Source organism: Aotus nancymaae, unplaced genomic scaffold, assembly GCF_030222135.1.
Source record: "Aotus nancymaae isolate 86718 unplaced genomic scaffold, 86718_ANA_hifiasm-v0.15.2.pri h1tg000040l, whole genome shotgun sequence".
NCBI classification, from domain to species: Eukaryota; Metazoa; Chordata; class Mammalia; order Primates; family Aotidae; genus Aotus; species Aotus nancymaae.
In genome coordinates, this window is record NW_026988454.1 from 12,509,780 (window position 1) to 13,649,443 (window position 1,139,664).

A 1,139,664-nucleotide genomic window follows, 5' to 3' on the forward strand; every position below is an offset into this window, starting at 1 on the left:
GAAAGAGGGGACTAGGGGTTTGGACCATGTTTGGTTTACATATTAAAGACATGCTCCCAAACCAGTTGTTTGCTATCACTGAGAATGAGCTAACTTAAGCCTTTCCTCCCCAAAACTGCAAGACCCTGAAATATCCATGCACTCCAAAATGCAGAAAATAAAAAACATTATTAATACAATAGAATAATTCATCCATTTTTCTATGATTCATTGGCATTATGTAGAAATAGTGTGCTTAATCACATAGAGCAATATTTATTTGTGGTTAAATTCCTATAACTGTCCTATTTATAACAATGAAATTTATATCTGTATATTCAGTATACTTTGGTGCACAAGTCCATATATTAATGTTTCACAAAAGAGACAGTATAAGGTAATGGTTAGAAATAAACATGTTAAAGTCAAAAAGAACTGAAGTCAAATCCCAACCACCCCTACTGCAAGTTGCTTCATTTAAGCTTGTTTCTACCTTTCTGTAATGGGACTCATAATAGTATCTACCTGATAGAGTCCATGTATGATTTAACTGGACAATGTTTGAAAAGTCCTTAACCTAATAGCACCTGGGTAAATAAAGATCTGTGAATATCCACAGTTCTTACTCTTACCAGGTTTTTAACAGGAGGAAATTTAATTTTCCAAAATTGAATCTCCTCCGATTTTCTTGGGCCAAAACTAGCCAGAAAATTGCTTCAGTTGGGGCAATTTTGCCTGCCAGAGTAGAATTGTAGTCATTGTATTGAACAGCTATGACTCACATAAAATCAGAGATGGACGAGGCTCCGTTGCAGCCCCTCTCGGGATCACTGGAGTCTGAAAGAATATTTGCACTGGCCGCATGGGTGGAACAAGTGTGACTGGTGGGGAGATGAGATGTATTACATCAGTCCCACAAAGAAGTTCATTTTTTGTAGTCACACTTTTAGATTTATATGAGAGTTTTCTCTCTGATGTTTTTTAGAATCTTTTATCACCATCTTCTGAAAGGTGGTTTGATTCATATTTATTAAGCCCCCACTCTTTGTCTTCTATAGAGAACTTTTTTGAATGAGGGAAAAAGGAAGTAAGGATGTAGAAAAAATATGGCCCCTCGTGGTGGCTCATGCCTATAATCCAAGCACTTTGGAAGGCCGAGGTGGGTGGATCATCTGAGATCAGGAGTTCATGACCAGTCTGACAAATATGGGGAAACCCTGTCTCTACTAAAAGTACAAAAATTAGCCAGGCGTGGTGGTGTGTGCCTGTAATCCCAGCTACCCAGGAGGCTGAGGCAAGAGAATCCCTTCAACCGAGGGGCGGAGGTTGTAGTGAGCCAAGATCATGCCACTTCACTCAAGCCTGGGTGAAAGAACAAGACTCTGTCTCAAAAAAAGAAAGTGGAAAAAAATAACAAATAGAGAAAGCTTCAGAGAAAGTGCTTTGCTATATGCAGCCTTCAGAAGTTAAGTTATTTCTCAAATTTACATAAAGACTTATTATCATCTTGACTGCAATCATGTAGAAAAGAAATGGGTATAAAGTACATGAGGACAATTTATTAAAACTGGCTTTCTTTTCTTATAAAATCTCTGAAGAAAGGAATCATTAGACAGAGACTTGCCTTGTATTTACCAGGTCATGAGGCATGTCAGCTTGGTGATGTGCCCTTGGCAAGAAGTCCTTAATTAGAAATTCCTCGAGAGCTGCTCCCTTTAGGTGCTTCCTGTGACAAAAAGACAAAATAATTTACTAGGGAAGCCCTTACTAAGGAGTCAACATCCAGACACAGGTGAGGGGAAGGAAATTTGCTGACAGCCAAAGAGCAACAAGTATCATGATGGGGTGCTGGATTTTGAATGAGGGTCTCTCTGTCGTATTAGTAGTAAGTATCATTTTTGTTATTCAACTTTAAATATATAGATTGAATAGTCTTTGATTTTTAGGATAACTTGTATAGGAACACTAAATAGTGTGAAGTATTACTCTAGTTAAAAGACTAAAACTTGTTAGAAAACATTCAGTAGATATATTTAATTTACCCTTATAGAATCATGCAAAGTTGTTTTCCGATTGAGCTCATTTTTAATTATTTTTAAAGTCAAGTAGTTTGTTTTTGCATAATGTATGAATGTTTCTCTAAATCAGATGAAGTCTTTGAATTAGACTATGAAATTGGAATTTTTCTAGAGAACTCTTGGAGTTGTTTTTAAAGATTTCCTCCTTCTTGACATCATTGTCAAGCAATGTTGATTAAGAAGGTTTGTAGTTTCATTAAATCACTTAAAGTTGACTCATACGTGTTTAAAATCCTTTTTATAAAGGTAATAATTTCTTACCATTATAATCTTATTAAAAACTAATCTATGAGAAATAAATATGTGGAGCAATTCTGATTAATATCGAGAAGCTCTTCATTCCACTTTAAAAGAAGAACCCCAAGCGATTTTGAATAGAGAAAAAGCTTGAAGGTAATATTGATTGGTTCTCTTTTCTTTCTACTCTAGCTCTCGTGGCTGGGAGTGAATTTTTATCTGTTTATTGACACGTTCTGCTGGTATGAAAAGGAGGAGTCTTTCCATTACACAAGAGTTATTTTGGGTGTAAGTACAGTTTGTAATTAAACATTATTTTTTTCAGAAAACAAAATGCATTTTATTTTCCCTGGATCCTTGTTTTCCCTGAATCTCTTTTTTATGTCTTTACATATGGACAGTCAACACTGGCTTGGGCGCGAGCGTCTGCACTGTGCCTGAATTTTAACTGCATGCTAATTCTAATACCTATCAGTCGAAACCTTATTTCATTCATAAGAGGAGCAAGTATCGTAAGTACTAAAATATTTGAAATAATCTCAGTTGTTATGACTTCCTCATAGAAGTGCCATTGACAACAAAAATGTACTTTATTATGAAATTCTCAGTAATTCTGTTTAAACTTGGGTTTGTTTTTGTGGTAAGAGATAACAGAAAGTCTAAAACTGAAAAGCAGTAGTCAGTGCATCTATCCGATGTGGCTTTGCTGCTGCCATTTATTTCTGACATGACACTGAACTCATTGCTCAACAATTTCCTGATATATTTGCACCATGAAGATGGAAGCATTATAATAGTTGGAACCATCATCCTTTCTGATTGAAAGAAGACAAATACGCTTTTGAGACAAATGCTACCAGGAGATATCCGTCTGGGTTCTCATCCTGAAAAGCACAATCACAGTACATAGATTTTAGTATTTAGATTTTAACCTCTACCAAACATAATGGCATATTTCCCAATTACATTGATTTGACTGTGTTAGGAACTTACCTGTGCTTCCTGTCAAACAAAATAGCATACAGAAAATGAGACCTTCAAAAACCTATACCAGGTAAAATATCCTATTATGCAGGCATCCCTCATTCTGTTGCACTTCTCAGATATTACGGTTTTTACAAATTGAAGGCTTCTGGCAACGCTGCATTGAGTGAGTGTATCAGCGCCATTTTTCCAGTACTATGTGCTCACTTTGTGTCTCTGTGTCAGCACTTTTTAGCAATAAAGTTTTTTTAATTAAGGCATGTACTTTTTTTTTTAGCATTAATGCTATCGTGCACTTAATAGACTACCGTATGACATAAATATAACTTTTACACGCACTGGGAAATCAAAACTTTCGTGTGACCTGCTTTATTGCAATGGTCTGAAATCAAACCCACAACATCTCCAAGGTGTGCCTGTATAATCATCATCATGATTTTACAAATATTTATATAGAGATGCATATTTGCCTTTGTATATGGAATAATCTGTTGACTACTTAAAACACGTGGATGAGGATGATGGCTGTCACCTTAAATTTCTAAACGAAGAAGCTGAGTGAGGCATGCATTTTGGCAGATTTATTCAAAAGTTTTGAATTATAACCAGAGAACTGATAAGTCAATCATTTTCGAGTTGAGAGTTCAGCAAAGCAACTAATAACCTTTTGATTTGCCTGTTTGATTAATGGCCATTAACTTTTGTGTCACATAGCCGCACTTTAAGCAGTTTAGAGGCAACGCCTGATGCCTACTCTCTTAACTTTCATGACACCGTTTTCATTGCAATTTTTCCATAAATCAGGCATTTTTTTGTTGTTCTTACTCTAGTGCTGCAGAGGACCATGGAGGAGGCAATTAGACAAAAACCTCAAATTTCACAAACTGGTCGCCTATGGGATAGCTGTTAATGCAAGTAAGTACTTATTAATTGCTTGATGGATTTTACGATATCTGATGCCTAACTTCATAGTTTTGTTTTAACTCCGGCTTCCTCAAGTCTCACCCTCAGATAAAAGAAATCTTTGCCCGTTATCTGATCCTGTAAACCTTTACAAATGGGTTTTTACATTTTCAATTTATACTTACATATGAGTTTTCCCCTACCAAGACCTCAATTTGTCAAAGAAAAGTTGGTGAAACTTCATTTGTGAATAGTTAAGCTCGTTAATAACACAATAATAAATACTTACTTGAAAAAGGAACACTTTATTATTCAAGATAATTCACATAGGAAATAAAATTGACCTCTGTTCAAAATCTCATTCACAGTCGTAGGAAAATGACTGTCAAATGGTATCGAGGGCAGTAAAAAAGAAAAAAGAAAAGAAAGATCATGGGAGTAAAGTTCTGAATCGTATTGAGGGAATGGATATAAAAGGGTCTTGAAAACACATGAAGCTTTATCGGCATATAAAGTGTTATTGTTATTATGATATTTCTAATTCAAGAGGAAGGCACTAGAAATTAGCATCCAAGGCCAAGGTTAAACTCTGATGAGGAAGGAAGGAGGAGGAGCAGTCATCAACCAGCCTGTGGTTTTGCTGGAAAACAAAGACATTGAAATAAAAGGCTATCTGAACAATAAAGAGTTATGATTCCGGACTGTTTCTCTCAAACGAATTTAACTATAAAATGTTTTCCTCATTTGTTTTTATCCTCTCATGCATAAAAAAATAGCAGAGTAGAAGGAACACTCAAAACAAATGTGAATTTAATTAAGCAACAAGACATGACAGACGGTGCCCGCGTGCCAATTAACGCAACTTTGGGTGTGCAGTGAGACATGATGGGGAGATGCTCCCACTGATTGTCTTCAACGCTGGATTAATCCAACCCGAGAACTGCTTTGCAAAAGGTCTTTGTTGCTAGCTAGGAAATAAGAATAAAAAGATATCGTGTCTAGAGAAGATCAGCTGCTTGTTCATCTTTGTATTCCAAGGCCCATAATACTGCTGAGTATGCGTAGGCACCGATAACCTTTCATAAATGAGCGAATGCACGGAGGAATAAAGACAGGGAAGCAGATTTTGGCTCAGGAATGGAAGTCTTTTCCGGACCTTGAAAATTATCTAAAATTAGAATGAAATTCCCCTAAGAGTACTGAATTCCCCATGATGCGTGATGTCCAAACAGAGACCAGATTGCTCCTTGATGGGCTCACCAGAGAAGGAATTCAAGGAATCTCTAGGCTTCCTTTAAAATCTTAAATAGCTTGATTTCTGCATGACACAGTAAAATGGTAAGAATATGATCACAGTACAATAGCTTTAAGACAGAATGGAACTCTAAGGGAAAGTTTTAAAGATATCACAGCAAGAAGAGGGGAGAAACCCCGTCTCTACTGAAAATACAAAAAAAAATTAGCTGGGTGTGGTGGCACATGCCTATGGTCCCAGCTACATGGGAGGTTTTCGTGGGAGAATCTCTTGAGCTCAGGAGTGAAGGTTGTAGGGAGCTAAAATCGTGCCACTACACTCCAGCCTGGACAACACAGTGAGACCCCATATCAAAAACAAACAAAAAAAATAGCAAAGAAAAATGTGTGTTATTAAATAGCTTTCTCCTTAAACTTTTGGGCATGTATATTATTTCTTTACATGTAATCATGTATCAATAGTACCAACGCATTAGAAACATATAATGAATGTCCCCCATGTTAAAAATACCCTGATAGCAGCTATAACTTTCTGAAACTAATGTGGCCAGAGCTGTTTTAGGATGGAGTATACTTTAGTATAAGCAGCAGTTGACTAAAATCAGGAGACCAATTTATTTTATATCCCTGCTATTGATTGGTAGTATGCTATCTCATAAGGTCCTCATGCTCTTTCTTCTGTGGAATTGAAAGAACGCTAATACAGGCCAGGTGTGGTAGCTCACACCTGTAATCCCAGCACTTTGGGAGGCTGGAGTAAGTGGATCACCTAAGGTCAGGAGTTCGAGACCAGCCTGACCAACATGGTGAAACCCCATCTCTACTAAAAATGCAAAAGTTAGTTGGGCATGGTGGCACACACCTGTAATTCCAGCCACTTGGGAGGCTAAGGCAGAAGAATCACCTGAACCCAAGAGGCAGAGGTTGCAGTGAGCCGAGATCGTGCCATTGTATTCCAGCCTGCACAACAAGAGCAAAACTCCTTCTCATGGGAGGAAAAAATCACTGAAACAATCTATCCATTTCAGTGAGACGTGCAGATTATTGTTGGGACCAGACCTAGTTGGAAATTTGCAGAACACAGGGTCATTCACTTGCTGCTATTGCAAATAAGATCAAATCCAAAGCCCTTAGCCTGCTGGCCAGGGGCTCCGATGACCTCGCATGTGCCCCCTACCTCAGTCTTGTCTCCTGCTACACCCCTCTGGCTTTTCCCTTGGGCACACCCAGCTCCTGGGAGTTCCTGAGTGTTCTGTTCCTTTGCTCCTGGGATCCCCTTTGCCTGAAATGCTCTGCCCTCCTGGGTATGCTAATGGGTGGGACATGGCCATGCCCAGGACTCATCACCTGGCCCACCTCCCCTGATGCAGCCACTTCACCAAGGGGTCTAAGGTCATATTTTCTACCACAGAGTGAAATTCATTCCCCTGAGGCTGATCACCTCCAGGGCTGAGCCTGTGCCTTGCACATCTTGGCTGCCCTGGTCCCTGGCACACAGGGACCTCAACAAATTTGGTCAAAAGTGAGGATGAGTAGGAGCCGGCCAGCCGGCAAGAGAGGTTGAAAGAATCACTGGGAATGGTACAGGACGCACATGCATGAGTTGTTCAGGGAGTCATGAGCAGTCTGGGGTGGACTGAACAGTGTGGGGAGTGAAAAGATTCAAATGATGCTAATCGTCCAAGATAATTATGCACATTCTGCTGCAACCAGAGAAAGCAGGGTCCTCTTTCTCCCTCTCTCCCTCACACATCCCTGGAGAGAATCAAGTGTTCTCTCTGGCCCCCTTCCTCCTGAAGCCCACGGCTTTCCCAGGCTCCCAGCTGTCTCCTGGGGCTCCCCCAGCAGGGTCAGAACTGCGACCAGAGCAAAGTGCCCCTCATCCCAATCCTCCATGGCAACCACCAGCGCTGCGGTGTTTCCACTCGCTGCAAAGGCTGGAGGCTGGGGAGGAAGCTCTCAGCTTCTCCCAAACCCTGACAAAGCAATTATTACATTTCACATGAACGGAGAAATGCGTCTGGCAACTGCATTTTTAGGAGGAAAAAAACGCCAAGCCTTGGTTTCATGGAAACACCTCTGCTTTTCACATTTTGTTCTTCTGGTAGATTCACTTGGGAGCAGCTGAAAATGCCCCTGCGCTTATTTTATTAGCATCGCCCATTATGCTGCATTTCAAATAGCCGCCTGGCTTAATAGAGGTGTGTAACCTTGGAAAAAGTGCGACCACATCGAAGTTTGCGTGCCAACCTCTAATTTCTCATCCGTTCCCCTATAAGCTGAACTGCAGGCTTTAATTGGTCAAATCATTAAAGGATGTAATTAGAGACTGGTGGAAGTAGGCGAGGGAGGAGGAGGGAAGAGGCAAAACAATGGTATCTGTAATCAAGGACATCGGGGAAAAATGCAGTGACAGGAACTCTTCTTTTGGCTTCCTGCCTTCCTGCTTGTCTGCCTATGATAAGAGCTGCCGGAGCATTCTTCAACCACTAATAAATCATTTTCAGGGACCTATAACCCCACGGGTATAAAAATCGTAGTTTCACAGCCCCTTCGTTCTTATTAATGCAGATCTTTCTGGAGTCCCTGGTCCACAGCAGACCTCGAAGATCCTTCCAATTGAAAAGTAGTACTTGGAGCTCGAGCTTCCATCAAGGGGTGTCTAAATAGTGGCCCAGGCAGCTCTCCCTGGCAGAGTGGGCAGCTTGCTTCCGCCAGGTTCCAGGAGTGAACAATTACCCGAGTACAGCTCCTGGTGAGTTGCTAAAATTAGTCTACGAACATCAATAAACATAACAAGGGCAGGGCGAGAGGAGAGAGCACAGAATACGGGTGCCGAGGAAATAAAGATCTGGAGACCCACGGTTGAGAGTAGCCCTAAAGGAGCAAACTCTTCAGTCCTGACCCCTCCAGAATTGCTCCTAACCAGTTCTGCCCGAGCCACTGGGGGCTCCAGAGAGGCTCCATCCCCAGTCCTGCACAACAGGATTTAATGTGATTCACAAATGCGTGGCACGCACAGGGTGCCAGAGTCAATGAATCCTCCTACCGAAATCAGACCACAGGTTTAAAAGTTTGCAGCCAAATTCTGGCTGCAGAAGCACAGCCAGAATCTGTCCCTGGGTCCTTGTTTCTAAAGGCTGCTTAATTAGCAGGTGGCTAACTCCAAAATGACTATTATCACTGACAGGCAGGCAGAAAGACAGCAAGGACTGACCACACTTCCAAGATTCCCCTCAATTATGCTCCCTTTGATCTCCTGAAAAATAAAATGAAAGAAAGAAGGAAGGTAAAAGAACTTTCTCAGAGCCACCGGCTCTAATAGTAGCCTTTACGGTTTTTTGTTGTTTTTGTTCACTCTTCAATGAAAGCTCCTTATTTGAACTCAGAAGTTCACACACCAATTAAATGCACATGTGTAGTGTTTCCAAAATTGCTGCTCTCTTAAAAGTACTTTGGGGAGAACATAAAATTGTAGAATCATCCAGTTATTGCACCTTTTAGCCTGGCACAATTGGGTGGGTTATGGAAATGTGTGTCTTGCGGTCCTCCAAGGGCACAGCAGTGCGTACTGTAGAAAGTCCACAGAGGCCCAGGAAGAGCTCACCCGCATAGCTAATGGCGTTGGATTTACTGCAAGACTGAAGAGCTCCATTTAAGCCAGAGTTGACTTTGGAAACATGAAAATATGAGCTTCGTGTTTGTATTACTTCCATATTGGTCTACAAATCCCTTTTAGATGATAAATATGCTCCCGGTAAACTTCAGAGGATGACACAGGAGCCACACAGCTGGAAGGGGCTTTAGAACATTGTTTAGTACAATCTACCCATTTCACAGATGGGAGAAAAGAGTCTGAAAGAAGTGACTGAGAAATATTCTCTTCAGTATTCTTTATGTTACATACTAATATCAAATCTAGTAACATGAAATGATACTGATGACTAAGAGAGAAAAATCAAACCATGTCACTGTTTTATCCTGTCTCTGTAGCTTTGTCCCTGTAACATAGACAGCATGGCTACTTATATTTTTAAAAACCTAAAATGTAGAAAGGAAGAGATACAAAATGTAATGTCTAAAAAAGAGCAAAAATGAATCTCCCCTGCTATCTATCAAGTCACAACAATTCTGAATTTAGCGGTTGGTGTATCTTTAGTTCCAAGCCAAGACTGCTGTAAAATTAGGATCAGATCTAAGAGGAAAGGAAGATGTTTAGACACACAAAATAGGCATAAGCAGTGTTCTCTGAGAATTCCTGAGATAGATAAAATATTCCACGTTTTACCTTCTACCTTGTAAAAGGAAAACAAAATAGAGGTAGCGGGAGCAAGGGAACGTGTAAGACAGGAACTTTAAAGTGAGCGGCAAATACTGGAGAGAAAAGTTTTACACATTCCCTCAAATGCTGCCTTCTGAAAAGCATCTTGGGCTTTCTCGAACTCGTTCATTAGTATCTTCAGCTCTGTGATGGGAGACCTGGCAATAAGAATAAATAAATAGTTCGATATCTTTGTTTATTCAAACAACATACTTAAATTTAGTTTAACAGTGTCAAATTCTCCTGTGGAAATTCATCTAACAGAAAACAAATTGCGAACCACAACTTGTTACAGGGGAGAAGAACGTTAGAAAATATAAGGACAGGCACGGTGGCTCACGCCTATAATCCCAGCACTTTGAGAGGCCAAGGAGCGCAGATTACCTGAGCTCAGGAGTTCAAGACCAGCCTGGGCAACATAGTGCAACCCCATTTCTACTAAAAATTAGCTGGGCATGGTGGCATGCACCTGTTATCCCAGCTACTCAGGAGGCTGAGGCAGGAGAATTGCTTGAACCTGGGAGTCAGAGGTTGCAGTGAGCCAAGATCCCGCCATTGCACTCCAGCCTGTGTGACAGAGTGAGACTCCATCTCAAAATAAATAAATGAATAAATAAAGAATATTATACAATATAAAATACTTATCCTGCCTTCTCTTTCTGACCATCACACATGAATTATGCAATGGTAAACACATCAGTTAATTGGTCCAAAGCTCAGCTTCTATTTCTGTGAATTGGAAACAGCTTCACTCCCTGTCGGGAGTGCTGTAGTCCATGGAGAGAGAATTAAAGAAAGCTAGGAGGAGAGGAGTAAAGGGCAAGGGGCAGAATGTAAAAGGAGCATTCACGCAGCCTACTACGAGAACCCCAAATGCCGTGATCAGTCATAAGCCTTAGAAACAGCTGGATTCTAAATTAAAGAAAGACACCAGGTAAACCATTCAGTTTATGTAAGCCTATAGAAAAAAGCTAGTTTTCAATTAAAAATCAGATATGATAATTGTCCATTAGTCATACAAAACAATGCCGCTTAATGGTCAAAAGATGAGGCGCTGAGTCACACGAACCACTAAACCACTTTCATCACTAATGAACAATAAATTCCTTAACTCTTTGGATACTGGTCTGTGAAATGAGAAGAAGGCTGATACCTGAGGAGGGTTAAATCAGATAATTTGCCTACAGCATTTATAATAGTGTCTGTCTCATAGTAAACATTCAATATGTTAGCTATGCTTTTTAAAGACTTTGAGGTAATTATCAGAAAACAGCAATTAGGAATACTGGACAATGTTTGTGTTCCACTTAGCAAATAGTTTTCATTTTGCACATAGCATATCGGAAAGGACTACTGCTAGATAAGCCTTTCCAGCTTTGTGGATGCTGAGGCTAAACAAGGCAGCCCCTTCATAGACCTGGCCATATATGTTGACAAAGCACCTCGGGAGGAAATACAGTACCTCATGGGTGCTAACGTCTCTGAAGCCATAAGGAGGCAGTAAACATCACCATGCAGAAACACCATCACGTGCTTTGCCTTCTTGGGTGAGCCTCATCCTAAAGCGTATTTGACCTGATTTTCAACTTCAAGGCTAAAGAAAAATGTGCAAAATATGTATATATCAGCAGAGAAAACACTGCTCCAACAAGGTCGCATCTATGGATTGATTTTCTGACCCTTTCCTTACCCCTTCTACCTTTCTGTAATCTCACTGTCACTAAGCAAATAATTGTCAAATACTGGTACTGAGCAATGTGCTTGGTGCTGAGATTTCAAGACAAATAAAGGCCACCCTTCAGGAGTCAAAGTCCATCAGGGAGCGCAGGGATAAATAAACACTGCAACAATAATATCTGAGGAATGCTGTGATCATACTATCATTTGTGCTGGTAAAATTGAAGAATGTGTGATAGAAATCAACTTTGGAAGTGGGTCGTAAGGCAGGAGTAGAAAATCTTGCAAATCAGAAAAGAAAGTGATAGCAGGAACTCAGGTGACAAAGAAAAGAGGTTGCACAGAAGACAGCATTTCTCAATAAGTCTGCTGCTAGGACCACAGGGACCAAAATGACACCACCATTCTCAGAAGTTCCTGCTGTTCCTTTTTCCCCAAGACACTTTCTTCCACACCTCAACCCACAATGTACAGCCATGGAGGATCCCAAAACTCACAACCTGTATGATAGTCGCAGGCCCTGCTACTTCTCACTGTGGGTGCAGAAGAAAAGGAGATACCAACTGGGAAATTATCTATACCCTGGGCAATGAATCCTTATTTCACACTTGAATCTGATCCCAATATCAGTTATCAACTGGCCACCCAGAGGGAGTTTCATTTGCAGGAAAAGCATCGTATGTCATTGTCTAGCTGTGACTGCTGGCTTCCCAACAGATTTGGAAAGAGCAGCATCAGACACAGACTCCTCAGGTCAGACGACACTATGTTCTTAAGCTTGTTCTCTTCATTTAGAATTTAGACACCACCAATTCCCAGAATTAGAAAGCTCCATTTACTTCTGAAGAATATACAGAAGGTATGTTTAGTTCTATAAATACTGGCTTATTTCAATCCATCAGGAATAACACATGCAAATTTATGTGTGAATGTATATGTGTAGAGGTATATATACATGTAGAGTAGTCCCTCCTTGTCTGCAGAAGATATGTTCCAAGACCCACAGCGGACGCCTGAAACGGTGAATAGTAGTGACCCCGATTGTCGTCCATTGGAACGTGTTCCTTTTCTTGTCTTCCACCCACATATGCAATGCCTTTTCCATCATCAATAATCACTTATCATGCACTGTGGCTGCAACTTTTGCAGTTTATGGTGTGACAGCAAAACCAGCACAAATGTCATTTTTCTTCTTCACAATTTCAGGTAGAAGGTTTGTTCTTACCATCGATCTTAGCAACTTCCACATACAGTTTTTTTCCTTTCCTTATTAAGTAGAGAATTTTCACTTTTTCACTTACAAGATGCACTTGATGGCTTCTCTTTGGCATAGCCAAATTGCCAGCCTCACCACTTTTGCATTTTGGGACGATTTTTAAGAAAAATAAGGATGACTTGCACACAAACACTGAGATACCGTGACAGCTGATCTGACAACCAAGAGGGCTACTGGATATGTTGGACAAAGGGATGATTCACATCCCAGGGGGGACAGAGCAGGATGGCATGAGATTTCATCATGCTACTCAGAATGGCATGCAACGTAAAACATAAATTGGTTATTCCTGGAATTTTCCATTCAATATTTTCTAATTGTGGTTGACTTCGGGTAACTGAAACCAGGGAAAGTGAAACTCTAGATTGGGAGGGCTACGGTATACTAAAATATGTAAAGGAATAAACAGAAAATGCAGTGTCTGAAAGAGAACAAAAACAATATCCCTCCTGGCATCTATCATTTATATCATATACATATATATCAGCATGTATAATGTACAGTATTCTCGAACAATGCTTTCCGACTTCTTAAGAAGTTACACATATAATTATTTCTCTTAGAATCATAACATATATAGTTATGCTGAGACATCATAATATTTATTCCACTTCCATGATAACTATACACTTTAAATTATGGTGAACTGAGATTTACTTTATTTATTGATATAATTTAAATGAATGTAGAGAATTGAACAATATCTTCGGAAGTATTCATCTACTCTGTTCAAAGCACTGGGAAAGATGTGTACATAAATCACTTTTCCTTGGAGATTACAAAAACCAGAAAAGAGAAATTTAAGCACAGAGACATTGTATTTTTTAGTAAGTAGGGAGGAAGCGAGCCACAGAGTGCATGTTTGGTGTCGTGTCCTCATCCTAGCCATCCACGTCGTGGCTCATTTCTTCAACCTGGAACGCTACCACTGGAGCCAGTCGGAGGAGGCCGAGGGACTCCTGGCTGCACTTTCCAAGTTGGGCAACACCCCTAATGAGAGCTACCTCAACCCTGTCCGGACCTTCCCCGCAGTGAGTCTTGCATGCTAACCAGCTTCTCCCCTGAAAAATCTTTCCTTTTCCAATCCTCTAATCAAAAATGCTATACTGAAACGCTGTTAATGAAACAGCTGGAAAGTGAATTTACATATGATTGTTTCTTAATTCACGTTTTCTAAAAAGTTGTTTTTGTATCATTAATGTTGCTGGGAGGTTATGAGGAAGGAGAGAAAGATATGTCACTTAATTAATTTATTATATATACACACACACAAGAAATGCAGTAACGTTAAATTCCTAATATTTTAAAATGTAACATTTTAAAAGCAGTTCATGATTAGATATGTTTTTCGCTGATGTTAGACTCATGAAGAATGCGAAGTGCCGCCTAAATCCAGAGATTGTAAATTGGATGTCTTCATTTTCAATTTGCAGATTGTTTCCCGGGACTCTTCTCAGAATGCCTCATATATTGGCACATATGTGAAGAGCTGGCTTGCCAAATCAGATACTGGGCAGAGCAGCTAATTTCGTAATGAGACGTGCATGGCCGGTGACATCATTAATGCTAATTACCAGTGTGCAGACAGTGTCAGTTCTGGGGAACAAAAAGAAAACCAAAAACGTAGCCACAGCGATCTGTGTTTCGAAATGATCGCAGTCATCTCCTTAGTTCACCCCATCTCGTTCTTTGCGGTTGATCTCAATTTTTCTCCATGTACTGCCATATTGGCATGTGTGTGCAGCATGATGACCAGGCTAAAAAATCTTTACTGCCCAAGAAAAGCCCTAAGGCAATACCCTTTGGCAATGAAAATCTCTCCATTCTTATCCTGGTCATTTCTTTAGGCGACTATTTGCCCATGCAGCCTTATTTAAAGAACAAAAACTCAAAATCTGGTTTTGGGACACTTGTTCTATGTCATGTCCACTCATTAGCCTAAGATGATTTCCAGTATCAGGCCATTGATCAGGTTTAGTTGAGCTACCTTTTCTTAGCTGACAGCTATTGGAAGCACAAATTTCAGACTTACGAATCAGAACTACAGCTGACTTTAGCATGTGGAATGCCTTTGGTGTCACTCCGTTGAATCACAGCGTTTGTCTGAGTACCTACTGAGGTTACTGTTTTTCCCCCACTAAGACGCTGGAAAACTCATTGCTTCACAAGAATGAATCTCAACATTTTGCATAGTCTATATAATAAATAGTATTTATTATAAATACTTTTCGAGCAATATAATTATGTATTTTAATAGCAAAATAAGCTACTACTAATGCAAAATTTTAGAAGCAATATACTATGTAAGTACTAATTAGGCTCAGGAAACCCTCTAATTTAGGGTATTTAGAGAGAGAAGAGTATCAGCAACACGGAGTGTACATTATAGAGCATTTTTAGAGATGCAGTGGGATTGTTTTGGAGGATACGTTGCAACTCTAACCAGTCTATAAGTGTGTTGCAAGAACAGAGACTTGGCGATTTGCTTTAATAGGCAAATAAAAATGATGTGAAATTGGCACATCGTATGATGTAAATGGATTTCTAAAATGCCTGAATGTACTTGAAAATATTTTAAATGTTTGAGACATACCCCTTTCAATTTCATTTCCACTCTTTGTTCTATGAAGAAAAAATAAACAATGAACAAGTCCCTGTCCAAATTACCTCCAGATCTCAAAGCAGCCCAAATTAATGAGATTTTACTGACAAAAGATAGAGTGTGAGTTTATTGAGCTTGTGGCCGGTCTCAACGATAGTAACGCAATGTATGAATACTAATGACTTGGCAAGAATATGGGAAACTCACAATAAAAACAAACTGCTGTGTGATATATATTCTAAAAGGCCATTTAACTGTCCCTTGCACTCACAGGTCAGAATTCTGGCCATTTAGCAGTGTCCAGCAGATAAGAATAGCTGTGCCTTTATTGATCACCTAGGATTTACCAAGCCTTACTCCAGGCCCCCGGAGATGGCGTGAAAGAAACGCAAGTCACGGTCTTTCCAATTAAAAAGCAAGAGCCGGGAATAACTACCAGGGGAACTGAGTGTGCAGCTGCTTTATTAGGAACGCCCCAAGGGACCTCTCGAAAAAATGTGTTTATTAATATTAAAATGCAATTAAGCATGGTGAACCACATAGTTAATTTAAAATTAAAAACTTAAAACTCAGATTTATTTTGCAATGTTTCATCTTAAAATGCTCTTTTCATATGCTGTCCTGATTTCAATTCAACATAATAGCTTTGGTTTTGTTTTTTCTTTTTTCCCGTTTTGTCGTTGTTGTTGTTATTGTTGTTTTAGAGAGACAGGGTCTCACTCTGTCTCCCAGGCTGGAGTGTAGAGGCCTCGAACTCTTGGGCTCAAGTGATCCTCCCATCTCAGCCTACTGAGTGGCTAGGACTATAAGTTCAAGCCACCATGCCCAGTATTTTTAAAAATTTATTTTTTTCAGCATAATAACTTTGATGTGAAATGATTTATATAAATTAAAAAATGTGATTGATGAAATGGTATTTTATGAAATTTGAGCAAAGCAAATAACCACCACTGTAAGTTGGTGGGAAGGGGGAAGGAGAGGAAGTTCACTTCTTGAGTTGTGCCTGCATCCTCGTTGAGGCTAACATGCTTCTAAGTGAAACATTTTGCATGGCTCCCTGCTTGAAATCTCAAGTACTGGTCCTAAAAATGAAAAAAATGTACCAGGATATTTAATGTCATGGCATTCGTTTTTTTCTTAGAACACAACCACTGAATTGCTAAGGACAATAGCGGGCGTCACTGGCCTGGTGATCTCTCTGGCTTTAGTCTTGATCATGACGTCTTCAACCGAGTTCATCAGACAGGTCTCCTATGAGTTGTTCTGGTACACACACCATGTTTTCATCATCTTCTTCCTCAGTCTGGCTATCCATGGGACAGGGTAAGTCCATAGTGTGCTCACTGCACAAGGTTTTTATCTTAGAGAATCCGAAAATAATCTTAGAAGTCCTTTAGATGAAGGAGCCCGGTGTGCAGTGACTAAAGGACTCGTACAATGTGTGAAAAGCACATTGACTGTGGCAAACACTTTTTCAGTAACACCAAAAATAAGCTACATAGATGGTGAAGTATTATATTTATTTTTCTTCACTGACTTTGTTAGTGAGTCTTGGCATGTTTATAAGATTCAGGAATTCTAATGAATGCTGGATGACAGTAGATCTATGTTTCATTCAGTACTGTTCTACAATCCAATTTGTGCGGGATTACTCAGGATATATATTTTTGACACCCAGATTTCACTTCTGCTTAACCAAAACCATCAACTAGGAAACCTGGTGTTTGGGCAGGGATGATGGATGGCATGGGCAGTCTGGCGTGGGGTCCAGATCCAGTTATCAGAGCAAGCCCTTCAGGTCCTCTGGGCCTCAGTTTCCCCCATTTGACCTCTAGGATTCTGTTTTGTTCTCTAGGATTCCGTTTTGCTCAGACATCCCATAAAACACTGTTCTGGGATTCAATACCCACCTGATACGGTTCATCTCTTCATCAGGAAGCCAGCATAGTCCTTGATGTGTTCACCCTCAAATATAATGTTTTTCAATCCTTTAAATATTAATAAATGGCCCTGGACTAATGAATCAATTGCTGTCTGTGAACTAACTTGTCCCTTTTAATTATTTCAACTATGCCTTTTTTCCCATTTTACAATTTTCAAAGCACATGCATATGCATGTTCCACTTGACCCCCATGACAGTCCTGTCGCACAGAGGAGGTGCTGCCACCCCCATTTCACAGAGAGAAGGAGGGTGTTCTGCGGGTGAAGTGAGGCCCTCAAGGTCCCATGATGAATATACAGCAGAGTCAGATCTAGGACACAGTCTTTAGACCATAAAGCCTTTACTCTGATTTAGCAAGCTCTGGAAGAGCTGGTCTTCCGTTTTGTGAATTAAACCTTCATCAACACCAGCAAGAATGTGGCCAGCAATGTTGCTAATGCCCTTTCGGGCTTGCCAGCAGCAACTCCTCTGTTCCTATTAAGCAAAATACCCTCTTCTGACCCTCATTCTCCCACCGTTGCCACTGCTGAGCGGGGAGGGTCCTGTCCCGGAGGTGGCCTCCATCTCTGCCAGGACCCGGAAGAGCAAGTGCATAGCTGCAGAGTGGCGTGACCTAGGAAGTCACACATGCCTTGGTGACTCGGGGTGCCATGTGGGGCCCAAGGGCAACGTTGTGAGATTTGCCCCTCTGCAAGTCAGTCTCCTTCCTTACCCCTCCAGTCTTCCTCCTCACCCCTAATGCTCCTTTCTTCTCTGCCCCCCACTTCTGGAAGGGGGTTACAGTTCTGCTGCTGCCACTGCCTGTGCCTAAGAGCTCTCCCGTTGTCCCTCAGCTGGCTGACACAAACACATTCTCCAAGGAAGAAGTGCCCCTGAGGGTGTGTTTTACCCTAAAAGACAGCCTGTGCCTCTGCTGAGCCTTGGTGACCGGGTCAGTCCACGTTCACCTGTACTCTGCTGCCTGGCTAGAGGCTTTCCATTCTCTTTCAACTAGAAGTCTCTGAGATCGGCTCTTCTGAATGTGGAAATCTCACCATTCCTTTTCGTTCTTGGGGTGGGCAAGGTAGATGTTATTGCCCCAGTGTGTTCCAACTCAGAGATTGTCAGTCCTCCCTTTCTGCTGCTGATTCTGCCCCCGACGCCGGGGTTGTTAACCCCTGCAGCACGTTTACGAGGCGAGTCTAGAAGCCCTCTTCACAGACATTATGTGTGTCCCCCACAAACATACGTCCCCCGCATCCACACCCTGTTGTAGAAGCACAAGAGAATTTCAATGGGTAGTGTTTCTTTGGAGATTTTGATATCCAAATAACATCTCATAAGATGAAATTTTTTAGTCATTCTAACCTAGTTGAAAGGTTTATTTTAGGATAAGGGCCTCATTTAATCTTCTCAGTGTGAAGTATTCTACAGCTACTGTTTACAGCGAAAGCAATTTGCAAATTCTACACAAAGTGCCAAGTGAAAGTAGGATTATTGGAATGTGTTAAGGCCCACTAATCTTCCTATTACAGGATGGCATAGATGAAGACATTCGAAAAGTTTAAAATTTTTAAAAGATACAGCTTTTGTGGAATGAGATGAGGCTTCTTTCAGCCACTATGGGGAATGCTGCCTACAGCCTGAGAATGAAAGTGTTAAAGTGCCTGGAATCTTTCCTCTGACTCTCACTTACTATTCACCCTGTCTACCTCTGGGCATCATTTGTACATCGGAGATTTACAGATAGCTTTTCTCATCTAACTCAGAGGGATGTTATCAAGTTTGGATGGCTTCCATAAAACAGACTGGGACAAAGGCCAAGATGTCAGTTCTAGCTGACACCAGGCTGTTTCCAAGGGCATATTACTGCTCCCTCCTCCCAAGCCCTGTGATGTAACAGGGGCCACTCCACTCCACAGGCTGCCCAGGACGTCAGTCTGTGTGAGGCTAAGCTTCCTCAGTCTAGAGTACCATGTTTCTCAAAATATCAATGCATTTTATTCACAAACACCCAGGAATTGAAAAATTCCCAGATTCCCCGACCTTGACATTTTGGGCTTTGCTGCCTGTGCACCAAGGAGGAGCTCTAGGAGCTTGTGCCAAAGCAAAAGTCACTCACGAATGCACTCATGGCAAATCTAATATAGCAGGAGTATAGGACTCTTTGCCCAGTGCTCCATTCATTAAAACTGCCTTCTCTTTCCATTCCTAAATGTATCAATGCCATCTTGAAGACACACTCCATTGTGACCTATTTTGACCAAGTTAAACCCTGGCTTGCTGGTGGTCACTAGGGAGAAAAAATACCAGTATTCGCGGCACTTCTTTTGACTTCTTCACTTGAAGACTTCTAAGCACTCAGAAACAAACTAAGAAGGGTAGAAATTAAATAAATCTGCAAAAGAGCCAAATAGTACGAAGTTAGCCAATTAGCCCAAATCAGCAATCAGGACAAGATGAAACCTAATTAAATTCAACAGTCTACAAAAGGATGTGTTCAAACAATTTCCCTTCATTATGAATTCTCCCATATAGACACTTTCAATTTAACACAGGATACCACAGAGGGGCACTTCTTTTCTGGGATCTTCAAAGTTACTTGAAGCTTCTTAAATGCTTATTTTTAAAGAAGCTGGGGGAAATGAATGGCAGCCCAAGTTTGAAGAAGTGGAAGTGTTATTTCAGAGCTCACTGTAGAATGTCTATCTGTGGGATAACAAGACGGCTCAAAATCGGCTTGACGTTTTTGGTTTTTTGTTTTGTTTTGCTTTTCTTAAATAACAAGTCGGATCGTTCGCGGCCAAACCCAAGACAGTCTCTCTCTGCACAATGTCACCTTCTGTAGAGACCACTATGCAGAATGGCAGACAGCGGCCCAATGCCCGGTGCCTCAATTTTCTGGCAAGGAACCCTCGGTAAGAACGAACCCAGGAGCTTTTAAAAATAACCGTCTCTCTACAGTTAAAATATAGAGCTTTTATAGGCTAGAAAAAAGAAAGCACATTTCACCACTAGACAAAGCCAACTCTTTATTAAGTGTGCTAATGGAGAAATCAAGTTACGGATAATTTTTAAAGAGGTTTACTGCCAAAAGCACTAAGTTCAGCTTTGAAATGTATTCTTTTCCTTACCTTTAAATACGAATGTCTGATATTGTGGGAATTCATAACAGCACAATGAAGTCCCTGGAAGGGTCAGCCCTGGGCCCCACCACCCTTTTCTGCTCTCCCTGCCATCCTTGGCCACCTGTCTTCTGCATAACTGCCGCCCCAATCTGAGAATTAACAGCACCCCTGCTCAAATCTAGGTCAAGGAACAGCCAAATGAGGCTCAGGCTTCTTTATAAGCTTGCCTTCTTTCTTTCTACAGCTTTGGGGATCAAAAACTTAGGGTGTCAAGTACATTTACTTCTTGTTCTAATTAAGCTCCTGTAATTGAAATAATGAATGATGTTAGCCAAGAAGCTACTTAATTAATTTGTGTAGATGATAATGTCCACAGATCTCAAAAGTCAGATTTCCTGGGTAGGTGGTACCATGACAGTTGATAGCATAGGTAAAGAGAAATAATAATCCTGCTGGTCTCCTCTGGCATCTTAGAACAGTGCAAAGCTTTGGGACAACCAAGTGATGCTTGACAGAAAATAAACGCAGCTGACAGATAAAAAGTAGGAGGAAATAAGTGCCCAAAAATTTATAACTTAAAGTATGGAATATCAGGGTAGAATAGTATGTAATGAAGATTTAGGAAGTTAAGTCATCAACATATGAAGAATATAAGTGATTGTGTTGTTTTTTAAAAGACCCTCAAATATATTAAATTAAGCACTGGATTTTAAGGGTGAAAGTACTAGGAGGAATGTTTAAAACCGAGAGAACCAGAATAGATGTGCCTATTAGACTGTGGTTCTTTTAATGACCGGTATAGATTGTCTCTGTCTTAAACTCAACTCTCAGTGGCCACTATCTGACCTGCATATTAATGAGGAACATGAATACCTCTCTAAAATTTTCAGCTACAGCATCTCCATAAAAAAAATCAATATTCCCCCACACCTCATGAATACAGACCAGGGCCTGCACCCAGAGCGTTCACTGACATTAATTATCATTAAGAGGGGGCCTTACCCGTCTCTCTCTAACTCTCCCCTGCTCCACTTCCTTGCACACCCAAACTCAGGGTGTCACTCTCTCCCATTATTTGTAATGGATCCTGATTCAAAGCATGTGTGGGCTATGCAATTACCGCTTGGCTGAACTGTACGATCTTCTCTCTGATGTCACATAGACACTGAATCCGAAAGGCATCCCAAGGACAAGGAAGGGTTCCTGCGCTTCACTGCGCCACACCTACTCGGCCTTTGCAAGGCTCCATCTCTCCTTCTTTGCCTCTTTTAACTCAGGGCTTTTTCACAGTGCTCTGATCAATAGAACGTGTATCATTTCTCCTTCAGTGGCGCGCTGTTTCCAATGTTAAGACAGAGAACACTTTGTACCTCACCTCGTATAATCGGAACTGATTCTAGAAACCAACTATACCTGGCAGCCCCCGCTCCCCTACTCATGTCTCACTCTCCCTTGCCAGCCCAATTGCACTGACACATATAGGATCCAGATTCCTGGTTTGCTGCTCCTGCAATCCAGTCTCAAAAGATGCCTGGTCATCCCAGGCCAAAGAAGCATTTATGTCATTTAACTACAGTATCAACTCATCATAACCGTAAGGCTGACACTTTGTAATTACTAGGGAAGGCTGTGAGTGGTAAAGGAGAAAGCCCTGACCGAGGTAGAGTCCATTCAGCAAACTTTCACCGAGTGCCTTGGTGCACTGCTTGGCAATGCAGGAAGACAGGATTCAGAGACGTGGGGCCTGCCCCGGGAGATCTGATTGTCTAGAAAAAGAGGCTATTCATAAACACACACATAAAATAAAATCAAAGCCAGCATGTTCTTGTTTTCTGGTAGGAATGAAAAACCAGGAGTGAAAGTGGAGGAAACAAGTTTCATTATTGCTGCTTTTGAATCAACATCATTTTATTTCTATCATAAAATACTCACTGTACCGTGACTTTTGAGTATTTTTTTGGAGAAGAAAATAAAGCCAAGAAGCCACGGAGTATTTTAGCATTAAGGAAACTTAGATACTAAACAGTTCTGCCCCGTTGTTTAATAGCTGGGGAAACTGAGGACCAAGCAGTTTCAGTGTCTTACCTATGGTCACAAAATGCGCTCCCAGTCAAGCCACGTCAAAGAACCAGAGCCCCTAACGCTATGGCCATGAACTTCCTCCTCCACAGCCACCAGCATTTGCTCTGAGTCTCTGGCTTCCATAACCCCCATCTCGTCAGCACTCTGCTGCTAGCTACAAGTACATAGCCCCAACGTTCTATTTACGTCCGTGAATAAGGCCAAAGTGTTAAAGAGCTTGAATGGAACCTAAATAATAGTTTTCTCCAGCTAGTTCCCATTTTACAAAACAGGAAATTATGACCATAATAAATCCCAGGATGTGCCTCATGGCACAGAGTGAGGGGTGGTGGCCCCAGGCCAGAATCCAGGTCTTCAGAAATCCAGCCCAGCATTACCTTGACACACATCCCTCTTGTTCTGAGGCAAGGCCTCCTTGTCTTGACCCACTCTTGCCTGTCTTGGGTATCACTGCGAGGACATTTCCTAATATTCATCCCTGGCTATCTCTCCACCAGGCCCTGACTTCCAGGGGCTATGGGCACATCACAGGTAACTACACTGGCTACCTCCTCCTGGAGCAAGGGATATACTCAGGTTGAGATGGAGTCAGGGATGAATAGTTTACATTCTCTTTCCTGAGCCATGCAAAGAAAAATAATCCATTACATTTCATCAGTGTGGAAAAAATCAGAGACTATGCCTGATTTGACATCACCAAAATGAAATGTGTGATGCCCCAAACTTCCTAAAATGGGTGGGGAAGACTATTTGTAAAAATATATAAAGACTATGTGAGTGTCTTTGCAAATATCTTTTTTAGCCCGTATAGAAAGAATTGCATTCTTGCTCTCCTTTCTGTAAACATCCAAAGCAATTCTCAAAAGCTTTCTGTTTCATTCAAGCATAAGAGACCTAAGGATTCCTTTGCTCGGCTCAACCCCATCCTTCTAGGGATGCTTCCTAGTTTTCCCTTACTCTGATTATCCTTACTACCTCATCCACTGCATAGGGAGACAAAAGGTTTATTCTCTTCGCTGTTCTGAACACATTGCTGGGCCCCACTGAAGCAGAAAAAAATAAGTGGGTCAGATTGCCTTGCGTTGCCTGCATAGATCTAGCTTTTATGAGGCCATGAGCCCCCCAGGAAAAAAACAGAGAGGGTTGATGTAGGTGAGAAGAGGTACCATGCAAAGAGACCCAGAAATCAACAAAAATAAATAGACAAAACAAGAAAAGCACCTCAAAGGAAGTAAAAATAATGCTACAAGTCTTGTGACTCATCGATAGAAGAAATGGAGCCAGACTACTGGTCAGGGAGCACTGAGTAATGAGTCAGTGGGTGAAGGGTGGTGAATGTGAATGTCTGAGCTCCAAAGACCGAGACACCCTTCCTGCCCCCTAGATAGTATTCAAGGAGTAAAGTCATGAATTTAGAAAGCCTAGGAGGAAATGTAGGGACACACAAAAAGGCTTGAGTTCTCACCCTGGCTCTCTCTGGTCCGCCTCAGACTCTCCAGGCAACTCAGACCCATTCCCAGAACATTAGGATTTTCCTTCTTTTAATTCTAAAAGAATCAGAGGATATTGAATGTTCCCAAAACAAACAAATGATCAGTGTTTGAGAAGGATAGACTAATTTACCCTGACCTTATCATGATACATGTATCAAAAAATCACTATGCACCTCGTGAATATATGCAATTATTATTTGTCTATTTAAAACAATAAAGATTTTTAAAAGAAAGAAAAGAATTACAGTAGATTTCCAAGAGCACTTAATATCCTAAAATTCAATGAGTTCATGAGTTTCTAATGTTTTGGAAAAACAAGCCTCAGTACCAAATTTAGTATGGGACAGAAAGGATCACGATTAAATGACAACACACCCAGGAGGTAGCCTGGGGTCCTGGAAAGAACTCAGGCTGGGTGGTCAGGCATATCTGAGTTCACATCTCTACCAGATACCTTCGTCCCTTTATGACCTTGGACAATTTGATTGATCTGACTGAGTCTTGGTTCCTTCTTCTGTAAAATCAAGATAATACATATGCCTCATGGGATTGTTCAGTACAAATAGAATGCTTCAAAAATTCTAAGTTCCCATTCCTTCCCTTTTACTGAGGAAGAAGCCTTATGTTGTATAGAGCGCCTGATGCAATAGCCTGCTGGTAAATTGATCATCAGTGATGCACATTATTCTCCTCATAGCCTAACGTAGTGTCTGATTTATTTAAAATGAACATTTTCACCATCACAATTCTCTAGACAATTATTGAGCCTTTTGTTGTGATTAGATAAACTTAAATTTAAGGTGTCAAGAAGCTAACTTTATATTTTACTCCAGATAACTCTGTGTTTCTGTGTGTGTGTGTGTGTGTATTTCTGTGTTTATTCAGGCAGACCCTCTAGTTGCAGTGCATTCTTGACCCCAAAAATTACTATTTGAGATTTGAAAATGTAATCTCTTATGTCCTTCGTTGGCTGAGTAACGTAAAGTAAAGCTTTGACTTCGGCTGAGTTTGGGAGCATTTACGACCCTATCATATGTAACATAAACATCAATCTGCTTTTTTATTTCTTTGCAAATTCAATTATTTCTAATTACATAAAGGCATCATTGATCAAGTAAGCATAAAAACCAATATAGAAGAGTTTAATCTCTTAAATAAGCTTGTAGACTTCAAGAAATAATTGAATGTTATGGTATATAATACAAAGAGACGTTTTTGTTGCTGATAACTGGCCCAAAGTTAAAGGAAAAATGTCTAAACGCCATCATGTTATATATTGATTTGGTTCAAATGGAAAATATTTGGATTCTATTTTCATTTCCCTTTTCTCTGTCTCTGCTACTCTCTGCAGGCTTGGAAATGGGTTTTAGGCCCTGTGGTCTTGTATGCATGCGAAAGAATAATTAGGTTCTGGCGATTTCAACAAGAAGTTGTCATTACCAAGGTATGCATGTAGCTTTATGTCTGAATAAAAGCCTGAGTGCAGATGAAAATTTTTTATTAGCCCAAGTTTTTAATTTGCCATTTTTATTGCAGAACTGTCTGTAATTTAGAGGCTCATCTTCTGTTCTAATAACTGCTTGTATCCTGAGCATCTTTTAGTATGACTAATTTTGCTGAAGACAGGGATCAGGGCTCCAGACGGTACACAGAATTCTGATCAAGGTTTATTGTACAGCACTGGAATTACCCGCCTCTCTTTATTGTGGCTTCTCTCTAGTGGAAAGTGCAGGGAGAGTGAGTGTGCTTTCCATGGGTCATAGTGACTTGAAGAATAATCACTCCCTTCACCATGTAAAGACATGAGTTTTGCAAACAAGTAAGGTTTTCAAATCTACATACCCTCACTGACGACTACCAAGCGGAGGAAAGGGAAACAGTCACCATAAGGTTCAGAGCAAGAGGGACCACTGTGCGGAAGAAAAATTGGGGGGAAGGATGTGGCTGGAGTTCTACCTTCATGAGCAGCGTGCTCCTGGTAGCACTGTTCAGTCTTGCTCCCCATCCTCACAGCTCTACATCCTCACGATGTTTACCTCTTGCTAGAGGAAGATGGGAAGCGGTAGGCCAAGACCAAAAAAATGCATGTCTAGGAGAGTGAAAGGCGCCAAATACTCTCCCTCAGTTTTTGAAATGTCCAAGGAGAAACTCTCCATTCACCAAGCCTATCCCACTTTGCTAATACCATTTTAACAGAATTCTGTATCTCTGTAATCGCCTTCATGAAAGCAGATGTGTAGAAATTGCTTCCTATTTCTGCTTTAAGCTGTTTCTATGTTGCTGTTTTTAAGTTAAGCACCGAAGGATGTCAGGCTATATCAAAAGGCAGACTGTAAAACTTCTGGAAAGCTACTCGAGCTGTTACTAGGGAGACCATTTAACAGCAGTGTCAGAACAGATACCAGTAGGGAGAGGGGAAGCTTAGAACCAATGATTAAAATGCTGTGAAATTCTCTTTTGAATGAAAAAATACTGTCACAGTATCTAGACGCTAGATTTTGTTCCCTTATACCTCTTGTCACAGAAGAAGACAGGAGGGCCTGGAGAGATTTTTCAGGAAACAAGATGGAAATCTAAGAAGGGAAATGCTCTCTTTCCCTCTGATAAATAGCCAAGTCATAAAGCTTTTATAAACACTGCTAGAACCCTTCCACAATGCTTCCCTACATCTAAAACCCAGAGCGAAGACAGAACACCGGATGAAACTCAACTAAAAAGAAAACAAGAAAAGAGTTTGAAGTGAGTTTGAAAATTGTTTTTCACTCAGCCTGAAAAAATAAGAGGGTTCATTCACAAGACACTGAGAAAAGATACAGATCACTGAAAAAGGTAACAAAATGTTCCTAGATGTTAGAAACACAGAGATAATGTGGTGACTATTTTAACAACCCTAAGCATAATACTATGTAAACTTCTACTCCCTTGGGTCTGGTTGGCTGTGCTGAGGACAGCCTGACCATTTGAGACATGGACTCACAGGCTGGGCACCAATTGCACCTGGGTGCACCAATTCCACACGCTGCCCTCTGAAGGAGATGAAAGTCATTCTTGCTGGAGTTGCAAACGCAGATGTGAACGTGGTGGCAAATATGGTTGGGCACTAATAGCAGATGGGATACGTCAATTACACTTCAAACAAGCTGATCTAAAATTTTGAACACCTTTAATGGAATGGAAGGTGTTTCTTTGTTATTTTGAGGACAAAGGCAAACAATTCTCTTGCTCTCACATAGGTGATAAGCCACCCCTCTGGAGTCCTGGAACTTCACATGAAAAAGAGTGGCTTTAAAATGGCACCAGGGCAGTACATCTTGATGCAGTGCCCGGCCGTATCCTCACTTGAGTGGCACCCCTTCACCCTTACCTCTGCCCCCCAGGAAGACTTCTTCAGCGTGCACATCCGGGCAGCAGGAGACTGGACGGCAGCGCTACTGGAGGCCTTTGGGGCAGAGGGACAGGCCCTCCAGGAGCCGTGGAGCCTGCCAAGGTTCGTGCCCATTTCTCTCATGTATAAATCGCAATATTATAAAAAATAAGGTATCTTAATGTGTCAACACACTACCCAATTCGGCAATATCCTTATTAGATGGTGAGTTTGAGCCCGAGTCTTGAATTTGAGAATGTGTATAAAAAGTATTATTCAGGGCTGGGCGCCGTGGCTCACATCTGTAATCCCAGCACTTTGGGAGGCCAAGGCGGGCGGATCACAAGGGCAAGAGATGGAGACCAGCCTGCCCAACATGGCAAAACCCCATCTCTACTAAAAATACAAAAATTAGCAGGGTATGGTGGTGCGTGCCTGTAATCCCAGCTACTTGGGAGGCTGAGGCAGGAGAATAGCTTGAACCTGGGAGGCAAAGGCTGCATTGAGCCAAGATCGTACCATTGTACTCCAGCCTGGGTGATAGAATGAGACCGTGTAAAAGAAAAAGAAAGAAGGAAAGGAAGAATGAAAGAAAGAAAGAGAGAGAGAGGGAGGGAGGGAGAGAGGGAAGGAAGGAAGAAGAAAAGGAAAGAAGGAAGGAAGGAAGGATGGAAGGAAGGAAGGGAGGAAGGAAGGAAGGAAGAAAGGAAAAGCCTGGGCACACGACAGGTAAATGATGACTCCTTGGCTCTGTTGAGTAAACAATGGCTTCAGGCCAATTCCCACTCTTCACGTGGGATTACCCAAAAGCGTACAAAGTCCATGTTTAGGGCTCTGGAATAACAGGGACACCAAAAAAAAAAAAAAAAAAAAAAAGATGAGAAAAGTATTTTTGGAAGAATTTGATATTTCAAAAGAGGCATCAAGAGATTCCTAATTGTGCCATCTTTGGAGGGCATCAGGAACTACCAAGAAGCAGCCACTGCCATGAGCACTTTTGTAGGGAGCTCGGTAGAGACACTTTGATTGGAAGTTCCTGAGGGCAGGACATTGTCCCTCCTCCTCAGAATCGCTGGTGCCTACAACAGTGTCTGACTTGCAGTGCATGCAGAGTAAAGATTTGACAAAAGAATAAATGAAGCCCTGGAGACAATATGGATTATTTATCTCATTTAATTTGACAAATATTTTTTGGGGACAAGGTACCATAATAAATTTGAGACAGAAAATGTAATCAGCTTATTGTCCTGCTTTCCCTCTTTTCATAGGCTGCTGAGCTGTAACTGCACCCTTGGGCTGGGTTGTATTTAGTGGGTAGGAAGAATCACAGGCCTCTTTTCAAACACTGGTCCTGAAGAACGGTGTGATGCAAGCCAAGCAGAAACATCATCTGCTCAATCCAGGGCCCCAAATCAGATGACAACACCTATCTTCTTTTTTATAATGGAAAGGAAGGAAAGTAATAAAAGTTTAAGGTTGTACAAATGCTCAAAATCAGAAATAAAAGTAGATGCCCTGCACAGCATCCCTACCCCCATGAACCACCCCCCCACCCTGCCAGTGCACGTGCACACACACACACACACACACACACACACACACACACACACACACAGGGCATGGTGTCTAACTGCCGTACCAGTCCCTGCTCTCCCCTTGGCATCGCCAAGACAAAAGCCTTCATCCTTTTTGCCACCTGGCTTCTGCCCTGTGTGTATATACTTATCTGCTCTGTCAACCACCCTTCCCCTTCACAAACCAGATGGCATTTCAGCCAGACCCCCAACAAGAACTTGGTACTGGTTTCTCAGTAGCTGATATGCTTTCTGTCTTTGGAGCGCATCGCCAGCTGCAAGGCCCAACAGGGTCCCCAGGGCCTCCCTGGGCTCATCTGTTCCACCTCCTGCTCCCTCATGGGCTTAGCTCTTCCAGCTTTCTTGTTCACACACACCGAGCATGCAGTCCTCAGTGCCTTTGCCATTACCTTTCCCTCCACCTGGAACACTTTTCTCCACATCTCTGCCGGGCGGCGTCCTCTCTTCCTTCAGGTCTCTATTCAAACGTCTCCTTCTAGTGAGGCCTTTCCTTCCCACTGCTCAGGAAACGACAACCCCAGCAGTCACTCAGTTGCCCTGATGCCGCATGCTGACTTTATTTGTGACCACCACCTGGCATGCTCAATATTTGCTTGATTGTTTGTTAACTGTCTATCTTCCCACACTAGGATGGAAGCTCTGTGAGAAAAGGGACTTTGTCTGTATGGTTCTCTTTACCATCCCCAGGGCCTAGAACAGGCCCTGACTCTCAGTCACTCAGTATTTACGGGCTCATAAAGATCAGTTATTATAAACAGAGCTGCTTCCCCCCATTCACTAATTTGTTGTGCCCTCTGCCTCTATATATATGTAGGCATATGTATTAGTGGCAAAGCCTTCTAAAAACCTAAAATTTGTTTAAATCTTCAACATACAAAGAATCGGAATGTTATTGAACTTCCCTGGACAATTTTACAGTTCTGCATAGTTTTAATTTTGAATTAAATTTACCATACTGGGGAGCGCACCATATCTTTTTACCGCTTTGGGATCCCAGACAAATTTAATCCAGCCCCTGGAATTTGTGAGTGAGAAGCCCAGGCGGAGAAGCAAGCCCGGAAAAAGAGCAAGCAAACCTCTTCCTCTAAGCCCAAGAAAAAGGGAGAAAAATGTGAATTCTTTGAAAAGACTGGACCTTCTGAAGGAAAACAGAGGAATTTCTCAGAGCTGATAGAGTTTTCAGCAAGTTATCCTGTGCCCAAAGCTGGGGGCTGCAGTGTAAGATGACCTGGGTTCAAAGCCCAACTTTGTGTATGATCTTGGAGAATGTATGCAACACACTGCCTCAGTTTCCTCACCTGTACCATGAAGATGGCAATCGTAGTACTCATGGCTTTGTTTAGGATCAAACATAACAGTCCATATCAGCACTTAACATACGACTTAGTACATGGTAAGTGCTCAAAGAGTTAGCTACTATTACTATTAGAAAGATAAGAATGGCCACCTACCGCAGAGGTAGCAATGGAAGTGTCTGTTAGAGGAGTAAATGTGGTCCATTCAGAGAGATGAGACTGGAGCGTAATGGGGTAGGGCGGGGTGCTGCTGACCTACCCAGCAAGGACCCAGAGGATGTGGATGCAGGCAAGACGAATCATTGTCTGAGCCTCAATGTTAGAAAGGCTGTGTCTAAATCAAGGCAGGGAGAGCTGCATAATGTGATAAACAAGAATTTATGCAAAGGGAGCCGATTCCGATTGTTAAAGATCTGGAAAAATGGAGAAATTGGGGCCCAAAAAAGAACAGCTGGGGTGTCATGATAGCTATGATCAACTATTTAAAGCCCTGAGATGCAGAAAAGGAAAAAGAACTGGAATGTGGTTTCTCAGAAAGGCAAAAGGTGAGAGTTGTCAGAAGACAGATTTCAGTAAGATGTGAGAAAAAAATGGTCTAATACTTAGAATTGTCCCTAAATGGAGCAAGGTGCCCTGCAGTTTCACGTCGGAATATGATCGTCTCTCAGGGAAGTGGCAGGAGGATTTCTGCGTTAGCAGGAAACTTAGACTAAATATTTTCTCCTGTAGCTTTGAGTTTCAATTCTAAAGATGTAGAAATTTGTTTATTGTGTTTCTGTGGAGTCATGACAAAATTCTTCTTTGGATTTAATTGGTATCTTTTTAAATCAGTGTCAAATAGATCCTCGATATGACTAATTGTTTTTAAAAAATGAAAAATAAGACATTTTAATCTTCTCTCTCTTTCTCTCTCTCTCAATTTCCTTTATCTAATCATTTATGAAATAATCAACAGTGGGCTAAGATACTAACCATTTCTGGTTAATGACCTTTTATTTTTATTCTTCCATTTCCATATATCAATATGTAATAAAGCCGTATTAATTAAGATTAACTTCAGGAGAGTTCATTTGAATTATTAGGAAGTCTGGCATATAGAATAGTTTAAAATAAATGCAATTGAACTTTCATGAACACATAGTAAAGCCCAAATGGGCCAACCTCTGGTGCCTTCAACAGACACCCCTTAGGGAATGGTTATGAATAACTCAGAAACCTTTGAATTAGCATATCTTTGTTCATATGTAAATGTGTGCTTTTGGAATAGTTGAGGTTATTTAATACATTCTGCTGACTGAAATATTTTAAACATTCCCTTTACAATTTATTCAACCGATTGTTATTGAACAACTTCATGTCAGAGAGTGCTGGGATTACAGCAGTGAGCAAAGACAGCCCTGGCTCCTGCTTTCATAGACCTCATAGCTCAAGACAGACATCAATCAGATCATGCACACACACCAATAAATCGTAAAATTACAGCTATGATGAGGACTAGAGAGGAGGGGAATGTGGAGCTGTGAATTATATCAGAGGGGATTTAACCTAAGCTGAGGGGTTCAAGAAGGCTTCCACAGGGAAAGAATGATTGGAATAAGACCTACCAGAAGAATAACTATTAACCAACTAATGAGAGAGGGAAGAAACTGGAGAAGATTATTCCAGAGGAAAAGGGTATCACATGCAAAGTCCCCATGGCAGAAGGGAGCACCGTGTATTTAATATTTTAGGAAGTAGAAGAAAAGCCAGTGTGAGGACCGGTGATGAGAGACGGAGAAGAATTCAGGGGCCAGTGTACATAGGACCATGCTAAGGACCCTCTTCTTTATTCAATAAATATGCTTTATTCTTAATAAAAAAAATTTGCTAAGCAAAGACAAATACCAGTGCTACCCAAGGCCTAATTACTACAGATTTTGAGTCAGAAGAACCTAAAATAATGGGTTTTAGAAGTTCCACATAACTGGCAAATGACTTCAAAATTATACTTATTCCAAATGAATGGCTTCCATTAGGCTAAAATTACATCAACATACTCAGATGTGTGACCAAATGTAAACAGGGGAGAATGACATTAGGAAGAGGAAAGAGAAGCCTGCTAAGCTACCTTGATGCTTCCACATTTTTCTCTCTGATGGCAGCTGGGGTGAGAAGAGAGATAGCCCTTCCAGCAGCCTCATTGATTCTTGGACGCAAAACAAGCTTCTAAGAACTGTAAAGAAAGCATGTCACATGGAAGAGTCCCGAGCTACAGCGAGAGATGCCAGGCTTTGTCCTTCCATGAACGGTGCCTGGGCCAGGACAACCTGGTCGTCTCCCCATGAGGCAGAGCTGGAAATCCTCATGCTAACCCCAGGCTCTCCAAATAGGGCATTCTTAGGCACAGAGCCAACGTCTCTGCACACACTGGCAAACACATCCTTTAAAAAGCACCAGCTCCGGATGGTTTGGGGTTCACAAGCAAGGTGGTGTTCTGAAGGTCAAACAGGCTACACTCCTCTGTGATTCCAGGCTGGCAGTGGACGGGCCCTTCGGAGCTGCCCTGACAGACGTGTTTCACTACCCAGTGAGTGTGTGCATTGCCGCGGGGATCGGAGTCACTCCCTTCGCTGCTCTTCTGAAATCCATATGGTACAGATGTAGCGAGGCACAGACCCCGCTGAAGCTGAGCAAGGTATGGAAAAATCGTTAGTTCACCCTTCCATGGATTAAAAGGTTCAGTGTCCGTATATCTATCATCTGCCGATTCTTGGGGAGGATTTTAATTAACTATGAGGGATAAACTCAAGGATCCTTAACTATACTTATGTTCTTAAAAATCTCCACTCAGTATTACATTTATGAGCAGGGTTATGCCTAATCTTGTTAAAGATGACAAGACATAAATTTTATTGCTTCATTGCCATTACAGGACATGTAATTGCTCATCTCAATAAAATATGGACAGGCTGCAAATGGCTATGTGACTGGGCCGCAGTTCACGGTATTAACAGGCGTCCTCTCTCTAGTCTCTCTAGCTTCAGACTGGGGTTGCAAGCATACAATTAGATGTCTTCCTCTAGTGGACTCAGTCCTAGCAAGAAGTCACAATTGGGATTTATTGGCTGGCTTGCTGTGGGGTGGCCACCCTGCTCTGAATCTCCCTTTTGTCATATCTTGTATGTTTCCAACTAGATGTCTCTAGAATTTCTTTCCCTCCTTTGTCGTATCTAGACACTCCATTCGATACTTCGACCCTCTTAGCAGGCACTAGAGCAACGTTAGGCAAAGAGCCCTGAGAACCCAAAGTCGTATGAACGCAGGAGGAGTGAGGATGTCGGGCGAGCTTGGTGCTTACCCCAGTTCTGCGTATTTCTCTGCTTAACCCTTTGTCCACAGTGTCCTCATGTATCCAAGGGAGGAAGCTTGACTTAACCACCAGGTCTCAACGTGTGAACCGTGGGACATCTGTCACCTGACATGACCCCCTAAAGAGAATTCTGTGGTCAAAGGATCTTAAGCAACGCTGCTGCAACATCCCACTATAGAAGGCATCATCGACTAGCCATTAAATAAGCTCTGCAGGGGCGGGGCGCGGTGGCTCACGCCTGTAATCCCAGCACTTTGGGTGACTGAAGTGGGAGGATCCCTTGAGGCCAGGAGTTTGAGACTAGACCAGCCTGGGCCACATAGGGAGACATTATGTCTCCAAAAAAAAGAAAAAAAGAAAAAAAGAAATATTAGGTAGTTCAAGGCAGCGAGCCATGATCGCACCACTGCACTCAGCCTGGGCAGCAGAGCGAGATTCTGTCTCTAAAAAAAAGTTCTGCAGAAAAGAGCCTCATTCCATTTTGTTTCATCTATCTTTCCCAAGCTTATTTAGCCACAGAACCTTTTCTCACCTAACACCTATCAAGAAATTGTATTCTGTGAAATATCCCAGGCAATGCAGGCTAGAAAATCGCTAAACTTGGGGCTCTGCCAACTAAGAAACAGGAGTTAGCTATTTCATGAGTTTCCAGATGACAGGTGCTTGACATACATTTTCTCATTTGAATTTTTTAATCTCCCCAACAATCTTATAAAGTAAATAACACGAGGCCTGTTTTCCAGATAAGGAACCTGAAGCTTGGAGAGATTAAAGTGATTTTCCTGAAAAGACATGGGTAATCAAAGGCAGAATCGGGATTCAGACTCAGGTTCATCTGGCTCTTTCCATGACAAAACCAACACGTGGTAGACGTGACCCCCAGCTCCTCCCGCAGCCTTAGTGCAGTACTGTAGGAAGACCATGGGATTCCTGCTCATAGAATCTGCACCTGAATTTTGCTCTCATCAAAGAACGTGCCTGATTTCATGCTGACCTACTGCCTGCAGTGCACCAGTTCACCTCTCTGAGCTGAGTTTCCTGATCCACATGATGGAGAAATAAGAATCCATATCCAACAGAGATCTTTAATGCCAAATAAGACAAATAATATGGAAATATTAGATGAAACCCTGTCTCCACTAAAAATAAAATAATTAGTCAGGCATGGTGGCAGGCACCTGTAATCCCAGCTACTCAGGGGGCTGAAGCAGGAAAAATTGCCTGAGCCTGGGAGGCGGAGGTTACATGCTTTATGTCATACCATCTTTCCATCGTACTTAACATTTTTATTCCCATTTTACAGATGAGAAGACTGAAGCTAGGTCACAAAGCTAATAGAAGTGGTAGAGTCATCTTACTGAATGCTCATACTAGCTCATTCAGAGAGGTAGCATTCTCAATACTGATAAAGACCTGACCCACAGAGAGCTAAATAAGACTAGAACCAGAGTTTGAATCTAGGTCCTTCTGGCACCAAAGCTCATCTTCTCTCCTCTACACCGTAATATATTTAACAAAGCAAGCAACACAGTGACTGTTTGGGATATTTTGACCTCACAGCTATGCTTTGTTTTGGTTCGTGATGATTTTTCAGCCGCCCTGAGTTCTTCCTTCCCTCTTGCTGCCTACCAAGTAAAACCCACTTAGAGAGGTGGCTCACTGCTTCATGGTTTCCAGACACTAAAAGTCACTCTGTGTTTCACAGGGAGACGGTGTGAATAGTGTGTGTCACTTCCATTCACTTACTAACCCAACCGATATTTTAAGTCCTGCTCATAGACATGAGCTTCACCCTCATCATACCTGACTCGCAGTCACCTCCCCCTTCTCTTCACCTCCACCACTCCTTTGCTGTCCTCCTGTGATGTCGTCTATCTTTCCTGTATTAAGAGTCACAAAATAATCTTATTTTCTCTAATAGACTGTGAGTTCATTGAAAGTAGCTTCTCTGAATATCTTCATAATTTACATATACACATATATAATATATGATAACTATATGTATAGTAAAAATACTGAATAAATCAATGAGTGAATAAATGTCTACAAAAAAGAATAAGCAATGGCTTCTGTATACAATTTTCTTTAAAATTTAAGGATACTAAGATTTTATTTATGTAACCAAAAAGATTATTTGATGATTTTTACCAAATTCTAATTATTTTACTAGGAATATAGAGGAAAAATTCTTACAGGAACTTCAAAAAATCTTAAAATCCATCCAGGAGCCCGCGAAATCTTAATACTGCCTCCTTTCTCGGCATTCTCTTGTCATTCCTGGGCTCTGCTTCTGGGGTTTCTCAAGGCTGTTTCAGCACTAAGCAGTCACCACAAAACCACATAACGGCAGCATTGATCTCTATTCCAAGAAACAGAAACCATGGAGTAGGAAATATAAAAGCAATGTTTTCATCACTTATAAATACATGAAGGGCTATTTGGACACAACTCAGCTGAAAATAAGGGTGGAAATAATGGCATATGGGCAAAAGGAAGGTAAATTGTGGAATCATAAAATAACCTAAAGGTCCTAATCTCCTGGCTTTGCACAGGACCATGAAAGTCAGCATCTGTACTTGGAGCAGAAGTGATTTGTCCAAAGTCACCCAGCTGGTTCACCACTGAGTCGGGACCTGAGTGCATGTTTCTGATTTCCGCTTCAAAGCTCTTCCATGGAAGAAGTGAGGTTTTCATGCTATTGAAAGTTTAGGCTGAAAATTACACTTCAGATCCAATTCCTTAACGTCTGCAGGCATGAGAACAGGTTTAGAAAGTTTATCTCTTTTAAAGCAACTTTGTGTTGGTTTGAGTACAGTTATCATTAGCCTTATGTAACCAATATTTGTCAGAACTACCCACATGCTTTTGAGATACAAATACTGCTCCTTCCACTAAACTGTCAGCATCTATACAATTTTTGATGTGCAGCAGAGCAAAGCAGTACATATTTCTCTAACGACGTCTTCACAATTTTAGGTCTGGACTACAGTTTGCAGATTGTTCTCTTTTGTAATAAGGAAGGGGAGGAAAACTGGCATAGGCGTTGAGAGCTGGAATTTTAAGCTTAAATGATTAACTGTCATTAGGTGGGATTCTTTTTTTACTCCATATATAAAACACTGGATGGCATAAGGCATACATTTTTAGACATAAACCTCAAGTTTCAAGTCTACAGTAAAAAATATGCCCCAAAGTTTTCTCAGTTATCACCATTGCAAACTAGAACTTCTTTACCCTTCTCCTCTGCCGCATTATTTTAGAAAACTTCTAAGTAAAATGCAAGCACATAACCAGTGAGACGCCTGCCACTTCCTTAGTGGGAAGCGTCCTAAGTAGTACTTTCCGTTTGAAGCTGATGTCTTAAAATTTCTATGTTTCCAAGTATCTTTTATTTTTAAAGATCTGGGAGGGGGTGGGGAGTGGGAGGGAAGGGGGAGAATGGTCAGGAGGGGACTCCCAAAGAAGGCAAAATAACAAGAAGTATAATGATGGCTTGCTGTGATGAAAATGGAAAAAAAGTTGTAATACATGAAAGAAATATTTTCAACACAGAAGAGCCCAACTTCACTGAGTTGAAGGCAGCTGAGAACCGTGCCCCGGTGGAATGAGAGAAGGCTGAGGGTGGTTGAAAATTCTCTGTGATGCAATATAGAGGAAGCTGAATGGCGGGGGAGGGAGGGGAATGCCCCCTAGTGATACAGTCCTTCACCTCCTGCCTAACGGGTATGATTAATTCTACATCACACTCAATTTGTGAAAAGAGCTCTTGAAAAAAAATTAGGACAGTTTGCTTGTGCAAACTGTCAAAATGATGAATGAAATAGGTGTGTATGAATGGGAAGGGAGGGGGAAGATTGCTGACATAAATAGATTGGCTTACACATTTTAGTTCTCCCTAATATCACAGCTGTGCAGACAGAACTGAGAGCACTGCCAACCACAAGATGTGGTTCATTTTCTTAACTGCATATATAATCTTCAGACTACAACACAATAGATGATAGAAAAACTGAGATAATCTCATTTCTTCATAAATTGTCTTCCTTCATCAGCTGCATAATATGTAACCGTGATAATGGGTATTTATAGTGTGTCCCATGCAAAATGGCCTTTGGGTTATTAACCTAATATAATAAATAGATAATTCAAATAAAAAGACAGCACGGGCCAGTGGGAACAAGGGAAAGAGGACAAGAAAGGCAAAATTCCATACTCCACTTAAATATATTAATAAACGAAGGAGGGCCTGCTCTCTTTTCTAGTGAATGAATAATGCATTTAATTTAATCTGTTTACTTTGAGAAATTATATACTTTCACTTTTCCTCACACTGGAGCTCTGGCTACTCCTGGAATTGATGATCTCTACTAATCACCAAGCTCGCGGCAATCAGTGGGCCTCCTTAGGAGGCGCCGTGCGCACCTCTCCCAAAGAAACGTGTGCTTCTCGTCTTTCCTTGGAGGGAGAGCCTCAAAAGGCTCAATACCCCATCAGCCCTCACCATTGCTCTGTGCAGAAGTGACCAGTATTACTATTTTTAATATCTTGGTCTATTAACCACAGATTCCATGACTACAGTCTTCTTGTAAAAGAGGCCAATGAAATGCATAAACATTTTAAAATTTCCCTTCGCCTCCCTCCTCAAACGAAATACCTCCCCAACTTTGCTCCCTAAGAAGCTCACCATTAAACAGTTGAAGATGTCTCATTCCACTCCTTTTCCATGCATTTATGTGCATATGCCTATACATATGTGTGCATAATAGGGGTGTGTGTGTGTCTGTGTGTGTGTGTGCGCGCGTGCGCACAGAAGGAAGAGAAAGTGCAATTTGTTTTGTTTTTCATTATAGCATAACTTGGGGCACCTTCAGGGTCAATACCTGATGTTCTATTTAATTTTGTTTGGTGCCTTTAGTATTCCATAGTATGGATAGGCCAGAATTTATTGAATCACTCTGCTATTAAAGAATGTTTTAGGCCAGGTGTGGTAACTCACACCTGTAAACCCAGCACTTTGGGAGGCCAAGGCGAGAAGGTCACCTGAGGCCAGGAGTTCAAGACCAGCCTGGCTAACATGGCAAAACCCCATGTCTACTAAAAAGATATAAATTAGTCAGGAGTGGTGGCAGGTGCCCATAATCCCAGCTTCTTGGGAGGCTGAGGCATGAGAATTGCTTGAACCTGGGAGGTGGAGGTGACAGTGAGTTGAGATCACACCACTGCACTCAAGCCTGGGGGATAGAGCGACTCTGACCAAAAAAAAGAATGTTTCAGCTGTCCAACAAGGATTATTAACTGTAATTAGACCAAAATGAAGCCCAAAAGAGGTCAGCCCTCAGCCACAGGGCAAAGTAGCAATACAGTCATGAAAGAGTTAACATTTAAGATAATGACGTTCAGAAAATGTCTTAAGGATGAAGAATGATTGACAAAGCCTGGTCTCGGTCTTATAATGGTTCACCAGAAAAACGATTTTATAACTGTATCACGTTAATCTAGAAGTTTTACACATTAGATAGGCTTATCATTAAGAAAAAATATTTCTTTTATTTCTTCTTATTTGCTATTGTATTAATCCAAGATTCCCTTAACAAAAACAAAATAAAAACCAGGATGATAAGAGTGACCATTTATTGAGGAGGTAATATATTTTCTAAACACCAGTCTATCTTTTCACAGAGAGAAATTCTCCTTTTGGAAAATGGTCCGATTCCCCCTCTATGCCGAGTCTCTGTCATCCTGCTGGTTTCGAGCTTCTGTCTGTTCTTTCTTTGGCACAGTGTAGGGGACAGAGGCGTGCCACCCAGCAGGAGGCAGGTGGCACTGCAAGCCACCGGTCTTCTCCTTGAGGAGGCGATGGTCAAGGTGAGCCACTGGCTCCCTATAAAATGCCTCTAGGGGGGTTTTGCACACACCGAGCCTGGTGAGGGGCTTCCCCTTTGTGGAGCACATCTTTATGATGAATGCTGAGATGCTGGCTCCGACACTGGTGTTAGAGGTAAAGTTCGGCTTCACTTCTCAGTGACGGGAGTGACCAATGGGAACACATGGGAGGCAAGGCCCATGCCCCTCTATGCTCTATTATATATTGTCTTTATACTCTAAACTCCTCCAAATGACAGACAACAAGGATAGTAACAACAGCAGCTAACACCTTCTGAGCACTTAATGTGTCTGCCAGACATTGTGTTAAACGCTTCAGTAAACCGTATCCTTTCAACCTCACAATAACCTCATGAGCTGTTGTTCTGTGTTTATTGCCATTTTACATACTCAGTAATCTAGGTTCCAGTTAAATAACGTGTGCCCAGTTGCAAAAGTTATTTGCAACCTCCACCTACATGGTGAAGCCAGCAGTCTACGACAGTGGATGGGCCTCACAGGCTCACAGCACTGAGTTGTTCACCATGCTACACTATATCCTAAACTTGTATTCTTGTGTACACTTTTCTTTTTTAGAGGAGCTCTGGGCCATAAATAAATACATAGGTAAATTTTTTTTTTCCATTTCATCCTCTGGAAATTGATTTTGGATATACAGACATATAGATTGTATTCGTGAAAGTGTCCTCTGCCTGTGTTCATGGATATGTTCAGGATATGGCACAAGCTTTGGAGATGCAATCCCGTGAGAGCATCCAACTTTGATTGGAGAATCTGAGCTCTGGCAGTAACACAGATGGCTAGCACTTCTCAATTCATTTTCTGAAATTGTTTATCAAAATTTAGCACAGCTCCGTTTCCTACTGACCCCAGACCTCTTTGACCTGGTCCCTATGTGTTACTTAAGAATTCTTAAGGAGAAGCCTAGGCTTGGGGAAACATGGAAATGAGAAGGAGCACACAGAGAGCCCAGTCTTGTGACTGTCACTCAGGCCCAAGCCCTTTGCAAATGGACATGGCTGTTGGGCTGATCAGCCCTGGAAATGATGTGACAACTAAGGTCTGTGACAGGCTACATGCACACAGAGCCCTTCAACCCCATGACACAGTCCCAGAGTGGTCTCCCAAAACACCTGGGTGTCCTCTATAGCTACAAGAATGTGGCCAGGCTCGGTGGCTCACGGCCGTAATCCCAACACTTTGGGAGGCCAAGGCGGGTGGATCCCTTGAAGTCAGGAGTTCGAGATCAGAGTGGTCAACATGGTGAAACCCCATCTCTAAAAAAAAAAAAAAAAATACAAAATTAGCTGGGTGTGGTGTCGCATGCCTGTAATCCCAGCTACTTGGGAGGCTGAGGCAGGAGAATCACTTGAACCCGGGAGGTGGAGGTTGCAGTGAGCCGAGATCCCGCTGCTGCACTCCAGCCTGGGTGACAGAGAGAGACTCCATATGAAAAAGAAAGAGAGAGAATGTGTGGGATGAGTCCTATAAAAAATTTATTACTATGAAAGTTCAGAACTTTTGTTATTTCACTGAGAATGACTTTCTATTTAATAAAGTCTTTTAAAGTAAACTCAAGTATGTCTGGTCTCTGAGATTGGCTATGGAATTCTGAAAAGGCAGGCTTTCTACAGGTAGCTGATTTCAGGGTTGTTTTATTTTTGGAGACTGAGGTGGGGTGAGCATTGGAAAGCACAGGTCACAGAGTTGTCGCCCATTGTTTGGGATATTTGGTCTCCCATTGACCAGGTCCTTTCTTATGGGTGAAATGCAGAGGTGGAACTCACGTCCCTTCCCAGTGAACGTCCCTCACCATTAGAAAGATGAAAGAAAGTCAAAGTAAATACCTTTTGCTTCTGTTCAAAGTCCCTTTCTTTCTTTTTCTGCCTGAAACACTTCTACTGAACCTATCCATTTTTCCTCCATAGCCTCTTGCACCAAAGCTGCCCAGTGTCACTTACGAGTCAATTACCGAGGGAAAAACACACAAAGCCATTACGAGGAAGTAAAAAGTATAAAAGGCTTGACAAACCCTAAGAACACTGACAGGCAGCTAGGCCACGAGAAAGTAAGGAAGGATTTCGATTTGAAAGGATAAAGTTTTGTGTATGGAGGAAGCTAAGATGGGGATAGTTTTCAAGAAAGGATGACTGGGGCTAGTTTGAAATCAGAGGATTTTTTTATAAATAAAATATTCCGGTTTATTATCTACATATTAGTGTGTTTAAGCATGTTCCTTAAAGAGTGGGAAATGGAGAAAATAAATCAATGATATTTGCTCTCTGCCCAAGGCCACCGTTAATACTCTGAGATGAAGCAGGCTACCAAGGCCGGCGAGGAGGGGGTCGTGCGTAGTGAGCCCTGCATTAAATTCGGTCAGTAGATTTTTCATTTCCACCTGGAGCAAAGCAAGGTAAAGTGAGAGCTAAGGTTTTCAAAGAGTAATTTGGATTAGTCACCATACAAAGCCAAAAGAAAGAAGACAGCAGTGTTTATCACCGACCTCGAATATAAAATCTGCCCCTAACTGGCCTCCTTTCCTCCTCTCTCACCCTCCGTACCCCAGGTCGATTCTCAACCCAGCAGGCAGAGATCCTTCCACCTGCCATGGGCCATGCAACTCCTCTGCTTGTCAACTTCTTTTGCTTTCCTGCCTCTCAAAGTGAAAGTCAAGGATGGCCCCAAAGCCCTACAATGCCATGGCTCCTCCTGTCCCCCCACAGCCCCTGCCTATCTCTTGCTGCTTCCCCCACCCTCTCTGGGCTCCAGCCACATGGGCCTCCAGGCTCTTCCTGGAGAGGTCCCACTCAGGGGCTCTGCACTTCCCCGCATCTGCAGAGCTCTTCCCCTAAGCCTTTGACTCCTTCACCTTTCCAGGTCTTTGCTCCAATGTCTCCTTCTCATGAAGAAGGGACATGAATCTCCACAAATTGAGGGTTCATATTGATCCATTCATTTACTGATTCAACAAATATGTATTGAATGCCTCCTATGTCTCCAGACTGTTCTACGCCCTGGAACTATGAAAGTGAACATAAGAGGCCAAAAACAAGAGAGGGCTCAATGAGGCCACCTTTGACCATTCGACTTAATATTGCAACACTTCCCAGCCCTCCTGGGGTTTCTGCATGCGCTTTGCACCATCTGACACAGCCTATATTCTACTTATCTATCACCTACCTTCTCCCACTAAGATGCAAACTCTAAGAGGGCAGCACTTTTTTCTTGGCCCTGTCTTGTTCACTTTTATGTTCCAGAGCATAGAAGAGTCCACACGGGTAGGAAGCATTCAATACATATTTGTTGAATCAGTGAACGAATGAAAGAACATGAGCCCTTTTCTCATGAGGATTCAGAAAGTAGCACCAAAGGGAACCACCGCTTAGCTCTGCCTGGGGTGGTTGTGCACAGATCATCCCCGGGAAGAAATAAGCATCAGGAAAAGCAAGGCATGCCTCTCTCTTCCTAAGAAAAGAAGGTCATTCCGCTTAGAGACCGAGGGATTATTTGTCCTCAAATTAATATCTTTTTTTAAAAATAGAATTACTCTTTTTATTTGTACATCATCACAATCCTTTTTTTTCTTTTTTTTATTGTATTTTAGGTTTTGGGGTACATGTGAAGAACATGCAAGATTGTTGCATAGGTGCATACGTGGCAGTGTGATTTGCTGCCTTCCTCCCCTTCACCTATATCTGGCATTTCTCCCCATGATATCTCTCCCCCACTCCCCACCCTCCACTGTCCCCTCCCCTATTTCCACCCCAACAGACCCCAGTGTGTAGTGCTCCCCTCCTTGTGTCCATGTGTTCTCATTGTTCAACACCCGCCTATAAGTGAGAACATGTGGTGTTTGATTTTGTGTTCTTGTGTCAGTTTGCTGAGAATGATGGTTTGGTGCCCATCCATTCACTCTTGCAAACGGGAGCTGTCCAACAAATATGTAGGCCTAATTCTCGAAAGGAGAGACCTTATTCTCAGCATCTTTTACAAATAATTAATATTATAAAATCCTGCCTAAACATGAAGAGAATAGACAAGATGTTTAGCTTTGAAATAAACTCTTTGATTTTTTTCTCATGAATTTGATCTATTAATTAAATATCATTTATATCTCTGGTTATATGATTGTGAGCTTATAAACTGGCTGGCAGAGAGGCAGAGAGGAGAACATTGACCATTGGATGAGCTATTTCTAGGTGGGGGATTTTCCAGGCAGCAGCTGGAATCAAGACCAGGCCCTCACGGATATTGTTAAGCTGTAGAGATGCCTCTTTGGGGAGAAGGTACAAGAAAGAGAGGTGTGGGCAGCAAGGGGTGGGAGTGTGAGAAAAATTGGGAGAATTAATAGATTTATCTTCTGTGGTTTCTTCTAGATGCAATTATATGAAACTGGAAGCACAAAAAACTAAGCTTTTATTTTAGCAAACCCAAACTACTGCTTGTCCCATGCCATTTGATTAACACTGAGAGTTAAAAAAAAAAATTCTTCCTAGGCATAATTTCATTATAGCAGTTGACACACAGGCACAGCCACCACCCACCAGCTTTCTTGGACACTGATATGTTTCACTGAGAGGAAATTTCTGGCCTGTGTGACTTGATTCTGAAATTACCATAATCTCCACTCTCCAGAGGCCATAGCTAGTGAAGTGGATTAGTGCCCAAGCCTTTGGGGTCTCTGGAGAAGAAAGTTCAAATCCAGAGCTTAGGTCATAAGTAAAGATGAAGGGGTTGGTCTAACGGTTTATCCCCCTTTGGGAGCAGTGAAAGGCACAGCTAGTTATGATTATTAATCTTGTTCAGGAGCAGCACAGCCAGAAATGTGGTGAGTTGATCCTCATCCAGAGAAACTGGCACGGCCCACAGGCTCCTGACTCTCTGAATTCAGTCTGGGCTTTTTCAAACGCAACGTGAATTTTTTCAAAAGAAATCACAGTGTGACCGTTTGTTCACTGACAGAAGACAAAAAGCATGTTATTTTGCAGAAATGCCCATTTACAGAGATAAAGTAGTCTGTGATTATGAGCACATTATGAAAAGAGGGAGAGATCCGTTCACTTGCCTTCTCTCTTGACAGGTGTATTTCTACTGGATTTGCCGGGACGCAAGAGCTTTTGAGTGGTTTGCTGATCTCTTACTCTCACTGGAAACAAGGATGAGTGAGCAGGGGAAAACTCACTTTCTGAGTTATCATATATTTCTTACTGGCTGGGATGAGAATCAGGTACTGATAAGACTCTGAGAATAAGCAACATTGCTTAACTCACCTAATAGCAAAGAGGCACAATTTCAATAACGAGCTATGCAGCACTCTGAAAGCATGACAGAATTATTTTTATGTTCTTAAAAGGAAAGGAGAATAACAGAAAACCAGATTAGCAAGAGTGATTCAAGTTGTAACAATCAAAGAACCAAAAAAAAAAAAAAAAGAAGCTACAGTTAACTTGCTGAGGAACAGGAAGGGTCAGACCATGGAAGACAATCCAGAAGTTGGAAATCCCAAATAAATTTGCATTTGTCCTTTTAAAAGTGACATCGAGTGAACATGACTGATTGGCTGTATCATCTTGTTGAGTTCCTAACTGGTTCTAATTCTGTGCCTTGAGCTGTTCAGAGTTAAGCAAAAATGATTCCTAGTTGTTTACATTAAACATTTGGTATTGTAAAGTATGTGAGCATCTATAGAAAATAACTGTTATGAATACATGATTTGTCCAGAGTTTTTTCTCTTAAAGTGTTCTTAGAAACTGTGTGCATGTATGTTTATTTATCTAAGATCAAGATGATCTTTTGTTTTGGCAGGTGTTCTGTGATATATTGTACTAATGAAATATTAAGATTGAATTTACCAAAAACAATGTATACCAAAATATTGACTATGATAGTATTTCAATGTTGATACTATTGAATGATAACTATTACACTGTAAACCATTTTAACTCCTCAAATATGAGAATTAACAACAAAGTGATTACTAGGTTACACAATATGTATTCTAATCAGCAACTATTATTGATACATACTTTTAAGGAACGTATATTTGAGCCTGAGAGATTGCATTAATCACTACATGTACAAATGAATGCTCTGTGTGTGTACATCACACACACACACACACACACACACACACACACACACACTGGCCCTATAGAACATCACTATAATTTGACTCTGTGCTTCTGCAAATGAATAGGACTCTGCTAGAAATTCAGTAGCTTAATGAATTTTTATGGTCTTATTTGCAGTTCTTCTTAAATATTTAATCCTTTGGGATAATTTGAAATGTAGTTTTCTTGGGAACTAGGCTTGAAACATCTTAATGAATTACATAGTGTTAATTATGTTTTCCAAACAAACACTTTCCTTATTCAAGTGGGACTTTTTGAGTGATGAACCGTTTGGTGAAGTGGAGACACAGCTTTTGTCTTCTGCATTCAAGTATCGTGCTTGCTCATCTCCTTCTGAGGTGCACTGATCCCAGTGTACACCTGGGCATTCCCTGCCACCCGGGGGTTATGGGAGGAGGTTCTTATAACCGAAAACTGAAGTTGATTCGGTGACAACATAATCCTGCCCCCTCCCATCTCTACTACTTCCAAGAATATGCTATAAAATATACATTTTTTTTTCTGAACACAAGTAAATTAAAATAGATGTCTTACATTTTTGCCATCACATGTTGAAAATTATTTCGACTCCTAAATTTCAGGCAGAAAAAAAATCACTAATTTCAACATTTAAAGGAAAACTAATTGGCGCATTCTGTCGGGAAAGAATCAAGAGGCTGTTTCAGAAATAGCCAATTGTTAAACCAAATTCAACAACCTCCAAGTGGCAAAATGACAAGAACAGAAGGGACAGATGGAAGAGGTATTATGAAGGGCAAATCAACAGAGTTTGGAGATTAATTGAACATTGGGCTGAGAAATATGGAGCAAATATCATTCCAAATGTTTGAACATCAGTGATTGGCAGTGCCACCAGTGTAAGTAGGGAAGGCCCTTTTTGTGTGTAAAATGGTGCCCAAACTTCTCAGCAACGACTTGAAGGCCCTTCCCAGCCCAACTCCCGCTCGCTAATTGTGTCCCACCCCCATTGGTTTCCTCTGGCACCAGAGCCACCAAATGACGCATGTTCACCCGTCACACTGTGCACGGCCACACACCCATGGCTTTGCTTGTTCCCTCCCTCCACCTGACGTGGCCCTTAACACCCTCTGCGACTTTCCCACCTTCTTTTCGCTCAGAGTCCCATACCCCCAACTCTTTTCCAGCAGCAGCCTTGCCACCTGGGGTCAGACTTGCCTGCTCACAACTTCCTACGACCTGGATTTCTTTTTATTGCTTCTTTATGTGTTAGATTCAGAGGGTGCGTGTGCCCGTTTGTTACATGGGTATTGTGCATACTGGTGGGGTTTGGGCTTCTAGTGCCCCCATTACCCAAATAGTGGACATGGTACCCAGTAGGTTCTTTTTCAGCCCTCACTCCCTTCTCACCATTCCCCCTTCTGGAGCCCCCAGTGTCTGTTATTTCCATCTTTATGTCCATGCATGCCCCTTGTTATAGCTGCTACTTATAAGTGAGAACATATTTTGTTTCTGAGTTAGTTCACTTAGGATAATGGCCTCCAGCTCCATCCATGTTGCTGCAAAGAACATGATTTCATTCTTTTTATGGCTGCATAGTATTCTGTAGTAAGTACATAACACATTTTTTTTTTTTTGAGACAGAGTCTCACTTTATTGCCTAGGCTGGAGTGCAGTGGTGCGATAGCTCACTGCAACCTCTGCCTTCTGGGTTCAAGCAATTCTCCTGTCTCAGCCTCTCAAGTAGCTGGGACTACAGGCACCTGCCACCACACCCAACTAATTTTTATATTTTTGGTAGAGATGGGGTTTCACCTTGTTGGTCGGGCTGGTCTCAAACTCCTGACCTCAGGTGATCTGCCCGCCTTGGCCTCCCAAAGTGCTGGATTACAGAAACGAGCCACCAGCCCCAACCAACACATTTTCTTTGTCTGGTCAACCGTAGATGGACACTTAGATTCATTCCATGATGTTACTATTGTGAATAGTGCTGTGATGAATATATGAGTTCAAGTGTCTTTTTATATAATTGGCCTGGATTTCTGAGATCCAACCTGCCATTGTCTCCTGGCCTATTGGACACTTCCATTATTTTCAGCTACACCTTCCTAGATTCCACTACTTTTTTAGATGGGAGAGAAGGTCAGCCAGGAAAGTCAGGCTTCCAGTGGGAACCTGGGGTGTGAGTTGCATCCAGCAGGGTTGTTACCCAAACAGGTCAGGGTCAGGATGAGTCAGAAGGGGAGAACAAATTGAGCACCAAAGAGATGTCTAAGGGGTGAGCGCTGGGAACACAGATCCCAGGAGGGAAACAGCAAGGTAACTACCAGAACGCAGCAGGGGCTAAAACAAATGACAGCAACTTAAAACACGATCACGAGAGGTTATACTGCAGGCTCTTATTTATTGACCACTAGCTACAGGATGCCTGGATGGAGTCGCTTAATTCCAAGGTGAATGGTTAGGCATGGAGCTCTGGCCAAGCCGCCTGCTAGGATCTGGCCACCATGTCCCACTTGCCAGACTACATCCTCCCAGGACTTGAAACTGGACAGTATACATCACACTGTTTCATCCCACTAGACAGAGCTGATTGTAAGATGCAGCTTCTTCCCAGGCATTTCACAGCACTTTAATCTGGCAATGCCCTTCTCAACTCCCCAGGAGCCAATATTAAGTGAAAGGGGATAGCAGGTAGAGATTAATTTTTGAAAAGTTTGGCAGGAAAAGAAGGAAGTCGTTTAGTGCTTGCTTTTAACCAAATTTACTACAAGGCTTTCACCCTTTTAAAGGAAAATATTATTTCTAGGCTAATGTTGTTGCACACCCACTATGTATAAAGAGTCACTTTGTTCCAATAAGGCCTGATTCAGACGTCAATGAGATAGGATGCTTGCCCAAAAGTGCAACATTGGTGACATCTGCGAATAGCGATAAGCATTGCCAGCCCCGTACACATTTTTTTAAAATTAAATCTACAAATGAACACGATTACTTTATTCTTTATTCATAGAAGGCTTATATATTTTTTTCTAAATGTCATCTAATGCCACAAATTTACTTTAGGCTGTTCACATAGCTTTACATTGGGATGAAAATACTGACGTGGTTACAGGCTTAAAGCAGAAGACCTTCTACGGGAGACCCAACTGGAACAACGAGTTCAAGCAGATCGCCTACAATCACCCCAGGTAAGGCAAGCTCTTGTTCCTCTGCCTGCTGGGCTCCTCTCTGGAGACGTGCAAGGGCTGCTGGAGTGAAAAATGAATCTGCAATACTGTGCATCTCCATTAGAGACAGAACAGCTGCCTTAGAAAAGGTGGTCGATGGTGTATTTCGGGGCCACAGACCTCTGCCGAACCGGCTTACAACCTCTGACGCTTATTGATTATGTTACAAATTTTCACACTTAACCTCAATTTGAAGAAGCTATTTTTTCAACGACATATGCTTTTGAGAAATCTGTGGTGGGTACAGTTGATCTCTAATGACCCAACTGGAGAATTCACTCCTGTCCAACTGTACATTATCCAGCATGTCTAGCAAGAGCAGAGAGAAAACGTTAGAAGACAAAGGAGGGATTTTGGGTGTGGTTAAGGACCCAGCGTGTGGCTGTAAATCCTGGCTCTGCCTTTGCTACTGGCTGACCTTGGACAGTTCTCTCTCCTGGTACTGACTCCGTCTCCTCCTCTGCAAACTGCAGATAAGAACAGTGCTTTCCTCCTAAGAGTCTGCAAGGGTAGAATTAATGAATGCATGTAAGAGGCCTAAAACAGTGCTTTGTATGGAGTGCATAAGAAGCACTAGCTGCTATCACTGCTGTTGTTATTTTTATTATCGTTTTCATTATTATTATTATTATTATTATATATACTAAATTTCAATATAGAGAAGCAAGAGTACTTGTTCTGGGGTCACAAGGCTGAAGTGAAGCCTGCACTTCCTGGTTCTAGAAGTTACTGGCTGTGTGATCTTTAAGCTTATGCACCCATCGTAAAACGTGGATGATAATATCCATTCGAAGTGCTGTTTTCATAATGTAAATAGACTTGTAGTATGGAGCACTAATGCAAACAGTTATCATTGTTATCACATCTCCTGAGTCAGTTTCTGCTTTGAAACTTCATTGTCTATGGCTCTTAAAAGTCAGCATGTCCTAATACTGTCTTCATTAGAGAACAGTTTCCATATTTGAAGAAAGATCTGAAGGCAGTGAAGGAGCATGCCATGTGGGCAACTGGAGCGTGTGCCAAGACCATGAGGCAGGAGACATTGTTCCTGGCATGGTCCTGGAACAGAGGAGGTGAGAGAGAGAGCAGCAGGAGACAGCCTTTTGGAGAGGAAACAAAGACCGTTGCGATTCGTAAAACTTTGGATGTCATTCACAGAGAGGGAGGCACTTACAGGTTTGAGCAGTAGAATGACGTGGGATCACTCTGGGCACTGCGAGAGAATGGAGCGTGAGCGGCCTGGGACAGAGGTGGAGAGGTCAGAGAGGATCAGCAGTGGTGGCGGTTTGGATTAGGGGCAGTGGAGGAAGTGATGAGAAGTGGTTAGATTCTGGAGTTTTTTGCAGGTCTTGCTGACTTGACTATGAACGGGATGTGAGGTGTGACCCAGGCTATTTAATAAAATGGAGTCCCCACTTACCATATGGCAATGACTTTAAGAAAAGCAGCTGGTTGGCAGACATGGGATGTCAGGAGTTCAGTTTTTTGACATGTTTGGCTTATGATGCCTATCACGCATCCACGTGGAGTTAGGGAGTGAGCAGATGAATAAAAAGCAAACGTTCGGGGAAGAAGTTCAGTCAGAGGTGTGAGCACATGGACTGTTTGGAGCCATGAAACTGCATGAGATGACCAAACGGGCAGATACAGATGGACAGGATTTCCAAGAACTGCACTGTTGGAGGGTAGGGAAATAGACTCTCTATTGACAGCTCTCAGAGTTTCATGTGTGACACTCATATCTGCCTTAATAATCAAGCCCTTTAGGTCTTCTACACCCTGACCTTCTTTCCATCCACTTTCTCGGTATTGCACCAGTAAAAGTACATTAAAGCCCACCAGGGTACCTCTGACTACTTCCACATCCCCGGCAATTTTCTCATTGTCTCACGTCTCTTCGAAGCCTCTGTCCTTGCATTTCTGCCTTGTGGGCTCCCTGCAGAGACAGCATGCTTCATTAAACTCTGTGTACTTCCTTCACATTTGTGCTGCTTCACAGAGAACTTCTCTGGTGAATCTTACTTATTTTTTGGTCATTTTGGCTGCTCCTTTTTTACATGTTTTTCACACTCTCTCTGTACCAGAAAGATGCTATTTTCTTTTCTATCAGCTGTCGTGGAATTCGTTAGATCTCCCTGGACCAGCTATTTGAAGGAGGTTAGATGAGGAGGAGGATGTGGAAGGAGTGATCAGGCAGCCATCCAAGATTCATGACCATCCGATTCCAGTTGCCTCCTTCCCTGTGAAGTCGCTCAGAACTCAACTGCCCTGTGCTCTGTGAGGCCCCTGCCAGCCCTCTCTGCACCCTGCGCCCAGCAACTGCAGAGAAGCAGGAGTATTTAGACCCAGGAAAGAGGCAGTCTGAAAGCGTGCTTGTGGGGATTACTCCTAACTCACACTCAGCCCAAGAGTAATGACTTTCTGGCAAGAGACCCCAAGAAAAGCGTCACTTTGAGCACTGGATTGGGGAGCAAGGGTGTAGACCAGCTGCACAACCTCGTGGTCCTGCTTTTGCCCCACGGCTCATTGAGCCCCATGGCTCATTCTGATGCCCCATAAGCTGTGGCAATGTCCTTGGAGACTTTTCCAGTGTCACTTCTTGACACCTCCTTGCTCCATTTCACCTGTTGCCCTGACTCCTGCTGACACATGGCCTAAAATCCAGTTCTGGCTCTACTTTCTCTCCAAACGCAGTGCTTCCAACCCTTCCTGGCTTCTGCAGCCACAGAATCGGGTTCCTCTGAGCTCCTGCTCCACACCCAGCCGGGGGTCCCAGGCCCCCAGCACTTCTGAGCTTCAGTCACCACCCTCACCTCACACCCACCCAGAAGAGATCACTTCATCTGTCATTTCCTTAAAAAGATTATAGGTAGAAACTAACAAAATATTACAAGCTCATATGAGACAACTTGGGGGTTTTTGTTGCTATTTTCTCCTTTTGGGAAAAAGAACATATATTCATTGATAAATGTTTTACATTCCGTTTTCAGTCATCATGGAATAAATGTTCTCACTTCGCATGGACACCTATATTTTGGTTTTTAGTTCTTCTAGATTGTCTTTATTAGGATTGTCCCTTTTTGACATCTCACATGGTATTTGTTCTATTTTTTTTTTTTTTCACACACAAAGCTTCAGCCCAGTGGGGAAGGCCTTTAAAACCGAACTATTTAATTATTTCCCTTCCCTCAGAAAGGCATGAGCCAGGAACATGGAGCGTCAAGAGACCAGGGATAAAACTGGGCTTGCACAAACTCTGCCCCGAAAATTATGTTACTCGGTGCTGAGAAGTGGGCCTGCCCAATTTTCTGCAGGGAGTAAAAAGTAATCAGTTTTAAGGTAGAAAAACTATGTTACCATGACTTTCCCTGCTACTCGTACCTTTCCAGAAGTCATAATCAAAAGTTAAGTGTGGAAAGGTACTTAATGCTCAATTGTATTTTGCAACCCAATAGCCATGCACAGTCTCTCTCCTTGATGGATGACGTCATCTCTTCCAGAGTAGCCGAGGCCCTCAAGGTTTGGACATCACGGAATCAAACCTCTACAGCATACTTCCTAGTCCCAAATTTTTTATCATATTTGTAATAGCCTTAGACTTTAGAACATGGTAACTTATATAGCTTCAAGCGTCAATGTCATGAATATTAGACACATGAAGGCAAAGTCTATCATCTTATCCCTGGAATGCCAAATCCCTGGGAAAAGACAAGCTTTCAGTAAAAAGCTTAGCACCACCCTTTCAAGACTTTTAAAATGACCTCCTTAAAATAATTTTGTTTTCTGCTGTGTAAAAGGAGATTTATGCTTAATGAAGCTTTTAATGAAGAAATCTCAGAAAGAGAATGCCAATAAAATCTAATTTTTAAACAAGAAAATCTAATATTGAGAAGTATTTCAATATCCTGGCCTTTGTCCAGATATAAATGAAACACACAATCCAATTACTGTTCTGCACAAAGGACAAAGTCACATTAATTTTCCTCAAGATGGTTATTAAAGAGATAAACAGTATGTTTTCCCCTTATTATGTCAAGGATATGTTTGTTCCCAAGCCTGCTTGGCTATTCTTATAAGACGGTTCTGTCCTGTCATTAGCTGATATCTTTTGGCAAAGATGGGTCAGAAGAAATTGGTGGATTTGTTAGTGGCCTCAGAAAAGGTTCTTTGTTCTTGAGGGCCTTTGAAGAAGGCTCTCAACCAGTTCTATTCATCAGCGTGAAGCCGAGGATTCTTGGGACTTACTCTTTTAAAAACATTTACCTGTTCACTCAAAGCTGGAGTTTGTTCTTGTTCTAAGAAGGAGTTAAATCAAAAGAATAAAGTGAAGAGGGGCAAAATTTTTTTTTTACAGAACATGAAAAACAGCACCAAAAATAAAGCTTGAAGGGAAGCAGATCAAAGAGAGTAGTACAAGCTATAAAGGAACCAGAAAATTGCAAAAATAACAGTAATAGAGAAGCAAATTGATGGGCATCAAAATGAATACAAATAAGGAAGAGAGAAGAAAAATTAAAAATAGATCAAAGACTGACAGTAGAAAATAGAAAAGTGTATTCTATTGTTTTTATTTGTAATTAATTTTGGTAATTATATTAGCTATATTACAAAAACACAAGTATAGTTTTAGAAGACAATCGACACATATTAACTGGATGCATTATAATCCTTTATTCATATTCACATGCATGTGAAAATTGTATACTATTTCAATTAGACAAAGCACAGAAAAGTACTATAAAACAAAAACATTAAAAATTCTCTCCCAATTAAGATACAGAAGGCTAATTAAATACATATGTTGACATCTATGTCTTACTAATCTATAGAAAAGTGTCTTTTATAAAAATGGAAACTGTATTTCACTTTTTGTAAACATTGTCAATATGTTCCCTAGCTTTAGATAAATGTTCAGAAAATCAGGAAGATATTTCCAAGAAGGTAGACAGAATAAAAATAAAAATATATTTGTCACATCTAGCTGCTTTTTTGATAAACACACATTGTACAGATACTCAGCTTTCTGAAGTTGTGGATCAGTTGTTTTTAATTAATTGAATAAAATGATTTTCCATAGGCCTTAAATTTTTCATCTTAGACTTCAGATCATATTTATAGTTTTCTACTTTTGACTTATCTGCTAATAACTTCACCACGCCTTTTAGGTGTAAATTTGATGTACTTAGTTACCATTAAAACTTTAACGGTTTGGTCATTTTTTTTTGTAACTTCAGTAGAAGTGTTTCTTTTAACTTTGAAGAAAAAAATAAAAAATAAAAGAATACTACCATTTGTTAGGACAGCTTAACCCAACGTAACAATGAAGAAAGGTGTCAACTTACCATATGATTGGGGGCTTCTAATCCATATTGCATGAATGTATTTTAGACCACTCATTGTTTTCAGAAACGTGAAAATACCTTTATACTAAATTGAGTAAATGTGTCCATCTGGACCCACATTTGCTTGTGTACGCACCCTTCAATTCTCATTTGTACGTGCATATGTGCAAAGTGTTTTAAAATGATATTTTTAAGAAATTAACATTCTGATTATAGCATACAGGGCCTTTTATCTAATAGGATATTCTAAACATTCATTATATGACTAAAATGTTCAGAATACTCAAAGAAATAGACTTAAATGGAAATACAACACATGATAAGTTATAGCTTCGTGGGGAAAAAAAAGACACCATAAACTTATGATGAGGAAATTGTCAGCATATTCCCACAGTTCCTTCCCACCAGAGGGCATCAATCTCTCTGGTTATACCAGAGTGAAGACTCAATGAAAAATCACTGAAATTACTCCATTTGTGGTAGAGGGGACTGGAGAGATGGGTGAGTCCAGGGTGGATTTATCATTTTGCTGCAAACTTTCTTGGATGGTGTTATCTATCTATCAAATTATCAGCTTTGGCAAAATATTTGATTACTTATGCATGAAGGTGTATATATGTTAATGTTTTATCGGCGAGGGGAAGGATTGGCTAAGATGCCTCTACCATTCCCTGGGATCCAATGCTACAAGTCAGCTGCTTTCATTTTTCTTCCCATTTGACTAACTATAAGCTTCTCAAGGGCTATGAGCAACTTTGTCCATGCACCTCAGAGCCTGGCACAATGGCCAGTATGTGCAAGTGACCAAACCATGAGACCAATGAGGGAGCTGGGACAAGAGTCCAGACAGCACAGCTCCGCCTGCCAAAGAAAACAGAGCCTGTGAAGCACGGGCAGGAGCAGAATCACAACAGTGAGCTTGGTTAGGGACATCTGCAGCAACTCATAAGCAACTGAGTAATTAGGACACAGAGAAAAGGAATGTCATAGGCTGCTACAAATTAACTGGGAGATAGGTTAAAAAAAAAAAAAAAAGCTGGCCAGCACAATTATCATCTGCGGTTCTGAAAAAAGAAGGTGTTGTACACAATGTAATTATGTGATGAATCATTTGGAGGCATTTCTAATGAAAAACACTCACTAGAAAGGATTAACCAGAAGTTGTGTCCATTGTCTGATACAGAGTTTGTAGCTCTCATCTTCTTTCTAAGCCTTCATAAATCCACAGGAAGCTTCTGTTTATCGATTTTATTTGCAGAATGCACTCAGGGTATAAAGTAATTTGATTTTTTTTAAATGGGGTTTAGGGTCTGCCCCTACAGGGTTATAACTTACCAAGCATAAAAGCCAACACATAAAAACAAACATACAATTTAAAGAGAGAAGGGCTCACGGCAGCAGAACCTGGGAATTCAGCTAGGTGGTGGGATTACTCCCGGGCGCACCCACATGCCCATATATCTGCTGGGCTGAAATCTCCTGGTGGGTGATATTTTGGATGCCTTTCATGCGTGGCACTGCTGAACTGTTTTTGAAAAATGCACCAACCCCACAGAGAAGAGCACAATAGTTATTTAGCAGACAGAGAGAGGGAAAGGAGGATTTTCTTTATTGTTTATCAGAGCTAAAAATAATGCTGTGAATGTTAGCCATCTTTGCAGCTTGTGTAAAATTTGTCCTTTTCTCATCGAAGTCAGCAGCCCAGACGGATCAATGCCGTGAACGTTGTCCCCGATCCAGCTCCCCGTGCATGTGCAGGCTCTGCGGCTGGCAGGCTGTAAACCGAAGAATAGCACCTTGCGTTTTTATACTTCTTTTGCAGAGACTCTCTTTTTAATTCCAAGCAATTGTGGGTAATTAAATTTTATAGAATTTTTTCTTCACCAACCCCATTAGTGTTCTATTGCACTTGTCCGTTGCCTCATAAAAGAAAAAAAAAAAAAAAAAAAAAAGGAAGCGGCCACATCTGTGCCTTAACCACTTTGTGTGGATTCTCTGCCCTGGGATTCACAGTGTGCATTTGTGACAAGAAATTCTCCATACTTGGAGTCCTAAATGCTGAGAAGAGTAAGCCAGGCAAGCAGAAGAATGCTGTATGTGGGGACAGTGGGCACAGACAGCCTGTGAAGGGCTTGACCTTTCCCCCTTCGCAGAAGGTAGATGATAAATGGCCTTTGTGAGACTTTTTGGTGATTGCATAACCATGGCAGCTACGGCCCCTGAGTAAAGTGTGGACTTAGCTGTGCAGTGTGATAGCCACAACTTCAAAAGAGGCAGGGGAGCTGTGAACTGCTGGGGACACCAGTAGAACACCTGGCAGCAGCAATCAGAATCCTTTGAAATGGAGTCTTAAAGGCAGAGCATCAAAGGGCGTCATCAGGTCTGCAAACAGTTACTGTGGCTGCAAATAAAAGGGCAGTCTTCGCCTCTTGGAATGGGCCAGTGGGCAATCTCTTTGGTGACATCTGCACTAATGGAAAAATATCACCACCCATAACAGCATCTTTGAAAATAGATGCAAGGATACCTCTGGGGATCAGACACAAAGCAAAGCTGCGACTCCTCACTGGGAAGGGTCTCACCTGACCCATCTACCATTCAAAATGTTTCAGTCCAGAGCTCAAAAATCTAGTGCTGATCTCAGTAAGTCTATATAATCACCTCTGGGCTAACACCCTGCACCACATCTTCCGTTCTGTTTCATGAAGCAGGCAGACACCAATAGCCATCAAGTGGGAAAATAACATTAGGAAGCTCACAGTTCCTGAGAGCACGCCATGTGCCAAGCATAGTACCAACAGCCAGACCTGCAGTGTCTTGCTTATCCTCACAGAGATCCCAGGAGCTGGATTCTATAATTCTCCCCATTTTATAGATGAGAAACCGGGGGCTTTGTGAAGGTAATTAACATGCCCAAAGTTACCCAGCAACGAAGTGATGAAGCCAAGAGCATTCTTAACCATTGCCTTTTATTTCCATAAACACCTGGAAATTGCTTCATTAAGCTATAAACTCATACTTTTCAGTAGGAAATATTTTCTGAAAAATTACTTTCTGAAATTTAGCCATGGCAATGATTTCTTTGAAAGTTGTACTGCTACATTTTAAACATATCGTCATTTGTAAGTGAAGCCATTGGTAAGTTTCTTTGAAGCTGGAGTTTGAAATGTGATGGAACCATCAGTTTCTACTGTGGATGTGATGGTCCTGGAATACACAATTAAAATGTGGCTATGATACATGGGAGATAACCATGTTAACATATGAGCTAAGAAGACCTAGGCCATGTAGGCACTTCCCAGCAAGATCCAGGTCTGAAGAAACAGAGGTGGTATAGTGAGCTGGTCCTGAAGCCCACAGAATTTCTTTCTTTTAATTTTATTTATTTATTATACTTTAAGTTCTGGGGTACATGTGCAGAACGTGCAGGTTTGTTACATAGGTATGCAAGTGTCATGGTGGTTTGCTGTATCCATCACCCCGTCATCTACATTAAGTATTTCTCCTAATGCTATCCCTCCTCAATCTCCCCAGCTCCTGCTGTCTCTCCCCTAGCCCCTCCATCCCTCAACAGGCCCCAGTGTGTGATGTTCCCCTCCCTGTGTCCACGTGTTCTAAGAAAAAAACAACCCCATCAAAAAGTGGGCAAAGGATATGAACAGGCACTTTTCAAAAGAAGACATTTATGCAGCCAACAAACATATGAAAAAAAGCTCATCATCACTGGACATTAGAAAACTGCTAATCAAAACCACATTGAGATACCATCTCACACCAGTTAGAATGGCGATCATTAAAAAGAATTTCTTGATGACAGTGTTTCTCAAAGTGTGGCTCACAGAACGATCTGCTTCAACATTACCCAGGATCCTTACTAAACATGCATCCCTTGGATTCGAGCCTAAGAATCTGCATTTTGACAATCTGCCTAGATGATTTTATGCGCAGTAAAGTTTGAGAACTTTTGATCCACACTGGAGTAACTAATTCAGCTTATGCTACAAAGAATAGTAACATTCAAGACAAGGGAAAAAAGACACCGTCTCTGCAAATCTCTATGATGGATGCACCTCAACTTCCAGAAACAACTTTGAACCCCTGCACGGATGTGGTGTTTATATGTAAACTAAGTCACAAGGGATTTGAGTAGCTCTGAGATAGTCACTATAAAAGTATCTCTTGACAGTTTTCTGAAATGTCAGCGTTAGAGATGACAACGTTTAGGTGACTAAATTCTCAGCCATATCTTTTTCTTTTTCAGCTCTCCCTTCTGGCCTTCTTCGAAAATTAAAGTAATTCCAACAGGAGAAATTAATTAAATTGCTATTACTTTAGCATAAATTTTATTATCTACAAAAAGGCAAGGTTGAACAGGATATTAGTAATAACTAACCTTTTAAAACCCTTTTGAATGTATTATCTTACCCTCCTTTTGATAAAACATACAATGCAGTCCTTATCATCTCTTACACATGCAGAAACTGAGGTCTAGGGACTTGCCCAAGACCATGCAGAGAATACTCGGCACGGCCATTTAGTCATCCATTCAGCAAATGCATGTTGATTGTCCACGGTATGCCGGGCACTGTTCGAGGTGCTGGAATAAAACAGATCAGGTTTATGTTCTCAGGAAGTTTACATCTGGTCATGTATCCAAGAAGACATGAATTAAGGTCACCTGGCCAAAAATCCAGGTGACACCACCTCCATATCAAAACCCCTTAACAGTCTCATGGCCCCTTTCCTGCCTCAGTCTTCTTGGCTCCACCTCCCTGAGTAATTCTGCGGAGGATGCTAGGAACCTGGGAGAGAGCACGGTGCTGAAAGCATGTAGAAAAAAAGAACCTAAGAAAACAGAACATGGAGGGAGAAAAATAAATAAGTAACCTCACAGCCACAACCATTTCAATAATCATCACTGTCTTGACTTCTGGCTGGCCTTGCCTCCAGGTGACATTTCTTTCCTTTTCTTACCCCTATTGCAGCAGCAGCATTGGCGTGTTCTTCTGTGGACCTAAAGCTCTCTCAAAGACACTTCAAAGGATGTGCCGCTTCTATTCATCGGCCGATCCCAGGGGTGTTCATTTCTATTACAACAAGGAGAGCTTCTAGACTTTGGAGGCCAAGTCCGGGTGTTGTGTAAGTGGCTGCAATCATATAGATCAGGGGTTGGGAAACTCTTCCCATAAGAGGCCAAATAGTAATCATTTTAGGCTCTGCGGACTGTATGGTCCCACTCTCGACTACTGAACTCTGCCATTGTAATGTGCCAACATTGCCACAAACAATAACATCAATCAATGGGCACAGCTGTGTTCCAATAAAATTTTACTGATAGACACTGAAGTCAAATTTCATATAATTTTCTTATATCATGAAGTTTTTTAAAATTGTAAAAGTCATTTTTCACACATGGACCATCCATCATCAGGTGGCGGGCTGGATTTGGCCTGTGGGCTGTGGCTTGCTGACCCCTGGCATAGGCTCTCTTTCCCAAACTTGTTTTCATGCCCAACATCATATCCAACATGGAGACTCATGGTGCTGCTTGGCTCGCAGTCTCCTTTAGAAACCATTCCAAATTTTCATTTCCCTGATGACAGAGACACCTGCCTTATATCCAAACCTGATCTTTTCTGCTTTAAACTTAAGTTCCTTTGTGCCTTTGCTCCTCCTCTTTAGACTGGAGAAATCACCAATGGAGGCTGTCTTTCACAAAAATCCTTTAGATACTTGAAAACGATAATGAAATCATCCCTTTCCTAGCCGTTTTCTGGTCCAGACAATACTAAATTCTTAACCTTTTGGCCTGGGATATATATTCATCATTCTTTTCATCATCAACATCATTCTTGTTGCTCTTTTTCAAATTCACTTCCATTTCTTCACATCACTTTAAAATGCATTGAGAAGAATGACTAGTATTGAGTAGAAGAGGGACTTTCTTAGACCCTATATGCCATATACTTACAAATAAATTCTGTTTTCTTTACTCCTTTCTTTTTTCTTTTGTTCTTTCTTCCTGCCTTCCTTCCTTTCCTTCTTCCTTTCATATTTCTTTCTCAATCTCTTTTAACAAATAATTTTTATTCTACCACATTTCGGTCTGTGTTTATCTAGAAGAATATATGAGAAAGAGAGATGCCAAAAATATGGAAAAGAAAAGAAGAGAGAAAGAAGAAAAAACAAAAAGAACAGAAAGGAAAAGAAAGGAAGCAAGGCAGGTGGGGGGAGTGGGGAGGAAAGAAAATTTCAAATCCAGAAGCATCATTGTGAAATAAAAGACCACAGACCAAATGTATTTGGTCATCTTTCTATACTATGCAGCTATTTTACTCCCAATATGTTCACAAAGTATTCCTCACATCTTATAATTCTTGCTACTAATGTTGATTAATTTTTTAGAATTTTTCTAACATTTCAAGATTGTTTTGAAGTTTAGCCCCAGACACTAACACTGGTATGTAGCTTGTAAAATCTACATATTTCATTGATGACATCTCAAATCTTTTTTTTAGGTTTTCAATCAAGTTACTGACTCTAAAGAACTCCACCAAGAATTCCTGTGATGGCCTGTTGATATGAGCTCCCAGTTGGGAACTGGTGAATGACAACTAACCATTGAGAACAGCAGATCATACCACATTTCCTTAGCTCATAAATAACATGTCATATACAACAGAACAAAAACATTTACTGAAATTAAAATACATTATGTTTTTCAAATGCTTCTTATCTTTATGGACTGTCACTCTGCCATAAAAGAGAATTAAAGTGATCGGACATGATGTGTTTTGACAAAGGCAGCCTCTTAAGCTCTTCTAAGTATTTCTGAATTATAAATTGATCACTTCTTTTACTTTATCCTCAGATTTTTATGTTGACTTGATGATTTCTCTGATATTAATATTGATTTTATAAGTTAGGAATTTTTCATTCATGTCTAAAAAAATTATTTCTACTGACTCTGCATTGGAATTTCTCAGTAACTTGTGCTTGATGCATATAATTCAAACTCTACTAATTTTAATAGAATGAGTCTTTCTGTGTAATTTTTTCCCCATTTAAGTTTAATTCAGCCTTTGTAACCAGAAATTTCTATAGTCAAATCTAATCTTTAGCAGGAATATTAAATATGCTAAAAAATTTTCTCTTGGCCATGTTTCATTATTACTTTTCTTTCTCTGTCTACTTGAAAATAAAACGTGCTTTTTGGTCATCTAATTTTGTCTAGTAAATTAGAACATACCTGCCCTTAAACACAGACTTTGCCCCTTTTTTTAATCTCTGGGGATGCTGTTTACACCCCCTTTTGTGTTTTGACCTTTATCTACTTCCCTGCATACTATGTAGAATCAAACCTATCCAGACACAAAAAATACAAAAGTCAATAGATTTCTTTAATGCAGCAATGACCAAATAGAAAATGCAGATTTTAAAAAAGGAAATAGTCTCTTCAAAACAGAAACAAAAATCTGGCAAACTTACAATTTCATTTAACAAGAATTATACAACATGACTTACTAAATGAACATGGAATTTATAGGCAGAAATTTTTAAATGGATAGAAAATAGCATATTTCTAAATAGAAATATTAAACATACTAAAGATAGGAATTTGTTCTAAATTAATTAATGGTCAAGTGAAATTCCAATCAAATTTTAAATTCTCTTTAGAGTTTTTGGAAGGGTAAATATCCTAAAGTTTATCTAGAGAAACACGTGAGAAAGAAAGATGCCACAAAATGTGGAAAAGAAAAAAAGAAAAGAGAGGAGAGAAAGAAGAGAAAGCAAAAAGAATAGAAAGGAAGCGGGTTGAGGGGAGGAGGAGGAAGGTAAATTTCAAATCCAGAAGCATCATTGTGAAATAAAAGGCCTTAAAGCAACCAGAGAGGAAAAGGTAAATTACCTGCAAATAAACAGAAGTATATCTGGCAGCTGCCTTCTCAAAAGCATCCACAGAAACCAGAGGATAATGAAGTAATGTCTTCAAAGTGCTGAGGGGCCATAACTATCCATTGAGAATTTTGTCCTCAATGAAATTATTATTCAAAGGTGAAGGCAAATACAGATATCTCCAAACAAAAGGAAGCGGAAATGTAACTACCTCATCAAAATAACTACAAAAGGATATATTTAAGAAAGGATGAAAGTCAATTAATGGAATGCAACATGCAATGATGAGCAAAGAAATTGAAAAACGTTGTGTCAAAATCTTTAAGCAAGGACTGTAAAAGAAAATAAATGAGTATTTCAGAGGGAATGTTTTTTAAAAAACAAAACAAAGGATATGGACAACAACAATATGAAAGATGGGGAGATGACACCGGAATTAAGGCATTCCAAGATCCATGCATTGTTCTGGAGGTTTAAAGCAATGTTGATTAAATGTAGTCTTTGTTAAGCTTTTTTTTTTTTTGAGACGGAGTTTTGCTCTTGTTGCCCAGGCTGGAGTGCAATGGCATGATCTCGGCTCACTGAAACCTCTGCCTCCATGGTTCAAGTGATTCTCCTGCCTCAGCCTCCCAAATAACTGAGACTATAGGCAGCCACCACCACTCCCGGCTAATTTTGTACTTTTATAGAGACAGGGTTTTTCCATATTGATCAGGCTGGTCTCGAACTCCCGACCTCAGGTGATCTGCCTGCCTTGGCCTTCAAAGTGATGGGATTACAGGTGTGAGCCACCACGCCTGGCCCATTAAGCTGTGTAAGTAAAGTAAGAGGGGTAACCTCACACGGATTCAATGCCCACCACTATTCCTTTTAACATAACTTCTCTATTCTTGAGTTTGTATTGAGCCTAAGCTACTAGTTTGTCTGACTGTCAGGCAATATGTTCTAAGAAGGGCTAATGACTGTTATATTTCCTGATTTAATTCATACTGATATTTGGCTGAATTTGGTGTTCTTTGACCATGTTTTCTTCCCTTTAGAAGTTTGAAATAGGACTCTAGCATTTCTGTCATTGAATATTGCTGTGGTGATGTAAGAGGCCAACTTCATCCTCTCCCCTTTGTAAGTAAATTACTTTTTTTGCCTAGATGCCTAAATAATTTTATATTTGAGGTTTATAACAATTTGGTATTGAATATTTCACATGAATTTTTCCTGTATTGCAGAGTGTTTTTTGAACACTTTTTTCTTCACATCAGAAAATTTTTTTTGTATTAGGCCTTTAAATACACTTCTATTCCTTTTGTTTGTCTCATTTCAGAAACAACAATTATCCTTATATTGGTTCATTTTTTTTTCTTTTTTCCATTCTTCTAGTGTTTCTAATTAATTTAATCTCTTTGTTTCTTTTATTTACATATTATTTTCCCTATTTTATTACCGGCCCACCATCTTTTTCTGAAACCTCTGAAGCCAGATGTGTTTTGGAATTTGAAATGATTTCATATTTTAGAAAATAACAAATGTGTATCCCCTATATTGTATGATACTCCCATACAATATATAGAATACAGGGCAGCACCCAGTATTTAAAAGCATTAATGTTTTATTTTTTGAATAAAACTGTAAATATAGATACTCAAGTTACGTTGGTTAAAGAAAGATTATAAATAGCCTCACATCTGTTCAGGACACACTGATATTATGTTGCCAAGTGGGGTTACAAAAAAAAAAGACCCTTTCAGTTTTCAAAATTGCTTTATTTTTTTTTAATTTCAGATAAGGGAGACCAGATAGTCTTGAAATTCAGCTTTCAGTGATATCTATTTTGTTCCTTACTGTTTAAAAAATATTTAATTAGTTCCATAAAGATGTTGCTTTGAACCTTGATTTGTTACCTTAGACCTGTAATATCCCTTGTGATCTCATTCTTCTTTTATAATTTTGTCTTTTTTCTCTCTTATTTAATCAATATTCTCATTAAGTTCTTCATACATGAACAAATAGTGAGGAAATAACTGAGTTATGATTTCTCCCAGATCGGGTTGTTTTTTCTTCTACTACATGGTATTTTCCCTTTTTGCCTATAGTATCTCCACACTTGCTATATATAGCTTGTATTTTTTTTGCACCTTTTCATGTTAGTGACTCTGCCTAGATATGTTATTGGTTCTTCTATATTGTGATAAATTTTTGGTTGTTTCCCTCCACCCCACCATCTCTAAGACCATGCTTCTCCCCTCCCCCATGGCTTTATTGAGATATAAATACACATACCATAAAATTAACCCACTCAAAGTGCATCATTTCATCATTTTTAATGTATTTATAGAGTTGTGTAACCATTCCCACAGTAAATCTTAGAACTTTTTTTTATCTATGCATAATAAATGTACATAACTCCAGGGTACATGTGGTAATTTAACACATACATACAATTTGCAAAGATTAAATAAGTGTGTTTGGGATATCCATCATCTTAAATACTTGTCTTTTCCTTATGATAGAACCATTCGAATTCTTCTCCTCTATTTCAACGTGTACAATAGACTATTGTAAACTGTATTCATTCTACTGATCTGTCTAACAGTAGGTCTTCTTTATTCTATCAAACCGTATATTTGTACCCATTAATCAACTTCTCTTCATTCCCCCTCCCTGCTGCCCTTTCCCAGCCTCTGGTAACCACCAATCTACTCTACTTTCATTAGACCCACTTTTTTATCTCCCATTATGAGTGAGAACATGTGATATTTGTCTTTCTGACACTGGCTTCTTTCACTTAATGACCAATGTTCCATTGATGTTGCTGCAAATGACATGATTTCATTCATCTTTATGGTGAATAATATATCATTGTGTATATATACCACATTTTCTTTATCCAATCATCTGTTGATGAACACTTGGGTTGGTTTTATATTTTCACTGTTGTGAAGAACATTTTTGTCATTCCAAAAAGAAAGCCTATATCCATTAGTGGTCAGTCTCCATTTCTCCTCAACTGCCGCCCGCTCAACTAACCTACTTTCTGTCACTATGGATTTAACTATTCTGGACATTTCATATAAATGAAAACATACAATAAATGGTCTTTTGTGTTTGGTTTCTTTCACCTAGCATAATGTCTTCAATATTCATCCATGTTGTAGCAAGTATTAGTACTTCATTATTTTTGCCAAACTAATATATTTTTATGTCACACTCTATTAATTCATTTATCAATTGATGAACATTGAGTTGTTTCCACTTTGGGGCCATCATACATAATGCTTTTATTTATAAACATTCACGTACAAGTTTTTGTGAACCATGTTTTCTCCCAGGCATTTTGTTTTTTATCCACTTTTTTTGTAGTCTGAGAGAACAGCAGCTGGCATGGAGTGTTGTACAGAAGAGCAGGGAAGCTCAGCTTGAGTGGTGTGGAGACTGCGTTAGATTTTTCAGTTCTTTCTATCTTCTGAGATGACACAGACTGTGCTGTATCTGAGTTCACGCCAACTAATGGAGTACAGGAGAGAGGATGTAATGCATTTCCACAAGGAGATATTCCCAGGCTTTGAACCCTTTCCCCAGATGAGTGTGAATTTTGGATTCTTCCCTTTCAACAGAGAAAGTTGGCCTTCTTGATTTTTTTTCTTTATTCATCCATACTTTCATTCGTACTTTCCCAACATCACACATCATATCTTCACATTCCACAAGATACATCATATCTTCACATTCCACAAGCGAGAGTTTTAATAAAATTACTTTGGATTTTTTGACCACCAGTGGGGCTTCAGAGGAGTAAATGAGATAGAAGCCAAGCCATGTTGCTGCTCTCCATTCTCTCAGAATCCTCTGTTCCTTCTCTTGAGCACCAGTTTCTGAATGTATTAGACTACATTTTTTCCTTTATTTTGTCTATTGGTGAACATATGTATGTGTGTGTGCATACACGTGTAGAGTGATATCAACTAACATCCCAGAGTTGAATGTCCACAACATTCTCGCTTACCACACTCAATTTTATTATCTCTACTACTGTAACTATTTTCAAGGCTCACCATAACCTCCATGATATGAAATTCAACTTCATTTTATTTTTAGCAGCAACTGAAATGGATGACCAATTCTCTCGTCTTGAAACACTTCCTTCTTCTGACTTCTGTCAAAATAATCTCTTTGTTTTTGTCTCAGACTCTTCTATTCAATTTCAAAATGTTGGCATGTCATTGAGTTGGTCATAGTCCCTATTCTCTTTTTCTGTCTATTCTCCTCCCTTGAATAATATTATACAATCCTGTGGCTTCAAACACCATCTGTTTGCTGATGAGGCCCAAAATTTAAACTCTAGTGTAGACTTCTCCCCTGGATTCCAGTCTGGTATATCTAACTGCCTGCTCCATCATTGGAAGTATATAAGCATCTCAAATGTAACATATCCAAAGCCAAATTCTTTATTTTTTCTCCTCATAATCCCATTCTTCCTTATTTTAGTGAATGGCACCATCATCTACCAAAAGCCTAAGCTAAAAACACTAAAATACTCTGAGTCGAGTCATCTTTGGTTCCTCTTTCCTTCATCACTCACTCCAAACTCTAGCCCAAACCACTGTTTTATGATCTTACTTGTTTTGTCTTTTTTATAAACCTTCCAGAAAAGCATAAATTGTACTTTTGTGACCTTCAATACCTACTATGCAAATTTCCAAGTTAATACTATTGCTTAAGTCTAATCACTTTAGGAAAACTGTACAAACTTACATGCAAAGTTCCTCTATGCTACTAGCAAGAATAAAGCCCCGCTCACCGGGCTTCATTAACCACTCATTTCCTGGTTAGTAAACGAAGTGGAGCATGTTTCTTTCAATGTGGGTGACCTCATTACCAAATAATTAAAGTGTCTTCTTATACATCTACTAGCTATTGTCATGTTGGGATTTTTTTCTCTTCTCCTTTTTTCTTCAATTTTTAAGTTTTTTTCTATTAATTTCCATAAGATTATCTGCAGCCTTCTAAGTTACTTTCTCCCAGGCTCCTCTCAGAAGCTGAACAAATGAAAAACTGTTTTAAGAATCCTTTATCAATTCCAAACACCTTCAAATTCTTATAAAAATTCCTTAAAAATATAAACCAATAAAAATTTCAAAATAAAAATTCCTGATTGGTCTTAAAGACATTAGCTCAATCATGATCAAATCTCCATTTAGTGATTCCATTACCTAATCCCCTAAGGAAAGGAACATCACCATCACATATTTATATCATAATCTTGTGCCATACTCTTCAAATCTCCAATCAGCTTACCTCAAAAGTCAAATTTACTTTTTTAAAATGTTTGGAAGTGTAAGAACAGCATCAAACAATATAAGGTGTCAATAAATAATTCTAACAAAATTTTTGCAACTTTTACCAAAAAAAAAGAAACTCTATTAATCAACCATGCCCTGTGCTAACATGAAATGTGACAAAAGTGCTATTCCTTCACCTTCACCCCAATTCCTACACCCTACCTCCAACGCCTACCTGAGACTGTGAGGGGGAGAGCTGTCAATCATTCCTGCCTTGCACTTAGTAAGTATCTAGCAGAGGCTAGAGAATGTGTGTGTTGGGGATAGGGGGATCACGGAGAGAAGGGAGCTGAAGGAAAGAATTCTTAAATCTGTGCGCGAAATCTTGGATGGTTTCCCAAGAGGCCAGTGGGTGAAACCAACCAGAATCAACACAGCCAGTGAGTTGAAAACTGAACCCCAGTGAGGAATACTGCCCAGGTTTTAGATTGGCTCCTGGGTTACATATAAGTGGGGCATACTGAAATAGCATGGCAACGTCTTTGAAAACTAAGTTGATATTTGAACCACAAACCACCAAAGTGGGCCAGGATGTGTGTTTCTGAACCTAAACCTGCTAACTGCCAACTAAAATAGAAGATCTAAATAAGAACCAGAGTGTCATAACATTATCCTCAAAATGTACAGGATATAATCCAAAATTTTTGTCATACGAAGAACTAGGAAAACTCAACCCAAATGAGAAAAATCAACAGATGCCAACACCAAGATGACACAAATGTTGGAATTATCTAACAAGAATTTTAAAGCAGCTAACATAAAAACATTCCAACAGGCAATTAAAATCACTCGTGAAACAAATGAAAAAATAGTCTCAGCAAGGAAATAAAAGATATAAAAAGAACCAAATGCAAGTTTTGGAATTTAAAAATATACTAACTGAAAGAAAAAACTCACTAGATAGGCTTCTGGTAGGTAGACTAATCCCTCCCCTCCAACCAAAATGTCCACATCCTAATCTCTGGAACCTGTGACATGTGAAATTATATGGCAAAGGAGAATTGAGGTTCCAGAAGAAATTATGGTTGCTTTGAGATGGTTGCATTGAAATGGAAAGATTATCCTAGGCTATCTATATAGGCTCAATGTTATCACCAGGATATTAAAAAGTGAAAGGGAGAGGCAAAAGAGTCCATGAGAGTCAGAGGAGATGTGATAACAGAAGCAAAGATTGGAGTGATAGGTTCAATGGCTTTGAAGTTAGATGATGCCATAAACCAAGGAACTTGGGCAGCTCCTAGAACCTGGAAAGGGTAAGGGAATGCATCCTCCCCTAGAGGCTCCCAAAAGGCCCACGGTCCTGCAAACATTTTTATTTTAGTCCAGTGAGATTCATGTTGGAGTCTGACAGAAAATAAATAGAGATAAGATACTAAATTCATATTGTTTCAAGCTGACATGTTTTTGGTAATTTGTTATAGCAGCAACCGATAACCAATACAGATCAAAAGATTCAATGCTGTACATACATCAATTCTCTTCAAACTCATCTATAAATTCAAAGTAATTTCAATCAAAATCAAGAAGAGGCTTTCCATGAAATCTGACGAGCTAATTTTTTCAATGTCTATACAGAAGAATCAAGAGATAAGAATTACCTAACAGAACTAACGAAAAGGAGCCATTAAACTTTTTCTGTAAAGGGCCAGATGATAAACATTTTAGGTTTTGCTGGCCACATATGGCCTCTGTCGTGTCTACTTCTTTGATTTTCTTTATTGTTTAATTCTTTAAAAATGTAAACCATTCTTAGCTTGAGGGGTGTATAACATCAACCAACCAGCTGGATTTGGCCCACAGGCCAGTTTGCTGATCCCAGAATTAGAACATGGATAAGCTTTACAATCATTTTGAGAGAAAAAAAAAAAAAGACTGTAGAAGAATACATGTTGAGTAGAACCACTAAATAAGATTGTAAGTCATGCAAAACAGTATTATTTATACACATATATAACCACATGCATATTATAGGTTTAAATAATTGTACAGAAAATAAATTACAAGCCCCAGATTCTAAACACTGTTTCTGATGAGAGGGAAGAGAGAATAGGAACAGATGGAATAAAAGAGGGCCTCAATAGTCTCAATAATATTTATTTCTCAAATTGGTTTTTTAATTTGTATTATATAAGCTGTAATTCGGTATACACCTGACATATCTCATAATAACTAAAACATTCTTAGTAGATTTTTGCTCTGTTAATCAATGGATGATTCCCCAAATTATTGGGACCTGGAGTTTCTTCAGTAGATGGTGTTCCCCAAGCTCAGCCTTGCTGAGGCTCTGTACTCCAGTTTTACAAACTAAAGGTGAAAGTTTGGACATTTGGTTTTTTGGAATCAAGGAAAGCATGTCCAATTCATCATTTTATCTGTGACAAGGAAGCCTGATTTTTCTCTGAACAACAGATGTCTAGACACTTCCCAAAAACCTGTAGTGAAAGAGACCTGTGCTCTCTCAGCCTCTCTCAGAGCACGCACACACACTTGTCTCAATCGTTTGAGGATTCAGATTTTTAGGACTTTGCACCAAGATACTCCAATCCACTAAAATGTCCTTTCGAGTGCCAGCTGTGTTTGCTGCAGTTCCACTGTATTGAGTTCCTAGAGCTTCCACTCTACCTCTCCTGATTTATTTCCTTTCAACTTGAGAGTGAAGGTCAGAGGATGATAGAAACACAGTCAGAAAACACGAGAAGCAGTCTGCCACAAACCTCCCAAACTACAGCAGAATGGGGCTGAGAAGCAGGCCCAGTCTGGGGTGCAAAAGCAGCTGGACATGCAGACACAGTGTCATGTCCAAGGAAGAGCCATGGGCCAGGCCACAGTGGACACCATGACTTCCTGGAGGAGCTAGGCACTTCCCAGTAAAGGGAAGGGCAGGAGAGTGGATACCCTATGTGGGCAGCATGTTGGACTGAAGATGGCTAGTGTCATTATCAGGAAGATAAAATACAGGAGGCAGAGGGCTAGCCACAGGCCTGGGTGTCAGCAGCAGAGGTTACTAAGCTCACAGGAGAACAGCAAGGTAGTCAGAACCAAAGCAGAGCTCAGATGTTAGAAGCAGAGCACTCAGGAGCCCAGGGACATCACAGGAGCCCAGCAATATCACAGGGTCATCAAAGGTGACCCAGGATCTGGGGAAGATCACAGGAGGAGAAAGGAGAAGGCAGCTGTGGCCTGTCTTCTGCCTACACTTGTCTCTTTCCTCCTGCTTATCCCTCCCATCCCAGACCCGGGCATTAATTATTTGTACTAACATCTGCAGCACATTTTTCAGATTCGCTGCTGGTACAAAGAAAGAATCACAAAATAAAGTTATGTTATTGTATTTGTAAAATGGTGCATCTTTGTTTGAAAATTGCTTAAGTTTTTGAAATGTCTACACATCCAGCATGATTAATGCGATACATACAGTGGAGCAGCAGAGTGAGTGGAGAATTAGAGTCGGTGCCAGTTCACCTAGAGGCATTTATCTTTTCTTTTTTCCCTGGTGCCTGCGCTGAGCCTAAGGGTAAGCTGACACTTTTTTTTCTTTTAATAAATTAAGCTTCATTTTCTGTTTTGCGTGTGTGCTGAGAACCTTGAAGGGAATGAGCAATGTCTGCAGCCTCCAACACCAGCTGCCATGGCAGGAAAGGAAGAGGTGACAATTTCCTGCAGATTCAGAATGATTGTTTTAATGGGGCTGTGGCGCAGGCAACGAGCACAAAGATATTGTGCTGCCAGGAAAAAGCAGGCTCTCTCTTCCCCAGCCTTGCGCTACATGATGTAACATTTAGCTTCTGGGTTAACATTGCATCTTTTCCCTGCATTGATTTATTCCCACTTCTGCAAATCACAGAGGTATGTTACAGGAGATGCATTTAGAGCCGTTGTTATAGTTCATTGAGGAGCAAGGCTGTTATCCCCACCAGAGGACAATCTCATATGTATCAGCGTAAGTGACCTAGAATAAAAGGAAAGAGTTTTTTTGAAAAAGAGAGAGAGAGAGAATATAGATATTACACTGGGATGAAATTGTATTTACCTTGATTGAAAACTCTTTTATTATGAACATAATTTAGATCAGAATGGAAAAGAGAACTACTGGGCTCCCCGCCTGGCTGCGAGTGTTGCTGAGCACGCAGCCACTACAATAATGTAAGTGCATATGCAATGACTGTGTTATTGTGTTTATATTCGAAAGCATTATGCTCCATCAAAGGAAATGAAAAATATCTTCATGGGTTTGCTCAGTCAGCTTCTTTAGCAGAAAATGCTTGGAGGTGTAGAATAGTAACGGGTGACCAAAATACAGAGTAATAAAAGAACTATGTAGGCTTAATCTTGTGTGGAAGTCGGATACCATCTGAAACAGTAAAATGCTGACCAGACCCTGGCATCCTTGGAATAGTTCATGTCGGGGCCTTTATTGCGATTCTGGCATAAGTGTTCCTTGAGCACAAATTATGCCCACAGTACTGTGTTGAGTAAAATATGTAAAACAACAGTGTTGTTCTGCAAGGAGCTTACAGTCCAAACTGGATAGACAAAACAAATACACATAGAGAGATCATTAGAAATACAAAGGGGAAATTTCAAATGAGTTGCTGCAATGAATCAAATTTGAATGAGAATATCCTGAAAATTTAGTCACTCTCTAGAATGTGTGTGTCTGTGTGTTTACAATACATTATATATGTTTTTTCCTTCTTTTTTTTTTTTTCTAAGAGACAGGTCTCACTCTGTCACTCAGGCTGGAGTACAGTGGCACGATCTAGCCCACTGCAGCTCCCAACTCCTGGGCTCAGGCAGTCCTCCTGCCTCTGCCTCCCAAAGCACTAGGATTACAGGAGTGAGCCACAGCACCCAGCCGATACACATACACTTAGATATAAGCATTTTTATTTTTGTACATTTTTACATTTCTCTCTAACATGCTTAATTAAGAAGTTACTGTTTCCTTGTTTCTAAGACTTTCTCCATGTCAAAGCTACTTTAAGAACCAAGAACTGAGAGAGCAGAAGTATTTGTTTTGTGTTCCACTCATAGCCCATGTATATGAGCCTGCAGACGTTTTTGCTGTCAGTTCAAGTTGTTGCGGACTTTCCACCACCCAGTGCAGACCAGTGCTGAACACTAGCTGACAAGGAAACATAAGCCCAAAGATTGACTCCTTGGCTCATGGTCACATGACAATTATATACAATTTCCCCTAATTAGTCTTGAATAGGGGTAATTGTATATATTTATCTTCCCACATAAACATTGTTTCTAAAAAGCAAAAACCAAGCCTGCCTTCAAAGGGCTTACAATCATGTAGGGAAATAACACTCAGCATACAAAAAAGAAAAAAAGAACGAATGGTCCAAGGCAGTCTAGGATTAAGAGAAGAAAGAATCTGCACCATGGGTGCTTTGACACATGGTTTTTCTGACCCACCTTGCACTTTGCAAGTCTTTCACTGGGAGTAGTTATTCAGTCCCACATCTCCCTCACTAGGGGAGGAAAATGGCAGCTACTAACACGCTTGGTTTTGTGTAACCATATTTTTTTGCAGGCTAAAATAGCCTAAAAGTGAAAATGTAATCAGAGAACATTTTTATTTATAATACTTGTTTACAAAAAAAAAAAATCTGACTCTGTTCTCATAAATTTATAGATAGTGATTCTGAGAATACCGAGAACAGTTCTCTGTCATTCTCCTCTTTTCTTGTGCCAGCTCACTGGGTGAAATGTACCTATCACTCATTAAAGGTCAGCCATGGTTGTGACAAGAGTTTGAGACACTGCTAACAGGGGTCAGGAGAAGGAAGTGGAGGTGCTTAAGAATCTGGGGTCAGATGCTACAGTTCTAATCCTAGTCAAATGTGCATGATAGCCACAGTCCTGAGGCTTGGATAATCTAATGCCACAGCAGGAGGTCAGGCTGTCACCACCTTAAGATCATGATCAGTTTTAGTGTCATTAATGGTGAGACAACCAGAAAATAGATACTTCTCCCACTGTGATGCCACTTAACACATACAGCAACACCTATGAAAGATTCTTGCTAAAATGCTTTATTCTAATCTAATTGAGCCTTTAAATACAAGAGATAGAGGAATGGGATAAATGACACCACAAGGAAACAATGAGATAAATACAGAAAGAGGAACATTACAAAGGACAACAGTTCTGGTCTCTTTAAAAGCCAATGCAATGATTCTTTTTTTGGAAAAAAAAAAAAGGCTATGTTGTACTATTTTAAAAAGAAAGGAAGGAGGACTTTTCTATATTAAAAGGTAGTTAAGAGACATCATAATCAAATGCAATATTTAATTTGATTCTGGTTTAAGCAAATGAGCTATAAAAGACATTCATGTTAGGGCATTGGGAGATTTGAATATAGCTGAATATTAGATGATATTGGAGAGCTGTTGTTAATTTTGACAAGAGTGATAATAATTGTATGATTTTGTAGTAAGTGTCTTTATTTAGGAGGGAACTGTCATCATATCTGTAACTTCGTTTAAAATACCTCCATCAAAAAAACTACTCAAATACAGCAAAACACATATAATTATTGGATGTGAATAATGAATCTGTGGGTAATTCTTATTCAGACACTTCACTTTTCAGTATATAAATTTTCAGAAGAAAATTTAAAGGAATGATGTAATGCATGTGAAATTGTTTAACAGAATTCCTGGCACACAATAAATGCTTATTAATGTTGGCTTTTATCATTATTGTTGTTTTTGTTATTTCCAAGCTGTCAGTGCTGCTGCTGATGCCTGCTGATGTTACCGTGAAGGCTGCTGCCACCCAAAGGTGAGAGCATAGATGTAGATTCGTAGCATCACCTCCAGTTCCTACCCAAACTGCAAAAGCCAATGTTGGTGAGGCCTGTGCTCAATAATCCAGCATTTCTCTTTTTTCTTTTTCAGTTTTCATTAAGAGTAGTAAGGCTACTCTTAATGTAGCCTTTTCCACAGAAACTGGACCAGAATAATAGCACTGGGCTCAACTCAGGAACACAGCTCCTAAGATATTAACGAGCAAGCTGTGTCACTGTGGGGTGAAGGGTTGGAAGAGGGAAGGCTCCAGAGCCCCGGCTTCATTCTCTTGTGCAAAGAAACAACTTCAGGAAAGGAAGAGGACACTCTTGGAAACTCTCCACCCCCCTCACTCTTCTCTAAGAAAGAGGATTGCTTTATCTCGTTGACAAATTTGGAAGCCAACACTGGGCATGAGCAGCTCAGCTCCTGCCCATACAGTATTCAAGCTCTGGTACATTCTCCACGGGCCAAAGCTTAATGGCACAGACTCTGTCCCTGCAGCAGGAGCCTATGGCACTGCCTGTGATTGGGGGTGAGGTTGTCTATTCTGAGATTCAAGATGTAAGCCTCCATTTCCCCTCCTAAGCCATGCTTTCCAGCATTGTAATAAAACTGGATTTTTTTCCTCTATCTCCTTTATTCCACCTTATCATTTGGTTTAGAATTCAGAGGCGGGGAAAGAGGCTATTATGTGTCAACCTTCTCAAACCCCAACATCTGGACCAAACATGTGAGCCTCTAATTTCTCTACTGAGATAAATTCTTTTCCAGGTCCTTCATAGAAATAGATACACATACTGCTTTGTGAGTCCTGCAGAAATGCCCAGATATGCCTGCATTTTAGAAAAACACAGTTGAGTTGTGATTTCTGTCCTGTGTGTGTGTTGTTGTTATTGTTTCATAGGGATGGGGTCTCGCTGTGTTGCCCAGTTTGGTCTTGAACTCCTGGGTTTGACCAATTCTCCCACCTTGGCCTCCCGAAGTGCTGGGATTACAGGAGTGAGCCACCAGATCTGTCCTGTTCTGCGTGTTTTTAAAAAGCTCAATAAACTATTTATCAAATGTTATATACATATAAAATTCATAGAACTGGGCAAATGGGTTGTATATGTATCTTATATTTAAGAAATGTTCAAGTTTAAGTGAAGTATGAAATTGCCACCTCTCCAGATATTCTAATTTTTCAACTTAAAAAGAGGAAGAGAACAAAGCTCTGAATGCTACAAGTGTGGAATCAGTAGGTCCCTTAGTAATCAATTTTTGCTATGGTTTGGGGGAATGCTAAAGTAAACCTTGGAGTTGAAATGGAAGCTCTCCTAGTAACCACCTCGACCTCTTCCTTGCCTAATAATTTCAACTATCAGCAGATATATTTCCTAGGAAGGTATATCACCAAATTCATAATGCAAATCAACTAATAAATCAGATTTTATTTTATTTTATTTTATTTTATTTTTTAAGACGGAGTCTTGCTCTGTCACCAGGCTGGAGTGCAGTGGCTCAATCTTGGCTCACTGCAACCTCTGCCTCCTGGGTTCAAGCAATTCTTCTGCCTCAGCCTCCCAAGTAGCTGGGACCACAGGCATGTGCCACCACGCATGGTTAATTTTTGTATTTTTAATAGAGATGGGGTTTCACCATGTTGGCCAGGATGGTCTTGCTTGATCTCTTGACCTCGTGATCCACCCACCTCGGCCTCCCAAAGTGCTGGGATTACAGGAGTGAGCCACCGTGCTCAGACATGAACCAAATAAACTAAAGAAAATTATTTTTACATATTTTTTAAATTGTGGTAAAATAAACATAACATAAAATTTACCATCTGTATTATTTTTAAGGGTACAGTTGAGTGCCATTAAGCACATTCACATTATTGTACAACCATCACTGCCATCCATCTACAGAACTCTTTTCATCTTAGAAAATGAAATTTTGTACCCATTAAATAACAACTCCTCGTTTTCTTGTCCCTAGACCCTGGGCACCACCATTCTGCATTCTGTCTTTAGGAATCTGAGTAATCTAGGTTCCTCATACAAGTGGAATCATGCAGTATTTATCTTTTGGTAACTAAACACAATTATTTCTAGGTGGCTTCTTCTATATCCTCTGCATGTCACTTATATATACCTTGCCATGGGTTTATCTGCCTGATAATCCACCCAGGAATTGCACCAAAACATAAGCCAGGCTAGTTGACATTTAGATGATCATCTTTCTACTTGATTTTTGTATCTAGAAGTCACCATGTCAACAAAAGCCACCAAGTCATAGACTGTTTTCTTTGTTTGAAGTTAAATTCACAAAGTCAGAACACTCCCAAATTTGCCTTGTGCAAAGAGCCCCCTCTATATCAATTTCTGGAAGCTTCCTACATGTGGTATTAGCCTAGGCTATGGGCAGCAGATACCAGGAAGAGAGGCCAAAAGCCAGACTTAGAGAGCCAAGATAAGCAGCAAGAAGTCTAGAGGCAAGGCTACCAAGAGAAGGTGAATGGTAACAGGTGACTCACAGACAAAGTAGTCAAAACTGAAGTAACACTCACTGTGAATGCTCAAAGTGCCACTGGAGTACAACTTACTATGTGTGACAGATGCTGACCTTTACCAGCAAAATGTGTATAATATAGGAAAAACACAGTAGGAAAATATTCTATATTCTCCATTTTCATTATTTAATATTAAAACAAATTATTTTTAATATTTTAAAAATAATTTAAAATAATTACGGTGGCTCATGCCTGTAATCCCAGCACTTTGGGAGGCTGAGGCAGGTGGATCATGAAGTCAAGAGATCGAGACCATCCTGGTCAACATGGTGAAACCCCGTCTTTACTAAAAATACAAAAATTAGCTGGGCACAGTGGCGCGCACCTGTAGTCCCAGCTACTAGGGAGGCTGAGGCAGGAGAATTGCTTGAACCCAGGAGGCGGAGGTTGCAGTGAGCTGAGATCGTGCCATTGCACTCCAGCTTGGGTAACAAGAGCGAAACTCCGTCTCAAAAAAAAATTAAAATTAAAATTAAAAAATTAAAGAAATTTTTAAAAAAAAGCTTTGTCTGAGGACGCAGAGGAAAAAGAATTCTTTTTTGCCTTGGATAGTCATCACTCTTACAAAAAGTGATTTTCAGGATAAAAAATCAAAACTAGTTTGAACTTCTGACCTGAAAGAGCATACACTAAATATCATCAAACTATGATTAGAAATAATTTTGAGGAACCAATGATAATGTTTTGCTCTAACTGAAACTACTACAGGTTGAGTATCACTTATCCAAAATGCTTGGGACCAAAAGTGTTTGGATTTCAGGTTTTTTTTGATTTTGGAATATTTGCATTATACTTACTGATTTAGCATCCCTAATTCAAAAATTTGAAATTCTAAATGCTCCAGTGAAACTTTCCTTTGATCATTATTTCTTTGCTCAAAAAGTTTCAGATTTTTAGAGCATTTCAGATTTTCAGATTAGGGTCACTCAACAAGTATATATAAAACTTGTTAACTAATTCTGAGACCTGGTACTTTTTTCTCATTTTGGCCAATTCTACCTTTCTGTGCCTTCAGCTCTTCATATACACAGCCAAGATGCTAATTTTCAAAGTTCTTTAGGTCCTGACAAACGAAGGTATTTTCATCATCACTGAAACACATTGAAGAACTAAGCAATTAAAACTTAAGACTTACCTTAGTCCATTTTGAGCTCCTACAACAAAATACCACAGATTGGATAAGTTATAATAAAGAGACATTTATTGGCTCACAGTTCTGGAGTCTGAGACGTCTAGATCAAGGGGGTGGCCTCTGGCAAGGGCCATCTTGCTGTTTCAGAAGGCAGAAGGCAAAAGGATAAGAGAGCAAGAGAAGGATGAACTTGCTCTTTTTTTGAGCCAGAGTGTCGCTCAGTCACCAGGCTGGAGTGCAGTGGCGCTATCTCGGCTCACTGCAACCTCCGACTCCCAGGTTCAAGCGATTCTCCGGCCTTAGCCCCCCGAGTAGCTGGGATTACAGGCATGCACCACCACGCCCAGCTAATTTTTGTATTTTTAGTGGAGACAGGGTTTCACTGTGTTAGCCAGGATGGTCTTGATCTCCTGACCTCATGATCTGCCCGCCTCAGTCTCCCAAAGTGCTGGGATTACAGGTGTGAGCCACCATGGCCGACCCAGAACTTGCCTTCTTTTAGTGGCACCAATCCCACCCATTAGGGTCGGGTCCTCTTGGCTTAATCACCTCTTAAACTTTCCACCTCTTAATACTGTTACAATGGCAATTAAATTTCAAAATGGGTCTTGGAGGAGACAAACATTCAAACTATAGCAAGACTGTAATTCACATGAAAGTGTCATGGTCCTAGAAATGACATCTGTCTGCGCCAAATATCAGACCACTTGGGTACACCATTGCTCCTAACATACAATCTACTATATAGTCTCAGACTGTTAGAGATAGGGTCTGGGAAGCAGCTACACAAAGTTCTTTGTTTTTCAGTAGAAGAAATTTAAATCTAGACTGGTTTAACTTGTTTGGTTAAGTCTTGTAACCAGAATAAAAATTCAAACCTCTTGAATCTAATGTCAATGCTATTTTCATTACACCAAAGAAAAATACCTAAATAGTGAATAAAGTAATGAATCTTAGTTTGGAATCCACCTCCTAGGAGATTCTCAGAGTCATCTCATCCTAACCAAACTTCTCCAAGACAAGGGATGCTACTGAACAGAAAAAAATCTGGATTCATGAGGTTATTCTGTCTCATAAACAGACTGTCTCATAAACAGACTGCGTTGGCCATGATCCATGTGCATAACTGCCTGATGTAACACATACAGCGACCTTCATAAAACAGGCTGCTAATGTTGGGGAAGACAAATGGTTAACAATTGTAGGGACTCACTTTGAATCACTCCTGGGCCAAATTTAAGTTACAAGTGACTTCAGTCCAAGCTCCTGAAGTAAATTCTACAAAGAATTTTAAAGATAAGCAGATTTCCAGTGTCTGAATATGTAGACGAGATAATGATATAAGGAAGAGAACTGTAGAACCAGCATATCTTTTGGGATAAGTAAAACCTATATAGAAAAAGTAGGCTGCCATCTGAGGTAAAATAGCACCAGGCTGTTAAGGTATTTTGCAAGTTTCAGAAAGTTTAAAACTAAGGAATGGGGAGGAAAATGGATGGAAATATAATATCTGGGTCATCCAAGATTCAAATACAGCAATCAGGGAGAAGGTTGAGGATATATCTGAAAAAAAATAAGGATAATAAAATAAAGATACTCTAATCTAAGAACTAATGGAGGGGAGAGGTGGTGAAAGACCAATTCAGTATGCAAAACTGCTTCAAATAAACATTAAAGACTTACCAGACCAAATGGCCATATGGGAACGCTTGGCAACAAATGAGGACTATGATATAATTAGCAGGTATGGAACCAGCTAGTCTCTTGCTGCCAAACAAAAACTCCATATAGGAAGGATATGGTGTAGGCACACAAGAGAAGATGTGACTTTGTATTTTAAGACATTGTAAACCAGAGATGTCCAAACTTTTGGCTTCCCTGGGCCACACTGAAAGAAGAAAAATTGTCTTTGGCCACACATAAAATACACTAACACTAATGATTAATGAGTTAAAAACAAATCACAAAAATATCTCATAATATTTTAAGAAAGTTTACAAATTTGTGTTGGGCTGCATTCAAAGCCATCCTAGGCGACATGCAGCCCACAGGCTGCGAGTTGGACAAGATTGTCTTCAACAAAATCAAGTTGCAAAACTTTATGGGAAAAGGAAATAAGATAGAATTACTGTGGATAGAAATGCTATACTTAAATATCTAGATCAGGGGTTGGCAAACTACAGCCTATAGGTCAAATCTGGCCTCACTGCTTATTTCTCTATAATTTTAAAGTTCTGATTTTTAAATGGTCGAAACAAAAGAAGAATAACACTTCATGACACTTCAAAATTGTGGGGAATTCTAATTTCAGTGTCCATAAACAAAGTTTTACTGGAACATGGCCATGCTCATTTGTTTACATAGTGTCTATGCTGCTTCTACACTACATCTGCAGAGTTGAGTTACTGCAACAGAGACCATATGGCTCACAAAGCCTAAAATTTTATGATCTGGCCTTTTATAGAAAAGTTTGCCAGCCCCAATCTAAATAATAAAGCAAAGTCTGAAATACTAGAGGGTAGTAAAGTTGCAAAATTATCTCCAGTAGTTTTAAATTAGGAACTTCAGTTATCTACACATTAATTAGTGAAAATGTGGAAGTTAGGTTTTAAGACAACTACTTTCTATCAGAGGCCATTTAAAAATTTACAGGGAAAGGGCTTCTATCCAAGGTTCCATATAATGGGTATGAACTGGATAGAGAGTCCCTGTTGGAAACATCCATATAAGCGTGATTCCAAACTAACTGAGTCTGCCTAAAAAAAAAAAAATCAATGACACAGGGCCCGAGTCTGAGAAGGAAATCAGTTTGTAAAAGTGATGTTAGTGAGGAAAACTTAAAAGGTGAGATAGCAATCCAAAGTAAAATATATTTTGCAGGGCCATGAAAAATGTAAGCCAAAGAGCTAAAGATGAGACTTTCAACAGTAAAAACAACAATAACAGAACTTCATATACTTTATCAGTGAAGTTTAGGAAGAAAAGATACTGTTGAAAAATGTATCATATTAAAAATTAGTATGCCCAAGTAGAAAAAAATATAAGGAATATTATATAAAACAGAACATATGCAAAAAAAATATTTTTTTAATATTTTAAAGAAATAATTAGCCAACATTTCTGAAGGATCAACCTCAGTAATAAAATCTTTGTTAGAAACATGGGCTGCAGAAATCAATGAGACCAATTGATTGATGACTACTATATGAAAAGTCTATGCAGGCCTGAAAAGGAGATAGCAGAATGAATAAGTGTATAAAGGAAGGCATTAGTGACATTCTCACTCCTAAATTAACTTTTGAAGCAGATCAGTCACAGAAACAAAAATCAAACAGCAATAAATAAACTAGATGTTCTTGGCTAAATCAATAATGCATTTGGTCACAATTTTCTCTCCCGAAATTGAGTAATCACTGGAACTAAATGGGCTCCACCCAAGAGTTTAGAAGAAACTCAAGGGTGAAATTTTGGATCCATTGAAACTTGTGTAGACAAATCAATTTAATGGAGGACTGGCAAACCAGTAAAGTGACAAGCATTCATGAGTAAGAATCAAAGAATATGGTTCCCTGTACACTTAAGTGTAAGATAATCTACAGCAAGAAAGGCAAAAGAGTTTCTGAAGGGGAGATTACACCTCCCCAATATTTCTAAGGAAGCATATGAAAAAAAAAGAATCCAGTAGGCGTCTTCTATTAAAATACTTAGTAAAACTTTGATAAAAGTCCATGAGAAATTGGATATATTTAATAATAGGCTTTATTATAAACTTTATATATGGTCTTTGTAGATGTGCAGAGATGCAAAGAGAATAAAATTAAAATCATTCATAATCCAGCTAACCAGAGATGTCCACTGCTAATGTTTTGCCATACATTATTTGGGAGCAAACATGGAATTTCATTAACTATTTTACCTTGGAAGATAACTGATGATGGCTCCAAAAAACGAGAGAAGGGCAAGGAAAAATATTTTTTAAATTGTTCCAATTCACAAATGGATAATAAGACATAACAAGTGACTACTTACAATGAAATCCTCAGATTTGCACATGATGCTAAGTTCTTATTAATAGTGAAATATTACGCCGCTTATGCAGAAGACACTGAAAACTTCACAAGACTGCATATGGGAGCAGAAAACTGGCAGATGAAATTCCTTATAGGCAAGCATAAGAGACTATATTCAGGGGAGTATAATACCAATTATCTTGAAAAATGATAGATGCCCAGGTTTCAGTCACCATCTAGAATATTATGCAGTACGCCATCATTATAAACTATACCCTAAAGACAATATATCGATTTCACTAAAAGATCAAGACTGATGCAGAAACCAATATTCTACTCTCAAAAACAATGGTATATCCACAGATAGACTACTTTGTGCATGTAAAGTCCTCCTACCTTAACAAGGGCCAGGATGTTTCAAAGAAATGATCAAAGAGATGAAAGAAGTGAAAACGCTTGCATATGAGAATCAGTGTTAATAACTGGCATTCTCCAATCTATAAAATATAAATGTAATCACTGAAATATAAATGAAATAAAGTCTATAAAACAGTGACATTTCTAGAGTAGCAGTGATATTTCTTAACCCAGGGCCCATGGACTTGAGAAGGTTTATAAACTTATCTAAAGAGCATGCACATTTTTCCGTGTGTGTGTGTGTGCATAAATATATACATGTATTACATATCTATTTCTTCTGTTCAGCGGATGTATAGTGATCATCAGATTCTTAATGAGGTTCATAAGCCAAAAATCTCAAGAACTAGTGGTCTAGATTGTAGAGGTGTGGCTTCAGTGAGTATCTCCTGGCAGCACACCTTGAGGCTTGAACAAGAAAGCTTTAGAACCAATTTACCCCATGAAAAATAAGCATATGGAACTCATTACCCTTAGTCTCTTCCCTATAGACTAAGAAGGCAAGAGTGTCTTGGAATGTTTGAGGGAGGTGTTTGAGGTAGCTCTCTAAGCCTCTGATGTTGGGGCTCCATGGGCAGAGACTGAGGTCTGTTTTGTTCACCACTCTATCCCTAGTGCTTAGAACAGGGCCTAGCATGTAATAGACACTCAATAAATATTTGTTGAATGGATGAATTTATGTGTTGAAGATAGCCATGCCCCCCACTTCCAAAAGAGAGAGAGAGAAAGAAAGAGAGAGAAGAGAGAAGAAAGAAGGCATGGAAGGAAGGATGGAGAGAGGGAAGGAGAAAAGGAGGGAGGATGGGTACACTGGAGTGGCAGGGGAAGCATGGCTGTTCTTCAGCACATTAATTAATCTATTTAGCAGGTATTCACTGAGTGCCTGCTATGCACCAGGTACAGTGTTCTAAGGTTCTGTTTCTAAACACTCCATCTTGGTGGCGCTGTCAGAGGCAGTTGCTGCATGAACTCCAGGTCTGCCTCTGTGTGGCCTTTCTGATATTTACAAGGATGAGGCTGTTTCCTTCCTGCCCTCCTTCCTCATCTTTTTGTTTGTGTATCTACCAAGATGAAGACACCTAGAATGTGGTATCACGTCAGCAAAGAATTATGTGAATTTGGCCGACAGGGAAGAAATCAGAAATGAAATAACTAAGCAATAAAGAGTTTATAAGAGTTTATGAACATAAAACGTGCACAACTGTTAAACAGAACATTGTCAAGTAGATTAGTTAGTTAACATTTGGAAAGTGCATTAAAGATGAAAATTGCCAAATAAGGGCTTCATATATTGACCTAATTTCTCGTCCGTTATAACTTGGTGGCATAAGAAACAAACCCACTAACAGGTGAGATAATCACTGTGCCCAAGATGGGATATCCAGGGTCTGTTGCCCTCAGAAGGCAGAGCCCAGCATAGCCCTCCTCTAGGATTTAGGGTGAAGCATGTTTTCCCCAGGTGTCTGCATGTACAGCTGTAGAGTTCCACTTCTTCCAAGTTCTCCACTTTTGTCCGCCAATTCTCCCATCCTCTAGGTCCTGAAGACGGCTAGAGAGCCCTTGCAGGAGACTTCTTAGGTCCAAGTGAAAACATTATAAATAAGCCTTGTTAGAATCTTCTAACCCTAATTTAGACTTCGTTAAAATGGGTATTTTAGCTAACATTCCTTGGATATAATGGTATTCCACTCCTTAACAGTAATGAAATATTGAGCCTTCCAGACATTCTTGAAATACAGCATGACAAGACCCAGAGCTACTTCCAGCCCAGCGAGAACAGAGATGCTCTCCCTGGAAGCAGGAGTCAATGATGGGAGAATTCTGAATCAGAAATCATCCAAACACCCAAAATGTAAAACTAGCATTTTTATTTATTTATTTATTTATTTTGTTTGTTTGTTTGTTTGTTTGTTTGTTTGAGACGGAGTTTCGCTCTTGTTACCCAGGCTGGAGTGCAATGGCGCGATCTCGGCTCACCGCAACCTCCGCCTCCTGGGTTCAGGCAATTCTCCTGCCTCAGCCTCCTGAGTAGCTGGGATTACAGGCACGTGCCACCATGCCCAGCTAGTTTTTGTATTTTTAACAGAGACGGGGTTTCACCATGTTGACCAGGATGGTCTCGATCTCTTGACCTTGTGATCCACCTGCCTCGGCCTCCCAAAGTGCTGGGATAGCATTTTTATTTTTACCAACATTTGCTTTGATTTTCAAATTTTATGATCTCTTCTACCTCCAAAAGAAACTGAAGCAATTGATATTAAAACAAAATACAAAGAACTAAAGCGCTTAGAGATAAAATGGGGCAAATAATATATCTCTGTGCTGGAATTTATAAGACACAGTATCCTTTAGTAGAAAAAGTGTTAGAATTGAAGCACAAAAACTCTGGGTTCTAGCCTTCAGTCTGTCTCTAACTGTGTCATCTTGTGTAATCTTTATCCCACTGGCAAAACTAAGTCTCTGAAACTTTATGTGATTTTTTAAATATGTTTTTAAAAAACGTGCTAGCATTAGTATGTCAGGCAAAATGGGGTGATTTAGGTTATAGAGGAACCAGTTAAGAGATTAAAGAGTGATCTAGGTACAGAGGATTAACAGTAGGAATAGAAAGGAAAGGAGGGGAAAACGTTTTAAGGAAACATTTGACAGAACTTGAAAGAACTTGGAAGCTGACTGGAAATGAGAATGAGCTAGATGAGTCCGAGATGACTTGGAGTCTGTGTGGTGGGGAGCATGTTATCACTGCAAACAGAAACAGGCAAATGTTTCTAGGAGAGGAAGCTAAGCTGGGACGGAGCAGAGTGAGCTTAGCCTTGCCAGGTGGAGTTTGTGCTGATGGGAAAACATCCAAGTGAAAATATGGCATAGGCTTGTCTGGTATGAGCTGGACCTGAGGCAAGAAAATAAAGTGGGAGATAAAAGCACAGAAGTCATTGGTATTTCAGTAAATGAGCAGAGGTGGACACAGAAACACAGGAAGGGTAAGGAGGAGGGGAACTGAGGGCTCAGTCTTGAGTTAACCAGGACCAGGCAGCCAAAAATAGCCCCCAAGACCAGGTTGTTCAGTATCAAGCATTAGTTTCTGTAATTACATGATCTTCACTTCTGCTCTCCCCAGTTGTCTCTAATCCCATTCATGTTCTCAAAGAGAATGCCTGCTGGAGAGGACCAGCATACAGAGGAGAGGTAGAGTTTCTGAGGTGGGTACAGCTAAGCCTGTGGACTCCATTGAGTTTTTCTGCTATTCATTCTCTTCATTGGATGGACCCGCTTAGTTGCCTGTCCTCTGCTGAATGTATGTTGATCACAGAGAATCTGGGATCTCCAGAACAAATTCGTTTGACTCAGTGTGTCTCATCCAAATGAGTTTTATTTACATTTCCCCAAACCTGTCCCTGTTCATCCTAAGCTTTCCCACTTCTAAAGGGCATCTTCTGTGCCGTGCTCACTACCAACCTTCTCCAGAAACCTTGAGCAAGTTAGTCATGAGTCTGCCAAGGTCTCTTTCCTACTCTTCACCAAGAACAGTGGCACAGATCCTGTGTTCAACTCCATGAATCCTCCTGATCCCTTTTGCTAAAATTGAACCCAACTTTATTAACCCTCAGAGGCAGGTAGATAGTCATAGAGTTTCCCAGTTTATTGTACTTGCTACTTGCCACATAATTAATTCTGGATTAATATACTAAATTACCAAAATACTTATTAAAAAAGAAAAGCATTTTTCTTTCTTTTTTTGTCTTTCTCCTTCGAATCTCAGCACCAAAGATTCTTTAGTTGGCAAAATAGAGATTAGTGTGACTTAAGGAGAGAATTAGCTTCTGCAAAATATGAATTTGAGTATATTTTGGTATAACATATACATATATTATTATTATACAATATATTATAAATAACAAAATATTATGATTGAGTACTTTCTAGCGGGGTGTGTCGCAACACATAAGTCTTAACAATTTTAAGAGTGAATGTCACTCAAATCTAAAACATCTTTCCATAACAGAGTTATAGATGATACTACCAATGTAGTTTATGCCAAATAAACTTTTCTAATGATATTCATTCATGGCACAAATACAGCAATAATAAGACCAGCTGAAGGAAGAAATGAAATATGAAAGATAAAGGAAAGGGGAAACAAAAGCTGTAAATTCTGATTTGGGCTTTCTTGGAGAACTACTGATGGAGAACATTACTCCCTGGTAGCCCTGGTGCTCTGTATGAAGAAGTTTCTCTCTTCCCTTCCCCTCCATGGCTCCTGGCTACATCTGAACTTAAGTCAGCCTCAGATTGAGGCGAGGAAGCCCTCAGGCACATGTGAAGTACAGCACAGCCAAAGCAAAACAGTTCTTCCCTCTCCACACAAGGAGGGCAAAATCAGATGTATGAGTCTAGGGACAGAAGGAGATGGTTGCAACGCCACTTGCAAGGTAAAAGTAAAAGAGAGAAAGTATGTGTTTGAGAGGAGAAAAACACAGTTGTAGAGGTGTCCCACAGGGGAAGCACTAACCTGAGGAAGAATGAGATGCCCGTGTTCCCCACAGCTAGGAATGATTTACACCACCTCTGCCCTGACATATCACTAAATACGTATTTGGAAGGTAAGTGGAGAGATCTGAAGGCATAATAGGAAAACTCCTAGAATTAGAATCAAGGGGTTGTATTATCACTATGCCACTTCCTAGCTGTGTGGCATTAAACAAGTGATTTGACCCCTCTGAGCTTTTTTAATCATTAAAATGGGAATGGCAATAGTGTGTTCCTCACCACAAAGCTGTAGTAGGGATTAACAAGACAATGTAGCTAAAAAGAGTTCTGTGAAATTTTAGTGCTGTTCAAATGCCAGTTATTAGCAATTCTCTAAGACCAATGTCATATATTTAACTATCTATTTTTTGCGATTGAGATTGAGTTCAGTTCGCTTAGAGTTGAGTAAGCTCAAAGGGCACTCTGGCAGAAGTAGAGGTGATTTGAGAAGAGCTGTCCTAGAGTTCGGGAAGACAGTGTGTATGGAAGGTAGCAATGTGCATGCCGGGGCCACCATGAGGGGGTCTACTCCACAGAGACCAGCACACCCTGGGAGCCAGTGGCCTTTCTCAGGGCCTTTTTGTCTTCCTATGTCTCTGTTTATTACAAGCTCTCTTCTTTCTACTTCCCTCTTTTCACCCTTTTATATCATCCTTTGCATTTTCCCTTTAAATGGTCATAATATCATTGAAATAAAAAAAAAAATAACATTTTGGATTCTCTGCTCCTAAAATCATATATACTAAAATAATTTAAAAATCTCTCTTAGTAGAAAAAGAACAAAAATAAAATTAGGTTAATTTATTTAATGTAACGGTAAACTTTATGCTTTTCTTTCTCAGAGACCTTTGATAGAAATTTGAACTTGAAATAGTCTTACATGGAGGCTGTCCACAGTTGCCGCAACAATGAGTTCTTGAGAAACTCATCATAAAATGTATCATTGTAAAGCAGATTGTATTTTCCCATAAGAACCTGTTCATAATTAGGGGTTGTGTTCTTGATCAGGGACTCAGAATCCAAAATCATATGTATGGCCAACAATATGTCATAAAGAAAAAGAAACAACTATAAAATTGTATAGTCATTTGAAACAGTAAAATTAGGCCCCAGGTCCTAAAAAATGAGCAAAAACAGAACATGTACAATAATTATGTAAGGGCCCTATTCTACTGTTAAATACACTGATCATATAAAAATGCAACTCTACATTATTGCAAGTTTGACTAAAAATTAACATATTATCTATAATGAATATTTAATTAACAATAACTTTATTTGCTGTCCTTGACTTTAGAAAAACTTTCTATGGAGGCTTTGGGTGAGTTAAGCCTCCTTACAAATTCATCTGGCTGAGCAGGGACCACAGCAGAGAGCCATGGTTAGTCCTGGCCTGAGTTCTAGTCAACATTTTTTATTAGCTACTTAGATATATGAACTTGGAACATGCTAAATAAATGGTGGTCCACAACTTTAAGTTCTTGGTTAAAATCAATAAGGATCACAGGTTGGAGAAGTGGGCAGACCTAAACACAACAAAACTTAATAGGGATTTATAGAACACATGGCACCCAGATGGAAGAACTATATATCATTCTCATCAAAGCATGCTCGCGCGTGCACACGTGCACGCACACACACACACACATATACGCTGAGTAAATGCCAAGCTAGAGGAGGCTTAACTGGGTTTAAGAGATCAAAAAGTGGAAGAAGGGCTGATCATCATAGAGGAATACAAACTAAATTTAATACCTTAGGTTAAAAGCAAACAAGATACCCATAAATAGACACAAAATAGGCACAGTTTGTAAGTACAGCAGATAGATGTAAAACAAATAGTCAATAAAAGCAGAAACTGTAAAGGTTATGGGTTCCCATAACCCCTCTGCCTGCTCTAGCAGGACGCATAGCACCCGTGATAGCACTCTGTTGAGTAATATTGCTATCTTCCTACTTAACCGTGCATATCTTGTATCATCTTCCCATTTTCCATCTATCTGACCCATAATAGACCACCAATAAGTGTTTATTGAATGAAAGAATAAATTAATATTCTGTTTTCTAATGGGAAGCACTCAAGTAGGAGTCAAAAGTCCTGAGTTCTGGTCCCACATCAACCTGCATTTGGATCTGATAGAGTGTTCTGATGAGGAGTCCCTTACCTTTTGAACATAAAGGACAACATTTATTACTTATCCCCCTTGTTGAACCCATCTCATCTTGGGAAAATTCTGGACAGCCAAATTATCTTCATTAGGCAATTTTTAAAAATTTTTCCCTTAAGACAACACCTGTGCTAACATACTACATTGACATAATTATTGCTAAGAGCTGAAAAGTTACATTTTTATAATCTGTACAATTTATTACTTGTAAGCATTCTCCTTTTTAAAATGAAAATAGACCATTTCTACCCTTATATTATTATTTTCAGAATCTGGCCTCCAACTTGAAAGGAAGTCTTGATAGCATCTATGATGGCTTTTTGTTCTAACGGCCTTGAAATCTACATTATTTCAGGTTAAGAACTAGAAAACAAAAGGCTAGCACTTCATAACAGCCTATATTCAAATATATGTGATTATGGATAATTATTTGTGAAATACAGGAAAAGTAAAAACAGGGACAGAAAATATGAAATGAGTTATCTATTTTTAAAACATTTTTTAGAGATAGGGTCTTACTCTGTCATGCTGTAGTGCAGTAGCTTGATCCTAGCTCACTGTAGCCTCCAACTTTTGGCCTCAAATGATCCTCCTGCCTCAGCCTCCCAAAGCACTGGAATTACAGGCATGAGTCACCACACCCAACCTGAAATTATGTATTTAAATAGAAGCAAGAGGAATGCAAGTTTGTCTTTTTGAAAAACAACAAGTATTTCCACGTGTACCACATTTTTACCAAAGAGACATTTGTAATTTACATGGTGTTCTAGAAAGGGCTTCAAAAAGGAATGGTCCTTCCTCACTAGCCTGAGTTAGGAATCCATTTCTCAGCATTCCTAACTGGGGAGTTAAGCAGATGAGTGAGAGAGACCTAGTACAATGCCTCCCAAACCGAATGCTGTACAGATGGGAAAACTAGATGACTTGTTAACCATGTTCCCAAAGAATGAACGGCAAAAGAGATGAGGAGGGGAAGAGGAGAGAAGCTGAGAGGAACTTAGTGCCAACACTGCCTCCCTGTGAGACAGACAAGAGCCATCCTGAGAATGCCCCTCTGACTCTGGAGGGAAAGGCCCAGGACAATGGTTAAAAAAAAAAAAAAAGAGTTTCCAAATCTTTCTTCCACATAAAGTACTAAGTAAGAATAAAAGAACTGAGAAAAGAAGAGATTACCAAAGAAAAATCAATGTGAAGATGTATTTTTAAATTTGCAAAATCAGGAAAGAGAATAAGAAGGGGAAAAAGGAAAAAATTATAAGAAAAAAAGATTCACTGAGAAGAATAAAAAAGAGAGAAACTAAGTGTTGATACAGGCCAACTTGAAAAGAAATGGTGGAATGTTTTAAAAAAAAAAACTGACTTCAATGATCATAAGAATAAAAAGGAATGCCAAATAAAAGGCAAAAGAAAAAAGCACTAAAGTGAAAGCACTTTCAGAAAAGAGAGAATGTCATGTAGAGATAAACAAGATTGTTTTTAAATGAGAAAAACATCCTTCAAGCATTTGTTTTTAGTTAGCCAAGGAAGAATATGTATTCAAGAGGAAAGACGTGATAAAAAAAGGAATGACACTTTATTTTTTTATTTATTTATAAAAAGTAAGTGTTACTAAAGAAAATAACAAGGAACAAAGGAGACAAATGATTTTGGCAAAGGAAAAATCTCTTATATAGGAAATTTTCAGCAGCTAAATTAGGTTTAAAGCCTTGTTATAAACATCTTTCTCAATAAAAAGCATTTATTGAACTTATCCTGAGCCTGGGGAAATACAGGTATGGGAGAACACAAAGCCCCCAGAAAGAGAAACCAAAATACACCAGAAAGCAGAGTTAGTTAACCTGGAATAAAAGCTCCAGGGCATGCAAATATCTTTCATCCTGCCACCCGACACAGAGGAGGCATTTTGAAAATACAAATATTCTGAAAAATATTTGTGGAATGAATGAATGAATGTGAATGAGCAATTAAGTCTACGGAGTTTCAGCAGCCTCCAGTACACCTTCAGCTCCTAATGACAGAAATCCTCTCTGTTCCCCGACACCTGCTCCTAACCCATTGTGGCACCACCTCTTTCTTCTCTTGTTCTCCCAGCAGAAATGACCAAATCCCAGTGGTCCTTGGTCTACACACCCATGAGTCACCCCAGCCCCATTTCCCATTAGTAAGGGAGAAGAGGAATGGTGAAATTTTTCAATTTTTCCAAGCATTTATTTAAAAAAAACAAATAAACTTGCTTTACCCCTGGCAAGTTAAATAAGACAGCATAATTATGTTCAAGTAAAATCAACATTGTGTTCAGTGGTCATTTGAATGACCCCAAAAAAGGTGAATAATACAGGTCATGAGGAAGGATAAGGTAATACTAAGGTCCCTGACACCTAATTAAGAGAGATTATGGAACTACTGTGTCCATCGAGACAACTTAGCTTCCTTCATTCAGGATGTCTTTGAAGAAGTGAGACATTAACTGGGTTTTAAAATTTGAAAATCTAAGACTTGAAGAAATTAAACTAGGAAATAGGACACACACACACACACACACACACCATACTTTAGCAGTCAAAATCAACATTGAAAATTCTAAGGATCATTTAAACGGTCCTCAAGGAGGAACCAAAAACCTATTTCTTTCAATTATTTTTATAATAAAACCTATTTCCTATCCACCAAAGTCTATTGCTAAATTTAAGACATTTTTCCTTTGAGGGGTACCGTTTTTAAGGTAAATATTGTGACAAACCTAAGGAGACACTGGGCAATAATTTTAAAAGACTAAATGTCTATTAATCTCAGGTTTGAAAGTATGCAACTACAAAGGATGGTCTCAGAATAGAGTTTGAATTACAGAAAGTGATCTTAAGACCTGAGAATTTTTTCAGCAGTTCCCTGAGAGCCAGAGAATCAAGACTTAGAAGTATGGCCAGGCTTCAGAAGAGCAAATCAGAGATAGATAAATATGTTTTCATGTCAGCTCAAAATTTCAAGTTGCTTATTAAGTATGGCACATTTAAATAAATACATTTTAAATCATGGCATAGTAAGCCATGTTTAATATCAAGTTGCCGAGAAACCTAGTATATAAATGACATAGATTTGTCCTTTAAAAATATATAGTTAGCTGGAAAACATATTTTAAATAGGATTTTAAAAAGTCAGTCAAGTTAATGGAATTCTTGAAAGTCGCCATGTGTAGTATCAAGTTTCATCTCCATTTGGGAATAACCAGATTTTCTTTCATGTCTTCTGTCTTTAGCTCTGAAGTAATTCAAGTGTTAAAAGAGATAGTGAGATATCATTACTACCTTTAACTTTAAAAAATCAAAATATTAATCTGTTTCTAAAGTGAATACAATTGTATAATTTACTTAATATGATTCATTGTTTTCTTACCTTATGCTACCAGAAATGGATATTATTATTCTCTTCAACTGAGCAGAGTTTAAACTCAGACTCAAATATAAATCAGGGTCACAGAATCAGAAATTAAGATGGTTTATATATGAAGAGAATAATGAAATTGTCTCAAAATTAGAGGGAACCTTGGCAATCATTACAGGCATTTAATAAATATGTGTCAATTTGAAAATCTTACCAATAATGAAATAACTGGATCTTGAAGAGCAGTGTCAGTTATATATGAATCCTAATCAGTGACTATTTTCAGCAATTTCTACTTAAATAGGAAAATCTTTGTTTGCAGTAGAAGACAGAGGAACTGAATGGTAACAATCATGCACCAGAATTAATTTTTGCTGTTGAATTCATTGCCAGAAATCACTCCTTTTTAAATTATAGTTGTATATATTTACGGGATACAAAGTGGTATTATGGTTTTTTAATGCAATGTGGAATGATTAAATTAAGCTAATTAACATATATATCACCTTAAATATTTAACATTTTTGTGATGAGAACATTAGAAATTTACTCTCAGTGATACTGAAATGTACAGCACTCAATTATTAGTTATATTCAGCATGCTGTGCTATTGAGCTCAAAAAAAAAAAAAAATCAAACTTGTGTCTCCTAGTGAGGCTTTTTACCTTTTGAACACCATCTCCCCATTCCCTTAACCCTCCATTCTCTGGTAACCACCAGTCTACTCCACTTCCGAGTTCAATTGCTTTAGATTTCACGTAAAAGTTGGACCATGTAGTATTTGCCTTTCAGTGTTTGGCTTATTTCACTTAGCATAACGTTGTCCAATTTTATGCATGTTATCACATATGACAGAATTTCATATTTTTAAGGCTGAATCATATTCTATCATGTACATATATCACATTTTCTTTATCCATTTATCCCTTGATAGAGATTTAGGTTGATTCCACAATTTGACTACTGTGAATAGTACTTAAGTGAACACGGGAGTACAGATACCTCTTTCACATACTGATTTCATATCATTCAGGTACTTTCCAGAAGTAGGATTGCTGAATCTTATGTTAATTCTACTTTTAATTTTTTGAGGAACTTCTGTACTTTTTTTGATAATGGTTGTACTAATTTACATTCCACCAACAGCATAAAGGGTTATCTTTTCTTTACATCCTTGCTTTTCTTTTGTCTTTTTGATAATAGCCATTTAACAGGTATGTGATATTGCATAGAAGTTTTAATTTGTATCAATTGAATGATTAGCAATGTTAGACATTGTTTTCATTTATCTGTTAGCCATTTGTATGTCTTCTGTTGAGAAATATCTATTCAGGTCCCTTTCCCATTTCTTAATCAGATTATTTGTTTTGTTTCTACAGAGAGGAGTTTCTTATTTATTTTGGATATTAATCCCTTATGAGATATATGGCTTGCAAATATTTTCTTCTAATCCATAGGTTGTCTCTTCACCCTGTTGTTTCCTTTGATATTCAGAAGATTTTTATTTTGAGTTGATCCCACTTGTCTGTCTTTGCTTTTGTTGCCTGAACTTTTGAGGTCAAATCTAAAACATTATTGCCCAGACCAATGTTGTATAGTTTTTCCTCTGTTTTTTTTCTAGTAGTTTTACAGCTTCAGGTCTTATGTTTAATTCTTTAATCTTTTTTGAGTTGGTTTTTTGTAGGTGATGTGAGATAAGGGTCCAATTTCAGTCTTTTTCGTACAGATATTCAGTTTCCCAACACCATTTATTGAAAAGATTGTCCCTTCACATTGTACATTGTGAATTGGAAAATCAATTAACAATAGATGTGTGAGTTCTTTTCTGAGTTCTCTATTCTATTCTATTGATGAGTCTATTTTTATGCCAGGTGACATACTGTTTTCATTACTATCACTTTGTAGTATAGTTTGAAATCTGGTAGTGTGCTGCCTCCACCTTTGTTCTTTTTGTCATGATTGCCTTGGCTATTCAGAGATTTTTGTGGTTCCATATGAATGTTAGGATTTTTTGATATCTATAAGAAATGACATTGGAATTTTGATAGGTATTTCATTGAATCTTGAGATTGCTTTGGACAGCATGGACATTTTAATATTAATTTTTCCAATCCATGAGCATGAAATATCTTTCCATTTATTTGTGTCTTCTTAAATTTCTTTTATTAATGTTCTATAGCTTTTAGTGTACAGATCTCTTGCCTCCTTGGTTAAATGTAGTCCTTAAGACTTTTTTAGCTATTGTAAATGGTATTGTACTCAATTTCTTTTTTAGAAAGTTTATTGTTAGTGTACAGAAACAATATTAATTTTTGCATGATAATTTGGTACCCTGCAAATTTACCAAATTTATACATTCTAATAGGTTTTTGGTGGAAATTTTAGGGATTTCTATACATAAGATATACTGTTTACATACAGGGACAATTTAACTTCTTCCTTTCCAATTTGGATTCCCTGTATTTCTTTTTCCTGCCTAATTGCTCTGGTTAAGATCTCCAGTATTATATTGAACAGAAGTGGCAAGAGTAAACATTTTCATCTTGTCCCAGATCTTGGAGAAAAAGCTTTCAACTTTTCCCCATTTTGTATGATATTAGTTGTGGGTTTGTCATATATAGCCTTTATTGTGTTGAGGTATATTCTCTCTATACCTAATTTATTTGAAGTTTTTATCACAAAGAGATATTGGAATTTTCAAGTGCTTTTTCTGCATCTATTGAGATTATCATATGAACCTTTTTCTTTATTTTGTTAGTATGGTGTATCAGATTATTTGGTGTTTTGCTATTGAGCTGAGCATTATATACAGTCTAGTTATTAATCCCTTGTCACATGAGTAGTTTTCAAATATTTCCTCCCATTCTGTGGGTTGTCTCTTCACTTTGTTGATTGTTTCCTTTGCTGTGCAGGAGCTTCTTAGCTTGATGTAATCCCAAGTGCCTGTTTTTGTTTTGATTACCTGTGCTTTTTAGGTCTTACACAAAATATCTTTGCCCATACCAATGTTCTGAAGCATTTCCCCCAGATTTTCTTCCTATAGTTTCAAGTATTAAAGTCTTTTAATCCATTTTTATTTGATTTTTGTATATTGCGAGAGATAGAGGTCTAGTTTCACTCTTTATACAATTATCAAGTTTCCCACACTATTTATTGAAGAGACTATTCTTTCCCATTTTGTATGTTCTTCACACCTATGTCCAAGATAAGCTGGCTGAAAATGTGTGACTTCATGTTTGGGTTCTCTAGTCTGTTTTTATTGGTCTATGCACCTGTTTTTCTGCCAGTACAATGCTGATTTGGTTACCATAGCTTTGTAGTAAACTTTGAAGTCAGGTAGTGTGATGTCTTCAGCTTTGTTCTTTATGCTTGGGATTGCTTTGGCTCTTTCAGGTCTTTTGTGGTTCTGTATAAATTTTAGGATTGTTTTTCCTCTTTCTGTGAAGAGTGTCATTTGTATTTTGATAGGGATTGCAGTGAACCTCTAAATAACAGGTTTGGGTAGTACTGTCATTTTAACAATATTAATTCTTTTAATCCATGAACACAAAATATCAATTTTTGTTTCCTATTCAATTTCTTTCATAAGTTTTTTTAAATCATTTTCCTTGTATAAATCTTTGATTTCTTTGGTTAAATTGATTCCTAGGCATTTTATATTATTTTACCCATTGTAAATAGGATTGCTTTATTGTAAATTGGCCGGGCATGGTGGCTCATGTCTGTAATCCCAGCACTTTGAGAAGCCGGGGAGGGCAGATCACCAGAGGTCAGAAATTAAAGACCAGCCTGGCCAACATGGTGAAACCCTGTCTCTACTAAAAATATAAAAATTAGATGGGCATGGTGGCCTGCACCTGGAGTACCAGCTACTAAGGAGGTTGAGGTGGATTGCTTGAACCTGGAAGGAAGAAGCTGCAGTGAGCCAAGATTATGACATTGCACTCCAACCTGGGCAACAGAGTGGGGCTTCAACTCAAAAGGAAAAAGCAAAATTTCTTTCTTGATGTGCTTTTCAGATTGTTTGCTCTTGGTATACATAAATGTTACTGATTTTAGTACATTGATTTTGTATCTTGCAACATTACTAAATTCATTTATCAGTTTTAACAATCTTTTGGTAGAATACTTAGGTTTTTCTAGGTATAAGATCATGTCATCTGCAAATAAAGCTACTTTGACTTTTTCCTTTCCAATTGTGATGTCCTTTATTTCTCTCTTGCCTAATGGCTCTGGCCAGGACTTCCAGTACTATATTGGATACAAGTGGAGAAAGTGAGCATCCTTGTGTTTTTCCAGATCTTAGAGGAAAGGTCTTCAATTTTTCTCCATTCAGATGTTAGCTGTGTGTTTGTCATATATGGCCTATATTACCCAGTTTGATGACAGTTTTTATCATAAAGAGATGTTGAATTTTATCCAATGCTTTTTGGGCATTTATTAAAATAAACATACAGGTTTTGTTCTTGGTTCTGTTAATGTGATGTATTACATTTATTGATTTGTGTATATTGAACCATCCCTGCATCCCTGGAATGAGTCCCACTTGATCACGGGATTTATGACGGTTTTAATGTGTTGTTGATAGGTTTGCTACTATTTTGATGAGAAATTTTACATCTACGTTTATTAGTAATAATGGCCTGTAGTTTTCTTCTTGTCTGCTTTTGGTACTAGGGTAATACTGGCCTCGTAAAAATGAGTTTGAAAGTAGTATCTCCTCTTCAATGGTTTTTGTTTTGTTTTTGTAGAGTCTGAGTAGAATTAGTATTAGTTTTCCTTAAATGTTTGGCAGAATACAGCAGTGAAGTCATCAGGTCCTGGAATTTTCTCTGATGGGAGACATTTTATTACAGGTTTGATCTTTCAATTCTTTATTGAATTTATATTGATTCTTTCAATTCTTTACTGAAAGAATAACAATTACTTAATTACTGAGGTTTTCTATTTTTTTCATTGTTCAATCTTGGTAGGTCGTGTCTAGGATTTTATCCATTTCTTCTGGGTTTTCCAAATTTTGGTGTATAGTTATTCATAACAATCTCTAGTGATTCTTTGCACTTCTCTGGTGTCAGCTGTTATGTCTTCTTTTTTTGTTTCTGATGTTATTTGGGTCTTCTCTTTATTCTTTATTGCCCCATTGGTTGTTTAGAAGCATGTTAATTTCCATGTATTTGTGAATTTTCCAAAATTTCTTCTGTTACTGATTTCTAGTTTAATACCATTATAGTCAGAAAAGGTAATTGGTATGATTTCAAACTTCTTAAATTTGCTAAGACTTGTCTTGTAATCTAATATATAATCTATTCTGGAAAATGTTCTTTGTGCTCTTGAATAGAATACATATTCTGTTGCTGTTAAATGGAATGTTCTGTATATGTATATTAGGTCAATTTTGTTTAAAGTGTTGTTCAAGTACAATGTTTCCTTATTTTCTGTCTAGATGATCCATACATTATTGTGTATCTTGATGTTCCCTAATATTATTGTATTCCAATATATCTCTCCCTTCAGATCCTTTAACATTTGCTTTATATGTTTAGGTACTCCACTTTTGGGAGCAAATATATTTATGACTATTACATGCATTTGAGGAACTGACCTTTTTATCATTGTGTAATGACCTTATTTGTCTCTTTTTACAGTGTTTATTTAAAGTCTATTTTGTCTAAATATTATATCCTGCTCTTTTTTGGTTTCCATTTGCATGGAATGTCTTTTTCTATTCCTTCCCTTTCAGTCTACATGTGTCCTTAAAAGTGAAGTGAGTGTCTCATAGATAACATATAGCTGTGTCTTTTTTTTTTTTCTTTTTTTGAGACAGTGTTTTGATCTTGTTGCCCAGGCTGGAGTGCAGTGGTGCGATCTTGGCTCACTGCAACCTCTGCCTCCCAGGTTCAAGTGATTCTCCTTCCTCAGCCTCCCAAGTAGCTGGGACTACAGGCACATGCCACCATGCCCAGCCAATTTTTGTGTTTTTTTGTTTGTTTGTTTGTTTAGTAGAGACAGGGTTTCACCATGTTGGCCATGGTGATCTCTTGACCTCATGATCTGCCCACCTCAGCCTCCCAAAGTGCTGAGATTACAGACCTGAGCCACAGCGCCTGGCCTGGGGCTTGTTTGTTATTATTATTTTTTTAATCATTAATTCACTTTTTATTGGAGAATTTAATCCATTTACATTCAAAGTAATTATTAATAAGTTACAATTTGCTACTGCAATTTTGTTGTTTTGGTTTTTTGTAGATACTTTGTTTCTTTCTTCCTTTCTTGCTGCCTTCCTTTGTGATCTGATGGTTTTTTATACTGATATATTTTGAATTTTTTTAATTTTTGTTTTGTGCATCTCCTATATATTTTTGCGTTTTTGTTACCATGAGGCTTACAAAGATTATTATAATTGTTGTTAATAATTTTGTCCTTTAGCCCTAGTACCAGGAATAAAATTACTTTACACATTACCATTACAGTCCTAGAGTATTTTGAATACAATTCAATATTAGCTATACTATTGGGTTTTGTACTTTTATAAGTTTTATATTATTAATTAACAATCTTTTGTTTCAATTTCAAGAAATCTCTTTAGCAATTCCTGTAATGCCAGCCTAATGGTGAGGAAATCCCTCAGGTTTTGTTCATCTGGGAAAGTTTTTATTTATTCTCCATTTCTGAAAGACAGCTCATCTGGATAAAGTGTTCTTGGTTGCAATTTTTTTTTCTTTAGCACTTTGAATAAATTATCCCACTTCCTCCTTGCCTATAAGATTTCTTCTGAGAAGTGTGCTGATAGTTGCATTTGGACTTCTTTGTATATCATGTATTTCTTATCTCATGCTGCTCTCAGAATTTTTGTCTTTGATTTTTGATAATCTAATTGCTGTGTGTCATGGTGACATCGTCTTTGGGTTGAATATGACTCAAGATCTATTTTTTCCTGTACCTGGATGTTGGCTTCATTCTTCAAATAAGGGGAGTTTTCATCAATTATTTCTTTAAATATGTTTTCTGGTCCTTTTTTTCCTTTTCCTTTAATGCCTATATACATAGGTTAGGTCTCTCGATAGTGTTACATGATCTCCATAGGCTTTCTTACTTGTTTTTAACTTTTTCTTTTTGCTCTTCTGATTCGATAATTTCAGATATTCTGCCTTGAGCTCACTAATTCTTTTTTCAGCTTGATCCAGCAGGCGACTGAAGCTTTCTATTACATTTTTCAGTTCAGTCATTGGATTGTTCAATTCTAGGATTTCTATTTGGGATTTTTTAAATTATTTGTATTTCTTTGTCAAACAAAAGAAATTAATTTGTTCACATATTGTTTTTCAATTTTTTAATTTTTAGCCATATATTCTTAGAGTTTATGAACTTTTTAAGATAGTTATTCTGAATTATTTCTCTGTTATTTCATAGATCTCCTTTCTTTGGGGTCCATTGTTGGAGCTTTGTTTCTTTGGGAGATGCCATGACTTTCTGAGTCTTTGTAATATTTGTGTCCTTGCATTGGTGTTTATGCATTTGTGTAGACTGCCACCTTTTCCAGCTTTCACAGGTATTCTTTGGCAGGAACAGACATTCACTGTTTATTCTACTCTATGTTTCTAGGATGGCCAGCTAGTAATGACTCTGGAAAGGCAGAGCTTGCTTTCAGGTTCTCTAGATGACTGGGCTACTATCTTTGCTCCAAATTTGTGTAGGGCAACTGGCTTGGTTCTGCTATCCAGAAAGACCACTGGCTTAATTCTACAGTCAGGCTGAGCTGTGGGATCAGCACTGCAATTGTCTTTGATCTGGCTGAGACAGAAGGAGTATTCTCTGATGAGGTCGTACCACTCTTTGAATTCAGCAGTTGAACAGGGCTGCAGGAGGAGTCTTGAGGTAATGTGGATTGGGATAGATGAACGAACTGCTATGTCAGTACAAACGTACAGTTGAGATTTGCCTTCCTCTCTGATAAGGGTCTGAGGTGGGCTTTAAACTCCCTGATGCGGTAGAGCTAGTGAACAAAGGCTGGCAAGGCTGTCCTGGTGGTTCAGACAGACTAGTAGTTCTGTGCAGACAAAACTACTCCCAGGCTGTGACAGAGAGGGGCTGGAGCCAAGACAGGGCCCCTTCAGGATGTACTGTGCAACAGAGGCTGGCAAGCCTGTCCCAGTGGCTCACACAGGTGTGTCTCCCAGCAGTTCCATGCAAAAGCAGGATCATTTCCCGACCGCAGTGAGAGGAACTGGAGCTGAGATTGAGCCCTTTCATGATTTTCTGTGGGACAGAGACTTAAAAACCTGTCTCAAAGGCTTATACAGGTAAATCTCCCAACAGTTGTCTGTGTGGGAAGAATATCTCCCAAGCTGGGGCAGAGAAGTGCTGGAGCCAAGACCGGGTCCCTTCAAAATCTGTGAAGATAGAGGCCAGTAAGTCTGTCTCAGTAACTCTGATGGGTGAGTCTCCCTCTGCATCCTGTGTGAGTAGCAATAAGCTGGGAACACAGCTGAAAGGGGCTAGAGCCAATTTGCAGGATGACTTTCAAGTCTACTACTGAAACTGATGTCAGCAAGCAGATGAGCCTTTCTGCTGAGGCAACAGTATGCATAATTCCTCCTGGAGCCCTTGGCAAATTGTTTTAGTTGTAGGTTCAAGCCCAAATGCGACTGTAGGCAAGCCTTTAGGGAAGGGTGCTGGTTTGAGGTTTGAACTCGGAAGCACAGCCAGTCTGACACTTAGTTATAGATCTGTACACTCAAATCCGAGGTCTTGGGCTCCACCAGGTTTCACAATCTCCTACCCAAATCTCAGGCTCCCAGAAAAAGACTTTTGTCTGTGGATAGGATTCTTGTGGAAAGATAAGAGCAAGTGACCCCCTCAATCTTCCAATCGACTACCATCACTCCATCCAGAAATAACTTTTTAGTGATCAGGGTCCTTCGAGGTGGAGCCTTTTAAGCTTAATGAGACCTAAAAGAAAAAGTGATCAGGAGATGACCATTTAAAAAACTATTTCTAATACAATGCAGTTAGGCTGAAATGAACCAGAAACACTGATCCACTGACCTACCTGAAATGTAAAACTCTTTGGAACCAAGTGGATCTTTCTCATTGATTTTTTAAAGCTCCTTAGGGCATCTTTAGTGCCACATAAAAAGTATTTGCCAAAGGAACCATGTAGCTTGTACTAGAAGCTTGTAAGTGAAGAGCTAATTCTCAAAATAGATTTTGGTTATCTCAGATCAGCATAGGATCAAGTGAAGAGTCCCGCAGATCTCAGTCCTTTCTCTGCCAAATTTTACTTATTCACTCATTCATTCAGCTAATGTAGCACATATTAATGGAGGCTCCAATTAACTTGTTAGGCAGTATGTATGCCTTCATGAGTGTCTTACCACTTCTCAAAATTTGAACAGAAATAAGTAGACTAGAACATTTATCCATTCATCCACATTATCCATGCTGAGATACTTTAAAGCCAAAATTGTTTTCTTTAATTTTATTATTTATTTATTTATGTTGCCTACATGATCATGTCTGATACCTGTTTGGGTAGTGACTGGAACATAGTGACAGATGTAGAAATATGACTCAAAACTAAACTCAGGCAACTTTTCCAAAAAAGTAACTGAAGACTGTGTTCAAACCTTGTATATACATAGACACTTGCTATATTTGCATAGCCCAGGCTTGTAGGAAACTTTAATCAATGATTTTCTGTGTGTAGAATTATTCAACCAGAAAGCCATTACTTATTTCACCAGAAAAAATTTTGTTTTTCTTTTCTGCGAGATTAGTTACATTCCATCTCCCCACTTCCCTCTCTTCATCAGCAAAGTTTATACCAAAACGTATGGATCAATGTCTCAGCCTATAAGCAATTTTGGTTTATTTTTAAATCTTCAAAAAGGTGGATTCTTTCACTTCTTTTGTCAATGTGCATAAAAATTCTATCTTCTTTGACATACTTCTTTAATTATATTTATTGAGTTTCTTCACTGGGCCAGGTGCTGGGAAATTTGTAAACAAAAGAAGAGAAATATTGATTAAATAATCATTAAAAAGTATGCAACCACAAATCATGATGACTGACAAGAAGAAAAAGTAGAAGCTGCTGCCTGGAAAGATAAAAAGGGGGAACCTGATAGAGTTGTGGGATTAAGGTGGTAATGGATCAATAAACAAGCAATGATTGAGCTGAGATTTCAATGATTGAGCTGAGATTTTGCTTCCCAGCAAAAGCAGCTGCTGATTTCATTTCAGTCTAACTGCATTGTATTAGAAGTAGTTTTTTAAATGGTCATCTCCTGATCACTTTTTCTTTTCGGTCTCATTAAGCTTAAAAGGCTCCACTTTGAAGGGACCCTGATCACTAAAAAGTTATTTCTGGATGGAGTGATGGTAGCCAATTGGAAGGTTGAGGGGGTCACTTGCTCTTATCTTTCCACAAGAATCCTATCCACAGACAAAAGTCTCTTTCTGGGAGCTTGAGATTCAGGTAGGAGATTGTGAAACCTAGTGGAGCCTAAGACCTAGAGGAAAGTTCAGAGAGGAGGATCAAGAGAGAGATGAGAAAGTTGCAGGCAAGGAAAAATAAAACATGTGCCAAGGCCCTGAGGCAGGAGAGAGACTGCTTATTGAAGGACCAAAAGGTTTAAAAGAATATAGGAAATACCTGAGAAAATGGCCAACTAGAAGTAGCTAGTGTGTGCTGCTCTCAAAGAGAGGAATGAAAGGGGTGTGTAAATATAGCACTTTCAGTTGATACATCCAGGTACATGCATTGGGTCTAATCAAAGAAACAACTCAACCCACAGAGAATTGAGAAAAACAAGTCAGGACAACAGCCCACCCAGGAGTAACACAGAGCCAGAGGAATCTTCCCTACCCAGGGAAGTGTGGAGTGAATGTGTGACCCCAGGAACCCACACTTCCTCCATGGATCTTTGCAACTCTGAGATCAGGAGATCCCTTGTGAGCCCATGCCACCAGGGCCTTCAGCTACCCCTACCAGCGTTCTCCAGCCGACAGAGGTTTTAAACTTCCCTGGAATGGAGCACCCAGAGGGAGGCACAGGCTGCCATCTTTGCTGTTGGGATGACTTAGCCATTCTGACCTTTGAGCTCTGAAGAGTCCAAGGTGACCAGGAGCTGAAGCAGATCACCAGCACATCACAGCTGCTCTACAAACACATGGACAGACTGTTTTAAGCAGGTCCCTGATCCCATTCCTTCTCACCGGGCAGGACTTCCCAACCAGGATCTTCAGCCATGCCCAGCAGTGTTCTCCAGCTGACAGCACTTTCAAACCTCCCTAGGACGGAGCTCCCAGCAGGAGGGGCAGGTGACTATCTTTGCTATTTGGGTGACTTAGCCATTCCAGCTTTTGGGCTTTAGAGAGTCCAAGGCAACCAGTAGCTGGAGCAGAGTCCCAGCACAGCACAGCTGCTCTATGAAAATGTGAGGGAAATTCATAGCACTAAATGCTTACATCAAAAAGTTAGAAAGATCTCAAATTAACAACCCAACATCACAACTGAAAGAATTAGAGAAGCAAGAAAAAAATCAACCCAAAGCCAGCAAAAAACAAGAAATAACCAAATCAGAGCTTAACTAAAGGAAATTGAGACACACACACAAAAAAAAAAACATTCAAAAGATCAATGAATCCAGGAGTTGGCATTTTGAAAAAATTAATAAGATAGGCCACTAGCTAGACTAATAAAAAAGAAAAGAGAGAGATGATACAAATAGAAATGATTAGAAATGATGAAGGGGATGTCACCACTGACCCCACAGAAATAAAAATAACCATCAGAAACTACTATGAACACCTCTATCCACATCAACTAGAAAACCTAGAAGAGATAGATAAATTCCTGGACACATACACCCTCATAAGACTGAACCAGGAAGAAACTGATTCCCTGAATAGACAAATAACAAGCTCTGAAATTGAATCAGTAATATTAATAAGTAAACTACCAACCATAAAAGCCCAGGACCAGATGGATTCACAGCCAAATTCTACCAAATGCACAAAGAAGAGCTGATACCATTCCCAAAGACTGAGGAGGAGGGACTCCTCCCCAACTCATTCTATGAGGCCAGCATCATCCTGATATGAAAGTCTAGCAGAGATGTAACAAAACAAGAAAACTTCAGGCCAATATCCTTGATGAACATTGAGGCAAAAATCCTCAACAAAATACCTGCAAACCAAATCCAGCAGCACATCAGAAAGCTAATCCACCATGAGCAAGTAGGTTTCATTCCCCAGGATATAAGGTTGGTTCATCATATGCAAATCAATACATGTAATTTATCACATAAACAGAACTAAAGACAAAAACTACATTATTATCTCAATAGATGCAGAAAAAGCATTCTATAAAATTCAACATATCTTCATGTTAAAAACTCCCAATAAACTAGGTATTGAAGGAAAATACCTCAAAATAATAAGAGCCATCTATGACAAACCCACAGCCAACATCATACTGAATGGGCAACAGCTGGAAGCATTCTCCTTGAAAACTGCCATAGGACAAGAATGCTCTTTCTCCAGTATAGCATTAGAAATCCTAGCAAGAGAAAACAGGCAAGAGAAAGAAACAAAGGGGATCCAAATAGGAAGAGAGGAAATCAATTTATCCCTGTTAGCAGACACAATTTTATATCTAGAAAACCCCACAGTCTCTAGGCTTAAAAGCCCCTTCAGCTGATAAACAACTTCAGCAAAGTTTCAGGACACAAAATCAACATACAAAAATCACTAGCATTCTTATACACCATCAACAGGCAAGCTGAGAGACAAATCAGGAAGGCAATCCCATTCACAGTTCCCACAAAAATAATAAAATACTTAAGAATACAGCTAATCAGGGAAGTTAATGACCTCTACACTGAGAATCACAAAACACTGCTCAAAGAAATCAGAGAAAATACAAACAAATGGGAAAACATCACATGCTAATGGATATGAAGAATCAATATCATTAAAATGGCCATACTGCCCAAAGCAATTCACAAAGTCAATGCTATTCCTATAAAACTACCAATGACATTCTTCACAGAATTAGAACAAACTATTTCAAACTTCATATGGCACCAAAAAGGAACCTGAATAAAAAAGGCAATCTTAAGCAAAAGTAGCAAAGCTGGAGGCATCACATTACCTGACTTCAAACTATGCTACAGAGCTACAGTAACCAAAACAGCATGGTACTGGTACAAAAACAGGCACATAGACCAATGGAACAGAAGAGAGAGCCCAGAAACATGGCCATACATCTATGACCATCTGATCTTTGACAAAGTTGACAAAAACAAGAAATGGGGAGAAGACTCCCTATCTAAGAAATGGTGCTGGGATACCTGGCTAGCCATATGCAGAAGATTGAAGCTGGACCCCTTATTTATACCATATACAAAAATCAACTCAAGATACTACAAAAACCCTGGAAGACAACCTATGCAATACCATCCTGGAATAGGAATGGGTAAAGATTTCATGGCAAAGACAACAAAAACAATCACAACAAAAGCAAAAATTGACAAATGAGAGCTAATTAAACTTAAAAGCTTCTGCACCGCAAAAGAAACTATCAGTAGAGATATCAGACAACCTACAGAATGAGAGAAAATATTTGCAAACTATGCATATGACAAAGGTCTAATATCCAGCATCTACAAGAAACTCGAACAAATTTACAAGAGAACAACAACCCCATTAAAAAGTGGGCAAAGGACATGAACTGACACTTTTCAAAAGAAAACGTACTGTGGCCAACAAGCACATATAAAAAAAGCTCAATATCACAGATCATTAGAGAAATGCAAATCAAAACCACAATGAGATACCACTTCACACCAGTTAGAATGGTTATTATAAAAAGCCAAAAAATAACAGATGCTGGCAAGGCTGCAGGGAAAAGGGAAAATTTATACACTGTTGGTGGGAGTGTAAATTAGTTCAACCACTGTGGAAAGCAGTATATACTCAGAGAAATATAAATTATTTGACCGTAAAGACACACGCATGAGAATGTGCACTGCAGCACTATTCACAATAGCAAAGACATAGAATCAACTTAAATGTCCATCAATGACAAATTGGATAAAGAAAATGTGGTACATATATACCATGGAGTACTATGCAGTGATAAAAAGAATGAAATCATGTCTTTTGTGGGAACATGTATGGAGCTGGAGGCAAACTAACATAGAAACTAACATAGATTCTTAGCAAACTTACACAGAAACCCAAACACCATATGTCCTTACTTATAAGTGGGAGCCAAATGAAGAGAATTCATGAACAAAAAGAAGGGAACAACAGACACTGGGGTCTACTTGAGAGTGGAGGAAATAACTATTGGGTGCTAGGCTTAATACCTGGGTGATGAAATAATCTGTACAACAAACACCTGTGACACCAACAAACCTTCACATGAACCCTGAATCTAAAATAACAGTTAAAAAATAAAAGGAAAAAAAGAAAATGCAGCACAGAAAAAGGTGGGGGTAGAATTAGATGAGGCTAGAGACAGAGCTGGCTCAGATCATGTGAGGCTTTGCAGATGTCATCAGGAGTTTGGTCTTTAAGAGCAATTGGAAGCCATTCCAAGCTTTCAAGAAACATGATCAGATTTTCATTTTTAAAAGCTCATCTGGATACAGTGTAAGAAATGTATTACCGTCGGGAGGTGCTTTAGTCAACCTGAGATAGATGACAGTAGTGCCCACTCTAGGGAGCCAGTGAGTTAGGAGTATATGTATACTAGGGGTATTTACGAGGTAAAATCCACAGGACTTGGCTGTGCTAAAGAAATATATGAATATATTAGTCAATCAGTCTTCAAAACAGTTCACATTTAATCTTCCCACTTGCCATAATAACTAAATTTTAGAAAAATTCTCTATGCAAATGGTAATTTTTTAAAATCGGAAAATATAAAGCTCCATCTAATATTAGTGTTTTACAAAAAAGGCATATGAGCTTTTATATCTTACGGGCCTTATTCCAGATAGAAGATAAAGAGTCTTGAATTCAGTTATTTTTATCCCTGAGAATATATTTGTATGAGACTCTTCTAGTTTTCTAATTTATTTTCTGTATTTATTAATATGTAAATGTTAATAGCCTCCTTTAATTTACAGCCAAGCTGCAGATCACCATTTCTCAAAGTGTGTTCCCCAGAACCAGCCCTTTTATTCATCAATAATGGTTAAATATATAACAATTTTCTTACTGGAGGCTTTCAAACCCTTTAATATGCTAACACGCATTGTGAATTTCCAAAGCAGACATTTGGAGCATATCTCAATTCATGTGTCATGGAACGTGATCCCCTGAACATCTCAGTGGTCTAGTATTACATAAGTAATATTACTTAAGTATCTTGGCTTAGCTCCTTGAGCAAAGTTTTGCATATAACATGTCTTTATAATTTGTTAGATGAATGACAATATGGATTAAGAGTTGCAAACTTTAACACCAAGTCTTTTAGCTAAGTGACATGACAAAGGGTTGACAAATGCCCCATGCCTCTACTGAGGGCACATTAGAAGGAGAGCCAGCTAATTTGTTGATATATAAAATATATCAATTTTTTAAGAAAAGCCAAAAATCCATATTTCTATATGAAATTTCACACTTTCTTAGTGCCTCAGGACAAACAGAACATATAGGCTACAAGTTTGAACTTCTAAGACATTCTAACACACATTACATTTCACTACTTAAAAAAACGAACAGTCGGGGGCAAGTTGCTTAGTGGAGTAACCAAGAATCCTCCTGTGAGATCCATAAAAGCTTTTCTTCCTTTTAAGGAACTCACAATTTTAATTTTCCATTATGAAAATTTCCATTTCTACTTTTTAATTTTCTACTTGAGGAACAGTAACTCCTTCATTGCCTGGAGGCATCATTAAGAGACCCTAAGAGAGATAACTTACCAAATAATACTGTCAAACCTTGAAAGAAATCATTATTTCATCTAGAAAATCACATTTTCTCCCTGGTTCAGGAAAGATCAGGTCATTCAGGAATAAAGAGCAATAGAGAAGCAATCCTATTTGAGAAAGCACATTACTACACCAGAGGCAAACACTTAGATACAGCAATGCAATCAGACCAGAGTTTAATTACAGATGTGATCGTTTATCTGTTTTGCTAAAAAGAAGTAATGTGACTGCATAAACTACAGTACAGCTATTTAGGACCTTATTTATAAACTTATTGGTTACCCATCCCAATTTTTTTCCTTTCTTACTGAGAATATTTGTTTATTTCAATACTAACAGGTACAAGAAAATGCACACTTAGCAAGTTTGTATTTCTTAAATTTTTCTAAAACTACGCACAAACATACATACACCATACATAAGGGTTAGGTAGTCTATGCTTTGTTTCTTACTAATGCTCTTTCTATAATGGGTGCTTTACTGTTTATTTTGTGATTAAAATTCTATTTATATATCTTTTTCCTTTTCTATCATTTAGAAGTCCAGCATGAATAGTGGGGAAAAAATTATGGTAGTAGTATGGTTTTATTTGGTAAAAATCAATTATTTTTAAATGAAGTGTTAACTTGAAAAAATGAGATTTTTTACTGCTAATGAAACTGTATATATAATAACACCTCTCTAATCTGAAGATAACTTGTTTCCTGACCTCAGCAGTGTAAAACATCCAATAGCCAAGAAAATGGAATTTGAACTAATATGTCTACATGAGCCAAAATAGATAATAACAACAACAAATAATGCCATCACCTCTTGCAGCCAGGGCAGGTTGTCTTTAAATCCCTTTAAAAGACTTTCATAAACATAATCTCATTTGATCTTCTAAATAGCATTGTAGTAGTTTCCCCTTATCCATGGGGGACATGTTCCAAGAGCCCCAGTGTGTGCCTGAAACCATAAATAGTATCATATCCTATATATACTACTTTTTTTCTATACATACATATTATAAAGTTTAATTTATATATTAGGCACAGTTAAGGAATTAACATCACCAAATAATAAAACAGAACAATTATAAAAATATACTACAATAAAAGTTATGTGGATGTGCTCTCTCTCTCTCTCTCAAAATATCTTATTGCACTGTACTCATTGTTCTTCTGATAATGTGAGATGATACATGCCTACATGATACATGAAACGAGGTGAATGAAGTAGGCATTGTGTTGTAGCATTAGGCTACTATTTGGCTTTCTGATGACACTTCAGAAGAAGATTATCTGCTTTGGGTGATCCTGGATCATTGAGGTATGACTATGTCAATGATTGGATGTCAGAAACACATGATGTCAGTGACTAACCAGGTAGATAATGTAATGGTCAGGTGGATATACAAGACACAGGGTGATGAAGAACCTGGGTGGGACACAGCAGGATGACGTGAGATTTCATTGTGCTCTATTTTTTTTTCCTAGATACAATGTGGGTACAGGTTTTTTTTTGTTTTTTTTTTTTTTTTGAGATGGAGTCTCACACTGCTGCCCAGGCTGGAGTACAATGGCACAATCTCAGCTCACTACAACCTCTACCTCTCAGGTTCAAGCGATTCTCCTGCCTCAACCTCCTGAGTAACTGAGATTACAGGCAGCCACCACCACCACACCTGGCTAATTTTTTGTATCTTTAGTAGCAACGGGGTTTCACCATGTTGTTCAGGCTGCTCTTGAACTCCTGACCTCGTGATCTGCCCACCTCAGCCTCCCAAAGTGCTGGGATTACAGGTGTGAGCCACCACGCCTGGCCAAATGGCATGTGATTTAAAATTTATGACTCCTTTATTTCTGTAATTTTCCACTTACCATTTTTGGACCACCATTGACCATGGGTAACTGAAACCACAGAAAGCAAAACCACAGATAAGGAGGGACTACTATGTAATTTTAAAAAGAGTTGGCAAAATTATTCTCATTATTCAGATGAAAATTGTAGGGTTACCATATTTCATTCAAATGAGGACAATGATTGGAGCACTATTAATAATTACGCCTGGACAACAAACATAAACTTGGGATGGTCACAAGCAAACCAGAACGTATAGTCACCCTAGAAATACTATGCCATAAAGTCACGCTTTTGCTTAGGTAAGCTCCTCAGCCCATCTTTAAGAGCTTATTTGCTCCTGCTAATAGCTGATGCACCTCCACCATGAGGCAAGATACTATTTGTGGCTGAGGGGAGCAAAGTCAATTTAGAAGGGTAGGGTTGACGTGAGAGTCTAAAACAGAAGAATTACACTAACAGTACAAATCACAATGACCAGGGCACTTAGTGAACTTGTGGCTAAAAACAATCCCAAAGAAACCCAGCCTCAGCTCTAGCCCTTACTGTTGTAACAAGGAAGAATTTTGCTTTTGTAAAGACCTGCTGGGTGATGAACACCTGTCTGAGTCAATGAGACAGGCCCACCAGTGTCCTTCTCACAGCAGATCCCATAGGGGTCCAGTCTCAAATCCAGCCCCTCTAACTTCAGTAAGGGACCTCTACCACATGTGCAGAGACCTGCTGGGAGGTATGTCCATCTGAGCCATCAGGACAGTCTTCTGGACTTTCTGGCCAGTATTCCCACTCAGCCCCAGTATCCTCCTTGGGTCTTCACATGGTTCATCTGGCCCAGAAGGCCACATGAACCTTGGAATCCTCACAAGACCTGGAGTAAACCTGAGCTTAGAGTGTCCTGTAGTGCTGAAACAGCTACAGTGATCACAGCCTCAGGAAAATCAGAACAGTCTGCTTAGTATCCCTAGCAGGCCCTCTGAAGGGGACAGGTACAAACAAAGCCAATTTGTGAAGGCTAAAATAAATACCTAATCCCTCAATGCTCAGACATGGTCACATGTCACAAGCATCAAGAACATTCAAGGAAATATGACCTCACCAAACAGACAAAATAAAGTGACAGAGGCTGACCCAAAAAGTGATAGAAATGTGTAATCTCTCAAACAAAGAATTTTAAATAGCTGTTTTAAGGAAGCTCAACAAACTTCAAGAAAACACAGATAATTTAAAAATGTATCAGATTAAGAGAGAAATTGAAATAAAATTTTAAAAAAACAGAAATCTGGAGGTAAAAAATACAGTTAATGAAATTTTAAAAATGCAATAGAGAGAAGCAACAGCAGAATTAATCAACTGGAAGAAACAAATAGCAAGCTCAAAAACAGACTATTTGAAAATACAGTCAGAGGGAAAAAAAGAAAAAAGAATACAAAGGAATGAGAAAAGCTTATGTGAACTATGTGGTAACATCAAAAGACAAATATCCAGGTTATTGAAGTTAAAGAGGGAACTAAGAAAGATAAAGAAGTAGAAAGGTTATTCAAAGAAAAAAATAACATTAACTTTTCAAACAAGGAGAAAAATATAAATATCTAGGTACAGGAAGGTCAAAGGTCACCAATCACATTCAACCCAACTAAGAATACCCCAAGACTCATTATAATCAAACTCTCAAAGGTCAAACACAAAGGATCCTGAAAGCATTGAGAGAAAAACAGCAAATAACATATAAGGGAGATTCAATATGCCTGGCAGCAGCTTTCTCAGAACAGGCCAGGAGAGATTGGGATGATATATTCAGAGTTCTGAAGAAAAAAGAAAACGCCAACCAAGAATACCATAATCTGCAAAACTATCTATCCTTCAGAAATGAAGGTGAGATAAAGACTTTCCCAGAGAAAGTTGTGACTAATGTCTGATTCAAATATCAAATAAGTCCTGAGGACACATACAGTGCCCAGACTCTGAGTCAAGGCAATGGAAGGGTACTGGTCTCATGACTTTCTTCCTCAGTATTTCCAGGGAGTAGGTGGTTACAGGGGATGATGAAGAGAGGTAAGAAATGAGAAACAGAAAAGGATAGCAAAAGTGAAGCAGGTAAACCGGGGACAAGAGAGCAAAAATGCATAGCAATCCTCAATCCCAACAAAGAAGAGCAGAGTGAAACAGGAACTGCAGCAAACACGTAGGGATAGAGCCCAGGTATGTGTGGCAGGAGCTTTGGAGAAGCAGTAGTTCCTGGGGCATTCACATGGCTAGGAACCTAGGAACCTAAGAACCCAATATCAGATTTAAGGCAGTAATACTAAAACCAGGAATGGGGCTTCTGATTTCTTAGCAGCCAGGAAAAGATCTTCAGAGGTTGCAGCTATCAAAGAAGAGGAAATGCAGGAATAGAATATTTCATAGGAGCCCCAGTTATGACAAGTTTCATCATCTGATCATTTTAGCTGTTGCCTCAGGTGAGGGATGGGGTGCTGCTGGACTCAGGCACTCTGATAGCCATAAGAATGGCTGATGACCTGACAGCTGAGAAGAGGCAGACACTCTTGAATAGGTGAATAGAAACCTATATAGGCTAAGCAGGACTCTGAGTACTAGTAGTTCCTGAAGGCCCTTGGTTAGATGATCTCTAATGGACTTCTTAAACAGCTCAAATATTAATTTAAATGATGAACCTGAATCTTCTTTTTCACAAAAGTTAAATTATATGCTGTTTGAAAGGCATGACCAGTATTGGCTTCTGGGATACGGCGATGGGGGATAAGACTAGATTGCAGCTCCGGACAGAGCAGTGTGCAGAGGCTTGCACTGTGAATTTTACCTCCAGATCAACTGGAAGAATAAACCAGCAATCCTGAGAGGACCCACAGGCCCTCTGAAGGAAGTAGACTGCTCCTGTAGGACCTGGGAGACACCCCAAATACTGTGAGTGCCCCAACTGAAGAAACGGAAAAGGGAGACCCTTCTCTCCTGAACACACATCCCCACTGGAGAAGTTGAAGTTCTCTTTGCGGGAGAAGTTGCTGACTTTACCTGGAGCTGAGTCAAGTTAGTGAGCCAAGTGAAATACAGGGGTAGAGGAAGCAGCAGAAAGGCCCTGGGAGCTTGCTGGGTGTCCAAGCAGCCCATTCCTACCTGGCACCACAGGGATCCATTGGGAGGGTGGCCAGAAGAGCACAGGGAGAAGGAATTTGCTAGCCAAATCTTGTTACAATTTGAACAGGGCAAGAACCCTACCCGCCAGAACTCGGGGGAGGGCGTGAATCTGGTGTGCAGACTTCACAGGCAGGGGAAGAACTAAAGCCCTTTTCTTTCACAGCTAGGAGGCAGATAGCCTCAGGCAAGTTTTCTAGCCCATATTGCCTTCCACCTGGAAACAGACTTGGGGCCGCTGTCAGGGGACACAGTGGGAGTGAGACTGGCCCTTCAGTTTGCTTGGGAGCTGGATGAGGCCAGTGAATACTGGCTTTCCCCCACTTTCCCCACAACCTGCATGACTCAGCAGAGACAGCCATACTCCTAGGTACACAACTCCAGTGACCTGGGAATCTCACCTCCATCCCCCACAGCAACCACAGCAAGACCCGCCCAAGGAGAGTCTGAGCTCAGACACATCTAGCCCTGCTCCTACGTTATGGTCCTTCCCTATTCATGCTGGTAGTGGAAGATAGGGCATATAATCTTGAGAGTTCTAGGGCCCCATCTACCGCTGGTGCCTCTCCACACTACTATAGCTGACATTTTCTGGAAAGCACCACCTCCTGGCAAGAGGTCAACCAACATAAAAATAGAGCATTAAACCACCAAAGCTAAGGACTCTTACAGAGTCCACTGCACGTTCCACCACCTCCAATAGGACAGGAACTGGCATCCACAGCTGAGAGACCCATAGATGGTTCACATCACAGGACTCTGTGCAGACAACCCCCAGTACCAGCCCAGAGCCAGGCAGACTCGCTGGGTGGCTACACCCAGAAGAGAGACAACAATCACTGCAGTTTGGCTCACAGGAAGCCACATCCATAGGAAAAGGGGGAGAGTACTACATCAAGGGAACACCCCATGGTGTTTTGAACAACAGCCTTCAGCCCTAGATCTTCCCTATGATAGAACCTACCAAAATGAGAAGGAACCAGAAAACCAACCTTGGTAATATTGAGGGAATGTATTTTCTTACCAGGTCCACGAGGGGGCGTAGTTTTAAGGGCAAGAATTTCCCAGCGCCATGCCCCCTCCCATCTCTTTCCATCTGGAGATTTAACAGTTTATGTTTGAATTTCGCAGGCACGGGAAGAAACTAAAAGTCAATCACCCCAGCGGAAGTTTAAAGGAACTCCTTTCATTGGCCAGAGGAACTTGGGAAGGTGGGAATTTCTCCCAGGATAAATTCCCCTGCTCCTTCACCCACACTGGATTTCCAGCTCTCTGGGATCCCCTCCCACATAGTGGGAGCTCTCTTTCCTCTCTTGGATTTCACCTCTGGAATCCCCTTCCACTCTTCATGGAAGTTTTTCTCTTCTTATCCTTTTCTTCTCTTTTCTCGATCTAAATAAAATCACCTTTCTGCAACACTTCTTAGGTCCGATATTTACTTTCACGAGCTTACTGCACACCTGCAGTGGTCCCTTCTCTTATCCTTAAGAGGGCAGAGACCAAGAACCTACAACATTCTCTTGGAGGAGCTGTGCCTCACCAACACCCCCAAAAAACCTGGTTACAAAATGACAAAATAAGGCTCTTCAACACACCCAAAAAAAATCACAGTAGTTCACCAGCAATAGGTCCAAACCAAGAAAAAATCCCTGATTTACCTGAAAAAGAATTCAGGAGGTTAGTTATTAAGCTAATCAGGGAGGGACCAGAGAGCCCAATGCAAGGAAATCCAAAAAATGTTACAAGAAGTGAAGGAAGAAATATTCAAGGACATAGATAACTTAAAGAAAAAATAGGACAGGCACAGTGGCTCACGTCTGTAATCCCAGGATTTTGGGAGGCCGAGGTGGGTGGATCACCTGAGGTTGGGAGTTCAAGACCAGCCTGATCAATATGGAGAAATCCCATCTCTACTAAAAACACAAAATTAGCTGGGCATGGTGGCGCATGACTGTAATTTCAGCTACTCGGGAGGCTGAGACATGAGAACCACTTGAATCCAGGAGGCGGAGGTTGCTGTGTGCTGAGATCGTGCCATTGCACTCCAGCCTGGGCAACAAGAGTGAAACTCTGCCCCATCCCCGCAAAAAAAAGAAAGAAAAAAACAATAAAAAATTCAGGAAACTTTGGACACACTTTTAGAAATGCAAAATGCTCTGGAAAGTCTCAGCAATAGAACTGAACAATCAGAAGAAAGAAATTCAGAGTTCAGAGACAAGGTCATTGAATTAAGCCAATCCAACAAAGACAAAGAAAAATAAATGAGAAAATATGAACAAAGCCTCCAAGAAGTCTGGGATTATGTTAAACAACCAAACCTAAGAATAATCAGTGTTCCTGAGGAAGAAGACAATTCTAAAAGCTTGGAAAACATATTTGGGGGAATAATTGAAAAAAACTTCCCTGGCATTGCCAGAGAACTAGACATCCAAATACAAGAAGTACAAAGAACACCTGGGAAATTCATTGCAAAGAAGATCTTTGACTAGACATATTGTCATCAGTTTATCCAAAATTAAGATGAAGGAAAGAATTTTAAGAGCTGTGAGACAGAAGCAAAGGAAAACTTATCAGGTTAACAGCAGATTTCTCAGCAGAAACCCTATAAGCTAGAAGCAATTAGGGCCCTATCTTCAGCCTCCTCAAACAAAACAATTATCAGCCAACTATTTTGTATCCAAGTGAAACTAAGCATCATATATGAAGGAAAGATACAGTCATTTTCAGACAAACAAATGCTGAGAGAATTTGCCATTACCAAGCCAACCACTATAAGAACTGCTAAAAGGAGCTCTAAATCTTGAAACAAATCCTGGAAACACATCAAAACAGAACCTCTTTAAAGCATAAATCACACAAGACCTATAAAACAATAATACGAGTTAAAAAGCAAAAACAAAAACAAAGTATACAAGCAACAAATAGCACAATGAATGCAATGGTACCTCACATTTCAATACTGACATTGAATGTAAATGGCCTAAATGCTTCACTAAAAAATATAGAACCACAGAATGGATAAGAACTCACCAATCAACTATCTGCTGCCTTCAGGAGACTCAACTAAGGACTCACATAAACTTAAAGGGGTGGAAAAAGGGATTTCACGCAAATGGAAACGAAAAGCAAGCAGGGGTAACTATTCTTATATCACACAAAACAAACTTTAAAGCAACAGCAGTTAAAACGAACAAAGGGGGACATTATTTAATGGTCAAAGGCCTTGTCCAACAGAAAAATATCCAAATTCTAAACATATATGGACCTAACACTGGAGCTCCCAATTTTATAAAACAATTACTAACAGACTGAAGAAACGAGAGAGACTGAGCAACACAATCACTGTAGGGGACTTCAATACTCCACCGACAGCACTAAACAAGTCATCAAGACAGAAAGTCAACAAAGAAACAATGAACTTAAACTATACCTTGGAACAAATGGACTTCATAGATATATACAGAACATTTCATCCAACAACCACAGAATATACATTCCATTCAACTGCACATGGAACTTCCTCCAAGACAGACCATATGGTAGGCCATAAAACAAACCTCAATACATTTAAGAAAACTGAAAATATATCAAGCACTCTCTCAGACTACAGTGGAATAAAACTGGAAATCAACTACAAAAGGAACCTTCAGAACCATGCAAATACATGGAAATTAAATAATCTGCTCCTCAATGAGCACTGGGTCCAAAACAAAATCAAGATAGAATTTTAAAAATTACTTGAATTATTTGAATGACAATAATGACACAACCTATCAAAACCTCTGGGATACAGCTAGGGCAGTGTAAAAGATCATATCCCTAAATGCCTACATCAAAAAGTCTGAAAGAACACAAAGAGACAATCTAAGGTAACACCTCAAGGAACTTGAAAAACAAGATCAAACCAAACCCAAACCCAGCAGAAGAAAGGAAGTAACCAAGATCAGAGCAGAACTAAATTAAATTAAAACTATATATATATATATATATATATATATATATACACACACACACACACACAAAAGATAAATGAAACAAAAAGCTGGTTCTTTGAAAAGATAAACAAAATTCATAGACCATTATCAAGATTAATCAAGAATAGAAGAGAGAAGATCCAAATAACCTCATTAAAAAAAGAAACAGGAGATATTACAAACTGACACCAATGAAATACAAAAGTTCATTCAAGTCTACTATGAACACCTTTATACACATAAACTAGAAAATCTAGAAGAGATGGATAAATTCCTGGAAAAATACAACTATCTAGCTTAAACAAGAAGAATTAGATACCCTCAACAGACCAATAACAAGCAGCAAGATTGATGGTAATTTAACAATTGCCAACAGACTAAGCACAGTGGCTCACACCTGTAATACCAGGACTTTGGGGGGCTGAGGTGGGCAGTTCAAGAGGTTAGTAGTTCAGCATGGCCAACACAATGAAACCCTGTCTCTTCTGAAAATACAAAAATTAGCTGGGCGTGGTGGCATGTGCCTGTAATCCCAGCTACTCAGGAGGCTGAGGCAGGAGAATTGCTTGAACCCAGGAGGTGGAGGTTACAGTGAGTTGAGATTGCACCATTGCACTCCAGCCTGAGTGGCAGAGCGAGACTCCATCTCAAAAAGAAAAAAAAAAGTCTAGGACCACATGGATTCACAGCAGAATTCTAACAGACATTCAAAGAAGAATTGGTACCAATCCTTTTGACACTGTTCCACAAGATAGAGAAAGAAGAAAACCTCCCTAACTGATTCTATGAAGCTAGTATCATCCTAATACCAAAATCAGAAATGGACATAACCAAAAAAGAAAACTACAGACCGATATCGTTGATGAATATAGATGCTAAAATCCTTAACAAAATACTAGCTAACCAAATCCAACAACATATCAAAAAGATAATGCATCATGATCAACTGGATTTCAAACCAGAGATGCAGGGATGGTTTAACATACACAAGTCAATAAATATGATACACCACATAAACAGAATTAAAAACAAAAATCACATGATCATCTCAATAGATGCAGAAAAGGCATTCAACAAAAGCCAGCATCCCTTTATGATTAAAACTCTCAGAAAAATCCGCATACAAGAGACATACCTTAATGTAATAAAAGCCATCTATGACAAATCTACAGCCAACATAATACTGAATGGGAGAAAGTTGAAAGCATTCCCTCTGAGAACTGGAATAAGACAAGGATGCCCACTCTTACCACTCCTCTTCAACATAGTACTGGAAGTCCTAGCCAGAACAATCAGACAAGAGAAAGAAATAAAAGGCATCCAAATTGGTAAAGAGGAAGTCAAACTGTTACTGTTTGATGATGATATGATCATTTACCTTGAAAACCCTAAGAACTCCTCCAGAAAGCTCCTAGAACTGATAAGAGAATTCAGCAAAGTTTCTGGATACAAGATTGATGTACACAAATTAGTAGCTCTTCTATACATCAACAGCAACCAAGCAGAGAATCAAATCAAGAACTCAACCCCTTTTACAACAGCTGTAAAAATAAATAAATAAATAAATAAAATAAGACTATACCTAACAAAAGAGTTAAAAGACATCTACAAGGAAAACTATGAAACACTGCTGATGGAAATCATAGACATTACAAACAAATGGAAACACGTCCCATGCTCATGGATGGGTAGAATCAATACTGTAAAAATGGCCATACTGCCAAAAGCAATCTACAAATTCAACACAATCTCCATGAAAACACCACTATCATTCTTCACAGAATTAGAAAAAACAATTATAAAATTCATATGGAATCAAAAAAGATCCCACATAATCAAAGCAAGACTAAGCAAAAGAACAAATCTGGAGTCATCACACTATCTGATTTCAAATAATACTGTAACGCCATAGTCACCAAAACAGCATAGTACTGGTATAAAAAATAGGCACATAGACCAATGAAACAGAATAGAGAACCCAGAAATAAACCCAAATACTTGCAGCTAACTGATCTTTGACAAAGCAAACAAAAACATAAAGTGGAGAAAAGACACCCCTCAAAACAAATGGTGTTGGGATAACTGGCTACCCACCTGTAGGAGAATGAAACTGGATCCTCATCTCTCACCTTATACAAAAATCAACTCAAGATGGATTAAGGACTTAAACCTAAGACTTGAAACTAAAAATTCTAGAAGATAACACTGGAAAAACCCTTCTGGACATTGGGTTAGGCAAGGGTTTCATGACCAAGAACCCAAAAGCAAATGCAATAAAAACAAAGATAAATAGCTGAGACCTAATGAAAGAGTATTTGCATGGCAAAAGGAACAGTCAGCAGAGAAAACAGACATCCCACAGAGTGGGAGAAAATCTTCATAGTCTATACATCTGACAAAGGACTAATATCTAGAATCTACAACAAACTCAAATCAAGAAAAAAAAATCCCATCAAAAAATGGGCTATGAATAGACATGAATAAACAATTCTCAAAAGAAGATATACAAATGGCCAACAAACATAATGAAAAAATGCTCAACATCACTAATGATCAGTGAAATGCCAATCAAAACCACAATGCGATACCACCTTACTCCTGAAAGAATGGCCATAATCAAAAAATCAAAAAACAGTAGAAGTTGGCATAGATGCTGTGAACACGGAACACTTTTACACAGCTGGTGGGACTGTAAACTAATTTACTAATTTACACAGCTGGTGGGAATGTACTAGTAAACTAGTACAGCTACTATGGAAAACAGTGTGGAGATTCCTTAAACTACCATTTGATCCAGCAGTCTCACTACTGGGTATCTACCAAGAGGAAGAGTAGTCATTATTCGAAAAAGATACTTTCACACACATGTGTATAACAGCACAATTCACAATTTCAAAATCGTGGAACCAACCCAAATGCCCATCAATCAATGAGTGGATAAGGAATGTGATACACACACACACACACAGACACACACACACACGCACACACAAAGGAATGCTATTCAGCCATAAAAAGGAATGAACTAACAGCATTTGCATTGACCTGGATGAGAATGAAGACTATTATTCTAAGTGAAGGAATTCAGGAATGGAAAATCAAACATCACATGTTCACAATGATATAGGGGAGCTTAAACTATGAGGATGCAAAGGTGTAAGAATGATACAATCAACCTTGGGTACTTGGGGGGAAGCGTGGGAGGGGAGCGAGGAATAAAAGACTACAAATAGGGTGCAGTGTGTACTACTCGGGTGATGGGTGCACCAAAATCTTACCTATCACCACTAAAGAACTTACGTAACCAAATACCACCTGTACCCCAATAACTTATGGAAAAATAAAATAAATGCTATTAAATAAATGCTAAAAATAAAAGGCATGACCATATGTAATAGATCTTGAAAGATGACCCATCCAAAATAATTAATGTGGATGGTTTGGTTGCTTTGTGAATAAGCCCCCTAAGATACTCAGAAGCCTTGATTATCTAGAGTGAAGCATTCAAAAGGTGTCTGAGAGCACAAATTTCAGTTCGTGTTATTTTGCTTAAAAAGATCTGGATCTCTCCAAGTTCAGAATGCATAACTAAACACATCTTATTCTCCAACTTATACTTCCCACTACTGAGACGTGAGGCTCTGGACCGCTTGCTGAAATACTCCGGATCTCATATTTTCATCTGGAAATGAGAGGATTAGATCCCTTAGATCAGGGGTCAACAGACATAACCATAGGCCTGCATCTGTTTTTGTAAATAAAGTTTGATTGAAACACAGCTACTCTCATTCATGTATATATTGTCCATGGCTGCTTTCACTGAATACTGGAAGAATTGAATCCTTGTCTCGAAGATAATTTAGACCTCAAGACCTAAAATATTTACTACTTTTCAGGACAAGTTTGCTGATATCTGACTTAGATTATTCTTTTAGTGGAGAAAGATATAAAAGAATAATTTTTTTTGAAGTGGAGAGAGATATAAAAGAATGGATATCCATATATATTGGCTGGGTGCAGTGGCTCATGCCTGTAATCTCAGCACTTTGGGAGGCCAAGGCAGGCAGATCACCTGAGGTCAGAAGTTTGAGACCAGCCTTGCCAACATGGTGAAACTCCATCTTTGCTAAAAATACAAAAATTAGCCAGGTGTCTTGAGACACTCCTGTAATCCCAGCTACTCAGGAGACTGAACCCTGGAGGCAGAGGTTGCAGTGAGCCAAGATCTGGCCACTGCATTCCAGCCTGGGCGACAGAACGAGGCTCGGTGAATCTGTGTGTGTGTGTGTGTGTGTATATGTGTGTGTGTTGAGGGGTGGGGAACATTCTCATCAGTGATTTCCTTTCCTCAGAGCTTAGACATCTTTTTTTTTTTTGCTCTGTCTCTGCTTCTCACTGGTAATTTTCTTACTCATCACAGCAGCCACCCTTCCCCTTCCTTTCAAGGTTTTCCTATTGCTTCGTTTTGTGTCTACCATCTCTTTCTCTCTATTTCCTTACATTCACCATTTGTCCAGAATTAACCCCAGATAACTAATAATACTTTGAATGCATATGCTATTTTTCTTAAAAAAGACAAAGGCCTTTGAAAATGCTGTGTCGTGATCTTGAAGACAAAAATGACTTTCTAACAATAAAACAACAAATACAAAATTAAGGAACTTGGTCTCCCCTTAGCTAGGTATCTTTTCTTTTGACTTTTTCTGCAGAAAATTACTAGTCGGCTCCTAGAGCTGTGCTGTGCTCACCTCAGGGTATGGAAACGTCAGGCTTGGCTTTGGTGACTGAGCTGTTTCTCTGCTTTTCATCTCATTCTAATGCCTTCAACCTGAAATTTCAACTTCAAGTTTCCACCTTTCTCTGCATGCTGCTTACCAACGTTCCCCTGACCTTTTCCACATGGCTTCCCACTGCTTCCTTTTTTTTTCATGTTTTCTTAGTCTTTTGATCATTCTGCTAGCATTTTAGCTAAATACTATCTTCTCATCTTTCAAAATCTCTCTCATCCTGTCCGACTCTTTTTCCTTCTAAATAAGTTAGCACATAAAGTTCTATTTTTACCTTTTCTTTAAATATACTTACCTCTGAGCATTACATTATTCTCATTTCTTTCCCTCAAATATCCCACTACAGAATACACACTGGGCTACGTTATTTATAGTTTAGCAAGTAGTGTTGGGGCTCCTTTCCCAGCCTGTTGCCATTAAAAGGACTAAAGCAAAACACTGAAACAAACAATAATACGGACTGTTCTCTATAGTGAATCTGAGAACAAACAATCAATTTCAACTAAAAATGAGGTACCATATGTCCCATTACTACAGTTATACCTGCTGTAGTTTGGTGCTGGTAAAGAGAAGAGACGGAGTTAATTGAGACTTTTTTTTTTTTTTTTTTTTTTTTTGCCGTTTAGTAGAGCATCTCTCTTTATTTTATTGTCTTTATTTATTTTTGAGATGGAATCTCACTCTGCCACCCAGGCTTGAGTGCAGTGGCATGATCTCGGCTCACTGCAACCTCGCCTTCCAGGTTCAAGCAATCCTCCTGCCTCAGCCTCCCTAGTAGCTGGTATTACAGGCGAGAGCCACCACGCCCAGCTAATTTTTGTATTTTCAGTAGAGACAGGGTTTCACAATGTTGGCCAGGCTGGTCTTGAACTCCTGACCTCAAGTGATCTACCCAGCTTGGCCTCCCAAAGTGCTGGGATTACAGGTGTGAGCCACCGTGTCCAGTCAAGCATCTCTCTTTAAACTACTTTATCCACACTGACAATTTACATTCAGGACTAATCAAAAAGGAAACCAGAGGCCAGGTGCAGTGGCTCATGCCTATAATCCCAGCACTTTGGGAGGCTGAGGTGGGTGGATCACCTGATGTCAGGAGTTTGAGAAGAGCCTGGCCAACCTGGTGAAACCCCATCTCTACTAAAAATACAAAAAATTAGCCAACATAGTGGTGGGTGCCTGTGATCCCAGCTACCCAGGAGGCTGCGGTAGGAGAATTGCTTGAACCTAGGAGGCAGAGGTTGCAGGGAGCTGAGATTGCATCATTGTACTCCAGCCTGGGCAACAAGAGTGAAATTTTGTTTTAAAAAAAAAGGAAACTAGGACTTGAGCTGGGCATTTTTTAAACACCACAATTACAGCATAGATTTAATAAAAAATAAAACACTAACTAATAAAACACTAACATCTAGTGATCACTCAGTGTATGATAGTCCTTATGTATAGAAAGTACTTTATAGAATTACCTCTTGTAATCCTTCCCAGCACCAATGTACAATCTAACAGTGGGTTAGGTTGTACATTGCAAACAAGCAGCACAGCTAAAAAGACTGTCACATCATAGCCCTCTGTATCATTTTGAAGATTGTTCATATTTTTATCATAACTTTGCAAACTTTAAAGATGAGGGAGCTATATATTTATCAAGATAGGTTTCTGACAGATAGCAGTAAAATGTCTTATTTAATAGGATTAATATAGATTACATTTTGCTTGAATTTACAGAGGAAAAATATATTTGATTATTAAAAGATCTTGATGATCTAACAACATTCAAAATAACCTGCATTTCTAAATAAGTTTTTTTCTCACTGAAATACTAGCTGATTAGTATCTTAAATTTTTTTCAAATCTCGTATCATCAATTCTCTATAGTTCATATATTCTGGCACTTGTCTTCTGTACTCAAGTGAGATTGCAAGTTCTATTTTAAGTATACAGGCATTTTCATTATGATACAAATAACTAGGTAATAGCTAATATTAATTTACCATAATAATATACAAAGTATGTATCAAATTGACATAAATTAGAGATTACTATGTAACAATCTGCTAATTATATTAGAGCACTTGTTTATTTGTTGCTATGGAAATTTTATAATTAACTGCTATTAAAATTTTTGGCTTGTTATATATATTATTTCTAAATTTGATCTAATTATTGTAATTAAAAATTCAAATTCAATATTATATTATTTAATCATTTGATGTATAGTATTTATTCAGAATGATTTTATGTTTGTATAATTCTAATTAATGATAATATATAATACGCTAACTTCAAAATTTTTTTTCATTTGAGGAATGAGAACCTTTCTCTAATTCACACAAAGGTGTCCTGTGGGCTAGCAGCAGCCTTGATCTTTCAGCCAACTTCACGACGGAGAATATACTGTTATCATCTCCTTTTTACAGAAAGGGAAGCTTAGAAATATTAAACAATACGACCAACATCACCGAGATAGGAAGTCATGGGGTGAGATTCAAACCCTAGCAGTTTGAGCCAGAGCTCAAGGTAGGCAATGTAACTCTCACTGCTGAATAAAGTTTGAGGAATTTTAGGTATCCCGTCCCCAAAATGACCTTCGATACCATCCTGTCTGGATGGACATTTCTGCCACTGATGCTACTCATTGATTATGCAACAAAAGTGAGTGCATTTCTTCCAGAAGATCACAGTGGTGACAATGGAAGCTGATCAGAGCTAGCAAGATGGAAGAGCCATTCAGCATTGGATTTCTAAAAACATATGTATGTTTCAGGAATCGATGAGAAGCACATTTTAATAAAAAACAGACCTAGATTCAAATTCTGCCTCTGCCACCTACTCAAGAACCCTTCCTCTCAAACTCCTGGTCACCCTCCAGCATACAAAAGCACACCCTAAATGTATCTCCAACCATTCACCTGTCCAAGTCAGGAACCTGGGAATCAGCCTTGACACCTTCCTTTTCCTCCCCACCCCACCTCTTCCCACCCATTCCCCAAAACTGTCCATTTGACTTTGCAAATATCTCACACACACGTTTCTCACTATCTGTACCATTGCCACCCTGGCCACACCATTATCTCACACTAGAATTACTATAATACCCTCTTAACCACTTTCCCTTCGCACACTCTGACTCCACCACTATTTGCTTGTCCCACTGCACCCAGATTGACTTTTCATCTGATCAAGGAAGGCATTCCCTTAAAACCTGTGAATGCAATGCCTGTCATTTCTAAACATTAAACTCTGTCCTAGCCTACAAGATCTTACGCGATGTGCCACCTCTTCTTCTCTAGTCATCTCCTGTGTACAGCAGACCTGGTTTCAGATTCTCAGATACTCCCTCCTACACCAGGGACTTTGCACATGCTTTCTCTTTGGACTACTTAACACCCATGTATCTTTCGATACTCAGCTTCACCATCAGAGCCTCCAGGTATGTGCTCCCTGACCTTGGTCTTTTCCCCATCTCTCTCCTCACGTCTACTGGCCCACGGTCAGATCTGGTCACACTAGCTTCTCCTACACTGCTAGCTTCTCCTACACTGCACATTCTGGTTTTTCCTTCAGAGACTTTACTACAGGTTGTAATTATACATTGATATATGGTTATTATTGGTTAATGTCTGTCTTTTGCCTCGGACTATAAGCTACATGTGGGGAGCGTCCACATTTGCTGTGCTCACCATTTGAATCTCCGTGCTTGGCACAAAGCATAGGTCACCAAATTATTGTTCAATGGCACATAGAACTAGGTAGCTGTGAGTAAATTACTTAAACTTTCCCAGCTTCTCTTTTTCCCAACTGTAAAAAGAGGAGAGGGGAATAACAACAGTGCCTCAAAGGTTTTTGTCAGGCTTAACTAGAACCAGCTAAGTAAAGCACTAAACAGAATAGGCTCATTTACTCACAGCTATTCCTGCTATTATTCCCTGCAATATGCTGTGGGCCATCAGAATTTGTCCTCATTTTAAAATTGCTTCTAGTCTTGTAAAAAAGGAAAACACTCGCATAAATAATTAAAATACTATAGGATAAGAGTTTATCACATTAGCCAACAGGAGGCCTGACCTAAGAGGCTCTGGCCTTCTCGGCATTCAGGGCACCTTCTATCATCTCTCCTTTAGAGACTATCAGGATCCTGCTGCTTGGATCATAAACATGGCATCATCAAGAGATTGGCTCAAACACCATCTCCTCAGTGTAGACCTTCATGATGCTACCAGGAAGAATTAACACCTCATTCGTCCCATGTCCTCCAGCAAGGTATGTGTGTGTATATGTGGGTGTGTGTATGTGTGTCCCTATTAAGAAATTAAAGTTCCTCAAAGGCAAGAATCATCTTTTTCATTTCAACATTCCTAGCCAAATCAACTACAAGAAATGCCCAATTAAGTTTCATTGAATGAATGAATGAATGAATGAGTGAGGGAATGAATGAAAAGAAATAAAATTACATACATGACAGTGGATATACAGAAATGGCAAGCACAGCAAGAGCAAGCAGGCTGCCTGGGGAGGCAGTATGCAAGTCCAGAACCTAGCTTATGCTCAGAGGGCTTTCAAAAGACAGATGAAAGGCAGTGGAGCCTGGGCAAGAGGCAGCCCTAGTCTGTTGACTCTTCAGTCAATTGTAACTTACCTGCTGCCCCCACCACTAGGTCTGCTTTGACATGAGATCTTTAAATGTTGAGGTGGAAAGGGGGAAACCACTTAACTGCTATCTGATTCTTCATCTGTAAAATAGAGCTACTGGCACTGACCTTCCTCATAGAGCTACTGTGTGGGATAATTAATTAATAATTGCAGAATCCTTTGAGAGTATAAAGTGCAACATAAATGCTAAGCGTAATTTCCATACAGTCTCTGCTGGCTCTGCTCAAGCATATTCTGGCCTCGGTGTCTTTGATCTGCTGTTATCACCTGCAATAGAGCAAACAATGCCTTTGTATCATTAAGCAAATGCATAATGAATGCTATTCATTGTAAAAGGTTACTTAGCAATATAACTTTTTTTTTTGCCTTTTGAATGGGGACATCCACCAGTGAGCGGATTATGTAAGTTAATAGCTAATGTATCAAAAGAAAAGAGAGAAGAGAAACAGCCATGACGACCAGAGCAACAGGGCCCAGGCTTTGGCCTTCAGAAGAAACCTGTATCCACCTAGCAAAAGGAGGATAAGGAGTAAATGGAAGAAAACCAGTGGGGATGATGAACAGAAAAGTCAACAATGGGAAATGGCAGACTGTGGCTTAGGCATCCTCCAGCTGTCAGATCTCGGCTTATTGCACAAGACATGACCTGCCACCTTCAGGAGTGTGAACCTCAAGTCCCAGAGAAGAACCTCAAGTCCCTGGATTCCTCCCTTCATGCTCACTGGCGCTTTGGTGGGAAGATTGTGTTTTCCTTTGAATATAACCTTTTCTAGAGATAGAGGTAAGTGGCACTATGATCAGAGCCTTTATCCTCCTCTGCATTCCTAATGCTCAGCTCCCCAGAGAAACGGCCCTCCACCCAATGCAGAGGCAATCACAAGCCCCAGGAGCAATCAGCCCAAGATTCTCAAGGTAAGTGAGACAGCCTGAGAAAGACCACATCATCCCATAAAATGTGAAAAAGCTCACAACTTGTTTATTGGTTCATTTGATTTAATATCAAAAAATTGGAACAGTATTACAATCCCCTTAAGTGTTCCTTTGAGATTTAGACAAAAGAAGTAACATATATTTGCTGATTTGGTTTAGATTTTTGAAGTTTAGACTTCAGTACTCTAGCACAATCTTAAGGTATTTGGTAATTCTACAAGTTTAATTTTTAAATGTTAGAGTTAACTTTTATATCATGCTTTTCAAAAACTATATGAATTTACAATGCACTCCTCTCCCTATATTCCTTTAAATATTACCCAAAACACAACTCTCATATACCCCTCTATGTTTTACTGCCTTGACTACAGGGATTTTATGTCTCTTATTTGGCATTGCTGTTTATTGTCACTTCCCCTATAATTCTGGTTTTTGCTGGCCTGCTTTTTTATTTTATCATTTTGAAAGTCTTTCTTCACTATGCTTAGTTAAGTCAAACTTTGAAACTCTTGGTAAATGCCATAAAATTTTTCTTAACATGGAGCAAGATCGCCACCCAGTGGCATGAGCTTCACTCTATGCATTCTTCCAGATTTTTCCCCTCACGTTTATCTGGACTATAGAAAAGAGGTGTCCTTAAAGAATAGCCCAACCCCTTCATTTTTCAGAGGAGAAAACTGAAGGTCAGAAAGGTTAACATTTGGCCAAGTCAACAATACCACAGTAAGACCCACAATAAGACCCATGCCTTAGGACAGCCTTCAGTCCTCATGTTTTCAACAACTACCTCAGAACTGGAGGTGATCTTCAGAATCAGCCAATCCAAGCCCTCTATCACACAGATGAGGAAACTGAGGCACAGAGAATAAAAATGGCTTCTCAAGGTTTATGGAGCTCACTAAATGGGATAAAACCAAGCTTTATTAACACTTAGCCTGATGCTAATTCTCCTACGTAGACCAATCTTGTTTTAAATATATTTTCCCCCTTGGATTATCGTAATTCCAGTCTTTAATAGGTGACTGTTGTAGATGAGCATAAAATGGTCAACTCTTGCCTTCCTCAAAATGAGTAAGATTACACAACGGGAACCCTCAGAAAGGTAAAATCCACTCTCATTAATGAACTATTCATTGCTGGTATATGCAAATATATTTCACCACTTTTGTTTATACTTAGGTGACAGATTTAAATAAAGGCAATCAGAAATTCTAACTATGCCTTCTTTTTGTCTAAAGAAAATACTCATCTCTGGTTCAAAATGTCTTGATTTTAGAACTTCAATACTTGCATTTGAACATTTCTTTGGCAAGTTAGGGATGACTTCACGTCTTTCAATCCCCTCTCCACTAACTTCAAAGTCCTCTTAATGACGTAAGAAAGATCCACAACATTGAAGATTCCTTATCACTCTAAATAATTTTGAGTTCCTCAACTCTAAGGTGAGTAAGATTCATACAGGGTAACAGATGCTGCCTGGCTTTGCCCCACCCCATATCCCCATGGCCCTCCTGAGTTCATCTGCAGCTGTGGTCCTAGGCAAACTGACAGCTCCCCACCTCCCTCCCTGTATTCCATGCCTGAGGGCTTTGGAGCCTCCCTAGCTTCTGGTGGGACAATGCTGAGTTGGGCTGCACAAAATTTTTCAAAAGATCTCCTGGGATTGAGCCCTAGTTGCCCTGGAGCCCTAACATTAAACTACTCGCTCACCCCTTGAATTGGCCCTTCTTTTCCCATGGCATTTTACCCACTTCCTCACTTGTGCTTGGGATCACCTCTCCAAGAAGCACAATTAAACAAACAAACAACCTGTATCCACATCCTTGCCTCAGTGCCTGATTTTTGGGGGATGCAAACAACTGACTGCATTGTAGAGAAGCCCTGCTTTGCCTTGATGACACAACTCGTCTCTAATAATGGTATCCCAAGAGGTTGTTCCGTCTGGTCTTTCTCCCTGTATACAAGCAGATTAACCAGGAAGTGTGAGAAGTTGAAACATCAGGGCCTTTCACTTGAACAAGCCATTTTCAAACCTTGGCAGGGCCCTAGAAATCTACTCACATGGTATATGCTTTTGTGAAATGTACAAAAGCAAGACATCTTAACCCTAGTCAGTCAAGACCACTGCTCCTTTTCAGGTTGTATTCTGGTGACGGAGAGCACTTTGGGAATCTGGCTAAAGGGGAAATGGAGTTAGAAACACACATTTTAATGGAAATTTGGGAAGATGTTTCAGAACATTTCAGTAAAATAAATGTAAAAATATAGACTCCTGTTGGGAGAATATGGAGTATGCTTTCTGGTATCTTTAAATCGTGTATTTGAAGAACTGAGAGAAAATGTTGATAAAAAGTAACAGAGTAAGAAACAAAAGCAATATAGTGAGCAATAAAATCAATAGAAATTATTCCAATATAAAGAAGTAAACTGCAACAAAAACATTCAGCATATCAAATGCAGTCAGAAGAACAGAGTAAAAATAATGATAGGCTTATGGATTATTTGATAACCCAATTAATAGACACAAGTGAATCATATGAATACACTGGAAAAAATTAAATATCCAAATTTTTGACATCAAATATTGACATCAATGAATAAAATATAAAGTCACAATACTTCACCACAATGAGGACACCTAATGACAAATTGGTTAATGAGTATCATTAATTCAAAGTATTCAACGTAGGATAGCGCACTAGAAAGTTTGAAATGCCCTAAAAACAAACAGATCATATGTGCATAGGTTTTCCAAATTTGAGAACAATCCTAACAATTTTTTTTTTGAGATGGAGTTTCGCTCTTTTCACCCAGGTTGGAGTGCAGTGGCATGATCTCCGCTCACTGCAACCTCTGCCTTCTGGTTTCAAGCAATTCTCCTCCCTCAGTCTCCTGAGTAACTGGGATTTCAGGTGCCTGCCACCACACCCGGCTGATTTTTGTATTTTTAGTAGAGATGGGGTTTCACTATGTTGGCCAGGCTGGTCTCGAACTCCTGACCTCATGATCCACCTGCCTCAGCCTCCCAAAGTGCTGGAATTACAGGCGTGAGCCACCATGCCCGGCAATCCTAACAATTTATATGATATTGCTAACTATGAGTTGTGAAAGCTATAAGAAATGTTTCTAAATTATCAAAAAAAAAAAAGCAAACTGTAATCAATCATGGTAGAGGAAAGACTACATTATCTTTCTGTTTTCTCTATGGAATATATTCCCAAAACATTATCATATAAAGATGAAATTGAAGAGTTTGCTTTTAAAAATGGAAGGGAAAAATTATCGAAGAAGTCTGAAAGTAGTAAATTCAATTAAATATTAGGCTAAACAAAATAAAATGTGTTTATTTACTTTTAAAATAAAAATATTGGATTACTTTTCAGGATGTTGTTATGTTTGTGCTCTTTGTCATTAAGTAGCTGTCATTTCTTGTCAGTCATTTTCTTATTCCAAATAAATGGCTTTGAGATTTAATTTTATATTTATAATGTTGTATTCTTTTTTTTAAAGAAAGCCTCCTAAACTATATAGGCTTCCAGGACCATTTCTTCCCAAAGCTTCCTCTAACAGGGAAGGGCCTTTCTCCTGTAAGAAAATAAAATAAAATAAAATAAAATGCTCTATGCACTTAATACACAAGAAAAGGACATGTACCAGAAGACTCCCAAAAAGCCAATGCATATAAGAGAGTGGGAAAATAGTATACAACCTTTCTCACAGGACACAAATCATTATACTTTATAATAAATTACGTTGAGAGTATATACATTTAAATTACATGCCTACCACATTTGTTAGTTACCTGCACTGCTAGTGGTTCTCAAACTTAAAAAGCAAACAAAAAAAGTTTGTCATCTGAGTTACAAAGATAGTCATGGCAAGTGAATGAAGGAAAACTGACAGAGATCACACATCCAAGTACCATGTTACACTTTTCAGGCTTAGTTTTCAGTCAGTGTTTTACAAACTGCAGGTCATAACTATTACTGGGCAGTAAAAATTATGATAAATTGTAACAATCATTTTTAAAAAAAAATAGTTTAGAAAATAGTTTGTAAAAGATTGCATCACAAATATAGAATGTTTTATCAAATTTCAAGTGCATAGGTGGGTGTGTGTATATATACAGGGTTACAATGTAAAAGGCATTTCTTACTGCGGGTCATGATCTAAAAAGTTTGGGAAAAATACATATGAAGAACAAAGGGTTGGGGCCAGGCGCAGTGGCTCATGCTTGTAATCTCAGCACTTTGGGAGGCCAAGGTGGGCGGATCACTTGAGGTCAAGAGTTCAAGATCAGCCTGTCCAACAGGGTGAAACCCCATCTCCACCAAAAATACAAAAATTAGCTGTGCGTGGTGGCACATGCTACTGGGGAGGTTGAGGGAGAATTGCTTGAACCTGGGAGGCAGAGGTTGCAGTGAGCCAAGATCATGCCATTGCACTCCAGCCTGGGTAAAGAAGCAAGATCCTGGCTCAAAAAAAAAAAATGTTGGCTGCAGATTGAAGCACAAGAGAATAAGAATAACAAGGACAGTTACAAAAGTTTGTTTTGGCAATCTGCAACAAATCATTTCTAAATTCATTGGAATTTGGGAGGCATTTTTCCTATAGAAATAAGAAGTCATTTGGGCAAAAAATGATCCAGAGGAAAAAAGAAAGAAAGAAATAGGAAGTCATTAAAGTAGGCTTTTGTAATTTCACCTAGGAATCCAATCACAACTTAAACATAGTTTAAACTAAAAATAAACTAAATTTTAAACTAAAAACAGTTTAAGTCATGATTGGATTCCTAGGTGAAGCTATAAAAGTCTATTTGACTCATAATACATAAATTATAGTATGTTATGAGGGGGTGTGATGTTAACATATTATGACATGATATAATAAAACATAATGCAAGATAAATGAACTACTATCATTATTATAGTCCTAAGCCAGCACTCCTCTTTCCTTCCCCAAAGTCTCTACCATTTATAAGACTCTTAAGCAAACTGTTTTGAAGTTAATCTAAAATTACAGGATTTCTGCCACAATATCATGTACATAATTTCACAACACAATTTACCATTGTATTATGATAATTCAAGATTGTATATTTTGCACTTCCACTTGATTTGGTATAACTGTTACCTAAACCTTTCTGCTGAATTAGAACCACTGACCCTTCTTCATTCCCATCCCCAAAAAGAACAAGAAAGTTGTCAAATAGGCTAAAATGAATAGTTTCAAAGTGGGCAATGGTAAGATCAAATGGTGCACTCGTGTTAAGGTATAACATTTGTAATTCTGCCCTTAAGATAAATTTCCAGTGTTAAAATTATCAATGCCTCTAAATAATGAAGCAAAAAAATAATTAATATGCAACAGCCAAGCTCAACAAAAATCTGCAGAAGGAAAAATCATCTTCTCATGAAAGGTACAGAACAATAAATAAGCAGAAATCCTCTGAGCTTACTTTGTCATATGTTACAACAACAATAAGGGAACTATATCGGATGGTTATTTGATTTCAATACCATAAGAACGCTTATTTTAATACCATACAGTTTGTATGTTGATTATATATAGCTTGATCTATGTCTACCAGATGAGCGTGTTCAGACAGGAAGAGAGAAGAAGAGAATTAATGAATTTATGAAACAACTTCAGTGTGTTAGGCACTATATTTGGTCTATTACATGCATTGTCTTATGAAGTGTAATGAGACATAACATATATTTTGTAAAGCTATCAGGCATCTATTACCATTCTCATGTTACAGTTAAAGCAGCTACATAGGTTTTCTGTGGCTGATGTAACAAATTACCATAGACTGAGTGGCTCAAAACAACATGAGTGTATTATCCTACCATTCTGTCGTTTAGAGGTCTGAAATGGCTCTCACTGAGCTCAAATCAAGATGTCAGCAGGACTGCCTCCCTTTCTGGAAGCTCTAGGAGAGAATCAATTTCCTTGCCTTTTCCAGCTTCCAGAGGATGCTCAATCTTCCTGCCTCTTGAACCTCTCCGTTCTTCTTCCTCCATCTGCAAAGCCAGCAACATCAGGCCAAGTCCTTCTCACACTGTCGTCTCTCTGGCTCTCTCTTCCAATTCTCTTTTCCACTTTTAAGGACTCGTTATTGCAATGGGCTCACGCGCATAATCCAGCATCATTCCTTATCTATTTTTTAAGAGTCTTGTTCTGTCGCCAGACTGGAGTGCAGAGGCGCAATCTCGGCTCACTGTAACTTCCCCTTCCCTGGTTCAAGCAATTAGCCTGCCTCAGCCTCCCGAGTAACTGGGACTACGGGCACATGCCACCGTGCCCAGCAAATTTTTGTATTTTTAGTAGAGACGGGGTTTCACCATGTTGGCAGGATGGTCTCCATCTCTTGACCTCGGGATCCGCCCACCTTGGCCTCCCAAAGTACCAGGAGCCACCACACCTGGCCTTCCCTATCTTAAAGTTAGCTGACCGGCAAGCTACACTCCATCTGCAACCTTAATTCTCCTTTGCCATGTAACCTCACATATTCACATTTTCCAGACATTAGAATGTGAACATCTTTGGGGGCCATTATTTTGCTTACCACAAAAACTAAGCTCCAAAAAGATCAGGTAGTTTGCCCAGTCACATAAGTAAAAGGAGGATGGAGGCTGGATTTTTACCCAAGTTTTCTTAACTCCAGCACCCCTGCTCTATTCATTACAGTTTTCTGTGTAGTTTGTGTCTAAAACTGGCAACAATCTCCATGGCTTGGGTCTGATCAGGAAACATATCTTGGTGCCGGGCACCCTCCTGGTGCTGCATACACAAAGATGAATAAAATACATTGCTTTCTTTGAAGAGCTGAGAGTCTGACAAAGGAGGCCCTGACATTATATCATATTACAATGCAGTATATGATGATGCGAGTTACTACATTGCCAAATGCAACATGCATTCTGCTGTGTTTATGAATGTAGCACAACAGGACCTCGGAGTGGAAGGGATCAGGACCAGAGCGGAGAGTGTGACAAGACGGTGGTCAATAAATATCAAAAAATTTCTCACAAGGAGTCACACTTGTGTTGGACCCAGAAAAATGAATAGGATTTCGTCCAACAAAGCAGATAAAGAAAGTTGCAGAGGCATTCTTGTCGAGTAGCAGGTCTCCGGATATGCTAAGGAAATAAAGGAAGGCGTGATAGAAATGCAAGTAGAAAGGAATTTAGACCCAGATTGTGTCAGACCCAGAGTGGCACAGTAAGAGGTCTGAACATTCTCCCTTTAAGTGGAAAAAGGGAAAAATTTTAAGCTAAAGAGGAGCATGAGCTGGAGAAAGAGATCTAATTTAGAAACATAAGCTTCTTGGAAAGGCTAATGTGATGGTTTCATCATAAGGGTTCTTGGGAAGAAGTATAAGATAGTCTACAAAAAGATCTATCCAGGACTTTTAAAAGTTTGAAAACAGCTATAATTTTTGGAGTTGCATATTCTTATAGAAAATAAAGTGTACCCTAACTAACCAGAGGAAGTCATTTTCATTCATTTATTTAGCAAATATGTATTAAACATCCATTGTGTAACAGAATTTTTTCTAGGTAAACAATTGGTTCACTTTAGTGAACAAACAGATACTGCCCTGTTTTCATGGATCCTGCATTTTAGTAGAAAACACAGACATATACACAGAAAAACAAATAAGCAACAAAAATAATAACAAAAATAAAGGGTAATTGTACCAAAGGAGCAAACAAGACTGAGATGAAGAGTCACAGAAGAGGTAGTGAGACCCTTGAGTAGAAACAGTACTGACTGATACTTGGCCTGAATGTATCAAATGGCCATACTATATTAGTTACAATATTGAATTAGAACACAGCCACACCTGCCAAAAATACATGCTCCCAGCCTCCCCAAAAAACCCCCTACTGGTGCCTGAGTCATAATGGATTCTCCTTAAGACTTCCTAGCAAAACCTTAAGGAGAGCTTGTCAAAGGTCAAATTAGGTTCTTCTCTTGTTAGAATTTGTCAAGAAAAGCTCTAGCTGAAGAGGTCACCTTGAAGTTGAGACAGAAAAAGAAAAGGCGATAGCCAGCTGAAGAGTGGGAGGTGATCATCCCAGGCAGAGAAAACTGTATATGCAAGAAGAGAGAGGAAGAAAGCACTTGGCATGTTTGAGGAATTGAAAGAGGACCAGCATGGCCACAGCTTATCTTTGGGAAGGTGGAGCTAAATGAGGTTGGACATAGGTTTTTTAGGCCATAGCAAGGGATTCGATTTTTATTTTAAATGCAATGGGAGGTCCCTGAAGGGTTGTATGCAGATAAGTGAAGTGATCCAATTTCCACTTTTAAAGATCATTTTGCTGCTGCATATAAGAGTAGAACAAGATTGAAAGCTCTTGTGGGAATGAATGTGAAAGATGCTGGCAGTAGAACTGGAGAGAAGTCAAGTGTGAGATCTGTTGTTGAGATAGGATTTTGGGAATTGATGATGGTATGGGATATAGGTGTTGGAAAGATCATTGATAAAGGTGGTGATATCAGATAATAGATTTTCAATGTAGACAAAACAGCCATGTATTGGAAGAGCATGCCATTTAGGACGTTCATAGCTAGAGAGGAGAATTCAATGCCTGACTTCAAAGCCGCAAAGAACAGGTTAACACTCTTAATAGGGGCTAATGAATCTGGTGACTTTATGTTGAAACCAATGCTAATATGTCATATTAAAAATTCTACGGCAAGTAAGAATTATGCTAAATCTAATCTACTTGTGCTCTATACACAGAACAACAAAACCTGGATGACAGTACATCTGTTTACAGCATGGTTACTGAATATTTTAAGTCACTGTTGAGACCTACTGCTCAGAAAAAAAAAAAAGATTGTTTTAAAATACTACTGCTCACTGACAACACACCTGGCCACCCAAGAGCTCTGATGGAGATATACAAGGAGATTAATATTGTTTTCACACTTGCTAACCATTTAATATCCATTCTGCAGCCCACGAATCAAAGAGTAATTTTTACTTTCAAGTCTTATTATTTAAGAAACACATTTTGTAAGGGTATAGCTCCCCTAGACTATAATTCCTTTGATGGATCTCGGCAAAGTAAATTGAAAACCTTCTACCAAGAATTTACCATTCTAGATGATATTAAGAACATTCATGATTCAAGGAGGATACTAAAATATCAACATTAACAGAAGTTTGGAAGAAGCAGATTCTAACCTTCATAGATGACTTTAGGGGGTTCAAGACTTCAATAGAGGAAGTAATGGCAGATGCAGTAGAAGTAGCAACAGAACTGGAATTAGAAGTGAAGCCTAAAGATACAACTGAATTTCTGCAATCTCATGATAAAACTTGAACAATGAGGAGTTGCTTCCTAGGAATGAACAAATAAAGTTATTTCCTGAGATGGAATCTACTCCTGGTGAAGATGCTGTGAACACTGTTGAAATGTCAACAAAAGATTTAGAATATTACATAAACTTAGTTGATAAAGCAGTAGCAGAGTTTGAAAGGACTCATTCCAATTTTGTAAGAAGTTCTACTGTGGGTAAAATGCATTGTCTGCTACAGAAAAATCTTTCACAAGAAGAGTTAAATGATGCACTAATACATTGTTGTCTTATTTTAAGAAACCACCACCTTGATCAGTTAGCAACTATCAAGTCAAGGCAAGACCCTCTACCAGCAAAAAGGTTAACATTCACTGAAGGGTCAGATGATCGCTAGCATTTTTTCAGCATAAGGTAGTTTAAATTAAGGTATGCACATATTTTTTGTAGACATAATGCTATTGCATACTGAATAGACAAAAACAGAATGTAAACATACCTTTCATATGCACTGGGAAACCAAAAACTTCATCTCTCTCACTTTATTTTGGTGGTCTGGTTCTGAACCCATAGTATCTCAAAGGTGTGCCTATATAATAAAGGTGAATTATTTTATAATGCCGTTAGCATATTTTCTTCATTCACAAAAAGGTTTGTTTTACTGTATAATAGGAAAAAGCCCTACCCACAGCTACCTGAGTCAAAAGAGTTGTCCATCCTCGACACCTCATTAGGATACTTGACAATAACTCACAAATCTTTGGGGACAATGAGCAGGCTTTCAAATACTGCTTGAAATGGGGATAAACACTGTATTTTCAAAAATAGTGTAAGCGTTCCATGATTCCCTCAGGCAATTAGCTTGTGTTGTTGCCATAAGTTGCCCTACTTCTATCCCCACAGAATAAGCATTTGGTCCGTCTGCTCAGTTACATTTTTCCTTCTTTCCTCTAGGTAGGTAACTAGATTCCTTTGTGAACAGTGGGCATCAAAGAGCCATTAAAAAAAAAAAAAACCAAATATGTGCAAAAATGCAGCTCTTAATATTTCTCTGGAGCATTGAATCATATTATATGTAATTATAAAATACTATCAGAAAAGGGCACTTTACATACCATAATAGTCATTTTATAAAGTTCAATTTGGCAATTCCAAGCCACATTTAATTTTCTCTGAAAATTCCCACATGGCAGGAAGATATTGCTCTCTGCAGCTTTCAAGTCTTTTTCAGGGAATAGTAAAATGACAACCTTTTAGAATTAGCACTTTTTCTATAAATAGGCATTAAATTACACCAAATAAAGTCACATATGCATTTTTATTAAAATAAATATTAAAATAATAAGTAATTTTCCTATATAACCATTCTGGGATTTATGCAAATTAGAATTCTGCAATATAGTTTAATATGAATCATTTGTAGTTCTTCATCTTCACTGACAGGTGGGGCTAGTGATTTCTGTATTAATTATAATATTTTAGCATATTAAAATCTGTATCTAGATGAAGCAGACACTTCAAAGCTTCAAAACTGATGAAACTGCATACCTCTCTTTTAAGGGATAAAACCATTTGCATTAATATGTGAAATACACTACTAAAACACCCCCTGCTGATTTCTTAGGCTTTTGCAGGGAGTTATGCATAATTTTCTGAAAATTAAAAACTGAGGATTAGATATTTATGATGATAAAAATTGGATCTCAAGAACTATTAAAAACTTGGAAGATTCTCCTAAGCTGGAATTTTTACCTCAGGTCAAAAATTAACACATACCAGAGGTTAATAAAAAGCACAGTGGAGTCAGAAGATCTAAACTCAGTTCCACCACTTACTGGCACTGTGCTATGGTCTGAATGTTTCCTAAAATTCACATGCTGAAACTAAATCACCAATGTGATAGTATATTGATAGGGAGGCCTTGAGGGGGTGATTAATTTTTTGAGAGTAGAGCCCTTATGATTAGCTGGAGGGAATTAGCTAATCCCTTTTCGCCTTTCTGCCTTTGGACATGTGAGGACATGACATTCCTCTTTTCCCGGGGATGCAGTGACAAGATGCTATCATCTTGTGATAGAGAGAGTAGCCTTCAGGCACCAAACTTGCCAGCTCCTTGATCTTGGACTTTCAGACTCCACAACTGTGAGAAGTAAATTTCTGTTCTTTATAAATTACCCAGTCTCAGATATTTTGTCATAGCAGCAGGAATGAACTAAGACACACTGTGACAATGAGTTAGTCACTGAATACCTTTGTGAACCTACATCACAGAATTGAAATGAGAATTAAGTAATAAAGGAAGGTGCTTTAGAAATAAGAGGTCATAATCTAACAAATGTCAGTTATTGAAGATGGCATGATATAAGCTATCCATAAATTCATTTTAGATCTGGGGGAAAATTATCAGGAACCTACAAATTCTCCATGCAAAGCTGTTTTGCTCATTTAGATTTTAGTTTGTTTTTATGTTGACGTTAATCTTTTAAAAACCTCATGTGAATATATTCGGGGTCATCTGAATATCCTCTTTATATCGGTCATGCAACGTGTGTATTCATGATAGCATTAGTGTCAAATAATTCAAATTTACTTGTTTCCAAGCTACTGCAAACAGATGCAGGCAGACTTAATATCATCTTCCATGTTCTTCCAAAAGAAAGACAAGCGACAATGGCAAAAATTTTGAACAAAGATTTGGTAATAGTTTGACTCCAGAAAACTAACGAGAACATTCAGTCATTACATGGCACACCATATCGCTGGTAGGCTGAACCTTAAAAACAACAACAAAAAGGAATTCTACCAGTCAGCACTAAGTGTAGAGATTCAACAATGTTCATCATTATCAATTAATAAGAGCATTTGTATTGGTTTTGCATATATTTATTGCAATTGTTTTAAAGTCACATGAAAGCTGTAAGCTTATGTTTACACCTAGATTTGCATTTCTATATATTTAAATGTTACAAAATTAATATATATTAACTTAAAAATAATAAGCTGATACTTGAGTGTGGCTAGTGAGATCAGAACTCAGAAAAGACACAACTCAGGTTGTCTTCTCTCTGGTACTTTGCCATCTGATTCTGGGCAAGTCAAATGACCTCACCTCCCCTATTTTTTCACAGCAAACTAAGGATAATAATCTCATTCACATAAGGCCATTGTGAGGAGTAGGGAAATAACGAATACAACGGTGAATGAATGCCTTCTCAGGTATAGAGTGTTGTGGACAATAAGATTTCTGAATCAAGAGTTTGTACTTTCAGTCCGCATTTTGATGCCACATTCAGCAAATCTCCTTACCTCTATGACAGTCATCACTATTTTTTAAAGCTATGAGATTATCTCAGTTCCTTTTAAAATAGCTTTTATAGAAAGTGGTTGAGTTTTCCACCGGAATTTCAAAGCACTCCTCATTTCTATAGCATACCCATAGGTACTTCATTTTTCCATTGGCTTTTTAAAAAACTTACTAACAAAAAGTTTTAGATTCATTTGTGATCAATGCAGCAATGTGTAAATTATAAGCAGGGTTGAAAGAGCAAAATTCTCCAACCTATCAGAGAGACTTTAATATTTTTCTTTGCTTCGTTGTTTTATCTGGTATAATGGAAGGATAGAACTCATATTTGAGTCTTCTCTCTTAGCTGTAATCCTAGCAAATCAAATGACCTCTTTACACTGGCCAATTATTCATCTGCCAAATAATTATATTATAATGGCCACCACTGATCACTTACCCAATGCCATGCGTGCACTATGTTCTGAATGTGCACACCAGGCGATCTCTCTCAGTGCTCACAATTTTTAGAGAGACGTTAGGTCCATTTAACTGATGAAAAAACTGAGGCTGAGCGAAGTTAGAAACCCGCCATGCAGCATCTGCAGAGCCGAGGTTCTAAAAACACCTCACCATAAGAAAGAATTGCTAACAAACAATAGCTTAGCCTCTAAGCACCCGCTTTTCCTCTAATATTCACAGATGTGCTTTTGGAACGTCTAAGGGCCGGAAACCCCTGGGAACTTCACGGCGGGAATAAACCGGGGGCACCAAATCTCAAAGCAACTCCCCCGAAAAACCCCACCCTGCTCAGACCCCGCCTCGTCCTGCCCTCCTGGGCGCCCTCTCTACTGCCCGCCCCGGAGAAGCCTCGCCCACCCTGCTCCTCCACCGCCCTCGCGTCCGGAAGCCGCCGCGCACCCAGCCTGCTCTGCGCTCAGCGGGACGTAGCGCATGCGCTCTCAGAACGCCGGATTTCCTGTCCGCGGTTATCGTTTCCGGCGGGGTAAGTCTGAGGCGGGACTTAGGTCTCGCAAGTTCTTTCTTTGGGAGTTGTTTTCGGAGCGGCGGGGAAGGCCGCGAGTGAGAGACAGGGTTGGCTGGCGCTTGCCGGGGCTTATGGCTGCCTCCGGGAAGCTCAGCACTTTCCGTCTCCTGCCATTGCCCTCGATTCGAGAAATCATTAAGTTGTTCAGACTGCAAGCAGCGAAGCAGCTATCACAGAATTTCCTCCTGGACTTGAGGCTGACAGGTGGATGGCTTAGCCGTGCTTTCCGGATGTCTCCCATGTGTCCCTGGGGGCGTGGGCCAGGGGGGTCTCGCACGGGCCGGGTGGGCGGGTGTCCAGGCACTAGCATGGTCAGGTCCTTCGACCTGATTGTATCAAAAGAACTCCGGTCCAACCCCCCGGGAGACATGTGAAGTGCGTTGATTGCTCACACAACTCCGCGTTCAGGGTAGTGTAGCCTGAAGGCAGGCGGCGTAGACGCCGAGCTCATTAGGGGAGGAAGGGTTCGTGTGTCGTGAAAGGCATTGGTGAATATTGGAATCTAGGTCTCTATGAAATCCATCATTCTGAAATGGTACACCACAGGCTGACTGGACTTGCTTTATATGCAGCTTAAAGTTATCAGAATTTAAATTGGTGCGACGATTTTATCAATAACTTGGTGAAAAGAGTATCCCTCGTAGGATTCGTTATTTAAACGTTTACCTGTTGCGTCTAAGAAATCCTCGAGGGTGCTAATATTCATAAGTACATACTACACAAGCAACGTTGTGCCGGTGCAGGAAATAGGATATGGGCGTGAACAGGCGGTGTTTCCTAGAGGAGCTTACTTTTAGCAAGTTTACATTCCCACACCTAATAAAGTCACTTTTTATGAGGTGTAACTTATATGCAATAAAATTCACCAGTTTGAAGTGCTCAATTTGATGAGTTTTGAAGAATTATTAGTATATGTTCGTTTAACCACCATCACCTTTGCTTAGTGATGTTCTCTTCTATGAGATGAGATTGCAAAAATATATTACAAATATGTCCACTAAGTCACTGCTGGAGTACTTAGGTTTTGGGATTTTCATATTTCATTCTATTAGGCCCCATTTCAGAAGTTGAAAGGAGCAGTAAATCACACCCAAAAAGTTCATTTTCAGTTAAATGAAGCACACTCCAGAAAACATAAAATGTTTTATTTCTTGGACATGGAGAATCTTTATTCTGCCTGTAGCAGTATGACTTTGGGTAAAATAATTTAACTCTTTTCTCGTCTTTTAATTGGAAGAAGGGCCTACTCCTTTAAAGGATTACCCACTCTAAAACTCTTTGGTTCTAGTACTAACTAGTGCCAGCCTTTTCTACTTGTTACTAGCCACCTTCTAAATATAAATCACCACTCTCAAGGCAGAAGTTATAGGTCTGTCTATTTTTAGAAATCCTACATATACATTTTCTCATGAGACTTTATCGTCAGGAGTAAATTTCAAATTCTAGGTAGTATCCACTCTGTCTATGGGAACCAAAGTTAAGGGAGATTAGGGTACTTACTTACCTGAGGTTAGACACTCAGGCAGAAGAGAGCAAGATTGAAATCCAAGCTCCTTGATTTGTTAGTGCTTCTTTAATACTCATTTGTATTTGAATGTGCCTGAAAAGTTTGAGATCAGAAACCTGCCTACTGTTGTAGCTCTCCATTTTAAAAAATAAGAATATTATATTCATTCCATAATGTGCTTAATGTGTCATTCCTGTTCCCTCTTAGAGGCATTCGCTTTAGAATTTATACCTGTACTGAAGTCCATAACCTTGTCGAAGTGAAACAATAGACAAGGAAACTGAAAAGTTAAGAGAAATTAAATTGGGATAGGAGTCCTTGGTTAACATATAAGGATTAGGTGAGAATGTGTGTACATCACTCTTAACAGATAAGATGGTCAGTGGATGCTAATTCCCTCCCTGTTAAAAGACTAAACCATTTTTGAATGGTTGAGAAACTAGTTTCTGCTTTTTAGCCCACAGAGATATGTTGTTGATAACAAGCAAAAATAGGACTGTGAACACTTAGAAGAAGTGCTAGTATGTTTTTAGTGACTAAATTTCCCCTACCCTAGGAAGACCAGTTCCTTGGATTTCCATATCTCGAACTCACTAAGACCATCCCATTGCATGTTTTTCCAGATGTGATGATTGGTTGCACTGAGTCAAGACTCTCCTTTTTTATGATGTCTTAAGGACTACTAACTTGAATTTGATTAAAAAATTAATTTTTCCTTAATAACATGCATGTTTGCAAAGCTTTAAAAACCCTCAACTGCTCAATTTAACTTTTTTTGTGAAAATGAGTAAGAATTCAAATTTCTGAAAATGTTATGATCTAAGAATTGCCATATTGACCACCAACGAGATGTCTCCAGATAAAAATGGAGACTTCCAGCACTTTTTGCTTTTGGATTTCACTAGCAATACTGAAGATTCTGAATGTGAAACTAGTGTTGCTTATTCAAATATTCAGTGTTCCACAACTGTAGAAAAGTGCTGTGTGCTTATACAGTCTGTTCTTAGGAGTTGGTTAGTTTCAAATCAGTTTGAAAGAAATTTGCACAGAATAAATAGAAACCACAATATTAGCTAAATTTAAGTTAAGAAACTTTGTCATGATAATCCTGTTTTTGTTAAGGGACTGGTACAGTTCAACAGTGATGTGGTAGCATATTGAATGGCCACTTTATGTCAATTTAGGTAGAGAGATAGTCAAATAAATATTATACTTAAGATCAATTGATTGGGTAATGGCTGAATTTTCATAGAAAATGTTTCTCTCTAAATTTCATACGTTGAGATTTGCCAAGTTAATTGAGATAACTAAAACTCTTTTTCCTCCAGATAAAATTGTAAGGAAAGCTGGCAATCTGACAGATGCTTACGTTTATGAAGTCGGCCCTGGGCCGGGGGGAATCACAAGATCCATTCTCAATGCCAGTGTTGCTGAACTTCTGGTGGTTGAAAAGGACACTCGATTTATTCCTGGATTACAGGTGAGATCCTTAAAGTGTCTTCTTTGGGAGGCAAAAGCTGAATTTAAATCTTTATGTCATGATGCTTAAACGTCAGGGTATCTAAAGATTATGTAGGTTGTCCCTCAACTACAGATCCCCAAGGCCCCATTCCAGAGATTTTGATTCTGCCGTCTGGAGAAATTTAGAAATCTCCATTTTTTTTAACAAGCACTCCCAGATGGTCTGTTGACTACACCTTGAATAAACCTGCTTTACACATTTATGCTAAACAAACTTGTTTTCTGTGATTTTTTTTTTTTAACTCTACTAATAGCTGTGCAAGCCATGGCCCATTCCTTCAGAAATAAACATAAATAATGGCCAGTAATGACTCATTGTTATGACTTTTGAGAACTCCGTTTAGGTTCAAAAAAGCATTTCCACAAACAAAGGATGAATAACACATATGCACGCTTTTCATCATGAGAGACTAATTATTAAGCTTAAGCATTCTTTTATAAGAGAATTTTTTTAAGTGAAGGAAGTTGTACCACTGCACTTTTATAGATTTAGGATGAGGTTTACATGAAATGATGTATGCATCTTTAACATATAGGTACTGTTATTGTATGAGAAATAAAAGTTGAAGGAACTGGGCATGTTTCAGCTAGAGAAAAGAGGCCCTGGGTAAGGATGTATACGGCTGCATATTCAAGGCTGGTGGTGGATAGAATAAGCTTGTTTTGATCTTCTCTAAGAAAGAACTAAAACAGACCAGCCTGGCCAACATAGTGAAACCTTGTCTCTACTGAAAATACAGAAAAACATTAGCTGGGCTTAGTGGTGCATGCCTGTAGTCTCAGCTACCTGGGAAGCTGAGGCAGGAGAATCGCTTGAACCCAGGAGGCAGAGGTTGCAGTGAGCCAAGATTGCGCCACTGCATTCCAGCCTGGGTGACAGAGAGAGACTCAATGTCAAACAAACAAAAAAAAAACTAAAACAAATAGGTGGAAATTGAGGGAGGCAGGATTCAGGATTTGAAATAAGAAGGAACTTATTTTTTTTTAAAACGTTGGCAGTGAAATAGATTGTATCAGGGATCTTGTAAAAGGATTTCCTCGTAGGGGGGCACTTAATGACTTAAAGGCCTTAGTTTGATTTCTCCCTAATTCTGAAAGAGCCCTGAACCTTTGGCTCAAATGAACAAGCAATTTACTATGTGACTGTAATAGAATAATGAAATTATCCACATTATTGCTTCCATACAGAAGGACAAATGGATGTAAAATTAGTACATTCTAATACTAACTTGTGTATATATTAATGGAAAAATGTTAATTTATGTCAAAACAGTTTGAGAAATTATTTTTGAAAATTTAGAACTTTTTGTGTATGTATCTGATTTTTAAGAAACCTAGCAGTTTTTTCCTAATTTTGCTTTATCCAGTTTTTATGCTTAAAAACTTACATATTTTCTTTTATCTAGTTTTGCCTGTCTATACTGACAGAATTGGTTTCAAATTTTAAACTTTGACTTAGTCACATGGCACATATTCCTTGATCAAATGTGGAATTTAATAGTGAGTTTTGTTTTTAACTGTATTCTAATTTTAAGAATTATCCATCAGTTGGAGGTAGACATGGGAATATTATTATTTGGGGTGAGATCATGAGATTATGAAAAGAAACTGAATAACTGTATAATCCCCATCGGGTTTATTCACGTAGCCCTTTTTGGACATAGGCAATACTCACCCTTTTTTGCCCTTCAGAAGACTTATTGTTCCTCAAATCTCACCATCCGTTGTGTTGATTCTTTCTTAGCAGGCCAGGGGGTGAACCAAATTTCCATTCATTCCCACATATTCTCCTCTCTGATCTGAACAAAAGATCTTGGAAGGCAGACTGTTTAAAAGAGTGACTGCCACCCTTCTCTTCTCAATTTCCCCCAAGCCCGTAAGTCGCTGCATTCCTAACCCCAGCCTTGTTTCGTCTCGTTTCATTCATCATCATCTGATGTACTATATATATGTTCTTCCCATTTGTTATCAGACTCACCTGTCTGGAGTAAGTAACATGAGGGTGGAGATTTGTGCCTGTTTTGTTCCCTGCTGTACCTCTACCTTGCATAACAGTGCCTGGAACATAGCAGGTGTTCAGTAAATGTCTCACATAAGAAACAAAAAGGTTGACTGGCTATTTCTGTATCTGTGTATGTAAGTACCGAGACCAGCTCGGCCATAGAGACCCCCACCCAGGCAGCGCTGAAGGTATTAAGAAGCAGACACCCAGATAGAACAAAGCGGGACTGTCCGGGGACCAGCAGCCTTCCGAGCTGAAAGCCTCAGGGGGCTGACAGCATTCCGGGCTGAAGGCCTCGAGCAGAATCTGACCCACATACTTAGTCTCTCTAAACAGGTGTTTATTATTAACAAACAGGTGTTCTGTGTTTTCTCATAGAACCACGATAAACTAGGTAGGCAGCTGGTGCCTGCTTACCACTGATGAAGGACAAACCAGAAAGTCAGAAAGTGTTCTCCACAAGGGAGCTACAGGGGCAGGGTCACATATCCCATGCTTAAAGAATTGTTTTAACTGGTAGATGATATAAATACTCTGTCCTGCTACTTTACAGTGCCCCAAGTAGTTTTTCACTGTGTGGGGGTGGGGGGATTGGGGAAGGGAGGGTGGCTAGGTTTTCCTTGCCATCGTTCTTAGCAAACAATATGTTTTATCATACACTCAGCATTTTTCAACATGTATGCGTATATATATCTCTCATATTAGAAAACTTAATGTATCATTCAATAGTGAAAGTAAATATTTGTGTAGCATTCCTCTTTTTTCTAAATGTGAAAGCTGATTTCAAGTTAAATTACTCTTCAGGGAAACTATATTTGACTTCTCATTTGTTTTCAGTAGAAGCAAAATAATTCTTTGAATCTTATATGCAGGAAAGGAATTTGCCTTAAAAAGAAATGTTGAGTACTAAAATATCAAATAGGCCTTTTTTTCCCCAGTAAGGAATGTTTCAATATGTAAAACTCCTTTCTTTTAGAGGTACTAAATTAATCATAAAACTGAGTAGAAGCAGAAAGAAAGTGATCTATTTTAAGGATTCCATTTTAGTGATTTCTAAGCTAATAGAATTACTTTTTAAAGAAATTGTAATAATTTATAAAATACCTTCTAGCTGAAAGCCTGTCATTTGTAGCTTAGTTCAGTTCCTACAGTTTTTTCGTGAGGCAGCTTAGGGGAAAGAAAAACTAGTGCTAACATAAAGGTTTCACTGACAGCACATTATAAAGGTAAGAAAACATGTCTAGTATGTTTAGTATAGTTTTGTGGTAAAGACAGACTTCAGCATCAGACTCTCTGGGTTTAACTTCAAATTCTACTACTAGTTGGGTGACCTTGGGTGGGTAATTTTGTCCTCTGTGCCTCAGTTTGCTGATAGGACTCTTATGAGGATGAAGTGTATGCCTGATACTTATGAAGCACTCAGTGATATCTTAGTTATAAGTAATCAGTTAAATTATTATTTTTATGCTTTCATTACCTCTGGTGATTAGTGACTGATCAGGAGACCACTAATCTGGAAAGAGGTATAGGAGGAAGTAATGTTATTTCACTGAGCACTAGAAAATTCCCCAGTGCTATGGAAACATTGGGGCATTCTCCAACTCATCAAACTTACATTGGACACCTAGGGTTTCTTTTCATAATGTTGTCACATTCTGATTGTGCATTTTTAGGTTTTAAAGTTTTTTGTTGTTTCTTGTTACATTTTTGTGACTGACTAGGTTCTCTGTGCTGTGGAGGGGAGTGAGATTTCCTGAATCTCAAAGAGTTTGAAGCCTGATAGGTTTTTCCTGTTTCTGAACTGGAAAAAACTTAGATTTCCTGACATCTCAGGGGATTTGAAGCTTTGATAGGTTCTTCCCCATTTCTGAACTGGAGATAAATTCATAAATCATTTATACCCCTTCAGATAAGTAATCCAGATTCCCCCTCATTTGTTTTTTTCTGTTTCTTTTACAGCAAACCTGTCCAACCCATGGCCCACAGGCTGCATGTGGCCCAACACAAATTCTTAAACTTTCTTAAAAGATTATGAGATTCTTTTGCAATTTTTTTTTTAAGTTCATCAGCTATCCTTAGTGTTACTGTATTTTATGTGTGGCCCAGGACAATTCTTCTTCCATTGTGGCCCAGGGAAGCCAGAAGATTGGACTGTTTTAAAGGCTTCATATATTAAAAATAATAATACCTAATATTTATGGAGAGTTTATCACACTAAATACTTTGTATGGGTGTGGGTCTTTCCTGTGCTGTTCTCATGATAGTGAATGAGTCTCACAAGATCTGATGGTTTTAACAATGGGAGTTTACCTGCACAAGCTCTGTCTTTGCCTGCTGCCATCCAAGTAGGATGTGACTTGCTCCTCCTTGCCTTCCACCATGATTGTGAGGCCTCCCCAGCCATGTGGAACTGTGAGTCCAATTAAACCTCTTTGTTTTGTAAATTGCTCAGTCTTGGGAATGTCTTTATCAGCAGCTGTAAAACAAACTATATTTATTGAGATATAATTCATGCTCAGTAAACTGTACATATTGAAAGTATACAAATTAAGGATTTGTGTGTGTTTATGTGTGTGTGTGTGTGTGTGTGTCAGTCAGTGAGAGAGAGAGAGACAGAGACAGAGACAGGGTCTCTGACAGGAAGTGAAGCACAGCTTACTGCAGCCTTCACTTCCTGGGCTCATACGATCGTCCCACCTCAACCTCTTGAGTAGCTCAAACTACAGGTGTACACCACCATGCCTGGCTAATTTTTATATTTCTTGTAGAAATATAAAATATTCATCAGGTTGCCCAGGCTGGTCTCAGACTCCTGGGCTCAAGCAATCTGCCTACCTTGGCCTCCCAAGATGCTGGGATTACAGGCAAGAGCCACCATGCTCAGTTAACTGAGTTTTGACATATATGTAATTGCATGAAACCATCATCACAACCAAGAAAACAAACACTCATCATCATCAGGATTCCTTACGTTCCTTTGTAATCCATACCTGTCACCAGACAACCACTGATCTTATGTCACTATAGATTATTTTTTATTTTTCAGAATTTTCTGTAAATGGAATCACACAATATGTATTCTTTTTTGTCTGATGTCTTGCACTTAGCATAATTATTTTGAGATTCATCCATGTCGAGGTGTTTATCAGTAGTTTGCTCCTTTTTATTGCTGAATAGCATTCCATTTTATAAATATACCAAATTTATGAATCTTTTCAGCTGTTGATAGACTTTGGGTTTTTCCATTTTCTTCGCTCTTATACTGTAATAAAGCTTTTATGAACATTCATATGTAATAAAGCTTTTATGAACATTCATATGTTTGTATGGATATACACTTCCATTTCTCTTGAGTAAAGACCCAGGATTAGAATATCTGGGTCCTGTGGTAGGTGTATATTAAGCTTTTTACAGAACTACCGTATTGTTTTATAAGATGGCTGTGCCATATTCCATTCCCACCAGTTGTACTTCACAGTTCCCCTTGCTCCACATACTCGCTCAAACTTGGCATGGTCAGTCTTTTTAATTTTAGCCATCCTAGTGAATATGTAGTGGTATCCTCTTATGGTTTTTATTTGCATTTCCCCAATAGATAATGATACTGGACATATCATGTGCTTATTTGCCATCTTTGTATATTCTTTTGGGAATTATTTGTTCAAATATTTTTCATACTTTTTTTGTCTTACTGAATTTTAAGAGATATTCATGTAGTTCAGATATGAGGCTTTGTCAGATACAGATTTCACAAATGTTTTCTCAGCTGTGGCTTACCTTTTTGTTTTCTTAACAATGTATTTTGAAGAGCAGAAATTTCATGTTTATGAAGTACAGTTTATCTGGTTTTTGTTTTCGGCCCCTCCGCCCCCCCCCCCAAAAGATGGAGTCTTGCTCTGTCACCCAGACTGGAGTGCAGTGGCACAATCTTGGCTCGCTGCAACCTCTGCCTCCCAGGTTCAAGCAGTTCTCCTGTCTCAGCCTCCCGAGTAGCCAGGATTACAGGCACGTGTCACCACACCCCACTAATTTTTGTGTTTTTAGTAGACACAAGATTTCACCATGTTGGCCAGTCTGGTCTTGAACTCTTGACTTCGTGATCTGCCCACTTTGGCCTCCCAAGGTGCTGAGATTACAGGTGTGAGTCACCATGCCTGGCTATCCGTTTTTTCTTCTAGATTTAATGCTTTTTATATTTTGTTTTTAAAATACTCGCCAAACCAAGATTACTAAAAATTTCTCCTATGTTTTCTTTGAGATATTTTATAATTTTAGCTTTTATATTTAGGTCTGTGATACATTTTGGGCTAATTTTTGCATGTAGTATGAGGTAAGGTTTAGCTTCTTTTTAATATCATTTGTTGAAAATACTATCTTTTCCTCATTGAATTGCCTTGGTACTATTGTCAAAAATCAGTTGATTTTGTATGTGTCACTTTATATCTGAACTTCCAATTCTTTTTATCTATAGGCATGTCATATCACCAACAACCACCTGTATTTATTGCTGTAGACTGAAGATGAAAAAAGTCTTCATTTTGGAAAATATTTCGGCAGTTTTTTTTTTCTTTTAGTACTCTAAAGAGGTTGCTCCGCCGTTTTCTCACTTGCATTGTTTCTTGCAAATCTTTTATGATAATTATATTTGTTCTTTTTTCTCTGGCTGCTTTTGCTATTTTCTGCTGGTTTTGAGCAGTTTCATCATGATGTGCCTTGCTGTAGTTGTCTTCAAGTTTCTTGTGTGTAAAATTCATTGGACTTCTTGAATCTGTAGGTTTTCCTGTGCTTTTTGTTGTCTAATGTCTGAAAATTGTTGTTTCATCTATTTTGTCTATTTTTAAAATTGGTTTAAGGCAGGAGACTATGTCTGGTCCCTTGGACTCATCTTTGCGAGAGTAGGAAGTTCCAGGATTCTTCTTAACCATTACATTTTGTGGTTGTTTGCGGAATTTTTGGAGGGAGAAAGTAAGTCATTGACTATTGTTAGTACTGCCTTTGGTGTTTGTTTGGTTGGTTGGTTGGTTTTTGAGACGAAGTTTTGCTCCTTTGCCCAGGCTGGAGTGCAGTGGCATGATCTTGGCTCATTGCAAGCTCTGCCTCCCAGGTTCAAGTGATTCTCCTGCCTCAGCCTCCCGAGCAGCTGGGATTACAGGTGCCCACCACCATGCCCAGCAAATTTTTTGTATTTTTAGTCGAGACCGGATTTCGTCATGTTGACCAGGCTGGTTTTGAACTCCTGAACTCAGGTGATTCACCCACCTCGGCCTCCCAACATTTGGGTTTTGTTATAGGTAAAAACTGATTATTTCTACTTTGTAGACATAGTGGAAAGTTCATGGGATTGAGTGTCAAATAGTCTAGTGACCAAATCTAAGATACCTACTAGCTTTGTGACCTTGAGCTTGCTGTTGAACCTTTTCTAGTTTGAACTTTCTCATCTGCAGCATGGGAACAATAGTTCTCTTCTGTCGATATTGCAAAGATGGATAGAAATGGATGTAAAGAGCCTGGCATAATGCCAGTAGCTAGTAAATAGTTGCTATTTTAATTATTCCCCTTCCTTTCATCTTATAAAGAGACATATAAAGTAATTTCAGCATCTAAGCAGAAAGAGCTATTTTTAATTAGAGATAATAAAAAAAATTCTTTAATTTCTAACAAATTTTTAAAAAAGGAAGATTGCCTACCTTGCTGTTGTGACATAACTACTTACTTTATACATGTAACTTACTTGATGTAACCATAGTTAAAATCATAACATACACAAAACTCAGCAAATAAGCAAAAAGTGGCTTACAGCCAAAGTGATTTTCTAGTCCATGCAAAGTAGAAATAGAGACCAGTGGTAGAAGCAGGCCCACTGACAACTGCAAGAAGTTACAGTTATTACAGTGACAGAAAGCTATAAAAGACTAATGTAAAGGCAGAAGAAACAATAATAATAATAAGGTAGCAAAAACACCTTCATAATTCTTGAGGTCATTATTCTAAAGATAGCAGTGACACTAGGTCATCAAGAAAAGGGTGAAATTCGGTTCAGTGTTCTTGGCCTAAGGGAGAGGATTCTGCAATATAGTTTAGAAGGATTTTCTTCTATATATTTCTTCTTTAAAAATGTTAATATTTAAAGGAATAAATATTTACTGAACAGAAAATTTACCAAATCAAACATCTAATTCCTTGATGAGGCTGGGTAAATGAGTCTGTACTATACATAGGCATTCAGGTCCTGCTTAAAAAGCAAGCGAGGGCGGTGGGGTTAGAGAGGCTGGTCAACAGGTACAAAGTTACCGTTGATGGGAGGAATAAGTTCTATTGTGCAATACTGTTCCATGCACAGTAGGGTGACCATAGTTAACAACAATATATTGTGTATGTCAAAATAGCCAGAAAAGAGGATTTTGAATGTTCTCACCACAAAGAAATGATAACTGTTTGAAGCGTATATGCCAATTATCCTAATTTTATCATATCATTTTTCACAGTTGTATAAGCATATCATAATTAGCATAGGTCATTATTCTAAAGGCAACAATGACCCCAGGTCATCAAGAAAAGCATGAAATTTGGTTCAGTATTCTCAGCCTAAGGCAGAGGATTGTGCAATATAGCATACCTATACATTGATCTAAGGAAGAAGATTGTGTAGTTAGCATACCTATATATTGTGTACAATGTATAATGATAAAATTAAGATAATTAGCATATTCACCTCAAACATTTATCATTTCTTTGTGATGAGAACACATAATTATTATGTGTCAATTAAAAATAAAACATAAATAGAATAAGATCCAATATGGTTTGGCCATGTCCCCACTCAAATCTCATCTTGAATTGTAGTTCCCATAATCCCCATGTGTTGTGGTGGGACCTAGTGGGAGGTAATTGAATCATGGGGCAGTTACCCTGGTGCTGCTGTTCTTATGATAGTGAGTGAGTTCTCATGAGATCTGAAGGTTTTATAAAGGGTATTTCTCCCTTTTGCTCAGCACTTCTCCTTGCTGCCACCATATGAAGAAGAACATGTTTACTTTCCCATTCCACCATGATTGTAAGTTCCCTGAAGCCTCCCAGCCATGCTGTATTGTGAGTCAATTAAACTTTTATTAAAGGCATTGTTTATTACATTGTTTCATGTACCCTTTACTAAGCATAATGCCAGGAAAAAAATTTGTCTCTTAGAGGCTTGGTATAACTATTGGAAAGCAAAAATTACATATTTCATTATGTAAATCATGAGAGCTAGCATAAAATCTCTAATGATTGTTAGGATTGTTAAATCTTGTGTTTTACATATATACTTACCCTTTTTGTGGTTTGGTTTTCTGTTTCTTCTTTTATAGCCTTATTTAATGATGTCTTTTACTCTAAACTGGCATACATCTCATTTTGGAAGAACATAGAATTGAACACTAAAATAAAAATGAAAGAACAGTTTGAGAGTGTCTGTAAAAATTCTCATTTGGCTGTAATCTGGGGTCTGCATTTGTGATTGGCTGTGCCTTTAAGCACATTCGGTGATAACACTTTCAGGGTTTTGAAGTGTAATGCTCCATTGTTATTCTTGAAGGAATATAATAGTGATTTTTCCCACCCCTCCACCATACCCCACATACCATTATGGTAGTGAAAACATTTCTGTTACTGGTTGGCTAGAAAGTCTTTGTGTGTCATTGCTTAATATCATTTTAAGTGTTTTAAAGTGTACTGTCTATAATCATGTTATCAATTTAGTCTGTCTAGGACTTTGTGCCCATAATTGCTTTAAGTACTTCACATAAATCTGTTAACACCAGCATTCATTTCTTCTGTAGTGGGGAGTTGCAAAGTAGATCAGGCTACAAATTGTCAAGGAGGAGGTGCACCTTTTAAAGTGTGAGGAGAAATTGGTTTGTCCTTGACTGAGATTTAAAAGTGAATGGGAATCCAAAAGAAATGTAATAGAAATGCAGTTTTAAACCTAGGAAAGGGGCGAGGCACAGTGGCTCACATCTGTAATCCCAGCACTTTGGGAGGCTGAGGCAGGTGGATCACTTGAGGTCAGGAGTTTGCGACCGGCCTGACCAACATGGTGAAATCTCATCTGTACTAAAAATACAAACATTAGCCAGGCGTGGTAGAGCACACCTGTAATCCCAGCTCCTAGAGAGGCTAAGACAAGAGAATTGCTTGAACCCCAGGGGCGGAGGTTGCATTGAGCCAAAATTGTGCCATTGTACTCCAGCCTGGGCAACAGAGAGAGACTGACAAAAAACAAAACAAACAAAAAAAGAAAACATAGGAAAGGAAGGTAAATTTATTTATATTGTATTATATTAGCTTTTAGGTATGTATGAAGTTGTATCCGTCAGGGTAGGAAAAGTTAATGTTTAAAATGTGGTTATCAGAACATATAAGTTAATGCCAAAGAGCCAAATTTACATTGTTTTGTGGTGTTTTAGTCCCAACACTAATTATTAAATACTTTCTATATATTAACATCATGAGACATAAGCTTTCAGTTCTGCCTCTTTGTTTTTGGCACACTAATTTGCTTGGTTTTAATTTTGTGAAAAATAATTATAGAAAAATATTTAGCATTTTCCATTGACAATAAGTGCTATCATTAAATACGTGGTTTTATACATTAAGAGCATGCCACATAGAGAGCTGTCTGTTTTTAAATTTTTAGTATATTGAAATTGTTACATTTTCTAAGAGTTATTGCCTGGAACTCACCAGGTCAAGTTTTAGTAACTTGTGGTAATTTAAAATAATCCATAAGTACATTAATATCAGAGGTATGCAATTATTTTTGCTAAACTACCATGGCTAAACATATCAAACTAGATGATTTCCATACTTAAAATATGTTTAGCCTCTTACTAGTAGAGGCATTTCAGCTGTGTGTTTCTGGAAGATTATTTGTGTAAATCTGCCTGATTCACTTGTAAAGTAAATCTTTGCAAATTTCTAGACCCTACAAATTTGGGGAGCCAAAATCTCCCAGGCTAAAAGAGAAAGTTTTCAGCTTTTTACAGATACCCGAATGGCATTTGGTCATTCACTTATTCATGCATTTCTTAAATATGTATTAAACACTCAACCATGCATTGTTGTAGCTACATCAACTATAAAGGTAGATAGGAAACAGGTCCTGCCCTTAAAGAGCATATTGTTGTTGCAGCAGAAATTGAGATAGAGTTTATAAGTGCTATGAAGAGGCAGGTGCACAGCACAGTATTGACACAAAGGCGGACCAATCCACAAACCATGTTTCTTGGTCCAGTGCCTTCTCTCTGGCTTCTGTGAGCATCTTGTCCATCCTCCCTCTTGGTTGTATGAGTTGGGCAAGGGGAGAGTGTTAGGAGGAAAAAAAACAGCTTTAATGGACCTAGAGAATTAGGACCAAGGTAGGCTCAGGGCAGATGTTCTCTTTTGAGCCTGTTTACCATCCCTATAAAGTTCTGGGCACATTCTAGAATCTTGGCAACTGAGTTGAAGCCAGAGTTCTCTGAGCTCTGATTTAGTGTGGGAAGAGAGTCACTTCTTTCCTTGAAATCTACCTTAGCAGTGATGTGTTCTCATTGATACACTCACGCCTGCCTTTTAAAATGTTTAAGATCGGAAACTGCTTTTTTTCTTTCTTTCTTTCTTTTAACCAAGGACTTCAAGAATCAAGTTTTGTGTTGGGTACAGGAGCACTTAACACGATATGAATTTATAGATGACAAAAGAACTATATTATTAAAGTTCTTTTGAATTAAGTGCCAACTCTTGAGTACTGTGACAGTGTGGTGGTAGGGTAGATGGAATGAAGAAGAAAAAGACTACAGGTGCTTTTTTTTTTTTTCCTTTTTGCTCACAAAGACAGAAGGAAAAGGGAAGAAAGCAAACAAATGGTTAGAAGGTGGAAATAGGCTGGAAAGTAGCTACTGTTAAGACATCCAGTGTTACTCATTATGTCAATAGGAGCTATGGATCAACAAATACTAAGATGAGGGATGCTCTGGTCAGAGGAGTGTCTCAGAGTGCCAAGTGGAGACTGGCATTGACCCGTGACTTTCTACTTGGCTAAATCTCCCTGTTTATTAAGTTAAAGGTCTTGATGATATATAGAATCCTTTATATATATTTAGGCTATACAGACTTAGTTAAATTTAGCTCATCTTCATATGGTTGACTCCTGATTAATTCTCAGTATTTCGTGATAATGTCCTTAGTCTCTAATTTAAAAACTTACTGATAGGAGTGAGTTTATGCTAAGTCTCTACAAAAATAGAATTCATTCTGTGGGTCCAAATTACACTAATATATTTGTAAAATTTTAAGCTAGCGTTGTACTGTTTGTTACTATCCCTAATTATTCATGCATGTTAGAGTGAAACACCACCATTGTCTGTTGCAATGGACATGATGTACTATTTGTTCATTAATGATCACCCCTAGTCTCTGGCTTTTTTAACTGATTTTTTAAATGCACAGGTTTAAAAAGTTTAGTTTTGTTATTTTCACAAGTGTATGAGCTCATTTTACTGATCTTTTTATAAACTAGATGCTTTCTGATGCAGCACCTGGGAAGCTGAGAATTGTTCATGGAGATGTGTTGACATTTAAAGTAGAAAAGGCTTTTCCAGAAAGTCTTAAAAGACCCTGGGAAGATGGTAAGTGCTTTTGGGTAATTATAAAATATTTTAATTATTTTATATTTAAATATTTAAATTATTTTAATGTGATTTAAATAATTATAAAATATTTTATTTTATAATTATTTAAATCACAAATGTTTATTATATATTTATGAAAATGTCTTATGTTTCTATTTAAAATTATCTGAACAGAATTAAATACTGCTACTTGCTTTCAAATTATAAAATTTGGTTACTTTTTCTTAATTCTAATTCATTTGTCTAAAATTTTCAAATGTTTTGAATTCTGTGCAAATAAGCATGTCATTTTTTATGATACCATATGAGGATAGGGTAAATTATAAATTGTTACTTGTTCCAAATAATGGAAAAAAAGAAGTGCTTTAGTAAACTAAGCCATACCCGAGCCTTTGTTTTAACTTTTTCTGTTATTTTTCACATTCAATGACCAAGGCAGTCTTCATTCACGGTGTTTATTAGGTACCTGCTATGTGCTGCCCTTCAGAATGCATAGATAAATAGGGTATGTTTCTTCCTATAACAGACTCTCGGAACCAATGGAAGAGTGCTTAGGACGCCTCCACATCTGGCTGCCTCCATGTCTCTGGCCCCCGCAGTGACCAGACTCCTTCAGAGGGGGCTGCACTTGCAGTCTCCACCAGCTAACAGGCCCTCCTGTTCTTAGCATTCAGCCTTCAGGTTTCTGCCCCAGCCCAGCCAAGCTGGAATCACAGTGCCTATTTCAAACCTTACCTGACAGCTCTTCCACATTCATTTGACTGTAACCCACAGTCTTCCGGAGGATTTCTCTGCTCGTGTCCTCCCTGTTACCACGCCCTCCTGTGTTTCCTTTTACATTTGTGAACTTTTTCTAACTATTCTTAGCTGGTGGTTATTTTTCTACCCACTTTGTACATATGGTTGTTTCTGGGATTTTTCTTTTTGGGCAGATTTGCCGGATTACTCCATTCCTATGGCTTCACTTACCACCTATGTATTGCAGACATTCACATCTTCATATCCTGCCTGTATCTCCTTCCTGGGCATCTGACCTCTGACAGCTTCATCGAGATGTCCCATAGGCACTTTAGCCTCATCATATCCAAAATAAATTCTCATAAATTCCTCAAACTCTTTTTCATGTATTTTTTAGGCCAGAAATTCAAGGACTATCTCTGAGTAACTGAGCAGTAATTAAGTATAATTTTTTCCTCAGTAATCCAAATTTGATTATGAGAAAGCATTGCTTTCGAATAATAAATGAAATGAAAAATACTCAGCCATATCTATCAATTTTTGTTTGATGCTCTTAATATCCAGTTTGATTTTACTCGTAATTGAAATTGTCTTCAGAATATATTGATGGAATTATTTCAGTGGTTTTTTTTTTCCTCTGCCACCAGATCCTCCAAATGTACATATTATTGGAAATCTGCCTTTTAGTGTTTCAACTCCACTGATTATCAAGTGGCTTGAAAGCATGTCTTGTAGAGATGGACCTTTCGTTTATGGCAGAACTCAGATGACTTTGACTTTTCAAAAGGAAGTGGCAGAGGTAAGTTTTGACTTTTTGTGACTATTTTATCACATGTTCAAATTCCAAAGCAAAATTATAATACTGCGTTTTTACCACAGTCTGTGTTTTCTAAGTTAACATCTCATTACACGCAGAAAAGCCCAGCAGCAGCTCAGCCAAAAGTTAAACCGATGATGATGCCGACAGATGTAACTGCTGTGAAATTCTGGGAAAACATGAATGATGTGAGTTAGCCAAGGAGGGAATGTAGCAAGCACAGGGATGCAACAGCTGTTGATGCCATTGGAGAAAGACAAAATCTATGCCCTGTTAGCCATACCCAGGATTGGCATGGGATACCTTAAAATCGATCTTTTAGGCTTAATGGCATGACAGATAAAGAATGTAATAATCAGTTTAGAGCTGAGAAGGAAAAGGGAATTGAGGGTTTCATTATTTGTATAGAAATTGCACTTCATCCTTCACCTCAGCAAAGCCTGCTATGCCTGTATTCCCATGGCAGGAGTGTTCTGGGTTCACTCTAGAAAGTAAACCCTCCAGGGTAGGCAAGGGTGGTTTTTGAGCTGCGGAGGTATAAGGAGGGATGTGCAGACTCTAAGTGTTTTTTAAAAAATGTTTTTGTGACATATAAGTACAAGAGTATCCACCCATCCCTTGGTATACATAGGGAATTTGTTCCAGAACCCCCACAAATACCAAAATCTGTGGATGTTCAAGTCCCTGATATAAAACAGTATAGTATTTGCACATAACCTATGCATATCATCCCATATACTTTAAGTCATCTCTAGAGTATTTATAATACCTAAGACAATATAAATGGAATATAAATAGTTGTTACACTGTATTATTTGGGGAATAATAAGGGAAAAATCTGTACATGTTCAGTACAGATATAACCATCCTTTTTTTATTCCCTGAATATGTTTGATCTGGGGTTGGTTGAATCCATGGTTATGGAACCCACAGATACCGAGGGATGACTATATAATGTACATGGATGGCTTCATAAAGGGAACTCCTGAATCCCCACTACCCACATTGGTAATTGAATTACCGGTACCTTTGATAGGCTATTGTATCCCTCTCTCTGATTGCATCTCCTTTCCATCCCATGCTACTAAGGTAATTACTACTGTGAATTTGGATTCATTATTCCCTTGCATAGTCTTATCACATAGATTGATATTCCTATGATGAATATACTTTAGTTTTGTCCACTTTTGACAACGGGATTCGTATAATATGTATTCTCTATGTATTCATATAGTATGTCTTCTTTTTATCCTGAACATTATTTGTAGGATTCACTGATGTTGCTCATGACTGTAGTTTACTTAGGTAGCTATATGTACTACCCACTATTTGACTCTGTAAAATCTTTATTCATTCTCATGTTCGAAGACCCTGAATTAGTTTCAGTGTTCTGTTTTTACAAACAGAACTGTCATAAACATTCCATACTATGTCAGGTAGGGCACATGGGCAGAAGTTTTCCAGGGTATTTACCTGGGAATGGAGCTGCCAATCTTTACTCTTGCACAGATAGTGCTAAATTGATCTCCGAAATCGTCACACCTGTTTATATTCCCACCAGAAGTGTGTATGTGTTCATTTTGCTCCCATATTCTTGCCAGTAGTCACTATTGCCAGACTTGTACATTTTTATTAATCTGAGGGTAATGGAATGTCATTGTGTCTTATTTTGTCTTTGCTGATTTGTAGCAAAATTGGGCACTATTGTGTGTTTACTGGCCTTTTGGGTTACTTGCTTTTTTATGTAGTGCTTGCTTTTTGCTCACCTTTCTTTTGGGTTGCTTATCGTTTTCCTGTTGATTTGGAGAGTTCTCAAATACTCTTCAATACTCCTCATACTAGTCCTAAGTTAAACGTATTAAGCATTTCTTCTACTCTATGGCATGTTGTTACTGTCTTTTTATGGTGTCTTTTGAAGAGCAAGCATTCTTAATTTTAAATTTATGTTTAGTGCTTTTTGTGTCTTGCTGAGGAAACCCTTTTATATCTTGAGTTCATGAAGATATTCTTCTTTTATCTTCTAGAAGCTTTGTGTTTAGCTTTCACATTTACATCTATATCTATTGTTCACTTGGGATTGATTTCTCTGTATTTTGAAGTAGGCGCCAATTTTACTGTTTTTAACTTATAGGTCCCAATTAACCTAGCTCCATTTGATCACAAGTTGGCCCTCATGTATCCCTGTCAGCACCTCGGTCATAATAGCAAAAGACCATATAAGCTTTGGTCTGATTAGAGACGTGAAGAAAAAAATGACATGAAATCCAGGAAGCAGTAGGACAGAGAGGAAGGAGTCTTCGGGAAGAACAGTCAGTCCAGATTGGAGCCAAATAAAGGCAAATTTGATAAAACTACTGTGAAGTTTGCATACAGTGAAAGAAAAGATACAAAAACTCAAGAGTTGAAGATTGAATTCATTATAAATAAATGGAATACTAAATATAACAGGGAGTCAAACAAGGGAAATATACCATTTTTGGAATGTTAAGTACAAACATATTATTCGGAGATAAATAATTATTTTGAAAACCTAAGAAAAAATGAGAGACATATATGAAAATAACTACAAAACCTTACTGAGAATCTCAAGGTCACTGAGATAAATCAAGAGAAATACCATAGCCCCAGAAGGAAGCATGATTATTGTAAAGGTGCTAATTGTTTCCAAGAATTCTGTATATCTAATTATAATTATCAAAGAATTTATCTTGAAATACGATAAATGTATCTGGAGGAACAGACCTGCAAGAATACATAAGGTGTTGAAAAAGGAGAGTCATGACAGAAGACTTGCTTGTCATATGCTAAAATGTATGATGAAGCTTTAATAATTAAAGCAGTATGACAAGTGGCATGTGACAGAGCAATTGCTAGACTAGAAAGCCCAATGCAGACAGCTTAGCAGTATATGATAATTGTCAGATCAAAAATCAGCAGTGAAGGAAAGAATCAAGTAAATGCATGGATATTTGGTTAACTATTAAGAAAAAAAAATTTGGTAACTCACCATACATAAAAATTAATTCCAATTGTTACGTTTTCAAATTCACCACCCTTTTCTGCATTGTCTAGTTCATTAATTTTATGCAATGTATTTTTCATTCAAAATATTGTATTTTTATCTCTGTAAGTTCCATTTGGGTCTTTGGATCTTCTCTTTTGGTCCTCATTATGTTCGTGCCTTCCTTGGCATTTTTGTACATATGTATGATATTTAAAGTAGATGTTTTGGCCAGATGTGCTGGCCCACACCTGTAATCTCAACACTTTGGGAGACTAAGGTGGAAGAATTGCTTGAGCCCAGAGTTGGAGACCAGCCTGGGCAACATAGGGAGACCTCATCTCTACAAAAAATAAACTAATTAATTGATTAACAAGCCCTAGTGGCACTTGCCTGTGGTCCTGGCTACTCAGGAGGCTGAGGTAGGAGGATCACCTGAGCCCAGGAGATCAAGACTGCATTGAGCCATGATCATGTCACTGCACTCCTCCAGCCTGGGCAACAGAGCAAGACCCTGTCTCAAAAAAATTGAACAAATAAATAAAGTAGCTGTTTTAAGATCCTTGACTGCTAATTTCATTACCTCTGTCATTTCTGTTTTAGTGGTTGATTTCTCCTCCCTTGCTATGGGTTCCATTTTTGTTCCTTTGAAAGCCTGGTAACTTTTAACAAAACATCAGGAATTGTGAGAGGTTTTTTTAATGCTGATGAGGGCTGGGTTTTGTGGTATTGGGTTGAGTTTTGGGTTTGTTCTGACACATAGGTGGGATCTCTTGAGGCTTTTATTGTTCTGGTGAATCCAGGGTAGCTTTTAATTTGGGGCTAATTGAGCCCCAGTACCAAGTCATGACCTTTCTGAGAAAGGTACCCAATGCCCTGCCTGTATCAGGGCCTCTTGAGCCATGTAAGCCCCAATTGCTCCTGCCTTCCCTTTGTTCTAGTTCAGGCTCCCAATCAGGCACCTGCAGATCAGTGCTCAGCAGGGTACTTGGGGGACCCTTTTGCTACCTCTGGAGCTCTGCCTCATACTCTCTCCCCCTCTCCTGTTCCTGTCTCCCCAGCCCCTGCTCCTGCACACGTGTGGGCACCCACGTGTGTGCATTTTCCATATATCTGGTAGTCCACCCCACAAATTTTGCCTGTTGAGGCCTCCTGGATCTCCAGCTCTGGTTCCCTGTATCTAGGAGACATCTAGACTCAGTTTGTGCTCCCCCTGCCTCCGCTGCAGCCCAAGAAGGGCCTCCAGGCCTCCGCAGGCTGGGCATCTAAGGCTCATCTTTCCATTTCAGTGATGACAGACCTGCTCCGCCTGTTGTCCACTATATGAAAACTCTTGTTTCCTATGACTTATTCAGCTTTATAGTTATTTCAGAACAAAACTTTTTAATTTTTTAATATGTTTGAAATCTATAGACTCTACTGTTACATAAGCTTAATTCTTTAAATGCCTTTCTCTCAAATAATTTGAGTGTATCATAGGAATTTCATTTCTTATATCTATCCCTCTCTTCTTACCCTTGTTCCTGTTTAGGGCAATCATTTCCGACGAGAGCAGTTTTGACTTATCTACACCTCAGGGATATTTGGCAATGTCTGACATGTTTTTGGTTGTTACACCCAGGAGGGAGCTTCTGGTCTCTAGTGAATAGAAGGTTAGGGATGCTGGGAAACATTCTTCGGTGTGCAGCAGAGCCTCCCACAGCAAAGAACTACCCAACATTAATTAGCCCACAATGTCATTCATGCCAAGGTTGAAAAACTTCCCTTTAGATTATTTGGCCATAAAATCTTTCTCTCAGTAGTCTTGGAACTTTCCATCATAATAATGTAGGACCCTTTTGTGTTTGCTAGGAACCCCGAGATGATATCACCACTTTCCTTAAGGTCTTTGTCATTTCCTCTTGGTGAACCTGCTAATTCTCTTCTGTTGGTTTGAATTGGGCCCGTGCTGAGTTTTCTTTGTCATTTTCTCAACCTTTGGATATGTTGATTCTGACAGAAACTATTTTGTTTCCTCTGCACTTATACAACTTCTGACACCAGATGTGTGGGTTTTTTCCACAGCAAGCAATTTCCAATTCTCCAAACACCAGCTGGGCATCCTACAGTTGAATTCAATTCCAACACTGTCCACTTGTTTTTAGTGTTAGATCCCACAAGTTAAGGGCCACGTCTGCAAGACTACTCCTCACTTCAGATGACAGTCACAAATATGGGCCTCCAGTAGTTCTGAGCGACCAGCGATAAAATAAATCAGAGGTTCCCATGATCCCCTCCTCAGTTAAATCATTTGTCAGAATGGCTCAAAAACTCAGGGAAACACTTTACCTATGTTTAAGTAATGGGTAATCAGTAGGTCTCAGTGACCAGCCCCATCTTGAGCTACCTAGAGGCCTCATCCTAAGTTATCTCATTACTGTAAATTCTGGGGGACTTGTGAATTTAAAAAACGACATGTCTATCACTCAGGAAATTTCAGGGGTTTTAGGAGGTGTGTGCAAGGAACCAGGGACAAAGTCCAATTATATTTCTTATTATACCACATCTTTGGATTTATTTTTCTCAGCTGACATGATTATTTTGGTATTTCTGTTCTTGAATAACACAATAGAGATACAAAATACTATGTACTCTATTTGTGTGGGGGGAAACACAAAGAAATAGAGACTTAAGAAGAAATGGAGTAATTTTTTCAGTGACTCAGAATGTCAGTTGTGGTTATTAATAATAGTGTTGCTTTGACTTCACCATATGCAGTTCTTTTTCTTTAACAAAAAAGGTTGATTTTAGTTAAATTTTAGCATGAATATTGAGAAGAGTTTATATTGAGTCTATAATTTATGGAATACCCTAGAAGTCTGGGTAATACTGGTCCTCTGATTTTCACGTTTTGCAAGTGAAAGTTTCAGTGGAAGAATATGTAGTATATTAGTCTGTTCTATACACTGCTATAAAGAGATACCTGAGAATGTATATAAAAAAAATAAAAAGAGGTTTAATTGGCTCACATTTCTGCAGCTCTACAGGAAGTACAGATGGGTAGGCCTCAGGAAACTTACAGTCACAGCCAAAGGCAAAGGGGAAGCAGGCATGGCTTACATGGCTGGAGCAGGAGGAAGAGAGAGGGAGGGGAGGGGCTACACACTTTGCAACAACCAATTCTCGTGAGAACTCACTGTCATGAGAACAAATCGCCCCCCTTGATCCAATCACCTTTCACCAGACCCCTTCTCCAACATTGGGAATTACAATTTGACATGAGATTTGGGCAGGGGCACCAATTCAAACCATTTCATATAGCTGCATTTCCTTATATGCCATTTGCTCTTCACATGCTTGTATATGTAATTTTATGTTTTAGCCACAGAAAGCTCTTTTTAACATTTACTTTGTTTGGCCTTGTGAATTACAAAACAGAAATAAATGAGCACCGTTGTCTTATCCCTGTCTCTAGGACTACAGGATCTAAAGGTAAGAATTTAGCTCATAGACATTAAGGGACATATAGATAGTATAAAGTTACAGCTCATAAAATATAATCAGACTCTTAAGCAATAAGTGAGAACTAATCCCACCTAGGCTCATTTTATTAATATAAGTGATGAACTGAGGCTCAAAAGGGATTAATGCCTTCCAAAAGGTCATGAAGTAGTTACAGGGACAGCTGAACTTGAGTACAGTTAGTGTGTTTTCTGCCAAAGTCGTGATGTTCAAGTTCTTGATGTAGCTGGCCTTGTGTTCTTTCCTTTCTGGGTCCTACCATCTCCAGAGGACCCTGGCTATTTATGGGTACATCCCTAGCAGGGAGGGAGTCACCTTTCCATTAATTACATTACATAGTTCTCATTGTCCCTGATATATGGCTGCATAGCTTCTCAAGTGTAAGCCTAGTTTTTCTACTTGTACTTAAAATTATTTTAGATTAATAAGAAAACACTGTCCTTGTAAATTGTTTGACCCCTTGTTTTTCCCATACTCCATCAAAACGCTTTTTAAAAACTCAAGGGTTAGAGGTGTCCTTTTAATGAAAAATTAAATAGTTTGATGTCCTGACCTTTTGTTGCTAAAATCATCTATCTTATAATGTATGTTAAATTTTCATAGCTTTCCCCATAGTATATCTATCACAGAAACAGCAGTGTATATTTGAGGTTGATAGACCATTTAAGTTTTATGCCAGCTTTGAATGAAATCTTTTGTAGACCTTTCTGGTCTGTGATATGAATTTTTCGTTAATGAGTTAGGGACAGCTATGTGTCCCTTTCTTCTAAATTGAAATATATGATTCACATGTTTTCATCTCTACGGCCTGGGGCTATATGCTACAAAGACTGAATTGAATAGGTCAAGTTAATGGATTAAGACACATATTCCCCTGACGTTTCTGGCTGTGTGCATAGCATTCTAAGTGAAATATACTTAAATAAGATCTTTTTTGAATCATGCCATTTGGATATTAAAATTTTGCAATGCATTTTGAATTTTTGAATCTTTTGCCAGTAGTAAGGTTAAGCTCCTTTTTCACTTTATGAAGAACTAGAAGTATTTTTGACCATTTGATCCATAAGCTTATTCTTTAACTTAAATCTCTACTTCTGTCATTTTTTTGTAGCTGCATGAGAGTATATATTGTCTTGGTTTTACATTTTAGTAAGGAAGGTTATATTTTGTCTTATATGCTACAGTAACTCATCACTTATCTTGAACACGACATCCCAATAATTTCAACTCTCCAAACAGACAAAAGCCAGACGGTTTGAAATAAAAAGGTCAGGAGGAAGGGGTATGAGATGAAAGATTGGCTTTCAGTACAATCTGTAACTTTGCCCACAGGAAGATTCTTCCTTTACTCACACATAACCTATTTTTTAATCTTCCGTAAGGCAAAGCTTTAATAAGGTAAATTATATGGTTTTCATGTCCACAGCAGGCTACAAGCAGCAAAGTAGAAGAAGTGATTAGACTATGTGGATACATTGCAGTGAAGCGGAAAAGAGCAAAGCCAACAACCACAAACACAACTCAGAAAGCACTGTGTCTTTTATTGTGGAGCAGTGGGGCCCCTGCCTACCTACCTAGCCCCTGGATTATTCCAGTAATCATTGGTGTTTGTAATGTTGCCCCCGAATCATTCAGAAGAGTGTTAGAATGTCCTTTGAGCTCTTAAGAACACAGAGAAAGCAGGATACATTTTAGAAAGATAAGCATCCCTAAGCTTTTTGACTCACCACTCAGCTCTGTTGAATTTTAACATATTGCCATATTTTTTAAAGAAATAAAATGTTCATATATTTGGAGCCCTCTTCTATCCCCTTTCTTTCCCTCCTAAGAGTTGTACCATCTTAAACTTCATCATCACCATTTCCATGCATATTTTCTCCTGGCACTGAAGATAAATAACACACTACACACACACACACACACACACACACACACACACACACACACACACTCTCTCTCTCTCTCTCTCTCACACACACACACACACACACACACACACACACAGAGCGAGACTAAATTATAGGAGTAATCTTTACAAGTTTTTGTTTTTTAGTTTTCGGGGGTTTTTTTTGTGTGAGACAGAGTCTTGTTCTGTCGCCAGGCTGGAGTGCAGTGGCACGATCTTGACTCAGTGTAACTTCCACCTCCTGGGTTCAAATGATTCTCCTGCCTCGGCCTCTTGTGTAGCTGGGACTACAGGTACGCACCACCACGCCTGGCTAATTTTTGTATTTTTTAGTAGAGATGGGGTTTCATCATGTTGGCCAGGATGGTCTCAATCTCTTGACCTCGTGATCCGCCCACCTCAGCCTCCCAAAGTGCTGGGATTGTAGGCATGAGCCACTGCGCCCGGCCTCAAGTTTTTATATAAATGACATTATACTGTACAAATTTTCTGTGACTTGATTATTCTTTATTCCATTTTGGGATTCCATCTATGTTGATAACCTTTGCTATTTATTTTAGCTATTTCATATTCCATTATCAAAATTATCGCAGTTTATTTTTCCATTCACCTCTTGATAGATATATATTAATTTTTGCATTTTTTTGACATGACACATAATGCCACAATGAACATTTTTATATCTATCTTCTTTGTAAGCATGTATTCTGTGCTCTAGGATGTATTCTTAGAGACCTAGAGGGCATGAGGGTTTACACAGCTTCAACTCTACTCTCTATTGCCAGATGATGCCACAAGTGCTTGTACAGATTTCCTCTCTCACTAGCAGTATCTGAAAGTTCCTGTAGCTGCAGATACTCTCCAATGTTAGGTTCTATTAGGATTTTTTTTTAATTATATCTAATGTTCTAATTTGCATATTCCTACTTTGTACTGTGGTTGAGCATAGTTTATGGTTTATTTGGATTTCTTTTATGTGAGTTGCCTTATATATTCTGTTAGCTGTTTATCTTATGATTATTGATGTATACGAGTTTCATCAGTATTCTGAATGCTATCTTAGAAGTTTCAAATACTTAGTCTGTGACTTATAAACATTTATAGTGTTTTTATTATACATAAATTAAAAATTTTAATAGAGCAAAGCATGGTAGTTTGTTGTTGTTGTTATTGTTGAGGGCATCTTGCTGTGTTGCCCAGGCTGGTCTTGAACTCCTGGCCTCTGGCAATCCTCCCGCTTTGGCTTTCCAAAGCACTGGATTACAGGCATGAGCCACTGTGCCCAGCCAAGGGCAAAAAAATAAATATATATATGTATATTATATTATATATATATAATGTATGCATGTATATCTTTTCTTACATGGCTCTGCTTTTGCATCTTTAAGAAATTCTTCCCTACCATGAAGGTCGTAGATATTTACTTATAAAAATTTTGAAGTTTTGCTTTTCACTTACTGTTAATTTGCTTAGAGTTTATTTTTGGTTATGGTATGAGATCGGGACCTACTGTTTTCTCCTATAGATATCTAATTATACCAATGTCACTTATTGAATGATTCGTCCTTTTCTATTAGCAGTTACTACATCGCATGTATCATATATTGAATATCTACATGTGCTTGGATCTGTTTCTAAGGCATTTGTTTGATTGATCTGTCTTACACTGTTTAAAATGTGTCTTTTACCTGTTACCCTACCTGCATCAATTTGATATATGGTAGGGTGAGCTCCCTTATCCTTCTTGGTATTCTTCAGGAGTATCCTGGCCATTCTTGGCCTTATATAAATTTTACATGGAATTTAATTTTAAAAGTATATGTAATACACATGGAAATTAATTTTTAAAATTCTGTTGAACTTTTAATTGCAATTGCATTGCATTTATGAATTAAATATATCTAGTTAATTGCAAAACAAAAATGTTTGAGTGCTTAAAAGAGTAAATCACTAGGTTTTTACAAAAATTATTTGTCAAGAACAGCCAATTCCCCAAGGGTTCTGAATACTCAAGGTTTTATTATATTAAATGAAGAAAAGCACACCATTTAAAATGTTCATTCATATATTGGGGTGATTGAGAAAATTAAGTATTTAAGCATCTTTCATTTTTCTTTATCCTTGCTAATTTCTTCATCAAATATTTATCGATTGCTTGTTTTATGTAGTACCTTCTGCCATAGAATATAACAGTGGTTTGAAAATCCCAACAGCCAGTGGTAGAACAAATGTTATTATTTTCTAGTGCATTATCTTTGACATAATTCACACTTCTTAGGTGTACCTCAGTTGATGTTGGAAAATATTCCCCATGTTTGCTGCATGTCATGTGTCAGATAGCCTATCCTTTTCAAATTTGTCTCAAAAAGTCCACCTACTGTTCAGAAATAATGGAATGTTGACTCTCTTTCATCTAATCAGGCTGGACTAATTACTTGCTAAAAGTCATTTTTGTCTCTCTCTAGAGACTTGCAGCCACTACAGGAAGCAAACAGCGTAGTCGCCTCTCTATTATGGCTCAGTACCTCTGCAATGTTCGACACATCTTTACTATTCCAGGACGAGCTTTTGTCCCCAAACCAGAGGTGAGTTTCTGCTTGTTTGTTGCAATATATCAGAATTAGGACCTTTGTTCGCCTGAGATATGTCATCCTTATTCAGGAGAAGTGCACTCTTATTCAGGAAAAGTACAGTGTTTGCACATAAACAAAGGTTAGATCCTAAAGGATGCAAACACTGTACTCCTGAATAAGAACCACAAAAATCATAGTATGAATAGCTAGTTCTTGTTATAATTGTTCTTCTCCTTAGGTAGGGTGACTGAATGTTTAGGTTCATGCATGTTACCCTGGTGGCAGTATCTTTCATCATCTTCGTCATCATAATGTTACTCTTAAAATATCCCCGTATGGAAGATAAGTTACATGGACACCCAGTATTTGAGAAAAGAAACAAAATACTTTTGCGATTTCTGATAGAGACCTCTAACTAAAGCTACATCAAACATTATTTACTTATGATTTTTTTAACACTTTTTTGGGATACCTTATTATGGTAGTGTTATTTGTGATAAATCATCTGCAGAAAAAACAGTTGGATATTAAACTAGGCTTTGACTATTGTATGCTAGTTACATGAGTAAGTGCTAGTTACAGAAACAGGGTTTCTCTGCCAAAAATTAAAATTAAAAAGCTGGTGTCTATTTTAGCAAAACCACTGCTTGATGAGTTACTGCAAGACGTGTACTATAAAAAACTCATGTTTTTCTTCAGTGAATGTATATTGAGCATTTACTGTTTGAAAATGGGCTGGGCAGCAAGGGGAAACAACAGGGATATGAGCCTAATCAGATACAGAGTCTGCCTTCAGGGAATTCACAGCCTCATGAGGAATAGAAATTTCTCACTGGTCCCTAAAACTCTCAAATATAAGGTCTTGCAGAGTTTCCCTCACATCATGTATCCTTTATAAATAACAAGAGATAGCATGAAAACAATTGCATTGTGTGACTATAGATTTAGATACAGATTATAGATTTAGAATGGGGACCCCAACCAATAGTGTTAGATCTGCTTGTCTGTCTTGAAACACACGCTGAGTGATCTCCATGCTCTTTGCTGCCACCTTCATACTTCCTCTGCCATTTGGCCAGTTAGCTGGGCATTCAGGTGACTAGGAAGTCAGGCCATCTTCCACTTACATAACAGACATAATTGTCAGATTTTTCTAAATCGAGCTCAGGGAGCTTGCTATCAATGCCACCTCCCCTCAGCATCTCAGAATTCAGAGACATTGCAAATGACTTTTCCCAGAATAATTAGCTCCAAAACAGAATTTGACAACTGGAGATACTTTATAGGTTATCTTCAAATTTAAAACATTTGTGCTTTCGGGGACTTTCTCTGCTAGTACAGGTGGCCATTCTGATGAAAAAGAAACCAAGAAACCAGTGACCATGTAGCTTGCTTTCTTTTTGTCATCCATGTCTGTGTGCATATAACATTTTAAATAGTGTAAGACTCATTATTTTTTATTATATATACTTTAAGTTTTGGGGTACATGTACAAAACATGCAGGTTTGTTACATAGGTATACATGTGCCATGGTGGTTTGCTGTCATCTACATTAGGTATTTCTCCGAATGCTATCCCTCCCCTATTCCCCCCTCCGCTATCCCTTCCCTAGTCCCACACCCCACAGCAGACCCCAGTGTGTGATGTTCCCCTCCCTGTGTCCATGTGTTCTCATTGTTCAGCACCCACTTGTGAGTGAGAACATGCGGTGTTTGGTTTTCTGTTTTTATGTCAGTTTTCTGAGAATGATGGTTTCTAGTTTTATCTGTGTCTCTGCAAAGGATATGAACTCATCCTTTTTATGGTTACTTACTATTCCATGGTGTATATGTGCCACATTTTCTTTATCCAGTCTACCATTGATGGGCATTTGGATTGGTTCCAAGTATTTGCTATTGTGAACAGTGCCACAGTAAACATACATGTGCATGTCTCTCTATAACAGTGATTTATAATCCTTTGGGTATACACCCAGTAATGTGATTGCTAGGTCAAATGGTATCTCTGTTTCTGGATCCTTGAGGAATTGCCACACTGACTTCCACAATGGTTGAACTAATTTACACTCCCACCAGCAGTGTAAAGTGTTCCTTTTTCTCCACATCCCCTCCAGCATCTGTTGTTTTCTGATTTTTTTAATGATCACCATTCTAACTGGCATGAGATGGTATTGCAACGTGGTTTTGATTTGTATTTCTCTAACGACTAATGATGATGACCTTTTTTTCATATGTTTGTTGGCTGCATAAATGTCTTCTTTTGAGAAGTGTCTGTTCATATCCTTCACCCACTTTTTGATGGTTTTTTTTTTTTCTTGTAAGTTTGTTTAAGTTCTCTGTAGATTCTGGGTATTAGCCCTTTGTCAGATGGGTAGATTGCAAAAGTTTTTTCCCATTCTGTTGGTTGCTGGTTCACTCTATTGATAGTTTCTTTTGCTGTGCAGAAGCTCTTAAGTTTAATTAGATCCCATTTGTCTATTTTCGTATTTGTTGCCATTGCTTTTGGCATTTAGTCATGAAGTCCTTGCCCATGCATATGTCCCGAATGGTATTGCCTAGGTTTTCTTCTAGGGTTTTTATGGTGTTAGGCCTCATGTTTAAATCTTTAATCCATCTAGAGTTAATTTTTGTATAAGCTGTAAGGAAGGGATCTAGTTTCAGTTTTCTGCATATGACTAGCCAATTGTCCCAACACCATTTATTAAATAGGGAATCCTTTTCCCATTGCTTGTTTTTATCAGGTTTGTCAAAGATCAGATGGTTGTAGATGTGTGGCATTATTTCGGAGGCCTCTGTTCTATTCCATTGGTCTATATCTCTTTTGGTAGCAGTACCAGGCTGCTTTGATTACTGTAGCCTTGTAGTATAGTTTGAAGTTAGGTAGTGTGATGCCTTTAACTTTGATTTTTTTTTTTTTTTTTTTTTTGCTTAGGATTGTCTTGGCTATGCAGACTCTTTTTTGGTTCCATATGAAGTTTAAGGTGGTTTTTTCCAATTCTGTGAAGAAAGTCAGTGGTAGCTTGAGGGGGATAGCGTTGAATCTATCAATTACTTTGGGCAGTATGGCCATTTTCACAAAATTGATTCTTCCTAACCATGAGCATGGACTGTTTTTCCATCTGTTTGTGTCCTCTCTTATTTCTTTGAGCAGTGGTTTGTAGTTCTACTTGAAGAGGTCCTTCACATCCCTTGTTAGTTATATTCTTCAGTATTTTATTCTCTTTGTAGCAATTGTGAATGACAGTTCACTCATGGTTTGACTCTCTGTCTATTACTGGTGTATAGGAATGCTTGTGATTTTTGCACATTGATTTTGTATTTTGAGACTTTGCTGAAGTTGCTTATCAGCTTCAGGAGATTTGGGGCTGAGACCATGGGGTTTTCTAAATATATAGTCATGTTGTCTGCAAATTAAGACAATTCGACTTCCTCTTTTCCTGATTGAATACCCTTTATTTCTTTCTCTTGCCTGATTGCCCTGGCCAGAACTTCCAATACTATGTTGAATAGGAATGGTAAGAGAGGGCATGCTTGTCTTGTTGCAGTTTTCAAAGGGAATGCTTCCAGATTTTGCCTATTCAGTGTGATAATAGCTGTGGGTTTGTCATAAATAGCTCTCATTATTTTGAGATGTGTTCCAACGATACCTAGTTCATTGACAGTTTTTAGCATAAAGGGCTGTTGAATTTTGTCGAAGGCCTTCTCTGCGTCTGTTGAGATAATCATGTGGTTTTGTCTTTGGTTCTGTTTATGTGATGGATTATGTTTATTGATTTGCGTATGTTGAACCAGCGTTGCATCCCCGGGATGAAGCCAACTTGATTGTGATGAATAAGCTTTTTGACGTGCTGTTGGATTTGGTTTGCCAGTATTTTATGTAGTATTTTCGTATCAATGTTCATCATGGATATCGGCCTGAAATTTTCTTTTTCAGTTGTATCTCTTCCAGGTTTTGGTATCAGGATGATGTTGGTCTCATAAAATGAATTAAAGAGGGTTCCCTCTTTTTGTGTTGTTTGGAATAGTTTCAGAAGGAGTGGTACCAGCTCCTCTTTGTACCGCCTGTAGAATTTGGCTGTGACCCTATCTGGTCCTGGACTTTTTTTGGTAGGTAGGCTATTAATTTCTGCCTCAATATCAGATTTTCTTATTGGTCTATTCAGGGATTCAGCTTCTTCCTGGTTTAGTCTTGGGAGGACGTAAGTGTCCAGAAATTTATCCATTTCTTCTAGATTTACTGGTTTCTTTGCATAGAGGTGTTTGTCATATTCTCTGATGGTAGTTTGTATTTCTGTGGGATTGGTGGTGATATCCCCTTTATCATTTTTTATTGCATCTATTTGACTTTTCTCTCTTTTCTTCTTTATTAGTGGTCTATTTTGTTGATCTTTTCAAAAAACCAGCTCCTGGATTCATTGATTTTTTTTTTTTTTGAAGGGTTTTTTATGTGTCTATCTTTTTCAGTTCTGCTCTGATCTTAGTTATTTCTTGTCTTCAGGTAGCTTTTGAATTTGTTTGATCTTGCTCCTCTAGTTCTTTTAATGGTGACATTAGGGTGTCGATTTTAGATCTTTCCTCGTTTCTCTTGTGGGCATTTAGTGCTATAAATTTCCCTCCAGACACTGCTTGAAATGTGTCCCAGAGAGTCTGTAAGACTCATTATATCAAAAACCAAGATCTTTACTCATAAACTTCTATAGTTATGGTTATTACCATTATCCAAAATCTCCAGACTATTTAAATTTTACCAATGGGTTCTTAGTATAGATATTAGAATGTTTTTAGTGGAGGCTTTCTAACTCTGTTTTAGTTACCTAGTTGAGATTATTTGATGGTGCTTAGAAGTTATTATCCACTTTATCTTTGATTTAGGGGTAAGGTACATAGGTAATTTATTAAAATTTACTTCTCTGGGATTAAGGCTACAAGAAAATATTTATTATTTGGAAAAAAGCTAGCTGTGTCTTTGATTCTTTTTTTATAGAGGGATGTTTATGTTTTGGCAAATTAAGCATTTTCATGGCAATTTACTTCACATTTTTATTATAACTATTACATACATGGGCTTTATTTGTAATCCAGAAAAGCACTTGTCAAGGACTTACAGGTATGTACCACCATGCCCGGCTAATTTTTGTAGTTTTTAATAGAGACAGGGTTTCGCCATATTGGCCAGGCTGGTCTTGAACTCATGGCTCAGGTGATCCATCCGCTTTGGCATCCCAAAGTGCTGGGATTACAGGCTAAATTTTAATTCTAAAAGAATTTTCTGCTGCTCTGAAGTAGTTTAACCATATTAGGCCCAAGCAAGAATATTCTGAGGAAAGTCAGAAAATATTTTACTGATAGTTACATTGAGCAAATTTTTTAAAAATTTATTTTCTCAAATTAGAAAGGGGAGAGTTTTTACAGAGATAATAAAATTTTAAGTCAGAACTAGTACTCTAACTAAACCTGCATGCCAGAAGAGAAAGTCTTAGACACACATAATTGCAACACAAGGTAAGATAAGATAAGTGCTAAAAATAGAGGTTGGGCAGATTCCTGGGAGGTTGAGAGAGGGAGAGATTTACTAACATTTGTTACTTATTCTCAATCAAAACTCCAGGAATCAGTTATAGAGAATTTCCTTTGCAATACATCGAGGGGTTTACTTATAACCACTTTCAGCGTTTTTTTCTGTGAGAATCTGCTATCCCTTCTGTTTCTTAATCTTTTGATTAACTAACTCAGTTAAGCTTTAATGGCAGAACTTACCCTACCATTGAACTATTACCATCCTGTTCTGACTGGTTGGACTGAATGACTGCTGAACTTCACTCTTATTAAGCTGTCTAGTGCAGTCCCCAAAATTTGAACCCAAAATACTTTGTCTACAAAACAGACAACCTGTTAGGTTCTAAAAAATAGCTAATTAATTGGTCTACTTTAGTGTCTCTTAAACTACCAGAGTCTGTAGTATGTAGCTTTTAAGTTAGAATGTTTTTAATTTCGTGTTTTATTTTACTGTTAATGAAATTATTTTACAAGACAGAGTGTCTTTTGTAATGCAAAGTCACAACTAAAATTGTTTTCATGACAGAATACAACCTGTTTCTTAAGCTTCTCAAGCTAGCTTCTGTATAGCTCCTGTAGATCCCTGAGAATCCATGTATTTCTGGGGTTCCACGCTTAATTTTTTTTTCAGCTAGTCTCCACATTTCTCAGGTTTGAGAAATAGTGAACTATTAGCTAGCCCTTCAAAATTCTTTCATTTTTTTTTTAAATGAATTGTGGCGATAGGCCTCATAATCTAACACAGTTCCTAAGGAATGGATGGGCTTTTTAGTTCTCAACCCTGTTCTATACTCTGACCTAGTAGAAAATGATTTAGTTATATTATGAGAGTTGTGACAGGTGTTTTTATTGACACTGATAGAGGTAGTAGACTTGGAAGTAAGCTAGACTTACTGGAATTCCAGTACTGCTAGTTTTGAGAACTTGGTCAGGTAAACAGGCTGAGTTTAACATATCCAGATTTGGCCAATAATACCACCCTTGAAGGACATTTGTGAGGAATAGAAATAACCAATGCAGAGCACCTAAAATGAGTGTGTCACATGTGAATGCTGCCAAAGTAGTTGTTATGATATGAACAAATATTTTTGGATTAAGTTGTATGATATAATAGTCAGGATTATAATTGTTAAACTATATATAGAATTTATATTTAATTTTGCCTGCTTGGAAGTATGGTATATAAAACAAGCTACCCTTAAACAGGGTACAAATTTAAAGCATAAATAGTGTCTAAAATTGTAGATGAGTTAATGATCTATCCATGACATATAAAGAAAAGATTGGAGCTTGAGGCATCTACTCTTGACCTTTGAAGAGCATTTTAGAGGCTTCCAACACGCTTGTTCACAGCTATTGAGGTCTTGACCTCTGTGGGAGATAGTCTTGAGTTTGGTGGGTGGACGGGTTCACAGAAGAAACAACTGTTTTTCATGCCTTTGTGTTTTTTGAAATCTGTTACTGAGGATGTTATTTCTGTTGTATATTTACCTTGTATTCGAGAATCATTTTGACGTAAGGTCAGAAGACTAGTATTTTCCTGCTTTATTAAGACTCTTCTGTGTTTGGTCTGTATTTTCTTCCTAGAAGCAGAGATTGAGATGAGATTTCATAAAGACTGTGTATTAAGAAGGGCCCTCAGGAGAAGGGACATGAAGGCAGCAGGAAAGGGCAGGGGAAGAGCTAAGCAAGAATATTGTTCCTCCTAGAAACCAGCTTCAGCCTGGAGCCATAGCGGGAGAAGGAGTTGTGTAGCACAAATTGCCCACAGCATCTGTGTTCCCTTGTTGCAAGGGACTGGCTTATTGGAACCTGTGCCAGTTTGCTGAGAGCAGTGGGGCGGTGACTTCCCAGTAGAGGCAGCTGCATCTCTGGGAGCCATTAGCACCCATCAGTGCCAGCAGCTGGGGGATGGCTGCCCTGGCCCAGTGGATGGAGCCTGGGCAAGACCCTAGCAGTATCCTCTCTAGCTTCCTACCAGTAGACAAAGCTGTGAGATTGCTTACATGGCCACCTCTCTGCCTCGGTTGCTTGGAAGTTCTAAACTCAGTTTCATGTTTAATTGCTTTAGCATGCTTCAACCAGGATGATTTAATAGCCTTTTTTCTGTCTTCTTTTTCTTTATAACTTTAGTCTTTCATCTTTATCAGTTGTTTTTTTACTTATTATACCTGCAATTTTATTATAAGTTGCCTCAAATTCTTTTTAAAGCCCTTGAGTCCAAAATAAAAATAAATATAAACCAAAAGCCAGTTTTATAATTAGAGCAGTACCAGAGTCATCCTCCTTAAAAATTAGGTAAAAATAAGTGTTGAATAGAGATAAGAGTATTTGCTATTACAATTTTAACTCGGTACTAGGTATGGTTTTGTAAACTGCTCAAGAATAAAATAAACAGTAAGTATTCTAAATCCAAGGAAGGAAAAAACAAAATTACATTTTTCCAGATGATACTTTTATATACATATAAAGTGCAATGAAATTAATACAAAAGTTACTGGAGTTGATGTTAATAATGTGACAGTGTTCTGCAGAATTATAGGCTTGGCTACAAATCCTCAAAAGCCAATTAAGTTAATATTTGCTAAGGTCATATAGCTGACAATATAGTGATGAAAGATGTGAGAACACATTGTCCATGTCCAAAATTGAACTTCTGTCTAACTACTCTATGCCTGCTCTCCCCCTACCTCATATTCACTGTGCTAACTAATGGCATCATCCACCCAGGTCATCCAAGCCTAAACCTCAGAGGTCATCTTCAGTATCACAGACCTTTACACCTCCCCAGACCTTTACACCTGCTGACACTCAACAACTAGTCAGTAGTTAACCAGCTTCTGACATTACCTACATTTCTCCCAAACCCATCCCAATTTTATCAAAGAAAAATTAGTAAATATATTCAATAAATTAGACTAAGGTTTCTCAGACTCAGAACTGTCGACATTTGGGGCCAGTTAATTCTTTTTTTTTTTTTTTTTTTTTGTTGAGACAGAGTCTTGCTCTGTCGCCAGGCAGCCCGCTGGAGTGCAGTGGTGCAGTCTCGGCTCACTGCAATCTCCACCTCCCGGGTTCAAGCAATTCTTCTGCCTCAGCCTCCTGAGTAGCTGGGACTACAGGTGTGGGCCACCACAGCCAGCTAATTTTTGTATTTTTTAGTAGAGACAGGGTTTCACCATGTTGTCCAGGATGGTTTTGATCTCTTGACTTCGTGATCTACCCACCTCAGCCTCCCAAAGTTCTGGGATTACAGGCGTGAGCCACCGTGCCTGGCCTGGGGCCAGTTAATTCTTTGTTGCCAGAGTCAAAGTATCTTTGTTGCTTTGTAAGATACTTAACAGCATCCCTGGCCTCTTCTAGTAGATTCTAGTAGCACTGCCTCTGTTGAGACAGCCAAAAATGTGTCCTGGCATTGCCAAATGTCCCCTACAGGCTAAACTCACCCCATGGAAAGGCACTGGATTCGACTAAGAACCATTGGGTAGCACTAGTCATGCTTTCTGTGCACCACCAGCTGCCTTCTGTGTGTCATCTCGTTTAATCCTCACAAGAACTCTATGGATAGATGCCATTCTTATCCTTATTTTCACACGAGCAAACCAAGACCTTAGTTAAGTAATGTGTAATTTGTAACCATGCACCCACACCAGGACTTGCACCCAGGTAAAGGTTTGACTCCAGAACCTGGTTCCCTCAGGTTGGATCCATCTCCCCACATACTAGCTATGTGACCTTGGGCAAGTTAGGGAGCTCACTTCACCTCTGTCTCTCTCAGTGTCCTGTAAGATCCTGAGAATAGTGCCTGCCTGGTAGAATTGTTAGGTTTAAACCAGTATGCAAAAGATGTAGACCAGGACTGGCACGTGTTACGAAGCACTTGCCATGACATGTCACTGAGAATGAGAGGTAAAAAGGATACCTCACCTCCCAGTCTAGTTGGAGATGCAATTATGCAAACTCATAATTTCAAAAATAGAGCGTTTTTACACAGTACACATTGCTTAACTAAAGTCTTGGTTTGCTCTTGAGTTGTGAGGATTAAATGAGAGTATATTAAATTCATAATTTGTTAAATGGAGCATTTTCTGAGAGCGCAGATGCAGGCTTGATCTTCTTGGCTGTCAGGATTGAGTATACAAGAGAGGTCCCATGTGAATCCTGAAGGGTGAGCAGGAGCTTTGGTAGCAAGAGAGTGAGGCTGGGGGGAGTGCAGGTGGAGGAATGAATGCAGCGGCGTAGGAATTCCTGTAGGAATAGAGAGACTCCACATCATTTATTGCATGATTGCCACTTCCAAATAATACAATAGGCTATTATTTCGTATAAAATCACCGGTTTTCTGAGAGTTTGAAACATTCCTGTTTCTACTTAGGAAGGAAATATTCCAGAGCTAAATAAAAGTATTTTTTGAAGTATATATAGAATGATATAGCAGATATAAAGAGCACTTTTACTGTAGGACTATAGGCTACATAGACTACATAAACCCAGCCACATTAAGCAAAGTGAGAGAACTGTTAATGGGGTCAAAGCAGTTCTGTCACGTTAATTTGGATGAAAACATTCTTTTTGTCAGAATTCTTTTTAATATGATACTTGTGTATAAAATAACATTTTGACCACTCAAAAAGAATACATACTTTAAACAATCATTTAAACTTCTACAAAACAATTCCCTTCCTAATTCCCATATATGATAATACCTTTTCACTTTAGCTATTCGATTATAGCTAATGACATTGTTTCAGAAGAGAATGATGTCTACCCAGTAAAATATGTATAAAATATGTTAGTTTATATGCACAAATGAAAGTTATTTACTTACATAAAAGATATTCTTCCAACTTCCTGAATTATTAATGTACAAAGAAATAGTCTTTCTTCCCCTTTACCATTGAATCCTTGACAGTGACTAAGCTTCAATTAACAAATAGTTAGAAACAATAGTGTGCAGTGTTTCCTTTGCACCTATAGAAAATCCAAGTCTTACTTTCTTCCTAAAATATTTGAATCACGTATCATAATTTATATTTTAAAAGCATTCTTCTTTAAAATATATTTTGATGTTCATTAATTGAAACAGCTCATTTATAAGAAAATAACAGTGTTTTTATTAACATGAATGAAATTTGAGAGAAAAAGTGACAACTTAAAGATAACTTTCGTCATCCAAATACTAATAAATGAGAGGGGAAGTGGGATGGTAGTAAATCCAGACTGTTACAGGACAAATGAACTTAATTTGTGGAATCCTCTTGCTAGAAGCAGAAGAAGGGAATTCTGAAACATTTTAAAACATACTTTTGTTGTTATCACTTAGCTTGCACTTAAGGCTTTAAGACTCCTAGAGATTTTAGTTTGGTTTTGACTTTGCTTTACTGTGGTATCATTTACCAATTTCTTTTATTCAGTTCTGCCTAATCTTAGTTTGCTATAATATTGTCAGCTCTTACAAATATATGTAGCTAGTTTTCTAAAATGAAAAAGAAACGGGCTGGTCACAGGAGGTAGGGACTTGGTATGGATGGTTTTGTCAGCATCTGAATGGAGTAGCCAGCTCTTGTATTCCTAATGTACTTTCACACACTGTAGCTTTAAAACAGAAGCAGGTTGGTCTGTTGTTGCCAACCAGGTAGCAAAGTGGATAATATTCTTGGCTAACACCAGGGCAAGGTACTTATTATACTTGGCAGTTTAGTTCTTTTCTAAAATCCAGTTCGAAAGCTGTGTCAGCAAATTATCTTAAAAAAGAAAAAAGCTGTCAATTAATTGCCTTCTGAATGTAATCAGAACCTCTTTCAATTATAAATCCTTAAATAAAACTTGGAAACGATAATGGAAAAAAGAAAACTCTTCAGACAGATATAATTGTATATGATCATTTTATTGGCATTTTAAACTACCTTGTAGTTGTTAAAGTATTTTGCATTCTACTTTCTTTGTAGGGAAAGTTAAGCATGATTCTGATTTTTTTAAATCTGAAAGTCCCATTTGGCACCCAAAAGTTCCATTTCATATGCATCACGCAGATATTTACACATAATCCTTCAGGTTGTGTGTGGAATTGTTCTCCGGCTGTGTGGTAGAGATAGGCTGCTGCGTGGGTGGGTTGAGCCAAGCTTCTGAATTCCTTTTTATACAGGAGGTGCAGAAAATCATGCCAGAGATAAACAACAGCATTGCTGAAATGAATCCAATATAGATAGCTCCTCCAGGTTCATGTTTGTTGCTTTCTGGAACTGTCAGATCCAGAAAGTTCGCTATGATCTCCTTTGTGTACCACACTGTCGGGATTAAACTGGAGATTCCTGCAGACATGAAACAGACTCCTCCAGCAAAGGAAGCATGGCTCTTGGTTTCTCTGTCCCCTCCTAAGCGAGTACATTTCATTCCTACTGTGGAAGTGCAGATCCCGAAAGCAGACAGAACACACGCCAGTACCATGGTGGCTCTCGCAGCCTGCACGTGGATGGGGAGGGACAGAATGGAGTGTTTCAGGGCACAGCTGAACATCCCGGTGCTGTACCACGTACAATCCATCCAGAGCCCATGCAGCTGCACAATGGCTGTTACGATGTTGGAGCCCACATCCACATTCACCTTCCAGTTGGGCAGCAGAGTGGCCGTGAGCACTCCAGAGACCCCGGATAAGGCCAGGATGAAAGCAAGGAGCTGGAGTCCTGCCGAGGCCATGATGTTACTGTTAACTCTGTCCTCTTAGAAAATCCTGATGCTTAACTATGGTGGGTGTCAGAACTCTATCTATTCTGTGCAGTAGAGAACCAAGTAACAAACCTTAGAGAAAGAAGACAAAATCAGGACTGAGGGAAAGAAAGTGTGAGTAAACAAAAGGCTTTGCTTTAGAGTAGGAGCCAGGAACACATCTGAGTACTCCCCCTTCTCCAGCCCCCAAGCAGCTGAGGATGCTATAGTCCGGGAGGAGAAAAGCTCCCACCAGGCCTTGAAGTGATACGCATGGGTGGTGTTGATACAGGGCATAAAGCAAGCAATTGCCCACTTAATTCTTTTTAAAACTCAACATATGCTGAGACTCTCTGTAAAGTGGACATGTACCTTGTTAGGAGATTTAGACATTTCAAATTCCAGCTACAGTGTCTGATAAAGAATTTTAATAGCATTATAGGTTTTTAAATGATTTTATTCTTAATGAAAATAGTAGGTAAAAGGAAGAAAATAAATTAAGGTCACCTTTTAAAGATGGTTTACAAATACATTTTAGAAAAGACGTACTTAAGAAGTGGCTTTTATAAACAGGTCTTTATGACGCACCCACAGTGCCAGGCACATAGGCCGGGTGAACCATTTGAGGAGAAGAAAAGCAGTGGAAAGAAGTCTAAGTCACTAGCGTGCCTATCCCCAAGTTCTAGTTAATACCTGCTTGCAAAATCCTGACTGAGGTTAGTACTTGTTTTACTTCTGGTACCTGGTACTCAGCCACTGTTTTTTTCCATATGGGAATGTGAGGTCCTTTCTAGCTGGGACCAGAATCATTTCCTGACCCAAATGAAGCCAGCTATTCTGAACAATTCAGAAGTACTAACGGCAGATCTCAAAAACGCATGCCGGCAATAACCACATCATTAGTTGTATGTGAAAGGATACCAGAAATAACCCTTTATTTTCTTTCTTGATTTTTAAGAGAAAGGAAAAGACTACACCTACTTTGTGGCTTGGCTGTGTTTTAAGAAACAAAAAGGCTTCTGATTCCATCTTTCTATTCCTGTTCCACCATCTAGCCCATCTGGCACTGCTTACTGCCTTCTTTGAGAAAACTACAATGGTTTCTGAAACACTGCAGTACTGACTTTCTTTGTTGTTCTGAATTAATTTTGAATGGTATGCTAAAGTGGCTCTATTGTGATTCGTGTGTATTTCACAAAAGGCGATACAGGCTCTTCAGTCAAAAACATTTGGGCCAGTTGTTAGCTTTATACCTCTCTGTGCCTCAGTATCCTCTTCTGAAAAATGGGGAGGATTGTAATACTTCTTTCATAGGATTAAATAAGTTAATGCATTTTAAGGGCTTAGAACAATATTTAAGCCACAGAAAGTCCTCAGTAATTTAAAATTAACATCATCATTAGTATTTTTATTTCTTGTGTATTGTGACAATCGATGTTTAAAATTTAGATCTTTTCCTTTTTTCTCTTCTTTCTCTGGGCTGATTTATTTTCATAGAATCTTGGCGCTGAAAGAAACCTCAGACAATCTCAAGTATTCTCGTTTTTTCAGATTAGGATGTTCAGATAGGCAATCACTCCATGCCAGCTGGCTGCCAGTCTTCAGCAGCCAACCTGCAGTGTCCAGATCTCTCTCCACCCCTCCTACCTCACTGGATCATCCTTCCTCTTTTCCCTTCTTTACCACAACACTTCTGCTGAAATTCTCCCCTGAATTTCCCAGTGTTTCCCGTGGGAACCAGGGAAAGCACTACCTCTTGAGGCAAAAAGCACCATTAACTGTCTACTTCACCCACTTCCCCCCTCCAACAGGGAAAAAAAGGACCGTAGAGGATGTTAATAGGGCAAATGGCTCAGCTTCAGATGACTTAGCAAGGAGACTGATGCCTGGCTTTGGTTCAGTATTTGAAATACTACTAATCCATTGCCTATATTTAAAGTACAAACTTTGCGTAGCTGCAAACGTTGATTCTCTAAGACGTTAGATCCTAGGCTATCTGGATTGTGCTGTTCTGTTTTTGTTCATAATCTTAAAATATAACTCTTACTATTTTAGAAAAGGATTTCCCTAGGATTTTAAGTTCTTAAGAGTCTGACTTATCTGTAAGCATCAGTGTACTTAGCATTTGCCTGCTATCATACAGTTTGTTTCTTTTCTGTTTTCCAGACTTAGACCAAAACAGAGCAAAAGCTAAAGTTTCTAGAAAAAATCAAGCACATGTTTACAGTTTTATAATAGCTGTTTTCAAGTTTAGGTTTTAGCATTTCAGACTCCAGCAAGCTTGCTAAATTACTGCCTCCAGACCATTTTCAGCTTAGGGATTCTTCAAGTGTGGGGTTGCTGTAACGTTTTCTAACAGCATCTGCTTGCTCACCTTTCTCTCTCCCTCTCTTTCTTTCTACTTTGACTGAATAACCTTTGTATGTTATCAATTTATGTTCAGCTTACCAATTATAATCCTTTTCTTTCCATTAATCAATACATTTTATAGCTTTCAGTATATTTCAGACATGAAGACAGTTTGTTCATCACAATTAACAAGTACTGGCAGTGATCAATTACAGACAGCCAAAATCAGCGTAAACAATATGACATTGCATTTAGTTAGTATAGTGCTTGCTTACTATTGAATATTGCTTTTTTTCTGCATAGAGAATTATAGAAAGAATTTGTTCTCTATATGAAGGTTGCCTTCTGCTCATACAAATATACTGGCATTTTAACTATATTGCGGTTACCCTCCAGCCACAAGCATAATACCATTTGTGACCTGTTCTCTCAAAATTTCTATCTCGTAGAGAATAAAGGCACACTGTTTCAGCGGCTGTGGTGGTGGTAGAGAAATACTTGTGAAAGCAAGCAAAAGCAGAGGGGTTGCATGTAAAAACTTGGTCTGCAGCAAAAGCTCTCTCGTGGTCTTAAAACACAGTGCACACAGAACAGAACCTAAGCACTTTCAATTTCTGAACTATTCACCAACAGAAAATCTGTCGTAGATTTCACTAAAATGTAAAGTTGGCTTTCCAGACAAGATTTTTTATATCAAAAATAGTATTTAAAAGCAGATTTACACCTTATAATTCAAACTAAATAATATCAAAAGATCTATTCTTAGATCTCTAAACATTACAGACACGTTTTATTTCCCCTACCTTTTGTCAGTAGCTTTCACTGTCTTAACTCCTTCAGTCACTTGTCTTCAAATTAACCTCAATTAGTTATGGTGAAGAAGAACCATATATGTGAGGTTTCTTTCAGAAATTCTGGGTATTTTTATAAAGCTCCAACAAGTTAACTTGAAAATAGCAAATAAAGGACAATGTAGAAATCTGAGAGGTAAAAACTGCTGATGGTGCTAGAAGATAAATACCAGGTTCTCCATCTCATTTTTTGAGATGTGGGAGAATTAAGAAAGGAGAGGCAGGGAAGGGAGGGAGTTGTTGTTACAACAGGATTTGTTGAAACCTGAAAGCTAAAAATCCTTTTGTGTCCCTGTGTACAGAGGAGGAATTATTTGGGTGCTCACAAAAAGGCTTTCTTTTCTTTTAATACTATGTTTTAGTCACATAGTTATAATTTATTTTTGAAATTTTGTCTGTGTTGAAAGATATAATTTATTATTTTATGTCCTCAGTTAAAAATGTGGTCTGAAATATTTTTAACTACATTGTGCTTTGCAAATGAGAGTTGAGACTCCCTTTTTTTCCTGGTATTCTTGACTTGTCTGAAACCTGAATTCATACAATTGTTAACTTTTTAAAGAATACTTTTTAAAATATGTTGTATATTTTTTTCAATAAAAGAAAACCCAGCAACAACTTTTAACTGGAATCTAATCACTAAACCTACAAGTATTTTTGCGTGTGTGGTGCCCTGAGTTTTCTTGTTATTCCTTCCACTTAGAAAGATTTGTGGAGGTTAACTATGTCGATTTCAGGAAATGTTATGAAGAAATCACCCAAAATAATGTGGTGAGACCTGTCAGATAAGACTGTGATCAGATACTGAGGTTGTAGCCCATGAATAATGGTACAGATGTATCTCACTGCCATTCTTTTGGCTTCTCATTTTTTTCTTCCTCAGTAAGTTTGATTCTACAAGCTATAAATTCATAGCCATTATACAGAAATAAGATAATTTTACTGGATTTTTAAATTTAACAACTGTTAATAACCACATTAGACTTTAATCATTTATTTAAAAGTAGTAAATAAACAAACACATTTCAGTTATCTGGATTTTTTGTTTTTGTTTGTTTTAATCCTGAGTTTGGCATTTAGCAAGATACTGTTTTCCTCTGTGGGAAATCTAACATCTGTGGGTTTGTTTTTCAGCCATAGTATCGATTACATGTTAAGTCTTACCTCTCTAAGTCTTTAAGCTTTATGTGTACTGACTTTGTTCTTATATTTTATTTCACGGGAAGTATAAACAATTCAGTGTATAAATAAATACTGGAAGAAGCAGTGTTGAATTGCAGGCACTAGTAGTCACAGCAGTGTCATTAGTGCTGCATCAGAAGAAACCTCACCAGGGCTCTCCAGCATCCTGGCTTGTTTTGCTAGTCGCTGTGGTTGTTAGTGCAGACACAACCTTTGTGAGGCTGACTGATCGTGATGGCAGGTGGAAGGGACCCAGCTGCTCCCCACTCTAACCTCTAGCATAAGGAAGCTTGCTGAAGAATAAATGGGTTAAGCATGCTTTAATGTACATTTCTATTCTCAAAACATTTTGATTATTTTTCTGCCTTGATGAAAACAGTAATCCTATAAAACATTGCCTGCTTTAGAAGGAAAAACTTCTGAAATGGAAGTAGTTTTCATTAGCTATAGACCTTTCATAAGGCAGAATTTCTTATACAAAAAAAGGAGCTAGAAAAGTAGAAGTGTAAATAGAAATATAGTTCATCAACATTACTATCTACTCCTGCTGTGGATATTAAAGGGATATTAATCTCTGAAGTCCAGAGACTCCTAGATAAATTTTTTTTTTTTTTTTTTTTTTTTTGGATGGAGTCTTGCTCTGTCACCAGGCTGGAGTGCAGTGGTGCAATCTTGGCTCACTGCACACTGCAACCTCCACCTCCTGGATTTGAGCGATTCTTCCACGTAGCTGGGACTACAGGCACACACCACCACACCCAGCTAATTTTTTTGTATTTTTAGTAGAGACGGGGTTTCACCATGTTGGCCAGGATGGTCTCGATCTCTTGACCTCATGATCCACCTGCCTCGGCCTCCCAAAGTGCTGGGATTGCAGGCGTGAGCCACCGCGCCCGGCCTCCTAGATAAATCTTATGGCCTCTCAGCTGAAATCTCTTGCCCAGGTCTCTCCCCTGAACTTCCAAGTTGTATTTCTGTCTGCTGAGTTTGTGTCACTGATGGATAGCTCAGACCTGTCATGGCACAAAACTGAACTCCTGACCATCCCCAGACTGTTCTCCCCAAGGTTTTCCTGTGTTCATTCATGGCAAATACTTCCTTCTGTTTGGTCAGCCTGAGGTCTTAGAAGTCATCCCTGATTCCATACCTAACATCTCTTGAGTCAGCAAGTTGTTTTGTTTTTAACTTCGGACTAGAACAAAAGCCTTCCACCTCTGAGCCCCTCTTCGGCTGCCTCTGTAGCTTACGACCTCTGAAGTAGAATGTCAGCCCCACAGGGCAAGGACTTCTCTCTGTTCACTCATCACTGATTCCCCCTGTGCCGGGAACAGTGCCTGGCACATAGTAGGGGTACAATAAGTACCTGCTCAATGAATGAATTCAGAAACTGACTTTAAGTATATAATGTTAATTAAACTATAAATTGCACTTGAATGATTAAAAATATAATTTTATTTCTAAACAGGGCTAGAGTTTTTAAGTAATTTTGCAACTCTAGTTTTGTCATCTTGCTGATGATAATATCTACCTTTTATATATAACCTGCTTTCCATATGCCAGGTACTGTTTAAAGTGCTATAATACTTAATTCTCAAGACACACCCATGAGATAAAACGAATCTTCATTTTATAGATAAGAAAACTGGCCAGGCGCAGTGCCTCATGCCTATAATCCCAACACTTTGGGATGTTGAGGTGGGTGGGTCTCCTGAGGTCAGGAATTCAAGACCAGCCTAGCCAACATGGTGAAACCTTGTCTCTCCTGAAAATACAAACATTAGCTGGGCGTGGTGGCACACCAGTAGACCGAGCTACTGGGGAGGCTGAGGCCAGAGAATCGCTTGAACCTGGGAGACGGAAGTTGCGGTGAGCTGAGATCACACCACTGCACTCCAGCCTGGGCAACAGAGCGAGACTCCACCTCAAAAAAAAGAAAAAAAAGAAACTAAGCTACAGAGAAGTAACTTTTGACTAAGGCTGTCAAGTGAGTAAATTGCAGGAAACGGATTAAGACCCAGAACAGTGATTTTTGGAACCCTGACATACTGCAGAGCACCGCCCCACCACCAGTTAGAAAGAGTGTGTTTGTAAGTCTTACCCCTCTGTGGTAGTTTATAAGCTGTGGAAACAAATTAACCCAGAAATCTCTGTAGCTTTACATATCAGTGTTTACTTCTCAGTCCTGCAAAGTCCATTTTGGGTTGAGTGACTGCAGTCCATCTGCTTTCTTCTTTAGAATGTTTTCATTTATCTTTAAGCAGAAGTTACTTTTGCTTCCCTTAGTGTGTGGTGTTGCTTAGTGATGTTAATCTGGACGTTCAGGCAGGCTTTTATTTTCTTTCTGAAAGAATCAGTAATTTAACTGAGTATTTTGGAAATAACAATACCACACCTTCCTATAGAGCTTAACAATTTATAAAGCATTGCACTCCATCTTCTCATCACTGAATCCCGGTAACAGGCTTATGAGAGAGACATTATTTCCTCTACCCTAATAAAAGAAGCTTGGGGATCATTGGGGTTGAGGGGAAACACTTTGGTGGCTGACATTTTCTTCAAAAAAGAGTTTGAAGGCCACCACTAGAGGCATTGTGAGCCATCAGAGTGGCTTTTTGTGGTGGAATTTGTGGTTTACAGAGCACTTGGCTATGGTGTGGAGGATTTAAAGAGATCAGAATTGGAGACAGACAGACTCTGGGAGCCTGTGGTCATGGAAGCGATTAAATGGAACTAACTAGATGAGTAGAGATATTGCATAGGAAATGGATTCAAGATAAAGGGTGTTCATAAATTCTGGAAATATAATTAAATATATGTAATGTAGTTTAGGGCATCTTTGGTCTGTAAAAAGAACCCAGAATTTCCTGTCTGAATTTTGAAAACAAATTTGTAGAAGGTGCTTTGGGCTTATATTGATTTAGAATGTTTCAGTGGACAAATTACAGAAACTCTAACAGTAGACTAAACTATAAGGACTCATTGTTTGGGAGTCAGTACTGTGAATTTAAAACTCTTAAGCGTTCCAGCTCATTCTGTTTTTTCTGTTCCTTCAAACTGAGCTTTTCTTGGCTATGTGAAAGTTGATTATACAAATTTGATCATTCTTGTCTTACCAAACTAAATCAGAGTCAAGGGGCCAGGAGGAAAAAGCACTCAGGGCACATAGCACCTGCTCCAAAATTTACATATTCTATAAGCCTAGCTGTTGAAACAGCCTGCTGGGACCACCTACTGGGACTCTAAGACTGGTTTTGCCCACTGTCGTCATTCACCAATCAGAGCTTGCCCACACCCAAAATCTTCTCTAGTGCCAATGAACTTTCTTTCAAAACAACACATAACATTTCTCTTACTAATAAAACTCCCAACCTTCTCTTTGTTCTTTGGACATACTGAAGACCACCAGGTATGTGTCTAGGCCCTGAATTACAAATCTTGCTTCCCAAATAAAACATTGAATCTGGAGATTTGTCTCTATGTTTTATTGTTACTTCCCAGCAGCTGTGAGATGGCTGCCCCAGCTCACCCTTTCATCAAGAAGCGATGTGTTCTATGGCCAGGCACAGTGGCTCACGCCTATAAACCCAGCACTTTGGAAGGCCAAGGCGGGCGGATCACTTGAGGCCAGATGTTTGAGACCAGTCTGGCCAACATGGTGAAGCCCCAACTCTACTAAAAATACAAAAATTGGCCAGACATGGTGCCACCCGCCTGTAGTCCCAGCTACTTGGGAGGCTGAGACATGAGAATCACTTGAACCCAGGAGGTGGAGGTTGCAGTGAGCCAAGATCATGCCACTGCACTCCAGCCTGGACAAGAGTGAGACTCTGTCTCAAAAAAAAAAAATAGCAAAGTATTCTAGAATTATCTTTCCCTCTCCCACTACCACCCCAGACTTTGCTCTAATGTCTCATTTTCCAGAACTGGCTCATTTGGTCATTCTTAACTGTGACCGAGACTGGGGAAGTTTGTTTCTGGTTTTCATCCTTGAGCTGTACCTAGCAAGGACTCATGCTGGCTTTGGGGGTGTCACAGGGCTCTAGCCGCACTTCTAGTGAGTTTAATCTCCAGGATCTGAGTTGACTGTGTGATACTTTCCCAAGCAACTGGGATTGTTCCCTAAACCTGTGATTCTCACTTCTGCCTACATGAGGGCTTTGGAAAAGCCCAGAGGACCAGGCTCAGGCCCAACCCAGCGGTGCTTACTTAATTTTCTGGGATGGAGCCCCATCCTTGTATTTTTCAAATGCTGTCCACTTAATTCTAATGAAAAGTTGGGGTTCTAAATTTAAAAAAACGACCATATGATGGTTACTAGTGAGTGTCAGATTGATTGGGTTGAAGGATACAAAGTATTGATCCTGGGTATGTCTGTGAGGGTGTTGCCAAAGGAGATTAACATTTGAGTCAGTGGACTGGGAAAGGCAGACCCACCCTTAATCTGGGCGGGCACCATCTAATCAGTTGCCAGTTTGGCTAGAATATAAACAGGCAGAAAAATGTGAAAAGAGAGACTGGTCTAGCCTCCCAGCCTACATCTTTCTCCCGTGCTGGATGCTTTCTGCCCTTGAATATCAGACTCCAAGTTCTTCAGTTTTGGAACCTGGACTAGCTCTCCTTGTTCCTCAGCCTGCAGATGGCCTATTGTGGGGCCTTGTGATCGTGTGAGTTAATACTTAATAAACTCCCTTTTATATATATCCATTAGTTCTGTCCCTCTAGAGAACTCTGACTAATACAATGTTTTTTCTTGTTTGCTTTCCATTCAACCTTGAAAATAATGATAGTTCAGAGTAAGATAAAATAGCTACCTGTTCCAGCCCCACAAATTTAAAGTGATTTGACCTAATCCTAAAATAATGTTTTTCTTCTGACCCAGCCTTAGGAAATGAACAGTATCAGCTCTGAACGAATGTGCTGACCAAACATCTTCAGTGTGATGTCTAGTCCATTTGACAATTATGGTTTATTATGAATTACTGTATTTGTATGCATGTTTATTTCTCAGACTTTTACTAATATTAAGAGCAGCAGCATTTATCAAGTGCCTGTGAGTTTGTTTAGATTGCGAGCCTCTCTGAGGTACTGGGTTCGCCCTGAGGGCTGGAGTTGCTCTGAACCTGCAGCGCTGGGGGCCAGACCCTGTCAGTTGCCGATGTGCTGCCATACCATGGTCAGGCAGGGCAGCCTCGAAGCTGCCTCAGGCAACTCCTGCCACATCCACAAACCAAGCGGGAGCATAGCCCGGGACAGGAAACACAGGGCACCTCCGGATGCTTCTGCTTCACAGGTGCCAAGGTCATGGTTTGTGGAAAAGACTTGGTTTTAGGAAGGTCTTTTCCCTATGATCATCCGAGAACTCCAGATGAAATATAACAGAAAATCTTTATACAACAGTTGTCAGTTCTTGTTCCGTTTGTGCTTTCTTGAGGATTACACGTGCATCTCCCTGAAATTGTTTCATCTCTTGGGACCAAGAGACACTGACTCATCTTGTTGTTATTACTAATCGGTATAATTTGCATACATACATATTTACATTTACATACATAATTTACACAGTAAAAAAAACTCTTCATCCCCCTCACCACATTTCTTAGTCTTATTTCTCATTGTGATCTGAGCTCCCTGTCATTCTCTTGGCCTCAGTTCTTCCTACCACATCTGCTCTGAGAGGAAACACTATGTGACTGTTGAAAATCTGTTCCTTTTTTATGATCCCAAAGAAAAAGAGAAAAAGCCAAAGATCTGTAGGAAGAAAAAAGGGTGAGGACAGAACTTCTGCAGAAATTAATATTGTTACAGTAACACAAATTGTACAGTTTTAAGATAGGTACTGACTGTGTAGTCGATCTTTGTTGAATCAATTAGTTTGAAATACTTAGAATGCTGTCAGCCTTAAGGTTTTACAGTGGAAATTCTTTCCTGAAATTGGCTTTGGAACATGGATCACAGGTAGAGTAAACCAATTCTAGGAAATATGATCTACATTCACACTCATCAGTATTTTGTTCTTCTGTGACATGCATCACTATCATATCATAGGCATCAGTGACTTGCTTCCTCTACCTGGGATTATCCTTACTGGGAAAGTTGTGACCTGGAGGCCTGTGATGTTCTAATGTGGACTCTCACTAGCTTGGTGGAGGGACTTGAGTAAGCAGACACTGGTGAGTGGGGAAACCAAGCATCCAGGACACTTGTCTTGCTCTGTTGTTTACCCGACACTGAAGTGACTCTCCCAAGCCCCTGTCCTCCTGTGTTCCGTCTTTTGGTGCCTGGAGCCTGCAAGATGCCATATGCTTTCTCTTCCCCACACTCAGGTCTGTCCATGATCGTCCCACTTTGAACCTTGAATCCTTCTTATATGTTGTTCTTTAAAGTCTTAACTGATTATTCCCTGTACTCCTTTTTTCACTAGCCTTTCCGTTGTCTCCAAGTTACGGCTGTCTCTTGGAGAGAGTAACTTCCTCATCATTTTTCCCCTCCACTCTCTTGTCCTCTGATGGTCTTGAACACCATGGAAGTGTTGAATGAAGACCCTTTTGTAGACAGTGGCCAGTATTGTTTCTGTGTCTGTGCATGTGGTCGTGACTTCGTTTTTGGGCACATGATAATCATCAGGAACGGAGCTGTACATTCTTCAGTGTCCTCCGTATATCATGTTGATTGCAGTTCTCAGTTGTAATATGTAATATCTAAGATTTAAGATTTAATATCTCCTTAGCCGAGGTCCCTTGTGAGTTCCAAGTGCTGCTCTGAGCTGATAACTAGTCCCGTCCTAGATACCCTGGCCTGGAAACCAGGACATCTACTTCAGACCTGTTATGGCCAAGGCTGCTAACACTGAGAAACAGGCTTAGCTTGTTACAGCATTGATGTATAGGGTTAGAAAGGCAAATATTTAAATTCATTTTAAATCCTTTCATTTGAAATTTTAGTAGGTCATTTTGGTATATTGATAGACTGAGTTTAGAAAAGGGCTGGCAGCATTAAACTAGAATATTTTAAGTACTTCTAATGCCTTTGTACTGATTTCTTTTTTGTAATCAAACCCATTAATAGACTTAAAACTCAAGGAAGAAAAAATAATAGTTGTAATTTTAAAGAAGCATTCAAATATAAGTGAAAAGCATTTTTTTGTTCGTTACCATAGTTACCAAGCAGCTTTCCTGTGGTTCTAGAGAAAATGGGATCCATCATTCAGAGTAATTCTGAAAGGTGCCTTTGGGGGAAAGGGAGGGGAAGGGGTACAGGAGAGGTCCTTGCTGTCCCATAAGCAGGAGACATAACTGGAAGAGCTTTGTTGACACTGAGTATTACAGAATCCTTCACCAGATAGTAGCTGCATGTCTGAGGGGAGTTCTCTTTCAGCAGCGACATAATGTAAGCCAACTTAACAGGGTATTGGAATTCTATTCAAACTTTAGAAGTCTGCTGCTACAGTTTACATGGGGTACTGCTGTATTTGTTCAGGGTTTTAAAACTTTATTTAAATTAAGTAAAAGTTAGACATTTCCTGTATTTGCAAATACCAGCTATTCTCAAAGGAATGAAATCAGGCAAATAAAGATGAGGCCAAAATTTAAAATCTAAGGAAGCTGGAAGTGGCAGTTTCTGTACTGGAAGGACAGTGCATCTATCTCTGTATTTGTGTTTTTAGTCTTAATAGTATTTAAACATTATGTAGAGTTTTGATAATATTTCATGACCTTAGGCCTAGGCAGGGATGAGATTTCACTCAGATTTTGCTAAGAGTGTTTTCTGTGGAGACTAGCAGGCTGCCAGGAAGAATTGCTGGAATTGGCTGTGTCACTGGGGAAACTGGAGTTGAAGGGTTACAGGAGATGAGTCCTGGAGAATGGGAGGCAGGGACGAGGGCGCCAGCGAGCTCGGGGTGAGAGGGGAAGGGAAAGTCCAGGGTGAGAAGGCTGGCGAGGTCTAGAGAGTGGTCAGACACCTGCCTGACAGTTGGGGCCACTTCTCTGTGCAAATCAGGAGGAGGCAAGGTAGGCAGGCTAGTTCAGCCTTGGTAGAAAGGAACCTGACGTCTGAAGTCAGTGGAGTGTGTCTTGGGTCGCTGCCTTCACTCCGCCATTCATAAATCAGTTCTTTTTCCTTCCCCAGAACTGCCCTGAGCTGAAACCACCTTTCTTCTCTCCCTGCAGCAGTCCTCCCGCCCCACCTAAACCCTGCGTCCGCTTCACGCCTCCCTCGTTGTCTTCAGTCCCTCTTTCCTCTATGACCACAGATCTCTCCAAACTGGACACTGTCCATGGTGCGTTTTGTTAAGGTCTCAGAAGTCCTGTAGAAGGAAATAGCTATTAACTAAACTTGAGGAAAACATAGAGCACACAATTTGAAAAACTTATAAAATTTATTAAGAGTGTTTGACATCTTATTTAAGTCACTGTTCATAACTGCTGTTCCACTATAGGATCTTCACATCAGTCTGAAGGCTATGGATGTGGGGGGCGGGCATTTGGAGTGTGAAAAGGCTGCTTGGCACATTCTCAGCATGTGCCAGCCCACACCGCCCCTTACCACCAAAGCCTATTTCCCATTCTATCCAGTAGGTGCAGCTGTAGCTGACCTGAAACCTTTGGGGACAGGCTCATTGATCATTTAAATAGAGAGGTACAAGGTCTGGGGAGTCTGGGCCTTGATGACACAGCTCAGGCACCACAGGCTCCTCCCACAGCGCGTCAGGCTGCCTGAGGCTGAGCACAGCTTTTATTTTCATTTTCTTGTCATAAAGTCTCACATCTTATGCAGTTGTTTCCTTCTGCCTAAAAGAAAGACAACCAGAAAAGCCACTCTCCCATCTTCATCTTTTGAAGGAATTATGTGGTCACATGATCTTTTTTTTTTTTTTTAATATATAAATAAGATGGGGTTTTGCCATGTTGCCCAGGCTGGTCTTGAACTCCTGAGCTCAGGCAATCCACCCACCTTGGCCTCCCAAAGTGCTAGGATTACAGGCGTGAGCCACTGCACGCGGCCAACCACAAGGATCTTTAGAAGCAAGTCCTCTTAAGAGAAAATGACAACCTCTATGGGATTTAAACAGTAGAGTTCCTTTTGCAAAGCAGTTGTGCGGTCCACACCTCCTAAATTGCCATACTATGTTTGCCTTTGTTGAGTCTGTATGAGATCCTCATTAACAAGTTTAACAATTCCTAGAGACTGAGGCTTTTGTCAATTATGACGAGACTTCCCATTTCCTAGACCGTGGCCTCCATCAGCATTTTTGTGCGTGTACTGTTTTGACTCTGTTTCTCTCTGTCTTTTAAGTGTTTTTCCTTTGGGATTTGAATGTGTCCTTGTGAATCACCATGACTCCATTTTTGGAACAAGTCAGGGTATAAATCTCTGATCAGATATGCCTGAAAAGTTTTATCTTTTGACAATAAAGAATCTCCACAGCTGGCAGTAGCTTAAACACTATCAAACAGTGACATTTTTGGGTGGTTTCCATTTTCGATTTCAGTCCTGCCTGTGCCTTTTGGGGTATTTAAAGTTGCTCCCAGAAAGTTATATGGCTTTTCAGACTGCGCTCGTGAATTCAGTTCAGCTGATTAATCAGTGTCTACTGAAAATAAGTGGTGTCTCTATCCGGGAAGTGTAGCGCTGAGTGGTCCCTGGGGGCCTGTCTGCCATCTCTCTGTGTCTTGAAGCTGCTGCTGCAGCTTATTTTTTTACTTATTCAAAAGCTAAGTAAAATAGCCTACTGCCACCTATTATCTGCCGACTGACTTTCATGATTTGGATTGACTTTGAAGCCATTGTAAGACTGCATTTTAAAATTAAGTGACCATCAAGCACAGGTCTGGTGGATGTCATTACAGAACAGGTGCAGCCAACTGATTTCTCCATGTCATTTGCAAATCCAGAATGCGCCATCTTCCATGCCTAGAGATGAAACTGAAGCACATGGAAAGGTCTGTTTATGAAAACAGTGTATCGACATCCCCTCCTGTTTTACAAGGATGAGTTGATTGATCACGCTGTGCCACATATCATGCCACAAAATGATAATATGTTTGCTTACAACACAGGTAGACGTGGGTGTGGTGCACTTCACTCCCTTGATACACCCCAAGATAGAGCAGCCGTTCAAGCTGGTGGAAAAAGTTGTCCAGAATGTATTTCAGTTCCGGAGGAAATACTGCCATCGAGGGCTCGGGTAAGAATGCCTTTTCTTCTCTTCAGTCACAGTCTTTATAAAATCCTGAGGTACTTTTTAAGAGCAGGAACCTTGTTTGCTCAATTCTTAAAGCTCCCTATGAGTATTACTCTTAGTTCAGTCCTATGACGGGCAGGACTTCACTGCCACTGAGGAGAGAGCAAAGACTTGCTAGACCTCAGGTGGCTCTCACAGGGTGGCTTTACCGTAAGCACATCTTGGAACTGGTGACTGCACAGCTCACGTTGGCTCTGTACCAGGGAGCTCGTGGTTTCCCAGTGAGGACTCGGACAGATAATAATGGGTCTTAAAATGCTTGCTTTCTACCAAGTTGCCCCATCTCTTCTTTAAGGATACACTTGAGAACTAGGAAGCACATACAACTTCTGAACAGCCAAAATCATATCACAAAGTCCTCATGCAAACATGTCTCCATCTTACAGAAAGCTGCTGCTCCCGAGAGGCTCACAGGAGCCACTGGGGAAACCCGACAGAGCACAGTGGTCTAAAGGTCACCCACCTCGATAGGCTCTGAAGGACCACAGCCATTGTGCAGATCCAGGAAGAGCCAAGAAGCTGTTTAGTTAGGCCCAGGGATAATCTGCTTGAGAAGGCAGGAAAGTGTGTGTTTGTAAAAGATTTCCATCTACGATAGTCTATCCATATTCAGCTGTTCAAAGGGGCTCAGCCTGAGAGCCACATATTTCTCCTTTTCTAAAACCTCTTCACTTGGCTTCATTTTAATTATTTCCTTCACAGGGTCCAGAGTGTCCCTTTAGCACATGAAATGACAGCAGATTATTTCAGGGGCCAGCTGGGCATCAGCTCCTAAGAGCACTGCGGTCCACATAGCTTGTTCCTGAGGATGCCAGACGGCAGAGGTTAGAGCCTCAGCCTGCCACTTGTTGCCTCTAATTAAGCCAGGATTCCCACCTTACCAGATAGTTCCTACTTCTCTATCAGAGACTTAAGGTGCAGAGCTGGTGACTGGCCAGCCATTTTGGTGCTAATTAGCACAAAGACACCTCTCTGCTGCAGCCCCCAGCTGCGGTGCACTGCTGGCGAGTGAAACAGCAGCTGGATTTCGGCTCACACGCAGAGCAGAACCCACACAGCTGTACCCAATAGTTCTGAATCATGGGGGAGGGGGAGCACAAAAACTGTGTCCTTTTATGTACTTTTGAAAATCCTGGAATTGGTCTGAGCTTCGAGCTGGCACTAGTGTTTCCAAGGCAATCCCCCAGCTAAGTGAAGGGCCCCATTCATTTCAGATACACAGTCCTCAGCACCAGATACTGTGCCGTCTGGGGCAACAGACCTGTTGGTGTTCTTCAGGCGTTAGAGACCCTCATCAGGCCCTCTTTGCCATGAAACTGAACTCAAAAGATCTGTCACCTCACCCTGAAAATGTGGAGGACATGCAATTCATTGTTGAGAGGACCGTCAGCCTGTAAGAAACATGCAGTCTCCCCTGGTGAGGACACCGTCCAAGCCCTGTGGGATGAGCTCTGTAAGAGCCCTGAGACTTGAAAGAAAGAAAATGCAGTCCAGACCTCACTCGGCAGCATTTCAGGCAGTTCTGCTAGTCATTTTAGAACAATGGTTCAATTTGCATAGATGAAATGTAAAATATATACTCAAAGATGCTTGAAAAAATAAGTGGAATAATTATTTATATTTTCATATAAGCTGTTCTCAGACTTTTAGCAAAACAAGTAACTCTTTTAGCATGAAGAGTTCCAAAGGCTGATAAATTCAGATTCTAGAGACTCAAAACTAGAGATTTGTCACACAAGTAGTACAACTTTCACATCAAAACATGAGGCAAATCAAACTTATATTGCAGATGTTGCTTTAAACTTACTTACCTTAAAAATACATGTACTGATTGAGCTCTGGAGAATATTTTCCCATTGTGCGGATGCCTTGCGCATCGGGTTAGAGCTGCCTTAGAGGTGGCCCTGCCTGTTACCTGGTGCTATAATCCCAGAGGCTCAACTGTGCTGTTTTCCAATGAGGGTTAAAAAGTGTCATGATTTGCAGAATTAAGTAAAATTCTGGTTTTTCCCTCTTCCCCTCAGAATGTTATTCCCTGAAGCACAGCGCTTGGAAAGCACAGGCAGGCTGTTAGAGCTGGCAGACGTGGACCCTACTCTTCGGCCCTGCCAGCTCTCCATCCCACAATTTAAGAGCCTCTGTGATGTATACAGAAGAATGTGTGATGAAGACCCACACCTCTTTGCATATAGTTTCAGAGAAGAACTCAAGCAAAGAAAAAGCGAAAAGAAAGAAAAAGAAGACAACGAGGAGAGTCACAGACTCTAGCCGCTGCCTGGGGGTGAGCAGCCTACAGGATGTCGATTTTCACTACGTGGAGCTTCTTATATGGGTACTCTTTTGTCTTTACAGAATGACAATAAAAATGCCAGTGACCAGAGGTGACTTACTTTCCTTTTACTATACAGCTTGGCAGAGAAAATAAATATCATCAAATAAGGTACAGTACAAGCTTTCTTTTAATATATACTGCATAGATATGACATGTTTAGTATAAACAACATCTATTACAATCTTACAAAAATGAAGTATCTGCACATTTTGCCCCCAAACCACATTAAAATAACTTAAATATGCTTTAAATAAAGCAAAAACTAACAGCTGAAAGAAAATGCTCAGAGGATTAAAAAAAAAAAAAAATGACCCTTTAAAAGCTATTAATCACAACTTCCCCAACCTTACTTTTTCCACATAACTTAAAATAGAATGCAATTTTAAGGATTCTAAATCATTTGATACCTGCTCAAAAGGGATATAAACTAAGTAATTTACAGATTCTGACCAGTTTCATCTAGGTTTCTGATCCACAATAAATTAAAATAACTTAAATCTTTACAACTATTTTGTGGGAAAATGTATACTGCACAAAACCCAGTCATTAATAGTTTTTGTTGTTGTTGTTGTTGCAATTTCCACTTTACCACCAGTTTAAAAGTAAAATGAGGAATTTAATCCATATCTGGATTGAATCATACTATGATTTGTATCATACTATGATTTTCCGTGGCTCTCTGTTTCATAAAAACACTCCTCACTGACAACAGATGTCAAACTCTGGACACTGAATTCTCTCTCTAGAACAGAATTTAGATCAATGGTGGCATTTTCAGATTGACTGTCAAGGGACTGGTGACGTATCTGTGCCTTGAGCAAAGTCCCTCTGTCCCTCTTGGTGCTGTTGGCTTTTCGTTTGATGGGGCAGAAGTGCCCCCGGACCAGTTTGGGCTGCTCTCCTCCTTTCTGGCCCTCGCCCGACTCCAGGCCGGGCTGCTGCTCAGCCTCAGGGTGAACGTCTGGGTCCTCAGAAATTCTCAGTCTCTGGAACTGAATTTCGATGTCTTTAGTAGGGCTGCCCCGCTTCAGAGTCTGATGGTAGTCATCATCTTCATCGCTCAGGATGTCACTCTCTTTGATGAGATTGTCTGCAAAATCTGCCAAGCCGGGATGTGGGTATTTCCCAGGAGAGGTGCTCTTGGAGTCCTGTCTGCCCTCGGCCGTGGGGCAGCCACTGCTCTGGGTGCCGCTGCTCAAGCTGCCCTCGTCCGAGTCCAGCAACGTTCCCTTGCCAGTCTCACCTGTCCACTCACTGCTGGAGGAATTCTTCAGGACTTTTAAAGACCTGGATGAAGCTGCAGTAAGAAAAACAGATTTCGCTGTGATACAGAAGCAGGTTACGCAATGTGTAATGTTTGCCTCAAAGCTTGTGTAAGATTTAACGTCTTTTTGTTTTTGAGACGGAGTCTCGCTCTGTTGCCAGGCTGGAGTGCAGTTAGGTGATCTTGGCTCACTGCAGTCGCCACCTCCTGGGTTCAAGCATTTCCCCTGCCTCAGCCTCCCAAATAGCTGGGACTACAAGCATGCACCACTACGCCCGGCTAATTTTTTGTATTTTAGTAGAGACATGGTTTCACCATGTTGACCAGGATGGTCTCAATCTCCTAACCCGCCTCAGCCTCCCAAAGTGGTGGGATTATAGGTGTGAGCCACCGCACCCGGCCAGCATTTAACATCTTAATTAAGATTTTATTTTATGATATGACTTCAGTTAGCAGCTATCCTGGTATTTAGGCAAAAATGCAGCTACTAAAAACAGCCTGGGCGGAGTTCAGTGGTGTGATCTGTGCTCACTGCAACCTTCACCTCCTAGGCTCAAGTGATCCTCCCACCTCAGCCTCCCGAGTAGCTAGGACTACAGATACACATGACCATGCCTGGCTAATCTTTTTATATGTCTTTTTCTAGAGATGGGGTTTTGCCATGTTGCCCAGGTTGGTCTCAAAACTCCTGTTCTCGAGAGCTCAAGGGAGCCACCTGCCTTGGCCTCCCAAAGTGCTGGTATTACAGGCATGAGCCACCATGCCCAGCCTAGAAAATGCTCTTTATCTCTCATGAGAACTGTCTCTCCTGGAATTTCAAACCAACCTTCTGAAATTTGATGTTACAAGGGTGTGTGTATGTGTTTTTCTCTTGGATTGAAAGAAAAATAGTTCTCAGTTTGAGTGTTTCTACAAATAATAACAGCATATTATTTTGATGGCCAGTTTACTTTGATAATGGAGAAAATAGTAAATATGTGGTAAATCTGAAGCGGTCACACAGTGATTGATTTAAAAAGAAAAAGAGAAGTTTTACATTTTCTAAGACTAAAAACAACAAAGATAACAAAATAGTTAATGTAGAAATAAGGTTCTGAAAACTTAAGCTGAAATTTTAGAGACAAGCAGAACAACATGATTTGGAATGCTTACTTGGTGCCTTATCGATTAAGAATGAATATAAGATGCCCCTTAACTTACTTAGATGGCATTACGTCCCAATCAACCCATTGTTAAGTTGATAATACTGAAAGTCGAGAATGCATTTAATATACTACTGACCATCATGGTCAGGCATCTAGCCTGCCTTCAGTGTGCTCAGAACACTTACGTTAGCCTATGGTTGGGCAGAGTCATCTAGCACAAGGCCTGTTTTATAATTAAATGTTGTGAATGCTGCACTAGAAGCAAAAAACAGAATGGTTGTCTGGGTACTGAAAGTATGGTTTCTACTGAAGATGTGTCACTTTCACACCATGGTAAAGTCGAATAATTGTAGGTTGAACCATCAGAAGGTGGAGACCATCCGTGTAAGGTTTCTTGATCTTCATTCAGCATTGACCTTCAGGATGCCTGGGACTGCTCTGAGCACTGGGAATACAGCAGTGAGGAAAACAAAGCCCCTGGACTCATGCACATCTTAGTGGAAGAAATAAGATCGTACATTTGGACTATGTCAGCTGGTAGGAAGAGAAGGGATTTGGGGTTGGGGGTGGCTGTATTTTACAAAAGAATGTCTTGAAGCAAAAGACATGTTTAAGTCTCTTAAAAGGAGATAAAGGTACCCCGATGACATAAAGTGATAACTCACAGCTGTATTATAAGAGCATATATCCTTTTTAGAAGCTCATGTTTTCTTGACTAAACACAAGGCTAGCAAAATTCTCACCTAATTTTGCCGAAACAGGAACTCGGTTCTTAAGAGGTACCAGGCGATCCTTACATGTTTTCTCCAGTGGTAATTCACACTTTATGTGACGCCTGAAGTTTTCCCTCAAAATAGAACGAATCACCTTAACAATGTTGGTTTTGCTTTCACTGTCGCTGGGTAAGGGGGAGAGAACACAGCATAAGTGTCCAGAGTGCTCATCGTGCTCCCATTCCACGCCCGCCTGTGTTCCTGTGCCTTGCACCTGCTGGGCCAGGCCGCCAGCCAGCCACCCAACAGCTGTGCCATGTGGCCTCCCGTACAAAAGGAGGTGAGAATTGATCACTCTTAAGATTTTGATATTTATTTAATCACCGTATTCTCCTTCTACTAGCAGCTTTGGTTGCCTATTTTGGAGGGCAGGGAGCGTGACCCAGATCTCATCAAAATTCAGGAGGGCACTAAAAATAAACTCCCTTCTTTAAGAGACATAATTCTATGTTATTTCTGTTGGTTTTAATCTTCAGAAGTCAGTGATACCTGCAACACAACTGAAAGATGGTTTCTGGCCGTCCTTCTATTTCTGACTTCGTATGGATCAGTTCCCATATTGAATTATTTTCTGTCCCTGTGTAAAAGGAAATGGAAACAAGAGTCTACAACTTTGCCCAAAATGCTGTGGTTAAGAATACTTGTAAAGTTTAAATCTCATGACTTAACAAAGTCTAATATTCCCAGTCCTGGCTCATTTTCTTCTGTGGTTCGCTCTATGTATGATTTTCACAGTTAAAAGAACTGTGCCTTTTGGTTACTTTTCACATTTCCTGCTGCAGACTTTCCTCCATCTGAACTGCCTTCTCCCTACCTCTGGAGCCCCTCTCTGGGGAAGAGATTTGGTGGACTCCATTCTTCAACCATCCTTTGTAGTTCCTTTCCTTGGAAGGAACAGGAGCTGGGGTACTTGAGGTAAAAGAGGCCAGCCCCAAACGAGGTCTGTTCTAGAAAATATAAGCACTTCTGACAAAAGCTAAACAGAAGCCCATCAGGTCACTGCGTGATTCAGCCTGCTGGCCTTTTCTGTCACCAGAGGCCTGTCACCAAAACAGGGTTATTCTGGAAGGATCTCTGTACATTTTCCAGAGTCAAAGATTTTTTTTCTTTTTATACCACTACCTAACCTTAAGGAATTTTCAAATGTGTTAGAAAAACAAAGATCCACAAATGTATGTTTTTACAAATTTCTGGTAATTAACAATACCAGAAATTTGTAAAAACATACATTTGTGGATCTTTGTTTTTCTAACACATTTTAGGGTATCAAGGGTATGAGGCAGAAAGGAAAATGTTGAAAACTATTGTTAGGGGAAAATAAGGAAACAATGGAGAACGCCATTTGGCAAAGAAAAATCTATCCCCCAGCATTTAGTTTCTCCCAGAAGTGTTCAAAGGAACATCAAAACAACCTCTCTTGTCCTCGTTTTCCATGTCTATAAAATAAAAGGCACCAAAAATGATCCCCAAGGTCCTTTCTTATTTTTCATTCCACAGTTAAGTCTACTAAAATGCTTTTTCTGGCATCAGATTGCATGAAACATTTACCTGCTGGATTCCCCAGTCTGACTTGAAGTGCGGAGATGGGGATCAACCAGCGGAATTTAAATGGATCCAAGTCGGCAGAACTGTGCGCAGGCCGGGAATTCGAGGGCTGTAACGTGAAGGCCCACCAAGAAAAGTGTTAGGGAAGCTCTCGCTGGGGGAGGACGTGTGCACAGGGAAGATGAGGCTATGTTCTCCCTACGGGCAAGTCTCCAAGCAGCCATGTGAGTGTTCAGGGCATACAAGTCAATCAGCTACACACCCAATTCTCAAAGACCTCACATGCTGGGGAAGGCGGGGAGGCCGAGTTGTGGTTCAGAAGCAGTTACAGGTCTCAAAGCAAGAACAGTAGCCAAGGCTTCATGCCCTCACACTACCTCTAAATGGTAAACCTCTAAATGGTACACCTATGGTATCCACAGCTAACCTTGTTTTCGTTTTTTGAGTCAAGGTAAAAGGCATTTGAAAATAAACCAAACTTTCAGACTATGTATATGGAACAAACATGGGCCATTTTCAGGGATATGAAAGCTGATGTTCTGTGTAGGCCTCCGCATGAGTATTTTGTCTATTTACTTATTTATGGACAGGGTCTCACACTGTCGCACAGGCTGGAATGCAGTGGCATGATCAAGGCTCACTGCAGCTTCCACCTCCTGTGCTCAGTCGATCCTCCTGCCTCAGCCTCCCGAGTAGCTGGAACTTACAGGCACGTGCTGCCACACCCAGCTACTTGTATGTTATGTAGAGGCAGGGTTTCACCATGTTGGCCAGGCTGGTCTCAATCTCTTGACCTCATGATCCACCAGCCTTGGACTCAGCAACTCCTGGGCACAAGCCTCAGCCTCCCAAAGTGATGGGATTACAGGCATGAGCCACCATGCCCAGCCATACATCTTTAAAAACAGGCATCTTTCACAGGGAGACTCAGAAACACCCTCAGTATGTGGTGGGGCGAATTACCCGGAGTAAGCGGTATCAGTCAGCATGGCCTTGGTGCTCAGTGGGCTTTTCAGTTCAACGTTAATAGGAAGATACAGACATGAAAAGGGAGCTTAAATTCAAATGAATTTTTGCCTTACCAATTTCTTTTTCAGTTTGCAGTTTTCTTTATAAACCAATATGACGGCTCTCTTAAAAACTAAAGAAAGGAAAAGAGAAAGAAAGTCTTTATTTTATGCAAACTCTTCCAAGGTTAAACTAGAGCTGAATGTCTTAACAGAATAATGCTCTTCAAATGTATGCGTCTCTAAGACTCTACTCTGCCAACACATGAGTGATTAGTACTTCCCATTCAGAACTATGCAGAAGTAACTGCTTATTTAAAAGCTACTATTGGAAGGAGATCTTAGTTTTAAACTCTTTGTTTTATTGAAGGCTAAGGGCATTGTGTTCATCTCAGTGGCAATGTCACTTGCTCTCCCAGGTCTCAGAATTAAAACATCTTGAAATGCAGCAGACTATTAACATAGCAGGTTTCTGGCTGAGCACTGTGGCTCACGCCTGTAATTCCAGCACTTTGGGAGGCCGAGGCAGGTGGATCACTAAGGTCAGGAGTTCAAGGCCAGCCTGACCAACATGGTGAATCCCCTTCTCTACTAAAAATACAAAAATTATAGCTGGGCATGGTGGCAGGTGCCTATAATCCCAGCTACTCGGGAGGCTTAGGCAGGAGAATTGCTTGAACACAGGAGGTGCAGGTTCCAGTGAACAGAGATCATACCATTGCACTCCAGCCTGGGCAACAAGAGCGAAACCCCATCTCAAAAAAAAAAAAAAAAAAAAAATAGATAGCAGATTTCAAAATAGCCTCAGGAATCTGTTCCTGTAAGGGAGAACAAGATAATGAGGATGCAGAGCAATGCCGGAGTTTTAAATAGTTGGAGGCTGGCCCTGTTAAGTCCCCAACCATTATAGCAATTCTCTAACTCCTGGAACTCGAGAGTGAGCTAGACTGGTGCGGCTTGTGAAATTCTTCATTACGCCCAGCCTTTTTTTAGTCTTCATTCTTCTAAATGGAATACTAACCAAATAATGTGAGTTCAAGGTCCTTTCTGGCTTTTCCTAGAGACAGAAATGGATTCAACCAGGAAACCGTGGAGTGCATCAGAAGCTCTCCCATTGAAAGTTCTGTTACCTAGATTGTAAAAACAGAAGGTAAGGAAGACGTGGAAATCCCAGGCTATACCATCTCATGTTAGATTGTGATGTACACACAGTCATTGCTAAAATGCAAGCACAGCTGGTTTAATTTTTATGATCCCTGTAAACATGGGGCCTTAAATATTAGTGGGGGTTCTGAAAACATGAGCCAAGCACCAAAGTGATAAATAACGTAAAAGTGAAGGCATTTTGCTCCAGTGCACACACATGTAGGTGAGACATGCTTTGTGATCAACTCGATTTCCATAAGATTAACTCTACCAGTGTCTGTGGTTCTTCCAGAGTGCCTTTGAAAGCTTTCCCCTGGGATCTAGTACATACACCACCTCTGAGCTCCATTCGGGCTGTTGATAAAAGAGCACCAGCATTGAAACTGGCCAGAGTGAAACACTGATCTCCAGCTCTTTCCCGTTCCTGCCATTTTCTTCCTAAACTATGCTACTTCCTGCATGCAGGCTTTAGAAGCACAAGATTCTAAACTAAGCAATCAGATATAAAGGAAAAATACAGAAAATGTCAAATCCTCCTTGGATTAGTTTTATAAGTAAGCAGGTAACCAACAATATGTTAAAAAAAAAACACAAAGGAAAAGCCCCAGACTCTACATGCCAGTTCCCACTTCCTTTCTCCACTCTGCCCTCTGCCAGCTCACTCTCCATGGATGTTCCAGCCAATTTCAATGTGACATAAGGTCATATTTTAAACCAGTGTAATGAATTTTATGATATGTCTATATGTAAATTGTATAGTTCATTAGACACATTGTTATCAAGAAAATCTTAGGGAGTATCTCCCCCAGGAGAATCCTAAGAGGACAGCCTATCTGGAAGGTCACCACAGACCCCACAGCCATATGCATTAGGCTCCCAGAGTGCAGGCATCTCACGGACCTCCTTCTCTGTCCCGCTCTGCTCAGCTACTAGCTGGTCAAACACGGTTCCATAATCCTCATAGATCTTCTGCATCTCGTTGATGTGGCTGGCTACTTTCTCCATTGCCTTTAGTGCTTCTGCAAGATATGAAATCCTTTTTATAACTATTAATTTGTTTTAGATCCAACAGTAATAATGAAAGGAGTCAAGACTCAAGTCAGGATCCCAGACCAGTACCTACTAGCAGGAGCACTGCATTCAGATTAAGTCACACTGTAGTCCAGCCATTAGAATGAAGAACAGCAGAATTACCTCCTACCTCAAATTCTCTTTGAAATGAGGCAGAGTATCAGTGAAAAGTTTCACTAATAACAACTAACATTTATGGAGCCCTTTCTACTTGGCAAGGATCACGACAGGTGATTCCTGTGAATCATCTCATTTAGTCTCCACGATAACTCAAAGGCTAATCAGGCCAGGCGCAGTGGCTCATACCTGTAATCCCAGCACTTTGGGAGGCCAAGGCAGGGGGATCACAAAGTCAAGAGATCGAGACCATCCTGACCAACATGGTGAAACCCCATCTCCACTAAAAATGTAAAAATTAGCTGGGTGTGGTGGCACACTCCTGTAGTCCCAGCTACTCAGGAGGCTGAGGCAGGAGAATCGCTAGCACCCAGGAGGTGGAGGTTGCAGTGATCTGAGATTGCTCCATCTCACTCCAGCCTGGTGACAGGGCAAGGCTCTGTCTCAGAATTTAAAAAGACGAATCAATCCCATTTTACAGATGAGAAAAGTGAGTGCAGGATATTCTGCCAGAGTTCCAGAGAGGAAAACACAAGAATTAGGCCAGGCTTCAAACCCAAGACTGACTGGGCTTAGGGCGCCAGCTCTCAAGTTTGGCTTCCCCTTCTGGGAACTGGGATCTAGATGTAAATAGAACATAAAAAGACCCCTGCACATGACTGACCGACAGAAATAATGTTTGCATTTATATGTGGTATATGTTCATAACTTTCCATGAGGGAATATGAGGGACAAATTATTTTATAAAAGCAAAATTTGAGGTCACTTCCAAATTCAATATTCTTCAAACATTTTTTTCTCCCAATTCAGTATTTTAATTCTATCTGGAGGGAAGTTTGGAAGGAAGTTTTTGTTTTGTTTTGTTTTGTTTTGTTTTTTGAGACAGTTTCACTCTTGTTATCCAGGCTGGAGTGCAATGGTACAATCTCTGTTCACCACAACCTCCCACCTCCTGGGTTCAAGCAATTTTCCTGCTTCAGCCTCCCAAGTAGCTGGGATTACTGGCATGCAGCACCATGCCTGGCTAATTTTATATTTTCAGTAGAGATGGGGGTTTCTCCATGTTGGTCAGGCTGGTCTCGAACTCCTGACCTCAGGTGATCGCCCACCTCGGCCTCCTAAAGTGCTAGGATTACAGGCGTGAGCCACTGCACCTGGCCTGGAAGGAAGTTTTTAAATCAAACCCTTCTGAAGATCATCTTAATGCAAAATGAAGTTTTATACAATATGAATGCTGAATATAATTTGTATTATTTACTTATAGAATTTAACTGTCATGTAAAAATGCTTTCCCTTTGTTGATTTTGATACCAAAGTATGCTTGTCCACGCTTGTCATGAAAAAAGAGCCAGTTTAATTTATACTCTTCTCAGTATTTATTATTCAGTAATACTAACATGTTAACAAGTCTCTTTCTTTCCCCAGAAATTCTATCACTTATGGTTTAACCAGACCTACTAATATCAGTATATGAACAAGTCACTATCTCCAATCCAAATAAACCCTTTATAAGGATCCTCTGTTTACTGTCAGACTGCAAGGCTTTGTGTTTTTGACAAATTGTGTCTCAGGCAGGCCAGTCATTTCAGAGGTTTAAGCAATAACAGCAGCGGCTACTTGAAAGCATAACCTATCATCGGGAGATTGATTTTGGAGCCGCGCTCTGCTCAGATATCTCCACAAGGTGGAGCCTCACCCAACAAATTCGACCAGCAGCTCGGCCGGCAAACACTACAGAACTTCACCAAGTGGTAGGAAAACAGGCCTGATTTTCAGTTCCAGCAGCCCTGCTTCACAGCCACGTGATCTGAGGTAATTTACTTCTTTTAAAAGTGAAGATGGAACCGTCCCTGTATAGGAGTATGGGGCTACCCGGATGAGATCATTTTTACCAAAGTATTTTGTAGGCTCTGCAGGAGCAACCATATACCGAGCTCTGTTCACATATTCACAGTCAACCTAAGATTAACCATCGCAGAACTGAAAAGTGACGCAGGACGTGCTACTAGGCGGGGAAGAGGTGAGCTGGTAAGCCCCGGTGCGCAGCTGGTAAGCCCCGGTGCGCGGCTGGCAGCCCCTCGCCGCCCTTTGCAGGCCCTCGCCCGGAGGTGTGGCCACCTTACCCGTCAGGTGGTAGTGCTCTTCACTCTCCTGGTCCGTCAGGGACACCAGCTCCTTGAGCAGCAGCGGATACTTGAGCACTCTCTGAACCGGCTTGATGAGGTAGGACTCCAGCGTGGAAGAATGCTGCTTGGTGGGGTTCCGGGCGTCCAGAAAAGCCTTGAAGGCTTTGTCAGTTTTAGCTGCAAGCAGATGGATAAAAGACCTTAGAAGAGCACAGTGGGGTGAATTAAATTCTTCATTTCTCTTTTAACATTTATAGATCATCCAATTCTATAGTCTTCCTAATGCCATTCTTTAATAAAAACCCGAACACATCAGCGGGTCAGGCACCCAGCTGTCAGCGTGGGATTCTGCATCACAGCCTGACAAAGCCCTGGAGTGCTGGGAGCCTCCAAGGATGGAATGCAGCTGCACGCCAAAGAGGAACACCGACTCAAAATGCAGGAATGTCTGATTTTCAAGACACATTTCATGCATACCCATGAGAAATACTGTTATAGGTGGCCTAAAAAGTGAATTTCAAACAATTCATTAAAAGCCATGATGCATGGGCGCAGTGGCTTACGCCTGTAATCCCAGCACTTTGGGAGGCCAACGTGGGCGGAGAGCCTGAGGTCAGGAGTTCAAGACCAGCCTGGCCAACATAGCGAAACCCTGTCTCTACTAAAAATACAAAAATTAGCCGGGTGTGGTGGTGGGCACCTGTAATCCCAACTACATGGGAGGCTGAGGCAGGAGAATCACCTGAACCCAGGAGGCAGAGGTTGCAGTGAGCCAGGATCATGCCACTGCACTCCAGCCTGGGCAACAAAGCGCAACTCCATCTCGAACAACATCAAAAAGGCCATTAAGCAATGTTATCCAGACCCTACACCACACCCACAAAAAATTCACAAACAAAAATAAATCAGTGTTTTTCCCACTGGTCTCACACTAGTTGTTGCTTACTCTGTACACTTACAGGCTATTTGAAAAGCAGTATCTTTTCTCCTGTAAAGTAAGATGACGGGCACTGCAGCCTACAGCCTTCACTCCACAGCTCCAAGCAGATTCTCCCTTCTCACACCCAGAGCCACAGCTCCCTTCCACTAGGTATGGCAGTAGGACCCTCTCTGGCAGTGTAAACTGCCCATTCAGTGTCTGGGTGCCATGAAGGGTGTGCATAGGAATCCAGGTGCATTTAGTTTGAGTGCCAGCAGATATACTAGCACTACTTTGATTCCACTAGTTGGCATTGGATGACCAGTTGCTGGAATGCAGCTACTCTGAAGGAAGATAAACCCTTATTTGGGTTGTGTTATAAGATCAAAATCTACAACATTCTAGGAGATGCAGTACCATTTTGAATGTGATTACCAGGCCAAGTAAGTGGTGAGATGACCCTTCTTCTTTATGACAAAGGAGGAACTGAGCAAGCCACTGGTATGTGTTCATTGTACTGCACTGACTGTCAATATGTATTGTCAAGTACATTGGTATGCTATCATTGTACTACAGACTGTCAATGTGGAGGTGCTTACGGGCCTGGCATGGTGGCTCATGCCTATCATCCCAGCATTTTGGGAGGCCTAGATAGGAGGATCGCTTGAGGCCAGGAGTTCAAGACCAGTCTGGGCAATACAGTGAGACCCATCTCTACAAATATTTTTTAAAAATAAATAAAATTAAAAAGAGGGTGTTTGTGGGAGGAAATGCCAACAGAGTTCAGGCATCTATCTAAAGCAGCTAGAGAAGATGGATTCTGCCTGGGTCTTGCTCCCTTGAAGCATTCTAAGACTGCACTTTTTAAACACTGGGCTTTTCTTCTGGGATACTATGAGGTTTGAGATTAAAACCCAGTAGCAGAGCTGCATCCATTGACATGAATGAATATCAGGATGTTCATTCATCAGGAGATTTATCAGGATAAATCTCCAGGTGCCCTCTAGGACCGCACAGAGAGAAACACGGAAGAGCAAACTTTGGGAAATGTGAGCTTTTTCCATTTGCACCAGAGAGACTTTACATTCAGCTGACATGCTGCTTGTGAGTTTGGTGGTGGTTTGGTGGCAGGTTGTTGTGGCTCAGATAGTCCCTAAGTGTACAGGCTTAAGAAGAATAACAAGGGGCCGGGCACAGTGGCTCATGCCTGTAATCCCAGCACTTTGGGAGGCCAAGGTGGGTGGATCACCTGAGGTCAGGAGTACCAAACCAGCCTGGCCAACATAGTGAAACCTCACCTCTACCAAAAATACAAAAATTAGCTGGGTGCGGTTGCAGGCACCTGTAATCCCAGCTACTCGGGAGACTGAGACAGGAGAATCACTTGAACCCAGGAGGCAGAGGTTGCAGTGAGCCAAGATCGCACCACTGCACTCCAGCCTGGGCGATGAGCGAAACTCCATCTCAAAAATAAACAAGGTTAACAAGTTTAAAAAAAAAAAAAAAAAGCATTTCTTTCTACTGCTATCTAGAGTTTGGGTTGCAAGTTTTTAGAGAAAATTTGGCAAGAAAAGAATCCAGATGTAACTGACAGCAAAGTGACACATGGCAAAGCAACATCTCTGCTCTTAGGCACACTTGTTCACGGCTACCAATAAACTGACATAAACAGAAACCTTCCCCTTTAATATCTGCCACTGTCAAAGTCAAGGATAGACCTTAATACATCAAAATTGCACTTACCCTCTACTTGTTAAATATGGATTTACCCTTTACTAACAGTTAAAAATACAAAAAGCACGGCTGTAAAAGGCATAAGAAACTTACCTCGCTCCAGAACCTTCTGTACTTTGATATGGTTAGCACAGAATCCACTGTACAGTTTAAAGTGGTCCGCATAATAAAGGAAAGAGCCTCCAAGGGAAAACAGTAATTTCTAGAAGGGCAGAGGGGAAAGTCAAATCAGACGTGGTTTAATCAATGTGTGCTGGCTTATGGCATCTGATGGCCCCCTGGCTTCTGTCAGACTCCGTAGCACTAATGCCTTAGAGAAGGTCAGTCCTGCTCCATCCACACAGGAAGCGGGGAACAGCCAAGGCACTAACTGGCCGGTCTCTATCTTGACTGAAAAGTTTCCAGCAGCAGAGCCTGCTGACAGTGTGCAATCCAAGGACAAGAAACAAAGAAAGTTCTATAAAAATACAGCTGACAAGGTGGGATGTAAACGATCTGAGAAGTTCATTAATAAATCTGACTCCGCACTGCTTGGGTAGAACGATGCTATCTGTATGGTTACAGGTCCCTAGGCGACTGCCTTCTGCCCTCTCTTCCTTGGAGGGGCTTCCTGCCCATCACTGTGGCTTACACGGATTCTGTGGAGCACCAGTGCTTCTTAGAAGAGAGGGGTCGAGCCCAGCAATTAGAAACCTATACTCTTAATCCCAGATTCACATGACCATAGAGAAGAAGGATTGGACACAGGGCAAATGCTCTGGTTTCAGAAGCAACCACCCTGGATATCCTTCAGAGCAGCTGAGACAAGGGCATGTGCATGGTCAACAACCAGGTTGGCGGTGCTGCTGGACTTCTGACCACCAGAAGCACGTGTGCCAGGAAAAAAATATAGCCTTTACTGCCTGCCAAGGAAAACAGTTCAAGGAAAGCATCTGGACCATACTCACAGGACAACAAATGCTTTCTCATGGGAGAACTGTGCGCCATATCCACTTATTTTTACTTTAAACCTAGATCTGAGATACTCACTCTGAACTGTGAGGGGGTTTCCAGGATGTTAAAGTCAGATGATGCTGAAATCCCATCCTCCAGGGTCTCCAGAAACACCTTCTGAAACTCAAGCATCTCTGGCAAACTTCCAAAAAGTGACTCCATCTAAGTGAAGACCAGGATTTGAAGAGCGGATTAGCCATGGAGTTCAGGATACCACGTTAACTCTTAGGCCCACAGATAAATGGCAAGGAAGTTCTTCACGGAAAAGCAGAAAGTATATCCTTTAAGAAGACAGCCTATTCATTATGGGATATGGTTTATACATAGAAAGTTTCACAGCTCCATCCCCTATAATTCTCCATTTCTACAGTCACTTTTTAAGTGGATACAAAATTCTCAGAATTCAAAAAAAAATGCAAGTCGTAAAAAAGAAAGGTATGTACTGAAAAGTAATTTCTGGTCACACTCTCCTCTACCTCAAAAAGAGCATAACCATCCCTCTGCCTGTGTAAACCCTCTGCCACTGTGTCAGGCAGCCGAGGCCACAGCAGTGTCTTGGGAGGAGGCTATGCCTGGGACTCTCAGAAGACCCTTAGTCTTGGGATGTTCTTTTGGGATCAGTAGAGTAATCTCATAGGAGTTCTGCTAAAGGCAAACAGAGGCTAACCTGTGGGTCACTGCACAGAAGGAAGGTCATTATTATTTACCTCATCTTGGGTAAGAAAGGTCTCATTCTGAAGTGGCTCCAAGTATAATTCAAAGAGGCAGCTCAGATCCTGAAAGAAAACAGACCAAAGTGTCTTCAACACTCTAGTCTCCTGAATACCCATGAGATTTGGGTAGCAGCAAACTGACAGCAGCTCCCAAGGCTCCCATCAGGATAATGAAGTTTGTGTCTTGTTGAAATTCTTTTTTTTTTTTTTTTTTTTTTTTTTTGAGACAAGAGTTTTGCTCTGTCACCCAGGCTGGAGTGCAGCTGAGCAATCTTTGTTCACCGCAAACTCCACCTCCTGGGTTCAAGCGATTCTCCTGCCTCAGCCTCCCAAGTAGCTGAGACTACAGGTGTACTCTGCCACACTCGGCTAATTTTTGTATTTTTAGTAGGGGCAGGGTTTCCCCAGGTTGGCCAGGCTGGTCTCAAACCCCTGACCTCAGGTGATCCTCCTGCCTTGGCCTCCCAAAGTGCTAGGATTACAGGTGTGAGCCACCACACCTAGCCTTTGTTGAAATTCTGGACCCTAAAAGTGGTGATTATTGCTACCTAATTCAAAGATGTTAATACCACAATACAGGCAACAGCTGGATTCCACACCTTTCTAGCTCAATCATTGCCTCTGCTTAGGTAAGTGTCTTGGTGACAGAAACACCCTTTCCTCGGGCCACTGTAGCAGGTGCACTCACCTCCCTGCAGAGGAAGGCAGTCTGGGTGGCACTGGTGTCAGGTGCCCCCCAGCTCCTGGCTGCTTCTGCCTCAAGGAGCACAGTGAGAGGTCCAGCATGGAGCTGGGAGGGTCAAGGTATGGGGAGCCCTTCAACTTTGGTGTTGAGATTCACAGAATTTCAAACTCACATATTCAAAGGCAATACATTTCCACAGAGCTTCAGCTATAATGGATAAACTCAAAGCCGTATTTGGGTCTCTTATAAACGAGGCTCCAGCAGGACAGTATAGTGGGAGTAGACTGCAGTCACAAAGACCATGAGCAAAAGGTTTTGTTTAATTTAGTTTTAAGCCAAAGCCGGGCACAGCGGCTCATTCCTGTAATCCCACCATTCTGGGAGGCCGAGGTAAGTGGATGACCTGAGGTCAGGAGTTTGAGACCAGCCTGTCCAACCTAGTGAAACCCTGTCGCTACTTAAAAAAATTAGCCGGGCATGGTGGCACACACCTGTAGTTCCAGGTACTCGGGAGGCTGAGGCAGAAGCATCACTTGAACTCAGGAGGCAGAGATTGCAGTGAACAAAGATTATGCCACTGCACTCCAGCCTGGGCAAGAGAGCGAGACTCCATCTCCAAAATAATAATAACAATTTGAAACCAAAACCAGGATACAATTTAGTAATAGAAAATATTTCTCTTTTATTCTGAAGAATTTTGAGTCCTAAAATACTAGACGCAGTTAACTGCAAAGTGAGCTATAACAACTCCCTCACTTCCCAAGATGGGAAGCTAAGACCCAGAGAGCTTTATAAAGCCCAAAACACCCCCAGAACTTTCTGGCACTAATTCAGAGAGCAAGGCAAGGCCTGTGACACAGATGCTTTTTCACAAAAAAAAACCTCCCTGGCCTTCCCCCACCATATTCCACACTGGACCATAGAGAAGGGAGATGATGGAAGTTACAGAATCATAATCTCAGCGAACACACAGATGCCAAAAATGTCAAGGAGCATGCAGGGATCCAGGTTAAAAAACGACAAGATTCTGTGTTAAACATCAGCAACAACAAAATGAAAAAATGGTGGTGTGTGTGTGAATCACAAGAGGCACGAAGTGCGGGTGATTTTGTGAGTGCTGGGGCTGGCAGTCATTCTGTCATTCCTCAAAGGCTGGTGCTGCCCGGGAGGACTCACTGCGCAGCAAGGCCAGGTCCGCGCGGAGCTGCGGGGGGCAAAGTGCTGCGACCTGGAGGGCCCTAAGAAAAATTGCAGGTTTCTTGCAGAGAGAAGGAAGAGTCGCTCCTTGTCTACGTCACCCACACCACCTGAGTACTCTGCCAGCCTGTCACTGACATGACCCTCCCAGCGCAGCATGGCCTAATAGTAAACTCCAACGACACCATTAACAAAAAGCGATATCCATTCTCCTCTCAGCTCTGCCCTTGACTCTGGGGCAAGAGCTCCAGGACTATTCTCAAGATGTCAGAGGGGCTCTGAATCTTCCAAAACATCTACAGCTTCACACAGCGACTTGGAAAAAGGTGACTGTAGAGACGGATTATTCAGAAATCGAGTCTGGACAGCCTGGCTGTTGACTTCATCTCCACACCCTGGAGGCAGGACAAGGCATGATGGAAAGCGAAACTAAATTGTCATCTCTCTAACTTTTCTTTCTCCCCTTTAAGACCAAAAGAAGGGGCTTTGGGAAACCTGTGAATAAGGCCTTTGGTAAAGTCCAGGAAAAACAGTGACATTAACCAAAGGGGAAGCTCAGATCTGTCTTGTGGAGAAAGAAGGTTAATAGCCGCATGTGTGTGCCAAGCCTTCATTCGTGGACTCAGCAAGTCAGAGCTGGAAGGCATTTAGAGAAGAGGGGGGACAAACTGTCTCAGACCCCAAATGAGGGAGTTCAGGGGGCCATCCAAGGCCTTGTAGCCAGACGGAGGCAAAGCCGGGCCTGGACGCCTTCGCCCTCCACACCGGGCCACACTGCTTCAGTAACTGACAAATGAAGCAAGCTTCAGATGGGTCCCAAAGCTCCAAGAAACACAGCAAAAGAACTCTGCTCCCCAGGCTCCTGTATTCTTTATAAAATCTTTCTCAAACCACTGACTGGGGGCTTATGAGATGGATAAATGAATTCTTCGGGTACAAGATACTGGCCACTGCCCCTTCACAATGGTTCAAGGATATTCCCACGTGCTGACCACTCCCCAATGTCGGGGCCCCATTCTACACAATGACCACCAGCAGGCAGGGCTGGCCCAGGCCACTGCCAGAACTGTGGGGGCATGGATCAACCATCACATGTATACAGATTGTTCCCAAGTTCCTCATCACCTAAAACGATCTGTCTCCCCTTTTACTAAACCAGTACAGACTCCCTTCCCACAGATTGCAAATGACAAACCAGAACATCTGTTTCCATAGCGAAAGCTACCTTGGTAACAAAATAAGCCAAGGATCTAGTTATTTTCTGAGTCTCCTCAGCTCTTCCACCCTCTCACTCCTCCCCTCCCTTCCTTGCAGCAATTCACTGATTCAAGAAGCAGGCATCCCCCTGGGGAGTGGCAGGTGTCCCAGGCAGGGGTGATCTGGGGATCTTTGCCAGCATATCACTCGCCATCAGCAAAGAGGCACGAGTGCATGAATGCCCAGCTCTCCTTACCTTCACATAGGACTTCTCTGTGTCCACGAGCTCCTGGATGACTTTGCGGAGGCGGTCTGCATCGGAGAGGTGGCGGGCCAGAGGCCTTGGAGGAGGATCCTGACTCTCCCGCGGTCCTTCCATGTCGTTGGCCTGAGTGTCGTTAAAACTCCTGCACAGTGCAGTGATCTGCTCAGCACTCTGAGAGGACAAGAGGTGGAAAATAATGCACGGGCCCTCCCTGTTGGTATCCGCTGCCCCCAAGGGCACCAAGTGTCTCCGTCTGTGCTCAGCAGGCATCTCAGAGGGGCTTCCCTGTAGTGCAAATGGTCTCATTCACCTCACATCCCTCTGGCTATCATTTCAGATCTGAGTGAGGAAGATGTGCGCCCACAATCATGTTCAGTGTTTACACATGAGGCTCTCCATTGTCACATCAGCTGTTAGATGTGTCTCTGGAGCTGAAATTACAGAGTCATGGGCTAGAGCTAACCCTCTGCAGTCAAGGTGAGGTAGCTCTGAAATCAGGAAGTTACGACTATCTAGGGAGCACGAGGAGCAGATGGCCTCAACGGGCCCGCGGTCGCCTCAGTGGTTGGTCTGATCCAGTTTTCCATCATCCCCCACACAGAACAGCCCAGAGAGACTCAGGAGAGGTGCAGCCCAAGAGCAATTTCAGGACGACTTGGCCACAGTGGGCCCGGAGTTGTGCCCTCCAATCTAACCATTTTGCTCCACAGTCTCGTGCCAAGTAGCAGTTAGGAGTGAAAAAGTCTTGAGCTGGTGCACATGCCCATAATGGAGAAGCAGCAGATGAAGATGGTAAGATCCTCGCCCTAAAGGAGTGTGGAGCCCTGAGAGGGCATGGTCAGGGAACAGAAGACACACAAAGCCTGGTGAGGGTGAGAGACCAGGGATAAACCAGCCTCAGGGGAAACCTCCGTGAGGAGGGAGCTGAGCTGGTCTTAGCAGGGAGCCAGGGCAAGGCCTAGAGGGTGTGGACCCAGAGGAAATACTCCCGGTCACGGGAAAGGAATCACACAGATAAAGAGACAGCAAGGAACATGGCCGTCTGGGGGACCTTTGGCCTCTGATGCAAGCACCTATTCAGACAGAAGCATGGTGTGCTGCCGCCTTCTCAAGGACAGCCCATCTGCACCCGCCTGCCTTTGCCTGGAAAGCCTCACGGGTGTCCACCCTGAAATGCTTCCACAGTTGCTGGAGCAGGGTCGGATTACAAAGTGTCCATTTACTTCTCATTCTTTCCATTCCACCCACACATCTTCACCCCATCTCACCACCTCCCTGTCTAGAAGCCCGGTGAGGGCAGGGTGGCTTCTTTCACATCTCTGCCAGCACCCACCTCGGTGGCTGGCACTGGAAGTGCTCAGCGCACTCTGCCACACTGAAATTCTTACTGAACAACGCAGCCAAGTCCCAACACAAATGACTGGCATCCATCAGCAGCTGGCAACTGTCCAGCTCTCAACTAAAAAACGCTCCTTTTCTTGGCTTAAATGCCGTCGTGCCTGACCTCTATCCATCTCTGTCTCAGGGTAAGAAGCTGAACTTCTCAGAAGCATCCTTAATAGTCAATTCATTTTCTTTGCTTGGATATTTCAAAACACAGCTTCCACAAGCATGCTGGTCAACCTTGGTAGCCTGATGCATGCTTTTTATACAGTCTGTCTCTTCACAAACTGAAACATGCCAAAATAAAAGCAGCCCACTCTCAACTGCCCTCTCTGTTCTATGCCCCGGCCCCCACCAACACAGTGTTGTCAATATGATAGAAATGTACAATCCACATTAAAACTCAACATTGATCTCCTGGCTGGTCTTTCAGTTCAATCCAATGGGCATTAATTGAGGTCCTGCTCTGTCTCCAAAGAAGTAGAAGACAGTTCCTACACAAAGAGGTAAGACTCAACAACGCTGGAAACCCCAAAGCATAGCCTAAGGCAGTCTGGAATAAACACAGACTTGTGTGGAACAAATGAAGAGTTATAACACACATTAAATGAATAGAGGCAGCATTTTGGAATCAGTTGTCCAGGAAGCCTTTGGTAAAAGGGTCGTAACATGTCCTGGAGGGAGTGTGCTCCCAGAGAATGCGCCAAAGGTGCAGTGGGAAAAGGAGCCCAGTAACGTTCTGGGCTGACCTCAAGGGGCAGGTAAGGGTGAGGCCCTAGCAGATGTCTGCTGTGGGAACTCCCAGATGGCTGGGCTCCTTCAGTAGAATTGCTTCTCTTTTGAGTGGGGCACAGCTGAAAAGATAACTGAAAATGAGGACGTGACTTTGGAACTGGGTAACAGGCAGAGGTTGGAACAGTTTGGAGGGCTCAGAAGACGACATGAAAATGTGAGAAAGTTTGGAACTTCCTAGAGACTTGTTGAATGGCTTTGACAAAAATGCTGACAGTATGAAAAAAAATATGAACAATAGGGTCCAGGCTGAGGTGGTCTCAGATGGAGAGGAGGAACTTGTTGGGAACTGGAGCAAAGGTGACTCCTGTTATGTTTTAACCAACAGATTGGCAGCATTTTGCCCCTGCCCTGGAGACTTGTGGAACTTTGACCTTGAGAGGGATGATTTAGGGTATCTGGCAGAAGAAATTTCTAAGCAGCAAGGCATTCAAGACATGACTTGAGTGCTGTTAAAGTCATTCGGTTTTATAGGGTAAGCAGAGCATAACACTTTGGAAAATTTGTAGCCTGACAATGCAATAGAAAAGAAAATCCCATTTTCTGAGGAGAAATCCAAGCTGGCTGCAGAAATTGGCGTAAGTAATGAGGAGCTGAATGTTAACCCCAAAACAATGAGGAAAATGTCTCCAGGGCATGTCAGAAGAGGTCTCCGCAGCCCTTCCCGTCACAGGCCTGGAGCCCTAGGAGGATAAAGTGGTTTCCCAGGCTGAGCCCAAGGTCCCCATGCTGTGTGCAGTCTAGGAACTTGGTGCCCCGAGTTCCGGCCACTCCAACCGTGGCTGAAAGGAGCCAACATAGAGCTTGGGCCATGGCTTCAGAGGGTGCAAGTCTCAAGCCTTGACAGCTTCCATGTGGTGTTGAGCCTGTCAGTGCACAGAATCAAGAATTGGGGTTTGGAACCTCAGCCTAGATTTCAGAGGAGGTGTGGAAATGCCTGGATGTCCAGGCAGAAGTTTGCTGCAGGGGTGAGGCTCTCATGGAGAACCTCCACTAGGGCAGTGCAGAAGGGAAGTGTGGGGTCGGAGCCCCACACAGGGTCCCTACTGGGGCACCACCTAGTGAAGCTGTGGGAAGAGGGCCACCATCCTCCAGACCCCAGAATGGTAAACTTGCACCCTCCACCTGTAAAAGCTGCAGACACTCAATGCCAGGCCTTCACGAAGGCAGCCAGGAGGATGGCTGTACCCTCTGAAGCCACAGGGATGGAGCTACCCAAGACCATGGAAACTCACCTCTTGCATCTGAGTGACCTGGATGTGAGGTGTGGAGTCAAAGGAGATCACTTTGGAGCTTTAAGATTTGACTGCCCCACTAGATTTCGGAATTGCATGGGCCCTGTAGTCCCTTCGTTTTGGCCAATTTCTCTCATTTGGAATGGCTATATTTACCCAATGTCTGTACCCGCATGGTATCTATGAAGTAACTAACTTGCTTTTGATTTTACAGGCTCATAGGTGGAAGGGACTTGCCTTGTCTGGGATGAGACTTTAGACTGTGGGTTTTGGGTTAATGCTGAAATGAGCTGAGAGACCTTGGGGGACTGTTGGGAAGGCATGACTGGTTTTGAAATGTGAAGGTTTGGGAGGGGCCACCGGCAGAACCATATGGCTTGGCTCTGTGTTCCCACCTTGTAGCTCCCATAATTCCCATGTATTGTGGGAAGGGCCCAGTGGAAGATGACTGAATCATCGGGGTGGGTCTTTCCCATGCTGTTCTTGTAATAGTAAATAGGTCTCACAGATCTAATGGTTTTAAAAACAGGACTTTCTCTGCAGAAGCTCTCTTTTTGCCTGCTGTCATCCATGTAACATATGACTTGCTTTTTTTTTTTTTTCGAGATGGAGTCTCACTCTGTCACCCAGGCTGGAGTACAGTGGCATGATCTCAGCTCACTGCAATCTCCACCTCCTGGGTTCAAGCAATTTTCCTGCCTGAGTCTTCCGAGTAGCTGGGATTACAGGTATCCACCACCACGCCTGGCTAATTTTTGTATTTTTAGTAGAGACAGGGTTTCGCCTTGTTGGCCAGGCTGGTCTTGAACTCCTGACCTCAGGTGATCCACCTGCCTCAGCCTCCCAAAGTGCTGGGATTACAGTGTGAACTACCATGCCCGGCTGTCATGGGTGTTTCTTAAAAACCTCCCCCAAGTGTTGCTAATGTGTGGCCTGATTGAGAACTACTGGTCTACTCATCCTTACAGCTCACATTCTCCTTGGATTTCTGGGAGTGGTGCCGGCTCCAGTGGGATCACCTGTCCCCAGGGTCTCCACTGAGGTATGTGGACTGAACTCACAGACTAGAGGAAATAAATGGAATCACAGCCATGACCCTGGCGTTCTGGGCGTGGTCTCCTATGAACTGAGCTAAAACATTCATGATGATAATACTCAGACTCCAAGACTCATTTGATTTGAAATCTCTATACTGGGATTTGTACCACAAGATCAGACAATATAATTCTGCAGGCCTGAAACCTAACAGTTCCCAGGGCTATAGAGTCTATATTAAGCTTGAATACACTGTATATAATAAGATCTGATAAAATGCATCTTAAGTTAAACGGCATCTGGTGAGATTACAGGTTTGCTTTACTGGGATGTTAGAAATCACACCTAACAATGCAGTGTTAAAATAACGAGATTTTACAAATTATCTTGCCATTTTAGAAAATCAGAATTCATTTTATGAACTTTTGTGGTAAGAGTAACTTCCTAAAAGTGAATGTTAACTGAGATTTTTCATAGCAAATCTACTTCTTAAAGTACCACAATTAAGTGCTCAAGTGCTTAAAGCCACCTTTCACACATTTAACATGTTAGCTGTTGTCTAAGGGAGTTGGTGAGGATTACTTGGGACCAAAAGGAGGCAGGGCCCCCAGTAGAAGAGTAATTATAAATGTGTCTTTCAGATTGTATCTGAAGGAGTCACTTGGGTGATTACATTTCAGTTCAGCCATTGTTCATGATGTTTATAAACAGAGGGACATTCTGGGTGGACCTGATCAGCCCTTGATAGGAATAGTGATTATCTGGGCTGGGATATCTTCACATGCATATGTGCTGATAGGCCTGAAAAGCACAGGTGAGACTCAGAAGATACGGGCTGCAGTCCCGGCTCAGCCCCCAGCCTTCCATGAGTTCCTGGGCAAGTCTCGATTCTAAGTCTTCAGTGTCGTTCCTGATGATAAGGCAGCAGGAATGCCTATTCCATCAAGTAACCCCTCAAATTACCATCTGGGTCAAGAAGAAAAGGAAACTCGCATTTGCTGAGCAGCTGCTGTACACCAGGGACAGTCGAGAAGTGTTTTCACAGAACACACCAGCATTGCAGCTTTACCATGACTCTCCAGGGCTGTCCAGCTGAGGGGCAAAGAGGCCTCAGTGAGACCTTAAATGGCACAGGGCCTGTTCCCCTCTCTAGCTCTGCTTCTCTCTCTAGCTGCATTCCCCTCTCTAGCTCTGTTCCGTCTCCAGCTCTGTTCCGTCTCTAGCTCCATTTCCCTAACTCCATTCCCCTCTCTAGGTCCGTTCCGTTTCCTCTAGCTACATTCCGTCTCCTCTAGCTCCCCTTCCATCTCTAGCTGTCCACACAGCCTCTGTCACTCCCAGGTATTTAGCAGAGCACAGGCAAGTTCCTCAGGCCTCCTGCTGCCACTGCCTCCAATGTGGTCAGGGCTCTCCTGGCCCCAGGTATTCTAGGGATGCAGCCACCTGCCTCTGGAGACCACCTCTGCATAGAGAGGAAAACACAGCTCATACGCAGACAATTGGGACATCTATTGAGCCTATCCCACCCCCACCCCAGGAATGATGCTTCAAAAGCAAAAGACTGGCCTAGCACAGTGGGTCATTCCTGTAATCCCAACACTTTGGGAGAATGAGGCAGGCAGCTCAGTTGAACCCAGGAGTTCAAGACCAGGCTGAAATCCATCGCTACAAAAGCTAGAAAAAAAAAAAAATTAGCTAGCCATGGTGGCACACGCCTATGGTCTCAGCTACTCAGAAGGCTGAAGCAGGAGGATCGCTTGAGCCCAGGAGGTCAGCACCATCCTGGACAACATAGGGAAACTCATCTTCACAAAAGATAAAAAGATTAGCCAGCCGTGGTGGCACACGCCTGTGGTCCCAGCCACTCGGGATGCTGAGGCGAGAGTTCAAGGTTACAGTGAGCTCTGATGACACCACTGAGTGACAGACCAAGGCCCTGTCTCTAAATAAATAAAAGCAAAAGACAGATGATCACAAGTTAGGGCTGGGAGTGTGTGAGGATTCAGTGGTCTAACAGCATGTGCATATGCAGAATAAAAAACACTGGTACTCGAAATGTGGGCCTCAGACTGGTGTTTTCCAGTTTGCAGCAATCAATGCTATGAACTTGGGTTCATCACAGGCCTCAGCTTTCATAAGAGAGCACAAAACCTCATATTTTCTTTATGAAGTCATAAAAAGATTAAATGGAAACATTTTTTCCAAAAACTATGCTATCTAAAAGGCAATATTATTGAACCTCACCCCAAAAATTTTTCTTTCAAATTGCTTTTGTTTTGTTTTGTTTTGTTGAGACAGGGTCTCACTGCCATGCAGGTTGGAATGCAGTGGTGCAATCATAACTCACTGCAGCCTCGAACTCCTGAACTTAAGCAACCCTCCCACCTCAGCCTCCCAAGTAGCTGGAACGACAGACTCACGCCACCACACGCAGCTAATTCTTTTGATTTTTAGTAGAGGGAGGCAGTCTCACTGTGTTGCCCAGGCTGGTCTCAAACTCCTGAGCTCAAGCAATCCTTCCACCGAAGTGCTGGGATTATAGGTGTCAGCCACCACACCGGGCCTTTATTTCAGGTTTTTAAGGTTATACTAAGGTTGATCCCTGCTTGAAAATGATTTTATCTTATTTATAGATGAGGAACAGCCTACTCAAGAGTTCTGAATTCAGGCAGACGTCTAAGCAGTTATTTTTGTTTTAATGTATGGATAAGGACATCTTGTCTATTTTCAAGGAGCCCATAAACCCATTTCTTGGGAGTGGCAAGAAACTGCTTAGGTTGCTCAAGCAGCTCGCCCAGATCCTCTTTGGAGGGATGCAGGGACACAGTCTTTGTCAAACTAGGCTCTGAGTCACTCAGATGAACCTTCTAACCTGGACTCAGTTCAATGCTTTTCATCAGAAAAATGCCATGACGGCCTCTTCTTGATGAGAGATTGTGAAATCTGTTCCCTGGATCACGACAACTTTGATAGTCTCTTTTGTCTTATTTAGGGACATCACAGCCTGAGGCTTTTCAACTTTCCTGTGGGTTTTGGAACTAAAAAAAACACCACTATGGTATAGGTACATCACATTATCCAGAACTATGTCAACATCATGCCTGACATTCCGTAGCTACTGCATAAAATACGTGTCAGGAGGCCACCGCATCAGAAGCCGAGCTCCGTGCCCACCCTTCCTGGCTCAGGGTACAGCTGTGGCCTCATTCAGGGACTCTGGGTACTGCAAACTCTGTCAAGGCATCTGTTTGTGCTGTCTGGGCTCAGAAAACACTTTCAGTCTAAGAAAAAAGGTTTAAACATGCTGCCAAATTTGGGGTAATGTTGCATACAAAAACAAGGATGAAGGACAGCATGCGCAGTGTGTACTACATTTCAATTCCTGGTTTAGGGGAAAAGCATGTTAACTTTGTGGGGAATCAATAACAGACGTAACCAACACAGAAAGCTACAAGGAAAGAGGCTGCCGCGCTGTTTGGTGAGCTGGTCTCATCACTTCTCATATGATCTTTTGGCAGTTCCCTGCCCGCCATGGCCTCCTCTCCCTCCACATGCTGACCCGCTCTGTGCTGACCCATCGGCCTGGACTGAATCCTGACCCGCTCTGTGCTGACCCATCGGCCTGGACTGAATCTTGACCCGCTCTGTGCTGACCCATTGGCCTGGACTGAATCCTGACCCGCTCTGTGCTGACCCATTGGCCTGGACTGAATCCTGACCCGCTCTGTGCTGAGCCATCAGGCTGGACTGAATCCTGACCCGCTCTGTGCTGAGCCATCAGGCTGGACTGAATCCTGACCCGCTCTGTGCTGAACTATCGGCCTGGACTGAATCCTGACCCTCTCTGTGCTGAGCCATCAGGCTGGACTGAATCCTGACCCGCTCTGTGCTGACCCATTGGCCTGGACTGAATCCTGACCCGCTCTGTGCTGAGCCATCAGGCTGGACTGAATCCTGACCCGCTCTGTGCTGAGCCATCGGCCTGGACTGAATCCATGTCTAATGTCCTCAGAGTTTCCCCGTACCAGGACATCAGTCAGAAGTTCTGCTACTTCTCCTGCACCTAGATAGAATGCTGGAAATAATACAAAATACATTTTAGGCCTGGGACAAATGGTCAATTATCCTTAAGGAAAGTCAGGCCCCAGAAAGGGTGTGGTTTACATGGTTTGTGTTCTCATACACTGAGCACTTACGATATTCCCAGTTCATTGTCTGGAAGGCATGAGGAGGCTGCACTACTAAATAATCTCAGAGCGGGACGATGCTGTCAGCTGTCACGTTCGAGCAAATTCATTAAGTCAGAAAAGTTCACTTTAGGAAAACAGAAAAAAAAAGACTAAAATTGCACAAAGGACTTTTTCTCAACTCACTCTGAACTTTGTAAAAGTCACTGTCTAACTTACAGAAAGATCTAATGTTATCCCCAAATATCACTGGCAGGGATGGAATCCAGAAGGACCACAGGGGGCTGAATGACTTCCCTAGAAAGGCTGCTGGATAGAAATAGACGATGATCTATTTTTTTTTTTTTTTTTTTTGAGACAAAGTCTCTGTCACCTGGGCTTGAGTGCAGTGGCATGATCTCGGCTCAGTGCAACCTCCACCTCCCAGGTTCAAGCAATTCTCCTGCCTCAGTCTCCAAAGTAGCTGGGATTACAGGCATGCACCACCAAGCCTGGCTAAGTTTTGTATTTTTAGTAGAGACAGGGTTTCATCATGTTGGTCAGGCTGGTCTCAAATTCCCGACCTCAGTTGATCCTCCCACCTCGTCCTCCCAAAGTGCTGGGATTACAGATGCGAGCCACTGCGCCTGGCACAGATGATGCTCTTGAGTGGGGGTGGTTCCCGCACACCTGAACTGCACAAGGGTGGGAACAAGGGGCCTTGTACGTCCAGCCACAGCTGCCCTGGGCTGCCCCACTGCAGCCAGGTCAGAATTCCAGGGCTGAACTCTTAAGTGCTCAGGGGCAGCTGGCAGGGCCCGCAGGCCGATAGGAGGCAACACCAGGTCCAGTTTCTCCTGGGCTGGCATGCTCAGTGGGGCGGAGGAGGAAAAGGGCAGCACGTCAGCCCCCTGGCAGGGTGCAGTGGGAGTTAAAAAAACAGGTTCACGGTAGTGACATTTAACGTTGGGGGACAAACCTTTCATTTTCTAGTGATACACTGAAAACTCCAGGGAAATTGCATGCAACTTTTATATTTATCAAAATGGTACAAAAAGGATGAAGAAATGCTGCTCCAAAGAGCCCCGTATTATTTGTCTTCTAGACCAGACAGTTCCATTGCCAAAGGTTCTATTTCCTGGGCAGAATGAGAACATAAACTGTGAAAGTAAACAGTCACCTAAAGAAACTGCGTTATGAATAGGAGCTATATGCAGCAGCTGCCATGATGCCAGAGACCAACCTCTGCTGACCAAAAGAGAAGGACGAGATTTACTGGTAAGGGAAGAAAGTAGGGCCGGGTGCGGCAGCCTGTAATCCCAGCACACTGGGAGGCCGGGGCGGGCGGATCACTTGAGGTCAGGAGTTCAAGACCAGCCTGGCTAATAAGGTAAAACTCCATCTCCACTAAAAATACAAAAAAAAAAATTAGCCAGGCGTGGTGCCACATGCCTGTAATCCCAGCTACTCAGGAGGCTAAGGTGGGAGGATCGCTTGAACCTGGGAGGTAGAGGTTGCAGTGAGCCAAGATTGAGCCACTGCACTCCAGCCTGGGTGACAGAGCAAGACTCCATCTCAAAAAAAAAGAAAAAGTAGGTCTGCAGTTTTAAAGTAATTTTCATGTATATTTACTATATATAAATATGCATGCATAGATTTTTATAAAATTGAACTACATGTATAATAAATGCAGTGGTTAACACTGCCTTTCAAGTTATTTTAATCTTTTGGCTTATCTGCATTTTCTCATTTTTTATAGCAGTGGAATTTTAAAAAATTTTTAATGGGATTTTTTTCTATCACTTAAGACAAAATTATTTGAGGCAGAAAAGGCCTGATAAGACATTCTGCCTCCATTGCTTCCATAAAGACACTGTGACGAACAAGGCTGGCACAGTCCCTCCCCAAGTCTGGTTGGGAAAACAAGCTTTGGGCAAGTCATTCACAGGTGACCAGTGCCTGAAGTTCAGGGTCCTACAGAAACACAAGACAGAGAGCTCCTCTGGTTGGAGCAAGGACAGGGACCGCTAACACTGGAGCCAGGGTTAAAGTCAGTTAAACGATGCTCAGCTTGGGGCTGGGGGAAGCACAGAGTGTGTCAAGAACCAAGGGCCAGTGTAACCGTGGCCTGAGGCAGGAGAGAGAGGCAGGACCTGGCAGGTGCGAGGTAGGAACTATGGACACCACAAAGCCAAGAGGGGTGTGAGGTGGTGAACTTCCTATGAAGAAGACAAGCTCGAGGAGAGCAGGGGTGGGCAGGGAAGACCTACTGGGAGGCAAGTGCAGCATTCCTGGTGTGACACTGCAGCAACCCCGCTGCCTACTGGACACACAGCTGACAGGTGACAGCACGATTGGCTATGTGGCAGATTTGCATTCCCAGGGGTACAGGTGTCGCCTGGTGATACGGTTTGGCACCATGCCCCTACCCAAATCTCACCTTCAATTGTGATAATCCCCATATGTCACAGGAGGGTCCTGGTGGGAGGTAATGAATCATGGGGCAGGTTTCTCCTGTGCTGTACTCATGAAAGTGAATAAGTCTCACAACATCTGATGGTTTTGCAAAGGGCAGTTCCCCTGCACACACACTCTTGCCAGCCGCCATGTAAGATGTGCCCTTGCTCCTCCTCTGCCTTCCGCCATGCTTGTGAGGCCTCCCCAGGCATGTGGAACTGTGAGTCCATGAAACCTCTTTTTCTTTATAAATTACCCAGTCTCGGGTATTTCTTCATAGCAGTATGAAAAGGAACTAATACACCTGCAGTCTGCCCCCTTTCATGATCCCACTGTAAGCGTGAAACTCACACCAGTGGCCTCAGAGTGTGCTTGGGACTAAGCTTTTCTTCAACAATTACTTTTTTCAAGACAGGAGACTTAGGCACACAGGCTCTGGAGTAAAACCTTGGCCATAGCAATGACCAGCTGTGTGATCCTGGCTAACTGCTCCCAGACTCACTTTAGTTGCCTGTAAAACCAGGGATCACATTTAAAGAGTGGTCCAGAGCATTCAATGAGATAAAATATGTAAAAATACTTAGCATAGTATAAGGAATCCACAAAGGCCAGAGCTCAAAAAAGGATATAATTTGCCCAGGGTGTTCAATGTCTCAAATTCTGCTATTTTTACAAGTATGGAAGAATAAATTTTCTGAGTGCCCCCAAAGGAAGGGCAAGAACAAATTTATTTCATCAGCAGTTTCTTACTGGACATCTCCTGTCTGCCAGGCAAAGTTCTGCGTGTGGGGATAAAAGGCAGAGAGAGGCAACAGGCACACTGACAACGAAACTCAGCATCTCAATAAAGTGGTGAGGGCCATGGGAAGAGTAACACAAAGGGAGGCATGCAGAAGTGGCTGGAGTGGGCAGTTCCAGTCATGTTCAGAGAGGGGAGGGAAGAGGTAGGGAGTGACCACCCGCTGTCTGGAGGAAATGTGGACACACTTCCCTGAGAAAGCAGAGGCACGTGTGTGTCCCAAGTGGCAAATCCTCAGTGCCTGGGGACCGGCCCCAGGAAGGCAGGTCAGAGCTGCATGCTGGAGAGAGGAAGTGTCATGGTCACTGCTGTAGGGCTTCCCAGACCAGAGTCACAGGCAGGGCCCCTGCTCCCCAGGAAGGAGCGACAGAGCAGCTGGTGGCAGAGCAGTGGGAACAGGAGGAGCCCCGCACTTGTGTGTCCTCGCTGCCTGCCTTCTGCTTGGTTTCCTTATTTAACAGGAGTTTGGTCAGAATTCAGGAACGAAGAAGATATGTTCTCTCTGCCAAGGAAGTTTCAAAGGGCGGGGCAGCATTTCTACACAACCAGCCACCTCTTTCACATAAAATTCGGTGTTTCAATGTTACCCTTAAAGCTAATCTGTCTAATGTATGCCTCCTGTGCCAGGAACTGTGTTTTCTCTAACCCATTTTTCACCCGGAAAGAAAGATATGGCTTTGCTTCTCATTAACCTGTGCATCAAGAAAGAGGCACATGGACCAGAACCTTTTCTTGACTTCTGGATACTATATACTTATAGTATAAAAAACTCTTAATGACCCCACTCTGAAACAAACAGGTGAGTCAAGGTGGATCATTAGAGAAGGGGGCAGCAAACTATAGCCTAAGGGCCAAATCCAGCCTGCCACCTGTTACTGGAAATAAAGTTTTATTAGAATTCTGCTACACTCATTCCTGCTGCCTGCTACTGCAAATAAAGTTTTATTAGAACTCTGCCATGCACACTCTTCTCCATATTGGCTATGGCTGCTTTCACACTATAATGCAGAGTTGGGTAGTTTTGATGGGCTAAAATATTGACTATCTGGCCCTTTACAGGAAAAGTTTGCTAACTCTTGATATAGAGAGATGAACCCAGATCAAAAAACAGTCTTTCTTTGAATTAAAACTCAAAATAATTGATAAAACTTCATTCTGAAACTTTTCAGTATGTAAACAAAAAACATAAATTTTTAAAATGACTTTTATATGCTATTTGTCTAGAGACTACAATGATACTTTAATTCACAGAAGATATAAAAACTTGTATGTAGTATCCTTTCAACTATGTCAAAACAACAACAACAAAAAACAAACAAAAAAAAAAAAAAAAACACCTGCCTGCTCACCCAGCTCAGATCCAGGGCTCAGAAAAACAGTGCGTAATTTCTCTAAACTATTTTTACTTCATTTTGTGTTGCTTTTTGACAAAAGGGATCATTCTTTTTGCTTTTCCTGTGTCCTGATTTGGGGCATTAAGACATATTTAAATTATTTCTGTGATAACTTTATATCATTTAACATACATTCTAAATACATTTATCTAATTAAAGAAGTCTCGAAACCAATATCTTTCAACTTGATTTTGGCGGAAAACATGTACTCAACTACGACTTTTCTCATCTTTTAATATTGCCCTTCACCTACGCTTTCCCGTCCAGAGGTATTTCTCCCAGTTCATAGCTCTCTTTTCATTCTCTCCCTTCAATCTTCTCTCATAGCCTACTCTTATTCTGATAATCACATAAATTAGTTTAAGCTTGCATATTTACAGTAACTCTCTCTCTTCCGTGGTGTTTTCATCTAACATTTTCATTCTAGTTGGTTTCCATGATGATTGCCTGTTTTATCAAACACAACATTTCTATTCCAGGGGTATGTCTGTGACTTAATTCTTGGCAACTGAGAATACATTATTGGGCAGTTTTTGCAAGAAAGGTCTTTTTAAAAATTTTTTAGAGATAGGCTTGTGCTCTGTTGCCCTGGCTTCAGTGGCCTGATCACAGCTCACTGTAACCTCAAACTCCTGGGCTCACATAACCCTCCTGCTTCAGCCTCCCCAAGTGTTGGGATAACAGACATGAGCCATTGTGCCCAGCCAGGAAAGGTCTTTGATGTTACATACTCTGAGAATTTATTGAGTTGAGACTGTTTTCTTTTTAGATATTCCTAATTGGACACTAAAGCGCCAAAAAGATTATCTTTGTCACTTTATTTGAAGACAAAATGCATCAGCAACAGCAATTATAACCAAATTCTCAACAAACTAGAGCGCTGACAAATCTTTGTTAGCCAACAACTTTCTAGGCAGGTAAAGTCTGTGCTGCAGAAAACTGAGGACAAAGTTCAGTTGAATACTGAAAGTGGGGAGATCCTCCCACAGGCTTAACAGTTCAGGCTGTGTCCAGCCAGTTCTGCTTAGGACAGCTCTGCCAGCTACCTGAGCCCAGACTGTCCCTTAACTAAGCCCTCCCTCTCTTTCTCTGGCTCCGTAGAAACTGATTTTCTTTCTAGTTGTAATCCATGTGGGCTCCTGGCCGCCTTAACCTAGAAAACAAAACAAAAAATAGAGCAGTACCTGGCTCCCAGGTACAGACCAAGCATTCTGCTTTGATCATAGTTCTAAGATGCTCAGAATATCATTCGGTTGCACCTATTCCAGTTCCTTGGTGATACTCCTTGGGCATCTTAGATGCGCTTCTAGACTGCTAAGGAGGCTGCATCCTCGGCTGGCTCTCTCCAACTGTCACAGTCTACCTGCTTTTGGAACACAAGCCTTGGGTCTCTATATCCTCACAGATTCCTCTTGTCGATGGGGGTATAACCAACTTTGGAAATTAAGCTAAAAAAAGGAAAAGTCGTGTCCGGATTTCCAACATTGTACCTTGCAATTTCACAAATACAGTCGCTCTACCTTTAAATCGGTTCAAGAGTGAATACACCCCTATTCCATGAGTCTGGTATTTAAACACAGTTTTCTCCCCTTTCTTCTACACACAGTGCCATATTCTCCTTGCTAGGCAGTGTGGAATCATGGGAAGAAGTGCTTTAGAAGCTGGCAGGGCTGGGTGCAGCCCGTGGTTCAGTCACTGCTTAGGACATGCTGGCCTGCTACTTGATGTCTCCAGATATGAGTCTTCTCATGCTAAATGGGGCTGGGTAATATCTGTTCAATAGGGTTGTGGGGGAAATGGGTTTAAATGAAGTGATACGTTAAAAACACGTGGTATTCGCCATGGGCTAAGTCTCTGCACACTCCGCGGCACCCACTGCAGTTTACAAAGCCATTCCATGTGCCTCATCTTTATTTCACCTCACAGCCATGAAACAGTTGTGGAAATGGAATCCCACTTTCTTAACAAATAAGGATGCAGGGGAGTGAATGATTTTTCTAAAGCCCTCTCTGAGTTCATTCAAGGCTCTAGCACTCTGGTCCAAGTATCTTTCACTTTGTGCATCAGGAAATCAAGAGGCAAACATCTACTTTCCTTCCCAGCTTAGTACAGCAAGGGAGAAAATCCTTCTAGTTACTTCTCCCATGTCTTACGTGTCCCACTCTCCGAGCGTATACTGCAAACGTGCTATTTGGGGTGGCCTTCGCCATGCGACAGTCGGAGCCAGTCCAAGGTGACAGCAACTCAGCCACAGAGACAGAGGCACAAAACGAACAGCTTGACTTGCCCTGGAATATTCTTCTCCAGAAGAAACCAAGCCACAGTTTCACTGACGGGACAGGTACACAGGGGAACGGGCTCTAACTTGGGGGAATGAAGGGGACTGTTTCACTGCCTGAATTTGTTGCAGGCAAATTATGAATTCTTAAAGATTTTTTTAAGCATTTAAATTTCACTATCTGCAATCGTTTTTCTTCCCCACCCTGCCGCGCCTGAGACAGAGTTTCACTCTTGTTGCTCAGGCTGGAGTGCAGTGGCACGATCTCGGATCACTGCAACCTTCACATCCTAGGTTCAAGTGATTCTCCTGCCTCAGCCTCCCTAGTATCTGGGATTATAGGCATGTGCTACCATGCCCAGCTAATGTTTTGTATTTTCAGTAGAGACAGGGTTTCTCCATGTTGGTCAGGCTGTTCTCAAAGTCCTGACCTCAAGTGATCCACCTACCTCTGCCTCCCAAAGTGCTGGGATTACAGGCGTGAGCCACCGCGCCTGTCCTACTACCTGTAATTTTTTTTTTTTTTTTTTTTTTTTGGTAGAGATAGGGCTGGAGTTCAGTGGAGCAATCTCAGCTCACTACAACCTCCCCTCCGGGTTCAAGTAATTCTCCTGCCTCAGCCTCCCAAGTAGTTGGTACTACAAGCGCACGCCACCACACCTGGCTAATTTCTTTTGTATTTTAATATAGACAGAGTTTCACCATGTTGCCCATGCTGGTCTTGAACTCCCGAGCTCAGGCAATCCGCCGGCCTCAGCCTCCCAAAGTATTGGGATTACAGGCATGAGCCACCACGCCCGGCCTATCATCTGCAATCTTTTGCTTCCACTTAAAAGCAGAGCCCACAAAGATGCTCAGTTAGCCAAGGGGGCAACTGAGACTGAGCAGCCTTGCACCCCATTCCCTGGTGGTACATTGGAACCTTATGACACCTTCAGCAGTCACACTCACTTCTACCGATGGCTGCTTCTTCAGGTTTCATGGATCAAAGATGCCTCTCATCACTTATGAACAATGGGAGGGGGCAGGAGACAGGGTCCAGGCGCTATGATTTTGTCTGAAATCACATCTCCTTCGTGCTTAGAAAGCCCTAGATTTTCTCTTCTAATACTGGCTTAAAATAATGCTTGGAATCTGGTTTCAAAAAAATCGTAGCTTCTGGGAGAAAAGTCATAGGCACATAAAACATCAAATTACATGTTAATATCCTGGCAACCTTAATTAGTCAGGGGCACTGCTTAGGGCTACCTGCCTTAAAGTGAGCACAGATACCCTGTGTGCCCCTTTAATTATGGTTTTTGTTCATGGCTTTTGCTGGATTTGAGAAATGCAATAGTCAAATCTGGCACTCCCATCAATAGGTTCTCACAATAATGATAATTTCATATGGAACAATACCTATCTTTATTTATATATGTGTTTATCTGAGACTTTACCACTCTGTAATCTACACTGACTACTAACCAAAATGGAGTAAGGTTTAAACTAAGACAACTATCATTTTCAATAAATAACTTGACAATTTTGATCAAACTTCTGAAAAATACAAATCAATAAATACAAGGGAACCAAAGCCGGGTATCCCTGGTGGTGAGAAGAAGAGCTGGGATCTAAGGAAGGCTCCAGAACCAGCAGGACACTCAGGCAAGAAAAAGAAGAAACAGAGTGAGTGTAACAGAAAGTGAACAGAGACATTCTTTAAAGGCCCACACTTAGAAATTATCTGTAAGCCTCACCTTGGATTACTGGCTTGATTATCCACCTTTCTGTCTTGGTAACTCATCTATAAAAGCCCCAAATTTGGGACCTGGCTGCTCAAATGAAAAGAAAGCAGAGCGCCTGCCTGTCCTGAGGCCCATGTCACCCGGCCCTCAGAGTCCCCTTTCTCTGTCCCTGAATGAACTATGAAGGGAATGGATTCTAAAAAAATTCCAGCTGGGCGCTGTGGCTCATGCCTGTAATTCCAGCACTTTGGGAGGCCAAGGAGGGTGGATCATCTGAGGTCAGGAGTTCGAGACCAGCCTGGCCAACGTGGCCAAACCCCTTCTCTACTAAAAATACAAAAATTAGTTGGGTGTGGTGGTGCATGCCTGTAGTCCCAAGTACACGAGAGGCTGAGGTAAGAGAATTGCTTAAACCCAGGAGGCAGAGGTTGCAGTGAGCCAAGATTGCACCACTGCACTCCAGTCTGGGTGACAGAGCGAGATCCATCTCAAAAACATAAATAAATAAAATAAAATAAAAATAAATAAATAAATCCCAAAGCCAGCTGAGAGTGGCGTGCAAGGTGGAGATGGTGGGACTCCTCCAGGCATGCAGCACTTGTGGTTTCTGAGCAGTTGCTGATGAAATCCCCGGCTGTGCAGATGCCAGGCCAGAACCTTCTAACCAACTGCACATCTCAGAGCCTCCTCCTCTGCCAGCTGTTTTCTGAAAACACCAGAGGACTCAGGTGGCAGCAAAGAAGGAGAGCACGCAAAGGCAGGTGAATAGCAGAGGCGGCAGCACGCGCCAGAAGCTGAACAAACACAGTCAGGGGCGTGGAAGGGTCAAGAACAAACAGAAGGACAAAAGGGGGGAAGAGAATTGGGGCGCCTTTAAAACAAACCTCTATCCTCCTCCTTCTTCCCATACTAGTGACGTATCTATGTTTTTCTTCCCCTTTTCTTCATGTTGTTATCAAGACAGCAGGAGATGGATTTACGAAACGATAATCCCATCTTTACCCCAAGCAGTTAGAAGTTGTGTTTGAGATGGTGAAAACGCCGTAACGTGTGTAATGTGTGCCTGGATGAAGTGCTCACAGGTAGAGTTCTTCCATGACCTCTCCTCCCTCAACTCCAGAGCGTGACACACACATCTACTCTTAGCTGAGTCTATAGAGGAAATTGCAAAATGACTCAGAACAATTTCTCACAACTTACTTTTTAAAAAGCAAAAGCAGCCACCACTGTGGAGCCGGGACTTTATTACAAGGTGAGAATCTGCTATGAGTCATGAAAGGCAGAGAAAATGCCTTGAAACTCAAACACGTCATCATTTATTCAGCACAAGGTTTTCACTGGACTACAATCTCTACACAAGGATGTTTACAGAAGGCGTCCGGGTAACGATTTCAGAACTTTGAACGATGGCGAGCGTCCGAGAAGGCCTCTGTGAAAGGGATTTAATGAGTGAATGAACCATGTGACACTACGCCCACTCCTTTGGTAAATATTAAAGATTCCAAGCACCCAAACAGTGGCAGGTCAAAATTAGATAGTAATTGTGCCTATTACTTATTTGAAAGGAAAAGGGCACACGCCAACAAAGGCTTAGCTAATCTGCTGCCATGAAAAGGGACAACGGTAAGTTCACTAGCAACGGCCTCGCCGGGAACACAGGAGCCACGGCTACCTGAGCGTCCCTGAAGCTGAGCATATAAAACGCCCCTCCTAGTCCATCAGACAGCTATTTATTTTACTAAAGAGATCCCTAAAATTTTGGTTTGGGATTAAAATGTAAATTCTTACTCAAAAAAAAAAAAAAAAAAAAAAAACCTAATTTGTTCACTAATGATAAATAAAATAAATGAAACTTTCAAATAAATAAAACTTTCAAAATGCCAAAAACCCCAGCACATAATGTTGCAGTTGGCATTCAGCAATCTGGGTTTGCATCCACTGAAGTACAGAGTTAATAAAAAGAAAAAATAGAAAAAAAAAACCCAATCTGGGGATGTCTAACCACCATCACCAATATAATCGATTCTGGCCTCAACCTAGTAATTTATTTGCCATCTAGGGGTTGTTATTTGTTTAACATTCCTCAACATCTCTTAGCACATTAAAAAATAAAGCATTAATAGCTAATCTTACCCAAGCAATTAGACTAAGATAAAAACAAAGTTCAAAATACCCCTTGACTAAATAAACACAGTGCTGTTAGATTGTAGGCAGTTGATAACTGATTCTGCAATGTCGCTAATATTAAGTCGAGACAGAGGCTAGGCTGTTCAGGTGTTTACTCAAAGTAAGGATCACAAACCGACAGTTCGTACATTTCTAAAGGGGAAAGCTAAGAATAAACATCCTGAGACTGGGAAGCTCTCTGGAATTGTACACAATTTCTAACGTGTGTGCAGAAGCAATTTTCTGGGGACCCATAGCTTTCATGAGATCCTCAAATGATCTGCTCAAAATAAGTTCCTAAACAAGGCAAGCACATAAAAGAGCAGAGAGGATCTGGAAACACGGTATTTAACCACCCTGACCTTCGCATACCATTACCTGAGAAGCCTCCAAAAATCTTAGAGGCTTCAGCTTCAGTGAAATGCGTGAAGGACACTAAATGACCGAAGCAAATTCTAATACGGTTCAGCTAAGATTCTTCTTCTGAGCAGCTCTCCATATTCATGGGGATAAGAGGCGATATCCAGCAGAAGGCTGCTTCAGATCAGGCATTCAGGCAGAAAGACGGACAGGAAGACACATCAGGGCAGGACAGCTAGTAAGACGGACACTTCAGTTTCACAGATGCATTAGTTTGACGGCTTACCCAAGGATGAAGAAAGGGCTTATCAGTGTAAGACTTAACAGCAAAAAAAAATGTGTGCTTTTTTTTTTTTTTTGAAATAGAATCTTGCCTTGTCGCCCAGGGTGGAGTATAGTAGCACAATCTTGGCTCACTGCCAACTCTGGCTCCTGGGCTCAAGCAATTCTCATGCCTCAGCCTCCCGAGTAGCTGGGATTACAGGCATGAACAACCATGCCTAGCTAATTTTTGTATTTTTAGTAGAGATGGGGCTTCACCATGTTGGCCAGGCTGGTCTCAAACTCCTGGCCTCAACTGATCCACCTGCCTCAACCTCCCAAAGTGCTGGGACTGCAGGTATGAGCCACTGGGCTCAGGCTCCCACGTGTTCTTACTCTCAGTGCACCCCATGTCCAGGTGGCTTTCTAAGAATAGGCAACAACAGGCCAGGCATGGTGGCTCGTCGTAGTCCCAACACTTTGGGAGGCCAATGCGGATGGATCACTTGAGGTCAGAGGTTTGCAACTAGCCTGGCTAACATGGTAAAACCCTGTCTCTACAAAAAATACAAAAATTAGCTGGGCATGGTGGTGTGCACCTGTGGTCCCAGCTACTTAAGAGCTGAGGCACAAGAATGACTTGAACCTGGGAGGCAGAGGCTGCAGTGAACAGAGACCGCACCACTGCACTCCAGCCTGGGCACAAAGCGAGACTCCGTCTCAAAAAAAAAAAAAAAAAAAGGCAAGAACCTGCACATGGCATTTATCTGAGGTTAGTTTGGCCTTAGCCTGAGAAATCAAACTTCCTGCTTTTTTCTCCCACAGAAAGCAAAATGATATCAAGGTCTCCCTAGCTCCGCCTCTAATCCAGGAAACCCAGAAAGAAAATAAAGATCTAGAAAGAGGGCTGAGGGCCATAGAGATGGAAGACGGAAGAAAGAGGATGGACACGGGACACCTGCCGTTCAACCCCATCTTCACTGTCATCCAGGTGGGCAAAAGGAAAGGGGAGATGTCAAGCACCTCCGGCAGGAGGTCCCTTGCTATGACCTAAGTTGCAGGGAGCTGGCTGACCACTTCTTGAACTTGACTTTTTGTTTGACTTGAAAAGGTCAAACATCCCACTTAAAGTGTCAGCTCAGATAGGATGGGAGCAAAACCATGGCACCTGCTGTTTCAATGGAGAGAAAAAGTAAGGAGAAGCCTGTATCAGAAATAAACGTGGCAAATAAATCATTAGGTGAAGATCAGCCTCTGCTCAGTCAAGGTCAAATATTTGTGTGGCCTCAGCTCTGGAGAATCTCCACGTCACTTTCCTATGCATCACTGTCCCGGAAGGATGAGGAAAGGGAGGCAATTATCTCTTCAGCGAGTTAATTTCAGAGCCAGGGTTCCACCTGACAGGCCCTGATCCTCCAGCCCGCCCCAGCGCGGTGATTCACACTGCAGCTCTCACAGCACTGCTCTCTAGAACTTCTCTTCTTTTACTTCTTGATTTTGACTCTGAAGATGACTCTTAATAATAACTTGTTATTTTTTTTTCCCTAGAAAAAAACAAGATGAAAGAGAAAAGCCTAGAGGAGAAGAAGAAAGCAGGGACAGAGGAAGGCAGGAAGGAAAAGAACCAAACGCCGCGTGTTCTCACTCAGAAGTGGGAGTTGAACAGTGAGAACACATGGACACAGGGAAGGAAACATCACACACCAGGGCCCGTTCGGGGGTGGGGTGCCAGGGGAAGGATAGCATTAGGACAAATAGCTAATGTAGATGATGGGTTGATGGGTGCAGCAAACCACCATAGCACGTGGATACCTATGTAACAAACCTGCACGTTCTGCACATGTATCCCAGAACTTAAAGTATAATAATAAAAGGTAAGACATGCTTAATTATTATCTATAACTTCAAGTTTAAAATGATGTCTTATTTTTGTCCCTAGTTTGTAATGCAAATCCTTGTTTTTTCATTAAAAAAAAAAAAAGAGGCTGGGAAGCCAGTTGTGCTGACAGAAGTGCCACCGTGATCCAAGGACAGGAAGGAAATGGGAACAAGGGCCATCAGTGACCTCCTGACCACGCGCCAGGCGCCATCGTCCTTACTTTCCAGATCAGGAGACAGAAGCACCGGTGGGACGGGGCTGGCCCAGGGACCCCAGAGTTCCTACCATGCAGCCCGCCAGGCCTCCAGACCAGTCTCTCCAGGCTCGAGTCCCCCTGCCTTGCGTGATACTCTGCTCCTAAACATACGTGTATTCCATGTCTAATAGAGAAAACACAAGCCCTGTGCCACAGCTGCACGCAGACTCACAGCCTCAGCCAAAGTCTCATTCAACAACTCAACACCCCCATGTCTGAGTTTTAAAAGCCAAACTGGCAAAGGCACAGCCAGCTGAGGGCTCATCAGGCAACTTCCTGTTGCTGGCAATTTCTCTTTGGCCCCAGTCAGCCCACAGCACAGCCCATGCCAATAGCCCCACTGCCCACTTTTTAGTTTGCCTCTGTTCAAGGACCCACTTGGCAGGAGGAATCAGCCCGACTGATGGGAGGGGCCAGTTGCAAGAAATGGCGAGAAAGGCCCCCAGCGAGTTTCATCCCCTTGCCTTCCTGCCACGCTGTGTTGTTCATCCCTCTCTATAGGATAAGCTCTCCATTGCCAAACGGCCTTGGGATGCTCTCTTCTGGATTCTCAGTATCACTCACATTTTTTTCTCTGTTTTTCCTGTTGATACATAGGTGACATTGCTGTTGAACAGAGCGTGTAAGTTATCCCTGGCAAAGAAAAGGACAGGTCTCTGTGTGCTTTACGCCACAGTAATGTCTTCTATAGCCACCCTCTTCCTGCCACACCCAGCAAGGGGCTGGCATCTGCCTGACACATCCACCCTAATGGCCAAGGACAGACCAAGAAGAGCAGGGAAGGAATACTCTGGAGCATGGAAAATAGGAGATTTACAAAAAAAAAAATCCAGTGAGCTACAAAGAGATCAAGTCACCTTTCAGACTCCAACAAAAACTAAGCACAGTCGTTTCGAACAAGTCCACAAACTTGCCTCCAAGTGTCTGCCCAAAGGAAGTGTGGTGTCAGAGAGGCAGAAAAAGGCATATGGAGCTGGTGTCACACTCCGCCCAACTCTGACCCCTGGCGATCCGTGTCCTTGCCACCTCTCTTCCAGGAGGGGCAAAGTCTGTGAGCCCTCCTCAGCTGGCAGAGTGTCTTACGTTTCACTAAGCATCTCAGTGTTCACAGCCTACTCCTGCTAAAGAGAAAGTCAGATCTAACATACGCTATTTTCATTTGGTCACTTGAAGCAACTCTTGGGAAAAGCTCATCCATTTGCGATCGAGACCATCCTGGTCAACATGGTGAAACCCCACCTCTACTAAAAATACAAAAAATTAGCTGGGCACGGTGGCGCGTGCCTGCAATCCCAGCTACTCAGGAGGCTGAGGCAGGAGAATTGTCTGAACCCAGGAGGCGGAGGTTGCGGTGAGCCGAGATCGCGCCATTGCACTCCAGCCTGGGTAACAAGAGTGAAACTCCGTCTCAAAAAAGAAAGAAAGAAAGAAAGAAAGAAAGAAAAAGCAGCTACACGGTGAGCAGAATTTGTCTCCACACAGACAACAAAGAGGACCCGATTCTTAACAGCTTTTGGTTTCTAATCTCATGGGATGGTTCAGGAGAAGTTGACCACTGGCACTAACTTCAACACCAGGTAGGCAGCTCAGATGTTCAAGGCGTGCAAATGTCTTACTTTCAATAACATTTTATCGAGGTGCTATTTGTTCACAATTTCCTACCTGACATCAGATCCTAGATCAAGAGGCCATTAGGTGAGCAGCAGGCAAAACATTCGAACACACGTACACATGGGAGACACGCCAGGAAGGGGCAGCTCACAGCCTAACCCTCTTTCCCGTGCTTCCGAGACTCCTGGTTGTACAAAATCTCACGTGATCCCTTTGACAACCCAGGGTTGGTGGTGGTGTTATGTTTATTTATAGAGGAGGATACACAGGCTTAGAAAGGTTGGGTAACTCGCCCAGGCCACGTAATGATAAAGCCTGGTGGATGGGGACACAAATTCAGGTTTCCAAGCATCAGGTCAAGAGTTGTTTCCAACATATCACTGCCTCCAAGAAAGGGCTACCTGGAATTAGGTCTTTGTGACAGATTATTGTCTTCCTGCTGGAGAGTGCCACACCCCAAACCATTTTTCAGGGACAAAGCGTGATGCCATCTCTCTGTGCGTTAAAATAGGAATTTAGTCAAATAACTTGCATTTAGAAATGGGCATGTCTGGTTTTAAGAAAAGCATCATGATTCTATTCGTCTAGTGAATAGCAACCGTGGAGAAAGATGACGGTTTATAAATAAGTTACCTTTCGGCTTGACTTCCTAACAAAAACATAACCAGAAAGATCTTGCAATAATGCAGGCAAGTACACACTGAAGGAAGATGAATACTCCAAGAATGCTGAAAGCAAATCATGTGGTCCAATAATTTTTTTCTTTTCCTTCAGCTTCTTAGACAGGCAAGCTCTTAAAAGCAATTCATGTGCAAAAAACTCAAAAGGTTAGCTAAGTGGGTGAGCAGAAATTAAATATTAAATGCAAGTTTTATTCACGCTGGGTACTAAAAACCATAGCCACTAAGGTACGTTCTTTTTTTTTTTTTCTGCCTAGAAACAATAAACAGGACAAAATATATCTTAAACATGATTCAATTGCCAAGAGCACAACACACAGTTGTCACGCTGTGTATCTCCAGATTCTCAATGCTCTCTGTTCCATCAACACAACGCCTACAAACGGCAAAAATAATCCCTGCCAAAGCTACACTAGGTGATTACATAAAATTCTTCCACAAAGCCGAAAAATTATTTCCTCAGGAATAATTACATTAAAAACTCTGCTTACCTTGTAGAAAACGGGTTTCATGTTTGTGGATTTTCTTTTACAGCATTAAACCCAATATAAGTATTAATATGTGCTATGCTCCAAGGAAATTTTACACACATAAAATTAATTGCTATATTCAAATTATTCCTTTCTCTCTTTTCAAGCATATTTCATGGAGCAAATATTTCCCTAGGCCTTTCTGATATCTTTATAATTCAGAAAGATAAAACTATTTCAGAGATGAAGTTCAAGACCTTGGAATGAGAAACAGTGACAGAGCTCCAGAACGAGTACCCAAAAGAAGTTGTCCTGCCCTTAGCTGTAAAAAGCACGTAAGCATCACTGTCAGAATCCCTTCTGGGGAGAACGGCATCTCTTCTCATCTGCATATCAGTCTGTAGACATTTTTAGAGCAAAAGCAACTTTCGATCAAGAAAAGGAAACCGTGCAAGCATGCCTACATTCGGATCCAAATCTTTACCCATGAAAATCAAAGTCCTTGTTTACTTACATGCTGTACATAAAAAGGAAAAGTTCAAAGAAACCTGCTCCCTCTGGGAGATCGGATCACATCTAAGTCGGCTGTGGGGAGATGTGTAAGACACGCGTTGTCTCTCCCTCTCATCCCTAGGCAATGAAAAAAAATCCCAAACTGCTCTTCCAAGTCACATTCACAAGGACGTCCTAGCGCCACCAAGCTCTTCCTCCACAGTAGCACTGGTGATTGGGGGAGGCTGGCCCCCTGCTCTGTTTCCACCCATGCCAGGAGGCTGCCTGCTCTAGAAAGGCACCGGGTTACCGCAGACGTGGTGACAACGGGACCACAGAAGGCCACGTCTCTTGAGCCTCACAGCCAGCTCGGAAGGTGGAGTGCAGGCAGCATGTCAGTGGGGACTGCCTAACACACCTCAAGTTCTCAGAACAAACCGAAAACTCTTTCAACCTCCTCACCCAAAGGGACATTGTATATTCCTTTCAAACTCCAAACTATTACAATAGCACATGCTAATTGCTAACAATACTGGGGGAAAAAATCCCCCCTACAGGAGAGGCTGACAGGGTCACACAAAGAGCCATGACAGTAATAGGCACCCTTACAGAGAAGAAGGCAATCAATTAGGAACCATTTGCAGAAATTGCGGGGCTGTCAAAAGCCCTGGGTACAGCTGTGCTTCATCAAACCAGGCTTCATTTGATTTTCAGGGGAAATTATTCTTTATTCTAATGTCTAGAATAGTTGTTAGTAAAATATCCCAAACAGCCCAGGTTCAACCAGGGTCTAATCTGAAAAGAAGTTAATGACCCCTGAGAAGACCAGCTGGGTTAGGACAGGAAACCCAGAACACGGAGGCAGGTCTTCTCCCTGAGAGACCACCTTCTGAGGACATGGCACACGGGGGGCCCGAAAAATCCACTCTCAGCACGCTCTGGGCATGCACCAGAAAATTCCACATCACCACTTTAAAAACAGAAGAGAGGGCTGGGTGCAGTGGCTCACACCTATAATCCCAGCATGTTGGAAGGCTGAGGCAGGAGGATGACATGAGCCCAGGAGTTTGAGAGCAGACTGGGCAACACAATGAGACCTCGTCTCTACAAACTAAACAAAATTATCTGGGCATGGTGCCAGGCACCTGTGGTCCCAGCTACTTGGGGAGGCTGAGGTGGGAGGATCGCTTGAGCCCAGGAGGTCAATGCGGCAGTGAGCCAAGATCACAGCACTGCACTCCAGCCTAGATAACAGAGCAAGACCTTGTCTGAAAAAATACAATTTAAAACAATTTTTAAAAAAACAGAGGAGGATTGCTTTAAACATAACCTGATGTTTCCAAGAGGTTTAAAAAACAAAACAAAACCCACAGAACAGAAAATAATGTAATCCTTAGATTTGAAATTTTCTTTTTCTTTTCACTAATGTCCACCACAGTTTTTACTTTTGTTGACCACTGGTTCTTCTTTTTCAAGCAACAAAAAACATGGAAACAGAGTAACTGCTAGGTATTTAATGAAGATTTTTTAAAAATGTACTGAAATCCGGCTGGGCGTGGTAGCACATGCCTATAATCCCAGCACTTTGGTAGGCCGAGGCGGACAAATCATGAGGTTAGGAGTTCGAGACCAGCCTGGCCAATATGGTGAAATTCTGTCTCTTCTAAAAAAAGAATACAAAAATTAGCCAAGCATGGTGGCACGTGCCTGTAGTCCCAGCTACTCAGGAGGCTGGGGTAGAAGAATTGCTTGAACTTGGGAGGCGGAGGTTGCAGTAAACCGAGATCACACTGCTGAACTCCAGCCTGAGTGAATGAGCGAGACTCTGTCTCAAAAAAAAAAGTACTGAAATCCGTCATTATACATAAAAATATTCGCATCTAAAAAAAGGTAAGGTGATAACAACATTAGACTTGAGAGGAATTTCACAGCACATGCTTAACCTGCTCATGTTCTTCCAAAAAATTCTTTTCTTCTGTGTTCTCTGGTGTTATTTGCTTTCTCCTTTCTCCACTTTTAACAATGAAGATTGAGGCGCAGATGGCCCCAATTTCAGCCCGATTGCAGCTTTTGCTCCTCTTCTAAATGCCTGATGCTCCAGTGTTCACTTTGTAAATGTTTTGCTTAGTTACAACAGGCACTGCTAAATAACAGAATTTGCAATGGCCTTAACATGCTAACGTTTTGCCTATTTTGCTGAGTCTTAAAATAAGACAAACTTTGGGAAAAAATTCAATTTCCTTCTTAAGAGCTTTGATGTGTAACTCAAGCAGATCATATGAGAGGAGAACTCATTACCCCTCGTGGTGTTAAGTGACTTCCCCCAAGCTGCCATCCTGTGCCGGAGCCCCCACAGGCACACTTAACTTAAACACATGGCCTTGCTCCATCAGTGTTTCAGGAGGATTTGATTTTCTAAAAAATGTTAAGGTGAGGTCAGTGACTCACACCTGTAATCCCAGCACCTGGGGAAGCCAGGGCGGGAGGATCTCTCGAGCCCAGGAGTTTGAGACCAGCCTCAGCAACATAGTGAGACCCCATATCTATTTTATTATTAAAATAAGTTTTAAAATAATTTAAGACAAAGTTATCAAAACACATCTATTTGATGGTCTAGGATCCACTGCTTCACAAAAAAAACTAATGAATATTAGATATGATATTGAGTTCCCAAAAGCAAATAACCCACTAGACAGAGTAGAAGGACTAAAAATGCTGATGAATTGCAGTTTAGTAAAATAAATTGCAAACTGGGACATAATCAGGCCAGCGAAGGCAGCTGAGGATTTGCTTTGCATCAGGAATGAGGAGGAGAGGGAGGAGAATCTTGGAAGAAGGTACATGGAAAATGGGAGAAGGGAGCAGGGAGTGAGGAAGGGAAAGGGAGAAGAGAGGGGAGGCTGAGAGCCCATAGCTGCTGGTATCCCTTTGGAAGCTGGCAGGCTTTAACCTGGTGCCCCACACACACAGGGGATGTCACCAACCCCCAAAAGTTATCCCACATGGCTCCTCCCATGGGTGTGCCATGGCCTGGCTCCTGGTGGTGTTGATCTGGAAGAGTCACTGCCATGACGCCAACTGCATCAGGGAGGCACAGTCAGGGCTGTGTGCTCCATGGAGCTAGCAGGAGCCGGGAATGTGGAAGCCCTGCCCAACCCTGAAGTGGCAGGGCAGGAGACTTACGCTCTTTGGGCACAGCTGTGGCTGCCCAGCCGTGGCTCCAGACCCACGCATCCCTGTGTTCTTGGGGACCAGGAGCAGGCAGAAGCTCCGCCCTCCCAGGCACTGCTGCATCTGCCTAGCCATGAGCCCAGGCATCTCTGCACTCTCAGGGCCCTGGAAAGCACCCCTCTGTCCTGGCAGGCTCAGAAGTGGCCTTCTCCCACTGCCTGGCTTCTCCCCACTCCCGGCACCCACTATAGTCTTGGAGCAAAGTTGAGTCTGAGCCCAGGCACTGCTGCAACCCAGCCAGGTGTGCACAGGCTCAGAGCAGTGCTGACACGCCAGCTCTCTGCTGTACTTTGGGCACCAATGAACATGGGAACCAGGCTGAGGGGGGACTGAGGGCTGCTTGGCCCTGGCCTGCAAGCACCCCTTGGCACAAATAGCCTGGGCACCTTGAAGAGTGGCAGGAGGCAGACAGGCTCCTGGGTGGAAAGGGGTGGGTCCCCAGAAAAGCCCCACCTTCAAGCCAGGGAAGGCCTGAAGTCTGGGGGCCAGGCTGCCAGTCCCATAGACCAGAGTGGAAACTTATGGAGCTTTTTCTGGGCCTGCCCATGGCCACCTATGGACCAATCAGTACACACTTCCTCCCTTCTGAAGCCCACGACTCAACCAGACTCAAAAAGACAACAGGACAGTCAGCTGTGGAGAGGAGCTACCCATTCCAGGGTCTCCTCTCTGTTGAGAGCTGAGCGCTCTGCGGGATGACCAGCTGTGGAAAGGAGGTACCCACTCCTGGGTATGCCCTCTGCTGAGAGGTGAACACTCTGCAGCATGACCAGCCTGCGGGGAGAAGTTATCCACTGTGGATTTCCTCTGAGCTTTTCTATAGCTCAATAAAGCTCTTCTTCACCTTGCTCACCCTCCCTTTGTCCGCACACCTCATTCTTCCTGGACATGAGACAAGAATTCAGGACCTGCCTAATGGCAGGGTTGAAAGAGCTACAACACAAACAGGGCTGAAACATGCCCCTTGCTCACCACAAGTTATGGGCGACAAGGAGAGAAGAGAGAAGGAGAGAAGAGCTGCGACCCTTCAGGGAGCCGAGACCTAGGAGCTCCCTGAACCAGGGCTGTGCCACCCTCTTTGGGGCTCAGCAGTTCCTGGCATCTCCAAGCTTCCAGGTGCTGGTGCCGGCCATGGAAACTTCTCGTAGTATGCCTGATCCAGCCACAGCCTCGCAGAGAGCGGGAGCCTGTGCTAGAGCCTGGAGCTGCTGCCTGCCCCACCACAGCCAGAATGCCTGGCTGTGCGCGGTGGCCGGACCCCATGCTTGCTCACTCAAACACCCCTCACCACTCTGCTCACCCTTGGCAGGCATGGGATCCCGGCCGGTAGCACAAGTCGAGCACAGCCTACCAGGCCAAGTGGGCACAGGCAAAGGCACCGCTGACCACAGAGGCTTCCGTCTGGTGAGGTGACACCATAAGAATCTTGTGATAGTGTTAGTTTAAACCCAACTAAGACATCGTTCCACTTTATAACTTTCATTTAAATACCTATCATTGCTTCTATTTCTTCCATTCTTATTTTGTATTTAAGCCAAAAATAAATATAGAAGACTTATAATTTCAAAATCGATTAAAATTGGACTGGATATTAACACAGATTATGTTAATCAGACTACTTCCAAAAGGGTAGCTGACGACAAACAGTTAAAACGCAGGAAAGGAATGGAGTGTAACAAATGCTACCAAGGATATGGATAAAGTGGAAGCCTCCTACATTGTTGTCAAGAATGTCAAATAGCAGTGCAGCATTCTGGGAGACCATGGGCTGTTGCTCAAAAAGCTAAACAGGGAATCACCACAGGACCTGGCAATTCCTCTCCTCAGCCTGAAAACAAGGATTCATGCAGACAACTCTTACACCAACATTCACTCCAGAATTACCCACAATAGCCACATGGCAGCAATAATCCAAGCGTCTATCAACAGATGAATGAATGGATAAACAAAATATGGTGTATCCATATGGTGGAATACTATGCAGCCATAAAAAAGAATGAAAGTCCGACACATGCTACAACACGGATGAACGCAGAAGACATGATGCTAAGTGAACTCAGTCAGGAGACATGATGCTAGGTGAAATAAGACAGAAGCAAAAGAACAAATATTGTGATTCCACTAATATATGAGGTACCTAGAAACTGGCAAATAAGACAGGAAGTAGAACAGACATTAGCAGGGAGTTGAAAGTGGTAGAAATAGTTCTTGTTTAAGGAGTACAGAGTTTCTGTCTGGGATAATGAAAAAGTTCTAGATGGTGGTAGTTGCAAACCAATGTGAATATACTTAATGCCACAGAAGTACACACTTAAAAATAGTAAAAAAGGCATATTGTATGTTATATATATTTTATCACACAAAATGACAACATTCCAAAAATAATTTATCTTCAGTCAAAAAAAAAGATGTAAGAAAGAAAGAGAACAGTAATTCACCCCTTTTGACAACGTTTTCCTTGTCAAAATCCCTAAGCAAAACCAACCCAATGTATGAACAGCACGGTGTGCACTGCTCTTTGCTGGCACACCAGAAGTCACGGAGGAGGTCTGGCTGAAGTAAATGGTTCCAATTAGTACTTCACTTTGAAAACATACATAAATAAGGAAGCTGGTTTCTTAAAATACATATGTTTGTATCAACTGCTGGACCTAGAGACAGGTAACTCCCATCTCCTTCTCTCACCTCGGGTAAAGGTGGGAACTAACATTGCCTGCTCGGTTCTAGGTTTGCAATTTGGGCCAGTATCTTACCCTGAATGTCTGCTCCATTTTCTCCCTGTGGGAAACCTGATCCAGAGTGCCATCTGTCTGACTCCTTTTCAGACCTGTGGTGATATCAGGGACGTTGCTGAAATCTGCATGAAAAATGATAAAAACATACATGAGTTTGGCCATTTGCAGGAAATAATATTGCCTGGTTTAAAGGCTCAGATAGAGAAAGGAAAGAAGAAAACAACCTGGGAGGCAGTACAGAGCAGTCCTGAGTGACACTGAGGTTACAATTATGCACACAGATGGTCTTCTGAAACAGATCTAGGCTCTTGCTAATTGAAAAGGCAACATCTGCCTGTTTTGGTCAAAAGAGACCAATCGAAATAATGACTTAAATGCCTTGTCACTCTTCCCATTGTTGTGTAAACGATACTTCACTAAGCTCTGGTCTTAAGTAATTTATTTGGACCTACAATCAAAGAGCAACAACTTTGTTGGTATTTTCCTATTTTTGGCTAAGTGAAGGCAAAATTACCAGGGAATCTTGGAAACCAATGATGTAATATTATACTTATGACAATCTACAGCTTGCTCATTTACAAGAATGATTCTTTTGCTGGCACCAACCACAATTTCATCCTAACTTGAAAGTCCCAAGAGGATCAGCAAACCCTTAGTAACTTCCAGAGTAAAGGTTAAGAAATACTATGAGCCAGGTATGGTGGTTCATGCCTGGAATCTCAGCACTGTGAGAGGCCAAGGCGGAAGAATCACTTAATACCAGGAGTTTGAGACCACACTGGGCAACATATCGAGACCGTGTTTCTACAAAAAATTTAAAAAAACACACAATCAGGCAGTGTGGTGTGTGGTTATAATCCCAGTTACTTGGAGGGCTGAGGCAGGAGGATTGCTTGAGAACAGGAGTTCGAGGCTGCAGTGAATGGTAATCCTGACACTGTACTCCAGCCTCAGTAACAGAATGAGACCCTATCAAGAAAGAAAAGGAAAAGGAAAAGGAAAGGAAAGGAAAGGGAGAGAGAGAGGGAGGGAGGGAAAGAAAAGGGAAGGGGGAGAGAGGCATAAAAGTAATAATTAAAATAGAAAAATAAAAATTATAAATGTAAATTAAAACATTAAAAATGTAAATAAATATTATGATATATGTAGAACACACAGCCTCCAACTGGAAGCACACATCCCATCCTCAACACCCCTCTCCAATAGAGGCAGAAAGATTAGCCTCTATCAAAACATAACACAGGTTTTCACTGTAATTCATGTATTTGATAGAACGTCCCCTCAACTAGGTGAAACCAGATGGTTTCTGATCCCAGTCAGGTATATAATAAGAAATCGATCTGAGCTGATCTGGGCCCAAGAGGCTTGAATAGACCTGCAGACGAAGAAACTGCCCAGCATGATGAGGGCAGGGAAGATGGTCTCAGGAGAACCTTTAGAAGCTAGGGGAACCCTTGGAGGCGGGCACAACTGACAGACAAGAATGCCAGCAGCTGGTTCATGCTGATATTGCCAACCACTACACAGTCACTTCTAAGACAGGGAAGGCCTCCAGAGAACATCTAATGATGTGCAAAATTCTGCAGCTCCAATATTTTTCTTCCATTACCTCATCCAACACCCTAATCTTATCTAGATAAGGACCAGACAATCTCAGTCACACTTCACTGTTGCTGGCTGCAGAATTAAGTTAGCCTAGGGAGGGCAGTGCTGATCCGAAAGGCAGGAGGTGTCCCTGGGGACATTTTGGTAGCAATGGCAGGCAAGGATACTTGGGCCTGCCTCCGCTAGTCCCCTAATGCCACAACACAGAGGCAGTCCCCTCACCAGCAGGCTGACTGCACGGGAAGTAAGATGAGACCCTCAACCACAAGTGACCCACCGCTGTCCTCTGGGACTGCCCCCTTTCTCTGATGTGAACACCTCGGCTTAAGGGAGACCAACGTAGGTAAGTCACAAAAGAACGCCAGCCCTCACTCCTACTACATTCAGCTCGAGTGCATCCCTCTGTCCATGCATTCAACACACACTTCTTGAGTAGTAGCTGTTTTCCAGACACTGTGTGCTAGGAGCTGGGAATATAAAAATGAGTAAAATGCTCTCAAGGGCTGCTTCTAGTCTGGGGAGAGGCAATTGGTGAGGAAGGCGGGGGCAGAGAGATGAGTGCAACCAGGTGTCACCGATGATATGAGGAAAGCCCACATGCCGCTGAGTGGGGACACTTGAGAAGAAAGGTAATTCTCCCTGGGCCCTTAAAAGACATCAAAGGGGCTGGGTGCAGTGGCTCACACCTGTAATCCGCACACTCTGGGAGGCCGAGGCAGGCGGATCACCTGAGGGGGGAGCTTGAGACCAGCCTGACAACATGGAGAAACCCCGTCTCCACTAAAAATACAAAATCAGCTGGGCGTGGTGGTGGCGCCCGTAATTCCAGCTACTCAGGAGGCAGAGGCAGGAGAATTGCTTGACCCAGGAGATGGAGGCTGCGGTGAGCTGAGATCGTGCCATTGTACTTCAGCTTGGGCAAAAAGAGCAAAACTCCATCTCAAAAAAAAAGACTTCAAAGGAAGCAGACACTGGAGCAAAGTCTTTATGTTGGGGGAGTGTTTGACTTTCAAGCTGAAGATGACAAGGCAGGGTGGGCCATGGGGAGAAGGGCTCCTGGGACTGGAAGTGGCCTGAGGAAAGGCAAAGGCTAGGAGGAGCCGGGCACCATCGGGGAACTTGCCGAGTATGGCTGCAGAGTAGGGCAGAGACGGAAGAGCGCCCTCCCTGGACAGATGGATGGGAAACAAAAATCACAGTGACACCACAGGCACAAGGTGTAAGGACCCGAAGATCACAGAAGAGGGCAACAGAAAAAGGTAAGGGATGGTTGAGCATTTGAGGAGGGAGATAAAAAAGAAGACATGGAAAAGAGAGGCATCGAGGGAGATGCCTGGTTTCTGTGTCCTAGGTGACTGGGTGGATGGGGAACGCGGCAAGGACAGAGGTGGGAATAACGAGCTTAGCTTCCGCGACTTTGAGTCTGAGACACATGCAAGCCACGGGGTGGGAGATTTTAAGTGGTCGGGGAGTCCAGGGTCCAAAGCCCAGAAAGGCCTTCGCAGACACATGGATTTGGAAGTCATCCGAGACGTGGATTTGGATTCATAGGAGTGAAGCCGAGGGGGTGGATAACATCAAGAAGACCGAGGAGGGAACCGTGGAAATGTCGGTGCATAAGGGTAAAGGAGAGGGTGACCGTCAAGAGAGGCCCCTTTCTTTTTATAGATAAGTAAAAGAGAAGTATAAAGCCATCAAAAAAGAGTCACGTCACAGAAGCCATACAGTGTAAAAGTGCATTATCTAGGTTACAGAATCAAATTTGCATTGGTGCCGCCTTTACCTTGTAAATAAGGAGCCTTGGTATTTCCAAAGAGTTATATCAAGTACAGGAAATATGACACACGATCCACATGCCCATTCATTCATGATAGGGATTTCACAGCCCCTGCTGTACATCAGGCATGTACAAAGTACTAGGGACACAAAGATGAACAAGGCCTTGAGTCCCACCAAGAACTCAGCTGTGGCAAGGGCATACGAAGCTCTGGAGCCTGAGGTGCCAGATGGATGCTAGTGAAAATAGCACGGCTGATATCAAAAGCGGGTGCTGAGTGAATCCTGAGACATCTGAGTCAATCTCTTCACAAGATTTTGGAACTTAAACACTGAAAACTCCCTGAACCACTGTTTGCCTCTTATAAAAGAGGCAAAGAGGTACTCACTCATAAAGGAAGAGATTTGTTTCAGCGGGCAATGTACACCTGGTAGAATATTGATACCCTTCCTGTGAGAACCCTGCCCACTCCAGGGTGAAGGCTTAGCTTCCCTTCCTGTGAGAACCCTGCCCACTCCAGAGTAAAGGCTTAGCTTCTAGTCAGTGGGGCTCCCCCAGGCCCCCTGGCACCCCTAACTTCAGGGAAACTTTGGGTGCCACTGGGTTCTCTCTGAGGCACAGGCTTGGACAGGATGGCCCAAAGGAACCAGCCCCCCGAGGCTGGCCCCGTGGATCTGAGAAGAGAAGGCAGCTGTGGACAGGTCCTGAGATCCGCCAAGACAGGAAATCTCAGAGGTGTTCTTCTACCCAAGCTTCCCCTAGGTGAGATGCATCTGGGCATACACAGAGTCCCTGCAGCCACCAGCAACGTGCCAGCGCCGTCCTGGACAAGACGGAGCACAGGGGAATCCAAGCAGGACAGTGTCCACAGCTGCCATCCCCAGCTCTGGGAGCCTCCAATTTTACCAGGACCTGTATCCCCAATAAAAGGAGGGTGCCTTTAGTGTTCTTTATAGAAGGGACATGAGATACAAGTACATTCTGGAAGAATAGAAGACTGGCTTTAAAAAGAGTGGAGGCTGGTAAAACCCGAATGCTTATTTACAAAGCTGTTGGAAACAGGCATCCTGTCCTGGGTGCCAAATGCCTATACATAGCCCCTTACATTCTGCCCACGTCCTGAGCACCAGCTGCTAACGGGAGTAAATATATCCTGCCCCTCCCAGGCGAAAATCTGGCTTCCCACCTGGGAGGGCCTCATCAGGACGTATACAGTGCAACACGTTTTAGGGGCTCTTTGTCCCTAACAGATAGTAATGAGCACTTGCTTCCTGCCCGCCCTGCACTCAGCATTGTACAGTACAGATGCTCAGACTCACTCCAGAAAAAGCCTCTGGCCAATATGACTGAAAATCATGAAAAAAAAGAAAAAAAAACCAAATTGTAAATTCAAGTCAAGAGATCTATTTGTATCTGGTAAATATATCCTTTTGTCTTTGTCATCACATTCCTCATGGAAATTGACAGTTTCGGGCAGAGGTCTAGCAATTTGAAAAAAACCTCCCATTTAACACGGCCAGCGAGAGCTTCTACTGAGCTGAAGAGCTTCTCCTTAGCAGGTGAATCAGCAGAGCTGCAATGTCCCAAGTTACAGTCTGGCCTCCTCCGTTTGCATCTATCATTTAATTTATTTCTTCCCTCATTCCCATGGGTGCCAGCACTGGGCACCCACCAAGTGCAAGGTCATGGCCAGAGCAGTCATGAGACCAGGCTCAGCCATCTTTCTCCTTTAATCAACACACCATGGAGAAGGATGACAGTCCAGGCAGGCCACCATGGAAGATGCCTGCCTCCTACTCTTCCGCACAGCCTATAGCTCCTTACAGACCACTGGGGAACGCACGCGGCTTTAGGTTTGAGACACCTGGTCGTTCAGCTTCCTCCAGAACTGTGCATCCATACCTAGCCCATTAGCACCACTGTCAGCCAAGTCACCGGCAACCCCAGATCCTTTACAATGAAAGGGCAAAGCCTGTGTTAAAGGAACATCCTGGGTACCAACTTAAAAACAGAAATATCAGGAAATGTTGACGTTAAGGGTGCCTCGCCCACACAGCTCGTAATCTGAATTGAAAATGTACAGTTACATCATTTCCAAATCCAACCCAGCACAGTTAATATGCAAACGTGTGGGTTTTGCCATTTCTTTCTCCTGTTGCCCAGAAAGCACCAACAGACCTAGGTGATCACTGTGACAGGCACGAAGGGGAATTCTCTGGAAACGGGCAGCAATGGGAAGCCTGGGAGAAGGCCTGGCCTGCGTGGGGTGTCCCTGCCAGCATCTCACCCGTGGTTTAATCCTAAGGAAGCCTGATTCTTCTCAGGCAGCTACGTACGGTTCATCTGGCTGATGCCACCCTATAATCCAAATCTTACTGGCAGCCTCCTCCTTACTCAACCAGGCAGCGAGAGACTATGCAACAAAGTTCTTGTACTCCCTGGACACCCACCAGGTGGCTGCCAGCAGACCCTGGACACGCCAGGCAGCTCCTGACGGTGGGGAAGAGTTCCTCCGCCTTTCCAGCAGGCAGGATTGGGCCTCGTGAGGACAGACAACTGGTTCCTAGGAAAAGTGATCTAAGAACCATTCCACCCCAAAGTCTGAGAATACCTCCCGAGTTCTCAGGAACGGCAATTAAAGAGAAGTTAAATTAAGCATCTCAAGATGATATTAATCCGTAGCCAAAAACAAGAAATGCAAAGTGACAGGAGAACATTTGCTTTCTGCTCCTAGGTACAAAATGACTTTTTTTTTTTTTGAGAAATTAATAATGGTAGTTGCTATGGTTTGAACGTGTCCCCCAGAATTCATGTGTTGGAAACTTAATCTTCAAGGCAACAGCGTTGGGAGGTAGAACCTAGTGGGGGGTGTTTAGGTCATGAGGGTTCTACCCATAACTCATGAATATTGATGGCATGATAAATAGGGCTCTCAGGAGTGGCTCTGCTCTGTTCCACCGTTTACTCTTCCACCTTCAGCCATGTGAGGACGCAGCGTTCACGGTGCCTTCTTGGAATCAGAATCACCAAACCTAATGGCACCTTGACACTGGACTTCCCAGCCTCTAGGACCGTGAGCCAGTAAATCTGTTTACAAATTACCCCGTGTGTGGTATTCTTTACAGCAGCACAAATGAACTAAGACAGCAGTCACTGCACCAGAAAAAGCTGTGCTTCAACATGTGGACTGAGGGTTCATTTGAAATAGACTAAAAGCATCAGGCATGAGAATGAAAACTTTTTAAAATATGTTTTTCACGCTTCAAAGCATATATTATCGTACACTGATTTTTAATACTCTCATATCCAAAGGGTCCTTTTTGATAATGTATACTTTTACTATCCTGAAATAAAAATCATTCTTTTTTTTTTTTTTTGAGACGGAGTCTTGCTCTATCACCAGGCTGGAGTGCAATGCCTCAATCTCGGCTCACTGCAACCTCCACCTCCTGGATTCAAGTGATTCTTCCGCCTCAGCCTCCCGAGTAGCTGTGACCACAGGCACGTGCCACCATGCCCGGCTATTTTTTGTATTTTTAGTAGAGACGGGGTTTCACCATGTTGGCCAGGATGGTCTCGATCTCTTGACCTCGTGATCCGCCCACCTCGGCCTCCCAAAGTGCTGGGATTACAGGCGTGAGCCACTGCGCCCGGCCCAAAAATCATTCTTAGTCTATCTACCTACCTCCATACATAGTTTCTTCAAAAGCAATATACTACCCTAAAAATAACACAAAAAGAAAAATAAATGGCAAGTCATTTATAAATAAAAACTGTGTGTTTGAATACTTTGTTTGAATTATGCTCAATATGTAAATGGCAGCAGAACCTCTCCAGAAGCCATGAGGAAGCTGCCAGCCACTGGGTCTACAGACCTTGTCCCCAGCTTCACCACAGACCAATGCCAGTGTGTCTTGGTGGTATGACCATCAGTGATATGATTTTATAAAATGGCAAAAACTCTTGGGAAAGTTCTGAGCAAAATAAAGGATATATTTCCCTTATTTACTGGGTTGTCATCTTCTCAGAAAATTCCAAGTACCCTATAGCTGTGGGGAAAAATGAATGTGTCCCCCAGAATTTATGTGTTGGAAGCTTAATAGCAGTTCCTAGCTCAGATAATTAATTGCATGCATGTTTTTTCACCTCCATTAAGGTCCAGTCAAACAACGTGCAACGTATGGGATTAACCTGATCACTGCAGGATGTCCAGCAATCATGTCCCCAACTACCAAATATCACCATCCCTGGATTCATTACGATAACCAAAAACAGAACCACAAACTTCCGAAATGTCACCTGGTGGTCAGCGCCACCACCTCTGAGAACTGCCTCTCCCTGTGGCCAGGACCTCAACTTTACCTCTAGGAGAATCAAGTGGCATCAGACGATGGAAAATGCACCCAACCCATAGCATTTTACACCCTCTGAGAATTAGCATCCCTCAATTCCCAAAGAAACATAAAATACACTCACTAAAGCAATTAAAAATACAGCAGCCAGATAAATGATGAAGTATATTTAATTGAGACTCTAATCTCAGGCTCAAAAATGTTTTTAGTTGATTAAATCATTAATCCTTAGAAACCCCTTCTGATGTGGAAACTATAGAAGAATAATCTTCTAAGAAGAAGACTGAAAAAAAAATCTAAAAATTAATGTCAAAGTAGTTACAAGTGAATAATAAACGGGTTAATTAAGTTTTCAACTACGTAATGCACTGTGGCGTTAGAGTTACACATCTCTGCCATTTAATACTTACATCCTCCTATCTACTCATGTCCAGATAAAATAGTGTACTTTGTTTGAATTATGCTATTAATCTATTTGATTTACTCAACGTCTCTATTCCGTTTCTCAGAATTTATACTATGCAATTCCATAAATGTAGAACTTGTAGAGAATCAAAGAACTGTAGGTCAGAAAAGAAACTCAGAAATTAGCCCATTCAATTCCTTCACTTTATGTATCTTTTTTTTTTTTTAAGTACAAATGCAATTTTAAGAAAAGATTAAAGTTTAGTAAATCAAAGCTGCCAGCTGAGGCATAATAGCATTATGTAAATAGAGAATTAAGACTTTTTTTCAGTTCTCCAAGCTTCACCCACTATTACAAAACTCTGCATTAACGCTCACAACCATGGTTATCACAGTACAAAGAGCACATTGAACATTTGCAAAGAAAATTTTTGCAAATCTCTCCTTTTATGGTTTTTTTTTTTCTTTGAGACACTCTGTCTCAAAGAAAACTCTGGCACCCAGCCAGAATCTCTCCTTTTAAATTCAACTTTGTGGCCAGTGTGGTGACTCATGCCAATAATCCCAGCACTCTGGGAGGCCAAGGCAGGAGGATTGCTTTCGGCCAGGAGTTCAAGACCAGCCTGGGCAACATGGAAAGACTCCATCTCTATAAAAAAAGATTAGCCAGGTGTGGTGGTACACACCTGTAGTCCCAGCCTCTCAGGAGGCTGGAGCAAGAGAATCACTTGAGCCCAGAAGGTAGAGGCTGCAGTGAGTTACGATCGTGCCACTGTACTCCACACTAGGTGACAGAGCAAGACCTTGTTTTTAAAACAATTTCTTCTAAATAAATACATTTAAATTTGTAAACTTTGTATAGCAATGCATATTCTTAACTAACTCAGATTGTCCTAAATTTGACTCATACTTTTACTTTAAAATGCAGTGGTTTGTGACACCTTTCATTAATGACATTTGCTGCACTGTGCCATCCAGGCAAATAGTTCTCATCATCAGTCAGTGAAAGAGAAGGAAAACAAAGTGTTTACATGAAATAAGAGAAATAACTGGGAGAAAAAAAATAACTCTTGAGTTGACCACATTCAAAGGTGAGTCAAGTCCCAAAAGCACCATTAACAAAAAGATCACCATTTATTATTACACACTCTTACCATAGATAAAAATCAGTCTGCTTTTCTGACCATGTCTGGGACTTTCCTTTTTTTAATTGTTATGACTCACGTCACGGAAATTCCTAACAGTAGTTTAAACGTTATTGTTAAACTTGCAAAGAAATACATTCTATTATAGCATAAATACTGTGCAGGAAAAATATAAATTTCATAAATCTGCCAAGTCCATTTAACCTGAGGTGACATTCCAATTGGTGATGTTTTTGACAATGCAAGCGACCACTGGCAATACACAGAGCGTAGTAAAGTAAATGCTGGTAGTAAGTGTTTCTTAATGGCAGGGCGCCAGGATCTGATTCAACTGTCTTGTGATAAACGTCCTTAGAGTGGGAAAGAATACTTAAAGGGACAGGAATATGGTAGATGTTGTCACAGAAGAAATGTGCTGCCAGCCACCTCCACACTGACTGCAACACTCCTTCCTAGAACAATGGAAAAAGAGTGTTTCGACGTACCCACATCCTCCTTCACCAGGCAGGCTACGGCAGTGACTGAGGCAGCGTGCCACTGTGATCCCAGCCACTCAGGAGGCTGAGGCAAGAGCATCACTTGAGCCCAGAAGGTAGAGGCTGCAGTGAGTTATGATTGTGCCACTGCACTCCACCCTAGGTGACAGAGCAAGACCTTGTTTTCAAAACAATTTCTTCTAAATAAATACATTTAAATTTGTGAACTTTGTATAGCAATGCATATTTTTAAGTAACTTAGATTGTCCTAAATTTGACTCATATTTTTACTTTAAAATGCAGTGGTCTGTGACACTTTTCATTAATGACATTTGCTGCACTGTGCCATCCAGGGAAATATTTCTCATCACCCAAAGAAAGAAGGTGCAGTGCCTCCCAGGGGATTTTTATCAGAGCCCCACTGAAAAATACATAATGATGAGTGAGATCTTCAACCAAGGTCTTGGTACTGCAAGGAAACTGACACCCACTAGCACTGGGAGTACACCCAAATCCCACATCTACTTACCTTCAGGAGCATGTAACAGACAATACTGTATTTTAAACACTCCAAGAATTTTAATAAAGTCGAACTGAAGTTCAAAGCCCTTAGCAACTACTTAGCTGGAGTTCTATTTAAAGACTTTGAGAAAAAAGTACACACGAGATTCTATTAGAGAAAGTTGCTACAGAAAAAGGAAAATTTGAGGACACTTTTCAGTAAATGCTATGGTTCTCTTGGATTAAAAGAAGGTGAAATTGAATATTATTCAGCCATAGAAAGGAATGAAGTATTGATTCATGCTACAACTTGGATGCACCTTGAAACATTATGCAAGTGAAAGAAGCCAGAAACGACAGGTTACACATTGTATTTTCATTTATACGAAACACCCGGAATAGGCAAATCCATAGAAACAGAAAGGAGATTCATAGTTGCCGGGAGCTGGGGTTGGAGGGTGGAAGATGAGAAGTGACTTCTGAGGGGTGGGAGGTTTCTTTTTTGAGGGGATAAAAATGTTATGGAATTAGACAGTAGTGATGGCTGCACAACTTTGTGAATATACTAAAAACCACCTAATGGTACACTGTAAAAGGTAAATTGTATAGTGTGTTAATTCTATTCAATTTTTAAAAAAGAAGGTAAGGAAGTCAGGGTAGATTTTAGAGGAGAGAAATTAGAATTAACAGTAAAACTCTACCATTAAAGTGGGTTCCAAAGAACCAAATCACAGGAAATATATGGTCACATGGGATTGCAAGGTTAATGGAAATCTGTATGAAGCATCAAAAAAGGAACAGGAACAGATAGTGAAGCTATAACTGTAAACTGACTTTTCCCTGAACTGAAAAAGCCCCAAATGATCGATCACAAGGCCTTTCTGATCATCAGTCCCAACCCCCAGATAAGAATCCAGATAAGCAGACAACAGCCATCATCAATCCAGCCACATCTAAATTTGCTTTACTGCAGGGCAAATTATAACTGGGTTTTACTCTATGTATGTTAATAGATAAATCCTTAAAAGCGGGTGGGTGGGGGGAGCCATTAAAATCCAGACATTTTTCCCTACATAGAAGGAAAAACAAGAAGACACAGTTCTATCTGCCTGAGTCGCTATGACCTTGTCCAAGGTACCAGAGACTTGATGTGTCTCTATACCTTGATTTACCCAGCTGTGAAAGTGAAACGATAATAACACATCTCTGCTCCATCAGGGTGATGTGAGGGATAATTAATGTTCTTAAGGTTCCTTGTGCTCTTTATATTGAGACAGGCTGCTATTATTATGAAGCCCTAACAAACATGTTCTCTACCACAGTCAAGTCCTGACTCTATTTAAAGAGGGAATGACACTGGCTGCAAAACCAAAATGGAATGCTTGATCCATTACTTCGCTTTTTTCACTCCATAAAATTTTGGAGGAAATGTACACTCCTGTAGTCTTCATATTGTCACTTCAATTACATTAAATACAAGAATTTTAGAGAGAGAAGGAAAAAATGTTAAGAATATTTTGCCTGATCCCTTGTTTTCAGAGTCAAGAAAATAGTTTTAGTAACCTGCCCAAAGTCACACATGACAAAGCCAGGAACTAGAATCCATTTGAGACCTTATTTGAGATCCAGAGTCTTTTACAAATGTTACTACCCCCAAATTAAAACACATCTCACTGTCACTGTTGGCCTATACTGGTGACATAAAAGTTACTGTTCTTAGACTGGGCACAGCAGCTCACATCTGTAATCCCAGCACTTTGGGAGGTTGAGGCAGGCAGATCACCTGAGGTCAGGAGTTCAAGACAAGCCCGGTCAACATGGTAAAACCCTGTCTCCACTAAAAATACAAAACTTAACTGGGTGTGGTGGCGTGCACCTGTAGTCCCAGCTACTCAGGAGGCTGAGGCAGAAAAATTGCTTGAATCCGGGAGGCAGAGTTGCAGTGAGCTGAGGTTGTGCCATTGCGTGGGTGACAAAGCGAGACTCCATCTCAAAAAAGTTTTTAAAAATTAAAAAAAAACAAAGAAGTTATTGTTCTTTTTCAGTTGTGGTTTTGGTTTAGCTGGTAAATTAACTCTCTGTCATGGGCACCAACTAGCCCATTAAAACTCCAGAGCAGCGCAGACATGGGCCAGCAGCTGGGCTCCGTGGACTCTCAGGATTTGCAGTAGGACTCTGGAGCTGGGGCCTGTGGTTCTCCACCACTACAGCCACAGGCCATCCCACGGTGCCCTCCACACACGTGCCAGTGATGGAGACCTCGGCTCAAGAATCTCTCGGCCCCATTCCCTTGCATCTGATTTATAAAAAGGAAATCTTGGAAGCCTCAAGGTGTGTTCCAATGATTTCTTTTATTCCCCCATAATCCATTCTCAAGAACACTGCCTTAACTTTCATCAAGAGACTTCTAACCAACCTTCCTTTCACTCTATAGCTATTTATTCAATGCCTGCTATTTTTATCAAGAATTGTGCTGGCTGCTGTGTCTGAAACATTCTTTATACTCTTCAAAGTCCCTGTTTTCAAGGCATTGTCAGTAGCAGGTTAATAAGGACAGGCACACAGAGAGCAATATTACTTCCATATCAGGCATATAGACAAAATGCTCTCAGAGTTCAAAACAAGAAGGGCCCATGATTCCGCCAGTAGAACGTGCAAGTGGCCCCATACTTCTCACAAACTACAATTGTAAAAGAGAAGCATGAAAGGTGAATATTTAGGTTCTGTGAACTTCTACCCCCAGAGATCCCAAAAAGTCATAAAACTTCTATTTACGCTGCACCTTTTAAATATGCCTAGCACATGTATTCATTTTCTCCTCTTTCCCCAGTGAACACCCATACTGACTTGCTCAGTGGCATGGTTTGGCTGTGTTCCCACCCAAATCTCATCTTGCAGTTCCCATAATCCCCACCTGTCCTGGAAGGGACCCGGCGGGAGGTAATTTAATCATGGGCATGGTTACTTCCGTGCTGTTCTGGTGATACTGAGTTCAAACAAGATCTGATGGTTTCATGAGGGGCTTTTCCCCTTTTGCTTAGCACTTCTGCTTGTTGCTGCCATGTCAAGGACGTGTTTGCTTCTCCTGCCACCATGACTGTAAGTTTCCTGAGGCCTCCCCAGTCCTGCAGAACTGTGACTCAATTAAACCTCTTTCTTTTATAAATCACTCAGTCTCGAGTACGTCTTTATTAGCAGCATGAGAACAGGTTAATACACTCAAGGTCAAAGAACATCCACATGGAGCTAAAGTCTTGCTGGCTGGACATACCCGATGACTGGCATTTTTGGGTCATGGATATTAAGCTTAGGAAAGCTAGGCTCCTTATCAGCATTTTCAGCCTCCATTTTTTCCTCAATCATTTGTATAAAATAATAATGACAAAACTCAATAAATGTTCAAATAATTTTGCTAATACTACTATGCAAAGATGCCTAAACTTCACAGAAGAATGGCATGGTCCTTCATCAACTGAAACATGAATACAGAATTCGATTCACAAATGGCAATTTAAGAGAAAATAACTAGTATTCGGAAAGAAAAATGTTAAAATGTGGAGGATCACATGTCCTTTCATTCAGCAGTTTCCAAGTGCTTCACTGGGAAGTCCAGATTTAGTAGCTAGCCCACTGGGAGACTTCTGGAAGGTGGGGGGCATCCTGCTGCTCCAGAAACTGTGGACTAGCACCTGCTCGCTCCCCAGGGCAGCTGGCCAGAGCTCCTCACAGAAGATACACAATAAATTTGCTAACAATTTCATGTGCTTTTTTCCAAATAACCTTTTCCAGAGCTGCCAACAAGTAACAAAATGGGACAATTTGAACTTTGTTTTTCCCATGACATGTTAGATGTTAACAGCCAAACGCAAGAAAGGATCAAAGTTAAATGGATTTGTATGAGACTGCATAATCTATAAATAATCAGAGCTGAGTTCTGTAGGGCAGAAATGAATGTATAACATACAACAGATCAGAACTAAATTGTCTGAAATGAAAAGGATTGATGTGCTACAACTTGTATTTCAAGGCCTGCTGATTTATTCTCCTATAAACAAATATGTGTTTGCCTTACACTGTGAGTGGACATCTTTAAAGGGGTAACTTGGCACTCAAATTTCCTCCCTTTCTCTTTATGTTGCTAATGTTGATGCCTCTTATGGAATTTTATAGATGGGTTTTCATTTCAAAATGGTTTTGGAAGCAGGTGAAATATTCAACATGAACAGATGTTAAATACAAGGAGTTCCCAAGCCAATTTCTCATCTTTCCCCAAAGCTGCTCCACATCCATCTTCCCATTTTAACTGATGGAGACTCCAACCTTCTGGATGCTCAGGCCAAACCCGGGGGGTCCTCCCTGACCCCTCTCCTTCCAGTCTCTGGGCGAGCTCTGTTGGCTCTACTGCCACTGTCACCACCCCAAGCAGACCCCACCCCCTCACCTCTCGTCTGGGTGATGGCAAAGCCTCCATTCCACCACCACCTCCTCAGTCTATTTTCAACAACACTCAGTGATCCTTACCAATCACTCGCCAGATCATGTCACTTCTCTGCTCAAACATATGCAACAGCTCCTCCTTTCCTTCCAATAAATGGACCTTACAATGGTCTCTGAGGCCAGTTTGATCTGGCCTGATTTGGCCTCACACTTCCTCTAGGCCTCACCTCTCACTGCTGTGCTGTTCCCTTGCCCTTCCAGGCACACCTCCCAATAAACAGATCACATCAGGGCACATGCAACTGTTCCCTTGGCCTGGAAAGCTTTGTCCCCTGACAGCCACGTGGCCCTGTCCCTGACCTCCTGTGAGCCTGTGCTCCTAGGTGTTCATGGTTCCCTGACCACTACTGGCCTACCCTATGCATAACTGCAACCAGCCTGGCCCCTACTCCCCATCACTCCCCCTCCCCTCTCACCCTGATCAATTTTCTTTCTATCACACTTATCATCTGTAAGTACCTTATATTACTTGTTAATTGTGAGGTTTCTGCTTACTCTCTCTGTCCACCCACTAAAATACAAGTAAGCTCCACATGGGCAAGGATGCTTTTTACCTGCTGTGTTCAATGTTTATCTCTAGAACTCCTAGACCAATGCCTGATACAACAGGCAGCAACTAAATACTTGTTAAACCAAAGAAAAGCAAAACGAAAGAAAACTATTTTTCTCCAGAGATCACTGGTTTCTCAGCTTGGCCTCAGTGTGCTCTTCACAGGTGATGGGTACCCTCCACGGGGTAAAAAAGTTGCAAATCTCATGTTGTGAACCTAATTTACGTGCTTGAATTCAGGATTATGATTAAGTATAGAAATTCAATTCCCACCTTGAAGGTAAAAAATTGTCAAATTATTTGCACCCAGAGTCAACCTCAAGGTATAAACAAAGCCACAACTCCCCTTCAAAGCTACAAATTTTACTTTGCAAACCTAAATAAACCTCATTTTAGAAATAACATAAGCCTTAGCATCTTGTTGAAAAATAAAGTCAATGTTTGTATTACTCCATTCTCATGCTGCTAATAAAGACACACCTGAGACTGGATAATATATAAAATAAAGAGATTTAATTGGCTCACAGTTCCACAGGGCTGGGGAGACCTCAGGAAACTTACAATCATGGTGGAAGGGGAAGCAAACATGTCCTTCTTCACATGGCGGCAGAAAGCAGAAACATCAGTGCCCAGCAAAGGGGGAAGCCCCTTATAAAATGATCAGATCTCATGAGAACTCACTTACTATCACGAGAACAGCATGGGGAAAACCGTCCCATAATTCAATTACCTCCACCTGGTCCCTCCCATGACAGGTGGGGTTTACGGGAACTACAATTCAAGATGAGATTTGGGCAGGGGGGGCGCATAGCCAAACCATGTCACTGTTGAAATGGTGAAAGTGAAAGACCTGGTGTTTTCTTCTTTGTCATATTCTGAATCCTGTTGTTCCTATATCCTCTACTCATTTGTTCAAACGTTCAAGCAATTATTTATTGAATGACTCTATTTATGTGCCCAGTGATTTATTGGTGGCAAATATAAGTAAGACAGAGTCCCTGTAAAAAAAGAGGACAGAGTATCTCCTCCTACCTATGTGCTCTGAAGGAGGGAAGGGTAGGGACTGCCTGCCACGCTGTGCCACCCACCTCTCAGCCCACAGCTGCCTGGCCATCCCTTTGTCGTCTTTTAGGGGACTAGCAGCAGCTGTAATGCTCTTCCCTGGCTGGCACTGGGGCTGCCTGTCTCTCTAACCTGCAAATCTGACCCACCCTGGCCTATTCATCTTTTCCCTGTATATCTTTACATCCAGGCTTCTCGGCCAACTTCCTGGACCCTTTGTCACCTGGTCATGCTCTCCTGTCTCACTTTATTTTCTCCTCTTCCCCATTTGTACCTGAGTCTCCAACCATCTGAATTACTCATGAACCTCCCCACAGCTAGACAGCCCGATCTCCTCCCGACTTCTCTGCACCTGGAATGCTCTATGCCCCCTCGTCTACCTTCTCATCTCTAGGGGTTAACACAGGTGATTCCCTCCCTGGAAAGTGTCCCTGATTAACCTGGAACATGAGTTTTCTGCTCCTCTGTTGCTGCTCCATATATATCGGAACAGTCCTTCTCCAGGTGCGGTCTGTAGACTCCTGGGGTCACTGAGAGCCTTCCAAGGAGTCCGCAAGTTGAAAATTATTTTCTGAAAAATGTCAAATGTCACTTGCCTTTTGCTCTCTGAGGACATGTACACTAATGCTGCACAGCATCTGCTGCTGTCTCAGCATAAATAAGGCAGGGACACCAAACTGCGCCCAGCACCATTGTGTTCTTCAGGGCCACACTCTTACATTTTAAAATTCACCAGTTTCACTTAAGAATGTCCTCAATGGAGCAGCAAAACCTGGTAATTTTCCTAACTCTCCACCCTTGGAACACGTTCAGGAAGCACATATACAACTCATCAGCCGCACACCCAAGCACAATCGCGGCGTTGAGGTAAAGCATACGTCAGGGTGTGTTAGCAGCCGAAATAACTGTTTTCAAGAACCACAATTTTTACTTGTAAAAAAAAAAGTGAGAAAAGACATTTTCTTTAAAATGAGCAAAGTGAGCCTGACAGTATTGGTAAATATAATTCAAATTGTCCAACAAAAATCAGAATCTTGGAAAATTTGTATCTGCCACCGTGAGCTTCCCAACACTTTTCCAATGAGATATGAGTGTGACTTTTTTATTTTCTTTGAGACAAGGTTTTGCTCTGTCACCCAGGCTGAGTACAGTGGCACAATCATCACTCACTGAAGCCTCAACCTCCCAGACTCAGGCAATCCTCCCACCTCAGCCTCCCAAGTAGCTAAGACTACAGGCACAAGCCATCATGTCCCACTAATTTTTTATTTTTCTGTAGAGATAGACTCTTTCTACATTGCCCAGACTGGTCTCAATCTCCTGGCCTCAAGCCACCCTCCTGCCTCGGCCTCCCAAAATCCTGGGATTACAGGTGTGAGCCACCGTGACTGGCCTGAAAGTGATTTTTAATGCTGTGAAATGAAATGTCCACATTTGGAAGATCTACGTAACTTAATGACCCTATATTTCCAAATAAACAATGCATGTTATATGTGAGTAAAAGATCTATTCCAAGTGCAAGAGAAGCCAATTAATTTCAATGTTATCAAATAAGAAAAGTCTACCAATAATGCCTCAAGTTCCACATTGCAACCAACCTTGAAGAAACGGCCCCTTGTTGAGTTTGGGGCTTTATGAAAGCAGCATATCCACAGTGGTCTGAAAGGCCTGTCAAAGTACTCCTCCCTTTCCCAACTACATTTATCTGTGTAAGAATGCATTTTCTTTAAATAACCTCCACCAAAGCAATACACTGCAACAGACTGAATGCAGACACTGATATGAGAACTCAACTTTCTTCTACTAAGATGCACATTAAATAAATTTGCAAAAATTTAAAATAAGGCTACTCTTCTAAGTTTTTTTTTTTTTTTTTTTTTTGTTTGTTTGGAAAGACATTTCATTAAAAGTATGTTTATAGCGTTTACATAAAAATGGATCCACTATTGCTACGTTAAAATACATTAATAAACATTTCAAACATTTCTTAGTTTAAATTTCTAATATAGTCAATATCAGTAGATACAGATGTAGCCCACATAACTAAAGCTCTTTGGGGTCCTCAATAATTCTTAACAGTAAAGGGTCCAGAAAGAGACTGACAAGTCCGAGTAATGATGATGGTGGATTATGATCGCTGTCTGTACACACGTCTGCCTCCAGACCACAGCACCCTGAATACCCGGACTGTGTTTTTTTTTTTTTTTTCATGTTTGTATCTCTGCCATCAAACACAGTGTTTGACACGGAAACCCAATTTATTGTCTTACATTTCTGAAACACAGAAGACTAAGGCCACAGGGCTGTGTTCTATCTGGAGGCCCTAAGGAAGCACTCTTTCCTTTCCTTTTCCAAATTCTAGAGGCCGCCTGCATTCCTTGGCTCGTGGCTACCACATCCCTCCCACCTCTCTCCTCCCTCATCACATTTACTTCTCTGATTCTGACCCTCCTCCCTCTAATAAGGACCCTTGTGATTACACTGGGCCCCCCATATAATCATAAAAATCTGCCCCCCCATCTCAATTAACTTAATCACAATTTCAAAGTCTTTTGAAATTTAAACCCCTTTTGCCATAGTCACAGGTTCTGGGGATTAGAATGTGGACCTGTTTGGGGTGGGCCATTATTCGGTCCACCATAGCCATGTACTAAGACAATGCAGTAAAAACAAAGCAGAAAAATACGCCATTATTTTCCCCAATTTTGTTGTTGTTGTTTATGAGACAGAGTCTCGCTCTGTCACCCAGGCTGGAATGTAGTGGCACAATCTTGGCTCGCTGCAACCTCTACCTCCCAGGTTCAATCAATTCTCCTGCCTAAGCCTCCCGAGTGGTAGCTTGGACTACAGGCAACTGCCACCATGTCCGGCTAATTTTTGTATTTTTATTAGAGATGGGGTTTCACCATGTTGCCCGAGCTGGTCTTGAACTCCTGACCTCAAGTGATCCGCCCGCCTCAGCCTCCCAAAGTGCTGGAATAACAGGCATGAGCCACTGCACCCAGCCAATTTCTCCCAATATTTAGAATTCTCCAGACCAGGATGAGAAAGAAATTAAGAACAATGATGACCCCTGGATGAGACTGTGTGGCTAAGAACAGGGTAAGAGGAATGTATCTACGTATTCAACAAACACTTACATGGCCTTGACTATGTGCCAGGCAGATTCCAGTGCTTTCAAATATTAGCCCGTTGATCCCACAAAAATCCTAGACCATTTTACAGTTGCAAAAACTAAGCTACCAGGTTAAGTGACTTGCCCAAGGTCACATAGCTAGTGAGTGGGAGAGCCTGGAGCCAGGACCTGAGCCAGGTCATCAGGGGGTGTCCACGCTCTTCACTACTACTGCCCGATGTAGCTTAGGGGGACTTAGCTGTCACTGTCTCACCTTCTACACTGCTGGCATTTGTTACCATGCACAGGTATTACCAAGCGGAAAAACTGAAGATATTGTCACAATCCAGTTATCTCTGAACATGAGAGCTAGAAAGAAGATATCATACTTGGTCCTTCCCGATGATCTCAATTCCTTCATAGGCAGGAATAAAGTGGGACATATAATTCATTTTGAAGCCCCTTACAAAAGAAGGGGAACAAAAATGGAAACACAAACAAGTAGCATTTGGCAACAGTACTCATAACACCCCCAGAAAAGTGAGAGCCTCTTTTTTCCTTTTCCTTATGTAATAGGCTATAAAGTTTCCTCTTACCAGCAGTCAGCAGTGTCAGAGAACAACTACTTCATAGAGAGCTGACTCACTCTACCTTCACAGGAGACCTGCCTGGCATCCCAGACTCTCAAATGTCCATCAAAAGTGGCAGAGCCAAGAGACATTTCATACAGTGTGCTTCAGAGAACTTCTGCAGATTTTTAGCTGAAAGAGGTATTTATACTTAATGTTCAAACAGAAAATCCAAGACTGATTTTTACTCAAAATGCTGACAAGGTTTATTTAATAACTCTCCTCCTGACCCTCATACTGCTTGGTCCTCTTGGCCAAGGGGTGTCCCCTCCCCACCAGCTGTCCCTGTCACAGGCCAGCAGGGCTCTTCCATCTACCACACCCCTAAAGGGGACCGGTGAGGATCACACTTTAGTGAAGAAGGCTTCCCAATGCTGAGGAGGACTCAGGTTTTATAGAGAACGTACAGGACTTCATTGATTCACTCTTTCCTCTAAAACACTTGAACATTTATTTTATAAGGGACTTCTGATCATTAAACACAACAATACTTTAAGATCCAAAGCAATGAAGCTAGAGTGGTGGGACAATAGAGTTGACAGGCAGGGACAAGTTTTTCAAGTCACACTCCAGTGGCCATTAAATGACAAGTTCTCTATATTTTATAGAAGGCAGGGGGAAGTAGTAACACAATATTCATTAGCTAGTTGAATAGTTTGTTTTTCAGATACATGCAATGATATGTTATAAATTCCAATAATTTGCGGTTTTCTATAGTCTGGCCCCAATAGACTTTCCAGCCTTTCTTCCTGTGACCTTTGCTTGCAGCCTCTTGTCTTCCAGCTTGCTGTTCTATGTGAAATGTCCTTCCCTCCACCAAGTCCCCACACCACACACCTAGGGGCCCACAGCCTGTCCATCTGCAGTGCTGAGATCAAACATAAACCCTTCCAGAAACTGCCCTTCGATGCTGATGCTGAGGGCTCTGTGCCTTGCTTATGGGTGCCTTTGCTCTTGTAAAACAGAAAAATTAGTGGGTTTTGCTCTTTGCTCTAGTAAAGCAGAAAAATTAGAGGTCCACCACTGACCTGTAATTCTCTTCATTGCAATTTTTTTTTTCTTTTGAGCCAGGAATTACTTACAAGTGTTTTCCCATTCAACTACGAGCTTCTTGAGAGTATGAAATAATGTGTAATTCGTCTATATGTACCTTCGACATTTGACAAAAGATTATTTGTTAAACACATAAGTGAATAAATAAATGACTGGGAATGAAGAAAAAAAAAATCAAATGTCCAAACAAAACTTAGTTTTATAAGGAAATTAGTATCCAAGGATCTTAATTTTTCCCCCACTAACAGCCACATGCTCACTTCCACACTGATGAAAATGAAAGCAATCTTCAGCACAGACACAAGAAACTCATAATTCTGAGACTGAAGTTCTGTGTCCTGGTAAAACCAGTATTTCCCAATCGGATTGCCTTTTGATTAAAAAAAAATGTGCCACTCATCTTTAGGAACACTAATATGTTTTTACATCTGGAAATCTGGGGTGTCAGCCAGCCAGACTCAGTAATAGCAGTTTTACACACAAACAGAGCATTCTCTGAGCTAAACGCTGTTAGTCATCCTAAACAGGCTACGGAAGCCAAAATGCCCTCACTCTTATAAACAGGAAAGAAGTGGGTTTGCCACATCAGAGCTGGCTCTATAATACTTTTCCCTGGTGAGAAGCTGTATCATGGACACATACATTCCCAAGAGCAATTCATTCCAAAGAGCAAATTTACATCTAAGTGGCTTCTGGTAGCTTGAGACTCTACACTACTCACAGCAATTTTAAAAAGAATGATTCAAAGGGGGCATGAGGGCTGAAAAAGAACCTCAGGCTGCAATTACCTTCATCATCTGGGAAGCATGTGTTGGATTTATATCGTCTAAACGGAAGGAGGGACATAGGTCTTTTCTATTTTGTCCCCTACTAAATATACCTCCAGTCCTAACAAGGTAGTATGAATGGCTGTTTATAGCTGGAGAGTTCATTAATGCCGCAAGCTCAGTGTTTACATAAAGACTTTGTTCAGAAACTCTGTGCCCAATGAGACTTTCTTAAAAGCTGCTGGAATGTTTCAAAAGATGGCAAACACTAGCAAAGGGATTTTCATACATAAATCACAAATACAGCATTAACAGGATCCCAGTATAAACAAGTCTGGTCCGTCCAGTCCCTTCAATGGGCGCCTTGTTGGCTCTAAAATAACACTGGCCTCTTTGGGGAACTCCAGTGGTAACGTTAATTCTCGCTATACAAAGTTTTTACAGATGATATTTCCGCACAAGTCAAATACAGCCCATGGACATTTCCTCTCCCCACTGTGAATAACTAGAAGAGAAATTTAAGCCCTTAAAGGCAAAATCAAATGGTCATTCATTTCTTAGGAAACAGAGGAACTTCATACTGAACCCGCGCCAATTCTTCCTATATTCCTGTCTGTTCCGCTTCTCACAGAGCATCACAGGCATAGTGGAGTGAAGCTGGTGAATGCTGGGAGTTCTTTGCTTCCTAATGTAAGTGATTTGCCAAATGGAACATGGTGTCTTCCAAGCATGGGCTGAGCAACAAATGAGGTGAGCTAAGAGTCGACTGCCCACATTCTGAGCACGTAAGGAAAGACAATGGTGGAGGTTTAGGGTGTACAATTCCTAAGAACACACATGCGCAACGGCTAACATATGCTGAGAACTTGACGCATATTATCTCATTCCATTCTCACAGCCTCAGCATAGAAGGGCTCAGGAAACAGTGAGTCCTACTGCTCCAGTTCAGGCACCTCATTTAGACTAATGACCAAGGGGCAGCGGGGGTGCTCACACCAGCCCCAGGACTGCTCTCCAGAAACGCAGGCTAGAAAGGCTGGCTCTCCAGGGCTGCTTTCCACCTGCGCAGGTTAAAAATGGGGCTTGCAGCCAGCCGCAGTGGCTCATGCCTGTAATCCCAGCACTTTAGGAGGCCAAGACAGACAAATCACCTGAGATCAGGAGTTCAAGACCAGCCTGACCAACATGGAGAAACCCCGTCTCTACTAAAAATACACAATTATCCGGGCATGGTGGTGCATGCCTGTGATCCCAGCTACTTGGAAGGCTGAGGCAGGAGAATTGCTTGAACCCAGGAGACAGAGGTTGCCGTGAGCTGAGATCACGCCATTGCACTCCAGACTGGACAACAAGAGCGAAACTTGGTCTCAACAAAAAAAAAAGAGGGGGGCTTGCACTGCTCCAAGCCTCCTGCAGGAGGTGCACTGACAGCAAAACCCTGGCATCTGCATTTTCACTAAGCTCAGCAGGCAAGTCTTGGGCACTAGGAAGTTTGAGACCCATTTTCCTAAACATTATTCATATCAATGAACGTCAAATACTGCAAGGATGCTTCTTTTCTAGAAAAGCAGAACCTTAGTAGCAACCCACAAGCAATCCCCTAGCTTCCTGGGACCTGCTACCGTGACTAACACTTCTTTCAGGCAAAGATACATTAGAGATAGAGAGATACAGACAGAAACAGATTTTTTTTTTCCCCACTTGAAACTGATCAAGAGACAAAAGTTAACCAACAAACTTCAGGACACCTCTGAAAGCCCTGAACTCCACGTAGATTGCTCCCAGGGACCCCTCCCTACATTTTCAGCACTCGACAGGGAGCTATAAATATTCCACTTAAATGGTCATAAGCCCAAACAAGTGCTTAAGCCTTTCCTTTTCATCTGCCTTCTGATACTCTTATAATTTCTACTTAAAAAAAGAAAGAAAGAAAAGCAACAGGTCTTCTTTCCCAGAGAGCCAGCCATAGGGTTTTTATAGCAAGGAAAGGATTGGGTTCTCTGGAAAAGTAAACAGAACATTCCTTCTTTTCAAGTACATGGCTGCCTTCTAGCAATGCCAAGGGAACATGAAATTTAGGGAGAGGCAGCCTCTCAAATGGCCACTGCGAAGAATAATTCAAAGTTGTATTAAAAACTGTTTTTCAAAGTCATTTACATTTTTGATTTCTGTAAATCTTAACTTTTTTAGTTTAAAAATGGGATTACTGTTTTCTAATTCATTGTAAAAGCAAATCAAGGTAATTTTTAACAAACCAAGAAGCTGCAAAGGAGAAGGAGGAGGAGGAGAAGCACATTTTCAGAATTCCTGCCAAGGAAGACGCTGGGCTGGATGTGCCACAGAGAGGAATTTCCCCAAACTCACAGGGTCCACAGGGTCAGGGGAGAAACATTATCCTCTGGATGAGAAAAGCGAGGCTCAGCGTCTTCATTCGGGCTCCCCCAAAAGCAGAATCTGAGCTGAGGACTTGGATACAGAAGTTTATTTGGAAGGTAACCCCGAGATGCCCAAGGGAGAGATTGGGGACAGTGAGGCAGGAAGGGCAGGAAGCCCATGGGAGGTGTGAAAGCGAGGCTGCTGCGTGCTGCTGGGGCTCACTCCAGGGCCCCTCTGCAGAGCCATGTGGACTGCACCTCAGAAACGTTTCCACCAGGGAAAAGAGGCTGGGGTGGCATCCACCAAAGCCCAGAACCCCCTGGGTGAGTCGAAAAACCCATACACGCAGGCCCAGGACCTGAACCCAGGTCTGACTCAAAACCTCCATGCCTGTCACCATGCCACCTCTCAGAGTTTCCGCAAATACAGGCTTCTCTTGTCATTGAGATGTTGCATATGAATGAGAGACCTGATCTTTTTCACTTTGATCTTTCAATTTCTCACCTATCCACCCTTATTTTCTTCTCCCCTCAACCTTCAAAATGGAAGGCTTCCTTCTGAGATGTGGGCCCACAGGCATTTAACTTCCTTCACAAGCAACACAACTACCTCAACAAGGAAAAGAAAATACCTTTGCAGCGTTCGGGGATGGAGTCCGCTGGGGCTGTTTTTCCAGCACAAACAACATCACTATGGAACAGCCACCTGGAGCTTAGGAGAGGGGAGGGATGGGAAAGCCCAGGGCAGAGGCGGGTGGGGCGCTGCCTAGGAGACTCACACCCCACAGAGCAGCCTTGCCGGGAAACCAGGAAAGGGCTAGGCGAAGAACCTGCAAGTTTCCATCAGGAGGACCTGATGTGAACAAGCACCGTGCCTGCCTGGTTAAGCTCTCTGTCCACACTGACATAGGTTATAAAGGATTAGACAGTCAGAATGGCTAAGACGAATAACAGAATAGCTGTTTAACCGATCCAGGACTGACTCTTTATTCTGTTTCCTTAAAAAAAAAAAAAAAAAAAAAAAAACCTGGTTGAGCCTTACTGTTTAAAAAAAAATTAAAAGAAAAGAAAAACAGCCGAGTGCTGTGGCTCACACCTGTAATCCCAGCACTTTGGGAGGCTGAGGTGAGTGGATTGCTCGAGGATGGGAGTTCGAGATCAGCCTGGCCGACATGGTGAAACCCCGTCTCTACTAAAAATACAAAAATTAGCCGGGTGTAGTGATGTGTTCCTATGGTCCCAGCTACTTGGGAGGCTGCGGCAGGGGAATCACTTGAAACTGGGAGGTGGAGGTTGCAGTGAGCCATGATCGTGCCACTGCACTCCAGCCTGGGTGACAGTGAGACTCTGTCTCCAAAAATAAAGTAAATGTGCCCCTTTCTCTGCTTTCTATAGGAATTCATTTTCTCAAGTACCAAAAGTATTATAGCCTCAGTGATAGTTTCTTATTATGATAAAATACATAGAGACATAACACAGGTAGTGAATGTATCCCTCAAGAGTAATGAATCCAACAAATGGACACATGTATGTATTATATGGAATACTCAGGCCCATAACAGCAGCCCAGGGTAGCTGAATGATGGCCCTAATATACCCAAGTCATTAATAAGTTCCATCATAATTTTTGTTTTATGACATTCACTTTTATATGCCAATAGTCCATTAAATGGCATTTTAAATTAGAGGACAGCCCCAAGAGAAGAGGAGAAAGCATGAGATACCTTATTGAATCACAAATCTTCCCATCTGATTTTTTAATTTCAAAAATGACCTAATAAACTTCCTTTATAATTAAATCAATCCTAACAACTTCTCTTTGGTGTTTTTCATTCATTTTTGGTAACCATGCAGAGATTCCAATTGAAAATCCATTATCATCGTAATTAAGTATAAAAATTGCTCTGTGCTCTCCCAGGAAAAAGACCCCACACTCGGTCTCCTGTGGAGCTTGACCCAGGCTCTCCAGAGGTAGAAAGCGAAACTACCAGTTTTCAGTACCTGCCAGAGCCCCTAACGTATTTGATTCAGTGCATGAAATACACATGAATGATAAGCTCAGAAATTCAGACCTTCAAGTGATTTTCTCATATGGAAGTCTTACCATGAGAAAAATATATTGGCACACAGTTTTTCACTTTTAGGCTTTGACAAAGCTTTAAAATTCATGACCTACATTAAAAGTTTGCTGTTTACTGGACAGGTACGATGGCTTATGCCTGTAATCCCAGCACTCTGGGAGGCCGAGGTGGGTGTATCACCTGAGGTCAGGAGTTTGAGATCGGTCTGGACAACCTGGTGAAACCCCAAGTCTACTAAAAACACAAAAATTAGCCAGGCATGGTGGTACACGCCTATAATCTCAGCTACTCAGGAGGCTGAGGCACGAGAATGGCTTGAACTGGGAGACGGAGGTTGCACTGAGCCTAGATCATGCCATTGCACTCAGCCTGGGTGACAGAGTGAGACTCTGTCTCAAAAAAAAAAAAATCAATTTTTAAAAAGACAGTTTGCTGTTTACTAAGAAAGCAGTACTTAACAAAATATATAAGGGACTGAAATGCATGGGCTGTTCTCAGAGCCAACAGATTACTGCCTTAAATTCAACTAAATAAGAAAAATTCAACTTTGGCATTTATGCAGGCTTTTATCTGCCTTCAATCACAGAGCAACTATGAGACCAAACATTGTGGGTGATTTTTAAAGAGTCCGTGATTTTTTTTAAATGTTATTTTGTGCAAAAATAATTATTTTCTGTTTTCATGAAAGCGCTGTAATTACTAAAATGCATATATTTTGATAAAATCTACTCCGGTTGGCATCTGTGTTCTTCTAATAAATTAGAAGACATTCTTTGAACGGCTTAAATAATCTGAGTTTGCAAGCAAAATTACAGCCTAAAAATATTGGCTGTTGATACCAGCAGTTAAGAAGGAAGACAGAACAAAGCCTTACCATTGGCTGAATTCTTTTTAAAGTTATCCAAGAATTCCTCCAGCAGTTGGGACTGGTTAGGAGGGGGTAGCAGACTCTTCTGGTCCCTGGAGAACAAGTCACTGTCTGACCAGGATGTACAGAGGGTTGCTTTTGTGTCTGGAGGCCGGGCAATCAGAGTGAGTCCGACGCTCTTCTCAGAAAACAGGGCCTCCATCTGCTTAAGGTCAAGATCAGACACAGCTTCCCCATTTAAGGTCATGATCTCATTGCCCTTCCTCAGCCCTGAGAAAAAGGAAGGGGAAACAGAAAAAAGACAGAGGGATTACTGAGAGAAATACTTTAAGATGAAAGAAGGCCGCAAATTCAAACCGGGTACTCTTAGGGACTGTTTTGTTTGTTGCTTTCTTCAAAGAAAGTACCAGGGCCGCACAGTGGCAGGCGCCCGTAGTCTCCGCTAATCAGGAGACAGAGATGGGAAGATCACTTGACCCAGGAGTTTAAGACCAGCCTGGGGTAATACAGTGAGACTTCATCTTTTACATTAGAAAAACAAAAAAGAATTAAAGGGCCAAAATGTATAGTATTTAGATGCCACTAAGAGCAAAAGCAATGTTAGTTCTCTCACAGTTACTATTAGAATAAATCGTTTGAAAGAGAAGCAACTTGAGAGATTGTGTTTTCTAGTATCCCGATGCTAAATCTGTTCCATCGGTGTCTGCCTGTCTGTCTCACACTCTCTTCCTTCTCCCCTCTGTCTGTCTTCATACATGTATACACTTTCTGTCTTTTAAACACACACACGAATGCTCTCTATATACAGGCATATGCATTTTCTGTCTTTTGTCTCTCTCCATCCTTCTTTTATGGAGGCAGGAGTCTCACTATATCTCCCAGGCTGGTCTTGGACTCCCGGGCTCAAGCAATCCTTCCATCCTCCCGCCTCAGCCTCCTGAGCAGCTGGGTTTATGGGAGTGAGCTGCTGCGTTTGGTCGCATTTCCAATTAAACTCTTATATTTACTTTCTTGAAAGTTCCAGGAGAAACCTTTTCCTGATCAAACTTGAAGAAGAAACATTCACTAGCCAGACCACATTTTCCATAGTTTCAAATGAAGAGGGAACAGAGGCACAGGGTGCCACACGAACCTTCCCCATACGCCAGGCCATCGGGGAGGACGTCGCTTACAAATATCCGGCTGAGATGCTGATGCTCGTCCACCTGCGCCATAACTGCAAACCCTGGGAATGAAAAGAAAAGGGAAAAACAAGTCTCAGCCCACCACGCTCAACTTCCCCAACCACATCAGCAGTATTTCCTTGAAAATCTTTTCTGGTAAGGACAGTGTGTTGAGAAAGTCTAAATTACAACTATTTTGAAAGGACAAAAATATCTTGCAGGGGCAGAACAAGAAAAATGGCAGACCAGAGGCTTAAGAAATATAAGGACATAACTTTTATTTAAAAGGTGAGACCATGAACCCACGTGTTTAACAGCATTATTCACAATAGTCAAGAGGTAGAAATAACCCAATTGTCTGTCAATGGACAGATGGTTAAGCGAGACGTGATCTATGTGTACAGGGGAATATCATCCAGTCTTAAAAAGGAAAAAACATCCTGATCTATGCTACAATTTGGGTGAACTCTGAGGAGAATATGCTGAGTCAAATAACCCAGTCACAAATAGCCAACACAGTGTGATAGTATTCATATGAGTAGCTAGGGCAGTCAAATTCAGAGAGGTAGAAAGTATTAACAGAATGGTGGTGCCCAGGGCTGGGGGAAGGACAATATGAGGAGTTGGTGTTTAATGGGTAAGGAGTTCAGTTTTACAAGGTGAAAAGATTTCTAGCGAGATGATGGGGATGGTAGCACAACACTGTGAATGTACTTAATGCCACAAAACTGTATATTTAAAAGTGGTAAAGACGATAAACTTTATGTTATATGTCTATTACCACAATTAAAAATTTAGAGGCTGGGCATGGTGGCTCACGCCTGTAGTCCCAACACTTTGGCAGGCCGAGGTGGGTGGATCACGAGGTCAGGAGCTCAAGACCAGCCTGACCAACATGATGGAACCCCTCTCTACTAAAAATATAAAAATTAGCTGGGTGTGGTGCTGGGCGCCTGTAATTCCAGCTACTCGGGAGGCTGAGGCAGGAGAATCGCTTGAACCCAGAAGGCAGAGGTTGTAGTGAGCTGAGATTGCACCACTGTACTCCAGCCTAGGCACCATAGCAACACTCTGTCTCAAAAAAAAAAAAAAAAATTAGGAACAAATTTAACAGCAAAGAATGCTTTTACTGAAATATATGAAATTCAGTTCAATACAACAAATAAGTGTTGAGAAACAGCTATGTTTGGGGTCAAGCAATTTAAGAAGGTGAAAAAATGCCTGGATGAATATAGTGCTTGCCCTGAATACATAAGATCACATGCAAATCCTAGGGGGACCTTCCCTCTTCTGAATGCACCATTCCTAAACTCAGTGTCCTCCTCTGTGATGCCACAGTGAGGAACACACGTTTCCACGCCTTGGTCCCCTAATACAGAGAGTTCTTTGAGGACAGCAAGAATGTCCTGATCCCCAGGTCTCCTCCGTGCCCCCAGCAGAGCCTGGCAGATTATGGTCTCACCAGAGAGTATCTTTGCAAGGGTCTTCATTCAGTCATTCCAATACAAAGATGAACACAAATGGCAATCACAAAAAGCACAGTGAAGGCCAAAAGGAGGAGAAAAAAGGCCAAGAGGGCCTGAAAGGAAAAACCAACATGACATGGGGGCCAGGCATGGTGGCTCACGTTTGTAATCCCAGCACTTTGGGAGGCCGACGTGGGCAGATCACTTGAGTCCAGGAGTTCAAGAGCAGCCTGGCCAACATGGTGAAACCCTATCTCTATTAAAAACACAAAAATTAGCCAGGCATAGTGGCAGGCACCTATAATCCCAGCTACTTGGGAGGCTGAGGCAGGGAGAATCGCTTGAACCCAGGAGGCAGAGGTTGCAGTGAGCCGAGAGTGCACCACTGCACTCCAGCCTGGGCGACAGAGCAGGACTCTGCCTCAAAAACAATAAAAATAAAAATAAACATAGGGGTCAGAAAAGATTACACAAATTTTTTTAAAATGAAGGCAGCCTAAAAAGGACATTTTAACATATTATAAACTTACTTATTATTAGTTTGAATCATTTCAAGGAAAATAATCACATTGTATCAATATATTTAACAAGGTATAAAATAGTGTTTCTATGGAGGTATTTACCAATCATTACCTAATCATTGAGTGTTTCTAGGGAGGTATTTACCAATCAGTATCTAATCAAAGAGAAATGTAGGAAATGATGCTGTGAAGTGACCTCGGATGCACCGACCCGTAACTGTTAAACTCAGGGCAGAAAGAAACAAGCAAAGCAAAGCAATCAGAGATGGCTTCTTCAGGAAAGTCAGACCTTGACTTAGTTCCTGAAGGACAGTAGGATTCATGTCATCAGAGAGGAGGGATGGGGGAAGAAAGAAGGGAGCATTACAGGTGGGACGAGCAAACTAAGAACAAAGACACTAGAGATGAAAGCAACTGTCACATGAATCAGGAGTTGATCTTAGAGCAGCATCAGCACACAGGACATTCGATGGGTTATTACATCTAGACTCTCAAACTCCCATCAATTTTATATTCATTCCATTTCAGTACTTGGCATTTCCCTGTAATACTGATACCTATCTGTGTAGCCTGCTGATATCAATAAATAGAAATGAAGGCAGAGAAAGGAAGTTCAGAAACTATTGTCATATATGCAGAAAATGTGAATGTAAGGGGAAAAAAATTAAGTCTAAAGATACTGGGGCAAACTAGACAAGGACGAACAACACAACTCCCAGGCAAGGGCACTCCTAACACTTACCAAAGTCAGACACACTCCCAGTCTTCGTGAGCTGCACATCGTAAACATTCAGTGGAAAGACTTCTATTTCATCATAAACCTACAGAAGGTAAGAACAACAAAATCAGAGGATTTCATGTTATGATACCTTCAAAAGTTACTTTGACACTAGTTTTCATAATAAAACAAGAAAGCCATTAAGATACTCTTTCCATAGAGACTGTTTCCAAACTAGATGCCAAATTAAATAGAATTTTCCCCAAAAATGACATTTTTCAAAATCAAAAGGCCATGGATATGGTTTGATTTCCCTTCCGAAAGCTGACGCACACTTACCTGTTCTTGCATGTATTCATAGGGCGCAGGGATGCAGTACTCAACACTGTCATCCACTAATTTTCGAAGCTGCAGGCAGTAATGGCTGGGTTCCAACTGCCTCATCTATAAAGAAAAAGTTATTCAGATTTTAAATGCTCTTTCTAAATCCATCGTTAGTTAGCAGGCTTATTAAAAATCAAAGTAGAAATTTCTAAAAGAAAACTGCATTTAAAAGATTTCTAAAAGAAATCTCTAAAAGAAAACTGAATTTAAACCTATATAAGCGCTTAAATTTAAATACTCATATGCAGGCCCGGCGTGGTGGCTCATGCCTGTAATCCCAGCACTTTGGGAAGCCAAGGCAGGTGGATCACTTGAGGTAAGGAGTTTGAGACCAGGCTAGCCAATACAGCAAAGCATCGACTATAGTAAAAATATAAAAATTAGCCAGGCGTGGTGGCACACACCTGTAATCCCAGCTACTCGGGAGGCTGAGGCAGGAGAACCGCTTGAACCCAGGAGGCGGAGGTTAGAGTGAGCTGAGATCGCACCACTGCACTCCAGCCTGGGCAACAGAGCAAGACTCCATCTCAAATAAATAGAGAAATTACTTGTATGCAGAAAAGTAAAGGGGGACTATTATATACAGAAAAGTAAAGGGGGACTATTATTCAGAAGGTTTTCTCTGAATGACATTGCTTATCATTAAAGGCAAGAGATGCATTTTAAGAGACGACAGCAGAACATATCTGATAGCAGAATCAATCTTACCAGCTCAGCAAATGTCATCTCTTTAGTTAGGTTGAGCCCAACCTTGTTTCTCATTATCAAAGTACAGAAATTTGTAAAATGTGAACAAATCTACTGAATTCATAATTAAGAATGTCCTTCTCCAAAAGCTTTTCGAAGAAACAAAATGTGTACAGACACACTCATCTTTTCCCTCTCTTTCTCTCTTACGCACATTTTCAACAGTGAGAAATTTATCTCAGGCCTATGCTCTAACTGGGTCAAATTTACCCACTACTTCTGATCCCCTCTGTCACCTAGAAAATTATCCCTTAATAGATGATATCATTGGTATAGAATTGTTGGTTTTCTGAATAAAAATGTTATATATATAGGAGCAAAAGGAAATTAAGTTCATAAGGATATAAACTACATGTAAATGTCCAGTATCCTAATGTTTCAAGTCAAAGTGAAAAAGGGGAACTAAGATTAAACATTTTTCACATTTATTACGTGCACATGATTAAGCGTTACCAAACTATATGCCTTTTTCATCATTTCAACATATTTGATTGTATTTTTCTCTGAAAACTCAAACTATTTAAGCTCTACTACGCCACCTGGTGGTCTAAAAGCCTCTGCTGTGATGTTGCTGAGTATCTTCTCTCTCAGAGGGCTCTAAGATTTTACACAAACTTCCTTTTCAAATCCGGAATGAAACCCAGTTTGAAAAATGAATAAAACATCATCTTATATTAATCTCCATGAAGCAACTGTGAATTATATCAAGTTTCACATTTAATCTAGAGAAATCTGGTAAAACTATTTAGGATTAAATTAAACAACCTCAAAGTCTATGCCACCTTCTTATAAAACACCATCTCTAAGTAACTTAAATAGCAACGAATTTCACAATTATTCTAGATATCAAAGTATACACAGTTCGGATTATCTCAGGTTCTTCATGGAGGTGTGACCTAATAACTCATTCTTCTAAAGAGATCAAGGAATAGAATGCTAATTAATCAATATGCTGATAAACACATTAATTAATAAATATGCTTTGGGGAGGCCGAGGTGGGTTGACCATGAGCTCAGGAGATCGAGACCATCCTGGCCATGGTAAAGCCCCGTCTCTACTAAAATACAAAAAATCAGCCAAGTGTGGTGGTGCGCGCCTGTAGTCCCAGTACTCAGGCGGCTGAGGCAGGGGAATTGCTTGAACCCAAGAGATGGAGGTTACAGTGAGCTGAGATCGTGCCACTGCACCCCAGCCTGGCAACAGAGCAAGACTCCATCTCAAAAATTAAATAAATAAATAAATTTGCTAATACGTTCCCTGGCATGGAAAGTGGGCCCTTGAACACCACACGAATTTAGAAGGCATAAGATTGCAACATTAATGATTATTTTTATTCAGAAGTGTATTTCTGTAGAAAAATCCATTACCTTGCATGCCAGAGTCAAAATATCTTCTACTCTGTGCTCTGGCTTGATCCCTACAGTAACTCCATGATTATCCTGAAAGTGAACGTAGGTCTGGAGTTCCCATGCGTTGTCTCGGGGAATGCCGTCTACTGTTGAACCATATATATGCAGAAGTTCGTCCACCTGTTTGTAGACGCCAAAAGAAAATGCAGAAAATTTAATTAACAAATGAAGGAAACCACCGGAAAAAAATGTCCTGTTCCTTTACGGAGTATTTAGAGTAAACGCTCACACTCTTCACATCACTGGCTTCTCACAACCCTCTGAGGCCAACGTTTCCTCATTCATTTTCTGCAGATTAAACAGCAGCCAAGGGAAGCGGAGTGAAAGTCGGTGACTCTCTGTCCTGTGTTTTTTCCACTGGGTCAACTGGCTGCTTATGCCAAGTTAGAACACCATAATCTGGCCAGGAACGGTGGCTCACGCCTGTAATCTCAGCACTTTGGGAGACTGTGGCGGGCAGATCACCTGAGGTCAGGAGTTTGAGATCAGCCTCCTGGCCAACATGGTGAAACCCCATCTCTACTAAAAATACAAAAATTAGCTGAGCATGGTGACATTCCCCTGTAGTCCCAGCTACTCGGGAGGCTGAGGCAGGAGAACTGCTTGAACCTGGGAGGTGGAGGTTGCAGTGAGCCAAGATCACACTACTATACTCCAGCCTGGGCAACAGAGTAAGAGCCTGTCTCAAAACAAACCAACCAACCACCACAATTCATGTCAGGGCTGCTGAGTATCCACACTTACTGCTTCGGAATCATGGTTGAGAAGGGCCACTGTGAAATGTGCATGTAAGCCATAATCCCTCTCTGACCTCCCACTGAATTCCAGACACTTGTCCACAGCCACTACACCTGCCTGCCATGCTGACCTTGAACCGTACCTAATCCAAGCACGAGCCTTCTCTTCTAAGCCTACCTGGTTTTTTGTCTTTGTTTCTTCTTTTTAATTTTAGCCTGACTCATCACTGACAGAAATCTAATTGTTCCTTAAAATTAACCCGTAGTCCTGGAAAACCTTTTCTCTATCCTTCAGCTATCTCATACATAGACACTGCTGGAAAACCATCTTAAAACCTACCATCTTCAGGTAGCCTTTCCCAAAAACAGTTTACCAAACTATATTGTCACAACAATTTGCTGACTTCATGCTAATCTGTCCTTTTGTAATTCATGACAAAAATTGCATACATTTCTTAAGCAATGCAGGTATGTTTCTCTCTGGCTAGGTTCTTACATTCACACAGTAACAAAGAAAAGATTTAGGGCTTTGAAATCAAAAGCCACAGATTCTACCAGCAAAGTGTGGCCTAGGACAAAATATTTATCTTGCTACAACTCAGCTCCTATTTTGTAAAAGAGGACATCATTAATGTAATATTGAAAATTTGTTAAGTTTTGTGAGCAAAAGAGGTCATTTACGTGAAACACCTTACATACCAGAAAATGTCACCTCTAGATACAATACTATCACATTATTATGTATCATTCATCATACCTTAAAGTTATCATTAATGAGCGATTGTACTTTGAATCCCATGCATTTTTAAATACAAAGGAAAAGATCCTCCTACGTAGGATTTAAAAACTAGAAGAGACATCATAAAGAAATTTCAAAGAACAAAGCAAGGGAAAAATCCGTCTCTCTGTATCATCTTTCTGAAAACATGGTGCTCAACTTTGAAGTGACATTTCTGGATCTGTCATGGATCTGCTGCTTTCAGCACATTTTTCTGGAAGAAGGATCACAGCCAGAACGAACATCCCCACACGTGTCAACGCCAAAGGAAAAGACAGGAGCAGATGCATGGAGCCAGGGACGCCAGGAACCAGCCCGGACACTCTCTCCTAAAGGGTCTTGTCTTACAGAGGCACATGTTTTTTCTCTGGTTCATTCTCTCAGGTACTTCTTTTCATCTGGGCAGTGATTCAACCACGTGCTTAGCCTTGAAGGTGCAGGCCCCACCTCTCAAATCAGGCTTGTTGAGAAGCAAACTAAAACCCAGCAGAGGTCACTGTGGAGTAAGAAAATTCACAAAGAACAAGGCAGGAAGTCACAGGCTCCCACTGAGGGTGGCAGAGCAATTTACTGCTGCACTTTTGGAGATCAGGAAAAACATAATTGTCGATAAACAGGTAGGGGAGGGACATGAGCAGTACAAATTCACACTGTGCCTTCACACCCTTTTGTTCCCACTGTTACAATCAGAGAAAGACTGTATCACTGGCCAGGTGCAGTGGCCCATGCCTGTAATCCCAGCAGTTTGGGAGGCTGAGGTGGGTGGATCACCTGAGGTCAGGAGTTCAAGACCAGCCTGGCCAACATGGTAAAACCCCACTTCTACTAAAATTAGCTGGGTATGGTGGCACGCGCCTATAGCCCCAGCTACTCGGGAGGCTGAGGCAGGAGAATCGCTTGAACCTGGGAGGCAGAGGTTGCAGTGAGTTAAGCTCCTGCCACTGCACTCCAGCCAGGGCAACAGAGGGAGACTGTCTCCAAAAAAACAAAGACTGCATCTCATGGGACCAAATGAAACAAGCTCTTGATGTGCTATCAGTTCACTCACCACTCACAACCAGCCCTCTCAGGGAGACAATGTCATGATTCCTATTGGACAGGCAAGAAAAATATGGCTCAGAAAATTCTAGAAACTTGCCCAAGTTTACACAATTAGTGCCTATGGTACTCCAGGGATTTGAAGCATGTAAGTCTGGCTTGAGCTGGTTTACACTACCAGTCTACTACACAGAATGCCCGCCTGGCAGTTAACTCCCTTTATAATGGGTGCAACCTAAATTTCCTGATTACTTTCCATTATTCTACGCCACACACCATGTTCACGTCGAACAGAATGGCTCAGATAACATTCCCTAAAAGGGAGTGGCGCGCTCCTACTCCTCACTGGTGCCGCTTTCCATCTCCTCTCTCTGCTGTAGCATCCTTATAGCATCAGTGCTGAAGCCATATATACCCTCCAACCTGGTTTAAAATGCCCCTGTCTTGGGAAGTCTCTCCTGTCTCTGCTCTCTCCGCCCTCAAGTTCTCCCATTAAGATGAGCTTACTCTCCTATGTCCATGGTACAGCAGTTGGCAAAGCCCAGCTCACATGGGGGTCACTTCCAGGTCCCCCACCAGGATAAGATGAATGCCAGCAGAGGCTTTGTCTTCTGCTTCCTCGGTCTCCCAGCCATTAACACAGTGCGTCCTGCACCCAGGACACACTTAACGCCTGAGTGCTGAGCTGAATACAACTCGAAATTCACAGTCATATACAGGCATGAAAGGTAAACGCTGTCCAGTTTCAGTATCTTACTCAACGCTGTTGACATAGCGTCAAGTTCTTAATGCTCTCTGAAAGCTTCGAGAAGAGAAATTAAGAGGTTATTGAAGGAGAACAAGTTCTTGACAAGATAAAAGTGTACAGATAGATGGAAGGATGGAAGGACGAAAGAAATAATCCTATTAAAATCCATTAAACAAGGTGCCGTGCCACAATTGCTCTGAGCAATGGTTTTCTGAGTCCACACTGTTGACCTAAGATCCAGTGAACCATAGAAGAGAAGATGCCTATCACACACACCTCACAAATGTATACAGTTCAAGAAAAGTAAAACCTGGTTATTCAAAGGGAGCACCAAGAGTTTAAAATTAAGGCCAGGCGTGGTGGCTCATGCCTGTAATCCCAACACTTTGGGAGGCCGAGGCAGGCAGGTCACCTGAGGTTGGGAGTTTGAGACCAGCCTGACCAACATGGAGAAACCCTGTCTCTACTAAAAATACAAAATTAACTGGGTGTGGTGGTGCATGCCTGTAATCCCTGCTACTCGGGAGGCTGAGACAGGAGAACTGCTTGAACCCAGAGGCGGAGGTTGCAGTGAGCCAAGATCGCGCCATTTCACTCCGGCCTGGGCGACAAGAGTAAAACTCCGTCTCAAAAAAAAAAAAAAAAAAGAATTTAAAATTAATTCATTAGAACTAGAAAAAGAAAAAGCTACTTGGTGCTTACAGATGTCTGAGGTTGTTGTAAGCTTTGTCCATTTGGAAGAAAAGTTGGATTAATTTTCTGAAAGAGGGTCAGTGCTATCCAAGTTGAAAATACACATGCTTTAGTTTCACAAAGCCAGATAAAATACTCTCCAACATTCTTTTCATAAAAGAAACCAAGAATCCTGAAAATAAGCATTAAAAATGGAGCCATCTGTGAAACTCTTCTTCCAGGTTACCCGTTTCAAAGATGCTACTATGTTGAATGAATCTTTTTAACCACCCAGAATTCCACGGCTGGCTACCTCTGTCACGACGGTTCCACACCTACCCTGCCTCCCACTCTACTTCCTCCCCTCAAAGAAAAAATACTTATATTTCCAGCTAGCCTCTTCAAGCCTTCCTGGTCCTGAGAATACAAATGAAGACAGAAAAAATACAGTAATAGAAAACCAATCCGGGTCAAATCTCAGTCTTCTTGGGGGCTATCTAGCGCCTCTGCACTCCTGTTCCTTCACCTTCAAAAGGGCTAAAAACACCAGCCTCGCGGGCTGGCTAGAAGACTAACGGGAGGAATCATATTCAAAAGACATCAATTGTAAAGCTTTTTTTTTGAATTGAGCCTGGATCGTGGCATTATACTGTACTGAGCTTAACTACTGTATTTCAGTAATGGCCACTGTAAAGAAACTGCCTGAGAATCACCCCTTGTTCCAAAGCCCTGGGGCACGGTAGTGGCCACCGCTGCTCCGATCACCTTGCAGTCAGCTCCAACTGGCCATCACGACATGGGGACATCACTGAACTGCAGCCACAGCCACTCAGACTGACTAGTTCGTGTCTGCAAATCACTTGAGCTCTCCTTGTAGGCCATTCCACAGAAGTACTTATTGTTATTACATCAATGGTCCTGAAACCACATGTCAAATTACTTATGCTCAGTGTGCAGCAAGGAGAAAAAAATTGAAACTCCGTGTGTTCTCACAGCAGATGCTTTTGGATCAAATGGCTCGTAATTACTACTTGGATCACGGAAGGGAAGTGAGTAGCAAAATCACAATCTGGCTGTCACAAATGTGCCCACACCGCCACAGTGGCTGATAAAAGGAAAGTCTATCTGCAAGGGAGATGAGGAGGAAACACAAAAGGGCGTTGCACGCTCCCAGTTTTCTTAACAACAGTAAAATGTCATAGAAGAGAAAGTGTTTATTTCCTTCTTGGACTGATGCCCAAACATCAGTTGATATGAAAGGAAAACAAAGATGTATCTAGCTGGCTCTCGGTTACGCGTGTATGTATTCGTATACATGCTATGTAGGGTTGCGTATTAATATTCTATCTAAACAGCTGCCATACTGTGGTGAAGAGTAAGCTGTTTCATTCATATTTTCCATTTAAGAAACCAATATTAGGGGTTTTGTTTTGGTTTCGGGGTTTTTTGTTTGTTTAAGTTTGGAGCTCATGACTAACGTGGCAATGCTGCATTCACTCACTGCCGCAGAAAACGGGGACACCCCAAGCCAGTCTTCCAGGAGAAAGAGCCAAGGCCCAGGGGCTGCCATAGTTTCTGCAATGAAGCTTCTGGGGCGGCCACCATCCGAGCCTTAGTGGGGAATTTGTTGTCACAATCTCCATGACAAACACCTCCTTTCAAAGGCCGTGTAAGACTCACTATTACTCATCCAGACGTTCGCTATGAAAAGCTTTCATTTTTGGCTAGCCAAAGTGTCCCCTAAAAAATGCTCAAGTCAGACTGGCTTTATTCCAGCTTTAACAGACTCTGAATTAGGGTGACTCACTGTTGGACTGTTACATGATGCATCAATTAGAATGGAATATTTTAAAATGCACACAGCCCCTCCCTCACAACGGCCTTTCTGTGTTACAGAAATGGGTGCAATATGCTTGCTTACTGTATAAAAATAGAAGGTTTGTGTAGGTTACACGTATTCTCCAAGAATGATTCACAGATGAAAAGTAGCAAGATGAAATATTAATTATTTAGCCAGCTTAGGTAGAATTTTAAGCCCCAGAGACATTAAAAAAACAAAACAAATTACACCCTTAGTTCTGAATGTATTGATAGATACATTCAATCTGTATCTAATTATCTGAGTACTACAGCACAGAAATGACAGAGGCTGCATCAAAATAGTCCTATAAATGAAAGGAATTTCTTCAGTATCCCTACATCACAAGTAATGCTTAGCTAAAATAAATCGGAGTAACGGTTTATATACACATGCTTAAAAAAACAAATGCAGTAATAATAGTAATAATAGTTCCTTCTCACTCCTTAGAGCATTGAAGGGACTTGTTTATTTGAGTGCACTAAACTAAATTCTCACTGTAAGTGGCTACATTAGCAAAATTTATTTTCAAAGTACAACATAAATTCTGTTAACAGAAAGTGTACTGATGCTATAGTTTCAAAACTTTCTTTTTTGGAATATGGGTTCTTACTCTGTCACCCAGGTCGGAGTGTAGTGGTGCAATCTTGGCTCACTGCAACCTCTGCCTCCCAGGATCAAGCGATCCTCCCATCTCAGCCTCCCAGGAACAAGCCACTAGACTTGGCTAATTTTTTGTATTTTTGGTAGAGACAGGGTTTCACCATGTTGCCCAGGCTAGTCTCAAATGATCCACCTGCCTCGGACTCCCAAAGTGCTGGGATTATAGGCATGAGCCAACATGCCAGGCCTCTTAACATTCAAAGTAAGAATTTTACATTGTTGGCCGGGCGTGGTGGCTCACGCCTGTAATCCCAGCACTTTGAGAGGTCAAGGTGGGCGATCATGAGGTCAGGAGTTCCAGACCAGCCTGGCCAACATAGTGAAACCCTGTCTTTACTAAAAATACAAAAATTAGCCGGGTGGGGTGGCATGCGCCTGTAATCCCAGCTACTCGGGAGGCTGAAGCAGGAGAATCGCTTAAACCTGGGAGGCGGAGGTTACAGTGAGCCAAGATCACGCCATTGCATTCCAGCCTGGGTGATAAAGACTCTATCTCAAAAAAAAAAAACAATTTTACATTGTTATATAATGCTGCAAGTGATATGACCCTAAAATCATGGGCTTTTATTACAAATCAGTTATTCTCAGCCATTAAATAACTACATCTAATAGAAATAATCATCAAACTTATTAAGCAAGTATCATATCCTTAGCAGTGTGCTACAGATTGAGAATATATAGATAACCATATATAAACTATATAGATTACAAGCTTCCCCGGGAGGCATGTCATATGCACATGACAGATGGCTAAAGTAAGAGATGGTGAGTACAGAGTAAGAACCAGGCAAATAACGGAGACATAAAAGCAAGAAAAATCAAGTTAAAGTTCCAGGAAGTCTGTGCAATTTAATCTGCATTTTCAAACAGGTTGGGCATGTCTAGAAAAAAATATAGGGATGGGGAAGGGAAATCATTTATTATGAAAAGTCTGCCATTTTCATGGTATGACAAAAAAAAAAGGAAGGTTTGGATTCGGCTTCCTTTTCCCTCCATGGTTGCTTAAATCCAGCAAAAGTAGAGCAAAAAACAGGCGCAACTCCAGCGACAAGGCAGCCGGTAAAAGGCACTCACGACATCACACAGCCTGCACTCCACCGACCCCTGATCCCTGGGGAAGGAGAGGGAAGGGGACGGGATTTTGAGCACAGGATTTTCTAATCCATTTTGAGCTCATCCTTCAGGAAGCAGGACAACCCAGGCAGAGCTGCCACCTGCAAGCAGTTTTGACAGTAACAGCAGCACCCCGAGCAGCTTGGGATGACCACAGATGGAGGAGAATATGTGTCTGTCTATGTTGCGTATTTTAGGATCACCAAAACGTTTCTCACTCACTTCTCCCAGGACTTATAGCATCCAACACTCCAGGAATCCTCAGTTTTTCACAAAATAAATTCCAATTCACTGATTTATCCCCACTGATTAATTAAAGAAGACTGCCTACTTCTGCAAAGGTATATTAAGTTTGTCCAACTCTATTATAGTCAGTTTTTCACTATCAACAAATAGAGTTTTTTTTTGGAGGGGCGAAACTGCAGGTAAAATTACTTGGTGGTGGAGAAATTACAGAAAAGACCAATGACATGAAACACAGCTTCATGGGGATGGTGTGGGTTTGAAAATGGCACTAGGAAGAGGCAGAGGCACATCCGGGGTTTCATACTCCAGGGTTTCATTCAGCAATCATTCTGAGGATTTGTTTGGTCAGAAGCAATTCTGGGGATGAGGAGACACTACTCAGTTCCACTTGAATGTACTATCTGTGTGAAGATCTCCGACAGCCCTGAGAGGAAAATGCACTTTTGTATTCACTGAACTCTCAGATGAGGATAAGTAGTGCTGAGGAATGGAGATGGATAAATGAAAGATGGTATTATGACTTTAGTCATGTCACTAATTTTAAAATGGAGTTATTATGAGGTTAGATACCTCCAAAATGCTTGGCATTTAAGACTATCTCTTTAGAGAATATCTACTGGGATCATTTTAATTCTAAATCTATTTTCAACAAGTTCACGTAAAGATTCTGAACCAGCATCTCCCACTTAACTAAGCATTTGTGTTATTCATGTGAAACAAGATGGTGGCCATCTACAGCAAAGCTTACCTCACTAGAGTTACTGGAGTTTTGAGGTAGCTGAGTTCCAGAAAATCCACTTGAATCAAACATCTGACAGATGGTAGGGGAGAAAAGACTAATGAAATGGCCCTGTAATGTTCATTTGCCAGCTACCCTTTTTCATTATTTAAAAACTAAAGTTCTATAACATTTTATAAGAGCTTCATATCACAATTTGTACTATCTACTATTCTAATACACTTCAAGTTTTAACTTCCCACACAGTTGCATTTTACTTTTTTATGTCATATATTATTCAAGTTGGCCTGTAATCCCAGCACTTTGGGAGGCTGAGGTGGGTGGATCACCTGAGGTCAGCAGTTCAAGACCAGCCTGGCCAAAATAGTGAAACCCCATCTCCATGAAAAATACAAAAATTAACTGGGCATGGTGGTGCCTGCCTGTGGTCCCAGCTACTCAGGAGGCTGAAGCAGGAGAATCGCTTGAACTCAAGAGCTGGAAGTTGCAGTGAGTCGAGATCGCACCACTGCATTTCAGCCTGGGTGACAGATCAAGACTCTGTCTCAAAAAAAAATAAAAATAAAAAAATAAAAAATATTATTCAAGTCATCCTATGTCTTCTTGATACTGCTGTTAACCAAAAAGTACACATTTCTGAAAGGTGTGAAACAGAACAACCAAAATCAAACTCATATCTACTTTTTTTAAAGTGCGCAGAATAAATCTTGGAATAAAATATAGCTAAATGTTGAAAGTGGTTTGTTTGAGTAGAAGAAGTAAAAACAATTGCCTTTTCCAAATTTCACCTTCTAAATTTTGCAGTGGCATAATTAACATTAAAAACAATATAAACATTTAGAAATACCTACTAAATCAACTTCATTCAGCTATATAAATACTGACACTGTAATTAGTTTCATATCTTTTTAAAGCAAAAAATGTTCAACCAAATGCTTTTGTTTATCAAAAAATCTTATGTTGAGAACAAATTACCACACATGCTGGGTGAAAACCATATTAGGCTCATATCTAATTAGCAGAATGTCTACAGCTAAGAAAAATAAGCAAGTTATTTATCAGGTTATTAGTTAATTATACAGAACATACTGTCTTGATTAAAATACCTTAAGGACATTAGTTAACCATCAAAGAAGTTCCTTTCACAGAGCATAAAGGCTACTATGGCTCAGGTCTGTACTCCCAACACATTGGGAGGTTGAGGCGGGAAGACTGCTTGAGGCCAGAAGTTTGAGACCAGCCTGGGCAACATAGGGAGACTCCCTCCCCATTTCTACAAAAATAATGTTTTAAAAATAAAGAAAGCATAGGTCCACTATTAGCAAAGGGTTTGCAACTGACTACGGTCAATAATGAGGAAATACATTTCCAAAAAACCAACGAATACGATTACTCTTTACAATTAAAATTAAATTACAGGCTGGTCACGGTGGTTCACACCTGCAATCCCAATACTTTGGGAGGTAGAGGCAGGCAGATCACATGAGGCCAGTAATTCAAGACCAGCCTGACCAACATGGTGAAAACCCATCTGTACTAAAAATATAAAAATTAGCCAAGTGCGGTGGCTAAAGCCTGTAGTTCCAGCTACTCAGGAGGCTAAGACACGAAGATCGCTTGGACCCGGGATGTGGAGGCTGCAGTGAGCCAAGATCGTGCCACTGCACTCCAGCCTGGGTGACATAGTGAGACTCTGTCTTAAGAAAAAAAAAAAAAAATTTTTTTTAATTACGAGTAGAACCACAATTTTAAAATCTGGTATTATTTTTGTATATGAGTATACAAAAGCGTGGCCACGTTGACGTTTCCTGTGATTCTGCTGTCTGTTAATCAACAAACCCACTCCCGCCACCTCCAACTTTATTGTTTCAAGGTTTTAAACAAGTCAAAGGAACTGATCCTAGCCCTTTTACTTACCTAATTCACAAAAGCGTTATAAAATAAATAGCCGTATGCAAATTAGAAAACAAAGATCCAATAAAATGTGACTCTTTTTCCTATGATATTGAAAGCATAATCAGAAAAACAGCAGCTCATTCAAAATAAAAGCAAAAACTTTTTCGGATTTAATTGCAAACATTTTCCCTATTCATCTGAATGATCAGGTCAACATATAACTTATCTTTTCAATAGCTTTGAAACAGAATAATCCTAAAACATATCAGCAAGATGAAATTCATTATCATACACTCCCCATTATGAAATACAGGTGCATCACGAAATTCACATATTCAAAATGTTCTGAAAACAATTTACGAAACTTGGGCCACATTTCACCAACATGGGCTTAGGCTATTTTTCCTTGATAAAAATGTCACAAGAGGCTGGGTACATTGGCTCATGCCTGTAATCAGCACTCTGGGAGGCCCAGGCAGATGTATCACCTGAAGTCAGGAGTTGAAGACCAGCCTGGCCAACATAGTGAAACCTCATCTCTACCAAAAACACAAAAATTAGCCGGATGTGGTGGCACACACCTGTAGTCCCAGCTACTTAGGAGGCTGAGGCAGAAGCATTGCTTAAACCCGGGAGATGGAGGTTGCAGTGAGCCAAGATCGTGCTACTGCACTCCAGCCTGGGTGATAGAGCAAGATTCCATCTCAAAAAAAAGAAAAAAAGAAAATGTTACAAGAGCCACCCCTCCCCAAGGGAAAATAAGCACCAGCAATCGTCCAGTGTTTCATGACTGTGGACTTAGGCAGGAATGAGCCCCCGCTCTGCCCTTCGGTGCTGGTGAACAGGGCAAGGTAAGTGATGTAACCTCTTCAACTGTCAGTCTCATTTCTAAAATGGGATGACAAAACCCCAAGGCCATGCTGTAAGGATCTAGTGAGCAAAATCCACAGCACTATCAACAGAATGTAGCTGCTACTCCTCTGATTATTAATTTTCCACATTCATTTTAATATAAAATCTATGAGTAAATGAATATTAGTACTAGAGGGAAGGAAAAGTGTAGATTATTTTCTGATTATTCTTATTTTTTCTGTTCTTAAGCACTGCACACAGTGTGACTACCTCTTTGGGAGTGCCAGGATAGATGCGTCAACCTGTGCAGTTTTGTCAGGGGGGAAAAAAAGGGCATGCTAAGAACTGATTCCTTTAAACCAACTTTTATTTTTATTTTTGAGACAGGGTCTTGCTCTGTCACTCAGGCTGGAATGCAGTGGCACAATCACGGCTCACTGGAGCCTGGACCTCCCAGGCTCAAGCGATCTTCCCAACTCAGCCTCCCGAGTAGCTGGGACTACAGGCCCATGCCACCACACCCAGCTATTTGTAGAGATGGAGTCTCACTATGTTGCCCAAGCTGGTCTTGAACTCCTGGACTCAGGTGATCTTCCCACCTTGGCCTCCCAATGTGCTAGAATTACAGGTGTGAGTCACCACACCTGGCCTGATTTCATTCTTAACAGAGAATGAACATTGATGATTTATGGCAGGCTGAAAATTAGGGGTTTCAGGAATTTCACTCTAGTCTGCTGTTCCCATGCTGAAGAGCTCACCTGACTTATAGAAGGTCTCTTCTCCTTCCCTTTTCTGGCCAGTGTGTCCAGCCCTTTTAACGAAGAAAATATTCCCTTCTTGATTCTCCCTTGCTGGGACAGTGACAGTGTCCTTTTCCGGAGAGCAGAGTCACCTCTAGAACATACCTAACGTAAAACACAGTTTTAAAGATCTCAAGGCTTAGTATTTGAGTGGCAGAGACAATTAACAGTTGCCCTAAAGAAGTGAGCTCTGCCTGCTATAAATGCATTCCGGCCATGGCCAAAAGCTCCTGCATGTCTGAAATACCAGGAAAGCATCCACTATATAGACAGCTCTCATCTGGACAACACAAGTCATGACATTCAGGTCTCTTCACAGTGGGCAGCAGTGTCAGCAAAACCACCCACAGACCCCCTGGCTGAGCCAGCATAACACACAGAAGCCACCAAAATGGGAGCGACTGCAGAAAGCCCAACAGGGCGCTCTGCGGGACAGAGAAAACAACCCTTAATCCACCCTTTAATCTCCACGCCATTGTCGCCACCTCTCCAGGATCCCACTTTCCTGATGGTATGGGGTGGCACAGACAGAAAGGCGTACAGATATGAACATGCGGTAACCGTCCACTAGCTGCTGGACTCCAGAATGAGCAGTAGAGAAACTGGGGGCTCTACGTCTGGTCTCCTTCATACCCAGGCCCGTGGCCTCTGGGTGACCTGGCCTCTAGGTGTCAGTTTTTGGGTCAAGTCCCACAAGCGCTGATGGCAACCAGCTGAAAAAGGGGGAGCATCCGCAACCCTCCCCAAATGCTGCAGAGGCAGCCTTCCTCAGGAACTTACCAGAGCATGGAAAGAGGAAACAGACAAGATGCCCAGCCTGCCGAGGGCCAGCTTGGAGGGGCGGCTGGCAGCTGCAAGGAGACTCTTGGGGTTCGGTAACTCCCCCCCTTGTAGGCTGGCCAGATAGCAGCGCATCCTGAACAGATCCATGTGAAATTTCTCAAGATTCTGCTCCCATTGCTGGATCTTAAAGAAAAAAACAGAGGTAATTTAAATAAAAATTAAAAGTTTTCATGGGTTGAGATGAAAATGTGATCCCTTTCACAAACTTGAAGGAAAAATTAGTTTCAGCTGGTCTGCATGGTTTAAATTAGCCCTCCCTTCTCACCCCATCTCAATCCCTCCATCTAAATGCATGGGGCCCTTTGGGAGGCAAGGCGGGCAGATCAATGAAGGTTAGGCATTCAAGACCAGCCTGGCCAATATGGTGAAACCCTATCTCTACTAAAATAAATAAATAAATAAATACAAAAATTAGCTGGGCATGGTGGCAGACACCTGTAATCTCAGTTACTCTGGAGGCTGAGACAGGAGAATTGCTTGAACCTGGGAGATGGAGGCTGCAGTGAGCCGAGATCAAACCATTGAACTCCAGCCTGGGTGACCAAGCAACACTCCATCTCCAAAAAGAAAAAAAGATACACTGGGTCATCCAATACTTTACTTCATCAGGATAGCCAAAAAAACAAAAAACAAAAACAAAAAGCCGGTGATCCCAATATGGTGACACGCCAAAATGGCATGATCTTTGGAGAATGCCAGCACTCTAAACCATCCTGACTTAAAACAGGATGCAACTTGCAAGTCAGCGTTTTCACTTTGCTTCATTTCCCTTCACATTTACAGCCCCTGATCCTAAACTGGATTAACTGCACTGCACACAAACAGATGCCAGATAAACAAAGGCAGTGACTTTATGTTTCTGTTCATTCTCAGTAAATGACTCAAAACAATATGAAGCAAATGGACTTCAGGGATAAGGACAAATAGAACTTTTACTTAGAATACTCCTAAGTATCTTGGAGAATAACCGCCATCTGTGCATCTAAATAAAATTGAAGTATATACAGACGTTTACACCACAGAAGTTCCTATGTGCTTCTTCAAAACTTAAGTCATGAGTTGGTAAAGAAATTCAGCCAAGGCTGGAAGGCAGTGGCTAACGCCTGTAATCCCAACACTTTGGGAGGCCGAAGTGGGTGAATCACGAGGTCAGGCGTTTGAGATCAGCCTGGCCAACATGGTGAAAACCCATTTCTATTAAAAATACAAAAATTAGTTGGGTGTGGTGGCAGGCACCTGCAATCCCAGCTACTTGGGAGGCTGAGGCAGGAGAATCACTTGAACCCGGGAAGCAGAGGTTGTAGTGAGCTGAGATCATGCCATTGCACTCCACCCCAGGTGCAGTGCAAGACTCCATCTCAAAAAAAGGGAAAGTAAAAATAATAATAAATGCAGCCAAACTCTGGGAGCCATTTTCCTTTCTTCCAAGGATGTCAAAATGCATTACCTACAAGTATTATCTTTATGCAAAATAAATTGTTAATAATAGGTGAAGAAAGGCTGTTGTGATTTGCCAAAACAGGGACTCAGCAGAACGAGAAGAACAGAAAGCTGTGATTCAAAAGGTCCTGAGTGCAATCTCAACATTCGAGAGAAGGTCTGTCAGTGAGCGCCTGTAGTAAAGGATTCAGTGTGAAGAATGACGTCATTTCAGATGCAGCAGTTACATCTCTAGTTCTGCCATGTTGTTGAGCATCCAAAGGGATCCTCCCCTTTCACACTAAGCTTTCTGTGTGAATCCTTCATTCTGGATAAATGATACTTTGAAGGATTTCCAGCACTGCTCCCTCCAGTTTCTCCCCATGGAAAAGTACTACAAATTCTGGGCATTCCCCAGACCTCCTCCAAGTTCTCTGTATCTATTTCTTAGGGTGGTTGCTACACAACTTTTCTGCATGGAAGAAAAACAGCCACAAGATCTAAACAAAGAATTTCTTGATCATCATTTGTCAGCAAAACAGTGAAGTTTCAAGGTGCATTGAAACAATGTCAACATCCATAATGAATTTAACCTCACTTAAGATCCTGTATATCCATATTAGCAAATGTGGTGGCCTACTGATAACAGCCTTGAATGGACAGAATGACCTGTTGGCTTTTAAAAATGCAGATGCCCAGGTCCTACACCTGAAGATTCTATCCATTAGGTCTGAGGCCTAGGGTGGTTTACATTTCATAAGCACCTCCTGGGATTCTAGTGCACGGCCTTACTAGCTGGGACTACAGGTGTGGGCCACCACACCTGGCTAATTTTTTTTTGTATTTTCAGTAGAGATGGGTTTTCACCATGTTGGTCAGGCTGGTCTTGAACTCCTGACCTCAAATGATCTGCCCACCTCAGCCTCCCAAAGGGCTGGGATTACAGGCAGGAGCCACCGTGCCCGGTCTTTTTTGGCTTTTTAATCCACTGTGGATGGCAAGGGCATCTTTACCTTCTGGTATCCAATGACTCCTTCATTTTCTTTTCCATTTTTTCTTTTTGGAGACAGTCTCGCTCCATCACCCAGGCTGGAGTGCAATGGCATGATCTCAGTTCACTGCAACCTCCACCTCTTGTGCTCAAGTGATCCTCCCACTCAAGTGAAAGTTTACTTTCCTAGTCTAGAACACCTCTGTTGTAGACTAACAAGACAGTTCAAATTGAAACTGCAAGTCTCTTCCTGATCCTGCCATATTAGAGAATTCTAGATTCCAGAGTGAAGGATGGGTACAAACTGACACCTTACTTAAGGTTCAGTAAAAACTACAACTCTCAGTCCTGTTTCCTAAACATCTTTTCTCCAGATGATTCCTGAAAATCCACAATTATAGATGGATTCCTTTGTCTTCTAATAGGTATTTCTAGACTGGATAATGCCTTAAAGTTTATTACACTCATTTATGCCTCAGTGTAAAACAGTTTATCAGGTATTTTCTGAAGGTTGTATGGAGGGTGAAGATATGAAAGGAAAGAAAATGAATGAATTGGCGGGGCATGGTGGCTCGTGCCTGTAATCCCAGCACTTAGAGGCGCCAAGAAAAGAAGATTGCTTGAGCCCAGGAGTTTGAGACCAGCCTGGGCAATATGGTGAAATCCTGTCTCTACAAAAAATACAGAAATTAGCCAGGCATGGTGGTGCACATGCCTGTAGTCCCAGCTACTCGAGAGGCTGAGGTGGAAGGATCACTTGAGCCCAAAAGGTGGAGGTTGCAGTGAACCGAGATCACACCGTTGCACTCCAGCCTGGGTAACAGAATGAGACTGTCTCCAAAAAGTAAAAAAGGAAAGAAAAAGAAAATGAATGAGTCAATGGATACCAGAAGACAAAGATGCCGATGCCATCTACGGTGGATTAAAAAGCCAAAAAAGGCCAGGCGTAGTGGCTCATGCCTGTAATCCCAGCCCTTTGGGAGGCTGAGGTGGGTGGATCATTCGAGGTCAGGAGTTGAAGACCAGCCTGACCAACATGGTGAAACCCCATCTCTACTAAAAATACAAAAAAATTAGCCAGGTGTGGTGGCACATGCCTGTAATTTCAGCTACTCAGGAGGCTGAGAAGGAGAATCGCCTGAACCCAGGAGGCTGAGGCTACAGTGAGCTGAGATCGCACCACTGCACTCCAGCCTGGGCGACAGAGTGAGACTCCATCTCAGGAAAAAAAAAAACAAAAAACATACAAAATAAAATAAAATCCAGGTCTATGCTAATCACCATAGACTGGGGAAGAAGACAATCTCTTGTATTTGCACTGAATCCTGTAGTTTAAAAGTATTTTTAAAAGTATTATTTAATGTATTTGTGTGGCTACACATCAAAGCAGCACTGAGAGGTAGACAGTTCTGTCCCAAAGGATACACAGGGAATCATAAAGTTTTGTTTTGTTTTTTTTGAGACAGAGTTTTGCTCTTGCTGCCCAGGCTGGAGTGCAATGGCACGATCTAGGCTCACCGCAACCTCCGCCTCTTGGGTTTAAGTGGGGAATCGTAAAGTTTTATCAGAAACACTTTAATAATCTTCAGCATTCATAGACCTCTCCACTCAAAGCTTGGGACAAAATACAGGTGAATTCACAGGAAGAACATGGACTCAGAGGCTTCCGTTTATCAGAAAGGTGACAGGGCTGGGACACCCCAATAGCCCAAAGGCGACCTTATAAAAATCAAGATGTTTGTTGTCTTGATTATACCTTATTAAGTTTTAAGACAACCAGTATCTCAATAAACTGTATACTGTAGAGTTCATTTAAAATTTAATTTAGTAGAAAACGCAAAGGAAAAGTAACCTTATGACTACTGTATTTCAGAATGTTCCTTACCCTTCTTATTCTTATTCTGATTGGAGCATCTTGTTTTTTGAGACAGGGTCTCACTGTGACACCCCGGCTGGGAGTATAGTGGCATGCCGTTGGCTCACTGCAACCTCTGCTTCCCAGGCTCAAGTGATCCTCCCAACTCAAGCCTCTCAAGTAGCTGGGACCCCAGGTGCATGCCACCACTCCTGGGTAATTTTTGTATTTTTCAGTAGAGACCAGGTTTTGCCATGTTGCTCAGGGTGGCCTCAAACTCCTAAGCTCAAAGGGATGCACCTGTGTAACGGTTAGTTTTATGTACTCACTTGATTGGGACATGGGGTGCCCAGCTATTTATTCAAACATTATTCTGGATGTGTCTGAGGATGTTTTGGGTGAGATTAACACTTAAATGGGTAGGCTGAGTAATGCGGACTGCCCTCCCTAATGTGGGTGGGCCTCATCCGATCTGCTGACAGCCTGAAGGGAACAAAAAGGCTGACTCCCCCTCAAGGAATAGAGAACCCCTCCTCCCTGACAACCTTCAAACTGGGACACTGGCTCTTTTTTTGTGGATTTGGCTTTGGACCTGAACTGAAACATGGGCTCTTCCTGAATCTTGAGTCTGCCAGTCTGCAGCCTAGAACTACACGATCGGCTCTCCTCATTCTCATGCCTTAGACTCAGACTGGAGCTATACCATTGGCTCTCCCAGGTCTCCAGCTTACTGACTTGCCCTGCAGATCTTGGGACTTGCCCTTCTCCATAACTGCATGAGCCTATTTCTTATTATAGATCTCTCTCTTTCTCTCCGGAGCTACACAAACACACACGCACACCTCTTCCTGTATAGGCACATCCTACTCGTTCCGTTTCTCTGGAGACCCCTGACTCACATAGCCCTCATCCCTGGAGATCTCTGTGGCAGGCCTGCCACCTTTACTCACATACCTATTCCCTACTGAAAGATAATATTCATCTTATTTCTAAGGTCATAGTTCTTATAGAAAGAATCAGTCAGGGAGCTTAAAAGAAGATTTGTGGTTGAATAAGAATCAATATGAAATATTTGACTTTTCTTTCCACAGACTCACCAAAGTTGTAGAGAGGAACTTGAAAGAATATTCAAGGAAAAATATGGTGAGGCCCTGGATTCAGATGCTCGGGTTCCTTGGAGGGAAGGAAGAGGAAGGAGGACTGGACCCACAGGCTCACAAGAGACCTTATCGTATTTAGAAAGGCTGTTAACATTTTCAATGAAATTGCAAAGGAGTTGATATTACCATACCTTCATTTCTCAGCAGTGGAGACTTAAGTTCAGAAGAGAAGCGATTTGACCAGGGTCACGTAAAAAGCTCGCCCTACCGGAGCAGCAGACCCAAAGCTGATTCTGATGTGAACAACATGTGGGGGACAGGGACATTCGCAAATAGCTACAATGGGGCCCCTGATTCCCAGGTCTTCTGACTCGTAAGGCAGATGCCTGTGCACTATCCCAACAGTGAGCTCAGCAACTTTCACTCACATTTTCACCTGTCAACTTTCTCTCTGCCGATATAGCCCCAGGTATCCTACAGAGAAGGGGGTTAAGACTACCACACTCTCATTTATGGCCCTATTTATATTGAACACTTTACATTTCAGTATCCTATCAGCCTTGACATTCAAAGTCAGCCCAAATTTAAAGTAATATTAACTTGAAAGAAAAACATTAAATTAAATTAATTAATTAGTTTGTTTGTTTGAGACAGAGCCTCGCTCTGTGGCCCAGGCTGGAGTGCAGTGGCATGATCTTGGCTCACTGTAACCTTTGCCATTCTCCTCCCTCAGCCTCCCAAATAGCTGGGACTACAGGCACATGCCACCACGTCTGGCTAATTTTTTTGTATTTTTAGTAGAGACAGGGCTTCACCCTGTTGGTCAGGCTGGTATCAATCTCCTGACCTCGTGATCCACCTACCTCAGCCTCCCAAGGTGCTGGGATTACAGGTGGGAGCCACCCCTTCCAGCCAAGGAAAACATTTTATAACAATTCTTCAGAAGGTGGCATAAAGGAAAAGACAAAGATACATATTTTAAAGGGTAAAGGAAAAAATAAAAGATAGTCTCTTAGCTATAATTTAGTTTACAGATTTGGTACAGTTCAATGATAATGATAATCATCACTAAAACGGTCATGTATTACCTGACCACATTTATCAAAGTGTTTCTGGAGATTTTTTTTTCCTAACATTATCAAAAACCAAAATGCCCAAAATCAGTCCCTTTTAATCCAAGACACCCCACCCTCTTTTCCTAAGTTTCTAGATGTTTCCTTTTTTTCTTAAGAGATAAACATCAAGATACGACATAAAAAGAAAAACAAAAAACACTTCCAGCCTAGTCAACATGGTGAAACCTCATCTCGATAAAAAATACAAAACTTAGCCAGGTGCAGCTGGCACACACCTGTAGTCCCATCTATGTGGGAGGCAGAGGTGGGAGGATAGCTGGAGCCCAGGAGGTCGAGGCCGCAGTGAGCCTACACAGGGCCACTGCATGCTCCAGCCTGGGCGACAGAGTGAGATCCTGTCAAAAATAAAAATAAATAACTTCTACATAGATTGAGCTTTTGTTTCTTTTAATGTCCATGCTCAAAGCATAGAAATGACAAGACTTTCTTTCATTGTAATAAAGGAAGTTACTAATAACCAGATTACAGGGGAACACTCGTTTTTAAACACTGGCACAAATTCAATGCAAAATGTTCCTGTTGACTGCTAACACAGCTCTATCATTTAATGAACTCTGAAAGGTTATGGTCTCCTGTAGTAAAGTGGGAGGGAGAGGGATGAAGTCTAATGCTAAAAATAACAAATGAATAAGTGAAACATTTTTTAGAAAAGATGACAAGTACATTCCTGCCACACCCAGTAGTTCTAGAAAAATATTTTCTGCCATTTAGTCATGTAGTCATTTGTCTATTACTAGGTCTGTCCTATAATTCCTGTTCCTTTCTTGGTGTAAGAAGCTGAAAAACTCCCATTCCGTGCTTTCCAAATACTAAAATGTATCTTCATAGAAGAACCAGCCAGTGACACAGATGACACTAAAATTTACCAGTAGTTGGAACAACTGGGTAAAGTTGAGAGATTTGGTTTTACTCTTTTTTCCTTTGAGATATAATTCCCATACCAAAAAATTCACTCAGTTTTATAATCAATGTAATTCCCATCAAATCAACCTGAAAAATCCAAGTTATAAAAACAAGTAAATCAAGGATTCTATTCTGTTTTGTTTTTTGAGACAGAGTCTAGCTCTGTCACCCAGGCTGTAGTGCAGTGGCACAATCTCGGCTCACTGCAACCTCTGCCTCCCGGGTTCAAGCAATTCTCCTGCCTCAGCCTCCAGAGTAGCTGGGATTACCGGCATCCACCATCACACACAGCTAATTTTTGTATTTTTAGTAGAGACGAGGTTTCATTGTGTTGGCCAAGCTGGTCTTGAATTCCTGACCTCGTGATCCACCTGCCTCGGCCTCCCAAAGTGCTGGGATTATAAGCATGAGCCACCGCACCCAGCCAAGGATTCCATTCTGTATGAAACAATTCATCACCTGGTTTAGTTAGCAAGCAAAGCATCATTTGATTTACCCAGGTCTTACGGAGCAGTAGAGCCCATGAATTAGGAGCACATATTTGTGTCCAAATCCCAGCTCTGCCACTTACCAGCTGTGTGACATTAGCAAATGTACTTCTTGGAGCTCCAGTGATGCAATCAGTTGGTAAACGATACTTATACAGAAAGTGTACTTCTCGTCTGGGCACAGTGGCTCACTCCTGTAATCTCAGCACTTTGGGAGGCCAAGACAGGAGGATTGCATGAGTCCAGGAGTTCGAGACCAACCTGGACACATACTGAGAACTTGTCTCTATTTTTAAAAATATTTTTTAATTCTAAAAAAGGAAAAAGAAGAGGAAAAGGAGGAGAAGAAGGAAGAAGAGGAGAAGAAGAAAAGAAATGTACTTCTCCTAAGGGTCTATTTAGTCATCCATCAAACAGGTGCTATATCTACATCTTTACCTTGTGGATTACTGTGAAACTACATATGATAGTGGCCTCTGGGTGGAGCCCTGAGATAACAGGGAGGGGGAGTGTGAGAACAGGGGTGCTGCTACCCAGGGGTGAAGCAGGAAGGCCTAGAACACTGGGGAGTGGGTGGGGACTGACTCAGAGAACTCTGTTCCAGCAGTAAAGAGGAAAGCATCCTCGGACAGACGAGACAGAGGTGCATCCATACATTCATGAACTCAAGCAAAGCATCGAGGGTTAAGAGATGGAAAAGTCACAGTTCCTCCAGGAGCACGTGTTTTATAGCAGGAGCAACCTTGCACACGAAGAAATCATTACAAAGCCACAGAGGAGAGCAGTGGCATAGACACAGAGAACTGTGGGAGGAGAGGGGGCTTCCTGACGGAGTGGGTGAGAGAGTGGTCAAGGTCGGGGCCTTGGAGAAGGCGACTCCTAAACCCTTGTTATAGTCAAGACAGGTGAGCCAGATGAAGAGGGCGGGAGGGGAGCAGGGCACATTTGTACACAGCACAGAAGTCCGCTCTGTCTGGGGTAAAACCCAAAGTAAGGAGCAGAATGGGGAGCTCAGGGCTCCACAGGAGGTCTGGAGTGGCAGATAAAGGTCAAGGTGGGGAGAGGTTATCAGGGACTTTATCTGGTAATCACAGGATCACATGTGCTTTTTATTTTTTAATTTTCATTTTATTATATTTTTTGAGACATACTACTCTGTTGCCCAGGCTGGAGTGCAGTGGTGTGATCTCAGCTCACGGCAACCTCCACTCTCTGAGTTCAAGCAATTCTCCTGCCTCAGCCTCCCAAGTAGCTGGGATTACAGGCGTGTGCTATGACACCTGGCTAATTCTTTTTGTATTTTTAGTAGAGATGGGCTTTTACCAGGTTGGCCTGGCTGGTCTTGAACTCCTAACCTCAAGTGATCCATCCACCTCGGCCTCCCAAAGTGCTGGGATTATAGGTGTGAGACACCACGCCCCGGCCCAGATGTGCTTTTCAGATGCAATCCAGTCTGGCTGTTATATGGAAGATGCATCGGACGAAGGGCGAAATTGGAGGCTTCTGCAGCGGTACCAGGAGGAGAGAGTGACAGACAGTCCTACTTCCCCTGTCTACCTCTCACCACCTACCTAAGACCACACTGCCCTTGCTCCCGCTGTGCCTTGGCCTGGAAGACCCCTCTCCCTCCTCCTTTTAGCTAACTCATTTTTCAAGAAGCAATTTGGCATTCCTCCTCCAGGGTCTTCCATGACGGCACATGAGGCTTCATTTCCTGTTTCCATCTTCCACAGAACTGGAATGCCATGTGCACTGAATCACTGTATTATGTCAAAACTGCATGCTCAACTGTCTGTCACCTGCTAGACTGACAGCACCCTGAGGACAGAGACAGTGACTTCTTTGAATTTCCAATCTGTGCACGCTTGCCTGACCCAGAGTATGCATTGAACACACGCTCATTGAACTAAACCAAATGTTCTTATTCTCCTGCCAAAATCACTTCCAGCTGGGCACGTTGGTTCATGCCTGTGATCCCAGCACTTTGGGAGGCTGAGGTGGGAGGATCATTTGAGGTCAGGAGTTCAAGACCGGCCTGGCCAACATGGTGAAACCCCATCTCTACCAAGATACAAAAATTAGCCGGGTGTGGTGGCACGCGTCTGTAATCGCAGCTGCCTGGGAGGCTGAGGCAGGAGAATCGCTTGAACCCAGGGGGCGGAGGTTGCAGTGAGACAAGATTGCGCCACTGCACTCCAGCCTGGGCAACACAGCAAGACTCTGCGAAAAAAAAAAAAAAAAAAAAAGGATGAAACAACACTTTCACTTTCACCATCTCCCTACTGTCTACGGAATAAAGTTCACATCTTCACCCAACACATCCACAATCTGGCTTTATCTCCCTCAAATGCCCTCACAAATATGCTGCTCTCCAGTGGTTTGTTCCTCAAACTGCTTCCCCCTCCATCATCCCCAAATACACCATAGTACCCTCATATTTTCTCAAAGCTTTGTTCTCATTGTTCTGTTCAGCAGTTTCCAATTCTCTAAATGCAGTCCATCCTCTTTATGATTTTAAAACTGTATTTAGATAAATATTTAAACTGAGGCCCACGTTTTGCAAAACCCAGAGCAGTCCCAACCCCACCAGCAAGCCCTCCCTCTTTCCCCACCGAACCCGGGTAGTTCAACCACCTCCCCGTCTCCAGCCTAATTAACCACAGGAATCGGGCCTGGCTCCCCTAGGAATCACACATAATGAGGCAGGATGGGGGACGCCATCTGGGAGAATGCCAAGGCTGCCTAAGGGTGATGAGGTTTTGTCCCTGTTTGCTTATTTGAAATAATAAGCAGAAAGGAAAATAAAGTACTAACTGGACTTAATTTACAACTCTCCCTCCCTGGGAACTTCAAAGGCCATCTGACGTGTGCATGGCGGCATGATCTGGTCCACATTGGTCACGCTCAAATGAAAGTTGCATCATCCGCCCCAGAAACACCCAAGGGGCCCAGGACACCCCAGAGCTTGTGACCACTGACACTACGCAGCTCAGCCGGTTCGTTACAACTGTGATACTGCCTTTTTATTTCAAAAAGGAACTTCTCCACCCACGTACTTCAAAGAAAACCTGTTCCAGAGAATTTCTCTTGCATGATGTAATCTAGATTGTACATTCTATTTTTAGGCTAGAAATGACTCCATCTGAGGTTCTCAGATAAACCCGCTGGGGAGGAAGCTACATAAATAAATGTATATTTGTTGAGGTTTGAAAATGCAAAGTGGGTAAAGCACTGCTCTCTTTCAGACGTTTTTAAAAGGGAGTTTAGAGAAAACTGAACGCTCAGGGAATATTTTGGAGACCCTGTCCCAATTGGTCTTGATCTGTAAGTACCTTTGCCTCTGCAGCTTCACCTAACAGTTTTTTGTCCAATATCTTATAAAAGCAATTCTAAGCAAGTATTCGTTCCCGCTTAATGTTTCCCAGTCTTTGTGTGTGCAGGTAAAAAGTAAACGGCTCTTGGCCAGCCGTGGTAGTTTCATGCCTGTAATCCCACCACTTTGGGAGGCGGAGGCAGGCAGATTACCTGAGGTCAGGTGTTCCAGACCAGCCTGGACAACATGGTGAAACCCCATCTCTACTAAAAATACAAAAATTAGCTAGGTGTGGTAGAAGATGCCTGTAATCCCAGCTACTCAGGAGGCTGAGGCAGGAGAATTGCTTGAACCCGGGAGGCGGAGGTTGCAGTGAGCCGAGATGGTGCCACTGCACTCCAGCCTGGGCAACAGAGCAAAATTCTGTCCACACACACACACACACACACACACACACAAAGTAAACAGCTTTCTTTACGATCTGCTGACAAAGGAAGCAAGGACAATGGGCACAGCAAACATAACTCAGGCTACGGGCTGCAAAGCCCTTCAGGAACACGTGGCTAAATCATAATCTCAAAGAGTGAGTGCAATATGGTGAGGATAATATTTTCAGGTAGAATTTTTTTTTTTTTTATCTTTTTCAGAAAGAGGATCTTGCTGTGTTGCCCAGGCTGGTCTTGAGGTTCTGGCCTCAAGTGACCCTCCAGCCTCAATCTCCCAAAGTGCTGGGATGACAGTGGTGGGTCACCGTTCCCAGCCAAAAATTTCTAAGATCAGTCCCAATTGTCTGTTACCAGAAACTCACAAGAACAACATGAGAAGGGAATGCGTGTGCAGCGGGGGCTGGGAGAAGGGGGCACGGGGAAGATGCAGGAAGGGGTTTTAGAGCCAGGGCTATGGAGAGATGAGAGCCAAAAATGAAAAATTAGTAGTATTAGGATGGTGTGCTTAAAATAACTAAAGTGATGATTCTGTCAAAGGATGGATAATGGGCCACAAGTGATCATTCCTCTCATGCTTCAAAACAGCTTCTCTTCAGGCCACTCAACCATCCAGACCCCTGGATTTATGTAAGGGTTTATGTTAAAGTAACCTCCTGTCTTAATCAGAGAATAGCACCAACTATGATGTCATCAGTTAAACAAACTATGGACAAGGGAATATAATTACATTTAAAGAAAATTTAAATTAAAAAAAATGTTTGCTTAGCCTCCTTGTGGCCACAAAGAAACACACCCCCTCAACTGCCACCTCCACGCACATGACAGGCTACAAGCCTCTCAGTGCTGCCAAATGTCCCTTTTCTCTCCCGAGACCTGAACACTCGACCCTATGCAAAGACCTGAAAACTCCAAGCTGGGCATCCCTTTGACAGGACTGAAATATGGCTCCAAAGTTAAACATAACCCACGTATGCCTGAGGTTGCAATTTTTTGAATTTTTAAAATCAGATCTTGGGCCAGGCATGGTGGCTCATGCCTGTAAACGCCAGCACTTTGGGAGGCCGAGGCAGGTGGATCACCTGAGGTCAGGAGTTCAAGACCAGCCTGGCCAACATGGTGAAACCCTGTCTCTACTAAAAGCACAAAAATTAGCCGGGTGCAGTGGTATGTGCCTGTAATCCCAGCTACTCGGGAGGCCGAGGCAGGAGACTCACTTGAACCCAGGAGGTGGAGGTTGCAGTGAGCTGAGATCACGCCACTACACTCCAGCCTAGGCAACAAGAATGAAACTCCATGCATTAAATTAATTAATTAAGTAAGTAAGTAAATCAGACCTTTGTGATGACCCTGAGCAGTAGGATATAAATAATTCCCACATGCTTAGTGTTCCATTATTGGAACAATAATGGAACACTAGGCATACATGGGTTTAAGAGAGCCAGGAAAAGTTAAAACCGTACTTTTCTCCATTACGGTCAGGATAAGATTTTTGACTGGGGTGCTCTGAACACTCTGAGACGCTCGAATCCACAAGTCACATCTCAGGATAGACAGACTGTGGCTGCTGGATCCTGGAAAATCAGCACCAGGGGTGAGACATGGTACAAAGAAAACTGGGGAAACTGTGTCTCCTTCAGGCTCAGTTGATCTGTCCCCTCACCTCTCCCATGGCCTGACACCCTACATCCACACAGACAGAGAGCTGGGAGGTAGAGCTGCACGGCCCCGGGAGCTGAACTCCTAGTGTGAGCGGGTCCTGAGAGGACAGCGCTCCCTCCAGATCCAGCAACATCAGCAGCTTTGTTCTTGGACCCCAAACGCCTTCCACCGCTTGTATTCTTCCCGGCAGTTTCAGCTTCCTTGTTAAAACTATTTTGTACTTTGGAGTTTGCCAGCAGGTACTCTTTAAACAATGGCATATCCTGGTTGAGCAACAGCTCCATTCAAGGATATAAGTTACTGTCTTTAAGATTCTATAGAATTGCAGAAAATTAGGCACCCCCGTATACATTTTCCATGTCAACTGTTGAACTAGTGTTGTGTCACTTGGGACCAGGCCCTTGTATCTGCACACCCAGCACAGCGCCCTCCATTGCCTGACACCTTTTGCCCCACTCTGTCCTCCAAGCTGCTACCTGATTAATCTTCCAAAGATACTGTCATCATGCTTTGTTCTCATCTTAAAAACCTACACCCCCTCTTGAATGCAGAGTATAAAATAAACCTTACCATCTAAGCCTTGCACACAAGACCACTATGGGCTGAATGTATCCCTCCAAAATACATACACTGAAATCATTTTTTTTTTTTTGAGACAGAGATTCACTCTGTCACCCAGACTGGAGTGCAGTGGCACAATCTCGGCTCACTGCAACCTCTGCCTCCCAGGTTCAAGTGATTCTCCTGCCTCAGCCTCCCGAGTAGCTGGGACTACAGGCACATGCCACCATGCCCAACTAATTTTTTGTATGTTTAGTAGAGACAGGGTTTCACCATGTTAGCCAGGATGGTCTCGATCTCCTGACCTCGTGATCTGCCCACCTCTTCGCTTTAGGTGATGGTATTAGGAAATGGGACTTTTTTTTTTTTTTTGACAGAGTCTCACTGTCGCCTGGACTGGAGTGCAGTGGCGAAATCTCAGCTTACTGCAACCTCGGCCTCCTGGGTTCAAGAGATTCTCTTGCCTCAGCCTCCCAAGTAGTTGGGATTACAGGCACCCACCACTAAGTCCAGCTAATTTTTTTATATTATTAGTAAAGACGGGGTTTCACCATGTTGGCCAGGCTAGTCTCAAACTCCTGACCTCATGATTCACCTGCCTTGGCCTCCCAAAGTGGTGAGATTACAGGCCTGAACCACCGTGCCTGGCTATGGGGCCTTTTTAAAAGGGGCAGTGATTAGGTTATTGTTACGACTGCAATTCATAGGTGTAGTGTGAATATGTTATCATAGTTACTGTAAGTGCAACTGGCTGCCAAAATGCCCAGAATGCCCAAATCTGTTTAGACCAACTGTGTTGGGATATTCCAATTTGGGACGACACCACATGCTAGGGCACGCCAACCTTCAAGATAACCAGACACAGGTGGATACCCATACAGGGACTATAAAAAGAGAAGCCCTCAGTCAGCTCGGACTGCTCTGCTGAGACACAGACTCGTGCGGACGAGACGCTGCCACTCAGAAAGGCACCCGGAGTCAGGCTTGCCATCTCCTCGACTGGACGCTTCAGCCTCAGCATTCCAGCCTGGACGCCAGAGGAAGCTACTACCAGATGCCTGAGGATCTCTGCGACCAAAGCTGTGCCTATTCATCTAAGATCCCCAACCTGTTCCTAACAGGGTGAAAAACAGGAGTCGTGTGTAGAGAGAATGGGGATAAAACATCTATCTTTGCTCAGAATTGTTTGTGTGCCAATAAACCACGTGATTCAAGCATTCAGTTACGGTGTCTTTCATCCTTCGCTGCTTAATCCACTGCGCGGGACGGTCATAATGGCAGAGCCCTCATGAAAAAGGTGAGTGGCCTTATAAAAGGGGACCCAGAAAGATCCCTTGCCCCTTCCATCACGCGAGAATACAGTAAGAAGATGCTTCTACGAAACCAGGAAGCAGGGCCTCGCCAGACACTGAATCTGCCAGCCTCTTGGACTTCTCAGCCTTCAGAACTCTGAGAAATAAATTGCTCTTGTTCATAAGCCACCTGGTTTACAGTACTTTGTTACAGACCAAGACACAGACTGAACCAGCTGCATTGCCTGTCCAACCTGACTGTCAGCTCTCATCACTTTCCAAACAAAGCCTCTGCCTCCAGTGTGCTCCAGAGCCCCAAGCCACCACTCTGTCACTTCATGCTTATCTCTCCATGCTCACTCAACCCCCTCCAGGCTGGAAATCCTTCACGCCTCTTAACAATGTTTTAACACCATCCGGGAACCCTTCATTTCCTCAGGATCACAGTACAACCTCAATCCCCGATCTCCCATCATATTTGATAACTACACCAGCTGTCACCTAACTTAGACCATTTTAGAATGTCCTTCAGTTTCACATTCATAAGGCTGGCTCTCCAACTAAATGATAATTTCTTAGAAACGGGGTCCATATTTTATAATTATTTTTATTTCTTTAAGCCCAATGCGTCTATTAGGTACACCAGCGTTTGCAGATGGGAAAATAAGCAAAAGAGAAAGAACTGGGAAGGGAGAAAGACAACAGCAGATATGCGCAAAGGAGGAGCAAAGGTAGACATAGTCAGAAGATTAATGAGGGGCAGAGGTGGGAATTATTTGGTTATTTTGCTATTGCTAATTGATGCAGTGTTCCAAAGTCTCAACATATCAGTGAATACATGCCTTCGAGCAGTTTCCTATTTCTAGACAGAAATTTTTTCCTACTCATGCTGAATTCTTTTTTTTTGAGACAGAGTCTCATTCTGTCCCCAGGCTGGAATGGAATGGCACAATCTCGGCTCACTGCAACCTCCGCCTCTCTCAGGTTCAAGCGATTCTCCTGCCTCAGCCTCCTGAGTAGCTGGGATTACAGGTACCCACCACCATGCCCAGCTAATTTTTGTATTTGTAGTAGAGATGGGTTTCACCATGTTGGCCAGGCTGGTCTCAAACTCCTGACCTCAGGTGATCTGCCTGCCTCTGCCTTCCAAAGTGCTGGGATTATAGGCGTCCGCCACCACGCCCAGCCTCATGCAGAATTTTTCATATATACACAGATGAAAAAATTTCCAAACGAGGTTAAACATTCAGGCATAAACAGAGATATGATGTAATTTGCAATTTAAATAAAACACCATATGCAAAATTCCTTTCTAATAAGTCACAATATGTCTAAATTGTTCTGTCACCATGAATTTTTTTTTCTCTAAAGAACCTGGTTTCTCTGTAATAACTTACCAAGTAATTAAAGGAAGAAAAATTCAAGAACCTGCCCACTATCTATCTTCATCCCATTCCTCATTCAAGCTCCCAGGTCATTTGACAGTTGATCAGTTGTTTTGGGGGAGCTGCTGCGGATTCTACAGTGCATCACCTGGATCCCCCTTCAAAACAGAGGCATTCCTTCCCTTTTCTAGCTCACACAGATCCCCTCATGGAAAGTGACATCTGCTGAAGGGAACTGCCTTGCCCTGCTGGCCTGAGAGGAACACGGCAGCCTGTTGCCTCCAAACTCTGAATGGCCCTCCCAGCTCCACAGCTCGCTTTGGGACAGGCTGCATCACAATGGAACTTGTCCCCAGATCCTGCTCCCTCACTCCAGCTGGAGTTGTCCGTAAGAGCATTCCCAGTAAAACTTCTCACATCTAAATCTCTCTCAAGGTCTGTCTCCTAGGAAACCTGACTTAAGATAGGGCTGCTAGAAATTCCACTAACACTTGTCTAAGTGTTTAGGTCATCTGAGCAAAGGGAAATAAAAATTTTCAAACTGCTTCCCTTCTCTAAAATGCAAACGGCATAGGAACCAGACATTTATTATAAGAATGTGGAACCAGAGCAGAGAAAAGAAAGCATTTCATTAGCTGCTTCTCTGTTATAAACAGAAAAATTACTCATTTTCTGTAATCCACAAACACAGAAACAGCTGTTATACCAAACCACTTTTTCCAAAACCATCATATTAGAATCTTACCTATCTAAACTTCTAGTGGCTTTATTGCAGGGATTTTTTTTTTTTCCAGAAAACAACAATATATGAGTGAATCCACCAGGCACTATTCAAGTTAGAAATTAAGTTTTGGGGCCAGGCATGATGGCTCATGCCTGTAATCCCAGCACTTTGGGAGGCAGAGGCAGGTGGATCACCTGAGGTCAGGAGTTCGAGACTAGCCTGACGAACATAATGAAACCCTGTCTCTACTAAAAATATAAAAAATTAGCCGGGCATAGTAGCAGGCGCCTGTAATCCCAGCTACTCTAGAGGCTGAGACAGGAGAATCACTTGAATCCGGGAGGCGGAGGTTGTGATGAGCCAAGATTGCACCATTGCACTCCAGCCTGGGCAATAAGAGCGAGACTCCATCTCAAAAAAAAAAAAAAGAAAAGAAAAAAGAAGAAAAAATGAGAAATTAAGTTTCGGTCACAAAATATTTCAGTATATACATGGAGCCACCAAAGATTGTAAAGCATATCATATCACCCATGTCACAGCACGGCAAACATTAGGTACCTAAAATGAAAAGTCACAGAAACTATCTCCCCCAGGGTGTAAGAAATACCACCAACATGTGAGCCAAAAAATACCACCAAGTCACTGTGCAAGCGACATGAGCAATGGAAGGAGACGCAGGTGTACACAAACAGTACCTGGTTCTCTATGGCTTTCCTGTTCTTTGGGTCGCTCACCACGGAGAGCTGCAACTCTGCCATCTTCCTCATCTTGCTGTCCATGTCTATCTTCTGAAGCAGGTTTTTGGTCTGGTTCTTCAGCAGCCGCACTGTGTCCTCTTTCCCATGCTTCTTTGCAAAAAGGGACGCACAAGCAGAGTGTATGGCAGTGACCCAGTTTTCTAGATCTGTCTGGCTGGTGGCCTGCACACAGGGAGGGAGAAAACCTGTTTCAGATCATTTTACCCCGAAAATGCCCTCCAAAATGGCAGACTGGGCTTGGATGTGTAAACCCAAGAAGTACTTGCACTCCGGAAAAGCTGTTTAATTTCAAAAACACATTCAACCATTCAACTCAGGTTCAGAGGGACTCAGAGAAGATCAGGAGCAGAGCAGAAAGCATCCTAGAGCCCTGAATAGGACAGGAACTAAAGCTAGAAACAAGCGCTGGCCCACAACACAGGAGCAATAAGGACAACAGGGTAGACACAGTCATGAAACACTGTGCCGCTCTCTAAAAGGTGCTTGGCTGGGCGCGGAGGCTCATGCCTGTAATCCCAGCACTTTGGGAGGCCGAGACGGGCGGATCACCTGAGGTCAGGATTTGGAGACCAACCTGGCCAACATGGTGAAACCCTGTCTACTAAAAGAACAAAAATTAGCCAGTCATGGTGGCATGCACCTGTAATCCCAGCTACTTGGGAGGCTGAAACATGAGAATCGCTTGGACCCGGGAGGTGGAGTTTGCAATGATCTGAGATTGCGCTACTGCACTTCAACTCAGGTGACAGAGTGAGACTCTGTCTCATAAATACATACATACATACATACATACATAAATACATAAAATACAAAAATTAGGTGGGTGTGGTGGTGCACACCTGAAATCCCAGCTACTTGGGAGGCTGAGACAGGAGAATCACTTGAACCCAGGAGGCGGAGGTTGCAGTGAGCTGAGAGCACGCCATTGCACTCCAGCCTGGGCAACAGAGCAAGACTTTGTCTTAAAATAAACAAATAAATAAAAGGATGCTTGTCTTCAGAATTTTAACAGAATGAGTAAACATTAGGACTAGAATATGAAGTTTTGAAACCTGGATATAAAATTACATCTACGGTATGACCTCAATACAAAAAAGTATATTGAGGGGAAACAAAATAATGCTATTGTCTTTGAATATAGGAAGCTTCCTCCTTTCTCTACTTTTCAACGACTTCTAACACAAAGACAATATATTACTTTTATAAAAGAAAAATATTTTATTTTTGGCTGGGCACAGTGGCTCACACCTGTAACCCCAGGACTTTTGAGCCCAGGAGTTCAAGACCAGCCTAGGGAACATAGGGAGTCCCCATGTCAATTAAAAAATAATAATAGGCCCAGTGTGGTGGCTCATGCCTGTAATCCTAACACTTTGGAAGGCCAAGGCGAGCAGATCACTTGAGGTCAGGTGTTCAAAACCAGCCTGGCCAACATGGTAAAACCCATCTCTACTAAAAACACACAAAGAAAAAAAAAATTAGCCAGTTGTGGTGGCGGGCACCTATAATACCAGCTACTTGGGAAGCTGAGGCAGGAATTCAAGAATTGCTTGAATGCAGGAGGTGGAGGTTGCAGTGAGCTGAGATCACATCACTGTACTCCAGCCTGGGCAATAGAGCAAGACTCCATCTCAAATAATAATAATAACTTTTTTTTAAAGAAAAAAATATTTTAAAAACAATAAAGTTTGAATGAAGCACAGTAGGCAAACAGGTTTGATTCTAAGCAGACCGAAAAGTACTTTCAGTTTTCTTGATGTCCAGAAATAACCACACACATTGGAGTCACAGGGTCAAACCTCAAGTGGCCTCTGGGATCACAATTAGGACCACCTGGGAAAACTTTGCTGTTGTTACTGTTTCTGAGACAGGTCTCACTCTGTCTCCTGGGCTGGAGTACAGTGGCACAATCACAGCTTACTGCAACCTTGACCTCCTGAGCTCAAATGATCCTCCTGCCTCAGCCTCCCAAGTAGCTGGGACCACAGGCATGCACCACCATGACCCGCTAATTTTTTTATTCTTCTTTTGTAGAGATGGGGCCTCGCTATGTTGACCAAGCTGATTTCAAACTCCTGGTCTCAAGCCATCTTCCTGCCTCAGCTTCCAAAGTGCTGGGATCACAGGAGGGAAAACTCTTAAAACTAAGGGCATTTTGCCTGAATCACAAAATAAAACGTTCATTTCACACTTACCACTAAGAAGCCCACACACAATTCACCTAAGATTTTGCTTTTTTTTTTTTAACCTTCCCTACAATTCAGACTAACATAAATTGATTACTTTGCTTTAAAGCATCATAGAAGGTTTTAAGTAACCTTTCTGTTAGGAAAGTGAAAATCAAATCTCAGGCCCCGGCTCTAGTTAGTCAAGTCAGTTTGGGAAAGCAGCACAACTAAAGGCCCAGGGAGTTTACCCAGTGCTGGTCCCAAGAGGAGCATTTCAGAGCATTCTAGACTCCCAAAGTCAGCCTAGAGGACAGATACTCTGCAGGGCTTCTGAGGGCACCCAGGACCATCTTTATGAGAGATCTAAACCCAGGCTTTATGAGGCTTTCCATAAAACTTCCAGTCAGATGGAACCTTCAGCCAACACTGTGTCTACGTCAAGTGCTGGATATAGGCTGGGAGGCATTTAAGAAGCACAGTTCACTTCTCAGCTATCACTCTCACCTCTTCTGAATTAATAACCATAATTAGCATTTTGTTAGCACTTAACACACACACATGATGTTATTTACTCTTACAACAATCCTGTAAGCCATTATTATCCTACTGGTCAAAAGGCCCAAAGCTCAGAGAAGCCTGCGACATGCTCCAAGATCAGTTACAAACTCAACACTAACAAAAGCGCCAGGATTCAAACCTAAGCCTGGCCCCAGTGCCAATGGCTCAGTACCACTGTGCTCTATGACATCTCATTGGCTAGAAAGTCACTGAAAATTCTTAACAGTAGATACCCTGAATCTTAAGATCCTAAGACCACTTCCACAGGGAAAGGAGATCTCATAGCATTTGCCTATGAGGGTTTTCCTGAAAATCTTTGACATCCACTGAGATTCGTGGGGAAGAACCCAAGCCTCTCCCATCAATATTCTCCAAGCTTCATTTAAAAAGCCCCAAATCTGAGAATCTTGACCATTGCACTCACTGGATCACAAGCTACCTCAGAACAGGGATCATGATTTTTTCTCTGTGTCCCAGTGAGCATCTCCTGGGCCACAGCCTGGGACTTCAGAGGCACCTGAAAAATGCCCTCTGTGTGAATGACTGCACTGGTGATGGCCCAGTGCCCTTGGCAGTCAGCAGAGGCCAATTTCTCTTGCTTAAGGCCAAATCCAAAGCCTGACTAAGCATTTATTTTATTTCATTTCCAAGTTTTGCCTTTTCTGTTCCTTCTTATTCTGGCAATGCATAAGCTATTTTCTTTTTTGTTAAGATGGAGTTTTGCTCTGTCACCCAGGCTGGAGTGCAATGGCATGATCTCGGCTCACCACAACCTCCGCCTCCCGGGTTCAAGTGATTCTCCTGCCTCAGCCTCCTGAGTAGCTGGGATTACAGGCGCCCACCACCACACCCAGCTGATTCTTTCGTATTTTTAGTAGAGACGGGGTTTCACCATGTTGGCCTGGCTGGTCTTGAACTGATGACCTCAGGTGATCCACCTGCCTCAGTCTCCCAAAGCACTGGGATTACAGCCATGAGCTACTGCACCCGGCTACAATACATAAGCTATTACCTCCAGTTACAAAGCACCAGCAGTACCTGGAAAAGGTAGACATCTCCAAAGGAGTTGCTGAGGCAGAACACGTTTTCTTTCTTGGGATGTTCTGGAACAGACTGAACTATGCTGTCTTCTGCAAACAGAGCACAGCGAGGGGCACTGCTCTGATCCATGGAATTCTTCCCATACGTCTCATAAAACAGCAGCGTGCATCCTGTGAAACAGAGAAGCAAAAGAACATCCCGGTCAGGCCTGGAGATGCGGGAAAGGACTGGGAAGGTAAGTGACACAGTTTTAAAAACACCTGAGTGAGACAATCATGTGATAGAAACATGGTAAACAAGGAAAAGTGGCATCCGAAGCACACCTAGTTGTATCAAAATGAACCTGAATGAAAATGAGATGTCTTTGTAAATGTCATATCAGTAGTAACAATACCAACCAGTAAGCCATTGCTTAACTCTTCTAAGTACTCCACATGTACTGGCTTAATTAATCCCCATAGAGGCCCTAAGGCAGGCAGGGCTATTTAGCCCACTCTGCTGTAACCCAAAAAGTATCTGGGACGGTCTCGATCCATTGAGAAGTTTATTTTGCCAAGGTTAAGGACATGCCCAAAAGAAGAGAACATGGAATCACAGAAGCAGTCTGCGGTCTGTGCCTTTCTCCAAAGATGATGCTGAGGGCTTTAATATTTAAAAATTAAAAGTGGGCTGGAGGGGAAAGAGGGAGAGTGTGTAATCCACCTGCTGCAAGGGAAAAGGAGCAGGCAGGGAAAGTGTCAATCATGGAATCATCCAGCACTTGGTGAATCAGCACTTTACATAAGATAAGGTGATGGCCGGGAGCGGTGATTCATGCCTGTGATCCCAGCACTTTGGGAGGCCGAGGCGGGTGGATCATGAAGTCAAGAGATCAAGACCATCCTGGCCAACAGGGTGAAACCTCATCTCTACTAAAGATACAGAAAATAGCTAGGTGTGGTAGAAGACGCCTGTAATCCCAGCTACTCAGGAGGCCGAGGCAGGAGAATCACTTGAACCCGGGAGGCGGAGGTTGCAGTAAGCCAAGATTGCGCCACTGCACTCCAGCCTGGCAACAGAGCAAGACTCTGTCTCAAAAAAAAAAAAGGTGAACACAGAGTAGCTAGCTACCTGTAGGGATATTTAACCTTTTATCTATAGCTGCTGCTTAGGAGCAAAAGGAAAGGCAGCTTCTTGCATGACAGCTTTTGGCTTAATTTATTTTCCTTCTGGCATCATGAATTGGGGTCCCCAGACTTTATTTTCCTTTCACACTACAAATGAGACAACTGAGAGATCGAATCACTTGCAGGGGTCCCACCGCTGCACCGTGGAGCAGCAGGGATGTGAACTCAGGCCCTCTGGCCCCAAAACCCTCGTCCTTAAACACAACACCACATTATTTAGGGAATCTCGATGTGAGAGGCCGAAGAAAATGCCATACTCACTTATTCCATTAACAATCAATGGGAACAAGAAACTGGACCTACCTGCGGAACTTTGGCATTTATGAGAAAGTGCCCAGCTTATTCTCCAAATGCCATGTAAAATAACTTAATTTTTAGTATTTCCTTTTATCTCACAGTAATAGAAAACACTGTTTAAGGGAGAAAAGTCAAACTAAACGTGCCTGAACTTTAAAAAAATACTCTAAAAATACTACAACATATGCTTTCAAGTACTTATGTTTCCCCTCATACGCTAATAAAGTATTGCAGGTAGAAGTTATTAAGAGTTTGCTTCATTAATTAGAAATTGCACTATAATTATTAGACACAATTTTTAAGCAAATTAATGCTTCTAAGATGCTCACAGGTGTGTTCTCTTGTGCAAGTTGACTATCTCCTCAAATCTGCGTCCTATAAACTGTTTTGACCACCTCTCATGTGCCAATCTCCAGCATATGAATAACAATGATATGCCCACCATCTGGGTGCTTCAGAAGCACCTTTCACATTGACGGGAAAGAAACACCAGCCCGCCTTCACTGTGAATAAACGCCTGGGCTTCACTTAATGGTACTTTACCCTACTGTGCTTGTGTCCTCATTCATAAAAGTTCAGATTTCTTAAAAACTATTTCAGTCCTTCCAATTTCATTACTTCCTTAAAAAGTCAGTGTTGCTATGAACAAACAAGTTTATACAAAAGAACCCATAACAGCACACAGAAGCCAAGAGAGAAAGAAGCCTGCACCAAGCGTGGCCTTCAGAAACACTACTTTCTCCCTCCACAGTACTTTATGATCTCAAGAAACACCACACATTAGCTCCTCCCTGCAAATAAAACTCATCCAAACTAAGAGCTGACAGAGCTCAAATATGACAAGGGGAAGGAGCAAGAGGTTTGCAGCCAGAGCTGCTCCTTTCAGTCCTGGCCAGTATCTTTTTCCAGCCACCGACGCAGCAGTTAAACAATAACCCCAGTCTTCTCATGGGGTAAGGCCCGTCTGATGCTACTGTTGCACAAGCGACATGCCATGACCCGGGGCCCAAGGACCAGGGCAAAGGGAACAGAGCAGCTCCAGCTGCACCCATGTCCAAATTCTTTCCGATGGGCTCACGTTCACTTCCCAGCTTCCCTAACACTGGAATCCCAACAGCCACGGTTTAAATCGTGGCAGCTAGAGGAAATGCATGCAAACCTCGAGCCAATGCCAAAATGCCACCAAACCCAACAACCCGTGGACAACAGACCACAGCTCTAACTTGGAGGCATGAAATCAAAACAGGGCATTTCACATTAGAGCCAGGCCAGGATGGAAAACAATACGCAGAATTGTGTGGCTGTCGAATTCACAAATCAGGAAATCGATCTTAACTCTGTTACATCAAGTTGAACTTCAAGGGACTCTGCATCTCTAAAGGGGCACTGGGGCCAATGGAAAGGGGTGGCACCCACAACAGTGAAGCCTCTGCCATTCACCCCAGTGCCGGTGACCACTGGCCCCGCTCAGTCCCTACCAAGTGCTGGTCTTGGCTTGGATGGGCCGCTGATACTGGACGTTCTTGCCATGGTAGCAGAAACAGAAAACAGATTGGCATAGCAATGGCAGTTCAGGAATAGAGAGGTAATATTAGTAGAAATATGAGTAGAAATTAGTAGATATTAGCAGAACTATCATCCAGGGAAGGAGGGCAATTAGTCTTGGTTCTCCCTCAAATCCACCCTTTCTATGATACCCTCTTGGCCTCCAATCCCTGATGCTGGCCTAGCTCAGGGCAGAATCACCAGCATCCTGAAATTACTGTATGAACTCCTCTCCTGACACTGACCATCACTCAGTCTGTTGCTCATTTTAAGGGATGTTTCATGACCTTGCCAGCTCTTCAGCCCAGGAAGTCCCCAGTGAACTGTATGAAAATCCACTCATTGGAAAAGAAAAATGGAAAGCAGAATTACCCTTGTTAAAAATTTATGACATCCTCCAAAGCCTTGAAACACATTTATGTCCCCAGCATACCTACACATTCCATGTAGGTAACAAACCAGATGGTTTGTTAATAACGGCTCTCTCCAGAAAACTGTTTCCCATTTATTGACATAGATACTTTAAGGATAATTTTCAAATTAGGCTTAAATGTTAAGTATGTATGTATACACATATCTGTGTTTTTAACTAAGATTAAACCAAACAGTTAAATCCAAATGTTACAACTTGGATTCTAAGCCAAGAAATCAGAACTCAACACACTGAATTCCCAGAGGAAAGAGGTGTAGAAAGCCACATGGAAAAGGTTATGTGGGGAAAAAACATGTTTATCGCATGTCTTGCCTTGGCTGCAAAGGAAAGGAAGGAATGTGTGCTTGATAAGGTTTATACTACAAAGCACCCGTTATCCACGGATCTCGAAGTGTTTTACAAGCAAACACCAGGAAAGCAGGGCCTAGCCAAGACTACAAATCTAGCAACGGTCAGTGACAACTCAGGTCCATCCTTACCTCTGAAGCTGGTAGCCAGAAGTTCTTGGTCTACCTTTTGAGATAAAACACACAGACCTGCCAATCAGCTCTTCCAGCCCTTAAGCGATATCTGCCTGAGTTGCCCTCAAGAAGCCTGCAACAATTTGGCTCTGGATAAATGTGGTCAGTAGCAGAGAAATCAACAAGGGAGCATTTTTTGCTTGCCCACGGCTGCCACTGTTGTTTTTTACATTAATTTAGAATCAGCCTGTCTCCTATCTCTTAGTCCCATCCCAACCTCTGCAGGCCCAGAATAAATTCAATGCCTTTTCTACACACTGCTGTTCACTCCTATCCAGTTCTTATTTTTTCCATGCTAAATATCCCTAGATCTTTATGCCCTCTTCAGTGTGGCATGGCTCCAAATCCCCTTGTCGCCACCTATGGACCTGATTCTCAAAGTGGTATGTTCTTTCTCTCTCTCTTTCCCTCTCTCTCTCTCTCATACATACACATACACACATACGTACACACAGACACACACATACACAGACACACATACACACAGACATACACACACATACACACAGACCCTGCCTCCCAGTCCAGCACCCCCACCCCTGGGGTGATGTATGTATACTGGGGGTTTTCAAATCCATAGGCAGGGAAGAAATTCTCAAAGCATTAATTTTAAGCAACAAATTTTACATTTAAAAAATAGACACATGACACATGATAGGGTAACATGCATCTATTCTAAGTATTAATATCATGTGACTAGGAGGCTGCTTCAAACTATGATTCACAAATAGTTCCAGATGTTCACCCGCTTAGGGAACATGTTCACTCTCTCCCCATTCAGGGATCCTTTGGGAGAACCTTTCAAGAATCAATCTCTCATTTCCTAACAAGTCTCCTGCAATACTGTGCCCACAAGGAGGGAAACGACCAACTCTGACCAGGGCAAAGAAAGGAGAGACTGTCATCTTTGCAAGAGACACAGCATCTCTAAGGAAGTAGCTGATCCACGTGACACCTCTAATGATGCAGCTGATCATCACGGGACATCTCTAATGAGATAGCTAAAGATCACATTTACTTTTTCAGCCACATCACCTTGGAAACACGTGGCCTGCAAATTTAATCCTGACATCTTTTTCACTCATAATACTTTTTTTTTGTTTTTTGAGATCGAGTTTCACTCTTGTTGCCCAGACTGGAGTGCAATGGCATGATCTCGGCTTTTTGCAACCTCCTCATCCCAGGTTCAAGCAATTCTGCAGCCTCAGCCTCCCAAGTAGCTGGGATTACAGGCACCTGCCATCATGACTGGCTAATTTTTGTATTTTTAGTAGAGACAGAGTTTTGCCATGTTGGCCAGACTGGTCTCGAACTCCTGAACTCAGGTGATCCACCTGCCTCAGCTTCCCAAAGTGCTGGGATTACAGGCGTCAGCTGCCACGCCCAGACTCACTCATAATAGTTTGCAGCCACATCTCCCTATCCTGTCCTTGGGTAGCTATCTGACTTTTACACCCTAAAGCAGAACTTTTTTATCTCTTTAAAATTTAATCCTGCCAGATTCAGCCCATTATTGCATCTTTCCAAATCGTTTCTGTCATTTGGTACAGAAATCTGCCTCTCTAGTATGGAGAAACCGGGGAAGTTCTTTACCTTCCTCAGCCAGCCACAATGTCGACAGGCATCCAAACCTAAGGTTGGAAAAAAGGACTGCAGGATGTGAGCAACACTGGGCCCTTGGGCTTTGTACACCCGCTGGCCTGCTGGGGAAAGGTGTCACTTGGACATGAAACACCTTTGCAAGGGCCTCTTTACCAGAGGCACCAGAGGAGCTTGTAGTAATCAAAACACAATGCTTGCCTTCCATGGTTGAGGAAGCAGGGCTCCAACTGTTCAATAAGGGGCAAAGAAAAGCTAGAAAGGGGTAATTCAGAGGGCGCTGGGCATTGCACACGTCACGTCTGCAGATGTTTCTGCTCTCTCCTGTAACAGGGAAGGACATCACTTGACGATGAGGTTTGACTTTTGTTGTTTTTGAGATGGAGTCTCTCTCTGTTGCCCAGGCTGGAGTACAGTGGAGCAATCCAGGCTCACTGCGACCCCCGCCTCCCAGGTTCAAGCGATTCTCCTGCCTCAGTCTCCTGAGTAGCTGGGACTACAATCAAGCACCACCACGTCCACCTAAATTTTGTATTTTTAGTAGAGATGGGGTTTCATCATGTTGGCCAGGGTGGTCTCGAACTCTCAATCTCAGGTGATCCACCCACCTTAGCCTCCCAAAGTGCTGGGATTACAGGCATGAGCCACCGTGCCTGGCCTTAGGTTTGACTTTTGAACAACACACTCTGCTCCTCTGACAAAGAGTCCCAGGGGGCTGTGCAGGTGCCAGGGGCTGTGAGGCAGCTCTGTGTGCATCTGCGTAAATCAACACTGTACAGATTTGGAGCCTCTCACTTCCTCACAAGACACTGAGAGTTCTTCAAACCTATACATGTGCAATGAGCAAGGCAATTACAGGTTTTAAATGGCAATGCTTATAAGAAACTTCTCATCTCAACAAAACAAATGCGTACTTCAATTGCCTTTATGTTAAAAAAAAATAGCTGCACTTGTTAGTGATGACAACTGGACTTTGTTCATAAAGCTGGAATGACACAAATTAATAATCCAGATGATATTCTTAGTCACACAAGTTGGAAAGAAAACCTCTTTGGAGTTCTGAACATGTACAGAATGTGAAATTCAGAAGCTACCTTCCAAATAACTAAACTACCTTTGGTTATTGACTTTTTTTCTCCAAATGCAGGGAAAGTATCAAAGAATGGTACAGGCATGCCTATAAAATAAGCAGTAAGTACGAAATCCAATCATTATATTTGGCCAGGCGCAGTGGGAAGCCAAGGAGGGCAAATTGCTTGAGGTCAGGACTTATGAGAGCAGCCGAGTCAACATGATGAAACCCCATCTCTACTAAAAATTAGACAAAAATCAGCCAGGCATGGTGCACACGCCTGTAATTCCAGCTACTCGGGAGGCTGAGGCATGAGAATTGCTTGAGCCTGGGAGGCAGAGGTTGCAGTGAACTGAGATGGCACCACTGCACTCCAACCTGGGCAACAGAGCGAGACTCTGTCTCAAAAAAATAAACATAAGTAAAAATGCAATAATTATTTATTAGACTGCATAATACGTGTGAATAGTAGGTAAAGCCTACGACACAGGTGTGAGAAAGTATCTGCAATAAGGCATGCCATGGATCCTGTGTCAAACCCCTCATGTGAACTCAACCCAACACTAGCTCCTGGCACTTCCTGGGAAAGACCACAGCTAGAGGAAATTATTTCAGTGGCCTCAGCCGCTGATACTGCACTCACCTTTCAGTGTTACCCAGTACTGTTTCCATTTCCTTCGTGCAACAAGCTCCAGCTTCCTTTCCTTTTGCACCGTGACCAGGGGCTTGAAGAAGAGCCACCCAGCTTTCCGGACCACGCCCTGCTCCTTCTCAAAGAGAAGATCCAGCTGTTCCAGAGAGCTGAGCGACTCGCTGCTGGACTCAGCAGTTTCTGTAGAGGTTTCAACGTTCTCAGTGTTGGTCCTGCTCATCTCCAACTCTCGCATGAAATTCTCATAAATGTTCTGTCGGAGGGGATCGCTGCCAATTGCATGCGTGGATTCACTTCTCTGAGACAGGATCTGAGCAGAGCCCCCTGACCACAGAAAGGCAGATGCCTGGGAGGACCCCTGCACATCGGTATTCAGTCCATCAGAGCGACTATCAAAGTAGTCACTGCCCTCCTTGGACCTTGGCTCCTGTGGGAAACACACATGATCACCCATCAGAGGTTACAGCTATCCAAAGTATCCCTTCTTATACACAGTATAAGTGTAATACCGGTGGCTGCTAATAATGTAATGCAAAGCAAGATTCTTGTCACAAAAATACATCTTTAATTATCAAGTCTTCATACCACAAAGAATTTTAGAAAGAGTGTTGCCCAAGCCAATTTATATCCAGTGGAGTTAGCCCTTAAAGAGGTAAATAAAATACCAACAGCTCTCCTAAATCTAACCTATGCTTAGCATCAAGAAATTAACTAGTATGTTTACAACACACTCCTGAAGATTACTAAAATGATGTTTCTTTCTTCTTTGCTAACCATGAATCAGTATCTTCCAGGAAAAAGTCATATTCTTGCAATTTATTTTTCCTCTGGATCATCTGAAAGCTAAATTAGGAAATTACTAGTACCAGGGTAGGGCGAGGAAGTTAGGGACTCATATTGTTATGCAAAACCCAAAAACTTCTCTTCTGCTCCCTGTAGTCCCCAGCCTCTGGCCAAGTGCTCAGGTCTAGACTTCTAGACTTTGAGATCTCTAGTATCTTATTTTCCCGGTTCACATGGTAAAAATAATAGGTGGCGTGGTGGCTCACGCCTGTAATCCTAGCACTTTTGGAGGCCAAGCCAGGCGGATCACCTGAGATCAGGAGTTCGAGGCCAGTCTGGCCAACATGGTGATAGTCTATCTCTACTAAAAATACCAAAATTAGCCAGGTGTGGCAGTACACACCTGTAATCCCAGCAATTTAGGAGCCTGAGGCAGGAGAATCGCTTGAAGTAGAGGTTGCTGTGAACCGAGATCACGCCACTGCACTCTAGCCTGGGCAACAAGAGCGAAACTCCATCTCAAAAACAAATAAATAAATAATAAAAATAATACTACACTTAGGATTCCTTATCCATGAAGAGTATTGGTTGGTAACTATAGCTTTTTTTCATAATTAGTATTTCTTACTTAATTTAAGAATTGCTTTCGTGAAAAAAACACTCATTTATTCATGCATATCCTCTTATTTGAGTACCTGTTTTATGCTAGGTACTAGAGATGTCAAAGACACATGATTCTTAACTTTAGTATTTATTCCAACATAAAAGCAAACATAGGCAGCTCTAAATACAATTCATACTTATAATACTGCTGCTCCCTGTGAGGACCGTGTGCACTGATCAAGCTGGCCGTGCACCGTGCACAGAGTTGAAAACAGAAAGACATTACTCTAATATCTGGATTGCGAGTCTAGTCAGTCAAGAAAAATAATTTGCATACAGGCTTTTCACTGGAAAATAGCAGTAATTAAATTTTTCAGCATAAAGTGAGCTTAACTTCTGACTCAAAAGGCACTGACATTCAAGATGTATGGCTTAGATGAAGATAACTCCGCAGAGACGCCAAGCACACTCCAGACCACTCAGCTGCTACTGGGCTTTCAATTAGATTTTCTTATGCATTAAGATAAAAATGATGGAAAACTGGGTCAAGGACCATTGACTAAAGGCCTCATTTTGAATATTACATTGGGTAGAGAGGTTTCCTTTTCAGAAATTTCATCCAAAAATCAAGTTGCAATTACTTGCTGTCTGGTAGGAAAATAATCACACAACTGAAGACTGCTTCCAAATACCCAGGAGCTATGAACATCTGAGCCCCAAACAGATATTACAAATGGAAATATTATTTGTATAATGTCACTGTTTACACTGCATCCCACAGTCATGTTTATTTATACACTGATGCTCACACAGAACAGAGCAAAGAAATCAGCTGCTGTGAGTCACTTGGACAGGAAACTTTCAAGATACTTAGAGGAGTTTTTTTTAATTGTCACTTTGTTGCTTTTCGAAAACTTCTAAAAGGTGAAGGAGCACTTCTCATCTAGCTAGTATTAATATTATCTCACAAATATGTCCCTCTGACTCATAACCCGAAAACACAGGAATTACTTCTGACAGCCCGCAAGGACCATGATGGAGTGCTTCAAAGCAAGCACAACTCTGCCAGAGAAAGGCATAGAAGTCCCAAAGTTAAGTGTGACCTACGCACACTCTTGACAATGCTTCTCAAACTGTAGTGCCAACTTTCAAATGTTTAACGAAGCGAAGCAAGAATTTTCCTTTTTCAGAAATGGGCAGGAAATGCATTTTAGCATTTATAACCAATTCTTTTTTTTTTGTTTTTTGAGATGGAGTTTTGTTCTTGTTGCCCAGGTTGGAGTGCAATGGCTCAATCTCGGCTCACTGCAACCTCCACCTCCTGGTTCAAGCAATTCTCCTGTCTCAGCCTCCTGAGTAGCTGGGATTATAGGCATGCGCCACCACACCTGGCTAATTTTGTATTTTTAGTAAAGACGGAGTTTCTCCATGTTGGTCAGGCTGGTTCCGAACTCCTGACCTCAGGTGATCTGCCCTCCTCAGCCTCCCAAAGTGTTGGGATTACAGGTGTGAACCACCATGCCCGGCCTTTATAACTGATTCCTATACATACGCATGAACTCTCCCAGTCTCTAATAAATTTCTTAATCTTTTTATCTAGAATGCTAATAGCTGGTGACTAATTTTCAGGCAAATAAAAAAAGAGCCTTTAAAAAATATAGAATGTCTTTAAATAGGTTCAGCTAGAATTCTTAATCACTGTGTTATGTGGATGAAATTAAGGTGCCTGTTATATATGTAAACAAAGCATATGGTTTCCATTTCCATACAAATGACTTCACTTCCACCAAATCAAATAATCAGAAACAAGGGCTAATGTAACTTGATGACCAGGGCAGTATAGCAAAGAGTAGAGATGAGTAAAGACTCGAGTAAAAGCTCAGGCTGGGTGTGGTGGCTCACGCCTGTAATCCCAGCACTTTGGGAGGCTGAGGCAGGCAGATCATCTGAGGTCGGGAGTTCAAGAACAGCCTGACCAATATGGAAAAACCCTTTCTACTAAAAATACAAAATTAGCTGGGCGTGGTGGCGCATGCCTGTAATCCCAGCTATTCAGGAGGCTGAGGCAGGAAAATCTCCTGAACCTAGGAAGCAGAGGTGGCAGTGAACTAAGATTGCACCATTGTACTCCAGCCTAGGCAACAAGAGTGAGACTCTGTCTCAAAAAAAGGAAAAAAAAAATAGTAAAAATTCAAGAGATGACACTCCACAGAAAGACTTGTACTGCAAGATTCCACCTATATGTGGAATGTGAAATAGTCCAACTCATGGAAGCAGAAAGTACAATGGTGGTTGCCAGAGGCAGGAGAGCCGGGGAAATGGAAGATGCTGGTCCAAGGGTACAAAGCTTCAGTTTTGCAGGAGGAATGAGTTCTGGAGCTCTAAGGTAAAGTATGGTGACTACAGTTAATAATACTATATTCCACGCTTAAAATTTGCTAAGAAGGTACTTTTTTTTTTTTTTTAAAACAGAGTAAGACTCCATCTCTAAAAATAAATAAAAATAAAATAAATAATAAAATTCTAATTCGTTGAGTCTAACCATTTTTTTTTTTTTTTGACTCCCTCTTTGCCCAGGCTGGAATGCGGTGGCACGATCTCAGTTCACTGCAACCTCCACCTCCCAGGTTAAAGTGATTCTCCTGTCTCAGCCTCCCAAGGGGTGGGACTAACAGGCACATGCCACCATGCCCAGCTAATTTTTATATTTTCAATAGAGACGGGATTTCGCCAAGTTGGCTAGGTTGGTCTTGAACTCCTGACCTCCAGTGATCTGCCTACCTTGGCCTCCCAAAGTGCTGGGATTATAGGCGTGAGCCACCACGCCTGGCCCTAACCAGTTTGCTTTCAACTCTACAGGCACACAATTCAGAGTTAAGTTTTGGGACAGTGCAAAATTGAAGGAGACCCAGTTCCCATGGGTAGGAGAGACAAGGAGGGTCACTCTGCCTGTGATAGAATGTTAAATACACAGCAGCAACTGGTCTACTTCTGAACCAAGTGGGGACTGACACTGAATGGAACTCAGTAGGGCTGCATGTAAGCCAGGTACACACACCAATGAGCAACACACTCAGTGCACATAAGAGATGCAGAAGCTGGGCGCAGTGGCTCACACCTGTAATCCCAGCAATTTGGGAGGCCGAGGAGGGTGGATCACCTAAGGTCAAGAGATCGAGACAGCCTGACCAACATGGAGAAACCCTGTCTCTACTAAAAATACAAAATTAGCCGGTCGTGGTGGCACATGCCTGTAATCCCAGCTACTCGGGAGTCTGAGGCACGAGAATCACTTGAACCCGGGAGGCGGAGGTTGCAGTGAGCCAAGATGACGCCACTGCACTCCAGTCTGGACAACAAGAGTGAAACTCCCTCTCAAAATTAAAAAAAAAAAAAAAGAGAGAGAGATACTGAATCATTGACTCGATGCCACCTCCAATTAGGGAACACAGTGAATAACAGCTGAACACAGGTTGGCACCAAAACACTGGAATCACGAAGACATGAAAGCTGTCCACCTGGGATTGCAGCCCTCCAGTAAGCAGAAGCTGCCTCCCCCATTATGCTCAGCGGGCCAGAGTTGTTCAGGAAATGGGAGCTGAGAGAAAAAAAGTGAAGGAAATCTCTACTATTTCGTGGTTTAGTCTGAAAAAGTGATGATCCAGGAGTAAAATTCCTACAGTATATTCAGGGATATGAAAAGGCCCTGAAAACAGGCTGGTGACTGTCTCTTCTTCATCTCTGTGTAAAGAAGGAGGAAGGAGAATCCAAGCCCAGCACAGGAGGGAGGGGTGGAGGCAGACGCACTATGCGTAAGAAGGAAGTAATGAATGTCAAACTTAATAAACCTGGAGCAATCTACTCAGAAAGTTGTATCATTTTCCACCCCTAAATCTTTATATAATTTATAGAATTTTAGAATTTTATGTCTATCTAGGATGCAATTCTGCTAGAGACTAACTGCCCACACAAATTCCCTTCAACTCTATGACTTATACACAGTAGATAAAAAAAGAGCTTCTCCCCTCTATAAATAAGCAAAAACAAAAACAAATAACAAAGCGACAACAAACTGAAAATCTAGCAATTGCCACTAGTTACCTGAAAAAGCAAACCGTAACTTTCTTCCTGGTAGATAAGCCACTTTGCTCCCCCAGTAGGACCTTATACACCATGACACAGAAGTATATTCATCATTCTTATCAGCTTTATCAGTATCTATATTTTTCGATTACATGCACTTAGTTACAAGGTGTTTTCAGAACGCTGTCAGCTATCTCTATGAGGAGGTTAAGATTACACATACAGGCCAGACGCGGTGGCTGACGCCTGTAATCCCAGCATTTTGGGAGGCCGAGGTGGGTGGATCACCTGAGGTCAGGAGTTTGAGATCAGCCTGGCCAATATGGTGAAACCCCATCTCTATTAAAATACAAAAATTAGCTGGGCATGGTGGTGCAACCCTGTAATCCCAGCTACTCGGGAGGCTGAGGCAGCAGAATTGCTTGAACCCAGGAGGCAGAGGTTGTAGTGAGCCAAGATCACACCACTGTATTCCAGCTTGGGTGACAGAGTGAGACTCTATCTCAAAAAAAGATCACACACATTATCATCAACTTTTTTTTTTTTGATGTACCAACATAAGCATAGAAATTTTAATTTCATCAGAGTAATATCAAGTTCAATAAACCTACCCGACCAAAAATAATGACAATCTCATCTTTTTTGTTTGGACTGTAAGAATGAGGTCTAGCAAAATTCTCAGATAACCAATTCTTTCAGGAATTCTCTCTAACTTTGTACTTTCTTTTTTCTTTCTTTCCTTTTTTTTTTTTTTTTTTTTTAAGACAGGGTCTCTCTCTGTTGCCCAGGCATAATCTCAGCTCACTGCAACCTCTGCCTTCCAGGTTCAAGCGATTCTCCTGTCTCAGCCTCTTGAGTAGCTGGGATTACAGGCACCTGCCACCACACCCAGTTAATTTTTGTATTTTGGGTAGAGACGAGGTTTTGCCATCTTGCCCAGGCTGACAAGATGGCAAACTCCTGGTCTCAAATGATCTGCCCGCCTTGGCCTCCCCAGGTGCTGGGATGACAGGTGTGAGCCGCCGTGCCCAGCTATGGCCAAGTCTTAAGATTAGGCCCATGGAGCGCATGCAAGTGTGCAGTGACAGGCACAGAACCAGAGAGCTACAGACTCAACATTCGTTTCCTCCCCCAAAATCCATGTGGAAGCCTTAACTATCAGTGGATGGTATTGGCTGAGGGCTTTGAGAGGTAATTGGTTTAGAAGAGGTCATGAGGGTAGAGTCCCCATGATAGGATTAAGGTCCTGAGAAAAAGAGCCTAGAGGTCCCGCTGTTTCTGCCTCATGAGGACACAGCGAGAGGGCAGCTGTCTGCAGCCAGGAAGAGAGCCCTCCCCAGAATCGGACCACGCTGGCACTCTGACCTCTGACTTCCAGCCTCCAGCACTGTGAGAAACAGATGTCTGTTGATTAAACCAACCAGTCTGTGGTATTTTGTTTGCAGCCCAAGCTGACTAAGACAAGGGAAGATAAAAGTTGTGGGCTAAAAGTGAAAATATCTGAAGCAAAAGAGAAAACAAACCCACAACTGAAGACGAGATGAGCCAGGCTTTCCATTAACTCTTCACTTTTGCCAGATCATTTAAGCACCCCTACAACACTCTCTGGTGGATTCCACCAACCCTCCCCTTCTCCAGATGGGGAAACGGCGGGGACACTTCCCCATCCCCCCACCCCCAGCTCTAAGGTGCGCTCACCTGGAGTTTCCTTTTCTTCCTTGAGAGGCTTCCCGTCCAGTCACTGATCCGTCGCATCCTGGCTTTGAGGGAGTCCTTCTTTGCAGTGTCCTCCGCTAAGGCTTTGGGCTTCCGACAGGGGAGGGTGAAGGAACTGTACTGGACAGGGTCCCTGTGTGCCACCCTGGAGGGCACATCGATGTCGGAGGCAAAAGAGACGCGGTTGCTCAGGCTGGCGTGCGTGCCCATGTACTCATCAGAAAGGCGGATGCCTGAGGGGGAGAGGCTCCCCAGGTCAGCATCTTTGTACAGTTCCCGGAGGGAGGAGAGGGAAGAGCTTTGGTTGAAAGGCTTTTTGGCATCACCAGGTGGGAAAGGGGCATGGGGGCTGGGGTCAGGCGTGCCGGGGGCCAGGGAGGAGCCCTCAGCCTCGCTCAGCTCTCCAGCGTTGCCCCAAGGAGAGTCGTACCAGGACGACTCAGAACTCAGGGAGCTGCCTTTGCTGGACCGCAGGCGACAGTCCGTGGGAGAGGGGCGATGGCTGGCCAGGGAGTCGGCGCTGGACCCCCTCCTGGCTTCAGGCACCGGGCAGGTTTCCGATGCTAAGGTAGGCGAGTACCTCAGCAGCTGCACTGGCTCACCGGCGTCCTCTGCAGGCACCTTGCTGGGGTTGCCACCATTGTGGAACTCGACCCTTAAACACCCATCCAGCTTCCCCAGCGTTTTGATGAGCACTCTGGGGCTCTTGCGGTCTTCCCCCGGCGTGGTGGAGGCCACGCTCTCATTCCTCCCATAGCAGTTGAGAAGGTGTCCGTTGCAGTCTCTGGAGGTGATGTGATCTGCCGGCTCGTGGCCAGCAGAGTGGAAGCCATTCTCAGCTGAGAAAGCAGTGTGGATGCCCTGGAAATCCTTCCCTGGGGCATTCGTCCTGTGCATGGAGTAGGCAGTGCCTCTGGAGACCTTGCACGTGGGGCCGCCGAGTCTCGATGCGTAAGGCTGATTACTCTTAAAGTGAGAAAGGCAGCTTCGGGCCAGGGACCGGGACTTGTAACCCGCTCCGCTGCTTCCGTGGCCCCACCCGTGCAACGACTTCTCCTCTTTTGCATGAAGGCCACGTATTTTCAGGGAGCAAGGAATTTGCTTAGCACCAGTAATAGTATTGCTATGATTTTTAGATCCTTGAAGGGTGTACTGACTCTCAGAGTTGCCCATTTTAACCTAAATTAAGAACAGTTGCATCAGTAAGACCGTGGCCGAAATTAGGTTCCCTTATGATGGAACTTGAATCCCCTGCATATTACACAGCAACATCAGTGCTGGCATGACTCAAAGGAGGAGGGACAAGAGTCAGGCGGGAGCACAGGCTCTCCTTATTTTGCAAGGCTGCTCATTAGCTAGACAGACAACACCACACACCTGTGTCCTAGTTATTTTAAATACACTATTCGTTATACAATATTAATTTAGAAGTTGAACGGGCATAAAGATCAGCTTCAGGGTTGGTGTTGGGAGATTTTGAACTAATGATTCTTTTTTTGCCTTTTTGTTTTTTGGAGACAGGGTCTGTTATCATCCAGGCTGGAGTGCAGTGCTGTAGTCACAGCTCACTGCAGCCTCGACTTCCTACGCTCAAGTGACCCTCTGGCCTCAGCTTCTCAAGTAGCTGGGACTATAGGCACGTGCCACCACGCTCAAACTTGGCCTTTATTATTATTTAAAGATACAGGGTCTCACTCTGTTGATCCAGGCTGGTCTTGAACTCCTGGGTTCAAGAGATCCTCCTGCCTCAGCTGCCCAAAACGCTAGCATTACAGATGTGAGCTACCACACCTGACCAAACTAATGATTCTTGAAGAGAAAAATCAGGGAAAGTATATTTATTCTGTCAGTCTAAATACATAAATTTCAATGATCAGAGAGATACATTTTCATTATACATAAATTACTGGTAGAGAAAACATCTCTCCATAGTATTTGGAGAAATTTTTGCTCAAAAACTACCACATTTTGACCGGGTGAGGTGGCTCACGCCTGTAATCCCAGCACTTTGGGAGGCCAAGGCGGGCGGATCACGAGGTCAAGAGATTGAAACCATCCTGGCCAACATGGTAAAGCCCCGTCTCTGGGAAAAAAAAAAAAAAAAAACTACTCACATTTTTATAAGGTGACACCAGGTACCAGGCTCTGTTGGGGCTCTAGGAATACCACAAAAGAAGGCCTGGTAGTCCTCAAAAATGAGGCTGAGATGAAAATGCAGAAAAAAAATAAGAGCTCTCATTTGAGAAAGAAAAACATGTTAATAAAACAAATCTCTAGAGCTTTGCTAAAGACTTCAGGTGTCCTCACTTTAGAATATGAGGAGAGAAAAAAGTATGAAGCTGACTTAGAATAAGGGCATCAGAAAAATTTAATATCAGACTATTACTTCCTTGTAAAAATCCCAGTTTGCTCAAGGAGTCTATTAAGCCAAACTCAAAGTGAAAAGGGGAAGAGGGAGGGAGGGAAGAAGGAACCATCTTTTTTTATTCTGAAATCATTTTTTTGAGATGGGATCTTGCTACGTTGCCCGGGCTGGTTTCAAACCCCTGGGCTCAAGGGAGCCTCCTGCCTCAGTCTCCCAAGTAGCTAGAACTACAGGCACATGCCACCATGCCCAGCTAGGTTTTCACTCAAACCAGTATATCTCTATTTTAGGTCAGTTGAAGGTGATGCTCTTCTGGTGAGGTTTTCAAATTTATTTAGCAGGCTTCTTATTTTAATTATTTCATATCTAAGAATGTGTAGCCACGACACAGAAGTCAAATGGATTGACTTTTCTTTGGTGGTAATTATCAAATATTTTAAAATCAAAATCGTTAGCCCAAATAATTAAACCTTTTCTTATTACCTCAATCACAGTCATGCAACCTAATGTGAACCACAAGGCCCGTGGGTTGGGTTTACCTGAAGTCTAGTTTCTGCTCTGAGGGAGATCAGAGGTCAGTAAGCTTTACATGGTGTTGGGAGCAACGCAGCACATTTAACCAGCACGCAAAGTGAGTCCATGAAGTGATCCTGAAAAACAGAAACGCAAGAAAACTCTGTGAAGCATCTTACACCATGCTCCCACGCAGTCAAAAGGAAAGTTTAATGCAAATTATACAAAGAAACAAGTGGTGTCCAGGATCACTGTCAAGGCATATAAAAATAAACGAAATGTCTGTGAACAGTGTGATTCATCAGGGTCATTTGAAGCCAGAACTGCCCATCCAATCTTGCAAAGGCCACCAACTCAACACTCAGTCTGCAGTCAAATGCATGCCTTTGTTTCAGGGGAGACCGCTCCAGTGAGTCATGCGTGGCTCATCTGTCACCACGGCCAGGAAAACAACTCTGCATCTCACAGGGCAGCAGGGGCATTGGGCTGGCGTGACTAGAGATGGCCCTTGCTCTCTATTTGACCAAGCAGTGAAAACAAAAGCCAAAAGTGTAACATCACAGTCAACAGTCCTTGGCTAAAATAACTTAGCTTGTAGAGGCTGACCCCATAAATGAGATTAAATGCTTTCTCAAGCAATGTTAACAGGGGCAAGAGGCCCCCCTCTGAGGGATAAGGCAGGGCTTGTGAAGGGGAGGAGGACTGACTGAGATGGGGAGGCTCCCATCTGGCAGCGATCACTGCCTGACACGAAGCCACAGACATCGGGGGGAACAGAGGGGTGAGGGTTTAATAGTGACCTTTTGTTCTCTTTTTAAAAAATTTGTATTTGTGGCCAGGCACGGTGGCTCACACCTGTAATTCCAGCACTTTGGGAGGCCGAGGCAGGCAGATCACAAGGTCAAGAGATCGAGACCAGCCTGGCCAACATGGGGAAACCCTGTCTCTACTAAAAATACAAAAATTAGCCAGGCGTGGTGGTGCACGCCTGTAGTCCCAGCTACTCGGGAGGCTGAGGCAGGAGAATCGCTTGAACCTGGGAGGCAGAGGTCGCAGTGAGCCGAGATCGTACCACTGTACTCCAGCTTGGAGACAGAGCGAGACTCCGTCTCAAAAAAAAAAATTGTATTTGTAATTGTGGTCAAACATGGATAACATAACATTTTCCATCTTCCCTTTTTAAGTGTACAGGGCAGTAGTACAGTATTGCACAAGCATCGCCAACATCTATCTCCAGAACCCTTTCCATCTTGCAGAACGGAAACTCTGCACACATTACACAGCAACTCCCCACTCCCACAGCCTCTGGAAACTGCCTTTCTACTTTCTGTCTCTATGAATTTGAGGACTCTAGGTACCTCATATAAGTGAAAGTATTTGTTTTTTTGCAACTGGCTTATCTCACTTAGTAGAAAGCCCTCAAGTTTCATCCACGTGGTAGCAGGTGTGAGAACTTACTTCCTTGTTAAGGCTGAATAGCATTCTATTACATGTATATGCCACATTTGGTTTATTCATTCATCTCATGGAGAGACACTGGGTTGCTTCCACCTCTTGGGTATTATGAATAATGCTGCAATGAACATGGGTGTTTAAATATCTCTTCCAGACCCTGCTTTCAATTCTTTGGGATATATAACCAGAAGTGGAAATGCAAGAGCATCAGGATATTCTATTTTTATTTTTATTTTTTTAGTCGACAGAGTCTCACTCTGTCTCCCAGGCTGGAGTGCAATGGCAGGATCTCGGCTTGCTGCAACCTCTGCCTCCCAGGTTCAAGTGATTCTCCTGCCTCAGCCTCTTGAGTAGCTGTGATTATAGGCACATACCACTACAGCAGATAATTTTTGTATTTTTAGTAGAGATGGAGCTTCACCATGTTGGCCAGGGTTGTCTTGAACTTCCGGCCTCAAGTGCTCCACCCACCTCAGCCTCCCAAAGTGCTAGGATTACAGGCATGAGCCACTGTGCCCTGCCCTATTTTAAATTCTCTAAGGAGCTGCCATGCTGTTTTCTACAACAGCTGCACCATTTGACATGCCCACCAATAGTAGTGCAGCAGAGTTCCAATTCCTCCACATCCTCACCCATGTTTGTTGTTCGTTTTTTTGACAGTAACCATCTAAATGGACGTAGGTGTTAGGTATCTCATTATGAGTTTCATCTGCATTTCTCTAATGATGAGTGATATTGAGCCATCTTTTTCATGTGCTTATTGGCTATTGTATATCTTCTTAGGAGGGTTCAATGGTGACTTTTTTTTTTTTTTTGAGACAGAGTCTTCTCACTCTGTTGCCCAGGCTGGAGTGCAGTGACACGATCTCGGCTCACCACAGCCTCCACCTCCCAGGTTCAAGTGATTCCCCTGCCTCAGCCTCCAGAGCAGCTGGGATTACAGATGCCTGCCACCACACCTGGCTAATTTTTGTATTTTTATTAGGGACGGGTTTCACCATGTTGGCCAGGCTGGTCTCAAACTCCTGACCTCAGGTGATCCACCCGTCTCGGCCTCCCAAAGTGTTGGGATTACAGGCATGAGCCACCACACCCGGCCTCAGTGGTGATGTTTAAAGTTAGTCAAATTAAAGAGGAGACACAATGACACTGGAGCTCAGTTCCTCCACCAAAGCCAAAGACAAACCTCCTGCCTGAGTTTATTCATGCAGATACATTTTAAATTAAAAAAAAAAAGTCAAATAGATTTTCCAGTTGACCATCAGCAGGAAATCCAACAGCTCAGCCTCTAATTAATGAGGACCAAGAAGGTGCCTGCTACGCTACTGGCCCCCCACCTTTTAGTAGGCCACTGTCCCACACATCTAAAAAGGGGATAGCAACTGGTAGACCTGCCACTAGAACCTGGCCCTGTCGCACATATGGGCTGGTCCACAAGAACCCCACCTTTTAAAAGTTCAAAACCAGCAGGGCGTGGTGGCTCACGCCTGTAATCCCAGCACTAGGAGCCGAGGCAGGCGGATCACCTGAGGTCAAGAGTTTGAGACCAGCCTGACCAACATGGAGAAACCCTGTCTCTGCTAAAAATACAAAATTAGCCAGGTGTGGTGACGCATGCCTGTAATCCCAGCTACTTGGGAGGCTGAGGCAGGAGAATCGCTTGAACCCAGGAGGCAGAGGTTGCGGTGCGCCAAGATCGCGCCATTGCACTCCAGACTGGGCAACAAGAGCCAAACTCTGTCTCAAAAAAACAAAAAAAGTTCAAAACCTGACCAGGCATGGTGGCTCAAGCCTGTAATCCCAGCACTTTAGGAGGCCCAGGCAGATGGATCTGAACCCAGGAGTTCAGTACCAGCCCAGCCAACATGGTGAAACCCCATCTCTACTAAAAAAAAAAACCAAAAAAATTAGCTGGGCTTGGTGGCACACACCTGTAACCCCAGCTACTCGGGAGGCTAAGGTGGGAGGATTGCTTGAATCGGGAGGCGGAGGTTGCTGTGAGCTGAGATCAAGCCACTATTCTCCAACCTGGGCGACAGACACAGCAAGACTCTGTTGACTCTGTCTCAAAAATGACGATAATAATAAATAAATAAATAAATAAAGTTCAAAACCTGAGCTGTTGCTCTACCTTAGGTACCTTTTTATTTTTTAACTGAGGGAACCACAAATGGCCAGAGAAGCTCTTAGCTGCTGCCACACAGACTGTCACAGTGAGTGCATCAGAGTGAACCTTCATTTGTTTCCTTTCATAAAGACCAAGGTCCAGCAACGACACTGAAGGCGACATGCTCCTGACCGCTCGCTCTGCAGCCACCTCTCTTTATCAGCCCTCCGGAGCTCCAGCACACACAGCACAGGCCCCGAGCTCCCCAACACCAGCCGACAAAACTGCGATCCGGTGGCCGACTGTGTCCGCTGCTCAGGACACACACAGAGCCAGAATTCACAGCCACAGAATGGCTCCCAGCTGGAAGTTTCTGCCCCGGCAGCAGGTTAGAACCTAAACTCATCTTACTACCTTTGCAATTGAATAGCTTCATTTTTTTATTTTGTGGGATATTTCAAAAACCACAGGAGACCCCATACTCGCCCAGACGCTGCGCACTCAAGGCCTGGCACGTGGAAGTTCTCATAAGCACTCAGTAGACACCGGTGGGACTGAATGACAGCGATTCACGTGCTACACAGTTGATTTGGACCCCAGACCAAGGGCAGGAATCCTCCTTACTGAGTGTGGCAGAAAGACTGATGTATCAACCCACGAGGATACGTTTCCATAATTAAGATAGAGAAGAGCAAACAGGGAGTGATGGAAGTCTAGAACAATGTGCATTTTCACATATGCATAATGCTGACCAAATGTGCAACGCTGGGTCAATCCTGGCAGGGAAGGTAAAAAAAAAAAACAGCCGGGCCAGACACAGTGGCTCACACCTGTTAATCCCATCACTTTGGGAGGCTGAGGCAGGCAGATCACTAGATCAGGAGTTCGAGACCAGCCTGGCCAACATAGTGAAACCGCATCTCTACCAAAACTGTAAAAATTAGCTGGGCATGGTGGCACGGGCCCGTAGTCCCAACTACTCAGGAGGCTGAGGCAGGAGAATCACTTGAACCTGGGAGGTGAAGGCTGCGGCGAGCCAAAGGCCACGGTGAGCCAAAATCACACCACTGCACTCCAGCCTGGGCAACAGAGTGAGACTCCATCTCAAAAAAAAAAAAAACAAAAAAACCTAGCCTTAAACTATAGGAGGAAGAATTTGTCCAATATTTATGAAAAATATACTGACAGGAAGGATAATCCCTGAGGGAAACTAAGTAATTACTGTCCCTGAGGAGTTTGACAAATTGAACGGATATTTCCCTGTCATGCTTCAGCTATGATTTTTGTCTGGAAGCAAAGGAATATTTAAGCCAAATGTTCAGTAACCTCTGGCCCCCTGATTCCTTTACTAAGGGAATTTTATGATATTCAAGTTTAAAAACTATTTTAGTTAATAGAAAGGGGGCCGAAAAAAAATTTAAAAAACAACAGATTTCATGTAAACTCTTTTTTTAAAAAAAAAAGAAGTAGTAGTAGTAGTTGAAAACAGCCTAGTGTTTGCAAATAGCAAAAGTAAGTATAGGTATAGTCCCCTGCAATAGTCCCTGTGAAGGTATTCTAACCTGCAGTAATAGCATGAGACAGAACAAGGTGTGATGAGGCCCGGGCTGGTGGAGAGGTAATGTAAGTGAAGTCACTCTGGAATAACGTGACACCAAGAGTGTGTATAGTTAGCAAACATTTTATGCTGTGTACATACTTTTTTATAATAATTTTTAATTTATGAGACAATAATAAATATTGGAAGTTTTAAAAACTTCCAATGATCACAATGCCATGGACCTGAAAAAAAAAATCCTACCTTTCATTTGCATTCCCTTCCCATCCCCAAAATCCTACCTTTCATTCTGCATTCCCTTCCCATCTCCAAAATCCTACCATTCACTCTGCTGCATTCCCTTCCAATCCCCAAAGTTCTACCATTCACTCTGTATTCCCTTCCAATCCCCAAAATCCTACCTTTCACTCTGCATTCCCTTCCCATCCCCAAAATCCTACCATTCACTCTGCATTCCCTTCCCATCCCCAAAATGCTACCATTCACTCTGCATTCCCTTCCAATCCCCAAAATTCTACCATTCACTCTGCATTCCCTCCCAATCCCCAAAATCCTACCTTTCACTCTGCATTCCCTTCCCATCCCCAAAATCCTACCATTCACTCTGCATTCCCTTCCCGTCCCCAAAATCCTACCTTTCACTCTGCATTCCCTTCCCGTCCCCAAAATCCTACCATTCACTCTGCATTCCCTTCCCATCCCCAAAATCCTACCTTTCACTCTGCATTCCCTTCCCATCCCCAAAATCCTACCATTCACTCTGCATTCCCTTCCCATCCCCAAAATCCTACCATTCACTCTGCATTCCCTTCCCATCCCCAAAATCCTACCATTCACTCTGCATTCCCTTCCCATCCCCAAAATCCTACCATTCACTCTGCATTCCCTTCCCATCCCCAAAATCCTACCATTCACTCTGCATTCCCTTCCAATCCCCAAAATCCTACCATTCACTCTGCATTCCCTTCCCATCCCCAAAATCCTACCATTCACTCTGCATTCCCTCCCAATCCCCAAAATCCCACCTTTCACTCTGCATTCCCTTCCCATCCCCAAAATCCTACCTTTCACTCTACATTCCCTTCCAATCCCTAAATGTGCAACGCTGGACCAATCCTGGCAAGGAGGAAAAAAAAAAAAAAAGCTGGGCAGGGCACGGTGGCTCACACCTGCCATGCCAGCACTTTGTGAGTAAGGTAAATCCTTACCTTTCATTCTGCACTCCCTCCCTTCCAGTCCCCATTCACATGAGGATGCTCTGTAGCTTTCTAAGCTAAAATTACAAAGAATGAGAGTTGTTTTTCTTTTATTGAATTGTAATCCATAACCACACCAGAAGCGTGCAGCCACGTGGAGGAACATGTTAAGTATGCCACCACAGTCCCAACAGCCACCATCATCTACTGAGTCCTGGGGAAAACTAGATTTCAGGAGGAAACTCAAGATTTACCTTTTCATTTGCCTTTAGCCTGGGGCTTGATTGGTTGAGTCAGATTCCCAAATTCTCTGGTTCCCTGTAGTGTGGCATTTACAGCAAAGAAAACTAGAATCGTCCGCCTCGGCTTTGTCTCTGGACTGAGGCCCTGAGCTGGCTGCCCAGAAGGAGCAACTGAAGGGGAGTGAGAGGAAACCCTCCGGTGGGCAGATGGTGCTGAGCAGAGGCCTGCGAGGAGGGCAGGGGGCGGATCGGGGACAGCAAACAGAACCGAGCCACTGCACAAAAGCAGATCCACAGCTGGCCGAGTCTGTGAGAGGAAGCACAAATACTACCACCAGGAGATACCAACAGGCTTCACGTCACTCCAGAGAAATGTTTATACTGAGCTAGGACCCTCATCCTAGTCCCGGGCAAATACTTCAGATAGCGACAAGAGCCAGATCACGAAAGGGCTAGCCATCATGAACAATAGCTACTTGGTTTTCTTCATTTGGGGAGGGTAGGGGACAGCTTTAACCACTAAGGACAGGAGTCTCTGAATTCTAGTCTGGTTTGTGTCAGAGAACTCGGGTGAAGACCTGCTTCCGTCTCTTAAACAGCATGCGAGACTTTGGGCAAACTGCTAACACTTTCTGAATTTCATTTTCCTCATTTGCAACTTGAGGATAAAAATATCTGCTCTACTACCTCTCAGACTGAGAATCAAGTGTGGAAATATATGTGAAACCACCTAAAATACTGAGAAATGCAACAGAGTACTGTTCTTAATTTTTAGTTATAAGTCTAATTTTGTATGTTATGGCATCCGATCTCATTACTGTTGTTTCAGGTCTTTCATTACCTCTTCATTATTCAAGAATGCAACACAAAGTATTAATCAATTTTAGTTTTAAGTCTGATTTTGTATATTATGACATTAGATCTTATTAAAACTGTCATTTCAGATCTTTCATTACCTATTAAATGAAATATTACATATATTGGTATATATATAAATTTAGAATCTTCTAGGTCCTGCTGGTTAGCATTTGATTTTGATCAATTCCCCTAAATTATTACAGCATATAAAACTACCTAATTTGACCGGGCGGAGTGGCTCACGCCTGTAATTCCAGCACTTTGGGAGGCCGAGGTAGGTGGATTACAAGGTTAAAAGTTCAAGACCAGCCCAGCCAAGTTGGTGAAACCCCATCTCTACTAAAAATACAAAAATTAGCCGGGTGTGGTGGCAGGTGCCTGTAATCCAAGCTACTCGGGAGGCTGAGGCAGGATAATCACTTGAACCCAGGAGGCAGAAGTTGCAGTGAGCCGAGACAGCACCATTGCACTCTAGCCTGGGTGACAGAGCAAGACTCCCATCTCAAAAAAACAAAACTACCAAATTTGCAAGCAGTCTATCAAATGTAAAGAAAACCAATGACACAAGCCATACACTCTCACTGGTAGACACTCATGTTAGAAAATGTAAGAAAATAACCTGAGTGCGCATTGAACGACTGGTACAACCTTAAAGCAGTTATTCTAAACAAGGGAGATTTTGTCCCCCCAAGGGACATTTGGCATGTCTGGGAATATTTTTGGTTGTCACAACTGAGGTCTGCTACTGTCACCTAGTGGGTTAAGGCTGGGGGAAGCTACTGAACCCCGTACAACATACAGGACAGTTCACCACATAAATAAACATCTGGCCTCATATGTCAATAGTCCCAAGGCTGTGAGACCCTGCCCTGGAGTTGTATTATTGTCTCCATCACTTAAAATATTAAAACACAGGACAAATGTGCCCAAAAATCTAAAACAAAAGCAGTCAACTCTGCCAGGGATCCAAACTTACCAATAAACTCTGGAAATATTGCCAGAATCTATTTCTCTCATCTTGAGTCAATGAACTATACTCAGAACACATGAACTGAATGCCAAGACTTGAAGGAGCTCATTTCTAATCACAAGAAGACTTGAACCCAATTTATATAAAGAGGCAGGCAAAAGGAACATCTGGTATCCATAGGAATAATGCTTAGGAAGAGTAATCCTTACAAATAAAGTGAGCAGAAAGCAAGCTGCTAAGGGCCCTTCAGAAGCTAAGCTTCCATTGTGGGGCCCCATCGGTCTTTCAATTCAGCAGGACTCCTTCCAAATGCATATTAACAGATGAATGGATAAACCCATCTGCAGCAAGGAATGCCCTCCGAGCAGGATCTCAGCTGACAAACATGGCTGGTATTCAACAAAGGGAAAGTCATAAATTCCACAGAGACAATAGCTCAGCTTTTTGTCCAGTTCATCACCTTAGTAAGTCAATTCATCACAAGGAGGATGTCGGCACCCACACCTGTTTTAGAAAATGTCCTAACATCTGCAGCATGGCTTACAGAAGGCTGATCAAGGGTCACGGCCCATTGTTGGGTCATGAAATTCATTCAATGAATTGACACCAGTATTTTTAAATGAATAGAAAAGAACAAAATAGAGCAGAAGACAGAATAAAAAGAACAGAAAATAGAAGAGTGAATCCCAGTAAGAGCAAAATTTGTTTCATGAAACCAAATTCTTGTGTGTGCTTGTGTATTTGTCCATATACTGGGTTGTGAAGTAAAATTATATCTTCTTGAGTCATGATTTTTTTAAAGAATTGTTTTAAAAACAATGACATATAAAACCACAAGAGGTAGTTTTGTCAGAATGGTACATACATTTTAATAAAATCCAAGGACAGCCAAGCTCTGAAGAGTCTCAAAACATTCAAAAAGTAATTGTTGCCCAGTCACAGTGGCTCACACCTATAATCTCAACACTTTGGGAGGCCAAGGCGGGCGGATCACTTGAGGTCAGGAATTCGAGACCAGCCTAGACAATATGGTGATATTCATCTCTACCAAAAATACAAAAATGGCTGGCTTACGACTGTAATCCCAGCTATTTGGGAGGCTGAGGCATGAAAATGAACCCGGGAGGCAGAGGTTACAGTGAGTCGAGATTGCATCACTGCACTCCAGCCTGGGTGACAGAGCAAGACTCTGACTCAAAAAAAAAAAAAAAAAAAAAAAAAATAGAGAGAGAGAGAGATAGAGAAAAGTCAGGGCCGGGTTCGGTGGCTCATGCCTGTAATCCCAGCACTTTGGGAGGCCAAGGCAGGTGGATCACCTGAGGTCAGAAGCTCGAGACCCGCCTGGCTAACATGGTGAAACCCCATCTCTACTAAAAATACAAAAATGAGCCAACGTGGCAGCGCGTTCCTGTTATCCCAGCTACTCGGAAGGCTGAGGCAGGAGAATCTCTTAAACCCGAGAGGTGAAGGTTGCAGTGGGCCAAGTTGTACCACTGCACTCCAGCCTGAGAGACAGAGCAAAACTCCATCAAAAGAAAGAAGGAATGGGAAGGGAAAGGGTCATCGTCCAAGGCAAACGCTTCAGATGGAGACAGTAAGAGCCAGATCTTTTTTAAAAAAGCGGCCCATCATTAATGTGCAATCTGGACACCACAAGTTAGGCCCATGGGCTTCATCCTTTTGCACTGCATGAATTAAAAAAAGAAACACACACATTCATTAGACATTCAACTTCTTTGTAGGAAAGTTAGGAACAACCCCATGAGGAAGATAACTGAACAGGTGGGTCCTGAAGGAAGCGGGATCCCATTAGATGAAGAAAGGAAAGAGGGCTGGGCACAATAGCCCTCTCTTTCCTGTAATCACACCAGTAATCCTAGCACTGTGAGAGGCCGAGGCAGATGGATTACCTGAGGTCAGGATTTCCAGACCAGCCTGGCCAACATGGTGAAACCCCATTTCCACTAAAAAATACAAAAATTAAGTGGGTGTGGTGGGCACCTGGAATCCCAGCTACTCAGGAGGCTGAGGCAGAAGAATCACTTGAATCCGGGAGGCAGAGGTTGAACTGAGCTGAGATCATGCCACTGCACTCCATCCTGGGCAACAGAGCAAGACTGTGTCAAAGAAAAGAAAAAAAAAAGAAAAGAAAAGAAAGGAAAGGAGAAAAGAAAAGAGAAAAGAGAAGGAAAAGAAAGAAAGAGAAGAAGAAAAGAGAAAAGAAAGGAAAGGAAAAAGAAGAATTCCGGGGAGCAGAAAATGGCTTGTCCAAAGACACGGTGCTTCATAACCACTTGCTGGAAAGACACGGTGCTTCATAACCACTTGCTGGATCCCCGAAGGATCGAATCCCCAAGAGACTACAAGGAGAAAGACCCCAGCTCCTTCAGGGAAAGGTGTGAAGGGGCTGCACGTCCTGAGCACCAGGGTCAGGGACAAAGTTTGGAGAGAGGAGGAGGGAAGAGGGAAAAGGTAGACTGAGGGAGTGGAAGCTAAGGGAACTGGACAGGCATCTGCCCTTCCCCTTCACACACTCCGATATCCGCCATCCCCAGAAACACCACAGAGTGACCATCAACCTCAGGACACTTTGGAACACCCGCTGGGGAAGGAGTCCACTGTAGCCAACAGCTCAGCGTCAGTATGGGAGGCAGCGTTGGCCCAGGAAGAAACTGTTCAAAGTATTGGCAGAAACTTGGGGAAATGAAGTGAAATTTAGAAGCTCCACTCAACAATTTCACATGAAAGTTTGGAGATGTTCCTATAGGCACTGTGCTGGCCACCATGAGAGACATAGTGTGAGAGGTGATACCATCCCTTCCCAAAGGGGCTCATCAGCTTGTGCGTGGAGGGAGAGAGATTATAAACCATGAAACACGGAGAATCAGTAAGAGACAATATGAAAGGCCAGGTACAGTGGCTCACGCCTGTAATCCCAGCACTTTGGGAGGCCAAGGTGGGTGGATCACCTGAGGTCAGGAATTTGAGACCAGCTGACCAACATAGTGAAACCCTGTCTTTACTATAAATACAAAAATTAGCCGGGCGTGGTGGCAGCTCTGTAGTCCCAACTACTTGGGAGGCTGAGGCAGGAGAATGGCTTGAGTCTGGGAGGTGGAGGTTGCAGTAAGCCAAGATCACTCCACTGCACTCCAGCCTGGGTGACAGAGTAAGACTCCATCTGTGGGGGAATTGGGGGACAGGGAAGAGAAGAGAGAGAGAGAAAATATGACAACTTTAACAGCATGAAGTTTAAGAGAGAGATGGTGAAACCAGCAATCCCACAAATATTACTGGTATGTTTTTGGAACGTCAAGTAAATTCAGTGGCCCGGCTATACGTGAGCCATCACAGAAACTGAAAATATTTCAGGGAATTTAAACACACACACACTTTCGGGCAAAATTACAAAATCAAGAAGCTTCTCTGAACCTGTTCTGGTTCAGGAGCTGCCCAATAAAAATTTTGTTTTTTAATTTTTTTAATTACACAATCAATACTGGCTAAAATAAAATAATCCTGGATAAGATAAAATATTCCTTATTTTTCTTTTAGAAATGATTCAAATGCATTTTACACATTCTTACCATGGCTCTTTCAAGCATGGATTTTTTTAAAAAAAATCAAATGTTCAGTCCCAATCTGCCCTTTCTCCCCCGCCTACTTCAAGTTTGAGCCAAAACTTGTCCAACGTCCTGGTCTCTGTAAACCTCATGGTCCTGTCCTGGTGATGAGCAGACTAAAGATTCAAAAGAGCTAAAGCTGTTAGCAAGTCTTTTAAATACCCCTCTTTTGCAACTTTTATAAAAACATGAGATTCAAAATGATTAGCCTGACTTGTAAATAACCTCTCATTTTCTGAACTTGAGCCACTCCACAAAGAACAAGCTTAGGCCTGGGTAAGCACTTCCCGAGGTTTACATCAAAACTTAAACAGAATCATGCGCTGAAATCTCAGACGGCCACCACACGGCTTCTCGCTGCCTATGGAAACCTGCACATATGTAAGGTCTGAGCTTCAGTAAATCAGAAGCAGATACCGTCCTCCTAAACCTCGATCACATTCTGTAAAATATATACCAAAATACACCACGGTCATTGTACCAAGTTATTCTTGGCAACCCATTTCTTCATTTTACACTGTTCCATTTAAGTTAAAAAATGAACAGGGCTTAAACCACACATTTTTTCCCCTCATCTAAATAGGTGCTTTCCCTACCCTCATAAAATGTGTAACTCTTCTACTTCAGCTAAGGTTTTTGCCCTGTTTGAGAGTCATTTTTAGAAATGCGTGCCTTAAGGCTACAACGTAGGTTGTCCCTGAAGCTGCAGGTAAATTAAGCAATCATTGCTGAAATTTTCCTTAATTTGTATGAGTATTCACAACCAACCTGGTAAGATTTTAGCTAACAACTTTATAGAAACTTTCAGGAAAAAAATATATATATATACACACACACAAACACACACGAGTTATGTATACACACACACACACACACACACACTAGTTGGTATAGTTTAAATTGCCTAATTTATAGAAATTTAAAATTTTTTCATACCCAAAGCAGATGAAACATGTAAGGAGAAGGAAGGGTATAATCCGTTCTTTGTTTTGAGATGGGAGTTTCACACTGTCGCCCAGGCTGGAGTGCACTGGCGCGATCCCAGCTCACTGTAACCTCTCTCTGCCTGCCAGGTTCCAACAATTCTCAGGTCTCATCCTCTAGGATTGCAGGCACATGCCACCACGCCCAGTTAATTTTGTATTTTTAGTAGAGATGGGCTTTCACCATGTTGGCCAGGCTGGTCTTGAACTCCTGATCTCAGGTGATCTGCCCACCTCAGCCTCAATAGTGCTGGGATTACAGGCATGAGCCACCACACCCAGCCAATCCATTCTCAATGCTGCTATGTGCCAGGGTATCCCGGGCACAAGAACCCTCATAGCTTGCATCATCCTTGTTCTACAAAAAAGAATTTCAGCCTCCGAGGGGATAATTCGGCCAAAATCACTCAAAGGCAAAGGTGGGAATCAAACCTGGATATTTTCAATCATTTTTAAAAATTGATTGATTGATCAATTGATTGCCAGGGTCTTGCTCTGTCACCCAGGCTGCAGTACAGTGGTGTGATCATGGTTCTCTGTAACCTCAAATGCCAGGGCTTAAGCAATTCTCCTGTCTCAGCCTCCCAAGTAGCTGGGACTACGGGCTCGCACTACCATTCCTGCTAATTATTTTATTTTATTCTTTGTAAAGACAAGGTCTCACTATGTTGCCCAGGCTGATTTTCAACTCCTGGCTCAAGGGATCCTCCCACCTTGGCCTCCCAAAGCGCTAGGATTATAAGTGTGAGCCACCGCACCAGGCCATTTCAATGCAGTGGCTCATGCCTGTATTCCGAGTACTTTGGGAGGCCAAGATAGGAACATCCCTTGAGTTTAGGAGTTTGAGACCAGCCTAAGCAATATAGTAAAACCCTGTTTCTTTAAAAAATAAAATAATAATTTTAAATTCTTTTGTACTTTTTAATCTAAAATTATTTTTTTCTCTCTTTTATTTAAGTACAATTTAACTTTCAGGATTCCCTTTTAAAAGAGTGGCTGTGGCCAGGCACAGTGGCTCAGGCTTGTAATCCCAGCACTCTGGGAAGCCGAGGCGGGTGGATCACCTGAGGTCAGGAGTTTGAGACCAGCCTGGCCAACATGGTGAAAACCCATCTCTACTAAAATACAAAAATTAGCCAGACGTGGTGGCGGGCACCTGTAATCCCAGCTATTTGGGAAACTGAGGCAGGAGAATTGCCTGAACCTGGAAGGTGGAGGCTGTAGTGAGATGAGATCACATCACTGCAGTCCAGGCGACAGAGCGAGACTCCATCTCAGAAAAACAAAAATTAAAATTAAAAATAAATAAATAAATGAAAGAGTGGTTGTGTTTCTGATCAATCTATGCCCCTTTCACAAATAAAACATCTTAATGTCCTTCTCTAAAGGTATTTTTTCTCAGGTAACAAAGACTTCCATGGCTGAGGATGAAGAGGTAAGAATAGAATGAAAAAACTAAACGTTTAAGTTAACCAAAAAGCTTTAAGGTTAAAATTTAGCTATCCGAGTCTACTGCTGCGTTACAAAGAACATTAAACAAATGAGAATTTTGTTTTCTTTTGTTTTTTTGATACTTTAAGCTTCACGGTCACTGTCTTCAATAACAATTATAACTCAGACTGTGCCTCCCAATGGCTGTGGGGGTGGGGCATGGCCACCAAGACAAAGGGGGAGCACAGGAGACCCTCAACACCACAGAATAACCAAGGGGCGTCTTCCTGACACTCATTTCATTTAATGCTAAGTAATTTAAATATTACGTCCATAATAAAGAAATATGTATCATGGCAGGGCACAGTGGCTCATGCCTGTAATCCCAACACATAGGGAGGCTGAAGCAGGTGGATCACTTGAGGTCCGGAGGTTGAGACCAGTACAGCCAAGACAGTGAAACCCCGTCTCTATAGAAAATACAAAAATTAGCTGGGTGTGGTGGCGTGCGCCTGTAATCCCGGCTACTCAGGAGGCTGGGACACGAGAATCACGTGAACCTGGAAGGTGGAGGTTGCAGTGAACTGAGATGGCACCACTGCACTCCAGCCTGGGTGACAGAGCAAGACTCCATCTCAAATAAAAAAGGAAATATATATCATGAAGTATAAAATTTACATTTTTAAGATAAATTATAGGAGTTCAATGTATTTCGCATTTACATTAGGTTGCTTCTGTTACATCAACAGGCTTCCCAGGGAGGATACATTTTCACTGAATAAGGCAAAAAATATGTACTGAATCACAACTCTTTGCTAGACACTGTTCTAACCCTTGGGGATACAGCAATAAACAAAACAGATGCCCATCCAAAGAAATATCCCAGCTCTCATGGAGTTTATACTAAAGTGGAGAGAGAGAAATTTTGCATTTTTTTTTTGTTTTGAGACAGCATCTTTCTCTGTCACTCAGGCTGGAGTGCAGTGGTGCGACCTCAGCTCACTGCAACCTCTGCCTCCTGGGTTCAAGCGATTCTCCGCCTCAGCCTCCCGAGCAGCTGGGACCACAGGAGCCCACCATAATGCCTGGCTAATTTTTGTTAGTAGAGACAAGATTTCACTATGTTGGCCCGGCTGGTCTCAAACTCCTGACCTCAAGTGATCCGCTGGCCTCCGCCTCTCAAAGGGCTGAGATGACAGGCATGAGCCACCACGCCTGGCCAGAAAATAAATGTTCTATTGGGAGGTGATAAGCACTTTGACAAAATAGTAAGGAAGGAAATGGGGGAGGAGCAACGTGGAGGGGAAGGTTGCCGCGATTCTTAAGAAGGGAGGAAGCCTCGCTGAATGGTGAAACCTCAGTAGAGACTTGCAAGGAGGAGACACCAAGTGAGCTCCAGGGAAAGGGCCCTGTGGGCAGGGACAACAGAAAGTGTGAGTGCCCGAGAGGTGGACGGGCAGGGGCCAGGCAGGGGCCAGCATGACCGCAGCAGAACAAACATGGGAAGAAGGGCAGGAGAGGTCAGAGCCAGAGGGAGCAGCCTTGAGGGTCAGTTGAAGGACTTTGGCGTTCACATTGAGAAGAGAAGTCATAATTAGAGGGTGTGATTGAGAAAGCTCATCGCGGGACATTTTAAAAGGACCTGTGTGGCCGCTGCATGGATCTGGATTGCCAGTGACAAAGTGGAAGCAGCAGGGGAACCTGCTAGGCTATTGGACCAATGCAGGGGACAGGTGATGTGCCCCAGCTTCTGTAGGGGTAGTAGGGAAGGGGGCTGCCTCCCGACACAGCTGAAGCTCCGGGGGGCTGAAGGGAGAGCCAGCAGGACTCGAGAGCAGGTGGAAGTAAGTGTGAGCGACATCAAGGATGACTCCACACTGTTCCATTAAAGCCATGGGAGAATGGGGACGGCAGAGTAGGGCAGGCTGTGCAGGGCAAGATGAGGAGTTCGATTTTGGACATGCTGGCTTTCAGGTGTCCACTGGAGACTTAAGTGGCAATACCAGTCTGGAGTTCAGGGGAGAAGTGGGTTACTCACCCACACAAAGATGGTACTTAAAACACAAACTGGATGAGCTCTCCATAAGTGAACAAAGGATAGACAGGAGGTCCAAGGAGACCCTGGGGCACCCTGACATCAAGAGGTCAAGGAAATGAGGAGAAACCCATGAAGAAGACAGAAGGAGCAGTCAGCCAACTGAATTAAGAGGAACCAAGAGGCAGGGCATGGTGGCTCATGCCTGTTATCCCAGCACTTTGGGAGGCCGAGGCAGGCGGATCACCTGAGGTCAGGAGTTCGAGGCCAGCCTGGCCAACATGGTGAAACCCCATCTCTACTGAAAAAAAAAAAAACAATTAGCCAGGCATGGTGGCACACACCTGTAGTCCCAGCTACTCAGGAGGCTGAAGCAGGAGAATCACTTGAACCCGGAAGGCAGAGGTTGTACTGAGCCAAGATCGCGCCACTGCACTCCAGCCTGGGTGACAGAGCGAGACTCCATCTCAAAAAAAAAAAAAAAAAGAAAAACAGAAAACCAAGAGAGTGTGTTGCACCCAAAGCCAGTTGGGAAAAGGATTTCAGGGAGAAGACTGAGCGATCATGTCAAATGTTTCTGATTCAAAATTCAAAAAATTTTTGTTATTCAAGTAACAAAAAAAATGGGCACTGCATTTAGTAGACTTGCCATCGTACAGGTCTCTGTGAACAGGACAAGGGCAGAGTGAGGTGGAGAAAGATGGACTGGATTGAGTTTGAGGATGAGGTCAACGAAACAGAAAGGAGTGAATAGAGTCAGTTCACTCAAAGAGTTTTATTATAAAGGGGAGCAGAGAGGAATCCGATGCTAGTGGGAAGGACAGAAGGATCAAAAGAGCTTCATCGTTGTGTATGTGTGTATCTCCAGGAGAAATTCCAGCATGCTAATGAGAAATAAAGGAAAATGTGATGTTGTGTAGAGAGAGGGGCCATTCCTGAAATGTCCTAGAATGGGTCAAAGGGAGAGGAATCACACACACAACAGGAGGTGGCTCTAGAGCAACCGCCCCTCCTATCACAGAAACTTGCAGAAATGTTTGAGAGGCACGAACATCACATGCACACAGTAGGGCGCCAGGATAAAAAAGCTCCAGTGAGAAACTCGTTGATTACCTGCATGTCACTGTGCTGTCTTGTAATTTCTATTTTTTGCCCTGTAAGTAACATTCTTTTTTTTTGAGAGAGAGAGAGTCTTGCTCTGTCACCAGGCTGAAGTGCAGTGGCACGATCTTGGCTTACTGTAACCTCCACCTCCCAGATTAAAGCTATCCTCCTCCCTCAGCCTCCTGAGTAACTGGGACTACAGGTGCATGCCACCATGCCCAGCTAATTTTTTTGTATTTTTAGTAGAGACAGGGTTTCACCATGTTGGCCAGGATGGTCTTGATTCTTGACCCTGTGATCCCCCTGTCTTGACCTTCCCAGGTGCTGGGATTACAGGCGTGAGCCACTGCGCCCAGTCGACATTTTTTAAAAAGGTAAGTGACAGTTACTGTTAGTTTCCTGTTATTTCAGGCATCTCGTTGTTGTTGTTGTTTTATAGTTAGCTTGTCTGGCTGTTTGGATATATTTGTGATCAGCCAATCAATTTTCAATGGTGTGTGTGTGTGTGTGTGTGTGTGTGTGTGTGTGTGTACATATTCCAAGAATTTATGGATATTTCCATGAAGCGCTTTACTCTCTAGCACCTCCTAATGTCATGAGTTTCCTCGGTTCACCACTGTGTCTGGGTATAAAGCTTCCTTTCACTTGTCTTTAAGATGCCTTTTTCCACCTTCCAGGGATGGCCAGGGGCAGCCTGAAAACAAGCCTATCTTTATTCTCTCTACTGGGTTTCTTCTCATTGCCTTTAATCGCATGGATTCTAGCTTTTGTCTTTAAAAGCCTGCAAACTCCATCTCTCCTTAGCCCTTCCTCACATCTCCATTTTAGAAATCCAACTCCAGCAATTCTGCAACTATAGAGAAGGGTCAGGTCAAGTACAAAGGCAGGATAAGGATTATTCTTGCTTTCCAGTGCTTGAACAATACCCAGGATTTTTTAACCTTTATTCAAGTCCTAGGAACGCCCTGAATCAACTTCATCCCGACACTATCTGTGGGGCCCACCACATCCCTTTCCTTAAGTGTAAATGATAACTTGGTCTATCACTTTATGTGTAAAGTTTACTTTTCCAAAAGTGCCTGACATCACCTTGGCACTAAAGCCAGGCCTCATCTGCTGTCTTTCTGTTCCCTTCCAGGGCTTCTTTTTTGTAAGGCACAGAAGTAACAAAACCTAAACAGTCTTTTATTGGAATGTGACCATGAAACAAACAAATTCAATCGAAGGCTGAAATGGAAAGAGATGGGCAGGTGAAGTCTAATCAAAGCTGTCTTATTGCATGGGTTAGGGTAACACACGTGCACCTAAAATTCTCCCTGGCAACAGTCGGAGAGCTGATGGTCACAGATTGAATGTAAACCTTTGAACTTGATTAGGCTATAAGAAAAGCAAAAGCCCTTTTCTCCACTAGAGCTTTAAGTCTGTCTTTAAACAGACAGGTAAACCAAACCAACAGACAGGTTACCAAACAGGTTTGATAAACAGGTAAGTAAATAGATGAAAGAAATAACCAGAAAAAAAAAGGAAAGGAAGAAGGAAGGAAGGAGGAAAGGAAATGTATATGCATGCAGGCTGGGCGCAGTGGCTCACGCCTGTGATCCCAGCACTTTGAGAGGTCAAGGCGGGCGGATTACATGAAGTCAGGAGTTTGAGGCCAGCCTAGTCAACAAGGTGAAACCCCGTCTCTATAAAAATACAAAAAAAATTAGCTGGGCATAGTGGCGGGAGCCTGTAATCCCAGCTACTCAGGAGGCTGAGGCAGGATAATCGCTTGAACGCAGGAGGTAGAGGTTGCAGTGAGCCAAGATCATACCATTACACTTCAGCCTGGACAAGAGAGGGAGACTATGTCTCCCAAAGGAAAAAAAAAAAAAGTATGTGCATGTGTCTGTAGATATAGGCACTAGCCTATCAATTACCTAAGATACATCAGGATGTGCCAAAGTTTTCTCAATTAAGCAACAACAGGTAGAGTAAGAAAAGAACTAACAGGATACCCGGAATTTCTTTCCAGCTGGATAACTAAACATCTCTATGGCTTTGGACAAGTCCCTTCTGTTCTGTGGTTCTTCAATTTTCTCCTCTGAAACATCACCTAAGGTCCATTTTCAGCTGTAATATTCTATGTCTACAATACTGTGAACTATAAACACCTGAAAATTGAGTGTTTGATATGTTCCCTGAGACTCTGATGTTGAAGCCTCCTGGTATTTGTAAGCCTGTTTTAAGTAGAATGGAGAAATAAAAAGACATTCCACCCTGTTATTAGAATTCAACAGTCAGAAATTCAGGTTTATCTACTACCATTATTATGACTTTTGACTATCATCTTAAATACTGCAATTTCTTTCTATTACATACCTTTATCTTTTTCTAGCCCTTCTAATAAAGGTGTTATTACCTTCACATATAAAGCACACTTAATTGCACTAAGAAGATGCAAATTATTCCTTTAAAAAAAAATCCAAATAGGCTGGGCACGGTGGCTCATGTCTGTAATTCCAGCACTTAGGGAGACCGAGGCAGGCAGATCATGAGGTCAGGAGATCAAGAACATCCTGGCTAACATGGTGAAACCCCGTCTCTACTAAAAATACAAAAAATTAGCCAGGTATGGCGGCACACGCCTGTAGTCCCAGCTACTTGGGAGGCAGAGGCAGGAGAATTGCTTGAACCTGGGAGGCAGAGGTTGCAGGGAGCCGAGATCGCGCCACTGCACTCCAGCCTGGGTGACAGAGAGAGACTCCATCTCAAAAAAAAAACAGTCCAAATAGACCTTGTTCTTCATGTCCCATAAAAAGGAAGTATTTCTTTTTAATCTAAAAGTTGAACTAAGAGATCTCACTAACCTTATTATAATCACAGAATATTTCTTACAAAGTGAGTCAAACATAGAGGCACATGCACATCACGTAAAGTGCCCCATCAGGTATTTAAGGGGCTCAAGCTCTGTGTTATTTTAGCCAACACTTCTGGTGGGAAGACGCTGCAGACAGCCTGTGCTAATTTTGCAAAAGAAAGGATGGCTCTGCTCAAACGCAATCTGGGACCACCAAGACAGAATCATCTGTTTTACTTAGTGGGTAAGTGAAGGACCACTTACCCACTGGAAAAACTAATCTCTTCTCAAGGAGCCGAATGCTTATCTTGCACTTCCAGGCATCCTTCCTGCAGGCCTGATCTAATGAGAGGGCTCTGCCATCGCTCCCCCGACACTAAAGCATTGAAAAAAGGTGTTATCTATTTGCATTCAAAACACTATTTAAGGTCTGGTCAGAATGGATTTGAGTCATCAGGGTCTTCAACAGACTTCACTTTCTGTCCACAAGCTCTGGCAAGAATCAAAGTAGGTGACAAGTATTAATGTGACCAGAGAAGGAGGCAGTCAGCGCTCGCCTCTGTTCCTGCTCTAGATGCTTGCTGGCTCTGTCAGAGCAGCATCTTTCAGATTAAAAGGAAAAGTTACCCATAAAATGTGACGAATCTTTCTACGAACTGTAGCCTACCTGAACCACACTCACATTCCTCTCTCCCTAAAGACGTGTCTAAAGGAAGTGAACGAATGGGAGAGGCACAAGACACCCATGCAGAAGGCAGCCTCGACCTAACACAGCTGAAAAGGAACCCACGTAGCCTGCCTGGAAATAATTCCTAACCTGGTAATGCTGAAAGTATAAAATTTTAGGATCCCTAAGTGTGACTAGAGGCCACGAGAAAATGTTTAAACATGTTAGGGAAAACTCCGGCAGCTGTGCGCCCGTACCCTTACTTTCCAGAAATTCTATAAATAATCTTGTAAGTTACAGTGACTTCAATGAAGCTTCCTATTTCTGTCTCTCCACCTACCAATTTTCTGCGAATTACATGCTTGGCCAAATTAATGTAAAGCCAAGAAAGAACTACACCAAAGCCAGGCCTCCTCGGCCCCCGCTGATGAGCACACACTAGACGTTCAGCAGGACTCGTGCTTCGGGCGTTTCAAACACAATAATGAATGAGCAGCCTCTAATGGATTAGAACACAAATCAGTCATTCCACTTAAACAAGGACCTCCCCCTCCCAAGATAAAAAAAGATTCCATTTCTTTCTCATAAAGTTTAAGACAAACAGACAATACTAAACAGTGAACATCAAATTACAAGTTTGAAAAGCAACTCGTAAGCCAAATAGCCCACTCAGCTAAAAACGAAGTCCTGATGAGATTACATAATAACCAAAAAACTGCAAAACACAATCTCTGCCACATTTTAATTTCCCTTTCTATCCTGAAAAAAAAAATTAACTGGTAAGGTAATGGTCATCAATGCTTTAACGTGCTCAGTCTGAGAAGTGGTACTTTCTTGACACCATCAGGAGAAAATAAATCCACACAATACGTACAAAACTTTCGGAGAGTTAATTAGTAAAACAGGGCAGGCAACTGCAATAAATCACCTATAGGTGTTTGAAAGCATATAGACACTCAAATTAAAGTAACAATTCCCTTATGCAAAGCAACGTGTGCAGGCTAAGTACAAAATCATGTCAAAGACAAGTCAGCGCTTAGATACTGCCGGAGGGAGCATTTTGAGAAACATTTATATCTCACATATAAAATTACGTCTCAACCCCAGAAGAGGGGAAGTAAACATTTATAACCTTACCTTTGCCAACGCTTTTGATGTAGCCAGTTTTCCTCAGGGTCTTTTTGTTAATAAGAAAAGTTTCACAAAGCAAGAGTCTCTATACACATCCACAAACTCATTCTTCCTTCTGCTCATGGTAAGCCAGGAAACAGCGTCTAACACTTCAAATGCTCAGCCGTTGAGAGCTAAAAACAGATCCTGTGCAATGCTGGATGTATTTTTGTCTGCTAGCTACACACCCTCATCATGTTCAATTTTTTCCATTGGTGGAACACTATGATGCAGGCTTAACCAGAAAGTGGTTTTCCATGGGCTGCCTGAAGCCATTAGCCGGGACAGCGTGCCATCGTGCCTCGGAGAGGCCAGGCTCGCCCATGACTGGGTTGTTGTTGGGCCTGCATTCCATAATGACCACCGAAGGTCCATAGGAACACGGCTCCCAAGCCCAACGAATAAAGGTTTACTCACTTGAAGGGAGTCTCAGCTTCTTTTTTCAGACCGTTAGCAGTAAGAATACACACCTACCATCCTTGTATTTAGAGCAGTAGTAAACATGCTGCCTCCAAAACCACAGCTGGAATGTTATGATCATAAAAACCCTGCCTCAAGAGCAGCCCTTAAAAATAATATCATGATTTGCAAAATATCGGGTATAAACTTACTTGTGTTCCTTGCCGGAGTCCTTTCATTTTTAAGTTAGCTGAACTACAGTCTTGGACACTGGAAGTCCTTGTTACCCCAACGTGGTGCTTTTTTATTAAAAATGAACCATTAAATTATCTTAAATAAAAGTTATATACAGCAGAGGTTCAGAGTGTTTTGGGGTCTTGCTATATCCTTTGATGAAAGACCTTACATTTTAAAAATACCCCAAAAAGGCTGGGCACGGTGGCTCATGCCTGTAATCCCGGCACTTTGGGAGGCGGAGGAGGGTGGATCACCTGAGGTCAAGAGTTCAGGACCAGACTGACCAATATGGTGAAACTCCATCTCTACTAAATATATAAAAGTCAGCCAGGCGTGATGGCGCGCACCTGTAATCCCAGCTACTAGGGAGGCTGAGACAGAAGAATTGCTTGAACCCAGAAGGCAGAGGTTGCAGTGAGCCGAGATCACACCACTGCGCTCTGGGAGACAGAGAGAGACTCCCTCTCAAAAAATATAAAAAATAAATCAATTTAAAAAATAAAATAAATAAAAATACTCAAAAGATAAAGCAGCATTTTCAGATCTTTCATGTTACGGTGGAGTGTGGATGATGAATAGGAAAACAGGATCACAAATCTTCTGTATTTTACAGAAGAAAACCACTTAATCAAAGGTTTTCAAAATACACATATTCTAAATATGTGAATACACAAGTTATCCTGGGCAAACATGTGACAAGAGATTTTTAAGGTAATATCTTCGTCATTTCAAAAATAACAACAGAGGCTGGGCACTGTGGCTCATGCCTGTAATTCCAACACTTTGGGAGGATCACTTGAGCCCAGGAGTTCGAGACCAGCCTGGGCAACATAAGGAGCCTGTCTCTACCAGAAAAAATAATTTAAAAATTAGCCAAGCCTGGGAGAGTAAGCCTGTGGTCCAAGCTACAAGAGAGACTGATGTGGGCAGATCACACAGCCCAGGAGTTCAAGACCACCCTGGACAACAAAGGGAGACCCTGTCTCTACAAAAAATAAAAACTGGCCGGGCACAGTGGCTCACGCCTGTAATCCCAGCACTTTGGGAGGCTGCAGCGGGCAGATTATGAGGTCAAAAGTTCAAGACCAGCCTGAACAACATGGTGAAACCCCATCGCTACTAAAAATACAAAAATTAGCCGGGCATTGTAGTGTGCGCCTGTAATCCCAGCTACTCAGGAGGCTGAGGTAGGAGAATCGCTTGAACCCAGGAGGCGGAGGTTGCAGTGAGCAGAGATCAAGCCACTGTACTCCAGCCTGAGCAGCAGAGTGACTCTGTCTCAAAAAATAAATAAATAAACAAAAATAAAAAAATAGCCAGGGCCAGGTGCAATGGCTCACGCTTGTAATCCCAGCCTTTGAGAGGCTAAGGTGGGCAGATCACCTGAGGCCAGGAGTTTAAGATCAGCCTGGCCGACATGGTGAAACCTCGTCTCTACTAAAAACACAAAAATTAGCCAGGCATGGTGGAATGCACGTATAGTCGCAGCTACTCAGGAGGCTGCGGCGGGAAAACTGCTGAACCTGGGAGGGAGGGGCTGCAGTGAGCCAAGATTGCACCACTGCACTCCAGCCTGGGTGACAGAGCAAAACACTGTCTCAAAAAACAGGCAAGGTAGCACATACCAGTAGCCCACTTACTTGAGAGCTGGGGTGGGAGGATCTATTGAGCCTGGGGAGGTCGAGGCTGCAGTGAGCCGTGACTGCACCACTGCACTCTAGCCTGGGCGACAGAGTGAGACCTTGTCTCAGAAGAAAAAGGATCTACATATCCAACAGAAAGATTTTTACCTAATATTATAGATCAGACTCTACTGTAGACAGATAAGCCTTTAATTCCTTATCGGGATGAAAACTGTACCTTTACATACACATACACACATCTACCCATATGGGTATACACACACAATCTTTTACCATATGAAGTTACTACACACTTGAAGGTATGCTTTCTAATCTTAATTGGCAAATAATAAGAGCCATTCTTGAAGACCATCAGTGTAATAGTTACAAAAATTAGCCTGACCACAAAAAATTTAAGTCAAGGTGGGGCGGGGAGAAGTGCAGGAAGGAGGAAAAAAAATGTTAATGTGAACACAGAAAGAGGGAAGTTCTAGTGCTGGTGGGATAAACCTGCAAAATTCCCTATTCTAACCCTCTCGAATTACAGATAAAGAAAGAGAGACCTTAAATGACTTGCAAAAAGGTCACAGAGCTGGCCAGCAGCAGGCAGCAGCACAGGGACGTACCACCCACGTAACCACAAGCCCCGGGACTGAAGTCAGAAGGTTGCCACGGAGGCCAAGTCACATAACATAAAACATGGGAATTCCCAAAACGTTATTTTGGTGCGTGCGTGCGTGTGTGTGTGTGTGTGTGTGTGTGTGTGTGTGTTAGGTAAATACAGAAGAAGATGCTGTTAAATCATGAGCTCTGATTCCTTCAGACTCAGTAGCATCATTTCTGTTACTAAAATAGGTAAAATAAAATAATAGCCAGTGTAAAAGAAAGCCTTCCACAGTGATTTAAGACAGAAAAGGGACTCCGTGATACAAAGGGAAGAAAAATTATGCAGAAGAAGGAAATGTACAGAGTTATGTAAGGGCAAAAAAAAAAAAGTCAGAAGAAAAATTAATTGCATGGAGATATTTGCATGCCCCTATTCTAATTCCCCAAGCCTTTTTTTTTTTTTTTTTTTAATACGGAGTCTTGCTCTGTTGCCCTGGCTGCAGTGCAGTGGCGTGATCTTGGTTCACCGCAACCTCTACCTCCTGGGTTCAAGAGATTCTCCTGCCTCAGCCTCCCGAGTAGCTGGGATTACAGGCATACGCCACTACACCCAGCTGATTTTTGTGTTTTTAGTAGAGACGGGGTTTCATCATGTTGGCTAGGCTGGTCTTGAACCCCTGATCTCAGGTGATCCACCTGAATCAGCCTCCCCAAGTGCTGGGATTACAAGCGTGAGCCACCGAGCCTGGCCACTAATTCCTGCTTCTAGGTCTTCTTAAAACAATTCTGGCCTTTTGATACATTTTATATGTAGATCTCTCTCTGCCAGAACCGCCTGTACAAATGAATTATCTCCAACATTCCTCAGGCAGTTCCAATGGGTTTGCATTGTCTGATTCCATTTTTTATTACTGAGGTCACCCAAATGACTTTAGTTCTATAAATTTATAAAGTCACTTGGGGTTTCGAACTATGTAAGGTTTTTCAAGTTCTTTAGACTGCCCAGCTACAGTCAAATATTGTCTATTTAGTTCACCATCCTAAAATTACAAAAACCAGATAGGTCCAAAAAACTAGACTTGATCTTTCTAATGCTTCAGTCTGAGATAATAATATAACAGGACATATGTGTTAACAGGCATCTAAAATTAAATTCCTTGGCAAAGATCTCTGAGAAAGATGTAAATTACTACTTAGGGAGTATTCTATTCTGAAGCATACAATGCAAAATGACCCATGTAAAAGCAAAAATAGCAGGTGTTAACAATTATAGAATCAAGTGGCGAGTTTAGGGGTGTTCAGTGTACAATTCTTTTGATGTTTCTATATTTTTGCAAATTTTCTTAATAAAACATTGGGAGGAAAATATATGTATACACACACACCCACACACCCTGCAATAAATCAATCCATTAAAAACAGGGTGTTTTACTACATGCCTAGTCAAATATTATGCAAAAATTGATGCAAACCTGATCGTAATCAAAGACGTGTCTATCCTAGACTGTATATACACACGTGAATGCAAAGATATGTTCTTGAGGGTTTCTGTTCCTATCCAGAGAAGAGCTGGAGAATAGAAAATGAAAATATGGGGCATAGAAACACCTCCAGAATGAAACGTTTGAGAGCCACTATCACATGACAAATTATTATTAATAAAAAATAGGGAAATAGTGGAAACATCTCAGGCTTCAAAACCAGTAGATCTGGGCTAGCAATTCATCTCTTCATAACTTAGAGGCTTCCTGAATCCCATTTTCCTTCATCATAAAGTGGGATTGACAATCATAATGCCTATCACAAATAAAAATGTCAATAACATGTTCTAACCTATAAATAATTATAAGAAAAAGTGACATTAAAAATATAAGTTCTAGGCAAAGTGCACTGGGTCATGCCTGCAATCCTAGCACTTTGGAAGGCCAAGGCAGGTGGACCACTTGATGTCAGGAGTTCAAGACCAGCCTGGTCAACACAGTGAAACCCCATTTCTGCCAAAAAATTAGCCAGGCATGGTGGCATGCACCTGTAGTCCCAGCTATTTGGGAGGCTGAGGTGGATGAATCACTTGAACCCAGGAGGCAGAGGTTGCAATGAGCCAATATCACGCCACTGCACTCACTCCAGCCTGGGCAACAGAGTGAGATCCTGTCTCAAATAAATAAATAAATAAAAGCTCTAAAATAATGTGAGCTATCAGAAATAACGTCTCTGCTTAGAATTCAAAAAAAGACAGTAATAAAAACTGCTTCTATATTCTTTACTTTTCAGGTCAAGCACAGAATGCTTCTGAAAGAATAAGCACCACTCCTTACTGCTACATCTATAGTCAAGGAAGAAAAAAGTAAAAATAAAAGAATAACAAAGATTAAAAATATAAATTACTTTTACCCAAACGGGATTATAAAAGATTAAATAGTCCCTCACAAATGTAAAGATGCACCTTGGATGTAATTACATTAACGGGCAAAAAAACTCAGCAATATTTATGTGCTAAAGAGGGCTTCCCTACACAGTTTCTGATGAAGACACAATACTTTGAATAATGTAGGCTGAAGGAACACAGACCTTGAGAAATGCAGTGGCAAAAATGTCCCAGATGAAGGCAATACCAGAAGAAAATGAAGCACACCAAGTGTGACATTTGAGAATCCTGACATTCTCAGAAACGTTACTTGGGGAGCTGCTTTTTCTCCCCATTTGATCAAAAAGCCCAAATTTAGGAAGTCTGTTTCTAAAACCAAAGGTTTCCAAATTTGCCCAGATAATACAGTAAGGGCAGATAGGACTGGCCTTCATATCTAAAACGAGGGTGGTATGAAGCTTTACCTCCCATATGTGACGCTGAAAACCCACGCAAATGTACAACTCGTGCAATTCATTGGCCACTCAGTCATTGCTCCTAAGAGGCTTGCAAAACAGCTCAGCGCCCACAATGTAGAGTCCCTCTGGCTTGATGTCAGATCCCGCTGTGTGACACTGGACACATGATTTAATTTCTCTGAGCCTCGGTTTCTTAATCTATAAAATGGGGATAATTATGTCTGCCTCCCAGGCTTATTGTAAGGATCACGTAAAGTAATGGCTGTAAATTGTTTAGCATAAGGCCTGCCTTAGAATGTACATTCCACAGGGATCTTGTTTAAATTGTTTACTGTTGAAAGTCCAGGATTTTAAGAAGTGCCTGGCACATGGTGAATACCCAATAAATATATGTTAAATAAATGCATGCATGCATGAATGAATTAATGAACGGGAGGTGACAGTGATGGTGGCAGTGGTGGTAAATGTGAAAGGAAGAACAGTGTTTGTTGCACCTACATCTCTGTGTCAGAAGCCAAGCAATCCCTTTATTTAAAATAAGCCACTCCACCTGCGATCACTGTCCATCAAGCAAAATTTTCACAGAGTTTCTGTTTAAAGATCCCCCGCCATTCTCCATTAGCGTTTCGTAGTCCAAGCCCGCATCTTGAACAGGCAACGCTGCAGTGCCACTGTGCTGGCAGCTGGCCACATGCTCCTGCCTCCTGCTCTGTGGCGGCCACACTATGGGAGAAGTGCCAGCACCTGCTGTGAGTCAAGGTCTCACAGCCGCAAAATCAGATGGCCCAAACTTCTGCTCTGCCTGTTTCCCAGTGACTGTATGCAGACAAAAGGCAGCACTTCTCACAAATGCTGATGGAGAAGAAAACAGAACCCAGCAGTCTCAGTCAATAAACTGAATACAGTCACGTGCAGCATAACAACGTCATGGCCGATGATAGACTGTATATACAGTGGTTCCATAAGATTATAATACATATTTTTACTGTACTTTTTTTCTGTTTAGACTTTTTTTTTAATTTTTTTTTATACCTTATGTTCTGGGGTACATGTGCAGATCGTGCAGGTTTGTTACATAGGTATACATGTGCCATGATGGTGGTTTGCTGAATCCATCGCCCCATCATCTACATTAGGTATTTCTCCTCATGCTATCCCTCCCCAATCCCCCCACCCCCTGCTATTCCTCCCGTAACCCCCAACCCCCAGGCCCCAGTGTGTGATGTTCCCCTCCCTGTGTCTGTGTGTTCTCATTGTACGACACCCACTTCTGAGTGAAAACATGTAGTGTTTGGTTTTCTGTTCTTGTGTCAGTTTGCTGAGAATGATGGTTTCCAGTTTCAGCCATGTCCCTGATATGTTTAGATACACAAAAACTTCCCATTGTATTACAACTGCCTACAGTACAGTCACATGCTATACAGGTTTGCAGCCTAGGAGCAATAGGCTATGCCATACAGCTGATGTGAGTAGTAGGCTGTACCCTCTAGGTTCATGTAAGTACACTCTATGATGTCCACACAATGAGGAAATTGCCTGACACTTTTCTCAGAACATTCCGCACTGCCAAGTGATACATGACTATACTGCATATTAACGGATTCAGACAAATCCTACATATAACAAATGAATGAAAAACATGGGTAAACATAGCATTAATAATAATAACTTCAATGCTATTGCCTTACAGCACTGTTATGAAGAAATATTACAGAGCCTAAAGTTCTGGTAATTTTCTTCTCCTACAGTTACTATGCATCATTTTTTTTGTGAGCCTTATACCACACCATCATTAATTATTCAATGGCCATATATTGAATGAAAACAAAATGAAGAAGAAAATAAATTTTTAACATTTTTAAAAGCAAACTGGAGATGTCTTCTAAATCAATAGTCAATTTTGAGAAAATTCAAAATGCAATACTAGCATGGCATGTATTGCTTGAAAGCCATTGCAAAGCTAAATTCCCTAATACAAACTTTTTCTAAGCGTTTCAAAGGCATTAAATGCACAAACAAATTTTAATGCAGTCAATTACCATAGAAATGAGAGATTTTATGGTATATTTATAAACTCCAAGTGTCGCTTACATAAGAAGCAAGCCCCAATAATATCACCAAATGACCTATTACTTTTACAAGAATGTACAAATATTAAGTGACATAAAAATGAGGATTTAAAACTAATTCTTCAGGCTGGGCATGGTGGCTCACGCCTGTAATCCCAGCACTTTGGGAGGCCCAGACAGGCAGATCACGAGGTCAGGAGTTTGAGACCAGCCTGGCCAATATGGTGAAACCCCATCTCTACTAAAAATAAAAAAATTAGCTGGGCATGGTGACATGCACCTGTAGTCCTAGCTACTCGGGAGGCTCAGGCAGAAGAGTCACCTGAACCCGGGAGGCAGAGGTTACAGTGAGCCGAGATCACACCACTGCACTCCAGCCTGGGCGATAGAGTGAGACTCTGTCTCAACAAAAAAAAAAAACTAAAAACTAATTCTTCGTAAAAGTTGTTCCTTTATCACTTGTATTCAACACGGTACTGGAAATCCTGGCTAGGGCAATTAGGCAAGAGAAAGAAATAAAAGGCATCCAAATTGGAAAGGAAGAAGTCAAATTACCCTTTTGTTTAAATTAGCCTTTGTTCACACATGACGTGGTTTTATATTTAGAAAAACCCGGACTCCACCAAAAACTGTTAGAACTGATAAATGAATTCAGCAAAATTGCAGGATACAAAATCAACCTACAAAATCAGTAGCATTTATATACACCAACAGCAAACAACATGAAAATGAAATCAAGTAGGCGATCCCATTTACAACAGCTACAACGAATGTAAAATACCTAGGAAGCAATTTAACCAAAGAAGTAAAAGATCCATGCAATAAAAACTGTAACACACTGATGAAATAAACCAAAGAGGACACATTACACAATGGAAAGATATTCCATGCTCATGGATTGGAAGAATTAGTATTGTTAAAATGGCGCTGCTACCCAAAGTAATTTACAGATTCAATGCAATCCCTATCAAAATACCAATGACATTCTTCACAAAAATAGAGAAAAAAATTCTAAACTTTATGTAAAACCACAAAAGACCCTGAATAGCCAAAGGTATAGATCAAAAAAGAACAAAGAGGCATCAAACTACCTGACTTCAAATTTTACTGCAAAGCTATAATAACCAAATAAGCATGGTACTGACTTAAGAAAGAAAAAAAAAAGATACACCAGAACAGAACAGAGAATCCAGATATAAATCCACACATTTATAGCCAACTCATCTTTGACAAAGGCACCAAGAACATATAACGGGGAAAGGACAGTCTCTTCAATAAATGGTGCTGGGAAAACTGTTAACAACAGGCAGAAGAATAAAATTAGACTCCATCTCTCATTATACACATAAATCAAGTCAAAACGGATTAAAGACCTAAATCTAAGACCTGAAAATATGAAACAGCCAGAAGAAAACATTTGGGAAATGCTCCAGGGCATTAGTCTGGGTGATGATTTTCTGTGTAAGACCTCAAAAGTACAGGCATCAAAGCTAAAAATTTTAGCTTGATGGAATTACATCAAGCTAAAAATTTTCTACAAGCTAGGCATGGTGGCTCAAGCCTGTAATCCCAGCACTTTGGGAGGTCAAGGAAGGAGGATTGCTTGAGGTCAGGTATGTGAGACCAGTCTGAGCAACAGAGTTGGACTTTATCTCTACAAAAAATTTAAAAAGTAGCCAGCTATGATGGTGTGTGCCTGTGTTCCCAGCCACTCAGGAGACTGAGGTGGGAGGATAGCTTGAGCCCAGGAGTTTGAGGCTGCAGTGAGCCGTGATCACACCGATGCACTCCAGCCAATGCACTCCAGCCACAGTGACAGAAGAAGACTCTGTTTCAAACAAAGAAAAACAAAAAGCTCTGCACAAAAAAAGGGAACAATCAACAAACTAAAGAGACAACCCACAAAATGAGAGAAAATATCAGCAAACTACCCATCTGACAAGGGATTAATAACCATGATATATAAAGAGCTGAAACAACTCAATAGCAAAAAACAAATAATTCAATTAAAAATGGACAAAAATCTGAACTGATATTTCTCAAAGGAAGACAGACAAATGGCCAACAGGTATATGAAAAAATGTTTAACATCACTAATCATCAGAGAAATACAAATCAAAACTACAATGAGATATCATCTCACCCCAGTTAAAATGGTATTTATAAAAATGATAGGCAACGACAGATGCTGGAGAGGATGTGGAGAAAGGGAAACCCTTGTACACTCTTGGTAGGAACGTGAATTCCTACAACCACTATGGAGAACAGTTTGGAGGTTCCCCAAAAAACTAAAAATAGAACTACCATATGATCCAGCAATCCCACTAGTATGTACAGATCCAAAAGAAGGAAAACCAGTAATATCAAAGAGATATTTGCACTCCCATGTTTATTACAGCACTATTCACAACAGCCAAAATATATCAACCTAAGTACCCATCAGGAGATGAATGGATAGAGAAGATGTGGTATATATACATAACGGATTGTTATTCCGTCATAAAAAGAATGAAATCCTGTCATTTGCAGCAACGTGGCTGAAACTGGAGGTCATTATGTTAAGTGAAATAAGCCAAGCACAGAAAGACAAATATCACATGTTCTCATTTATATGTGGGAGATTTAAAAAAAAAAGTGAATCTAATGAAAGTAGAGAGTAGATTGGTGGTTGCCAGAGGCTGGGAAGGGTAGGAAGGAAAGGATGAAGACAGATTAATTAATGGGTTCAAATATACTGTTTGATAGAAGAAATAAAACCTAGTGTTAGGTACATCAGTAGGGTGACTCTAGTTCACAATAATCTATTATAAATTCCAAACTAGCTACAAAAGAATAGTTCTAATGTTTCTAACATAAAATACAAATATTCAAGGTGATAGGTATCCCAATTACACTGATTTGATCTTTACAAATTATATGAATGCGTTCAATTACCATGCATACCCCTAAACTATGCACATCTATTATGCATTAATATACAAATCATTTTTGGAAAGTTTTTCTTTAAAGTGACTTTTTTCTATAGGTCATTATATCCAAATTAAATACACCTTAACAAATGACAATGAATGATAATGTACAAAATCCTAACTTTTGAAATTAAATAGAATGCTTCACAATGAGTAACAGGTAATACTTTTATGTAAATGATAACATCTGTATTAAAAATTATGCTACCCAAAAAGAAACCTATAAAATGAGTTTCAACTAAGGTGAAATAAAGTTTTTGGTAGAAAAAAAAAAACCTTTAGGGAAATATGCTTGTAAAATCCCAGCTTATAAATACTAGCCACTGAGTACATCTGTTTACAACATTTTTGAAGGAAAAAAATTATATTGGAACATTGAGGAAAGTGAAAGTAATCTGCCCAGATCTAACTGTAGTTAAAGTTATAATGTTATATTCAGCCTCTCAGTCAACTCATAATGTTTTCTCTTTATGGACTGATGTAAAATTGTTCAAGCTAAAAGGTTCCTAATAAGTTTAATTCAGAGAATAATTGAATGAGTTCCAAAGAGACAAGAGAGGTCATCTATCTAGTCCAACCTTCCTTCTAATTTGAGAACCTCCTACAACATCCTGACAGATGGGGCCACTTTCATTTACCTAAATACATTGAGTGATGGGAAGTTTACAGATCTGTTAGGGGGCACATTCCATTGGTAAATAACCAGTTGATAGATGAGAGTTCCTTCCAGCAACTTTAAATCAGTCATTCAAAAAATTCCCCTCATTCGTCTTTCTATCATTATCAACACACATCCTACGCCTCTCTTCCACCCAACCACCCTAAAAAATCTGAAGTCAATTACCATGGATCTTCCCTGTTCTCTCTCCAGCCAAGCTCTTTCCTCCCTTCTGGTCTCTCTTCACAATGAAGCCAGAAGCACTCTGTAAAGCAAAACAAAGCCAAATTCTGTTCGTACCTAAACATCAAGATGCACAAAGAACAGAGTCCCGAGACTTCAATCTGTGCCTTAGTAGGCATTAAGCCCACTCTCTCAGTTATATCCACTCAGAGTCAACGAGGTTGCAGGCTCTATCTGTGTGGGGCCATGAAATCTAGGGCAGACTGGGGGTCCACTGGAAAAGGCAGAATGGAACTTAGTTCCATAGACCAAAGATGTGTGCAAATTACACATTGTTCCCATTTCACCAAGCCAGGAGGCCACAGTGGACATTAGGGAAGGCAAAGGAGATCTGCTGCCAGGCAACCTCTCTATGCCCACAGAGAACTGAAGAAGAGGAAGGAAATGAGTCATGTCTAAAGACAGAGGGAAAATTTAACGTCCTGATTAGGGGTCACCCTCAAATACCTTCAGAGCTATTTAAACGTACGAGTGAAGTCAGGCACGGTGGCTCACGCCTGTAATCCCAGCATTTTGGGAGGCTGAGGCAGGCAAATCACTTGAGTTCAGGTATTTAAGACCAGCCTGGGCAACACTGTGAAACCTTATCGCTACAAAAAAAAAAATACACACACACACACACACACACACAAAATATAATGTATATGTGTGTGTGCATATATATGTGTATATATATGCTTTAACATATATACACATGTATACATATATACATGTGTATATGCACATATATATAAAACATGTATATGTGTATATATAACATATATGTTAAATATATACATGTTATATATACACATAGTATATATAACATGTATATGTGTATATATAACATGCATGTATGGGTATATGTATACATATGTATATATAACATGCATATATGTATATATATGTATATAACATGCATATATGCATATGTTATACACATATATGCATGTTATATATACATATATACAAGTATATATGTATATATATACAAGTATATATATGCACATATATTGTATATGTATATATAAAGTATATATATATACACATATATTGTATATGCATATATATACATATATAAAACATGTATATATTTGTTAAAGCATATATATATACATATATATGCACACACACATACAAATTATATTAGTGTGTGTGTGCATATTTTTTAAATTATATATACCATGTATATATATGTTAAATATATATACATGGTATATATAACATGTATATATGTAGATATAACAAGTATATATGTATATATACACATATATATAACATATATATGTATATTATGCTTTAACAATGTTCAAAACATATATATGTGTGTGTGTATATATATGCTAATGGTATGGCATGCCTGTAGTTCCAGCTACTCAGGAGGCTGAGGTGGGCAGATCGCTTGAGCCCAGGAGGTTGATGCTGCAGTGAGCTGAGATAGTGCCACTGGACCCCAGCCTGGGTAACAGAGTAAGACCCTGTCTCAAAAAAAAATGTGTGAGTGAAGCAGGCCTGACTGAGTCATGAAGTCTTAAGACACAGAAACCACATTTAAAAGTTAGGCTTGTACAAGTATACTTCGGCACACATACTAAATATACGCTCTTCTATTTTTTTGAAATTTGAAACCATGAAAATATCTTTAGTTTTTCCACTACTATGGACATTGATAAAATAATTTTTTCAGTTTTCTCCTACTTCTACTAAAAGAAAGCAAGTAAATGAAAAATGACAACTGACATTTGGTGTTGGGAAGACTGTGTGGAGTGGTGGAGACTGTGGCAAATCAGCCGACGAATGACCCAACCAAAAGGCTACCATCTACACAGCTTCAGCTATCCGCTGCCAGCTGAGAAGGCAGAGTCCAATATTGCCAGATAAGCCCACATTTTGAAGAAACCCCACTAAAAGTGTGGCTTTTTTGGTAAAATTCTTAGTTTTTAAATTCAGGCAATCAATTTAAATTTAGTTAACACTGTGACTAGGGATACATTTTCTAGACCAAACAAAGGTTATCCACAGCTCAGAACCAGCCCAAAACCTGCCAGTTTGCAGCCTCTACTGCAAATGACAAAATGCAAACGGAAAAATTTTCAACCCTAAAAAAACATTTTTACAAAACAATAAGCAGTCCCAACTCCCTGACTTCAGAAGGCTAAATCCTAGGTGTCTGGGGGCACACAACCAACTTGGCCAAGGCAAGCAGATAATCAGGCATGAATTTGGAAAGGGAGCCATTGACATAGACACATTGGAAAGGACTGCAGAGGCCATGTCATTTGCCTTCATGGTACATGGAGGAATCCTCTCTATAGACCTCTTGATCTGCAGCCAACCAGCCTTCAGAAACCACATCCGGCCCTGGGACACTCATTATTGCAGAGGCACCATCTCATCTTTCCACTGCTCCATAGGAAAGTCTTCCTCATGTGAAACTCAAAGTGGCCTTTCACTACTGATACCTGTGGGTCCTAGTGCTTCCTGCAGAAACAGATGAGACACAGCATCCCTGCTTCCCTTACACATGGCATCTGCTCGGACACTTCAAGGTCAGAATTGGGTTCCCTGCTAAGCTTACCACTTGCTAAGCTAAACCTGTTCCCTTCATCATTACGTAAAGGATGCCATTTCCACGCCTTCCCAACGGTGGTCACCTCCCTCTGACCATCGATGTGCATCTTACATCTACAGTCTGGAGAAAGGAAAAGAAAGACACTAAGGTCTATTAAGCACCTACACTGTCAGGGAGACACCATGCCAGGAGTGTGACATATGTTTTCTTCTTGAATTCTCACAGCACTCCTCTTTGAACTGTATTATTATCATTATTTTACAGATGAGGAAACTGAGGCCAAGCAAAGCTTAGCGATTTACTGAAGGACACAAAACAAGCACAGCTGGAAAATTCAAACCAGGTCTGTTTGGTACCAAAAACACAACTATATTGTTATACACACAGAAAATGGGATGTTTGCAAACAGTTTTATTGTCATTATAACTTATTAAAAGTATAACTTAATATAAGCAAGTCTATTTCTTTCTGTTGATTTCATGAATGGACTGTTGTTTTCAATTCAAAACAAATTCTCCATGTAAACAAAACAAACATAATACAAAAACAAATTTCAAACTTGTGTCACCATTTAATGACCAGTACCCAAATATATTATTTTTAAACCTAATTGGTATGTTGAATATATAAAAATCTGAGTATATACTAAATAAAACAGCAGAAATTTATATAACTCATATATTTACATAATCATAATTATTCTACAAGGAAAATTTTATTACCCTCATTTTACATAAGAAGAAAGTGAAGCATCAAGAGGTTAAATAACCTACCCAGCTGGCACAGTGGCTCAGGCCATAATCCTAGCACTTTGGAGGCCGAGGTGGGTGGATTACTTGAGCCCAGGAGTTCAAGACCAGCCTGGGCAACATAGCAAGACCTTGTCTCTACAAATAACAAAAAAAATTAGCCAGGCACGGTGGCGTGTGCCTGTGGTCCCAGCTACTCAGGAGGCTGAGGTGGGAGGATTGCTTGATCCTGGGCAGTCAAGGTTGCAGTGAGCCAAGGTCATGTCATTTCACTCCAGCCTGGGCAACAGAGTGAGACCCTGTCTCAAAAAAAAAAAACAACAATAACCTACCCCAGATCACTTGCCAGAAAATGCCGGAGACCAGAATCAAAGAACTCAGGCAGTCTGACTCCAAATAACTCTAGACCTTAGGCTTCCAAGTAGTGTATTTCAGTCGTAGTTTTGAACACCGTTAAAGCCTAAACACCTCTCCAAGTCTAATTAGATACTAGTTTTGGATATTCCAATGTAGATGATTAAAAAAAAAAAAAAGGTCAACACAAACAAAGCTTACCCATTAGGTTCAAAATTTCCACCTTTAATACGTATTATATTTATAAATAAACCCAGAGATATTAGACAACCTCCTGTTTACACGTAATATAACGTTAAACTTGATCATAATGTAGGGGAGGAATTCACATTTCAAAAAATGTTTAAACAGGGGCTGGGCGCGTTGGCTCACACCTGTAATCCCAGCACCTTGGGAGCCTGAGGCAGGCAGAACACAAGGTCAGGAGATCGAGACCATCCTGGCCAACATGGTGAAACCCCGTCTGTACTAAAATACAAAAAATTAGCTAGGCGTGGTGGTGCGTCCCTGTAGTCCCAGCTACTCAGGAGGCTAAGGCAGGGGAATTGCTTGAACTCAGGAGGCGGAGATTGCAGCGAGCTAAGATCATGCCACTGCATTCCAGCCTGGTGACAGAGCAAGACTCCATTTCAAAAAAAAAAACCAGACAAATTAAATATTTTAAATATCCTCCACTGTGAATAAATTTCTCACCATGTGACACTGAGCAATTTATACAATGAGCCTCATTTAATTGTTCAACTCATACATTCATACAAAACATACCTGCTGTGAGACAGACCCTGCTGTGGGCTCTGGACACAGGTGAGGAACCAAGCAGAGAAGGTTCCAGCCTTTATGGAGCTTCTGCTCCAAGGAAGGCAAAGAAAGACATCAAGTCGTTATGTAAATATGCAAAGGAGAAAATGATCAGTGATGGACAAGCACTCTGCAGGGAACTAAGAGAGAGTGGCGTGGTAGCAGTGGCTGAGTGTCCTTAAGATTGGGTGGTCAGGGGTCCTTCAGAGGGAATACCTTGAGCTGAGATCAAAAAGCATGAAGCAGTCAGTCAAGGAAAGCTGAGGCAATCTAAGTAAAACAGCAGATTATGCCTGGGAAGGTTATGTTTATCTGAGTGTGCTTCAGCTAAGCACGCGTGAACTCCAGACACGGCAAACAGTCCAGGGAACTACCTGTCACCATTTCAAACACCGCTGGGGAACTGTTCAGCATTCCCGCTTCAGTACTTCACCTGCGACACCAACACATCCAATTAGTAAAACACCTCAGTTGGAATGAAACAGCTTTCAGGTCACAGTTGGAATCTGATCTTTCCTCAGTGGCTTCCTAAAATCCACATCCCCAGAGCTTACCTGATCTTGCAACTCCAGTCAGAAATTATATGCTTTACAGGGGGATGAAGGCAGCAAACTACATTGCCATGTATGTACCTATGCAACAATCCTGCGTGTTCTGTCCATGTGCCCCAGAACCTAAGGTGCAATAATTTATATATATATATATATATATAATTTATATATATATATTTTATATATAATTTATATATATATTTTATATAAAATTTATATAAAATATATATATATATGAAAGAAATTATGTGCTCTATGTGTTCTCAAGCAGGAAGTCCTTTTTGTTTGGAGTGGAAGTGTGTGCTCTATCAGTATTTGTCACATAAAAGGACAGAAATGCAGTGGTTCATGCCTGTAATTTCAGCACTTTGGGATGCCAAGGCAGGCAGATCACAAGGTCAGGAGTTCAAAACCAGCCTGGCCAACATGGTGAAACCCTGTCTCTACTAAAAATATAAAAATTAGCTGGGCATGGTAGCAAGCACCTGTAATCCCAGCTATTCAGGAGGCTGAGGCAGGAGAACCACTTGAACCTAGGAGGAGGAAGTTGCAGTGAGCCAAGACAGCACCACAGCACTCTAGCCTAGGCAACAGGACGAGATTCTGTCTCAAAAAGTAAAAAAGGCAAAGAAACTAAAGCTTCCCAGACTGCATCTTCTCCACCTCAGGTCCCACAGAGGCCTGGCATACCCGTTTTCCACACTGACTGGATCATCCAGCATATCCAGTTAAAGTGCTTTTGTAATAATCTACTGAGATCTGGAGCCCCGCTGCTTGCAGGAACCTCAATTATCAGCATTGGGGGAACTGGCTTTCCCCACTCAAATTCTCATACAAAGTGCAATTAACAGAACTACATGAGAACGTGGTGATTAAGCAAAGAAATCCAGACTGACATATACTTTTAAAGCCTTTGAGATATGTAAGTGCCTCAAACTTACCCACAGAGGAAGTGTGGAGGAGACTTAGTGTAATCGCTGATCATCCAGAATGAGCTGGCTGAAGGTATCCTTGTCATTCATACACAAAACCCTGGCAAAATAAAACAAAAACACAGAGGCTATGAGAAATAATTTTTCAAAATTAGAATTTTAAAATTAAAGTCGTTTCTCTTCAACAAGAAGAGAGAATCTGAAAGAGAAATCAAGAATTAAGTGATTAACTATAAAGAAAATAAGGTCTTCCCACATGCTAACTGGAGAAGCAGATTTACTGTAGATTTACTGCTTCATTTCATAATTATTTCATATGACTGAACCATTTGAAGACAGAATGGATGCAGGGAGGGGAGAGAGATATAGATACAGATAACTAGACAGATGGAGATGGATGGATGGACAGACGGACAAATGGATGGAGGGATGGATGGATGGATGGATGGACTGACAGATGGATGACAGATGGATGACAGATGGATTGACTGACTGATAGACAGAGCAAGCCTACTGTGACCAAGCCGCTACTCCAGATGCTAGAAATAAAGCAGTGAATAAAAGAAAATCTCTGCTCTCACTGAGCTTCATTCCAATAGAAGCAGTTCAATAAATAAATAAGAAAAATATCCTAGAGTGATACAGGCAATGCAGAGTCAATTGGGCAATGACATAGAGAGTGACAAGCGGCTAAATTAAATTGGAAGATTAGGAATAGGCTCTCTGAAATGACAACTAGCCTGAAATCTTAAGGGTATTTGAACTTAGGGAAATGATCCCCCAGGCAGAGGGACCAGCTAAGAACCAGCATGTCTTGAGCCATTATGATGGATTCTGGAGCAGAACCCAAGTGAGTAGTGCCAAAGGATTCGAATTTCATAATGTATTAAACAGGTGATGCCAGTCATGTTGGCTCATGTCTGTAATCCCAACACTTTGAGAAGCGAGGTGGACGGATCACTTGAGGTCAGGAGTTCAAGACCACCCTGGCCAATATGGTGAAACCCTGTCTCTACTAAAAATATAAAAATTAGCCGGGTGTGGTGGTTCATGCCTGTAGTCCCTGCTACTTCAGAGGCTGAGGCCGGGGAATTGCTTGAACCCAGGAGACGGAGGTTGCAGTGAGCCGGGATAGCGCCACTGCACTCCAGCCTAGACAACAGAGCGGGACTCCGTCTCAAGAAAAAAAAAAAAAGGTGGTTTCTCGGTCCTCTCCTATTATGGAGAATAATAACACTTTCTTCCTGTATCTGATATGCTGCCTGGTGATACATTAAAATTCATGGTGATACATTAAAATTCAGTGAAAAAGTACCTTTTTTTCACTGCTTAAAATGTGAAACAACTGCTTTCAGAGTGAGACTTATCTTTTTAGAAGGCATGATATTAGCTCTGTGATGTCTACAAGACACCATATTACGGCAATAACCATGTGCCATTAACCCAGAATGCAGTCCTTGATAAAGAATGCAGACTTTAGGGCAGGGGGGTCCAATCTTTTGGCTTCCTGAGTCACATTGGAAGAAAAATTGTCCTGGGTGCCACCTAAAATATATTAACACTAATGATAGCTTATGAGCTTAAAAAAAATTGCAAAAAAAAGTCTAATAATGTTTAAAGAAATGTTACGAATTTGTGTTGAGCTACATTCAATGCCATCCTGGGCCACAGGTGGCCCACAGGCCATGGGCTGGACAAGCTCGCTTTAGAGCCAGGGGACTGAGATTGGAGTTCAAACCCCAGTCACTTCATGACCAGCTGAGTGAGCTCAGCCCAGTTGTTTAGATTGCCTGAGCCCCTGGTTTCTTAAACTATAAAATGAAAATATGATCTGCCCTACAGGGTTATTCTAACTATTTAATGAAATAATGCACATAAAATAATAAATTGGTTGAAACATGTGACATACTCAAAATGGCAATAAACCACAACTAGACTTTCATAGTAAATAGTCACTATTGAGAAAGGTTTGACTATCACAATGACTCATGCTATAGAAATACACCTATATAACTGGGAATAGTAAAAAGAACAATTTTCACTTATTGGATTATAGGATATCTGGATTGGGGTGGACCTTTTAAAACCCACCCATTTCCCTCATTCTATAGATGAGAATGTAAAACTCAAAACAGGTAGCGTGATCTGCCCAAGGTGACATAATTAGTTCAGAGAATTATTTTCGGAAATGTGTTATATCTGGTGAAGAATGCTTGCCTCATAGAATAAATTCCATATTGATTTTAAAAATTTTTAATTCACTTTGTCATTAACCCAGTATAGACAAAAATTTTATTTTATTTTATTTTATTATTTTATTTTTTGAGATGGAGTCTTGCTCTATCACCCAGGCTGGAGTGTAATGGCATGATCTCTGCTAACTGCAACCTCCGCCTCCCGGGTTCAAGCGATTCTCCTGCCGCAGCTTCCCAAGTAGCTGGGATAACAGGTGCCCACCACCATGCTCGGCTAAGTTTTGTATTTCTAGTAGAGACGGGGTTTCACCATGTTGGCCAGGCTGGTCTCGAACTCCTGACCTGAAGTGATCCACCCACCTCAGCCTCCCAAAGTGCTGGGGCTACAGGTATGAGCCACTGCACCCAGTTGAAAAAAATATTTTTAAATGATAAGAATAGAAAACTGAATCAAACTTCACTGGACTCTGTCTAAACATATCACACTGACAATCTTTAAAAACCAAAAAGTGTCGTATTTTACTGATGGCCTCATAAATGATTATTTGCTAACTGAAAACTATAAAATATAAGATCTACCATAGTTTAACGTTTCCAATGATAATAATGTTGGATCTTAAGCATCTGTTACATGACAGAACTTTCCACATATTAATGAATGTGACTATTTTTTTATTTCTGTGCCATTGTACATACTTTTCCCTACAGGGAATGTCTCCCTGCAGAACACCTAATTACCCTTCAAGATCAAGCTGAAGTGTCTCTTCCTCCGATCAGCTACCTTACTACCCCAAAATTCACAGGGTTATCGTTCCCTTGCCACTTTTTCTGATATAGGCAATTGCCTCACAATTATTTCTTTTTCAGTTATCTCTCTCCTTTACTAAAATTCACTTATCTTTCTCCTTTACTAGAACTGCTTTGAAAGGGAAGTACTTTGTTTCCCTGGTGTCTGACACAATTCCTTACTCATGGGTGCTTCCTAAATGTGTTCATGAAATAACTGATTCATCAAATTGCTAATACAACGTGATTTAGCTGTGGCTTGGCTTGCTTTTCCATCATATCACCAAGACCTGAGTTACAGAGGAAGCTGCAGTTTAACTGCTGGTCATTTTGGTGGAGTTTTTTTTGTTGTTGTTGTTGTTTCTGTTTTTAGTTTTTTTGTTTATTTGTTTTGAGACAGAGTCTTGCTCGGTTGCCCAGGCTGGAGTACAGCGGTGTGATCTCAGCTCGCTGCAACCTCCGCCTCCCAGGTTTAACCGATTCTCCTGCCTTAGCCTCCCAAGTAACTGGGATTACAGGAACCCACCACCACACTCGTCTAATTCTTGTGTTTTTAGTAGAGATGTGGTTTTGCCATGTTGGCTGGGCTGGTCTCGAACTCCTGACCTCAGGTGATCCACCTACCTCGGCCTCCCAAGGTGCTGGGATTATAGGTGTGAGCCACTGCACCTAGCCAACTACTGGTCATTTTGGATTGAAATGATTTTAAGCAGGATTATAGAACATTTAAGCTTACAGCACATCGACTTCATCCCTATTCACTTCGCAGATGAAGGAAATGAAGTCCAGTAAAGATCAACTAGACCTCTCACGTAGACAGTGGGCATGAACTAAGAGAAGAACTAAGATCTCCAAACAGCTACATCAGTTCTGTTTCCAGTATGACAAATTACTGGTTCCAGGAATGCTCTTCCTTGGATCCCAGCACCTTCCTCATGACCTCCTCCACTTTCCTTAGGTACACCAGTGCCACGTGAACAACAAACCTTCATCGAGCTGGACTGCAATCCAGAAAGCTGCTTTTCTTTCAACAGTGGAGACTGGGCTTCGCTGCCAGTCAAGGTCCTGCTTTAGGGAGAAGTAGCAGTGAGCCGGGACTGCAATATCTCATGACCACAGAAACATCAAACAGGGTCCATTGGGCATGTGAGCCTATGAGATCCGAGGTGGTGCTAGGTAAACTATATCTATAATAAAACTCAAGTGATGCTATGCTTTTGCTTATACAAAGAGCGCTTGTATCTCTCACAGCACATAGGTACCATGTGTGGACAGAGTCATCAATCAACAGGCTTCAGTCATGCTTTTATCAGCCTGAAAACCAGCCAGTTCCGCAGCCTTGGAGCTGCCTGCTTGTACCATGACATCAGTGTAATTTAATTGAACATGAATACACCTTACATTCTTTTCCCTTGAGCCTTGTGATGAAAAGCGGTTATGTTTTTACAGTGCTAGGGATTCTGCCCCATGCTCTACTGAAAGGCTGAATATAATCTGGACCTTCACCTAGATCACAAAGTTTTGCTTTTTTTTTTTTTTAAGGCCACATCTAAGAAATACTACATAACTAACAAACTAGAAGCCTACTGCCAAGAACTGGGTGAAATTCAGAGTGCCCAGAGTTTATAAAACTGTCACTGCCAGGTGAACCAGTGTGCAAGCCCACAGCACTCAGCACAACTGTCAGTACAGATCAATGAGAAAGTGGGGAAGGAAAGAGAAAGTTACCACTCACCCTGTGCCCTTCAAACATCCCTCCCACAAACACCCTAAGTAGAATGCATTTGTTACTAGAAATTTTCTCTCAATTTATATCTTCTTTGTAGCCACCATCTCCCTGAATTTAAAAAATGTTTTAAAGTTGCTGGGTTTACTTTAGCCTCGTTATCAGCTAGACAGCTTATCAATTCAGAGATTCAACTCAATGTCTGTAGTAAAACAATACAGAAAGTGGGATGTTTTCCAGGCCTGAGAGTGAGAAATGCAACTCCCATCTCCCTTAACCCCTCCTATGACCCAGGTTTGGAGGATCTAACTGGGCCCTCCAGAGTCTCCATTTACAGGTGGATCACTTATTATCTCAGGCACTCAGGGCCCTTAGAGAGTTCAGACATAATGAACAAACCATTCTGGGACTCTTATTCCAAGGTATTAGGTAAGACTACATCATGATGTGTCGTATGCCTTAAATAACAATTTTCACCAGCCTCTCATATCCACACTAATGCACCGTTCATGCACAAAGAACTAATAGAATCAGATGCTGCGCTGGACAAAGGAAAATTGTAGAGTTACCCAGTAGACTATAGAATGGGAGAGAAGCTGCCATTCATGACAAAGGGATGACTAATTACAATGAAAACAGCAAGTTTCAGTCTATCCTCCCCAAAGGACAGGCTTCTATACACATGGAGCACAGCATTTACTGCGTACCGTAAGCCAAGTTACAAAAAGGCCCTTGTTATTTATAAAGCAGCCCATGTGAAACACCAAAAAAAAAAAAAAAAAAAAACAATGACCAGCTCAAAGGAGAAGGTATATCCATTTTGTTCACTCTTCTCCCCAGACTGGTGGTCATAGCAGCCAATTTGGCTTCTGTTTAGAATAAGTCTTTCCTGGGAGTCCCACAAGGGTTCCTGTATCCAGGGACAAAACTCAAGGATACAAAACAAAAGTTAGCACAATTTTTTAAGTACTTTTTTTTTTTTCTGAGACACAATCTTGCTCTGTCCCCAGGCTGGAGTGCAGTGGCACTATCTGGGCTTACTGCAACCTCTGCCTCCTGGGTTCAAGTGGTTCTCCTGCCTCAGACTCCTGAGTAGCCAGGACTACAGGCGCATGCCATCACACCCAGCTAATTTTTGTATTTTTAGTAGAGATGGGGTTTCACCATGTTGGCCAGGATGGTCTCAATCTCTTGACCTCGTGATCCACCTGCCTCGGCCTCTCAAAGTGCTGGGATTACAGGCTTGGCCACCACACCAAGTCGAGTTAATTACTTTCAATTCAAGAAGTATCGGTTGAATATCTATTCTGTTCAAGGCACTATGCTAAGTGCTAGGAATGTGATGGTGACAGAGCTTGCTTATGATCCTGCCCGTACACAAGCAAGCCATCAGTCCCAACACGTGTGGTGAGGAACATGATCGGGGTGGGGCTAAGAGGCTGTGAAGGGGCCCCTACCCTACCCGAGTGGCCACTGTCCCTGTCTTCGAGTAAGACTCAAATGCAAGAATAGTAACACTCACATCGCAAAAATTACCTGCATGCAGTGCCCCAGGTAGGTCAGAATGGATCTTTCTCCACTTGGATCCTATTCACGTTTTCAAAGAGGACGGTGAGTTCTCTGACACTCCTCTTAGGAAAGGGAGAGGGCAGCCCTATGCCCCCTTCACCTCAATTCTGCTCCAACCTTCATAGTACAGCTGACATGACCCTAGGATTTCCATGGCTGGGCTAGAAAATGCCAGGAGGTTTATGGCTGGTTCTCTCGGTGCATTTGCCCTGAAGCCCTAAGGCTATATATGTCTGGTTTCGTATGTCACCTACGGCCACACTGTCCAGTATAGAAGACATTACTTATGAAAACTCTATCCCATCCCTTGCCAAGACAAAAGAAACTGACTTAGCATTGGTATCCAACAGCTGCCACTGAATTCTGGCTTCTAGACAGAGGGAGAATCCTCATCCAGCTGACAGACAAAACTCACTGGGCAATGGGCTTGACTTTCTTCATTTGGAAACAGCCATATAATAATTCCTCATCACTTCCAAATGAACCACAGCATCCATGCCCCAAGAATTACACATATTTAGTATCTGGGGAGGCTTGTACAATATTTACAACACGCAGGGGCAGACAAGGGGCGCTGCACATAAGAAATAAAACTGCATGGGGCCAGGAGACCAGCTGTGCGGCCATAGCAGTAAACACCTGCTTCCCTCTTCCTCCTTCCTATGAAATAAGGGTCTTGCCCATCTCTGCTGCTTTTTTTTTTTTTTTTGAGATGGACTCTCATTCTGTTGCCCAGACTGCACTGGCACGATCTCGGCTCACTGTAACCTCCCCTTCCAGAGTTCAAACAATTCTCCTGCCTCAGCCTCCCAAGTAGCTGGGATTACAAGTGCCTGCCACCACCTCTGGCTAATTTTTGTATTTTTAGTAGAGACAGGGTTTCTCCATGTTCACCAGGCTAGTCTTGGACTCCTGACCTCAGGTGATCCACCTGCTTTGGCCCTCCAAAGTGCAGGGATTACAGGCGTGAGCCACCATGCCTGGCCCGCCCCATCTCTACTTCTTTTCCAGCCCTGTCAATCAATACTCAGAACCACCTCATCACCAGTCCTGGCATCTGTTCAAAGAGAGATGAGAAAAAAGAAGAAAGGAGGAATAAGATTCATAAACAAAAGAGAACGATTTTGGGGAAGGAGTGTTAAAAAGTTACAGGGACTCTGGATTATCCCTTCCATACCCCTCACCATCTGTCATAACCTCCCACCTAGTTAGCTTCACCAATACATGCTCCAAGCATAATAAGGCTCTCTCTCTCTACAACAGGCAAAATACTCACTTTAACAGCTAAAGGAACTACCAAAAGACATGATATCCATCCATTCCTGTATAGTTAGTTTTTAGAGACAGGGTCTTGTTCTGTTGCTGAGGTTGGAGTGCAGTGGCATGATCATGGTTCGCTGCAGCCTCTCCCTCCCAGACTTAAGCAATCCTCCCACTTCTGAGTAGCTGAGACGATAGGTATGCACCACCACACCTGCCTAATTTTTTGATTTTGTATAGGGATGAGATCTCACCATGTCACCCAGGTTGGTCTCGAATTCTTGGTCTCAAGTGATCCTCCCACCTCGGCTTCCCAAAGTGATGGGATTATAGGTGTGAGCCACTGTGCCTGGCCTATTTGTACAATATTATCCTTTTCTTTACCCCATCTTTAGACTGAGCAAAGTGCTTCTTTTTAGGACTGAGGCAACGTAGGGATGAAAGAGGTAAATAAATAAAATCAAACGGGGGACCACTGAATAACTACTAAGGCAGACGATTGAATCCCTCATGTAGGGTAGCTGCTACTTGTATTTTTGTTCTCAATTAAGCCAACTTTTTCTTTTTTCTTTTCTTTTTTTTTTTTTTTTTTGAGACAGAGTCTCACTCTGTCACCCAGGCTGGAGCAGGAGTAAGTGGCGCAATCTTGGCTCACTGCAACCTCTGCCTTCTGGGTTCAACAGCTAATGAAAAAGGTCGCTTGGGCGGGGCATGGTGGCTCACACCTATAATCCCAGTACTTTGGGAGGCTGAGGCGGGTGGATCACAAGGTCAGGAGTTCAATACCAGCCTGACCAATCCAGTGAAATCCCATCTCTACCAAAAATACAAAAAAATTAGCTGAGCATGATGGCGCACACCTATAGTTCCAGCTACTCAGGAGGCTGAGGCAAGAGAATCACTTGAACCCAAGAGGCAGAGGTTGCAGTGAGCCAAGATTGCGCCACTGCACTCCAGCTTGGGTGACAGAGCGAGACTCTGTCTCCAAAAAAAAAAACAGAAAGAAAAGAAAAAGGTGGCTTGGTCAAGAATAAAAATACAAGCAGCTGCTACCCTACAAGAGGGATTCAAGTGCTCCGTAAGGGAAAGTCAGTGGGAAAAAAAATGAGAGGATCTACTGACCTGACAACAGGAAAGAAACATTCATGCATCACTTGAAAGGACAAGCACCAGACAAATCCCCCAAGCACTTCTGTATCTGGCAGTGTGTTCAAACCTTTCGTGGAGTCTGAGCCATCGCTATGCAACTGTGGGTTAAACAGTCCTCAACAAGTAGCTGTAGAATGAGTGGCTTTCAGGGACCCTCTGCCTGCCTGGGCTCTGTGTGAATGTTCCTAGAAGTTAACCACGGCTGGACAGGGACTCCCAGCTTTGTCTCAGGGCTCAGTTGACTGAGCCTGGAGCATTTTCCTAAGGGTAACTTTACCTCATTCCAAGACTGGACATAATTTCTGAAAAGTGGCATTTTAAGGGGAAAAAAACTGTGGCTTTTTTTTCCAGAAGACTAATTTACAACAATAATGGCAGTGGGACCAATGATCCCTTTCACAATGCCTAGAAAGTAAAATAACTGTTCAATGACTGTAAGTACACAGGGGAGAATAAGTGAATCAGTGAAGGAAGAAACAAACAAATGCATGAGCAAATGGAGATGCCAGTCATTTCTACAGTCACAGAATTCCTGGACTTAAGCAGAATCTGGAGAAATCTGTTCTCGAAGGCTCTAACACAAAAGGCTGCCAAAAATGACACCAAGTGTGGCTAAAATATTTTACCGCCCTGATTTTTCAAAGCTGTCACACTTGTCCTCCCTGTAGACAAAGCAAAAGCTAATGACCCACTGAACAAAGAACTATTTCCTGACCAGCCCCCTCTCTATGGACCTCCAGGAAACAATGATTTCAGTGGCATGAGCTTAGCCGAGAAAGTGAATGCTACACACCTCACCAGAGAATAATCGAACTCATCCCAGGAAAGGTACATTTCAGGATCTGCTTCAACTGTCACCCTGCGCTCTGGGGACATCTTACAGGTTGACTCCAAGACTGGGGATGTTGGTCAGGATGGGAAGCACTATTTCCAATGCTATTTTATAGCAAAATACTAACTGCACTTTAATCTCAGGTAACTTAAAAGGCGCCCTCCTTGACCGGGCACTTGAAGATGCTATGTTGCTTTACCTAAACTTCTGTCCGAATCCAAATATCTCAGAAAAAGAAAATCCGTGGTTATACACCTGGCCCACAAAACGTAGTTCTGTAATAAATTCTCTTAAGCACGCTCCATGTTTTAATTTCCTCCCACTGGCAAACAGTCCAAGGGAGATAAAAGCACCAGTGCACTGAGAAGGTCCTCATGATACCTGTGTCAGAGGTATGGGCATCAGAGATAAGGTTTTGAACAACGCTATCAAGGATAAAGCTGACAGCTGCAGGACAGATAACGTGCCTCTCTGGAAAGTGAGAAAAACACTTGACAGAGGGCTACTTTGGGTTTCGATTCATCAATTAATTCTGTTGAAAGGAACACATGAGAGTTTCCAGGGGTCACAGAGTTGTTCTGTTTCATTCTACCATTATCAGAATGATCCAAGCAGCAAATCCACATTCCAAACTTTTTGGGTTTTTTGGTTTTGATTTTGTTTTTTTGAGACAGAGTCTTGCTCTGTTACCCAGGCTGGAGTGCAATGGTGCAGTCTCGGCTCACTGCAATCTCCGCCTCCCAGATTCAAGCAATGCTCCTGCCTCAGCCTTCTGAGTAGCTGGGACTACAGACATGTACCACCATGCCCAACTAATTTTTTGTATTTTTAGTAGACATGGGGTTTTACCATGTTGGCCAGGCTGGTCTCAAACTCCTAACCTCAAGTGATCCACCTGCCTACGCCTCCCAAAGTGCTGGGATTACAGGCATGAGCCACCGTGCCTGGCCTCTATCAGAAATTTTTGAACAAAGTAAATGCTAGGATCCATAAAGAGTCAGCTCCAAGTTTCACAAGATGAACGTCTGAGTCCCCAGCTGTACTGACTATAGCTGACAAGTCACTCATTTCACATGCAGTCACATTTGTCCCAATTTCTAGCAAGGCTGGTGTGCTAGGCACTGTGCATTAATTACACAAGGAGGAATCAGGCACAGCACCAGCTATCAAAGGACCTAGAGCCAAAGCGGGGAAAAGACAGCAAAGACATCTGACAAACTCAATAAAGAGGCAAGATAAACTGGCCATCTGGGTCCAGGCGAGGTGGCTCATACCTGTAATCCCAGCACTTTGGGAGGCTGAGGCAGGCAGATCACCTGAGGTCAGGAGTTTGAGACCAGCCTGGCCAACATGGTGAAACCCAATCTTTACTAAAAATACAAAAATTAGCTGGGTGTGGTGGCAGGTGCCTGTAATCCCAGCTACTTGGGAGGCTGAGGCAGGAGAACTGCTTGAACCCAGGAGGCGGAGGTTGTAGTGAGCCAAGATCGCACCACCACACTCCAGCCCGGACGACAGAGCGAGTCTCTGTCTCAAAAGAAACAAACAACAACAGCAAAAAATAAACTGGGCACTGGAACGAGGGCAAGAAACTATCCATGGTTTAACAAAAATGAAAAATGCCAAAAACACAATAAAATCCATTCTATTTATCTGAAACAGGATTTCCAGCAGCAATTACCACTAAGATCATCGAGTCAAACCAGAGGAAGATGTATTTTGGATCCAGCTTAAAGGAAGAAGCAAACAAAACACACCTAACGGAGAATACCGACTTCTGGAATGAAACAAACTTCAGAACTTTAAAAAGGATTTGGAGAGGGTGTGGACTCTCCTTCCAGAGAGATAAAGGCGGATGCTGCACCCATGAAATGAGAGCCGGCTGGGAGCAGGAAAGACTGCCGCCAGAGCCTGTTAGGATCACGGAGCGCGGGAGCGCCTCTCCCGGGTGGAGGTTCAGACAGGGGCAGGGTGATGTCAGGGCAGAGCTGGAAAGCCTTGCTGGCTGACCCGGCCTTGAAGAATGTGTCCGACTTGGACATGAGGAACCCCAGGGAGGCCCTGATCCCCATAAGGAGGACAGCATGGGTAAAAAGACAAAGAAACAGGAAGCCTGAAATCACCAAAGACACAGGGAGGCACCAAGTCTGATAGTCCCATGCGTGACGTGAGTACAAGGAGAAAAGCAGATCGGGATGCCTCGTGCTGGCAGCTACTACAGTCCAAGCTGTCACTTGGGCTTTATTCATTAAACTCACGGCTGGGTGCAGTGGTTCACACCTATAATCTCAGCACTTTTGGAGGCCTAGGCGGGCAGATCGCTTGAGTTCAGGAGTTCATGACCAGCCTGGGCAACATGGCAAAACCCCATCTCCACAAAAGATAAAAAAAATCACCAAACATGGTGGCGTGTGCCCGCAATCCTAGGTACTTGGGAGGCTGAGGTAGGAAGATCACTTGAGCCCAGGAGAGCTGTGACTGATTGCACCACTGCACTCCAGCCTGGGTGATACAGTGAGACCCTGTCTCAAAAAAAAAAAAAAGAAAAAAAAAGTCAAGGTGGAAAGCAGAAGTCAGAGGTCAGCAATCAATGAGCCCCTCCCACAGCACTAGACTGTCCCCATTAATCGTTATTGAACAAGGATTACTTGCAAAGCAGTTACATGTTACATTGTTACTTGTTAAATCCTGGAGTGTGTTTTCCAAGTAGAAAGAACTCATTCATAAGAATGCCAGCCACATGAATCAACAGGCCAGTGACGTGCTAAGGGCAAACCCCAGATCTGCCACTTGGAAGGGTTTGGGTCACTTACCTGTCTCTCTACAAGTAATTTCCCCTATGCAAAATGAAAACAACTATCCCACCCTCCAGGATTTCTGTGAAAACAAAATGAGCAAATATCATTCAATTACCTGACACAGTGCCCTGTGACAAGTTAATAAAGTTAAATAATAAATGTTATCTCTCCTCCTGTCCTGGTTTCTGTTGCCATGAAATGCAGGCTTTCTTCCATAGTAAGCAGCACTAATAGAAACTCCGAATTATTTTTAACAAGCTCAAGACTAACAAGATGACTCAGTAATACCAAGGCCAGGCCTAAATGTCCGTTACTAACAAATACTAAAGCCTTTTATAAAAAATATTTCTCTAGGAACTGAGTAAGCAGGTAAATTAAATTGTACGTCAAAGGGAAAATTGAGAAGCCAGCACAATGAGAAGTAGAGATTGTTGTGCTTCCATATCTACAGCAATATTCTAAAAAAATTTTCACAGTATTCTAAAATCAATAGCAATTACATTATTTAGGGCATTGAGGCTTCCTCCAACCCCAGACTAGCATGGATCCTTCTGAATGGTCACATTGTCATAGATCCTCTTCTGAGCTGAGCCTGTTATTCTTTAAAAAAAAAATACCTATCAATAAAAAGAGTAGTGGGCATGCTTTAGGAGTTTATAGAATAAACAGCCCAATGTACAATAAACTATGGGAATTATTGATAAATTAGCATAAGTCATAACAAATGTATTCATAAACTTTATATATGTAAAATAAAAAGAATTTGTAGAAAAGGGTACAAATTTCAGCCAGGCGCAATGGCTCATGCCTGTAATCCCAGCACGTTGTGAGGCCGAGGCGGGTGGATCACCTGAGGTTAGGAATTCAAGACCAGCCTGGACAACATAGCAGAACCCGTCTCTACTAAAAATATAAGAATTAGCCAGGCATGGTGGCGCACACATGTAATCCCAGCCACTCAGGAGGCTAAGGCAGGAGAATCACTTGAGCCTGGGAGGTGGAGGCTGCAGTGAGCCACGATCATGTGCCCCGCACTCCAGCCTGGGCGACAGAGCGAGACTCTGTCTCGAAAAAAAAAGGAAGAAAAGGATACGGATTTCAAACACTGAGTAGCAGGGATGTGACCGAGGGTTTACCTACGTGACATTTTCAGGATTTTGCTGTTCTTGTGGTTGTCCCCCAGCAACCAATCCCCACCTCTCTCAGTAAACAAATTAGAAAGTCCATACCAATTAGCATTAAATTACAATTACTAGACCTAAATTCTTTGTACTTGCCTAAGCCATAATCGCAGAATTTCCTTCTACTGCAAGCATTTCAGACCTTGAATTTTAATTATTTTAGCATGGAGTTAGCAACATATTTCCCACAGATATTTTACTATCTATTATTTCATGAGGATGAATAACTAAAACCTCAATGAGAAAATGACTATAGATGATGCAGGAGGATGACGGTCATATTTGTGGATTTTTGGAGTGCCACATTGGAATATAATTTGAGCCAAAATGTCAGGTCCTTGAGCGAATGCTCCACCCACAACCACCTCTCAAGCCACCCCAGGAAGCTCCATCCCCCCTGCCTCATGCCCCAACCCAATTATTATGAAGGAGCTGAAACTTTTTGAGCACCCACACGACTCCACAAGTGGAAAATTCTGCACCTGACCTCGTGAGACAGGTCGCAGTCAAAACGCAGACGCTTCTAGTCAAAACACAGCGTCGCAGGTGGAGACCAAAATCTGCCGTGTCTGCTGTTGCCGCGGTTAACAGCTGATCTGGGTATTCTGGTGATGCTATGCTATTGCTTCGCTACACATTATTCTTCCAGTGTATTGTTAGTATGTCATATGAATAAATGTAAGAAAATGATCCCTTATCGGTAATCATATGAATTAAGGAATAATGGTGATCATAAGCAACCGCGGATTGTTCAATGTACACGAACTTTGTTTTATGCAGAAAATTATTTCAAATATTACACAAAATTACCTTTGGGTTATGTGTATAAGGTATGCTTGAAACATAAATAAATTTCCCATCTAGACTTGGGTAACATCCCCAGGACATCTCATTATGTATATGCAAACATTCAAAAATCTGAATAATTCAAAATCTGAAACACTTCTGGTCCCAAACATTTCAGATAAGGAATCTTCAACCTGCATTCTCTGCTTGTGTGTAATTACACACCAATTCTTTTTGTCAAATCTTGTTCTCACCTCATTCAAAACCCTAGGGACTCCCCGGTGGCTTCGGGAGAGGAAAACTGAAGCACAGTCACTGCGGCCCAACCCTCAAGAAAAGTAAAATAAAAACACAAGAATGATGGTTTTCTTAAAGAGTTGGTTGTTGGATTTTTGTTTTCATTCCCAAGTAACAACACAAAAGACCAAAATTCCATTTAGTTATCATCATCTAGCTCTAACAGACCATGCTACATTAAAAATGTTCCTATGATCATTAGCACCGTTTTGAAAATATTCTGTACTATTAATAATTATGCAGATAATATTTCTTTTTACTTTGTCCAACTTGAACATTTAACCCAACCTGACCTCCCCTCACCTCCTACATTTAGTGTCTTCCCACCGTGAGATAGTAACCTGGAGCCAGGATTGCATTCCCAGCCCACTGCCCTCTGGCCCTGTACCACACCCTGCCACCCTGGTCCAGGGCCACAGTTGCGCCCACTGTCCTTATCCAGAACTGCATCGAGAACCATTCGCTGCTCACCATTCAACCAGCTGCCCCTCCGCCCTCTGACTCCCCAAGGCTGTGGTCACAAGGCACCATCTCCACCTCTACTGACAATCGTCAGAGGTTCTAATGCTACTTCAAAGACCACTGGGATCAGCTCTGCAGACTAAACTGCAGCAATGACTTTGGGAACTGACAGCCTCTTAGTCCCTTAGAAAGAACATAATAAACATATGAGAAAAAGGCTTCTTGATAATAATTCGGAAGAACATTTTAAATAAGCTTATCATTACAGGCCAGGTGCCGTGGCTCATGCCTATAATCCCAGCACTTTGGGAGGCCAAGGCAGGCTGATCATCTGAGGTCAGGAGTTCAAGACCAACCTGGCCAACATGGTGAAACCCCATCTCTATTAAAAATACAAAAATTAGCCAGGTGTGGTGGTAGGCGCCTGCAGTCCCAGCCACTCAGGAGGCTGAGGCAGGAGAGTCGCTTTAACCCAGGAGGCGGAGGTTGCAGTGAGCCAAGATTGCGCCATTGCACTCAAGCCTGGGCTACAAAGCAAGACTACATCTCAAAAAGAAAGAGAGAGAGAGAAAAAAAAGGCCAGGCACAGTGGCTCACACCTGTAATCTCAGCACCTTGGGAAGCCGGGGCAGGCAGGTTACCTGAGGTCAGGAGTTCGAGACTAGAAACCCCGTCTCTATTAAAAATACAAAATTCTCCAGGCACGGTGGCGCATGCCTGTAATCCCAGGCACTCGGGAGGCTGAGGCAGGAGAATCACTTGAACCCGGGAGGCAGAGGTTGTGGTGAGCTGAGATCACCCCATTATACTACAGCCTGGGCAACAAGAGTGAAACACCATCTCAAAAAAAAAAAAAAAAAAAGCCTATCATTACATTAAATTCATATTAAATTCATTAAATAAAATAAATATTCTTAAACTTTACACATATATTTTAAAGTCATCATGTACTATTTTACAAAGGACTTTAGAAGTTCATTAACTTGATATGGAGAAGAACTCAAAATTAAGTTTGTCATTAGGGATTTTCTTTTGCTTAGATCCGTTGTATCCATATCAACAAATCAATAATAATATCAGGTATTGCTGATGCCTGACTGTGCATGATTTAGGCAGGACCTGGTATCATAATGGAGTCATCCACACAGGACAGCAATTGTGGTGCATCTGGGTTGAGATCACAAATCAGTGTCTTGGCTCAAGGGCTGAGCTCCCAACAAGTTGCTGTGGGCAGGCACCCTGATGTCTCTTTCCATCCAGACGAACATTGCATTTTCCACCTACCCGCCTCAAAGGGATTTTGTGGGGATTACTAGTGTCTAAAAGACCTTTCATCTTTGAGATGAAAGGTGCTAATGAGTATTTTGTAGAAAAGTACTCCCACTCTGCCCGATGGGAAGGTCCCAAACTCCTCTTGTAAGGGTGTCTAGTGCAGGTAGGAAAATGTTACGTTTGAAGTAGAAATCATAATAGACATTTAATTATAAGGAAGTGGGGCAACTCGCTGTTAAGCAGAGACCAGAGACTCTAAGATTCTTTTTTTTTTTTCTCAGCTGCTGTGGTGGGTGTGGCCTGGGGCCTCACTTTCTTGCTCCGTAAGTCCAGGTTAGGCACCCAAAGCCACCATGAGAAGCAGGGTTTGTAATGAGAGGAAACGGAACCGAAATGGAAACATCTGTATAATATCACAATTACATAAAGTAGGACTTGGCTACAGACACAGGCCCTTCTACAAAAGTACTCAGTCAATTTGGCCGGGCGTGGTGGTTCACACCTGTAATCCCAGCACTTTGGGAGGCCAAGGCGGGTAGATCACAAGGTCAGGAGTTCACGACTAGCCTGGCCAACATGGTGAAACCCCCATCTCTACTACAAATACAAAAATTATCCGGTGTGGTGGTGCACACCTGTAATCCCAGCTACTTGGGAGGCTCAGGCACGAGAATCGCTTGAACCCAGGAGGTGGAGGTTGCAGTGAGCCGAGATCGCCCTATTGCTTGCCAGTCTGGGTGGCAGAATGAGCCTCAGTCTCAAAAAAAAAAGTACTTAGTCAATCTGAAGCAAAAAAAGCACCAGGCACAGCAAAAAATGGATAATTCTTTATAAAGTCCTTTAATCTCTAACCTTTAACAACAGATCCTAGGCATGACAAACACCAATTTATAAGTGGTCTCTAAAAGTAAACTAAGTTCGTTCTTTTTTTTTTTTTTTTTTGAGACGGAGTTTCGCTCTTGATACCCAGGCTGGAGCGCAATGGCGCGATCTCGGCTCACCGCAATCTCCGCCTCCTGGGTTCAGGCAATTCTCCTGCCTCAGCCTCCTGAGTAGCTGGGATTACAGGCACACGCCACCGTGCCCAGCTAATTTTTTGTATTAGTAGAGACGGGGTTTCACCATGTTGACCAGGATGGTCTCGATCTCTTGACCTCGTGATCCACCCGCCTCGGCCTCCCAAAGTGCTGGGATTACAGGCTTGAGCCACCGCGCCCGGCCCTAAGTTCGTTCTTAATAGCAAATGTGGATTTTAATTGTGCTAACTATAGACTACAGTTTTTCTTTAGTAACATTTTTCCTTCATCACACAATCCAAAATAAGGCCAAACCCTCGATGCACCTTCTCCAGACTCCATCCTCTGCTGCTTCCATGGCTGCCCGACAGCCATTGGTTCCCTGCCTCACAACTGACCCCAGCCTCCTTCCTGAACTCCTCCCTCTGCGCCCACCTCCTGGAATGGGCCAGTGTTTCTCAGTGCTCCAGCCTTGGTCCTTGTCTCCGTGTCTTCCAGGATGATGTCACGGCTTTCACTATCATTGACAACAACCGAGGCTCTATTTCTTCTGAGTTTCAGACCTACTCTTATCCACCTACCAGATGTGCCACCTCAAAAATCAACACGACCCAAACTCGTTATTCTTTTTCAACCCTACCCTAAGCCTTTATCACCTGCCCCCCCTTTCTGTGCACCCAAACCAGGATAATGGCGCCTCCGTCCAGCTGCACTGGAAAGATAGGAACCCATCAATTACCCTAGGCTTGATTCTCCTTTCTCATCAAGCACACTGAAAGAGTCATGAAATCCTCTGGCGTGTACTTCCTAAGTAACTCTAACATGTGCCTCCCTCTCCTTTGCTGACCTAGCCCGACGCCTCTGTTGTTTCCTACTGGAGGATTTCCAGCCCTTCCTCTCTCCACAAATCTCTCCTCCACACAGCCACCAGAGGAAAATTCTAAAACACCAACTTGATCCTGTTATGCTCCACTTTGAAACCTTTCAATATTATCCATCCCTCACAATGAATACTTCTTTGCACGACATACAAAACTCTACTGACCTTTCCAGCTCCAGTCCTCCCAGCCACCAATGTAAATTCCTTGTAGCCCACATCAAACCACAAGCCCCAAATGCCTCCAAGCCTTCAATCCTGGCTAACACGCTCCCCTCTGCTTTAGCAGCTTGACAAATTTCTCCTCATTCTCAAGAGCAACTTAAGATGTCTTCCCTAAGAGCGCATAACAGGGATAATAATTCTTTACTTTCAGGTGTATCACTGTATCTTGCACAAATCTCTGTTCAAGCACTTACCACGCTAGGCAGGAAGTATTCATTTGTATGTGCATCTGTTTTACTGGGGCCTAAGCTCTGTTCAACGCGTCTTTGCTCAGCACTGCCTTACACAGGGCATAGTAAAGAATATATGGCCAGGCACCGTGGTTCACACCTGTAATCCCAGCACTTTGGGAGGCCAAGGTGGACAGATCACGAAGTCAGGAGATCGAGACCATCCTGGCTAACATGGTGAAACCCCATCTCTACCAAAAATACAAAAAATTAGCCGGTCATGGTGGCATGAGCCTGTAGCACAAGCTACTCAGGAGGCTGAGGCAGGGGAATCACTTGAACTCGAGCCAAGATTACGCCACTGCACTCCAGCCTGGGCGACAGAGTGAGACTTTGTCCCAAAAAATAAAAAAAAAAAGAACATATGAGTATTGAGTATTGAATAACAACTTAGTAAACAAATACAAGTTCTGGCACATGGCATCTTAATGTTTAATAAATCCACTCTAAAATGCTGCTTCCACTTTCTTCCCATCATCCATAAATCCCAAGTTATGTCAAGTTCAGATGTTCTCTGATCTTGATGAAGATCCACAGAGACATGCCCCAAAGCTGTCTGGAAAGCCAATGCATAACCATTCATTTATATGACACGTAAACACACCTATCTATAAATATTTATTATTTTTTCTTTTTTTGGACGCAGACTCTCATTTCTGTTGTGTAAGCTTGAGTGCAGTGGTGCGATCATGGCTCACTGCAACCTCTGCGTCTTGGGCTCAAGCCATCCTCCCACCTCAGCCTCCCAAGTTGCTGGGACTACAGGCATGCACCACTGTGTCTCACTAATTTTTTTCATGAGTAGTAGAGACAGGGTTTTGCCATGTTGCCCAGGCTGGTTTCAAACTCCTTGACTTCCCAAAGAGTTCCTCAAACTACCTTGACTTCCCAAAGAGCTGGGATTACAGGTGTGAGCCACCATGCCTGGCCTAAAAAATATTTCTTATAGTACATTCAAAACCCAAGCTGAGCTACTGAGGTCGGTCATGGAGTCACACATTAAAAAAATAGCTTTTTGGGAACTAAATCTCTACCCCTACTTCAGGGTATCACCAACCTACCATAAATTTTCCCTTAAAGGACTAAGATCATCAATTTACAGCAATGTTTTTAAGGCCTTTTACCCTCCATTATTAATCATTACCGTGTTTAATTCATCATAAGGAAAATTCCTGAGGAACTGCCTTAAACTCAGGAAAGATGCTTACTAGAAACAAAATTTTAATGAATGCTGACAACATGGTGTAGGATTAAAAGAAAACAGCCAAAGTAAATCAAATTTCAGCTTCAAAAAGAAATGTCAGGGCCGGGCACGGTGGCTGACACCTGTAATCCTAACACTTTAGGGGGCTGAGGCGGATGGATCACCTGAGGTCAGGAGATGGAGACCAAACTGGCCGAAATGGTGAAACTTGTCTCTACTAAAAATACAAAAATTAGCCGGGCACAGTGGTGGGTGCCTGTAATCCCAGCTATTCGGGAGGCTGAGGCAGGAGAATCGCTTGACTCCTGGACATTGCAGTGAGCTGAGATCACGCCACTGCACTCCGGCTTGGGAGACAGAAGAAGACTCCATCTCAAAAAAACAAATATTAAACAAAAAAAAGAAATGTCTGTGCAGAGAGCACATTCCAAAGCTAGACAATACACAGGGAGGCAGAAGTCGTGGCACAGTTAGAGAACAGCATGACAGCTTATTTCTTCAGTACCTCCACTGTTTCCATTTTCTTTACTTAAAGGGTAGGAAGCTACATACTGACTCAAATCTGCTGACAAAGCAAATCATCTGAATGTGTTTTCATTTTTCTAATATATTTTAGCTGCTATGCAAAATATACATGTAATGTTAGATACTATACTAAAATGACTGTATATAATGATCAACATTTTCCTATTATTTTGCAGTAGTAATTCCTTATGCCTACTTCTTATTTTGGCGCCCACCTTCAAACAGATACGGATGATTACACTTCGCCGAGATTACATGCAAACATATGCTGCTTCAGAGCATCTTTGACAACAGTTTCTCCAAAGGCATGCCATGAATGAAACCCTGGTGGTTCTTTCATTCAGCTTGAATCAAACAATGGAAAATCAACTATAAAGTTTACTAACAGGCTGGGCGTGGTAGCTCACTCCTGTAATCTCATCACTTTAGGAGGCTGAGGTGGGAGGATCGCTTGAGTCCTGGAGTTCAAGACCAGCCTGGGACACATGGCGAAACCTTGTCTCTACTAAAATTCAAAACTTAGCCAGACGTGGTAGCACATACCTGTAATCCCACCTACTTGGGTATGAGAATCACTAGAACCTGGGAGGTGGAGGTTGTAGTGAGTTGAAATCACTTCACTTCACGCCAGCCTGGGTGACAGAGCAAGACTCTGTCTCAAATGAATAAATAAATAAGTAAAATAAAAAATAAAAAAGCCATGTGTGATGGTGCATACCTGTGGTCCTAGCTACTCGAAAGTCTGAGGTGGGAGGATCAACTGAGCCCAGGAGGTCAAGGATGCACTGAGCTGTGATTTGCACCACTGAACTCCAGCCTGGGCGATGAAGCGGGTCCCTGTCTCAGCAACAAAAACAAAATTTACTAACAGCTGCCAGGGGCTATAAAGGGTTATAAGATACTAAGCAGCTTCTCCTCACTCAGAATTTCCTGAAGAAGGAAACGGATTTAAAATAGAATACCTAGCCTGGGCAACATAGCGAGATCCCATCTCAAAAAAATAAATAAATAAACAATAGCAGCATGAAAAGTAAAATGTTATTCAAAACCAAAACTACCAGCACTTTGGAAGGCAAAGGCAGGCAGATCACCTGAGGTCAGGAGTTCAAGACCAGCCTGGCAAACATGGTAAAACCTCATCTCTACAAAAAAACAAAAATTAGCCAGGCATGATGGTGGGTGCCTATAATCCTAGCTACTCAGGAGGCCGAGACAGGAGAATTGCTTGAACCCGGGAGCCAGAGGTTGCAGTGAGACGAGACTAAGCCATTGCACTCCAGACTGGGTGACAGAGGAGACTCCATCTCAAAAAAACAAAACAAAATCCAAAACTAACTGTAACCACTTCTGTCTCCTAAAGAGGAAGCACAATTTGCAGTGTGGAGAGAGAAATCTCTATGCTTCTCCTTTTCATCTATAGAGATCGATAAAAGATGGAGAAAGGAAAAGACAGAAATTTCAAAGCCCCTCCCAGATATTCCAGGTGCTTAAGGGGTGGGTAGAGAGTCTTTTGTCTTCAGCAGTTAATGAGGAGGGGCTCCAGAAAGGCAGAAAGCCAGGAGACACACACTCTAAGTGTGAAGGAAGACAGAGGCCCAGCAATATGGCCAGAGGCTGGAAACTGGCACCTGCGGCAGTGACATTCCCAGCACTGCAACAGCCATGGGTCTTTAAAACTGACCGGTGTAACTGTCCATGCTCAGACGCTACACTGCTGCATATCACCCCTTCTCCCAATTCTTAGCCTGAAACTTGACTAAGTGTAATAAAAATAGCAACACACATATGTGTGGTTGGATGGAAAAGAAAAACGTAAATTAAAAAACAAGGAAAAGGCCGGGTGTGGTCATGCACGCCTGTAATCCCAGCACTTTTGGAGGCTAAGATGAGTGAATTGCTTGAGCCCAGGAGTTCGGGACTAGCTTGGGCAACATGGGAAAAAGCTGTCACTACAAAAATACAAAAATTAGCCAGGCATGGTGGTGCATGCCCACAGTCCCAATACTTGGGAGTCTAAGAGGTGGGAGGACCACCTGAGCCAGGGAGGCGGAGGCTGCAGTGAGCCATGATCATGCCACTGCATTCCAGCCTGGGCGACAAAGTGAGACCCTGTCTCAAAGTAATAATAATAATAATAATCCCTAACCTCATCTAACTAGGTTAGCACAGAGCAGACAACAGGGGTAAGGGAAGCTTAGGAGGGAGTAGGAATGAGAGTCAGTAGGGGCAGCCAGGCGCAGTGGCTCATGCCTGTAATTCCTGCACTTTGGGAGGCCGAGGTAGGCAGATCTCCAGAGGTCGGGAGTTTGAGACCTGCCTGACTAACATGGAGAAACCCCATCTCTACCAAAAAATACAAAATTAGCTGGACGTGGCAGCACACACCTATAATCCCAGCTACTCAGGAGGCTAAGGCTGGAGAATCACTTGAACCTTGGAGGCAGAGGTTGTGGTGAGCCAAGATCACGCCATTGCACTCCAGCCTGGGCAACAAGAGTGAAACTCCGTCTCAAAAAAAACAAAAAAATTGTCAGTAGGGACAAGAACTCAGAGCCAGAGCCGAATATAAGAACTCGTGTCTCCCTGTGGGAACTTTCCAGATTTCTCGGAGACATGGACCTCTTCCAGAGAAAGGGACAGGGAGCTCAAGTCAATTCTATTTAAATATCAAAGGAGAAGGAGCCCTCAGCAGACACGTGACTCTAATAAAAAGCTGAATGTGGTAACTTAGTCTAACCAACATATTATGGGAGTTGGGTGGAGCTCTCCCCAATTTGGGTGAGAAAGGTTCTAGGTAGGAGGGACAGTCACAAAAGCTTCCCCTCCACAGCCCGCCAATTAATAGAAAGCTAATACCCTCTGTGCCATCCCAGAATGAGCTCCCCACAGCCAGGCTGGGTCTTCAGGGTCCTACAATCCTGCAACTGTGCCGTAAACACACTGTTTAAGGTCTTTACTGTAACCCTTCAAATCCAGCAGGTTGAGAAGACTGCAGATAGAAATATTTGTAAAGAACTTGTAATCATCCCAGCTCTTAGGAAGGCCAAAGTGGGCAGATCACTAGAGGTCAGGAGTTCGAGACCAGCCTGGCCAATATGTCAAAACTCTGTCTCTACTAAAAATACAAAAAATTGGCCAGGCGTGATGGTGGGTGCCTGTAATCCCAGCTACTCAGGAGGCTGAGGCAGGAGAATCGCTTGAACCTGGAAGGCAAAGGTTGCAGTGAGCCAAGATCATGCCACTGTACTCCAGCCTGGGTGACAGAGTGAGACTCCACCTAAAAAAAAAAAAAAAAAAAAAAGAACTTGTAATCAATAAATCTTTCCTTCAACAGAGCAGTTAGATATCAGGAAGGTATGCCAAAAAAAATTATATATATATATGCATCAAAAGAATTCTAAGTTTGTTGTTAAAATCCGGGCTTGCTTCCCAGGTCTAAGGATGAAAAATAAAGGGAAGCCAGAGCCAAACAGGAAAGACACACCAGAAATACGACTCAGAAAGACCATAAAATTCTTGAAGTCCATCCACCAAAAGCGCCTTCCGGCTGGCCCCTCTGAAAGTTTGCACGAACATACATCACCTCCACATGCTAGAAGAAACTCTTCCCAGTGGTGACACAGTACAGGCAGAACCACACAGACGTGATGTCTGTGTCTGTCCCCACTCCAGGACTTCACAGACTCACATGGAATGTGATGTAAACAGTAAACAAGGAAACGAAATGTAAATCACAAGAGCCTGAGAAAGACAAGCCTGAGAAAATTAGAAATGGTGAAGAATCTTCATTGTGAGGCTAAAAGTGGAGATGGAAGTGGAGGCTGGGGAACGGGGGAATTGAGAAGGGGACTAGAGTGGCCATCCCATTGGAAAACGTCCAGGACCATTGTAGCTGGCAGGAGAAACAGCTCATTTTTCTGGGAAGGCTTCAGAGTGGGGTTGGAGTTTCAAAAATTGAATGCTACTCATTCTAACAGACAAAACCAGGGCATTCAAGTATGTATCAAATTCCTTTATGCCTCCAAATACCTCCAAATACTCAATACTGGATCAGCCTACAACTCGGGGTTATTAACAGAAATCAGCAGCATGACTGGCTGCCAAGCACACTTGCACAGTGCTCCTGCCCAGATCTCCAACCAGGGACACCATGCCAAAAAGGAGTGGTTTCTCCTATGCACTATCATTCTTTTTATTCACACATAAAATCACTTTTTTGTTTTGTTTGTTTGGAGACAGTCTTATTCTGTTGCCCGAGCTGGAGTGCAGTGGCACGCTCTGGGCTCATTGCAACCTCCACTCCCCAGGGTCAAGTACATGCCTCAGCCTCCCATGTAGCTGGCACTACAGGCGCAAACCACCACACCTGGCTAATTTTCGTATTTTTAGTAGAGATGGAGTTCCGCCATGTTGGTCAGGCTGGTCTCAAACTCCTGAGCTCAGGCAATCCACCCACCTCAGTCTCCCAAAGTGCTAGAATTACAGGCATGAGCCACTATGCTGGGCCTAAAATTATACTTTTTTAAAACTTGAAATCCTTTTATCTAATACAATTACACTTGAAATTACAAAAAGAAAGTTTTGCCATTGTATTTTTAAAAAACCATTATTTTTCATTTAGAAATAAAATGATCACATGGGGTAAGAAGAAAGGAAATAAATGCACAATGACTTTGCACAGGCTTATTTTTAGTTAAATTTGCATTACTTAAATATAAGTACAACTAGAAATAAATGGTTTAATACTATATAAATATGGCCAGGAGCGGTGGCTCACGCCTGTAATCCCAGCACTTTGGGAGGCTGAGGCGGGTGGATCACCTGAGGTCAGGAGTCCGAGACCAGCCTGGGTGACATGGTGAAACCTGGTCTCTACTAAAAGTACAAAAGTTAGCTGGGCATGATGGCGGGTGCCTGTAATCCCAGCTACTCAGGAGGCTGAGGCAGGAGAAGCTTGAACCCAGGAGGTAGAAGTTGCAGTGAGCTGAGATCACACCACTGCCCTCCAGCCTGGGTGACAAGAGTAAGACTCCATCTCAAAAATAAATACTGTATATATAGGAACAAACTTAATTTTGCCAATATCCTCCTCTGCGGAAGAAAGGAGAGGAGAGAGGAGGGGAGGACAGAGGAGAAAGGAAGGGAAAGGGTGAAAAGAAGAAGGCGGGGAGAAAACTATACGGGATAAGGAGGGAAGGGAAAGGGAGGGAGATGAGATGTTTATCCTCAATACAGCAGTAACCAGAGCTGGGAATAAATATGGGGCTTGAAAGAAGGATGCCGTGTTCTTTTCAATGTGCATGCACACAAGTTATTAATCAAACAAGCCATGGAGCATAATTATGTAACCCAGTTTTAAAGTTCCAACCTTGTCAACCCTCCACCTGGAATTACTCAAAAGCATTTTGCCCTCATTGAGAAACCAAGTCTCCGCCACAGCAATAAAATCCCAGAGCAAGACGCCTCCCGTGGTGCCAGCCGCTCTCACACTTCACAGGCTTCTGGGCCAAACCGAAAAGTTCTGGGAAGGTCAGTTTCCAGCTCAAACTACATTCACAATTCACAATTAAGGCACAGGCGAGCTGGATACATAACCCCAGATACACCAGGGTTTTAATTTTTAGCCATGTTTATGAGATTGTATGCTTTTATTTGAGTTATGCCATATTTCATGTTCAAGAACTGTAAAAGCTAGGGTCCAACTTTCAGGTTTAGCTTTAAATATAAAGATACTATGTTATTTTATTCTAATGCTCACCAACAACATCCAAATTCCTACACTGGCAAAGGAAATCTTGTAGGTAATTAACAAATCAGCAAAGGGTGAAAAGAAGCCAAATAAACAGGAATTTATAGGTAAATTTGTAGATTGTCAATAAAACTCTATAACCAACTTAATCATTCAAAATTATCAAAAGAAGTATCAGTTTTCGAAGCTATAAGACATCTAACCTTTACAAGACGTATATGCTGGTCTATTCCCTGTCCTAAGCTTCCCCACGGTCTTCCATGGGATAGTCATATGGAATTCCACATAAATATTTGGCTGTATTTATCCATTCTTTCATGCTACATAAATTCTGCTTTCTTCTATTTTTTTAATCCAAGGCTGTTATTGAGCTTCACCATGTTACAACCACATACACATTGCGTATTTTTTATTTTTTTTATTTGAGACAGAGTCTCACTTCATCACTAGGTGCCAGGCTGGAGTGCAGTGGCGCAATCTCAGCTCATTGCAACCTCCACCTCCCAGGTTCAAGCAATTCTCCTGCCTCGGCCTCCCGAGTAGCTGGGACTACAGGCGCGCGCCACCATGCCCAGCTAATTTTTTTGTGTTTTTAGTAGAGACGGGCTTTCACCACGTTGGCCAGGATGGTCTCGATCTCTTGACCTCGTGATCCGCCCACCTCGGCCTCCCAAAGTGCTGGGATTACAGGCGTGAGCCACCACGCCCAGCCACATTGTTTATTTTTTAATTCGGTTATAATATACATGGGATAAAGTGCACATCTTAACAGTTCCATAACTTTTTACAAATGTATACATACTCATGTAACCAGCATGCAGACAAAGCTATATTGCAGGAAATATACACATAATTGTACGTGTACATATTTACATGAACACACATACCCACACATGCACACACATACCCACACACGCACAACATGTACTCTCCATCCTTGGGATTGCATTAAAGCTGTGGTACAAACACACAGAGAAGAGGTCTACCACAATATGATCAACTGCTAAAACATTGCTTTTTAGTTGATTGTGGAAAAAAAATAAAGTATTTAAAGTATCATTTAAAATTTGTTGCAGAGATCTTGTTACTTCATTTCTAAGTCTTGAATCACGACCCTGTTTGTTAAATCATGTTGCCTTGCCACTAAATCTGAACCAGTTATTTTCTTTAGAAAGAAAAATTACAAGTCAGATACTAGGAGAAAATATCTGCAAATCACATATCCAATAAATAACTTATTTCCAAAACATATGTAAAGAATAGTTGTTAAACCTCAACAATAAGAAGACCAACAACCCAGTTTTTTAATTGGCAAAAGATCTGAACAGACACTTCACCAAAGAAGACATACTGTTGGCAAATAAGCACATGAAAAGGTGCCCAACATCATTAGTCATTAGGGAAACACAAATTAAAACCACAAGGAGAGGCCAGACATGGTGGCTCATGCCTGTAATCCCAGCACTTTGGGAGGCCAAGGCAGGTGGATCACATGCGGTCAGGAGTTTGAGACCAGCCTGACCAAAATGGTGAAAACTCATCTCTATTAAAAATGCAAAATTAGCCAGGCATGATGGGTACATGCCTATAACCCCAGCTACTAGAGAGGCTGAGGCAGGAGAATCGCTTGAACTCAGGAGGAGGAGGTTGCAGTGAACCAAGATCATGCCATTGCACTCCAGCCTGGGCAATATCAGCAAGACTCTGTCTCAACAAAAAAGAAAAGAAGAAACCACAAAGAGATATTACTATACACTTATTAGAATGATTAAACAAAAATAATAAAATAAAATAAACTGGTAACTCTAAAAGCTGGCGAGGATATGGAGCGACAGATGGGAATACAAAATAATACAGTCACTTTGGAAAAGAGTTTAGCAGTGTCTTATACAGTTAAACATCCACCTACTATACAACCCAACAATTCTACTCCTAGGTATTCACCCCAGCGAATTAAAAACAGATTATACTTGCACAAAAACCTGTACACAACTGTTTATAGCAGCTTGATTCATAGTTGTCAAAAATTGGAAACAACCAAAATTATCTTCAGCAATCAAATGGTTAACAAAGAGAGATTACACACATACAATGGAGTACTATTCAGCAATAAAAGGGAACAATCTATTGAATCACCCAATAAGCCAGAAAAATCTTAAATCCTTTTTCCTAAGGCAGACCAAAAAGGCTACATACTTTATAACTCCATTTAAGAGACATTCCGGAAAAGACAAAATTCTACGGACAACAATCAGTGATGGCTGGGGGTGGGGAAACCACACAGGGAATTTTTAGAATGATGGAACTGTTCAGTACAGCACTCTGGTGGTGGCTATATGACTCTAGACATTTGTGAAGAACCCATGAAACTGTACACCACAAAAAGTGAACTGTCAACGCAATTAAAAAAAAATCAATCACAGAATCTCTGGGACGTCAGGGAACCTCAAGATGGAATGCAGACTATCAGCATGGCAAGTAACTTCACCAGAAATATATGACACACTTGACGACAGTGGGTGAGGGGAAAGGAGCTGATCTACATAACTCTGGAACCCACTATTCAGACTGGACACTGTAAGCTAAAAATGAAAAAATGAAAACTACACAGACACTGTCCTATACACGGTAAATTTATTGCATCAGAGGTACAAGCTGGAAATTCCAAAACTGCTTTACATGTATAGCAGGGATGAACACATTTATAATAAATTGTAGATAATGCGACTCGAGATTTTCACTGTCAGAAAGAGAAGTTATAAACACGAAAAGGGTGAACACTAAACAAAGCCTGGTGCTGGATTTGAGTTGGAGACATAAGTATAAGCTCATGTTGGTACACATATATATATATATGTAAACAGACACAAAAAATATAGATACATGTGTGGATTTAGAGATAGCAGTATGAACTCATGTATAGTTACAGAAATAGAAAGTCTGGTCAGAGATATTATGAACATGTTTGATTGAGAGATAGACAGATATACAGATATAAATATGTGTATACGAGGATTAGTATGCATATACCATTAGTATGCATATCAATATTTCCTAGCCCTATTCATTGAGAGAGCCTAGAAGAAGCAGTAACACTCCAGTAGCAAGGGGCACACCTAGCATCTAGAACTTGGTTTCTAAATATCATTGTCGAGTGAAAGGAACCAGAGCTCCTTGGGAAAATGGCTGATTCTAGAACCGGAATAGGTAAAACTGAAGATGAACCAGGTACCTGTAGTACAAGGACACCAAAAGAAAACAAGAGCTGACCCAAAAGGGATTTTTTTCTTTTTTTTTTTGAGACGGAGTTTCACTCTTGTCAGCCATGCTGGAATGCAATGGTGCAATCTCGCCTCACTATAATCTCCTGCTCCTGGGTTCGTGTGATTTGCTTGCCTCAGCCTCCCAAGTTGCTGTGATTACAGGCATGCGCCACCAGGCCTGGCTAATTTTGTATTTTTAGTAGAGACGGGGTTTCACTGTGTTGGTCAGGCTGGTCTTGAACTCCTGACTTCATATGATCCACCTGCGTTGGCCTCCCAAAGTGCTGGGATTACAGGTGTGAGCCACAGCACCTGGTCCCCCAAAAGGGCTTTCAATCATCAAAGCTGGAGTAACGGGAGCAACATAATAATGATAGTATTGAGTTCTAACTCAAAGAATAAAATAATGGCTATGACTCCATACTTATATGATAACTAAATTAAAAAGTAAATGAGGGAGAAGAAACAATCGTTGTGGCAAAAGAATTCCATTATTAAATGTATTAATAGAAGGAATGGACAAAGATAAACTCATCATTAGAACAACACAGCCATAATTGCCACAGCCTAGTGAATAATAAAGGCAGTAGGCAGCAGGTGAAACTTTAGGGAGAAACAAGATATTTACAATGCAGTACATCTGTATATCTCCCAAATTTGCTAGACACTATGTTAGTTTTCAGATATAACCACAAATTATTTCATACTGCTCCCTCCAGAAATTGAAGCTAAATACTCTTCCCTTTAGTGTGGACTGGAATCGGCAACATGCTTCTAATGAATAGAGAAAGCAAAAAACAGCAACTTGACTGTGGGTGACACCAAGCAGACTGGCACCATACTAACCAACTGACCAAGGTTAATGTCACCAGTAGTAAGTTGTGTTAACAGCATGTGCCCCTACCATGTGCAAGGAGAGGGGCTTTTCACCTTCATGATATTCTGTCCAAAATCCATAACCTTAATTTAATCTGATAAAACATCAAACACAAATAGAGATCGGGTTTGGTGACTTATGTCTGTAATCCCAACACTTGGGAGCGCAAGGTGGGTGGATCACCTGAGGTTAGGAATTCAAGAGCAGCCTGGCCAACATGGTGAAACCCCATCTCTGCTAAAAATATAAAAATTAGCTGGGCGTGGTGGTGCATGCCTATAATCCCAGCTACTTGGGTGGCTGAGGCAGGAGAATTGCTTGAACCTGGGAGGCGGAGGTTGCAGTGAGCTGAGATAGTGCCACTGCACTCCATCCTGGGCAACAGAGCAAGACTCCATCTCAAAACACACACACACACACACACACACACACACACACACAAAGGGACATTCCACTAAATTCCCGATCATTACTCATCAAAAGTGTCAAGGTTGTGAAAGACAAAGAAAAACCAAGAAATGGTCACAGGAGGATACTAAGGAAATCCAACTAAATGCAATGTGGAATCACAGACTGGATCTCAGAACAGAAAACAAGCATTAGTGGAAAAACTAGGGCCAAACAGTCTATATTTTAGTCAATATTATTTTATCAATGTTAATTTCCTAGCGTCGATGCCTGAAACATCTTCTCCCTTTCCATGTTACATAGTTAATTCCCAATAATCTTTCAAATTACAGGGCAGATGCCTTCTCCTGTGGGAAGCCATCCATAATCACCCTCTCCAGTTTATGTTAGATACCATTCCTCCGTGCTTCTATAACAGCACTTAGTACTCAGTATTGTATTGTATATTCCAAACTATCACCCTACAGGGGCTTCTAGAACAAAATGTATCTCATTCTAACATAATTATCTATTGAGACCCCTGAGAAAGACAGTACAGTGGGTAATGATCATCATAAACTTTGGAGACTCACGGATGTGAGTTCAAATCCCAGCTCTAAGACTTAGTAATCATAGGTAAGTTATTTAAATCTTTCAGAGCCTCAATTTTCTCACTGGTGAAATAGATTAAAGGTACAGAGTTGTCTGAGGATTTAATGAAATACTGTTATATAAAATAATTAGCTCAGTGCTTATATATAGTATGTTTTCAAAAATGATAATGACTGTTATTTTCTTTATTCTTATTAACGTCAAGGGCTCTTTTATTTCAGTGCTTTGTATAGCACCTGGTAAGTGACGGGGACTCAGAAAATGTTTGCCAAATTAATTCATTAATTATTAAGATGAACACTAACAAACATTTATCCAATATTTACTTCCCTTTACCCTCAAGGATTTAACAGGCTAGAATTGCTTCTCTGGTTGCATGTTAAAATCACCTGGGAAACTAACCATACACTAATACCCAAGCCCATTCTCTGAAATTCTGCTTCAATTGATCTGGGATGAAGCAAATTGAGACTCATACATGTCATTAGAAGAACAGGAAATACACATTAAAATATATGTATGCAGAAATATCAACATCCCAGTAGCAATGATTACACCTTGCACACAGATCTTGGTTTCTAAGAGCATTCTAACACCAAGGAACCAGGGCTCCTTGGGGAAATAGCTTATTTTGTCAGTGAGGCAGGAAAAACCACAACGATAGGGGTATGCCAAAGAAATTCAAGAGCCACCTGAAAGAGCTCCAATGGTCAAAACGGGAACAATGTGAGCAAAAGCAGTATTAGATTATAACTAAAGTATAAAATAAATACCCAGGAACCCATCCTGATATAAAGGATTGAGTAGATAAGTAAATGTAGAACTTACACTCTCCATGTCGAATTATAGTAATTTACGTGGACTCTGCAGAGTGACTTTCTTCCAAAGAGTACATTATGAGGCCAGGCGAGGTGGCTCATGCCTATAATCCTAGCATTTTGGGAAGCCAAGGCAGTTGGATCTCTTGAGACCAGGAATTCCAGACCAGCCTGACCAACATGGTGAAACTCCATCTCTACTAAAAATGCAAAAGTTAGCTGGGCATGGTGGCATGCACCTGTAATCACAGCTACTCAGGGGGGTGAGGCAGAAGAATCGCTTGAACCCGGGAAGCAGAGGTTGCAGTGAGCAAGATGGTGCCACTACACTCCATCCTGGACAACAGAGGGAGACTCTGTCTCAAAAAAAAAAAAGAGTAGATTATGGAAAGAAAGAGAAGAAGAGTAACTTTACAGTAGAAAAATGTGACAAATACTACCTTAAATCAAATGATCAAGACTAATATCAACAGTGACACATCATATTGATAGTATGTCCCTCTGCTATCACGTGATAACAAGGGCACTTTACCTCTGTGGTCTTCTCAAAAACATATTAGCCCAGTTTAGTCAGGAGATTGAGGTGAACAGGTGCAGTGGTTCATGTCTGTAATCCCAAAACTTTGGGAGGCTAAGGTGGGCAAATCGCTTAAGCCAGGGAGTTCAAAACCAGCCTGGGAAACCTGGTGAAACCTAATTCTAATTAAAAAAAAAAAAAATTATCTGGGCATGGTGGCATGCACACATCGTCCCAGCTACTCAGGAGGCTCAGGAGGCTGAGGTGGGAGGGTGGCTTGAACCTGGGAGACAGAGGTTGCAGTAAGCCGAGATCACGTCACTGCACTCCAGTCTGGATGACAAAGCAAGACCCTGTCTCAAAAAAACAAAAAGAAAAAGAAAATAAAACTGAGGAAAATTCTACTCATGAAATATCTGACTAACATTCCTCAAAACTGTCCAAGTTATCAAAAACAAGGAAAAGTCTGAGAAACTGTCACAGCTAAGAGGAGGCAAAGGAGACATGATGACTACATGTCATATGGTATGTTGGATGGGCTCCTGGAACAGAAAAAGGACGTTAGGGACAAACAGAGGAAATGAGAATCGAATATGGGTTAATATTAGTTAATAATAAGGTATCAACATTGGTTCATTTATTGTAATGAATATACTATAATAATATAAAATGTTAATAATAGGAGAAGCTGGATATAGATTATACAGAAACTCTTTGTACGTTTTTGCAAGGATTCTGTAAATCTAAAATTGTTCTACAATAAAAAGTTTGTTAAAAGTTTAAGTTGGGCTGGGCGTGGTGGCTCAAACCTGTAATCCCAGCACTTTGGGAGGCCAAGGCATGTGGATCAAGAGGTCAGGAGATTGAGACCATCCTGGCTAACACAGTGAAACCTGTCCCTACTTAAAAAAAAAAAAAAGGTAGCCGGGCATGGTGGCACATGCCTGTAGTCCCAGCTACTCGGGAGGCCAAGGCAAGAGAATCGCTTGAACCCAGGAGGCAGAGGTTGCAGTAAGCGGAGGTTGTACCACTGCACTCCAGCCTGGGCAACAGAGCAAGACTCCATCTCAAAAAAGAAAAAAAAAAGAATAAGTTGGTCGAGAGATAAATGAATGGCATCATTATACTGTCATTGGTCAGAGTGCAAAAAAAACTGCAAAAGAGCAAGACTCAGATACAGGAAACAAGCAGGTGTGAGCAAAAAAATCTCTGAATTTGCAGGACCCAAGAGAAGAACAATTAAGGCCAGGTGCAGTGGCTCACGCCTGCAATCCCAGCACTTTGGGAGGCCAAGGCAGGCAGATCACTTGAGGTCAGGAGTTCATGACTAGCCTGGCCAACATGGCGAAACCCAGTCTCTACTAAAAATACAAAAATTAGCCAGACGTGGTGGCACGCGCCTATAGTCCCAACTACTTGGGAGGCTGAGATAGAAGAATCGCTTGAACCCGGGAGGTGGAGGTTACAGTGAGTCAAGATGGCACCGTTGCACTCCGGCCTAGATGACAGGATGACAGAGCGAGACTCCATCTCAAAAAAAAAAAAAGAAAAGAGAGAAGAACAGTAAGGAGATCCATTAGAACCAATTAGACAACATCATAGAGCATACAGAAAAAAATAATTAAAAGGTAGTTTTAATAAACTATGTGTAAAGTAGAAACACTCTGGAAGAACACGATTAATGCTGAATAGCTTTTTCTGGCCATAGATGCTCAACTCTTTTGTTGCTGTTGTTTTGCTTTTCTGAGTCAGGGTCTCTTTCTCTCTGTCACCCAGGCTGGAATGCAGTGCCATGAGCACATCTCAATGCAGCCTCAAACTCCTGGGCTCAAGGGATCCTCCCACCTCAGACTCCCCAGTAGCAAGGATACAGGCATGCACCACCATGCCTGAAAATTTGTTTTATTTTTAGGAGACACCAAGGTCTTGCTATGTTTCCCAGGCTGGTCTCAAGCGATCCTCCCACTTTGGCCTCCCAAAGCATTGGGATTACAGACGTGAGTCACCACACCTGCCCTGATGCCCAACTTGTGATCAAACATTTCTCTCTTCTCTCTAACATCTTCATTCATTAACACCCACAAATTTTTGTCTCCTTATAGAAAAGATCTTTATAGTTTAAATACGTGCATTAAAGAAGCACAGGCACAAAAATCTCACGTATGAAACCTAAAGCCATTTCCTATTTCCAAAGACAAACCCCCAAACTTATACCAATGTCAGTATTTTAATGCTTTTGTTTTAGTGACTGAAGACATAACATGATAATAAAATATATCAATCTTCTATGACTTTACTTTCTGAAACAGATTCCTCAAGGACTTCACAATTCATCAGCATGTCCTTATTAGTTTTCTTTGGAAAACTTTTGTACAGAAACATGATAATATTTGTGACACGTGAGAGGACGCTGGAATCTTAAAACTGCTGTTATTCTTTGATTTCAGCAAGTGCCACAAAAGGAATAAGACAAACGCTTAGAAATATACATGGCCCAGAAAGACACACACACTTCCTGTTTAATGAATTACATTCTGCAATGAACAATGATCCAGACAAATCACTTGTAACACAAAACACATCCAAACAATGACTCCCCAAGTGAAGGAAATGGCTCCAGATCGTAATTCCACAGCCAAAAATCATGTCCCAGGGCTTCCTGCAGCCACAGCATGTTCTCATCCATCACACACACAAACTAGGAAAAATAACATTCCAGATCATTTCCTCAATATGTATGTCAACCCCAGAAATTAACCCAGTGTCCATAATCCAATCATAGACTGTGCGTCCCTGCCTTCTCTTTCACCAATGTCATAAAAACTCAAACAAATACTCTGTGCTCTCCTGGAACATTCCAAAGTGACACTTTACAACAAACAGACACAACCTTAAATACTTTATTGACCAATATCACAGCAGATCCTTGATGTCACGATTCAATTATTGTTTTTAAAAGTCTGTACTTCTACAGACTTTTATACCTGTAAATACTCATGGCATGCCTCTACCAAATAATTTCCCTCCTTTTCTTCTTTCTCACATATTAATTTCCTTCTCCCCTCTCACCTAACTTCTCTATCTGAGATTGTCGCTGAGTATTACTTGGTGAAAAGAGACAGTAATTGCTTTAAAAAGCAGCTTTCACCAAAGAGGCTTCCCTGGATGCCATCATCCTAGTGAATTCCCCACCAATCAGAGCATGGCTGTCACCTAGAAGATGAGAAGGATTAGAGGACAAATGACATCAGTGCAGAGTATGAGTGCCTCTCGGGGGGGGGGGGGGTTGGTGCACACAACCAAGCTCACAGAGACCTACAATGGTTTTGTTTTGTTTGTGAGATGCACAGTCTTCCTCTGTCACCCAGGCTGGAGTGCAGTGGTGTCATCTCAGCTCACTGCAATTTCAGGTTCAAACAATTCTCCTGCCTCAGCCTCCAGAGCAGCTAAAACTACAGGTGCCTGCCACCACGCCTGGCTAGATTTTGTATTTTTAGTAGAGATGGGGTTTCACCATGTTGGCCAGGCTGTTCTCAAACTCCTGATCTCAGGTGACCCGCCCGCCTCGGCCTCACAAAGTGCTGGGATTACAGGCATAAGCCACCACATCTGGCCCCAACAGTATTATAATGGTGACAATAAAAAGTGTAACCCTCCAGCAGGTGAGGCCATTTGTACCAGTGTGACCTGCACAGTAGATAAACATGGATGACCAATCACAATCAAGAGGGTGTTTGCTAGGCTGGGCATGGTGGCTCACTCCTGTAATCCCAGCACTTTGGGAGGCTGAGGCAGGCAGATCACTTGAGGTCAGGAGTTCAAGACCAGCCTGGACAACATGGCAAAACGCTGTCTCTATTAAATATACAAAAATTAGCTGGGCATGATGGTGCACACCTGTAATCCCAGATACTTGGGAGGCTGAGACAGGAGAATTGCTTGAACCCAGGAAGGGGAGGTTGAGTGAGCTGAGATTATGCCACTACACTTCAGCCTGGGTGACAGGGTGAGACTCCATCTTAAAAAAAAAAAAAAAAAAAAAAAAAGCTGGGCTCAGTGGCTCATGCCTGTAATCCCAGCAGTTTGGGAGGCTGAGGTAGGTATTTGAGACCAGCCTGGCCAGCAAGGCAAAACCCCATCTCTACTAAACATACAAAAATTAGCTGGGTGTGGTGGTGGGCACCTGTAATCCCAGTAACTTGGGAAGCTGAGGCAGGAGAATCGCTTGAACCTGGGAGGCAGAGGTTGCAGTGAGCTGAGATCCTACCATTGCACTCCAGCCTGGGCAACAAGAGCAAAACTCTGTCTCAAAACAAACAAACAAACAAACAAAGTTGCAAGAATAGGCCAGGAGTGGTGGCTCACGCCTATAATCCCAAGACTTTGGGAGGCCAAAGCAGGAGAATCGCTTGAGATCAAGAGATCAAGAGCAGCCTGAGCAACATGACAAGACAAAAGCAGAAAACGGGTTGCAAGAATAGCTTAAGGAGCTCCCACATACCCCTTTATCCAGAAATGTAATTCCTCCACATGCCACCGTCTTACCTATCTGTTCCCTTCCTCCTGTGCTCTCTCTCCAAATATATACTTTACTGTAATGTCTTGATATTCTTACCATCCAAACTTTCTAAATATTAATAATATTTCCTTAATGTTTCAGTACTTTGGATGCTCAAAGTCATAATAATAATAATCCATTTTTATCCTATTATATCTAATAGGTACAAAAGATTGGAATGAACCTGCAATAATACTAAGATATACCCTGCCTATATATTTGTTGCTCTTACAAATAAATTTGATTTATTCATACACATTCATTCAATGAATCCTCCTTTATAATGCAATTCTCCTAGATTCTAAATTAACAGCAGTCAACGAAACAAACATGGTCTTGGCATTTATGGAACTTACAGAATATTACCCTAAGATTTACTTCTACCATAAAACGTATGGCTAATTATACTGCAGAGAAAAGAGAGATTTTTCTATGTTGCATATCAGGGTACCAATTTCTTTCTTTTTTCTTTTTTCTTTTGTGTTTGTGTGTGTGTGTGTGTGTGATGGAGTTTTGCTCTTGACCCCCAGGCTGGAGTGCACTGGCACAATCTCAGCTCACTGCAACCTCCACCTCCTGGGCTCAAGCGATTCTCCAGCCTCAGCCTCCTGAGTAGCTGGGATTACAGGCATGCACCACCACAATTGGCTAACTTTTGTACTTTTAGTAGATACGGTGTTTCACCATGTTGGCCAGGCTGGTCTCGAACTCCTGACCTCAAATGATCCACTAGCCTTGGCCTCTCAAAGGATTGCAGGCATAAGCCACTGTGCCTAGCTGAGCCTATCAATTTCTTAATCCATTGGTTATTCAGTTTATCAAGCATAATCAGGAGATAATCAGAATATCAAAGAGTTCTGCCTATAGCTCATTAATACATTAAGTAACTTGTATATAATTTCAAATTTTATGTTAACATTTGCCACCTAAAATATAAATAAATCATTTATATTATGTTAATGGTACTAGTAAAAGTAAAATCACAATAGACAACTCCTTGAGTGGTTTTATTAGATTCTGCATTTTTGTTTTACATCTTAGTACCAAATAGTTAACACACCCTTCTCCCACTGCCCTTCTCTTCTCTTCCCACCTTCTCCTTCCTTCCCACAGAGATCACAGGTAACAAGTGAAAAAGGAAATCGACTTTCCATCGTGGTAACTGCTAGGTGAGTTTCCGGAGCTACACCTCTAATCAGGCTAGGGGAAATTGCCACCTCATTTTAAACCTTTGCTAAGGTCTTTAAAAGAGGGGAGATTTCAGAAATCATTTTTTACAAAAAGAGCCACAGCCAGACAAGAGGGCATTTTAGGCCAAAAATATCTTGCAAGTAGCCTTACAGGAAACACAATGGCTTAGATGAAAGAATGAAGGTTTTGGAACCGGGTGGATTTGGGGCTCCATCCTGGCTGCTCATTATCAACAGCGCATTTTTACCCTTGCGCAAGTCACTAAGATTCTTTTCCTTCTCTAAGGAAAATAAATGTGGAGAATGAAACCTAGCTTGAAGTGTTGAAAAGATTCAAAGCAGCAAATGTATTGGGCCCGTCACTGCGGCCAGCACATCCCATGCACTCAAATCACTGGCACCGATGGACGGGAGTAAGCGAGCTCTGCTCCAGGGCACAAGCTTCGCACAAGCCTCTCCTTTCCCTTCTCTGTGTATGTTCGCTCCAAACAACATTACACTGCTCCATCCTGCGCAGTGTGCCTTCCGGACTTGGCCTCTGAGACTCACCATCTCCGTTCTTCTTATTTTCCACCGGAGACCAAGCGCTTCCGTGGTTTGCTTTCCACCCACCCTCTTAGACTTGCCATGTCAAACCTTCCCCTATTTCCCAGCTTGTCCTCAATCTGAACCAAAAAACCAGCTTCGCTTTGCCCCAGCCCACGATAAGTCAGGGCCACCTTCTTTCCACTCCCTTTGCTCTGTGTCAAACACTTAATTATTTAACTCAGGATGCAGAAAAAGAAACAGGCCGGGCGCAGTGGCTCACGCCTGTAATCCCAGCACTTTGGGAGGCTGAGGCGGGTAGATCACCTGAGGTTGGCAGTTCGAGACCAGCCTGACCAACATGGAGAAACCCCATCTCTACTAAAAATACAAAATTAGCCAAGCGCAGTGGTGCATGCCTGTAATCCCAGCTACTCTGGAGGCTGAGGCAGGATAATCGCTTGAATTGAGAGGCGGAGGTTGCGGTGAGCCGAGATCTCGCCGCTGCACTCCAGCCTGGGCAACAAGAGTGAAACTCCATCCCAAAAAAAAAAAAGAAGAAGAAGAAAAGAAATGAAGGGAGCAGACGTTGATCAAATTCTGTTACATCTTGAGAACAGCTATGGTGATTAGATAGTTTAATGAATAAAACAATGCCCAAGAGAGATGGGTGACTCTAAGGAATAGGTCCAGGCAGCAAGACTGACTGGAAGGGACATCTCTGGGTAAGGAACAAAATAGATGCCTACACGAATTCAAATAAGAACCAAGTTGTACATTTAGAAAAAGACACCACTGTAAAAGCAGAAGGGCTCACCCAAGACACTCACTCACTGATACATTGTTGCCTAGAACTGCCACATCCCTTTTCTAAAAAAAAAAAAGATACTTTTGTAATTTAAAAGGAAAGTTGTAAATGTAAGTATCTGCTTGCCCTGAAGTCAACTACCCTATTTTCTTTTCTAACTAGCCATTTACACCAAGTTTTTCTTAATTAAGGACTGTTATTATTTCAAATTAGAACCATTTTGATAAGTGAACCAATTATGAACCGGGGCAGAGGTGGGGAGGTGGGGGCGGGGTTAGGACAGGCTGGTAAAATGTATCCTCAGAATAAGGTTAGGCGCTGTTAATGCTTCAAGCATGCCAAGACTTAGCTGCAGGGAGCATCAGACCAACTTTCAGCACCAGCCAAGTCACACAACTACTACAGCGCTAATGACCCATCGCTAATGAGCAAACTTGGCAACTCAGTGGGCAAAAATTAGGAAAACAGAGACTAAACAGGGCCACATTCCATCATCTAATTTTATTTTAAGACTTCAATAAAGTCTAGGTATGAACAAACTGCAGAAGCAGCCTTCTGTGAAAACACACTCCCTCCTTGGCCTCCACAGAGGCCATTACCATCGAACCCACTCACCCCGGAAGGTGACAAGCAGCAATGGCTCTCACCACGCTCTACGGCAAGAGTTTCTGAAGGTCACATGATAAAAGGCCCCATCCCACTTTCTGCATGTGCATTTGGCAGCCGGGTTCGAATCAAAGCACAACTTCTGGTTTTGTGTTTAAAGAGGGGTTGCGCTCCCTTTCAAAGAGTGGATTGAGGCTAGGCATGGTGGCTCACACTTTGGGAGGCCCAGGCAGATGGATCACTAGAGGTCAGGAGTTCAAAACCAGCCTGACCAACACGGTGAAACCCCGTGTCTACTAAAAATACAAAAATTATCCAGGCATGGTGGCATGCACCTGAAGTCCCAGCAACTCAGGAGGCTGAGACAGGAGAATTACTTGAACCCAGGAGGCAGAGATGGCAGTGAGCTGAGATTGCACCACTGCACTCCAGCCTGCGCAACAGAGTGAGACTCCATCTCAAAACAAACAAACCAAAAAACCCACAAAGAGTGGACTGAGGATTTCAAGATCTCCTTCTTTTCAAACATGCACTGAGTTTGTTTGTTGCACCATTGACCGCACTATGAAAATATTACTCTGGACTATTTCAATCCAAATTCTCCCAGTCCTTATGCTACCTTCCCGAGTGTCCTTTACTCCACCTTCTTCATCCTTGAGTCACCAGCCCTGCCACTCCGGGCCGTATCCCGACTTCTCTATCCCAGGACACACCCGGCCCCCATTCTCCCTTCTCTTGCTCCTCTTTCGTGGCCACACTTGTCCTTCCAGCCTTGTTTACTCATTTGCTGTTTTCTTCTCTGTGTATGTTCTGCTCCAAACATCATCATGTTACAAAGGACAGCGGCAAAACACACAACCCAAATTTTCAAATGACCCTTGGCCAGGCGTGGTGGCTCACACCTATAATGTTAACACTGTGGGAGGCCAAGGTGGGAGGATTGCTGAAGACCAGCCTGGGCAACGTAGTGAGATCCCATCTCTACAAAATGAAAATAAATTTTTAAAATTAAAAAACAGGCCGAGCGTGGGGGCTCACACCTATAAATCCCAGCGCTTTGGGAGGCCAGGTGGGGTGGATCACTTGAGTTCAGGAGTTTGAAACCAGCCAGGCCCATGAAACCCCATCTCTACAAAAGATACAAACGTTAGGCGGGTGTGGTGATGCATAGTTCCTGCTACTTGGGAGGCTGAGGCAGGAGAATTACTTGAACCTGGGAGGTAGAGGTTGCAGTGAGCGGAGATTATGCCACTGCACTCCAGCCTGGGCAACAGCAAGACAGCAAGACTCCGTATCAAATAAATTAATTAATTAAAATAAAGTAACCCTTGCTGAGGTCCACTGACACCAGTGCTTGCCATCCAGCTCTACAGGACCCAGTGGTCAGCACTGGCAGAGCCCACACCCTTCTGCATTCACTTGCAAGGTCCCCCTTCAACCACTGCAGAAGCAAAAGGGAAACTTCTGTTTCCCTCCCTGAAGTGAAGGGAGACAAAGTCGAGGGAGCACCTGGGAGTCATCACTCTAGTCTTCTGCGCTCACTCGCTCGCTCTCTCTCGCTCTCTCTCTCTCTCTCTCTCTCCACCTTATGAAGGGAAAGTGCTTCCTGTCTTCTTTAAACAGGGTGTTTCAAGACATCAGAGGGCTTCTCTGAAGGTTTGTGAAAAGAAAAGAGAGGTGGTGTGGCGGTAAGATTTCTCTTCCTCACTAAGTCATGTTTAGGGCTTAAAGAACTCCAGGTGCTGGCTGGGCACAGTGGCTCACACACGTAATCCTAGTCCTTTGGGAGGCCAAGGCAGGCGGTTCACTTGAGGTCAGGAGTTCGAGACCAGTCTGACCAACATGGTGAATCCCGTCTCTACTAAATATACAAAAATTAGCCAGGCATGGTGGCACATGCCTGTAGTCCGAGCTACTTGGGAGGCTGAGGCAGGAGAATTGCTTGAACCTAGGAGGTAGAGGCTACAGTGAGCCGAGATTGCACCACTGCACTCCACCTGAGTGATAGAGTGAGACTCCTCTATCTCAAAAAAAAAAAAAAAAAAAAAAGAGCAAAGAGTGCCCTTCTTTCCAGGCTAGCCATAAAATTACAGGAAAAACAATTATCTTATAAAGAAAGAAAATAAAACGAACAGCAATGCTGGAAACAGGAAGAGACGCCAGCAGTGAACCAGAAAGTTTGAGGAAATCCTAGAAAAGAGGAGGCAGATAAAATCGTACCAACAGCAAAGATAAGACCAGGAAAACCACAGTCCAAACCCTGGGAGGTGAGAGACCTCCTTCCACGGGAGTGTTCGTGCCAAACTTGGAGTCAAAAGCAAGGATGCGGGAGCAGGCAGTGGGGCAGTCACAGGGTGATGGACAGTGAGCCCTGCAATGCCCTCCCCTGCTACCTCCCGCCCACCCCTCCCCTTCCTCATTAAAACAGAACGCTTAAAGCTGGGCACCACAGCAGTGGGTTGTGCCCACTGGCTATGACTAAAACCAAAAAAAAAAAAAAAAAAAAAAAAATGGCACTGTGCCCAAGAAAACAATCTAAGTGAAGGAGCTGGAGAAGCGTTAAGGGTAGTTCTGAGCCTCCACGCAAAGGGCGGCTCCCCACAGGGGCAAAAGCACCACCCGCTGTCTTCAACCACTGCAGAGGCAAGGAGGGTCTGCGTGCCACTCACTCAGCCCTATTTTGGAAACTCTGCAACTACGGAGATGACCAAAGGGAACCCTCCCAGTTTATCTATGGAATTCTTAATTCATTAAAACAGACCAACCACCTAAAATCACAACTTATTTGAGGAACACCCCAGAACATGAAAGAAAATGGCCAAAATGAACAAACAGAACCAAGGAAACAAGTGATGGGACCGAAGACAACTTAAAGAACAAAAATTCCAGTAAGTATTTTAAGAAAGACTTGAGAATAGTGTGCCTATAAAGCAAGACCAAGCTGTTTCGAAGAAAATAGCATAGAAAAAGGGCTTTCAATACGAGACAAAGAAAAAAAGAAATTTGAAAGGATTGCTGAAAACAAGTACCAACGGATCAGAGACATAAAATGCACCACGCTAAATACCAAAGCTGTGATCTGAAAAATAACACTGAAAAACAGAGAGCAAAACACAAAGTTAATAGGCAAAGATCATATATTTGGAGGTACAAGATGATGAGCTTCTCCCCCACCCCGCCAGGACAGAGTCTTGCTCCATTACCCGGGGTGAGGTGCAGTGGTAAGATCTCGGCTTACTGCAACCTTCGCCTCCCAGGTTCAAGCAATTCTGCCTCAGCCTCCTGAGTAGCTGGGATTACGGGCACCTGCCATGACACTCAGCTGATTTTTGTATTTTTAGTAGAGACAGGGTTTCACCATGTTGGCCACGCTAGTTCAAACTTCTGACCTTGTGATCCGCCCGCCTCGGACTCCCAAAGTGCTGGGATTACAGGCATGAGCCACCGCACCCAGCCACAAGATGAGTTTCAAAAGCAGCTACCTTTTTACAAGACAATAATGGGAAGAGAAGAAAAACTCCATGAAGAAAGTTTCCCCAGCTGACCAAAGATGTTCAGACAGGGTTCAGCTAAATGAATAAAAAACAGTCCAGTTGTATGAATGCAGCATCCTCAATGGTCCTCTCTACACCCAAAAGGACTCTGCAGTGTGGTCCTATCACATGCCTTAGAAATCAAAGATAGCTGTGTGTTCTCATGGCAAGAGAACCAAACTACGAACGCGAACACCTGGCTTCTAGTCTTGGCTCCAGGATCCACTGGTCAATCCATTCTGTCAGGGAACTTAAGGAGGTGAAAATTGTATATATTTTATGGTGTACCATGTACTGTTTATACACACACATACACACACACAGTGGAATGGCTAAATCAAGCTACATAATATATGCATTACCTCAAATACTTCTTTTTTTGCGGTGAGAACACTCAAAATCTACTCTTTTAGCATTTCCAAGTATACAACACATTGTTAGTAACTATAGTTTCCATGTTGTACAATAGAGCTCTTGAACTTATTCCTCTCAACAAATTGGAATTTTCTGGGGTTTGTTTTGTTTTGTTTTGAGACAGGGTCTCGCTCTGTGACCCAGGCTGGAGTTCAGTGCTGTGATCTCGGCTCCCTGCAGCCTCCGCCTACCGTGCCTTAGAAATCAAAGATAGCTGTGTGGTCCCATGGCAAGAGACTCAAACTATGAATGAGAACACCTGGCTTCTAGTCTTGGCTCCAGGAACAACTTGTGGGATTGGGCAGGATAAGTGACCTCCTGTATTTATCTTCTGTGAAAAACAGTGACGCTTTCCCCGGCTGTGTTGATGATGACAGAGATGTGAACAAACTAGCAAGCAGGAAGAGTCATACAAACTACTATTATATTTGTGAAGATATACAGGGATGTAATCTAAGGCATGCTTCACATTTACTGCAACATATTCATGTTTTGGCTAATATCCACAAGATCGTATTACAACCATCTGATTTTCTGCAACCTTCAAAACTAAGCCATGGCCCTCAGGTACCCAGTGGCATGTGCACGCTCTGGGGTAAGAAGTCTTTCGGATGAAGATCCTGTACCTGAACTTGATTGTCAGGAATAAGAAGAGACCAAGGAGCTGTCAGAAAATCTAGGGTCAAGTGCCTTCTTGTAACTAAGTAGCTGATTAACCTAGAAGAAATTGATGGGCTTCAGATTCTTCTGAAAACTGAAAGATTGGGATCAGACCACCCTGGGTGCATGGCAGAATCACCTGGCCAGGGGGAATGGGGAGGAGGTCCTAAAACATAGCAGGACCTAGATCCTTGCCTTGGAGATTTTTTTTTTTTTTTTTTTTTTTTTTTTTTTGAGACAGGAGGGTCTTACTCCGTCACCCAGGCTGGAGTGCAGTGGCACAATCGCTGCTTACTGCAGCCTCAAACTCCTGGGCTCAAGCAATCCTCCTGCCTCAGCCTCCTGAGTATACAGGACTACAGGCACGCATCACCATGCCTGGCTAAGCTCGTTTTGTTTTGTTTTTTTTCTGGTAGAGACAGGAACTCACTAGGTTGCCCAGGCTAGTCTTGAACTCCTGGACACAAGTAACCCTCCTCCCGCCTTGGGCTCCCAAAGTGCTGGCATTACAGGTGTAAGCCACCATGCCCGGCCCCTCTAGAGATTGATTAACTGGCCCAGAAGGAGACCAAGGGCATCTTTGTTTTAAACTCCACAGAGGATTCTCATGTGTAGCCAGCCCTGAGAGCCGCTGGACAAGATATCTCTAAAAGCCCCGTGGCTCCGTGGAAGGCACAGAGGGCAGCAGGTGAGTGCACACTCAGCAGAACCTGATTGAAATCCACTTCCAGCCTCTTCCCATCTATGTGACTAAGTTTCCTATCCTTTTGGAATCTCTTCCTCACCTGCATCACAGAGGTCGTAACGCATCCCTACAGTGTCATGAGGTGTAAATAAAATTATACAAATGAAGAACCTGAAAACAGCAACTGGCACCCAGCGGGTGTTCACAAAAAGTAATTATCATGACGATTACTATTATTATTCTATAAGTAAAGTAACTGAGGGAGGCTGGAGGGTAGGAAGATGGAGGAGATGTTGCTCAAAGAATAGAAAATTCCAGCTGGGCGAGGTGGCTCACGCCTGTAATCTCAGCACTTTGGGAGGCTGAGGCAGGTGGATCACTTGAGGTCAGGAGTTCAAGACCAGCCTGGCCAACATAGTGAAACCCCATCTTTACTAAAAATACAAAAATTAGTCGGGCGTGGTGGTGTGTGCATGGAATCCCAGCTATTCAGGAGAATCGCATAAGCCCAGTAGGTGGAGGCTGCAAGAAGCCAAGATCACAGCACTGAACTCCAGCCTGGGTCACAGAGCGAGACCCTGTCTCAATAAAAAAAATAAATAAGTTCAAGAACTCTATTGTACAACATGGAAACTATAGTTACTAACAATGTGCTGTATACTTGAAAATGCTAAAAGAGTAGACTTTGTGTTCTCATCGCAAAAAAAGAAGTATTTGAGGTAATGCATATATTATGTAGCTTGATTTAGCCATTCCACAATGTGTGTGTGTGCGTATAAACAGTACATGGTACACCATAAAATATAAACAATTTTCACCTCCTTAAGTTCCCTGACAGGATGGATTGACCAGTGGATCCTACTTGCTACTTATTTATTTGAGACGGAGTCTCACTCTGTCACCCAGGCTGGACTGCAGTGGCACGATCCCAGCTCATGGCAACCTCCGCCTCCCTGGTTCAAGCAATTCTCCTGCCTCAGCCTCCTGAGCAGCTGGGACTACAGGTGTGCACCACCATGGCTGGCTAATTTTTGTGTTTTTAGGAGAGATGAGGTTTCACCATGTTGTCCAAGCTGGTTTCAAGCTTTTGAGCTCAGGTGATCCGCCCGCCTCAGCCTCCCAAAGTGCTGAGATTAGATTAGAGGCATGAGCCACCATGCCCGGCCCCTGCTTGCAATTTAAACTAAGGGATGGGGTTTGGAGGTTGCATAGGCCAAACACATGAAGCCCTGGAGGACGGGTGGCAGGGTGGAGAACGGAATGACTGGGGCAGCCACCGGAAAGAGACCCAGTGCAACAGTCTACAACCCCTACAACAGGACCAGGGCACACCAGCCAGGAGGCCACAGAAAAAGACTTCCTCTCCCATAAAGAACATCAAACACTCAAAGATATTAAAAAAAAAAAAAAAAAAAAAAAGTCTGGTTGGAGGGCAGGAAGTAGAGTAAAACTGTAACACTGGCTTTGGGCCAGCCTGCCAGAGTGAGGGAACAGATTCCAGTACCAAACTCTTTCAACTAAGGCTATTTGTTAACTTATCTGAAGGCGAGTAGGTGCCAGCACACCACTTATTTTCCTCTTATGCTAAAAATAAAAATTTCCTAATGACCTAATTGGGTCTACATCGCACTGGCAACGTGAACGCCTCAGACGAAGAGGGAAAACCTATGGAGAAGCTCATTGTAAAACAAATCTTATTTTTTATATTTTAACTAGTGTTTTAAGAGCTGAGGGCTAAAGAGTATTTATCTACCAAGTATTCACGGCAATAAAATTCATGAATTTTAGGCATCTGTCTGTAAACAGCTATGATCAAATCAAAGCTGTGACATGAACATGACAACTATGTTTTATAAGGCTTTCTTCTTTTTTTAACTCCTTCTTTCGCTGATCAAAATCAGAAATGCAGAGCAACACAGAATTCCTCCTTGTTTGACTTGTTCTCAATATTGCTTTTTCCACCACACCCTTTTTCTTTGGAGGGAGTATGGAGCCAGCCAAAAATAATTTGGCGAAATTCAAACCCATGGAAATGACTGCCACACTTAGAAAAACACAGTCTGAACTCCCATTTAATCTCATTTCTCCAAGGACTAAAATGAGCAGAGGAGCCTTCAATTCACCACAAACATGAACAAGGTTTATAAAGTTTTCCCCTAACCCCTGGGGAAAAAACCCAAAAATTTTCAATCATTTTCTATAAATCAAGAGGTCAGAAACTATATAAAAACCCTGCTTGAATGGTAATGGAGCTTAACGGGTTTAGAGACTTCTTTTTCACCTTCACTTTAGGATTCAAACTCTGGCTTTGTCCAAGAAGCCGATGTTCTGGCAAGCATATCCAGGAGCCCGAGTGGCATCAGAACAATGGGCAGTGTGGACACTGAAATCTACATCCAAAAAAAATACAGAACTCGCCTGAGCCGAAAACCCTGAGTGGTGGCTGCCCTCGCTCCATCAGGCATTACAAGCAGCTGGCTCCCTCATTCTAATAAATTCTGCTATGGGAAAGTGAGGGAGGAGACCCTTAATCACCCTTAAGCGTCTAAGACCACCCCCGCCTTGACTTCCACACTGCATTTCAATAGGAGAAGTAAAGGCTGGCAGACTGGACGCCACCTTAATCACCCTCCTATAGATGGAAGGCATGATATGGAGGAATCCTTCCAGAAGCATTGTTTTTATTTAAACAAGATCGAACCCCCACCTAAGGCACTGTACCCCACACCTACTCCATGGCTTAAGACCCTGTCACATGTACATTCTAGAGCTGTGAGCCCAAGACCCTTTCACATGTAAATTCTAGAGCTGTGAGCCCAAGATCCTTTCACATGTAAATTCTAGAGCTGTGAGCCCAAGACCCTTTCACATGTAAATTCTAGAGCTGTGAGCCCAAGACCCTTTCACATGTAATTTCTAGAGCTGTGAGCCCAAGATCCTTTCACATGTAAATTCTAGAGCTGTGAGCCCAAGATCCTTTCACATGTAAATTCTAGAGCTGTGAGCCCAAGACCCTTTCACATGTAATTTCTAGAGCTGTGAGCCCAAGACCCTTTCACATGTAATTTCTAGAGCTGTGAGCCCAAGATCCTTTCACATGTAAATTCTAGAGCTGTGAGCCCAAGACCCTTTCACATGTAATTTCTAGAGCTGTGAGCCCAAGATCCTTTCACATGTAAATTCTAGAGCTGTGAGCCCAAGACCCTTTCACATGTAATTTCTAGAGCTGTGAGCCCAAGACCCTTTCACATGTAATTTCTAGAGCTGTGAGCCCAAGATCCTTTCACATGTAATTTCTAGAGCTGTGAGCCCAAGACCCTTTCACATGTAATTTCTAGAGTTGTAAGCCTTTAAAAGGGCAGGGACTTTGTGAGCTGGAGCTTGGCTGCTAGGCAGCTATGCCCTTGCTCCCAGCCGAATAAAGCACCCCTTCCTTCCCAGTTCCGTGTTCCAGAGGTTTGTTTCCCAGACTTTTCCTGCTTCAAAAGAATGACAATCATTCTTTGACTTTTGCCATCATTTTCATGATATGAAGACCTGTTCTTTTACGTCCAAAAGCTCAATTTTTAAAACAAAGAACTGTGCTCTCGGTTGGGCACAGTGGTTCACACCTATAATCCCAGCACTTTGGGAGGCCAAGGCAGGTGCATCACCTGAGGCCAGGAGTTTGAGACCAGCCTGGCTGACACAGTGAAACCCGTTCTCTACTAAATATACAAAAATTGGCTGGGTGTGGAGGTGCACACTTGTAGTCCCAGCTACTCAGGAGGCTGAGGCATGAGAATCACATGAACCCGGGAGGCGGAGGTTGCAGTGAGCCGAGATGGCACCACTGCACTCCAGCCTTGGCAACAAAGCAAGACTCCATCTCAAAAAAAAAAACAAAACAAAAAAAAACCAGAATTGTGCTCTTGCTGAAGATAAAACAAAGCACCACCATCACCAAAACCAGGATTCCACTCTTGCCTACTCAGCCTGTGTTAGGCCATTAGGCCTCATTAAATGTCTTCTTCCCTGACATTCTGCAAGTTGCTTCCAATGAGGCCATCTGGTCACTAAGTGGTGCTTTCAGTGATGATGGCTACCCTAGCAGCTCCATTACAGGCCTGAGCCACAGGGAAGAATTCCCATAGGTACTGAGATTATTCCAATCCCTGATTGATGAAGTATTCATCTGAATAGGGAAACAGTATGAAGACTCATCACAGAGTGGGGAAAACAAGAAAGTAATTGCCAAAGAAGAGAAGACTGTGCATCTTCTCTGACACAAGAATACTTCAAGGTCATAATTAACATGGAAATTTAATATAATTTCTCAGAAAATGCCTCTAAAACTTTATAACAGCCTAGGCAAGAAATTCAAAGCTAATTGGTTTTGGTCAAGGGTCACTTCCTAAAAACAAATTACAGCACAGATTCTTGCCAAATTGAAGTTTGAGTTTCAACAGCGTCAACTATAGTTGAGTTTCAACAGTATAAACCATTTTCCACGCCTAGGCACTTCCTAGCTACATGTCAGGTCTTCTGAATGTAACACACTTTTCCAACTCTTTTTGCTTCTGAGCATAAAGCTTGGAGGAAGTAAGCAGTCTGCCACAGGCACACCCTGATTTATTCTGCCTCTTATTTAAGAAGAGACAAGTTACATTAAACTCACAAATCTTAAGCTTCAGGGCTCCTCCCAAGGTTCTTGGAAGGGCCCCAACAATGCATTCACAACAAATGTTCTTGTAGAAGTTACAGAAAAAAGATCTTTTTGTATCCTTTTTTTTTTTTTGAGACAGAGTCTCACTCTGTTGCTCAGGGCTGGAGTGCAATGGCTCGATCTCGGCTCACTGCAACCTCCGCATCCCGGGTTCAGGTGATTCTCCTGTCTCAGCCTCCCGAGTAGCTGCAATTACAGGCACACACTGCCACGCTTGGTCAATTTTTCTGTAATTTTAGTAGAGATGGGGTTTCACTGTGTTCCCCAGGCTGGTCTCGAACTCCTGAGCTCAGGCAATCCACCACCTCAGCCTCCCAAAGTGCTAGGATTACAGGCGTGAACCACCTCGCCTGGCCATATTCTTTTTTTTTAAGAGCCTGCCCACCAACCAACCCCACTCCCAACCCCATTCCCCACCAAATTGTATGAGCATGAGGTCCAACAAAACCTAGATCCCCCTGGGCCTATATCCCACTTCTCGAAACTGTTACCTAGCTATCCGAACTTCTGGGAAATTTCAATGCAAAGAACCTTCCCATACTCCTCAGGAGGCCACCCTGTCCCCTCTGCAGCCATCAGAATTGTGTCTTCCATACAAGTCCCATGCAAGACCTCAAGGAATTTCTTACATCTCAGACTCAGGGGAAGACAGAGAAAAGGGCTGGGGTGGGCTTGATTACTGATGAAGGGGAAAGAAAGCACAATTCTGGTCATCAAAGCTTTCTCATGGGACCAAAACATAATTCTTTTTATTTTTAAGAGACAAGTTCAGGCAGAATGGCTCACATCTGTAACCCCAGCATTTCAAGAGGCCAAGGTGGGAGGATTGCCTGATCCCAGGAGTTCAACCTTGACAACACGGCAAACCCCATCTTCACAAAAAAATGCAAAAGCTAGCCAGGTGTGGTGGTGCACACCTGTAGTCCCAGCTACTCAGAAAACTGAGGTAGGAGGATCACCTGAGCCTGGGAGGTTGAGGCTGCAGAGAGCCAAAATCATGCCACCACACTCCAGCCTGGGCAACAGAGTAAGACCCTATCTCAAAAAAAAAAAAAAGGCAGGCTCACAGGCTCTCACTCTGTCACCCAGGCTGGAGCGCAATGGTATGGAGTGCAGCGGCACAATCTCAGCTCACTGCAACCTCTGCCTCCCGGGCTCAAGCGATTCTCCTGCCTCTGCCTCCAGCGTAGCTGGGATTACAGGAGTGCACCACCAAACCAGGCTAATTTTTGTATTTTGAGTAGAGATGGGGTTTTGCCATGTTGGTCAGGCTGGTCTTAAACTCCTGACCTCGTGATCCACCCGCCTCGGCCTCCCAAAGTGCTGGGATTACAGGCATGAGCCACTGCGTCTGGCAAAAAAAAATTGTTTTAATGCTCCTTATTTAACAACTCAGCAAGAAGGTACTCCAAAAACAGAATGGAGAGCAAAGACCCAGGCAACAGCAACTTCAGATAAAGATGCAGAACAGCAACGGACGCAGAAAAAGAAAAAACTCAGAAAAAAGCCCGATGGTCAGACGCAGTGGCTCACACCTGCAATCCCAGCACTTTGGGAGGTAGAGACAAGCAGATCACTTGAAGTCAGAGGTTTGAGACCAGCCTGGCCTACATGTCAAAACCCCATCACTACTAAAAATACAAAAATTAGGCAGGCATGGTGGTGCAGGCCTGTAATCCCAGCTACTCAGGAGGCTGAGGTGGGAGAACCGCTTGAACCTGGGAGGTGGAGATTGCAGTAAGCAGAGATCGTGCCACTGTACTCCAGCCGGGATGACAGAGTGAGACAGAGAAAAAACAAGCCCTGAGGAATACACCGAAAACTGTTCATGCTGACCTGCAACTTTATGGGAAAAGTGCATTTATTTCCAGGTGATGGGAAGGAGTGGTGATTTTTTTTTTTAATGGAAACACAGAAAAACTTTAAAGTCTTAATCATGCAAAACAGAAAACTGCAGAGCTATTGAACTGAAGGGAGAGGAAAGATGGTCTCGCTCAGAGTTGACTTAGGACCTTCTACATGCTAGTTATGCTGCCAGCTTCTTTATGTCAAGGACGCCTCACAACTCAATTTGAGGTATTTTGCTGCCCCCATTTTACAGATGAGAAAATTGAAGCTCAGAAAATTTACCTACATTGAACATTTACAAGCAATAGTTCAAGAAGAAAAGAACAGAATCAGATCTAACGCCAAAGATGTTCCTCCTGGGTCACTACAAGTTGCCAAGGCAGCTCGGAAGAATGCTCTGGAACAACAGGACAGGAAACTATGAAGTAACAATTAGGTGAAGAGGAACTGAAAAAGTTATACAGAGCCGTTCCTAAGCAAATTTCTTGGGCCTTGACTCTAACAATAATTTTAAATGTCTGAACTTTAAGAATTTCTCCAATATTTAGAGCCAACAAGGACCTTTGAGGTCAACACACTTTTTTTTTTTTCTTTTTTGAGACTGGAGCGCAGTGGTGCAATCCAGGTTCACTCAAACCTCTGCCTCTCAGGTTCAAGTGATTCTCTTGTCTCACCCTCCCAAGTAGATGGGACTACAGGCATGTGCCACTATGCCCAGCTAATTTTAATTTCGGTAGAGACGGGGTTTTACCATATTGCCCAGGCTGGTCTTGAACTCCTGACCTCAAGTGATCTGCCCGCGTTGGCCTCCCAAAATACCAGGATTACAGGCATGAGCCATTACATCTGGCCTGAACACACTTTTTAAAGAAAGAAACCAAGAAGCAAATGACACATTTCAGCATAGGACATTACTGCCCTCCTCCCCTCCTTTACTAATGCAACATTCCTTTAACATGCAATTGCTGGATGGCCACTCTGTTTAGGGGATCTTTTAGAGTCTAATTAATAGCTCCCTTAACTTTCCACCTCAAAGGCCTAAATGGTGCATAAATATCTATAGACAGGGTTTTTCTTTCTTTGCTTAATCTGCCCAGAAAGATTTACCCAAAAAGGGATCAACAGTTATGAATGAAGCATTAAACACAAGCTCCAAGTCTAGGGAAAATTAAAAATTATATATATATAGACACATTCATGTTTCAAAAAATAAAGAGATACCAGGCACCACACCTGTAATCCCAGCACTATGGGAGGCCGAGGCAGACAGATCACGAGGTCAGGAGATTGAGACTATCTGGCTAACACGGTGAAACCCCGTCCCTACTAAAAATACAAAAAATTAGCCAGGTGTGGTGGTGTGTGCCTGTAGTTCAGCTACTCGGGGAGGCTGAGGCAGGAGAATCGCTTGAACCCAGGAGGTGGAGGTTGCAGTCAGCCAAGATCGCGCCACTGCACTCCAGCCTGGGCAACAGAGAGCTATCTATCTGAGAGAGAGATCTATCTACCGACAGAGAGAGATCTATCTATCTCAATAGATAGATAGACAGACAGGCAGGCAGGCAGGCAGGCAGACAGGAAGGTAGGTACATAGATAGATAGATGGATGGATGGATGGATGGATGGATGGATGGACAGATTAGATAGATAGATAGACAGACAGAGAGACAGACAGACAGACAGACAGACAGACAGACAGACAGACAGACAGACAGACAGATAGATAGATAGATAGATGGATGGACAGATTAGATAGACGGATGGATGGATGGATGGATGGATGGATGGATGGATGGATGGATGGATGGATGGATGGACGGACAGATTAGATAGACAGATAGACAGACAGACAGAGAGACAGATAGATAGATACAAATTACAGTCTTTGTACCATCACAGTCTTCCAAGGACCACTTACATCAACCCAGCAAGGGCTGTGTGCATGACTCTGTCCCAGAATTAATCACCATCAACCGAGTGATCGTTTGTACTAGTGAGAATCAGAATGTTTTCATTAACATACAAGTTTGAAAAGTACAAGAACTTTTAGGCTTTTCTAGAAGCCTCTTCTGGGACTCAATCAGGTTTAATTTTCCCGATTATGGAAAAAAAAAGAGGCTAAGTTAAATTCCAAATTGCTTAGACCTGACAGTTTCAATGATGATCAGTACACATATACACAGGGATAAGATGGTGTTTGCAAAACTCCAATATTAGTCTGAGTCTCCTGAACTAATGGGAAAAGGCTGGGTGCAGGGTCTCACACCTGTTCATCCCAGCACTTTGGGAGGCTGAAACGGGAGGATCCTCTGAGGTCAAGAGTTTGAGACCAGCCTGGTCAACATAGCAAAACCCCATTTCTACTAAAAATACAAAAATTAGCCGGTGCAGTGGCACACCCCTGTGGTCCCAGCTACTCGGGAGGCTGAGGCAGGAGGATTGCTTGAACCTGGGAGGTGGAAGTGCAGTGAGCCGAGATCATCCACTGCACTCCAGCCTGGGCAACAGAGAGTCTATCTCAAAAAATAATAATAATAGGAAGATACATTTAAGGCCAAGAATAAAAAAAGAGTGAAACTAAACTTACATCACTTGCACATTCATTCAGCAAATAAAGAATCGGTGCATACTATGGATTAAACAAACTACAACAATCAATTCATTCCCCCTAAACCATATTTCTACCTTTTCCTCTTTGACTGTGAAAGCTTCTTTGACCCATATAAGTTTCACTGAAATACAATTTTAAATTTCCTTAAGACTATTAGAGTGGGTTTTGTTTTTTGTTGTTCTTAACAGGGATCCTGTAAATATTAAAAAATATTAATTCATAATCAGCTAATGAAAAATATTTTTCAACTCTATTTTTAAAAACTTCATAATAAACAGCATCTTTCAAAACATTTGCAGCTAACATCATACTTAATGGGTAATGGGTGAAGATTGAATGCACTCTTTTTTTTTTTTTTTTTTTGAGATGGAGTCTCCCTCTGTCGCTCAGGCTGCAGTGCAGTGGCATGATCTCAGCTCACTGCAACCTCCACCCCCCGGGTTCAAGCAATTCTCCTGCCTCAGCCTCCTGAGTAGCTGGGATTACAGGCACCCGCCATCTCGCTCAGCTAATTTTTTGTATTTTCAGTAGAGATGGGGTTTTGCCATGTTGGCCAAGCTGGTCTCTAACTCCTGACCTCATGATCCACCCACCTCGGCCTCCCTAAGTGCAGGGATTACATTCAGGATCCTGAATGAACACATTCAGGCATGAGCCACCACACCTGGCCTGAATGTGTTCTGTTAATACCAGGAACAAGCCAACGTTGTCTTTGAGGTCCCAGCCAATGTGATAAGGCAGGAAAAAGAGGTTAAGTAGCCTAGCCAGGAATCAAACATGGGGCTCTCAGACTCCACAGAACATGCTGTGAGGCAGGAGCTCCCTGGAGAGATGCAACTCTGAGGCAAAAAGGCTTTACTCACTTCTGATGCACTCAGACGCAGGAAGGTAGCAAACATCTAAATGAACACATCCAGTTGGAGGTTAAACCACTGGACCCGGCCAGGTGTGGTAGCTCACACTTGTAATCCCAGCACTTTGGGAGGCCGAGGCAGGCAGATCATCTAAGGTCAGGAGTTCAAGACCAGCCTGGCCAACATGGTAAAACTTCATCTCTACTCAAAATACAAAAATTAGCCTCGTGGTGTGCTGTGTGCCTGTAGTCCCAGCTATTCGGGAGGCTGAGGCAGGAGAATCACTTGAACCCGGGGGTGGGAGGTTGTAGTGAGCTGAGATCATGCCACTGCACTCCAGCCTGGGTGACAGAGCGAGACTCCATCGGAAAGGAGAAAGGAGAAAAAGGAAAAGAAAAGAAAGCCAAGAGAAAGGAGCTGGCCTAGGAGCCAATGGTAGAAGTTACTTCAAGGAGGGTCAAGAGTCTTCTAGGAAACAGAGCGGCTCTAAAGAAGACGCTGCATGTGAAATCTTTCTTGGGCAAACTTGTTTTTCTGAGCATAACTCACACCTGGCACGGCTTCCTTTCTTACCTAAGAAGCTAAACCTTTCTACTCTTAGTTTTGTCTTTAAACCTGAGAAACCTGCTGTGCTTCTACTCTAAATTTCAGAGCCAAAGTGCTATATCAACTACAAGATTAGGGAATTTCATAAAATAAAACAAGTATTGGAGACCACAGATAAAGTTGCTCAGAAGCAAAATAAGACTATGTCTTATCGGCCAGCCATGGTGGCTCACGCCTGTAATCCCAACACTTTGGGAGGCCGAGGCAGGTGGATCACGAGGTCAGGAGTTCAAGACCAGCCTGCCTAAGATGGTGAAACCCCGTCTCTACTAAAAATACAAAAATTAGCTGGGCACTGTGGCAGACGCCTGTAATCCCAGCTACTCAGGAAGCTGAGTCAGGAGAACCCAGGAGGTGAAGTTTGCAGTGAGCCAAGATCATGCCACTTCGCACAGGCTGAAGACGTGTATGCACTGCACTCTAGCCTGGGCGACAGAGCAAGACTCCGTCTCAAAATTAAAAAAAAAAAAAAAGATTATGTCTTATCTTTTTAACAGTTGTTTTGGGGAGAGAAGCCAGGTCCCTTTAGGAATTAATGTAACCTAAAACTTAATCGTGCTCCTGAGAGATCACACAAGTAGCCCAGTGGTAACCACACCAAAGTCGTCTCTTTGGGCCACATGTAAGTCGGGCATAGGCAGGACTGCAGAGGGCCTGGGGCCATCATTGCTGCAGTGATACGTATGTTCTCAAAATGGAATATAGGTGTATTAGCCTTCTCCCAATGGCCAGGAAGGCAATGAGAAGCCCTAGGAACAAATCTAGACCAGTTTGAATTTGACCAGATGTGTTGAAGATACAATCTAACAGGGACACAGGCACGAGCACCAACATGGACAACAGAAAAGAAATGTAAATGAGCTGTGGTCCTAGAATTAACACGTAGCTGTTTTCAACTAAAGACAGAAAATATTATGGGAAATGATTCTTTTACATACCCTAAATTCTTTTGGTCTACATACAACACAAATGTTCAGAAGAAGAAAAAAACAGGCCAGGTGCGGTGGGTCATGCCTGTAATCCCAGCACTTTGGGAGGCCAAGGCGGGTGATCACCTGAGGCCAGGAGTTCGACACCAGCCTGGGCAACATGGTGAAAACCGTCTCTACTAAAAATACAAAAAATTAGCTGGTCATGGTGGCAGGCACCCATAATCCCAGCTACTTGGGAGACTAAGGCAGGAGAATTGCTTGGACCCGGGAGGTGGAGGTTGCAGTGAGCCAAGATCATGCCATTGCACTCCAGCCTGAGTGACAGAGCCAGACTCTGTCTCAAAAAAGAAAAAAAACAAAACAAAACTCCCTGCAGACTATAGAGGGTTGGAGCACAGCAGAGGTGAAGAACACAAACCCAGCTCATCCTCCAACAATTCCCACTGCATTCTTTTGGCAGATGCCTTAATTCGCCATTTGATGATGCTTGTGTGGACAGGGATTTAGTGATTAATGCCATGCATGACACAGATTGCTATCAGCGTCTTCACACTTCAAATGTAAGCCCACCGAGTGTCGTGTTCCATGAACCACACTGTGAGTGGCAAGTGGGGAAAGGATCACAATGGAAGCTTTCCAGACTTATTCCTGTTCACAGACAAGCAGGCAGGTTCGCACAGGCTGAAGACATGTGTACGCACCCAGAGAAAACACGCAGGAACACTGGGGAGAACATTTTGGCAAATGGCTTAGCTTGTTCAACTAAACATAATTTCCTTTCTCACAGTAGCATAGCCTCTCCACTAAGTCAAACCTTTTTCCCCCACAGATCGTCCACTGTAGAGTCTATAAAGTATATGCCATACTTTGAAAGGTTCTTCTGCTATGCCAAAGCGGTACTTACGGCAACTGTAAAGCTCTTACCTTTTGAAGCCTCTAGTCTCACTCGATATATATCTTCAAAATATGAACTAAAATAGCTTTCATAGATACCTCAAATTTATTAGACAATGTGCTTTTTGTTCCTAAGAATTTTCCTTACTTTTGATTCTACCCAAAAGTAAGAAAAGCAAATAAGATAACTGAAAACAACCTTATGTTTCATCTTTAAGCCCATCACATGGAAATATCTCCTAATATATTTAGTTCCTTTCATTTAAATATAAGTTCCGCACTTTGTTTAGTCTTAAAAGGCCAGAGACACACACTCTGTGCCCAGGCTGAAGTGCAATGGTGCAATCTCAGCTCACTGCACCATCAACCTCCCTGGGCTTACGTGATCCTTCCACCTCAGCCTCTGGAGTAGCTGGGACTATAAGTGCGTGCCACCACGTTCAGCTAATTTTTTCTATTTTTTGGAGAGATGGGGTTTAGCCATGTTACCCAGGCTAGTCTCAAACTCCTGGACTCAAGTGATCTGCCCACCTTGGCCTCCCACAGTGCTGGGATTATAGGCGTGAGCCACCACTCCCAGCCTCATCTCTTCATTTTTAAAACAAAACCTCTTGCAATTTTGAGACAGCTATTAAAAGATATTCGAGATAAATTATAAAATAATAGCAAAAATTATTTAAAGTATCAGCAACAGTGTCTGAGTAATTTAGAAAGACTCACCTGGATTTATATTGATTAATTCTACTATATGCATAAGATATACAGAGAAGCATATATGTATTTAGTCTTTTAAAAACAATGAAATTGACAAGAAGTTAATAGGTGTTACATGTTTTTTTTTTTTTTTTTTTTTTTTTGAGACTTACTTTGTTGCTAGGCTGGAGTGCAATGGTGCAATCTCGGCTCACTGCGACCTCCACCTCCTGAGTTCAAGTGATTCTCGGGCCTCAGCCTCCCAAGTAGCTGAGATTACAGGCAAGCACCACCACACCCAGCTAAGTTTTGTATTTTTAGTAGAGATGGGGTTTCACCATGTTGGCCAGGATGGTCTCGATCTCCTGATCTCACGATCTACCCACCTTGGCCTCCCAAAGTGCTGGGATTACAGGTGTGAGCCACTGTGCCCGGCCAATAGGCGATACACCTTTTTAAGCAGCTAATTTAACACTGAGAAGTATTTATGACCATGCATGTTCATAATGAAATTTTCAGCATACTGTCAAAGGGTTAAATACATCAGAAGGTATCTCGTGATACCAATTGCAAAGAATTTCATAAAAAGTCTTAGCCACATACAACAAAGAGAACAGCAGTCAAGGAGGGCAAAGAGCCTCACATAAACTATGAATGCATTCTCAAATTATGAAATCTTTTGGCACCGTTACTGTGGCAGAGGAATCCTTACCTTTTATTTCCCTAAGTCTTCTAAGGAGAGACAGCTGAGATCCTGAAGTAAACACAGGAAGATCACTAAAATGAAAGATTTCATCTCATTGTCTGGAAGGCTATGGAAGCTCCCTGGTTGAGCTCAGGTCCACACTTAACCAAAAAAATTCTACAGTGAAAAGCAGAATCCAAAATATAATTCCATTATTATAGGACAGCAGCTTTCCTCCAAAATTTACCGGTTAGTACTACTCCACAGAAGCAAGACTGGGAAAGCAGCTAACGTTCTTCCACAATCACATGAGGAATCCAGTCAAACATGGATTGGCCAGCATTCCCCATAGAAAGGAATCCCTAAGCAGACACCCCTTTAGCAGTGGGGTGAACAATACCAGGAGACTTGCAGTTTGGACGCAGGATAAAAGCAGAGATCAACAGCTTGTTCCTCCTGACGACCAGACAGGGGCAAATCCCTGGCTATTGCTCCTTCTCCACCTTAATCTCTTCTGGAGGTCATAGTAACAAATGTGAGCAGCTATTGCAAGACTGTTAAAATCAACTTCTTACCAACTGAAGGCAGTTCGGTTTTGTTTTGTTTTGTTTTCGAGACGGAGTCTTGCTCCATTGCCAGGCTGGAGTGCAGTGGCACAATCTCGACTCACTGCAACCTTCGCCTCCCAGGTTCAAGCGATTCTTCCACCTCAGCCTCCCAAGTAGCTGGGACTACAGGCGCGTGCCACCACGCCCAGCTAATTTTTGTATTTTTAGTGGAGACAGGGTTTGACCATGTTGGCCAGGATAGTCTCAATCCGTTGACCTTGTGATCTGGCCACCTTGGCCTCCCTAAATGCTGGGATTACAGGCGTGAGCCACCGCGCCCGGCCGGCAGTTCGGTTTTAACAACCTACATCATTTCTTTGTTTTCTAGGAAAAAGGCACTAAGACTGATCACAACTTGGTTGTGAAGTTCTCTTTCCAAGTTGATCAACTCTCCAACTGCATCTGGCCTGCTTCATCCCATACTCTCTCCTATCTCCCTTTCCTCCCTCCCCAAACTCCGTAATTTCAGAAAGTTATCATCAGGTAACATAAAAATCATTTCAAGCCCACTTGCTTCACCAATGATAACTATGAAATTTGCAAAAAACAAAGGCACAGTGGCTCATGCCTGTAATCTCAGCACTCTGGGAAGCCAAGGTGGGAGGATGGCTTGAGCCCAGGGTTCAAGACCAGCATGGGCAACATGGTGAGACCTCATCTCTATAAAACATACAAAAATTAGTCAGGCATAGTGGTGCACACCTGTGGTCCCAGTTACGCAGGAGGCTGAGGCGGGAGGATGGCTTGTGCCTGGGAGGCAGAGGTTGCAATGAGCGGTGATTGCATCACTGTACTCCACCCGGACAACAGACTAAGATCCTGTCTCAAAACAAACAAACAAACAACACACACACACACACACACACACACACACAGTCCATAGGTTTTATATATATATATGTACATATATATACGTATATGTGTGTGTGTGTGTGTGTGTGTGTATATATATAGTTTCTGAGTATAGTGAAAGATGGAAAGTTTACCAATTTATTTTATGAACCCTAATGCAGTGAGACAAGAAAACAAATGAGGAACAAATATTGTTCCTACTTTTACAGATGATATGACATCTGCTTAGAAAGTCAAAGATAGCGGAAAATTCTAGAATTATTCAGTTAAGAAAGTGTGGGAAGTGGAAAAGTTCCTTTTTAAATTTTATTTTCTTGTTAAAGAATAAGTGTGCTAATAACTTTGTTAAGCCCTATCCTATGTAGCTGTTAAACATGCCATGCTTACGGGCACATAGTACATTCTATGTCCTTGGACTTTAACCAAAATATCTGTGATGGACGTGCTCACAGGCATGACCCACCTCTCCACTGCTTTTAACTGTTTAGAAAACTTTTAGATTGGCCAGACGAGGTGGCTCACGCCTGTAATCCCAGCACTTTGGGAGGCCAAGGTGGGTGGATCACAAGGTCAGGAGTTCAAGAGCAGCCTGAACAACATGGTGAAACCCTGTCTCTACTAAAAAAAGAAAAAAAAAAAATTCACCAGACACGATGGCATGCCTGTAATCTCTGCTACTCAGGAGGCTGAGGCAGGAGAATCACTTGAACATGGAAGGTGGAGGTTGCAGTAAGCCAAGATCGTGCTCCAGCCTGGGCAACAGAGGGAGACTCCATCTCAAAAAAAAAAAAAATTTAAGTTACTAGCCAATCAAGTTTTAGTTTAGATTTCGAGGTCTGGCTCCAGCCAACAGAGATCAGACATGGCAGTAATAACAACCCCAAATGCATAAGGGATAAATGTGTCTATTTTCCTTTGCTTATTGCACTCTCATGGCAAGATGGCTAGTGAGAGTAATCTTCCTGCAGTCTAGGAAGTAAAAATTGCATTGCTAAAAGATCTTTTGTCTCAGTGCTAATTTTTCTTTGCGGCACCAAGTATCTATTTCCAACAGTAAGGAAACTGATGATGAATACACAAAATCAGTAAGCTTCTCTATATTAGTAATAACCAATTAAAAATTAATTGAGCAAGGCAGGGCACGGTGGCTCATGCCTGTAATCCCAGCACTTTGGGAGGCCGAGGCGGGTGGATCACAAGGTCAGGAGATACAGACCATCCTGGCTAATACAGTGAAACCCCGTCTCTACTAAAAATACAAAAATTTAGCCAGGCATGGTAGCACATGCCTGTAGTCCCAGCTACTTGGGAGGCTGAGGCAGGAGAATTGCTTGAACCCTGGAGGCAGAGGTTGCAGTGAGCCGAGATGGTGCCACTATACTCCAGCCTGGGTGACAGAGTGAGACTCCGTCTCAAAAAATATTAATAATAATAATTGAGGGAAAAAATCCTGGGCTGGGCACAGTGACTCACATTTGTAATCCCAAAACGTTGGGAGGCCAAAATGGAAGGACTCCTTGAGCTTAGGATTTTGAGACCAGCCTGAGAACAAAGTGAGACCTCATCTTTACAAAAAAAAACAAAAAACAAAAAATTAGCCAGGTGTGGTGGCACACACCTGTAGTTGCAGCTCCTGCTGATGCAGGAGAATCATTTGAGCCCAAGAAGTTGGGGCTGCAGTGAGCCATGCTTGTGCCACTGCACACCAGATTTGGCGACAGAGCCAGACCCTGTCTCAAGAAAGAAAAATGAATCCGCTATCCCCAGCAAATATTACTAAATAAGAAGAAATTAATAATAATGTGTATTATCTTTTTTTTTTTTTTTTTGAGACACAGTCTCACTTTGTTGCTCAGGCTGGAGTGCAATGGCGCAACCTCGGTTCATTGCAACCTCTGCCTCCCGGGTTCAAGCTATTCTCCTGCCTCAGCCTCCCAAGTGGCTGGGACTACAGGTGCATACCACTACGCCCAGCTAATTTTTCTGTTTTTAGTAGAGACAAGGTTTCACCATGTTGGCCAGGATGGTCTCGATCTCTTGACCTCGTGATCTGCCCACCTCGGCCTCCCAAAGTGCGGGGATTAAAGTATAAAAAATTTACTAAAGGGGACAAAGACCTAGGAAATTCTGAGTCTATGTTGCTTGACAGGAAGATTCAAATCAATGAGAATAATTCTCCTTAAATTACTATACATTTGGTGCAATCCCAAATAGATATAATTTTTTTTGAGACGGGGTCTCACTCTGTTTCCCAGGCTGGAGTGCAGTGGCGCAATCTTGGCTCACTGCAGCCTCTGTCTCCCAGGTTCAAAAGATTCTCATGCCTCAGCCTCCCGAGTAGCTGAGATTACAGGTACACACCACTACGCCTGGCTAATTTCTATATTTTTAGTAGAGACAGGGTTTCACCATGTTGGCCAGGCTGGTCTCAAGTTCCTGACCTCAGGTGATCGCCTGCCTCAGCCTCCCAAAGTGCTGGGATTACAGGCGTGAGCCACTGCACCCAGCCCCATATAGATTTTAAAACAGCATGACAGGCAGATTCTGAAGTTCATTTGGAAGAATAACCTTGTGAACAATACTCAGGAAAGAATAAATTGAGGAAAAAAGAGAGTAACAAGGAGGTATTTGCCTCATCAGATAGCAAAATCATTTATACAATCAGTCATTTTAATATTTAATAGTTTGGGTCAGGTGTGGTGGCTCACGCCTGTAATCCCAGCACTTTGAAAGGCCCAAGTGGGCAGATTACCTGAAGTCAGGAGTTTGAGACCAGCCTGGCCAACATGGTGAAAACTCATTTTTACTAAAAATAGAAAAATTACCTGGGCATGGTGGCACGTGCCTGTAATCCCAGCTACTCAGGAGGCTGAGGCAGGAGAATTGTTTGAACCCAGGAGGCAGAGGTTGCAGTGAGCCGAGATCTCTCCACTGCACTCCAGCCTGGGCAACAGAGTGAGACTCCATCTCAAAAAAAAAAGTAAAACAAAAATATGTAACAGTTTGCTACTGAGCAGAAATATTCAAAGTCCAAAAATAGATACAAATTATATGGACATGCAGAATATGATAAAGATGGTATTTTTTTTTTTTTTTTTTCTTTTTTTGAGACGGAGTTTCGCTCTTGTTACCCAGGCTGGAGTGCAATGGCGCAATCTCTGCTCACTGCAACCTCCGCCTCCTGGGTTCAGGCAATTCTCCTGCCTCAGCCTCCTCTTTTTTTTTTTTTTTTTCTTTTTCAAGATGGAGTCTTGTTGTTGTATCCCAGGCTGGAGTGCAATGGCACAATCTCGGCTCACTGCAACTTCCACCTTCCGGGTTCAAGCAATTCTCCTCCCTCAGCCTCCCAAGTAGCTGGGACTACAGGCATGTGCCACCACACCCGGCTAATTTTTTGTATTTTTAGCAGAGACGGGGTTTCACCGTGTTGGCCAGGCTGGTCTTGAACTCCTGACCTTGTGATCTGCCTGCCTTGGCCTCCCAAAGTGCTGGGATTACAGGCATGAGCCACTGCGCCCGGCAAAAGGTGGCATTTCAAGTAGGTAAAGGAGTGCACTATGACAAATGAACAGTTTTTCTCTTCCCAAGCAGTTGCTCCATTACACAGTCTCACCATGTGTAAAATCAGCAGTAGCCCAGTCTCCCCTAACCACACACAAAAGCCAAAAGGTATGTGCACTTATTCTAGCTTCTCACCAAGTCCCTAGCCAAAGGTGAGCCCCACTCCAAGCAAACCAGAAGCCTCGCTGTATGTTTTAACTTCCAAGTTCTCGTGCGAGAGGTGAGCACTAGCTCCACACTTCCAGAGACTGGCACCAGGGCCAAGGGGCCACCCAGCCTGCCATGTGAGTCATGGATGAGTCAGCCCCTCAACGCCTTCCAGCCCCGACTGGGATGCATGTACCTTGAGCATGCAGCCTCTTTGTTACAAAACGCTTCCAGCCCTCTGCCAGTGTTCTGTAGTTGTCTATCCCCTTCAAAACATCATGATAAACCACAGTAAGTTTTGCAAAGAAAATGAACTGCTCAGCATTAAAACAGTCTACCCCCTTAAGGAGGGAATAAAAAGTGAGAAACTCAATTCTCTTTGCAAAAAGGTAATTATTAATGGAAACCTTGGGAAGAACTTGGGGGAAGCATTCAGAAAGAACGCCAAGAACATCTGTATCTGCTGAGGAATCAACAGAGATTCTGATCATTTGAAATTCTGAACAGATCCCTAAGGGGAATACATTAGCACTTTATGGTGTGACAGCTTACCCAGGTCTTAAATATTCCTCTCATTAGAAGTTCTTTTTTTTAATCTAGTACCTAGCCACAGCTATGCGGCAATTGAAGAAGACAAAGCTGAATGCCTGGATTTGAGCTGTTTTATGTTTCCATATAGAAATCAAGCCTATCATTATCAGAGCTCTGCTGGGCTGCAAAGTACCTCTGGGCAAGAAAGAACCATTAAAGAAGCCTATTCTATTTGTGAGGTGTAAAGACAGTGGATGTTCCATGTTCTGAGACCCCACAACTGCTCAAGGAGGCTTTGCTCAGTAGCAAAGCCTCTCAGTACCTTTTTGAAGCATCCAAATGTTTTCCTTCCCTTCTTTCTTTTCTTTGTGAAGGGGGGTGCGGGAATAAAAGATGCTCATGTGTGTTTATGTATGAGTATTAAAAACTGATTTTTAACATAATTGGTAAAATTGACAAGTAGTATCCAAACCTCAGCAGTCAGACCCAAGAATTTTCAAGGAAATTAACTTCAACTTTGATGAAAAAAATATTATGATGTATATGAACACACACTAAATAAAAATAACCTCCTCTTTGCTGGCAGCACTTTAGGGGACTGAGGTGGGCAGATGACTTGAGGTCAGGGGTTCAAGACCAGGCTGGCCAACATGGTGAAACCCCAGCTGTACCAAAAAATAAAAAATTAGCCAGGTGTGGTGCCTGTGATCCCAGCTACTCAGGAGACTGAAACAGAAGAATCACTTGAACCCAGGAGGTAGAGGTTGCAGTGAGCCCAGATTGCGCCACTGCACTCCAGCCTAGGTGACAGGGTCAGACTCCGTCTCTAAAAATAAAATAAAAAGCCTGTAATCCCATCACTTTAAAAGGCCAAGGAAGGCGGATCACGAGGTCAAGAGATCGAGACCACCCTGGCCAACATGGTGAAACCCCATCTCTACTAAAAAATAAATGCAAATATTAGCTGGGTGTGGCAGTGTGTGCCTGTAATCCCAGCTACTCAGGGGGCTGAGGCAGAAAAACTGCTTGAATCCAGGAGGCGGAGGTTGCAGTGAGCCAAGATCTTGCCACTGCACTCCAGCCTGGTGACAGAGCAAGAGTCAAAAAAAATAAAAATAAAAATAACCTCCTCTTTAAATAAACCAAATAAAACCAGGTTCTATAGAATGCTAAATAATTAAAATGACATTTAACAAATTACAAGCTGAGTGTCTGTTTTCTGGATTTTTCCCTTCTGGATCTGTCACTTCATCTACAGGAGGAGTGCTGACAGGGACAAGTGCCAACGCTCAACCACCTGTAAATAAAAGCTGTGATCCTGAGTTTGAAACATTTGCATTCCCCACTCTGTTACTGCAGGACACAAAAGGGAGAAGAAAGTCAGGGGCATTTGCTCAGTAAAATGAAATCCTTTCTTGGCTCTCCTATGGTTTCATTTACTTTTTATAGCTTGGCTTTCAAACATAGTAATTGCTTTCTTTTTTCTTTTTTTAAAGACATGGATTTATACCACATTTGAATGTCCCTATATATAGATTTCAGTCTACAATAATAGCAAATTCACAAAATCCCACCCCTGAAGACCTAAATATAACAGCAATTTAGGAAGAGGATCTTCTTCTCCTACAAAGAAAAAATATTAAAGAAGGCAGAGATAACTTACCCATCTGCCACCAAATGGCAATTCCTAAACCCAGCTTTTATGACACTCTCAGAGAAAAAAAAATGCACAATTTCTTCCAGGAAATTTGTTGTCTGAAAATCCTCTGAATTTTTTAAAATGATGTTTTATTTCTGTGAATGCTTATAATCTCTGGTTCATCCATTAGTAATTAAATCTCACAGTAAGAAAGGCAGTTAGTTATTCCAGCCTCTTTCAATTCTCATAAAGCAGGTATAGAATTCATTTTTGTTCTTTAATTACCTGTTTCTTACTGAAGAAATGTGGTCATAAGTACTTTTTCCAGAATCATAAAAGCTGTAGAGACCAGCAAGACGAAGTCAGAAGAACAAATGCTTTGGAGTCAGACAAGGTCAAAACCCAGCTCAGCTGCTTAATTCCTCGCCCTCTCTAAGCTTGTGTCCTTTGCAGATTGGGAGGGAATCTGTCCAGGAGAGCCACACATAGAGTATTAAATGAGATGTTAATGAAGTGTCTGGTACAGCCTCTGATCAACAGGCTCCTACAATGTCTAGAAGATGATGATGTTGCTGATGATGAAATAGGGTCTTGGAAACACTTCCTCCAATCCCTTCATTTTGCAGGCAAAGAAGAGTGAGGACTGGAGAAATTAAGTAATGTACAAACCAACCACCTGCGGCTCAACAAGTGGCTCACAGAGCGCACGATTTAAGTTTCCCTTAGGACGTCTACATACGATGAACAAAAGCACAAAAATACTCAAGTTCACAAGGGGCTCCGCCTCCAAGAAAGGTTGGCTAAATCTCATTATTGCTGACCTTTCCCCGCAAGAGAAGAGCTCCAGAGGTTAATGGGTAAAATCTGCCTTTATCCAACTGCAAATAACTCATCATTGCTTGGTTACTTGCAGCTGGTTCCAGGCCAGGATGCTTACCCAACCCATCAGGACTGCAAAACCAAGAACAAGCACACAGACACGGCACAATTTGGTTGGGCACTCGATCCCATTCCCATTCACAGAATGCATAAACTTAGAAGCAGCCGAAAAGGACCAGGGTTCGATATGGAAAGACAAACTCTGTTACTAAACTGCAAAGTTTAATAAGAACGCTTTTTGCCCCGAATCACAAAGGTCTCTCCCATTGACCCATCAACAACCGCCCTCACGGCAGAGTTTTGCCTGTCTAGACTTAACTTCATGCTGAGACTTGGCTTAAAGGGATCCAGGTGCCAGGTACCTGCAGCTTCTAGAGCAGAGATTCCCGCCTGGCTCAGATTTCCTTCAAAGTCAATTTCCTGAAGTGGCTGTAAGTAAATCCAAGTCAAATTCAGATATCTTGAACAAAGAGGAAAGGATTGCAGATTTCAAAATGAAATAAATTCATTTGCCAAGAAAAAAAAATGAAATTCATTTGCCAAAAAAGAAAAAAAAAAAACAGAACAAATAATGGGTTCCTCCTTCTCTCTCAGTGCCCTAGTTTAAAAAAAAAACACTTCTACAAAAACAGAAGCCGGAAAGGAGAAACCTAAGATGGTTACAAAAAGGAATTCACTTTATCCACGTCCATGACTGCCAAGCCCAGCACTCTGACATAAGCAAGCCCTTGAAATGCTTTACTAAGAAACCATCGTTAGCCTTCATATACTCGAACCTGTATTTAAATAGCAGCCATACTGTAACTTCAGTAAGCTTTAACTTACCATAACTCAAGGGACTTGTCAACAGTAAGCAATGCATTGCTTCTGCTTGGTGGCCACAGGCAACATTCCCTACAAGGTGACAGTTGAACTAACACAACTCAGGCCCCCAGTTGCTTGTGAGTTTCTCCTTAGCATTAAATACACGTGTCAGAGACGAGCTCTTCAAGAATCAGACAGGCGGGTTTGGGCACAGTAGCTCACGCCTGTGACCCCAGCACCTTGTGAGGCCAAAGCAGATGGATCCCCTGGGGTCAGGAGTTCAAGACCAGCCTGGCCAACATGGTGAAACCCTGTCTCTACTAAAAATACAAAAATTAGCCCGGCGTGCTGGCGCATGCCTGTAATCCCACCTACTCAGGAGGCTGAGGCACAATCGCTTGAACCTGGGAGGCAGAGATTTCAGTGAGCCAAGATTGTGCCATTGCACTCCAGCCTGGATAACAGAGCAAGACTCAGTCTCAAAAATAAACAAATAAATAAATATATACATAAATATAGATAAATTTATAAATATAAATAAATATATATATTCATATTATAAATTGTATATTATATAATATTATATATAATATATAGTATATTATTAATTATATTATATTATTAAAATATATATTTATAAATATAAATATTTATAAATATATAAATGTGTAAATATAAATATTTATAAATATATATTAATATACAAAATAAATATATAAATATATATAAACAAATATATATATACACACACAGACATATATCTATATACACACACACATATATATATATATATATGCTGGGCATGGTGGCGCCCGTATCCCAGCAGTTTGGGAGGCTGAAACAGATGGAGCACCTGGGGTCAGGAGTTCAAGACCAGCCTGGCCAACATGGTGAAACCTCGTCTCTACTAAAAATACAAAAATTAGCCAGGCATGGTGGTGCATGCCTATAGTCCCAGCTACTCTTCCCCTCTTACCTCATTTGTATTAATATTTTCTTCTCAAATGATTTTATAGAAAATTATGACATCTTGAGAGCTATATCAGGACAAGTGAGTTCATTTTCCTAATCTCCTTTGGACTGAAAACAGAGGAGGGAAGTAAAAAGCAAATCATTTAACACCAAGTATGACGCTGCAGATGCTACTAGGTGGTGATGAAACTGAGAGGTAAACACGAAGCAGCTTTGGGAAAGCGGCAGAAAGAGGCAGGAGACCAGGACAGGGGCTTCATCAGAAACATCTTTATAAACTCCTGCACCTCACACAGCACTGGGTGTGGAGTAAAGAAAGAAATACATGGCCAGCCTGCATCATACACACGACAGGGAAAGCAGGGAGACTCAAGTTTTAGTTCTGCCTTTGACAGTAACAAGCTAGGTGGTCAAGTCACTTAACCTACCAGGAATTAAGTTTCCTTATCTGTTTAAATGAGGCGACTGAGTAGATGGTCTCAAAAAACCTTGCACTTTGTAGAGATGAAGAAACTGAAACCCTTGAGCACTGTTGATTGGAATGTAAAATGGTACGGGGCTGTGAAAAACAATATAGTCGTTTTTCAAAGAATTAAAAATAGAATTCTGGCCAGGTGCGGTGGCTCAAGCCTGTAATCCCAGCACTTTGGGAGGCTGAGGCAGGCGGATCACCTGAGGTCAGGAGTTCCGAGACCAGCCTGGCCAACATGATGAAACCCCATCTCTACTAAAACTCAGCTGGGCACGGGGGTGGGCATCTGTAATCCCAGCTACTCAGGAGGGTGAGGCAGGAGAATCGATTTAACCCAGGAGGCAGAGATTGCAGTAAGCCAAGAGCATGCCATTGCACTCCAGCCTGGGCAACAAGAGTGAAACTCCATCTCAAAAAAAAGAAAAAAAGAAAAAAAAGAATTCTACTTCTCAGTTTATACCCTCAAAGACTTGAAAGCAGGGTCTTGAAGAGATATTTGTACAGCCATGTTCATAGTGCCACATTCACAGCAGCCAAAAAGTGAAAAAACCCAAATGTCTGTGGACGAATGGGCAAACAAAAGATGACATACAGAGACAAGGGAATATTATTGCACTTTAAAAAGGAAGGACATTCTGATACATGCTACAACATAGATAAACTTTGAAGTCATCATGCTCGGCAAAATACACCAGTCACTAAAGAACAAAGAGTGTATGATTCCACTTACATGAAGTACCGAGAACAGTCAAATTCATAGAGACAGGAAGTAGAAGGGTGGTCACCAGGGTTGGGAGGAAGAAGAAATGGGGAGGCATTGTTTTGTTTAATGGGGTACAGAATTTCAGTTTTGCAAGATGAAGCAAGTTCTGGAGATGGATAGTGGTGAGCGTTGCACAACAATGTGAATGCACTAAACCATATCCTTAAAAACGGCTAATATGGCTGGGTGTAGTGGCTCATGCCTGTAATCCCAGCACTTGGGAGGCTGAGGCTGGCAGATCATTTGAGTTCAGGAGTTCGAGACCATCCTGGCCAACATGGCGAAACCCCATCTCTACTAAAAATACAAAAAATTAGCCTGGTGTGTTGGCGCACCCCTGTAATCCCAGTTACTCAGGCGGCTGAGGCAGGAGAATCAAGTGAACCCAGCGGGGCGGAGGTAGCAGGGAGCCCAGACTCGCCACTGCCCTCCAGCCTGGGTGACAGAGCAAGACTCTATCACAAAAAAAAAAAAAAAAAGGCTAATATAATAATTTTACTACAATAATTTTACCATCTTTTTTAAAGTTGGCGAAAAAGGGGGGGGCAATGTTTATGGCATATAAATCATGCCTCAATGTGCCTAGTTTTAGGGAAAAAAAATCTTTCAGAAGTTCCCCCTGACACTTATCCTTTCATTCTTCAGGTCAACAAATACTTATCAATCACTCTGTGATCTGGATCTAATTTTCACAGGTTTCTTTAGGGGGTCCTGTGGCAGGAACAGGAAACTCCTTTTTCCCTCCCACTCTGGCAAGTGTGGAAGAAGTTAAGGAACTCGGGCAAGGCTGCACATCCAGGAAGTGATGGCAGCCAGGTGGAGAAACTGGAGAACCCTGCCTGACTCCCAGGGACATGTCACCATCTACCTCGCTGCCTTTTCTATCTGCTCCACTAATTCTGCAAACGAGAAAGCAAAAGCTCAGCAAGGTTAAGAAAATTCTCCTTCGTTGGGCATGGTGCCACAAGCCTGAAATCCCAGCACTCTAGGAGGCTGAGGCAGGTGGATCTCTTGAGGTCAGGAGTTCGAGACCAGCCTGACCAACATGGAGAAACCCTGTCTCTGCTAAAAAGACAAAATTAACCAGGCATGGTTGTGCATGCCTGTAATCCCAGGTACTCGGGAGGCTGAGGCAGGAGAACTGCTTGAACCCGGGAGGCAGAGGTCGCAGTGAGCCAAGATCACACTTGCACTCCAGCCTGGGCCACAGAGCTAGACTCCATCTCAAAAAAAAAAGAAAAACAAAAAGAAAATTCTTCAAGTTTACCCAGCTGGCCAGTGGGCCCACGAGCAAGAAGTCAGGCCAATCACCTATCAGTCCAGTGTTCCTTCCAATCTACCACAGAAAACCGTATCTGGGGAGAAAAGGAACCACAGGGGTCTCACTAAAATATTCAAAGCAGCCCACCCCCACCATTTGCAACCATCTCCCCAAAACTGATAGTTTCATTTAATCATTCACTTAACAAATCATTTACAAAACTTAATTTTTCTTTTTATAATAATCCTCTGGACACAAGTCTCCCCTTAGATAGTTACCCATTCATTATCTGACCAGCCGATATCTACTAATCACCTCATGCCTATAATCTCAGCACTAATTTGGATGCTTTTTTAAATTTTTATTTATTTATTTTATTAGATGGAGTCTTGTTCTGCTGCCCAGGCTGGTCACCACCACACCTGGCTAATTTTTTGCATTTTTATTAGAGACAGGGTTTCACCACATTGGCCAGGCTGGTCTGGAACGCCTGACCTCAAGTGATCCTCCCACCTCGGCCTCCCAAAGTGCTGGGATTACAAAGTGCTAAGCCACTGCGCCCAGCCTATTTTTTTCTTTCTTTTTTTTTTTTTTTTTTAGATGGCGTCTTGCTCTGTTTTCCAGGCTGGAGTGCAGTGGCACAATCTCGGCTCACTGCAACCTCTGCCTCCCAGGTTCAAGTGATTTTTTTTGCCACAGCCTCCCAAGTAACTGGGATTACAGGCACTTGCCACCACACCCAGCTAATTTTTTGTATTTTTAGTAGAGACAGGGTTTCGCCATGTTGGCCAGGCTGATGTCAAACTCCTGACCGCAATTGATCTGCCTGCCTTGGCCTCCCGACGTGTCAGGATTACAGGCGTGAGCCACCACACCCAGCCTTGGATCCTATTAACATGTGTTTCTTCAAGGGCTCTTCTTGCCGAGGGGTCCTTAACACTGCACTGCTACTCTGTGGGATGATCACAACCCAATTGAACAAAAGTACCACTGGGGCATAACCAGGGGTCACAGTGCACGGAGCCATCAATAAGCCCTCCAGCAGTCAAGAGAGGAAGGGGATCCAAGTAAATTCATCAACAGCTTTCACTTGTGGTTTCCACATTTAAACAAATGTCTCTAAATCTAAAAGGGCCTATCATTCATTGAACATTCACTGAGCACAAAAGTATCAATATCCCAATTACAAACAAGGATGCTAAGGTACAAAGAAGTAAATGATTTGCCGAAGGCCACACAGCCAAAAACTAATAGGCAATCTCAGGTCTGTCCAATTTCAATACTATCCTTGCCCTAAAATTCAGGAATGCCTAAGAAATGAAAAACATGCAGGTAGTGTTATATTACTAATCTGAATTTTAAGGTGCATTTTGTTAAGTCCAGTGGCCATGCAAATATTATCATCTACTTATTCAGCCAATAAACATGTGTGAGCTTTTCTCGGGGATAGAGACATTACTAGTCCCAGTAATAGAGGCATTACCAGAAGCCGAGAAAAAACTACCCATATGTTATCAGTCTTGCCTTCAAGAGGATTATAATCTAGTAAAAGCAGTGCCAATCTTATCTCCTAGTAAGGGAGATAAATTCTTGCATGCAGACTTTAAATAACAAGGCAGAAAATCTGTGACATCACAACATTAAAAAGGATTTAGTGATAAGAGGCAAGACAATAATTGTCTGATTGTTGCAGACAGAAGAAGAGAGAATGTTGGCCCTAACCATGGGTAAGCGGATGGGATCATGCCACCGCACTCCAGCCTGGGCAAGAGAGCCAGACTCCATCTCAAAAATAAACAAACAAACAAAAAAATATGATAGGTACATTTGGGGAAGAAATTAAGAAAAAGAGAGAAAGAAAGAGAGAAAGAGAGGAAGGAAGGAAGCGAGGGAGGGAGGAAGGGAGGGAAAGAAAGAAAGAAAGAGAAAGGAAGAAAGAAAAGAAAGAAAGGAAGGAAGAAGGAAGAAGGAAGAAGGAAGGGAGGGAGGAAGGAAAGGAAGGAAGGAAAGAAGGAAGGAAGGAAGGAAAGAAGGAAGGAAGGAAGGAAAGAAGGAAGGAAGGAAGGAGAGAAAGAGGAAAAGAAAAGAAAATGTGAGTCGTGTATGTAATTTAATTTTCTTTTTTTTTCCTTGAGACAGTCTCCCTCTGCCGCCCAGGCTGGAGTGCAGTGGCATGACCTTGGCTCACTACAAGCTCCGCCTCCTGGGTTCAAGCAGTTCTCGTGCCTCAGCCTCTGGAGTAGCTGGAGTAACAGGAACTCGCCACCATGCCTGGCTTTTTGAATTATTAGTGACATGGGGTTTCACCATGTTGGCCAGGTTGGTCTCAAACTCCTGATCTCCTTTTTCTTTTCTTTCTTTTTCTTTTTTTCTTTTTTTCCTTTTTTTTTTTTTTACCAAAAACTCCTGAGAGTATACCAAGTAATCAAACTCCTGATCTCAAGTGATCTACCCACCTCGGCCTCCCAAAGTGCTGGGATTACAGGTGTGAGCCACTGCACCTGGCCTGTAATTTAATTTTCTAGTGACCATATTGGAAAAAATAAAAAACGGCAAGTGAAATTAATTTACACACACACACACACACACACACACACACACACACACTTTCCCCTCCCACACCTGAGACAGTCTCACTCTGTCACCCAGGCTAGAGTGCAGTGGCAGGAACACAACTCACTACAGCCTTGAACTCCTGGGCTCAAGTGATCCTCCCACCTCAGCTCTCCAAAGTGCTAGGATTACAGGCGTGAGCCACCGTGCCGAGCCCATAATATATTTTAATCCAGTACATCCAAAATATCACCATTTTAACATGTAAACAATATACAAATTATAATGGGATATTTTACATTTGGTTTTTCATATTAAGCCTGCAAAGCCTGGTGTGTGTTACCCTCACAGCAACCCTCAGTGGTGCTGACCACATTTCAAAGTGCTCCACAGCCCCGTAGGGCTAGTGGCTACAGATCTGGACACATGGATCTTTCAGAGGGGTAGCGATTAATTAACATCCCGAAGAGAAGACTTAAAATGTCGGCTAAGTTTGGTATTTATCTGCAAAAAGACAAAAGGGAGTAGGTGATCTTCGAGAACCTGTAGTGACAGGAAGCAAGGACTCGTATCAGCCACTGAGGCTGCTGCCCCACCCAAGCTCTCAGCTCTCAGGGACCCTAGACACCATGTCATCTGCCCGGGTCCCTCTAGTCCCCTCCACAGGGCCCCTTCTGAGACACCCTGTCTCCCTCTATCAGCTGTACCCTATTTATCCCCAGTCATTTCCACAATGACGTCATTACCAAGCTGAAGCCCCTTGCCCCTCAGTTTTCCTGGATAAGCCTTATTAGCCCATAGAAAGTAAACTGCCAAAGTCCCATCCTTCCATCCCTGCTCCTGGACCAGCCAGACCCCCCCAGAAGATGGCCTTTCAATATCACTAAATGGGTGGGCGAGAACGGAAAACGAGGAATTCTAGTTCTTGAACTTTCCCACGGTCCTGCCTGTGAGTCCCTGCTCTTTTTTACTGACATATTAATTCTCTATCATCTACATCAGATCAACTTTTTCCATCTACTCAAGTATCCAAAGCCACTCCAAGTCCCCTTCATGCTCAGGTGATAATCCTGCCTCCCAAATTATTTTATTTATTTTTATTTATTTTCTGAGAGAGAGTCTTACTCTGTCGCCCAGGCTGGAGTGCAGTGGTGCGATCTTGGCTCACTGCAACCTCTGCCTCCCAGGTTCAAGGGATTCTCCTGCCTCAGCCTCCCAAGTAGCTGGGATTACAGGCACGCGTCACCACGCCTGGCTAACTTTTTTTATTTTTAGTAGAGACGGGGTTTTGCCATGTTGGCCAGGTTGGTCTTGAACTCCTGACCTGAGGCAATCCACCCACCTTGGCCTCCGAAAGTGCTGGGATTACAGGCATGAGCCACCACATCCAGCCGAGAAGTCTGGTTTTTTTAATTTACCTCCTCCCATGCTACCAACCTCTCTCTTCCCAAGCACCATTAACATCTACAGAATAATTTTTTTTTAATCCTTTTATGTTCTACAAAAATGGGATTATAGTAAACATGGCTCTTGCTGCTTCTTTCTCGTGGGAATCCTTCCAGGTCAAGTAGTGCAGAAATCCAAGGAATGGATGTGTCACATTTTAGCCACCCGTTCCTCTGTCAAAAGCATCCACTTAGTTTCCAATTCTTTGCCACTACAAACAATGCTGCAATAAATATTCTTGTGCAAACAAATGACATACAGCTGCTTTTATTCTATGGGAGAGAGTCCTAGGGGAGGAACTGCTGGGTCAAAGGCTTTGTGTGTTTGAAATGTTAATAGACTCTGCCAGGACACTTTCCAAAATGCTTATTCCCACCAGCAATGCTTCAGCATCCCCTGCCAGCAAGGACTGTTGCTTTTTAAAATTTTTGCCAGTCTTGGTGGTCTGATGTACATTACATAAAGTTCTTGTGTTTGTTTTGGTTTTTTGAGATAGTCTTGCTCTGTGGCCCAGGCTGGAGTGCACTGGTGCCATTTCAGCTCACTGTAACCTCTGCCTCCCGGGTTCAAGCAATTCTCCTACCTCAGCCTCCCAAGTAGCTGCAACTATAGGCATCTGCCACCACACCTGGCTAATTCTTGTATTTTTAGTAAAGACAGGGTTTCACCATGTTGGCCAGGATGGTCTCAAACTCCTGACCTCAAGTGATCCATCTCCCTAGGCCTCCCAAAATGCTGGGATTACAGGCATGAGCCACTGCAACCAGCCTAAAGTTTAAAAACTCTCCCTCACCTCCCATCCTACTCAGAAAATTATTTAATAATTCTCGTTTTTGACAATTCTTTCTGAGCCTCCTTCTCTGCCTCCTACTCTTCTTCCACCTCCAAAATTTAAGCAGAAAACAAGGCTCTGTCCTGTCCTTTTCTCCTCTCTTTGCACATCCTTCTTTGACAATTTCATTATTTCTTAGGGTTTCAATCACCCACCCTAAGCAATGAATCTGAATCTATATACTCAGCCCAGACCTCTCTCTCTCAAGCTCCAGATTTCTAACTGCTCATGTGACACTTCTCATAGAGCCTGCTGACACCTCAAAAATCAGAAGGATCAAACCCAAACTCTCCTTGACTTGCCTCAAATTTATTCCTCCCCCAGCTCTATTGGTAGAGTAGTATCATCCTTATCACAGGTACGCAGGCTTGAATGGCCAAGGTCATTATTTACCTCTCCCCATATCCAGCCAGCTGCCTCATCTGGACGGTTCTCTCTCCGATCTCTCATCTACCCTGTGCAGACTCCCGCACAGATCACCAGGACTCCTGCAGTAACCCAGCTGGAACCCCACCCCGCTCCAGCATGTACACCCACCCTGCCAGTCAGCCCTCCAACACCTCCATGACTGCAGACCAAGTTAAACCCAAACATTCTAACCGCACTTCAAGCTCTTCCCAGCTCCTGCTCCGGTCTGCCTCTCCAGCCTCCTGACTGAGGACTCATACTCCAAATCCAACATGAGACTGCCCGATTGCTTGTAGCCTAACGGACATTATTTTCTCATCGGAGAAGAATTTGCAAAGAAGGAATAAGAAAGGTAAACAGATGCTTACTGCAGTTCCCTCTGCTGCTCTGCCCCTATCTCTGCCAAGGAAATGTCTTTCTCTCTCATACTTTTAAAAAGGAAAAATATTTGGCAGGAAAGAATTAAATAAGTAAATGAACCACATAATATAAAATGACAAGAACTCATAATCGAGTATATGTAGACACTCACGAAATGACCCAAAACTAAAGACAAAAGAACAGGGAAACCACCCACCAGAGTCAAAAGCATCCTACACTGATACAAATAGCAAAGAATCATTTTACAATCACATCTGTCTTGTGAGTTTCATGTATCAGATATTCATAAATGACTAGCGTTCAAACTCAGCCAGATTTACATTATAATAGAAAAAATCACTACAGTAAACTAAACTCACGAAATAAAACTTAATGAGACAAGAACACAAAAACTACTTAACATAATACTATAGTCCTTTGAGAAGGAAACAACGCTAATGACACTTTATAAACATTTATTTGATGCCTATGAATTAAACCCTATCCCGCAGAATTGCGGGAAGATAAAGAAGTAAGAGATAAGGTTAATGACCTCAAAGAGTATAAACACCAGCTAAACAGACGAAACAGTTCTACTAAATAAGAATGGACAAAGAAAAATATACTTTTCAAGGACAAAGAGTTGACCAAAAAATGGTTTACAAATGAGTAGCATGAGATTAGACAAAATAGATTTACTGGAGTAAGTTACACAGAAAAAGTCCCCATATTTTTTGTGTCAAAGCAAAGAGAATAACAAGATGACTTTAAATTATGGAAGATCTCTACTAAAAATACACTACACCTTAGTTTTTCCTTCCTTTTCTTGCTGGTAGACACATAAATACAATGATCTGTCCCATCTCAGGGGTGTGTGTGTGTGTGTGTGTGTGTGTCTGTGTGTGTGTGTGTGTGTGTAGATAGATACATAGAGATATAAATATATCTGCCTAACAGATCTGCCCTATCTTAGTTTCGCGTGTGTGTGTGTGAGTGTGTGTATAGACAGACAGAGATATAAATATATCTGCCTAACAGTATCTTCAGAGCTTTCTAACCCAGCAATAATAATTAGAATCCGAGTTTCAATTAGACTTACTCAGCACTTAGGAAAGACCCTGTGAGAGCTCCTCCGCGGACTGGGACTCCAGCCTCTACTGATGGAAACTGTCAACAATCCATCATCCCTGCTAATGGTGGGATGCAGTGTCACAGATAATTTAAACAGCTGTCAGAGCTGAGCAGCTCTTCAGACTTCCATATGGCTCATAAAATGCACATGTGCTCTGTGCCCTTCCCCCTCCCAAGAAAGAGTTGGGAGGAAGGATATGAAGTCAGACAAACCGGGACTCAATCCCAGCTCTATGCTTCAATATTCTCGTGTACAATATGGCTTTCCAATATCCCTTTTGTGTAGCAGAGGAAAGCAAGCACTTGAAAGTACCCAGCGCAGCACCAGATGCAGAAAAGCTATTTAGTAAATGTGGGTAACCATGCCTTTCTTCTCCTCCCTTGAGTTCCTCAGCCTCTCCCAGCAAGCCATCTCCCAAATACCGAGTTCCCCAAAGCAAAAGAGACAAACTCTATGCCAAACTCTGAACAAGAGAATTTACAGATTATCAAACACAGAAATAAGCAGACAGGGATTTTTTGACCTGCTTTCTGGATCACCTATGGTACACACACCTGCAAGAGCACAGACTAAGCCAGCTGCAGACCCCAAACCCCAGCTATACTACAGGAGCCGTGGGAACTGGTAAGCATCTTATGCACAGAGAAAGCCTGGGTCCCCCAGGCCCAGTTAGGAGCAGCAACAACATGCCACAGGTAGGAGACAGGTGAGGAGCAGGGAAAGAGGTGAGAAGACACTCAGAAGCCTGAGCATAATGGCCAGACTTACAAGGTGGGACAAGCTGGCCAGGTTACTTCACCTCTCTCACCTCCATCCTCTGAAGTGAGTCTGCACTCACTCTAAGGTCTCTCCCAGTTTTTTATGATTTTAATATGATTCTAATGCTACAGTGTACGATTTTAAGATGTGTGTTTTTAGTATTTCTAAAATAGCATCAGAGGGTCAGGAATGGTGGCTCACACCTGTAATTCCAGCACTTTGGGAGCCCAGGTGGGTGGATCACTTGAGGTCAGGAGTTCAAGACCAGCCTGGCCAACATGGTGAAACCCTGTCTCTACTAAAACTACAATAATTAGTCAGGCGTGGTGGCAAGCGCCTGTAATCGCAGCTACTCGGGAGACTGAGGCGGGAGAATTGCTTGAACCTGGAAGGCAGAGGTTGCAGTGAGCTGAGATCACGCCTCTGCACTCCAGCCTGGGCTACAGAGCAAGACTCCGTCTCAAAAAAAAGAAATATTTTAAAAATAAAATAGAAACCAGAAATTACCCTGTGATTAGTTATAAGATATCCTATAGCCTATAGAATTAGGAATGAATGGGGTTTGGTTTTACATCGTATGTGTTGCAGTTGCAATGCATATGTAAATTGAGCACTAAGGTAGCAAGGTCCATTGTCGGTTTTTATAGTTTGTGGAAGGCCTAAAGTTATAATAGATTTAAACAAATGAAAAATTGCATCTTTAGTTTTTTCTTGTTCCTGTCCGGGGGGTTAGCATGTATTAAGCCTGTGTAAGTGTCCACAGTAACACAGAGAAACTTCAAACATCCAAAGGGTGGATACTGAGTAACATCAGTTTGCCAGATAGCATTAGGCACCAAACATCGTGGGTTGGCACCAAGCCCAAGGAAAAAGAAGAGACAGAATGCTGTCGGCACTTAGGACGAGTCGGCTGGTTTTTGTTTTTAAACCTCACTCGCTCCACCCGACACAAAGGTAGCAAATGTGCTTTCTGTAAGACTACACTGAATCAAAAGCTCAAAAGTGAACTTCCTTTTGCTCAGTGATCTCTCATAGTGAAGAACAGGATGTGAAATGAGGGCTGCACAGTACCAAATGAAATACGACAGTGCAGGGGGCGGAGAGAAACAGGGCTCGAACATAAAACATTTATCATCAACTGGCCATAAGGAAAGATGAACGCTTTGAAATTGTGGGCTCTCTTCAAACACTAGATGTTATTTATTAACCACCCCTTTTCTTCTTTCTATAAAGAAATTCAGTACAGTATCAGCTTTGATATATTTACAATACTTCTCTTGGAGGAAGTCCAGAGTCTACATTTGGTCTTAAAAGAAGGTTCTTCCTGCATGGAAGCTATCTCAAAAAGCCAAAACACACAGTCAGAAAAGCTGAGCCTCTCGTTAACATTTTCCAAGCATACAGTAGCTATGCACCATTTGGCACGCACCAAAACCCCTCCAAAAGTATCAAAGGCTGCCAACGTCTCTTTGATTTACAAGAATAATTCCTGAAAAAGAGTCCGTTTGCAGAAAAATTTCACTTCTAGGGGTTTGCTGATCAAAAGTTTACTGTCTCCCCATAGAGAGTTGACTGGTTTTAGTGACTTGGCCAAATATCAAAATAGCTGTAATTAAATGGAATTGTGAAAGCCAGATGAGGTATAAAAACTGAGGGCGATCCCAAAGGAACTAAAATTATGCTTAGCACATGTTTAAATTATATACCAGTCACAGGGCAAACCACTATCAGACACACCTCTCAGGAGAAAAATAGACCGATATGACCAAAGGAAGTGTGCATTGAGACAAGCCGTTTCACTGTGCAGAACTAAGGCTGCCTGAAGTGATTGTCTAAGTTTTTCAAAATAAATATCTCACACTCAGTTATTTTGCTGTGATATGAAATATTGAGAAGCCTCAGGATCTCAATGCTGTTCATAGGATTATAAGTAGAAACAAACTCATGGGAGGCAGCAGCTACGTAGGTCAGGTCCAAGGGAGAAATTTTCTAGTCCAAAAGATGATAACAGATTAAATGATCACCTGTCCAAAAGGTCCCCTAACCGGTGTCAATTTCAGAACCACTCCTCCACTCCTGAAAAGGATGTGCTGTAAAGACCCCTAGAGTCTTTCAATTGCATGGACACCTGAAATACCCTAAAAGAAACCTTTTCTCTTTCTCTTTTTTTTTTTGTTTTGTGTTCACTCCATATTACAAAGGACTCACTGAACATTACCAAGGATTGAAAAGAAAAGCTCCTAAATTTTATTATTATTATTATTATTTTGAGATGGTGTCTCGCTCTTGTCGCCCAGACTGGAGTGCAGTGGCGCGATCTTGGCTCACCACATCCTCGCCTCCCAGGTTCAAGAGATTCTCCTGCCTCAGCCTCCCGAGTAGCTGGGATTACTGGCACACACTACCATGCCTGGCTAATTTTTGTATTTTCAGTAGAGAAGGGGTTTCACTAAGTTGGCCAGGCCAGTCTCAAACTCCTGACCTCAAGTGATCTGCCCGCCTCAGCCTCCCAAAGTGCTGGAATTACAGGTGTGAGCCACTGCACTCCAGCCTGAGTGACAGAGTAAGACCCCATCTAAAATAAAATAAAATCTCAGGGAACTGAGCAAGGCCTCCCATCCCAAGAGTTCATCACCTCCCATCTGCCAGGTGATGCCTATATTCCACTCATAGAAGTTCAATCTTCTTTTTGGTTCAGTTCATCATACTCTTTAAAAAAAAAAAAAAAAAAAAATGCTGCTATCTCCCCTCCCTTCATTTTTAAATTATTTCTTTTAAAATTCTTTTTTTTTTTTTTTTTTTGAGATGGAGTCTCACATTGTCTCCCAGGTTCAAGCGATTCTCCTGCCTCAGCCTCCCGAGTAGCTGGGATTACAGGTGCATGCTACCACACCTGGCTAATGTTTGTATTTTCAGTAGAGACAAAATTTCACCATGTTGGCCAGGCTGGTCTTGAACTCCTGACCTCAGGTGATCCACCTGCCTCGGCCTCCCAAACTGCTAGGATTAGAGGTGTAAGCTACCACACCTGGCCTAAATTCATTCTTGAAGGAGATGCAGGAAAGACTGAAGAGCTGCAGCAGAGATATAATATATTTTGGAAAAGGCCCTGAGGTGGTTAAGATGGACCCTCTTCCCAGACTGGGAACCTCAGCTGCTGCAAAGGCTCTGACCCACTTTGTGTATTTAGGCATGGCAGTGGCTTTCTAACTTTGACAGATAAGACATGTTTTGCCTTGTGACTTAGTATCCCATATGCGATGGCTAATTTTACATGTCAAGTTGGAGGGTGTTTTGGGTGAGACTGACATTGAACCGGGGAACTCTGAGTAAAGCAGACTACCCCCCACAACGTGGGCAGGCCTCATCCAATCACTTGAAAAACAATGGATGAAACAAAAAGAGCAGCTTCCTAGAGCAAGAGGAATTCAACAGCAGGCCGCCTTCAAGCTGCATCTGTACCATCAGCTCTCCTGGGTCTCCAGGAGTTCAGGCTGCAAATTTTGGACCTGCCAATCTCAATAATGGGGTGATCCAATTCTTTATAATACAACCACACACACACACAAACACACCTTATGTGCCTCTGGAGTACCCTAATATACCTGATGACTGACAGACAGCACAGATACCAAACTGAAACAAGTGTTTCAAGAAACAATAGTTATCCTCACTATATGCAATGTATTTAGATACTTTTTATTCCATATTATGCTGCCTTAATATACGTCATGTGTCTTTTTTTTTTTTTTTTTGAGAGGAGTTTCTCTCTTGTTGCCCAGGCTGGAGTGTAGTGGCACAATCTCAGCTCACCGCAACCTCTGCCTCCTGGGTTCAAGCGATTCTCCTGCCTCAGCCTCCTGAGTAGCTGGGATTACAGGCATGTGCCACCACGCCCAGCTAATTTTGTATTTTCAGTAGAGACGGGGTTTCTCCATGTTGGTCAAGCTGGTCTCAAACTCCCAACCTCAGGTGATCTGCCTGCCTCGGCCTCCCAAAGTGCTGGGATCACAGGCGTGAGACACCGCACCTGGCCCATCACGTGTCTCTCAATTTGGGTCTTGGTCAAACAAGTCAGAAAGCCACTGGAGGCCAGGTGCAGTGGCTCACTCCTGTAATCCCAGCACCTTGCCAGGCCAAGGCAAAAGGATGACTTAAGGCCAGGAGCTCAAGACCAGCCTGAAAAACATAGCCAGACCACCCCTCTTCAAAAAAATATAAAAATTATCCAGACAGGGTGCACTCCTATAGCCCCAGCTACTCAAAAGGCTGAAGCAGGAAGATCGCTTGAGCCCAGGAGTTCGAGGCTACAGTGAGCTATGATCACACTACTGCACTCCAGCCTGTGCAACACAGCAAAACCCCATCTCAAAAAAAAAAAGAGAGAGAGAGAGAGAAAAAAGCCACTGGAATTTTTTCAAGTTTATTTGTATTCATATAATAATAATAACAACAATAATAATAATAATAATAAACCTGACCCACTAAACTAATTTGCTTCTCATGATTCATAGTTTTAGTCAAAAGGTTGCATACTCTGTACAGCGTCTGCACCTAGATTTCTTCACTTAGCACACCACAGAGATTGTTCCATACTTGTTCGGATTGTTTCTATTTAGAGCTCTTCTTGAAAAGGAGAGTGAGCCAAGAAAGAGGAGAAGTGAGAATAAGGGGTTCAAACAAATGAGAACAGAGAAGCATTGAGAAGCAAAGTCAACTTTCAGCTAATTCACAATTTCTCTAAAATCAGTTTTAGGATGTCCATAACACAGCTGACAAATAGAACCAAGTGCAGTCGGCAGACATCTCTGGATATTTGTGAAGTACAAGTTCCTTCATTTCTTTTATCCAAACATTGGTAGTGCTGCTCTCTTACCTATTTTCCAGTAAAAATTCCAGTAAAGATTAGGAAATTCAATTCAGGCTTGACCACCAGACTTACAAAAATGGGTTAAATTTGGTCAGGCACAGTGGCTCACAGTACCTGTAATCCCAGTACTGTGGGAGGCCAAGGTGGGAGGATGCCTTGTGGCCAAGAGTTCAAGACCAGCCTGGGCAACATGGCAAGACCCCGTCTCTACAAAAAGTTAAAAAAATAAAATTAAAATTAAAAAAAAATCCTTGGGGCCGGGCACGGTGGCTCATGCCTGTAATCCCAACACTTTGGGAGGCTGAGGCGGGTGGATCACGACATCAGGAGTTCAGGACCAGCTTGATCAACGTGGTGAAACCCCATCTCTACTAAAAACATGAAAATTAGCTGGGCGTGGTGGCATGCACCTATAATCCCAGCTACTAGGAGGGTGAGGCAAGAGAACTGCTTGAACCCAGGAGTTAGAGGTTGCAGTGAGTTGAGATCACGCCACTGCACTTCAGCCTGGGTGACACAGCAAGACTCTATTAAAAAAAAAAAATTCCTTAGTACCTGACCACCATGAAAAAAAAATTACTTAGGCACAGTGGCACACACCTGTAGTCCTAGTCACTTGGGAGACTGAGGCGGGAGTATCACTTGACCCCAGGAGTTCCAGGCTGCAGTGAGCTGGGATATCACCACTGTACTCCAGCCTGGGTGACAGAGAGAGACCCTGTCTCAAGGATAAAAAATTAAATTAAGTTAAATAAAAATGGGTTCAATTATTTCAATTCAATTACACATACCAGGTGCACACAAGGTGGCAGGCACATCAAATCCTCTACCTGATTTTTGTTTTTACTTGAATTTCCCCATTTCTACTAGAAATGAGCTGAGGATCTTTTATGCAACCATGAAAATCTCAAACTAACTTATTGCCTACCTATTTCTATATCCTAAACACAGCTTCTTATATTGAAAGGCACAACTTCAGAGTCATAAGTCTCTTGGTTACATTCTTTCCACTCTTAACAGTCTACAGTTTCAAGAGTATACAGAATCTGGCCGGGCCTGGTGGCTCAGGCTTGAAGTCCTAGCGCTTTGGGAGGCACGTGAATCACTTGAGGCCAGGAGTTCAAGACCAAAACCCCATCTCTACTAAAAATATAGATATTAGCCAGGTGTGGTGGTGGGCACCTGTAGTCCCAGCTACTCAGGAGGCTGAGACAGGAGAATCACTTGAACCCAGGAGGCAGGGTTTGCAGTGAGCTGAGATCGCACCACTGCACTCCAGCCTGGGCGACAGAGTGAGACTCTGTCTAAAAGAAATAAAAAGAAAGAGTATGCAGAATCTGAGAAAGCTACAGGTGCTAGGGACCTTAGAAATCTTCTCTTCCACTGGATTCCCAGCTGCATTATGTTCTTCAGAGGGCCCAAGGGAAGTAAGGAAGACAGACACATGAATCCTTCTGCCCCTTACACCTGCGTAAAATAAAATTTTCATTTCATCTCTTCTGTATATTATGTATTTCAGTTTTGGTTTCACATAAGATGTACTTTAGAACAAAGGATTCCTCTGATTTTCAAGAAAACCACGAATACTGCCCGGACCAAGCAGGTATATGCAAACTGAGACTCTGAGAAGCTGAATAATGTCCACGGATCCATATCTCCACCCAGTACAGACCAACACTGAGCCTCCAGAATGCAGTCTCTCCAAACGTGGCCCCAGATCAGCCACAGCAGCAGCAGCATCCAGAAACATCCTAGACATGCAAATTCTCAGGCCAAACTCAGGTCTTCTGAGTCAGGGTTGGGCATGGTGGCTCATGTCTGTAATCCCAGAACTTTGGGAAACCAAGATGGACGGATCATTTGAGGTCAGGAGTTCAAGACCAGCCTGGGTAACATGGCGAAACCCTGTCTCTACTAAAAATACAAAACTTAGCTGGCCATGGTGGCTCATACCTGTAGCCTCAGCTACTCAGGAGGCTGAGGCATGAGAATCACCTAACCCTGGAGGTGGAGGCTGTAGTTAGCTGAGATTGCACCACTGCATTCCAGCCTGGCCAGCAGAGCAAAACCCTGTCTCAAAAAAAAAAAAAAAAAAAAAAAAAAGATTCCTGAGTCAGCAACAGAGGACGGGACCCAGCGATTTATGCGTTACCAAAGCCCTCCAGGTGACTCTGATGCCCTGAATTTTGAGAACCTCTGTTCTAAAACAATACCCAAATGTGCTTTCCATTATTCTCTTCCTCTTCCGATTCCAATCCTCCATCTCCATGGCAGAACACACAAAGCAGCTGCCCCCAAAACACTGAACCTAACTATAGATTCACCCCCTGAAAAAGTAAAAATATCACAGTAAGTTATCCAAACACTGCTACAGTATAGTCAATGTGTTTTTCTTTTCTCATAATATAAACATCCACATCCAAAAGGGTCAAATAAAAGTCTGAGTTTCAAAGAATAATTCAAGAGAGTGGAATTTATGTACTTTTCAGACATTGATCCTTAGAAGAACAGAGTGATGCTAAGAAATTTATGTCCAACCAGGCGCAGTGGCTCACACCTGTAATCCCAGCACTTTGGGAGGCCAAGGCAGGCAGATCACGAGGTCAGGAGATCGAGACTAGCCTGGCCAACATGGAGAACTCCTCTCTACAAAAAATACAAAAATTAGCTGGCCATGGTGGCGGGTACCTGTAATCCCAGCTACTTGGGAGGCCGAAGCAGGAGAATCACTTGAACCAGGAGGCAGAGGTTGCAGTGAGCTGAGACTGTGCATTACACTCCAGCCTGGCGACACAGTGAGACTCCGTCTCAAAATAAAAAAAAAAAGAAAAGAAATTTATTTCCAGCTTCTCTGGGCACACTGCCTTTGGGGTGGTCCTGCTCTGCAAGGAACAGTTTTAAAATAACAGGAATTATTTCCAGAAAAACAGGGTTGTGGTACCTTAGACTGTCAGTGACCAACAGTACCCATAAGAGCACCACAGAGACAAAACATGGGAGGATTATTGAATGGAGACTGCTCCTTCCAGGAAAACCTGATTCAGAGATCTGGAAATAGGTAGGACTAGCCTGAGGCCATTGATTTCTCCATACCTTGCATTTTGTGAGGTTTGGGTATGTTAGTCATCTGCACAGGTGATTTTGCTGACTTTCTGCATAATATACATATAAGAGGCACTATCCAGACTAACCGCTAATTGTAAGCCACATCTCAGTGTCATGCTATTTCAACAAATTTTAAGGATCCCAAATGAGAAATTACAACATGAACCTCGAATATCTAAAACTATGATACATTACTGTGAAAATCAACCTATCAAACCTGCTACTCATTTTTTCCCTTATAAAGTAACATCTTTCGATCTAGTCCCCGGGAAGCACTCACTAAGTGAACTTCATCTTAAAAGATAAATACCTGCAAAAGTGGAGGGGCTTGTGTTAGAGAATATATGAAGGTACACCTTTTAGCTAATTTCCTGAACAATGCAATCGGCTCACAAATAACATAAGCATCATCATGGCCTCTGCTTGCTTACTCATTCCTCTATGATGTATTAGTGTAAAGGGATACATTGTAACAATGATGAGTTGACAGGCAAAGCCTTCTTCATCTCTTGGCAAATTCCCCACTACCCTTCACCTTACCCCAGCCAGCACTTGCCTGATTGTATATACCTGCAAACTTCTACAAAATAATTCAACAAACACACAAGACTTAAAAAGCAGACTTGAGGCCACAATTTAAGGATGATTTCCACTTGCCTGGACAACAGGCTTCCTTTTCTTGGATACTTCACCGTCATTGCAAGGCTACAGGCATCTGTCTTTACACAGCAATTGAGGGTACATTTGACAGCATGGTACCCTGCCTTACAAAGGAAAATCAGTCCTAGTCCCTGAACTACCATTTTTATAGAATCATTACTAACCTCTTCCATTGGTTTGAATATAATCAAAAATAAAATGTATTTTGAAATTCATGGACATCTTGATGTGTGCAGTGGCCCACACCTGTAATCCCAGCACTTTGGGAGGCCAAGGCAGGAGGATCACTTGAGCCCAGGAGTTGGAGACCAGTCTAGGCAATTTAGCAAGACCCCATCTCTACAAAATAAAAAGTTAAATATTAGCCAGCATGATGGTGTGCACCTGTCATCCCAGCTACTCAGGAGGCTGAGGTGTGTAGATCACTTGAGCCCAGGAGTTCAAGGCTGCAGTGAGCGATGATCACACCACTGTACTTCAGGGTGGGTGACGGAGCAAGACACTGTCTCAAAAATAAACAAATAAATAAGGAAAGAAATTCATGAACATTTGCTTTATAATTATTTTGTTTACAAGTAATATAGGCTGATGGACTCTGAAGATGTCAACTGTTTCTTTTTTTCTTTTTTTTTTTTTTTTTTGACAGGGTCTCACTCTGTCACCCAGGCTGGAGTGCAGTGGTGCAATCTTGGCTCACTGCAAACTCTGCCTCTGGGTTCAAGTGATTCTCGTGCCTCAACCTCCCGAGTAGCTGAGATTACAGGTGCCAACCGCCACACTCAACTAATTTTTGTATCTTTAGTAGAGACAGAGTTTCTCCATGTTGGCCAGGCTGGTCTCAAACTCAAGTGACCCACTCGCCTTCGCCTCTCAAAGTGCTGGGATTACGGGCAGGAGCCACCGTGCCCAGCCAACTGGCTTTCCTTAAAATATGATAACAATAACCTCATAGTTGCTTATAAAAATGACATGAAGGTAGGACAAAGCTATGTTTCGTCTCACATAAAATGAAGTGGGACTACACCTGCCTCTAAGATTCCTTTGGGCTCAAATAACCAATAGAGCATCCTCAAATCCCCTATTTACACTTAACTGGGAAAAGATCTATTTATATTATTTATCTTAGACTGGATGATGTAATCTGCTTTGATCAACACTGATAATCCCCATTTGTGGGCCATTTTCTCTAAAGTTGTACATTCTGCTGATCAGGCCATAAAGTGCACAAGCTAAGAATTTGTTATAATCTTTGTTAATATCAAAACCTCATAAGTTTAGTGTCCATTCACATAGAAAATCTAAAAGATTCCCTGGCTTTCTGATGTAGTTCTCATAATAAGTCCTTCTCATTTTTTATTTTTTATTTATTTTATTTTTTTGAGACAGGGTCTTGTTCTGTTGCCCAGGCTATAGTGCAATGGTGTGATCTTAGCTCACTGCGGCCTCTGTCTCCTGGGCTGAAGCGATCCTCCCACTTCAGGCGTGCTCCACCATGCCTGGCTAATTTTTGTATCGTTTGTAAAGACAGGATTTCACCATGTTGCCCTGGCTGATCTCAAACACCTGAGCTCAAGCAATCTGCCTGCTCAGCCTCCCAAGTTCTGGGATTACAGGTGTGAGCCACCGCGCCCAGCCTAATTTTTAAGTATTAAAGAAAAAAGTTTAAAGAATTCTGGAATCTAGGCCTACTTCTGTCTGCCTTTATCTTCTTAGGTTGGAGGAACTGAAACAAGTTATTTAACTTGCCAGAAACATCAACCTTCTCTTCTAAAAAATGGGTTGAATTAGATGATTTTAAAAGTCTTCTTCTGTTCTTTTTCTTTTCTTTTCTTTTTTCTTTTGAGATGGAGTCTCACTATGTCACCAGGCTGGAGTGCAGTGGTGCAATCTTGGCTCACTGCAACCTCCACCTCCTGGGTTCAAGCGATTCTCCTGCCTCAGCCTCCCGAGTAGCTGGGACTACAGGCATGTGCCACCATGCCCAGCTAACTTTTTGTATTTTTAGTAGAGACATGGTTTCATGGTGTTAGCCAGGATGGTCTGGATCTCCTGACCTCATGATCTGCCCATCTCAGCCTGCCAAAGTGCTGGGATTATAGGTGTGAGCCACCACACCCAGCCAAAAGTCTTTTCTGTTATAAAATGCTTGCTAATAAATGGTAACTTTGAAAATACAGCATGGTTTGTGACTCGGGACATTTTGAACAGGCATATGTGAATATAAACTCTCATTTAAGTATCACTGTTACTTACATAGCTTTCAAAAGTTTGTCATATCATCTACCGCACACAGAAATATAAATGTACTTTTATATATTGAAATTATTCAAGAATTTTCAATGCATTCTACAAATGTTTAGAGATTTTCCTTTAGACAGTGGAAAAACCTGTATAGTGTATTATTTAAGGTTGACAAACACATATGTATGTGTCCATCTGTTTTCAAACAATACATTTATTGATTTGTTGAAAATTCCAACTCTTGGCTACTAACTCTGTACACTCCGTCTGAGTGAATTTTCTTTTCTTTTCTTTTTCTTTTTATTTAGTAACTCCTCTGAGCTAAGTCTGGTGAATTTTCTAATATGATTTATCAAACTATCAAAATGTAGCTTCAGTGACAGACATCCACGTTGCAATGACATTCTCTTCTCAGCACATACCAGGACTCCTGCAATGTCAACCATCCGATGGGCTCAATTTCCTCACACATTCAGACGAATGGCCAGGATGGAACTTATGACCATCAGACTTAGTGACATCCCTAGATTTTTAAAGACAGGTCATCTTAAAATTCCAATTATATGGTAAACTGAAATAGAAGTAAGCAAAGCGCTGCTTGTTGAAATCCCTCAGGAAATGGCCTTTATTGAAGAGATGGAAGTGCTTTTTTTCACTAATATTCATTACAAAATAGATGTTTTTAAGTAGGCTGACACTTTACCTAATCGTTTTCACTGTCAATATGCTTATATTTAATATATTCAACAAGACTTTTCTTTTTTTTTTTTTTTTTTTTTGAGACAGAGGCTCACTCTGTCGCCAGGCACCAAGCTGGAGTACAGTGGCGTGATCTCGGCTCACTGCAACCTCTGCCTCCCAGTTCAAGCAATTCTCCTGCCTCAGCCTCCTGCTTAGTGGGGACTACAGACGTGAGCCACCATGCGCAGCTAATTTTTGTATTTTAGTAGAGACAGGGTTTCACCATGTTGGCCAGGATGGTCTTCATCTCTTGACTATGTGATCCGCCCACCTCGGCCTCTCAAAGTGCTGGGATTACAGGCGTGAGCCACCATGCCTGGCCTCAACAGAGCTTTTCTTTAGAAACCAGATGTTTTCTTTAAAAATGGTCCTGTCAAGCCACACATCATGGATCATCCTGAAATAAGAAAAACTATGCTTCATTTACATGTAAGAGGCCTACAAATCTCTTGCCCATCTCCGGCAAATTAACTAACATGGTAAGATCCTCACAATCCTATGCAAGGCATTTCAGAGGGGCATCGTGCTGGGGAAAGACATGGGAAGATAGATCTCGTTCCACTCCCCCACACCCACTACACACACTGAATCCCCTAAGAGGGCAAGTCTTGCCTCATTTAGAGCAGTTTCTCAAAGTATGATCAAAAAGCCAGTAGCAGGCCAGGCGCAGTAGCTTATTTCTGTAATCCTTGTACTTTGCGAGTCCGAGGTGGGAGGGTTGCTTGAGGCCAGGAGTTCAAGACCAGCCTGAACAACATGGCAAGACCCTTTCTCTACAAAAAATACAAAAATTGGCCGGGAGCAGTGGCTTATGCCTGTAATCCCAATACTTTGGGAGGCCAAGGCGGGCAGATCACTTGAGGTCAAGAGTCTAAGACCAGCCTGGCCAACATGGCAAAACCCCATCTCTACTAAAAATCCAAAAAAGTTAGCTGGGCATGGTGGTGGGCACTTGTAATCCCAGCTACTCAGGGGGCTGAGGCAGGAGAACTGCTTGAACCCGGGAGGCAAAGTTTTCAGTGAACCGAGATCACATCACTACACTCCTGCCTGGGCAACAGAGTAAGACTCCATCTTTTTTTATTTTTAATTTTTTTGGGGGGAAAGTCTTAAAAAATGTTGCTCAGGCTGATGTACAATGGCATGATCTCAGCTCACTGCAACCTCTGCCTCCTGGATTCAAGTGATTCTCCCACCTCAGCCTCCTGAGTAGTTGGGATTACAGGAGCACAGCATCACACCCAGTAATTTTTGTATTTTTAGTAGAGACAGGGTTTTAGCATGTTGGCTAGGCCGGTCTCGAACTCCTGACCTTGTGATCCACCCATGAGGGTGGTACATCCCAGCTATTCAGGAGGCTGAGGCAGGACAATTGCTTAAACCCAGGAAGTGGAGGCTGCAGTGAGCAGAGATCACACCATTGCACTCCAGCCTGAGCCATAAGAGCAAAACTCTGTGCCAAAAAAAAAAAAAGTAAAGAACTCTCACAGTGCTGGGTCAAGCGGCTCACACCTGTAATCCTAGCACTTTGGGAGGGCAAGTTGGGCAGATCACTTGAGGTCAGGGGTTCGAGGCAGCCTGGCCAACATGGTGAAACCCCATCTCTACTAAAAATACAAAAATTAGCCAGGCGTAGTGGTACACACCTGTAGTCCTAACTACTCAGGAGGCTGAGGCAAGAGGATTGCTTGAACCTGGGAGGTGGAGGTTGCAGTGAGCCAAGATCGCACCACTGCACTCCAGCCTGGGTGACAGAGCTAGATTCTACCTCAAAAAAAAAAAAAAAAAAACCTCTCTCAAGGTCTCTCCAAGATTCCTGGTCCTCTGACATAGCCTGTCCTCACGATACCTGGCCTGCTTCCAGATGGAATTCCTCATTGTTATTGTGGAAAGACAGGCAGTCCTCCAGGGTTGGGGGGTGAAAGGGGAAATGAGGGACTAGTCCCCAATGAGCCACTCCTCCCTCCCGAGGCTGCCAGTCTGATTGGAGAGAGACTTGCCCTGAGCAACCTGACCTCTGTTGTTTTGTTTTTTTGTTTTTTTTGAGATATAGTCTTGCACTGTTGCCCAGGCTGGAATGCAATGAGGCGATCTCGGCTCGCTGGAATTCAATGAGGCGATCTCGGCTCACTGCAACCTCCGCCTCCCAGGTTTAAACAATTCTCTAGCCTCAGCCTCCCGAGTAGCTGGGATTACAGGTGCCCGCCACCATACTTGGCTAGTTTTTTTGTATTTTGAGTAGAGATGGGGTTTCACCATATTGGCCAGGCTGGTCTTGAACTCCTGAGGTGAACATCCACTCACCTCGGCCTCCCAAAGTGCTGGGATTATAGGCATGAGCCACCACGCCCCACCGCAACCTGACCTCCGTTACCATCCTCCAAGCCTTCTATTCTGGTGCAACAGACCATTCACTGGCTCATTGTGGGTTACACCATGACTGCTTTCTGCCTCTTTACACAGGGCAAAGGGCTTAAGGTAAGGGAAGGCCTGCTTGTGAAGCTCAGAGGGACCCACTGCAACCTCTGGCAGTGAGGGATGCTCCAGGTCGTGTGCCTACCTCAGCCGCCTCTCTCCACTTTATAAATCCATCTATTTTCTTAGCCACATCTTCTTTTGGGCCTACTATATTCAAAAAGCAATGGTACCAAAGAAAGAGGAGTTAAAGATGATGCAATAATCTATTTCCCTGGTAAGTAAATGTCCTACAGCTAAGCTCAAACTACCAGATTATACAAAAGAGCAACAGACTTGGAAAAAAAGATGGTATTAGAAATTTGGGGTGAACTCCAAGTATTAGCCTGGCTACTACATACATAGCATGGGCCCTGACGACTCTGACTTACTGAGGCACGCTAGGAAGAATCTGGAAGGATTATAGACCAGGAATGAGGAGTGACTCTGACTAGCCTTCCAATCAAATGTCTTGTTTTGCAGGTAGCCTTCAGTAGGGCTGGTGCAGAAATTACTTATCATGATCGGGTGCAGTGGCTTACACTTGATTTTTTGGATGGAGTTTCACCCTTGTTGCCCAGGCTGGAGTGCAATGGCGTGATCTCAGGTCACTGCAACATCCACCTCCTGGGTTCAAGCAATTCTCCTGCCTCAACCTCCAGAGTAGCTGAGATTACAGGCATGCACCACCATGCCCACTAATTTTTTGTATTGAGTAGAGACGGGGTTTCACCATGTTGGTCAGACCAGTCTGAAATTACTGACCTCAGGTAATCCACCCACCTCGGCCTCCCAAAGTGCTGGGATTACTGGCATCCATCAGTGCACCCGTCCGGCTCACACTTGTAATTCCAGCACTTCGGGAGCTCAAGGCAGGCGGATCTCCTGAGGTCAGGAGTTCAAGATCAGCCTGGCCAACAGGGCGAAACCCCGTCTCTACTAAAAATACAAAAATTAGCTAGGTGTGATGGCAGGTGCCTGTAATCCCAGCTACTCGAGAGGCTGAGGCATGAGAATCACTTGAACCCAGGAGGCAGAGGTTGCAGTGTGCCAAGATCGAGCCACTATACTCCAGCCTGAGGGATAAAGTGAGACTCTGTCTCAAAAAAAAAAAAAGAAAGAAAGAAATTACTTATCCGCCTATTCACAGCCTCCCAGCTAAGACACGACACTCCCAGCGGTGCCTCTGCTGCCGGCCAAGTCTCACTGGAGCCAAAGGGGAAACTCTTGTGGGAGGAGCAGAGGGCCACATCTCCCCTCTCGGCTCCCCCATGCACACTGCCTTATCTCTCCCCCTCTGGCCAGGAATCAGTTGTGTTTTTCCTCTGCCAATTTACTATGATTGTGTACGTGCTGCTACCACCGCCGCCACCATGGTGGGCAGGGAGGAGTGCCAGGCCCTGCTCCTCTACTTTTTCTACCCTGACTGCATGAGATACAATCATTTCTGTGTGTTTGGTTTCTCACCACTAGCATTCGTGACTGCTTTCTTTCACAGGCCTTCTCCAGACTTGCTATGGCTGAAATAATCAGGTTTCTCTTTTATAGAGTGCAGGAAGCTGGAAATGTGAAGCTAAAGCCTGTCTTCCAAGCCTGGAACCAAACTGCTAACTCTGTAACCTCACATCTGTCCCCGAGGTCCAAGGGGAACAGTTTACACCATTAGATACCGCTAAGTTTAGGAACCCCCTAAACAACCAGATGCACAAGAAGAGTATTCATGGGATAAACAAAGAGCGTATGTGGGGCCCTGGCTTCCCCAGACTCGCAGTCTCAGGGTGGGAAGGTCATCTTCCAGCAGTCAGCTCAGAACCATTGAGGGATGTGATGTCAACAGTTCCTGGTTTCCGAACAGGTTCTGCTACTGTCAGATGACTCCCCCATACTTCTTCAGAGGCTGTGATAAGTTCTGCACAGGCAAGGGCAGCAGAAAGGGGATGCCAGCTGATGGCCACCGTCTTCTCTGTATATTCCACACTGGCACTGTTGTGGGCAAACGCCCCCATCTCAAAAACAATAGCATCACTGCTGGGCACCAGCTCTCGAATATCACTGGCCACTGGGATGGAAAAAAAAGTGCCAATTTTCAGCCAGGCACGGTGGGTGGCTCATGCCTGTAATCGCAGCACTTTGGGAAGCCGAGGCCGGTAGATCACTTGAGGTCTGGAGTTCGAGACCAGCCTGACCAACACGGTAAAACCCCGTCTCTACTAAAAATACAAAAATTAGCTGAGCATGGTGGTGAGCTCCTGCAATCCCAGCTAATCAGGAGGCAACTCCAGCCTGGGCCACAAAGCAAGACTCTGTCTCAAGAAAGAAAAGAAATGCCAATTTTCATACATCCAGCTGGATGTATGAAAGAGAAGGTAATTAAGAATACAGGCCAGGTGCAGTGGCTCATGCCTGTAATCCCAACAATTTGGGAGGCCAAGGCAGGCAGATCATCTGAGGTGAGGAGTCTGAAACCAGCCTGACCAACATAGTGAAACCCCATCTCTACTAAAAATACAAAATTAAGGCCAGGCACAGTGGCTTATGTCTGTAATCCCAGCACTTGGAGAGGCCAAGGTGGGTGGATCAGCTGAGGTAAGAGGTTCGAGACCAGCCTGGTCAACATGGTGAAATCCTGTCTCTACCAAAAATAAAAAATTAGTCAGGCATGGTAGTGTGTGCCTGTAATCTCAGCTACTGGGGAGGCTGAGATTGGCTTGAACCTGGGAGGGAGAGGCTGCAGTGATCTGAGATCGTGCCACTGCACTTCAGCCTGGGCGACAGAATAAGACTCCATCAAAAAAATAAAACAAGATAATATAAAATAAAAATAAAATAATAATTTTATTTCCAACAATAATAATTCACTTTCCAACTAAAGTGATCTGACACTGATTCTTAATTACCTTCAAGAGCTTCCGGGAGCTGTCAGCCAGCTACTACAACACTGAGCTAGTGTAAAAGCCGAACCATGAGGCCACAAAAGTGGTCAAAGGTTCCAGGAATTCAGGTGTGGGGCTTCAATCAGAACCTTCTTCTGCGTGTGGATGTAAGCTGCAGCATGCCGGCTCGGTTCAGTCGACTATCCAGGGACTATCCATTGGCACCACGGAACTCTGGTGGGCTGGTCTGAGCACACCTCCCCAGGGTCCCGTCCATTCTTCAACAACACAGACTTACGCCTGTCACAGCTGAGCATCTCTTATGCCTTCCCTACCTGGACTGTCTCCAGACTGGCCTCTTCCAGCACCAGAATGAGCCTGTGGTCTCTGAACCTGTTTTCTGTCCTAGGTCAGGGCCTCTTGGGCGCCAGAGCCTCCCAGTCCTGTTCCTGCTCCCTCTGGTCACAAGGTTGGATTCCAACACTGAGTGTGGCCATCTTGCAACCCTACTTTTAAACTTTTATAAGATGTTTTTTTTCCTTTCTTATACTGTGTAGCTGCACAGAAACATCGAGTTTTATAGTTGAAAGGACCCCCAAAATTCATTTAGTCCAAAGTTAAAAATAAAGAAATGGTAAACCAGAGAGAATATACTGCTTTGTTCAAGATCACGCAGGAATTTTTGGCAAAACTGCCCAAAATCCAGGGATCCAGTCTTTTTTTCAGTATGATATGCTGACTCCCTGGAATGTTACCTCTGACTGGACAAACACCAAGAACAATTCAATGAAAAACATATAAGTTCTCTCAAATAGCTCATCTTCTGTCACCCACCAAAATGGAGAAAAGCAAAGTGATAAAAGCCATGTGAGTCCCAAAACATCTCACACAACAGACTCAACAGAAAGCACTTTTTTGGGGGGAAGGGGGCATTCCTGCTCTGTCCCCCAGGCTGAAGTGCAGTGGTACAATCTTGGCTCACTGCAACCTCCACCTCCCAGGTTCAAGTGATTCTCCCACCTCAGCCTCCCAAGTAGCTGGGATTACAGACGCCTGCCAACACACCCAGCTAATTTTTGTATTTTTAGTATAGACAGGGTTTCACCATGTTGGCCAGGCTGGTCTCGAACTCCTGACCTCAAGTGATCCGCCCACCTTGGCCTCCCAAAGTGCTGAGATTATAGGCATGAGCCACCTTGCCTGGCCACGACAATCATTTGTATATCATTAATAAGGAACCCAACGGGGAGAGAAAGAAGGACACAGAGACACATACACCCACCATACTCACAAGGTTATAACCACCATACACAGAAGATGGCCATGTGGAGGATGGACCCTGAGGGTGGCGAGGACAGAGTGATGACTTTTCAAGAGAAAATGAAGGGTCAGAAAATGAGCAGGAAAAGCGTTAGAAGGAACACTTGAGATGAGCCTGGAAGGCTGAGGAAGCCAGTACTCTCTAGTTATTAAGTTGGTGCAAAAGTGATGGTTGTTTTTGCAATTACTTTCGACGTATACAACAACCTAACACAACAACAAAATTCTAACACAGAAGAAGATGCAAGCAAGTAGAACCTGCTGGGAGGGCATGAGTGTATCCATGACGTATGGATCCAATCAGTGAGGTTTCTGATTTTCTTCGAAATCTTGTGTAACCTGAAGGCATTTGCCCACATGACACACGGTGCGCTTCCCAACGAGCGGTTCAGCAGACAGCTGTCAAGGGAGGGTCGCTAAGGCTAACCCCAGTTTCACAGAATGACTAAGATTTTCCAAAAGGAAAGTTCAAAATGGACAAGTGAAATGGGAAAATATTTTGGTTTCTGATTCGGCAAACGTTCCTCCAGGCTTCATGTATTCATGCAGTAGGTATTGAGCCCAGAAGTTTCAAATGCCACCAAGGCGAAAGGTAATTTAATTCATTTTGATGTATTCCAGGTGGGTTCTTCCTTCATTTCTGCTAATAGGCACCATGTGCTTTTGAGAGCCCTCATTTTAATCCAGCTTCATGGTTCTACAGAGTGGTGAGAAGTACGACTATTATTTTGCCAATCATAACCTTAGCACGAGGCCTGAAGAAGAAGGTTCAGAAGAAGGATTTAGTGGCTCCATTGCCAGAAGACACTGAGAATCATTAGAGAACAATTTTATTCTTTGCCTGAGGAAACTAAGTCCCTCAAATGTTTAGGCGACTTGCCAAATGGGTAAAAGGTGTCTTCCACACCAGAATCTAGAGCTATAAATATCCAGTACAATAACCTTGCTACAACTCCACACTTGGGGAAAAAAATATGGATCAACCTTCATGTATTTTAACTTCTAGCACTTTATTACTGATAAAGTCCATTTAGACAGTCAACTATCTGGCAAAGGGTCTCTCAATCTCATAATCATAATACTTTTAAAACAATTTCAATGAACACTTCACACATTCTGTCAACCACCATTTAAGAGTGTTCACAGGCCAGGTGCGGTGGCTCACGCCTGTAATCCCAGCACTTTGGGAGGCCAAGGCGGGCGGATCATGAGGTCAGCAGATTGAGATCATCCTGGCTAACACAGTGAAACCCCGTCTCTACTAAAAATACAAAAAAATTAGCCAGGCATGGTGAAACCCACCTGTAGTCCCAGCTACTAGGGAGGCTGAGGCAGAATTGTTTTAACCCGGGAGAGTCGGAGGTTGCAGTGAGCTGTGATCACGCCACTGCACTCCAGCCTGGGCGACAGAGCGAGACCCCATCTCAAAAAAATAAAAAAAGTGTTCACTAAAGCACCAGCCTGGATTTAAAAGCAGTACAAAAACAAAACAAGCATGGCCAGGTGCAGTGGCTGACGCCTGTAATCCCAACACTTTGGGAGGCCGAGGAGGGTAGATCACCTGAGGTCAGGAGTTCAAGACCAGCCTGGCCAACATGGTGAAACCCCATCTCCACTAAAAAAAAAAAAAAAAAAAAAAAAATTAACCGGGTGTAGTGGCAGGTGCCTGTAATCCCAGCTACTTAGGAGGCTGAGGCAGGAGAATCACTTGAACCCAGGAGGCAGAGGTTGCAGTGAGCCAAGATCACACCACTGCACTCCAGCCTGGGTGTCAGAACAAAACTTCATCAAATAAATAAATAAATAAAGCAATCAAAGCACTCTCTGCGTAATGGAGAAGTCACCAAAAATTAAATAGTATATGATGAATGTGATGACTGACATAGACCAGGCAATGCCTAAGGAGCAACTCCCAGGGAAGGCTTCTCTGGGTCTCCGTGGATGACTGGGAGTTAACCAGACAGGGAATAAAGCAAGGGAAAAAAATGACAGAAAGAAACAGAAAACACTTAGTGAACTTTCTCATTGTGTCAGGCCAGGTTTGAAGCACATTATGCTAATTTTATTTTGTTTTGAGATGAGGTCTTGCTCTGTCACCCAGGCTGGAGTGCAGCTGCATGATCTTGACTCACTATAGCCTCGACCTCCTGGGTTCAAACAATCCTCCCACCTCAGCCTCCTGAGGAGCTGGGACTACAGGCATATACCACCATGCCCAGCTAATTTTTGTTTTTTTTGTAGAGACAGGGTCTTACTATGTTGCCCAGGCTGGTCTCAAACACCTGGCCTCAAGTGATCATCCCGCCTCAGCCTACCAAAGTGCTGAGATTATGGACGTGAGCCACCACCCCTAGCTACGTTATATTAATTAATTTCTCATTTCTGAAAAGAATATTCTAAGAAGGCACTGCTCTCATCCTCCTTTTAGAAATGAAAATCTTAAAGCACAGAATGCTCTTTACTAGACAACAATACAATTTTTTTAATTTTAAAATAACAAAAAATATTGCACTAAAAGTCATTACTATATTTTAAAGGTAATGAGAATCCTTAACTTTCACCAATATAAGAAAAGACTTGCAAGCTTATTTATTGCGCCATTTTCCAAACTACTAACAAAAGAAGCTTCAAAATTCAAGTTTTACATACTGTTCCCTATGCAAAGAAATCACTTAGTAATGGGAACTCATGAAGAACCACGTCCAAAAGGCACATTCAGAAACCTAACCATGAATTTAAAAGAAAGCTTGTAATCCAACACCATGAAAACACAATGAACGCTGCAGTCCAGATTCGGTTACTCAATCTACAAACCTCATAAATGAAAACAAAGCAGACCAATTTCCAGCTAGATGGAATGCCTGGAGCGGAGTGGGCCAGAGCCCTGGCCATATAACATCCAAGAGAGGAAATACATTATACGCTTCTGGCAGGGAACCTTCTCAGGGCACCAGCCTATGTCTGCTGGCGGTAACCATCTGTGGGCCCTTTTTTTTCCATAATATTATGAAAAAACATTTCATGAAAATAAAAGCTTTCAAATACTAGATAATTCTTATTAAGATCCTTTATTTGTTTACAATTAAGGGCATGCTAACTGTTGGGTCGGGATAGAGGGTGGAAGGCTCACGTGGGTCACTTGGATCCCATGTGATCCATGTGGACCAGCCTGGCCAACATGGTGAAATCAAATTGATTTCAATGGGGTTTCACCATGTTGGTCAGGCTGGTCTCAAACTCCTGACCTCAGGTGAGCAGGACTCAAATCTCAGCTGTGCAATTTCAAACGACTGAACTTGGGTAAGGGATCCCACAGGTCTCCAATGTTCTCCTTCTGGGTTGTCATATGAGTGAGCAGCCTGGGTGTCATCCTTTACTGGATGTGATTCTCCCTGCCCTCCACTTTCTCAGTCACCAGGTCCATCCCACTTCCTTTATATTTCTGGAATCTTCTTCCATGTCTGTTCCCACTGTTCTACTGCCACCTCCTTTAATGATCTACACCGCTGACCTTCTTCCTGCCGGTCTTGCTTCCCTAAACCTACTCACAACAATCTAAAAAGAAACTGGTTTCTTTTTTTGTTTGTTTGAGAGGGAGTCTCGCTCTGTTGCCCAGCCTAGAGTGCAGTGTCATGATCCTGATTCACTGCAACCTCCACCTCTCAGATTCAAACAATTCTCGTGCCCCAGCCTCCTGAGTAGCTGGGACTACAGACATGTACCGCCTGGCTAATTTTTGTATTTTTAGTAGAGATGAGGTTTCACCATGTTGGCAGGCTGGTCTTGAACTCCTGACCTCAAGTGATCCACCAGCCTTGGCCCCCTAAAGTATTGGGATTATAGGCATAAGCCATGGTGCCTAAACAGAACTGGTTTTAAATGCAAATCTACCTATCACTCCTTCATCTAAAACTTAAGAAATTTGCTTTTGTGTCACTTAATGTCACTTACAGTTCTCTACTTGAAGTTCTCTTACTATCATGTTCAGAGTGTTCAGAGATTAACAGTTCTTTTTTTTTTCTTTTGAGACAGAGTTTCACTCGTTACCCAGGCTGGAGTGCAGTGGCGCAATGATGTCACAACCTTTGCCTCCCGGGTTCAAGTGATTCTCCTGTCTCAGCCTCCCAAGTAGCTGGAATTACAGGCATGAACCACCACATCTGCCTAATTTTTGTGTTTTTAGTAGAGATGGGGGTTTCTCCATGTTGGTCAGGCTGGTCTCGAACTCCCAACCTCAGATAATCCACCCGCCTCAGCCTCCCAAAGTGCTGGGATTACAGGCGTGAGTCACCGCATGCAGCCCAGCTTACCAGTTCTTAACACATGGTAGGGAGTTCACTCAATACATGTTTAACGTTGAGGGAGTTGTTTAAGCATAATTTTCTTCCTTATTCCACAAAAGTCTTGCTTTTTTTTAAAAATCAGAGGAATAAATGAGACGATGTATACAGACGGCCTAGCACAGGCCAAGTAGTTACTGCCATAGCTTCTAACTCCTCTTACTGCTCATTGTTCCAAAGTTTGCAAAGTGCTTTCATGCACTTGAGCTCATCTCATCCTTGTAACAACTCTGAGATTTAAGAAGTTACAAGAGGCCAGGCTAGGTGGCTCACACCTGTAATCCCAGCACTTTAGAGGCAGAGGCAGGTAGATCATGAGGTCAGGAGTTCAAGACCAGCCTGGTGAACATGATGAAACTCATCTCTACTAAAAATACAAAAATTAGCTGGGCATGGTGGAACGTGCCTATAATCCCAGCTACTTGGGAGGCTGAGTCAGGAGAATTGCTTGAACCGGGACCGGGACCCAGGAGGTGGAGGTTGCAGTGAGCCAAGATCGCGCCCAGCCTGGGCTACAGAGCAAGACTCTTTCTCAAAAAAAAAAAAAAAAAAAAAGAAGTTACAAGAAACTGAGGCCAGTGATGTTTACACTCTGCAGAAGCAAAGCTAATTTTCAGATAACCTACTGATTCCAAATCCTGAGTTTTTCCTTTATGCCTTTCTGTCAGGAGTTCTAGCTTCTCCTATAGAAAATAATAAAGAAATAAAAATTATTTTTCCTGGTGGGGCGCAGTGGCTCGTGCCTGTAATCCTAGCACTTTGGGAGGCCAAGGCAGGTGGATCACCTGAGGTTAGGAGTTCAAAACCAGACTGGCCAACATGTCAAAACCCCATCTCTACTAAAAATACAAAAATTAGTGGGGTGTGGTGGCGGGCACCTGTAATCCCATCTATTTGGGAATCTGAGGCAAGAGAATTGCTTGAACCCAGGAGACAAGGTTGCAGTGAGCTGAGATCGCCACGGCACTGCAGCCTGGGTGACAGAGCGAGATGGTCTCCAAAAAAAAATTATTTTTATTATAGCATATAAGATGTCTTTGAACATATAATATGGATGCCCATCTTTTCCATAAAGTTTAACCAATACTTTTTATAGCATTTAAGAAATTCAAACACAAGGGCCAAACTCCACTCCAAATGGACTTTGGATCATTTCTTATCAATTACTTTAAAAAAGAAAGCTATCACCTGGTTTGTTCATTTATTCCTCCATTCAGCAAATATTTATCACATGCCTACTTTATCCAGGGCACTGTGTTTGGCACTGAAAATCTTTTCTTTCCCCAAGATCTTAAAATTTAGCCTATAACTTCAAGATTTTCCAAGTGAAGCCAATGATGGAACATGTAAACGGCTGTTCTTACGGGTACTTGAATAAACAGCAATGAAGCAGAAGCCAGGAACTCTGAAAGCTCATTCTGGCTATGCCTCTAGACAAGTTCAGTGACCCTGGACAAGTTCCTGGGACTCAGTTTCCTCACCCATAAAAGGGGAGAATCGGTCCATATTATTCTTAAAGTTATTCCAGTGCTATGAATTCTAGAGATTCCAATATTCCATATAACTAGCAAACACTTTTGACACTACAAGTATATAATTTTATATCACAATCTTATAAATGTTTGTGTGATAATTCACATACTTACTGTAGCTTGAAAAATACTACCAGATTGCCCCACAAATTGTTAATTTTTAACTACATACAAAATTTGGAGCATTTTTACAACTCTTGCAGCCAATTCAGCTTGCAAATTGCCCCGTCTTAATGAAAACTGCATTTTTCATGCATAAATTGCGATATTACGTACTGATCTCATTGGAAATCCTAAATAAATCAGACTCAAGCCCTTCTTACTTTCTTAATCTGTGACATCTCACTTCAGGATGACTTAAATTCTTATATACAAAATGGCACTTTAATGCAATTTATCAGCACATGTTTATGTGAGTTAACCTCTTTAGGGCCTTACTTTCAAGTTTCTTGCACCCTTATTTCTCATAGCAAATCACGATTAGACATGTAAACCTTAGTGCCTTGAAAAGTCGTCAGCTGAGGAGGTCCACCACATGTTGACACAAATCCCTGATGCCCACCCATGAATTCACACTCACAGATTCTTCCCTGCAATCAAGGAGAAGACATCTGTCTAAGCATCACCTAAACAGCCCATACATAAGATAGAGAAACTGAAGCATATTTCTGTATACTGACTTACACAAAAACATCTGCCCCCAAACTCTTACTTCTCTCTAGACGTCATTAGAAGTAATCCTTTCTAGCTGGATGCGGTGGCTCATGCCTACAATACCAGCCTTTTGGAGGCCAAGGAGGGTGGATCACTTGAGCTCAGGTGTTTGAGACCAGCCTGAGGAACATAGCAAAACCCCATCTCTACAAAAAAAATTTTTTTTAATTAGCCAGATGTGGTGGCAGGCATCTGTAGTCCCAGCTACTTGGGAGGCTGAGAAGGGAAGATCATTTGAGCTGGGGAGGCTGAGGCTGCCATGAGCCAAGATCATGTCACCACGATGTAGCCTGGGCGACAAAGAGAGACCCTGTTTCAAAAAAAAAAAAAAAAATAGGGAAAGAAAGAATCCTTTTTTTCTTCACTCATTCACGGAAACTACATCAGTTGAAGTGATGGATGCTAAGTACACTAGTGGGGATAGGCTTAGTCAGGGTCACCACTAACCCACACTATACTTTTGCTTAAATTACCAAATATATCCTCTTCTAGTGCAGAGGAGTGCACCAGAGGCTTGGGAAGTGGAACGTGAATTGCATTTCAGCCTCCACTTGCCTGTTGGATGAGATGACCTTGTGCAGCGAACAGCCTTAACAACTGTGCAAGGTAGCACTGCTAGATGTATATACAAAAATATGTTCTAGTGGAAGCACTGACTACTGGAGGAGCTTAACTTTGCCTAGGGATAAGGGGGAACAAAGGCTTCCTAGAGAAGGTATTTGACTGACACATTAAGAATGTGTGGGTAATTGACAGATGGACAAGAGGCGTAAGAACAGTGTAAGCAGAATTTCATTCATTCCAAACAATGGTCTGAAAATGACAACTTGTGAGTAGTTTGATGTGTCTAGAGCAGGCAGTGTGAAAGCGGGGGAGAGTCAGGAGGCCTGGGGAAAGTCAGTAGATGGAACTGGAAAGGTAGGCAAGGTGCCACATTGTGAAGCATCTTAGCATGGTATGTCAAGGTGTTGAAAGCTGATTCTGAGATCACTAGGGGCGTGTTTTGCCACTGTAAATAACAAACTCTTCTTCAGTTATACCTTGTCATGTTCTTTTACATTTACCCAATACAAAAATATCTGACACCCTAAAGCAACAAGTTTTATTTTCCTATAAAGTGAGCAGGTAGGCCGGGCGCGGTGGCTCACGCTTGTAATCCCAGCACTTTGGGAGGCCGAGGCGGGTGGATCACAAGGTCAAGAGATCGAGACCATCCCGGTCAACATGGTGAAACCCCGTCTCTACTAAAAATACAAAAAATTAGCTGGGCATGGTGGCGCGTGCCTGTAATCCCAGCTACTCAGGAGGCTGAGGCAGGAGAATTGCCTGAACCCAGGAGGCGGAGGTTGCGGTGAGCCGAGATCGCGCCATTGCACTCCAGCCTGGGTAACGAGAGCGAAACTCCGTCTCAAAAAAAAAAAAAAAAAAAAAGTGAGCAAGTAGAATCCAGTGGAACAACAGTTTGCTTACAGAAGTGCACCAATCATGATCCTACATTTTAAAAACATAACAATCTTAAAGAACATCAGGAAATATTCTTAAGAGTATATACACATCAGTTCTACCAGTTATGCCCAAATTATAAAACCAGCCACGGACACTGTTTTATCCAGAGCTCAGGACTGAAACGTTTAAAGCATATGATCTGCACCTGTACAAAAGCTGGTAGGATTTTAGAGACACTCTGGCTCAAATCGATTGGGACGAGAACTGGAGATAGTCGGTGTTGTCTGTTAAAATAAGGTTGTCAGCATCATTTGGGGAGCAAGAGGTAGAATGTGTGAATTACCATGAGAAGAGAATGCCAGGCCCTTCCTTGCTTTGTAAATAAAGGTCTTACCACCACCCAAGGAAGCTGAGGGTCACCAAGTGGCCTCTTGCCTGAATCCTGCAGAGAAAAGCAGGAAAACCACCCCCTGAATGAAATTATCTTCGGGATCAAGCAGCCTTCCCCCCTTTAAATAAAGTTAACCTATTTTTCTATTAAAAAAAAAAAAAAGAGGCAAGGAAGCTTATCAATATTAAGTTTCGCCGCTCCTTAAAGATAAAAACACCTAGTGCAATCTTACTCCCAGACCTTTCCAGCGGCTGTCAGCAACCAATGGTTGAAAGAATGGACTCTTTTCTTTCTCAACTGTTTTTGGTAGATAGGATACATTAGGGGCACAACGTGTCGGCTTTCACAGAAACCTGGCACCTCAGCCCCCCTAGGAGCTGCGCCCGTCGGTGATGGCTCCCGTGCTCGGAAAAGCAGGAGGGGCTGAGCAGGGACCTCACGGTCTACACTTGCAGAGCTGACCGCCTGGGATCCTGCTTCGCCGCAGCGCCTTCCTGAGGCTCTGAGGTCGCCGGGCGGGCGTGGGCGCAGCGGGCGCTCCCCTCTGGGCATCCACAGCACCGCTTTGGGCGAGGACCTCGGTATCTGGAGGCAGGGGCGCCGCCTCCTCCCATCCGGGATGGGACCGGGGCTGAAAGTGGGCCCCGCGTGTCACGCAGCGCGAGAGGAACAGGGACCTCGTTTCTGAGCTTCTGGGAAGTGCTTCGTCCCCCGTGCCAGGCTGCACCCGGACGCTGCCGCCCTCCGGGGAGAAGGTGCCGGGCCGCGCCGCACAGCCGCGACCTTCTGCGGGACTCTGGGGAAAGCGGGAGCGGAGAGGTGCGGCCAACAAAGAGGAAGGGAGGGGATAGCCGGCCGCGCGCCGCCCCGCCCGCAGGGCACCCAGAGCCGCCGCCGCCCCGCGCCGCCCTCGCCCTCCTGGGCGCTCGCCCGGGCGCCCCTTACCTCGGGTCGCGCGCCGGGCTCTGTGGAGCGGGTCGCACGCCGCCCTCCGCACCCCTTGGCGCGTGGCCCTCGCGGGGACGCCGGGTGGAGTTGGAGAAGTTTTGGGGGTCACTTTGTTCTCCACTCGGGCGCGCGCTGTGCGCCTGCGGCGACCGCGGCCACGGTTACGGCTGCCCCAGTCCCGAGCGCAGCGCCTGCGAGGCCCGAGCCGCGACCGCACCTCCCGTCCCGCCCCGGACACGCCCCCGACACGCCCCAGCCCCGCCCCGCGCCAGGCCGGGGACCCCACTCCAGCTCCCAGCTGGTGCCGGACCGTGTCCCTTGGCGCTTGCTTTTGGAACAACACAAATAATGAAAACAACAACTCCAGAGACATCCAGCACGCGCTCACTGTGAGCTTGGGGCTCTGCCCGCGACCGCGGATACGATGCGCCCATGCGACCCCGTCCCTTCCCAAAGAGTTTAAAGACAGCGCTCCTTGGGTCCCACCGAGGAAAGGCGGGCAAAGCTGAGGTCAGCGGACGCAGACTTCCCATCTCCTTCCCCTTCGGAGAGGAGACGACTTCACGGCGGAGGTGGCAATCGAGTTGGGACTCGAGGGCCCAGTCGAATTGGGACCTTCCAGATGGAGAAGCTGCGATCTTTTGTGTGTGTGTGTGTGTGTGTGTGTGTGTGTGTGTGTGTGTGCGTGCGCGCGCGCGCATTGGCGCGAACTTGGCCCACAGCGACCTCCTTCTCCCGGGTTCAAGCGATTCTCCCGTCTCAGCCTCCTGAGTAGCTGGGATTACAAGCATGCGCCTCCAAGCCCGGCTAATTTTGTTAGTAGAGAAGGCGTTTCATCATGTTGGTCAGGTTGGTCTCGAACTCCGGACCTCAGGTGATCCGCCCTCCTCGGCCTCCCAAAGTGCTGGGATTACAGGCGTGAGCCACGGCGCCCGGCTGAAGCTGAGATTTTTATTAGAGAAGGCTAAGTGGCCCAGTGGGCCAGGATGCTGGGAAGGGCGAGGGAGCTCCAGAAACGCAGGAATGAAAGCTGCCTGGAACGCCAAGTTCCTGGAATCACTCTCCCTGCCTTGAAAAAGGCTCCGCCCGGCAGAGGAGAGGGAAGGGAAGGTAGATGCAGACCGTATGTTAGGGTGTATCCTCCAAGAAGCAGCACCCAGTCAGGACAAATGCGGAGGGTTTTCTTGAGGGAAATGGCTGTGTAACTAAATGTCGGGGGAGCTGTGAGAGCTGGAGCTGTGAGAGCTGGAGAGGGTCGCGCGTTCTGCAAATCCGAGCCCAGGTGAAGGAGGCAGGGAAGCACCCATCCTGGCCTCCCTGCAGTCTAAGAAAAGCTCAACAAGATCATCCATGAGGCCTTCAGCCAAAATTACCCGTCATGGGGATCCCGATTCTCCCCGGAACCTGTCTGCCTTCGCATCCACGCCGCCACCAGTCCTTGGCTGGGAGCAGCCAGATGGGAAGGATGGCCTTGGGCACAGTCCCAGGGCTGGAGTTCAGAGCACAGCAGCCTGGTCAGTTAGTTGCAATGCAGTGCGTGAATACGACCCAGTCTCCGTAACTGGAGATCAGTGGAGAACTGTCAGAAAGACAGATGGAATTAGCTTTCCCACAGCACACCCACAGTTTCAAAATGAAGCCTCCAGGCTTTGCGGGGATCGGTCAGACCTGCTCTCCACCCTCAACCACCACAGGCTCTGTACACACTGGCCAGTAGTGACTGGCCCCTCCCCCTACGTAGGCCCTCCCCTGGTCGTGTCTGCATCTTTGCGCACTTGGCTCTGCCTGGGAAAATATCTTCTCACACCACCCACCCTTCTGTGCTCAAGTCAAGCATCACCTCTAAGGAGCTTTTCTTCCTTGACACTTATTTACTGGGTTTTTTTTCGTGGGGGAGGAGGGGGGTTGTTTTGCTTTGTTTTTTGAGATGGAGTCTGGCTCTGTCGTCCAGGCTAGAGTGCAGTGGCATGATCTCAGCTCACTCAACCTCCACCTCCTGGGTTCAAGTGATTCTCCTGCTTCAGCCTTCCCAGTAGCTGGGACCACAGGCATGAGCCACCACGCCCAGATAATATTTGTATTATTAGTAGAGATGGTGTTTCACCATGTTGGCAAGGCTGGTCTCGAACCCCTCAAGCGATCCTCCCACCTCAGCCTCCCAAAGTGTTGGGATTATGGGCATGAGCCATGGCGCCTGGCCAACACCTATGTACTTCTTACTACATTTACCACGCTGAGACAAGGGATGCTGGTGTGTTTATTGATTTTTCTTGCTTCTTTATTGCATTTTTCACACTTTCAAAATATTTTTCCGATTATAAAAGTAACATGTTTGTTGTACAAACTTGAAAAATACATAGAACCCAGATGGCTCCAACTCCCCTGGTTCCTGTAGACAGACAACATCCTTTGACAGCCAAGTAACCAGAGTCTGAGCTCCCATCCCACGTGTGTCCATCTGGGTCCCACCAAGAGAGAGACCACACAGTGATTTCAACACTGAAAGTTTAATACAAACAATTATTAACTACAACGGGATTTGAAGTACTGGGGAATTGACTAGGCTAGTAAGAAAGACAAAAGAAAATAGGAGGAGCAGATGGAAGCACTGAAGGAGCAGCCATCACCCCAGGGCAGAGAGAGTGCACCCAAGGAAAGCTTCCCCTTCCCCAGGGGTTGAGACTCAGATCCCGCTGGGGAAGGCACAGCCATGGCTCACTAAGTGGCAGAGAGGTCACTGAGGTGTCAACCAGTGAAACTTGCTAGAAATCCACCCTCACTTGCTGGATATACTCTTTAGAGTATGAAGAACGCTGCTCACAGGGAGGTGTCTCATGGAGGCTTTTCACTACAAAAGCACCTACAAAAAAAGCAGGGTTCTTGGAAGAAGCAGGTGGCCACTGGGTGCTCCCAGAGAAGCCTCCCAAGCTACAGGAGCCGCTGAGCAGAAGCATGGCAACCCAGAGGCAAAACTCTGTCCTCCTGCAGTGCCTTCCCATGCCCCATACCCACCATGCTTAACAACAAGCCAGCTGGCAAAGGCCGTTGTTGAAAAGGCCTAATCTGGCTGGGAGCAGTGGCTCACTTCGGTAATCCCAGTATTTCAGGATGCCTAGGCAGGTGGAGGTCAGGAGTTTGAGACCAGCCTGGCCAACGTGGCGAAACCCCATCTGTACTAAAAATACAAAAATTAGCCAGGCGTGCTGGTGCGCACTTGTAATCTCAGCTACTCGGGAGGCTGAGGCAGGAGAATCACTTGAACCTGGGAGGTAGAGGTTGCAGTGAGCTGAGATCACGCCACTGCACTCCAGCCTGGGCGACTGAGTGAGATTCCATTTCAAAAATACTACCAGCCTGGTCAACATGGTGAGACCCCATCTCTACTAAAAATACAAAAATTAGGCAGGTGCCCTAGTGGGCACCTGTAATCCCAGCTACTCAGGGGGCTGAGGCAGGAGAATCACTTGAACCCAGGAGACAGAGGCTGCAGTGAGCTGAGATCGTGCCACTGCACTCCAGCCTGGGTGACAGAGTGAGACTCCATCTCAAAATAATAATAATAATAATGAAAAAAATAAAAGGCCTAGATCCATTTTTGTAGAGAAGGCAAAAAGGATGAACCTGGGGCTAGGAGGCCATGATCCACTAACCAGCACACTCTACAGGCTCAGAGAGTCCAGGCATCGTCCAGTTTCCTCTCCCAGACTCTTCCTGCACATTCCAGATGACTACTAACATTGCTACACGTCTCTCTGTGCTGGCACATGTTCCTCAGCCACAGTTTAGTTCCTGTCCATGACGCCCCTGGCTGCAATCGTGCATTCCTGCCCCAAGGGCCTCGCCTCACCTGGAGGCATGGGCGCCTCCTCTCCTAGTTTCCACAGGTATGACCAAGAGGTGAGAGTCAACAAAACTGGCTAAGGAAGCAGAAGGGAATTCCAGAAGAATCTACCCCTGAAAATAAATTAAAATTTCTACCCCTTGCAAAGAGAGAAAGAGCAGCATGTTTAAAAAGGCAGCCCACTTTCCTCAGCATCCACTCACTTGATAACCCCCAAGGTTTCAAAACTACTCAGCTACAGAATCCTATTATGTCCAAAAAATTTAATCATAATAGGCCAGGCACGGTAGCTCACGCCTGTAATCCCAGCACTTTGGGAGACCAAGGTGGGTAGATCACAAGGTCAGGAGTTCAAGACCAGCCTGGCCAAGGTGGTGAAACCCCATCTCTACTGAAAATACAAAAAATTTGCTGGGCATGGTGGCGGGCGCCTGTAATCCCAGCTACCCTGGAGGCTGAGGCAGGAGAATCATTTGAACCCCGGAAGTGGAGGTGGCAGTGAGGCGAGATCACGCCACTGTACTCCAGCCTGGGTGAAAGAGTGAAACTCTGTCTCGAAAAAAAAAAAAGTTTACTAATAATATTAGCTGTAATCTCACTACCGAGAAGTAAGCATTTTACCATATTCTCTTTCAGTCTTCAGACTCGGATTACCCAGATCTAAACTCTGTGAGATTAGGGATCATGCCCCACTTATCTTTCCGTCCCTGGTCACTTAGTACATTTCCTTACATATATAGAAGGTTCCTAGCAATGTTGGCGGCATTGAATTTGTTTTTCAAAAGCTCTCTGGTACCAGAAAGTATTCAAATATTTGTCTCTTGGTTTCAACAGACAAGTTATCCTTCCTCTGAGTTCTGCCTCAAAGAGAGGTTCCTTAACACACCATTGTCACTTTTGACAACTCCTTGAAGCAATATTACCTCTTGCTCACAGCACCTGAAAGAAGAGAGTCTTCCTGCCATGTAAACTCTCTGCCTCAGCCTGGGTACCACCGGCTACAGAAAGGACCTTCACCACGTCCACACAATGGCAATACCAGCAAAAAATTAAGGCGTTTAATACTTACCTCTAAGGAGCTCAAATACTGTCTTGTTTTTGTTTTTTTGAGACAGAGTTTCGCTCTTGTTGCCCAGGCTGGAGTGGAATGGTGCAATCTCGACTCACTGCAACCTCCGCCTCCCAGTTTCAAGCAATTCTCCTGCTTCAGCCTCCCAAGTAGCTGGGATTACAGGTGTGCGCCATCACACTCGGCTACTTTTTTGTATTTTTAGTAGCTACTGGGTTTCACCCTGTTGGCCAGGCTGGTCTCAAACTCCTGACCTCAGGTGATTCACCCACCTCAGCCTCCCAAAGTGCTGGGATTACATGCGTGAGCCACCGCCCCCGGCCCTCTCAAAGGCAGTCTTACAGCCTGTTTGTAGAAGAGAACTAGGATCCAGCAATGGTTACTTCTAAGTGCGTCTCTACTGCTTAATTCCCCATAATGGTAACAGGCTAATACACAGTCTCCCTCTCCCATGCCCTGGGATCTAGCCAACAGGCAAAGACTGCACAGGCTCAAGTCCAGCCCTCTCTCCAGCAGAGCAGGCAGTCCTGCCAGTGGGTCAGGCTACTTTTGTACTTGAGATTCCTAGAGAACAGCCTCTTCGAGGAAGGCCGCCGTTCTCCTCCCTCTCCTCACTTGGCCCGAGCCTCTCAGCTGGCGCTCGGGAGCCTGCTTGATTCACTTCACCGTATTTTTCAAATCCCTGAAAGAAAGAGGTAGGCATGATTGGAATTCGAAAAACCTGCTTTTAGCCCAAAATTTGATCCACCCTCCATTGCCTTTAAACCATTTGCACGTGCGTATGGTGTGCAGTTGAAGGATGCAGGCACGTGTGTGTGCACACAGGTGTTTTCTTTCTCTTGGAATTATTTTACCAGTTGTCCGCCCCACTAACAAGTTACTAGAGTAACTTGTATATATCTTTGCAGGAATATTAAAAAATGAGAGGCTACCTGGTAGGATTACTACACCATGATAAAAGATCTATGTTTTGTTTAGACAGTTGCTCAAGATTCCAGATCTAAAAAACTTGGATGGGACTACAGAGACTCCTGGCCAGGCCCAGTCCTATCACCACCCCATTCCTGAGCTGGAAAGCATCTCCAGGCATCTCCGAAGCAGAGACAGTGGTCCTCAGTGCTTCCTGGGAAGCATGTCATTCTTAAATTTGCCAGGGAGTTTTGGGTGCAGCAGGCAAAGTTACTCATGCACTAGCCTGGCTCCTGTGTACCCCATATGGACATAGCAAAAGACTTTTAACCTTGGTCTTTACCCTGAAAACATAAATCCTTTTAAAAAGTTACCTGTGACATCGGTTGTTTTAAGTTGATAAAAACTGATGTTAAGTTTGCTTCATTTTTCATAATTTACAAAGTTAGTGATATAGTTTGGATCTGTATCACAATCTCATGTCAAATCGTGATCCCCAATGTTGGAGGTAGGGCCTGGTGAGAGGTGATTGGATCATGGGGCAGAGTTCTCATGAATGTTTTGGCACCATCCCCCATTAGTACTATACAGTGAGTTCTCAAAAGATCTGGTTGTTTACAAGTGTGTGGTACCTTCCCCCATCTCTCTTTTTCTCCTGCTCTGGCCATGTAAGACTTGCCTGCTTCCCCTTCGCCTTCTACCATGACTGTAAGCTTCCTGAGGCCTCCCCAGAAACCAAGCAGAAGCCACCATGTTTCCTGTACAGCCTGCAGAACCACGAGCCAATTAAACCTCTTTTCTTTTTTTCTTTTTTTGTTTTGAGACAGAGTTTCACTCTTGTTGCCCAGGCTGGAGTGCAATGGTGCCAACTTGGCTCACTGCAACCTTTGCCTTCCGGGTGCAAGAGATTCTCCTGCCTCAGCCTCCCAAGTAGCTGGGATTACAGGAGCATACCAACATGTCAGGCTAATTTTTGCATTTTAGTAGAAATGGGGTTTCGTCACGTTGGCCAGGCTGGTCTCAAACCCCTGACCTCAGGTGATCCACCCACCTCGGCCTCCCAAAGTGCTAGAATTATAGGCATGAGCCACCGCACCTGGCTCTTTTCAGCCTCAGGTATTTCTGTATAACAGTGTGAGAACTATTTCAGTTAGCTTGATAAACATATCTGAAAACACAAAAGTCAATACTTTCTAAATCAAAATGAAGTACTATTACACTTTATACTTTAAAGATATTACCTCTTGTTTACCAAGTTATATCGTTGGTACTTATTTTCACTGGAGCCCTCTGTATAGGAAATGTGTTTGCTAAACTCATAAACTTACTGTGAAATGCAAAACTTAACACCATATGAGCACAGCTTTTCTTTCAAATTTCCCTTTATGATGCTAAGTTCCAGTTTTCCAATTCCTTCACCCATTAAGCTTGTTCTTGGACTTCATGGAAGCTTTCGCCGGCTGGACTAGTCCCGAATCCCTTGGACTTCCTTCCAAGCCTCCACACTTCTACTCAGTCATTTCCACTCTGCCCTCAGCAGCACAGTCTCCCTAACTTTCTGTTATATAAATGCTTCTTATTATCATGGAAAGTATTGGAGTCTGGAGTTTGGACCAATACTTTCAATGGTCACATTTCTAAGTGTGTAGGAAGGGAAGAAAAACAGTCAATACTTTTGCTTGCAGACAAAGATAACTTAAGCCACATTTGAAGTTAAGGGTTGGCATAGGGCCATCTGGATTGCAGACAGGATCTTTAGAAGGGAAGTAATATTTGAAATTAAACTACCTAGACGATGGACTTCAGCCAGCTTTTACCTACTTGTAAAAGAGCTATGAAGTCTGTTTGCGTGTAGTGTGTGTGGTTGAATAGGGACGCACAAACCATCATGTACTTCCTCAAAAAGTGTTATGATTTGGCGATGATATTTGATTCGGGGGCTTTCGTTTCAAAACTGGGGTATTAAATGAGCTAAACCTGAACTTGAGCTCATATTTATATAAAGGCCAATTTATTCTGGGTTTAATATATCTTAAAAGGAAGAAAAATAAAGTCTCAGGGTATTATGTAACTATTATAGTAAATATTCATCAAATGTATCATATATGGCTATTATGTGAAATGAATAATATTTGCATGTGAATACATATCGACTTATGTGGTTCTTTTAATAGCCTTATACTATTTCTTTTCTTTTCATTTTTATTTTTCCTTCAAGACCAAGTTCACTCTGTTGCTCAGGCTGGAGTGCAGTGGTGCGATCTTAACTCATTGCAACCTCCACCTCCTGGGTTCAAGTGATTCTCATGCCTCAGCCTCCCAAGTAGCTGGGATGACAGGCATGAGCCACCACAGCAAGCTAATTTTTGTATTTTTAGTAGAGACGGAGTTTCACCATGTTGGCCAGGTTGACCTCAGGTGATCCACCCACCTCGGTCTCCCAAAGTTCTGGGATTACAGGCGTGAACCACCGCACCCAGCCTCATTTTTTTCCTTAAAGGATTTTTATAAACTTTAGTGAAAAAATGGAAAAATGGCATCATACAGTAAACAAAAATCTGCTTTTTAAATTTTGTCTTCCCAGATAGTGTAAATACTTTTGAGTTACTGGATATGTGAATTAATGATCCCTATTGCCTTCAGTTTGAGTAACAATACCTTGAATAGGGGACCACCAGGTTGCCTAAGGTGGTGTGAACCAGCCCAGATTGGAAATGGAGCAGGTCAAAACCCCCATGCTGATCAGTAGTGGTATTATGCCTGTGACTAGCCATTGTACTCCAGCCTGGGCAACATAGTGAGACCCTGTCTCTTAAAAAAATAAAAATTAAATAACATAAAACAAACAAACAAAAAATACCTTGAACTTGCAGCTATCTTTGCTTTTTACCAAAACTTTCTAATTATAAGCTTTAACGAGGCAACAAATTCTAAAATCCAAATTCAAGCTTTTATATTAGATATAGTTTTCCATAGGGCTGGCTCAAAGGTTAGATTTGTATCATAACACTGTAAAGCACAGCGTTCCATAAAAAAAAAATTTCAAATCACTTGATACTAAAATGTACTCCTCTGGATTATTATAAAACTCTCCTTAACACCTGCAGTGGCTTCCTTCTGTTTTCATATTTTGTAAGTCTTTCATGTCATTTAGGATGAGAGTCTCCCACAAACACCTTTCACTTGTGGAATTCCCCCGTAAAAACAGACAACCTGTTTTAAAGCTGCAGCCATCAGAACGAGTGGCTAGACAGACACTCAGGGCAGGGAACGCCTTTCCTCCCGTCCTCTCACCTTGGGCTGTCTTTTTCCATCATCTGCAAATACATACTCCAAGCAATGCCATAGTAGAATGCAAAAAGCAATTTAGGATTTGGTTAAAGAGCTTAACCCAGTCTATTGTACATTTTAGAAAGTTTCTTTGTTAAACTACAATTTTCTATGATGAGAAAGGATATTACCTGTCGGGCATGGTGGCTCATGCCTGGAGTCCCAGCACTTTGGGAGGCTGAGGCGGTTGGATCACTTGAGGTCAGGAGTCAGAGACCAACCTGGCCAACACGGTAAAAACTCATCTATACTAAAAATATAAAAATTAGCCAGGTGTGGTGGTGCATACCTGTGATCCCAGCGACTCCGGAGGCTGAGGCACGAGAATCTATTTGAACCCAGAAGGTGGAGGTTGCAGTGATCTATCATACCACTGCACCCCAGCCTGGGTTACAGAGCAAGACCCTGCCTCAGAGAAAAAAAAAAATTCCAGTCCTAGCTGGGTATGATGACTCACACCTATAGTCCCAACACTTTGGGAAGCCAGGTAGGAGGCTCCTGGGAGCCCAGGATGTTGACACTGCAGTGAGCTATGATGGCACCACTGCACTTCAGCCTGGGTGACAGAGCGAGACCCTGTCTCAATAAAAACAAAACATTAATCCCCTTTTTTCCTGGCCAGATGTCTCTCTATCATTCCAGATGTGATTACACTAAGAAATGCTCACAAAGCTCTGACCACCACACATTTGCAAGAAGAGTGAAAGTCAGCATAATGAAAGGCAAAGCCTCCGTGCGCACACATAAGCCCACGCAGCCCAGCACAGAGAGCCCCAGCTGGAGTCAGAAGGTCTGGTTTAAACCTTGCCTTGGCTTTTTCCCTCAATTTTTAAAACTTGGTATGTAATAGATGTACACGTGATAATTTAATACATTCATGTAAATTGTAAAGATCAAATCAGTGTACTTGGGAATATCCATCACCTTTATTTTCTCTTTTTTTTTCTTTTTGAGACAGAGTCTCAATCTGTCGCCCAGGCTGGAGTGCAGTGGCCCACTCTTGGCTCACTGCAACCTCTGCCTCCCGGGTTCAAGTGATTCTGTGCCTCAGCCTCCAGAGTAGCTGGGATTACAGGCTTGCACCACCACACCCAGCTAAATTCTGTATTTTTAGTAGAGATGGGGTTTTGCCATGTTGGCCCAGCTGGTCTCCAACTCCTGACCTCAGGTCATCCGCCCTGTTTGGCCTACCAAAGTGCTGGGATTACAGGCGTGAGCCATTGCACCCAACCCCCACCACCTTTACTGTATGCTAGAAACAGTCAAATTATTTTCTTCCAGTAATTCTGAAATATGCAATAGAATATTGTAAACTATAGCCACCCTAATGATCTATCGAACACTAGGTCTCATTTCTTCTATCAAACTGTATATTTACACCCATTCATCAACTTCTCTTCACTGGCTTTACTTCTTACACTAGCTTTGTGACCTCAGGAAATGACTTAATGCTCAGTGCCTCAGTTTTCCCATCTGTGAAATGGGGATAATACAATACCTGATGGAACCATATGGGAATGAAATGAATTAATATTTGTAAAGCACACAATAAGTACTATCTGTTATGTAAGATAAAAACAGTTGCTTGGGCGTGGTGGCTCAGGCCAGGCACGGTGGCTCATGCCTGCAATCCCAGCACTTTGGGAGGCTGAGGCAGGCAAATTATCTGAGGTTAGGAGTTCGAGACCAGCCTAGCCGACATGGTGAAACCCCATCTCTACTCAAAATACAAAAATTAGCCAGGCATGGTGGCAGGAGTCTGTAATTCCAGCTACTCAGGAGGCTGAGGCAGGAGAATCGCTTGAACCCGGAAGGAGGAGGTTGCACTGAGCCGAGATCCCACCATTGCACTCTGGGCAACAACAGCGAAACTCCATCTCAAAAAACAAAGAGAAGCCCTATACGGAGAGTGCAGCTCATCACAGAGGAGATGGGCCTGACCTCCAGACCTGTGGGGAAGATAAGACTTCATTTCATTAATGAACTCCTTTCCAGTTTGAAATTATAGTTCAAGACTTCCAAGTTAATTATCACTGTTACCACATGGATGTTCATTAAATCTTGGCTGTTGATGATTACGATAAGCTAGTCCCAGGCCAAGCTGGGAAGGTGACACAGTCTGGGTCTTCCTTTACGTCTTCAGCATCTCCGCCAGGTCCCGGGATAGAACTCCCACAATAAACAACTGCTGGCTGTTGCTAAGAGCGCAAACTGTGAACTTTCTCAGGGGATATTTGTGCTTTAATTAAAAACTGACAATGCCTTTGAGAACCAAAGGAATGATGATGCATGATGTAATTTCAGACACTCTTAGAAGAAGAGAAGACACGTTAATCGAGGAGGAGGTCCCAGAGCCATTCCATCACCCAGAAGATCAGCATTGATGATACGCATTTATAGGAGAAAATATCGTCATTGCACAAAGTACTTTCAGGAGGCTGGGCACGGTGGCTCACGCCTGTAATCCCAGCACTTTGGGAGGCCAAGGTGGGCAGATCACAAGGTCAAGAAATCGAGACCATCCTAGCCAACATGGTGAAGCCCTGTTTCTACTAAAATACAAAAACTTTTGTGCTTTCAGGAGACCAGGCGTGGTGGCACACACCTGTAATCCCAGCCTCTCAGGAGGCTGAGGTAGGGGTATCACTTGAACTCGGGAGGCGGAGGTTGCAGTGAGCTGATAGCGCCACTGCACTTCAGCCTGGTGACAGAGTGACACTCAGTCTCAAAAAAAAAAAAAAAAAGTACTTTCAGCAATTCCCTTCCTGGTGAGACCTTGGCCTGAGTTGTTTTTCACTGAAAAGAAGTACATACGACTGTGGGCTGTATCTAATTCCTTGGTCGTTGTAAATTCTGACTCCAGCCAGCTTCAGTTCGCTGAATGAAATAGAACCAGAAGAGCAAATGTCTCCTAATACTTCCTGTACTGATGTACACAAGGCAGCTGATACCTGTGCATATCTGAACCTGGGGAACTCCCAGGTGGAGAGAGGCAAGTCAGCACACTGCGGACGTGGTCACATGAATCCAAAGGGAATATGAAAAGAAAATACAGGTTCAAAGCCGGAGTTTAATATGTGGGCAGGCACAGAAGTGCTATGGTCTTTCTTTTTCCAGAACTGAACTCAATTTAGTTCACCAGCCTCCATTTCCAGTTAGGAGTTGTATGACTTTGCTAGAGCTGCTGCAATAAATTGTAGGAAATTTATTTCTATAATTTATTATAGAAAATAAATGGGTGTTTATTTTGTCCTATGGGTGGCATAGAACAACAGCAAGGTACTGTCGCACAGTTCTGCAGGTCAGAAGTCTGAAATCAAAGTGTCGGTCGGGCCATGCTTTCTCCAAAGCCTCTCAGAGAGAGTCTGTTCCAGATCTTTCTTCTGGCTTCCAGTGGTTGCTAGCTGTCGGTGTTCCTTGGTTTGGGATGCGGCACTGCAACCCCTGTCTCTGTAGTCACATGGCATTCTGCTCTTTGTGTCTATAATTCTGCGTCTCTTTTTGAGACACGATCTTGCTCTGTCACCCAGGATGGAGTGCAGCGGTATGGTCATCGCTCACTGCAGAGTTCAAAGCCTGGGCTCAAGTGATCCTCCTGACTCAGCCTCCTGAGTAGCTGGGACTGCAGGTGGGCACCACAGCACCCAGCTAGCTTCTGTATTTGTTGCAGAGTGGGGGGATCTCGCTATGTTGCCCAGGCTTGTCTCAAATTCTTGGCCTCCAGTGATCCTCCCACCTCAGCCTCCCAAAGTTCTGAGACTACAGGCATGAACCACCACGTTTGGCCTCTTCTTTTTTTTTTTTTTTTCACCTGTGCCTAATACTTTATTGTTCACCTCTAGGCCTGTGTGCAGCTGGGTGGGCTCAGGGGAGGGCGTCACTATTCAGCTCCTAGGTGGAGGCATGAGAAGACTTTGGCCTAGCCCTCCAGGGTTCCAGATTGTGGAGTATGGAGGGGCAGGTCTGGCCTTTCCTGGGTCAGCACAGGGCACCCAGGTGGGGGCACAGGTGGGCAAACAGCACAGGCACCTAGATAGGGGTATAAGCTCACTATCCGTTGGCCAGCCGAATTGTGTTTGGAGAAATACTCCTTGCTGTCATCCACACTGGGCTTCATCGTGTCACTGCCAGGCCTCCAGCCAGGGGGACAAACTTCACAGAGTACAGGCTCCTCCATGTACTGGATGGTCTGGACCAACCACAGAGCCTGGTCCACGGAGGGTCCCACAGGCAAATCACTAACAGTGATCTCACAAAGGACATCCTTGCCATCGATGATAACGAGGCCCCTGTAGGCAGTGCCCTCATGTGTTTTCAGCACGCTGTAACCCTCAGACAAGCGTCTGGTCACATCAGCAAGCAGGGGGATGTTCAGGGGGCCCAAACCTCCCTCATTCTGGGGTTGGGTGTTGATCCAAGCTGGGTGGGTGAACGAGAGTCCACTGAGGCGCACAGCATTTCGCAGCCCAGCTTGCGGAAGTCCTTGGCCTGGTTGCTGAATGCAATGATCTCCATGGGGCACACAAAAGTAAAGTCCAGAGGGTAGAAAAAGAGGACCAGGTACTTCCCTTTGTAGCCCGACAGCTTCACATCTTTGAAGGCGCCATCCACCATGGCTGTGGTCTTGAAGTCAGGGGCGGGCTTTCCGATGCGTGCGTCAGACCATGACTGAAAGCTGCGTGGGCAAAGGCAAGACGCACAGGTGATCACACGCGTGGACCCACGTTCTCAGTGCCGGCCTCTTTTATTCTTAAAAGGACACTGGTCATATTGGATCAGGACCCACCCTGATGACCTCATCGTAACTTGATTATATCTTCAAAGCCCCTGTTTCCACATAAGGACACATTCACAGTATGGGGTTAGGGCTTCTGCTTATATTTTGGGGCGACACAGTTCAACCTATCACCCTTCCCACTTGAAAACGCTGGGTGTTTTTTGGTTTGGTTTGGTTTGGTTTTTTGAGATGTAGTCTTACTCTGTTGCCCAGGCTGGAATGAAGTGGGGCAATCTCGACTCACTTCAACCTCCGCCTCCCAGGTTCAAGCAACCGTCCTGCCTCAGCCTCCTGAGTAGCTGGGATTACAGGAGTGTGCCACCACACCTGGCTAATTTTTATATTTTTAGTAGAGGCAGGGTTTCACCATGTTACCCAGGCTTCTTGTCTCTTTTAGATACTCATTCTGTCAATTCAGGATTACAATTCCCTGATCATTCTACTCTTCTCTCTAGGAGAAGGTTGAGTATGGGGTAGATGAAAGTGTTCTTAAGAACCAGAGTGGCTGGGCGCAGAGGCTCACACCTGTAATCTCAGCACTTTGGGAGGCCGAGGCCAATGGATCACCTAAGGTCAGGAGTTCAAGACCAACCTGACCAATATAATAAAACCCCATCTCTATTAAGAAATACAGAAATTAGCCAGGCATGGTGGTGTGCGCCTGTAGTCCCAGCTACTCGGGAGGCTGAGACAGGAGAATTGCTTAAACCCAGAGGCAGAGGTTGCAGTGAGCTGAGATCGCACCACTGCACTCCAGACCAGGGCGATAGAGCGAGACTCTGTCTCAAACAAACAAACAAAAAAAAACAGGGCAAACCTTGGCGCAGTGGCTCCTGCCTGTAATTCCAGCACTTTGGGACGCCGAGATAGGCAGATCATTAGAGGTGAGGATTTTGAGACCAGCCTGGCCAACATGGTAAAACCTCGTCTCTACTAAAAATACACAAAAAATAGCCCGGCATGATGGCACGCACCTGTGGTTCTAGCTACTCAGGACGCTGAGGCAAAAGAATCATAGAACCTGGGAGACAGAGGTTGCAGTGAGCTGAGATCAAGCCATTGCACTCATTCCTGGGTGACAAATTAAGACTCCATCTAAAAAAAAAAGCTAGCCAGGCATGGTGGCACATGCCTGTAATCCCAGCTATTCAGGAGGCTGAGACACAAGAATCACTTGAACCTGGAAGGTGGAATTGCAGTGAACAAAGATTGTACCACTGCACTCCAGCCTGGGTGACAGAGTGAGACTCCATCTCAAAAACAAACAAAGAACCAGGGCAAGGCCAGCCTGATATGAGGGACATCTGATTGGCACACTTGCCTCACTCCTCCCTGTGATCCATACTGCCTGGACTTGGCATTTCCTACCAGTCCACCATGGGCTCCCATCAATAGGCTCCTAAAGGCTCAGTCCTCCTATCTCAACATGTGGGCTTCTTCCAGGCTCCCAGGCCATTTCCAGCCTAGCTCTGTGGTTTGCTTTAGGGAACAGACTGGTTTTGGAAGCTCCCTTCCATAGGAACAAGACTTGAGAGGTGTTCTCTGGCTCTTAGTCTAGCATTGGCTGTTTTCTTTTCTTTTTTTCGTTCACCACTCCACTAGATGGGGCATCCCAAAGAGCCTCGTGGTCTCACAGGACTGATCCTGGGATATTGCTTTGGGATCTTCAAACTTTTCTCTAGTTATGTTATCTCCATCCCCTTGGACAAGGCCCAAGGTCACAGGACAGAACCCCACATAGCAATTGTTTGACTCTTCTTGTCCTCTCCTTCTTCCAGCTCCCATCCTTCAGCCCAGCCCAGAAAAAGAGTTTAGCTCTGTGTGTGGCCAGCATACCCTTAGGATATCACATATGCTTCTCCATTCTATGACTTTTCTTTGAAATGTCCCATTCTTGAAATTATGCTTCATGAATTATGCTATTATGGAGATGGAGGAAAAGCTTATACTGGACCAATCCATATGATGGAGAAAATGAAGAGGAAATCTCGATAAAATATTAACCATACACAATTCTGGCCGGGTGCAGTGGCTCATGCCTGTAATCCCAGCACTCTGGGAAGCCGAGGTGGGTGGAACACTTGAAGTCAGGAGTTTGAGACCACCCTGGCCAACATGGTGAAACCCATCTCTACCAAAAATACAAAAATTAGCTGGGCATGGTGGTGGGCACCTGTAATCCCAGCTACTAGGGAGGCAGAGGTAGGAGAATTACTTGAACCTGAGTGGTGGAGGTTGCAGTGAGCCAAGACTGAACCACTGCATTCCAGCCTAGGTGACAGAGCAAGACCCTGTCTCAAAATAAAAAAGCATACACAACTCATATGTTTGGAAGTCATTAAAGAGCTTACTCAGACACTGTGATCTTGGACTAAAATCCCTGGGAAAAGGGAAGTCAGGTGAGGGGAGCCTAAAGCTCAGCTTCCATTTCCTCTGGAGGCTTTTCCCAACCACTAAACTGCCAAGACAGCCAGAGAAAAGATACCTCAATAACTGTACCCAACAAAGATCTGGCATCTGGAATATGTATAGAACTGTGACAAATCAATTAATTTAAAAATTCATCATTGCAATTTAAAAAGATTAGAACAGTTACTATTGAAAAGAAGATGCTACTAAACATGTTAAAAGATGCCCAACCACACTAGCCATCAAGGAAATAAAAACTAAAACCACAGGCCAGGCGCGGCGGCTCACACCGTAATCCCAGCAGTTGGAGAGCCGAGGTGAGAGGATTGCTTGGGGCTAGGAGTTTAAGATCAGCCTGGGCAATATAGTAAGACCCTGTCTCTACAAGAGATATTTAAAAAATTAAAAAACTAAGGCCACAAAGAGACTCCACTGCATGCCCTCCAAATGGCTCAAACTAAAAATGGACAACATAAAGTGTTGACAAGGGGCCAGGCGCAGTGGCTCACGCCTGTAATCCAAGCACTTTGGGAGGCTGAGGTGGGTAGATCACCTGAGGTCAGGAGTTCAAGACCAGCCTGGCCAACATGGTGAAACCCTGTCTCTCCTAAAAATACAAAAATTAGCTGGGTACTGTGGCCCGCACCTGTAATCCCAGCTACTTAGGAGGCTGAGGCAGGAAAATCACTTAAACCTGGGAGGCAGAGGTTGCAGTGGGCTAAGATCACGCCACTGCACTCCCGCCTGGGTGGTAGAGCGAGGCTCTGTCTCAACAAATAAATAAATAAAGTGTTGGCAAGGATGTGTATAAGACTCATAAATGGCTGGTGGGCGTATGAATCTATACAAGCAATTCAGAAAAACTTTGACAGTAACTACAGAAACTGAACAAATGCACTCTCTATCACCCAGCAATTCTACTCCAGTGTATGTGCCCAGTAGAAGCAGAGGTGAGTGCACACGGAGTATGTAGAATGATGTCGGACAGCATCGTTATCTGCAATAGCCCAAACAAAGAACAACCCAAATGGCCGTCGACAGTAGAATAAATATATAAACTGTGGCATATTCATATCGTGGATCAGTATACAGCATAAAAAATGGACCAACTCCTGTATGATTCTTATAAACATAATGCTGAGAGAATGAAGCTAGACATAAAATAGGAGGTACTAGGTGATTCCAGTTAGATAAGTTCTAAAACAAATAAGATTCATCTATGTGGTAGGTGTCAGGATTGCCTTTGGCATAAGAGGGGGTTCTTATAATGCTCTTCTTCTTGAACTGGTTTCGAACTTGTGGTCTCAAGTCATCCGCCCACCTTGGCCTTCCAAAGCGCTGGGATTACAGGCATGAGCCACCATGCCTGGTTACCCAGGCTGGAGTGCAATGGCGCGATCTCGGCTCACCGCAACCTCCACCTCCTGGGTTCAGGCAATTCTCCTGCCTCAGCCTCCTGAGTAGCTGGGATTACAGGCACGTGCCACCATGCCCAGCTAATTTTTTGTATTTTTTTTTAGTAGAGACGGGGTTTCACCAAGTTGACCAGGATGGTCTCGATCTCTTGACCTCGTAATCCACCCGCCTCGGCCTCCCAAAGTGCTGGGATTACAGGCGTGAGCCACCACGCCCGGCCAACGCTTCTTTTTAAATGCTGCATCCTTGGCATAGTATCTTGAGTGAAACAATAGCTCATAAATATTTGCTGTCGGATGTTGGCACATTTTTCCTTCCTGGTTTCCTGGGGGAGGAGAGGGTGGGGAAGGAATGAAAGCGGCAGCCTGAAGTTATGGTTTAATCTTTTTAATGTAAGAATTTGTCATATTCAAGTTACTCAGTGGTTCCTTACACAAACCTATCAGCAAGTCACACCGGCTCCACGACACGGAAAAGCGACAAAGCAGCACTTGCAGAATTTCTCCCTACGAGGAGAAACAGAGGATCACATCTCAGTTCCCCTCAGGAGCACCATTCCCGATAACGTTAGACTTTAGTTATCCGCTGCCATGGTGGGCCAGGCCCTACACTCACGGTTTGACACACGCTATTTCACTTGATCCGCAAATCAACCCAAGGAGGTAGAAACTGTTATTCTTATTTTGCAACTAACACTAAGGGAGAGAAAATAACTTGTCCAAGTTTTCTTGGCTACCAGAAGCAGTAAAGCCAGGATTCAGATCCAAGTTTCCTGAACTCTAAAGCAAGGGCTCAGGGAAACACACACATAAAGAACAAGCAAATATCAAACACGGTCTTAGATGAGGAGTTGTGTACGCAAATAATTATTTTACCAGACAGTCCGTGCTAAGTGCCACGGAAGAGAACAGGCAGAGTGGAGTGATCCCCGCGGCAGCAGGAGATTCTGCCAATAGTAATCAGGTGAAAAGTTCATCTCTACAGTATCATGTGATGAAAGTCACTCTGAAATTTCAGATTAGAGACCTCCCCTATAATGACACAGTAGAGCTGGGCTGAGAGCAAATGCTTTCAGAATTCCTCCTTGAAGAGGAAAGATCTTGGATGTAGATGTCAATGGAACACAGTCTAAAAGCTGGAGATGGCCCTAGGAAGTCCCCTTCTGGCTCTGCCCTCATGGCACGATCTTTAAATACCTCATGGACTGTGATGGGTTCTTTCCATTTTTTTTTTTTTTTTTGAGATGGAGTCTCTCTCTGTTGCCAGGCTGGAGTGCCAAGGCACGGTCTCAGCTCACTGCAATCTCCACCTCCTGGGTTCATGTAATTCTCCTGCTTCAGCCTCCCGAATAGCTACGATTACAGGTGCCCACCACCACGTCTGGCTAATTTTTGTATTTTTAGTAGAGACGGGGTTTCAACATGTTGGCCTGCCTAGTCTCGAACTCCTGACCTTGTGATTCATCCTCCTCGGTCTTCCAAAGTGCTGGGATTATAGGCATGAGCCACCATACCCATCCCTCATTTTTTTCAGAAGGAGTCTCACTCTGTTGCGCAGGCGGGAGTGCAGTGGCATGATCTCTGCTCACTGCAGCCTCCACTTCCCTAGTTCAAGCAATTCTCCTGCCTCAGCCTTCTCAGTAGCTGGGATTACAGGCACGCAGTACCACTCCCAGCTAATTTTTGTAGTTCTAGTAGAGACGGGATTTCACCGTATTGGCCACGATGGTCTTGAACAACTCCTGACCTCAGGTGATCTGCCCGCCTGAACCTCCCAAAGTGCTGGGATTACAATGATGATTTATTTCATTTTAGAGATGAGGTTTCACTGTGGTGCCCAGGCCAGTCTCAAACTCCTCAGCTCAAGTGAACCTCCTGCCTCAACCTCCTGAGTAGCCGGGACTGTAAGTGTGTGCCACTACACCCTGCCTTTATACATTTTCATTGCCAAAAAAAACCAACCCACAAATAAATTTTCATCGCAGCATAGACAATATCCATCATGCAAAGATCCATCACACCACTGACCCACTTGCCATGTTTGAAGGAAAAGCAAAATGACAGATCCCACATTGACAAATGATTATGAGGTATGTTATTACTCATGGTGAAACAGTAATTTTCTTCTTAAACAAAAAATGGCTTCAACGTCATTACCAACTGTCACACACCATTAACTGAAGTTGCTACACATTGTCCTAACATATTTTGATATTTATGTTCAGATATATTTATATGCAGATACTGTGGTTTACTTAATTTGGCACACACCTCCGCATCGCTCCTGGGGTTGCAAATTCTACAGACTAGAGTCCTCTTAAAGTACCAGGAATTTGGTACTTGGGGGAACACACGAAAGACTACTGTTCAAGTAATGTTTTCAATTTATTTGTGCAGAGAAATCTTTCTTGGAAGCCTCGTAAGTTTCACATTCTTTTATTGAGGCTCTGTTTCAAAGTTCAGCTCATGAGTTCCAAACCTATGAGCTGAAACATTCTTCTACTGAAACATTTTCAGAAAAATAGTGTGAGATTGAGGATCACAGCATCGCCCACATGCTTAGACAGCACACATTCCTTTATTCCTTCGTGAATTGACTCCTAAGTGGGTATGCTGTGCTGGACACAGTGCAAGTCCCTGAAAATACAAAGACACAACCGTTCCTGCCTTAGAGAAAGTTCTAAAGCATGATTCTTATGAGGCTGATCCCACCCCAGACATTTTGAGGGCCAGGCTGAGGAGTGGCTAAACCTGATACTTAGCATCCTATCATCCAAGAGGGAAGCAAACAAGCCCAGTCTAGGGGTTTGGAGTCATTCAGTCCCTTTTCCATCAGCCCTGGTGGCTCTCAGACAGCTACAGCCATAGGAAGGACTTAGGGATACTTTGTAAAATATCACCTTGCATCAGAGCCTCCAACAAAGGGAAAACCGAAAATTATGTTGAATTTGAAAGCTTAACTTCGCAACGCAATTTCTGTCATAATATCGTCTTTAGCAGGGCGCGGTGGCTCATGCCGGTAATCCCAGCACTTTGGGAGGCCAAGGAGGGCAGATCACCTGAGGTCAGGAGTTCCAGACCAGCCTGACCACATGGTGAAACCTTGTCTCTACTAAAAATACAAAAATTAGCTGGGCATGGTGGCACACGCCTGAAATCCCAGCTACTCGGGAGGTTGAAGTAGGAGAATCACACGAACCTGGGAGGCGGAGGTTGCAGTGAGCCAAGACTGTGCCATTGCACTCCAGCTTGGGAAACAAGAGCAAAACTCCATCTCAAAATAATGATAATAATAATAATACCTTCTTTATGTTTTCTTACTTCATGTTTTTTGTTTACTCCGAAAAACATGAAGAAAATGTTTTCTGATTACTACACAAATGTATAGCCATTATTTAAATGAAAGGGATAAATATGGCTGTTGATTCAATGATGGTGGGAAGACAGTGACAAGGAAATTAGACACTAGGGACCAACATGAGGAGCAGAGAATTCCAGATAATAACAGGACAAGTAAACAGCCTGCCTTTAGCTTCTCTGCACACGTCCTGCTAAGGAAATTCCAGAGTGTTTGGATTAGGTTCCATATAAGTGCTAATCAGAATAAACACATGGACCCTATTATGTGAAACCTGCCCTCAGGTGTGTAGTCCATCATTAATTAAGGTGGCTGTTTTTATAATTTACAGTGAGGCCACACAGCACAAGCTCAGTGAGATTATGAGCTCTGGGTCACAAAGAACAGATGAGAATCTTGCTTGCATTACTTTCTAGCTGTTTGATTTTTGGATAACTACTAGCATTCTGGTGGCCAAGCTTCCTCAGGCGTAAAGTGGGGAGAGTAGCTACCTTATGGGGTTGTTGTGAAGAGGTATGGGTCTGGCACAGCGGCTCACACTATAATCCCAGCACTTTGGGAGGCCAAGGTGAGTGAATTGCTTGAGCCTAGGACTTCAAGATCAGCCTGGGCAACATAGTGAGACTCAGTCTGTATAAAAAATTTATTTATTTATTTATTTTTTCACTTATTTATTTATTTTGAGATGGAGTCCTCACTCTGTCGCCCAGGCTGGAATGTAATAGCATGATCTCAGCTTACTGTAATCTCTGCCTCCTAGGTTCAAGCAATTCTCCTCCCTCAGCCTCCCAAGTAGTTGGGATTACAAGTGTGTGCCACCACATCCAGCTAGTTTTTTATATTTTTGGTAGAGACGGGGTTTCACCATGTTGGCCAGGCTGGTCTCGAACTCCTGACCTCGTGATCTACCCACCTCTGCCTCCCAAAGTGTTTGGATTACAAGTATGAGCCACTGTGCCCGGCTGTATAAAAAATTAAAAAATAAGGCCAGGTGTGTTAGCTCACGCCTGTAATCCCAGCACTTTGGGAGGCCAAGGTGGGTGGATCACCTGAAGTCAGGAGTTCGAGACTAGCCTGACCAACATGGAGAAACCCCATCTCTACTAAAAATACAAAATTAGCCGGATGTGGTGGTGCATGCCTGTAATCAGTGCTACTCGGGAGGTTGACGCAGGAGAATCACTTGAACCCAGGAGGCAGAGGTTGAAGTGAGCCAAGATTGCACCATTGCGCTCCAGCCTGGGCAACAAGAGCAAAACTCTGTCTCAAGGAAAAAAAGAAAAAAGAAAAAATAATAATAATTATCCAGGCATGGTGGCATATGCCTATAGTCATAGCTACTCGGGAGACTGAGGTGGGAGGATCACCTGAGCCCAGGGAGGTTAAGGCTGCAGTGAGCTGTAATCACACGATTGCACTCCAGTCTGGGTGATAGATGAGGGGCAGAGCACGACCCTGTTTTCAACACACAAAAAAAACAACAATAACAATAAAAAAAAAGGTAACATATGTAAGGCATTTACTAGATTCCCCAGGCCTAAAACAACTACCCTTTTAAAAAATGTTAACATCATTAATGTTTAAGTATCAAATTCTTCAAATTTTCCAAAATTACAAGTAGGCTTTATATGTAATTTACTATATACGTATATATATGAAACTCTGAGAACTCACGAGGGTTTTGAAGGAGATGATTTTTCAATTTTAAAATAAACTGGCCCATATGGGCTTTAAAAAATTGCACTGCAAATTAAAAATAAATAAAGTCCTTAAAATGGCCTATTAAAAAAATGTCCTGCTATGTCCTGGAGTTCCCAAATTTCTCTGTAGAAGTTGGAACCGTTTATAAAAATTAAATGCAACTGTGCCCTAAATACCAATATATCTCCCACACATAGGTTTTTATACTTTCTCAGCCGTCTAGTTAGTCTGTTTGTAAAAAGCTTCCTTAATTATATGAAATTAGTCATGTACCATGTAAAGAATGCACCAGAAAAAAGCAGTCAGGATTTCCATTTCACAGGAAATTTTCTGAAAGGCCTGAGATCAGAAACAGGAAATAAGCTCAATAAAGCAAGCCCCGGCGCACCATAAGCAGACTCTTGTGTGGCTCGTATGGTCTCTCCACAGCCAGAGGGGGCTGCACACTCCATCGTGTTCTAGCAGCGCTATTTCCTCCCTCCTCACGGACACAACAGTTTGTCTTATGAAGTAATTATTAGTTCACATTTCTGCTGACCATCTGGGAAAAATGTTTCAAGCTGCCCCTTTGCACAAGAGACATTCCCTCCTGCTCCTAGAGTCACATGTGTGGTTTAGCTCACTGTTAAACTTGCACTGCAAATTCTTTGGGTGTTACTCTATGCAAAGGATGAAATAAAAACCAGTTTTGTCGTGTGTTGTTCTAACTCAGTGATGACCACATGGAAGGTTCTAGTGATGGAGACATGCATGTAGAAGACCAGACAGATCCTTTTAGACATAAGGAAGAGAAGCAGCCAGGTGTGGTGTCTCACGCCTCTAATCCCAGCACTTTGGGAGGCTGAGGCAGGTGGATCACCTCAGATCAGGAGTTTGAGACCAGCCTGACAAACACGATGAAACCCCATCTCTACTAAAAATACAAAAATTGGCCGGGTGTGGTGGCTAACGCCTGTAATCCCAGCTACTGGGGAGGCTGAGGCAGGAGAATCGCTTGAACCTAGGAAGCAAAGGTTGTAGTGAGCTGAGATTGCACCACTGCACTCCAGCCTGGGTGACAGAGTGAGACTTTATTTCAAACAAACAAAAAACAAGCATTCCCCACTGTCATTATTATACAAAATAAAGTTTAAGAACATTACTTTCAGAGAGTTTTTGTCAAAATCAGTGCAAAAGCAATCCATCAGTTCATCAAACCAAGCAAACTTGATCTAATGTTTGGGCCTGGGAGGCTGGTATCAGGCAGGTCTATCATTAATTTTACTTAGCATCACATAGTTTCTGCCCCTAAAAGGCAATAAACAATGATATGATATACCTGTTCAATGTTCAGCCGGCTGTGCCAAGGACCTTCCTCAGGTCATTGGATTGCTCTAATTTCTGCTTTCCTCATCTGCAAAGTGAAGGGTTGGACTCAATAAACTGTAAGTACCTTTTCAGCTTAAAAAAATCATCCAACTTGTACCACCTAACTTTGTTGACATAGACACATTAAGCAGGTACCTGCAATGCTGGCCAGTACTTTTATTCTTTCTTGTCTGTGCCACACTCCAGAATATTACACAAACATTGCACACCAGCTTAGAGGCAGACAGAAAGAAGAAATAAGAGTAGCAAAACAGACACATCTGAGGTAAATTATGTCTTCAGACTCTAGTTTTAATTATTTTTTCTTATCTTCTTCCTTCTGTTGAATAATGCTCTTCTTTCTTCTGTTACATAGTGATTGAGGCCATCATCTTTAAGGCGTTTGTTTACTTATTTATTTTTATGTATTTATTTATTTTGAGATGGACTTCACACTCTGTCGCCCATGGGGAGTGCACTGGCACGATCTTGGCTCACTGCAACCTCCATCTCCTGGGTTCAAGCGATTCTCCCGCCTCAGCCTCCCAAGTAGCTAGGACTACAGGCACACACCACCACGCCCATCTAATTTTTGTATTTTTGGTAAAGACAGAGTTGGCCAGGCTGATCTTGAACTCCTGACCTTAGGTGATTCGCCCTCCTTGGCCTCCCAAAGCCCTGGAATTACAGGCCTGAGCCACCACACCCGGCCCATTTGTTAATTTATTAATTCATTTATTCAACACTTAGGAGTGTGCAGTATATTCCGGCATAAGGTTGACTGTTGAGAATGTGGAAATGTACAAACACCTTGACCTCAAGTGGTTTTCCCTCTACTAAAATCTACGTTTACTCCAAACAGTTCATTCAGAGCATTTTCTAGTCTCCTCCTTCTGAAAGGATGATGTAGACAACATTTTTTTTTTGGCATGTGCCTCCATTTATTATTGCTATATATTCTTTTTTTTTCCTTTTTTTTAATTGCATTTTAGGTTTTGTGGTACATGTGAAGAACATGCAAGATTGACAACATTTTTAAAACATAAAGGCCAGGCCAGCACTTTGGGAGGATGAGGCAGGCAGATCACCTGAGGTCAGGAGTTGGAGACCAGCATGACCAACATGGAGAAATCCTGTCTCTACTAAAAATACAAAATTAGTCCAGGCGCGGTGGCTCACACCTGTTAATCTCAGCACCTTGGGAGGCTGAGGCGGGCAGATCACTTGAGGTCAGAAGTTCGAGACCAGCCTGGTCAATATGGTGAAACCTCGTCTCTACTAAAAATACAAAAAATTAGCTGGGCAAGGTGGCACACACCTGTAGAGCAGTGGTACAATCTCAGCTCACTGCAACCTCTGTCCCCTGGGCTCAAGCGATTCTCCTGCCTCAGCCTCCCAAGTGGCTAGGATAACATAGGATAACAGGCATCTGTCACGTCTGGCTAATTTTTGTATTTTTAGTAGAGACAGGATTTCACCATGTTGGCCAGGCTGGTCTCAAACTCCTGACTGCAAGTGACCCACCTGCCTCGGCCTTCCAAAGTGCTGGTATTACAGGCATAAGCCACAGTGCATGGCTGGAATGTTTGTTAAAAATGCATATTTCTGGCCAGGTGTGGTGTCGGGGAGTGTGTAATCCCAGCTACTCAGGATGCTGAGGTGCAAGAATTGCTTAAACTGGGGAGGCAGAGGTTGCAGTGAGCCCAGATTGCGCCACTGCACTCCAGCCTGGGTGACAGGGTGAGACTTTGTCTCAAACAAACAAAATGCATATTTCTGCCCCACTTCCTGAGATTCTAATTCTGTGGGTCTGAAGCAAGGGTAAAGAATCTGAATTTTGACAAGCACATCCAGGTGATTTGGATGCAGAAACTGAGCAGGGTCTTAAAGCATCTCTGCTCCACCCAGACCCACCCTCAGGGAACAGGAGTGGAAAGCACCACTGACAGATGGGCGGAGCTGCCGAGGTAAAGTCTGACACCTGCGAGTATCATGCGTGTATCATGCTTTGAAGAATACCTCTGTAGCATTGCTATTAGAATAATAGATACACCATTATCAGTAATGGCATGCCGGTGACAAGTGCTGTATCCAAATCATTTATTTTTCTTAACTGTTTCATGCTTTGTTAAAGTCAAGTTCATTTCTCAAGAGCAAGCTAAATGCCATACTCTTAACTGTAGAGGCTGGGCGCAGTGGTTCACACCTATAATATCAGCACTTTTGGAGGCCAAGGCGGACAGATCACTTGAGGTCAGGAGTTCCAGACCAACATGCCAAAACCCCCATTTCTACTAAAAACACAAAAATTCGTGGGGTGTAGTGATGCGAGCCTGTAATCCAGCTACTGAGGAGGCTGAGAGGGGAGAATTGCTTGAACCCGGGCAGCGGAGGTTGCAGTGAGCGGAGATCAGGTCCCTGCACTCCAGCCTGGGTGACAGAGCAAGACTTGTCTCAAAAAAAAAAAAAAAAAGAAAGAAATTCCTTGAGGACAAGGGGCCAGGCTGGTCTAGTTTTGCTCACAACTGTATCCCTAGCACCCATACTTGCTTTGCACATAATTGGTCTAGTATGAACATTCGGATAACGCTTCTGTGCAGGGAAATGTCAAATTCTTTTTTTTTTTTTTCAGACCTTGAACTGTGTTCCCGCACACATTCTTGCCATTATAACATTGATCAATCCTTTATTGGAAAAGTGACCACTTGTATGTTTAAGAATGAGTCAACTACAAATCTACACAGAAATGGAAGACAAGAAATCCGATGCTTTAGAGGAAATTTGGCCTTTCTTCCTAGGATCAGTCTATACATCTGAATTCCCAATTTTCCATTACTCTAAACCACAAGTTTCTTCAAGGCTCAGTGTATTTTAATTAAACTCCAGTAACAAGCACAGGCTTTCCAGACTTCTTACTGGTTGACCCTACTATGCTTCAAAGCAGGGTTTAAAGAAAACAGTGAGGAGGGAATAATATTAACCAACTCATTAGAAGTTCGCATTATACTTACGCAAAACAGAACCACAGAAGAGTGGGGTGAGTTAGATCCTGAGTTCATTTAACGGCACTTGATAGTGTCATTGCCCTTCAGGATTGGTGTTTTGTTCCTTTATTTCCCTGTTTTGTATTCACAAAGTAAAGCTCTGTCTATGTGACTCAGCCTATGAAAATGCTTAGCCTGGCAATCAACAGGGGTATTCCCCACACAGGCCTTAGCAAAAGTCCAGGAGAAACAAGAAGGCCAGCACTTGCACCCCTATCCCCATGTGCCCTCTGTAGTGGGTCCCAACAGCCCTTGCCAATGGCCATAGTGGAAGGTGGAGGCTGGAAGGAAAGCCGTGCAGAGCTCAGCCTTGCCCAGAGAGGCAGCTAGAAAACCAGATGGAATTTTCTGGGAAACTGACTTCTCTTTCCTTCATTTCTCCTTTTTCTTTCTTTCTTCCTCCCTCTCTCTCTCTTTTTTCTTTCTCTCCCTTATTCCCTTCCCTCCCTCCTTTCTTTTCTTTCCTTCTTTCTTCCTTTTTCTGTGGGCCTCTTGTGAGAATAACAGGATCAGCAATCTCAAAGAAATATTTAGCTAGCAAAGCTTTCTGTGGATAACTGTGGCCTTCTCTCGTGTGTCACTGTCTCAAAGTTGGCCCTTTGCTATCAATGTAAGAGATGCAGGAAGGTTATTTTAAAAAGCATAAAGAGGCTGGGTGCGGTGGCTCAAGCCTCTAATCTCAGGACTTTGGGAAGCCAAGGCAGGTGGATCCCTGAGGTTGGGAGTTCGAGACCAGCCTGACCAACATGGAGAAATCCTGTCTCTACTAAAAATATTTTAAAAATTAGCCGGCGATGGTGGCGCATGCCTGCAATCCCAACTACTCGGGAGACTGAGGTAGGAGAATCTCTTGAACCCAGGAAGCAGAGGTTGCGATGAGCTGAGATCCCACCATTGCACTCCAGCCTGGGCAACAAGAGTGAAACTCTGTCTCAGTAAATAAATAAATACATAAATACATAAATACACAAAAGCATAAAGAAACAAAGAGAAACTTCAAAAATGAACCCTCACTATGATAGCTGCACTTACCATTAATCTGAAAAGCATCACCTGACCCAATGGGAACCTGCAGAGTGTGTGACCTGCGACCCACAGTATCAGGTATTGGCCTCAGCCACCAAGAGAATCTTGGTTCAGGACATTGAGCCATCATTATCCTTGAAATATATGCCATGGAATGACTTTTGGACTCTGAACACAATTATAATATTCACCAAGTCTGCCAAGTTTACCACAAGAAAAAAATGTAGTTTAAATATTAAACAACTCAGGCTGGGTGCAGTGGCTCACACCTGTAATCCTAGTACTTTGGGAGGCCGAGGCAAGCAGATCACCTGAGGTCAGGAGTTTAAGACTAGCCTGACAAACATGATGAAACCCCATCTCTACTAAAAATACAAAAATTGGCTGGGTGTGGTGCCTAATGCCTGGAATCCCAGCTACTCGGGAGGCTGAGGCAGGAGAATCGCTTGAACCCAGGAGGCAGAGGTTCCAGAGAGCCGAGATTGCGCCATTGCACTCCAGCCTGGGCAACAAGAGCAAAACTCCATGTCAAAAAAAAAAAAAATTAAACAACTCAATTTCTTGGCCAATCCCCTCCTAAAGTAGACCAAGAAATTCATTTGCAATCTGCAACCATTCATTTCACAAACAAAAGTGTGTTTCCGTGAAGGGGTCTCCAAGGTTATTCACCTCAGTAACAATATGGTCCCCGTGGAAGCACCTTTGAGAACTGGATGGCTGCGTTCCAGCCACAGAGCCATAAAGTTTAAAGTCCAGGAAGTGAGTTGATATCTCCATTTTAGTGTGCTGTTTTCAAATCCCCAGGTCAGCATTTGCTGGAGAGTTTTAAAGGAGAACTCAAGGAGATTTGGAAGAAACTGCAGGCCTGCTGCCTCTCAAGTGTTCCAGAGTCATTCTGCTCCTGAGTGTCCAACATCTCGAATCATCCTCAGTGTCCCCATGCTGCCATTTGTGAATAAGTGCATTGATTTGTGGTAGGTAAATGCCAAGCACTCAATCCAGGAAATCATCATCTGAATGATTTACACACATGCCCTGAGCCCCATTGGGCACTAAAGAGATGGATGCTTTGCGAGTAAATCTTGCATGCATTAACATTAATTTAAAATAATCCGAGTTGGCAGTCAAAAGCATACTTTTCAATAAGCAGCCAAGTTTTCTTCTATTAAATCTTAAGGAGACTATATTACCAACCTCTGGGAAACAGTATTTGCAAGAAGCTGAACTTGAGTAGGTTTAAGAATTTAGCAGTGTTAAGCTGCCTGCCACAAATGTGTGAAGTCCACATGTAGATGTGTGACCAGCACATCAGACTGTCAGAGCTCCTGTGGCCCCCACAGCTGTCTCTGTCCAATCACAACCATCAAGAGTAATCAGGCTGCTCTGATGACGATGCCATCCTGAGAGGGGGAATGAGGAGCGTTGCAGGTACAGAGGACGGGTTCAAAGTCTATGCAGAAGGAACTGACTATGTGCTCTTGGAGATCAGAATCCAGTGAGGCGATTAGATGGTGTGAGTGACAGTGTCAAGTAACAGTGGGTGGCCATGTGCCAAAAGATTGGACAGAGCGGTGAGGCAAGAGAGAGCAATGTGATGGTGTGAACAGGGAAGGTGGGACGGAGGTGAGCTAGGCTTACCCTGAGCCAGGCAAAGGCCCAGAACCTGGAGAGGAGGGGGTGTCGTATAGAAGGGAAGTGTTATACACTAACAATGCTGGCTGTGAAGGGTTGAGAGCTATGAGAGGCACTGAAGGGAGCAAAGGCTGGAACAGAAGTCATGATGGGATGTGGAGCTCCCTGAAGGTCAGCTGGGAGTGTCTGTTCTCTACTGGAAAGCCCAGAGACCAGAGGTCTCAGAAGAAGGGAGGAGAAGAAGCCAATGTTTTACAAGGATGAGCACAGGGGCTGCTCTCTGTAGGAAGGAGGAGTGCCAGCCTGGCAGTGGACACGGCCTTCGGGATGCTGCTGACTTCTGGGTCCTTGGGCTCAGTGATGGGTGGGTCTTCCCACCACCGGGATATGGGAGGAAGATATCAGAATTTTGATTTTGGCCAGGTTCAGTGGGTCACTCCTGTAATACCAGCACTTTGGGAGGCCAAGGCGGGCTGATCACTTGAGGTCAGGAGTTTGAGACCAGCCTGGCCAACATGGTAAAACCCCATCTCTACAAAAATACAAACAAACAAATAAATTAGCTGAGCATGGTGGTGTCTGCCTATAGTCCCAGCTACTCAGGAGGCTGAGGCTGGAGAATTGCTTGAACCCAGGAGGCGGAGGTTGCAGTGAGCTGAGATCATGCCATTGCACTCCAGCCTGGGAGACAGTATATGATATGTAAACAATCAAAAATTGGGAGAGTGGATTATATCTCAAATAAACAAACTTTAAAAATGAGGGGAGCAGATGCAAATATATTTGGTTAATGTGCATGAACAGAAGAGTTTGGGGGAAAATACTCTACATGTAGGGGCCTGAACTAACAGTGCTGGCCGGTGAAGGGTTGAGAGCTACGAAAGGAAAAAGAAACTCCGTGAGCTGGGGTGGGGAGGTGCAGGAATTGGAAGGAAGAATGGTATGTACACCATCTCTCAGGTGTTCCATCTGGGGAATCAGGAGAGATCTCTCTACCCCTGTCAGAGATAAGAATGGTGGGAGTTGATTCCACAAGATGGGCTGGAGACCCCAGGACCAATGGTCCCTGTGGAAGCCCCTCCAAACCAGAAGGCAAAGTGTCAGAAGAGGGGAAAGAAAAATGGGAAATTCAGCATCCCAGAGGTCAAGGGAAGGGAGACCTTCAAGGGGACAGGGTGGACAGCAGGATGAGGGAGTGCAGATGGAATGACCCTGAGAAATGCCTCTTGGAATTTCACAAGAAAGTCACTGAAGACTTCTTAGAAAGGGCTTCAGTAGAGAGGAGAGTGTGGAGGCCGGACTGCAGGGGGTTAAGAAGGGAACGAGTGGAGAGGAAATGAAGGCAGTGGGTCGTGTTTAGTTTTCAACTATTAAAATGTCAGGGTCGAAGTCAGAACTGCAGGGGTGGGAGGCTGTAATGTGAAGCTTTTCCTTTCATCTGGGACCCCAGAGGAATTCTGCATTGCTACTTTAACAGTAGTAAGTGGTAACTGCAGCTAGGGCAGTGATGTGGGAGATGGTGAGGCCATCAAGTACCCAGGCCTGTCCCAGAACCTTCCGCAGGGCTCACGTGTGGTCTGTGACTTTGTGTGTAGTAGAAAATATAAGGGTGCTTGGGCTGGGTGCAGTGGCTCACACCTGTCATCCCAGCACTTTGGGAGGCCAAGGCGGGTGGATCACGAAGTCAGGAGTTCAAGACCAGCCTGGCCAACGTGGTGAAACACTGTCTCTACTAAAAATACAAAAATTAGCCAGGTGTGGTGGCGAATGCTTGTAATCCCAGCTACTACTCAGGAGGCTGAGGCAGATAATTGCTTGAACCCAGGATGTGGAGGTTGCACTGAGCCAAGATCATGCCACTGTACTCCAGTCTGGGTGACAGAGTGAGACTCCATCTTAAAAAAAAAAAAGAATGTAAGAGAGCTCTAATTTTATAAAGTCAGAAGGGATACTTAATTCTCAAATCCATACGCGATTAGAAGTCTGAAAATTTCTCCCAAATATCGCATCCTATTTGATACTTTAATGTCAGAAGATCTGAATAGAAATAAGTGGTAGGAAGAACTGTGAACTCATTTGATGTCGGAATCAGACTCTCATCCACAAGCAGCTGGACATCTGGTCCCTCTCAGGTGAGACGTCTGCAGAGGTGACCGAGGTTTTTGATGCTTCCGATGGGTCTCTGGACACCTGGGAGATACCACTCCAGTATTTTGGCTTTGCCCAGGTACAAAATTGTTTACTATCCATTTGACAAGTGTGAAAATAGGTTCAAAGCCACATGTGAGAACTAATTAATGCTTATAAAATTCTTTGAGAGCTACACATGAAAGGAGTGATTTCAGTGCAGAATATTATCATCTGCTAACGATGGAGCACATTGAACAAACCAGATTCTCCCAGAGAATAACCGATATCCTAGGAATAAAATCAGTAATTTGTTTGGTTGGGTGTCTTTCTTTCTTTCTTTTCTTTTCTTTTCTTTCTTTCTTCCTTTCTTTCATTCTTTTTCTTTCTTTCTCTTTCTTTCTCTCCTTTCTTTCTTCCTTTCTTCCTTTCTTTTTTTTTCAGACAGGGTTGGTTAGGTGACTGCCTTCCTCACTCCCTCCCCCGCCCTCCCTCCCTCCCTCCCTTCCTTTTTCAGACAGGGTCTCGCTCTCTTGCCTAGGCTTGAGTGCAGTGGCACGACCACAGCTCACTGCAGTCTCTACCACCTGGGCTTACACGATCCTCCTGCCTCAGCTTCCCAAGCAGCTGGGACTACAGGTACGTGCCACCACGCCTGGCTAATGTTTATATTTTTTGTAGAGACAAGTTCCCACTATGATGCCGGTTTCAGCCTCCCAAAGTGCTGGGATTAGAGGTGCAAGCCACTGTGCTCAGCCAAAAGTCAGTAATTTTGAAAGTTGCATTACATATTCTAGGTGAAAGGCTATAATTCCTGATAATTCTTCAGTAGCTGTTCTTTCCATTTCTAGAACTATCTTAGTAGCTCACATCCTTGGACACCCGTGGGCCTCATACAGAATATTAGTATCCGCCTCATAGACTCACAGACTCTCAGGGGTGGAAGGGTCCTGGTGCTTTGCTCCTTAAATTCTGCATGATGTTGACCTCAGCAGCTGCCCAGGCGTGTGTCACACCTCCAGCAGGGGACACATTACCACCCATTCTCCCTTTCCTCTGTCTAAATCAGCTTTAAAAGTCTCTTTTTTCCAGGTGCGATGGCTCACGCCTGTAATCCCAGCACTTTGGGAGGCTGAGGCAGGTGAATCACCTGAAGTTGGGAGTTTGAGACCAGCCTGATCAACATGGAGAAATCCCATCTCTACTAAAAATGCAAAATTAGCCAGGCATAGTGGCGCATGCCTGTAATCCCAGCTACTCAGGAGGCTAAGACAGGAGAATCGCTTGAACCCTGGAGGCGAAGGTTTTGATGGGCCGAGATTGCACCATTGCACTCCAGCCTGGGCAATGAGGGCAAAACTCCATCTTGAAAAAAAAAAAAAGTCTCTTTTACCCTCTTCTGCATCTCTGCAAGCAGAGGCACATTTTAGCTACTGCTTTCTAAATCTCCTCTCACATCCATCCCTGGTCATTCACATCTCTCTTCCTATATTTTTTGCACATCCTTTAAAAATCTTATTCCACTGGCAAGTCTCCAGATTTTCTGCAATAATGACTTAAACACTTTTTTTTTTTTTTTTGCCATGGAGTGCTAGGCTGACGAGGTCCTTTTTTGATCAATGGAATCTGATGTTATAATATCATTATTGACTCAGGCAAATCACGAACTGCTAGTACCAGTGAGTGCAGCTGGTAAGAATAAAGTAATGATGGGGCCGGCTGTGCTGGCTCAGGCCTGTAATCCCAGCACTTTGGGAGGCCAAGGTGGGCGGATCACCTGAGGTCAGGAGTTTGAGACCAGCCTGGCCAACGTGGGGAAACCCTGTCTCTACTAAAAATACAAAAATTAGCCAGGCATGGTGGTTGGCGCCTACAGTCCCAGCTACTCGGAAGGCTGAGGCAGGAGAATCACTTGTACCCAGGAGTGGGAGGTTGCAGTGAGCCGAGATTGCAACACTGCTCTACAGTCTGGGCAACAGAGTGAGACCCCGTATCAGAAAAAAAAAAAAGTAATGATGGGGCCCAGGGCTGGCTGTTGTCCAGGCCTTGGCTCTTTGCTGCCAGATGGTCCTATAGACTTGCCTGTGCCTTGGGTGATAGGGAGAGGGGCATAATGTGGTTGGCTCAGCACAATCACAACATGGACCCCTGCAAAAACAGGAGCATCCACATGAGAGATATCTGAGGCTGGAGGTTTGCCAGGGAGAAAAGGTGATGACAAAGAAAGATAGGAGAGCTGGGTTCGGTGGCCCATACCTGTGATCCCAATACTTAGGGAGGCTGAGGCAGGAGGATTGCTTCAGCCCAAGAGTTCGAGGCCAGCCTGGGCAGCATAGCAAGATCCCATCTCTACAAAAAGTAAAGAATTAGCTGGGCATGGTGCCTCATGCCTGTAGTCTCAGCCACTTGGGAGGCTGAGGCTGCAGTGAGCCATGATCATGTGACTGCACTCCAGCCTGGGTGACAGAGCGAGACCCTGTCTCAACAACAACAAAAGAAAATAGGAGCTACAAGAAATAGGGCTTCATGGAACTATGTCCTGGTACAGGGACAAGAGGGAAGTAAAGTGCAAAGATGAAGGTGAGAATGTCATCGGGAATTACTCAAGGCAGCTCCTCCCCATCCTTTTTTGTTTGTTTGTTTGTTTGTTTGTTTTAGACCGGTTCTTGCTCTGCCACCCTCCCAGGCTGGAGTGCAGTAGTGTAACCATGGCTCACTGCTGCCTCAGCCTCCCCAGGCACAAGCGATCCTCCCATCTCAACCTCCCAAGGAGCTAGGGCTACAGGCATGCACCACCATATCCAGCTAAATTTTGTATTTTTTGTATAGACAGGGTTTTGTCATGTGCTCAGGCTGGTCTTTAATTCCCGGGCTCAAGTGATCCACCCACCTCAACCTCCCAAAGTGCTGGGATAACAGGGGTGAGCCACCGCGCCCAGCATGCTTCCCACCCTTGACCTCTCCATGCGCATGCTCAGTGTGCTGTCAGGGGAGCCTCCATGTCCTCTGCACACCCCTGAGTCTGTGAGTGCCTGTGCAGTGGTGGAGTAAGGGTTGTAGGCAAGTTTGCACGCCTCAGGGCAGGAAGGGAGAAGAAAATAGGAGCTATAAGAAACAGGGCTTCATGGAACTATGTCTTGAGAAGAGAGAAGAGGGACAGTAAAGTGCAAAGATGAAGTAGCAGGCTGGCACGTACCTGCTTATGTTCCCTGGGCGCAGATGCTCGGGCGAGGGAGGAACCCCGGGCGGGCTGCTGTGGGGTTTGTGTCTGATATTAAGGGCTCAACCCCGAGGTGCACACCCACAAAATCTCATTTAGGGTTCAAAGAAGTAACAGAAGGAATGTGTGTGTATACCACATGCGCACCCACAGTGTGAGTTTGGCACACACGAAACCATATGCCCACATGTTTACCCTCTCAAATTTTACAGGGCAAATTAGGAGGCTGGTTCTAATAACATGGCAATAAAACATCAAGCGTTTGTGCTACAGTCTCTCAGCAGGCATGGGAAAACGGTTTATCTTGGATTCCGGGGCAGCCACTAATACAACGAGAAAGTAATAGATGGAGGAACCATCCAGAAACAGCTTCACGGCCACAGAATTTTTCTTCTTATCCACAACAAAGTCTCAAGACTTTGGGCACAGGCTGGAAAACTGCACAGAAATGGGCACTTTCCTGATGTGAGAGATTCACATGGCAGCCTCAGTTCACAGAGGTTTCACCTCGAATTTCTCTGTGGAGGGTTGTACAGGAAGCAGCTGAGTGGAACTCTGGAAGTTAGAGCATGAGGCCAGGCTCAGTGGCTCAGCTTGTAATCCCAGGACTTTGGGAGGCCAAAGCGGGTGGATCATGAGGTCAGGAGATCGAGACCATCCTCGCCAACATAGTAAAACCTCGTCTTTACTAAAAATACAAAAAAATTAGCTGGGCATGCTGGTGTGTGCCTGTAGTCCCAGGTACTCAGGAGGCTGAGGCAGGAGAATCACTTGAACCTGGGAGGCAGAGGTTGCAGGGAGCCAAGATCACACCACTGCACTCCAGCCTGGGCGACAAAGCGAGACTCTGTCTCAAAAAAAAAAAAAATCAGTATTTTTACCAATAACAAGAAGTTTTGGTTTGGGTGTCGTTTCTTGTTTTTTGTTTTTGGAATAGTTGGGGTTTTGCTGTGTTGTCCAGACTGGTCTCAAACTCTTGACTTCACATGATCCTCTAGCCTTGGCCTCCCAAAGTGCTGCGATTATAAGCAGGAGCCATCACATCTATTCTAACAAGAGGTGTTTTTGTGGATTTTTTGTTTGTGCGTTTGAGACACAGTCTCACTCTGTCGCCCAGGCTGGAGTGCAGTGGCATGATCTCAGCTCACTGCAACCTCCACTCCCAGGTTCAAGCGATTCTCCTGCCTCAGCCTCCTGAGTAGCTGGGATTACAGGTGTGCACCACTGTACCCAGCTAATTTTTGTATTTTTAGTAGAGACAGGGTTTCACCATCATGGCCAGGCTGGTCTTGAACTCCTGACTTCGTGATCCATCCGCCTTGGCCTCCCAAAGTGCTGGGATTACAGGTGTGAGCCACCACGCCCAGCCCCTTACCTCCATTTTGTGGATGAGGAAAGCAAGCTAGGAAGAGACAGAGTCCAAGAACCGACAGTCAGTAAGTCGTAGAGCCAGGGGTTGAACCCAGGTCATGAGGCTCCAGGGCCTGTGTCCCTGACCACTGTACTATGCTGCCCCAAGAATGAGGAGGTCCTTGACCTAGAAGGGTGCCCAGTGCAGTGAAAGGAAGGAGAAAGCAAAAATGTCATGTCGCCATGGTGAGTGTGGGGACCAGGTATGTTCAGGGACTCTGGGTACAGGGAGGCGTGTGGCCCGGGGCAATGAGTCCCAGAAAGGCCGCCTGGAGGGGCTGACACATGCTGAGTCCTGCGTGGTAGATGGGGAAGGAAGGGCCAGTGACTGTGCCCCAGACAGAAGGGACAGCAAGAGCAAAGACACAGAGGGACCCGACAGAGGATGAGTCCGAGGATGGCAAAGGGGCGACAGCAATGGGGCTGAGGGGACTGCGGGGTTTGAGCCCCGGCTAGGACACCAGATTTTTTCCTGAGGGACATGGAGACCCATTCAGAGTATTCCCAGGGGAGTGACATGGTTGCACATGAGTTTTATTTTAGGTGGAAGATGGTGAAACTGGACCGGGAAAAGGAGACATATAACAAGGTTAACGCAATGGGCAAAGATGAGCAACGGAGAGTAAGTGAGTTAGAGGGCAGCTTCTTTCTTTATGTATTTATTTTATCAAGACAGAGTCTCACTTTGTTGCCCATGCTGGACTGCAGTGGCGCTATCTCGGTTCACCGCCACCTCCACCTCCCGGGGTCAAGCGATTCTCTTGTCTCAGCCTCCCGAGTAGCTGGGATTACAGGTGCCCACCATCATGCCCGGCTAATTTTTGTATTTTTAGTAGAGACGGGGTTTTGCCATGTTGACCAGGCTGGTCTTGAACTCCTGACCTCAGGTGATCTGCCCACCTTGGCCTCCCAAAGTGCTGAGATCACAAGCATGAGCCACCTCACCCAGTATAGAAGTCGGTTTCTTACAGCGAACTTATTTTCTTTCTATACAAGCAATGACGTGAGAGCCCCTGCATTGTATAGAAGCTGTGACCATTTTGAAATCAACAGAGGGAAGGGAGTCCCTTCTGAAACTTTTTCGAGGGAGCTTAGCCTTTCCAGTTAAACTGCTTATTATCTAATTTTCTTTTCCATAGAGTCTCTGCAGGGACAATGCGGAGAAGGAGCAGGTGAGCAGCTTTCACATCGTCAAGCTGGTAGTGAAGAGCTGCACTTTGAACCTCACCACACCAAGCACCTCGCTTCTCACATCTGAGAAAACCTCGGCTTTAAGGCCAAGGTAGTTAGAGGAGTCCAACCCAGGTGAGATGTTCCCAGTCTCCCTGCTAACCTCAGGACAGCCTGCTCATTGGGAACTTCCAAAGACAAACAGAATTCATTACTGACCTGCTTAAACTTAATCCAGATAGCCGAAGACAAAAGACTTTATATTCTGCTAGAAGCTTCAAAGCTCCAGTATCTTCTGAGTCATTCTGTTCTGGAAGAAAACAACAAATAGCCTTGTTACATTACCCATAGGTGAGTGATCAACCGACAACATTCAGTGAAAAGCTCCCGTTGCACAGATAAGATGAGGCGCAATGCAGAACAAACTATTATGATGATTCACGCAAAATCCTGGTTTTTGAGCTTTTATTTACACAAATAGCAGCTAAACCTAACTCTTCACTGGCTCTAAGGTCGGCAAAAGCATCATCTAATCTTTCTACATGATAGTAGCAAGAAATGATTATAGAGAAAATGTTGGAGGCATTGCATTTGATTAGACTCTGCAATTGAGATGTGTTCATTGAAATATTAACTCCTCAATGGCTAATACATTCCAGTGAATGTGAAACAAAGGACTCTGAGCTTCGTATTTTAGGGTCACAGAACTTTGGAGATGAATGGGATACTCCTTCTCAAAGATGAAAAAATGAGATCCAGGGAGGCGGTCCCACCCACAATGTCACAGCCAGTTATTGACCAAGTCAGAAGTTCATCAACCAGGGCTGTCTGCTACATCAGACTTAACTTAGGTTCACAGTTTTAACGGCTCTTATAAAGGCTTTTGATTCACAAAACACTCCAAATTTCATGCTGACTTTAAACTTTTTATGGATTTATTTATTTATTTATTTTGAGATGGAGTCTCACCTTGTCTCCCAGGCTGGAGTGCAATGGCGTGATCTTGGCTCACTGCAACCTCCGCCTCCCAGGTTCAAGGGATTCTCCAGCCTCAGCCTTCTGAGTAACTGGGATTACAGGCACCCACCACCATGTCCAGCTAATTTTTTTGTATTTTTAATAGCAATGGGGTTTCACCATGTTGGCTAGGCTGGTCTCGAACTCCTGACCTCAAGTGATCTGCCCACCTTAGCCTCCCAAAGTGCTGGGATTACACGCATTAGCCACTGCACCCAGCCTAAACTTATTTTATAATCTTTCTAGATGTGGAAGTAATTTTCATTTTTGCAATGAAATGCTAATAAACAGCTCAAGTCACACTTTTTCATAGAGAAATGAGTCCCCCTAGGGGGTGACGAAAAGGATTCTGCCCTATGACCTCTCATATTTTCGACCAGAGCCTGAGCTGTGTGTGCTAAGTTTCAAGAAGAAACTGCTGCCTCTGAAGGGCAATTTGCCTCTGGGCTCCATAGCATCTTGGAAAACCTTAGGCGTCTGAGCAGTTTGGGATCTGAGGCTAATAGAGTTGAAACCTCTCATTACACTTAAAAACACTGCAGTGGGCCGGGCACCATGGCTCACGCCTGTAATCCCAGCACTTTGGGAGGCTGAGGCAGATGGATCAACTGAGGTCAGGAGTTCGAGACCAACCTGGTCAACATGGTGAAACCCCGTCTCTACTAAAAGCACAAAAAATTAGCCAGGCATGGTGGCAGGTGCCTGTAATCCCAGCTACTCGGGAAGCCGAGGCAGGAGAATCACCTGAACCCGGGAGATGGAGGTTACAGTGAGCCAAGATCAGGCCACTGCACTCCAGCCTGGGCAACAAGAGCGAAAACTCTGTCTCTAACAAAAAAAAAAAAAAAAAGAAAAGAAAAGAAAAAAAGGAAAAGGAAACTGCAGTGGAGTCAAGTGGTCAATCCAAGAAAGAGCTAGGTGTCTAAATCCAGAAAGAAATGTAGGTTAATCGAGCAGCTATTCGCACTGGGCCCTATGACTGCTGCTGTAGGTTTATGATCTCATTCTTTTCACAATAGCTCCCCGAGTGCACATGGGCACTCCTCCATTTTACAAATACGGCACAAAGACCCAGAGAGGCTGAGCTCTTCAGTTCAGTTAATATTGATCTGCGCATCTCCTACATACCAGGCACGGACGTAGGTGCTGAGTATATAAAGGAGAAATAGACAAGCTGCTTGCCCTCAGCGAGCTCACAATCTAGCCAGGAGGAGAGAACGGGATTCAGGCATCTGAATCCAAACTCAGTTTTCTTTTCTTTTTTTTTAAGCAAATTCTTCTAGATCCTGAATCAGAACTAGAACTATGTTGTTCAAAGTGCAGCTTTCAACATATTAAAGAGGTCATGAGATTCTTTTAGTGGGTCTTGATTAGCATTTAAAATATATGTATTTATGTATTTTTTTTTTCTGAGATGGAGTCTTGCTTTGTCACCCAGGCTAGAATGCAGTGGTGCCTTCTCAGCTCATGGCAAGCTCTGCCTCCTGGGTCCAAGGACCATACCTGGCCTGATTAGCATTAAAAATACATGAATGAGGTTGGGTGCGGTGGCTTACGCCTATAATCCCAGCACTTTGGGAGGCTGAGGCGGGTCAGAAGTTCGAGACCAGCCTGGCCAAGATGTGGAAACCCTCCCTGTCTCTACTAAAAATACAAAAATTAGCCAGGCGGGTGGTGTGTGCCTGTAATCTCAGCTATTCGAGAGGCTGAGGCAGGAGAGTCAACTGAACCCGGAGGCAGAGGTTGCAGTACGCTGAGACTACACCACTCCACTCCAGCCTGGGCAAAAAGAGCAAAACTCCGTCTCAAGAAAAAAAAAATTATATATGTGTGTGTGTGTGTGTGTGTGTGTATAGATATATAGATATGAATGAACTAATAAATACAGTAGAACAGAATAGCATAGACTAGAAAATAGTGTGTATGGGCCGGGCACAGTGGCTTACGCCTGTAATCCCAACACTTTGGGAGGCTGAGGAGGGAGGATCACAAGGTCAGGAGATTGAGACCATCCTGGCCAACATGGTGAAACCCTGTCTCTACCAAAACACAGAAAAACTAGCCAGGCGTGGTAGTGTGTGCCTGTAGTCCTAGCTACTTGGGAAGCTGAGGCGGGGGACTCTCTTGAACCAAGGAGGCAGAGGTTGCAGTAAGCTGAGATCGCACCATTGCACTCCAGCCTGGTGACAGAGCAAGACGAAGTCTCAAAAAAAAAAAAAAAGAAAAGAAAATAGTGTGTACGTAGTAAAGGTAAGGAAACTCACAAGGACACATGTCTATGTATCTATAACAATCACATAAACCTCTGTGTGTACTGGTTTGCAGTGTAAACTATCTTTCCTTTTGTAGGCCATGGCAGAAAAAAGTGTGAAATCTCTTTAGTTATAGAATAAAGTGACAAGTGCACTATTAGAGGCTCATACAAAATGGTGAGGGCCAAGAGGAGGGAGTGTCTGCCTAGGGATTAACTAGCAATTAGCTAGAGTGAACTGGTACAATTGTGGTTTGTCACCAAGAGAAGTCTTTTAAAGGTGAGATGCCCAAATTGAATGCCCAGAGCTAGGAAGAGCTGGAGAAGGACTGGTAGGCAGTTTTAGGGATGAGAGAGGAAAACAGAGTCAGAGCTCCTTTCTCTTGTAGACTGGGACACAGGGTGGGCACCCATCAGGCCACGAGGAAGCACCATGACACCAATTCTGCATTTGCATGAGAGTGCCAGACTCAAGAAGATGGAACCCCCAATTCTAGCCCTAATTGCTAGAACCGTGGGAGCTGTCGGAAGACTACAAGCGCTGGCTAGGTCTGGAAGGAACTTCCTACCATCCCACTGCCAAAAGAGTACAGGAGAGCATCAGAGTCTGGAAGGCCAGGAGTGGTTAAGGAGTCAGACTCAGGACCCTTCAAACTATCTTAATCCCAAGAATGGAGCCTCCTTTGGGATGGCAAGTTACGGTGATCTCCCTTATCAGGATATAATTATTAAATTTTCTGTTATTTTAATAAAACTTCCTTCAGACATCTTCTGGGTACCACGTTGATAAGTTGAGGATGCAGAGCAATCCACTAGACTGTGACATGTACACATTTTGTCAGGTTTCTGAGTATGGATTCAAGGCAAGAGAGAAAGCGTCCACCCCCAGAGTGACCTGTGTCATCCATTCATACTGTAAGGCTCTCCGATGTGTGGTATGCAATGACGCGGCCATGACAAGGAGCTCAGGGGCAGTCATATTTTGGTGACTTGGTTATTGCATATTTATCTTTTTTTTTTTTTTCTTTTTAGATAAAGTCTCGCCCTGTAGCCCAGGCTGGAGTGCATTGGTGCAATCTTGGCTCACTGCAACCTCGGCTTCCCAGGTTCAAGCAATTCTCCTGCCTCAGCCTCCTAAGCAGATGGGATACAGGTGCCTGCCACCATGCTCGGCTAATTTTTTGTATCTTTAGTAGAGACGGGTTTTCACCATGTTGGCCAGGCTGGTCTTAAACTCCTGACCTCAGCTGATCCGCCCACCTCAGTCTCCCAAAGCGCTGGGATTACAGGCGTGAGCCACTGCACCTGGCCTACATATTTATCTGTTAACAAGCAGTAATACGAGATTACATCAAGATAAATTATCTTATCCATGATTCATCCAGATTTTCCCCATATAGAATTATGATGATGATGACAAGAACTGGAAACTATACAAAATAATCAGCCTTAAAAACATACAGAAAAATAACCAGATATTTATGTTTTGTTTCTTCGCCCATCGTGTGTGTCAGACTGTACAGATAACAGGGTCTCTAACAAGTTCTCCTTCACTATAGGTTATGGCTAAGCAGAGAACACTAGAGTATGTTGAAATAGAATAATTAGGGCATGATTTTTGTTGTTGTTGAGATAGGGTCTCTCTCTGTCACTTTGGCTGGAGTGCAGTGGTGCAATCACGGCTCAGTGCAGCCTCTATCTCCTGGGTTCCAGTGAGCCTCCCATCTCAGCCTCCAGAGTAGCTGGGACTACATGCATGTGCCACTAGGCCTGGCTAGCTTGTGCACTTTTTTGTAGAGACAGGGTTCCGCCATGTTGCCCAGGCTGGCCTCGAACTCCTGGGCTGAAGCAATCCACCTGCCTTGGCCTCCCGAAGTGTTTGGATTACAGGTGTGAGCCATGGCACCTGACCAGGGCATGATTTTTTATCCCATTTAGAAACATGTAATAGTTCATATGAAAGTGCTTCATGAACAAAAAGGTATCCTGTAAGTATTCACCATTTTCATTATTATCAGTGCTAATAAATTATTTTCAAATAAAAAACTAAAAGTAACACACCTGTAACCCTAGCACTTTGGGAGGCCGAGGTAAGAGGATTGCTTGAGTCCAGGAGTTTGAGACCAGCCTAGGCAATATAGCAAGACCCTGTCTGCATTATTTTTACAAAATAAATAAAATTAAAATTAAAATAAATAAATTAAAAGTAAATGAAATTGTATTCAGTGTTTCCTGATTATGGGGTTTTGCACACACCTTAATTCCAAACCAAGAACTCAGGTTTAACTAACGTGTTCGAGGATCAACATTCATAATAAGGCAGAGAGTTTAATCACAATTGTTGCTCCTAGCGGAAGTGTAGGTGGACTCTGGTTACTAAGTAGGTCCTGTTGTCTTCATCTGATGGATGAAGTAAGAGGAGCAGAGAAGCTAAATGACCTGCCCAGGGTCACACAGTAGTAGAACCAGAGCAGAAAGTCAGACCCTCCTGCCACTAGAGCCCTAGCTTTTTGTTCAAAGCTTGCTCACAGTTTGAGTTGTTGGTTTGCTTTTTCTTACAAAGTCATAAACTGGGCTGGGTGCAGTGGCTCATACCTGTAATCCCAGCACTTTGGGAGGCCAAGGCAGGTAGATCACCTGGGGCCAGGAGTTTGAGACCAGCCTGGCCAATATGGTGAAACCCTGTCTCTACTAAAAATGCAAAAATTAGCCGGCGTGGTGGCGGGCTCCTGTAATTCCAGCTACTCAGAAGGCTGAGGGAATAGAATCGCTTGAACCTGGGAGGCGGAGGTTGTACTGAGTCGAGATGGTGCCATCAGGCTGGGAGACAGATCGAGATTCCATCTCAAATAAATAAATAAATAAATAATAAAAATAAATACAATGTTTCATATCCAAAACGCACAGCCGTTTCTTACTTTCAGGTTTTAGTGAAGTTCAGAGCAACTCAAAACATCCTTTCCCAGCAGGCGTAATCAAGATAAACCCCAGGTAAATTCTACCAAATGGCAAAGCAGAGCCAGCAGTGCCACTGACTGCAGAAAACGTGAGTCTGGGCTCCCGGCCGGCGCTGGCGAAGGCCCGTACTGTACCTCCTGGCTTCACTCCAGAGGCGAGGAAAGCAAGCACGCCACAGAGCACGCAAGCCCGGGTTAGGCGATTCCAGCTCTCCAGAGTCTAACTTCACTCCTTCTTCTGTAGCTGAATAAAAAACTTTGCCCTTTTCTGTTTATTTGCACAGAGGGCCATTTAACATAGGAGCACAAAGAGTGGGGGAAAGCCACAGCCATGTGGACTAGAATGATTTCCAATCACAATAAACACTCCCAAAGAGGGAGGAAGATGGTAAGCGATATATTTCCTCTCTAACATTCTTTAAAATAAATGCACAGCCTTGGAGGAGGCAGCCTGACATGTTTCCACCATACTAATGTGTGGGGAGAGAAACAGATCTTTGTACACGACCTGCACTGTGCCCAGGCTCCACTCCAGACCACGGTTTGGCAACTGGATCCCCAGGAACTGGGTATCTGGAGATTGTCTACAGTGCAGTCCGTCTGGGCTGTTCCGAAATCAACAAGGCTTCATTCCTTTCCATTAGCTCTAGGCAGAGTAACATCCAGGAGGACGCTGTGCTCTGACCTGTTCCACAGAGCCTTCTGCATCCTCCAGGCTGAGTCTCGGGCCGCTGAGAACCGCTGTGATGGTTCAGAAACTCCAATCACAGCGGGCCACAGCCAGGAGTCAGCCAAACCTAAATTCTGGGTTGTCACATTTTGGAGCGGTTCCCCCTGAAGCATGTGAGCAAAATCCACAAAAATGTTAAAGCAACATGTGATTGGTGTGAAAGAATCAAGGATCCTATTTTCTTCATCCACATCTGTGAATCCATCCTTTCAAATGGCTGAGTCCATGTGTCATTCTGCATTACTCACTTTGAACAAGACACAGAAATGCCGGGCATCATGGCATGGGGTACGCTACACACTAGGAAGCTTTAAAACATGACCACCAACAAAAACGCTTGATTCAGACACTGTTGTCAGAAGTGGATAGAAGGAGCCAGATGCAGTGGCTTATGCCTGTAATCCCAGCACTTTGAGGCCAAGGTAGTCAGATCATCTGAGGTCAGGAGTTCAAGACCAGCCTGGTCAACACGGTGAAACCCCATTTCTACTAAAATTACAAAAATTAGCCAGGCATCATGGTGCACACCTGTAGTCCCACCAGAGACTGAGGTTCAGGAGGTTGAGGCACCAGAATCCCTTGAACCCAGAAGGCAGAGGTTGCAATGAGTGGGGACTGCACCACTGCACACTAGCCTGGGCAACACAGCAAGAGTCCATCTCAAAAAAAAAAGGTGGGGAGGTGGGTAGAATAGCAGTCTCTCAAGTCTTTTAGGGCCAGGCACAGTGGCTCAAGCCTGTAATCCCAGCACTTTGGGAGGCCGAGGCAGGCAGATCACCTGAGGTCAGGAGTTCAAGACCAGCCTGGCCAACATGGTGAAAACTGTCTCTACTAAAAGTACAAAAATTAGCTGGGCACGGTGGTGGGCTCCCATAATCCCAGATACTTGGGAGGCTGAAGCAGAAGAAATTTTTGAACCGGGGAGATGGAGGTTGCAGTGAGCCAAGGTCACACCACTGCACTGTAGCCTAGGCAACAGAACAAGACTTAAACAAACAAACAAAAAATCCTTTAGGAAAAAAACTTCTTCATTTTTAAAAGACGACCTCTACGTCTACTCAACACACACCTAACACTAATGACCTGACCACAGAAGGTTTCTATCAGATGGCTAATCCTCGAAAGGCTCTCGAATTCCCATCCTAAACACCTTTCTTTATTACTCAAAGCAGCAGTCCCTGAACTTGTTAAGCTGAAGGATAAAAGGGACATATGGGGGGTACGGGTGATCTATTGCTATTATTAGTGCTGTCCCCTAGAGTTGTGCAGTGCACAGCCTGCGAGACCACATGCAGCAGCCCTGATGATACATAAGTATTAGGTACCAGCATATACTTTCAACTCATGTATTTATAAAGTGTGTATATTATAAAAGCAATATGCATTTTATGTTTCCTATATAGATCACTTCTTTTGCATGTCCCTGTAAATCTTATCGGTCGCCCAATGCTTATTCACTAAGTTTCACTATTCTAAATGAACAGCAATCAGTTACATTTAGTGCCCAATTACTAGGATCTCTTTTCCTTTTCATCTTTGAATATAATTATACTTGGGCCAGGTGCGGTGGCTCACGCCTGTAATCCCAGCAGTTTGAGAGGCCGAGGTGGGTGGATCACCTGAGGTCAGGAGTAGGAGACCAGTCTGACCAACATGGAGAAACTTGGTCTCTACCAAAAATACAAAAAATTAGCTGGGTGTGGTGGCGCACACCCGTAATCTCAGCTACTCGGGAGGCTGAGGTAGGAGTATTGCTTGAACCCGGCAGGTGGAGGTTGTGGTGAGCCAGCCTGGGCAATAGGAGCAAAACTCTGTCTCAAAAAAACAAAACAAAACAAAACAAAAAAACTTGAAAATCATACTTAATTTCACTTGAGGCAACAGTGATCCTTTTTTTCTTTTTGAGACAGGTCTCACTGTCACCCAGGCTGGAGTACAGTGGCGTGATCATGGCTCACTGAAGCTTCAACTTCTTGGGCTCAGAGGATCCTCCCACCTCAACCTCCTGAGTAGCTGGAACTACAGGCACACACCACAATGACCAGCTTTGTTGTTGTTGTTTTTTTTGTATTTCTTCCAGAGACAGGGTTTCACCACTTTGCCCAGAGTGGTCTCAAATTCCCTGGCCTCAAGTAATTCTCCCACCTTGGCCTCCCAAAGTAATGGGATTACAGGCATGAGCCACCATACCCAGCCAGCAGTGAGCTTTGATTTCACCAATAATTGGGGCTGGATTCTAATCCTGCCTTATAAATTTTATTTTATTTTATTTTATTTTTGAGACAAAGTCTCACTCTGTTCCCTAGGCTGGAGTGCAGTGGCGCCATATCAGCTCACTGCCACCTCTGCCTCCTGGGTTCAAGCGATTCTCATGCCTCAGCCTCCCAAGTAACTGGGACTAGAGGCATGCGCCACCATGCCCAGCTAGTTTTTGTATTTTTAGTAGAGGCAGGGTTTCACCAAGATGGGCAGGCTGGTTTCAAACTCCTGACCTCAAGTGATTTGCCGGCCTTGGTCTCCCAGAGTGCTGGGATTACAGGCCTGAGCCACTGTGCCCCTCCAAATTCTGCCTTATAAATTTCTCTCTCAAGTCTCTACTCTCTCAGGCCTTCTCATATCTCCTCTGAGCCATTATATCAGTTTCGTAACTGTTGTTACAACTTCTAATCTCTCCCAAACCAATGTGTCACATTATAGCCAGAATTACTTCCTAAAACACAAATAGGTTTAGGTCACTCCTTCATTTTAGAAACTTGAATGAATATATATTGCCTAGGAGATAGAGTCCAAACAAATCACCATGGTATATGACCCCTTTATAGTCCACTCAGCTTGTCAGTCTGAGCTAACTTGACTCCCAATACTAATCGATAACCATTCAAGCATCCATTCAAGAAAAATGTATTGGGCCCTTATAAAAACACAATGGAATTAAAGAATTATTGAAAAAAATCAGTAAGACCCATTCCTAGATATGAGGGTGCAAATAAGTGGGAAATACAGACATATAAGTATATCATGATACTTGACCATGGTGAGCACAAATTGGCCCCAATCTGTCGTACCAGCCTTATAGCCAGTAAATGCCCACTCATCCATTTTTCCTACATTCCAACAATAATAAACTTTTTGTTATCCAAAAATGTGCCATATTCCAGGCAGATCACCTGAGGTCGGGAGTTTGAGATCAGCCTGACCAACATGGCAAAACCCTGTCTTTACTAAAAATACAAAATTAGCCGGGGGTGGTGGCCCATGCCTATAATCCCAGTTACTTGGGAGGCTGAGGCAGGAGAATCACTTGAACCCGGGAGGCAGAGGTTGCGGTGAGCCGAGATCGCACCATTGCACTCCAGCCTGGGCAACAGTGTGAGACCCCAACTCAAAAAAGAAAAAAAAAAATGTGCCATGTTCTTTGGCATCAACACATTTACTTCATTTCAGTGCTTAGAATGCCCTTCCCTATGTTACTGTCTGGTGTTCTCTTGGCACATTAGTGGGTTAGGAACCAAATGGCAAAGTGGTAAAGGTCAGTAAGAGGGAAGTCAGACCATGGAGCAAGAGGTTCGAGCCACACCACATATAAAGCAGCCAGCCTCTTTGTGCCGATCAAGCCCCGTCTCACCCCCGTGCACCTGTCCCTTTCCCAACGTGGGGGACGGTGGTCTCTCTGTGGCTGAGTTTAGCCCAGACCCCAGAAAATTGTGGTCTCAACAGGGGAGGTGGCAGATGGCAAAGTGGGCCCAGGACAGTGGCACTCTATGTATAAAATGACTTCTTTGGGTGCCTTGCACAGCAAAAGATCCCCTGCAGCTAAATCTCCTGCTTCTTTAGGGCTTGATAACTGAGTATCAGGGCTCCATAAAACTGGCTTCTAGAATTATTTAAGTTTGCCTGGGATCAATATGCTAAGGCCACTGGTATAAACACCAAAGAAAAAAATGAGGAATTCCTGTTTGAAATTAAGTACAAATGACTTTCCTCCTCTTCCTTCTATCCTTCCATCCTTCCCTTCTTTTTAAACAGGGAGAAATTTACTTGTATGACTGGTGGATGTCATTTTTGTATACATCTGAACACATTAAACAATCCATTTAAAAAATCCATTTCAACAAAGTGAAATTAACTTTAGAGTTACTGATTTAGTCTTTACTTATCCAGCAAAAGAGGGTAAGAGGTGGAAGCCGCCCTCAAGAAATTTATAACTAGAGGCTACATTTTTAGCTAGTTAGTCCTGCCATCTCCCTCAAAGTAAGATATTCCAACCTAGAGATACTTATTAGGGAGAAATGTAAATAAATAACTCAATTATTTAATTAAATAAATCGTAAGTCCACAACTCCCTCTAGGCTAAAATTAGTGACTTGTTCGAGAAAAGATGACTTAGCCAAAGCCCAAACGATAGGGAAGTAGACTGGAGTGCGTCCATCTGCAGATTCATTCCTGTACGTGACTATTCACCAAGAGAGGTGGATGAGCGTGGATATAGGCACTTGTCACCGCTGTGGCCACATCCAGGTGAGCCAAGAGGCTGCAGCGCAGGTGGAAATTGCTGATGCCCACCCTGGCCAAAGATGATGTTGGGTGGGTCGGCTGTCTTCCCCCACAGCTAGGATCCACTGGCTCACACATTCTGTGACTGGGGCTCCCAGGAGGCCCTGTCCCCTATTCCCTGGAGCCCCTGCTGGCCCCTTCACTAAGTGCGCTTCCTGGCATACCCACCCCCATCCTGGGGGATGACGATATGAGCATCTCTAGAGAGCAGGTATCGTTTCACGGTCAGGCTGGAGTGCAGTGGCATGATCTCAGCTACTGCAACCTCTGCCTCTCGGGTTCAAGCAATTTTCCTACCTCAGCCTCCTGAGTAGCTGGGACTACAGGCACATGCCACCACACCTGACTAATTTTTTGTACTTTTTAGTAGAGACAGGGTTTCACCATGTTGGACAGGACAGTCTCGATCTCCTGACCTTGTGATCCGCCCGCCTCGGCCTCCCAAAGTGCGAGGATCATAGGCGTGAGCCACCGCGCTCGGCCGTTTCATGTCCTTTTTACACTAACTCCATCTTTTCCCTGGGAGATGCTCGCAGGGTCTGCAGTTGGGTCAGGTTTTGTGTCTTGGAGGCTTCAAACTTCTTCAGGCAAACCTCATGAAGTCAGTGCTGAGGGATGTTATCTTCATTTCACAAAAGAGAAAGCTGAGATGCAGGGCGGCTCACCAAAAAGATATTTAGTCAGTAAAAGCCATTCCAGTAAGTTATGAAGAAAACCAAAGATATGCCGTGAAAGTTTGAAGAAAGCACATTCCAGCGTGGCGGTTTCCCCCTCTGCAAAACGCAGAGGCCCATCCACACTCCCACACGGCCACCGCCGTTTCAGAATCCCAAGCCAACTTTGCTTCCCGACTCTTTACGTGCAGAAAGTAAACAGCACCACTTTTGAAATCATTATGTAAAATTAACTTCAAAGAAACAAGAAACACAAGCTAATAAACGAGGAGGCTGGGTGGGGGCGAGTTTCAGAAGTCCCATTCTTCCATATCCAACCCCCACCGCTTTTCCGACTGAATGCAATTTTTGCCCAGAAAGCAACTTTGTCTGCAGAGACTACCCTATACTTGGGAAGGAAGAACGTAAGTAACAAGGTGCAAGCATCAGCGTAAGTTTCAACTTCAAAAGGAGTATAATCACCGTTTCTGTAAACTCTCCCCTTCAGGATAAACAACTGTGTTCCCAGGTTGGAGATGAGTCATGTCCCATCCCCAGAGTCCTCCAAACCACACATTCCTCTTCCTGTCCCCGGCAGTCATTTGCATACATCCTAACCTAAACCAGGGCCCGCTTATAAAAGGGCTTGTGTTTAACTTTCTTCTATTTAATTCCAGTGCTTTCTTCCAGCTATCCAATCTGTATGTAATTAAAATCGTATTGCAGCAAATGTTGAATGGTATGAAAAGTTTTACCATATGTAGACAATTGACTAGTTGTAGAATTTGGCATATCTGCAATGATACCATTAATGAGGAGCAAGCCTGGCTTATTTTGGAGTGGATGTTATATGCTTTGGATGGGTTCTGTTTTTAACTTGTACTAACGCCGTCCGAGACGTTTAACCCTTTGTCAACGGTCACCAAGAAGTGAGCCTACATTTCAACAATGAGGACCACTGTACCCTCATCAAAACCTCAGGTCAAAAACGATTTGTCTAGTGGAAGAAGTCTCCTTTGAAAGTCTTCCACTTTCTAAACCAAAATTAGCCTGCTCAGTCTCGACAAAGGCTGAGCAGATATCATCAGAGCTTCTGGGATCAAGCTGTATCAAATGGAGAAAATACAGATGTAATCATCGCTTCCAAATACTGAGACCTAGGGTGCTCCTTGAAGCTTGAAAGAAATGAGTTTAGGACAAAAAGAGGAAGTACCGTACTGCTGTAGATAATAAAAATGTGAAACTTACGTCCCAAGAGGTAGCAGATAAAATATAAACAAATTCAAGGAGTTAGCAAAGGTCACGCTAACAGATCTACCTTTGAGGAACATTCCTGGCATTCTGTGATTGACACAAGGGAGGGAAAACGTATCTTTCCGCCTCATCACACTCCCCACCCCACCCATCTTTTCCACAAACAATCAAAAAAACTGAGACCTTTGTCAGAGGAAGAATATAAGGTCAGATATGCCTTTGGTCCGACTCTCTGGGTCAAGACTTGACATAATTTGTAGATAATAGAGCTGACGAGTTGCAATTTTGCTTTAAAGACATTCTTCAAGAAAGACTGCAGAAAGAGCTGAAGTCTTTCTCAACATGTGCCATGAAGAAACATATGTTCTTAATCTGTGGGTTTAAAATTGTTTTAGAATTACATCAATGAGACATATCCTCAAAAGAAAAATCAGGCCACCAACCCCAAACACTAGAGTATAAGAGCAGTGTAGGATAATACTTCTTTCTAGCTTAATGTCTTACAACAAATCTGTTGTAAAAGTTCTTTTAAAAGAAACGTTCATCTGGAGCTTAAAAATATGCACATAGGAGCTTTGGCAACCAGAGGGTATTAGTTTCCTGCTCGAGGCAGGAGCCCCAGTAAGCTGATGTGAGGATAGAATGAAGGCAAAGGTAACCAGCACCTCCAGGAAAGGGGGCTGGAGAAAGAAATGCCCTCATTTCATTTATCAAGTTTTCAAACCAGAACTCAAATCCTCAGTTCTCAGCACTGAATGTTAAGCTACAGAATGTTAACATTAGAAAACCACCAAATGAACCTCAACAATTCATCCCTTAAAAAGGGGATGGTATTGTGACCAAAGTTTCATCTTTCAAGTTGGGTACCCAGGCCAGGTATGGTGGCTCATGTCTATAATCCCAGCACCATGGGAAGCTCAGGCAGGTGGATCACTTGAGCCTGGGAGTTCTTGACCAGACTGGGCAACATGGCAAGATCCTGCATCTATAAAAAAATTTAAAAAAATTTTTTAAAATAGGCTGCCATGGCTCATGCCTGTAATCCCTGCACTTTGGGAGGTCGAGGCGGGCAGATCACTTGAGGTCAGGAGTTTGAGACCAGCCTGGTCAACATGGTGAAACCCCATCCCTACTAAAAATACAAAAATTAGTAGAGAAAAAAAATTTTTTAAATACAAATACAAATACAAAATTAGCCTGGACTGGTGGCACATGTCTGTAATCCTAGCTACTCAGAAGGCTGAGGCAGGAGAATGGCTTGTATCCAGGAGGCAGAGGTTGCAGTGAGCTAAGATCATCCCACTGTACTCCAGCCTGGGCGACAGAGCAAGACTCCATCTAAAAAAACAAAACAAACCAACACACAAAAAAACAAAAGCAGGCCAGGCGCGGTACTCAGGTCTGTAATCCCAGCACTTTGGGAGGTCGAGGCGGGTGGATCATCTGAAGTTAGGAATTCGAGACCAGCCTGGCCAACATAGTGAAATCCCGTCTCTACTCAAAAAAAGTACAAAAGTTAGCCAGGTGTGGTGGGCCGGCTGAGGCACGAGAATTGCTTGAACCTGAGGGCCTGAGGGGCAGAGGCTGGAGTGAGCTGAGATCGTGCCACCCCACTCCAGTCTGGGTGACAAAGTGAGACTGTCTCAAAAAAAAAAAAAAATACTGGTTTTTCTGTTTGCTTGTTTGTTTTTGTTTGAGACGGAGTTTCTCTCTCTCAACCAGGCTGGAGTGGAGTGGCGTGATGTCAGCTCACTGCAACCTCCACCTTCCAGGTTCATGCGATTCTCCTGCCTCAGCCTCCCGAGTAGCTGTGACCACAGGGACACAACACCACACCTGGCTAATTTCTGAGAAATCACAGTCTTGATTCAAAAGATAAAAGAATGGACTTGGGAAGCAGAGCGTCTCCGGGCAGGGTGGGTAGGGGCCTGAGGACGCAGCCTTACCCCTTTTCCTTGAATTAGTCCCCAGTGTTTATCTGACCTCTGCTCTGGGTAGAGCTTCATGTAATGTATGTTACCAGCCTCAGGATAAAAACCCATTGGTAACCAGCTTTCCATTGGTTCAAAGCATTTTAGGACTCATCTTTACTGAACACAATGTACTATCTGATACTGGATATTTCCTCCCAACTATCAAATCCGTGCTATGTCTTTAATTTGACTTCTTGTGTCAACGTAAGCTTGTATGCCCTTTTCCCCCTGTATTGAGTAGAACTGGATGATAGCAGATCAATTTTCTAGCTCCATATAATTCAGAAAACAAGGACATAGGCTTAAATGGAACTAAGAAAACACTAGCTGAGAATTAATAATTGGCTCTTTGCCTGGCCAACACGGTGAAACCCTGTCTCTACTAAAAACACAAAAATTAGCTGGGCGTGGTGACGCGAACCTGTAGTCCCAACTACCTGGGAGGCTGAGGTGGGAGAACTATGTGAACCCAGGAGGTGAAGGCTGCAGTGAGCAGAAGGCTGCAGTGAGCTAAGATCATGCCACTGCACTCCAACCTGGGCAACAGAGCGAGACCCTGTCTCAAAAAAAAAAAAAAAAAAAAAAGGAATTACTCTGAGACCAGTCCAGACGGTGCAGACTCCGTCACCACGCATGCCTTAACTGACACAGAAACACAAGATGCTTTCGCCTAAACAACGCCTCTGCATCACCCTCACAGAGCGTTCACAATATTCGAATTCCCCATTTTCTTAGCCCTGGAAAACTGTTAAATCATATCAGTGCAGGAAATTGAAAAATTCGCATCTCGGGAGATGGTTAGGCTGAGAACTGAGGTGTGGTGGGGTGAGGGGAATCTGCCCGGAGCTAGGAGGATAAGGCTGGTCCTTGTGTTTCCATAATCCTATTAAGGAGCTCCCAGCCGGACTTAATCTGGTCCTGAAGTGGATGGCTAGAAGATAATAGGTCTTGGACTTTAAGTGTCGCTTAACTATACAGGTAAAACTCTAATCTCTGAGCTCAAGGGCTCATCAGTGTAATCAAACTGAGGACTCTCAGAGGAGCCTGCTTCCCTGGCAGCCTGGGGTTGTAGCAAACAGTAGTTACAAAGTGCTCCTCAGAGATCGGGGCCTTATTGGGTGGAAGCAATTTACTCTGTTCACTAGAAACTCATCCTGTCTAGACGACAGGGTTGATCTCAAGTGTTCACGTAAAGAGGAAATCCTCCGTGACTTGCTTGCCAAGGGAAAGACTCAGGTTCACTCTTGGAGTAACCGTAATCAATCTCAAGACGTCCCCTGGGTAACGAAGGATGCTGAGACAACTCCTTCTTCATTAGCCACTAAATAGAAACCATCGTGAACAGAGCACCCGTTGGCTGACTGCAGCTCAGCATCCCCCCTCAAGTGGATGGCCAATTTAGATAAATAAATATGCTTTGTCTAGTTGTTCTATCAATTACTAACAGAGAGATGTTAAAATCTCCAACTGTGATGGTGGATTTGTCTATTACTCCCGTAAATTCTGTCAATCTTTTGTTTTCTTTCCCTTTTTTTTGAGACAGGCTCTGTTCCCAGGCTGGAGTACAGTGGCGCGTTCATAGCTGACTACATCCTCAACCTCCTGGGCTTAAGAGATCCTCCTGCCCCATCCTTCTGGATAGCTGAGTCTTCAGAAGTGTGTTGCCATGCCCAGCTTGTTTTTAATTTTTTGTAGCAACAGGGTCTCACTATGTGGCCCAGGCTGATCTGAAACTCCTAGCCGTAAGCAATCCTCACATCTTGGCTTCTCAAAGTGCCGGGATTATAGATGTGAACCATGGTGCCTCGTCTGTCAGTATTTCTTCATATATTTTCAGCTCTATTACTGGGCATATACAGTTTTATGACTTACATGTTCCTAGAGAACTGTCCCTTTTACCTCTGGTAATATCATTCTGAAGTCTATTTCATGGTATATTAATACGGCCATTCCAGCTTTCTTCTTTTTTTTTTTTTGAGACACGGTCTCACTCTGTCGTCCAGACTAGAGTGCAGTGACACCATCTTGGCTCACTGCAGCCTCCGCCTCCTGGGTTCAAGCGATTCCCCTCTCTCAGCCTTCCAAGTAGCTGGGATTACAGACCCGCCACATGCCCAGGTGATTTTTGTATTTTTAGTAGAGATGGGGTTTCACCATATTGGCCAGGCTGGTCTCAAACTCCTGACCTCAGATGATCCGTCCTCCTTGGCCTCCCAAAGTGCTAGGATTACAGGTGTGAGCCACTGCACCTGGCCAGCCATTCCAGTTTTCTAAAGCTACTGTTTGTGTGACATACTCCACCTTTTTCCTTTCAACTTATCTGTATTTATATTTAAAGGTAGCATACACTAGGGTTTTTATTTCTGCAGTCTAATAATTTCTGTCTTTAAATTGGACCATTTAGTCCATTGATATTTAATGTTAACTATTGATGTGATTGCATTTACGTCTGCTGCTTGAATTTATTTTTAGTTTGTCCCATCTGTTTTTTAAATTTCTCTGCTCCTTTCTTACGTTCTTCTGGATTAACTAAACATTATTTAGAATTCCATTATTATTTTCCTATTGCCTTTTAGCTGTGCCTCTGCATTTTTTTTAGAAGAGTTAATATGATATTTATTTATTCATTTTTTGGAGACAGAGTTTCACTCTCGTCACCCAGGCTGGAGTGCAGTGGTGCAATCTCAGCTCACTGCAACCTCCACCTCCTGGGTTCAAGTGATTTTCCTACCTTAGCCTCCTGAGTAGCTGGGATTACAGGCACCCGCCAACCCAGCTAATTTTTGTATTATTAGTAGAGATGAGGTTTCACCATGCTGGCCAGGCTGGTCTCAAATACCTGACCTCAGGTGATCCACCCGCCTCAGCCTCCCACAGTGCTGGGATTACAGGCAGGAGCCACCATGCCTAGCACTAAAATGATTTTTAAAAGAACAAAAACAAATACACTAACACCATCTGCCTCAGGATATCAAATCAATATATTAAATGATGTAATTGGTTATCTAGAAGAGCTGAGAATTCTCCCACCCCCACTCCTACCAAGTCCTTAAAAACAGGGAAAAGCAATTCTTCTAGCCCTTTTATGATTCTATACAGGAAAAGAATTTAGAGGTTTTTCTTTAAGTAATCTTTATAAAAATCTAAATCCCTCGACCTTCACACCTTCCATCCTAAAAGCTCAGATTTCTGCACTTCTGTTATGTTTCCCTGTGCCTCTTGTATGAATATCCCCTGTACTCATGCAGTACTGCAATGCATTCTCTGAAAATATTCTCCAAAATCAAGTGTCAGGCCTGGAGAACTAAACAAGTCTACAGCTTGCAAGGAGCGCCCTCTTGAGGTAGCCTTTATATAAATGTTGAAATCTGCATGCTTTGTCTGAATTCGCGGCAATGGTTCCAGCATTGGGAGGTAATAAAATGAATCAATGCAGAAGATACAGTGGCTAAAATACGCATGTAAATATCTTCTCATTAGAAATAAGTTCTAACTCCTGAAAGCCAAGATAATCTCTAGCAGAAAAATAGCAAAAGCAACAAAACAAAACAAAACACAGTGCCTCACTAAATGTAATCCTTAAATATAAAGTAATATAAAGCTAGAAACACACTAACAATCAGAATGATAATGTGATTCCAGCATTCTGGTGCTCCTCTTTGTTTTAGATATTCTTCCTTATCTTTCTCCAGAGACAGCTGGTAGGTGTGGACGTGTCACACAGTGGTTAAGAGAAAGACTCCTGATCAGAGGCACGAGCGCTTAGAGACTGATTCTGCCACTTCCCAGTTTGTGTGATCTCGGGGAAGGTTTCTGTCTGTTTGTTTTGAGAGTGCAGTGGCACATTCATAGCTCGCTGCAGCCTCAACCTCCCAGGCTCAAGTGATCCTCCCACCTCAGCCTCCCAAGTAGCTGGCACCACAGGCACACACCACCACACAAGGCTAATTTTTCATTTTTTTGTTTGTTTGTAGATGGGGGTTTCTGTCATATTGCCCAGGTTGGTCTCGAACTCCTGGGCTCAAGTGATTTGCCCACCTAGGCCTCCCAAAGTGCTGGGATTACGGGTATGAGCCACCATGCCCAGCGTGGGGAAGTTTTTAAATCCCTTTAAGCTATGTGCAAAATTTGAGTGATAAGAGAATCTACTTCAGAGGGTTGTGAAGAGAATTAAGTAATAAAATTCACATAGAGCCCTGAGCACAGGACCCAGTGCAGAGGGAGCCCTTGTGAGTGCTGGTGCTACTGATGCTACCTATGCTTATGAGACACTAACGAAGGGCAGGACATCATTTAAAAAAAATCACAGCCAGGCACAGTGGTTCCCGCCTGTAATCTCAGCACTTTGGGAGGCTGAGGCGGGCAGATCACCTGAGGTCAGAAGTTCAAGACCAGCCTGGGCAACATGGTAAAACCCCATCTCGACTAAAAATAAAAAATTAGCCAGGTGTGTTGGCGCATGCCTGTAATCCTAGCTACTCAGGAGGCTGAGGCAGGAGAATTGCTTGAACCCGGGAGGCAGAGGTTGCAGTGAGATGAGATGGTGCCACTGTACTCCAGCCTAGGCAACAAGAATGAAATTCTGTCTCAAAAAAAAAAAAAAAAAAATCACTAAATCTGCTTCTTGTGTCCCTGATTATTGCACTCTTTCAATTTTAGTTTAGAAAACAAATATTTTTTCCTGGGTGTTTTTGTAACCACCATTCAGGATGTTGTCTGCTAACTGAAAACAACAGCAAACGTAAGGTGCTGTGCATATGACACTTGACGGAAGCACAGTCGGGTCAGTGGATGGATGAGTTGATTAAGTCACTTGCCTGATTTTCATGGTTCAGCCAAATCTACCAGCACAGTTCCCATGCCCGCTCTCTGCCCTGAGCTATGGTGGGGCTGCCCCTCTGCCTCAATGCTGGAGATGTCGAAGGATGACGTTCTGTTGAGATTGGTGATCGTGTTCCAAACTTCCCCTAACTAGCAGCCTGGCATCCGAACAGAGGTCACGCTCACTCCTTTGAACCTGTAGCCCCCGAGGGAATGCTGTTGCAAACCTCTTTGCTCAGCTCTGAGTCTATTTGTTTTTGTTTGTTTGTTTATGTGTTGGGCTTAGGTCTCCACATCTGCCCACAATACTGAAACAGCAAACAAAGCTGGGAAACTGGCAGGAAAGTCTGCAAGACTTGAACAATGTTGGAGAAACACAAAGGAACAAGAGGCAGAGAGATAACAACCTCGGTTTCCAACAGATGCAATGGTACTGTTGGGAAAACACCCGAAAGGGGGAAGCACCCACGTGGGAGGGTGAAGATAATGGCAAGACTGGAGAAAGACTCAGAGGTCAAACCCCATCAGACAGTCAGGAGTTGTCTGGAGGTTCCAGCAGGGCATTTCGGAAACAACTTTGCCCAGCACCCTGTGCCTTGGGCAGGACAGGCTTGGTCCCGGGGAGAACTCAGGGCCACCACTGATGCTTCTTCCTCAAGTGTGAGCTGGGGAACATCAGGTCACGCAGAGCCATGGGACAAACCCCAAGCATCCTCCCCTAGCCTCTATTTTATTTAAACATTCCTAGGAGGTGCAGTCAGAGAGCTGTATATATGACTTGTATATTAAAACAAACCTGTATGTCGGAATAGAGGGTGAAATTCACACATAGTTTTATGGCCACACAGAAGCTTGTGATAAAACAAGCTATTTCATGCTTTTGACAAATCTCTGCTATGCCCTGGGCCCAGAGGACAAGGGATTTCTTTTTCTCCTTTGCCAGTAAAAGTAACTGGGTGGGGACTGGGCACAGTGGCTCACACCTGTAATCCCAACACTTTGGGAGGTCAAGGTGGGAGGATCACTTGAGGTCAGGAGTTTGAGACTAGCTGGACAACATAGGGAGACTCTGTATCTACAAAACATTTTAAAAATTAGCCAGGTATGGTGGCACACACCTGTGGTCCTAGCTGAGGTGGGAGGATCTCCTGAGCTCAGGAGTCTGAAGCTGCAGTGAGCTATGATCGGACCACTGCACTCCAGCCTGAGTGACAGAGCGAGACCCATGATAGGAAGGAAGGGGAAAGAAGAAAGGGGAGGGGAGAGGAGGGAAGAGGGAGAGGAGGGGAGGGGAGGGAAGGGAAGGGGGAGAGGAAGGGAGGGGAGGGGAGGGGAGGGAAGGGAAGTGAAGCAAAGAGCGAAGGGAAGTGAAGGGAAGTGAAGGGAAGCGAAGGGAACTTGGGTAGGGAAAAAGCAAGAACTGCTGCTCTAAAACATCAGAAAGCACCCCCCGCCCCATCTTAGATGTGTGGCTTTGTGAAACCTCTTTGAGGCTGACCTATTGACCCTTCCAAGTGCTTCTGTAACCTGAGACCAGTTCAGCTGATTAACCATTACAGGCGTAACATGGACCGTGCTACGGTGAAGCAGAGCCAGACTTTCCTGGGCATGGGCAAAGGGAAAAGCTTTAACCTCCTGACTGTTCCCACCATAAGCCTGGTAGACCCGCTGCAATGGCATCACCTGGCACTAGTTAGAAAGCCCTCAAAGGCTCGCGCCACCCCAGATCAGGGAACAGACTCGAGCGTTGCTTGCTGTCTCCTTGCCAGTCAACTGGCAATAAAGCTTTTTCTTTTCTTATCATCCGGTACCATCGCATTGGCTTCCATGAGAGAAGCAAGCTCCATGCTGGGTAACGCTTCTGACATGGAATGCTTGGGGGACATGTGGAAGCTTCTAGAGGGTACCAGATGTTGTCCTGTGTGGGGCATCTAGACTCCCCCCATGTCCTTGCTACAGAGCAGGCCACCATCTCCTCTCCTGAGAGTGGCTTAGCCGGTTTTAAAGGTGAGCCGACCGGGCGAGGTGGCTCACGCCTGTAATCCCAGCACTTTGGGATGCTGAGGTGGGGCGGATCACCTGAGGTCAGGAGTTCGAGACCAGCCTGACCAACATGGAGAAACCCCATCTCTACTAAAAATACAAAATTAGCAGGGCGTGGTAGCATATGCCTATAATCCCAGCTGCTCGGGAGGCTGAGGCAGGAAAATTGCTTGAAACTGAGAGGCAGAGGTTTCAGTGAGCCGAGATCGCACCACTGCACTCTAGCCTGAGCAACAAAAGCAAAACTCTGTCTCAAAAAAAACAGATGAGACGGTAGAGAGGAGCAGTGTGCTGGGGACCAGCTGAACTTGTCTGTCCTGCTGAGGATGAGCCACAACAGGAGACCGCGCTATCCCGCCTTCCTCCTGGGACCTGGGAAGGCCTGGGAAGATCCCCAAGGGGAAGACAGAAGCTCTGCAGAGCATGGCCCACCACCTCGCCACAACATCTTTTCAGATCTTGCTACACCCTGGATAGGAAACTTGAAAGGGAAAGTGATAACCAGATGCTTTGAAGATGAGGAGCACGTTACTCAAAGCCTGCGATCTCCCCCTTGGCTTTTGTTTTGGCGGATATCACAGCCTTGAGCCGTTTTCATTAGGATTGCTAGTGAGGCTTGCGGAGTTGCTGTCTGTGGCTTCCTGAGGAGACGAGGGGAGGGTGGTATGAGACAGAGAGAGGGGTGTGTGTGTGTGTGTGTGTGTGTGTGTGTGTGTGTTTTGAGAGGGAGAGAGGTGTGTGTGTGTGTGTGAGAGAGAGAGAGAGAGAGCACTTACAGGGGAGACTCAGGTGGACCTGCCATGCCTCACCCTGTCCTTCCCTAGTCTGTCTACTCTGTCCTGGCTCTCATGAGGAATCTGGCCTGTTCCTCACAGAAGAGCAGCTACAATTTACTGAGTCATCACCACGCTCCGAGCACTGTGCTAAGGGCTTTATCTAGCAAACCTCAATGGATTAACCCTTGGCAGAACTTCCATCTCTGCTTTTCCCTACGTCACCTCTGACCAGTGCATCCAGGGACTACCATGCGCTCATCCCCCTGGCTCTTCAAGACCCCCAGATGCCCACCACCCGGCTCCTTTGCTTTGATGACTACATCCTTGTCTCAGAGACGGTGCCGTGCCCAGCCCATAGGAAATCCGGGGGTCACCTTTGACTCTTCCTTCCCTGCAGCCTCCATGCCTGGCCCTCCAGGAAGTCCTATGGAGGGTCCCTCCAAAAACACGCACCCTCTTTGCTCATTTCTACCCCCACCTTATTCCCCTTTGGGCAGCTCCCTTGACCTACGGGAAGAACCTCCTAGCTGATCTCCTTGGCTGCCTTCCACCTTTCACCCACGGCAGCAGAAATGAAACGATCAGAAATATATCATTCTCTCACTTAAAGTTCCTCAGGCCGGGCAGGACACTGTGGCTCACACCTGTAATCCCAGCACTTTGGGAGGCCAAGGTGGGTGAATCATGAGGTCAGGAGTTGGAGACCAGCCTGGTCAACATGGTGAGACCCCCGTCTCTTCTAAAAATACAAAAAATTATTTGGGTGTAGTGGTGGGCGCCTAGAATCTCAGCTACTTGGGAGGCTGAGGCAAGAGAATCACTTGAACCCAGGAGACAGAGGTTGCAGTAAGCTGAGATCGTGCCATTGCACTCCAGCCTGGGTGACAGAGTGAGACTCTGTCTCAAAAAAAAAAAAATTCCTCAAGCCTTCAGCCTCTTGTTTGATTTCATCTTTGCACATATTAAAACTTGAAATTATTTTATCATTTGTTTTTTGAGACAAGGTCTTGCTCTGTTGCCCAGGCTGGAGTGCAGTGGTACAATCTATGTTCACTGCAATGTCCACTTCCCAGGCTCCGGCGATCCTCCTGCCTCAGCCTCCTGGTAGCTGGGACTACAGGCATGCACCACCACACTCAGCTAATTTTTTGAAACAAAATTTTCATAGAGACAAGGTTTTGCTATGTTGCTCAGGCTGGTCTCGAACTCCTGGACTCAAGCAATCCACCTGCCACAGTATCCCAAAGTGCTGGGATTTACAGGCATAAGCTACTGTGCCCAGCCCTATTTTATCCATTTCTTGGTCACTTTCTCTATTACAATATACAAACAGAAGAGCAGCTACCATTTATCGCCCGTAACATGCATGTTGCTCATGCATTAGAACATATGTCTCCTGAGTAACAACAGTCTGTGCTTGACCATGATCTGTATTCCAGTGCCTCTATCAGTATTTGTTGAAGGTTGAATCAATGACCCACCTGGTACTTGGAGTTTGTCCTGCCCCTTCTTCCCACCCCCCTCATTCAACTCGCAACTGTTCTGCTCTCTTGGTTTTAGTGGAAACATTCCCACCAATGGCCTTCCTGCCAGAGGAGATCCTACAGAGACCTGTGGTCTGGTCCCCAATTCCCTGTCACCTCCCTGAGGAACTGTAGCACCGGGAACCCAAGGTAGAATTCCTGGGCTACATTTCTGTCTAGTCAAGGCAGCTTCAAGATGCAGCCCACGAATGAGAAAGAGCATCTGAGATTCCCTGGGTGTGACCATTTTTTTAATCAACAATTCATTCATCATTTCCTCTTCCAGACTGCCCAGATACCCAGCATCTCAGAAGAGGAAGAGGGTTAGTCTCGGCTGGGAGCTTCCTCCAGTACATGAGGGCCCTGTACCCTTTACCCGGCTCCTGACCTATTCTGCTCTGAGCCTCAGATGCTCACGCCTCCACCTGTTGACCTTTCCTTCCCTCAGGTTCTGTCTGGGTGATCCCAGGCTGGAAAGTCTGCAGTGCACAGGCACGAGGCTCAGCTCCAGTACTTCCACTAGCTGAGACACTGGACAAGTTTCCCTTCCTTTCTAAAGTCCACCAGCCTGTGAGAGAGAACCCTTCATAGATCTGTTCTGAGGAGTGAGGAAATGTATCTAAAATGCTATTCATATCTAGAAGGAGTAAGAGCTATTCTTTTTGTGTGTTTGTGCCACTAGCTGGGTACGCATGAAGGGGAGAGGAGACATGGTGCCTTCTTTCACAGCAAAGCCCCAGTCCTGGTGCCCTTCACCCCGAGCCTACTTTTGCAGAAGGCTGGTCTCTGTTGAGGTCAGTTACCCCCACGTTGTCCCATGTCCCCCAGTCACTTTCCCTGTTCTTTTTTTTTTTTTTTTTTTGAGACGGAGTTTTGCTCTTGTTACCCAGGCTGGAGTGCAATGGCGCGATCTCGGCTCACCGCAACCTCCGCCTCCTGGGTTCAGGCAATTCTCCTGCCTCAGCCTCCTGAGTAGCTGAGATTACAGGCACGCGCCACTGTGCCCAGCTAATTTTTTGTATCTTTAGTAGAGACGGGGTTTCACCATGTTGACCAGGATGGTCTCGATCTCTTAACCTCGTGATCCACCCGCCTCGGCTTCCCAAAGTGCTGGGATTACAGGCGTGAGCCACCGTGCCCAGCACTTTCCCTGTTCTCTTCCCCAGTGGGGAGGGGATGAGGAAATGTGTCATGGACCAATCACCTGCCATTTAACCCAAGAACTTTCATTCTGTTTTTGTGGGCACATTTTATAAATGAGTCAAGGCCGTTCGCATTTTATTAAGGTCTTCTGAGGGATCAGCCAGCTCCCTGAGCCAGGGACCCTGTGAATTTCGTAAGTCGTGCTGGCCATGCCCAGACTGTTGATAAGGACGGAGGGAAGGGCTGGGCCTGGGTTTTGGGTGAGTGATGACTTCCATAAAAATAAAAATGATTTAATTCCATTAAATTAGCATGCATCTTTCTTCAGGTCTGATGTGGCAACCGCACCATCTTCCCCACACAAGCAGGTAGATTCTCTAAAGATGGTGGAGATCCCTAAGCTAAAGTCGTCAGCAAGCTAGAGCAGGCAGCCTGGCCCATGTGAAGGAGAAGCTTCAGACACAGCTGATCTGATTACTCCCAGGCATGTGGCCCCATCTATTTCCCCTTCTCTCATCCCACTTGCCAAACATTTCTCTGCACTAGGATGGGTAGATACCACAGGAAATGTGAAATGTGAATCAGCAAAAACCAAAACTTTTATATTGACTCAAAGCAAGCTTTTCAGCATCCTCTAAGGATTAGAAATCCCTGTGTTCTTCCGGGATCCCTAATTTACAAGGAGTCTTTGTTCCATGAAAGGAGAGGAAAGATCGGGGCTTCCTGGGGTAATAAGAGCTCCCCAGATGCAAACCGATGCCTAGTGCCTCGGCCTCCTGACAGCCGCCCATGCTGAGAAATGGAAGCCCGCTGCAGAAACGGCAAAAGTGCAGAACGCTGCCTTTGCTGCACGCTTTGTGCCAACATTCCAATGGCTGGGTCTAAAATAAGCATTAGTTCCCTAACCATCAGTTCAAGAATCGTCACAGTCCTGGTGACAAGTGCCTGAAATGGATCTGGCTTGAATGACACCTTTTCACTGGCATGATCCTGAGACATTCAGGCAGTGGCTCGAAGCAGTCCCTCAGGTTCCCCGCAGACTGTCCTCGACAGGCACGCTGGGCCTCACGTCTGGGAAATCAGGGTCTCCTCCCCACCCTGCTTCAAGCCAGGGGTCCTTTTAATGCTAGGCTTCTCTCCCCTTAAGGCCAATATCTTCTGGGGCTTTTAAAATCCTAACAAGGTACTTGGAGCTCCCACACCACTTTTCATTTCAGCATCTCAAAGTTCCTTGTATGTGGCTCACGCCTGTAATCCCAGCACTTTGGGAGGCGGAAGCAGGAGGATGGCTTCAGCCCAGGAGTTCAAGACCAGTCTGGGCAACAAAGTAAGACTCTGTCTCTACAAAAAATACAAAAATTAATGGGCTGTGATGGTGCACACCTGTAGTCTCCATTACTTGGGAGGCTGAGGTGGGAGGATTGCTTGAGGCCAGGAGGTCAAGGCTGTAGTAAGCTGTGTTCGTGCCACTGCACTCCAGCCTGGGTGACAGAGGAGACCCTGTCTCAAAAAATAAATAAATAAATAAATAAACTTTTTTCAAAAGTTCCTTATATGTAAGTGGAAAGTATTAAAACCAAGCCTCAGTAACTTAATTAACTCTGGTTGTCATTTTAGGAGGAAGCAGCTTGTCACCTGCCTCTGTAAATCTGCGACAAGGTATATTTTGGTTAAACATAAGGGCCAGCTAAATTTTTTATATTTTTTGTAGACATGAGGTCCTGCTTTTCACCCAGGTTGGTCTCAAATTCCTGGCTTCAAGCAATCCCTCTGACTCAGGAGACTGAGGCAGGAGGAGTCCTTGAGCCCAGGAAGTCAAGCCTACAGTGAGCTGTGATTGCACCATGGCACAGCACTCAGGCCCATGCAACAGAGTGAGACCCTGTCTCAAAATATATACATATATTAGGGACCACACGCTAGGCACATTTTACCTCTGAAATTCAAAGCTACTATTTAAAAAAATGGACTATTGCCGATCCTTACACTTTTTAAAAAATTTTTACTTTATTTTTCTTTTTTTTCTTTCTTTCTTTTTTTTTTTTTTGTTTTTTGGAAAGAGTTTCACTCTGTCACCCAGGCTGGAGTGCAGTGGCACAATCACTGCTCACCAAAGCCTCGACCTCCTAGGCTCAGGATCCTCCCACTTCAGCCTCCTGAGTAGCTAGGACTATAGGTATCCACCACCACACCTGACTAATTTTTGCATTTTTTGTACTGATGGGATTTCGCCGTGTTGCCCAGGCTGGTCTCGAACTCCTGGGCTCAAGTGATCCACTCGCCTCGGCCTCTCAAAGTGCTAGGATTACAGGCATGAGCCACCATGTTTCGTTTTAATGCAACTCTCATTGAAAACAATGATTAAAAAACTTTAGGGAGGCCAGACACGGTGGCTCATGCCTGTAACACCGGCACTTCGAGAGGCTGAGGCAGGCGGATCACTTGAGCTCAGGAGTTTGACACCAGCATGGCCAACATGGTGAAAACCCATCTCTACTAAAAAAATTCAAAATTAGCCAGGCGTTGTGGTCCATACCACTCAGGAGACTAAGGCACAAGAATCGCTTGAACCCAGGAGGCAGAGGTTGCAGTGAGCCAAAATCACACCACTGCACTCCAGCCTGGGCAACAAGAGCGAAATTCCGTCTCAAAACAAACAAACAAAAAAACTTTAGGGAAACATTAAATAAAAAGCAATTCATTTCCTGAGACTTTAATAAGACATTCTTCTCTACTGGAAAACCTTCTCCACTGTGGCTCTTTCCCAGATGAATTTTAGTCAATAATTCACTTCTGCATTAAAAGCCTCTCTATCCCTTACCACATATAAAGAACACTGTACAGAATGCAAAGACCAAACTCATCTTTTGTCCTTACAAATACCACCGTGTGGACTCTCAACTGGCCATAGAAGGACTGCGGGAAGTGAGTGAGTTCTGAACAAAACCCGATGAGCTGGACACACTTTGGGCCACACCCTCACTGTGCTGTTCCTGCTGCTGCTGCAATTAATATTGACATTTATTGAAGATGCCTTTTGTCACAGGCAACGAGCTGAGACTTCAAACATATCCATCTGATATAATTCTCCCAACAACCCTGTGAGGGAGGCATTATCATTCTCTTCATTTTAGAGATGTGAAAAGAATTAAAATAACATGCCAGCCAGGCACAGTGGCTCACGCCTGTCATCCCTTGGGAGGCCGAGGTGGGTGGATCATCTGAACTCAGAAGTTTGAGACCAGCCTGGGCCACATGGTGAAACCATATCTAAACTAAAAATGCAAAAATTAACTGGGCGTGGTTGTGGGCACCTGTAGTCCCAGCTACTCAGGAGACTGAGGCACAGAATCGCTTGAACCTGGGAGGTGGAGGTTGCAGTGAGCGGAGATGGCACCACTGCACTCCAACCTGAGTGACAGAGCCAGACTCCGTTTGAAAAAAATAAAATAAAATAACATGCCATGGTCACAGAGCTCGTGATGGGAGAGGTGGACGTGAGACCCACATGTGGATGACTCCAAAGCCAGTCCTCTTCCTGCTTATGGACCCCCAGATAGCACCAGCCTTCCCAGCAATGCATAGGACTCACAATAATGCTGCTCCCACCAACTCAGCACAGCCTCCTTGCAAAGCTGAACGCTAAGTGGTCTTCAAAATGTTCTTGGGGCTGAGCATGCATGTAATCCCAGCACGCTGGGAGGCCGACAGGGGCAGATTACCTGAGGTCAGGAGTTTAATGAGACCAGCCTGACCAACATGGTGAAACCCCATCTCTACTAAAAACACACAAAAAAAATAGCCAGGAGGGGTGGTGGGTGTCTGTAATCTCAGCTACTTAGTCCTGAGTAGCTGAGATTACAGCCTGAGTAGCTGAGATTATAGGCACCCTCCTGAGGCAGGAGAATCGCTTGAACCCGGGAGTTGGAAGTTGCAGTGAGCTGAGATCATGACATTGCACTCCAGGCTGGGCAACAAGAGCAAAACTGTCTCAAAAAAAAAAAAAGTTTTTGGGGCGATGAGAAAGAAAACCAGTATACCAGAAACCACTGAAACTGACCCAGTTGGGCCAGACATCAGATTCAATTCATATTCCCTTTCATTTCTTCAGTGATCAATCATGGCTTCCTTCCTACATCCTTCTGCTCTCTACACAAACAGACCTCCCCAGTGAGGTCTTCCCTGACCATCACATGTGAAATATTAGCCATGGCCTCCCCACTGTTGCCAATTTCATCCTCCCTGCCCTGCTCTGTTCTTTATGGCACTCACATTCAACCAAAATATTACATGAATGTCACTGTCCTTCTCGTCCCACGAGATGAAAACCTCTAGGAAAGGTTTTGTACAAAACAAAGGTTTTGCACGTGGTTGTATGTCTGGTGCTAGACAGTGTCTGGCACAAATTAGCTGTGATCTATTAAATAAATTGATACGTTTTAAATGAATGCAATTAAAATACCATGGATCCCAAAAATCTTGAACTAGAGCTCAGGGTTTAATAGACTCCTGTGGATGGTTGTAAATTTCCTTCATTCTGCCAAAACTTTACGTACCTCTCGAGTCTACATGAAAATTACAGTAAAGAAAGAAAGAAAAAGGAAATACAAACTATCTTTGTTCTTCTTTAGGCCTTTGCCTATTTTGCAGTTGTGGCTTTTTGTTTGTTTGCTTGTTTGAGGATTTTTTTTTTTTTTTTTGAGATGGAGTTTCACTCTTGTTGACCAGGCTGGAGTGTAATGGCGTGCTCTCAGCTCACCGCAACCTCTGACTCCTGACTTCGAGCAGGTCTCCTGCCTCAGCCTCCCGAGTAGCTCAGATCACAGGCATGAGCCACCATGCCCAGCTAATTTTGTATTTTTAGTAGAGACAGGGTTTCTTTCTCCATGTTGGTCAGGCTGGTCTCGAACTCCTGACCTCAGGTGATTGGCCTGCCTCGGCCTCCCAAAGTGCTGGGATTACAGGTGTGAGCCACCTCGCCCAGCCTGCACTTGTGGTTTAAATTCCTTTATGTCTGTCCAGATTTCTGTTAGCCCCCCAATCCTGACTGATTTTTCACTGTAGGTTAAAATAATGAGAATTTCCAATAGTAACAGAAGTTCTGCCTTCTTCCTAGTACCTTCAGTAATGACATAATGTCCTTAGGTAAAGAAAAATGGAACCTCATTTGGTAGCAAGCCATCTGCTTGGGACTGTGATTATCCAGTGAATTAGTTGAACTTGTGGCTTAAACTGTCCCTTGCCACAGTTAATGCTTAAGACTCGCTATAAAACTGGGGGAGTGAAGGCTGGGGAAAAGTGTGGCCCCCTGACTTCTACTCCTGTTTTGCTCCTAACTGCCCACGTGGCTTTGGACAGTTTTCCTTTGACTGTTCCCTATTCATAAAATGGATTATTTGGTATCAGAGGGCTAGCAAGCACTTCTTGAATCAGATGAGACATCATGGCCCTCATCAAAGACAATTTTAAATATGTCAGACCAGGTGTGGTGGCTCATGCCTGTAATCTCAGCATTTTGGGAGGCTGAGGCAGGTAGATCACGAGGTCAAGAGATTGAGACCATCCTGGACAACATGGTGAAACCCCGTCTCTACTGAAAATACAAAGATTAACTGAGTGTGGTGGCAGGCACCTGCAAACCCAGCTACTTGGGAGGCTGAGGCAGGAGAATTGCTTGAACCCAGGAGGTGAAGGTTGCAGTGAGCCGAGATTGTGCCACTGCATTCCAGCCTGGTGACAGAGCAAGACTCTGTCTCAAAAATTAAATCAATAAATAAAACTAAAATAAATATGTCAGAGGTGTTGCATATAATCTCAGAGTGTTCACTGTTAAGAACTCCTGGGGCTCAGGTGATGTGAGTTCCTTTCAGCTCTGACATTCTTTCTGTGATGCTCACACACCACCAACCTCCTCTTATTATGCCACCATAAAAGACCGCTCACCTAGGATAAAATGAGATAGACCTTCTATCCTTCCCCAAGACTGCATATTGAAGTCACATTCACCCAATGAAGTGCAATCAGCCATGTGCCCAGAGACTCATGAAGTCAATCAGCCTTTGTCAAAGAGTCCACTTCCCAATACTCCTCGGATTTATCTACCAGGCAGATCCTATTCACAAAGCTCTGGGCAGACCCACCCCACCCTGGAAAAACAGATGAACACAATAGCCTTATCTCTGAGTGTAAGGTGGTATCATTCTTTCCAACAAGCTAGAAATAGATGAACAATTCAATTGTCTGAGGGGAAAAAAAAACCACATCCCATGTGACAGTGAGCCTGGCTGTCACCTCCTTGTTTTCATTTCCATTAAGCTGACCTCACTTAATCATCTGCGGCGTTTCCTTGTCTTTATTTTACCTTAGGGATACAGGATGGCTATCATTTCCCGAGTGCCACCGTGTGCCAACCCATGACATGCACTATTACTAACCACCTAATGTAAACATGATTTTCATTACGCAGATGGGAAGACTGCTGGCACGACTATCTCCATTATACAGACAGAGAAGCCAAGGCTGGCGAGGTTAAATGACTTGCTCCAGATCATACAACTCACAAGAGCCCCAGGTCTTAGAAACCTTTCCTTTCTTCCCTCTAGCCCAGGGATTCCCAAACTTGTCTGCCTATTAGAATCCACCTGGAGAGCCTCTAAAACTCCCAGTGCCCAGGGCACACGCTAGCAATCATAATCTTTGCGGAAGGGACAGAGGATTCAGGATTGTTGAAGCTTCCCAGGTGATTCTAATATGCAGACACGTTTGGAACCCACCATGGAAGCGACGGCAAGCATCTTCAGCTGTGCACATTTACCAAATGATCCAAGTGGAAACCAAGGGCAAGGAATGAAAAAAGAAGCGAACTGAAGACTGAGCTAAGAGAAGCGGAGGAGACACACCTGAGTAAAGGAATGTGCTTTCTTTAATGGTGATGGAAGAAATTTGGTAAGAGAAGAAACTTCCCTGATATAAGCATAGACAAATCCAATGGGATGCTGGTGTTTCGTGACTGTTTAAGGGATGAGCTAAAAATACACTAAGCACATCTGCTCTATTAAGTAGGTTTGCTTTTTGCTCTGCACTGGAGAGGAGAGTGACTGTCGTTAATGTTGATTTATGTCAGAAGCTGGTGCTCTATGGACTGAGCTCTGTGCCTGGTGCTGCTGCTGCCCCAGGTCCAGCATGGTGAACCCCACGGGCATGAACCCAGACCTGGAGCACCTCAAGGTCCTAATGGCCTTTGCAACAGCAAAGACTGTTAGGATTATACCCAGTAGAGCATTATGTTAGTGCATTAAAAAAAAAAAAATCAAATTCCTGAAAAACTGGAGTTCCATTGGAAAAACCTCAAGCCCCAACTACGCTAGAACATAGTCTGTTGCTGTATTATCTCGGGGATCCTCAGCTTGGAGATTTTGATGGTCTGGTTGAGCACACTGAGGAATTATTACTTTTACTTGGAATGCAAGTAGGACTTTAGTGGAATGGAAGGAACAGCATTACTTATGTCTTGGCTGAAGTCCAAGACACAATAATTAGCAAATGATTTGGTGGTGGTCACACTTGTAATTACTCGAGTTAATAATTTGCTTTAAGCAACATGTATTTTCTATAGTCTTCATCACTGGATAGAAATGTTTGGATTTCCAAAGGAAACCTATGTAAGTCTTATACTCCAGTTAGTTAAATTCCTGTGCTTACATCTGATGTATCCTTCTGCCTGAGAAAAACATAGGAGCTAATGCTGAATTAAATCTACAATTCACTGATGATCTATTGGCTTCAGTTTCCTCTTTTGTATTTAATGGTAACATCTAAGTCAGATACAACTAGACTGAAAACATCCGGTCCACCCTATTTCCATGCAACTGTTAACTGTGACGGGGATCTGGAAAAGCAGCCTTGTTTCTGTGGACTGCTAAGAAGGCCCCAGGAAAATCAAACCCACTTCAGAAAAGAATAACTTCCTATCGATTCTATCCCACTCTCTTTCCAGAATCTGTCCTTATTCCATGAAATACATTCTATTTTTTTTTTCTAAATGAGAGAGATCTCTTGAGAAACTCTGAATTCTTTTGGTTTGATAGTAGAAATAGTTTCCTGTATTCTGCCTGTAATTTTCCAAACGTCCTTGTGCTTGAAAGTATTTTGAGTTCCCCCACCCCCGTTTACAGGTGGAAAGGGTCACTTCTCTGTTGGAATTCAACGGCAGCATTCACGGATGGTGAGACCTGCATCCTTGCTAGCCTTTCAGGGTTTAGAAAAGAGTTCACTGGTATAAGTCAATATAGGTTCTCAAATCCAAATAAAACTATAAATGTGTTACTGGCTAAGAAACAGCAAAAGACTAAACTGTAAGAACTGTTTTCTTTTTTCCATAGTGGAAAACTGAGCTAACAAAGAACAAGTCATTTTTAGTGAAACTACTGATTTGCATCTGCCTCTGTGAGCGTCTTTTGCATTCCTCGTGTTTAAGATGTAATAAACACCTGTATCCTTATGGAACATGCACATTCTAATGATGTGCTCAAGCATAATTTTAATTCACCATTCCATCTCTGATCTCAAGCACAGTACTGGGTATTTAGTAAGCACTAGATATATATGTGTTGGATGAATGAAGGAATATTGGTATTTGGAGAAAAATCTGCAAGATTCTAATTAAAAAAAAAAAAACAAGCACAGGGGCTGGAGTCAGTATGAAGAAGGCGGGGCTTCGGTTGTGGCCAGGCCTGCTATACATGAAGTGAGAACCTGGGAATCACTTTCTGGGCCACCAGAGCCCCAGCCCTTGTTGCAGAACCCAGAGCTGGCCTCTTGGTCCCCGAGCTCTCCTGGCAGTCCCCGGCCAGGCCTTGTCTTTGAGAGTTTTGCGTTTTTGTGGCCTAAGAGGATTCTGGTTCACTCTGCTTATGGCCTCCAGTCTCACGATGTGTGCACTTATGAGTGCACTCACATTACACAGGAAAAAGAAAGCCCTTGGGCCAGGCACGGTGTCTCACGCCTGTAATCCCAGCACTTTGGGAGGCCAAGGTGGGTAGATCACCTGAGGTCAGGACTTCAAGACCAGCCTGGCCAACATGGTGAAACTCAGTCTCTACTAAAAATACAATAATTAGCTGGGCGTGGTGGTGGGCACCTGTAATCCCAGCTACTTGGAAGGCTGAGGCAGGAAAATCACTTGAACCCGGGAGGCCAAGATTGCACCACTGCACTCCAGTCTGGGCGACAGAGTGAGACTTTGTCTCAAAAAAAAAAAAAAAAAGAAAGAAAGAAAAGAAAGAAAGCAAGCCCTCTATTACATGGACATTTCTGCACTCACATTACATAGGGAAAAGAAAACCCTAGATTGCATGGACATTCTGGCAAAAGTTACTTCCTTTTCCTTGTAGTCTTTTTCTTTCTGTCATAATGAAAGGATGGGAATAATGCAGTAAGAAGCAGAGAGGTCCCCGTTCCATGCCTGACTGCTGTGGTTCTTGGCCTGTGTGACACCATGTGGGAGCTTTTAAGTATCGGTGCAACTCTCCACGCAGAGTCCTTTAAGATACAGAATAATATTCGTCACAGTCTTCATAAAGCTTTGCAAAAAATCTTTGGAATAGCAATTGCTTCCACTCAATAATATTCTACCCATCCCATGATCAAGTGGGCAAAATTAAAAAGAGGCATATTCAGGCTTTCCCAGTTGTGCAAGCTGAGAGTCACGGCCATCTGAAAGCCACATTTATTTCTAGCACTATGGATCCTTCAGCAGATTTTAAATTTTGCATTAATTTTATGAATGATATCTTTTTAGAAAATATATCAGAGTACAGTACTTGAACTTAGATTTTTAAAAGTTCAGATTAAAAATGCATGTATATTTTTTCTAGTTTACAATCTTTTTTCCTAAATCATCTAAATCATAGGCAATTTATTTGTATCTTACAGGATTGAGAAATGATTTAGTTTTGTAATAATGTAAGAATGGATGAAAATGAGCATCATTTTATTTCCTTACTGGTAGAATATTTTTCTATGATAATAAAAAAAAGTTTTGAAAGAGATGGGTGCTTCAGAAGAAAAAAAAGGAGTAAATACAGTATTTTTCACAGATACTAAAAGGTAAACATCTATAAAACAGTAACTATGAGCCAGTCTAAACACTGTGCCAGGCTGCCTCTCTCTGTAATCTTTAAAGAGTCCTCCAAGAGAAAACTCGGCCATAAAAATGATTGATTGGATTTGATGCCACCACCATAGTCTGGAATGTTCTTCAATATTCATACATAGACGCAGAAATAGTTGATTTGGGGAAATCACTATTAACAAATGAAAGGAAGCTTTCTTCTGAAGCATCAAACTTTACAACTTTCTTAACTGCTTATATTTTTAAGTCATTTAAAATGCAAATGATAAAAGTAATTATCTGTGTGTAAAAGTCATCATCTATGGATATAAGTAATCATCTACGTGTAATTCCTTTGTGGAGGCCATTCTGAAATAGATTTTTCCCCCTCTATGAGGAACTTATTAACCACAAAGAAATTGCATAAGACACCCAGCTCATTTGAATGAGATTTCTGTATTGGAATTCAAGTGAGAGGCCAGCATTTACTCACAAAGCCAAACAACCCCCCTGGGGGATTCTTTCTAACTGTGCAAATACCGAATAGCTTCAGTTTGTCAAAGTCACTTAATACTGTTTTAAAGACCAGCTCGAAATGCTTCAAGTCCCTGGAGAACTGTGACTTGTGAAAGCTTTCCTTTGCCATGGACTGAAGCAGGGATGGAGGGCGGACTGTTCAATATTCATGCCGATTCACACAGAGAGCCTGTCCAGATGTGCAGGCCGAGGGGAACAGGAGCATCTGAAAAGGGAATTCATCCAGGGAACAAAAGCATCAACCTCTGCCCCTATTATGCTGCCTCGGGATTTTAAAAAGATTATTCTTCCAACAGATGGGCCTTCATGTGCACCTGATCATTGGAAAACACCTCCAGCTAAGTGCTGACGGCACATGCACCCAGCGCTGAAGGAATGATCCTATTTTTAACTTCATTTGCTATTCTGTTTCTCCTCTCACCCTATCCATCAAAAAGCACCTCAGAAACTTTTTTTTTCCCAATTTAATTTCCCAAATTATTTGCTCATATGTGCACTAGAATGGTAAGGTTAGTGACAAATCCATCCTCTTCCTTAGTGGGGGGTGGGGGGCTTGGGGGGGTGGGAAGTGGGAGCTAGATGGATGTTTGCCAATTGCAGATTTAGTTACAAAGAATAGAAGGAAAGGGATCTTTTCTCGTTGCCATGTCAAATTTGGTAGAAGTGCCAAGCAAGATCTAAGTTATCTACATAGATTCACATGTCTATTTCTTTGGAGATGTTTTATGACTGCAATATGATGGAATACATAAAACAATATCCCAACACTACTGGGTAGAGTCAAACAAAAAAGATCCTATTGAAAACCCTGTAATCGCCACTATATTACCTATAGCATTCTCTAGTTTCTACTTACTACTTAACAGAAAATATAATGATAATTTAATAGAGAATCTGTTGTAAGGAGAAACTCAAGAAAGCTTAGGTATAATCCTCAGGAATTAATTTTAATCCTTGTTATAGAATGCATATTCAAAAAGATCTTGGCATTCAAAAATCTCTTGGCCTTTCAATAAATAAAAAGAGTGGTTGTTCAAATATAGAAAAAAAAACAGTGAAAGGCTTGAACTATGAATGTATCTCTACATCACTAGGCATACAAATTGCTTGGTTACTAGGCACAGACAGACTGCAAAAGATGCACTAAGCTACACAGCAAAATAAATGACTAACAATCAAAATGAATTTCCATTTTTATTATGAATGTCCAAAGTGACAGCATACTGTGAAAATGTTAGGTTCTCACTGATTAAATTTCAAGAGACCACAGACTACAGCATTCCAAGCACTTTAATTTTTGACAGAGCCAAAACAAATAAAAGAATGATCAAAATATTCTTTTGGGTGTAAAGAGTTTTCATATTTGAGTTTTTGTAATTTTTTTCTTCCCTGCAGGTATGGTGAACACTGATAATTTCCAAAACACAAATTCTGGATACTTGCAGCAAACTTTTATAATCTCTGCCTGAATAAGAAGCTAAGAAGAAATGTACTTATAAAGTATGTTTACGATACGATGTGATACGTTTGTTCATCCTCATTTCCTTACTATCCCACAAGGCTTCTTGTCTACCACCCAGGTACCTGCTGTTTGTAATAACAGGACAGTAAGGCTGAAGTGAAACACTCAGAAGACTACACGGAACCTTGGATTTTCTGAAAGCTGCATTTACTTTTTCTTTTTTAATGAAAGCTTAAGACTTTCAGTGTTTGAGAATGTTCAAGGGGATACCTAATGATAATGGATTAAAGCCACCAATCAAGAACTACACAGTCTACAGAGATTGTGTTCAAGAAAAAAAGCCGTGGTTCCCTAAAGCTATGGTTCTAGTAATCTGTAGGTCCAACACAATATGACTTTTTTTTCCCCTGAAGGGTTTCCTTGCCATCTGTCCTTTCCATCACTGGTACGGGATGATGCTACAGATGGAGTTTGTTGCCACTGATATTCCAATCAAATCTGGTCCTGTGGAAGTGGGTATCTCTTACAGATGCAATACCGTTCATCTGAGTGGATCCCCAAAAAGAACGATTATGAACTAGAAACTCATAGAGTTTGTGTTTAAAATTTATAAAATTAAACCTGCTCCAACAGGTAATACAGGGAGGCATGCTTGAAACCTCTGGATTCAATCAGAAACAATGCCTGAGAGCACAGAGCCTTCTCAATAGGGAACGGCGGGTTCCTTTTAATGCTTCCTTAAACAAGATCCGATGTGATGGACATTAGAACTTTGAAGCACGTCTGTCTCATTTATTTCTACAAGGCCTGGGACACAGGAAGCTGCCAGGACTTCATTCATCATCATCTTGCCTGTTGACAAAAGGAACAATAACTGGTCATCACTGGTCAATGGAATAATTTTTCCTAGTTTTTTTCCAAGATCATTCCTAAAGAAAAGATGGTGTCAATACAACAGCAAATGTTTCAATGTTTGATGAATTTCTGTGCTCTGAAATGCCATGCCTTCTTCCAACAGAGCAGGAAGAACCACGTTATGCAGTTATCCTGTTCATTGCTCTACGAATGCTGCAACGATTCAGGAGACAGCCCTGTCCTGGAAGTCGGCAGAGCCAGGCTCCACACATGATTCTGGCAATGGCTGACACAGTCACCTAAACTTGTTGGGCCTTGGTTCTTTCACATCTAGCCTAAAAGGACTTCAGTGGAGCGTGTCTAAAAAGAAGGCCATCCAGTGCTAACTTTTAATAGGTTCATGTGGTCCTGCTTTCTTAGTTCCTTTCAGAGCATAACCAGGTACGACCATCTCAAGCTGTGGCTTACAAAATACCTACACCTTGGTGCCTGTGGTCCTTGGAGTTGAGAACCAGGTCCAGAGAAATTTCAAAATCTCTATTAGCATCTTGAAGTCCATTAAAACCTTCTTAAATGATAGTGATGGGTACAGAATTCTGAAAATACACATCTCCATGTTTTCACATCTTTTGCTGTCTTAAGGTCAAAGAAGTATCTTTTTTGCTTTTGTCCCTGCTGGCTTTCTTAAGAAATAATCGCATAAAAGCTGAAAAATACATTCGTAAGTATAAAAACATGGAAGCATTGTGTAAGAGCCTACTATCTAGTTATATAATTCAACTAGTGGGACTAGTTTAAATAACTACGCCGAGTAACTTTACTAAGACACATGTCTGGAAGGAGAGATGGGACCTAAACATAGAAAGTCTCACCCTAAAATGAATGCTTTTTTTTTTTTTTTTACTTTGAGATGGAGCCTCGCTCTGTCGCCCAGGCTGAAGTGCCATAGTGCAATCTCAGCCTCACTGCAACCTCCACCTCCTGGGTTCAAGCAATTCTCTTGAATTTTCCCTGGAGTAGCCGGACTACAGGTATGCGCCACCATGCCTGGCTAATTTTTTTGTATTTTTAGTAGAGACAGGGTTTCACCATTTTGGCCAGGCTGGTCTCGAACTCCTGACATCAGGTGATCTGCCCACCTCGGCCTCCCAAAGTGCTGGGATTAAAGGCGTGAGCCACCCTGCCAGAAACCATATGATATATTTTTAAGGCATCCTGTTGCCATGTGTAACAAGAAAGGTGGCTGAAATATTTTTCATGTTTCTACTGTGCTTTTGGATAGAGGGGAAACGTGTGAATGATCCACATAAAACAAAACTGGTGGCAAGACATCATCTATTACTTTGGATTATTCTAAGGGTTTGACTAATGAGTTTATTCTTCAAACCTAAAAGCTGACTTAAACAAAAAAGTTGACTTAAATGCTACCCAAGAAAGAAAAAGGCAATGAAGGTAAGCTCCATCATTTGACTCTCAATAGCAACAAGACTAAAGTTACAGAGTCATTTTCTTAAATCTGGATAAGATTTGCCAGGTTGTAACCGGATCAGCTCTTGTCCATAGCAAATTGGCAATTATGTGGTAAAGGCACAGAGATCACAATGGTGAACAAAAAGAAAATGATACAAATTCACTCAAATTATGGGGTGGGGACCTATACCAATGATCTGTAAACACATGCACATGTGCTAACACACACTAAATGTGCAGGCTTCTTTGTTGCCAAATAAGAGAAACAAATGTTTCTGTCTCGTCAAATGAACTGGAAATGTAAGTAAAATTTATAATGGGATTCTGGCAAGTATTTTTATGACCATGGGTTTCTGGGATTATTTCTATTTTTTTTTTTTTTTTTCTTTTGAGACAGGGAGTCACTCTGACACCCAGGCTGGAGTGCAGTGGCACGATCTTGGCTCACTGTAACCCCTGCCTCCTGGGTTCAAGTGATTCTTCTGCCTCAGCCTCCTGAGTAGCTGGGATTATAGGCACGCACCATCATGCCTGGCTAATTTTTGTATTTTTAGTAGAGACGGGGTTTCACCATGTTGGCCAGGCTGGTCTTGAACTCCTGACCTCAAGTGATCTGCTCACCTCGGCCTCCCCAAGTGCTGGGATTTATAGGCATGCGTCACCATGCCCGGCCTCTGGGATGATTTAATATACATCATAAGTGCCTGATGGCATCACTGCAAGTGCATGTGAAATGATTCCTCGCTGAAGAAGGTGGGTATTGAAAAGCAGAAATGTAAGGAACAGTACAGAGGCGTGGAGAGGACGGGCTCGGCAGTGTGTCTTGGAGAGTGCTTTAGTTTGCAAAGGTTTCTCATGTTTATGCTCTGGTCCTTACAACAGGGGAGCCAGCTTCCGCCTGGGGAGGCAGCTGAGATGAGCGAGCTCACGCGACCTGCCCAAGGCTGGTGCTACTTTTTCTTTTTCAAACACACTGTCTCTTGCTCCTAACACTGAATATTGATGAATTTATTATTATTATTGTTCTTCATTTCTACTGCATACTGTTATCACTGCTATTGGCACTCATATATTAAGTGCTTTATAAAGGATTCTTGCAAAATGGATATAACAGAGCATGATGACAGGAGTTTGCGTGATAATGTGATTAATGTCTCCGCATAATCACAACTTGCAAAGTAGATATAACTATCTCCACAAAGAAAGAAACTGAGGTTCAGAGATGTGCTTTGCCCAGTGTCACATGGCAAACAGCAGAGCTAGAATTCCGAGCCTATTAGCTCCAGTTCCTCCTGTTTCCACCATGCATAGTGTTCTGGCTTATGCTGAGCCACTAAGCAAAAGCCCACTACACGTGCTATGCAGCTCCGTTTTTACGTGTCAAACCCAAGAGGAGCTGCTGCATCCAAAGCCTACTCATGTGGCTCATGCCTGTAATCCCAGCACTTTGGGAGGCCGAAGCCAAAGGACTGCTTGAGGCCAGGAGTTCAAGACCAACCTGGCAACATAGCGGGAAACTGTCTCTATAAATAAATAAATCAATAAAGCCAAGTCTCTCTTACACACACACAGCTACTCCAGAGAGCCGCGAAGTATCTGGATCAAGGACCCATGCTGAGGGGACACGACAAACAGGTGGGCTTATTTCAAACTCCATAAACAGCTATAGTTCTTGTGAAGACGTGCATTCTCACAGTCAGGAATCACCCTTTGTAAGCAGTTGCCAGGGTGCACGTGGGCTCTCAGAACACTGGCTCTAACTTCATAGTAAATAAACCGTAGGAGGTCGGGACCCCTACTTTTCAATGGGAACATGGTACAAAGGATAAGAACTTTTTTCTTTTGAAATAAAATTGAGAAGTGGTAGTGCCTAGAGGTAGAAGGAATACCTGGAGGAAAGTGAAAAGTTTTAGAACCAGTTTTCTGCAGCACAAATTGCCGTAAATAATGTATTTGCTACACCTGTCCTTGGTTTCTAAACGCACAGTATGGCGATTCTTTCATAAAATGGATGACAAGGAAGGAAAATGGAAATGAAGGTGCGCTCAAACAGATGTCACTGGGTGGGAGTCCGCTGGTGTCAGGTAACTTACACCGCCTATTTAATCCGGCCAAACAGCGCAGGAAAGTATCAGGCTGGTGCAAATGTAATTGTGGTAGTAGCAAAACCGCGATTACTTTTGCACCGACTTAAATATATTCATTAATCTCACACTGCAAATGAAAAAACTGAGGTTCAAAGGGGTAAAATAATCTAGCCAAGATGACACACCTAGGAAGTGGCAGAGACTGGATTTCAAACTCAGTATGCCTGACCCCCAAATTATATATGCCTTTTCTCTCAAAGGCTACTTCCCCAAGATACCTCAATGACCAGACATCTGGACAGTCACCCTACACTGCGGCCCACGAAACTGTTTCTTTTTCTTTGAGATGGAGTCTCACTCTGTCACCTAGGCATGAGTGCAGTGGCATGATCTCAGCTCACTACAACCTCCACCTCCCAGGGTTCAAGTGATTCTTATGCCTCAGCCTCTCAAGTACCTGGAATTACAGGCGTGCACCACCACGCCCGGCTAACTTTTGTATTTGTAGTAGAGACGAGGTTTCGACACATTGGCCAGGCTGGTCTCAAACTCCTGACCTCTCAGGTGATCCACCTGCCTCAGCCTCCCAGAGTGGTGGGATTACAGGTGTGAGCCACTGAGCCCAGTTGAGACTGTTTCTTGATGAGGGCCCAGCAGTGCTCAGGATTGCAGGGAGGCCCAACTGCTTCCAAAGCAGGAACGTCCCCTGTCACCTACAGAAATCCAACTAAGGACAGTGGCCAGGCTTCTAGGTCAATTTCATGAGGTTACAGAAGAGGGACAGAGAGAAAGGACCTGGCAGAGTGGCTCCTCAGACACCACAAGGGGCCAACTGCATGAAGAAACAGACGCCGAGTTACCTTCAGTTTTTGTTTTTTAGAGTCAGGGACTTGCTCTTTCACTCACGATGCAGTGCAGTGATGCAATCACAGCCCACTGCACCATGGAACTCCTGGGCTCGAGTGATCCTCCCACCTCAGCCTCTCGAGTAGCTGGGAATACAATAGTGCACCACCACACCCTGCTAACTTTTTTCTTTTTGAGACAGTCTCTGTTGCCCAAGCTGGAGTGCAATGGCGCAATCTCGGCTCACTGCAACCTCCAGCTCCCAGGTTCAAGCGATTCTCCTGCCTCAGCCTCCCAAGTAGCTGCAATTACAGGCACATGCCACCATGCCTGGGTAATTTTTGTATTTTTAGTAGAGATTGGGTTTCACCATGTTGGCCAGGCTGGTCTCAAACTCCTGGCCTCAGATGATCTGCCGGCCTTGGCCTCTCAAAGCGCTGAGATTATAGGCATGAGCCACCGCACCCAGCCCCCTGTTAATTTTTTATTTTTTGTAGAGATGGGGGTCTTACTATGTTGCCCAGGCTGGTCTTGAAGTCTTGGCCTCAAGTAATCCTCTTTCCTTGGCCTCTTAAAGTACTGGGATTACATGTGTGAGCCACTGTGCCCAGCCAACTTCACTTATAACGTAAAGGGTCCTGTGATCTAGTTACAATCTTCCTCTCTTAGCTGATTTTCAAGTGATCTATTAGCAGGCTGTAAACTGCATACAGCTGAAGAATCATCTATAAATTTACAGCTGAGAAAGCGAAGACAAGGAGGACATATGGAGAGACCATCTAGAGAGAGGCTCTGACCCTTTTAATCTCCATTTTCCCCCAGTGAAGCTCTTAGCAGAGCTGCCAGTAATCAGCAAAGCTGGAGACTGGCATCCTGGCGTCCTCCTCTTCCTTCGTGCTCCACAAAAGATGAAGGCGTGTGATTAAGAGGCCAGGGGACAGAAAATCCACACGGGTGATTTGGCCCAGCACTAATGATACTGGATTCGTAGCCAGTGGACTAACTGCAAACGTGATGGAGCAGTACCAAGGAAACTCAGTTTGAATGAGGGCCTCTCCAACCACGTTCGGCTCCAAGCCTCAGCCAGTCTGCCCTGCCATGTGGAAACGAAGGCGCCAGAGTTGCTCATGGATGCCAGAGCCCAAGCTGCCTCATCCAGCTGATTCATTTGGTCAGCCCATATGGGAGCAGAACGGCTGGCACCAAGCTGAAAGTTTCAGTGCGTGCAGACACGTTGGAACATAATTTGCTAAATGTTTTATTGTTCTGTAGTTAAAAACCTACTTAAAATGTGAGGAGCTACATTCCCATTAGATTAGAACAATATGAAGTCATGTCCTTTCAAGTACCGAGTGTTAAGAATAATTACAATAACATAAAGGCAATCAATTCCTATTAGGGAAGTTTATTCCTGTGATGGGGGATGCCCAGGGCTCCTCTGTTAACCGAGATCATGTTTCCTGCTTCCCATCCACACGTGCATCACTCACACGATCCTTGAAAGTCCCCAAAGCAGCAACTGAATTTCACCATCATGGAAAGAGGGATCCTATGAGCACTAAATCAGACCTTAGGAATGGCCAAGCACAAAGCTCTCATTTTAAATATCAGAAAACAAGCTCAGAGGTTCTACACTTGCCCAGGAACATACGATTGAGAATCCAAGAGATGCTCTGATTCTTGGTCCTACAATGCCCCTTGTTCATTTTGTTCAAATATCTCAGATATTATATCCTGAAAAATTATGCCATTTGGTGTGAATAATCCAAATATGATGTGAACTGTGGGACCATGATGGATTAAGTCATTTCTATAGCTATTTTCTTGTTTTTAGACGCTTATGGTGATAAGTTTCCATAGGTGTTAGAGTCTGGTGTTGTGAGCTGGTGGGAGGGAGGCACAGGGTCTCAGAGCATAGGGTCTCAGGGCCTGGCAGAATCCCTCCAGCAGGCCCATGTCTGGGAGGCAGGTGAGCACACAGGGGAGAAGCATGCACTGGGATCCGGGATCAGAGGCACAGGGTTTGCATCTCTGGTTTTGTTCTTGATTAGGCGCGCGCTCCTTGGCTAAGTTCCTTAGCTACTCTTTCCTCAGTTGTCAAATGGCGATCAACACTGCCCCTGAGGCTAACAGTGGGGACTAAGAGGCTGGAAGGGTACCCACACTTCCTTCTGCCGGCTGTGTTCTCAGGCAGCCCTGGAGAACGGGGGATGGCAGAGATGTTCACTGATACCCACAGTTATAGGAGCAAGGCCAGGGTTTCCCATTTCCTCCACCTGGGATGCTCTGCCCTCTCTGCTCTACCTTGAGGGGGCTCAGCCAGCCACATTCTACCCGAAGCTGCGTCCTCTGCAAGGCCTTCCTAGTAGCTAACGGTGCCCAGTCACCAGCTTCCCTCGCCCCATTCACATCCTTATCTTCCCCCTTTTTTCCTTGACTGGGAGCTCCTCTGTGATTGATTTAAAATGTGATGAAAGAGGCCGCCACCTTCTCATGGATCCAGTGGCAGTGGGCGTGCTGACCACACTCTCCACCTCTTCCTGGCCACTAGGGAGTCAGGATACACCCTGTTCCACAGCTCCAGAAACTAAACGGGTCGCCTCTTTCCCCCTCACCCCTCCAACATTCTCCCTCTATCTCTGGGCCATTCCTACTTGGATGAGAGAATCACAAGCTACTAGGAATCAAGACACCTGTGTTCCAAAAGAAAGTCAATGCTCATGCTCTTGTCGAGGTACAAGAAAAAAATTTAAGGAATTTCTGCAAATAGCTCACGAGAACCACTATTGTTTTGACTCTATATGACCTGACAGTTCTGCACTTTGACACCCTGGCACACTGGCCATTGGGGTGGGGGTTGGCAGACAAGACAAGAAGCTGCAAGAGAAAGAGGACAAGAACAGGTTGTTCAAGACACCAACCACTCTGTCACCTGATAGCAGACAGCCATGTTTACAGGATAGGAAAGCGAGAATGCAGACTCCATGCAGCCAAGGCCAGCATCTGAATTCATCTTGGTAACATGTAGACTCCCGGGCATGGGGCTTAACGGCCATTCAACACTGAATTAAATTGAATAACACTAAATAGCTACCCTGGAAGATAAGAGTCTATCTGCTCAGCACGTAATCGTTTTAGGCCATTTGTATAAGGCAGCTTCGTGACAGTCATTCCATTGGCAGTACAATGACCTCGACTGCTTGGAGGCCTTCAGACTGCAGGCTGATGCTGAGAACTGATGCATTTTACATGAGTGCTGGCTTCAGATCCTTCTCCTTCTAGCTTAAAGGTGAAACGGTTTGACTTTAAGTTTCCAAGAACAAATACTGTAAGATTAATGCATGGCAGGTCACATGAGGTGCTGCTCTCACTTTAAAATCTGGCATGTTCAAACTATTTATTTTATTTATTTTGAGATGGAGTCTTATTCTGTCACCCAGGCTGGAGTGCAGTGGCGCAATCTCGGCTCACTACAACCTCCTCCACCTCCTGGGTTCAAGCCATTCTCCTGCCTCAGCCTCCCGAGTAGTCAGGACTACAGGTACATACCACCATGCCTGGCTAATTTTTGTATTTTTAGTAGCGATGGGTTTTCACCATGTTGGCTAGGCTGGTCTCAAACTCCTGACCTCAGGTGATTTGCCTGCCTGTTTTCCCCAGGGTTGGGAATGAGTCAAAGCGGTGACATGAGCCACCTTGCCCGGCCTCAAACTATCATTTAGTAGGTTGTATTCTTCTCTCTTGAAGGCTAGAGTGAAAACTATGAACATTTTTTTTAGTAGAATTGAACCCATCAGATAAAAATTTTTAACAATTTTAAATGTTAACTTTAAAAGACTTTCAATATTTCTTACAGGTGTGCCACATTTATGCATAAAGTATGCTCTAGAAACTCAAGGCATTGATTCAGTCTTATTTTTAGTGTGCTGGAAGAAGTCAGTGTTCAAAGAAATCCCATTGTTCATCTTTTTGTAGGCAAAGAAACCTTTCAAAAAGTGAACAATCTCACGTCCTTTGTAGGGACATGGATGAACCTGGAAAACATCATTCTCAGCAAACTGACACAAGAACACAAAATCAAACACCACATGTTCTCACTCATAGGTGGGTGTTGAACAAGGAGAACACATGGACACAGGGAGGGGAGCACTATACACAGGGGTCTGTTGGCGGGGAGAGGGGGACAGCGGGGGGGTGGGGAGTTGGGGAGGGATAGCATGGGGAGAAATGCCAGATATAGGTGAAGGGGAGGGAGGCAGCAAATCACACTGCCACGTATGCACCTATGCAACAACCTTGCATGTTTTTCACATGTACTCCAAAACCTAAAATGCAATTAAAAAAAAAAAAAGTGAACAATCACCCATTTAAAAAGATTTTTGATTTTCATATATCCAGTCTGCCGAAAGCAAACTCAATCTGGTGTCTTCGGCTGTCTTCACGACTGAATTGGAGAGAATATATGACCGCCCATTTCAGCAGATGCGATTTTTTAAAATTGCTTAAGAAACTCACTTGCAAACTTAATTAGTGGCAGAGAACTGACATGACTTAGTCAAGGAAATGACAAGCCACTCACTTTTCTGCGATGCCAGAAAATGCAGCTCAAGGGACAAGTGACCCCTGGAATATCTAGGACAGGAACACCTACCACAGCCCTGGGTGGTGCAAGGTTAGGAGGGGACAAACGGCCAGAAAAAGTCCTTGCAGGGGCCATGCCCAGCTGCCCTTGATCGGAGGACTCAGCTATGCCTCCACTCCATCTTTACTTGTATGCAATATGCTTACAGAAACCAGTGCTCCATGCCTGTAAAGTGGGCACGATGTAGCAAATACAATAATTAGGGTTATTTTTATGCTTAAAACCACAGAGCAAGGAGGACTCAGCTAAGGTTCCTGCCATCTCTAACATACCTAACAATCATGTCAGTGAAAGACTATACTTGAATTGCATGTCTCTCTTTCTCTCTTTTTTTTAATGGAATAACAGTTTTTAGAAAGGCACAATGTCAGCCTGGTGCGGTGGCTCACACCTATAATCCCAGCACTTCGGGAGGCTGAGGGGTGGGTGGATCACCGGAGGTCAGGAGTTCGAGACCAGCCTGACCAACATGACAAAACCCCGTCTCTACTAAAAATACAAAATTAGCTGGGCGTGGTGGTGGGCGTCTGTAATCCCAGCTATTCAGGAGGCTGAGGCAAGAGAATCACCTGGACCTGGGAGGCGGAGGTTGCAGTGAGCCAAGATCGTGCCATTGCACTGCAGCCTGGGAAACAAGAGTGAAACTCTCAAAAAAAAAAAAGAAAGGCACAGTGTCTTAACAAGCTCACAGAGAACTCTAAACACGATCCAAATTAATGAACCACTAATAGATTTTTTTTTTCTGTAAACACAGCAGATTCACAAACAGTTGTCTTGGGCAGATCCAAAAAGAAAGAATAGAACAAGACATGATTTTTCAAAAAATGGATGGCTTTCCATAATCATATTCCTCAGAAGCCTCAACCAGGATTAAGCCTCAGCCAGGATTTGGGGCAAGAAAATCGAGGGCCGGGTATGGTGGCTCATGCCTGTCATCCCAACACTTGGGGAGGTCAAGGCAGGTGGATAACCTGAGGTCAGGAGTTCGACACCAGCCTGGCCAACGTGATAAAACCCAGTCTCTACTAAAAATACAAAATAATTAGCTGGGCGTGGTGGCGGGTGCCTGTAATTCCAGCTACTCAGGAGGCTGAGGTAGGAGAACTCCTTGAACCTGGGAAGTGGAGGCTGCAGTGAGCCAAGATTTTGCCATTGCATTCCAGCCTGGGCAACAGGAGTGAAACTCTGTCTCAAAAAAAAAAAAAGAAGAAGAAGAAGAAGAAGAAAGAAAGAAAGGAAAAGAAAATCTCTTCCTTTGTAGTATTTCAGAGCTGAGGTGTGCTGAATCTGCAACCCACAGAGAATTCCCTCGCATGCTCAGGGGTGAACAGCATACAACATCTGCAAATACGCCTCTCACACAATACCCCCGGCAAGACACGTGCAATCCATCACTATCCAGGCCTGTACCTCTTCACAGAAGCCCTTAACATCTGTGAGGGACACATCTCAGATATTAGCAAATCACTAAATTACAAAGCCCATCGTAGTATGTAATACCGCCTCCCTCAACCCTGCCAAAAATAAGTATGCGATGAGTAAAAAAGGCTGCTTTGGCCAGGTGCAGTGGCTCACACCTGTAATCCCAGCACTTTGGGAGGCCGAGGCAGGCAGATCACTTGAGGTCAGGAGTTCGAGACGAGCTTGGCCAACATGGTGAAACCCCATCTCTATTAAATATACAAAAGTCAGTTGGGTGTGGTGGTGGCACACCTATAATCTCAGCTACTTGGGAGGCTGAGGCAGGAGAATCACTTGAGCCAGGGAGGCAGAGTTTGCAGTGAGCTGAGATCACACCACTGCACTCCAGGCTAGGCAACAGAGCACGACTCTGTCTCAAAAAAAAAAAAAAAGGCTGCATGGGCTGTGGATGGCAGCAATCAAAGAGGCTGATTCACCCACCTGAGTGACACATGGCCACCCACCTGCCCTGCAGTCAATGCTATTCATATTTGTGCCTTCGCGAAATTACAGAGTATTACGTTATGCATTGGTTTGTAATAGCTGAAACCATACGTTAGCACTAGGAATGCCAAGGTGCTCAGGCATTAGTTTGCAATTAGTTTCCTATTTTTCAAGCTCATGTAAAACACGGGTGGCCAGCAGCTTGGGTAGAAGCTGAGTTGGCCCAGTCTCTTAGGGGACACCGTATATTCTTGCTTCACAGCCTCTGTGACATGGGTTGAAAGTCACTGATATAACATAATGTATAATTGTTTGGAAAGGCTTGTTCTGAAATGATTTTAAGCATTATCAATGAATCCGTCCAAATTAGGGACCACTACAGATGCAACATACTCCAGATCCACACAATAAATCCCAGAGATCCCTAGGATGACACTCTTCCTGTGAACTATGGGACATTTTCCTGAAGCGTAATGCCCTTCAGGACTGCTTGTTGCTTTTTGGAGCCAGATCCTTGTCAGTATCAGGCACCACTCTGGGAGACTGAAATGTTTCCCTGGGCATGAAATTGTAACGTGTATGGTAGGAGAGCTCGATCCACTTTACAAACAGTAAGTCAAGATGAAATGACCGCTTCCATTCAGTGTCAGGTGTTGTAAAAATGTCAGCAACACAAGTTGGCTCTAAATAATCTCTTTTTCCTCTTTCTTTCTCTCCCTTCATCATGTCTACACTTAGAAATGGGCCACAAAACAATCTGACGCTGTAAGTACAGTTATCATTTGTATGCAAGTGCTAAAAAAAAATGTAAAGTAAGTGGACTCCTCTGTGCCACTGGAAAGGCCGACCCTTTACCTTTACCTGGCACTCCGTCCACCACACGGGACTGCAAAACTGGGTGAAACTGTATTGCAAGGAAGGACAAGCTTTGGCTGGGCGTGGTGGCTCACACCTGTAATCCCGGCACTTTGGGAGGCTGAGGTAGGCAGATCACCTGAGGTCAGGAGTTCAAGACCAGCCTGGCCAACCTGGCGAAACCCTATCTCTACAAAATACAAAAAAAATTAGCTGGGCATGGTAGTGCACACCTGTAATCCCAGCTACTCGGGAAGCTGAGGCAGGAGAATTGCTTGAATCCAGGAGGCAGAGGTTGCACCATGAGCTGAGATCGTACCATTGCACTCCAGCCTAGGCAACAGAGTGAGACTCTGTCTCAAGAAAAAAAAAAAAAAAAAAAAAAAAGAACAGGGTTAGGTGTTCCTGCCTTTAGTGGTTTGGCTGGAGACAGGAAGACTAAAATAATATTCCAACAGGTCCCAGGACAACTTGGGCACAGCCCTGACTGCAAACTATTTATAAGAAAGTGTTACACAACAAGAAAATTGTGACCATTTTCTTTTTTGTGATGTTTCCTGAACAGGGAACTGTTTATCCCCCAGCAAGGAGCTGCGTCCTAGCCTGGCTGTAGCTGTTTTTGGTCTTCTCATTGCAGGTCAAACGGGAGGCACCCTCTGCAAGGGCGTAAGATGAACCCAGCCAGGCAAAGGGCTCTTTTGCATTCATGACCCACTGTTGGGTTTGAGCTGTTGGCAAAGCTCACATGGGGAAATCATCTTGAAAGGGCCTGCGGGCCAAAAACTTTGTTAAAACTTTTGGCTGTCTTTCTCTTCGAAATTATGACAAGTTAGAATTTTTTCCCTTTCTATAGCTCACTCTTTGGGACACCTTCCAGGATGCTCAGTAGGTGTCACTTTGGAGAAGGTGGACATAGCAGGAGCTGGACTTAGGCAAACACGACGCAGGGCACTGAGGGTACACAGAGCGATGACACAGGGAAGAGGAAGCCCGCTGCTAGGAGTCACAGAATAAAACGAGGAGGGTCCAGGGACAGGAAGTGGGCATTCATGAGCCACAATTTCATCTGTATCATTTATTTATTTATTTTTTGAGACAGAGTCTCACTCTGTCGCTGAGGCTGGAGCACCGTAGCATGATCTCAGCTCACTGCAACCTCCGCCTCCCAGATTCAAGCAATTCTCCTGCCTCAGCTTCCCAAATAGCCGGGATTACAGGCGTGTGCCACCACATCTGGCTAATTTTTTTTTTTGAGATGGAGTCTCGCTTTGTTGCCCAGGCTGAAGTGCAGTGGTGTGATCTTGGCTCACTGCAACCTCTGTCTCCAGGTTCAAGCAATTCTCCTGTCTCAGCCTACCCACTAGTTGGGACTACAGGCACATATCACCACATCCAGCTAATTTTTGTATTTTTTAGTAGAGACAGCGTTTCACCATGTTGGCTAGGCTGGTCTCAAACTCCCGGCCTCAGGTGATCCACCCACCTCAGCCTCCCAAAGTGCTGGATTACAGGTGTGGCCACCACGCCCGGCCTCATCTGCATTATTCTTAACATCATGTGTAATGAAGCTTTAGGAGTCTCAAAACTCCTTGCAATAAGTTCTCGAGTGAAACCAAGGGATTCATATAAATATTATGTCTATTCATTTATTTCTAATTTAAGAAAAAGAAATTAAACTCAAGGTATAATTCAGATGGGGCAGTATGTTAGCATTTGTCTTTTAAAAATTTGTATCAAATCCTCAATTACATTTCAAAGTAATCATTCAACGATGATCTCAGTGGATTTATTTTTGGTTTCTTCTGTGACTCAGGCCTCTAATGTCTCTGGTATTTCTTAAACTGCCAGGTAACTTTTATAGCAAAGTAATGATAGAAATGTGGTGGTAAATATTAACTCTGAAAAGATAGACTCATTTCTCATTTTGTACTTTCAAAAAGATTTTCACTACAACTATTTATTTTTAAAATCTAGGCCATGTTCTCATCTGGTCACTGCAAACACTTGAGTGGCTCTGTCAGCAGACTTAAATCTTGCTTTCGCTTTGCTACATGTAAAATCAGACTGTTAACCCGCTGGTAATAACGTACGTGCTGTGGGTTGTTTTTCTAGCAATGAGGTGGGCTTTTACTAAGCCATCTCTATCTCTTTAGAAAAGTCCTCTTTGGGTTCAAGATATTTTTTCTCTTGCAAAGCAACACATCTCTTACGTAACATATAATCCACAATCCTCATTTTCTAGCACTAAATGCTAAGCCACCCATCCTCAACTTCCAAATGGATCTGCAGGGTAATGCCAGATCAATCAACTGAGGGGGTGTCTCAAGTCATTCGTTAAGCTTAGTTACAATGATAAAGTCTGAACCTGCAAATGATTTGTTTCAAATAATAAATCAGAAGGGCTCAAGGTTATTCCTGTAATAGTCATTCTTCGGAGGGAGAAAAAGAGGCAGAGTTTAGGGGAGAGATGCATTTGTATACACAATGCTCCCCTAAAGAGTTCATGATGTGAACTTCATGATACATATTTCAGTCCAAAAAAAGTTCTGAATGAAGCTCAGCTCTAATCAGTGGTACTGTATTACCAGGGGCAAGGCTGACATTAGAGCTCACATTTCTTTTCTTTTTTCTCTTTTTGAGATGGAGTCTTGCTCTGTTGCCCAGGCTGGAGTGCAGTGATGCTATCTCGGCTCACTGCGGCCTTTGCCCTCCAAGTTCAAGCAATTCTCCTACCTCAGCCTCCTGAGTAGCTGGAATTACAGGCATGCGCCACCACGCCTGGCTATTTTTTGTATTTTTAGGAGAGATGGGGTTTCACCATGTTGGTCAGGCTGGTCTCAAACTCCTGACCTCGTATTCCTCCTGCCTCGGCCTCCCAAAGTGCTAGAATTACAGGCTTGAGCCACCGCACCTGGCCTAGCGCTCAGATTTCTTTTAGGAAAACTGTAAAGAACGCTGAAACATCTAGCATATGGCCAGTTAATGTATATCAGGAAACTAGGGGGTACGGTTGCCAAATGTAGCAAATTAAAAATATGAGAAGTAACTTTCAGTATACATATATTCCAAATATTGCATGGGACATACTTATACTACAAATTATTTGTTGCATATCTGAAATGCAAACTCAACTGGGTATCCCACATATTATCTAGCACCCTACTAGGGAGTCAACAGGCTGGATACCTCAAGGACACTGAAGGAGCATGATAGTTTGTATTCATTTCTACACAAAGATGGGGGCACTGCAGGACTGAAGATAGTTTGCAGAAGTTTATCCTTTACTATTTACCCCTGACTGTAAGAATATGCCCTTTACACATTCCCTCCTTTTTTCCATCAGATAATAGTCATGAGCTTATGATACATATATGCCTGAGACTGTCCTAGAAGCTGTGGAAACAAAGGTGAATAAAGCCCCACCTCTGACCTCTGGAGTGGACACATGGGTGAAAAGACAGAGTGACACCAAGTGAGCAGAACCATGCTGTAAGGAAAAACAGATTAGGGGAAAGAAGGGATAGGGGCTTGAAATGGGCATGATTCGAGGTAGGATCTCTTTAAGGCTTTCTCTAAGTTAAGACAGAGAGAGAAAACATGCAAGCCCTTGAAGAATGTGAAAAAGTGAGAGGAGAGGAGAGAGAAGGGAGAAGAGGAAGAAGGAGAAGAGGTGGCTGGTCTGTGCAACGTGAAGCCCTCTGGAACCATCTGGTATTGAAAATGGAGGGCCTTCAGGCCAGCTCATAAAATGAGCATCCTAGCAATGGAGACAGGCGCCTCCATTTAGGAAAGAAAGCCCTTCGGCTGGGCGCGGTGGCTCACACCTGTAATCCCAGCACCTCGGGAGGTGGAGTCGGGCGGATCAGGAGGTCAGGAGTTCCAGACCAGCCTGGCCAACATGGTGAAACCCCATCTCTACTAAAAATACAAAAATTAGCTGGGTGTGGTGGCGCACACCTGTAATCCCAGCTACTCAGGAGGCTGAGGCACAAGAATTGCTTGAACCTTGGAGGCAGAGGTTGTAGTGAGCCAGGATTGCGCTGCTGCACTCCTGCTCTGGGCGACAGAGCAAGACTCCATTTCAAAAAAACAGAAAAAGCCTGGTTGTCTAGAGTGTAGTTTTGGAAAGTCAATAGTTAACACTGCTTTCAAATTGGGTTAAGAAGGTAAACCTGTGACCTGGAAAAATATTCCCTCATTTCCTAAGAGCACTCCCATTTTGGGTGGGAAGGAATGTGTGTACAGCGACTGGTCCAACATGTCCCCATCAGAGTAAAGAGCAGATCCCTCTCTTCCTGGGAATGTGTCGGAAATAAAGTTCCCATGGCTCTTGAATCCCTTCCCCTGTTCAAAAGGACAAGGACAAACACTTGACCTTAGGTTGTGGTCACAGCAGCACTGACCAGAACCAGAAGGCTGCCATCATTTGCCAGTTATAGTTAATGACACTGCACCTCTGGCTTGTACCAAAGTTCTAAGGAAGAACTTTGATATTTACAATAACTGGGCAGGCACAGTGGCTCATGCTTGTAATCCCAGCACTCTAGGAGGCTGAGGTGGGCAGATCACTTGAGGCCAGGAGCTCCAGACCACCCTGGGCAACATGGTGAAACCTAGTCTCTACTAAAAATACAAAAAAATAAAAATAGCTGGGCATGCTGGTGGGCGCCTGTAGTCCCAGCTACTCAGGAGGCTGAGGCACGAGAATCGCTTGAACCCAGGAGGCAGAGGTTGCTGTGAACCGAAATCATGCCACTGTACTCCAGCCTGGGTGACAGAGCAAGACTGTCACAAACAAACAAACAATATTTACAATAAACAAATTCTTAAAAACTCAAAAGATATTAAAATGTCTATCCTTATCACCTTATCTGAAAAAGAAAAAAATTTTTTAAGCTTTAAGGAAAAAATACAGCTCACTTTAACCTATAAAAGCCTGCTCTGGGCTGGGTGTGGTGGCTCACACCTGAAATTCCGGCACTTTGGGAGGCCAAGGAGGGTGGATCATGAGGTCAGGAGATCGACACCATCCTGGCCAACATGGTGAAATCCCATCTCTACTAAAATACAAAAAATTAGGCAGGTGTGGCGACGTGCACCTGTAGTCCCAGCTACTCAAAAGGCTTAGGCAGGGGAATTGCTTGAACCCAGGAGGCAGAGGTTGCAGTGAGCTGAGATAGCGCCACTGCACTCCAGCCTGGCGACAGAGCAAGACTCTGTACAACCCATTCCCAAAAAAGGGCTCTGCTCTCTGGCACTTAGGAGAGTGGGCATGCAAATTAGGCCTTACGGTCTCCTTATGCTGCCTCTTCCTGGGCCTCTCATTTCAATCGAGTTCCTTCCTGAAGGATTATAATGGGTCTCATGGAAGAAACTAGATTGAAATTGATACCTTTTTCATACAAGATAACCCAGACTTTCCAGTTTGAATCATACCCCTAACAAAGAGACAATCTCAAATAGCACAGCTTTCACACCACCAATGCAGAAGGAGCATGTGACAATTTGAGTACCCACACTACAGGAATATATAAATGAGAGAATTAGGACCACATAACCTCAGGTCCAAAGGGGCCTAGGTGTCATCAGACTGATGTCTCCTCAGATCCCTGAATTGTCTAATGTCCCTGAAGGTGACCTTTGTCTAGGGGATCTCTCCAGGGTCAGGGTTTCTCTCCCAAGCCCTCCATTTTCTTTTCTTTTCTTTTTTTTTTTTGAGACAGAGTCTCACTGTGTCTCCCAGGCTGGAGTACAATGGCATTGTCTCTGCTCACTGCAACCTCTACCTCCCAGGTTCAAGTGATTCTCCTGCCTCAGCCTCCCAAATAGCTGGGATTACAGGTGCCCACCACCACGCCTGGCTAATTTTTGTATTTTTAGTAGAGACGGTTTCACCATGTTGGCCAGGCTGGTCTCGAACTCCTGACCACAAGTGATCCACCCGCCTCTGCTCCCAAAGTGCTGGAATTACAGAAGTAAGCCACCAGGCCCGGCCCAAGGCCTCCATTTCCTTCTCAGACAGTGCCAAAGGCTAAGAAGCCTAAACTTACGCCCTCTGGTGTTACCAAAGATAAATCAAATCCCTCAAGGGCATGTCACTTATTTCAAGCCAGTGGACTTAAAAACGCTCAAATGCTCTCCAGGGTAAGCACATTAATCCTAATATGTACACACACACACACACACACACACACACACACACACACATATACGCACATATATATGAAATCTCAAAGTATCTACAGCATTCTCCAATGGACACACTCAAGATTTGCCCTTCAATGTATGGAAACTGGAGCTGATTTTAAAATTTCAGATGTGGTCTGATTTGTGTGGGACAGAGTAATATTGTTAAGGTAAGGCTTGTCGTGCATCTCAGCTTGAACACATTCTTCTGCTGCAGAGGTCCAAGCTCTGGGTAGGCTCCTGTAGCCAGGTTAATCTGTACTGACTCTCCAGCCTCTACCTCTTCCCCATGGGTCACAACTAAATAGCATTTTATCACACCCCGAGACCAACTGAGTTTTTTGGACCCAGGTACAGAAGCCATCCAACATTTTAGTTCTCTCTTCTACCTTCACGTCCCCTGCAGGTTTCATGAACATGTCTGACATCCACATCCTCATTCACATTGGTAATAAGTAAGTTGAAGAAGGTAAGTCTGAGGTTAAAAACCTCTCTGTCTCCTTTTAGCCCTTCTAAATGGATCTGTGACAATCTAAAAAGCACACTGAGAATGACAAATCTGTACAAGCGATGGCGCCTCACGTTTGAAACCCGCCTGCCTGCCTCCCCAGGGCCGACCTGCAGCCCCTGGTTCTCAGCCGTCCTCAGCATCCCTTACTCCCCCCTCATTTTGTCTCCAAGCTCCTTTAGTCATCCAGCCGGGCTTGTTTCCCTCCCTCTGACCAAGGCTGTGGCTTCTGATCTCTGATTTCTAGCTCTTAGGCCATGGGCGGGTACCTCACTCTCTGCTCCATTATGAGACTGGGTGTCTGAGGTCAACCCTGGCAGCCCCCCCACCCCAGGTTGAAGTGGGTCTATTAATTGGTAGTTTGAGTGGCAGGGCGGGTATGAGCCAGTGGGACTGCACTGCTGTTCAAGCCGTTTCTCCAGTTTTCACAAAGAAATGAAATGCCTTTCTCAAATACCTAACCAAAATCCTGATACAGCATCTACAACACTTGCTCATTCATCATTGGAGCAACCCTCTTTTTCAAAGCTGCAATCTTTTTTCTTTTTTTTTTTTTTTTGGTAGGAATTGCTCTTAGTGAACCTCGGCCAGTTTCGCTGGGGCAGAGGATCCCTTTTTAACAGCTGAAAAATCATTTAATTAATTCTTTTCAGCACTCTGCTGGGAATGATGACAAGTTCACTGACCTGTAATTCTAGGAAGCTAGGTGCTTGAAAATCAAAACACTCGCCCACTTCCCAGCATCAGAATCCTCTCCTGCTTGCCACAGTTCCTGGTCAGCAGCAAGTCTGAGGCCAACCTGGATGTTCTGGTTCCCAGCGAAGCCATTTTTTCAAGGCAACAGCAACTTAGAGAACTAGGGACAATCTCATCATCTTCCCACCTATTTTAGGCTTTAAGACTCCTTCTGACATGGAGTTCTGCCTTTGTCATTTACTATTGCCACAGGCACTTGTTTTTACATAAGCCTCGTCCTCAAACCAACTTCCAGCCTCCTGATTTGCCTTTCCAGTTCTGTGCCTGTCTTCCACATTCATCTTCAATTAGGTAGAAGTCTGCCTCTCCCGTGCTGCTCCTTTCAGATTAGGCCCATCAGAGAGTAAAATGTGGGCACAAGAACCTCGTTCCTTCTTTCATTAGGATTATATGTCACTTTACACATATTAGCAAGATTAGACTGTGAGTTTATCATCCCTCTTGTGTCAGCTTTTGCTATGATTGGAGTGTTCACGCATCTGAAACTCATGCTGAAACTTAATCCCCAACATGGCAGCATTGAGAAGTTGGGCCTTTAAGAGGTGATTTGATCATGAAGGTTCTGCCCTCATGAATGGGCGAATCCATTCATGGATGAATGGATTCACAGGTGATCATGAGAATGGGACTGGTGGTGTTATAAAAGGAGGAAGAGAGACCTGTGCTGGCACACTCAGCCCCCTTGCCCTGTGATGCCCTGGGCCACCTGAGGACTTTGCAGAGTCCCCATCAGCAAGAAGGCCCTCACCAGATGCAGCCCCTTGACCTTGGACTTCTCAGCCTCCTTAACTGTAAGAAACAAATTCCTTTTATTTATAAATTACTGTTTTAGGTATTCTATGTAAAGCAACAGTAAGCAAACTAAAACAGCTTTCCTCTTCAAAACTTTGTCTACTGAATTTATCTCAGAACCCTTTGAAATCTGTATTCCAAAATGTTCTAGTAGAGTAGCACTTCGGGTATGCGTGATCAGTGACATGGATTTGTGTCATTGTATTTGTGTACTTAACAATGCTAACACCTACCCATTTACTTTACACTCCGCCTCTGCGATGGATTCCCATCAGCACCCTGGACAGACAGGCATCATTATCCCCATTTTTGAAGAGACTTAAAGAGACTAGGCCTGTGGCTCAAGGCAACCTATTGAGTAAGTGGCACAACCAGGCTGAAAGCTCAGTTCTGGGGAGTCCAGAATGCATGATGCTTCCTCTGCCCTACACTGGTACTCTTTAAAACATTTTTCTTTTTGCAGTGTTTTATTCTATATGGCAGACAGAATTCTCCTATATTTTTAAGAATAAAAAATGCTCAGAGGCTGGGTGTGGTGGCTCATGCCTGTAATCCTAGCACTTTGGGAGGCTGAGGCAGGCTGATCACCTGAGGTCAGAAGTTGGAGACCAGCGTGACCAACATGAAGAAACCCCATCTTTACTAAAAACACAAAAATTAGCCGGGGGTGGTGGATAACGCCTATAATCCCAGCTACTCAGGAGGCTGAGACAGCAGAATTGCTTGAACCCAGGAGGCGGAGGTTTCGGTATGCTGAGATCACACCACAGCATTCCAGCCTGGGTGACAGAGTCAGACTCCATCTCAACAACAACAACAACAACAACAAAACTGTTTTTAGACTATTGAGTTAATTTAAGTAGCTTAGTTCTAGTCAAGGCAAGTCTCATTTTGGAAATGAAGTGTTCATGGTATATACCACAAACAGGAACCCTTGTCAACTGAACAGTTACGTAGATTCACATGTATATTTCATATTTTTAAAAAGTTATATAGATCAATGGCTTGGCAGCTGGCTGAAATAATTCCGTATTTAAAAAATCTGTAGGGTGCATCTGTTAGCAGTTTTGAGTTTCTAATGCAGACTAACAATTTGGTGATAGCAAGCTGTCTTCTAATTAATGTTCCAGAAAACACTGTATTTCAAGATTTTTAGAAGGGGAGCCAAGATTTTCTGGGATTTAGTTAAGTGAAGCATCATATTTTTTGCCTTTCATGTCTTTCATATCTAGGGTTAATAAGCAGTATGTCTTAAAAAGTGTTATCTGACTTCCTAAAAAAGATGAACTGAGATTCATAAATAGGTGGGTGACCTGCATTTACTGTTTCCCAGCCTGAAAGATCAAGTCACTTTGGGAGACAAAGGCGGGCGGATCACCTGAGGTCAGGAGTTCGAGACCAGCCTGGCCAACATGGTGAAACCCCATCTCTACTAAAAATACAAAAATTAGCCAGGGCTAGGAACGCGTGCCTATAATCCCAGCTACTCAAGAGGCTGAGGCAGGAGAATCATTTGAACCTGGGAGGCGGAGGTTGCAGTGAGCCAAGATTGCACCATTGCACTCCAGCATGGATGACAAGAGTGAGCACTCCATCTCAAAAAAAAAAAAAAAAAAAAAGATAAACTCATTTATAAGATGTAAAACTAGCGTCATATTATATTTACATTAATCCCTTTCTCAAAATCATGGGATTTTTCCTTGCCCTTTGCCCTTAGCAAAGTTTGAATTAAAGACTTTGGAAACATTTACCCTCCCAAAGAGATCCATTTAGTTTTCTTGGCTTGCTTCCCCATCCCTCACAGCCATCTTTTTGTAAAATCACATCCCCCACCGTCTTCAAAAACCTTGAGATGAACCTTCCTGATGAAGCTTTTTAGCTGGATCCCTCTTAGTCGCCAGACGGGGCCCAGGGAGTCATAGGCAGCATACAGGCACACGCAGCTTCCATACCTTCTCACCTCCTGTACCACTGCACCCAAGCTTCTAACTGGAGGATGGCAAGGTCTTTTCCTGAATTTCTCAAGCATCCAATACAATGCCTGGCCACTCGGTTATTTGTTGAGTGAGCAAATAATGAACGAAGCCTACAGCCCAACTGATGACCAACATGTGCTCACTTTTTAGTTTCAACATTTCCTTTTTCTACACTATATCAAATAATCATGTAGAACATCTGAGATTCTTCACCAATGCATTTTTCATTTGAAAATGGAAAAAAGGGCAGAAAAGTCTCTATAGCTGACATATTTTCTACTTCATCTTACATTTTAGTTACATCTTACATCTACTTCACCTTACAGCTTTTAGTTTATAAATTGTCACGTCTGTGAGAGCACAAGCTTTATGAATGTAGAACTAATGTCATATTCGGACTTTATCGACTATAAAAACCAGTGTAGTGTCATGCACAGGCACCCAGTAATTATTGGAGGAATGCCCAGAAGGCTGGGCAAGATGTTCTTTACCTTCCTTGGGTGAGAAAGAAGAGGCAGATCATTAAAGAGAATATGTATATATGCAAAAGGCTATCCTTGGGTGAGAAAAAAGATGCAGATGGTTGAAGAGATTATGTGTATGTGCAAAAGGCTATTACTAGAATTACTGTCAGAACAAGCAGTGAAAAAGAGGACGTGAGGAGTATAAAGTGGGCATTAACCTCTTGGGAAGAAAACACAGGAAGTGAAGTATCTTTTTCACATGCTGATCTACCATATGACAGCATAGTGGCTTTAGGGAGGATGGAATGAAGGAACAGTAGTAGGTCACTGATCATTTGGTCTCTGGGACAGTCAATGGACAGATGTTTACAGCTCTGAGTGCAAATCTGCTACTGTGTGAAGCCAAATATAGGAAGTTAAAAAAATTAATCATGGCCGGGCGCGGGGGCTCACGCCTGTCATCTCAGCACTTTGGGAGGCCGAGGCCGGCAGAACATGAGGTCAAGAGATTGAGACCATCCTGGTCAACATAGTGAAACCCCGTCTCTATTAAAAATACAAAAATTAGGCCGGGCACGGTGGCTCACGCCTGTAATCCCAGCACTTTGGGAGGCTGAGGCGGGTGGATCACGAGGACAAGAGATCGAGACCATCCTGGTCAACATGGTGAAACTCCGTCTCTACTAAAAATGCAAAAAATTAGCTGGGCATGGTGGCGCGTGCCTGTAATCCCAGCTACTCTGAGGCAGGAGAATTGCCTGAACCCAGGAGGCGGAGGTTGCGGTGAGTCGAGATCGCGCCATTGCACTCCAGCCTGGGTAACAAGAGTGAAACTCCGTTTCAAAAATAAATAAATAAATAAATAAATTAGCTGGGTGCAGTGGTGCATGCCTGTAGTCCCAGCTACTTGGGAGGCTAAGGCAGGAGAATCACTTGAACCGGGAGATGGAGGTTGCAGTGAGCCGAGATCGTGCCACTGGATTCCAGCCTGGCAACAGAGTGAGACTCCATCTCAAAAAAAAAATCAAAACCAAAACAAAACAAAAAAAAACAAAACTAATCATTTTTTTCAGTTTTGCCGATGTTAAACTTGTTGTCTATTGCCGTCCATGCCAGTACGGAAAGAGCATTAGGTCAATTTTACTTTTTTCTGTATGTTTTTGTCATATGAGTAGAACTAGAATCTCTACTGAAATTATTTATTTTTTGAGATGGATTCTCACTCTGCGGCCCAGGCTGGAGTGCAGTGGCACAATCTCAGCTCACTGCAACTTACGCTTCCTGGGTTCAAGCCATCCTCCTGCCTCAGCCTCCCAAGTAGCTGAGATTACCAGTGTGCACCACCACACCTGGCTCATTTTCCTGTTTTTAGTGGAGAAAGGGTTTCACCATGTTGGCCAGGCTGGTCTGGAGTTGGAACCTGGCCTGAAGTGATCCACCCTCCTTGGCCTTCCAAAGTGCTAGGATTACAGGCATGAACCACTGCACCCAGCCTCATCTACTGAAATACTTTAAATGTATGATGGGTACCCAAGACCTATTTGCTGAATGACTGAATGACTGAATGGTTTCTCACCAAGTCCTTAATATTTAGAATATTCTAGAGCTACATCAGGTTGACATGGTGGAAGTATTTTTGCATTCTGCTGCCAAGGATGTTCTGCCCTTGTACATGGATTATAAAAAGCAGGGTTTAGTGCTGACACCCTGGCTATAATTCAAACCCTTATAAGAGCGGTCTCATCACAGGTGATGCTATTGATCAAACAATTATAGAGCATATGCTAGAACTGTCTCCAGAACAAGGTCTCCTTTCATCTTTCCATTTTTGCAAAACAGATATTAAGGCTGCCTTGTGTATGAGATCTGATTCAGGGTTGACAACAGGCTAAGGCACATGGCACAGCCAGGATCTGATCCCCAATTTTCCAATTCCAGCTACCTTTGAAACCCAGCTGTGACATCTACACAGAAAAGTGCTACTTCCCCACCTTTAACTGTTAAGTAACTATTCAATCAAAATTATACACTACCGCCTTGCTCCAAACTAGAGAAATCACAGCTGAAATGCTATTACTGAGAAAGCAGAGTACTGAGAATCCCACAGTCAGTTCGTTACCTTACCTCCCTTGTCCTCCAGTGGCTTTCCCTCTAGAAGATTACAAAGTTAATACTGCCGCCAACATTAAGCGAACCCATAACCTGTGTCCCAGTCATTCCTCAAGCCCTCACTCTCAAGGCTCCACACATCTACACCTTCAGTTTGGTCAGTACTCACCCCACTGAGTCCTCACCTTCCCCGGAGAGTGCACTAGGAGTGGCTGAGTCAAGTCTTCTCTCCTGGCCCCACCTACCGCCTCCTGCCCTTTGGTTGATTACACTCATTATCAACCCCAGCTGAGTCTTGCTCCCAGCCACACTGGGTTCTGGTTTCTGCATTCTACAAAGACATGCAATATTCTAAAAAAAAAAAAAAAAAAGCTGAGCGCAGTGGCTCATGTTGTAATTCCAGCACTTTGGGAGGCCAAAGTGGGCAGATCACAAGGTCAGAAAATCGAGACCATCCTGGCTAACACGGTGAAACCCTGTCTCTACTAAAAATACAAAAAAATTAGCCAGGCGTGGTGGCACGCACCTGTAATCCCAGCTACTTTGGAGGCTGAGGCAGAATTGCTTGAACCCAGGAGGCGGAGACTGCAGTGAGCCGAGATCGTGCCACTGCACTAGAACCTGGGCGACAGAGCAAGACTCCGTCTCAAAAAAAAAAAGAAAGAAAAAATTTCCCACTCTAAACACAAACATATACAATCCTTCTAGCATTTTCCTTGCACTGTCATGTGGTTTTTCTCGTAAAGACAGGAGTATGATTACTAAGTGCTCTCTTACACTTAATGCAAATATGTCTGTGCCTAAGTTTTACTGTACATAAATATTCAACCTAACTGAGCACTTACGATTATATGTGATGAATATTTCCAGCTTAGTATAATAAAGATGGTACTTATAGACAGGATTTCCTTGGGGAATATCAGGAATGTTCCAGACTTTCCCAAAAAGTATCTTTTGTAACCTGCTTGCTACCAGGTGATTTTGCTGTGAAAGAAACACCGCGGCAGCTGCACGGAAGGGTACAGGTGGTCACTAACAAACAGCCTGCTTAGCGGGGCACAGATATCTAGACTTTGGAAACAAGTCAGAACACAACCACACCTGTCCCTCATCTAGATTCTTGCAGAACCTTCAAGTCGAATATATATAAGATGCTTTCAGTTTGCTCTTCAGATAGGAATATAAACAATATATACATACACACTATAAGGCTGATACAAAATGAAATACCCACCCAAATAATTGTAGTCTAGAGTTGTGTGAGACCTACCGGGGAAAAACAGATTGCTTCCAGACAGGGCCACTGGAGGTCAGCAGTGATCTTTTATTATTTTCTTTCTCTCTCCCCCTCCCTCCCTCCCTCCCTCTCTCTCTTCCTCTCCCTCTCCCTCTCTCTTTCTCTCACTCTTCCTCTCTCCCTCTCTCTCTCTCTCTCTCTCTCTCTCTTTGAGATGGAGTTTTGCTCTTGTTGCCCAGACTGGAGTGCAATGGCTCATTGCAGGTTCAAGTGATTCTCCTGCCTCAGCCTCCCGAATAGCTGGGATTACAGGTGCCCACCACCACACCCAGCTAATTTTTATACTTTTAGTAGAGATGGGGTTTCTCCATGTTGGTCAGGCTGGTCTTATCTCCTGACCTCAGGTGATCTGTCTGCCTTGGCTTCCCAAAGTGCTGGGATGACAGGCGTGAGCCACTGCGCCCGGCCTATTTTTATTTTTTTGAGACAGGGTCTTCTTCTGTGACCCAGGCTGGAGTGCAGTGGTGTGATCACAGCTCACTGCAGCCTCAAACTCCTGGGCTTAAGTGAGCCTCGCACCTCAGCCTCCCAAAGTGCTTGGAATAACAGGCATAAGCCACGGTGCCTGGCCAGCTGTGATCTTTTAAGCTTGCTATGATGTATGTCATTATTCAAACTAAAATCCAAGCCCTTTTCCTTTAGTAGCTACTGTTGAGTGTACACTTTCCCTAGCACCCATTCATCTCTCCTGAATACGATATGGCATTTCCCTGTAGGCCCAGATCCCCACGTCCTCCGGCAGCACAGTGATTCTCCTATCCTCCCTCAAGTCCAAGCCAGCTTGTGGACTGGCACCAGCACAGGGCCAGGGAGCGCAGAGTGGCTCATAAAGATGATCTTTAAAGAGACGACTAAGCCTAGAGCATACCTGCTCCTTTGAAACAAATACAATGATGACAGTCATGACTACTCAGTCCATAGCAGGTGCTGTGCTAGGACCTGAAGTGAATTACCTTATGCAATCCCGAAACAGCCCTATGAGGGATGCACTTGTATTAGCGTTCCTGCTTTACAACAGGGAGTTTAAGTTTTGCCAATTTAAGTAACTTCCCTCAAATTGAAATGCTGTTGTGTGGCAGAGGGCCCATTTGAATCAGATCAACCTCAAAGGCTCATGTTTTAATCTGACATCATACTGCCTCTTTCTTTTTTCATTTGAGACGGAGTTTCGTTCTATCACCCAGGCTGGAGTGCAGAGGCACAATCTTGGCTCACTACAACCTCCGCCTCCTGGGTTCAAGCAATTCTTGTGCCTCAGCCTCCTAAGTAGCTGGGACTACAAGCACATGCCATCACACCCCGCTAATTTTTGTGTTTAATAGAGATGGGGTTTCACTATGTTGGCCAGGGTAGTCTTGAACTCCTGACCTCAAGTGATCCACCAACCTCTGCCTCCGAAAGTGCTAGGATTACAGGCGTGAGCCACCATGCCCAGCCCATACTGCCTCTTTCACATGAAACAATCTTTGCACTTAATTTCAATTAAAACAGATTTGCTACTGTTTTTATTCAACAAAAATAAACTTTCTTACACTGGAAAAACTCCAAAGTGTTTTTAAATGAAAAGATAATTAAGTGTTGCACATTCAGAAAGCCATTTGGTGTTGAAAGGAAAAAATAATAATATTCAATGTTCTATTAAGTTGGTGCAAAAGTAATTGTGGTTTTCATCATTACTTTTCAATGGGAAAAAAAACCACAATTATTTTTGCACCAACGTAATATGTATGCAACAAAAAAGTCAAGGCCATAGCCATAGCCCTCATATTCCTAAAACATAAAAAGATAAGTTGATTCCTTGAAAATCAACCAGAAAAAAAAGGCAGGCTTCAGCATTAAATGTGAATTTCTGGTTGTGTTTACACATAAAAACTAACGTGAAATTAGACAGATGATTTGTCTACAATAAGCATTAAGTTTCAGTTTTTGGCAATGCTGAGTAATGAGATATTCCACATAAGATAATTTTTCAGAACTTCAATTATAACTGCAATACAAATCCAACTCAGTCTGCAGTGGCAAATTTGGACATAGCAAGATACCAGGCCTTGGCTTATCCTTGGTCTTTATATGTTAAAAGTTTTCTGTCTTATTTCACAATGTAAAGCTACCAGCTGTTCCTGCTTGCTGCTATCAGCTCTCTACTAGATGCTGGTGTAGTCACTGGACTAGACGGTGGAGTTTCTTGCTCTACAGGACACCTTGTCAGGCTCATCTCTGTAATTACTGTGAACTAGAAAATCAAATGGGCTGGGTGCCGAGGCAGGCAGATCACGAGGCCAGGATTTCGAGACCAGCCTGACACCTGCAATCCCACCACTTCGGGAAGCTGAGGTTGGAGGATCACCTGAGCCCAGGAGATTGAGACCAGCCTTGGCAACATAGTGAGACCCTGTCTCTATTAAGAATAATAAATAGGCAGGGCACAGTGGCTCATGCCTGTAATCACAGCACTTTGGGAAGCTGAGGCAGGTGGATAACCTGAAGTCAGGAGTTCGAGACCAGCCTGGCCAACACGGCGAAACCCCGTCTGTACTAAAAATACAAAAATTAGCCAGGCATGGTGGTGCATGCCTATAATCCCAGCTACTCAGGAGACTAAGGCAGGAGAATCACTTCAACCTGGGAGGTGGCGGTTACAGTGAGCTGAGATTGCACCACTGCATGCCAGCCTGGGTGACAGAGTGAGACTCTGTCTCAATAAATAAGAATAAAATAAAATGACTAAGATTCTTAAAACAGTGTCTGAGAGATAAAGCTGAGTTCATTGTCAAATGCATACATTGCACTGGATTTCACACGTGGGCTTTGGAAGAAACCCGTCTGCATTCATGTGACCAGGAGGAAGCTGGCACTGCTGACCCTGTCCGATCATCAGCCTGTCAACACCTGGGAGCTCTTGCCCACTCATACACACACCCCACCAACACCCAGAAGGCCTGACACACCCTAACAAGCCCCTGGACCTGGTTGCTCACACCCTTGACCGATTCCCCAGCCATGATCGCCTGGCTTCCCCAAAAGGCCTGCCTCTTTTAATCCTCCATTTGCTCCTCCAAAACCGATCTTGTCACAATGACTTGGCTGTGCAGGAGCCTTTGGTACTCACTTTCTGTTTTTTACCAGCTGTGTTTAGGAATAAAGGAAGGTCCCGGACAAGTAACTTTAAGTAAGTACCTGACTGGGCCAGGCACAGTGGCTCATGCCTGTAATCCCAGCACTTTGGGGAGGGCGAAGTGGGCAGATCATGAGGTCAGGCATTTGAGACTAGCCTAACATGGTAAAATCCCACCTCTACTAAAAAAAATATATATAAAAACTAGCCAGGCATGGTGGTGGGTGCTTGTAATTCTAGCTACTCAGGAGGCTGAGGTAGAAGAAGCGCTTGAACACGGGAGGTAGAGGTTGTGGTGAGCTGAGATGGCGCCACTGCACTCCAGCCTGGACAACAAGAGCAAAACTCCATCTCAAAAAAAAAAAAAGGCCGGGCACGGTGGCTCACGCCTGTAATCCCAGCACTTTGGGAGGCCGAGGCCGGCGAATCATGAGGTCAAGAGATTGAGACCATCCTGGCTAACATGGTGAAACCCCATCTCTACCAAAAAAATACAAAAATTAGCTGGGCGTGGTGGCATGCGCCTGTAGTCCCAGCTACTCAGGAGGCTGAGGCGGGAGAATTGCTTAAACCCAGGAGGCGGAGATTGCAGTGAGCTGAGATTGCGCCACTGCACTCCAGCCTGGCGCCTGGTGACAGAGCGAGACTCTGTCTCAAAAAAAAAAAAAAGTAAAATTAAAGTTGTACAGTGACCTATTTATGTAGGTTAGACAAGGCCTATCAACTCCATGAGGGCGGAGCCACATCTTCCCTGTCCACGTTTGAATCTGCTGCACCAGCTACTTGCAGGCACTCAAAACGTTTGTTGAAATAAATGTCTAACTCAAGGTGAAGAGCCATTCTAGGGCATCAGCTACCCGACATCAATCCTCCTCCAATAAACCAGAAAGTTGCTATGTCTGCTTTCCACTTCAGAGTTGGTTGATACCCATGCCATACCTGTGTACATAGGGACGCACGTCTGCCAGATTCTGACAGCTCCTGTCTCCTTTCTAAACTGTTCAGATTTCATGTGTTGTTGTATGTCTTGTGACTACTGTATTGTATTCATCTGATTTCACTAGTTAAACGTGTGATGACCGTACAATGTATTGTGCATGGAAGAATGCTTTGGAGAGTGACAGCGGTGCTATTAATAATCACACTGGGACAACAGTGAGGCAACCTGGGACATTTGGTCATCCTAATTTTAAAGAATGTGATAAAGAATCTCTGCTCGACCGAAGTGAATTTCACCTACATATCCTGGGCCTAAAATAAGAATAGAAGAATTTTGAGCAAAAGTTCAACGTGACAAAGGCACAGCAGTGACCCCGTTCTATTCCAGGTTTTACCATCAGAGGCACAAATGCTAATGGGAGGAAGGCTGGCTGATTCCAAAGGCGATTGCTTAAAGATAAAACAATTTGCCTTCATTGGAAGCAGAAAATGTGGGTTGGAGAATTACAAGAGTTTTTCCATATAACTTTAAACTTTTCTCAGTAACCAGGCAAGATTCCTGAGCCAGAATCTTTTAGCCAAACATTTCCCTGTACAGATTCCTCATGGAAGTCAAATTAACAGGAAGATGAAAAACCACGAGAACTGGACTCACTGTTAGTTACTGTAAGAAACTTCTATACCCATGTCACAAACCTGCGCACGCACCCCGAGCCCAAAGTTGAAATTTTAAATGGTAATAACAGACACTCAATAAATAATTATTAAACAAACAATTCTGACTATAAATACCTTTTCCAAAATGCTTTGCTGTTTATATTCAGTGGATCTATTCTTTTAGACGTTTTGCTCTGTAGATATGACTCTTATTACGGGGAAATATATTCTAGTAAAATTCATTATACCTCAAATTTTATTTTATTTGTTTCTCACTGATTTCAATTACAAAAGTGGAATTTCCCCTACTGGTAAAATACATTGGAAGAAGACGATTATGCCAAAATAATTCTCTAATATGGAGTTGGATGTAAAGTTTTATTATGTCATTTTATAGAAACAGGGTCTCACGATGTTGCCCACGCTGATCTCAAAACTCCTGGCCTCAGCCTATCTTCTTACCTAGATCTCCTAAAGAACTGAGATTATGAACATGAGACACTGCCTGGCCCCACTGAAATATTTCAGAATCTCAAATTTTCTATTCCTACATTCCTTAAGGAGGACACATAAAGTCAAAATAAATACCTTTCCATTTTAAGGAATATGAACACTCCAACTAGGCCAATTGATTTCAATTCGGCTATAATCACTGAGAGCCAGGCACGGTCAGGCGTTTTGCTAGGCGCCGGAGATATCAAGCTGCTACCAGTAATATCTAAAAATTAGCCCATGGATATACACAGCCAAACTGGCAAACTGGCTTCATAGTTTCCCAAATCGATAAAGGACTCTACAATGATCAGTGCATAAAAACTATCTAGGAAAGTAAGAGCAAATATCTCTGACCATGACAACAGTTTCAGACATTGAGACAAAATTATTTGTACACGAATGTGATGGAATTCTTCACTTACTCTGTGATCATTCATTTGTAAACTCTCTTTCCTGATTATTTCTCCAATGAATGAATGATTATTATTACTACTATTACCTAACATAATTCTACTTAAGAACCTACCTATAAATGGGTTCTGCAAAAACGATATCAATCATGTATCTTTAATTTCCTAGATTTCACAATTTAGCTAATTCAAATTTATAGCTGTCACTGTTTATATTTTGAGTTTATACTGGAGATTTATACTGAATTGCATTGAAATATTTCTCAAGCCCGTTACCAAAATGTTATCAAAAGATACTTAACAAAATGGGATCCTTCTGTCTTGCTCATTCACTTTATTCCTTGTTTAAAAGATACTGAATGCAAATGCTTTCAACTGAAGATTTTTTTAAAGATATGGTTTTCTTATATATTTAAATTGGCTGCTAGAACCCAAATGCCAGATTTCAAAAGCAATTTCCCAAATGTTACATGCAGCTGTCAAGTGTAGATCAAGAAATGAGCAAGATGACAAAGACAAAGCCTTGTAGGATACAAGCGCACAGGAGCTCTCAGGAGCTTTGAACTTGGTCCAAAGACACAATTACCTGGGGAGAAGCGGGCCCATGTGGAGAAAGCTGGTCAGGGTACACATTAGTTTTAACATGAGTTTTAGTTATACTAAAAATCTCTCCAGAAATTCAATCCAGCCAAAATCTAAGCTATAATCACTAGGAAAACTAAAAATGTTCCAGACTGAAAGAACTCACTGGGGTAGACACTGGCCATACAAATGAGTAGAACATTACATTCCTTCAGTTTGTCAAACTTAAATCAATGATCTTGAATAAAAATAGATTGTGTGTTTTATAGTCAACCAACTGTCCCCATTTTAAAAATCTTTGAGAACATGGCAGAAGTGAAATCAGATGGAGAAGATGGTTACATGTCAGAGAGCTGAAAGAACATAAAAATAGCTTTAAACATAATTTGGTTGATAAAATATTTTTCAACAAGGATTTCCATTATTTAACTTGATACAACTCATTACAAAATCTATGTATAGACAACAGATAAATGCTGGATCCAGACCCACATAGGATTTTGTAGGTTCCTACATACTTTTCCACGTAATATTAAGGATTCATCTCATGCTGAAATCTACAGACTTAATTAGCAAGATGAAATATTATTTTAGGCAAACAAAGTGAAATAACTCAAAATCTGAAAAGACAAATGGCAGAGTTTGGGATCTGAACACACAGTGTGTGGTTATGAAGAGATATTCACATCATAGATTTTGAAAAAAAAGGACACAAACCCCCAATAAATTTCCATCATAGGGTCAGACACAAACTCTCTTGATCCAAACCATGTGGAATGGATGTTAAGAACACAGGACTTCCCATCAGACACTCCTTGGTTAGAACCCACCTTTTGCCCAAATTAGCTGTGTAACTTGGGCTAAACTGTTTGTTTCCTCATCTGTGAAGTGAAATGATAGTGCCTATTCTCATGTGGTTCTTATAAGGATAAATTATGTAAAGCATTCGGTATAGCAAATACTCAATATGTAGAAATTATTACAGTTATTATACAATATCACTGACACCACCACAATAATCAGTAACACCTGCAAACCTTTAGCAACACTCCACAATACTGGGATGAATAGAAAAGCAAAAGAGAGCAAGCCGCCACCTGTAGGTATCTCGAAAAGCCCAGTGAGGCCCAGGCCACAGGTGAAATTCACACACATTCTAGGATATGGAGCCATCAGTCCATGTCCTGGCTCTGCTAATTAGGGATGCAAGATAAAATACAGGATGCCTGGTTAAGATGGAATTTCAGACACATTTGTATTAAAAAAATTATTCATTATTTATCTGAAATTCAAAAGTAACTGAGTGTCCTGTATTTTCATTTGTGAAACCTGGCAACCCAATCTCTAAGGCCCCTTTTCTCTCATTCACTTAAAAGAACCCGAGGGAATTCTGTTTTATCTTCAACTCCCTGACATCGAGAATGTGATTTCTAGCAACAAAACAAACAGCGCCATTCATTTACAAAAGTTGTATTAAGTTTCCCCAAATTTCCAAGGAATTTTTACCCTATCATGTCATTTGATACTCACTGTAAACAGCTGCTACCTTCACTCCTGCTTTACAGCTGATGAAACCAGGCAGAGCGGTGAGCTGTCATCATTTCACCACTGCTACTAAGTCCTCTACAATCATTTGCCACATTATCAGATTCCACAGATCTTCCCTCAGCCAAGAAGATTTTTAAAAGCTTTATTTTGCATTATGAAACAAAGCACGTTAAACATGCTTTTCAAATTCCTTCCTCTTCTCCCCAGTTTGACATACTGAGTTCTTATTCATGGACTGGAAAATCTTTCAGGTGCCTTCCAGCTCTAATTTTCTTTGATCTATGACCCACAAAGTTGCTAAATACCAAGGTCAATTTGTTCAAGAATCTCTGACAGAGTTTGTGCCTCCAGACAGCCTCACAGCCTGCTGTTATTTGCCCTTCCTCTTGCAAGACAAACTCTGCTACACTAAAAGAACGTGAAGGTTCCATGGGGCTGGGAGCCTCTCACTACAACCACGTTGCTCACCACCTGTAACACCCGGCTGCATTCAGCATCACGCTCGAGGGCACCCAGAGCTTGGGGGCGGGGCTGCTTCAGCTCATTTACCTCCAAGTCACCTCCCTCCCTAGCAGGAGCCACTTCTTCGAAGGCAATCTTGGCTTCTCTCTGCACAAAGCGCCCTCCTTTCCTCCACAGAAACTTGTCTCTACCTCTGCCTCTTCCAGCACAGTAAAAACAGCACATCAATTCTTGAGTAGTAACACCTTCAAATAATATCCCTATGCCAATATATCCACCCAATCCTTGCTACTGGGTTATTTCTTGAATGGCTACTTTTTTCCCTCCTTACTTTTCTATGTTTATGCACAACAATGCTCTCTGGTTTTCTTTTTATTTTTTGAGATAGAATCTCACTTTGTCACCCAGGCTGGAGTGCAGTGGTGTGACCTCGACTCACTGCAACCTCCACCTCCTAGGTTCAAGTGATTCTTGTACCTCAGCTTCCCAGGTAGCTGGGATCACAGGCATGTGACACCACGCCCAGCTAATTTTTGTATTTTTAGTAGAGACAGGGTTTTGCTATGTTGGCCAGGCTGGTCTTGAACTCCTGGTCTCCAGCGATCTACCTGCCTCAGCTTCCCAAAGGGTTGGGATTACAGGCGTCAGCCATGGCTCCTAGACAGAAAATTAGAACTGTGTTTCTACCTGGTTTTGGACCAGTTGTTTCATTTTATTTATTTTTCTTAAAGATGGGGTCTTGCTCTGTCACTGGGCTGGAGTACAGTGGTGCAATCATAGCTCACTGCAGCCTCAAACTCCTGAGCTCCAGGGATCCTCCCATCTCAGCCACCCGAGTAACTGGGACTACAGGTGTGTGCCACCATGCCCAGCTAATTTATATATATATATATATTTAAAAGATGGGGTCTTGCTATATTGCCTAGATTGGTCTAGAACTCCTGGCTCCAAGCGATCCTCCTGCCTCGGCCTCCCAAAATGCTGGAATAGTAGGCATGAGCTACTGTGCCCAGCTGCTGTCTGATTTTGAATAAATAATATAAGACGGCAAAGACGGTGGCTTTTAATAGTTTTATCCCATATCCAGCCCATTAGCAATACACATACGTTGTGAAATGTATGCTTTCCTGAAATTCAAGTACTGCTAAAAAGAGAGGGAGACTAAATCTAAAGCTCCCCTCCCCAATTCCATTTCCATATATCTTCTAGGATACTTTTCTTAATGATATTAACAACAAGTAGGTTCTGATACTCCTAAACCCTGTAGTCTTAATTCTTTTTCTCTAGAATCTAGATCAAGAAAAAAATAATAGTTACCATGTATTTAAATGCTTTCCACGTGCCAGTTCTATTATAAGTATCATCACACTATTATATGATGTTATAAAGTTTCTGAAACAGATGTAAAACTGAGGCACAGGGAAACTGAGTAACTTGCCTGATGCTGTAAGACCAGGAAGAGACTGAAGTTAGGCTCAGATACGCTCTTTACTCATACAGCATTTGAATGCCCTAAATTAAAATGCTGTAGCTAATATTTTCCATGTGGAACAGGTCTGGGCAGAAGGAAGGGGATGTTAGCATAAAATAAAAAAGGTAAGATAAAATCATTCTTTCTCCCTTTGACCTTGCAGACAATCCTTTCTGATTAAGGCTAGGAAGGTGAGAAAGACTCTGGTGGTTAAAGAGATGATGTTCCAAAGACCAGAAAGGGGTGCTGGGGCGGGGGTCGAAAGACAATTTCTGGCTTTCTCAGCCTTTTTCCTGAGACCACTCTTGTTGAACATGATTCAACTAGTTAAGGAGGTCAGAATGTATCCATAATCTGAACCAGGGCACCTGCTGCTGACAGACTCCTACTGCCTGCAAGAGAAACTGCAAACTCTCAACTGGGCAGTGAGGGCCCCTCACAACTGGAGGGGCCAAGCTGAGCTGCTCCCTGCTCTCCATTCACTCCATACCCTTTCAGGCCTTTGAGTAACCCCTGCAAATGCATTTCACTTCCAGCAAGCTGCAGGATGCTGGGCAAGTGACAGTTTCTCTCATTGCCTTCCCTACTCCACCCCTTCCCATGGTGGCCATTCATGGATTCATTTCCACAGCACAATGCTCACATCTCTGCCATGGCGCCAATCACTCTGTCCAGTAATTACCTTCCCAACTGCATTGCGGATTCCTCAAGGGCAGAGACCTTGCTTTCTTTTTGTGTGTGCCTGATGCTTACGTGTTTGTTGAATAAATGCATTCAGTGTAGGGATGCATTCATTCAGGTCCTAATCAGGTTAAAAGCTTAGAATTTTAAAATTATACAGAGTATTTTCCAAGTTTAGAGCTTCCATATACCCAGAAGGAATGCCAATCATCCACAAGCATACATTTAAGAAATTAATTTTTGTCTTCAAATACTTCTATTAATATGTAATAAAATTACTGTACTATTTAAGCATTTTAATGAAGGAAAGAATTGAGTAAAAATATTCTGGCCAGGGATGGTGGTTCAAATCTGAAATCCCAGCACTTTGGCAGGATGAAGCAGGCGGATCACTTGACATCAGGAGTTTGAGACCAGACTGGCCAACATGGTGAAACCCTGTCTCTGTCAAAAATACAAAAACTAGCTGGGCGTGGTGGCATGCGCCTGTCATCTCAGCTACTCAGGAGGCTGAGGCAGGAGAATCGCTTGAACCCAGGAGGTGGAGGTTGCAGTGAGCCAAGACTGCGCCACTGCACTCCAGCCTGGGTGACAGAGTGACACCCTGTCTAAAACAACAACAACAACAAAAACCCTTAATATTCCAAAAGTTACAAGAGTTTATCATAGTGGAAAAGAGTTACTGAAAAGTGAACTAAATAGTATTCTATTTCCTGAGCCTCCACAAAAAAAATTATTTGCAAAACATATCTCAATACAATGTCATTCTGGTAACTAAAATAAGTTCAGAAATTGATGTTTTATCTCCAATAACCTTATTTATTAAACTTATAAAATACCTGGAAAACAGTGAAAAGTAATAATTCTTTTTATCTGTTAAAAAAAAAAAAACAGCCTCTAAGTTAGACTTATAAAATAGATGGTGATGCCATGTATTCCAGGAGAAGCCCCCACATCTCCCAGCCATCAGACCACCTGGATTATTGGACATAATTCAGCATTCTGGACTCACTACACATAACAGACCCTAATATAACTGGGAGAAACATACAAAAAAGAGGCCTATTTCCATGTTTGATACCTGATTTATAGAAGTTAACATACAGTCACATTTAAGAAATAGCTGGCATCATATTGTACTATGGAATATTGTATTCCAGGCTGTTTCATCTTTGTGTGTGTTTTGGGGTGGAGGGGCAAGGCGGGTATTCACACATGTGACTAATTTAAAAATCTGAGCACAGGCCAGGTCAGGCGGCTCACGCCTGTAATCCTAGCATTTTGGGAGTCAGAGGCAGGTGGATCACCTAAGGTCAGGAGTTTGAGACCCTCCTGGCCAGCATGGTGAAACCCCGTCTCTACTAAAAATACAAAAATTAGCCGGGCGTGGTGGCGCATGCCTGAATCCCAGCTACTTGGGAGGCTGAGACGGGACAATTGTTTGAACCCAGGAGGCGGAGGTTGCAGTGAGCTGAGATTGTGCCCCTGCACTCCAGCCTGGATGACAAAACAAGACTCCATCTTGGGGAAAAAAAAAATCTGAGCATAGATTTTTGGGCACAATATGATGCACAATTTCAAGGAATATCATGACCAACCTTATTCTTAACACCCTTCGCCTAAGAAATATATGGCTCTTAAGTTAATCAGGGAGATGGTGTAGTTTATAGCCTTCCATCTATTCTAAGGAACCCCTACCATCCCTAAAGAAAGGTCAGATGTTTATGAGACATCACACTTGGGTAATTTTTCTGCCAGCTCACATACCTGTAATAGATGATAGCAAGTTGGAACCAAAATGTCTCACTGTAGTTGGTTTATTCCACCTACATAGAGGCAGTGACTATGCAGATAATTGCTTAGGGATACGGGGCTTAAAAGTATACAGAGAACATAAAAATTTTAACTATTACTAGTCTCACCTTTCAAGACCAAATTTACCCTATAAAAATGTGTCTATATATTTCTATGCCAGATACTGGTTTCCCTCACTCTGAACTGGTATGTGGGTAATAAACTTTGATTACATAGAATTTGAAAGTTAAGCCAGGCATGGTGGCTCACACCTGTACTCCAAGCACTTTGGGAGGCCAAGGCGGGCAGAGCGTCTGAGCTGAGGAGTTCGAGACCTGCCTGGGCAACATGGTGAAACCCCACCTCAACTAAAAAAATACAAAAAAATTAGCCAGGCACGGTAGCGCATGCCTGTAGTCCCAGCTACTCAGGAGGCTGAGGCAGGATAATTGATTGAACCCAGGAGGCAGAGGTTGCAGTGAGCCGAGATTTTGCCACTGTACTCCAGCCTGGGTGACAGAGCAAGACTGTCTCCCCATCCTTCCCCCCGCAAAAAAGAAAGTTAATAAAGTTAATAGAGAGTCCAAATACAAACAATCAAATTACTGTTTTAAATTTTTTAATTGGGTCTATTGAACACAAACGCACAAATGCCTTATAAATGACATAACAGATCTCTAATGTAAAAAAAACTATAAAAATTGGAATGTTATAGAGAAATACTGAAAAAAAACCTGTATTTTGTGACTTTCACTGAAACTAGGACATTTAATTGCAAAAAAGAATCAATATGAGTCACTAAAAACAGCAACTAAAAATGTGATTTATGTACTCCATAGAAAAAATTCCAGATTAAAAAAAAAAAAACCTCATTGTACAGGAATGAGCACAGGAAGAGCTTTAAAGAAAAAGACGTAGAGAAAATTTAAATCATTAAAGATTCTATACACATCTGGTTCCTTGACATAGATGTCATTCATTGAGAGTGAGTGAAAACACAGAATAAACTCTACTTTGATCCTCAGAGAGCAGTCAATAGAGTAAGGGCTAAGAATTCAGCTACCATGTCCCAGCATGAGTTCTACTTAGGAAAAAAATGGGTAGGTAATTATAGCAGACTGAGTATTTACTACATTTTAGGTACTATTTTAAGTACTTTACCTACGTAACTCAGTGACTGCACACCACAATGCTATGAGGCAGGTACCAACCTCATTTATCAACCTCATAGTAATCAACCTCATTTTACAGACGTGGAAACAGGTGCAGAAAGGATAACTATAACATAACCTTATGACTAGTAAGTGGCAGAGTCGTATTTCAAATCCAGGCACTCTCTCCAGGACCCACGTTGCTAACCACTGCAATGCACCCTCTGCACTGAGGATTAGAGTGTTAGAGCTGAAGGGACCCATGAAAGCACCTACATTGTATTCTCCTCTGTAAACTGAGGCTCAATCACATTGTCCTACGATTCCCTGCTGCTTGCTCCATTCACCACAGCCCTTTATCACCTTTACAGCCACCTTCACAGTAACTCGGGTCACTGCACAGGGCTAGCTGCAGATTTACACGTTTGCTTTGACTGTCTGGTAAGGACACCATTGCAGTTTTATAACAAACCAGCATTTGTTCAGTTCTCACATACTCCTCTGTTATCAGAATCCTCTGTGGCAATAATCTTATAAAACAATATTCTATGAATATTTTGTTGGTACACTCAGAAAATCAAACACTGTGTAACATGGACACTATAATGGTGCAAAGTTCTCAATTTTAATAAGTAAAATCGGATTCTTAAATAGATGACGGTAGTGAAAAGAATACCTTTGAAATGATTTTGGATTCGCAAATTAAATGTTAAAATAGACCAAAAAGTCTCCCCACCCCACCTCAGATGCTGACTCTGATGAATGTTAAAGTTCTTTCAAACTGTGAAACGGAGAGTGTGAATGGCTGTTTCTGTGAAATCACAGTTTCTGGAGCTTCAGCTGATTCACCTCAGTATACTACGGGACGGTATGCCGGGGCACTACTCTACTTCATCAGAATATGCTCTCATTATGTGGACAGACAGTAACAGATGACTCTCAGATGATGACAGACAAGTGATTTTTTTAAAAGGTGAGGTGAGAGTGGGGTCGGAATTTAGTTAAAGTTCGCAGAAATACCAATAATGGTTATTAGCTTTAACATTGTAGGAGAACTAGCTCATCCCTAGAAGCAAGCCCTGCGTTTCCTTTTATAGATACACAGTGACCTCTACTGGTACAAATGTAGAATCCTGAAGTGCAATTTTCTCCATAAGTCATTTTTCAGAGGCACAACTAAGAATATTTATTCTTTTAAAATGACACCAAAAAGGAAATATATAATTAAAAAAACAAAAAAGAATACTCATTTTTGAAATCTCTGATAATTTTCAATTAATGAGATCTCCTCCTCTACCAGAATTAGACATTTCAATTAAAGTAGTCCATACACATAGTATCACAGAATGAAAATAACTAAACAGTACTTTAATTTAAAAATCCTGGCGCTAAGTGTCATGGTGTCAAAGCTGCTATAAAAAACAATGACTTTGGAATAACTCCAATGTACCCAAAAAGTGCCAAAGGCACCAATTATAGAAAAATTATAGAGTATATTTAAAATTTGCAAAATGCTTTGAAACTTTCCATTGTCGAATGCTAAGTGGCTCACCTTCTCATGAATATTTTACTTCCTTGATTTTAAAACAACAGTTAAAGCTTTGGTTTTCTCTCTTGAATCTCTCAAAGACTATCAGAAATAAATTGTAGGTAGGTTTACTCCATTTATAGAAACTTCCAATAGGCAAGTTTTACCGACATGTGAAACAACGCAGAGTGACAGACTGACGTCAAAGACAGCCTCCGTATGTGTCATTATTTGTCATGCACATCAAAATACTGTACGTGAGTTCAAAGGAAAATGAGTTTTTGAAAACCCATAGCAATATTTTTAATTCTTGTAGGCTGCAATTATTTCCTTCAAACTATATTTCCATAACTTTCCACTGCAGAAAATGAAGCAGAAAAGAATTTAAAATGATACTTTTCAGGGAGGAACACTCAAACCAAATTTCATTCAAACGGTGGGAGAATACAGCTTCCTTAATCTTGCCCATTTTCTCTGTTTTAACCAAGTATAATAAAAATAGTTGTGAACTAGTGAGTTAGCCAGTTTTTGCCCAAAATATATAAAACAGAGCTCCTTTTCAAGGAATTATTCATTGCTTAGATGAGAGTAATGAATTAGGAAAAATGAAGGCATTTCTACTTAACTTTGATAACTAGGATTTGCATATGTGTATAGTACATTTCCTTTTCATTATTTCTATTTATTAATTTATCAGCCCACATTTGTGCGCCATCATGCCCAGCTAATTTTTGTATTTTTAGCAGAGACAGGGTTTTGCCGCATTGGCCAGGTTGGTCTCAAACTCCTGACTTCAGGTGATCTGCCCGCGTTGGCCTCCCAAAGTGCTGGGATTACAGGCATTAACCACTGCGCCAGCCTATAAGGACATATTTAACCCTTAAAATATAGAGTTTTTACTAAAAAATAATTTAAAATCTTCATACAACAACCTACTGCCTCCCCTGCGCCTGTCCCTGCCCCACATAACAATATCTGTAGCCACTTTGCGAGCCCTGCTTCTGCAGACCTGTAAATATCTTCTCTCTCCTTTCATTTTTTGGGCATTGGATGGGGGAAAAGTATGCTTCTGGCTCAAGGAATATCCATAAAAACCATTGTGGAAGCAATTACTGGGCAAGGTTCCGTGGCTTATAATTGTAATCTCAGCACTTTCGGAGGCCAAGGTAGGAGGATTGCCCAGGCCCAGGAGATTGAGACCAGCCTGGGCAAAATAGCAAGACCTCACCTCTATAAATAATTTAAAAAATTAGCTGGGTATGGTGGTTCCTTTCTGTGGTTCCAGTTACTCAGAAGGCTGAGGCAAGAGAATCGATTGAGCTAAGGCAGTCAAAGCTACAGCAAACTGAGATCATGCCAATGCACTCCAGACCCTATCTCAAAAAAAAAAAAAAAAAAAAAAAACCCAAAAAAGAAAAAAACTCAACAATTGCCACCACGCAACTCCTACTCAAATAACTGTATCAGTAAAATATGTCCTAGGATCACATAGTGAATAGACATATACTAACAGCTTTCAGTAGTGAAAGGTGAAGAGAAATAGTGAAATCTCATGGTGAGGCCATCAAGGCCTGGCCTCTGTCTTGTACTTGCTCCTCTCGGCCTACAGGATAATGCTTTACTCATACAAGGATGACAAGGGACACTACCAAAACAATTTTCTTTTTTTTTTTTTTTTTTTTTTTTTTTTTGAGACGGAGTCTCGCTCTTGTTACCCAGGCTGGAGTACAATGGCGTGATCTCGGCTCACCGTAACCTCCGCCTCCTGGGTTCAGGCAATTCTCTTGTCTCAGCCTCCTGAGTAGCTGGGATTACAGGCACGCGCCACCGTGCCCAGCTAATTTTTTTGTATTAATAGAGACGGGGTTTCACAATGTTGACCAGGATGGTCTCGATCTCTCGACCTCGTGATCCACCCGCCTCGGCCTCCCAAAGTGCTGGGATTACAGGCTTGAGCCACCGCGCCCGGCCTCCAAAACAATTTTCTAAAAGTTAACTCTAATTCCCTGAAAACATTCATGGGTTTTAAAATTATGAACATTAAATCACAGCTAGGCATGGTGGCTCACACCTGTAATCGCAACACTTTGGGAGGCTGAGGTGGGCGGATCATTTAAGGTCCGGAGTTTGAGATCAGCCTGACCAACATGGAAAAACGCCCCCTCTACTAAAAATACAAAATTAGCCAGGTGTGGTGATGGGTGCCTATAATCCCAGCTACCTGGGAGGCTGAGGCAGGAGAATCGCTAGAACCCAGGAGGCAAGAGGTTGCAGTGAGCCGAGATTACACCGCTGCACTCCAGCCTGGGTGACAAGAGTGAAACTCCATCTCAAAAAACAAAACAAACATTACATCAAGAAATTCCATGTAACTACTGAAGCCCTGAGAGTGCTCTAAAATAACACCTCTATGAAAAGAAAAACATCCTTCCAAACTCTGTCAAGACTGGGTACAACAGAGAGAAGAACAGGAAACAAGTGAAATCCTCCTCGGTAGGGGACTGGAACACCACGGGAAACTGCGGATACCAGGTACAAAAGAAAAACAGGAAATGCGGTCCTCAGGAGAAAATGGGTTAACTCAATTATGGCTAACCAAATAGCAGAATAGTATGTAGGCATTACAAACAATGATTGGCTTATATGCTTGGGAAGCATCTAGAAGAACACATGAGGAACTAATTGTGGTTGCCTCTGCAGAAGAAGAATTAGGGTGCTGGCTAATTATGAATTTTTTTACTTCATCTCCTTTGTTACTGATCAAGTAATTTATGATAAACATGTATTATTAAAATAAAGCAGACCCAGGCATGGTGGCTCATACCTGTAATCCCAGCACTTTGGGAGGCTGAGGTGGGCATATTATGAGGTCAAGACATCAAGACCATACTGGCCAACATGGTGAAACCCCATCTCTACTAAAAAACTACAAAAATTAACTGGGCATGGTGGTGCACGCCTGTAGTCCCAGCAACTTGGGAGGCTGAGGCAGGAGAATTGCTTGAACCTGGGAGGCAGAGGTTGCAGTGAGCCAAGATCATGCCATTGTACTCCAGCTGGCAACAGGGCAAGACTCTGTCTCAAAAGAATAAAATAAAATAAATAATAAAATAAAACAGACTAAAACATGAAATAAATACCATTGTGAATGATGAGAAGAAAAAAAATGACTGTGCTGTGGATGGTGGAAAGAAAACAGGTATTATGAGATGAGTATGAGAGATGTTTGTGACAAAAAAATTGGACAGAATACCTAACTTTTAACATTTTTGATCAGATGAAGCAATCTGATAAACTCATTTGTCAAAGCAAACTAATATCAATTTGAAAAAATAAAAAATGACTTAATTGAGTAAAGTGACAGGATTCTGGAAAGGAAATAAACCTTTACAGGAAAGTTACTCAGTGTGAGAATGTTAACATTTTTAAATTTTCTATTTTCACAGCTAGTCTCACCTATTTTCTTATTTGTCTGCTTTAATCAAGGTATCACCCCAAATGTTAACCACTCCAAGAATTAGCAGTGAACAAAACTACATTCTCCTTCACCTGTGGAAGCTTCTGTTGCACAAATTTCAAAAGCCTTGTCAAAGGCAGAAATTAGTTAGCATAAAGAATGTGATGTCATAGGATAAACAATTTGTACAAATCCTCAAGATACTCGAATGACAAATTCTGTGCGTAGGATAACATTCTCCATGAGTACAAAGGAGGCAGTAAAAAAGTTTCAAGAACCACCACAATTCAAACATGTAACATTGCTTTTAAATGTTCATCAAATGTTAAGGCTCCAAAATGCTATAATTGAGAGATCGTTTTTCCCTTTATTTTTTAAAAGCATTGTTCAAAAAACAACAAAAGCAACTACGTTATCCCACATGAAATTCCACAATATGAATTTTCAACTTAGCAACTAGTCTCGGTAATGATTAACTGGAATAAGGTAATAAGAGGAAGAAAACCAAAACCAGGTGGTGCTGTGGCTACAAACTACATAATGCTCACCTGCCTGACGGTGAACACAGGAAGGAGAGTCTGGAACTGAAGAGCAAGAATTCCACGTGGACTTGGAATTCTTGATCATTCAGCAGTCATTCATTTCAGTTAAGGGTAGATTTTGCTCTGGTGAAAATGTGTATGTGACAGAGTGAGAGTCTATAAGGGACTTCAAGAAAGAGAGGATAACTTTTTAAAAATTTCCTGGAAGATACTGGGGCAGGCTAATTTAAAAATCAATAAAAAGAAGCAGAAAAGAAAGCCAGGAAAATGAAAACTCCACTTATTTTACAGTATCATCTGAGACTGGCAACATATTTTACAGATTACATTCCCAAAGTGTGTTTGTGTGTGTGCACACATTCATGCACGTGTGCAACTATGCATTTAAAGACTCAATTTTAACAGCAATGAGAAAAATTTTACAATTCTGCTGTTTTTGTGGCTATAACCTTCACTCAGTCAATTCTCTTGTCCACTTTCAAAGACTTATCATCTTGGGAAACTAAAATAGTAATATTCCTAATCTTCTGGCAAAGCTAACCATCAAATCAGTAAAGAATTTGCCCCTCAAGAGTATATATCAGAGTCAAATTCCTGCACTAGTTAAATTACCTGGCAATGGCAAAATTCTGTTGGGGATTACAAAATGAGAGGAATGTTAATAACATTCTAAATAAGTCCTTTAAAATTAAAACTACAAGGAACTTTACACTAACAGAGCATACTCCAAAGAAGTACCACATAACTAATAAAATCAGTTGACAGTCCTGAAGGTATGAGCGTTTATCCTTTAAAGGTGTCAAAATGTTTTATATTTTGAATGAAGCTAAAATATTTCATGCTACTATGACTAAATTTAATGGAGACATCTTCATTTCTGAGTTTTATAGCAGAGCCTCCAGATGCTCTATTTCAATAAAAGCACAATGCAATCTAACACCAGATTTGAAAATCAAATAATTTCTAGAAAACTGGTAAGCAGAAAAACTGAAAACTGATTTTTGCTACTGCTAATGAATTTTTTAATTTTCTCACTTCGTAGTAAAGCTGTGTCAGGAACATTTTGCTTTTTTGGCAGCTAAAAGGAATTTCAAAATCCCACCTTCTCCTTGAAAACATATTAATTAGGTCTTTTATGGCTGAGGCTGTGCTAACACCCACCTTATGGGATCTAGTTAGTCATTTGTTTCTCATTTAAATATACAACTAAGTTGCAAACTACAAAGCTACACAGTCTACATCTAGCTAACTACACTATATTGTTTGACGTATAATCAATGTACATTATGATGAAATCTTGAAATACTATTAGCTATAAAATACCTTCTTCTTTCTTTGAGAAAGACTTACATTTTTTAGGCTAGTGGAAAACAATCCAAATTAAAAATCAACACAAGAGATATATAGAAAAAAAAGAAGAGGTAGGAACAAATCTGCCTTGTTAAAATGCTTTTCTTAGAAAGATGATAGCTTGCACAGATGCATCTAATCCACCTGATGCATAGAGCATTACTGCTGCTGCTGTCTCTTCTTGAACAGATACAGCTCTTAGGCTTTACAGACTAATGCAAATGTGTATACATCAATTGCTTCCTTCCTGCTGCTGCTCTTTTCAGACTGCAGACAAGGGGCTCTAGTTTAAGGATGGCAGTCAGGGTGGACACATTAGAAAGAAACATTTTAGTTTCAATGTTACCACGAAACCAGCATGAGAAGCAGCATGCCACATTATATGTTACAGTCTAGGTTCCATTTCTAACTCCACCTAAAATGAGTATGAACAAACTCATTTATAAGTGTTTGTCAGTCAAATAAAATGATAGTAGTCTAAATTTATTCACATATGTACTAACCAAAGGTCAATAAAGCTAAAAGGAAGCCAAGTGTAATAAAAGGGCAGCTATAAGGTCTTGCGTTTGAATTTTTACCCAGCAAAAAATAAATGACAATAAATGATACTTTGTAGCTCACCTTCTTCTCTCCTCAGCCCCCCACCCCCCTCACCACCCCTGCATACATCTAAAATAGGCTAACTTCTCCTACTCTAATTTCTGAGATAGTTTTGAAATTCCTGTTTTTTTGTTTTTTGTTTTTTTAAGACTGGATACTTAAGTTACTAGAATTTTTAAATACAGATTCAATGGTCATTATAACATACTCTAAGGAGGGGTCTAATTATTATAGGGGATTTCAAATTAGCAGTCCAACAGGTAGAGCAGAAATCATTCAATCCTAGAAATTGGTATCACTAGCATTCTTATTGAGGAAGAATTTAATTTAATGAGATTTGACAGATTAAACACAAATACCACAGGCGGGGCTGCTATGTGAATAGTATTCAACCCTTCAAAGGGGAAATTGTTTGTTTTACTAGGTAACAAGAACTGCTTGCACTGTAAGAAACAGTGGAAAATTAGCCCCCAAACACCAGTAGATTATTTAATGCTATTTTGGCTTCCACCTAATAAGATGCCACAAATAATATGGTCTACTGGGAAATGTCCCATGTAGAAATAACCTTATATGTAAGAAATGAAACCTGAGAAGGCTCATTGCTAGAGTAACTTTACAGAAAATTAGAATTCTTTTATCAGTGGGTCTCAAAATGTAGTATGCATATAAATTACCTGGATTGCTGGGTAAAGATGCAGGTTTCCTCCACCTACTCCCAAAGCTTTTAGCTCTATTAGGTCTTGGGAGGGGCTCAGCCTGAATTTTAAACAAATCCTTTGGGTATTCTAATACAGGTATCCATGGTCCACACATTGAGAAACACTGATCTTAAAGGTGTCAGACATCCTTTATAGGTGGCCTCTTCTGTAGGGTGATTCCACGGGAGCGGTGTGCTCTGTCCAAAAGTGTGAATTACCTGCCATTTCACCATTAACCTATAATGAAAATTTGACAAGGAAAGCTCTTGGTTTACAAAAGTCACTTATTAAAGTGAGAATTTGTGTGTGTGTGTGTTTTAAGGAATTTATCCCCCAAATCACAAACTGACTGAATAACAGCTGACTGTCTAAAATCTATTATGATAGCTAGACAATCTATTATAATATTAGGGTCTATGGAGACAATGAAGAGAGACACGGGGTAAATAGTGGGGGGAAAAAGGCACAAGGCAATAATCTACTTATAATTCTGCCTAGGCCCAGCCTTATGTGTCATATAAAGGTGTACACCCAGCCAGGTGCAGAGGCTCACACTTGTAATTTCAGCACTTTGGGAGGCTGAGGCAGGTGGATCACTTGAGGTCATGAGTTCAAGACCGGCCTTGCCAACATGGTGAAACTCCATCCCTACTGAAAATACAAGAAATTAGCCAGGCTTGGTGGCATGTGCCTGCAGCCCCAGCTATTCAGGAGGCTGAGGCAGCGAGAACCGCTTGAGCCCAGGAGGCAGAGACTGCAGTGAGCTGAGATTGTGCCACTGCACTGCTTTAAAAAAAAAAAAAAAAAAAGCATATACCTCACACAGGGGCACTATGGAGCAAACCCATTTATTAGTCTCTCCAACCGCATTTTCACACCCTACACAAAACTACCAAATTAATTTCTCCTTAAACACCAATTCATCTTTCAGTTTGGGAACCTATACTAAGTTCCCTCGCTCCTCCTCCAGGAGTCTGTGAACTATGAACTACTCCAATTCTGCTGCTGAAGATTCTGTACAAGCCCATCTCACTTAACCAATCTAACCATGTCTGTCACCTTCTCCCAAAGTGTACTTCCCAGCCCCAGCCAGATGGGGCTCACATTTCATTGGCTTTCGAGGGGTTGACCAGCAGGCTTTACACCTTTGCTCTAGTTGGTTTCATAACTGATCAGCATCCCTACACGGAAATACCTTTTACCCTTTCTTAGCCTTTAAGATAGTCCTTCGAGGCCTACCCCAAGTCCCACTTCTACCATAAATCTAGTCACCACTGCATTCTTTTCTCTTCATATGGAGCATTTCGCACCTTCACCAAATATTGAAGCACTTGGCTACATTCAACCTTGTGTTTTATTACACCATTCTTTAGTATCCTCCCCATCGCCCACCAACTTTCCAAGTTCCTCGAAGGCAATAACACTTACAGAATTTCCTGCTATCTCCATCCCCACCCAATCTCTCACTCAAACAAAATGCTAGCATACAAAATTGGCTTGATAAACAGCTATCACAATTTATGTATTTAATTATCATCAAATTGCATCCCAATGAATACCTGTAAATAAATTGACCAAACACATATCTGAGCAAACATCATACATCAAGAACTATTTGTAGTCACTGGGGCTATCCTTAGTGAATTCTTTGCCTCAACTATCTTATGTAAGCCCTGAAAACAAAAACTATTCTTTTTTTCTGCTACCAGCATCACAGGAAGATCTACAGTAGCTCTTCATTACAGATTCTGAGAGTTAACCAGAGCGTTTTCTACTCTTTAAGTTACTGGCAGCACTATGAAAGCTGAGAAGAGAAGCTAAAACATCACTTTACCCCAGACCAACAGCGCTGATTCTATTTTATCACACTAACAACATGAGATTAATTTAAGGTATGGAATTCACTTCCTGTGTGCCCCATTTATTACCTAAGAAGATAGGAGTATTAGATGTCAGCTGTAATAATACTCATTTTAAAAGCCGGTAAGAAAGATACACATAAACTGCCATCATTAAAGATTTCTATCACTATGATTACCTTTTTCTGAAATAATAAAAAGGACAGGACTATACACATGGCAAGAAGGCTTCTCAAGGATTAAAAACTCTTATAAAATTTAGTATTTATTATTTTAAAAAATCATGGTAAAATTTACACAACACAAAATTACCATTTTAATGGCATATATTTTTATATTAAGAAAAATGTTGAAATAGTACTGTAATGCTGACTAAAATATGAGATTCTTTCCTGAAAAGACTCACTATGATTAATACCTGAATTTGGAAACTAGTGTTAGTAAATATCTTTTTTACATTCTACTGCTGAAAAAGTAATTAAAATACGCCATTAGTGGTTAAATCATTTGTATTTCAGGTAGTAAAATAAACTACAATACTGGGCCGGACGTGGTGGCTCATGCCTGTAATCCCAACACTTTGGGAAGCCAAGGCGGGTGGATCATGAGGTCAAGAGATCAAGACTATCCTGGCCAACATGGTGAAATCCTGTCTCTGCTAAAAATACAAAGAATAGCTGGGCATGGCGGCGCGCACCTGTAATCTCAGCTACTTGGGAGACTGAGGCAAGAGAATCGCTTGAACCCAGGAGGTAGAGGTTGCAGTGAGCTGAGATCGTGCCACTGCACTCCAGTCTGGTGACAGAGTGAGGCTCTGTCTCAAAAAATAAAATAAAATAAATACTAAATATTATACTTCCTAGTTTTTCTTCCTATTTTTTTTTTTAGATGGAGTCTCACTCTTGTCTCCCAGGCTGGAGTGCAATAGCACAATCTCGGCTCATTCCAACCTCCTCCTCCCAGGTTCAAGTGATCCTCCCACCGCAGCCTCTCGCGTAGCTGGGATTACAGGTGCCCACCATCATGCCCAGCTAATTTTTCTATTTTCAGTAGAGATGGGGTTTCACCATGTTGGCCAGGCTGGTCTTGAACTTCTCACCTCAGATGATCCACCCACCTGGGCCTCCCAAAGTGCTGGGATTACAGGCATGAGCCATCCCACCTGGCCTATACATCCTAGTTTTTCGGCATTATTTTCTTAAAATTCACAACTGGTTCCTAATAACAAAAATCTTTACGAAGACAGCTTATTCAGACAGCCCGGCCAACATGGTGAAACCCTCTACTAAAAATAACAAAAATTAGCTGGGCATGGTGGTACATGCCTGTAGTACCAGCTACTTGGGAGACTGAGGTGGGAGGATCACTGGAACCCGGGAGGTGGAGGTTGCAGTGAGCCAAGATGGTGCCACTGCATTCCAGCCTGGGAGACAGAGCGAGACTCCATCTCAAAAAAAAAAAAGTTTATTATGTAACAGGTACCTGCTAAGTACTTTACATGGATTACTGCTTTGTTTTCTTAGGGAGGTATAAATTCACATATGATATATTTCACACTTTGCAGTATACAACTCAGTAGTTCTAAGTATATTCGCGAAGATATGTAACCATCACTACTAATTTCAGAACGTTTTCATCATGCCGAAAGGAAACTGTACCAATTAGCAGTCACTCTCCATTCCTTCCCACCCATCCCCAACCTCTAAGCCCCTGGCAACCACTTATCTATTTTCTGTCTCTACTGATTTGGCTCTTCTGGACATTTCACATAAATAAATCACAATACATGTTCTTTTGTGTCAGCTTTTTTTTTTTTTCCTTTGAGATGAAGTTTCGCTCTTGTCCAGGCTGAAGTGCAGTGGTGTGATATTGGCTCACTGCAACCTCCGCCTCCCAGGTTCAAGGGATTCTCCTGCCTAAGCCTCCCGAGTAGCTGGAACTACAGGCACACGCCACCACGCCCAGCTAATTTTGCTGTATTTTTAGTAGAGATGGGGTTTCACCAAGTTGGTCAGGCTGGTCTTGACCTGATCTCAAGTGCTCCACCCCTCTAGGCCTCCCAAAGTGTTGGGATTACAGGTGGGAGCCACCACGCTCGGCCTGTGTCTGGCTTCTTTCACTTAGCACTGTATCTTCAAGATTCAACTATGCTGTACCACGTGTTAGTACCATGTATTACTCTTTAGGTCTTCAAAACAAACACTTAACGCTCAATATAAAAATTGGCCCATTTTACATTTAAAAAAATGGAGACAATGAGACATGAAGTAACTTGCCTTCTTTGAGTCTCTCTGAATTCAAATTTGTTCATTGTATTTCTATAGAGATGTGTAAACTGTAAATATTTAATTATATGCAATCTTGGGAATAAAGTATATATTAAAAAAGAAAACTGCTGGCCGGGCTCGGCGGCTCACGCCTGTAATCCCAGCACTTTGGGAGGCCGAGGCGGGTGGATCATGAGGTTAGGAGTTCAAGACCAGCCTGACCAAGATGTTGAAACCCTGTCTCTACTAAAAATACAAAAATTAGCTGGGTGCAGTGGCATGTGCCTGTAATCCCAGCTACTCAGGAGGCTGAGGCAAGAGAATCGCTTGAACCTGGGAGGCGGAGGCTGCAGTGAGCCGAGATCATGCCATTGCACTCCAGCCTGGGTGACAGAGTGAGACTCTGTCGCAAAAAAAAAGAAAAGAAAAGAAAACTGCTATCTAGGCCAATGACTATAAGTCACAATCTCTTTTAAATTCTTTCTTTCATAAAAAAATAGAGCCAGTGATCTCTATGATGTTTTCTAACTCCAAGATATAGTTAAAAACATTAAACGTTATTCACTTTCTCTTCAACTCTGAAGTGGTGCCCAATCTTTCAGAATACAAGACTAATTACTAGCAATAATTGGTATCTCTATATATTGTTGAGAATATGGCTTCATAAAGTATAGAGTAAACTGAACAGGTCAACATGGCAATAATGTAGTTCACAGTATGAAAATGAACTCAGGATTTACTTATATTATCTGTAAATATTATCTGTTTATATTGCAACAAATCAGAAAGTAGGAAACATCGTTTTTAGGGTTACAGAATTTTTTAAAAAGTCTCTCTGGAAAGATCCTGACAGCTACACATGAGGATACTTCCAGGAAGAATTATGGATGAGTTCTTGATGAACTGATCCAGAATGTGATACATAACTGAACACTTCAAACTCAATGTAAAATGTGCACAGCGGCAGTCACGGTCAGTAGATAATCTTTCTGGTCTTTTGGTGATCTTAAGGGTGGACTGACTGACTCAAAACTGTCTGTCAGCGTGTGTATGTGTCTGCCACAGGTAATAACATAGATGGAAATGGCAGCTGGTGTATGAAACACCCTAACTGAATGCTGTCTGTATTTGGAAAAAACCAAGTTGAGTTGCTCAGAAAAGGCAAATATAATACATAAAAGACTGAAGAAGAAAGCATTAAAGCAGTCTATATATTTATTGTAAAGCAGAATACATATTTATCGCAACGTTATGTTACGTTACCTTTAATCAGAAATAGCATTTTAAAGATGTGGCTTAAAAGAGTCTGAAAACTTCACTGAATTATAATTGAAAAAAACACCTCAAGACATTTTAATAAAAGTCTTAAAACACAAATGGAAATATCAATATAGAGTTTATATTTATAAAAATTAAAATCAGCATTGCCAAGTATGGTAACTCCTTAATGGAAAATAACCACAAGTGAGAATTAAAAAAATTGTTTTTTAATATAGTTTGGAACAGATAATTCTGAATCATGTGTAAGGTAAACAGCCTACGTTATCAGCAATTGCTCGTCTAGAGTAATGCTATTAAACAGGACTTCCTGAAAATGTTCTGTATTTGTACAGCTCAATTTGGTAGCCACTAGCTAAATATGGCTGTTGAGCATTTAAATGTGGCTGGTGTGACTAAGGAACTGAATTTTTAATTTGTAATAAATTTAAATAGCAGTATGTGACTAAAGGCCACCATATTGGACAGTACAAGTCTTGAGTAACACATGACATCATACTATAAAAGGACCCTGTCATTACTGTTCTGAAAACTTTCCAAAGTTAAAGAGGAGACTAGAGTTATTCACGTCGGGTGGATAGGGAGGGGACAACAAGAGAAAAGAAATATCCAAAGAAACCTAAATTTGACCTCAATGATATTAGAAATGTTTCCTTCAAATCCATGGAGAGCTATGAATATTAAAAAAAAAAAAAAAAGAAAGAAAAAGAAAAAGAAAAACAGTAAGGGAAGCAGAAATCACAAAGACAGAAGGGTTCTCTAAGTAATCACCACTAAGTATTAGCAGCCAACATTTATAATGCAATCAGTCTGTTTTGTGTATTGTACTAAGCACTGCACATGTATTTTCATTTGACCCTCAAAATAAGTCTTCCAGGTATTTTTTATTTTCGTTTTTATAGATGAGGATATCGAGACTTAGGAAGTTGATTTGCTGAAATAAAAATGCATCTTTTAATGAAAATCTAGCAAGTAATGTCCTTTCTCTATGTTCTAGTTTTATCTTAACGTACTCATCTGTTACAGCAATTCATATATTACGCTGAAATATAGTTCACTGGCTGTCTCTCACTAAAAGGTAAACTCCTTGAAGGCAGGGACTGTGTTCTGTCAATACCATAATGTTTTTCTCAATGACCTACTGTCACCAACTTTTATCTATCAAGACACTTGAAATATATATATTTCTCAATAAGTATCTGCTGAATGGAGTATGAATTTGTTTCTATATTCCAATGATAAACGTGGTAACATACTCTCTTGCTCTCTCGCCCCTCAGGCATCTATACTTGAGTTTTTGAAAAGAGTTGAAAGTCTGTTTAAAATAACATTTTGTAAACTATTTCAAATAATCTAGAAAGAAACCTATAATCTAGAAAGGAACTCTATATTAATCTGTTAAAAACATTTAACTTTAAGCTATTTTTCTCAGGCCCATTAATTTAAAATATCACATTTCCCATATTTTAAAAAGTATTTTAATAGAAACTTTAATACTGTGACTGAAACATTTACTACACAAAAGTTGTGCCATATAACAACATGCAACTCTGTATGCTGATGTTTAAGCACAGAAGACATACCTCTTAAGGTGTTTGAGCTGAACATAGTGCTTACATTAACTTTTAAATAATAAAGTTTTGATGGTTTCCAATCTTTTCATCTTATTTATCAATGACACTTTTTAAAAACCTTTCACATTTTACTAAATTCTATTCTCTCCTTATGGGCACCTTGCCAGTATCTACTAAGGTAAAGTGAAGCCTAGGATAAACTTACGGAAGGTTGTCAAAAAACTCAGAAAGAACCAAAGAAGTCCAAGAAGGTATTTCCTCAATCCTAATCCACAGCCTTCCATCTCAATATTTCATGAAATTCAATCTATAGGCAAAACCAAAATATTCATATGAGACATACTCTCAAGGCTCTAATATTATCAGAGGTAGTATCAAATAAAACTCTTAAATACACCAAGGAGCAGCTCTGGTTAAAATATGATCTCCCCTTCCTTATAGCCAAACAACTATACATATGACTTCTGCTAACTGTTGTCTTAGGAGGGAAAAAAAAATCATTATTCAGTTTAACTGCTATTTTAAAATTAGTTTTACTTTTCTTGTCACTAAGCTTATTTAAAAAATTCTTTTAATTTATATTAACATAAAAAATAAGACTCTGAATATATGAAACCCCATGTTTGTTGGGGAAAAGAGAAATGAACTAGAGCACTGTTTCTCAAATTTTATCACACTATGAATCACCTGAGGTTCTTTTAAAAATGCAGCTCCTGATTAAGTGACTCTGGGATTGAGCCTAAGATTCTGAGCTTCTAACAAGCTTCCAAGTGATGGTGAAGTTGCTGGTGCAAGGCTTTGTGTAGTAAGTAACTATTATTTCCAGATCTCGGTGGTTTGATTCTTCCAGATTTTGTTCAGTTTTGTTTTTAAGACAGGGTCTTGGCTGGGTGCAATGGCTCATGCCTGTAATCCCAGCACTTTGGGAGGCCAAGGCGGGTGGATCACTTGAGGTCAGGAGTTCAAAACCAGCCTGGCCAACATGGTGAAACCCTATCTTGAAAAAAAAAAAAACTAGCCAGGTGTGGTGGCAAGTGCCTGTGGTCCCAGTTACTCAATACTGTGGTATTGAGGCAGAGGCTGCAGTGAGGTGAGATCATGCCACTCACTCCAGCTTGGGCAACAGAGCGGAGACTCTTGTCTCCAAAAAGAAAAAGGAAAAAGATTGGATCTCGCTTTGTCGCCCAGGCTGGAGTGCAGTGGCATGCACATAGCTCACTGCAGCCTTGACCTTCTGGGCTCAAGTGATCTTCCTATCTCAGCCTCCCAAGTAGCTGGAACCACAGGCGCACACCACACCTGCCTAGTATTTTTATTTTTATTTTTTAATAGAGATGGAGTCTTACTTTGTTGCTCAGGCTGGTCTCGATTTCCTGGGCTCAAACAATCCTCCTACCTCAGCCTCCCAAAGTGTTGGGATTATAGGCGTGAGCCTCCCGTGCCCAGCCTCTTCTAGTTTTTTAAATGTTCATTTATGCTTTCAACACGTTTTTACTAAATGTGTACTATGAGTCAGGCATTAGAAGCATTAGTAAGATCTCTGTCCTCAAAGAGCTCATCTGTTTAAAGAATAAAAAGCAAACAGATCAACAAGTAGGAGTCTACACGGTGGAGATGAGGACAGCATTTCAGGGAGAAGAAACAGTCAAGCAGCAAAAGCACTCTGGAGGAATTGCTAAGAATACCAACTTGCTAAAGCACATGGTATTCACAGCAGAGATCAGAGAAGAGACTGGAAAAGTAAACAGAGTTAGATCATGATGAGTCTAGCAAGTCAGAATAAGTAGTTTAAATTTTATTTGGTAGGTTATCAGAGAAATGAAGAACTTCTGGTAGGTGTGTTCGGGTGTGTATTACAACATTAATGATCATACGAAATAATAGCAGCTAACATTATGTGTAGAGAATTGTTCCAAGGGCTTTACCTGTACTCGATCATTTACCCCTACATCAGCCTCATAAAATTGGTACTAAAATGTTCATTCCCACTGAGAATTTTGAAGCACCAAAAAGAAAAATGGCTTGCCCTCACTTCAAACTCAGGCAATGTAGCTCCAGATGCTACACTTTTTACCTAAGAAAATTCTGGAATAAACACTCTGGTAAGCATTGCAGAAGATGTGTTTGTCAGTGTTGAGCCTGGAACATAGTTTTGAAGGCACCGGAACTGTCCATAAAGGACTGAATCAAGGCCAGGCACGGTGGCTCCCGCCTGTAATCTCAGCATTTTGGGAGGCTGAGACAGGCGGACCACTTGAGGTCAGGAGTTCAACACAGCCTGGCCAACACGGTGAAACCCTGTCTCTTCTGAAAATACAAAAATTAGCTGGGCGTTGTGGCGGGTGCCTGTAATCCCAGCTACTCGCAAGGCTGAAGCAGGAGAACTGCTTGAAACCGGAAGGTGTAGGTTGCAGTGAGCCAAGATTGCACCATGGCACTTTAGCCTGGTCAACAAGAGCGAAACTCTGTCTCAAAAAAAAGGGACTGAATCAAGGCAAAGGCCATGGAAATGCAAATTTCATTTATGTTCAGTGAGTAAAAATCCTAAGCACTTTGTTACTAAGGGGTGTTGGGAGATGGACAGAATGAGAATGCCAAACACTGGGAAAAGGGAAAAAAATTTTGGTGGGAATTTGGAAGAGAAAATACAGAGATTAAGCTTGAGATGTTTATAGGGCATCTAGGTAGAAAGTGAGGCAGACCTGAGTATCAATGTATGTTGGTCCTAAGTGAGCTCAGGTGAGCATGAACATGTGTGAACAGATAGAACCATGTGGGAAGTTGTGGAATTCAAAGAGGAAAAAGAACAACTGGTGATGGACACAGGAGAGTGGTCTGCAAAGTCAAGGGAGTAGTTTCAAGAAAGTAGTCACTACCACTAAATGCTGTGGTGCCATCAAGTAAGATAAGCAGTGAAAATGGCTGCCAGATCACTGGTGACTTTGGAAGGAGAAATTTCAATGGACTGGTGAGGTCAAAAGCCAACGACAGTGCACTAAGAAATAAAAGATGAAGAAACTGAGATAAATGAAAACACTATTCCCAAAGATCATTCTACAAAAGAATAAAGAGACCAGTAACCAGAAAAGAGAGAGGTTTTAGTCTTTTTTTTATAAGTGAGGGATTTGAGCACATTAATAGGAACACTTGGTGTCAGTGAAGAGGGAGTAGTTAAAAAAATACAGTAAAGAGAAGATATTTGATAAAGCAGTGTTCTGAGTGAAACAGGATAATGAGAAATTTGCTTGACCCTACAGCGTGATATGTCTGCCTAAAATCAGAGCAAATTTCCCAGCCTGGGCACTCCAGACATTTGAAGACAGTTCTTTGATGGCGTGGTTCCACCCTATAGAGTGTATAGCAGCACTCTAATCTCTAATATTCACTGGATGCCAGCAGTACCCCACACCAAGTTGTGATAACCAAAAAATGTCTCCAAACACTGCTAACTGTCCCCTGGTGGAGAAGAAAGCAAAATCAACTCTAGCTGAGAACCACTGGTCTTAAGGCAGAGACCAGATTATTTAAATGAGCTTAGAGGGGCTACTGAAACAAATTACTATAGTCTCAGCTACCAGTTACATAAGGAAAAGAGGCAAGTCCTCTGCTGGGAGGGGAGTAAGGTGGTAAAGCTGGCATGTGTTGTGGCGAGTAGAAAAGTTTTGGAATAACGTGGTGAAATTCACCTAAGGGAAGGCAAAACTGGGTATCAGAAATACTTTTCCTCCTCCTAGACTTAAAAGGCAAGTGTGTATCTCTTTATGAGCTCTCCAGAAACAGTATACAAAAGGACTCTGAGGTTTGAAGAAGGAACTGAAGGACCTTATCAAACTATTCTTTCCAACAACTTAAGAAATGGGGTCATCATCCTGGGCAATATGGTGAAACCTCATCTCTACTAAAAATACAAAAATTAGCTGGGCATGGTGGTGCGTGCCTGTAATCTCAGCTACTCGGAAGGCTGAGGCAGGAGAATTGCTTGAACCAGGGAGTCAGAGGTTACAGTAAGCCAAGATTATGCCACTGAACTCCAGCCTGGTGACAGAGTGAGACTCTGTCTGAAAAAAAAAACAAAAAAAAAAACAAAAAAAAAAAAAAAAGGAAAAAAGAAAAAGAAAGAAGAAATGGGGTCATCCTGAAAAGTGTTCTGACCCTTAGAGATCCCACTTTTTTGTTTGCCCAAACAAGAGCTATAAGGTTAGAAATTGAATGTATCTTTTTTATTAACCAGAGTATAGAACTTTATCATAATTTTGTAAAGTCTTCAACGGGAAGGCTTCTGTATTTTATTTATCCCAGACTCTACCCATTACAATCAACACTTTGATTTTTAAGACACAAAAGTAATCTGGTATTTAAAATTAGGCATCACCTTTGAAAAACTGTCACATTAACTGTCCTATTATACTGCTGGAGATGAGTCCATATTATTGTCATCTATGCTCAGTACACAGAAAAACTAGTATTTGTATCTTGGGTCCTGAAAGCTTAATTACTGCACACCATAAGAAACAACTGATCCAAAGATGTCGTAAGTAATTTAATTTCCCTTCAACTTTATCTTCTAAATACAGTCTTTACTTCTTAAAAATCTGCTTTAACAATCTTAAATTTCCTGAGGTTGAAAATACACTTGCTCACAATACAACTTACGAGTTCCATAGCATTCATAAAAGTGAAGAGACCAGATGCAAGATAATACTTCTAGTGTTTGTCAGTATTATTGCCAAGGAAAGTGATCTGCAAAGAAACTTAGATCTTTAAATATCTCCCAGCCAGAGCAGTAGCCCCCACTTGTTATCCCAGCTACTTAGAGGCTGAGGTGGGAGGATCACTTGAACCCATGAGTTCAAAGCTGAAGCAAGCTATGATTGTATCACTGCACTCCATCCTGCGTGACAGAGCAGAATCATTAATAATAAAAACAACCAAAAACCTTCCAAGATATAAAACTATAAAACCATGCCCTAGAAAGTTTTTTTTTTTTTCCTACAAAGAGACTGAAGCACCTTTATGTGCAGCTCACAGAACTGAATTTGTATTTAGTAGTATTTTCCTGAAGAGAGCTAATGTGTCTCAACGTGAAAATCACTCTAAAATATGTTGAAACAACAATCTCGGATACGACAGATAGATTCTCACCTGTGATAAACCTCAAAATCTGCAAATGTTCAAAAATATAACATTCTCTACTAGAGAGGAGTCAACTGTTGGTTACTGATCAGTTTCACTATTGCTAAATAAAACCCCTGTAGGCTCTACAACCATTTGAAGTTGACTTGAATATGAAAAGGAAAGTGCTTTGGATATGTTACCAATTCTCTTCCCAACAGAGAAAATCTAAGTTTAATTCTCTTTCAGATCTGCTACACGTTCTAACGGAAGGACAAAAAAATTAAGCTGAGATTCCATATTCCAAAGGCCAATGTGGGCGACATCATTTAAATGTTATCTCTAACTGCAATTTGACCTGCACACTTGAGGCCTCATTTGATGGTCTAAGATAGGGAGAATTTTAGAAAAAGCCCATGCGCTTTACCCCAAATCTGACTACAAAAACAAATGCAGGTCTATAACCAAGTAGGCAAACACATTTACTGGAGGCAAACATGTTCACACAGCAATCACGGTCATCTCTTAAGCTGTTATGTCTTTATTCTCCCAAAGGAAATAAAAATGATTTGGAAACATGCCAAAGAGCAGTCTAGACACAAATAACACAATTAGAGTTAGCAAATCTAAGGATTTCAATAAGCAGCTCACATCTTAAGCTACAGAGAGAAAAACAACTCTGTACCTATTGTTACAAATTATTAACTCATATTACTTCAGAGCCAATATTAAGCAAATCAGATTTTATTATACTAGACAATTCAATTAATTAAAAATACTAGGTTTGAACCCACTGACTGGGTCAAGTTCCAAAGTGGAAATATTTATGAGACTGTTTTTATGTTTTATTTTGTGGTGTTTTTTTTTTCAGACAGGGTCTCACTCTGTCTCCCAGGCTGGAGCCCAGTGGTGCCATCACAGCTCACTGCAGCCTTGAACTCCTGTGCTCAAGCAACCTTCCCACCTCAGCCTCCCAAACGGCTGGTACTATAGGTGCACACTACTTCTCCTGGCTAATTTTAAAATTGCTTTTGGAAGAGACAGGGTCTCAGTACGTTGCCCAGCCAGGTCTTGAACTCCTGGCCTCAAGTGATCTGCCAGTCTTGGCCTCCAAAAGTGTTAAGATTACAGGAGTGAGCCGCTGTGCCAGGCTGTTTTTACATTTCATAACAATATGGATCCAATCTTTCAAAGTGCTCAATATTAAAAAGTCAGAAAGGTCATATGCATTGATTTCCATGTTCACAGGATATTTTAGTCTAATATATTAGGATCAAATTGGATATTCATCTCTGGGCCCACTATTTCATAAACGTGAAAACTTGATGTAAAGTTTCACTTTTTCATTTCAAAAAGAATCTGGATATATTCAGGTGGGAAACAATGCTTGTACTCTTCTAAAACAATCTTTTTACTGTGTTTTCTTTTGGAAATAATACTAATGTATGAGACCTAATCTATTCTTTTTCTGACTTCTTTTCAATTGTTCCCTTATAAAATTTCTTCCTAAAAGATCGATAAAAATAAATTGCCACTTTAACATTTTTTTAAAAAAATAAACTTTTAACATCTGAAAAAAATTAACCGGGTTCAAAGGCAATGTATTAGTTATGTTTTAACAATGATTTAAAACAATTTTGACAAGGTTAAAGTCAACCTACAACACCTGCAAAAGATGCAGTTATTCCATTTAATATCTCCATTAAGGATTCCTTTCCCTATACAAGGTGAAAATAAGGAAAATATCATTAGGGCATTATGATAGCTATAAAATTCAGAGCTAATAATGTTATCTATATTGCTCTGTTTAAAAATACTAACTCAGGAACATAAACACGTAAATGATTAAACTGTGCAACACGTGATTTTGCATTTCAAGGCAAGTGAAGACAAAGAATGGTACTGGTATGGTGTTAACAGGCAGTAACATGTTAACAATTCACAAATCATCTTAAGTACTAAACTGTATAGTGCAAACTAAAAGGACACTGCAAACTAACAGTAACAACCGTTAACAAAGTCATACGATTTTATGTGGTAAATTGCTCCATGACCCGGGATGAACAGGTTTCAGATCTGATGCTAAAACTGTGACTTACAGTGGCTGCCTGGAGAAATGTGAAAAATACTGGGTAAGCAGTAGAGCCCTGGGATAGATTAATGGTACATGCCACAACTGTGAGATAGCGAATATGTGTCTCTTGGGAGAGGGAGAGGAATGTTGGTGCACCTTTTACTTTTTTTCATGGATCTAGACAAAAACTAGAGTGTGGCAGCACAAGAAGCTAAGTCAATGTTCACTTTCCCCAGGCTCAGGGTTTGTTCTATTGCTCACGTTGTGGGAAAGAAAGTCCGTGAGTCCATCCTCTGGGACATCAAAGATTCTTAATTACAGATGAAAACAGAGCAGAAGGAGTTGGGAAAGCCAGAAGCAAAGGTATTAGGGTCTCAATAGTACTGTTACAGAGGTAAATTACAGATTGTACTGTCTTTCGAAAGCAGAAGGGTCATCATCAGGGTGGCATGAAGGCATTGAGAGTGCTGTGCATTCTCATTTACTACAATAAGTTGTAGTATTAAAGAGGGCCCAAGGGTGCGCATCATGATGTCTGGGTAGGAATACCCTAGCAGTTTTCCTTTCCTGGGCTTAATTCTCCAACTAGATACTTTTTAAAATTTGGAGTTTAAAAAAAATCACCCCAAGAAACCTTCTGCTTAACACATCCATATACATACTCTTAATGTACAATTAGCCGAACGTTATTTTTATTCCAATGAATCAATCCTGTACGTGCATACTCACTTACTGAAAAAAAGTACTTCACTTTCCATTCATTGGTATGATAAAAAGGAGTTTAGAATAGTGGTTAACAAACCATCATATCCACTAATAAGTCCATAAAACAGCTTTCTTTAAAAAGTCACAAAAAAGCACAATAGAAGAGAAGTTTCTTCTTGGTTGAAACACTGACTTAAAAAGGTTAAAGGCCAATAGTGGACACATGCCTGACCACTGCTGTATCACTCTCAGCCATGGGTACATCTATCTGTCTTCTCTCGGAAGCCTTGTGCTGCCTCAATTAACTTTCAGCAGCTGGTCCAAAGAAAGTAGCTAAAGCAAATCCACAAAATGAACCACAGTAACAAAGAACTAAGTGTACCTGGTAATACTTTGAAAGAGCACTGTTAGGCTATAAAAAATCAGAAGATGAATCAATGGCTCAAAAATGACTGAAGGCAAGTGTTATTTTTTAGCCAGCTCTCAGTAATACTACTGCTTTGAAAATTCTAGGCGTTCTCTTGCTCGCTCTCATTCTCGAGTATACATTTAGTATTAATCTCTGGTTACTGCAGAATTTACAGATATCATTATTCTATATTTTATTTTTTGAGGCAGGGTCTCCTTCTGTTGCCTAGGCTAGAGTGTAGTGGCACAAACATGGCTCACTGAAGCTTCAACCTCCTGGGCTCAAGCAATCCTCCCACCTTAGCCTCCTGAGTAGCGGGGACTACAGGTGCACGCCATCATGACTGGCTAATTTTTGTATTTTTTTATAGAGATGGGGTTTCACCATGTTGTCCAGGCTGGTCTCAAACTCTTAAGCTCAAGTGATCTGCCACTTCAGCCTCCCAAAGTCCTGGGATTACAGGCATGAGCCACAGCCTTATCCAGATGTCATTATGATACTAATGAAGACTGAGTAGGTCCTGATGAGAAAACGTTTATCATCAGGCTTCAACAATCTAATTCTTGCTCTTCCTCTAACTGGACTGCGGTGAAAATGGTTTGATATTCTCTTGACCCAGAAAATGCCACAAAACCATACAAATCAAGAGGTTCAAGTCGTCATGTTCACTCAAGAACACTCATGAAACTGCCCAGGCCATCAAAGGTAGACATATACAAAAAGATCAAGGTATCTGAAAGATACCACTTTACCGAAACAATGTGTAAGCATTTTGACATTACAGGGTGGAGTTGGTAGATGTGCCAGGCCAAACAGTGAGCTAGACACAGGGTTGGTAGCCCAAAAAGAATGCTAAATTCTTCCTGCACATGTTTAAATACACAGAGAGTAACTGAACTCAAGGGTTTAGATGTAAGTTCTCTGGTCACTGACCACATCCAGGTGAATGAAACACCCAAGATGCAGCAGCCACCGCACTTTCAAAGCTCATGGTGGGATTACTTTACATGTGAGCTCCCTCTGCTACATGGAGATGATCCTTGCTAGAAAGAAATTGTTCCTAAGCCACAACTGTTCTGTGGCTGCACAGAAAAAAGATATCCCAGAAGAAACAAAAACAAAACTTATGACATGAGCATAAATTCAGAATAAATATATGCGTATATAAGTAAAAAAAAAACAAAACACACAAACCTGAGTGCTAAGAGGTTTGGTAAATAGATGTGAGACTTATGCAGAGAAAGATGATACTGGTTTTAAGCTAATTCCTGAGAGAATACTCAAGGTACCATAATAAAAAATAATCAAAATAAAATCTACAAGGCTTGCTGAAGGTTGAGGAAAAGGTAACAGATAAATACACATATGCATGTATGCACACAAATGTATGCGACTACACACATGTATTTCCAACTATGAGCTGTATTAGAAATTAGAAACTAATTTGAAATGTTAAGCTAAAAATGTAAATAGCCAAGAGAAAAGTCAGATTACTTGTTGAGCAACATTAAAAGTCCTTATCATGAAAAATTAACCAGGCTCAGGCTTGGTGCAGTGGCTCAGGCCTGTAATCCCAGCACTTTGGGAGGCCGAGGCGGGTGGATCACGAGGTCAAGAGATCGAGACCAACCTGGTCAACAAGGTGAAACCCCGTCTCTACTAATACAAAAAATTAGCTGGGCATGGTGGCGCATGCCTGTAATCCCAGCTACTCAGAAGGCTGAGGCAGGAGAATTGCCTGAACCCAGGAGACGGAGGTTGCGGTGAGCCGAGATCGTGCCATTGCACTCCAGCCTGGGTAACAAGAGCGAAACTCCGTCTCAAAAAAAAAAAAAAAAAAAAATTAGCTGGGCATGGTGGTGCATGCCTGTAATTCCAGCTACTCAGGAGGCTGAGGCAGGAGAATTGCCTGAACCCAGGAGGCGGAGGTTGCGGTGAGCCGAGATCGTGCCATTGCACTCCAGCCTGGGTAACAAGAGCGAAACTCTGTTTCAAAAAAAAAAAAAAAAAAAAAAAGAAATTAAATGACGGCTTCACATTTAAAAGTACAGGTAAATATCATTGTTGTGGCACTTTGTGGTTTCCACTGGAACCAAGATTCCTACTATGTTTTCCTAAACTGGCTATTATGAATGACTCGGTTCCAGAATTAGAATATACATATCTAGAATTCCTATATTCTATAACTGCACAGATTTTGCTATCAGTACAAGTTAAGTAACTTCATCTCTCTCCTCAAATAGAGATCTTTTTTAAGGTCTCAAATTTTATTTGACAGACTGTGGGATAAAATGCCTCCAAATACGCTTTTCTTTTCTTTTTTCTTTTTTGAGATGGAGTCTCACCCTATCACCCAGGCTGGATAAATATGCTTTTCAAATTTGCTATCATATGGAGAAAGTGTAACAATCTTTAAAAATTGTCTAAATGTGGTATTCAATACAATGGACTGAGTCACACACAATTTAAGGAAATGGTTAATTTATTTCAGTGATTTTTTTTATCATGAATATATTCATGGGAGAATCTAAGTCTTTTTTCCATTTCAAAAGAATTAGCCTCTTTAAAGTCCCATGGAAAAAATCTACTTTTAAAACTTTATTTCCTACTTAATTGAATAAGAAAATCGGCCATACTATCTTTAACCAGTAAATTATTACTATCTCAACTTAGACAATTAACAAAAGGAAGGAAACTTTCTAATCATTTTTCCTGTAATTAGATCACAGTCATCTCTCGGTGACAGATCCACCATCTGGGAGAACAGGAAGCATGCCAATAGCCTAGTGAATTACACAGCTGTGTTTAAAGGTTGGTACTAAGGACCAGAAACACAAATAGAGCTTAAAGAGTTGAGGGTTTGGAGACAGAAGGCTTTTTAAAAACCTATTAAAGCTTCCAGAACTATACAACTCCATTTTCCCTCTAACTTTGGGATGTATACTCAAATTTGCATACATAATTTTCCTTAACTGGTTGCAATTAATCTATAACACTGACTTAGATGTCCTGAAAATCTCCATTAGCCATTATTGACAATGAAAACAACAGTGAATACCTATATAGTACTATGTGTCAAGCAGTGTTTTAAGTGCTTTGGTGCTCTTCAAAAAACAAACAAACAAAAACACCAGGAGAATTCTTCGCTCAGATTTCTGTAAAAGTTACAGGAGTCCTGTTAAAAGGCACCTACTTAGTAAAGGCCTATATACTTAGGTAAGTCGGATTTCAGTCAGACCCAAAGCTGCTTTTTACTTAATCAAATAGATTTTGCTAGTACTATGAGAAAATAAAGAAATATATTAAACTTATAATAACATAAAAAAATTAAACAAATTGGTTAATTTATTTGGTTAAAAAAAACAGCCATTTCTAATATGACACTGAAATGGCAAAATAATCTTATCACACTAGAGAGGAAATTTTAATAAGCAGACAAAATGCTAACATTGTCCATTCTTTAAAAGCACTGACATACAGAAATGAAAAGATACAATGCTGAAGTCTAAAAAATCCTCCATCTTTAAAAGTTAGCATTATTTCTTGATGTAAGAAAAATCCAGTAACTAGATTCTTTATGTAATACTAATATCACTGGGTTTTCTTTGCAAATTCCTTCAGTTCAAGTATTACTAAAGAAACATAAACGTATAGACATTACAAATTCAGCTAAAAAGCCAGGTTGTGCTGACTACCCTGTTTAATGGTTTGTTAATATATGTATTAGGGATTTAAATATTGTAACACACAAAGTAATTTTAAAATGGAATTTCTAGATGTATTTTGTCCCTCTACAATGTGTCTGCCTCTTCTACTGACTGTGTGTGTGTTTTTAAGATATTCATCAATTTACTCAATTTGTCATAGGCTGTTATGGACTGACTTGTGTCCTCTCACCCCCAAAATATATGTTTGAAGTCTTAACTACCATGTCTCAAAATATAACCTTATTTGGAAATAAGGTCATGGTAGATATAATTGAGATGAGATCACACTGGATTAGGGGAGGCTCCTAAATGAATATAACTGATGTCCTTATAAGCAGAGGAAAAACTGAACACAGACATGCGAGGAAAAGCAGCATTGTGATGATGGAGGCAAATACTGCAGTGACGCAGCTACAAGCCAAGAACACTAAGGATTGCTGAGAACTGCCAGAAGTTTGGAAGCGGAAGCGGTAAGGAAGGATTCTCCTCTAGAACTTTCAGAGAGCATCGCCCTGCTGACACCTTGATTTTGGACTTCTGGCCTCTAGAATTGTGAGAGAATAAATATCTGTTGTGTTAAACTATCCAAATTTTTCTATGTTGTTACAGGAGGCCCAGGAAACTAATTATACAGACCATCTATTAAAATCTACCATCCTAAAGGAGCATCTTTTAAGGTAAAGTATTAAAGTCAGCAAAACCTGGGTTCAAATACCTATGCAAATCAAAAGCCCTGTAACCGCAGGCATCTTTGAGTTTGCTTTTTTATTTGTAAAGAAAAGATAACAAAGCCTATCAAATAGGGTACTTCTGAAAATAAATTATGTAGAATGCCTGCCACACAGAGGTTCAAGTCTCTCCACTCTCAAAACCTTTCTCTCCTTGTAGTGAGAGTGCATTAAACCTATGGTCATAGACTATTTTGCTAGCAAAAAGTAATATATGAAAATAGAGGACTGTAATTAAAATATTCAATAAATTTTATTTTAAATACCATTCTAAATGGAGTTGTCATGATGGTTTTGCCAGTTAAAAACCTCTACATCCTGGCCCTTAGTATGACTGCAGCGGTATGATGAATGCAACCCTAAAGCAATTTTTATCATCACAGAATATCAATTCTTAAATAGTAGATATCTTTTACACTTTTGAAGATTATTTAACACAAATCTTATTTTACTGAAACCATTGTTAATGTATAAACTGACCTAGTTCAGTAATAAACACTCTTGTTATTAGACAGTGCTTGTTCAAGTGCAAGGACATTTATTTCATGTAATAAAAATAATTACTTTTACCAAGGTTAGTGGAAATACATAAACTTGATAAACATGTTCCCCAATGTGTGGATCAGGCAAGAAAATGGCCACAACGGTCAGAGTCATTTGTCCAAGGACTCTTGAAAAAGGTTATAAAAGGCCAGCATCATGATATGCTGTAGATTAAACTTTATACGAATATAAAGTGTAGTAACTTGAAGACTTGAAAAAAAGTAAAACAGAATCAGGCTATATATTCTAAAAGGATAAAAGAACTGTAAATTATCCATTGCCACCAGGACAAAGATTAGTTTCTAAACTCTTCATATGAATGGAAGTGGTGAATAAACACTAACCCTGAATGCTTACTATGTGTAAAACTAACTTCACACATTTTGTTTAATTCAAGCCATGAAATATTCCTAAAATAGGAGTTTTATGCACAAGAAAACGGTACTAAGTTTTAGTTCTACATGCAGTAAATAAATGTTAATTTAGAAAGAAACTGCCAAAACCACATCCTAAAATATAAATTTGCAAGCAATCACTGGCTCTCCTTTACAATGCATTTTAAAGGATATAAGGAGTTTTAAATTTTATTTAATTTTAACTTCTACTTAGATCTTGTGGGTGAGAAAAAAATTTTTATTTAATTTGCGGGAAGTAGTGTCTTCAAAAAGAAATCTGAACATACATGCCTGCTTCCAAAATAATGAGTTATTAAGAAATTTAAAAATAATTATGCCACGGTATCGTAAGAAAAAAACAAAAACAAAAAACAATGATGAAAATAGGGGTCAGGTGCCTACAGGGGCTCACGCCTATAATCCCAGCATATTGGGAGGCAGAGGCAGAGGCAGAAGGAATCAGCTGAGCCCAGGAAGAGCAAGGCTGCAGTGAGCTATCATCACACCACTGCACTCCAGCCTGGATGGCAATGAAATCCCATCTCAAGAAAGAAAAGAAAAAAGAAAGGAGGGGAGGGGAGGGAAAAAATGGGGAGGGGAGGGGAGAAAATGGGGAGAGGAGGGAAGGAGAGAAAAGAGAAGGGAGGGGAGGGGAGAAGAGAGGATAAGAGAAGGAAGACCTAAGAAAATCAAACGTTTAAGTAATTATTTAGCTGTAGGAAAAGGAGACAGCCTGATGTATGTTTTTAACAATGAAAACAATTTAGTGGATAACTGTAGCTGTAAATATAAGGCTGGCTGGGTTGTTTTTCTCCTGCCTCCAAAATAACAAGTTATTAAGAAATTTAAAAATAATCATGCCATGGTATCTTAAGGAAAAAAAATGATGAAAATAGGGGCCAGGTGCCTATAGGGGCTCACACCTATAATCCCAGCATATTGGATTGTTTTTCTGCATATACACTGCCTAGTATCAGGTGATCCTCTATCATGTCAGGCAGTTTATTAGATGGTACACACTGATTTTTCAATCTGGTATATACAGTTAAATTCTTCACTACAATATTTAAAAATTGTGAGTCTGCAAAGTAACTTACATCTGACTTGGATTTCTCTTCAGAAAAATAGTGAAGTAATAACTACCTTATAGGACTGTCATGAGGATTATATTGTGCAAGTAAATACAATTGTTCCAGTTCCTGTAACATATGTCCATTTAGTATTAGCTAATATTATCTTTAACAAAGAAAATTTAGCTCTGCAGATTAGCTATTAACAAATGATGTTTAGAGGCTCAGTAACTTGTCCAAAGCCATCTAGCTATTGTCAAAGGAGTTTTAAATACCTAAGGGCAATAAAATTTGTGCTCCGTTAAAAAGCGTTCCAGTAAGGTTAAGTCTCCTTCCATTCCTCTTAGTTTTCTTCCTCAACTGGTCATTTTCAGAACAGAAAGCTTATTTCATAGACTCAAGGTAATTAAATACTAGAAACGATGTCAGAAATAATCACTTAGTCAAGGAAGGGGCAGCAAATGACTTTCAATGCAAACAACTAATCCAATTGATAGTCCTTTGCCTGGAATGATTGATAGGGTCAAAAAGGAGCCTGGAGTGCTATATGAGAAAGATCTGGAGGCTAATTCTAAGAAAGGCAGAAAAAACATGATAGCTGCCCACAGTGGTGGGGATGGGGATGGGAGAAGAGGGTAGGGGACAAAGAACACAGGACAACCAGGTGCTACATATCCACCACTGCCCCTTCAAATACAATATACTTGATCTATTGAGCTCCATGCAAAAACACTCTCAGTAACTGAACCATCTAATGTCTCATACAATATGAAATTAGACCATTAGCACAATTCTACACAATATGTATTTTATAAATTACTTAGAATATTTGTTCTGTATCTTGAATAAACTTTAGAACAAGAAGCCCAAGTAATTCTAAGTGTACATATGGAAGCAAAAGAGGCTGCTGAAATAGGAGCAACTTAAGTGGAAGGGAAGAAAAATGTCTAAGCAAAGCTCATGCCCAATAAATCACTGATTTGGTTTACTTTTGACATGCACATCTAAGTTGTCTTACTAATAATGTTACTTCTAGACCCTGATAAATGTAACACTTACAATATTGTTCCAGAGGTTCTTTCTATAATCAAAACATTCAATTACATGTATCAAGTAAATTTTTCCTTGAGGTATTCCATTGAAAAGTTTCAGTTGAGTAAAAAAAAAATACTTCCCTACAAAACAATCTCGTATGCTTCCTTCCATCCCTTTCTTGCTATAACTCATTTTTAGCTTAATCCTTAAACTTAAGCTGTGATGAACAACTTCTCTATTTTGGATTCATCCTCCAAAACCAACTGCCATAATTAACTGTATGCTTTGTTGAAACACTAAAAAATAATTTCATGTAACTATAATATTTGGATTTTTTTTAACTTTAAAAATCTCGTGTATGGTATAATAAATATTTACATATTTTATCTAAAATGGTGGTATTGTGGGGATTTTGAAAACCATATATACACTGGAAGGTGTGTGTATGCATATATTACATATATTTGTTATCCTCAGGAGATTCTGCATTAAGTCTATGCTGACCACCCCCTACTCCCCATCCCCCCAAAATATTTTCAGAGAGCTCCACAGGTGATTCTGTTATCCACTTCCTGCCTGAGGACCAAGAGAGAGGACATCTCAAACTGCTTTCAGTATTTATATGCCTGTATTTAAAGTATGTCTTTCCACCAAAAGAAAACAATCTAGGCCTTTAATTTTAAGTTCTAGGTTTAGAAGTTTTGCTGGACATCAAGATATCTTGGTTTTAAACCTTCCATTAAAAATTATTATAATCAGTATTTTTCTTCGGAAGTAAAAACAAATTCAGTGTCTACAATTTGTTATAGTTTAAAAGATATCATATATAAAACCATAGCATGAACAATATTAAGGAAGTATTTATAATTCTCTGCCACACCATAGTATTTATGACTACTTAAAATAATTTAGAGCTGGCCGGGCGCAGTGGCTCATGCCTTTATGTAATCCCTGCACTTTGGGAGGCTGAGGCAGGCAGATCACCTGAGGTCAGGAGTTTGAGATGAGCCTGGTCAACATGGCTAAACTCCATCTCTGCTAAAAATACAAAATTAGCCAGGCATGGTGGTGCATGCCTGTGATCCCAGATCCTCAAAAGGCTGAGGCAGGAGAATCGCTTGAACCCAGGAGGTAGAGGTTGCAATGAGCCAAGACTGCGCCATTGTACTACAACCAGGGAAACAAGAGCGAAACGCCATCTCAAGGAAAAAAATAATAATTTAGAGTTTTATTTTGCCTAACTTAAAAATGAATATAAAGATACTTGCCTTTCTATATATTATGTAAGTAAAATATTTATTTTTAAAGAGAAAAATGTCAAAGTTTTCTTTGTAAGTTAAAAGCCAAGTAAATATTTTATTAATATAGCACCCAGTAATGATGATGAAGGCACATAAGGTATAACCAAGTTTTAATATTAGAATCTTCTTGTTCATTAAAGGTTGTGAGGAAAAAGGTTAAATCATTTAAGGGGATGTGTGTGTATATGAAAGTTTAGACTGGTGGAAAATTTATTCAAATTAATTGATAACAGTAATATTCATATGTTCTCACTGAATTCAAAGTCCATTTCAATAATAAATACTGTATTTATTTGATACTAAGAAACTTCACATTTATCTCTGAATTAGGAATGTATCTATAATTACTGGCATGTCATATTGGAAGCATTTTCTATTTCTGAATAGTGTTTCTTACAATCAATGGCACCTTATATCCCATGAAATACAGTATTGATATAAAAAGTACTTTTTCAGGGCTGTGTGCGGTGGCTCACGCCCATAATCCCACCACTTTGGGAGGCTGAGGTGGGTGGATCACCTGAGGTCAGGAGTTCGAGACCAGCCTAACCAACATGGTGAAACTCTGTCTCTACTAAAAAATACAAAAATTAGCCGGGCATGGTGGCAGGCGCCTGTAATCCCAGCTACTCGAGTGGCTGAGGCAGGAAAATGGCCTGAACCGGGGAGGCAGAGGTTGCAGTGAGCTGAGATCCCGCCATTGCACTCCAACCTGGGTGACAGAGCAAGACTCTGTCTCAAAAAAAAAAAAAGTACTTTTTGAAATTAAAAAGGTGACTTCTTTTTAAACTTATAAATGTCCCCTAACCCCCAAACAACCCCAAATGTGTGGCTTCTTAAACTATAATCTTTTATATGAGTGAAAAATGGCAAAAAATGAAAAAGTGACTAAACTCTCAGGACAAAAGGAACTAGTCCTGTAAGAATGCAACAGTTTAAATAATAAATGCATTTTTATCAAGTAATTATATGGAGTTACTTCCAGAGTTTTAAATAATTTCAAACATCTAGTATTTTCACCTTCCAATACTTTCAAATTATCTGTCTACTCTTTATTGAAATAAAATTAGAATAAAGGAATATTCTACCCATAATATGATGCAGATAGACTACTCTGCTATAAAATAAGTTTCTATCAGTGTATGCATTTATGCTAAGAACACAAGCTAATGTTTAATGAAATGTTTACAGATAAAAATTTAAAATTAGTGGTTCTGTTCGCTAATACTGCAGAAAGGCTATCATTCTAACATGTCACAAATTAAAACACTACATGATTTGGTGTCTAGTTATCACTGCTTGCAACACTTCAAACCAATATATTCAAGTGGTTAGGTTATTCCTTGAACATTTCTAATTGCTAGCATTCTAGTGACAGAATTGTGACCAAAGCATAAAAAATGTGATAGGTCCTATGCCAAATTTATCAAAGATAATTAATTTTTCTCTCCATCATTTAATAAATGGCAAATACAATTAGGAGTTTTGAAAATTCTGAATTAGGATAATCTCCTTTCACTTAAATTCTATACAACAAAAAAATAAGGACAAAGAACAAGCACACAGTAATTTCTTTCAGCTACTTTAAAAGAGTGTTGTCACACATTTCCAAGATTGGTTTCTAGACACAGTACTCATAACTGGGTAGGTAACTTTCACCACTAGAATCTTCAAACGAGTGCAATGTTTGTACATTATTTTTTTCAAGTACACACATGAAGGCCCAACAGTGATAAAAAGCTTGGCATCAAAAATCACTAGAAAGTCTCATGCTTTTTATTGCTACTTAATCCAAGTGAATGTCACTTAATTTTAATAATGGTAAACACAACTAAACTAGTTTGAGAGAAATCTCAGCCAATATAATTTCCTTAAGGGCAAGGGCAGTATTTCCTGAACATTAAAATTTTATACCCATATAACAGTTTTTCCTTATTACCCTAAGGAAAAAATAGCTGAAACCAACTCAAATGATTGATTGAATTATCTTGGAAATAAACACCATTTAAACATTTTTACCCTTTACTTTTCTAAACAAAATAAATAATGTACTATCTCTGTTCAGAACTTGTAAGAAATCTTTTATTTTTGGCCAGGAACCTTAAAGTTCTTATAGCTCTCTAGGTCATCAGAGGTTGGCAAGACCAATCGAATTTTAAATGTCTGGTGTGCTCTATCAATTTTTGGAGCTATCTTTGCTTAGGAATTTTAGATAAACAGAGCAAATGATGAATTGCTGGGAAGGCACTGGAAACAAAAATGACTATTTATAAAACCAAATAAAAGCCTTCCATTAGAAACTCAAAACCACCAATGGCTTTATATATGTGTATGTAAGTAAAATCTAAAAGAGAACAAACAGCAAATAAATAAAAATTAAAACCAAAAGCAAAAACAAACAAGCCAACCCCTAATTTTTTTTCTACTCAGTTTACCTTGGAGGCTACAGTGTTACCTAGAGCCCTACAAAATACATGATGGGTATTTTGTTCATGGTATACATATTAATGTCTTTAAGTCGACTAGCACCACTAGACATTTTGTGCAATTAAGAAATTAACTTCAGGCACGTGACCAGTGAGTACTTTAGTGCCAGTACTATCTATGCAGAATAGCAAATATAGTGTGAAACAAAGCAATGCAAGCATTTATGTGAAATTTAGCTCCATGCTTAAATCTGGCTTCATGCTTAACTATATTAAAAATAGAATTGACAAACTGCCAATGAATTTCTTTATAAGATATCTTATTTTACCTTCACCAAGACTAAGAGCTTTAACTATAAGCCATGTTAATTAGCCAAATTTCTCCAATTTTCTATCAGATTTTAAATAATACTTTATTATCTAAACTCTTTCAACTTTCTATTTTCTCTGTATGTGCATGAAGACAGACATACAGAGAAACAGAAAAAAAAAACTACATGACTTACACAATAAATATACAGGTATTATACATATACTGAGAAGACTGCATGATTTTTATATCAAAGTACATGCTTTTTCCACCACATAGTTCGTCATTGTTATGATAGAAAGCTTTTGCAAAAAATAAGCACATGCTAATAATAATTCAAGGTTTTAAGAATTTATAGGTTAAAAAAATACAATTCCTAGAACACTGTTATCAAACAAATAAGTTTTATTGGCATCTAAAAACAAAATTCACCCAACATTGAAACGTACTTTAATATTTATGTTGTTGTTTTCTTGTTTCTTTTTTACTCACTGCAGTATGAGGAACAAATCACAAACACTTACTTTGGAGAAACAGAGACCATAGTGTAGATTTTACAAAATCACTTTTTAAAATCTCTGTATTGTGCTCCTCAAATACCTAGAGCCAGTCTTTGCATAAAATATCACAGCTTTGTCTATAACCTTAAAATTCTGCAGCAGCCTAAAGATATGGATAAGATATACCACCACTTGCTATTTTGAAATATATCTATTACCATATCCAACCTAATGATAGTTATCTAAAAAATTCTTTCTTCCATAGGAAGTCTCTGACAAGCTGTTATTCATTTCCTTGACGTTAAAAGAATCTGGGGGCAACATTTATATTTTTATCAGAAAAATAAAAAAAAAGTTTACCTACCATGTTCATATTAAGAACAATGTCTATACAAGTCAGTTGTACAATTATTTTAAGAGAAAGGTGAACATGAACATCAGATTAACTTAATTCTGGCAGACAAAAGTGAACAACTATGGTCCAGTCAGCCATTATCTATTACAGAGAGATGACAACTTTACAAAAGGTATCTTTTACCTACTGAGTGATGATTATGTCCCCTCAGTTTCTGTGCTTTCTACCACTGGTTCACTTTCTATATCAGCAACTGTGTCACTCTTCTCCTTGCTTATTTCATTTGAAGATGTCAGTTTTTCATAAAGTTCAGGATCATTCTGTACTGGTAAAGGTGGTGGCTGAGCATGTCTCTCTGTATTTTCACCATTAACCTGAGGCACATTATCACCTTTTCGTTGAGAAGTGGCCCCTTCAAAATAATCAAAAACCCGAGCATGAGGAGGAGGGACCCAAGTGTTTTGAATTCTGTCTCGTCCAAGACGATTTCCATTCATTTCTCTGCAGAAATCAAAATCTCTGTCATCCCTATCCCTTTGCCTCTCCCAGGGTCTTCTGCGGTCATCAAAATCTCTGTGAACTTCTTGTCCAAATCCTCTGTTCCAAGGACCACTTCTAGGATCAAATCGATAGTTTCCAGACCGAAATCTACCTCTTTCTTCATGTAAGCCTTTTGGACCACCATAGACCGGTAGAACCCGATGCTCTCTCTCATCAAAATCTCCTCTATGCCCCCAGGGCTTCTCTGGATTAAAGCCAAAGTGGTCTCTTCGACCAAGATGGTCTATACCTGGCCTCACAAGATTCTCTCTTATATCTACAGGAGGTCTTCCAAAATGATCCCTACCATCTAGCGGAGGCCGTCCAGGACCTTCTCTTGGATCTATAGGCCGCCCAACCACATCTCTAACATCCACAGGGGGAGGTCTACTAATGCTTTCCCTGGTTTCTATAGGAGGAAACCGGTAATCTCTATCTCCTTCCTGTTGAATGTTATCATTCCCAAGTGGTATCCTTTTTTCTGGGTTAGAAACATTGTCTATACTTTGTCTTCCAGGAGCTAGAAAAGGTCTTTCAGGCTGACTAAAAATATCTCCTGGAGGAAAAGGTCCACGGGGTGGTGGATGAAGAGCTGCATCAAGTACCGATGGGGGTGGGATTCCCCGTTGGGGTGGAAGTCCAGGCTGTATTAGAGGGAATCTTGGCCCAGGTGCCTGTGGTATTAGTCCTGGACGAATGTCTAACATTGGTATTGTGGGCATCCTTTGATTAGGGATACTTAAAGGGGGTAAGTTCTGAGGTCCGGCTGGTGGCTGTGTTCCCAGAAGTCCAGAAGTATTTGGAACATTTGGTGGCTGTACTCCTACAAGTCCAGAATTGTTAGGTATATTTGGGGGTAGCACTCCCAAAAGTCCAGAACTATTTGACACACTGGGTGGCTGTATTCCCAAAATTCCAGAGTTATTTAGAATACTTGGTGGTTGGGCTCCAATAATCCCAGAACTACTGGAAACATTAGATGGCCGGACCCCAAGAATTTCAGAATTACTTGATACATTTGGTCTTTGGACTCCCAGAATTCCAGAATTGCTTGTCACATTTGGTGGCTGTCCTCCTAAAATTGCAGCATTACTTGAAATATCATTTGGAATCACTAAAATAAAAAAGAGAAATAATTCAAAATAACAGTAAAAAACTTCCAATAGTTTTAGCTTAATCAGCTACGTGTATCCCGCAATAATCAAGGTACACTAGCTACTACAAAAAATCTTTTAACTTAACAAAAATGTCAGGCTATACTAATTTTCCACCTTTATTAAAAGCCTTTCTAAACCATATTTTTTTTTTTAAAGAAAAGAACAGGAGTGGAAGTTTATTTAAAAGGCTTTAGAACAGGAAAGAAAGGAAAGGAAAGTACTCTTGGAAGAGACCCAAGTGGGCATCAAGGTCAAGTGCCTCTAAACCATAATTCTTAATGGACCAACAGTGGAGCCATAGAAAAAGGAGTTACTGCTTTCAAACACCTTATTTATCTTCTAGATCTAGCTGGATAATACCTATTAGAAGTAAGTTCCTGGCAGAAGTTATTCCCATCCAATACTTGCTCATTTTTATCTTTCTGTAAGTATACAGATTTTGTGCAATATTATTTTGACAACACACTGAAGTAGTCCCAATAGGACAAAAATAAGGGGGTGGTGGTATGAGGGTCTTTATGGAAAGGTATTGAAATCTACATCATCCTGAACAGAACGCCATTTTTTAAAATAGAAATTTTAGGACATAGTGATCTCTTTCAAAAAAAGTGCAACATTTCAACATTTGTAGATTGTAATGGTTACAAATGCATGCCATCCCAGAATTAAACACCAAATACACAGAGGCAACCTAGCTTAGACTTAACTTTTTTTATTTTACTATTATTATTTACCTGATCTGGTGTTTTCACCAGAAGAAATCTGGTGGTCTATAAGATGAGGTACTTTTTCTTCAGGCTCTGCTTGTTTAGTTGGAGCACTAAAAACATTTCCAGCTGGCAGAGCAGAAGTAGCAAGATTGCTGGCAACAGAACCGCCTGGTATAACAAGGCTACCAAATCCAACATCTTTCACAGTTTCCGGGGTTATGGATAATGACGGCTGCACTAAAGCTGTTTCAAGAGGAGAAAAATGTATTTCAGATTTAATTAGTCAATTGATGTGCTAAGAAGTTTTAAATGTATTTAATTTAGTGGCATCTCTGTATTACTAAGCACATTATATAATAACAAATGCTCAAATGACAAATGAGGCGTCATGAAACCTTTACCCAAAAATAGGGAAAACTAACAATTTTCAGAAATATTTCACCAAAAATGTTAAGACCAGCACTCAAAAAGTAAATTTCAGTAACAACAAAAAAATAATTTTCCAGGAATGCCAGATAAGTGAATATCTAAACATACAGAAATGACTAGTAAAGACTGAAATGTATGAGTATGAAAATCTGCCCAATCCCCCTGCAATTACGAGGTACTAAGGTCCAAACATTCATCTAACATTACCTTTTGTCAAATGAAGTTAGAAACTCAACAGATGAGTGTGGACTACAAATATGAAGCCATAAACTTTCCATCTTAAAGAATGGGTAGAAAAATCCCTAAGTGCATATACGTCACACACAACCAGAGGAATACAAAATAATTACACAATTACAACTTTCAGTCCAATTTATGTCACTTAGAATACTGTAAAATCATACTTGGAGACCTTAGGAAATGTTTTATCTTCGTAAGTAACTCTAGATTACCTGAACAAATGGTTAGCAAACAACAGAGTTACAAAAATAAAACCACCTGTGGTCATGTGTAAGAATTAAATGAGACAGCAAAAGCAAGTTGGATAGCACCTGGCACACAACTATTTCTCTTTTTCCACTAATTGACTGCAGATTTTCCAAAATTAGTGAACTAAGAAAAAATTGGGAGGTGGGCTCTAGGGTAAGCCTCTGTGAATAGTGAATTCAGAAATGACTTCTGAACACTTGTCTAATTATCAGAAAGAATAAACAATTCTTCCTAATAAACCAACAATAACAAAAATAAAGACTTTTAAACCTATCTTTTTTTTTGAGATGGAGTCTCGCTCTATCGCCCAGGCTGGAGTGCAGTGGCGTGATCTCAGCTCACTGCAACCTCTTCCTCCTGGGTTCAAGTGATTCTCCTGCCTCAGCCTCCTGAGTAGCTGGGATTATAGGCACACACCACCACGACTGGCTAATTTTTGTATCTTTAGTAGAGATGGGGTTTCACCATGTTGGCCAGGCTTATCTCAAACTCCTGACACCTCAAGTGATCTGCCCGCCTTGGCCTCCCAAAGTGCTGACATGACAGGCATGAGCCACCATACGCAGCCAAATTTTAAAGCTATGTAAACACTGAAAGGGAGAAAGTTTAAGAATACAAGGAAAATGAAATAGTTACTCAAAAGTTAAAATCTCTATAATCATATACACTCTTCAAGTCTAATTTTTGAGGTAGGCTTGCCTGAATTACTCAAGGTTTTTTCAGACGCCTGGAGATTTACTTTAAAGAGTAGACTAGAATGAAAAAATTATTAAAAGTGTATATTTAGCATTTCTATAAAGTCCAATGATAGGAAAAAGAAAATGAATAAATGTCTATATTTACGGTTGAATTGCATTACTTTTGAAACGTCTACTCTAGTAAAGAAAACAGACATCAAAACCAAGTAGGCTAGAGTATATATTCCATAAAATTAAAAAAAAAAAAATCACATATGAAACTGGTACCACAACGACAAAGAAAAAATTTATTTCAGGTAACCGTGAAAAAACAGTAATTATACATTTTTTATTAAACTTTTAGGTTCAGGGGTACATATGCAAGTTTGTTATATAGGTAAACTCATTTTGTTATATAGATTACTCATGTAACAAACACATATTTATAGATACCTATACATGTACCCCTAAGTTATGATCATACACCTTTAGGATAAAAAAAGTGGTAGAGAAATCTTAGTTTCATCGGGTAGCCTTGTTGGCAGTAACACTACTTTCAAACTACTATGTGTGTCTTTATGTCTGTATTGTATGATAACGAAAAACAATCATGTTACTGTTTTCAGTATATGAGAACAGAGGCAAATATAAAAATCAAAGTAGCTAATTTTTAAAATAACAGTGCATATTCATTTTTTTTCTGTTCAAAATGCACATTTTCTAGTTTTGTCCACTAAAAATTCCTAGACTCAATGAAAACCCAAGGGCAAAATGAGAACCCAGACTGAATTCTCTAGATACCAGACCCCAATTAGAAAAATGGCTGATTCTCAGACTGGAGGGAGGAAAACACAAGATTAGTCTGGGATACACTGGGCCAGAAAGCTAAGCAGCTCTCAAAACTAATGTAATCATCTCAAAAGGTCAGGGAGGCAACACAGGTCTCCCACTGTCCAAAGATGAAACAATTTACATTAAAAAAAAAAAAATCAATGCAACTGACTAGAAGTAAAAATTCATTAATCCATAAATAATAAAAAAAAACTGAAGGAGAAAAAAGAAGGGGAGGGGGACAAGGGAGGACAAGATGAGAAGAATTAAGAGAAATCTCTCTTCGGTCACTGGATATCACTGGAAATACCTACAGAATTCATGACCCTGAGAAATGGCAATTAAAGAAAAAAGAGCATTCACCCTGACTTTCCTGTACAAACCATACTTCAAGGTAACTAAGTTCCATTACCTGATTAAGGAAAACATTTTCTTCATTTAAGCTAAGAAACATGTAAGGAATTATACATCTAGAAAGATTACTACTCTTCAACAAATAAAAAGTAGATCTAAGAAACAATCATCAATGGATGAAAGGAAATGTTTTTAATGACCAGTTTCCACTATTCCACTGAATGTTCTGATCAATCTTAACGTCATTAAAAGTCGAACAAGACATCGAGAGTGAACCAAAATGTAAACTAAGGACTTTGTGTGATAATTATTTGTCAATGTAGGCTGACTAATTGCAATATACATACCACTCTGGTGGAGGATGTCGACAATGAGAGCCTGTGCATGTATGGTGGGTGGGGGCTTAAAGGAATCCTCTGTACTTTTGGCTCCATTTTGCTGAGAACCTAGAAAACTGCTCTAAAAAATAAGGTTTTACATTCCCCCTCAAAAAATTGTGGGGCAGGAGGACAAAAAGGCACTGCATGACTTCTGATGTAATATATAATACTAAACCTACAAAAATCTAAGCAAGCCTTTGGTGCTAACTTCCATTTTATAGGAAATGCAAAGACAGTAATTTCAGTACCACTAAGAAGCAAAAAACCAAATCCATTATTTAAGCTCTTATATATATAATTGAACTGTTTCTTCGACAAATCATGAAGCATTAAGAAAAGGAATGTAGGACTGGGGCAGGACTGCACTACATTAAGACATACACATAGCAAAACCAAAAACATAACAAATATGAGAGCACCTTCTTTGAATTTTGATTAAAATAAAACCAATCATAAGACATTTTAAGACAATCAAGCAAATTTACATAAGAACTATCATTTACTGTATTTTAGAAATTATCTAACATGCATTTGTCTTAAAACTTTCATAACAAAAAAAAATTAATGGTAATTCACAAGAATGAGAACTGACACAAACTAACACTAAAACTAACATTACCATGAATAAAGAAAACTCTTAAAGTGGAAAACTTACATGTTGGTACTACTGGTGGAATCGTAGGGGGTGGCACAACAGGTGGGGGAACTGGAGGCGGCATAAAACCTACATGGAAAAAAACCCAAAAATAAAATAGCACAAGAAAAATTACTTATTTTAAATCAAAGATTCCAATAGCTACAAATGAAACTCCATATTCTTAAAATGGACTACAACCTCCTATTTGTATATGTATTTTCTATTTTAAAAATGGCTTTTATATACAAAACCTTATCTGATCCGTAATAAGCTAGGTAAAGCAAAGAGATCCTGATTTATGAGAATATCCTATTTATTTACTCATTCAAGTCCTGTGGTATGCTCTATGGTGCTATATAATCAAAGATTAATAGGAGCCAGGTAAACTGTTTATCAACAGTGATGACATAGGGAGAGTTTAACATTCTATTTCAAGCTACAGATCACGCTATATGCAATAATGTCATCTGTCAAATATGCTACTTTATGTGATACATGTGTATCATTTACTCACTAGATCAAAATATTTCCGTTAACTGTGGATAATACTATGTTTTAAGCATTGAAATAAATCTTCAATTTAATACTGGCTTTTTAATGATTTCAATTAAGTAATTTTAGATAATGAGTCTGTTTTTCAGGCTAGTCTCAAACTCCTAAGCTCAAACAATCCTGCTACTTCAGCCTCCCTAGTAGCTGGGATCAGAGGAACATACCATGGCGCTCAGCTTCTTAATCATTTTAAATATCAAATCATAAGTTTGCTTCTTTGCATTTTGTGAAATATAAAACCACCATTACATTCAACTAGAAAATAGTGGCTAAAAGAATTTTAAACTGTAAAATCTTTGATATTCAAGGTTTGTTCCTCCTCTCACAATCCTCATTGTAACTAAGTTTTGTGGTAAATTATATGATATACATATTTAATTTTTAATTTTATTTTTAATAAAATATACCTTTTTAAATAAGTGACTAAAAAATAAGAAGACATGATTTTTCAACAAATTAATAAGGAACAAGGACTATAAAGCCTATGTGATATGATTTTTGAAATAATGACTTAAAAATATCTTCTGAAATAATTTTTAATTTTGAAATCACAAATACACAAAATTTTTCACAAACTTTTCAATATTTAAAATAAAGTTATTGGCTGGGCGCAGTGGCGCATGCCTATAATCCCAGCACTTTGGGAGGCCGAGGTGGGTGGATCACAAGGTCAAGAGATCAAGACCATCCTGGCCAACACGGTGAAACCCCATCTCTACTAAAAATACAAGAAATTAGCAAGGCGTGGTGGCGCCCACCTGCAGTCCCAGCTACGCGGAGGCTGAGGCAGGAGAATGGCTTGAACCTGGGAAGTGGAGGTTGCAGTGAGCTGAGATCATGCCACTGCACTCTAGCCTGGTGACAGAGCGAGACTCCGTCTCAAAATAAAATAAAGTTATTAATATCTGTATTAATTTCCAATTACACATTAAACTGTAACTTAATATATTTGCTTACATGACCTGTAAATTACAACCATTCTCAGACAACAAATTTTTTTAGTCTTGCTAAAAACTCTACCCAACATCTAAGAACTTAAGTTACAAAAGTCAACATACCGTATTTCTTTTTTAATATGCAAATAATTCATGAATTGAAATACATTGTTTAATTTTGAAAAATAATATATATATTGTTTTGACCCAATAAACTTGATAAAAAAATTCTTGAATTAGAGTTTCTAGGTAAAAACTATAGATTACTTAAACACATATCTCATCAACTAAACATATATAATTGCTTATATAGTTTAAGATGGAGCTTTTAGGTTGGTGTGATGACTCATGCCTGTAATCCGAGTACTCTGGGAGGTTGAGGTGGAAGGATCTCTTGTGTCCAGGAGTTCACAAGAATCTCTCCATCATCATTCTAACCTAACCTCCAATGGCCTAATAATAAAAGCTGTTTTTTTTTTTTTGTTTTTTTGGGAGACAGGGTCTCACTCTGTCACTCAGACTGGAGTGCAGTGGTACAAACAGTTCACTGTAGCCTCCAACTCCTGGGTTCAAGCAATTCTCCCATCTCAGCCTCCTGAGTAGCTGCGACTATGGGTGTGTCCCACCACATCTGTCTACTTTCTTATTTTTTGTAGAGACAGGGTGTCACTCTGTTGCTTAGGCTGGTCTCGCACTCCTGGATGCAAGCGATCCTCCCACTTTAACCTCCCAAAGTGCTGGGATTACAGGTGTGAGCCACCATACCCGGCCTAAAAGCTCTATCTTAAACTATATATTTAGTTGATTAGATGTGTTTAAGTAATCTGTAGTTTTTACCTAGAAACTATAATTCAAGAAACTTTTCGTGTTTATCAATAATTTATTAGGTCAGTGCTTGATTTGGCAGCAAATATATTAAAACTGGAATGATACAGAGAAGATTAGCATGGCTCTTGTGCAAGGATAACACACAAATTCATGAAGCATTCTGTATTTAAAGAATAAAAATAATTTATTAGGTCAAAATGAAGTATTCCAAATTCAATTAACCTTTTAAATATAATTTCTAATGTCAAAATGGAGCCTACTGATTCTTAGGAGGGACACTGCAAATTTTCTGAAGAAATGCTGATAATTATTAGAGAACTTTCATATAAAAACTGAAACAAAAATTTTACATTATTTTAAGAGTAATAATTCTTTTTATTTCCTCTTTTTTTTGAGACAAAATCTTGCTCTGTCACCCAAGCTGGAGCACAGTGGTGCAATCTTGGCTCACTGCAACCTCTGCCTACCACGTTCAAACCATTCTCCTGCCTCAGCCTCCTGAGCAGCTGGAATTACAGACATGTGCCACCATGCCTATCTAATTTTTGTAGTTTTTAAGTAGAGATGGGATTTTACCATGTTGGCCAGGCTGGTCTCAAATTCCTGACCTCAAGTGATCTGCCCACCTTGGCCTCCAAAGTGCTAGGACTACAGATGTGAGCTACTGTGCCCAGCCATGATTTTCAATTATTCTAAAAAAATTCCATTTTTCTCTGTCAGTGCTTCTCCTGGTACATCCTGAGAACAAGTTAGAAAAGAAAACTCTCTGGCCCTACCACAGACCTAGTAAAGCAAAAACAGTGGAGGATGGGCCCAGCAATCTGTGCTTTAACAAGCCTATGCATGCTAAGGTCTCAGAATCACTGATCTGTGGCATTTAAATCTGGAAGAAGAACTTAAATGCTAATTTAAATAGAGTTCAAATATTAAAACAGAAATTCCTTACCAGGTGGCGGTTGTGAAGGGTTAAAACTTGCTCGTAAAAAAGGAGGTGGAGGGATTGGACTGAATCCAGGAGGAGGAACTGGCATCGACACAGGAAATGCTGGTGGGACTAAACTAACTGTAGGCACAGCTGGCGCCACTGGAATCTTTTGTGGATAGACAAAAAAGTTCACTCATCAGTTTATTCACCTGCACCTTGGAACAACTAAAGGCAAATTATTCTATTTCTTTCAAGAAGGTAATAAAGATCATTAAAAAGGGTTTTATCTCCACTTTTAGTGTACTTGCAAGTGAACCTACTCAGGGTAAAAACAAGGCAATGTTATTCAACAGATAGTTTTTACGTGGAGATTGTGAATTTTATCTTACATTCAAGTGATGTAAAGTAATGGTCACCTAGTTCAATACTGAATATTATGCTCCATTTTAAACTGCCATCTCCCCCTCAGCTTAGTAATACCTACCTATGTTATGCAACCTAACCACCTTGAGGAAGCATGTCAATGACAACTTTAGAATGGCTTAAATTTCTCATGAATTTATTTTCTTATCCCAGCATAAGTATCTTTTACTCATTCTAGGTACAAAAAGTCGCAAATATTTATCTGCACCACAGTTTTCTCTCTCTTCTAAACTTCACATTTTATCAAGTGTCTATACAACAACTCAATTGTGTTGACTAAAAGATACTTCTACTTAACACATATGAAACAACTGATTTCCAGTTGTCCTTCCCAAGAGAACTCTTCCCACAGTCTTTCCCATTCTCAGATAATGGTAACTCTATCCTTCCAATTTCTTGGACTAAAAACTTTGCCTCTGCTTTTGCTCATAACCCCAAATTCAATCATGCTAAAAAAAAAAAAAAAAAAAAAGTCCTGTTGGTTACACCTTCAAAATGCACCTAGTATGTGACTATTTCTTATTATCTCCACTGCTAGAAGTCTATTCTGAGCCACCACCAGCTCTCATCTGGATTGCTACAATTGTCCAATTGTCTTTTAGCTGGTCAATGCTCACTACAGCCTATTCTCAAAATAGTAGCCAGTGCTATCCTTCAAAACTGTAAGCCAGATCAAGTCACTCCTCTGCTCAAAGTCCTCCAATGGCTCCTCATTTCTCTTTTGTCGCATGTAAAGACGCATCATCCTCATCTCATTCCAAGTCAAAGGCAAAGTACTTAGAGAGGTTTATCTTTAACTAACTTGCCTTTCACTGGCTTTATTCTAGCCCACTTTTCACTCCCAGAACATGAGACCATATTCCTGGCACTGGACCTCTGCACTGGTTGCTGCCTCTGAATACAGTGTTTTTTCATCAGATAGCCACATGATTAATTCCCTTAGTGCCTTTAAGTCATTGCTCAAATTTCTCATTCTCAATTAGGTCTATCCTCACCATTATATTTAAAATAGATTAGTCTTACACTACCTTTTTCCTTCCATAGGATCTCATAATCATATTTATTTTACATTTTCTGTCACCACTATTGAGAATAAAAGCTTTTAAAAGGACAGAGATTTGTGAGGATTTTTCACTGATGCCTAGAAGAGTGTCACAGAGCCAATAATAAATATTTGTTCAATAAACATTTTAAAATATGAGTAACATCACTTCTAAAAATAATTTTTCAAAAAGTATTTGATTAAACTCATAACTTATTGTTCTATCAGTTTGACTTCTCAGAAAAACATAAATCTAAAAAAAAATCCTGTGAGTTCTCAGAAACAATATTTCCATATTTACCTTTATTTTAAACCTAATGTGTCTAGTACAACGATACCACAGCATTAGCAGACTTTTTGAAAAAAGAGTTTTAAAAGAAATATTCTTTTCCCTAACACCACTGATATTTATTCTGATACGGCCTTTTTCGTCCATTTTATAAAGTAAATACATGAGTAAAAACAGAAATGTACAACAACACGTAAGGAAAAAAACCCACTTCAACACTAACCTGCAACATAGCAACAGGAGGAGGGAAAACCTCTGCCTGGGTTGTAACCACTGTCTCCTTTTCAACTGGAGTTGGGCTCTGAGTTGTCTGGACCGTCTCTTTAACAGGTTCTGAGCTTTTCACAGTTTCCCACTCTAAACAAAATATTTAAAATTGATTTCCTTTGGATAGGTTTAACTTTTCATTTTCTTCTTTGTATTCATTTATTTCACATCTAAGTCCTTCATCTACCTTGGCACATCTTTAAGATATATCCACAACTGTAGGTACCACTCTAAATTTTTGCCTGGATTAATCTGATTAAGATACTATGGAGTTCAAAAAAGCTTGACACACGAGACACAAATGAAAGGCTAAAATATTTCATCTAAAGAAAACACTTAGAACGGATATGATAGACTTGTATCTCAATGGCTGCCTGATATACGAGAAACTAACCTTACTCAATTTTTTAATCACAAAATAGAACACAAGAAGATCAACTAGGAGAGTATTAATCCAATACAATAAAATCCTTCTGAAAATACAGCTATCCAAAAAGAGAACAAAAAAGCTCTAATGGTTCCTCTCCCATGCTTCTCCATCTCATTCAAAGATCAAGTAAGACAAATAAGATTTACATGACCGTGTCCCTCTGTACCTATCTTCCTTGATCTTCCACTACTCATTCCTCACTCACTCTGCTCAATCTATACTGGTCTCCTTATTTTTGAATAGACATGGCACTTGCTGCATGCCTTACCCCTTCGAATATCACGTTCTCCACTAGACCTTCTACAACCACATAAAAACTGCAGTACCTCCACACTTACACTGCCCATATACCTTTCCTGATTTTTCTTCTTAGAACTGACATCAAAATACTATATAGTTTATTTTTATTATCTGTTTTCTTCACAGATAATACATGTGTGAAACATAGGCTAGTAAACTTTATAGCATTTGAGGGTTTATGAGCCATGTGTTCTCTGCTGCAACTGTTCAACTGTTATTACAAAAAAAAAAAGTAATATAAAATAGGTAAGTGAGCATGGCTGTGTTTCAATAAAACTTTATTTACAGAACAGGCTACCAACAGGATTTGGACCATGGGTAGTAGATTGCTAAACCCTGTGGTATACTCCACAAGAAGAATTTTTGTCTATTTGTCTCACTGCTATAATTCCAGTTCCTAAAATTAGGCCTGACACACAGTAGAAACTAAAATATTTACTAAGTGAATATCCCGGAGAAAACAGCCACTGGCAGAGGGTAGGATGGGGAGTAGGCATGACAGGAAAAGAACAATAGAAAAATAATGGTTCAAAAATTTTACATTGGTCTGAGAAACAAATACTCTGAAAAGTAGCTTATTCTGATAAAAGAGCCAAAGTGTGAAGAAAAAAGGTATGTGTATGTATTTCAGTTCTTTAAAAGGTGTGTTTATATATTTCAGTTCTTTTTCAAATGTTGTTTTTAAGATTTCTTATTGGTTATAACTGCAAATCATTTTGTCAATTTCTTTTTTTTTTGAGACAGAGTCTCGCTCTGTCACCCAGGTGGAGTACAACGGGGCAATCTCAGCTCACTGCAACCTCCGCTTCCCGAGTTCAAGTGATTCTCCTGCCTCAGCCTCCTGAGTAGCTGGGATTACAGGTATGTGCCACCATGCCCTGCTAATTTTTGTATTTTTAGTAGAGACAGGGTTTCACCATGTAGGTCAGGCTGGTCTCGAACACCTGTCCTTGTGATTTGCCCGCTTTGGCCTCCCAAAGTTCTGGGATTACAGGCGTGAGACAACGCGCCCGGCCTTTCATTTTGTCAATTTTTAACTGGACTGATTTAAAATAAAAGGACAATTTTGGGGGGGAGGGAAGCAGGCTGGATGATCATTTGGTATTGTAAAAGGCATCCCAGAAAGTATTTAACATTGTATGAATCTGAATTACAGCTCCCTAAACTAAGATTCTATTCCTGCTGTTTTCAACATGGATACTACTCAAAATAATCTGCAAAGTGTTTCAAAGAAGCTTCTCAAGTTCCCACTTAAACTGAAGCAATTAGAAATATTTAGTTTGGAAAAATTCCTCCTACATATAACTCTCAAGAATCAACATTTGAAAAAATATATATTTAACAATGCTACATTTATAGACTTCTATACATTTACAGACTTCTATACTTTCTAATCTATACTTCGACACCTATAAAATAGGTCCCATTAAGCCCGTATACTAGGGCAGAGTAATGTATCTTTTCTCTTTTTTGGGAGATGAATCCAGGATACACAGTTCACGCTATCTTCCCAAATTCATTTCAGCTACAACCTTCTGAGCATACTTTTTTTTTTTAACAATAAAAAGACCTTAGAGTTCTTACCAGTATTTACAGTCTCCTGATCAATCATGCCTCCTTCTGCAAAACCTTCCAAGTCATCTACTTTAACTTTTTCCCATGGTATATACGTAACGCCAAGATCCACATCCCAGAATTGTTTGTATTCTGTTTTTACACCTTTGTTTAAAGCCCAAGCGATCTATTATAAATGGGAAGAGGAAAAAAGGAAGCTTATATATACACACTACAAAAACAAGGTAGAAAGGTCAAAATTTTATTTAAACAACGTAAATACAAGTAAAATTCGTTTTAGAAAACAGTTGGAAAGGCAAAGCTGGAAAACTAACAGTAGCCAAAAATATTTTTTCCAGTTGTTTTCCTTTGTCTGAGACAGCATCTCACTCAGTTACCCAGGCTGAAGTGTAGTGGCACGATCATGGTTCACTGCAGTCTTGACCTCCTGGGCTCAAGCGATATTCCTGCCTTAGCCTCGCAGTAGCCGGGACTGTAGGCAGGCGATACCACGACCAGCTAATTTTTGTATTTTTTTAGTAGAGATGGGATTTCGTCATATTGACCGGGCTGTCACAAACTCCTGGATTCAAGCAATCCACTACCTCGGCCTCTGAAAGTTCTAGGCAAATGTGAGCCACTGTGCCTGGCCAGTTTTGTTTTATAAAATAAAACTTACATTAGATCTAGTATTTATAATAAAGGATTTCCACTTCTTATTGTAACTCTAATAGAGCAATGCATTTCCAGAGAAAATCCAAATCTACTTTTCACCATAAAAATGTCCACCCATATTAGTGGTGATTAGAATAGCATTTTTCTTCATTTGCTGAGACAGGGTCTCACTCTGTTAACCAGTCTGTAGTGCAGTGGCACGATCATGGTTGACTACAGCCTTGACTTCATGGGTTCAAAAGATCCTCGCTCCTCAGCCTCCCAAACAGCTGGGACCAGAGGTGCATACCATCACATTCAGCTAATTTTTTTTTTTTTTTGAGACAGAATCTCGCTCTGCTGCCCAGGCTGGAGTTCAGAGGTTTGATCTCAGCTCACTGCCACCTCTGCCTCCAGAGTACAAGAGTTCTCCTGCCTCAGCCACCCAAGTAACTGAGACTACAGGTGCCCACCACCAGGTCCAGCTAATTTTTGTATTTTTAGTAGGGAAAGGGTTTCACCATGTTCGCCAGGCTGGTCTCAAACTCCTGACCTTGTGATCCACCTGCCTTGGCCTCCCAAAGTGCTGGGATCACAGGCGTTAGCCACCACACCCAGCCACACTCAGTTAATTTTTAAATTGTTTTGTAGAGATGAGGTCTCACCATGTTGTCCAGGCTGCTCTTAAATTCCTGGGCTCAAGTGATCCTCTCATCTTGGCCTCCCAAAGTGTTGGGACTATAGGTGTGAGCTGCCACACCTGGCTTGTTATTTTAAACAAAATCTTTTATTCCAGAGGAGAGTAGGAATACTTTAGTTTACACAAGAAACTGCCATGCAATGACAAAAGATGACCACATATTAACTTCAATGAAAGTAGTTATTTGAAAGTTTTTTATTCAGTTGTAGAACTGATGAGATAAACTTCAAATAAAAAAGTGAAATTGTGAATTAATCATAGAAAGTAATAGAAAAGGCCGGGCACGGTGGCTCAAGCCTGTAATCCCAGCACTTTGGGAGGCCGAGGCGGGTGGATCAGAGGTCAAGAGATCGAGACCATCCTGGTCAACATGGTGAAACCCCGTCTCTACTAATACAAAAAAATTAGCTGGGCATGGTGGCGCGTGCCTGTAATCCCAGCTACTCAGGAGGCTGAGGCAGGAGGATTGCCTGAACCCAGGAGGCGGAGGTTGCGGTGAGCCGAGATCGCGCCATTGCACTCCAGCCTGGGTAACGAGCGAAACTCCGTCTCAAAAAAAAAAAAAAAAAAAAAGTAAGTAATAGAAAAATACTCAAAAAATTCGCAGTGCAAAGACTACAAAGAAAATAAAAATATTCTGATACATAATCTCTTCACAAGGGCCTGGTTTATATTTAAAAAAAGATGTCAAGAATCAATAATATAATTAGAAGATATAATTAAGGAGTACTGAAAGAAAAAGTGAATGAAAGACAACATTGCAAAATGAACATGTTTTACTCAGAATGGTGCCCTGGTTGACTCAGAAGGCTGTGCAAGTGTAATTTCGACTAATTGACTAAAGTTCTAGTTATTAGACTTATTTTTACCTACATCTAATTCTGAAACTCAATGAACTCAAATAGTTAAGTTTCTGATGAGGTTTGCCCATAACATTAAAAGAGAATATAACGCAGGGACATTCTAATAATCTAATAAAAGAGCTTGTGACCCTTCTGTGAAAAACTCAGACTTCAATATAACAGACATTAAAAATACTGACCCCCAATTCAAGCTCCACTCCACCAAATCTCACCTTAATGATCTTAGACCCAATTTTATACGATCCAGAACTGAGTTTCTGAAGAGCTCGAAATGCATCCTGTCGATGAACCATACAGACGTACGCACAGCCCCTGGGAGGAATCATCTAATAAGAAAAAAAAAATTTAAGAAAGGGTATAAGAACAGAAACTCATTCTGGCATTTTATGGTTTTAAATGACACAAAACACTGACTACTTACTAATACTTCAATTTTGATAGATTACTGATTTATTTTCCCCTTTCTTCCGCCAGCTGTTAATTAGTAGGTACAATTCATGTACAATAATTAATAACTCAATTTTAAAATTCCCAAATTCAAAACTCAATTAGGTCTCATTATAAGCCATGATATATATGAAATCTTAAATAGCGCATGGCAATATTTTCTGAACACAGAGAAAGAACTATTAAAAACAAAATAAAACAAAAAATGTATAGCTTCATATGTATAACACCACCAGATAAAAGGGAAATAATGTTATGTGGCCAAAATATTTGAAGGCAACAATTTATTCCTAATATTATTTCAATTTTTCAAAATGTTTTATTGAGTAATGTGAGAAGGGTTTTTCTTTTGTGTAATTATCTTATCCTTAATATAAAATCCATAATCTGAAACAACTGATGATAAAACTTTTCAATCTTATAAAACTTTATTTTGTTCAAGTGCTTATGGCAAAGGTTTTAACATAAAGAATAGCCCCAGCGTTAGGATCTGAGACTGATTTATAAAGCATTTAACTTTTCTACAATTATCAGATCATAAAATTATCATTAATACATGAACTCAGAAACCTATGCATAGCATTTCTTTTTGAGAAACTCAAAAGGCATTCTATTTTTTTTTCACTCAATACCTAATAAAGCGTATCTATTATTAAAGCTTACATATAAATCTTTTTCTCAGCCTTGCTAAGGGCCAAGAAAGCTACTTCAAGCTACTGCCTCTTTAATATCAAACTTCTTAAAAGGGAAGTCTATCTAAACCTTGACATTCTTCTTTATCTATTGCAGTCTAGCTCTAATTCCTTACCAACTCACTGGAAAATACTCCACTGTCTTCAAGATCACCAACGACCTACTAAATGCTAAACTGAATGGACTTTTTGTCTCTGAAGCCCCCAAAATTAAATTAGTGGATTATGAATTTTCATTTCACAAAATAACTTAGTGCTTATTATTTGTAAGTACTATACTCTCAAAAAGTAATACAATAGAGGAGAGAGATAAGGCAAACAGACGTTCAAGGGATACAAGAAAGACTACAAATATGATAAACAGAAAAATCCAAAATGCTACTTGGACACAAGCTTTGTTCAGAGCAATTATTCCTGCTGTGAGTGAGAATCACCCATGCAGCTGTGGCACTTCGCTAAAAATTTAAAGATACCGAGCATGGGCATCCCTAACTTTTCAAATATCAAGACGTATTACTGATATGTGGCTAGAGCTAAGAATCACTAGTTTAAGGGTAGGGTAAAATCAGAAAAAAAAATTCAGAGAAGGTATATGATTACAGACTCTGAAAGATACCGATGTTTTAATAGGTGAAATCTAAAAAGACAAGAGTAAGAAATGTTGACAGCACTCTTGTGATATAGAAAGAGAAATTTGAAGTACCCAGGTTGAAATCCTTAACCAATCACCTTTTTATCACCTGTGTAACTCAAGTAAATCACTTCGTTTTCACATTAGAAAACAATAGTATTTGAATTACTTAACCAGCTTCTTATGAGGCTCCAAAGAGATCACACACAAAAGAAAGATGCAAAATGGTTCAACTCAACTGAATTCTGTTATTATTATAGAAAAGTCAAGTTTGGTCATTTAAGGAAGACTGGGAAGGAATTAAGACTAGAAAGGAAAAATTGGGCAATATTCGGATAAAAATGGTAACAGATCCCACAGACATAAAAATGTAACCACAGGGAATGAAATCAGAAACTTGGTGAATTAAGTGTCCTTATACTTCCTGTCTTCCAGGATGGATGGATGGATAGATGAATGGATGGATGAATGGATAGATGGACAGACAGATAAATAAATGTCTCCCCAAATGACTACAAAACATTTCATTACATAGCAGGAGGAAGAAAGAAAGCAAGTAATTTTTAAATAAAAGAACAATTAAAATGGCTAAACAAAGATGTCTGGCCTTCAGAAAAAAGCATCAGGACTTATAAAGAGTAAAACACAGACTCAAAGGAGGAGACTGGGTGGTTCAAAACTAGTGCAAGAATCAAGCGTGAAAGAGTTATGCTCCACTTACTAGCAATTCGCTTACCACACTGATTTTCTGACCTAACATTTGCTCTGTTAGATAAGAAAGACAGTAAAAGAGCACCAGAGAATGAGAAAAGAAAAAGGCAAAAGAGACTGGGATCCCAAGTCTAGCTGTGTCTCCACAACTGCTCATGTGCAAGTGACTACAATTCTGTGGGACTCCATTTCCTTAAACACAGTTTTTTTTTTTGGAGACAAGTTTTGCTCTTGTTGCCCAGGCTGGAGTGCAATGGTGAAATCTCAGCTCACTGCAACCTCTGCCTCCCAGATTCAAGCAATTCTCCTGTCTCAACCTCCTGAGTAGGTGGGATTACAGGCATGGACCACCACACCCGGCTAATTTTTTGGAATTTTAGTAGAGATGGGGTTTCTCCATGTCGGTCAGGCTGGTCTCAAACTCCCGACCTTACATGATCTGCCCACCTCAGCCTCCCAAAGTGCTGGGATTATAGGTGTGAGCCACCATACCGGCCCTTAAACACATTTTTTTTAAAAAAGGAATTAAACTAGACCACACATAGGGTTTCTGCTAACTCAAACATTTGATGATATTAGGAATCAAACATGCTATGCTGTTATAAAACTCAAGAATATTTTGCTAGAATTCTATTTTAAAAATAGTAATAATTATGAAGAGAAAGAGCACCAAAATAAACACAGACATTATCAAAGTAAAATGATTCTTGAAAAGATGTGTATTATTAAAGGTAGGCATTACTGAGCTAATCAGGAACAGAAGTGATTCTTTGTATGAATAAAAACATCCTTTTTTTAACCTTAAATTATTAAGAACTAATACTTGCATTAATGGATTCAATTTGTCCAAACTCTTCAAACAGGTTGGTTAAGTCTTGCTGTGTTGCCTTCTTGTCCACTTGCCCAACCCAGAGAGTAGTACTACATACTGTCAAGACATAAGAGACAAATGACCTAAATCATATAGACAGTTACTTCTTTCAAACATAGCTGAGGAAAAAGCAGTAATAATAATAATTAAATTTAAGATAATATATTCTAAATAATTTTTAATGAACCTTGCATCCGTTATGTTTAAAATCAACTAAAATCACAAGTATTAATTCAGACCTTTGCCAAGTCAACCACTTGCATGTCACCTGTTTTCAAGGTTGGCTGCACACTCGAACCATCTGTGGATGCCAGGGTCCCACTCTAAGAGGATGAGTGACATGCAGTATGAAAGACTGGAAAGTTAGAGTTGTAAAATTCCCTAGGTGATTCTAATGTGCAACAAAGTTTCAAAACCACTTCTCACAGTAATCCCATTTGTAAACCTTTTAAGTGTCCTTCTGGGCTGGAAGGATTAAGTAGATGTATCTCCCTAATCAAGAGATAAATCTGAAAACAGTATCTTATCTAAGGAAACAATCCTTTGCCTGAAGATACAAAGGGAAAATGGCCAAATCAGAACTCCTTGAAAGACTTAAAGGTATTTAACTGTTGAAAGCCACATCCCTTTAACAAATAGTAAACAGGAAACACCTTGTCTACTTTCAGCTGTATTTATTTAAAAAATATTCATAGCTGACACTTTTGCATAATTTCCATACCTTGTATTTGGATTTATGTCAGTGTCCACATTTCTGACTACCTTTTATCTATAATATCACTGGTCTAAGGCAGGTTTTACTCTATGGCTAATTTAGCCCCAAATAAAGGTATTACCCTTGGCAAGATCACTACTGAGTGCCCTAGGTTTTTTCAACCAGGTCTCTGATTAGTCAGAACTGTAACATCTTCCAGACCTGTGTAAGCTTTAGAAATCACTTATCTAACACAGAGTCCCTGGTCATTGTTCTTTCCCTGACAGCTGTTTATCTCCTGTAGTCTCACCCTATATTCAATTTAATCTTCAACCAAAGTCTCAAGGAGCTCTGCATTAGGTTTTTATGTTTCTGAAACAGGTCTTGCTCTGTTGCCGAGGCTGGAGTGCAGTGGTGTGATCTCGGCTCTCTGCAACCTCCACCTCCTGGGCTCAAGCAATCCTCCACCCTCAGCCTCATGAGAAACTGGGACCACAGGTATGCATCACCATGCTGCCCAGGCTGGTCTCAAACTCCTGGTCTCAAGTGATCCTAAGTGCTGTGATTACAGAGGTGAGCCACCATGCCTGGACTTGTATCAGTTTTTATTGCTGCTGTAACAAAATAACATCAACATAGAATAAAACAAATATATTATTTTATAATTTTGAAGATCTACAATGGGTCAGCAGGGCTATATTCCCTCTGGAGGATCTAGGGGAGAATCTGTTTCCTTATCTTTGCTAGGTTCTACAAGTTGCCTGCATTCCTTGGCTCATGGCCGCATCCTCCATCTTCAAAACCACCTCTGCAACATTTCCCAAATTCTCTCTCCTTTCATCACCACTCACCTTTTCTCTCCAATGTACTTGCTTCCCTCTTATGTACCCGTGTAATTAAACTGGGTCTTCTGGATAATCCAAGTTCATCTCCCCACCTCAAGATCCCTAATTAAAAGGGCCTGAAAAGTCCCTTTTACCATACAATGTAACATATTTACAAATTCCAACAATTTAAATGTAGGTACCTTTTGGGGAGCCATTATTCAATCTACCACAAACCCTTAACAGAAGTCTGGGGCTCTTTCATGGAATAGATCTCCCTACCCCTTTATTTTTGGAGACAAGGTCTTGCTCTGTCACCAGGCTGAGGCTACAGTACAGTGTCCTAATCATAGCTTACTGCAGGCTTCAACTCGTCTTGCCTCAGCTTCCACAGAAGCTGAAATCAGAGGCACACATTACCACACCTGGTTAAGTTTTTATTTTTAGTACAGACAAGGTCTTGCTGTTTCCCAGGCAGGTCTCAATCTCCTGACTCAAGCAATTCTCCTGTCTTGGCCTCCCAAAGTGCTATTATAGGTTTGAGCCACTGCACCCAGCCTTAAGGATTCTCTTGTTTATTTGTTTTGAGACAGGGTCTTGCTCTGTTCCTCAGGCTGGAACATGGAATCTTGCTGTTCCTCAGGCTAGACATGCAATCATGTCCCACTGCAGCCTCTCAACCTCCTAGGAACAAGTGATCCTCCTACCTCTTGCTTGAGTAGTTGGGACTACAGATGTGAACCACTTGGCCCAACTAATTTTTTTTTAGTCAAGATGGGGTGTCTCACTATGTTGCCCAGGCTGGTCTTAAACTCCTGGCCTTAAGCAATCTGCTGGCCTGTGCCTCCCAAAGTAGCCTGGATTACACGTGTGAGCCACTGCACCTGGCATTCACTTTTTCCTCTTTATTACCGGTTCTGCATATTCCAGCTGCCTTAATCTCCCTAAACTCTGTTCCATATTTCCCATCTCTTTCAATATTATCTCTCTACACATTTTTCCCATAGGGAACGCCATTTTTTTTCTCAGAAAGCACTAATGATTTTTTCCATCCCATGCAGAAGGGAGACTTGATTCCTGGAATGTTATTATTCATTGGTGCTTTATATTCCCTATTCATGAAAATCTTATGTTCTAAAATTCACGCTAAAAACCAATAAATAGTATGAAAACACTATCAATATGTTCAAAATGTGTTAAGAAAGAATACAAATCACAGGAAATTGATACTGCTTTTCATTAAGGAGAGTTGTGAGGTAAAGAATCAGTGATTATTTTTCACTGTACAGGCATACCTTGGAGATACTGCAACTTTGGTTCCAGACCACCACAATAAAGCAGATATCACAAGAAGGTGAGTCACATAAATTGCTCTTCCCAGTGCATATAAAAGTTATGTTTACGCTACACTATAACCTATTAAGTGTGCAACAGCATCATGTCTAAATAATGTACACGCCTTAATTTTAAAACACTTTACTGCAAAAAAAAAATTTTTTTTAAAAAGCTGACATAGAGACAAAGTGGGCACCTACTACTGGAAAAATGGTGCCCAACAGATGTACTTAACACAGGGTGGTCACAATCCTTCATGGTCACAATCCTTCAATCTATTAAAAAAAAAAGCAGTAACTGCAAAGCACAATGGAGTGAAGTGCAATAAAATGAGGCACGCCTTATTTGCTTATGTGCTTTTTATTTTCCTTTTTGCTGTTTGTTGTGCCCATGAAAATAAAACAGAAATAAAAAATAAATTCCACAGTTAAAAACTATTTAAACAGTGACATCAACAAGATGGCAAATTAGGTGAGAAACTAAATGAAAGAGACTCTGCCTAAAATCCTTACTCTAATATTGGCAAATAAATAGATGATTCTGAAAGTCTTAATGGAAATCATGTTAGAAAGCACAATAGAGATTTTATGTTCAGACCTTTGACATTAATTTTTTATCAGTCAGCACTAAAATGTTTAAATGTATACCCTCACCCTAAGGAACAAACAAACTTCTAGAGCAAGAAATATCAATATTATTAGGTTGACACTAGCTCTCACAACCAGATAAAATTCAGGCAAGATAGTCAAGGCCTATAAAAATTGCCAAAACTTAGTAAGAGGATGGCTACTGCCTTGAGTTTCCAAGATGCTCAAGTAGTATAAATTACATCAATTATTTTTCTAAGTCTCTGGCAGAGGGAATTTATTTGGAAGTCTTCAGAAATTAGATAACACAATCTATGTTTAGTTCTTTGGAAAGAATGACAATTTGCTCTATTTTATGTACTTCTTTGCATGTATGAATCTCTTAGTTCATCTTAAAAGTCATAACCCACCAAGAACACCCTAGGCAGAATTTGGCACTAATTAAAGCTTATTTTGCTGTACTTAACATTCCTACCAACTGAACCTTCCCCAAGCCTATCCAAAACCAAACCCACCACTACCGAATCTGTTCTAATCTTATGTAATTGATTAACATGTAACCATGCAAAGTTTGTACAGCTGGAATTCTCCTATAGTACTAACCCATAATGTTATAACTGCTTTAAAAATTATATATAGCTAAGTATATGCTTCATATAATAATTACTCCTATAGACCTGGTGGCCATAATTGGTTAGCTGGGATTACAGGCACGCACCACCATGCCCAGCTAATTTTTTGTATTTTTAGTAGAGACGGAGTTTCACCATGTTGACCAGGATGGTCTCGATCTCTTGACCTCGTGATCCACCTGCCTCGGCCTCCCAAAGTGCTGGGATTACAGGCGTGAGCCACCGCGCCCGGCCAGTCAATACAGATTTTCTAACTTGCATTTGGTGGGGAAAAAAAAAAAAAATCAACCCTCAACGACCTTGGTCTTTGAATAGAATCTGTTCTTCCTTTTTCTTCTCTATCATGTTACAAAAACCAGAGACAAAATTACTTACCAACCCACTTTTAAACTTCTTAATGTGAAAATAAAATTTGGTTAAGAGACTTCGTAGCAGATAACTATTTTTTAAATATTCATTGAAACCAAAGCGTTGTAGACATATGTTACTTACCACTTAATGTTTTAGATCTAATTGGAGGTAATCCCTTTTTCTGTCGTTCTTTCTCTCTTTCTCTGGCTCTCCTTTCACTTGAATATGATCGTGATGATTTCCTCTTTCTTTCTCTTGAGCGGGAGCGTGATCGCTTTCTGTGTTTACGCTTTCTAGAACCAGATCGTGACCTAGACCTTCGTTTTCTTGGTGATCTACAAAAAAATTTTATTTTACTTCTAATAACAATGTTTTCCTTCTAACAAATTTGTCACTTCTAAGTGAGGGAAAAAACATAAAAAAAAAGTTGTCTTATATTTAGTGACAATATCTTAAAATATTCTCAAGTACAATCAAGTCTCAAAAATGCATTTCATGGCAGGGCGCAGTGGCTCAAGCCTGTAATCCCAGCATTTTGGGAGGCCACGGTGAGTGGATCATGAGGTCAGGAGTTCGAGACCAGTCTGGCCAACATAGTGAAACCTCACCTCTACTAAAAATACAAAAATTAGCGGGGCATAGTGGTGCGTGCCTGTAGTTCCAGCTCTCAGGAGACTGAGGCAGGAGAATCACTTGAACTTGGGAGGTGGAGGTTGCAATGAGCCAAGATCACGCCGCTGGCACTCCAGCCTAGGCAACACAGTGAGACTCTGTCTCCAAAAAATAAAACCATTTTACTCAAATCCGTATACTGCTTAGGTCCACATTAGTTGGCAACGATTCTGAGTATGGGTGATTATTCACAATGAAGAGGAAAAAGGCAAGAACGAGATTCTAGAAAGGGCCTCGCTTTCTTGTAGTGTATTCCAACTCATTTTTCAAACAGAAGAACAGGAATGAAAGACCAAAGAAAATTAAAAGACCAGTTATGTGATACAGCATTAGGCCACTACATAATTCTGCTTAGTAGTTTCCAACTTATAAAATTTTATGGTGCTTGTAGAAAGTGACACTGAAACACCTTTGCCTGTCAACCACATGCCATTCAGCTCTCTTCAAAATGCTTAGTAAGATGCTGCTAATGACAAATAAAGACAATTTCAACACTACAATTGTTATTGTTTCAGGAAAATAATTCAGTGATACAAGATGGATTTAGAGAAAGCTGAACTGATAGGCTCTCATTTGCAATAGATAATGACACAGAACTTTGTGACAAGAACAAGAAATCACTGAAAAACTCATCAAATGTACTGCCCTTCCTTCCAGCATTTACTATTCAGATTTTTCAGGGGCATTCATATGCAAAAAATAGAACATAAAAATGTTAAATACTGATGCCTTTAAGTTAAGCTCACGAAGAAAACTATGTTTTATAAATAGTTAATGTTTATAAAGATAAATTTTGTAGTTTTATTTTTATGACCATTTTTGGTGTCAGTGTGAGATGAAATGGAATCCAGGAAACATAGCCTGAATTAACTGCTGTTTGGAGGCAACAATATTCTAAATTGGGTGTCCTCATAATATTAACTAAATTCAAATATAATTCAAAATCCCAGTCTCATGATATGACTGCCAATCTTACGTAAATCACTGAAATAAATGGCCACAGATATATCAATTAAAACAGAACAAAGCTTATCTTGTTTTTGAAATAACTTTTTTTCTGAGAAAAAATATATCATCCCAAGGAAAACATTTCCTTTCATCTTGATGAAAAGAAATAAAGCCAACATTTTTAAAGTTCACACACAGCTATTATTAAATATTATTGTAGAACCTTGAACGAGAACGTGAATGTGTTCTGGATCTTGAGCGAACCGCCACTTTCTTAGCTTCTTGTTCAAAGACCTCCTCTTCCACTCCATCTTGCCCTTCATCTATATCCATATCCTTGAAAGTCAAAAGAACAGCAAACAAACAGAAAGGCTGGTTCAAATTGAGTTATACATTGACAATATTGTCTTTAAAAAAATTCATGATAGGAGCATTAATGCCTAATACAGGGGCGTCCAATCTTTTGGTTTTCCTGAGTCACATTAGAAGAAGAAATGTCTTTGGCCACACATAAAATATACTCACACTAATGACAGCTGATGAGCTTTAAAAAGAAAAATTGCAAAAAAAAAAAAATCTCATCTTGTTTTAAGAAAGTTTGTTACAAATTTGTGTTGAGCCGCATTCAAAGCAGCTGTGGGCCATGGGCTTGGCCTAGACGCTATGCTTAGGCCTTGGACAAGCTTAACCTAATACGTAAAATGATTACAACATGGAGCATAAGTGTGGGAAAAATACATTCTAGTACACTGCTATTATAAAATACTTTAGATGTTTTCTTTAACTACTTTTAGAAATTTATGACCCAGAAAACCATTTACTTTTACCTGCTGCTGAATATCTATGGAATCATCCAAATTGACTTCAGGTTCAAGAAAATGCTGCTGACTACTCCCTTGTGATGGTGATGCTGAATGCTCTGACCCAAATGTTCCTTCCTGACTATCCTGAGGAGTGGCCTATTGAGAAAATATACAAACAAACATTGGGAGATGCCTTTTATTATGGATGAGAATGTTAAACACAACAAACATCACAACTACATGTTTAAAAAGAAGCCCCATAGATAAAAGAAATTCCATGTTCAATTATTTATAATCAATCCAGAATTGTACATTTGTATAAACTCAAGCTATGTAAAAGCAGGGTACAGCTCCATAAAAGGGACTAAAATATTAAAACGGTAAAATCAAATAATTTTTTTTTGAGACGGAGTCTCACTCTGTCACCCAGGATGGAGTGCAATAGAGCAATCTGAGCTCATTGCAACCTCCACCTCCTGGGTTCAAGCAATTCTCTGCCACAGCTTCCCAAGTAGCTGGGATTACAGGTGCCTGCCACCATGCCTTTGCTAATTTTTTTGTATTTTTAGTAGAGACTGGGTTTCACCATATTGGCCAGGCTGGTCTCGATCTCCTGACCTCGAGTGATCCACCTGCCTCGGCCTCCCAAAGTGCTGGGATTACAGGCGTGAGCCACCGCACTCGGCCCAAATAAATTTTTAATTGTGGAAAATATAAACTACAGAGGACTAATAAAGGAATTATAGCATGAAAAATACATAATGGTACCTATTAAATGAACCTAGATTTTCACTGATAATTGGCATTAATAAAAAATGCTATAAAGAAAAAACAGGCCGGGTGCAGTGGCTCACACCTGTAATGTCAGCACTTTGGGAGGCTGAGGCGGGTGAATCACGTGGTCAGGAGTTCAAGACCAGCCTGGCCAAGATGGTAAAACCCTGTCTCTACTAAAAATATAAAAAAATTAGCAGGGTGCAACTGTAATCCCCAGCTACTCAGGAGGCTGAGGCAGAGAACTGCTTGAAGGTAGCAGTGAGCTGAGATCACATCACTTGACTCTAGCCAGGGCAACAAAGTGAGACTCCATCTCATTTAAAAAAAAAAAAAAAAGTATTTTGTATTTTTTAAAAATTATGGTCATATCTTACATGTATAAAGGCAACACAAAGCTCAAATACCAATACTGAAATCACTGATCTAGCAAAACCATTCTCAACATGGGTCTTCCCCAATTTCCTTCTCTCAGAATTCACAAAGTAACAGGAAGTACTGTGAAATATGTAAAATATTTCAAAAATTCTAATAAAAGTTAGGCAATGAAACCTGATTATTAAAATATTTAAAATTGGAACACTGCCCCTATGCCCCAGCCCCCTCCACATAGGAAGAAAATTGGAATAACTTGATATAACACTTAGTTGCTATGACTCTGATTAGCAATTACATATACAGACCACCCTCAGTATCCATGGGGAATTGATTCTAGGACACCCTTAAGGATACAGAAATCCTCAGGTGCTTAAGTCACTTATATTAAATGACACAGTATTTGCATATAACCTATGCACATCCTACCATATACTTTAAATCACCTCTAGATTACCTATAATAAAATACCTACACATAACTTCATGCATGTGGATTTGATGTAGTATGGAGGAAGACAGAGTACTACAGTTTTAACTGAGAAATGAGAAAACTTATGGGGGGAAATTGCGGATAAAATCTAAAACATGATTTTGCAAGTATCTCAGATCACAAGCTGGGAATAATTAAGAGAAAAAGATAAAACTTTTCTCTTGTTACAAACTCTGTGATTCTAAGTTATGTGAACTCTGAGTTTCAGCCTCCCTAAAAGGAATACAAGTATCTACCTACATTTGAGAACTGCTAAGGCAATACATGAGATTATAAAAATAAAAAAAAATTCTGTAAAGAATACAAAGACATATATTTACATGGTATCAGTTTAGGAAGACTAGAAACAATTCTGATAAGTTTAAGAAATTTAATGGTATTAAACAAGAGAACACAGGAGGTAACAGCTATCACTGAACTTAGATTTTAGGTATTGTGGTACTGTCCATCTGGATGTTAAGACAGGATTTTAGAAGCTCCATGCCTAGAAATCACTAGGCATATCCTTACCTATCAAAAGGCAAACAGTTTATTGGACTGATGAAGTACTGAATTTAAGTCACCTTAGTACATATGATTTTTCTAAACTAAGAGATGTGAGTACAATTTACTTCAATTATAAAATTATAATTTTATATAAGTGAAGTGATCTTGGCTACAATTTGAAATCTTTTTCATTTTATTCTCATGTCTCCATATTCCTTTAAAATAAAACAATTTGAAAGCAAGATCATGACTTCTATCATGTTCAAATCACACCAAACCAATTAGAATAGGAATTTGTTTACAAGGGAGTTTAAAATATTACTCTTAAAAGTAATGACATTTAACTAAAATGGAAGAAAAGAAAGCAGTGTAAAAATTAAGGGTCAAAAAGTTCATTAAAGAAGAGTTCCAAGTCTCTTAATTTATGATGTAATAGGTTCTCCAAGGACAAAGGACATTTTCAAAGTGTAGAAATAAATCAAAGCTAAAGTTAGAAAAAACAGCAGTCTTCTACTAGCCAAAGACCTATTCTATACCACAATATTGACCAAAAAGTTAGTAAAGAAACATACTCTTTCACAGCAAATCAAACAAATGTGACTGAAGTAGAACCTTGGCTTAAGCCTTTAAAGTGGTACAATTAACAAAAGAATTCTTAGCAACACAGCAAGATAATTTTCTACTTAATACCAAGCCCTATTATTTGGTCTTAAATCAGTGCTCATATATACACATCTTGTATTTCTTATATCAACATTCACCTTAAGCTCCCTATCTATCCCACCCCACTTGTTTTTCACCCTTAACTTTTTTCAATGAGTTAAACTTTAATGTAACCATCAGGATCCACTACAACAAATTTCAGTTTTTCAGTTTCTTTCTGAGCCGTTTTACCTACTTGAAAGATTGCTATTTCATTATTTTTATTCTTTCTTAGAGGTCTTATGAAGAACAAAGAAAATGTAATTTTAGAAAAGTAGACTAAAATTTATTATCTTGCAATTAGCATCGGATCCACTGGACTTTCTAACAAATCTAAGATATGTTACAAGATCTCAGAAATTTTATTTTCCTATACTTTGAAACATTTTTGTATTTTATCATTCCAGGAATATTTCCTTATTATTTATCATTACTTATCAATTAATTATTCCCAATTTTATGTCAAAAAAGACTAAAGGCCGGGTGCAGTAGCTCATGCCTATAATCCCAGAACTTTGAGAGGCCAAAGCGGGGGGGTCAGCTGAGGTCAGGAGTTGAAGATCAGCCTAACCAACATGGAGAAAACCCATTTCTACTAAAAATACAAAATTAGCCAGGTTTGGTGGTGCATGCCTGTAATCCCAGCTACTTGGGAGCCTGAGGCAAGAGAATCACTTGAACTCGGGAGGCGGAGGTTGCCGTGAGCCAAGATTCCCCCATTGTACTCTAGCCTGAGCAACAAGAGCGAAACTCTTGTCTGAAAACAAAACAAAACAAAAAGCAGGGGAGGGGGCCAGGCATGGTGGCTCAGGCCTGTGATCCCAGCACTTTCGAAGCCGAAGCAGGCAGATCAAGAGGTCAGGAGTTCAAGACCAGCCTGGCCAACATAGTGAAACCTCATGTCTACTAAAAATACAAAAAATTATTTGGGCATGGTAGTGGCTGCCTGTAATTCCAGCTACTTGGGAGGCTGAGCCAGGAGAATCACTTAAACCCAGGAGGTGGAGGTTGCAGTGAATGGAGATTGCACCACTGCACTCCAGCCTGGGCGACAGTGCAAGACTCCATCTCAAAAAATAAATAAATAAATAAATAAGACTAAGATAAAAAAAGGAAACCATAATGGAATTGTTGAGAAGGGTAATTCAATAGCGAAAAATTTAGTTTTAATACATGCCAAAATAAATACTGCATTATGTTTCAAGGAAATATTGCATTATGTTTCAAGAAAAAGACTGGATACACCATCTTGTAGTTTGCCTTTAGCATTCCTTGAACATGGCTGAATATTCGGATTTTTAATTTTCAATGGTTTTTTATTTTCATACAGACTAGACCTTAACATGTACTTCACGTGTGGTTAGAACTACATGAGTAAAGTGTGTAAGGTGGCACTATCAGTGCTATTCCTTTATCTAAGACACTATGACAACTTACAGGTAGCTATACTAATTTTTTCCGTATACTTACCCTATTTTAAGTACACTAAAGTAATTGGTTTGGTAGAGTGAATTACACAATTTATTATGTTTGTTACCCTATTAATATACTTTCCATTCTAAATCTGTCATAGGTTTTATACTATCTACCTTATGAAAACAGTTCTAGTTTTCTTTACCACTCCCTTTTCTTCATTAGATTCATTTCTGAATAAAGAGGCTTTTCAGAACTTCTATTCTTTTCAAAGGAATCTTATTACGGTTAAGCTGTGAAATTCTGGAACTAATATATGGAGTAATTAACTAAGCCCAGAGTTTTCTTTTTGGTAAATGAGATTCTTAAGACAGACTTGCTCTTTCTCAAGTTTATTTTCACTTCAATAACAAGCTGGTCAAGACTAATTGATTCTGTTGCAAGAGAGACCATTTAAAAAAAAAAAACTACTACCAGGATTTTAGTGCTTCTGCTAAACCTTCTAAAATGAAACTATGACTAAAGCAATTCAAAATGTGTTACATTTATAGCTCAACAAATCTGTTATTTGGATATACTCTTCCAGCACGACTACCTCCTGCCTCTCTAACAGTTCTTTCATTTTGTATTATTATACCACTGATGACCTGTTTGTTTTGAGCTACAACTTCGGTTTTTCTTTAAACAACATCTAAATGTTCTTAATTGTGTTCTATCTTAAACAACATCTAAATATTCTATCTTCACCTTCTGCATTCTCAGGCAGATATATTTGCTTGACATAAAATAAAATACTGCCCCTACTATGACCACTTATATCAGAATTATTTCCTCAAAAAAACGTTTGAAATTCCATTCTCATAATTCTAGACAGAGTTCCAACCCAGCTAATACCATTAACATCCATTTTATATTACTGTTTACATTAAAAAGCCAAGTTCAGAGCCCACCAATGTCTCAACTTTGCTCTCTCTTCCATCTAAAGTAGCTGTTCCCTCTTCCATGCTCCCATAGGCCTTCACTTGTACCTCCACGACAAAAAAAAAAGAATTCTGCCAGGTGTTCATACAGATGTATGTGCTCCATTAGAGAAGGGGCTACCTGATGCCACAACCTCTTTTCTGTTCATCTTTGTATGTATTATTTGCCTAATAAGGCATTGCTCATACTTTAAAATTTTTTGTGGTATTTTTATTAAACCCATTAATGCCAAAACTTTTTTAATGTTAGGAAGAAGTATGCTGGGGACGGAGAGGGGATTTCCTAATACTTTCATTCTGAACAGTTTACATGTGGAACTATGTCCTACGGCTGTGTAATGAATTTAATCCTGGCCCTACAATTTGACATTTGATCAATTAAAAGGTGCAATATTTTGTCAAAGATTATCAAATTTATAAGATAAAGTTAAAGGATTCTTACAACTCAAAAGGATGTTACATTTAGTTAGTTATAGGTGTTTTTAAATTCTTAGCTATGCATAAAATAACAGCACGTCTTGAGTCAGATAATATATAACATTAGCTGTATGTAGTACGCTGCTGCATTAGATGTTTAATCTAAGCAAACTTCAACTTCTTCTGGAGTAAAATGGGAGTCATAATGCCTATCTCATGAGGGTTAAATGTATCCATGCCTACCACATACCAAATAAAGTTCTTGCCACATAGTAAAAGCTATTACATTTTTAAACTCAAAGATAGCAATTTACATGGCCATCATTAACTGTCACCAATAATATAATCATCATTAACTTGATAGGGAACAGAGAGAAAAACACGTTAAGTTTTATGTGGTAATTCTGAACCCCCCCATCCTCTGTTCTCTACTTCCACTACACTGAAATAAATTTCTACAATGTGGATTCGTAAGTTACCGGAATACATTTTGATTACAGAAAAAACCATAAAGGTCCTGAAAAAAACTGGCCTTACTAATAATAATTGAAAAAATATCACCATAACAAACTTTAGAAAGAAATTAATTAGCAGGTAAAAGCTAAATAGTTGAGAAAATAATAAGACCAGTTTTTTTTAAAAAAGCCAACCCACAAAAATGCTAATTTATAAAATATAAATAGCAATAACTCTAAAGACCACAAGATGGGGTTATAAACCTTTTGAGGCTGTTGCTGTTCCAAGAGCTGCTGTCTGAGATGTTCCAGATTTTGCTGTTGTAGTTGTTCTGCTATCTGATGAAAAATGGAATTGTTCACAGATTCTGAAACGTGAGAACTAAAAGGAAAAACAGGTGGAAACATATTTTAAAGCCCACTAAAGATACTATGAAAATAACTGAGTATTCAAATACAACAAAAAAAAATGCCAATTAAATGAAACTACATGTTTGCTTTTTCTACTACTTGTTCAATATTCTACTACATGTTTGCTTTTGAAGTTTTAATGCCAAAAGTAGGATACTTCAGAACATGAATACACTAAAAGAAAAATAAATTCAACTGTATATCAACAGATGGATAACATGTCAGAGATGCTCAGCTGAAGAGCTGATATTACTGTCTCATGCTATTAAATACATATAAATTAGTGCTTTTTCATTAGAGCATATTAAGAAAATCTCAATAAAGTATTTATAAAAGTTTAAATATTTCAACATGGTCACTTTATCTCCTCTACGAGATAGAAAAAAGGTCTATCAATCAGTATGTGCAAAATCTACAATTGTAATTGATAAAAGTTTATAAAACTAATACTCTTCCTTTAGAAAATCATATACATTATTAGGTATGTTAACATAAGTAGACACTGTTTAGATAAGAAGAAATAATAGTTTAACTATATTCTTGGAAATTCACACCTGGAATACACCTGGGATTCTGGGTGCCACAAGGTAAGACATGAACAAAAAAGAGGGCATCCCAAAAGGGGCAAGCAGGATGGTGACAGGTCTTGAAACAGTTGGAAAAAAGTGTACTTCATCTGGAGCAAATAAACCTAAGGGGAAGAATGATACCTATCTTCAAATATTGAAAAGCTACATCTCTATAGTGGAGTAAATTTGTTTCCTTGCTTCAGAAACTAAAACGTGGGTCAGTGTGTATTAATAAAAAATAAAGAAAACAGGATTCAGTTTAACAAAATAACACACAATAATAACAATTAGTTAACTTCTCATCACAGAAAGCATTAAAATACTGGACAAATAAACTATCATCAGGACTGTTAACGGAGATTCTCACATTGTTTAGGACACTGATCAACATGATTTCAAATGCTGCTTCCAACTTTGCAATTCATAATCTAAAATACTAGTTTTAAATTTTGTCAAGGGGAATCATTTTACCAAAATGATACATTGTATTTAACACATTCTAAAATTCTGTTTTTGTGTATTACCCCAATATATACAACCAGTAACTTCTGTTTGAAACAAGAGATCCACAGACTTTCACCATTCATCCTTCTTCCATTCTCCTAACTTCTACCCCTGCCCCCTCCAACATCTTCCTCGTCCTAGTCCATTCACAAACCCTCACAGAACCTAGGGCACAGAAGAATTGTTTAGGGGGAAAAAAGTCACTGATTTAAATAAAAACATATAACACATCTTTAAAAAAAATAAATCCCTGTAACTCCAATTCTTAATTCTGAGTAGGTTGATGTGTTCCCACAATTTCATAAGCTTTCTAGAAATGGCCTTTAGCACTAGAAGCAAGCTTTATTCCTAGTATTCCAACCACTCTTACAATGAAGTTAAATAACTTAAAGCCTAATACAGAAAATATTACAACTGGATTTACCAATATGTATCAATGTTCTTAGAGGGAACTTTATGATACAGTCTATTTGCAAAGATCTGAAAAAAGATTTAAAATAATACAAGGAGACAAGACAGCATCTCTATCACCATTGTGTAATGTTAGAGGTTCAACAGCTTGAAATAGTAATCCCAACCTATTAAGTATACTTAGTAGCTCAGATGGCAACAACCCACCCAATATAAAAAAACTATGGCTATAAAGAAAAAATTCTTACAGTTGTGAAGTTGGAATTTCCTTTTTGGGTTCTTCACTATGCTCAGAATCTTCCCCAAAATCAAACCTATCCATCAACTTCTGGGGGAAAAAAGGAGAAACAGGCACATTAAAAAGTACTTCACACAAATATAAGTTACAAATGCTATTTTCCATGTCAATGACATTGTTAATTTATCTCTATCATTTAATGTGTCAATAAATGTTTTGTATCACTTTATATTATACTATTATAAAGTGCTTTATTTGAGTAGATTTTTCCTTTAAAGCATTTTGATATGTATTATCTTATGTAACAAAATTATGATAGAGGCAGGATAAACATTAATACTCAAATTTTACAGAAAACTAAGGTTTAAAATAATTAGGTGGCTTTCCCATGGTAATTCCCTAGATAAAACATCTAGGACCATAATCAATGGATCTATTCCTAGTATGGTTCTCAGCTTAGAATGCTATTATTCTTCTGAATGCTCAACTTAAAGGCTTTTTATGTGGTCTAGCTATTTAGTATTAGACTAAATTAGACATGGAAGCTGCTGGCCAAAAAAGTCTAAGTAATAATCCAATAAATCAGTATTTACTTTCTTTTAACATAATAGTACAAATTTTAAAAATATGAACACCACTTCCAAGCATTATGATACTCCCATAATTAACAAACATACTAAGAATATCACACACTAAATTATACATGAAAGATTTTAAATTTCAGAAACACTATCTTTTACAGTTAGGCCTTAACTTACCATCGTTACAGTACAGTGACAAACTGTAGAGAAGTTTTCCTTTAAACTTTTCACATATTGATTAGAGAATTTTAACTTTTGCAGGTCTAAATTACAGAACACAGTGACAGCAGCAAAATAAAATGTGGCATCCATGAAAGAAATCAGACAAGTTCAGAAAATAAGAGCTTGCCTCAATGGTGAATACAAGATTTTACTGACCAGTTATTTTTAGTCAAATGAAAATATTTTAAATGTTTCAAGAAAAAGCATTTTTTTTTTTTTTTTTTTTTTCGGAGACAAGAGCCTCGCTCTGTCACCTAGGCTGGAGTACACTGGTTTGATCTCAGCTCACTGCAACCTCTACCTCTGAGGTTCAAGCGATTCTCCTGCCTCAGCCTCCCCAGTAGCTGGGATTACAGGCACGCACCACCTAGCTAATTTTTGTATTTTAGTAGAGACAGGGGTTTCACCATGTTGGCCAGGCTAGTCTCAAACTCCTGGCCTCAAGTGATCTACCTGCCTTGGCCTCCCAAAGTGCTGGGATTACAGGTGTGAGCCACTGTACCTGGCCTAAGAAAAAATTTTTAATTATTGAATTTTCAGAAGTTTGAACCTTTTGTAAACTTCAGAATGTCTTATACAGTGTACAGGGGATATTAAAACAGTCTATAAAAATTCATTTATAGAATTAAAATCCATGAGATAGTTATAATATTTAATAATTCATATAGAGCCAATTCGATATTTTAGTTTCTACCTTGTTAAAGGAGACTCCCTGTTCTAAGGGAGTGAGAGTGTTGGCAGCCGCAGCTGCAGCTGTAAGTTGTGCTGTAAGAGCTTGCAACTGAACAACAAGACCAGCATCCAGGGCCTGCAGAATGGAAGGCTGGGGCTTCTGCTGTTGTATCTGTAAGGTTTGTATTAACTGTTGAAGCTGGAGAGAAAAAACAATTATTATAAAACAAGTGTTGGGTTTTTTTCTGTAAGAGTGGCTACCTAAAACTTTTAGTCAGTAAAATTAATCATTCCACACTCTCTTTGGAGATCAAGAAAAAAATACACACTGTTAATCACAGTAAATTTTTTTGAAGGTTGTGTACCATGTATTACACAGTCCTTAATAAGTTTGTCTTACTTCTGGAAAGTCAGCAAACTTTAAACAAAATAAAGTGATCTGTGACAACCAGTTTAAAAACTCATTACGAGCTGACATTTTTTTCACTAAACTTTTCAGCCCTTCTTCAATTAACTCTTTAAACTCTATAAAAGGACAAGCACTAAAAATAGCAGCAGCTTTTGCCATTACTCAGAATTACCATCTGAGCACACAGCTCCTGAAAGCAGGAGAGTGATGAAGAAATCTGTTTCTCAGAGTAGAGTCTGGCAAGTAGTTATTAATAATAAATAGCGTCATCTAGAGTTGAAGGCAACTCTTGCTGCCACTATGTACCCACTCCTGTTAAAAAACAGACACAACAGTAAGTTCTTTAAGAGATTCCACAGATAAGAAAACCCTATATACATCCCAGAAGTAAATGATAATCAATCCAGTTATAAGCCTGAGTTGAATCCAAAAATATTAGCTTAAAAGAGAAAAATGAAGACAGCAAAATTACTGATAACAAAGACAACTGTACTCTTGAAGTTCAACTTCTAGAAGGAGAGGGCACAAAAACTATGTAAGATGAAAGGAAAGTAAAAACAGCAACATTAGGAAACAAACTTGTCAGTTAACTATCAACTAAACATTTTCTATAAAAACTACTAAAATGATACCAAAGAAAATACAAAAATATATGACAGTTAAAAGTTACTGTAGTTAGGAAGGCCCAGAACAAAAAAGACCAAGATGACATTCTAAATCACTACGAGGAAGGAAGGGCGGGCAGAATGAAGAGAGAATGGGGAGACAGGACTGGGGGTGGTGGTGTGGGGAGGAAGGAAATGCCGTATTTCCCCTTTACACTTTTTAACTGCTTCTTTTCACATCTCCACTTTCCCAATGGCACTGTTATTCACTTGGTCACCCAAGTTAAAAAAAAAAAAAAAAAAAAAAAAACCACTGCAGCATCCAGTTTTTTTTCCTCTATTCTGACTTCATATTCGATCAATTACTGTTTTACTGACTGTTTGTACTATTTCTTTCAAAAACTTTCTTCTCCTGCCAAAAATATTTAATAGGCATCTTTTAAAATAAGAACACTTGCTTTATGAATTGTTTTCAAAATATTATCACGAAATAAAATTACTAACTCTACAATTTTATCTAATATCCAGTTAATATTCAGTTTCCAAACTGTCTCAAAAATGTAGAAAATATATTCAACCTAAGAGTACACATTGGTTTTTAAAAATATTTTTAAGTCTAGAATGGCTCCATGTTTTTGAGATTGTATTTTCAGAAAGTATACAACCTTACTATTTTTCGTAATTATCTCCTTTTCAAAACCACTATTACAAAAAGAAAGTTATTCTGCCTCTAGACTTCTCTCCTCTCTAATCCATGTGAAGTACTGTTAAGATCATGTGACTTCAACATAAAAAGTCCCTGGTGATTCCCCCACTGCTTAGCAAATGAATGGTTTATCTCTCAGCCCACTATTTATAGTTTTCACAACCTAGGTCACACTTAAGTCTGCCATTTAACTTTGTCATTAATAGCTTACACAGACTCTTAGACAACTCAACTCTACAATATTTTTTGTATATCCAACGTTGTAATGCTTCTGTACATCATTCATTCAATCCACAAAAAAAACATATCAACACCATCTATAACCTAGACACTGGAGAAGCAGCAGTGAAATGCAAAAAATTCTTGCCCTAGATTAGCATACATTCCAGTGGGAAAAGAGAGGAAAAACAAGCAATTATATAACATAACAGAAGGTAGTATGTGCTAAGGAAGGAAGTAAGTAGAGGTGAGGGAGAACAGAGTGTAAAGAATGACAGGTAGAGTTTACAGTTTTAAATAGCAGTCACGATCAGGCACAGTGGCTCACACCTGTAATCCCAGCATTTTGGGAGGCCTAGGTAGGCAGATCACTTGAGGTCAGGAGTTCAAGACCAGCCTGGCCAACATGGTGAAACTCCATCTCTACTAAAAATACAAAATTTAGCCAGGCATGGTGGCGTGCACCTGTAATCCTGGGTACTTGGGAGGCTGAGGCAGGAGAATTGCTTGAATCCGGGAGGCCAAGGTTGCAGTGACCCGAGATTGTGCCATTGCACACCAGCTTGGGCAACAGAGCAAGACTCTGTCTCAAAAATAAATAAATAAATAAATAGCAGTCATTGAAGGCCTTATTAAAGTGACATTTAAACAAAGACTTACAGATGAATATAGGAGGAAAGTGGGTTTTCAGTATAAAAAACATCAAATGCAGAGATGTTGGGGCAGGATTACAGGTAGTTTATGTAAGAAACAACAAAAATGCCACTATGGCTGCGATGTAACCAGTCACAGGGCGAAGGAGGTGAGAAACGAAGCAAAGTAAAACATAAAAGCAGGGGTGGGGGGCAGGCAACATAAGCAAGTCTTATCATTAGAGAAGTCTATGAATTGGTGACAACAAATGTTGGGAAGGGAAAAACCGATTAAACTGAGAACATACAAGGACCAATGAAGTGATTGTTGACAGCTGGACTTTTAGCACAGGTGTGATGGCTCATGCCTGTAATGCCACTGACTTGGGAGGTGCAGGTGAGAGGAGTGCTTGAGGCCAGGAGTCCGAGATCAGCCTGGGCAACATAGTGACATCCTGTCTCTATATAAAAATAAAAAATTAACAAGACATGGTGGCTACAGGTTTAGTCCCAGCTACTCAGAAGACTGAGGTGGGACTGCTACAGCCCAGGAGTTCAAGGATGCAGTGAAATACGATTCTAATACTGCACTCCAGTCTTAGTGACAAAGCAAAACCCTGTCTCAAAATAAAATCAAAGAAAACAACTTGGGCTTTTACTCTGAGCGAGACAGGGAGTCAGTGGAGGATTCTGAGCAGAGTCATTGCATGAACTCTTAGGTATTAAAAGGGTCTCACTGCAGTACTGAGAACAGACTGTTGTGAAGCAAGGGTGGAAGCCCCATTAAGAGGATTCTGCAATAAACCAGGTGGGAAATGATGGTGGCTTGATTCTAGGAGCTAGTGATTAGGTGGTGAGTTAGTGACTCAGAATATATTCTGAAGGCAGAGGATTTCTTAACAGATTTGATCTGAAGAACAAAAGGAAGAAAGGAATTAAGGATGATTCTTAAACTTCTGAGTATGAGCAAATGAAAAAATCGCATTTCCACTAACTGAGATGAAGATGAAGGTGGAGCAGATTTTATCTGAAAGACTGAGAATTCATTGTTTACTCTCAATTGTCTCTGTCTATGTAGCTCATCCTTAGCATCCATTTCTTACCCATCCTTTAAAAAACAAATTTAACTGTCATCTGTACAACAGAACTTTCCTGAACCAATTATTCAAGCTAAAGTATTATCTCTAGTTCTGAATTTCCAAAGCCCTTCTTTTCTAAACTTCTCCCATGATTATAAATTTTAAATGTAATTACATGTATGTATTCCAATTAATCTTCACTATTAAACTTTAGGCTTCCAGAGGTCAGAGAATGTTTCTTATCTTGTATACTCCAGAACAAAGTACAGTGCCTCAAACACTGCAGGCCAAAGTAAATGTCTGCGGAAGGTTGAATGAATGAAAAACCACCAATGAAGTGATACAATATCACTGAACTTCAGAGACCAAATAAGCTCTACAAAATTTTAGTTTGGTTGGAATAGTGAAGGAAGGGTGAGAGGTAAGAAAATTGGAGAAGTAGATGATAAAGTAAAAGGGGGAGCAACACAAGCAAAGAGAATACTTACATTAATTTAGAGAAATCTATGAAACTCTATAATCTAAGTAATGAAAAATATCAGGAAAAAATAACAGGTTACATTGAAAATAATTCTCAATACCACAAAGTTGGATTTTATTCTATGTATAACATGCAATTATTGCATGTTCCTGAGCATATATTTAAGATATATGAGATCATTTATAAAGATTAGAATTGCAAAGAATTAAAACGATGGATCAAAAAGGGAAGAGAAGCAGCAAAGGGATCAAATGCTATGTAAAAGAGCATTATTAATAGTCCAAAAATGAAGAACTAGGGTAACAGAAATAAAAAGCATAAACTCCAATAAACCTAAAGCTTTTAAAAAGAGCAAAAACACAACACAAAGTCAGATGTGCATGCCAAAGTTAGTTTTTTAAAAAATTATGTACAACTATGAAAAGCAAAATAGACTGTTTCTAATAATAAATATTTACTACTAAAGTTTACTCAGGAAAGGTAGGATAAGTGAATACAAATAACCAAAAAAAGAATTGAAAAATGTTATCAAAAATTAATCTCCCTGAACACATCAAACCCTAGAGGAGTTTTTGGTTTTCTTTTTTTTATGAGATGGAAGATGGAATCTTATTCTGTCACCCAGGCTGGAGTGCAGTGGTGTGATCTTGGCTCACTGCAACCTCCACCTCTCAGGTTCAAGCGATTCTCCTGCCTCAGCCTCCTAAGTAGCTGGGATTACAGGCATGTGCCACCATACCCGGCTAATTTTTGTGTTTTTAGTAGAGACGGGTTTTGCCATGTGGCCCAGCAAGTCTTGAACTTCTGGTCTCAAGTGATCCACCCACGAGGGCTTCCGAAAGTGTTCGGTTTACAGGCCTAAGCCAACACACGGGGCCCCTAGAAGATTTTCCCTTAAGTTCATCCAAACCTTCCAGAGGCAGGAAACACTCAGGTTATACTGCACAGAATACAGAAAAAGATAACCATTTCTAAATTGATCACACAAAGCAAGCAATAATCTTGATTTAAAAATAGAATAGTAATAAAAACTAGGGACCCATCTCAGTAGAGTTGCAAAATTGTTGCAAATAGAAAGTAGTTGTGAAATAGCTTATACTTCAAAGCAAAACAAAAATTACACGATATTTAAATATACTCCCTCAAAGGAGAGTGTGAATTTGCGAGTAAGAGTGAAAGAGAAAGAAAAAGAAAGAAAGAGGGAGGGAGGGAGGGAAAGACAAAGACAGAGAGAGTGAGAGTGAGAGAGAGTGTGTGTGTATGTACAGGACTTGAATGCTGAATCATTATAAGAAAGTTGAATAATTGAAAAACTATGCTATTATCTCCACTAATAAAATTTTAAATCAAAACCCCACAAAACACTATCATCTAGAAAAAGCAGAATATGCTCCTAATAAAGAACATATATATCAAAACAAAACCATCATTATAGTAGAACAAAAACAAGGTATTTCAATTTGCATCTGAAAAAAGTAACAATGACTATACTATCATTATTACTATTATAATCTCTTCTGGAACTTAGTGCAATAAATTAAGAAAACTATATATACTGGCCGGGTGAGGTGGCTCACGCCTGTAATCTTAGCACTTTGGGAGGGCAAGGCAGGCGGATCATGAGGTCAAGAGACTATCCTAAACAACATGGTAAAACCCGGTCACTACTAAAAATACAAAAATTAGCTGGGCGTGGTGGTGCATGCCTATAGTCCCAGTTACTCAAGAGGATGAGCCAGGAAAATCGCTGGAACCCAGGAGGTGGAGGTTGCAGTGAGCCAAGACAGTGCCACTGCACTCCAGCCTGGTGACAGATGGGGACTCCGACTCAGAGAAAAAAAAAAAAAAAAAAAAGACAGAAAGACAGAAAGAAGGAATGAACAAAAGAGAAAGAAAGAGAGAGAGAAAGAGAAAGAAAGAAAAAAAGAGAAAGCAAGCAAGCAACATGTAAGTACTTAAACTGAGGACACAAATTATCATTAGTTACAAATAACATAATTTAACTGGGAAATGAAAGAAAATCAACTGAAAACTAAGAGAAACTGGTACTGACTATAAAAATCCAATCTATCCAAATATACTCATAGAAATAAATCTAAGAAATCTGGAGAATCTACATTTAAAGAGCTACAAAGCTTAATTAAGAGCCATAAAAGATCTGAACAATAAAAGTATGTATTAGCTACAATGGAATAACTTGGTATTATAAAGATAGCAATCTTTCCCATTCTTTGAGTCAATTCATACATGATGTGTGATTCCCCTCTAGTCCTGAAGTTGTAGCCACAGGAGCCACCTTCTATTCCTACAATACACCACACTGCCTCCCACCTGAGGACCTCTATACTTGAAATTCTATTTCCTATCCTCTGCCCTGCCATGGCTAGCCCATTTCAAGTCTCGATTCAAATGCCACTTCCTCAAATACGCCTCCTGTTGGCTACCCTCTACTCCTGACCCCTTCCCCCAAGTATCTAGTCACTCTGTAGATTTATCCTTTCTTAATGTCACTTATCACTACCTACAATAAATCTGTTTTTTTTGTTTTTTTTTGTTTTTTTACAATCTGTTGCCCTTAAGATAGGAGAAGGTCTTCTCTAAGATAGGACTTTTGTCTTGTTACTGGGTGTGTGATAGCATCTAATAATATTTGGCAAAACTATGTGCTAGTTTCAGATTTTGGTACAGAATAAATGTTTTATAAAATAATTTTTAATGACATGAAAGCATTCATGATACATTATTAAATATGACTTCAGTAACAAAGTATGTAACAAAACAAGTAACAAAATAATGGTCCCATTTTTATAAAACTAAAAAAAGTACATATTCTCTAGGTGGTATGTAACACATTAGGAAAATACTAAATTCTAAATAATTCTTGACATAACAGAAAAACTGCTCACCTGCTGGCCTTGAGGACTTTGTAAGATCTGAGCCACAGCTGCAAGTGTATCTGTATTTGTTATCTGAGATACCCACGGATCAGGTAAGCCTTGGACCACGTTGGCCGGGGTAACAGGTGTCACCGGAGTTCCTTTTAAAAAGAACATCATACCCACCAAATAAATATGTAAGTAAATAACTAAGACTTGAAAAGGCAGAATAATTAGTTTTATTATTTGTATAAAATACATGCACACATATAAGTGTTTTTATTTTATTGTGTCCACTTTGAAAACTCAATTAAAATCTTTTACTGAATTAGGTAAGTTACACATACACACACACACACACACACACACACACACACACACACAAAAAAAAAAGGATTTGTCCAAATTTGTCCTCCTCAATTAACTAAGTTACTACAGTGTCCCCATTTATGCTTGGGAGATGTGTTCGAGGAACTCCAGTGGATGCTTGAAACCATAACACCAAACCCTATATATACTATGTTTCTTTTCTGTATGTACATATATACCTAAGATAAAGGTTAACTTATAAATCAGGTACAGTAAGAGATTAACCACAATAATAATAAACTATACTACGACAAAAGTTATGTGAATATGGTCTGTCTCTCTCTCCCCCTCTCTCACTCTTTTCTCTGTCCATCAAAATATCTTACTGTACTATACTCACCTACTTTCAGACTATGGTTGACTGCAAGTAATTGGAACCATGAAAAGCAAAACTGTGGATGTGGGAAGACTACTGCACTTTTAAAAAGTCTAAAATACTTAACAGCCATTAAAAATCTTACTTTAGAGACAAAAATTCAGTAACATGAGGAAATAATCAAAATACAATCCAATAAAAAAAAAATTTATAATACAGTATATGCAATACAAAACCACATTTGGGCCAGGTGTAGTATGGTTCATGTCTGTAATCCCAACACTTTCAGAGGCCAAGGCAGAAGGACCGCTTGAGCCCTGGAGTTCAAGAACAGCCTGGGCAAAACAGCAGGGCTTCATCTCCACCAAAATAAAGAAAAAAAAAATTAGCCAGGCACGGTAGTGCACGCCTGTAGTCCCCCCTACTTAGGAGGCTGAGATGGAAGGATCACTAGAGCCAGGAGGTCAAGGCTGCAGTGAGCTATGATCACACCACTGCACCCCAGCCTGGGTGACAGAGCAAGGTCTCAATAAACATCAGTTTTTATACACACACACACACACACACACACACACACACTACAAAATGCTGACCAATTTAATTCTTGTAACTATGATTTAAAAAAGAAAAAAAAATTTTTTTTTTTTTTTTTGAGACAGTTTCACTCTTGTTGCCCAGGCTGGAGTGCAATGGTATGATCTCAGCTCACTGTAATCTCCGCCTCCTAGGTTCAAGTGATTCTCCTGCCTCAGCCTCCCCAGTAGCTGGGATTACAGGTGCCTGCTAACACACCCAGCTAATTTTTGCATTTTTAGTAGAGACAAGGTTTCACCATATTGGCTAGGCTGGTCTTGAACTCCTGACCCCAGGTGATCTGCCTGCCTTGGCCTTCCAAAGTGCTAGGATTACAGGTGAGTCATTACACAAGGCTGGAACTATGATAAAAATTTTTATCATAATCATTTAAATGCCTTGAGAGAACATGATTTTGAAATTTTGGTTTCGTTAAATAATTTTTTTCAGGGTTTAAAAATACTAAGCCCCCTAGTATCCTATAAATACCAAGTTGATATAAATGCAAGTATAAGAGGTTACAGACAACCTACATCAGGAAAAACCTAATTGACACACCAAATTTCTAAAGTTCATTATATTTATGTTTCTGCAGATTAAAAAGAAAATCAGTTTTCTACATGTTAGAAATAATTACATACAAATATAGTATCTAACTATATTTTTCTTTACAAATTATATATTCTTTCAATTATCTAATTCCAGACTAATATTCCTGCACTATCAAATTATTTTTTATATGAACAGTCATCCAAAAAGTATGAGTAGAATATTTAGACAACAAATCTATATTAAAGCAGCATACCTGGAGTATTGCTCATAGCAGTGGTAGTGCTGGCCAAAACAGGCGTGACAACAGGAGGTGGGATCCCGGCTGCCATATCCAAAAGAGGCTGAATAATCTCACTCTTAAATACATTATTCTTCTGCCATAAGTTTAGTACTCTCACTATTTTACTCTAAAGTAAAAAAAAGAAACATGACATTTTATTTTTTGCTCTCAAAACCTTAGCACATTAGAATACTGGTAAGGTGATTTCAATTTTTAAGAATAATAATTTTTTTAAAATTAAAAAAAAACCTTAGCACAGTCATTTCACAGTGGCTATCTGGGCCCTGGATGGAAAGAAGGGATTAAAATACTTCAGTGGTACTTTCTAGACCTATAATTCTATGCTTCTATCATCTTGCATTTGCTAACCTTAACGTGCTTGAAAACATGTGTTAATTCTAACAGATATACAAAGTAAATGAAAGCTCCATTTAGCTGAAGGCAGAGATGACATCTAGGCTTCATTTCTTATGTCACTTCTGATGATATGGATGGTAAGGTTGGCTGGAGATCTGTCTTAAGGATTCTGAGGGAGAGCCAGGATTCATCTCAGTACTAATGTTATATTTACAGCTGACTTCAACTTTGTCTCATACAGTGTCTATCTTTTGCAAATAGGTAACTTGCAGGACAAAGTCCTTATCTAATGTGATTTTTTTAAAGTTTCATTTTACAAAGTACTTAAGGAAAGGGCATTTCCTGATGTAAGAATTCAATCAAATTACTTCCTTTTCTGAGCATCCTGCTGTGCATGCTAATTCATGACTGACACTTTGAACCAGAGATGGACAAACTTCTGTACAGACAGAATCTGAAGCATAACCATTTCTTCTCTCTTCATTCCCTCTTTATTCTTTTCTATTCCCCTTCCCATTGTAGAATGTCAATGTCATACTGGCATTACTTAATCTGGCCCTCAGAATGATGAATCATGCTCTGTACAAATAATGTTCTACATTATTTCATTTCCTACAGTAATTTTATGGTAAGCATTCTGAAATTAAAAAAAAAAAAAACAAATTAAAAACCTCCTTGCTACTGACAAGCAGACTTGACATCTGTGAACTATCTCATTTTCTCTTCCTGATATGCCCCTGAACTGCAGCACCACATCCAATTTTATATTCCTCATAAAGAGTCTCAACATTGCCCATCCCAACCCACACTCCAATCATTTTACCACCAAATAAATTACATTTGTGTTGTAGTCTCAACCCCCTCCTGGATTACTCAAATATTCAGAGTACTTTGTATTTTTTATAAGGTTCTAGTCAGTGAAATAATCTTTATGCAGCTGTTATAAAATTCATGAAATATTTACTATCTATATAACATTGCTGTTGATCTTGATCTCAGCTTAACTATATCAATATATTAAAAACAAAAAAACAACAAAAAAAAAACTTTAGTTTCTTCATTTATAAAATAAGACAGTATACCAGAAGGATTCTCCAGTCCCTTTTCTCAATCCCCGACTGTATCAAACTGACCAAACTGTTTAAGCTGGCTAGTATTTTAAACGTCTAGCCACTTTCAAAGTTTGAGCATCTTGGGAGGGAGACATATGCCTTACATATTAGTTACAGCTCTTACAGCGATAGTATAAAGTACTTCTAGTTAACTACTTATACCCTAATCTCAGTCATTTTATATTAAAATCTATTTTGTTGGGAAATTCTATTCTTCCGCTAAACTCTGTGTATTATAAACTTGAAAAGACTAGTTATTATTGACTTCTATTTCTTGGGTAATTCTGAAATCTAATAGCATAATTAGCAGTATTTAGAGAAAACCTGATAACTAGAAAAACCTCCTACTTATACATATGTCTCTCTTGGTTATATAAAAGTTTTACAGATCCTGAAAAGCTTCAAACTTACAGGAAGAAAAATATGCCCAACGAAGAACAATGTCTCAACATGTCCTACAGTATTTTGTAAGAAACATCAGCAAGTCCAGCTAATATACCTTGCTTCTTGAAATACAAACATTTCACCTAGAGCACACACTTATGTCAGAATAACAATACCCTGAACTCATATTATCACTAGTAAAAGCAGACTGATTGTGTAATAACTATTTTCTTGATACTATCACCAATCTGATTCACAACTGTTTAGCACATAAATGTTCTGCAAACAAGTACTAAGTACTAGTTACTACTATTGTGATGCCACTTATTCTACCAGGAAAAAAAACAGGGCAGAGGCTAAAATCAAGTATAAAAAAGAGCATTCTGTTAAATGTATACATTTTACAAAGTAAAACAGCAATTTTCAGAATAAAGATCTGGTTCATCTTTAAATTCCTCACAATATTACAGTGACATATTTTTAAACTATGTCCAAGCTACATTAATGTGCAAATTTGTATATTTCAAATGAAGCTCAAGAAAATTACAGAGACTGCTTTATACCTTCTGATTTGACTATTTCTCTGCTCTAAAACATGGGCACTTGGAAAATGCCTTATATTCTTCTGCTTTATATAAAAATCTTTCAGTTTCTAAGCTACCCATCATATACTTTAAAATTGGCCAGCACCTACCAACCATCATTCTATATATCTACATACAAACCAATGTCCCTCATTTATTATGACTGAGATTACAATGTTAATGTACTCTCTCCTCCTATGGTTAAAAGCCCTATTCCATAAGACCCAGTATAAGTGAGATATTATATTATGCAATCTACACATTCAAGAAAGATCCATTCATCAGAACTGACAGAAATCCAAGTCCAAACTAGTGAAATTTCTAAATCAAAGTAAAGTGACTTTTAAAAAATGTATGTATACAATTTCAAATTAGTACATTACTTCAAGTGGGAGTCTAAGGTACCTATTTAAAAAATCAATTATGATAGGTCATTTAAAATTAGAAGCATTCTTTTGCCTGCACAGAATTATCAAAGTACTAAAGTGATTAAAAACAAAAATAAAACACTTTGTCTCAAGGAGTATATCCAAGAATAGTTCACAAAGAATACAGCATAATCAATTTATCTCCATAGCTGTCAATTATAACAAGATTTTTTTCTGATTCAGGATGATATAATAGTTATGAAAAATAACTACTTAATCTTGCAATATTCAATAGAAAGGTGAACAATTTGTGATGAGCTTAAAGTTTTATGGCTCTTCCATAAAACAAACAGGAATCTTCATCTATTCTTATCTTTTCCTACTTAACACTGCAATCAACCCTGTCAGAAAAAGCACATCTAAATTTCCAAATCAACATCCAAAATAAATAAGCTAACAATCTCAGAGCAAATAAGAGGATAAGCAACTCCTTTTTATTCTCCCTCATGATCCAAAGCTTTCTTTTTACTTGCTAATAATAGAATATTTACACATTTAGATCTTACACATATCAGACTTAGTAGTGTGATTAATAAAATTCTACCATAACAGAAGAATTTCAATATGCAGTTAAATATCAGCTCATGTCAAATAATTACAATTCTGAATTGACTGTGTATGAGAATAAAAGTTTAGTGTCATTCCAAAAGCTTACTGTAGCCATTTTCTTTAACACCAACTGCTTCAACAAATTAAAAAGTAGCAATCTACTACATCTTTCCATGTTCTCTGCTTAAGAAATTCAAAGAACAAAAAGGAACATCGATACTATAATAATTAAATATTCAAATTTGAAATAACTAAGAGCAAATGAGAACATAAAGCCATATACAGCCCTGTGCCACTTAATGACAAGGATATGTTCTGAGAAATGGCATCATCAGGAGATTTCATCATTGTATGATGTGTACTTACACAAACCTAGATGGTATAGCCTACCACATACCTAGGTTATATGGCATATTCTATTGCTCCTAGGCTAAAAACACATTCAGCATGTCACTGTACTGCATACTGTAGGCAATTTTAACACAATAGCATTTGTGTAAATAAATGAGAAATGACAGAATAAAAATATGGTATTATAATCTTAGGAGACCACCACTATATATGCAGTCTGTCACTGAAACATCATTATGTGGCACATGACGTTCTACAATAATCTCTGAAGACTAAGATCAAGAGGGTAATGTATCTCCTTTAATAAAAACAAAAAACAGTGGCATACCTTGTCATCCCCAGGGCAACGATATAAATTCTGGAAAGTGCTAATGATGTTATTACTAAATCTGGGTGCAAACACATCCTTTTCTTGACCAAACTGATGTCGGGATTGTCGCACAATGGAGTCAATAACATAAAGTCCAGGTACTTTGTATTCTGGTTTACACTGATGAAAAAAAGAAGAATGAAAAGGGAAGGAAACGGAAAGGTAAAATTCTTGATAGACAAAAATCATCATAAATCCTGTGTAAATACAAAGACACTGCCTATGCTGAGTTAATAAATACCCATACATTGACTACTCCAACACCATCAGTTTCTGGAATGGTATTTTAAAGAATCTACTTTGGCTACTCTACACATTCAGGTGAACTGCCAGTCACTTAAGTTCTAAAACAGTACTACATAACCGGCTTCAATGACATAAAACAAAATGATAAATAAGGTACCATTATAAGTTTTAAAATTTGTTTAATCATTGTGAAAAGCTACAAGGAAGAAAGAAGCAATTCAGGAAAGAAGGGCTCTAGAAAACACACAGCCAACATGTCTCAGACATCATCTGGAACACACAACAAAAGATTCCTATAAAATGAAAGAACAATGCCAAACGGCGAATTATAACATTCTAAATACAGAGGACAAAGTTTTCATTTTTTTCTCAACTATAACATTCTGTGATCTATCCTTATGTCATCCAGCCTGGAGTGCCGTGGTGCCATCAGAGCTCACTGCAACGCCGACCCCCCCATGCTCAAATGATCTTCCATCTCAGCCTTCCAGATAGCTGGGATCACAGGCACACAGCACCAAGTCCAGCTAATTTCTGCATGGTTTTTTGGAAGAGACTGGGTTTCGCCAGGTTGCCCAGGCTGGTCTCAAACTCCTGGGCTCAAGCAATCCTCCTGACTCGATCTCCCAAAGTGCTGGGATTACAGGTATGAGCCACCATGCCCAGTCTCCCCTACTTTCTGAACACAGGCTTTTGTAGCCTATGTAGTTAGGCAAGCGCAATGAAGAATCCTTTTACTTGCAAGCTTACTGCACAGTATCTTTAGATATGTATATATTAACATGTTGTGGGACACAATTTCCTTCACTGGTAATAGGCATTTTTGCTACATAAAGTGGCAAAAGAAATTCTTTAGTATGATTTAATACTTGGAAAACTTCGCTAAGTCATCAACTAGAAACTTGAGAGAAGAATCAAGACAAAGAAATCTTAAATACTTTAAAATTTTCCTCTTTAAGTACTATTAGACTCAACATGAGAATTCCTAAGACTCTCCAATTGAAACTGTCTTTGCAAAAATGGTAACTGAGAAAGTTATGACAGTGAAAGTGATTAGACCTAACAAACTCCATCTTGCTTCTAACCTTTAAGCTGTGCTTGTCATTCCTGGGCACAGGCCAAACTACCCTGGGAAGGAATTTCATTTATGGTTTGACACTGAAACAAAATTAATATTCAGTAACAGCCCTTTCCCAAAAAGACATTCTTCTTGCCTGGGGACCGGTCTGTCTTTGTAAGACTAACAAATTAGCTACAAGATTATAAATTACGGTTTAGGGTCATGCAGCTCTGAACCTCCCCAAATTGCTCCTGAGTATAACATCACTAGCGTAAAAGATCAGTGCTTGAGACACTCTGCAGACCTTTCACTGGCTGGATCAGCTGACACCACCCAGACTGGTAATCTGGCTCAACCAGTTCTGTCATCCCACCCAGGAACAGAAGACAGCAATAAAACCTCACTTCGACCTCCCTATGATTCTATCTCCAACCTGACCAATGGCTCTCCCCACTTTCCCAGCCCCTACCCACCAAATTATCTTTAAAAACTCAGATTCCTCCATCCCCAAATGCTCTCGGAGACTAATATGAGTAACAATCAAACTCTCGTCTCTTGCTCTGTGTGAATTACTCTTTCTCCATTGCAATTCTCCTGTCTTGATAAATTGGCTCTGTCTAGACAGTGGGCAAGGTGAACCCACTGGGGAGTTACACAATGGCACAATGTATTTTTACTCTGAATAATTTTTAAAAGCATATCATATTAAGCTTTTATAGATATACCATTTTCAAACTTTATTCTAGTAACTTCCAATTTCTTATTTTACAGAGAAATCGCCTTTTTAGGGGAAGAAAGGTAAGAATGAATAAGGAGAATGCATCTTTAAGTATATTTGCATGATTTTTCATTTTGTCATCCAAGTTGTCACCTATAGGTTATCAGTTATGGTTACTAGTCAAAGATCCTTCTAGGTAAGTTGGACCACATACTTTGCAATATACAAATACACCTTATATAATTATCCTATTATTAGATTTGTGTTGCCACCTGAAGCTACTAAAAGGTAATATTAATTTAAAGACAACAAAGCTAGAGTGGTAGAAACCGAAGCATGTGGCTGTTAACTGCAAAGCACTGAATACTACTAACGGTGGCATGTAAGATGGCTCAATAGATTAGAAAAATTTTAACAATACCAAGTGCTTACAAAAATTCAGAGCAACATAAACCCATGCATTGGGAGGAGGAGTGTAAATCAGCACCATCATCATGAAACTTATTTAGTATCATCTAGCCACCATGAAGAAATGCATATCCTATAACCAGCAATTCCACTCCTACAGAAATGCAAGCTGTATTCCACTCCTACAGAAATGCAAGCCGTATTGGGATACCATTATCTTACATATGTCGGTATTACACTGGTCACAGCAATACTGTTCAGAATTGCAAGAACTAGAAAACACACACACAATGTCAACAGGAAGAGAGTGGACAATGTGCTGTCTATTCACATAATGAAAAATATACAGCAACAGATAGTAATAAATACTGCTACACACCACAGGGATGAATCCTAAACACATAATGTTGAGCAGAAGAACTGTATAAAAAGAATATATACCATAGGATTACAGTAGGTAAAATTAAAATACATTAAACCATTTTAGGAATTAATTTCATATAAAGTAAAACGATAATGTCAAGCAAGGATGTGACATAAAGGTCAAACTGTGGTTACTTGGGTAGGCGGTGTGCAAGATATCATCAGGAAGAGGCACTCGGAGTTTGTGGACTTCAAATTTCTACTTCCTGAAATGGAGTGGGAATTACATAGGTCTTCTCTTTATAAAAATTTGGCTGTATATACTGTTTTCTGTACTTTTCCATAGATAAACATAGATATTTCATAATAAAAAGAAACACAGTTGTCCATATCCTTGGGGAATTGGTTCCAAGACCCCCGCAGGTACCAAAATCCAAGGATGCTCAAGTCCCTTATATAAAATGGATAGTATTCGCATATAACCTATGGACATTATCCCATATACTTTAAATCAACTCTAGATTACTTTGAATACCTAATACAATGCCTACACATCACTTCATCCACATGGCATTCAGTGTGCAGGAAATTCAAGTTTTGCTTTCTGGAATTTTGTGGAATATTTTTTCCCCAAATTTTGATCCCAATAGACTGAATCCATGGATTGGAACCCACAGATACAGAGGAGTGACTGTAAGTATATAAACATCCCTGGTTTCTTCAATAAAGCAAGAGGCAAAAGTTTCTCCAATCATGATTAAGAATGACTGATAAGTTTAAGATATATTTGAAATGTAAATTTAAGAAGTGTGGAACTTAAGTTGATCTAAAATATCCTAGGGAAGAGGGACTTTAATAAAAATACATATGGAAAGTGAGATTCTGGAAATATATTCCTTTCAAACTATTTGTGCCCATGTACCAAACTATCTTTAAAAACTCAAGATTTTTGAATCCCACTTCCAAGGATAAAGGCATACTTGCAATAAAAGTCCAGTTACAGAATAATGCACTCTACATAAAAAAAAAAAAAAATTACAGATATATATAAAATCTCTCTCTCTCTCAAGACACCAGAGAGAAATGTAATAGCTATTTTTTTTTTCTTTTTTTTTTCAACAGAGTCTCTCTCTGTCACCCAAGCTGGAGTGCAGTGGCACGATCTCAGCTCACTGCAACCTCCATTTCGTGGGTTCAAGCAATTCTTCTGCCTCGGCTTTCTGAGTAGGGGGGGGTTACAGGCGTGTGCTACCACGCCTGGCCAATTTTTTTATTAGCAGAGACAGGATTTCACCTTATAGGCCAGGCTGGTCTCAAACTTCTGACCTCTCAGGTGATCTGCCCACCTTGGCCTCCCAAAGCGCTGGGATTACAGGTGTGAGCCACCTTGCCTAGCTGACAACCATCTTTCAATGTGGACTCAATCCTTCCTCTGGAAAAATATCAAAGAGCAGGAGCATAAATGTTTGGCTTCACTGAAAAATACATATCTATTGTAAAATATAAACCACCTATTATGTGCATAAAGCTACCAGATCAAGTTTCTAGAAGACAAAAAACTTCCATGATGATAATCTCTGGAGGGTTTAGCAACATCTTTTCATTTATTATTTACAAAGTAAATGTAACTTGAAAATCACCACAAATAAGCCAAATTTCCTGCTCTTACTAAGTATGCAGCAGGAAATTTGAAGAAGGTAATCATAGCCAAAAACTTACAGATTAAGACAACAGTAATTCATCTACAGACCATTTTCAGAGCCAAAAAGATAACATTTATTCTTGGCCTTACAGTATTTAAGAGTAGCCACAGTACCACAGAATGTATTTCACTGTAACAAAGCATCCAGAATCAAAATAAATAGTTCTGAATGATAATATTCAATTTTATTCTGAATCTAGTGGACAGATTTGTTTGTAGTACTCATGCAAAAAGGCAGAGGATTTCATACGGACAAAAAGAGTTGGCTAAACTCTACATATTTTTGGAACAGAGCTGAAGATTTCATTTTTGCATTTCAAACTAGCAAATAAAAACAGAATGGTTAGCTATGGATGGTAGAAAAGTCACCAAATCATGAGATCTCTGGCTCTAAATAAAATATATTGCCCTTAGGATTCAGGATAATTTAAGTTATTTATAATGCAAATACAGGGATCTGTGATGGTTAATACTGAGTGTCAACTTGACTGGATTACAAAGTATTGATCCTGAGTGTGTCTGTGAGGGTGTGGCCAAAGGAGAATAACATTTGAGTCAGTGAACTGGGGAAGGCAGATCCACCCTTAATCTGGGTGGGCACCATCTAATCAGCTGCCAGCAAAAATAAAGCAAGCAGGAAAATGTGAAAAGGAGACACTGGCCTAGTCTCTCAGCCTACATCTTTCTCTCGTGCTGGATGCTTCCTGCCCTTGAACACTGGACTCCAAGTTCTTTAGTTTTGAGATGTGGACTAGTTCTCCTTGTTCCTCAAGCTTGCAGACAGCCTATTGTGGGGCCTTGTAATCTTCTGATCATTTAAGTTAATACTTAATAAACTTCCCCCCTTTTTTTGAGATGGAGTTTCGCTCTTGTTACCCAGGCTGGAGTGCAATGGCACGATCTTGGCTCACCGCAATCTCCGCCTCCTGGGTTCAGGCAATTCTCCTGCCTCAGCCTCCTGAGTAGCTGGGATTACAGGCACGCGCCACCATGCCCAGCTAATTTTTTGTATTTTTAGTAGAGACGGGGTTTCACCATGTTGACCAGGATGGTCTCGATCTCTTGACCTAGTGATCCACCCGCCTTGGCCTCCCAAAGTGATGGGATTACAGGCGTGAGCCACCGCGCCCGGCCCTAAACTTCCCTTTATATATAAATATATACACACACACACACCCTTATTCATTGTAATAGGATATATATACATATCCTATTATTACATATCACATATATACACACATATATCCTATTAGTTCTGTTCCTCTAGAGAACCCTGAAACAGGATTCAAATGGAAGTTCTAAAACGTGTCTTCTAAAGTTTTCTGTATCTTTTTTTAACTCTGGCCTTTGCTGCTGCTGCTTTTTTTTTTTTTTTTTTTTGGAGACAAGGTCTTGCTTTGTTGCCTAGGCTAGAGTGCAGCGGCACAATGACGGTTCACTACAGCCTCAACCTCCTCCTGAACTCAAGCAATCCTTCCATCTTAGCCACTTAAGCAGCTGGGAATACAGGCACTTGCCACGCCGTCCAGTTAATTTTTATAGTTTTGGGGCTGGGACAGGGTTTTCCCATGATTGCCCAGGCTGGTCTCAAACTCCTGAGGCTCAAGCAATCTGCCAGCCTTGACCCCTCTCGAGCTGCTAGGATTGTAGGCATGAGCCAGAGTCCTAGCTGTTTCTGTCTTATAAAGCTAAGATACAATCAGCATATGAACTGATTTCTGACAAAATTAATTGGGACAAAGGCCAGAGTATTCTTTAGAGTAGTTTTCCTGGCCTACAGGAAGTATCTTTACTGTTGATTTTTCATTTACCATCACCATTTATTACTCCATAAATCTTTCATAACTAAAACATGGTTTCATGGATAACACAGTACTAAACTGTAGCCACACTTCTCCCTGACACCATTTATGGTATGTGAAGAGAATATAAAATGGTGGTCATCCTGGAAAAGTTTGTTAGTTTCTTATAAAATGAAAACATGTACTTACTATCCCAAAAAAATGAAAACTTACATTCACAAAAACAACTTTGGGCATACAAATGTTCCTAGCGGCTTTATTCATAATAACCAAAAACTAGAAACAACCCAGATGATCCCCAAGGGCTGAATGGTTAAACTGTGGTAAATTCATACCCTGAAATACTACTCAGAGATAAAAAGGAAGGAACTATATGTCTCTTCTGGTTACTGTAGCCTTGTAGTATAGTTGAAGTCAGGTAGCATAATGCCTCCAACTTTGTTCTTTTTGCTTAGGATTGTCCTGACTATATGGGCTCTTTTTTGGTTCCATATTAAATTTAAAGTAGTCTTTTCTACTTCTGTGTAAAATGTCAATGGTAGTTTGATGGGAACAGCATTTAATCAATAAATTACTTTGGGCAGTATGGCCATTTTCACAATATTGATTCTTCCTATCTATGAGGATGGAATGTTTTTCTATTTGTTTGTGTCCTCTCTGATTTCCTTGAGCAGTGGTTTGTAGCTCTCCTTGAAGAGATCCTTCATGCTCCTTGTTAAGTTGTATTGCTAGGTATTTTATTCTCGTTGTAGCAATTGTGAATGGGAGTTTATTCATGATGTGGCTCTCTGCTCAGTGTATACTGTTGGTGTACAGGAATGCTTGTGATTCTTGCACATTGATTTTGTATCCTGAGACTTTGCTAAGATTGCTTATCAGCTCAAGTGTTGGGGGCAAAACCACAATGATATTCCATCTCACGCCAGTCAGAATGGTGACTACTAAAAAGTCAAGAAACAACAAATGCTGGCAAAGCTGTAGAGAAATAGGAACACTTTTACACTCTTGGTGGAAACATAAATTAGTTCAACCATTGTGGAAGACAGTGTGGTGATTCCTCAAGGATCTAGAACCAGAAATACCATTTGACCTAGCAATCTCATTACTGAGTATATACCCAAAGGAATATAAATCATTCTGCTATAAAGATGCATGCACACATATGTTTACTGCAACACTATTCACAATAGCAAAGACATGGAATAAACCCAAATGCCCATAAATGATAGCCTAGATTTAAAAAATGTGGGTACATATACACCATGGAATACTATGCAGCCATAAAAAGGAATGATCATGTCCTTTGCAGTAACATGGATGAAGCTGGAAGCCATCATCCTCAGCAAACTAACATAGGAATGGAAAGCCAAGGATTCCATATTCTCACTCTTAAGTGAGAGCTGAACAATGAGAACACATGGACACAGGGAGGGAAACAAAACACGCCAGGGCCAGTTGGGGGTGGGAGAGTGAGGGGAGGGAGAGCATTAGGACAAATAGCTAATGCATGTGGGGCTTAAAACCTAGATGACTAGTTCATAGGTGCAGCAAACCACCATGGCACAGGTATATCTATGTAACAAACCTATATGTTTTGCACTTGTATCCCAGAACTTAAAGTAACAATAAAAAAATTTTAAAAAAGGAAGGAACTATTTGATACATGCAACGATTTGGTTAGATCTCAAGAGAATTACGCTGGGCAAAACAAGCCAATCTCAAAAGGCTACATTTTGTATTATTCCACTTACATAACATTTTTGAAATGCAAAATAGAGAAAAAGAACAGATTAATGACTGCCAAGCATTAGGGATGAGGAGGATGACTACAGAGTATACAGAAGTGAAACACAAGGGATCCTTGTGGTGAAGGAATTGTCCTATATCTTGACTATGGTGACATTTATATGAATCTATGCATGTGATTAAATTGCATGGAACTAAATACATACATATACAAATGAGCACATGTAAGACTATTAAAATCTGAGTAAGGTTAGTGTGTCAATAGGTGACTGTGTCAACGTCCTGGTTGTAATATTTTACTACAGTTCTATAAGATGTTATCACGGGGGAAACTGAGTGACAGGCACATGGGATCTCTACATGTTTTGTTCCTACTGATTCAATGACATGTCAATCTACAATTAGCTCAAAATTAGAAGTTTAATGCACACACACACACACACACACACACACACATACACACACAACAAATTTTAACCATTACACAAATCTATTGCTGGATCTCTGATTTAAACAGGGTTGGGGCAAAACATCCAAGTTTTTCCACACACACTGACTGGCCTCTTCGGATTGACCGTAATTATCTCATGATGGAGTAACTTTGATCAATACAGGTCTTCCTGAGATTCTGAAACATTTTATTCAAAGTACCCTATTCCAAATCAAATCAGTCAATAGGCATTTATCCATAAATTCACTTTTATTCTTTAAACCTTTAATACTCAAATTGTGGTTTGTGAAGAAACATCATCTAGGAACTGTTATAAATGCAGAATCTCAGGTTCTTCTCCACACTCAGTGAATTAGAATCCACATTTTTAACAAGATTCCTAGGTAATTCCCATTCATAAAGATTACAAGGCACAGCATAAGACATTACAACTTTTTGGCTGGGCACAGTGGCCTGTAGTCCCAGCACTTCGGGAGGCCAAGGCGGGCGAATCATTTGAGATCAGGAGTTCAAGAACCAGCCTGGCCAGCATGGTGAAACCCCATCTCTACTAAAAATGCAAAAACAGTAGCTGGGCATGGTGGCACTGTCTCTAATTCCAGTTACCAGGGAGGCTGAGGCAGGAGAATTGCTTGAACCTAGGAGACAGAGGTTGCAGTGAGCTGAGATCATGCTACTGTACTCCAGCCTGGGCTACAGAGTGAGACTCAGTCTCAAAAAAACAAAGAAAAACCAGACATTAAAACTTTTTAAAAAAGATCTTTAATCAGAACAACAATCTCTGAGAAATACTTTTAAAAGCTTTAGGCCAAATAAAATTTTCTAATCACTAACAGTTTTATACTTTAACTGAAACAGACAGCATACTTGTTATTCAACCCTGTATCTTAGCTTCAAGTTACCTAACAACTTAATCTCCAAATATGTTTTATCAATACTACACCACACAAACACACACACCTGTATTTTTGAGACAGGGTCTCACTCTGTGGGCCAGGCTGAAGTGAAGTGGTGCAATCTCAGCTCACTGCAACCTCTCCTGCGTTCAGACATTTAGGTGCCTCAGCCTCCCAAGTCTGAGATTCAGGCGTCCACCACCATGTCAGCTAATTTTTATACTTTTAGTAAAGACAGGCTTTTGTCATCTTGGTCAGGCTGATCTTGAATTCCTGGCCTCAAGTGATCCGCCCACCTTGGCCTCACAAAGTACTGGGATAACAGGCGTGAGCCACTGTGCCCAGCCTATTAATACTATATTTTAAATATTGAGAAAACAAGAACTTAAAAAAAGAAAAAAGAACTGAATCACTTAAAGGCTAACTGACTTATTCAAAGTTACCTAGCTAGCTGAATGACTGAAATCTCACTTGAAATCCCGTACCCTTCTCCCAGATGAAGAACATACGCACACTGTAACATTGTTGAATCCTTAAAGCCACATGACACCGATTCTCAAACTGGCTCTGCTTACATTTAGGCACATGAACACAGGCAGAATACAAACCTAAGTACAATTATCTGAAAGGCACTTTCATTTCTTAATTAGAAAATAAAATAACTGGTATCACTTTCTAACAGTCCATCAAAGCAACTTAAGCTTGTGTATTTGATCTAAAGGAGAAGAGTACGGGCATTAATCTACAATTATAGTACATTTAGCACAAGTATGGAAAATTATATACTTACTTTCTGAATAAACTTCTCAACACTCTGTACCACATGTTTATAGAACTAAAAGAAGAAAAAAGTAAAGCATGGTTTTAAAATCAGTTTGAAACTAAAATTTCCTGCTAACCATAGGTTTACATAGCTCCAAAGGTTTATCTAAACAATTATCTTAACCAAGAATTCTGAGACAAACATTTTTGTCACTTCACCATATGCAACCAGCTGTGCTATATAATTAGTAAAGGGCTTCTTTGAAGTAGGTAATCAGTGTGCCCAAAGTACGTTGCCTTGCCATAGATATAAAATAACACTATTGAAGACTTTCTGAAAGCATACTTTAACAAACGGTTGTGTTGACAGCAAAACACTTGTGATAAGTACTGGTGGGTGTATATTCTTAATTTCATGAAAGGAAAAGTACAGATTTAACACAGTATAATTTTATCAGTTAAATTAAGATAAATTAGAAAAGATAACTACAAATAACATTAATAAGTATATGTAAGGTAGTTGTTTTCAACTTCATTTATCTCCTTCTGCTTCTCCTGGAAAATGAACTACAAGAATATAAAACACAGAAATGTATAATATTCTAATGGATCAGACGACATGAATTAGCGGAAGTGAACATGTAGAATAAAAATTAGTAATGGGCCACTATCAATTGTGAGAAAACCTAGAAGATTTAAGTTTCATAAAATATAGCACTATGAATAAACTTGAGATGAATTATAAATTTAGCATAAAGTATATAGAATTTGTGCCTAATAAATTTTAATACCACGATAACTATACCATATTGGCATATTATTTCTGTTTAAATAACTAACTTGAATTGTGCTTCCCTTTATACTTTTTTTTGTTTTTGAGACAAAGTCTCACTCTGTCGCCCAGGCTGGAGTGCAGTAGTGCAATCTCGGCTCCCTGCAACTCCTGCCTCCCAAGTTCAAGTGATTCTCCTGCCTCAGCCTCCCAGGTAGCTGGGACTACAGGCGCATGCCGTAATGCCTGACTAATTTTTGCATTTTTAGTAGAGGTGGGGTTTCACCAGGTTAGCCAGGCTGGTCTCAAACTCTTGACCTCAACTGATCCACCTGCCTCGGCCTCCCAAAGTGCTGGGATTAGAGGCATGAGCCACCACGCCTGGACCCCTTTATACTTTTCTTCTAATGAATTATGCTTTTTAAGGAACATTCCCCTAGACTGACGAAATATGAACATTTGACTAAACCTCAGCACTAAATCCCACATTTATAAAATCAAAAATAAAGGAAAACATCATGAACTCATATTCACCAAATCAAATCAAACCCAAAGTTTAAGTTTGGCTAAAGTTACTTACAATAAAGTAACAGTTTACTCAATGGTTTCAGTTATTTAAATAAAAAAGCTAAAACGACTACTTAAGTGGGCACTTTATAGGCACCTAAACATTTAAAAATCAATATGCGAAATATTAAATAACTACACATTGAATAAAGAATTCTTCTGGAAGACACCTTGACAGTGTTCTCTGCTTCTAGTTACTATACATAATTAGAATAAAACTGCTTCCTAAATCTTAACTGAAAGTTTATTAATTCTGATAGGCCTTCTTCCACAATAGGTTATCTGGGAGGTTTTGTTGACAGTACAGTGTTAACCATCATCACTCATTAATCACTTCTATATAAAAAACAATGACTTACCTCAATATGAAACACAGTATCATTTAAATCTGATTTATTAATAAAATGTAGTTTAAAATACCAGGTATTTTATATATATATCCTAAATGCCATTTAAAATAACAAAGTAGTAAAAAATAACTGGTCTGGACTCTTCAAAAACATTGATGTCACAAAAAAACAAGGGCTGTGTGACAGGACAAGTAAGTATACTGTGTGATCTCGACTGGATTCTGAAAAAAGCAGGGTTGAAAGGAACAGCTACTAGTCAACAATGCAACAACATTAAAAGTAAGGATGAACTGTATAATATATAATACTTTGATATAATATTTACTTTGATCTAATATATCAAAGTAAAAGTGAAATTTCTTGCATGTGATTGGTATATTATGGTTCCCTAGGAAAATGTCTTTATTCTTAGGAGTTTCAAATTCAAGCACGTATCAAGGATTTGTTATTATGAATGAAGTCTGAAACTAACTTCCATATGTAGCAGAATGTTAACAATTAGCAAATCCAAGGGAATAGTATGTCCTGCTCACCATAATAATTTGAAACTTGTTTAAATTTTTTCAAAATTCAAAACATTAAAAAGTCAAAATAGTAAAATATATCTTAATAATAAATATTACACTCTTATTAAAAAAAAATTAATCTTCTAAGTACTTCTTTTTAAAAAAACTTTGAGACATGGTCTCACTATGTTGCCAGGCTGGCCTCAAACTCCTGGGTTCAAGCGATCCTTCTGCCTCAGCCTACCCAGTAGCTCGGACTACAGATGTGTGCCACTGTGGGCAAAAAGTTAGACTCTTGGTTGACAGAATTCTGGATTAAAATTCCAGCTATATTTACTCCTACTACTGTAAATTACTTAATTTCTCTAGACCCACCTGACATCTGAAAATAAAAAATACTGTTTGGACCTATACCTCATTGACTCTATTAAGAAAGTACTCTGGGCCGGGCGCGGTGGCTCACGCCTGTAATCCCAGCACTTTGGGAGGCCGAGGTGGGTGGATCACGAGGTCAAGAGATCGAGACCATCCTGGTCAACATGGTGAAACCCCGTCTCTACTAATACAAAAAATTAGCTGGGCATGGTGGCGCGTGCCTGTAATCCCAGCTACTCAGGAGGCTGAGGCAGGAGAATTGCCTGAACCCAGGAGGCGGAGGTTGCGGTGAGCCGAGATTGCGCCATTGCACTCCAGCCTGGGTAACAAGAGCGAAACTCCGTCTCAAAAAAAAAAAAAAAAAGTACTCTGCTCAACAAGTTATATAAAGTGCATTAATTACTAATTTTTGCAGAGTAAAACTAATACACGTTTGCATACTCTAAAATGATCATGATCATAAAAGTCAGATCATAATGTAGAATAGTATAAAATACAAGAGAATAAAATCATTCTATAGTGAGTCTATCTAATACTCTAAAAAAATCATGTCTTTGAAAAATTTTCTGACTTCAAAGTGCTTACCGTTATTGTTGTCCTCTCTGATGTTCTGGCATATAAGTACATGAATTTAACTATAGATGTAAGAGAGTAACAAGTCTGGAAACTAAGCTTTAGCCACTAGAAAACTGCAAAATCAACTAATCATCTCAATTTTCTCCCAGTAGTAATTACTAGTAAATAGGAATTTGTTAAATCTAATACACTGCTGTTATTTAAAAGATAATTTAAATACTTGGTGCTTTTGGTTATGGTTAATATTTTAATTACAAGCAGGAAACCATATCACTGAATAGTCATAGGTTAATACCTACTTAATTAGAAATAAGTACTCATTCATTCCAAATTTTAAGAGGCCTACTAATTCAGAGAATCCCTGGGGATTTCTTCGGGAAGAATCTATGGCTGAGCTTGAAAAGATTCTTTTGCCAGAAAATTTTCTATAAAATTTTGTGCATATATGTATTTCTCCAGAGACAATCCAACCTTTTTCTGAGATTTTCGGAAGTATCCACGAGTCGGTATAGGTTCAAAATCCATTTTATCAGAGCAATGGTTAAATGCCTATGGCCTTTTCCCACAGTTCAAATACCTTAAGTAGAATGAAGCACAACTGTATCCCTTAAGGGCTTATTTTTGAATATATAATAATAGAATCAATAAGAAAAAAATGAATATATCAATATACAGAAACCTTTTATCAATTAGTATTCCAAGATTCTACCAAGTTAGTGTGGCAAAAGACAGTGTTAAACACATTCTCCATAAGTGGATATATCCAAAATATTACCTAAGAAATGTAAGGAAAAAGGACTGCTTCAAATAAATTTATGGAATAACATTTAAGGAAGAATATTTATTAAGACATTAAATTTTTGGCAGGCTGAGACCAGAGGATCACTTGAGCCAAGGAGGTCAAGGCCACAGTGAGCTATGATTGTGCCACTGCAGTCCAGCCTGGGTGACAGAATAAGACCTTGTCTCTAAAAAATAATAATAATTTTAAAATAAACATTGTTTAAATGGGAGTGTCTACAGGTGACAGATTTTCTTTTTTGTGTTTTTCCACAATTAATATGTGTTAACACTGTAAAGTGAGAAAGAACATACAACCCATAAAAATTATCCCCCAACCAAACTATTAATATAGTTTTTCTTTTGAAAATAGAAGAGTAAAATTTATTACTCACCTTAATAGCTTTGATGGCTGCCTTAGTAATTTGGGTCATTTTCGCTTTAGAAATGGGTGGTTTATAGTCATTCAGGGAATACAACTGATGAAAAAAGAAGAACAAATTTTACATACAGCAAAACTCTCCAAGCAATTATATGAAACTACCAAACGTTCATTTTTATATTTTCAATGAAACCACAATCAAGTTCAACATCATTACCCATCAGGGAAATGCAAATCAAACTATAATGAGCTACCACTTCACACTTACTTGCTTATAATCAAAAAGACAGTAACAAGTGTTAGCAAGGATGTGGAGAAACTGGAACCCTCAGACAATACTGGTGGGAATGTAAAATGTTGCAGCAGCTTTGGAAAACAGCTTGACAGTTCCTCAAAAGATTAAACACAGTCAACATATGATCTAGCCAATTCCACTTCTAGGTATGCACCCAAGAGAACTGAGAACATAAATTCACATAGAACTTGTACGTGATACTTTTGGCCGTCTGAGGGTTGAAAAAGAAATAAAGAAAAAGAAACCTGTACATGTGTGGTCACTGTAACTTTATTCATATAAAATTCATAAAAAGGCAGACACCCAAATGTCTGTCAGCTAATAAGTAGATAAACAAATATCTATTCAATGAAATATGAGCCATAAAAAGAAAAAAGTACTGACACATTACAACCCAAATAAACCTTGAAAACATTATGCTAAACTAAAGCAGCCAGACAAAAAAGGCAATATATTATATAATTCCATTTATATGTAATATCCAGAAAGGGCAAATCTATTGGTGGTTGTCTAGGGCTGAAAGACTTAGAGATAAATGAAGAATCACTGCTCATGAGTAGAGTGTTTCTTGTTGGGATGATGAAAGTATTTTAAAATGGAATGTGGTGATGGTTGCACAGAACCACTGAATTGTATACTTTATGTTGACTAGTTTTATGCTATGTATCTTAATAAAACTGTTTTTAAAAATCAAGGTCTCTGGCCAGGCATAGTGGCTAGTGCCTGTAATCTCAGCGCATTGGAAGGCCTAGGCAGGCAGATGATCACCTAAGATCAGGAATTCAAGACCAGCCTGGCCAACATGGTGAAACCCCGTTGCTACTAAAAACACAAAAAATTAGCTTGGTGTGGTTAGCAGGCACCTGTAATCCCAGCTACTCGGGAGGCTGAGGCAGGAGAATTGCTTGAACCCAGGAGGCAGAAGCTGCAGTGAGCTGAGATCATGCCACTGTACTCCAGCCTGGGAGCCTCCAGAGGGAGACTGTCTCCAAAAAAAAAAAAAAAACAAGGGCTCTAATGTCTAATAGGAATCCCACCCCATTCCACAATATTTTTTAAATTTTTGTTTTTTTGGACAGGGTCTCACTGTGCCATCCAGGCTGGAGTTCAGGGGCACAATCATGGCTCACTGCAGGCTCTACTTCTTGGGTTCAAATGATCCTCCCACCTCAGCCTTCCAAGTAGCTGGGACGACTATTATGTGCATGCTACCACACAGGCTAATTTTTTTATGTTTTGTAGAGGTGGGGTTTCACCATGTTGCCTGGTTGGTCTTGAACTCCTGGACTCAAGCGATCTGCCTACTTTGGCCTCTGAAAGTGCTGAGTTTATAAGCATGAGCCATAACAACTGGCCTACCTCCAAATCTTTGTTTTGAAATTTCTTATAAGCAAAGGGAAAGAATACTACTTCAATGTGAAGGAATCAGGCAACAGACAACTAAACTTAAATGAATACTGATTAAAAGTTCTATTGTATGCATAAATGCTGATTTTAAAGTATAATATTGTAAGATATTAGAAGTCTGGAAACTAAACTTTGGCCATCAGAACACTGCAGAAACAACTTCAACAGATTTTACATGCAATTCAAACAGAATTTCTTAGTTAATTAACTACAAACTTAGGGAATCCTCCATAGCTTTTACTTCAGCACCCCTTACAACATTCAATTTTATTCATTTTTGCCCTTTTTATCTCTGAAATCTGCCCAGTTTTCCCCATATTTGTCTCCTCTCCACTTTTTACCAACTCGCATTTCAAAATTCTAACCACCACCATACCATGACCACAGTCCAATTTAATCTCTCACCTGAAGAACATCTAAATAAATGTGTTCTCCCTACCATGTTTATAGCTATCCTCCCCACCTCCAACTTCTACTTTGGATTTCAGGGGTACATGTGCAGGTTTGTTACTGGGTATATTTTGTGATGCTGAGGTTTGTGGTACAAAAAGATCCCATCACACAGGTACTAAGCGTAGTGCCCAATAGTTGTTGAACCCCCTTCCTCCCTCCCTCCTCTAGCAAACCCCAATAACTACTGCTGTCATCTTTATGTCCATGAGTACCCAATGTCTAACTCTCCCTTGTGAGAACATGCAACATTTAGTTTTCTGTTCCTGCATTAATTCACTTCAAATACAGCTATCTTTTCAGAAACTAATCTGATCAGTTAACTGACACTCACTCACTCCTACTATCCACCCCCCTTAAAATGGTCAATGACTTCCCACTCTTTGGATAAAAACAAAAAATCTGTGATTTAAAGCCCTGTCCATTCTAACTTTCCCACCTCATCTCACACCATTGTTCCACCCTTCTATTCCAGACACACAATGGTCTTTTTTCAGTTCTCTGCCACAGGGCTTTTAAAATAAGTCTTGTTTCCTCTATTTGGAATACTCTCTACCAGGGTCTCTCCACTAGTTAATAGATACCTATCCATCTTAAAGCATCACGTAATGAGGAAAGGCTTCCCAACCTCCCCAACCAGATCAATAATCCCTCTTGTGCTATCATTTATAATACTTTTGAAGCATTAATTGCTGCAATCTAACGTTTACCTGTAGGATTATTTAACTAATAGTTGATTTTTAATCAAGTATTAAATAATTCTACAAATAAACTCTTATTAAGTTAAATTGCATTAAAGGGACTTATGTCCTTTGTCTCTTCTTGTCACAGGGTGATGCTGACTGACAAGAAGAGACAAAGGACCTAAGTTCCTTTAACACAATTTAACTTAATAAGAGTTTAACAGAGGTCAGGGACAGTGGGTTCCACTTGTAATCCCAGCACTTTGGAAGGCCAAGGCAGGTGGATCACTCGAGGCCAGGAGTTTGAGACCAGTGTGGCCATGGCGAAACCTCATCTCTACCAAAAATATAAAAATTAGCCAGGTGTGGTGGTACACACCTGTAATCACAGTTACTTAGGAGGTTGAAGCACAAGAATTGCTTGAACTTGGGAGATGGAGGTTGCAGTGAGCCTACACCACTGCACTCCAGCATGGGTGACAGAACAAGGCTTTGTCTCAAAAAACAACAACAAAAAAGTTTAACCAAAGACTAACTGCTGCCCAAGTGGAAATTAATCCTGGTAGAAGTGCAAACATGCTACCCCTTTAAGTTCCCATAAAGGCACCCATCTGTTCATAATGGTTGACAAGGATTAGGATCCCATCATGTACTAAGAACTTTTTTTTTTAAGACAGGGTCTCGCTTTGTCACCCAGGCTGGAGTGGTACAGTGGCACAAGCACAGCTCACAGCAGCCTTGATCTCCCAGGCTCAACTGATGCTCCTACCTCAACCTTCCAAGTAGCTGGGACTGTAGGCACAGACTACCACACTCGACTTTGTGTGTATGTCATGAATGTATATAATATATGTAGATACTAGTTTAGTTTATCATTTACAACTGTAACATACATAGCACCATTCACAGGAAAGAGAAACATAAACTTAAAGATGTAGTATTAATCATAACTGCAAAAAACTAACTTCTAGTATAATAATTTTATAGCCACCTTCTGTTGCTTTGCAGTGAGTTCAAGTGTGAGCATCCACTTAAATTGCCATGTGATGTTACCATTTCTGCATGAGCAGTTCCTCTCTCTAGTAAACTGCATATCACAGTAAAAAATGATCTCTTGCAGTTCTCGAGAATTTTTCATTGTGTTTAGTGCAGTAATATAAACCTTGAATGCCACCACAGACCCATGGGAAGTGGCACTAGTGATGCTGAAGGTGTTCTCAAAAAGCAGAGAAAAGTCTCAACAAGGAAAGTGCTGAATTGCTTGATATGTACAGTAGGTTGAGGTCTTCAGCAGCAGTTGTCCACCTTTTCAAGATAAATGAATCCAGCATAAGGACCATTGTCAAAAAAGAAAAGGAAATTCATGAAGTTGTCACTGCAGCTACCCCAAAAGGCGAAGCACCTCAAACTTTTTCTGAAATACCTTTGTATTTTGTATTGAAAATGCAGCCTCTATGTGGGTATAGAATTGTTATAAGAAAGGCATACCTACAGACTTTAATATCATTAGAGAAAAAGCTAAGTCATCATATGATACCTTAAAGCAAAAGGGAGATGAAAGATCTAAAGCTGGAGAATTTAATGCCAGCAAAGGATTGCTTGATCATTTTAAGATAACAGGAGAAGGTCAGGCATGGTGGCTCATGCCTATAATCCCAGTAGTTTGGGAGGCCAAGGTAGGAGGATCACTTGATTTCAGGAGTTCAAAGCTAGCCTGGGCAACATGGTGAGACCGCATTTCTCTAAAACATAGAAAAAATATTAGCTGGCATGCTGGCCTGTGCCTGTAGTCCCAGCTACAGGCTAAGGTGTGAGGATCACTTGAACCCAGGAGGCAGAGATGGCAGTGAGCTATGATTGTGCCACTGCACTCCAGCCTGGGTGACAGAGTGAGACCCCCATCGAAAGGAAGAGAGAAAGAGAGAGGGGGAGAGAGAGAGAGAGAGATAGAAAGAGAGAGAAAAACAGAGAAAGGAAAGGAAGGAGAGAAAAGAGAGAGAGAGAGAGAGAGAAGAAAACAGGAGAAACAGCTTCTGCTAATCAAGAGGCAACAGACAATTTCCTAGACATCATTAAGAATTTGGCAGGTGGTGGTGGCTCACACCTGTAATCCCAGCACTTTGGAAGGCGGAGGCCGGCAGATCGCAAAGTTAAGAATTCAAGACCAGCCTGGCCAACATGGTGAAACCTTTACTAAAAGTACAAAAATTAGCTGGGCATGGTTGCACATGCCTGTAATTCCAGCTACTCAGGAGGCTGAGGCAAGAGAATTGCTTGAATCGGGACCTGGGAGGCAGAGGTTGTAGTGAGCCAAGACTGTGCCACTGCACTCCAGCCTGGGCTATAGAGCAAGACTCCATCTCAAAAAAAAAAAAAGAAAAAAAAAGAATTTAACAATGTCGTTGAGGAGAATGGGTATCTCCCTGAACAGGTTTTTGCAGATCAAAGTACCCTATTCTAGAAACACACACACACACACACACACACACACACACACACACACACAGAACAACTATTGGTAAAGAAGAGAGGCAAGCACCAGGATTTAAGGCAGGAAGGGATAGGCTAACTCTACTGTTTTGTGCAAATGCAGTCAGGTTTATAATCAGGACTGCCCCTTCTATAAAGCTGCTAACCTGAGCCTTGATAGGAAGATAGACACTGGCTACCAGTCTTGGTTGTACAGCAGGAAGGCCTGGGCAAGAACACTTTTTTTGGACTGGTTCCATCAATGCTTTGTCCCTGAAGTCGAGAAGTACCTTGCCAGTACGGGACTGCCTTTTAAAATTCTTTTCATACTGGACAATGCCCCTGACCACCCAGAACTCCATGAGTTCAACAATGAAGGCATCAAAGTAGTCTACGTGCCCCCAAACAAGACATTTCTAATTCAGCCTCTAGATCAGGGGGTCATAAGGATCTTTGAGGCTCATTATACACTGTACCCTATAAAAAGGATTGTCAATGCTGTGGAAGAGAACCCTAACAGAACATCAAAGGAGTCTGGAAGTATTACACCAATGAAGATGTCACCATTGCCACAAACAAACAACAACAAAAAAAAGCTGTGAAAGCCATGAAGCACAAAGCAATAAATTCCTGCTGGGCAAAACCTCATCCAGATGTTGTCTATGACTTCATAGGATTTATACAGAGCCAATCAAAGAAATCATGAAATTGTGGATACAGCAAAAACAAAAGCTGGAGGGAGGTGAAGGATTTCAGGATATGAATCTTGGAGAAATTCAAGAGCTAACACATCATATCAAAGGAATTAACAGAAGACAACTTGATGGACAAGAGTGCTTCCAAACCAGTGCCAGATGGTCAGGAAGAAGCAGAAGAAGCAGTGCCAGAAAATATATCTACTTTAGACAATCTGGCAGAAGAGTTACAATTATTCAAGACTGCTTTTAATTTATTTTTAAAACACAAACCCTCCTATGGCAAAAGCACTGAAATTAAAGCCAACAATGCAAGAAGGATTGGTACCATGGTATAGAAACATTTTTAGAGAAATAAAAAAGCAAAAGTCAGGTAGAAATTATGATTTCTGTAAAGTTACACCGAGTGTCTGCCTCTCCTGACTCCCCTTCCACCTCCTTCACCTCTTCTGCCTCTGCCACCCGAGACAGCAAGACCAATCACTCCTCTCCTGCTTCCTCAGCTACTCAACATGAGAACAATGAGTTTAGATCTTTATGATGATCTACTTCTACTTAATGAACAGTAATATACTTCCTCTTCCTCATAATTTTCTTAGTAACATTTTCTTTTCTCTGACTTTAACACAGTATACAATACATATACAAAATATGTGTTAATCAACTGCTTATGTTATTGGTAAGGTTTCTGGTCAACAGCAGTATATTATTAGTTGGGGAAGAGTCAAAAGTTATATGATTTTCAACTGCCCAGGGGGTTGGTGCCCCTAAACCTCCACTTTTTCAAGAGTCAGCATACATATGCTTCCAACTAATTATTTCTCTAGAGTCTCCAAAGTCTAACTTGTTAAATATGATATTCAGAAAACATTATTTCATCTAATTCTTCACTGAATGCCCTTACTAAAATTAAATACGAATTCCTCAATTTTAAAGAAGGTTGATAAAAATTTCCCCTAGAACAGTGTCCTTTACTGACCCTATTAAAGAAATAGTCTACTGAAATTCAGAAATGAGAGAGTGATTCAGTTAGTTGGTGCTTACTTTTTGTCAAAGATGTATGATTTAACATGTTTCCTGCTTTCTTTCCTTGGCTTCTAGGGATCTTGCTGATATGTTTATTCTACTAATCTGAACACACATTTCTAATGTCTACTGACATCTATTTCTCTGCTATATTTAACTGGTTTCATTGTACACAAAAATAAACCGTTTTCTATTGTGTTTCATTTTGTTAATTAAGCTGTTTCATGGTTCTTTTTAAATCGTTTGGAATATAAGTTTATTCAACATTTACTGAACTAATGTGAAACTAGCACATGACTTCAGAAGCACTTTGTCATCATGTAGCTTCCAAGTAAATTCGTCCAAAATTTAGGTGTTCTATACAGTCCACTACTGCTCAATCTCAAGCATCAAACTTAATCCTCCAAAGACCTCCATCTGACAGTGCTGGTGGCAGAGTGTTAAGCATAGCTGCCTTCCAAAGACCTCCATCAAAGACCAGTTGTTGAAAATTTTATGAACGACACTATAACAATTAGTACTTTAGAAAAAGAATATGATGATGATGCTGGCCCATTAGAAGCTTTTAATGAACTTCTTTAAATAATGTACATAGAGACTGTATTTAACTTCTTTACATCTACAAGACAATGCCTGGTACACAAAAAGCATTCAATAATCTACCTTCATTATCCAATTGATAATTTATTAATACTGCACACTGCTATTGGGAACTACCAAGTTTCATTCCAATTCTCATTCTAATCAGATATGTTAAACTGCCTCCAAGAAATGAGAATGTTATTCTCTTCATATTCTCAAAATCTAATCCAGGATAGAAAACAAATCATGGTTTTACACCGAAAAATGCTGAAAAAGAATGAAAGCTGATTCTGGGACCTTTCTTTTCCTTTGCCTGCTGGTTCCCATCTCTCTGCTTGGGTGAGAAGACCATGGCTACATGCTCAGCTTGGGCTCTCCAGCTACCCAGTGTTCTCTGTAGGTTTCCATCTTATGAGTCTACTTGGGATCTGGCTCCCTGCTGCCATGTTTTCCAAAGTCTTAAGTGGCTGTTGATCCCAGTTAGTTTGTTCCATCATATTCGACCTTTTCTAGGGCTACTGGTGCCTGCTGTGCTATCACTCATTCTGAACTCTGCTTCCTAAAGGTAAGTTTATTCCCCACATATGCCATGTTCTAATATTATCTAATGTCAAATGACCATACTCTTTACTTGTGTGCAAACTCTCTACGCTCATCTGACCTCAGGGATTGAAATAAACAATCAGTCCTCACCTGTCCTTTCCTTTGGCAACTCAATACTTATTTCAATTAAAATATACTAAACAAGAGCCTTGGTTTTCAGTCTAATTAATTCATTCTTCATGTTTCAACTTTCATCATGTACATTTAAGAATGTTCCTTAAACTTGCAAAATTTTAAATTATAGGCACCACAGCAAATGCTTATTTTTAATTGAAGACTTTTTAGTCAAATCAATTTCTGATTTGAATCAAGGTTTGAGGAATCTTTTACCTAAACTGAGATGGCTACTCCATCACAAAACTTATCTCTAATCAAGATCTTAAAAGCACTCATCAATTAGGTCCCGGATCAGCAAACTTTTTCTGAAAAGGGCCAGATAGTAACCATTTTAGCCTTTGCAGGTCATATTGTCTCTGTCACAACTACTCAGTTCTGCCCTTTGTAGCAGGAAAACAGCCATAAATAATTTGCATATGAATTGGCACAGTGTGATCCAATAGAACTTATTTACAAAACCAGGCCAACTCCTGAATTCTCAATCCTACAGATGTGGGGTTTGTTTCTGTTTTAGATATAAGCACTGCAATCTCACATCCCTGGAGAGTACATTTATGTCCTTCCCTCCTCTATGCACTAAACTCATTATTCAAAATCCAAAATTTAACAAAATGTTGTACTTCATGCTTGTTGTTTCAAGTAAGTTTCTTCACTTCAAAAATTTTAGTGCCTTTCCCAATTTTAGCAATATTAAATGAATTCTACTGACCCTGAAGAGCCTAACAGCTTATGTTCAGTTATATCCCAGAACACCATCAACATCTTGCTAATGTACAAGGTTGCTGGTTCTATGATCAATGGAATTAACCTGAAGCGTGAATCTAAAATAACTAAATGTAATCAATTCAATCCATCTTTTTTTTTTTTTTTTGAGACAGAGTTTCGCTCTTGTTACTCAGGCTGGAGTGTAATGGTGCGATCTCGGCTCATCGCAACCTCCGCCTCCTGGGTTCAAGCAATTCTCCTGCCTCAGCCTCTCGAACAGCTGGGACTACAAGCGTGTGTCACCATGCCCAGCTATTTTTTGTATTTTTAGTAGAGACGGGGTTTCACCATGTTGACCAGGATGGTCTCGATCTCTTGACCTCATGATCCACCCACCTCAGCCTCCCAAAGTGCTGGGATTACAGGCGTGAGCCACCGAGCCCAGCCTCAATCCATCTTTCTTAACAATGGTCCTTTAAGCCCTTGAGAGTACTGACTAGAATCCCCCAAATCTCCAAAATCAGAAACTTCATAAAAGTTTCTGCAATCAACACAATCTTGATACTTTGAATTCAAGACAGCATGCTAACCAGATTTTTTCTTCCTCTTATTAGGAGAACAATAAAGAACGCAAGAAAAAAAGGTATAAAAATTCAATGAAAAGCAGAATGAGGAGGGGAGAAGAATCAGAAGAGATGTCACAAGCTTCCAGGAAATGCGAATGTGATAAAACGATTGGTAAATTATGAAATAAAAAGGAAACCATAAGCTACAATACACACAAGAAAATACAGCCAAGGAGGAAAATACTTTGTCCTAGAGAAATTCAGAGTCTCACCACCCAAAATCAAGGGATTAGAGGGCAGGAATGACACAAGTGAGCTAGTGCATCACCTGCTATTGCAAAAAATCAATAATGCCTAAAACTGACCAACCCAGAAACAGCAATATAAAATTATTATTCAGTGATATGAAGGTAACCAGCAGAACTAAAATGTTAAGAATTAAAACTACACTACAGATATTTGAACTCCCAAATAAAATCCCTTATTTTGTAATCAGAAATAATATGGCTATATTTGTAAGTGATAGTAATGAAACTTCCAAAGCCTTAAGGTGAAATATTTGTATTATAAATAAAAATGTAGTTCACAAAAAATATTAAAAGGAAATATACAAAATGATCATTGGTTTTGTTAGAAAGCTTTCGTAGGCAGAATTCTAAGATGGCCCCCAAGACTTCTACCCGATGGTGGTACATACCCTGTATAATCCACTATATATAATGACCCATCCTTCAGTATGGGTGGGACCTATGAATATGATGACACAGTCACTCCTATAACTACTGTAGTAGACCAGAGATGGGACCAATGGCTATGGATATGAGGGTAGCCACTAGAAACTGAGAGTAACCTGTAGCCCACAGCCAATAAACAAAAAAAGAGACCTCAGTCCTATAACCATAAGGACCTGAATTCAGCTAACAGCCTAAATGAATTTAGAAGAGGGCCCAAGTTTCAAACGAGAGCCCAACCCATAGCCTACAGCCAGTAAACAAAAAAAAAGAGACCTCAGTCCTATAACCATAAGGACCTGAATTCAGCTAATAGCCTAAATGAATTTAGAAGAGGGCCCCAAGTTTCAAATGGAGAGCCCAGCCCTGGATAACACCTCTATCACCCAGCTGAGACCATTAGCAAAAGTCCCAGCTAACCAATGCCTAGATCTTGACCTATGGAAATTGTGAAACAAATATATGCTGTTTTCAGCCACAAGCTAAGTTTGTGACAATCTGTTACACAGCAATAGAAAACTAATACAGAAGAACAAATATGTGAATGCATTTTTTTAATTTTCTAATATGTGTATAAAGTTTTCATAAATATTTTGTGAGATTTTGTATATAGGAGTAAAAATACATTAACAGATTTGTTTCACTAATAAACTGATTTCACTAATAAATGTGACTAAAGAACAGAAACTTCAGAAATAGCAGCAAATTTCATATTAAGAAAAGCATGTTCTAAAATAATATGACAAATAGTGACTTTTATAGTCTCTTAAAACTACTTTCAAAACTTTTTCTTCCTAAGGTTTTTAAACTAAATTTCTTTATAAAAAATATTTAAAATAAAACTTTAAATATAAGCTTTGGTTAACTTTTACTGACAGCAATATTCTTGAGTGATCAGAATTTTTAAAGAGCAAAAGCCAAAAGGAGACGTTACAGACATACTGAGAGAACCTTTCCAGATCAGGATTTTGATAAAGGCCAAGCTCCTCCCTTTTATATTAAAAAAAAAAAGTGCCAATCTGAAAACTTACAAACAAAGTGTTTTCTTTTTTTTGGAGAAGGAGTCTCTGTCACCCAGGCTGGAGTGCAGTGGTGCAATCTCAGCTCACTGCAACCTCCACCTCTGGGGTTCAAGCAATTCTCCTGCCTCAGCCTCCTGAGCAGACGGAATTACAGGTGCCCACCACTATGCCCAGCAAATTTTTGTAGTTTTAGTAGACACAAGGTTTTACCATGTTGGCCAGGCTGGTCTCAAACTCCCAACATCAGGAGATCTGCCTGCCTCAGCCTCCCAACAAAGTGTTTCAAAAGCCATCTTTGAAAAAAATAGACCACATGTAACTGCAAACAAAGCACAAAAAATTTGAAATGTTATAACTAATAATCTGCTATCAAATATAAGAAATAATCTTTTATTTTTAGAAAAATGCTTAGAACCAAGCACAATGGCTCACACCTATAAATCCCAATACGACTCTGGGAGGCCAGGGTGAGAGGATCGCTAGAGGCCAGGAGGCCTGTGCAACGTAGCAAGACCCTGTCTCTACAAAAATTAAAAAAAAAAAAAAAAATTACAGGACATGGGGTGCATGCCTGTAGTCCCAGCTAACTGGGAGGCTGAGTCAGAAGGATCACTTGAACCCAAGAGTCCAAGGATGCAGAGAGCTTTTATCATGCCATTGCACTTCAGCCTAGGTGACAGAACAAGACCATCTTCAAAAAAATTTTAATAAATATTCTTAGAACTTTTTTGTGCTATAAAATATTTTATTATAAAAAATTGGAAAATACAAAAATGCACACAAAAAAGATGTAAACTATCTATAATCCCACAATTTATCACTCATTCAAAATATGTTCATTAGCACTAGGTCTCTGTCATGAAACTTAGCCTGCTTTTAGAGACAGGCAATATTCTAATAAACTAACAGACACATTTAGCAGAGTGTAATTAAGTATACAATAAAGATAATGTGGTGAAGAGTGTAAGATACTATGTATCTTTCTCAGAATTTCAATCCAGAACCCTTTTTTAAAAAAGTGTAAGACATTACAAGGGGAAGTAATGCTAATTTTTCCTAAAATTAAAACCCTGAAATATGCAAACATCTGTCTAGTAAGATTAAATCTATCTAATCTTTGTAGGGAAGAAAAAAGAAATTCTCTAATTAAAAAGAGAAAAGAAAATGAGCCCGAATTTTATTTTTTTAAGACAGAGTCTCACTCTGCTGCCCAGGTTGGAGTGCGGTGGTACCATCTCGGTTCACTGCAGTCTCCACCACCCAGGTTAAAATGATTCTCCCACTGCAGCCTCCCAAGTAGCTGGGATTACAGGCATGCACCACCACACCTGGCTAATTTTTTAAACTTTTTTGGTAAAGATGAGTTTTCACCATGTTGGCCCATCAAATCACCATGTTGGCCAGGCTGGTCTCGACCTCCTGACTTCAAGTGATCTGCCCACCTTAGCCTCCCAAAGTGCTGGGATTATAGGCATGAGCCACCATGCCCAGCCCAGAATTTGATTTTTTAAAGTGCTTATAAAATTATTATGGTATCTGCAGATACTAACATGAACGCAAATAAATAATTTTTTTTTTTTGAGATGGAGTTTAGCTCTTGTTACCCAGGCTGGAGTGCAATGGCACGATCTTGGCTCACCGCAACCTCCGCCTCCTGGGTTCAGGCAATTCTCCTGCCTCAGCCTCCTGAGTAGCTGGGATTACAGGCACGCGCCACCATGCCCAGCTAATTTTTTGTATTTTTAGTAGAGATGAGGTTTCACCATGTTGACCAGGATGGTCTCGACCTCGTGATCCACCCGCCTCGGCCTCCCAAAGTGCTGGGATTACAGGCTTGAGCCACCACGCCCGGCCGCAAATAAATAATTTTTTAAAGATTATTATGACAAAACCAAATGCTTATATGCTTTCTAATTATCTTTCCCTATGGGCTATAACTATTTTCACATAAATAACCTTTTATATTATTAAGAAGGATATATCATTTATCAAGCATGACAACTGTGTAGGATTAACATTACAGTTTTGAATACTGTTAAAGAAGAGATCTATTTTTGAAACCTAGTTTAAAACTGCTTTGAAACAAAGAAAAATTGTAATCAACTCTCCCCCACAAAACCAAAAGCTCATCAGCATAAGTCCTTTAATTCAACACACAAATTTGCACGTCCTTTCTAAACCCTTGGAATAGAGGGAGTTAAAAATACTCTAAAAAAGGTACATAGGCTTTACAGTGCCAGCCAAGATAGAGTAAACCAAACCAGGAGGCCTTGCTCTCTCACTGATGACAACTCAAAACCCCCAATTCAAGACAAAAAACAACTACCTGAGTAATCTGAAAGCAAAACAGCAGGCAAACTGGAAACTAGAGTCAAACCTGAAAAATGACCAACTAAGGAGGGGGGTGGCTGTGTGTGTGAGCTGAGGAAATTTCATAGCGTTTCGTATGATCTATGATCTCCCAGCTTTGATCTCAGTGCTGGCAGAAAACAGAAAAGTGTGGCCAATACTAGTGGAAAAAACACTAGAAGAAACCCCATTCACCTAGAATACTAAGAAAAAGTACAGAGGAGGAGGAGGGAAGGAAAAAAAATTTTTCCCTTCTCCCTTTTTTCACCTGGCCTTGCCAAGGGTTCAAAGGCAGACCCTGCTACCACACTGGCACCCAAAATCTCGAGAAGATCCATCTGTGGCTAACGGAACAGGAAACGGGGGTTTCTATTATCCAAAGAAGAAGTGCAGGAGTTCCTTTTTTTCTTTTTTACTACTTCATACTGAAGGCTAAGCTTGGAAAGAAACTATGACTTTTTGGCCAGAGAAACAGGGAAAAAGAACACTGACAATTGGAGAATGAATGGGAATCCTAGAGACAGAGAAGAGGATTCCCTAATTTTGTTTATGAACTAAGTCCTGGGCTCATCCTGGAATTATGCCTGCATGAAAAAGACCCAAAGAAGCACAGCAAAGACTCTGAGAACTACAACCCATGTACACCACTGCCCAATTCCTAGACTAACGCTTGAGTGGAATGTGTGCTGCACGCACCTCAAGAGAAGAAATGCTTTAAGAACTGACCTGACACTGGAACCACCACAAAAAAGCAAGACAGAACTTGCATCCTGAAGTTAACCATGTTGACTGCCTGATCAACAAAAATCAACATCCTTCAGAGAATTTTGATGAAGTCTTACAATATAATATTAAAAATGTCACTAGCATGTAAGTGAAACTTGGCCAGGCACAGTGGCTCACACCTGTAATCCCAGCACTTTGGAAGGCCAAGTGTCTGCCTGAGACCAGGATTAGAAGACCAGCCTGGGTAACATGATGAAACCCCGTCTTTACCAAAAATACAAAAAATTATCAAGGAGTGGTGGCACATACCCATGGTCTCAGCTACTCAGGAGGCTGAGGTGGGAGGACCACTTGAGCCTTAGAGGCAGAGGCTGCAGTGAGCCAAGATCATGCCACTGTACTCCAGCCTGGTTGACAGAGTAAGACCCCATCTCAAAAAAAAAAAAAAAAAAAAGTGAAACTTACTTCACATACACACACACACCCCCTCCATGAATCTGTCTACTGCTCAAGGAAAAAGACAATCAACAAATGCCAATTCCAATGTGACACAGACGTTGGAGTTATCAAACATTTTAAAGCAATTATAATCATCTAGTGGCGTATGCAAATACGTATGTCTGTGTGTGCACACACATACAAATAAATAGATCTATCCATCTTTCTACCTATCCATCCTATCTTTCCATCCATCTACCCATTTTGACTTTACATACTGATAATCCTCAATAAATAGCAGCCAATAAAAGTATTTTTTTCATATCTTCCACAATGCGCAGTTACATATTAGGTATTCAAATATGTGATGATTTGAGTTAGATACAGTAGTTTAATACAAGGTAAAGGTAATCAGGCAACCAAATATGAGCTAGCAAAAGAAACTTATCCAGTTTTCTTAGACCTAACTTCACTTGGACAAAGTAGATTAATTTTACTCAAAAAAGTAGACTGCCGGCCGAGCACAGTGGCTCATACCTGTAATCCCAGCAATTTGGGAGGCCAAGGTGGGTGGATCACGAGGTCAGGATATGGAGACCATCCTGGCCAACATGATGAAACCTTGTCTCTACTAAAATACAAAAAATTAGGCAGGCGTAGTGGCGCACACCTGTAGTCCCAGCTACTCAGGAGTCTCAGGCAGAGGAATCACTTGAACCCGGGAGGCAGAGATTGCAATGAGCCAAGATCGTGCCACTGGACTCCAGCCTGGCAACAGAGCGAGACTTCGTCTCAAAAAAAAAAAAAAAAGGCAGAATGCCAAAGCCATGGCTGATGACATATATTTCTCTTAATTTTTCCCCTAGAACTTTACTTTTGACAAGTTCTGCAATCTATAATCCCAGCACTTTGGGAGGCTGAGGCAGGCAGATCACTTGAAGACAGGAGTTTGAGACCAGACTGGCAAACATGGCAAAACCCCATCTCTAGTAAAAATAAAAATTAGCTGGGTGTGGTGGCATGCACCTGTAGTCCCAGCTACTCAGAAGGACTGCTTGAACCTAGGAGACAGATGTTGCACCAGCCTGGGCAACACAGTAAGACTTCATCTCAAAAAAAAAGACCAAAAAACCTTACTTTTACTTATTTATTGAGACACAGCCTCACTCTGTCACCCAGGCTGGACTGCAGTGGAGCAAACTCAGCTCACTGCAACCTCTGTCTCCCAGGTTCAAAAGATCCACCTTTAGCCTCCTGAGTAGCTAAGACTACAGGAATGCATCACCATGTCCAGCTAATTTTTGTATTTTTTTTGTAAAGATGGGTTTACCATGTTGCCTAGGCTGGTCTTGAACTCCTGAACTCAAGCGATCTGCCCTCCTCAGCCTCCCAAAATGCTGGGAGTACAGGTCTGAGCCACCATGCCTGGCCTAAAGAACATATTTCAATGCAGCAGAATGTTTCACTCTGAAATAATCCCCAATTTCATTTGTAATAGTATAAAATTTCATTTGTAGTAGTATAAAATAATCACCTTTGTATACAATATATAAATTTGGGAGTTAATCATCATGTTCTTACTCAGATAGTTTTATTATCAAGGTATAATCAACTAAAACCAACTAAACAATTGGGGAATACAAAACCAAATTCAACTGATTTGACAGTTCAAAGCTAAATGGTAAACAGGCCAAGTCAACATCCCTGTAACTACTGAACATTGGCACTATATTCCACCCTTTGAGAACAAAAAACAACATGAACACCCTCACTTCACTAACAATCTACTGAGGTAGAGAGAATGATATACATACTATTATTATAATATAGTGGGTTCTCAGCGTTCTGAGATTTTTCACAATTCACTAATGATCTCAAAGATCTCTAAAACGTAATCACAGGTAATTTTGCAGAGACACTAATTCAAAATGTATGTATTAAACTTAACCCTTAGTGACAGAGCATCTTTGTTATTCTCTCCTTACACTCCTATATGTATTTAACAGAGAAATAATACCTTATACAAAAGTGGTATTTCAAATCTGGGGGATCTAGGAGGACCTCAAACTTTTCCTCATTAACACAAGATCTAATGACATAATTTAGTGTCAAAATAAAAATACCGGGGGAGGGACGTGTAAGTGAAATAAACATCCAGTTAGAAACCATAAAGACAAAGCTAAATAAGAAAATCTAAGTGAAACAGGCTGACTGGGAAAAGAACATTCCAGTTACAGCTATGATTTCGCTTCCACACTATTTACATTTATAACATACTCATCAATAAAACTCTCTTTACGAACAGTGATTTACAAAAAGGCAAAACGTGGGTATTTCCTAATGGAAATGCATTAGAATTTCAACACAACTCTGTGCTTTCCTACTAGAAAATCACTAAGTTCCTAAACCAACAGACACACAAATAGAAATATAAAATGTATAGCTCTGCATATAGTAAATCTTCCTGTTTCACAGCATCATTTATACACAATGTATATAAAAAGCATATTTCTCTATTTATTTATAGTCTTATGAAATAATCTTATTAAAAGTCATTCATAGCTCAGGAACCCGTACAGTTGAAGGCAAGGGTAAACTGAAAGGATTTTAGAAATACAAAGTAATTCAAGCAAAATCACTATTAAAACTAGTAATAATAAAAATTAATCTAATAATCTGGGCTAGGTGCAGTGGCTCATGCCTGTAATCCCAGCACTTTGGGAGGCTGAGCGGGGAGGGTCACTTGAGGTCAGGAGTTGGAGACCAGCCTGGACAACATGACAAAACCCCATCTCTACTAAAAATAAGTTAGCTGGTGTAGTGATGTACATCTGTAGTCCCAGCTACTCAGGATGCTGAGGCACGAGAATCGCTTGAACCCAGGAGGTGGAGGTTGCACTGAGCTGAGATCACACCACTAAATTCCAGCCTGGGTGACAGAGCGAGACTCTGTCTAAAAAAAATAACAATAATAATCTAATAATCTAAACTGTCTAGTTCTACTATATGAACTAGAGAAAAAGAGAATAGTAAATTAGAAGCCAATTAAAAACTGACTATAACAAACCAAAGGAGAAGTGATGAGGATAAGGACTAAAGTGTTAACACAGGGAATAAAAAGAACGAGAAGGATGCAAAATATGTATTTTAAAAAAATAATAATTCATTAGATTCCATGACTGACAAAGATATAGATGAAAGAGAAGCATTTAAGATAATTCCAAGTTTTCAACTCTGAGTGTTTATGAACATGATTTTACTACTGATACAAACAGAAGTCTAAAAGTAAGAAGTTTGTGGAGGAAACGTAAGTTTAGACATGAGGTGACAATATGATTTCAAATGCACATGTACACAAAACATCTTTTTTGAATCCCAAAAGAGAAAATTTTAAAATACAAGTAATTTCTGAAGAGATAATAGTTGAAAAGACAATAAACACTGAAAACTAAATAACAAAGGGAGAACAAGCAGAAGAGTCTACAGGGCCTAAGGGTAAAATCATTTCAGAAATGAGACCAACAAAAAAATTTGAAAGAGACAGGCAGCTGCATGAGAAAAAAGATAAAAATAGTACTATGCTTTTCATCCGTGAGGTCCAGTGTCAATTATTAAGCACTATCATAACTGTTTTTGCTATTAGAATATAGCCTGATACAATTGATATTTACTATTCCCATTTTACAAACGTATAAAATTAGGTTAAGTGACTCAACTAAATTCGAACTGGTTGTAAGTTATAGAACTGTGTCTCAAACCCAATTCTTTTCACTACCCAGGCACTCAGATGTGGTCTAGTTTCTAAACACAACAAAAAGTTCACTAGCTAGCAACTAACATCTACAACTGAGTCACCGAATCAGATGGATGAGGATGGTGACATACCATTTAACAGCACCAATCTAATAACCAAGAAGACTTTAAAAACAAAATATTATAAAGTGTTTGAGTCTACTGATCAAATAACAGCTAAATAAACTAATTCCTCCTTTTTCCTAATGGCTAAGACATATACTGTTTGGATTTAGAGAAAAATATTACGAAACAATATGGAGAACAGCACAGTGGCTCATGCCTATAAACACTTTGGGAGGCCGAGAAGGGAGGATCGCTTGAGCCAGGAGTTCAAGGCTACAGTGAGTATGATCATGCCACTGCACTCCAGCCTGTGTGACAGAGTGAGAGTCTGACTCAAATTAATAATAATAATTATATGGTAATAAATGATCACCATGAAAAAAAAAATCAAACTATTAAAAGGTCTCGTTCACTGCACCCTATCCACCTACTGCTTTCTTCAGAAATAACCACTATTAAACGGCTGGCAGGCCACCTTCCAGAGTCTTCTATATACATCTTTATTTGTAAATATGTATGTATAAATATTATAAATATGTACACTATATAAAGTATATATATAAAATAGACACTTTATACATTCTTTTTTTGTTGTTTTTATGAGGTGGAGTCTCGCTCTTTCTCTCAGGGTGGAGTGACGTGGCACGATCTCGGCTCACTGCAACCTCTGCTCCTCGGGTTCAAGTGATTCTCCAGCCTCAGTCTCCTGAGTAGCTGGAATTACAGGTGCCCGCCACCATGCCTGGCTCATTTTTTAAAATTTTATTTATTTATTTTTTTGAGACAGAGTTTTGCTCTGTCACCCAGGCTGGAGTGCAATGGCACAATCTCAGCTCACTACGGCCTCCACCTCCTAAATTGAAGCAATTCTCCTGCCTCAGCCTCCCAAGTAACTGGGATTACAGGCGTGCACCACCAAGCCCAGCTAATTTTTATATGTTTTAGCAGACACAGGGTTTTGCCATGTTGGTCCCAAACTCCCAACCTCAGGTGATCCGCCTGCCTTGGCCTTCCAAAGTGCTGGAATTATGAATGAGCCAATGCGCCTGGCCCACTTTACATATTTTGGTTAAAAAAAAAACAAACTGTCCTCCTTATTACTGCTTAAAACTGACGTTCTTAAAAGCCTTGCTGTAATAAAACAATGAAATTGTTTTACATCATGATCAATAATAATATAAGTCTAAAATACTGGCCAGGTGTGGTGGCATGTGACTGTAATCCCTGCTACTTGGAAGGCTGAGGCAGAATTGCTTAAACCTAGGAGGCGGAGGATGTAGTGAGTCAAGATCACGCCCTGCACTCTAGCCTGGGCGACAGAGTGATACCCCATTTCAAAAAAATAAACAAGCAAAATACATTACAGTCTGTATTTTATAACTGCCTGCTGTTCAAAAGTCTTGTACAACTATTTCCCCAACTTGAAACATGCCGAACATAATCTAGCACGTTCTTTACAACTCGTAATCTGTGTAACTTTTACCCACTATAATATGAAGATACTTTCCAGGGCAACAGAGATATCCATAATGACACTACATGTTCCCCAGTTGCAGCCTCTAAAAAAAAAAAATTGGCCGGGCACAGTGGCTCACACCTGTAATCCCAGCACTTTGGAGGCCGAGGCGGGCAGATCACAAGGTCAAGAGATGGAGACCATGGTGAAACCCATCTCTACTATAAAAATACTGAAATTAGCTGGGCGTGGTGGCGCGCACCTGTGATCCCAGCTACTTGGGAGGCTGAGGCAGGAGCATTGCTTGAACCCAGGAGGCGGAGGTTGCAGTGAGCCGAGATCGCGCCACTGCACTCCAGCCTAGCACCTGGCAACAGAGCAAGACTCTGTCTCAAAAAAAAAAAAAAAAAAAAAAATTCTTAGTGTTCCCTAGTAGTAGAATAAAAGTTGTTCAGCTTTCCAAATATTTATAAAATTATTAGATTTTTAAATATTCAAACCAACTTACAGGTAGCCAGGATATATACCATTATCTTTATTTTTTAAATGAGGCTAAGAAAAGATTAATTAGAAAACTTGTTCATCAGAATTAGTATGTAAGGGATCCTAAAGTTCATCTTATCTAATCCCATTTTATAAATGATAAAACCACCATCTCCTTCCTCGTAGCCAATTGTCATCTGTCACATGTTACTTTACAGCAACCGTATTAACTTTGTAGCCTTTTCAGGCTTTAAAAGGTCTCTACTGGGAACCTTCAAAACAGTAGTTTGCAAAAATCTAAATGTAGTAGTCACAAAGTAGCCACCATTGTTAAAATATGAAAATTAGAAATATACTACAGATACATTAAGGATATAGACTTAGAGAATAACGACACTCCTCGCTTAAAAAGAAAGTACAAAATACATGAGCTTGGGACTCAAAGGCTTTTTAGTTTTCTGCAGAGTGAGTTGCTGGAGTAGGCCAAGTACAAACTACTGTCACTGTGCAATACTTCCTTACCAAGGAAAGCATATTTTCTGTGGCACCCTATTCTATGAGCAGGAGACAAGCAGCACAGTAGTACGGTCCTTATTCTGTACCAGAGTTAACATGAAATATTAATAATCTACTAAGAATCACCAATTCCCACTCCTATTCTCCCTCCATCAAACATAAATACTATGAAAATCACCCCAAAAAAATCCATAGTGAAAATAATTAAAACAGCAGTAAACAGACAGAGGATATAAATATGTTCTAATTTGGCTACTAACTATGTGCACCTAGTAACAGTGTGACTGAACAAGCTTCATCATTTCTGAATCTTGATTCCTCATTTGTAAAAATGAGTATTTCAAGTCTAAAATTTGTTCTTTTTAGAAATCAGGTTTAAGCATGAAAGTTAACAAGGAACCCAATTATAGAACCATAACTAGCTATTCCTATAGCTAAAAATGCATAACATGTTTGTGATGGCTTTTAGCCACCCCATTCTAAAATCAAAGAAAACAGAAATGATTCTCCATGGGAGAATACAAAATACAATAACACACAGGTGTATATATGAAAATAACTTCATTTTAATTTTCCTGGGATCCACACAGTCCATCTTCCTTTATTTTCAATTCATTCCCATGTCTTTTGTAAACATCAAAATGAAAATCTAAGTTACCTCCTTTTTATTTAGTACTATTAATAAAATGGCCAAAATGAGAACAAGAAATAGAATAATTCATTTATAAAGCTTTTTTGCAAAAATAATCCCAAAATTGTATTAGTTGGAAGTTCACAAGTAAGTATGGGTTTTGTTTCTAATGATACAATCTTTTTTTTTCTTTGAGACAGAGTCTAGCTCTGTTGTCAGGTGCCAGGCTGGAGTGCAGTGGCGCAAGCTTGGCTCACTGCAACCTCTGCCTCCCAGGTTCATGCAATGCTCCTGCCTCAGCCTCCCAAGTAGCTGGGACTATACGCCACAATTCCATGTGCAAAATGCTTACAGTAGTCTTAAAACAGAGAATTATGTAACTAAGAGTAAATAACATGCTGAATAATATAAGTGAGCTTAATGTTAAAAAATTCTAATAAAATCTCAAACAAAATTTGAATACTTAATTTTATTCACAGGCCATTTGATTTACTACTTAAGTTTAGTATTTTTTTTCCCTTTCTTTCTTCTTTGCCCTTCTCCTGATTGTAATACTACTTAAGTTTTAATTACACACAAGAACATCTGGTTGCATAGGCAGAATTTAAAATCAAGTGTATTTCATGCAGAGTTGCCTTTTTTTTTTTTTTTTTTTTTTGAGACGGAGTCTCGCTCTGTTGTCCAGGCTGGAGTGCAATGGCACGATCCTGACTTACTGCAACCTCCACCTCTTGGGTTCAAGTGATTCTCCTGCCTCAGCCTCCTGAGTAGCTGGGATTACAGGCACGCGCCACCACGCCTGGCTAATTTTTGTATTTTTTTTTTTTTTTTAGAAGAGATGGGGTTTTACCATGCTGTTCAGGGTGGTCTTGAACTCTCGACTTCATGATTCACCTACCTCGACCTCCCAAAGTGTTGGAATTACAAGCGTGAGCCACAACACCCAGCCCAGAGTCACTTTTAAATGTCACAAGCCCAACATGATAGGGATGGAGGAAAGGGAGGGAGGGATGGAGGGAGGGAGGACAAACCTGAGTATGAAAAGATTCTACAAGATTTTCCTCTAGAATGGCTTCTCTTCTTTCCCTATATTATCACACTAAACAACTATACTATCCCTCAATCTTCATTTCTAGTCTGTTTTCTCCAGGTGCCCAACATATATATCGAGCTAAGTATCTCCACCTTGATGTTCCACCGACAACAAACATTCAAGATGTACAAACTACTGTACTTAACAAAACAGTAACAATAACAGTCTTTGGGTGGTTGAGATAAAGGTGATTTTAAGCCTCCTTCCAAAGAAAGGATCTTTATTCTTAGTAGGATTTAAAAAAAAAAGATCCCCCATCCACTCTATCCCTCCAAATTATCTTTCTCCTAAATCTTCTTTGTCTCCCTGACTTGCCCATCTTGGTGACTGGTACCATACCCTTAAATCAACCTGGTCACTTAAACCAAAGCCCTGGCAACACCCATCTTCCTCATATCCAGCTCCCTATTATTACTAAGTGTCTACTGCAATCATCCTTCCTCTTCTCCCTACTGGTATTACTTTAACTGAGCCCCTCATCTTCTTTACAGTAATTTAACCTTCCTATCCCAAACACATTCCGCCGTTGCCCTTCCCTGCTCCACAAAGATGCTAACCATTTTTCTAAAACAAATATAAAACTTATGCTTTCATTTAAAACCCTTCAGACTCTCAATTCCCTTTTGATTTAGAAGGAGGTCCTATGCATGGTATATAAAGGCCCTGCATCAGAAAACCCAGGCTTCATTCTCCAATCACTCCTCCCTACCCTATCCCCTACCCAAAGTTGCAATTTCCTTGAAAATGAGCTTTTATGTTTTGCACGTGCCTCCACCCTTTCTACTGAATACATCACAGTGCACACAGTAGAATGTACACAGAGTATAGCCTCTACCCTTTCTACTGTATACATCACAGTGAACACAGTAGAATGTACAGAGTATAGCCTCCACCCTTTCTACTGTATACATCACAGTGAACACAGTAGAATGTACAGAGTATAGCCTCCACCCTTTCTACTGTATACATCACAGTGAACACAGTAGAATGTACAGAGTATAGCCTCCACCCTTTCTACTGTATACATCACAGTGAACACAGTAGAATGTACAGAGTATAGCCTCCACCCTTTCTACTGTATACATCACAGTGTACACAGTAGAATGTACACAGGGTATACATAGGTGACATCACTACTCTTCATGTCATAATGCTCATCACATTACTTTTCATTGAACATTCCCAGCCCCACCCCATCCGAAAGAGCTTTCTGAGGAAAAGGCTGTGTAGGTGTCTAATGTGGCGGACTACCCTGCAGAATGGCTGACAGACGGCAAGTAAGTAACAAAGCTCAAACAACCAGCAACTTTCTGTGCACTCTTTCCAACCACCAGTTGCTATTACTATTAAAACCTTCATAGGCTATTATAATACAGCAATCTGAAAACTGTTCTGTAATTAAAATGAAAAAAATTGACAATTCTGTAGGACTAGCAAAATAAGATATTTTATTCACAGGCCTTCACCCACAGGATTATTTGGAATTAATAAATTGTTACAGCTCTAAGAGGTCTGAGCCATCTAATAAATCAAAGTACTGATTAGGAAATTTTGCACAAGAATGATGTTGCAGTCTCTAACCAACTCCTTTAGGATTTTACTATTCAGCTAAGTTGCTCACAACTTTCATTCTTGAAACTGCCACCAAAACAGAGACAGGCTTCTAAAATACTTCCGCATTATCTCATAAAATGAGAAGAAGAATTTGCAATTTCTTGTTCAACAGGAACTGCTATAAAAATTAAAACCTTACTTCTTGATGTTAAAAAAGCCAAAGATATTAAGAATCCTTACAAAAACAAATTTAAAAAACAATCATAGAAGTCATTTCAGCCAAAAAAAAAAAAAAAGTAACATGGTAAAAATTCATCATGACAATTTTTATTCAAAGGTGCTGACATTTAGCCAGACACAAGATGGATCTGCAAACAATTCTTGAACTTTTATTAACACTTAGTAAATAAATACTAGTCCTATTAGTAAACTTTGTCCCTATTTTAAGAAAACCATGTAAGCAACTATATCCACAACGGCTCTCAACTTTGGATAGTAATCAGTCTCATTCTTATTTATTCATTAAAGCCTTTTATGTATGTGAATAATATTTTTTAAAGGTTCTATAATTCACATATACTTAGCACTAAATTAGGTCTGGGTTGTTTGTCCCAATTAGTGCAGTTTTATTTTATTGTCTTCCTTTAGTGAGTTAGTGCAGCAAAACACATTGAAATTATGACTAAGAACCACTTTCAAATAAATATTATACTTCACAAAAAAGGAAGAGATGGAAAGCAATGAGCTAACCTTTTAAAATTTTGCCCCCTTTGCTGAATTTTTTAAAATCAACTTTCCAAACAAGAATGTAAATGTCAATGAGGAAAAACAAACAAGCATTTCTAGTGTTTAGCATTTCTAGTGTTTCTCTCTCTCTCTCAATATAAACTCCATGAAGGCAGAGGCTTGTTTTGGTTTTTCATTTGGTCTGTTTTGAACACTGTTGAATTCTAGAGCCTAAAATAGTATCTGCACGTGGTTAATGCACAGAAAATTTGGTGAATGAATATTTCCACCAGACAACTTTTCAAGTTGTTTTGCTCTGTTTTTGATGTTAAAATAAGCACTATAAGGCCTTTATGAGCTACACTGTTCTGTCAATTATAATTCTTGTTTTGAAGTAGCATGGTATTAATCAAGTTCTCGGGTTTCTAAGTTTACTACTGGGCCCAGCAAAGTATGGCCTTTGGCCTGTTTTTGTAGGCCCTCAAACTAAGGATGGTACACATATATATATATGGGGTTTTTTGTTTTGAGACAGAGTCTCACTCTGTCATCCAGGCTGGAGTGTAGTGGCACAATCTCAGCTCAATGTAACCTCCACCTCCCTAGATCAAGCAATTCTCTCAAGTAGCTGGGACTACAGACATTCATCACCATGCCCAGCTAACTTTTTTGTATTAATACTTTTTGTAGAGACATATTGTTTCACTACATTGCCCAAGCTGGTCTGAAACTCCCAAGCTCAAGAGATCAGCCTGCCTCAGCCTCCCAAAGTGCTGGGATTATAGGCATAAGCCACCACACTTAACTCAATGGTTCTATATTTTAAGCTTTGTAAAAGACAATGTAGAATATATAAAGAGGCCCACAAAACCTAAAATATTTACTATCTAATCCTCTACAAAGTTTGCTGCCCGCTAGACTGGAGATTCCACTCACAAGAGAATAAAATGTACTCTGAATACACACTTTCTTTCACCTATCAGTAGAATCTGCACTATTGGATCTTTTACCTAAATCCTTCTCCACATTTAAACCTCTGAATTTTGGAATGTTACCTGAGGAATGTTAAATAAATACTTTGCTGTTTTGGTTTTGTATCAGAGCATAAGTAGTTATGACGTTGAAGCTATGAAAAAGTGAAGAAAGTTAAATTATCTTTAATGTTTCACATACTAAAAAAATAAAGATGAAAAAGGAAAAAAGTTAAAATGGAATACAAACAGAAGAACTTTAATTATATTTCGAATTAACAGCAAAACCACTTTAAGGAGGGAAGAAAACTAACCAAGCAATGTTTGTACATAGTATTTTAACTACATGTCCTTAAGCAAAGCAAAAAATGTATTATAAACAAATATTTAACTCTAATTAATAGGTTTGTTTTCAGATATATGCTTCAGTAATTCTGAAATTACTTTCTTTGTATTTCATGAATGAGCAAATAGTAAGTAAACATACTGTAGATAACAAAAGCAAGGATTTTTGCTGTCAAAGAAAGAAATTACAGATTTGGAAAGAGGGAAGACTAGAATGAAGGCATTCATTCTACTGTGGTTGACTGGAATTGAAGGCATTATGATGAATCATGGGTTTTTAGATACACAGATACAAAACAGACGAGAAACAGAGAATGTATGTATACATATAATTCTATCTATTGATAGATATATATAAACACTAAAAGAAACTGGAGAAATGGCTGATTCCTGGGCTGGGGTGGGAGTATTTTGTTACACTAGAAAATAAGAGAACTCGAAAAGTAATGAGTACTTGTCAAAAGGACAAAGGAGCCAGCTTGCCTAATCAAAACTGAGACAAAGCATAAAGATAACTCAATGAATAAAAAAAAAAATCATGAGTATGGCTGGATGGGGTGGCTCACGCCTGTAATCCCAGCGCTTTGGGAGGCCAAGGTGGGTGGATCACTTGAGGCCAGGAGTTCAAGGTCCGCCTGGCCAACATGGCAAAACCCCAATTCTACTAAAAAAAAAAAAAATTAGCCAGGCATGGTGGTGCACACCTGTAGCCCCAGCTAGTCAGGAGGCTGAGGCACGAGAATCGCTTGAACCTGGGAGGTGGAGGCTGCAGTGAGCCAAGATCACACCACTGCACTCTAGCCTAGGTGACTCAGCAAGACTCTGTCTCAAAACAAAACAAAACAAAACAAAACAAAAAAAACAACCATGAGTTCATACTAATATGCATATACAACTATATACATAAATAGTAAAATGGGAAAGCTTACAGAGAATGCGAACCAATAAATACAAAAATGACAGACTCAGAAAAATCACCATTTGGCAACCAACTCAGTACTTACTAACTGATTCAGATAAGAACAGAGAAGATGCTAAAACAAGTGGTGAAAATCTGATGAGGAGCAACGTATTTGCATCAAAGTATCTTCCCAGAAGATACTATTAATAGTTACAAAGGAAACACAGTAACAAAGGAAATACAGTAGGGAAACCCTGCAGATAAAAATTAACACCCCCAGCCTAAGCAACATAGCAGGACCTCCTCTCTACCAAAAATCTAAAAAATTAGGAAGGCATGGTGGTGTACACCTGCAGTCCCAGCTACTGAGATGGCTGAGGTGAAAGGACTGCTTAAGCCCAGAAGTTCGAGGCTGCAGTGAGCCACGATCACACAACTGCACTCAAACCTGGGCAACAGAGCAAGATCCCTGTCTTTTTTTTTTTTTTTTTGAGACAGAGTTTTGCTCTTGTTACCCAGGCTGTAGTCAAATGGCGCGATCTTGGCTCACTGCAACCTCCGCCTCCTGGGTTCAGGCCATTCTCCTGCCTCAGCCTCCTGAGTAGCTGGAATTACAGGCACGTGCCACCATGCCCAGCTGATTTTTTGTATTTTTAGTAGAGACAGGGTTTCACCATGTTGACCAGGATGGTCTCTATCTCTTGACCTCGTGATCCACCCGCCTCGGCCTCCCAAAGTGCTGGGATTACAGGCATGAGCCACCGCGCCCAGCCCAATCCCTGACTCTTTAAAATAAATCATAAACAGAAGCTCAACATCTCTATTAATGGAATATATAGACAACATATGCTTCTTGATGTGGTGCACTGAGAGGAACACAGTACTACTCCTGGAATGTTCCTGCCGAAAATGTAGAACTCGAACCTAATCATAAAGTAATAGCAAATCAATATTAAAGGAATTCTAAAAATACTGGCCTATTCTTAACAAATATCATCTCAAAGTTCATACAAGAGGAGTAACCAATTGATTCACATTAAGTGAAACTAAGACAAGTGAATCTAAGGTGTGGTGTAGAATTTACTCTATTAAAAACATTAATGGTATGATTGGTGAAATCTGAATATGATCTACAGACAACAGTACTGTATCAAAGTTAATTTCTTGATTTTGATAACTGTACTATATAATTAAATGTGCTTGTTTTAAAAATATACACAGAATTATTTAGAGGTAAAGGGTACCATGAATTGCAATTACTCCCAAAATCTTCAGAAAAGAAATTATGTGCTCATTTGTATGTGAAGAGAGACAGAGTAAAGCAAATATGGTTACAAGAGGTAGAGAAATCTCGATGAATTATGCAAAAAAAAAATCATATTTTTCTATAAATGTGAAGTTATAAAAATTAAAAAGAATAAGGAAAAAAATTTGTATTTGGACATTATACCAGTAAAAAGCAAAACAAAACAAAAAAACCTATGAAAAATTGAATGATGGTTCTCTTTTACATGTAGCACTAGGGGTTGAGAACTAGGTCCTTCTATCCCTGCTCTAATGCTTACAGAACTATTATTTCCTTGGAAAAATCACAACTGTTGGGCCTGTTTCCTTGTTTGTAAAATGGTATAACAGCTATCCAACCATTCTAAACTAAAGATCCACTGAAACATAATAATGGCAGCAGAAAAGAAGGCAGAGTATAAAACACTATATATTATAAAATGGTTCGCTTTTTTCCCAATACCTACTATATTTTTCTTTTTAATTTTTGTGAGTACACAGTAGATATATATATACTTGTGTACATGAGATATTTTGATAAAGTGGTTAACTTCCCCCCATTCCCGAACCGCCCAGGCTGGAGTCTTGCTCTGTTGACCAGGCTAGAGTACAGTGGCATGATCTCAGTTCACTGCAACCTCTGCCTCCCCGGTTCAAGCAATTCTCCTGCCTCAGCCTCCAGAGTAGGTGGGATTACAGGTACACGCTCAGCTAATTTTTGTATTTTTAGTAGAGACAGGGTTTCACCACATTGGCCAGGCTGGTCTTGAATTCCTGACCTCGTGATCCACCCACCTTGGCCTCCCAAAGTGCTGGGATTACAGGAGTGAGCCACCATGTCCGGCAAAGTGGTTAACTTTTAACAAATGTTTGGTAAATTAAAAGTACTTCAAAAATATGTAAGTTTTTTTCATCATAGTGAGCAGCTGTTACAAAACTAGATATTTGCTACATCATATTTGGATTTGTAAAAACCAAAATTACTTATTCAAAACTCACTTGAAGGGCAAGAAAGATTTTTTTTAAATTTTTTACTCCAGAGGATTTTACTCACATATTTAAAATATTTCAACAAACTCAAACACTTATGTCTAATTTTTCTTGGCCATAAAACTTTATGGTATCAAAAATATTGCTAGATCAAAGAAAGCCACTAACTAGGATTTGGTCAATCTTTGAGACCTGGATCACTGTATATAAATCTTTATATCATTTCCCAAGTTCTACTCACTAAAGTACATGGCAAACCATTTCATATTTCATTGATAAGCTATTCAAATGAGTCCCAAGGAATCACATCAAATTCAGAAAATATTTGTAAAAGAGACATCGAATTCTCAGATACTTAAAAGTTTGCTTTAAAAATAAAAATACTTATTAATTTATTCTTCTAAATTCACAAGGCTTTGGTCTCCACTTAACAATAGCTGCTTTTCAAAATCATATGCATGTGATGATTTTAATGATTCTCATGTAATGATTCTCACTGACAAAAGAAAACATCCTTAAAGCTGTATAAGAAATAGTTAAGATTCCAAAATACGAAAGGAGATTTTAAAACATATATGACAATTTTGCATAAAACTTAATGTAGCCAGTCATATTTTTCCATTGTTGGAAAAATCATTTAAGCAAGTCTACCTGCTCAGTCTCTATTTTGAGAAGTAGACAGGCAATCTGAACTCTATGAGGCAAAATGCTACTAATGATCAGGCTGCAAGCAACACAGTCCCTAGCAAAGAAGCAATACTGGAGTCAGTAGAGCCTGCACAGTCTCCCCAGCTCTGCAGTAATTTCAATACACACAATGCTAATGAGGCTAAAGGAAAAGGATCACAAGAACATAGGCTCCAAGGGGGCATGGTTTTTGCTTGTCTGGTTTACCACTATATCCCAGGAGATGGAAAAATACCTAGGCCACGATACATGTTCATTAAATATTAGTTACATGAATGAACAAATTAATGAAAAGAATGAAATCCTAGGTCTTTCAAGTCAATCTATATAAATTACATTAAGTAGCAAAATTATTTTAAAAACAAATTTGACATACATTAACTTAATAGTCAAAACTGTCTTTGAGAACATGAGCAACCTAGTCCTCATTCTGACTAAATAAAGAAACGTCAAAGTTCCTGAGATTTTTTCCTGACCTATAGTAGGTATTGTAATACATTTACATAGCCATCCTTAAGTTTAAAGGGTGGCTGTTATCAGAAACTCTTATAAAACAAAACTAGACAAAACAAATGCATAAAATCAAAATCATTAAAAGCAAATGCATCATGTTTACCATCAAACATGAGATAGAATTCATTAGGTAAGAAATTGCAAGCTATAGAAACATTTCTCATCAGCATTTTTTTCTCATAACCAATAATACCTCTACCACAATCTGCTCCCTCTATAATTAGAAAATTAAAAATTCGATTAAGTCTTTATTACTATAGCATATATATCAATAATTTATCATCTTATAGTTCAAAGAAATTCTTCAAAAGGTATATTTTATTATTAAATTAAGAGGTCTGAGGCCGGTACGGTGGCTCACACCTGTAATCCCAGCATTCTGGGAGGCCGAGGTGGGCAGATCACCTGAGGTCGGGAGTTTGAAACCAGCCTGACCAACAAGAAGAAACCCTTTTCTACTAAAAATGCAAAATGAGCCAGAGATGGTGATACATGCAACTCAGGAGACTGAGGCAGGCGAATCAGTCGAACCCAGGAGGTGGAGTATGCAGTGAGCAGAGATGGCACCATTGCACTCTCGCCTGGGCAACAAGAGCGAAACTCCATCTCAAAAAAAGAGGCATGCAATTCACTCAAATTAAGAGGTCTGCATTTCACTCTATTTCTTTTGCAAAATCACATGGAGCAAAATGCAAGAATTCGAGTAAATACAACAAAAGTTTATATATGATTTATGCTCACTATTGAGCATAGTAACTTTTTTCTCCAATTAACCTATTTTTTGTGAAGCAATTCAACTTATCCTAGACGCTCTCTTTTAAGACTACCAAAATATCCTAAGTGACAAACTTCATTCTGCTTTCCAAGTACTAACCATATAATCAATACACTATTCCACTACCAGTTGAAACCTAACATATTCCAAGGGCCTGCCTTATGTGGGTTATAGTCATCTTACTATGCTTCTTGTGTCCATGCTGCTGGAAAAGCAGTCTGTACAAGCAGGAGTAGAGGCACAATCCTGAGAGAGAGGAGTAGAGAAAGATGTTGAGAAAACAAAACTAGACAAAATTAGCTCACTTAAAAGTTCAGGAGCTCAGCCAGTGTTCAAGGTCAAAGTTGATTACATTCTTTCATAACATTATGAGTTAGAAGTTGTCCAAAACAGCGTAACTGGCCTTAGAAAGAGATATCTGAATTGTACGTACAAGCAGTAACATTATCACTAATTCTAAGCCACCTATGTCCCTTCTTAAAAAGAAGCAAATGGGCCAGGCGTGGTGGTCACACCTGTAATCCCAGCATTTTGCGAGACCAAGGCAGGCAGATCACTTGACATCAGCAGTTTGAGACCAGCCTGGCCAATATGGTGGAACCCCATCACTACTTAAAATACAAAAATCAGCTGGACATGGTAGCATGCGCTTGTAATTCCAGCTACTGGGGAGGCTGAGGCAGGAGAACTGCTTGAACCCAGGAGGCGGAGGTTGCAGTGAGCCGAGATCACACCATTGCCCAGTCTGGGCCACGAAGCAAGACTCCATCTCAAAAAAAAAAAAAAGAAGCAAATGATCATAGAATATGACTCTTTAGGATACTAGGGTTATAAAGTCCCCTAAATGTTAATCAAAATTACTATAACAAACTCAATGCTAGTCTAGAATGAAATAATTAAACTCCACATGAAACATGCACTTCAATCTTGCCCAAAATTTTTTTATAGTTAATGATGTATGATTACTACTTTCAAATATGCAGTCTCTCAAAATCATTATCAGTTTCTATTATTTTGTATTCTATATTTTTTAATGTTAAAAAAAACTTCTATATGTCATTTCAAACAGAGAAACAGAGCAAAATCAGACTTGAAGATAACATAATGACTAGACAACATAAAATTCACAATGAATTTAACCTAACTGGAATCATCAATGGACTAGTTCCCAACTCTCCTCCCCAAAGTAATAACCACATGTTCAGAAATGTTAACTACCTTGGCCAAGGTCATTTCGATACCTAGGACTGCATCCATTCAAATAATCTTTTTTTTTTTTCTTTTTAAGACATAGTCTCACTCTGTCGCCCAGGCTGGAGTACAGTGGCTCAACCTTGGCTCACTGCAATATCTGCCTCCCAGGTTCAAGCAATTCTCGTACCTCAGCCTCCTGAGTAGCTGGGATTACAGGCATGCGCGACATGCCTAGCTAATTTTTTTCGTATTTTTAGTAGAGACAGGGTTTCACCATGTTGGCCAGGCTGGTCTTGAACTCCTGACCTCAGATGATCCACCCGCCTCACCCTCCCAAAGTTCTGGGATTACAGACGTGAGCCACAGCACCAGGCCAAGAAATCTTTACTTAGCAACCAGGCACAGTGGCACACGTCTGTAATTCCAGCACTTTGAAAGGTCAAGGTGGGTGGATCTCTTGAGACCAAGAGTTCCAGACCAGCTTAGGCAACATGACAAGACCCCATCTCTATTCAAAATAGAAAAATCAGCCAGGCGAGGTGGTGCATGCCTGTGGTCCCAGCTACTCAGGAGGCTGAGGTGGGAGAATCACTTGAGACTAAGAGGCAGAGGTTGCAATGAGCCCTGATGGCACCACTGCTCTCCAGCCTGGACAACAGTACAAGACTCAGTCTCAAAAAAAAAAGAAAGAAAGAAATCTTTACTTCGCATATATACTGTGTATTAAGATACTGTGCTAGGAACCAAGGACATGATGCAATAAGGAAATATAGTCACCATCCTCATAGAGCTTATCGTCTGGTGGTAAAAATGATTAAAATTATTTAAAATTGCTATGATCACTAGAAGAAAAAGCACCATATTTTAACAGTTTAAGACCTAAATCAGTGACTCTGAACCAGGGTCACTATGCCCCACAAGAAACATTTAATAATGTTTGAAAACATTTTTGGCTGTCATAATTGTGGAGGGTGCTAGTGGCGTCTAATGCATAGAGGCCAGGGATGCTGTTAAATATCCTGGAATGCACAGGAGTGCTCCCCAAGCAAATAATTATCCAGTCCAAAATTATCAATTGTTCCCAAAATGTTTAGATCTTCGGTTCTCATATGGACAGAAAGGGGTTAGTGCAAGACTTCCTTTCTATAACACTAAGTATGCTATATCTTTAAAGGAATTTCATAAGGTAGAAAGAAAAAAATATAGCCTGACAGAATTAACCAGAACACCTACTAGAAAATGATAATAGGAAAGGAAAAGCAGAGACAGATTCCCTGGCAGATGAAAATAAAAGACAAATGCAATGTTTTACAGCTGCTTCCCATAAATTCCCTTTCCTGAACCATAGGCAAAGGAAAAATATACAAACTAAAAACAAATTTCACGTTTTTATTATTCCCTCTACCTTTTCCACTTTTCTCTACCAACCCATGTCTACTACTAGATATTGGTAAGATTATAAAAAGTCCTGTAGTTAGACAAAATACTCACTCTGTATACAAAATTGGAAATAAAGTAAAATGGAGATGGGATTTCACTTTGTAGAACAGAAAAATGTAGTGGATATTAAATTGATTCTGGAAAGTCTGCCTCCTAGAACAGGAGAGATTAACCTATCTGAAAGGATCCCAAAGATTAACCTATCTGAAAGGATCCCAAAGACAAAAAACACTAAGGATTTAAGATCCTAAATATAATTAAAGGTAACAGAATCCTCTCATTTTATGAACTAAGGTAAATCCAGAAATTAAACTGAAATCATTCTCCTGACATATCTCAAACCTACATATCTGGTCCTCCATCTTCCCACTTATTCTATTCAGAGCAGCAAGAGAAATATCATGGGGAAAAGGCTACACTGTAATACAACTAGCTATACAAAGGACCTGAAAAAAATAGATCATTGACTGGTATTTTGTTACGGTAAAGATTTATTGTTAACTTTTTTGAAGTGTGATTAATGGTAAAGGGACTATGTTTGTTTTTTGGGTTTTGGTTTATTTTTGTTGAGACAGAGTCTCACTCTATTGTCCAGGCTGGAGTACAATGGCGTGATCCTGGCTCACTGCAACCTCCACCTCCCAGGTTCAAGAAATTCTCTTGCCTCAGCTACCCAGGTAACTGGGATTACAGGCACGCACCACCATGCCCGGCTAATTTTTTGTATTTTTAGTAGAGACAGTTATCACCATGATGGCCAGGCTGGTCTTGAACTCTTGACCTTGTGATCCACCCACCTCAGCCTCCTAAAGTGCCAAGATTACAGGCATGAGCCACCATACCCGCCGGGTTTTTTTTTTTTTTTTTTAAGAACTTAAAAATTAAAATAATCTAGCCAGGTGCAGTGGCTCACACCTGTAATCCCAGCACATTAAGAGGTCAAGGCACCAGGATCACTTGAGGCTGTCAAGAACAGCCTAAGCAACATACTGACACATCCCACCCATCCCTACAAAAAATTTAAAAATTAGGTGTGCACAGTGGCACATGTCTGTAGTCCTAGTTACTCAGGAGGCTGAGGCAGGAAGATCACTTGAGCCCAGGAGTTCGAATTTACAATAAGCTATAATCCTGTCCTTGCACTCTAGCCTGGGCAAGAGAGATTCAGTCTTAACAACCACTACCACCACCTGCTATGTTTTAAAATGCCCTCTCGAACTACAGGAAAGAAAGGGTCATGCATTGCCACTGTCTCCCGACCACTTTTCAAAAAAAAAAAAGGAAGAAAAAAAAAAGAGCAAGATCCTACTAGAATGACCTCCATATAGTGATCATTCTTAAGTACAGAGTAATGATATGTAGCTCACATAAAACTGCTGCATTCCAGCAATCGATGCAGTCCCAAAGTAATCCACAGATTTAGGCAGTTCAATCTGAGACCATTCTCACTAGGAAGAAATGCTAAATCATTACAAGTGCCACCATCTTAGAGCAGCAGTAACTGCAATAGCTTGCACTGATAATTCTCTTACGGCTAACTGCTCACCCATTGACTCTGAGGAAATCTTATATTCTAATCTGAACTTAAATCTTTCATTTCAGAATTGAAAGTATTGGTCATGGGATTAAACTTTCATCACAGTGATGGTGTTTAAATACAAATTACTTTTCTCCCACAAAATTAGCACAGGGAGTACTCAAAAATCAATTACTGAGCCTAAATCTCATTTAACTCATGATAAGAGAGATTCACCCCATAATTCCTGGACAATTAAAGGATCTTCTGACACAGTAATTTTTTTACACAGAAGTGAAAGGTCAACTCCTTTGAGAAATTATGGTGGGGGGGTAGACATGACAAAAACAACTCATACATATCTTGCATAAACCATGGGATTTTCGTAGCTGAAACTCATCCACAGTTTGCAGATTAAAAATCTGTATTCTTGGGGTTTTCTTTTTTTTTGAAACAGAGTCTCAACACTGTTGCCCAGGCTAGGGTGCAGTGGCTATTCACAGGTGCAGTAATTGCACTTTACAGTCTCGAATTCCTGGGCTCAACATATCCTCCTGCCTCAGCCTCCCAAGTAGCTGGGACTACAGACAAAGGCCACACAATTAAAAAAAATCTGTATTTCTACAGTCTCTGCCATCTTCCTATTTTCAAACCAATGATCTCCACAAAATTAAAAGATGGAGGTGAAAAACATTCAGTCTGGAAAAACATGAGACTTAGCAAGCCAGAAAAGGTAACTATTTCGTATTTTAAACACTTTATTTGGGGCAGGCACCATGGCTTAGGCCTGTAATCCCAGCACTTTGGGAGGCGAGGTGGGCATATCATCTGGGCTCAGGAGTTCAAGGCCAGCCTGAGCAATATGGCGAAACCCTGTCTCTCCGAAAAAAACAAAACAAACAAACAAACAAACATTAGCCCAGCAGGGTGGCCTGTAGACAGCAAGTACCTGTCTTAATTTTTTTGAGTCGGGGTCTCACTGTTGCCTGGGATGGCGAGCAGTGGTGCAGCTCACTTCAGCCTCCACTTTCCTGGTTCATTCGATCCTCCCACCTCAGCAACTGCACTCTCCTCTAACCCCCTCCCTGCAAGCTGAGACTATAGGCACATGCCACCTCAACAAGTTAATTTGTGTTGTTATTTTATAGACACGGTTTTCGCCACGCTGGCCAGGCTAGTCGGGACCTCCTGAGCCAAGTCATCCGCCAGCCCTGGCCTCCCAAAGTGCTAGGATTATAGGCATGACCCATTGAGCCCAGTCTATTTTAAACATTTTAAGGAAGTATCAAAATATCTTGTTGACAAACATTCATGATTATTCTTAGAGTTAATTTTGATTCCTGACAAAGGAAACGGAATTGAAAATTCAATGTTTCAAAGATACCTTTAAATTTAGCAGAGCAAGTTCCGATGGATTAAGCCCAAAGATAAAAGCCTTTAAAAGCCAAATTGACTGCAAGCATCGAAAACATTCTTTTCTCCTAATCTTGTAATTCTTTTTAATTTCTGTAATTTGTAACACATAATTTAATGGAAAACAATCGTTACTGAACTACTTCCCTGTATATGCTTACTTGCAACAACAAAACCTTTAATACACATCAGCAATTACAACACTCACAAAAACTGCATTCAAAATAAAAAACAGTATTATGCTGGCCGGGCACAGCGGCTCACGCCTGTAATCCCAGCACTTTGGGAGGCTGAGGCAGGTGGATCATGAGGTCAAGAGATTGAGATCATCCTGGTCAACATGGTGAAACCCTGTCTCTACTAAAAATACAAAAAATTAGCTGGGCATGGTGACGCATGCCTGTAATCCCAGCTACTCAGGAGGCTGAGGCAGGAGAATGGCCTGAACCCAGGAGGTGGAGGTTGCGGTGAGCCGAGATCGCGCCATTGCACTCCAGCCTGGGTAACAAGAGTAAAACTCCGTCTCAAAAAAAAAAAAAAAAAAAAAAAACCTGGTCAACATGGTGAAACCCCATCTCTACTAAAAATACAAAAAATTAGCTGGGCATAGTGGCACGTGCCTGTAATCCTAGCTACTCGGGAGGCTGCGGCAGGAGAATTGCCTGAACCCAGGAGGCGGAGGTTGCGGTGAGCTGAGACCGTGCCATTGCACTCCAGCCTGGGTAACGAGCGAAACTCCGTCTCAAAAAAAAAAAAAAAAAAAAAAAAAAACAGTATTATGTATTGTTTGTGTTTAAGCAACAAAAAAAGTATTTTTCTGAATCTTCTTCAAATACACTTCCGTTTCTCAACTCTCTGACTCTATACTGCTATTCTTTAAGCTAACCTCATTTTGAAACATGGTGAAATTAGTGCATGTAAATAAATAAGGAAATTTAAAGACTTAAGTTCTTTGAAATCAATTAAGGGGAAAGGGGAAAATGCTACATACGCTAAAATGGGACTACTACAAACTTCGAGTTCCTGTAAAAAGAGAAAACAGGTCAAGTACCTATTTAAACTTGTAAATGTTAGGCCCCCTTATCGTTAATTAATATTAAAATGGAGAAACTGGCATTAACATTTCTTCCCTACTGTGACAAACCATAGTGCACTAACCCCTTGTTTATATCTAATATTTGGGAGCTACTGTTTAAAATGTCTTCCGGAACTTTGGGAGGCCAAGGGGGGGTGGATCACCTGAGGTCAGGAGTTCGAGACCTGCCTGGCCAAAATGATGAAACCCCATCTCTACTAAAAATACAAAAATTTAGCTGGGCGTGGTGGAGGGTGCCTGTAATCCCAGCTACTTGGGAGACTGAAGCAAGAGAATCGCTTGAACCCAGAAGGTGGAGGTTGCAGTGAGCTGAGATTGCGCCACTGCCCTCCAGCCTGGGCAACAAGAGCGAAACTCCATCTCAAAAAAAAAAAAAAAAAAAAAAAAAAGGTCTTGGATGGCCACTTGAGGAAGAGGACCACATATTAGGAACCCCCCTGTACAAAGAGAGATACCCATCAAAGGGTGTGATGTGGAGGCGGGGAGAATTAAATCCAATAATGGCAAAAAAAAAAAAAAAAAAAAACCCACTCCAGGCGTGGTGGCTCACAGCTGTCATCCTAGCACTTTGGGAAGCCAAGGCGAGAAAGGATCACTTGAGCCCATGGGTTCAAGATCAGCCTGGGCAATATAACAAGATCTCCTCTACAAAAAATAAAACAGGTGGGTGTGGTGGCTCTGGCCTGTAATCTCAGCTACTTGAGGGGGCGGAGGTGGGAGGAAGACTTCTTGTGCCAGGGAGGCATCTGTTGCAGTGACCCAAGATCACAACTACTGCACTCCAGCCTGGGTGACAGAATGAGACTCCCTCTCAAAAACAGATAAAAAGATAGCTAGAAAAAAAAAATGAAAGGCTGGGAGCGGTGGCTCATGCCTATAAACCCAACACTTCGAGAGGCCGAGGTGGGCAGATCACTTGAGGTCAGGAGTTCAAGACCAGCCTGGCCAACATGGTGAAACTCCATCTCTACTAAAAATATAAAAATTAGCTGGGCGTGGTGGCACACGCCTGTAATCCCAGCTACTCAGAAGGCTGAGGCAGGAGAATCACTTGAACCCAGGAGGCGAAGGCTGCAGTGAGCCGAAATCGCGCCACTGCACTCTAGCCTGGGGTATAAGAATGAAACGCCATCCAAAAAAAAAAAAAAAAAAAAAATCCCAAGTCTATTGCTCTAATTTATCAAGTTGTTAAAAAAAAAAAGTAATTTTAAAAAAGAAAATGCTTTCCAAAAAAAAGTTATTTATCACTGGTATATAACATAGCTCAAATACTATCTACCGTTTAGCCTCTTTGCTAAGGTTCCCAAATACTGATTCTTTTTAAATAAATTCAAACAAGATAAAATTATGCAACGGCATTTAAAAGTACTGTCCTATTTGGGCCGTCACAGCAAAAAGCCTAGTATTTTAAGAGAGAAAAATTAAAGATACTCTTTAACAATCACAGTACTGAACAAAGTATTAGCACTTACAAGAGTTCATAAAATTTATGCTAATTTAGTTACCAGCATAATTACAGTTTGTAAGGCGAACGGACAAGGATACTAATGCTGACTGTGCAGATATGTATTTGCTATGTTTGATGTTTACATTAAGGCCTATTTAAGTCAGAGTTTAAAAAGAAATTGAATATATCTATCAAAACCTGTCTTCTTTCAGACTAGTACATTTATCTACACAGCGAAAATTGTAATCTGCTTTTTAAAATCTCATTTGACACGTGAATGAGCCAGCAAGAAATGTTTTCCCCAGAATTTTCCCACTCTCGATGTACAGATCTCTCCCTACCACTTGTCTTTATGTCGTGATGGATGAGGAGTGAGTAAAAATAGAAGATAACGCAGAATAACCTTGCCTGCCTACCCACCATACAATTAGCTCAAATCCCTAGCTGGCAGGTTCCTAGTCAACAATGTCTCAATTATAAACACTACGTGTAACTTGACCACAGATCAGCATCCCGCAGATTTATTTCCCCCACCGCCCCCAATCGGTGTCAGTCTCAGTAAGGACCCGGGAAGGTCTGGAGAGTGATGTCCAGCGTCCATTTAAATCCTCAAAGGCCCAGGAAGGAGGTGGGCGGGCCAGGCCTCGGCGGAACTGACCTCGAGGGACCTGTCGGGAGTCTCCGGGGGAGGGCCCAACCGGGCCTTTCCCTCCAAGCCCGCAGCCATTCCATAGGGCGCCGGAGACGCCAGAACCTCCCTCCGCCCAGGGCGGCCCTCCCCCAACCCTCCTCCCGAACCCGGGGGAGGGGCGCCCGGAGGAGAAACACCCCTCCCCCACGGGCACGGCTCGTCCACCGCTCACCCCACCCTTAAAAAGCCCGCAGGCCTGCGCCCACCCTCCTAGCCCCGACCTCGGCCCGGGGTGGGCGCGGTGCGAACAGGAGCGGGGGGACCGGGCTGCTATACCAACCTCGCTATTGAAGGTCTTCACGGCCTCCATGTTGTCGCTGCGGAGGCTCCGAGCCCGGCGGCGGAAGAGGCGGCGGCCACTGCACTGGGTGGGGAGAGCGAGACGCGGGCGGCTGCGTGGCCGCGAGGAGGGGGCGCCGGCGGGAGATCGGGCCGCTGCGACCTCGGGGCGGAGTGGAAGGGCACGCGCTGGAGGAGAAGGGCTCCCTCAGGGGCAGCGCGGCCCCGGCATGGCCGCTAGGGCGGGCGGAGCGCCGTTCTGGGGAACAGAGGCGCTGCCGGGGCGGGTCGGCGGCGCGCGGGGGAGGGGCTGGGCCGCGGCGCCTTCTCTTCTCCGCCCGCTCCGTCTCGGTCCCCCACCCTCTAGCCCAGTCCCCTACACTCTCCACCCGCTTCTTCCCCTGCCTCCGACGGGCTCCTTTTTCACCTCCCCACCGCTCGGGCCGCAGGAACCAGCAGCGCTGGGCGAAGACAGAGGAGGAAGCGCTGGCAACAGTGGCTGCGGCATCCAATATGGCCGACCCGAGTCGGGCCGCGCAGCTCGGAGACCCGCGGCGCTGGCCAGCGCGCCCCCTGGCGACTGGACCGTGCGGGCCCCGGCGTCCGCGCGAAAACCATCGAGCGGGCTAGGGCCAGAGCGTCGCCGCCCGGAGGCCCTGCTCGACTCTGCTGCGCTCGCCTGGGCCCCGGGGCCGCCCGCGCCTCGCCCCCTCTACGCGCCCGGTTGACGCGGGAGCGAGCGCTGCGGCATCTTGGGGAACGCCGAGGCCGATATGTACAGCGGGAGGAGACAGCTCCAAAGCGCGGCTCTAAGAAGAGCCTAAACGTGCCCGAGAAGCAGCAAGTTTAGGAAATGTGCCCGTTGCCCTTGTTTCCCGGTGGATCGGTCCTTTTGCACGAGCGGCTGGGTTTCGCTGCTTTTCAGAACTTCACTGGACGGTGCCCTAAACATTCGCAGCCCCCCACACCAAGAAAAAGTTCCTGGCCGTCTATTTAGTAACAGCGAACTCAAGCGTTTTAACTGCACGGGGAGAGAACGTTAGAAACAAAAGCCTTGGATCCGGGTTGGGGCAGGCGGCGAGAAAAGCAGGCATGCAGCAGCTCCTTGCAGGAAATGCCCGCTGCATAGGATCCAGAGACTGGAGTGGCACAGACAATGAGTGCATTTGTCTGCAAGGCGGGAAGAGGACCCTAGAATGCACAAAACGTGAATAGGTGAAAAGGGAACCCGTGTGTTTCGGAAGATGAATTGTTCTAAAGGAATTTTGCCCTAGGATACTTGGAGTAACGGTAAATACAGCATTGCTTAGATGGATTAGGAGATTGCTGCTAGTAAAAAGCCTTCTCTCTCATGCAGTGCAAAATACGATACCAATTTAAAAATATTCATTGAGGTTAAAAGGTAGCGATGTATTGTGGGGCCCCGAACAGGGCTGTCCTCTTGCTGAAAGTCATTTTTCAACAATCACTCCCAAATTCCCTCAAAGGAAGAGAGGAACACGAGGGCAGAATCGTCCTTTTGGAGAGTTTTGGAATCAAGGTAGTTCCTAAGAGCTGTGCCCAGAGCCCCGTGAAGCTGGGAAAGAAGGCCCTTCTTGAGGTTTCAGAGCCTTCACTCTACTTCCTTGGCAGCTGTAGTATAGGGGTGGCTACTGAGAAGGTAACAGCGGTAACTCCATTAATAAGCGCTTTTATTTTTACTTGCAGAATCTCACATTCTGTCACAATTTCTCCACCGCCTCCCATCTTCAGGCCTAGTCATGATGATCTCTTACCAACACTTGCAGTAGCCTCCTAACTGGTCCCTTGCTTGTCTTCTTACAGTTCATTTCCAGACAATAGCTGAGGGATGTTTTTCTTAGATCATATCAGGTCACTCCCTTGCTTAAATCCCTTAGATACTTTCCCATTGCCCATCAGATATCATAACCTCTCACCATGGCCTGAAGGTCCAGCCTAGCCTGCGGCAGCTTACACCACCTTCCCTTCTCCCTGACTCTCCTGCCACACTGGCGTCCTTTCTGTACTTAACAACAAGCAGTGTTTTCCTAGATAGGACAGTTGTGTCTCTTCCCGCAGGGGGCTGTTGCTCCTGTTCTTTCCTCCTCCTTCCTTCCTGCAAGAGGTCTTCTAATCACTCCATCTAAAGTATCATTTGCTGTGACTTGCAAAAGTACTGCACTCAGTCTGTGCATGCCAGGTTCTCATCATCAAAAGTCACTGCCTTGAGGCCCAGCATGGTGGCTCATACCTGTAATCCTAGCACTGTGGGAGGCCTAGGGGTCAGGAGTTCGAGACCAGCCTAGCCAACGTGGGGAAGCTCGTCTCTACTAAAAATACAAAAAAAAAAAAAATGTAGCCAGGTGTGGTGGCACATGCCTGTAGTCCAGCTACTCTGGAGGCTGAGGCAGGAAAATTGCTTGAACCTGGGAGGCAGAGGTTGCAGTGAGCCGAGATTGTGCCATTGCACTCCAGCCTGGGCAACAAGAGTCAAGCGCCGTCTCAAAAAAAAAGAAAAAAAAAGTCATTGCTTTGGCTTGTAAGGGATTATTTATTCTGTCATACATGAAATGAATGTTGATGGAATTACTTAGGCCTGAGATTTTAAAATCCAATACAAACTAAAGGATAAAATCAGTTAACATGTTACACAATTTGATTTAATAAAGCTTCCACACTCAGAATGATGACAGAGGGCAGAATTTGATCAGGGGAAGCTGGAGGGTGGAGGGATAGAGAGCAGCCTAAACACTTTTTTTTTTTTTGAGATGGAGTTTTGCTCGTCACCCAGGCTGGAGTGCAGTGGCACAATCTCAGCTCACTTCTCCACCACCGGGGTTCAAGCGATTCCCCTGCCTCAGCCTCCAAGTGGCTGGGACTACAGGCATATGCCACCACTGCCGGCTAATTTTTGTATTTTTAGTAGAGACAGGGCTTCACCACGTTGGCCAGGCTGGTCTCAAACTCCTGACCTCCGGTGATTCACCCACCTCAGCCTCCCAAAGTGCTGGGATTACAGTTATGAGCCACCGTGCCCGGCCTAAACACAATCTTAATGTGAGAAGGCGATAAAGCAAGAGAAGGGTTAGAGAGGAGCCTGGGGACCCAGTGCAATGGCTATATACAAAATTTATACACAACTACAGAGTGAGAAAACGCTAATATCGGGTGTGTGTGTGTGTGTGTGTGTGTGTGTGTGTGTGTGTGTATTCTGATTGCCAGTATAACCAGCCAATTTGAGCTAGCTTAAGTATAACAGAAGAATTCGTTATTATGATGCAGGTTTTTCTCCTGTAACCAAAAGTTGGAAATGTAGCTGAGCCCAAGGGAGGGGCTTGAACCAAAATAGAAAACCTAAGAGGCAATGTAATCTCTGTTTATCTGCTTAATTTTTCTTTCTATTGCTTTACCCAATTCTGTGTTTTATCTAATGGAATCTATTACTTTTGGTTTTTTAGTTCTAGATGACTAGAGGACCTGAATGAAGACCTCTCCCTTCCCAATTCCCAAGGGATGAAATAAGGAATTTCATTGACCCAGCTTGGATTAGGTGACCATCACCAAGAAACTAAAGACCACTAATTTGGTCCCGAAAAGACTGATATGAAATGGTCAGGAGTACTCCAGTCATTGCAAGAGATATTTCACATTATAAATTGTGAAACTCAATCTAGTTTCTGGTGTTCTGTAAATGTTGTTATCATCAGACTGTCCCCAAAGACTAAATAGTTTCTAGGAGCAACTTACAGAAACTAATTCAGCTATGGCCAAGAGGTCAGAGTCAAAAATAGTCTAGAACAGTAGTTACCATAGAACTTTCTGGGGTCGTGGAAATATTCTGAATCTGTGCTGCCCAATTCAGTAGCACTACCCCTGTGTGGCTACTGTGCACTTGGAATATGGCTAGGGCAGCTGAGGAAGATAATTTCTAATTTTATTTTACTTTAATTGACTAATATTTAAGTATGTGGCTAGTGGCTACCGTATTGGAAAGCATAGGTCTAGCTAGAGAGTGCTCACGCCTGTGGATAGGATACTCCTTAGATAAGGGACAATTGTGAGGTAGCACTAAGCAAAATAAATAAATAAAAACTTGTGAATTAACAGCTATTAGAAGGAATAATAGATGTTTATGAGTTACTTTTAAAATGGGGCAAAAGCCTGGAGCATTGTCTAAATTAAAACTAATGCCCATCCAATGGAAAAAAAGAAAACTTAGGAAACAAACATTCCAGAATGCTTAGTAAATTAGGGTATAGCGACAAATGAATTATACTACCAATAAAATAATTTTTAAAAGATTGTGGGAAACTATATGGCAGCTTCTCAAAAAACTAAACATAGAATTGCTATATGATCTAGCAATTTCACTTATGCGTATATAGCCAAAAAAACTGAAAGCAGAGACTTGAACGTGCATGTTCAGAACAGTGTTATTCACAATAGCTAAAAGGTGGCGGCAACCCAAGTGTTCATTGATGGATGAATGGATAAACAAAATGTGGTACAATGGAATATTCAGCCTTCAAAATGAAGGAAGTTCAAGGCCCGGCACAGTGGCTCATGCCTATAATCCCAGCACTTTGGGAGGCCAAGGCGGGTGGATAACCTGAGGTCAGGAGTTTGAGACCAGCCTGGCCAACATGGTGAAACCCTGTCTCTACTAAAAATACAAAAATTAGTCAGGTGTGGTGGTGCCCTCCTGTAATCCCAGCTACTTGGGAGGCTGAGGCAGGAGAATCGCTTGAACCTGGGAGGCGCAGGTCTCAGTGAGTTGAGATCGTATGATTGTACTCCAACCTGGGTGATGAGCAAAACTCCATTTAAAATAAAAAGAAGGAAATTCTGACACATGCTACAACACAGTTCAACATTGAAGACACTGTGCTAAGAGAAAAAAAGCCAGTTACAAAAGGACAAGTACTGTATGATTCCACTTACATAAGGTACCTAGAATAGTCAAACTCACAGAGACAGAAAGTAGAATGGTAGTTGCCAGATAGGGGAGCGAGAAACCAGGAATTTGTATTATTATTATTATTTTTGAGACAGAGTTTCGCTCTTGTTACCCAGGCTGGAGTGCAGTGGTGCAATCTCAGCTCACTGCAACCTCTGCCTCCTGGGTTCAAATGATTCTCCTGCTGGGACTACAAGTGCCCACCACCAAGCCCGGCTAATTTTTTATATTTTTAGTAGAGACGGAGTTTCACTATATTGACCAGGCTGGTCTCAAACTCTGACCTTGTGATCTGCCTGCCTGGGCCTCCCACAGTGCTGGGATTACAAGCGTGAGCCACCACGCCCAGCCAGGAGTTGTTATTAAGTAGGTACAGAACTTCAGGCTGGGAAAATGAAAATTTCTGGAGATGGCTGGGGGTAATGGTTGCATGACAGTGTGAATGTACTTAATGCCATAGAGCTGTGCACTTAAAAGTAAGTTTTATATGTATTTAATTACAATTTTTCAAATCTAAAGAAATGGTTAGAATAGGACTAGAAATATAAGAGAAATGTATATAACAGACTATTAAGTATAAAGGCATAGAAAACGAACTATTAATGTATTTTAGCTCTAAAAGTATATATGTAAGGCCTGAAAATGATATGAAAAATAAAAATTGTATTAGTATACTGGGATTATGAGATATTTAAAAATATGTTGTCTCTTTCTATCTAATAATTCAGTAATTTTCTTTTTTTTGTTTTGTTTTGTTTTGTTGAGACAGAGACTCACTCTCTCTCCCTGGCTGGAGTGCAATGGTGCGATCTCAGCTCACTGCAACCTCCACCCCCTACTCCTCCGGGTTCAAGCAATTCTCCTGCCTCAGCCTCCTGAGTACCTGGGATTACGGGTGCCTGCCACCATGCCAGGCTAATTTTTGGTTTGGGGTTTTTTTTTGAGATAGAGTCTCACTCTGTTGCCAGACTGGAGTGCAGTGGCATGATCTTGGCTCACTGCAACCTCTGCCTCCCAGGTTCAAGCAATTCTCCTGCCTCAGCCTCCCAAGTAGCTGGGATTACAGGTACACACAACCACACCCAGCTAATTTTTGTATTTTTAGTAGAGACAGGGTTTCACCATGTTGATCAGAATGGTCTCTATCCCTTGACCTCGTGATCTGCCCGCCTCAGCCTCCTGATGTGCTGGAATTACAGGCATGAGCCACTGCACCCAGCCATATTTTTAGTAGACATGGGGTTTCACCATCTTGGCCAGGCTAGTCTTGAACTCCTGACCTCATGATCCACCTACCTTGGCTTCCCAAAGTGCTGGGATTACAGGTGAGAGCCACCACGCCCAGCCATAATTCAGTAATTTTCTATCTCATTTTTTTTTTAACGGGCACAATATAATTCACAAAGTCACCAAACTTGATACTGAAACCAGGCATCCTGAGAGAAGCATAAGATATTAAAAGTAAACATTTTACATGGGGCTGGGTACGGTGGCTTACACCTATAATCCCAGCACTTTGGGAGGCCGAGGCAGGTTGATCATCTGAGGTTGGAAGTTCAAGACCAGCCCCATCTCTACTAAAAATACAAAATTAGCCAGGTGTGGTGGCACAGGCCTGTAATCCTGCTACTTGGGAGGCTGAGGCAGGAGGATTGGTTGAATCCAGGAGGTGGAGGGTGCCGTGAGCCAGGATCACCCCACTGCACTCCAGCCTGGGTGACAGAGTGAGACTCCATCTCAAAAAAAAAAAAAAGGGTTTGGATCTGATAATAGAACTATTATCATCTGAAAATAGAACTATTAAGTATTTATGTTGGTCTGGAGACCAGCCATGGAAAAAAATTGAAATACTAAGGGCACTGTAACCCAGAGAATTTGAGAGCCTCTGTGTTAAGATTTTGCATTATTGGATTTTTTTTTTCTGCTTTTAATATGAAGACACCAGAGAGCTACATAAAGTTTTAAAAGGCAGCTGTTGAAAAGCATATACCAGCCCAACATGGTGCTCACACCTAGTCCCAGCACTTGGGGAGGCTGAGGCAAGAGAATTGCTTGAGTCCTGGAGTTTGAGACCAAATGATGAAACCCCATCTCTACAAAAGATGTGAAAATTAGCCGAGCATGGTGACACACACCTGTAGTTCTAGCTAATCAGGAAGCTGAGGCAGGAGGATCACTTGAGCCCAGGAGTTTGAGGCTGCAGTGAGCCGTGATCGCGCCACTGCAATCCAGCCCAGCCAACAAGTGAGACACTGTCTTAAAAAAAGCACATATCTTGCCATTTTTGTTTTGATTTAAGAGATTTGTAGAGAAGAATGAATTAGTAATCACGAAGAATTATAAAAGAGAATTGAGTGTGGTCATTGAAAGAATTAGCACTTGAAGCACAAAATGATGGTGAAATGGAACCTAATCTTATTTGTGGGATCAGGACGCCCCATATGGTTTTTAGCATCTACAATCATAGCCCTCTTAACTCCCGGGGACAGTTGAACCTTAAAATGATAGATTTCTGGAAGAATGGCAGACCAGAGTTCCTAAATACTTGTGTCGTATACTATCAATACTAATTAAAATACTTAAATTTTCTTCGTTCTTGTTTTGCTTGTTTGGCTTTTTTTTTTTTTTAATTGAGACGGAGTCTTGCTCTTTCACCCATGCTGGAGTGCAGTGGCGCAATCTCAGCTCACTACAACCTCCACCTCCTGGGTTCAAGCGATTCTCCTGCCTCGGCCTCCTGAGTAGCTGGGATTACAGGCACGTGCCACCACACCCAGCTAATTTTTGTATTTTTAGTAGAGACAGGGTTTCACCATGTTGGTCAGGCTGATCTCAAACTCCTGACATCATGATCTGCCCACTTGAGCCTCCCAAAGTGCTGGGATTACAGGCATGAGCCACCACGCCTGGCTGGTTTTTTTCATGGCCATCCTAGTGGATGAGAAGGGGCATCTCATTGAGTTTTGTTTTGCTTTGAGACAGGGTCTTGCCCTGTCACCCAGTTGGAGTGCAGTGGTGCAATCATGGCTCACTGCAGCCTTGACCTTCTGGGATCAAGTGATCCTCCTGCCTCAGCCTCCTGAGTAGCTAGGACTACAGGTTTGTGCCACTACACCTGGCTAATTTATTTTTGTAAAGACAGGGTCTCACTATGTGGCCCAGGCTGGTCCCGAACTCATGGGCTCAAGTGATTCTCCCTCCTTGACCTCCCAAAGTGCTGAGATTACAGGAATGAGCCACTGTACTTGGCCAGATTGTCTTTTGTTAGAGACATGGTCTGACTCTATCAAACAGGCTAGAACATAGTGGCATGATCACACCTCACAGCAGCCTCAAACTCCTAGGCTCAAGCAATCCTCCCGCCTTGACCTCTGGAAGTGAGATTATAGATGTGTACCACAATACCTGGCCAAATTTTCTTTTTAAATTCATCTTTTATTTGATAAAAATGAAAAACACTCCACAAAAGCCAAGCAAGTGGAAGCAGGAATCCAGAGAAATAAGGAAGACCTGAAATGCCAGAATCCTGTGACCATCTACCAGTCCCTGATGTCACCAAGCTTTGATTCTGATAGCCATAAAAGTATACAGGACATGAGATGACCAAGTTATGGAGGACAGTACACAAAGCTTGTCTGTAGGTGTGGGTGGGGAGAAGCCAAGAAATGTGCCTGTCTCGACACTGGGACTGAGTGAAGAGAGTGGGAAAAAAATTCCTCTGAACCACAAGTCAGACCTCATGCAAGTTTGTGGCCCAATTCATAATTCTTGGGTGATGCGAAAAACCTCAAGCAAAGAAATTCTGCTGAATTGGTACTGGGTTGGCATGCCTCCAGGCAACTGACAGAGGAACTGCAAATTCTCTCAGAGGAAAGCACCTTTAGGCAGGGCATGGTGGCTCACATCTGTAATCCCAGCACTTTGGGAAACCAAGGAGGATGGATCACCTGAGGTCAGGAGTTTGAGACCAGCCTGACCAACATGGCGAAACCCCGTCTCTACTAAAAATACAAAAATTATCTGGGCATGATTATGCATGCTGTAATCCCAGCTACTTAGGAGGCTGAAGCAAGAGAATCGCTTGAACCCAGGAGGTGGAGGTTGGAGTGAGCTGAGATCACGCCACTGCACTTCAGCCTGGGTGACAGAGTGAAACTGTCTCAAAAAGGAAAAAAAAAAGGGAAAGTACTTCAACCTAACCTTCAAAGAAGTTTGACAAATAAAGGTCTATTGCAAATAAGATTACAACCAACCATCTAACAGGAAAACAAAACATCATGAGCAAAGGCCAAGAGAAGCAAAAGACAGGAGAATCAGACCAGCAAAAAGTTTAGCTGGTGCAACTGAATTCAGAATATAAATGTTTAATAGATTTCCTAGAACATGATGGACTAGGTTATTCAGACCAGCCTCATTACTGAAAAAAACAAATGCTGGCTAAAAGAAAAAAATCTGGCCAGGCAAGGTGGCTCACACCTGTAATCCCAGTGCTCTGGGAGTCTCAGGCAGCAGGATCACTGAAGCCCAGGAGTCCGAGGCTGCCATGAGCTATGATCACATCACTGCACTCTAGCATGGATGACAGAGCAAGACTCCATCTCTAAAACAAAAACAGAAAGAAAGAAGAAAAAAGGCCAGGTGCGGTGGCCCACACTTGTAATCCCAGCACTTTGGGAGGCCTAAGTGGGTGGATCACCTGAGGTCAGGAGTTTGTGACCAGCCTGCCCAACAGGGTGAAACCCCATCTCTATTAAAAATACAAAAATTAGCCAGGAGTGGTGGCTCACATCTGTAGTCCCAGCTACTTGGGAGGCTGAGGCAAGAGAATCGCTTGAACCCAGGAGGCAAGAGGTTGCAGTTTGCAGTGAGCGGAGATCGTGCCACTGCATTCCAGCCTGGGCAACAAGAGCGAAACTCCAAACAAAATAAAACAAAGAAAGAGAGATAAAGAAAGAAAATAAATCTTAAAAGCTTTGAAATCACTAAAAGCAGGACAAATCCTAAACCTAAGAACTCAGAGAGGCAAGTAGAACCCTGAAACTGATTTTTCTTTGAGAGCGGTTTCCATTTTGGACAAACTTGAACTTTGGGTTTTGATAGTCTCCTGGAGTAAAGGGGGCAAGAGTCAAAGCCTAGGGGCCATGCATGTTGGGAAGGCTAATTTGGGAGTCTCATATCGAGCTGGGTCCTCAAATGGCTACAACCCGGGATTGGGGCAAAACAGAAGTAAATTCATTCCCTTCTCTACCCCAGGAGACTCTGAGAAAAATTCCTTTGTCTAAAGACAGCAAAGAGGGGGACAGTACTGAAAAGTGTCAAGCTAGCCTCTGCATGGATCCGCAGCTCAAAAGTAAATTATCTGGCCTGGTGTGGTGGCTCATGCCTGTAATCCCAGCACTTTGGGAGGCCAAACGGGAGGATCACTTGAGTCCTAGAGTTCAAGATCAGCCTGGGCAACACAGGGGGACCTCGTCTCCCCAAAAAATAGCCAGGCATGGTGGCCCCCATCTGTGGTCCCAGTTGCTGGGGATGCTGAGGTGGAAGGATGGCTTGAGACCAGGGGGTGGAGGTGGTAGTGAGCTGAGATTGCACCACTACACTCCAGCTTGGGTGACAGAGCTAGACCCTGTTTAAAAAAAAAAAGGTACATTACCTTAAGCCCTAAATGTAGTTTAAAGTGTTCCCAGAATAGTGCCCATAGGCACCTAGAAAAACTTAATGCAAGACCTCTCTGCAGGACTGCTCCTTCATCTAAGGCTATAAGGAAATCCTGCAAATAAATTTTCAAAGATAGACTGTATTCCTTTACTATTGTTACTGTAACAACTTACCATAAACTTGGTAACTTAAAATAACACATATTCACTATCTATCTTTTTTTTTTTTGAGATAGAGTTTTACTCTTGTTGCCCAGACTGGAGTACAATGGCGTGATCTTGGTTCACTGCAACCTCAGCCTCCTCGGTTTTAAGAGATTCTCCTGTCTCAGCCTCCCAAGTAGCTGGGATTACAGGCATGGGCCACCATGCCTGGCTAATTTTTGTATTTTCAGTAGAGATGGGGTTTCTCCATGTTGGTCAGGCTGGTCTTGAACTCCTGACCTCAGGTAATCTGCCCGCCTCAGCCTCCCCAAAGGCCAGGATTACAGGCACGAGCTGCCACACCTAGCCACATTTATTATCTTACAGCTCTTTTTTTTCTGAAACAGAGTTTCATTCTTGTCACCCAGGCTGGTGTGCAATGGCATGATCTTACATTCACCGCAACCTCTGCTTCCTGGGTTTAAGTGATTCTCCTGTCTCAGTCTCCCTAATAGCTGGGATTACAGGCGCCCACCATTATGCTCCAGAATTTTTTTTTGTATTTTTAGCAGAGACGGGGTTTCACCATGTTGGCCGGGCTGGTCTCAAACTCCTGACCTCAGGTGATCCACCCACCTCAGCCTCTCAAAGTACTGGGATTACAGGTATGAGCAACTGCACCTGGCCTATTATCTTACAGCTCTTGAAGTCAGGAGTTCATACTGGTCTCACTGGACTAAACTCCAGATGTCATCAGGGCTGCTTTTCTCCTAGAAGGAGCTTCTAGGGCAGAATCCACTATCTTGCCCTTTGCTAGCTTCTAAGAGCTGCCTGCATTCCTTGGCTAGTGGTCTCTTTTTGAATCTTTAAAGCCAGTAAGAATGGCTCAAGTGTTTCTCACATCAAGTCTCTCTGCCATAACTTCCCTAGTCACACTTCTTTCTTTCACATCTCCTGCCTCCCTCTTTCATTGATAAGGACTTATTTATGTGATTACATTGGGTTCACACAGGTAATCCAGGATAATCTCTGCAACTCAGGACCCTGAGTTTGATTACATTTGCAAATTCTCTTTTGCCATTCATGCAGATTAGGATGTGGACACCTTGTGAGGAGGGCATTATTCTGCCTACCAAAATGAGTATTACATAATAAAAAATAAGCTGATAAGGAAGCCATATGCCATGAATGAGAATCAGCAGAAAAGACAGATGAAACATATATACATATAGATCACGAGCCAGTTGGACTTAATGTAGAAATGTAGCATTGCTTTGACACTAGAAAAATCCATTGATATAATTCACATATTAAGAAATTAAAAGAGTTGTGACATGTCCCTTGACAGAAAGTTGTAAAAAAAAGAAAAGAAAAAGAAATTAAAAGAGAAAAATTATATTATGTCAGCAAATGCAAAAAAATCCATCTGATATCTTATTAGTTTATTTTCATACTGCTAATAAAGACATACCCAAGAGTGGGTAATTTGTAAAAGAAGAGGTTTAATTGACTCACAGTTCTGCAGGGCTGGGGAGACCTCAGGAAACTTATAATCATGGTGGAAGGAGAAGCAAACACATTCTTCACATGGCAGGAGGAAGGGAAAGTGCTGGGAAAAAAGGGGAAAAGCCCCTGATAAACTGTGAGGACCAGGGAGAATTCACTCACTATTAAGAGGACACCATGAGGGTAACCACAATTAAATTACCTCCATGATTTAACTACCACCCGGTGTGTCCCTCCCATGACACATGGGGATTATGGGAACTACAATTTAAGATGATATTTGGGTGGAGACACAGAGCCAAAGCATATCAGATGTGATTAAGCATCATTTATTCAATCAAAATACTAGTTTTCAGTGGACACTATAACAAATTACTATTAATCTGGCAACTTAAACAGAAATTTATTTTCTCATAGTTCTGAAGGCTAGAAGTCCAAAATCAAGATGTTGGCAGGGTCAGCCTCCCTTCAGAAGCTCTAAGGGAGAATCTGTTCCTTGCCTTTCTCAGTTTCTGCAACATTCCTTGGCTTGTGGGCCCATCACTCTAATCTCTGACTCTGTCTTCACATAGCTTTCTCCTCTGTGTCTGTCTGTGTAAAATCTCGCTTTGCCTCTCTTAAAAGAATTTGTGGCCAGGTTCACACCTGTCATTTCAGCATTTTGGGAGACTGAGGCAGGTGCATCATTTGAAGCCAGGAGTTTGAGACCAGCCTGGCCAGCATGGTGAAACCCTGCCTCTGTTAAAAATACAAAAATTAACTGGGCATGGTAGTGCATACTTGTAATCCCAGCTACTTGGGAGGCTGAGGCACAAGAAATGTTTGAACCCAGGAAACTGAGGCTGTGGTGAGCTGAGATCACGCCACTGCACTCCAGCCTGAGCAATAGAGTGAGACTTCATCTCAAAAAAAAAAAAAAAAAAAAAAAAAAAAAGAATTTGTGTGACCATACTTAGGGCCCATCAAAATAATCCAGGGTAAATGCTTCCTTAATCATATCTTTTATCACGTAAAGCAATGTTATAGTTTTTTGTCTTGTTTGGTTTTGCTTTTGTTTCGCTTTTTTTTTTTTTGAGACAGAGTCTCACTCTGTCACCCAGGCTGGAGTGCAGTGACACAATCTTGGCTCACTGCAACCTCTGCCTCCGGTTTCAAGTGATTCTCCTGTCTCAGCCTCTCGAGCAGCTAAAATTATAGGCACATAGCACCACACCTGGTTAATTTTTGTACTTTTAGTAGAGACAGGGTTTTGCCATGTTGGCCAGACTGGTCTTGAACTCCTGACCTCAGGTAATTGCCCCTAAACCTCCCAAAGTGGTAGGATTACAGGTGTGCACCACTGCGCCTGGCCAACAATGCTGTAATTTGAATATGTGACTCTCCAAACCTCATGTTGAAATTTGATCCGTAATGTTGAGGTGGGGCCTAGTGGGAGGTGTTGGTCATGGGAACAGATCCTTCAAGAATAGGTTAATGTCCTCCCTGAAGAGGAGGGAAGGAAATGAGTGAGTTTTTGCTCTACTAGTCCCCACAGGAGCTGGTTGTTAAAAAGAGCCTGGCACCTCCTGCCTTGCTCTCTTGCTTCCTCTCTCACCATGTGATCTCTGCGCATGAGGCTCCTCTGTGCCTTTTGCCATGAATGGAAGCAGTCCAAGGCCTCACCAGAAGTAGAGTAGATGCCAGCACCATGCTTCTTGTACAGTATGTAGAACAGCAAGCCAAATAAACCTATTTTCTTTATAAATTTCCCAGCCTCTGTATTTTTTTAATTTAATTTTTATTTTTTCATAACCATTAGACTACCAGGAACCTCAGGTATTTTTAATAGCAACACAAAAAAACTAAGACAAGTAATCTTGCCTTATTTGCCATATAAGATAATAGTCACAGGTTCTAGGGATTAGAAAGTAAACACCGGGCTGGGCGTGGTGGCTCATGCCTGTAGTTCCAGCACTTAGGAGGCAGAAGCAGGCATATTACTTGAGACCAGGAGTTTGAGACCATCCTAGATATCATGGTGAAACCCAGTCTCTACACAAAATGCAAAAAAGACCAGGTGTGATGGCTCGCACCTGTAATCCCAGCACTTTGGGAGGCCAAGGCAGGTAGATCACTTGAGGTCAGCAGTTTGAGACCAGCCTGACCAACATGGTGAAACCTCGTCTCTACTAAAAATACAAACATTCGTTGGGTGTTGTGGTGGGCATCTATAATCCTAACTACTTGGGAGGTTGAGGCAGGAGAATTGCTTGAATCTGGGAGGCAGAAGTTGCAGTGAGCAGAAATTGTGCAACTGTACTTCAGCCTGGGTGACAGAACAAGACTCTGTCTTTAAAAAAAAAAAAAGCAGCCTGAGCACATTGGCTCATGCCTGTAATCCCAGCATTTTGGGAGGCTGAGGCAGGCAGATCACCTGAGGTTGGGAATTTGAAACCAGCCTGACCAACATGGAGAAACCCCGTCTCAACTGAAAATACAAAATTAGCTGGGTGTGGTGGTGTATGCCTGTAATCACAGCTACTTGGGAGGCTGAGGCAGGAGAATACTTGAACCTGGGAGGCAAAGGTTGTGGTAAGCCCAGATCACGCCATTCTGCTTCAGCCTGGGCAACAAGAGTGAACCTCCATCTCAAAAGAAAAAAAAAGTAAAAAAATTAGCTGGATGTGGTGGTGCATACCTGTGGTTTCAGCTACTTGAAAGGCTGAGGTGAGATAATCACTTGATCACAGGGGTTGAGGCTGTAGTGAGCTGTGATACCGTCACTGTACTCCAGCCTGGGTGACAGAGCAAAAAGAAAAAAAAAAATAGAAAAAGAAAGAAGAAAGTAAACATAACTGGAAGGAGGGGCATTTTCTTTTTCAGTTTACCACAAAAATAATCCATGAACTAATTTTAAAAGACAACTTATTTAGCGGTGGCTCACGCCTGTAATCCCAGCACTTTGGGAGGCCAAGGTGGGTGGATCACGAGATCAAGAGATTGAGACCATCCTGGTCAACATGGTGAAACCCCATCTCTACTAAAAATACAAAAAATTAGCTGGACATGGTGGTGCATGCCTGTAATCCCAGCTACTCAGGAGGCTGAGGCAGGAGAATTGCCTGAACCCAGGAGGCGGAGGTTGCGGTGAAACGAGATTGCGCCATTGCACTCCAGCCTGGGTAACAAGAGCGAAACTCCGTGTCAAAAAAAAAAAAAAAAAGACAACTTATTTAATCTATTTCATTCAGGATCTAAAAAAGAGCTATAGCAAACATCATGCTTGATATTAATGCTTAAAACATTCCTTTGAAAAGCAGGAATAAGAATATCCATTATTACCACTTCTATTCTACATTATTATGGAAACTCAAGCCAATACAGCAAGAGAAAAAAATTAAAATTCTGAAGCTGAAAAAAATACTATTTTTGACATAAATGTCTATATAGAAAACTTACAAAATGCTTACAGATAAATTATAAAATTAATAAGAGTTCGATACAATTACATTTCCATATGCTCACATACGGAAATTACATTTGAAAATATAATTAATTTTGAAAAATATCATGTGAAATAGCAACCAAAACAGTAGAGGGTATTATACTTCCTGCTGTGACAGAATACCTGGAACTATATTTGCCCTCTGTCTTAATCCATTCTCTGTTGCTAAAACAGACCATAGACTAGGTAATTTATAAGGAAAAGAAGTTTATTTGGCTCATGGTTCTAGAGGCTTGGAAGTCCAAGAACATGGCACTGGCATCTGGTGAGAACCTTCCTGCTGTGTCAGAACATGGCAGACAGCATCATATGGGGAGAGGGCAAGAGCATAAGAGCATGTGTATCAGCTCAAGTCTTGCTTCCTTTTTTTTTTTTTGAGATGGAGTTTAACTCCATCACTCAAGCTGGAGTGCAGTGGCACAATCTTGGCTCACTGCAACCTCTGCTTCCGGGGTTCAAGCGATTCTCTTGCCTCAGCCTCCCAAATAGCTGGGACTACAGGTATGTGCCACCACACCCAGCTAATTTTTATATTTTTAGTAGAGACAGGGTTTCACCATGCTGACCGGGCTGGTCTTGAACTCCTGACCTCAGGTGATCCACGTGCCTTGGCATCCCAAAGTGCTGGGATTACAGGCATGAGCTACTATGCCTGGCCATTGCTTCCTCTTCTTCTAAAGCCATCAGTTCCATCATGGGCCCTCACCCTGATGACCTTATATAATCCTCATTACTTTCCAAAGATCCCACCTTCAATCAACATATGAATTTGAGGATTACGTTTCCAACACATGAAATTTTGGGGACACATTCAAACTATCACATCCTCTTGTATAAATAAACAGAAAATGTACACACCATATGGAATAACTGGACATTGAATAGTTGGACATTGAAGAATAGAGCAGGAAAACAAAGATGTTATCACAATACCTCTGCTTTCTGCCTGGTGGCTCTTTCTGAATCACATTACAGGAAGGGGGACCCAAACAGAGCATAGGAGTCTCGATGAGTTGAGGAGACAGATCAGAGTTTGGAAAGGTTGACATGGCTGGAATTTGCAGAGCAGAGTAGTAGGAGGAGTTAGTTATGCAGAGAAAGGGCTCTGGAAATCTGCACAAAGGCCACCTTGAGTTTCTGGCTTAATATAAAGCAGCACATGCATAGCATGAAGCACCACAAGGTCAGGCAAAGAAAACTAGTTAAGAGCTGCTGAAAGCTGAACAATTCCCAGAGCCAAAGATGTTTGAGAGTTGTGATTAGCCACAACAGAGAAACCTTGTTGAATACTTGAGGTCACATTTAGCCCTTGAGCAACTAGACCTACTTAACAAAGCAAGTAACTCAACTGCCTGCCAAAACAGAATGCAACATTCTTAAAACAACAACAACAACAACAACAAAAAAACTACAAAAATTGAGACACTTACCAAAGTAACTTTCAAAATGACTAGCATTCAATAAATAATCACCAAATATAAAAAATTAAGAATAGGTGAATGTTGTCAGAGGTCCTCTCAAACCACTCTTGGGTTTAATTATTAGCCAGACAAACTCATAGAATTCAGAAAAGCCACTGTGCTCACAGTTATGATTTGTTATGGAAAAAATGGACATTAAAATCAGCAAAGGCAAAAGGCACATAGAGGAAAGTCGAGGAATGAGCTTCCAGTCGTCCATTCCCACTGAGGCCATGTGGACGATACTTAATTCTTCCAGCAACAATATGTCACAACAAGCACAAAATATTTCTAGCCAGCAAGCTTTTTTGAGCCTTAATATCCAGGGTTTTTTGAGGGAGGTAAGGGTGGTCATGTGGGCATGGAGTGACCAATGGCTAACTTTAGTTATTCAGGCTCCAGCCTCTCCAAAGGGCAGACTTAAAAAGCCTGGCCTAAGGCACCCACTATAAATTACATTATTAGCAGAACAATGCTAAACAGTGCCTGGGTTGCCCCAAATCCCTAGGTAAACAAAGCATCTCTTATTAGCCCCTATATTCCAAGGGATTAGAAGTCATCCTCCAGGATCCTATCAAGGGCCAGACCTTTCTTTGTTTTTGTTTGTTTGTTTGTCTCAACAAAACATCAAAAAATTATCTGGGCATGGTAATGTGTGCCTATAGTTTCAGCTACCAGGAGGCTGAGATAGGAGGATCGCTTGAGCCCAGGAGGTCAAGGCTACAGTGATCCAAGATTGTGCCACTGTACTCCAGCCTATGCAACAGAGTGAGACCCTGTCTCAAAAACAAAAACAAAAACCAATAGAGGAGACTAGAAAATCCAGAAATAGATAGAGCCAGAAATATATCCCATACATATAGATAAAACCATACATGTATAGTTAATTTATTTTCTACAAAGGTAATAAGATAATTCAATGGAGAAAGGAAAGTCTTTTTGGTACATGAAAATAGAAAAAAAGAGCTATCCATATGAGGAAAAAAATGTGCCTCAACCCTTACAATGCACAAAAATCAACAGGCACACAAGCAGTACAGGGAAGGAGGATGGGGTTGGTGAGAACAAGAGGACTGTCTCATGGAGAATACAACCATTGCCACTTCTGACTACAGTAGTCACCCCTTATATGGCCGGGCACCATGGCACACGCCTGTAATCCTAGTATTTTGGGAGGCCAAGGCGGGTGGATCATGAGGTCAGGAGATGGAGACCATCCTGGCTAACACAGTGAAATCCCATCTCTACTAAAAAAGCAGTTGCCCCTTATCTGCAATTTCACGTACCTGCCATCAACTGGAGTCAGAAAATATTAAATGGAAAATTCCAGAAATAATTCACAAGTTTCAAATTGTGTGTTACTCTGAGTAGTATAATGAAATTTCATGCTTTCCAACTCTGCCCTGCTACCCCCACCACAGTGAATCATCCCTTTGTCCAGCTATCCACACTGTACACACTATCTGCCTGTCAGTCAACTTTAGTAGCTGTCTCGGTTGGCAGATTGACTGTCAAAGTATTGCAGTGCTTGTGTTCAAGGAACCCTTATTTGACTTAATTATAGACCCAAGCACAAGAGTAGTGATGCTGGCACATTGCTATAGTTGTTCTATTTTATTATTCTTATTAATTGGTTACTGTGCCTAATTTATAAATTATACTTTATCATAGGTATGTATGTGTAGAGAGAAAATGTAGCATATATAGGTACTATCTGAGGTTTCAGGCATCCACTGGGGGTCTTGGAAAGTATCCCCTGAGAATAAGGGGGGATTACTGTACTTCTCTAGTTTCACCATTCCTTCTCATTCCCCTGTTCATTTTCAGTTCTTTTTTTTTTTTGAGATGGAGACTCACTCTTGTTGCCCAGGCTGGAGTGCAATGGTGCAATCTCAGCTTACCGCAACCTCCGCCTCCTGGGTTCAAGCGATTCTCCTGCCTCAGCCTCCCGAGTAGCTGGGATTACAGGTGTGCACCACCACGCCCGGCTAATTTTTGTATTTTTAGTAGAGCGGGGATTTCTCCATGTTGGTCAGGCTAGTCTCAAACTTCTGACCTCAGGTGATCCGCCTGCCTCAGCCTCCCAAACTGCTGTGATTATAGGTGTGAGCCACCACGCCTGGCCCCTTCAGTTCTTTTAATGTGATTTTCTTTGGTTTGATTTGAGACATTGCTATACTATTTCTTTTTGTTGTTCACAGAAATTCACTTCTCTGCTAATCACAGCTTGCTCGCAAGAGCATACAAGAAAATTGCGCTAACGAAGAGTAAATATGCAGGTAGCTACCTTCAGGAGTTGGGAGTTGGGTACTTATAGTGGGTATCTGGCAATTCCCTTAGTTGGCACAATGTCCTGCCTAACCCCTTAACTGCTCAGCCCTCACAGATAATTTTTTTAACACTTCCTGTTTGCTCCGAGAATACTCACTGGCAGCGCTTGTTGCTTCAGCATTTATCCCGAGATCACTTTGCCAGGAAAGACCTCACTTGTATTATTTTCACATCGTTCTTTGGAAACAAAAGACATCATTCTATTTATAGGATTCTGTTTTTAGTAGTGGTATTTCCCATTTACAAAATACAGTAATTCATCATCACTGAAAATGCCAAATCCTAGTAAACATAGCATTCCTACGCGTGAGGTTAACATCTCTGGAACAAGTTGTTGGCCAAAGATTCATTTAATGAATCTGATTTTTCTGAAATAGATGATTCTGATGATTCAGACAATTCTAATGTTAGTTCTGTTTAGAAATAACTCCAAGTACAATTTTTATATTTTATTTTCACGTTGAACGTCAGTTAGATTTGCTCCAGCCTCAAAGAGCATGTTTATGTAAAATTAAATAAGCACTGGCAGTGAGCTGCACATTTTCTCTAAACGGGAAAAGGTTTAAAAGGCAAGACTGCTTCACACTGGGGAAGAAAGAGCAGCTTAAGTCTGCAGTGTTTTTTAATCTTGTTTTTATGTGTATTTAATGCAACAACCAGCTCACAGTTTCTTTTGTTTTTCAGATGAAGTCTCGTTCTTGTCACCCAGGCTGGAGTACAATGGCACGATCCTTGGCTCACTGCAACCTCCGCCTCCCAGGTTCAAACCATTCTCCTGCCTCAGCCTCCAGAGGAGCTGGGATTATAGGCGACTGCCACCATGCCTGCCTAACTTTTGCATTTTTAGTAGAGATGGGGTTTCACCATGTTGGCCAGGCTGGTCTTGAACTCCTGACCTCAGGTGATCCACCCACCTTGGCCTCCCAAAGTGCTGGGATTATAGGCATGAGCCACTGCGCTGGGCCCACAATTTCAAAGTGGGAAAATATTCAGTTGCATCAAGGTATTTTTTTTTAAACATCAAACAAAATATTCTAGAAAGAGGCCACATTGGGTTTTTGTTTTGTTTTGTTTTTTGAGATAGTCCTTGCTCTATTGCCAAGACTGGAGTGCAGTGGTGTGATTTTTGCTCACTAAAACCTCCGCCTTCTGAGTTCAGGCTATTTTCATGCCTCACCCTTCCAGGTAGCTAGGATTACAGGTGTGCACCACTATCCCTGGCTAATTTTTTTATTTATAGTAGAGACAGGTTTTTGCCATGTTGCCCAGGTTGGTCTGGAACTCCAGACCTTAAGTGAATCCGCCTGCCTCGGCCTCCCAAAGTGCTGGGATTACAGGTGTGAGCCACCGTGCCTGGCCTGATTTGCTTCACTTTCATATCATCTTAAGTATAGATGATGTTGCAAGATTCCAGGTAAAAACAAGAGCACGGCCAGACCTGGTGGCTCACACCTATAATTCTAGTGCTTTGAGAGGCTGAGGTGAGAGGACCACTTCGGGCCAAGAGTTCGCAACCAGCTTGGGCCACATAGTGAGACCCTGTCTCTACAAAACATTAAAAAAAAAAATCAGCTAGACATGGTGGCACATGTTCATCATCCTAGCTACTAAAAGGCTGAAGCAGGAGGATATTTGAACTGAGGAGTTAGACACTGCAGTGAGCTATGCTCACACGACTGCACTCTAGCTCGGGCAACAGAGCAAGACCCTGTCTCCTGAAAAAAAAAAGAAATAAAAGCAGACCACTGATAAAATGGACAGCTCCTTTAGTTTGTTTTGTAGGCTAGACTTCATGTTACTCTTGATTCCAGTTAAAGCCCCTGCTGTGTTTGATGAGAATTCCATTACATCATGCAGGTCATGTCCTTATTTTCTTTCCCCTATTGCTGTTTTAGCCATTGTAGGGATGTGCAGATGCTGATGGTGCAAATAGTGGTGAAGACAACAGGTCTGCCTTTAGCAGCCTTTGCTCTGTTCACATTCTACTGGAATGCTTTTGACACAACTATATTTATTTGGGTACCTCCTATTCATTTTTCCTTTTGTCTTCCTTTTGGTTAACGGGTTAACTGGTAAATATCTACAAGAAAGTATTTACTATATATAATAGGTATACTTTTTTTTTTTTTTTGAGAGGACTCTCCCTTTGTCACCCAGGCTGGAGTGCAGTGGCACGATCTCAGCTCACTGCAACCTCCGCCTCACGGGTTCAAGCGATTCTCCTGCCTCAGCCTCCCGAGTAGCTGGGATTACAGGTGCCCACTATTACACCTGACTAATTTTTGTATTTTTAGTGGAGACAGGGTTTCACTATGTTGGCCAGGCTGGTCATGAACTTCTGACCTCAGGTGATACACTGGCCTAGGCCTCCCAAAGTGCTGGGATTACACGCTTGAGCCACTGCGCCCAGCAACACTTTTAAAAAGAACAGCTGTATAACCCACTTGAAGGGGATCCCTAAGATCCACCCCTTAGGTTCAAGACAGTCTTCATTAGGAGGACTCACAGGACTCAGCAACTGAGCACACAGCTGTATTCACAGCTAAGATTCATCATAGTGAAAGGATACAGAGCAAAATCAGCAAAGGGAAAAGGCACATGGGCGAAGTTTGGAGGAATCCAGACACAAACTTCCAAAATTCCTCTCCCAGTGGAGTCACAGGGTATGCACCTAATTTCTCCAATACTGAGTTGTGAAAACATGTGTGAAATGTTGCCTATCAGGGGAGCTCATTAGGAAATCAGTGGCCATAGTTTTTATACAGGGCTGGTCACATAGCACCCCCTGCCTAATACATACAAATTCAAGACTCTCAGAACAGATGTTCAGCATCAACCACAGTGCTTGTACAAATAGTTCAGGCACAGTGAGTCACTCTTATTAGGCAATGGTGGAAACTCTCCCAAAATTCAATTTCCCAGACACCAGCCAAAATCCAACCTTGAAAGGCATGCCGGTGGGTGCCTGTAATCCTAGCTACTCAGGAGGCTGAGGCAGGAGAATTGCTTAAACCCAGGAAGCGGAGGTTGCAGTGAGCTGAGATCTTGCCACTGCACTCCAGCCTGGGCGACAAAGTGAGACTCCATCTCAAAAAAATCTATCCTTGAGAGCAAGGCTTTCTAAAAATAGCAGTCTCAGGCCTTCTGTTAATTTGTTCTGCTACAAACTTTATTAATGTCTCTCCCAAATCCTATCACCCTCCATCCCAAACACCTCCCTTACATCTCCCAGGGAACCACAGTGTTAAATATATACTTATTCCTCTCTTGCTTTTTCTACAGGTTTATTACACACATACACATATATTCACACATGTATACTGTATGTATGCCTATACAATTTATGTTTGGTTTTGCCGTGTTTTAAATCACATAACTGTAATAATGTATTTTTAAATTTTTAATTAATATAATACAGATTAAGCCATGTTGATACCCATGTATTCAGATGTGTGTATACACAGTATGTGTATTTATGTGTTGCAAATAGGATATAATCTTTAATTCAGAAAAATAATATCTTAAAATTGACTAAATGATGTATTATTTACATAAGTAAAAAGGATCTGAATTCCATCAGTAAGATATTGAACAATTAAGTTCTAAGTCAGAATATAAATATTATACTTTATTGGAGATAATATTCTATTTTCAACAAACATGTATAGAGAACCCATTATGTTCAGGGAAGGATGAACATGAATGTATGTTTGCCTGTTCACATGTTGAGGCCATAGTTTCTGATCACCACAGATTTACATTAAGTTTCAATATCTAATAGTATTAGTTTCTTCCATTAGTAGTATATTTTTCCAAATTTCTTGGCAATTCTAACTTACCTAATTTTCTATTTGGAATTTAGAAGCATATTGGATAGCTCAAACCCAACAAAATTGTCTTCTGGGATTTTCATTGGAATCGTAAATTTACATACTGCCTTAGAATTGACTTTACTTTTTTTTCCACATGGCTACTGAATTGTCTATGAATCATATACTGAAAAGTTTATATACTTTTTCCAATGATTTGAGATATAACTTTCTCACATGCAAAATTCCCATACGTTGTTCTATTCTGTTCCACTGATTTGTCTATTAATATACCCATATAATAATACTATATTAATAATTGAGGGTTTTTTTTTTTTTGAGACAGGGTCTCGCTCTGCTGCCTGGGCTGGAGTGCAGTGGTGTGATCGGCTCAGTGCAGCTTTGAACCCCTGGGCTCAAGAGATCTTTCCACCTCAGTCAGCTTCCCAAGCAGCTGGGGCCACAGGTGTCCACCACTGTACCCAGCTAATTTAAAAAATATTCTGTAGAGACAGGGTCTCACCATGTTGCCCAGGCTGGTCTCAAACTCTTGGGCTCAAGCAATCATACCACCTTGGCCTCCCAAGTACTGAGATTACAGGTATGAGGCACCACACCTGGCCATAACTGAGGATTTTAAAATATTTTATTATATGGTATGGTTGGTTCAATTGTATTGCTCTACTATTTCAGAGAGTTCCTGGATATTTTTTTTCATGTGAAACTTCAGAATCCACTTGCCTACCACCACCAATATCTGTAGATATAGATGAAGTTATGTCCAGATAAGCCTGTTGTAGCTTGAGGAATAACTGAATGTGTATCACTTTTACACCATTGTAAAGCTGAAAAATCTTAAATCAAACCATTGTAAAAATTGAGGGCTATAAGTATTTTTATTGGGATCCCATTAAATTTACAAATATATTAAGGATAACTAGTTTGTTTGTTTGTTTGTTTTTTGAGACAAAGTCTCGGTCTTGTTCCCCAGGCTAGAGTACAATGGCATGATCTCAGCTCCCTGCAACCTCCACCTCCCGGGTTCAAGCAATTCTCCTGCCTGCCTCAGCCTCCTGAGTAGCTGGGATTACAAGCACCTGCCACCATGCACAGCTAATTTTTGTATGTTTATTAGAGACAGGGTTTTGCCATGTTGGCCAGGTTGTTCTCAAACTCCTGACCTCAAATGATCCACTCACCCTGGCCTCCCAAAGTGCTGGGATTACAGGCATGAGCCACCATGCCCAGCCAATAACTAGTATTTTTTTTTTGAAGTTGAGTCTTCTTTGGAGAGATAAGTAAATAATAATACTGTATTAATAATTGCTTAATAATATTACACTGCTATCATTTGAATGTGTCCTCTCAAAAGTATGTGTTGGAAACCTAATCCCCAATGCAACAGTGTTGGGAGGTGATGCCTAATGAGATGTGATTAGGCCACAAGAGTGGAACCTTCACAAATGAATTAATGTGTTAGCTTGGGAGTGAGTTTATTATAAAAGGGTGAGTTTAGTCTCCCTGCCTCCTGTCTCTCTCCCCTTCCTCCATGTGATACCTTCTACCATGTTATACTGCAGCAAGAGGGCCCTAACCAGACACCAGCCCCTTGATCTTGTAATTTCCAGCCTCCAGAACTGTGAAGAAATAAATTTCTCTTCTTTATAATTACCCTGTCTCAGGTATTCTGTATAGCAGGACAAAATGGACTAAGAAACAAGCTAAATGTTTGATACAGTTTTTTGTTGGTGATAAGTACTGCATAAAGCAGGGAAGGAGACTGAAAGGTAGGGGTGGAGGTTACTATTTTAAATAGGAGAGACTCCTGGATGTTTAACACCAGAGGAGTTGAGGGAAGGGGTCATGCAGATATGTGTGGAAAATATTCCAGAAAGAAGGAATGGCAAAGACAAAGGCCCTCTAGGGTGGGCCTTTGCTAGGAGCACAAAGACTTTATCCATAGTAACATGAGAATAGGCAGAGCGGATGGCAAGAGATGCAGGTCAATGTGGAGATATGAGGATAATCTAGTGTAAATGGTCCCCTGCTTTCTCAGTACAACAGGAAGCTGAGCAAGGATCTGGGAGGGAATGTTAAGAAAAAAAGCCATGTTTCGGTTTCAATGAGAGTATGAGAATGAATGTGCTACATGACTGTAGTATTTAAAATAGGCAGCGTTAAGGGTCTATTCAAGATTAGTTCCTGTGAATTCAAAGTGCGAACAGCCAGCATGGTGTGTGCTTTTCTCTCATCACATTCAGTCATGTGGGGAGAGGCACAGAGAAGGCAAGGAGTTGGACAAACTTGGTGTTATAAGCTGGATTGTGTCCCTTGCAAATTCATACCTACCCCCTGGGACCTCAGACTGGGACTGTATTTTGAGAAAGGGTGTCTAAAGAGGTAATTAAGGTTAAGTGAGGTAATAGGCATAGATCCCAAATGAATACGATTGATGTCTTTTAAGAAAAGGAGATTAGGACACAGACATACACAGAGGGAAGACCATCAGTAGGTAAGAAATTAAATAACAAACTAGAAGACAAAGTAGGACAGAAGTGTGTTGGTGGCTGAGATGGAGCTCAAACTGCAATGGTATGATGGGGTAGCAGTATGGTCAGGAGACCAGCAGAGTTTACAAATCAAAGAGAGTGGGAGGGCAAAGTGGCTGAGAATGCAGGACAGTCATGCTAGTCTACTCCCAACTTTCCTACCTACCTACCTGCATCACTAAAAAGTACAAAGAAAAAAGCCTTGTAATCCTAGCACTTTGGGAGGCCGAGGCGGGTGGATCACGAGGTCAAGAGATTGAGACCATCCTGGTCAACATGGTGAAACCCCGTCTCTACTAATACAAAAAATTAGCTGGGCATGGTGGCGCGTGCCTGTAATCCCAGCTACTCAGGAGGCTGAGGCAGGAGAATTGTCTGAACCCAGGAGGCGGAGGTTGCGGTGAGCTGAGATCGCGCCATTGCACTCCAGCCTGGGTAACAAGAGCGAAACTCCGTCTCAAAAAAAAAAAAGAAAGAAGAAAGCCTGATTTTGAGAGAAATTAAATAGTTTGAAGACATGTTCTCTAAGGTGAATACTGGGTTTGACTCCTCACTTCTAACGATGAAGCTCACCATGCCAATTTCTGTTCCTCCCATGTAAAGACTTCACATTTAGGCCAGGTGTGGTGGCTCACTCCTATAATCCCAGCACTTTGGAAGCCCAAGCAGGTGGATCACCTGAGGTCAGGAATTCAAGACCAGCCCAGCCAACATGGCAAAACCCTGTCTCTACTAAAAATACAAAAAAGTGAAACCCTGTCTCTAGTAAAAATACAAAAATTTAGCTGGGCCTGGTGGCGGATGCCTGTAATCCCAGCAACTCAGGAGGCTAAGGCAGGAGAATTGCTTGAACACAACAGGTGGAGGGTGCAGTGAGCCGATATTGCACCACTGCACTCCAGCCTGGGCAACAAGAATGAAACTCCATCTCAAAAGAAAAAAAAAGACTTCCCATTAAAGGAAAGAGGCAGGTGTACTTATGTAGTAAAAGGAGAAACCCATCCCAGCTACATGAAATAACCCATCAGACCTCTTATTATCAAAAATGAAGATACTACACAGTAAAGAAATTACAGTTAACAATAATTTCTTGTATATTTCAAAATAGCTGGAAGAAAATAATTGTAATGTTCCCAACACAAAGATAAGTGTTTGAGGTGATGGATATTCTAATTACCCTGACTTGATCATTACACATTGCATACAGCCTCCCAAAGTGCTGGGATTACAGGCATGAGCCACCATGCCCGGCTTGCATACATGTATCAAAATATCACATGTACCCCCAAAATATGTACAACTATGACATAGAATTTTTTTAAATGAAAGTACTATCAGGGATGAGCAAATGTATAAGAAAATAAGAAGCAATATGAGAGAGCTAGACCATGATATAAACACACAAAAATAATCCCAGAGGTGGAAAAGAAAAATTCAAGAAACAGAAAAGAGCTTAAAGTAAAACTAATTAGTCTAAAAAATATATAGTACATGAAAAAAATAAAATTTTCTGCAAAGGAAACAGTACAAGAATGGGCTATTAGAAACTAAAAATGCAAATGCCACAATAACAAAATTTCAATAGAACTGGAAAGTGAAGTTGAAAAAAATCCAACAGTACCTCTCAGACTTTAACGTGTATAAGAATCCTGGGGATCTTGACCTCGTTAAACTGAGGATTCTAACCCAGTAGAGGTTTGAGGTGAGGGCTAACATTGTACATTTCTAACAACAAGCTACCAGATGATGCCAATGCTGTCAGTACACAGACACTTTGTGTAGAAAGGCCACAGAGATAGAAGAAATAAAAGAGAATCCAAAAGTATAAAATAGAAATAGGAGAGAAAGACAATCCAGGAAAATCAACATGTGGAACTAACAGGAGTATCAAGAAGAGAAAACAAAAAAACATAGAGAAAATATTGCCAAAGAAACAATAGAAGAAAATGTCCTAGAATTGGAAAGGGATTCAAGTCTTCAGATTAAAAGGGCTAATTGAGTGCTGAGTAGGATGAATGTAAAGAGACCCACTCCTGTTCACATTCACGTGCACTTCAGAGCATAAAAACTAATGGAAGTGGCTGGGTGTGGTGGCTCATGCCTGTAATCCCAGCACTTTGGGAGGCTGGGGCAGGCAGATCACGAGGTCAGGAGTTTGACACCAGCCTGTCCAACATGGTAAAACTCCATCTCTACTAAAAATACAAAAATTAGCCAGGTAGCACACACCTGTATTCCCAGCTACTTAGGAGGCTGAGGCAGGGGAATTGCTTGAACCCAGGAGGCAGAGGTTGCAGTGAGCTGAAATCGTGCCATTGCATTCCAGCCTGGGCAACAGAGCGAGACTCCATCTCAAAACAAAACAAACAAGAAAAACAAAAACAAAACAACAACAACAACAAAATGAATGGAAGTGTAGAGGTTCAGTCAGGGTGGTAGGAAAAATTGTAAAATAGACAGAAACCATCTTGGAAGGCTGGAAGGTTTTTGCAAAAGCCTTGGGAAAGAATGAGCCGAAGGCAGCGGTTCTTACCTAGGGGCAATTAGGCAGAAGTAGATACAAAGGAATGTGGGGGTGGGGTGGCGGTTATCTAAAGAGCTTGTTTACTCATATGGTCCTAAGACCGACCTTTGAACATCTATGGGTACATGACTGCTCTCCCCTGGGGCAGGGGTGTCGGGGGGAGGTCAAAAATGTTATTACCCACAAATGGTGTTGGCTTCAGGCCTCAGAACCCGGCCTTTAATCATTATTCACAAGAGTGTTGACTCAAAGCCTCTGTCATTAAATCTATACTGAATAAATGGCTGGAGTGCCAGCTGGTCAGAGCCGCAGCTGCTAACTTTTTACTGGACCTTTCTCGGTGGCTGTAAGCTGCTCAGACTCCCAGCCCGCTCTTTCACTGGATATCTGTATCTGAGTGTATTTGTTCATCCATCACTGGGTCACGGTCTGCCAGTCTGACCTGATGTGGAAGATCTTAAAAGCTTCCAAGAGAAGGACAGGCAGGGTGGGTCACGCCTGTAATCCCAGCACTTTGGGAGGCTGAGGTGGGTGGATCACCTGAGGTTGGGAGGATCACCTGAGGTTGGGAGTTTGACACCAACCTGGCCAACATGGAGAAACCCCATCTTTACTAAAAATACAAAATTAGCTGGGCGTGATGGTACATGCCTTAAATCCCAGCCACTTAGAGGGCTGAGGCAGGAGAATCGCTTGAACCTGGGAGGTGGAGGTTGCGGTGAGCCAAGATTTCACCATTGCACTCCAGCCTGGGCAACAAGAGAGAAACAAACAACAACAAAAAAGCTTCCAAGAGTAAACATGAAGACAACTACAAGTACAAGGTAACTTGGAAGAGGCCAGCATAAAACCTCTCTTAGGGGCAAGGAAGGCAATGCCTCCCAAATTTCAAGTGTAAAGAATTGGAACTTGAACTCTTAGATTCAGTTGTTCTTGGCCGTTCAAGTAAGGGCACGACAAAGACATATTCATTACATGGCAGACACTGGAGGTTGGCTAACCCAAAATCATTCCCAGCATCCTTTTCCCTTGTCTGTCTCTGAAATAGGGGCTGGTAGTAAATTAAAATATTTACAAGCTTTTTTGCAGCTACTAGTGCCCATTAGATACACTTCTGATCAGTGACTTGAAGGCAAAAGCCAGCTGAAGGTGTTTCTAGGAAGTTTTTGTTCAAGTTCCATGAACATGTCATAAGAATATGTGGTTTGTTGGTTATGTAGCTATTTATTTGAGCTTATTAATCATGTAACTTAAAGCATCCATATCTTTGCTTATTTTTAGTATGTTTTATCAATACATTTCTGAGAGGGTCTATAACATCTCCAACTGGACTTGTCAGTAATTGTTCCTTGCAGTTTTACTAGTTATTGCTTTATATTGCTTAAGTCATTAAGTTGCATCTTGATTATATCATTACGCCTAATGCTCCACTTTCCTTTAGAATTCAAGGTAAAAAACATTATATTTTGTCATATGAAAATTACTCTGGGCCAGGCGCAGTGGCTCATGCCTGTAATCCCAGCACTTTGGGAAGTCGAGGCGGGTGGATCATCTGAGGTCAGGAGTTAGAGACCAGACTGGCCAACATGGTAAAATCCCATCTCTACTAAAAATGCAAAAATTATCTGGGCATGGTGGCACATGCCTGTAATCCCAGCTACTTGGGAGGTTGAGGCAGGAGATTCGCTTGAACCTAGGAGATGGAGGTTGCAGTGAGCCGAGATTGTGACAGTGCACTCCAGTGTGGGTGACAGAGCGAGAATATGTCTCAAAAAAAAAAAAAAAAAAAGAAAGGAAATTACTCTTCTGGCTTTATTTTGTTTCATTATTGTCCAGTGTGTCTCTACTTCCATCTCATTTTCAAACTTTCCACACATTTCTTTCTTGTGGACAATTTACTTTTTTATCCAATTTTAGGAATGTTTTAATTTGAGGCTTTAAACTCATTTACATTTAATTCAATATACTAACATTTTAGGACTTTAATTTAATTTAATTTTTTTTTGAGATGGAGTCTCACTCTGTTGCTCAGGCTGAAGTGCAATGGCGCGATCGCGGCTCACCATGACCTCCACCTCCCGGGTTCAAGCGATTCTCCTGTTGCAGCCTCTTGAGTAACTGAGACTACAGGTGTGTGCCACCATGCCCAGCTAATTTTTGCATTTTTAGTAGAGATGAGGTTTCACTATTTTGGCCAGGCTGTTCTCAAACTTCTGACCTTGTGATCCACCCATCTCAGCCTCCCAAAGTGCTGGGATTACAGGCGTGAGCCACTGTGTCTGGCTCATTTTAGGACTTGATAACGTTTTATAGGTACTATTTATTTCCCTTTTCTGTTTTTATTAAATGGATGCAGATTTTTTTTTTGCCAGATTGGGAGATATTTATGGTATTTTATTTTTTAGGTAGTCGCCACTAAATTAGTAAGACCAATACTAATATTATTTTCTCTACTTTATCAACGTGTAACATACTGTCATCTTGTACTGACTCAATTCCTCCTGCCTCACCCTGCCCTGCCCTTACTATTTTGACTGAAGAATTTATGTTTTGGGTAATTATAGATACACTTTTGATTTCTTTCTTATTTATTTATTTCTGAGACAGAGTCTTACTCTGTCACCCAGGCTGGAGTGCAGTAGCGTGATCTCGGCTCACTGCAATCCCTGCCTCTTGGGTTCAAGCAATTCTCCCTCAGCCTCTTAAGTAGCTGAGACTACAGGCACGTGCCACCACGCCCAGGTAGTTTTTGTATTTTTAGTAGAGAATGAGTTTTGCCATGTTGGCCAGGCTGGTCTCGAACTCCTGACCTCAGGTGATCCACCAGCCTTGGCCTCCCAAAGTGCTAGGATTATCTTTCTCTTTTAGAATACAGAATATATTACTAAGTTACTTGCTCACCTGTACTTCCATATATGTTCTGGCATTGTCCTGTATTTATTTTTCTCTTTGCTGAAATACTTCCTCGAAGAGTGTGCTGAGAGAGATTATTTTTGTGTGTGTGACAAAGTTCCCGAGACTTTCTATACCTGAGTGTATCTTTATTGAACACTTATAAATCCATGACAGTTTAGCAAAATGCAAAAGTACAGGTCTGAAGTTTGTTTCTTTGTAATACTTTGACAATATTTGGCCACTGTGTTTTCTGTATCCAATGTTGCTGTTGAGAAACTTGACAGTAATCTGATGCCTGTTCCTTTGTAGTCCCTAACTGGATGCTTTTATAATATTCTCCCTGTCTTGGGTGATTAAAATAAACATGTTATCCTCTATGGCAGTTTAGGAGCCTTTCAATCTTAGATCTTCCAACTTTAATTCTGGAAAACTTATATGGATGTATTTTAAAATATAATTATAATTATATATATAATTATATAAAATTATATAAAATATTATAAAATTATATAAAATTTTATATAAAAGTTTATATAAAATTATATAAAATATAATTATATATATTATATATACATATTTAGAAACAGGGTCTTGCTTTGTCACACATGCTGAAGTGCCATGGTGCAATCTTAGTTCACCGTAGCCTCCAGCTCTTGAGCTCAAGTGATCCTCCTGCATTAGCCTCCTGAGTAGCTCAGACTATAAGCTCATACCACCATACGTGGCTACCTATTTTTTTTTTTTTTTTTTGTAGATGATGTAGACATTGTCTTGCTAGGCTAGTCTCGAACTCCTGGCTTCAAGTGATTCTTCTGCCTCAGCTTCCTAAAATGTTGAGATTACAGGCGTAAGTCACCATGCCTGGCGCCTGGCTTCAGTCATTATTTTTTAACACATTTCCTCCTCCTGGGTCTATTATACGAATGTTGACAATTTTACTTCTAGCTTTCGTAACTTCAAAACATTTCTAACAGATTTCTTCCTGATGCCTCTGAGAGATTTCTTATCTTCTTGACAGGGTGACCAACTCTGAGTTTGCCAGGACTTCCTGGTTTTAGTACAGAGAGTCTTGCATTCCAGGAAACTCAGCCCAAGGCAAACCAAGATGGCAGCTCATCTTCCTTCCAGATGGGATGGGCTGAACTTGTTCTGTGACTTTGCCCCATATTGAATTCCTGAATTCAGTTATGTTTCATATCCTATATTTCTATGATTGTTTTTACATCATGTTGCTAAACTTTCTTCATTTTCTATTCAACAGGCTTATTTGGAAACAGTGATGGCTATATTCCACTCAGTCTACTTTAAGCGGTTATGTCTTTAATGGCTGTTGTGCCTCTGTCCTCCTGTGTTCAGTTATAGCTCTGAGGATGTCAGCTACTTTGATGGGGAATGTGATCTAGAGAAAGCCATGCTCTACTTCCTGCCCCTGGGTGACTTTAAGATATGTATGTGTACATCTCAGGTTGGAGAGCCTCTGGTGCCATAGTTTATGCTTGACCACTGCCTTGGGCCCCCTTTCCCCACTCCTCACCTTAGGCAAGCATGTTCTCAGGAACTCTACTGATCTCTGCCCAGGCTCTGCTCCTTTTCTTTTCTTTTTTTTTTTTTTTTTTTTGAGATAGGTCTCACTCTGTCCCCCAAGTTGGAATGCAGTGGCACGATCTCAGCTTATTGCAAGTGTGACTTCCTGGGCTCAAGTGATCCTCCCATCTCAGTTTCCCTAGTTGCTGGGACCACAGGCACCTGGCTAAGTATTTTTTTGTAGAGATGGGGTCTTGCCATGTTGGCCAGGCCAGTCTTGAACTCCTGAGCTCAAATGACCCGCCTGCCTTGGCCTACCAAAGTGCTGGGATTACATGTGTGAGCCACCATGCCCAGCCTTCTTTTTTGAGAGTATTTTTCCCAGATCATATCCCTGTATGCCCATGTGAGGGCTAGCTCACCATGGGGAGGAAAGAGGGGACATTCGAGGGCCACAGCTTGGCCACTAGGACTTTTGAACTTTTCTCCTCTGAGGACCCCACTGTCATATTACCCTACCACGCTGGCCAGCACAGGTGTCTTTGCCTTGTAGAGAGGTGCCATGGGCAGGAGCATTCCAGGGCAACGCAGAGAGAACAGAGTTCAAGTCAAACTGTCCCCCACCCATCCCTGACCCCGCACTCAGCCTGCCTCTGCCAAGAGCTGCTCCTTTCTCTCAGAGGGTATCACAGCCACCTTCCACCTCCCTAAGGGTTTCTCACAATTTTACTTAACTTTCTCAGACCCAACAATTATTTCTTCCTTCTGAGTTATGTTTTGGGTTGAGTTTGAGAAGATAAATTAGCAGCCCATGCTAGGCTGCCATCTTTCTGGAACGGGAATTTTGGTTTGTACAGTGAGTGCCTTTTTTTTTTAACATCAGCACATTGATCATTTGAGAGTTTCTTTATGTATAATACAGAACTTTTGTTCTTTAAAAGACAGGGTCTCACTCTGTCACCCAGGCTGTAATGCAGTGGTGCGACCTCGGCTCACTGCAAGCTCAATGTCACAGGTGTAAGCCCCCTCCCACCTCAGTCTCTTAAGTAACTGAGACCACAGGCTTGTGCCACTATACTCAGCTAATTTTTAAATTTTTTCTGTAGAAAGAGGGTCTCACTATGTTGCTCAGGCTGGTCTCAAACGCCTAGGCTCAAGGGATCCTTCTGCCTCAGCCTCCTAAAGTGCTGGGATTATAGGCATGAATAATCAGGCCAGAACATTTTAGATTAATAAATATTTCAATGATTTTCAAATTTGCTGTTGGAGGGTAATTGCTCTTTTAAATTCATCTATATGCTTCTTTCTAGACCCCCTTTATCCTTGTTTATTGTTTGCCTATCAGATACTAGAGAGGGCGGCTTGTGTCAGTCTTTACAGCATTTGTAGCCATTATTGTGATAAGTATTCTGGTTCAACGCTACTTAGTAAAGGTTCGTGGAAATTATAATTTATTGTGAAATATACCTTTACTGGTCTAACATTTCTTGTTTATTCTTTTTTGCCTGAAGTCTAAATTTCATGATATAATTTATTAAAATAATATCATTTAATACTATATCCATTTAGAAAATAATTGTTTTTGATGTTGTCTCATACTGATGTAATGGTAACAACTTTTTTTGGTTTTTGGTTTTTTCCTTATTAAATGAGACAGAATCTTGCTCTGTCGCCCAGACTGGATTGCAATGGTGCAATCTCAGCTCACTGTAGCCTCAGCCTCCCGGGTTCAAACAATTCTACTGCCTCAACCTCCCAAGTAGCTGGGATTACAGGGACACACCACCACGCCTGACTAATTTTTGTATTTTTAGTAGAGATGGGGTTTCACTATGTTGGCCAGTCTGGTTTTGAACTCTTAACCTCAGGTGATCTGCCTGCCTCGGCCTCCCAAAGTCCTGGGATTACAGGCGAGAGCCACAATGCCCAGCCATGTATGTAATCATAACAACTTTATCTTTGTATTTGACTAATATTTTTTCTTTATCCTTTGACTTTAATAATTTTGTGTCATTTCATTCTGTGTTTTTTTCTTCTTTAGTCTCATAATAGATTTTTTTTTTTTTTTTTTTTTTTTTTTTTTTTGAGACAGAGTCTCATTCTGTCCCCCAGGTTGGAGTGCAGTGGCATGATCTCAGCTCACTGCAACCTCCACCTCCCGGGTTCAAGCAGTTCTCATGTCTCAGGCTCCCAAGTTACTAATTTTTGTATTTTTAGTAGAGACAGGGTTTTGCCATGCTGTCCAGGCTGGTCTTGAATTCCTGGACTCAAGCGATCTGCCTGCCTTGGCCTCCCAATGTAGTGGGATTACAGGTGTGAGCCACCATGCCCAGCCCGGATTATCATTTTTTGTCAAAAAATAGCATTTAGACTCATTTAGAACCAAAATGACATTTTCTTAACATGGAAATTCTACTCAAATATATCCATTAAAACAAATGATATATCTCTTCCTTTTATCATTTTGTTCTGTTATCTATTATTTTGTACTTGAATTGTATTTTCTTTTTTTGAGACGGAGTCTTGCTCTGTCACCCAGGCTGGAATGCAGGGGTGCAATCTCAGCATACTGCAACCTCTGCCTCCTGGGTTCAAGTGATTCTCCTGCCTCAGTCTCCCGAGTAGCTGGGATTACAGGTGCCCAGCACAATGCCCAGCTAATTTCTGTATTTTTAGTAGAGATAAAAGTTTTGCCATGTTGGCCAGGCGGGTCTCGAACTCCTGACCTCAGGTGATCAGCCTGCTTCGGCCTTCCAAACTGCTAGGGCTATAGGCGAGAGACACCACGACCAGCTATGAATTATATTTTCTTTGCTGTATCCTCACGAATGTTTTAATAGAGAGTAAGATATAATTATTAAGAACTCATGCTCTGGAGTCAGACAGGTCTGGCTTTTAATTTCTATTCTACAAATAGTTTGCTGTATCAATTTGTATATGTGCCACATACTCTTTAAGTTGAAGTTTCATCATTTGTGAAAATGAGAAAATAGGCCAGGCATGGTGTGGCTCACGTCTGTAATCCCAACACTTTAGGAGACTAGGGAAGGAGGATGTGCTTGAAGCCAGGAGTTCCAGAGCAGCCTGGGCAACATAGCGAGACCCAGTCTCTACAAAAAAATAAAAAAATTAGTGAGGCATAGTGGTATATGTCTGTAGTCCCAATTACTCAGTAGGCTGAGGTGGGAGGGTCTCTGGAGCCCAGGAGTTTGAGGCTGCAGTGAGCTATGATAGCATTACTACACTCCAGTCTGGGTGACAGAGTGAAATCCTTTGAACAATGATTGGCAATTAGTTCATGATCAGTTTTTATAGCGGTTATTGCAATATATTACTCCATTATTTTGAAATTTACTAGTACTGACTATTAATTTTTTCAAAAGCAGTATTTCACCTATACTTCTGTAATGATTGGCATCAACGAGACGGAATCTTTTTAATCCCTCTAGTTTTTTACAAGCAGTTTGACCACACATTGTTCAATCTTCTCTCCCCTCCCTCCTTGTCCCTTCTTTTCTTTTTCTACTATAATCTGAAATTAATTCAGATAATTCTTAAGTTACTTTTAATATTATCTAATCTCACATTGAGAATAATCTTTAATATTTTCTTTGTTTTATAATAAATTTGGAATTTATATTTTTGTGTATTTTAACTTGTTGCAGTTTTCACAACTTATTATTGAGCCCTTAAGGCTATCTCATCTGGGTATGTAGTAAAAAACAACTTTATGACTTACTAAAGTATGAGAAAATGTAATAACTACAGGTTGAGATTAAAGGAATTTGGTGTAGATTTGTGTGTTTCTTATGTATTCCATTTTGTTTATTTATATTTTAAGTTTTTTTTGAGATGGAGTCTGGCTCTGTTGCCCACGTTGGAGTATTATATCTGTAATAATATTATGCATTATTCCGCTTTGACCTTAATCAATTAAAAGCAAAATTAGGAGTTTCCTCTTACTTAGCTGGGGTATTTTTATATCCTTACCATGTAAAATGAGAGTTCACTGGCTACCTACTACCTTCTATTTTTTTATTTTTTATTATTTTTGAGACAGTCTTACTCTGTTGCCTAGGCCAGAGTGCAATGATGCCGTCTTGGCTCACTGCCACCTCTGCTTCCAGGGTTTAAGCAATTCTCTTGCCTCAGCCTCCCAAGTAGCTGGGATTACAGGCACGTGCCACCATGCCTGGCTAATTTTTTTATATTTTTAGTAGAGACGGGGTTTCACCATGTTGGCCAGGCTGGTCTTGAACTCCTGACCTCAGGTGATCCATCCTTGTCAGCCTCCCAAACTGCAGGGATTACAGGTGTGAGCCACCATGCCACCAGAGTCGTTGGTGACTTCTGACAAACTACTCCAAATAATCTCAACTATAGATCCTACAATTTTTGACTCTTGATCTAGCTGAAAACCTGGGAGTGAAAAACCTCCTTGGGTTTCAATTTAGGGTCCAGGTAATGATCTTCCTGGTGTTTAGCACTGAAGAACTGCTGATGGGCCATGTGCCCCTTCCCCATTTAATTAAAAATATTAAAACCTCCACACTGTAAAATAGGTGTTAGACAATCCAGTACAGAGCTGGCATTTCTCCTGGTTACTTCAATGTTTTAACAACATACAGATTTCTTTTTTTTTTTCTTTTTTCAGCAAGTCAGTAACTAGCAAACGTACAGATTTCAAACACAATCTCCATGGTTTGCTGGCCCTGTTTTCAGAGACCCTTAAACACATGCCTAGTTGGCCCACTGGGTTACTGAGCTCTGGTCACACTCCTCTCTCAAAACCCTGTGGGTTGGAGCGGCAAAAATAAAATGTCTACAGGGACGAAGGCCATATCACTGGCTGAAGCGTTTAGCTTTAAGATTATAAACAAGGTTGGGGACTGTGGCAAGCTACAAGAAGATACCCCTTTAAAAGGGACAGGGGCTATTCAGCTCAAGCCAATTGCTGCTGAATCAGTATGGGCCTGGCTGGGCACAGTGGCTCACACCTGTAATCCCAGCACTTTGGGAAGCAAGGTGAGCGGATGGATCACTTGAGGTCAGGAGTTCGAGACCAGCCCAGCCAACATGGTAAAACTCTATCTTTACTAAAAACAAAAAGTTAGCCAGACGTGGTGGTAGGCGCCTGTAATCCCAGTTACTTGGGAGGCTGAAGCATGAGAATCAGTTGAACCCCTGAGGTGGAGGTTGCAATGAACCAAGATCATGCCACTGCACTCCAGCCTGGGCAACAGAGTGAAATTGTGTCTCAAAAAAAAAAAAAAAAAGGAATCTCAGTGTAGGCCAAATAGTGCCAGATCTTTTGATTTTGTAATAGAAGCTTCAAATAAAGTTTTATGTGAAAGCTTCCCATATTAATTCTGGCAAATACTTGCAAATTTTTAGTAGTTAATAAATTCTATTTATATGCAATATGTACTTTGTAGGCCAATAAAACGTACCCAGGAATTAAGCCTAAGCTGATGGGCCCTAATTTGTGACTCCTGTTACCTATATGGGTCTAATTTTTTTTATATTTAGCATGACAATTCAGCTTAAATTTCTTATTTGGTGACGTGAGGTTATCAGAAAGAGATTTAAGGAAAACAGAGAAATTTACTAGTTTTTACAAGCTGGAATGTGTGCTATTCACAATAACTCCTACACAGATAATAGTTTGGTATCTGGCTGTGTCTCCTTTTATTAAGAGTTGAAAGTTCTGCAGTGAAATATATGACGTGTACCAAGCATCACCCCAGGGACCAAGCCTCTAATCAGAATGTGATTAACCGTACTACTAAATTTAAATATTTTTCAGCATTTATTATTATTTTGAGATGGAATCTCTCTCTGTTGCCCAGGCTGGAGTACAGTGGCACGATCTCAGCTCACTGCAACCTCCACCTCACAGGTTCAAGCAATTGTCTGCCTCAGCCTCCCGAGTATCTGGGATTACAGGCACCTGCCACTACACCCAGCTAATTTTTGTATTTTTAGTAGAGACGAGGTTTCACCATGTTGGCCAGGCTGGTCTTGAACTCCTGACCTCGTGATCCACCTGCCTCAGCCTCCCTAAGTGCTGGGGTTACAGGCGTGAGCCACTGCGCCCGGCCTTTCAGTATTTATTATTAAATATACCAATTGATTCCTCTCAGTACTGACACAGGCATTAATATGAAGCCAATCTCCTTAACTGTTTTATTTCAAGATCTAGTTACCTATTCACATGCCCTTAGTCTTTTTTTGTTTTTCCCTAGTCCTTTTAGTATATGTATGTGTGTATATACATACATAATTTTTTTTTTTTTTTTGGAGACAGAGTCTTGCTCTGTTGCCAGGCTGGAGTGTAGTGGCACGACCTCAGCTCACTGCAACTTCTGCCTCCTGGGTTCAAGTGATTCTCCTGCCTCAGCCTCCTGAGTAGCTAAGATTACAGGCTCCTGGTGGGGGCAGCGCCAAGATGGCCGAGAGGAGGCAACACCGGAATGCAGCTCCCAGCGAATGAGACGCAGAGGGCTAGAGGACTTCACGATTCCAAGTAAGGTGCTGGGTTCGCATTGGTGGGACTGGTAGGGCACTGAAAATAGCCCAGGGAAGGAGTAGCAGGACGAGAGCCGCCCAGGGCGGGCGAACCTAGACAGGGCGGGTGAACCTAGACAGGGTGGGGCGCATCCCCATCAGGAACGTGCAGCCGGCTTGGAGGGTCGGGAACTTCACCCCCTTGGTGCTCCCATTCGGATCCTTGCTTACCTCATCCCTCCTGCAAGCCATGGTCCAGGAGAGCCCCGCCAGACTGAGGGGCGGGGGTGGGTTCTTGATGCAAATCGGAGCCACAAGTTGTCAGCACGGACCTGAGGGATGGCTTCTGCAGGGTGCTGCAAGTTGTCAGCCGAAGTTTGGACTAATGCTAGGGGGACGGACTGTCCCACAGAAAGAGGCAGAGTTCAAACAGGGAAACAGGCATAAGGCCTGGCAGGCCCCACCACCACAAACCTCAAACAGAAGCCAGCATACTAGAGAGCTTGGCAGCAAATACACCAGTTTGACCCCAACCGGAAAGATGGCGCTCCAGGTAGGAGAGACGCCATTGGGAAGGCGGGGCTGATCTCATCTGCAAACAAACTGCAGGGAAGGACCACCCACCCAGCAACCTGACTGAATCTGGGATAGCCCAGCAGCGCCTCTACAGGCCAAAAAGGATATAGCTCCAACCTCAACAGACAAGACATCCATTCAGAGATTCCTCCCGAAATCATCAACTTCAACCATCAAAGTGAGATAAATCCACAAAGATGGGAAGAAACCAGCACAAAAAGGATGAAACCATCAAAGACCAGAACACCTCTTCTTCTCCCAGGGATCACAACTCCTCACCATCAAGGGAACAAAACAACACAGAGAATGAGTTTGACAAATTGACAGAAGCAGGCTTCAGAAGGTGGGTAGTAACAAACTTCTCTGAGTTAAAAGACCATGTACTAACCCAATGCAAAGAAACTAAGAACCTTGAAAAAAGGTTAGACAAAATGCTAACTAGAATAACCAGCTTAGAGAAGAACATAAATGACTTGATGGAGCTGAAAAACACAGTACAAGAATTTCAAGAGGCATACACAAGTTTCAACAGCCTAATCGATCAAGCAGAAGAAAGGATATCAGAGATAGAAGATCAAATCAATGAATAAAATGAGGAGGCAAGCTTAGAGAAAAAAGAGTGAAAAGAAATGAACAAAGCCTCCAAGAACTATGGGATTATGTGAAAAGACCTAATCTACACTTGATCGGCACACCTGAAAGTGACGGGGAGAATGAATCCAAGTTGGAAAACACTCTTCAGGATATTATCCAAGAGAACTTCCCCAACCTAACAAGGCAGGCCAACATTCAAATCCAGGAAATACAGAGTACACCACAAAGATATGACTCAAGTAGAGCAACCCCAAGGCACATAATTGTCAGATTCACCAGGGTTGAAATGAAGGAAAAAGTTCTAAGGGCAGCCAGAGAGAAAGGTCGAGTCACCCACAAAGGAAAGACCATCAGACTCACAGCAGATCTCTCAGCAGAAACCCTACAAGCTAGAAGGGAGTGGGGGCCAATATTCAACATCCTTAAAGAAAAGAACTTTCAACCCAGAATTTCATATCCAGCCAAACTAAGCTTCATAAGTGAAGGAGAAATAAAATCCTTTAGGGACAAGCAATTGTTGAGAGATTTCGTCACTACAAGACCTGCCCTACAAGAGCTACTGAAGGAAGTACTAAACATGGAAAGGAAGAACAAGTACCAGCCACTGCAAAAACGTACCAAATGTTAAAGAACAATGACACAGTGAAGAAACCATGTCAACTAACGGGCAAAACAACCAGCCAGTAACAAAATGGCAGGATCAAATTCAAACATAATAATATTAACGTCGAATGTAAATGGCCTAAATGCCCCAATCAAAAGACACAGACTGGCAAACTGGATACAAAGTCAAGACCCATTGGTGTGCTGTATTTAGGAGACCCATCTCACATGCAAAGACTCATATAGACTCAAAATAAAGGGATAGAAGAAGATTTACCAAGCAAATGGATAGCAAAAAAACACAGGGGTTGCAATCCTAGTCTCTAATAAAACAGACTTTAAACCAACGAAGATCAAAAGAGACAAAGAAGGGCATTACATAATGGTAAAAGGATCAATGCAACAAGAAGAGCTAACTATCCTAAATATATATGCACCCAATGCAGGAGCACCCAGATACATAAAGCAAGTTCTTAATGACCTACAAAGAGACTTAGACTCCCACACAATAATAGTGGGAGACTTTAACACTCTACTGACAATATTGGGCAGATCAATGAGACAAAAAGTCAACAAAGATATCCAGGACTTGAACGCAGATCTGGACCAAGTGGACCTAATACACATTTACAGAACACTCCACGCCAAATCCACAGAATACACATTCTTCTCAGCACCACGTCACACTCTAAAATTGACAACATAATTGGAAATAAATCACTCCTCAGCAAATGCAAAAGAATGGAAATCATAACAAACAGTTGCTCAGACCACAGCGCAATGAAATTAGAACTCAGGATTAAGAAAAGCACTCAAAACCACACAATCACATAGAAACTGAATAGCTTGCTCCTGAATGATGAATGGATAAACAATGAAATGAAGGCAGAAATAAAAATGTTCTTCGAAACCAACAAGATCAAAGACACAACATACCAGAACCTATGGGACACATTTAAAGCTGTGCCTAGAGGGAAATATATAGCAATAAATGCCCACATGAGAAACAAGGAAAGATCTAAAATGGAAACCGTATCATCAAAATTGAAAGAGCTAGAGGAGCAAGATCAAAAAAACTCAAAAGCAAGCAGAAGACAAGAAATAACTAAGATCAAAGCAGAACTGAAGGAGATAGAGACACAAAAAACCCTTCAAAAAATCAATAAATCCAGGTGCTAGTTTTTTGAAAAGATCAATAATAACACCTGGCTCTTATAAATTCAGGTTCCTGGCTCCTCCCCACATCTGATCAATAAAGTCTCTAGAAGAGTATAGGAATCTCTTCCAGTGCTACTTTTGATAGGAAAGTATAGCAAACAGGCTAATGACCTCTCTTTTGCCATGGATCATTGATAGCCTCATAGTATCATTTGCCTGTTTCCTCTATATTCCTCCTCAGTAAGATAATATGTTCCTCAGGTCTGGGGACTATATATATATATTTATTCTGTTTGCTAATTCATGCCTAACATTATGCTGATAGTAGATGCTTTACAAATTCCTACTACATATATGGATCACCTGGTAAAAATTTTGCTTAGACAAACCTTTTCAAGAAATGCTACTGGCAGTGTTGGTCCCTAACAGAAGTATTTATGAAGAACAAAACCTTTTTAGTTTAAAATGTTCCTGTTTATTTGGTTAGGAAAGTAATAGAAACGTAAATTAACAACGTCAATGTTACAAGGGGAAAAGGGCACGAAGGATTGTTTAGGAGTAAATTCTGGTTAAATGCTTACTCCTCCAAGAGCTTCTATATTTAAACACTGCTGTTGGAACCAATTCAAGGGAAAGAAAATCCTTCATGAATATTTGAGTAAGGCAGGAATAGGAAATGAAAAGTGAGGTCTGTGAAACAGGAGCCTAATATCTTAAATTCTATTATCAATTTTGATTTTTTAAGAAGTTCAGTGGATGAGACCTTGATTTAATGCTATAATGTCTTCTTCAATTTCAGTTCTACCAGTAACTCATTTGATCTTGAAAGTTTTTACTCTTGAGTGTCCTTTAGTGAACTTGTTAATCTCCAGAATGCATATGTTCCTTGTAGAAGATAATGAGAAAACAAGCTACCTCTGGTTTCTTAAAATGGGAAAGGAGTGAATAACTCCTATATTTCCACGTAGAGTCCAATGGAATGATTTGTTCTACTACTCTATAATATATTAATCTGATCAAAGTAATAAAATAAATGGCTATTTAGAGTTTTTTTGTTGTTTTTTTTTGAGATGGAGTCTTGCTCTGTTGCCCAGTCTGGAGTGTAGTGGCGTGATCTCAGCTCACTGCAACCTCCACCTCCTGGGTTCAAGCAATTCTCCTGTCTCAGCCTCCTGAGTAGCTCAGATTACAGGTGTATGCAACCATGCCCAGCTAATTTTTCTGTTTTTAGTAGAGACAGGGTTTCACCATGTTGATCAGGCTGGTATTGAACTCCTGACCTCAGGTGACCTGTCTGCCTCAGTCTTCCAAAGTGCTGGGATTACAGGTGTGAGCCACTGCACTTGGCCATTTTGAGTTTTATAAAAAACAAAGCAATAAAATAAATGGCCATTTAGAGTTTTATAAAAACATGCCTGTGACTGTCTGAGAAAGGATGGAGTGTGCGAGAAGTTAGTTTAAACTTCCACCTATTTCCTAAGGAAATGAGAAAACGCCATTCCTAAAGGAAGAAAACCCAAACAAAGCAATTTGTTAAAAAACACTGAGAGATAATCCACCCAGAGTTCAAAGAGGCTGAAATATGAATTGAGCTTAGAAGAAAACACCAAGTTTTCTGTACTATTTTTAAAGTGTTTTTGCACGTTGATAACAACCTTCTTTATAAATACTTCTGTCACAGCAACTGTCTGTGTCACGCTAATTTGCATTTGCTGTATGTGGTGCCAACTTGCAGTTATTCTCTTGTGACACTTCATGCTCCAGAAATATCAAGCCTCTTGTAAGTTCTCAAATGTACCATGCTCTCTGCACACCGTGTTATTTACATGCTGTTTACCCAACTTGTATAGGTTCCAAACTCCTACGCTTTAAGTTGAGGTGAAAACATCACTGCTTCTATAATGATTTCCCTGTCTTAAGATAAACTTGAGTTTCCTCTTTCCAAGGTCTCATGGTATCTTATGTAGTACTTGTATCCATTTATCTCCCCTCTTCACCATTGGACTGTAAACAATTTCAGGTCAAGAATATGAGAACTGGCCAGGCATGGTGGCTCACACTTGTAATCCCAGCACTTTGGGAGGCCAAGGCAGGTTGATCACCTGAGGTCAAGGGTTCGAGACCAGTCTGGCCAACATGGCAAACCCCTTCTCTATGGAAAATACAAAAATTAGCTGGGTGTGGTGGTGCGCACCTATAACCCCAGCTACTAGGGAGGCTGAGACAGGAGAATCACTTGAACCTGGGAGGCGGAGGTTGCAGTGAGCCGAGATTGCATCACTGCACTGTAGTCTGGTTGACAGAGAGAGACTCTGTCTTAAAAAAAAGAGAGAATATAAGAATTTTTGTAGGGGTCTTACTTTTTTTTTCAGTCAGGGTCGCTGTCACACAGGCTAGAGTGCAGTGGCATGATCATAGCTCACTGCAGCATCAACCTCCTGGGCTCAAGAGATCTTCCATCTCAGCCTCCTAAGTAGCTGGGACTACCAGTGTGTGCCACTGTGGCCAGCTAATTTAAAAATTTTTTTGTATTAATAGGTGGTCTCACTATGTTTCCCAGGCTGGTTTCAAACTCCTGGCCTCAAGCAATCTGCCCTTGTGACTTCCCAAAGTGCTGGGATTACAGGTGTGAGCCATTGTGCCCGGCCAGTGTCATGCTTTTCAGTGCTTTGAGCAACTGTACTTGCTATATGGTAAGAAGTCGGTGGTAAATATATAGTGAATGAGTGGAAATCAGACAATCAACAGTGATCAATCAATCCTCTACTAACTCAGAGCTTCTGTCATATCTTCTATATTAAAGGAAGAGGCGAGGCACGGTGGCTCATGCCTATAATCGCAGCCCTTTGGGAGATGAGGTGGGAGGATTGCTTGAGGCCAGGAATTTGAGACCACCCTGGACAACATAGTGAGATACTGCTTCTATCAAAAATGAAAAATAACTGGCTTGGTGTGGTAGTGTAGGCCTGTAGTCCCAGCTACTTGGGAGGCTGAGGTGGGAGGATTGCTTGAGGCTGAGGTGGGAGGATTGCTTGAGCCCAGGAGGTCAAGGCTGCAGTGAGCTGAGACCATGCCTCTGTACTACAGCCTGGCAATAAGGTACTGCTAAGAGAGAGCCAATCCACTATGCAATACCTTGGAGAGACTCAAAATTTGCAGATATCAGGTATAGGGGGTGATGCTTAACTAAGAAGTTAATGTAAGGAATAATAGACTTTTTTTCTTTTTCTGTTAAAGACATTAAATAAAGTAGGCAACATCTGCAGAGTTAGTGCTGCGGTTTGAATGTCCCCTCCAAACCTCATGTTGAAATTTAGTTGCCATTGTAATGATATTAAGAGGTAGGTGGGACCTGGTGGGCATGGTGGCTCACACCTGTAGTCTCAGCATTGCAGGAGGCCAAAGCCAGTAGATCACCTGAGGTCAAGAGTTAGAGACCATCCTGGCCAACATGATGAAAACCCATCTCTACTAAAACTACAAAAATTAGCTGGGTGTGGTGCCGGGCGCTTGTAATCCCAGCTACTTGGGAGACTGAGGCAGGAGAATTGGTTGAACCGGGGAGGCATAGGTTGCAGTGAGCCAAGATCATGCCACTGCACTCCAGCCTGGGCAACAAAAGTAAAACTCTGTCTCAAAAAATAGAGGACCTTTAAGAGGTGATTGGGCCATGAAGGTTCTGCCCTCATGAATGGATTTTTTCATTGTCACTGAATGGGTTAGTTATTGAGGAAGTAGGTGCCTGATAAAAGGACACATTTGGCCCCATTTCTTTTTCTATATCATACATGCTCTTCTTTGCCACGTGATGCCTCTTGCTGTGTGATGATGCACCAAGAAGACCCTCACCAGGTGTAGCTCCTCAGTCTTAGACTTCTCAGTCTCTAGAACTGTAAGCCAAAGAAGTCTCTTCTCTTCATAAATTATCCAGTCTGTTGTATTCTGTTATAGCAGCAGAAAGCAGACTAAGTCAGAAAACTGGTACTGCGAAGTGGTGACACAGGATTTTTTGGCCACTTTCCTAGCCTTGCTTGGGCCTGGGCTCGCTGTAGGAGACGCCAAGTCTACTTGTGGATCCTGTGGAAGCTGCGACTGCATGCTCAGCCCCTGGAGAAAACGGATGTGTGAGTGAGTGCAGGGTTTGGCCAGCTATTCCAAGTATCGGCACATGGGCGGGACTTGTGGCTGGACCAGGCATGTTGCAGGCAACTCCTGCAGTAGATTCCTGTGTCCAGACAAGGGGAATGCAGTGGTACCCAGGCTGGCGTGTCCATGACCCCAGAGCTCCAGAAGAGAATTGGTACTTTTAGTCCCGCCTTCTGCAGTCCAATGGATGGTGGTGCATTAACAACTCTGTCAGTGCCTTGCCCACTCTGACCTGCAGCTCTGGGGCTGACTCAGCCCGACTCCTGCTTCCTTTTGCATGGTGCGGCTGTCCTCTGCTGGCAGAGGGCAGAGGGCCACAGTGTTACAGCCTTCTGTTTCCCTGCGTTTGGTGGGTCCCGAGTTCTTGTCCCGTGTCCAAGAAGAATGAGTTTATGCTGACAATCGAAAGGTGAGGAAGGTGAAAAAGACTTTTATTGAGCAACGAAACAGCTCTCAGCAGAGAGGGGATTTGAGGGTGGTCCCCCAACCAAAGTCAGCTGTTTTTTTCCTTAGTGTGGCTGGATCCGGGCCTTTTATGGACTCAGAATGGGGAGGGTGTGCTGATTGGTTTGTGAGTAAACAAAAACAGCTAAAACAAAGGCACCACTCAAAGGTGGGCACAACAGTGTGAGACGCCAATTATGGAAGAGTAGGTCTATGTAAAATAGGTGAAGGGTGTGGATCAATCAGAGGAAAGCACTCAAACAAGAAGAGTAGCTCTCAGTCTGGTTTGTGGATTTACCTGGGACTTGTAGCTTGGCTTTCAGGCTTTAAACTATCTTTGACTTGAAGGTGGGGTTTCACCAGGGACCTGTCCCTGTCTGCCTAGACATTTGACTGCCTCCTGCTGCTATCAGTAGGACTGTTGCTGTAACAAATACCTGAAAATGTGGAAGTGGCTTTGGAACTGGGTGCCAGGTAAAGCCTGGAAGAATTTGGAGAAATAGGCTATAAAAGCCTAGATTACTACAAATGGAGCATTAGGAGCTATTCTGGTGAGCGTTCAGAAGAACAGAGCCTTAGGACAAGTCTGAAAGTTCTTGGAGATTACTTGAGTGCTAAAGATCAGAATGATGATAGAAATATGGACAGTAAAAGCCATTCTAATGAGGTCTTAGATGATACTAAGGAAGAAGGTATTGGAAATTGAAGTAAAGGCTATCCTTGTTATACAGTTGCAAAGAACTTGCCAGAATTGTGTCTGTGTCCTAGGACTTTATGGAATGCACATCTTAAGAGCAATGAACTGGCTGGGCATGGTGGCTCACACCTGTAATCCCAGCAGTTTAGGAGGACGAGGCAGGCAGATCACTTGAGGTCAGGAGTTCAAGACCAGCCTGGCCAACATGGTGAAACTCCATCTCTACTAAAAATACAAGAATTAGCTGGGCGTGGTGGCAGGTGCTTGTAATCCCAGCTACTCAGGAGGCTGAGGCAGGAGAATCACTTGAACCTGGGAGGCAGAGGTTGCAGTGAGCCAAGATTGCACCACTGCATTCCAGCCTGGGCGACAGAGTGAAACTCCATTTCAAAAAAAAAAAAAGCAATGTACTAGGATATCTGGGTGAAGAAATTTCCAAGCAGCAAAGCATTCAGGCTGCTTTGTGGTCAGTTTAAATCGCATATAAGAGGTAGGAAATGACTTAAAGACAGAATTTATAATTAAAAGGGAAGCAGAATGGAAATATTTGAAAAATTTACAGCCTGCCCATGTCAAGAGTGAAAAAGCAGGCTGGGTGCTGTGGCTCATACCTGTAATCCCAGCACTTTGGGAGGCCAAGGTGGGTGGATCATCTGAGGTCAGAAGTTCAAGACCATCCTGGCCAACATGGTGAAACCCCATCTCTACTAAAAATACAAAAATTAGCTGGGTGTGGTAAGAAGCACCTGTAATTCCAGCTGCTCTGGAGGCTGAGGCAAAAGAATCACTTGAACCCAGGAGGCAGAGATTGCAGTGAGGCGAGATCACGCCATTGTACTCCAGCCTGGGCAACAAGAGTGAGACTCCATCTCAAATAAATAAATTAATTAATTAAAAAAAAAAAGAGTGAAAAAGCATGTTCAGTAGAGAATACTAAAGATGTGGCCGAGTGATCATTTGCTGAACCCCATGGAAAAATGTGAGCCAGGTGTCTTTCATTAAGAGAATGGGAGAAAAATTCGAAAGGCATTTTAGAGATCTTCCAGGCTGCCTCTTCCATCCATCACAGGCCCAGAGCTCTACAAGGACAGAATGGTTCTGAGGAGTGAGCCAGGGACATTCTCCCCTCAGACTCACTGCCCAGAGCTGCCCCAGTTTCTTTGCTGCCCACATTCCAGTGCAGCACAGCTTGGCTCACAGCTGGAGGAAATTTTGCCTCAGATGAATCTTGCCTTAAGTCTCACTTATATCTGATTGAGATGAGATTCTGGATTTTAGACTTTTGAATTGATACTGGAGTTAGTTAAAACTTTTGGGAGCCTGAGAAACATGATAAAAAAACAGTCTCTACAAAAAATTAAAAAATTATCTGGGCACGGTGGTGCACATCTATAGTCCCAGTGACTTGGGAGGCTGAGCTAGGAGAATTGAGTGAGCCTGGAAGGTCAAGGTGGCAGTGATCCATGATACTGCCTGCATTCCAGCCTCAGTGAAAAAAAAGAAAGAAGGGCTGCGTGTGGTGGTTCATGCCTGTAATCCTGGCACTTTGGAAAGCTGAGATAGGAGGATTGTTTGAGGCCAGAAGTTCAAGACCAGACTAGGCAACATAGTGAGACTTCATCTCTTTAAAGAATAAAGAATAATTAGTTGGATGTGGTAGTGTGTGCCTGTAGTCCCAGCTCCTTGAGAGGCTGGAGTGGGAGTACTGTCTCCCCAGCAGGTTGAGGCTGCAGTGAGCTGTGATCATGCCACTGCACTCCAGCCTGGGTGACGGAGCAAGACCCTGCCTCAAAAAACAAATAAACAAAACCTCAAATCCCCCCAAATTTTTGGGATACTGGGATGAAAAGAATGTATTTTGGATGTGAAAAAGACATGAGTTTTAGGGAGCCTGGGGTGGTATGCTATGGTTTGAATGTCCCCTCCAAAACTCATGTTAAAATTTAATTGACAGTGGAATAGTATTAAGAGGCGGGACCTTCAAGAGGTGATTAGGCCATGAGGGCTCTTTCCTCATGAATGGATTGATGCTCTTTTAATGAGAGTGGGTTCCTTATAAAAGGATAAGCCTAATTATCCTTTTATCTCTGCATGTCATTTGCCTGCATTCTCACTATTTGTGTCTTCTGTCATATTGTAACACAGCAAGAAGACCCTCAGCAGATGCAGCCCCTTGATCTTTGACTTCTCAGCCTCCAGAACTGTGAGCCAAATGAATCTATTTTCTTTGTAAATTACCCAGTCTGTGATATTCTGTTAGGATAAAGTGGGCAAAATTAGAGTTGCCTTGGCATTAAGATGTATAGAAGACCGTCCCCACCCACATATCCTTGAGCAAAACCTGCAAGTTGGCAAACCTCACCCACAGATTCAGAGCCTCAATTAACCTTTCTAATTCTCCAGTCTTAAACCTGATGAACAAAGATCATGGAAATGAATGAGGAAAACCAAGAAACAACTCAGGGAACATAAGAGAAGACAATGTCCTTTTTCTAACTAGTAGCCTCTTTAGAGTTCTAGGTCTGTGACACAAGAGAAAGATACCCTGAAAATGGGGCAGTCAGATAAGAGCAAAGAGATCATCTCAGCCTGCTTGGGCTGCAGTAGCAAACCACCATAGGCCAGGTGGCTTATAAACAGAAGAAACTTATTTCTCAACAGTCCCAGAGGCTGTGAAGTCCTAGATCAAAGTGCTGGCAGATTGGATGTCTGAAAAGGGTCTGCTTCCAGACTCACGTGGTGGAAAGCTCAAGGAAGCTCTTGAGTTTCTCTTTTAGGAAGTAATTAACCCCACTCATAACCTAATCACCTCCCAAAGTTCTCACCTCCTAATAGCATCATACTGCAGGATAAGATCTCAGTATATGCATTTTGGGGTGATATAAACATTCAGTCTATAGAAGATGTTTTCCTAACAAAAATGCTATGGAATATTGGAGGGAAAGGGTCAAAGAGAGATCTCAGAAAGCTGGACAAAAAGACATTGAGACATGTGAGGAGTATATTACATCTTGAATATGGCGATAGTTTCATGGATGCATCCTTATCCCCAAACTGAACAAGATGTATACATTAAATATGCATAGCTTTTTTGTATGTCAATCATACCTCAATAAGGTGGTTTAAAAACAAAAAAGATAGAAAGATTTAAAAAAATATGGCTGGGCACGGTGGCTCACGCCGGTAATCCCAACATGTTGGGGGGCCAAAGCGGGTGGATCATGAGGTCAGGAGACAGTGAAACCCTGTCTCTACTAAAAATACAAAAATTAGCCAGGTGTGGTGGCACATGCCTGCAGTCCCAGCTACTCAGGGAGGCTGAGGCAGGAGAATCGCTTGAACCCAGGAGGCAGGGACTGCAGTGAGCTGAGATTGCGCCACTGCACTCCAGCCTGGGCAACAGAGCGAAACTCTGTCTCTAAATAAATAAATTAATAAATCAGAGAGGGTCATTTCCGTGGGTCCTATATTCAACTAATAGGAGTTCCAGCAAGAGACAAGTGAGTTCCTTATGACCGTGCAGGTTGTTCAGCTCAGAGTTTGTTTGGCCACAAAAGATGAACCTGGAAGGAGAGATTAGAAACCACAGTGAAGAGGATTCAAGCAACTTAGATTCAAAAGTATTTGGGGGAGAAAAACCCTACTATAATAAAAAATAATGCAAATAAAAAACAATAAAGTATAACAACTATTTACATAACAGTAACACAGTATTAGGTCTTATAAGTAATCTAGAGATAATTTAAAGTATTCGGGAAGACATGCATAGGTTATATGCAGATACTCTCTCATTTTATATAAGAGACTGGAGCATTCTCAAATTTTGGTGTCTGTGAGGGGTTCTGAAACCAATCCTCCATGGATACTGTGAGATGACTAAATATTTAATAATTCTTTGAAGATTTTCTTCTGTATATTCTTCTAGCAGTTTTATGGTTATAGCTCTTATATTTAGGTCTTTGATCCATTTTGAGTTAGTTTCTAGATTTGGTGTGAGACAAGGGTCTAACTTAATCTTTTTGGGCATGAAATTGTTCTAGCACAGTTTGTTTAAAAGACTGTACTGTGGGTTGAATTGTGGTCCTCCCAGAATTCATATGCTGCAGTCCTAACCCTCAGTCCCCCTGAATGTGACCTTATATAGAAAGAGAGTAGTTGCAGGTATAATTAGTCAAGATGAGGTCATAGTAAGCCTCTAATCCAGTCTGATTGATGTCCTTATTAAAAGGGGAAATTTGGACACAGATACCCACACAGGGAGAATACTGTGTGAAGAAGGCAGAGATCAGAGCGATGCTTCGACAAGCCAAGGAACTCAAACATTTCCATAAACCCACCAGAAGCTGGGGAAAGATTCCACCTCCCTCACAGCCCTCAGAAGGAACCAACCCTGCCAGCACCTTGATCTTGGACTTCCAGCCTCCAGAGCTGTGAGACAAGAAATTTCTGTTGGTTAAGCCACCCAGTCTGTGGTACTTTGTTACAGCAGCCCCAGCAAATGGATACAAACTGGCTACACAATTTTTAACCTAAAATTCGAATCTTAGCCCAATCTATTAATCAAAAAGGAGAGCTGAATGGGGACTTTTCTTTTTTCTTTCTTTCCTTTTTTTTTTGACATGAAGGACTTAGAAAACTTACTTCCACATCACCATTTCTTGAGAAGTTACTGTAGCGTATGTTACAGTAAAATGGAAATGAAAACAGGAAAGAAGAAGAAATGGGATGTAGAAAGAATGAAGGCTGGGCACAGTGGCCAGCACCTGCAATCCCGGCACTTTGAGAGACTGAGGCGGGCAAACTGCTTGAGCTCAGGAGTTCGAGACCAGCCTGGGCAACATGGTGTGACCCTGTTTCTATTTTTTTAAAAAATGAAAAAGAATGGCCGGGCATGGTAGTGCACACCTGTGGTCCTAGCTACTCTGGAGGCTGAGGTGGGAGGATTGTTTGAGCCTGGGAGGTAGAGGCTGCAGTGAGCCACGATCACACCACTTCACTCCAGCCTGGGTGACAGAGACCCTGTCTCAAATAAATAAATATTTTAAAATAATAATAATAAAAAAAACTAGAAGAAAAAAGAATGGATCTAGGAGAGGAATAAAAATAATAAACCCCAGGATGACAGCTGGGTAGCAGGTCTGCAGTGATCAGCAGGATTGGAGAAGGAGCAGGAAAGTGGTGGGCCTTGAAGAGATTCCATAGATTTGCTTATGCTTTTACTGTGGGAAAAATGTCACTTTATGATACAAATGAAAGAAAAAAAACACACACACAAAACTTGTATTAGTTTGCTAGGGCTGCCATAATGAGTACCACAGACAGTGGCTTAAACAACAGATGTTAATTTCCTCACAGTTCTGGAGCCCAGAAGTCTGAGATCAGAGACTATCAATCAGCAAGGTTGATCTTTTTGGAAGGTCTGACTTTGTAGATGGCCTCCGTCATCATCGTCACCTCCCTCCTCCTCCTTCTTCTTCTTTTTTTGAGACATAGTCTCTCTCCGTTGCCCACACTGGAGTGCAGGGCATGATCTTGGCTCACTGCAACCTCTGCCTCCCAGGTTCAAGTGATTCTCCTGCCTCAGCCTCCCGAGTAGCTGGGATGGCAGGCGCCCACCACCATGCCTGGCTAATTTTTTTGTATTTTTGGTAGAGAAGACGTTTCGCCATGTTGGCCAGGCTGGTCTTAAACTCCTGACCTCAGGTGATGCACTCATCTGGGCCTCCCAAAGTGCTGGGATTACAGGCATGAGCCGCTGCGCCTGGCCGGCCATCTTCTGATGTCTTTTCATGGTTTTGTTTGCACTTGGTCTCTCAAGTCACCCACTTGGCCCTCTTCTAAGTGTACTTTGTTTCCTTACATTACTGCTCTAAGGCTTTTTAATAAATTTTCACTCAAAAAATATTTTTCTAAAAGAAATTGAGACAAGATCTTGCTCTGTGACCTAGACTGGGGTTCAGTGGGGCAATCACAGCTCACTGTAGCCTCAATTCCCAGGCTCAGGTGATCCTTCCACTTCAGCCTCCTGAGTGGCTGGGACCACAGGCATGTGCCACCATCACTGGCTAATTAAAGACAGAGTCTTTTGTAGAGACAGAGTCTCACTATGTTGCCCAGGCTGGTCTCAAACTTCTGAGCTCAAGTGATCCTCCTGCTTTGGCCTCTTTAAGTGCTAGAATTATGGTGTGAGCCACCACATCTGGTCTCTTCTTCTTATAAGGATACCAATCTTATTGGATCAGTGCCAACCCATATGCCTCATTTTACTTAAATTACCTCTTTAGGGGCCAGGCACAGTAGCTCACACCTGTAATCCCAGCACTTTGGGAAGCCGAGGTGGGCGGATCACTTGAGGTCGGTCAGGAGTTGAAGACCAGCCTGGCCAACATGGTAAAACCCTGTCTCTACTAAAAATACAAAAATTAGCCAGGTGTGGTGGTGCATGCCTGTAATCCCAGCTACCCAGGAGGCTGAGGCAGGAGAATCACTGGAACCTGGGAGGCGGAGGCTGCAGTTAGCTGAGATGGCACCATTGCACTCTAGCCTGGCGACAGAGTGAGACTCTAAAAAAAAAAAATTTCCTTTAAAGGTTTTACCTCCAAATAGCATCAGATCAGAAGTACTTGGGGTTAGGGCTTCAGCATATACATGTGAGGGTGGAACACAATATAGCCCATAACAACACTGAGTGAAGCAATACTGATCCAGTGGTCTGGGTTTTCTGCTGTTTCTCTTCACCTCAAGGACCATTGTGAAATTTACCCTCCTCCCCTAAGTGTGGAAGTGGTTGTTTACATCGTGAGAAAGGTAGGTGGTAGACAGCTCTGTCCCAAGAATCTTAGCCAGGGCCACTCCGCCTTGCCATAGTGGGTTTGGGCTTCCCATGTGGTGGCGTCTTGAGGTATAGCTTTTTCGGTTTACATATATACGTCTGTGGATATTCCCCCTAGCATGGAAGCGGCATCAGTGGAATTCAGCTGGGAGAGATTAAATCAGTTGATTTCAGAGTGAGACAATAATAAGAAATGTAAAGACCAGGTAGAATGGGAAAAGCATCTTGTCTCTAAAGGAACAGCTATTCCCAATCCAGACAGCTTTTAGAACATGAGAATGCAGGCCCATTGTTGCTATATTTCTTTGCTTTTTTTTCTCTCTCTCTCTTTCTTTCCTCACTGCAACCTCCGCCCCCTTGGTTCAAGCGACTCTCCTGTCTCAGCCTACAGAGTAGCTGGGATTACAGACACCTGCCACCACGCCCAGCTAATTTTTGTATTTTCAGTAGAGATGGGGTTTTGCCATGTTGGTCAGGCTGTTCTCCAACTCTTGACCTCATGTGATCCACCCACTTTGGCCTCCCAAGGTGCTGGCATTACAGGCATGAGCCACCGTGTACGGCCGCAGTATTTATTTTGAATGGATGCTGGAAATCTGGGGTTTCACGTGGTGTTTCCCAACTTTTAAATGTGATCAGCTAATTCAAATTTAAAATGTCATGGAACCAAACCAAACAGAAACATATTTGCAGGTAGAATTTGGCCAGTGTGTGATGTTGACCCTGACTTTAACTGACCCTTCTCTAACACATCTTGAAAACATTTCACTGTTGTTTGCTAAATTACATAAAGGTTATCAGGTACGATGTCACCATTTTATGGAGCACAAGGAGAGGACTGGTTTGGCTAAGGTCACAGAACTAGGTAAAACCTGGTCTAGAATATAAGTCTTCTAACTGCTTGACTACTGCTCTTTCCAAAATATTATATCATTTTCCAGTTATTATTTTTTGAGATGGAGTCTCTCTGTCTCCCAGGCTGGAATGCAGCGGTATGATGTTGGCTCACTGCAGCCTCTGCCTCCTGGGTTCAAGTGATTCTCCTGCCTCAGCCTCCTGAGTAGCTGGGACTACAGGCACGCACCACCATGCCTAGCTAATTTTTTTTTTTTTTTTTTTTTTTTTGGAAAAAAATCTCATTCTGTTGCCCAGGCTGGAGTGCAGTGGTGTGATCTTGGCTCACTGCAACTTCTGCCTCCTGGGTTCAAGCGATTCTCCTGCCTCAGCATCCTGAAATGGCTGGGGCTATAGGTGTGCACCACCATTCCCAGCTAATTTTTGTATTTTTAGTAGAGACAGGGTTTCACCATGTTGGCCAGGCTGATCTCGAACTCCTGACCTCAGGTGATCCACCTGCCTCAGCCTCCCAAAGTGCTGGGATTACAGACGTGAGCCACCACGCCCGGTCCCCAGTTGATTTTTGACCACTTGACCTAAAGCTGCTTCCTAACCGCTTCATTTTTGCCGAATCATTAAATTTGTATCAGCAGCTTCCCTTTCTGTGGGTTTAGGTGCTTCTAAGATTGCGTATAATCAGTCAAGTGGATAGTCAGTCACATATCACCCCTGACCATGAAAACTTCTTAATTTCCAATTTGATTAATCCCAGTTATTTCATGAAACTTTCAGCCTTTGGAACAACACAGCTTTCACTGACCAACCACCTTTGGAAAAATAATGTAATGATTGGTTAGGAATTGGTTATTCAAAATGTTATTGCATTATTAGGCTACTAAAAAGTGATTATTTGAAAATAGAATTTCTTGATTGAAATCTAAGAAAAATAAAGTCAGGTAAATGAGTTATTGTTCACTTTGAAACATAAAACACTTTGTTCAAATAAAACTGTAGCTCGTGTCATAAGAAGAAAATAAAGCTATTTCAGGAGACACCTAGATATTTATAGATTACTATAAATACAAATCCACAACTTGCATTACGTGCAACTTCTACTCAATATTACGTAAATTAACTCTTAACAATTTATTGTGCTATGAAAAAACTAGATAAAACAGAACTTTGCCTAACTTTAATGCAGAACATTAAATGATAGCAATTAAAGTTATTTTCAGTAAGTCGTGCCCTGTGGATATCTTTAATCAACTTTCTCTAGAAGGTTGTTCTTAAAGTCTTATCTTTTATATCAGCTTACAGATCGGGCAGGAAGTTCTGAGGTATTTTTAGGTCAGCCTATGCATGTACCCTAGCTTCTATGGCATTCATTTTGCCACAGCTATGACTATTTTTTAAATTTTCTTTCTTTTCTTCCTTCCTTCCTTTCTTTCCTTTTCTTTGTCTCTCTCTTTCTCTCTTGCTTTCTTGCTTTCTGGATCTTGCTCTGTGGCTCAGGCTGGAAAGCAGTAGTGTGATCATGGTTGACTTCAACCTCAACCTCTGGGCTCAAGGAATCCTCCCACTGCAGCCTCCCAAGTAGCTGAAACTACAGTCATGTGCCACCATGCCTGGCTGGTTTAAAAGTGTTTTGTACAGACAAGATCTCACTATGTTGCTCAGGTTGGTCTCAAATTCCTGGGCTCAAGCAATCCTCCCACTTCAGCGTCTCAAAGTTCCGGGATTATAGGTGTAAGCCACCGCACCCAGCCAGCTACAACTATTTAACCTTAGCCCAAGCTCATATCGCTGCCCTTAGGACCAATCCTGCCCTTAAGTAGGCTCTACTAAAGCATGTTAGATATCTAACAGTACAGATCTCAACAGACTCTTCCTTACCTTGCTACCAGCTCTCACCTTATGTCAGTTTCAATATTTATATATTTATCTTTTTTCTGAGACAGTTTTCTCCCTATAACATAAATGGTATGACATACACAGAGAAAAGTGCACAAACCATAAATGCTCAAACTATTGTCTCAAAGTGAACAACCTCAATCACCATCAACTGCTTAAGACACAGAGCACAGACAGCACCCCAGAAGCCTGCTCTGTGCTCACCAGCAATCACACTCTGCTCCCTTCCTTCCAAACATATACTATTCCGTCTTCTATTCTGTTTCCGAGTTTTGTTTACAGAGAATCATATGGTACATGTTATCTCATGCCTGGTATTTATGCTATGCGTTGTGTTTGTGAGATCCAACAGAGTTTTGCTTATAGCAGTAATTGACTCTTTCCATTGTATAGTTCCAATGTACAAATACATTGCAATTTGTTTGCTGATTCTACTGGTGATGTGTATTTGTCCCCAGAGTTTAGTTTTGTGAGTAATGCTGTTCTGAAAATTCTCAGGGGTCCCCAACAGCCAAGCTGCAGACTGGTACCTGTCTGTGGCCTGTTGAGAACCAGGCTTTACAGGAGGTGTGAGTGGCAGACACAAGCATTACCTCCTGAGCTCTGCCTCCTGTCAGATCAGTGGAGGCGTTGCATTCTTTCTTACGGGAGCGTGACCCTCTTGTGAATTGTGCAGTCAAGGGATCTAGGTTGCGTGCTCCTTATAAAAATGATGATCTGGGCTGGGTGTGGTGGCTCATGATAATCCCAGCACTTTGGGAGGCTGAGGCAGGCGGCTTAAATGAGGTCGGGAATTTGAGACCAGCCTGACCAACATGGAGAAACCTGGTCTCTACTTAAAACGCAAAATTAACTAGGTACGGTGGCGGGTGTGTAATCGCAGCTACTCAGGAAGCTAAGGCAGGAGAATCACTTGAACCTGGGAAACAGAGGTTGTGGTAAACCAAGATCGCATGCCATTGCACTCCAGCCTAGGTGACAAGAGCGAAACTCTGTCTCAGGGAAAAAAGAAAAGAAAGAAAAGAATGATGATCTGAGGTGGAACAGTTTTATCCCGAAACCATCCCCTACCACACTGCCTCACACGTCCATGGAAAAATTGTCTTCCACTAAAGTGGTCCCTGGTGCTAAAAAGGTTGGAGACCAATGTTGTGTATGTCTTTTGTGTATGTGAGCATGCGTTTCTATTAGATACGTACACAGAGGGAGTTAAGCTATGGGGTCAGAGAGTATGCATACACTCAACTTTAGCAGATAACGCCAATGTTTCCCAATATAGTTCTACCAGCTTACACTCACGATGTATGAAATTTCTCATTTCTTCTTATCCTTACCCAAAATGCTATTGTCCACTCTTTTTTTTTTTTTTTGAGACGGAGTTTCGCTCTTGTTACCCAGGCTGGAGTGCAATGGCGTGATCTCGGCTCACCGCAACCTCCGCCTCCTGGGTTCAGGCAATTCTCCTGCCTCAGCCTCCTGAGTAGCTGGGATTACAGGCGCACGCCACCATGCCCAGCTAATTTTTGTATTTTTAGTAGAGATGGGGTTTCACCATGTTGACCAGGATGGTCTTGATCTCTTGACCTCGTGATCCACCCGCCTCGGCCTCCCAAAGTGCTGGGATTACAGGCATGAGCCACCATGCCCGGCCCTATTGTCCACTCTTTACATTTTGTCCCTTGGACATGTCGTGGTATCTCATTGCCATTATAATTTGCATTATAATTTGACTAATGAATTTGGACCCCTTTCAAATGTTTATTGGTCATTAAGTTATCATTCAAGTCTCTTGGACACTTTTTTCTTTCTTTCTTTCTTTCTTTTTTGAGACAGAGTCTTGCTCTGTTGCCCAGGCTGGAATGCAGTGGTGCGATCTCAGCTCACTGTAACCTCTGCCTCCTGGGTTCAAGCGATTCTCCTGCCTCGGCCTCCTGAGTAGCTGGGACTACAGGTATGCACTACCATGCCTGGCTAATTTTTGTATTTTTGTTAGAGACGGTGTTTCACCGTGTTGGCCAGAATGATCTCAATCTCTTGACCTCATGATTCGCCCACCTCAGCCTCCCCAAATGCTAGCTACTTTCTATTAGCTTGTCTGCCTAATTTGTAGAGGTTCTTCGTATGTTATAAATATAAGTATTTACTCAATTATACCAGTTGCAAATACCCTCTCCTGTTTGGTTTATCTTTTCATAACTTTAATTGTGTTGTTGAAAAGCAGAAAGTTAATAAAGTATATTTTCTCATTTAGTTTTTTTAGGTTTTCCTTATTTTTGCCCTCAAACATTCTTCTCTCCAATATTTATTTGTTTTTATTTTTTTCTTTAGCAATTTCTCAATTACTTCCTTTATTGAGAATGCCTTCTAAATCCTGTTTAAGAGATATTTTCGTATTCCAAAGTCATGAATATTTTTCTATTTTATCTTCCAGGAGCTTTATTGCTTTCTCTTTCATAAATTATAATTCACCTGGAATGAGTGTTTTGGAATGGTGGGAAGTATGGGAGGTATAGGGAAACTTTCATTTTTCCATGTGGCTGTACAACTGACCCCGCATCATTTATGGGAAAGACTGAGCTTTCCTTACTACTGTGTATGTATGCCTGTGTTTGAAGACTACTAGTGTAAATGAAAATGTCAATACTTCATATCAATACTTCGTGAGTTGATCATTATAGGTGGTCGCGAATAGATTCAAATACATTTGAATTTTTATTTGCAAAATTACAATTGAGTTATAAGAAAAGCAGAGAAAAAAGAAGAGTCAGATAAGGTTAAGACAATTAGAAATGGAAAAAGAAGGCTGAACCACATATAAAGGGATTCCAGGGACAAGGAAATGAGTCAGAGCCTCCTAGATTTGTTCCCAGAAAAAATAAAAAAGAGAAAATATGGTATACATTAAACCTAGGTCCTGGCCACAGGAAGGATTTGAAAAGTTTGAGCACACCCAGATCTCAAGAGTGGCGAGGTGTGTGGTTGTTATTTAAGTAAAATTTAAGCACAATTTAAGCCTGAGAACAGGCCGGATGTGGTGGCTCACGCTTGTGATCCCAGCACTTTGGAAGCCGAAGCAGGCAGATCATGAGGTCAGGAGTTTAAGACCAGCCTGACCAACATGGTGAAACCCTGTCTCTACTAAAAATACAAAATTAGTCGGGCATGGTGGTGTGTGCCTGCCATCCCAGTTACTCAGGAGGCTGAGGCAGGAGAATTGCTTGAACCCAGAAGGCAGAGGTTGCAGTGAGCCAAGATCATGCCACTGCACTCCAGCCTGGGCAACAGAGCGAGACTCTGTCTCAAAAACAAAACAAAACAAAACAAAAAAACCCCAAAAACCCTAAGACTGAATGAAAAGCCCGTGCATCACTATTAGAGACTGGACAGGGCCTTCCCCAAGCAATAAATTACTAAAGCAAGTGAGAACAGCCACGTTCAATGAGGATATATTAAAAAAAAAAAAAAGATTGATTGCTGTATAAACGTATCAATGTGCTCTTTACCCCCCAGTTAAAATTCCCCCCCCCCATATTAGCTACAGGGAAACCATACTCACCAAATTTAGATTCTGGTAGTTCATACTTAAGCAGAAGGCAAAAAGACAATGAAGAGTGAAAGTAAAAAGAGTTTCACTTGATAAATCTTTTTCACTTTCAACAAAGGAAGTGTCAGTTCCTGTCTCTGGCTGGTAATTGTGGAAAGAGAATGAAGAAGCTTATAACAAGGCACACATAGGAATGGGCTATGGAGGGATTTTATTTCATTACAGACAACAGCCACAATCATATATTAGCCTACTTCAGTTTATTAAGAATAGATTTTTTTTTTTTGAGGCAGAGCCTTGCTCTGTCACCCAAGCTGGAGTGCAGTGGCACCATCTCAGCTCATTGTAACTTCTGTCTTCTGAGTTCAACCAATTCAACTGTCTCAGCCTCCCAAGTAGCTGGGATTACAGGCATGTGCCACCACGCCTGGCTAATTTTTTGTACTTTTAGTAGAGACGGGGTTTCTCCATGTTGGCCAGGCTGGTCTCGAACTCCTGACCTCAGGTGACCTGCCCGCCTTGGCCTCCCAAAGTGCTGGGATTACAGTTGCTCACCACCATGCCTGGCTAATTTTTGTATTTTTGGTAGAGACAAGGTTTCACCATATTGGTCAGGCTGGTCTTGAACTCCTGATCGCAGGTGATGTACCCACCTCAGCCTCCCAAAGTGCTGGGATAACAGGTGTGAGCCATCGCGCCTGGCCTCAACAATCTTTTAAAATAGGTCTTGGGTAGGGCTTGGACATCAGTTTATTTTTATTTATTTATTTTTTAAAATCTTCCCAGTGATTCTGATATAGTGAGGAGCAACCTATCTAGTAGGGCAACCTATAAAAAGTTACCCTTTTATGGAGGACTGTTTATATTTTATATTATTTAATCATCCCAACAACTCAATCAGATAATATTGTTACTTTCACTTTTTGTCTTTTTTTTGAGACAGGGTCAGTCTGTCACCCAGGCTGGAGTGCAGTGGTGTGATCACAGCTCGCCATAGCCTCGACCTCCCAGGCTCAAGCAATCTTCCGGCCTCAGCCTCTCGAGTAGCTGGGACCACAGTCATACACCACCATGCCTGGCTGATTTTCAAAAATGGTTGTGGAGATGTGGTCTCACTATATTGTCCAGTCTGGTCTTGAACTCCTGGGCTTAAGTGGTTTTCCCGCCTCAGCCTCCCAAAGTTCTGGGGTTACAGGCCTGAGCCACCACGCCTGGACCTGTTACCTCTATTTTATGGATGAGGAGAGGAGGCTGGGTAAAGTTGAATGATGTACCCGAGACCACACAGCTAGTATGTGAGAGAACCAAGAATCAGCACCAAGGTCAGCTGCTGGAGCCTGTGTTCTCACCTCCTATGCCCACTGCCTCAAGTCACCTGCCTGACAATGACTTAATTTGGTAAACTCTTTAATAATGGCAGTTTGTTTGCTTTTGTTACTATGGGACAGATCGTTTAAAATGATGGCAGTTTGTAAAACATACTGAGGAAAGAGAGGTCGGAGCTGTTGATTCTGACCATGGTTGAGGAGGTTGGAGAATACTTTGCAGGGGAGGGACTATTTAAATTTAACTTTAGACTGGGCAGGGTGGCTCACGCCTGTAATCCCAGCACTTTGGGAGACTGAGACAGGTGGATCACTTGAGGCCAGGAGTTGAAGACCAGCCTGGTCAACATGGCAAAACCCTGTCTCTACTAAAAATAGAAAAATTAACTGGATATAGTGGCAAGCATCTGTAATCCCAGCTATTCAGGAGGCTGAGGCAGGAGAATCGCTTGAACCCGGGAGGCGGAGGTTGCAGTGAGCTGACATCACGCCACTGCACTCCAGCCTGGGCAACTGAGCGAGACTCTGTCTCAAAATGAAATTAACTTTAAATGATGAGTAGGATTTATAGTCAGAACAAGGAGGCAGAGAGGGCAGTTCAAGGAGAAGGGATGTCCTCTGCAAAGGCACTCACAGGATGTGCACAGACGATTCCAGCAATGTGCTCTGTCTTTTGGGTTGAGCTCTCTGTTTCCTTTAAATCTCTCCTCTAGGAATGATCTATTCTAAGTATCCCAGTCTGTCTAAAACATAGTTTTCCTCAGTGCTTTCACCTGTCTTGATTTATGTTTCAAGATATAAAAGTATATGTTTAAAAGAATATACTTTAAAATACATATCTTTAAAAAGACATACTTTTTAAACTAAAATGAGCAAAAATCTTTAAAGTAAAATGAGTAAAAATACGAGAAGTACTTGCCGCTGGTCTCCGTCGTCATTCAAGGATGTGACTGTTATTCTCAATACTTGGTCCTTCTAGGGAAGTGCCACTTATCAACCGTCTCTACAGTGCTGATAAAGTGGGGTAGGTTTTACTTGGGGCAAAGTAGAATCTTGAGGTCGGGCATGGTGGCTCACACTGATATCCTACCATAGAGGCCGAAGGATTGCCTGAGCCCAGAAGTTGGAGACCAACCTGGGCAACATGGTGACACTCCATCTCTATTTAAAAAAAAAAAAAAAAAAGCCTGGCTGGGCGTGTGGCTCACACCTGTAATCCCAGCACTCTGGGTGGCCGAGGCAGGTGGATCACTTGAGGTTGGGAGTTTCAGACCAGCTTGACCAACATGAAGAAACCCCATCTCTACTAAAAATACAAAATTAGCTGGGTGTGGTGGCAGGCTCCTGTAATTCTATCTACTTAGGAGGCTGAGGCGGGAGAATCACTTGAACATGGGAGGTGGAGGTTGCAGTGAACCGAGATTGCACCATTGGCACTACAGCCTGGGCAGCAAGAGCTAAACTCCATCTCAAAAAAAAAAAAAAGAAAGAAAAAAGAGAAAAAAAAGCAGAGGCTTCCTAAGTGGAAATATGTTTTAGTTATTCCACCTAAATCATTACAGTAGAAAGATGTTAATATTTCTCTCCACACTCATCCTTACCAGATAGCTTGTGCTCTTGGAATGTCGTATTTATGAAGTGAGCAGTGGTAGAATAGTGTAAGCTATACCAGGCACCGAAGGTTGTTGACTTCTAGGAATGTCTCATGCTGGTTGCATCTGTATGTGAAGTGAGAAGTTGAGATTGCTTTCCACAGAAATTAAGCAAAGTCCTGGAAGTAAGTTATGGGTAGGGTTGCTGTAGTCTCCCTGACAGTGTAGGAACTAGAACTCTAAAGTAAGCAACTGGTACCTAAAAAATTATTCTCCTCCTCCTCTTCCTCCTCCTCCTCCTTCTTCTTCTTCGAGACCAAGTCTCGCTCTGCCATCAGGCTGGAGTGCAGTGGAGCAATCTTGGCTCACTGCAACCTTTGCTTCTCAGATTCCAGAGATTCTCCTGCCTCAGCCTCCCGAGTAGCTGGAATTACAGGTGTGCACCACCACACCCAGCTAATTTTTGTACTTTTAGTAGGGATGGGTTTCACCACGTTGGCCAGGATGGTCTTGATCTCTTGACCACCTAATCTGCCCGCTTCAGCCTCCCAAAGTGCTGGGATTACAGGCGTGAGCCACCATGCCCAACCAACAAATTCTTTATAAAGTTGTAGGGTGGATCCTTGGGGGCTGACGTGGCCTCCAAAGCCTAACATGGTTGAAAAGGCCATGGACTTGTGTTCTGGGTTCCTCTAACATAGCCAAGTCTTCAGGTAACCTGGTCTATACTGACCACCTCTCTTGACACTAAAAACTTGGGGAGCACCTTGCTGAGGGCCAGTGAAAAACGCTGGAAGCCACGACCTCTCCTTGTGTCCCAGATCTTAGATCGGTCTATGGTTTTTGGTAAAAGCCATCCAGAAACAACCTCAAAATCCAGTCTGAGTTGTCATTCCTGTCAATCAATCCTCTTATTTTTTTCCTTCATTACTTTATTTCTAGCAACGGATCTTACTTAGTTTTCCCATAAGATGAGTTGTGCATGAGTTTTGGGTAAACTATCTTGACAGCCAAATAGCATTATATTTAAATATTTATTAAAAAAATAAGCTTAGCTTAACCTTCCTTGACAGATGTGGTATGCTTAGTGAAGTTGTTTAGCAAAAGCTCCACCTCAGGATTGACGGGACTCTAATGCCATCTCAGGATCTATGGTACTCTAATGCCATCTGCTGGTCACATTGATGGCTGCTGCCATCACTTTCTTGGCTTACTCTGCTGTCTTACTCTATAGTAAGACTAACTGGGCCTCACCGTTAGGAGAGCGACCTCTAGCGAGCAGGTCTTGGAATTCTTCTTTTTAACTGAATTCATAAAGGCTCAGAATGCCATTTAGACCATTTGTAATGGTGGGGGGAGGTAAGAGTGTAAATATTGAATGTATTCAAACCTGTCCATGATGTTCAGCTCTTTTCACTGTGGATAAAGATTCTCTAGATGCAATAAAACTAGATTTTGGCGATTACATCCTATTTTATGGGTGTATCGTTTTGCATTCATGTGTTGTTTGATATCGAAATACTATATAATTTTAGTAGTAAGAGCACGGGATCTGGAGTTGAATAAACAATAAAATAAAATCTGGAGCATTAAAACACAGGCTTTGTGGCCAGGTATGATGACTGACGCCTGTAATCTCAACACCTTGGGAAGCTAAGGGAGGAGGATCGCTTGAGCGCAGCAGTTGCAGGCCAGCCTGGCAGCATGGTGAAACCCCATCTCTACAAAAGTACAAAAAAAAAAATTAGCCAGGCATGGTGGTGCATGCTTGTTGTCCCAGCTACTTAGGAGGCTGAGGCAGGAGAATTTCTTAAGTCCAGGAAGGCTGGGCTGCAGTGCGCCATGATTGCATCATTGTACTCCAGCCTGGGTGACAGAGTGAGACCCTGTCTCAAACAACAACAACAACAGCAACAACAAAAACAACACAAGTACTTTGCCACTAAGTCTTTGCTTTGAGCAGGTTACTTAACTTTTCTGTGCCTCAGTTTCCTTGGCTTAAAATGGAGATAAATGTACTTAAACCACAGAGATTAGAACAATGCCCAGCATGAAGTAAAACACTCAACCACTGTTAGCTATATATATATATATATATATATATATATATATATATATATTTTTAGATGGAGTCTCGTGCAGTGGTGTGATCTTGGTTCACTGCAGCCTCCATCTCTCAGGTTCAAACAATTCTCCCTGCCTCAGCCTCCCAAGTAGCTGGGATTACAGGCAACTGCCACCTCACCCAGCTAATTTTTGTATTTTTAGTAGAGACGAAGTTTTACCTTTTTGGCCAGGCTGATCTCGAACTCTTGATGTCAAGTGATCCGCCCACCTGCACCTCCAAAAGTGCTGGGATTACAGGCATGAGCCACAGTGCCCAGCCTAGCCATTTTTATTAAAACACAAATCTTGTAGTTTATATCATTCTGGGATAGGAGTAATCACTGGATCATTTTTCTGGGCCATCTTTTTGTTGGAAGAAAACTGATGACAAATGACTCTTGTTTCAAGGATGGGGGAGAGGTTCTGCAAAAGGGAGGATACAAACTTGTGGTCCTGTAATCTGGATGGAGAACCCACAGAGACAAAGGTATTCTAGAGGTGTGAGTAGGGGTGGTTGTGGCTATCTCAGAGGGTTTTGTGAGCAGAGATGTAGCCACGAGGTTGGTGATAGATTATTGAGTCTGCGGCGGTGGAAGGCGGTAGGAAGCTCATGGTAGTTATTGAATATTGGCTGGGACTGGAGGAGGCCTCCAGGCTGCTCCATGTGGTCCTTGAGTTGGGGACATGCTCTGCAAGTCCTCAGATATGGTCATCACCCTCCCTGAGGAGCCAGAAAGAATTAGGCATGTGCAAAGACCAAGATATTGAGCAACCCAGTGTGAGACAGGATACAGATGCAGAAGCTGGGCACAGAACTTGATGAACCATCGTGCAGTTATCATTTCTGCAGAGCTGGTGGAGTTGCTGTTATGGGCTTGGTGCAACAGGGATGTGGCGGTTTCTGTTTTCTGATGGTAGAAACACATGTTCCAGCTAAGGAAGTCAAATCAGAGTTGGGTTTTTGTGGAGAGATTTTTGATTCCTTTTTATTTTTAAATTTTTTTCCCAAGGTAATAAGAACAAAATTTAAACAACAAAAATAGTATAAACAATAAAAACTATAGTTTTTCTTATGCTGTTCTTAAAGACAACCACTCAACCCATTAGGCTTTTTGTTTCTTCAGTTTTCTTCACAGGTCTAACTACTGTGCTAAAATCACTATTTGTAAATGCATCAATATAAAGAAGTATTTGCTGACTTTCTGCTCTGATACATGAGTTTTCAGCTCACTATTTTAGTGTCTCTCTTGTAGAAGGCATCAATGGGTAGTGTTGTTTGACTTGCACACTGTTGAAAAGAAGTTTGAGGCAACATATAAAAGATCAAGTTAAATATAAAAATGTAGATTTTCCTGCTTGTCTTGAAAAATAATCAAATATTTAAACTAGGTTTGCATTATTTTATGGCAGCTGTTGGCCTGAGCTGAATAACGACCGTCAGTCACTTGGATTTCCAGTTTTCCCCAGATGCCCCCACTCCGTACTGCTCTTTAGTGCTGAGGCTGAGTGTAAATTGCCATTTCTCATCATTGGTCTATTTCTTTTCTTATAGTAAACATAATATTTCCCCATACCCATGTGGAAAAATTAAAATGGACAGAGCAAGTCCAACAGTCTTTGTCATGTCAAAGTGTGTTTCATGCCTGGCTTTAGCTGCCTGCCATGGTATGCATTTGCATTTGAGACCTTTGGTTGTTCTATTTGCCATAATCATAACCGGAAGCAATGTACTTGTAACAGTAGGGAAAGTAGGATGCTTCCTGTCCTCATTTTGACCAAGGGGCCAATAAGATAGATGCCAAAATGGACACGAAGCCAAGTCCTGCATGCAGATTGCAAAGGAAATGGTCAACACTTGATTTAATGACTCTCAAGCTCCTCCTTACCCACTACTTCATGGAGAATATGAAAGCACTGGAGTGGAGTGGATGAGAGCATTGTGCGAGGAAGCTTTCTTTGGAGAAGGTTGACTGTGCGCCTTATCCACATATCCCACCAAGGGGCCGAGGCAGAGATCATCTGCCTCATTTCCTCAAAATAAGCATAAGAGAACTTTCCCTGGACCAAATGGTGGGGGTGGGAGGAGGGGGGGCTCCCAATGTATCCCCAGGGATTTGGGGGACAGAGTGGACTAGTATCAATTCCTATTCTAGGAAGTCTGAAGGGCACCAAAGGTTAGATGGTGAGCCAGGAAGCAGCTTGGAAGGTGGAATACGAGATGGTTGTTCCACTCAGGGATAACTGCATTCTCCTACAGCATGAGTGTTTCCAATGGACCAGATGTGGACCACATGGCAGAGTGAACTCTGGAGCCACTTAAAGGCCTGCCTAAGAGGACAGACTGGGAAGGTGATGGATGCAAATAATCAGCCTCCTTCTTGAGTGGGTTGCTAGAGAACCAAGGGTTGAGTGGAGAGAGGTAGCTGAAGGTGAGCCACCACTCACATCACAGGTATTTCACCCAGAGAGACGCTCATAGGTCGGCCTCTGCAAGTACCATGAAAGAAACAGACAGTTTTAGGCACCTGCCAGAAACTGTTGGGCTGTTCCAACAGTAGTATGTCTATTACCTGGCAGGGAGCAGAAATGTCGTGGGTTTAGTCCAAGATTTCGTCTGGAGCAGGAGAAGCAGAACAACACTGAAGACACTTGCAAGGAGTAATGGAAAAATAAAGCAAAGCACATTTGGATCACATCCCATGAATTGTGCAGGTTTAGCCTGTTAGTAACTTGCCTGTACTTTAATTTCTAGAATCATCACAGACCACTTTATAAAATGAGGCTATTAGCACTTCCTCTTTTCCCCGGAACTGCTGCCATCTGCGTTTAACTCTTGAAATGCCAATGTTAAAAACATAACTTCTGTGAGCATTACTATGTCTTTCATGTCTTTTTTTTTATTTTTGAGACAGGGTCTCACTCTGTCACCCAGGCTGGAGGGCAGTGGTGTGATCACAGCTCACTGCAGCCTTTACCTTCTGGGCTCAAGCAATCCTGCCACCTCAGCCTCCTGAGTAGCTAGTGTGTCCAGCCAATTTTTATATTTTTTGTAAAGACAGGGTTTCACTGTGTTGTCCAGGTTGGTCTCTAACTCCTGGGCTCAAGTGATTCATCCACCTCACCCTCCCAAAGTGCTGAGATTACAGACGTGAGCCACTGTGCCCAGCCTAATGTTTATACTTTAATGAAAAGACTTCTGATTTTGGCTAGAAGGATATAGTTTGTAGCAGACCATGCTCCCATGAAGGAAATCTAGAAAAACCAGATATAATGCCAAAACCATCTGCTGGAGGGCACAGAGGTAGTAAGGACTCAAGGGAAGAATACTGGAGATAAGCGTAGGTCACTGAGATGAGCTTCACCTTCTGTTTGCACTTTGACCCCTGAGGGATAGAAGATGGCATCATCCAGCGCCCCTGCAGTTTTTCTATAGAATGTCTGACATTCAACAAAATGTTGCTGACTGGGGGTGGGGGCTCACATCTGTAATCACAGCACTTTGAGAGGCCCAGGTGGGAGGCTCACGGAGGAGCCCAGGAGTTCAAGACCAGCCTTTGCAAGATGGTGAGACCCAGCCTCCACAATACAATGAAAAAGTTAGCCAGGCATGGCAGTGTGAGCCTATGGTCCCAGCTACACAGTATTCTGAGGTGGGAGGATGGCTTTAGTCCAGGAGTTTGAGGCTGTGGTGAGCCATGTTCCTGCCTCTTCCTCCTCCTCCTGCATTTCGCCCTGGGTGATGGAGCAAGACCCTGTCTCAAAAGAAAAAAAAAAAAGATTGTGATTTAATGGTTGCTTTTAAATTGGAAGTATAACTTATGTAGAGAAAGGGGCACAAATCTTAAGTGTGAATTTGACATATAATACAATTTCATAAATGCATATACCTTTGTAACTAGTGCGACGATCAAAATCTGGAACACGGCCAGGACCTCAGAGGGCTCCTTCCCTGCCTTCTCATTTAGTATTCCACCAATGGAGCCATTATTCTCACGCTTATCACCTTTCATTAGTTTTGCCTGATTTTAAGCTTTAAGTAAAATCATACAGTACACACTCTTTTACTTTTGACTTATTCAACATAATGTCTGTGAGATTCATAGTTCTTTTTCCTGACAGTGCAGAAGATACCACAAATTCTTTGTATTAATATTTCACAATTTATCATTTTTGCTCTTGGTAGACATTTGAGTTGTTTCCAGTTTTACGCTCGTTTAAATAAAGCTTCCGTGAGCTTTCCTGTGCATGTCTCTCTGTGGACAGATGCACTCCTTGCTGCTCTGCTTATATTTGGAAGTGAAATTGTTGGGTCAGAAGGGATATGTAACTTTGGCTTTAGAAAGTACTACCAAGCATTTTCCAAACTGGTTGTACCTACTTATGCTTCCAAGAGCCATTTAAGAGAGCTCCAGATGCCTAATGTTCTTACCAAAATTTGTTATTGTCAGTCTTTTTTTTTGAGATGGAGTTTTGCTCTCGTTGCCCAGGCTGGAGTGCAATGGCGCGATCTCGGCTCACTGCAACCTCCGCCTCCCGGGTTCAAGGGATTCTCCTGCCTCAGCCTCTCGAATAGCCAGGAGTACAGGCGCACACCACCACACCCAGTTAATTTTTGTATTTTTAGTAGAGATAGGGTTTCGCCATGTTGGCTAGACTGGTCTCGATCTGCTGACCTCAGGTGATCCTCCTGCCTCTGCCTCCCAAAGTGTTGGGATTACAGGCATGAGCCCTCGCTCCCAGCCAATTGTCAGTCTTTTTAAATTGCAACCATCCTGTAAGTAGATAAAAGGTACTGAGTTGCAGTTTTAATTAGAATTTCTGTGGTGACTAATGGGTGTTGGCACCTTTTCATCTGTGTGTTATTTTAACATCCTCTTTGATTAAAGTGTCTGATTAAGTCTTTTGACCATTTAGAAATGTGATTAACTGTCTTTTTCTTATTTATTATAGGAGTTCTTAACATACTCTGGATATGAACCCATTGTCAGTTGTATATAGTGCAAATATCTATTCTTTCAGTCTATATCTTCCTATCTCACTCTCAATTTTAATGAAGGTCAATTTCTCAATCTTTTTTACCCCCTTTCCCACATGTTCTAACAATGTATCGATCTTGATGGCTAATTCTTTTTGTGTTTTGTTTAAGAAATATTTTCCTATCTTAAGGTCCAAAGATACTCTACTCGCTTATGTTTCCTTCTAGAAATTTGATTGCTTAGGTCTGTGATCTATTGCAATATAATTTTTGTGTGTGACATGAGACAGAGGCAAGGTTATTTTTTGTTTGAATATCCAAATGCCTCAGTATCATTTATTCCAAGACCATCCTTCTTCAGTGAATTACAGAGGAGTCAGGTGACTATATATGTTTGGATCTGTTTCTTCACTCTGTTTAATTCTGCTGGTCTAGAGACCCATCCTTGTGCTAATACCACCCTGTCTTTTGATCCGTAAGATGTGTACTTCCCTCAGTTTTCTTCTTCTTCTTCTTCCTCCTTCCTCCCCCTCTTTTTCTTTCTTCCTCCTTCCTTCTTTCTCCTCCCTCCTCCCCCTCCTCTCCTCTTCCTCCTCCCTCCCTTCCTCCTTCTCCTCCTCTTCCTCCTCTTCCTCTCCTCCTCCTCCTCCTCTTCCCCTTCCATTGCTGCTGCTGCTTCTCCTCCTCTTCTTCTTCCTTCCATGCGTCTGGTTCTTTTTCTTCTGCCCTTTCTCCTCCCTCTCCTCCTCTCCCCCTCCCTCTCCTCCTCTCCCCCTCCCTTCTCCTCTACCTCCCCCCGTCTCCCCCTTCTCTCCTCCTCCTCCTCCTCTTCCTCCTCTTCTTCCTCCTCCTTCTCCTCCTTCTTCGATCCTTGCTTCTGGTCCTTCTTTCTTACTTTTTTTTCCCCCTGAGATGGTGTCTCATTCTGTCGCCCAGGCTGGAGTACAATGGCACAATCTCAGCTCACTGCAACCTCTGCCTCCAGGGTTCAAGGGATTCACGTGCCTCAGCCTCCTGAGTAGCTGGGATTACTGGTATCCACCACCATCCCTGGCTAATTTTTGTGTTTTTAGTAGAGTTGGGGTTTCACCATGTTGGTCAGGCTGGTCTTGAACTCCTGACCTCAAGTGACCCGCCGCCTTGGCCTCCCACAAGTGCTGGGTTCACAGGCGTGAACCACCTCGCCTGGCCTTGTGATTGTGCTTAATGCTACTGCACTGTACATTTAAAATAATAAGTTTTGTATTATATATATTTTACCACAATTAAAAAAGAAGAGTGAAGGACTGAATAATAACCAGGAGTGGAAAAAAATGAACAAATTAGTAGCAAGTTTTCTAATAGAGACTAAATGAATATAATCAGATTTTTAACAGTATTTTCAACATGATCTTGTTTTTTCACATCCAACAATCTAAATCCATTATTAAGTACACTACCATGAGGTGGTAGTAGTCACAGAGAGGGTTTGGGGTCAGGAAGCCATCCTCAAATCGCATCTTGAAGTGGGAGAGGAAGACTAACCTTTAAGGGAAACCTACCATCTTCCCCAGAAACTTAATCTTTGAGTTGAGATTATTAACAATCCCCATTTTATACACGAGGCCAGTAGAGGTTTGGTATTGCCCAAGGGCGTATGGCATATAATTTAACTCCCAAAGGGAAAGACATGCTCTACTTTAGTTTGTATTTCTTTCTTTCTTTCTTTCTTTCTTTTATTTATTTATTTTTTGACACTGGGTCTCACTTCATCACCCAGGCTGGAGTGCAGTGGCATAATCACAGCTCACTGTAACCTCTGCCTCCAGGGTTCAAGTGATCCTTTCACCTCAGCCTCCCAAATACCTGCAACCACAGGCACATGCCACCATGCCCAGTTAATTTTTGTATGTTTTTTAGAGATGGGGCTTCACCACGCTGCCCAGGCTGGTCTTGAACTCCTGAGCTCAAGCGATCCGCCTGCCTCAGTCTCCCAAAGTACCAGAATTACAGGCATGACCCACTGCATCTGGCCTATTTTTATTATTTATTTATTTGTTATAATTTTTTGAGACAGAGTCTCACTCTGTCACCCAGGCTGGAGTGCAGTGGCTTGATCATGGCTTACTGTCACCTCCAACTCCTAGGATCAAGCAATCCTTCTACCTCCACTTGCCAAATTGCTAGGATTACAGGCACGAGCTACCCTGCCAGCTGAGTTTTTATTTTTAGTGTCTGATATATAGAAGGTGTTTAATGATTCTCCTTTCAGACCCCGTACTTACTATAGAGCTCCACATAACTGAATTTGGGGCTGGACACCCTCAATAAAGTCCTGGTTCTTTCTGTTGAGACCTGGTTAAAACCTCACCAGGAGACTGGTAGGTTACCATGGGGTCTATTCTCCAAGAGAACCAGAAATAGCATCAGACTCCAGGGCTTCTAATCGGCTGCATCACCCACTCCAACTCCTCTTACTCTTTTACCTATACCTTTCTTTTATGAGAATTTTGTTTTAATCCTAAACTTTTGGGATCATAAGCCATTTAATCTGTGAAATGTCAAATCTTTTGGGAAACAGTGGGTAAATGCATGATCTCCCCATCCTGCCCCGGGGGGCAGAAAATAACTGAAGGTGTCGGACGTGGGAGGTCTGGAGCAAGTTTAGGCCATGAATGTTTTAGACATGCAGGTGTGGTGTGTTTCTTCTTTTGGATTTTTTTATAGCTGAAAGGGAAGACACACTGTCTCTTTAGGTCTTAAATACGTTTGAAGCATAATAAAACGATCACTTTAATACTCCTGTGAACAATGCCCTCCTTTTAAAAAAAATCTTGGATTTTATACCACATGCAGCATATTTCCGAAATCTCATTTCCTTTCTTGGCAGGTTTATTAATAGCAAGTTCTCTCTTTCTCTTATTTATTTATTTTGCCTTTTCTCAAATCTCCACTTCCACCCTGTCTCTTGTAAAAGTTCATTTAAATCTAGTTTGAATGAACTAAAATATGTATCTACAAAGGGAAAAAAATCAACCATAAGAAAAATTTGTACAATAAAACAATTTTATTTTATTGAAAAATCCAATCCTTATATATCAGAACCTGGCTTCCCATGTTCCGATGGCCATTCTGAAAAAGAATTTACACATATATAGATTTATATGTATATGTATAAATATACAAATATATAAGTGTATATCCCATAAATAATTTTTTTTTTTGAGATGGAGTTTGGCTCTCGTTGCCCAGGCTGGAGTACAATGGTGCGATCTCAACTCACCACAACCTCCCAACTTCTGCCTCCCAGGTTCAAGTGATTCATCTGCCTCAGCCTCCTGAGTAGCTGGGATTATGGTGTCCACCACCATGCCCGGGTAATTTTGTATTTTTAGTAGAGATGGGGTTTCTCCATGTTGGTCAGGCTGGTCTCGAAATCCTGAACTGAGGTGATCTGCCCGCCTTGGGCTCCCAAAGTGCTGGGATTACAGGTGTGAGCCACCATGCCTGGCCCCATGAATAGTTATTAAGTCATCTTTGGTCACTGGCCGGATACAAACTAAACCATCCATATCTTATATTTTCTCCGGGAAGGGTCATCCTTTTCTTTTAAACAAGAACTCTAACTTCTTCCCTTTAAATACTTCCAACTCTGGCTGCAGTGGCTCATGCCTGTAATACCAGCACTTTGGGAGGCTGAGGGTGGGGGCAGGAGGACGATCACTTGAGGCCAGGAGTTTGAGACCAGCCTGGCCAACATGGGGAAAGCCCTTCTCTAATAAACATACAAAAAAAAATGAGCCAGGCATGGTGGCAGGCACCTGTAATCCCAGTTACTAGGGAGGCTGAGGCAGGAGAATCGCTTGAACTCAGGAGACAGAGGCTGCAGTGAGCTGAGATCGTGCCATTGCACTCCAGCCTGGGCAACAGAGTTAAGCTCTGTCTCTAAATGAATAAATAAATAAATAAATACTGCCAACAATACCTCGCTTGAGCATCTGCTGTATTGCTCCCAGGGCCACCTCATTCCGCTGTACAGGTTGTGCCCTGAATAACCCTAGGAAACCCCTTTTACACTGGAGGAAGACCCCTGCAATCCAGTAGGACCTCATTTTTTAACTTGATTATATCTGCAATCTAATAAGTCCATGTTCGCATGTGCTGGAAGTTTGAGCTTCAACATATCATTTTGGGGAGACACAATTTAACCCTTCACAGCAACCTTGATACTGAGTCCACACAGGGAAGTCCAAACAAAGAGGTGAAAATTCTCTCCAAAATGCAGAGCAACCCCACAGCAACTCCTGCTTTTACGTGTATGGCCCTGTGATTTAAAGTTCACCCTCAGTCTCTCAGTCTGGACTAACAATAGTCAAGACATCCTTGTTTAACCTTTTCTCCATTAATATTTTGGATCTCTTCTATCTCCTATCTACATTAATGGATAGTCAGTGCCTACTTATCTCTCTCCAAATCATCTTTCAATTTTCTCACAGTAATCTCTTTCTTCATCATCTTTATTCATTTGGTTATTCACATGACTCACAGAAATCTATCAATAAAGCAATAAATTGGCTGGGTGCAGTGGCGTATGCCTGTAATCCCAGCACTTTGGAGGCAGAGGCAGGAGGATCACTTGAGCTCAGAAGTTGGAGACCAGCCTGGACAACACAGTTAGACCCTGTCTGTGCAAAAATAAAAAATAAAAAAATTAGACAGGCGCAGTGGTGTACACCTGTAGTCTCAGCTACTCAGGAAGCTGAGGTGGGAAAAACACTTGAGCCTGGGAATCAGGGGCCGCAGTGACCTATGACGATGCCATTGCACTACACTCCAGCCTAGGTGACACAGTAAGACCCCGTCTTTAAAAAATTTTTAAAAAGTTTAAAAGCAGTAAATTAACATTGTTATTGAAACCATTCAACTCTCCTTTAAAATGTCCCAAGCAGAAATAATCCTAGGTGAGTGGTATAACACTTGCAGTATTGGGAAGACAGTTGTCTGTGATTACTTCCTCTACTTTTGTCTGCTTCCTGGATATCTGAAATTGTTTTAAGATGTAGTACATCTATGTTGCTATAAGAGAAAAGGCAGATACCTCTCAGAATGGTAACACATTGATTTAAGTTTATTCTGGCTATTAACGATGGTTTTGAGACCAGGTTGATGAGATCAGGAGAGAAGAGCATAGTGCTGGGATTCTGTAGGGAGAGAAAAAGGTCCTGGAAAGGATAGAACATTCCTTTATGGAAAAATCTGGCCTGTCCCATTATTATTCACTCATTGACTTATTCTCCACATTGTAAAAAAGAATTCAGGCTCACACCTGTAATCCCAGCACTTTGGGAGGCTGAGGTGGGTGGATCACGAGATCAGCAGTTTGAGACCAATCTGACCAACATGGTGAAACCCTGTCTCTACTAAAAATACAAAAATTAGCTGAGCTTGGTGGTACATGCTTGTAATCCTAGCTACTCAGGAGGCTGAGGCAGGAGAATCACTTGAACCCAGGAGGCGGAGGTTGTAGTGAGCTGAGATTGCACCACTCCACTCCAGCCTGAGCAACAGAAGGAGACTCAGTCTCAAAAAAAAAAAAAAAAGAAAAAAGAAAAAGAAAAAGAAAACTCTATCCTGTCCCATTATATTTACTCATTCACTTATTCACCACAATGTAAAAAAGAATTCAAGGCTGCTTCTAAAGTGCTGGGGTTACAGGCATGCACCACCGCACCCAGCCAATTTAGCAAGATTAAACTGAAAATAAGCAAGAAAATAGGCAAATGGAAAATATGGGAAGGAAAACAAGGCGAGCCAGGAGTGATATTAGCATACAAGCCACACGCTGGGCCGCAGCTTGGACACCCCTGGCTCGGGGAGCGGGGCGCAAACCTGGCCCCCAGTGTTCTGACGGCCACTGTGAAAAAGAAGCCCATGACCACCAATGACATTTGCAGGGAATTAGTGTCCTGGGGGATGAGCCCCAGACCTATTGTGGAAGCCAAAGGAACTTCATCTCGGAAGCTAATCCGCCATGTTGGCTTCTGATGAACCCCTGTTCTAGGAATGCTTCTAATATTTCCAGTTTATCTATTGTTTCTTGTTGAAGAACATGTACTTTTCATAAATCCTATCCTTAGATAGGAACTCATAGTTACTGTAAATCCTGCTCTTAAGCAAATTCCTACACATTCACTCTGAAACATTATTCCGTTTCCCGATGATACAGAGCCCTTGGGTTGGAGGGTCACAGTGCGGAGATCTACCTATCTTGCGGCCACCCAAGACCAGGCATCTGTCTGTAAATTCCCCAAGAAAATAACCATGTAACGACAAACTGAATTTGTCTGCCTCATTCTTTGGTTTCTCGGCTCCTTCTGTGTGGGGAATTGCTATGCATATGTGGCTCTTTCATGGAACATCTATATTTTGAAATGGCTTTTCATGTTACTCTGATGTGCATCCCTCATTAAGGCCCAAGTTCCTAAAACATTCATTCTCTTCCTATTTCCTGGCTGTCTCGCCTAGGCCTTGCCTGCCAGCAATTCCCACATGGGTACTGGGGCAACACCATGATACATATCCAAGATAAAGTACAGGAAAAGCTCTTTGCAGTGGACTAAAATGTTAAAGGAAATTGCTTTTCTTGATAGCAATCAGGTCACCAAAGTGAGATGAAGAAATTTTTTTGAGAATGTGGGATAGAATAATATTGTTTCCCTTATTTCTAAGAGTTAAACAATTTAGGATTAAAAATTTCAAATATACTAGAGGGGTCCATGCATTTTAATAGTAACAAAATGGTTATTCAATATTGCAAAATCCTCAGCTTTAAGGAAAACATGTTTGATTTGTTAATTATTTAGGACAAATTTTGGTGAAGTTATTCCAACTTGTATGGCTTAGGAATGCCAGTTTGGGGACTTACATTTTCTAACTGCCTAATGAAGTCTGCTCTTTCCTTCCCTAGACTATATGTATTTACTGGTGCCCTTAATACAGCATTTTGTAAAGCAAATGAGATCACAGGGCATGTATATTTTTTCTCCATGTGTGTGTCTATGTATAGCATTTCTGAGTATGTCTGAATATGAAGTGCGCATTGGTTTTTATGCCTTGATTCACATGAATAGGAAAACATTTGAATTTATAGGAAATGGTTTTGGCCACCTTCTCTGATGTTACTGTAACTGAAATAGCTCAAAAGCACAAAAGGTCATGGCAGGCATTTATGTAAAACTTACTAGTGCTGTTTATAAAGGTAGTTTGTGTTTTATTACTTTGTTAATATACCTTTCAGGAAATCCAGTCATGCCATCATTTCCTTCCATATTTCATCTGTTTCTCATTATAAATAAGTGTTTATTGCTAATGCTTTCTCTGAGCCACATGGGGGCGGTAGGGGCAGCCTGGACCTCTGTCGCATCTCGTTTATTCTTTGGTGTGATAGGCTCACCCAATCTTGAGTGTGTTATGTGTGGTAAGAGTGGGCTGAATTTTACATTCATTGTTTTGCCATGCTCAAAATGTAAGGTGTCATCAATAGACAGCCTTCCAAAGAAAAGATTTTACACACTGAGTCACAACTGTATCCGCTCACCTATTGTTACTCTGCCCCTCCATGGTTACCACATCTCAACTCTACTCCTGGCTGGGCGGTGGCTCATGGTTGTAATCCTAGCACTTTGGGAGGTCAAGGCGGGTGGATCGCTTGAGCTCAGGATTTTGAGACAAACCTGGGCAACATAGCGAAACTCTGTCTCTACAAAATATACAAAAATTACCTAAGCATGGTGGCATGTGCCTGTAGTCCCAGCTACTTGGTTAGGCTAAAGCAGGAGGATTGCTTGAACCTAGGAGGTTGTGCCACTGCACTCCAGCCTGGGTGACAAAGTGAGACCCTGTCTTAAAAAAACAAAAACGAACCTTCTACTCTTCATTGAGAAGGGTATTTATCTAGAGATTTGTTATGTAGACCTTTAATAAAGGCTTCAGTTATTAAAAATAGCTTCCCATTTCCCATCAGAATTCTCTTTATCTCCATTCCACTTCAACAACCTGTAGATGTGGCCATGCTTGACAAGATCTTGAACTCTGTAATTCTCTTCTCTGACCACCACTTCATTTACAAGCCTCAGTATGAAGCAGGACTGGATAGACTGTGTTGTGGAAATCAATTAAATTTGAAAATCTGGGGCTCTAAGGCAATGCAGATTTATTTCTCACTCCTGTTGTGCTCTGGTGCTGGCCAGGCAGCTCTTCGCTAACTGGGGAGTCAAGAGCAGATATAGTTTATATAAATGAGTGTTTCAAGGTGTTTCACACTCATGTTTCTACACACGATTTTGCATTTTGCAAGAGGGGAAGGAGGCAATAGGAGAGGAGGAAGAGGTTGGAAGCCAATGTTTTTAGGTAATTACTTGATACCACAGCTGGTGGATCATTAAGAATTTGGGAATGGTTTGCTCCAGAGAAAGTCTATTCCTGAGGTTCCTCAAGAAATAAAAGCTGAAGAATAAATTTATTTTTATTTTTGTAAGTGGATAGGAAGTAGGATTTATTGGTGGGTAATAGGAGGGGGTGGCACAGGGGAAGCCCTCATGATGCAGATGCAGGGCATGTCACTTGTCCAGAGGGCCACGACTGGGGAAGTATTTGACCCCACAGTCACCTGGGATGAGCTGCTTCTCAGCCACCATGTCTTCAAATTCATCTGCATTGAACTTGGTAAAGCCTATTTCTTTGAGATGTGGATTTTCTGGCAGCCAGGGATCTTGAAGTTGGCCCTACGTAGGGCCTTGATCACATGCTCCTTGTTCTGCAGCTTGGTGCAGATGGACATGATGGCTTGTCCAATGTGAACCCTGGCCACAGTGCCCGGGGGCTTTCCAAAGGCACCTCACACACCTGTTTGGAGCCCACACTGGGGTAGTGCAAGGTCAGAGACATGAACATACATGGGGTTGTCTCCAGGGTCCCTTAGAGTAGCCCATTCACAAAATTGGCTGTGTATATTACCAAGAAAGCTGCTGTTTGCACACTGGGCCTCCATGAGAAAAGGAACTTGGTTGGCTTAATTGGTTGCAGATAGAGCTGTGTTATTAATGATATCCAGTTAAACATGAAGTAAACATGAATTGCTTTCGTTTGTATAATAAACTAAATAATGATAGTTTTAAAGTTCCACCTTCACATTTCAGTTTTTTTTCACATATCAGTTTTTGTTTGTATAATAAACTAAATAATAAATAGTTTTAAAGTTCCACCTTCACATTTCAATTTTTATCTTCGCTACAACCCTGTGAGGTAAGCAGCAGGCATTTGTAACCTTTGTTTTACAGATGAGGAAACTGAGGCTCAGAGAAAAAGTCAACAATTTCTAAGTGAAATGTTGGGATTAGAATTTATCTCCTTTGTTTCCACAACTCTATCTTTCCTCCCTACATTTCTTTCACTTTACTGGATTCACTAGTGGTGCAGAGATAGACCCTGGGACAGTTGTGCATTCTTTTTTCTTTTTTTTTTTTTTTGAGACGGAGTTTCGCTCTTGTTACCCAGGCTGGAGTGCAATGGCGCAATCTCGGCTCACCGCAACCTCCACCTCCTGGGTTCAGGCAATTCTCCTGCCTCAGCCTCCCGAGTAGCTGGGATTACAGGCACGCGCCACCATGCCCAGCTAATTTTTTGTATTTTTAGTAGAGACGGGGTTTCACCATGTTGACCAGGATGGTCTCGATCTCTTGACCTCGTGATCCACCCGCCTCGGCCTCCCAAAGTGCTGGGATTACAGGCGTGAGCCCCCGCGCCCAGCCATTCTTTTTTTTTTAATCATACAAAGTCAGTCAGACTGATGTTGAGGCCTGTGCTTTGCAATTCTTCCATCAGACTGAGGCCCTGCAGCCACAGGATGGAGGGAGCAGGTCATTCACTGTTACTGCCATTCATGTCTAGCTAGGTTGGTATGGACTTTAAAGTTCCAGTGTCCCCAACACTGGCAGAATCATGTCAATTTCTCTTGAAGCTCTTGAACAGGGAATTATGATTTTGTGTGTGTGTTATGGAATCTGCCTTCCCATGAGTATGGTCTGCCTTTCTATTTGCAATCTGTTTTCAAATCTCCTAGGGTTTGTTTGTTTGTTTGTTTGTTTGTTTTTGAGACTGAGTTTTTGCTCTTGTTGCCCAGGCTGGAGTGCAATGATGCAATCTCAGCTCATTGCAACCTCCCTCTCCTGGGTTTAAGCAGTTCTCCTGCCTCAGCCTCCCAAGTAGCTGGGATTACAGGCATGTGCTACCACGCCCGGCTAATTTTGTATGTTTAGTAGAGATGAGGTTTCACCATGTTGGCCAAGCTGGTCTTGAACTCCTGATCTCAAATGATCCACCCCCCTTGGTCTCCCAAAGTGCTAGGATTACAGGTGTGAGCCACCTCACCTAGCCTCAAATATCTTAGTGTTTTAAGATTTTCTTCATATAGGTGTTGCACATTTCATCTTTAATTCCTAAGTGTTTTTATTTTTGTTTATTATTCAAAGCAACATTTTTATCTTCTAAATGATTATTGCCTATATAAAGACTATTGATTTCTGCATATTAACTTTTATATCCAGTCAACCCTATTGCCTTCTCTTATTTGAAATAACTTTTTAGTTGATGTACTTGGGTTTTATGGGCCAAGAATCATTTAATCTTCAAATAGTGATACTTTTATATATGCCATTCAAGTTTTTATAACCATTATGATTTCTCATGTCTAGTTGTACTATCTAGTACCTCTAGTACTGTGCTAAATAAAAATGGTGGTAAAGGACAACTCATCTTTTTTCCTGTTTTCAATGGAAATCCTTTTAGTGTTTTCCTATGAAGGTTGATCTTGGCTTGTTGGTTGAGTTGGACAGAGTCTTGTTGAGGAAGCATCCACCTAGCCATGTTTATTTTCTGCTTTATTAGAATTATGTGTTTTGCACAGGCAACAAAAGTAAAAATAGACAAGTGGGACTGCATCAAACTGAAAAGCTGCTTCTGCACGGCAAAGGGAACAATCAGCAGAGAGAAAAGGCAACCTACAGAATGGGAGAAAATATTTTCAAGCGACATATCTGTTATGAGGTTAGTATATAAAATACGTAAAGAACTCCTACAACTCAGTAGGAAAGACAGCAAACAAATAACTTGACTGAAAAATGAGCAAAGGACCTGAATAGACATTTCTCAAAAGAAGACATACAAATGGCGAACAGGTGTATAAAATAACGTTCATCATTACTAGTCACCAGGAAAATGCACAGAAAAACCACAGTGAGATATCACTTCACATTTGTTAGGGAGACAATTATTGAGAAAGAAAAAAGCCTTCAGGTTCTAGGCGCTTCGGGAGCCGCAGCTTAAGGTGCAGACATGGCCAAGTCCCAGAACCACGCCACACACAACCAGTCCCGAAAATGGCACAGAAATGCTATCAGGAAACCCTGATCACAAAGATACGAATCTCTTAAGGGGATGGACCCCAAGTTCCTGAGCAATGTGCACTTTGCCAAGAAGCACAACAAGAAGGGCCTAAAGAAGACGCCGGCCAACAATGCTGAGGCCAGGAGTGCACGTGCCGAGACCAGCAAGGCGCTCGTGAAGCCCAAGGAGGTTAAGCCCAAGATCCCAAAGGGTGTAAGCCGCAAGCTCCATCGACTCACCTCTATTGCCCGCCCGAAGATTGGGAAACGTGCTCATGCCCACATTACCAAGGGGCTCAGGCTGTGCCGGCCAAAAAGCAAGGCCAAGGATCAAACCAAGGCCCAGGCTGCAACTCCAGCCTCAGTTCCAGCTCAGGCTCTCAAAGATGCTCAGGTGCCTACAAAGACTTCAGAGTAGAGATCTGTCTGCCAACATGAGGACAGACGGCCTGGGTGCAACCCCCCCGGGCTGTCATCTGCATGGGGCTGGGGTCCTCCTGTGCTATTTGTACAAATAAACCTGAGGCAGGAAAAAAGAAAAGAAAAAGAAAAAAAGATGACACGTGTTGGTGAGGATGTGGAGACACAGGAGCCCTTGCACACTTTTGGCAGGAATGTAAAATAGTGCGTCTGCTATGGAAAACTGCATAGAGGTTCTTCAACAAATTAAAAATAGAACTCTTACATGATCTATCAATCCTGCTACTGGGTTTTTATCCAAAAGAATTAAAATCAGGATCTTGAGGAGATACTAGCTTTCCCGTGTTTATTGCAGCACTATTTACAACAGTGAAGATGTAGAAACAACCTAAATGTCTGTTGATGTGTGAGTGGATTAAGAAAATGCGGTATGTACATACTGAAGAATAGTATTCAGCCTTGAAAAAGAAGAAAATCCTGCTGTATGTGACAACATGGATGAACTTTGAGGACATTGTGCTGAGTGAAAGAAGCCAGTCACAGAAGGACAAATACTGCATGATTCCACGTATCTGAGGTATCTACAGTAGTCGAATTGATGGAAGCAGTGAGTAGAATGGTCATTGCCAGTTGCCAGCAGGTAGGGGAAAGGAAAAATGGAGACTTGCTCTTCCACAGGTATAAAGTTTCAGTTACACCAGATGAAATCATTCTGGAGATCTGCACAACACTGTGCCTCTCCTTAATAATATTGTGTACTGAAAATTTTGTTAGAGGCTGGGCACGATGGCTCACACCTGTAATCCCAGCATTTTGGGAGGCCAAGGTGCGTGGATTGCCTGAGCTCAGGAGTTTGCGACCAGCCTGGGCAACACAATGAAACTCTGTCTCTGCTAAAATACAAAAAATTAGCCCGGCATAGCAGCGTGTACCTGTAGTCCCAGCTACTTGGGAGACTGAGGCACTAGAATTGCTTGAACCTGGGAGGCAGAGGTTGCAGGGAGCTGAGATGGCGCCATTGTACTCCAGCCTCGGGGACAGAGTGAAACTCCATCTCAAAAAAAACAAAAAACAAAAAACAAATTTGTTAGGAGGGTAGATGTCATGTTAAGGTTTCTTACTAACATTAAAAAAAAAATAATAGAACAAGTGTAGGCACTGAGCATAGGGTACCACCCAGGCTGGATAGGTATGGATCAGCACAGCACTCTGGGGCATTTGGTATGTCCATGGAGACAGACAAGTGCCCTGCACACCCCCTCCAGGACCTCATTCCAGTTTTTCATGAGACCATATTTGTGTGAAAGTAAGTCATATCTGTTTCATACTTAATGTAGTCAGGAGACGGAAAAAAATGTAGCTGCCTTCCTAAAAGTAGTAGAAAGATAGTTGAAAAATGGCTACAGCCACTTTAAGAAAAGATAGTTTTCTAATCCGATTCCACAGAATTATTATCATCATCATCTCTGTACCTGTGCTTATGGTGGATAAGGAATATTTATCTACTTAAAAAAAATTTTTTTTAGAGGCAAGTCTTGCTCTGGTGCCCAGGCTGGAGTGAATCACAGCTCATTGCAGCTTCAACCTCCTGGGCTCAAGAGATCTCCTGCCTCAACCTCCTGAGTAGCTGGGGCTACAGGCACACACCACCATGCCTGGCTAATTTTTCCATTTTTTGATGGGATCTCACTGTGCTGCTCCAGCTGGTCTCAAAATCCTGGGCTCAAGTGATCCTCCCACTTCAGCCTCCAAAGTGTTGGGATTACAGGTGTGTATTAGTAAGGGTTCTCTAGGGTGACAGAATAGGATATCTATATATCTAGAGGGGAGTTTATTAAATATTAAGTTACAGGATTACACGGTCCCACAATAGGCTGTCTACCACTTTGAGGAGCAAGGGGAGACAGTTCAAGTTCCCAAACTGAAGAACTTGGAGTCTGATGTTCGAGGACAGGAAGCATTCAGCACGGGAGAGGCGTAGGCTGAGAGGCTAGACCAGTCTCTCCTTTTTACTTTTTTTCTGCCTGCTTTATATTTGCTGGCAGCTGATTAGATGGTGCCCACCCAGGTTAAGGGTGAGTCTTCCTTTCCCAGCTCACTGACTCAAATGTTATTCTCCTTTGGCCACACCCTCACAGGCACACCCAGGATCAATATTTTGCATCCTTCAATCCAGTCAAGGTGACGCTCAGTATTAACCTTCACAAGGTGTGAGCCACCAGGCCTAGACAATTTATCTACTTTCTAAAGCAGCAGCAGCAGTTCTGATTCTGGATAAAGTTACAAATTAGGCATAAAAAGTTGCTTTGTTTTGCTTTGGGGCCCTGTTTGTTGTCCCGGGGTACTTTCTCCTTCTACCCATCATTACCTCTCTTGTTCTGCTGTCCCTGGAGAATCTCTTCATTTATTTGTTCATTCATATAACAGATATTTGTTGATTACCTTCTGTGCCAGGTATAAGAAATACAAAAATAAATAAGATACAGTCCTTACTCTCCAGGATGGTCTAAAGAAGTGAGATTATGAGAGCAAGCAAAAAAACGTAAGAGAGAAAACTTTGGCGAAAGCATTCCAGCCTTGAGTGGTTAGAGACCATCGATATTCTGAATAAAAGCCAAAGGTTAATTAATTTCACCACAGAGGCATTCAGTTTGCCAGATGGTAAGAGCTGAGGCTGTTACTCAAATCTGGAGTATTTACACTATTACACTCTGAAAAGTAGGGAGGGAAATAATATGTAACAAATTCCTGTTTTCTCACAGATTTCACATATATCTGCCCCCCACCCCTGCCCTTTTTCTGTAGACAGAGTCTCACTCTGTCACCCAGGCTGGAGCGCAGTGGCACCATCTTTGCTCACTGCAACCTCCATCTCCTGGATTCAAGAGATTCTCGTGTCTCAGCCTCCCAAGTAGCTGGGATTATGGCGCCCGCTACCACACCCAGCTAATTTTTGTATTTCTAGCAGAGATGGGGTTTTGCCATGTTGGCCAGACTGGTCTTGAACTCCTGAGCTCAAGTGATCCGCCTGTCTCAGCCTTTCAATGTGCTGGGATTACAGATGTGAGCCACGGTGTATATCCCCTTTTAACAGATGTGGAGACAGAGGTTTGCAAGTGAAGTAACATACCAAAGTCCACGGTCAGCAGAAGAGTTGAGATTTGAACTCGAGTCTGCTGACACCTGAGTCCAAGCTTTTTCTGCTTCATCAGGCTGCATATGCAGGAAGAATTCGCTAATTGTAGTGCCTCAAACCCTGAACAGGTCAATGGCAACATTTTTGGACAAGAAGGCCTCCCAGCATCATTTTGTCATCAAGGCCGGTGAATGCATGTAAGACTGGCTGTGTGTAGTGATGACTGAACTATCACTTCCTACTCTGCTAAGAAAGGAAACTGAAGGATCAGCCAATTGAGTGCGCAGGCTGGGGGGCATGGCTTTGCATAGACCCTCATTCAACGGGGGCTGCAGAGAGGAAGTTAGATGCAATGACTTTCTTTTTTTTTTGAGATGGAGTCTCGCTCTCTTGCCCAGGCTGGAGTGCAGTGGCACGGTCTCAGCTCACTGTAACCTCCGCCTCCCGGGTTCAAGTGATTCTACTGCCTCAGCCTCCTGAGTAGCTGGGATTACAGGCACCTGCCATCACACCTGGCTATTTTTTTTTAATTTTTATTTTTAGTAGAGACAGGGTTTTACCATGTTGCCCAGGCTGGTATTGAACACCTGACCTTGTGATCTGCCCACCTCGTCTTCCCAAAGTGCTCAGATTATAGGCGTAAGCTACTGTGCCCGGCCATGATGCAGTGACTTTCAGGGGTGTCTGCTCAAGTCATCAAACCTCAGTTCTCCATCAGTTCCCATGCAACCCACCAGAAGGTCTAAACTCTTTCAGGGCAGCAGAGATGCTTTGTATTTGTTTTACACCTGCTTTTGTACCTAACATAATGACATTACGAGAGATTAGTAAGTGGGCTTCATTTTTACAAAAGGCAGGAATGATTTGAATATCAAAATTTAAAACTTCTTCAGAAGTCTTTTGGCCAACTCTGGACACGCTCTATTCTGAATTCTTCCAGAGTAATCTTTGCTGTACTAAACAGTTGGAACTGTTTTTTCATGACTAAGCTGGGTTCTCTCATGTTCAGGACCTCGCTCTTCAACCCCACCCTGAATGTACTGTTGTCGCTGACAGGAAGGGTTGTTGTGATAACAAGGAAATCCGTGATTCACAGGAAAATCTCCCTTCATTCCTCACCTACCGACCCTCCGTGGTCATGTGCTTTGAAATCCTTGAACATTAGGGGAGTTTCCAGGATTGTTTTGATTCCCTTTCCCTGAATCTCCCTCCTACCCAGACTCTCCTCCACTTTTTCCACTTATTAAAAATCAAACCCAAACAAAAATGACAACAGGACCACACATCACAAAACCAGAAAGTCTTAACTAGCCCACAGTTGTCATCTTAAAATCAAACACACACATGCACTCAATCCACGTAACATTCCCGTCACATCCTTTGAGACTTCAAAACTCAAGACTAGCAACATAAATTCCAAAAGCTTCTTTTGGCAAGCAGATACCAAACATGCATTTTCTAGGTCCGAGAGAAAGAAATGAGGAACAGTGCTTTTCTTTTCTGCATTCAGAGTTGCTGGGGCTGTTCTTCTGTCCCCCGCTCCAGTTCCAAGGGCTCGGCCGGGCTTCCAGCTCCTGTGTTGCGCTGGCCTGACCAGGGCTTTTTGGCTATTGCTACAGTCGCCGGCTTCCGGGCTGTGAAGGTAACAGTTTGCAGAATGTGATTCAAGCTCCCCTTTCCCAAAGTACTGTTCTTCCTTCTTATCTGTTCCAAAAGCAGAACCATTTGATTCTTGATTAGTGGATGCAGGTGGAGGCAGAAGGCCCCACAAGTGACAGGTCAGGTCTTCATTAGCATGCATGATTTTATTAGGCCAGTTGACTGGCAAGTTGATAACTACAGAAAGCCACATCCTGAGGTGTAAAGATATAAGGGCCATAGAGAAAGTAACAACAAATGTCAGTTGGCTTTAGGCACCTCAATTTGAATCAAAGAAAAGGAAGGGCCCTGACACGGTGGCTCACTCACACCTATAATACCAGCAGTTCAGGAGGCCAAGGCAAGGGGATAAGGGGATTACTCGAGCCCGGGAAAAGTTTGAGATCAGTCTGGACAACATAGGGAGACTCCATCTCTTAAAAAAAAATAGCTAGGTTCAACTGGCACCTGCCTGTAGTCTCAGCTACTCTGGAGGCTGAGGTGGGAGGATTGGCCCCATGAGAGCAAGGCTGTAGTGATCTACGACTGTGCCATTGCATTCTAGTCTGCACGACAGAGTGAGACCCTGTCTCAAAAAAAAAAAAAAAAAAAAAAAAAAGGCTAAAAAAGGCACCCGGAGGAAGAGAGAGATGTCTGGAGGAGAGAAAATGAAGCTTACAATTTTACCATGGCCTGACCTCTTCTATAGGTGGCATTGACTAGTTTCTGATTCTCTAAATACAGATGAGGAAAATTGAAAAGAGGAAATAAAAATCAGAAAATGTATACCAGTTTCAAAAACAATTTGACTCAAAAAAAGCTCTAAGATACTATAATCTGTCTTGACTCACAACAAATACTCATAAACAAGTGATCCCTTTAATAAAGTTACTCAACTTTTTAACTGTTTTTTTTTTTTTTAAAGCTATAACATCACTTTAGAAACTGACAAGCTTCAGAGAGAGGCAAAGAAACTGTTACTAACATTTCTTAATCCACACATTTATGGTCAATTGATTTTCGACAAAGGTGACAAGAACACACAATGGGGAAAGGATAGTCTCTTCAACAAATGGTGTTGGAACAAATGGCTATCCAGAGGCAGACAAACTAAATTAGACCTTTGTCTCACACCACATACAAAAATCAACTACTCAAAATGGATTAAAGACGTAACCATAAGACCTGAAACTATAAACCTAATAGAAGAAAACACAGGAGAAAAGTTCCATGACATTGGTCTAGCCAATGATATTTTTGGATATGACTCCTCAGAAGCACAGGAAACAAAATCAAATATAGACCACTGGGATTGTAATTTAGTTTGTGATCAAACTAAAAGCTTCTACACAGCCAAGGAAACTTTCAGGAGTGAAGAAACAACCTACAGATTGGTAGAAAATATTTGCAAAGCAAAGAAAGGAAAAACAACATAGAAGAAAAAGAAAATATTTGCAAAGCATACATGTGATGAGGGGTCAAAATCCAAAATGCATAAGAAACTCAAACAACTCTTGGTAAGAAAACTAAGAACCCAACTAAAAGATGGGCAAAGCATCTGAATAGACATTTCTTAAAAGAAGATATACAGGCTGGGCGTGGTGGCTCATGTTTGGAATCCCAGCACTTTGGGAGGCTGAGGTGGGTGGATCATGAGGTCAGGAGTTTCAAACCAGCCTGTCCAATGTGGTGAAACTCTGTTTCTACTATAAAATACAAAAATTGGCCAGGTGTGGTGGCGCATGCCTGTAGTCCCAGCTACTTGGGAGGCTGAGGCAGGAGAATTGCTTGAACCCAGGAGGAGGAGGTTGTGGTGAGCCGAGATGGTGCCAGTGTACTCCAGCCTGGGCGACAGAGTGAGACTCCATGCCAAAAAAAAAAAAAAAAAAAAAATGCAAATGACCAATACGTATATAGAAAAATGCTCAATATCACTAATTATCAGAGCAATGTGAATTGAATTGAAACCACAATGAGATATCCTGTTAGAGCACCTGTTAGAACGATCGAAAAGGCAAAAGATAACAAGTGTTAGAGAGGACGTGGAGAAAAGGGAACCCTTGTGCACTGTCAATGGGTAGGTAATTAGTATAGCCATTATGGAAAACAGTATGGAGGTTCCTCAAAATTAGAACGACCTTAAAAATAGAATGATGATCTAGCAATCCCCCTACTGGGTATATATGCAAAAGAAATTAAATCAGTATGTTGAAAAGATATCTGTATTCCCATGTTCATTGCAGCGCTATTCACAATAGCTAAGATATGGGATCAACTTAAGTGTCCATCAAGAAATAAATCATTTTTTTAAAATTTCCCAGATTAATGTTCTTAACTTAGATAAATAAATTAATTTTTAAAATGTGGTATATATACTTGATATGGTTTGGTTGGCTGTGACCCCACCCAAATCTCATTTTGAATTGTAGCTCCCACAGTTCCCACATGTCATGGGAAGGACCTGGTTCCGGGAGGTAGTTAAATCATGGGTGTGTTCACCTTTCCCATGCTGTTCTCATGATAGTTAATAAGTCTCATGAGATCTGACGGTTTTATAAAGAGGAGTTTCCCTGCACCAGTTAACTCTTGCCTGCTGCCATGTATGACATGCCTTTCACCCTTCACCATAATTGTCAGGCCTCCCCAGCCTTGTGGAACTGTGAGTCCATTAAACCTCATTTTCTTTATAAATTACCCAGTTTCGGTTATGTCTGTTTCAGCAGCATGAAAATGGACTAATACAATATTACACAGTGGAGTACTATTTAGCCTTAAAAAAGAAGGAAATGCTGTTTTTTTGCAAAATCATGGATGAACCTTGAAGACATTAAGTGAAATAAACCAGGTACAGAAAGGCAAATAGTATACAACCTCGAATATATAACACACCTGGTTTTATCATGTTTCGCTGTATTGTGCTTCACAAATATTGTGGTTTTTACAAATTGATGGTTTGTGGTAACCCTGTGTCAAGCCAGTCTATTGGTGCCATTGTTCCAACAGCATGTGCTTACTTTGTGTCTCTATGTCACATTTTGGTGATTCTTGTCATATTTCCAATGTTTTCATTATTATTATATCTGTTCTGTGGATCTGTGATCAGTGATGTTTAATGTTTGTAATTATTGTGGGGCTTCACAAACTGCATTCATATAAGACAGTGGATTTAGCTGATAAACGTGTGTGTTCTGACAACTCCACCAACCAGCGTTTCCTCATCTCTCTCTCTCCTCAGATCTCCCCGTTCCCTGAGATAACAATATTGAAATTAGGCCAATTAATAACCCTTTAGTGGCCTCTAAGTGTTCAAGTAAAGGAAGAGTCACATGCCTCTCACTTTAAATCAAAAGCTAAAAATGAAAGCTTAGTGAGGAAGGCATGTTGAAAGATGAGGTAGGCTGAAAACTAGGTCTCTTGTGCCAAACAGTGAGCCAACTTGTGAATGCAAAGGAAAAGCTCTTGAGGAAATGAAAAGTGCCACTCCAGTGAACACACAGATGATAAGAAAGCAACACAGCCTTATTGCTGTTACGAAGAAAGTTCGAGTGGTCTGGATGGAAGATCAAACCAGCCACGACATTCTCTCATGCCAAATAACTTTTCCATTGACTCTTTCAAATGGGTTCTTCCTAAGTTGGATTGAGTGAATAATCGGACAGAGGAATCAACATTGAATCTGAAAGTTTATAACTGCAAGCAATTAGGTGATGGTTAACAAGTTGAATTCAGAAATTGTAGAATTTTGGAAGGATTTCCTACGGTACATTTGTTTAATATAAAAGACACCCCAACTTTTTGTAGTATATGTATGTTGACTCTTCCAGAACATTTTCTTTCAAAACTAAGTGTAAATTTAGGGCTCATACATTTGAAGGACAGGAATTTCCAGCTCTAAAAAGACTACGTGTTACACAGAGTTTTAAAAATACCTGTTTTGCGTGATAGCTGATACTTTCCAGGAAAGGACTGGAGAACTTTCTGTGCTCATGGTTGGAACTACCCACTTAAATCTATTTTTAGCACAGAAAATGATTTTAAAAGCATTGTTTTTAGGAACTTGAAACCTTGGGGAAGAAAATTTGGATTTAAAGGACTGACTTCTGGATAATTGTGGGTGGTGGTAATACAATTTTTCACTCTTGTATTTCTTGAGCTTTGGTAGGAAGTTGAGGCATGTTGGCGATCAGATGCTTACACATTGCAACAGTCTAGGAATTTTGTTCAAAATACAAAACAAACATATCGTGTTTTCCAAGTGTTGGCATTGCTATAGGAATGTGTATTTATTTCTATTTTTGAAAGAGGGTTTTAATATCCTGTACAACACTTACTGACAGTCCCATCAGACTTGGTAGCAGTTTCCGGGAGTAGAATAACTATCAAGACTAGAAATTTGCAGGAAGACAGTGAAACACATTCTGCATGGCTATAAGTAGCTGTTTCAGAGTTTAAAATAATGAAAGGAAGTAAAGGCAATGATATTTCAAAGACATTTCAAACATTAAATGACTTGTAGGTTTTTCATGTGTGTGTGTGTGTGTGTGTGTGTGTGTGTGTGTAACAATCAAGGCTACACAAATAGATTGTTTCCGGGGGCAACGTGATATATAAACACAATTTGGTGCTTGTTCCACTGAACTTCTGGCTTCTAATTCTAACAGGATTCTTCATCGGGTCCTTTAGAAAGACTTAAGATTTTTCTCATAGATAAAAAATACTTGAGTGGTGATTGACATTTCTTTTTTCTAACAGATGGTGCTATCTTGCTGCCAGTGATTCCAGGGCAGACCCTCCAGATAAGTCCCTTTCTCTAGTTATCAACTTTGCATGTTCAGTACATCTGGCCCATGAGCCAACTGGATATCATGATGTCTTCAACAAAGTCTCTTTAAAAACGCTCTAATAATACATATATTTAATTCCTCAATAATTTCCTTTCATTAGTTTTTTTCTCTTTATTAAAAACCAGGCATGTCATAGACGTATCACTTGCTTCTGGCTTGTGAATATGCTTTGTTTGACTTGGCTGTGGTTAGATTAAAGGAAGGTATTCATGAACACAGCCAGATTGTGTTGACCTAAAATACCAAAGAGAGTTTGAATAACTCTGCTCTGTACAGCTCTAACTATTTAAAATGGAAAAGATAGTTTTATTATGTGAAACCTTTCAGAAGCTGAGGTCATCTGATGACCTCTCCAGGTCTCTTTCAGTTTTGTGATTTCTTGACACCATGATTTTTGAGTTGTATTTGGCCTATTAAAGTTGTCGAACACAACATATAAATGTAGATCTAGCTAATATCAGTCATTTGCATCTCCTTGGCCAATTTTCTGTTGAATACTGCCACCTTTAATGGAATAGCTTAAAAATTAAATGTACATATAATAATTATTTTGGATTATATTAAATAGTTAACAAAGTATGTCTTTATAAAGCAATTTTAATTTCATCACTCATTATCTTTTAACTTTTTACCTTGACAAATGTCAAACATATATGAAAATAGAAGGAATAGTGTAATAGTATATAGGTACCTTGGGTAGGTACCTAGTTTTTGAACTGCTCCACAATTCCATTACCCATCCTCCAGCTTCAATCATTATAAATATATTGCCATCTCATTTTATCTGTGGCTCCCTACTTCTGACACCACATTGGTTGTTTTTTATAGCTTTATTGAGGTATAGTTTTGTTATTATTATTATTATTATTATTACAATTAGGAGCATCTTTTCATAGTTTTATCAATAACTGTATTACCATTGTCACACTGTGCTCTGGTCTGAATGTTTATTTGTTTATTTATTTTGAGATGGAGTTTCGCTCTGATTGCCCAGGCTGGAGTGCAGTGGCGCAATCTTGGCTCACTGTAACCTCCGCCTCCTGGGTTCAAACGATTCTCACGCCTCAGCCTCCCAAGTAGCTGGGATCACAGGCATGTGCCACCACGCCTGGCTAATTTTTGTATTTTTGGTAGAGATGGTGTTTCTCCATGTTGGTCAGGCTGGTCTTGAATTCCCAACCTCAGATGATCCACCCACCTCAGCTTCCCAAAGTGCCGGGATTACAGGCATGAGCCACCATGCCCGGCCTATTATTATTTTAAATAGAGCTGGAGGTCTCACTATGTTGTCTAGGCTGGTCTTGAACTCCTGAGTTCAAGTGATCTGCCTGGCTTGGCCTCCCAAAGTGCTGGGACTACAGATGTGAGCCACTAAGCCCAGTCTATAATTTTACCTTCCATGAATTTAATCCATTGTGAGTGTATAACTCAGTTATTTTAGGTTAATTTCTAGAGTTGTGAAATGATCACTCCAATCTAGCTTTGGAATATTCCCATCATATTTCCCTGGATCTGTTTGCAGTGAATCCCTACTTCCACAACCAGCTCCAAGTAACCGCTAATCTTCAAATCTATAGATTGCCCCTTTCTGGACATCTCATGTAAATGTAATCATACACTATGCAGTCTTTCGCATCTGGCTTCTTTTACTCAGCATAAGGCTTTTGGTATAATGTTCACCCATGCTGCAGCATGTAGTAATAGTTCATTCCTTTTTATTGTTGAATTGTATTTCATTATATGGATATGTTACATTTTCATTATCCATTCATCAGTTGATTGACATTAGCATCGTTTCCAGTCTGGGGCTATTATGTTGTGTATAATGCTGCTGTAACCATTCATGTGAAAGTGCTTTTGTGAACATGTATTTTCATCTCTCTTGGATAGTTACCTAGTTGTGAAATTGCTGAATTGCTTGGTAAGATTATATTTACCCTTTTAAGAAGCTGCCAAACTGTTCCTCAAATGGCTGTACCATTTGTATTCCCAGCAGAAACCACATTCTCACCGCCATTTGGTATTATCTGTCTTTTTTAAATAGCTGTGCTAATGGGTGTATAGTGTTATCTCGTAGTTTCTAATCATCTTTTAAAAACATCTATTACATTTGTTGAATGAGGCTAGTTTTTTCTCTGTCCCAGATGACTTTTCTAATTTCTAGGTATTACAAAGAATCCTGATTTAGTAATTAATGTGCTCACCCCATGTATCAATCAAAACTTTCAAACTGATTTAAATTTGAGGCGACTCTGTCTTCCCCTCCACTCCCTGCCCCCACACGCAGCTGGGGAAGGCCAGCAGGGGGCTAGAAGGTGAGACTGGCTTTCCTTCTTTTCCTCCTTATCCTTTGTTTTGAAATGCTGTCTTGCTCTGTCGTTCAGGCTGGAGTGCAATGGTGCAATCTTGGCTTCCTGCAACCTCCACCTCCCAGGGTCAAGCAATTCTCCTGCCTCAGCCTCCCGAGTAGCTGGGACTACAGATACCTGCCACCATGCCCAGCTAATTTCTGTATTTTTGCTAGAGACGGTGTTTCATCATGATGGCCAGGCTGGTCTTGAACTCCTGACCTTTGGTGATCCACCCACTTCAGTCTCCCAACGTGCTGGGATTACAGGCATGAACCACCGCCCCCGGCCTCCTTTTCCCTCTTAACTTCTCCCCTTAATTTGCTACTATGAAGGTGAGACAGAGAAGAGGCAGGGAACAAGCAAGTCCTTCCTCATCAGGGACTGTCAGGCGGCATAGCATTTCCTGGGCTGCTGGGCTTTAAGGCTGACTCTACGTTACGCCCCTCCATTCTCTCACATGTAGAGAATACATTTCCCGGCTAGCTGCTAGCTTATTCCCTTGGGAGCTACAAATCTTATAATTACTTCTTTTCTTTGTGGAGCTATTTTTGCCCCTGTAGTTTACCTTTCTGGGTAGGACCTAAAATAACCCCATCATAGGAGGCCCACATCTATGCTTTAGAAAACATGAACTCATTTTTGCCACCCAAATGCTGTAACCACTGGTGACCCAACCCCACCGTCACTTCTTCAGCTCTCCCATCTTAGCCAGCCATCTCTTCTCTCTCACTTGAGATTTCTCAGCAGAGATCAGAAAACAGTCAGCTGACAGCCTAAACTGGGAGATCCCAAGGGGTTCGGGGAGAGGGATGGGCATCTTCAGTGCTGCCACACTTGGCAGCTTGGCAGGGGGTGGGCACGCGGAACACCCACATCTGAAAGATTGCAATCTCCACTCTCTTATCTCCTTAGTGAGGTGAGGGATTCAAAGTTAGATGCCTGTTTTTGTGTGAAATCCTTTAGAAATTTACATGTTGTTTGATACTTCACTCTGGCATATCTATTATATGTTCAGATAGGTCTGAGTGATAAGATAAGTCACTCTGGCATATCTATTGTATCTTGAGATAGGTCTGGGTAACATAGCCAAAGATAGGTCATGTGAGTGTGTGCGTAAAATATATATATATATTGCTATATATATATATATATAATGCTATTCCTATTCTATCTTCCTAAGTTGTAAAACACAATTATTCTGACTGCAGTCATTTGCTCTTTAATTGAAAAATTATTTTTCTATGTTGATGAATATATATCTGCATGTATGTGTATATATATACATGCACATGTATGTTACATATATTCATTTATATGATCTATGTATTTATCTACATATATAAATTTCCCAACACAGAAAGAATTTTTTTTTCAATCAAATAAAGGGCAGTGACTGAAGTCAGAATAACTGTGCTTGACACTTCTAGGAAGATAGACTAGGAAAGCAGCGGGTCATGAGCTTTGAGTTTGCTGTCTAATTCTGTGTGGCTTAGACACACTTCTTAACCTCCCAGGGTCTAGCTTTTTGTTAAAATTAAGGAAATAATATATTTCTTCTTGGATATTGTGAGGATTTTCTTAAAAAGCATATGAGGGTGGGTGCGGTGGCTCATGCCTGTAATCCCAGCACTTTGAGAGGCCGAGGCAGGTGAATCACCTGAGGTCAGGAGTTTGAGACCAGCCTGGCCAACATGTGAAACCCTGTCTCTACTAAAAATATAAAAATTAGCTGGGTGTAGTAGTGCATGCCTGTAAACCCAGCTACTTAGGAGGCTGAGGCAGGAGAATCACTTGAACCTGTGAGGCGGAGGTTGCCATGAGCCAAGATTGCGCCACTGCACTCCAGCCTGGGCGACAGAGCGTGACTTCACCTTGGAAAAAAAAAAAGCACATGAAAACTACCCAGCCCAGTGCCTGGCATGTAGTACTTGCTTCAATTACTGTGAGTTATGAAGTTTGATGACTGTATTAGTCAGCCAGGGCTGTTGTATGAAGGACTACAGACTGCGTGGCTGAAACGACCAAAATTTATTTCCCTCAGAGTCCTGGAGGCTCAACCCCCCCACTCACTAAGGATATAAAAGGATAAGAAGAAAGCGGACTCAACAATCTTAGATGTGGGTATTTGATGTGCCTCCCACGCCCCACTGAGTGGAAGCCTTGGAGATGCCTGTCCCTCTTGCCAGGCCTCCTAAGGGGAGCCTCTTTGGGGTCTCTCTGTTTGGACTGTCAGCTGACTTCTTGTTCTCCAATTCTCAATTTAGAAATCTAAAGTGAGAGAGAAGAGATGCCTGGCTTACTGATGGAAGAGCCAAAATAGATGAATTTGGGGGGAATACAATTCAGCCCATAACAATGATTAAAAAGGAAGAAACAAATCTGTCATTGTTAGTGGACTACATGGTTGTTTAATAACAGGGCAAAAGGCTGTGTGGTTAGACTATCAGAATTAATAAATGAATTTATTAAGTTGCTGGATATAAGGTCAGTATACAAAAATCATTTATATTTCTATAAAATAGCAAAACACCCAATTGGAAAATAGAAATAAAAAATATGATTTACATTAGCATAAAAACCACCAAATGCCTTGCGATAAATGTAATACATGAAATACAAGTCTATCTCACCAAAAGAAAAAAAATACAAAATATTATTCATAGAATTGAGAGAAATGAAAGAAGATCTAATATATTCTGTTAATGGATTAGAAGACTCAAAATTGCTGAAATATCAGTTCTTTTAAATAGACTTAAAGAGCAAATAACATCCTAATAAAAATCCCTGCAGGTTTAATTTTGTGGAAATCGAGTTGATCTTAAAATTGATATGAAAATTCAAGGGGAGGCTGGCCACGGTGGCTCATGCTTGTAATCCCAGCACTCTGGGAAGCTGAAGTGGGCAGATCACAAGGTCAGGAGTTTAAGACCAGCCTCACCAACATGGTGAAACCCCATCTCTACCAAAAATACAAAAATTAGCCAGGCGTGGTGGTGTGCATCTGTAATCCCAGCTACTCAAGAGGCTGAGGCAGGAGAATCACTTGAACCTGGGAGGTGGAGGTTGCAGTGAGCCAAGATCATGCCACTGCACTCCAGTCTGGGCGACAGAGTGAGACTGTCTCAAAAAAAAAAAAAAAAAAAAAAAAAATAGCCAGGGCCATCTTAAAGAAGAATAAAGTTGGCAAACTTCCACTGCCAGATATCATGACTATAGAGTTATAGTAACTAAAACAGTATGGTATTGATACCGTGTTAGGATTTCCTAAGACTGAGACCAGGGTTCCTCAGGTTGGGAAATTCACTAGGAAGACCCTGTGTTTAGCTGTACTCACGGTTATGATTTACTACAGCAAAAAGATGCAAAGCAAAATTGTGTATTCTAAGTGAAAAGATACAAAATAAAGGTACACCAAGAGCAAAGGGAAAATGTTCATGGGGTGAAGTTTGGAGGAAAGTAGGAACAAGCTTCCAAGAATTCTCTTTAGTGGATGTCTGGAGCTGGGGGTCACACAGGCTGTGTTTAACTCTCCTGGTGAGTTATGACAAGTGTGGAATGGTGCCTATCAGGGAGGCTCATCAGAGACTCAGTGCCCAGGGATGTTGTTATTCTTTTTTGAGAGGGAGTCTTGCTCTATTGCCCAGGCTGGAGTGCGTGGTGTGATCTCAGCTCACTACAACCTCCAACTCCTGGGTTCAAGCAATTCTCCTGCCTCAGCCTCCTGAGTAGCTAGGATTACAGGTGCCCACTGCCACATCTGGCTAATTTATTTTATTTTTTTTAGAGATGGGATTTCACCATGTTAGTTAGGCTGGTCTCGAACTGCTGACCTCATGATCCACCTGCCTTGGCCTCCTAAAGTGCTCAGTTTACAGGAGTGAGCCACCACACCCGGCCTTAATTTTTGTATTTTTAATAGAGACGGGGTTTCTCCATGTTGGCCAGGCTGGTCTCGGACTCCTGACCTCAGGTGATCCACCTGCGTTGGCCTCCCACAGTGCTTGGATTACAGGCGTGAGCTGTGAGACAGAGTCTCCTTCTGTCACCCAGGCTGGACTGCAGTGGCGTGATCTCGGCTCACTGCAATCTCTGTCTCCTGGGTACAAGCAATTCTCCTGCCTCAGCCTCCTGAGTAACTGGAATTACAGGCACCCGCCACCACGTCCAGCTCATTTTTGTATTTTTAGTAGAGACAGGATTTCACCATGTTGGCCAGGCTGGTCTCAAACTCCTGACCTCAAGGGATCCTCCCACCTCGGCTTCCCAAAGTGCTGGGATTACAGGCATGAGAAACCATACCTGGCTCCAGGGTTCTTCTTAAGGGCTTTTCAGGCACCCAATTTCCAAACTCCCAGAACGAAAGCAAGTGTTGAGAAAAAACTGTTGTTTGTACAAACACTTCAGGCAGAGTGAGCCAACTTATCTATTCTGACAATGGTGGGAACCCTCCCCAAATCTAAGTTCTCAGATACCAGCCAAAGGCCAACCTTCCATGCAGGCCTATCAAAGGGCAGCATTCTCAGGCCAGCTTTCCTAACTCTTTAATGAGCAGGTGCAAAGATGGAAAAGTAGAGCAATAAAATAGAGTCCAGAAACAGATCTACACATAAACGGTCACCTGATGTATGACAAAGGTCACTGTGATACAGTGAGGAAAATATGCTATTTTAAATAAATGATGCGGGATCATTTGAGTATCTACATGGAAGAAAGGCAATCTTGCCACTTACTTTGCATGATACCCAAACATCGATTTCTGATGAATTAAGATAATAAAGTTTGAAGCAAACAACAAGTAGGATGTCTTTACAACCTTGTAGGAAAATGTTCTTAAAAGTACAGGAAAAGCTCTAACCATAGAGGAAAAGTTAGATACATTGGACATGATTAGAGTTAACTTGTCATAACGTACCATTATGAAAATAAGAGAAATAGGCGGTAAAATGGGAGAATATAAGTATCATCTATAAAAGATTGAATGCAGAGGATGAGCCCGGTGGCTCACGCCTGTAATTCCAGCACTTTGGGAGGCCAAGGCTGACAGATCACGAAGTCAGGAGATCAAGACCATCCTGGCCAAGATGGTGAAACCCTGTCTCTACTAACATACAAAAAATTAGCTTGGTGTGGTGGCACACACTCCTGTAGTCCCAGCTACTCGGGAGGCTGAGGCAGGGGAATCGTTTGAATCCAGGAAGCAGAAGTTGCAGTGAGCTGAAATGATGCCACTGCACTCCAGCCTGGGCTACAGAGCGAGACTGTCTCAAAAAAAAAAAGATTGAATGCAGAATGTATAAAGAACTCTTATAATGAAAAAAAAAAAAAAAAAAAGGAAAGGCAATGTAATTTTTAAAAGCAGACAAAAGACTTAATCAGGCAAACCTCTAACAAAAGAGGATATCCATGTTTCCAATACACATATGGAAAGGTGATTCTATTGCGTTTCCTATGCTGTTGTAACAACTTACCACAAACTTAGTGACCTATGGCTGACTCCTTAGAATACACCCAATAGAAATGTGAACCAGTGTTCACCAAGGGCCATGTTCTAGAGTATACACAGTGGCTCCATGTATAATAACTCCAAACTAGAAACTGTTCAAATGAAGACATCATGGGTAGAGTGGATAAATAAATAAATAAATTGTGGCATGTTCATACAATGGAATACTAAGCAGTAATAAGAATTAAGGAATTGCTACTATTACTACATGTAGCTACATGGAGGAATCTCCCAAATACAGTCATGTGCCAATATATAATGATATTATTTTATTCTTTTTTAGATGGAGTCTTACTCTATCACCCAGGCTGGAGTGCAGTGGCGTGATCTCAGCTCACTGCAACGTCCGTCTTCCGGGTTCCAGTGATTCTCCTGCCTCAGCCTCTTGAGTAGCTGGGATTACAGGTGCCTTCCACCATGCCCGGCTAATTTTTGTATTTTTACTAGAGACAGGGTTTCACCATGTTGGCCAGGATAGTCTCAATTTCCTGACTTTGTGATCCACCTGTAATGAGGCTGTATTCTGAAAAATGCATTGGTAGGCAATTTCATCATATGAAAATAACAGAATGTACCTTCACAAACCTAGATTGTATAGCCTACTACACATCTAGGCTGCATGGGAGAGTCTATTGCTCCTAGGCTACATATGTGTACTTCAGGTCACTGGAGAGAATACTGTAGGTAACCATAATACAATGGTAAGTATTTGTATTTCTAAACATAGAAAAATACAACAAAAATATGGTATGAAAGATTAAAAAATGGTACATTTGAATAGAGCACTTGCCATGAATGGAGCTTGCAGGATTGCGTGTTCCTGAGGGTGAGTCAGGGAGTGAGCGGTGAGTGAATGCGAAGGCCCACGACGTGACTGTAGGTTTGGGCTGTAGACTTTATAAACACTGTACACTTAGGCTACGCTAAATTTATACAATTTTTTCTCCCTTAAATAATAATTATTTTTTTCGAGACAATTTCACTCTCATTGCCCAGGCTAGAATGCAATGGCATGATCTCGGCTCACTGCAACCTCTGCCTCCCAGTTTCAAGTGATTCTCCTGTCTCAGCCTCCCAAGTAGCTTGGATTACAGGCATATACCATCACATCTGGCTGATTTTGAACTTCTGACCTCAGATGATCCACCTGCCTTGGCCTCCCAAAGTGCTGGGATTACAGGTGTGAGCCACCACGCCCGGCCAATAATAAATTAATTTTAACTTACTGTAACTTTTTTACTTTATAAATATTAAAATTAAAGAAAATTTTGACTGTTTTTTGTTTTGAGACAGAATCTAGCTCTGTCACCCAGGCTGGACTGCGGTAGTGTGGTCTTGGCTCACTGCAACCTCCACCTCCTGGGTTCAAGCAATTCTTGTGCCTCAGTCTCCCGAGTAGCTGGGACTATAAGTGTGTGCCACCACGCCTGGCTAATTTTTATGTTTTAGTAGAGATGGGGTTTCACCATGTTGGCCCGGCTGGTCTCAAACTCCTGGCCTCAAGTGAACTGCCCACCTCGGCCTCCCAAAGTGCTGGGATTACAAGTGCGAGCCACTGCACCTGGCCAACTCTTATGTAGCAACTCTTAGCTGAAAATACAAACACATTGTACAGCTGTACAAAATATTTTTTTCTTTATATTTGCATTCTATAAGCTTTTTCTATTTAAAATTAATTTTGTTTTTTTTTTTTTTTACTTTTTATACTTTTCTGTTTTAAAAACTAAGACACAAACACACACATTAGATTAGGTCCACGCAGGGTCAGGATCATCCGCATCATCGTCTTCCACTTCCACATCTGGTCCCACTGGAAGGTCTTCCGGGGAGCTGTCATCTCCTATGATCACAATGCCTGCTTCTGGATGCCTCCTCAAGGACCTGCCTGAGGTTGTTTTACAGTCACCTTCTCTTTTCTTTTTCTTTCTTTTTTTGAAATGGAGTCTCATTCTGTCGCCAGGCTGGAGTGTAGTGGCGCGATCTTGGCTCACTACAACTCCACCTCCTGGGTTTAAGCTGTTCTCCTGCCTCAGCCTCCCAAGTAGCTGGGATACAGGCATGCGTCACCATGCCCAGCTAATTTTTGTATTTTTAGTAGAGACGGGGTTTCGCCATGTTGGCCAGGATGGTCTCGATCTCTTGACCTCGTGATCTGCCTGCCTTGGCCTCCCAAAGTGCTGGGATTACAGGTGTGAGTCACTGCGCCCAGTCTCTCTCTCTCTCTCTCTCTCTTTTTTTTTTAATAAGTAGAAGGAGTGCACTCTAAAACAACAATAAAAAGTATAGTCTAGTAAGTACATGAGCCAGTCACATAGCCATTTATTTTCATTATAAGGTATTCTGTCCTGTATATAATTGTATGTGCTATCCTTTACACAACTGGCAGCAGAGTAAGTTTGTTTATACCAGTATCACCACAAACATGTGAGTAACTTGTTGTGCTGTGACATTGTGATGCCACAATGTGATAGAAAATTTTCAGCCCAATTGCAGTCTTAGGGGACCACGGTCATACATGTCATCTGTTCCTGATGAAAATGTTGTTATGCAGTGTGTGACTATAGCACGAAGCAAAAGCATTCAGACACACAAAAGAACATACTGCAATTATACAATGTTCAAAAGCAGGCAAATTTAGTATATGGTATCAGAGGTCAGAGCAGTGGACCCTTGGGGGTTGTTAATGAAAAGGATGGAGTGATGGGAAGTTTTGGCAGTGCTGGTAATGTGCTACATCTTGATTTGGGTCTGGTTACACAAGTGTGTTCATTGTAAAAAATTCAAGTTCACTCAGGAATTGTGCACTTTTCTACATGTATGCCCTACTTCAGTAAAAAGATGTTTACTTACAAAACACAAAGTAAGTAAATAAATATGCATAAAGTCTTTTTGAGAAGTCTTTGAAAGGGAAGCGAGTTATTATCAAGTCAACTTTTCCCCTTCCCACCCCGCCCTGAAGTTTTTTACTTGAAGAAAAAAAATATTTCCTTTTCGGAATCCTCATACTCTCCAGTTGAAGGCTGAGTCCAATTTTAAGTTTGCAGAGTAGCTGGAAAGTTGAGAATATCCTTCCAGGAAATGGGTCTGAATTGTTTGAATATGTTTCACAGGTTGTAAAAACAGTCTTGGTGGGAATTTTAGCTTCAGCATTTAGCCCACTGCCAACTGCACTTGCCTTAGAAACCCCAGTGACTAATCATCTCAGGTCTTGACAATGAGATTAAGATGAGTTTGGAAGTTCAGACACAAAAGGGATCAGTTACTAGTAAGCCAGTTTCTCTTTGTTGCGGCTTTTCAATAATGCAGACATTCCCAGTGGGATCCCCCCTTGTGTGAATGGAGATGTTCTCTAATTACAAGGTTCCACACAGCACTTTAAAGTTCTTTTCATCTCACTGCACTTATGTGTTTTCTTGTTTATTTATTTGTAAATATGCCTTAAGAAATCCTGTGGTAAAGAGACAAAAAATAAAAGGGCCAAGTTCCTTTCTTCTGGAATCACAGAATCTAAATGTACGGAAACCTTAAGAATCATTTAGGCCGGGCATGGTCGCTCACACCTGTAATCCCAGCACTTTGGGAGACCAAGGTTGGCGGATCACGAGGTCAGGAGATTGAAACCATCCTGGCCAACATGGTGAAACCCCGTCTCTACTAAAAATACAAAAAATTAGCCAGGTGTGGTGGTGTGTGCCTGTAGTCCTAGCTACTCAGGAGGCTGAGGCAGGAGCATCGCTTGAACCTGGGAAGCGGAGGTTGCAGTGAGCTGAGGTCACACCACTGCACTCCAGCCTGGGTGACAGAGCAAGACTCTGTCTCAAAAAAAAAAAAAAAGAATCATTTAGACAGCCATACTCATGCCTCCAGAGTATTGGGGGAACCATATTTCTTTCTTTTCTTTTCTTTCCTTTCATTTTCCTTTTTCTTTCTTTCTTTCTTTCTTTTCTTTCTTTTTTTTTTTTTTTGAGACAGGGTCTTGCCCTTTTGCCCAGTCTAGAGTACAGAAGTGCAATCATAGCTTACTGCAGGCTTGGTCTCTGGAGCCCAAGTAATCCTCCCACCTCAGCTTCCCAAGTAGCTGGGACTAAGGGTGTGCACCACTATGCCCGACTAACTATTTTATTTTTTGTAGAGATGGGGGTCTCGCTATGTTGCCCAAGCTGGTCTCAAACTCCCTGGCTGAAGCAGTCCTACTTCCTCGGCTTCCCAAAGTCATGGGATGACAGCCGTGAGCCACGCACTTGGCCTGGAACCATATTTCTGAATCTTCATGTTTGTATATAAATTAACTTCCATTCCAGTTCCTTAAAGGGAAAATTGGAAACATTAGGAGGGTCACTTCTGCCCTTCTCGCATCTGCCCTCACCTGGCGCCTTATCTGTGTGGTGAGACTGGGAGAAGCCCTGAGCACTCTGCACCCTGGTTCCCTATCTCTGGAAGCCTGAAGCCTCACGCCTTTGTCGCTGAGGTGGTGAAGCGCTTCCTGACAAGGGTGCTATCTCTGCAGGGAGGTGGGTTTACGAGTGTATGAACCGAGCTCATGGCCATAGGTACTAGGAGATGGACTGTGCTACAGATCCAAGCTGGCTTCTCCAATCTCCTGTTGTCTGTAATAAGCACCCATTTTAATCTCTTTCCTCCTGACTTTGTGACTCGTTCTCGACTGGGCTCATTCCACTTCGATTTCAGATGGCCACCCGATGCCCAGCCACTGAATATTCTGCTCCTTTTACGAGGCTCAGGAAGTACGGATGTATTGCCCTGCATAGTGAGCAGATTACACTGTTAGAAAGAAAAGATTTGCTAAGTATTAGAAAGGAGAAAAGGAGAGCGAAAAATGTACAAAGAAAAACAAGACAAATAAAGGAGTTTGTTTTAGTTCCAGCTGCTATAACAAAGTACCCCAGCCTGGGTGGCGTTTCAACAATGAACTCGATTCTCTCACAGTTCTGGAGGCTGGGAAGTCTGAGGTCAGGGTGTCAGCACGGTTGAGTTCTTGTGAGGGCCCTATTCTGGTTTATAGACTGCCGACTAAATGCTCATTAGATCATCTTTATAAGGGAACTAATTCCATTTATGAATGCTCTACCCTTATGACCTGATCACTTCCTTTTCTTTCTTTCTTTTTTTTATTTTTGAGATGGAGTCTCACTCTGTCACCCTGTCACCCAGGCTGGAGTGCAGTGGTGAGATCTCTGCTTACTGCAACCTCCGCCTCCTGGGTTCAAGTGATTCTCTTGCTTCAACCTCCCAAGTAGCTGTGACTCCAGGTGCCCACCACCAGGATTGGGTAATTTTTGTATTTTTAGTAGAGACAGAGTTTCACCATGTTGGCCAGGCTGGTCTCAAACTTCTAACCTCAGGTGATCTGCCCGCCTCCACCTCCCAAAGTGCTGGGATTACAGGCATAAGCCACCGCACCCAGCCTTACCTGATGACGTCCTAAAAGCCCCAGTCCTAATGCCATCACATTGGGGATTGCAGTTTCAACATATGAATTTCAAGGGTGGACACAACATCCAGACTAGAATAGAGTTAAACATTGAAATGCTGGATTCAGGAATTCAGCTGCCTGCAGTTCTCATTAGTAGTATTGCTGTCCAAAAAGTCTACAAGAAAGGTGGCTTTGTTATTTTTTCTGATGATACAGGTAATACTCATGAAGAAAACCTGAGCAACAGAATAGTATAAAGAAAAAACTGAAAATGCACCTAAAATCTTAATAGGGTGCTCACTAAATGTTTTTGGAAGGATTCTTCAGAGAATGGACGTGAGAAAGTCTTTTGGAGTCCTGGAAATGTACAGTATTTTTATCTTGTTGGCAATCACATGGGCATATACAAAGTAAAAATGTATCAAGCTGAACACTTCAGGTTGGTGCACTTGACTGTATTTATTTTATGTATCAATTAAAAAATATTCCAGATATTTCACTCTCTATGTACAGGAGCAGAATTAAATTACCCATACTGTTTGGTTACGTGTTTCCCAAGGAATCATATATCGTGGAACTTTTCCTTAGTAGAACATTTACTCACACATCTTTGTCTTAGACAGGGATATTTGGTGGCAAGGTTTAGAATCTTATTACAGCAATGCTATATGATCTGAATGTTTGTGTTTTTCCACCCCCTGAAAAAAATTCATGTTAAAGCCCCAAGCCACAGGTGATGATATTAAGAGGTGGAGCCTTTAGGGAGGTAATTAGATCAAGGGGACGGCAATTTCACAAGTGGGATTTTTTTTTAGCGCCCTTAAAAAAGAAAAGAAGCTAAGGTGGCTGGGCATGGTGGCTCATGCCTGTACTCCCAGCACTTTGGGAAGCTGAGGCAGTTGGATCACCTGAGGTCAGGAGTTCAAGACCAGCTAGGCCAACATGGTGAAACCTTGTCTCTACTAAAAATGCAAAAAATTAGCTGGATGTGGTGGCAGGTGCCTGCAATCCCAGCTACTCGGGAGGCTGAGGCAGGAGAATTGCTTGAACCCAGGAGGTGGAGGTTGCAGTGGTCCAAGGTCACACTATTGCACTCCAGCCTGGGCAACAAAAGCGAAAACTCCATCTCAAAAAAACAAACAAAAAAATGAAGCCGAGGGAAACTGTGTGCGCCTTCCACCATGTGAGGACTCAGCAAGAAGGCACCTATTTATTTATTTATTTATGACAGAGTCTGTCTCTGTTGCCCAGGCTGGAGGGCAGTGGTGTGAGCTTGGCTCACTGCAAGCTTCGCCTCCTGGATTCAAGCGATTCTCCTGCCTCAGCCTCCCAAGTAGCTGGGATTACAGGCACCCACTACCATGCCTGGCTAATTTTTTTTTTGTATTTTTTGTAGAGACAGGATTTCACTATGTTGGCCAGGCTGGTCTCGAACTCCTGACCTCAAGTGATCCGCCCAGCTCAGCCTTCCAAAGTGCTGGGAGTACAGGCGTGAGCCACTGTGCCCGACTGAGAAGGCACCATTTATGAGAAATTGGGCCCTCATCGGACATCTACTGGTGCCGTGATCTTTGATTTACCAGCCTCCAGAATTGTAGAAAATGAATTTTTGCTGTTGTTTGCGTATACCCACACTGTAGTATTTTGTTGTAACAGCCCCAGCAAACTAATACACGCTAGTTTAAGGAAATAAAGGTTTTAGGGAATTAATCTAATAGGCGTTCTCACAGCATCTTAGCCTAATTTTATCTGTTATTTTTTGATGTCTTAATTATCTTTTAACCCATCTTCTGAGCCTTCTCCAATTGATCTTTGAGGAAACTTAGAATTCCATGATACTCTCAGAGGCTAGCTTCGTGGTTTCCATCAGGCTGTTTCCTCACCAAAAAGGTCATTTGATGAAGCCTAGGTAAACCCATGGAGTTCGCTGTGTGCACATTCTGTACTGCACAATGTGGCTATGCCTGCAAAGTGCAAAGCAGGAGGAGGAGTATCAGAGAAGGTGACTGTGTCTTACCAACACATCAAAATTGTGTGTCTAATTATGTGGGCAAATGGCAAAAATACCTTTTGTTACTGTCATTGAAATCCATCCAGTGAGTATCTGTTGAGTGAAAACCTAATATGTGTGACATTGTGTTGGATTCTGGGGATACAACAATGCATATGATGTTTATCCTGATCCTCAATGGACAGAGCCCAGGGAAAAGTGAAACGCAGAGTCTAGCGTACAGTGGAATGCCCCTGTTGAAATAAGTTAATAAGTTCCAAGACGGCTATTTCCTGAGCCTCTGGCTTGCCCATGGGTGAGAGCTGCACCAGGGTAATCTCACTGATCATAGTGGTGGATGCCAAAAAGGAAGGACATGTGTGGAGGTAGAAAGAGTGCAGGAAAGCAGAGGTCTGAAAACCAGGAAGACATTTGGAGGTTGGTATAAGGTGACGTGGGCCAGTAGTAGATCATGAAGTCAAGCATTGATGCCAGAAATCTGAGACTTGGGTAACAAAAAGAAGTGAATGTGGGGTATAAGATGATAGGGAATTAAAGTCCTAAAAGAGAGTATTAAGGGTACAGAGAGTAGGGATGAAGCCAAGGTAACTGCTGGCATCTCAGATAAGGGTGTCAGCATGGCTAGGCTCTGGTGAGGGGCTTCTGGTTTACAGACTGCCAACTGCTTATTAAATGATCTTTTATAAGGGCACTAATCCCATTCATGAGGGTCCCACCCTCATCACCTCATCACTTCCCAAAGGCTCCATCTGCTAATGCCATTACATTGAGGGTTAGGATTTCAACATATGATATTAAGGCTGAATGCATTAGGCTTAATGGCCAGGGGAATAAAAGAGAGAATAGACACCAAAGATTAAAAAAAAAAGCATGATAAATGTGGTGGTACTTCCAGAATCAACAAAAACCTGGTTAGGTCTAGCTGCATCATAACAGCAGAACAAGATAAACCATACTTGATTCTGTTTTAAGTACCACATCTATTGAGGTGGAAAATATTAGAAGATTTAATTGCTGGGTGCTTGATGCATAAACAAGATTAGTCATCCCTTCAAAAACAATATTGTATCTTCTGGTATTTTCTAGGCACCCACGCCTGACCACTTGGGTTATGTCTTGAATAGAAATGACAATAAACTTGAGTTTTTTCATGATCAAGATATAATTACCACTGAAGATGGATTAAATATGCAACATAAGGCCAGGTGCGGTGGCTCGTGCCTATAATCCTAGAACTTTGGGAGGCCGAAGCATGTGGATCATTTGAGGTCAGGAATTTGAAACCAGCCTGGCCAAGATGGTAAAACCCCATCTCTCAAAAAATACAAAAATTAGCTGGCTGTGGTGGTGGGTGCCTGTAATCCCAGCTACTTGGGAGGCTGAGGTTCCAGAATCACTTGAACCAGAGAGGTGGAGGTTACAGTGAGCCAAGATTGTGTCACTGCACTGCACTCCAGCCTGGGCTACAGAGTGAGACTCTGACTCAAAAACAAAAACAAAAACAAAACCCAAGAAACAAACAAACAAAAAATGCATCAAAATATAACTCAGCGTTAATGGTAGTTGGTGGGTGGTCTGGTTTGTTAGTTGTTGTAGAATAAGTCTATTACTGTCAACATGAAAAATGTGAAAACCAAACTAAAATTGTGGTTCAAAACAGGAAGCTTAAAGCTGATCATTAAGAATGAGAAAGAGCGTTTGAAGAAGTAAAACAGAAGTTGATTACTCTCTGGTGAACGTTCATGTTTAGTATAATGGTCATGCACTCTCTTCTCTTACCCCCTAACCTGACATCTAAGCCAAATACCTAGCATGAAAGAGATGCTAATAAGCTGTGTGGAGCTTGATCCCAGTGGAAATTTCATTTCTATTGTTTCTTAGAACAAGTAGATTTATCTTGGCTTCCATTGTTCAAGGAAATGCTTTGATTCCAGCTTTCTTTCCACCCAAAGGTACAGGGAAGAATTCCAGAGTAGGAAGCAAGCCGTATGTGTGTCTCTGTGGCAGCCTTGGACACGTGTTAGGAATTTCCAATTCAGAACTGATGTGGGAAAATGGAAGACATCTTAGGATGAAAGGAGCAAGTAAAACCCAGAAGCGCGGTTCTCTAGCCAGGTGTCAGGGCCAGTGGTACTGGAGTTTTAGCTCTGTTGCTTTCAGTGTTCCATAGATGAGATAGAGGCATTTTAATTAAATTTCTCATTCACAACATCTTATCAGAGAGAGATACACAGAAAGAGATAAAGAATGATTGATAGATAATTGGATAGACAGAAATAGAAAGACTTCTATTGTATTTCTATTACTGATGAAGTAATTTTGATGTTATTAAACATGGACACTTCCTAATATTTGCTTTGTAGTCAATTTGTTCTCACCATATATATGGCAGGTGGCCGTATCCAGTGCTTTAGGTACATAAGAGTGATACCATGGTCACTAAAAAAATACTTGACCAAACATAGGAAAAATGAAGACTTCACTCTCTACTTGGGAATATGCTGGAAGATCACTGGTGGATGGAGGTCCTCACCTGCCTTTAAAGTGCTTGAAAGATCCATGGTCATGAAATATGAATGTTAAAAACCCCGGCTGTGAAGAAATAGAAAAAGAAGAAAGAAAGTGAGCTGCACATGGTGGCTTGCTCCTGTAATCCCAGCACTTTGGGATTACAGCAGTTTGAGACTAACCTGGGCAACATAGTGAGATCCCATTTCTACAAACAAATATAAAAAATTAGCTGAGCATGGTGCTGTGTGCCTGTGGTCCTTTCTAGCTACCAAGGAAGCTGAAGCAGGAGGATCACATGAGCCTAGGAGTTTGAGGTTACAGTGAGCTATGATCATGCCACGGCACTCCAGCCTGGGCAACAGACCCTGTGTCAAAAAGAAAAGAAAATTTAAAGAAAAGGAAGAGGTTGGGCTCAGTGGCTCATGCCTGTAATCCCAGCACTTTGGGAGGCTGAGGTGGGTGGATCTCCTGAGGTCAGGAGTTCGAGACTAGCCTGGCTAACGTGGTGAAACCCTGTTTCTACTAAAAATACAAAAAATTAGCTGGGTGTGGTGGTACATGCCTGTAATCCCAGCTACTCGGGAGGCTGAGGCAGGAGAATTGCTTGAACCCAGGAGGTGGAGGTTGCAGTGAGCCGAGACTGTGCTATTACACTCTAGCTTGGGCAGCAAGAGCAAAATTCCGTCTCAAAGAAGAAAGAAAGAAAGAGAGAGAGAGAAGGAAGGAAGGAAGGAAGGAAGGGAGGGATGAAGGGAGGGAGGGACGAGAAGGAAATAATTACCTTTTATTAGGGGAATTTCTGGCACAGACACCTCTGGGCTTTTCAACGCCAGCTCAGATATCGCCTTCTGCACCAGGCTTTCTACTCTGTCTCTAACTCCTTTGTGTGTCTGTTGCATTTACAGTTAGGACCAAGAAAATTAATAGGTTGGGTATGGTGGCTCATGCCTATAATCCCAGCACTTTGGGAGACCACAGCAGGTAGATTGCTTGAGCCCAGGAGTTCGAGACTAGCCTGGGCAACATGGCAAAATCCCATCTCTACAAAAAATACAAGAAGTTAGCTGGGTGTGGTGGAGCAAGGCTGTGGTCCCAGCTTCTTGGGAGGCTGAGGTGGGAGGACTGCTTGAGCTTAGGAGGCTGAGGCTGCAGTGAACTATGATCCCACCATTGCACTCCAGCCTGGGTGACAGAGTGAGACCCTGTATCCCCCACCGCCCCCTAGAAAAAAGAAAGGAAAAGAAAATTAATTCATGGTGATTTTCTAACATATATCTGGTAGCCTTCTGTGTCTCATAGACTGTCACTTCATAAGGGCAAAAAATTCTTCCTGTTTATCACAGCGCCTGGTAATAATATGTCAGCAACAAGTATTTAAATGATCTACAACTTTTGAAAAGTGACATTTTTATTTTTCTTGTTCCTCAGCCATGCAGTTCCCCTCTTCAGAGGCAACTGTGACCCATTTCTTGTGTAATCCCAACACTTTAGGAGACTAGAGAAGGAGGATGTGCCAGGAGTTCCAGACCAGTCTGGGCAACATAGCGAGACCCAGTCTCTACAAAAAAATAAAAAAATTAGTGAGGCATAGTGGTATATGTCTGTAGTCCCAATTACTCAGTAGGCTGAGGTGGGAGGGTCTCTGGAGCCCAGGAGTTTGAGGCTGCAGTGAGCTATGATAGCATTACTACACTCCAGTCTGGGTGCCTGGTAATAATATGTCAGCAACAAGTATTTAAATGATCTACAACTTTTGAAAAGTGACACTTTTATTTTCTTGTTCCTCAGCCATGCAGTTCCCCTCTTCAGAGGCAACTGTGACCCGTTTCTTGTGTAACCTTCCAGAGATATGGTCGGCATTTTCAAGTAATCACATATGTAATTCCCCTCCCTTATTTCAACTTAAATAATGGTATTCTGCGTCTTACTTTTTTTTACTGAAAATACGTCTTTTTTTCTTCGGAGACCAGGTCTAGCTCTGTCACTTAGGCTGGAGCGCAGTGGTGTGTGAGCACAGCTCACTGTAGCCTCAGCCTCCTGGGGTCAAGTGATCCTCCCACCTCGGCCTCCAGAGTAGCTGGGATTACAGGAATATACAACCATGACTGGCTAATTTTTAAATTTTTTATAGAGACAAGCTCTCACTATGTTGCCCAGGCTGATTTCAAACTGGGCTCAAGGGATCCTCCTACCTCAACCTCCCAAAGTGCTGGGATTATAGGTGTGAGCCACTGTTCCTGGCCTATCTTAATTTTTGCTGCACATTAGAACACAAGGAGCCCCCTGATTTTTGTTTTCGTTTGTTTAAACAGCTCTTTTGCATTCCATTCCAATGTATGGAGTGCCATAATTTATTGAACCAGGCTACTTGTGATTGACTTTTAAGGTACTCCTGCCATTTTGCTACTTTATATCATAATGTAATTAATAAATAGTCTTAACATTTATCACTTTATAAATGTGTGGATATTAATGTGGGCTCTGTGTGTGTGTGTGTGTGTAGTTGGTTAGGTTCAAAGGTATGCACAGTTTAAATTTAGTAGTTATTATTAAGTTGCTTCTATATGGACGTTCATTATATTTCAATCAGTGATATACAAGAATGCACCAATATACTACATTATTAACGTTTTTATCTTTACAAATTTGACCTTTGGGATAAAAGGTCACAGTAAAGTTTGAATGAATGTTTCCTTTACCTCAAGTGACTTTGAACATCTTTTCATATATTAGAAAGCTATCTGTATTTCCCTTTCTATGAACTGTCTGGTAACATCTTTTACCTATTTTTCTGCTGACTTGTTCTTTTTTTATTCATTTCTAGGATATTCTTATATATGAAAAAAATAGCCTTTTGTCATTGATAAGAATTATAAATATTGTTCAATTAATCACTGCTGTTATGCAGTCAAGTTTTTTTCCTTTTTTTTCCAGCTTCATGGAGATATTGTTAACAATTGAAAAATATAACATTTAAAGTGCGAAATGTGGTGATTTGACATAAGTATCCCTGTGTAATGACTCCCACAGTCAAGCTAATTAACATTTCCATCATCTCACGTGGTTATTTCTTTTTGTGTGATGAGAACACTCTCCCTGTGTGAAGATCTACTCTCAGCAAAAAGTATACAATACAGTATTACCTATCCTCACTCTGCTGTACATTAGATGTCTGGAACTTAGTCACTCTTTAAGCAAATGTTTGTACTCTTGGACCAACATCTCCCAATTTTTAGTCAAGTTGAGCAGTTCTTTATTGCATGATTTCTAGATTTTGAGTCACATTTGAAAAAGCTTTTTTGTTTTCCCCAGAAACCCATTGTTTGCTAAAAATAAAAAAAGACCTTTTTATCTAGAGATCCAATGAGCCACAGGAGGACTATAATTATAATATTGTACTGTATACTGGAAGCTTGCTAAGAAACTAGATTTTAGGTGCTCTTACACACACACACACACACAAACACACACAGAATATGTGATATAATGGCTATGCCAATTTGCTTGACTATAGTAATTATTTCACTATGTGTATCAACACATGTACATCTTAAATATATATGATAAAAATTAAAAAAGATTTTCTCCACTATGAATTTCTTTTTAATTCTTTCCCATTTAAAATCTCTCTCTCTCTTACAGTACTAATCATCTTGCCATTGTGTCTATTGTCATAAAGTTAGTTGCTATATCAGTGATATGTGTGGACCCACTATGGCTCTGCGAAGGAACAGAAAATTAAATCTAATAACAGAAACAAATCAGTGGGCCCAAGAAGGTCACAGAACATTACCTAGCAGATTGTTAACTGTGTAAATGTTGGTTTACATAGTACAAGGTCTTCATTAGATACTTTAAAGAAATCTTTGTATTACCACTTGAAAAATCTGTTCTGCACAATTTAAAGCTGAATTTAATTACACCTCTCAAAAGTAAGCATGTTTGCAAAGTCTCAGTGTTTAACATATTAGGTAAAATGATTTTATTTATTTATTATTTATTTAGAGACAGAGTCTCACTCTGTTGCCCAGGCTGGAGTGCAGTGGCGTAATCTCGGTTCACTGCAACCTCTGCCTCCCAGGTTCAAGCGATTCTCATGCCTCAGCCACCCAAACAGCTGGGATTACAGGCGTGCACCACCACATCTGGCTAATTTTTTGTATTTTTAGTAAAGACAGGGTTTTACCTTGTTGGCCAAGCTGATCTTGAACTCCTGGCTTCAAGTGATCTGCCTGCTTTGGCCTCCCAAAGTGCGGGGATTACAGGCATGAGCCAGCAAGCCTGACCAAAATAATTCTTATTGATGTATTTTAGGATGCTTTTCCAAGTGAAAGAGGTCATTTTATAAGTTCAGACCATACAGAAGCTTTTCGGAACTATTTTTTTTGAGACAGAGTCTTGCTCTGTTGCCCACACTGGAGTGCAGTGGCATGACCTTGGCTCACTGCAAGTCTGCTTCCCAGGTTCAAGTGACTCTTCTGCCTCAGCCTCCTGAGTAGCTGGGACTACAGGGGCGCGCCATGATGCCTGGCTAATTTTTGTTTTTTTAAATAGTAGAGACAGAGTTTCACCATATGGAACAGGCTGATCTCGAGCTCCTGACCTCAGGTGATCTGCCCGCCTTGGCCTTCCAGCTTTTTGGAACTTTTAATTCCACCAGCGTGGAAAGGTGGACAGGATTCCACAGAGGAAAGACAGAAAGCTCAACAATTTCGGGGCCAAATTCAGAATGAAAATTATTAATTTTCTCTGGCATCTTGATTACTTTTACAGAAACAAATTAAGGAATTTGAAGTAATAGCAGATGATTCAACTGAGTAAAAAATTTTGGTGTGTGTCCACTGAAGGGTAACCTTGGTATCTACTGTGTCTTTCATTAAAGTGCAGTGTAGGACAGACACGGAGCCCGTATTATAAGGAAGTTCACGTTTTCTTAAATAGAATTTCCATTGAAAGTTCAGTTTAACTACAGAAAGTTAACTTAGAGATCATCTTTAGTCAGTCTTCTCATTTTGTTGATTAAAAACTCAGGAATCAAAAGATCAGTTAACATGTAGACAATATTACCAGCGAATATCTTCTAAATGAAATATTTACGGATTTATAGAAGTGCGTAAAAATACATAAAATGAAAAGAAAAAATAAAAATGAATAACTTAATCCATCATTCTTCCTAAGGGAAGGTAAAATGGGTTACCTTATAAATAAAGCGTTTGAAGGCCAAGAGTGATGGCTCACTCCTGTTATCCCAGCACTTTGGGAGGCTGAGCTGGGTGGATCACTTGAGATCAAGAATTCAAGACCAGCCTGGCCAACATGTTGAAACCCTATCTCTACCAAAAAATACTGGTGTGGTGGTGTGCACCTGTAGTCCCAGCTACTTGGAAAGCAGAGATAGACTAATTGCTTGAACCCAGGAGGCAAAGGCTACAGTGAGGTGAGATCGTGCCACTGCACTTCAGCCTGGGTGACAGAGTGAGACTCTGTTTCAAAAAGAAAAAGAAAGAAAACATTTGAAATAAAATTTCAACATAAAAAAATTTAAAGGCATTTTTGAAAGCTCAACCGAGCTATTTTAGAACAAGCAAGAATGATTTTACTAGGTGAAGAGTAAGTACATGGAAATACTTTTTCATAAAGTGCTCTCTGCTAAGGTTCAGAGATTACGTTTACGAAAGATAATTTTGAGGAAATTTTAGGGATTTGTGAGTACATTTTTGAGTTTTGAGTTTGACTTCATGGAAGTCAAGCATAGCTTTCCAGATAACATTCTTGTCCGGAGAGCATAAGAGTCTGGTTTAACACAGTATGAAGTTTCCTAATGAAAATCAGTTTCAATAGAAATACCATTATGTCCTTTCCAGTGATCAAAAACTGCCATCCAGAATATTTATCCATAGAAATGAAAAACAAGTATCAGGAACAGTCAGAGATGAATGGAATTTTTTTGGCTCAGTGTTCAGATTATTAGAAAACCAATGAAGTCAGTTGCCCATTTTGACTACTGGAATGCTGTCAAGAAGCAAATTCAGGGAAGTTCATCTTTGTGGGATTATTACAAAAATAAGGTTTTGAGAGCCAGAGTTCTGTGGTGAGAACCAAAACCGATGAAAATATTTAAACACAAAAAGATGGTTTAGAATTTGTCACTAAGTTTCATTATTTATATTGATTGCTTTTCTTCTTAAAAAGAAGACAAAAAAGGAAACTTCTCCAAAAGTCATTGGCTCTAGGCTTTAATTGAAAATGGTCCTTGAAGCTAACTATGGGTTTTTTTTTAAAAAAAAACTCAAGATTATTGAGCCACCGATTTCATGACGTGGGTTTTCTCTTTATCATTTGTTTATTAAATGGAGGGGAATGACAATCCAGGAAATTGAGGAGAGACTGTGTGCCAAATATGAAAAAGGAAATAAGAGCAGAATTCTTCTGGGATGCATTCCTAGGTTTTTTTTTTTTGTTTTTTTTTTCTCCTCTCTCTCTTGTTTCTAACAGAGTTGAACCAGCTACTGTGGCATGAGTCCCTTTAAATTCAAATTCTGGATTTTACTAAGCCAGACTTCCTTCTGTGAGAAAGACACTGTATATTTAAATAGATTCTATATAACTATTTATATACTTAATCAAATAAAACATTAAATGTTCTTTCAAAATTTTGTTCTAATGAGTTGAAGTCTGCAGTAAATGAAATAGGTCTTCCTTTTAAACATAATTTAAAATTTCCTTTTCCCCTCTACTTGCATTCCTGTTCTTGCTACCAAAATACATTAATATTGTATATATTATATTGTAAGTTGTATATTGGATACATACATTCAACAAGTAATTTGGGAATAGCATAATTTCTCTTTCTCCATGTTTGGGAACAAAATAAGTAATTCTAGTCACTCTTTCTTAGGGCTGAGCAATGTGAGCTTTGGTAATTGGGTCGTCTGTGTTTATTGGCTAGTGCTACTATTGGAATATAAACTCAAATAGCCTATAGATTCAGGGAAATGCTAAGGGAAGGCTATTTCTTCCCAAGTTTGGGTCTTTCACTTTCACTTGTGATCCCTATCACAAAGACAGGGATTGTCTGGTTGCAAATGTATCTCTATATCCCTCAGAAAGAAAAGATAACCTCAATTTGGCTGGCTTAACAAAGCATCTATGATATAGTCATTCTTTCCTTCTCCTCCAAGCTAGAGATATGGAGAAGAATAAAAATATAAGTTTGTCTTGTATTGTTTTTTCTTCTTGTGTGTTTAATAAAACCATTTCTGAGTTAATGCTTGAGTATAATATCTCTTGAAAATCATTTAAATATTTGAGAAGTAGAATGGAGTAAGGATGTTGTATTAGTCTGTTTTCACACAGCTGATAAAGGCATACCTGAGACTGGGTCATTTGTAAAGGAAAGAGGTTTAATAGGATCATAGGTCCACATGGCTGGGGAGGCCTCACAATCATGGCACAAGGTGAGGGAGGAGCAAAGGCACATCTTACATGGCAGCAGGCAAGAAGAGAATGAGAACCAAGCAAGAGGGGTTTCCCCTTATGAAACCACCAGATCTCATGAGACTTATTCACTACCACAAGAACATTATGAGGGAAACTGCCCCTATGATTCAATGATCTCCCACTGGGTCCCTCCCACAACACATGGGAATTATGGGAGCTACAATTCAAGATGACATTTGGGTGAGGACACAGCCAAATCATATCATACATTTTTATTTTCATTGATTGAGGACCAAAGCCAGACAGCGATCTTTTACCAGCCTTACCTTGGTACAATTTAAAAAGAGAGAAAAGAAAAAATATAATCCTTGATTTTAATTTGTCTTCCCATAAACTAGAGCAAAATAGTGAGGTGTTTCTAAGCTGAAACAAATATTCCGAATATAGCTGAATATAGGACATCATCATCTACCTTGAGAGTAATTAGACTATTTCTTCTCAGTTTGGATCTTTCACTTATTTTACTTCCTCCCTATCTCTCTCGGCAGTCTTTGGAGTGATATTTGTAAATTGTTCCTTGCCAGCATTTGAAATCCCTTGGCATGTCGAAGAGTCAGGCACATGTGAGTTTTGGACCTGTAAAGGTCACGTTTGTGCTTTTTTTGACTGCTGGCAGTTAGAGAACAGGCCATCGGCTCAGGAATTCAGAGGCTCCTGGACTTGGAGAGGCAGATGATAGGGTGGAGTCTGGCTGCCTGGACTCGAGTACCAGCTTCCCCACTTACCAGCTCTATGGCCTCAGGAAAGGTACCCAGTCTCTGAGAGCCTCAGTATACTAACCTGTCAAACAGGACAATTTCTTTCTTTCTTTGTTTTTTTTTTTCCTCTGAGATGGAACCTTGCTCTTTTGCCAAGGCTGAAGTGCAGTGGCACAATCTTTGCACACTACAACCTCCACCTTCCAGGTTCAAGTGATTCTTTCACCTCAGCCTCCTGAGTAGCTGAGATTACAGGAACTGCCACCACACCCAGTTACGTTTTGTATTTTTAGTAGATACGGGATTTCAACATGTTGGCCAGGCTGGTCTTGAACTTCTGACCTCCAGTCATCTGTCCACCTCGGCCTCCCAAAGTGCTGGGATTACAGGCATGAGCAGTGTACCTGGCCAAGGGACAATTAGTTTCTTTAGAGGATTATCACGTGATAGAGTTTGGGTGTCCCCTCCAAATCTCATGTGAGATGTAATCCCTAGTGTTGGAGGTGGGGCCTGGTGGGAGATGTTTGGGTTATAGGGGTGGATCTCTTATGGCTTGGTGCTGCCCTCACAATACTGAGTGAGTTCTCATGAGATCTGGTTGTTGAGAAGTGTATAGCAGTCCCAACCCCCACCACTCTCTCTCTCTTGCTTCTGCTCTGGCTGTATGATGTACCTGCTCCCACTTCGCCTTCCACCCTGAGTAGAAGCCCCCTGAGACCTCCCTGCGAGTGGAGCAGATGCAGGTGCCATGCTTGTACAGCCTGCAGAACGCTGAGCCAATTAAACCTCTTTCCTTTATAAATTGCCCAGTCTCAGATATTCCTTTATAGCAATGCAAGAACAGCCTAACATATCATAAGTATGAACTGAGATAAAGGTAGCTTGCTTAGAACTGGGCTTCACAGGCAATAAGCTCACAGTAGGTGTGAACTCTTCGTGCTGAGGCAGGCAATGCCACAAAAGAAGGATGCTTTAAAATTCATCCAGATCTTGGCAATGTCTTGTACCTGATATCTGATGGTGACTTTGCACCCAAGCAGTTCCTTATATGTGACCCTGGTTGTGAAAACCTTGGATTTTGTGTTGTTTTCCAAACATAGTCCTTCAGCCTTCCAGTTAGCTTTGTGAGCTACTCAGTAACTTTCCAGAACATTCCTTTTCTGCATTACACTTGCCACTATCGATCCAGATGTGTACAATGTGTGACAATAAAATAAATGACTATTGTATCAGACTGTTTTACTTTATTTTATATATATATATATATATATATATATATATATATATGCCTTTTGCTGATAAAAAGAGAGTTAGCTTATCAACAACAAAGACTCTGTCTTACCCTTTGTTTATATCGGCCATAGAGCCTTGGGCTGTACTAGACCGCAAGCCATCACTGTGCCATAGTCTCCTAGCACCTGGGCTGGCACAGAGGAAGCCCAAGGACATACCTAAAGACGTTGAATGAAGAATGAATGAAGTATTCGATGGATACTAACTGACTCAGCTATCAGCCCTATACTGTCCTACCTTGTAACAGGCTTCCAGTTAGGTGAGATAGAAAGCCTTGTCCTACCTGTCCTACCTGTTACTTTTGATTGGGTATTCTGTAATTGTAGCCAACATATCCCGACGTTAAAGGTGAAACATTGCCTCCCTAGACTGTAACCTTTCTTTCTTGTTATCCATCTACTGCCAGAGAAGTACTTCTTTCCATTGTTTTTTGAGAAGGGATTTATTTACTGAGTGTGCTCTACAAAGTTATCTTGGAAACAGATATTAACTTGCAAAGATTTTGTGTAGTTCATCAAAATGAACACCATCTCCTTCTTTAATTCAAAAGAATTTCTTTTCCATGTGATGGACAAACATCACAACACATGGAATAAAAGTACATAATGGAGGCAAATGCTTTTATTTTGGAATAGAACCTTTTACGATGTTTTTTGCATTAGGTTTTGCACGAGTTAATTATCCCACTCATTAAGGGTTAAAAAATTGATTTGAATCATACATAGTCAGAAAGTGAAAATAAATGAAAAAAATTTTTTTCTGTTTAATTCTGAACTGCCTCAATGGTCTGTTTTTGCAGAGGTACTTTAGCTTGAAATAACAGCTTGAATCAACACAGAAGAAGGAACTTGAGCGTGCACAGAAAATCCTTGGAAGGAGCTATCAGCGCTTTTATCTGACCACCAACCTGAAACACTGATCACAAGCCAGAACATCTCTCCACATTGTCCCTCTTCAAAGGGTGTTAAACTGCAGTGCAGCCAGGATGGAAAAAATTCAGATTTTAATAATATCCAGTCTTAGATGCCATCAGCGAGATGACATTTCCTGGAAAGAACTATGTTATTAAAGTATTATTATTTGGAATGATTTGCTTGATATGATCAGCAAAGAAAAAGTAAATTATCCAAATGGGACTTCTGGCAAGGAGCTGCATTCTCATTAAAGGGGAAGTATTAGTGGGCCAGACACATTGGAGTAAACACTGAAGATAAACTTTCTTTTTTTTTTCTGAGACCAAGTCTGACTCTGTTGCCCAGGCTGGAGTGCAGTGGCACGATCTTGGTTCACTGCAACCTCTGCCTCCTGGGTTTAAGCGATTCTTTTGCCTTAGCCTCTCCAGTAGCTGGGATTACAGGCATGTACCACCATGCCCAGCTAATTTTTGTATTTTTAGTAGAGACAGGGTTCTACCATGTTGACCAGGCTTGTCTTGAACTCCTGACCTCAAGTTATCTGCCTGCCTCGGCCTCCCAAAATGCTAGGATTACAGGTGTGAGCCACTGCGCTCGGCCAGAAGATGAACTTGATGTTACAGAGGAGGAACTGTTCATGAAGACAAAATAATTTGTAAAGCCAATAATTCTGGTTTCACCCACTTAGAGAGGATCAAACCACAATGACCTTTGCCAAACTTCTTGGCAGCCTTAGCCAGGATTTATATTTAAGGAGAATTTAAAAAGTCAAAATAACATAGTGTACATGATGTCATGTGCTTTATCATTGCCATCTTTTAAATACTCAGACATAATGCCATAAACTCTGGAGCTCTGGCATTCCAGAAAAATACCAGAAAGTGTGCGTGTATGTGGTGGAAGGGAAGGCAGACAATTTCAAATTAATTGCCAGGAAGTCGTCAAGCTTCAAATATACTAACTTAGAGCTGATAGGCTTTGAATATATTACCAACTCTCATTTTGCCAATGAGAAAAACGCAATACAAAACCTTTAACAATGACATTGTTGGGTTAGTTATAAAAGAGGCTATCGATAATTTAACAAAACATACTCATTTTCATTTTTATAGTTTGCACAGTTACTTTAAAAAATATATAAATAAAAAACAAGGAAAATTTAAGTTAGGTAAATGAAGTTCTGATGCAGTTTCTTGACAAATCCCTGCCAATTCCTGCTGTAATAAATGCCAATATTTTCCCTTAATTATTGTATAAACACAAGATTTCTAAGTCTTAGATGTTCAGCAATCTAACTCTAGTAGTATTTGATCCAAATTATAAGTGAAAGACATTAAATCATTTAAAATTACATGAAGTAGGGCATGAACAGTATTACTGAATAACTATGAAAGTACTGAGATAAAACTATTATTTTTTCTAAAAAGAAATTAATTTTAGTGGATAAAATAAGATGCATTTTATAATCTAATTTAAAAAATACTGATAAATTATACAGCTGCTCATCTTGCAGGTTTTTTTCTTTTCGAGATGGAGTCTCGCTCTGTCACCCAGGATGGAGTGCAGTGGCGTGATCTCAACTCAGTGCAACCTCTGCCTCCCGGGTTCAAGCAATCCTCCTGTCTCAGCCTCCCGAGTGGCTGGGGCTGCAGGTGCACAACATGACACTCGGGTAATTTTTTTGTATTTTTAGTAGAGACGGAGTTTCACCATGTTGGTCAGGCTGGTCTTGAACTCTTGACCTCAGGTGATCGACCTGCCTCTGCCTCCCAAAGTGCTAAGATTACAGGCGTGAGCCACCACACCTGGCCTATCTTCTAGGTTTTATACTAAAAAAATGCATATCTTGAATTATATTCTTCATCAGCAAAAAAAGTGATAGTTTCACTCAGGAACTTGCTCAAAAAATTAAACTTTATGTCAAAATGCCCCCAAATGTAGCTGAGGAGATGGATCCAAGAGTCACATTTTAAGGGAGTGCGTTATGAATTTACCAATTGGTCATAGGCTGCAGGTGGTGATGGTTGGGTACATGTGAGATGCAAAGAACCTTTGGCCAATCTTTGACATTTCTTTCAAATTTGAGATGAATAGATTTCAACGGATTATCAGAAGACAGCCTTTCCTACACTTTCGTGTAAAATTCTTTTTAGAGCAGTCCAAGACACTAAGAAAATTGAATTATGTTCACAGATGTCAACCTCCCTCTTGCTCTCCCTTTCTCTTTTTGTCTCTCCCCCGCTCCCTGCCCTGCCCTCCTCTGTCATATTCCCTTCATCCCCTTGTGCAAGATGGAGTTCCAGGTGATGCTAACTCTGAGTCTCTTTCTCAGCTGTTGGCGCAAAACTCTCTGCATCTGGGTTAATTTTTCTTTTAAACAATTACCTGCACCTAGTCCAGAGTCTTTGACTAATACTTGTTGAGTTGAAATATAAAAAAAAATTGTTAAAAATGGGATCAGAACCTTTAGGGCTGACTGATCCGTTTGCATTTGTTAATGCTGTTTGCAGCGAGTCTTGGCTCTGGTATCGTTAAGTGAAGAGCAGCCAGTCCAGGTTTCAGTAACTGCGGTTGTAGTCCAAGACTGGAGCTCCCAGAAAAGCAAAGGGCAGCGTGGAAAAGAGAGGTCTGGGAGTTTTTTTGCCTGGTTGTTTCACTTTTGACTGGAACAATGTGTTCTTTCCACAGATGGAAAAAGATTCTGAATTTCAGAATTCACTTGGGGAGTTTTTTTTTTAACACCTGCATTAGGAAACATTTATGCACACTCAAAAATTTCCACATTCTTCTGCATTTTCTTCACCTCCTATATAAAATATGGTCTCCCTTTGGGGCTTTCTCCTGCTCACTGTGCTAAACTCAAGCTCAGTTGTTACCTTTATAATGGAATCTTGGGAAAGTTTCTCTTTTCAGCAGTGAGGCTCCACCTGGAAGGCGAAATAATCCACCAAAGCTAGAAGCTGGATGTGCCTTTGTAAACCTCTATGACTGTATTTCATTGATTCCAAGGCACACACTTTTTCAAATTATTATTTCCAAAGCTAGGATGTTTGCTTAAATTGGTGGCATCTTAGCTTCTGTAAAATAGAGTATAACAGGGCCAGGTGCTGTGGGTCATGCCTGTAATCCCAGCACTTTGGGAGGCCAAGGTGGGCAGATCACTTGAGGTCAGGAGTTGGAGACCAGCTTAGCCAACGTGGTGAAACCCCGTCTCTACTAAAAATACAAAAATTAGCCGGGTGTGGTGGTGGGCACCTGTAGTCCCAGCTATTCAGGAGGCTGAGGCAGGAGAATCGCTTGAACTCGGGAGGTAGAGGTTGCAGGGAGCCAAGATCCGGCCACTGCACTCCAGCCTGGGTAACAGAGCAAGACTCTATCTCAAAAACAAACAAACAAACAGAACAGTATAACAACCAACAATTTCTGGTAACAGCAATAATTTCATCTCTTTGGAGGTTTCCAAAATCACACTGAGATCCACAGTTATGGGACTCTAAAATGCCTCTCAGTAGCTGTCTTTGTCCTATATATTTAGAGCCCTGTGAATCACTATATGGCTTCCAATCCTCTTGAGATCCTGTGACTTGGGTTAGGACACTGTATCATTTCAATGAAGGCTGGTTTTTGTTCATTGTTGTTGTTTATTTATTTTTGAAGACTACCTCCTCATTCTTTGCTTGTTATACACAAAACCCACACAAAATAATTATGGTTAATATTTACTTAGTGTTGACGATATAGCAGGCAGTGTTCTAAATATTTGAAAAATATTGTCACTTACTCTGGGCAACAACATGAGAAAGATCCAATTATTATCTCTGTTTAACAGATGCTGAAGAGGAAACCTAGAGAGTTTAAGTAATCGGGTTTAATAATAAGTATTGGAGCAGGGGTTTGAGGCCAAGCAGCCTGGCTCAAGGCCCCATGCTCTTATCATGCATTTATGATCATGTAATTGACAAGCACATAGGCTACAAGGAGACAAACCTCAAGCTAATACCGCCAAGAGAGACTACTGTTGTATTATCATGTGATATGATTTAGTTCTGAGCTCTGAACTTCAGGGATACAATGCAAACTTAATAGACTTTATTGTCCAGCTGAAAAAAAAAAGCATGGAGACAGACACTCAGAGATAGACAACCAGGCCAGGACACATCCTGGAAGGCAGGCTATAGTGGCCACCTTTGTTTTAACTTTTCTAGTCTTGAGTATTTTTATAAATTACCCCACATGTGTCATTGCCTTAGCTATCCAACCCTATCATTCAGTGTTCCCCAGGCTTGTCTGAAAATAGGTGTTGGCTGTTTTTTTGAAGGTCAAAGCCAACCTCAAAGAGTAAAGACTTTTCCCAATGAAAAATTTCATAAGAATATGCTGTGTTCTGTGTAGGTAATTGATTCTAAAAGAAGCTTTCCTACATTTTTCAGCAATGGAAAGCTCACTGGAAAAAGTGTATGTTCTCTGGGACTGACCCCTTTAAATGTAGACTGCCCTTTAGATGCTCTAGTCATGGCTGTTTATTTTTTAATATGGTTTGTTTTATGGTTAGAGTTCATAGATTACTTAAAACAGGATTAACGTCTTCATACATTGCAGAGATGATTGAACTACACTCCTATCCTTTCTTTGCATTCTTCAAGAAGAGTGATGCCATATATTTTCCTTTTGGTTTTGAATCCACAGTTGGTAAGGATATCATTTGGTTTCCTGTCCTAACATTCTATTTGTATATAGTTATTCTTGATCAAGATTATTTATTCTATATCTATTCTATTCTATTGATTAGATAGAATATTAATTAGATAGAATGTCTAATCAATAGAATAGAATAGAATATCTGTTCTATTGATTAGAATAATCAATATTCTAATCAATAAAATAGATTCTCCTGACAAAAGGAAAATTCCAACTTATCCCATGAATAAAAAATAGATTTTATTTGAATAATTGAACAACATGCCAATATTCTCCCTTTATTTCTCATTTCACTTTATTAATCTATTAATCTATCAACTAGACTTCCAAAACCTTAGTTAAAATGTCAGTATATTTTTGTATATTATTGTCATTATTATTTCTTTTTTTCTTTTTGAGACAGAATCTCACTCTGTCCCTCAAGTTGGGTACAGTGGCGCGATCTCGTCTCACTGCAACCTCTGCCTCCCTGCTTCAAGCGATTCGCCTGCCTCAGCCTCCTGAGTAGCTGAGACTACAGACGCCCGCCACTATGCCTGGCTAATTCTTGTATTTTTAGTAGAGACAGGGTTTTGCCACGTTGGCCGGGCTGGTCTCAAACTCCTGATCTCATGTGATCTGCCCACCTTGACCTTCAAAAGTGTTGGGATTACAGGCATGAGCCACTGCGGCTGGCTGTCATTATTGTTTTATACAACTGTTAATTTTGCCTTCTAGGTACATTCAGAGATGCAAAGTATTCTTTTGGTACCCAGTGAGGCTCCACTCTTTCCTGTGGGCCACAGGACAGGATTATGGAGATGGAGCCATGTTGGAAATTACAATGGTTGGTTCAAGACTGGAGTGTGGCCCAAGCTCCTTTCTTCCTATTCCATAAACCTGTATGTTACTCCTGCATATTAAGTGGGTATTTGGGTTTCCAAAAAAATTACATGAAAGTCATAAAAACATTTTTAGACATTCAACTATTAGCAACCTTGATTCTTGAATTGGGCATTATTTCTAATCAAGTAAATTTTGGCAAAACAGTTTTTAGTTGTGAAATGTTTATTAAATACTTACCACGTAGGCTAGGCATAATAATTGCATTTTATCCTCATTTCTCTGCCTTGGAGCATTGAATCTTGCTGTTAATCTGAACAACATTTTAGATTTCCTCATACCTGAATTGGAGGGGAGGGTGGGATGGGTAGTGAGCTGGGGTTTTTTCCATATTAATTTGTAAGTCTTAAAGAATTTAAGTTTTAATCAACTATAAAATTATATGGGCCGGGCACGGTGTCTCACGCCTGTAATCCCAGCATTTTGGGAGGCCGACGCGGGCAGATCACGAGGTCAGGAGTTCGAGACCAGCCTGGCCAATATGGCGAAACCCCGTCTCTACTAAAAATGCAAAAATTAGCCGGGTGTGGTGGCGGGTGCCTGTAATCCCAGCTACTCGGGAGACTGAGGCAGGAGAATCGCTTGAACCCGGGAGGCTGAGGTTGCAGTGAGCCGAGATCCTGCCACTGCACTCCAGCCTGGATGACAGAGCGAGAGTCCGTTTCAAAAAAAAAAAAAGTTATATGAAACTTTTCCTCATTAGGGCAACCAAAGGCCCAGCTGTTTTAGGCCTGAGGGGAGTGATTTGCTTATTTCACGCAAGTGATTTATTGAGAGAGAAGCCTGTACCGAAGTGAGGAAATAGCAAGAGAATAAGCAAAGACGCGGCTTTTGCGGAAGTCCAAGGGTTGCTCTGCAACGTGCGGGGCGCCCCATGCTTGGCCCCCATCCAGCAGGGCGGTTGTGCTCTGCAGCCCTGCCGGTGCCCTGTGGGAGGAACACAACCTCCTGCAGGCAGTGACCTCCCAGGAGCTGAGCACGGTTCTTCCGAGAAGGGGGCAGCTGTGAGCCACCAGCAGCCACCACACACCACAGCCGCGGGGTGGAGGCACTGCCTGGTGAAGGAACTGGGCAAGGACCCAACAGTGTCCTCAGTAGGCTCCAGGGAAGCCAGAGAGGAGCAATCAGCAGTGATCTCAAAGAAAGGAGAAACTGTCGTTTGGGGGCCTGTTGACTTTTGAAATTATCCAGTTTAGGTAATAAAGAGACACCAATTGTCTATTGATTGGGAAAAGTGAATCTGCACATAACTGTGTTTAAAGATCAAAAAGCAAGGGGCACTTGAATAGTCTTACCATAGACTTTTGAGAAGTTGAAGTTTACTGCTAATTTAGTGAACCTGAGGTCAAGCTGTCCATCATCTCCTGAACTGTTTTTGGTAGCTTTCTGGGGGAAGTGGAGGCTAGCTGAAGATAAAAAAATACCAGCGACCAATATCTGTTTTATTAGCAACTAAAAGGAAAGCTGTTTTTAAAAAAAGTAATGATTTTATTTATTTGATAAAATGCCAGAACAACTGCATTTTCATTAGTATCATTCGGAGTTATAAGAAGTAAACAAAGACAATCATTTCATCTCTACACACCCTCTTGAGGTTACCACCATTAAGGGTTTAATATTATTTTACACATTTCACAATGTGAATCTAAACACATAAAACATGCAACATTCTTAGGGCTTCCTTTTCTATTTTTTAATAAAAGAGAGAACTTAAAAAAAAAAGTAGATATATGACATGGTCTGACCCAGGATTCAGTGAGCAGGCTTTGTGCTTACTCTGTTTTCAAATGATTAAAAATAAAATTCCATGCATAGGGGCACAGAGGTAGGGGTCATAGGATATCACGTCTGGTCAAGAGGGAATGTGGCCCTTGGTCAGGGGAAGATGACTGAAACAGCTACACTGTGAGGTCGATGCCCTTGACCACAGTCTTGAGGGTTTTGAACTACTCAAGATCCTATTTTGAAGTCACTTTGGCAGAGAGCTGACATTTTTTATTTTTATGTTTTGGACCATATCTTTGGAAGGCTATCTGCTGTTCTTCCTTATGACTCTATGCAGAGGCAGCATAAACACTTCCCTTCTTGAAAACAAGCTGGTGTTTTACTTTAGTAGACATCACCCCGAATCCCTGAGTCAAGGAACTGTTTGGAACTGAAAGGGGACCACGAAGGTATGGCCACCCCACTCTAGGCCAGTGAGTGTGAGACACTTGACCTTGTTCAGACGGTGCATTGTTTTGAGGTTCTGATGACTTGCCCAACTTCCTGGCACTTCATTGGGACCCACTTATGTTTTACTATTTTACTGATGAGGAAATAGAGGCTCAGAAGTTTGCATAACTCGCCTGAGGTCACACAGTTAGAATGTGGGATGCACTTGAGTCTGGGTTTGTCTAACTCCAGAGACCATGTCTCTTTCACTGAATCACATACACCCATAATCCTGTGCCTGGATGTTTTACCAACTGGTGGAAATGACACATCTATCCACATAAAACAACTCTAACCAGAGATTGGGTTGAGAGAAACAAAGTGAGTCAAGATTAAAGTGGATACGATTAAAAAGAAGGTAGGACTGCAAGCCACAAGATTTGAATTCCAGGGCAGCTATGTGGTCTCAGACAAGTCACCTAACCTCGCCGGGCTCAGTTCCCCATTTGGTAATTAAGTGCGTGAGCAATAGAGCAGAAGTTCCAGTGCTAACATTTCTGATTCTGGTTGAGGAAGCTGGAAGGAAAGCCACATGAACTTGGTCTTGAAGGGAGAAGTGAAGGAATGGCCAAAGGACAGTCCAGATTGAGGGAGTAACTTAAAGGCTCAGAGATGAGTTCAGACACACTATATTCCTGGGACCATAATAGACGTCATAGCATTTGTTCACAAAGTAAGTTAATGTGCTTGGACAAAGGGCTAGAAGATGCCACAGTAGGAAGTATTTGGAGACACACACTTAACTCACTCATTGCTGTGGATCTCCTATCTATTCCCTCCCGCTCCCCCAACTAACCCCACTATAAAAGCTTTCTTATTATCCACTTTGAGAAGGTGAATTGGAAGTTTAATAATTCTTAAGAGAAGCTTTTTCTTATTGACAAAGAAAAAGATCAAATGTAGACTAGGGATTTGGGAACCTTGTGCACATGTGCTGAGTCAGGAAGTTTGAGCTTATCTCTTCTACTATCTGGTTGGGTGTCAATTCCATTGAAGCAATAATTATGAAGGGCTGATTATACAGATGACGTTACGGCTAAACGCAGCCCACAGCTTGATGAGTCATGGGCTAAAGGACTGTGAAACTCCTAAGAAGAGCTGTGAGCAGGAGCTATGGGAAGTGAGTGGCTAAACCAGGCCAGAGGCACTGGAGAAGACTTCCCATAGCAAGGGTCATTTGAATTGTATCTTGGAAGAAAGAAAGAGGAAGGAGGGGAGAACAAACCAGATGAGAGGAAGGCGTGAGGAAAGGCACAAAAGCATGACGTGCACAAGGTGATCAGGAAATGGCAAGCCCTCTCTGACGCTGCAGGATCCGCCACATGGAGGGTTGGAGAAGGAAGGTCGTTGAACATGGGCTAAGGTCTCATTGTGGCTCTTCATGTTCTGAACAAATGTTTCTGAACTGGTAAGACATGTGAACGACTACATCATTTCCTGGGGCGTAGCATGGGATTCTGGGATTGTACCTAGACTTGTCACATTATGGTTACAGGACAGAAAAAATGGAATAAAGCATCTGACTGAAATCAAACAGCAAACTGAGCACGTTTGTTGAGGTTAATAGGCTAAAGCACAGAAGGGCATGGAACCAAGTAGGGAAAGAACCAAAGTGTGGTTTTCATAAACACTTTGGAATAAACTTGTATTGTGCAAATTAATTCAGATCCAGTCAGAATCATCAGAGATGACTCAGTAGTTCAGGAAATAAAGAAATCGATTTTTATCATGTTGTTCTATGTTGGAACCTTGTTAATTGGTCTTTAAATTAAGACTAATTAAATGAACACACCCTACTTTTAAAAAGGCACAGTTAAGTGATGGGTGTTTCTTAAAGTGGGTTTAGTACTATTATCTTTGGACTAGAGGGTGAGGGTGCCCCTTTATGAAAATAATTTCGATAAATACTTAAAAGGTGATTCATCATTTAAGAGTGGAAGCTTGCACATTTGTATTTTTCATCTGAGGACTTGGAAAATTATGTATTACACATATCTAGGTTAGCGCTCATTCATTCATCAACCATTTATACCAAGTCCTTACTATCCTTGGTACTTTTTTGGTAGGAGGAAGAAAATCTCTGTGTAGAATGCCATGGGGTTGCTTAAGAATCTCAATAAGAAGATCAAACAACCAAGCCACAGTTTAAAAGTATTATGTGAACATACACAAATTTTAATTTTATTAACTACATTTTTTGGAGAAGCTGGGGCAAAAAATTGCACAGTTCCTTCAAATAAAACTCTGAGAGCAAGTTTTAGCTCTTCTTTCTTCCTTCATCTGTTCCCAAACCACCCCACCCAAACCCACACTAATTCAATCTGTCACCATTTCCTACCAAGGCTATCTCTGAAGTGTAATTGACTGGTTGTTTTTTCTTCTCTTCTATCTCTGCTTTAGGTCTATTGTCTGATGGGAATCTGTTTACCTGATGAGACATACAAAGACATTAATCTCCTTATTTGTAGACATTTCTGGATTTGTATAAAACAGCATTGCTCGGCACAATTTTACCCACTTTGTTCATCAAAGTAGGTACTAAATGGCTTTTGATCTTTTTCAATCACATATCCAGATCAATGGTTCTCAGAGTTCCCAAGACCCCTGACATCCCTGAAACCTTTTCAGGGGGTCTGTGATGTGAAAATATTTTCATAGTAATAGTAAAACATGATTTTCCTTGTTTACTTTCATTCTTTAAGAAGTAGAAAGTGGAGTGTTTTAAAAGTTACAGGATACAGGATGTCCTATCTTTGCTGGCTAATGGAAAGTGTACTTAGGCATTGTTGTGTTTTAAATTTTCCTCAATTTTTGTTTATAATATATTGAAAATAGATATAACCCATATCAGTGAAAACTCTCTGGGTTCCCAGTAGTTTTTAAAAGTGTAAAAGGGTTGTGAGAGAAACTGTGTGAGCATCTCAAGCCTATGTGAATGCCTTATATAACTAGTCTTCCTTCTTCTCTTGCTTCTCTGATCTCACCTTTATTCTGATCATCCTCTACTTGTCTCCACACTGACAATAGAGTCATCTTCCTAAAACCTAGGTCTGGTAGTTCCTATGAGTTTAGAAACTTCCAACAGCTTCATGTTTGTCTGTTTTTACAGAATGACTCCTTAGACCAGCACTGAGATGCTGTCATGGTCTGACCTAAACCTTTTTTTCCAGTTTCATCTTTCACTACACATCATCTACACTATTCCCTAGATGTATACAGCTGAGGTTGGCCAAAGACGGCAATTCAATGAGTGTCCTTTCTTAAACCTTCCCAGTGAAGATGAACAATTCCAGACTCTATAGTCCCAATGTATAGTGTTTACACCTTTATTTGTCACTTACTACAGTTTGACTAGTGTGATAACTGTGTAGCTCTGTCTCCACCCCTTGAATGTGAGTTCCTTAGGGACAGGACCTTGTCTTTTCACTCTTGTAATATCTCAGACCGAGAGAGTGCTATGATTATTACATTTAATAAAAACTACTGGCTGGGCACAGTGGCTCATGCCTGTAATGCCAGCACTTTGGGAGGCCGAGGCGGGTGCATCACAAGGTCAGGAGTTCAAGACCAGCCTGGCCAACATGGTGAAACCTTGTCTCTACTAAAAATACAAAAATTAGCCACCTGTATTCCCAGCTACTCAGGAGTCTGAGGCAGGAAAATTGCTCAAACTGGGAGGCGGAGGTTGCAGTGACCTGAGATTGTGCCACTGCACTCCAGCCTGGGTAATAGAGCAAGACTCCGTCTCAAAATAAACAAACAAACAACTTTGCTGAATACATGTTAGAGCAAATTATTTCAATAACCAGATTCTATTGTCTACATATGTAAGCATTTTGTAATAGGTATGAATTCAGTTATATAATATTAAGACTGATTTTTGAACCTGTTTCCCTGATGAGACATATAAGGCCATTAATCTCCTTATTGGTAGACATTTCTAGATTTGTATAAAATAGCATTGCTGATTCCGGCGCCTCCACTCCATCCCCCGCGGGTCTGCTGTGTGCCATGGACGGCATTGTCCCAGATATAGCAGTTGGTACAAAGCGGGGATCTGACGAGATTTTCTCTACTTGTGTCACCAATGGACTGTTTATCATGAGCAGCAACTCAGCGTCTGCAGCAAATGGAAATGACAGCAAGAAGTTCAAAGGCGACAGCAGAAGTGCTGGCGTCCCCTCCAGAGTGATCCACATTCGGAAGCTCCCCACTGATGTCACCGAAGGGGAGGTCATTTCCCTGGGGCTGCCCTTCGGGAAGGTCACAAATCTGATGTTGAAGGGGAAAAACCAGGCCTTCATCGAGATGAACACGGAGGAGGCTGCCAACACCATGGTGAACTACTACACCTCCGTGACCCCCGTGCTGCATGGCCAGCCCATCTACATCCAGTTCTCCAACCACAAGGAGCTGAAGACTGACAACTCTCCCAACCAGGTGCGCACCCAGGCGGCCCTGCAGACCGTGAACTCGGTCCAGTTGGGAAACCTGGCCTTGGCTGCCTCGGTGGCAGCCGTGGATGCAGGGATGGTGATGGCCGGGCAGAGCCCCGTGCTGAGGATCATCGTGGAGAACCTCTTCTACCCGGTGACCCTGGATGTGCTGCACCAGATTTTCTCCAAGTTCGTCACAGTGTTGAAGATCATCACCTTCACCAAGAACAACCAGTTCCAGGCCCTGCTGCAGTACATGGACCCTGTGAGCGCCCAGCACGCCAAGCTGTCTCTGGACGCGCAGAACATCTACAACGCCTGCTGCACGTGGCGCATCGACTTCTCCAAGCTTACCAGCCTCAACGTCAAGTACAACAATGACAAGAGCCAGGACTACACGCGCCCGGACCTGCCCTCCGGGGATAGCCAGCCCTCGCTGGACCAGACCATGGCCGCGGCCTTCGGTGCACCTGGTATAATCTCAGCCTCTCCGTATGCAGGAGCTGGTTTCCCTCCCACCTTTGCCATTCCTCAAGCCGCAGGCCTCTCCGTTCCCAACGTCCACGGAGCCCTGGCCCCCCTGGCCATCCCCTCGGCGGCGGTGGGCCGGATCGCCATTCCGGGCCTGGCCAGGGCAGGAAATTCCGTGCTGCTGATCAGCAACCTCAACCCGGAGAGAGTCACACCCCAAAGCCTCTTTATTCTTTTTGGTGTCTACGGCGACGTGCAGCGCGTAAAGATCCTGTTCAATAAGAAGGAGAATGCCCTGGTGCAGATGGCGGACGGCAACCAGGCCCAGCTGGCCATGAGCCACCTGAATGAGCACAAGCTGCACGGGAAGCCCATCCACATCAGGCTCTCCAAGCACCAGAATGTGCAGCTTCCCCGCGAGGGCCAGGAGGACCAGGGCCTGACCAAGGACTACGGCAACTCACCCTTGCACTGCTTCAAGAAGCCAGGCTCCAAGAACTTCCAGAACATATTCCCACCCTTGGCCACTCTGCACCTCTCCAACATCCCGCCCTCAGTGTCCGAGGAAGATCTCAAGGTCCAATTCTCTAGCAACGGGGGCGTTGTCAAAGGATTCAAGTTCTTCCAGAAGGACCGCAAGATGGCACTGATCCAGATGGGCTCCGTGGAGGAGGCAGTCCAGGCCCTCATCGACCTGCACAACCACGACCTCGGGGAGAGCCACCACCTGTGGGTCTCCTTTTCCAAGTCCACCATCTAAGGGCATGGGCCCCCCATGGCTGGGCCCCCTGGAGACAACTTCCATCATTCCAGAGAAAAGCCACTTTAAAAAGCAGCTGAAGTGACCTTAACAGACCAGAGATTTTATTTTTTTTAAAGAGAAATCAGTTTACCTGTTTTTAAAAAAATTAAATCTAGTTCACCTTGCTAACCTTGTGGTGACGGGTGACAGCTCAGGCTCTTGGTGACTGTGGCAGCGGGAGCTCCCGGCCCTCCACACCCGGGGCCAGACCCTCAGGCTGTGCCTTGGTAGGGCCTGTCCGGCGTGGGGCCTACGGGTGTGCCCCCCGACCACGACTCGGCTTCCTTGTGCCTTAAAAAAAAAAAACCTGCCTTCCTGCGGCCACGCACCCACCCTGGGTGTCCTGGGGACCCAAGGGGCAGGGGTCACACTTCAGAGGCTCCTGCAGGATCATGTGCCTGGGGTGTGGCAGGCTGTGGCTGCCACACCCCAACCTCCCTGGCCTGCTAATCTAGTGATGTGATTTTGCCCGCCCTGCCCCCAGGACCTTCCCCTTCCCCCAGGCACTGGCCCAGGGTGCCCGCTGCTGCAGTCAGCTGCAGAGCTGTTCATCATAATCTCTGTATTATATACTTTGCAGCCTAGCAATATTTCCAGTTGACCAAATATTCTAATCTTTTTTTCATTTATATGCAAAAGAAATAGTTTTAAGTAACTTTTTATAGCAAGATGATACAATGGTATGAGTGTAACCTAAACTTTCTCGTGGTATTACCTTGTACGCTGTTTTATTTTATTCCTTGTCATTAAGTCACAGGCGGGACCCAGTTTCCAGAGAGCAGGTGGGGCCCACAGGGAGCCCTGGTCCGATCTTGGCCCCGAGCTTCAGGGAAGGGGTGGGTGTGCCGCCGCCTCTGGCATCGCCTCCAGTTGCCTTACACCACGCCTTCACCTGCAGTCACCTAGAAAACTTGCTCTCAAACTTCTTCAGGGTTTTTTTCCTTCAAATTTTGGACCAAAGTCTCATTTCTGCCCTTTGCCTGTCTCTGATGCTGGGACCCAGAAAAGGCAGGCGCTGGTCTCCACTTCGCTGTGCTCTTCCCCCGCCCCTGCGCGGCCTGTCTCGGGGACTCCCGGGATCCCCCCTTTCTGTAAAGGAGAGTGTAATGAGGGTGTAAATATTTATAATTTTTTATACCTGTTGTGAGGCACGAGGGACAGCGATGCAGTTTTTTATGGAGACGCAGATGTATATTTTGCTAGTGGCAGTTCCAGGCTCAGTATTGACCGCGCGGCTGCAGGGACCCCACGCACATTCCATCGCCATCCCGCCGGCTCGCAATGCAGAGAGAACCGACGAAGACCGTTTTATAACCAGCTCCCCCCTTCTCTGTAGCCCTGTGTTCACTGTAGAGGCAGGTGGCCAGTCTGTACCTGGATTTTGAATAAACGTCTTCTGTATCCTCAAAAAAAAAAAAAAAAAAAAAAAAATAGCATTACTTGGAGCATTTTTACCCACTTTGTTCATTAAAGTATGTACTAAATGACTTTGATCTTTTTCAATCACATATCCAGTCTCAAAGCATTGAGATTTGCCACCACTGAGATTATTAAAAGGAATATGGCTTATGACTTTGGACTTAATTACAGTTCTGTTCCATCCCATTCAATTCAACAGGCACTTATTGAGCCAGCAGCTCTGTGGGCAACTGCGGATATGGAGATGAATGATACAAGGCTTCTGCCTTTGAGAAGCTCACAGGCTAATACAGAGAACCATGAGATAAACACATAAACACAGCTCATTATGATAAGGGTAAAAATAGAGAACAAATGTAAAACCAAAATGATGAATTCTTTCTCAGGGAGGTGGTGATACAACAGTAAGAAAAAGGTTTTCAGGGAATGTGTCTTTGAAGCTAGGATTTTATGGAGGAATTGGAATCTCTTAGTTGGATGAGGAGTGGGAGTGGAAAGGGGAAGGTTTCAAACAAGAGGACATTTGTCTTGAGGAAAGTTGTTTAGAGGAAATAGTTGAAGGTCTCGATCACGAAGGTCTCATTTTACATGTCTGTGCTAAAAAATTTTAAGTGAACAATTCTAAAATTAACTGGAGTAGCAACATCAGGATTGAATCAAGTGTATGGCTGCCAGGAGTACTAATTTGGAGGGCTTACACTCATTTGAGTGTACAAGCTTTGATAGATTTATGTTGAAAATCAGTTAAAGCGTTTTGGTTTTTATTTTCTGTATTTTTAGTGGACCAATAATAATTGTTCAGTTACAGCATTTTAGACCACATTTCATACAACAGATATCTTTTTAAAAGGTAATTTCTTACTTAAGACTCTCACTTATTTTACAGATATTTATTGATCTACTATATGCCACACACTTTTTTTGTGAACTTGGGAAAAACCAGTGAACACAACAGACAAAAATCCCATGCATCATACATTCTAGTTTTCTTACTCTATAGTCCCTTCTTGAAGGTTTGTGTGAACAAACTGCCCAGACATTAGGGTGGGAAAGATGCTAGTGAAGTTAGAGCATAGTGACTTCTCTTCCCTTTCTTATTAAGAAAACCTTGAGACTTACATTTGCAGATGGGACAGGTGGAGGAAAAGGACATAGTGTGGCAAGCCAGTAGGTCAACAGGTTACAACAGAAAACCCTTGACCCCTTTACCAGAGATTAAAAAAAATAATCCTTAGGCCACATGCAGTAGCTCACACCTGTAATCCCAGCACTTTGGGAGGTCGAGGTGGGCAGATCACTTGAGGTCAGGAATCCGAGACCAGCCTGGCTAACATGGTGAAACCCTAGCTCTACTAGAAATACAAAAAAAAAAAAAAAAATTTAGCTGGGAGTGGTGGTGCATGCCTGGAGTCCCACTACTTGGGAGGCTGAGATGGGAGGATTATTTAAACCCATGAGCCGAGATCACACCATTGCAGTCCAGCCTGGGTGACAGAGCAAACACCATCCCCTTAAAAAGTCTGTATTTTTTAGAACAATTTGAGATTCACAGGAAAATTGAGAAGAAAGTACAGAGAATTCCCATTTACCCTATTCCAGTTTTCCCTGTTATTAATCTTACATTAGTATGCATATTTGTCACAATTAATAAACCAATATATATTATATTAAGGTCCATACTTTATTCAGATTTTATAAGTTTTCCCCTGATGTCCTTTTTCTGTCCCAGGATCCCACGTTACACTTAATTGTGCCTCTTAAGCTCTTATTGGCTGCAACAGTCTCTCAGACTTTCCTTATTTGGGGGAGTTTTGAGTAGTACTGGTGAAGTCTGTTGCAGCATGTCCTTCAGTTGAGATTTTCCTGATGTGTTTCTTATGATTGGACTGGGGTTACGGGTTTTTGAAAGGAAGGCCACAGACGTGGAGTACCATTCTCATCAAATAAATCCAGGGTACAGACTACCAAATGACTTAGTGCTGTTGATGTTGACCTTGATCACCTGGCAGAGGGGCCATTGTTCAGGTTTCTGTACTGTGGAGTCAGCCCCCCACCCCCTTTCCATACTCTGGTCTTTGGAAAGAAGTCACTATGGGCAGCCCACATTTAGGTAAGGAGTTTTGCTTCACCTCCTTCATAATAGAATATCTATGTAAATTACTTTGAATCATCTACATAGGAGATTTGTCTCTTCTCCTTCATTTATTTATTTATCACTGGTGATTTTTGACAATTTCCATGAATCATGTACTCAAAGACATATTCAGTGAGGGCTTACTAGAAGAAGGCATTAGTAGTACATTGTTACTAAGCAATATTTTGTTTTACTTTTTTCAGAGACAACTCACTTAAAAATGAAGAAATTTTATTTCTTGTCCCACCTCTGAAACTACTAGGAGGCTTCAGGCCATTAATTTCACATCCAAGCCTCAGTTTCTTCTTCTGAAAAATTAGATGATGGAAAGGGATTAATTCTGACATTTTTTCCAAGATTAAAATCATAGGGTTATATAATATATTCATAGAAATGGGCTTCAAATTGTCTACAAAAGGAAATTATTAATATCTGTAGTCGGCAGGCCTGACTCAGTGAAATCTGTGTTTCAAATCTTCCTTCTCATTGCCTCAGGAAATGTATATTTTGTCTGCCATATTATTTTCTTATGACTCAGAGTTAAAATATATATACCCAATGAAAATATCAAGTGGATGAAGTTAACCTTGTTAGTAGCATATAATATTTTACGACAAAGAAAAAGATGCCAGACCATCTGCAAATGACTGTTTCATGGATTTAATAGAAACCACTACTTATGGAAAAAGTACCATGGAATAAAACCAAAACAAAGAAATTTGAAATCTGTTCTAACACCAAATGGAGGTGGTATGGTCCTGAGAAGACTCATGTGGACTCCTCCTCACTGCCATCTCTGCTGGGAAAAAGAAATACGAAAAAAGTGAAGAAAGCAGAGGAAACCTGGGGGATAAAAAGCATTGTTTAGACTTGAGAGAAAAACTTATAAACATTCATTTCTTGCTTCTTCTGATGCTCCTCTTTGGCCTAAAGGAAGGAGGCCCCAAAGAGGAGGTCTAAGTGTCGAATGCCAGTTGGCACTTAGCTTTATTTTACAGAAGAGGCAAAGTAACTTTTTTCTGCTCTTGCCTTTTGCAAACTTCACAGGCTTTTCTGGGCAGCTGGAGTCTCTCTTTTCACTGATGAATGTCTTTTAGTGCATTTCTTGCCAATACCATTTAGTGGATGTTCTTGCCAGTGGTTTCTGGGAAGATTTATTCTAGTCAGCTCAGTAGTTGTCAAGGCAAATTGTAATTCAATATAATTCAAAGAACAGAGCGCCATGACAGTCCCTGCCTCCATGCCCCCTCTCCATTGCCAGCTGCCCACCTTGGGCAGGTCCGTTTCTCTCCCTTGGCTACGGCTTCCTATTCGGAAAAGAACGACACAGATGACCTCTCCAGGCCCCTTCGATGCCTGTGTTTCCTGGGGAACAGATCCAAAGTTAGCAAAAGTCAGGGCTGAGGTGAGGCAGCCAGTGTCAAATTGTCACAGAGTGCCTGTGACATGCAGAGTGCTTTACTATGCATTATTGAGGAGAGGTGAGTAAAATAGAGTCTCCAGGAACTTACACCTTAGTGAAAAATAAACAATAACTCCAAGCAGCTTAGAAGAGGGCTGTGGTAGGAGGACAAGCACTCAGGGAGCTGGGAAAGCCCTTCTGCCCTCTCCCTGAAGGCCCAGTCTCTCTGCTCTGGCTGGAAGGGAGTTGGATGGGGAGAAAGAGTTGGGGAGAAGGCGGGGAAGGCGATGGAGCTGGGACAAGCACTGAAGGGCGAATATTTTCCCATCAGGCAATAATTGTGGGGGCCCAGAAAAGTGACTCCAACTCCCGACAGCAGGGTAGAAACTGGAGGTCAGGCTTTTCTCAGCCTTGTTTTTGGCTCACAAACTGAAGTTGCAGGAGGAAGGCTGAAGACAAGGGGCTGCCGCCACCAGACCAGGGAAATTCCCTGCACACCAGGCTTCGTCACGATCACCAGCCTCTCCCAGACACAGCCGGCAAATGGGCGGTTCCCCAACATGTGGGCATGAGAAGAAAAGACCTTCTGTGCTGATGCGGAGCAAATTCCCCCACGGGTCTGCGTGGGAGGCGGGTGGGTGTGAATCCGACAGCGAGAATAGAGGCTGTCACCGCTGAGGGCTGTGAGGCAGGATGCAAGTCCTCTCTAGGTGGAGTAGGAGGTGAGGGAAAGGGGGAGGACCCCAACACGAAGGCATCTCCTCAGGGCTAGGTGATTCACATGACAAAGAATATGTGAGATTGGTATCAATATTCCCATTGTATTGATGAAGAAACATGAGGTTCTGGGGCCCTAAATAATTTAGTTCCCAGAGTTAATGACAAAAGCAGGAATTAAAACAAGATCAGTCCAAATTCACAGCCCAAGCCTTTTCTCCTGCTCTCCACTGCCTTCCATGACAGCCGCCTCCACATTGTTTGAGGGATAGATAGGTCAGCCCTCTCACTCATGCAAAGGAAGGGGTGGCACGTTTCTCCCATCTACCCACCTTGTGAGCAATCGGAAATTCCATTATGTGATATTCATTTTTCAGAGGTGGTAGAAATAATCTCTCTTTAGCCCCTTTTTAACATGCAAAGGCCCCATCCGTTTTCCTCCTTCCAGGTGACTCAGAAGTTGTACTTGCAATCTCTGCGTTCCCTCTCACCCAGTCCCCTGCAATCTTCCTTTCTGTCTGCACCTGGCAAAATGGTTTCTGAATAGTAGACTGGCAAGACGGGCCACCTGCCATTAGTGAGGTGGTGACCAGAGACTAAACCATCAACAATCATAAGCTCACTGAAGAGTGGTCTTCAAGAAGCAGGCCCCCTGGGACACTCAAAGAGGGCCAGACATTTGTCCTGAAGGAGAGGGGAACTCCCATTATGCACATTCATACTAAGCTCAGCAAAGCTTTCTGGGCCAAGGGAATGAGGAATGTCCCACACCACGTGTGGTTGTTGAGAAATGAGCCACACAAGCTCTGTGCATTGGTTAACTATGCCCCTATTGCCACTTTCAGAAATCTACAGTCACTTTGAATAAGAACTAAGTGCTGATCGTCAAATAAGTTATACAACTTCAAAAAAAAGAAAGAAAGAAAGAAAGAAAAAGTAATGATCCTAAGGGAATGACGCGTCAATTCGATCACTCACTTTGGTGAATGCCAGCTGTTTCCTCCCACCCCTTCCTGGAACCAGTATCAAGAACTGTGATTGTTCTGAGGTTTTGCCTTTCCTACAAGTTAATGAGTTAGACTGTTATAGTTGTGTGGCTAATGGCAGAAGACATGAAACTTCAGGGTGAGAGACAAAAGACCGTATTACTCATCGCACAGTAAATAGTGTAAGCATCATTATACTTGTGTTAGTTCCCTTGTCCCCAAGTCCCAGAGGATAATCTGCAGGGTCTAGATAGATGCTACACAGATATTGAATTTGTGTTCAACTGAGCAATAGTGAGCGTGAGGACCCCATCACTTTGTAGCAAGCAGTAAGTGAGAAAAACACCTTCACTTAGATTGAGACGCAATTCTCTTTCATCTTCCCTTGATTAAAATTCACCTTATTTCTATAAGAGGCTGCCCTAAACTGTCTACTTAGGTTCTTCACTCTTCAAAGTTGTTCACTGAAATACACCCCTCAGAAAGGATCTGGGTAGGCTGGGCCTGGTGGCTCATGCCTGTAACCCCAGCACTTTGGGAGGCTGAGGTAGGCAGATTGCCTGAGGTCAGGAGTTCGAGACCAGCCTGGCCAACAAGGTGAAACACCGTTTCTACTAAAAATACAGAAATTAGCTGGGCGTGATAGCCCATGCCTGTAATTCCAGCTACTTAGGAGGCTGAGGCAGGAGAATCACTTGAACCCAGAAGGCGGAGGTTGCAGTGAGCTGAGATCGCGTCACTACACTGCAGCCTTGGGCGACAGAGCAAGCAAGACTCTGTCTCGGAAAAAAAAAAAAAAAAGAAAGAAAGAAAGGATCTGGGTAAAGAAAATTTAGGACCTTTCTGTGTTCTTGACTAGATAGATCCTTGAGGCTTGTTGGGCCCTTTCCATCCTGTTAGTTACTGAGTCTGAGTTGACCCAGTGCCAAATGGGAATATCACAAGAACTCCAGTTTCAACAAGTGTTCAGTAGGAAGCTATTAGCTACTTTTTTGTTTTTAAAAAGCCACGTTCTTAGTGACTTCCCTTTTCCCTTCTACTGACCATCTGGGAGGGGACAGGGAGGCAGGTGTCCTGGTGGTGGCAGTGATGTCCCATTGACACCTTTCTTTTTCTTTGTTTCTTTCTATTTTTTTTTTTTTAAGACAGAGTCTTGCTCTGTCACCCAGGCTAGAGTGCAGTGGTGTGATCTCAGCTCACTGCAACCTCTGCCTCCTGGGTTCAAGTGATTCTCCTGCCTCAGCCTCCAGAGTAGCTGGGATTACAGGCATGTGCCACCACGCCTGGCTAATTTTTGTATTTTTAGTAGAGACGGGGTTTCATCATATTGGTGAGGCTGGTCTCGAACTCCTGACCTCAGGTGATCAGCCCACCTCAGCCTCCCAAAGTGCTGGGATTACAGGCGTGAGCCACCGCGCCCAGTCCCATTGGCACCTTTCTATATGCTGCCGACTCTGAAAGGGAAGAACCCCTCTGACACTTTTGTGGGATGGAGAACTGCAAGCAGGTAACACATCCATTCACTATACATTCAGATGTGGAAGCCACAGCAATGCATTGAATCAAACCAAGGACCTCACACACAGTCACTTTAATTTCATTTCCCCACTGCAAGCCCTGTCCAAACTCTGTGAGTTGAAACTGGGCACTGTTTTCCCCTGCAGGAGAATGGACAAAGGAGTATGTGAGTTAGGGGCTACAGCCACAGTTGCTGGGAGATCAGCGCTATCCCATCTGGGAGTATCAGGAGTGCAGGGTGGAGGGGAGGCTGGGGTGGCCTCTCTAATGGGGTGGCTTTTTCTCCCATGACTCTTTGCTCCAAGGTTAGTGCCTAAGGACTGGCTCCGCTTCCTCCCCCAGGTGCCTCTTGGCATTTGATGGCTGCTTGGGGTCACAGGTCACAGTTTTTCTGGGTCACTGCAAGTTGCCACAGTCCTTAGTACCTTTGATCTCCACTGTACCCCGTACCCCATCCCTGTCCCTCACCAAGTTGGGTTGTGGCAGGGACCAGGCCCATGAGCATGGCTAGCTTTGCTTTATTTGGTAAGGCCATGCATCCACTTTTCCTTTTTTTTTTTTTTTTGAGATGGAATCTTGCTCTGTGGCGCCGGGTGGAGTGCAGTGGCACGACTTTGGCTCACTGCAACCTCCCCCTTCCAACTTCAAGTGATTCTCCTGCCTCAGCCTCCTGAGTAGCTGGGACTATAGGCGCACATCACCACACCCAGCTAGTAAAGATGGTGTTTCATCATGTTGGCCAGGCTGGTCTTGATCTCCTGACCTTGCAATCCTCCTGCCTCAGCCTCCCAAAGTGCCGGGATTATAGGCCTGAGCCACCACGCCAGGCGCCAATTTTCTTCTTGATCAGTTGCTTGCCTGTGGTCCAGAAAACAAACTTTGACTATTTTTTTTTTTTTATTTACCCAGAGCTCTATAATGAGTGGCAAAGTCCTCAAGGCTAACACTACTTTTTTTTTTCTCATTGAGGACTCCTTGATGCAGCTGTCCCAGCCACACTGCCTTTCATGGGGCCGTGGGGCTTGCTAGCTCATTGTCCGGATACCATCTCTTTCTCTATCTGCCTGGAAGAAAGTGAGCGAGCACCCATGGGGTCACGTGGGTGGATTGTTTCAATCCCATTTCTCACCCCATCTTCAGTTACATGATGGATCATGATAGACTCCTACTCCCTCAGCTGCCTACTGCTTGGATGGAAGCATCACACTACCAGCCCCATGGAGTCCTCTCACATCCCCGAATCCAGCTTGTGGGGGCCTTGTCCTCTTCTAGCAAGTCATGACTCTGTCGGCATCTCATTCTCATTGCCATCAGCTGAGATTAGGGCAGTGTGTGGATGCAGATTATCGATGGGAAAATAAAGAGAAGAAGCTAAGTCAGGAAGGTCAGGCTCTTTGGAGGGGGTGTAACTGCTGGTCCTACTTTGAGCTGCACAAAGACATTGATATATGGGGATAGAATTGCAACACTGAAGATGAGGATGAGAATCAGGGGTAGTCCTTTGTCTAAACTCAATTCTCTTTCATCTTCCCTTTATCAAAATTTACCTTATTCCTATAACAGGCTGCCCTAAATTAACTGTCTTATTAGGTTCTTTCATTGACGAACACAGTAGATGATATCCTCATTTGGGGACCATTTATTGAATCATTAACTTAGAAAACAAACCACGGTCTTACTATGTACTGGGCACTGTGGTAGACGCTAAGGCTACAAGGAGCTCAGAGTCCATGAGGAGAGAGAGCCAAGAAAAGATGCAGAGATGAGTCAGGCTGCTGCAGGCCTCACCCCCACCCAGTCTGTACCCCTGGAAAGTAGCCCGAGTCAGTCCAACCTCTGGGATGGGGATGGGGTTGGAATCGAAGTAAGTCAGGCAGATGATCATTCTCCTAATCTCATCTTGTTCCACTTGGGATGTATTACACAGTGCTTACAATGAACTGAAAAACACAGTTCCTTAAAATGAAATTTGTAAGAGACATTCTCATTTATCTTCCTATTCAGGAAGTCCAAGGAGTCAAAGGAAGTGTTTACTGTTTGACTGGAAAAATAGGGAGGTATCTTCAACCACAGGCAAAATAAGCAATTATAGAAATTCCTTGGCTGCTAAAGTAAAAACATTCCACAACAGCATTGCCGCTCCTCCATACCGATAAATCAATGTTGAAAACTGACGCAAATGTTGGTAATGCTGCTTTGATGGGTGCGAGTTCTTCGCAGTGGGGTTAATGAGTGAGAGGCAGTGATGACAAATAAACTTATCTGAGCTGACAGTAAAGAGAGGGTGACACAATCTCCCTGGCTGGCCACAGACACATTTGCAAACTCACATTGGTCATGGAGGGGAAGATGGCAGATTTGGTCCAGAATAATAACTTCTGAAAGAAGTCAGGAAACCTCGGGAAATTGTCCTGGTGACCCGCGTTCTTTTCCCTTACCATTTTCCTTTGTTCAGCTACACAGGCCTAATTGCCGTTTCTTAACTGCACCACCTCTATGGAGTCACCAGATACGCTGGTCCGATTGTCCAGATGATCCTCTCCCCAAAACACTCATTCTTTTTGTTAAAGGACTTTTAATATTTCAATAATTACATGTTCATCTCCTTACTGAAGCCACGCCCTAATACGCCAGCTAGTGGACTTGCCAGCCAAAGACAACTAGATTCGAATCCCTATTCTGCTCCTTGCTAGCTGTGTGACTTGGAACAAAACTTAAACTCATCAGGTTTCCTTTTTGAAATCTAGAAAATGGCTGTAGTAATACCTAGTTCCCAGGACTGTTATAAGAATGAATGAGATACCCACTAAAAAGCATCCTGCACAAAGCAGACATCGGATAAAAGCGAGTTCCTTTCCTCAGGGTGTTCAGAACTTTCTCACTATCTCTATTTTATGTGGATTCACTCCACAGTAATTATTATTATTATTTTAAGATGGAGTCTCACTCTGTCCCCCAGGTTGGAGTGCAGTGGTGCAATCTTGGGCACTGCAACCTCTGCCTCATGGGTTCAAGTGATTCTCGTGCCTCAGCCTCCTAAGTATCTGGGACTACAGGCGTGTGCTATCACACCTGGCTAATTTTTGTATTTTTAGTACAGACAGGGTTTCACCATGTTGGTCAGGCTGGTCTTGAACTCCTGATCTCAAATGATCTCCCCACCTTGGCCCCCCAAAGTGTTGGGGTTACAAGCATAAGCCACCGCGCCCAGCCTAGTTCAGTAGTCTTTAAGGTGTGGTTGGTTTTTCAAGGGATTGTTTGTTGAACTATTGTCTTTAGGGAGCCACATTGGTGTGTGTATGTGTGTGCATGCTTGTGCATGCATGTGAACACATGTAGGTATATGTGTGCATGAATGGACATACACATCTGTGTGTGCTGTCAAATGCTTGTCTATGTCAAGGTATAAACTGGAATGGAGAATTAACTTTTACTTTTGAAACAGATGTAAAGAAAGGTGTACATGATTTTATGGTTGGGCAGGGGACATCTGGGGTTGTGATGATAAGATTTTTATGGTATCTGTTTGCTACTAACAGACGTGTTAGGAGTGACAATGACAATGACAGTTGAGCTGTGACAATAAACCGAGGCTATGACTTAAATTTGAATGTTCTATGTACTAAGTACGAATGCCTTAGACTGCTAATGCCTGCCATGGGTTGTTGACTGTATAATCTTTTATTTAATGGTTTATAGCACTAGATCTGGATCATCTGGGGGCATTTGGTCTCACATGGCTCCATGCTTATCCCTTCCACACTCACTGCCTGTGGAGCCTGACAATGAATAAAATATACAACAATAATTTAATCCCTTTAACCTACTAGAGGGAAAGCTCATGTTCCCCAATACTGAGGGTGGGTTTGGCACATGGACCTTGCACGGGCATTCATGTATTCATTCCTGTTCATTGTGTTAGCCACTGTTTTGGGTGCTGAGCATACACCTGTGAACCAGGCAGCTAAGTTTAGAGGTTAGAGTTAAATATATTATTGCTGAGCACCTACTAGGTTCCAGGCAGAATACTGCACTCTGCAGATATACCAAAACAGAGAGATAGAGATAGAGAGAGAGAGTTCCTGTTCTCCAGAAGTTTACAGTCTAGTGAGAGAAGACAAAAATAGGAATAGAAAATTATTTTTAAGGCCGGGTACAGTGGCTCAAGCCTGAAATTTCAGCACTTTGGGAGGAGGCCAAGGCAGGCAGATCACTTGAGGTCAGGAGTTCGAGACCAGCCTGGCCAACATGGTGAAGCCCTGTTTCTTCTAAAAATACAAAAATTAGCTGGGCCGAGATGGCACCATTGCACTCCAGCCTGGGTGACAGAGCGAGACTCTGTCTCAAAAAAAAAAAAAAAAAAAAAGGAAAAAAAGAAAAGAAATTATTTTATTTTATTTTTTTGACACAGAGTTTTGCTCTTGTTACCCAGGTTGCAGTGCAATGGTGCAATCGTGGCTCACTGCAACCTCCACCTCCCGGGTTCAAGCGATTCTTCTGCCTCAGCCTCCCAAATAGCTGGAATTACAGGCATGCGTCACTATGCCCGGCTACTTTTGTATTTTTAGTAGAGACTGGGTTTCACCATGTTGGCCAGGCTGGTCTCAAACTCCTGACCTCAGGTGATCTGCCTGCCTCAGCCTCTTGAAGTACTGGGATTACAGGTGTGAGCCACCGCACCCAAGAAAGTTATTTTTAAAATAGTTAATGCAATGATTAAAGACATGTGCAGGGAATAAGTGAAGGTGGAACATATGGACAGGTGGAGGGAACGTGGGTATCTGTGTTCTGGTATCTTGAGTGCTAATGCTTAACAATCACTGTCTAGTCTTGTGTGGTTACGTTAAGCCTCTGCTTTTGCCCCTAGGTCCCCAGGCATCACATAAAAGTTTCTGCTGGATTTTCCAACTGTTCACAACTTTAATTTTGAAACACTTGCCTTGACTTGTTTTACACATTGGATTCTTTCCCCTTTTTGGTTTTTCAGTTTCTAGATTAGCTTTAAATCTTAAACTTAATGTTCAGATCCTGGGTTCCTCTGGACCACAGTCAGTGTCTTCCTTCCATCTGCACTTAGACTGCTTTGGTCTAACTCTTGCAGCAGTTCAGCCAGGCCCGGGATCGAGGACGGTCCAGCCCACAGCCATTTTCTAAGGGCACCCCAAATCCATGAGGAGAATTTGAACAAACTCAATTGATTTCAAATTTTTGTTTCTCAAAATCTCTCCAAAACATGTTTCCATTTTAGACTTAAAAATATGGATATACAATATATTGAATTGAATCTTTAATAATTAAGGCTCTCATATTATCTTTGGGCTTCATCAGTTTAAACACTTGTTCTTATGTGTTACAGTAAATCCATACAAAATGTTTATTGTATTTAGAAAGCAGCCTATACTCATCAAAATATTTATTAATACTCTAATGAATCAAAATGAATTTATTAAATGCCACTGTCAATGAACTAAGGGGGTGGCTGTAAATGACATCCACGTTCCAAGCAGGTTAAAGAGAGTGAGAAAGTTGATTTCACAAGAAAATCAGCAACCGAAAACAATGCATGAGAGATACCAAATGAATGACAGAACAGCAAGCATGCTCAGAATTCAGAGCTGTGAGAAAGATTCCCGCCAGATGGCTGGAATTTGAGCTGGGCCTCGAAGAAGAGTTGGGATTTCAATAGGAAGAGAGGAGGAGTGAAGCCACTGGGCAGGCTTGATGGTATGAACAAAGACGGAGGGGTCAGGAGGTATCTGTGGCTGGAAACATCAAAAAGCTTCAGTTTTATTGATCTGGCAAGAGCCTGTATTGCTTTCAGGTGGTCATTGTGTTACAGTAAAATTTGAGTTCCCAGATAAGAACGACTGGCACTTTCTGAAGACCTACATTGAAAAGCAGAAATAAATCTAATGGCGCCGGGAGGTAGTTTGTTTAACTACACAAAGCTTTAATCACTTTTTCACTGTGAAGGAGTGGTATGGCCATCGTGAGGGATTGGGTTTTTTATGTTTAGCTTCTCTACCAGGAAAAAAAAAATCTCTTGGGTTGCTAGAGGCCTTCTCTGGAGAATTACTTTGTGAATAATTTCACTCACCGCCTAGTCAGATGAAGACCTTACACTGAAGACAATGACATTTTCCATGGCATGTTGCTTCTGTGAACTCCATTGTGACAGCTTATATTTAAAAGATGAATTTTGTAAACTATGTGTCTGATGGGATTTCTAAGTTTGGTGTGAAATGTGTTCTGTACAGCTATGACTCAGAAGGTTTTGATTCTCCACAATTTTGTAGCCAATGATTTCCAGTTTTGTATCGAAGGAACTCTGGAAGGCCACATGACATAGATAATCTGACTTTGAGAGCAGATAATAGCCTGGAAGTCCAGCCTTTTGAGTGGATGCTGTAGACATAAGGTCAGGGCCAAGAACACTGGTAGAGCTTCTCCATTGCAACCCCTCCCTTATCTCCCCGGCTCTGTCCTTCACACAGGGGTGTAGAAGCTCTAGCCACTTGCCCTCCCTGACAAACAGTCACCCACTGACCACTGCTCAGTTTTCAGAGTGTGCCCCTAATAATGCCATTTTTGCTCCCTTAGGAAAAGGCCTGTATTGACCCTAGAAGTTGGCTCTGGATCATTTGGGCAGGCAATCCTCAGTCCTGGATGCCCCATGCAGAGGTTAGAAAGAATGTATGGTATGGGCTCAGAGTGGGGCTATCTCTGTTGTCCCCTGGTGTCCTCACCTGGTGAGGATGGGGGTGGTCAGAGAAGGACCCTGTTTTAGTCCATTTGTGTTGCTATACAGAAGTACCTGAGACTGGGTAATGTATAAAGGAAAAAGGTTGATTTGACTCTTGATTCTGCTGCCTGGAAGATTGGGCGTCTAATGAAAGCCTCAGGGGCTTCATGGAAGGTGAAGGGGAACCGGTGCATGCCGAGATCACACAGTGGGGGTTGGGGGGGGCCAGGCTCTTGCTAACAACCAGCTCTCATGGGAACTAACTGAGCCAGAGCTCCCTCATTACCACAAGGCTGGCACCAAGGCTTTCATGAGGGCTTTGCTTCCATGACCCAAACACCTCCCATGAGGCACCATCTCCAACACTGGAGGTCAGATTTCACCAACCCGGAAACTGTAGCAGGCCCGAATAGGACCCTCTAAAGCAGGGGCCACAGAGCCTGCTTCTGTGGAAATACGTGAAATTACTCACCTTGAAAGAAAGGGTTCACTGAATCTAGCATTGCTACTTTGAGTGGCTGTAGGGAAGTAGGCAGACCTCATATTCATGAGGTATCAGGACCTCTTGAAATCATGTGTTATCCCGAATAGAGTTCCTGCTGACACATGGCAGAAGTGGTTTTGGCAAGGTCCACAGTAACAGCTCTGCATACAGGAATGAGCTCTTAGAGACTTTCCCTCCCCACCACTATGGCCCTGCATCTGTTTGGGGAATTCCCCAATTTATGGAAATCTGCCCCCGCAAATTACAGAAGTAGAAAGTAGGCCGGTCATGGTGGCTCATGCCTGTAATCCCAGCACTTTGGGAGACTGAGGTGAATGGATCGCTGAGGTCAGGAGTTTGAGACCAGCCTGACTAACATGGTGAAACCTCGTCTCTACTAAAGATACAAAAACTAGCCAGGTCTGGTGGTGCGTGCCTGAAATCCCAGCTACTTGGGAGGCTGAGGCAGGAGAATTGCTTGAACCTGGAAGGCAGAGGTTGCAGTAAGCCAAAATCATGCCACTGCACTCCAGCCTGGGCGACAGAGCCAGACTCCATCTCAAAAAAAAAAAAAAGTAAAAATTGGTATGTGTTTTCCCTGCTCCCATTGCAAACAGGGCACCAAGTAACGAAACTGCCCAGGGCAGAGCTTCTTAACCAGTGTGCTGTGGTCATGAATGGGCTAACGGATTATTGAGACACCAGACGTGACTAAGTTTTGTATCTTTAGTAGAGATGGGGTTTCAGCATGTTAGTCAGGCTGGTCTCAAACTCCTGACCTCGGTGATCCACCCACCTCGGTCTCCCAAAGTGCTGGGATTATAGGCATGAGCCACTGCAGCCTCTGGAGAGGCCTGGTTAGGGTTTGGGGTAGCCAGAGCTCCTGGACATGTCAAAATATAATTCTCTATAGCGCTATGGCATAAGAAAAGCTGGGAAATGTTGGATAAGGATGCTGAATTCAGAGCTGTTGACACATAAAAATAGAGAGCTGGGAAGATTCTCTCTCGGGCTTCCTGGTAGTTGCTGCAAACGATGTGTTGCAAGCTACTCCAGGCTAAATTGTGGTATCTAGGACCAGCTGTATTTTCTCACAAGAGCCGTTCTGTGGCATGGTTCGCCAAGCTTTCTGGCAATATTTTTTTTCTTTTTTGAGGCAGAGTCTCACTTTGTCACCAGGCTGGAGTGCAGTGGCGTGATCTCAGCTCACTGCAACCTCCACCTCCAGGGTTCAAGTGATTCTTCTACCTCAGCCTCCTGAGTAGCTGGGACCATAGGTGTGTGCCACCATGCCCGACTAATTTTTGTATTTTTAGTAGAGACGGGGTTTCACCATATTGGCCAGGCAGATCTCAAACTCCTGACCTCGTGATCTGCCTGCCTTGGCCTCCCAAAGTGCTGGGATTACAGGCGTGAGCCACCACACCCGGCCACTTTCTGGCAATATTTTAAAATTTAAATCAATTAGTTTTCTGTTTACATCATCTGGAATTGTATAATAGCTATACAACAATAGCTATTGTAATACATAGCTTTCAGCAGAGAAAGGCTATAGGAGGGGAAGCTGTTCTTGGGGTGAATGCTCCTCTTCTTTCCACTTTTGGGTAAATCTTAACCAGCTGAACCCCTTTTTTTGGACAAAGATATCCCTGACAAGGTCCCACACTATAAAACGTAGAGCTTGAAGGACTGTGAGGATTCTTCTAGTTCAATCTTCTCATTATACCAATAAGAAGCTGAAATGAAATGACTTGTATGTGGGCCCACACAGTTAGTTCATGGAAGAATCTCTGGACATTCAATCGTGCTTTTCCAAAAGTTTCCCATCATTTACTAAAGTGGATTCCCTCCCCACCTCCCGCCCCAGAGCAGAGGCAATCCAAACCAGGAATAAACTCTGGGCATTGTTTTCAAAGCTGAAGTTTCCAGTTAGTTAAAGTACCGCTGGAGAAGCTGCTCTATAATTGATTGCTTTGTGGAAACAGAAGGCATTCCACTCAGGTGAAAGAGGATTTGTTTCTATTATCTGAGAGGGCATTTCCTTTAGCAATGCCATCTCTCACTTTTTAATAAAACTTGGACCATTTCAATGTCTAGCTGTGCTTGGCATTCCCTTTTCCATAGGAAAGAATGCTCTCAATGGCTTCAAGCTAAAGAAAATACTTCTTTTCTTTATGCTTGTTAAATAAGCCAAATACACTCTTTCCTCTCTTGGAATTTTCTTGTATTTTATTTATTCATTTTTTTAAATGCGAAAAGTGTGCCAGACAACTAAGCAGATTGTTGGGTATGTTTCATAGGAATTAGCAAGAAACCTTAGAGCTTCAGAAGGTTTCAATTAGGCAATTAAAAAAGAATTTGAAAAGAAGAGCTTTTAAAAAAGTTTCTTGTTTGTTTTGTTTTGTTTCAAGCCAAAAGAAAGATGGCTGGGGATGGGAGCTGGGGAGCCTGAGTGGGGAAAGGGAAGAATTACCGGGGAGTAGGACAAGATTTAGCGGTGATGGATATGACCATTATCTTGATTGTGTGGTGATATTTCATAGAAATAAATATGCCTCAAAAGCAAGTAAACTGTAATTTTTAAAATATGTACAGTTTGTTCTAAATCCATTATATACCTCAATAAGACTTCTTAAAAAATAAAACCGGGCTGTGTGCAGTGGGTCATGCCTGTAATCCTAGCACTTTGGGAGGCCAAGGTGGGAGGATTGCTTGAGGCCAGGTGTTGGAGACCAGTCTGGGCAACATAGCGAGATGCCAGCTCTCAAACAAAAAAGCATTATCCAGGTATGGTGGTGCATGCCTGCAGTCCCAGTTACTCCAGGGGCTGAGGAGGATCGCTTGAGCCCAGGAGTTGAAGGCTACAATGAGGTATGATCATGCCACTGCATTCCAGCCTAGGTGATGCAGTGAGACCCCCATCTCCAGTACATACATATATACATCAAAAGTAAAACCAGTGAAACATCAGTTCAGAGTCTTCTGTAAAAGACTAAGGAAAGGAGAGAGGGTCAAAGGACCAGAAATTGCTGAACATGCTTTTCAAAATAGCCAGGGAGGATGCGAAAACCATTGTTAGTAACATACTGTCCACTCAGCTTATAGGAAGGAGCCAGATAGGATGACCAATATACCATGGCAAACACCATTTTTCTTTTGAGATGGAGTCTCGCTCTTGCCCAGGCTGGAGTGCAGTGACGTGATCTTGGCTCACTGCAACCTCTGTATCCCGGGTTCAAGTGATTCTCCTGCCTCAACCTCCCAAGTAGCTGGGACTACAGATGTGCACCACCACACCTAGCTCTTTTTTGTATTTTCAGTTGAGACGGGGTTTCACCATGTTAAAGAGGCTGGTCTTGAACTCCTGACCTCAAGTGATCCACCTGCCCTGGTCTCCCAAAGTGCTGGGATTACAGGCATGAGCCACCATGCAAGACCCCAAAGCTGTTTTCTCATGAATGGCACTTCACATGGCTTCTTCTAAGCTCTACTTTGACTCAACTCTTCGCCCTAGGTTTTCTGAGTTCGAGGTGGGAGATGGGCTTTCCTTATGCTTTAAAAAATTACCTATTTATTTTTCAGGGGAGTGCAACAGGGATTTATTAAATATAATTCTGTAATTTATCTGAAGGTTCCTGGAACATATAAATTGTAGGTCAAACTCTCAACCATAATCTCTAGGGTGTTGCTCGAATTCTTATGTTTTACTGGAATTCACCGAAGTTCCATCATATAGACTGCTCTGTGGAATAAATGGGAGAGAGGCTTGCAAGTGGAGGTAGAATTCCTGCTGAAGGTGCTTAGAAATTGGGATTTATATTGACAGCAATGACACTGCCTGGGACTGTGCCTGGTGAGGCAAGAGATCTGGTCACCCTAGCAATAAGAGTCTGTGACCTTCATAAAAGTAGAAAGCAATGTGCCCAGTTCACCATCTGCGCGTGTGTTAGAGGCATAAGCAACGTTCTCAAGGGTAAAGAGAGCCAGATCTGAGTTTGCTGGCTGAACTTACCTTACATGGTGCTGGGGAGAGAGCTGGGGGAGGGAAGGCAGACAGGGATTACTCACAAGGATTCAGAGTCTGCCCCATGACACAGATAGATAGCTCCCTATGGGGCTTTGGTGAACCCTACACCTTTTTTAATTTCACACAAAGCTTCTACCAGAGAAGCATCTAAACCACATACCAGCAAATCTCTGGACACAGCAACACATTCAGACTCTTCTACCTGAGGAGAACATTGGCCAAGACAAAGTAGGACTTTTCTTCAATTCGGCTTCCTAACAGTCATGATCTTTGCAGCCCAGAAAGCAAAATTTAAGCAGACTTTTTTTGGTGACTTGTTTTGTTTAAAAATGGTATAATTATTTTTTATAGCTTGTACTTCCTTTTTGACAGTCTTACAGAATTGCCACCAGGCCTAAGAGCTGAGAGTAGATGAAATGAAAGAGTAGATGACAGTGTCACAGACAGGAGAATTAGGGCAAGCTTTTCAATATGAAAATATCTTTAATATCCTGCCTGGGTACGAAAGTGACAGGACCTTTCTTGGATAAGCTCTCATGAATCTACAATAATGAGGTTTTATGACATCATATTGAACAGCCTTTCCCAATACGGCAACCTTTTCCCAACGCGGTGGTGCTCAAGGCTCTCTTTGACTTTATTCCTGCTTATCTCTCTAGCGCTGTCTCTCAACCCTCGCCTGAGTCATAGCATATGTTCTAGATATATCCAGGCTCTTCTAGTACTCTTCCCCCAACGCCCCACATAGAAGACAGTAAAGACATTAAGAAGAGTTATTTTAGATCTCCAGTTCCTTTTTATTGCTATGTTCTCTGTAGAGAATGTTCTTCCTTTGACCTCACTCCTACTCTGGTTTTAACTCTCAGTGGTCACTGCTTCCAGACAGCCCTCCCAAACTCCCTCTCTTACTCCTCCCCAGGCGGGGTTAGGATTCCTTCTCTCTGCCCCCTTAATATCTATGTAGCTAGAACTTTATGCTGTATTATTTTATAATTACATATACGTTCATGAGTGGATGTATCAATGTTTGTCACCACTGGACTAAAAGCAAATTATTATTTTTTTTTGAGAAAGGGTCTGGCTGTATCACCCAGGCTGGAGTGAGTGCAGTGGTGTGATCTTGGCTCACTGCAAGCTCCACCTCCCAGTCTCAAGCCATTCTCCCACCTCAGTCTCCCGAGTAGCTGGGACTACAGGTATGTGCTACCACGCCTGGTTAGTATTTTGTGTTTTTAGTAGAGATGGGGTTTTGCCGTGTTGCCCAGGCTGATCTCCAACTGGTAGCTCAAGCAATCTCCCTGCATCAACCGCCCAAAGTGCTGGGATTACAGGCGTGAGCCACAGTGCCTGGCCTAGCAAATTAAATTTCTTAATGTATGAATTTCATCCAACTTTATGTTTACTTTTTAAAAAATCAAAAAAAAAATTATCCCTATCATGGCTCACTGCAACCTCTGTGTCTCTGGCTCAGGCGATCCTCCCACCTCAGCCTTTCAAGTAGTTGGGACTCGTGTGCTGCCATTCCTGGTTAATTTTTGTACTTTTTGTAGAGATGGGGTTTTACCATGTTGGTGAGGCTGGTCTTGAACTCCTGAGCTCAAGTGATCTTCTCGCTCGACCTCCCAAAGTGCTGGGATTACAGGTGTGAGCCACCGTCCCCAGCCTAAACTTCATTTTTACTTTAAATTACAAAAATAATACCTGTGTGACATTTAAAAATTTAGAAAATAATGCTATTTGAAGAAAGTGTCACCTACTAAAAAAGCATTCCTTCTGTAATGTTCCAAATTCTCCGTTTTATTACTGACCATACTCTGGAGGCTTTGCTCTAAGTCTGCAGTAAGTTAGAGCCAATTGATTGCTTAGAAGGCAAAGTAGAAAGTTGTTTACTGCTGTATCTCTAAAGACTAACACAGGCCTGACATACAGTGGGTGCTGAATAAATGAAGCTTTGTCCCAGTTTTTCCTTCTTGCGACAGAGTCTAGCTTTGTCGCCCAGACTGGAGTGCAGTGACGCAATCTTGGCTCACTGCAACCTCTGCCTCCCGGGTTCAAGTGATTCTCCAACCTCAGCCTCCTGAGTAGCTGGAATTACAGGCGCCCGCCACCACGCCCAGATAATTTTTGTATTTTTTAGTAGAGATGGGGTTTCGCCATGTTGCCCAGGCTGGTCTCGAACTCCCGGTCTTGTAATCCGCTTGACTCGGCCTCCCAAAGTGCTAGGATTACAGGTGTGAGCCACTGCGCCCGGCTCTCCCAGTTTTTCTATATGTGGTCCCATTTCTCTATGTCTTTTTACTTCCTCTTCATTTTTTTTTTTTTTTAAATCAAGATTTCAATCTCTAAGGATGAGGGAGGGGCTTTCAAAGAGTACTATCTCAAAGCCGGTAAAAATCAACCTTTGGGACACCACTGGTGCATTTGAAACAGTCACAGACTTGGTTTCCACACCAGACCTTTCCCACCTCTTCACTCAAAAGTGAACTGGACTCTAATGGTTGGCACAGTGAACATGGAGTAGGTGTTTCCAGGGCCCGATGAAATTGTACATGAACCTGAGAAAACAACTGGTTGACACATTTCCAAGAAAGACAGGTGTGCAAACGATCCCTACTGAGCGTAGGTGCGATACTGTTTACATTACTACTCTTGAGCCCAGCTTTGCTTTCCCATTTCCTCAGAGTAAATATGTGCACATATTCGATATAAGCAGATGCATGGAGTCTGTGTGCAACTGTGTTATGATCAGATCTGACTAACACAGGCTTTGTTGGCCTCACAATAATGGATCTGTACTTAACTCTCAGTTTATTACGTGTCAGCTTTAGTTTTCTTCGAACTGAGAAATCCATGTATTTGAATGATTATTTTAAAGGAAAATGGTGATAATATAATGAATAGGAAGTGTCACTTCCAAACTGCTATTAGTGGGCATACAAAGTCATTTTTTCCAATGTCCTTTTAAATTAAGCAAACATCGAAAGTATTTGAACAGCATCTTTATTTTTGAAGAAGTACGTCATCTCAATTAGTGAAGGTCTGTAAATACTGAGGGAGAAAGTGGTTAGCAAAGTTCAAATCGATTTTATTTTTCAATCTTTGGAAATATTGATGATTATTATATGTTCAAATAGTAAGCTTAAAAATCATAATTCCAAAAGCTGGGCATTAGGACTTAAAGTTTACAGAATCTGTTCCCCAAATTAGTGTCACTAGAAATTTAGCAAAAAGTAGGGTAAATTACCTTCTGAATTTCTGAATGCAGGCAAGAATGTGAAGCAGTCTGATCTATTCATTAAGGGCACATGAGTGTAATTATTTTTAGCTGTACAGATAAACCAATGGAATTTGAGATGGCTAGAATATTCAGGCTAGAATTCCTGCTCAATTATTCATAACACAAATGAATAACCAAACAAAGGAATATGGTTGGGAATAAATCATTCAAACTACAATAGGGTTGAATTTTGTCAAAGCTTTTTTCTGTGGAAGCCCAAAACTTAGGAATTATTAATTCAATGTACAATAAGGAGGCATCATTGGGTAAAAATCCTTTCTTAGCTATCCAAGCCTGAGGCACGTGTGACTTCTGATTATACATGTACTGGACATGTTAATGACAGTGCTTCCTGTCATTTTTTTTTTAAACAGTAGAAAACACACTGGCCATAGCCCCCTGCTTAGTGAGGCAGTATCTTACTGTAGCTGTGCAGGCATGACTTCTGATGGGGCCACATTGAGCGTCAAACCCAAGGCCAGATGTGAAGGTTTTGCCCTATGGGAGGTTAGTAATGAGCTAAGCCAACCCGATTAACTTCCTTCAAAACTGTTTCTTAGGGTGCAAGTCCCTAAATTCCTGGGGAATACAGAGTAGATTCACAGAAAGATGGGGCAGGCATAGAGAGCAAAGCAATGGCACTTTGAAAGAGATCACATGGGGTATAAGAGAGGTAGAGAGGAGAGTGGTCTCAAGAACTGCTTAATAGTCTCATAGCTTTTAAGCTCTGGCACTCACTTATATTTATAACATATCCCCATTTTTATTAATGTGTCCTGAGCAAATCTCTGCTGTTGGTAATTAAGGGTCTAATAACTGTACTCAAGGGATAAAGGACAGCTGCATAGAACCCTACAGCCACTGAAGAGAGAGCAGTTGCTAACTAGAAGCTCTGAATAGAAGGATAAATGGAGAAAAGAGACGAGCTGGAAGAGCTAACTCCTTTAAAGCACCAAACAAATGCCAGAGACTCTCCCCAGCCAATTCGTGAAGGCCTCATGAGGAAATAACCATATTAAGATCAACAATCATGGAAGAGGAGGTTCCTAAGATAATGAAATAAAAGTTCTAGCAATTATTTGTTTCTGTAGGAATTTCTTTCCCCATGATAACACATTTCGTCAAAAAGCTTTTGATTTTTTGAAACTGCTATTTAAAATTTCAAGTACCTGGGTATAAATTAGAGGCACGAAAAGATTTAGCTAGTATCGATAGTTTCAAACAGTTAATTAACATATATTCCATTTAAATTATTATTTTCTGGAAGGCAGTAAATACGCACTTGTAAAGTCTTTCATTGTGAAATGTACAAAGGAATATTTAATCAATGCTTTGCATGGTAACAGTGGTGGTAGATGAGGATTACAACGAGAGTGTAGATAATTATGAAGAAGAGCATAATTTCTGTCTTTTAAGTAGAGAACCAATTTGGCTCTCTCAACTAAAGCTATTGCCTAATCTGTCGAATCAAGAGCCAGAATGACAAGGGGATGGATATTTTACTAAGGGTGTCAGAAATGTGCTGTAATCTAAAAATGCTCTTAGAAATAGGCTTTTACTAAGAGCCTATTAAGATTTCACAGAACTTAGAGAAGTAGCGCATTGTAAAAAGAAATCAAAAAGATCACACAAAATTAATTGTGTACATATTTATAAATTATATAGTGAGGCCTTGTGCTTCAATTACATTGGTAATGTTAATTACACATAATTGCATTTCTAGTTCATGTGCTTATGTAATTTTACTAAAGCTTTACTGTAATGGAACAAGTTTCAGCACATGGAAATAATTTTAAAGTAAATCTCTAATAATATTTTATAATAAAAATTGTTTAAATGCTCTTGCATTTTGATATCACTCCATCCACTTCCAAACAGTAAACATGTTCAACCAATTTTATAATCTACAAATCTGGTTAAGTTTGTCCTAAAACCAACCAGAAATGGTATATTTAATCATACATAAGTCATGCATCAAGATGAAAACTATATTGGTTTTACTGACTTAGTTCCTAAAAACATCTTTGCACAAAAAATTATTATCTCTTCTCCTTTTTAGGTATATGACAAAATATACACATGAATACAAGTATCCAGACATGACATATAACCTCATTATTTTGTATTTTCAATTAAAAAAATTTACATCCCCTTTTATATAACTTGGGATCCCTCTGGCCAGGTTTGAATTTGAATCCCTTCAGACTTGGGACCTGCAAAAATCTGTGACCCCATGAACCTCAGTCATCACAGTCTCTGTTATAAGTGGACTCACTACTCATCAGCTGTGTGACCTTGGGCAGCTCTCTGTATCTAGTTCTCAGTTTCTTATCTATGATAGAAAATGATGGGTTAAGTAGGTCAGATGTTTTCAAATAATGCTCCATAAGGCATGTCTGTGAATACTCCCTGAAGACCACTGGGTGGGGTGGGGGCAGTGGGCACTAACTGCTTGGGCTGTGAACTCTCTGAGGTACCTGCTCAAATGGAGTCGCTTTACTCATGCCTATCAAATTTATTGGACTTCTATATGAACTTTCATTTGATGAAAGAGCTAAAAGGCCAATAGAAGGTTTATAAACATCTAGTCTAGATAAAAGTTAAGACTCCCACTTTGTCCTAGAATTATTCAACTTTGAGTTGAAGTAATATAAAACACTTGAATGAGTCTGGAGTGAAATAATGCTCAGCAAATACCTATTGGATGATTGGAGTTTCTGCCCTTAAGAGATTTATAGTCAAATGGAAAACCTTCCTCATCTTAGAAGATACTATAGTTAAAATACTACTTCTTTTATTTATTGCCATTATATTTTTGTTTCTTAATATTTTAATTTTGTAAGTAGCAAAAGAGAATATTTAGGGATTCTAAGAAGATGGCAGAGTAGAAAGCACCAGGAATTTGTCTCTCCGTCTAGACAAGAATTGTATTGGTAGAATCTGTCTGATATAACTATTTTGGAACTCAGGAATCTATAGACGGTTACAAATTCCAGGGGAAGGCTTAGGCAGTAAATTGCAGTTAGTGTTGGTCAATTTCAGCTCTTAGCAGGTAGCAGCAGTACTCATCCTCCACCCCAGCTACATGACAGGCACCTGTGCATGAGTTCCTGCAGTGACTTGTAGGCAGCTTCTAGGAGCTGCAGTGAGAAAAAAGGATTCCATCCTCCAAACATCAGGGATCTGTGCTTGGATCACTGGTTACCTCTGATCACAGAGATACAGACAAAGAGGCCATTGTTTTTGCACCTCCCCCCATTTTGCAAGCCCTTCCCCTCTAGCAGAAGTGATTTCTGGAAGATTTAAAAGGCTGGTGCCCTTTTCTGTCCCCCTCATTTTTCTTCCCCCCCTTTTGGAAGCCAGACATTAAAGACTGTAACATTTGAAAACAATTGCATATATGGGGAGCATTAGAAAGTGACTGCACATGCCCAGGAAAAGACTCAAGTTCAGAAAAGACCTGCAAAGACCCAAAGTTTACAACTGACACTAATCTTTGGCACAAAGACAGACTACAACATCAGAAACACAAACAATAAAACAAACACAAAAACCAGAAAATTCTGAGAAAGAGGGAGAACCTGAGCTCCAGAGTTACCACATTATTAGATTCAAATGCCTGGTCTTCCATAAAAATTGCAAAGCATACAAAGAAACAGGAAAACATGGCTTATTCAAAGGAAAAAGGAATAAACAGAAACTGTCTCTGTAAAAGACCTGATGGCATAGTACTTGACAAAGACTTTAAAATAACCATCTTAAAAATGTTCAATGAACTAAAAGATGTGGAGAATGTCAAAAATAAGATGTATAAACAAAATGGCAATACCAACAAATAGAAAACATAAAAAGAAACCAAAAAGAAATTCAAATGTAGATTTGAGCAGGCAGAAGAAAGAACCAGCATACTTGAAAATAGGATAATAGAAATCAAGTCTAAGGAACAGAAAAAAAAAGAGTGAAGAATATTGGACAGAGCTTAAAGGATCTGTGGGATATCATCAAATGGACCAATATACACATTGTGGAAGTCTCAGAAGAGAAGAGAGACGGAAAGGGGCAGAGAGAATATCTGTAGAAATAATGGCTAAAAACATCCCAAATTTGATGAAAGACATAGAAGTAAACTTTCAAGAAGCTCAAAGAACTCTAAAATCAGATACTCACAGTGAGAGACATTATAATCAAACTTTCAGAAGTCAAACACAAAGAGAGAAAGCAGTAAGAGAGAAGCAACCCATCATATACAAAGGATCCATAAGATTATTCACAGATAATCATTCAAAAGCCAAACGCAAAGAGAGAAAGCAGTAAGAGAGAAGCAACTCATCATATACAAGGGATCCATGATAAGATTATCCACAGATAATCATCAGGAACTTTAGAGGCAGATGGCAGTAGGCCAATATATTCAAAGTGCTAGAAAAAAACCCAAACACATTGTCAATCAAGAATCTTATACCTGGAAAATCTGTCTTTCAAAAGTAAGGAATAAATTAACACATTCCTAGATAAAGTTTGTTATCACTAGACTTGCCCTACAAGAAATGCTAAAGGGAGTCCTGGAGGTTGAAATGGAAAGCCACCAGATAATAACCTGAAGCTGCATGAAGAAATAAAGATATAAATACAGGTAAATATGTTGGCAATTATAAAAGCTAGCATTATCATAATAATTATTTGTAACTGCACTTTTTGTTTTCTACATGATTTAAGAGATGAAAACATTAAAAGAAACAATTACTAGTCTAAAAGTTATTATTATTGTAACATTGGTTTATAAATTCACATTTTGTTTTTCATATAATTTAAGAGGTTAATGCATTCTGAAGAATTATTAGTTTATGTTTTGAACACACAATATATAAAGATGTAATTTTGTAGCACCAACAACCAAAAGAGGTGGGAATGGAGCTGTTAAAGGAGAAAAGTTTTTGTATGTTATTAAGCTTAAGCTGGCATGAATCCAAGTTAGAGTATTACAACTTTAGAATGTTAAATATAATCCCTATTTTAACCACAAAGAAAGTAGCTATGGAATACATCTAAGAGGAAATGAGAAGGGAATTTAAATAATTCACTATAAAAAATCAATTAAACACAGAAGACAGCAATGCAGGAAGTGAAGGACCACAAAAAGGTATAAGACATATGGAAAACAAATAGCAAAATGACAGAAGTAAGTCTCCTTATCAGTCATTACTTTAAATGTAAATGAGTTAAATTCTCCAATCAAAAATCAGAGATCAGCAGAATGTATTAAAACAATCCAACTGTGTGCTGTCTATAAGAGACTTACTTTACATCTGAAGACACAAAGAGATTGGAAGTGAAAGGATGAAAAAGATATTCCATGCAAATAGTGTCCAAAAAGGAGCAGGAGTAGCTGTACTAATATCAGACAAAATAAACTTTAAATAAAAAATGTTTTCAAGAAACAAGGATATTATACATTACTAAAAGGTTCACTTCAGCAAGAAGACATTATAATTATAAATATTAATATTTACACACCTAATGACCGACCATCGTATATGAAGCAAAACTTCACAGAAATAAAGAGAGAAATAGTTCCATGATACTAGTTGGAGAGTTTAGTACCCCACTCTCAAAAATGGACAGACCAACAAGACAGAAGATAAATATGAAAACCAAGGACTTAACACAATAAACCAACTAGATCTAACAGACATACAGAACATTGTACCCAACAATAGTATACACATTCTTCTCAAGTGCACATAGGACATTTTCCAGGATAGACCATATGTTAGGTCACAAATTAAGTGTCCGTAGATTTAAGAAGACAGTTATATAAAATATTTTCACCGACCACAATGACAAGAGGATTTGGAGAATGCAGTTTGCAGAATTCCAGTTTTAGTGGTACAGAGGGGTGGGTGTGAAGCTGAGAGACAAAGGTCACTAAGGGATTTTTAGTGTGCTCCTCCTGAAAACTCCAGTTTTGGAATTTATCATGCTAAATATATTAGAGTTTTTTTTTTTTTTTTCACAAAACAATAATGATTGACTAAAAGGCATAAATATATCAGACTTTTTTTTTAAATATCAAAGACATTTCACATCCTGCCAAAGGCATGGAAATCAAATTTATCCCTGATCCAAAACCAGAGGATAGGAGACAACTATATAAAGTTCATCAGAATTGATATTCAAAATTATCTCAGTGGAAGAACTACAATTCACAAATCATGATAAAATCTAACAGGAATAGATAAATGCAGAATTTTCATTTGGATTAAAAGAATCTTGTCTTTTCACTTGTTTTACATATAGAAAACATATGAACCATAAATGTGATCTGAACCATATGATGAGGCTTCTAGAAAAATTAACTACAACTGTCGGCTATATTAATAAGAACATAGTTTCTATATCTAGGATGGTCATGAAACTACTGTTCTCAATTTTATTTGTAATACTAATAATTCCTTTGTAACTGTGAGATCTCTGCATAGAAAATTCAAATTTATAGAGGCCTACCTTAGTATATCATTTTGACAAGTGGAAGAATTTGTAGTAGGTAGATATGTGAAAAATCCTACTTCACTCCTAGGTTTTCCATCAGAGTATTGGCAAAGATAGCAGGAACAAAACATTCTTTTGTGTTCCAGACAAGTGATTTCTTACTCCATGAGATCCAAAACCCCTTTTTATGACTAGATTGTAGTAATCTTTTTGCTGTCATGAAAAATATTTATTGATAACTTCAACACAAAATGTTATACAATTAAATATGATGTCATATATAATAAAGAAAAATAAAAGGCATTTCAGTGTAGAAATTCTCAGTTGCTACATAAGAAAATGTTATTAAGTATTAATAGTTAGATGCTTGCTCCTTGTTACAATGAATAATTTCAGATTTACAATTAGTAAGAAAAGTATTCTACTAGTTTCCTCACTTTGTCCTTATATTTGACCTTTAAAAATAAGGGCCAAATAAGTATATTTGCCTTATGGCCCAGAATATAATTTATCTTCATGAATGTTCTATAGTTGGGTGGAGTGTTCTATAAATGGTGGTCAACTTTGCTAATAATATTGTTCAAATCTATTTTCTTACTGACTTTCTACTTGCATCAATTACTGATACAGGAGTGTTGAAATTGCAAAATACTTTACTTCTCCTTTTAGTTCTATCAAGTTTTCATGTACTAGGTACATAAATATTTAAGATAATTATGTCTTTTAGTAGGTGCGTAAACATCTAAGATTGTTATGTCTTCTTGGTGAATTGACATCTTTATCATTAAGAAATGCCTGATTTTTACTTCTAGGAATATTTCTTGTTCTGAAATTTACTTTATATGATATTAATATAGCTCCTTCAACTTTCTTTTGTTTTGTGTATTCATTGTATATCTTTTTCCATCACTTCACTTTTAATCTGTTTCTTTTTTTTTTTTTTTTGAGATGGAGTTTCGCTCTTGTTACCCAGGCTGGAGTGCAATGGCGCGATCTCGGCTCACTGCAACCTCCGCCTCCTGGGTTCAGGCAATTCTCCTGCCTCTGCCTCCTGAGTAGCTGGGATTATAGGCATGCGCCACCGTGCCCAGCTAATTTTTTTGTATTTTTAGTAGAGACGGGGTTTCACCATGTTGACCAGGATGGTCTCGATCTCTTGACCTCGTGATCCACCCGCCTCGGCCTCCCAAAGTGCTGGGATTACAGGCGTGAGCCACTGCGCTGGCCAATCGTTCTGTCTCTTTATATTTAAAATGTTTTTCTCACAGACAGCACTGTAGTTAGGTTTTGCTTTTTTATCTGACAATCTCTGTCCTTTAATTGGAGTGTCTTTGTTTTATTTTTCAGTTGTTGCTCTAAGGTTTATAATACACATCTAATTCATAGTTTGCCTTCAAATTATATACATATAATATAAGCACCTTACAACAGTATGTCTTCATTTTCTTCCTTCTGTCCTTGTGCTATTGTTTCTTACATGTTATTGTCATACATCATGCTGTTTTGTCATACATGCCTCTACAATACATGCTATTGTTGTTGCTTTAAATAATCTGTATCTTTTAAAGAGATTAAAAATTGGGGGAAAAAGTATTTTATATGTTCCTACACTTTCACCATTTCCATACTCTTCACTCCCTCGTGTAGATGCAAATTTCCGTTTAGTATTATTTTCCTTCTGTCTGAAAGACTTTTCATGTAGCTTGTAGTACATTTTTCTGGTGATGAATTCTTTCAGCTTTTGTAATCTAAATAAGCTATTTTATCTGGTTATAGAATTCTAGATCAAAGTTTTTTTTTTAATTTTTTTTTTGTAGTTTAAAGATGTTGCTCCATTGCCTTCTGGCTTGCAAAATTTCTGATGAGAAGTCTGCTGTCATTTTTATCTTTATTCCTCTCTATATAACATGTCCCGTAATCCCTCTCCTGGAACTTTTAAGATTTTTTTTATGACTGATTTTATAATCTTTCTTAGTTTGAATTTCTTTATCTTTATCTTTCTTGAAGCTCCTTGAGCCTCCTGAATCTGAGAGTTTAGAGCATTCATCAAACTTTGACAATTTAAGCCATTTTTTTTCTGTCCTTCTCACCCAGTCTATTTGCTACTTCAGGTATACATGGTTTAGACCACTTATCTCCTGATATTCCTCCTTATTCCATCTGATATTCCATCACTGATGCTCTGTTAATATCTTGTAGTCTTTTCTCTTGGCGTTTTATCTTGTTGAGATATTTTTGCCGTGTAATCAAGAATACTGATCCCCTCTTCTACAGTGTTTAAATTGCTATCAATCCTATCTAGTGTTTTTTCTTCCCTATGAGATGTCATATTTATTATTAGTATTTAGTAAAAGATTTGAGAGAACCCTTTGCAGATCTTGAGCGTGTGCTCTCTCTCTCTCTCTTTCTCTCTGGGCAGCTTTCTCCTTTCCAGGACTTTGCCCCACAAATCTAGCCACCTTGCCGTCCTCAACTTTGATTTATTTTCTTAACTCAGTAAGACTGCTGGCTACATGCTGTGGCTTGAAAACTGCCTCCAGTGAAGCCAGGGCAATCACAGCATTCAACTCTATTGATTCTCTTCTTTCAGGATTCACAGTCCAGCATTACCCGTTGTTTGATGTCTGAAAACTGTTGTTTCATGTATTTTATCTAATTTTCAATTTGTGCATGGAAGAGAGATAATTCCTGTAGCCATTAATTCTTCATGAATGGAAGTGAAAGTCTAAATAAGTACATTTGAAAGTTAATATGTTATCATCATAAATGCAATAGTTATAAAAACTAAGATAGCTGCTCTTTTATTGGTGCCTCTAATACTATAAACATTTGTTGATGGTGATTTTCTTCAATAGTCAGTAACTGTTGGTAAATTTCCAAACAAAACAAGTCTCAATCTTTCCTCAATTTACATGATATTTGCATTCCTGGAAATCCCATGTGTATTAACATGAAGCAAAAATGCTTTGTGTTCACATGTAAAATGGAATTAGGTTCTGGGCTCAGATAATAGGAGAACAGGTTTTTCCTTATAGAAAAGTTATATAGGATGTGGAACCATAACCCCTTGGGTAAGACCGTGATATGGGATCCTTGACCCTTACTGAAAACCACTACCTACATAATTAGTACCTTTCACACTTAACATATTTTATCTGTTGTATGCATAACCATGTGGTAATTCTGAGGCCTACATGCTCTTGGAAAAGCAATAAATAAGTTATGTCTTCATTACAACTTTCATCATCAGGGAAAGGGGGAGATACTTGATGTTTTGCCAAGATAATTACTATATTTTATAATAAGGGAATCTCTATCTTCAGTTAAGATTTATAATAAGTACCTCTTTCTGCCAAAAGGCCATGTAAAATGTCCCCACTATTCATACAACAGATAAAAATATTTATTGAGTTCTATTTTGTGCTAGGTATCGAGGATTCAAGAGTGACTCAGACAAGAATCCCTGTTCTTATGGAGCCTACATTTACTATGGTTCATGGAAAATAGAAACTGTGGCAATCAAAGGAAATACGCACATATCACTCAAATTGTAAGTGTTATGACATCACACAATTCCGCTAACTAGTAAAACAGGTTATGAGAATTTTAGAGAATATAATACGGAAGCAAAAACCTCTATCAAAATCTTTTGGTCAGGATCCCATACTTAAGGACTTTAAGGAAGCACATAAACAAAGTTGCAGATGATTTATTTCAACTCTATTAATAGGTTCAAAGACATTTTCAATTAATCCTGTTCAACCCACACTTTGTACTTTACTGAAATTGAAGAAAAAAGCCTTTCTCTTACGTTTGCCCAGTAAGAGAACACAGTTACCCAGGATTACCTTGGCTTTTGAGAAATTACTGGTTTGGCTGAGATCCCACTTTCAGACCTCACTTCCTTAGATTTGGCAACTTGAGTTCTGGACTAATGACCACTTAGCCTATTTGGACTGACTCTCTGGGCTACCTACCCTCCTAGGTGGTGATGTGGCTTCAGCCCAGAGCCACATGTAAAATGCACTTTGTCCCGGTGCCACCAGACAGCTGCAATGCCAATGTGAGACTATGTTTGTAAAGTAAAGATCCACAACAATATGAAATGTGTAGCCACAAAAATAAAACTTGGTGTCAGGAGCCCAGGGTCCAAATCTCTACCCCCAAATCAATTTCACGTGGCTTCTGGCATAAATCAACTAATTTTTGTCTTCTGAGTCTCAATGGCCTCACTCTTAAAATGAGGACAATAGTAACCTCTTCATCAGGTTGCCATGAGGATTATAACAAACCCACGTGTTCCAGAATGCCTTGCAAGCCACGCAGCACCATAATAACCTACGCTGCTGTTGTGGTAAGTGATGAGGAGGAGAAGTGGCCTGTTGGAAGGACCCAAAGCCTGAAAAGTCTCTAGACCACTGGCCTGCACATCTGAATGCAATGTATGCTTTGCTGCTTTTCCTGATTAGACAACAACAAGCTTTTGCTCTTAATATTATTTCCAGTTTTTACTTTTCTTTTGGATTTGTTGTCGCTGCTTTCGGGCTAGTCTAAACATAATTTAATTTGAGGCACAGGAGATAGTGAAGTAGGTGCCAATGGTACCCAGCATTTCTTCCTTGGTGTGGGAGCTTCTGCCTGGGGCTGACCTCCTTCTCTGGGTTGAGGTCCTCTGTAGCTGTCATAAACTGACTGACCTAAAGTAGACCCGAACACACCTGTAAACTACTTACCTTGTATGGGTGGTGCCAGGCCTGGGGCTAAGAAGGCATGCCTGCTCCTGTGATCTGTGAGGCCTAGTAAAACATGATTAAGGCTCTGCTTGCTGTGTGGGAGTCAACAATGCCATTACAACCTCCCTTGACAGATGGTGGGTATGAGTTCCTGCACTAATAAGAATTTCTTGCTGGATCATCAAAATGTATTTCTTCTTTGAGGGGTTGGACCTCGTGGAACCTTTTTCCTATGTTTGAGGCTTCAGCATCTGTGTCTCATTGTCAGTCTGATCTCTTTCTAAACCAGAGATCTGGAAAGAAACACTTTTCCAGGAAATCATCCACAGGCAGTTGACTTTTACCTTCCTTCTGCCATTACCCCTTTCATTCCACCCCCAGCAGTTTCTCATGGATACTAAATATGTGTCTTGGGATAATTGAACTATTTACAAGCTCCTTTCAGTGTATTTGTTTACTTGTTTCAATTTTGCATTGGCCATTTTAATATTTTTTTGTGGTTCCGAGAAAAACCACATGTATCACAGTGTTTTAGATTCGTTAGGATTCTCTATGATGTGATGAATGTAATAATCCATTTTCAGCCTCTGTTGTGAATCAGATACTTTATATACATGATCAGATTTCATCTTCATAATGCTCCAGAGTAGGCATTATTAGCCCCTTTTTAAAGATGAGGGTTAGAGGGGTAAATTTGTAATTTGTTTAAAGCTACGTGGTTAATCTTATCAGAGCTGGAATTGGAGCCTCGCTGGGTTTGAGTCCAAGTCCATGCTCTTTCCACTATAGCATACTGGCTCTTGAATCTTGACTTACTCTTTGGCATGGCAGTGGAAATCGCTACTATTAATATACGAGTTTCAGGCTAAGTTCCCTTCAGCTTTTCTGTGCAGAGATAGAGGTACAAGTAGTTCAAGTTTTTACAAGTCAACATGTTTCTTGAAAATATGCCAGGAAGCAGACCGTCATGAGTACGCTGAGCCTCCAGGGCTACATCCAGTTACTGATGGTGAGAAGTAAAGGATAAAGCAATGAACAGTGTCGAATGATAGACACCAAGCATCGACCCCCTTCAGTCCTTTTCCTCTAGGTAGACATGTAGTCATTAAGAAACACAAATTCGATTATGCCTTTACCACACTTTATACATTTATTTTTATTTGTGTCATTGTTTATGAAGTTAATGACAGTCACCCCAGTAGACTCTAAGCTCTACAGAGCAGGGAGCATGTCTCTTTCATTTGCCACTGGATCTCTGTGCTTAACTATGTCTGGCCTTGGTCCTTTAACACAGCAGGGTTGCTCCTGTCTCCAAATCTTTGTATGGAATTTCCCCTGGGTCTGGAAAGTGGTATTGCTAACCCCACCACTGTCTGCCTACATGACCCTCTCGCTCACTTCATGCAAGATTGTGCTCAAATGGCCCCTCATCCAAGCAGTCCTCCCTGACTACTCTTTCTTTTTTTTTTTTTTTCCGTCTCAGAGTCCTTTATTCTGAAAAGTAATTATGACAACTTTTTTTTTTTTTTTGCATTTTAGGTTTTGGGGAAATGTGAAAAACATGCAAGGTTGTTGCATAGGTGCATACGTGGCAGTGTGATTTGCTGCCTTCCTCCCCTTCACCTATATCTGGCATTTCTCCCCATGCTATCCCTCCCCAACTCCCCCCCACCGCTGTCCCCCCCACTCCCCCCAACAGACCCCAGTGTATAGTGCTCCCCTCCTTGTGTCCATGTGTTCTCATTGTTCAACACCCTCCTATGAGTGAGAACATGCGGTGTTTGATTTTGTGTTCTTGTGTCAGTTTGCTGAGAATGATGGTTTCCAGGTTCATCCATGTCCCTACAAAGGATGCAAACTCATCGTTTTTGATGGCTGCATAATATTCCATGGTGTATATGTGCCACATTTTTCCTGTCCAGTCTATCATCGATGGGCATTTGGGTTGGTTCCAGGTCTTTGTTATCGTAAACTGTGCTGCAATGAACATACTCTTTCTTAAATAACACTCTGTGTCCCTCCCCAACATTCATCACCTCCTAATCCTTTACCTTTCTTATTTAAATTTTTTTCTAGCATAAACCACCTAATGACATTATATTATTATTATTAATTTTTAAGAATCTGTCTTCTACTAAAATATGAGTTCGTCGATGGCAGAGACTTTACTGCTATGTCTTTAGTACCTGTAATAGTGCCTGGAAATAACACATGCTTGGTAAATGTTTCATCTAATTGGTTAATACATTAATACTTATTGAGTTAATGAACACCTCCTAAAATTCATCCCTCAATTCTGTTCATAGCAGATGTTACGGTGCCCTGAGCCACCTCCTCTCAGCCCGCCTCTGCTTCTGCTGTGGCTATGGTGGACAATTTCAGTGCATGTCAATGTTAGTTCACCTCAAGTGCAGGCAGAGTCCCCAGCTTTTCTCCACCAGCTTTTCTCAGTTGATGCCTGGGAAGTTGCCTTGCTGCCTCAAAATGCAAGGGAGTTACTGTCCTCAGGGGCAACACTCATCAGTAGGGGAAGGGGTCAGTGGATAAATGGTGCAGGACCTCTGCTGCAGAGAGGCAGGTGTATACCACCTACAGAGGTGCTCAGAGTCCCCATCAGATTTGGCCAGCGGGGATAAGGGCAATAAGCTCTAGTAGGCGCCCTTCATGACCTTTCCCTTCTTCCCCCACCACTCCACCTGCGCCTTTGCTCTGGCTTCCTTGGATCATCTTTTAAATAAACCATCTGCCTCCAAGTCTGCATTGAAAAAACCCAAACCAAGACACTGTCCTTTTCAACACTATTCAATAACGCAGGAAGAAAGAGAAAAAAGAAAAAAAAAAAGAAAAAGCGCAGGTGTGAATAATCATGGCATATTTGTCAAATTTGTTGAAAAATATTAGCAATTGTTTGTTTTTTTCTTTTCTTTTCTTTTCTTTTTCTTTTTTTTTTTTTTGAGGTAGAGTCTTGCTTTGTCACCCAGGCTGGAGTGCAGTGGCACAATCTTGGCTCACCACAACCTCCACCTCCCAGGTTCCAGCAATTCTCATGCCTCAGCCTCCCAAGTAGCTGGGATTACAGGCATGTGCCACCATGCTCAATTAATTTTTTTTGTATTTTAAGTAGAGATGGAGTTTCACAATGTTGGCCAAGATGGTCTTGAACTCCTGGCCTCAAGTGATCCACTTACCTCAGCCTCCCAAAGTGCTGGGATTACAGGCGTGAACCACCATGCCCAGTGAGTTTATGTTAAAAAAAAGTTTTTTGTTGTTGTTGTTGTTTTGTTTTTTTAAAAATTTTTGTTGAGATGACAAAGTCTCACTATATCGACCAGGCTAGTCTTAAATACCTGGCCTCAAACAATTCTTCTGCCTTGGCTTCCCAAAGTGTTGGGATTACAGGCATGAGCCTCCATACCTATAAAATAGTTTATGTTGCCTATGGGGTTTATAGTTTACCAAGTGTTTTCACTCAGGTTGATTAATAGATTGCCTAACAGAATCATGATTCAAATAAGATATTGAAAATATCTGGAAAAATGAGTTAAATTCCAGAAATAAAATCTAATAGGAAAAAGTATAAAAGCCAAGTCTTGAGTTTAAAAAAAAACCCACATACATAGAGGAAAGAAATAACCCAGCCCTCACCCTGATAGTTTTTCTTCATTAGGCAGCCTTGACATTTTCACTCTGAAGACTTGGTGATTTCTACATCTCAAGTGGCTCTTGAATCTTTACATAGAGCTTGTTGCAGCAGGAAAGTCCAGCATGGGTCTAGGCTGTTCAGAAAGCCTCACTGCGGCAAATATGCATCAAATGGCATCAGCTTTCCAAGGGACTCCTAGACGAGGGGTGTGCCTGTGAATGCTCCGCAACCAGCTGCCTGGGATAATTAATCCCCGATTTGTAGCAAATGCCTATTCCCATGGTGTAAACTTCCACGGTAGCTGATTTTAAGCTACCAATGTGACAACACCAAATGTGGAGTTGGGAAGTTATACACACAACTGGCTCTCAGGAACCTGTAGGGGTCAGCTCCGGCGTTTTCAAAGTAGAGAGCGTCATTCTACTTCTTTATCAAGTACTGCCCCAGTTTATTAAGAAGTTGTGCAATAATACTGTAAAGTTTTGATCAACTAATTCTATGAATGCCAACAACATGCATGCATGTAGAAATAGCTAATGAGGCTGGGCGCCGTGGCACATGCCTGTAATCCTAGCACTTTGGATGGCTGAGGCAGGCAGATCACGAGGTCAGGAGTTAAAGACCAGCCTGGCCAACATGGTGAAACACCATCTCTACTAAAAATACAAAAATTTATTACATGCACCTGTAATCCCAGCTACTTGGGAGGCTGAGGCAGGAGAATTGCTTGAACCTGGGAGGCGGAGGTTGCAGTGAGCCGAGATCATGCCACCACACTACAGCCTGGGGGACAGATTGAGACTGTCTCAAAAAAAAAAAAATAGCTAATGAGTATGACTCATGACTTTGGGAAAGTTTGTCACCTGGTTTTAGAGACAGCCATCTTTATAGTTTTTCTTTCGTCTAAAATCCTTGGCCTCTGTGAGATACCCTAGATCTTTAAAAGTAGACTATTTCATTTACTAATTCGATATGTGAAGCCTTGGGTTATGAAAACAAAACAGAGAATTCTCACATAGGAATTCAAGGAAAATGAGACATATTAATGGAAAGTCAATATTCCAATTAGTTGGAACTTCTCATAGTACATATTCCTCAAAGGACCTGAACTCACTTTTCATAAGAGCACCCAGCACTACAATGTCACTTAAGTATTGAAGGTTCTGTCTTAGCAACAGCTGTGCCTCTTGTCACTAATAGGCACATTCTTTGGAACCTCTGGAAACATTTTCACCTGGACCCCACCTCTGTGTGTTTTCTGCAAATGAGCACATGAGCATGTACCTGAGGCCATGACTGTGGCCGTGACTGTCAACATGAGTTCCTGGGCCTGTCCATGTTGGAGGTTATCCATGAGTACCCAGGCATGCCATGCCCTGTAGCAAACTGCCTCACAGTGATGAAAACCCCAAAGACAGATGTTTCCTCCTGAACAGAGCGTATCATAGAAAGTTCCACGAGAAACGTAAATAAGCAGATTTAAAAACAATGCTCCACTTATGAAAGATTTCTCCAGAATAATTGTGCCTCATTATTAAAACCAGAACGTGAAAGAAGGACAACTGTTGTAGCAGATGTTGTCATTTAGAAGTTTTCCTCAGTTAGCCCAGATTGAGAAAGCAAGAAACATATAAAACAACAAAAGCAGGCATTGTGAGACCACCCAGATATAAAATCAGTGATTAAAAGGAGCCTTTGGAAGAAGCCAGTGAGTATTCTCAATTTTTATCTGGTCTCTAGGACTTGGTGCACTTTTTATTAAACTTGTTGATGAACAAGAAGCTGATTGTTTAAGATACAGAGCTCTCTTGACAAAGCTAACATTGATTTCTTCCCCTTCTTTTAATAAAACACTTCTCTTGAAACTTTGAAAACCATGACTCTTTCACAACACCCTATTTAAACTTTTTTTCCTGAAAAAAAAAAAAAAAATCCCCAGTACAAAGCTGTTAGTAAATGCAAGAGTAATATAACAATTCTTGGCAGGGTGCAGTGGCTCATGCCTGTAATCCCAGCACTTTGGAAGGCCGAGGCAGGTGGATCATTTGAGGTCAGGAGTTTGAGACCAGGCTGGACAACATGATGAAACCCTGTCTCTACTAAAAATACAGAATTAGCTAGGCATGGTGGCATGTGCCTGTAAGCCTAGCTACTCAGGAGGTTGAGGCAGGAGAATTGCTTGAACCCAGGAGGCGGAGGTTGCAGTGAGCTGAGATTGTGCCACTGCACTCCAGCCCAGGTGACAGAGTGAAACTCCATCTCAAAATAATAATAATAATAATAATAATAATCCTTAACGTGTTTGAGGTACTTGCCTTATGCATTATTCATTATTGCACTTAAAGTTCACACACAGTTTCTAAGATGAACACTGTTGTTTGTACACTCCTATTTGTTGCTGAAGAAGGTAAAGCTTAGGGAGGTTAAATGATGGCTCAAGATCGTTCAGGTAAGAAGGGAAAATGAGGAAGTCAGATTTGAAAGCACGTAGTTCTTTTCTCAACTATTACAAAGTCTCCCTAAGATGCTTAAGGAGTCCCCCAAAATAGCACCATCAGGGAGATCCCTTGTCCCTGTTTGTGACATTTTGTCCTGCTGAAATCAAATCAAAGTTAGCAATAATGGGGGAAAGCAGCAGGGAGAAGGCAACGGAGTCTGAACGAGATTGGAAGAGTCAGAGTCAGAATTCAGACACCTCTAGGTGCTACTAGGTTGGTGCAAAAGTGATTGCGATTTTTGCCTTTAATGGCAAAACATCATATTTGAATAAGATACTGAAATGTCTTAGGTATCTTATATTTGAATAAGTATATTATTCAAATAAGAATATTTTGCCATTAAAAATAATGGCAAAAACTACAATTACTTTTGCACCAACCTAATATTAATATTTTATTACATTAATTTTGTCTTTTTTTTTTTTTTTTTTTAGAGATGGAGTCTTACTCTTTCACCCAGGCTGGAGTGCAGTGGCTCAATTTTGGCTCAGAGCAACCTCCGCCTCCTGGGTTCAAGCAATTCTTTCTGCCTCAGCCTTCTGAGTAGCTCGGATTACAGGTGCACACCACCATCCCTGGCTAATTTTTGAATTCTTAGTAGAGATGGGGTTTCACTGGGTTGGCCAGGCTGGTCTTGAACTCCTGACCTCAAGTGATCTGTCAGCCAAAGTGCTAGGATGACAGGTGTGAGCCACCATGCCCAGCCAGTTTTGTCCTCTTCTGATCTCCTTTTCCCATCCCAAAGCTGAGCTATATCTTTAGCTACTGGGTTTTCTCTGGAGGGCATGGGTCCTTTACATCCAAGGGCCACTGGTGTTCTCCCTGGCTGGCTGTACCCTGGGCCAGCCCGGCCATCTGTAGTGTGACTAACTCACCCTTGGCTCCAGCAGCAGACACAGATTATCATCATGCCATTATTTTCTTCTGTTTTTGAAGGATGTTATCCAGGGGCCAGTTTGGCTGATTAAATAATTCCACCATTGTTGAAGACATCAAAGTTTCATTACCTAAAGACAAACGAGAATTAAATATAATTCTTGCTTGATTATGATAGTAATAGATAAAGTCATCTTTTTCTCTGTCTCTGCAAAATTTGAGATAATTTCTCTAGCACCTAATTTGACACTGGGTAGCCATGTCTCCAAGGCCTTGGCAACTCCTCACTTTATGTCCTGCTCACGGTGCCAATTACTGACCAAAGTAACGTTTTCTCACACTGTTTAGATGCCTCGACTCTTGGCAAACAGGAATCACTGAGCTTTTTAGCAGATCCTTGGAAAGTTACCACACAGAACAGTGCAAGGCAGTTCAGAGCTGGGTAAGCAGAATTATTTTCTGTGGTGTTTTTTATAAATTGACTTAGTGATTGTGGCTGTAATTGAATGATCTCTACAGAGTAGCATTTTGGGGGTCGGATTATGAAGCAACTTGTATCGTGGGAACTGTGTGTATCTGTGTGTGTGTGTGTGTGTGTAAGAGAGAAAGAGAAACAGGATGGGTGAGGTGATGTCAGTAGATATTTAATACAGAAACCATGCATCAAAAGTTTTCCTAGTATGTACTACTTAAGCCTCCCTTTTATCTTAAAATTGTTAGAATTAGAGATAAGAATTTCTTTTCTTGGGAAGTTCCCACTTACTATTTCTCCTCTTTTTTTTTCTCCTAAATATCTCTGCCACTTGCAATGCTAATTTACACATCTAATAATTTGTAGTTAATAAATCACATCCACACTCATTATCTTATTGCTCTTTGCCCTGACCCTGTGAGTCAGAATAGACTAGTACCCTTGTACCCATTTAATAAACAAGGAAACTGAAGGTCAGGGATCCTGTGATCAGATTAAGCTCCCCCATATAGCAAATATACCACCCACTGGAAGCCAGGTCATGTGAGTCTATCATGGTCTGCTTTCTGTTAGACACAGGGCCAGCTGGTCTGTTAATTGCTGGGTTTGGGGGATTTTGTTTTGGTTTCTTAGGGGATGAGGTTTTGGCCTACAAAGTTAAGAGCACGGTATCGGTCAGCCATAAAAACACAAACTAAAAAACAAGTATTCCTTTCCAGGATGTGAAGAGAACAAATGTTCCATGCCACATAGAATTATACTGTTTGCAACTCTGCTTGGCACTCAAACTGAAATGTATTTTAAAATGATGGTATCATCACTCTCATGACATTAAAACTGACCAGATCTGGAGTAATGCATTTGGATAGCTCCAGATGTTGTTCATCTAGTGGGTCATTTCCCCTCATTGTATCCACAAAGTGGTTGCTGAAATAAAACGCTATCCTTGTGGATTTCTGGTACCTGATTGAAATTTTCCTGGACTCTTTTCTACTTCCTGGTGGCAATTTAATTGATGCAGAAATATGAACTAAACTTGGCTTCTGGCTTTGACATGCCCCCAAATTACAAGATGCTTTTCTCCTAAACCTAACAGCTGGCATCCAACAGAAATATCTGAAAATATCCTTCAACAAAGTTTATGAAAAAATTCCACTGCAAAATGCTATTTTGACAGCTGTTTAAGTCACAAGCATCTGAAGTGAACTTACTTAAACCCCCTAAATTTTATATTTTTAAATTGATGGATTATATGAAATTGCTTCACCTGAGTTGATTTATCTTTTATAAGTTCACACTTTCAAACCTAAATATTTGTCTTGAATTACATCACAAAAGCCTATAGAAATGCTTACTTGTTTTTTTCTTGGGAGTTATGATGAATTTTAAAACATATTTTGAATGTTTATTTTTTTACAGATTCATTAATCTATTCATGATCCATGTTTGAACTTAGTGTATACAGCTTTGATCTTTGGTACTGTCAAAGACTACAGCTCCATGAAATCTTTAAAAAAAAAAGCAGGTTTATAGATATGTAATTTACATATCATACAATTCACCTATTTAAAGTACACAATTCAATGGTTTTTGGTATGTACATCCATAACCTCAATCAACCTTAGAATATTTCATTTCCTCCAAAAGAGACTTCACACCCATAAGTAGTCCATGGGATAGTCTTTTTTTTTTTTTTTTTTCCTGAGATGGAGTCTCTCTCTGTCACCCAGGCTGGAGTGCAGTGGTGCAATCTTGGCTCACCACAACCTCTGCCTCCCTGGTTGGGTTCAAGCGACTCTCTTGCCTCAGCCTCCCAAGTAGCTGGAATTATAGGCATGCACCACCATGCCCAGCCAATTTTTTTGTATTTTTAGTAGAGACAGGGTTTCGCCATGTTGGTCAGGCTCGTCTGGAACCCGTGACCTCATGATCCGCCTGCCTCAGCCTCCCAAAGTGCTGGAATTACAGGTGTGAACCACCACGCCCGGTCATTTTTGTATTTTTAGTAGAGATGGGGTTTCACCATGTTGGTCAGGCTGATCTTGAACTTCTGACTTTGTGATCCACCTGCCTTAAACTCCCAAAGTGCTGGGATTACAGGCATGAGCCACTGCATCTGGCCAAGATAGTCTTTGTATATTGCAGTGATCTGCAAATTCTGCTTACACACAGCAGATTTTTTTTTTTTTTTTTTTTTTGAGAGACAGAGTCTTGCTTCGTCACCCAGGCTGTAGTGCAGTGGCATAATCTCAGCTCACTGCAACCTTTGCCTCCTGGTTCAGGCGATTCTCCTGCCTCAGCTTCCTTAGTAGCTGGGATTACAGGTGTGCACCGCCATGCCCAGCTAATGTTTATATTTTTAGTAGAGATGAGGTTTTACCATGTTGGCCAGGCTTATCTTAAACTCCTGACCTCAGGTGATCCACCCGCCTTGACCTCCCAAAGTACTGGGATTACAGGCATGAGCCACTGTGCCCAGAGCCAGGAGATTAATACATATGTTTATCTCATGGAAATATTTAGAATAATGTTTCACCAAATATCTGTGCACCTGTGGCCCAGGCAAGTCAACAAATAAAGTTGAGTCCATCCTTTATTAACTTGATACTCATGTGCAGCTCATTAAACCATATTTAACCTCCAAATGAAGACAATAACAAGGTCGTAATTCTGTTGAACATAATATAACTATGATGTGTACAACTGAACATGCACCAATCCCTTTCCAGAGAGGAGGTAAAGTCCTTGAGTGATGTTTACTCTTCTTGATATAACTTAAACACAACGATGTAAAATTAACAATACATAAACACAGTGACAAAGTTAAAACATAAACACAGTGACAAAGTTCATACGTCTTACATTACATGATAAGGAAATAAGAGAGGGGAGAAAACAAAGGTATATGCTTTACATACACACACATTCATAACAAAATAAGGAGGAAATACTGATAACAATTACAATCCTGGTTTTTGTAGCTGGTCATGTGGTCATAGCTGGTATTTATAACTACCCTCTTTCAGTACTTACATTTTGTATTCGCTTTTACCTTCAGCAAGCACCTTAGCTGGTCATGGTATGTTACCTGGTGGGTGGCCAGGATCTTTATTCCTGAAGGGTCTGGATCATTAGTAAAACGGCCTGGATTGGGTTGTTTTAGTTTCCTGTTGATTTAATCACAGGATATACGATTAAGAGGCATCACCTTAAACACGAAGAGACACCCTAAGAAATCTGTCTTCCAGACCTACTCTTCCTTACATCCACTGTGGAGTAGCCATCCAATTTCCTTGTGGTAGTCAGGATTACTCACTGTAACCAAAACAGTAACTCCCTTGTTTGCTTGTTGATTCAGAGGCATGAGGAGCCCAAAGTGGCTGGGTGGGCATCTTAACTTCCAGTTCAGTGGAATTGTGTCTTCTGCTGGAAGCATTCCCTCCTTGGAATCTAGACCTCTAGACCTCTAGGGCATATGGTCTCTGGAATAGGAAACAAAAACTTTGCTTGTAGGTTACTAGGGATAATAGTGAGTGGTGCCACTCCCGTTTCCATCCCTTGATTCCTGAATCCATGAAACCTGGCTATGGAAGAAATAGCAACATACATTGGATGCTGATTCAGAACATACATAGTCTTCTGGAGAAGCTTGCCCCAGGCATGCAAAGTATTGCCACCTAACTGGCATGGGAACTGAGTCTTCAAAAGGCCATTCTACTGTTCTGGCAGGGCAGCTGCTTCAGAATGGTGAATTCCATGAGCTTGGGTCCACTGCTATACTCCATTTGCTGTGAGGTGAGTTCCTTGATGAGAGGTAATGCTGTGTGGAATACCATAATGGTGGATAAGTCATTCTGTAAGTTCATGGAGTGCAGTTGTGGCAGAAGCATTGTATGCAGGAAGGCAAATCTGTGTCCAGAGTAAGCTTCTCTTCTAGTAAGAATAAAACTCTCAGCCAGGCACGGTGGCTCATGCCTGTAATCCCATCACTTTGGGAGGCTGAGGTGGAAGGATCCCTTGAGCCTAGGAGTTCAAGATCAGCCTGAGCAACAACGGAAGACCCTGTCTCTAATTTTTTTTTTTTTTTTAAAAAGAATCAACTTAAAAAAAAAAAAAGAATCAAATTCTGCCCCTTCCATAATGGAAGTGGTACAATGTAACCAATCTGCCACCAACCTGCTGGCTGATTACCTGTGGATTAATGTCATATTAGAGGCTCAGTATTGGTCTCTGCTGCTGCTGGAAGATGGAGCACTCAGCAGTAGCCTGTAGCCAAGTTGCCCTTGGTAAGTGGAATTTCATGTTGCTGAGCCCATGTGTTACCCCCCATTCTTACCATCATGGCCACTTTGTTCAAGAGCCCATGGGGCTAGGAAAAATGGCTGACTGGTATCCACAGAATGGGTCATCCTATCCACTTTATTCTTATCCTCTGCTGAGGTCACCCTTTGGTGCACATTCGTATGGGACATAAATATCTTTACATTCTTTACTCATTCACAGAGATCTGTTCACATACCTCTTCCTCAGATTTCATTGACATGAATTTTCCAATCATATTCCAACCAATTTCCTGACCATTCAGCCAAACCATTGGCCACAGCCCATCAGTAGATATATAATCACATGTCTGGCTATTTCTTCTTCCAAGCAAAGTGCACAGCCAAGTACATTGCCCAAAGTTATGCTTCCTGGAAGGGTTTCCTTCACCAGCGTCCTTCAGGAGTGTCTCACAGAAGGGCTGTAGTGTTGCAGCTGCCCATTTTCAGGCAGTGCCTGGCTATCAGGAGAACCACTCGTAAACAGCAGGTCAAAGTCTTTTCTTCTTCTGCCAACTAGTCATTGGATACTCTCTATGAGGCCACAGGTGCAGGCTGAGAGAGAAAGACAGTATATTATAGCAGGAAGGGGGACCACAGGTTAGGCCTTACTTGTGCCTTCAGGACTTGCATGGGCTTAGTTACATATGTACCACTTCCATTTGGTGGTGATATATATGGGACTTCGGTGGTCCTTATTGACGGGTGTGGAGAAAAGAGCATTTGATGGATCAATAGTTGCATACCACATTCCAAGACACATGTTAATTTGTTCAAGCAGTGAAACCACATCAGCAATACACCCAGCTCTATGGCTTGATGTGTTAGATAACACCCAGTTCATGATGGTAGCTCAGGTCACACATGGTAACTTGGTGGCCCATGGTTAATAATTCAGTCTCTACTAGGGCCCATGAGCAGGCTAAGAGCTATTTTTCAAAAGGAGGGTAATTATCTGCAGAGAATGGCAGGGCATTGCTTCACAATCCCAAGGGCCTGCACTGTGATTCACTGCCAGAGGCCTGCCAAAGGCTCCAAACAGCGCCCATATCTGCTGCAGACGTTCCAGGCGCCATCACATCTCCTGGATCTTATGGCCCAATCACGGGCACAGCAGCCTGTGGCAGAACATCTCTTGTTCTGGATCCCACTCAAAACCAGCAGCTTTTCGGGTCACTCGGTAAATGGGCTGGAGTACCACACCAGATGAGGACTGTGTTGCCTTCAAAATTCAAAGAAGCCCATTAGCCACTGTGCCTCTTTTCTGGGTTGGAGGCTGGTCCTACAACTGACCAGGCGCAACAACTTAACCTTCACCTTAGAAAGGATATCTAGACTCCGCACCACTGGACCCCTAAAAATGTCACTGACATAGAAGCCTCCTGAATTGTAGTCAAATATTTCCTACTCTCTGACACGTAGATGTCTTATGAGTAAGTCCAGGGTAGTTGCGACTTTTTGGTTGGTAGTCCAATCAGCATAATGTCTTCAATGCATGAAACAGTGTTGTTGATTGAATGTTTGTGCATCCCACAAATTCATATATTGCACCCTAGTCAGCATCCTAATGTGATGATATTTGGAGATGGGGCCTTTGGAAGTTAATTAGGGTTAGAAGAGGTCATGAGGGTAGGGCCCTCATAACGGGATTAATACCATTATAAGAAGAGGAAGATAAGAGTTCTCCTCTCTCTCTCCTCATAAGTGCACCAAGGAAAGGCCATGTGAGGCCATAATGAGACTCTGCAGGCCAGGAAGAGAGACCTACTGGGAGTCAAATCAGCCAGCTAATTTTTGTATTTTTAGTAGAGATGGGGTTTCACCATGTTGCCCAGGCTGGTGTTAAACTCCTGACCTCAGGTAATCTACCCACCTTGGTCTCCCAAAGTGCTGAGATTACAGGCCTGAGCCACTGCTCTTGGCCCAGTCTTTGAGCCTTTGACCTACATCTCCACGTTTTCTCATTCCTCCCTAACATCTGGTAACCACCTTTCTACTCTAGGTTCAACCAGATTACTGCAAATGGCAAGATCCCTTTCCTCCTTTCCTTCCTTCCTTCCTTCCTTCCTTCCTTCCTTCCTTCCTCTTTCCTTCCTTCCTTCTTTCCTTCCTTCCTCTTTCCTTCCTTCCTTCCCTTTCTTTCTGTCTTCAGTGGTGCCATCACAGCTCACTGCAATCTCAAACTCCTGGGCTCAATGGATCCTCCTGGCTCAGCTTCATGAGTAGCTGGAACTACAGGCTCATGCCACCATGCCCTGCTAATTTTTAAATTTTTTTGTACAGATGGAGTCTCACTGTGTTGTCCAGGCTGGTCTTGAACTCCTGACCTCAAGAGATCTTCCTGCTCTGGCTTCCCAGAGTGCTGGGATTATAGATGTGAGCTACTGTTCCTAACCTGCCTGTTAGCAACTTCAACAACAAAGGTTTCTTATTGTACGAAGACCTCTGCAACTTGCTTTTCTCATTCACCTTTGTGCTTCTAAAATGCTTGTTTTCATAAATAATATTTATCATCAAAGAAAACTGCAATGAGTAGAGAAATAGTAAACCCATTTCAGCCACAAATCCAGCATGCCGGCCTATGGACATTTTCTTCCAGGGGTTCTGAAAGTTCTAATGGGGCATAAAGATATAAATTTTCAGGCAGTTATTTTGGACAGTTGATCATTGGTCTTACACATTGATAATTGCTTTTCTACCTCACATTAAACCCTCCTTTATTTTTAAAATTTTTATTATTTTAAATTTTATTTGAAGTTCTGGGATACATGTGCAGGATGTGCAGGCTTGTTGCATAGGTAAACGTGTGCCATGGTGGTTTGCTGCACCTATCAACCCGTCACCTAGGTATTAAGTTCCACATACATTAGCTATTTATCCCGATGCTTTCCCTACAGACCCAGGTGTGTGTTGTTCCCCTCCCTGTGTCCACATGTTCTCACTGGCCATTTCCACTTATAAGTAAGAACACGTGGTGTTTGGTTTTCTGTTCCTGTGTTAGTTTGCTGAGGACAGTGGCTTCCAGCTTCATCCATGTCCCTGTAAAGTACATGATCTCATTCTGCGTAGTATTCCATGGTGTATATGTACCACATTTCCTTTTCCAGGCTGTCATTGATTTTTTTTCTGGTCTGTCATTCCAGCATTTGGGTTGATTCCATGTCTTTGCCATTGTGAATAGTGGTGCAATAAACATATGTGTGCATGTATCTTTATAATAGAACAATTTATATTCCTTTGTAAGCCCACCTTTAAATGTAGAGAATGGTTTTTATTTAATGTCTTTCATAGAATCCTTACACAGTAGTAAAAAGTAGAAAACATTTAAATCTGAAGATTAATTATAACTTTTAAAACTCTGATTTGCTGACTACATATGTGGTCAGAATACTTACAGAGGTTGGGCATGGTGGTGCACCTCTGCAATCCCAGCATGTTTGGAAGACTGAGGTGGGTGGATGGCTTGAGCTCAGGAGTTTGAGGCCAGCCTGGGCAACCTGATGAAACCCCGTCTCTCAATAAAAACAAAGCAAAACAAATAAACAAACAAAAAAACTACTTATAGAGAAGTTTCTACTTGTATGAAAGAAAGACAAGTAGAAAAATTTTGTCTCTTTCTCAGAAAATAATGATAATTACAGGAACTGCCAGTTTAAACCCTCGAAGAAATTTTATAAGGACACCCATCTCCCCTCTCAGGTTCCAGGAGAATACTTTTTGGGTAGTGCCAGGCCTTGGGATGGGATGGGTTTCCCATGGTGTCCAGCTATACCTGAAGAATTCAGGAATGTTAGATTATCCTCGGTTACCAAAACAGTCCTGTGTCAGCTAAGCTTGTGCACAAAGGTGAGTGAATGTCTGTGCTTTGGAATTCCCCCCCCTCCCCTCTCAGACTTCTCTCCCACTCAGTAATAAAACAGAGCTCATGCTTGCTATGGGTGTTATTGCTCTTCAGGATTACACATTAATCCATACTGTGTAATTACAGCAACTTAGTTTTCTCAATTGTGCTGAGGCATCTGAGGAATTTGACACTGCTGTGGTAAGGTTGGCATTTCTTTATACCAGTAACACACACATTAAGAAGCTTAAGCTAGCAAAAGCCTAATGCATTAGAGATGGCATGGTTCAAAAATGAAATCATATCACGTAGCATATCTTAACCCAGGTGCGAAGCCATGACGTTGTATCATGAGTAAAAGGAGTCACTCCCTGAAGGCTAGGGCATGGTTAAGTTGAACACAGAAATGACATCAACTTGACTTTGCCTGGGCATTTGGCCATGTGCATAATATATGCTGCATCTTTAATAATGGGAAAAGTTATCCTGTGTCTTTCATCATGAGAAGGAAAAGAAGTCAGAGAGATAAATTGAATTAAATGCAAATCATCTTCAAAATCTTAAAACTGTGCCTCATAGAATTGTACTAAAAAAATAGTCTTTGGGCCAAGTGCTGTGGCTCGCACCTGTAATCCCAGCACTGTGGGAGGCTGAGGCAGGCAGATCACGAGGTCAAGAAATCAAGACCATCCTGGCCAACATGGTGAAACCCCATCTCTACTAAAAATACAAAAATTAGTTGGATGTCATGGCACACACCTGTTGTCCCAGCTACTTGGGAGACTGAAGCAGGAGAATTGCTTGAACCCAGGCGGCAGAGGTTGCAGTGAGTTGAGATCACACCACTGCATTCCAGCCTGGGCGACAGAGCAAGACCTTATCTCCAAAAAAAAAAAAAAAAAAAAGTCTTTATCTGAACGAGTGCAGAGAAGATCTGAGATTGTCCACATTTTCCCCATTGTTTAGCACCAGATGACACTGTAGAGACCACTGAATGTGGGGCTTGTGGGACAAAGACAGAGGCTGAAGCTTAGCTCCCTAAAGCCTCTGCAGAGATGGCATGGGAGTGAGGAGGGCTCTGCAGAGATGGCATGGGAGTGAGGAGGACTCTGGAGAGATGGCATGGGAGTGAGGAGGGCTCTGCAGAGATGGCATGGGAGTGAGGAGGGCTCTGGAGAGATGGCATGGGAGTGAGGAGGGCTCTGCAGAGATGGCATGGGAGTGAGGAGGGCTCTGCAGAGATGGCATGGGAGCGAGGAGGACTCTGGAGAGATGGCATGGGAGCGAGGAGGGCTCTGCAGAGATGGCATGGGAGTGAGGAGGGCTCTGCAGAGATGGCATGGGAGTGAGGAGGGCTCTGCAGAGATGGCATGGGAGCGAGGAGGGCTCTGCAGAGATGGCATGGGAGTAAGGAGGGCTCTGCAGAGATGGCATGGGAGTGAGGAGGGCTCTGCAGACATGGCATGGGAGTGAGGAGGGCTCTGCAGACATGGCATGGGAGTGAGGAGGGCTCTGCAGGTGGACCTGTGGCTGTAAAGTTAAAACACTCAGCCTCTGAGGGCCTAAGAAAATGCAGCACCACTGTTTTCCATAAGCACTTTGCTCAGTAAAGTAAGGTCAGGGGTGCATGGAAGAAACTCGAAGGGGAGGCGGAACCCCAGGGCTAATCTTGGCTCACTTTTGCTGGCTCTATGGCATTGACCATGAAATGGAACTGTTTGGGAAGTTTTAAAACATACGGAGATTTGCACCTTAAAAAATAAATTGTACAGTACTCTCTTCACAGAGGTGTAAGACGATGGGAAAACAGCTGCTTCTGGGAATGGAGCGAGGAGGATCTGAATCTTGGCTCTGCGATGGAATTCCTCAATAGCCCAGGCAAGTTACTTACCTCTTAGGGGTTCCATTTCCTCATTCTTAAATGGTGCCAGCGACCTCAAAGACTTAGCTCTGAATTAATGAGATGATGTTTATAGTGCAACCCGATCATTGCCTAAGATTTTAGTCCGCTTGTGCTGCTGTAACAAAGTATCATGGACCGGGCGGCTCAAACAACAGACACTCATCTCTGGCAATTCTGGAGGTTCAGAAGTCTAAGATCAAGCTGCTGGCAAATTTGGTTTCTGGTGAGGGCTGGCTTCCTGGCTGGTAGACAGCCACCTTCCTGCGGTGTCCTTACACAAACTGTTCTCGGTGCGTGATCATGGAAAGACCATCTCTGTCTTCCTCTTCTTAGAAGAGCACTAATCCCATCATGGAGCTCCACTCTGCTGACCTAATCTAAACGTAATTACCTCCCAAAGGCCCTACCTCCAAATACCATCACAAGAGGGTAAGGGCTTCAATGGACCGATTTTTTATTTTCTTTTAGATGGAGGCTTGCTCTGTTGCCCAGGCTGGAGTGCAGTGCTGTGATCTCTGCTCACTGCAGCCTCCACCTCCTGGGTTCAAGCAATTTTCCTGCCTCAACCTCCTGAGTAGCTGGATTATAGGCACGCAACACCACGCCCAGCTAATTATTGTATTTTTAGTAGAGACGGAGTTTCGCCATGTTGGCCAAGCTGGTCTTGAACTCCTGACCTCAGATGAGCCACACGCCTCAGCCTCCCACAGTGCTGGGATTACAGGTATGAGCCACCGTGCCTGGCCCAATTGACCAATTTTGAAGGGGCGTATTCAGCCCGTAACACTTCACAAATAGGAAGTACTCAGTAAACAGTAAGAATTATTATTATCTGTAAAATGGGTAGGTTGACTAATATGCTCTCGAGAGTCTTTTCTAACTTAGAAAAAAAATCCAGGTAATTTAATTAGCAACTCCTTTGCCCTACGCAGTATCTTCCATACTTCAGGTTTCTCAAGAACAGCATCCTCTTCCCTCCTACCCTGGAAACGCCTTCCATGTCTGAAAATTAGTGCCACCTCCTATCCAGCCATTTAATCAAACACAACGTGCTTGTTCTGTCTAATTTGTATCCTTCAAATCCATTCATTTGTCCCTATATCTACTGCTACGAAGAACTAATGTTTGGACAATTATAATCCCTTGCAGGAATTACTAAAATTGCCTTTGAACTAGCTTCCTGCCTTCCAGAATTGTGCTTCCTACTTTTTCAACAGGTAACCATGAATGGCTTCCAGCTGTGTTCATTCTCGCAACCCTCATGGCGGCTGGGTGGGGTCTGGGGCCACCTCTTCCTGTCCCCACATTGTGCCATATGATATTACCATTTTCCATCCATGCTGTGGGTGCAAAATCTGGGAGCACTAGTGTCTAATCCACTCTGTATGCTGCAGCCAAAATGATCTTTGAAAGGAAAAGTCAGTGATTCCTCATGTCGCCTTTAAGATCAATTAAAATTCCTTAGGCTGATAGAGTCAGTTCACTTCATCAGCTCTAATTTATATCAGGCTCTAATTTCTATGCTGAGAAAATATTTTGCAAATTCTTTTAATTCCTTTTTTTTTTTTTTTTTAGCCTGCCAATAACTTAGCTTGGAGTAGTCAGCTTCTAGAATTCTCCCACAGTGTAGAGGAGACTCTCCTGCCCCCAGTTTTAGATGGAGTCAGAAAAAAGGTCAGGATGTGGGGAAAGTAAAAGAAGAGCCTACTGAGCTGAGTGCGGTGGCTCACGCCTGTAATCCCAGCCCTCTGGGAGGCCGAGGCAGGCAGGTCATGAGGTCAGGAGTTCGAGACCAGCCTGGCCAATATGGTGAAGCCCCATCTCTACTAAAAATACAAATATTAGCCGGGCATGGTGGTGGGTGCCTGTAGTCCCAACTACTCGGGAGTCTGAGGCAGAAGAATTGCTTGAACCCAGGAGGCGGAGGTTGCAGTGAGCCGAGGTCATGCCACTGTACTACAGGTGACAGAGCGAGATTCCGTCACAAAAACAAAAAAAAGAGCCCACTGTACTCAGTGGCTGAGGTGGAAGGATCACCTGAAGCCAGGAGTTCGAGGCTGCAGTGAGCTATGATTGCACCTCTGTGGTCCAGCTTGGGAGACAGAGTAAGTGCCTGTCTCTAAAAAAATAAAAATAAAAATAAAGAAAACCCACTGATTTTCTGGTCCTGGGGATTCTTGGGAGGAGAAGGGAGAAAGGATATTGTTGAAAAATGGAAGAATAGGGAGGAGAGGGAAGCTACCAGTCCTTAAGTCTCTGGTGGGGGAGTGGGGTGGGGGCGGGGGACAGGGATGTTAATTAAATTAGTAGGTTACACCAAGAGGAAGGAGGGGAGCTATTGCCATAGGCTTTCTAGGGCACAGCCTCAGAAATATATGGCAGTGTGAATATTTTTTAAGGCTCAACCTCAGTTCCTGTGTGGAACACCAGCCAAGTCAGCCACGGGGCCTCCTGAGGCAGAGGGAAGTAAGCCTGAGGCAGGGGCTACTCGGAGGCTAGACACCAAGCTCAAGGGAAGTCAGCCAGCAGAGCCAAAGTGAGGTGGAGTCCTGAGCAAGCTGGGAGGCCCAGCTCACAAGCTGCACCAACAGCTCACATGTCAAATGACTCCAGAATCATGCTGTGGGGTCTGAGAATCCCAGCATCTCCCTGAAACTTCACAGGTACACACCCTTCCTCCTGTGCACCAGACAGCCTGTCAAGAAAGAATCAGGACCAGCCTCAGTGGCTCACATCTGTAATCCCAGCACTTTGGGAGGCCGAGGCAGGTGGATCACTTGAGGTCAGGGGTTCAGGACCAGCCTGGCCAACATGTTGAAACCCTGTCTCTACTAAAAATACGAAAAATTAGCTGGGTGTGGTGGTGGGCGCTTGTAATCCCAGCTACTCAGGAAGCTGAGGCAGAGAGAATTGCTTGAACCTGGGAGGCAGAGGTTGCAGTGAACAGAGATCGTGCCACTGTACTCCAGCCTAGGCAACAGAGCAAGATTGTTTCAAGAAAGAAAGAAGGAGGGAAGGAGGGAAGGAGGGAAGGAAGGAAGGGAGAGGAAGAGGGAAGGAGGGATGGGGAGGGGAGGGGAGGAGAGGGAGGGAGGGAGGGAGAAAGAAAAGAAAAGAAAAGAAAAGAAAGGATCAGAAGAGGGAGGTGCAGTTTCGTAGAGATTGTTTTTTTTCCAAGAGAGACTTGGCATTCCCTAAACGGTCTATTTAAATTATTGGACTGTATTATGCATTTAACAGACTTGAGCATTAATTTATTTTTCCTTTAATAGACAGTTGAAGACTCAGGAAAAGGACTAAAATAAAGAAGTTACCATTTTCTGCACATCTCAATTGGAGTGTGTGACATACTTGGCAAACTCGTTTTATTTGTAAAGCTAAGCAAAGCAATGGTTTAAGGCAGCATGCAAAGCTGTCAGTTCTCTTTCCCCATTTCCCCCTTCACTTCTGCTTCTCACGTTTTACGAAGTCAGCACAGAATGGACAGCAGTGTTCTGAGATTCCACATGTGGGCAATTGATGCTGCTGCTTAACACACAAGATTGGAGGGGAGCTGAGACTGGGAACCTGATTATGAGCTACATTTTGAACAAGTTTGACTTGATGTAATTATTCGTTACCATTATCAAGCTATGTTCTTGCAAGTCCAGGGTATCTACTTGGAGCTAAAGAGATTGGGACAGGCAAGATAGATTAGATAGTTTTCAATATATTAGTGATAAATGAAGCTGTTGGGATGGATAAGATCCCTTCCAACGAACAGTAAGAAGAACATATATTTTTGATAGAGGAAAGGGCTAAAGATAAAGACCGAGAAAAAATAATGTTGTTAGTAAAACGGCCAACTGGGAAAAAACAGAGTTTTGCAAGGCAAAAGAAGTTTCTTTCTTTTTTTTTCTTGAAATGGAGTCTCACTCTGTTGCCCAGGCTGGAGTGCAGTGGTGCAATTTCGGCTCACTGCAACCTCTGCCTCCCAGGTTCAAGCAATTCTCCTGCCTCAGCCTGTCAAGTAGCTGGGATTACAGGCTCACGCCACCAGGCCCAACTAATTTTTGTGTTTTTAGTAGAGATGGCATTTGGCCTGATCCAACATGTTGGCCAGGCTGGTTTCAAACTCCTGACCTTAAGGGATCCGCCCACTTCTGCCTCCCAAAGTGCTAGCATTATAGGCATGAGCCACCGCACCCAGCCACCAAAACAAGAGTTTCAGGAGTCGTGATAATCTGGGTCAAATTAGTTAATTAACTATTAATTCATATAGTAAATATTAAACTGGCTACTATGTACCTGGGATACTATTAGACTTCGGGGATACAAAGAGGAAAAGACAAAGACAGCCGAGTGGTCGGGTAGGATGGGAACGGGGGGGAAGCCACTGGATCCTGCCACCAGGAAGGCACCCTGTAATTTAATAAAGTGATGGGATCAGGGGCAAAGTTGTGGTAGCATCAGAGTGGCTGGAAGGGAAAATCTTTTTCAAGAAAGTTTGTGGTGAAATGCAGGAAAGCAATGGGGCTCCACAGGAATTGCCATTGGAAAGAAGACATTTGAGCCAGGGGGAAACGTGCGTGCCTGTGTAAGCCGAGAGGAACACACTGATGGCCTCAATGCATTCTTTCAGGAAGGGTTTATTATTAGCTATTTGGGGGCTGGGCATGGTGGCTCACACCTGTAATCCCAGCACTTTGGGAGGCCGAGGCGGGCAGATCACAAGGTCAGGAGATTGAGACTATCCTGGCCAACATGGTGAAACCCCATTTCTACTAAAAATACAAAAAAAATTAGCCGGACATGGTGGTGTGTGCCTGTAGTCCCAGCTACTCGGGAGGCTGAGGCAGGAGAATTGCTTGCAATTGGAGAACAGAAGTCGGAGTGAGCCGGGATTGTGCCACTGCGCTCCAGCCTGGTGATAGAGTGAGACTCTGGGAGCAGACACAATTAGTAAGGGAGGGGAGGGTGACTAAGCAGTGAATAAAACTCCACCCTCAGGAGGTTTCCACTCTAGTAGGGGGAGACATAAAGCAAACTCAGAACACAGAAAGTGCTCACGTGTTGGCAAATGCTATAAACAACACGAGCAGCAGGAGGGGAGGGGGTGCTTTATTGGAGGCCAGGCCTCTCTGTGGTGACATTTGCACTGAGACCTAAGTCACAAGGCGGGGGCACCTGCACCAACATGCAGATGAACAGCGCCCCAGCAGAGGGAGAAGCAAGTGAGGAGGTGGGAGTGAGCCTGGGCTGCTGGAGGGAAGGCGAGGCGGGGAGGAGGGTTACAGGAAGTGAGGTTTACAGGGAGACAGTGGTCAGCTCCACAGGGCTTTGCAGATCAAGGCCAAGGGCTTGCTTTTGTTTAATCGCAGTGCAAGACAACCAGAGCCTTTAGGCAGGGGATTGATCAGACGTTTTTTTAAACCATAAGAGAATTCTATTTTGATAAAAATGTCCTCTTTTTCAATTGACCCCTTCCTCTACCCCTAGAAAGCAGCTTTATTGCCAAAAAGCAATCATGTATTTTATTTACGTATTTTTCTTTTTTGAGATGGAGTCTCGCCCTGTCACCCAGGCTGGAGTGCCGTGGTGCAGTCTGGGCTCACTGCAACCTCCACCTCCTGAGTTCAAGTGATTCTCCTGCCTCAGCCTCGCTAGTAGCTGGGATTACAGGTGCACGCCACCACGCCTGGCTGATTTTTGTATTTTTAGTAGAGATGAGGTTTTACCATGTTGGCCAGTCTGGTCTCAAACTGCTGACCTTAGGTGATCCACCCGCCTTGGCTTCCCAAAGTGCTGGGATTACAGGTGCGAACCAACACACTTGGCCAAGCAATCTCTTTATTTAGAGATTCTTTGCTTAGGCAACTTTAAGTTCTTCCACCATGATAACACTACTCTGTATTTTTCACTTGCAGTCTTCAAACACTTTTTTCGGGAGAATCCGCATCACTGTCTCTGTTCCTGATTCTTTATCCTCTCCAATGAGAAGATCCAGTGTCTCTCCCACTGTGTCCATTCTGCTTTTCTTCCATCACTTTGCCCCATTCAGCCTGAGTTCACCTTTGCAGAATGCATCTTCCACTTTGTTTCTCCCAATATCCAGGCCCATCTTCAGGACATCATCCTTAAAAGACTGCACGGCTGTTTCCGGGTGTTTATAGTCTTTCACTACAGCAAGGCCATCCTCAAGCTCCTCTTCCTGCTCCCTCATCTCGTTCTGATCACTTTCTGCATCGGAGTCCTCTTCATCTTCTATTTTTTTGCAGAGACTTTTTAGTAGATTTTTTTAGAGCCTAAATTCCTTTTGAGTCTTATGGAAAATGGAAAATTATATTCCAGAGATGTTAAAAGCCCTGGGAGTCTCAGTGAGAAAATACTATGGAAGAGTGTCTTATAATTTGATGCATGTAACTTGGTACTAGAAAAATACAAGTGTTGATTCCAAGAAGTACAGAGTTTTTGTGATGAAGATGTCCCTTGGAGAACACCTCAGAGTCCAATTCAGGTATCTGGCTTTCTTTTTTTTTGAGATGGAGTTTCACTCTTGTTGCCCTGGCTGAAGAGAGGTGGCGTGATCTCAACTCACTGCAACCTCCACCTCCTGGGTTTCTGCCTCAGCCTCTGGAGTAGCTGGGATTACAGGCATGCACCACCACACCCGGCTAATGTTGTATTTTTGGTAGAGATGGGGTGTCTCCATGTTGGTCAGGCTGGTCTCAAACTCCTGACCTCAGGTGATCTGCCCTCCTTGGCTTCCCAAAGTGTTGGGATTATAGGCGTGAGCCACCACACCCGGTCATATGTGGCTTTCTTAAAACACCAGCATGCAGTTTGACACTAGTCGTAACCATGGCACTTATAACCTGTGTATCAGGGCCTCTGATCAGGCTTCTTTTTTCCTCTGAGGTCCACAGTGCTTACTGTTGGAGAACCATCTATTGGAGATGAGAGGAGACTCAGGAAGAAGAGTCAGGAGGCCTGCCGTGGGCAGGAAAGGAGTTGCTGGTGCTTGGACCAGTCCCAGGGTTTTGGCAGTGAAGATGCTGGGAAATCGGAGAGCTAAGGACAGTTTTTGAGTGGAATTCCATCAGGACTTGATGGGTTTGGATGTGGCATTAAAGGGAAGCCTGGCTCAGAATAAAAGGGAAGTTGCAAGAGGATGGAATGATTGATAAAGAAGTCCCCAGAAGAGGTGGGAAAATGGGATTCAGCATTGGGGTGTGTGTGTGTGTGTGTGTGTGTGTGTGTGTGTGTATGTATGTATGTATGTATGTAGGGAGGTTAACAGTTGATCAGAGCTTGGGCAACAAAGCAAGACTCTGTCTCTACAAATTTTTTTTTAATACTAGCTTGGTGCAGTGGTGTGCCCCTATAGTCTCAGCTACAGGAGGCTGAGGCAGGAGGATTGCTTGAGCCCAGGAGTTCAAGGCTGCAGTGAGCTGTGATCACACCACTGCACTCTAGCCTGGACAGTAGAGCACAATCCTGTCCCCTCCTGCTAAGAAAGGAAAAAGACTTGATCGGATGCTTCTTTTTAGGCCCAGGCAAGAAGGAATGGAACGTGTAAACAGAGAAGCATTCTATGATTTGGACCTTTCTGAGCCTTTTCTGTAAAACAGTGGCTTATTGTTGGGATTCAAACAGCTCATAAGTGCCCAGGGCCTGGCATGATGCCCAGCACCATAGCAGGTAGGGAGAGAGAAAGAGCTTTGCAATGATGACAGAGGAGGCTTAAGGGAGCCCTTTTCTCTAGAGGACGTTCTCTTGGCAAACTAGGAGAGGAAAGGATCTAGGGGTAGGAGCCTGGGGTAGGAGTGGCTTTGGGGGCAGGAGAGTGATAATATTTAGAAAGCTGCCACTGAGGAGGCTGAGGAGGATCAAGGGCTATGACTTCTGAGGGCCTTGCTGCGATTCAGTTATGTTTTCTTCCCCCTTGAAGTATTTTTTTAAGCCAACTGTTTCACTGAAAACTGACGGTCTCTCTGTACAGAGTCCAAAAGCAACAAAAGTCATATTACAATTATAAGACTTGAAAGGAAAACAGCACTCAAGGGAGCTGTTCCCGGGACACCCTGGGGAGGGGGCTTCTTTAGTGACACTGTCCTTCCAATCCACTGCAAAGACGGACGTGAGCCTGGTCCAGGATAGGGACTCTGAGTTGACTGTGCTGTGTGAAAGGGACAGAGGGTTCCGATGCCAATTTACTTCCAATCCACATGTAGATTTCCTTTACAGAGGACCATGGGGTTAGGTGACATCCATTAAGAGGGAGTGAGGAATAGGCTGGCATGCAGTGTTTTAATATACAACTTATATGGCAGCCGGGCACAGTGGTTCATGTCTGTAATCCCAGCAGTTTGGGAGGCCAAGGTGGGAGGATCGCTTGAGCCCAGGAATTCAGGACCAGCCTGGGTGACATAGTGAGACCCTATCTCTACAAAATAATAATAATAATAAAATAATTAGCTGGGTATGGTAGCACATGCCTGTTTTCCAAGCTACTTGGGAGATTGAGGTGGGAGGATCCATTGAACCCAGGAAGTCAAGGCTGCAGTGAGCCATGATTGGGTCACTGTACTCTAGCCTGGGTGACAGAGCAAGATCCTGTCTCAAAATGAATGAATCAATGAATGAATAGATACAATTTATATGGCACTGGGTCTCAATTAGGATTTATTTTGATGGATTTAGTTATCCAGTTCATTCTTTTTTTACACATTAAGAAAACATATGTTGACAGCATTTAGTATGCATAAAATATTCCTGTCCTAAAGAACTACTTAAAAATTTCCTTTCTAGGTAGTTTCCTTTGCATAACTAATATACTTAGTAGCACCATTGAAATACTCTGCTCTTATTTTCTCAATGTCCATGATTTTTGGATGATGTAATTAGGTGAATTAAACTTATTTTGTACTTCTTAGTTTCTTTCTATAAGAAAATAAAATGGCTCAGAGCCGTGGCTCACGCCTGTAATCCCAGCACTTTGGGAGGCTGAGATGGGAGGATTGTTTGAGGCCAGGAGTTTGAGACCAACCTGGTTAACAGCGAGACCCCATCTCTTTTATATAAAAATAATAATAATAAGTAAAAAAAAAAAGAGAAAATGTATAATGTTTTTATGTAGCTATTAACAAAAGAAGCTAATTTAATCCATTGTGATACTGATTTTAGTTTTTCTTTTCTATATAAATTGCCGTACCTTATTTTAACCAAACAACGTGAAATTTCCTGAAGTACTATTGTTTTTCCTTCCCTTTGTTATTTTCACATACTCTCAAATTTAATTTAGAACCTCGAGATTCATTAACTTATTTCTGCATCTGTTAAAGTTTTTTATCCTCAGAAAGGCTTTGTTCCACAGAAATCAGAGATCCAGAATGAATTTATGACTTTAGACTTGTGTTTCAGGTAGGAAGTAATGTCTCTGCTGACAGGTAGAAAAATGCATCTTCAACAACACAGCTCTTTTTGGCCTATCTCAGAAAGTGTCGTTTCCTCTTAATAGCAGTTACTAGAAGACTCATAAGAAGAGATGGAAAGATACCATGTGAGACTTTATTAGTGATGCTATCTCCCCGATTTAAGGTACAAGAAATGCAGCCACAGTCCAACTCTTCATGTTCTATACAGATTCTTGGTTTGAAAATATGATCAGAGAGCAACAGGATTGCAGTCCTTGGAATACGCAGTCTTCTCTTACTATGTTGTTGCGACTCTGTTTGGCAGTCCAGGAGTTACACTTTTCTGTATTATTCCTGTTCCATTAAAGTGAAGGTAAGTTATGCAGATGTTAATGGCACCGCTGTGTTGAGTACTATGTCCATCAATACGTGATGCCACACAAGCAAACTGGAAAGCAGCCGACTTTGCCAGTTGCCGATGTTTTAACCTATATTATAACCCTATTTGCTTTAAGTAATTAAAAATAATTTCTTGCTGTTTTTTGGACTCTGGTCAAATCCACAGAGTAAACTCTGAGAATATTAATTCAGATTGAGCCTCCATGCCTGTGAAATTTCCATTCTTGAGGAAGTTAAAATGTTTATTTTTTGGCAATCTTTATCTCCTGATTAATTTTACTATTTCTTCTTTAAATTCTGCCTTCGTGATCACAACCATATGATGGCTCGATATTTGAACAATGATAGCACATTAGCCATTGTATAGAGCATAGGCTGGGGATGGAGGAAAAGGGGGAAATAAAAGCGTTAGGAATCCAGATGTTCTGCTCACCAGAAAATGGATTTAGAGTGTCTGACATGGTGGCAACGAGAAAACTTGTTTATCGGTCAGGCTTGGGGAATCATGAAACTTCTGAGCTCTAGAGAATCTTACATTTGCATACTGTGCAATCTAATACATCTCTCTTACATTTATAGACAATGTAAGATGAGAGGGGGTGTTGTGGTTAGAGAGAGAACCAGAATGGAACCCTCCAGGCTTCACATTCAATAGCATGTTTACTATACAACAAACCCTGTAAATAAAAAGAATCGGGGCAGGATTTTGCAGACAAATATCACCAAGTTCTCTTTGTTGATTCCCGTTTTGTTTGGAGCTTGGAAGCTCTGAACCAGGTATGGCTGCTCAGGTCAGGTCAGGCGGGGAAGGAGTTGAGATTTTCCTTGATGTGTTTCCCAGTGTTAGAATCTGCAAACTGGAACTAATTGAAGTTAAGAGACTTGGAATCTAATCCCAATTTTGACATTAACAATTTTAGGCAAATCACTAACCTGTCAGTGGCTGAGCGGCTTCCATTGTAAATGAGTGATCTGGCCTAAATCAGTGGTTCTCAAACTTTCTGGCATGCATCAGAATCACCTGGAGGCTTGTTAGAAATGACACAGCTGTGCCCAATGTCCCCTAAGTTTCTGGTTCAATAGGTTCAGGTGGGGCTTGAGAATTTGCCTTCCTAGTAAGTTTGCATATTGTCTGAGTACCCCATATTGAGAACTGATGGCCTACAGATCATCTGAAAGGTCTTTTCATGTATGAAAAATTCTTAATCTTTTTACCTTAACCTTTTCAACAAAGAGAAGTTTATACTTTCATGGTGCTTGGAGTGGGTAGGGCAAGGAGGTGTTTATTTTATTTTATTTTTTGGTGAGACAGTCTCACTCCTTCACCCAGGCTGAAGTGCAGTGGCACAATCTTGGTTCACTGCACCCTCGCCTCCTGGGTTCAAGCGATTCTAGTACCTAAGCCTCCTGAGTAGCTGGGATTACAGTCATGTGCTACCACGCTGAGCTAATTTTTGTATTTTTAGTAGAGATGGGGTTTCACCCTGTTGGCCAGGTTGGCCTTGAACTCCTGACCTCAAGTGATCTGCCTGTCTCAGCCTTCCAAAGTGCTGGGATTACAGATGTGAGCCACCGTGCCTGGCCACAGAGGTGTTTATTAATGAAACCAAATTGTGTGAGATCTTCCCATGAGAGACACAAGTTATTTGAAGTATTATTTTAATATAGTGTTATGTAGAAAGCCACAAAGTTGTTGTAAGTGGAATGTGAGATATTCTACGCATCCGGCAAAAAGAAAATGTGGAAGAACTGTATCATACCTAGTGTGTTACCGGCTTTAAAGTAATGTCTCACCATGGAAACTGATCTCAAAACAAACTTTATTTATTTACGCTGGAGTCAGTGGGAGTTTCCAACAAGAAAAAATTGTTGTGAATCAAAACACTAAGTGAAAAAACATAAAACAAGAATTTGATGTTACTGCTATCCAAAGAATTCTTCAGGTAAGAATTTTTCAATTACGTTTTATTGATTGATGTTCTCTCATAGTTAAAATAGCACGAAGCCATGGTTTTAATCCTCCTTACTCCTTTTTTGACCTTTAATGCAAATACGCTTGGGTTTTTTAAATTATTGCATTGAAGGCAATACTTTAATCATAACAAAGTAAAATGGGGAGTTCAAATGTAGTGTCAGTTCTTCATTCCTATTAGAGATAGAGTTTGGCTTGTAGCAATCTCTTTTTAGGAATATGTATTGGCTGAGGTTAGCTGTGTATACTAAGAGTTTTCGGGATTACAATTACCTTATGTTATACTATATGGTAACTCAGCTGCTAAGTGGATATACCACTTGCTTATTCCACACTGCTTTTTTGTTTTAGGCCATGTTTTTAAACATATATATTCCCAAGAGTTGGAAAGCATCTTTTAGAAAGTAAAAATTGTATTTAAGTTATGAAAATATGCCCCAATATAAAATAATGTGTTTTACATTTGTTTAATCTAAAAATGACCACGCATCTTATGTAGGCCACTTAACAAGAGGCGACTTTCCTTTTTCTGGTCAAAGTTGAATGTGCTGGTGATCTACTTTTGTCTTCATGAGATATGAACGTTGTAAAATGTAAATTAATAGAAAAGAAAGAAAAGGAGCATACACCTCGCAGGCGCTTTCTGTTGGCTGTATAACAAAGTTAGTGTTTTCACTGACACAGCAGCGGGGGGCCATGGGAGGAAGGATCTTGCCGTGAAAACTAACCTGGCTGATCATTTAAAGACCATCTGGAAAACTTGTCTGCAAAGAGCTGGTGGGTGTCCTGGACACTAAGTGCCTAGCAGGGTACAAGCATTGTCCTCCCAGAAACACAAAGAGAAGCTCTGCAGCCTGAGGTTAATCAGAGCTTTGAGTTAGGACTTTCTCTTTTGTTTTAAGTCAGCTCGATTTGACATGATTCAAAGGTTTTGTTTTAGAAGTAATTACATCAGAAATTTAAAATGCCTCTCATCATGGCTGTAATCAAAATGTCGGAGAAGTATTGGCGAGGATGTAGAGAAATTGCACCCCACACACTTGGTTGGTGAAATACAAAATGGTGCAGCTGCTTTTGGAAAACAGCCTGGCGCTTCCTCAAATAGTTCAATATAGAGTTTTCATAGAGTGGCTCAGCAGTTTCACTCCTCTTTTTTTTTTTTTGAGATGGAGTCTTGCACTATTGCCAGGCTGGAGTGCAGTGGCCCGATTTTGGCTCACTGCAACCTCTGCCTCCCGGGTTCCAGTGATTCTCCTGCGTCAGCCTTCCAAGTAGCTGGGATTACTGTGCCACCATGCCCAGCTAATTTTTATATTTTTTAGTAGAGACGGGGTTTCACCATATTGGTCAGGCTGGTCTCGAACTCCTGACCTTGTGATCTGCCCACCTCGGCCTCCCAAAGTGCTGAGATTACAGGTGTGAGCCACCGCACCCAGCTGTTTCACTCCTCTTTTTTCCTGTCTCCCTCTTTCCACATACTTTCAGACACTTCACACCAGAGTGTAGGCCCTGTGAGAACCAGGTGTGGTCCTGCGCGTCACTGTCTATCTCCAACATCTAGAATGAGTTCAGCACACAGCAGTGACTCAACATATTTTTAATTGAATAAATCAATCAGGAAGAGGCATACAGTGAGGTCATTAAGAGAGTGGGCTCCGCCGGGCACTGTGGCTCACACCTGTAATCCCAGCATTTTGGAAGGCCAAGGTGGGCAGATCATCTGAGGTCAGGAGTTCAAGACCAGCCTGGTAAACATGGTGAAAGCCCATCTCTATTAAAAATACAAAAATTACCAGGCATAGTGGCGAATGTCTATAATCCCAGCTACTCGGGAGGCTGACGCAGGAGAATCGCTTGAATCTGGGAGGCAGAGGATGCAGTGAGCTGAGATCCTGCAACTGCACTCCAGCTTGGGTGACACAGAGAGACTCTGTCTTAAAATACAAAAATAAAAAAAGAGCACGGGCTCTAGAGTTACCCTGCCTCGATTGCCTCGATAAGAATTCTGGCTCAATTTTTAACTGCAGGACCTTGCCTTAGTTTAGTAGGCCTCTTTAAGCCTCAGTTTGTTTATCTGTGAAATGGAATGGAAATAACACTTGGATTTTTGAATAGCAAGCACTCAGCAAAAGCTTACTGAAAGTAAAGAAAATTTATTTCACAAAGTGATAATAAGAATTGACTGCATTACCCTTTGTACCATGTAATACGGGATGAATAAGATGTGGTCCCTGGCTACAAGGTTATAAGAAACTTTCACCCTAGTAGGAAAGAAATCCATAAAAGTCAAGAAAACAGCCTAGGCTTGTGAAGAACACAGCAAGATGAATGTACAACATTAGAAATCACACATTAGCAAAACTTTAAATGTTCTCAAAAATGAACACAAAGGGAGACATAGTAATTTGGAATAAATTTCTCTCTCAAAAACACTGTGTCACCTGTGAAAATGTTGATTGCTGTATGTTTCAAGTGGTTATGTTTTGGTCATCATGAGAATTTTATTTCATGCCTGCCCAATGTATCTCATTGAAAAACAATACAAATTAGTACATTGAACTTAATGTGTTAGAATGAATTCAAAAATACACTGTATCCACTTTTCTTTTACAACGTATTCAGAGGGAGTATTTTCTCTCCCTTCCCTGGATGGTAACGTGGGCAGGTCCTGTGTTTATGGCGCTCACTGTTAGATAATTGCAGTCCTAGTAGATTGCGATCCTAGCATCTCTACCGGGTTGTCTTCCTCCTAGACTTGTTATAGAAAACACCATCGTAAAGAATTCACGGTTAAGAGAGTTAACACCATATGGGAAAACAAAATACCGATGAGAGCCTGGGGCTATGACTTTGTATATTGTATTCTTAGATTTACTAACTGTAGCTAGTGACAACCAAATTAGGAAGAGTAGTTGGTACGAAAACATGATATGCTTCTGCAGGAGTTGAAAGATCAGTTCTAGTTTGAGAACTGCAAAGTTTCTCAGAAGATTCTGAAACTATACAGCTGTTTTGGAATGTGTGGAAAATGGAGTCATTGCAAGATTTGCTAGTTAGGGTGCTCCTGATGTGGTAGTCTCACCATAGAGAAGTGTATCACCAACATCCTTAAAAGAGAGGAGATTCCCATGGGAGGAATGGTTGAAGGCGTGGGAGGTAGCGTGTTCTAACTCTCAGAAGATTGATATTAAGAACTTTTGTAAAGAGATCATAGCTATATGTTTACAAAGAGTTTTTGATTTTTTTTTTTTTTGAGACAGAGTCTCGCTCTGTCCCCCAGGCTGGAGTGCAGTGGTGTGATCTTGGCTCACTGCAACCTCTGCCTCCCAGATTCAAGCAATTCTTGTGTCTCAGCCTCCTGAATAGCTGGGATTACAGGTGTGCACCACCACACCCAGCTAATTTTTTGTATTCCTAGTAGAGACAGTGTTCCATCATGTTGCCTCCTGAGTTCAGGAGACTGGTCTCAAACTCCTGAACTCAGGTGATCCTTCTACCTCGGCCTCCCAAAGTGTTTGGATTATAGGTGTGAGCCACCATCCCTAGCCACCACCAATTTTTAAAAAAATCCATTGTAGAAAATAGCTAAAGCAAAAATTGACTGTTGTTAAGAAAGTCACTATAACCATAGGATGTCTAAATAATGGGTTACTGTTGTCATGATCAGAAATATATATGTGGTGTATGTGTGTTTGTAGATGTATATGTGTGTGCATATCTTTCTACAGTCCTAATATTGGGCAAGGGAGCCAAGTATCAATACTCTGCTCTCAACTTAAATAGTGGAGGTGTTTTCACCACTCTTCTGTTAAAACTGGAATGTCAATGCTTGCCTTCTCTATAAAAGAGGCCTGGCCTAGCGTGGTGGCTCACAACTGTAATCCCAGCACTTTGGGAGGCCGAGGCAGGTGGATCACTAGGTCAGGAGTTCGAGACCAGCCTGACCAACATGGTGAAACCCTGTCTCTACTATATATACAAAAACTAGCTGGGCGTGGTGGCGTGTGCCTGTAATCCCAGCTACTCAGGAGGCTGAGGCAGGAGAATCACTTGAACCTGGGAAGCAAAGGTTGCAGTGAGCCGAGATCACACCACTGGGCTGCAGCCAGGGTGACGGAGTGAGACTCTGTCCCCCCCAAAAAAGGCGGGGGGCTCATAAGAGGCTTTTCTGCATAAAGCACATCTAATTCTGTGCAAATCATTTATATTAAAAAGTCCCTTATACATGTTTTTAGATTTAATAAAACGAAAGAGTATACTAAATAAAAGTGTTTTTGTTAACATCCATGTTCAACTAATAATGAGTAATGAACCATTTCTTGTCATCAGATGCTCTTTCTCTCCTCCTTTCCTAAGATCTCAAATAATTTTGTTTTACTTAATTAAAGAAAACAGATCCTGTAGTATTTTTTTCCCTTTCTGGTCCTCCATGCATTTGTTCAGTGCTCTCTGGACTCACCACCCAGAGCTGTTACAGTCTCTTAGGTTCCGGCACCGTCCCCGGAGAGGCAGACCCAAATGCTTGAGATGGAAAAAGTTCAGAGAAATATTTACTTCAGCTATTTCATACAGTTAGCCATTTCTCAGTCCCCCAATCCCTGTGTTTTGCTGCTACCAGGACACAAGGTGGTGTAGCCTTAGCTCTGCCCATGATAACTTCATGCCAGCATGCACGAATCTCTAGTCCATCTCAGCTCCTGCCCTCCTAACGTGCAGAAAAGCAGTTCTGAGTTTCAGGTTTGCTTTCCTGTGTTCTCTTACATTATACCCATGATCTATACAGGGCTTTATTACAAAAACTTCAGCTTCTGCTTTATCTGTGTTTTCTCTTCCTAACTCAGAGTATCTATTTTTCTAATTATTTCCCAAAAGATGTTTTATAATTCTTTTGTACTGCACCCATTTTTTTTTGCCGCCATATAAAAGTAAATCCACTGTACCAGACTCTAGCACAAGGAAACTCGTGGCTGGGAAAATAATTTAGTATTTAAAAGCTAAAAGCAAAGAAACAAACATAGGAAACAAAACAAAGAACTCTTATTTCACCGACGAGCTTCTTAAATATAGGATTTGCCTACTTTAAAATTCTTAGTGATTATCGCTAAATCTGTTCAGCAGGTTTTAATAACATTATGATATAAGCATTCTTTGTCCTCCTTTCCTTTTTTTAACCTAAAATTTTAATGAAAATACAAAACATTTTGTTCTGCAATTTTGCAGTGCGTTATTAAATGGGCAAAGGCCCTAACATCTCCTTATATCACAGCTACAGCGCTTGGGCTGCCTGACCCTTGGACTATGTCGTAATGCCTTTGAAATCAGGGCTGGATTTTATTTATTTTTGTATTTTCCCCTGGCTTTTAACTTGTCATAAAATTTATTAGGAAAAAAAAATCTTTCTTACAGCTGCTTTAGTTTTCCCCCTGCTGGAAGATGATTTACAAGTAGTAAGGTCATTGTCTGCATATACTCCAAAAAGAAACAAAATTTAATTTATGCCACAATTAGTTATTTATTTCAATAACACGTAAGATTGGGAAAAACAAGAAATGTAGTATCAAGACAGTCTTTCTAGATCACTTTGTTACTAAAAATCGCACAAAGACCCTTTTGTTTAAATGTTTTAGTTTGCTGCTGATGTTAAAAGCACTTTTAAATCACTCCTCCAGATGCAGTTATTGTGGGCATGTATTCAAGACCCGCCGACCTTTCATCTTCTTCACACTGCAGCAGCTCAATAAAAGGCGGAGATAGAAGACACAGAGAAGGAGAAACACACATGCACTCACACACCTCCCAGACACATTAGCATGGGCTGGGCTGCCTCTGCGACAGGCCTGCAGGCTCAGCTGGGGTTTTATGGCCTTTGCTGGTCTTGCTGGGGACAGGGCACTGATGAGCACGGGTGACAGGAGCACTCAGATGCAGCTCTTTGCTGTTGTTGTCAAAGAAAACAATACAGTTGAGCTCACGCATCTCTGGTGAGCAGCATAATCATCACAGGGACACATGGTCATTAAGCATATATTGTTAATGTTTCATGTAAATTGCTGTAATTAATATCATTGTAAACACACATACACACACATTCTTGCTTTAGTGTATTTGTAACCAGTCCGGAATGTTCCCTGTGAAATTTACCATTCCTCTCTGTCACTATCATCAGCACCAGTACCATCTCCCCCATGTCTCATGATCTAGTTGCATTTACTCACGGAGGATTCGGGATCCCCTTGTCTTCTGCGACATGCCCAAACCTAAATTCCACCCATGCACTCCTCCCACGGCCTGTCTCCCCCATCGTCCTGCACTGCCCTGGCCACCAGAGCCCTTACACTGTGTTCTGGCCCCCAGAACCACAGGGTGGAAGACTGCTGGCTGCAGAAATTCAAAGTGTTGGGCTGTGGAGCTCAACACTGTGTAGGTAAGAGGATAACAATTCAATGGTGAAAAAGGGAAGGGAAGTCAAAGTTCAGGGACGGTCCTACGGGAATAAGTGGATCCATGGAGATAAAGGGCTGGCTCCTGCATCTGTGAGTGGTGATCAGATGTTGAAGAAGAGAAATGAGGAAGAAAGGAGAGAGCCTGGCAAAGCCCAGAATAACCCTCTGGCCCCGCTATTCCACCCACCTACCCACCCACCCACACATAGCCACTGGGCTTCTGACCTCGTTCCCTTTCAGGACATACAGGATGTCAGGGGCGTTCCTGACACCCTCTCCTAGCATGGGGTCTGCCTCACAAAAATATTCTACATGGATATAAATGTTAGGAGGTTAATAATTTTCCAGTTTTCTCTGGAGCTGTATAATTTACAAAAAGTGTTTTCGGCTGGGCGCAGTGGCTCACACCTGTAATCCCAGCACTTTGGGAGGCCGAGGCAGGCTGATAATGAGGTCAGGAGATTGAGACCATCCTGACCAACATGGTGAAATCTCGTCTCTACTAAAAACACGAAAATTAGCCGAGTGTGTGGTGCATGCCTGTAATCCCAGCTACTTGGGAGGCTGAGGCAGGAGAATTGCTTAAACCAGGGAGTCAGAGGTTGCAGTGAGTTGAGATCACGCCACCGCACCCCAGCCTGGGTGACAGAGTGAGACTCTGTCTCAAAAAAAAAAAAAAAGTGTTTTCATTTAGTCCTAATAACCCAGTGTGGTAGGCAGATGATCATTCCCACCTTATAAATGAGTAAATTGAGCCTCGGAGGAGACGTGGCATGGCTTAGGTCCTGCTGACAGCCAGTGGTTAAGTCAGAACCTGACTCAGGTCAAGAAAGCAGAAACTGCTGGGGGTTGGGAAGGCAGTGAATTCGCAGATAGAAACAGGGTGGGTGGGGGAAGGAGGAGCTGCTGAAGGAGAGGGGAAGGGGAAGGGAAGATGGGAAACCCCCAAGACAAACTTGCATCCTTCCCCATTTTGTTGCGTTAGACAGTGTATCTCCATCTCTGTGCAGTCAGCTAAAAGCTTTGCCCACAAGTAATTTGGGCTGTTTGAAGGGCTGCTTTTTCATCTCAGCAAGAATTATTAGCTGCAAATTTTAAAACCTGAAACAAATCTGTCCTATTTTCGGAAATCCTTTCCTTTGGTTTTCATTCTAGTCATATCATCAATTTCTATTTATTAATTCATTAATTTAAAGGGACCATGAGAATCTTTCCATGCACTGACATCTGGAATCCAATGCTGCTTCTCTGGAAAATCTTGGAAGACTCTCTTTCTCTTGGAATAGCTGAGTTCTGTTGTTTTTATAGGAACATCATCTATAAAATATTCTACCATAAATTATTAAATACTGGACTGCTTTTCTGCTAATCTTGCTCTTTTCTAATTTTAAAATTTAAAAAAGTTTATTTAAAAATAGGTTAGGCCGGGTGCAGTAGCTCACTCCTATAATCCTAGCACTTTGGGAGGCCGAGGCAGGTGGATCACCTGAGGGTCAGGAGTTTGAGACCAGCCTGACCGACATGGTAAAACCCCGTCTCTAGTAAAAACACAAAAAATTAGTCAGGTGTGGTGGCAGGCGGCTATAATCCCAGCCACTCGAGAGGCTGGGGCAGGAGAATTCTGCTTGAACCTGGGGGGCAGAGGTTGCAGTGAGCCAAGATCATGCCATTGTACTCCAGCCTGGGTGACAAGAGCAAGACTCCGTCTCAATAAATAAATAAATATAAAAATAGGATAAAACAATCTGTTATTTTTAGATAATAAAAGACTCTTGCCCTACTCTTAGCAGTTAGAGAACAGTTGTTCTTTGGGGCTTTTTTCTTGCTTCTTGCTCTTGCATTGTGACTGCCATGTTCAGCTCATCCTTCTATAGTAGGGCCAAGATTACGCTAGTTATAATGTCTAAGTCACCACATTAGTGGTCCTCCAAAGAGCTTTTATGTGGGTTTATGCGGGTTATATCTACCAATATTTACCCATAATAGAAATTAAAACTGAGAGAATGGTGAAATATTTATTTACAGTTCATTTCCAATAGCAGTAATAATGTCAACTGAAATAACGTATTTTTAAAAATAAAAGTTACTGTGCCACACAAAAAGAATGTATGAGAAGAATGGCATTGTTTTGCACATTTGCAAATGTCTTCTGTCTGGCTTAATGGAAACTGCTGAATTCTCATATCTGTTTCTGCATTCAGTCTGTTGCAACATCACACATCACGTAGCCTCTGGAAAACACTGCAAAAAAGACAAATACCATCTTAGTATTATTATGAAAATAATTTTGACCTTGTAGAGCTCCCGAGAAGGTCTTAGGGGCCAAATGAGCCTCCAAACCATACACCCTTTGAATTGCTACACTAAATCATGATAAAGCTCAAAGGAACCTGAAGAGATCACTGCTAAGAGGCAGGATCGCACTGAACCCACTGCAAAATGTTGGTTATCTACATAAATTGTCTTGTACTTATATATTGTCTTTTTGTGACTGTGCCACTGAGATATTTTCTGTGATTTTTTTCCCCAGAGGGTGCCAGTGGCACTTCCTTAGTTGTGAGAATCACAAACGTCTGCAGACTTTGCCAAGTGTCTTCTAGGAGGCAAAGTCATCCCCTATTGAAAAGCGCCAGTCTGGTCTTTATAAATTCAATGACTAATATATCATCAGAAAAGCTTAACATTTGGAAGGAAGAACTATAGTGTAGTGGTGAAGAGGAACACATTTACGAGGTGCAGAATATGATCTGCTGTGTGCTATCACTTGGGTTAAAAATAGAAAGATTGGTTGGGCACAGTGGCTCAGGCCTGTAACCTCAGTGCTTTGGGAGGCTGAGGCAGGAGGGTAACTTGAGACCAGGAGTTTGAAACAAGCCTAGGCAACATAGTGAGACCCCATCTCTGAAAAAAAAAAAAGAAAAAATTAGCTGGGTGTGCTGGTGCACGCCTGTAGTCCCAGCTACTTGGGAGACTGAGGTGGGAGGATTGCTTGAGCTCAGAAGGCTGAGGTTGCAGTGAACCATGATTGCACCACTGCACTCCAGCCTGGGCTAACAGAGTGAGATCTTGTCTCTTAACAACAACAGCAACAACAAAATAGAGTAAGCAAGAGATGCTTTATAGACTTTCAGAAGAATGTATAAAAAACTGGTAGTAGTGATTCCTTTTGGAGTAAAGACTGAAGAACAGAAAATCTGGAGTGATTTGCTGGGTGTGGTGGCTTACATCTGCAATCCCAGCACTTTGGGAGGCCAAGGTGGGCAGATCACTTGAGTCCAGGAGTTCGAGACCAGCCTGGGCAACATAGTGAAACCCCGTCTCTACTAAAAATACAAAAATTGGCCGGGCGCGGTGACTCAAGCCTGTAATCCCAGCACTTTGGGAGGACGAGGCGGGTGGATCACGAGGTCAAGAGATCGAGACCATCCTGGTCAACATGGTGAAACCCCGTCTCTACTAATACAAAAAATTAGCTTGGCACGGTGGCGCATGCCTGTAATCCCAGCTACTCAGGAGGCTGAGACAGGAGAATTGCCTGAACCCAGGAGGCGGAGGTTGCGGTGAGCCGAGATCGCGCCATTGCACTCCAGCCTGGGTAACAAGAGCGAAACTCTGTCTCAAAAAAAACAAACAAACAAAAAAACAAAACAAAAATTAGCCATGCATGGTGGAATGTGCCTGTAGTCCCAGCTACTTAGGAGGCTGAGGTGGGAGAATCACTTGGGTCCAGAAAATCAGGATTCTGCCACTGCACTCCCCGCTGGGTGATGAAGTGAGACCCTATCTAAAAAAAAAAAGAAAAGAAGAAACATCTTGGGGTGGGGTGGGAAAGAATGATTATTCATTCATAGTTCATTACTTTTTAATGAGGTGCATGTATTTTGTTTCTCAATTATAGTAAATGAATAACAAGAAAAAAGAACAAAGCCATGAGAATCAGAAAGATTTAGGTGAGAGCCTTAGCCTACCACTTATTAGCTATACAATCTTTGTCTAATTGCTTGATCTCTTTCATCCCTGGGTTTTTCACCTATAAAGTGAAATTATTGATAGTACCTGTCTCACAAGATTAGTATCAGTATTAAATAGTGTGAGTATTAAATAAGATTTTGATTTTGTGTGTATTTTTTTCTTTTTTTTTTTTAGAGAAAGAAAAAGGGGGAGAGAGAACAGAATTCTTGCTCTATTGCCCCGGCTGGAATGCAATCTAAAAATAGGTATTAAAAACCTCTTTCATGCCAATAATTGTGCTTAACAACGGAGACAGGAAGGAATAAGGGAAGAAAATAACAAACAAACAGCCAACCAATATTTCATTTAAGTCTATGAAATGCTATGCAAATGCTGAAGAATGATTTACTTCCAATTTTCCAATTATGTGGTCACTTTCAAAATAGGTGTAATGTGACACTGAGAAAAATGTATGTTCTGTGGACCTAGGGTGGAGAATTCTATAAATATTCACTAAGTTTACTTATTCCAGGTCTAAGTTCAAATCATAGATGTCCCTATTAATTTTCTATGTCATTGATCCGTCGAATATTAACAGTGTGGTGTCAAAATCTCCCACTATTATTGTGCAGGAGTCCAGGTCTCTTTATAAGTCATTAAGAACTTGTCTTATGTATCTGGGTGCTCCTGTATTGGGTTCATATATATTTATAATCATTAACTCCTGTTGTTGCATTGATCCTTTTACCATTATGTAATGTCCTTTTTTCTTTTAGTCTTTGTTACTATTAAAGTCTATTTTGTGAGAGAATGAAAGTTACAACTCCTGTTTTTTCTTTTTTCTTTTTCTCTCCATTTAATTGGTGAATCTTCCTCCATCCCTTTGTTTTGAGTCTTTGTATGTTGTTGCTTGTGAAATAGATCTGGATACAGCGTACCGATAGGTTTTGACTTTTTATTCAATTTACCTGTCTGTGTCTTTGATTGGGGCATTTAATCCATTTAAATTTAGAATTAATATTAATATTTGTGAGTTTAATATTGTCATTTAATGCTAGATGGCTATTTTGCCCATTAGTTGATGTAGATTCTTCATTATAAAGATACTCTTTATGTTTTGGTAAATTTTGGGGATGACTGATACTGGTTGTTCCTTTCTGTATATAGTGTTTCTTTCAGAAGCTCTTGTAAAGCATGCCTGGTGGTGATAAAATCTCTGAGTGCTTGCTTGTTCGCGAAAAATGTTCTTTTTCCTTCGCTTATAAAGCTTAGTTTGGCGGGATATGAGATTCTGGGTTGAAAATTCTTTTCTTTGAGGATATTGAATATTGACCCCCACTCTCTTCTAGTTTGTAGGGTTTCTGGTGAGAGGTCTGCTGTGAGTTTGATAGGCTTTCCTTTATGGGTAACGGGACCTTTCTCTCTAGCTGCCCTTAGAATTTTCTCCTTTATTTCAACCCTAGTGAATACAGCGATTATGTGTCTTGGAGTTGCTCTACTTGAGAAATATCTTTGTGGTGTTCTCTGGATTAGCTGGAGTTGAGTATTGTCCTGCCTTACTAGATTAGGAAAGTTTTCCTGCGTAATATCCTGAAGAATATTTTCCAGCTTGGATTCATTCTCTTCATGACATTCAGGTACACCTATCAATCATAAATTAGGTCTTTTCACATAGTCCCATATTTCTTAGAGACTTTGCTCATTCCTTTTTACTCTTTATTCTCTAATCTTGTCTTCTCGTTTCATTTCATTAAGTTGGTCTTCGACCTCTGATATCCTTTCTTCTGCTTAATCAATTCGACTGTTAAAACCTGTGCATACTTCATGGCGTTCTCGTATTGTATTCTTCAGTTCCATTAATTCACTTATATTCCTCTCTAAATTGTCTATTCTCGTTAGAATTTCGTCAAACCTTTTTTCAAAGTTCGTAGTTTCTTTACCTTGGGCTAGAACATGTTCTTTTAGTTCACTAAAGTTCCTTATTATCCACTTTCTGAAGCCTAAATCTGTTAATGGAACACACTTGTTCTCCATCAGGCCTTGTTCTCTTGTTGATGAGGAACTGTGATCACCTGTAGAAGGAGAAGCATTCTGATCTTGGGTATTCTCAGCCTTTTTATGCTGGTTTCTTCCCGTCACTGTGAGTCCATCCACCTGTCGTCTTTGTAATTGCCTACTTTCAAATTAGGTCTCTGAGTGGACGTCCAAATTGTTGATTCCCATCGCTGAAATCTGAGCAACCCACTGCACCGGCCAAAACAGCAGCATCAAGATTCGTGGTGCTTTTCTGTCTGGGAATCTCCAGTCTGGCTTCCCTCTTGAGTCCCTTCTTCAATCAGGTAAATGGGCGACTCTGCCTTCCCGGAGCTCCAAACATCAATCAGTCCTGTTTACTCTGCACCAAGAACTGCTGTGCCGGGGGGCCGGCAAAACTGCAACGCCGGCCACAAGAGTCACCCTGGCGACCCGTGGGGCTCCTCCGCTGGGAATCTTCTGGTCCGTGGGTAACAAAAATTCGTCTGAAAGTGTGGCGTCCTCTCATTCTGTGTGTTTTCTCTGGGAGCTACAACCCGAGCTGCTAGTGATCAGCCATCTTGGAACTCTCTCCCTCTGATTTTGTGTGTATTCTTGTACTGAATGCATCACTCACTTCCTCCTTGACCTAATATCCATGATTATTTGCTGCCTGCTTTCTGTCCCATTGTCCAGGTTTGATCCCTGTGGTCATCTCAGAGGTATTTGTCTCAGCTTTGACTGAGAAAATAGAATAATATATTGTTCTTGGCCCACAAAATCATATGTTTTACTTATTATTATTGCTAATTATAATTATCATTATATGATTTATAAATAAAAAAGTATATATCATGATTTATAAATCAATGGTTTATTTTAAAAGTCAATAATAATTTTAAAATTTTCCTTTTAGTGGGTGATTATAAATGTTCATTAGAGTATTCAATTACAATCATAATCTGCTCATTTGAAAAGTCTTGACTACCAGTTTTTGACTGCATTCTCTGTTCACTCTGATGATAGGTTTTTCAATTGCTTTTGATGTTTTTGTCATGAAGTCTTTGCCTGTGCCTATGTCCTGAATGGTATTGACTAGATTTTCTTCTAGCGTTTTTATAGTTTTGGGTTTTACATTTAAGTCTTTCATCCATTTTGAAGTAATTTTTGTATAAGGTGTAAGGAAGGGGTCCAGTATCAATTTTCTGCATATGGCTACTCAGTTTCCTAGTACCATTTATTAAATAGGGAATTCTGTCCCCGTTGCTTGTTTTTGTCAGGTTTGTCAAATATCAGATGGTTGTAGATGAGTGTTCTTATTTCTGAGATCTCTATTCTGTTCTGTCGGTTTATGTGTTTGATTGTGTCTCTTATTTTTCTGCCTAACATTGTTTGTGCTAGTCATACTTCTCCACCTTGCACCTGTCCACAGTCAACCTTAGCACAGGGTCTGGCTCCTAAATCTGTGGTTCCTTTGCCATGAGGCAGGAACCATAGCTCAAGGTCAGCCAGTTTGAATTGGACACGTGCCCTATCTTTTTATGATTAATCAATCTGCCCTGTCATTCCTATACTGGATTCGGAATCATCTGTTTTTATGAAACTTCTTATCTCTTTTTTTTTTTTTGAGACAGAGTTTCACTCTTGTTGCCCAGGCTAGAGTGCAATGGTGCAATCTTGGCTCACTGCAACCTCTGCCTCCTGGGTTCAAGCGATTCTCTTAACTCAGCCTCCCGAGTAGCTGAGATTACAGGGATGCATCACCACGACCAGCTAATTTTGTATTTTTAGTAGAGACAGGGTTTCTCCATGTTGGTCAGGCTGGTCTTGAACTCCAAACCTCAGGTGATCTGCCCGCCTCGGCCTCCCAAAGTGCCGGGATTACAGGGGTGAGCCACCACGCCCAGTTGAAACTTCTTATCTCTTGATTCTTCTGCTCAGCTGGGATAAAGGTGTAAGTTCTGATCCCCCTAGTTTTGATTTTGTATATATTCTTGTACTGAATGCATCACTCACTTCCTCCTTAACCTAATATCCATATGCTTATTTGCTGCCTACTTTCTGCCCCATTGTTCAGATTTGATCTTTGTGGTCATCTCAGAGTCATTTGTCTCAGCTTCAACTGCTTATTCTTGGTGCCCAACAAATCTAAAAACTCTTATGTCAATAATGTATAGGTTTATATAAGAATCCACGGATGTCTGGGTGTGGTGGTTCACACCTATAATCCTGGCACTTTGGGAAGCTGAGGTGGCAGGATCACCTGAGTTCAGGAGTTTAAGACTAGCCTGGCCAACATGGCGAAACCCTGTCTCTACTAAAAATACAAAAATTAGTTGGGTGTGTGGCATGTGCCTGTAATCCCAGCTACTTGGGTGACTGACGCAGGAGAATCACGTGAACCCAGGAGGTAGAGGTTGCTGTAAGCCAAGATCACACCACTGCACTCCAGCCTGGGTGACAGAGTAAGACTCTGTCTCAGGAGGAAAAAAAAAACCAACTGGTGAACAATGGGCAACATGGAAACATCGTTCTCTGATATATGTGAAATGCATAGTGTACTCTAGCAGAAATGGGTCTGGTTAAGGCTGTGTTATATAAAGATGCCGTTCATTAGATTTTGTCAGGATCTTGATAGCAATTGCCACGAGTTCACCTAGTAAAGAGATCAGTGTGAAATAATGGCTATGACATTATTCAGAAGACAAAAGGATTTATTGAATATGAAATGAGAAATAAGTGTATTTTTCTATAGAGCTGCACAGTGGCTCCTTTTCAATACGAAACTGGTGGTAAACCTAAGGAGTATAGTTTTAAAAAGGCTCTATTTTAGTCTAGTTCAGTTTAATTGGGGTACTATCGAAATTTTGAGTGGCTAATTCTACATTGCTGAGAGTTTGTCTTGTTTGTTATAGGACAGTTAGCAGCATCTCTGGCCTCTACCTGCTAGGCACCAATAGTGCTCCCTTAGCTTTGGCAATCACAAATGTCCCCAGACTTTGCCAGATGTTTTCTTGGTGGCAAAATTCTGCCCCCCCCCCATTAAAAACTACTGGTCTAATCTTTATACATTTATTACAGTGTAGGCTAACTTTTGATTTATTTGTGAAATGGCTAGAAGGAGATTGCACTTAATTTTATTTAATTTTTTCATTTTTACTTTATTTTTTTAATGAGATGCAGTCTCGCTCTGTCACCCAGGCTGGAGTGCAGTGGCATGATTTCAGCTCATTGCAACCTCTGCCTCCCCGGTTCCAAGTGATTCTCCTGCCCCAGCCTCCCAAGTAGCTGGGACTACAGGCATGCGCCACCACACCCAGCTAATTAATTTTTTTCATTTTTATGAAAATATTTTATTACTGTAACTTTTTGTTTTCACTCTTGTTATTTTATTTTTAATATTTATTTATATATTATTTTATTTTATTTTTTCTTATACTTTAAGTTCTGGAGTACATGTGCAGATCTTGTGGGATTATTGCATAGGTACACACATGGTGGTTTGCTGTCTCCATCACCCTGTCACCTACATCAGGCATTTCTTCCAGTGTTATCCCTGCCCAACCTCCCCACACCCCACTATCCCTCCCTTAGCCCCCCACCCCTCAACAGACCCCAGTGTGTGATGTTCCCCTCTCTGTGCCTATGTGTTCTCATTGTTTAAAACCTACCTATGAGTGAGAACATGCAGTTTTTGGTTTTCTGTTCTTGTGTCAGTTTGCTGAGAATGACGGCTTCCAGATCCATCCATGTCCCTACAAAGGACATGAACTCATCTTTTTTAATGGCTGCACAGTATTCCATGGTGTATATGTGCCACATTTTCTTTATCCAGTCCATTGTTGATGGACATTTGGGTTGGTTCCAGGTCTTTGCTATTGTAAACAGTGCCACAATGAACATAAGTGTGCTTGTGTCTTTATAATAAAATGATTTATAATCCTTTGGGTATATACCTAGTAATGGGATTACTGGGTCAAATGGTATTTCTATTTTTAGATCCTTGAGGAATTGCCACACTGTCTTCCACAATGGTTGAAATAATTTACACTCCCACCAACAGTGTAAAAGCCTTCCTATTTCTCTACATCATCCTCTCTAGCATCTGTTGTCTCCAGATTTTTTTTTTTTTTTTTTTGAGACGGAGTTTCACTCTTGTTACCCAGGCTGGAGTGCAATGGTGCGATCTCGGCTCACCGCAACCTCCGCCTCCTGGGTTCAGGCAATTCTCCTGTCTCAGCCTCCTGAGTAGCTGGGATTACAGGCACGCGCCACCATGCCCAGCTAATTTTTTGTATTAGTAGACACGGAGTTTCACCATGTTGACCAGGATGGTCTTGATCTCTTGACCTCGTGATCCACCCGCCTCGGCCTCCCAAAGTGCTGGGATTACAGGCTTGAGCCACCACACCCGGCCGTCTACAGATTTTTTAATGATTGCCTTTCTAACTGGTGTGAGATGGTATCTCAATGTGGTTTTGATTTGCATTTCTCTAATGAGCAGTGATGATGAGTATTTTTTCATATGTTTATTGGCCACATAAATGTCTTCTTTTGAAAAGTGTCTGTTCATATCCTTTGCCCACTTTTGGATGGGGTTGTTTGTTTTTTCTTGTAAATCTGCTTTAGTTCTTTGTAGATTCTGTATATTAGTTAGCCCTTTGTCAGATGAGTAGCTTGCAAAAATGTTTTCCCATTCTGTTGGTTGCTGGTTCACTCTAATGATTGTTTCTTTTGCTGTGCAGAAGCTCTTAAGTTTAATTAGATCCCATTTGTCTATTTTGGCTTTTGTTGCCATTACTTTTGGTGTTTTAGTCATGAAGTCCTTGCCCATGCCTATGTCCTGAACGGTATTGCCTAGGTTTTCTTCTAGGGTTTTTATGGTGTTAGGTCTTATGTTTAAATCTTTAATCCATCTGGAGTTAATTTTTGTGTAAGGTGAAAGGAAGGTGTCCAGTTTCAGCTTTCTGCACATGGCTAGCCAATTTTCCCAACATCATTTATTAAACAGGGAATCCTTTCCCCATTGCTTGTTTTTGTCAGGTTTGTCAAAGATGAGATGGTTGTATTCCTTTTTTCTCACCTGATTGCTCTGGCTAGAACTTCCAATCCTATGTTGAATAGAATGGTGAGAGAGGGCACCCTTGTCTAGTGCCAGTTTTCAAAGGGAATGCTTCCAGTTTTAGCCCATTCAGTATGATATTGGCTGTGGGTTTGTCATAAATAGCTTTTATTATTTTGAAATATGTTCCATTGATACCTAGTTTATTGAGAGTTTTTAGCATAAAGGGCTGTTGAATTTTGTCAAAGGTCTTCTCTGCATCTATTGAGATGATCATGTGGTTTTTATGTAGTGGATTACATTTACAGATTTGCGTATGTTGAACCAGCCTTGCATCCCCAGGATGTAGCCTGCTTGATTGTGATGGATAATCTTTTTGATGTGCTGTTGCATTCAATTTGCCAGTCTTTTATTGAAGATTTTTGCATTGATGTTCATCATGGATATTGGCTTGAAGTTTTCTTTTTCAGTTGTGTTTCTGCCAGGTTTTGGTATCAGGATGATGTTGGTCTCATAAAATGAGTTAGGGAGGATTCTCTCATTTTGTATTGTTTGGAATAATTTCAGAAGGAATGGTACCAGCTCCTCTTTGTACGTCTGGTAGAATTTGGCTGTGAACCCGTCTGGCCCTGGACTTTTTTTGATTGATAGGCTATTAATTGCTGCCTCAACTTCAGACCTTGTTATTGGTGTATTCAGGGATTCAACTTCCTACTGGTTAGTCTTGGGAAGGTGTAAGTGTCTGGGAATTTATCCATTTATTTTAGATTTACTGGTTTATGTGCATAGAGTTGTTTGTAGTAATCTCTGATGGTAGTTTGTATTTCTGTGGAATTGGTGGTGATATCCCCTTTATAATTTTTTGTTGCATCTATTCAATTCTTCTGTCTTTTCTTTTTTATTAGTCTGGCTAGCAGTCTGTCTATTTTGTTGATCTTTTCAAAGAACCAGCTCCTGGATTTATTGATTTTTTTGAAGGGTTTTGGTGTCTCTATCTCCTTCAGTTCTGTTCTGATCCTAGTTATCGCTTGTCTTCTGCTAGCTTCTGAATTTGTTTGATCTTGCTCCTCTAGCTTTTTCAATTTTGACAATAGGCTGTCGATTTTAGATATTTCTTTGCTTCTCATGTGGGCATTTAGTGCTATAAATTTCCCTCTAGACACTGCTTTAAATGTGTCCCAGAGATTCTGGTATGTCATGTCTTCGTTCTCACTAGTTTCGAAGAACATCTTTATTTCTGCCTTCATTTCATTGTTTATCCAGTCGCCATTCAGGAGCAGGTTGTTCAGTTTCCATGTAGTTGTGCAATTTTGAGTGAGTTTCTTAATCCTGAGTTCTAATTTGATTGCACTGTGGTCTGAGAGATTGTTTGTTATGATTTCTGTTCTTTTGCATTTGCTGAGGAGTGATTTACTTCCAAATATGTGGTCAATTTTAGAGTAAGTGTGATGTGGTGCTGAGAAGAATGTATATTCTGTGGATTTGGGGTGGGGAGTTCTGTAGATGTCTGTTAGGTCTGCTTGGTCCAGATCTGTGTTCAAGTCCTGGATATCCTTGTTAATTTTTTGTCCCGTTGATCTGTCTAATATTGACAGTGGGGTGTTAAAGACTCCCACTATTATTATGTGGGAGTCTAAGTCTCTTTCTAGGTCATTAAGAACTTGTTTTATGTATCTCGGTGCTCCTGTATTGGGTGCATGTATATTTAGGATAGTTAGCTCTTCTTGTTGCATTGATCCTTTTACCATTATGTAATGCCCTTCTTTGTCTCTTTGATCTTTGTTGGTTTAAAGTTCATTTTACCAGAGACTAGGATTGCTACCCCTGCATTTTTTTGCTCTCCATTTGCTTGGTAAATCTTCTTTCACCTCTTTATTTTGAGTCTATGTGTGTCTTTGCATGAGAGATGGGTTTCCTGAATATAGCACACCAATGGGTCTTGGCTTTTTATTCAGTTTGCCAGTCTGTGTCTTTTAATTGGGGCATTTAGGCCATTTACATTCAACGTTAATATTGTTATATTTGAACTTGATCCTGCCATTTTGATACTAGCTGGTTGTTTTGTCCCCATTAGTTGATGCAGTTTCTTCATTTTGTCAAGGTTCTTTACCATTTGGTATGTTTTTGCAGTGGCTGGTACTTGTTGTTCCTTTCTACGTTTAGTACTTCCTTCAGTAGCTCTTGTAAGGCAGGTTTGGTGGTGATGAAATCTCTCAGCAATTGCTTGTCTGTAAAGGATTTTATTTCGCTTTCACTTATGAAGCTTAGTTTGGTTGGATGTGAAATTCAAGGTTGAAAGTTCTTTTCTTTAAGGATGTTGAATATTGACCCCCACTCTTTTCTGGCTTGTAGGGTTTCTGCTGAGAGTTCCACTGTGAGTCTGATGGGCTTCCTTTTGTGGGTGACCTGACCTTTCTCTTTGGCTGCCCGTAGCAATTTTTCCTTCATTTCAACCCTGGTGAATCTGACAATTATGTGCCTTGGGGTTGCTCTTCTTGAGGAATGTCTTTGTGGTGTTCTCTGTATTTCCTGGATTTGAATTTTGGCCTGTTTTGCTAGGTTGGGGAAGTTCTCCTGGATAATATCCTGAAGAGTGTTTTCCAGCTTGGATTCATTTTCCCTGTCACATTCAGGTATGCCAATCAAATGTAGATTAGATCTTTTCACATAATCCCGTATTTCTTGGAGCCTTTATTCATTTCTTTTTACTCTTTTCTCTCTAATCTTGCCTTCTCATTTTATTTCATTGAGTTGATCTTCAATCTCTGATATCCTTTCTTCTGCTTGATTGATTCGGCTATGAAAGCTTGTGTATGCTTCTCGAAGTTCTCATGCTGTGTTTTTCAGCTCCATCAAGTTGTTTATGTTCTTCTCTAAGCTGGTTGTTCTAGTTAGCATTTCATCTAACCTTTTATCAAGGTTTTTAGCTTCTTTGAATTGGGTTAGAACATGTTCCTTTAGCTCAGAGAAGTTTGTTATTACCCACCCTCTGAAGCCTGCTTTGATCAATTTGTCTAATTCATTCTCCATCCTGCTTTGTTCCCTTGCGAGTGAGGAGTTGTGATCCCTTGGAGGAGGAGAGGCATTCTGGTCTTTGGTGATTTCATCCTTTTTGTGTGGGTTTCTTCCCATCTTCATGGATTTCTCTACCTTTGGTCTTTGAAGTTGGTGATTTCGGGTGTGGTCTCTGAGTGGACATCCTTTCCATTGATGTTGAAGCTATTTCTTTTTGTTTCTCAGTTTTCCTTCCAACAGTCAGGCCCCTCTGCCGTAGGACTTCTGGAGGTCCACTCCAGACCCTGCTTGCCTGGGAATCACCCACAGGGGTCTGCAGAACAGCAAGGATTGCTGCCTGTTCTTTCCTCTGGCAGCCTCATCCCAGAAGGGCACCCACCAGATGTCAGCCAGAGCTCTCCTGTACGAAGCGTCTTTTTGGTTATACGGCGGTCAGGGAGTCACTTAAGGAGGCAGCCTGTCCCTTATTGGCCATCATCAGGTGCTGTGCTGGGAGCTCCATTTAGGGCTGTTGGGCAGGGGTGCTTAAGTCTGCTACAGCAGAACTCACAATCGCCCCTTTTCCCAGGTGATCTATCCCAGGAAGGTGGGGTTTTATTTATAAGTCCCTGACATGCTGCTGCCTTTTTTTTTGGAGATGCGCTGCCCAGCAAAGAGGTTGTCTAGTCACAGTCTGTCTGCAGAGGTGCTGCTAGGCTGCCATGGGCTCAGTCCAGCTGCTGTGTGAGCTTCCTATGGCTTTTTTCTTTTACACAGGTAAGATTAGAATTGCCTTGGCAATGGTGGACACCCTTCCCCCACACCAAGCTCGATCGTCCCAGGTGGAGCTCGAACTGATGTGCTGGCTGTGAAACTCTCAAGCCAGAGGGCTTCAGTTTGCTGGTTTTTGTGGGGGTGGGACCCACCAAGCTGTATCACTTGGATCCCTGCTTTCAGCTCCTCCTCTTTCTGGGGAGCGGGAAGCTCTGTCTCTCAGGCGCTCCAGGCGCCCACCAAAACGTCTGGCTAGATTTGCGCTGACAGCCCACGGTGCTGGCCAGAGCAGCCACTCAGATCTGTGCTGGTAACTCACGGAGCTTGTCAGCCCAGCAGGGATCTCCTGGTTTGTGGTTTGTAAAGACCATGGGAGAAGCGCAGTATCTGAAGTGGAGTGCCAGAGGGGAAAAGTCCCTGATGGCCTCCATTCAGTAGGATGGGAGTCCTCCAGCCAGTTGCACTTCCTGGGTGAGGCAGCGCCCCACCCTTCCTGCGTTTGCCCTCCTTGGGCTATACCCACTGTCCAACCAGTCCCATTGAGATGAACCTGGTACCTCAGTTGAAAGTGCAGAGATCACTTGCCTTCTGTGTCAGTCTTGCTGGGAACTGTGCTCTGGAGCTGTTCCTATTTGACCATCTTGGTGGAAGTCCTTGTTTTCATTCTTTTGTTTTTCACCCCTTTACCAGAATATGAACTTACCATATTTGCTATATATTCTCGTATAATTGTTTTATTGTTATTAATTGTTAATGTTAATCATGATCCATTTTCCCCAGTAGATTCTCTCTTTCTTTTTTTTTGGAGACAGAATCTTACTCTGTTGCCCAAGATGGAGTGCAGTGGCACAATCTCGGCTCATTGCAGCCTCCGCCTACTGAGTTCAAGCATTTCTTCTCCCTCAGCCTCCTGAATAGCTGGGATTACAGACTCCAACCACCATGCCTGGCTAATTTTTGTATTTTCAGTAGAGACAAGCTTTTGCCATTTTGGCCAGGCTGGTCTCAAACTCCTGGCCTCAGGTGATCTGTCTGCCTAGGCATCCCAAAGTGCTGGGATTACAGGTGTGAGCCACCATGCCTGGCCATTCCCCAGTAGATTCTAAGTACTGTGAAGGAAAAAACTTTTTCCAGACCAATGTATCTTTTTGTCTATATTAGTGGCTGCTAACTAGTGGGTGTTTAATAGATATTTGTAAAGAGAGTGAAAGCATTAATTTTCATGCTTGGATCAAGAGGCAATATGTTATTGTTTATAGAAAACTGGAATAAGAGTCAGGTCTGGATTCAAGTCTTGGCTATACTGTGAAAACTTTGGCAGATCTTTTTACTTCACTGGCTCTTTTTGTTTGCTTGTGTGTTTGAGACAGGGTCTTGCTCTGTCACCTAGGCTGGAGTGCAGTGGTGCAGTCATGGCTCACTGCAGCCTTGATCTCCTGGGATCAAGCGATCCTCCCACTTCAGCCTCCTGAGTAGCTGGGACTACAGACTTGTGCCACCATGCCCAGCTAATTTTCTAGAAATTTTTATAAAGATGGGGTCTCACTATATTGCTCAGGTTGGTCTCAAACTCCTAGGCTTAAGCTGTCCTCCTGCTTTGGCCTCCTAAAGTGCTGGGATTACAGGCATGAGCCATCGGTCAGCTTCACTGGCTCTTGATCCTCTCATAGGTAAAGTGATGACCCATGAAAGGTACTGTCTTAGTTTCCTGGGGCTGCTGTAACAAAGTACTGAAGTACTGTGTGGCTTAAAACAGGAATGTATTATCTCATAGTTCTGGAGGCTGGAAGTTTGAAATCAAAGTGTCTGCAGGGTCACACTGTCTCTGAAGCCTGCAGGGTAGAATACTTCCTGGCCTCTTCCAGCTCCTGGTGTTTGCCAGCAATCCTTGGAATTCCTTAGTTGCAGATGCATCACTCCAATCTCTGCTTCCAGTATCGCATGGCCATCTTCCCTGTGTGTGTCTGTCTCCTCGTCTAAGGACACCAGTCATATTGGATTAGGATCCACCCTAATGACATCATTTCAGTTCGATCACATCTGCACAACTCCTGTTCCCAAATAAGGTCACATTCACAGAGACTGGGGGTTAGGACTTCAACATCTCTTTTGAGGGGACACAAGTCAATGCATAACAGCTCTCATTTAACCTTTGACTGTTTGACTACTGCTATTAGGCTTTTCTGTCTTTGCTCATTGTTCTTAAGTTGTAGACCACCATCAATGTGGAGAACAGAATGATAGTTTAAATCCAGTTTAGTATTTAGATTCCTATCAAATGAACAGCTCAAATCTCATGGTGCTAGGGGAATGTCTGGAGACTGGCTTTGTTGAACTGTCACCTACACCTCAATGCTGAGTAAGCTGCATTGCTGTGCCTCTGTATCTGGCCAACACCAAACCATGACCATCCATAAAACTTCTTCTGGCAGTGATTCTGGCCAGTGGCAAAATCTTTGCTCATTGCCTGACTGCACTACAGTCTACAGCAAGTTCACTTAAACATTAGTTACAAAAGAGTATTGCAATGGTTAATTTTATGTGTCAATTTGATGGAGTAACAAGGTCCTAGATGTTGGCTAAACATTATTTCTGAGTGTATCTGTGAGAGTATTTCTGGATAAAATTGATGTTTGTAGACTGAGTACAGCAGATTGGCCCCCAACCCCCACTATGCAGTGTGGATGGGCCTCATCCAATTGGTTGAAGGCCTGAATAGAACAAAAGGCAGCGTAAGCTCTCTCCACCTGACTGTCTGGGTTAGAACGTTGGTCTTTTCCTCCTCTCAGACTGGAACTTACACCATCAGTGCTCCCAGTTGTCAGGCCTTTGGACTCAGACTGGAATTGTACCACTGGCTCTCTTGGGTGTCCAGCTTGCCAACTGCAGAGATTAGACTATTCAGCTTTGATACGGTTTGGATGTGTCCCCACCCAAATCTCATTTTGAATCATAGTTCCCATGATCCCCACGTGTCATAGGAAGGCCCCGGTGGAAGGTAATTAAATCATGGGGGCAGTTACTTCCTTACTGTTCTTGTGATAGTGAGTTCTCATGAGATCTAATGGTTTTATAAGGCATTTCCCCCATTTGCTTGGCACTTCTTCTTGTTGCAGCCATGTAAAGAAGGACCTGTTTGCTTTCCCTTCTGCCATGATTGTAAGTTTCCTGAGGCCTCCCCAGCCATGCTGAACTGTGAGTCTGTTAAACCTCTTTCCTTTATAAATTACCCAGTCTCAGGTATGTCTTTATTAGCAGAGTCAGAATGGACTAATACAAGCCTGCATCATGTAAGTTAATCCTTATAGTAAATTTCTCTCTCTCTCTCTCTCTATCACACACACACACACACACACACACACACGCGTGCGCGCACACAAACATTATATCCTATTCATTCTGTTTCTCTGGAAAGCCCAGACCAATACAAATACATATGTAATATTATCTGACACAGTTAAGACTTGTAAAGCTAAACTTGGACATATTCTTGTCAATAGTGAGTTATTGTAATGTTTAAGAGGTTAAGCTTTGTAAAAAGATCGCCTGGACTTTAATTCCATCTCCATCATTTACTGTGTAGCTGTGGGCAAAGCATTTAACCGCAGTAAACCTACCTGTAAAATAGAGATAAAAATATCTACATCAAAGAATTGCTTTGAGGATTAAATGGCATAGACACAATGTTAAAAGGACTCACTGAGCAAATCTGAAGCTCTCACTGGCCAAAGATGGGAAAGTTTGAACTTCTATAAGGATAAGAATTTCAATAGACTGTAACCTATCAAATATGTTTCAAACCATGACTTTGAAAATGGATATAAGAAAAATACAAAGTAGAAATTCATCACCTCTAAGGATAATAAAGACCCAACTTATTAACATGAAAATTGCATAAGAGGGAATATCAAGCACCTGTCCTGCTTTTCCCATGTGATCACACCACTGGTAACCAAATAGATGAGAGGAAGAATCATCTTATAGAAATTGTTCCAAGGCCAGGCGCGGTGGCTCAAGCCTGTAATCCCAGCACTTTGGGAGGCCGAGGCGGGTGGATCACGAGGTCAAGAGATCGAGACCATCCTGGTCAACATGGTGAAACCCCGTCTCTACTAAAAATACAAAAAATTAGCTGGGCGTGGTGGCACATGCCTGTAATCCCAGCTACTCGGGAGGCTGAGGCAGGAGAATTGCCTGAACCCAGGAGGCGGAGGTTGCAGTGAGCCGAGATCGCACCATTGCACTCCAGCCTGGATAACAAGAGCGAAACTCCATCTCAAAAAAAAAAAAAAAAAGAAAGAAATTGTTCCATTGCATAAATAAAGGCAAAGTAGTAGCATTAGAACATTACTAGTTTGCAACCCTAATTAATTGATCAATCTAGGCATTGAGCACCAGTAGCTACTACCATTTAAAAAAAAAAGGAGTGAAACCAGATATTGCTGCTGATAGGAAACCAATACACACTTATAGATTTCCAAAGAGCTCCTACTTGCCTCAGAAAATTCCTAGGGCTGCTATGACCAAGTACCACAAGCTGGGCTGCTTAAACCACAGGAGTTTACTGTCACACTGTTCTGGAGGGTGGAAGTCCAAATCAAGATATCAGCAGGGTTGCTTCCTTCTGAGTGCCGTGAGGACTCCCTCCTTGGCTTGTATATGGCCATCTTCTTCGTGTCTCTTCACACAATCTTCCCACATCTATTTCCATGTCCAGTTTCCCCTTTTTATGAGGACACTGGTCATATTGGATTAGGGCCCACCCCAATGAGCTCATTTTAACTTTTTTTTCCTCTCTCCATCTCTTTCTCTCTCTCTCTCTCTCTTTCTCTTTCTCTTTTGAGATGGGGTCTCACTCTCTTGCCCAGGTTGGAGTTCGGTAGTGCAATCACAGCTTACTACAGCCTTGAACTCCTGGGCTCAAGTGAACCTCCCACCTCAGCCTCCTGAGTGCACCACCACACCTGGCTAAAATTTTTTGTATATTTTTGTAGAGATGGGGTTTTGCCACATCATCCAGGCTGGTCTCAAACTCCTAGGCTCAAGTGATCCACCTTCCTTGGCCTCCCAATGTCCTGGGATTATAAGCATGAGCCCCAGTGCCCAGCCTTAAAGTTTTTTTCTTTTTTCTTTTTTTTTTTTGAGACAGGGTCTTGCTTTCTCACCCAGGCTGGAGTGCAGTGGTACGATCAAAGCTCACTGCAGTCTCTGACTCCCTGGGCTCAAGTTAGCCACCCACCTCAGCATCCTAAGTAGCTGGAGCCACAGGTGAGCACCACCATGTCCAGCTAATTTATTTTTTATTTTTTTGTAGAGATGGAGTCTTGCTAAGTTGCCCAAGCTGGTCTTGAACTCCTGGGCTCAAATGATCCTTCTGCCTTGGCCTTCCAAAGTACTGGGATTGCAGGCATGAGCCACCATGGCCCATCTCATTTTAACTTGATTATGTCTGTAAAGACCCGATTTCCAAATAAGGCCACATTCTGAGCTACTAGGGATTGGACTCCAACGTATTTTCTACTGTGGACAAAATTCAAGCCCAAAAGGAAGGACTTTTGGGATTCCAGCTACCAGAAGTGTGGTCTAGAAGGGGTTGCATGGGATCTGGGTGGGCATGTCCTCTTAGCTCCCCTGTAGGGAGCACAACAGCACAGGAAGGCCATAGGCACCGTCTCGAGTATACCTGTGAATAAGGCGCTCTGTAACGTAGCATCTATAATTATAAACTGTGGCAAATTCTACCCCATCCTTTCCCCTCAGCCCTCACCATTTCAGAGCAAACTGGCTCTGTGACCTACCGCCAACGGCTACAACCCTTTGCCTGAGGGCTCTCTCTGGCCAAAATAGTTGCTCTAATTCAGGAAATTAACAATCCCCTGGAAGCAACTCTCAACCAATGACTGCAGGGAGTTGATATATAAATACCCCAGCTTCCTCACTCCTTGAAAAGGATAATTCTGAGGAAAGGCAAAGATGTGGACCAGTGTCAAAGACTTTCCCCTGTCATTTTAAAATTTCATTAAAAGAGATTTTTTTAATGTAAGAAAAATTAATCTTGAGTTGTTATATATATATAAACTCAGTATTAATTTTTTTATATGTGCGTATGTATATATACACATATATGTATATATACGAGCACATAAAGATATATGTATATTTTGTATATATGTATATATACACATATATATAGATATATGTATATTTTGAAGTTGTTGATAGAGTTCGTCATGTTTAGAGACCTTTTAGTACACTTCCACACCAGATTCTGGGGTGTTTGTGTGTGTGTTACGTGTGTGTGTTTGGTAATTGTTTTTCTGTAGTACTTTCTCTTCTCTTGTTTGTTAAACACTGTGTAGAAACACTATGTGTGTGTCTGTATACATACATATATGTGTATATGTGTGTATATATACATGTATATATAGATATAGGTATATATATACATCTATCTATCTATATATATCTATAGATATATAGATATGTGGGGCAGGAAGGGGGATGAGGTGGTGATATGGTTTGGCTTTTTCTCTCCTCCAAGTCTCATATATGTGTATATGTACATATATCTATATATACGTGTGTATATACACACACACATACACATATACATGTATACACACACACACACACACACACACACACACACATATATATATAAACAACTCCTGGACCTTGTTTTTAAGGTAGTAGAGGCAGACAATGAATAAAATACATGAAGAAGGGGGACATCCAGGAGGACAGCAATTCTTGCCTGTTTGGCTCACCACTGTGTCCTCCAGCCAACACAGGGCCTGGTGCATGTGTGGTGCATGAGTGATGCCTATTGAAGATGTTAACAGTAACAGAGCATATAATGGCAGCACCCGGAGGGCGGGAAGGGGGATGAGGTGGTAATATGGTTTTGCTGTTTCTCCCCTCCAAATCTCATGTTGAAATGTAATCCCCAATGTCAGATGTGGAACTTGGTGGGAGGTGTTTTGGTCATGGAGATGGGTCTGCATCAATGGCTTGGTGCCTTCCCCATGGTCATGAGTGAATTCTCAGTTGGTTAGTTCAAGTGAGTACTGGTTGTTTAAAAAAGCCTGACACCTCCTCTCTCTCTCTTGCTTCTTCTCTCCCATGTCACATGCTGGGTTCCTGTCCATCCTGCCATGACTAAAAGCTTCCTGAGGCCTCACCAGAAGCTGAGCCAATGCTGGTGAAATGCTTGTACAGCCTGCAGATCTGTTAGACAAACCTCTTTTCCTTTATAAATTACCTAGTCTTGAGTATTCCTTTACAGCAACTCAAAACGGACTCACACAGGTGGCACAGTTGAGATTACTTATGATACTGCACTTCATCTTATTTTGTTCTTAACCATGATTTTCCTTTCTCCCAATATTATGATTATTTGAAAGCTGTCTACACCTGGCATGCGATGTTTCTCTGCATTTATTTTTTAAAACAACTGAGCAAGGGAGAAAAGTGTTGTCACCTGACTAGACCCTGCAGATAACTACATATCTCACAAGCTCCTGCCTGCTGTTGCCTCTTAAACCTGAGATTGTCAGGCAATTCTTATTTCTATTGTCCCAGGCATCAATGATTCATAAAATGTTCAATTGTTATTTTCTCTATTCAAGGTGAAATACCATTATTAAGTCAGTTTTTATGTCCCGTATTTATTAATGCACGATTATTTTCTCTGTCCATTCACTTTTTCTCTTTTTATGTTCTGGGATTGCTTTCTTTAGGACATGGAAGCCAATCCGCTTTCAGCTCAAGCAACCCATAGAAAGCTGGTATTAACGTTTCATCTGAAATGTTCACCTATTGCTGATTTCATGGAACTTCCGTAGTTTTCCACGTCTGTGACACAATTCAGCCAGGAAGCTGAACTCATATATACTTTTACCAATTGCCTAATATGAGACTCGTGTGATAATCTTGTTCACTGCAGTGTCATCTTTTGTGGTAAATTTTATTTTCTTTTGGAAAAGATGATCTAATTTTCAAAAATGTTATCTCATTTACATCACCTAGAACAGTAGGAGCTGCTGGATTGATCATAAGATAACTACAGGCTTTTAAAGACTGTTTTGGACCTGAATGGTAAAATACAGAATAGCCATTTACTAGGCATTTCTTTAACATCCAGTGAATGCAAAGAAAGTAAAAGACACAATGACTGCCGTGGAAGAACACAGAGGAAATTGTACAGCTTGAATAAAGAAGCAATTTAGTAGAGAAGGATTCAACTGGACGTGGTGGAAAATAATTAGATTGATTAGATGGGTCTTTAGATGCAAATAGGAATGCTGCTGAAAGAAAGAAAACATACTGGCCTGTCTGCTCCGTGGCACACATAGGAAAGCAACAGCTTTGTTAGTGTGAAAATGAACACTGCACTATTTACTTTGGCTCATAGAAGACTTACCACATTGTACTCACATTACAGTCCCTTAGCATTTTGAAGTTGCTGATAGAGTTCATCATGTTTAGAGACCTTTAAGTACATGTCCACGCCAGATTCTGGGTGTTTGCGTGTGTGTGTTTGGCAATTGTTTTTCTGTAGTACTTTCTCTTCTCTTACTTGTTTGTTAAACACTATGTGAAGAAATGATAGAATTTTATCTACAGTTGAACCTTTTCCTTTTGTCAACAAATAGATTTCACTGGTACTGCATCCAAATAATAAAATTATTTTAACATTAGAAAGGTTATTCCACCTTTGCACTATAAATATGATGACCATTTAACCCCTTTGCTGAAGTTCATTTAGTTTACCACTGATGAAACACTCGTTCAAAGAGTTTTTTATTCTCCACTTTTTAATCCAATACAAATTATGATTAATTCATCAATTGATTCATACATTCAAGAAATATTTATTGAACACCGCTTTTCACTGTAAGTCTATGACACTGAACAAAACAAACTTTTTGCTTTCATGCAGCTTACATTCTAATGAGATGGGATTGACAATGAATATATTAACATATAGTATTTGATAAATATAGTATTGTATATTTATGTGATAGAAATCTTCATGTAGAAATGAGTGAAATAGTCTATATTAGTTATCTCTTGCTGCATAACTTACCCCCAAACTTAACAGCTTGAATCAATAAACATTTAGTATCTCATCCCATTTCTGTGAGCCAGGAGTGGCTTACATTTTAATGGGATGGTCTTAGCTGGATGGTTCTGCTCAAGGTCTTTCATAGGTTGAAGTCAAGATGTTGGCCAGGGCTGTAGTCATCTGAGTGCTTGACTGGGGTTAAAGGATTGCTTCCAGGGTAGCTGACTCCCATGGCTAGCAAGTTAGCATGAGTCATCAGCAGGAGGCCTCAATTTCTCACCATGTGGACCTCCACAAAGGGCTGCTTGAGTGTTCTCACAACGTGGAGGTTGGCTTTCTCTACTGGGGTGTGATCCAGAAGAAAGATAGGCAGAAGCCACAATGTCCTTCATGACATAGTCTCAAAAGTCACATATCTTTACTTCTGTCATATTCTGTTAGAAGCAGGTCACATCCTCAAGGAGGGGGGGGGGGAATTAGGCTTTACCTCTGAAAAGGGAAATATCAAAGACCATGTAGACATATTCTAAAATTACTGTAATTACCCTGATACATTGAAAAACAGATGATGTGCTTCAGAGACCTTTAAATTAGCTATACCTTGTTTTACTCCTATTGTTTGTTAGCATTTAATACCTTGTTATGCCTTGTTTTACATCTGTTGCTTATTATTGATTAATATTATTGTTGGACAAAGAATTATTGACAATTTAGATTTCTTGAGCTTCATTATTCCTACTCCTTTGGTCACTTCTAAGCTGCCACCATCATTTAAAGTTCCTTTAATAAAAGCATTTGAGATGTTTCTTTTTCATTTCTGAAATTGTAGATGAATATAAGATCACTCATTATTATTTTACATTTGTATCAAAGATGATTTGCCTAAATGACAGCTATACTGGAATTACATGCTCCAGGGTAAAATAAAAGCCCCTCTTGGTTTGATTTAGCCATTCCACAATGTGTACATCTATCAAAATATCATCTTGTACACCATAAATATTTACAGCTTTCATTTGTCAATTTGAAAATATCCCCTCCAGTTTCCAGATAAATTAATTTTTTGCTGCATCTGTTTTCTATGGAAGTGCAGCTCCTATGTGGAGACCACTCAGGATTGTTTGTACACAAATGCTGTAAGAGGAAATGAAAGTTTCCATTTTTGGTCAGCTGCATTTTAGCCCAAAAACCTGGTGGGAGATTGTGTGTTGTGGTTCCGAGGATATCAATAACATCTAAAGAAATGTGCATAAAGGAGTAATTTTTTGGCTACCTGGCTACAATATTTGCATGCTTGACCAGAACAGATAAGAGACTCTCCTTTTGTGGCCCATATGTGGTGACAGTTACAAGGCTTATCTCTAAATGGCTGAAATGCTGAATTTGGAATTCATGAAGCTCGACTTTTCTCCATGACTGGCCTTCTTTGGGCAGTCTTCCATGCGAAGCCTTCAGGGAGTCTTTAAAAGTATGGCAGCTCTGCTGGAGATTGACAATGATTTAGCCTTTGGACCTTTTAGGATAAAGGACTTTTGTGAACTATATAAGGCTCTCTTTTCCCAGAAGGGAATGCTTTTAAGTTTCTTAGTGGATTAATTAGTAACTGAAGAAAACACCATTCCTTGAATTGTTGCCACTTTTCCAACAAATAAAACAGCAGAAAAAATGTTATCAGAAGAAGAAATTTTAAAAACCATATAAAAGATAATTAGTCAAATTTCAGACTGTCAGTTAGATGGAGATTTCATTCATTCAGAAGCTGATGATGGAGTCAGATGTTAAAGAGGGAAGAGGAGTAGGGGAAGCATTGGTGAGGGAGTTAGCACACTAGTTTTATGGTGACATAGACTGAAGCGGTTGGAAGCACTTTGTCTTCGAAACATCTAATATTTTACACAAAGAGCCTTAAGTAAGCAAACACCAAGCGCTGAATAAAGCAATACTCACATCCAAGAATTCTTTTGGGTGAGAGAATGCATACCTAAAATGTATTTATGTTGATGTTAAGCAGCATTGCAATGGTTAAATTTATGATGACGGAGCTGAGAAAGACATTATAGATGAAATGATTTGGTGGATCATTACTTGAGGAAGGGATGTGAGAGAGCTACTAGAACCTTCCAGTACACTACTCGGGGGAAAAAATCCACTGTTTTGGATTTTCAGTCTTTGTAAAATAATAACTTAATTAGAGATCATTTTGTGGTTGTGTTTTCATATGAAGAAAAAAGGAATGAGAACTACAGAACTAAAGAGAATATAAACTGTAAAAATCCAGTGAAATTAAAGCTCAGACAATGTTTGCCTGTGAAGTTTGTGGGGAAGGCAGAGCAAAGAGGACTGGAAGGCAGATAGTATTTGGGTCCTAAGTGAAATTGGAGACCCTTTGTTTACATCAGGTATAATAGGGTTCTTCAGAGAAAAAACACCCAGTAGGATACATATATATATGTGTGTGTGTGTGTGTGTGTGTGTGTGTATGTGTGTGTGTGTATTCACTGTGTAAAATATTAGGTGTTTCTAAGACAAAGAGCTTCCAACATCTTCAGTCTGTGTCACTGAAAAACTAGAGATCTAGTCTCAAATACCCAAGATGCTAACTCCCCCATATATATATATGTCTGTGTGTGTATGCATATGTATATGTGTGTGTATTTATACACATATTTACATATATATGTATATACATATATATACACATATACATATGCATACGCACATCCATATATAAGTATACATTAGTATACTTAATAATTTTTAAATCTGTTATGGGAATTGGGTCATACGATTATGAAGGGTGAGAAGTCCCACCATCTATCCTCTGCAAGCTGGGAAAGCAGAAAGACCAATGGTGTAATTCAGTCCAAAGGCCTGAGAACCAGTGTGAGTGTGGCGGTGGGAGGGGCTGGGGGTGTGGGCTACTAGTATAAGTCCTGGAGTCTAAATGCCAGAGAACCAAGAGCTTTGATGGCTGAGGACAGGAGATGATAGGTGCTCTGGCTGAACAAGACAGAAACAAAATTCACCTTTTCTCTGCCTTTGGTTTTATTTGAGGCTTGAGTGGGTGGATGATGGTTGCCCACATTAGTACGGGTGATCTTTACTCAGCCTACTGACTCAAATGCTAATCTCATCCAGAAACACCCTCACAGACACACTCAGAAATACCGTGTGGCCAGCTCTCCGGGCATCCTTTAGCCCAGTCAAATGGACATATAAAATTAACCATCACACCAGATGATGTCTCTTTCTTGGGGAGCCAGACCCTCAAGGGCAGCCTGAGTTGGCATCTGATGACCAATAATGGCAACAAGTACTTCTCTGTGGATGTTAACATTTTTATTTTAATACTGACAGAAATGCCTCAGTTTGATATGCAAATTATGATTTGCTATCATTGCATTTTGATAGCTTCTGATAAATTGCATATCTTCATTCTATATTAAAATATGTAAACAATAAACAGAACCCTGAATCTTTTTCCTCTTTCTTGCATTGTCATTATGACATTTCCAATGTCCTTCCTTCCCTCCCTCCCTCCCTTCTTCCTCCCTCCCCCCATCTTTTTTTTTGACAGAGTCTCCACCTGTCCCCAGGTTGGAGTGCAGTGGCACAATCTTGGCTCACTGCACCCTCCACCTCCTGGGTTCAACCCATTTTCCTGGTAGCTGAGACTATAGGCGCGTGCCACCAGATCTGGCTACTTTTTGTATTTTTAGTAGAGACGGGTTTTCACCATGTTGGCCAGGATGGTCTCAATCTCTTGACCTCGTGATTTGCTCACCCAGGCCTCCCAAAGTGCTGGCGCCCAGGCCCTCCCTGCCTCCCTTCCTCCCTTACATCCTTCCATTATTTTATTTTATTTTATTTTTTGATGGAGACTCATTCTGTCACCCAGGCTGGAGTGCAATGGCGCGATCAATCTCAGCTCACTGCAACCTCCGCCTCTTGGTTTCAAATGATTCTCCTGCCTCAACCTCTCAAATAGTTGGGACTACAGGTGCCTGTCACCATGCCTGGCTAATTTTTTTGTATTTTTAGTAAATATGGGGTTTCACTATGTTGGCCAGTGTGGTCTTGAACTCCTGACCTCATGATCTGCCTGCCTCGGCCTCCCAAAGTGCTGGGATTACAGGCGTGAGCCACTGTGCCCAGCCTCTTTCTTTCTTTCTTTTCCTTTCTTTTCTTTTCCTTCCTTCCTTCTTTTCTTCTTTTCTTCTTTCTTTCTTTCTTTTTTCTTTTCTCTTTCTTTCCCTCCCTCCCTTTCTCCCTCTCTCTCTCTTTCTTTTCTTTCTTCCCTCCCTCCCTCCCTTCCTTTCCTTCTTCCCTCTTTCCTTTTCTCTTTTTCTTTTCTTTTTTTTTCTTTTCTTCTTCTCTTCTAATTCTTTTTTCTTTCTTTTCAGACACAAGGTCTCACTCTGTCACCCAGGCTGGAGTGCAGTGGCACAATCATGGCTCACCATAGCCTTAACCTCCTGGACTCAAGTGAGCCTCTGGCCTCAGCTTCCCAAGTAGGTGGGACCACAGGCACACATCATCACATCTGGCTAATTATTTTTGTATTATTTTTATTATTTTTTTGTAGAGATGGGGTTTTGCTGTGTTGTCCTGGCTGGTCTTGAATTTCTGGACTCAAGTGATCCACCTGCCTCCGCCTCCCAAAGTGGTAGGATTATAGGTGTGAACCACCGTTCCTGGCCATTTCCAATTTACAAACCTAAATGTCTCCAAAACCAATTCCGCAAGTGAGTTTATACAACCACAGTAAGCCATGTGAGCTTACAGCAGACAGGAAGGGATTCATTAGTTTTCTCATTCAAAAATGCCCTCTTGGCCAGGCGGGCTCACATCTGTAATCCCAGCACTTTGGGAGGCTGAGACAGGAGTATCGTTTGAGTTTAGGAGTTTGGGACCAGCCTGGGCAACATAGTAAGACTCTGTCTCTACAAAAACAAAACAAAACAAAGCAACTTAGCCAGGCATGGTAGCACATGCCTAAAGTTCCAGCTACTCAGGAGGCTGAGGTGGGAGGATTGCTTGAGCCCAGGAGTTTGAGCCATGATCATGCCACTGCACTCCAGCCTGGGTGACAGAGCCCTCAGAAAGAAAGAAAGAAAGAAAGAAAGAAAGGAAGGAAGGAAGGAAGGAAGGAAGGAAGGAAGGAAGGAAGGAAGGAAGGAAAGAAGAAAGCCCTTTCCTTAGCTGCCCTCAACAACTGATATCCCAATATTAGAAAAGATAATTTTACAGCTAGAAGGATCCTATATGTTCCTTTCCACCTAAAGAAGCTGACTTGCTCAAGGTTACAGGGCTGGTTATGGATCGCGTGAGCTATTGGGATAATAAAGTTAGTTGAGATCTCGAAGTGTTCCCCTTGGAAACATGAATTTTCCAAGAAAAGGGAAATCTTAGGCCAGCACTTTAGTGGAAATGAAGTTATCTCACAAGAAGTCATGGACAGAAAGGCAGAGGAGGTGACTCTGGAAAAGGGGCGACACAGTCAGCAAACTTGGCCCCCTCAATGGCACTGCCTGGTCCTCCCAGGTGAGACTAGCATTAGATTCGAATTCCTTTCCTTCCTTTTTTTTTTTTTTTTTTTCCCTCTGTCACCCAGGCTGGAGTGCAGTGGCATGATCTTGGCTCACTGCAACCTCCACCTCCCAGGTTCAAGCAATTCTCCTGCCTCAGCCTCCTGAGTAGTTGGGATTACAGGTGCATGCTGCCATGCCAGGCTAATTTTTGTATTTTTAGTAGAGGTGGGTTTTGCCATGTTGGTCAGGCTGGTCTTGAACTCCTGACCTCGTGATCTGCCTGCCTGGGCCTTCCAAAGAGCTGGGATTACAGGCGTGAGCCTGGCCATTCCTCTCCTTCTTAAACCTTGATCCATCTGGCTAGCCACTGAGCAGCACACACATGTAATTTGGAGCAGGGAAAAAGTGAGGGCTGTGGCCTTAACTTTCTGGTGTTATTCGGGTTCTCTTGGTTCCTCTCCACTAGCAGTAGAGATTTCCTCAGATTCAGGTAACACTGGTTTAACCACCCACTTTCTGTGGCTTCCTACCCTGAGGCTCCTTCAGATCATGAAATCCCTCTTGCCACCTGTGCATTACCCCGGCATTTTCTCTGGGACTAAGCCCAGGAGAAGGGGGAGAAAAGTGGAAAAAAAACAGATAGAAGCCCATTCCTCTATAACTAAAAGCAAAACTTATATGGAACTCACATGGAAAAAGGGATTTGATCTGGGAATTTTTCCAGAATGGAATGCGTGTGTATTAAAACAATTACTGTAAAACAATGACTGTTGCTATCATTTGTGAGCTGGATGTGGATTTCAACAATCACTTTGCTGAGTTTTTGGCAGCAAGTGTGAGTTTTCCTGTTCTATGAGACCTTTGGGAGTGCTCTCAAAATCCTATGGAATCATCCGACTGCCTGCAGGAAACCCTGATTGGTATTAATTTTCATCCTTTCCCTTTTGATGTTGAGGTAGACTGAAACACTTCCTGCTTTTCTGTGTTCTTTTTCTTTCCACCTCTCCCATCCCAAATGGTTATAGTATTTCCAAATGCAAGGAGCTAGTTGTGGAAAACTAAGGCATAGGCTCCTGTTACAGGCTCAAATGTCTAAGGATCCCTAAGGGGAAACATATATGTGCCTTTAGTAAAAATCTGCATGCATTGATTAGCAGTGGCTGCAGGATTTAAATACCTTTGGTAGGTTCGAACTAGAGGAAAGTCTCCTCCTCTGTATGGAATGGTAGCTAAGTGACGGAAGAGCAACAACTTTTAATCTGAACTCAAAGTTAATTAAAGCTGCTTAATTATAGTCTAGAGCATTTGCGTATATTTCTGTTTGCTTTGAAATAGGATTATTAAATATTTGTTATGCGAACCTAAAGTTAGAAAAACATAAAACAATGTTTATTTTAAAGTTTTTTACTAGAAGTGTCTAGAATATATAAACAATTATTTTTATGTTCTTCTTGTTACCATTGTAAAGATTTTTAAAAATTTTAGCTTAGTGTGTTTAGGATACTCAAATCTGAATTTTCTTTTCTTTTCTTTTCTTTTTTTTTTTTGAGCAGAGTTTCACTCTTGCCCCCCAGGCTGGAGTGCAGTGGCAGCTTCTTGGCTCACTGCAACCTCTGCCTCCTGGGTTCGAGGGATTCTCCTGCTTCAGCCTCCTGAGTATCTGAGACTACAGGCGCTCACCACCACACCCGGCTGATTTTTGTATTTTTAATAGAGATGGGGTTTCACCATGTTGGCCAGGCTGGTCTTGAACTCCTAGCCTCAAGTGATCTGCCTGCCTCAGCCTCCCAAAGTACTAGGATTACAAGTGTGAGCCACCACACCCCACCCAAATCTGCATTTTATTTCTAAATGTTATAGTTCTACATTGCTTAATTTAATTGTTTTATTTTCAGAGTGACATTCATCAATCTTTTTTCACCCTGAGACTTTGTCCTTATCAGTTTATGATTGAAACAAAAATCGAGCCTGAAACTCTTGCTATTATGTTGACTTGTTCTGAGATTATAAGTCCCATAAAGTTAAGTTGAAACTGCAAGAACAGCTGGTGCAAATGGCATTCTGTTCTTTATAGATACTCTGCAACCTGATAGGGGGTACGAAAAGTAACAAAACCCACAGGAAAAAAAAAAAAACAAAACACGCAGGCTTGATTGCTCCCTCTTTGTCCTAGCACCCTCCTTCGTTAGAAGCTACTGCACTTCAGGTAAGGACATCCAGGTCTTTTGTGGCTACTGCCTCATCTACAACTCTTCCGAGATACAATGATAAGTCCTTGAAAACAGCATTTAACAACGTCAATGTTTCTCTCTCCTTCTCTCTCTCTCTCTCTCGTCTCATTGTTAGCTCTGAGTACAGAAATGTTTCTTTTTTTTAATTAGAAAGATTAATCAGCTTTTTCAAGTATGATTTAAAGTAGGTGGGTTTTTGAATATTTATCTAACTGACGTTGATCTTTGAGTTATATAAAGGGCTCTGTAAGAGAAAGCCACATATCAGCTTTCCAACTGTAGAATGACTTAATGTTACTGAATGATCAGAAGAATTTGAATAAGTAAGGCAGCACTTGAGAAATAAAAACTAATGAAGTTTGAAGTCTTTACTACTTGAATTATCTGGTAGGGAACCTGGCATGTTTAGGGAGATAATTACATTACTGTGGTGTGAAGAATTCAGACCAAATGGAATTAAATGTAAGACAAGAACGTGAGCGGTCTGGATAATTTAGTTAACCAGTGGTGACTTTGTAGTGATGTAATGCCATAGATAAGAATGCTTAGCTCTAACTGTAGGATATTTTCCAGGCAGAAAACTGCAGATTTACTAGGTGTCTCTCAAGATAAAAGATAAGAACATACATGAGACAATTATATATGAAAAATTAAATAATTTTGAATATTCTGAAAATAGTTAAAAAGAAATGTGAGGTGAAGGAAATAAGCTCAGATCATGAAATAAAGTTGAATATTTGGAGCAACTTGTTTTATTTTTTTCTTTTATTCTGGAAAACATTGTTTTTAACTCGGGAAGGAGACTGGCTTTTTACAGATTAATAATTTGCTTAAAAGTTTGCTTAGTTTGCTCCTCTGCGTTTATCAAATTATAGTAATAACCACTAATCCAAAATACTCCATCCGTTGTTCTCACATAAAGAAGTGATAAATTTTGAACAAGCTTAGAATGTTAATATCACATTGGTCCTCAGGATCCCTTGGTCACATTCCGTGGATTAAAGACCACAGAAGAAATCTACCCTTAGAAAGTCACATGGTGTTTTTGATCTGAAAGGCTACTCGTCATTCATTTCTGAATCCGCCGAGTGCTTAGTTTACTGCCTAATAAGTACCTACTACATATTTCATCAATGGAATAAATGACTTAAACACGCAAGAAGGATCAAAGCCAGAAAAACGGAGGAGCTGGAAAGAAATCTAGAAGATCTGGGTTCTAGCATCAGTTCTACACATTTAATTCAATTTTTAAAAGGCTTATTGAATTCCCTGTGTGTGCAAGGAATTGTAGTAAAAACATCGAGGCACAAATGAAGAGCTCTGATCCGGAAGATGGCATTGCTGCAGTTTGGTAACGTGCCTGAACATACAGTGTAATAGCCACAGATTTTAGCCAGCAGAGAAGAAAAGTTAGAAAATTTACAAATGATCCTTTATATATAGTTTAATGTTTAAAGCTATTTACCCTAGCTTCTGCCTTTCTTATAGGCCATTAATAGCTTTGTATGTCCTCAAGTTTGCATTTCACATTGGAAGGCAGGCCTCCCAAAAACTTTCACATGCTAACGACTGTAATTAAGGTAGAAGGCTTTATTTAAATAGTAATTAGCCTCCAGGAGTTGAAGTGTAAACAGAATGCTAATTCATTTAGATAGTTAATTGGTCTTCCAGGTTAGAGATCTCAGCGTGGCCTTCCCCTTTAGCTATGCTGGATTTATGTATCAAGCATAGACAGTGTATTGGCTTCATGAGATGTTTTGCAAACTGTTGCTTGACTTGCAGAATTTGTGTTTTAGCTTTTCTGGTAAAGACTACTGCCAATGAATTTGAAGGCATTGTGAAAACATCAAGTAAAATTGCACGGCAAAATCATTAATATTTGACCTTTCTTTATAATTGTGGACCATATGGCCCAGTTTATTCATGTTAGTCCAATGTAATTCTTGATAGTCTCTTCTTTCATGCTCAAGAGTATTTTGATTTGGAGGTAAGTTATGTGTTCACCCTAATTATAATCAGAAATGACACAACAGGCAGTGATTGCTGAAACCAAAGGTATGCATCAGATTGGTTATATTTTCCAGTGAACTGATGTCAAGGTCCTTCTTCCTGCTGACTGCTATAAAGATGGTTAACACTGGATGTTCTTAAGTTTAAGGTTACTTTTTACAACTACTCTACCAGGAATTTTGTCATTGCCTTTGCCAGCTTTCGTGGTCTGCCAGTCACTTTTGCTAGATGAAAAAAAAAATCACTGTATTTGCTAGCTGTGTATCTCTGTGTTGCCCAGTCCTCTAGGGGAGTTGAATGGGAGGCAGGTCTGATGTTTTGCTTTTTAAAATGTTTCTTTTGCTTGGTTGCTCCAGCTCATCAGATGCTAGGCTGGCTGCTAGCCATTTTTCCACATGTGCGTCCAAACAGACCCGTGTACGTAGCACACATCACACGAATTCAACAAAAACTGAAGGAATGAATACTGAATGACTACTGTATGAGATCAGGTAGGTTCTGCCCTCAAGGGGTTAATAGTCTCCAAGAGGAAGATGTAAATAAATAACCGTAATTGAAAGTAAGAATCATTCCTTGCCAAAAAGAGTGGGAGGTAGTGGTTGCTGGGGGCCTGAGTGGGGGCTTAAGGGAGGAGTGGTGATGGAAGTGGTTGTAGGGGTGGCGGGCAGGGGGTGGGGATGCAGGGAGAACTTGAAGGAGAGGCCGGCATTCAAATTAGATTCCCCCCAACCAAATTAGCGTTAACTCTGGCCCCAGCTGGAGTCCATGAATGTGGACGGGCCCTCCCCCTGCCAGGCGCTGAAATTGTGCACGAGCTATTTTTTTTTTTTTTCTTGGCCAACACTTTCCTCTCACGGCTAATGACTAATCCAAAGGAACATTATTAGCTCATTCTGCAAATATGAAATTATAATATAGCAAAATATAACGCTAAAGCCATCAGTCTAATTTTAGTCTCAAAGTTGAAATATCATAACAATAGCATTGAAAATTTACATTGTTACGATTTCAGTCAACATATAAATGAAATAAAATTGTTCTGGCTCGGCGCAGTGGCTCATGCCTGTAATCCCAGCACTTTGGGAGACCGAGGCGGGTGGATCACCTGAGGTCAGGATTTCGAGACCAGCCTGGCCAACATGGTGAAACCCCGTCTCTACTAAAAATACAAAAATTAGCCGGGTGTGGTGGCAGGTGCCTGTAATTCCAGCTACTCGGGAGGCCGAGGCAGGAGAATCGCTTGAACCTGGGAGGCGTAGGCTGCAGAGCCGAGATCGCGCCACTGCACTCCAGCCTGGGCAACGGAATGAGATTCTATCTCCCCCTCCGTAAACAAAAATTGTTTTGCTTTAAGAAACTTAAAATGACGGCTTAATGGCAGACTAGTATTATGATACAAAGCATTTAAAATGAACAGAACTTGCAGATTTTTTTTTTTTTTTTTTAAGTGTATTGTTGCTCACAGCGAGACACACTGTTCTGCTACCAACAGGGCCAGGGCCTCACACCAGCCAGAGGGCTCTCCAGGGTGCGCGCGCGATCTACAACCCGCCCCTTGAAAAGGAAAACGGGGCCCCGGACGCCGAGGGTGTGAGCCCCGCCGGTTTAGAGAGGGAAAGTAACTGCAGTCGGCTGCTTCGGGCGGGTCCGCCCCCTCCCACGAGTTTCCCTGGGCCCTCGGCCCCGCCCCCTCTTTTATTGGGTTTGCAGCGGCCGGAGCTGAAACTTTGCAACCCGAGCGCGCACGCTCTGAGCTCGGCCCTGCCAGGGCTGCACGGGAGGGCGGCGCTGGAGGTGGGACCTGCGCGGGGAAGGCTCCGGGACGCCAGCGCACGCGGAGCGGGGACCCCGGGGACGGCGCCGGCGAGAAGACGGGCGGAGGGAGAGCGGATCGCGCCTGGGGAGACCCGAGGAAGTGGTCCCGGGCCCGGAGGCGCCCGAGCCGAGCAGAGACCGGGGATCTGGGGTCGCAGCCCGGCGTGCCTGCAGCTGCCGTCGCCCAGGAGCGGCAGCTGTGCCCGGGATCCCGGCGGCGGCGGGGGAAGGAGGAGCTGCTGCTGGACGGTGGCAGCTGGGAGTAGAGGGCCGCGCTCCCCTGGCGGAGCCGCGCTGGGACGACCCGCTGACCGCGGCCATGCAGCCTTGACGGAGTCGCTCGGGCGCAGGGGACCAGCCGCGGGCGCGCGCTGCCGGGAAGGGGCACCGGAGCTCGGGCAGCGGCACTTTACCTCCGACTCTCCAGCCCAGCGAGGGGCGAAGCCGTTTACCATGGAACCCGTGACCAAGTGGAGCCCCAAACAAGTGGTGGACTGGACTAGAGGTGCGCGGGCCTTGGGCGAAGGGGGGTGCGGGGGGTCCGGGGTTCTCCAGCCTCGGGGATGGGGCGGGCGGGGAGCTGGGGAAGGGGGTGCTCTGCCGTTCCTGCCGGCGAGAAGCGGTGAGGGAGCAGCGCGGTGACAATGCAAACTTCTGCCGAGTGGCCTGTGCGCCCCGATCTCGCGTACCTGCTCCGAGCTGTTCCTTTAGGTGGTGCGGATTGTGGCAAGCCCGAGGGAGCCCCATCTTTAAACCAGGAAGTAGGGGTGGCCTTACTATGGAGGTTGAGGGCTGGGGATGCCGATCTCGGGACTTGGCGCTCGGGGCGCCGATCTCGGGACTTGGCGCTCTCCCTGCCCGGCCCGGGTGCGGTGCCCGGGGACCCGGGGACCCAGGGGCCCGGGGGCCCGAGCGCAGAGGCACAAGGCGCCTTTGTGTGGGTGACTCCCGCCGGCCGTCGTACATGCCACCTGCCCAGAGCCTCCGAAGGCGGTCGGACAGGTAGAGGGAGACGCCGGCGGTTCGCCGAGACTGTTTTTGCTGGAGAAGGCGAGAGGGCCGCGCAAGAGCCAGCCCCGTGGCATTTGCGCCCGAGAGAAACCTCGAGCTAGGACTCCCCGGGAGGCGGTGACTCTTGCTCCGGGAGGCGCCAGTATCCCCGGTGGCGCTGCATTTTCAGGCCGCATGTAAGCACTGGGAAGGAGAAATCTAATTGTTTGGAACCACTGTCTTGATTTACACAATATTTGGGATGAGGAGGTCAGTGGGGCTGGTGGGGGTGGGAGGAATGGGCAGTCGAGCAGGGGGTAGAAGCTTGTCCTCCCAGCTGTCTCGCTTACTTTTCAGTGTCTCCCACGATTTCGAGGGAAAGGTACTAGAGCCTACTCAACCTTTTTCTGTACACTTTCAAGAGAACAAAATCCACCAAGAACAGTCAGTATATTTTCATGGTTTCCCCCCACCCCCAATAACATCTCTGTTTCAAGTTACTATTTGTTTTTCTATCTGTTCTTCCAGGTGAGGAATGGTGTTCTTTCTCAGTATTAAGTAGAATTGTATAGCGCTTTACAGTTTGCTAAGAGCTCTCTCTCTGTTATTGTCCTTGGTCATCACAGTAAGCCTTTGAGGTAGGTAATACTGGTAAGACCAGGTCATCTTTCAGATTGTCCCATCCATGGCTGCAGCATAATGAAAACTGATCACCGCTACATCTCATTTCTCATGCCTGTGACTGACACATAGACCACGTGGAATAGGATGTCGAGTTGTGTGGGGTGTGTCAGTGGGTATGTCTGACCGTTTCCTGCTCCTCTGGGAGAACTGCTTGAGAACGGGTTTGTCAAGTGAGCAGAATTTCTTGGACTTCTATATAAAATGAAGCTAAAAACAACACATGCTTTTGCATTGGTGACTAGGTTTTCCTGGGTAAAGAGTAAGTGTCATTGCCAGTACTTGGTAGAAAGCATTGGCTTAAAAGCCATCCACGCTCACACTAGTTTGAAATGAGGTGTGTTCCTCCATTCAAGATACTACCAAATTTTCTAGGCTGGCAACTTGCTGAAACTGAGCTGATGATCTATTTCATCGGTTTGTCCCTCATGGAGGCAACTTGAGACACTGTAAATTTCAGTTACTGTTGACTTCAAGAGGATTGTGTCCAACTTAGTAACCAGTACCACTTGTGGCTCTCCAGCCCTTGAAATGTGACTGGTTAGAATTGCAATGTGCTGTAAATCTAAAATACACATGGCATTTGAAAACTTGGTATGAAAAAAAAGAACATCAAATATCTTATTAATACTTTTTATGTTTATTACATGTGGACATGATACTATTTTGATATATTAGGTTAAATAAAATATATGATAAAACAAACTTCACCTGTTTATTTTTGCCTTCTTAAATATGACTCCTAGAAAATCTAAAATTACATATGACTCACGTTTTGTGGTTTCCATTATGTTTCCATTGGACAGTTCTGCTGGAGAGGAAAGAAAGGGTTACGTCTTATCACGCTGGCTTTTCTGAGCCTCTGCCAGCCCAGTTGATAATGTACAACCAGAAAAATGGTAACAGGCACACAGGAAGATTATGGAGTGAGATCTTCACACTTTCAAGATTTTCGTCTTTGTTGTTGTTGTTGTTCCTCTTGGGATTGGAAAAGGAGAAGTGTAAATTCACATCCTGTTGTATTTGTTGAGTATTTAAAAGGGAGAGTAGATTATAAAATGTGTTTTTGGTATCCAGTTGCCTTGACGTTATGAGTTAGTTGAGATTACATTCATCTAGGAAAAGTTTTCTCCTGACCTGAAAGAACTTCTATGACTGACTCAATACCTTCGATACTTACTAGGTTACATACCTGTGACTGGCACTTGGCTACGTTATACAAAATGCTTGTGCCCTTTTGGACCCTGAAGTACAGCCTAGTAGAAAGTCCTGGATACTTTCAGTGTTCAAATCTAAAAGAGATAAAAGCAGCAAGTGTATGGCTAACTTGGTTCTTTTACCTTTTTTAGGAAAACAAAAAGATGGCTAAGATGGTAAGAGGCCGAATTCTTCCAAGTTTCATGATACGTTTCTTGACTATTTCTCCTAATAATGATGCTCAAGTATTGACTTTTTAATGAACTATCGACTTACAAAAGCTTGTTTGCTTATAGAACTATTTTTAGTGCTCTTTGCTAATCTCTTTACCCAACCTTTATTTTATAAATACATGCTACTGATAAGCAGCTCTTCATGTAGACTTTGCTACTCTTGGTATTGCATGAATCTGGGTAGGGTGATGATGAGAACCATAGAAGTCCTTAGATTTAAAACTGTCTGAACTTGGCCACAGTCTACAGCTGGATCTCACGTCCTTATTATTTGACAGATGCATGCCTTAGGAAAGAAGTTGTTGTCTGCAGAATGAATGAATCTGTCTGGCTTTTATTATTAATGTTTGGCTACACTGTCACCAATTTTGCCATAGTGTTAGTAGATCCTCAGTAATTAAGCAGTGTGTCAGGCATATGTCTAAGCATTATACAAATATCAGCTCATTTAATAGGCACAACCTACCTTTGAGGTAGGAACTGTTATTTTCATTTTGCAGTTCAGGAAACTGAGTCACAAGAGAGATTGACCAATGTCACCCAGCAGAGCAGGTGGTTTGGCTTCACTCTGCTCCATTTTCTCAGGAATTTCTTCCCAAGGCCACACCTAGACCACACCGAGAATCTTTACATTTATGAATATATCTTCAGGATTCGGTCTGAATATCATTTGTTAGTGGAGGAGACTCATCCAGTATGTGTCTGTGTTATTCTATATCTTTAGTTCGTGTCAGAAAGTTATTTGTAAATCAAATTACTTCCTAGCTCATGGTGCCTTGCCAGTCAATTCAGTAGAGGTCTTTGCAAGGCAAATGATCTTTTACAACATGTAGGTTAGCTGCACATAACAGAAAACTCAGTGGATTAACCAAATCAGGGAGTTCCATGGCACTGCCATCTTGTTCGGCCATTCATAGTGCATGGCATATGGTGCGGCCTGGCACGTGGTGTTCATTTCCATGCTGAGTGCTTCTGTGCAAGGTGGTGGCTCCCTCATGATTGTGTTCCTATTCCAGGCAGAAGGGAGACTTGTCGAAGACGGAGACTGATAGCAGCCAAGTCTTCCCCTTTAAAGAGTTCTTTGAGAAACTATCAAGGGACCTGGCTTACATCTCAGGTGCCAGAAATATCGCATGGGCACCTCATGCAGCAGGGGAGGCTGGTTCCTGTAATTTCTTTCTTTTTTTCCCCCTTCTGTTGTTTCTTCTCTCTCCTCTTCCTCCTCCTCCTTCTCCTTCCTGTTCTTCTCTTTCTTCCTCCTCTTCCTCCTCCTCCTCCTCTTCCTCTTCATCTTCTCCCTTTTCTTTCTTCCTCTTTTGCTTTTTTCCTTTCTTTGTTTTTTAAGTTTGGTACACTGTGGCCCTAAGAAAAACTTGGAGTTTGGTCAGAAAGGAAAAAAGGGAGAATAGATACTGGTAGGCAGGCAATAGCGTCTGCCCCGCAGGAATTTACATGCACTGATTTTCATAGCTCAGTTCTCAGAGTAGACATGTGCCTCATTCCCTACTTATATCTAGCCATGTTTTAGAAATAGTGTTATATCTTCATGCCTGTTAAATCTTCGTAGGTCAAACTCTGAACATATATGAGGCCCTTCTCTCTAAGCTTGATTTAACTATGGGAAGTTTCATTGCTGAATGCAGCTACCACTAGTTGTGTTCTGCTTTAAAGCCACTGGGGAGTGTCTTCGACTAGGAGGAAGTGGGACTGCTTGTCCCAGCAGAACTGCCCTGGCCTTGGCCGTGGATCAGCCTGGAGTGGGCAGGCTCTCAGTACATGTGTAGTTGAGTGAGCATGTCTATAAAACCCAGCTTTGGTCCCAGAACAGAAGTCTCTCTGGCCAGCTTCTGGTGCTGCTAGTGTAGGTAGCAGTCCCCATCACCAACCCAGAGAAAAGGGGGCTTTCTTGCCGAAGGTCTAAGCCACAGGCCCTGCTCTTTCCCTGTCGTGTCTATTTGTTTATGATGCGTCAGCAGTCTTAAGGTGCTTCACTATTTGGTCATGGAAAGGCTGGAATTTCCAAGTTAACTATGGAGATCTGATACATCTTAGGTCAACTGCAATGTACTACCTTGCACTGTTAAGCCCTTCCTGCTGCCGTCCAGACAGAGGCAGTTCTTTTTGTTATCTTGATTCCAGTTTAGGTTATGACTTTTCTTTTAGCCTCTGTGGTCCCTGGAAAAGGGAGACCTTTTTCTTTTAGCAGCTGTAGGTCTGTCATCTGGCCAGAGTTCAGAAAAACTCTTCATTTCACCCTCGCCTTGGTTCCGTTCTCTTTCCTGCACTCCAGTGAAAAAATTCCCTTAATAGACTGGGTGCAGTGGCTCATGGCCTGTAATCCCAAAACTTTGGGAGGCCAAGACAGGTGGATCACCTGAGGTCAGGAGTTAGAGACCAGCCTGGCCAACATGGTGAAACTCCATCTCTACTGAAAAAAAAAAAAAAAAAAATTAGCTGGGTGTGTAGCCTGTAGTCCCAGCTACTCAGGAGGCTGAAGCAGGAGAATCACTTGAACCTGGGAGGTGGAGGTTGCAGTGAGCTGAGACTGCACCATTGCACTCCAGCCTGGGCAACAAGAACCAAACTCCATCTCAAAGAAAAAAAAATTCTCTTAATAATAGAAAAACATTGATCGATGCCTTTATTATCTTGGCAGATGCTAAATAAGTGCTTTATTTAGGCTCCCTCATTATAAAAATTATCTTCGTATTTATATAGAGAAGGGGTCTCACTCTGTTGCCCCGGCTGATCTTGTCCTGAGCTCAGTGATCCTTCCACCTCGACCTCCCAGATTGCTGGGATTACAAATGTGAGGCACTGCACCTGTCCAGCCTCTTTCAGTTAATTCTTAGAAAACCCAGTGAGTTGTATGTGTAATTTCCAGTCCATAGTAATGGAACTGAAGCAGAGAGAGAGAATGTGCTCAGGGTCCCCTAATTATAAGTAGTGGTCTCTTTGTGGCCCTCCTATACTCCATCACTTTGTCACTTTGATTACTTGTACCAGTTCTTCCTCTGACTGTGTGACTGATTTTTTTTTTTTTTTTGAGACAGAGTCTTACACTGTTGCCTGGGCTGGAGAGCAGTGGTGCAATCTTGGCTCACTGCAACCTCTGTCTCCCAGGTTCAAGCGAGTCTCCTGCCTCAGCCTCCGGAGTAGCTGGGATTACAGGCACCCGCCACCACGCCCAGCTAATTTTTTTTGTATTTTTAGTAGAGATGGGGTTTCACCATGTTGGCCAGGCTGGTCTTGAACTCCTGACCTTGTGATCTGCCCACCTTGGCCTCCCAAAGTGCTGGGATTACAGGCGTGAGCCACCATGCCTGGCCGACTGTGATCTTAGCTAAACTCTCCATAAATTTCTACTCTTTGTTTTTATTGCTTCCTCTCTTCCTGTTTACTGTAGCTCCAGGACGCAAAGTGTTCTCTCTGAGCAGTCAAGTTTTTCATAAGGGGGATTCTTACCATCCGGGGGCACCTGTCAGTGCCAAAGAGATTTCTCCCACCGTTTGCCAACTGGTCAAAGGATCTGGGGCAGAACTTGCAGCTGATCAGGAAGGTTCTTGATTAGCTGAGTGATAAACGCCTCTTGCAAATACCATACACTTTCCTTGGGTAAATCAGTTTGAACCATATTTCCTCACTTTGAAAAAGTACCTGGGCTTGCACTGAGCATGGCATTAGGATGGTTTTTGCTGTCAACTGTTGACCCTTTTCTGGCACCTGGCCTGTGACCAGAAACTTCAGCATCACCTGTGAGCTTGTTAGAGATGGCAGAAGCTTGGGCCTGCTGAGTCAGAATCTGCATTTTTAACAAGATCCCCTGGCGATTCATGCACCCATCACAGTTAGAGAAGCACCGTTCTAGGACATAGCTGCAAGCGTGTTTTCAAACTTTGCTGGAGTCCTGCTACTGTAGTGTTGGGTTATCTGATCTGATGTGTACTCCAGCTATTTTATGTACATTCTGGAATGATGACACTTAATTTGAGGATGCTTGACTTGGCCACTAATTAGAGCAAGAAAACCAGTCTTACAGTGTATGCTTATGTTTACAAGTACCACCTAGCAACAGCATCAGGCAATTCTTAGCAAACTAAATGAGACATTTCCCTTGAGATTTCTTCTTATTCCTTGAAGAGTTCTCATAACAGCCTTTTTAAAAAAAAATAATAAGGGGCAGGGTCTTGCTCTGTTGCCTAGGCTAGAATGCAGTGGCATTATCACAGCTCATTGTAGCCTCAAACTCCAGGGCTTGAGGCTTGAGTAATCATCCTGTCATCCTCCCAAGTAGCTGGGACTACAGGCATATGCCACCACACCTGGCTAATTAAAAAAAAAAAATCTTTGTAGAGCTGGGTCTTGCGGTGTTGCCCAGGCTGGTCTGGAACTCCTGGTCTGAAGTGATCCTACCACCTCAGTCTCCCAAAGTGTTGGAATTACAGGTGGGAGTCACTATGCCCAGACCATCCCCTGTTTTAAAAAAATCTTTAACATAAATAGTAAGGAGGGAACTGTGGGCTGGTCAGTGGCCCCTGTGCTGGAAGTTTGTTCTCAGGGTCCTCAGTAGGGCCTAGGAGGATGAGATGGGTTTTTGGCTAGTCATACCGTCCTAGAGTTGGCGACCACATGGGGTTTGCCACACTTAGTTGACTTTTGGTGGAGATTTTATCGTTGATGGGAAATGACATCGAATGTCATCTCAGGAACAAATAACTATGGCAGTTGTCAAAATTTGAATACATGTGTTGTGCTGAGGCTGGGGTGTCTCCATCCTTTGTCCACAGAGATTGACCAGCGACAGCTCCTGCATGCATTCTCCTTATCGTGATGAACCGAGAAGGACTGTCTCGTCTGTGTCACCAAGCCTGTGTCACCGCCTCTTTTTTGACCCAGCCTGTTGTCTTCTAGCTCCCAGACCTGCGTGTTCTTGCCTTGCTTCCCTTCTTTCCTCTCATTTATGCTATTTCTGGCGTTTCGTTGATGGCTTACCCATTATGTAGGCTTTAAGTGAAAAAATCAAATGTTATTTTCCTGAGCTCTGCAGGGCACTTCTGCATGTGTTCTCATTTGACTCTTCTAAAGCCTGGAGATGCATAGGAAGGCAGTTTCTGCTACAGATGAGCAGCATGGAGAGTTGTCCAAGGTCCAGAGGTGAGGAGCTGGGACTCGGCTTCACAAGCTTTTTTTCTGTGGTCCTGTGCAGTCCCGGGTTCCTCCTCTAGCCAGGTGGCACCTTCTAGTTCCTTCCTAACCAACAAGTGTGGGAGACCGGGCGTGGTGGCTCATGCCTGTAATCCCAGGACTTTGGGAGGCAGAGGTGGGTGGATCACCTGTGGTCAGGAGTTCGAGACCAGCCTGGCCAACATGGTGAAACCTCGTCTCTACTAAAAATACAAAGATTAGCCCGGCATGGTGGTGGCCACCTATAATCCCAGCTACTTGGGAGGCTGAGGCAGGAGAATCGCTTGAACCCAGGATGCAGAGGTTGCAGTGAGCTGAGATAGTGCCACTGCACTCCAGCCTGGGTGACAAGAGCGAAACTCCAACTCAAAAAAAAAAAAAAAAAAAAGAAAAGAATAGAAATATAGGGAAAGCTTATTTACATAACATGGCATATGTATCGAATAAAAGAGGAAATACAGGAAAAGCCCTTTGCATAACGTATGGCATACGTGTTCACCCACTTACTATTCATGATCAATAAAAAGCTTAAGTTAACTGCTGGTGTAATCGGGGTATTTTTATTTAAATATTTAGTATTGTTGGGGCTGTCACCCTTCATGTGCTTACTAATAATTTATGACAATTCCATTCGCCTTTTTGTTGTTACACAAGTGGTGAGTTAGATCAAGTCCATCTTCCACCTTCTCACTGTTTCCTTGGATGCTTTCTGCCTCTTCTGAGGGGGACCTTCTCTGTTCTAGGTATTGTTCTGAGTGCTGGGAATCCAGGTGGTCCCTGCTTTAATGTGGTAGATGCGTGGGTGACAAGTGCCACCACCAACCACAAAACAGATGAATAAGAAAATTTCTGCTGATAAGCAGAAATCAGAAAATAAAGCAGAGAAGTGAAGGAGAGGGACTGGGTTGGGGACTCCTGTGGATGACGTCGTCAGGGAAGCCTTTCGGAGGTGACATTTAGGCATCAATGGTAGGAAGGAACCAGCCGTCAGAATATTAGGGAGAAGAGCATTGTAGGAGAGGGAATCACTCATGCAAAGACCCTGAGGCACGAATGGGCTTGGAGAGTTTGAGAAAAGGAAGTTGTGGTGGGGTCACGAGAGCAAGGGTGGGGGTGGTGGATGAAGAGCAGGTGAGAGAGACTCACAGAGGCCAGATCACGTAGGGTCTTGCAAGTTGTGGTCAGGCATGTGCAATTTTTTTAATAGTTGTGATGGAAAGCAGAGAGTGACAGTATTTGATTTGTGTGTTTAAAGATCAGTCTGGCCTTTTGGGCAGAAATGAATTCAGGAAATCCAGCTGGAAGGCATTGCAATTTTCTGGAGGCGATGGTGTCTGGGATTCAGGTGTTGGTGGTTCCAGCCTTTGTGAGCCAAGTTATAGTTACAGTTGGGTCACTGACAGCTTCCAACCTCAGTAGTTTAAACATTAGATTTGAAATTGGGATGTGTGTTCATTCTTTCCCCTCCTGCCAGGGCTAAGGTAGATGGGTGCTCTCCTCTCACCTTGGTTCCCCTCTGTCCATGTATGCTGGTCATTTAGAAGAGAGAGCGCCCCCTGTCTTTCCGTCTTGCCCACATCATTGTTGTTTTCTGGCACATTTTGCTGGAGCTAGTTTCTGAAGCTGTTTATTCATCGATGAATAGGGTTTTTGTGAAACTGGACTTAGCCTACTTTGTTTTCTTTGACATCAAATGGCTGATTGAACATTTTTAAACCTGGGATCAGAAGGGCAAACGTGGTTGTGTTTATTAAAGCAAAGCTGTTCCTTAGAATGTGAATCAGTAAGATGTAGAAAGAAATTAGAAAGCTTTCTATGTGATAACTTTTAAAGTATTTGAGTAAAGAAACTGGTCTGCCTGACTTAAAATATTTTGCTCTACTGACAGACTATCCTAATTTTTGCTTTAGAAACTGTAGCTACCATACTTTTGGTTGAATAGATATTTTGAGAAATTTTCAACAAGAGTTGGAGATAGTTTTAAACACATAATATATCACTTCTCCATAGCGGGGAGGGAGTGGGAGAGGGAGTTGAAGGAGGGGAGGCTGATATTAGAATAACCTGGAAGCCTTCGCCCCTTATACACACCTGGCTGTGAGCCCTGCTGAAAGGAGACAGTCTGTCAGCTCCATCAGAGGAAAATCCCTATGTGCTTTCTATCAGAAAAGGTGGTGATTATGATAATCTGAATCATGCTTTCCTGAGGAAAACCTTTTAGTGAAAGGAAGCATTCTATTTCCTATTTTCAGAGATTTGCGGAGAGGGGAAATTCAGGGCTTTGGGTTTGGGAGTGGATGTGTGTGTGTATCTGTGCGTGTTTCTAATTTACTTACATATGCATTAAATTGAGCAATTCTGCATGTTCTTGCAGTAATTTTATATTACAGTGTCTTCAGGAGAATCAAGTCGAAGTACTAGTTGGAATATGATCTTTGAAATAGAGGAAAACTAGCTTAACATGTAGGGTGGATCAGACTTCATGTAACACCTGTTAATGTTGTCAGCACCATCTTAACAGGGATTCCAACTGGAGTCTTAAACTAACCATGAGCAGATGACACAACTGTGGGTGGCATTTAGGAAATGACTCTGTACACTAAAGCCTAAAATTGCTAGTAAAAAGTATTTAAAAAAACATAAATACTCTTTGCTAGTAAGATGCCTAGAGATATATGGTTTGAACTGGTTTGATTCTAAGCACCCCTAGGCCTATTTGAAGAATTTTATATAAAGCCGATTAAAACAGAAATGTTCCTGGAGCTGGAGAAATTCTTCATTCTTACTTGGATCCAAACAGAGATGGACAGGCCGGGCGTAGTGGCTCACACCTATAATCCCAGCACTTTAGGAGGCTGAGGCAGGAGGATGGCTTGAGCCCAAGAGTTCGATATCAACTTGGGCAACGTAGTGAGACCCCATCTCTACCAAAAGAACCCCCTCAATCAAAAAACCCACCAGAGATTGGCGCCATGGAATAGAGAAACTTAACGAGTACCTATAAATATAAGACGCTTGTACCCGACTTGTGAAATTTTCAAACTGAGCTTTTCAAGAGACCCTTTCCGAAGCTTCTTGGGGATTCTCAACATCTTGTCACCATTGTTCTTGAACTCACTTCTTCAATATCAGCCTCACCTGGGAACACAGACATGTAAATTCCTGGTGCCCCACCCCAGACCTGTGGAATCGGAAACTCTGGGGGTGGGATCCAGGAAGCTAACAGACTCCTTAGGGAATTCTTGTGTAGGCCAAAATTGGAGAACCAGTGGTCTACACCACTCATGTGGACCATATGGAAATAGGTGATATAAGCCAGACTCTTCCTCATAATGTCTGTTGACAGTTTTTTGCTAATACAAAATAACTGATTAAGAAAGACAATGTCCCCAGTAAGGACAAAGGTGACATATTTAAGTGGATGAGTAATGCACCTTGGCTTGTAAGTGTCCTTTCTGCAGAAGAAGCAGGGAAGTATCCTTTCTGCAGAAGAGGCAGGGAAGTGTCCTTTTTGCAGAAGAGGCAGGGAAGTGTCCTTTCTGCTGAAAAGGCAGGGAAGTGTCCTTTCTGCAAAAGAGGCAGGAAAGGATACCTTTCTGGTATCCCCGTGGGCTCTTAGCCACCTGCTAAACCCCAGGCCCAGAGCGTCCTTCTGTTGTGTCCCTCTGATGGCTCAGCTCAGGAACACACAGGAGGGGCATATTTCATGGGTCTGAAGGGACCTGTTCAGTTTTCCTGTGAAATTTCCAGACCTGACTCGAATTGGGGAGCAGAATGTAACACCTCCCCCACCAACTCCATTTTGAGAAGATAGTTATGCTTCCTCACTTAGCACTCAGGTTTTGGCTTTGAACAAAGCATGGAAATGAGAAGTGAGGGAAAGAAAAATCAGGAAAGAGAAATACTGAGTTACAAACATGTTGCACTTCAAAGCGAAAGCCCTTTTGTTTTAGTAGGTAGACATCGTGAACATTGAATCAGTGTAGATTGAATTTGAACCTGTACTTTTGGCAAAACCCATGAGAGTCCAGAATAAAAAAGACACTACAGAAGTGAACACCAAAGACCAGGAATGGCACTGAGACTTGTAACAAGAATTGCAAACACGGATGCCTACAGGGGCCAGGAGGCAACGTCAGAAGCTGCAGTGTGGGGGCGTGTGACAGTAGGGAGTGGTGGAGACTGCGGCAAACCCAAAGACGTGTGTTGTCTGATTTCTGCTGATTGTAGATGTAAAGTTTCCAGAGCTCCTGATTTTTGTAATTTTTTTGTTCTTGTCAAATGAAGCTGTAAATCTGTGTTTCTATTTGGCATTTCCCAGTGTTCACAAACTTGTCTATAGCTTTTTTTGTCATAGACCAAACAAAACATATCTGTGGACCAGTTTGCAATTTCCTCTGTGGACAGCCATAGTCAGGTGTTAATTGTCCAGTGAGACCTATACCCATAAGATATGAATAAAATTGGCTACATAGTAATTCATCAGCTATTTAGTAAACCTTTTTAAATGTATAATTTGTTTGTCCTCTTTACCTAATTCCATTATTCCTAAAATTGCAACATGTAATTCCATGAAGGTATTATTTTGCCAGAAATACTCACGCGCTGATGTACCCAGCAAGCCACTGAATAGTTACTCTTCAGGGTGAAAACAGAAATTTGGCTTCTCTTGATTGAGTTTGCCTACACATAGTGGCTGTATAATAGTGGCCTCTGACAGGAGCTATTTGTGTTTGCACAGAAAGTTTTCACATATCACCTAAAATAGGGAGTGTGTCCCCAATCTCAGTGCTGGTTAGGGGTCCTGTGTAAATTAGTCATCTGTTGACTCAAGGTTCTTTCCGTCTTCATGGTGCTCTGCATCAGGAAATGAAACAAACAAGAAACACACTAGCTTCAGCACTTAATCCAGAATAGTCTTCACCCCAAAGCACTATTTACAAAACTTCTTAAACATTAGAGAATATTGTATCCTTTCAGTTTGCACTGTAAGTATACAGACTATATGAATACATAAGAGTATGTACACATGTATACAGATAAACATACCATACAGAAATACCATACAGATAAACATACCATATATATATATATGTCAGCTCATATGTAAACTTTGAGACAGAGTTTCCCTCTTGTTGCCCAGGCTGGAATGCAATGGCGCAATCTCTTGGCTCACTGCAACCTCCGCCTCCCGGGTTCAAGCAATTCTTCTGCCTTAGCCTCCCAAGTAGCTGGGATTACAGGCATGCGCCACCACGCCTGGCTAATTTTGTATTTTTAGTAGAGACAGGGTTTCTTCGTGTTGGTAAGGCTGGTCTCGAATTCCCGACCTCAGGTAAGCCGCCTGCCTCAGCCTCCCAAAGTGCTGGGATTACAGGGGTGAGCCACCATGCCTGGTCATACCATACATATTTATTGTAGATGACACTTTGTTAAACCTTCATTAGGTTTTTATTTAAACCATGAACTGCCTTTCTAAAAGCTAAAACCAAAAAAGTACAGATTTCCTTTTTTGAACCAATTATTTTGCCTTATGCTAGGGACAGGCAGGTGAGTTAGGTGTAAATGAAACCCGTGTCCAGGAACCTGGCAGTTTAGTAGGGAAGCAGCAGTGAGCAGAGGACATGTATAGCAATTCTCTCTCTCCCTCTCTCCTCTCTCTCTTTGTTTTTGAGACAGGGTCTCCCTCTGTCACTAAGGCTGGAGTGCAGTGGCATGATCAGGATTCACTGCAGCTTTGACTTCTAGGGCTCAAGAGATCCTCCTGCCTCAGCCTCCTAAGTAGCAGGGGCTACAGGCATGCATCACCACACCTGGCTAATTTTTTTGAACTTTGTAGAAACAAAGTCTCACTATGTTTCCCAGGCTGGTTTCAAATTCCTGATCTCAAAGGATCCTCCTGCCTCAGCCTCCCAAAATGCTGGGATTACAGGTATGAGCCGCCATGCTCAGCCTATGGCGATTCTTTTTTTTTTTTTTTTTTTTTGAGACAGAGTCTCACTCTGTCACCCAGGCTGGAGCGCAGTGGCTTGATAATCAGCTTACTACAACCTCTGCCTCCCAGGTTCAAGTGATTCTCCTGCCTCAGCTTCTCAAGTAGCTGAGATTACAGGTGCACACCACACCCAGCTAATTTTTTTTTTTTTTTTTTTTTTTTTTTTTGTATTTTTAGTAGAGATGAAGTTTCACCAGCTTGCCCAGGCTGGTCTCAGATACAGACCTTAGGTGATCCACCTGCCTCGGCCTCCCAAAATGCTGGGATTACAAGTGTGAGCCACCATGCCCGGCCTTTATCTTGATTCTTTAAGGGTCAGGCTCTTGCTAGGGCTTCTCATGCATTATCTCATTTAGCCTTCACACAACGCTTACTTGATACTTTATACTTAAGGAAATCAAACCCTGATGTGTCTGAGCTTGTGTAGACAGCAAATAGTATTTGAATCAAGAGGCATTTGATTCCAGAGCCTGCCCTCTCCCCTGGAGGCTCTTCGGTAGGTACCAATGTAAGTTTGGTCTGGTAAAAGGTTTTGAGGATGAGGAAAAAACATTTACATCATTAGCATTATGAATCAAGTTGATCCACTTATTTTTAACCTGTAATCTTACCACTCAAAAATTCTAGAAAATAGTGTATCTACTTCTTTTCTCTTTTTAATATTTTTTGATTGGGTTCTTGTAAATGGGGCAAGGTGGATTTAAAAATACATTTAATGGGGACTATTTAACCTTTGGGTAGTCACTTAATGTTTTTAGGTTCTAATGCTTTCGTATGTTAAAATTCTGAGATTATATGACTGTGTATTTAAAAAGACTGGAAGGAAATACATCAAAATGCACATATTGGTTATCTATAGATGACAGAATGAAAGCTGTCTTGATTCTCTTGTTTGTTCCTATTAAGGCAATTAGATGGTATTTCTCCTGTACTCAGAGCCCTGGCTGCTCCCCGCCTGGCCTCTCCTCCAGGCTGCTGTGGAATCAGAAAAGCCTTAAAGGGAAATGTGGGAGAGAAGGTTGGATCTACTTTCATGTCCTTCCAGGGTTGTGACCCCTCAACTCCTGGCTGCCTTAGCTGTTCTCTATTACCTTCAAACAGCCAGCTCGTCTTTATTTCTTTTTTAGTTTTGTCTGGGTTGGGTTGATACATGTTAGTCCATCATAGCCAGATGTGTCTAGCCAGGTGTTTTGAATGCAATATTTCAGGTGTTGGTGCTTAGCTGTTAGTGGACATCAAAGTCACTAGTCAATGAAACAGTTCTCGGCTTTAACTCCTAGAAATTCTGGTAACATCATGTATAGTGAGGGCTACACATCTAGCAGGTGGCCAGGTAAGTCTTCCCCCTTCACTTGCTTCTCATTCTTCTCCTTCCTGACATAATGTGAAGAAGGTCATGTTTGCTTCCCCTTCCGCCATGATTGTAAGTTTCCTGAGGCCTTCCAGCCATAAGGAACTTTGAATCAATTAAACCTCTTTCCTTTATAAATTACCCAGTCTCGGTGGTCTGCGAATCACACTTTGTGAGCCACTGACTTTTAGGGAGTTTGTTCTTAATTCACTAGATAATAGAGAAATAATACAGAGGCTTGAAAGGTGATGTCTCGATGACAGAACATGACAATGGGGTGGGCGGAGGAGGTAGCTGTCGGGCCTGTCTCCTGGTGAGAGTTGAAAGGGGCTGAACTCAAGCAGAGGCCTTGGAACTGAAAGGTGGGGAAGGGTTCAGAGAGAGGTGCCACTCAGGAGTCCTCTGTGAGTCCTGGCAGGGTCTGAATGCACATGGGAGTGCTGAGAGGGAGAACTTTTAAAGTCCAGGTTTTGTGCCTCAGTGACTTAGTGTGGCCATATCATTAGAAATGTGTTGAGGCTGGGCACAGTGACTCATGACTGTAATCCCAGCACTTTGAGAGGCTGAGGCAGGAGGATGGCTTGAGGCCAGAAGTTGAAGACCAGCCTGGGCAACATAATGAGTCCCCGTCTCTATTAAAAAAAATAAAATAAAATAAAAAATGAATTGGTGTAGTTGTGCACACCTGTAGTCCCAGCTACTTGAGAGGTTGAGACAGGAGGATTGAGCCTAGGAGTTTGAGGCTACAGTGAGCTGTGATCACACCTCTGAACTCCAGCTTGGGTGACAGAGCATGTCCCTATCTCAAAAAAAAAAAAAAAAGGGGGGGGGTTGAATTCTGGGTAGGAGCTGCTATGTGGGTTTAATAGTGAGCACAATTTACAGATACCAATCTCAAAAGCTGTTCTAGTTTGTAGATAATACATCTTCCTTGATACCAACAAGGATACGTCCATGATTCAGACATTTAAGGAAACACAGTGCCCTCTCCTATTACAGCATTCTAATTGTGTCATGTTTTAATGAGGTGCAAATATCATGCGGCCTGGCACATGAAATGTGTTAGAATAGGGTAATGTTAGTTGAAATTCAGGTCCTCAAGCTTGAGTGTGAAGTGATGCAATATACATGAATATGGCACCCAGAATTATTTCTGTACAGTGCATCCTAAGTCATAGACTACAAAATAAAATCAGAGAATTAGAGACCTACAGGACAGCATGTCAATGGAGATCTAAAATCAGTGCTGATCAATGCACAGTGCATCCTTGCATAATCCCTGAAGTCTTGTCCAGTGCTTGGTGAGATAAGCAGTTTTGGTTAACATAACTGGCTGCAGTTGGTGTTTGGGTGGGTGAGCTGCTTCCCTGGGATTTGTGCCTCCTCAGGGTTGCCAAGGCAAGAGGGTGAATAGAATACTGACAGGGGAGGCACAGGGGTATGTAGGGCTCCTCAGGGTTTGGTGCTAAAGGAAGAGGATGGAAGAGGGTGGAAGGGTGGCCTGTTTTCTTATTCATCATTGGTCCAACAAGCCCTTAGAAGCAGAGGTGATTTCTTCTATGCCTTCTCTTAGGTGAGGTTAATAAATCCTTTACTTAATAGGATTAGCTATAAAATGATAGATTATTTTTCTTATATTTCTCTTTTCCCGTGCTGTTTCCTTAACATTTCTATTAAAACTTGCTAATTTCTCGTGTCTGATTTTAAAATTAAAACAAACCCCATTGATATCGTTTTGCTGTGTCCCCAACAAAATCTCATCTTGAATTGTAGTTCCTATAATCCCCACATGTCATGGGTGGGACCTGGTGGGAGATTATTGAATCGCGGGGGTGGTTTCCCCCATGCTATTCTCATGATAGTGAGTCAGTTCTCATAAGATCTGATGGTTTTATAAGGGGCTTCCCCCTTCACTCGTTCTCATTCTTCTCCTTCCTGACATAATGCGAAGAAGGACATGTTTGCTTCCCCTTCCACCATGATTGTAAGTTTCCTGAGGCCTCCCCAGCCATGTGGAACTGTAAGTCAATTAAGCCTCTTTCCTTTATAAATTACCCAGTCTTGGGTATGTCATCATAGCAGTGTGAGAACAAACTGATATACTCATTTACCTGGTATTCTGAAATGATGCCACTTGTCTTATTAATTCTGGCTAGCTCTGGAAATGGAGCTTTTGGTGGAGTTCAGTGTCACAGGAACACATTGGGGGCTGTGATATGGTTTGGCTCTTGTCCCCACTCAAATATCATCTTGAATTGTGATCCTTAGTGTTGGATGAGGGACCTGATGGGAGGTGATTGGATCATAGGGGCAGATTTTAGGTGTTCTCATGATAGTGAGTGAGTTCTCACGAGATCTGCTTGATTGAAAGAGTATAGCACTTTTCCCTTGGCGCTCTCTCCATCCTGCTGCCACGTGTGCCCGCTTCCCCTTTCCCTTCTGACATGATTGTCAGTTTCCTGAGGTCTCCCAGCCAGGCCTCTTGTACAGCCTGCAGAACTGTGAGTCAACTAAACTTCTTTTCTTTATAAATTACCCAGTCTCAGGTGGTTTGTTTTATAACAATGTGAGAATGGACAAATACAAGCTAACTCCAACTTCCCTCACCCACTGCCTGTTAACTAAAGTGCCCAGTTAATTGGCACTTCCACTAAGGCTGGAGAAAGTTGCTATTCACTGTGCATTCATTAAACACATCTATTGAATGCCTGCTGTGTGCCATGCACTGTTCTGAGAGCTGAGGATGTGGCAGTGAACGAAACAGACAGCAGTTCCTATCTTCTCAGAGCTGATACTCTGGAGGGGTAAAAAGATGATTGTAAAATGCATAGGATGTGGATGTGATAGGTGCCAGTGGGGAAAGGCCACAGGTGGATTTGAAGGACTGGGGATGCTGTTTTAACTAGGGTGACCAGGAAATATTTCATAGAGCAATGTGGCTAACAGGGGGAAGAATGTTCCTGACAGAGGGAACGGCGAGGGCACATGTTCTGAGACAGGGAGAGCCTGGCATGCCGAAGGATGAGCAGCCAGTGTTCCCCAGGCATTGTGACCAACGAAAGGGGAAGCCAAGGGTGTGGAGCCCTAGAGACCTGACCTTCAGTTTACAGTCATTGTTTCGGGGAGCTATTGGGGAATTTTGAGCCAGAAAATGGTATCAGATTTACATTTAAAAATGATAATGGTGACTGTGCAAGGGTGGGATCAGGGAACTAGTTCAGATGCCATGGGAATAGTCACATGAAAGAGATTGAGAGGTGGCCAGGTTCTGGGTATTCTGAAAGGCCAGTAGGATTTACTGAGGGGTTGGATATGGGTATGAGAGGACACCCTTGAAGCGTTTGATCCAAGGAATTGGAAGGAGAGTTGCCATCTCCTGAGAGGTGGAAGAAGCAAGTTAAGGAAAGATCTGTTTTTTTGTTTTTTTTTTCTTGAGACAGAGTCTCACTCTGTCACCCAGGCTGGAGTGTGGTGGCATGATCTCTGCTCACTGCAGCCTCCACCTCCTGGGTTCAAGCGATTCTCCTGCCTCAGCCACCCTAGTAGCTGGGATTATAGGCATACACCACCATGACAGGCTAATTTTTTTTTATTTTTAGTAGAGATAGGGTTTCACCATGTTGGCCAGGCTGGTCTCGGACTCTTGACCTTGTCAAGTGATCTGCGTGCTTCAGCTTCCCAAAGTGCTGGCAAGATCTGGCTTTTAATTTTACAGTGCCCGTTAGCCCACCAAGTGAGGGAGACGGTGGGATATATGTGTCTGGATTAACTGGAAAGGTTGATGCTGGGGAGAAATTTGCTGGCCATTGGGGACAGATGGTATTAAATCTTTGAGACTGGATGATATCACCAAGTGAGTGAGAATAGGGAGACAAGCAAAGGAATCTAGGGCATTGCAGCCTTCAGAAATCCGAGAGATGAGCAACCAGCAAGGACTGCAGTGCTAGTAAATAGGAAGAGGACTAGGAGAAGGTGGTGACCAGGGGCGAGTGAAGGAGGTGTTCCCAGAACGAGGTAGTGATCAACTGGGGTGAATACTGCTGTGAGGTCAGTGAGAGGATGATTGAGAATTGACTATTGTATTTAGTTAGCTGTGCGCAGGTTGGTGAACTTGAGAGGGTGGTTTTGGTGGGTTGGTGGGACACACATCTGATGAATAAATTCAAGAACAAACAGGAGGAGAGGAATCGATGCCCTAAGAAGCCACCCGATTGTGAAGCACCTCCCTGAATGCACACAGCTCTTTGTATTCTCAGGATGACATTCGTGCTGAATGCGTTTTATTTTCATTCCTTTAAAATCTGTAATCAACTTTTGGAATAGATCACTGTTTGGTAACTAGATATCTGATAAATGGGGACATGTTATGACCTCCCTGAACTGGGTAACAGGATACTGTAGATTATGCAACCCCTTATTTTAATACTAACAATGCCACTCAGTTAGTGAATGACCATGTACTGGTGGCTTCTACAGAGAAGAGTTATTCAGCAGAAATTATCGCTTCATCTTGTTTTCACATTGTTTTAGAAATGAAGATCGGGAAATGAGAGTAAATAGCTCTCTCTCTGAGTTTGGGGTTATTCTATAACTTATCCATGTAAGTAGAAAAGATTTGTTATAGACAGATCCAAAACCGTGGAAGAATTCCCTATTACTAATGATTTACCTTGTATCTTTCAAGGATTTATCTGAAACATTCAGAATGCCACGAAATCATATATATGTCATGTCTGTTACAGACCCTAGGTGGAAGGCATTTGTTAGCAGGGAAACTGGTGCAACTGGAGATAAATCAGTCAACTTGAAATAGAATTCACCAACTGTTTATTGCGTACCTACCATTTGTCAAGTTCTTTTCTAGGTGCAGTAAATAAGACAGGGGCCCTGTTTGTTTGGCACCTTCAGTTAAGTGGAATATAGACAAATCAACAGGCATTTAGGCTGCAGGGCATCATAGAAGCACAGAGGAGGAGTATCTCACACGGGCGCCGCAAGAGAGGGCTTCCTGGAGGAAGAGACATTTAAATTGAGACCTGTAGGGTGAGCAGGAGGTAGTTAGGTCTAGGGCAGGAGAATGTTCTTGGCAGAAAACTGGGAGGCAAGAGACAGCATGGCATTTTGACGTTTGTCAGCCACTGAAAGAAGTCGATGGTGCTAAATCTATTGTGAGGTGAATGGAAATAGATGAGGGTGGAGAGTTGGGAGTGGGGTGCTAGATCACCAAGGCCCTCTCCAAGCCTCCAGCATGTGGGATCCAAGGAGGGAATGAAGATCTTTTAATGGCCTTCCTTTGCGGAGGAACTGAGTGTGTGTATTTGTATATCTGTATTGCGTATGTACACACATAATAGATACATTATACATATTAGATACATTGTACACATATATACACACACAATGCCCATATACATACAAGTATTGTATATATCATATACACGTGCATAATACATAATACATATGTATATGCATGTAAATGTATATACTTACATACATATAAATATTCATATATGTTTAGGGCTTATGATTTGATTCAGAATTCTATCAGGCAAGCACTGTCCTCACTTTAATGGGATGTAGCAGTAACTGGGTTTTAGACCTGGAGTGGCCCAGTCACCCTTCTGTAGGGGAAGCTCCTGGATCTCCAGGGGAAATGTCACTTAAATGCTCTGTGCAAAAAGGAACTTGACTTACTGGATATTTGTTTCCTTTGATATGTGAAATATAAAACTGAGCTGACTTTAAGCATAAGAAAACATGAAAAACTCTTCATTAAAGAAAGAAGGAACTACTAACTCATTGACCTAAGCTAAAAAAAATATGGAAGTTGGAGCTGACAGGGAGTGGGAGAGGAAAGGCGAGCGGTGATGAATGGAGAGGAGGGGAGATGGGAAGGGGAAGGCGGAGGAGCCCGGACTGCAGAAGTTTGGAGGCGAATGTTTCCCAGAGGTCACACCTTGAGCTGTGGGTGTTTTCTGTGTTATCACCTGTGATCTGCTGCCTGGTGCTGATGAACGATTAGTAATTGTTTCTAGCTCAGTATATAATTCAGTCTTTATATGTTTGGAGACTTCCTACTCTAGTGGGATCAGCCAAAGCATAGCATTTGTTGGAATTTTTTCTCGGGAAGTGGTCAGAAATATCAATTATCTAAGGGCTAGGATTCCACCACCCCATGTCCCTAAAGAAGGGTACATGTAAGATAAACAATATAGTCCAGTATTTCCAACACAGCACTGCCCTCCCTCTGATTTCACTATACCTAGTATTTATACCCATATGCTGATATACAATAGAGTGACTTTTTTTTTTTTTTTTTTTTTTTTTTGAGATGGACTTTTGCTCTGTTACTCAGGCTGGACGACAGTGGTGGGATCTCGGCTCACTGCAACCTCCACCTCCCAGGTTCAAGTGATTCTCCTGCCTCAGCCTCCTAAGTAACTGGGACTGCAGGTGTGAACCACCACACCAGGCTGATTTTTGTATTTTTAGTTGAGTTGGGATTTCACCATGTTACCCAGGCTGGTGTCAAATTCCTGACCTCAAATGACCCACCCACTTTGGCCTCCCAAAGTGCTGGAATTACAGGCGTGAGTCACCGCGACCAGCAGCAATAGAGTGACTTCACACCGAAATCTTGAAAATACATACAGTGAGCGTCTCAGACGCAGGCCCAGGTGACTCATACATTTGTTGTACCAGATCCAGAAGCAGCCATGTGGGTATGTATTTCTGTGTTCCTGAACCCTGTAAGAACACAATACTTGAAATGAGTGGGAATTGATTAGGCAGGATTAAAAAAAACAAACCAAAACCTGCAAGACCCCACCTACCTCTGATGGGTGTGGCTGCCCACCCTCCCCTTTGTGGTGTTTTCCAGATTGTTAGTGTGGTTGAGATTGTCCCATCATTCCCGGGGTTAAAGGCACACTCAGGTCTGGGAAAACTTCCATTTTCAACAGTCCAAAGTTAGAATTCAGTGGAATGTGATTTGAAAGTAATTTAACAAGGTATATTTTAAGTTTTTAATAGTTACCTTTTTAAAAAACAGCCCCAATTTTTCTGCTCCTGTCACCAGCCCCCAGTCATGATTTCTGAATATATGAGCTCTTGGAGGACATGGATAGCTGTATTTTAACTTTGAATTTAGCATCCTCATCTGTATATTTTAGCAATTTGAAATTCTGTTTTGTAACAATTTTTTGGTATCAGTGGTCTTGTTTTCACATCCTGAGGGTGTCTTATTTCCCCTTTTGTCTTTTAAAAATTCCATTCCTAGAAAGAGTATTGAAAAAATATTTCATTAAGATGTGTACGTATTAGTATCTTTTTCATATTTTCATATTTAAAAATGAACTTTAACTTGATAGGTAATGTTTCAGTCGTGCTGTAGAAATTTCATCCTAAAATCCTAAAATCATGGTCTAATGAATCAAGGAGAAAAGAACATTTCCTAAGGGTAACTAATAACAAAGAAATAAAAAAGTACACATGTCCACAAGCAACCTTAGGAATTCAGGAAGAAACCTAAGCGGAATCTGCCTTGTTAAATGCAACTGTGGTAGGCTTCCTGGGAGCGGTAAATGATGTGGAATCAATCTGTTATAATGACTTAATTGTCATCAAAAGATCTCACACCAATTTTGTGGGTTAAGGTTGGTAATTATCACCTTTGGTGGTAATTATGTAACTATAACATTGTGAAAACATTATAAGACTACCTTAGTTTTCTTACAAAAGCAGATTACACAGTTTAGATCTTACGTTTTTATTGCTGGTTTTGTTTGTGCTTTACAGATCCCAAGTTATGGTGAAAGTGGCATACTGTGGATAAAATGCAAAGATTAGACTTGTTTGGTTTGTTTTTTGTTTCATGTAGTTAACATCCTTTTTCTCTCTTTTATTTATTTTGTTTTGAGATGGAGTTTTGCACTGAAACCTGAGCTGGAGTGCAATGGTGTGATCTCGGCTCACTGCAACCTCTGCCTCCTGGATTCACAGGATTCTCCTGCCCCAGCCTCCCAAGTGGCTGGGATTACAGGCGTGTGCCATCACACCCAGCTAATTTTTTCTATTTTTAGTAGAGACAGGGTTTCACTGTGTTAGCCTGACTGGTCTACTGTTCTCAAACTCCTAACCTTGTGATCCGCCCACCTCCACCTCCCAAAGCGCTGGGATTACAGGTGTGAGCAAGTGCCCTTTATCTCTTTTAAAAATGATTTTTTTTTTTTTATCTCAAAGCCAAGTGATAGTAGTGTTAACATTTGTCCTTGAGATGGTCAAGGATGGCATCTGTTTACTCAAATTGTGGCCCTGACAATAAAGATCTTTGGTTAATATTTGACAGGGAAAAAGGTAAAATCCAGAAGTCTGTCCAACGGAGTTGGAATCAGCCTATAAAAACCATGGCTTTGGCTTCAGTGTGTCTGTTTTGGGTGAAGGTGGAAGGGCATGCCTGTAGGTAATTGCCTGCAATAGAGAGTAATTGTTTTACTTTTAGGGATTTTGCCTGGAGAGAAAATGTGTTCGTGTATCCATTCATTCATAGTCTCTTCCTGTCTCTGCTGGGGCTGGATAAATCAGTGTGTTTGTGGGTGGGCTATTCCTCATTCTGAAACATTGTGGCTGCTGCAGGGTGATACAATACTGGAGAGCCCAGCCTGTGCAGGAACTGCTGAGTTTGGATCCTTACTCCCCGTCATGGTTGCCTGACTTTGGCCAATTTACCTACATTGTTTAGTCAACTAGCTCAACTTTAAATTTGGAATCATGCGGTTACTAAACTTTCAGGCTAAAGGAGATAATGTGAGTGAGGCATTTATCATATCAGCCATATTTTAAGGGCTTAATAAAACACTAGCTGCTATTTTTGTTGCATAGAACTCGGGCATATCTTGGAAAAAAAAGTTCACATCTCCCAACAGGATAGTTTCAATCTCAAATCAAACAAAGATACTCTGCCTTTTATAATTAGTATCAGTGAGATAAATGGTAAAGAGAAAACTGGATCCCATGTCTTTTGTGCAGTGTGTTAATGTGAAATGGTGTTGAAACTAAAAATATGAAAACTGGCCGGGTGTGGCGGTGTGCCTGTAGTCCCAGCTAGTTGGGAGGCTGAGGCAGAAGAATTGCTTGAACCTAGGAGGAGGAGGTTGCAGTGAGCCGAGATCGTGCCACTGCACTCCAGCCTGACGACAGAGCGAGACTCCGTCTCAAAAAAAAAAGAAAAGAAAAGAGGAGAAGGCTGGGCACAGTGGCTCATACCTGTAATCCTAACACTTTGGGAGCCTGAGGCAGGAGAATTGCTTGAGCCCATGAGTTCGAGACCAGCCTGGGCAACCAAGTGGGATCCCTGTCTGTATTTTAACTTAATAAAGCTAAAAATTAGCCGGGTGAGGTGGCTCATGCCTGTAATCCCAGCACTTTGTGAGGCCGATGCGGACAGTTCACGAGGTCAGGAGATCGAGACCATCCTGGCAAACATGGTGAAACCCCATCTCTATTAAAAATATAAAAAAATTAGCTGGGCATGGTGGCAGTTGCCTGTAGTCCCAGCTACTTGGGAGCCTGAGGCAGGAGAATTGCTTGAATCCAGGAGGCAGAGATTGCAGTGAGCCGAGATCGCGCCACTATACTATAGTCTGGGTGACAGTGTGAGACTCCGTCTCAAAAAAATAAATAAATACAATTTTTAATTAAAAAATATTTTAAAAAGAGAAAGATGGCTGGGCATGGTGGCTCACTCCTGTAATCCTAGCATTTTGAGAGCCCAAGGTGGGCGACTCACCTGAGGTCAGGAGTTTGAGACCAGCCTGGCCAACATAGTGAAACCCCGTCTCTACTGAAAATACAAAAAATTAGCTGGGTGTGATGATGTGTGCCTATAACCCCAGCTACTCAGGAGGCTGAGGCAGGAGAATCGTGTGAACCCAGGAGGGGGAGGTTGCAGTGAGCAGAGATTGCACCATTATACACTCCATCCTGGGTGACAGTGCAAGACTCCATCTCAAAAAAAAAGGAAAGACAGCTGTATCTTTTTAGATGTCATGCTGTGGAGGGGTGATGGTAAATGATTTCTTAAATGTCTTTCCTCGGTTCTTCTGCTAGCATAAGGAGACCTGAGGCTGGTGATAGCAACGTGTATGGTAGGCACTACATGGCAGAGGGGAGGCAGCCACAAAGGCACGCCCTCGAAGGCCAAATCTCTTGTTTTATCACACAGTTAATGCCCAAGACTTACTACATTTCCTGCTTTACCGAGGCTTTTGATAACTGGTGGGTGTGACAGTAATACCTGGGTGTGTCCACGATGTAGTATGTACGCTGCTGAGTTATTGTCCTGGCAGAACAGCTCGAGATGGAAGGTGTCTTGTCGTGCCAACCCCAATTAAGGACACCAGCCCTGTTCTTCTTGAGAGCCAGGAAGTTATTTCGAAAGATCTGCTCCTGTAAGCACTGTGGGAGTGACTTACAGGAGCCGATCTTATAGAAGCCACCATTGGGAGGGTGACTACCCCTCTTCCTTAGTCACTAGAGTTGCTTCCTCAGTCTCCAAATCACAGAAAGTCTCAAAATTCTCAAGGGACTTTCAGATTGCCTGTGCAAAAGGGAGAAAGAATGATGCCCACAGGTGTCAAAGGGGTGCCTTGCAGGTGGTAACCCAGAGTGACGTGAATCACGCTGTTAAAGAGCAGATACCCGATGCATTATGGGAAATGCGGAGTGTTAAATAGAAAACTTAAAAGTTGACCTGATTTGCCTTTTTATAGATAAAGGAGACTTTTTTTGTAAAGCATCTTTGAGCCGGGGGAAAAAATGTTTCTATATTTTATTCAGTGTATGCCTGTTTCTGGAACCGAGCTTTAGTAAGTGATTAATGTAGGAAAGTTCTTTTAAAAGTGGAAAAATCTGTATGTGCCAAAGAAGCCCCTTTCCAACCCTTTAGAAACACATATAATTTCTTCTAGATCCGTTTCCAAGTTAATATTTGTCTAATTTCTGTGTGTTGAGTAATACTTTTCAAAAGATATTTGTAACCCATCTAGAGCAATCCTCCTCCTCCCAAACAATATAGGTTGTGAACGCTGTATAGGGAGAAGTGATTCATAATTAATGGATTCATGTACAGCATATTTTAGATGCTGTCAATCTTCAAACTTGTACATTGAACTTAAAAGTTGAAAAAATTCACCAAATATTCCCATAAAGAGAAGTTTAAAATCCAAGCTAACCGGCAACTCTGCCTTCAGTGGAATTGGCAGGCTTGCTGTCTGAGAAAGCAGTGATGATGACTCAAGCTAAAAACCACCTCTCCAAAGGCCTGAGACAGGGAGGTCAGTAGCAGCTACCAGATCTGTATGGCTAATTCAAGTTTTCAGGCCTTAAGACCCCGCCTGGACCGTCAGTGTTCCTGTGCTGGTTAAAGAAGCTTTGCCTCCATCAAGATGGTAACAGTTGATTTTTATTTTCAAGTATTTCTTCATTTTCTTTGGGGGAGGGGGTAGGGGAAAATCATATTTAGGTTTAAGATGATGGAGACAAGGAGTATCTTTTTTTTTTTTGAGATGGAGTCTCGTTCTGTCACCCTGTCTGGAGTGCAATGGCACGATCTTGGCTCACTGCAACCTCCACCTCCTGGATTCAAGCAATTCTTCTGCCTCTGCCTCCCTAGTAGCTGGGATTACAGGCATATGCCACCACGCCAGCTAATTTTTTGTATTTTTAGTAGAGATGGGGTTTCTCCATGTTGGCCAGGCTGGTATTGAACTTCTGACCTTGTGATCTGTCCACCTGAAGTATCCTTACAGTGAACAAATACTGCGTATGAGACAGTGCTCAGATTCACATTGGTGAACTGCACGACAGCCTGTTTATTAGGCATATTGAGATGTTTCTTGACTTCTGTTGGGTATACAACAAGAGTGGGCATTTTTCCTAGGACTGTGGTTTCAGCACTATGGATTCCATGTTTTTTTCTTCCATCATTAACCATAGTTTTGAGGGTCGATAATGACTTTTGATCATTCAGTCCAAATGCATATTCTTTTGTGTGAGTAACTCATTTTATTGTTAATGACATTGTGGCCCAGAGATTTACGTAGGACTTGGACCAGAACTGAATTCTCTAGACTCCCAGTTCAGAAGGTTTCCGATTATACTATTTTCTCACCTTGCCCTCATTGGCCCCCCCTTTCCCCAAATCCCATAAAACTTACGGCTTTGTAGGTCCCACACACCAGCAGTACCATGGCACATCCTGGCCTTTTTCCTGTTCTGTAGTACAGTCCCAATCAAGAAGCCTTATTAACCTCCTGTGTGGTGGACCAGACTAATTGTTGGGTTTTGGGGATCCAGTGGTGAGGAGCATTCAGTCTAGCAGGAGAAATGTCAGCACTGTTTATTACACAATATAATCTGATGCATTCAGTAGTGGATGTACTTACTGGTCTAGGAGCTGTTCAGAGGAGCACAAGTGAGAGACAAAGAGAGAGAGAGAGAGAGAGAAAGAGAAAGAGTTGTTGGTGTTCCACAAGAAGCAGTAAAGTATTTTAAAAATTAAAAAAAATAAATGATAAGGTTGATTGACTGTGTACTGCCTAGGAGTTGGCCATGTTCTACAAGGAGCAGTAAAGTTGTTGCTGTTTTTTGAGACAAAGTCTTGCTCTGTTGCCCAGGCTGGAGTGCAGTGGTGTGATCTCAGCTCACTGCAACCTCCACCTCCTGGGTTCAAGTGATTCTCCTGCCTCAGTCTCCCAAGTAGCTGGGCTTACAGGTGACTGCCACCACGCCTGGCTAATTTTTGTATTTTTAGTAGAGACAGGGTTTCATCGTGTTGACCAGGATGGTCTAGAACTCCTGACCTCAGGCAATCTGCCCATCTTGGCCTCCCAAAGTGCTGGGATTACAGGCGTAAGCCACTGCACACAGCTTTCTTTTGTTTTTCTTTTTCTTTCTTTTTTTTTTTTTTTTAAGACAGTTGCTTGAGGATGGTTTTAGAGGACAAAGGGGAATTTGCCAGCCAGATGAAGGGTGAGGGTAGGGGACTTCTAGGTGAAGTGATTTAGAAAACTAAGAGGATTCTGCCCATTGGCAGTACTGGGCAGTGAAGCTGGTCATGCGTGGCATACTGACAAGTTGCAGAACTCGCTAGATGTTCTCGCACTGTTCAGCTTCTCCAGCCTGATTCAGAATGGAAGGAGGTTGCCGAGAGCATCAGTGATCTTCTGTTTTCTTAAAGGTTAAAGAACGTTAAATGTCTTTGGATGTGATGGCTGGTGTGACTGTGAACAGGCCATGACTAGTGTGGGTTATTTGATACCTGGAGGCCCAGTGGCTTAGGTGTGATCAGGAGGAAGGTTTAGGGAGAATGCTTTGGTTAGACTCAGAATTGAAAGGACAGCAGGCTCTGTTTGGAGACTTCCTGTCCTTTGTCCAAGATGCCATTGGGATGAAGGTGTGGATGCAGCTTTGCATGTTCAGCTCCTGGAACCAGACACAACTGCCTTTCAGTTTTCATGGCCTTGGAGGAAACAGATAATGAATGATAGGAAACAGCTGCTTCTAACGTGGCAGGCAGAAATGCATCCTCATGGAGCAATTTGGTCATCACAAGATTATTAGTGGAAAATCATCTCTGATTAAACATTCGGGAACTATGGAGTGTGATCACACTCCATATATTCATATATTCACCCTTCTCCTCATTGTCTTTCCATTGGCCTGTAGATTTTATTTTTATTTGTCAAATAATACAGAAATACTTTCTTGTAAAAAAAAATTTAAACAACAGAACTCGAGATAGGTTGGAAAAGATACCCTTCTCCTTTCCCAGAGCTGGGGCTCAGCACCTTCTGGAACCCTTCCTAGACACTTGTGTACATGTTTATACTTATTTACACATCATCATTTTCTTTTTATACATGGATTTGTACACAGTTTGAATCTGTTTCTTTTTACATTTAATACTGTCTTAACGATTTCTCTGCATCACTATATTTAGATAAACCTCAAATTTTTAGAAGTAATGCTTATGCAATCAAATTTAATTAACTTTATCAATAATTTATGTATGAAAATCTAAGTGCCTCTTAGGAATGGGAAGGGGTCATGGCCCCCCACACTGGGGCTGGACAGTGGATTTAGGATTTCTGTGGCAGGCTGGCTTGCACCTGGCAAAATATCTTGGGTCAGTCTCACAAGGGAGAGTTAATCTCCTGCCCAGAAAGTTTATTACTGTAGTACCAGTTCTGCTTAAAACCAAGATTTAGTCTTTTTTTTTTTTAATGCCAGGATTATATTAAAGTGAGGGGGCCCTGAGAAACAATCTTTGAGATCTCCATGGCATAGGGAGAATGTGGGACTTGGATCTTTCTCCAAAGCTTGTTTTACAACTTTACAAAGCCCATTTAAGAGAAGTTGGTGAGGTTGACCCAAAGGGCAAGGTCACTTCTTTGAATTTTAGTGCTGAGAAGTAGGACACAGAATTGATAAGGGGGAACGCTTTGGAAAGGGTCATGAGGCAGATAATTGTTTTGTTACATTCACGGGCTGATGACGTCACTGGAAAGCACTTGATGACTCACTGGTAGAACTGTACTGTGCTTTTCGGCTTGTCACCCCAGCAAAGCCACCGATGGGACTCGCTGTTTTCGTTACTCCCTGAAGTGCAGTGGCTGTTGTCCCAGGAGTAGCAGATGCTCTTGGAATGCGGTCATGATTACCTTGGCACATGTTATTTAGAAAAGGAGGAAGATGCCTTCTTGGCCTGACAGTGTGACAGCTACCTGCTGCCACTCATTTTCTTCAGTGCTCTGAAGGTGACCAGAACCTGGTCATCAGGTCTTTAAAAATAACAAAACACAGACATGCATAAAATCATACAGCATAAGAGGATGATGTAATTATCAGAGAGACATGGCAGCATGTGCCTATTTTCCTTATCTACCTTTTTTTTTTCGAGACGGAATCTTGCTCTGTTGCCCAGGCTGGAGTGCAGTGGCACGATCTCCGCTTACCGCAACCTCCACCTTCTGGGTTCAAGAAATTATCTTGCCTCAGCCTCCCAAGTCACTGGGACTACAGGTGCCTGCCACCATGCCCGGCTAATTTTTTTTTTGGATTTTTTTTTAGTAGAAAGGGAGTTTCACCATGTTGCCCAGTCTGGTCGAAAACTTTTGAGCTCGGGCGATCCGCTTGCCTTGGCCTCCCAAAGTGCTGGGATTATAGGCATGAACCACCGTGCCCGGCCTGTAATCTACTCTTGAAGGCATCAGGTCTCTTATCTTTCACTTGCCAGTTGCTAACTAGAAGAGGGACATTCTTCAGGAGAGATGGACTTTCATGCTCAGTTACTTAGAAACTGTGTTAGAACTGACTGCTGTCAAATAAGCATGGGAGGAATCTTTAAGTTTCTTAAAGATGTGGGATCACGTCCCGGCTTTATAAAGAAATTGTAATTCCGAGATATGGCGGCACATGCACAGTGAACTATTTTAGTCTGGCTTTCAAAGAAACTGGGCTTTATGGGATTATAAGGAGGTCAAGAACATGGTATATCTTCTGTTGGATGTAAAATTGGTATTTACAGTTCAGTAGTGTCAGTTCTTTGATAGTGGGCAACCAGGGACGTGCTCACATGATAGTTAATAAGGATTCTTCAGAGACTAGATTTTCTTTTTTTTTTTTTGAGATGGAGTGTCACTGGCTCTGTCGCCAGGCTGGAGTGCTCACTGCAACCTCCACCTCCTGGGTTCAAGTGATTCTTCTGCCTCAGCCTCCTGAGTATCTGGGACTGCAGTCATGCGCCACCACACCCAGCTAATTTTTGTATTTTTAGTAGAGGTGGAGTTTTACCATGTTGGCCAGGCTGGTCTCGACATCTTGACCTCGTGATCCTCCTGCTTCGGCCTCCCAAGGTGCTGGGATTACAGGTGTGAGCCACCGCGCCCGGCCTCAGAGACACTAGATTTAAAATCTGCATTCATCCACTGATTTAGTCACATGAAGAATGAACCAGGCAGACAGCTTTCTTTTCCTGTATCCGTCCTGCTCATGAGACTCTGCTGCGCTCACAGGCTTTACCTGCCTGGGAAAGTCACATGCCAGAACAGGTGCCCCACTTGCTGTAGGGAGAAGGCAGAGCCAGTCTGGGGCAGAGTAAAATACCCTGTGTTGAATCTTCACTCTAGCACTCAAGGTAGTATGACCTTGAGCATTTAGCCCTTTAGGGCTTGCTTTCACATCTGCAAAATGGGCATTATAATACATTGCATGGTTGTTATGAGTATTAATGAAACACCAGGAGAACGTGTCCAGCTCAGGTTGTGGAATACAGAAAGGCTCAGGAAATGGGACTTGTTATTCAGACATTTAAAAAAAAAATCCTTTTTCATGAAATGAGATGGCCCCAGCACCAGACAGCCGGTGCCTGATTCTCGACATTGTACACGATGGATAACTTTTTGTTCCTGACAACCAACAACGAGAAGGTTTACTTCCCCCAAATTACTCTTCTGGAATTACAGCCATTCTGTGATTTATTTGCCTCTTTTCCTCCCCCACAATGACCACTGCAGAACAGTTAAACCCCCAGTCTGTTCAAGGGCAGAACTAATCTTAGCCACAGTATGAAGGAGTCTGGGGGCCGGGAGAAACTGACAAGGCGCAGTTACAGTAAGTTGCAAGAATAAAATCTCACATGACTTTGGCACAAGTTTTAAATTTTAAAGTCTCCCCCAGGTGCTTCCTCTGAAACAACAACAACAAAAAAGTTAAAATCTCACGTAAGAGGATGCTTTATTTTTTTTTTTCAAAAAAGCCATTTTGTAATATGTAAACACAAACATTTCCCTATAGAGACGTCCACAGTTTTCGCTCCATGGTGCACATTCTCATCTGGAGTAGCAGGGGGGCTCTATGTGTGCAGTAATTATTGTCAGTCCTTGGTTGACTCATGCATTCCTAACTGTCGCAGTGAGATCTGTGTTTATGTGAAATATGGAAACGATTTCCCCCCCTCGATGGAGCGGCTGAATTCTCTTTCTTTGTTATTTTTAGGGGGTCTTCAGTTTTGGAAGCTCTAGTTTAGGCTTGAGGAGGGCCAGCTGTCAGCGTGGCTTGGGCTGGTCTTTATGAGATCTGGCTGGTGTTTCTGCAGTTAGAACCTGGTTTTGAATCTGACCCCCTTCCACCGACATGGGAGGCTCTCACTTCTACAACTTTTTATTTGCCCCACGTTGAAAACAGAATGGAAATGAAAATAACAGTAGTGGAGTCTCCACTGAAAGAAGATTTTTTTTCTCTCTGAATTCATCTCCTTTATCGGGAGCCATATGTCTTGTGTCCTGACCGCTGCGTTTTTTTTCTTTTTGTTTTTCTGCAACTGACTTTCTGTTTGGGTGTCTTAAGGATGGGGAAGTGTATGCTGTGTTTTTAAAGCTCAGAGTTTAACTACAGAAAAAGAAAAACCAGGAAACAGCATGTACCTCGCCCCTTTTAAACAATTTGTCCTCCTCGGGCAGAAAGTTTTACTATGTAGAATTCAGGGAATGTTTGTGAAAATGATCACAGGCTATAAAGGAGCGTCCAAGCTGCCTTCATTGTGTCCAACATGACATTCTCATGAAATCTGTAGCAAGCCTTTCGGGGTCTTGGCAGACAGTTTCTTCCTTCACAGCATAATGTTTTTCCAACTGCACTATTCTAGTTGCTTCATGTGCCATGATGCATGGCTAGGTGTCAAGATAGTTTTATGGGGGGAAGAACCCAAAAGGACTTTTAAAACATGCAGCTTTCAGGAAAAAAGGAGAGTGACTTTTTACAAAGGGAGTTTTCAATAAAAAGACATTTGTGAGTTTGTGCTTTCTTCAGGGGGCAGCACAAACTCACAAATGTTTAAAGATGGCATTGTAAAACAGGATGTGCATTTCATTCCTTTATTAACGGAGGCCCCCGAGGGGCAGCTGTCTTGAAGGACCTGGGGCTGCAGCCATGGAGATGAGTGTCACAGCTCCAGGCCCTTAAGGAGCTGCACTTTGCCCAGGTGTCACACGCATGAATAAACACGCTGCGGTCCAGAGGGGCAAAAGGGGGAAGTGATGGATCTTGCTGGTGAGGAAGCTGGTGCATGGCTGGTGTCCAGAGAAGGTCTCAAAAAGGAGGAGGAGCTTCTGGGGAGCCTTGGAGGATCAGGAGGAGTTGGCCAGACCAGATAGGTATGTGGGTGACGTTGTAGGCAGAAGAAGAGCAAATAGAAATGCATAGAGTGTGAAGCAGCGAGGTGCGTTAGGAGAAGGAATCCCAACTCCCGAGGCTGGAGTGCAGCTTGCAAGAGGACAGGCGGAGGAAGAAGCTTGGCCAGCAAGCCTGGGGCCAGCTTTGGGAGGCCTTTGCTTGTCATATGGTCATGTCGTTTCCTTCAGGCTATACTCGCCTTTCTTGGACTGCACCTGCCTTAGCCTTCTTCCTAGTACTTATCACCCATCCTGTTCTGGGTTTGTGTGTTCGCTGCCCGTCTTCTGTCGTAAGGATGGAAGCCCCAGCAGAACGGGGACGGTTTTCTGTTATGGCTCCCAAGGTGCCGGGCGGTGAGTGATGCTAGGAGATTTGGACTCATCTTCGTAGTGAATGATTGGAGGATCACTGAAGGTCTAAATCAGGGGAGTCACCTGAGTGCATTTGGGTGTTTGTAGAGCGGTGTGAATGACAGGAGAGCTGATGACAAGTATTTAGGGAGAGTATCTGTGCACGTTGAGGGGGAGTGAGTCGGTTAGCGATCCTGCTCTTCAGGCTACCTTGGGTGGGCCCAGGCTTTGTTGGCCTAGTTAATTACCAATAGCTAGTATCAATGTCATTCCATCAGTGACATTGAAACTGTACTAAAAATTACAAAGAAGCAGCTGGGCGTACTAGTTCACTCCTGTAATCCCATCACTTTGGGAGGCTGAGGCAGGTGGATCACCTGAGGTCAGGAGTTCGAGACTGGCCTGACCAGTATGGTGAAACTCCGTCTATACTGAAAATACAAAAAATTAGCTGGGCTTGGTGGCATGCACCTGAAGTCCCACCTACTCAGGAGGCTGGGGCAGGAGAATTGCTTGAACCTGGTAGGCGGAGGTTGCAGTGAATCGAGATTTTGTCACTGCACTCCAGCTTGGGCAAGTCTGTCTCAAAAAAAAAAAAAAAAAAAGAGAAGTTCCGAGATTTTTTTTTCACTCTGCAAAGCTGATAGCTGCCCAGGTATTCCGATAAAAGTCATGATGTTATGATCATTTTTTATAGTTCACTGATTGAAAGTCTGAAGGAATTGTCTTTATTTGAAATGCTTTAAAATAAAGTGGGTTCTTTATGTAAAAATAGGTTTTATTAGGTTCTTAAATTGGCTTCAGGACAGCTGACCTCACAGCCATGTGCATTTTGTAGTTGGGCTGTTTACAAAGTTAAAAAAAGATAAGAAAGTAGACATTCTGCAGTTCTTCTGAGAGAGTTGATATGATGTCTCATTCTGTTTGCTGGGCCCAGGAGGGAATGAACTTGTTCATACATAGGAATTTTCCTGATAACTGAACCTTGAGACCTGGTTTAACGTCTTTAAATGTGGTTATTTTTAAGACCTGGATATTTTTAATTTTTCCCTGTAGTTTTGGATGGAAATCTTTCTAAAATAAAAATCTTTTGTGTGCTCACAGAGTGCATTCAACATGAGTTAATGATTTCTTCATTCCTTGCTTGTGAAAGAATTTACTATGCAGAATCATGGAACTGTGTGGTTACTACAATGATAATGGCCTACTGATACTCATATGACTCTTTTGCTGAGTGACCCCAGAATGCCATGTTTTCTAAGTTACTGTCCTTGGCTTTTAGGAAGCCGATGCTCCAAGCAACATACACATTGGCTCCTCTTTCAAATTTACTAAACTTGCCTCTCTTGAAGGCTGGGAAACAAATAAATTTTCTGCTTTCTAAAATGAGAACAAACAGGCTGTGGGTGAAGGTCTGTCTTAGAAAACCTTAAGTCAAGCGAACGCACTTTACTGCATAGGTTTTATCATATCTTCCACATTTCAAAGAAGGAGCCCTCATTTTGTTTAATTCTTTCTAACACTGAACCATCCATATCGGAAAGAAAAAATATAGTATGACTTCTACTGGCACCACTGTTGGGTTTGCAGTAAAAACAAAACCCCCAAGCCTCTTACACTGTTTGCCTAGAGGCCTCCTGGCTTACCTTTTGCTTCCAAGGTATGTGAGGTGATGTTGCTGCAGGTGTTACTGTACAAAAGGTTTTTTAAAAATAATCTTTGACAATGGTGGTTATTTTTTATTTTTCAAGAGGGAGTCTTGCTCTGTCGTCCAGGCTGGAGTGCAGTGGCATGATCTTGGCTCACTGCAAACTCCACCTCCTGCGTTCAAGCGATTCTCCTGCCTCGGCCTCCTAAGTAGCTGGGATTGCAGACATGTGCCACCGTGTCTGGCTAATTTTTGTATCTTTAGTAGAGATGGGGTTTCACCATGTTGGCCAGGCTGGTCTCGAACTCCTGACCTCAGGTGATCTGCCCACTTTGGCCTCCCAAAGTGCTGGGATTACAGGCGTGAGCCGCTGCACCCGGCCTATGATGGTGGTTATTTATTGGTTGTCTACCACGTGTAAGGCACTACAGACAGCACAAGGAAATGACTTCATTCTAGAAACTTCAGCTCTAGTTTGGAGGAGGATGTGGTGGAGCAGAGCTAGCCACAGTACTTGGAATTCGTCAGAGGTGCAGCAGGTAGCTCAACCCCAGGAAGACCTAGGCCTGGGGAGTCCTCTCCCCAGAAGGCTGGCATTTGACTGAGAATGCAGTTTCCAAGGGGACCTGGATGGAGCTGAGAGGGAGCAAGAGGCCTCGGAAAATTCACAATAGCAGCATCAGCCCCATCTGTCAGTGGGTGGCAGAAGGTGGCCAGAACACCACACCTGAGATGAAGCTTGTCTACACACGCCAGGTGGGTGGGGAGGACAGCAGGGGCTGCAGGAGACAGAGGAGGTGACCATTTCTACTTAGGGAGGGGGCGTGAAAACTTCATGGATGAGTGTGGAGTATTGCTGGGTCCTGTCTAATGAGCATAGTGCTGGGTTGGAGAAGGCAGGGAAGGGCAGCCAAAAGGAGAGATAGTGGGCAGGAGGGGCGAGGTGGAAAAGGGCCAGGTGTGTGTTGTAACTGAGGTGCTGGCTTCTCAGCCAAGCTTCTCTGGCTGAGCCTCCCAGTGGGAAGACTGTGAGTTCTGGAGTCAGATGGGTCTGGACCTCAAGACCAGTTCGACCACTTTTTAGCTGTGTCATCTTCAGCAATGTCCATAGTCCCTCTCCATCAGCTTTCTCAGGTGTACAGGGGAGATCGGGAGTGATCTTGTAGACTCTTCAGAAGATAAAACAAGACTTAGATTTCACCATGAACACTGTAAACATAATATATGCTCAGTAAATGGTAGTTTCCTTGGGCCAGCTCTTCTGCAGGGCCCTGGTCTGGAGCTTCCCGAGGCTCACAGGCTCTGCCCACTTTCTGACTCACTCACAGCCACTGTCGAGTCAGCAGGCACAGGAGGGAAGGCATGACCTCATCTTCTTCCCACGCGTCTCCTCTTGTGTGCCATCGTTTTTTGCCTGGTGTTGAGTTTGAACCTGGTCCAAACCCTTGGCACCCTCTTTGATTCGTTTTTGCCCTTCATGTGATGCTGTAGTCCATGATCTCATCCTGTCCATTTCTTTGTCCCGTGACACTGTAGTCTACTGCTGTGCCGGGTGCACGTCACTCCACATCCGGATGGCCCAGCTGCCTTCCCGAGGGTGTCTCTGATTTTAGCAAGCCCCCATCCAGCTCGCACATTCTTCAGACCCTGCTGAACTCAGTCCTTCCATGGTCCTTTGCTTTGGCCATATCGTTCCCGTCTAACCTTGTTTTTCATTAGTTCCAAGAACAATAATAGCTAATATTGATGTGTGCTGAGTGTGCTTTAAGGACTTTATATTGGCCTGTTTTTTTAATAACCCTGTGAGGAAGGTATGATGACTACTGACATTTAATAGTGGAGGGGGCTGGGTGTGGTGGCTCACACCTGTAATCCCAGCACTTTGGGAGGCCGAGGTGGGTGGATCATGGTATCAGGAGACTGAGACCATCCTGGCCAACATGATGAAACCCCATTGCTACTAAAAATACAAAAATTAGCTGGGTGTGGTGGTGTATGCCTGTAATTCCAGCTACTCGGGAGGCTGAGGCAGGAGAATTGCTTGAACCAGGGAGTTGAAGGTTGCAGTGAACTGAGATCGCATCACTGCACTCCAGCCTGGCGACAGTGAGACTGTGTCTCAAAAAAAGGAAAAAAAGTGGAGGGAACTGAGGCATGGGAAGATGAAGTGATTGTCTGAGTTGCACAGCTAGTCAGTGTTTGAATTAGATGACCTGACTCCAGACCCTACGCTTCAGACCCACTCTGACTTCACTGTCTTCTAGACGCTCTATAAGAGCAGGGCTGTCATTCACCTCTACTCGTTACTCTGTGCTGTCTCGACATAGAGTAGAAACTCACTAAATCCATGCGCTGTACAGCATCCTCATTCCCTTTTCTTTGCCTTGTTTATGCCATTCTCCCCCAGTATGGTGGCAGGAGGTGGAGGCAGGGGTCAGTGCTCTCGGGGGTCAGAGCCCAATTCAGACAGCGTGGGCTTCAGATTTCAGCCACTTTCCAGCCACCCAAAAAAAATGGCGATAATCATTGTGCCTGCCTCCTGGAGCTTATATGATGAGTCAGTCCTTTAGTTCTCTGCCTACACATAGAAAATGGTAAACTGACGATAGACTCCCTAGCTCTGTCGTCTACTTTGTCTGTTCTTTTTGACCCCTTTCAACATGTACGTGCTCTCTCTCTGTCTGGCACTTGTCTAACATCTTCAGCTCATAACAAACTAAATACTTGTTCCTGTTTAACCGTGTATTAGCTGTGTGACTTTGAGCAAGTGACTACGTTTTACAAGGCTGAGGTGTATCATGGTGGTAACAGAGGTTCTTTGGGGACTGAAGGAGGAATATGTGTATCATGGTAAGTCCTCAGTCCATTTTAGTTTTTTTACCTTCTTCCTTCCCTCATCACCAACTTCCCTCCACTGACCAGCAGGCATTCCATAAAAGCTCATTGATAGACTCAGTACCTCACTTAGTTTAGAAGAAAGGGAGGCTCTTGTTGTGTGGAATAGGCTGGGCTATAGTCAGTTAGCAGGGAACTCTAGAAAGTTGTAGAATCCTGCCCTATACCTTTTTTTTTTTTTAACCTTTTTGAGATGTACTCTTAGTGGTAGTTCTAAACATGGCCAAAACAAACCCTTTAAAATTCCCATGATTTTGACATCCTCTGAACCCATCCATTCAGCAAATAATTCTTGAATTTCTCCCCTGTCCCAAGAACTGTTCTAGCTGTTGGGGGCATGATGGGGACCAAAGCAGTCCTGGTTTTTGTTTTCTTGGGGTTTTGCTGTAGGGAGACAGACACCAGCCATACATATAGTAAACTACATAGTGAGATGTGCTAGGAAGGGAAATGAAAGGTGTCCCAAGATATGAAATCAGGGGGATTTAATGTTGAGGGCCAGGGAGGTATTACCAGTGAAAGGGATGTCTGAGCAGAGATCTGAGGACTCAGGAGGAGTACCCAGGTACAGAGGCAGTGGAATACTTTCAGATTTAATCATCACTCCTTTTCTTTTAATGGAATATACTCTTTAGTATTTTATTAAGCTTGGATGATGACAGATGATAATTATTCTTAAAATCTGAAGGCACCCAAATATGCTGTCACTGGCTGCTTTTATCTCACTATAAATAGTACGTGTGTTGGGCCGGGTGAGGGAGGCTGAATTGTATTTAAGCACAACCGACGCATTGTGTTTTTTTTTTATTATACTCGGGGCCAGTTCTGTCAGTAAAGCCCATCCAGGCACTTTGTCACATTATGGATAGTGCTGTCTGGGCTTGCCTGCCCAGGGCAGGTGCTTTTTATTTTAATTTGTATTACATATATTTTCTCTGAAAGTTGTTTTTGTTGAAACTTGAAAAGCCAGGTGCTTGCAGCTAGAGAATGGGCAGACTTAACTGGAAATTTGCTGAACAAGGTTTGTTACCGTGAAGTAGGGACACCCTCAGCCAAGTGTAATGGGCTACGGAGAGGACTGTCCATCAAAACTCCCAGGGTCATGACCACTATGGAACTGGCCTTCTCTTTCAGGACTGGTGTTTCCTGAAGTGTTATAGCAGGGTCTCTCAAAGTGAGGCACCTGGGATAGTAAAGAGAAGGTGTTGTAAGAGACACGAATGTGACAGGGAACTACTGCGTCACTCATGGTGCCAGCACCTTGCTGTCCAGTCTGCCTGATGAGGTCAAGGGAAGATTCTCTCTGTAGTTGTCATTTTTCCAGCACCTTTTATTTGCAATTTTTTCTTTTAATGTGAAGAAGCAGACAATTACATCTAGCTAACTTTGCTTTGTTTTCATATTTATATTCATGTTATTTATTTATTGAGAGGGAGTCTTGCTCTGTTGTCCTGGCTGGAGTACAGTGACGTGCTCTTGGCTCACTGCAACCTCTGCCTCCTGGATTCAAGCAATTCCCTGCTTCAGCCTCCTGAGTTGCTGGGATTACAGGCGCCTGTGCCACCATGCCCGGCTACTTTTTATATTTTTAGTAGAGATGGAGTTTCACCATGTTGGCCAGGCTGGTCTTGAACTCCTGACCTCAAGTGATCCACCTGCCTTAGCCTCCTAAAGTGTATATTCATGATATTTCTATTTATAGCAAGTGACACACATTTATAGCAGTAACTCAAAGGTTCTTTTTAAAATGACATTAAAAATGATTTGTTAAATAAGTAAATAATAGTAGAAATGACACTCAGATTTGGTAAAATCTTGAAGGTAGTACTAGAATGACTGACGTTTGGGAATACTACCTTGGTGTAATGTGGGTTTTTTTGCTTCCACTGTCTGGTGTTTAGCTTCTGTTTCTGAGGACCTACTTGCAATTTGGATGTTAAAATCTGATAATAATATACTCCTTCATACCCACTGTTATGGCTATACTAAAAAAAGATGGATCATAACTAGTGTTGGTGAAGATGTGAACCTTCATAAATTGCTAGCAGGAAGGTAACATGGTGCAGCTCCTCTGGGAAACATTTTGGCAATTCCTCAAAATGTTAAAGAGTTACCACATGACTCAACAGTTCCACTCCTAGGTATATACCCAAGAGAACTGAGAATGTATATTCACCTAAAAACCTATACATGAATGTTCATAGCAACATTATTCATAATAGCCAAAAAGAGGAAACAAATCCAAGTGTCCATCAACTGATGAATGGATAAAAATGTGGTATATCTATCCAATGGAATATTAGACAGCCATGAAGAGGACTGAAGTACTTGTGCAGCAACATAGATAAATCTTGATCACCTGATATGTAAAATAAGACAAATATAAAAGGTTACATTGTGTATGATTTTGCTGAATCTGACCTGCAGACTCTGGCTGAGTGACAGATGATAGAAATTTGCAGACACAGGTGCTTTTCCTGTGAGTGTGTGGCTAGGGGACCCCACAGCTTACAGATCCCGAAAAGGGAGTCTGGCCATGCAGCCCCCATAGACCAGAAAGGTTTGTATTTATTTTAGAACAGATTTAATGACAAAGGTCTCAAACCTGACTTCAGTCAGGTGGGTAATTAACTTTGCTGATCCCCGAGTAGAGAGCACTCATGCGTGTGGATGATCAAAGGTTGATTTCTGGGGAAGCAAGTAAACAAGCTATTTAGATAAACTTCTCAGCCTTTCTTTGTTATCTGCTCTTTGCTATTAGCTCAAGGTAAGAGGATTAGGCTGCCTTCAGCCATAACTCTTTCCTGAAACTTTTGCAAAATCTTCCAGCATTCCAAGAAAGTTTGTGTCTTTCCTATAATTTTTCCCTCCACCCTGACCAATCTCCTATATCTCCCCCTTTTCTGATTTTTGCATCAGGTTTTGTTGATTGAAGAGTACAGATGTGTGCAGCAACAGGTTTGTTGGGCATAGCAGTTATAACTCGTATTCTGGCTTTGCATCCTAGAATTAGTAAATAACATAAGACAAACATGAGTATAATCAGTAACATTCTTTTCTAATCAGGGAGTGACATGTAGTGTTATTTGGCATCTCAGTTCAATGTGTGCCATTAATGAGGGACCCCACTGGGGGTATGTTAATCCTTTCTAGCCAAGCAGTTGCATTGTTAGAGGCTGGGAAGGGAGTGTCTGCCTAAGTAACAGGTGGAAAAAAGGCAGATTTAGAAGATGGGCTCAATAGAGTGTAGCAGGCACAGGTAGCAGGCAAAATGAGAGAATAAAGGAACAAATTATCTGGAGTGAATGGTATTTGTGTTTGGAGCAGGATTTGCTCAGCCTCCTAAGTTGTTTTCTTCAGCATCCCCAGGTAATGTCATCCGAGGAAGCCACACCATGCGGGGCTGCGGGTCCTGCAGGGTCATTTTCTTCATCTCTGGTACCAGGTTGAGTCCTAGCCATGTCATGGTATGTATGGTTTGATGCATTGTGCTGGAATCCAAAAAGGCCTGAGGGGGTGTAAACACAAGGATATCCTCTTTCCCATGTTAGCAAATCATTTAAACCACACCATTCATTACTATTTACATCTTTCCATAAAACTGTGAGTTTTATGTCTTGAGAGGTTTTAGCAGAGTGCTTTTCTATAGCTGATTGAAATTTGTCAGCAGGAAGGCCATGCTCTGTATAGCTGGTATAATCAGAGAGTGCTATATGAAGATCTAGAGATAGGGGCAATACTGCTTTGAATTGCTTTTTACTCAAAGGAATTCTTATGACATCAGGGTCAAAACCTAGCAACAGATTGCATTGTCTGCGGCCCGTATAGATGACTTTACTAACTAGCTGGATATGGGGAGATAGTGTTTTAGTCCCGATATGTGAACAAAAACCCATTCTAGTAAGTGTAGTCCTGGGGCCATTTGTTCTATTAATCCTGTTGGGGAATGGTTAGTAGGAAAAATAAACAATTGAACCAAATGTTTTGGGTCTATGCGATCTAGTTGTCTCTGAGAAATAGCTTGCTCTACTTCCTCAATTTCTTTTTTTGCTGCAGGGGTTTAATATCTGGGAGAATCCAGAGCAGCATTGCCTTTTAAAATAAAAAAAGGTTTTGTAACTTATCAGTAGTTAATGCCCAAGGTGGGGCAAAGCCAGTTAATATCGCCCAGTAATTTTTGATGATCATTTAAGGTATGTAAGTTGCTAATATTTAATTTAACTTTTTGAGGCCTTACCAACCAGGAAGTTAGTATGTATCCAAGATATTTCCAAGGAGAGGACATTTGTACTTTTTCAGGTGCTATGATTAAACCTCTTAACTGTATATTCCTTTGGACAGAGGCGTATAAACTTAAAAGTACTGGCCCCATTGGGGCTGCTAGTAATATATCATCCATAAAATGAATGATCTTGCAGTTAGGAAATTCTTTTCTGCTGGGAAGCAAAGCCTGATTTGCATGATACTGATACATGCTACGACTTCAGCATTCCTTGACGAAGTACTTTCCAATGAAATCGGTGAGCTGGCCCTTCATTATTGATAGCTGGTATTGTAAACACCAATTTTTCTCTGTCCTGTTCTGCAAGGCGAATAATATAAAAACAGTCTTTTAAGTTGATAACAATTATAGGCCAATCTCGAGGAATCACCACGGGGGAAGGAGCCCCTGTTGAAGAGGCCCCATAGGTTGCAGTTTAGCATTAAGAGCCCATAAGTCATGCAGATGTCTCCATTTGCCAACTTTGGGAATGATGCAAATGGGTGAATTCCAAGGGCTATTAGATGGTTTTATACGGCCAGCTTTGAATTGCTCCTCAACTAAGTCATGGGCTTGCTGTAATGTCTCTCCTTTTAAAGGTCAGTGTTCTACCCAAAGAGGATTTTGAGAGAGTCATGTTAGGGGTAGGGGAGGAATAATAGTGGCCATTATTAGAAAGAGGTTTGCTCTTCACATAATTCATCAAATTCTGCCCTCCAGAGGAGGTATCAACTGGCCTGTAAAGTTGTTTTAGCTAGCACTGACCAGTCCCATGGAGTTATATGGGAATTGTGTGCTATGGCCTCAGTTAACCCTTTTGTGTATGGGCTAGTGGCTCTGTTTTCTCTAATGCTTTTTCTTATCTCTTTATAAGCATTAAAAGAAATGGGTTCATATACCTGATTGCCTTGTTTATCTTGCATTACCGGGTAGGCCAAGAGCTCTCCTTCTAATGCTGCTTGCCTAAGACAGGGTCCCATAGCTGTAGCATATCCCTTGTCTTTTTTCCAACTTATTGGGGAGGGGGCTCAGGCAAAATCTCTGTTCCCTCTTTGGTATTTTTACCTGGTAATTCCTGGGCTGAGGTAGGAGGAGGAGGTGGTAAAGTAGGTGACGCTTCCTCTTCCCTTCCCTTTTCAGGCTCTTATGTGCTGAGCAGGACCAAAGCAGCCGTGACTAAGGCCCATAACATTAGAGATGTTACTGGGACCTGTCACCCGTGTGCATGATGCTTTTTAAGATTTCTCTCCACTTGTTCCCAGAGCTCTAGGTCCAGCGTACCTCTTGCTGGGAACCATGGGCTATGGAAAACAGTGTGCATTAGGTCCCTTAATGGAGCCTCTGAAACTGAGGCTCTGCTAGCTTTAAGCAGCTGTTTCAGTACTGTTACATACTGTTTCTCTTGTGCTGATGACTGTTGCCCCATGATGAAACCCTAGCCTGAACAATTCCCTCGAACTTGGAAATCCCCAGTGGGCACCGATGACTTACTGACTTACTGATTGCACAGTCTCTTTACCTTCATTTTTGAGGGTTCCATTGCAATCTATTGCAGCGTTCCTCATGTGGGGGCACCAACTGCTGATTCTGACCTGCAAACTCTGGCTGAGTGACAGATGAAAGGAGTTTGCAGACATAGGTGTTTTTCCTGTGACAGCACAGCTAGGGGACCCACGGCTTACAGACCCCAAAGACAGAGTCTGGCCGTGCAGTCCCCGTGTGCTGGAGAGACTCGTATTTATTTTAGAACAGATTTAATGACAAACATCTCGAGCAAACACCATTTGTGGGTAATTTAACATTGCTGACCCTCCTGAGTAGAGAGCAGTCGTGTGCACGGATGATCAAAGGTTGGTTTCCAGGGAAATAGGTAAACAAGCTATTTAGATAAACTCCGCTACATGCCCTTGTTAGCTGCTCTTTGCTATTAGCTAAAGGTAAGAAGATTAGTCTGCCTTCAGCCATAACCCTTTCCTGAAGCTTTTGCAAAACCTTACGGCCTTCCAAGAAGGTTTATGTCTTTCCTATAATTTTTCCCACCACCCTGACCAATCTCCTACATGATTTGAAATATATAAAATGTTCAGAAAAGGCAAATCACAGAGATAGAAAGTAGATTCATTCTCAGCACTTTGGGAGGCCAAGGCAGGTGGACTGCCTGAACTTAGGAGTTTGAGACTAGCCTGGGCAACATGGTGAAACCCTGTCTCTGCAAATACAAAAATTAGCTGGGCATGGTGGTACATGTCTATAGTGCCAGTTACTTGGGAGGCTGAAGGTGGGAGGATTGCTTGAACCTGGGAGGTGGAGGTTGTAGTAAGCCAAGATTGCACCACTGCATTCCAGCCTGGGAGATGGAATGAGACCCTGTCTCAAAAAAAAAAAAAAAGAAAGAATGTAGGTTCTTGATTGCAGGAGTTGGGGGAATAGGAAATAAAAAGAATGATAGCTCATGGGTAGGGTGTTTCTTTATGGGGTGATGGAAATGTTCTGAAATTACAGTTGACCCTTAAACAATGTAGGTTTGAACTTCACAGGTCCACTAATAAGTGGATTTTTTTTTCAGTAAACATACTGGAAACTTGTTGGAGATTTGCAACATTTGAAAAACTCTGTAGTCTCAAAATATCGAAAAAATTAGAAAAAGATAGGTATGTCATGAATGCATAAAATATATGTAGTTATAAATTGGTGTGTTACTAGACTTTATGTTATCTGTAAAACTTCTGGTCAACAATAGGCTATTAGTAGTTAAGTTCTGGAGGAGTCAAAAGTTACACATGGATTTTTTTACTATGGGGGGTTGGCATGCCTAACCCCAAGTTAGTTCAAGGATCAACTGTAGAGAGTGGTGTGGTGATTATTGCATAACCTTGTGAATACACTAAAATCCACTGAATCATACACTTTAAAAGAGCAAATTTTATGGTATGTATGTGGATTATATCTTTTTTTTTTTGAGATGGAGTCTCATTCTGTCACCAGGCTGGTGTGCAGTGGCGCAATCTCAGCTCATTGCAACCTCCACCTCCCAGGTTCAAACGATTCTCCTGCCTCAGCCTCCCAAGTAGCTGGGACTACAGGCATGTGACACCATGCCCAGCTAATTTTTGTATTTTCAGTAGAGACAGGGTTTCACCATGTTGGCCAGGATGGTCTTGTTCTCTTGACCTTGTGATTCACCCACCTCAGACTCCCAAAGACCTGGGATTACAGGCATGAGCTACTGTGCCTGGCTGAATGATATCTTAATAAGAAAGATCTGGTAGCAAAAGAACATAAGACTGGTGATAGAAGGCTTTTTGTGGAGGCGTTGTCTAGTGTTGCCAATGGAATGGGTCTGGTGTCATTGTCCCATTGTTCAATAGGATGGTGCTTTTCCCAGTGGTACCCATGTAGCCTTTGATGCCAAAATCCTATGTAGACTGACATGAGCAACTTCCAACTGCCTGGACAGAGTGTAATATTAGGTTTTCGTCTTCATAGTAGCACTCTGAGATCTTTGGATTATTCATATATTTATTATTCATATGTGATGATGATTGGGGAGGAGGGCTTAAAGTTGGGTGGTAGAGTAGGGACCTGAGCCCTTCATTGTCTTTATACTTTCTCTCTACTGTTATTTATAAACAAACTGTCACACACTTGAGAGGTAGCCAATCTGTGGCAAAATGGGGTTGAAGGTGAGAAAGTTCACTCTTGCCAGATTAACTCATTTGTTTAAGGATTTATGCTAATGAACTTTTTCTTTGATGCTGCTGTAAATATTGACTAAAGATGTCATTAAGAGCAATAATAAAGTACTCTGTAATTTGCAAAGAACTGTCAAACACAGTATTTCTTATGTTCTTAATTTATTTATTTATTTTAAAAACAAGACCTTGCTCTGTTTCCCAGGCTGGAGTGCAGTGGCATGATCCTAGCTTACCGCAGCCTCCAAGTGCTGGGCTCAAGGGATCCTCCCATGTTAGCCTCCAAAGTGCTGGGATGACAGGCATGAGCCACCATGCCCAGCCTATCTTAGTTTCAAGCTGAGGAAACTGACGTCTAGAGATTAAGTAACTTTTCTATACAAATATTCCTATTAAGAAGGAATATTAAGAAGTCAAGCTGGCTCTTAAGTCCAAATTGTCTGACTCTGTGTCCGCTCTATTTTGGTTTTTCTGTCATGCCTTCCTGTTGCATTGATGTGTGGGGAGGCATTCGTTCTTCATTCATTCAGTAGTTACTTACTGACTGCCTCCTATCAGCAAGAATCTGTTCTAGGAGACAGAGATACTGCAGGTAATAAGATAGGTGAGATTCTGAATTCTGTGGTGCAGACGTTTTAGAGGAGGTGACAGACAGGAACACATTAACCTAATAAAGAGTTGGTAATTTCAAAAAGTGTTGTCTTCAGAAGAAAAAATTTTGAAAGGCAAGATGATAGAAGTGACTGTGATACCCAGGTGGAATTTTTTAGGTTGGATGGTCATGGTATGTGTGTGTGTGTGTGTGTGTGTGTGTGTGTGTGTGTGTAAAATATATATGGGCCAGGTGTAGAGGCTCACGCTTATAATCCTAGCACTTTGGGAGGTCAAGGAAGATGCATTGCTTGAGGCCAAGAGTTTGAGACCAACTTGGCCGACATGATGAAACCTCATTTCTACTAAAAATACAAAAATTAGCCAGGTGTGGTGGTGCGTGGCTATAATCCAGCTAATTGGGAGGCTGAGGCAGGAGAGTCACTTGAACCTGGTAGGTGGAAGCTGCAGTGAGCCAAGATTGAGCCACTGCACTCCAGCCTGGGTGACAGAGTGAGACCCTGTCACAAAATAAAAAAGAAAAAAAAATGCATATATATTTATAATGGGTCTAACCACATACTATCCATACTTATATGGTATATGTACATAAGTAAAATATTATGAAGTTAAATTTGAAATTCTATTGAAATTCAAATTGAATTTTCTTCTATTGAAAAATAGAAGACTGTCATTTTAATGTGTGATTTTCCCATCACGGCATAAGCCTTGTGCAAAATCGCTTCAAGGGGTTACCTCTTAGGAATATGACCTATGCTTTTTGCTTAAGTCACTTAACAGCTGTGATGATCGTAGGCAGACGGTGGCCTCTCCAGTTGTTGGTCCTCTTCAGGACCACCTGTTGACAGTGTATATCATGAGAAGCCCTGAAGGCATCTGTAAGCCCTACACAGGCGAGCGTTACACAGTAGTGGCATCTAGTTGGTGCATATGTTCTGGCTAAAGAAATATAAGTTGGTTTAGATAGAATGAATTCTTTGTTTTGGGGAAGATGCCATTCTTTTAGGGCTCCCAAGCAGAAAGCTTTTGTGTTGTTGGTAGCGCTGTGCTTCTCCAAAACAAGAAACAGCCGTAAGGGATGGAGATGATTCAAGTACCTCTGACTCCCAGTGGGTATCTGGAGAGGAGGCAGTGGGTGGTTCCATGGGAAAGTTCTCAGTAGCTGTTGTTTCACTTAAAGACTGCTCTTGGGAATGGCTGCAGAGGCCATCTGAGGGAAACAGAGTAGCCATCTCCTCTGCTTTTCCTCTTCCCCAAAGTTTGGCCTCCCACTCTGCCTTCCCCAAAACTTGGCCTCCCTCTGCCTTCCCCAAAGTTTGGCCTCCCTTTGCCTTCCCCAAAGCTTGCCTCCCTCTGCCTTCCCCAAAGTTTGGCCTCCCTCTGCCTTCCCCAAAATTTGGCCTCCCTCTGCCTTCCCCAAAGCTTGGCCTCCCTCTGCTGCCTCCTGCGTGCCTGTCCTGTTTGTTTTCTCTTTGCTTAGCTCTTTTGCTTGGAGCGGTACTCCAACATTTTCTTCTCTTCCATAAAAAAATACAAGTGGGCTGGGCTCACTCCTGTAATCTCAGGACTTTGGGAGACTGAGGTGGGCAGATCACTTGAGCCCAGGACTTTGAGCCAGCCCAGGTGACATTGTGAGACCTCGTCTCTACAAAAAAAATACAAAAAAATTAATTGGGCTTGCTGGCATGCACCTGTAGTCCCAGCTACTCAGGAGGATGAGGCAGCAGAATCGTTTGAGCTTGGGAGGCAGAGGCTGCAGTGAGCCATGATTGCACCACTGCACTCTATCCTGGGTGACAGGGCTAGACCCTGTCTCAAAAACAAAACAAAAAAAACAAAAAAGTAAGTGGAGTACAATAGCTCCAGGGGTCTTTTTTTACTCTTCTTCCTCTCCCCACATCTCCCCATCTCCCTGATCCCCAGTATGTTTTCTTTAAGGGATTCATTGTTTCTGCAAGGGCCAAGGCTGGGGGCCTGGACTCTGAGAATGTGAACCCTCAGGTTTTACAATATTTCCCAAATTTTGCCAGCATTGCTGCTCATGCTTGTGTGTGTTTCTGTAGGGCAGGCGCTTGCTTTGTTTTTGTTTGTGTGGCGAGACACAAGTCAGTACATGAGCCGAGGGAAATGGCCTTTCTCTGCTTAGGAGCCACCAGACAGGTGTTTTGTTTCTGGAGCCCTGAGGATACACAGATACATGTTGACCTGTGCTGACAACTATTTGACATTTTCTCTTTTTGCAGTACTGTTTCTCTCTCTCTCTGCTTTTGTCTATTTCTGAAATTCTAATGGCACACAGAAAACTTGAAATACACAGCCTCAAGTACCGTATTTTTATTGGGTCCCAGAAAGGGATAACTTGCCCTTTTCTAAAGTTTTTTCAAAATAAATTTGGAACATATAGGTGGAGGGTTTGTGAATTCCACGGGTGTTTCATCCTTTGGAGGCAGTCAATTACATGGCCTGCAACTAACTGCTTAGGTCACTACTGGCCTAAAGGGCCGGTTTCTAGAGATACATTCAGACATGAAAGAGTTAGAAAAGAATTCCATCCAGATTTCCTGGAAAAATATACAGAATCCATCTCACCTGTATTTTTGAGTGTTATTTAAAAACATAGGCTACCCAACTCATCGCCTACTGGCTTTTGATAATGTCTTTAAGTTAAAAGTGTTTTCAGATCTGACCCATCCAGGTGGGAGAGCCATTTATATTTACATGGTCATGAAAATTTCTGATGGCAGTCACAGACAGTAAGCTAAGTTAGCTTAAATGAGGTGTGTAATTTCCTGTTACATAAAACCGTACTTTCCAGAGATCAGCTAAAGAGACACCTGTGAACGTTTCTGTGTTGGAGGTTGGGGGTAGCATCTGGCAGTGAGGATGTGAGTCCCCCAGTGTGAGCAAGTCACCTCCCTCTGGGTGCCTCAGATCCTCAGCTCCAGGTGGGACAGTTACAGTACACATTTGTGGGGACGCTAGGAGGCTTACTGGGTTATATATATTATATAGTTAGAAAGTGCCTGCCATGCCGAAAGTGACATTTAGCTGTTTTCTGTAATTATACGAATAATTTTATATGTTCACTTTCCCCAATTTTAGTTTATTCTTTTTTTTTTGATACAGAGTTTTGCTCTTGTTGCCCAGCCTGGAGTGCAATGGCGCGATCTCAACTCACTGCAACCTCCACCTCCCGGGTTCAAGTGATTCTCCTGCCTCAGCCTCCCAAGTAGCTGGGATCACAGGCATGTACCACCACACCTGGCTAATTTTTTATTTTTAGTAGAGTCGGGGTTTCTCCATGTTGGTCAGGCTGGTCTTGAACTCCTGACCTCAAGTGATTCACCCACTTTGGCCTTCCAAAGTGCTGGGATTACAGGCGGGAGCCACCACACCCGGCTATTCTTTTGAATATTGGAGGAAATTTGAGTTCTTAACCATAGTATTTGGTAAGATAGATCGACCCTATTGTGTTTTGTGCTAAAGACTTTAGAATTATATTTAAGCTGTCAATTTTGCAGATCTGAAGATGGATACGCTTGTGTTTATTCACTGAACACAGACCGCTTTGAGGTTTTCCCCTGTTCTCTTCCTCCTGTGCCACGACGTCACTCTTGAGAGCGCACTGGTGGCCTGGGCTTTAGGGCTAACTAAGGCCTTTGACTTTCTTGAGTGTGCTTTTTAAATCCACGACGTGTATTGTATGTTAGTGTGAATGTTTCCGAGAGTAGAATTTTTTTTTTTCTTTTGAGGACCTTAATGGCATTGCCTACCCTTGCCCTCTGTGGGAAGGACAGCAGAGGGGGCACTGTTGTCCCTGCTGTGACCATGTGCTGTGATCACAGGGAGGTGTTCAACCTCCATCCTTATAGTCAGTCCCAGCGGAGCCAACCCAGGAGCTGGCTTTCTGCATATCAGATGCACGATGCGCACAACTCTATTTTATTAAACACGAAACAAAACTAAGAAGTATAACAGTGCTTTACAGTTCTTCTCTAATCTGCGCTTGTAAGATCTTATGTTTTCAGCTCAGAAACACTACTTTTGCACATGTCAGTTAACTGTACACGAATAGTGCCAGTTACCTGCCCTGTTGATGGGAGTTGGCTTTGCTATTACAGGACTTTCTGCTAAATCAGGGTTTTGTCATGAAGGTGGTGCCAGGTTAGATTGGAGATGGGAAAGAAGATAGCACCTTAAAACGTGCAGAATCATAGAAATGCAGGGCCAGTGGGACCACGGGGTCACCTTCCCAGCCACTGCATTTTACACAGTGGTGTAGAGGCCAAGTGATCTGATTGAGGTCACTTAGCTCGTGGGAGTCAGAGCCACAGGCCTAGAAACTCTTCCCCCAGCACAGCAAACAGGTGACTCTGTAAGATAAGAGGACTCTAGAGATTGAAATCAAGCAGCATGGGATCTGGGGAATGTTATTTGGCCCTTAGCGTGTAGTGAAAACTGGGTTTTCTGGAGAACAAGAGAAGGCTTCAGTGAAGTCATTCTGGTAATCAGGACTGACATCCTATGAAGCCACGGGCATGGCAAAGCTGTGAGAATTTTGTGTTGAAGAACTTGAAGGATTCTTCCCCTGCCGCACTGCAGGCTGTAAGGATTGGGACCTTCTCTTTCTCACTTCCTACGGTGAATACCCCCAGCCCTTGTGCCTGGGGTTGCATAATACATATTTGGTGATGTGTGTATGAAAGAAAGGTGAGAAGGTGAGGGTCGGACAGGTTCACCCAAAAGACTACTGACAGAGTGGGGGGAAATTATACAACTTTATTGTTTACACATCTCCAAACTGCGGTCTTCAACCTCAGCTGGACTTTTCCTTCCTTTTTTTCGCTCATTCAACCAATCAATCCCTAAGTGCTTCCTTTTTGCTGGACAATGCACGTGGCGAAATGGTAAATAATGCGGACATACATGGTCCTGGCCATCTGTGGCAGGGAGGCAGGGGGGTCACTGCAGCATAATGAACACATGAACAGTCACAGGTTTGGAAAGCCTTGTGGAGGGAATAGCGAGTAACAGGAGTGCTGGGCTCCTTCATATACCACGGTCAGCGGAAGCTTCCTTGTGGAGGTGAAGGGAGCTGAGACTGAGCCGTGAGTTGGTGAGAACATTCTAGGTAGATGGGACCTCACAGGGAAAGGTCTGGAGATAGGAGCCTGAGGTGCTTGGCCAGCATCCAGCATAGTGGTTAGGGGAGAATGTGGCCGGAGATGCCTCCAGGAAGATCACACTGAACTTTTTTGGCTGTAGATTTTATCCCAAGTGCAGTCGAAAGCTAGCAGGGCTTGGAGCAAGAGAAGGGCATTGAAGTTGTGTGTTAAGAAGGCTTTAAGGAATCTCAACAACATGATACTAAGTGAAAGAAGCCAATCACACAAAACCACATACTATATGATTCTGTTGATGTGAAATGTGCAGAATCCATTACGTGAAACATCCAGGCAAATCCATAGAGACGGAAAGTAGATTAGTGGTTGCTTAGGGTTGAGGGGTGGGCTTGGTGGGGAGGGACTTCTAATGGGTACAGAATTTTCTTCAGTGGGGGGTGTTAAAAATTCTAAAATGGATTGTGGTTAGGGCTGCACGGCTCTGTGGTTATTATACAGCCCACTGAACTGTTACTTTAAATAGGCGAATTGTATAGTATATGCATTATGTCTCAACAAAGCTGCTCTTAAAACATTCTAGAAAGACTTTCATGCTGCCTGGCAAACCTGCTCCATTGTCCCAGGTGGCTGTCCCCAGCTGTTTCGGTCCCTTTCCAGCCTCCTTGTATAGGAGCACCCCCTCCTGCCTTCAACTCCTGCCACTTCAGGAAGTCAAAGGCCTCAGTTGCGGATAATGTCAGATTCCTGCCATCAAACCTCCGAATCTCCCAAGCCCACACTGGGTTCATGCTCCCCTTTGGCAGTTCTGGGAAATGGCTTTAAATTCTGACCCTGCCTATTACTAGTTATGCAACTTTGGGCCAGTTACTTAAAAGCCCTCTGATTCCCAGTTTCTTTTATTTTTTTAAATAATAGCACTTACTATATACTTAGCAATTTTTGTAAGTGCTTTAAGAATATTAACTCATTTACACATTTTAACACATTTAATTATCTGATTAATCCCATGAGGTGTAGGGACTGCTGTCCTCTCCATTTTGTAGATGAGGAAAGTGAGGGACAGAGAGGTTAAGTAACTTGCACAAGGTCACACAGCTGGAAAGTGGCAGAGCTGAATCTTGGCCGTCTGGCTCCGCAGGCCATACTGCGTCTCCTGGCTTGTATAGTTGGCATATAGCTTCTTCTTGCTTGGTTTACAACTGTTTAATCTTCAGCTACTTGAACAGCAACTGTAAATGATGCCATTTCCACAATGCATCACATGGTGCCAAAAACATAGTAGGTGTCAGTATTAGAAGTTCTGGACATTAACGTACTTAATTAAGTTGTCTTCCCCTCATTTATTTATTCGTTGACCACCTCAGGCCTCACAAGGACCTGGGTGCCCAGTTGAGGACCGGGTTCTGTCCTAGCTTTGCCTTTTTCCTGATAGGCTCTGGGATTTGCTTTCCTCATCAATAAACCAAAGATGATGGCAACCTGGCCAGCCCCCTCCATGGGATCACTGCAGGGATCCATGAGCCACGCCCTATGCATGCAGGGGCTTAATGTAATACAGGGCCTGGCTGTTTGGTCCATGCACTTTGAAATGATGATGGCAGTGTTGAGAGTGGGTTGGCTGAATGGTTTTTCCATGCAAATCCTGATGGCTCAGGTGGAGCAGAAGGGATGGATGTGTTCACCTCCATGCAGCAGAACTTGGCCGACTTGACACCAAAGCAGTGGGTGCGTCTGTGGTGGCCACTTGCACGCGTCTGTGCTGAGTTGGTTCTCCCCAGCGCTGTACACATAAAGTTGCTGTGTGGCAGGGGAGCTAGTTAATTCTACCCTTGGTTCAGCATAAGCATGCCAGTGACAATGGCTTTGCCAGTGTTTGGTTTTTAGACCAAATCGAATTTACAGTTTTGGCAAAGTAAGCTGCGCTAGGGAAGGCAAAGAGTATGGCTTCCTGGGTAAAGTGCATTCCTTTCTTCTCTTTCACATGTGGCTTCTTCTCCCCTCCCCTTGTTTGGTCCGAGGTCTGTTACAAAATTGGATACAAGGGTTTGGTTATTGAATTACAACAATCAACCTTGGAAAGTACACGTTTTACCAGAGTATTGCAGCAGGCTTTGTGTTCATCTCCACAATCGTGTTTTTGTCTTTAGAATCTCTCATTTTGCATTTTTAATGTCTGCTGTGAGATTTAGGTCTGCGTTTATACACATACACACACGCACGTATGCACACCTTCAGACTTACAAGTCAGTGCTGTGTTTCTTCCCTGCCCTCAGTGTTATCTTTCAAGTTCTTCATACATTTATTTTTTTTGAGGGAGGAGCAAGGGAAGAGGACTCACAGCAGAACATTGAAGGCTGCTGTTATATTCTGAATTTTGATGATCTCTTCAGTTGATCACAAAAATCAGCAGAAATTCCTCTCTCCAAAAGTGCTTTCAGACAATACTGACTCAATGCTAACTTCCGTTCTGTTCTTTTTTTTTTTTTTTTTTTTTGAGACGGAGTCTTGCCCTGTTGCCCACGCTGGAATGCAGTGGCATGATCTCAGTTCACTGCAGCCTCCATCTCCCAGGTTGAAGCAATTCACCTATCTCAGCCTCCTGAGTAGCTGGGATTACAGGCACGTGCCACCACACCTGGCCAATTTTTGTGTTTTTAGTAGAGACAGGGTTTCATCATGTTGACCAGGATGCTCTTGATCTCTTGACCTCATGATCCTCCTGCCTCGGCCTCCCAAAGTACTGGGATTACAGGCGTGAGCCACTGCGCCCAGCCACTTCTGTTCTTTTCAGTACCAACTTCTGTTCTTTCCCTGCTCTGGGCACTTCTTCCTCCATGGCTAGACTTTGTTCAGCAGCTCAGGGTCCCGGGAGGGGGCCAGGCTGGGTCCCTTTCACAGTGGTTGGAAGTTGTACAGAATCTGGTGGGGTTGGAGCAGCGTAGGCTTGGGAGCCAGAGGTTCCTGGTTACAGTTTTCAGCTGGGACACATTACTTATCCATTCAGAAACATCAAATGAGGGCAACTCGTCTGACTGTTGTTTTCTGGTTAACTTGAATCCTTGAGCTAAGGTATTCCTTCTATTTTTACTTTCTTAAATTATCCTGGCATGGATGTGTTTGCTAGTTCCAAGTTTTGTTTAAACAGTATGTCTTCTACTTAGGTCATGAAACTCAAAATTTCACTGTTTCTTGGTCATGTCTTCTGATGTCTTCAGGGTGACCTCAGTCTTAGAGGACATTAGTTACTAGTAAGAAAGTTGAGTTTGCTCTGGTAACAAGAAAATGCTTTAGGGTAGACTGTCCTTCCATTCCACTTGTTTTTGCGTTTTGTAAGAAATTGAAGCTGTGGGTTCATTACTAACGTATTTGGTAGCTCTTCAGCAATGTGTAGATCAGATTTTCCCAAATGGGTAAGAATCTAAACTTTTATTTTCTCTTCAGCGTTACTGTTCTTTCAGCTTGGTACCCTGAAAAATGGCCAGTGGGGTGTCCCTTGTCCTCAAAATTAGTCATTCCATTCCAGAAACACAGTGAAAGAACTTTGGTGGTTCTTAATTGGGCTTCCCGGGGTTCTTGGTGGCTGGATCTTTATCATGTGTTTGGATTTCACATGGCCCCTGCTTCCAAGGGAGCAGCAGTCCCAGCTCACAGCTCTGATCAGGGTCAAAACCCTGACGTACATACATCATTTTTATAGGGTTTTTCTCAAGAGCAAGTTCATTCATTTGCTAGTTTTTCTCTTCCTTTCTTTATTTCTCCCCTCCCCCGCCCACCTCCCTCCCTCCCTCCCTTCCTTTCTTCTCTTTTTCTTTTCTTTCTTTTTCTTTCTCTCTCTTTTTCTCTCTCTGTTTTCTTTCTTTCTTTATTCTTTCTCTCTTTTTTTCTCTATTTCTCCCTTTCTCTTCCTTTTTTTTCTTTTGGAGCTTTGAGGATGTTTAGGATTTAATTTTCTGGGCAGCTTATTTCCTTTTTCATACTCTGCTCTTGTAAGTAAAGGTAACTTCTAAAAGTAGCTCAGACATAGTCAGAAGCCTGGATTTTTAGACCTGGAAGAAACGCTGCAGCTTTCCAATCCAGTTTTCAGACATTGTGTTTCATCACGGTCCCCTTTCATCAAATTAAATTTAACCATAAGCCTCAAAGGATGGCTGATAAAATCAGAGCTGTAATTAGTAGTGTGCATGGGTGTCAGTTCTAATCGAAGCCTGCTAATCCACTCATGGGGAGCCTGAGAACCAGAACGAAGTGGTTTAGCCAGAGTCACCCAGGCAGGACAGGGGATACAGCCAGGAGGAGAAATTGGGCTCATTTCGGTAGAAATCAGATTGGTGGCTGCTGGGGATGGGGCTGTGGGAGGGAGTCGACAGCAAAGGGGCCTGAGGAAGCTTTTCTTGGGGGGCGATAGAAATGCTTGTATCATGATTATGGTGTGGTTGCATGACTGCATATTTTTCAAAGCTCATTGAGTTGTACACTGGAAATTGGTGACTTTTAATGTATATAAATTATGCCTCAAGAGAACTGACCAAAAGAAAATAAAGTGGCTAAAAAGTTGTAAGGAATCTCCTAAAACATTCAGGTCTTTCATTGCGGGAGGGAAGGTAACATTTTTCTATGCTTTTAAATTCAGTGTAACTGTATGAAATGATTCTTTAAAAAAGACAACAAAAAAAGAAAAACTCACGTTCCCTTAGTTCCAGACGAGACCGGTGGAGTCTCTTTCTGGTCGGCAGATGTCATCATCACTTTGTACTCATCGCTGCTGTCAGTTAGACCAAGGGTCCGTAAACCTGGGCCAGGCAGTAAATATTTGAGGCTTTGTGGACCAGCCCGTCTCTGTCACAGCCAATCAACTCGGCCATTGTAGCACAGAAGCAGCCAGAGACAATCCGTAAACCAAGGAGTCATGGCAGTGTTCCATTCAGACTTTGCAGAAACAGGCAGCCGGCGGGATTGCCTGGGTGCTGTTTTTGCCAACCTGTGAGTGACACGTTTGTTACTTTCGGAGAAACTCAGCAGAACAGGTGCTTACTGTGTCCTCACCAGTAGGATGAGTTACAGGATGGTGGGACTGCAGGGAGGTTTGGAAAAGGATGGGCCCCAAGGGGCTTGAGACGCTGTGTTGAGCTAACGGACTGGGATCTGTAAAGGACAGGATGGTTTTGCTTAGATGGAATGATAGAGGATGAATTAAGAGGAAGAAGGGACTGAGCATGGCATCCACTTTCTAGGTTTTTGTAGAAATCCAAGCAAGAGATATAAGTTCAGCTGTGACAGTGACCACGAGCAGAAGGGGACATGGTGAAGGGATACTCTGCAAAGACAAATGACAGAACAGAATGTAGAGAACACCTGAAGCTGGGATTACAGGAGTGTGCCACCACACCCAGCTAATATTTATATTTTTAGTAGAGCCGGGGTTTCACCATGTTGGCCAGGCTAGTCTTGAACTCCCGACCTCAAGTGATCCACCCACCTTGGTATCCCAAAGTGTTGGGATTACAGGTGTGAGCCACTGCGTCTGGCCCACTCCTGGGTTTCAAACATAGGATTATTAACCTCAAATTGCTATATTTAAGTCCACCTTGTATCAACTAGTTCTGAAAATTAAGGCCTACAGACATCAACAAAACTAGAGTGACAGAAGAAAGGCATTTCCAAGTGATGTAACTGGGTGACTGATCTCATGAAAGGGCACTCGGAGGCCTACAATAGACCACCTTTCTGGCTTTTGGTGTGCCCTGGCATCAGCCTTGCTCCCTCCATTAATCACACTGTGGTCACATAGAAGCCGAAACATGTCATGCTTCTGTTTGAAAACTTTTTTATTCTTAGCAAGATGTCACGTTTGGGGGAAGTTGTACTATGTTGAACAGCGGTGTCAGCATGTCAGGAAGGCTAAGAAGCTTTGATGTCAGGTCTTTACCATTTAATGTTTTTCAAAGTATTGGGAATTCTGAGAATATTGTGGTCAGGTGTGAATGTACCACCCAAATCTTGTTTCCTTTCCTCTGGTCCAGATGATAATAAACGGACCTACCCCTGAACCCCCGTCTCCTTTGTAGTAGAGGTCAGTTCCCAGCAGAGATGGTCTTACGTGTCTTACACATAGTAGGTGCTTCATAAAGTTTGTTGAATTAAATTGAATTTGTGAGTCTGTGACGATTCTCTCCATGGAATAACATAGTCTCCCAAATCCTGCTGGAGTCAAGTTTTTGTGTCACATGTCACTTTTTTTTTTTTTTGAGACAGAGTTTCATTCTTGTCGCCTAAGCTAGAGTACAATGGGATGATCTCAACTTACTGCAACCTCTGCCTCTTGGGTTCAAGTGATTCTCCTGCCTCAGCCTCCTGAGTAGCTGGGATTACAGGTGCCCACCATCACGCCCAGCTATTATTATTATTATTATTTGTATTTTTAGTAGAGATAAGATTTCACCATGTTGGCCAGGCTGGTCTCGAACTCCTGACCTCAAGTGATCCACCTGCCTTGGCCTCCCCCAGTGCTGGGATCACAGATGTGAGCCACCATGCCTGGCATATATCACTTGTGATCCTTAAAAGTCTTGAGTGAGATGAGAATCTTGAAGCTTTAGCTAAACTGATTTCTGAATTTAATCATTAAAAAAAAAAAAACCCGGAAAACAAAAAACAACCTAAAAGCACAAAACCCAACTCAAGCGAAAGTACTTAATGCAAAATGCTGGAAGAACCACTCTGGGCCTCTGTATTTGTAGAATTGTAGCTTCTGCTGACTGAGCTTGCCAAGCTGAAGCAAACCCACAGAGGGTGTGGTCTCTGGGATACTTTCCACTTAAGTCGTGATGACCATTTGCTTTCTGGAACTAGTTCATGATCTGATTTTACTCTTTTACAGAAAATGAGAATAGCCATAGTTGTGTTTTGTTTTGTTTGCATTGGGGCATTTACTCTAACTTCTTAACCTTCATGTACATAATCCTTTCTTTCTTTCTTTTTTTTTTTTTTTGAGACGGAGTGTGGCTCTGTCACCCAGGCTGGAGTGCAATGGCGCTATCTCAGCTCACTGCAACCTCCGCCTCGTGGGTTCAAGCAATTCTCTGCCTTAGCTTCCCGAGTAGCTGGGATTACAGGCACCTGCCACCATGCCTGGCTAATTTTTTTTTTTTTTTGTATTTCTAGTAGAGACGGGGTTTCACCATCTTGGCCAGGCTGGTCTTGAACTCCTGACCTTGTGATCCACCTGCCTCAGCCTCCCAAAGTGCTGGGATTACAGGCGTGAGCCACCAAGCCTGGCCATGCACATAAATCTTTCTACACTTAGGCACTCAGGGGAGATTAATTAATTAATAAAAATTAATTCTTAGTACAAGGCAGGTATCTTGTCAAAGAATGATACTGAAAGGCTTGGCGTTTTATTTTGTTTATGATATTTCTCTTTATGTAGAAATGATCTCCTTTAATCTTTCAACGTTGAAATGTACAGCAAGTATCTGTCTATAACTGATATCACAATCAATAGTTTATCTTCAGTTGCTTATTTACATAAGAAAATAAAAGCAGGCTAGGCACGGTAGCTCCCTATAATCCCAGCACTGTGGGGGGGACGAGTCAGGTGGATTGCTTGAGGTCAGGAGTTCAAGACCAGCCTGGCCAACATGGCAAAACCCCATCTCTACTAAAAATACAAAAATTAACTGGGCATGGTGGGTCATGCCTATAACCCCAGCTACTTGGGAGTGAGGCAGGATAATTGACAAGAATGCAACTCCATCTCAAAAAAGATAAAAGCAGATGACTTTTGTGCATTGGTGTGGTGTTAATATTTATGTGGAGCTCTTTGTCCACGAACAAAGTCACTACTTCATGGTGCTTATATTCTGATACAAATCATAAATTTTTTAAAGGTGAAACCAGTGATTATTGCAGGCTCTCACATTTGGGAGCACTTTCTGCGGAAGGTAATAACATGGCTACCTAAGCATTTGGGAGTTTCTGTGTCTCTTTAGCAACTTTTATTCTCTTTCAAAAAAAATTATTAATTTTTTTTTTCTGCCAGGGGTAGTGGCTTACACCCGTAATCCCAGCACTTTGGGAGGCTAAGGCAGGAAGATCGTTTGAGCTTAGGAGTTCGTGACCAGCCTGGGCAACATAGGGAGACCCTGTTTCTACAAAAAATAAAAAATTAGTTGAGTGCAGTGGCACACACCTGTAGCCTCAGCTAAGGGAGGAGCATCACTTGGGCCCAGGTGTTCAAGGCTGCAATGAGCTATGATCATGCCACTGTCAATAAACATGGGGTCTTGCTGTGTTGTCCAGGCTGGTCTCAAACTTCTGGCCTCAAGTGGTCGTTTTGCTTTGGCCTCCCAAAGTGCTAGGATTATAGGAGTAAGCCAGCATGCCCAGTCAATAACTTTTATTCTGAAAATTTAGAAAACTGAGGACCTGAATAAATCACATTTTAAAATTTAACTGAATTTACAGAGTATTTACTATGTGCTTCATGGTGTTTTAAGCTCTTTATAAACATTAACATTAAATTTTCATTACAGTTCTATATAATGGGTAGTATTAATATTCTCATTTTACGAATGAGACAGCTGAGTAACTTGCCCCAGGTTGCCCAGTCAGTAAGAAGGGAAACTGGTATTGGATTGCTGCCTCTTAACCGTGTGTGTGTGTGTGTGTGTGTGTGTGTGTGTGTGTGTGTGTGTGTTTTCATCTCGCATTTTGGATTTCCTTGAAGTTTTAGGATTCTATGCAGCCAGATTTCGCGACAATAGAGGAGGTCTGGGTCCTGTGACTCCTGTTCTGTGAGAATTTCTTCTCTTTTTCCTTTGCATTTAATTATGTGTTTAATTCGTGTAAATGGAATGTGTTTAATCTAATTTTACTGAATTATGTGTTTCTCTTGGTCCTGCTAGACTTTCTGTAAATTGCTTGAAGCAAGAAACTGACAGATAGATCCATTTGACAAACAAGTAAAAGAGTATGGTTTATTGCAAATTCTAAGACTATTAGATCAGTTTACTAGAAATGGAGGCTTTCCCCTCCTTTGTGGTACTGCATAATAGTTTAATTTAGCTGTTTATAAATGTTTAATTGTATTCTGAACAATAGGAAGGCTGAACAATAGGTCGTAATGTATTGGAATAATAAAACTCTGGAGGGCAACACTATTTAAAACCTAACATGTTCAATATATGGGTGCCTTGAGGACAAAGTCTTGAAGCCACAATAGATTCTATTCTTATATGGGCAGTAAAGTGATGTTTCTGCTTGATAATACTATGTCTCAGGAAACTTGTGATTATTTCAGGTACAATGGTTATATTCTCTCAGAATCCTCAAGGATATTCTGGTCAGTTTCTCAGAGAAATGCTCTGTATTCTTCAGTTCTCAATTTCTAATCATTTGTAACCTGAACGCTGTCCAGAACCCTCACCATTCCTTCCATCTAAAACCTTTTCAGTGCTCCAAATATTTACTTACAGTTCTAAAGCTACTTCTGAAGTCCAACTTCTCCCATGAATTTTTCAGTTAATTAACAGAGAAATGATCTGGCCTCATCTTTATTTCTCCTTAGCATTCAGGAATGACGCTTAAGAAACATCCAATATACTTTTTCACTTTAGTTTGAATGGACTGATTTATCCTATACGTGAAATCGAATGTCTCAGTGTTAGGCTTTGTATTATGAGCTGTGAGCTTGTTTAGCACAGTACATATCACCTGTTCCATTGGTCACTGGGCCTTGTTTATTTTAAGAAAGTCCATCACATGCGGATGAATATGAAAGAAAATGTTATTATATTTGTATTGGGTTGCTTGGGCTGCCATCACAAAGTTCCATAGGCTGGGAGGCTGGAACAACGGAAATGTATCTCATCACCGTTCTGGAGGCTGAAAGTCTGAGATTGAGGTATCAGCAGGGTAGGTTTCTTCTGAGGCTTCTCTCCTTGGTTTACAGATGACCGTCTTTTTCGTGTCATCACTTACCTTTCTTCTGGGTGTATCTGTGTCTTAATCTCTCTTTTTTTTTTGAGATGGAATCTTGCTCTTCTCACCCAGGCTGGAGTGCAGTGGTGCAATCTCAACTCACCGCAACCTCTGCCTCCCAGTTTCAAGTGATTCTCCTGCCTCAGCCTCCTGAGTAGCTGGGATTACAGGCATGCACCACCACACCTGGCTAATTTTCGTATTTTTAGTAGAGACGGAGTTTCTCCATGTTGGTCAGGCTGGTCTCGAGCTCCTGACCTCAGGTGATCTGCCTGCCTCGGCCTCCCAAAGTGCTGGGATTACAGGCGTTGAGCTACCATGCCCGACTGGTCTCCTCTTCTAATAAGGATACTAATCATTTGGATTGAGCCCACCTTAACTATGTCATTTAAACTTAATTCCTTCTTTAAAGATTCTCTCTCCAAATGCAGGGTACTGAGGGTTAGGACTGTGACATATAGATTTTGTGGGGACACAGCCATAACAGGCTTTAAATATATAACGTAGTTGTCCCGAACTTGTATGACAAATTAAAATGAAAAATTATTTTTAAACCTTAAAAATAGGCCAGGGAAGACAGCGTCCTGAGAGAGAGAAGATCATGATCCAGCTTAGAACTGGCTAAGTGATTCTGGGTAAACTTCACAGTAATTTCTCTTTCGTCTGTACTTTCCCAATTTTTTTTTGTACTCAGATCTGAAATAGGAGCTTCTTAGTTCCTGTAAGATTCTTTAATTCTATTTTAATAGCTGTCTTGTAGTTAGACCTTACTGCTGATTTAAGAAGTTGTCGGAGAAGAATTTTTATAATCCTGGGTTATAATCTCGTGTTTGTGAGAAAACGCAGAAGAGCGAGGCTTGTGTCCAGCAGACCCTAACTTGAATTTGACCTCTTTTCTTCTGCATCAGTTCTTCTCTTGGCATCTGACAAGCTATGTGACTGTGGACAGGTTATGTATCCTCCGTGAGCCTTAATTCTTTCATCCGCAAAATGGGAACAAAACAGGAGGCTATCCTTCAGTCTTGTCCCTTGTCACGGTTGCCTGCTACAGATATGGCCCCCTGCAGATGACTGACTCTGGGCGTCCTGGTGCTTAGGTTGCATGTGCAGCTCAGGTAGGGTCAGTCTCAACACCTGCTGACTTGCCTGGCCTCCCCTGCCTGCCTGACTCACATGCCATGAAGGCCACCTGTAGCTCAAGGCTGTCAGAGTGGAGCTGGGTTTATATCAATATCCTCAACCTTGCTTCCTGTGTAAATTGAGCCCCTGGGCTAGACAGGTGTCATTTTAGGGAGGATGAGTTTGGTTCCAAATGGTTGTCATAATTTTTGTTTATTACTTCCTCTTCCTGTATTTAAGACTCCCAAATGGTTATCAGAAAACTAGTCTTCTTCCTATATCTTATTAGGAGGCAAATGGTGAATATTTGTAGGGCAGAGGTGTAGTTTAGCCTCACACATCAGATTTTAATATCCATAGACTTTAGAGTTACAAACAGTAAGTGCTGGGCCTTTTCTAGCCCAGAGAAATACCCATATGACACAGGCTTTGTGAGGGTTAAATGAAATAAATGTGTGTGTGTGTGCGTGTGTGTGCGCGTGTGCATTTGGGGAGGAGGGGGCAGCAGCATGCTTTATACATACTTTTCCAGTTAAATTGAGTGTTCATTCTTTGTGTTGGGTTTGAGTTTATGTAACTCTGGTCTTTTAAAACACCAAGGTGACTTTTATTATTACACTTGAATAGATCAATTGATTCAGGGTGAAGTGTTACTCCAGTAAAACTATTAAAACAAGTTCTCTCTCCAGGAATAAGAAGTCTCAAGTTCTATCTGGCTTACTCATTTTAGTCATTCTATACAAGCATTAAAATACAGCACTTTTGGCCATAGTATTTGACCTGGAAAAATTCCTATAAGTGAACAGATTTAACATGCCTCTCTATGTGGTACCACTGCTGGTACCTTCTCCTTTAGAGAGTCTGTATTTTCAGGACTTTTTCAGTTGCAAGGGACAGAGATTCAACACAAACAAGCTTAATCTAAAAAAGGAAATTTATTTAAATTTAAGTGAAATATTCTGGGGCTAGAAGTATCTTTTAAAGCAAAGTTAGCTCCAGGGGCATTTAGGGTATTATTGGGACATTTTCTCTCTCTCTTTCTGGATGGATTTATTCTCAGGAAACTGATGAGATAAATGACTGCCAGCATTGCTAAGGTTTATCTTTTGACCTCTGATTGGAAAGGAAGAAAGAGCTTCTCAGTTCTTGTGTCCACATATCAAATATCAAGGAAGATTTTGATTGGTTCTGTTTGAGTCACACGTCCATCCCTAAACCTATGATTGGCTGGTGTATAGAGCACTGAGGGAAACCGGGCCATTTGCCAACCACTGTGGCAAAGCATCTTGACTGGCAAACTCCCTGGGATTACCTAGGGTGGGAAGGATGACGTCCCAAAAGAAGGATGTAGCAAACAGACAGCATGTCTGGTCCAGATAGTTAGCATTTTAAATTAGCAGGGGTTTGGTGTTTATTCCTTTAATTAACAGGGAATGAGAAGGTAACTATCATAAAATCACGCTGGGTCATTTGAGAATGTTAAGCTGCACTTGAAAACCTGATTTGCGATGTCATGCAGAGGCGCCCATTGGGTGGAATGTGCCTCACATAGATAATCAGATAGTGGCAACATAATTGGTGATTGCTGAGATTGATGTGACATGTGGGCAGTGTTGGGGGTAAAGGAACAAAATGACAATAATGGGACTTTGGTTGTTTTTGGCAGGATTGGATGACTGCCTGCAGCAATATGTCCACAAGTTTGAACGGGAGAAGATCAATGGTGAGCAGCTGCTGCAGATTTCCCATCAGGATCTGGAGGAGCTGGGGGTCACGCGGATCGGACACCAGGAGCTTGTGTTGGAGGCTGTGGACCTTCTCTGTGCACTGGTTAGTTCAGGAAAAGGTGATCTGTACCCTGATGACTTCTTTAGAGCCTTGTTCTTTGTGATTTAGCATATTACTGTTTTCTTAATGATCCATTGAAATAAAACATGAGCTGAGGGCCTGGCGCGGTGGCTCATGCCTGTAATCCCAGCACTTTCGGAGGCCGAGGCAAGCAGATCACAAGGTCAAGAGATTGAGGCCAACATGGTGAGACCCCATCTCTGTGAAAAATACAAAAATTAGCTGATGCAGTGGCTCTTGCCTATAATCCCAACAACTCGGGAGGCTGAGGCAGGAGAATCACTTGAACCTGGGAGGCAGAGACTGCAGTGAGCCAAGGTTGTGCCACTGCACTCCAGCCTGGCAACAGAGAGAGACTCTGTCTCAAAAAAAAAAAAAACAAAAACAAAACACAACACACACACACACACGCGCGCGTACACACACACAAAAACCATGGGCTGAAGATACTATAAGAAGGGGAAAAAATAAGTTATTTTCTACATTAAGAGTTGGCAAACTATGGCCTGCGAGTTAAATCTGGCACACTGTCTATTTTTGTAAATAAAGTTTTATTGGAACACAGCAATGTCCTTTTGCTTATGTGTTTGTGGCTGCTTTCTTGCTACAGTGACAAAATTGAGTAGTTTTAATGGGACCACATGGTTCCCCCAAAGGGTAAAATATTTATTAACTTGTCATTTATGGGAAGAGTTTGTCTTTTTCAGAAAATCTCTGTATTCGTCTAATTTTCTTATCTTTTATAAGAAAAAGACAATGGAAATAGTCCTGAATGAAAATGTCATCTTCTGGCCAGGCACTGGGAGACTGAGGCGGGCGGATTGCTTGAGTCCAGGAGTTTGAGACCAGCCTGGGCAGCATAGTGAAACCCTGTGTCTACTAGAAATAAAAAAAAATTAGCCGGGTGTGGCAGCATGCACCTATAGTCCTAGATATTCAGGAGGCTGAGGTCAGAGAATCACCTGAGCCTGGGAGGTAGAGGTTGCAGTGCGCGGAGATCACACCACTGCACTCCAGCCCAGAGTGAGACCCTGTCTCAAAAAAGAAAAGAAAATATTATCTTCTAAATTGAAGTGAGAAATAGGTTCTGATTTTCATGTCTGGTTTTGTTACTATAAAAAGCAGTTGAGTTTCACAGATATTGGTGAATTTAAATAACTGATATTAGCACTTGACATGACCTATGAAATGGTAGCTAGACAGGAAAAAATGTGGCCTTCATTACATTTTGTAGAGAATGGGTTTTGGCTTTAACATGAATGAGTAAAATCCTGCTGGGTCCTGACACTGGAATCACACCTGTGGCTGCATGGGTAGCTTCTTTAGGTGTGGGCCAGAAACACCTCACGTGTAAGGACATTTTGTTTATAAATTGGTTAGTGTGGGTGGGATTCAAGTCTGCCTGTCCCGGTGCCAGGCAGTTTACTTAACTGTCAGGATTTGGACAAACTCGACGGCATTCAGGCTGGGTTAGTAACTCCCTGAGCCCAAGCCAGGGGTATATACAATTACATCACTGAGAATGGTGGGAAAGAATGCGCTGCCGATGATTTTGCCATCACTGGTCTGCGTACTGTTGATTATATAACACTTGCTGCATTGTGTGTATTCTTCTTCTTAAAATGGACAGAGCCCTGTCTTCTGCACTGAGATGTGCCGCTCTTGTTTAGGAAAGTAATGGGGAAATTATTTGTGGTTGACAAATGAGCTGCCGCCTGGGAGACGCTCCGGCCAAGTGGTCTAAGCACTGGTCTGGGAAGCAGGAATTTGTATTCTAATCCTGGCTCTGCTACACGCTACTCCTTCTGTGACCTCCGGGGAAATGGTGGTGTCTGTTTTTCCCATCTGTACAGTAACGCTCACCTCAGATGTGGCTGTGTACTATTGTGTAAGTGTTTTGCTCTGCCCAGAAGTCTAAGCGTCCTGTTTATTACTGAAACTGTATTTTTTTTTTTTGTACAGATATGTTTGGGTTTACTTTTATTATGCTTTCTGGGAACATGGCTTTTCCGTCTTTTCTGCTTGATGTTTGCAAACTGTCTCTTTCATTTTGCAGTAATACTTTGAGGACAGGTCAATTTACTTGGAAATCTAAAGCAAGAGAGGCGGGATGGAAGGGTCAGCTAGAGACACGTCGTGTGCATCAAGTGGGTTGATCAACATACCAGCTGCCTCTGAGCATTCTCTTTGCTCTTTCCTCTTCTCTACCTCTTAGAGCATTAGACTAAAATGAACAAAGCTGGACAAATGCCAGAACCTAAAGCTGTGTTTTATCTCCTACAATTTCCTTCTAATTTCCTTTGCAGACCAAGTTTTGACCTCAGACTCATTCTGGCCCTGCTCTGTGCCAGTGACTGCATTGGATGGGGGTAGAGGGGTCAGTCAGGGGTTCACAAATGAGTGTGGATTATTTTAGTGAGTTTTACTAAAATATCTTTAGTCTTGACATAATCTCCTTTTAAAGTATTCTTATTGTAATTCATATACTAATTACACCATCTTTTAAATCCATTTATAGCATATAGATCTTTGGATATATAAATTGGTGATACTTTGAACGGACCATCTCCAAGGTAATTAGTGTGTAAATGCAGTTGGCCTTGGTGTTATAAAAGGTTTCTATGTAAACTGAGTTTAGTGGATGTTGATCTTATGACAGACAGGAAATGAATAGAATTAAAATTAAGGAATGGGGAGGGGAGAAACAAAACCACTGGAAAGTGTCAATGCAAAGAGAGGGATGGATAGATGGACAGGAACCTAAAATAGGAAACAGCTATGAATGAAGATTCCAAAACTGGTGAGCAGTGGCTCACAAATTAGCTGGTTGTGGTTAGGGAGCAATGAGAGAAACCGCCCTTTGTGAACACTGACCTTGGCTGGCAGTAGTGGCTTAGGAGAGTGATTTGTATTATAAGATGAGACCAGGACCACTTTCCAGGATTGAATTAGAATCTGTGCCCAATTTTTCTTCCTCTCTCTGGGTACAGGGTACCTGAGACAGGTGATAGAGCTGCTCTTTTGAGTAGGATAGCTGTTAGCCAACGTGACTGTTTAAATGAAAATCAACTAAAATAAAATAAAATTCATTTCCTCGGTTGTACTAGCAACACTTCGAGTGCTCAGAAGTTGCATGTGGCTGGTGGCTACCATGTTGAACAGCACAGATGAAGAACATTTTCATCTTTGCAGAGAGTTTTGTTGGACAGCACTGGTTGAGAGGGTGTGATTGAGAATCACCAGTAAGAATAACCAGTAAGCGTGACTGTAACCTGTGTTCTTTGCCAAGTCAGTGAGGCCCTAGTTTACTGGACACCAAGGCATGGGCAGCTGTGTTTTGAAGGCTGAAGGAGGTTGAGAAGTGAACAGGGTTGGAATTGATACATGTGTTTGTTAAGTGATGCTACCTAGACTTGTGGTTAAATAAAGTTCCTGTGATGAATCTATGGGCCTAGAGTACCTGTGCACACTGGTATACCCCTGCGATTATTCGTTGTTTATTATTTATCCACGACAAATCCTTTAAAAATGTTATCTTTTTTATGAGAAGAAATACAGGAACAGGAATTGTTGCTGGCAAATTGTATTTAACTTGATCTTGCTTATGAGCTTATTTAAAACGCCTTAGGAAAACTGTGAACCATATTTCTTAGATTGTCTCCTAATTGACCCAAGTCAATAAAAATGGCTTTGATTTTGTGTCTTTGGCACCCTTAAATCACGCATGTTAGATCATGAACAAAGCCAGCAGGAATGGAGAAGATGGCAGAGAAGTTGTGTAAGGTTTGCCCTTAGCTAAATGTGTATAATTTGAAGACTCTTTTTGCTTTCCTTTTCTTCCATTTAGTGTATAGTTTCTCTAGACAGATCAGGTAAGGTTCCCTGATGGCAAACCCTAGGATGTGAGATCTCAGTGGAAGGATTTTAGTATGTGAATAGATTTTCAGAGACTCACTTCGTTACTTAATTTGTATCATTTTGATGCCTTATCTTAAAGCAGTTTCTGAAGGAGACAGGTTTTAGAGAAAAGACTGGGGAAAAGACTGGGGAAAATAATTAATCTGGTCTGAGAAATTATTTATTTTTGGCCTTTCTTTGTGGGGCACTTAAGTCAATAATCCTTTCCTGATTATGCTTCTACAGTAAGAGGTTCTTTTGAGCTAATATAATCAGTTTCTTGTTCTCTCTTTAATGTGGAATGGGGTTGAAGGGAAGGAACTTTCCTTTCTTCCTTTCCTCCTTCCTTCCTTTTAAAATTCGATTCTAGCTATATTTATTCCTCTTTCTAGGTCCATTATTTGTTTTAGGGGGGAAAAAAAGAGCAAATTGAGTGGAAAATGAAGAGAACTAGTTATAAGAAGCCAGTCTACCCGTTTATTTCAGTATTAAAAGTGGTACGTTTTTAGAAGATTGAGGTTTCACATTTCTTGCAACAATAAAATGTACTTAATCCTCTGAGTTCAAAAAGTAAATGTTATGTATATGGTAATAAAAGTTCCAAGTAATTTATGGTGACGTTGATTACCAAAAGCTTACTTTCCTGCTTTTAGTTCAGAACTCTTCATGTAAGTTGGCAGGCTGAGAAACTGACTAAATGAGGGGACATTTCTCTTTAATTATAGTCACAGGTCCTTCAAAACAAGCTCTGTCTTGTGGCCTCTTCATCCGTTCAATTGTGAGTCTTTGAGTCTCTGAATTTGAAAAGCCATGATGTCAATCCATCTTATTTTTGTCTCTCTATGAAGGACAATATTATATTTTAGTCTCTAGAAAATAACGTAAAAAAATTTAGATAGAAAATTACTGCTAACATAGAATATTCATTTATATTTTGAAATTCAGTTATTTTCAAAAACTTGTAAAAGACAATTTTCAGCTAATTTGTGTTCCTTTCAAAATTTCTAATTTTTTAAATATTATTTTTTATTTTACTAGGAGGAAGCATACATTTAAACTTCAAGTAAAATCTATTTAAAGTTAGAATTGTTTTGTTAAAGTCAAAGCCTTTTGTTGTTATTTTTAACTTACCATTTTTCATCTTGCCAAAAAAAAGTTCCTTACATAATTCTGAGTATATTTATGCTTTATGTATCTTGATTTTGAAATGTGACTTGTCTCTCCCTGGCCCACATGGCCAAAGCCAGCTGAAAGTAGTTTCTCCACTTCAGAAGGGATGGATAGAGTTTTGAGAAGTTGAATAGCTTGTCAGCTTGTGCATGATCCAGGATCACTGGACAGTTTTCCTTATCCTTGTCTAATGTCCATCTTGTCATCTGTCTTATCATGTGGCCCTTTTTTGGGGATATACACAGCAGAGTAATCAAAAGCTTGTGCGCTAGATGCAGATTGCCTTGGTCAGAATCCCAGCACTACTGCTACTTTGTAACTTTGGAGAATTTATTTACTGTTTTCATGCCTCAGTTTTCTTACCGGTAAATTAGAGATAACAACATTTCTATCTTCACGGGCTGTTTTCCCGAGATAATCCATGTCGAACACTGAGTCCAGATCCTGGCATAAAGCGTTCAATAATGTTAAGTATTTTATTAGTCTCAGTTTTTAAATGGTACCAGATTCTTGCCTTAGGATGCTATTGAGATGATACATTTCAAGAAATATCTTTTGTTTTTTTTAAATGATAAAACCACTTAGGACATACAGAGGCAATTGAATACAGAAAGTTATACCCCACCTCTGATGTTGCAGATTTACTTGTTTCCTGGGATTGGTTCTCTTCTCTGAAAGGGAGTCTAGGACAATATTATCTCATGAAATTGATTTTTTTGAAGCACCCATGTAGGCTGAACATTGTTCAAAAAGAACACAGATTAGAAGCACAAGAGTGAGAAATTAATTTATTGATTGATTGAGACAGGGTCTCTCTCTGTCACCCAGGCTGGAGTGTGTGGCAGTCATAGCTCACTGCAGCCTTGACCTCCTGGGCTCAAGCAATCCTCCTGCCTCAGCCTCTTGAGTAGCTGGGACTACCGACAGGAGCCACATCTTCAAGCTCAGGAGATCACACTCAGTGAATTGGTGTTTAGTTAGTGCTGCTGTGTTTTTTGAGAGGTCTCGCCTGATGGAAATCCATGCATTCCTTGTGATTGTCCACTGTGCTGGAAATACCGTAGTGGGCCATACTCACAGAGCCCTGCTTCCTCAGCCTTCACATCCCCGTGGAGGACGGAGGCTGCAGACAAGGTGGTTGAGATGGGGCAGAAGTGGGTGATGGGCTAGAGAGTCAACTGAAGGGTTGATTCTGCCTCCAGGGGGCACAGGATGAGGGTGGGAGACATTTTTGGTTGTCACACCAGGGGAGGAGGTGCTACTGCCATCTGATGGGTAGAGGGCAGGGATGCTGATAAACATCCTGTAAAACATGGGGACCCACATCCCACAAGTGTTATCTGGCCCCAGATGTCAGTAGAGCTGAGGCTGAGAAACCTTGTTCTAGATGAAGTAAGTGGTCAGGGAAGGCTTGCAGGGGAGTGGACATTTGGCCAGCCCCTGAGTGATAAGAATGAGCCGTCTGTGACAAGATTTGTAGGAGGAGCATTTTGGGAAGAGGGACTATGCAGAACAAAGTCCCTGAAGCCCGGGTGGCTATGGAAGGAGCAGAGAGAAGGCTGGCCTGGCTGGGATGAGTGAAGTGGGCTGTGGATAAATCACACAGGGTTTTGTGGTTGTTGTAAGAGTTTTTCAAGTGACTAACTGGGCTTTTGAGTCATCAGAGAGTTTGGATATTGTTAATTGTTTTGCACTTTTCCCTTTGATTTTATTTTCCACAGAATTATGGCCTCGAAACTGATAATATGAAGAACTTGGTTCTGAAACTGAGAGCATCTTCTCACAATTTACAGAATTACATAAGTAGCCGGCGGAAGAGTCCTGCTTATGATGGAAACACCTCCCGCAAGCCCCCCAATGAGTTCCTGACGTCGGTGGTGGAGCTCATTGGCGCCGCCAAGGCCCTGCTAGCGTGGCTGGACCGGTAGGTTGGAGATGCGCCTTTTACTGCGCTTTAAGAGTGGAGTCCAAGCTGCCTGGAAGCTGTAGTTGTCTTAGGAAAAGGAACCACCATCCTTCTTAGGTCATTTTGACTGGCTCTTAAGTAGTCCTCGATCAGTGGGAGATTATAGGATCCCTTCGCCGGTTACTTAAAAGGTTAATAACAGGAACAAATTAACCTCAGTTTAGAGAAGAGTAAAACTGTACTAAAGGTTGTGTTTTACTGAGATTAAACATTGATAGTTGAAGATTTGGTTGGTATGAAGGCCGTTAGTTGACTTCAGAAGGGATGCTAAATGGCATTTTTGATGTGTTTTTTTATCTAGTCTTTCTATTCAGATTCCTATTTTATGTGGCTTACTTGAGAGAAAACCTTGTATTAAAAAGTAATTTAATACAAAACGTAGCTGGGCACGGTGGTGCATGCCTGTAATCCCAGCTACTTGGGAGGCCAAGGCGGGAGAATTGCTTGAACCTAGGAGGTGAAGGTTGCAGTGAGCCAAGATCACGCCACTGCACTCCAGACTAGGCAACAGAGGGAGACTCCATTTCAAAAAAAAAAGTAATTTAAAGTAGCCCATGGGGTAGCTATGCTTACCAATATACAGTGGGATGCCAATAGATTCTCCCTACCCCTTTTAAAGAGGATTGTTGTTACCTTCTAGGGCTCCGTTTACAGGGATCACTGATTTCTCAGTCACGAAGAACAAAATCATTCAGCTTTGCTTAGACCTGACCACCACAGTCCAGAAGGTCAGTAGTATGTCATTTTTACTTTCTAATTTTTTTTTTCCTTTTCCTTTTCTCGAACGGATTTTCATGCAGGTATGAAGTACTACTCTCCTCTCACCACCTCAGTTTTTCTCCCATTGGAATTGGGGAGAGATGAAAGGCTTTAAATTAGATCCACTGTAAAGATGGTTTCTGTGACTGACCTGTGGCTTTCGAACTAAAGATTACCTTTTTGTGTGTTTTAAAATAGTCGAACTAATAGTCCTAAACTTCTCCTAAAATGTTAGAGCACTTAAATTTTTTTCATGAAAATCCCGTAGTAACTAAGTTACATGATAATCTTTGTTCTGAGTACTTTACTGTATCTGCTTAATTTTCTTTTCATTTTGGCCACTTGTTGGATTTACCAGTCAGAATGGGCTAGGTTGTGGTGCAGTAACAAACAACCCCCAAACCTCAAACCTCAGCAGTTTATTCCTTGTTTATTTACATCCAAATGGGTCAGGGGCAGGGGGCAAGCAGCTCCGACTTTCCTCGCAAGATGTGTAGGACATAGGTTGACAGAATCACCAGTATGTCATGTTACTTGTCCCCAGGGTAGAGAGGTAAAAATCATGAAGGTCCTCACACTGACGGATGTTCTGGATTGGAAGTGACACATGTCAGTTTCACTCATGCCTCATTACCCAGACCTAGGTATCTTAGTAAAGGCTCAGGAAGTCTTATATTAGCCAGTCTATAACTGATTGAGCTTCTGTGATCTTAACTTTTAAAAAAAATTTCTTCTTGGACCATCGGCTCTTAGGACTACTTGCTGTCCTTTTGGCATGCAGTTGATTGGAAAATATTTTTGAATTGAATTGAGTCTATGAAATGTAAGGAAGAGCTTGTTGTTTTTTCACATCCCACGTGGTTCTAAAACTGAAATTCCACACTTGTTTCTACTGCTGATTGGGCAAAACATAAAGGGCATCCTCCCTTCTGTCCTGACCATGCCATAACAGAGATGCAATTCTGAAAAGCTGTGTGTTTGCTGGTTGTTTCTGGATTGTGAATTGTGAACTTTGTCTCTGCACGTGGCAGTTGTTTGCTGTGAGGACGTCCTGAGCAGCCCTTGTTCTCAAGGCATGTGGATTTTTGAGGTTGTGATCTTAGAAAGGTGCTCAGAGCAACTAAAGTAGCTTCTGAGTTTTTGCTCTTTTTTATGATATGTGAAGTAATTTTGACAAGGAAGAATCTGATACCAACCGTGATGCATTAGTTACACAGCCATGAAGGCATGGCATTTGTGGTTGAGGTCTTTCCCTGATACCTACCTCCAGTGTCCTTTTTCTCCCTTGCTTTCCTCTTCCCATTCCTCATATTGTGATTTTTTTTTTATTTTGAAGAGACAAGGTCTCACTCTGTTGCCCAGGTTGAAGTACAGGGGTGTAATCATGGCTCATCGCAGCCTCAACCTCCTGGCTCAAGCAATCCTTCCACCTTGGCCTCCTGGATAGCTGCGATTATAGGCACATGCTACTATGCCCAGCTAAGTTTTAAATTTTTTTGTAGAGACAGGGTCTTGCTCTGTTGCCCAGGCTGGTCTCAAACTCCTGGCCTCAAGTAATTCTCCTGTCTTGACCTCGCAAAGCGCTGAGATCACAGGCATAAGCCACTGCACCTGGCCCTGTTTTGATTTTTAACAGAGTTTACTAGCAATCAATTAAATGAAAGAGTTAAATATTGTGATTAGCAAATGGGAAAGTTTTGCTCATTGGTACATTTGTGTTTTATTGTGAAGAGTCCTTGACTGTGTGGCTGATTCAGGCTGTCCCCACTGCAGTGGAGGGAGAGGAGAGAAAGGGATGAAAGCGAAGGCAGAGGGGGTTGTGTTTGTTTCACAGGGTGAACTTCTGCCTAAGCAAGTTGATGTTGGCTTTCTAGGTATTTGGACACTTCTTTCAATACATTTTTATTTAGCACTTACTCTGTGTCTGCTGCCCTGAGATACCAGAGTGAATAAACAGATAAAAAGTCCCTGACCTTCTGGAGCATACAGTCTCTGGGAGAGAGAAAATGGATAGATAAGCAAACTTCTCTATATGAATATATGTGGTTATATAAAGGTAGAGACATGCTAGGGAAGGAAGGCGCACAGGAAAGAGTGAGGGGAATACAGGTTGAGATATGTACCTAGAGTCACCTCCTTGAGAAGGTGACACGAGTAATTCAGCCAGGAGAAGTCTGTGCTTGTCTGATGGGATGGGATTATGTATCATCTCAAGTGCTACTTTTCCTGGTACTTGTAGAGAGATGTTGATCATCATGAACTGATGATTTAAAAAAAGAATCTCCCCATAGGAAGTACACGTCCTGATCTGGTCACATCAGAAGGATACCTGTGAGCATCTTCATCACTCCTGCCTGACTTATTGGGGCCTAACAATGCCTGGGACATGACGAATGATGATTTTTTAAAATGTGTGTTATATGAATGAAATAATGCTTTGGACAGATAGGCTGCTGGGGATTTGACTTTTATCAGAACTCAAGGGGCACAAGAGGTATTAGTTTTGTTTGTTTCTGCATTCATTTTCTGTTTCTCTTTTTCCTGTGGTGTCACTGAGGGAGTTGAGTAGTTAAGAGTATATTCTTTACAGACAGACAGCTATAGGTTCAAATCCTACCTCTACCATCGATTAGCCCTGGGCCCTTGAACAAATCACTTATAATTTTTGAATGTCAATTTCTCATTTGCAAAATGGGAATACAAATGTTTACATTACCAGATAATTTGGTGGGATTTCTGCAAGCTAATGTTGAGTGAAAAAAAAAAAAAGGCAAATAAAAAGTGTGATATGAAGATAAATGGTTACCATAAATGCCTCAAATGCGTGTGTACATGTGTTTGTGTATGTATATGTGAAACATCCATACCTATACAAACTTGTATGCAGAGTAATGTGTAAATACAGTGGACAATTTGGAAGAAAAGTTGTATGTTGTCTGGCAGGGCAAGAGATGGAAGGGAATGTAGGAGCCAAGCCAAAAAAAAAGAGAACAAATTTTTTATTTACAAAAATCATGTATATGACCATGATTATGCATTTATGTAAAATTAGATACAGATAAATAATATAAAATACTTAAAAAATAATACCTACTCCAAACTGGGTGTGGTGGCTCACGCCTGTAATCCCAGCACTTTGAGAGGCTGAGGTGGGTGGATCATGGGGTCAAGTGATCGAAACCATCCTGGCCAACATGGTGGAACCCCTCGTTGGGTTTCTAAAAATACAAAATTTATCAGGGCATGATGGTGCGCGCCTATAGTCCCAGCTACTTGGAAGCCTGAGGCAGAAGAATCACTTGAACCCTAAGATCACACCACTGCACTCTAGCCTGGTGACAGAGTAACACTCTGTCTCAAGAAAAATAAAAACAAAGACAAATAAATATACCTACTCCAAAAGATTGTTATGAAGATAGAATGAGATATACAAAAAGCACAGTGCCTGCTTGAGAAGGAGTAGATTGTGGTAGGAAGTCACAAAAATCTTATACTTGTTTTCTGGAATCAAATTTGATAGTTTAAGGAAAAGAACTGGACAAATATGTTGCCCTTATCCTCTGATATTTTTTATTTTAAATTTGAACAGTTCTGAAGGAGTAAGACTGATATGTAAATATATATCAGGATATCATTTTCTGAACTTAGATAGAAAAATATGTTTCTTGACAAGTGCTCTTGACAAGCACTTGTTCTTCTGTAGTAATTGAAGAACATAACTGGGCACGGTGGCTCACACCTGTAATCCCAGCACTTTGGGAGGCCGGGGTGGGTAGATCACCTGAGATCAGGAGTTCAAGACCACCCTGGCCAACATGGTGAAACCCCATCTCTACTAAAAATGCAAAAATTAGCTGGACATAGTGGTAGGCGCCTGTAATCCCAGCTACTCAGGAGGCTGAGGCAGGAGAATCACTTGAACCTGGAGGTGGAGATTGTAGTGAGCCAAGATTGTGCCATTGCACTCCAGCCTGGGCGACAGAGTGAAACTCCATCTCGGCAACAACAACAACAACAAAACGAACATAGGTGCTTTGGCAAATGGTGATGTTTGCACACATGTGCGCTCAGATAGATGCACATTAGAAATAACAACCTTGATGAATGAGTTGAGTGTTGTTTACCCCATGTGTGTTGCAATGGTAGCAATGAGATTGAACGTACCAGGGGACTTCACATTCTCTCGCAGCTGCTCGACAGAAGATCTGTTGACTCTTTAAGAAGACATCTGTCTTTGCCATTTATTCCTTTTAACTGGGGAGTTGGAGGAATAAAAATTGTACATCTTTCCAGTGACAAAGAACATGTTCTGCTTGAGTCTTTATTCTTGGAGTTGCTGTCTGCGAAGACAGACATTTGCTTGTCCCTTCTCTCTTCCACATCTTGCTGTCCCCACTTCTTGTGGTGACATCCTTCCATCCATCTCTGTATCCTTCCTTCCAATAATAATTTACGAGTCCTCTAATTTGAAGGATAAATATTGCTGCTGCTTTTCTCCTGGAAGGGAACCACACATTTCTTTTAAGAAATTTCTTTGGCTGGGCACCGTGGCTTATGCCTGTAATCCCAGCACTTTGGAAGGCTGAGGTGGGTGGATAACCTGAGGTTGGGAGTTCAAGACCAACCTGACCAACATGGGGAAACCCATCTCTACTAAAAATACAAAATTAGCTGTGCGTTGTGGTGCATGCCTGTAATCCCAGCTACTGGGGAGGCTGAGGCAGGAGAATCACTTGAATTTGGGAGGCGGAGGTTGCGGTGAGTTGAGATCATGCCATTGCACTCCAGCCGAGGCAACAAGAGCGAAACTCTGTCTCAAAAAAAGAAAGCCATTTCTTCATTTCTTAACATTTCTTCAGCTGTAGTCCTGCACCAAGTACACGGATAGATCTTCCGGTTCAGTGTTGAGGCTGTAATTTGAGATGAAGGACACCAAGGCGGGAAGGGATTGAGATCTGTATTTCCAATCTAGTCTCCTCCTGTTGTGGTGCCATGAAAACTGAAATAGGGATGGCAAGAGAGACACAATGGCCCTGACAGGTGCTGAGTTTCAGTCTGGAAAGAAGTAAGAAAATGAGGCCAGGTGTGATGGTGCACATCTGGAGGCCCAGCTACTAGAGGCTGAGATTGGAGAATCTTTTGAGCCCAGGAGTTTGAGACCAGCCTGGGTAACATAACAAGATGCTATCTTAATAACAACCACCACCACAACAAAAAGAATTAGGAAAATGATCAATATTTGTCCCCGAGAAAACTGAATGAAAGAAAGCAAGCCAGCCGGGCTCAATGACTGTTAATCTCAGCACTTTGGGAGGCCAAGTCAGGAGGATTGCTTGAAACCTGCCTGGGCAATATAGTGACACATCTATATTAAAAAAAAAAATTAAGAAGTTAGCCAGGCATGGTGGTGTGTGCCTGTGGTCCCAGCTACTCAGGAGACTGAGGTGGGAGGATTGCTTGAGCTTGGGAAGTGGAGGCTGCAATGAGCAATGTTCACACCACTGCACTCCAGCCTGGGTGACAGAGTGAGACCCTGTGTCACATACATGCAAAGAAAGCCAGCTGTGGAAGCAGAAGAGGAAAAGGCTGCTGCCGAGTGCTGACTGTGCCTCAGGTCTACATCCACATTTGACTCGTGCCATCACACAGTTCTCAGCAGTTTTCAGAGGTAGCCTTTGCTATCACCCCATTTTAGAAAGAAGGGAACTAAGGCTCAGAGAAGTTAAACCTACCGCACCAGGCTGCTCAGTTCCCGAGAAGGCAGACTAGGAGGAGAGGCCGGGGGTGCTGAGAGCCACCCAGGCTGGGCCTGTGCTGCCAGGTGACCCAGGGCTGTGAGGAAGCTCAGCTGACTGTCCAGCCTGTGAGGGGGTGACTTGGTTTCAGCACTCATTTTTCCATTATGTTGCCTTCATGCCAAAAAACAATGTGAAGTCATGCCTGCAGCTGCTTCCTCTCGGCAGGAACGGGTGTGGGAACCACGTTCATAGTGGCAGGAGGTGAAAGGGAGGCCTTTCACACGCTGACTGGAACAATTCAGGAGGCGGGCGAGCTCCTCATGCTGCTGGCTCAGTCACCACTGCAGTCACCACCACAGGGAACCCATTTTCTTGGTGGCCTATTGGATCCCTATAAGGAATCAAGTTGTAGGAACCATGCGGTCACAGCTCTACCTTGATCTTGGGCTCTGGTGTATTGAGAGTTGCTCTCTGTGATGGTCTCCCTGAAGTGACAGTGCTTGTATTAATTTAGAGATTTGTGGGCAAGGCATGGTGACTACACGTATAAGCTAGCATTTTGGGAGGCTGAGGCAGGAGGATGGCTTGAATCTAGGAATTCAAGATCAGCCTGCGCACTATGACAAAACCCCATCTCTACAAAGAATACAAAAATTAACCAGGTGTGGTGGCATGCACCTGTGGTCCCAGTTGCTTGGGAGGCTGAGGTAGGAGGATCACTTGAGTCCAGGAGGTAAAGGTTGCAGTGAGCTGAGATTGCACCATTGCACTCCCACTTGGGTGACAGAATGAGACCTTATTTAAAAAAAAAATTATAATGAAAGATTGTAGACACAAAGACAAAGTATTCGTTTTATTTCTAGCACATGGTCACATATTTATACTGTTTTTTTTTTAAGGTTAAAATTTATTTAACAAGTCTGTCAGACAGCATTAATAGGGGATGATCCATAATGGTAGTTGACGGTTTAGTTTTATCTACAAGAGAGAATTGGAAAAGCACATTTTGAGCTGTAATTATTCCTATTTACAGAAGTTGTTCCTGTAGTTTAAGTTAATATCAAATTCACACATGTAAAAATAAATTTCTAAGTTTATTATTATTATTATTATTTGAGACAGAGTTTTGCTCTTGTTGCCCAGGCTGGAGTACAATGGCGCGATCTCAGCTCATCACAACCTCCGCCTCCTGGGTTCAAGTGATTCTCCTGCATCAGCCTCCCTAGTAGCTGGGATTGCAGGCATGCACCACCATGCCCGGCTAATTTTGTATTTTTAGTAGAGATGGGGTTTCTCCATGTTGGTCAGGCTGGTCTTGAACTCCCGACCTCAGGTGATCCACCCGCCTTGGCCTCCTGAAGTGCTGGGATTATAGGCGTGCGCCACTGCGCCTGGCCTCTAAATTTATTTTTTTAAAGTCTTTTCTCCCTAGGCTGCTCTTTTCCTGAGAGTCAGTATAAATTTTAGGAGCAGTCATTATTACTGTTTCCTACATTTTTATCTAGTAGAAAAAATTTTATACAAATTTAAGAAGATAATAGAAGTCTGATTATTAAACCATACAGAGTAGAAATTGGTAGCCATCTTCCTCCTTCAGAAGTAGCAAAAAAATTATCTAAAAATGACTTTTTGATTGAAGTGAAAAATCTTCCTCTGATAATTCCAACAGAGTTGATTAACATTTTTTATATACATAAAAGAATTAGCATTATTTTAAGATTGTCCTAGCTTGGGATTATGGTTAATAGTGCTGATTAAACTCTATAGAACCTAGTTGTACTGATGTTTTTTCTGCATGCGTTCTGCAGTATAGGTTGAAATCCTTTGCTACAGATGAGTTCTAGAAGGTTGTCTGTAAAAGTTTCACTTTGGCAGCTTTTAGACAGGACAATGGTGATTCCTATAATCAGCTAACCCAGTTCATACAGTGTTGCAAGCCTTTTGTTCTTAAGCTGAATAAATGCTTTGCATTCCAGCCCTTTATTTAATGTCATCAATAGCATACCTCAAGACCACTTTTTTGGCAGTGTGTCAATGAACGTTTTGTTGAATCCTTTTCATCTATCAAGGACTGAAATATCTGATTTAATCTCAGTGGTGCTTAAAATAAACTTTTGTGGCTGAGTTTACTCAAGCCCTTATTTGAAAGCTATTCTTCTAGGCAGGCCCAGAGCTAAAGACTGCCAGCTTGTCGGCTCACTGCTATCTGTTCCTGAGGGCACACTGGGAGCCATTGCCAGTTTTCTTGACTTAGACTTCTTACTTACTACTCTCAATGATTTTTGTAAATTTTTAAATTAAGTAATTGGCCAAATGGGTTCCTTGGATGAAAACTCCTTGGACCAAGGGAGACCAGGACCTCGGGAAGGGACAAATGCTAGCTCTGTCCCCACTCTGCCCTGTCTTTCCCATCCCACTCCTGCAAGACTATGGAGGCTGAGGGGTGTGTCAGGGACCGTCTTGGGCTGCAGAAAGTATCTAGAAATCTAAGGCAACAGTTCTGAATGTTTTTAACTCCTATACTGAGTGTTCATTTTCTCCATCCCCTTCTTTAGGATTGCTTTGTAGCGGAAATGGAGGATAAAGTTTTAACTGTGGTAAGTATGCGTTCTAAAAGTTACTGTAAAATTCCTTTTCCAAAGGCAAAGGGAATCATATTAAGTAAATGCACTGGCCTAATGACTTCAGGAGATACTTTGAAATACTGGCTTTTGGGATATGAGTTTTTTAAATTTAGGTAGAAGGGGAAGGATAAAAGTTATTTAACAAGACCAACTACTGTGAAAATTCTTGTGCTTAAATTAGCTACATTGAAGCTCTGTTTTATTATTCTTTTTCTGAACATTTTAGCAGGATACAGTTGTATGTACGTTGCTAGCTAGCCTGCTAATCAGGATTGAACTGATGTGCAAATTTCACTGTAGGACCATTTTGATTTAAGAAAAAAAAATCTTGGCAAAAACCTTATGATGGAGGAGGGATGTGTTGTAACTGTTTAAGGAGCATTTTGTAACTATTCATCATCACTTCCTCCTTTTGACAGAAGCCAGCCTGTGCTCTTTTGATAAGACCTTCCTCCTACTGATGTTGAGGAATTTAGCAATGAAACTGCTATAAATATATTTTCCATAAATAAGGAGGCTAAGCAACTTGGAGGAATGTAAAAAGTATCACTTCTTGGATTCTCCCCCTTGGAAAGAAAAATCAGTCTTTGGAATTTCCTGATTTCTTTAGTTGTTTAATTTTGAAAGGTTAGATGAATCTGATTGGGGAAATACCACACGTAACCACTGTGACTTCTACGAGGAGATGACATAATAGGGATCTTCACATTGTCTCTTTAGTTTTACCTTGTTAGTGTTTGACATTCAAAGAATGTGAGTGATCACTAAAGAGATGATAGACCTAAATGTAAAATGCAAAACTATAAACCATCTAAAAGATAACATAGGACAAAAATTTAGGGGACCATCAGTTTTGCAATGAGTTTTCAGATAGAACGCCAAAAGCATAATTCATGAAAGAAAAATTGGTAATGTAGACTTCACTAAAATTAAACACTGCTACATGAAACACACTGTTAAGAGAATGAAAAGGCAAGCCACAGACTTGTGGAGAAAATGTTTTCAAAACACCTATCGGATAAAGGGCTTGTACCCAAAATATACAAAGAAGTCTTAAAGCAATAATAAGAAAACAACCCAATTAAAAAGGGGGCAAAAGATCGGAGCAGGTACTTCACCAGAGAATACATACAAATGACAAATAAGCCTATGAAAAGATGTTCAATGTCATTTGTAATTAGAGAATTGAAAATTAAAACAACAACGAGATACTGCTATACACCTATTATAAAGGCTAAAATATAAAACACTGACAACACCCAACGCTGGTGAGGATGTGGAGCAACAGGAATGCTCATTAATTGCTGGTAGAAATGCAAAATGGTGCAGCCAGTTTGGAAGACAACTTGGAAATTTCTTACAAAACTAAACATATTCTTACCCTATGATCCAACAGTTGTGATCCTAGATATTTACCCAAAAGAGTTGAAAATTTACATCAGAAAAAATCTGCACAGGTTGTTTATAGCAGCTTTACTCAAAATTGCCAAACTAATTGGAAGCAACCGAAATGTCTCTCAATAGGTGAATGGGTGAACAAACTGTTGTACTTCTATAAAATAGAATGTTATTCAGCAATTAAAAAAAAAGAAATAAGCTATCAAGTCATGAAAAAATATGGAGGAAACTTACATGATATTAATTGAAATAAGGTATCTGTAAAGGCTACATGCTGCATGATTCCAACTATTTGACATTCTAGAAAATTAAAACTACAGAGACAGTGAAAAGATCTATGTTTGCCAGGGATTTATGGTTTATGCCAGGGTACATGCTGCATAATTCCAACTATTTGACATTCTAGAAAATTAAAACCACAGAGACAGTGAAAAGATCTATGTTTGCCAGGGGTTTATGGTGGTGAATAGTTAAGTTGTGCACAGGGGATATTTAGGACATTGAAACTATTCTGTATGATACTGTAATGATGGATACATGACATTAGGCATTTGTCAAAACCCATAGAATATACACCACAAAAAGTGAACCCTAATATAAATTACAGAGTTTAGTTAATAATGTCTCAATATTAGTTCATCATTTGTAACAAATGCAGCACACTAGTACAAGATGTTAATAATAGAAGAAGCTGGGAAGGATGGGTGGTGGTGGAGGGAGTATATGGGAACTCAATGGACCTTTTGCTCAATTTTTATTTTTAAACACCTCAGCTTTAAAAAGTAAAGTCTTGGCAGGGTGCTGTGTCTCATACCTGTAATCTCAGCACTCTGGGAGGCCGAGGCGGGTGGATCATGAGGTCAGGAGTTCGAGACCAGCCTGGCCAGCACGGTGAAACCCTGTCCCTACTAAAAAAAAAAAAATACAAAAAATTAGCCAACATGGTGGCAGGTGCCTGTAATCCCAGCTACTCGGGAGTCTGAGGCAGGAGAATTGCTTGAACCCAGGAGGCAGAGGTTGCAGTGAGCTGAGATCGTGCCACTGCATTCCAGCTGGGGGACAGAGTGAGACTTCATCTCCAAAAAAAAAAAAAAAAAAAAAAAAAAAAAAAAAGTAAAGTCTATTAAAAAAAATGGCTTAGGCCCAAAACAATTTTTTTTAAAAAACCTTGTCAATATTTGGTGTTCAGAGACTGTGAGCAATCATTGAAAAGTCAGGTAGGTGGCCAGGGAGAGATGATTCCACTTCATTGCTGAAAGAGGATTTCTGCCTGGTGTGTGCTCTTCAGTGATCATAAAGGAGTTAATATAAAAGCTGTCATTTCTAAACAAAGCTGAAATAGTGGCACTATTCCCATGGATGGCAATATGGAGTCTAAATGCCATGCATTCATTAAGCAGAATGACCAAAATGATTGCCAACAGAACTAAAGATTATAGATGAAATGCATTTCTCTAAAAATCAGCTTGAGATAAACTTGGTTAATGATTGAACTTTCCTATTTGCTTATCCAATTCTAGGTCAAGGTTTTAAATGGCATCTGTGACAAAACAATCCGATCTGCCACAGATCCTGTGATGAGCCAGTGTGCGTGCCTGGAAGAAGTTCACTTACCAAACATTAAACCTGGGGAAGGCCTGGTAAGTTCTAATAACACTTGTTTTATTTTCAGGTAACGTATATCATCATTTACTAAATTTTTTTTAAAAAAATTTCTGATTGCTGTCACTATCATTCTGAAAAGTAGAATTCAGTTAGACCATCTTCCATTACAAAGTTAAGAGTGTGCCATCTTAAATCCTGTTGATCTGTTTTCTGTCTTCAAAGTATAAAAATAAAACTTCATCTAAAAACAAATAAATACAGTTGAAAAACTGTATAGCCATATTTTGAAGGTAACACTTTTATCTTTAGGACTTAGCAGTGCAAGGAGATATAAAACATTTACACAAAGGAAAGATGGTCTCTGGGTACAGAAACAACATCTCTGAAAATCTCTATTAGCACTTAGGATGAATGTTAGAAGAGACTGGTTGAAGGCAGTGATTCTTCAGAAGGGTTCAGAAATGTTTTGTAAGTAATATATAAGCTGTGTAATAGCAGGCTGTGGGACTACATACAGGTGATCTCCTAGTACCTAGCGTGCCTCCTATGGGATTAATTTGCTGAAATTTTTGTGAAGAAGCTGTGAAGCTCATTAATTAGCTTAGAGGCTTTGAGTCAGAGACAGCTGGGTTTAAATCCCGGCTCTTGAGGGGCTTAACCTCTTTACATGTCAGTTTCCTCATAGGATTGTTGAAAGTATTGTATTAGATAATGAATGCCAAGTGCCAGGCACCAAGTGCATAGTACGTGTGCATTAATGGTGGCTGCAGCTACTGTTGCTGGTATTGATGATGACGATCATGATGAGAAAGAGGAGAAGAAGGGGAAGGGGAGAAGTGTCTAATGCATAGGTAGCTACAGGAGATAGTAAGGCAGTCTCTGATCTTAGAAAAAAACAAAAATCAACCAGTCGTCGACAGGCCCATATTCTTAGTGACCAGAAATTTGCATATTGTTACTACTTGGCTTCTAAGCAAATGATGGATTATATCAGGTTAAGTTTAAACAGGGTGGACTTCCTGGAGGCAGGTGTATAGTCAAATATTTAATCAGATAAATGCCCTGAGTAGGCAGAAATGGAGTTGTCATTTCAGATGGTAAAGTTATACAAGCAGGGCCTTGGGACGGGGGAGTACCATGTGTAGGGGAGAAGCTGATATAATCTGTGAATGAAAGTAACAGGATAGGAGAGGAGTGGGGAGAACCTGAAGGCGTTAGTGTTTGATGGGACTCTCATCATAGATTAGCATAGGTTGCTGAGCAGGCTGGGTGCAGCATAATTTCTGAGGAGGGGCCACATTATTCCTGCAGAGATACCAGGATGAGCAAGTACTTTTTGCCTGGTCTACTTGTTGCTCTCTTTCCCTATCTTCTAACAGTTTAATTAACAAAAATTTACACATGATGAGTCCAACTGCAGAAATAATTCCTCGGTGATACATTCAGTGTATCACTCAGTGAGGTATTCACCTCTGAGTTTGCCTCTTAGGCCTCTTAGGAGAGAGAATATTCATTTACCTTTACATTCCCCTTAAAGGAGGGGTGTCTGTGATTTAATTTGCTACCTATGCTTTGTTGTTTAACAATCTTTGTTCATACATCCTTGTCTGGATTATTAGTAGCTTTAATAGTCTCTCTGCAGTTATTGCTGATACCAAATTTAAATGAATGTATCGTGTCCCTAGAGAAAGAGATGGTCAAGAAAGAACTGTTCTTTGGTTGGGCGCAGTGGCTTACGGCTATAATCCCAGCACTTTGGGAGGCCGAGGTGGGAGGATCACTTGATCCCAGGATCACTCTTGCTGTGTTAACCAGACTGGGTAACATAGGGAGTTCCTTTCTCTATTAAAAAATTAAAATAGGCCAGGTGCGGTGGCTTACACCTGTAATCCCAGCACCTTGGGAGGCCAAGGTGGGTGGATCACGAGGTCAGGAGATGGTGAAATACCATCTGGTCAATATGGTGAAATACTATCTCTATTAAAAACACAAAAAATTAGCCGGGCGTGGTGGCGCATGCCTGTAGTCCCAGCTTCTCAGGGGGCTGAGACAGGAGAATCGCTTGAACCCAGGAGGCGGAGATTGCAGTGAGCCAAGATCGCACCACTGCACTCCAGCCTGGTGACAGAGCGAGACTGTCTCAAAAATAAGTAAATAAAATAAAATAAAATAATTAGCTGGGTGTGGTAGCACACACTTGTAGTCCTGGCTACTTGGGAGGCTGAGGTGAGAGGATCACTTGAACCCACAAGTTCAAGGTTGCAGTGAGCTGTGTTTGCATCACTGCACTCTAGTCTAGGCAACATAGGAAGACCCTGTCTCATCATCAACATACTAGAATGGTTCTTGTTTGAAGTGCCTCACTCATTCATTCTGCAGGTCTAAGAAAACTCCCACATCCTCGGAGTTGTGGCATAATTCTGTGTGCCTGGTACGCAGATTACAGAATCAAAGAGATCACATGGTTTATTTCACCAGCATTTCAGCTTGTTTAGCTCCCCTTCACCATCCTTTGGATCTTATTTCTCGATGTGTCATGAGGCTTGAAAATGAGTATTGTTTTGAGGGGACTGTTGTTAATGTTTTATAAGTTTTAGTTTCACTTGGGGCTATATCTCTAAACGTTGGAGTAATGAGTTAATATATTTGTGGCTCCCTCCAGGGAATGTACATCAAATCAACCTATGATGGGTTACACGTGATTACTGGAACCACAGAAAATGTAAGTGTATATTCATTTAGTGTAAAAGCTGTTGTGTGTTTAAACAAATATGATCCACAGTCTTTATACTTTGAATTTAAATGTGTGCATGCTGTTTATTATGAGAGCATGGATGCCTGCTTTGTTTATTTTGTTGATAGAATACTGCTTGCCACTAACTGTTGTCAGTTTATTATTTAAATTTCCCTTTATTGCTCTCGTTCATGTACCTTGCCCGGTTTTTACCCCTACCCTTGTCTTAATCATTCATTTTGCACCCTGAAAATGTTAAGCCATAAATACAAAAGCAATGATCTTTTTGTTTTTGAGAATCACTTTTAACAAGAATTGGGATTGGTGGCCATATGTATAAAATATAATTTTTTTGATTTAATGGAATTTGTATATCTCCAAAGCAGCTATTGCAGGATTTTTTTACAACATATTTTTGTAGTTGTGTTTAATAATATTTGGCATGATATTGAAATTGAGTCCCCTCTCCCCATCCTTTGAATAGGAAAAGCAGGTCTATTTCTACCGTGAGAGACGTTTGTATGCTGTGTACTTCCTTCTGGAAATTCTGCTATGTGTAGAGTTGTCTTTAGCCCCTCAAACATTTTACATTTGTGAGAAGTAGAGCTACTTGAATGCTTTCTACTTGCAATCTACAAAAGTCTTGCTTTTGAAAGACATTGATATGAAACTAAAAATGTTTGAATAGCTTCCTTGGGTCTGTGTAAAAGAAGCACATATTTGGGGAATTAACCTATTTAATCAGCTAAGACAGGAGGAGATAATTCCTAAAATTAGGGGTAATTTTAGTAGCTGCTTTTCTAATCTGTTTGGTGGAAATATGTGTCTAATTTTGAGCTTCAGCTGCTAGATCTCTTGATAAAAGCAAATGGCATGATCTTTGAGTGTCTGTGATAAGCACTTGATTTTTGTAGTGAGAAAATGATATTGCTTAAGGCAGTCAATGAATTATAAATACACTGGATGCTTCTGGCAGATGATTGGGTAGGAAATGGTAGTGTCTTTTAGCATTCTCTGTTGAGCTACAGTGAGGAAGCCCTGAGAGTCGCTAGGAGTTTTTATACCATGTCACCTCCTAGACAATAACAGCACAGGAAGCTCTGCTTTTAGGCTGGGGATGGTGCTGAAGAAAAGGCACATGATTTAGCACATGATTCTTCCTTCGTCCTTGATCGAGACTCAGTACATTGCAGCTCAGTCATGATAAGAACACAGCCATATCTGTTTGTATAGATCAGAAACATGGTGAATATTGTTTCAATTTTTAGATTTGAAGTTTTGCTATCTAGCAATTCGATGATTACGTTGTCTGACTAACCGGACCAGTGTGTTTTTCGACTCTGTTGGGTCTTCTTGAGCAATTTCTATCTTGGATCCACACGTGGAGCACTACAAAATTACCATCAGAAGGAGAAGGCAGAGTGTTTCCTTCCTCTTACACTGTCCCCCTTTTTAAAGAAAAGAGTTCAGTGACAGACTTAACAAAGCTGCTTTTGAATTAAATGAAATGACATATATCATTAACGATATATACCCTGAATTCCTACCAGAATTGTAACACTGGCTGACAGACTCAGGTTCTGTCCTGGTGCTCCCATGTAGGACTGTATGGAAGTCATCTCAGGGAGTGGTGGCTACCATCTTGTTAGAGATCAAAAAAGGAAACATGTCTTCTTCCATCTGGTAATCCACTTGAAAATGTCACTCATTCCTTTAGTCATTCAGTTCATATTTATTGAGTACCTGGAATGTGCTAGACACTAGGCTAAGTAAGTCTTAAGTCTTCTAGACAAGCATGGGAAGTTAGGTGAGAGTCCACTTCCCCTGGGCTCAATCTGGATATTTTATTCTTAATGTTGGGTATTTTATGCTTGAATGGCAGTAGAAAGTGGCAGCCCCAGGTCATCTGTTGGCTATCATTTAAGGTAGCTATGACTTCACTTTGGGAGGCTGAGGCGGGCAGATCACCTGAGGTTGGAGGTTCGAGACCAACCTGGCCAGCATGGTGAAACTTTGTCTTTACTGAAAAAATTAGTTGGGTGTGGTGGCGCATGCTTATAATCCCAGCTACTGGGGAGGCTGAGGTGGGAGATTCACTTGAACCCAGGAAGCGAGGTTGCTGTCAGCTGAGATCCGCCATTGCACTCCAGCTGGGGTGACAGAGACTCCATCAGAATGTTTTAATGGAAGCCTAGTCTGGTGTGTGGCAGTTGATGAAAATCACCCATTGTTTTCACAAGTGAATTATGTCCATATTCTTCAATCTTGAACTTGAGGCTGAAGCAACGCCAGCAGCCATCTCAGGCCTTCAGTCCATTTCTTTGAAGGTTATCTAAAAGACCAGGATCATTCCAAAGCCAGAACAACGGTGTCTGGTGTTTCTCTATCTTCTTTTCTTTGATGTTATTTTAGACCTCGATAGGAGTCTTGACACAACCTCATCCATACTTTTATCTTCCAACCCTGAGATCAGGTGAGAGTTAGATTGGCCTCTGAAGAATGGGCGCGTTATTCTCTAGGTCATGACCCTTCTGCAGCAAACCAGCACAAGCATCATTTTTCAGTAGTCCTGCTCATGGTGAAGATAGGCAAGAGCTGCTGCCCTGGGAGAATTTTGGTACCAAGCTCTCTCTTTACCAGGGTTCTGCCAAGCAAAACTCTTAATCACTTGACTGGACATTTGAGAAATGAGTGCAAAAGGATCCTGAGGAAGGGAAGTCAACTCAGGACATCAGTCCATGTTTTTTAAGATCGCACATCTAGAGACAGGGACTTCCTGGCCTTGAGGCTATCTTTTGTAAAGTGAAGCTTATCGTAAATGAATCCCTTACCCAGGAAGATTAACAGGACTGGACCGATTAGGATCAGAATTACCAAAGTAGGCCTTTAACTGTAGGTTAAGCATCTGACACACAGGGACAAAAAGGAACATAGATAAATTCATTTTTTAAGTAATACAAGAAACTTGAGATGAACATGGGCTGGTCTCTCAGGTTAGCACTGCTGGTTATGGTAGCAGGTTAAATGTTTTCACAAATAACTGTCACAGTTACCCGGGCCTTGTGTGGAACCTGGATATAATCAAAGGGAGTGTCTCTACAGTGTAGGGCTGCTTGTTAATTTCTCGTTGAGCCTGTCACAACGGTTTAGAGAAACTTCAGCCAGAGTGTCTTGGGTCTCATTGCTGTCCCTCTCCCTGTGTTCGAAGGTGCTATTTTTTGGATAGTTGGAAACTGTTTGAAGATTCAGCCAGTTATGTAAGTTAGAAAATTACATACTCTGTTTGACTAGAATTTGAAATCCAAGGCTTATCCTTTCTTCTTTTCTCAGTCATATATGAGATTCCCTCAACATAAAGAGTTCTAGATTGCTTATATGAACAAGAACATCGTGAGCAAAATATTTGACAAATGGGTTATATCCCTTTATATATATTTTTGTTGTGGTGGTGGTGAATTAATAACCAGGCATTATTTGAAGGAAAACAAGTCTGGATTTTGGTTTGACACTGAAGACTCATTTTTTAATGTAATCTGGAAATGAAAACTAAATTCATTTTCTTTAAAGCAATTTCTGTTGCCACCAACTTTCTATTTTAACAGCATTGCAATAATAGGTAAGAGAAGATGGAATGAGGACAATGTTTAGTTTTAATAAGGAAATGAGATGACAGAGTTACAAGGGTGATTTTCCATGTTGAACAGTTGGTCAGTTTTTATGAGATTAATTTTGATAAGGACATATGTAAGAATTTTTTAGATGAACCATAGCTTTCTTTTTCTTTTTTAAATATTTTTGAAATGGAGTCTCACTCTGTCACCCAGGCTGAGTGCAGTGGCTCAATCTTGGCTCACTGCAACCTCTGCCTCCCAGGTTCAAGTGATTCCCCTGCCTCAGGCTCCCAAGTAGCTGGGACTACAGGTGCGTGCTACCACGCCCAACTAATATTTTGTATTTTAATGTAGAGATGGGATTTCACCATGTTAGCCAGGATGGTCTTGATCTCCTGACTTTGTGATCTGCCCACCTCGGCCTCCCAAAGTGCTGGGATCACAGACGTGAGCCACCACGCGTGGTGTAGATGAACCAATAGCTTTTATCAGCCAATCATTTTGACAATATGTCCAGGCCAGCTGTGGTGGCTCATGCCTGTAATCACAGGACTTTGGGAGGTCAAGGTGGGCGGATCACCTGAGGTTGGGCATTCAAGACCAGCCTGACCAACATGGTGAAACCTCATGTCTACTAAAAAAAGTAGCTGGGTATGATGGCACATGCCCGTAATTTCAGTTACTTGGGAGGCTAAGATGGGAGAATCACTTGAACCCAAAAAGTGGAGGTTGCAGTGAGCTGAGATCCGCCTTTGCACTCCAGCCTGGATGACAGAGTGAGACTCCATCTTAAAACCACAAAACAAAGACAGTATGTCCAGTCTCTCCCTGATAGATTAGCCGAACCTGGCTGTTCTAACTGACAACTTATCAGTTACAACCGACACTAATGAAATGGATAACACAGTATTCATGTGTAAGGTCCTGTAGACTGTAGTCTCAGTGGAATAAGGTACATTGTTTTATTTTTCCTGAGAAAATGCTATTTCAGTTGCTAATTGTCTACAGAAGAAAGAAGAAATAGAAAGTTTAAAAGAATTAAGTCAGGTTATTTTGTTTCTCTGTAGTCTCCTGCAGACAGATCTCAGAAAATTCATGCTGGTGATGAAGTCATTCAAGTTAATCAGCAAACTGTGGTGAGTTTGTTTATTGAGATTAATTTCCCCCCTTAGAACTTTTAATTACATCTAAAACCATTTTGTCTAAATTTTTTAAATTTGCCATTTATAACCTATTTTTCATTCTTTTATGTCGTGTGAACATGAACATATTTGTGCCTGTCTAGTTTGTTCCTGTGTATTTGCTAATAGCTCTGATTTCCTTGAGATAAATTCATGGGTTCGGTTTTTCATTATTCATGAGCAAGTCTCCCCTCCCCATTTTCTTTCTTTGAAGGTGGGATGGCAGCTGAAAAATCTGGTGAAGAAATTGAGAGAGAATCCCACAGGAGTTGTGTTACTGCTGAAGAAGCGCCCCACCGGGTCTTTCAACTTCACTCCTGCCCCACTGAAAAACCTGCGGTGGAAGCCGCCTCTCGTACAGGTATCTGGGATTAATTGTAAGCTCCATCCAGCATCGGCACCTGAACAGTGTCGAATATCTGATTTGTCTCCAAATCAAAAGAGACAAAAATTTGAAAGTGATTGGTTGGTTTCAGGAGTTTGTATGTAATTATCCTATAATCCTGCTATGTGAAAGTATAAATTCTAGATGTACATGGAACAGTGTGGTAGCCAGTAGCCATATGTGACTATCTACAGAATTAAATGAAATTAAAAGTTCAGAGAGGCCATGGTGGGCAGATCATTAGGTCAAGAGATTGAGACCAATCTGGCCAACATGGTAAAACCCTATCTCTACTAAAAATACAAAAATTAGCTGAGTGTGGTGGTGTGCACCTGTAGTCCCAACTACCTCAGGAGGCTGAGGCAGGAGAATTGCTTGAACCCAGGAGGCGGAGGTTGCAGTGAGCTGAGATCGCGCCACTGCGCTCCAGTCTGGCAACAGAGCAAGACTCTGTCTCAAAAAAAAAGTTCATCTCTTCAGGATTGCTAGCCACATTTCAGGTACAGAATAGTCCCAGACGGCTAGTGACTCCTGTGTCGGACAGTGCGGAGATGGACATTTCCATCATTGCAGAAAGTTCCTTCTAGTCCTCCTCTCTCATTTCAAACACATACTTACATAACTGTATACAGTTTGAACACTAATCCTGGAGAGACCACATGGGGTTGAGTCTTCAGCAGCACTTTACCAAGGCAGGGTTGGGGGTGGGGAGTGCAGTCCACCCCATGGGAAGCAGTATCACACTATTATTTAGACATTATGTAGCATTGCCAATCTACGGTGCTGATAATAGTAGACACACTGACTTTAAGTGAGCTTCATTTAAATTCTTTTCAAGCAGTATGTCCCCTTATCACCGACACATGGGCTGGTCACACTCCTTGTTATGTCGTTGGTCCTTACTGTTTATTTCCAAAACCAAGAATGAAAAGCAATAACCTTTTAGAAGATTGAGATTATGGTTTCTCTGTAACTATTTTTGATGTTACTGTGTATCTTCCCATGGAAGAACAGTAATCTTAAGCCATCAATTTTGAAACTTTGTGAGGCAAGGGACTGGAAAATACCTATAGGAGTCACAGAGGAGAGGTAAAAATAAATAATTCAGAGGCCTGGTGTGGTGGCTCACACCTTATAATCCCAGCATTTTGGGAGGCTGAGGCAGGAGAATCGCTTGAACCCGGGAGGTGGAGGTTGCAGTGAGCCAAAATCATGCCACAGCACTTCAGCCTGGGTGACAGAGTGAGACCCTGTCTCTAAACAAAAACAAAAACCAACAAACAAAAACTCTCAGTAAAGGTAGGGCAAGAGGGGAACATAATTACAGTCAGTTTATAAATAATAACCAAACATATTTGAAAATTTACTTTTTAATTGACAGATACAAATTGTATATATTTATGTTGTACAACACAATGGTTCAAAATATGTTTACATTTCGGAATGGCTAAATCAAGCTCATTAATATATCCATTACCCCACATACTTATTTGTGGAGAGAACCCTTAAAATCTACAGGTGTTATAGCAATTTAGCAATCTTCAAGCATGCAGTACATTTTTATTAACTGTAGTCACCATGCTGTACAGTAGATCTCTTGAACTTATTCTTCCTGGCTAACTGAGACTTTGTACTCCTTGACTAGGATTCCCCAATCCCCCTCTTTCCAACCTCTGGCAACCACCATTCTACTCTCTGCTTCTAAGAGTTCGGATTTTTTTTCTTCAGATTCCACATATAAGTGAGATCACATGGTATTTGTCTTTCTGTGCCTGGCTTATTTCACTTAACACAGTGTCCTCCGGGTTCATTCCTTTTGTCACACACGATAGGATTTCCTTCTTTTCTAAGGCTGAGTAGCATTCCATCATGGGTATATTTTCCTTATCCACACATCTGTTGATGGACTCTTGGGTTGATTCCATGTCTGGGCTGTTTTGAATAATGCTGCAGTGAACATGAGGGTGCAGATATCTCCTCAGCGTACTAATTTCATTTCCTTTAGATGTATATCCAGTAGTGAGGCTGCTTGTTAATTTTTCAGGGAACCTCCATAGTGTTTTCCATAACGGCTCTACTAATTTACATCCCCGCCAGCTGTGCACTGGGGTTTCTGCATCCCACATCCTCATCATCACTTATCTTTTGTTTATTGATAGTAGCCTTTCCAGCGGGTGCCAGCTGTTACCTCACTGTGGTTTTGATTTGCATTTCCCCCGAGGATGAGTGACGTTGAACATTTTTTTCACACTCTGTTGGCCATTTGTTTATCTCCTTTTGAGAAATGTCTACTCAGGGCTTGGTGTGGGGGCTCACAACTGTAATCGTAGCACTTTGAGAGGCCAAGGCAGGAGGATTGTTTGAGCCCAGGAGTTTGAGACCAACCAGGGCAACAAAGCAAGACCCTGTCTCTAAAATAATTTTTTTTAAATCAACTAGTTGGGTGTGGTGGCACATAACTGTAGTGCTAGCTACTTGGGAGGCTGAGGTAGGAGGATTGCTTGAGGCTGGGAGACTACTGAGAGCCTTGAATATACCACTGCATCCACCTTGAGCTATGGAGTGAGACCCTGTCTCCAAAACAAACAAACAAAAAAGCAACTGAGTAATGTCAATTCAGGTCCTTTGCCCATTTGTAAATCAGGTTATTGCATGTTTTTTTGCTTTTGAGCTCCTTATATAATTTGAATATTAACCCCTTATCTGATTTATGGTTTGCAGATACTTTCTGTGTTATTACCTTATCGATAATTTGCTTTGTCGATTATTTCCTTTGCTATGCAGAAGCTTTTTAATTTGATGTAATCCCACTTGTCTGTTTTTGATTTTGTTGCCTGTGCTTTTGGGGTCAGAGCCAAAAAATCATTGCCCATAACTGAGCCTATTGATTTTACCCCAGCTGCTTCTGTTTGCATTGGTCTATGTAAAATTTAAACTTGCTTAGATGTTTTTGGAATTCTCAGAATATGATACTTAACATTACAGAGGTGCTAATTCCTCATAGGTAATTGATGGAGTGCCTGCCAGATACTAGCTCTGCCCGCTAATTGGTTCATGAGATAAATGTTGGGTTCTGAAGGAAAGAGAGGTATGGACTGTGAGGTGGGAGCACTTTGGAGCCTGGAAGGGAGGGTGGGATCTTCATTGGCAGATGGGAGCCTGTATCATAGAGGAGATGAATGCGATTCTTTAAACACATTTGCCCACAAAACGTAGATAGACCACCATCAGGGAAGGGGGCGGTGTCTTAGATCAGGTTTCCTGGAGCAGAGTCTGAGATGTACATTCTTGTGAGAGCAATTTTTGAAGGTATGTGCTCCATGTAAAACTGGTAAGGGAGGGAGGAAGGCAGAATGATGACAGGGAAGCAGCAAGGATGCCTCTCAGGTGCAGCGTCGCCTTGACCTGGTAATGCAGGACCAAGCATCCTGGTGGAGCCACACCGCTCCAGGCTCTGGTGGCCTGGCTCAGGCGAGGCAGCTCTGTCAGCTGAGGGCCATTATTCCAAGAAGGGGCAGCTATGTGCTTTAGCAGCTGACACTCCCAGCAGCAGGGAGTGGTAGTGGTGGTAGAGAGACTCTAGGTGGGTTCCAAAGCTTCTACCACAAGGAATGAGTAGCTCAGACTCTCTGGAGCTCAGGGAGGGAGATAAAGTTGGACTGGTTGTCTGAGACTGTAGTGGCAGGTATGGAGTGCCAGGCTGGGGAGCATGGACTTTCTCCCACAGGTGACAGGTTGACAGCTGCTTTTATATTAATGACTCTATTACTTTGCTAGGGCTGCCATACAGGATGGTAGAAGTTCAAAGTCAAGGTGTCAGCGGAGTTGGCTTCATTCTGAGGACTCTCTCCTTGGCATGCAAATGGTGGTCTTCTGTCCTCATGTGGTCCTCCCTCTATATGTGTCTGTGTCTTAATCGTATGGGACACCAGTGATGTCAGATTGAGCCCACCCTAATGACCTCCATTTTCACTTAATCACTTCTTTGAAGACCCTGTCTTCAAATACAGTCACATTCTGTGTACTGGGGGTGAGAATTTGAACATAGAAAATTTAGAGGACATAGTTCAGGCCATAACAACATGAAAACTTAAGAACCACCAGAATAGAGACTATTGTATAGGGTAGATACAGGGGGATGGAGTCCTGGGTAAGGCTGGTGATGGGTGGTTCAGTAAAAGACTAGGAATGCTAGAGGCCACTGGGAAGAACATCAGGAGGGCTCAGGAAGCAGCACAGCCTAGTGGTAACGAATCTGGTCTCTGAGTTGAACTACTTGAGTTCAAATCCCCACTCTGCCACTTACTAGCTGTTGAGGGACCCTTAGCCAAGGTATGTCGTCTTTCTAAGCCATGTTCTTCTCATCGATAGTGTTGACTGTTAGAAAATGTTTTGGGGTAAGGGTGAAAAGGACCAACAAGGCCAAGAAGCAGGTGTCCAATGTGGCAGGGAACCTGAGTGGTGACAAAAATTGGAAAGTCAGAAAAGAGACCATTTGGAAGGAAGAGATGTTCGGTATTTTGAGCACAACTGAGTTAGAGGTGATAGAGGAAAATTCACATGATATGTTCAGAACATGAGTGAAAATAATTTTTTTTTTTTTGAGACGGAGTCTTGCTCTATCGCCAGGCTGGAGTACAGTGGCACAATCTCGGCTCACCGCAACCTCCGCATCCTGAGTTCAAGTGATTCTTCCGCCTCAGCCTCCCGAGTAGCTAGGACCACAGGCACATGCCACCATGCCTGGCTATTTTTTGTATTTTTAGTAGAGACGGGGTTTCACCATGTTGGCCAGGATGGTCTCGATCTCTTGACCTTGTGATCCGCCCACCTCGGCCTCCCAAAGTGCTGGGATTACAGGCGTGAGCCACTGCGCCTGGCTGAAAATAATTTTTAAAGTACAGGCTAGTGTCAGTCCCTTGACTTCTGGAAATTCACTTGAGAAGGGACACTCTGCAACGTTCTCTTGTTTTGCTTACTTTCCTGCCGAGTTCCACTAACTGCAGTTTGGGGAAGAGGTGGTGATGAGACAAACACCTAATTTTGCTTGTGACCCAGGGGGATAATTACTATCAAAATGCAGACATCATTTTATAGCTTAGCTACCAAGTGTTCTCGTGATGTGCTTAGGATATTTTCAGAATATAAACTCTGGTAGACAAATACTCCATAGACTTAGCCCCCTGGGTGTTTTTCTGTGTTCCATTCTTCATTATTCTTTGTGCCTGGGCACCCACCATTCCCAGAAGAGAGCTCTCAGCCTTTTTTCAGCATCATGTTTGTTGTCCTGTCATAGAAAAGGCACTCATCACTCTGTTTTGATGCCACACTCCTGGTAAATGAGAGTTACTGATATAGAAAGAATTATCAATGTGTGTATTTTCAGGGAGTATCTATTTTGTAGAAATGCTCTAGTTTACTTTTGCTTCTAAGATTTGGAGAATCTGGATCCTGGCCTCATGTTTTCAGATACGGTCCAAGATTGACATGTTGACATGTCAGTCAATTACAAATTGACTAGAATTGATAGATTATGCGTTAATGGCCAAGGTTTAAAATATGGGAGTTCTACTGTGGAAGACTGAAAGTTCAGTCCCTGCCCCTGTGACTTGGTAACTCTCCCGAAAATGAACTGTCTTCTGTGATGACCATGTCTAGCTCTATCACACTGGCTATTCAGTCCTTTCAATTCTTAGAATCAGTTCACAGTTTCACTTCAGGGAGCCCTTCCACCACAACCAGGCTGGGTAGGGTTGAAGGTAGCTTTTTTTTTTTTTTTTTTTTTTAAATAGAGACAAGATTTCATTATTTTCCCCAGACTGATCTCGAACTCTCAGCTCAAGTGATCCACCTGCCTCAGCCTCCCAAAGTGCTGGGATTATTACAGGTGTGTGGCAACACTCCTGGCCTATGGGTAGTATTTGTGTCTGCCTAGAGCTTAGCACAGTCTCACTGGCCTTCACCAAGTATTTGCTGCCTTGTAAGATTTCTTTACTGTTCTTTCTACCAACCAGAGAAATCATTGTCATTGTTAGACTATAGAAAGGTAAGATTGAAGTTCTCACATGAGATATTACAAACTATGTCCTTTGAGACCAGTATCGTAGTTCAAATTCAGCTGTGTGGATTTGAAATTGAGGTTAACTTGTATATATGAATGCATATATGTGTATGTAGTTCTAAAATAAATGGTGTAAACTTGTGTCTTTACTATGGGAAAGCAGTGTCCTAAGTTATTCACGTGTTCTCTTATTGAATTCTCATAGCCACCCTATCTTGATACTATTCTTGTCCCTATTTATTCTCATTTTATAGATGGGGCACAGAGACGTTGTGTGACATGCTCAACAATAAACAGCGAATAAGGGCTGAGCGGGGTGGCTCATGCGCCTAATCCCAGCAATTTAGGAGGCTGAGGTGGGCAGATCACCTGAGGTCAGGAGTTTTGGACCAGCCTGGCTAACATGGTGAAACCCCATCTCTACTAAAAATACAGAAATTAGCTGGGCATGGTGGCATGTACCTGTAATCCCAGCTACTTGGGATGCTGAGATGGGAGGATTGCTTAAGCTCAGGAGGCAGAGGTTGCAGTGAGCTAAGAGTGTACCACTGTACTCCAGCCTGGGTAATAGAGCGAGACTCTGTCTCAAAAACAAAAAAAAACAAAAGGAAAAGAAAAACGTCAGTAGTAGTGCTACTATTGACTAGGAATATTGCTTGGAACTCTGGATGGGACTCTGGCTAGTCTTAATAACTGTTTTGTTTTCTGTTTTCTGTGTTTGTTTGTTTGTTTGTTTGTTTTTTGAGATGGAGTCTCATTCTGTCTCCCAGGCTGGAGTGCAGTGGCACAAACTCGGCTCACTGCAATCTCTGCCTTTTTTTTGTAGGAATGGGGCTTTACCATGTTGCCCAGGCTGGTCTTGAAGTTCTGAGCTCAATCCACCCACCTTGGCCTCCTAAAGTGCTGGGATAACAGGCATGAACCACTGTGCCTGGCTTTGCTAGTAATTGTTATGAACTAACTCATCTAATTCTCACGGCAGCTCTATGCAAGAGATATTGTCAGTATCGCTCCTTTACAGAAGAGGAAAGGGAGGCCACAGATGTTTAAGTAATTTGCTCAGAGCTAGAATCATAACCCTGGCACCTGGCTCCAAAAGCTCTGCTTCATGCCACTATATATTGTCTTTCATATCCCTCAGCTAATTCTAAAGGTTTCAAAGAAGAATAGAAGTTAAATATTGCTAATATCCATAAACACATGAATGACCTCAGTCCCTGTTCAGACACGGGGGTGGTGTTGGTTTAGGGGAGGGGAAATGAACACCAGTAATCATCTCCAAATTGACCTCCACTTTTTGCACTGCTGTGTTGCTCCTGTTTCAGACCTCACCTCCACCCACGACAACCCAGTCCGCTGAAAGCACTATGGATACCTCGCTGAAGAAAGAGAAGTCAGCCATCCTGGATCTTTATATTCCTCCTCCGCCAGCTGTTCCCTACTCTCCCCGGTATGTTGCTGTCCATTGTTATGGTATGCTTGTCTCCTGTTGGTGTAGTTTGTCAATGGTGGTGTGAAAAGAGGATCTTGAGAGAGGAAGTTGCTGAGCTGCAGTGTGACGGGGCTGAATCTTGGACATCTGTTAAAAGTATGGTCAGCCTTACTTTATAAAAGTGTAGGGACAGATCTACATTCTGTTTGGTGGGGAGGGCCCTTTTGAGAAAAGAATATGGCAATATCAGCCATATGGTGGTGGCTCACACGTATAATCCCAGCACTTTGGGAGGCTGAGGCAGGCAGATCACTTGAGCTCAATTCAAGACTAGCCTGGGCAACATGGTGAAACTATTTCTACAAAAAAATACAAAAATTAGCCGAGTGTGGTAGCAGATGCCTGTAGTCCCAGTTACTCAGGAGACTGAGGCAGGAAAATCACTTGAGTCCAGGAGGCAGAGGTTGCAGTGAGCAGAGTTTGTGCCATTGCACTCTAGCCTAGGAGACAGAGTGAGATCCTGTCTCAAAAATGAAAAAAAGAAAAGGATATAGCAATACCTTACTTTTGAAAAGTGAATGAAAACATATGTTCTCCTGGGGCCTTGGAAGGGGCTTTTGAGGGGACCCTGTGGGTTAAGTTTCATTAACTCCATGGTAAATTCATTTTGCAGGGATAGATAATGAGTATTTCTATGAGATTAATGAGAGTTGCAGCTTGATTTTGCTGAGAAAGATGTGTTCTTCACAGAACTTTAAAAAAAAAAACCTATGTGGCTAGGTATGGTGGCTCATGCCGATAATTCCAGCACTTTGGAAGACTGGGTCAGGAGGATTGCTTGAGGCCAGAAGTTCAAGACCAGCCTAGGGAACATAGTGAGGCCCTGTCTCTACAAAAAATTTTTTAAAATTAGCTAGGTGTGGTTGTGTGTACTTGTGATCCTAGCTATTCAGGAGGCTGAGGTGGAAGATCACTTGAGCCCAGGAGGTTGAGGCTGAAATACACCATGATCACACCATGTACTCCAGCCTGGACAATAGAGTGAGACCTGGTCTCAAAAATAAAACACCAAAACCAAAAAAAACCAAATCCATGTGAGTGTAGGTGTGAACATTTCATATTTGTGTGTGTGTACCATAAATTCTTAAAGATAGTTCCTTTCTTCATGGCTAACTTAAATACTGTCGGGTATAATGAGGGTGGTATATAGAGTGTATGGGATGATTTAGGTGTGATCTAGGCTTGTTTTTATCAACTCACATGTTTATGTATGTTGATAAAACTAGACAATCTGGCTCATATATTCAACATATATTTCCTGAGAGTGTTGGGTCTGGGTTACCGTCTGACACAAAACAGACTCAGTCCTTGTCCCTATAGAACTGCTAGGGTCTTATTCAACAATTCAAACGAAGTCCAGGCTGGATTTTATTACAGTGATATTTTACTTTATATTGGAGTTTTTTGTTGGTTGGTTTTCATTTGAAGCTGTGGTATTTGCTTCATTGTGTTTCTTCTGTATTGGGTGCAGAGATTGAACATTGTTTTCCTTTTCCTTGAGTCTTGGTTTACTCAGAACTTATTACAGGGTGTAGAGAATGTACCTCAGGTGATCGGGGCATTCTGGTTTGCAGGATCTTAAGTGTGTTTAAAGTTACAGGTAGTCTTTGCCTCTGCACATAGAGAGCACGGCGTTCCACTGATGACTAATGTGTGGATTGTTCTATCCGAAACTGGAGGAAGATGCCCTCCCTTGATCCAGAATGTTCTTGTCTGGGTTGCTGGAATTATGGCAAGCAAAGGGGTGGTGTATACATAGTGAGAGATAAAGGAACCTGGGGCTAGAACGAGAACTGGATTAAACCACTTGGGGAGATGATTTTGAGAGTGCACACACACCACTCATGAAGGACTTTCTGAGGAATAAAAAATGTGAATGGATTACAGAGAAATGAGTCATGAGAGCTTTGTGAGTGGGGAGTTTTATGCCAGGTTTAAAGTTATGGAAGGACATGTATTTGTGGGTGGGAGGGGTGGGTGGGTGCCAGTTCACCTGGGAATACCACACACAGGCACGGCTGATTAGTAGATTCCTTTGGGACTCAGTTGATTCTATATTTTGTCAGTAGTTTTTGTCCTGATTCACCTAGTGGAATTTACTAAGTGTAAAACAACTAATCAGCTGGTAACTTGGACTCAAGTTAATCCTATACTTTAAACTGACATTCAGCTAGCGTTAGGATGGAATCGGTGATCCAACTTTTGCTGGTTTTTACGGTATTTAGTTCAGAAAAGAATCACTCTTTCTTGGTTACTATAAAGGTTCCTTTGTGTCTTTTGACATGGTTTTCCAATCTAACAACTTCATTATACATCAAGAGTCTTTTTTTGCTGGATTTTGGCAAAGATACAACTCTCGGCATGAGCAACATGGTTCGATAGAACATACCTTAACATGTGATTGCTGAAGTATATAGGAGATTCACCTATAGCACAGAAGCACAGGAAAGCTAGAGCTGTCTTTTCAGAAGTATATTTGTTTGGATATATATTTTAAAACCCTGCATTTACTCCTCTGTTTTTTTTTTTTTGAAACAGAGTCTTGCTCTGTGCCCAGGCTGGCATGCAGTGGCATGGTCTTGGCTCACTGCGACTTCCACTTCCCGGGTTCAAGCAATTCTCCTGTCTCAGCCTCCGAATAGGTGGGACTACAGGCACCTGCCACCTGGCTAATTTTTGTATTTTTAGTAGAGATGGGGTTTCACTTTATTGGTCAGGTTGGTCTCAAACTCCTGACCCCAGGTGATCCACACGCCTTGGCCTCCCAAAGTGCTGGGATTTTAGGTGTAAACCACCACGCCCGACCTGCATTTACTCTTATTTCATCGCGTCATGGTATTTTGCTCTTATTTAACAGGATCTCTATGTATTTGAGTAGCAACTGGGGTTGAAAACAGGAACGCTTTTCCTCCAGCGGAAAAAGAATTTAAATTATCTTCTGTGTGCCGGAGGTAGCATGACTGCTGGAATTCTTCAGTATGAGAACATCTTTGTAAACAACTTAATTATTGCCCATATTATTTTCCAGGGATGAGAATGGGAGTTTTGTTTATGGAGGGTCCAGTAAGTCCAAACAACCATTGCCTGGTCCTAAGGGTTCAGAGTCCCCAAATTCCTTCTTGGACCAGGAAAGCCAGAGACGGAGATTTACCATTGCTGACTCGGATCAGTTGCCTGGGTATTCGGTGGAAACCAACATTCTGCCCACAAAAATGAGAGAGAAAACACCATCTTATGGTAAGTTTCGAGAGTTTGTTTTGTTCTGCCGTCGGCCTTGACTTCTCTTCCCCGCCCCCTGCCTTAGTTAGAACCGTTGGATGAATTTGGCAGACTTTAAGAGTAATCTGAGGAAAACATAAACCTCAATGAAATTCTAAGTATGAGACCTTTATTCATCTCTCTCAAGCGGATCCTTGTTGAGTCATTACTCTGCCTGGCATCAAAGCCCGACTGGGTGAGATCATGTTACAGTTTCAGCTTTCCATGCCTGGGCTTTAGCTTTGGAGTGGCTTTGCTCTGTAGACCCACAGGCTCAAGTTTAACGTGCCTCCATCTTAATTGCCTGCTGTGGAAATACAGTGCTTTAAAATACTTCTCTTATTTTAAAATGTGCTATTGCTTCTGTCCAAGTAGGTGTGATATTGTGGGGTCTAAGTTGAAGGACTCACGAACGTTCAGAACTTATCAGACTTGTCACCTTCCTTCTCTTCCCTCTGAAGGCAAGCCGCGGCCTTTGTCCATGCCGGCTGATGGAAACTGGATGGGGATTGTGGACCCTTTCGCCAGACCTCGAGGTCATGGCAGGAAAGGTACGTTTAATCTAAGCAAACCAAGGAGCAGCAAATGAGGAGTGAACAGACCCAGGGCCTGGTTTTAGCTCTGTTTCTAAATGTGTTACAATAGCTAGATTAAGTACTTGGCCTTTCTGAGTCCTGTTTTCTCATCTATAAAATCAGGGCTGCTGAAGGTCTTTTAAGAGCCTACTTACTTCTAGAATGCAAAATTACATAATCTAGTTAGTGATAGTAAATATCCTAATTAGCGTTGAGTGCTATAAAAAGGCTGTAGACTTTAATGGTCTAATTTTTATTTATTCATTTATTTTTTAGAGACAAGGCCATGCTCTGTTACACAGGCAGTAGTGTAGTGGCAGGATCACACCTCACTGCAGCCTTGAACTCCTGGGCTCAAGTGATCCTCCCGCCTCAGCCTCCTGAGTAGCAGGGGCTACAGGTGCATGATGTCACACCTGGCTAATGTTTTTTTAATTGGTAGAGATGCGGTCTCAATATGTTGTCCAGGTTTGTTTCAAACTAGTGATCTTCCTGCCTCAGCCTTCCAAAGTGCTGGAATTACAGGCATGTGCCACCATACCCAGCCAAAGGTCTAATTTTTTTTTTTTTTTTGAGACGGAGTCTTGCTCTGTTGCCTTGCTGGAATGAAATAGAGCAACAGAGCAGTGGTGCAATATCAGCTCACTGCAACCTCCACCTCCTGGGTTCAAGCAATTCTTCCGCCTCAGCCTCCTGAGTAGCTGGGACTACAGACACGTGCCACCACGCCCGGCTAATTTTTGTATTTTTAGTAGAGACAGGGTTTCACCATGTTGGCAAGGATGGTCTCGATCTCTTGACCTCGTGATCTGCCCACCTTGGCCTCCCAAAGTGCTGGGATTACAGACGTGAGCCACCGTACCCTGCCAGGTCTAATTTTTTAATAAACATAAATAAATTATTCATTAATCTTTTTAAAAATTTATTTTTTAAAATTGAGATGGGATCTTACTATGTTGCCCATGCTGTCCTTGAACTACTGGGTTCAAGTGATCCTCCCACTTCAGCTTCCTGAGTAGCTGGTGTTGTAGACATGTGCCGCCATGCTCAGCTTGCATTAAACAATCTTATTCTCAATTTTGTGAGTTTTATTTTTGAGTCTGTTTGACTTCTGGTGAACAAACATAGGGTTTTTTTTTTTTTTTTTTTGAAGTCCTTCTTGTGTTAGAAAGTAATTACAATTTGAAAAAAAATTTGTGTTTAATTCACCCTGTAAACAAAGTCACTGGTTATTATCCTAGTCCTGAGTGAAATGTTTTAAAATATTCTCATTTTTTTGCCCGATTGCACTTCATTATCATCATTGGCAGAACGTTATAACATTGTTTTTGCAGTTGTTGAAACAAAGAGCAGGTGAAAAGTTAAAGTACAATAGGCTTTAGATAGCAAAAGGAAGAAGAAAAAATTATGGAGGCCTAACCTTCCAAAGGGATTGATTGACCCCTGACCCTTTCTAGGGAGTTGGTCAAGTTTGTCATCTGAGTACCCATATTGCCTGGATTATGCTAAAGTGGAAAAGGGAATGATGCCTGGGTACCATTCCAGATACCCTTAGTTAACATGTGAGTATCGTGTAGCAGTCAGCAGGTGGCAGGGCTGTCCTTTGTTTAGATTTAGACACGGTAACATCTTCCTTGCCGTTCTTCTGAGCCCGGGTTGAGCCTTTTATTTCTTTTATACTTGGAGAGATGAAATGTAGCGATTGGGCTGTGTGAAATTGGGAAATGGAATAATACTTTTTCCCCGCCACTTCTCCTTCCACATTTTTCTTGCATGATTATCTTGGAATAAAGGTATCTATGTACATACAGCCACTTAAAAAAAATAACAGTTTTATTGGGATATGATTCATTACATAAAGTTTAGTCTTTTAAAATATGCAATTAGGTAGGTTTTAGTATTTTCACAGAGTTGGGCAGCAGTTACCACTATTCGAGACCACTTTTGTCACCCCAAAAAGAAACCTTGTACCTTTTAGCATCAGCCCCAATTCCACCCTTCTTCAGTCCCTGGCGGGCACTCATCTACTTTATGGATTTGCCTGTTCTGTATATTTCATATAAATAGACTTGTTCAATATGAGGCTTTTTGACAATGGGCGCTTTTTAGATGTGACTTTTCCCCTTTTATTACATTGTATTCCAAGTACATTGAAAAACGTGGAAGGCATGAGAAAATAAAACTCAGCTGGAATCTGCTTCTCCATCCTAAGAAATAATCAATGTGAATGTTTTGTGTGACTTCTAGTTGTTCCTATAATTACATTTATAGACTTAGAAAAATGTGCAAAATGGGGGAAGCAAATATTTAATAATATTGTGCAAAATAATTATCTAGACCATATTCAAAAAGAATAAAGCCGTATTAGTATGCAGTCCTATGGCTCTAGTGCCTATTTATTTCTTCAATGTGCCACTGTTGGAAATTTAGGTTATTTTTGTTCGTTATTATTTTTTTTTCTTCAAATTCTAAATGTTTTGGTAGCCGGGGTGTGGTGGCTCATGCCTAAAATCCCAGCACTTTAGGATGCTGAGGTGGGCAGATCATTCAAGCTCAGGATTTCAAGACCAGCTGGGTGTGGTGGCAGGTACCTGTAGTACCAGCTACTTGGGAGGCTGAGATAGGAGGATCGCTTGAGCCTGAGAGGCAGAGGCTGCAATGAGCTGCGATGGCACCACTGCACTCCAGCCTGAACGACAGAGTGAGATCCTGTCTCAAAAATAAAAAGAAGCATAAAAATAAATGTTTTAGTAAGCATCTTTGTCCATAGATCTTTGTACATTTTGGGGTGTAGAATTGCTGCTTTACAGGGATGCTACATGTTACCAAAGTGTCCCGTATTTTCAGTTTCTTAACATTCCACCCCCATCCAGGGGGTCTGCTGGCCTTTAGGGCAGGATCACTCTTTTCCTTGTTCAGGAATGTCCCTGAATGCCCGACTTTAATGCCCGGCATTTTACAGTACATAAACAATTCTTGTTCAGGTATTGCAGGGCATTAAAGTCTGATCCCCAACAATTAAAGGAGCCCTTTGTGTTACCTCTCAGGCACTAAAGCAGCCTGAAGTATGAGGGACCGTTTCCATTTTTGCTTCTAGAGCACCCATTGGTGGGCCCAGCCACGTGTGGGACCTGTGGCCAATCCAGGGAGGAGAGCAGGGTATGGTGCCCACTTTCAGGCTGGTGGCAGAAGCCTGGGCAGGCTGAGGGTCCTCAAAAGAGCACTGTGCAGGAGATTGTGATTGATTGATTGATTTTTGAGATGGAGTCTCACCCTGTCGCCAGGCTGGAGTGCAGTGGGGCGATCTCAGCTCACTGAAACCTCCGCCTCCCTGGTTCAAGTGATTCTCCTGCCTCAGCCTCCTGAGTAGCTGGGATTACAGGCACGTGCCACCATGCCCAGCTAATTTTTGTATTTTTAGTAGAGACGGGGTTTCACCATGCTGGCCCGGGTGGTCTCCATCTCTTGACCTTGCGATCCACCAGCCTTGGCCTCCCAAAGTGCTGGGATTACAGATGTGAGCTACTGCTACCGGCTTGGATTGTGATTTTAATGGATTTTGTCTGGAAACAGGGGAAGACGCCCTTTGCCGATATTTCAGTAATGAGCAGATTCCTCCAATCATCGAAGAGAGCTCTTCTCCCCAGTACCGGTTCTCCAGACCCGTGACCGAGCGGCATTTGGTCCGAGGTGCGGACTACATCCGAGGAAGCAGGTGCTACATCAGTTCAGATCTCCACAGCAGCGCCACGATCCCATTCCAGGAGGAAGGGACCAAAAAGAAATCTGGCTCCTCAGCCACAAAGTCCTCGTCCACAGAGCCGTCCCTCCTGGTCAGCTGGTTTACACGCCTGAAACTGTTGACTCACTGAGAGGGACCCTGCTCGGGCCACCCGCCCGGCTCCTGCTGCAAGTGCCTTGCTTTCACAGTGGACAGCCTCTTCCCGTTCCAGGCACAGTATTACTTAGTGACCTTATGCAATTTCTTTCTTTCTTTCTTTTTTTTAAAGTTATCTACTGCCCTTCTTGGAAGTTTGCAGGATTGGATGGGAACAAATTCAGAGGATCTTAGGTGCTGGCTTGTGAAGACACAAGGAGGGGAATGGGTAGAGCCTTGTCTCACTTCCCCAGAGACAGAACGTGGAGAGACGCACTAGAAATGGCAGTCCTGGCCAGAGACGTTATGGTCATTGTGAAGGACTGGCGGCATTGTTCCTCTTTGAGGGGCTGAGGGGACTGAAATTGGTGGCTATTTTCACACAGATGTATTGGTTTGTGGTCCAACTTCTTTATCTGAAAAAGCCAGTGAGAAAACATTTTTTATTTGATTTTTTTAAGCTATATACCATATTCGTAAGTGTAGCAGCTTTGACTTTGCAATAATGTGGCAGGTGTCTGATTCTCCTTTGAGGCAGACGTTAAGCGTAGCCTGTTACACTTGTTCAATACCTTCTTCGTGACAGTCTTAGTATAGATCAGTTGGTACCGAAACACATGAACACATTTTGATGGGGCTTATTTCACACAAAGAAGTTTGTGGTTATTTGTGTGGGGTGGTGTTGTTGTTTTATATATTATTGTCTTTAAGGAAAAAGAAGCTATAAGATTCGCTGACAGCCAAAGTATCATTTAGAAACGTGAAGCAACAAGGTTTAGGTTTATGAAAGATCTATCAGTTTGCATTTTGACCTGTTCAATGTATTCTGTCTTCCGGCACAGTATGTCCAGTTCTTCAAAACTGTACACAGTTTGCTAATTAGAAATATCTTGGAAAGCCTCATGGTCACTGATTTTCAACTAGCATCAGGTATTTTGAAAATGTGTGTCTGGATATTAACTCGTTTAAACTGAATGTATGATATTTTGTTAGAATGGAAAAGTGCTACCTTGTTAATTTAAGTATTTTAAATATAGTTGTATATTTTTCTTACTCTTAGTCACCTGTAATTGAAATATTTCTGTTATGCGTCATATACGAAGCTAGTGAAAAAAGAAAGTGCAGAGTGTTTTCAGATTAGCAAGTGACTATCACGGCTGTTACCAGCAGGGCACTATTGTTAAAAAAAAATCAAAATAAACCCTCCCAAGCATTTTGGGATTTTATGGATTATAAATGGAAGAGCAGGAGAAGCATCTGCAAAGTGAAATTGCATGAGGGGAGTTTTCTGAGGTATCTTTCTAGGCCGAAATGAAGGTCCCTACTCCAAAATGTTCTTTCTCACACCGCTGGAATTGTTGAGTTTGCTAAACTGCCTGGAATTGAGCCCATGAAAATCACTGGAATCAGGAAACATCTTCCCTTTAAAATGCCTCTGGTGTGGTTAAAGGAACTATCAATCACTCACGTATTATTACTGTGACTGAATTCAGTCAGGCAGACTTTTTTTTGAAATGGACTCTCAATCTGTCACCAAGGCTGGAATGCAGTGGCACAATCTCAGCTCACTGCAACCTTCACCTCCCAGTTCAAGTGATTCTCCTGCCTCAGCCTCCTGTGTAGCTGGGATTACAGATACCCGCCACTGTGCCCTCCACCATGCCTGCCTAATTTTTATATTTTTAGTGGTGATGAGATTTCACCATGTTGGCCAGGCTGGTCTTGAATTCCTGACCTCAATTGATCTGCCGGCCTCAGCCTCCCAAAGTGCTGGGATTACATGTGTGAATCAACGTGCCCAGCTTAGTCAGGCTGCTTTCCTCTCCACCTCTAAGATAACTGCCATGAAGATCTGCTATGTCGGTCGGGTGTGGTGGCTCACACCTATAATCCCAGCACTTTGGGAGGCCAAGGCGGTGGATCACCTGAGGTCAGGAGTTCGAGGCCAGCATGGTAAAACCCTGTCTCTACTAAAAATAAAAAACTTAGCAGGGCACGGTGATGAGGACCTGTAGTTCCAGCTACTTGGGAGGCCGAGGCAGGAGAATCACTGTAGCCCTGGAGGTGGAGATTGCAGTGAGCCGAGATCATGCCACTGCACTCTAGCCTGGGTGACAGAAGAAGCAAGACTCCATCTCAAAAAAAAAAAAAGAAAAGAAAGATTTGGTATTTCATGGAGATCCCAGTGTGTTTGGCACACTGAGGGAGAGAAGAGGCTTGTGGTGCGGGACCTGCAGGGTGTTCAGCGCACCAGGAGGGTGGGGGATGGGCTGGGGAGGTCTCTCGTGTAGGGCTCTAATGATGAGGAAGGAGCTGTGTACCAGGGGTGAGCCAGCCCTGCCTGTTTGTCTTGAGCTGGCTTTATGCCCAGGAAGTGGATGGCAACACCTCCTCTTACTACCCAGATTGTGGGGAGAGCTAAGAGCTGTAGTTCCGCTGCGTAATGAGTTAAATCGCTTTGGAGGTCTTAACTGGCAGGTTAGTTCTTTTTCTGTGGGGCAGTCAGTCTTCGTTACAGGCAGTGCCCAACCAGATCGTTGCTTTTCAACCTTTGTTCTCTGGAATCTTAGGCTGCTCTACCTTCAGTCAGCCTCCGCAGGCTTTGTCTGTTTTTTTTTTATTTGAGGTTTTCTCCTGAATTGTGTTTGAAAAATACATTGCTGCCAGAAAAAACTTTGTAAACCTCTACTGTTGACATATATAAATAATAGTTTAATATGGATTTCTTAGAAATTAATGGAAACTGCTTGCCTTGGTAGTAATCCAGATTTAATTGTGGACATGTGTTCACATATGAAGATGCTTGATGATGCTTTTGACAGAATCCTTTATTTTTATTTCTTTAAAAGAATTTTTTTTTTCTTTCTGAGATGGAGTCTCGCTCTATTGCCCAGGCTGGAGTGCAGTGGTGCAATCTTGACTCACGACAGCCTCTGCCTCCCAGGTTCAGGCAATTCTCCTGCCTCAGCCTCCTGAGTAGCTGGGATTACAGGCACACACCACCACACCTGGTTAAATTTTGTATTTTTAGTAGAGATGAGGTTTCACCATGTTGGCCAGGCTGATCTTGAACTTTTTGACAGGATACTTTAAAAGAGTAATTTTTAAACTCTCCCAGACAAAACTCAACACCTACCCCTGTTATAATATTTTAAAGCATCACTTATCAATCTTTAAATGAAAATCATGGATGATAAAGCTTACCTTTACTCATAAAAACATCACTCCATTTACTATTCTGAAACGAAACTAGCAGGTAATATAACCAGCCTCTCAAACATACACATCAGGGTAACGTTCTAACTGAAACAGATAAAATATTTTATAATGAAATGATTGTTTTCATATGTAAATGTTCTTATATTACAAGATGTAATTAAATTACTAAGCAGGGCACATACTTTGTATGTGTGTGTATAAGTATAAATATGTGAAAAATCACCATGAATGTGGTAGATATCAATTCAGACTTGCTGCACGGGCAGTTCAATACCAGGAGCGGGGTTGAAGTCAGCAGTATGATTTTCTAAAATGTGGCCAGTTCTTGATAAAGTTCCAGGCATAACAAGTCTATAATGGCTTTTCTGATATAGTGCTTGCTGTGTGCCTGGCATTGTTCTAATACCTTTCTAATAAGTTTATGAGATGAGTACTGCTGTCAGTCCCATTTTACATAGGAGGGAGTTATCCAGATTGTGTGCTAGTTATCGTGGTTGTCTACTCATAACGGTAGAGCTGGGATTAAAATGAAAGCAGCCCAGCTCTAGCTTCCTCGCTCATAATCACTTGTCTGTACCGGCTTCCTTCCATTTATAGAATCCTCTAATTGCATTCCTGAAAATTCCAAAGCATATTAAAACTGGGCTGAAAATTCTCTGTGTGTTTATATATAAAATGAAATTAGATCATAAATTTGTTACTGTAAACTGAGTTTCCATGTATTTGAATATTTGGCCGGGCAACTGAAAGTTGTGTTGATGGGGTCAGCTCTTTGTTGTGAGGGCCGTAGCCTACAGCGTATGTGTAGCACGCATGCTCCAAAAGGCTAAATCCCGGTAGAGGCTGCCCATCACTGGCACCTCCAACGTGCTAACCTTTCCAAAACTGCCTCTAGGGGGCGGTACTATCCTTTTCAGAGCAAGTTTTTGTGTTTTTTTTTTTTTTGTATTATACTATAAATTCTTGGGTCCATGTGCAGCACGTGCAGGTTTGTTACATAGGTATACACGTGCCATGGTGGTTAGCTGCATCCATCCCCCATCATCTATATTAGGTATTTCTTCTAATGTTATCCCTCCCCAATCGCCCCACCCCCTGCTATCCCTCCCCTAGTCTCCCATGACAGGTGCTGATGTGTGATGTTCCCCTCCCTGTATCCATGTGTTCTAATTGTTCAACTCCTATTTATGAGTGAGAACATGCAGTGTTTGGTTTTCTGTTCCTGTGTCAGTTTGCTGAGAATGATGGTTTCCAGCTTCATCCATGTCCTGGCAAAGGACATGAACTCATCTTTTTCATGGCTGCATAGTATTCCATGGTGTTTATGTGCCACATTTTCTTTATCCAGTCTATCACTGATGGGCATTCAGAACAAGTATTTTAAAAGAAATCCTGTATCCTCCTTAAGTAGTGTTTCAGTCTATATATTTTTCTATTTTCTTTCTACTTCTCTCTCAGTTCTTTCCTCAGCAAACCTGAAGTCTTAGAATCTATTTTGTGGACCTTCTTATTTTTATTTTTTTCCCTGGAAGACCACGAACATTCCTGTTTCGGGTTGTTAGTATTGCAGCAAACCCTGAGGTATTGACATCTAACTTATCATCCTCCAAAGAGCTCGAGTAAGTAAATCTGACATTTGAATGTCACCAGCAAAGCATGAGACTCAGGCTGCCTTTTTACCACCATGGGCATGAACGGTATGGAGAAGTAGCCCTAACTTGCTTTCTCCTAGTGTGGATGAGATTAGTTTTGTAGACCACTAGTTCACATTTTACTCCTACCCTTGCTAATAAAATCACTGCATCATTTCCGTGGGGATGAGACTACGGCAAGCTACTTCCTTGGAGATTCTATGGAAGATGGATGTCTTAAAAGTAAACTGCTTTTGGTATGGCTACTCATTGGCTTGACCAATGATACTTGATTTTATTTATTTTGCTAAGTTACTCTGTGTCTTAATCAGCTCAGGCTGCATTAACAAAATACCATACACTGATATTTATGAGGGCCCCACCCTCAGGACCTACTCACCTCCCAAAGGCCTGCTTATGGTATTAGGCCCACCTCCTAATACCATTGCATTGGAGATTAGGGTTTCAACATAAGAATTTTGGGAGGACATAAACATTCATTCCATAGCACTCTGCTTTTGTATTTTTTTCAAACCTTTCATGCTAATCAGCTGGAAAGTGAGTATTTTAAAATCTGTTTTAAAACTGGCTTAAGGAGCATACAAAAGCTGATTTCTGATGTTTCTTCCAATACGTGGAAGGTTTTGCATGATGTGTTAACCCTCGTTAGGGTCCCTCGATCCAAGTTGAAGACCTCAACATACATTTGGTTCCTAAAGGAACTTAATTATGTATTTTATAGCCTATAGGATATGGAATTAGAAAAAAATGAATCTCCTCACTGTAAAACTTACTTTATAATTATTTGGAAATTTCACAGTTGCTAAGTTTCACCTTAGAGTTTCTATTTATTTGGGCCCAGAATTATTGCCAGAAGTGTGCTAATTTGACAAAGGGTACCTTTTACATAAGTAAAGGAAAAAGTGATCGCATCATGTTCAGACTTGCTAGAGGGCCTTGTTTTTCCTCTAGTTTTAAGGGTGTGGAGTCTGTCCAAAACCCTATGTATGTGTGCATGTGTGTATATAAAAGACAAATTTTTTGTACTCAAAACATTTTTCAGCTGGGTGCAGTGGCTCATGCTTGTAATTCCAGCACTTTGGGAGACAAAGACAGGTAGATCATGAGGTCAAGAAATCAAGACCATCCTGGCCAACATGGTGAAACCCTGTCTACTAAAAACACAAATATTAGCTGGGCATGGTGGCGCACACCTGTAGTCCCACCTACTTGGGAGGCTGAGGCAGGAGAATCGCTTGAACCCAGGAGGCAGAAGTTGTAATGAGTCAAGATCACACCACTGCAATCCAGCCTGGCAACAGAGCAAGACTTAGTCTCAAAAAAAAAAAAAGTTCTTAAATAATGGCCAATGGCCTACTGGTTTGGACAGAGGAGAGAAGTTTTGTCTATAAGCAAAAAATACTGCTGTACAGCCAGGAGGCTATCATACGCAGTTTCTCAGAATGCTTAGAGTATGTGTTCCACTCCCCTTCCATAGAAATGCACATGGCATCAGTGATTAAGGACTCAATTCTGGTTGTAACTTGGCTATCCCTAGGCATATTCTAACATTCTATGGCAACCTTTATGAAGCTTGTCTTCTGATGATTACCTGAAAGTCGGTCCTAATCCTTCGTTCCCTCCTGCATGTCACTGACCATGGGAGTCACTGCTCTTTGAGGAAGGCAGTCTACAGCCTAAGCATTCATGTCACGCTCACAGCCAACCTGTTACTCACTTGCCTCCTTTACCAAGCTCCTTGTTTCATGAAGAAGTTGTCAAACTGAGGTTGGAGGAAAAAACTAAGAAATAAATCTCGGGCCGGGCGTGGTGGCTCACTCCTGTAATCCCAGCACTTTGGGAGGGCGAGGTGGGCGGATCACCTGAGGTTGGGAGTTCAAGACCAGCCTGACCAACATGAAGAAACCCTGTCTCTACCAAAAAGTACAAAATAAACTGGGCATGGTGGTGCATGTCTGTAATCCCAGCTGCTTGGGAGGCTGAGGCAGGAGAATTGCTTGAATCCGGGAGGTAGAGGTTGCGGTGAGCTGGGATTGCACCATTGCACTCCAGCCTGGGCAACATGAGTGAAACTCAGTCTCAAAAAAAAAAAAAAAAGAAAAAGAAAAAAAGAAATCTCAAAGGTATTTAAAAGGTCAATGGAATAATTGCTCCTCACACCCACGGATAAGGATATTCTCATTTCCTCTCCTCTTGCCTGGAGTGTTATAAACATTCAAATGTTTGTGAAGAAATGATTAAAAGAAGAGAAAATATCAGGAGAAAAGTGATTAAAACGAGAGAAATGTTCTTCCACTGACTAGACCCATTAAAAGGGAAAATTTAACTTTATTGTTAGGGGGATGAAAACTGGATTTTATTTTAAGATATTTCTTCACTATTTTGACATATCTTGCGCTGAACATTTTGATTATCTTAGAGAATCATAAGAGAGCTTCAGTAATGAAGTTTAATATAAAGTAAGATCGTCTCTGAAGGAAGAAATGGTCCTTTAAATTTAGTGTCAGTTTCTGTTTTCTTACTCATTTCTAAACTTTCTGTTGCTCCAACTGAGTTTGCACTGGATAAGAGAGGAGGGATTTGCAGAATTAGCACGAATTTAGAAGCCTTTAACTTTTGGAAATTGGCATCAAGCAGATGGAAGCAGGCGGGGGCTCAGCTTTTGAAGTCGGATCATCCAACTGTCCTACTTTGCCACTTATAAGATCTTTGACTTGAAGCAAGTGACCGACCTCTCCACTCCTCATTTATCTATGAAATGGAGATAATAATGGCATCTACTTCGAAGGCTTATGGTGATTAAATAAGATAATATTTTTAAGGTCCTTTGTATAGTCTAGCACACAGCATTTAAGAGATGTTAACTCATATTCCTATAGTAGCAGTACTGATTCCATTGCAGCCTCTAGTGAATAACGTATTCATAGCTGGCCAACAGGAAATTGCTCATTCTTTTGTCCATAAGCAGCAAAATCATGCCATTGTGACACTGTCCAAGGGCTGCAATGTGGTCAGTGGCCTAGAGATGTAGTTTTTACCATTAGAAATCTCACTCGGGGCCGGTGTGGTAGCTCACGCCTGTAATCTCAGCACTTTGGGTCGCCGAGGCGGGCGGATCACAAAGTCAAGAAATCAAGACCATCCTGGCCAACATGATGAAACCCCGTCTCTACTAAATACTAAATATACAAAAATTAGCTGGGCGTGGTGGCACGTGCCTGTAGTCCCAACTACTCGGGAGGCTGAGGCAGGAGAATTGCTTGAACTCTGAAGGCAGAGGTTGCAGTGAGCCGAGATCGCACCACTGCACTCTAGCCTGGCAACAGAGTGAGACTCCATCTCAAAAGAAAAAAAAAAATCTCACTTAGATATTTTGACTAAGTCAGAACTCAAGAAATGACAAAAGTCTGTGATTGGACACACATTCAGAATAATACAATATTCTTTTAATATGGACTTGATTTGTCATCAGCATATCCTCTCTCTTTTTTTTTTTTTTTTTTTGAGGCGGAGTATCGCTGTTGTTACCCAGGCTGGAGTGCAATGGTGCGATCTCGGCTCACCGCAACCTCCGCCTCCTGGGTTCAAGCAATTCTCCTGCCTCAGTCTCCCGAGTGGCTGGGATTACAGGCGCGCACCACCATGCCCAGCTAAGTTTTGTATTTTTAGTAGAGATGGGGTTTCACCTTGTTGACTAGGATGGTCTCGATCTCTTGACCTTGTGATCCACCCTCCTCGGCCTCCCAAAGTGCTGGGATTATAGGTGTGAGCCACCGTGCCTGGCCTGCATATCCTCTCTTAAATCCCTTCCAGTTCCTTCAACAAAATGATATATGAAAACAAAAGAAATCGGAGCATTTTGCCTGACTCCTAGTTGGCTGAAGCATTTTTGCCTCCCATCCCCATCTCGAAGTGGTAGTCTTCAAATTCGTTTCTATGATTCCTATGGTTTTAAATAAAGGAATAATGTAGAAAAATATCTATTTTGGAAATCCTCATCATGAAAAGGAACTCTTACACAAATACAAAGCCAATAGATTGTGTTGGCATTGTCAAAGCTGAAACGGAGTCACTGGATGCCTGCCCACCCAAGGCTTTGGTAGGTCCAGGAGGTGGAAAGGAAAGAGAAACTATGGGAGAGACAAAGGGAATGGTTAGACTCAGCAAAACAACCATTTTTGTGGGGTTTATTGGGTTGTGCATGAATTTCATCCATTTGGGCACACATAGACAGATGTGACATCCAGACCACTCACACTTGGCTAACACAGATGCAGTCATCCTCAGTGTTGTTTCTGGAAGGACTTTCATCAATAGAATCTATTTCAGATTGACCATAAGTCTTGGTTTACTGATCTGCACTGCAGGGCTGTGGTGGGGTTATATCCACTTTTTCCGGGTCCCTTCCCTGCTTGAGCTCTTGTGATTGTGTCCTCTGTGTGTCAGGCAGACCCTATGAATGTGTGGCGCTATGTGGCCGTATTTTACCTGCATAATCTTCAGTTCCTATGATTCAGCCTAATGGGTTGCAAGTGCTCTGAGGACAGAGACCATACTTATTCTTCCTTTGTCTTTTTAGCAAAATTCAGTCCCGTTCTTTGCCTGCGTCACAGTTGCAGGCTGTACTGTCTGCCCTGTGCATCTCACACTCACAATGGACTGTGCACCTAGTGATGATCTCAGATTTGCTCTTACTCACCTGTTTCTAGGGCCTACTCTGTTAATTTCATCACAGTTGCAGGCGGTACTGTCTGCCCGGTGCATGCATCTCACTCACCCCGACTGCACCATCCACCTGGTGATGACCACAGATTTGCTCTTACTCATCTATTTCTAGGGCCTACTCTGTTAATTTCATCACAGTTGCAGGTGGTACTGTCTGCCTTGTGACTGCATCTCATACACCCCAACTGCACCATCCACCTGGTGATGACCACAGATTTGCTCTTACTCATTTATTTCCAGGGCCTACTCTGTTAATTTCACCACAGTTGCAGGCTGTACTGTCTTCCCTGTGCATGCGTCTCACACAACCCGACTGTACCGTCCATCTAGTGATGACCACGGATTTGCTCTTACTCATCTGTTTCAAAGCCCTGCCACTGTTCATTCCTAGGAAGAAAAGAAAAAACAATCATGGTGGATTGATTAAACTGACATTTTATATTTGTGTTCATGACCATGCCAATGATAAACAAGGGCTGGTCATGGACATTTAGAGCAGACGAGCAATTAAATCCCCTCAAAAAAACAGAAACCTACTTTTAGAGGAGAAAAGAATTAAACCAAGATCTTTCAAGGTTTTGCTTCTCCTTTTGTTTTTAAAGCACTTAAATAAATGGAAGAAGATGTGAGCTAACCTGAGTACCGTGTTTTACTTGAAAGTGCCACCCTTTTGCAGATTTCTTCTCAATGCAAGAATGCTGTTGAAGCACCTTTAAGGGTATTCAATGGTCTTTTTGAATTAGACTCTTTAGCCAACATAAAATACAAATGCCAGGGTATAAGACCTCATGTATGTAGTAATTTAAACTAACAATTAGTGAATTTTAGCTGATGCTTTCCCTAAACCCCTTACTTAACACTTGGTTCTGGATTCTTAAATCCTGGTGATGGACTCATCCTTCTCGGTCTGGTTACCCCAGTAAGTCCCAAGGTCATCCATATGAGATTCTCCTTGATCTTACTCTGAAAAGAATTCATTGATCTTTTCTGTTTTTCCATAGCATTGACTCATTGTGTTAGTTAGACCAGCTTGAATTGCGAGCCTTTCTAAAGCAGGGTCTGTATAACTCACTCTTACATTTGCTCTGTAGGCAGAGCAAATATTATTGAAGTAACTAGATGGTAAAATTAACTATGCAATCAGAAAGAAAAAAAATTAAAGTTTTCTGTGAAAATTGTTTTAATTTTATTAATATATTAAAGCATTTTGCAGACTATTCCATATAGAATTTTATCATATTGGCTCTCATTTTAAAGAAAACATTATACCAGGTGTCAGAACTCAGTCACATTTATAGGAAGAATAAACCTTGGCCATCAACAATGCTACTTTGGTTACAGGATTACAGTAACTTCTGAGAATGTAAGGCACTTTCCGAAGTCCACAAAGGACTCATTTAAGGCTCGTACAGGCAGTTTCAAATTAGCCAGAGAAAAATTAGTGGTGGGGAGGTAAGGTAAAAGAATGCTCCTATAAATGGAGGTGACATGGAGGACAATTGCAGTTGTATGACGCTGGATTGAAGGAGAGGGATTTGGACCGGAGGAAACCAAGTCTATAAATACTAAGGCTGGCCGGGTGCAGTTGGCTCATGCCTGTAATATCAGCACTTTGGGAGGCTGAGGCCAGTGCATTGCTTGAGCCCAGGGGTTTGAGACTAGACTGGACAAAATGGTGAGACCCTGTCTCTAAACAAACAAAGAAAGTTAACTGAGTGTGGTGAGTGGTGTGCACCTGCGGTCCCAGCTACTCAGGAGGCTGAGATGGGAGGATTGCTTGAGCCTGAGAAGTAGGCTGCAGTAAGCCCAGATCGTACCACTGCACTCCAGCCTGGGTGACAGAGTGAGATTCTGTCTCAAGCAATTAAGAATACATCTACATGCATACATACTGAGGCTGTCCACTAAATAATGAAATATTACTAAGAAACTTCATCCCAAGGGGCTGAGTGGTAGAACCACTGAGAATACTGTTGCTGCTCTTTTGGAGACAAGAAACTACACTACTAAAAGTCTGAGACAAGAAAGTTGAGTTTTCAAGTAATGTCCTTTGTGTTTTGCTACATAGGGCTCATCTGAGTCTGTGATGTTCTACTTTATTGATGAAAGAAAACTAGAAAACACATCCTGCACTGCAAAAGGATGACAAACAGCAGGAGATACTCAATTATGATGCAGTTCTACAAAGAGAAGAAATTAAAGAGATCCTAGGCTGGGCGTGGTGGCTCATGCCTATAATCCCAGCACTTTGGGAGGCCGAGGTGGGTGGATCATGGGGTCAAGAGATGGAGACCATCCTGATCAACATGGTGAAACCTCATCTCTACTAAAAATACAAAAATTAGCTGGGCATAGTGGGGTGCACCTGTAGTCCCAGCTACTCTGGAGGCTGAGGAAGGAGAATTGCTTGAATCCCGGAGACAGAGGTTGCAATGAGCAGAGATTGCACCATTGCACTCCAGCCTGGGTAACAAGAGCAAAACTGCATCTCAAAAAAAAAAAAAAAAAAAAAAAAAAAATCCTAGATGATTAAATACAGAGACTCCTTTGTAAACAGCCATGGATGATGATGATGACTATTACCATGGCTCTGTATGATTGTTTTCCCAATTAATTCTTTGGAGTACTTATTTCAAAAGCACTCTGGTAGAATTAACTGAAAACATCGACTACTCTTCACTCATTACATGGGAAATGGCATTGAATTCTTTTGTTGGCAGTGGAAAATAACTGATGCATGCAAATAAGAAAACTTTGCTTTTACCTTCTCTCCTTGCAGGGGGAGGACTCATCCTAAGCTTGCCAGGAAGCCTCGCTCCCCTGCCCTGGGCGCCTCTGTCCCACTGCCCGTTTTCACCTGTACTCTCTGCATTTTGGTCTCTTGCTCTGGTCTTTAGCCTTCAGGTTTTCCTGATGCAACCCAAACCAGTCACCTCCTAGATTCATTCTCTGTGCTCAGACCATCTGTTTTGTTTGGTTCCTGTGATGGAAGAAAATGTATTTGGCCATTGGAGGTATAAGCAACAAATAATCCAACCCACGCAGCTTTATAGATGTGGATTCTCGATGTGCTCCTCTTGTGAACAGCATGGGGAGAGGAAAATGGACTTGGCAAGAGGACTAAGAACAGAATCGGGCAGCTATCTGCTGGCTTTCCTAAGGGTCAGGAAAGAACAACGGTCCCTTTTTTGGGCCTTTCTGTTGTTTCTTTGTTTTCAACTTCGCTGATTTCTGCTCTTTATTTTCTCTCTTATTCGATTTCCTTTGGATTTTTTTTTTTTTTTTTTTTTTTTTTTTTTTTTACTTCTTGTGTTAGGCTCTTGCTATAACAAACAACCCCCAAATCTCAGTGACTTCACACACTAAGTTTACATCTTCCTCATGCAAAGTCCACTTTGGATGTTCCAGGTTGGGTAATGCTCTGTGGCTGTTCTCCAGCTAGTGACTCAGAGACTTGGGTTGCTCCTGGTGTCTCCAGTTTTGGACTTCAGGGTGACCCTGGCATTATCCACCTGGTAAATTGGGCGATGGGCCCCAAAAAAGTGAATACTCCACCAACTTGGCCTAGAAATGACAGTCATAAGGCCGGGTGTGGTGGCTAATGGTTATAAACCCAACGCTTGGGAAGGTTGAGCTGGGAGGATTGCTTGAGACCAAGGCTGAGCACCATAGTGAGATGCCGTCTCTCCAAAAAAATAAAAAAAAATTAGCCAGCCTTGGTGGTGTATGCCTGTGGTCCTGGCTGTTTGGGAGGCTGAGGTGGGAGACTCGCTGGAGCCCAGGAGTTTAAGGTTACAGTAAACCGTGTTTACACCACTGAACTCCAGTCTGGATGACAAAGCAAGACCCTCATCTCAAAAAAGAAAAGAAATGACCATCACAGCCACTGCAACTGTAAGGAAGGTTGGGAGTGTGCTATTGGTCAGTATTAATGGTCTCTGACATGTTTCTTAAGTTGGATATCTAGCTTGTTAATATTGGAACTCTTCCAATATTAATACTCAAGACTACATTTTCCCCAAAACATTTCTTTTGCCATGTTTTGCAAGGCTTGGCATGTAGCGTTTTCATTACCCTTCAATTCTAACTGATTTTTAATTTCTACTATGATTTATTCTTTGACCTATGAATCATTTTGAAGTTTGTTTTTATAACCTTGGGACAGGGAAAGATTTCTTATAGAAGACAATAAAAGGGCTGAATACAAAAGACTAGTAAATTCAACTACGCTAAAGCTTAGAACGTCTCTTCATCATCGGACACCTTAAGGAAAATAAAAAGAAAGTTACAAATTAGGAGAAGATTAAAAAGTCTTAAGGGTTAGCAGTAAGAATATATACATATAATTCTTACAAATTGGCAAGAGAAAGACAAATCACAAAAACAAGCAAAAAGGCATTTTGCAAAGAGAATTCAGATGGTCCATATGCACATGAAGCCATTTTCACTAGTGACCAGGGAAAGCTAAGTCAAAATCATAGGGAGATGCTGCTCTATACCTAACTGACTGGCAAAGTGAAATAATTAGAAAATACTTGGACATGCTAGAACAATCAGCGGGATCTGGTATATTCCAGGTATGAGGTTAAATTAGCATTGAATATTCATATACCCTATGACTCGGCAGTTTCACTCCTAGATAAATATCCTGGGGATTAGAAACACTAACTAGGCCGGGCACGGTGGCTCATACCTGTAATCCCAGCATTTTGGGAGGACAAGGAGGGTGGATCACTTGAGGTCAGGGGTTCGAGACCAGCCTGGCCAACATGGTGAAACCCCGTCTCTACCTAAAAATACAAAAATTGGCCAGGTGGCAAGCACCTGTAATCCCAGCTACTCAGGAGGTTGAGGCAGGAGAGTCACTTGAACCTAGGAGGCAGAGGTTGTGGTGAGCCAAAATTGTGCCACTGCACTCCAGCCTGGGTGACAGAATGAGACTCTGTCTCAAAACAAGCCAACCAACCACTACCTACCTCAGAGGACAATGCTATTATGTCAAAGTGTTCTACAAGTTGGTCTCCTGAAAGAAGTCAGGCTCTTACAGAGATCCATGGAAACTGGCAATGACCTATGATTAAGGGCAGTGAAGTCTGATCAAATGCAAGGCTTAGACCCCATTCTGCTGCTATTGTCGGGGAAGGCCTTGCTCCTTGTTCCCCAACCATGGATGCTAATGAAGCAAATCCTGCTGCTAATTTGCAGTGTTGCCTAGCTGCAAGCACAACCTCTGATGATGCCAGCAGAGAGGGTGGTGCTTCCTTCATCATAGAGCTTACAATCCCCATGAGGCTTAGGGACCCTCTTGCATTCTGAGGGTGGGCTCCTTTAGCAGACTGTTTAGTGCCCCCAGATGAAATTGACAGCAGGGGACCTGCACTCCTACTGCTTTTTCTTAAGGCATCCCCAGCAGATGGTCTCTAGGGGGCCTGTTATGTGTGCTGTGTGGCCATCTGCCTTAGTTTGTAGAACACAACCCAATGTCTGTTGACAAAAATAAAGGTTTACATTGTGGTATATTCTTACCATGGAATATTCTGCAGCAAGTAAAAATGAATAAATTACAAATATTCATATAAAAGAGATGAATTTTATTAATATAGTGCTGAGTGGGAAAAAGGGCCAGAAGACAACATATAATGTTACATTCTTTTTTTTTTTTTTTGAGATGGAGTTTCACTCTGTTGCCAGGCTGGAGTGCAGTGGTGCAATCTCGGCTCACTGCAACCTCCGCCTCCCGTGTTCAAGCTATTCTCCTGCCTCAGTCTCCCGAGTAGCTAGGACTACAGGCATGCCATCATGCCCAGCTAATTTTTGTATTTTTTGTAGGAATGGGGTTTTATCATGTTAGCCAGGATGGTCTCGAACTCCTGACCTTGTGATCTGCCTGCCTTGGCCTCCCAAAGTGCTGGGATTACAGGTATGAGCCATTGCACCACAACCACATTCTTTTTAAACATTCAGAAACAGATAAAACTCGAAAATATATAGACACCACTCTTAGGTGAAAAGACCAAGTTTAGGATGTTGGTTACCCATGGCAAGGCAGCAAGATTGTGGGAAAGGAAGGAAGCCACAGGTATGTGACAGGCAGTTGCATTAGCCCAAATCTCTACAAACAGAACTGGTGTCAAGGATGAAACTAGTGGTGCTTTACTTGGAAGATACAAACCCTAGGAGAGGTAAGAACAAAAGAGAAGGGAGGCAAAAGAAGATATGAAGTGACACAAAATGGCATGAGCTGAATTACATTCTCTCCAAATTCACTTGTTGAAGTCCTAACCCCAGTACCTCAGAATGTAACCGTATTTGGAGATTTGGTGTTTAAAGAACTGATTCAGTTAAAATGCAGTCGTTATGGTGGGGTCAATCAAGGACATGTGGACACAGATAGGTATGCACACGGAGGAAAGACCATATGAAGTCAGGGAGCAGAGGGCCAGCTACACACTAAAGAAAGAAGCCCCAGGCTGGGTGTAGTGGCGCACGCCTATAATCCCAGCACTTTGGGAGGCCAAGGTGGGTGGATCACTTGAGGTCAGGAGTTCAAGACCAGCCTGGCCAGCATGGTGAAACCCCATCTTTACTAAAAATACAAAAATTAGCCAAGTGTGGCAGCATGTGGCTATAATCTTAGCTACTCGGGAGGCTGAGGCAGGAGAATTGCTTGAACCCAGGAGGCAGAGGTTACAGTGAGCTGAGATTTAGCCATTGCCCTCCAGCCTGGTCAACAGAGTGAGACTCAGTCTTGAAAAAAAAAAAAAAAAGAGGCCTCGGAAGAAACCAATGCTACTGACACCTTGATCGGACTTCCACCTCCAGAGCTGTGAAAAGACACATTTCTGTTGTTTAAGCTACCCATTTTGTGGTACTTTGTTATGGCAGCCCTAACACACTAACACACAAAATGATGCACAATCTTACTGACTGTCACTTCAAAATGAGCCAAGCAGAAACACAGCGGGTCACTAGGCAATTGTGTCCCACTCAGTGAGACTTCTCTGGAAAGCTGTATGGTATCATCCATAGGAGAGCGGAAGAAGAGATTTATCCTCTGGGAGCCTCCCATTTCCTGACTCTCACTGGTGAGAATCTTTTTATGAGAAGTTAATGTCCCTATACTTTCACAACGTGTCACCTCACTTCTTTTGTTGCTGTTCAAGATGCCAAACCTCTGCCCTGCAGTGTGGCTTTTGTCAGAGTCCGTAAAGGGCAGGAGGAATGAGGAACTCTGGGTGTGTATGGTTGGCCCAGCTGTAGAGTTGATGGTCAAGGGGACAGCACACCCTAATCAGCCCTAGAAGGGAAGTAGCCTAGGCGAGGTGGTAAGGCACAGGCTGGGGCTAAGGCAAGGCAAATAATGGCTGAGTTCTGAGACATTGGTGGTGCTGAGAAAATGTGAGGAAGCATATGAGATTTCTGACTGATGAGTAATATTCTAGTTTTTGGTTGGGATAATGGGTACATGGGTGTTCATTTTATTTTTAAAATGAAATAAAAGAGGGGGATTCGTGGACTGATGATGTATAATAAATCAGATTAGATTAAATATGATTAACTTAACTCTGCGTACCTGAGTTTATTTTTCTATAAAAGAAGAATAGAAGTATTAAGTCTTCCAGCTCAGGAATGGAATGTAGTTCCATTTGTTTGTGTCTCCTTTAAATGCTTTCATCGGTCTTTTGTAGTTTTCAGCATACAAGTCTTTCACCTCCTTAGTTAAGTTTATTCCCAAGTATTTTATTCTTTTAGGTGCTGTTATATATGGGATTGTTTCCCTAATTTCCTTTTTAGAAAGTTCTTTGTTAGTGCATAAAAATGCAACTGATTTTTGTATGTTGATTTTGTATTATGCAACTTTATAGAATTCCTATATCAGTTTTAACATGTTTAAAAAATGGAGTCTTAGGGTGTTCTATATGTAAGATGATGTCATCTGAAGACAGGAACAAAACAATTCTATAGTTCATATGAAACCACAAAAGACCATGAATAGCCATATCAATCTTGAGAAAGAAGAACAAAGATGGAGGCATCACATTTCTTGATTTCAGAATGTATAACAAAACTGCAGTAATCAAAACAGTATGTTACTGGCCAACAGATAGACATACAGATGAATGGAACAGAATAGTGAGTCCAGAAATAGATCCACATGTATATAGTCAAGTGTTCTCCAACAATGGTGCCAAGAATACATAATGGGGAAAGGACAGTCCCTTCAACACATGGTGTTGGGAAAATCAGATATCCATGTGCAAACGGGTGAAACTGGACTTACATCACAGACAAAACCCAACTCAAAATGAATTAAAGACTTAAACGTAAAATCCAAAACTGTAAAACTCCTAGAAGAAAACAGGGGAAAAGCTCTTCGGCATTAGTCTTGTCAATGATTTTGTGACCCCAAAACACAGGCAACAAAAGTAAAAATAAACAAGTGAAGTAACATCAAATCACAAAGCTCCTGCATAGCAAAGGCAACAATCAACTGAGTGAAAAGAAAACCTATGAAATGGGAGAAAATATTTCTAAGTTATATATCTGATAAGGTGTTTATATCTAAAATATGTAAGGAACTCATAATAGCAAAAAAAAAAAAACAAAAAACCGAAAAACCAAATTTTAAACATGGGCCAAGAATCTGAAGAGCATGGGCTCTGGCATCTTGGACAGCAACAGAAGAAGCTAGTTGACACACTGCAAGAGTATAGGGACATTAACCTCTCCTGGGCAAATTCTCATCAATGGGAGACAGGAAATGTGAGGCTCCCAGAGGGTAAAAGGCGCTCATCATCACTAATCATAAAGGCAATGCAGATCAAAACCACAGTGAGATATCAACTCTCACCTGCCCGGATGGCTATTACTGAAAAAACACAACAAATATTGGTGAGGATGTGGACAAGTTGGAATCCTTGCCTACTGTTGATGGGAATGCAAAATGGTGCAGCCACTAGGGAAAACAGTCTGGATGCTCCTAAAAAATGTAAAAATAGAACTGCCATGTGATCTAGCAGCCCTATTTCTGGCTATTTATCCAAAAGAATGGAAATCTGGATCCCAAAGAGGTATCACCCCCAAAGAGGTATTGTGAATTGAGGCATTATTCACAATATCCAAGATACAGAAACAATCTAAATGTCCATCAGCAGAGGAATGAATAAAGAAAATGTATATATACATACAATGGAATACTATTTAGCCTTTAAAAGGGAAATCCTGCAATTATTTAACAACATGGATAAATCTTAACAACATTATGCTAAGTGAAATAAACTATTAACAGAAAGACAAATATTGCAGGATTCAATTTACATGAGGTTCTTAAAATATTCAAGTTCATAGAACCAAAGGGTGAAATGATGGTTTCCAGGGACTGGGGAGTGGGGAGTTACTGATTAATAGGCATAAAGTTTGAGTGAAGCCAGGTGAATAAGCTCTAGAGACCTGCGGTACAACATTACACCTATAGTCAACAGTACTGCAATACTGGACAAAGTAGATCTCACCTTGTGTTCTTACTGTAAAGAAATAAAATAGAAGAGAAAAGCAATAGCATTTTAATTCTGGAAACTCCTTTCTCTTCCTTACATCCAGGAAATTTGCCATTTAGTTTGAAAAGCAAATTTAAACCTATTTGGGGGAGAGAAAGATCTCCTGTAAAAATTCATTTATTAGTTCTGGACCGATTTTACTTATAAGCTATTATTTCAAATGATAAAAAAGTAATACATTTGGTTATAGAAATTTTTAAAAATAAGTCCTGATTTTTTAAAAAGCATTGAATATGTATGTTTCTAATTTCCAAAGCTTGTCAGTTTCTTATATTTCATTAAAAGCAGAAGAATTTTTTTCTATGCACGTTCATATCACTTGTGAATGACTCGTGGCTACAAATGCAGCAATCTGTGGTTATCATGGACTGTGAACTAGACAAACATTCCTGCTTTTCTTAACATTCCTTTCCTGTGCCTCATTAAATAGTATACACAATAAAACATATTTATTTCATTTTATTTGCAGCAAAATGCCTAATACATTTATTAGTTATGTAAAATTGTGCACTCTGTGGTTAGCTTATTTTCTTTTGCAGTTTGCTTTTCATTTGGAAAAGAGTGAAATGCTAGATGCATTGATGTGCAGGCTAAACAAATCAGTCATGCAAAGTATTGGTCATGGCCCCTGCAGGAAACAGATGACACCCTCAAACAGGGTCATCAGTGAGTGTTGTGAAGGGATTATTTATAAAAGTGTAGATAGTTTCGGAGATTCCACAAGGGACTGGTGAAGTATCCCAGCACCAGCAAGGAGGAGTGACGGGGTTAGGGGAGGAAGAGGTCCCTGGAACCAAGTGTGAAGGAAGCAATTTTAGAAGGGAGGGGATCCCCATTAGGAGTCATGATCTTTGGGTTTGTTTTTTAGAGACAGGGTCTTGCTTTGTTGCCAAGGTTGGAGTGTGGTGGTGCAATCATGGCTCACTGCGGCCTCAAACTCCTGGGCTCAAGCAATCCTCCTGCCTCAGCCTCCTGAGTAGCTAGGAATGCAGGCATGCATCACCATACCCAGCTAATTTTTGAATTTATTAGTAGAGACGGGTTCTTGCTAAGGGGCCCAGCATGGTCTCAAACTTCTGGGCTCAAGTGATCCTCCCAAAGTGCTGAAATTATTAGCATGAGCTGCAATAACAGTGGACCAGGCTGGTCTTGAACTCCTGGGCTCAAGGGATCCTCCCACCTCAGACTCCCAAAGTGCTAGGATTACAGGTGTGAGGCACCATGCCCAGTCAATCGTTCTTTTTCAACTAGAATGAAATAACTTACCCTCTATGTTTTGATAATTACCCTATTTATTTGGAGCCTTTTTCTTTTTTCCTTTAGAATGTTACATTTTGGCCGGAACAGTGGATCACGCCTGCAATCCCAGCACTTTGGGAGGCCAAGGCGGGTGGATCACCTGAGGTCGAGAGTTTGAAATCAGCCTGGCCAACATGGTGAAACCCCATCTCTAAAAAACAAAAGAATGTTAAGCTTTAATAACTTAATTCCATTTTAAAAGGGAAGAGCTCTGCAGGGAAGCTTGCCTTTGGACTTGTGAGGCTGTTCACTGTCATTTTGATCTCAGGGATGGACAGATGAAGGGTGGTGGAGCAAATGTGTGCTCTGTGCTAGGGAAGAAGGACAAAGGAGGGAGAAATAGAAATACAAAGACCCATGAAATTGTGGATCTTTGTATTTATGTAATCCATAATGCTTTTTTGTTTTTTTATTTTTTATTTTTCCAGAGTTTCCCTCTGTTTCCCAGACTGGAGTGCACTGGCACAATCTCGGCTCACTGCAATCTCTGCCTCTCGGGTTCAAGTAAGTCTCCTGTCTTAGCTTCCTGAGTACCTGGGACTACAGGCACGAGCCACCATGTCTGGCTAATTTTTGTATTTTTAGTAAAGACAGGGTTTCACCATATTGGCCAGGCTGGTCTCGAACTCCTGATCTCATGATCCGTCTGCCTCGGCCCCTCAAAGTGCTGAGATTACAGGCATGAACCACCACGCCTGACCTGATTTTTTTTTTTAATTTTTGAGAGAGTGCCCTGCTCTGTTGCCCAGGCTAAAATGCAGTGATACAATCATAGCTCACTGTAACCACAATCTCCTGAGCTCAAGCAATCCTCCCACCTCAGCTTTCAGAGTAGCTGGAACTACAGGCATGCACCACCATGCCTGGCTATTTTATTTTATTTTACTTTTGTAAAGATGGGGTCTCATTATGTTGCCCAGGCTGATCTTGAACTCCTGGCCTCAAGCAGTCCTCCTGCCTTGGCCTCCCAAAATGCTGGGAATACAGGTGCGAGTCACTATCCCTGGCTTCATAGTGCTTTTAAATTGCTTTTACATGGAAGGTTTTAGGCTTGTCAGTCCATGTTGTAGAAAGATGCCTTCAGGAAATTTGGACATTTCTTTCAAGAAGCAATAGAGTAAGTGATCTGCTTCATAAATCTAGCTGCTTACATATTCTGCCTTATTCTTTCCAAAGAATTATGAGTGAGTTGAGGGACAGGGAGGAGGCACTGGGGAGTTGCTGCATCTAAATAGGATAAAAATAGTCAAGTGAGTCTTTAGTTTGGATGGGGTAGGATAATGTTTTTTTCTTAGCAAAAGAAGAAAGGCCCTAGGATGTAGAAAGCAGAGCCCATTTAGAAGGAACTGTTGCTTCTGCTGCCCTGCTTTCCTGACACCAGGACAGTGGTTTCTGGCTCTCCGGGCTGTGCTGCAATGTAGGACCCTGCTGTGTAAATCACCAGGGGCTGAGACTCACTCCAGGTTGCTGTTATACACAAACCTGGAACACTGGCAGAACGAAGGGTCTAAGATCACCTGGATTCGGAGAAAACTTAGAACTACTCTGAACGGTCAACATTGGGAAGGAGAAACATTTCTACAGGCAGGTGATTGTCCTCTTTAGGTGCACTGCTCCCAGGAAGGGAATGCCAGGCTGGGGAGAGGGGAGGAAGAATAGAAAGAGTAAGGAAGAGACCTTCTGATTGAATCCCTGTTCCATAGGATTTTAGGTCTTTTTTTTTTTTTGAAGACAGAGTATCTCTCTGTGGTCCAGTCTGGAGTGTAGTGGCGTGATCTCAGCTCACCACAACCTCTACTTCCCGGGTTCAAGCGATTCCCCTGCCTCAGCCTGCCGAGTAGCTGGGATTACAGGCACACACTAATTTTTTTATTTTTAGTAGAGACGAGTTTCATCATGATGCCAAGGCTAGTCTCGAACTCCTGACCTCTAGTGATCCGCCTGCCTCAGCCTCCCAAAGTGCTGGGATTACAAGGCATCAACCACTGTGCCTGGCCAATTTTATGTCTTATTGCAAGTTCATAAGGGGCAGATATATACCAAATCACTGCTCAGCCTAAAAGGTTTTCCACGCTGAGCAGAGATCTGCTAACTCCTTGAGGGCAAGATCTTTGCTTTCTTGATATCTTCCAGAAGCCTGGGAAAATATCTGGCACAGGCTGCTGGTAGATTCTCTCATAAATTCCTCATGAATTTGATTATTCATGAGGAAGAGAGGGCATAGAAAATATTACTGGATGGTGTTGATGCACCTTGTGGAAAATCCACTCGTTCTTCAGGGGTTTGGCAACTAAACCAAGGTTCACATAAATATTTTTAAACTACTGCTCTGTTGAACTTTGCTGGGTTTCTGGCTTGCTAACGAAACAAGGCTAACATTGTTTTATAATTAGACTTATGGCTCTCTACCTCGTTAGAAGATCATAAGTAAATTCCAGTATTTCTGTGGGTGCTGTCATTTTGGGCATTGCAGAAAGCAAAGTGAAACAAAACAAAACGTAGCCTAGCATTATTCTATGACAGTTACTGTCAGAAGTAGAAGGGCAAGACAACTTTTCATTGAATGGAGCTTATTATTCTGTGAAAAGTAACAAAACCCAAGGACTCTCCAGAGGAATCCTTGGGAACCTTTGGTAACAGCCTTCTGCCACAGCTCCATTGTTTCTACCTACACTGTTGTTCTTCCCTCTTTAGTCATGACATGAAATTTCATTTTTGGAATCTCAAAAAAGATGCTACAGAGTCTCTCAGAGCCTACCGTGAGCTCAGGAGGCCCAATAAAAAAATCAAAACCAAAACCAACAAAAATGAAAAATACCATCAGCCCTTAAACTGTCAGATTTCTTGCCCCAAAAAAGTGAAATCCATCCTCTTCTGCATAGGAAATGTAAAAGTGTACTTTCTGCCCTTTATTCAGTGCTTTGGAGTAGTTTACAAACTATCAAGCTTCAGATTTGGGGATATTTGGCTTTTCACACTTTCAAATGAAAAATATTTCCTGAGTGTGGTAGTCAGCCTTCAGGGAGACCCCAGTAAAATGAACATCACTTGGTGTTCATTTTCTTCTGTAGATTCTTCTTCCACATTGAATAGGATGACCTGTGACATCAACAGGGATATTGTGGAAATGACGTGGGTGACTTTCGCGGAAGGTTTTAAAAGCTGCTGAGGTGTCCGCCTTGCTCTCACAGCTGCCATGTTGTAAGGATGCTCAAGCTGTCCTCTAGAGAAGGCTGTGTGCTGGGGAGCTGAGGTTTCTCACTACACCCAGCACCGACTTGCCAGCCATCTGAGTGAGCCAGCGTGGCAGGGGATCCTCTACCCGGTCAGGTCTTCAGCTGACTGCAGCCCCGGTTGACATCTGAACCTTATGTAAGGTCCCTAGTGACTCAACTAAGCTATTCCCCAATTTCTAACAGAAACTGAGTGAGAAAGTAAATGTTTGTTGCTTTTTTCAATCTGTTAAATTTCAGAGGATTTGTTACACCTTATCAGAAGGTCAAGACCAGCCTGGCCATATTAGTAGATAACTAATATGCCAGGTGATGATTATTAACTAGAAATCAGAATTAGTCATTAAAAATAGTCAAAATAGGAGCTGATAGGAGGCACAAATTCAGATAACAAAGTTCTCCATTGCATAATTTTTGCCAGTATTTAGAAAATCAAAGCTGATTCAAAGAGATTAAATTTGAGGAGACTGATTTATAAGCAGTGCATGAGATACAGCAGGTCAGGACTGAATGAAGGAAGAGATAAGAAATTTGATGGGGAGAGATGTTTGCTGTTTAAATGCCTGCAGCCAGCCTTACCAATGACTAAGACTCTGGGGGTAGATCTAGGTAACCAATGACTAATTCTTGAGGAGTAAAATGCTGATCAATATGTGGTCAACTGAAAAATGCAGAGGTCAGACTTTCAGCTGCCACTGCCAGGCACCCCAGGCTTGGTTATGGGCATCAGAGCATACACGTTCCTGAAGAGTCCTGAAAAACATTCTCAGCTTTGCCAAGGCAGAATTTTAAGTACCCACTACCAAATTATTTGAAACTGTCCCATGTTTAATAAACCTTTTCAAGTGTAGCAGCATTGAAATAGAATTTGTTGTAATCCTTCCTTAGAATATAGCAAGAAGGGAAGATACCCTTGCAAGGCCAGAGGCAAGAATTAGGAAACCGCAGACTTCCACCCAGAGCAGTGTGGGCTTCTAGATACCACGAGGAGCCTGGCCCTGCTGTGTTACCACTTAATCTTGGACAAATCATTGTGAAGATATTTTATAAGGAATTGCTAGGTTTGTTAGGAATATACGGGACTAAGAACCATGAGCTGAGACAGATGCATCCTAAATGAACAGGACAGCCAGTGCTCCTGAGGACAAGTTCTTACAGTCACTCTGGGATAATGCACCTTGCTCAAGCAGCACAAAGATTCACACATAAGACTCAACTGGGCAAAAATGGCCCCGTTTGCAGAGTAGTCATCTAACTCTGCAAATGCAAATACACCTGCTCTTCGGAAGAGGTTTAGGTGGAAGAAAGGGGATGGGATTGAGCAGGAAAACACAAGTAGCTTCATGATAGCATAATTTTCTAGTTTTCTGTTTTTTGAGACAGCATTTTGCTCTGTTGCCCAGGTTACAGTGCAGTGGCGTGATCTTTGTTCACTGCAACCTCCACCACCCGAGTTCAAGCAGTTCTCCTGCCTCAGCCTCCCTAGTAGCTAGGACTACAGGCACGTGCCACTATGTCTGGCTAATTTTTGTATTTTTAGTAGAGATGGGGTTTCACTATGTTGGCCAGGCTGGTCTTGACCTTCTGATCTCATGATCCACCCACCTCAATCTCCCAAAGTGTTGGGATTACAAGCATGAGCCACTGTGCCCAGCCCCAGGTACATTTTTAAAAAGTATGCCTGCCTCCTTTCCACTTCACTCTCCTTTGATGAGTGAATTTTTACCCATCTGTAAGGCTAGTACGAGTGGTGGTCTTCTCAGGAAAACTTTTCCTTTCCACCTGCTCTCTGGGTAATGATGAGGACCCCTCTCCTTTGCAATGGAAATATACTGTCTCCATCCTTGTCACTGCATTCTCTGCATCATACCACAATTATCTGTTTATGGGTCTCTCAGCTAGTGCGTGTGGCTAATCTTTGAGAATAGGGCCCTCAACTTGTTCGTAACATGCACAATTGATAAATTCTCATTAAATGAAAAAAAGAATAAAGAATGTCAACTAAGTTTGAACTTTATCTGAGGGACTGGGGAGCAAGGAAAAGATTTTTTTTTTTTTAAAGGAGGGCAATCAATGATAGTACCTGTTTTTGAAAGATCAAGTATTGATCAGAACAAGATATGGATGTACAAGCTAGAGAGGAGAAAATGCCCGGCCCATTTAGTAGAGGCAGGAAAGTCTCAGAGCAGGTGTGGCTTGAGGTGAGACTTGAGGATTCATTCCTTCATTCATTCAAAACAATGTACTGGGCACATACTGTTTGACGGTGCTGTGGCAGAGCCTAAAGGTATAAAAATAAACATGGAAGGTCTCTGAGTTAGACAACCAGATAGTGGGAGTGGGGAGGGCATTCCAGGAAGGGGAAATGGATACACCAGGCTCTGAGAGAGCCAGGCATTGAGCTATTCTCCGCAGAAGTATAAAATAGCCAAGTGCAATATGTGAGACTACACTGGGGGAGGGGGTGGATCCCTTAAAATCTCTCATTTTAAGACTGAAAACCTGCATGAAAATGGCAGTGACACTACAGCTGTATTCAGCTTGCTATGAGAAAAGGTGCTTACCTGGGGAGTGCCCACAATTTTAGAAATCAGTCTTCAAACTGCAGATAACCATTGTGGGGTACTTACTGAAATAATTGTTTTTACATGTGAAATAATGATGATGATTGCTAAAAAGGAGGTATTCATTTTCAGTATGTGAAGGAGGTAAGGCTCCAGTGAACTGTGACTGCACCACGACACTCCAGCTTGGGCAACAGAGCAAGATCCTGTTTCTAAATAAATAAATAAATAATAGAGTACAAACAATCTTCATTTTGCACAGTAGTGCAGGGCCATAAAAATGACCATGCAACCTGAAACTGTGCAAAATAATATTAATCAATAGGAAAAATTAAGATTGTTCTGTCACCTTTAAAAATTTGTGTCAAAGTTCTCAAAAGAAGACATTTATGGGGCAATAAACATCTGAAGAAAAGCTCATCATCACTGGTCATTAGAGAAATGCAAACAAAACCACGATGAGATACCATCTCATGCCAGTTAGAATGGTGATCATTAAAAAGTCAGGAAACAACAGATGCTGGAGAGGATGTGGAGAAACAGGAACGCTTTTACACTGTTGGTGGGAGTGTAAATTAGTTCAACCATTGTGGAAGACAGTGTGGTGATTCCTCAAGGATCTAGAACCAGAAATACCATTTGACCCAGCAATCTCATTACTGGGTATTTCCCCAAAGGATTAGAACTCATTCTACTATAAAGACACATGCACACGTATGTTTATTGCAGCACTGTTCACGATAGTAAAGACTTGGAACCAACCCAATGCCCATCAAGGATAGACCGGATAAAGAAAATGTGGCTCATATACACCATGAAATACTATGCAGCCATAAAAAGGAAGATGAGTTCATGTCCTTTGCAGGGACTTGGATGAAGCTGGAAACCATCATTCTCAGCAAACTAACACAAGAATAGAAAACCAAACACCGAATGTTGAGGGAGGGAAACATCACACACCGGGGCCTGTTGGGGTGTGGGCGGCTGGGGGAGGGATAGCATTAGGAGAAATACCTAATGTAGATGATGGGTTGATGGGTGCAGCAAACCACCATGGCACGTGTATACCTATGTAACAAACCTTCACGTTCTGCACATGTATCTCAGAACTTAAAGTACAATTAGAAAAAAATTTGTGTCAAAACTCTCCTATCAGTTATAAATGTATCAGTAAATAAAAAATAGTAAAGCAAATGTTTGTTTGGTATCAGGTAACTTAAAATGTTAGAAATGTTGGGAATTACAGTGTTTCTTTTCTCTGTAAAAAATAATTGAGATTAGTTTGTAAGTGATGTCTTCTTCTAATCATACAATTTATGGTATAAAGCAGCATCTGTTTTGGCGCCATCATGCCTCACTGCAGCCTCGACTTCCTGGGCTCAAGCAATCCTCCTACCTCAGCCTCCCAAGTTGCTGGAGCTACAGGTGTGTGCCACCACTCCTGCCTAGTTTCTGAATTTTTTGTAGAGTCGGGGTTTTGCCACATGGCCCAGGCTGTTCTCAAACCGCTAGGGCTCAAGTGATCCTCCCACCTCGGCCTCCCAAAGTGCTGAGATTACAGGCATGAGCCACTGCACTTGGCCGGCAGTATTTTTTCTGTGTCTCGGAGAATTGTCATACCACTAAGTTTGAATCAATTTCCAACACTTTATCTTTTGTGCTTGAATGGGAAATATTTTTGAAAGTTTCTTTAATGTGACTATTTTTATCCACCCATGTCACTCCCTCTGGAACATCTTCATGCTTTGTGTCACAACCACGTTCCTCACTTATGTGGGCAAGTTCATGTTCCCCAAGTTCCTCGGGTGTACATCTAGTCTCTGAAATAGCAGTGGTGCCCCCATATCCATGCTTGGCCACTTCTTCCATAACTCCATTTACATTTGATTGGAAATGTACTGCTAGCCTGATGACTTTGCATTTCTTGCTGCATTTTTATTTTTTACCAGATAATTTCCTCTTTTAAAAATTCTTATTTTTATTTCCTCTTCCAATAACACATTTTTGTATACACTTCGTTGTCTGTATGTGAACGGAGTAACAGATGCTCAGTGACCAACAGCAGACTATGGAAGAAGTGACATAATTGGTCACTGGTCACGGTGTGCATGTTATTTGCATAGTGATTTAGGGACTGGAGAATTAGCAGTCAAATGTATACTTTATGTAATTACTCACAGTTAATATATTTTAGTAAATGCAATTTGCACCATGTCGTGTTAGGGGTCTGGTAGCAGAAATTGATGCGTATCAGAACTATGCAAGCCGGTCGCGGTGGATCACACCTGTAACCCCAGCAGGTTGGGAAGCCGAGGCAGGTGGATCACCTGAGATCAGGAGTTTGAGATCAGCCTGACCAACATGGTGAAACCCCATCTCTACCAAAAATACAAAAATTAGCCAGGCATGGTGGTGCATGTCTATAATCCCAGCTACTTGGGAGGCTGAGGCAGGAGAATCAATTGAACCTGGGAGGTGGAGGTTGCAGTGAGGCAAGATTGCACGGTTGCACTCCAGCCTGAGCAACAACAGCGAAATCCGTCTCAGAAAAAACAAAAACAAAAAAAATAAAACACCCAGAACTATGCAGTGTGGCCTGCCAATGAATGACTATAAAATCCAAATGGATTTTATTTCTTAATTTTTTATAAAGACTTATTCATACTATAAAGTGTTAATTTTTGATAATGACTTAATCATACAATAAAGTCACCTACATATTATCCTAATATAAATTTTAAAATTTATTTGGAAAAAGCTATCATTACTGATAAACTTTTTTTTTTGAGACAGAGTCTCTCTCTATCACCCAGGCTGGAGTGCAGTGGTGCAATTTCAGCCTCCCGAGCAGCTGGGACTACAGGTGTGTGCCATCATGCCTGGCTATTTTTTGTACTTTTAGTAGAGACAAGGTTTTGCCATGTTGGCCAGGCTGGTCTTGAACCCCTGACCTCAAGTGATCCTCTCACCTCGGCCTTCCAAAGTGCTGGGATTGCAGGCATGAGCCACCAGGAGCCCAGCCTCATTACTGATAAACTTTTTATTAGATTAATTGATCTCTGGCCGGGGGTGGTGACTCATGCTTGTATTCTCAGCACTTTGGGAGGCCGAGGTGGGAGAGTCACTTGAGGTGAGGAGTTTGAGACCAGCCTGGGCAACATGGGGAGACCTCAATCTCTCTAAAAGACTAACAAATACATACATACACACATACACAGTCTCTGACGCAATTTCTCTCCAACCTTTTTCTTTTTCTGGATAAAAATTATCCCGATAGTATCTTCCTACCTGTACTCTTAATTTCAAAAGTGGCGGTGAAACTTAAAAATACGATCTTAAATTTACATTCAACTTCATGTTAATTTATACCTAAATGCATTTTGCTGTCTGTCATGGCCTTTTAGTTATAATCTTAGTTTGGACTCCATGTTTCAAATGGAGCCTTGTTTTTCCTTCTCCCAGTGCCTGTGAAGTTCTCTTTGGAGACTGTCAGAGGCAGGGTGTGTTGGGGCATCAGGGAGAGAGGCTTACACCCTGCGAGAGGACCATCTGTTGTTGACAGCACAGATTTGGGAACCCTTATACCCTTTGGTGGAAACAGAAGTTTGACCTCTTGCTCAGTGGTGTTGCTCAGGTGTGTTTTGTGAGTTTAGCAGTGTACCTATTTCCTTCCCTCAGAGTAGAGGAGCCCAGAGGTATCTGAGGATGAAAGCAGGGAGTCTTCAGAAACATGCTTTGGTATTTTTTCTCTTTGAAATGCAGAACGTAGAGCAAGAGTCAAATATATAAAAAAAAACAAAACAAAACAGGGTTATATTGATCCATTGTGAGGATGTTGGTGATAAGGAGGAAGGAGGATTTTTTTTTCTTTTCAACATTTATTTTAGGATCTAGGGTACATGTGCAGGTTTGTTACAAAGGTATATTGTCTGATGCTGAGATTTGGGGTAGGATTGAACCTGTCACTTGGTTAGTGAGCCCATAGTACCCAACAGGTAGTTTTTCAGCCTTGCCCTCCTCCCCCTCCTGTTCTTGTGTTCCCCAGTGTCTACTGTTCCCGTCTTTATGTTCATGTGTATTCAGCGTCTAGCTCTCATTTATAAAGGTGAACACGTAGAATTTGATTTTCTATTTCTGTGTTAGTTTGCTTAGGACAATGGCCTTCAGCTGCATCCAAGTTGCTGCAAAAGGACATTATTTTGTTCTCTTTTATGGCTGTGCAGTATTCCATGGTGTTCTTTTTAATGGCTGTATGTATTCCATGGTTGTTTTATTTTTAAAAATCCATTCCACTGTTGACGGGCACTTGGGTTGATTCCATGTTTTTGCCATTGTGAACAGTGCTGTGATGAGCATATGGGTGCATGTGTCCTTTTGGTAGGATGACTTGTTTTCTTTTGAGTAAATACTCAGTAATGGGATTTCTGTTAAATGATAGTTCAGTTCTTCTTCTTCTTCTTTTTTTTTTAAGTGAAAGCAAGTTTATTAGAGAAGCAAAGAAATAGAAGAATGGATACTCTTTAGGCAGAGGAGCCAATTCTTAGTTCTTTGAGAAATCTCCAAGCTGCTCTTCATAGTGGCTGGTCTAATTGACGTTCCCACCAACAGTGTGTAAGTTGCCCCTTTTCTCTGCAGCCTCACCAGCAACTCCTGTCTTTTAACAAAATAGCTTTTAATAAAAGCCATTTCTGACTGGTGTGATATAGTATCGCATTGTGTTTTTGTTTGTTTGTTTTTTGAAACTGGGTCTCATTCTGTCACCCAGGCTGGAGGGCAGTGGCACTCTCTCAGCTAACTGCAACCTCTGCCTCCTGGGTTCAAGTGATTCTCCTGCCTCAGCTTCCCCAGTAGCTGGGATTGCAGGCTCATGCTACCACACCTGACAAAGTTTTTGTATTTTTAGTAGAGATGGGGTTTCGCCATGTTGGCTGTGCTGGTCTTGAACTCATGACCTGAAGTGATCTGCCCACTTCAGCCTCCCAAAGTGCTGAAATTACAGGCGTGAGCCACCGCCCCCGGGCTCATTGTGGTTTTTATTTGTATTTCTCTGATGATTAGTGATGATGAGCATTTTTCCTGTTTGTTGGCCACGTGTATGTCTTCTTTTGAGAGGTGTCCGTGTTCTTGGCTCGCTTTTTAATGGAGTTACTTGTTTTGCTTGTTGATTTAAGTTCCTTATAGATTCTGGATATTAGCTTTTTGTTGGATGCATGACTTGCAAATACTTTCTCCCATTCTGTAGGTTTTCTGTTTACTCCTTTGATAGTTTCTCTTGCTGTGCAGAACCTCTTTATTTTAATTAGGTCTCACTTGGCAGTTTTTGTTTTTGTTGTAATTGCTTTTGAGGACTTCACCATAAATTCTTTGGCAAGGCTGATATTGAGAAGAATATTTCCTAGGTTTTCTTCTATGACTTTTCTAATTTGAGGTCTTACATTTAAGTGGGAGGAACTTTTTTTTTTTTTTTTTTTGAGATGGAGTGTCACTCTGTTGCTAGGCTGGAATGCAGTTGCACAATCTCGGCTCACTGCAACCTCCACCTTCCTGGTTCAAGTGATTCTCCTGCTTCAGCCTCCTGAGTAGCTGGAACTTACAGGCACCTGCCACCACTCCTGGCTAAGTTTTGTATTTTTAGTAGAGATGGGGTTTCCCCATGTTGGCCAGGGTGGTCTCAATCTCCTGACCTTGTGGTCCGCCCATCTTGGCCTCCTAAAGTGCTGGGATTACAGATGTGAGCCACCTCGCCCAGCCAGGAGGAACTTTTCTAAGTGAGATTTCATTAAAGACAGGGTCTCGCCCTATTGCCCAAGCTGGAGTGCAGTGGCATGATCATAGCTCACTGCAGCCTTGAACTCCTGGGCTCAAGCAATCCTCCCACCTCAGCCCCCTGAGTAACTGGGAATACAGGTGCTTACCACCATGCCTTGCTAATTTTTAAAATTACCGTAGAGACAGGGTCTCTCTACGTTGCCCATGCTGGTCTCGAACGCCTGCCCTCAAGTGGTCCTCTTGCCTCAGCCTTCAAAAGTGCTTGGATTACAGGCATGAGCCACCACAGCTGTTCAGCAATTACTGACAGTAACTGGAGAGTTAAATGACTTTAAGTCCTGAGTTTTTCTTTTTTTTTTCTGGACAAACTTGTAGGGGGTGTGGGGACGGGGGTGGTTCCAGGGTCCAGTCCCTTTTGGGGTATGTCTTTCTCGTGCTTCTTTGCTGTCTGGCTGATGCAGCCTGCGTGAACCATGAACCTGACTAGTTTGGTTCTGACTCAATTTTTATTTCAATTATCATTAACATGTAAAAATCTTCCCCTTTATTTGAGTAAGAGACGTCATGTCAAATAAAAGGAAAAAGTCGCAGCTACATTTTAGCTCATTTCAATCTTTGCTGCAACTTGGATTTCCTGGCTTCTTGACAACCTATTTAGTGCATATTTGAGGCTGTAGAGGTCATAGGTGAACACTTTGTACTGCAGAAATTTCCTGAAGTTTCCTAAATTACTAGCTGTCTCTCAAAAAGAATTGACAACTTGCATTTTTAGCAAGTATCACAATTCAAATATACCACAATATTATGATAAACAATGAAAAATCCTAAGTGCGTTCAAAAAAGAGAGTAGCAAAGACACAAAAGATAAGAAGCAGGACCTGTGTAAAAGGGAAAATGAATGTTGCCGTTATGATGCTATGACCATCAGCACGGTCAGTATTTTACAAGGTGTATATTAGCAGTTTATAAAGAACTGCTGTTCTGGTATTCTGGTATTCCCAAGTAGCTTGGAGAGGCTGTTCTACAGCTATTTCTTCAAGAATGACAGTTTCCAGCCTGTCTTTTTAAATGTCAGAATAAGTGTCTGATATAAAGTAGGAATTAGGATATGAGAATCAGAGTCATTTAGAGTTTCTTAAACAAGACCTCTAAGTCTTAAGCAAGAATTGGTGTATCCGTTTTACAGATGGAAACATCATAAGAGCCATTTGTTTAAACTTGGCATAATTAGAGATAATTACGTGTTTAACAATCTTTTAAGCTCGTCCTCTGGTTTGTAAGGAACAGAGACTCATGTTAATTACCGAGAAAAAGGAGGCATTTTGCTAAACCACATAAACTAGAACGGGAGCAGAACTGGCATCAGAATGAATCGTGCAACCCAGCTCTCTGCTTCTGTCTGTCGTGGACACCTCTGGTTCCCTCTCCTCTGTACTTCTATCCCTGATACAGACACAAAACACAGCAGTCAAACTAATGTCAATATATGATGTGCTATATTTGTTATCTCAAATGGATGTGCACATTGCTTTCTGGTTTTTGTGTGTGACTTGATTAGGCTGAGTTGGCATCCCTATGGACAGAAAATCCCAAGGCAGAGACAAAATAGAGTTTCTGTGCCTGCAAGGATGGGCCTGCCCCTGGACTGTGCTGAATTTACACTCTGACACCAAATAAGTTATTATTCTTGGCAGCTACTGGCCTTTCAGGCTGCACCAAGACAGACGGCACATCATTTTTTTCCAACTTCTGTTGCCCGTAGCCCTCTATACATGCCCATTATATGTGGTTAAATTTTAAAACTATATGATCTTGGATTACTTTGAAAATGACCTTCCCACTTGTCATATCCCCTTCACTGCCAATAAACAAGGCAGCACTGTATTTCTAAAGTTGAAATGGAAAGAAGCAGAAGGAAAAAATAACAAATATATATATATATATATATTTTGAGACAGAGTTTTGCCCTTCTTGCCCAGGCTGGAGTACAATGGCATGATCTTGGCTCACCACAACCTCTGCCTCCCGGGTTCAAGTGATTCTCCTGCCTCAGTCTCCCAAGTAGCTGGGATTACAGGCATGCACCACCATGCCCAGTTAATTTTTTATTTTTAGTAGAGATGGGGTTTCTCCACGTTGATCAGGCTGGTCTTGAACTCCTGACTTCAGGTGATCTGCCTGCCTCAGCCTCCCAAAGTGCTGGGATTACAGGTGCGAGCCACTGTGCCCGGCCAAAATAACAAATGTCTATGGTGAAGCTCAAAAGTATTTTTACTTCTTTCTTCCTGCTTTGATATAAAAATTCTGTTAATTACTCCTCTAAACCTGAGCGCTTTGCTGTTCTGATGTGGGTTTTGGATCTATTCCATAGCGCTCCTTATGCGTTGGAGGCTGGAACAGAACAAATGAATGGAAGAAACTGTCGTGTCCTTGTGCTTCCGGACTCCAGTGACAACATTCGCCACTTGGTGGCAGTGATCGGTTTAGTCCAGGCTGAGGAGTTCATATATTTCACCTGTGATGTGCTTTTTACTCTTAGGAAACTATTAGCATAAATATGATTCATGTGTATTTTACATGAATTAATTTGCCAGAGAAATGGGCTGTCTTACAAAACTGACACAGGTAGTGGGTGACGTCCAATAAAAGTAGTTCCTGACAAACAAGGACTGAAGTAGACCCCAGATAATAGGATCTGTCTTTTTTCAAATCAATGTCTATTATCACCAATTCTGTTCAATAAATGTTTCAGCAAATATTTCTCAAGGTGCTGTGCGTGACTCCCAGGAAGCGATAGATTTGCTTTTTAAAGAGATTGCACAGTCTCTTGGAGGGAACGGTGGGGGAAATTTACCTGGAGGTGGGAAGACAACCTGGAATGCTATTGTAATTCTGACACAAATCAGGCCTGAAGGTGAAGTGAAGTGGCAGGCCTGGAAGAAGGAGAGGAGTTTGAGAAACAGATAGTGAAGGTGATAAATATTGGTGATCTATTAGTGGGGAAAATAAAGGATCTGGAAAAATCTAGTGTCTCCTCTGCTTTGACTCTTGATATGAACTGAGCTAGGGATTTGGAAACATTATCTTGTCTTACATTCTGGGGCTTGACGATATCCAGCTACTCATGAAACGTACAAGCAGGTAAGTATTACGGACTATTAGAATTAGGTAAGGGGAGAAAGTCTGCTCTGGTAGAGTGCTTGTAGGTCAAATAATGCCTCCTCCCCCTCCCCTGGAAAGATGTCGACTTCTATAGAACCTGTGACAATGTTATTCTACATGGCAAAAGGGATGTTTCAGATGCCACTAAATTAAGGATCTTGAGATGGGGAGATTATCTTGGACTATCCCAGTGGGTCCAGTGTACTCACAAGGGTCCCTCTAAGAGGGAGGCGGGAACATCAGGGTCACAGGAGGAGATGTGACAGGCAATGGAAGCAGAGACTGGAGTGATATACTGGGCCATGGAATGCAGGCACCTTCTAGAAACTGGGAAAAGCAAGACAATGGATTCTCTCCTACTACCTCCAGGAGCACAGCCTTGCCAGCCCATTGTAGACTTTGACCTCCGGAATGGTAAGATAATAAATTGGTGATGTTTTAAACCATTGGTCTCCAACCTTTTTGGCATCGGTGACTAGTTTCGTGGAAGGCAATTTTTCCATGGACTGGGGTGGAGGAGATGGTTTTGGGATGATTCACGTGACTTACATTTATTATGCACTTTATTTCTATCATTATTACAGTGTAATATATGAGATACTTATACAACTTGCCATAATGTAGAATCAGTGGGAGCCCTGAGCTTGTTTTCCTGCAACTAGATAGTCCCATCTGGGGGTGATGAGAGACACTGACAGATCATCAGGCATCAGATTCTCATAAGGAGCACGCAACCTAGATCTCTCGCATGCGCAGTTCATGATAGGGGTCTTGCACCTATGAGAATCGAATGCCGCTGATCTGACAGCAGGTGGAGCTGAGGTGGTAACGCCCCTAATGCGCAGTGGCTATAAATACAGATGAAGCTTTGCTGGCTCACCTGCCCACTCGCCTCCTGCCGTACGGCCACGTTCCTAACAGGCCATGGACCAATACCAGTTAGTGGCCCAGAAGTTGGAGAACTCTGTTTTAAGCCACTAAGTTTGCAGTAACTTGTTAGAAGAGCAATAGGAAATTAATACATATCCATTTACATCTTTGTTCAGATCTTCCATCTTTTTTTTTTTTTTTTTTTTGAGATGGAATCTCACTCTGTAGCCCAGGCTGGAGTGTAGTGGTGCGATCTCGGCTCACTGCAACCTCTGTCTCCCTGGTCCCATTTCAAGCAATTCACCTACCTCAGCCTCCCAAGTAGCTAGGATGGTAGGCACAAGCCACCATGCCCAGCTAATTTTTGTATTTTTTACTAGAGGTGGGGTTTCACCATGTTGGCCAGTCTGGTCTTGAACTCCTGACCTCTTGATCCACCTGCCTCGGCCTCCCAAAGTTCTGGGATTACAGTCGTGAGCCACCGCTCCCAGCCCACTTCTTCCATCTTTACTGTTTCAATAATATTTATGAAGTCCCTACCGTGTGCTATGCATTGCGAGATACATCATGAACAAGATACTGACTCTCATTTCTAGCAGTTTACAGTGTAGGTGGAATTATAATCATAACAGTAACTCAATTTACAATATAGTAAATTGCTGGACCTACAGAAATGGAAGGAGCTGCGAATAATTCCTCCTTTTTTTTTTTGATGAATCTTTGATCTATAACACTTGGACCTCATGTTAAACTAACATTAGCTGCTAGTAGTATCTTGAAAATCTGACAGATAATCTACACTGGAAACCTCATTCCAGATATATCTTTGAAAATATTTTCAGCACCTACTTCATTTGCCTGTTTCCGATTTTTTGATCATCAAATACATGTTGAAATGCCATCTTTACTATTTTGAAATAAAATTCATAATTAGTGTAATCGACATACAAACTGAATAACAACAACAATGTAGTGAGATACAGTAATTTGGCTGAAAGCATGAGGCCTGGAGCCAGCCTGCCCAGGTTTGAATGCAGCCTCTGCCATTTACTAGCCATGGGATCTCAGGCAAGTGACCTCTCTGTGCCTTACTTTTCTCATCTCTGAAAAGGGGGTAACAATAGTACCTGCCTCATGGAGTTATTGAGAAGATAGTAATATGCACAGCATTTAGAATGTGTCTGGCACATAATATATACTCTATGTTCATTGGCTCTTATTGCTCTAAATAAAATATAAAGGACAGGCAGGGCACAGTGGCTCACGCCTCTAATCCCAGCACTTTGGGAGGCCGAGGTGGACTGACCACCTGAGGTCAGGGGTTTGAGACCAGTCAGACCAACATGGCAAAACCTCGTCTCTACTAAAAATACAAAACTTAGCCGGGCATGGTGGTGGGCACCTGTAATACCAGCTACGTGGGAGGCTGAGGCAGGAGAATTGCTTGAACCAGGAGGTGAAGTTTGCAGTGAGCCGAGACCGTGTCATTGCACTCCAGACTGGGTAACAAGAGCGAAACTTCACCTCAAAAAAAAAATATATATATACACACACACACACACACACACACGTATATGTGTGTGTGTGTGTTTATATATATAGGAGAAATAAAAGTCACTCAGTAAGAAAATAATATCTACAGTATTTTAATATATAAATGCTCAGGCATGACCACATTAGGAAAATAAATGAAATAGACTCTAATTTATAGTGAATAAATTTTGATTTAAGGCTAAGATAATATTCAACTAAACATTGTTGATACTTCTAAAAATTATTTAGCATTTGAAGTAACACTTAACTAACCATACTCATATGTACATGTCAAATCACAGCTAATGTGACTATTGTAATGCAGAATGTTACAGACTTATCCAGGGCTCTCAAGCTAATGTGATTTCTGAAATGGTCTACAATTATTTGTAAATTGCAAAACAAAACAAACGTATAAGACACATTTTAAACTATGAAAGTAGCATTCCTGGAGCAATGGATAGTAAAACCATGCAAAAAGACTTTGTTTCTAGAGTCAGTTAAACCTTCTGTACTATTCATATTACAGCTGATCCTTGAACCACATGGGTTTGAACTGCATGGATCCATTTAGAGTCAGATTTTGTATTTTCCCATGAAAGTTACACTGAGTGTGCCTTCCTCTCCTGTCTCCCTTTCACCTTCTCAGCTCTTCCACCTCTGCCACCCTGAGACAGCAAGACCAATTCCTCTTCCTCTTCTGATTATTCAATGAGAAGACATGAAGATGAAGACCTTTATGATAATCCACTTCCATTAAGTGGATAGCAAATACATTTTCTCTTCCTTATGATTTTCTTTTTCTTCTCTTTTTTTTTGAGATGCAGTCTTGCTCTGTTGCCCAGGCTGGAATGGAGTGGCACGATCTCGGCTCACTGCAACCTCTGCCTCCCGGGTTCAAGCAATTCTCCGACTCAGCTTCTGAAGTAGCTGGGATTACAGGCGCCCGCCACCATGCCCAGTTAATTTTTGTATTTTTAGTAGAGATGGGGTTTCACCATCTTGGCCAGGCTGGTCTTGAACTCCTGACCTTGTGATCCACCGGCCTCAGCCTCCCAAAGTGCTGGGATTACAGGTGTGAGCCACTGCACCTGGCCATGATTTTCTTTTTTTCCTTTTTTTTTTTGGTCAGATGGAGTTTCTCTCTTTTTGCCCAGGCTGGAGTGCAATGGTGTGATCTTGGCTCACCGCAACCTCCACCTCCCAGGTTCAAGCGATTCTCCTGCCTCAGCTTCCCAAGCAGCTGAGATTACAGGCATGTGCCACCACGTCTGGCTAATTTTGTATTTTTAGTAGAGACAGGATTTCTCCATATTGGTCAGTCTGGTCTCAAACTCCTGGCCTCAGGTGATCCACCTGCCTCGGCCTCCCAAAGTGCTGGGATTACAGGCTTGAGCCACTGCACGCGGCCGATTTTCTTAATGACATTTTCTTTTCTCTAGCTTACTTTATTGCAAGAATACAGTGTATTATACATGAAACATACAAAATATGTGTTAATTGAATATCACATTATCAATAAGGCTTCTGGTAAACGGTAGGCTATTAGAAGTTAAGTTTTTGGGGAGTCAAAAGTTATATGTGGATTTTCAACTACACAGGGGGTCGGTGCTTGTAACCACCATGCTGTTCAAGGGCCAACTGAATACAGGTATCTGGCAGGATGTTAGAAATTATGTGGGACATAGGATAATTCTTTGTTATGAGGGACTCCCCTTTGTTTTGAGGGGAATCAAATGCCCTTCACCATTACCACCATCACCACCCACCCATCCTACCCCCTGCAAATGCCAAGAACAACTCTCAATCTCCGTGACAAACAAAATCCTATGTGAATCTCTAAAACGCCCATTAGGAGGCTGAGCCAGCCAAATAAGAACCACTGAGCTGATCATCAACCAGCTGATCTGAGCCTTTATTTACTTTAGGGGTTGTCATCTCCTGCTCCATCTCCCCCTGTTAGTATCTCATCTGTGCTTCAAGATCAGGGTCTATGCTGTGTCCTCCATGAAGGACAGCCTGCCAGATTCTCTTCTTCCATCCCCACCTCTCAGGGTCCTTCTAAGCAGCATCAGGCACACACCATTTGTCACACGTCGCCTCCTGCCACTCCTAGTCTGCTTGGTTGTCTACACTCTCCTCCTTTCCTAGATATAAAGCCCCCAGATTGTAGCACACAGTCCACAGATACGTCCAAGAGTAAACAAAGCAGGGAAGGGCTTTTATACTTGATTAGTGGGAAAGATGAAAAAATATTTCATGCATAAATTCAAGAAGATGTTACATGTGTTGGCAACTATACATTTTTCAAGAAAATCTTGAATATTGATATATTTTCGTGTATAACATTAAAATTTTCACTTTGCTGATTTGTAGTGGCTGAGGCTCAGAAAGCTTCTTGAGTTATTCGTCTACATGTCTTACCAACGTCATCCCAAATCAGTAACAGCTGTGCGTTATGTGTTCAAAGTGTGAACCTAAAATGATTTGTCTGCTTTGGGGATGGGGTTGTTTCTGTCTAAAGAAATCTGACAAACTCATAATCGTTAAAGTTCAGTAGCGAAGCTTAAAGGCTACCTCTCCCAGAGAGATTGGCGGTGCAAGAGAAGGAAATGCCTTAAAAAGGAAAGACTGAAAGTGTTAATTATGGCATTTCAGGCATCAGAGAAAGTCAGAGATGGTTTATGGATGGTGTGAGAGAGGCTCCCAATAGCCTACAAACCATAGCTTTTCTGAGAGGGAGATGACGTCCTTGGATCTGGGAGTATAAAATTACAGCCCTCATAAGAAAAATACAGATAAGCATCAGTTAGGGAAAACGGTCATTTACTTAGGGCCCTGTACTAGATCATGAGGATACAAATCTCAAAAATGATGTATCCTTGCTCTCAGAGAGCTGACGGTCTGGTTAGAAAGGGAAACTTAAAAACAGGATGGCTCCATAATTTGCTGGGTCCAGTTCAAAATGAAAATAGGGGACCTCTTGGCTGGGCACGGTGGCTCCTGCCTGTAATCCCAGCACTTTGGGAGGCCGACGAGGCAGATGGATCATGAGGTCAGGAGATCGAGACCATCCTGGCCAACAGGGTGAAACCTCGTCTCTACTAAAATAAAAAAAATTAGCCGGGTGTGGTGGTGTGCCCCTGTAGTCAGTCCCAGCTACTTGGGAGGCTGAGGCAGGGGAATCGCTTGAACCCAGGAGGTGGAGATTGCAGTGAGCTGATATCAGGCCACTGCACTCCAGCCTGGTGACAGAGCGAGACTCTGTCTCAAAAAAATAAAAATAAAAATAAAAAAAGAAAAGAAAATAGGGGACCTGTTATTCATAAATTATTAAAATTGTGAAAGAGCGTCTGCAGAGCATTAAACTAAGCACAGGGCCTTTCTAAGGACCAGGAGCTTGAGAATGCATGTCACATGCCCGGCTTCAACATGATTGTAATAAAATAGGACAATGTGCACTGGAGGCACACAGGGAATGCTGGGAGAATAGGGAGGGAGGGGCTCAATCTGAGGGATGGGAAATGCTTCGCTGAGGAAGTAACATCCTAACATCAGGGCTAAACCTTAAAGAATGGACCAACTTTTGCTAAACAGGGACAACTGGAGGTCCGAGGAGAGCTCCAGGCAGGGGGAACGAAAGGGAAAGCCGCCTTCTCCTACTGCAGCTCTCTCCACCCCAAGTTGATGACACAGATCTCCTGTGTTATAATTAACTCCCTGGTTAGTGCTCGTCCGTTACTTGGGTAACTTTTAAAATAATATGCTGCTACTTGTTTCTTGCTTGTGGAGAATCTCCTGTAAGTTTGAGGGCCGACATACAATGTGAGGATTGTACGTTGGCCCTCAAACCTCTCTTTCCACCTCTGAAGTCCCCCGGGGCTCTCCAAAGGAAGTTTCCACATTAAGAGAAATGCTCCAAGTCTGTGCTGTGCAAGATGGGAGTTTCTGGACCCAGTGGCTGCTGAGCACTCAAAGTGTGGCTAGGACAACCAAGGAACCGAATTTTTATTTCACTTAATTTTAATTAGCTAAAACTTAATTTTCAATAGCTAGTGGCTGCCATCAGAGTCCAGCATACTTTAATGTTTATATTGTCTTAATCTTTTCTCTTTTTTTTCCCTCTAAAATATATGCAGAGACAGTGTCTCCCTATGTTGCCCATTCTGGGCTTGAACTCCTGGGCTAAAGCAGTCCACTTGCCTCAGCCTCCCAAAATGGGGGTCACAGGTGCGAGCCACCGCACTCTGCCACTTGTAGTATCTTCTTGTCTTATGTATTTTCTCTAGACCTTGATCCTCAAAGCCGAAAATCAGCTGTGAGTATTGCATTGTTACGACTATAAAAATTATTATTAACTTCACAAGCTGAACAGTATAGAGTAATTCCATTCTGTTCTTTTAGGGCTTTTATTGTTATTTCTTGATGTTTCCTGATTGTTTTTCTATTTTTCCTTCTTTGGCTGTGCTGCCTATATTAGTTACTCCATTTCAAGGATGGTGTCATGCTCTGTGATTCCATTTTCCTCTGAATACTTTGCTTTTGTAGCCTTTTCCTCTCTTGCCAAGCTCCATGCTGATGTGTTCTGTTTGGTTCAGCTGCCTGATTCCCATCCAAGGATTTCCCTTTGAAGCACGACTGGGTTGACTCTTCTCTTTTCTGGATTCCACCACTTCCATTTTTTAGTTTACTCCCTTGTTTTGCTGGGCTCCATCATCAAGTAATTTTCTAAGAAAGTATGTGGAGGCTGGGCATGCTCATGCCTGCAATCCCAGCACTTTGGGAGGCCAAGATGGGAGAATCACTAAAGGTCGGGAGTTTGAGACCAGCCTGGCCAACATGGTGATGCCTTGTCTTCACTAAAAATAAAAGAATTAACCAGGTGTGGTGGCAGGTGCCTGTGATCTCAGCTACTTTGGAGGCTGAGGCAGGAGAATCACTTAAACCTGGGAGGCAGAGATTGCCGTTAGCTGAGATCGCACCACTGCACTCCAGCCTGGGCAACAGAGCAAGACTCCATCTCAAAGAAAAAAAGAAAGGGTATGTGGGTGGCCATCCTTCTGAGTCAGCTCTGATGCGTCTGAAAATGGGAATGTTCTATCGTCACACCTAATTGACGGTTTAGTTCAGGGATCAGCAACCTGCCCTCCATAGGCCACTTTTGACTTGCTGCCTATTTTTGTATAGCTGGTAAGTTACTGCTGTTTTTTACACTTTTAGATGCTTGAAAAAAAATCAAAAGATAAAGATTTTGTGATGTGTGAAAATTATATGCAGTTCAAATTTTAGTGGCCCTAAATAAAGTTTTATTAGAGCACAGTCATCCTTTTACATGTTATCTATGGCTGCTTTGATACCACAACAGCAGGGTTGAGTAACTAAACAGAGACTGGCCCACATAATATCTGGCTTGTTCCATAAATAATTTGTCAGCTCCTGGTTTAGTTGGTCAGAGTCAAAAACCCAAGTTCTCACAGTGACCCCCATAGGGCCTAACCATAACCATGGATTCCCTGGCTCCCCTCTCCATCTCTGACCCATTCTGCTCTGTTCCAGCCACATTTGACCCCCTGCGGTTTCTGTGGCACCAAGAGGCTCAGGAGGTGGCAGGACATTTTCATTTGGGGGTCTGTGTACCTGATCTCTCTTCCCTTAGCTGTCTACACAGCTCACACCTTCACTTCCTCCAGGCTGTCACTCAAGGTCGCCTCTGTGAGTCCTTCGCTGGCCTCCCCATTTAATTTTTAGCTCCTTCTTAGATGCCATATATTTTCTCTGCTGACTTATTTTTCCTCCTTGGCACTTATTTCTACCTAACACATTATATTTTATTTTCTTAGTTTGTGTAGACAGCACACCATCCTGATCTGAGCATGAGAAGAGAAGTTCCCTGAGGGCAGGATTTTCTTTGGTTACTGCTGCATCCCCCCTGCCTAGACCGGTGCTCAAAAATATTTGCTGAATGATATGGTTAGGTTTTGTGTCCCCACACAAATCTCATCTTGAATTATAATCCCCATAATCCCCATGTGTCAAGGGAGACACCAGGTAGAGGTAATTGAATCATGGGTGTGGTTGATTAACAAGAATCATCCTGTTCTTGTGATAGTGAGTTCTCATGAGATCTGATGCTTTTATAAGGGGCTCTTCCCCCATCTCTCAGCACTTCTCCTTCCTGCTGCTTTGTGAAGAAGGTGGCTTGCTTCCCCTTCACCCTTCACCATGATTGTAAGTTTCCTGAGGCCTCCCCAGTCATGCTGGACTGTGCGTCAATTAAACCTCTTTTCTTTATAAATTACCCAGTCTCTGGCAGTTCTTTGTAGCAGTATGAAAATGGACTAATACACTGGATGAATGAACATAAAATTCTAGTGTGAAATATAAATCCTTCATAACTTCGGAGGCTTTGCTCGCTTGCCTTCTAACCCTTAATGCTGCTTCTGTGAAATCTGGAGCCCTATAATTCCTTGTTTCTGTGAAACAAGGGAGATTTTAAGATTTTCTCTTTACTTCTGGTGTTTTGAAATTATTCAAACTAGGTACTCAATGAGACTTTTTAATCCAAATATTCTTGGACCTCAGGAGGATCTGTTATTTCTTTCATTATGTCATTGAATAATATTGCCTGAAAAATTCACTTGAATTTATCATCCAACTTGTCCATCAAAATCTTTATTTAACAATTATATTTGCAAAATACAAGGGGTCTTTCTTGTTAAAAAAAAAATCTTGAGATTATTTATCTTTCTTAGCATCCTGTTCTTTTTAATGGATACCATATCTTCAGGACAGTCTCTGAGGATACTTATCAGAAGCACATCTAGGCTGGGCATGGTGGATCATGCCTGTAATCCCATCACTTTGGGAGGCCAAGGTGGGCAGATCACCTGAGGTCAGGAGTTTGAGACCAGACCAGCCAACATGGTGAAACCCTGTCTCTACTAAAAATACAACACATAGCTTGGTGTGGTGGCGCATGCCTGTAATCCCAGCTACTCCAGGGGCTGAGGCAGAAGAATCACTTGAACCCTGGAGGCAGAGGTTGCAGTGAGCCAAGATTATGCCACTGTACTCCAGCCTGGGTGACAGAGCTGAGACTGTGTCTTAAAAAAAGAAGCACATCATCTAGCACATGCTAGATGAGGCTTTTATGCTAGAATGTGAACTTCTGACTCTGAAGTGCCCATATCCACATACAATGCCTATATTCTTGGCATGATTTCACTGTGTTGTAGAGATGAATCCTCAGTATGCTGCCCGGGGTGGAACTGTGTGTGTTTGCTGTGTAGAGGCTGGGCAGACAGAAAGTTTGGAAAGAGGGGCATGGGAGGGGCAGAGTTCTTACAGACTTTGAATTACTCTTCCTGTTTTCAGTTCTGTCACTCTATCACTTATTTAGCTCGCTTAGCTTCTCTTGGCTTGAGTTCCCGTCCTCTCAGGGATCAGCACTGCACACGGGCAGTTTCCTCCAATGCCATGTTCTCCTAACTAATAGGATATTGTGGTCCCCCTGCCTGCCTCCATCTGTTACTGCTCCTCCATCGGCTTTCAGGCTGCCAGAAATCTGTTGTGATCTCTCAAGTTCTGATGCTTTTCCTCCTTTTTTTGGTTATTGTGGGCTTATATCTTTTTATACTTTTCTCATCATTTTAATGGAGTCTTTGGGGAGGGAAGGAGCAAATCTATGGTCAGTCCACCATCTTGAACTGAGAGTCTAGTCGCTTTGAGGATTATTCTAATTCTACAAATCAGGTGATCTTTGCTCAAAGAATTTAAGTGGCTCTAATCTGGCCTCGTAAATAACATATCTTTTGGGGATGTCTTTGATGATCGCATCTAAATATCTGGTGAGAAACTAGGCTATGCTATTGATGCCACTAAATGCCTTTAATAACACCTAGCACCCTTTTTTTTCTACATAAAGCAGGGAACTAGAAGACAAGTCAATATAGGGAGAAGATGAGACAGTACTTCCAGAAATAGAAGTGTACACAAACAAGAAGCCACTGAGAGAACTTTCATTTTGTTCCTGCTCAAAATGTACAGCATCTTCTTCTATTTTTTCACTCTTCCACAGATTTAATTTACATTTTATCTTTGCCTTGGTCATTCAGGCCGTTATATCAAAACACCATAGCCCGGGTAGCTTACAAACAATAAACATTTATTTCTCACAGTTCTGGAGGCTAAACATCCAAGATCAAGGCACCAGCAGATTCAGTGTCTGGGGAGGACCTGTTTCCTGGTTCATAGATGACTGTCTTCTGGCCATGTCCTCACATGGTGGAGGGGTGGGGCAGATCTCCAGGTTCTCTTTAATAAGGAAATGAATCCCATTCATGAGGGCACTGTCCTTGTGACCTAATCTCTCCCCAAAGGTCCACCTCTAAATATGATCACACTGGGGCTTAGGGTTCAACATATATTTAGGTGACATAAAATTTAGTCTATAGCAATCATCCTGTGAAATGAATTGTAAGGAAGGCTGGATGTGATGGCTCATGCCAAGGCAGGTGGATTGCTTGAGTCTAAGAGTTCGAGACCAGCTTGGGCAACATAGCGAAACCCTGTCTCTACAAAAAATACAAAAATTAGCCACCTGTGGTGGCTTTTGCCTGTAGTCCCAACTACTTGGGGGGCTGAGATAGGAGGATCTCTGGAGCCTGGGAGGTCAAGGCTGCAATGAGCCATGATCGCACCACTGCACACCAGCCTCCTGGGGCAACAGAGCAAGACCCTGTCTCAAAAAAAGAAAAGAAAAGAAAGAAAGGAGGGAGGAAGGGAGGAAGGGAAATAAATAACTATAAAGAAATGTGGGAAAATTTGAAACCAGAAACTGAAGTTTTTCAAACTATTATTTATTCCTCAAGGGCATAGCTTATACTAAATAGTATTAATAACTTAGTCTCACATTCTCTTTCTCTGCTCTTCCAACAACATTATTTACTTTTAACACATTTTACTTTTAAGTAAAATTTCCTAAAGTAAAAGTAACATTTTACTTTTACTTTTTTATTGGCATTTGGATTGTGAGGCATGGGGTATGTTGGGGTATAGACCATGTTTAATCTGCAACTTTGAAATCTCCTGAAAAAGTGGAGACACAAAACATGGCATGCAGGAGATTTCTACTTTGCTTTCAAAAGGGTTGCCTTGGGTGGATCACTCGAGGTCAGGAGTTCGAGGCCAGCCTGGCCAACACGGCAAAACCCCATTTTACTAAAAATACCAAAATTAGCCAGATGTGGTGGTGCATGCCTGTAGTCCTGTAGTGGGAAATCAGAGATCTGGAGAAACAGATGGGGTTGCAGGTGGATTTTATTTAATGTGATCATGGGCTCAGTGGAATAACTTCCTAATTCTGAGCAAAGCACAAAGAAAATGGGGTGCCTTTATGTGCCTACTTGGTACAGGATGACGAAGCAGAAGGCAGGTTTACAGAAGCCAGAACAAAGAGCAGTTAATTAACTTGTGGCATGTCTTGTGATGTACTTTACATTTGAAAAGTAACATCTTGAGAAACACAATCCACAGTTTGAGTTTATTTGCTTTGTGACCTTGCAGTTGGTCAACAAAAAAAACAGGAATTTCTAGATGCCTGGGAACTTTGCTAAGAACGTGGGGAAGATAGATAAGGTTAAATGGTTTACAGAGCTGGGGAAGTATTATATTAAGCAACACACAACATGGCAAAATGTACTTTATTATATAGCAACTACAAATTACAAGGTTTTGTTTTTACTATTATTGCTATTATTTAATTCCCTTCTTCATTCCCCCCTTTGTTGCTTTTTATAAATAACACTTTAATAGAAAGCAACACCACTACTTTAAGCATCTAAGTTACTATTACCTTTAGAGGTATGCCATTTTTGGTTTGTGTTTCTTTTTTCTTTTTCTCAGTTTAATTTGATTGATATTTTTATGAGCTTATTTACTAGATTTATTTAAGTGTATTTATGACCTTGTAGCTGAATGTTGGGTGGAAGGGTTAAGTGTGTCGTAGAACCTTTTAAGGAAAGTCTTTAAGAGTGCCTTTATACCTTTACCGGATGATTGACAGCAGGCTGGTGTGTCAGCTCATGGTGAATGTATAGCATTGAGTTAGATTATTTAAGTTGGGAGCTTTTCTCCTGCCATGAAAGGCATGAAATTAACTCTACCTTAGCTCCTGATGGCCCTTCACAACTGTGCCTGTCTTAGACTGTCCCTCCTCTAAGGAATCTTACCCATCTTTGGCTAACCAGCCATCTGCCTGGGGCCAACTGGGGCGACAATTTGAAGGTTGGAAGGCTCTCGGGGGCTGACCCATGGAGTGTTGTGAGTCCAGGAGCAGAGCTATTGCACACCTTCAGGTTGTTTTCCCTGTCGAGTTGCCTACTTGGGAAAGATGGCATTAGTAAGGCTTTTTGGGCTCTTAAAATAATGCTTGCTTTGTTTGAGCTTGTTCCAGCCAGACATTCACTAACAGTTGGGTTTAGCTAGATAAACATGCCTTACATAAGCCCACAGAAAGCACCACTATTATACATGTTATTTTGAGGTTGTTCTGTTTTTGGGGGGTACAGGCTGGTACTTAGTTAATGCCATTAATTGACTGGTGGTTTGCTTGGATATTATTCCTTCTATAGTTGACCAAATACTTCTAATTATGAGGGACAAGAGGCAAGGATGTATTAGGCATTCTCATAATATGATTACTATTTCTCCTATTGGGTTTTTTTTTTCTTTTCTTGAGACAGAGTCTCACTCTGTTGCCAGGCACCAGGCTGGAGTGCAGTGGTGTGATTTCGGCTCACTGCAACCTCTGCCTCCCAGGTTCAAGCAATTCTCCTGCCTCAGCCTCCCAAGTAGCTGGGACTACAGGTGCGCACCACCACACCCAGCTAATTTTTGTATTTTAGGGAAGACGGGGTTTCACTATGTTGGCCAGGATGGTCTTGATCTCTTGACCTCATGATCCACTCACCTATTAGGGTTTTAAAACCTCCAAACTCTGAAAACCATTCTCACCCTTTCCATGTTAGAACTAGAATGTGAGCTAGTTTTTGCACCTTGGATGTAATTTTCATGATTGCTTGTCCATTATTATTAATTTTTAGGCAGCAGTTTGATAGGTTAAATTTTCCACCTACTTCTCCTTTTTGGGCTAAGGGATAATTTAAAGCTAATTTTTTCCAGTAAATGGCATTCCTTATTTTTGTGGATTGTACAGCTAACAGGTTTAAAGCTTATGCAGTTTTATTGGTAATGATTTTAAGTACCGCTTGTAACCTTATAATGCAATTAAGCATATAGATAGGAGTATGGTATCCCCATGACCCATCTTGTGCCCACGTAGATGACCCAAAATACTGAATAATTCTTTCAGGGGGCCAATCAGTGTCTTTCCAGTGTTCTATTTTTATCTCTTCTTTGATATTTACACATCTTATACTTCTGTTTTCCCCTTCATTATAAACAGGGTATCCTAGAGTTTCTCCCAGCTGCAAGGGGAGTAAGGAGAAAGATGGTTTGATTGTTCCTAGCATGCAGGCCCCTGTCCAGTTGACTGGTAACTGCCGAGAGGCTCGCTGTCCACAAATCCAATAAAAGCCAGAGGGTGCCTGCCAACTATTGGGTGCCTTAAGCTGGTACCAGGAGCGGTTTCAAGCTGGGAAGTGAGAAAAGGAGTTGTCGCATGGCAATCTGGAGGTAGCTTTACCCTCTTTATTTTTGCCATGTCACAAAGTTTCTCCTATTGTTTGGTTGTAGTATTGCTGCCCTAGACAAGCCAGTTCTCCTACTGGATTAACGAAAGTGTTTCCCCAGTGTGCAATACAATACCTCCCGACAATGGAAGTTCTTAGGAGCCAAATATTGGAGTGCTTGAACGTAGGCTCAGGAGGGGTGAGGGTCAAGGAAAAGTTGTCTTGAGGCATTAACTCTCTTGCTTCCCATGGCCATTGGTTTCCCATGTTAGAGCCTCCACAGACACAGCAAGGAGAATCACCTAGATTATAAGCTATACTTTCTGCCAGTTGAGCAAACAGATTACTGGCTACTGGAGGCTTTAAAAACCTTCTGGTTAGTTTCTGTATCGTTTTTATAAAATGACTTGAAAATTTGGAACTGAGGTTGAGGGGGATGGGCTCGAGTTTCCTTTTTGATAATATACAAACGGGCAGTTGGGAATGTTTCTATAAACACCACTATGGGGTAACCTATAGTCCGTGTGGGTAAATTTGGCTTTAGGATAATAAGCTTTATAGGACTGCAGGTTTTCGTTTCACAGTTTGGCTTTGTTGGCATTTTGGTAAGCACAATTGGTTCCTGGTACTGCCATTTAGGGTACTCAGCAGGGGACCATGTCGTGCAGTACCTACAATCCTTTCCCAGGGTCCCAGGGGAGGAAAGTGGCGCTACTTTTGGCCCACACACATACTTATGAAGTTTGCTGTAATGTTTTTCCCAGGTTAGGTTACCACAGGGAGCAGAGTAGGCTATGCCTGAGTATGTTGCCTGACAGGCATCAAAATACAAAGAGAATGCTCCCTTATGGAAGGGTGGGACCTCAGTTCTGTTTAGAAGATGACCTTCTCTTGACTTCATTTGTATTTTAAACTAGGTTTCAGGCACGGACGTGGGGGTCATAGCATACATAAGGTTGCTCATTGCCTGGGTTACAAACTGAATAAATTGTTTGATTGTAAGTACAAGCCCCTCTCTGAGTCCCTGTACACTTATAATATGTTTGATACAGCAAGGTCTCAACTACTGTATTCCCAATTTCAGTAGTCTGCGGGCAGTAAGTACATTTTTCTACCACTTTCCCTTTCTTTTGTACAGATATTAAAGTTAACAATAGTAGAATGAAAATTAACATTTCTATCCTATGCAGGGGCAGGGTGAATATTTCCTTGGACATAAGGGTTGGCAAAGATGATGACATAGTAATAGAATAGCTAATGATACTAAGATAGCAATTAGACTTAAAATTTTTGTTCCACATTTACTTTTGATGACTCCTCAAGCTTCAGCCGTGCATGGACTGTTCAGCCCCCAGCGGTGTGAGTAGGGCAAGGCTGCCGCCTTCATTGGCAGTTTGGTCTCGTCTCAGGATCAGCCTGGTTGGGGTTTCAGGATCTTGCTCACTGGTCCACTTCTCCTGGGCTGCTGCAGGTTTTAACCTGCTATGATGAATTCAGAGCACGATGCCTGCAACCTTAACAGCAGTCTGGGTGGACAAAATTACAATATGAGACCCATCCCAAGTTGGCCCTAAGGTAGTTGGGCTCTACTTTTTAACCCAAACTGAGTTTCCAGGTTTGAAGGGATGTACCGGGTCTGTTAGGCTGGTAGGTAATTTTTCTTGAACCCAGCCTTGTACTTTTTTGCGTAGTGATGTGTAAGGCCTGCATTTGCTTTCTCAGGGCTAAGTCTCCTAACTCTTTTATGTCACCTTTAATTTGGGTGATGATTGGTGGTGGCCAGCCGAACAAAATTTTATAGGGTGAATACCCAGTCTGTTTGGTGGGAGTACACTTAATTCGGAGGAGGACCAATCAAGACCTGACCCCATCACGGGTGAGTTTCCTGGCAGAATTTTTTAAATAGTTGTTTGAGTGTTCGATTTATATGCTCCTGAGCTCTGTGGGCAATAGGCAGTATGCAATTTCCAGTTAATTTGTAACAGCTGTGTTATGTCTTAGAAAATTTTGGCTACAAATGCTAGGCCATTGTCTGGTCTTAGAGTTGAAGGTAGCCCAAATCTGGGGATAATATTCTTTAATAATATTCTAGTTACTTCTCGTGCCTTTTCTGTCCTGGTGGGGAAATTCTCTACTCAACCCGAGTAGGTACAGACAAACACTAACATATAGCGATAGCGTCCTGCCCAGAGCGTCTCTGCAAGATCTACAGGCAAATTTTCTCAGGGTGCTACCCCTACTACTTGAATTCCTGGGGGCCGGGTTGGCCCTTGCCGTGGGTTGCTTTGAGCACAAATTAAGCATCATTCACAAACGGCTCAGGAGATGACAGTGAGCCGTGGCATACAGAAGTGGCACCCCATCAGCATTTCTAATGCTGTCTTTCCCATATGAGTTCCTTGGTGGAATTGTTCTACAAACCTGGGGGCTATTACTTTAGGAATAGCTAACCTTCCATCTGAGAATTTTCGACATCCTTTTTTAGTATAGGCTTTATTTATTTATTTATGTTTTTGAGACGGAGTCTTGCTCTGTTGCCAGGCTGGAGTGCAGTGGCACAATCTCGGCTCACTGCAACCTCCGCCTCCTGGGTTCAAGCGATTCTTCCGCCTCAGCCTCCCGAGTAGTTGGGACCACAGGTGCATGTCACCTCGCCCTGCTAATTTTTGTATTTTTAGTAGAGATGGCGTTTCATCATGCCCAGGATGGTCTTGATCTCTTGACCTCGTCAACCGCCCGCCTTGGCCTCCCAAAGTGCTGGGATTACAGGCGTGAGCCACCGCGCCTGGCCAATAGGCTTTATTTTTTTGTGCAAATCAGACCTTCTCATTAGGGGTGTAATTTGTCTCCTCTAGAGGCAAGGGTTCGGGAGGAGAGGCATGGCACAGGCTGCCTTTCTAGCTGCTATGCTAGAAGGTAGGGTATTCATTGCTGCACGCCTAGCTTCTGCATCTGCTTTCCCGTTTCCTTTGGCCTCTAGGGTTCCACCTTTCTGATGGCCTCGGCAATGTGTAATAGCTATTTCTTTTGGTTTCCATACTGCATCTAAAAGTTGTGAAGTTTCTTCTGGATACTTTACACTTGTTCCTTGGGCAGCTAAGAGTCCTTTTTCTTTGTATATGCTCCCATGTACATGCAGTATAGCAAAAGCATACTTTGAGTTGGTGTATACGTTGGCTCTTTTACCCTTAGTTAGCAACAGTGGTCTTGTTAAGGCTATTAATTCTGCTCTCTGGGCTGATGTTCCTGTTGACAGGCTTTGCCCTCTACTATTAAATTTAAAATTACAACTGCGTGTCCAACTTGCCTGACTCTTTCTGCACAAAGCTGCTACCATCTGTAAAGCCTTCAACATCTGGATCCTGGAGGGATGATCTGTGAGATCTTTCCTGCTGGAGAAAACTTTACTGTTTTTATACAGTCACGAAGAGGAGCTCCTGGCTCTAGAGGGAGCAAGGTAGCAGGGTTAAGAGTGTTTACAGTTTCTAAAGTTATGCAGAGATTTTCACATAACAGTCCCTGGTATTGGGTCATTCTAGGATTTGACAGCCAGCGATGCCCTCTTTGATCCGTTAGCGTTAGGACAGAGTCTGGCACCTGTATGGTTAACTGCTGTCCTAAGGTTAATTTATTAGCTTCCTGTATGAGCAAGGCTGTAGCGGCAAGGGCCTTAAAGCAGGGTGGCCATCCCCGAGCTGCTGAGTCCAGCTGCTTAAATAGGTAGGCTACTGGGTGGTGCCATGAATCTAGAATCTGAGTTAAGACCCCCATAGCCATTCCCTTTTGCTTATGAACATACAGGAAGAAGGGTTTAGTTATGTCCAGCAGTCCTAAGATGGGGGCCCTAACTAGAGCTGTTTGGATTTCATTAAATGCTTTTTATTGCTCAGGTCCAGATGAAGGGTTCCCTTCCCTTCCTTTGGTGGCTTCATATAGCAGTTTTGCCATCTGTGAGAAATTTGGAATCCAAATATGGCAAAACCTGGCTGCCCCTAGGAACTCTCTTACTTGTCGTCAGGAGGTTGGGGTTAGAATCCTACAGAGAGCTTTCTTGCATACACTGCCCTTGGCTTATGACAAACCCCAAGTGCGTGATGCTCCTGCAACAAACCTGGGCTTTCTTTCTGTATACTTTATACCCGGCCTTCCATAGAAGGTGGAGGAGGTCTTGGGTTTCTTTGCGACAATCCTCTAAAGTGGGGGCTGCTAAAAGAAGATCATCCACATACTACAGTACACAGTCTTTATTTGGTGGGGTGTAGGCATGAAGGTCAGATGCTAGGGTCTCACTGAAGATCGTGGGGGAATTCTTGAACCCATGAGGAAGCCTGGTCCAAGTAAGTTGGAAACTTCCCCATTGAACAGCAAATAGGGGTTGACTGACTGGTGCGAGGTGAAGGTAAAAGAAGGCATCTTTTAGTCTAAAACGGTGAGCCACGCTGCATTTGGAGGCGATCAGTGAGAGTAGAGTGTATGGCTTTGGTACTACTGGGTGAATAGTTACTGTAGCCTGGTTCACAGCTCGTAAGTCCTGTACTGGCCTGTAATCATGGGAGGTAGATATCCCATCACCGGGTAGCAGCTTTTTCACTGAGTAAAGGTGAGCTGAGTAAAGGTGACTGACATGGCACCATAATGTCATGTTTTCTGAGCCATTCTCAATGCTTTTCTATGCCTAGGATAGCTTCTTGGGGTACAGGGTATTGGCACAGCTAGACTGGAGTGGCTCCTGTTTTTAGTTCTACTACCACTGGAGCATGGTTTATGGCTGGCCCAGGTGGATTATTTTCAGCCTATACTTCTGGAAATTCACTTATTAGCCCTGACAATATGATTTCCTCCACTAGCCTTCAGGACTGCTTTATGGGTCCTTCCATATCCTTAGCAAATAGCCGTCAGTCTTCAGCTTGTGGTGCTGTGAGGGCTAATACCACAGCTCTTGGTTGGTGAAAATCTACAGTCAGGTTTCCCTCTGGCTTAAAGAAAATCTGCACTTGTAACTTCTGAAGCAAATCCCTTCCTAACAAAGGGACAGGGCAGCCGGGGAGATACAGGAATTCAGCTGGACCTCCGGACCTCCAATAACATCTTTTCACTGGCAGAAGAGTCTTTTTTCTGACACTCCTGTGGCCCCAAAAATGATGGTATAAGTTTTAGACAGAGGCCCCACCAGTTTGGTCACCACCAAATGCTCAGCACCTGTGTCTACCATAAAATCTATTTGTTGTTCCCCTACCTTTACCCTGACCATAGGCTCCTGGGGACCTAGAGAAATGGAGCCCAGTCTGTTTCAGTCCTTATAGCTGTCTACCCCAGCCAAGCCAATTAAGCCTGTATCCTGATTATTTGGGGCCTACTGGCTTGCCGCTGCTGGTCTAGGTATTGCATAGGGGCAAAACTGGTGGTTGTATGGCTACTCTCTCTAGGCATTCATCTTTCCACTGTCCTTCTTGCACACCGCACATTGATCTCTCTCTAATCTGGGCCAAGTTTCAGACTCTGGCCTGACTACACCTCTTCCATGCCCTCTTCCACATCCTCTTGTTACAACAGCTCCTCTCTCAACTAAGGCAGCTGCTAACAAGTCTGCCTTTTCTTTTGCCTTGCACCTTGCCTTTCTTTCAGCCTCTTCCTCTCTATTGTAAAACACCTTTGTAGTCACCTGCATGAGTTTGGTAGCATTCTTGCCCTCAAATCTTTCCAGCTTCTGTAGCTTCTGCCTAATGTTTCCTTGTGCCTGGCTGATGAAAACTGCATTCACCATACATTGGTTGGCGGGGGTGTTGGGTCGAATGGAAACTTCCCCATTGAACAGCAAATAGGGGTTGACTGACTGGTGTGAGGTGAAGACAAAAGAAGGCAACTTTTAAGTCTAAAACAGTGAACCACGTGGCATTGGAGGGGACAGTGAGAGTAGAGTATATAGGTTTGGTACTACTGGGTGAATAGTTACTGTAGCCTGGTTTATAGCTTGTAAGTCCTGTACTGGCCTGTAATCATGGGAAGTAGATATCCCATCATTGGGTAGTGGCTTTTTCACCAGTAAGAGTGCAGTATTCCAAGGTGACTGACGTGGCACCAGAATGCCGTGTTTTCTGAGCTGTTCTAGATGCTTTTCTGTGCCTTGGAAGCCAGTATGCTTCACAGAGCCTCTCATAAAATTTACTTGGTCTTTCATCAGGTTTTTGGCAGACCACTGAGACTTTCCCTATATATTACCTTCTTTTTTCCTGCCTTTATCCCATTTAACAGTGCAGCCCTATGTGTTTGTAAGTTTCACAGCCCCTCCCCTTCACTGGGGTCCCACTTAGGGACGATCTGAGGGAACTGCTGCACTGCATATTGCAGGGCATCATTAGTGCCTGCTGGTACATTATTTTCTAACCATCGGAGAGCTGCTTGGTTTATTCTCCTGCGCTCTTCTGTATTAAACAATGTTAACAGCAGTTCCAAGCAATTTGGCCAATTAGGGTTATGAGTAGCAAAGAGGGACTCTATCAGATCAGTGAGCACTTGGGGCTTCTCCGTGAAGGAGGGAGTGGTCGTTTCCAATTCAGAAGGTCAGTAGTGGAAAAGGGCTGATGGATAAAGATTCTTTGCCCACCACGAATCTGCCCCTGCTCATCTAGTTAGGTTGGTACCCACATTTCACAGAGAGGCATCTGTAAAGCTCGAGTACAGCCAGATTGGAGATGACTGGCCACATCACTCTCTTTTGCTTTCTCCCTTCTTTCCTTATGAGGGGGAGATGTTGAGCTCTTGCTCCTCTCTGAATCTGACTCTACTGAGCCCCTGCATCTAGGCCTGGCACAGCATGAGCGCCTGCTCCTTGCTCTTCCCCTAGCCTCAGGTGTGCTAGGGATGGGTATGTTGGAGTGTAAGGGGATGGAACTTCTCTTTCTTCAGGGGGAGCCTATAAAATCGGTTTCTCTGGTTCCTCTTGCCCTTTCTTTTCTTCCCTTGTGGGCTTGGAGTCTGTAGGTTTCTTGGTCTCCTTAGGCCCTGCCCATGCCACTAAGGCTCTACAGTAGGTGGCTAGGCAAGGTTGCAACCACTTAGGGTGTGTCTGGGCTACATTTGACCATGAATCAATATATGGAAACTGATCTGGATGCCCTGGCTGTCCTCAGGCTCTGGTTACCACCCTAAACACTTGGCCAATGTTTTTTTTGGTCTATCGTTCCTTCTGCTGGCCATCCAACCCCAAAGAAAGGCCATTTTAAGTCACACAAGGTCCTTAACTTCTGAGGGTGAAGGGGGGCAGGGAGGGGGCATCCGAAAGACACTCCCAGCTTCCTCCCAGTTGGAAGAGGTTCTTGGCCCTGGAG

At 41.9% G+C, this 1,139,664-nt stretch overlaps 7 protein-coding genes, 3 long non-coding RNA genes, 1 other non-coding gene and 4 pseudogenes across 36 annotated transcripts; 7 read left to right on the forward strand and 8 right to left on the reverse strand.

Annotated features, from left to right (window-relative positions):
• The first annotated feature begins 1,782 nt into the window (after positions 1 to 1,782).
• Positions 1,783 to 60,969, forward strand: NOX3 (NADPH oxidase 3). The gene is made up of 14 exons (XM_021670109.2): positions 1,783 to 1,864; positions 2,487 to 2,582; positions 2,696 to 2,806; positions 4,109 to 4,193; positions 13,595 to 13,740; positions 16,453 to 16,634; positions 20,022 to 20,151; positions 25,288 to 25,380; positions 27,170 to 27,423; positions 32,702 to 32,864; positions 44,503 to 44,649; positions 48,578 to 48,702; positions 59,069 to 59,222; positions 60,602 to 60,969. Exons 1-13 carry the CDS (start codon positions 1,817 to 1,819, stop codon positions 59,193 to 59,195), a joined length of 1,707 nt encoding a protein of 568 aa, XP_021525784.2. The 5' UTR covers positions 1,783 to 1,816; the 3' UTR covers positions 59,196 to 59,222; positions 60,602 to 60,969.
• LOC110568098 (uncharacterized) lies at positions 58,517 to 140,956 on the reverse strand. The gene is made up of 3 exons (XR_002478430.2): positions 140,640 to 140,956; positions 137,396 to 137,485; positions 58,517 to 58,680 (listed from the first exon to the last, which is right to left on the reverse strand). It is a non-coding gene; the product is annotated as an uncharacterized LOC110568098 (long non-coding RNA).
• Positions 140,957 to 141,227: 271 nt separating this feature from the next.
• TFB1M (transcription factor B1, mitochondrial) lies at positions 141,228 to 198,773 on the forward strand. Of its 4 annotated transcripts, none has more exons than XM_012451866.3 (7): positions 141,228 to 141,431; positions 144,063 to 144,214; positions 156,795 to 156,903; positions 158,292 to 158,443; positions 169,335 to 169,454; positions 196,144 to 196,271; positions 198,353 to 198,773. In XM_012451866.3, the coding sequence occupies exons 1-7, from the start codon at positions 141,299 to 141,301 to the stop codon at positions 198,594 to 198,596; spliced, it is 1,038 nt and encodes a 345-aa protein (XP_012307289.2). In that variant the 5' UTR covers positions 141,228 to 141,298; the 3' UTR covers positions 198,597 to 198,773. The 4 variants fall into 4 exon arrangements, with proteins under 4 accessions (XP_012307289.2, XP_064216600.1, XP_064216599.1 ...); XM_064360530.1 differs by lacking the exon at positions 141,228 to 141,431 and adding an exon at positions 153,250 to 153,311 and having other exon boundaries at positions 144,111 to 144,214; positions 156,811 to 156,903; XM_064360529.1 differs by lacking the exon at positions 141,228 to 141,431 and adding an exon at positions 148,217 to 148,669 and having other exon boundaries at positions 144,124 to 144,214; positions 156,811 to 156,903.
• On the reverse strand, positions 180,975 to 185,069 carry CLDN20 (claudin 20). The gene is made up of 2 exons (XM_012451898.2): positions 184,856 to 185,069; positions 180,975 to 181,796 (listed from the first exon to the last, which is right to left on the reverse strand). The coding sequence occupies exon 2, from the start codon at positions 181,692 to 181,694 to the stop codon at positions 181,035 to 181,037; it is 660 nt and encodes a 219-aa protein (XP_012307321.2). The 5' UTR covers positions 181,695 to 181,796; positions 184,856 to 185,069; the 3' UTR covers positions 180,975 to 181,034.
• Positions 198,705 to 509,047, reverse strand: TIAM2 (TIAM Rac1 associated GEF 2). 6 transcript variants are annotated; one of them, XM_064360523.1, is made up of 28 exons: positions 507,760 to 509,047; positions 504,720 to 504,794; positions 373,568 to 373,658; positions 333,783 to 333,893; positions 330,861 to 332,057; positions 323,685 to 324,120; positions 316,406 to 316,578; positions 312,579 to 312,803; positions 294,549 to 294,734; positions 293,727 to 293,873; positions 281,587 to 281,748; positions 279,427 to 279,531; positions 279,112 to 279,190; positions 276,352 to 276,444; positions 275,226 to 275,489; positions 247,980 to 248,083; positions 216,549 to 216,728; positions 213,208 to 213,276; positions 212,537 to 212,662; positions 211,601 to 211,709; positions 208,852 to 209,031; positions 206,441 to 206,559; positions 205,416 to 205,524; positions 204,470 to 204,528; positions 203,391 to 203,496; positions 202,332 to 202,419; positions 201,813 to 201,967; positions 198,705 to 199,957 (listed from the first exon to the last, which is right to left on the reverse strand). In XM_064360523.1, the coding sequence occupies exons 5-28, from the start codon at positions 332,049 to 332,051 to the stop codon at positions 199,320 to 199,322; spliced, it is 5,103 nt and encodes a 1,700-aa protein (XP_064216593.1). In that variant the 5' UTR covers positions 332,052 to 332,057; positions 333,783 to 333,893; positions 373,568 to 373,658; positions 504,720 to 504,794; positions 507,760 to 509,047; the 3' UTR covers positions 198,705 to 199,319. The 6 variants fall into 6 exon arrangements, with proteins under 6 accessions (XP_064216593.1, XP_064216594.1, XP_064216595.1 ...); XM_064360524.1 differs by lacking the exons at positions 504,720 to 504,794; positions 507,760 to 509,047 and adding an exon at positions 391,323 to 391,483; XM_064360525.1 differs by lacking the exons at positions 373,568 to 373,658; positions 504,720 to 504,794; positions 507,760 to 509,047 and adding an exon at positions 355,962 to 356,139.
• Positions 200,055 to 209,779, forward strand: LOC105716996 (uncharacterized). 8 transcript variants are annotated; one of them, XR_010336576.1, is made up of 5 exons: positions 200,055 to 202,122; positions 202,625 to 202,757; positions 203,373 to 205,544; positions 208,154 to 208,951; positions 209,112 to 209,779. It is a non-coding gene; the product is annotated as an uncharacterized LOC105716996 (long non-coding RNA). The 8 variants fall into 8 exon arrangements; XR_010336578.1 differs by having other exon boundaries at positions 208,154 to 208,540; positions 208,636 to 209,779; XR_010336579.1 differs by having other exon boundaries at positions 208,154 to 208,540; positions 208,683 to 209,779.
• On the reverse strand, positions 468,816 to 470,540 carry LOC135268267 (ribosomal RNA small subunit methyltransferase NEP1-like; annotated as a pseudogene).
• LOC105716985 (peroxiredoxin-2-like) lies at positions 486,176 to 604,528 on the reverse strand (annotated as a pseudogene).
• On the reverse strand, positions 518,599 to 736,859 carry SCAF8 (SR-related CTD associated factor 8). 7 transcript variants are annotated; one of them, XM_064360527.1, is made up of 22 exons: positions 736,346 to 736,380; positions 727,452 to 727,514; positions 695,635 to 695,718; positions 691,342 to 691,386; positions 681,118 to 681,279; positions 676,998 to 677,151; positions 674,965 to 675,095; positions 667,950 to 668,126; positions 666,463 to 666,542; positions 664,584 to 664,701; positions 658,250 to 658,381; positions 657,646 to 657,758; positions 655,944 to 656,137; positions 651,336 to 651,436; positions 648,240 to 648,353; positions 645,841 to 645,997; positions 643,483 to 643,616; positions 641,527 to 641,671; positions 638,284 to 638,352; positions 634,493 to 634,711; positions 632,245 to 633,715; positions 518,599 to 518,687 (listed from the first exon to the last, which is right to left on the reverse strand). In XM_064360527.1, exons 1-21 carry the CDS (start codon positions 736,373 to 736,375, stop codon positions 632,259 to 632,261), a joined length of 3,879 nt encoding a protein of 1,292 aa, XP_064216597.1. In that variant the 5' UTR covers positions 736,376 to 736,380; the 3' UTR covers positions 518,599 to 518,687; positions 632,245 to 632,258. The 7 variants fall into 7 exon arrangements, with proteins under 7 accessions (XP_064216597.1, XP_012307220.2, XP_012307222.2 ...); XM_012451797.2 differs by lacking the exon at positions 518,599 to 518,687 and adding an exon at positions 555,902 to 557,034; XM_012451799.3 differs by lacking the exon at positions 518,599 to 518,687 and adding an exon at positions 604,565 to 604,650.
• LOC135268510 (U6 spliceosomal RNA) lies at positions 640,648 to 640,750 on the forward strand. Its single transcript, XR_010336824.1, has one exon. It is a non-coding gene; the product is annotated as a U6 spliceosomal RNA (small nuclear RNA).
• Positions 736,860 to 737,096: 237 nt separating the features above from the next.
• Positions 737,097 to 741,981, forward strand: LOC135268281 (uncharacterized). Its single transcript, XR_010336545.1, has 2 exons — positions 737,097 to 737,634; positions 739,803 to 741,981. It is a non-coding gene; the product is annotated as an uncharacterized LOC135268281 (long non-coding RNA).
• Positions 741,982 to 815,968: 73,987 nt separating this feature from the next.
• LOC135268563 (small nucleolar RNA SNORA70) lies at positions 815,969 to 816,094 on the reverse strand (annotated as a pseudogene).
• Positions 816,095 to 868,506: 52,412 nt separating this feature from the next.
• Positions 868,507 to 870,165, forward strand: LOC105717986 (polypyrimidine tract-binding protein 1-like). Its single transcript, XM_012453458.3, has 2 exons — positions 868,507 to 869,398; positions 869,471 to 870,165. Exons 1-2 carry the CDS (start codon positions 868,510 to 868,512, stop codon positions 870,163 to 870,165), a joined length of 1,584 nt encoding a protein of 527 aa, XP_012308881.2. The 5' UTR covers positions 868,507 to 868,509.
• Positions 870,166 to 927,516: 57,351 nt separating this feature from the next.
• LOC105717789 (mitochondrial transcription rescue factor 1-like) lies at positions 927,517 to 935,010 on the reverse strand (annotated as a pseudogene).
• Positions 935,011 to 975,724: 40,714 nt separating this feature from the next.
• Positions 975,725 to 1,084,122, forward strand: CNKSR3 (CNKSR family member 3). 5 transcript variants are annotated; one of them, XM_064360532.1, is made up of 13 exons: positions 975,725 to 975,849; positions 1,040,551 to 1,040,714; positions 1,047,521 to 1,047,723; positions 1,048,406 to 1,048,493; positions 1,056,818 to 1,056,859; positions 1,059,805 to 1,059,924; positions 1,062,552 to 1,062,611; positions 1,067,302 to 1,067,370; positions 1,067,630 to 1,067,776; positions 1,075,187 to 1,075,311; positions 1,078,382 to 1,078,590; positions 1,079,073 to 1,079,162; positions 1,082,760 to 1,084,122. In XM_064360532.1, exons 1-13 carry the CDS (start codon positions 975,798 to 975,800, stop codon positions 1,083,056 to 1,083,058), a joined length of 1,668 nt encoding a protein of 555 aa, XP_064216602.1. In that variant the 5' UTR covers positions 975,725 to 975,797; the 3' UTR covers positions 1,083,059 to 1,084,122. The 5 variants fall into 5 exon arrangements, with proteins under 5 accessions (XP_064216602.1, XP_064216604.1, XP_064216606.1 ...); XM_064360534.1 differs by lacking the exon at positions 975,725 to 975,849 and adding an exon at positions 976,676 to 976,972; XM_064360536.1 differs by lacking the exon at positions 975,725 to 975,849 and adding an exon at positions 984,361 to 984,372.
• The last annotated feature ends 55,542 nt before the right edge of the window (positions 1,084,123 to 1,139,664 follow it).

What these genes read in the sequence shown, in the direction of transcription:
- NOX3 (XM_021670109.2), top strand. Translation starts at nt 1,817, where the DNA reads ATGATGGGGTGCTGGATTTTGAATGAGGGTCTCTCTGTCGTATTAGTA. An exon ending in CTGGCTATCCATGGGACAGG is followed by an intron (nt 16,635 to 20,021) that starts GTAAGTCCATAG and finishes TTAAATAACAAG; the next exon opens with TCGGATCGTTCGCGGCCAAA. An exon ending in TTTCTGGCAAGGAACCCTCG is followed by an intron (nt 20,152 to 25,287) that starts GTAAGAACGAAC and finishes TACTCTCTGCAG; the next exon opens with GCTTGGAAATGGGTTTTAGG.
- TFB1M (XM_012451866.3), top strand. Translation starts at nt 141,299, where the DNA reads ATGGCTGCCTCCGGGAAGCTCAGCACTTTCCGTCTCCTGCCATTGCCC. An exon ending in GATTTATTCCTGGATTACAG is followed by an intron (nt 144,215 to 156,794) that starts GTGAGATCCTTA and finishes TTTATAAACTAG; the next exon opens with ATGCTTTCTGATGCAGCACC. An exon ending in TAAAAGACCCTGGGAAGATG is followed by an intron (nt 156,904 to 158,291) that starts GTAAGTGCTTTT and finishes CTCTGCCACCAG; the next exon opens with ATCCTCCAAATGTACATATT.
- CLDN20 (XM_012451898.2), bottom strand. Translation starts at nt 181,694, where the DNA reads ATGGCCTCGGCAGGACTCCAGCTCCTTGCTTTCATCCTGGCCTTATCC.
- TIAM2 (XM_064360523.1), bottom strand. Translation starts at nt 332,051, where the DNA reads ATGGGCAACTCTGAGAGTCAGTACACCCTTCAAGGATCTAAAAATCAT. An exon ending in ATGAATACATGCAAGAACAG is followed by an intron (nt 279,191 to 279,426) that starts GTAAGTGTGCGT and finishes TACCTTCTGTAG; the next exon opens with GTTTATGATGAAATAGAAGT. An exon ending in AAACCCCCTCACAGTTCAGA is followed by an intron (nt 211,710 to 212,536) that starts GTGAGTATCTCA and finishes CTGCCCTTCTAG; the next exon opens with AAATTACTGTTTTCCCTTGG.
- SCAF8 (XM_064360527.1), bottom strand. Translation starts at nt 736,375, where the DNA reads ATGGAGGCCGTGAAGACCTTCAATAGCGAG. An exon ending in GTTGCCCTGGGGATGACAAG is followed by an intron (nt 677,152 to 681,117) that starts GTATGCCACTGT and finishes TTTTTACTTTAG; the next exon opens with AGTAAAATAGTGAGAGTACT. An exon ending in TAGATCTAAAACATTAAGTG is followed by an intron (nt 651,437 to 655,943) that starts GTAAGTAACATA and finishes ATGTCTTGACAG; the next exon opens with TATGTAGTACTACTCTCTGG.
- LOC105717986 (XM_012453458.3), top strand. Translation starts at nt 868,510, where the DNA reads ATGGACGGCATTGTCCCAGATATAGCAGTTGGTACAAAGCGGGGATCT. An exon ending in GACCATGGCCGCGGCCTTCG is followed by an intron (nt 869,399 to 869,470) that starts GTGCACCTGGTA and finishes CCATTCCTCAAG; the next exon opens with CCGCAGGCCTCTCCGTTCCC.
- CNKSR3 (XM_064360532.1), top strand. Translation starts at nt 975,798, where the DNA reads ATGGAACCCGTGACCAAGTGGAGCCCCAAACAAGTGGTGGACTGGACT. An exon ending in AGGATAAAGTTTTAACTGTG is followed by an intron (nt 1,056,860 to 1,059,804) that starts GTAAGTATGCGT and finishes ATCCAATTCTAG; the next exon opens with GTCAAGGTTTTAAATGGCAT. An exon ending in TTACTGGAACCACAGAAAAT is followed by an intron (nt 1,062,612 to 1,067,301) that starts GTAAGTGTATAT and finishes GTTTCTCTGTAG; the next exon opens with TCTCCTGCAGACAGATCTCA.